This window comes from Oryctolagus cuniculus, chromosome 10, assembly GCF_964237555.1.
Source record: "Oryctolagus cuniculus chromosome 10, mOryCun1.1, whole genome shotgun sequence".
In the NCBI taxonomy this organism is placed as follows: Eukaryota; Metazoa; Chordata; class Mammalia; order Lagomorpha; family Leporidae; genus Oryctolagus; species Oryctolagus cuniculus.
This window is the reverse complement of record NC_091441.1, coordinates 62585443-63738875: the sequence shown is the minus strand read 5'-3', so window position 1 is coordinate 63738875 and position 1153433 is coordinate 62585443. Positions and strand designations below refer to the sequence as shown.

The 1153433-nt window shown below is 42.0% G+C and overlaps 2 protein-coding genes and 2 pseudogenes across 17 annotated transcripts; 3 read left to right on the top strand and 1 right to left on the bottom strand.

The window, feature by feature from the left end:
• Positions 1–231009: 231009 nt before the first annotated feature.
• On the top strand, positions 231010–786661 carry L3MBTL4 (L3MBTL histone methyl-lysine binding protein 4). Of its 15 annotated transcripts, none has more exons than XM_051851411.2 (22): positions 231413–231550; positions 316506–316585; positions 322817–322994; positions 340799–340881; positions 341207–341297; positions 363268–363319; positions 418112–418203; positions 448859–448963; positions 450012–450147; positions 451892–451983; positions 453559–453713; positions 454769–454845; positions 494804–494889; positions 498600–498710; positions 559127–559241; positions 596432–596534; positions 654753–654926; positions 667014–667084; positions 669323–669364; positions 771997–772166; positions 780958–781020; positions 785035–786661. In XM_051851411.2, exons 5-22 carry the CDS (start codon positions 341238–341240, stop codon positions 785197–785199), a joined length of 1869 nt encoding a protein of 622 aa, XP_051707371.2. In that variant the 5' UTR covers positions 231413–231550; positions 316506–316585; positions 322817–322994; positions 340799–340881; positions 341207–341237; the 3' UTR covers positions 785200–786661. The 15 variants fall into 15 exon arrangements, 14 of the variants coding, with proteins under 14 accessions (XP_051707366.2, XP_051707367.2, XP_051707382.2 ...); XM_051851416.2 differs by lacking the exon at positions 231413–231550 and adding an exon at positions 276163–279076; XM_051851409.2 differs by lacking the exon at positions 322817–322994.
• On the top strand, positions 454852–460690 carry LOC127492311 (large ribosomal subunit protein eL6-like; annotated as a pseudogene).
• A 73149-nt stretch (positions 786662–859810) lies between the features above and the next one.
• TMEM200C (transmembrane protein 200C) lies at positions 859811–865985 on the top strand. 2 transcript variants are annotated; one of them, XM_070049920.1, is made up of 2 exons: positions 859811–860096; positions 862969–865985. In XM_070049920.1, the coding sequence occupies exon 2, from the start codon at positions 863060–863062 to the stop codon at positions 864932–864934; it is 1875 nt and encodes a 624-aa protein (XP_069906021.1). In that variant the 5' UTR covers positions 859811–860096; positions 862969–863059; the 3' UTR covers positions 864935–865985. The 2 variants fall into 2 exon arrangements, with proteins under 2 accessions (XP_069906021.1, XP_002713635.2); XM_002713589.5 differs by having other exon boundaries at positions 862966–865985.
• Positions 865986–913048: 47063 nt separating this feature from the next.
• LOC100358425 (small ribosomal subunit protein uS5 pseudogene) lies at positions 913049–913898 on the bottom strand (annotated as a pseudogene).
• Positions 913899–1153433: the final 239535 nt, after the last annotated feature.

Genomic DNA, 1153433 nt, shown 5'->3' with positions numbered 1-1153433 from the left:
GAAGTACTTTAAGACTTCTTTTTGTTAATCTGAATTGCTAGCATCACTACCTTTGGACTTGGGGACTATTATTAAGTAAGATAAGGGTCACTTGAACACAAGTACTGATACCACAACCCTGACAGTGTAGTGGGCTACTACATGACTAACCTGTGGGTAACATGTACAACATAGACATCCTAGGCAAAGTCATGATTCACAGCCTGGGCCAGATGAAATAGGATGGCAGAAGAGTTCATCATGCTGTCCAGAAAAGCACACATTTTAAAGTTTAATGAACTGTTTGTTTCTTGAATTTTCCATTTAGTATGTTTGTACCATAATTGCCCATTGGTAACTATAGCCTCATAAAAGTATAACAGTGGATAAGGGGAACTATTGTATCTTATACTCAACCAATATGGGTGACTGGCAAAGAACTCTTACATTCATCATCTCATTTGATGCTTTCCAAAATGAATTTGGTAGATATTGTCTGCATCAGCTATACTAAAGATGGAATCTTTGTGTTTGCACTCCACCACAGGAATCTTTCTACTACACTTCTTGTCCTATTTTTCTTCTATTCCCTTTCAACTTGATATGGCAAGCTTTTAAAGGCATTCTAATTAAACTACTCTTGTCCAAGGAGTCCTGTGGTTCCCATTTTGTTGCTCATCAGTACTCCGTGGATAATGAATTCTAAGTACCTAAGTATTTTGGACAATATGTTGGAACTATCTTCCCTGGCAGGGCATCAAGATAAGTTGTCCCATGTGGTGTTAGCTCTTTGAGCCAGATTGTGACAGAGGAAATACCAATTTGTTATTGGCACAAGTTATAAACAGTACCTAATGATTGAGTCCAAGATAGAATGCTGAGAATCAGAGTTGGGGAATCATATTTGGAGGTCAAATGCACCTCAAAGGCAGCTGGGCCAGAGGTAGGTTTCAGTGACTGGAGGGCAAAGGCAAGGGTTTAGGTTAGAAGACCCCAAGAAATGGGGAGTGGAAGTAGGGGAAGGAGGAAGAGCTGGGTAAATCCCCAACTTGAGACAGTAGTGGATTAGCAAATCTGGGGAATGTGCAGCCGGGGTGAGCTGAGCTCTGTTAGAGACTCAACCACAGAACAAAAATCTTACACTTTCTGCTGCTTAGTGGAACATTCTGAATTTGACAATTACTTATTAAGTGCTTACTTTTAGCTAAACATGTAAGATTCAACCCTTAAAGTGCTTACGTTACCTAAAAGAATATAAATTGTGTACATACTGCTAAATCACAAGACAGTATAAGTTGAGTAGCAGATGAGTCATATAAACAACATACTCTAGCTATGCAGGCAGATACAACATCTGAACTTTTCATTTTAAACCACGGGTTTTTGAAGAGGAGAACAACATGCTTTATAAATATTTACCTGGAAGCAGAATACAAAACAGATTACAGATGAAGTGACTAGGACAAAGAGATTAGTTAGGAGATTATGGTAATAATTCAGGCATAAAGACAGGAGGGTTGAGTATAAGTCTTGAAAGTAAACATCTTTTGGATTTACCATTTAACCTCATTTTATTAGTTTTTTTCCCCCCCTTACAGAATAACGGATAACATTCATGCATAATGGAGTATTTACACAGTGTAAGGAATATGTGCACGTGGCTCATTAATTATGCTGTGGCTTCAATAATGGTTTAAGTGTGTCCCTCACAGGTTCACATGCAGGAAGCTTGGTCCCCAGTGTGATGATGTTGAGAGCTGTGGCTCAGTGCAAGCTTGTTAGGCAACTGGAGGTACTGCCTTTGCAATTGATTAATGTAGTTCTTCTGGAATTCTGGTTGCGAGTTGAAAGCAAGTTGCTCTGAGAGCAAGCCTGGCCCTTGTCTGGTTTCCTGTTGGTCATGTGATCTCTTCCACTCATGCTCCATTGTTGTTATGTCACCTGCTGGTCAAACAGGTGGGACCACCTGATCCTGGACTTTCAGTTACCAAAACTGTGAGCTCAATAAGCTTCTCTTCTTTATAAATCACTCAGTCTCAGGTATTTATCATAGCAACAGAAGATGGACAAATGGACTAATACAGCTGAATGTCTTTTGAGCCAACCCTTCCTTATATACTGGTCTATCTTTGTTCAGAGGAGCTGGAAACTAGTAGACAGGTGTTAAATAACAGAGGGTCACTATTACTTTTTGAGGAGAGAGTATTATCACATAATTATGCCTACATGAGTCTTCAAATCAAACATCTGAGTCCAAGTTTCAAAGTTGTTGGCCTGTGTATTGTCTTGGACACATTACTTAGTTTCTACACCGAGTTTCGGGGCTGGCACTGTGGCATGGCAGGTGAAGCTGCTGCATGCAATGCCAGCATCCCATATGGTCACTAGTTCGAGTCCTGGCTGCTCCACTTCCTATCCATCTCTCTGCTATGGCCTGGGAAAGCAGTAGAAGATGGCCCAAGTCCTTGGGCCCCTGCACCCATCATGGGAGACCTAGAGGAAGTTTCTGGCTCCTGGCTTCGGATTGGCTCAGCTCTAGCCATTGCAGCCATCTGAAGAGTGAACTAGAGGATGGAAGACCTCTCTCTCTTCTTCTGCTTCTCTTATAAAAATAAATAAATAAATAAATCTTTTTTAAAAAAAAAAGCAAAATAAAATAAGCCCAGTTTCCTCATCTGTAATATGGGAATAATACTATCTATCTAGTTGTAATAAGGTAAAATTTAAGTGACCCTGCGTGGTAGTAATCTCTTTAGAGAGACAACACTCTAGAACTATAACCTATTGTTACTGTATTACCATTTAGCAGGCCAAATTTCTGTGTTACTTTAAATGCTGTTGATAACACTGAAAGATTATTTGTAATGACGGAGACTAAACTGAGCATGACTGAACTGTTGTAGTGTTACACACAATTAAAGGAGTTTTAAAAACAAATATTGCATCCACCTGGTTCATACTATGAATATTAGTTTTAAATCATACTCTGTTCCTCATTTTTACACTTGAAAATAAAACAAACAACTCAGTTTCACAATTAGATTAATGCATGTTTAAATCCGTAATACATTTCTTAATAGAACACTCTAAGATTAAAAATAATTTTGGGCCGGTGCTGTGGCTCAATTGGCTAATCCTCCACCTGCGGTGCTGGCACACCAGGTTCTAGTCCCGGTCAGGGACTCCTCTTCCAGTCCAGCTCTCTGCTGTGGCCCGGGAGTGCAGTGGAGGATGGCCCAAGTGCTTGGGCCCTGCACCTGCATGGGAGACCAGAGAAGCACCTGGCTCCTAGCTTCGGATCAGCACGGTGTGCCTCCGCAGCACGCCGGCCGCAGTGGCCATTGGGGGGTGAACCAACGGAAAAAGGAAGACCTTTCTTTCTGTCTCTCTCTCTCACTGTTCACTCCGCCTGTCAAAAAAAATTTTTTTTGAAAGGTTTAAATTTTTTTAAAAAAAGAAAGAAAAACAGGCATAGGGTATGGGTTTGGTGCAGCAGGTAAGATGCTGGCTTCTTGGAACAACCTCATGCCATATTTGTAGCACCTGAGTTTGAGTTCCAAATCTGCTTTCAGTTACAGCTTTCCGCTAATGCACCCCCTGGGATGCAGCAGTGATGGTTCAGGCAGTTGGCTCTGTTCCATGCATGTGGGAGAATGATTTCCTGGCTCCTGACTTTGGCTTGGCCCAACCCTAGCTGTTGCAGGTATTTGGGAAGTGAACCAGGAGATGAAAGATCTCTCTCTCTCTCTCTCTCTCTCTCTTTCTCTCTCTTTCTCTCTCTCTCTCCTGTTCTTTATTTCTCTCAATCTCTCTCTTTCCTTCCACCTTTCAAATAAATAAAAAAGTACATAAAAAAAGGAAACAGGCACAAAGTGTCTGCTTGCATAGTGTCTTATTTGGAGCCTCCTCTCCGGTGTGTTTTGTGCATGTGCGCGAGACTGCCCACAGTTTTGGTTATGAGATCTGAGCCACGTCTGAAAACAATGAGGCCTCTGAGAATGTGGGAGAAGATTGCCTGTCCCTCCTTTGGTTGCTCATGACTGAGCCCAGTGAAGAAAGTAATGTCCCTGAAAACACTTTGGTGCAGAATTTAGGCTTTGTGGGAAGAGAGGGACACACAAGAATCAGGAGCGACACAGGCCTAGACAGAGAACTTCTCGGTGCCCTCTCACCCATGATGACAAAGTGAGCAGCTTAATATCTCAGATAAATACTGATATGAGAATACTACACTGCGTTGTTTCTGCAAGGCATTTTAGGATCCATGCAGAAAACATGGAAAGAATTGCCTCCAAGAACCTATGATTTCTTAACCAACCTTATCAAAATCCCTTTTTTTTTTTTTTTTTTTTTTTTTTTTTTTTTTTGACAGGCAGAGTGGACAGTGAGAGAGAGAGAGAGAAAGAAAGGTCTTCCTTTGCTGTTGGTTCAGCCTCCAGTGGCCGCCACGGCCGGCGCACTGCGGCTGGCGCACCGCGCTGATCCGATGGCAGGAGCCAGGTACTTCTCCTGGTCTCCCATGGGGTGCAGGGCCCAAGCACTTGGGCCATCCTCCACTGCACTCCCTGGCCACAGCAGAGCAAAATCCCTTCTTCTATGAGGAGAAAACTCCAACACATAAAAGCAAGGAAGACTGAGATAGACAAAAGTCAAGTAAGATGTTAGACATGTTAGTTCCTAGCACATATCCAGGAAATATATTTTAGATCCTTTTGCTCAAGTTTGGGAAAAAAAAAAAACAACAAAAGAAACTCCCTGAAAAGGCCTGGCTTATTAAACAGCTAACTGAACACGGAGGATAAAGTTTAATGACCTGTGACTCCACTGCCACAGACCACCTAGTTAGCATCATCGAATGTCTTTGATTAGCTTGGTTGACAGAAATAACCTACTGAACCCTGGGTGGATGCGGCAGACAGAAATCCAAACATCACCCAAAGCAGCAAAGTGCTAAGCATTAACCCCCAACAAATATTTATTGAATATCTGGCAGCCCAGACAGGCTCATACCCAGAGAAGCTGACAAACCCGAGGGAGAGACAGAGGCAGGCATGTGACCAATGACAGTTTATTTTTGCAAGCAGTACAATAAAGAACAAAGACCTAGGAGAACACATCAAAACCAGCAATAGGTTCTGGCCGGGGGGTTGGGGTAGTCTGGAAGAATTCACAGAAGCGATGATGTTCAAAGGAGGCCTTAAGAAGTGCAGGCATTCATGGAGCAGAGAAAGAGGGGAAGGGCATTTTATATGAGCGTGGGGACAGCACAAGCAAATTATGGCAACAAACAGCCCATGGCACGTTTATGGATGGGATTTAAGATGTGGGGGTAGGAAAGTGGCAGAAGAGACTAAAAAGTGCATTATAGTCAGATTCCAAGGGAGTGTGTCAGGAGCCCAGTTAAGAAATCCGAGTGGGGCCGGCACTGTGGCTCAGCAGGTTAAAGCCCTGGCCTGAAGCCATACGGGTGCTGGTTCTAGTCCTGGCTGCTCTTCTTTCTGATCCAGCTCTCTGCTCTGGCCTGGGAAAGCAGTGGAGGATGGCCCAGGTCCTAGGGCCCCTGCACCCACGTGGGAGACCTGGAGGAAGCTCCTGGCTCCTGACTTTGAATCAGCGCAGCTCTGGCTGTTGCAGCCAGTTGGGGAGTGAACCATCGGATGAAAGACCTTTCTCTCTGTCTCTACCTCTCTCTGTAACTATGTCTTTCAAATAAATAAAGTAAATCTTTAAAAAAAAAAGAAATCAGAGTTTTCTAAGCATTATTAAATCATCATGTCGTTCATTCAAATAATGCTTTCAGGAAGCTGTTCAACCTTGCCATCAAGCTGCCCACATCTCACAAAAAGTGCCTGAGTCCAATTCCTGGCTCTGGTTCCAGATTCCAGCCTTCTCTTAATGCAGACTTTGGGAGGCAGCGCTGAATGGCTGAAGTGGCCGGGGTCCCGCCGCCCATGGGGGAGACCTGGATTGAAGTCCTAGCTTCAGCCTAGCGCAGCCCAGGCTGTTGCGGAACATTTAGAGAGCGAACCAGCAGATGGGAGTACCCTCTCGCTCCTCCCACTCCCACTCTCTCCTCTCTGAAACAAACATTCTTAAGGAAAAATATGTTCAGAGGACTGGCCAGAGATGGGCTAAGTACTGGGTTAGCCTCTGAAACTTAAAGAAAGGCCAGTCTTCTCTCAGAGGCTCACACTGAGTGTCCTGGGGGATTGGGGTGACAAGAGCAGGCCTTCCTGAAAAGTCGGGGAGAACACCACCAACAGTCACTACTTACACAGCTTTTAGTCAGTCAAGTGCTAGGAACCGTAGCAAAGACACATGTATTTGTTTAATCTCAAAACCCTGACAAGAGGCAAGTTCTCCCACGCTATCATCCCCGTCTTCCGCATGCTCACACGGAAGTTGGGAGTTTCAGTGAGTTGCCAGTTCCGGCGGCAGGTGGGCAGTAGAGGCACGATTTGCAGCTGGCAGGATGCTTTCAGGCCTGAATGTTTAACAACTTCTCTCTGTAGTCCTTTGAGGAAAAAATGAATTTGATGGGAAGTTTGAGGGTGACAAAGTACAGGCCTGTAAGATGAGCCTGATAGGATGCGTCTGAATTCTTCGGGTCCATAAGAAGAGAGGCACAAGGCCTGCTGGGCATGGAGGGTGAGCAGGGCCCCTGGTCCACACCAAGCTGCACAGTGTGGCCGCTGGGCCAGGCGAGTTGTGATGCATTCCAGGCAGGTCTAGACTCTAGACTCTAGAATGAGCATCTAGCACCACGTTCAGACCCAAAGAGGATGTTTTGGGACAATTGATCGTTTGCTAACTCGATATACTCCTGCGCTGCACAGTGGCACATGATAGGCAACAATGGACTGGACTGTGTGTATGATTGTGGTCTCATAAGATCAAAATAGAGCTGGAAAATTCCTACCACCTAGTGATTTCAGGGCAGTCAGAAAAAAGTAGCAACAGTTACCCACCTGTCTGTGGTGGAGCTGGCATAGACATACCTAATGCACTGACAGCCGTATATAAGGACAGCACCTACAACTCCATAGGACTCAACAATAGTGTAAGTGACTATGTCACTGTTGTATACTTTCCTTATATTATATTTATTCTTGTTACTTTAAAGTGTACCCCAGCTTGAAAAAAACGCTGATGGCAATAGTGTGTCAAGGGTGCCTGTGCTGTGTCACAGTGGGGATTAAGCTATTGCCTGGATTCTAGCATCCCACATCAGAGCACTGATTGAAGGCCCAGCTGCCCCACTTCCCATCCAGCTCCCTACTAATGGGCCAGGAAAAGCAGCAGAAGATGGCCCAGGTGCCTGGGCCCCTTCTACCCACGTGGGAGTCCCAGATGGGGCTCCTGACTCCTGGTCCAGCCCTGGCCATCAAGGTCACTTGGGGAATGAACTAGGGATTGAAGGATCTCTTTCTCTCTGCCTCTTCCTCTCTTTCTGTCATTCTGCTTTTAGATGAATAAAAATGAATAAAAATATGTCTTAAAAAAAGGTGTGTCTGGGCTGGCTCTGTGACTTGGGGTGGGGAGAGCTGGTGTCGGTTCAGGTTCCAGCTGCTCCACTTCCGATCCAGCTCCCTGCTAAAGCACCTAGGAAAACAGTGGAAGATAGCCCAAGTCCTTGGGCCTCTGCACCCACTGCCAAATTCTACTCAGCCGCCTCAGAGCTGTTCTGCCTCTAGGCTTCCCTTAGGACTTGGGAGACCCAGAGAAAGCTCCTGGCTCCTGACCTCAGATTGGCCCAGCTCAGGTCTTGTGGCCATTTGGGAAGGAAACCAGCGGACGGAAGATCTCTCTCCCCTTGTCTCTCCCTCTCTCCTCCTCCTCTCTCTGTAACTCTGCCTTTCAAATAAAATAAATAAAGCTTTAAAAATAAATAAGTAAAAAAAAGCATGTCATGTTATGGGGACAGCAGCCTTATTCTTACCAGGTGTTATGAAGGAGTGATGGACCCACACCATCTCGGTGTGTGTAAGTACATGCTATCGTGTCCACACAAGGACAAAGTCACTCAGAACGCATCCCTGTTATGAAGCAATACTAGACCGAGTGAGTCCTCGGGGTCGTAATTGCTGTCTTTCCTTCCTGTATGATCTAAAGATGATTCATATCTTCCACGTTGGAGGAAGCAACCAGGCAGCGGAGGTGTTGCTGAGCCCCAAGTCCAATCCAAGCAAGACCCTGAGGACTTGTTCCCCTTCATCCTGGCAGCAGCAGCTTAGGGCCTTCATCCACACCTCGTGGCCCCCACTCCGCCTGGGCTGATGTCACCTGCTCTGGGGGAACAGTCTGTATCGGGACATTTTCCACGTCCTAGGTTCACTGCCAAACTCTGCTCAGCCGCCTCAGGGCTGTTTTGCCTCTAGGCTATCTCCCAAGCCCTGGGGCTCACGACAACGTGAGATGCTCCCAGAAGTAGGTGTTGGGCTGGGGCCCCGAGGTACTTCCCCAAGTTCATGGAAAATGCAAGTAAAAGATAAGCTTGCTTTGCTGCAAAAAATTTTGAAATCCATACATACAACAGGTCCTCAGAAAGCTCATGGAGAATGTGCATTATAAAAAATCTGTATGGGCGGTGCCGCGGCTCACTAGGCTAATCCTCCGCCTTGCGGCGCCGGCACACCGGGTTCTAGTCCCGGTCGGGGTGCCGGATTCTGTCCCGGTTGCCCCTCTTCCAGGCCAGCTCTCTGCTGTGGCCAGGGAGTGCAGTGGAGGATGGCCCAAGTGCTTGGGCCCTGCACCCCATGGGAGACCAGGAGAAGCACCTGGCTCCTGCCATCGGATCAGCGCGGGGCGCCGGCCGCAGCGCGCCGGCCGCGGCGGCCATTGGAGGGTGAACCAACGGCAAAGGAAGACCTTTCTCTCTGTCTCTCTCTCTCACTGTCCACTCTGCCTGTCAAAAAACAAACAAAAAGAAATCTGTGGATTTCAAAAACATTCTTGCATCAAAATCAACGTTATTATTTAACTCCATTTGCACAGGAAACTGTTGAGTTAGCCGGGTACATGCCCAGGTTCAGGTCCTGCGATGGGGACACGGATGTGCGTTCTGCACAGGGCTCTCCTGGGATGCACGCAGCAGGACGGAGCCTGTTGCCTGTGGCAGTAGCCAGTGGTTGCCTGCTGTTGCCTCCTCTCAAACATTCTGCAGCTCTGTCAGCATCTTCACTCCTGCTCCCTGAAGCCACAGCCAAGCAAACCCAACTTGCCCCCAGGTCCTCAGGCCACACTCAGCTTTGAGGAGACACAAATCAAAGAAGCCAATTTCTTTTTATCCTGTGCAGTTTGCTTCCTTCAGCAGCTGCCAGAGGGGCTCTCTGCTGCACAGTGACCAACGGAGGCAGGCTGAGGTGTTAGGGGCTGTAACAGAAGAGGGGTGTGGCTGGCACACAAGGGAAGGGATGGATGCGCTTTGGTGGCTTGCAGCTATCCGTGGGGACCGTCACTGACACACGTCAGTAATTTTCCAGCCTGGCTCTTGGGAGCTCTATTCCTAAAGGAAGGAAAAGGAAAAGGAGGGTATCCCCCATGTGTCCTGCGCTGGCAATTCTGCAGCTACAGTGCAAAGCCCACTGCATTCCAAGCTGCTGCCTGCCTTCCCTCCTGCCTTCCTTCCTTCATACCATCACTCGCTCTCTCCCTCCTTCTCTCCTTACCTCCACCTCCTTCCTACTTTCTCCATCACTCTTTCTCTTTCTTTCTTTCTCCCTGCAAGCTAGACTCCTCCAAATGCCCGGAATCCTGGGGGCAAGGGGTGGATTTAAGGAGAGGAGGGAGGCAGTTGGTGGGAGGCTGAGCCCAGACTGCACTGCTCTCCTTTGATCCTCACCGGTGATTTGCATAACCAGGAGGAGGGCGGTTCAGAGGAGGTGGCCTCTAAGGAGCCTCCTGAATTCGGTGATTGAAGCACAAACTCCACAGTGGAATAAAGCAGTGCCCAAAATAATAATGAGAGGCCGGCGCCGCGGCTCACTAGGCTAATCCTCCGCCTAGCGGCGCCGGCACACCGGGTTCTAGTCCCGGTCGGGGCGCCGGATTCTGTCCCGGTTGCCCCTCTTCCAGGCCAGCTCTCTGCTGTGGCCAGGGAGTACAGTGGAGGATGGCCCAAGTGCTTGGGCCCTGCACCCCATGGGAGACCAGGAAAAGCACCTGGCTCCTGGCTCCTGCCATCGGATCAGCGCGGTGCGCCGGCCGCAGCGCGCCGGCCGCGGCGGCCATTGGAGGGTGAACCAACGGCAAAGGAAGACCTTTCTCTCTGTCTCTCTCTCTCACTGTCCACTCTGCCTGTCAAAAAAAAATAAAAATAAAAAAAAAATAATAATGAGAGAACACTAAGATCGCCAAGAACGAAAGTCAATTGCCACCTTCTGGAGGGGAGAGAGACTTGGAGGCAAAGCTAGCCACTGGCAGGTCCCCGGAGGGAGAACACCCCCAAAATGGTGAAAGGCATGACGTGGCCCCACCTCCCCTCTCGGGCCTATCTAGGTGTTGCTCTTCCCCATAACTAGCTGTCAGCTAATTTTAGCCGAGGTGCAGCTTTAACGCTAATGAGAGAGGCTTGAACGTGAAAACACCTTTAGGATGAGAAGAAATATGAGCTAATGGAGTGCATCCAGGCAGAGTGACAGCTGTGGGATGGATACTTGGGAGAGAAATGAGTCCACAGACTTCCATCAAATCCACATCCTGTGGAGTGCTCATAATCTGTGTACTTGTCAGACAACCCCCCACTCCCCAGCCACTGTCAGTCACTGTGTGATGAGGTGAGGCCTAAGAAAACAAATGAGTTCAATAGCTTACATCTGCGCATGCACAAAATGCTCTAAAATTGCATGGGAAGACAAGCCTACATTTCAAAATTAGCTTTGCAGATCAAAAGTAAAAGCAGTGTTTTCTCTACATTGTAGGTGAGCGAGCCCATGGCGAGGCCCAGGGCTGTGAACGTGGGTGGCTGGGTGAGAATCCCTTTTCTTAGGACAACCAGGATGGCTGATGACTCTGAGAAGTCACAGCCAGGTACACAAAGCTCGGGCAGTTCCCCGCAGACTCGCAGGCTCTCAGCGAAGCTACTAGGGCATTAAAAAATAATGAAACATCATTCATGAAGACAGGAGAAATTCTTGTGCAATGGTTCAGGCATTTGCTTCAGCACGGTAAAGTGAAACATCAGTTGCCCTGTGGCCTTACGGTGAACACAGGGGCGATCCTTAATCACTGTGCTTGCTCCTTGTCCCAGAGAATGTTTTCTTGAGGAGGATGGTGAGTTGAGAAGAAATTTTGTGTTCAAAAGCCTGCTTCATTTCTTTTCCAATCTGAAGAAGGAAAAATGACACACAGGGAAATTTCATTTGCTGAAGAACAAACATCCACAGAAACTAGTGGCTTAAGCCAGCAGCCATTTCTTTGGCTCATGATTCTGGGCATCAGCACTTGGCGTCTGAGATCAGCTGCCTGGCTCAGCTTCAGGGGTAGGGGACTGCCAGTGGGGGCCCTTGAGGCAAAAGCAGGATAGATCAGCATGCAGTAGGGAGGGTTGACAACTGTGGCCATTGTTTTGCAAACTCACACAGACACTACAGTGCTTCTATAAGATACAAAAATATTGAAGATGAAGAAGAGAGAAACCTTGGCATCACAGCTGCTGCTCTATCACTATTCCCCCTGGAACAGAATCAACTTCAAAAAGAGTTTTTTTTTTTCCACCAGCCTTGAATCACTTTAGCATATTATTGTATATCAAATTATCTATGGCATATGTATTCTAGATGAGGGTGCCTCAAAAGTCAGTGGAAAATGGAATTGAAAGATAACTCCATTTTATTTTGATCAAAAAACTTTGGAATAATACTTGCAAATTTTTATCACACTATGCACTTCCCATGAATGTTTTAAAGGCCATTTATATATGTAAATATGTTAGCATAAATATATAAAATATAATGTCATCATACTATATTAAATATTTTGTATACAGAATAGAATATACTATTAAAGTTGTACTTTTAACTTGTTTGCTTTCTTCTGGGGATTTCATCTTTCTAGTAACCTTCACCAAATTTAGGGTTGCACTAGCACTGGAGAGAAAGGAAGGAGCAAATTAAAGACCTATACCTGTAATTCCTGCTGGAAATGTTCAGAAAATACTAACAATTGACCTCAAGTCATTACATGTGGAAAGAGTGCTACAACCCCAACATGCTGATTGTTGGTTCAGTATTCTTTATCCATGTTGATTGCCTGGAATGATTTTTGTGAAATGAATCTAATGAATTGATTATTTTTCAGTGGGCCAGAGTGCTCAATAGAGAAAGAGAGAGAGAGAAGGAGGGAAACAGCTCTCTCTGACAGCCTGCCTGGAAGACCCATCCAATATCTCATCTTGCTTCCTGCTGGCCAGAACTTAGTCACATGGCTACACTGTTAAACTATAAGGAAGTCTGAGAAGCAACCTTTTAGCTGGGTACATCCCCAGCCCGAATGAAAGAAAGAAGAGGGGCTAGCATTGCGGTTTAGTGGGGCCCCTAACACTCATATGTGATACTCTGATGGAGCTCCTAGCTCCAAGCTCCTGGGTTTGCCCTGGCCCAGCCCCAGTCATTGTGACCATTTGGGAAGTGAACCAATAGGTGAAGGATCTCTCTCTCTTTCTGTTACTATTTCAGATAAATAATGGGGAGGCAACTGTCAACCTCCCATACTTAACCACTAGAGATAGCCAGGCTTTACCAAAACACAATACTATTTTCCTCAAAATATTTTCTTCCTCTTGATGGAGAGAGGTCCTGGGGTTTTTAGCAGGAGTTCAGAAATTCTATTTGATGACAAGTCAAAACAGTCAGAATATAAAAGATGGTACTACAGCTTCCAAATAGTTCTATATATTTAAATTTTTATCCAAAATATGTTGGCATTTATAAGATTTTTTCCCTATGAAATTTTCTTGATGTCCAATCTTTACAAACAAAGTTTGAATATTATTAAATAAGCATAATGTTACTCAAAGCAAGGAGATGCTTAATATCATTCATCATTAGGTGTAAACTATAACTTGAATGAGATACACAATTGGATTGGCTAAAACACAAAATACTGATAATAGCAACTGTTAGTAAATATTGTTTTTAGATAGTTGGCTCACTGAACCTTATACACTGTTAGTGGAAATACAAAATTATCTGCCATTTTGGAAACCTGGTTGGTGGTTTTGAAAAAGTCAAATCCACTCTTACCAACTCTATAATTTCCCATCGAGGAATTTACTCCAAACCCAGTGTCCCCAGATTGAGGTAGAATAGGTGCATCAAATGTGTATGGTTAAACAAGTCATCATCTACCCATGCAAAGGAAGATGAGGGAATTTTTAAAAGTTTATTGTATTTTTTCATGACCATTTGGAAGTACCCTTGTATTACTCAGCATTAAGATGGATTGAACTGCTGTCATTGGCTACAATATTTGGTCAACACATAAAATTTTAAAATATGCTAAGTAAAAGAAACCAGAAGCAAAAAAGTTTCTCTCATATTCTTCCACTTTTAGAACATTCTAGACAAGACAAAACTATTGGGAGAGAGCAGATCAGATGATGAAGAGGTGTAGTGTGATGGAATTGCTTGGTTCTGAATTGTGGTGGTGATTTCATGAACATATGACTCATCAAAATTCACGGAAGTGGGTGCATTTTATTGTTTGTTTGTAAATTATACCTCAATAGAGTTGATTTTTCAGAAGGACATCAGGATACTCTGTTGCAGCAGTTATCCATTTACCCCCAGTAGCTTGCTGTGAGCACATCCCACTGTGTCCACACCTTCAGCTGCATAAACCCTATCAGCTCAGGGGCCCTGGGCTGCAGAGAAGAACCCCACTTTCAGCAGGAGCTGGGAGCAATGCAATGATACCTGAGTTTGCAAAATTCATATATTGAAGGCTTAAACCACAATGCTTCAGAACATGATATATTTGGTGTTAGACCTCTAGAGAAGTGATAAAGTTAAATTAAGTTGTCCCCTATTTCAGACTGATGGGTGTTCTTGTAAGAGGGAAGACTGTGTGAGGACACAGTGAGAAAATAGTCACCTACAAGCCACAGAGAGCAATGTCAGAAGAAACCAGCCTGGCTGACTCATTGATCTTGGACTTTCAGACTCCAGAACTGTGAGAAATAAATTCCTATTGTTTAAAAGACGCATCTGTTATGGCAGGCCTAGCAAACAAACACAAAGCATACTTCAGAAGTTCTTGGAAAAATGGAATAAAAATCAGTTTATTTTGGTGCAAAAATGTTTGAAATCCATACATCATTTTTTCATAATATGCATTCCCATGAACTTTTGGAAGACCCTGTGTATGCATGGGTTTCATTTATGTTTTTTCACCAAATTAAATGTACCTTTTTAATTTCATTTTCTATGAAATTAGTAATTACTCTTGTATTTCTGGTAATGTTTCATAAAATAAAAATTTGATTTGGACTTTCAGACTCCAGAACTGTGAGAAATAAATTCCTATTGTTTAAAAGACGCATCTGTTATGGCAGGCCTAGCAAACAAACACAAAGCATACTTCAGAAGTTCTTGGAAAAATGGAATAAAAATCAGTTTATTTTGGTGCAAAAATGTTTGAAATCCATACATCATTTTTTCATAATATGCATTCCCATGAACTTTTGGAAGACCCTGTGTATGCATGGGTTTCATTTATGTTTTTTCACCAAATTAAATGTACCTTTTTAATTTCATTTTCTATGAAATTAGTAATTACTCTTGTATTTCTGGTAATGTTTCATAAAATAAAAATTTGATTAAATTGCTACAAGATGTACTTCCCAAAGGCTCTTGATATAGGTGAAATGATGACAGAGATGGGCTCTATGTACATATTTTGTCTTTGTCGACATATTTGTTTGAGGGGGAGAGAGTGAGAGAAAAAGAGAGAGAGAGGGAGAAAGAGAGAATGCAAAACTCCATCCACCAATTCACTCCTCCTGTGCCTTCAACATCCAGGGCTAGGTAAGGCTGAAGGCAGGAGATGGGAACTCAATCAGGTTTCTCAAATGGGTGTCAAGGACCCAGCCACTTGAGCCATAGCTTGCTGCCTCCTATGGTGAGTAGTAGAAAGCTGGAGTCAGGAGCGGAATTAGGACACAAACCCAGGCACTCTGATAGGAGATGTGGATGTTGTAGCTGCTATGGCAAACACCCACCCCACATTTTGCTTTAATTTAATAATTTTGTATCTATGAAGGTAAGATGGAGATGATATCCAGATGAAAACTTTAGTTTCTACATTTAGGGTTAATTTTACACAGTATACATTTCCAATTTGTATTCATAATTTGTCCATTTGCAGATGAAAAATTTGATACCCAAATTATCATGTAGAAAAGCAATCTGATGCTGGCAAAATAAACTACTCTGGGTACAATTAGCCACCTGGCATTCAATAAACGCAGTTGACTAACTGGCTGGCTTTCAAATGGGGCTGGAACTATTTCACTGTCTCTTCTCAGATACTATATGTGTAGGAATTTTTTAGACATAATTTTAAGGACTAAAGTAGGAATATCATGAGAATATATGAAGTCTCCCAAGAGGTTACTGTTCCAAAATAATTTCTTAACGACCTGCAGAAATTTGTTTTGGCTTAAGTAACTAACACTGGCATCTTTACTGTGTCATGCTTGTTCCACAGTTTTGTTTGGTTTTTCTTTATCAGAAGAATATGTGACTTCTCCTTATTTACTTCAAAGAGGTAGATATGATATTGTGGAGAGGTACTTAAATGTGATTCAATGGTATCTTTTCTATGTGCATGCTTTTCATGTTAAGAACAGTTCTTTGGTGGTAGGTGTTTGATTTAGCAATACTTGCCTCTGACTCCTGACTCCAGCTTCCCGCTAATGCAGACCCTAGAAGGAAGTGATGATAGCTCAAGTAAGCAAGTTCCGGCCACCTATATGGGAGACTCAGATTGCATTCCCATCTTCTGGTTTGGATCTTGGCCGAGCATGGCCATTGCTAGCATTTGGGGAGTGAAACAGTGAATGAGAGTTTTTTCCATCTCTCTCTCTCCCTATCTCTCACTCTCTCTCTTTGCCTCTTTTTTTTTTTTAAAGCTCCACTTGTTATAATCATCAATTTACATCTGCCAGTGGCTTTGAGGAAACACATACATTAAGTCAATAAGGGAACAATAAAAGATCTGAATATGAGTATTTAATATAAGTTCAGGTAGAAACCATTAGTGTATTTTTTCTTCAGATCTGGGTATGTTTTCATTTATATAACCCAAATAAATATGGTCTAAATATGCTTTTCAGAGTTATAGACAATTAGATATATCCCCTGGTGGCATTCAGAATTCCCTGCTGTCCTGGGCTAAGCCAGGTACACCCTCATATTTCACAGGATTTATTAATTAATAATTAGATGCATTAATGCTGGAAAAATTAACTATGTAGTTGCGACTAACACCAGGCATTAATGCAGATCTCAGGGTGATCAACAAGAAAGCATGAATAAAATTAATGAAAAAAAAAGTGAAAAGAATTGGAGTTAGGAAGCTGTTAGTATCCAGGGTTTCATTAGGTTGATGTAAGCAGTATAACTCCTATCCTTAATGTACAGAAATAGCATCGCTCGTCTCTGGTGAATGTGAGGATGTAGAGAAATTGACTTAGATTTTGTATGACGATGCAACCAACATTAAAACCACTCTAAAAAATTGCAGCATTTCGTCCTGAACACTTAAAATAGCTGGGAATACCATACCATTTTGAATGCTATCAACAGATGACTAGAAGGAAAGGGGGAAGAAAGGAAAGAATTGTCAAGTTGAACCTCATGCTGGTTAGAACAGGATTTTCCAAAGGGCTCATTAATTTTAAAAAATGCTTACAATATTGCCTCTGCTGGAATGTGTTTATAATTACTCAATTACTGCTTTGTGGTCACAGTGGTTTTTAAAATGATACACAATATGCCGTACCTACACACCCTATTGTTAGCTCTCCCCTGACTGCTCATTAGAATGGCTCGAGGGGATATAGAAGAGCTTCAAGGCCTAGGTTCTACCCCAAATAAATAAACTCACATCTCAGAAGATGAGCACAGACCTCTGAATTTTACAAATATTTACTTTACACCATCCGATGCTTCTGTGCCTAGAGGGAATGTAGGACCACTGGACTACAGTTCTCATCATTAAAGAATTGCTGCATAGAGTTTCATGAATTCTAACCAACAATGTTTATTTCTATCTGAGACATTATGCATTAGAGCAAACTAATGTACATTAGAAAAAATAAATGATACACTTGGGGTGAACGTAAGGGGAAAATCCTCAAATACTCCAGTAATTACCCTCATCAGTTTTCACTAGATCAATTTTCAAAAAATTGAAACAGACATGTTAATGCGACATGAGTCTATGTAAATTATATAAACCATATAATTAGCACCTTGAGGTTTTTGAGTAAGTTTCTCCTAAGCTGCAGCGATGAAGCTGAAAATTCTGAAACTGACTGTAGAGGGAAGATGGTTTCCAATTAGGGTGTTTTCTCTTAACTAAATAATTAAGAGCTCTGTTGATTTTAGCAGCCTCTGGGTAAGAACAGAGAAAAATGGTAATGTCCTAATTAGGAAGTAATGTGTTCATGCAGGAGAAGAATTAACAAGAATTCACAAAGATGAAAGAGCAATGGAAGTGGTTGCTAAAGTAAGATTGCTCTTCAGTGGAATTCTGCACCATGTCATCACTTAAAGCAATGAATAAAATTTGGTGTCTGCATATATTTAATATTAATCCAAAGTGGTTCATTCTGATTCAGAATGTACCAACTCATTTAGACCTATATAGATCCAATAAAAAATATGCCTTGGAAACAGAACATGTTCTTTACAATTTTTTCCCCATACCAATAACTGTCCAAACATATTCCAAGAGTAGATTCATTTAGCTTTGCCTTTGAGTCACTTAAAAGGGAATGGAGTTATTCCAAATATTGTTTATCAAGCTCTGGGCTTTTTCTAGATTTTGGCTTTCTTTTTGAATCATATTTGCTCCATTTACATTGGGAAACAATGAGAGAAAAGACTCACATAACCAATTGCAAGTTAAGCTATTTTGGAATGTTATATATCAACTGAAAATAATTTTAGGGCAATAACTCTTGATACCCAAAATCTCGTTGGACAGCTTGATTTCAAGGATGATTTATTCATTTGCAGTGTTCTGTAAAGGAGTGTGGGTTAATGAAATTGCTCATCTGGTAGAAATTCTGGAGTTCAGAGGACACAGTTAATCCAAGCTTCAAAGAACATAAAAATAAGATAAACACAAGGAAATAGAAAACAAATGAACACAAAATGATTCTGTACTTTCCTCCCATCAGTGGGTCATGGTTCTCTTCAAATGTCACTTGGTGCCTTTTTTCGTATTTAGGATGAAAAGATAAGAAAAAGGCAGAAAATACATGTTAGTAGTTTGAATGAAAAAGCTTTCACACTGCATAAGAAGAGAAGACAACACTGGAGAATGCTGATGTGGCAGAGTGGACAAATTCGTGCCTCAAGACAGATGTTCAATGAACAAAATTTGTTTATTGTTTTCATTTTTTGGTTCTATATCTTCCCAAAAGGCGAGATGAGGAAAGGCGAGGATGGGAAATGATGGGAAATTGAACCCGGGCCACAATCCCACAGCCACACTAGTTATCCTAAGATATTCTTGATTAAAGAGTCAAGGGGACAAACTTCAGACATTTACAATAATTTGATCTGATTGGAACATTACAGGGCAGTCTGCATTTGAGATGGCAGCCTTAGCTCTTACATCTGTATTTTCTGCCCCAGATCCCTCTGGAGATTATCAGGAAGAATTTGAAAAGTATGCAACCATGTGTATACCTTCATTGGTTCAGAAACAGTATGAAACATTGGAAGGAAAGAAGTGGATGTGATACAATTAATGGGAAAAGCAAAAGAAACTACAGTTGAAGACATTTCACTACCAATAAGGACAGACCAGTGGGGAAAACTGAGAATAAATAATAGGAAGATTAAGGTGAATAAGCCTCATTACTGATATGAGAGAAAATAAAGTTGGCCCAGTAATTAGTGTAGAACCTTAAAATTGTCAGCATGTCTCAGAGAGGTTCTTCTCTGAGGCTATTGTGGTATAAATTTGATAACAAATTATTCACTGATTTATTCATTCATCAAGTTGAAAACTATGCATTAGCACCTACAGTGTATCAGGTACTGTTCTAGGGGTTGGGGATACAGCGTTAACCAAAATAGTCACAACTCTGATCCCTCCTGGAACTCACACAAGGGCACAGTGTCAGTCAGCCAACCAATCAGATATCGTATGTCATCAGTAAGTGAAATTACGTATAGAGAAATGAAGCAAGGAAGTGAACAGTAGGGTGACCATCTTAACTAGAGGGGTCAGAAAAGACCTTAATAATATCCGACTGAATTGAAGAACAAGTCATACAGCCCGGGGAAGGCATAAGGGAGAAGAAGTGCAAATGTCCAGGAGTTATGGTTAATAGAGCAAGGGAGGGGGCAAAGTGATCAAATAAAACTTTATAGACCATGGTAAAGACTTCGAATTTTATTCTGGATGCAGTGGAAACTCATTGGAGCATTTTAAGTAGGGGAATGAAATGATGTGACTTACATTTAAAAAAATGGGTAACAAATGCTAGAGGAAGAGAGGAGAAGAAATGTAAGTAAGAACGTAGTTTTCATAGTCCAGTTGAGAAATGATGGTGATTTAGATGTGGACACTATGCATAGACTTGATGAGAAGTAATTGGTTTCTGGTTAGGTAAAGCAAATTATGTTTGGAAATTAAAAATATGTGATTGCCTAAAAATATACACATCTATTAACATATCAGTGAATGTGTTGAATTCAAAGACTGGAGATCACGGAAAGGGAAATTATTAACATAGAAAGCAGAGTTAAGGAAATATTCCATAACACTGGCTAAAAAACCAAATATATTAAAAATTAAGATTAAAAGTTAAAAACCTGAATGATAAATTCAGGGGATCTAGAATATATCTAATAGGAATTCTAGCTGGGAAAACAGCAGGATAAATAAGGAAGAAACCTAAGAAAAAGTATTGGGCCTGAAAAACAAAACCAAGCAGAGATGTTTAGGCTGGAACTTGTAAACATCAAACAAAGCTAATGAAAAAAAAAAAAAAGTTTCTTGGATAGAGAATGCTGCAAGGAAAGTCAGGTCTCTTACAAACGGATGACAACATCCTGGCACCAAGCTTCCAACTAGAAATCCTAGAGTTCATACATAAATGAAGCAATTCAAAGTTCTGAAGAAAGAACATCCTTTGATTCTAGAAATCATCACTCAGGCAAAAATAACAATCAAACGTGAGGACAGAACAAAATGTGTTCAGATGAATGTCACCAGCTCGGTGTCGTCTGTAAGAAGGAAGTTGCCCAATGGTTCTTGCAAAACACAGTGGAAGTCTAATCATTTATCCTACCTGTAAACCTAAGAGTCCCAATGTCATAGATGATGGCAGAGGACACAAGACTCTGAATCAGAGACAAACGCCTTGATCATCCATGGCACATCATGAGCTTCATGTTTGCAGCAGTACCTTTGTCTCTTAAGTCCCTTGGGTAACATATAGGGCAGTCCATATACAGTGGGCTTACATCAGCACCAACACACCCTGAGCTTAGAAAGCCCCTGATCTTAGCAGCAGCAGCTGGTAAACCTGAACACTGCCCATGGAAGAAGAAGACATTATCTTTATTATGCTGGCTAGGAACTAAGCCTTCCCTCTGACCCAAAGGAAGACACTAATCTTGCTACACAGACAGTCTCCTAACAGTGACCTAGCAAGATAAAGAATCCAAGAATGAGGGCAATAAAGGATACACTTTTGTAAAAATTAATTACAGTTGAAAAGCACCAGGAACAATGTATAATGCTAGAAGAAACTACAATGCAGTTACTAGGAGGTGCTTGGAAGATTCTCCTCCAACACACAAATTTAAAGCTGATAGTATTACATTTACAGTATAAATGAAGGTTCTTGATAAAGTTCATGGACCTGATGTACACTATGGACTACTACTTGGTCCCAAAAAGGATGAAATATTTTCATTCAGAACAACATGGATGGAACTGGAAGTCATTATGTTAAGTGAAATAAACCAAGCTCAAAAACACAAGTATTACGTGATCTTACTCATGTGTGGAGTCTACAAAGAAAGTGATCTCAGAGAAGCTAAAAGTTACAATGGTGGTTACCAGAGGCTTGGGAGGGAAGAGTGATGGGAGAATTGGGAAAGGTGGGTTGACGGGGACTTGGTTATAGCTGGGTAGGAATAAGAAGTTCTGGGATTCTATTACACTCTTGAATAACTATAAATCAATGTAATGGACTGTATATTTATCTGAAAAATACAATATAGGATTTTGGATATTTCATCATTAAGAAAGGTTGTATGAAAAGATAGGTATATTTACCCTGATTAGACATTATGCAATGCATATACATCACATAGTATGTATAATTTTATATGCCTATTAACATTTTTAAATTAAAAAATTAAAGTTCATGTAAAATTCATATTATGAAAAAACTATGCATGGATTTCAAAATTTTTGCACCAAAATAAGTATATTTTAATTCCCTTTCTTCACATACTTTTGAAGTCTTCTTATACTTATGAATGACTATATTCTAATTACATAATGAATGAAGTTTTTATAAGTTTTTAATATGACAAAGGATATTTATTTTTTATTTTTTAGATTCAACCATTAAAAAAGTATAGAAAATCAATCAAAATTACAAAATAAAATGTCAGCATTCTAAAACTATCTTAAGCTTCCACAGTCAGACATGATACAATAACAACAACAACAACAACAAAACTGTCCTTAAAGAACAAGTGAAAAATAGGACATAATGTATGAAATGATTGTTTCAGCACTGGTCTTCTGGCAACACAGGATTATGATCCCTGAGAGAGGGGAAACAAAGGAAAACTCCCTAATACCTGCAGATTTCTGCCTGGAACCAGTTACACAGACACAGATGCAGTTACGGGAACACCAAAACAGAGGCCAGGGGACCCATGAGTTGAGGACATAGAGATCAGAAGCAGGAGAGGCCGAGGCAGCTGGGGGTTGCAAGGCAGAGTTTCAGAAAGGGTGGAGCAACGGAGCAGGGGAGGCTGGGAACCTGTGCCGGCATTCTCTAGAGCTCTCGCTGAGGACCCGGCCGTGCCTGCACGGAAGGATACTCTGCAGAGCAAGCAAAACCGTGAGCAGGTGAGCTGAGCAATTCCAGACCTCACACACGGTGAGAAGAGTTCTAGACCCGAAGAGCCAGGGCGAGCAGAACTCGGATCACGCAGGACGTTTACTAAAGATCCTACGTAGGCTCCTGCTTGGTAGTTATATTAAAACTGAGCTTTTCCAGCAGTGAAGGATACTGTAAGCTCCTGTTCACAGAAGCTTAAACACAGTGCTGCATGCCAAAGCAAAGTCCAACTGTCTTCAAAGGAAAACAATAAAATTCAGAATTTAACCTTCAAAATGTACATTACCCAATCAAAAATTACTAGACAAGCTCAGAGGCAGGAAAAGATGAAACGTTACCAGAAGAAAATCAGAAAATAAAAATTCACCCAGAAATTATTGCAATGACAGAACTAAGGCACAAGGATATTTAGACAGCTTCTTATAACTATGTACAATATTTAATAGAAATATTCTCATAATAAAGAGAGAAATAAAATAGAACCAACTAGAACTTCTACAGGTGAGTGCAGTCATGTCTGAAATGATAAAATAACTGGATAGGCTTAATAGCAGATTAGATATTGCACTGCAAAACAAAAGAACAGCAAGCTCAAAGGGACAGTAATAGGGTCTATCCAAAATGAGACTCAGAGAAGAACGGAAATTCTGAACCCCAAAAATGAGAATAGCCTCACTTATCTGTAAGAAAATATTAAATACTCTGACAATTTGTACCTAGAATCTCACAAAGAGAAAAGAAGGGGGAAGCAGGAAAAAAATTAAGACCACAAAGGCTAGAATGTTCCAGGTTTAATGAAAACTAACAGCACAACAGAAAAACAGGCAAAAGTTGTATACAAACTTTGCAAAGAAAAATGCAAATAACATTTAAACACATCAAGAGATTCTCATTCACTGTAAGAGAGTTTCAAGTTAAAATTAAAATTGTACAGTGATTTACATTTTTATAAAGGCAAAGTTTATATTGTAATAACTAAAACTTTAATGTATTAAAAGTAATAATTTATAAACTTCAAAAATAAATTAAAATGTAAATACTAAACGTGTTGTCATTCTAATATCAAGCAATGAGGTAAAATTAATGCAAGTGTTATTTTATTCAAAAAAAGAACACATTAAAATTGGAAGCTTGTAATCATTCTCAAAACATTTTAACACAAACATATTGTTGACAGCTTTAAAGTATGACCTTAATCAGTAAAGTGAATCTCACCACCATTGTTAAATTGTGAGTGACATATCAAACAAATGTTTTCAGCTGCTGCAATAGCCCTTTTTGACCTCACATCAGACACAGGAATGGTGAGCAGACAGTACTAAAAATAGCTTCCATGACCACCATCACCTTAAAACACTTTTATCTTTTATAAATTTGCAAAAGAAATATTCCAACAACTTTTGCATCCATAGGAAACTGTAGTCCACCTCTGATCCATCTGTGATTAATTTCGTCAACAATAGATGCACATAGAATTTTCACCATCATCACATTAGCAGTCCAACTCGTTGGAAGTCTTTGAACTTGAGTGAGGCTTACACTCTACAATAGAAGCTTAGCAACACGGTAACACCAGACGTTCTGGGACACTTGGAGACTCAGTGCTGTTTCAACTGGTAGACTCCACTTCCCTTTGGGTGGGGGGAGTAAATCTGTATCATTAAATGATTCCAAATTCCTAATGATTCACAAAAATAGTGATATACACCCCCATACCATATTTTATTACTCAAAAACACAGCATGCTGGAAAATGGGATTATAAAAACCTGACATTAGGACGTTTTCACATTTTCATAATCTGCAAATTGACAGTAATGATAGCTTCTAGTCTTTGTGGGAAGCATACCGAGATGATGAAAAGAAAACACATGATGCATGGAAGGGACCCAATAAATGTTACTTTGGCTTGTTTTTGTATCCTTTTCATGAAGACATGGGCCCTCCCAATGAGAAAACTGAAGGTGGCACAAAAGGAGTTTGGGATTTGAGCCATACTGGAGGAGCACTTTGGTCAGCAGTCTTCAAGATGCTTCTGAAAATAATGCTAAAAATATATATGTTTATTTATGTATTTGAGAGACAGAAAGAGAGAGCTCCCAACCACTGGTTAACTCCTCTAATGCCTGCAATGGCCAGGAATGGGCCAGGGTTGGGCCAAGGCTGAATACAGGAACTGGGAACTCAATCCAGATAGCTTCTATTGGGTGGAAATGTTTCCTCCAAGGGTGCACATTAGGAGGAAGATGGAGAGGAGTCGGAGTCAAGCATTGAACCCAGATACTACAATATGGATATCTCAACTGGAATCTGTAACTTCTAGGCCAAATACCCATCCCTATTTCTGGGAAGGATACAGTTTTTGTAGATTCTTGTCAGTTCTCTTACAACTTTCTTCAATAATGTGCAGTATTGATGAATCTTCCCCAATAGCAGAAAAAATGGAAGCAGTTTCAAGTGGAAACTCAGTGGCACTAAAGATAATAGGCAAGTTCTCATCATGGTTTTGTGTAATCAGGGTGATTTTGGTTACAGGGGTCATCTTCCTAAAACAGTATTAATAATGACGCTTGCCAAGTTTCTCTGTCTCTCCCCACATGCCTCCCCCTAATATGAAGTACAATGGGATACATTTATTGATGGATTATGAGAAAACGTGATACATGGGCACTGTTCCTAGCATCTTATTTATGAAGAATTATCTCCAAAGATTAAAAAACAATTTACTGCTCAGCTCACAGCATGGTTCAGAACAGATGTTTCAAGCATTTTGAAGCAATATAGCAAACCAAATTGAACCTTAAGACCAATGTAGTTTCACAAGTTAACTTTACTTGAATTACCACCATAGTTAAAAGCTTGCTCTCACACTGAGACCCTCAGCTTCCTTTTATATTCCAAAAAGGATTAAATCAACAGCACTTCCCACTGCTCAGGGCAGTCACCCCACTATGCACAATAGCACCCCAACAATATGCTGGGGAAGGCGGAGCATCCAGAGCCTGCCAGAACATCAGCAAATACTTGGCCTGCTTTTCCTAACACACCAGGGAGGAATACCACCTCTCAAGGTCAGTCCTCGTGAAAAATCGCATGTTGTAAAAAGAAAAGAAATTGTTCAACAGAATTTTTTAAGGTGATCTTTAATAAATGCCATTTAAGTGATGAAAGGAGGACATTCTAATAACCAAGAAAGCCACAGGATACAAAGGACACACCTCATCATGGTGAGATGATAGAATGTCCAGTCTGAGGAATGTCTCATTTTAACTGTTGGGTTGCAGCAGATGGAGCTCAGGAAACATGCCATGAACAATATCCCAATCACAGAGCTGTTCTAATGTGATTTCAAAATACTTAACCCTGCCGTCTCTCCATCATTTTTGTCCATCTGTATTCATGGAAACTGTGTCACTAAAAGCCCCTGACGTCCTTGACTATCTCTGCCATTCGTGTCTCCTGGAAGCTACTGGAAGGAGTATGTTGATGTCAATTGGAATATCTGCTGACATTATGTCTCTTGGTGCTAGGTTTCCCACCCTCTGAGGCTTCAGGGCAGGGGTGGGCCTTGTGGCACAGCCATTGTCACTAGGGACATCCACCTCCCATATTGGAATGCTCATTTGAGTCCCAGCTATTCCACACTTCCAATCCAGCTTCCTACAAATTTGCTCTGAAGTCAGGGAATGGTGGTCCAAGTACTTGGGTCCTTGTCACCCACAAGGAGAGACCTGGCTGGAGTTCTTGGCTCTTAGGCTTCAGCCTGGCCCACCCTCAGCTAGTGGGTATTTGGGGAGTAAAGCAGAGAATAGAAGACCTCTCTCTTTCTTTCTGCCTTTCAAACAAATAAACAAATGAATCTTAAATATGAAAAAGGTTTCAAGGTTGGAAATCTTAGGGCAACAGGCTCCTAAGTTCCATGTCAATATTTGCCCTCAAGCATGCCATGAAGTGGTCTATAAGGATTCAAGAAATCAATTGTTGACCTATTCCCAAAGAAATGACTCCTGGAACATTTTTGACAAGAGAGAATCTATAAATATATTCTACTTTGGAGCAAATTTCATCCTCCCTTCTTTTCTTTTTGGTTCTTTTTTTGTTGGTTTTCTTCATTGACTGCTGCTGGTCTCTCTTAATAGTTCTGAGGTTCAGGGCACAAACATACTAGATAAACTGTTCATTTTTCAAATATAAAATTTTATACTCTTGGATTTGTTTTCCATTGAATATAATTCTTTTCCTTTTTGACACTGGATGTGTTACCAGTGAATGACAGGGTTCTTGTCTTCGCCCGAGAAAGAATTCAGGCGTGAGACAGAGAGTAGTGGAAAGTAAAATAGCAAGGTTTATTAGGGAAGGGACATCCGTAAGAACGGATGGGCACCTCTCCAGACAGAACCTGAGAGAGAGTGCCCAGTCGCTCAGACTGGGGGAGAGCGAGGTTACATGGTTGAATGGAGAGAACACACCTGGGCAGGCCAGGTGGGCAGCTCAGCAGAGAGGCAGAGGGCTGAGCATGCAGTCTGGTTGAGGCTGGGGGTTTTTAAGGGGATGGGTCTTTGTCTTCTCACTTCTCCTCCTGAAACAAAAGACTTTATGGATGTAAATACTAAAAACCCCTATCTGAGTTTTCCCCCTGAAGGTATCAGACAGGAGGAAGCCTGGCTGGCGTTGTTCTGGGTTAGAGGAAGGGTAAGCAAGACCCCCCTCCCCCTCCCATGATCAGGATCTGGAGCAGGATATTTGAAATGCAGATGCTGGGCTGCATCTGGAAGATTATCAGGCAGAAGGGGCAGGGACCCCCACCTGGCAGGTTATCCAGTAGAAGGGAGCAGGGCAGGATGCAAATACTGGGCTGCCCCTGGAACAGTTATCCGGATGACTTTGAGATGCATATGCTGAACCTAAATGTCTCCTTAGGCCTTTGTCACACACCCATAAGCTCATATCTGACTTCCTACCTAACAGATGCAAATTCAAAAAAAAAAGAGTTAAAACCCAAATTCAAATTGTCTGAGTTGATAGATGCACCAATTACCCTGATCTGATCATTACGCATTGTGCATGAGCATTGAAATGTCACACTATACTCCATACTTATGTGCAATTATTATGTATTCATTAAAAATAAAAATATATAGCTTAACAAAAGTTAAAACCCACACTTACATAGAAGACCTAAGAGATTACCTGAATAGTTGTTAAGTCTGAAATGTGAACTAGAAGTGATCTTTCGACTAAATCTTTAAATCTTGTGCTTTCTTGCCCCTGGATTTTTACTCTCTAAACAGAAAGATGTTCAGTTACTTTAAGTTTCTTGCTACTCAGACTCTAGATAATTAAAGTTTTATGCATCTGTCTGGAAAGGTAGACGTCAGGTTCACTGTTGCATGAGGTTCTACTTGATGTCTGTGTTTAGGAACATCAAAAGGGGGAGGTTAGGTCAACCTTGCAGCCAGACGCTGCTGTTCCTATCACTTCAGAAGGGTGTGGCGCTTTGAGAATCGCTGGAATTTGGAGACTCCCCAAATTATACAAATAAGCACATTGAGATTCAAATATAGACCAAAGGGAGCACTCACTGAGAAAACAGAGCACCCTATGGTACCTGTAATCCTGCTCTTTGAAAGCATTTCACATTTTCAATTCCATAGGGAGTCTAAGAACATTCAGTCTCAAGTAGAAAGATTTTAAAAATCAGGCTGTATCTAGAAATTGCCTTGGGGTAGGCTCTGTGGCATAGTGGGTAAAGCCACTACTTGCAGTGCCGGCACCCCAAATGGGTGCCAGCTCGAGTCCCAGCTGCTCCACTTCTAATCCAGCTCTCTGCTATGGCCTGGGAAAGCAGCACAAGATGGCCCAGGTCCTTGGGCCCCTGCTCCCATGTGGGAGACCCAGAAGAAGCTCTTGGCTCCTGGCTTCAGATCCGCACAGCTCTAGCAGTTGCTGCCATTTGAGGAATGAACCACTGGATGGAAGACTTTCTCTCTCTCTCTCTCTCTCTCTCTCACTCTCTCAATCTCTCTGCCTCTTCCTCGCTGTACCTCTATCTTTCAAATAAATAAATAAATATTAAAAAAAGAAAGAAAAATAAACTGCCTTGAATGTTACCAGAACTTTTAGTGCAAGTTCTGTTTGAGTTTCTGTTATTAACTTCCACTGATGTTAAGTTTACAGCTTTATTCCAGAAATATGCTCTTGGCTAAACCTGACCAACGGGTTCTCATTTCTATAAAAATGGAAAACCTAAAGCCATGATTTTGTACATATTTTCAAGCAAAAAAAAAGAAGAAAAAAAGAAAAGAAAAAGAAAAACTTCCTGCACAGTCAAAACAATAAAACTACTAGAATTTTCAGAAAAAAAAAGAATCTCTAGAAATGCTAGGATATTTGTATAGGTGACTTCAAGGTCATTAAAAATAGAATTAAAAGATAAATTTTTGAAATTCTTGCATAGTTTTTTCATAATGCTCATTTTCCATGAACCTTTGGAAGACCATTTAAACATGAATTACAGAAATGTTTTTGCACCAAATAAGCTTATATTTTAAATTCCTTTTTCCATGAACTTTTTGAAGTGCTTTCATATTTACTCATAGGCAGGCAGATGTGTGACTCATACAGGAGTCCCACCTCTACCCTAATCCATAGAAATCGTAGTGATGATTGTCCTGTAAAACACAAAGTAATGAACTTGAGGCTGATGTGTCAGATCTCTTTTGCTGATTTAGATATTGGTACCATTTTTCACAAGTGAAACATCTTCTACTCTTCAGTTTAGGATTTTGATATCGTTACAGGCCAGCTCAGTATTGTGAGCACTCTACTGCTCTTGAGAGTAAGCTATCATATAAAACCTTCCCATGATTCCTTTGATTAGAATTCATATCTCTTAAAGTAAACAGAGAGAGGTCATTGTTGTGGCGTGGCCAGTTAAGCTGCTATTTGGAATGCTCACATGCCAAATTGCAACACCCGTTCGAGTCCTGGTTAATCTGTTTCTGATCTAGCTCCTTGTTAATGCACCTGGGAAAGCAGCAGAAGATGGCCCGAGTGTGTGGGAGACCAGGATGGAGTTCCTGGCTCCTGGCTTCAGCCTGGCCCAGCCCTGGCTGTTGCAGCTACTTGGGGAGTAAATCATCAGATAGAAGATTTCTCTCTGTCTGTCCTTCTCTCTCTGCCACTCTGCTTTAAAATTATTTTTTTAAAAAAGAAGTGAAACTAAAAGATACATTTAATAAAATAAAATAAGCAAATAATTTTATTTTTCTTCTTTTTTTTTGCTTTCTCCCTCCCACCTCAGTAAGACCAGAAAGGAATTCATGTGGATTGTTTAGTTTTTGCTTCACCTCTGCACTATTTATGTTAACTGACTCTCAGTCTTTTTTCTAACTTTTGCCTATGATAAATGAAGCCTATTTTGCCAAGAAAAATATTTTCTTTACTAAGTGTCTACCAAGAATCTGAGTTTTTGCTCCAAGCTTCTAAATTTTATTTCAAAATCTCAAGAAGCGTCCACATCTTTATCTCAACCTTAAACTTGGCAACCTTAGTACCTTTATCTCTAGCAAAGCAGCTGTTTCAAATGTCAAGGACATTCTATTTTTTTTTTAAAGGCAAGGATTTCAAGTTCATATGTTTTTCAAATCTTCATATTTTTTAGCCAAAAGTGTAAGTCTCTCCAGAGTGATTCCTAGATGTGAGCGAATCTTTCCCCAAGCCTATTATGTAATTATTAACCTCAAGGAACTCCTGCTTCTACGTTTTCCCACGTTTTTGTTTGTCAGAGTTGAAGCATCACAAGCTGTTGGAATCCCATTAGGTTGACAAACTCTCACTACTGTCCCGTGGATGCCATGTGACAATCAAATGTTGCTATTGCCAATGGACACTTCACAAGCCCAAAAAAAGGTTGCAAATCCAGCAGTGGTTTTTAAAAATTAAAAGGAAACTAAATTCATGGGATGGGTCCACCTCCAATTTGTTTTCTATGTGTTTGGTCAGCCGTGGCAAGAACTACCCAAAGAGAAGGGGAAAGGTGAAGAAGGGATGACAGAAAAAAGCAAAGAGAAAGGGATGGAGGCCAAACAGGCAAATATCCAAAAATGAGATAACTACTAGGAAAAGGCAAAATTCAAATTTTTAGAATTAGTCATTCCTTGTCCTCATTAATATTTGCACGAGGTAACAAAGAGGGATAAAATGAAATGCCTTCTTCAGCCCTTCTGTCCTGCCCAGCAATTTCTTATGGAACCCAGGCTTTGCTCCCCTTTTTGTAACTGTTGGCACCACAGAAATTCAGTGGGAGCCATGTGTTTGTACATGATGTTATTATAAGTAGTGTGCACCTTTAAATTTAACTCCTTTAAGGTATATTGACACTTAATTTTTTTTTTAAATGAATTCATCTAAGAGACAGAGACAGAAAGCTCCCACCCACTGGTTCACTCCCCAAATGCCTGCTGCAGCCAGGGCTGGCAGGACTGATGCCAGGAGCAGTGAACTCGGCTTGGGTCTTCCATGAGAGCGACAGGAACCGTATTACTGGAAGCAGCACCACTGCCTCCAAGGAGAGGAAGCTGGACTTAGGAGCTGGAACAGGGCATCAAACCCAGGCACTCTGATGTGGGATATGGGCGTCTTCACCACCAGGCAAAACAGCTGCTGAGTTCCACCTTTTTTTTTTTTTTTTTTTAAAGATTTATTTACTTATTTGACTGGTGGAGTTACAGACAGAGAGAGGGAGAGACAGAGAGAGGTCGTCCATCTGCTGGTTCACTTCCCAGATGGCTGCAGCGGCCAGAGCTGGGCTGATCCAACACCAGGAGCCAGGAGTTCTTCTGGGTCTCACACGTAGGTACAGGGGCCCAAGGACCTGAGCCATCTTCTACTGCTTTCCCAGGCCATAGCAGAGAGCTGGATTGGAAGAGGAGTAGCTGGGACTCAAACCGTCACCCATATGGGATTCCGGGCTAGCAAGCGGAGACTTAACCTACTACCCCACAGTGCTGGTCCCCTGATTTCTACTTTTAAATGAACGATTAGGTAGCAGTTGGAAGGATAGATTTCTCTGCCCATTGTCTTGTTGTTTTTCCTAAAGTGTGCTCTAAACTTTGTTACCCAGTCTCTCAATTATTACAACTTTCAAAGGATAAATGGTATCAATTTTCTAAAAAATGTGTGAGGGTGGGAGAGAAATTAAAGCAATGAAACTTGTAACTTTCAATGTTTTTGTAATGAAAAACACATCAGTTATATTTTCAAGTGGAATGCAAATATCCCACTTACTATAATGGAACACAGACCAGGACATTTTAATGCTTAGGGGTCTTGCTTATTAACTTCTGCTGGTTGGTAAGTGGATTCAGTAAAAATACTTTAGAGACACAAACTTAAATCAGCCCAGCTAAATGCACATATGTAGCTATAGGAAGAAACTTGAAATGTTTGTGAAAAAATGGAATTAAAAGATAAGTTCATTTTAGGACAAACATTTTTGAAATTATCAAGTTTTTTATTATGCGCGTTTCCCATGAACAATTTAAAGATCCTTTGTATGCATGGATTTCAGTTTTTTATGAAACAGATTTATCTTTTAATCCCTCCATTTTCCATGAACTTTTTTTTTTTTAAAAAAGATTTATTTATTTATTTGAAAGTCAGAGTTACACAGAGAGAGAAAGAGAGTCAGAGAGAGAGACAGTGGTCTTCCATCCTCTGGGCCACTCCCCATTTGGCTGCAACTGCTGGAGCTGTACTGATCCAAAGCCAGGAGCCAAGAGCTTCTTCCAGGTCTCCCACGCGGGTGTAAGAGCCTCAGGACTTGGGCCATTTTTACTGCTTTCCCAGGCCATAGCAGAGAGCTGGATTGAAAGTGGAGCAGCTGGGTCTTGAACTGGGGCCCATATGGGATGCCAGCACTGCAGGCAGTGGCTTTACAGTGCCAGTTCCTTCTATGAACTTTTAAAAGTACTATAGTAAGTTAAGGGGGTTCAGGTTCAATTAGAAAAATAGGCTGTAATCACAAAAAGGAAGTAATTCTTAGTGAAGATTCAAACCTATTTAAATCAGACAAAAAGAGAAAGGAAGGAAAAAGGTGTTCTTGGCTCTAGAGAATCACGTCTACCCGGTGACAATGTCTCTCTGTCTCTGTCCTTAGATCTCTGAATAGCCCTATGGAGTAATCGTTCATTCCTTGACTTGATAACAGTGGACTTATTGTAGAATGCAGCTAACATTTACCAACCACCTACTTCAATGTTTAAAATAATATTTGATGGATATAATTACACCCCCATTTAACAGATGAAAAACTAAGTCTCAGAGCTATGAGGTGATGGTTACATAACAATCACCATGGCAACAACCCTACCCACAGCTACTTGCCGGAGGAACTAGGTCAGGAAATAACCTAGATTTTGGGAATAAAATGGAGACCCAATAATGGAGAAAGAGAGGAACAGAATTGAAGGAGTCAGGAAATTGGGTGGCCAGAGCTGGCATCATGGCAAGTTAGCTTCTGGACACACACTTCCCTTCTTACTCTGTACATAGAGCTTTCGTGGGTTAGTGATCAACCCTTCCAAAATTATGTACAGACGATCCCTGACTAATGATGGTTTGACTTCTGATTTTTCAACTTTACCATAGTTCCTACTCATTGAGTAGGAACTGCAGTTGGACTTTGGAGTTTGCGTCTGCTCCTTGGCTGGCCGTGTGACGACACTCAGCTGCTTGCCTGTGGCCGTGAGCACAGTTCCCAGGCTGTCCCATGCTCACAAGCAAGACAAGCATCACTCTCCCGTGCACTGTGCTGCTGAGTGGGGATACTCCATGGAATAGGTACAATAAGTGCGTTTTCGGCTTAGGGTATTTTCTGTGCACCATGAGTGGGTTTAACCAGGAGGTGACCTCATCTTAAGCTGAGCGGTATTTGTATACTCCTTGAAGACTCGAGTCATCATGAATGCTGTGTATTAGGATGGATTGAGTTAATCAGCTGATTGTTTTTCCTGACACTTTAGTGAAATGAATGCACTCTAAGAAATAGATCATTCAGGGGCTGGCACTGTGCAGAAGGCTAAGCCTTAGCCTGCAGCACCAGCATCCCATATGGGCACCGGTTTGTGTCCTGGCTGCTCCTCTTCCAATATAGCTCTCTTCTATGGCCTGGGAACACAGTGAAAGATGGCCCAAATACTTAGGCCCCTGCACCTATGTGGGAGAGCTAGAAGAAGCTCCTGGCTCCTGGCCTCAGATCAGCCAGCTCTGTCCGTTGCAACCAATTGGGGAGTGAGCCAGCAGGTGGAAGACCTCTCTCTCTCTCTCTCTCCCTCTCTCTCTCTTTCTCTGACTCTCCTTCTCTCTGTGTGTAACTCTTGACTTTCAAATAAATAAATCTTAAAAAAAAAATCTGCCTACTATAGACAGCTTGTGGTTGCCTTGGCAGGACCAGACCCAGTGATTTCTTGAACCTTATATGGCCTGCATGGTTCTGGAGAACTTAGGCAAAAACAGAGGCCAGTGTAAGAGAGTGGCAGAGAGATCTCGATGAGGAATTCCAGGTGTTTTTGCATACTGAGCAGAGTTGGCCCTGATTCAGGAAACTGTACGTGAGTAGAAGGCCTTGGATAGTCTGTGATCTCCCATGTACTGAAATCTCTCTTTTCTACCCTTTATACACAGGTCCAAAAACTCAAGCGACAAGTAAGTAAGGACTGTCTTTTTTTCCCTAGAAGTGAAGATGAAGTAGCTTAGCCGGGCCCTAACTACTGTGTAGATCATAGAGCACGGGAAACCCTGTTGCTGCTTTTGAACACAGCCTTGTCATGCAGTGCCTCTGCTGGCTTCCTTGGCTCTTCCTCTGTCTCTCAGAAGGCAGGGTGACCCGTCCACAGGGTGGAATGGGAGGTAAGATGCAGGGCTTGATAGTGAGAAGAACAATGGGGAAGTAAAAGGCAGGGAGCTCTCCTCCCACTGGTCCCTGTTCCACCTGTTTGTGGAGCACTGTGCTTGGCCAGCACCTTCCTGGCCGTGCACCTGTTATTGAAATGATGAACTCCCTACGCTTGCTCTCCAGGTGCTGGATTTTGCTGGGACTGAGCCACCCAGACTAGGGAAAGAGTTCTATTCTGGATAAGATGATGTCTCTCAAGAAGCCTACAAGTGAGAGAGCTCCACCGAGAACTGAGGGCACAGAGGAGCCATTCGAAGAGCAGACCTTGGGGAGTTGTTTTTGTGTTAAAAGAAAAAATTATTCTATATGCCAGGAGTGGCTCCAAGGACATTAGTCTCCCCACCACCTCTTTCTTTTTTTGTTTTAGGATTCACCTATCCACTTAAAAGGCAGAGTTACAGAGAGGCAGAGAGACAGAGAGAGAGGTCTTCCATCCTCTGGTTCACTCCCCAGATGGCCACAATGCTGGGGCTGCACCGATCTGAAGCTAGGAGCCAGGAGCTTCCTCTGGGTCTCCCACATGGATGCAGGGGCCCAAGGGCCATCTTCTAATGCTTTCCCAGGCTATAGCAGAGAACTGGATCAGAAGTGGAGCAGCTGGAACTTGAACCGGTGCCCATATGGGATGCCAGCACTGCAGGCGGCGACTTTACTCGCTATGCCACAGTGCCAGCTCCAAGTCTTTTCCCTCTTTATGCACTATTCCTGGTGGTCTCTAATCTATTTTTATCATTATTTTACTTAATTGAATGTGTTAAAATATTTCATAATGCTTTTTGACTAAAAGTATGATTATAAATGGTTTATTGCATTCTTCTGTGGTCTCCAGGCCAATTTCTTTTGTCTCTTTGTGGAACATGTTGCTAAAATTAAATGTCAATTGAATGTATGATCCAATTTATAAAGATTTATGCTCCGTTTCTTAAGAAATTTCCTTTGTATAAAGTAAAGTGGCCAAAGGCGGGTTGGGTGTGCCTCTCTGCCTCCCGCTCTCGCTCACACAGGGTGTTGGTGTGATCTCACACCTGGAGATGCAGAGTGTGCTGAAGATGGAAGAATGAAGGAGACTCTGCCCTCCTCCAGCTTGGGGTCTCGTAGGTGGCGTAAGGTGTGAGACACTGGGATCAAGCGGCAGCTTGTGCCACCCTAATTCTTCCTATGCCATTACCTAATTCATTCTTTTCTGAAAGCTTTTTTATTAATTGGTTTTGTTTGAAAATCAGAGAAGAGAGAGAGAGAGAGAGAGAGAGAGAGATTGATTTCCTATATGCATTCCCCAAATGCTTGCAATAGCCAGGACTTGGGACAGGCTGAAACCTGGAGTCCAGAATGCAATCCAAGTCTCCCACATGAGTGGCAGGGGCCCAACTGCTTGAGCCATCACCACTACTTTCCAGGGTGCACACTAGCAGAGTTGGAAGGAAGAGCAGAGGTGGGATTAGGAACAAGGTGTTCCATTATGTGATGCGGGCACCCCAAGAGGTGGTTTAACTGCTGCACCAGATGCCTGCCCCTCCCTCCCCCATTCATTCTTTTGGGCTTGAATCAATCCTCATTTTAAAAAAAAGCAAAGCAAAAAATTTTATTTAAAGCATATAGGATATATGTGGACTTCAGTACTGTCAGGCAAATATGGTTTGCATTTCTGATGCATCATCATTTGTAGAAAAGATCTGGGGCAAGCTGCTTAATCTTTCAGGGTCTCCCAGATAAAAATAAAAACTCGGGATAGATAGCAGCCAATGATGGCTCTCACTAGGCACCTTGTAAAGGGGTGGGCCCTTCTATGGAAAGGAGAGTATAGAGATTTACCAGGCTCACTTTGTCTGCCACTATAGAATAACCTAATGTCTGGTGGAAGTGTGGGAACATTAGGTGAGAGGAAAGGTAGAGCTGCAGACAACTCACGGCCTGAGAAGGATTCAGAAAAGAGCTGCAGCTGGGGCTGGTGTTGTGGCACGGACGGTTCAGCTGCAGCCTCCTGTATCTGAGCACCAGTTCTAGCCCCAGCTGCTCTGCTTCTGCTCCAACTGCCTGCTAATGTGCCAGGGAAAGCAGTGAATGATGGCCCAACTACTCGTGTCCCTGCCACCCCTGGGGGAGACCTGGAGGGAGTTCCTAGCTCATGGCTTCAGCTTGGCCTAAACCTGCCTGTTGCATTCATCTGGGGAGTGAGCCAGCAGATGGAAGATCTCTTTCTCTCTCTGCTTCTCCCTCTCTCTCTGTCACTCTGCCTTTCAAATAAATAACAATAAATCTTTAAAAAAAATACACACATCTTATGCAGGAACTCCTATCTGGACAACTGATGTAAAAGACTCTTAGGTCTGCCAAAAAGTGGAGAAAGGTATCTAAAAATATAGAGTTGCAGAGGCAAATATTTCAGGGGTGAAGTAGTAACAGTAGCTAATTTCCATCAAGCACTGACTGGGCCAGTACTTTATATAGTGATGTGTTGATTCTTCATTCTTCACATAAGCTTTACAGAGACAGAAACCGAAGTTTCACTAGTTGAATTGGCATTCTTCTAATTAGCCAGCTGGTAAGTGGGAAAGCCATGTATTCAAACCCCTTGACTGCCATGTTGCATGCTGGGCAGTGACTGGCCACCCACAAGTTGCCGTGAGCCCCTCTGTGGCTGATGGCCCTAGCAATGGCAGGTGGGCATTTTTCCCAGCATCCTTTAAGCTGCAGACATAAGAAGTGGGGAGGAATGGGGAGGGGAGGGAATCAGGATAAGGTAAGAATGGTGGGAGGAGAGCCTGCAGCTAGGGCCCACAAAGGTCACTGGCCAAGCAGAGCCAGACGACTAAGCCTTGCAGACAGGAGCCTGGTTGGGCAGAGCGCCTGTGGGTCTCTGTGGGGCAAGGAGAGGAAGCCGCCATCTGTCAGTAAAGCTTCCACCGTGGAAATGTGAGCAGCCTCCGATTTCCTCTTGGCTCCTCCGGTGTTTTTATTACACAGCCAGCCAATTTTAGCTCTTAAGGAACATTTATTTTCTGATGGAAAGACTCACATTCTTATTCTTTCTACAGGCTTTTGTTGAGTTTATAATGTTCTTGAATGCACTTAGTTCTTTTTATTTTACACAAAACTCACCCTCTTGCATACAGGTGATATTAAAATAATTGTACTATCACATACAGGTGTTTTATTTGTTTATATGTGTATTTTAAAATTCATCTATTTTCATTTTATTTGAAAGGGAGAGAGAGAGAGAGAGAAAGAGAGAGAGACAGACAAAAATCTTCCATCCACTGGTTAACTCCACAAATGCCTGCAACAGCTAGGGCTTGGGCTGGCTGAATCTAGGATCCCACTGGGTGGCAAAGATCCAATTACTTGAGCCATCACTGCTGCTTCCTGGGGTTCACATTAGCAAGAAGTTGGGTGAGAAGCAGAGGGGCCAGGACTCGAACCAAGCATTTCAATATGGGATGTAGGTACCCCAAGCAGCAACTTAATCACTTCTCCAAATGCCAGCCCCATATATGTATTTTAATATATGCATTGGGATGATGGGTTATTTTATTGGAGTGTACAAAAGTAATTTATGTAGCAAAAATGTTGGAAGATAAAGGAAAACTCACCCATAATTTCAAGTGAGTAATATAGACACATTTTTGGTCTTTTCCTTCCAGTCTATTTTTTGATGTGCTTGTCAGCATAATATTTGCATAATTTTACATCTCTTCTTCTTTAACATTATGTTGAAGGTGTGGTTCCATTTTGGTGTGTGTCTTTATGCTATCATTTTAAATTGCTTAATATGCCATTAAGTAGCTACAGAATGTTTTCTTCACTATTTTATTATTGACAAGTGGCACTGACAGAAGGCATGATGACTCTGAAACAGAAAGCAAAACATTTTCTGTTGGCTACAGCATGTAGCTGGTGCAGAAATGCTTTTGAAAATAAAACCATGGGGCCGGCACCTCCGCCTGCGGCACCGGCACCCAGGGTTCTAGTCCCAGTTGGGGTGCCGGATTCTGTCCCAGTTGCTCCTCTTCCAGTCCAGCTCTCTGCTGTGGCCCGGGAGTGCAGTAGAGGATGGCCTGGGTCCTTGGGCCCTGCACCCGCATGGGAGACTAGGAGAAGCACCTGGCTCCTGCCTTCGGATCAGCGTGGTGCGCCGGCCGCAGCGGCCATTGTGGGGGTGAACCAATGGAAAAAGGAAGACCTTTCTCTCTGTCTCTCTCTCTCACTGTCCACTCTGCCTGTCAAAAAAAAAAAAAAAAAAAAAAAAAAAAAAGAAAACCATCGGCTATTTCTGCAGTAACACTGGTGTTCATTAATATGCTACTAGAAGTTATAAACAGCTAATATTTATTGAATACCTCTTATGTGCTGGACAGTAGTCTAAGTGCTAATGTTCACAGCATCTCTGCCCTATTAAAGAAGGCATTGCTGTAGCCCACTATAGGGACATACAGATCATGCCACTGAGACACAGAGGATGGAAGTTCCTTGCCCATACTACTGCATGACAGGGTAGGGAGTCAAACCCACTCTGTCTGGAGCCAGTTTGTGTTTGGAACAAATGTATTTTCCTTTTTTTTTTTTTTTCTTTTCAATTTGAGAGACACACACAGAGAAAGAAAGAGAAGCAGAGAGTTCCTATTTGCTGACTCACTCTCCAAAGCCCACAATGGCTGGGGCAGGGCCAAAGTCAGGAGCTGGAACTGGGAATCAAACCCAGCCACTCCACACAGGGATTCAGTACAACAATTTAGACACCACATGGGGCTCCCGCATCCCACACTGGAGGGCCTGGGTTTGAGTACCAGCTCAGTGCCCCATCCCAGCTTCCCACTAATGTGCTCCCGAGAGGCAGTGCTGATGGCTCAAGTCATTATGCTCCTGCCACCCACATGGGAGACCTGAACTGTGCTCCCTACCCCCAGGTTTGACCTGGCTCAGCCATGGCCATTGTAGGCATTTGAGGAGTAAATCAAAGAATGGGAATCTCTACCCTTTCTCTTTTTCTGTCTCTCTCTTTCTATCTCTCAGCTTTTCAAATGAAAACAAAACACAAAACAATTAAAACCCAGCCACTTAGATATGGAATACAGCTCTTACATAGCATCTTAACTGCTAAGCCAAATGCCTACCTGTATTTTGTTTTATTTTTTAATTAGCAAGTGAAATTGAATGTAGTTGTAGTGTACAACATGACATTTCCATACAAGTATGCATTGCAGGACAACTAAACCAAGCCATTTGGCATAGATGTTACCTTTGAAACTTGCCATAAGGAAAAGGGACACAAATCAAAGAGGAGACAGGATGCGAACTCTCAGCCAGAATGAATTTATTTGAGAAAAATAAACTCTCAGGGGTGGGTGGCCAACTGCCAGCGTGGACACAGACTGTACACATGGCACAGGGCCCAGTTCCCCAGGCAGCTGGGCCTTGTGTATCTTAGGGTGGGCTAAGGCTCGAGCTGGGGGAGGGTTCCATGAGGTGAGTTTCTCCATACAGCTCCCTCAAGTTTTTTGCAGGCTTTCAAATCTGGAGAAGAATGCAAGGGGTAGTGTGGGGGAACAATATAGGGTGTGAGACTGAACAGGTCTCTTGAAAGAAGGCAGGGGCAAGGGGTAAAATGGTATTCTGTCTACTTTCATGGCTGAGGCTTATGTCCGTATCCCATCACTTACCGTGCTTTTAAAGTGAGAATACTTAAAATCTATTCTCTTGGAAGTTTCCGAGTTCATGATATTGTTATTCACTGAAGTCACCGTACTGTGTAATAGATCTACTGAACTTATTCCTCCTAACTGAAATTGTGTGCTTTGACTTATATTTTGCCAACTCCCCTGCTTTGGCAACCACCATTTGACTCTGCTTCTATAAGTTCTGTGAGGAGTCAGACTGGTTAATAGGCAGTCAGGTTGGTCCCAGTGGAGACTGAGGATGCGAAATGCTTGCTTCCCCCAAAAGTTATCTTTAGCAAGGTCAAAACTGCCTGCCCCACTCCTTGGGAGCTTCCAGTTTCATCATGAGAATAGCAGGGAGTGGCGATTCCATCCTTCTGAGCTCACAGTGTACTGTGAGAACAAATTACCTATCTACCCTTCGGGTGGCATTTTTGTCTTATCATGAGCAAGCCAGACAGGGCAAATAAGATTACAGATCAGGTCTCTTGACCAGTTTTGTCTTTGCCTTGTAACTGAATGTCAAGTTGACTGTCAAGTTTTTCTCTTCCTCAAAGTTGTGCTTAAAAACCCCAGCCCCTTTGGGTTTTGCCTCTCTTGGAGCCCCCTTTCAGGCCACTCTGGCTGGAGGTCTGTAACTAAAATAAATCTTGCTTTTCTCTCTGCCTTGTTCACTTGGAAATTCTTCTTCCATGTGAGACAAAGAATCAAGGTAATCTTTTCTCTGCCACCATTCCATCCCTAACAGCTCCATCTCATTTTTTTTAAGACCTATTTCTTTACATTAAAAGCAAAAGTGAGAGAGAGACAGCTCTTCCATCTGCTGGTTCACTCCTGAAATCATCAAAATGGTTAGGACTGGGCCAGGCAGAAGCCAGGAGCCAGGATCTGCCCATTATCCGCTGCTTTCCTAGGAGCATCAGTGTGGAGCTGAGTGGAAAGTGCAGCAAACAGGCCTTCTGATATGGGATTCCAGCAACTCAAGCGATGGCTTAACCTGCTGCACCACAATACTGTTCCTTCTATTAGTCCCACTTTGTTATACTCGATACGCAAGTGAGATGATGTAGCATTTGCCTTTCTGTACCTGGCTTATTTCAGCTAACAAAATATCCTCAGGTTGATCCATTTCATCATAAATGACATTTTCTTCTTTTGAAACGCTGGATACTACTCCATGTGTGTATGCACATCTCTCTATATATTTGTATATCACATTTTCTTTATTCATTCATCCATCAACAGACAACTGGGTTAATTCTTTGGCTTGGCTATTGTGACTACTACTACAATAAACATGAAGGTAGAGACAGCTTTTCAACACACATTTTATAACTTTTGGGTATATGAGGGGACTTCAAAAAGTTCATAAAGAGCATTTTATGCAGCTACTGTACATGCTTTTAAAACTTTTTGTACCCAAATCAACTTACATTTTAATTCCATTTTCCACAAACTTCTTAAAGTATCCTTAAATAATCAGTAGTGGGATTGCTGAATCCTATGGTAATTCCATTTTTTTTTCCCTGAGGACTTCTACACTAATTTACATCCCTCCTAACAGTGTACACAATTCTCTTTTGTGATATTGTGAAATACATATTTGGTCTTCCATCCTGTTTTCCTGGCATATAACTCCTGAAACTTGGAATCTTTAAAATGAGGAGGGTCTTTGCATGCTAATTAACTGCTACAGGTAGAGGGACAGGGGTTGGCCCTCAGCAAGACCAAAGCAGGATTAGGGGATTGGGATTCTTATACCCATTTCCCAACTTCTGGGAAGTGGAGAGTAGATGAATATGAACTTGTCAGTGATGGAATCAATTGTGTCTACGTGATGAAACTTCCATAAAACCCAAAAGGATGGGTCACTTCTGGGGGCACTTCTGGATGACTGAATCATTGAAATTCATGGAAGTTTCTGAAGGGCAACATAGCCATGGAGCACGTGGATGTTCCAGGCCGGTTCCCCCAGGCCTTGCCCTGTAATATCTTCCTCTGATTTTCAATCAGTGTCCTTTATAATGAACCAATTAGATGTAATAAATGTTTTCCTGAGTTCTGTGAGCCACTCTAGAAACTAACTGAATCCAAGGCAAGTTGTGGGAATCCTGATTTATAGCCAGTTGGTCAGAGGCACTGGGAAGAGAACCTGGAATTTGTGAAGGTGCAGTCCTGCAGACTGAGCCCTCAACCAGTGGAATCTGACACTATCTCCAGATAGATAATACTGGAAGTGAATTCAGCTAGAGAACACCTGCTGTTTGCTGCTGTACCATGCTTCCCTGGGGGACAGGGGACCATCCCTTACACCCCCAACCACCAGAAGCATGTTTGTGAGACTATAGTGGGAGTAACTGAGTTTGGCTTTTCTACAAACCTTTTCTCCACATTGTTATCTTTCATTGCTATCTTGCATTCCGATAATCATTCTAACAGTTGTGAGGTGATAACTCACCATGATTTTAATTTGCATTTTCTGATGATTAGTAGTTTTTTTTGTGTACCTTTTGGCCATTTGACTTCTTTTGAGAAATGTCTGTTCATGTCCTTGACCCATTTTTAAAAGTAGGTTTTTTTTTCTTACTGTTGAGTTGCTTGAGTTCCTTATATTTTGTATATTAGTCCTATTATCAGATTTATCACACGTAAATATATTCTCTCATCCTGTGGGTTGCCTCTTCACTCTATTGATTGTGTCCTTTGTCATGTAGAAGGTTTTTAGTCTGACATGATCCCGCCTGTCTACTTCATTTTGGGACTTGTGCTTTTAGAGTCACATCCAGAAGATCTTTGACCAGATTAATATCATAGATATTTCCCCCTGCGCTTTCTTCCAGCAGTTGTACAGGTTAGGATCTTATATTTCAGTCTTAACACATTTTGAGTTTGACATACTCCAGTTTTCCCAGTACCATTTTATTATAGAGATTGTACCTTCCCCAATCATGGGCACATGGCACCTTTGTCAAAACTCTATTGGTTCTCAAATACATGTATTTATTTCTGTGTTCTCTATTTTATTCCATTGGCCTGTGTGTCTGATTTATGCCAGAACTATGTTGTTTTCATTACTATAACTTGGTATATGTTTAAAAATTTTTGCTTATGCCAATGTCTTTTTTTAAAAAAAATTATTTATTTATTAGAAAGGCAAAGTAACAGAGAGGCAGAGGCAGAGAGAGGGAGGTCTTCCAACTGCTGGTTCATTCCCCAGATGGCCAAAATATTTAGGGCTGAGCCAGGCTGAAGCCAGGAGCCAAGAGCTTCTTCTGGGTTTCCCACAAGGGTGCAGGAGCCTAAGCACTGGGGTCATCTTCTACTGTTTTCCCAGGCCATGGCAGAGAACTAGATTAGAAATGGAGCATATGGGTCTTGAACCAGTGCCCATATGGGCTCCTGGTACTGCAGGTGACAGTTTTACCCATTACACAACAGTGCTGGCCCCATAACTTAGTATTGATTTTCAATTCAAGTAGTGTGGTGCCTCCAGTTTTCTTCTTTTTGCTACAGATTATTTAGGATATTCATAGTCTTTTATGGTTCCATAGTAATTTTTTTCCATATCTGAAAGATTTTCATTGGAATTTTGGTGGAGAGTGATTGCATGGAATCTGTTGATCATTTAGGGTAGTATGGGCATTTTAATAACCTTAATTTTTCCAGCCCATGAACATAGGATACCTTTCCATTTATTTGTGTCTTCCTAAATTTCTGTCATTAGTGTTTTATAGTTTTCAGTATATATTTTACCTCCTTGGTGTTTTCACTTTGTAGTTATTTTAAATGAGATTGTTTTCCTGATTTGTTTTTCAGATAGTTCAATGTTAGTATTTGGAAATACTACTAATTTTTCTATGTTTTGTATCCTGCAACTTTTCTGAATTTGATTATTGGTTCTAACACCATGTATCCTGAAATTTTTACTGAATTAGTTAGTTCTAACATCATGTTTTCAAATTGGTAGAAAGTTCATCCAAATTGATAAAAAAAAAAAAAAAAGAGCTTGATTTGGTGGATTAGACAGATCTGGGTCCAGTTTTGACTTTCCCTTTTTTTTTTTTTTTTTTTTTTTTTAAAGGCAGAGTGGACAGTGAGAGAGAGAGAGACAGAGAGAAAGGTCTTCCTTTTTGCCGTTGGTTCACCCTCCAATGGCTGCCACGGCTGGAGCGCTTCGGCCGGCACACCGCGCTGATCCGATGGCAGGAGCCAGGTGCTTATCCTGGTCTCCCATGGGGTGCAGGGCCCAAGCACTTGGGCCATCCTCCACTGCACTCCCTGGCCACATCAGAGAGCTGGCCTGGAAGAGGGGCAACTGGGACAAAATCCGGTGCCCTGACCAGGACTAGAACCCGGTGTGCCAGCGCCACAAGGTAGAAGATTAGCCTATTGAGCCGCAGCACCAGCTTTGACTTTCCCTTTTATCACCTATTTGCACTTAGTTAAATTATTTAAGTTTATCAGCTTGTGCTTCATTAGCTATGAAATCAGTTTTGCAGATATAATAAGACACAAATGGAGTAGAGGCCAGAGTTGTGGCACAGTGTGCTAAACCTCAGCTTACAATGCTGCATCCCACATTGGAGTGCTGATTTGAGTCTTGGCTGCTCTGCTTCCCATCCAGCACAGAGATAATGCCCCTGAGAAGGCAACAGAAGTCCTTGGGCCCCTGTCACCTAGGTGGGAGACCAGGATGGAGTTCCTGGATCTTGACTACAGCCTGGCTCAACCCCAGCCATTGGGATGCCTTTGTTGGGATGCCACATTGCCTTTGTGGGGTGAACTAGCAGACAAGATTCTCTCTCTCTCTGTCTCTCTTTTTCTCAGTGTGTGTGTGTGTCTATGAATCTGCTTTTAAAATAAATTAAATAAATATTTTTAGATGTTTTTTTATTTGATAGGTAGAGTTATAGACAGTGAGAGAGAGAGACAGAGAGAAAGGTCTTCCTTCTGTTGGTTCACTCTCCAAATGGCCGCTAAGGCAGAGCTGCGCTGATCCAATCCAAAGCTGGGAGCCAGGTGCTTCCTCCTGGTCTCCCATGCAGGTGCAGGGGCCCAAGCACTTGGGCCTTCCTCCACTGTCTTCCTGGGCGCAGCAGAGAGCTGGACTGGAAGAGGAACAACCGGGACTAGAACCCGGCGCCCATATGGGATGCCGGCGCCGCAGGCAGAGGATTAACAAAGTGAGCCATGGCACCGGCCGATAACAAATATTTTTAAAAGATATAAATAAAGAATTATAAGAAAATTGCTTGGCACAGTACTAGGTGCTGAATCAATGTTAGCCCCCCTTCATTGATCACCTGTCTGATAAGCAGCAAGACAAAAAGCAAGGAGACATTTTCCTTCATTTGGACCAGAAGAAACTGACAGTTGATCCTAAATATATCCAAGATTTTTAATTTTATATTTGGTTTTCATCTGAATCTTCTAAAAATTATTAAAATTCCAGAACAGGATTAGACAACATAAGAAGTAGGAATCAGTTGAATGAGTGGGCTTCCAAAATGGTAAAAATTTATGGTAAATGTTTATGGTAAAATGTTATATTATAGTAAAAGTTTATGGTAAAATCAAAGTTGAAGATGCCTAAAATTAAATTAAATAACCACATGCAAAGATTCAGGTCCTCAGGGAACAGTGACGCCCAGCATTTGTCCCATGCCTTTCACACAGTTCATGTCTATACATATACACAGAGGATAAAGGGTGAACAGTGCATGGTGCCAACAAAGGTCTCACACTTGATTGATTTACACCTCTTGCACATTGGCCTTAGGAAAAAGTGGATAAAGTTTGTCTTCACTCTGTAAAAAGTTCTTAGATTCTGTCTCTCTTTGGGGCAATTTTCACGGTTCCCAAGTGCCCCCACTTTGACACTCATCACAGGTCTGCCTTCCACTGGCTCTGTTGGGTGCTTTGGATCTTTCTTTAGTGTTACCCTTGTTTTCCTTACCCTCCTCCTCTCAATCCCCTGAACAAAATTGATCAATTTAGCTCACTACCTCTTCTATCCGGGGTCCTCCTGGGTCATCCGAGTACCTGAACCAACCTACAATTCTATGGCTGATAATGGCCTAATGCATCATTCCATCTACAATGGCATTTCAGTGCATGGGAGGCGACAGAGGAGTGGGATTTGGAGGTGATGCCTTTTTGTGGTATTTGATGGGTGTCAGTCCACCTTCCAATATCTTGTTTCTTGATGGGAACGTCAAGCAAATTGTTGTTCTCCTGAACTGCAGGAGTTAGAGGTAATAGAAAGAGAATTAATTAGGAAATTGCCTAGACTTATAACATGGAGCAAAAAAGCTAAAGGAGTGGAATGATGAATATTATCCAGAGAAAGTGAGGGTCACTTCTTTTTTTTTTTTTAAAGATTTATTTATTTATTTGAAAGTCAGAGTTACACAGAGAGTGGAGAGGTAGAGAGAGATAGAGGGAGAGAGAGAGAGGTCTTCCATCTGTTGGTTCACTCCCCAGTTGGCCACAACAGCCAGAGCTGTGCCGATCCAAAGCCAGGAGCCAGGAGCTTCTTCCAGGTCTCCCTCGTGGGTGCAGGGGCCCAAGTACTTGGGCCATATTCTATTGCTATCCCAGGCCATAGCAGAGAGCTGAATCGGAAGTGGAGCAGCCAGGTCTCGAACCAGTGCCCATATGGGATGCCGGTGCTTCAGGCTGGGGCGTTAACCCACTGAGCCACAGTGCCGGCCCCATGAGAGTCACTTCTAGACATTTCCAGTACCTCCAACTGAGACCAAGCAATCTTTGTTGACGCACCCATTCCTGCATGTCATGAAAGCCCTGCCTCTGTGTTCTGAGCACTCAGCAGTGCTGCTGCTAATCTCAGAGGGAAGACTGCTGTCAGACATCAAGAGAGGCTTTCTGCCAAAGCGATCGTTCAAGGAAAATGTGAAATCCTTTTCCGTGGTGGTGAAGACAACTCATTTCTCTGAAATGACTTCACTGTGGTTGTTCCTAATGTCAAGTGACTGCCCTAGACGCTTGCCTATGGACTTTTCTGGTCCTGAAGCCAAGAAGATTCTAGACTGGAGCAGGCATTTAGTGTAGCATTAAGACATCCCTTGGGATGTCTGTATCTCATAATTGAGTGCCTGGGTTTGAACCTCCGATCCATTTCTATTGTGTACCCTGGGAAGTAGCAGCTTATGATTCAAATACTTGGGCACACAGGCATTCTAGATTGAGTTCTAGGCTCCGGGCTGGGGACTGACCCAGCCCCAGCTACTGTGGACAATTGAAGAGTTAAGCAGCAGATGGAAGATCTCTTTCTGTCTCTGTCTCTCTGCTCTTCAAATAAAATGAAAAACAAATGTCTTTAAAAATGGTTTTAAATGTAAAAACAAAGAAGATTCTAGACTGATATGGGCAGAGATCTAGGAGAATAATTTCCCAGGGAACCTTAAGGACATCACTTTCCCGGAATTTTAATCTACGCTGAACGATGGAGGGTTCTCCTAGGAAGAGAGAGTCAGTCTGAATTCACTTGTCTGAATAAGTGACTGAACCTCATCTGTTTATTTCAGATCCTTCATGCTTTTGAAGAATATCCTTGGCCTTGGACTGGGACAGGCATTCCACTCTCCTTTGAAATCTTTCTTGACCTGTACTATTGTCCTGCTCCTTCTACCCAGTCCTCATACCTTCATCAAGTCATGACTACTTCCTATTTCCAGCAGCGAAAGGAACCATGCATGAAACAGTCTTATTCTCTCCAACATGTAAACAAGCCACAGAGAAAACACGTCGCTCTCTCCTCCCTTCGCTCCAGCCTCACGGGCCTGTTTCTTGTTCCTTACCCAGAGATTCTTTGCTGGTGCTGAAATGCTTTTTCCTGGCTGGTTCTTCAAGCTATTGGTTTTTTCTCCTTCAGGCTTGGGATTAGCCAGTGAGTCCTCAGAGACACTATTATACCCCTAACTTCATGACCTCAAGGCATGCCAAGCCCTCATGAATGTGGAACAGCACCCTGCCTGCTTCCTCTTTAGTTCTCTCAATTAGAAACCCATTCACTAACTTGTATATGGGAGTGTTGATTGTTCTGTATGTGTTTGCAGACAAAAAGCATCTGGCGTCCATGTAAGCAGCACTTCACCCCCTCCAGCTGGTGCGCTCCAAGCTGAAATTGCCCTGGAGAGGAGGAGCGGGGGTCCGCAGTGGCTCCCAGCCCTGCTGAAGCTGTTAGGGAACAGGCACTAATCAGAGTCATATTGAATTGACTCATTTAAGAGATTCAAGTTGTTATTTTCTTTTTTAATTTTACTTTCAGTGCTTATTTGGTAAACCTAGAGAAAAAAAGGGTGAGGGAATTTTTATAGAAATTTGTATACATTTATAAATTCTTCTGCCATAGTCGTATTTTAAAAATAACAATTGTGGATCATGTCTGATGCCCAATGGCTAATCTGTGTTGATTTTCCACTGCCTGGAAAAGCACAACTGCCCCCTGCGTGGGGCAGTCAGCTAGGGGCTCCCTGAATGCTCTAGTCCCCTTGTCTGCCTTTTACCCATAGTTCACTTTTGCCTAAAAGAGCCATCCTCCCCTTTCCATTTGGTGAAGTCCAGGTCATTCTCCAGTGCCAATTTGAGCACCAGCTCTTTGTCATTGTCTTCCTGATCCCTCCAATAGAAAATGAAGTGCTCCCCACCTATGCTTTTGGGAAAAGCAAGGAGCTTAAATGTATTGAGGGTTGAGGGTGTGGCATGCCTGCTCTAATTGTAGCTGCTTTCCAAAGTAGGAACCAATGAGGAGCCTGAGGCACAAAAAGATTCAGTGTCTCCTGGCCACTCCGCCAGTCAGCTGCAGGCTCAGAGCGACACATTCCTGGGGGATGTCTTGGTGAGGAGCTGACTGCCCTTTACTGGGCTGATGGGACCTCGAAGTGCTAGGTAGGAAGTCAGAAAGTGAGCCTATGTGTGTGTGAGAGAAAGGCCTGAAGACCAGTACCTACTGTGGAAGCTCCAGAAGCCCAGCATTATGCACTTCAAAGTCCTGCCTATACCCTTATAACCTTCTAGGTGGTCCTACCCCTACCCCCAAGGAAAGCTCCCAGGAGAATTCTCTCCTCAGGACCAAATGGATTACCTGACCTGATAACATGGGGCAATAAAACCTTCACAGACATCCTAAGGGAAGCCCCTCTACTCTGCCCAGGCCAGAAAATCTGGGGAGGAATTTGATAATTTTCACCCAACAAACCCTTTAGCTAGGACTCCCTAGCTAAAAGGACTCCTATCTTTTGTCTTGGCGGAGAGGGGGAGGTGGATAAACAGACTCCCCTAAAAACACGGGGAGTCCATACAGACTGCACGCCTCTGCAGCCCTCTGCCTCTCAGCTAAGCCACCACCTGGTCTGCCCAGGTGTATTCTCTCCATTCAACCATGGAACCTTGCTCTCCCCCAGCCCCAGTGACTGGGAGCTCTCTGTCTGTCCCCTCTGTTCTGATGGATGCCCCATCCCCAATAAAATCATATCACTTCGCTCTCTGTCTCACGCCTGAATTCTTTCTTGCATGAAGACAAGAACCCCACAGAAGGACTTGGACTGAGGTTTTGCCTGTCTTGGAGCCCCGCCTCCGGGCCACTCTGGATGGAGGTCTCTGACTTATATAAACCTGTGTGAGACAAAGAACCGAGGTCATCTTTCCTCCACCGCGGTTTCACCAGATAGCATTTTGGTGCTATGACTCGGATAGCAACTCCAACATGATGAGGGTCCTGCTCAAGCTCAATTCCAGACAGCATGGGATCATCTCACTGGGTGGGTTCAAGTTGCAAAATCATCTTCCTGAAGGGTTGGACCAGCTGATGGCATGACTAGAGGCATACATACATTTGTCCCATCTGTCACCATGATTGGTGAAACATGACATCTTGTTACGCTCCTATCTTGATCCCTGATCCACAGGCCCTTTGAGGATTGAGGAAGTTACTGCTAGAAGCAGGATACAACAGAAGCCAATATGGGAAGTAGAGCTCCAGAACCTGGACAAATCCACTCATCAGCACCATCCAGCTCTGAGGTGACAGCTTGGACGGCACCCATTACTTCAAGAGGGGGGATTTCTGCAGCCTTTTCCCACCTCAGCACCCCCCCCCCAAGGTCCCATTCGAGGTTTGCTCATTCCTTAATTGGAACACCTCACCAGAATTCTAGATGATATAACTCAAGGACCAAAAAGCTATCCAAGTGTCCATTAAGGATTGAATGGATAAACATGGCATGCTACAGTCATATGATGGGATATTATTTAGCCTTGAAAAGGTGGAAATTCTGATATATGCTGCATTTTGGATGAACTTTGAAGACATTATTCTAAAGACAAAAGCTAGTCATAAGAGAACAAATATTGTGAGAATCCGTTTACATGGGGTGTCAAATTTGTGGAGGCAGAAGGGAGAATGGCAAGTTAGAGCTTCATGGGGACCGAGTTTCTGTTTGGAGATGGATAGGTGATGATAGCATAAAAAATGGAATGTATCTAATGCTACTCAACTGTTAAAAATACTTAAAATGGGGGCAGGATTTGGCACAGTAGTTAGGACACCACTGGGGCATCCCAGCCCTACTCCTGATTCAGCTTTCTGCTTGTGCACATCCTAGGGGACAGCAAGAGATAGCTCAAGCTTTTGGATCCCTGCTACCCATGTGGAAGACCCAGATTGAGTTCCAGGTTCCTGGCTTCAGCCTGGCCCAAACCCAGCTTTGTGGAATAAACCAGCAGATTGGAGATGGAGCACTCTCTCTCTATCTGCAGCTCTATCTTCTATCTATAGAACAAACAAACATTTTAGGTCTCAAAAAGGACTTGGACTATGCCTTCTTAATTTTCTTTTTTTTTTAATTAATTTATTTTTTTGACAGGCAGAGTTAGACAGTGAGAGAGAGAGAGACAGAGAGAAAGGTCTTCCTTTTTCCGTTGGTTCACCCCCAAGGGGCCACTACGGTCAGTGTGCTGCGCCGATCTGAAGCCAGGAATCAGGTGCCTCCTCCTGGTCTTCCATGCGGGCACAGGGCCCAAGCACTTGGGCCATCCTCCACTGCCCTTCTGGGCCACAGCAGAGAGCTGGACTGGAAGAGGAGCAACTGGGACAGAATTTGGTGCCCCAACCGGGGATAGAACCTGGGGCGTCGGCGCTGCGGGCGGAGGATTAGCCTAGTGAGCCGCGGCACTGGCCCTTAATTTTCTTTACTTCTCAAAAGCATATTCCAATGGATTTATTACTGGTGGATCTATAATATATCATTTAGTAGTTCTTAAATATGATCATTAATTAATATTCAACCTTGGAAAAACCTACCTTAAACTTAAAAATCACATGAAATATTCCATTTTCATGTCAAAATTTCCTTGAGTCAGGTTAAGACACTTTCTTTCTCTCTCAAGGCAAACTTCCCCATGGCTGCCCAGGTATGGTGTCTAAAAGCCTGGCTGATATCAATAAAAGTAATGCTAGAACTACCATACAACTATGGGGTGTGCAGAAGAGCAGAGAACAAGGAGGCTTTTCTCAACAGTCCTTGCTGTGGTCTCCATGTCTGTGTCCTCCCCAAATGCATGTGTTGAAACCTAACCATTCTTGCAGGAGGTATTCAGAGATGAGATCAAAATTTAGGAGGTGATGAAATCATGGGGGTAGAGCCCTCTTGAATGGGATCTGTGCCTTGAGAAAAGGGCTGGCAGGAGTCAGCACTTCCCTTGGGAGGGCACAGCTGGAAGGTGTCATCCGTGAGGAACAAGCTTAGATCTGCCATTGGCTTGACCTTAGACCTTCTGAGCTGCGAGAAATAAATGTTTGTTTATAAGCCTTCCAGATCATGCTGTCTTTGTTAAAGTAGCCCGAACAGATCAGGACAGTCCTGATCACCTTCCACCTCCACTTCGGCAATCTCATTTTTCTGCATTTGGCTCTGCCCACCACTTTCAGAAGTAATCCCAGGAGCCAGAATAGCAAACATCTGGCAAGGCCTCACCAGTCTTCTTCCAACTCCCTTTTGGCAGAGGTCTCTGATCAACCGCAGATTTTCTCTCCTTTAATATAAACTTTAGCATAAACTCAGACTCCTTCTCAACAGAGTCACTTGTGGCACAAGTGTTTGGTACAGTGGTTACCACGCCTCATGGATGCCGGCATCCCAAATCAGAAAGTCTGGATTCAATCCTTGGCTGCTCTTCTTCTGATCCAGCTTCGTGCTAATGCATACCCTGAGAGGCAGCAGGTGACAACTGAAGTACTATCACCCATGTGGGAGACCCAAATTGAGTTCCCTGCTCCCAGCTTCAACGTGGTCCAGCCCCTGTTGTGCAAGCATTTGGGAAATGAATCAGTGGATGGAAGATCTTTGTCAGTTTCTGTTTCACTCTTTTTCTGTCTCTCTGTCTCTCAATTTTGTGTTGTGTGTATTTGTTTGTGTGTGTATCTCTTATAATCAGTTATGGTTGACACTCTAAATGAAATATATTTGGCATCACTAATTGGGCTTCAAAAAAGCATTAGGAGGTATCCACTCACACAAATTAGCACTACAATGGCCATGGAAGACTCTAGCACTGTGCCTCTATACCTCTGTCCTAAGTTTAGGGCTCACTGGCTGGACATCCAGCTACAAGCAACTGTGTTTCTTTGCTAAGAATCTTCTGTAGCTACAGGAACATACTCTGCTGTCTCCACACAGCAATCTAGAAATGCTGGGGAATCAACAATAAATGGCTGAGTAGCTGATGGAAAAGGTGTATAAATACCCCAGCTCCCTCACCCTTCAGATATTACAACTGTTTATGTGGTTCCCAGAGTACCCACAAAGGAAGGAGTTACGCCCCAATTACTTAACAGAGATCATTTGCTTGGTAATGCCCCCTTATTTGCTTTTTTTTGTTTTCCCTTTCCTATCATGCATCTCTACTCCCCTGCTGTTTCCTGGAATCACCTCCCAAAGAACTACTTGCACTCAAATTATTGTCTTAGGGTCTATTTCTGGGGGAACCAAAGCTAGAACAATGGCTATATCGAGAATCTGAGATAAGACAGGCATTGCGGCACAGCAATGCCTGAGTCCTGTATTGGGGTGACTCCTTAGAGTCTCAGCTATTCCATTTCCAAACTAGCTTTCTGCTAACACACCTAGCAGGCAGCAGATGGTAGGTCAAGTACTTGAATTCCTACTACCTGCATAGGAGCCCCAAATGGAATTCTGGCTTCTACCTGGCCCAGTGGGTGACATAGAGAGGACCTGACATAAAGGAGAGGAAAAAAGGGAGTGATCTTCTCAGGATTTGGTAAGACTCGGGAATGTGGAGGCATTCTTTGGGTTGTGCAGAGAATAAATATGTACGGGAAGCCTATCACTAAGTCATTGCCTTCTGGGAAACTGTGACACCTGATGGACAGAGTCATCCCTGAGGGCTCCTTTTGTGCAATGTCCTTTTCTTTTAAGGCAATTTGCATATTCCCTGACTACAAAGAGATAAAAAGTATCTCAAAAGATATTAAGAAATAAACCATTGTGCAAGGCCTTTAGTTTTGAATAGTAAGAATCCTATTTTCTCATTTCTTCTGGAAATCTAATTGAACATTTTTTATGAAAAATTGCTTGGGGAAAGCACTTAAAATACATTATTACCAGCTGAGCTCCTAATGTTTGTCATTATTTACCTTCATGGAGATTGCATAGATCATAATGGTAACCCTGTAGCTGCCAAGCGGAATAGTGTTAAGATTGCTTTGATTTGCAATATTGAATGTGCTATTGTACTCACTGCAGAGGAAGTTATCGAGACTCAAATAATTACCTAAAATCACTAAATCTTTTGACATAAACTGGCTAAAAGTTCTAATACTTGATATACTGAGCCCAAGGATAAAGTGAGTTCAACACAAATCAATTGCCATGATATTTAATTTGTCTACTTCGATTTTCTTTGTCTTTTCTGCTGAGAAGAGAAGCAGATATTGTATCAAAACTAAGGATGGGAAGTTACAGGAAGCTGTTTTCTTGCCTTCTTCCACGTAGGCCTCTACCTCCTGTACCTGAGGGCTTGCCAAGGTATTACTCAAGGACAGCTACGGTCTAACCCTCTAAGGGAAAGGGGCTGGTGTGGCGACAGAGAGAGAAGGGTGCATGAGAATATGCTGCTCATGCAAGCCAATGAAGGTGAACTGGGCCAGGGCAAGTAGAGGAGGGAGATGGAGCTCTGCAGAGAAAGTTGGGCTAATGAAAACTGAAGTGGGCTTCGGACTGGGGTGGGAGGAGCACACGAAACTCCAGAAGAACCCTGCAGCGCCCAGGCATGGCAAGCTTCAGCTGGGAGAGCTTGAAGGATGTGAGGGGAGCACTGTCTGGAGGGCCTGGGCCACTTTGGAGTGATTTCTGCAAATGCAAGGGGCTGGCCACCAAGTCCGCCAGCTCAGCCTGCCATGTGTCACCATGGGGTATTTACTTGAACAGTGGGATAGCTCAGAATGAGTTCTGGCTTGGAGTCAAGCACAAAAAAGAGGATGGCAGTAAACCTCAGTTACTGGGCTCCTCCCAGAGTGGGCTTCCTCTGAGGCCGGCCCTAGGGCCATCTCTCAAGAGCCACAGTACATGCTCCCAGGTGGTTAGATGGTGCCCGACTTAAATGAGTGTTGACTTACAAGCTTTTGACTTGACGATGCTGCAAAAGCAACACCAATTTGGTATAAATCGTTCTTGAAATTGTGAATTTTGACCTTTTTCCAAACTAGCAACATATGCTCTGATCCTCTCTGGGATGCTGGACAACAGCAGTGAACCCAGCTCCCAGTCAGCCCTGCAGTCCTGAGCCAAACAACCCACACTCTGCAGTGTTCTGAGCTGTGTAGGGCTGAGCTGGGATGCTTGGTAGGTCAGGTGGATCCAGTGCATTTTCCACTTCACAATATCTTCAACTCGTTACGGGTTTAGCACGACAGAGCTCCATTTTAAGTCAAGGAGAAGCCACACATGTATAGCAGGCCACTTGAACTCAAATGAATGGTGGAAAAAAAAGCCAAACAAACCCAGGATATTATAGCTTTCTACCCTGCAGCAGTGAAGACAGAGAGAATGCAGTAAAATCCAACTCAAGGTGGACTCACGACAACACGCTCAACCCTCAAGTGCTGATGAGCTCACATTTATGCCCCCAGAGCTGGCCTTAGGTTGTACTGTTTTCCCACTATGGGTGACCATATGCAGAGAGGGGAAGGGGCAAGGTGTGCCCCAAGGAGCATCCGTGGAGGACTATGGGAGAAAGCAAAGGCAGGGAGCTCTTGGGTATGATCCTTGGTTCTCCTGTTTTCTAGGCACCATTTCTTCCCTTGGAAGCTGCTAGTAATAATGGGCACACAGTAGACCTGAGGACCCCTGGGGCCCACACACTCCCCACATTGCCCTGCACCTGCTTCTCTTCTGAGGCCACCTCAGGCTTCCTCCTTTGGGAAGCCTTCCACAAACCCCAGTCCTGGGCTCTGGGCTCCCACACCTTCATGTATGAATGCCTTTACCTTGAATGCCATTACCTGTTAGGAGGGTATCCTGAATTTTACTGTCTGCCACATGAATTATGAGTCTCTTTCGACCAAGTGTCTTCTTCAATGTTTGTTACTCAGTGTTTTATTGTGTAGCACATGCTCAACAATGATTTCTTTTTTTTAAGATTTTATTTTATTTATATGAAAGAATTACAGAGAGAGGTAGAAACAGAAAGAGAGGCCTTCCATCCGCTGGTTCACTCCCCAGATGACTGCAATGGCCGAAGCTGTGCCGATCTGAAGCCAGGAGCCAGGAGCTTCTTCCAGGTCTCCCACATAGATGCAGAGTTCCAAGGACTTGGGCCATCTTCCACTGTTTCCCAGGCCATAGCAGAGAGCTGGATCAGAAGAGGAGCAGCTGGGACTAGAACCGGCACCCATATGGGATGCCGGTGCTTTAGGCCAGGGCTTTAACCTGCTGCACCACAGCGCCGGCCCCAATTTCTTTAACTATGTCTAACTGCACCATCTCTTTCCTTATGTAGTTGACATTTGTTCTTTGCTAGAACCTATGCTTCAGGATGCTGCTGTTGTCCATCATCTTCTTTGGTAACAGCACTGGTGATGATCATGACCTGGTGGATATTGACAGGATTCAGGAGGCTTCTTCACCCAGACACTGGGTGTTTCACCTGCCACTCAGACTGACAGCTATTCCAAAGCTTTGCCGGGAGAAGCAGGACCGTCTCTGTCACTCCCTGTGTGCTTGGCAACACAGGGAGCTTGTGTCTGGAATTCACAGTTACACCTGGCACAGAACTGAGGCCTCAGGGGTCAAATTCAAGCATGAATGGTTTTGAGCTTCTCGGGCTATTGTGGCATGCAGCCAAGGTCAAGGACCTCCACTTAGATCCCCCCTGTGGTGTGCCTAAGACTTGTCTCTCAGATGGTGCAGGAAGGTTGTTTTTCTTTACCTGAGCATTGGGACCATTTCAGGAGCACTGTGCAACACTCTGTGTTCTGTGACCGTGACTCTTCTCCACTGGCTGCTAGCAGACCTGGTACTTGCTTTCATCTCCCAAGGCTACGCGATGAGCTCTGTTCCAGCAAGCAATGGCCCAGGCTTCTTTATCAGGAAGGAAGGTGCCAGAGTGTGTCTCTGCTTCTCCGCTATTGATGGTGCAGACCATGCCACAGTATCCCCAAACTTTGTGCTGAAACTTCAGGTGAGATTTCAATTCTGACTAAATGAACACCTATGTGTCCCTCCTTGGTTTCGTTCTCTTCACTCTGGCGGGCATTACTGAACAGTGCATTGCTAAAGTAGCTGAATTTAGTTCTCTGTTGCTGATAAAAATCTTAAGCTGCAATGAGTTTTAGCTCCTTTGGGGTCACTGTCAGCTCACGGGACTGTACTTCTCTCCTAAGCCGTCATGATCGAATCTTATTGCACACACACAGTGAATAACTGTGCGATCAGCTGCATGACTTTTAAAAATGAACACAGTCAACAGAAATGGATGAGCTTGTCAGATATTTGAAAATAAATTACATAAGTTTCCAGGTTCCTAGTTATATGTTCTAGCACGGCTGCATCAGAGTGGCTGAATAGGACTGCAACTGACAGATCCTTGCCTCCCTTGGGCTTTCAAAGAGAACGGGATTGGGAATCACACAGACTTGGGGGAGAAGACTGGATTCGACTACTTACCACTGGCAAAATGAAAGCGTCCTTTAAAAAGATCAATAGAAAATGGGTCTTCTCAGCTCCCTGAGTCTACCCTTCCTAAAATGCTCTCCTTGACAGGAGGGGCCTCATTCCCCCGCTGCAGCCCAAAGTGGTCTGCCCTCCTCTAATTATTCTCACCTTAAACAGAGCAGAGTGTAGACTTTTGTTCCTGAATCCAGTGTCCCGCAGCGCCCCAGCTGTCTTTCCAATTGAGGTCCGCAGCCTGCTCTATTGATTCAGTCTCCCAGTAGTCATACTTGACACACTCTGGCTCAACTCCTGTTTCTGTAGTTTCTTATTCCACAACCCATCCAGTGTTTCCAGGCAACCTGTTGGCTAGCAGTCTTCCTACTTTCTCTTTCTTGCCATTTTAGAATGAAGCTTCCTATGGGGCTGTATCTGGCAGAGAACTTGCAGCATCCAGCTATGGCGAGCGATGGTGGAACTTATGGCAATCACGTAAAGTAGTGGCCAAGAACAGAGGGTCTGGGGTCTGAGCAGCAGCATTTCCTGACCAGCCACTCAGTGGTTGTGACTTTGGACAAGTGAGCTGACCTCTCAGGGCTCTGGGTCTTCCATTGCAAATTGAAGGCTGCAGTAACAATGTCTTTCCCATAGGATCCTTAGAGGGTTAAAGATCTCATGTGTAAGCAAAGTGCTTAGTGCACATCCTATCTGCCAGCAATGCCTCAATGAAGGTCATTATCATTAAGAAAAAGGTAAGGAAAGGGCCTCTACGTAATCCCATGACACTCTTAGCCCATACTCCACATATGATGGCCGCACAACAGTTGGCACTATATGTACATACAAGACAAAATTGTTTTATGATAACATGTTTTGAGCTGGAAGGGATTACAGGATTATTATGGTCAATGAATTGAAGTTAAACTGAGGCACAATATAATTTTTAAGAGTTTATTTGAGCAAATAGTGGTTCATGAATTGAGCAGCATAAAAACAAAAATGATTGTGTACTCTATCACAGAAGTGTATGATGGTGGAGGGAGGAAGCTTTTATAGTATCAATGCAGAAGCAAGGCAAAATATTTGGTTGATTACTTTTATGTATTTGCCTTATTGTGTCTATTATTGAAAAGTCCCTAGTTCTATAAATACAGGTTACTTTGTAGCTTCTGATTGGTTGAACTTAAGTTACATTTTTCTGTCATATGGATATTTATAAGAAATAGTCCAAATTAAGTTCCACTTATGTCTGAAAATTAAACAAGGTTAAGGTCACTTTCAAGGTCTGGCCTTGTGTGTTCAGGAACTTCTACAGGCCTGGTCACTGTTTTATTTCACTTTCAAGGTCACATCGTGGCAATGCTAGGTTGAAGACTTGGACTGTCCCCATAGGGTAATTAATCTTACGTGTCAACCTGACATCCCAGGATGCCCAGGTAGGTGTCTGGTTAAGTGTGGCTCTTTTTTCCCCCAAACTTTTATTTAATAAATATAAATTTTGAAAGTACAATTTTTGTATTATTGCAGTTTCCACCCATAACCACTCTCCCACCCATAAACCCTCCCATCTCCCGCTCCCTCTCCCATCCCATTCTTCATTAAGATTCATTTTCAATTATCTTTATATACAGAAGATCAACTTAGTATATACTAAGTAAAGATTTTAACATTTTGTACCCACACAGACACACAAAGTATAAAGTACTGTTTGAATACTAGTTTTACTGTTAATTCGCATAGTACAACACATTAATGGCAGAGATCCTACATGAGGAGCAAGTGCACAGTGACTCCTGTTGTTGATTTAACAATTGACGCTCTTATTTATGATATCAGTGATCACCCAAGGTTCTTGTCATGAGCTGCCAAGGCTATGGAAGCCTCTTGAGTTCACCAACTCTGATCTTACTTAGACAAGGCCATAGTCAAAGTGGAAGTTCTCTCCTCCCTTCAGAGAAAGGTACCTCCTTCTTTGTATGTGAGGGTGTTTCTGGAAGACATTGTATTTGAATCAGTGTACTTACTGAGCGAAGGCTGTTGTAGTCTCCAGTGCAGGTGGGCATCATGAAATCTGCTGAGGGCTGGAATAGAACAAAAAGGTAGAGGAAGAAGGGAATCCCTGCTGTCTGATTTTTGAGCTGGGACCTGCCTGTGCCTGACCCTGTGGTTCTCCGGGTTCAGACTGGCACTGGAACCTACAAGGCTGGCTCCCTGGCTCTCAAGTCCACACCACCAATCCTCCCAAATCTCCAGCTTGCAGATAGCAGGTCAAGGGACTTCTCCACCTCGGTAATACTGAATTAATACCTTATAACTCATCTCTTCCTAGCCTTGGAGAGCTCTGACTGATACATATGAAGGCACAGCTGGCCTGCCACCCACCCCAGAGAGCCATGGCCCCACACCCAGCTGGACAGCCTCCTCACTGTCATGGATCATGTCCCACGGCGACCTCCTGTGAGCAATCATCCCCTCCCTCCCCTCTGATGGCAGGCCCTCACCCTTACCCCTGCCACCACTGCATTGTACTGCGCCCCTGTCACCTTCCCCCAGCCCAGAATATTCTTTGGAACAAAGGCTGCTTATCATTCCCTGTGTCCCTAGCGCAGTATGGGGAGAGGCATCAGGAAGAGAAAAAGTTAGTAAGTAGTTAAATGAATGGCACCATACCCATAAATCACCTAAAATCTGACAGGTAAGCTACACTAAGACAAGAATCCATGGACTCAACTGATAACCCAGCTACAGTGCAGTATCAGCCTGCCGTGTTCAGGAGGTGTTGACAGAATTCAGGAATTCCGAGGAGGCCTCCCGGCCCTGCGATCTGTGCCTCCCTCATTCTCTTTCTGTCATCTCTGCGTGGGCACTAAGCCCCTGGGCATTGCTGTCCTTGTTACCTCAGGATGCAGCCGATGCGAGCAGCGGCTGCTTAAGCCCTCAGCTGTCAGGTGGCCGGGCAGCTGCTGTGCGTGGAGGCTGCCAGAGACGTGGGTGCCAGGTGGGAGCCTGCGAAGGAGAGGACGGGGCCCCACAGGAATGCTGCCTATGTAAGTAGCTTTTTCCTTCCTGCTGTTTCTCACTGTCCACAGCAAGTACGACACTGCCTGCTGCTGACTCCCCTGGCGATCATTTGGAGGGGAAGAAAACCGCTCGCCCTATGTGCGGCGGCGCCGTCCACAACCGCCTCTTATCACGGGCACAGCTGTTCTGGTTAGCATTTCAATCTTCTATTCGTAGGCTTGATTTCAAAAATCTGTTGCACTAAAATAAACTGATCATGTAATTTCATTTTCCTGAGAACTTTTGCTGTCCTCTTGTCTACGCTGCCCTGTCCCAACCATATCTCCTTGGTGTTTTGATCAGAGGAAACCGTTGAAACAGCATCAAAATATTTTTAAAAGGCCTCAGAAAAGTCCAACTGTGGCTGGCCCTCGGTGGTGAGAGGGCCAGGATCTAGAGAGACTCAGGATCATTTCTCAGTGGACGGGAAGAAAAAAAAACAGTCCTGGACAACAAACACAGGTTGGAAACAGAACAGTTTCAGTGGTTCCAGAAAACAATGGAGAAGTTGTTGCCACCAGGAGAAGTTACAATGGAAAGGTCAAGTTGTCCACTAAACCCTTAGCCTGGCCCGGACAAATAAACAACACTGAAAAGGTGAACTGATTTCCCCCTCTCAAATCAGAGCCTGAAAGGCAGGCGGCAGAAAACTTCAGAAATCCTAGAGAACCGCGCCGCGTCTATCTTTTATCGACAGAAATTGGGCCGAATCTACAGTAACCCTAGACGATGTTGTGTGTTCTTTGTAGTATGGAGATGAAAAGCTTTCCACAGGGGCCTGTGTTGGAGGTCTGGCTTTCCCAAGCTTCCACACAGGACCAGACGTTAGTCCCGGTGCTGTGGTTCAGCTGAGGTTGCTCGCTGATCCGTTGTCCAAAAGCTGCATGTTCAGGCATGAGGGAATTTACTGCATTCTCTATGGGGGGTGTGTGGAACCCCTGTTATATGGTATTGGTGTGTTGTATGGAATGCTGTTATATGGGAATGAATTCTAAAGAATCCGGAGGTTTAATCTTTGGATAGATTTGTTCTTTCAAGTTCTTGTGTACTTCGGATTCCTTAAAAGAACTTAACAGTACCGGATACAAGTTAGGCACCCACTCCACAGTAGCGGTCTGTGGTTTTCCCTGCCTTTGGACTGTGGTTATGGCTATAAGGAGAAGGCGGAGCCTGGTTTGTAAGTTTCTGTCCATGATGAAGAAGAGCTGCTCATCTCTCTTGGCCACTTCAAGACTGAGCTTCACCTATTTTTTAAAAATCTTATTTATTTCTTTGAAAGGTGGGGGGCGGGGAGAGAGAGCTCTCCCACCTGTTGGTTTACTCCTCAAATGCCCACAACAGCTGGGGCTGGACCAGGCATATGTCAGTAACCCAGAACTCAATTCTGTCCCCAATGTGGGTGTCAGGGACCCAAGTACTTGAGCCATCGTCTACTGCCTCTCAGGGTATAAGTTAGCAGGCAGCTGGAACTGGAACCAAGACTCAAACTCAGACACTCCAATATCAAAGGTGGCATCTTAACTGGTGCACCAAATGCACCTCCTGTCTGCTCTTTAACATTCTGATGTCTACCGCCATGGTTTGAATGTCCCACCGAACTTGCATTGAAATTGAATCCCTGTTGTGAGGCACTGAGAGGGTGGAGACTTAATATGAAGTGGTACATGGAGAGGGCCCTGTGGAAGGGAATTAGGTCACATGAGGCCATTAGGGTGGGGCCATAATCCAAGGGATTGTGCTTCCGCAAGAAGAGGAGAGACCTGATCTGGGACATTCTTTTCCACCAATCGGTGCTCTGTGCTGCCTTGGGCCTCTGTAGAGACGCCAGCAGCAGGAAGAGCCTCACCAGATACAGCTACTCCATCTAGAACTCCCCAGCCTTCAGAATAACAAGCAGAGTAAATGTGAATTTTTTATAAGTTACTCAGTTTGTGACAATGAGTTATAGCAACTGAAGTTTGCTATAACTATAGACAGCTAACACAGTGCTCACTCACCCAGATAGAGAGATTCCTCTTCCCTACTGCTGAGGGTGGCGGAATGTGCTACTTTTGAGTTATCAGTAAGAGAAATCCTCAGACCTTGATGTTCACCTTGATTGGCTACGTGACTGTTTTAGATTTATTTATTTATTTATTTATTTGAAAGAGCTCCATAGAGGGAAGGTGAGGAAAGTGTGTGTGTGCGTGTGTGTGTGTGTGTGTGTGTGTGTATGTGTGGAGAGAGAGAGAGAGAGAGAGAGAGTGCTTCTATCCACTGGCTCATTTCCCAAGTTGCCACAATTGCTAAAGCTGGTCATGCTGATGCCAAAGCCAGGGGTTCCTGCTAGTCTCCTACGTGGTTGGCAGAGGCCCAAGCATTTGGGCCATCCTCTGATGCCCTCCCAACCACATTAGCAGAAAGCTGGATCAAAAGTCCAGTAGGGGCCAGCACTGTGGAGTGGTGGGTAAAGCTGCCATTTGCAGTGCCGGCATCCATATGGGCACTGGTCCAACTCCTGGCTGCTCCACTTCCATTCCAGCTCTCTGCTGTGGCCTGGGAAAGCAGTAGGAGATGGCCCAAGTGCTTGGACCCCTGCACCCCCATGGGAGACCCAGAAGAAGCTCCTGATTCCAGTCTTGGATTGGCAAAGCTCCGGCCATTGCGGCCATCTGGGGCATGAACCAGCAGGTGGAAGATCTCTCTCTCTCTCTCTCTCTCTCTCTCTCTCTCTCTTTCTGCCCCTCTGCCTCTCATAACTCTGCCTTTCAAATAAATAAATAAATAAATAAATCTAAAAAAAAAAAAAAAAAAAAAACAAGAAGAAGATAAAGAAGAAGCAGCCACCGCCCAGTAGTCAGGACTCCAACTGGCACTCTAATTTGGGATACCGATGTCCCTAGCAGCGGCTTAAGACTCTGAGCCACAGCACCAACCCTACCTGATTATCTTTTGGCAGCTCATTCAACTATTTCTGGCTGAAGTTTTCCAACTGAGCTTTTTTTATTTGAGCTTTTCCAATCTGTCAATATAGAATAATGAAACCTATAAGAGTTACTGTGAGAGACAAATGGCACAGTGTGTTTAAAGCCTCTGGTGGGCAGCAAGCATTTAAGCCTAGTGGGTAAGAGCCATCATCCATGTCAAAGTCGCTGGGTACTCAACACTCGGCTGCAGCTCCTGACCCCAGCATTCCTGCTAATACAGATTCTGAGGTGCAGAGCATGTGGCTTAAGTACTTTGGTTCCTGCCACCTACTTGGGAGACCTGGGTTGTAATCCCACTTGTGTCTTCCAACTTCAGGGCAAGTCCTGGCTGAGGCGGGCATCTGGGGAGTGAATCAGTGGACCTGAGCATTTGTGGTCTCTGTCTATGCCTCTCAAATAAGTAATTTTTAAAAAAAATCTTTAAGTCTCTGGCCCCCACTAAGCACTCAATAAAGGTTCCTCCTCTTCACTTTTAGTCAATCTGGTGATTCCTTTCTGTCCGATGAGTTCCACTTGGCCCCGCGTGGGAAGCTGAGTTTTGGTAACTGCAGCTTTTCCTGTTGGAGTTTTAAAATGCCAGCCACCTGAACAACTGTGGCTTAGCCACAGCACGCGGATTAATGAGGCACTGGCTGATTCCGCGGGGAGGTTCTGTGCCAGAAGATCCAGTTACCCAGCTCGCAGTGTGCCCTGTTTATACAGCACTGTACACTTTTTTTGTTAGCTTGTATTTCAGAAATGATCTTTTTCAATAGGAAGGCAAGATTCTGGCCAACTCCAATTACCATAATATGATTTATACATTCCAAATCGATTTTCCAAACACGGTTCTGATGTTTGAAAAATAAATCTTTCAGAAGATTTATAGTCCCTTTGTCGACTTGCAGGGAAGTGGGCACGCACATGAAGGAAGGCTGAGGATTACAAACCCAGTGGCCTTGCTCCCCTCTCCCTGCTGCCAAGGGAGGTCCCACGCTCTCTCCACCATGCGACTGCCAGACCACCACTCTCAAGGGCACTGGCCTTTTCCAAGGTGCTTCTTTGTTTGCAAAGCTTTAGCTGGAAAATATTACAAGCAGTTTCTGGTATCTCATCATGTTTTATAAATTACATTATTATTCAGTTATTTAAAATGCCTCGGTCATCTCAGCCCATATGATAGCAGCATCCAAATGTTTCTGTTTTTAAAAAAATAACTTAGGACAGAAAATCTTATGGGCCAAAAAGCCACAAATAAACCTGTTTGCCCTGAAGGAGTTTTAGACCCGGGTTGCAAGCAGGTGAGGTATTTGTGTGCCCCACCCCACACCCAGGTGCCCCATCAGCCAAGGAGGCGCTTGAAGAGAAAAGCAAACTACTAAGACCACATCAGCCTTGGCCACTCTCACAGTCAGTTAGAAGAAGAGCTTGTCTTCCCAATGTGTGCTGAAGGTTCGTGTCATTTGCTCATGTGTTGACATAGGTGTTGTTCTATTTTACAGTGTGTGCTTTGCATTTAAAAGTAGACAGTGCATTTTGTTTGACTGGATTTTCTGTCTTTAAGGAGCTATTATTGCTTTCCCATACTATCTGATGACTATCAGCTCTCCAAATAAATGTAAATTCTCAAAGACTCTTTCCTCAATGACGTGAATAAACTGACATTTAAAGCTTCCAAGATTGTCCCAGGATTTCAGCTGAAAGGAATTTCACAGCTAGAACTATAAAACCTATTTACTTTCAAAAGCCACACCATATATATTATAATGTATTATAATTTCATTTATACACATACACATATACATATATATATATTAGCATACCAAATGCTGACAAAAGGTGGTATTCTCATAGTCTGCTGGGTTTTACATGCTGTGCAAAAGGGTGCTATATTAGTGTTTTAATTGTGAATGCAAAAACATTTAAAATGAAAGTCCAATAGGGTTTGCTTTATGAGATACTCACATATGTCTCGGGCTCATTTGTCTTGGGAGTTTATCAACACACATCATAAAATGTTCTTTAGGGGCCACTAATGCCAATCTGATGGGGCCTGAGGTGCACAACATGGCAATGTCCTTTGCGCAATGTTGGAGTAATGTTCAGTAAACAGCTAGACATACCAAGTTTAATTAGTCGAACAACAAACTTTTCAGGCTCTAAAGAACTTAATTGTTTGCTGGCTGTCCGTGTAATAACTGCTTTCCCAGAAATACTACCCTGAGGATGTACAGGGAATGCTAATGACAGTCAAAGTAGCCCCACAGAATTTCTGGAACCTTATATCTCCCTCCCTGCCCCTTGCATGATCCCACATCCCTTCCTCTCTCTGTACCCCTTGGAGGTTCAGGCCTTCTCTTTGGATACCATTTGTAATCTCCTCCAGAGACTATTCATTCATTCACTCACTCACCCACTCATTCTCGGAACAGACATTTCATTGACCAGGTGCCTACTCCCCGGTCCCTGGCCTTACAGAGTTTACATCACAGTGCTGGTCTTCTGAGGTCACCCAGCCCGGTAGCTACCCAGCTTTCTCTTCCTGAGTCCACTCGCAGGTGTGTGAAGGACACTTCCCTGAGCAGGTGCAGAATGGCGATCTTGCCTGGCTGCATTGAGCCCGAAATATCTCCCACTGCAGACCTGAGTTTCCGCCTGCTTTTCCACTTCCTAGCCTAAGAGGCAGGGACCAGGCAGGAAGCCAGTGAGTTGGGCGTGGCTCCTAGTCCCAAAGGAGCCAGGAGGACTTCCTGTTTCCAACAGAGCTCAGTTTCCCCCCTACTCAAAACTCTGGGCCAACGTTGAGTGGGCTCATTTCAGAACTCTGCTGCTTAGGTTAGAGTAGCTTAGTAAATAGTTTCCTTTATACAGTACTGAGTAAACCATCCGCATTCTTAGAGGAGCTGCCATGACGAATACTGAAGGGCTAAGGACAGGCAGCAGGGTTCTCCCAGCCAGCCAGGTAACTTCATGCCAATTAATACATAAAAAGAAAGACAGCTCCCATGGGTGGGTCAATTAGAAGCAGGTGCAGCCTCCTGGACACAGAGGCTGGGTTGGTTCCATCCCCTGCCTCCCCCTGCAGCACAGGAACTGCACCCCCACAGGGGGCAGCGTGGCTCCTCTCGCTCTAGTGGGAATCGTACCTCCAGTACATGGAGCTGGTTCCGGGACTGTTGCACTCCCTCATCAGCAGATCCCTTTCTGGGAACCCCCAGCTCAGCTCCCACATGGCCAGCTCCATTCAGCCTCAAGGCTACGTCAGTGCTTCTGCGGGTTTTGCCAACGTGCCGCTGCTGGTTTGAGTGGGCTTGCCTGGCTGTCCCATGCATCCTGAGCTTGCCTCTGCCACAGCCCTCAGCACATTCTCCTCCAGCCCAGCTCGCAGGTTTGCTTCATGCCCAGGACAGTGATGCTGTGAGGACAGAGACCTTATCTTTACTTTGGCCCCATCTTCTGCTGTGCCTAACTCTCAGCTGATGACTTGGCTTCTTATGGGAAACAATAGAAAAATTAGAAGAGAACTTAAACATCATTCCATGACCAAATCTACCACCCACCTGCAGCTATATTCAGCTTCTCTCCTGATTCCATGACAGAGGGGCCCACAGGCTATCCACAGCCAGTCCCCTGCATCTACCCCAGAACACCACTTCCAAAATCACCACTGCCCGTGAGTCAGCAGGGATTGCCTCTCAATACTTCTGTATCCTCATTAGAATAATAGAACAATGAGAGTAATAATAACACTTCACTCATCTGATTAAAAAATCTCTCTCCAACTGCTGTCCAATTTTCCAGTTCTATTTCAAAGCAAGGGGGAAAATGCTTTACTGAATTATCTACACCCTGCTCCACTTCTCTTCCATTCTTTTTTTTTTTTAAAGATTTATTTATTTATTTGAAAATCAGAGTTACACACAGAGAGAAGGAGAGGCAGAGAGAGAGAGAGCGAAAGAGAGAGAGAGAGGTCTTTGATTCACTGGCTCACTCCCCAATTGGCTGCAATGGCCGAGTAGTGCTGGTCCGAAGCCAGGAGCCAGGAGCTTCTTCCAGGTCTCCCATGTGGGTGCAGGGGCCCAAGTACTTGGGCCATCTTCCACTGCTTTCCCGGGACATAGCAGAGAGCTGGATCAGAAGCGGAGCAGCTGAGACTGGAACTGTCGCCCGTAATGTTATGCTGGCACTGTAGGCGGTGGCTTTACCTGCTGTACCATAGCACTGGCCCCTCCATTCTTTCTTTTATTATTATTATTATTTTTTATTTTTTGACAGGCAGAGTGGACAGTGAGAGAGAGAGACAGAGAGAAAGGTCCTCCTTTGCTGTTGGTTCACCCTCCAATGGCCGCCGCGGCCGGCCCACCGCACTGATCCAAAGGCAGGAGCCAGGTGCTTCTCCTGGTCTCCCATGGGGTGCAGGGCCCAAGTACTTGGGCCATCCTCCACTGCCTTCCCGGGCCACAGCAGAGAGCTGGCCTGGAAGAGGGGCAACCGGGACAGAATCTGGCACCCCGACTGGGACTAGAACCTGGTGTGCTGGCGCCGCAAGGCGGAGGATTAGCCTAGTGAACCGTGGCACCGGCTCCATTCTTTCTTGAACAGCTTCCTGTTGGACTGTCTTCTCTCTCTTCACAGCACAGACCCTGTTCTCTTCACCCCCATGTTGCCAAATCTAGTACTCCATTACTTTTGCTCATTTTTGGCATATTAAGAGGCAGATAGACGGGAGAGAGAGCTCCCTTTCACTGGCTCACGCTCCACTCTCCAAATGGCCCCAACAGCCTCTTGCTGGGGCCAACGCTGGGAACCAGGACCTCAATGTAGGTGTGTCACATAAATACCAGGAAATCAATTATTTGAGCCATCAACTGCTGCCTGCCAGGGTCTGCATTGGAAGGATGCTGGAAACAGGAGCTGAAGCTGGAAATGGAACCAGGAACTATGATATGGGACGTGATGTTGTAACTGCCCAGCTAAATGTCTGTGCCAGTGCTCCATTCGTAATTCTTATTTTATTGACCTATCAGCAGTATTTATTATAGAGCAGCCTCCATCTTGAAATGGTTAGTTCATTTGACTTCTGGAATATTCTCTCATTTCCTGTCTGCCCTCATTGGATGCCACTGCTCAGACTCCTCCTAGACCCTCCCCATCTTCCCAGTATCCCAATGCTGGAACCCTAGGCTTGGTGCTCTCTGCCAAATATATTCACACCTTCCATGACCTTGTCCAGCTCCTGGTGATTCTCAAATGCCTATCTCAAGTTCAGATCTCACCTCTGAATCATGGAACTATATTTCCAGATGCTTACTCACTGCCTTCCCCTGGAATTTCTAACAGGCATCTCCAGCATAAAATTAAGCTCTTTTTTTTGCTTTGGTTGTCTTTTCTTAATGCCCAAACTGTTTTTTTCTGAGATTTCCACATCTGTGTAAATGGTACCTCTTTGTTTTCAGTGTTTGGTTCAAAAGCACATCATTGCGGCTGGTCCTGAGGTACAGTGGGCTAAACCGCTGCCCATGGTGCTGGCATCCCATATGGGTACTGGTGCCAGTGCTGGCTGCTCCACTTTAGATCCAGCTTTCTGCTCATGTGCTTGAGAGAGCATCAGAAGATGTCCCAAGTGATTGGGCCTTGCACCTGTGTGGAAGACCCGGATGAAGCTCTTGTCTCCTGGCTTTGGCCTGGCCCAGCCCTGGCCATTATGGCCATTTGGGGAGTGAACCAGTGGATGAAAGATTCTCTCTCCCTCTCTCTTTCTCTAACTCTGCCTTTCATATAAAATAAATAAATCTACCAAAAAAAGCACATCATTGACTTCTCTCACACCTCAGGAACCACTGTTGGCTTTTCTTTCTCAGAGTGTGTACTTTTTCCCTGATAATAAATCTTATTCCTCTGTTAACCTTTATCCATGTCTCCTTCTAGAAACCTTTCACACATTGGACACAAGAACCTGGATCTCTTGGCCCCCACCAGTATCATATTCTTTTTTTTTTAATTTATTTTATTTTTCTGAAAGACAGAATTACAGATAGAGGTAGAGGCAGAGATAAAGGTCTTCCATCTGCTGGTTCACTCCCCAGATGGCTGCAACTGCCAGAGCTGTGCCAATCCAAAGCCAGGAGCTGGGAGCTTCTTCCAGGTCTCCCATGCAGGTGCAGGGGCCCAAGGACTTGGGCCATCTTCTACTGCTTTCCCAGGCCATAGCAGAAAGCTGGATTGGAAGAGGAGCATCTGGGACTAGAACTGGTGCCTGTATGGGATGCAGGCGCTTCTGGCCAGGGCTTTAACCTGCTGCGCCACCGCACCAGCCCCCAGTATCATATTCTTATTTGTTACTGTCCATCTCTCCCCACAAGAATAAAAGTTCCACAAGGTCAAGGACTTCAGCTGTTATGTTACCTGCTGTTAGAACAATGCGTGGCATGTAGTAAATGCTCCTTGAGGATTCGTGAAATGGTGCAGGCACTTAACCTGGTTGTTAAGATGCCAATTAAGATGTTTGTATCTCACATCAATGAACCTGAGTTTGATTCCTGGCTTTAGCCTTGACTGTACCTTTCTGCTAATGAAGACCCTGGGAGGCAGTGGTGATAGCTCAAGTAATTGGGTTGCTACCAATGGGAAATCTGCACTGAGTTCCAAGCTCCTGGCTTTGGCATGGCCCAATCTCAGATGTTGTAGTTATTTGGGAAAAGAACCCATGGACAGGAGTTCACTCCCTGTGTGTCTGTCTCTTGCAATCTTTCTGCCTCACAAATAACTTTTAAAAATATATTTATTAAATGAAAAATGAAACTCAGGTTTCCTGTTGAATACTCTGTTCACTTTTTAAAGTTAATGCCATTTTGGGGCCAGTGTTGTGGCATGGTGTGTTAAGTTACCACCTGCCATGCCAGCATCCCCTGTGAGCACAGATTCGAGTCCTGGTTGCTCCACTTCTGATCCAGCTCCCTGCTGATGCACCTGGGGAAGCAGCAGTGGATGGCCCTTGGTGCAGTGCTTGGACCCTTGGACCCATGTAGGAGACCTGGATGGAGTTCCAGGCTCCTGACCCAGCTCCTGGCCTGGCCCAGCTCCAACATTTTCAGCAATTTGAGGAGTGAACCAGCAGGTGGAGAATCAATCTCTCCCTCTCTCTGAAATTCTGCTTTAAAAAAAGATTAATGCCATTTGGTAAGCCTTGAGATGCTTAATAGGTTGTGGCTTGGGAGAGAGCTTTTAAAAATAAAGATTTCTTTGAAGCTTTGAGTTTACCAATTGATACATCTACCACCTGTCCTTCCCCAATGGCCTAAGCTCTGGAGAGGAATGGGAATCCTATTCTAATGGGAAGAGACAGGATGGCTGGAACAAACACGGAATGCAACACTGGCCTGGGGTTGGCTGGAAGGTTTATTCCCAAATCCAGTCCCAGTTTTCTGCGCCTCACCCCGTCTCCTGGCTGACATTGCTTTTCTCTTAACGCTTGCAGCAGGTTTACATTCAGCAGCCCAGCTGAGGTTTCATAATCATCAGCGAAGGGGAGAAGTCTGAGCAAAGCTGCAGTGACAGCAGAGGCGCTAATGGCACCCAGGCTGAAGGGGGTCCCATAACAAGAGGAGACAGCAGTAGGTAAACAACTCCCAGATTTGTGGGAGCCACGGAACCAGGGCATTACCTTATGGCCTCTCAGTCACACAAAGAACCAGTGTCAAAGATGTCCTTGAAAGGCTTAACAAAGAGTGAAAGCATCACCATCTTCCTAGTTTCCTGACCACGGGAAATAGATGCCCCGGGGAGACTGCATATAAGCAGGCAGAGGTATTTGGCAGAGTTACCCGCATATGAGTTGAGTTCCTCTTTGTAGTAAGCTGATTGTGTTTGCGTGTGGCTGTTCTCAATTACCTTGGAGTCCAACAGGGCTCACGCCGGAAAAGACCTGAGAAGTGTTCTGGCTCAAACCCCTCATTCCACAATAGGAAGAATAAGTCAGCCAAGTTAAGCACGTGCCTTGTAGGTTAGAAGCAATAATAGTTGGAAATGGGTCTTGGGCCTTCTCATTGATTCTTTAGCCCATCTGCCACCCAGCAATGATGCCACACTTACATAGGCAGTTACTTCCAGTTTGTGGAAAATGCAATTAAAAGGTGAGTTTATTTTGATACAAACATTTTTGAAATTTGTGTATACTAAGGGCCTTCAAAAGTTCATGGCAAATGGTTACTACGACAGCACATGCATGGACTTCAAAATTTCTTTGCACAAAAATAAACTTACCTTTTTATTCTATTTGCCATGAACTTTTAGAAGTTCCATCATATAAACCCCTCAGTGTCCTTGCTAGAAAGCCAAGGCCAGACAGTGAATTCTTGTCTTATCACCTTTCCTCATCTCGCCCTGCCTCCAGCCTCAGGCCCTCAGAGCCCTGAGCTTGGTCTTGGCCTGAGGCCACACACAGCCTTCCTTTCCTCTCCTCTGAGAACAAAGCACAGAGTTCAATCCCTGCTTCTCCAAGCTTCACCCTGGAAAAATGACTTCATCTCTCAGTTTCCTTCTCTGAAAAATGGGGGCTAATGCTCCTAACCTTGTAGGGTTGTTATGACGTAGGGGAGAAATGAAGTGAGAAATTTCCCATAACCTTGGAGATAAATACCAAGCAACTCCTTCCCTCCTCCATCACATCCCACCTCTTCATTGTCTCGCCTCCAGCTACTATGAAGTAGGAAATGATTCTGATAAAGGAACTCACAACCCATTTTGACCTTGAGCAAGGTGTAAATATGTGATAAAGCTTAATGTGTTTAAATAGCCCAGGGCTTTTTGGACCCTGTAGCCAAGAGACTTAGCTCTAAAGCAAGAAATCCTGAACTGTCTCCCTGCTTTGCTGATAACTACACCTGCATGGAAGGCAAGCTGGCTGAGAGGCTAGGCTTCCACCCGCACCTCTGACTCCCCCTTTTCCCCCACCTCCCTCATGACAAACAGTCTGAGTGCACCTTTCCTCCCCCAATTAATGACCTCATAGGTAGAAAATTTGTCCAGGACCTTAAAGTGGGCATAAAAGATCTCTAGATGTCCTTTCAATGGAATGTTAGGTACCTTCTTCAGGATTATCTGATGCTACAGCATCGGAGCTTCTTTGACTAAGCTCATTTACAACTCTGTAAATTGTATAAACTTGATAGTAACTCCAACGATTCTGGTTCAAAGAGGTGACCTGTATGAGTTTTGCCCAGGTCAGGAGGCAATTGATTTCTCAGCTGGGGAAGAGGCCGAAAAAGGGCCCAGAATAGTCAGGGAGCTGGGTAGGGAATAAATTCGCTCCAAATTTCCCACAGTTTCTGTCTCCAGCCTTGCACCTTAACCCCAGCCCTCTGTGGGCCAATCCAGCATATTGACTTTCCCACGGTGCACCTGAGTCTCCTCCCACACCAGGAAGGATGGATGAGCACATGTAAACTGAGCCACATGAGGAGACACAGTCTAACTACCTGAAGAACTCACATACACTAAACCCTGCCCATACTCCACCCTATTTGCATATTCAATTAGAGCACCATCCCCTATCCATGAAGGGGACCATTGGACTTGGGAGCACCCCTCTTTGCCCTTCTCAAGTGCTCGTTCCTCATAGGCAGGTGTTTCTCTCTGGTCCTCTTACAGATAGCTTTTCTCATGGGGCTGTGCACACTTACTTCTGAATGCATGCTTACTCCCACACTTTAAATCAACCCAGCTCCCACTGTTTCCCTTTATTTGTGTCCCTGTTATGCATTTTTATCTTATGTGGGGGCAGGGGCCTGGAATAAAAGCTGGGAAGTGTATTCCTACAAGGCCACTTTGGCATCTGTTTACACGTTTCTGATTTCCTATAGTACACATGTTCTTTGGATTCTCTTTGGAATCATTTTCTTTTTGACATTTTAATGATTCCATGATATATGATGAGTGAAATGAAATCTTGGACATGTGTTTGTTAATTATTTTTAAGGGAGTCGTAGTTTTACCTTTGTAAAAATCATTCTTTGGCATGAGGGCGCCCCTGCCCCTTCCCGTCCTGCCAAGCTTAGCTTCTTGCACTCTGTGCTCAGTAGCAGTCTTTGTACACACCTTTGACCTTTGCCCTTGTCGCCATCCTAGCAGTCTTGGGCTCTGTGTCACTTCCCCAAACAGCTCTTCCCTCCCTTTGAGAGCATGTGACTCACAGGGTGTGAGTCAGCTCCCACGGTTTCTTCACCAGGCTTTGCCCAAGATGTTTAGTCGCCTTTTATTTTTTTTCTTATTTTTACCATTCAAAGCTGCAGACATATTGAAACCCCTGAATTAGCACCCGCTTGCTTGCTAAATATTGACTGGCCACATGAGCATTACTTTCAGCTGGGAAAAATGATAAGTAAGTGAGAACAATGTTTAGCCTCTACATATTGTTTTGCACATACTAGAGATTGCGCTAGACGTTCTTGGCAGTGTTTCCTTGTTTAATCCTCACCATAAACTTATGAGACCAGCCTACTCTAATCTAATGTGATAAAGGAGGAACTGAGGCAGAGAAAATTGAAGAAAACATTTGCATCTAAATATGAATATACATGGCTTTCAAATATTTTTTGCATCAAAATAAACTTGTCTTTCAAGTCTATTTTCTACAGACTTTAAAAAGTGGTCTCATATGAAAATAGGCTCAATCTTTGCAAATGTCTACTACGACGAATGGTATTATTCTATCTTCAACCCAACCCACGGATCGGATAGAGACCTTCAGCGTCTCTTGGTAACACCATGGTTTAGTTCCTACTCACCACTTGTTCACCATTTACTCACTATATCACTAATAAGACACTTGGTGATCCTAGCAGAAATAAAACATTAGGGAACATAGGGGAAAATATCACAATAAAGGATTTTAGTGTTACATTTAATTGTAGTTAACTGATTTAATATAGCATTAAGCATATTTCAGAATAAAATGATTTTAACATGGTTATAAATGGAAAGCAAGCAGCATAGTGCTCAGAAGAAGTAACGAGACATGGCTTAGTTCCTTGGCTCATCAGCAGGCAAGCACAGAATATTGACGTAGTTCTAGAGATGTGGCTCTGGCTGGAGCTTTCTTCTCTCGGCTGCAGCTTTTCACCAGTCATTCAGAAAAGGCCACTCTGCCGCAGCGTTGGCCCCAGTAAAGGCTCACCTGACTATAGGTGAGGGCAACAAGGGCTTCTAACTACCGATGTGGAAAGAAGCATAGAAACCTGATAGTCTGCGGCTATAAACTGCAGGTGCATTGTGGAACGGGGTCGAGGGCACAACGCCCATGTCCTCTAGAGTTGCCCTGACCTGTACAGCACCCCTCTTATCCAGGTTCCATAGCGACCTCAGAAAGTTTGCAACCATCCCTGCAGGCACTGACATACTCACTCAGCCCCTCAGCAAGGCTATTTTTCTGCCTGCAAATCTACAGGACACGGCTGTGCAAAGAAATGATTAAAATCCTAGGAAATAGCTAAGTGTTGAGGCACAGTGGGTTAAGTCGCCACCTGATGCTGGCATCCCTTTTGAATATCAGTTCCAGTCCCAGCTGCTCCACTGCTGCTCCACCTCCCTGCTAATGTGCCTGGGAAGGCAGCAGAAAATAGACCAAGTGCTTGGACCCCTGCATCCATGTCAGAGACCTGTATAGAGTTCCTGGCTCATGGATTCGGCCTGGCTCAGTTCCAGTTGTTGCGGCCATTTTGGGAGTGAACCAGCAGATGGAAAATTTCTCTGTTTATAACTGCCTTTCAAGTAAAATAAATAAATATTTTTAAAAGTCTTAGGAAATGGAGGAAGGTGAAATGAAATCTTTATTTCATACAAAGGTGTGTGGATTGGCTCTTCTGCAGATCGAGAAGCAGAACCATCTGATTTAATCATCTCTAGCTAATTCTCTTATAGCTTCTGTGTTTTAAACACAATGAAATATTCCCTCAACTGTGGAAAAAAACAGCATATTTAGCTTGAAAGTTTAAACTGACTTTATCATCTTCTCATAAAATCAGGCATACCAGGATTCTTTTTTTTTTTTTAAGCTTATTTTTTACTTACTAGAGAAGAGAGAGAGAGAGAGAGAGAGAGAGAGAGAGAGAGAGAAAGCACTCCCATCTGTTGGTTCAGTCTCCAGTTACTCCCAACGGCTAGGGTGGAACCAGGCGCCTGGAACTATGTCCGGGCTCCCACACTGATGGCAGAGACTCAGCTATTTGAACCATCACCTGCTGACTCCCATGAATCATCACCTGCTGATGGTGGTCTTCAGGAAGCTAGAATAGGGAGCAGAAACAGAACTGGAATGCAGGCACTCTGATGTAGTATGTGTAGTTCCCAGATGGCAGACTAACAGCTATGCCAAACACCCACCCTGAGACTTTTGCTTTTGAGTAATATTGTTTCTTAAGTGTGTGAAAATAAAAGAAAAAAATGAAATGCTAGTGTTCTCATTTCAAAGTATGTATGAAAACCTTGGTGACAATCATACTTCATTTGAAGTTGTGTGAGCTGGCCATCCACCACCAGTGTCTGGAGGTGCAGAAAGCCAAGTGAACCCAATTTGCAGTCATGACCTTTTCTACATTAACACTGTCTTCATCATCCATTGGTAAAATGTGAATTTAATTGTCTAGAAATGCTGGAAGGCTTTCTAGGTTTTTCTTTGCATGGCATTATCCCAAGACTCATTTGTTCGTGTCCTAGACTACAAGGCAAGCTTCCAAATGTGAACCTCTAATTGCAGGCAGGTACCTAAGCATTTCATGCTAAATAACTGTGATTACCCCACAGCCTGGGAGAAAAGTGTCCTTCCATCTATCCTATGCTCTCTCTTTTTCCCCTGGGATCAATTCCCTAACAACTGAGATGTGTCTATGGTTGAAACATGCGTTGTTTCAGCCCTGATCCTGACTCAAAACCCCGAAGGTTACACAACTTTACTCTCACTCACTTGGGGCGATAGTGCTGATTTCCTTCATGTCTGACACCAGAAACAGGGTTCAAAGTATCAGGCCTTGGGACAGCACGCTACCCTTTAAAACTAAACACTTGTAAAATACAGTCAATACCTAGGAAACTTACATTTGGGATGAACATCTTTTGCTAAGAAAAATATCTCTAGGTTTTCTTATTTTATTTGACAAATAAAAATCCAGTGAGAATTTCTATTCAGTAGTTTTTCCTTAGATAAACAGTGGTAGCTTTTCCTTAGTTTCACCCAAGGTGAGTGAGTGCGTAAAGGGGAGGAAATGATTGGCTGAAAGTGAGTCTTGCTGGAAACTCATTGATAAGTCAATTCACTCGTTGCCCAGCCCTCTCTAAGCTATGGGAGGGCAGCGTATCCAGTGACATTCTGCCCTACTTGCACCATCCTATGCTCCGACGCAACAGGAAGTGCTCCCCACCTCTGTCCCCCGTGCAGGGGCAGGCTCAGAGAAAGATGTCTCCCCACAGACAGCAGAAGTGAACCTGAAAACAACCCAGGCCTCCCGGGAGCCGTCACCTCCCCTCAGTTCACATCAAACAGAGATAAAAGTTTTAATCATATTACTGTAAAAAAGAAGAGAGGATTCGATGTTTCAGGTTCATCTCTTTCCCTCTCACAGGCGTGCTCTGCAGTGTGATAATAACATGGGAGATCTTCCTGGAAGATTGAACTTGGGAATTTGAGCCATTTCAAAATTTACATGAAGAGAATGAGACTCAAAATAGGGAGTTGCGCTTTCCTTCTGCTGTAATTTTCAAAGGAAACAACAGTCCTTCTTTTCAAGAAAATGAAATGGAAGTAGAACTACCCTTCAGAAAGACAAGAACTGGGTGAATCGCTCTTTGTCTTGCCTACAAAGTCATCTTGCTTCTCCAAGTGCTGCTTCAACCTTTCCTGTTGCTGCTAATCAGTGACCTTCACCCTGACCTGACGTTGCACTTGCAAACATCTTGCACTCTTCCCAGCCTGTGGGGAAAAGTTACTGACATCACAGGTATCCAATAAGACAGCCCCACCTCTCTGATTGATTCTCGCTTCTCTTCTGTGCTTTATTGCTGGAAATGTGGATTGTTTTGTTTTCCCTATATACATGACTATTTTGAACACTTATTTATTTATAATCTATATATTTTATAAGCCATAATAAATATTATATTTATATTTATTATTATTACTATATGAGAGTACTTCACAAAGTTCTTGAAAATTGAATTAACAGATACATTTATGGGGCCGGCATGTGGCACGGCAGGTTAAGCCACTGACTGAATGCCAGTATCCCATATCGGAGCACAGGTTTGAGTCATTGTTCTGCTTTCGACCCAGCTCCCTCCTAATGCACCTGGGAAAGGAGTGGAACATAATCCAAGAACTTGGGCCCTTGCCACCCGTGTAGGAGACCTGGATGAAATTCCAGGTTCCTCATTGCAGGCTTGGCCTAGACCTGGCATTTGTAGCCATCTGGGGAGTGAACTAGTGGATGGAAGGTATCTCCGTTTCTATCTGCCTTTCAAATAGAATAAATGTTTTTTAAAACTGTGTTCATGCATTGGAGGGGCCTTTAAAAAGTTCATGGAAAGGGCTGGCACTATGGTGCAGCAGATTAAAACCCCAGCCTGCAGAGTTAGCATCCCATATGGGTGCTGGTTCAAGTCCCTGCTGCTCCACTTCCAATCCACCTCCCTGTTCATGTGCCTGGGAAAGCAGTGGAGGATGGCCCAAGTCCTTTGGTCCCTGTACCCACGTGGGAGACCGGAAGAAGCTCCTGGCTCCTGACTTTGGGTAGGCTCAGCTCTGACCATTGTGGCCATTTAAGAAGTGAACCAGTGGATCAAAGACTTCTCTCTCTTTGTGTAACGCTGTCATTCAAATAAATAAAATAAATCTTTTTTTTTAAAAAAAAGTTCATGGAAAATTCATGTTATGGGAAAACTATACATATATTTCAAAAATGTTGCACCAAAAGAATTTATTGTTTGGTTTCATTCTTTCCATTAACTTTTGAAGAAGCAACTTTGTGTTGTTCTCTGAACATACTGTGTATATTTAAGATATACACAGTAGTAAGACTTTAAAAGTATTCAAGTAACCATAAATAGAAGTTTTAATTTTGTTTTTGCACTGCTGTTAGCATCAGAACAGTTGGCTCTGCAGGCCACTGAGTTGGACAGTGATCTCGGAGCCCAGGTAACCCAGGTGACAGGTAGCATGGTGCCTGCCTGCAGGCTGAGCGGAGGCAGCACACTCTAATAGAGACTTGGGTTTGTGACTCGGCTGCATCCACAATCACTCTGAGTCATTTCTGATCATCTCAACTCCCACTAGCTCAATGGTGTCAAGCATCTGAATGACTAACAGTTGAGCTAATAATAATCTGTGAAGCTATGCATACCTCAGAACTGTTTCAACAAAACTGAAGGAAGTTGGAAGAATATGACAGTACTCAACTCTGTCTGCTAGAAACACATGGCTTCCCCTGCTCTCCCTAAAATATAACATCAAATCCAACGATTAGAACTTGGGAGGGCTGTTACCGACAACAGCAAAGCACATAATTAAACAAACAGCTGATCACATTGATGCATAGAGATTGTGAACTTTTAGAAATGTATTCATTTGAGGGCCTTCCTGGGATACTGGCTTCCATATCATAGTGTCAGTTCAAGTCCTGGCTGTTCCATTTCTGATCTAGTTCCTTGCTAATACTCCCAAGAAAGCACCAGAAGATGGCCCAAGTGCTTGGGCCTCTGCTCTTTTTGTGGGAGACCTGGATGGAGTTCTTGAACCAGCAGATGGATGACATCTCTGTGTGTGTGTTTGGGAAAGGGTGTCTTTCCTTTTCTCTGCCACTCTGCCTTTCAAATAAATCTTAAGAATGTATTCCTATGTATTTTAGATGAGAGACATTTCATAAGTTTTACTTGATTCTCATTAACATGAAAAACCATCAAAACCTCTCTTATTAAACAAAAAAAAAACTAGAGCTTTACTAGTTAAATGTTGATGAGTTTGTGGTTGCTTAAAGAAACACGGTATCACAGACCTGTAGTGTCTTTGTTACCTCTGATATCACCACAGATATCAACACAGACCTCACAGCATGATGGCAGACATCGGCTAAGGCCAAAGGCCCACTTCAAAGAGAAATGTGGAGGAAGCTACTAAGCCACTCATCTCACAGAGGAGATCACAGGGAGAGAGCAGCAGCACTTGCAGACATTAGTGTGTAGCCTCATCCATCAGGTTTCCACTGAACTCCTAAAATGTACTAGGTCGTTGGCGCAGAGCAGGGAGAAGCTGCTCTCGGAGACTGTAACAGTCTCTTGGGAGGGCCAGGTTCAAGCTAGCAATCACCTGGGAGAAGATCTTCCCACCAGAATGTCCAGGATGCTATGTAGCCCAGTGGAATGACTTGGAACCCTCATGCCTGGGGGATCCTCCACCCTTGCTGCCTGGGTTCAACTCTAAAGCATACAAATCAAGTTATGAAAGACAATAGTACGCAAATAAACATGTCATGCACTCTGCCACAAATTCATTGCATGCGGTTGTATGGTAAGTGTACACTGATGATAAGGGCAGGCCTGAGTTCAAGTACCAGTTGCAGCATTTGTTAACTACATTTGGGTAAGTTAGCTCACCTCCCTACATGCTGATGTTTGCATATGTGAAATGGGATAATAATAGTTTTTATCTCACCAGCAAATATTATAGTTAGGAGAGATGAACCAGAAACTCTATGGAAAATACTTATAATGATGCTTGGCACAGCCAGTATTGGCTATCATGCTTCTGCTAATCCAGGTGAGTTCTGAGGGAGCAATTACTCTTATTATTGTTCCCATTTTATGGAGGAGGGAGCTAAGGCCTAGAAAACATGGGAACTTGCAATATTACTTCTACGGTGTGGACCTGGACTACCTGGGGATTTCTAGGCAGAGGCATTCACTGGACCAGGAAGGGAGCATAGTAAAAATAAATAAGTAAAAAATAAAATAAAATAAAAATATGGTGATTTAGGAAAAGGGAGGAGGGGAGGCCAAAGTAGTGTTGCGCATGTCAGCACTAAAGTCGGCACATGGTGTATGATGAGCTTCCGTTGTTTTTCTGGTTGGTGCCGTATTTGTGGCTATGTACCTTCTCACTGTAAGCAGTGTGTGACACTCATCCCTCTCCGGGTCCAGCCTCAGGCCTGCACCATCCTATTTCCTTTTTTTTATTTTTTATTTTTTGACAGGCAGAGTGGACAGTGAGAGAGAGAGAGACAGAGAGAAAGGTCTTCCTTTGCCGTTGGTTCACCCTCCAATGGCCACCACGGCCGGCGCGCTACGGCCAGCGCACCGTGCTGATCGGATGGCAGGAGCCAGGTACTTCTCCTGGTTTCCCATGGGGTGCAGGGCCCAAGCACTTGGGCCATCCTCCACTGCACTCCCTGGCCACAGCAGAGAGCTGGCCTGGAAGAGGGGCAACCGGGACAGAATCTGGTGCCCCGACCGGGACTAGAACCCAGTGTGCCGGCGCCGCAAGGTGGAGGATTAGCCTAGTGAGCCGCGGCGCTGGCCTCCTATTTCCTTTCAGAAGTTGCTATGGGCTGCCCCCCCTCCCACTCTACATGGAGAGTCTTCAAGTTCCAGAAGGGGCCACTGGAACTCAAACCATTCATGGGCAAGTGCATAGCTATTCTTTGCTGACCTGATCCAAATCCCAAAATTAAAGATAATTGGTACCTGGATCTTATTTCTGTATGAATGCATGAGCATAGCACAATTTGGGGGTGGGCATTGTGTTAAGACACCCACTCTCTCATGGCAGTGTGCCTAGGTTTGTACCCAGCTCCAGATATTGCTAATGCACGCGCTGGTGGCAGTGGTGAGGACTCAAGCTCTTGGTTCCTGGCAACCAATGTAGGAGATCTGCGTTGAGTTCCCAATCTGCAGAGCAGCCCCTGCTGAGCTCCAGTCCTGGTAGGCCTATGGAGAGTTGGATCAGTGTGCATATGCCTCTCAAATAAATAAATATTTTTTTAAAAAGCACAATCTATATGTAAACTCATGACTTCCTCATTTGCCATCTCAGTGTACTGAGAATAACATGTTACATTTGGGGTAGACATTTGACATAGGAATCAAAATGACACTTGGGACGCCCACATCCCATACTGGAGTGCCTGTGTTCAAGTCCTGGCTCTGCTTCAATTCCAGCTTCCACTTAATGTGCACCGTTGGTGGCAATAATGATGGCTCACATACTTGGGTCCCTGCCACTCGTGTGGGAGACCTGCATTGACTTCCTGAAGCTCAGCTTTGCCCTGAGCCAGGCCCAGATATTGTGGGTATTTGGGGAGTGAATCAATGAATGGGAGCTCTTTCCTCTGTCTCTCTGTTTTTCCATTTGTTCTTTCTGCCTTTTGAATAAATGAAAACTCTATTAAATGTGAATTTTTTCAAGATTAATTTTATTTATTTGAAAGGCAGATTACAGAAAGAGAGGAAGAGTGGGGAGAAAGAGAGAGAGAGAGAGAGAAACTTCTACCCACTGGTTCATACCCTAGATGGCCATAATAGTCAGGACTGAAGCCAGGAGCCCAGAGCTTTCTCCAGATCTCTCACACCTGGGCCATTCTTCACTGCCTTCCCGGATGCACTAGCAGGGAGCTGGTTTGGAAGTGGAACAGCCAGGAGACGAACTGGCAGCCATATGGGATTCTGGGGTTGCAGGCGCTGGCTTAACCCGCTACAGCATTACACCAGCCCCAAATGTGAATTTTTTACGAAGAATGTATTATTCCCTCTTTTGCTTGATCACACTAAAATGTTTTCCCTCTTCATTTATACAACAATGGTCTATAGAATTCCTTTGCTCCACTCCTAAGGCTCAAGTTTCTGTGTTCCTATACTGTACCAATCCAAGTCACCACTGGTGATGGCGACCAGGAAGGCAACAGTAAAAGAGCAGTGAGCAAATAGCAACCCCATTGCCCAGTTGTCAGGAACAGGAAAAGGAAAATCTGCCCTTTCAGTCCAGCTGCTGAGGTGAGCCCCACTCTTTCTACAAAGGTTGCTTCCATTGTCACTGGATGATCTTAGGCTGTGGCCAGAGATGCTTTTACCACTGTTTCAAGCCTGCCCATAGGCAATTTATCCAACAGGAAAAAGGGGAACAAAGAAAGTATCAAATGAATACTGCTGTTAGTTATTTTCTGGTGGAAGGATAGAAATAGCAGCCATGAATCATTACTTCCTTTCATATGTTTACTAACTCACATTTCCTACCAAGACTAGCAGTGCCACAAACATCAGGGCTTGGGTAACAATGCATCCGGGTGCTTCGTGACTATTTTTTCAGACTTCGGGCATTGTTTTGACCTCATTAAGGGGAGCTGGAGATAAGGAGCTCTTCCATATGCCTGGGATGCTTCCTTTCTTCACTTGAAAGAATGTTAAACAGGAGAGAGGATTGGAAAACAAATGAGTAGCTTCTAAGGCCCCCTGGACATAATCACAAATGAATTATAAATAAAGAGAAATACTCCCCACAGCTTTCCCCATACAGATGAAATAAAATGAGACTTTCTTGGACTTAAGATTTCAACAGCTCAAATTTTGCAAGTGGTTTCTGCCAGATTCTGAGGGCCTTCAGGAAAAAAAATGAACATATTATACAAAACACATGCATCATCAGTTGCTATGAACACTGTAAATGAAATCTCTAGACAAAACAATTAGTTGAACTGAAAGTACATGCAATCTGACTGGAAGATAAGTTAATGAATAACTTTTCCCTTTGTACTAAGAATATACATATAGGGTCTTAAGACTTGAAAACAAATACAGAAAAAGTTAGCTCATCTGAAGTCCTTTTGTTCTGCCTACAGCTTAAATAACTCTAAGGAGAAACAAAGACGTTTGCAATGCCTGTGGACACCCCATGTCTCACCATGGTCTCTTGTCTATATTTACTTCTCAGGGAGAAAGCCTTGCTTAGCTTGTAGCGTTTTTGTACCCCACCGCGTGTAGTGTACCCTTGAAGGCAGGAACAGGAGACCTTTGGGGAAATTACAGAGAGACTGACAATGACATTGAATGTTGCCTTGACAGCATCTCACCTGATCAGCACTCCTGGTTGTGGCTGGTGTTGTTTCTGCTTCCAGTTACCAACCCCCTTCCCCGCCCCCGCACCATTGAGGCAGAGCTGTGGGCTCAAGAACAACTAAACTGTGCTGTCGCTCCTAGTTTGTTGAACTTTTCTTGGATGAATGAAGTGAGAAAAATTATCTTGCTACCCCAAGGGTCCCTGTCAAGATTGTAATCACTGTAGGTATTTGCCTGGCTTCATGCGCAGGGATATCAACCAGTATGGTTGAAGGAGAAGATGCTTCAGGAGTTTTTGGAGAACAGGAAGGACCTATGGAAGTGTTGGGAAGTTCAATACTCCCTCTAAAGATTTAGTAATTGAGTCTGCTGGGCCAAACTGGCAAGAGACATGCTAACAGGAGAAAAGGAACACAAACTTATTAATGTGGACATGGACGCAAGAAGCCATATAAATTACGAAACCCAAAGAGGAGTTGGATGATTGAAGCTCAAATACACTTTTGGCAAGGAAGAGGGAACAGCAGGTAATCTGCAATGTTAGAGGGGGTGATGAATTATTTTAGGGAAGATGGATAGGCCCAAAGAACAGACAATAGCCTTGGACAAATTTCTCCTCAGCACTAGATGTTGGTGTTTGATTTTCAGCCTTTCTCTCTGCGATACGAGGTTCATCTTCCTTGGTTAATGAAATTTCAGTAAAAAGATTAAAGGCAGTTGTGCTCCTTTTTGATAGTTCTGGTGTGGTGTAACTAGGCAGTCAGTTAAAGTTTAGGCGAGCTGGAATTCTTACAACCCTGCAATGGAACTCTATCTCTTTAACTGTTGGCTCAACATGGCCATTTTCCCAGGATGCACCTGTCTCATCTTGGGCCAGGTGCATACTAAGACCCCACCCTCTCTGTATGTCTGATAAGGTACCACCCTCTACCTCATTAAAAGGGATTGAGGGTAGGGAAGAGCTCCCTCTTTTCACCAAAGACCATGCTTAGAGGTACCACTCTCATCTTCTCTCCTTGAAGGGCAACCCAACTCATGATGGATGTGTCTCTGTGTGGGGTGGAAGCCCACGCTCCCGTGTTAGGTAAATGCTGTTTCTATCTGCACATTACTAGTCCTCATTAAGAATTTTCATCTCTTCCTGGGATGTGAACCTGGGTTAGAAATTGATATGCTTCTTGCTCATATCAGTTACGATCTTTAGATGGATTAAGGAGAGAGAACTCTCCTCTGTGTTGGCTGCTCCCCAGCTACTCTTAGTTTGAAGGCTGAAGTGGCATATTTTGGGGCATTGCTTTCTGAGCCCCATAGTAAGAAAACCACCCAACAACTATAGGATGTATTTTGAAGAGCTTGCTGTATAAGCACTGTAGACCATCATCTTCCCCATTTCTTACAGCCACCCTATTACCACCTGTACTGGGAGAGCAGGCCAGGGACCAAAGTTTGGCTTCATCAGCACCAAGTCTGTAGCATGAAATTATTGTAAGCCTGCCAGCTGTTTTTTTCTCTCACAAGGCTCAGTACTAGAATGAACTTGTCTTTCTAGCTCCTCCACTTTTGTTGCTCCTCCAATGTAGTTTCATCTCTATCCCCCTACCTCCCACTTCAGCTTTCTTTTAGGGCATTTTTAACTTTCAAAAAATGCACTTAAAAAGGGTAACTCACTGGGTGGGTATTTGACCTAGCAGTTAAGACACCTGCCTACCATATTGGGGTACTTGGGTTTGATTCCTGGTTCCATTCCTGTCTCCAGCTTCCTGCTAATGAACACCCCAGGAAATAACAGAGATAGCTAGAGTGGTTGGGTTCCTGCCACCAAGCTGATGATTGAGTTACTGGCTCCTAGCCTCCAGGTCATTGTGAAATTGGGGAGTGAACCAGAAGATGGAAGCTCTCTCCATTGTCTGTCTACATCTCTGTCTCTCAAATAAATTAATGGAAACTTTTTTAAAGGGTAACTCATGGGCAATAAATTATAAAAATGACAAGGGAGTTACTGTTTAGAGATAGAGCTGATGAGATGTGAGGAGAGAGAGAGGCCTTATATTTAGGATACTGGCCATGATTTGAATTTGCTGTAGTCTGCAGAAGTTAACAGGCTGTGTACAAAAGGACTTCATACAGTTGATGAAAAATAATGAAAAGATAAATTTATTTTGGTGCATAAACATTTTGGAATCCATGCGTAGTTTTTTCATCATGTGTATTTTCATGAACTCTTTGAAGTTTCCTTGTCTATGTGTGCAAGGTGAAATTTGCATTTGCCATAGACACATGCTACAAAATCATTGCCCAGGAAATGGCATCATTTTCCAGTACATCCCTGAAAGCACAGCCAGACTCAGAGCCTGGAGACTGGCACTTATTTGGTAAGTGGTCCTAGACAGCAGCATGAAAGGCCGAGGGAATAGGAATGGTAGAGGGGAAATCTTTACAAGGTATCTGTGTGACTAGCTTCTTCTCAGGAACCTGCTGAAACACGTTACAGATTTGTCCACCTGAGGGTTGAAAGGGGAATGACCCCCTCAGTTCCCATCCTTCATTGCTCAAACCTTGCCCTGTGATGTTAATCCCACTTTACTGGCCAGCAGACTTCAGTAGGCATCCACAGCAAAACCCTAGGGCCAGAAACAAGGAACTGCAAGGTGCTGGCAGGTTCCACCTGCCCAAAGCTGACCAGAACCTGTGTGGGGCGGGTCATTTCAGCTGTGGCTACAGTGGGAAGGACAGAGGGACCAGAAGATTTGCAGCAGCATACGAAGAGCAATCAACAAGGCAGGAGGGTTAGTGGTCATAGAACAAGATCACAGGATCACACAGCGAGGACAGAGAGTGTGCACATTCTTAGTTATGCTGAAAGCTTAAAATTCCGTTCCTGTTGCTTTTTCCCAGCAGAAGTATCTCTGAAAACCCTTTTATCTACAAAATATACATAAGATTCCTAGGGGTTTATTGTAAACTGTGAAATGTTGACTAAGATGTCATGAAGTCATGATTATGGTGGGGGGGGGGGGTGTGATGGCTCGCCAGCATCCCTTCCACCCCTCTCCCATTATGTAAGATGGGGTTTGAGGGGAGCCTAACTCTATCTTCCACACCAGAGGTGGGGACCTGATTAATTTAGCTCAATCAAGTTTATCTCAGGCTCCTTTTCACAAAGATTTGTTCAAGGAATTCAGGCTGAAGGCAGTCAGTATCCTGCACTCCCACTGCATGTGATTTAATTAGTGCTCGAGGCTCCAGGAGCCTCCTCCCCAGGATGTTGTAGTACAAATGAAGAAGGAGGCCTGGGACACCTGCATCCTTTATGTGCCCTTGAGTGAAGCCGGTCAAGGGCAATACCTGCTAAACAACATTTGGAAAACAGAGACAGCCCCAGGGAGATGCCAACCTGGAAGCCAACTCCTCTTGAACTTCTGGTTTAGTGAATACTTTTCTTTATCATTTAGGTCATTCAAATATTGTATTTATGTATAGGCCAGCGCCGTGGCTCACTAGGCTAATCCTCCGCCCTGCGGCGCTGGCACACCGGGTTCTAGTCCCAGTCGGGGCGCCGGATTCTGTCCCGGTTGCCCCTCTTCCAGGCCAGCTCTCTGCTATGGCCAGGGAGTGCAGTGGAGGATGGCCCAAGTGCTTGGGCCCTGCACCCCATGGGAGACCAGGAGACCAGGAGACCGTGGCGGCCATTGGAGGGTGAACCAACGGCAAAGGAAGACCTTTCTCTCTGTCTCTCTCTCTCTCACTGTCCACTCTGCCTGTCAAAAAAAAATATTGTATTTATGTATTAGTTTTATTTGAAAGGCAGAGAGACAAAGACAGAGATCTTCCATCTACTGGTTCATTCCCCAGTACCCACACACAGCCTAGACTGGGTCAGGCCGAGGCCAGGATCCAGGTCTCCCACATGGATGCAACAGATAGAAGTACTTGAGCCATCACCACTACTTCCAAGATGAGCATTAACAGGAAGCTGGAAGTGAAATGGGAGCCAGAACTCGATCCCAGGCACTCCAATATGGGACACAGGCATTCCAAGTGATGGCTTAATTGCTGCACCCAACATCTACCACCACTTAAGTCATTTTAATTCAGATTTGAATCTTAACTGACTCTTGGATAGTCTGTCTCTCCAACTTTTTGTTAATGATTTAATCCTGCCTATAGGAATATTTTGATTCCAGACTAGGACAATTGTCCCTGTTTTAGACAAGTGCAGACTTTCCCCTTGTATACACACACTGACTTGTTTGTAGTTGCATGACTTAGTACTACGGAAACAATTTTTAGTGTTAGCTCATTGGTATTTCTTTCAAATCATCATTGTTTTCTTCTGAAGCAGATATGCCATCTAAATTGTAATCTGCCTTAAAAATATAGATTACCCATAATCAACATAATTAGAGTGAGTTGATAAGAAATATTTCAGGGCCTTTTCCAAGGAGAAAATAAAAGATTTGGAATTCAAAGTTTTATTTCATTTTATTTTTTAAAGATTTAGTCATTCTTTTATTTGAAAGGCAGAGTGAAAGAGAGGTGGGGGAGAAACATAGAAAGAGATCTTCGGCCAGGCACCGCAGCTCACTAGGCTAATGCTCCACCTGCAGCACCGGCACCCCGGGTTCTAGTCCTGGTTGGGGTGCTGGATTCTGTCCCAGTTGCTCCTCTTCCAGTCCAGCTCTCTGCTGTGGCCTGGGAGTGCAGTGGAGGATGGCCCAAGTGCTTGGGCCCTGCACCTCATGGGAGACTAGAGGAAACGCCTGGCTCCTGTCTTCGGATCAGCACAGAGCGCTGGCTGCAACGTGCCAGCCTTAGCGGCCAATTGGGGGGTGAACCAACTGAAAAAGGAAGATCTTTCTCTCTGTCTCTCTCTCTCACTGTTTAACTCTGTCTGTCAAAAAAAAAAAAAAAAAAAAGAGAGAGAGAGAGAGAGAGAGAGAGAGAGAGATCTTCTATTCTCCATTTAAGTCCCCAAATGGTCACAACAGCCAGGGCAAAGCCAGGCTGAAGCCAGAAACCAGGAATTCCACCCACATCTCCCCCCTAGGTGTCAGGGACCCATCTTTTTCTGTCTTCCCAGATGCATTAGCAAGGAACTGGATCAAAAGCAGAGCAAGTGGGACTGCTATCAGTACTCTGATATGGGCTGCCCACAGTGTAGGAGGCAGCTTAACCTGCTGTGTCATGCCAGCCCCAGCAACTCAGTGTTTTAAAATATAGCTTATGTGATTTGAGAACGATCAAATTGCTTCTTATTACAGTAATTCTTTCCATATTAATATTGCACATCCCAGGAACTTAGTTTGGCAACCTTATTTCCCTGGCAAAGCTGTCCTTACCTTATGAGGTCTCTTCCAGAGAGACTGTCACTGAGACTCTGTGGGCAGGTCCCGGGGGAAGCTCAGCTTTCTATGCTTCAGCAGGTAGAGCACCCAGAACACGTCCTGCAGCATCGCGTCCCTGAGCACAGCTCATTCTCCTCGGCTTTCATGGCACATCCATTACAAGTAGAGCCAGGGACCATTCCTATGCAACGGAGGCTGAGAAAATAATCTGGTACGCACGTCAACGTCCACGGCAAGAGAAGTTCCAAATCTGTCAAACGTTTACACGGAGTAGCCCAGCCTTTCTGTGCTTGTAGATTTTGGATTAGTGAAATATGACTTCAGACTTCACCTCTTTATATGATTATCTGTCAGATAATTCAAGATGCCTTTGTATCCTGACAGAAAAGTTAACGAATCAGGAGCTAAAGAGTGCCAGTGTTCTGAAATTCACAAAAGGCAGAGTTACAAATATCCACTTCCATCAGTTCATGTTTAATAAGTCTTACCCAAAATAAACCAGTTTATTCACAGGGCTCAGAAACTCCTGCAAATGATAGTTTCTGAAAAGTCTAATCCTCTTCGGGTGGCTAAAATAAGGATTTTGATTCTCACAAATACATATTTTATTATTTTTGAAAATATTATACATTTAAAGCAAGTACATAGGGTATCAAATCTCTCCCATGTTTTTAAGACTTAGAATTCCCTTCTTTTCTGGGACTAAGAAAAAAGGAGTCACTTACCAGTGATCTAGACCTACAAGTTTTTGTTTTCAATGAACTAGTGAAAGTATTATGTGAAAATGACTTGAGGAATAGTTCATTATTTCGAGGAGTCCAAGAAGCATGAGTCTGGAAGACTTCCTTCCTTCCTTCCTTCCTTCCTTCCTTCCTTCCTTCCTTCCTTCCTTCCTTCCTCCCTCCCTCCCTCCCTCCCTCCCTCCCTCTCTCTCTCTCTCTCTCTCTTTCTTTCTTTCCCTCGCTCTCTCTTTCTTTCCTCGCTCTCTCTCTCTCTTTCTTTCTTTTAGATTTTATTTGTTTACTTGAAAGTCAGAGTTACAGAGCCGGCGCCGCGGCTCACTAGGCTAATTCTCCGCCTTGTGGCGCCAGCACACCGGGTTCTAGTCCCAGTCGGGGCGCCGGATTCTGTCCCGGTTGCCCCTCTTCCAGGCCAGCTCTCTGCTGTGGCCCGGGAAGGCAGTGGAGGATGGCCCAAGTACTTGGGCCCTGCACCCCATGGGAGACCAGGATAAGTACCTGGCTCCTGCCATCGGATCAGCGCGGTGCGCCGGCCGCAGCGCGTCGGCCGTGGCGGCCATTGGAGAGTGAACCAATGTCAAAGGAAGATCTTTCTCTCTGTCTCTCTCTCTCACTGTCCACTCTGCCTGTCAAAAAAAAAAAAAAAAAAAAAAAAAAAAGTCAGAGTTACAGAGAGGCAGAGGCAGAGAGAGAGGTCTTCCATCTACTGGTTCACTCCCCAGATGGCTGCAACGCCATAGCTGCATAGCTGCACCTATCCGAAGCTAGGAGCCAGGAGCTTCTTCCAAGTCTCCCACATGGGTGCAGGGGCCCAAGGACTTGGGCTATCTTGTACTGCTTTCCCAGGCCATAGCAGAGAGCTAGATTAGAAGTGGAGCAGCTGGGACTAGAACCAGTGCACACGTAGGATGCCAGTACCGCAGGCAGCAGCTTTACCTGCTACACCACAGTGCCGGCCCCAAGACGTTCATTCTCATTCCTGTCACTGGGGTGTATCGGAGCCTGCACTGGGTATAGTTTGCACACTGAGTCCCAGCCTGTGCCCCAATCACAGGCAACAGGGCAAGTTCTCCAAGCCTCAGTTTCTTCTCTTGTGGAAAAGAGAAAAGAATGTCCTTTATATTGCTGAAGGAATGAAATGAGATGATTGTAGACACTGATTTCCTTTGCCGTGTTTCATCTCTTAAAACAAGCCAGGAGAAAGAAAATCGGAGTTTCCTGATTTCCAGTATTTCTAGCTCTCCCTGACGTGTGTTCCATCGTGTTCCCTGATGAGTTCTGATCCACAGAGGATTAGTGCAGCATTATAACCTAGCAAATGGGACAGATCAATCTTGAAATGTTTCTAAGACAATCAGCTGGATGTCCAAATTAGTCAGGCACAGGCGGAAACTGCAAACCGGCATGCTAGACATGAAACAGGACACGAGGTGTTTGCCTCTCCCAATCTTGAACACATTTCATGTCAGAACTTCACCATCACAAAATATTTTTTTTAATATTTTGGATCAGTCCTGTGGCATAGTATCTTAAACATCTGCCTGAGGAGCCAGCATCCCATATGGGCACCACTTCGAGTTCCGGCTGCTCCACTTCCAATCCAGCTCTCTGCTATGGCCTGGGAAAGCAGCAGAAGATGGCTCAAGTGCATGGGCCCCTGCATCCATGTGGGAGACCCAGAAGAAGATCCTGGCTCCTGGCTTTAGACTGGTCCAGCTCTGGCTATTGTGGCCATCTGGGGAGTGAACCAGCAGGTGGAAGACCTCTCTCTCCGTCTTTCCCTCTCTCTGTCTGTAACTCTGCCTCTCAATAAATAAATCTAAAAAAAAATTTGTCATGAACCAAGTATGTAACTTGTAGATTTAAAAATATTCTGAAAAAAAGTTGTTTTTCAATGCGAAAAAACACACATATTGCTTGGAAGGGCAATCAGATCTTACTGGAAGCTCTCCTATTTCCTTGCTTCTTTTCAGACACTAGATCATGACATACCAGTTTTGTTCAGCTTGAGGCTCACCTTAGACACTTTGTGGCTTGGAGAACTTCATGAAGTAAGCACAAGAGAAAGCTGTTACTCCTTCTTCCAAGATAGAAAGTTAAGACATCCTTAACTCATCGCCTATCAGGAGACCGTGTCTCTCAGAACAGATGGCAATGTTCCAAGTATGAGACTGAGGCATTCGGAATCAGATGTAGGAGCTCAAGAGGTCTTGAACAAATTATCTACAGGTTTTAGAAAATGCGGATGATAGTATTGTCTAATTTGCCATGTAGTTGTGGGGAATAAGCAAGGAGAAGTCCATGAGGCGCCTGAGGCAGTGGCCAGAGTATGCAATGACTTTAATCCATAGATACGAAGATGGTGTCTAAGATGGATTTACTACAGTTGGGCTTGCATACAAGCTATGGAAAATTCCAAGCAGAGTTCTTTGATACCCGATGGCTCTTGTAGTTAGGATCTTGTACCAGAAGATCCTTGTAGAGGCTTGCTGGAGAAATATCCATTCTGGTTGTTCTGGGCTACGCTCAGCTATCATTTGTGTGTCTTAGAAGCAGGGCAGAACCTTCCCAAAGCTAACAGATGAGGACAATACAGAGAAACAAGGAGGAAAATTAGTGTGAGCTTCTTCCACCTGAGTGAAACAGTCATGACTCAGGTGAGATTCACTCGCCCTTGGCTGACAGTGCAGTGTTTATTAAAAGTTGAGTCTAGAGGAAAAGAGGGCATTAGATGAATGCAAAACATTATAAGGAAGATTTTCTTACAATTTATTTATGTATTTATTTATTTGAAAGGCAGAGAGAGAGAAAGAGAAAGAGAGAGAGAGAGAAAGGAACAGAACCAGAAGAGAGAGAGAGATCTTCAATCTGCTTGTTTGCTCCCTAAATGCCCTCAACAGCCAGATCTGGGCCAGGAAGGAGCCAGAGGCATGGACTTCAGCTGGGGTCTCCCAAATGGATGGCAGAAACCTAAGTACTTGAGACATCACCTTCTGCTTCCTGGCATATGCGTGGAATGGGAAGCAGAGCCAGGACTCAAACCTGGGCACTTCACTAGGGATACAGGCATCCTAACCAGTGTCTCAGACACTGTACCAAATGCCCGCTCCAGGAAGAACTTTCTTAGAGAATGACCTCTTGTCTCAAATTCATTGCTAGATGCATGCCCATACAGGAACACACAACAACCTTCTGCCACAACCAATTGCAAATATAAAGAAGAAATGAAGACAGATCTTGTGTCTTAGCAAAGTCCTTTTCTTTATTACTTTTATTGCTTGGATTATGGATTTCAATATTCAAAAGGCATTTCTAAATCTGGGAACTCATCAAAAAGGATGTTTGTCTAGAGTCCACAAAAACCATCCAATTCTAGAACATGAAATATTCTACTTTTAATTTTGTGAATGAGGAAACAACAGAGAAGAAGGAATTGATATGAGTAGCAAAAGAGTCTAAAAATAATGGCATAGATAAGACTCCATTCTGGCTTGCCTGGCCACTGGTTCAAGCTTTTCCATTAGCTACAGTTCACTAAATTTTCTTTTAGTGAAGAAAATTGTGTCATGTCAAATGTCTACCATATGGACTTGGAGCAGTTACTTTTATTTGGGTGTCAGAAATGTATTTCTTTTAGACACAGCAAAGCCAATAAAACATAGACCAATCATTTCCTTGATCAATTAATTCTAAACTGTGCCACAGATACCATCTGCCAGGTTCTCATGATGACATTGAAGGCAATGCCAGAACCAGAGCTCAGGTGGCTATGATTCACCCACATGTGGTATCACTGATAAAAATAAATCTGAGGTTTCAAAATAGAATGAGAAAGGAAATGAAAGTCACTTTCCCCTTAACCTACAAAATGAATGAAATATTGATAAGGGGACTTTTCTGGAACAAAAGAAAAAACAGCTGTATCTCCCTGGGCCCTTCTGCCTCCTCGTGAGAACAACAGAACTTGCACTAACCTGCTTTACACAGAGGTTCGATTCATGCGCCTTCTCAGAGCTTCTCTTGTGGTTTAGTCCTATCTGATTTGGGATCTCTATTGTTTCTGAATGGTAAACACCCTGGGGAAAGACCCATGAGAGTGCAAGAACTAAGCTCACCGACCTAACCCAGGATATTATTTTCCAAAGTTGAGTATTGGTATATGTCATACAGATATCACAATCTGGCGCACCTGATTTTAAAATCTGATCCATGAGAGTCAGGACCTTCTCATTTTGCCCATGGGGAAGGAGACCACTCTTTCAGTTCCATTTTTCCCTGTATTATCCTCAATCTTTTAGCATTGGGTAGAGTCCCACCAGCTTCTAAGGCACTCAAATGATGTTGGAGCGTAACTCAGGACTTCCAGAAAGGATATTTCTCCAAAAGTTTCTGAAAGCATCAGTTGGTAAAGGATGTTGACCGCAAGAGCAATCAGACAACAAAGAATCTTGCTTGGAATTTTCAATAGCTGCAATGCAAGTCGGACTGTAGTAAATCCAACCTGGACACTCAGACAGACAGGCAGGCAATATCTCCATCTATGTACAGAAGTCACTGACTGACAAGATTGAGGTCCATTTATAGGTTGGCCATTGCCTCGGGCATTTCATGTACATTTTCTTGCTTAGGAGAACCTTGCAATCTTAGGCTCATTAAGAGTCCTTGTCCCCCTCCTCCCCACCATGGCATTAGATTTTCCCCAAGTTGAATGCTGATCTCTGGATGACCCTTCTGCACTTTTACCACCAAAATTGCAACTGGCTGAACTTTTCCTTCTCTTCTTCCTCCTGGGAAATTGTTGAGCAATGATGATCATCTTAGGCAACTATTTAAAACCCTTATATATCTGTAATTTCAAAAACTTTGACTCTACTTTCCAACAAGGAAGATGATTCCCCAACAATGCATTTCTTTGTGATGTCATCTGATGTATCTCTAGGATGGAACTTTTGCAACTCCTCTGTAGAAACTTGCTCAATCTATTATCTCATTTTTGGTTTAATGACTGGAATAACATGATACCAGGCATATGACATAATTCATTGGTTATTTAAAGCACTGCACAATTTTTGACAACCTATGCAACATTTTAAACCGAACACTCCATTATATTTATATTAACAGTATTTATTATTTCTGTGATTTCTTTTTCTGTTTAAAGACCGCTTGTTTATGTGGGAGATTAACCAAATTAAATGTTCAGCAGACTCTAAAGCATTTAGCTTGCTTGATTTGTTTACATGGTTGAGTTGAGTGTTCGACTTTGCATAATAATTTCCTGATTAAAAGTAACTGGTTTAACTGGTTGCATAACAAGTGTGAAACTTGCAAATACAACACATTCATTCATAAGAAATATACATGTTTCATGTAAAACTTCAAAATATAGAACTTTAAAATATTTTTAGTGCTGCTTTTAATTTTTTATATACATAGTCTCCCCTGTAGCACATTTTGAAAATGTAACCTCCCCGTCATGAAAAAAAATCTGATTTGCTTATCAAATGGGACAAAACCCAATTTCAACACTTAGTTTTGGAATCATAAGCAATCAACAACCATGCTAACTTCTTAGCCCTATAGAAAGTCATGTTCTAAGCTGGCACTGTGGCTCAATAGGCTAATCCTCCGCTTGTGGCGCTGGCGCACAGAGTTCTAGTCCCATTCGGGGTGCCGGATTCTGTCCCGGTTGCCCCTCTTCCAGGCCAGCTCTCTGCTGTGGCCCAGGAGTGCAGTGAAGGATGGCCCAAGTGCTTGGGCCCTGCACCCCATGGGAGACCAGGAGAAGCACCTGGCTCCTGGCTTCGGATCAGCGCAGTGTGCCGGCCGCAGTGCGCCGGCCACAGCGGCCATTGGGGGGGTGAACCAATGGAAAAGGAAGACCTTTCTCTCTGTCTCTCTCTCTCACTGTTCATTCTGCCTGTCAAAAAAGAAAAAAAGAAAAAGAAAGTCATGTTCTAGATTTGGCGTTTGTACAACCTTGAGTAGGTAGAATAAAGCTGATGACATCGTCTGACCAGAGCTTGGATTCCTTAGTATTCCTGTCCTAACACCTGCTTTGTATGGACCTAACTGTGCTTCATTGGATCTTCACTCTCACTGGCTTATTTTTCTCAATTCAGAAGCAAGGAATTTATTTCAATGTACATTAGCCCTTTGTTGTGTGTGGTGGATCCATTTCAAGATGCCCAATGAAGGCCTAAAATGGTGGACAGCACCAAACTCTACATATACTATGCATTTTCCTATTCATTCTTGCTGTAAATCTTGACATCAGCATATGATTTTTTCTTTTATTAAAAGCTTTCCCATTTTAACTTAAAAGAAGCACTTTATGGCTTCTGTCTGGCTTATCTGAATTACCAGCAGCACCACTCTTCCATTGTGTGGCCATTATTAAAGGTTCCTGGAGCACAAGCACTGTGATACCACAACAGTCAATCTGAGCACCAAAGTGATGAAGGTGTAGGTAGCATAGACAGCATGGAGACACTGGACTAACGGGGGATTCCTGTGCCAGGTGCCATGGAGCAGGATGATGCGCGCTTTTATCCTGCTTCTCAGAATGGCACACAACTTAAAGCTTATGAATAGCTTATTTCTGGAAGTTTCCCTTTAATACTTTTGGACTGTAGTTGACCAAGGGTAACTAGAACCATGGACAGTAAAACCAGAGATAGGGAGGGATTACTGTACTCATGATCACTTTCTCCCTGTGAATCTATTTTTGAGGGGCTGCATAAAGTCCCAGTTTTTCCATTCCCCAAGGCTTCTGGGCATTTTGTCTCCCTTTATGGGAAAAAAGGTTAGTGTATTTTTTCCTGGACACAGTAAATGATGTGACTTATTTCCCACTGCTCCATTTACATAATCTGTGAAACAGTATTTACGTCTCATGAGAAAACAAATTCAATTATACTAAAATTTCCACCAGGGCATTTTATGATAAGCTAATGATTTTTCTATTGCTTTTTACTTATTAGTATAATAACAGTGTATCAGGAAAAGCAGTTCTGTGAACATACTACAAAATGATCAGAACTTGAATGCCTGAAACAATATTTCTTTAATGCAATAATCAAAACTTGAGTTAATTGTATTTTTTCTCAGCTTTATAGGTGATATTTCAAAGGGCTTATTTAAATCTACAAATATCAAACCGTTATGACTTAAAGCACTCAAAAGTATTTGGAAGCACATTTTCCGTATGACTTTGTTTTGTAACATGATTCATAAGAGACCTATTTTTTTTTAAAAAAAGATTTTATTTATTTGAGAGGTAGAGTTACAGATAGTGAGAGGGAGAGATAGAAACGTCTTCCTTCCATTGGTTCATTCCCCAGATGGCTGCAACGGCTGGAGCTGCACCAATCCAAAGCCAGGAGCCAGGAGCTTCTTCCTGGTCTCCCATGTGGGTGCGGGGTTCCAAGCACTTGGGCCATCCTCCACTGCTTTCCCGGGCCACAACAGAGAGCTGGATCAGAAGAGGAACAGCCGGGACTAGAACTGGCATTCATATGGAATGCTGGAGCCACAAGCAGAAGATTAACCTACTGCGCCAGGGAGCTGGCCCCAACAGAGCTTTTTTTTTTTTTTTTTTTTTTTTAAAGAGTTTTATTTATTTATCGGAGAGACAGAATTACAAACAGAGAGATGGAGAGACGGAGAGGGGTCTTTGATCTGTTGGCTCATTCCCCAAAGGGTCACAAAGCTGGATCTGGGCTGATCTGAAGCCAGGAGCCAGGAGCTTCTTCCGGGAAGAAGCTGTCTTTCATTGGTTCTGCAGGAAATATTCTCCAGCATTTGTGACCTGACATTGCATGCTGAAATTCATTGGGGAGGCTCTCGGGATGGACGCTGAGTGAAAAAAGGGAGGCCGGAACAGCGGAAGGAGTGGCAAAACAGACAGAAAATCTGAGAATATCCCAGACAGTGCTCGGGAGCTGAGAGTTGCCCTTCCTTGAAGCAAGGGCAGCAGAATACTGTCTACTCCCCACCTCCCGCCTTCACCCAGCCCTGCGCATGGACCCGCAGAAGGAGCTGTGTCCTTGGGCAAGGCAGCCTAAGACAACTCAAGTGCAGGACTCAGATGGGGGTCTTCAATTGCCAGCACTTGCAGCAGCTGGGAACTGAGTATCTCAGCTCTGAAGGTAAGACCTGGGTGGAGCACCACAATAACCACCACAAGAGTCAAAAGAAGACAGCTGGGTGGACAGGTGGTTGGCACAATAAGCCCAGAGGGCGCATGGATCTGTTTAAACCTTTCTCTGCCTTCCCCACTGGAAGCCAGGAGGTTGTCTCTATAGAGCCCATCAGCTGTTTTATTCCCTTTTCTAATCTGCCTCTTCCCACTACCATGAAATAGAACCAAATGCACACTAAATCAGCCTGCTACACTTTCATGGCACAGAGAGAGAGAGAGAGAGAGAGAGAGAGAGAGAGAGAGAGACACTTACTTTTCACAAAATAGAAGTCAGAGAATGGATATTAAACAATTTTTGTCATATTTATTTTCATTTTATTTGAAAGGCAGAGAGCAACAGAGAGAAAGAGAGAAGGAGAGAGGGAGGGAGAATCTCCCATTTGCTGGTTCATTTCCCAAATGCCCCAAACAGTCATGGCTGGGCCAGTTCAAGGCCGCAAACTGGAAACTCATTCCAGGTCCTCTGTGGGTGGCAGGAACTCAAGTACTTGAGCCATCATCTGCTGCCTCCCTCCCAGGATGTACACTGCGAGGAAGTTGGTCAGAAGTGGAGGAGCTGGGCTTAAACCAGGCTCTTGGATATGGGATGCAGACCTCCCAAGTGGTGTTTTAACCATTGTGCAAATGCTTACTGCATCAGCAGTTTTACTTCCTCCAGCCCTAATTCCCACAGGACAATGCAGAGAGGGCCAGAAGATAGTGGCAGACACAGCAGGTGTGATACAGCAGAGGAAACCTAAAGGTTGAAAATGCAACAATGCTACACTGGGCACACAGGATGTCTGCACTTTGCTCTGGAGGGGTCACTGTATCTGTCTTCCAAGACTGTTTACTATATGCAGATAAGCATCCTTGAAAATACAACCTGCAGCAAAGACTGTACCTCTACTTGCACAGTGTGCACAAGCAGTCCATGAAGACTTGCCACCTGCAGTGTCCACCTCCTTGACTGATAGAGATACGCTGCTAGCCTGAGATCTAATTTGGTCTGCTTGGGTTTAAATATTGGTTCTACCACTTAAAGGAATGTGGCTTGAGGCATTTTCCTCAACCTCTGTAAGCCTCAGCTTTCCTGGGTGTGAAATGAACACAATACTAGCACCTATGATGTAGGGTAAGGATATATGGAGAAAAGTCACATGAAAATGGCTGATGTGTGATAAATAGATGCTCAGGAAATGGTAATATGAGGGTACTTCAAAACATTTGTGAGAAAATGAAATTAAAAGACAAGTTTATTTTTGTTCAAAAAATTTTTGAAATACATACATGGTTTATTATAATATATATTTTCCATGAAATTTTTAAAGACTATCATTATAGTACCCTCAACATAGAACAACTGATTATTTTCCCCAAGCAGGATCAGAAATAGGAAAGAAGAGATTTGTCTCAAATCTTTAGCTAAGAGAACAGGTGAATCACCGTAGCCTCCTCTGCAAGCTCTCTGTCACCTTCTTCCTGCAGGACACACAGCTGATATTGTTACTCCGTAGACAGCCATTTGCCCTCCACCTACGATGATTCCAGTAGGTCCCAGAGTGTTCCTGTCAGGCAGCCATCACTCTCCTGTCCCACCTCCTTTAACTCCCCAACCATAAAGGTGGAGTCAACATGATCCCTGTCAGTGGGCTCAGCCCCAGCACAGCACCCCAGAACCAGGCCTGGAATTGCAAAGAAGGAACAGCAAGATCTCAGAATCACCACAGATAAATGCAGTTGCATGCTGCTCTCCCAGGAAGAAGTGACCTTTTTGGGTCCCTCCTGAAAGCTGAGATATTCATAGGCAAAAAGCTGTACCACGGAGCAGAAAGGGCAATGTCCCTAAGAAGGAGATTGGTCTGAGGTGGCTGAGAGCACAAAAAGAAATGGGCGAAGAGAAACTATGGTTGGGAACCAATGGGCTGTAACTCCTTTACCTTCCTGATCCCCAAATGCACAAAGCAACTGTGTCTCCTGTCCATCCACACCATCCCTTTATCTACTCAAGCAAAGCCTCTGTAAGCATTTTGCATCACATTGTAGTCCACATGGGTCAGATCCTCTCTTGCATTCTAACTTCTGTCTCTTCTAGACCATTCCCATGCAAATGTACGGTAGGTCATGAAGCAGCAGCACCAGGGAACTTAATAGAAATTCAAAATACCTCGGTCTTATGTCAGTCCTCAGAGTCGGAATATTCTTTGTAACAGTTCCTGAGTGACTTAACAACTCCCTCAGTACACGGATTCTCAAACTTGCCCCCACACTTGGCTTTCCTGTGTGGATTTCAAAAGGTAGATGCTTGGATCCCAACTGCAAAAATCCTGATTTGATTGCAATCGAAGGAGCCCCCAGCAACGGAATTTAACATTTCTCTGCAGAGGATTCTAATGTGCAGTCCAGGTTAAGAACCACTGCTGTGGTATCTATTTTTATTCTTTCTTTTTAAAAAGGGCTTCACTTTGGAACTGTCAGAATCGTGGTGCAGCAGGTTAAGTGCTATTGTGGTATCTGCATCCTATATGAGTGCTGGTTCGAGTTCCAACTACTCTGCTTCCTATCCAGCTTCCTGCTAATGTACCTGGGAAGGCAGTAGATGATGAAATGATCTAATCAGATTTTTGTTACTACTATGAAATAATTGAGGCTTATTAATAAGGGAAAGAGGTTTATTTTAGCTCATCATTCCGGAGGCTCCCAGCACAAGATTAGGCAGTCCCATTGATTTGTCTCTGGTGATGGCATTTTTGCTGGCAAAATCCTGCAGTAATTCAGAGCAACACATGGCAAGAGACAGTGAGTGCATGTGTCTGGCTCCATCTCTACTTATAAAGCTACCTGGAATCAGGTGTTAGAGGTAGTAGTTAAGATGTGACTTGGGACAGCTGTATGCCATATCAGAATGCCATGTTTGAGCCCCAGCTCAACTCTCAATTCCTGCTAATATGCACCAAAGGAAGTAGCAGGTGATGGATCATGTCATTGGATTTCTGCCACTCCTGTGAGAGACCTGGATTGAGTCCCCGGCTCCAGGTTTTGACCTGGCCCAGTCCAGGTGTTGCAGCCATTTGGGAAGTGAACTAGTAGATGGAAGATGGAGGCTCGATCTCTCTTTCAAAATAAATAAATAAAAGTAAATTTAAAATTCTACGTAAAGCATTCAGTCATGGCAGCTCTACCCTAATGGCCCTATCCTAATGACCTAATCAAGTCTAACTATCTCCCAAAGGTCCCACCTTTAAACACCACAACTGGATTAAGTCTCTACCTTCTTTGTGCCATTATCCAAGGACTTTGGAGCTTAAACTGCTGAATGAGATCAGAGGTCAAATCATACTCAAACCATAGCAGTATCTCAAACTCAATGTCAACTTATTTCTCCCACGAAAATTAGTCTCTGCTTTGTCTTCTCAGGAAATCCTGCCTTCTTTTTTCCTTCATCTTAAGTAGAACTTTAATCTATCTGCTCATTCACAACACAAATCCAAGACACTTTCAACAGCTCCTTCTAGCAATCACTCATAAAATCTAGTAGATTTGGCCAATAAAATTTACCCCAAATTGATCTGGTTTTTTCCCTTCCATCTCCTTTGGGAATCATGCCCATTGAGTTGTTAGCTATTACCTGGACCATGACGGTTGCTTTCTAATGGCCCCCTTGCTTATTCTTTTGCCCCCTTCAATCCATTATAACCATAATCCAGACCATTTCATTATCCACTGCTTCAAGCCCTTCAGGGTTTACCATGGCACTCGAATGAAATTGGCCCTTTCTTTCCTCTCCAACGCAGTCATCCCCCTCTCATAACTGCTCCTTCTACTCAACACTTTTAAGTGTCAAGTTCTTTCTTGAGGAGTCTTGTCATGTGGGCAGCTGCCATGGTCTGGAAATGCTTCTGGGAGTCCAATTTGAATTGGATGGGAATGAAACCCAATCTCCTGCCCCAAGCTGTTCTCTGTTATGGAAAATATTTTGAAAGGAAGATCTTTCCCCCTAACATCATCCCCTTCTCCAAATATTGCAAAATCTCCCATCAAAACCAAATCTTAGCTCCAGATTGTCTGTATAGCTTTATTGTGTTATAGGATGGATTTAATAAATCTCAAGGACTTGGACAGGTTGTTATGTAGTAAAAAATCTTTCATAGGAGATTTAATCATCCCATTTCTATGAAGTCTGATCTCTGAAATTTTTTCTACAAATCATCTGTCTCCCAGCTTTGTACTGACATTATTTCTGACAATTATAGTGACCTCTGCTCATTTAAGGAAAAGGTAATAGAGAAGATCAAGAAAAGAGGAGAAACGGCAGGGAGAAAGGAAGAAAAATATCTGAACTTGTAAAATTCAAAACAAATTTTAGAAATACCTATTTATAGAAAGTCAGGTGGGTTTTAAGGAAAGTATGCTAGTAATCAACTGTTGGCTCAATAACCTTAAAATTATTGTTTTTTTTTTTCAAAAAGCATCATTTGCACTGAACAAGGTCAGTGGATTTTGTCAATGTCTATTTCCTGATTATGATGTTGTACTAGAGTCATCAAGGTGTTACCATTGGAGGACTGGAGGATGGGCACATGGGGTCTCTTTCTATGATTGCCTTCAACTGCACACACACACATACATAAGTGTAATTTTATATATGCCCTTCAATTATTGAAATATAAAACTGATTTCATATTGAAATATAAAATCTGAAGAAGACAGTAAAGATATAGATAGATGGATAGACAGAGGTTTTGCTTTTTATTTTTTTATTTTTTTTTTTTTTTTGACAGGCAGAGTGGACAGTGAGATAGAGAGACAGAGAGAGAAAGGTCTTCCTTTTGCCGTTGGTTCACCCTCCAATGGCCGCCGCTGCAGCCGGCGTACCGCGCTGATCCGATGGCAGGAGCCAGGAGCCAGGTGCTTTTCCTGGTCTCCCATGGGGTGCAGGGCCCAAGCACCTGGGCCATCCTCCACTGCACTCCCTGGCCATAGCAGAGAGCTGGCCTGGAAGAGGGGCAACCGGGACAGAATCCGGCGCCCTGACCGGGACTAGAACCCGGTGTGCCGGCGCCGCAAGGTGGAGGATTAGCCTATTGAGCCACGGCGCCGGCCCAGGTTTTGCTTTTTAAAATCTTGTCATCTACTTCAATAACCAATATGATCAGTTAAAGATATACTTCTCATCATCTCATCTCAACCCATATTGCATTCAAAGGATTAGCAATTGTTCCTAGAATCTTCTCTTAATAATTCCCGAGAAGCAAGTATATTCATGTTCTTTGTACTGGCAAAGACATTTGCTATATGCATACATAATAATGGGTTTATCTGATTTCATCATTTTCTCCAACCAAAGCATAAAAATATTTTTAAAATGTTTATTTATTTGCAAGGGGGAGAGAAAGTGATAAAGAGACAGAGAGGAAGAGAGAGAGAGAGAGAATCTTCCACCTACCCGTTCACTTCTGCCCACATCAGCCAGAGATGGGCCAGGCAAAAGCCAGGAACCAGGAACTTCATCCAGGATCCAGGTCTCTTGTGGGTGGCAGGGATGCAGGTACTTGCGCCATCATCACTGCCTCCATGGTGCACATTAGCCAGAAGCTGGATCAGAAGCAGAGGTGAGACTTGATCCGCACTCATATGGGATGCAGATGTACTGAGCTGCAGTTCAACTCACTGCTCCACAATGATTGCCCCAAAAGTTATAAAAGTTTTAGCTCTACCTAGATTTTGCCAATCAGAATGAAATATATCTTCATTAAAGACAAAAATAAGTAAAAATTGGATTTCATAGTTATTATAATTTAGTTTACAGGTTTAAACCACCTAAAAAAGTCTCAAACTTACAAACTGAATTATGCTGTTGCTGTTTCCTTTCATTATTTTAGGTGATATAGCAACATAATGATAATTTATAAAAAAATTAAGGAAAAAAGCCAATTCACCTTTTTAAGTTCATTTAAACAAATTCTTTTCTTTTTTTTTTAAAAGATTTATTTATTTTTATTTGAAAGTCACAGTTACATAGAGGAAAGGCGGAGAGCGAGAAAGGTCTTCCATCCTATGGTTCACTCCCAATTGGCAACAATGGCTGGAGTTGCACTGGTCCAAAGCCAGGAGCCAGGAGCTTCCTCTGGTTCTCCCACGTGGGTGCAGGGGCCCAAGGACCTGGACCATCCTCTACTGCTTTCCCAGCCCATATAGGATGCCAGAGCTTCAGGCCAGGGCTTTAACTCACTGCGCCATAGCGCTGGCCCTTAAAAAAATTATTTTCAAAATATAAATATTAAATATCTTTCATTTTTAAGATAACACATAGTTTTTTTTTGTTTTGTTAGCAAAACATTTTACTTTGAGATAGCAATAGATTCACATGCAATTGTAAGATAATTCAGAGATCCCAAACACTTATTACCCAGTCTCCCCCACTGGCAGCCTCTTAGAAATCTATGGTACAAAATGGAAACTTGTTGAAGTGAAAGGGACACTATGGGAAACGGTGACTTGATCAGCATAGCCCTGACTGTTAATGAACAACTTAATACATTATCCCTCTTAGTAGTTTTTTTGTCTGTTCTACTAAATATGACTGATTCAATTCTGTAATTAATACACAGTTATTCTTAAGTGTTGAAATTTAACTGAAATGTGATCCCTGTTAAACATAAGAGTAGGAATAAGAGAGGGAAGAGATGTATAATTTGGGACATGCTCAAGCTGACTTGCCCCAAATGGTAGAGTTAGAAACATACCAGGGGACTCCAATTTAATCCCATCAAGGTGGCATGTACCAATGCCATCTCACTAGTCCCACTGATCAATTTCAGTTCGCAATTGATCATAATGAAAGAACTAAGAGTCAAAGGGAGCACATAAGCAAGTCTAGTACCTGCTAACACTAACCGATAGAATAAATAAAGGGGAGAGTGATCCAACATGGGAAGTGAGATACTCAGCAGACTCATAGAATGGCAGATGCCCTAAATAGCACTCTGGCCTCAGAATCAGCCCTAAAGGCATTCAGATCTGGCTGAAAAGCCCATGAGAGTATTTCAGGCATGGAAAGCCAAGACACTCTGGCAAAAGATCTCTGTGAGTGAGATCTCAGTGGAAAGAACAGGTCTTCAAAGAAGGAGGTACCTTTCTCTGAAGGGAGGAGAGAACCTCCACTTTGACTATGACCTTGTCTAAACAAGATAAGAGTCGGAGAACTCAAGGGGCTTCCATAGCCTTGGAAACTCATGACTGGAGCATAGGGAGATTACTGATGCCATAGACAGGAGTGTCAATTGGTAAAGTCAACAACAGGAGTCACTGTGCACTTACTCCTCATGTAGGATCTCTGTCCTTAATGTGCTGTGCATTGAGATTTAATGCTATAATGAGTACTCAAATAATATATTTCACTTTGTGTTTCTATGGGGGTGCAAACTGTTGAAATCTTTACTTAATGCATACTAAACTGATCCTCTGTAAAAAAAAAAAAAAAAGAAAAGAAAAGAAAAGAAACTATCAACTCCCAACTTGACTCTCACTGGGATTAAACATGACAATAGGTCTGATCTGATTTCATCATCATTAAAAAAAATCATCTATTATTTTTCACTTTATGTTTCTGTGTGGGAGCAAACTGTTGAAATCCTTACTTAATGTATACTAAGCTGATCTTCTGTATATTAAGATAATCGAAAATGAATCTTGATGTGAATGGAAGGGGAGAGGGAGTGGGAAAGGGGAGGGTTGTGGGTGGGACGGTATGGGGGGGAAGCCATAGTAATCCATTATTCGTACTTTGGAAACGTATATTCATTAAATAAAAGTTAAAAAAAAATAAAAAAAAAAAAAAAAAAAGAAATCTATGGTACAGCATTGCAACCTGGAAATTGACACTGAGAAACCATGGACCTTATTCAAATTTCCCCAGGCTTGCTTGGATTCGTTTGCATGTATGTGTTGCTTCCTATGCACAAATATTCCATTTTTTCCCTTCCATTAACTTTTCAACCAAATGGAAGGCAGGTTTCATTTGTGTTTCTGCCTCTGGAAATAGGAGATAGAGATTTTAACCACAGAAACCAGAACCCACCCTGTCGTGTGGGCTGTTTCCCTGTGATAGCAAGAAAATGTTCCATTCAAAAACAGTTCTACAAAGACTCCCCAGTAGCTTCAGAAAACAAATGACTGTTTGGTGGCTTTGCTGTGCGTTGTAGTCTTTTATTTCAGAACTCTATGTGTTAAAAGGGCAAGTGTCTCCCTCATCTGTCTCCATCCTTTATTTATTTGCTTGCTTTCAACAGATAAACTAAAAACAGTCTTTGAAAAATCAGTTAGCAAAATCTACTCTTCAGAGAATCATAAGCAAATGATTAACTTAGGGAAAGCTGTTTACTTGCAAGTACCAATAGGTCAAATCTTTCTAATGAACAAACCTAATGAACACATTTCCTAGATAGTGGTTGTTTATTCTATAAACAAAATGAAAGTATGAACTTCTGAAAGATCTATGGGATGAAAATGAAGAAATCATTCCCCATAAGCAGTTGGGATGATTTCTTAAGTCTCTGATCTTGTCCCCACTGTAACACACAAAAGCCCACAACACCCAGTCACACATGCATGTACCCATATACTGACACGTACCTGCATCACATCAAGTGCTCAAGTATAAAAGATAAAATCAAACAGTCCAGCTAGGACACTGGCTTTCCAATCACAGATAATGTGATTCCTGTAGTAAATGAGGGGAAAGTGGTGTTGGCAACACGTGGAAGACACAGAGTCTTTTCTCAGGAAAAATAGAAAAGTTAGATGCCACATTTTCCTCTGTTTTCACACAAATGACAGAGCATTTAGAAGAACAAGATGCCTAAATCTAGTTAGGATAGGTAATCTAATGTTAGCTTAACAGTGAAACTGAAATTCTGCTTACTACAGAATTTTTTCCACAGGGACACATTATTATCACTACATACACTTTTCCCACCAGGCTCTGTTCTCTCTACACTTCCTGAAGGAGATATGCTTGAGAAGAAAATATGAGACACACTGAGGAAAAGAAGTGGTCTAGAAGGAACTCTTTGTACAAACAAGTCCATTTGAACTTTTCATGCATCTTGGAATAATCTGAGAATTTATGCAGCATAATCTGTGAGTGTAATAGTCACCTTTTATCTGTAGGAAACAGGCCAGGACTCCAGTGGAGATCTGAAACTGCAGCTGGTTCCAAACTCTCTCTCTCTCTTTATGTGTGTGTATATATATACATATATATACACATATATATAGGTATATTATATATTCATATATATTCATATATTCATATCCAAGCCGTACACTCTACCTGCTCATCCTGTGTGCATGTGCAGGTGTGTGTCAGTATATGGGTACATGCATGTGTCACCAAGTGTCATGGGTTTATGTGTGTTACAGTGGGGACAAGATCAGAGACATAAAAAATCATCCCAACTGCTTATTGGGAATGATTTCTCTATTTTCATCACATAGATCTTTCAGAAGTTCATGTTTTCACTTTGTTTTAGAAAATAAACAACCTACTATCTAGGAAATGTGTTCATTAGGTTTGTTCATTAGAAAGATTTGGCCTTTGGTACTTACAAAAGATATACACACATACACATTTACATACATACACACATATATATCCACACAAACACACACATATAGTCATATATGCATTCCTATGATAAAAGTTTTATAAATTAGGCACTAAATGAGGTTAACAAGAAGTACTAACATAGAACAATTATAACAATATGCTCTAATACAACTTAGGTGAATTTAGTGTCTATCTCTACTCTCAAAATATTTTCTGCTATGGATCTTAGCAACCTCCACATATGATTTATTTTTATTTCCTCATTCATTGTAGAATTTGACCTTAAAGGAAGCCCTTTACAGCTTTTTTTTGGCATGTCCAAATTGCCAGCATTGCTACACTTGTGCTGTGGGGCCATTATTAAGCAAACATCAGGGTTACTCGAACACAAGCACTGGGCTGCTACATAGACAATCTGATCCTTGAGTTGGCTACTAAGTGACTAACACGTTCAGGAAGCATATGATTCACATCCCAGGCTGGATGCCGTCTACTCAAGAGGGCATGCAATTAAAAGGCATGGATTGTTGGTTTCTGGAATTTTCCATTTCATATTTTTGGACCATGGTTGACCACAGGTAACTAAAGTACAAAAAGGGAAATCATGTGTAAGGGGGGCTACATATTAACTGTAGAACACAGACCACATGGGCTCTGCGGACCTGCTAAATGGTGGCATTTCAAAGCGAGCCAAGCTACCTGTCCACCCACAGTTCCATGCCCTGATCTTTAGCACCCTGAGCCTTTGTTGTGTTCTGCTGGAGCTTTTACTTCAAAGTAAAGTGAGGCAAGTGATCTCACTTCCCAAATTCTAGGTATCTGTGAAGTGGGACTGGGCACAGCTTCCCTGTCACTTTGAAAAGAGTTTTCTAGTCTGAGAAGCTGTCCTGAAGCTTCCCTGTCAGCGCCAGGTGTTCTGAAACCTACAGAGAGGCTCACAGGGTGGAAGCAAAGGAATTCGGTGGCTTCTTTTCATTGTGCTCAGGAAAGAACACCCCGCGGGCAGCTGGGTCGCCGAGGGCAGGCGCTGAAGTGGATGCACTCCGCACCGCATTGTCGGCTGCAGAGATGCTTCACCAGCAAGGGCACCTGATCAGCCGCAGAATTTGGCGGCAGGGAGTCATTCTGCATTAATAATGAAACAGACGAGCTTTTAAAAACCCTCCGCTCCTCTTAACTCAGAAACGCATGACACCAACAGCCATTTGCAAGCCAACAAAATCTGTTTCCAGTTATGCAGGCAGGAGGACTTCCCTGACCCTGGCGAGGCCAAGCATTATCTGACCAATGCCATGTGGGAGGCTGGGAGCCAGCGGCTCTGGCTTCCTCCTGGCCCCGGTGAGATCTGGCTGGCGGATGCCATGGATCTGTTCTGATTAACCCGGTTCAGCCAGTTCCAAAAAGGAGCCTGGCTCTTCCTACATCTGGCAACACAAATCATGAGAAACATGGATGCTGGACAACATCCCAGAGCCCAGGATGGCCCTCAGGAGAAAGATCTATAACTGTGAAGTCTTCTAAAGAACAGGGAGCACACCTCCTTCTCTACACAGTACCTCCTTGTGCTGGGTCAGTCTGCGTTGTGCGAGACATGGTTAGTGGCTCGCCTCTCAGCTAAAAAGTTCCCTGGGTCCTTCACATTCATGCGCCTGGGCATTTAAGCCCAGTTGAGCTGATTAATAAATCAAAGCCAGAGCCTGACAGCAATCTAGTCACTCCAGCTGAGCAATTATCAGTCTCTGCAACTGATGGGAGCCTCTGTGAGTGTCCAGAATCAAAGGCGAGGCTTAGACTTATCTCTGCCCAGCAGGCTGCACACACGTCCATGATGCCAGGTCAGGAGAGGCGTTCCCAGGGCTGAGGGATGGTTAATATCAGCCTGGGGTCAGGAGGGCAGGACTTCAGAGCTAAGCCAATTGCTCAATTCTCTCCTTGAGTTTTCTTTTATATTCCTGTGCGATTACACTTTCATCCCTGCAAGGAGCTGGCAAGGTCTCTTTGAAGCTGGGGCAAGCAAAGGCACACTCGCACACACACGCATGCTTACATGTGTACATATATGTTCAGGAAACTGTCGTCTTCCAGCTTCAAAGATAGTATCTGATCATTCTTGGCAGGGACTTGCTGATCATATTCTTTTTTCCCTGAAAATTTTAAAAGTACTTTCAAAAGTTCATGGAAAATGGAATTAAAAGATAAGTTTATGCTGGTGTAAGAAATGTTTGAGGGTCTGGCGCTGTGGCACAGCTGGTTAAAGCTCTGGCCTGAAGTGCCGGCATCCCATATGGGCACTGGTTCTAGTCCCAGCTGCTCCACTTTCAATCCAGCTCTCTGCTGTGGCCTGGGAAAGCGGTAGAAGATGACCCAAGTCTTTGGGCCCCTGCACCTGCATGGGAGACCCGGAAGAGGCTCCTGGCTCCTGGCTTCGGATCGGCGCAGCTCTGGCTTTGTGGCCATCTGGGGAGTGAACCAGAGGATAGGAGACCTCTCTCTCTGTCTCTACCTCTCTCTGTACCTCTGTCTTTCAAATAAATAAATCTCTAAAAAATATTTAAAACATGCATGTAGATTTTTCATAATATAAATTTCCATGAAATTTCTGAAGGCCCCTTCTAATAAAAACGTATGTTTTTCCTTCACTGATTATTTTCAAATAAGCATTTAAATTGCAAAAATAATTAATGCTACAGGAAATTCTATAAAATGGCCAGACACACTAACATAAAATTCTGATTTCTACCTTCATTAAATAGGGGGCATAGTATAGGAATTTTCAGGCACAAGAACTGGACTCTCTGGGTTTGAATCTACTTCTGCTAGAGATACAATTCAGGTCAAGTTACTTGTCACCATGTCACCTTGTACCTTGATATTCTCATTTTTAGAAAGAGAGTAATATTAATAGTCCATACCTCATGGGGCTGTCATGAGGATTAAAGGAGTTAATGACAGCAAAGGGCTTAGAACAAGGGCTCATAGATAGGAACCGGTGAATACTGTCCCGGCTGTGACTAGGTATTGACCGTTATTGACTACAGCGCTCTCCACGAGACTCCCGTGGACACCTTAAAGCAGCAATGCACTGTTTATAGCATTTCACTGCTTTCAACCCATGATCAATTCCCATCCTCATCGCAGCCTCCAACTCAGTGTGCTGATCGCGTTAGCCACCTTTACCGGCTGAATCTCAGAGAACTTAATTTGTTCAAGGACACAAGGCAAGTTTCAGAGTCAGAGCTAACCCTGGCTTTGTAACCTTTGGTCACATATACTTCAAATAGCATTTAGTTCTTTGACATACGAATACTTTTTTGTTAATCTACATTATAATTTTGAACTTTATTTGCTGTATAGTAAGATGTCTTCCAGTACTCACAAAAGGAAATTATCTTTAATTTTTATGTAAACACAAAAAACTCCTAGAATAATTCATGCATTCAAATAGAGCAATGATTTCCAAATAGCGGGACATCATTCTTTAATGGATAATTAAATTAACTGAATGGACTGTAAACTGCACTGAAAACCTTCTAAAAATAAGTAAGAGAGGCAGGAGAGAAAGAGAGAGAGAGCGCGCGCGAGCTCCTGGCTTTGGACTGATTTCACACTGGCTGTGTGGCCTCTGGGGAGCGAACCAGCAGATGCAAGATCTCTATTTCTCTTTTTCTCTCTCTCTGTCTCTTCCTCTCTCTGTGTAACTCTTTCAAATGAATAACTAAATCTTAAAACAAACAAACAAAAACTGGGCTCAGCATCATGGTGTAGCTGATAAAAGCCTTTGTCTGCTATGCTGGCATTAAAAAAAAAAACTACCTCATCGAATCCTGGAAATGGCATATTTTAAGTCAATCAGGAGAAAAATATGCCAGTAATAGAAATAATTATTTAGCCACTTTTCCTTAAGTCCGATAGCTCTTCCTCTGAGGCTACTAGCTCTTCCATAATCCTCAATAATACGGAGATCTAAGGACCAAGTCCTACTGTCTTCCTTTCTGCTGTGATCAAATACTTGTCATAGATGAAAAAGGCTTGCTGCTTACATGGGCACTCTTTAAAGGAAGGACATCATTTCAGAAAAGTAGGCCCTAATTCTACTATAATTAGTAACTACTAATGCAAGTGCCATGAAAATCAAGAGAAAATAGTTTTTTGCTCAGAATTTTTCAATAATGAAAATGAAATATAGGGGCTGGCACTGCAGTAAAGCTGGTGTCTTCAGTTCTGGCATCCCATATGGGTGCTGGTTCCAGACCGGCTGCTCCACTTCTGATCCAGCTCTCTGTTGTGGCCTGGGAAAGGAGTACAGGATGGCCACATGGGTGCAGGGGCCCAAGGACTTGGGCCATCCTCTACTGCTATCCCAGGTCATAGCAGAGAGCTGGATCAGAAGTGGAGCAGCCAGGACTAGAACCGGCACCCGTATGGGATGCCGGTGCTTCAGGCCAGGGCATTAACCCATGTGCCACAGCGCCAGCCCCTCTGTGTAACTCTTTCAAATAAATAAATAAATCTTTTAAAAATGAGGTGTAAAGCCAGGGAATCATCATTTTAAAAACAAGCACAGCTTTTTTGACATCAAAAGGTACAGTGGAGTGGCTTTTGGTGGAGCAGTTAGGATGTTACCTGGGACACCTGCATCCCCAATCAGAGTGCCTGGTTCCAGTCCCTGTCCTTCCACCTCTGATCCAGCCTCCTGTAAATGTGCACCCTTGGAAGTAGCAGATGATGGCTCAAGCACTTGGATCACTGCCACCCATGTAAGGGACCTGGACTGAGTTCTTGGCTCCTGGCTTTGGCCTGACCCAGTGCTGACTGTTGTCATCTGGGGAGCAAACCAGTTCATACATCTGTCTCTGTCTCTCTCTTTCTGTTTTCTGCCTTTCAAATAAAGATATAAAAGTTTTTTCAAAAGAAGATATACCAAAGAGAGCCAGCAAATAACATGTTACACACATATATTAATATTTTACATTAGGCCAGTGCCGCGGCTCATTAGGCTAATCCTCCGCCTTGCGGCACCGGCACACCAGGTTCTAGTCCCGGTCAGGGCGCCAGATTCTGTCCTGGTTGCCCCTCTTCCAGGCCAGCTCTCTGCTGTGGCCAGGGAGTGCAGTGGAGGATGGCCCAAGTGCTTGGGCCCAGCGCCCTATGGAAGACCAGGAGAAGTACCTGGCTCCTGGCATCGGAGCGTGCCGGCCGCGGCAGCCATTGGAGGGTGAACCAACAGCAAAATGAAGACTTTTCTCTCTGTCTTTCTCTCTCACTGTCCACTCTGCCTGTCAAAAAAAAAATTTTACATAAAATACAAAGGATTTTTTTTACATTTTTTAAAATGAAAATAAACAGAAGCAAATACAAATAAAATGATTATCTACAGAAGGAGGGAGAAATCAAGGTCAAGGGAACAGAGATGTTAGATTTGTTTGAATGTGTCCTGGGACCATGTAGAAGTTTTCTATACTATTACACAAAATTTAGCAATCAAGTCAAAATTGTAAGTCCTAAAATTATCTATAAGATTAAATAAATGAACTTGAGACTCTGTTGGTGATGTCGCCTCCTAGAGCACTAGGCACTTTGCTTTGAGGAACTCTAGTCTACCATGCCTTAGTGAAAGAAAATAGCCAATATACAATGGTTATTCTATTGTATTTTGTAAAGACATGTTTATTTATTTGAAAAGTTAGAGTTACAGAGAGAGAGAGAAAGAGGGAGAGAGCAAGGTCTTCCATCCACTGGTTCACTTCACAAATGTCTGCAACTATTGAAGCTGGGACAGACCAAAGCCAGGAGCCTGGAACTCCATCTGGGTCTCCCACATGGGTGACAGGGGTCCAAGCACTTGGTATATCTTCTGCTGCTTTCCCAGGAGCATTAGCAGGGAGCTGCATAAGAGGTGGAGTAGCCAGGACTGGAAAGGGCACTTATTATGGGATGCCGGTGTTTCAGATGGTGACTTAAAGTGCTGCACCACAATGCCAGTCCCTATAATAATAATTTTAAAATGTTTAATTAGATGTTTAAAATTGTATTGCTGGGGAGAGTGTAAATATTGTTGATATTGGTGAACAGGTTAAGAGCATTGATATGAGATTACTGCATGTGTTATGTGAACAAGGTAAATGAATAATTATTATTTTTGTCTTTGAATACTGAGATTTTTGATGTGGAAGAGAGGAAAAAAAGAAAGATTGGTTAACTATTGAGTTAAAGTGAAAGAATCAGCATGAAATCTTAATGGACTTTATCTTTAAAAGGCAATATACATTTCCCATTCTGCTAACTGGAAGGCCTGGAAATTGTAACCAACACATTAGCAATGGGCACCTATATAACCCAGGTAATGTTCTCTAACTACCATATCTCACTAAATGGAATCAGGACTTGATAGAGCTTCTCAAACTATGTTCAAAGAATGTATCAAATGTTACTATGATTTGACGGAAAGGACTCTGTTTAAATGAAAATATGTTCCCATAGGCTAAATATAGGACAAGCTGAGAAATTAATAAGAATAATAATGCACAGATTAAAATACGTCAACTTCATTTAGTGTTTGATTTTAATGACATCAGGGAACCAACTCAATCTGAAAACTAATAATTAAGGGACAGTGTTGTGGGGTAATAGATAAAGCTGCCTCCTGTGATGCTGACATTCCATTTGGGCACTGGTTCGAGTCTTGGTTGCTCCACTTCTGATCCAGCTCCCTGCTAATGCACCTGGGAAGACAGTGGAAGATGGCCTAAGCGTTTGGGCCCCGTCACTCTTGTGGGAGACCCAGGTGAAGCTCTTGGCTCTGGCTTTAGCCTTGCTGAATGCTAGATATTGCTGCCATATGGGGAGTGAACCAGTGGATGGAAGCTTCCTTTCTCTCTCTCTCTCTCTCTCTGTAACTCTGACTTTCAAAATAAATAAATAAATCTTTAAAAAAAGATAACTAGGGGCTGCTCTGGCATAGCAGGTAAAGCTGCTGACTTCAGTCCCTGCAGTCCATATGGGCAGCGGTTTGAGTCCTGGCTGCTCCACTTCAGATCCAGCTCCCTGCTAATGCACTTGGGAAAATAGCAGAAGATAGCCCAAGTGAATGGGCCCCTGCACCCACATGGGGGACCTGGAAGAAGTTCCTGGTTCCTGGCTTTGGATCTGCCCAATCCCAACCATTATGGCCATTTGGGGAGTGAACCAGTGGATGGAAGATATCTCTCTCTGTCTCTCCCTCTCTCTCTCTCCATAACTCTACCTTCTAAAATAAATAAATAAATCTTAAAAAAGAGAAAACTAATAATTAAAGGGAAAGAATCATTTATCCTGTCTTTCCAATGGCAGCTTTACTTCAAGAAATCAAATAGATATTGAGAAAAAATGCTCTTCGTAGAACTATCTCATCTGATAAATGACGATGAAATCAAGATTATCACCATTCTTCAAACCCTGGTTAAGGAAGCCAGGCATTGATCACATTGGTGAATGTAGCTAATGTTATATAAAGAGTCAACCAGGTATTAGCCACCTCCAGATGGAAGTAAACAGCACTATCTATGAAGAATTCTTGGGGGGACAGAAAGAATGGGATCTGGAATTACGTTTCTAGATTAGCTACTATTTTACAGGAAGTACAGGAAATGAAAGGACAAACCTGTTAAATGGCAGCATGGAGATGTAATTAGTGAATTCCTACTGTGAGAACCTGTGTAGGGTAAACAACCCATTTTATGAGAGCAGGGTGGAGGGGGGGGAAGAATGAGACAGCTCACAAGAGAGACTCAATAACATTAATTCATCAATGTATGAACCTTCTTTGGATCCTGACTCAAACAAATTAAAAAAAAGTGTACAGGTAGGGAAATGTGAACACTGATTGAATATTTGGCAATATTGTGGAATTACTCCTTGATTATTGAGATTGTGGTTATGCTCTCAAAGGGGATCCTTGTTTTTCTAGAAAGACACATACTGACACATATAATACATAAATATTTCTCAAATATTCATAAACTATATGCTATGATATCTGGAATGTGCTTGAAAATAGTTCAGATGGGGCCGAGGAAGCAAAATTGACCATGGATTGTTAATTATTATTGAAGCTAGGAGTTCAGTATATTGATTACTGTCTCTACTTTTGAACATATTTGGACATTTCCATAATAAAAAAAATCCCGACAAAAATATTGTAAATAAAGCACTCCAAAAAGAATCTACCAATAATAGCTAAGTAAAAGATAAAAGATTCTGGAATGACCATAGGAAAATTTTGTGAATTTTCAGTTTTGAGACTGACAAACCATATGGTGACTAAACTTTGTCCATATAAGAAAGACAATGAAAGTTTTGTTTATGTTAACTGAGTGACTGTAGACTGACTTTTTGAAAAGGTCATTTAGAAATATCTTCACAAAGCACTAGAGAAGTGAATATGCCAAAAATTGTGACAAATGATGGAGCTGGACTTTAGCCAAGTTAGACATGCCTGATAAGATATATAATCTTCAGTGTAGCCAGGCTTAGGCTGGAAAATTTACTCACTCAACAGGATAAAAAAAAGTGACATCTTGTGTTGTATTTACACAATCAACCATTTTTAAACACACATTTATTTGCACAGTTTCCTTTGAAATTAATGTGAAAAACACAAAAGCACTTTAACATGAACTGCTGAAATAAATGTGTTTTGAATTAAGAGAAACCACTGAAATTTCTGCAGATACAAGGAAGTCATTGATCTATCCATCCTCCACTAGAAAGTCAGTCATTTGAAACTGGTCACCAGAATGTCAATGACATTCATAAAACAAAACCTCTGAAGCAGTCCTCACACCTCCGCTGAGTTTAACAAACAGAACTTCTTTGAATGGTTCTTACATAAACCTAAATAGTTACCTTTGGAACATCAACTCACCCAGTTACAAGAAAGAGGAAAGAATTACAACTTACATTTAATCAGTCACTTGGAAAACCATTATGCTGTACCACGTGGGGATGCGGGCATGTCAGAGCCAAGGGGCCTTTATGTATTTTCATCTGTAGGAGACAGAGATGTGGAAAGCACACAGCACTGGCATTTAGACACTTGGCATAGAACCAAGACCCTTCTCCGTATTAGCTGTGCAGTCCTCACTGGTCCCATTTCCTTCATCTGTAGATGAGGACTCCAGGAAGAACAGAGTAGCATAGGAAGAGTCTTGTTACTTCTTAAACTTTCACCACTGGTTTGTATGCCAGTGAGTGGGGCCATGCCTGACCCAGCTTTTTATCAGTAATACCAAACACTTACTACATGCTGGTGAATCTCCAAATAGTGTGTTCAGTGCTAGGACACCAAGATAAGTAAGAAGTCCTTCTTCCCAAAAGCCCCTGGGGTTCACAAACCAGCAGATAAAAACCACAGAACAAAGAAAACCTGCAGGGAATGATGGGTTATGTCGGGCAGCACAGGCGGGTTTCCTCCGGATCATATTTGTCTGTGCCTGGTCCAGCAGAATGAGTAGCCGATTACTAGCAAGGAAGTGTGGAGAGGAATGAGGCAGAGAGATAGGATAGTCAAGGCAAAGGGAAGGCTCAGAGACAAAGTTCAAGAAAATCCAAGGACACTGGACGAATAGCCCAAAGTGGTTTACAAATGGAGCTGAGAGGGAAAAGCATTGGGTGAGAACAGATTGTACAGGGCCGTGACTGCTTGCTAAGGAACTGGGGTTTGTCTTATGGGATCTTGGGTCAATCAGAGATAATTCACCCGGGGTGGGCCAGGGTGAGTGTGGTGTTCTGTTCCAGTGGGTCAGCCTTCACTGGCAGATGGATCATCCACTCATGTCAGCCACTGTGCCAGCGGGGCCCGCTTCGACTTACTCAGAAACACCAGGGACAGCTTTTTACATGGCACCATGAACAAGGCTCCTCTTATGCTATCAACTTTGATAAAATGTGGCTGAAATCACCTAAGTTTTGTTATGACCATTTGGATAGGGCTTTATTTTAGATCTTATGTGCACAAAATCGGAGAGAAATCCTCTCCTGGATTTTATGTAGACATTTTTGCTCATTCTATAAGCTCTGCCTCCCACTCTTCCAAACCTTTAAGATAAATCTCTTTCTTGGGCCATACATAGTGTATTTGCTTCCTGTAAGAATTCATGTAATTCCCAAAGGTGTCTTATTTATTCTCCAAGAATATGCGAACTACCGTGGAAGCATTTTTCTGATTTAGCGCTAAGAAAACTAGCATTTCGCTAGCATCTTCTTTAAATTCGGTACTATACAAGTTATAGGCTTCCTGGAGGTTACAAAGAAAGAAAATATGGAGAAAGACTAGCTCCAGTCCTGGAAGGTTGATGATCTTGTAGGAGAGGCTAGGTGGTCACAAATGAAACTATTGAAAACGCTTTGTTACAAACATATGAAGGAGAAATTTGACAGGCTGAGAACAATCTCTTAAGAAACCAGATTCAATGTCTTTTTGATAATAGCTTTCCTAGAACATGCCATTGTGTTTCTACCGATGCTATGAAGATAAAGTTTTCCAGGAAGAAAAATTGTGCATATAACTCTAGTTGGTAAATGCTACTGTTCTAATTTTAAGCTCTTACTGTCTGCCTTAATGTGTCTTTTTCTTCATTAATAGTTCTCATGTTGGGTACAGAAAATGACCTATCTCCCCCTGTGTTTTATGCAGTCATTTTGTCAGGTGCAAGTTCAGAAAAGAAAACCTTATAGAGAGGGTCCTAAGCTTGAAATTTTACCCTGGATGGTGGGGAAATAAACGGGTACAGACCCACATTCTTGCCAACGTCCCTTGGGGCATTCACACTGATGGGCCCTGGGGCAAGCATATAGGATCATGTGGAAATGGCTTATAAATGGACAGTTCAGACCCAATGTCCTTTATTTAAAATTCCAAAGTCCCCAAAGCTCTGAACATTTTAAAAAAAATCTAGTTCATTTGATGACAAAACATGACCTGAACTGATATTTAGGTGTACAGGAGTGCTTCAAAAATTTCCTAGGGAGCAGATGTTGTGGCACAGCAGGCTAAGCTACTGCTTGCAACGCTGGCTGGTTCAAGTCCCTGCTCCTCTGCTTCCCATGCAGCTTCCTGCTAATGAGGCTGCGAAGGCAGTGGTTGATGACTCAAGTGCTTGGGTCCCTGTCACTCACTATAGGAGTTCCTGGGTGAAGTTTTTGGCTCCTGGCTCCGGCCTGGCCCAGCCCTTGATTTGCAGCCATTTGAAGAGTGAACCAGCACATAGAAGATCTCTCACCCTTTGTCTCTCCTTCTCTCTGTCAAACTGCTTTTTAAATAAATAATTATTTTTAAGTTCATGGAAAGTGGCATTAAAAGATAAGCTTATTTTTGTGCAAAACCATTTTGAAATCCATGCATACTTTTCCATAATATTCATTTTCCATGAACTTTTTGAAAGCCTCCATATGCATGGACAACAAAAACTTTCGCCCTAAAATAAACTCATCTTTTAATTCTGTTTCCATAACTATTTGAAGTACTTTTTTTTTTTATTATTTTATACCTTTTAGTATCAATACATTTTGCTACAGACATAAAAATGTGTTTGATTAGGTGAGTAGAGTGCTGCCCCCTGACAGAGTACAAATACAAAATATATGCTTTATCAATTAAATTTTTTAAAAAATTCTGAAAACTTTGGAAAATTTCTGAAATACAAGTCATTGATTAAAGATCTTCCATAAAAGCCAAGACACTCTGGCAAAAAGATCTCTGTGAGTGAGATCCCAGTGGAAAGAACAGGTCTTCAAAGAGGGAGGTGCCTTTTTCTGAAGGGAGGAGAGAACCTCCACTTTGACTATGACCTTGTCTAAACAAGATAAGAGTCGGAGAACTCAAGGGGCTTCCATAGCCTTGGAAACTCATGACTGGTGCATAGGGAGATTACTGATGCCATAAACAGGAGTGTCAATTTGTAAAGTCAACAACAGGAGTCACTGTGCACTTACTCCTCATGTAGGATCTCTGTCCTTAATGTGCTGTACACTGAGGCTTAATGCTATAACGAGTACTCAAACAGTATATTTCACTTTGTGTTTCTATGGGGGTGCAAACGATTGAAATCTTTACTTAATGTACACTAAACTGATCTTCTGTAAAAAAAAAAAAAAAAAAAAAAAGAAAGAAATTATCAATTCCCAACTTGACTCTCACTGGGATTAAACATGACAATAGGTCTGATCTGATTTCATCATCATTTAAAAAAAAATCATCTATTATTTTTCACTTTATGTTTCTGTGTGGGAACAAACTGTTGAAATCCTTACTTAAGGTATACTAAGCTGATCTTCTGTATATTAAGATAATCAAAAATGAATCTTGATGTGAATGGAAGGGGAGAGGGAGTGGGAAAGGGGAGGGTTGTGGGTGGGAGGGACGGTATTGGGGGGGAAAGCCATTGTAACCCATGAGTCGTACTTTGGAAATTTATATTCATTAAATAAAAGATAAAAAAAAAAAAAAAAGATCTTCCATAGACAAGGTGCTGTTGTACAGATAGACCCTCCTTTGTCCCTTTGTGGCCTGTGGATGAGGTATTGGTACTGCTGTTATGGTGATGGGGAAGGAGAGATGCTACACAGTTAGCAGCTCATCCAAAATTCAAGACCTGGTCAGTGAGAGAGCAAATGCTCCCACTCAGGCCTGTTGAGCTCCAAAGTTCAGGTTCATTTCACTCTTGCTTGTTTGATGCCCCTGGTCGTCATGTTTCTATTCATTGGCCCCATCTGGATGGCAAGCAATGGTTTCTAGCACCTTCAGGGCGCTGTAGGTGATGCGGAAAAAGGAGGTGTTGAGCGTGTATGACAGCCTGAATCTCTTGTTGACCCTCCAAGCTGATTTTAGTGAGGCTCTTCCCTCCAGAGCCCACTTTTTTATGCCAGTTCACTGCCATCTAGTGGTTATGTTAATATCAGTTTTAAATAAACTATTAGGATGACATCATTTCTAACAGGCTGAAGATTTGGTCCTTGGATGCCATTGAAAAACATAAAAAACAACATGCAGTGAAAAGGAAACTGATGTAAATAAAAATTTATAAAAGGAAATACATTTTCATATTGTTCAGGTAAGAGACTAGTAAAATGGTGGGTTTCACTAAGGCTTTAACATTTTGTGGAAGAACTGACCTAAATAATCCAATTAAATAGCTATGTAATATACTTAGGAAAATGAAAGCTTTCTTTGGAAATATTCCCCCAACTTTTCTCGAAAGATTGCCAGGGATCATATCTGCTTTAATTATAATATTTACAATGCAAATTGTTGGTTGCAGTGCACATTCTCTTCATGAAATTGAAAATAGTCATTCATATCCTCATTTACATGTGTTCTTCTCCAAGATAGACTCATTCATCTATGGTAGCAATGTTATAATTCATAAATTTGAAATTGGGACAAAGAAAATCATAATATCCCCCATCAAAACAAGGTTTTCAGGCATAATAATTTTTTTTTCAGTTAAATAATGTTTATTGAATCTCTGGGGAGCAATGAAATAAATTCAAGCACAGACTCGGCAGTTTTTTTTTTATCTTAAGTTGTTTAGAATTTAAAGAAGGGAGATGGACAGGTGTATTTTAAAGTGAAATGCAGAATAAGGGCAGGGCACTATGTCCAATACTTGTATACCTCAAGAAGTTTGAGTGTAGGGAGGTGTCATTTGGTCTAATAGGAAGATGCCCACTAAGATGGCTGCATTCCATATGGGAGAGCCCTGTTCAAGCCCTGGTTCTGCTCCTGATTTCAGTTTCCTGCTGGTGCAGACCCTGGGAGGCAGCAGGTGGTGGCTCTACTAGCAAGGTCCCTGCCTCTCACGTGGAGACCAGGATTGTGTTCCTGGCTCCCAGTCACTGCAAGCATGTGGGGAGTGACCCGAAGACAGTCTCTCTCTCTCCCTCTCTCTCTCTCTCTCTCTTTCTGTGTCTCTGCCTCTCAAATTTTTTTAAGTTTATGGAAAAATAGAACTAAAACATAAATTTATGTTGGTGCAAAAATTTTTTGAAATCCATGTATTGTCTCTCTATAATATGCAATTACATGTACTTTTTTGAAGACCTCTAATATGTGTGGATTTCAAGATTTTTTTCTTTGCACCAAAATAAACTTATCTTTCAACTCAACTTTCTTTGAAAATTTTAAGTGTTCCCATATATTTGGACCTTGCAATAGTGGTAGATCAAAATCCTGAAGATGCTTATATTTTTTTCTAGTATCAGAAGTGGGGGCTTGGGAACTTCTCTTTTCTTTCTTTTTAAAGATTTATTTAATTTATTTGAAAGACAGAGTTACAGAGCGAGGTAGAGTCAGAGAGAGATAGAGATAGAGACAGAGATAGAGATAGAGAGAGAGAGAGAGAGAGGTCTTCTATCTGTTGGTTCACTCCCCAAATGACCGTAATGGCCAGAGATGAGCTGATCCAAAGCCAGTAGCTTCTTCCAGGTCTCCCACATGGGTGCAGGAGCCCAAGGACTTGAGCCATCTTCTACTGCTTTCCCAGGCCATAGCAGAGAGCTGAATCAGAAGTGGAACAGCCCGGACTCGAACCCATATTGGGTGCTGGTGTTGCAGGCCGCGGCTTTAACCTGCTTCGCCAGAGCCAGCCCCTTGGGAACTTCTTAACACTAAAATGTGCTCTCAGATAAATTGGGATTGACCTTAAATACCCATTACATTAAGGGGCCAAAAAGAAAGATAAAGTTGCTTTGGAGTTAAAAATGCAAAAAATAACATTGGTGACCAATGCACAGCTCTGACCTTTTTTTTTTTTTTTTTTTTTTTTCAGCCTGATCTCATCAGGAGCAATAGCGTGTGGACGTTGGAATCACATGAGTCATCATTGAATGTCACCTGCTGTTTAAACAGTGAGTCTTGGGAGGATAAAATATGTTGCAGTGAAGCGGATTCCTAGCATTCACTTTATTTCGATGTGATGTGGCTTTGAAAGAAAACCAGATGAGGTTTTCCATCAGCTGTAACGGTAAAGATGCCACGAGGGGCCACACCAACCAGGGAAGGCTAAGACGTTCTCCTCGTTGAAATTAACAACCCCTATCAGAACTTAGCCGTGGCTGATGCCACTTGCCTCTGCTTTTTTCCCTTTGGCCTCTTTCTCCAGCGTCCTTTGGTCTCTCCTTCCAAACTGTATCAGGGTCTTACTTTGGTTCAAATGTTTACGCATGGAATCCTCTTCACAGATCTCATTCCATTCAAACGTAGGGACAACACAGTAGTAATGTGCTTCCAGACGTGTGTCTCTGGGTGTGCAGTGGCTCAACAAGAGCAAAGGCAATAAAGGCAAGATCCGGAAACAGGAGAAAACTCCAGTGACGTGCATCAGGGTTGACAGAAAGCACAGTGGCTCTGGCGGGCGGCTGAGAGCAGACAGGGACGCCCCTGCGCACGCAATTGCTTTGTTCTTCATGAGAACCAACCGCATCCCTGATTTATTCCTGCAGTGGATCCAAATCTGCATTGGGGGAACACGATTCTCGTTTATGAAAGCTGGCACGGAGTGTGTTTGGAAATTAAAGTAATAAAATTACCGAAATGATTCCCACAGTTGTAAAGGTAGACTTCATTTGCGCCGTTAGCGAAGCAGAACTGTAGATGAGGTTTAAAACTTCACAATCTGCTTACTCATCTCACACACTGCTATGTGGGAACAAGTAGATATAGGCACAGTTTTCCCATGATAACTTGTTCTAAGGAGACAGTACTGAAAATCCAAGGGAACAAAATATGATACGCGTCCTTTGTGAAGTCTCCCCTCAAGTATCAATCTCTTGGCTGAAGATTTTGCAGGAGCTAGCCCATAATCAATTTAGCACTGAACTCTCAGAAAATGGCAAAAGTACAAAAAGCCTAGGGCATAAACCAACTCAGAAGTCAATGTAATGTTTTCAAAAAATTGTAATAAAATCTTTTTAAATTCCAGCACTCATCAACTATGCAAAAAAAATCATGAAACTAAAATTTGGAGCACACAGTGTATATAGGAAATGGAAAACCAAAAATTCAAAAAGAAAAAAAGCAGCTTCAGATTTTGACTCTCAGATCACAAGTATTTGAAAATATTGTAAATGATGAAAGCAGTAGCGCATGAGATGTTATTGGAAACCTGGGACAGTCATGAACAGTGTAGCAACTGTCACCTACAGATCGTGAGGATGAGGATGGAGTTACTGTTTGTTAAATGGTCAGAACTGGGGCCGGCGCTGTGGCATAGCAGGTAAAGCTGCACTTGCAGTGCCAGCAACCTGGTTGCTCCACTTCCGATCCAGCTCTCTGCTGTGGCCTGGGAAAGTAGTGGAAGATGGCCAAGCCCTTGGGCCCCTGCACCTGTGTGAGAGACCTGGAAGAAGCTCCTGGCTCCTGGCTTTGGATCAGCACAGCTCCTGGCTGTTACAGCCATTTGGGGAGTGAACCAGCAGATGGAAAACTCTCTCTCTCTCTCTCTCTCTCTGCCTCTCTGTAGCTCTGCCTTTCAAATAAATAAATAAGTCCTTAAAAATATTTAGAACTTTGTAAATGCTAGGAAAATGATAGAAACTGTTTACTATTCTGCTCAGATCTCTTTTTTTTTAACCTCCTCCAATCTTGAGGAAAGCACCCTCATACACATACACACACACACACACAAGTCCCATTTCCTGTCTCCACACACATGTGTTACTGCAACCCATTATTCAATAGTCTGCTTGGCATCGCCTTAAACCTAACACAATCAGAACTGAGCAATGTATGCTTATCTTACCCATTATAGTCATTCTCCCAAGTGCTAAGGCATGAAATTTTGGAATCGTCCTTCAATTCTTTCTCTCAAGAAACCCATCTCTGGTAGCAAACACCATCAGCTCTGTCTTCAAAGTCTATCCAGAATTCAAGCATTTCTCAGCAGCTGCATAGCCACTCTCTCTCTCACCTGGTTCATTGTCATGGCCATCCAACTGGTCTTCCAGCTTCTCCATTTGTGTTCGTCCACCCATTTGCAAACATCAGCTAGTGATTCTGTTACAGGGTTAAGGCTGATCACATTAGGCTGTTGCCCTAAACCTCCCAATGATTCCTCCTCCCTATCAGTAGTCAGTAATAGGCAATAGCCATATGATGGCCAAAGCCTTGTGTTGTCATTTGTCCCCTGTTCCTTTGCCTCTCTGACCTCATCTCTCACATTGGACTCCTTTCTATCCAGATTCCAGACACTAAATTGTAACACACCAGGTTCACTCATCCTCAGACTCTGGGTGTCTATCTATTTCCTTTGCCTGACACACAGCTTGTCCCTTAGCTCCTTGCCTTACTCCCTCTCTTCTTTGTGGTCTATGTCTGCTCTTGTGATATCTAAAATTGCAAAATCTGTGCCCCTGACACTATTTCAACCCTTCCCTATTTTATCTTTCTCTGTGCATTTGTCATCAGCTAATTTACTGTGTATTTTACCAAGTTCTCTAACAACTCCCACTGTTAGCACCTAAAGTTCCTGAAGTGGGAAGAGGGTGACTTTTGCATTCTCAGTGCTCAGTACCTGGTATCTAGAGATCAACAGGGTGGACCCAGATTTATATGTCCTAGAGCGTCTTTTTTAAAAAAAGATTTTATTTGAAAGTCAGAGTCACAGAGAGAGCAAGGGAGAGACAGAGAGATCTTCCATCCACTGGTTCACTCCTGAAATTTCTGCAATAGCTGGGGCTGGGCCAGGTTGAAGCTAGAAGTCAGGAGCTTCTTCCGGGTTTCTCACATGGGTTAGGAGGTCCAAGGACTTGAGCCATCTTCACACTGCTTTTCCCAGGTGCATTAGCAGGGGAGTGGATCAGAAGTGGTGCAGCCAGGTCTTGAACTGGCACCCATATGGGATGCCAGCATCATAGGCAGCACCATAACTTGCTATGCCACAATGCCAGCCCCTGAAGCATCTTTGTAGAAAATTAATTTTACTTATTTGAAGAGCAGAGAGATAGAGTGAGAGACTGACACAAACACACAAAGAGAGAGGAGAGAGATACAAAGAGAGAGATCTTCCATCACTCCCCAAATGGCCAAAACATCTGGGGTTGGCCAGGCCAAAGCCAGGAACCTGCAACTCCATCTAAGTCTCCCACATGAGTGGCAGTGGCCCAAATACTTGGGACAAATTCTGCTGCTTTTCCAGTTGCATTAGCAGGGAGCTGGATCTGAAATAGAGCAGTGGGAACTCAAACTGGTGCTCCAATATGAGATGTTGGTGTCCCAGTCCGTGACTTAACCTGCTGCACACAATGCTGGATCCTGGCCCGAAGTCTCTATAATCTGAAGGATCCTCTTTAAAAAACAAAAATAATGCAAATTTACAGGTACAAAATTAGGCATAAAAGTGAAACTTATAAATCACAATGAATAATTTTTAAATAGTTTTTTTTTAAAGATTTATTTATTTATTTGAAAGTCAGAGTTACACAGAGAGAGAAGGAGAGGCAGAGAGAGAGAGAGGTCTTCCATCTGCTCATTCATTCTCCAATTGGCTGCACAAAGCCAGAGCTGCTCTGGTCCAAAGTCAGGGGCCAGGAGCTTCTTCTGGGTCTCTCACATGGGTGCAGGGGCCCAAGGACTTGGCCATCTTCTACTGCTTTCCCGGGCCATAGCAGAGAGGTGGATCAGAAAAGAGGTGGAGCAGCTGGGACTCGAACCAGTGCCCATATGGTATGCCAGCACTGCGGGCAGCGGCTTTACGTGCTGCGCCACAGCGCTGGCCCCTTAAATAGTTTAACTAATGAAAAAATTGCAAAGTCCAGAAAAATTATTTAAAATAATTGTTAGTTAACTACCTGTTCATGTACAAAGTAATTTTTCCTGCATTTTTACCATATCATTTTAAATCACATATTTCTAGGGTAATTTTCTAACATGATTATCTCTATAAGTAATTGAAAGGTAGCTTAGTCTTTTCTCTAGTGTTATTATCATATAATTCTGCTTTGTTTGGCTCCAATTGCTTGGTTAATCTGTTGTTTATTTTGTATCCATGGTTCAGCTTTATAACTTGTTATTGGTAATGTCATCTAAGGTTGTAGAAGTGTTGTTTAATTCACAAAAATGCTTGTCAGGTGTTTTTTTTTTTTTTTCAACGTAGAGTTGTAGGACTTCAGGACATATCAAGTTTCGGGAAGAAATTGATCTTGTTCATGCTTAATTAAAGAGGAACAACTGACAATTAACAGCTGAAACAATAAACAATGGCATGCGCCATAGACAACTTGGCTCAGTTACACAATTCTGACTAAAAAAAATAAGTGGGGGGAAACTTTCTACTCCATAGGGACCAAAACTGTTGCTTTCAAGTCAGCTGCAGACAAGAAAAGAACTTTCAATGGAAATTTTAAGCAAGTAGAATCAAGATCCTGAAGTAGTTCTTCAAGGGATCATATCAGGAAATGAAAAAATGGCTTAATCGGTGTGATCCTGAAGACAAAGCACAGACAAAATAATGGCTATCAGGAAGTAGAAGACAAAATGAAAGTGAACCAGTCTAGAGCAAAGTTCATTAGGCAAGTATTTGGGATTGCTTACAGCATTTTTCTTGTTGACTTCCTGGAGGTGCAAACAACAATACTATCTGCTTATTATGAGAGTGTCTGGAAAAGTTAGTCAGAGTTTTAGCAGAAAAGTGCCCAAGAAATCTTCACCTGAGAGTCTTTCTCCTCCAAGACAACTTCTGACTCATTCCTTTCATCAAACAAGGGCAATTCTGTAGGAATAGTGATGGGAAATCATTAAGAATCCGCCTTTCAGTCTTGATTTGGTTCCTATTATCTTTTTGTTCCCTAATCTTAAAAATTCTTTGAAGGGTATCCATTTTTCTTTGGTTAATAGTGTAACCAAGGCTGCACTGACATGGCTAAATTTTGAAAACCCTCAGTTCTTTTGTGTGAGAGAGAGAATTCCCCATCCACTGGTCTACTCCCCAAATGCCACAATGGTCAAGAACTATGCCAGGTCTCCCACACTGGTATAAGGAACTCAATTATCTTAGCCATTACAGCTGCCTCCCAGGATCTACATTTTCAGAAGCTGGAATCAGGAACCAGAGCTGGCAATTGAAACCAGGTACTCCAGTATGGGATGCAGACATCTTAAACTGGACCCAGTGATTTCTAATTTAAAGATTACCTAAATGGCTAGTACCATCACTTACAAAAGTCTCTTGAACTTGACAGAGCTTATACTGAGAAATAAAGTTTATATTTTTTATTTTTGTCTTTTCATTACATCTTTCCATGAACCTTTTGATGTCGCCTCTATACATATTTCTGTCCTCCATAAATAGGTAATCTATTAAAATTTATTTTGTGTAATTTCCACCAAAAAGAAATCCTTGTCTTTTGTGTTTACACTGTGAACATATCTGCTGCATTTTTAAGTATATGCCTAACCAGACAAAACTTCTGGCTTGAGCAGGAGTCAATGAGAATTGAATTTCCTACTTTCTGTTCTGCATGACTAGTGATTGGAAGAATTCTCCGAAGACTAGCCCTTGCTAGCTTCTCCTTTACTTTCCATAGCTTAAAGTGTCAAGCCCTGCAAGGCATATTCATAGTCGATTGTGATTCTGACTTTTCAATTTCAGGCAAAAACTCTAGGCAGATTGACAAAGTAGGCAGTAGGAGTATTGCTAGAAACTTTCTTATACCACAACGGTTAGCAACTGCCTGACCACGCACTGAAGTAACTCATACATTACACACACATATAATTATATATAATATATCTTGAATTACATACCTGTCTGTAATTACATATGTATCAGATTAAATGCATCAGCTTTCTTTTAACAAGAGCCCCAGAACTGCCTTTTCTGTAGCTGTTCATTTCCAGAAAACAAACGGGAAGTTTGAGTGAAAGGCAGTTGTATTAACTGTCTTTACAAAACATCCAACCAAATGAGTACATGGATTGCCCAAAACTTTGAAAGGAGGCTATGCAAGCGAGCAGCTCTATGGTTAATTTTTCATCAAACTCATAATAAATTAGCTTTTCATACTCAATACATATTGTTGAATAAAGTAAAGAATGAGTAATCAACATACAAGACTCAAACTGCAACCTCTAAAATCCCAACACCATGTATGTTACATCTACGACACTGTTGGGTGTACTACAACCTTATGCGATGGCGAAATCAAACAGCATACCCACTGAGCCACTGGAAAAGCTGTGTGTCCCATACACTAAGAGGGCATATGATGAAGAATATTTGGTGGCAAAAAAGAACAACAAAGAAGAAATCCTGAAGAAATGGTAGGGATAGAATTTTAAACCCGAGAAGCATTCTATTCATGACCCTGGTACTGACCTGGAGTCTGAGAGACTGGGAATTGAGTGGACAAATTACTTTACTTCTCAAAGCCTCAGTTTCCCATCTAAAAATGTTTGGCCCATAGTGTGTAGTCAATAATTGATAGCTACTATTGTAATTGTTGTTGCTGTGATGAGAAACCTACTGTGGTGTATGAATGGATCGTAAACCTCAACTTTGTCTAGCTTTCAATCTAAATCCTACCATGGCCCAAAGTAAACAAGACGGAGGCACCGATTTCTAATTGTCCTGCGTGATACATTCATCCAAGCCCAAAAAGTATGTATGACCCTCCTTTTTTTAAACTTTTATTTAATAAATATAAATTTCCAAAGTACAACTTTTGGATTATAGTGGATTCCCCCCCACCCCTTAACCTCCCTCCCACCCACAAGTCATCCCATCTCTCACTCCCTCTCCCATCCCACTCTTCAGCAGGATTCATTTTCAATTATCTTTATATACAGAAGATCAACTTAGTATATACTAAGTAAAGATTTCAACAGACTGTACCCACACAGACACACAAAGTGTAGAGTACTGTTTGAGTTATAGTTTTACCATTAATAAACATAGTACAATACATTAAGGACAGAGACCCTACATGAGGAGTAAGTGCACAGTGACTCCTGTTGTTTATTTAACAATTGACACTCTTGTTTATGATGTCAGTAATCACCTGAGGCTCTTGTCATGAGCTGCCAAGACTATGGAAGCCTCTTGAGTTCACCAACTCCAATCTTATTTAGACAAGGCCATAGTCAAAGTAGAAGTTCTCTCTTCCCCTCAGAGAAAGGTACCTCCTTCTTTGATTGTCCATTCTTTCTACTGGGATCTCATTCGCAGAGATCTTTCATTTAGGGTTTTTTTTTTTTTTTTTTTTTTTTTTTTTTTTTTTTTTTTTTTTTTTTTGGCAGAGTGGTGTCTTGGCTTTCCATGCCTGAGAAACTCTCATGGGCTTTTTAGCCAGATCCGAATGCCTTAAGGGCTGATTCTGAGGCCAGAGTGCTGTTTAGGACATCTGTCATTCCATGAGTCTGCTGTGTATCCTGCTTCCCATGTTGGATCGTTCTCTTCTTTTTAATTCTATCAGTTAGTATTAGCAGACACTAGTCTTGTTTATGTGATCCCTTTGACACTTAATCCTATCATTATGATCAATTATGAACTGAAATTGATCATTTGGACTAGTGAGATGGCATTGAATTGGAATCCGCTGGCATGTTTCTAACTCTACCTTTAAGGGTAAGTCCAAGTGAGCCTGTGCTTAACTGTACATCTCCTCCCTCTCTTATTCCCACTCATATTTAACAGGAATCACTTTTCAGTTAAATTTAAATGCCTAAGAATAATTGCTTCATGCTTCTGCATGTGGAAATCCAGTTTTCCCAGCACCATTTGTTGAATAGACTGTCCTTGCTCCAGGAATTGGTTTTAGATCCTTGATCAAATATAAGTTGGCTGTAGATGTTTGGATTAATTTCTGGTGTTTCTATTCTGTTCTGTTGGTCTTTCCATCTTTTTCTGTACCAGTACTATGCTGTTTGATTATAACTGCCCTGTAAGGCCGGCGCTGTGGCTCAATAGGCTAATCCTCTGCCTTGCAGTGCTGGCACACCGGGTTCTAGTCCTGGTCAGGGCGCCAGATTTGGCCCGGTTGCCCCTCTTCCAAGCCAGCTCTCTGGTGTAGCCAGGGAGTGCAGTGGAGGATGGCCCAAGTGCTTGGGCCCTGCACCCCATGGGAGACCAGGAGAAATACCTGGCTCCTGCCTTCAGATCAGCACAGCGCGCTGGCCACGGCGGCCATTGGAGGGTGAACCAACAGCAAAGGAAGACCTTTCTCTCTGTCTCTCTCTCTCATTGTCCATTCTGCCTGTCAAAAAAAATTAAATAAATAAAAATAAAATAAATAAATTAAAAAAAAAAACTGCCCTGTAGTATATCCTGAAATCTGGTATTGTGATGCCTCCAACTTTTTTTTTTTTCTTTTTTTGTTGTTGTTGTTTTTTGACAGGCAGAGTGGACAGTGAGAGAGAGAGACAGAGAGAAAGGTCTTCCTTTTGCCATTGGTTCATCCTCCAATGGTTGCCGTGGCCGGTGCGCTGCGGCCGGCATACCACGCTGACCCAAAGGCAGGAGCCAGGTGCTTCTCCTGGTCTCCCATGGGGTGCAGGGCCCAAGCACTTGGGCCATCCTCCACCGCACTCCCGGGCCATAGCAGAGAGCTGGCCTGGAAGGGGGGCAACCGGGACAGAATTCGGCTCCCTGACTGGGACTAGAACCTGGTGTGCCGGTGCCACTATGTGGAGGATTAGCCTATTGAGCCGTGGCGCCAGCCACCAACTTTGTTTTTGTTGCACAAGATTGCTTTAGCTATTCGAGGTATCCTGTGCCTCCATATGAATTTCAGTATCATTTTTTCCAGATCTGAGAAGAATGTCTTTACCAGATGTGAAACATTCAATAGTCCTCTAGTTGACTAGTCTTGGTAGCTATATGTTTAGTCTTACATTTTGAAAGGAAGTGAAACTAAGTCTCATGTGACCAAAATCATATCTAGATTCACTGGAAAAATATAACAATAAAGAAAAAAAAATTTCCTGTTACAATCACAGATATTTATTGTGAATTACAATTGATGGTTAAAAGTCTATTTTAAACTAATTGCATTTGAAGCTCTTTATTAATTTCTTTCTTATGGGGGCTGAGGCTGTGGTGTAGTAGATTAAGCTTCTACTCGTGGTGCCAGCATTCCATATGGCACCACTTCACATCCCGGCTGCTCCACTTCCGATCCAGCTCTCTACTGTGGTCTGGAAAGGAGTGGAAGATGGCCCACGTGCTTGGGCACCTGCACCCACATGGGAGACCCCGAAGAAGCTCCAGGCTCCAGGCTTTGGATTGGCCCAGCTGCAGCCGTTCGCATCATTTGTGGAGTGAATCAGTGGATAGAAGACTTTTCGCTCTGTCTTTCCCTCTCTCTGTCTGTAACTCTGCCTCTCAAATAAATAAATAAAATATATTTAAAAATTTCTTTCTTGTGGTGAAAAAATCCCAAGTTCACATAGCTAGGGTGTTTTGAGAGGTCACAGCAGTGGAATAAAGGGAAATTGCCCTCCAGGGGGCAGATGTGGGGGCCATGGTCATTAGCAGTGACAGATGAACTGCTCAGCTTGGCCATTATTAGGTGGAAGTTTTTCCAAGCACAAATAGAGCTCCTATAATTGTCATGAGTGTAAATGCAAAAACCCATTAGGAAGTTGTGGCAATGTGAAGCTTTAATAAGAATACAAAGAAATTATTTAGAAAGTAGAAGTAAGTACTAATGAAATTGTCTCTGAAATGTATATGGATTTTGAAGCTGATGCAGAAATACATTCCAATCACTGTCAATTTTGTGAGTCAGTAATTTTAAATTGAAATGATCCTTTCCCTTGAAACATTTGTTAGCCATGCACCAAGTCTCTAATGTCCTTATCTGACTTTATTATGCCCACTTGACAGCCTAAGGACTGTATGCACTGACTCACTGATGTCAGCGGTTGCTGGGGTTCAATGGTAAGGCAAGTGATTTTTTTTTCAAGGTACCTTTGGTGGCTTTTAGCCAATTTCACCATCAACCTCGGCTTCCATCATATACTTTCTAAAATCAATGAGGAGGAGTTATTATCCCCTTTTCTTGATGCAGCACACAAATGAGTGAGACAACAGTCTTGTCTAATTTTATATATTTTTCTTATCAGTGCTATTGATTGCCCCATTTTCTCCCTTCTCTCTGTGAAAACCCATGGGTATAGAATGTTAGGAGTAGTTCATTTGTTAAATGAACCCCACGGCAAACAAAATTAGGTTACATTTCTTTCCAGAGGCTTTCTCTGCCAGGGTTTGAGTAATTCTTTAGTAGCAAAGCATCACAAATGCCAATAAAGCATTTCAGATCAACTGAATCCCAAGACCAAGGATAGCAACAATTATAATGGGCTTGCCTGCCATATAATGTAATTATTTACTCTGAAGTTTCGACTTAAATTCCTAATAGATTTTTTAAGCTGTTGAAATGTTAGAGTAGATTAATTATAACAGCCTGTTGTTAGGACATTAGCACCTAGACACTGAGTGAGCTCACCTTCTAGAAACTCAATAAACATGTACCCTCCACAGAGCCTGAGTACTTTAATAGTAGGTGAGCAAATCACTTTCCTCAAAGCATATACTTCCTTAGATAGGCTGAAGATTAATCCTGAAAGAATAACACTAATGTTTATTTATCTTATTATTTTAATAATAACTGTTTATATTTATTACATTTAATACTAAATATTTATTTTATTTGAAAAGCAGAGAGAAAGAGAGAGACATCTGTCTGCTGGTTCACTTCTCAAATACATGCAACAGACAGGGCTGGGCCAGTCCAATGTCTGGAGCTGAGAACTCGATCTAGATCTCTTGTGTGGGTGATAGGGATCCAAGCACTTGAGTCATCTTCCACTGCCTCCCAGGGTACACATTATCAGGAAGTTAAATCAGAGCAGAGGAGCTGGGACTTGAACCAGGAATTCCAATATGGGATGCAGATATCTCAAGAAGCATCTTAACCTCTGTGCAAAATGCCTACCCCAAGGAGAGTACGTAAAAGAAACATCTTTGAATTTCAAAACTTCTCTGTTAGGAGAAGCAGCTCTTCTCTCTTCCTGTCTAAGTACAGTTCGGGTGCATAGTATGGTCAAAATTAACAACTTCCGAACTTGTATTTTACAATATAGCAATTGTCAATAATCCACTGTTTAGCCCACTGCTCAATGTTCTGGTCCATTGTAGAGACTGCAATCTAGGTTTGCCAAATAAAATTCAAGATGCCTAGAGAAATTTGAATTTCAGATCAACAATGAATAGTTGTTTAATATAAGGATGCTCCATGCAATATTTAGGGCATATTTACACTAAAATTCATTCATTATATATCTGAAATTCAAATTTAATTAGTTGACTTTCATTTTATTTAAAGATTTATTTATTTATTTGAAAGTCAGAGTTACACAGAGGGAGAAGGGGAGGCAGAGAGAGAGAGAGAGAGAGAGAGAGAGAGAGAGAGAGAGAGGTCCTCCAGCCACTGGTTCACTCCCAAAATGGTCACGGCTGCCAGAGCTGCTCTGATCTGAAGCCTGGAGCCAGGAGTTTCCTTTGGGTCTCCCATGCAGGTGTGGGGTCCAAGGACTTGGGCCATCTTCCACTGTTTTCCCAGGCTGTAGCAGAGAGCTGGATCAGAAGTAGAGTAGCCCAGACTTTAGCTGGCATCCATATGTGATGCCTGCTCTACAGGTGGTGTCTTTACCCACTATGCCACAGTGCTGGCCCCAGTGTTTTATTATATTTTATTTGATAATGTGGCAACTCTATTGCTTAACTTTTACCTAAACACTAAAAAACATGTACCATGATCATTCCAAAAATATGATGCTGCTATCTAACTCCAGTGCAGGAGAGTAAAATCCAAATAACTTGGCATGTGGAAGGTATCCAGTATAGGTCATTTCCTAAAGCATCAAGGTCTTGAGCAGATCTTGCATTCCTTTTTGAATAGTGACAGCAGATTTCAAGGAATGACCACCCAAAAGCTACATACAGTTGCTCTTATTTTTTCTTTTGTCTATTAAAAAGTTTGGGAAGATTAACCAGTCACTTTCCCAGGCCACCAACAGCAAGAAGTGACCATTTGATCCATTACTAGCAAATGAAAAACAAATTTGTGTCACTGGAGGAGATTTTGAGGAATATTTTTATGGCAAGGGTAAGCCCTCTTTACTTTCTTCCTGCTTGGCCCATTCTCCCTGCTCGGAATGTGAGTACGTATCAAAAGGTGCAGAAAACAGTGGGGAACAATGAGGACACACAGGCTCACATGAAGGCTGTGCATTCCAGAAGAAAACTAAGAAGGAAAGGGGAAAAGCTACCTTGAACTTCTTATTACATACAAATCTTCTTGTGCCATGCAAACTTTTTATTTATAGTGGGTTCAATGGTAGTTGCTCAAAAAAAAAGTCCTCTTCCTGGCCCTTGGAAACTGTGACTATGACCTTATTTGGAAAGAAGCTCTTTGCAAATATAATAAAGTTAAGAATCTCAAGATGAGATTTCTCGAAGTATCTAAATCCCATGATAAGCATTCTTATAAGAGACAGACAAGGAGGAGAAGACGTGGGGGTTGATACCAGAAGGCCATGGGAGGGGCCGGCGCTGTGGCACAGTGGGTTAACGCCCTGGCCTGAAGCGCCAGCATCCCATATGGTCACCAGTTCGAGTCCCGGCTGCTCTTCTTCTGATCCAGCTCTCTGCTATGGCCTGGGGTAGCAGTGGAAGATGGCCCAAGTCCTTCGGCCCTGCACCCACATGGGAGACCCGGAAGAAGCTCCTGGCTCTTGCCTTTGGATCAGTGCAACTCCAGCCATTGCAACCATCTGGGGAGTGAATCAGCAGATAGAAAACCTCTCTCTCTGTCTCTACCTCTCTCTGTAACTCTGTCTTTCAAATAAATAAAATAAATCTTAAAAAAAGAAGGCCATGGGAGAATGAAAACTGATGATCCAAACTGATAGTTTGTAGAGTCCCCAAGCCTCATTTTGCTGAAGGTTGGCACACAAACAGAGGGGTATGATAATGGTAAAGGACAAGGATCATTCACAATTAACAGTGTGACAATGCCACATTTTATGGCTTTTATGCTCCTCAAACAGCCACCTATGTAGATATTGTCTTTATTTTATGGATGAGACAATTGAGAGTCAGGAGTTTGAATAACTTGTTCAAGGTCACACTGCTAAAAGCAGTAGAGGCAGTTTGAATACAACTTTCCTTCCTCCAAAACCCATTCCTTTCCCACCATGTTTCCTTGTTTGTTTGCACTTCTGGTGCTGAAGAAAAGATGTAAAATTATAATTTAGGAATCATTAATGACCACATGAAATATGAGGAACTCACTACCTACTGCTTGGAACAAAATGTTCTCATTCCAAATGCAATGTTCATATCAAAAGACAAAGAGACTGATCTATATCGAGACCTGTGACAGCTCTGGGATGTGTCAATCAGGCTAGGCTGGGCAACAAGTCCCACTTACACAATCAAGCACTTTGCCTTGGAAAAGAGATCTCCCGAAAGAGTAATCAATACTTGCCTGTGGAGTAGTGACAGGTGCACACTGGTGACTTTCCGTTCCTACGAATTGTGGGGTCATCATCATGGTAGCTTTAGGATTTTGTTACAGAAACCTGTGGAGGGAAAACTCCCTTCATTCAAACAGGCACCGGAGACAGTGGAGGATCCAAGCATTTTATTAACACCAGCAGGCTCAGCTGGAATCATTTCCTGAGACCTGAGCAACAATCCCAAGTTTCTCACAATATTTATAGGTTCATCAGCATCATACCTTAACTGTTACAGCATTGGTGGGTTTAAATTGCAGCCTGTATGACTTAGGACTATACTTCCAAAGGTCGGCGGGTCCAGTATGTTTGTAAAAGAGATGCCAGGGGCAGATTTATTAGGACAGATTTATGACTGGAGTCTACAGATGCAGAACTTCCCTCCCTAGACACGATAACCGTGGGCAGCTGTTGCACTAGTTCAGTGGGAGCAGCCACTTTTCAAGGTTTGTGTTGGAGGGAGGGTCCGCTTTTCTTTCTTTGTCTCTGAGTGCAGCCATATTTCTTCTACAATTTCGTGTGTCATTGCTCACTTTCCAACTTTTGCTGCTAACTGGAAAGTCGTCACTTGGACCCATTAAACTGGGAGAATTGTTGTCTCCAACAAGAACCTTCCTGTTTCCTGCTTTCCATCCTTGCATTTCAATCTGCAAGGCGTGGCCTCCACCTAAACTAGACTGAGATATTTTTAGGTAGTAATTAGACCGGTGTCACCTGAATTATTTTAGCTGATGACAGGTAGGTGCTCATAGAGCTTAATGAGAATATTTGATGCCCACTTTGATCCTTTTGTTTCATTTGCTGCCATATCCATAATGCAGTCAGTCACGTCAGAAATACCTATTTTTTGTGCCTAGTGGAAATAGACAAGAAGGCCACGGTAAGTACAACGCCCTTAGAAACATTAACTCAAGACTCTCAACCAGTGGTGGCTCAGTAGCCTTGACCCAAGTCCACCTTAATCTTGAGAAGGAAATCCAGCCCACATATCCTGTGAGCTCTGGGCATCTTTGTGTTCTCACAGGAACTAAACCTTTTTGGGTGCTTATTTATATGCTTCTTTTTCTGTTCTGAAGTGATTTTGTCTTGATGTCTCAAAAGGAGGAGGGATGAGACCAGAGATGATGGTGTTAATGCAAATTTGAATAACCAGTTTACTCAAGTTTAGCGTCTTTGCCTTTCCAAACTCAACTCTATTTAAATATGAATGCTTTATTTCCTTACTAAGATAAGAATTTGTGCATGCTGTTCTTATCATTAGCCATGGTTTGGGGCCAAGCAGAAACATAGCCTGGTGTCATTATCATTCTAAAAACACCTTCTTCTTCTTTAAGGTTCCTGGTAATTTTTACAATATATATTCACATCACAGCCCATTCAAGACTGGTAAAATATTCTTTCATCTAAATAGATGTAGTAGTAGGGAAAAAAGGGTGGTAGGGGGATAAGGCAGAAAATCTAGTCTGAAAAAGTTCTCAAACCTTATATTTCAGTAAGTTAGGCCATATTCATTCATACATTCATTTTTTATTCATGCATTTAGCAAATATTTATTGAGTATCCTTAATATATATGCTAGACTTCACTTATGATTTGAGCCATGTATTTGTAGATATATGAGCAGGATATGATGTTTTAAATTACTAATGCTATTTTATAGCCTTATGTGTGCATTATCTTCATTGTTTTACCATTGGAGCAATTAGCTTAATATTCCCATACACATGCAATCAAGAAAATCTCCCCTTCAGAGAAAAGAAGCTTCATCCAACCAGTCATTTAAAAATGACAATCCAGTGTGTTAAAAATGCTAGTGATTCTTATTAGGGAGGCAAAAGCAAACATCAAGGCTATGAAGAGCAAACAATATTATCAGGAAGATGAATATTTCATCTATAGTTGTTTGTTTTCTAGGTCTTGTAGATGTGGTCAGAGCTTGTGTACATGGCTGGCTATTTAGACTAATGGGCTTAACAGGCAGTGTTCGTACTCTAATCAACTAAATCCTGTGTGAGTAACCCTTAGGCTTCTGCACTGCAGGCTGTCAGCACAGTAGTCTATTGAACACAATGTTCCCAAGCTTCTCCAGTGTCTATAAACTGCCCTGTGTTGACTTTTCTAACCAAAGGCTTCCCCACGGTGAGTATTGTCACAAAAAGACAATTCTGAACAAGAGGAGGGAACTTAAATTAGGCAGCCTAGTGGGATACAGTGCTTTTGTTGAACTTGAGTTGTGAAATCAATTCAATATGGCATGACCAACATAGAATGGGGTGGAACAGAACAGACTGGAAAGAAAAATAGAAAGTGTCTGAATGATGTCAAAGGCATGTCATATGGTAAGTATTGTTTGAGTGAAAACCTTTTCCTTAAAATACATTTTTCTACTCTCTCTCTCTCTCTCCTGAATTTTCTGGTTTTCATAAACATAGAATTATTTTTTACTGTTAATTTTTAAAAAGATTTATATATTTTAAGGCAGAGAGAGAGAGAGAGAGAGAGAGAGGGATCTTCCATTCACTGGTTCACTCCCCAACTCCCCAAATGGTGGTCTCAGTCAGAGCTAGACCAGGCCAAACCAGGAGCCAAGAACTCCATTCAGGTCTCCCATTTGGGTGAAGGAGGCCCTTCTGCTGCTTTCTGAGGAGCATTAGCAGGGAGCTGGATCAGAAGTGGAGCAGCTGGGACTTGAATTGGTGCCCATAAGGGATGCCAGCATTGTGGGTGGTGGCTTAACCTGCTGTGCCACAATGCTGGCCCTGAATTATTTTATTTTAAAACAAAATCTCTTCTGATCCCAATAATTCCCCAACTACTCTCCTAATTCTTCCATATTTCTGCAAGCAAATTTCCTGAAAGTGGTAGACACACATCCTTATTTCAGTCCTTCCATTGTCTGATGACTGCCCTACCCTGGGCTTTCAAATACACCATTCCAGCAACACTGCTGTTGTCAAAAATGTGGTATAGATACATGATGGAACACTATTCCACCATAAAAAGAATGAAATCTTGTCTTCTGAAACAAAATGGCTGCTACTGGAGACCATTATGCTTAGCAAAATAAGCATAAGTGTTTTTTTCTGATTTGTGATAGCTAACAAAGAGAGAAAAAATCCTGAATATATAAGAGTGATATATCTTGTGATTTGATTATTGTTGATAGCCTGGGTCTATATTCCTGTGGAACAGTGGTCTTTCTACCTTGTACTTGTGGAGCATTGTATGTAGCCTGTGATTATAAAGTGAACTAAAAGTATTAAGGGAGAGCAGTATCATTATATTCTTAGAATTTTGTCTATGAAGTACATGAAACCTGTTTTTATTATATGAATTAAAAATACATTAAAAATGCCACCAATGGTGGCCCCCGTTGCAGCACAGAGGGTTAAGCTGCCATCAATGATGCTGGCATCCCAAATGGGACTCCAGTTTGTGTCCTGGCTGCTCCACTTCTAGTCCAGCTCTCTGCTGGTGGCCTGGGAAAGCAATGGATATTGGCATAAGTATGTGGGCCCCTGCCACCCATGTGGCAGACCTGGATGGGGATTCTGACTCCTGGGCTTAGGCCTGGCCCAGCCCTGGCTATTGTGTTCATCTGGAAAATAAACCAGTGGATGGAAGAATTCTCTCTCTCTCTCTCTCTAACTCTGTCTCTCAAATAAATGGAAAATCTTTAAAAATGTTACCAATGACAGTCAAATCTCCAAATTTGATGGTGAATTCTCAGTTCTCATCTTATTTCATTGATCAACAGCACTAAATGTAGATATTCATTCTCTCCTCTTGAGACCCCTCTTCTTATCCATTTCGTTGCTACTACCACCTTTTCTATCCCCCAGAGCATTGTACTAGTCTTCTAAACGGTCTCCCTGCTTCTGCCTTTTACCCTCCATCCCCGTTCCAGTCTTCTATACTCTGTTCTCAACATAATGGTTCAAGGATCTCATGTCTCTGATGAAAACCCTCCATTGACACCCATGTCATTCAGGGTTAAAGCCAGTATCTTCACAGTACCTTCCTGGAAGCCCCTCCCCTCCTACAGGTGCTCAACTTGTGCCTTCATTTCTAAGTCCCAACTCAAATCCACCATTCCTGGTAAGTCCTCTCTGAATACCTGATCTAAACTTTCACACACACACACACACAGAGACACACATACACACACTCTGTTAAAAGACAAACTTACAAAAAAATTAAAGATCTCATTGGCTTCAGTGTGCAATTCTAAAATTGAACAATATCTCATTCTATAAAATCAATTGGGTGCTCCAACGGGCTCAGAAGAAGAGGTTGGCTTTAGGGGCAGAAAATGCTGAAGGAAGCAGAAGGATACAACACCAAGTGATCATTCCAAAGTTACTTTCCTTATAAGGTTAAAGCAGTGATTTCCTTGAAATGCCAGCTCAAGGAAAGCAAGCCTCCTCTGATTGGTTGTCAGGTTCAAAATGCAGTTTGAGTTTGTCACTTAGTACAGGTAAATCCATTCTGTCGTGAACTCTTTTTTCTGGGACCTAGTACAAGAACTGAGTCTAAAACATGGAGCTCCCATAAATTTTGTTTACCAGACATTTTTACTATCTAAGCACTACACAGGCTTATATTTAATTTGGGTTTCTTATGGTTCTTGCCCATGAAAATTTAAACTCTACTTAGACTTTTGTCTCTTTTGTCCACTTCTTTGCCTACAATAGATGAGAACACCTACAGATATTGCTGAATTTGAACAAATAAACTAGGTAGCATGTAAATGTATGGAGGGTCTTCAAAACATGCATGAAGATGCATATTTTGAAAAAACTGAATAGATTTCAAAAAATATTTTGCACTAAATGAATTTATCTTAAACATTTTTTTATTTGAAAGGCAGAGAAGACATACAGACAGATACTCCATCCACTGCTTCACTCCCCCTATGGCCCATAGCAGCCAAGCTGGACCAAGCTGAAGCCAGGAGCTGGAAGTTCAATCCCATGTGGGTTGACAGAGATCCAACTACTTGAGCCGTCATCCTCTGCTACCTCACAGGTTGTGCGTTGTTGGGAAACTAGGACTCCAGATGCTCCAGTATGGAATACAAGCATTCCTAGGAACTGATTATCTGCTGTGCCAGATGTCCAACTCAAACTCATTTTTTAATTCTATTTTTCCATAAACATTTAGAAGTCCTCTTGTATTTTTCAATAAAAGTTGTGACCCGAAGGTCTCTGGTACTTGAGCTATGATCCAGATGAACTTGGCTTCAAATACAGCACCAAGCAGAGCCTTCAAATATATTATCCACACTAGTGCCCTTGAAATTTCCTCAGGCCAGGGAGGCCTTTTCTGTATCACACATTTCTTAAATGACATAATTTAATCTTCCTTTAAAGACAGTTCATCAATAAAATATGAAGTAGTCATTAAAATGATGCTATGGGAGAATATTTAATGTCATGAGTGATAATCCTAATACCGCATTAATTGAAAAAGAAGTTGGTAGCTCCATTTTGAAAAAAAAGTATGTATAGTGCTCCACAGTTTTTGAGGAGTAATAAATGATATGTAATTAATTTTTTCTATATTAAATCATATTGATCTATAAGCCTCTGTTTGCCAAGGTGAGGGAAAGTACAGCATCTATCATGTATTTTGGCTCTTTTTCCACTGCAGGACAGGGAACTCAGGTGGCCCAGGAAACTGGCCGCTCCTCATCTGTCCTGGTCAGTGCTGCAGGCTCCTCCCTGAGTTCATGTATTCATCAAAGCAGGCATTGGAAGAGCTGACCATGTGCCCTCAGGGACAGGTCCATATCCAGGTCATCATGGTCAGCAAGAGGCTGCCATGGTCCCCACATCAACATCTCCTCCTCAGTTGCCTGTAGAATAAGTACAGAACTCTATCCCTCATGGGACTGCATACTTAGCCTCCCATCTGTGTCCTGACCCAACAGCTTTCATGGCTGAGTAGCCACCTTGGGCTATTGGTGTGAGGCTGGCAGAACAATTCTTCTCACATTTTTTTTTTTTTCAAAATAGAAGGGATGGTTTAGCTGAGGAGGATCCATTGCAGCTAAAATGCAGAATTTTTTAAAAAATTCATGCACGACATCAGTAAGATGGACTTGGAAGCTTCAGTGTCTTCTTCCTCCCTCTGGAGACACACAAAGTCAACAATATACGGATTAAAACATTTTTCTGAGAACTCCAGAGAGCAACTGAGAAACTACAGCACCCACGTCAAGGTAAGAACAAGAAATGATATCAGTAAAAAGGAAAAAAAGCACAGTGTTATGCCCATCCTTGCCTCTCCCCCTACCTGTCATAGTATGGCGCAACCAAGAGGAGACCCTTTATATCAGTTTCTCCCCCAAAACAGAAAGTAAATGTACAAATGGTCAATAAGCATTGAAAATATGCTCAACATCACTAATCATCAGAGAAATGCAAATAAAAAGCACAAACAGATACAACCTCATGCCCACAAAGTGGCGACTATGAAAACAAAACAGAAAATAACAAGGTTGGTGAGGATGTAGAGAAACTTGAACCATTGAACACTGTTGGTGGAGTATAAAATGATGCCATCATCATGGAAAACAATATGGTGATTTCTTTAAAAGTGAATCAAGAATATCAAATAATCAAAAAATCTCACTTCTGGCTACATATCTGAGAGAATTGAAAACAGTGTCACAAAGAGACATTAGCACAGGCATGTTCCTTGCAGCACCATTCACACAATATCAAGCAGTGGAGATGACCAAACTTTCCATTTACAAATGAATGGCTAATCAAACTGTAAATCATACAATCAATGGGATACGGGAGAGGGAGGGGAAAAAAACTCATGGACAATCCATATCATGAAAAAAATTGTGCAGAGATTTTAAATTTTTTGCACCAAAATAAACGTTTCTTTAATTCCATTTTCCATGAACATTTTGAAGTACCTTTCTGACACATGTAACAACAAAGATGAACCTTGAGGGTATGACGCTAAGTGAAATAAAGCAGTGAATAGTGCATGATCCCACTTACCTGAGCTATGTTAGTAAAGCAGTCAGATTCATAGAAGCAGAAAGCAGAAGGGTGGTGTTGCCAGGTATTGGGAAGAAAGCAAAATGGTGAGTTGTTAGTAGGTATAGATTTTCAGTTTCCCAAGATGGAACATGTTCTGGAGATCTGCTTTACGACACTGTGAATGTAACTAGCACTACTGAACTGTACACTTAAAAATGGTTATGGTGGAAAATGTAATGTTATTTATATCTTACCACAGTAAAAGAATCCCAACCGCTCTATCTTCAAGAAATCGACATTGATTTGTAGTTTCTGTTTTGAAAGCAGATAGAGAATGGGGGCAGGTGTTTTCTGAAACATTCTCATGTTCAACTCTTCTTTATCAGTTGCTGGTTACTTTCCAATTGCTTCTCCTCAGTGTCTATATCTTTTGTAGTCACTGAGGTATCTGTCATCAATATCCACAATCCAGCTCCCAGCCACGTCAGGTTTCTGTGTCGATTTCTGGGAGAATAAGATAAGGTTTGATCTTAATTCTGGACATCTTGCGCATAAAGAAAACAAAAGCAGATGTTACCTTGAAGGGATTGCAAGTATCGGCAGGTGCACCTCCCTTCAGGTGGCTTTCCACAGAGCCTCAGGGGACCTGGAGCTGCCAGAAGACCAGGGAGGCATAATGAGGTCTCAGGAACCATCCTCCTGCTTGTGCAAGGTGGGTGACTGCAGCTGCTTGTCATTTTGCTCTGCAGTCACCATCTATATATCTCACGGTGCTAATGCCTATGTTAGGGGAGCCAATGCAAATACCAAGCCCTTTCCCAAATACGCTGAATGGGTCCCTTCGTTTGTGCTGACAGCCTCCAGACTTCTCCTGTGGTAGGGGAGCCTGGTATACTTGGTGTAACCTTTTATTTATTTATTTATTTTGACAGGGCAGAGTTAGACAGTGAGAGAGAGACAGAGAGAAAGGTCTTCCTTCTGTTGGTTCACTCCCCAAATGGCCGCTACGGCCGGCTCTGCGCAGATCTGAAGCCAGGAGCCAGGTGCCTCTTTCTGGTCTCCCATGTGGGTGCAGGGACCCAAGCACTTGGGCCATTCTCTGCTGCCCTCCCAGGCCACAGCAGAGAGCTGGACTGGAAGAGGAGCAACCGGGACTAGAACCCGGAGTGCCGGTTCTGCAGGCGGAGGATTAGCCAAGTGAGCCACGGCGCCAGCTGTAACCTGCTCTTTAACTCATTTTCGCTCCCCCAGGGAAGGACAGCCTTGCCAAGAAGGCTAAATTCAGAGGAGATTGAATTGGTTTGCTGTAAGGGCAATTTCTAGTGATTTGTTCAGGCACCAGAGTATGCCACTTGGATTTCTTTCCCAAGTTATACATGTTAGTCTACAGGGACTATACCTCACTCTCCTGATGATACCATCCTGGAGTTTATGTGCCCTTCTGAAGAAACCCTGCTTTAGTAGATTTTTGGAGGAACTCAAGCTGGTTAGAAAGCTTCAAGAGTAGGGTTAACCATTTTTAAGAAAGCGCATACTTGTATATCAGACTCACAGTTTGGGATCTAACCACACATTGGCATGTTTTTTTTCTGCTACATCCAGGTGATGCTTACAAAATATTTTCTTCTTAAAACTGTTTATCCCTTATATGAATCATTTACCTTTCTCTACATCTGTCTCCACTAAAAACGGACACAGACACAACATGGTTTATCTTTTAGTAACTTTCACTGCACATTGCCTACCTACAGCTTCTCAGTTTCACAACCTGAGTATTTTAGTTGGAAGATATTAAAGCCCTGGGGCCGGCACTGTGGCACAATGGGTTAAAGCCCTGGTCTGCAGTGCCGGCATCCCATATGGGTGCTGGTTTGAGACCTGGCTGCTCTACTTCCGGTCCAGCTCTCTGGTATGGCCTGGGAAAGCAGTAGAAGATGGCCCAAGTCCTTGGGCCCCTGCACTTATGTGGGAGACCTGGAAGAAGTTCCTGGCTCCTGGCTTCCGTCAGCTCAGCTCTGGCCATTGCAGCCATTTGGAGAGTGAACCAGTGGATGGAAGACCTCTTTGTCTCTCTCTGGCTGCGGCTCTCTCTGTAACTCTTTCAAATAAATAAATCTTACTAAAAATATATTAAAATCCTGAAATGAAGCTATGATCTGGGTGTCCATATATAATAAGGGCACTGAGGTGTCCATTCCTGACCTATTCAGTCCACGCCTCCTCCACACAGACAGGGCCAGAACCAGAACATTCCCTCATTCCTTCATTTTTAAATACCCACTTGGAGAACTCACAAGTATGGTTGCAGCCTGATGCTCAGGGTTAAAGGGCAGAGTGAGAGTGGGGTCTGGATGTTAATTAGGAGCAGAGTTAAGGTTATTTAAGTTTTTAAAAGTAAAGTTTCAGGAGTGAGAGCTGGGAGAGACATCTAGGGGTAGGGTGAGTGTGGGATGATGGGAGGACAGAGGTTGCAGGTATTAGGAGAAATACGTAGCCTGAGACCAGCTTGTGCATAAGTTGGACCTTTAGCTAGATAGAAGAGCTAGGTTCTTTCTCCCTCCATCCTGTCCTTTTACCTCCCATTCACTGGGTTTCCCCAACTTTACTCTCAGCAAAGAAAGAGGGTGTTTATGGGGAGAGAGAGAGAGAGAGAAAGAGAGAGAGTTGGACAAAACACATACATCCCTGCACAGATTGCCTGGACAATGTTGGAAGCTGTGGCTCAGAGAGCACAAGCCCAGTTGCTTCAAGGCCAGGCGAGGAGCCTCAGTAAGTGAAGTGTTCACTCCCGCCCACCATGGGAGGACTATGAAAAACGAGCCAATGTGCTCTGCCTATAATGCTGTTCAATTTTTAAATAAACCTCTGTGTTAAACAAACAAAATATATCTGTGGGCTGCCCATTTTCAGACTCTGTAGAGTCTCCATAGCATCCTTCAAACAACCAGCAAGTAGCAGGGAACCAAGAATGGTCCCCCTCCCTATTAAAAGAAATTCCAGAGCAAACTCACAGGTTGCACACTGTAGTTAATGTGCAGGTATCTGGAACGCTGGTCCACACATAGTGAGTTCTTAGTAAAGGTTCACAGGAGATCTGAATGTCATCACCAAATGGTGCTTCTGTGCGCTCCAGGTCTAATCCCTATAAACACCTAAACACAATACAATTTGAATGTTGGTGCAAGAAATGCTAACTGGGTCCTGACCCAAGGATGGGTAGATCTCAATGTTGCATGAGGGTTCCAAGATCCTGAAGAAGGAAGGTTGTGGCCCCTGCTTGTGTGCCTGTGTGTGATGTCCATAGGTGATAAAGGTTAAGAGGGTGCTGCCTACCCAGAGGCCCAGAGAACTCTGCAAAGCTCACCACCTGATCAATTGGGTTCCCATAAAGTAAGTCATCATATTAACACTGAATTGTACATGGGGAACAAAGAAGAACCAAAGAAATGAAGTTGAGTCATCTCAGCTTATATACATGTCAACTCTTTCAGTAACCAACAACTTGGTTTGAACTCCTAAGTGCCAGGCATGATCTGGGTGTGGGATTAGCTGGCAAAGACAAGACATAGGGAGGCGAGCGAGGAATAAGAAAAAATTCTCAAGAAGCACAGTCTTGTCCACTGGTCAAGTGCTTTGTTCCCTGCACACTAAGCATACGGAGCCCCCTTGCCCTTACCAAATCTCTACACTATGAAGTTGCTTACTGCAAGCATCTGGGACTCTCTGAAGGATTATTTTCTAACGTTAAGGACACACTTGCTGTGAGTTCTCTCACTGGGCAAGGTGGGGAAGCTAGGACGATAAACTCTTGGAGCAGCTCTCTAACAGTGACAAATGAGCAACTGGTAGATAAAACACTAAGTGCCCCCACCCCCGGCCAGGCTAACTCTTAGGTATGTTCTAGGCTCCCTCCCAGTGGCTTGAGGACTTCAGGAGCTTTCTTCCTGTCCTTTCCTTGGGTTTACCTCCCAGATAAATTACTTGTACTCAAATCCTTTTGCAGGGTCTCCTCCTGAACATATTCCTTAGATTTTCTTCCTGAAGTTTCAGTCACACAATTCCATTCTACCACTATATGTTACATCTTCTGGTTTAGAAAATCTGTTAATCACATACCTGGACACTTCAAAAATAGAAAAATTGCAGGGCTGGCACTGTGGTGCAGCCAACTAAGCTGCAGCTTGCAATGACTTTGTCCCACATTGGGCAGCTATTTTGAGTCCTGGCTGCTCCCCTTCTCATCCAGCTTCATGCTAATGCACTTGGGAAAGCAGTTGAAGATGTTCAGAGCACTTGTGAGACCTGGATGGAGCTCCTGGCTCCCAGCTTTGTCTGATCCAGCCCTGGCTGTTGAAGTCATTTGGAGAATGAACCAGCAAATGGAAGATCAATCTATCTCTATCAAATAACGAAAATAAATGTTTTTAAAATGAACAAATTTGATTAAAAGATAAGTTTATTTGTGTGCAAAATGGTTGGAATACATGCATCTTTTGTTATAATACGCATTTTGAATGACCTTTTGGAATATTTCTCATATTCATGAATTTCACAAAATTTTGAAACCAAAATAAATTGTGTTTCATGAACTCTGAAGCAGCCTCATGTATAGGTCACTTATGCTACCTACCAAAGAGAAATTTTTGTTTGGAACCAATGAAAGCTTCCCCATCCCACCTGACAAAGAGAGAAGATTATTGCAAATTTCTATTTTATAAGAAATTTCCTTTGTAGTTTAGTTTCTAGAGACAGAGTCTGGTTTGTTCTGGTCGGTACCTAGGACTGTAGGGAATTTTCTAGCACAAAGGTCGAGGCTCTTCTCCAGCCACGGAGAACAGTGCTGGGTTAACAAGCCCCATCGGGCTGGCCCTCCTCGGCCCTCACTCCTGTCAGCCTGCGCCTCGCTCAGACGGCCGCTGCCACCAAGCACTGTGCTTACAGAGTATCCTTGAAGGCAAAAGAACAAAACAAAACAAAAAAATGCATCAACTTGGTTCCAGACAGCCTAGAAAAAAGTATACATATGGGATCCAATAGGGAAAAAAGATAAACAATGAGCTTCAGAATTTGCTTAGTGTCATGTTACTTGTCTCCCCAAAGTCTTGATTTTAGCCAGACTTCCCCCAGGCCAGTTTGAAATAAGGACATTTTGAACTGTTGAATCATAACCAAGATGCATAAAGAGGCTGCTGACACGCTCTTCCTGCATTGTATGCAAGGGAGAGTGGGGAAAAAATACATTTTCAAAGCAGCTTTGTGTAACTGCAGCACAAATCTTTATAAAAATCCAGCTAAATATAGTTGACTAAGTGCCTTGTCCCGTAAGAATTTTATACATCAGAGAAAACACAAAGGCAGAGAGAAACACACACAGATGCCTGGACACCTGGCCTAGGATACTGTTTTCTCAGATGCACAGATTAACCAGCAGCACCTTGCACAGTCCTCTCGCAAAATGTAAAGTAATCTGCAGCGGGCACCTGCTTGGCATCCTTAGACCGGCTGGAGCATCCAGACTGCTCTGCCTTCACAGGGGACCCTGAGAGTCTATCTCACTGCAGTGCACTTGGAAAAGACAGGAGCAGGGGGTTTTAAGAACAGCGACTTGGCAATTTCAGCCCCTGAGAGAAGAAAAAGAAGACGATTACAGAAAAAAGACTCCTGGTTTTCGTTAAAATACAATTACCCCATAACAAGATGCAATATGCTGAGAACTTGCAAAAGCAAATGTGGAATTTTGCTATAAATTAATTACGAGTAACCAAAACCATCAAAAAGTACTAAAACACTGGAAACAGTCAAATATGTAGCACAAGAATTCTAGGAGGGTATGCTAAAAATTTCTTGGAAAAATGGAATTACAAGATAAGAGGGCCAGCTAATCCTCCGCCTTGCTGCGCTGGCACACCGGGTTCTAGTCCCGGTCGGGGCGCCGGATTCTGTCCCGGTTGCCCCTCTTCCAGGACAGCTCTCTGCTGTGGCCAGGGAGTGCAGTGGAGGATGGCCCAAGTGCTTGGGCCCTGCACCCCATGGGAGACCAGGACAAGTACCTGGCTCCTGCCATCGGATCAGTGCGGTGCACCGGCCGCAGCACGCCAGCCGCGGTGGCCATTGGAGGGTGAACCAACAGCAAAGGAAGACCTTTCTCTCTGTCTCTCTCTCTCTCTCACTGTCCACTCTGCCTGTCAAAAAAAAAAAATAGAAGATAAGAGTATTCTGGGGCAAAAAATTGAAATCTTTGCTGCGGTAGTTCTTGAAAAAGTTCATGGAAAATGCATATTATTAAAAACTAGGCATTGATTGATTTTTTTATTTGAGAGGCAGAATTATAGACAGAGAGAGAGAGAGAGAGACAGAGAGAGAGTTCTTCCATCTCCTGGTTCGCTACCCAAGTGGCCACAATGGCCGGAGCTGGGTCAGTCTGAAGTCAGGAGCCAAGAGCTTCTTCATACATTTGGGCCATCCTCCACTGCTTTCCCAGGCCAGCAGCAGAGAGGAGCAGCTGGAACACGAGCCCGTGGCCATATGGGATGCCGGCACAGCAGGTAGAGGCTTAACCCACTGTGCCACAGCACCAGCTTCCTCAAACAATTATTGCACCAAGATAAACTCCTCTTTTAATTCCATTTTTCCAAAATTTTTGAAATTTCCTTGTATTTCATCTTGTTTGAAACCATCATATACCAGTCTTCAGAAAACCATTATATAAATTTATGAAACAAGTAAAAATTAAAGATAAATCAATACATTAAAATGTATTTATGTACATCAAAAACATGGTAAGACCCTATCACTGAGGCTTTTTTCAAAAAGGTAAAAGTCGACTCAACTTAGCAAAGATAACCACAAACTTACTAGGGTCTGAATATTGTAGGTAGTCTCTTCATGCCTCAATTTCTTCATCTATAAAATGGGATAATCATAGCTCTGACCTCCTGAGGTTGTCATGAAGATTAAATGAGTTAATAAGTGCAGAACATTTGGCATAGTAACAAAGTGAACACTATAGGAAGGTACTTCAAAAGGTTTGTAGAAAAATTGAATTAAGTTTACTTTAGTCCAAAATTCCAAAAACCATAGTTTTTTTTTTCATAAACATGTGTTTTCTGTGAATTTTCTGAAGACCCTCCCTATATACTAGCTGTGAACAGCAACACCATCATCATCACCAGTGTTAATGCACTCTGCCCTAGGAGAGATAGAAAGCTGAGGTAGGCCCAGTCCCGCCCAAGTACGACTTGGCTGTTGTTAAGCAAATACAAAAGTAACTAACACAGAGCCACACACGGAAGTCCCCCTTGGCAGACAGCACACCCAATGCAGAACCAGATTGGATAAGCAAAATTAAGTCAGGGAGGGTGCTCAGCTGGAATCCCTCACTTGACCCTGTCAATCAAGGCTGCAGCTGGCTCAGGTGTGACGACTCAGAGATGGCATTCAAGCTTGGGACTTCATGAGAATGGGAAAGGGGAGATGTTTAGAATGAACAAACCCACACTTTGTAATGAGAACAGTATGCCCCTGTGCACCGTGGGTGACAAAGGGTATGGCAGAACAGGTCTCCAGGCCGCTGTGAACCAGGGTCCTACTCATCAGCTTGCAGCCTCTTCTGTGGTCTCCAGGCACTCTCACACCAGAGCACTCAGGGCTGGCCACAGATGGTTTTCAGATCGTGCTTTTTAAATTGTTGTTTATGTGAGAGGCAGGGACACACACACAGAGAGAAAGAGATAGACAGATAGAGATCTATCTGCTGGTTCATTCCCTAAATGCCCACAACAGCAGGAGCTGGGCCAGGAGCCAGGAGCCAGGACCTCAATCTGGTTCTCCCATGTGGTGGCAGGGACCAAGGCACTAAAGCCATTCCCTGTTGCCTCGCAAGGTGCAGATGAGGAGGATTCTGGTGTTGAAAGCAGAGCTGGGACATGAAGCAGGCATCTTGATATGGGATGAAGGCATCCCAGTTGTGTTGTAACTGCTGTGCCAAACACCCGCACCTCGCTTTCCTTTTTTTAATCCAGAAATGGCTGCCTATGCACACCTCAGCTTTGCCTCCACTCGAACACCCGACAAGTGTCTCTGGTCTCAAGTGTCTTCCGTCTGCAGGATGATAGTCACTGTCCTTGTCACTGTGTTTTACACTTGCTGCAGCCAGAGAAGCATCACATAGATTGTACAATGAGGGCAGGGCGTAAGCCACACTATTTCAGAGATGAGAGCAAAACAGGTGCATGGGTTGGTATACAGGGCAGAGGTTGGACTACAGCTCAGGAAAGGGGAGGAAATGGCGTTGTGAAGATGGAGGAGAGGTAATACAGGAAGGAGAGGAACATTCTAGATGCTGATTGCTCCATGGGAGTTCTCTGCTGGACATTTAGGACCGTGCACAGGGACATGATAAATATTCAGGGTCTGAATAAATGAATGAGTCAAAGGAAGGACCCATGCAAGGTGCCGTGGTGACTGAGGGCGAGGCAGATTTTCACACTTCAGTTGCTCTGTTCTGACGCTAATAAGAAAGTCAAGCTGGAGAGCAGCAGGGCCATTTTAAGTCTGTCTCTGTGGTGCTTCCCAGTGATGCACTGACTATTTTTAATGTCTAGGTGTCTGCTTTAAATTTAACCGGAATCTGTACTTTCCTCCCCAAATGTCAGTCTTCTTTCCCTTCCTGTTCTGTTCCGTTGTCTCCCCTCCTTGTCCATTTCACTCTGAAAACACCTACTTTGTATGACTTCCTTTATAAAGCAATTATAGTTTTGATTTATAAAAACTGAAGCACGGAATCTATGCAGTCGTGTATTAGCAGCCATAATTTCCTAACAGACGTGATTGACGGTTCCAAACAATGAGACCAAGATGGCTCTTTCTTGCCCTTCAAACCGCTGTCTTAAAGTCAGCCAAGTGGAACATGCTCCCAGCTTACATGGTCTGCGAGGTTGGAGACGGCGTCGTGGTTACAAATCTGCATGTCATATGCAATATTGCATTTACAAGAGACTTGGAAAAGGTCACTGCATTTTCTCTGCTCTTCTAAGGCTACCCTCTTTATTTATTAAAGTGTTTGGGCTACAGATTAGCTTTCTAACTTTATTAATGTCTTGCCTGCCTTGAAACCAAAACCAGACTTGGAGAAAAACAAAAAAATGATTGGCTTACATTACTGCATATTCAAAAGTGGAATCTTTAAAAGTCGTTTCAATTAGGAATTTTATCTCTGTCTTGGCAGAAAATAATTGCTAGCCAAGAAGAAAGATCAATAAGAAGCTGGAAGTTAAAGTCTTTTGGGGTAGATGGTTGGTATAGTGATTAGGCCACTGCTTGAGGTACCCTTATCCCATATGGGAGTGCCCTGGGCCAAGTCTCCATGCCACTTCCGGTTCCAGCTTCCTGTTAATGCACACTCTGGGAGGCAGCAGGTGACAGCTCAAGTAATTGAGTTCCTGCCACCCAGGTGGGAGACCTGCATGAAGTTGGGGCTCCTGACTTCAGTCTGACGCAGCCCTGCCTGTTGTGGGCATCTGGGGTGTGAACTAGCAGGTAGACAGCATTTCTCTCTTTGTCTCTCCTCTGCACTCTCTGCACTTCAAATACATGAAATAAAGTTTTTGATGTCTTGACATAGGGAAATATTAGACAAAATTTTCACCTCAAGCCTTAGAAACACAAAATTCATTTTTTAAGGATTCAGAGCTCTGAAAAAACTGTAATGAATAATTTAATAATAGCTGTTGAGGTTTCCACATTTTTAAAACCATCGCAGTCGAATTATGGGCATCTTTTTTTGGAAGAAACTCCCTGTAAGCAGAGAAGGCGGCTCCACTGAGAGCCCAGAGGCAGGTTTGTTCCTTTCCTGGACCAGCTGACTTACTAGAGCCTGAGTCACTGGAAGCCTCCAGCCCCTGGCAGCCAAGCAGGTCAGCCACTGGGAGGGGTGACTGGGGCTTCCTCTCTGTGCTGGCCTTGGAGCCGCAGGGAAGGGACCTGTGGCTGGGGCGGCGCTCAGTTCTCCAGGTCTGCCGCGCAGAGAAGGGCCCTGGAGTCTTCCCGTCTCCCCTCGGATTCACAGGCACCCGTGGAAGGACTCGCGGACCCACGCAGCTTTCATTTTTTCCCTCCTTCCCCATAGTCTTCTCTTTTTCCTTCTCTCCCTCCTTCCCTCCCTCCTTCTTTTCCCTCCCTCCTTCCCTCCGGCTATCCCTTCGTCCCTCAAGTTTATCAAATCTATTCTAATCACACCATTCATATAAAAATATATTCTCGTTGCCGAAGTTTCAAAAATAAGCCGATATCCAGATCTTCCCCTGCCGGTCCACAGTGGCGGCCTCTCCTGCTCTGAGGTAGTCACGTGCTGGCCGTGTGGCCCTCCTCCAGGGCTCCTGCTACAGGCTCCACACCCCAGGTGTGTGCAGCTTTGTGCGTGTGTTAAATCTCCGAGTGTGTTATACTCTACATATGTGCTACGATTTGCTATTTTGAAATATATTCACATTCCATTAAGTCTCAGATGGGAATAGGGTATACAGAACAATAGCACAATAAAGGACAGTACATGCAACACCCAGCGTGAGAATTAGAATCCAATTTTTGATGTGGAAGCTCCTAGTTCCTTTCCATTCTTGTGCATTCAAATTTTGTGTTGATCATTTCTATATCTATAGTTCTTTCACATGAGTTTTATCCCTAAAGAAAATGTTACATAGTTTTCCACATTTTTGCACTTTCTGTAAATAGGATTAAATCTCTCTCGTTCTCTCTCTCTCTCTCTCTCTCTCACACACACACACACACACACACACACACAGAGCAAGCGATCGAGAGAGTGAGAGCGAGAATATAATGCACTCACTTTCCCTGTTCCTTGCTAGCCTATTGTATGGGATTACATCACTACCGATGTATTCTATTATTGTCTGTACTTTAGATTACTTCCAAGTTCTTGCTCTCTGGCTTTCTATACATATCCCTTGGAGTACAGATATAAAAACTGGCCTTGGGCGTTTACTTAGAATTGCCTGGCAATGGGTATGCATGTGTTCAACTTAGGAGACAATGACAGGCTATTTTGAAGAGTAGCCACACCCAGTGACTCTCTGACAAGAGTATACAGGGTTCTGGTTGCTCCATGTCCTGTCTAATACATTGATGTTCTCGGCTTTTTAAATTTTTGGCAATCAGGTGGCTGTGGATTAGCACCTCATTGCTTTAATTTTCATTTTCCTGATTGCTTCCTCTATGAAGGGCCTATTCAAGTTTTCAGTCCCTTTCTCTAGATGGTTATTTGTCTTTTTGGAAGGAGAACATTCTAAGATTTCTTTATAAAACCATTGTACTAACCCTCATATACATGTGCTGCGAATATCTTCTTCTAGTTTTAATATATCTTTCCACTTTCTCATTTCTTAATTTTAGTGTAGCTGTGTAGCAAGTGGGTAGCACAGCAGTCGAATTGCTGCATGGGATACCTGTATCTCATATCCAAGTGTCTGGTTCAAGTCCTATCTACTCCACTTCTAATGCAGCTTCTTGCTAATATACACCCTGGGGAAACCAGCTGATAGTCCAAACACTTGGATTTCTGCCACCCACATGGGAGACCCTGATTGAGTTCCAGGCTCCTGGTTTCAGCCTGGCACAGCCTTAGATGTTGGGGGCATTTGGGGAGTGAACCAGTAGATAGAAAATCTCTCTCTCTCTCTCTTCTCCCTCTCCCTCCCCTCCCCCTCCCCCTAACCCCCTCACCCTCTCCCTTCTCCTTTCCCCTCTCCCATTTTCCATCTCTCTGTCTTTCAAATAAAATGAAAAACAATTTTTAAAATTAATGTAGTCAAATATATCAATATTTCCCTTTTAAACTGGTGATATTTTATCTGTTCTTAAGAGCTCTTTCCTTTCCTTGAAATTAGGAAGGGAGTGTCCTTTGTCTTGTATCAATTTATGCCTTCGACTTCCACATTTAAGTTGTTCATCCACCTAGAGTCTTTTTTGACTGATGAAAAACAAGATTCAATTTGCACTGTTTCCATTTGGACAATCACTTGACACAGCTCTATTTATTGAAAAGGCTAAGCTTTCCTACTGCTCTGCAAAGCCAGCTTAGCCATAACTCAAGTGCTCACATCCACATCCATGTGAGTGTATTCCTGGGCTTGGTATTTTGTTCTATTTGATGACTTTTCCTGATCAAATACCACTCGGTCTTAATTGCTACAGGCTTATAGGAAGTGCTGATATTTAGTAGGGCAAATTTCCTACTTTATTATTTTATCACAGGAGTATTTTATGACTTTGTTTATTCTTCATTTTAGATTCATTTTTCCAAATTCCACCAAAAGAAATCAAAAATGAAAGCTTTTGATTTGGCTGAATGCATTGCACCTGTTGAATATATTAGGGGTTAAAAAATCATCTTATGTCATTAAGTACACCAATTGATAGACATTTCATGGAGCTCCATTTATTTTGGCCTGATTTAGCATCTCTGCCATGTCTGTATTGTTTTCATTTTTTTCAGATTTCTGTTATATTTATTTCACTAGAGCTTATGTTTCAATGGTTTAAAATGAGTACTTTGGGTCAGAATTTGGTTTAGTGGTTACTGTGCCATGTGGGATGTGCACATGCCAAATTGGAGTACCTGATCTGAGTCCCACTTCTGCTTCCTCTCCAGTTTCCTGCTAATGAGTATCCTGGGTCCCTGCCACCCACATGGGAGACCTGGATGGAGTTCTGTGCAGCTGGCTTCAGCCTGGCCCAACCCTGGCTTTCGTTGGCATTTGGGAAATGAATCTGTGGATGGAAAATCTTTCTATCTCTGCACCTTTCAAATAAAGTGGGGAAATTATATTTTATTGTCTTCTATTTGTTACTAATGTATGGACATTCAATTGGCTTTTATCTTGCTTTTGTGCCAATAATCTTCTTAAATTCTCATATCAACTGTAAAAATGTATCTGGAGATTTTTGAGTTCTGTATGTGGACAATAATATTATTTGCAAGTAATGATATTGTTTTCTTTTTTTATAATGCTTGTAAGCTTTATTTCTTTTTATGGCCTTATTATATTAGTTAGAATCTTGACTACAATGTTTAATAAATTGGTGGTAATAACCATGTTGTTCATCATTCTAAGGGAAATGCATTTGTGATAATGTTTCAAACATTCCTCTAATAAATAATCAAAATCAACCAGGCTGTGGGAGGAACTCAAATGGTATGCAAAGAGACAATTGAGCCTATCAGTAACACAATGGATAATATTAAATGTACAGAAAGAGGCCAGGGACAAAACTAACCTAGTGACTTTAGAAAACAGTAACTTGATTATTTTTTAAAAACTAAAGATCAAAAGAAATGCACACTAATCTTGTATTCAGTAGTACATTGGTTTTTCAGAGGGATATGGGTTAGAGACCCTGAATGTATTTTATGTGTAAACATGGGTTGAGAAAACAACTAAACATAGGTGTATTATGAGAGCCAAGTGTCTTCTTGTCAAAGAAAGAAGTTACAAATGCAGAAAGGAAAGAGAAGGCTAGAGTGAGCACTGGGGTGTTGGACTGGAATCTAAAGTATCAGTATGAACTTCGCTTTTTAGTATATGCAAACAGATACAGAAACATCAATGCAGCCTTTGCACATTTGCAACCTTTCTTTTTTTATCATATTAACCAGACTTATTTAATGCAGTATATGTGCTCGTTGTAATACCGGAAATCTGTGCATATCTGGTTGCGTTTATGATTTCTGTGATTCTTCCTCAGTGTCTGTGTGTGTGCACGTACTGATTATTTTAAAATGTGAGCCTGTATTTTACAGATGTTTTTTCGATGGATATCCTTTGAAGACTGAGTTGAAGGTGGGTTTTCGCGGAGTTTTGTATCTGTGTCTTCCAGTTGATGGGGTTCCTTCTCAATCCTGGATCACTTGAATTTATGTTACTGGTTTAGGGTTGTTGAGCCAACCTAGTATTATGAATGCAGACTGAAAGTATGTGAGGTCTAGTTTGTGGTTATAAGATATATAAGATATGGGAGTGTACCAAGATGTGAGCTAGGCACATGCCTTCTCTGCGCAGATGGGAGGGTCTATTTCTGGGTCGCCTTTACAGTGGAGATTCAGCCCTTTAATCTGGTAGATTTACGCAGCGCTAGCTTTATCCTTACATGTGTCTATATATCCCCTAGGAGAGACGTCTTCTGTACTTACACACCTAACACACACATAGGGGTGATATGCACACAAGGGAAGATACACACACACACAGGAAGGACACACACACACACAAACAGGCAGGGACACATGCCCTCACTATAACAGCCCACGTTCTGCTCCATTTACCTCCTTGGGTTCCCACTTCTATTTAGTCGTTGGCTCAGGATTCTTTCACTCTTGCCAGATCACTAAGGCAATTCAAAATGTATATTTCTGTATTTTATGCATAATGTATGTTTATTCTCAACAGAAAGACCCAGGCTGCACCGCCTCTAGCATTGCTAACAAAACTGATTAAGTGTTGAAGAGTTCATTTATTCTTGGCCTGTTCTTCATGGAGCATCCCACGTACGCTTCACAACAACCCCGTGAAACAGGGAGGACTGTTTTTGCTGTTTTCCAACCAGTTTACAAGTACTCATGCTCAAGGGGCCTATCATAGTATAGTTTATCTGTAAAAGAAGGATAGAAGGTATGATTTTGGGGCATGTGACAGCCAAGAGTCTTCTCTTCTCAGAATGTTATTCCAGGTAGAACCCACCTCAGCATGTGACAGCAGCTATCGATGGCTTATATCCTGCTTGAATCATATCTTTGAGTGGTTTCATACTGCCCATGAGCCTGCCAATACGAGAATTATTTGACCAGATGGAGAAGAAAGTCACTCCCTGGGTAACAAGCGAGACATAAGCATCTCATCTCAGAAGGAGACCAAGACCCTATCACAGTTGTCATTGAGAAAGGTCTTTAGGGGACTGTCACGTTAGAAGAGCGAATGTCTACTCATTCATGCACCTGGAAAAGTGAAAGATTCAGCTGGAAATTGTCCTTGTAATTTTTTTTTTCAGTGAAGGTTTGATAGAAAGTTCACCATAGATATTTTTGTCTCATCATATTCAGGACATTATTAAAAATTCATTTGTTACCTTACAATAACCCTGAAAAACAAAACAAGAAGCAAACAATATGTCCTTGAAATCCTAGACAACATTAGGAGTAGCTAATCTTCCTGCAGACACACTTGACTGAACAGTCGCAAGCACAGCCCCTTCATTACTTTGCTTAGGGCTGCTCCCCTTAGAACCTGATTTTAAGAAAAAAAAAATTCAAGCAAAATAGGTCACATTGGCTTTGTTTACTATTCCTTATGGCAACTTGAGTCCAACTATGATTTGCAAGTTTTTGGACTTGGCAAGTAGAATTGTTTTGTAAAACTCTGAGAAGTGGGGCCAGCGCTGTTGTTTTAGCTGGTAAAGCCACCCCCAGCAGTGCTGGCATCCCGTGTACACCCTGGTTAGAGTCCTTGCGGCTCCACTTCTGATCCAGCTCCTTGCTATGCACCTTGGAAAGCAGTAGAAGGTGGCCCAAGTCCTTGGGCCCATGCACCTATGTGGGAGACCCGGAGGAAGCTCCTGGTTCCTGACTTCAGATCAGCACAGCTCCAGCCGTGGTGGCAAATTAGGGAGTGAACCATCCATTGGATGGAAGACCTTTCTCTCTCTCTTTCTCTCTCTCCTCTCTCTCTCTCTCTTCGCCTTTTCTTCTCTCTCTGTGTAACTCTGACTTTGAAATAAATAAATGAATCTAAAAAAAGAGTCAATTCAGAATTTTAACTAAGAAGTTAAGAAAAACTCTGAGAAGTTAAACATTGTCAAAAACTTCATTGGGGCCGGCGCCACGGCTCACTAGGCTAATCCTCCGCCTAGCAGCGCCGGCACACCGAGTTCTAGTCCCGGTTGGGGCGCCGGATTCTGTCCCGGTTGCCCCTCTTCCAGGCCAGCTCTCTGCTGTGGCCAGGGAGTGCAGTGGAGGATGGCCCAAGTGCTTGGGCCCTGCACCCCATGGGAGACCAGGAAAAGCACCTGGCTCCTGGCTCCTGCCATCGGATCAGCGCGGTGCGCCGGCCGCAGCGCGCCGGCCGCGGCGGCCATTGGAGGGTGAACCAACGGCAAAGGAAGACCTTTCTCTCTGTCTCTCTCTCTCACTGTCCACTCTGCCTGTCAAAAACAAACAAACAAACAAACAAACAAAACCAAAAACCAAAACAAAACAAAACAAAACAAAAAACAAAAAAACTTCATTGGGATAAAAGTATTCTTACCTTATTAGAACTGTGTCGCTGGGCAAATCATGCCTCCGTTTTCTGGCATTGATCTCCAGGAGTAGAGGCACTTTAGATCCACAATGGCCGGCCGTACATGCCCAGAACAATGCCTGTGAGCCTAACCTTTATAATCTAGCTAGCCCGTGTTGACATGAGCATTTGGCTCATGGATGAAGCAGTGTTTTTTACTTCCATCTCACTGCTACTTTCTTTCAAGTCATTATTACCACCAATATAATAACGATTCACTTTCTTAGGAGAAAAAAACTATTCAACCCTGGAATTTTCAGGCGAGAGAAGCACAGGTGTGAATGGACCCACTAACCAGTGAAGTGAGAAAGCTACTATTATCACTAAGGAGGCCCATCAGTGGCATACTTTTATGCATTGGAATGAAAATCAGCTACTTGGAAGACCTAATGACCATAACCAAAGAGCTAATACTCTTTTAAAAAGGCATAGAACACCAGCTCTCTGAAGATAGGGAATTTGGCTTCAATGCCTGTCTCATCAACAAGCCAGTGATGTTTAGTAGTGAGATCATTTGAATGACTTAACTTCACATATTCATTTTCTGTGTTTGGTATAACTGGGGTTATTTATGTCCTGATAAATAGAAGCCCTTGGAATCCTTACATGAATCAGTCAGAGTATACATATGTGTACTTGCACACAATAGTTATGTGACCTGCTCATAACCCGATCCAGGATGCAGAGGCTTGATAAAAGTCCTGGCTGCTCTTCTTCCGATCCAGCTGTCTGCTATGGCCTGGGAAAGCAGTGGAAGATGGCCCAAGTCCTTGGGTCCTGCACCCACGTGGGAGACCCGGAAGAAGCTCCTGGCTCCTGGCTTCAGATTGGCACAGCTCTGGCTGTTGCAGCCATCTGGGGAGTGAACCAGCGGGTGGAGGACCTCTCTCTCTGTCTCTAACTGTCTCTGTAACTCTGTCTTTCAAATAAATAAAATAAATCTTTAAAAGTGAAACAAAAGCAATATTTTTCCCAACTAGAATTTCTAAATAATGAACACATTTATTTTTTGTTGTAATTATTAGAACATAGAGGTCAGTTTTCTCTAAGTGTTTTAATTTAGCCTTTTTAGGGAGTATACAAAATAAGAGTACCTTTAACAAAGCAGGTGGTAATGTGAGCTCTCAGAAGCAATGTTCATAAAGAGAATGGCCCTGGACCATTGCTGATTTGTTTTGCCAGAAACAGTGAGCATTTTGCTCTGATTAATCCTATTCCTTAGTCCTTGTTATGATTTTCTTTTTTTTTTCTTTCAAACTTTTATTTAATGAATATAAATTTCCAAAGTACAGCTTATGGATTACAATGGCTTCCCCCCCATAACGTCCCTCCCACCCGCAACCCTCCCCTTTCCCACTCCCTCTCCCCTTCCATTCACATCAAGATTCATTTTGGATTCTCTTTATATACAGAAGATCAGTTTAGCATACATTAAGTAAAGATTTCAACAGTTTGCTCCCACACAGAAACATAAAGTGAAAAATACTGTTTGAGTACTAGTTATAGCATTAAATCTCAATGTACAGCACACTAAGGACAAAGATCCTACATGAGGAGTAAGTGCACAGTGACTCCTGTTGTTGACTTAACAAATTGACACTCTTGTTTATGGCCTCAGTAATCACCCTAGGCTCTTGTCATGAGCTGCCAAGGCTATGCAAGCCCCCTGAGTTCACTGACTCTGATCATATTTAGACAAGGCCATGGTCAAAGTGGAAGTTCTCTCCTCCCTTCAGAGAAAGGTACCTCCTTCTTTGATGACCCATTCTTTCCACTGGGATCTCATTCGCAGAGATCTTTCATTTAGTTTTTTTTTTTTTTTTTTTTTTTTTTTTTTGACAGAGTGTCTTGGCTTTCCATGCCTGAAATACTCTCATGGGCTTTTCAGCCGGATCCGCATGCCTTAAGGGCTGATTCTGAGGCCAGAGTGCTGTTTAGGACATCTGCCATTCTATGGGTCTGCTGTGTATCTCACTTCCCATGTTGGATCATTCTCTCCCTTTTTTATTCTATCAGCTAGTATTTGCAGACACTATTCTTGTTTATGTGATCCCTTTGGTTCTTAGTCCTATCATTATGATCAATTGTGAACAGAAATTGATCACTGGGACTAGTGAGATGGCATTGGTACATGCCACCTTGATGGGATTGAATTGGAATCCCCTGGTATGTTTCTAACTCTACCGTTTGAGGTAAGTCAGCTTGAGCATGTCCCAAATTGCACATCTCTTCCCTCTCTTATTCCCACTCTTACATTTAACAGCGATCACTTTTCAGTTAAGTTTCAGTACTTAAGAAGAATTGTGTATTGATTACAGTATTCAACCAAATCCTCCGCCTTGCAGCGCCGGTACACCGGGTTCTAGTCCCGGTCAGGGTGCCGGATTCTGTCCTGGTTGCCCCTCTTTCAGGCCAGCTCTCTGCTGTGGCCCAGGAGTGCAGTGGAGGATGGCCCAAGTGCTTGGGCCCTGCACCCCATGGGAGACCAGGATAAGCACCTGGCTCCTGCCATCGGATCAGCACGGTGCGCCGGCCACAGTGCACCGGCTGCGGCGGCCATTGGAGGGTGAACCAACAGCAAAGGAAGACGTTGTTATGATTTTCACAATCAGCTGGAATTTGGGGCACTTAGCTACAGCTATATGGTATGATGTTTTTCTTTACATTTAAAATTTTTTATTTACATTTTATGCTTTTATTAACTTTTTTTCATTTTATTTGAAAAGCAGAAAGAGAGTCAGAGGCAGAGAGACAGAGACAGAGATATCCCATCCTCTGATTGACTCCCCAAATGCCCACAATTACCAGGGTTCAGCTAGGCCAAACCCAAGAGTCTAAAACTCAGCCCAGGTCTCCCACATGAATGGTAAAGATCCAACTACTTGAACCACCACCTGGTGCCTCCTGGAGTTTGTATTAGCAGGTAGCTGAATCAGAAGGAGTGTTTCTGGGATTCAGACCGGGCACTCTGATATGGAATGCAGGTATCTCAAGCAGTAACTTACCATGCACTTGCTCCTGATGTTTTTAAAAAGCTCTAATTCTGGGCTGGCGCTCTGGCTTGAGGGCAGCATCCTATATAGATGCCAGTTCGAGTCCCAGTTGCTCCACCTCTGATCCAGCTCTCTGCTAGTGTGCCTGGGAATGCAGCGGAGGATGGCTCAAGTACTTGGGCCCTTGCACCTATGTGGGAGACCTGGAAGAAGCTCCTGATTTTGGATAGGCCCAGCGCTAGCCATTGCAGCCATCTGGGAAGTGAACCAGTAGATGGAAGACTCTTCTCTCTCTCTCTTTCTCTCTCTCTCTCTCTGCCTCTGCCTTTTCTCTCTGCCTTTCTCTCTGTAACTCTGCCTCTCAAATAAATAAATATATCTTAAAAAGAAAAGAAAAGAAAGCTATGATTCCTGTAAAATTAAAATGTGTATTTGATCCCAAAATAGATCATTTTCCCATAGGAAAATATTTTTTTTGACAGGCAGAGTGGACAGTGAGAGAGAGACAGAGAGAAAGGTCTTCCTTTGCCATTGGTTCACCCCCATAGGAAAATATTTTTAAAATACAGATTATGCCCTAAATTATAATTCTAACACTGACCAACTATCTAATAATTGTATGATACTAAAAAAAATAAAGAGTAGGTGCTGAGGGAGAAGGACAAAGAGGAAGAGGAAGAATAGAAGAAGAAGGAGACTGAACACTGAATGCAAACTCACTCCTGGGGAAAATTTGTATATTTTATATATATACACACACACAATGAGGGAGCTTCAAAAAGTTTATGGAGGAACCAGTGTAAGGTATAGCAGCTTAAGCCACCACCTGCAATGCCAGTATCCCATATGAGTGCCAGTTCAAAACCCAGCTGCTCCACTTCAGATCTAGATCTCTGCTAATGTGCCTGGGCAAACAATGGAAGATGGTCCAAGTTCTCCAAATACACTCTACCACCTACATGAGAAACCCGGATGGAATTTCAGGCTCTTAGCTTCAGCCTGGTGTATCCCTAGCTGTTGTGTATATTTGAGGAGTGAACCAGAGGATGGAAGATCTCTCTGTCTCTCTCTGTCTCTGTGTGTGTCTCTCTCTCTCTGTATGCGTCTCTCCCTCATGTGTATGGAGTATGGATTTAAAATATAAGTTTACATGGGTGCAAACAATTTGAAGCCCATGTATGGGTTTTTAATAATATGCACTTTCCATGAACTTTTGAAGTCCCCAGGTGCATATGTCAAAGACATTGACACCATGCAATTGCTGTGACAGAGACTGCCAGCTCCCTTTGTTATATCCACTGTCTCTTTCTCTCTTTTATTAACAGACACAACTTACAACTGTTGCCATTTAGATATAACACTGTCCAATCTTCCTTTGCAATGTAAAATATATGCAAATGTGTCTTGGGAGGCATCCACTCATCTTGGTCCATGAGGATGAGGGCCACTGCCCGTTCATACTGGCACCAAGATTTCTTGTGCCATCATATCCAGACTTCTGGTGCCATAGAGCTGCCACCCTAGCCCTAGGACTGCTCATTTACAGACTTCTTTGACATGAAAAAGAAATAAACTTTTGTCCTATTTAAACTGTTGTTTTAGAGGTTTCTCTTATTTGCAGCAAAAGCAAATCCTAGGAGATACAGATGCTTAGCACTCTAAATTTTATACAATCTTTTATATCTATTATTTCTCTATAGATCAGAAATGTGATATGGGCAAAGGAGATCTTACATCCATTTTGCAGTTAAGGAGACAGAGGCTCAGGAAAGGTGGTATATTAGTGATTTTCTGTTACTATAATGAAATACCTGAGGCTGGGTGACTTTATAAAGAAAAGAGGCTTTTAGCTCACAGTTATACAAGTTCAAAGGTATGGCACTGGCTTTTGCATTGCTCTGATGAAGACTTCATAACATATGGTGTCACAGTATGGAATGTATGAGAGGGAGAGTTCACATGGCAAGACAGGAAGTCAGAGAGAAGAGAGGACCCTGATTGGAATAGTACCAGAATTATATCAGTCTCTTCTTATGGCCCACCCTGCAATGAGTCAATGGTCACCCACTTGACCCCACTTCTTTTTTTCTCTTTGTAAAACATTTATTTATTTTATTTACTTGAAAGGCAGAGAGACAGAGAGATCTTTCATCTGCAGGTTCATTCCAATAGCCAGGGTTGGGCCAGGTTGAAGCCAGGAGCCCAGAACTCCATCTGGGTCTCCCATGCAGGTTTCAGAGACCCAAGCAATTGAGCCATCACCTGCTGTCTCCCAGGATGCGCATTAGCATGAAACTAGAATGGGAAGTAGAGACAAGACTCAAATCCAGGCACTCTGATACAGGATGTGGGCATCTTAACCACTCCATCGAATGATGGAGTCCTTATACCTAAAGCTCAGGGGTCATGTACTCATCTTTGGAAAAGGACTAAAGACTAAACTTCTCACACGTGAACCCCTGGAGGATACATACTCCAATCATTATCTGAACCATAGAACAGCATATGGCTCTTGCTCAAGGTTGGAAGAATCTACGATAGAAGCAAGTCTAGAATTCATGTCATAATCCTACTGTTCACTCTGTCATGCATTTTCCCTGGGCTGCTGAAATTAACTTATGAACATCTTCATTGCACAAGTAATAATTAATATTCATTCTGTACTTACTATGTGCTAGGCATTACTGTAAGTTATTTTGCTGTGTTAATTCAATTAAGACTCACAGTTCCATGGAGTAGACACTATTAATTATTCCTATTTTACAATTAGGGGAAGTGAAACTTAGAAGTAAAATATCCCAGGGTGATCTGGTGATTAATGGGCAAGCTGTGACCTGAATTCAGGCAGAATTGGCTACAGAATATGACAGCTTCCTCCAAGTTCTCCAAGCAGATAAAGGAAAATACATCATAGCTGACGAACTGTGGAATTCTCCTCAAGGAAGAGTAAACATTTACTATAGGTTAGTCCTGGGTCTTGAGAATATTCATTTGGGAAAACTCTTTGACAGTCAATGTCACAAAAGGCTATCTTTTTTTTTTTAAAGGGGTTTTATAATATTGAGTTCATCAATCAGTTGCTTGAGATAAGGGAGGAAGACAGAAGTCTAGGTTATCTCTTCTTCCTCCCCTCAGTGATAAGATGATCTGATCTTTCTGTGTTAATGAAACATTATTTCTATCTACTTGTTTAGGTCAAGTAGGTAATTACCTAGAATAGTTGGGGGAATAGGCCAGTATTTGTGTTGTTGAGTTACACATTGAGAGAAGAGCAAATTGTAAAAGTTTAACACTAGATGAGATTTATATATATCCATATATGATACGTAGACATACGGATGGCGTGTAGTAGGTACTCAATAAAAAATGGTAGCCATTATCTTGACTGGTCTCTGGAGATTGCACAGTCTATTTGATTACTTTGTCTGGCCTTCATCTCTTCTGTTTCCGGTAAGAGCACTCCATTTCTCCTTTGAATATCATCTTCCTATCAGTCCACATGGCTCTTCTAGAACTTAGCAGAGTCTGTTTCCATAAATGTGCACATGGCCTGGGAGTAATCAACAGGGGTCATAGTGAGTGGTTGAGTGACAGGCAGCTGGACCAGTGGTTGCAGCCAGATAGACATATACACAGTAAAAGGAGCATTCAGGGGTTGGGAGGAAGGAGCCCACCTCCTCTGAAAAGATAAAGTGAGGATATTTCAGTGTCCCTGGGCATCATACAAAAGCTTTGCAGCCATAGAAATTTGACATCTAGCAGTTTTTAAGATTCACTGGAGAGGGTCTGGCACCATGGTGCAGTAGGTTAATCCTCCACCTGGGGCATTGGCATCCCTTAGGGGCACCAGTTCTAGTCCCAGCTGCTCCTCTTCCAATCCAGCTCTGCTGTGGCCTGGGAAAGCAGTAGAAGATGGCCCAAGTCCTTGGGCCCCTGCACCCACGAGGGAGACCCAGAAGAATGGGAGACCCAGAAGAAGCTCCTGGCTCCTGGCTTTGAATCAGCACAGCTCCGGCCTTTGTGGCCATTTGGGAAGTGAACCAATGGAAGGAAGACCTTTCTCTCTGTCTCCTCCTCTCACTATCTGTAACTCTACCTCTCAAATAAATAAAATCTTTAAAAAAAAGTGCACAATATGGGACTCACCCAATTAAAAAAAAAAGATTTGCTCTAAAATGACCACAAAGTTCAAGTATATGATTGACTCATTCCTTCCTTGCTTACAGTGGAGAAGACGTTCCTTGTCTCCAGGATACTATCCAGCAAAGAGCCTATCCAGGCAGAATGACCACTTTGTCATCCTTTATTGGCTGTTGGCTTCAAGCTAAGATTACTATGATAGAATAACTGGTGACTGCAGAACTGACCCCTAAGTCTGCGAATGACATGAAGTGAGATCTATGTTCAGAAAGCTTTACTAAAAAGACCAACTGCTTGCTTGTTTCCATGGGATGTGTCCCAGGCCGGGTGACGTGAAGGTTCCAGGGAAATGACAATGGGAGTCTCCTCAGGAGTGCCTTCAACACCTGGCTGCCCAGGAGTTCTCCCAAAAGGTGAGGGCTAGGGCACGCAGGAAGGCAAGTTCTCTTTGGGGAAAAACAAGGGATGGGATTGTGTTCAGTGTGGAGACTGCCCAAGAGGTTGTGAGCTGCTTCACCTGGGAGAACGCGATTGTAGAAAGAGGGTGTGCCAGGGTGGTAGCTCTGCAAACTCAAGCTCCTTTCCCAGATTACATCAGCAGCAGTTATTTTAAGAGGAAGTGGTGAGGAGAGAGAGGGAGGGAGGCTGATCTTTTAATAAAGAAGGCAGCCCCTCTACAGGTAGGAGACAGACAAGGAAGGTGCCAACAGTTTTGATGCAATATGAAATCACAGAGCCTAGAGCCATACACGAGTCCAGGGGCTGTTGCTAAGGCCTGGGAGACGTTGCTAGGGATTTCTCTTTTTGAAGCTATAAAGGAGAAGAGGAGGAATCCTTAAACTTAAAGACAAGATGGATACCGGCTTCTGACTTAAGACTAGAGACTCTCAAATCGCAATGTGTACACTACCCCTGGAGGGAGAATCAGAAAGTTTCAGATCGTGCAGCTCATCAAGTGCCTTAAAAACCCTGCCAGGATTTCCTGTTACAAGTAAAATCTGTATTCTATCTCCAGGGTTGAGCGCGAGCGCTGATTCTACTCTTCCTGCCTCACCTCTTTCTCATGCTTCCCCTGTGGCCTGGACTGAACCTGGCTGCTCATCTCACTCCTTGACAATACCCAGCCCCTGTTCTGTGCTCCAGGACCCCCAGGGTTGATTCCTGTGTCCCTCTCACTCTTTGGGTCTTTGCTTGTCACTTCTCCCAGTGGATTTGTCTACTCCCCAGGCTTCCCTAATTCAGTACTTTCTCATCACTCAGCATTCGCTACAATCTGTAATTATCTGGTTTATTCATTTGTTTTCTCATTAGAATATCTCTTCATTTCATACTATTCACTCTAGTAATGTTTATTGGGCCAACCAGGTGCTCCAAATAACCCCTGGATTAGGATTTATCAATGAACAGAAGAACAAAGATTCCCGTCCTAGGGAACTTACTTGGGAGAAGAAAGATTATCATAAATAAAGGAAGCACCTGGTAAGTCGGTTGGCAACACCTGCTATGGAAAACGTCCAATGGGGGAGGTGAATGCTGAGGGTGAGGGAAGGACTGCAATTGGAGAAAACCATAAGGGTCACCACTGTGATGCCAGGTGCTGAGCAGTTGTTCAACACACGTAGAGGGGAGGTGGAGAGAGAGGAGAAAGAATAAATGCCCAGGTGTGGAGAGAGTCTTGTAAACTACTTTGCGGGCCAGTGCCGTGGCTCACTAGGCTAATCCTCCGCCTTGTGGCGCCGGCATACCGGGTTCTAGTCCCGGTTGCCCCTCTTCCAGGACAGCTTTCTGCTGTGGCCAGGGAGCACAGTGGAGGATGGCCCAAGTCCTTGGGCCCTGCACCCCGCACGCTGGCCACGGCGGCCATTGGAGGGTGAACCAATGGCAAAGGAAGACCTTTCTCTCTGTTTCTCTCTCTCACTGTCCACTCTGCCTGTCAAAAAACAAAAACAAAAACAAAAAAACAAACAAAAAAAAAAACCTTCTACTTTGCCTGCAACCAAGGTCACATTCTAGAGGGATGCGGGAGAGGGAAAGTTGAGAACTACTGCCTTACACTCACTCTGTGTACCCTCCTGATATATGATGATTTGTGAGTTAAGCTTCTGTGCTTTAGTACAATGTTTTCTCCATTGGCTGATAGAATCGAGTGCAAGGCTCTTCAGACAATACACTAGCAATATTCAGATCGACTCATATCGCATCTTGATTTAAGGCACGTTAAAGTGCAGCGGAAGTATTGACCTTCTAATAAAGAAACTATTGTAATCGTATCTTTACAGGTGATCAGTAGAGCAGGGGTGATTCATTTGGGTTTCAGCCAAAGCATTTGCCTTGTAATTCCACTTACCAGAAAATCTTGTTGCCTGCGGGCAGTCAGCAGTCATTACCAGCAAACAAGCTGAAAGAGGGAGAAACAGTGTTGGAGGTTCCATAGGAAAACCCATGAAGTGCTGACAGCAGAGAAGGAGTCGTCCCAAGGTGATGTAAAACAGCCTCACAGGGCTGTGCTGGGAGGCACCATTCCAACAGAAAGTTTTCTTTCAGCGGAGACTTTTAGACATTAATATGTGAACAGAAACTTATGCTCATTATAAAGAAATTCCAGTGTGTTTTGCCTTTAAAATGTCCTATTTGCATTTAACACCAGAGTGATAATCTCCAGAAATATATGTGAAAAATAAGCCGACAGGGAACCCTCTGTCCGTGCCAAATGTCGCACGAACAACAAATCGCTTTAGCTACTCTTGGAATAACATGTCTGGTCCGTCTGCCCAGAGCCCAGATCAGAAACAAAGGGACCGCAACATGCATCCTTACATAACAATGTTGAACAATCCAGCAAACCTACTGTAACCAGCTCTAAGAGGACGCTTCTGTAGTTGGTGTGTCTTAAAATTCGGTTGTATTGAATATTGCTTTAATATGCCACTGGTATTGGCCTAAGAATTTTTCATTGTAATGCAATTCAGCTTGTATTTCCTTTAGACTTCTTAATGATTCATGCTAAAAAGCGAAGGCTATTAATTATTCAATTAATCCCCCTCTGTGGTAAAATGCTCCTTGGATTCTTATGCATTTTAGCTACCTACTTAGGCATAATTAGTCAGATAAACGATAACTCTGTTTTTCATGAACCATTCATGCATAACCTAAGAATGGATTTCTAAATATAATGTTATTGTTATTTGTAACAAGACTGCCCAATCCGGTAGGGCACTGATCAGAAAAAGTGACTGGAAATACTCTCTTAGATGACAAAACTGAAAGGTGGCCCACCCTTATTTATTCTCAGCCTCAGCAAAGCACCCACACTCTTCCACCCACCCAATCAATAATGTTATAATAATTTAGGAAGTGGTTATAAATCATCTGTGATAGGTCTGTATCTTTTATTCCTGTGTCAATACTTAGCCAAAGCAGGATCATACTTCAACTAGATACCTCTTGCATCTCATTTTACAGCCCTAGAAGGCCACCACTCTGAGGGTTCTGACTGCTTCCAGCAGGTGTACCTCACACCTGTACACATCTGTGCATACCCGCACGTGCCTCTTCCTCCCTGCCCTGAGACTTGATGGAGGTCGTTGGGGACAATGCCCACAGGAGCCTATTCTCTATTTGCACCTGCATGATGCAGGGTGTAGGAGATACAATGTAGGGTCCAGCCTCCTATTGTCTGGGAAAAGATGTTAGGATACATGTTTTATAGAGCTCCCCAGAAGATTCAGGCTGAACAGGGCATCAATCAGCCCTTATAGTAGTCCATTAGATAACACCTTGGATAATAGCTCCCTGTTTTATGTTCCTGCCCCACAATTCTGGCTGCTGAAATAAACCATCCACATGGAAGCCTGTGTCAGGCTCTGCTTTGTGGAATAACCCTAACAGCACCACACTATTTGGTTTCTGTCTTTCCTAAGAGGACACATATCTCATTTTCTCTTCAAAGCCAAACCACTAAGAAAACCAGTAAGCCAATAGGCCACCCTGGCAGAGTGCTTAAAGTGGGCTTAAGAATCAGGAAAGAGAGGCCCGGGGCAAACTTGGTCCCTCCTTTGTCTGGTAGATATTACTGAGCATGTACCAACACCAGGGTCTCTGCCATGGTGGGTACACAGGGGAATGAGAGACGGTGCCTGCCTCTACCATCCTCTCCCAGGCATCTCTGTAAGACAGATAAGTCCAGTATTGGCAAGACATTTGATCCTCTTGTAAGAATTCCTATCTTACAATACTAGAAACAGTTAGTCTTTCTCCTCTGTGAGCTCTCACCAGGGTAGGATGCTGGATGCCAAATTGTGGTGATTAACCCACCAGGCTCCCTTCCCTCCCAGCTTGCTTCACCACTATGAACTCCTGGCCCAACCACGCATCAACATGTCCTGCTAGGTGAGGTCTTCAGAACGTTTTTTGTAAAAGGGTTGAGTGGATAATAGAGCACCTCCCAGCAGTCCATTTCCCCTGGGAACCAGTAGGTGGCGCTGAGGCAGCACAGGACCCAGGGCTAAGGCAGGCTGAGCACTTCCTGGGTAGACTAATGAAATGTGATTCTAAGATAAGCAGGGAGTGAATTTTGTAATTCTTAACATGTTGCACCTACAATCTCCAGGTTGGCTTGAGCTCATTTCTGGTTTTACTCATCTCAAAAATTCAAAGTAGTTTCAAGGTTCTTGAACAACCTAGTAACCCAGAGGTTGTCTTACATAACTTTGCATGGCCACAACCTAGCATGCCTGACACTTAGCAGGAACTCTAGAAAAGCTTCTGAAGTGAACAAAGCGTCCACGGAGTGAATTATGCACAGATGAGCAAGCCAAGGTTCAGAGAGAAAAGGGAGCTTCTTCAAAACCGTAGCAGGAGCCTTGACTGGCTCTGGACTTGAACACAGGGCTCCGGCAGTCCCTCTGTCACTCCCTGTTGGTCAGTTCAGAGAAGAGCTCTTTATTTTATTTTTGAGTATTAGAGAATATAAACTTTATTTTTATTATTGTTTATGAAAACATTTTAAGAGTTGCTCATCATTCATTAACAACACATAAATGAAAACATATAAATGAAAAATTTGCATTCCATGTACAGAAATTCACTTTGCATGCATATCTGTTCCTTGATGTGCATATGCCATATTTTGTTAAAAAAAGAAGTTATCGTCAAAAAAAGAAATCTTCAAAAACTTCCATTTCCTTATAACCCAGATCTTCAATACAGCACCACTATTCCTAGTGGGGGAAACTGTATGAGCTCACTAATCCAATATTTGTGCCAACACAACTACACAGTCACAATTCCACTTATATAGATTTCAAAATATTGTTTAAAAATAGTGACCATTTTGAGTGGGTAGTGTATTGGCCACCTTTTCATTACTACCACAAAGTACCTGAGAAGAGTAAACTTTAGGAAGAGAAAAGATTTATTTCATGTCATGATTTTAGAGGGTCCAGTCCAAGATCAGGCAGCCTTATTGGCTTGGTGTCTGGTGAGAAGGTGGCAGATGGCAGTGGTGGACGACGTGTGATAGAAGGGTTACTTGGAGAGCCAGGAAGTAGAAAAAAAAATGGTTGGGTCTGACTCAGGCTTTTGTAACCATCTCTCTTGTGGGAGGAGACAACTGCCTTATCACCGCACATCCCCAGTGACCTAAGGACTTCTCAGCAGCTTCCCACCTCTAATCACTATAATTGGATTATTTCCATCCTCTGAATACTATTAACTTAGGACTTTGGGATTTTACATCCACATCAGTTCGGGAGCCAAATCGTGTTCAAACCATAGCAAATAGCTTTCTTAAATATAGTACATATTTCTTGTCATATAATCCAAGTGATTCCTTGTGACTGAGTGTCTCTCCCGAAATTTAGTTTTGCCTATGAGGTGATAATTTTGGGACTATGGCGATCATGTTTGACAATCCTGTTTGCTGTGACAATAAACAACTCGGGGCCACCTTACTATTTTTAGTTCTTGTTTTCATTTGTTTGGGTTTCTCTGTCTCTCCTTCACTATCACCTATTTGTTCTTCTCTCTGCTGGATCTGCCTTTTCCATTCTCCTAGATCTCTCTTCATTGCGCTTCCCATTGGACCTACAGTCACACAAAGCCACACACACACACACACACATACACTCCTCAATATTTCTAATTTATTGTAGATTGTAAAAAGTAGCCTGTCAAAATAGAATAAAAGTACAACACAAACACAGGGCAAGGAACGTCAATAGGGTTGTTAGCTCACATAAGCTTTGAGACCAGGACTTTGATGACCTATTTTTGGAGCTCAAAGACTTTCTGGCTATGTTCTATGGAGTGAGGTAACTGGGTGAATAACTTCCAGTTCCATGATGTTTTCCTTTTTGTCACTTACTTTGATTAATACAGGTATACTTGTCCATTTAGCTGATATTTTTAAGTTTTATGCAGATCTTTTCATTTTTATGTCATCGCTATTGTTTAAAATGGATTTTGCTGTGCATATTTGAGATTTACAACATAATGTTATGGGATACAGATACTGAAATGGTTACCATAGTGAATGAAGCAAGTTACCATACCTACTATTCACATAGTTATTTCTTGTGACAAGAGCAGCTAAAATCTACTTTTTAAACAAGAATCCTTGATACAAAATTATTTTATGAAATATAGGCCTCATGTTGTACATTATATCTCTAGATTGTTCATCCTACATATTTGCTACTTTTGCATCCTTTGGTCTGCATCTCCATGTTCCCTTCTCCTCTCCCACCTCTGACCCTGGTAACCACTATTTGATTTTCTATATCTGAGTATTTGACCTTGTCTTACAAATTTCACATGTAAGTGAGATGGTGCAATATTTGTCTTTGTGTCTCTGGCTTATTTCAGTAGCACAATGTCCTCCATGTTAATCCATGTCGTGGAAAATACCAGGCTCTCCTGTTTTTAAGACTGAATAATATTCTTTTATGTATGTATGTATATATGTGTATATATATATATATATATATGTAGTTTTCTTTATTAAGTCAATGAATTCTGTCAATGGACAGTTAAGTTACTTCCATATCTCAGCCACTGGGAATAAATCTATAATGAACATGGGAGTGCAGATAGCTTTACAAGGTGGTCTTTAATCTTTTTTGGGATTTATTCAGAAGTGGGATTTCTGGGTCATATTGTAGTTCTCTTTGTAATCTCTCTGGGAACCTCCATAGTGTTTTCTTTAATTGCTACACTTATGGAAGAGACTATTGTCTCCCCATTGAGTCCTTATTTAGTGAATTTTTAACTTCTGTAAATTCTGACCTAAATATCTTTAAAGGGCAGTATACCCATTTTAAAGACAATTTAAATACCAGCAATGAATGTGTGAGTTTTGAGACCTTAAGTGAATTCAGACCTCACAAATTTAAAAGGAAAGAAATCAAAGCATCTTCCATTGCTGCTGTCCCGGCGAAGAGCCAGGGTTGCAGTGGTAGATGCCACTGGGAGCTCTAATTGTAGAGAAGGGGCTGGGAGGCAAGGGAGCTGGCTGAGGACAGGGTGCTTTCAGGAAGGCTGAGCCAAGGGATGGCCACTCTCCAAATACCTTCTTTCTGAGCAGGACTTCTATTTGCAGACCTATTTGACTGGTTTATAATTACTGGCTTTTTTATCTTAATTTTGGAACCATACTATCTCATTTTATGGAGCATAGAACATTTCTGGCTAAGCTGCAAAAATTTCATTAAAAAAGAGCCCTATTGTTAATGCTGTTATTCAACCAAACATGCTAACCTGAACATTGGCTATACTACCCTCAATTGGAAGTGCCCTGGGATCTATAAAAACCTTTGAAATAACATGATTTCAATGGGATACACTTAGCTTCTCTGGTCTTCCTCCACCCTCTCCTTTGACTCTGTTTTGGGGCAGCTTCTTGGCTCTTTGAAAGTGGAGGCTCCTGAGGCACAGACTGTGGCCCCTTCCTTCTCTCCCACATCCCCTTCGGAAGCACTCACAACTCCACTAACATGTGCACAAAACCCCCAAATGGCTGTCCAGTGCCAGCTGCCACCTCTCAACATCCCTTCAGGGTCAACTCTGTTCTTCCAACTACCGAGCCTTAACACAATTTGACTAATAATTTTCTGTCAATTGCTCTAATGTATCAGTTTGAAAAAACTCACACCACTTTCTTTAAAATATCCCCAAATTTTATTCCTTTCTCTTCATTCTCTGTTTCCCCCACTTCCACCTCACCATACATTCCTGGATCATTGTTTCTTGTCCTCTAAATTACTTCTCTGGTTTTTCTTCTTTTAATCCCATCTGCATACAAAAATCACACTATTTTTACAAGTTATTAATTATATCACTTCACTATTTAACCCCCCCCCCCCATTGTTACTTTTTTACTTCTAGCCTTGGGTATAAATTCCCCTGCCTGCCTTGCCAGATTGTCTTTGTTAGCCAAGTGTGGGCTCCAGGGTCAGCAGTTTCGTGTCCAGCTCTGGCACTTATTCTCTGAAAAACAGGGACAATCCTTCTTGCCTCAGAGGACTTTTGGAATATTAGCTAGAGTTTGCAAGGTGAAAAACAGGTGCTGAAAGACAATGAATGCTAAAGCAATGGGAGCATTTCCCACTCAACTGACTTCTTGATGAGGTTGAAATTAGTTGTGCTATGGACACTGGAACCAGTCCTTCAGAATACTTGTGAAATGTGCTGGATGGTTGGAGACATAGACTAGGAACACTGATCTGAATGAGGGTTTTGGAGAAGGCCTGGATCAGAGGTGACGAGGTCTACGCTAAGGTACCGGCTACGGTGGGTAGGGGAGGTGAGGAGAGGCTGGCGTTGCGGCATAGTGAGTTAAACTGCCCACTGCAATGCCAGCATCACATATGAGCTCCAGTCTGAGTCCCAGCCGCTCCTCTTCCAATCCAGCTCACTGTTACTGCACCTTGGAAAGCCGTAGAAGCTGGCCCAAGTGTTTGGGCCCCTGCACCTGCATAGGAGACTCAGAAGAAGCTCCTGGCTCCTGGGTTTGGCCTGACCATTGTGGCCATTTGAGAAGTGAACCAGCAGATGGAAGATCTCTCTCTCTCTCTCTCTCAGTCTCTCCCTCTCCCTCTGTAGCTCTGTAAATCATTAAAAAAAGTGAAGAAGGTGGTGGCCATGGGTGACTGAGGTGATGGGGGCAAAGAGGTCATCAGTGAGCAAGCCTGTGATCCCGGACAGCAGCACTTCAATGACAAGACTGCTGCCTTCCTACCCAGGGCTTGGCCTGAGCATCCCTGAAAGCAGTTATACTAGATGTCATAAGCCTTCTAACATGATGTGATGTGAGGTCAATTTGTAGACCGTACAGCTGCCAATGATCCATTTCTACCAATAGATCTTAACTCAGATGCATCAAGCCTTTAGATATAACTTCCAGTTCAAAAGAAACACAGGTTGGCAATTGTGCAGTGCACTGTCCAAAAATCTCCTGCTGCAGTGGGTAGAGGTTGACCAAGGGCCTCTGGATTCACACCCGTGTGGCTGCTTCCCAGACAATAACTGGGCATGCCCAGGTTCCTAACGCAGACCTATTCCTGTGAACTATGTAACTCTGCAGGCTATACCTTTCTCAGAAATGTGCTTCAGTCTGCACTTGTACCTCTCAATTCCTTCTTTTTCCTTCTCCTTTACAAAGTTCAGACATCACTGCCTTCTCCTGATCCCTCTTATTTGTAATTAAAACATACTCCCTTTAATAAATATTTTTTTCACCTCTAACCACTTTGCGGCCTCTGCTTCTTGGAGGATCAGAACTGACACAAATGGCACAGGAGTTGTCCAAGACAATAGTAACAAATTGGGGTTTGAGGATTAAAACACTCACCTTCCTGCAGGCAAAGAAGATACCAAGTGCTGTGGTAGACAAAGGTAGTCTCTGACCAAAGAGAGACTCAGTTGCTTCCGATTTTAATGAAAAGTGTCAGAGAAAGAGAATGCCTTTGCATTGAAGTTGGACATTTGGAAGATAAGAGGGAACAATGCCAACAAAGATGGCAGAATTGGCTTAATTCTGCTTAGCTGCATTGTAGCCCTGATGGGAGATAATGAGAAATTGAAAGTCATTAGCAAGCTAAGTGTAAGAGGCTGACATTCTCTTTGGTGGCTTCCAAAGAGGCCCTTATTTTTTGCAAGAGATGAGTGGACCCAGCTGTACAACAGATGCAGGTCCTGATAGTCATCCAGCTACAGAGATGTTTAAATGCTCAGCCAAAATCTATTATACCAAGGGCAGGGCCAATAACATGTTGGACCTAGCTCTTCTTAGCTCACAAGAACCAATTAACAATCAGTCTCTTCAGAACTCCACATTCAATGACATCATGTTGGTAGCTCAAATTCAAGCCTCTAAAATATCTGTACTATGAAAATCAGCAAGAACTATGAATCATTCAGAGGTTTTCTTGGTTATTCTCTGCAGAAAGCTGGTTATTAAACGTTAAAGCAAGAGGTACAGCTTCTACCTCCTCTCCTTGCTGCAAGGCCAACAGTGAGGGCAAATCCCAGCGTAACCTGACTGGGACTATAACTGGACCCAAGGATTGACCATGAAGGAGCTGCAAGAATTACCCAGCTTGCTCAGACAGACCCAAGGGGTATACAAGGGGTGCTTGATTAAGGAAAACAGAACATAAGATGAGGAAGAATGTATTGATTTGTGGACTCTTTCTTAGAGAACATGATTTAACATCTCACAAAAACTCCAAAGGGAATGTTGCCAGATAACATAGAAGTATGCCGCATTCAGTATTTGAGACATATGTATGCTAAAAAGTATGTGTCATTTGTCTGAAATTCAAATTTCACTGGCTACGGGCCAGTTTTCATGGCTTAGTAGGTTAAACCTCTGCCTGCAGTGCCAGCATCCCATATAGCAACCCGTTCATGTCCCAGCTGCTCCGCTTCCAATCCAGCTCCCTGCTGATGGCCTGGAAAAGCAGTGGAAAGTGGCCCAAGTTCTTGGGCCCCTGCATCTGTGCAGGAGACCCAGAAAAGGCTCCTGGCTTCAGATCCATCCAGCTCTGGCTGTTATAGCCATTTTGGGAGTGAACCAAAAAAAAAAAAAAAAAAAAAAAGAAAACCTATCTCTCTCTCTGTGACTCTGCCTCTCAAATAAACAAATAAATCTTTTAAAAAAAACCTAGCTGGCCAGCCTGTATGTTTATTTGCTACTCAAGCAGCCCTAATCCCAATGGATACTCAAACCTGTCTCTAGGGAGGTTCTTTGAAACCAAGAGAAAATGAAAACAAATGCTAAGTCAGTGAAATGACTGAACTGGGCCTTCTAGAAAGAAGGAGGCATACAGAGGCCGAGGGAAGCTGTAAAATGCCAGACGATGGTGTTCTACCACAGAGCACTGAGGACACCCCATCATCAGAGCTGGTGGCCCTGGTAAGTGAGGTAGCAGCTCCACTGTGAGGGTCAGGAGTGGCTCCTCTGTCAGCTGTGATGATGGTGGGAGAGACTGGTGCAGACCTGAGTCCTTAACATCCATGGGAGTGGGGAGCCCCAAAGTAGCAAAGGCCCAGAGCTGACCTTACAGCCAGTGGCCTGCAATTCCTCTAATAACCAATGAGGATCCACCAAAGGGACTTGTGGAAATGATCCCCTCAGACAGCGAGGGAGCCCAGGCTGCCTTGAGATATGCCCATAAACATGGTCAAAGAGACAGGCACAGATTAATCATTGGAGCATCAGAGAACAGTAGAAAAGACCTAAAGATCCAGGACTGGTTAAATAAATTACCACTTTAGTTCTAGATAGAGTGAGTTTAAAAATTTCTGTGTTGATTAGGAAAATCTTCACGGTAGAACATAAAATGAAAATAATTAGTGAGTGTTGAATGTGTGTCTTCACTTGGAGATAATTCTAGCTGATTTGTGCAATTTTCTGTTAATGTACTGTCATATTGTACTGCATAAAAAGTTTATTAATAAACTGGAAGTCTGAATAGCTTGCTCTCAGTTCATATGTATGTGCTTTTATAAAGATGTGTCTACAAGTGCCTTTCTGTGTGAGTGCATACATGTGCACAGGTACACCTCTGTCCAGGTAGGATGCACATACAACTATGTGTAGGTGGATGGCATGGGTGGCTGGGTTGTGGGGTTAGAAAATGGAATCTGCTTCCAACTAGAGTCCTGTTTTGAGGTTTTGGCCACTTTTATTCTTTTCAAAACTCAATTTTCTAAATCTGAAGAGAAAGGAAACAGAATGTGGTCAGCAAGGAGCAAGAAGAAATAAGCAGGGACACCAATTCTGATTCTCAGTCCTTGGAAATCGAGTTTGAGAAAACAAACAGCCTCTGCTTAAGAGGAGGAAGGGGGATGCTGCTTGCAGGGGATAGACAGGTGTCAGCTGAGGCAGAGTGGCAGAAGGAATGTTGAGAGAAGGGTGGGAGATGTTTGTTGTCCCCTGAGTAGGAGTTTCAGAAATTCCAGAAAGTCATGGGAGCGACAGGGGATGAAGGAAAGCGTTCACTCAGCAGAAAGGATTTGCAGGGTAGCACAGCGATGAGAATGCTGGGGAAAACCAGGCAATGTCAGACTCACTCTATGTAATGGATCCACTCTAGGACTACAATGCCTATGCTTTCAAACAAAAATGACCCGTGTAGGGAGGGTCTCATTCTGGAAGCTACTTGGAGGAGGGCCTTGAAGTAAGGCACAAAGTTAGGTGAGGGTATTGCTACCTAGAGCAAAGTCATGCCTGCCTTTGACAGTTACGAACAAAGAAACAGGAAGCCAGTTATTCTTTCCGGGGGTGAGAGGAAGGGAGGGATGATCTAGGCAGGCCATTCAGTCTCTTTGTTGGATGAAGCTTCTCAGCAACTTCATGGTGATTTTGCTCTAGGGAGTGGAGTGAGACGCCATCTGCACACTCTGGCAGGCAAGTGATGGTCAATTGGGACCTGGAGATCAGCCAACAGGATAGGGCCCAAGAGTGAGGGGACCGAGGGGACCAGGAAAGGTCAGAGGGGAATGGGAAGTCCAGATCACACAGGATATTTAGGCCATTGTAAAGACCATGCCATGTCTATTTCATAGCAACTCCCCTTTCTTCTTTCCTCCAGCCTCTGGCAACCACTCTTCTCTGATGCTGGGAATCTGACCACCTTAGATACCTCATCTGAGTGAAATAAAACAGTATTTCTCCTTCTGCAACTGGTTTATTTCACATACGCCTCATTAATATTGTCATATATTGCATGATTTATTCCTTTTGTAAGAGTGGAATAATATTTCATCGTTCATATACCACATTTTCTTATCCATTCATCCATACACAGACATTGTTTTCATATCTTTTTTTTTTTTTTGACAGGCAGAGTTAGACAGTGAGAGAGAGAGACAGAGAGAAAGGTCTTTCTTCCGTTGGTTCACCCCCCAAATGGCCGCTATGACTGGGGTGCTGCGGCCAGCGCGCTGCGCTGATCCAAAGCCAGGAGCCAGGTGCTTCTCATGGTTTCCCATGGGGTGCAGGACCCAAGCACTTGGGCCATCCTCCACTGCACTCCCGGGCCACAGCAGAGAGCTGGCCTGGAAGAGGAGCAACCGGGACAGAATCCGGCGCCCCGACCGGGACTAGAACCAGGGGTGCGGGCGCTGCAGGCAGAGGATTAACCTAGTGAGCCGTGGGGCCGGCCTGTTTTCATATCTTGGCTGTTGTGAATTAACACTGTAATACACATTAGAATCCTGCTATCTCTTTAAGATCCTGATTTTAATTCCTCTGGATAAATAGTCACAAGTGGAATTGCTTAATGATATGGTGGTTTTATTTTTAATTCTTTGAAAAATCTCCATGCTGTTTTCCATGACCACTGCACCTTTTTTGCGTTCCTATGGAAAATACAGAGGAATTCCGACTTCCCCATAACCTTACCAAAAGAGATCTACTAGACAACATTATCTCTCTAATTATAGTTAATAATTCTCTTCTGTGTACTGGAATTTGTTAAGAAGGTAGATATCATGTCAATTGTTTTTACCACAATAAAATAAACTCTTTTTTCCTAAAGGATAATTCTAGTTGCTGTATTAAAAATAAATGAAGGAAGCAAAGGAGCACAGAACTCCTTCTGTCCTCTTGGAATCTTTGGAGACCTGCTGGGAACAGAACATTTTTTAGAAAAGGTTTATTTTATTTATTTGAAAGGCAGAGTTACAGAGAGAAAGGAAGAGACACTGAGACTCATCATGCACAATTTATCTTCAATGAGATAAATAGTTGATTTCTAATCAGAAAGCACTGATTCTAGAAGGCAATGAAATGGCATTTCTAAAGTACTGAAAGAAAAAAAAAAAAAAAAACTATGTCAACCAAGAATGCCATATCCAGCAAAACTGTCACTCAAGAGTGAAGGAGAACCAAAGAAATTTCCAGATAAGCAAAACCTAAGGGAGTCTTCCCCCAGAAAACTTGCTGTATAAAGCAGTTCTTCAGGCTTAAATGAAAAGACACTAGACAGTAACTTGAAGTCATAAGATGAAATATTGAGTGCTTCTAAAAATGACCACATATGTAAACAGAAAATAAAGTGTTAATGTATTTTTGGTCTGCAACTCTTCCTTTTTTCTGTATGACTCTAAAGGAAAATACATTAAAAAAAAAGGTTAGAAATCTATGTCCATGGGCACATGATACATAGAGATGTATTCTGTGCCAATAATGATAGTGTGAAGGAGGAAAGGAATAGAATATTTATATACTACTGAATTTAAGTTAGTGCTGTTCAGGTTAGATTTCTACAAATTTAAGATGTTAATTTTGATCTCAAGGCCTCTACTAGAAAATAAATTTTAAAAATACAGAATAGGAGGGGTTGGTGCTGTGGCATCATGAGTAAAGCTGCTGCCTGCAATACCGGTGTCCCATTTGGGTGGTGGTTTGAGTCCTGGCTGCTCCACATCCAATCCAGCTCCCTGCTAATGTGCCTGGAAAAGCAGCAGAGGACGGCCCAAGTGCTTGGGTCCCTGTCATCCATGTGGGAGACCCGGATGAAAGCCTGGGCCTTGGCTTACAGCAGGCTGTTGTGCCCTCTCTCACTCTCTGTGTGTGTATGTATGTGTGTGTGTGTGTGTGTGTCTGTGTCTTTCTCTCTCTGTAATTCTGCCTTTAAAATAAATAAATAAATCTTCAAAAAATACAGAAAGGGAATAAGAAAAATCTACATGGTGGAAAGATATCCCTGAGGAAGTAAAAGGGGACCACTTCCCTGAGATTTCCCCTTGACGAAAATCTGAAAGGGCATTCAACTAAAGCGAGACAACCCTGGGCAAGCAAAAGCAAAAACTGAGCTTAACCTTTGCTGTATAATAAGCACAAAGAAGAAGATAATGTGAAGCATATGAAAGAAATAAATATGGCAATGTTGTTTTGCCATTACCTCTTCCTTCTGAATAGGTAAAGCCCTCAGGCCTTCTGAGATGGGGAAATACTGGGAAAAGGACCTGTTTTGGTTTCTGTCTTGCCTCTGTGTGGTTTATTGGTCCACTTCTTTATCTCATGCTAGTTAATTTCTATATCAAGCTGGTCCACGATTGAATGAAAGAGGCTGGGGCCGGTGCCGTGGCGTGGTGGGTAAAGCTGCCTCCTGCAGTGCCGGCATCCCATATGGGCGCTGCTTCACATCCTGGCTGCTCCACTTCCAATCCAGCTCTCTGCTATGGCCTGGGAAAGCAGTAGAAGATGGCCCAAATCTCCGGGCCCTTGCATCCAAGTGGAAGACCCAGAGGAAGCTCCTGGCTCCTGGTTTCGGCTGGGCACAGTTCCGACCATTGCAGCCAATTGGGGAGGGAACCAGAGGATGGAAGACCTTTCTCTCTTTCTCTCTACCTCTCCCGATCTCTCTGTCTCTGCCTCTCCTCTCCTCTCTGTGTAACTCTGACTTTCAAATAAAATAAATAATCTTAAAAAAAAGAGGCTACTACCTCTTAGGACACATTGTGTTCAGTTTCTGATTTGAATTATTTAAATGTAAGTCTTAGAAATTCAGTTAAGCTGGGTCCCAGCTCTTTCAGATCACTGAATTCCCATTATTGTACTTTTTCAGTTCCTGTAGCATTTCACACATCATGCAATATAGACAGCTCAAGAGACCTGACCTTATCTAAATTTGAATGACCTCTGCAGATGCCGCTGCAAACTGCCTGTGGCAGCTGAATTATTTCTACAAAACATTTCCTTAGTCAGACTGGGAAGTGGTGGGGGTAGGAAAGAGTTATAGCCCCTCTGGAATATAAGGGTTTTCCCCTCCAGGTTCCGTGGTATTTAAAACAAAATGCCAGGAATTCAGGACAGGTCTCCCAGGGGGTGGCGGGAGCCATCACCTGCTGCCTCTCAGGGTCTGCATTAGCAGGAAACTGGAATTAGGAATGGAGCTGGAACTTGAACCCAGGCACTCTCATAAGAATGCAGGACTCACAAGCAGTGTCTTAATTGCTCTACCAAACGCCCAACCCCCACCCACTACCCTTTTAAAGATTTCTTTTGCCTTCAGTTGTTCTTTCGTTCTGAGTATAGCTATATCCTATATTTGAGACACATACCTCTCAACTATGGTTCCATGTCATCTTGCAGATTCTTCCTGCCTTTGACTTCTCAGGTGTTCTTTCACTGTGTTTATTTTCTAAACCTCTCTAGTATGTACCCCTTGACTACAGAAATTAAAGTTAAAAAGTCTCTGCTTACAAAATCAAGAGGATGTATTGCATTTATTTATGCCTTTGGATAGTTGTTTTAAAAAGATTTGTTTATTTATTTGAAATAAATAGCATCAGAGAGAGGGGTGGGGGAGAGAAAAGGGGTAAAAGAGAGAGAGAGAGGGAGAGAGAGACGGGAGAGAGAGATCTTCCATTGTTGGTTCACTTCCCAAGTGGTTCCAATAGCCAGGGCTGGGCCAGGCGGAAACCAGGAGTCAGAAACTCCATCTGAGTCTCTCATAAGGGTGGCAGAGACTCCAATGCTTGGGCCTTCATCTGCTGCTTTCTCAGTTGCAGAGGAGAAGTGAAGCCACCAGGATTTGAACCACCACTCTCATAAGGGATGTTGGCATTGCAAGTGGTGCCTTAACCCACAGATCCACGCTGGCCCTTTACATGGGGCATTTTAGCCACGAGATTTCTCAAGAACTTGCCCTGGGGTAGATACTACAGTTTGTCATTTTTGTTCCTTTTTATTTTCTCTTTCATTTTTTAGGACATATGAAAAATATTTTACTTTTGTTTAAACTTAAGCTTACCAATTTCTCTTCTTAATTTGTCTCCTATTTGATTCACAGCTGGGCTCCTATTAGAAACCTAGAGAAAACTACTTCATTATACTACTTTGAAGCTATCCCTATATGACTATGATATTTTGAATATAACCCTAACCCTAACCATTTGCCAGATAAACTTCAGGAACTCTTAATATCTTTTTTTAAAAGACAGCCTATCTATTCCTATGTAGTTGAATTGACCAACAAAAATGATACAAAAGGAAAACAACTATCTTGTACATTAAGAAATCTTCCTTTCAAGTATCAAATCAATTCCTGAAATTATACAATGAATTCTAGTTTTTTGCTAGATTATATTTACCAAACATTATGGAGTAACAACAAAATATGATAAATTAAAGATAATATGAAAACAAAATGATGCAATAAATCCAATTAAAAATATTTATAAACTATTTCATAATTAATATATAATTATATATTTAAAATTTCTCCTATATATAATACTACAGCCAAATAGATTAATCACATATAAAATTTTATCACCAACTATTTTTGCTATTTACTCACAATTGAACATTTTTCAATTTGACTACTTCAGTAACCTATAAGTTTATTTACACACTAATAATTGTAAAGTACCTTTTGTGTTTTTCAGGATAAAAATTAAATGATGTATTGAAGATTCTACTAAAGCTACTTCACTTTTTGGTTACAGCCTCTATATTGAAGAACTGCAGGAATTTTGCTGATTAACTTTCAGATCCTCCCACAACTTCTCTATAAGAAACATCATCTTTGAAATAACCCAAGTAATTATTTTACAGATCAAAATCTAATTCACAAGACCCTATGACCATAATCACAAATTTTAACAAACTTCCTAAATATGTCTTGTATGCATTTTCTTGATTATAAAATATCAATAATATTTTTAATATGAGAACATTTAATTACATAGATTTCCCATCAACTCATCAAAGCTACTTAATGATGATTTTATTGGGCATTTCCACTGGTTGGCAGGAGTTTCTTCTCTGGATGGCTCCCATGGATTTAACTGAATCATTTTTTGGCCAGATTTAGTTCATTTTCAACCTGAAGAGACACCCCTCTATTTGGTCACCATTTTTACATCTGATTTTGTTTTAACCATATACATGTTTTCCTTTGTAATTTGTTCTATGTATTTCCTATATGCTGTATTCTTAGACATTTTCTCAAGAACATGAAGGTATTTGTATATAGTACTCACAGCCTCTTGTATGAACCCTCACATACCACAGGACCAGTGATTGTCTATACACTTAACAGGTTATACACTTAACATGAAGTGCTGAACAGCCAATGACAAACACCCCTACCTACATTGTCATTTTCTAGGGATAATTCTGGACACCACACTCTGTGAAGACCCATAAGAGTGCTTAGACACTGCCTTCTTATACATTAAGAGGTTGTTGGAATTTGATCAGAACCCAGTGATTCCAAACCACTTACTGAATGATGCCCATTTGAAATGAAAGGTACTACCAATTTGTGCCATCATTATATATGTTACTTATATAGAGATAAAGCTAGCCAAGACAGGTTTGTATAGTTTGTTTAGTTTTTTCTAAAACTAAAACTTCAGTACATACTTTTAATAATATAGTACATGTTCAGAATTCAGGCTTTTTTTGATTGTATGGAAACAATTTCAAGAAAATATCTTATGGTTCCTAATTTTAACAAAGGTTACTATAATGATTCAATTCTAATAAGAATAACAATATAACTTTTTCAATTAATTTTGTCATTAACATTTTACTTATGATTGACTTTTTTATAATTTTCACATGTCTCACAAGAAAACTCCATGGGATTCTACAAGAGATTAGTTCTCATCACACATTGAAGATCTTGTACAAGATTAAATCATAAAATTAATTAGAAAAATAATTAACAAGTCATTATTAACCCCACATAAAAGGCAATTAAATGTAACTCTTCCTATTGTGACTAGAGTCTAGGGTTCCCTAATCACTTATTATTTTTTCTGATATGATTGCTTAAACTCCAAATAAATGCAAAAATTGAGTGTTAGTACAGGATTCTAAAGAGAGTGTTGCTCATGGGGCACACACAACTTTAAGAGTCTAGGGATCTGGGATGATCCATATATCATATTAAAATATTACAGATTTCACCTAGCTATGAATCAAATAACTCCACTTCATTCACCTATTTTCTCATTGGACACAGGAAACTAAGTTTATTCCAGAGTTACAAACCCAGAGTACTGCTCCATGAAACAAGAGCCAAGGTACATTGGTCATGACATTGATTACATCTCAATCCCAATAAGTGGTTGCCCTTGGATGAGAATTACCCTGATGGACCTTAAATGTTCACAAAACTCCATCTGAAACATTTCATTCCAACTTAGATAACCGTTCACTGTTTGGAAGATTAATGGTGGTTTTCCATTTTTGACCTTAGCTTACCTTCTACCCTCTTGTCTCTGTAGCTAAAACACCTTGATAGGTGAATTCTGTGCTGCTGTGATTTGACTGTTCTATCCCAAATTCGTGTTGAAATTTAATTGACATTGTAACAGCATTAAGGGTCGGGTCCTTTAGACCAGGGGGGCCATGCTCTTGTGAATGAATGAATTAATGCCATGATTGCTGAGGGAGTTTTTTTGATAGTGGGATCCTAACCAAACGTGTGAGTTCTACTGGATGTTCTCGGTCTCACACATCCTTAGTTTCCTTTCCACCATGCCACCATGGTATGATGCAATCCAGGAGCCCACACCAGGTGCCAGCACCATGCATGCTTTTGGACTTCCTGGCCTCCAGACAATGGGCCAAATAAACTTCCATTTTTTCATTAATTAACCAGTCGGTGGAATGTTGTTACAGCAGCAGGAAATGGACTGAGGTGTCTACCTTTCCACATCTTGACCTTTTTTTTTTCAGTTATGATAGAACTGCTGTAACAGATGCTAAAATAACAGTGACATCAAGAACAGGCCGCCTTTCTACCTCATGAAGCAGTGTGATTGCAAACAACAACATGGAGTCTCTATGTTGTTGGGGAACTTGATTCCTTGCTTGTTGTCCTCTTCTCAACACATGGCTTCCAGCTTGTGGTCTGTGATTGTCCTTCATCTGATGGGGAGAGGAAAAGAGAAAATGGGAAAGAAAATACCCCTCCTTCCCTTTAGACAGCACACATCACTTGCACTCCTGTTTTATTGGTGAGGTTTTAGTTGCAAGGCCACATACAGTTGCAAGGAAGGTAGGAAACACAGTATTTAACTGGAGGACTCAGCTTCCCTTGGAGGCAAAGAAAGAAAGAGAATGGACAATGAAAGACACTAGCAATTTCAACCACAGGTTCCCTTTCCTGGTTTCTCTAATGACTGTCCCTTCCAGGTATTCCATTTGAAGTCTCTATTTGAGCCTAACATTGGAGATTTCCTACACCTGTGTATTGCCCTCACCTGTATCTTGCAATAACAGCCAAGCCCAAAAGGTATACAGTCTGAACACAGAATTTAGTGGTGGAGGGCTGGCATTGTGGTGCAACGGGTTTAGCTGCTGCTTACAATGCTGGCATCCCATATCAGAGTTCTTGTTTGAATCCTGGCTGCTCCATTTTTGATCCATCTCCCTGTTAATGCACGTGGGAAAGCAACAGAAATTGACCGAATTCCTTGCATCCCTGCTACCCACATGGGCAGACCTAGATGGAGTTTCTGGCTCCTGCCTCTGATCTGGTCCAGTTGAAGCCACTGCGGCCATTAGAGAATGAATCAGAGGTTGGAAGATCACTCTTTCCTTTTCTCTAAATCTTTTTTTTTCTTTTTTCTTTTTTTTTTCTTTTTTAAAGAGCTCACTGGTGGATCTTGGAGGTAAAGTCATGGAGTAATCATGCGGAATATCCTAACACACACACTGACATTTCCATCTTGGACATTTAGATAGTATTTCAGGACAAATGTGTGAGGGTTTTGCTGGTGGGAATGCAGCCAAATAAACACCTTTGGGCACAGTGGTTTGCCTGAGTGTTACATCATGAGCTCCTTAGGTCCCAGAGAGCAGAAAAAAGGAATCATAGCCTCACAAAGTGCCTTGTATGGAATTTGTTTGTGTCACTACATGGAGATATAGGAACAGCTATTCAGGAACCGACTGCTTCAGGGGCTCCCTCCACTTGAAGGGCACTCAGAGTAGGAAGACAGCTGCCAATTTCATTGCTGCTTGAGTGGGAATGTTTGGTGCTTCTGAAATGCTATGAAGCCCTTTCTTCAGGGCTATGAGATTACCTAATTCCAAAAGCACTTGGGCTTTGTTCAGTAGTAAATATTGAATGGTTTCCGGAAAAGCAGGAATGAAAAACCACAGACCTTTTAATGAAATTAAGTGTAGTTATCACATAAACTTTTAGTCCCAGTCCATAATCACCAGAATATAATAAAAGCTTAACTAGGATTGCTAGGGTCTTTCTTGGGAATGATAGTGTGGCCAATGACATATATTAAGAAAGGAAGACAGCTGGAAATAGACTCCAAAGCTCTTTTCATGAATAATGAGGGCTCTAGAATATGTCACACAGTTAAGAATTGCTCCAAGCAAATAGGTGACTTGGTGCCAAGCCAGCCTCCTTTGCACAGACTGATGAGGTCTTTTGTCTTCAAACCTCTTGCTGGATCTAAACACAAAATATTTCTTACCACAGCCACTTCATAAATAATCTTGACTCTTAATAACTCAATTTAAAATATAATAGTCCAAAAATTATGAGTGATAAAAGTGACCCATTTTGTTAAAAAAGAATAAATCCAGTGGCAATGATAGAACTAAAACAGAAAACTCACTGAACATCAGTAACTAAAAAAGGATTCAACTTGCAAGAAAGGAGCACACATTTAAGAAAATTTAGATTAAATGTAATTAATCTAATTCCAGTTTGTGAATAGCTGGAGGTATTCAATTTGGGATCAGAAAAAATTGTATAATCCATTTGAGAAAAAAAGATGATAATTAAAAGATGAAGATAAAAATATGGTCTCAAGAAATGGATAACAGTTGTAATTAAAAATATCTAGCTTGATTTAAGATGACAAAATCAAAGGAAGCCTAATGAAAATAGATCGTGTGCTTGTTTTTGTTGTCAGTTGGCATTGGAGCCTGTCTGTTCCTGCCATAATCTTTTATTCCTAGCAAACAAGGCAGGAAATGAGCAAGCTAGGCATGAGAGCAATAATTCTTTTAAAATTATCAATTTAGTTTAATAAGGTAATAATCTAAGCTACGGAAAGTTTGGAAAAGAAAAACAAACACCCATGATATCATTGCCACCACACATTTAATGTTTTATTTTTGATGGTAAAGTGAATCTTTTAAATTTATGCCTTTTTTACATTCATTCATTTACACATCAGAGAACATGATGGACTAAAAATATCAGTACCCTCATGGAGCAGATATTAATAGAAAAAGACAGCAAACCAAGGTATTCCAAAAATGTCTTGGAAAATTGAATTAAAGCATAAATTAATTTTGGTGCAAAATAGTTTTGAAATTCATGCACAATTTTTAAAAAAGATGTATTTTGTATTTATTTGTTTGAGAGGCAGAGTTATAGACAGAGAGAGGTAGAGACAAAAAGAGAGGACTTCCATTCACTGGTTCACTCCCCATATGGCCACAAAGGGCAGGAGCTGAGCCCATTTGAAGCCATGAGTCAGGAGTTTCATCTGGATCTCCCACATGGGTGCAGGGGCCTAAGAAGTTCCATCTTCCACTGCTTTCCCAGGCCATAGCAGAGAGCTGGATCAGAAAAGGAGCAGTTGTGTAGTGAACCAGCACCCAAATGTGATGCCATCACCACAGGTGGCGGCTTCACCTACTATGTCATAGCACCTGCCTCATGCATAATTTTTTCACAATATACATTTTCTGTGAACTTTTTGAAGACCCCTCACATGAGTCAGTTAGGTAGATAGGTCCAACAGAGAAAATAAAGCCAGATCAGGAGGGTGAATCCAGGAGGGTGCTGTGTCGTTTTTCCTATCTTCTTTTTTTTATGAATCACTTACTTCATTCTTAAGGTCTTATTTTATCCTTGATTGACACATAATAATTATACACACTTGGAGAGTACAATGTAATCCTTCAAACATACATTGTGTAATGATCGAATCAGGGTAATTGGCATATCCATCACTTTAAACAGGTACTATTTCCTTGTAGTGACAGCATCCAAAGTCCTTTCTTGTACGTTTTCAGAAAGATATGACTATACGACATGGTTGTTATCTAGGAGTATAGTCACTCTAGCGAGCAACAGATCCCAGAGCTTTTCCTTCTGTCTAACTGTAATGCTATACCACTTGACCAGCCTCTCTCCATCCCCCACCCCTATCCGCATGTGCCCAGCCTCTGGAAACTACTCCAATACAGAGAAGCCTGGAGAGCATTGTGTTAAGTGAAATAAGGCAAACACAGAAAGACAAATACTTCATGACCTCACTCACATAAAGGAATCTAAAAACGTTGACTTCATAGGTTCTGCTAAAGGCCCTCTCTCTGCCTCTCCTTCTCTCTGTGTGTAACTCTTTCAAATAGATAAAAATAAATCTTTACATAAAAAAAAAAGGTTGTGGGCATCTCCAGCAGCGGCTGCACCACACCTCTCATCTGTATTAAAAAAAAAAAAAAAAGATTGTGATTCCATGCATACTGTCACATCTTTTTATGATTTAGTTACTCATGAATGGAAACTTTTTAAATTTACAATTTTAAATGTTTATTTATTTGAAAGGCACAATGACAGAGAGGGAGGGAAAGTGGGAGAAAGAGAGAGAGAGAAAGAGGGGGAGAGGGAGAGAGAGATGTTCCATCTATTGGTTCACTCTCCAAATGCCCCCAAGAAGCAAGGTTGAGCCAGGCTGAAGCTAGAAGTCCAGAATTCCATCCAGGTCTCCCTTGTGGGTGGCAGAGACAGCACTTGAGCCATTCTCTGCCACCTGCAGGGAGCTGGATGAAAAATGGAGCAGATGGAACTCAAATCATTAGACATTGCTGATATATCTGAACACTATTCATGGTGGCTTTTTTTTTAATGAGAGGATTTCTCATTTTTTGTTAATATTTTTAAAATTTATGTGAAAGGTAGAGAAACAAAAACAGAGACAGAAAGAGAGAGAGGGAGGGAGGGAGAGAGATGCAGGCAGAGAGAGAACTTCTATCCACTGTTTCACTCCCTAAAAGCCCACAATAGCCTTGACTGGGCAAGGCTAAAGTCGGAAGCTGAGAACTCTTTCCAGGTCTCCTGTGTGGGTGGCAGGGAACCAACCTGACCATCACTGTAGCCTCCTTGGGAATGCATTAGCAGAAAGCTGGTATTAGAAATGGAGCTGTGACTTAAACTTCAGACACTCTGATATGGGATGTGGATGTCCCAAGCAGCATTTTAATTACTGTGCCAAATGCTTGCTTCAGCAATATTCATCATAATGTTCTCATTTGATATGCAAATAATTTAATTTTGAAAGTGTTCATACTTTTCAGTTGAATCTTTTACCACTTCTAGTATTAGAACTATGCCATGGGCAAGGTACACTAATTTTATTTTTTTCTTTTTGTGCATATACATATACATATACATATATGATCTTTGTTCCTTGCCTTCTTGTGATTGCCAAAAGGTACCTAAAGTGTTAAATAATCATAGTATTGTGTTTATTTATTTTATTCTGGATTTTCAGGAGACTGTTTCAGTAGTCTATCATTAAGTATGATGCTCACTTTTTCTTTAGACTACACATTCTTCATCATTGTGAGAAATTCATTTCCATTTTCATTCATGATTTTATTACAAATAGGTACTTGTGATCAAATAATTTTCAGTATCCATTTATTATTTTTAAAGATTCAATATATTGATATGACATGCTAATATTTAAGTGTCTCCTAAAATTAAAACAATACAATTATCTTCTATTTTAGTTAATTTTCTTAGTTTGTAAAGATTTAGTTGTTTATTGATTTGAAAGGCAGAGTGACACTAAAAAGAGAGAGAGAGAGAGAATGAGAGAGAGGGGGAAAGAGAGAGAGAGAGAGAATCTTCCATTCACTGGTTCATGCTTTAAATGGTCACAACAGCCAGTACTGAGCCAGGTTGCAGCCAGGTGTCCAACTGGTTCTTCCTTCCATGTGGCTGCCAGGGGTGTAAATACTTGGGCCATCTACCACTGCTTTTCCAAATGCATTAGCCAGGAGGTAGATTGGAGGCAGAGCAGCCAGGACTCAAGCAGACATTCTGACATGGGATGTCAGTGTCACAAGCAGTGGCTTAACCTGCGGCTCCACAATGCTGCCCTTGTCCATTTTCTGTTGTTATACCACAGGCTGTGTTATTAATAAATAACAGAGATTTACCTGAATCTTCATTCTGGAAGCCACCAAGTCCAATATCAAGGGGCTGCCTTTGTGGGGAGGGCTTCTTGCTGCAATGGAAGGCCTCCCATGATGAGTGTGCATGAGAGAGGCTGAACTCATACTCCATAATGACATCACCCCTGCATTAAAAGCATTAATACATTAGTGAGGTCAGGCTCCTCAGAACATCTTGCCCTCTTAAAGGTCCCACTTCTGAACATTGTTGCACTGGGGATTTTTCTAATGCTTGAACTCTGAGGGACACATTGAAGCCATTGCATCTCTTTAAAACCAAACTTATCCTTGTAGCAATGTTTTATCATGGACCAGCTAACGACATGGTTTTGGGTAGCAGTTGAATTCACTGGTATCACATGTGAGGTGTTCATGTCTGTATCCATTGCTACAGCTTCCTTTGGAAGCAGAAAGTTCAGCAGCATATTAAGTAAGCAGGAGTTTCTACAGGAGCCCAAGCTAGTCAATGCAAGACAGAAACAGCATAGGAAGGACATAACCAGTCTGTTGAAGCAAGGACCACGTGATCCACAGCAACCCCAGGAGACAGAGGAGGCAGGCCACCCAGTGCTTTCCCAGAGGCAGTGCTCAGGTGTCAGGTCTCAGACATCTGTCCCTGCGCACTCTGCTGAAACAGAGCATTGGAGGATGGCGAAGCAGAACGGCACAGCCTTCCTGCTCTCATTGTGGGGCTGAGGCAAAGAAGCTGCGGGGTGCTCAGTTTGGGGTCTTTGATGAAAGTTCATTTTTCACCCTTCACTGTGTGCTGCCTCTGGCACTCACTGTAGTAATCAATCATTGTCTGGCATTACGCAGCTTGTGAAGGTTGAACTTGGGAGGACTGTGCTCCGAGCACACATGGAAATATATGTCATCTCTATGAGGTGTCACCACCTACAGTCCCTGCAGACACACACTGGGCTGAGTTATGAATCTTTTAGCAACAATTCTAGAGTTTTCCCAAACTGCTTCAGAAATACTGCCCTGGAGAGAGCAGAAGGAAAGCTTTCTCCAAAAAAGTCCCTCCAGGGAGACACTGAGTTTGTTCTGAAGCCACTTAATAGGCTTAAAAATGTTGCTTGATAACAGCGAGATTACATAGATGGTGAGTCAATTGGATTAATCCATCTAATGAGTATTTATTGAATATCTTATGCAACTTTACTTGCTGATAAAGTTCTAGACTTAGTTAATGAGGTAGTCAAGAACCTTTACAGTCTTACACCTCTGCATCCTTTTTCTACCTCGCCTTCTTTTTCTCCCCTGCCTTAGCCTTTCAACTTGACTTCAGTTTCTCTAGTGAATAGTCCATGAGCCAAGCCCTCAGCCTTGTGTGCTGCAAGTATGGTTTACAAAGAGACTGCTGTTCTGCTGCTAGTAACCTAACACCACACACAGAGGAGGTTACAGGGAAAGGAGTTTATTTTCTCTCAGGGTCTGTCCAAGGTCTTGGAGACCAATCTAGTGATGGTCTTCTTGCCATGGAGTCTGGAGATACCACAGGACATTGCACAGTGAGAGAGAGGAAGTGTGTTAGAAACCTTCCCAAACTGGTTTTTATAGCAGACTCACACTCCAGATAAACCATTACCCCTCAATGCATTACTCACATGAATGGACTGATCTCTTCTTGAGAGCAAAGTCCCAGTCACTTGCTGAAGGTCCCACGTTATCCATTTCTTCATATCTCAGAATGGGGACTGAATTTCAACCTGAATTTAGCAGAGAACAAACCACAGAAAATACCGTGTAGAAATGAGTTCAGCAAGATAGCTAAGGTGCTGCATTCATAGCCGGTCTCTATATTTTAAACGTTAACACCAAAATATTGGTTAAAAAGAAAACAACAACAGCCAAAGTTGTAAAGTAATACCAGTGAGGTGTGCAAACAACATCTAAATAAGCGGTTGGACTATTTTATCTGGAAAAATAGACAGAGTTGATTTGGGTGTTTTCAAGTACACTAAGAGCTATATGAAAGGATTCAGAGCCATGGCTGCCCATTACTAGAGAAGGATATTAGAAGAGGCAGACATCTTTAACTGGAAGCATTAGATAAGAACAAGGCAGTAGGAGAGCACTTCAAAAAGTTTGTAGAAGAAAGAATTCAAACATAACTTTATTTGGGTGCAAAAATGTTGAAATCGAAGCCTATGAGGGGTATTCGAAAATTTCATGGGAAATATATATGTTTTGAATTATGCAGGGATTTGAATTTTTTAAATTTTTATTTATTAGAAAGACAGAGAGAGGGAGAGAGAAAGAGAGAGGGAGTGAGAGAGAGAGATTCATCTTCCACATGCTGGTTCTTTCCCTAAATGCCCCATAACATCCAGGGCTGGGAGAGGCCAAAGCCAGGAGTCTAGAATTCCACCTGTGTCTCCCCTATGTGTAGGAGGGACTCAGCTACTTAAGCCATCATCTGCTGCCCCCCAGGGTTCTCATAAACAGGGAGCTAGAATTAGAAATGGAGCCAGAACTCAAACTTGGGAACTGCACCATGGGATGTAGACATCCTAAGAGGCGTCTTAAATGCTGCATCAAACTCCCAGTTCACATTTTTTAACCTTTTATTGCCACAGAATAAGCATATCTTTTAATTCCATTTTTTCACAAACTTTCTGAAGTCGCCTTGTACTCACCGACAGTTAAGACAGATCACTGGAACACCTGCAAAGGGCCATGGGAGAATTCATGAGAGTTAGAGATGAGGGCACAAACTCCAGATGGTTAAAATGTCATCTTGTCAAAGATTTGGACAAATGAGTGGTTTTCACAGTGGTTTCTGTGCAACCCTGTAGTCGCTTTATTACCTCATGCTTGCTAGTGTCTATCATTTGCCACTTTACTGTGTGAGCTACCCAGTTACAACAGTGAAGGGCAAGGGTCCAGTCTTCACAAGTTCTACTGTCTAATGTGGCAGAGAAAGGTCAGATTATCTCCTAAAACACATAAAACTGCTTGGGGCAGGGCCTGCATCCAGTATCAGAATGCAGGTTCAAGTCTCAGTGCTGCTTCCAATTCCAGCTTCCTTCTAGTGCACACTCTGGGAAGTAGCTCAAGTAATTGGGTCCCTGACACCCACTGGAAGACCCAAATTGAGTTCCAGGCTCCTGGTTCAGTCTAGCTCAGCCCTGTCTGTTGTGAACATGTGGAGAGTGATCCAGCATGTGAAATCTCTCTCTCTCTCTGCCTTTCAAATAAACAAAAATTATATCATATTCATATATAAGCTTCTTAATTATCTATGAAGCTATTCCCACCCCCAGGTATGCCCCAGCCCTACTCATGGCCTCAGGGCAGAGCAAAGATATTTATTTCAAGTGTGGCTGCTTTTGCAAAATAAAACCATAAATTTACACCCTCTGTAGGGTAGAGGAGGTAGTTAGAGCAGGCAGCCCTAACACTGGAAAGTGATTCCTTGGGGGGCAGGGAATGAGGGGGGAGAGAGCGTACGCATGGTGTTCCCAGAAAGAGCCTTGTTAGAAGTGTCAGGCCCCCTAAAGCGGGTGGTATCCCCAGAGCAGAGGGATCTAGCATCTCAGCCCTGTGTCATGACCCCATTGGAAGATTCTGAGACCACAGAGAGACAGCCTCAGGCAGAACAGCTGTGCTTCTTAGCTGCTTTACAGAACGAATTTCTGATGAAAAAGGGTTCTGCGACTTGAGTTTAAGAACAGCTATCGGTACTATCTCCTCAATGGCTTTATTCTGAGCAATACATACTTCAAGTCAGAGGCTAAATTAGCCCTGGAACCTTGATTTACATCCCACATCCACCAGCTGCACATGCACACATGTGTTTCTGGGCTGAGCTCTTCCCTCCCTAAGCTTCAGGACACACAAATGCTGCTGTCACTCCTGGTACACATTCCTTCTGCTGCCTGTGAGTCCTTGGACCCCAGTTCTCCTCCTGATTCCCCTTAGGCTATCAGTGCTTTTCCATTGTTTTGTTTCTGCCTGATTGACTACATTGATTTGACGAATTGTTCATTAGAAAGATATCAACTAAAAAAGATTCCAGAGCAAAAATCCCCCCAAAATCTGATTTTATCTCTAGTTTTTTTCAAGGATTTATTTTGGGGCTAGAGCTGTGGCACAGCAGGTTAAGCTGTGGCCTGCAGTCCCAACATCTCATATGAACACTGTTTCAAGTCCCAGATGCTCCACTTCCAATCCAGATCCCTGTTATTGCACCTGGGAAAGCAATAGAAGATGGCCCAAGTATTTGGGCCTCTGCATCCATGTGGGAGACCTGAAAGAAGTTCCTAGCTCCTGGATTTGGATCAGCCCCGTTCCAGACATTGTGACCATCTGGGGGAGTGAGCCAGTGGATGGAAGACCTCTTTCTCCATCTCTGCCCCCACCTCCCCGTTAAGTCTGTCTTTCAAATAAAACATTTATTTTATTTATTTCATGCCCCAGATGGCCTCAATGGCCAGAGCTGAACCAGGCTGAAGCCAGGAACCAGGAGCTTCTTCTATGTCTCCTATGTGGGTAAGGAACCTAAGTACTCGGGCCATCTTCTGCTGCTTTCTCAGGCCATAAGAAAAGAGATAGATCTGAAGTGGAGCAGCTGGGACTCGAACAGGCACCCATATGGGATGCTGGTGCTGCAGGCTGTGGTTTTAACCTGCTGTGCCACAGTGCCTGCCCCTAAGAAGATCTGATTTTAAAATGAGCAGTAGATCTAAATAGACAAGTCAAAGAAAGGAAGGAAGGAAGGAAGGAAGGAAGGAAGGAAGGAAGGAAGGAAGGAAGAGAAAAGAAAAAGAAAAAGACACACAAAGGGCCAAAAGATATGTGAAAAAATTTTCAGAATCAAAAATCCTCAGGGGAATGAAAACAAAACCACAGTGTCACCTCACTCCAGTTAGAATGACTGTTATCCAAATAACAAAAATAACAAGTGCAGGCAAAGATATGAAGGAAAAGAAACCCTTGCACACTGTTTATGTGAATGGAAATTAGTACATTCACTGAGGAAAATAGTATGGAAGTTCCGCAAAAAACTACAAATAGAACAACCATAGGATCTTGTATTCCCACTACTGGGCATAGATCAAAAGGAAATGAATCAATCTGTCACAGAAACCTTTGCACGTCAACATTTATTGCAGCACATTCAATAACTAAGCAATGGAAACAATCTAAGTGTCCACCCACTGATGAACACACAGAAATCATGTAGTCTACATGTACAATGGAATACAATTCAACCATAAAAAGAGTAATATCTTGCCATTGTGATAACAGTGATGGAATGTGAAATCATTATGTTAAGTGACATAAAACAGGCACAGAAAAATAAGTATCACATAATCTCACTCATATGTGGGATCTAAAAAATTGATGTCATAGAAATTGAGAGTAGAATGGTGATTATCAGAGACTACGGAGAGTAGCGGACAGGGAGGGATCAAAAAAGGTTAATTAGTTGGTGCTCAGTTATGGTTCAATACTAGCAAATAGTTCTGGTGTTCTATTGTTTAGTATGGTGACTATAAATAATAATTATGTATGGTATATTTTTATCTTTTAAAAAGCTAGGAGGTAGGCATTTGATGCAGCCATTAAGCTGCTTGGAATACCCACAACTGATATCCAAATGCTTGGGTCTAAGTACTGGCCCTGCTTCTGTTCCAGCTTCCTGCTAATGAGCACCCCAGGGGGCAGCAGGTGATGATTCAACTTCTTGTGTCCTTGCCACCCACGGAAGAGATACAGATTGAGTTTCAGATTCTTGGTTTCATTCTGGTCTACCAACGTCTATTGCCATCATTTGGGGAGTAAACCAGCAGAAGGAAGATTAGTCTGTCTCTGTCTCTCTTTCTCTGCCTTTCAAATAAATAAACAAATAAATAAATTCCATAATTTTAAAATGCTAGAAAAGAATATTTTGAGTGTTCTCACAAAAAACAGATGGGGGGCCGGCGCCGCAGCTCACTAGGCTAATCCTCTGCCTGCAGCGCCGGCACACCGGGTTCTAGTCCCGCTCGGGGCGCCAGATTCTGTCCTGGTTGCTCCTCTTCCAGTCCAGCTCTCTGCTGTGGCCCAGGAGTGCAGTGGAGGATGGCCCAAGTCCTTGGGCCCTGCACCCGCATGGGAGACCAGGAGAGGCACCCGGCTCCTGGCTTTGAATCAGCGCGGTGTGCCGGCCGCAGTGCACTGGCCGCAGCGGCCATTGGGGGTGAACCAATGGAAAAAGAAGACCTTTCTCTCTGTCTCTCTCACTGTCCACTCTGCCTGACAAAAAAAAAAAAAAAAAAAAAAAAAAAATGGGGGCCGATTCTGTGGTATAGCAGGTAAAGCCTCTGCCTGCAGCACCGGTATCCCATATGGGTGTTGGTTTAATACCGGCTGCTCCACTTCGATCCAGCTCCCTGCCATCCTGCCTAAGAAAGCAGCAGAAGATGGCCCATGTGCTTGGGCTGTTGCACCCACATGAGGGAACTGCATGAAGCTCCTGGTTTCTGGCTTAGGGTCTGGCCCAGCCCTGGCCATTGTGGCCATTTAGGGAGTGAACCAGTGGATGTAAGATCCCATTCTCTCTCCCTCTCCCTCTCACTCTCTCTCCCTCTCTCTCTATAGCTCTGCCTTTCAAATAAAGTAAATAAATCTTTTAAATAGAATGATAATATGATCAATGTTGAGAGGACAGAAATGTTTACCCTGATTCAAACATTGCACAATGTATACACATAGTCAGACATTGTATGGTTTCCCATAATTGTGTACAATTTTTAAATATCAGTTAAAAGTAATAAAAAATAAAGGAAGATATGAGCAAAGTATTAGCTATTTGTCACAGAAAAATTTATATTTTAAAAATGATTTTTCTGAGACAATCACTATAGGAATTAATAGAATTTCCTGAATGCTTTTTTTTTAAGAATTATTTTTATTTCTTTGAAAGACAGAATGACAGAGAGAGGCAGAGCCAGAGGGAGAGGTCTTCCATTCCGCTGGTTCACTCCCCAAATGGCCACAACTGCCAGAGCTGCACTGATCCGAAGCCAGGAGCCAGGAGCATCCTCCGGGTCTCCCACACAGGTGCAGGGACCCAAGCACTAGGGCCATCTTCCACTGCTTTCCCAGGCCACAGCAGATAGCTGGATTGGAAGAGGAGCAGCTGGGACTGGAACTGGCGCCCATATGGGATGCCAGCGCTGCAGGCTGGAGCTTTAACCGGCTGTGCCCCAGTGCCAGTCCTGAATGCTTTTTTTTAACTACTTGTCAAATGAAATATGTGAAAAGGATAATATTACTTCATACTCATAATAAACTCTATATAGTACAAGCATTGATATTAGGCTTCCTCTACAGAGAGAAAAATTAAGGCACAGAGATGTAGGGAATTTGTTCAAATTCACATAACTAACACATTGGCAGAAATGGAATTTTAAAATTTTTATTTACTTATTTTCATTTTGTTTAAAAAACAGACAGAGAGACAGACACACAGAGAGGTCTTCCATCCACTGGTTTACTCCCCAAACACCCACAACTGTTCATGCTGGACCAGCCTGAAACCAGGAGCTCAGAACTCATTTAGGGTCTCCTGCTGATATGGCAAGGACCCAAGTACTTCATCCATCACTTGCTGCCTCCCATGATGCACATTTGTAGGAAAATGGATCAGAGGAAGAGTACAGACTCGAACCCAGGCACTCCAAAAAATGATGGGAGTATCTCAAGCAGCAACTTACCCACTTTGCCAAATACACACCCCAGAAGCAGTAGTTTAATCCAAATAAATTGACTCCAGAATCCAAAAAATTAACCACTTTGCGTTTTGCCTCCAAGCAAGCAAATCTTACCCACTGATGCTGTTGGCTTCCTTACAAATGTATGCTTCCAGGCACAGGCATATGAATATGATAGAATCATTGTTGTCTTCCAATCAACTAGATTTTCTAGCAATCTTGCAACTTCTGAAACATACAATTACAGTGACAGATGTTCATTGAACATCTTTCCTAAGAATGAAAAGTGACATTGAAAATTTAAGTTCTCCACATGTATAAGCTTGTAGTATATATAATACAATATTCTGTAGACAATGGGTTGGAAGAAATAAAATATGCAGTTTCACCTGCTCTCTATCCCCAGATTCTGTATATTTATTCATTTATTTAATTTTATTTTTAAAGATTTATTGATTTATTTGAAAGTCAGAGTTACACAGAGAGAGAGAGAGGGAGAGGCAGAGAGAGAGAAAGATAGAGAGGGGTCTTCCATCCTCCGGTTCACTTCCCAATAGGGCATGATGGCCACAACTGTGCTGATCTGAAGCCAGGAGCCAGTAGTTTCTTCCTGGTCTGCCACGTGGTGCAGAGGCTCAAGCACTTGAGCCATCTTTCACTGCTTTCCCAGGCCATAGCAGAGAGCTGGATCGGAAGCAGAGTAGCCAGGACTCAAACCAGCACCCACATGGGATGCCGGCACTGCACCTGCTATGCCACAATGTCGGCCCCTCTATATATTTATTATTTAGTATAATGATTTATTATTTAGTATAATGATTTTTAACCAGAAGTAACCAGAATCAGTAACCAAAGATATTTGTGGATTATTAGCTTTTCTGTGAATTCTTTTTATTTTCCTTTGAAAATCAATGAAAGTGGAGTCTTCTTCCAACATCTGTTTAATCTTTGCCTTTTTTAAAAAAATATTTTACTTATCTATTCAAGAGGTAGAGTTACAGGCAGAGAGGAGGGTGAGACAGAGAGAAAAGTCTTTTCATTTGCTGGTTCAATCCCCAAATGGCTGCAATGGCCAGAGCTGGGCCAATCCAAAGCCAGGAGCTATGAGCTTCTTCCAGGTCTCCCATGCAGGTGCAGGGACTCAAGCACTTGGGCCATCTTCTACTGTATTCCCAGGTCTTAGCAGAGAGCTGCATCCGAAATGGAGCAGCCGGAACTCAAACTGGCGCCCATATGGGATGCCAGCACTGCAGGTGGCGGTTTTACCCATTACACCTCAGCGCCAGCCCTAATCTGCCTTTCATAGCAAATATGTGCCCAATTCAGAAAAAGAAGATTTTTGTGAGGAATACACAGCATGTGGACTGAATTTTCCATATTACCTGGACAGAAGGTCAGTCCAATGCAATGCTTCTCAGGAGAAGAACGTGGCACGTCTCTCTTTTTAAATTATTTTATTTTATTTTTTTGACAGAGGTAGACAGTGAAAGAGAGAGACAGAGAGAGAGAGTTATAGAAGGTGAGAGAGAGACAGAGAGAAAGGTCTTCCTTCTGTTGGTTCACTCCCCTAATGGTCGCCACAGCCGGCGCTGCGCCCATCTGAAGCCAGGAGCCGGGTACTTCCTCCCGGTCTCCCTTGCGGGTGCAGGGCCCAAGCACTTGGGCCATCCTCCACTGCCCTCCCGGCCACAATAGAGAGCTGGACTGGAAGAGGAGCAACCAGGACTAGTACCCGACACCCCAACCAGGACTAGAATCCCGGGGTGCCAGCGCCACAGGGGGAGGATTAGCCAACTGAGCCACAGCGCTGGCCTCACGTCTCTTCTTGGCAATGAAACTAGAACACAGTCAAATATGATGCCTGAAACTGGAGGCTATTGTACAATTTAGGGACCTTTTCATATATCTAACTTCAATTTGGCATGAAACCAGGACAAGTGGTCAGTGTAAGGGCTGCAGAGTCTCCTGGGAAATCTGTTTCATTCCTCCAAACCCAGTGCCCTTTCCAATATTCCTTTGATAGATTTTTTTTTCCAAAACATCTTTTCATTTGCAGCCTGTAAGATAAAATGTTCTTACCATGGGGCTCACAAGGGCTATGGAGACCCACTTAGCAAGGGCTTCAGGGCTCCATGGCTCTCTCAACATCACACACAGGCTGGCATTTGTTAAGTAAATAGTGGTTTTCAAAACCCTGCTCATGTAGATCCCTGTTCGCCAAAAGATAAAAGTACAGAGTTAGATTTTTCCCAAATCTGTCTCTGCATTTCTAATTATGTGATGTGCTACATAATTAAGGGTTCAGCATGACATGGTCGTGCCGTGAAAATGATAGCTCCTGAAGGGACTTAGGGAACCATTTGGCCCAAGGAGCACTGCTTTGCTTTCTGCATCATGAGTTGCCTGGAAGACTGCATTTTTATTCTTTCCAATATTTGGAGAAAGAGAACCTCATCAATCAATTCTGAAATTCCTCTGTTGGGTCTTTTTCAAAAGTGGAATTTAGAAGATGAAAATTTTCTTCATCACGGGCTCAGAATGACAACCCAGAAATTAAGAACACAGGTTCTGAAGTCAGCCAGCTTGGCTTTGAATTTCGGCTCCTGTCCTTGCCTCTCCCAGCCTGTGGTCGCGGCTGCATTTGAGTCTCTGCTTCTGTGGCCCCATGGCTTCTTCTCTTCAGTGTGGGACCAGTATTCCTCTGCCTCTCTCGCATTAGGACACTTGCAACTGCATTTACGGCCCACTCTTATAATCTGAGATAATCTTTGCATCTCAGGATCCTAACACATCTTCAATATCTGTTCCTTTACAGTCAGTGACATTTACAGGTTCCCAAGATTAGAATCTGCTGTCTTGACTGACTCTCAGAGAAGCCATGAGGCTATGTTTGTTAAGCACTTGGCACAGTGCCCAGGGCACCCACAGTGCATCTCTCATTATGATTATCTACTCAGAGTACATTTACGCAGTAATGATGGTGTCAACCTTCGCTTTTTGTTTGTAAATTGTTATTTATTTATTTTCATGTTCTTTGTAATGCAGAGAGACAAAAGAGAGGGAGGCAGACAGACAGGGAGAACTCTTCCATCTGCCTGTCCAATCCCCAAATTTTCACAACTAATAGGACTGGACCAGGCCTAAGTCAGGAGCCTGGAACTTAATCCAGGTCTCCCATGTGTGCCACAAATATCCAGGCAATAGAGTCATCACCTGCTTCCTTCAGGGATGCATATTAGCAGAAAGCTGGAATTGGGGTGTGGGTACAGATGGAGCCAGAACTCAAACCCAGGCACTCAGATACTGGATGCAGGCATCTTGAGTGGTAACCTAGCTTCTTCACCAAATGCCCACCCCTGTCTTTATTTGTGAATTTTCTCAAAATTGGCAGTGATGCTGTGAGGAATCACATGGTTTAACATGCAGTCAGGGTGGTCCCAGTGGAAACTGGGATGCAGAGTGCTTGCTTTCCCCCAAAAGTTGTCTTTAGCAAAGCCAAAAATGCCTGCCTGCCTTCCCACTCCTTGAAAGCTTCCAGTTTTACCTTAAGAATAGCAAGGGAGTAGGGATTCCATTCCTTCTGAGTTCACAGTTTATTGTAAACAAGGTAAACAAGTTACCTATGCCACCCCTCAGCAAATAAGATTACAGATCAGGTCTTTTGATGGGTTTGTCCTTGCCTTGTAACTGAATGTCAAACTGGCAAGATTTTTTTCTTGCCCAAAATCATGCTTAAAAACTCCACTTTGGGTTTTATCTCTCTTGGAGCCCTCCTCCATTATTGCTCTGGCTGGAAGTCTTTGATGTTAATAAATCTTGCTTTTAAATATCTCTGCTTGAGGCTGGCTCTGTGTCATACTGGGTAAAGCTGCTGCCTGCAGTGCTGGCATCCCATATAGGCAACGGTTCGAGTCCCAGCTGCTCCATTTCCGATCCAGCTCTCTGCTAAGACTTGGGAAGACAGTAGAAGATGGCCCAAGTGCTTAGGCCCCTGCACCTGCATGGGAGACCCAGAAGAAGTTCCTGGTTCCTGGTCAGATCGGCCCAGCTCTCAGTGTTGCAGCCATCTGGGGAGTGAACCAGCAGATGAAAGAACTCTCTCTCTGCCTCTCTGTAAGTCTGCCTTTGAAATACATAAATAAATCTTTAAAAAAGAAGTGATTTGTAATTAATTTTCACATTAATATGAAAACCTCTCTGCTTGTTTTTTTGGAAATTCTTCTTCCATGTGAGACAAAGAATTGAAGTAATAATATTTTCTCCACCACCACTCCACCTGTAACAATGCCAACCAAAGAGCATACCTAAGAGACAGCAAGAAAAGGCAGTCACATGACCTGTCTCCTCTTCCTACCCCTTTTTGTGGAGATGGAGTCTGGCTAAACCTTGAAAGAGAAGACAAGCCTTTTTTATTTTTCCCCCAAAGAAACCTTTTGTTTAATGAGTACAAATGCCATAAGTACCACTTTAGGAATATGGTGATTCTTCCCACCATACCCGCCTCCCCATACTCACTTCCACCCACCTCCTCCCTCTCCCATTTCCAGTCCCATTCTCCATTAAGATTCATTTTCAATTAACTTTATACACAGACTACCAACTCTTTACTAAGTAAAGATTTCAACAATTTATACACAAACACATACACATACACACAAACTGTTTGAGAACAATTTTTACAGTTAATTCTCATAATACAACTCTTTGAGGACAGAAGTCCTGCATGGGAAGTAAGTGCACAGTAACTCCTGTTGTTAATTTAATAATTGACACTCTTATGTATGGCATCAGTGATCACCTGAGGCTCTTGATGTGAACTGCCAAGGCTATGGAAACCTTTTGAATCTACAAACTCTGCTGGTATTTAGACGGGGCCATAAGAAAAGTCGAAGTTTTCTCTTTCCTTCAGAGAAAAGTACATCCTTCTTTGATGGCCACTTATTTCCACTGATGTCTTCACTCACAGAGCTTCTTCATGTAGGACAATTTTTTTGCTACAGTATATTGGCTTTCCATGCCTGAAATGCTCTCATGGGCTTTTCAGCCAGACCAGAGAATGTCTTAAGGGCTCATTCTGAGGTCAGAGTACTACTTAAAGCGATTGCCATTCTATGAATCTGCTGTGTGGACTGAGAAGCCAAGTCTTAAAAGCACAGTCCAGGGCCAGTGGAAGGCCTGCAATGATGAGGCAGGGCAGGGCAGGGCAGGAGACTGTTCTCTCCTCTCCATCGTCCTCAGCACCACAGGGCATCTCCAGAGCCAGCGAGAGGGGAGAAAGACCTGTTGTAATTGGGTTTTAGTCACTGAAATTCATTCCTCTCCCAGACCAAAATAATATCAAATGAGGTTCAAAATATGATGATTTTGGTGATTTTGCTTGATTTAGACTTTCTGAAGAGATTCATTAATTGTATCTAACTGAACAAACCCCACAAAATGAATATTGATTTATGTATGTGATAAATATATAATACATAATAAAGATAGGCATGCATGCACATATGAGATATATGCTTTCTTGAGATAAACACTTTATGTAATTTTTAAAAAATTCAAAAATAATCATTGAATGCTACTCTGTCAGGCTCTTTCAGGGAAGAGAGCAATAAACAAAATAGACTAAGTCCTTTTCTAATGGGATCTGCATTCTAAAGAAGAGAAAGTGAATAAACCAGAACGTGTACAGACAAACCCAGTATCACATGGTTAAGTGGCAAGCAGGGACCATTGTGTGTAGCATGGTGACTGGAGCAGGAGGAAGCCCTGTAGATCCATGGGATGATTTTCCTGGAAGGTGAAGCTGCCTGGCATGCCATAGCTTTACTTTCTAGGCCTGACACAAAATAATGATGCAATGAAAATCAATGGTGGCTTCAAGTCATCAACAGTCACTCAAAGACCTTTTCTGGTGGGGTGGGGAAGAGAGGCCTAGGGTCTCTCTCCTGCCCTCCTGGGTCTGATCGAGGCTCTTGTGACTTGCTGCTATGGTCTGAGCAGGTGTTGGCTTCCACTCATGCAGACAGTTGATACCCAAAGCTCTAAGTTACAGTGATTGGAAATGAGTCTAGTGAGAGGTCCTTAGGCCACTGGGAGTGAGCCCATGGAAGGCAATTCTCAAGAGAGGGTTCGATATAAAAGCCTGAGGTGTGCCCTCACCAGTCATCAAACCAGTGGGGCCACTCAGTCGTGGACTTGAACCTCTAACACTGTGACTTAAGTAAGGATATTCTCTTTATAAAGTTAGTTTTCTCAGGTTTTTCATCGTGGTGATGAAAACTGATTAACCTACTAGCCTACATCTGTCTTAGCACAGACCAGCGCTGCTGCCCCCACCTGAGCCTCTCTAATGACTTCCAGCCTATGATTTCTAAGTTTTCTGGAGTCTATATCCATGCACCCACCCACTGCAGACAAGTATGGAGCCCAGGTGGCCTCCGTGGGAGACAGAGAAGACCCAGCCCAAGAGGCACTTCTCTGTGCTGTGTGGAGAAACCCACTCTCAAGTGTAGTCTCAGCCTGTAGCTGGATAACATGTCTACTTCGTCTTTCTATCTCCTAAAAACTAAGAATTTTGAGATCTCTATTCTCTGGAACTAAAAAGGCCCTTCCTGGGGCTGGCACTGTGTTAAGCCTCCATCTGTGGCACCGGCATCCTATATGGGCACAGTTCATGTCCCAGCTGCTCCTTTTCTGATCCAGCTTCCGGCTTATGGCCTAGGAAAGCAGTAGAAGATGGCCTAGGTGTTTGGGCCCCTAAACTCATGTGGGAGACCCAGAAGAAGCTCCTGGCTCCTGGCGTTGGATTGGCTCAGCTCTGGCTGTTGTGGCCATTGGGGAGTGAACTAGCAGATGGAAGATCTCTCTTCCTATCATGCCCTCTCTGTAACTCTGCCTCTCAAATAAATAAATAAATTGTAAAAAAAAATAAGTTCTCATCCTAGGAGTCAAAAAGGGGAGGCCCAAGTGATGTAAAGAAGGAAAAAAAAACCCTTTTGGGGTAGTTGTAATCCAATACAACACTTGCCTTATAAAAAACAAAAGGGGGGGATGTTAATAAAATGGCACTGTCTTATCCATAGCAGGATCTACACCCTGGACACCCTCCTAGGCTCTGTCCATCCCCCCCATCACTATAAGCCAGGTGACCAGAAGGCCCAACCACAAGTGCCAGCTCTACCCCCATCCTAATGGGATTCATTGCTCCTACTTCCCTGCCCCCAGCAAAGGTATAACAGGTCCTGCTTCCCAAATGCATGCTCTCTCTCTTCAGATCTCTCTCTCTCTCTCTCTCTCTCTTCTTCAGCCTCTTTCTTGATCTCTCTCTCTCTCTCTCTCTCTCTCTCGATCCTCCTTTTTCTCTCTTTGTCCCTTTCCTCCCACCTGTCAGATTTCCCCCATCAATAAATCCTTTCCCTTTTAAAAAAAAAAAAGAAGAAGAAGAAAGAAAATGAGTCCAGAGGACACCAAAGGGAATTAATGAGCCCTTGCACTGCTTCTCATTCCAATTTCCTGCTAATGCACATTCTTGGAGGCAACAGGGATGACACAAGAAGTTGGGTCCTTGCCATTAACTTGGGATAGGGGTTGAGTTCCCAGCTCCTGACTTCGGCTTGTCTCAGCCCTGGCTGTTGCAGGTAGTTGAGGAGTGAACCGGTAGATAGAGGCCTCTTTCTCCCTGTATCTCTCTCTCTCTCTCTTTCTCTCTCTCTCTTTCTCTGTGTAAAATAAAATTTAAAAGTAAAAAAAAAATAAGAACTCTGTTGTAGTGTAGGGACTAAATACAGTGGCACAACCAGGAAAAATGGGCAGCAAGTAATGTTTGCTCCTGTCTTGTGCTAACAGCTACTTTGTCCTTCAAAAATGTATGCAATTTCTTTAAAAAAGAATTAATTTTGTTTATACTGAATCGATTTTAGAGTGAAAAGAATCTTTACATTGTTTAGGTTGAACTGTCTAATTTTATAGGAGAAACTGAGGATCAGGGAGTCCAAACAGCTGCTCAAGGTCATTCAAAAATCAAGCTCCTCTCTCTCATCAGGTGAATCCATCCTTTCTAATAATGCTGTCCCTTACGCAAAATTTGGAGTTTCAGTTGTGAGGAAATGTTGTTTAAGTTGTGTTATGAATATATTCATACCTGCCAAAACAGTCGTGGGAAAAAACAGGCACAGGATCCAACTGAGTAGCATCCTCTGCCAGCCACCTATCATTCTATGACAAGGAAGTTCTCAGAAATGCAGTTCACAACCATTCAGAGGCATATTCCAGGGCTCTGTAAGTCACAAAAGATATGATCAGCACTTGATGGTTTTTTTTTTTTAACACTGCCTATAGTAAAATAAAATTGAGTCATTTTTCTCGTACATAAAAGTAAACTAAATTGAGCTATTTGGTGTTTTCATCCATTTTCTTTCTTTCTTTCTTTTTTTCAAAAATAATCAGCTCTGAAGATTGAGGAGTGGATCACATATTATAGTATCATTATTTCTGGAAGAATTGTTAGCACATCCAATAATGTAACTCAGGGAATATAAATCAGAACAAAGGAGAAGAAAAGAAGGGTAGGAAAGGGAAGAGAAGGAGGGAAGGGGAGGGGAGGGGAGGGGAGGGAAGGAGAGAGGAGGGGAGGGGAGAGAAGGAGAGAAAAGAGAAGGGTTCTACTTAAATGTAGGAACAAGGCAGAAGCTGCAAGGGGCTGGGAGTGGTACTGTGTAGTAGCATAAAAAAGATTGTTAATTTCCTGTAACAAGAACTCATATGTTGCAGGAAAGAGAGTGTTCAAGGATTTCAAATGCTGCAAAGGATGTTTCCTGTCAAGGGAACAGCAGTTTGAAGGCAAGATGCATGTTTTTTTAAATTGGCAAAGCCCTTTTCTCCTCATGCAGCAAGTGAAGAAACGCCTCTGCGGAAGAAAGGACAGGGAGAGAGCAGGAGAGAGCGCATGGCAGAGAACAAGGAAGACAGGAGGTGGAAAGGTGTGCACAGTGAGGGAACCTAGGGCATTCTAAATCCTCACACAGGCAGAAAGGGCACAGTCCTGTGCTCACAGAGACCCCTGCCCCTCCCAATCTCCCTTAGTGCACAGGTAAGAGGGGGCAGCCTGACCCTGACAGTGCAATCAGACTACCCGGCTTCAAGCCCTGGTCCCTCACTTGCTAGCTGGGGACATTGGGCAGATCACTGTACTTGCAGGCTGATGTAGAGGATTTGGGAACCCTGGTCTGTGACAACTCTGGAGCTACCACAACCTTAGACAGTCCAACTCTGGAACTAGGTTACATGACAAAGAAATCAGCTTTTGGGGCCGGCCCTGGCCTGAAGTGCCAGCATCCCATATGGGCGCCGGTTCTAGTCCTGGCTGCTCCTCTTCCAATCCAGCTCTCTGCTACGGCCTGGGAAAGCAGTAGAAGATGGCCCAAGTCCTTGGGCTCCTGCACCCACATTGGAGACCTGGAGGAAGCTCCTGGCTCCTGCCTTCGGATAGGCGCAGCTCCGGCCATTGCAGCCATTTGGGGAGTGAACCAGCAGATGGAAGACCTCTCTCTCTCTGCTTCTCTCTGTAACTGTCTTTCAATAAAATAAATAAATCTTTTTTTAAAAAAAGAATCCAGCTTTTGTCTTGTTCTGGCCACTATTTTTTTTTATTATTATTTTTTTGCATTCACAGTTGAGCCTAATCCTAATTGATAAAGAGGTTTTGTTTTTTTTTTTTTTTCCTCAAATAATGGAGTTTAGTATATAATCCTAGTACAGTGCATACATGGAGAGTTTAATAAATCATGGCTGTGAATATAAATTCACACACTCCATAAAGTTTAGTAAAATAAAACAAAAAAACTTTAGAATAAACATGTTCAAATTAGAAAATAAAATAAAGCAGAAAAAATAGAAGAAAAAGAAAAAAAATTGTTCAACAAAGTTGCAGGGGTATAAATACACAGAAATCGGATGCATTCTTCCATGAAGCAATGCAAAAGTTAGAAACTAAAAGAGATTCCATTTATAATGAAAGCAAAATATATGGTTCTTGGAAATTATTTGAGCTTGGACAAAGGATTTTGTTTAATTTTTTAAAATAAAATCTTTGTGGAGAAGTCCAAATTAAAAAGAATAAATTTAGAGATTTAGCTGATGTAGTTATAATGATATTAATTATGTGGAGAATATACAAGCACTGTTCTCATGGCTTAATATACATTGACTCGGCCTTCTGCCACGTGTTCCACCAATGTGCACGCTGGCAGTTGGTCACCCACCTCTGCAAATTTATTTTCTCGGAATAAATTCAGTCTGGCTGTAAATACACACACACACATGCACACACACACATACATTGACGCAATCCCACAGAGTTGATATTATTATGTATGTTTTATCAAAAAGGACACGAATGCAGAGCGATAAAATGACTTTCCTAAGCTCACACACACTAGAGTTTTCTCTTTATTAAAATGCACAGACAGGGAGCAGGTTTTTAGCCTAGTGGTTAAGACGCCTGCCTCCCATATGGGAGCACCTGTGTTCAATATCCAGCTCAGGGTCCTGACTCCAGCTTCCTGCTGATGCAGACCTTGGGAGGCTAGAAACAAATTCACTCATGTGTTTATTAAATGCATTTAAACACAAAACTATAGAAAAATAGAACATTGAAGATGAATAAGCCTATAGGATAAATTGAATTATAGAATAAAATGTAACAGGAAGAAAACTGATATGTGCATATCACAATTAAAACGAACGTTTGATCTTCCACTTTCCATCATATAGCGCATGATTCTTGGAACTACTCCCTTAGCTTCAAACACGTAGTAAAGAATGGATTGCCTGCCGGAGTTGTGGCACGGCAGGTTACGCCACCTCTTACAGTACAGGCAACCCAGATAAGCACAAGTTCAAGACCTGGTTCCACTTCCAATCCAGCTCCCTGCAAATGTGCCTGGGAGAGCAGCAGAAGATTGCCCAAGATGGACGTAGTTCCTGGTTCCTGACTTAAGTCTGGCCCAGCCTCTGCTATTGTGGCCATTCAGGGAGTAAACCAGTCATTGAAGAGCTCTCTCTCTCCTCTCTATAATTCTGCCTTGCATATAAATAAATAATCTTGAAAAAATAGATTAATTATATGGGAGCTAAACTTTAAAAATGAAAATAAGAAAACAAAGAGAAATGCCTGTGTGTAACAGTATTGCTGCAAATAGTTTTGTTAAACTTTGTTTTATGATTTTGTCAAAAATTGATAAAAATAATATGCTATTAAAGTTTTAATCATCTGTAATTATTTTAAAATGTACTATATATGAGTGAAATTGATGTCTCTTCCTTTGATTAATTCATAATCCTTGCCTATATTCCTGATGAACTATGGTCTTTTTTACTCTTTTTTAAAATATGTAAACTCAAAGAGAAAATCCAGATTCATACAGAAGTAAAAGTCTACAATGGATCAGAACTTTAAGAGCAACTCAGAGCAGGGAGTACAGATGAAGATAGCCATTAACTTTACTCCAGTTTTGAAATCAGGAAGTGGTGGGCATGTAGCTCCATTTGTGAGAGGTGGAGTTGGGCTAAGGGGCTCACACAAGGCAGGGGGCCACAATGGGCAGGAAAGGCCCCCACCCTGGAAGCGGGTGGAAGAAAGCGGCTGGTATCTACCACCTTAACCTCTCGATGTTAGCAGGCTGTGGGCACAGGGCACAGGGGAGGACAGACCTGGCCTAGAACCTGGGAGCAGAATTGTGCTTCAGAATTGGATCCGAGCTATTCCTAATGTCCCCAATATCCTTAGAAGAACCCAGTATTGTTAAGTCTGCCATTCTCCTCATCTTGACCCACAAACTAAATCTATTTTTTCTTTTTATTTTCTTCTAAACTGTATAGCGAACAGTAGAGGACCAAGAATTCGCATTAAAATTTTCAAGATTCAAGAGGTAAGAGATAGTCTTGGCAGATGTCAGACTTAAAATTACATAACAAAAAAACTAATATACTAATAAATCGGAAGAAAGAGCCCCAAAGAACAACAATGTGTAAATGGAAGTTTAGATATCTGATAGAAATAACAAATTAGTAGGGAAAATTTAGACTACATAAATGGGTAGAAGATGGCTGATTACCCACTACGGAAAAAAAATATAGCTCACTACCACATATGCCATGAATAAAAATTAGTCCTCAGTGGAATCAATACTTGAGTTTGAAATGAAAACATAGAAAAATTCCTTTATAATTTCAAGCTTCTTAAATAAGATATCAAACCTGAAATGCATTTAAGATAGAGAAACATAACTGCTTAGTTTTTTGAATGCTTGTTTATTTTTCATCTACCTGGAAGTCAGAGAGAGAGAGAAAGACAGAGATCTTTCAACCACTGGTCCACTCCCCAATTGGTCACAAGAGCAAGGGCTGGGTTGAGAGCTGGGAACTCCATCCTGCTCTCCCATTTAGATGGCAAGAGCCCAAGCACTTGTGCCATGTTCTCCTGCCTCCCAACATGCATTAGCATGAAGCTGGATCTGTATCAAAAAACACTAGACAGTGAAAATGTAAACTACTGTTAGAATAACATATGTGAGATGCAGGCAATCTACAGTTTTGTATCCAAAACATTGTAAAGATTTGTACACATCAAGAAAAACACATAGATATTCAGCAGGGAAACGTCCAAAGAATGTGAACAGATGACTGAGGAAAGAGTAGAAGGATGGCAAATGTGTTCAACTTCACTTATAATCAAGGAAATATGAAAATCACAGATGAGTGAAAACATGTGAAAGTCTGCTGATTTTAGTCTTGACAGGGATGCTGGATAGATACACCTGGAAATTCCCAATTCCCTTCTTTCTCCCTAGCTGTCTCCCAGTAGAAGCAGCTCTCTTATCTGGTCAGAGGAGGCCACATGGCTCAGCTCTGGACATGGAATTGGGTGGAAAGGCCCAATTCTGATAACTGGTTAAGGAAATGATAGGGGACAGTGCTGTGGCATAGCGGGTAAAGCCACCGCCTGCAGTGTTGGCATCCCATATGTATGCCAGTTTGAGTCCCAGCTGCTCCACTTCCTATCCAGCTCTCTACTATGGCCCGGGAAAGCAGTAGGAGATGGCCTGAGTCCTTGAGCCCCTGCACCCACGTGGGAGACCCAGAAGAAGCTCCTGGCTCCTGGCTTCAGATCAGCGCAGCTCCGGCCATTGCAGCCAATTAGGGAGTGAATCAGCAGATGGAAGACTTTCTCTCTCTCTCTCTCTCTCTCTCTCTTTGCCTCTCCTCCTCTCTCTGAGTAACTTTGACTTTCAAATAAATAAATAAATCTTTTTAAAAAAGGAATGATAGATAATTGCAAATAGGAAATCATTACAGAGTAATCCATATTCCTATCATTTTTAATAATATAAACTTCAGAAATATTAAGATACTTTTATATATCTTTTTATTAAATAAGTAGAAATTATAAAATTTCTTTTAGATCTGAGAATGACAAATGCTGCTAAGTCTTTCAGGTTTTGTAGGGGAAAAAACATGTGATAAGGTATGAAACTATTGGTTATCATTTGGAGCAATAATCCTACTCTCTGGAACATTCTCCGAGGAAATAAACATATTCAAAAGTCATCTACTTAAAATATTTATAGTGATGCTATTTATGATTGCAAGAACAAAAACACAGCAGGGAAAACGCAAATGTCTAAGAATAGGAGATGGTGAGGCAAAATATGTCTTATCACAACAGAAGTTCACAGTGGAGCTATAAAAATGTCAACTGTGTAGCTCATGCTGATGAAAATATGAAATAAAACTAATTTTATAAGGCAACATTATAAAAATGTCCATTTTGAAAACCATTCTGACATATGGAAATACAAATTAGGATTAATTTGGAAAAGCAGGATCTAGAATTTCTTGATTTCAACTGTATGAAAGCAACCATGTTTGGCAAAGTAGGGGAGAATTTGGATGGAAATAAATACATTCAGTTGGGTTTATTGGATTCTTATTCTTTCCTTTCTTATTCTTTCCTTTGCTTAAGTTGATACATTCTTCAATAAAGCAAGACAATAGTCATTTTTATCAGCAACATAGTGATTTTATTAATGAACCAATGTGCCGGAACCCATGTGGTTTGAGTAGTGAGCACTCACCTTCTGTTCTGACATTGTTCATCTTCCAGGAAGGTGACCACATGATTAACTGGGGGATATGATTTTTCATTTTATATATGCCCAGTATCGGCCATGATAAAATTTTTGTCATGGTAATAGCTATGTATTAGTTTCTCATTTTGCAAAGACTATAGGTATTGTTCAACAAAATGTTAAATCCACTCATGTAATGCCAACAAATAGTTTGTGAAAATAAGCTACAAATCTGTTTTACATGAACGTCTCTACAGGTCATTGTGTACCACAGCAGATGTTGCTGATCCACCTGCATCAAAGTACATGGGTCAAAGGAAAAATGAACCGATAAACAATCTGGCTTTGTCCACCAGCTACAACGCTTATCTAGTAAACAGATGTATGCATAAAATTACAGAGGAGGAAAATTCTAACAAGAGGACAATATTAGAATGGCAAAATTAGCTTTCTATGGATAGAGAAGCTGCCGGCAGTTTTTCCAGAAGAACAAAATTATTTTTGAAGTCTTCTGCTCTATCCAGAAAATCTAGGTGACTTGCATTCTATAATATATCCATGCTTATTTTAATATACAAATGATGTTTTAAATAATTATCTGAATAATTTAATTCTCTCTTTTGCCAATTCTAGAGAAAAACAGATGTCCCAGGAAGATGTTCATGAGTTTGTAAAAGGGAAATTCAAAAAGTCTGTGGGAGGATGGGCATTTGGCACAGTGGTTAAGCTGATGCTTAGGACACCTGCGTCCCACATCAGAGTGTATGATTTGAGTCCTGGCTTGTTTGCTTCTAATCCAGCTTTCTGCTAATATGCATCCTAGAGAAAACTCATGATAGCTCAGGCAGTTGAATCTTTACCACCCACGTGGAAGACCTGGACTGAGTTCTGGCTACTGTCTTTGGTCTGGTCCCACCCAAGCTGTTACTGGCATTTGAGGAGTGGATCAGCAGGCTAAAGATCTCTCTCTCTCTCTCTCTCTCCCTTCCCTCTTTAAAAAAAATACAAAACTTAAAAAGTGTTTGTGGAAAGTGTAATTAAAAGTTAATGTGAGGGGCTGGGGCAGTGGCACAGTAGGTTAATCCTCCACCTGCAGCGCCAGCATCCTATGTGGGCACCAGTTCTAGTCCCAGCTGCTCCTCTTCTAATCCAGCTCTCTGCTGTGGCCTGGGAAAGTAGTAGAAGATGGCTCAAGTCCTTGGACCCTACACCCATGTGGGAGACCCAGAGGAAGCTCCTGGCTCCTGGCTTCGGATTGGTGCAGCTCTGGCTGTTGTTGCCATTTGGGGAGTGAACCAACCGATGGAAGACCTTTCTCTCTGTCTCTCCCTCTCATTGTCTGTAACTCTACCTCTCAAATAAATAAATAAAAATATTTTTTTAAAAAGTTAATTTGTTATGGTGCAAAATAAATTTGAAATCCATGCAGTTTTTTCATAGTATTCATTTTCCATGCATACTCTTTGAAGATGCCTTGTATGTGTGGATTTCAGCAATTTTTTTTGGCATCTAAGTAAAAGTATTTTTAAATTTCAATTCCACGAACCTTTTGAAGTTCCTTCCTATGCTTTCAGAACATGGATGCTCACTCCTGTGGGGTTGGGTATGGTCTCCTATTTGGGAAGCACTCTACGACAATACACCCTGAGTGGAAGAATTTGAATGAAAGCATTTAAATCATGAAATACAAGGGAACAATTAGTATGCACTTTTCTCATAAAATTGTTTTTGCAATTAAGCCCTGTTTTTCCAAGAGGAAATGAAATCCATAAATGTTTTCTAAAGTAAAGGATGTTTTTACTTATTATCAGAATAGTTTGTGCATCATTTTATAAATTGTTTTCCAAATATTAAGGTGACTTACACTTAGTGAAAAGATAACAGATAGTATTAATTTGCTTCATAATTCTTGTGACAAAAATTTGAAAAAAGATGCTACTGAGTGCTTTGCTATCAAGTATCTGGTTATTTAAGATAAGATGCCCTCAATGTTGGATTGTCATAAATCAGTGAAAGCTAATTAACAATTAGCTATGGAAAATAGAAACAAAAATTATATTCTCATTTGTGAAATAATAAAAATGATGCTAATAGTGTGGTGAGAGTTGGTGTGAGAATTAAATGAAGTAATTAGAAAAAAACACCAAAAGGGCATTGACAATATGATAAAAAGCCAATAAATGGTACAACTGTAATCTGCATAATTTGCTACTTAGAAGTTTTCCTCAGATATTAAAATGAAATGTAAAATAATAAGAAGTACCTGCCTAAATGTTGACAGAGCCTATAAGAAGATTATTGCAAAAAAATCTAAGAGATCTTATCTCTATGCTAAGAAAATGATAGGGCAATTGAATGAATACAAATCAATGCATGGTGCTTACAAGTATTTGTACATATAAAAATTATTTTTGATGATTAAGACTGTTAGTTGTAAAGTAGGAGAACTGATCATTGGATTCCTATTTGATGTTCACTTATTTGGTGGTGATTCATTTCCAGGTTGAAATCTGAGCTTGTGAAAGAAACATGAACTATCCTCTGGGTTGGAATTGTATAATAGAATAACCAATGTGAGTAAGCTGATTTATATGCTGAGAGTTGGCACCCAAGGTGAGATAATCTAAGATTCAAAAAGGGCAATCAGATATATTCTTTTTTTGGAAACTGTAGGTTATCAAATTGTATGTCTAGATCTCTATTTCATAGCTCCTGGCACACTTCATAGCAAGAAACCAAAGAGTTGGCATTTAACAAGGACAAAAATTAAGAGGAAAAGAAATAAAAGTGGAAGGGAGGTGAGGTTAATTTGCCATCCTTAGTTATGTTAGTTATGACCTCTGGAAGGAAGCTTGGAAAATGAAGTTGTGATAAAAAAAAAGAGTGTAGCCCCAAACAAATAGGGTAGCTACCTGCATACATTTCACCACAGTAATGATTAGTGAAGGCAGACAGAGAAAGAAAAGTCTGGGGATAATGAAAACATACATAAGAGATATTAAATACATTCCTAGGATTGGATTGTAGATGTAGCAGCTCTTCTTATATCATTGTGGTCATTATTATTCATTGAGTACTTGCTAACCACCAGTAGTGGTAATTATTGGAATGTGTCCAATTTTCATCAGAGCCACTCTGCCTGTGAATAGGGATAGAATCTTGGAACCCTTCACACTGAAAGGATTAAAATTTATTGCTATCAACCCTGTATTTAAGAATGAATTTCCTCCACAGTTTATTTTACATGAGCCATCACTCAGCTTCCCCTTGAACTTGGTAAAGTTGTTCCAATTCCAGAAACTTTCTTGGAGCACTTATCATGTGCAAAGAGCTACGCGAGGTGCTGAGAGATTGATAAAGTCAAGTTAACAAGGGGAACTTGGAAGAGTCACTGACTTCATCTTCATCCTGATCCAAACAAAGCTGGTGAAACAAATTAAAATGATAAGGCAGCCTATTTTTATGTTCTAGAAACAAACACATTATGGAATGCAGGGACTAAAACGATGCTTCTCTGAATTTTTAGATTCTGGAATGTCAGATGTGTGGCAGTTCCACTCCTGCCAAAAATGGTTTTGCACATGATGGAATCCTGGAGCCAAGATCAGTATATAAAACTGGGGTTTGGGTGCTGCTCGCTGACCTCTGAAGGGAGTTAGACAATAGCTACTTTGGGACTAGGGGCTATAGTGTCTGTGTTCTTCTTGTGAAAACAGACACAGAAAGGGAGAGGACCTGGGCTGATTCCTTGCTGTCCTGGAAAGTGATTCTAGTGATTCTATCACTAGAATCGAAGGCCAGAGGCACTCACAGAAGACTTGAACCTAGACAAGAAGACAAGAGCCGGGAGGAGGCAAGAGAGGGAAGACAGTGGAGAGGGAGAGAGGAGGAAGAAGGCCTCCACTCAAAGGCTCTGGGGACAATTGGGAAAAAAGGAAAAATCAACAAATCAGACCTGGAGGGTAAGCATACCAACAATAAAATACACATAAGAGAACAATACCAAAATTATGTTAAAATGGATATGTTTATGGTCCTCCTAAAAATAAAGAAGTAAACTCTATAAAACAAGTTATCAAGAGAAGAGGGAAAAATGACCCTTGAGAGAAGTTAAAAGAGCACCTGATAATATCAAAAATTTGCTCATGTACAAAAGAAGAAACAGAAACCCAAAAAACACTAGAAACAAGAGATTGTGGGGCTTCCTCTGGGTGCCTACAGTAAACCAGTTGACCTTAGATACATTCTCATTAAAATCAGGAGCAAAATAGGGCTGCCCATGACAGTCTGGTATTCCAATTACACTGAAGGTTCTAAGTAGCACATGAGATTAAAAAAAAATTAAATTGACAGTATCTTTTATAACCTGGAAACCAGAAAAGATTTTCTGAAAATACAGAAACCTCAAGAATTACAAGGCTAAAGGTTTAAAGCAAAGGAAAATGTACCACCAAATTCATAGTAGTGATTGCTTCTAATAAAGGAGGTGCAGAGAGATGAACAAAAGGATGAGGAAAGAATTCAACTTCATGATGTCTTATTAAAAGTGGCAAATATAAAGTATTGAAATGTTTTATGTGATTGGTGGATAAATGAGCATTAGGTAAATGTTCTGCATTTTTCTGAAAAAAATTTTAAAGATGTTTATATATCTATTCGAAAGACAGAGCTGGGGAAAGAGAGAGAGAGAGAGAGAGAGAGAGAGTGAGTCTTCCATGTGCTGGTTCAGCCCCCAAATGACCACCACAGCCAGGGCTAGGCCAAAGCTGGGAACCAGGAACTCCATCATGGTCTTTCAGGGTGACAGGAGCCCAGCTACTCGGGTCATCTTCCTCCACTTTCCCAGGAGCATTAGCTGGATCACAAGTGGAGCATTAGCTGGATCAGGAAGCTGGATCAGAAGTGGAGCAGGCAAGACTCCAACTTGATAAACCAGTGTTGCAAGAGGTGCCTTAGTCTGCTGTAACACAACATAGGTCCCTGGAAGATTAAAAAAATTTTTGACAGGCAGAGTGGACAGTGAGAGAGACAGAAAGAAAAGCAACCGGGACAGAATCCGGCGCCCCAAGTGGGACTAGAACCCAGGGTGCCAGCGCTGCAGACAGAGGATTAGCCTAGTGAGCCACGACGCCGGCCCCCCATCTGTTTTTTTTGTGAGAACACTCAAAATACTCTTTATTTAGGGGACCCAAAGAACTCTACTAAGAGACTATTGGAATTCATAGAAGATTTTGGCAAAGTAGCAGGGTATAAATCAATGCACAAAAATCAACAGCCTTTGTATACACAGACAATGCCACGGCTGAGGAAGAACTTCTAAGATCAATCCCATTCACAATAGCTACAAACACAATCAAATACCTTGGAATAAACTTAACCAAGGACGTTAAGGATCTCTACGATGAAAATTACAAAACCTTAAAGAAAGAAATAGAAGAGGATACCAAGAAATGGAAAAATCTTCCATGCTCATGGATTGGAAGAATCAATATCATCAAAATGTCCATTCTCCCAAAAGCAATTTATAGATTCAATGCAAAACCAATCAAAATACCGAAGACCTTCTTCTCAGATCTGGAAAAAATGATGCTGAAATTCATATGGAGACAAAAGAGACCTCGAATAGCTAAAGCAATCTTGTACAACAAAAACAAAGCTGGAGGCATCTCAATACCAGATTTCAGGACATACTACAGGGCAGTTGTAATCAAAACAGCATGGTACTGGTACAGAAACAGATGGATAGACCAATGGAACAGACTAGAAACACCAGAAATCAATCCAAACATCTACAGCCAACTCATATTTGATCAAGGATGCAAAACCAATCCCTGGAGTAAGGACAGTCTATTCAATAAATGGTGCTGGGAAAATTGGATTTCCACATGCAGAATCATGAAGCAAGACCCCTACTTTTCACCTTACACAAAAATCCACTCAACATGGATTAAAGACTTAAATCTACGACCTGACACCATCAAATTATTAGAGAGCATTGGAAAAACCCTGCAAGATATAGGTACCGGCAATGACTTCTTGGAAAACACCTCAGAAGCACAGGCAGTCAAAGCCAAAATTAACATTTGGGATTGCATCAAATTGAGAAGTTTCTGTACTGCAAAAGAAACTGTCAGGAAAGTGAAGAGGCAACCGACAGAATGGGAAAATATATTTGCAAACTATGCAACTGATAAAGGGTTGATAACCAGAATCTACAAAGAGATCAAGAAACTCCACAACATCAAAACAAACAACCCACTTAAGAGATGGGCCAAGGACCTCAATAGACATTTTTCAAAAGAGGAAATCCAAATGGCCAACAGACACATAAAAAAATGTTCAAGGTCACTAGCAATCAGGGAAATGCAAATCAAAACCACAATGAGGTTTCACCTCACCCCACTTAGAATGGCTCACATTCAGAAATCTACCAAAAATAGATGCTGGAGAGGATGTGGGGAAAAAGGGACTGGTGGGAATGCAAACTGGTTAAGCCACTATGCAAGTCAGTCTGGAGATTCCTCAGAAACCTGAAGATAACCCTACCATTCAACCCAGCCATCCCACTCCTTGGAATTTACCCAAAGGAAATGAAATTGGCAAACAAAAAGCTGTCTGCACATTAATGTTTATTGCAGCTCAATTCACAATAGCTAAGACCTGGAACCAACCCAAATGCCCGTCAACAGTAGACTGGGTAAAGAAATTATGGGACATGTACTCTATTGAATACTATACAGCAGTCAAAAACAACGAAACCCAGTCATTTGCAACAAGATGTAGGAATTTGGAAAACATCATGCTGAGTGAATTAAGCCAGTCCCAAAGGGACAAATATCATATGTTCTCCCTGATTGGCGACAACTAACTGAGCACCAAAGGGGAAACTTGTTGAAGTGAAATGGACACTATGAGAAACAGTGACTTGATCAGCTCTTGTCCTGACAGTTGATGTACAATGTAATACTTTATCCATTTTCATATTTTTTTGTTCTAGTACCATTGGTTGAACTCTGTAATTAACACACAATTATTCTTAGGTGTTTAAATTTTAACTGAAAAGTGATCCCTGCTAGGAATTTGGAAAACATTATGCTGAGTGAAATAAGCCAATCCCAAAGGGACAAATACCACTTGTTCTCCCTGATAGGTGACAACTAACTGAGCACCAAAAAGGAAACCTGTTAAAGTGAAATGAAATGAACACTATGAGAAACGGTGACTTGATCAGCCCTCAACCTGACTGTTATTGAACAACTTAATATGTTATCCCTCTTAGTATTTTTTGTTTGTTTGTTCTACTTAATACTTTTGGTTGAATACTGTAATCAATACACAATTCTTCTTAAGTGCTGAAACTTAACTGAAAATGATCACTGTTAAATATAAGAGTGGGAATAAGAGAGGGAAGAGATGTGCAATTCGGGACATGCTCAAGCTGACTACCTCAGACAGTAGAGTTAGAAACATACCAGGGGATTCCAATTCAATCCCATCAAGGTGGCATGTACCAATGCCATCTCACTAGTCCCAGTGATCAATTTCTGTTCACAATTGATCATAATGATAGGACTAAGAACCAAAGGGATCACAGAAACAAGAATAGTGTCTGCAAATACTAGCTGATAGAATCAAAAAGGGAGAGAATGATCCAACATGGGAAGTGAGATACACAGCAGACCCATAGAATGGCAGATGTCCTAAATAGCACTCTGGCCTCAGAATCAGCCCTTAAGGCATGCAGATCCGGCTGAAAAGCCCATGAGAGTATTTCAGGCATGGAAAGCCAAGGCACTCTGGGGGAAAAAAAAATAAATGAAAGATCTCCGTGAGTGAGATCCCAGTGGAAAGAATGGGTCATCAAAGAAGGAGGTACCTTTCTCTGAAGGGAGGAGAGAACTTCCACTTTGACCATGGCCTTGTCTAAATATGATCAGAGTCAGTGAACTCAGGGGGCTTCCATAGCCTTGGCAGCTCATGACAAGAGCCTAGGGTGATTACTGAGGCCATAAACAAGAGTGTCAATTTGTTAAGTCAACAACAGGAGTCACTGTGCACTTACTCCTCATGTAGGATCTTTGTCCTTAGTGTGCTGTACATTGAGATTTAATGCTATAACTAGTATTCAAACAGTATTTTTCACTTTGTGTTTCTATGTGGGAGCAAACTGTTGAAATCTTTACTTAATATATGCTAAACTGATCTTCTGTATATAAAGATAATTGAAAATGAATCTTGATGTGAATGGAAGGGGAGAGGGAGCGGGAAAGGGGAGGGTTGCGGGTGGGAGGGATGTTATGGGGGGGAAGCCATTGTAATCCATAAGCTTTATTGGAAATTTATATTCATTAAATAAAAGTTAAAAAAAGGGAGAGAATGGGGAACAAAGAAAATATGAGATTACTTAAGGGATCAGTCTGTATCCATCACAAGTGCTGAGATGGTAGAGAGGAGAGAGTGAAACCCAAAGGGTGCAGGGGAGACAGTTTTTCAACCTGTTGGAAGGGCAATCAAGAGATGAAATATTTGGATTCCTTCACTGTTCTTCCACAAATAATATAAAACAGTGGGATTTCCTTGAAAATACTTCTATCAGTTGAATTATTTTATAATCTATTCTGAAACAGAATTATGTGGATGCCTAAGGTAAAAATCTTCCCTTAGATCTATCAGGAGTACTATAATTGTTCTGGAAAAAAATATGGTCAAAGTCTGAAGTAGGTAATGAGAGAGGAGGGGAAAATACAACAACAAAAAAGGAAGGAAGGAAGGAAGGAAGGAAGGAAGGAAGGAAGGAAGGAAGGAAGGAAGGAAAAAGGAAAGAAAGAGAAGAAAAACAGTGAGGTGGAGAGAAACTAATAATGCAGAAAGATGTTAATAACAGTTGGCAATAGGTTGGACTTGGAGGTAGCAAGGAGAATGGAATGGCTGGGAAAAGGGGTCTCAAAGAAGAAGAAGGAAGAGATCAGAGAGCAGAAAATGAGGGATGATGGGGATAGGTCAAAAAAACCAGTGGGAACTCCATGAAACAAAATAACAGGCAAGAGGTTGGAAACTTGAGGGTGCAGATCCAGAGAAATGTTAGAGGATCTCAGAGTGAAAAATGAGTCACTGATGGTACATCAGTGGGTCTGAAAGCTCAAGAGAAGAGCCTAGGCTGGGAAGGAACAGAATCTCATCAGCCCATTGTTAAAGAGTGAAAGAAAAGCAATGTTAGTGCAGGAGGCTGGGGAGAGGTGGACAGAGAAGAAGCGGAGCATCAAGACAGTCTGCATCACAGAAACCAAGAGAGATGCTGCAGATGCATTTGCGAGCCATCCGCCAATTCTGTGTCACACCTATGCCAGGTGTAGGCATTTTGAATATGAGTCCCTGCCCATGTATGGATTAAGAGTAGACATCTAGTTGAGACATGGAGTTCATTCTCAGGAATGAAACTGGATTTCAGTGAAGCTAATTATTATATTACGTGGTTGAGCAGGGCTGGAGGTAACTGGATTTGACAACGTGTATCTGCCAAGTAGAGGAAGTACACAGACAAACAGAGGATGCACAGACAAGGGCTTGAGAGGCAGGAGGATCTGGAGTGATGAGGGTGTGGTGATCTGGGTCCCAATGCCACACAAGGACAAGCTGTCCACCCTTTCTTCCAAAGAATGAAAAATCCTTGATTCTACCTGATAAAGCCCCCACCTCCCTTTTCTAAGCAACATCAGAGGGATTTTGCCCCTAAGCAAGGCCAAAAGAGAATTGGAAGATTGGGCTCAGCATCCTCAAATGCTTCAGAGGAATCTGGTAAATGGATAACAGCATGATAAAGTGAATTTGGACAATCCAAGGACCATTTATGACCACTTAGAGAATTGTTTCAAAAAGTGCAGGGGGCAAATGTCAGAATGCAAGCAGTTAAAGCCAAAGTGGAAACTACAGATAGATTTTTGTAGGATTATAGGAGTTTGATAATTAAGGGACCAAGAGCAGTAGGGTTACCTAAAATGGAAGCAAAGTCAGAGAAAAGCTTTTGCTGCTGTTGGTCAGGGTAGGAAACATTTGAGTATCTATGTATTAGGAGGGGAGAATTCATAGGGTGGAGGGAATGGCTATATTAGGGAGAACATTAATCAGACACTAACAGATACATTAGCAATGATATTTTATACTGGTCTATGTTTTTGTAAAGCAGACAGTTGCATTTACTTCCTACAATTTTGTCCCCGAAAGTTCATGGAAAATTGGATTTAAAAGATAAGCTTCTTTTGGTGTGCCAAAAATTTGAAATCAATGCATAGTTTTCTTATAATATGCATTTCCATGTACTTTTTGAAGGTTCCTTGTACAACATTCACGTTTTTAAGGGAAAAAAAATCTAGCTGGTTACTCATTTTGCTCCAAAAGAAAAGACATAAAGAAATAACATAGCTGTAATGTAATAAAAAATGAATAAGGTTTCTGCCTTGCTTAATTATTGCTGCATGAGAAACCTCCCAACACCTGGAAATTTAACACTCCAATACCTACTAACCTCATAGGGCTGGGGTGTACCATTCTCCAGGTACAGGGAGGTGTTTGCCAACCTAGAAGTTCATCATATCTTATTCTAGGCTTTTTTTTTTAAGTTTTGTTCATTTTCTCAAATAAATGAATGAGAGGTAGAGGGAAGGGGAGAGACAGAAAGGGAGAAGAGGGAAGGAGGAAGGGAGAGAGAAACGCTAGAGAAACACTCATCTGTTGGTTCATTCCTAAATGCCTGCACAAGGGCAAAGCTGGGAGCCTGGAACTCACTCCAGGTCTCCCAAGTGAGTGGCAGGAGCCCAACAACCTTAGGTCAGCACCACTGCTTCCCAGGATCCGCACCACTAGAAAGTGCAGTTAGAAGCCAGAGCCAGGACTCACAGCCACGTACTCTGATGTGAGATGCAGGCATCCTAACTGACCTCCCATGACCTACCTCTCAAGAATTTTATACAGCTCAACTCCAGCCCCTCTAATTGCACCTTCCTGGAGACTAGTGGGTGGGGCTAAAGGCTCCCTTCCCTCTCAGCACCTGGTCTCTCTGGAGAGCAGCCTCACTCTGAGACTATGCAGGGCCCCACTCTAAGCCGTCTGACTAGCATGAAGAATGTGATCAAAAGGGTCTCCCTATGAGTAACAGAAGATACTTCTGTCACTCAGGAAATTCCAAAGGCTTTAGGAGCTCTGTGCAGGGAATCAAAGACCAAATATATTTCTTATTATTACACCGTATAATAACAATAGAGGAGGGATCTTTAAACAGTTCATGAAATATGTGTATTATGAAAAAACTATGTATGGCCTTTAATGCATGTGGATCTGGCTGAAAAGCCCATGAGAGTATTTTGCGCATGGAAAGCAAGACACTCTGGCAAAAAAAAAAAAAAAAAAAAAAAAAAAAAAAAAACACTAAATGAAAGATCTCCATAAGTGAGATCCCAGTGGAAAGAACAGGTCATCAAAGTAGGAGGTACCTTTCTCTGAAGGGAGGAGAGAACTTCCACTCTGACTACGACCTTATCTAAATATGATCAGTCGGTGAACTCAAAAGGCTTCCATAGCCTTGGCAGCTCATGACAAGAGCCTAGGGTGATTACTGAGGCCATAAACAAGAGTGTCAATTTGTTAAGTCAACAACAGGAGTCACTGTGCACTTACTCCTCATGTAGGATCTCTGTCCTTAATGTGCTGTACATTGTGATTTAATGCTATAACTAGTATTCAAACAGTATTGTTCACTTTGTGTTTCTATGTGGGAGCAAACTGTTGAAATCTTTACTTAATATATGCTAAGCTGATCTTCTGTATATAAAGATAATTGAAAATGAATCTTGATGTGAATGGAAGGGGAGAGGGAGCGGGAAAGGGGAGGGTTGCGGGTGGGAGGGAAGTTATGGGGGGAAGCCATTGTAATCCATAAGCTGTACTTTGGAAATTTATATTCATTAAATAAAAGTTAAAAAAAGAAAAAACTATGCATTAATTTCAAATTTTTTGCCCCCACTTATATTTTAATTTTCCACAGATTTCTTAAAATATCCTCATATATAACATTATATGTGTATGTATCCTGTTTCCAAAATAATAATCATAGCTTAATAATATAAAATAATTAATGCATGAAATCCAGAAATGGGGGAGTATGGAATGTTTAAGTTCAGAATATTCACTGTATTCTTGGTAATCTAAACAGAACTTCTATCCCTATGAGGATAGATAAAGCCTTTTAACTTTTTCCTGCAAATGTTACTTTCACAGTTTTATATTAACTCTTTTTTTCTAAAATCAAAAATGAATTTTGTAAGAATTTATATTTTAGGCATAAAAATGACAAAGAAAAAATAAGGATTCAACGCAGGAAGAATTTTTTAGTGGAATGGTAGCATATTAAGCAAAAACATTTTTTTAAACCTTAGTTAGAGGTTTAATAAAATGGGGACAATTCAATATAGACTAGACATAATAAAAGTAAGTTTGAATTTAGTCACTTAATGCATAAGGGATGGCAGAAAAATATTCTTGGAATTCTGACAGTGGGTCAAAAAGAAATTAAGAAAAAGGCATTACAGAAGTAGGTGTTTAGCCTAGCGGTTAAATTGCATGCATCCCACTCAGAGTGCCCGGGTTTTATTCCCAGCTTTGGCTCTTGATTCCAGCTTCTTGCTAATTAATACAGATTCAGAGAGGCAGTGATGATGGTTCAAGTAGTTGGGTTCCTGCCACTCTTGTGGGAAATCTGGATGGTGTTCCTGCTCCTGGCTCTGGCTCAAGCCCAGCATCCACCATTGTAAGCATTTGCAGAGGGCGAACCCGAGGATGGGAACATGCTTTCTCTTTGTCTGTTAATGTTTTTCTCTCTCTTTCCCTGACTCTCCAATAAAAAAAAAATAATGAATTTAAAAGAAGAAAAAGCCATCTTTTCTGAAAGACCCAAAGTGGGAAAATTGAGTTTATCATCCTGCAGAAATAGCAGCCTTACCAGCAAGAGAGGGTTTGTACGTGTATTGCCAATGGAGGTTTTTGAAGAACTCAGATCCAAACAAGGAAATGACCAGAGAATGTCCCAGGGATTGATATGCAAAGGTCATTGCACTCCATTGGTTTCTCCAGCTGACAGAGTCTGGGTTTCCTGGCTAGAGACATCCTTCTAGGAAAATGGTCATATCAGTCATTACTTGTTGACACTATCCGCTAAGAGCAGCCAGCTCTCCCTGTTCTGATTTCATGGTCACTGGGCAATCTTTTAATATAATTTGCCTTCTTTTGTAGCCTATGGTGATAGGAACGTGCCAACCAGGAAATATTGACCTTTCTGGCATTTATATCTATCAGCAGTCTTGGCATTTTTGTTTTCAGCTGGTTCCCTTGGTCTGAGCACTGCTGGGAGCATTAACAAAATCAAATTGCTGGACCTACAAAGCTAAGAACTAGATGTCGACCCTGACCTTGGTGATCTCTAATGTAAGCACTCTGCTGTGACACATCCTGTGGAGCCAGCTGGTTTATTTCCACGATGGGTCAATGGCAGATACAGGAAAAGTGAACATCTTTCCTGACTCCTAGCATATGTTCTTTGTATTATATTACCTGGTATTTTTAAAGAATCCATGTGTAACTACAGCTATTTTGGACATATTGCTATTTAAGAAAGTATGAATTGCCTACCAAAAATTTTTCATTTTCATTTTTGAGATCTCTCACCTTAGAAGTGGTTTGGTTGTGCTATCAATATTCATGAGAAGAAGATTAAAGGGATTGATAGTTTTCCTTCTGGACTTCGCATGCCCTTCTTCAAATCCTATTAGTGTATTCAATAGCAGTTGTAGTGGAAGTTGCTCATTGATATGAGGATCCTTATCTTGCTCAGATTCTACAGACTAAGCATCATTAGAAGTACAGTGCATAAGGTAGAGTTTTTAAAATTTAAAGGGGTATACCCAGAGGCAGTATGTTTAAGCTATTTTATGCTTTTATCTACTAAAAATGTACAAGCATAAAATTAACTATATTTCCATAAAGATTTTCAGTCATTTATTCAAAAGAGCATAATGTGCATTTTGTTTATGAAGCTGTGGTATCATTTATTTAAAATTAGTTTTAATTATTCAGTTTAATTTGTATGGCTTCTTTCTAAATCAGTATTTATACTTAAATAGAATTCTATGTAATTATTTATTTTGCAACCTATTGAAAGAAGTTTAATACAGGATAGTACATTTAGGAACACATCATTCTTTTTTTTTTTAAAGAATAGTAGAATGAGCCTGAGGGAGGTGGGGGGGAGAGAGAGAGAGAGAGAGAGAGATCTTTCATTTGCTGATGTACTTTCCAATGTTCACCCACCTGGGGCCGGGTCAGGCTGAAGCCAAGAACTGGGAACTCCATCTGGATATCCCAAGTGGGTGGTAGGGGCCCAAGGATCACAGCCATCATCTGATGTCTCCTAAGGTGTGCATTAGCAGGAAGGTCGATCAAAAACAGAGAAGGGGTCTGATATGTGATGCGGGTGTCTTAAGCACTTAGCCAAATGATTGACTCAAGAACACACCATTCGTCGCAGAGAAACTGTAACAGGGAAAATTAACAGTGATTATTAATATGAAAATAAACTTGGTAATAGTTGCTGAAGAAAATTTGGTTAAGATAATTTTGATTACACCAAAGCATGTAAAGGAAGTCACTGTGTGCTAAACTCTCCCAAACATTCCCATTCATAGCTTAAGCTAGGAAACAATCAGGGATTCTACAAACACATCTATATTAACAGCCAATCTTACCACTGATCAAATAACAAAGCAATGGGATTTAATCCTACTTAGAAAAGAAAGATAAACACCCACATAGAAAAAAGTGAACAACTGGGGCCAGCTCTGTGGCATTTCAGTTGGAGCGCTGCCTGCAGTGCTGGCATCCCATAGGGGCACCCTTGGAGTCCTGGCTACTCCACTTCCCATTCAGCTCTCTGCTATGGCCTGAGAAAGCAGTAAAAGATGGGCCCAAGTCCTTGGGCCCCTGCACCCATGTGGGTGACCTGGAGAAAGCTCCTGGCTCCTGGCTTTGGATCAGCCCAGCTCTGGACACTGTGGCCATTTGGGGAGTGAACCTGTGGATGGACTTCTATCTTCCTCTCTCTCTGCCTCTGCCTCTCTCTAACTCTCCGGATTTCAAATAAATAAATAAATCTTAAAAAAAAAAAGTAAAAAGAAAAAACAAGTTTAGGAAATTAAAAAAAAAAGAGAGTTCCTTTAATAAATCTGGTCTGTATCTTAGCAGGTGGGAAGGTTATACTTTCATTAACAATAGATACAGACACAGACATGCTAAAGAATAGCTGGGATTCTAACATATTTTGATAACCTACACAAATGGCGCTCTTCTAGGTTTACCATGTCACCAGAGTTTCCAACAGTAAACAACATTAAGATGCATTTAGAGTCAATTGCATTATAAAAGGAAAATATCTAGCAACCATCAGTATTCCAAGCTCCCTTGCTCTGGGGTGGTCAGTTCAGCGGAGTAGTTAAGATGCTGCTTGGGATGGCAACATCCAAAATCCAAGTGCATGGATTCCAGTCCTGGTTCTGCTTCCAGTTCCAGCCTCCCACTAATGTGCACCCAGGGAGGCAGCAGGTGATGGCTCCGTAGTTGTTGGGTCCCTTCCGCCCATGCGGAAAACCTGGATGGAGTCCCAGGCTCTTAGTTTTCTTGTGGCTCAGCACCAACTGTTGCCACCATTTGGGGAAATGAGTAGAGGATGAAATGTCTGTCTTTGTCTCTATGCCTTTCAAATAATCAAAAATGAATAATTAAAAAAATCCTTTGCTCATAAGGGACATTGGTAACACTATAATAAATAATAAATGTCACAGAAGTGCATGAAAAATATTTCATTTTAATCTATAGCTATTCAAATAAAAGGGATTTACTCCAACAGCACTTTAAAAATTCTGTAAGAAGTGAACTACAGTGATGTGTCCCTGCTTACATTTCCTGAAAATTTGAATAACAGTGTAGTATACAACAGATGCCAGCGTCTTTGAATATCATCCTATCTTGTTGTCTGTGCTCTGCACCTATGCATTTATAGATAGGTAGCCCTCCATGAGAGTCCCTGCACCATCTGTTTTATGGGCACATACTTTTCCTTATTTAAACCTAGCGCAGGAAAGAAGTGTGTTTCTGCTTTCCCAAATCTAAACCCAGCATATTGCTTAAACACATTATAATAATAATTCTATTTCCCATAAAACAAAAAAGAGTGAGCACAAGATGATGTACATTCACTCTACTTGGATTTCAATCCAGCTCTGTTTGATGTTGTATGACATCAGTGTTGATTTTTTCTGAGGGACAGGTGGATTCAGAAGTGCCCTTTGCTCTTTCTGTGCTGAGAACAGTTTCATGTTTATATCGCTAACACCTAGAGTCTTTAATGACAAATACACACACCTGAGAGAGAAGATGGCGTGTAAGCCGCAGTAACTGCCGCTCTTGCCCTTCACCAAAAGCTTGGTGCTCCCGTGAGCAGCAGCAACGGAGAGCTCTCCTCCACCCATCACCCCCACAGGGCACCACTGATTTCCTCCAGCAGGTGAGCGAGCATCCACAGCTGGTTCCCTCAGGTGTGCCTGTTATCACAGAAACACATGGAAACGGTACAAAGTCTTAGCACAAACATGTTAAAATGGAGTGGAAACAAGCCCAGCATTCCGCTGGGAGTGTTAACACATTTGCCTCTCTGTAGTGCTGCCGTCTGCTTCCATTTCTCTATCTTTTTGCCTCTGCTCTTTTCCTGATAAGCACGAAGGACACGGTTTGTTGTGTTCCCACTTACCGATTTCTCCCACCACTGTTCTTAATTTAAAAACTGCATCAGCAAAGGGTTTTTATAGTTCTCTCTTCAATAACGACACTGGTATTTCACCAAATGAGAGTATCATCCCTAAACCCAAAGTTTTCACTCTCGGCTTATGGTAGTCAACAAGAAATCAAAAATGCCATCTTCCATGTTCTTATTGCTAACGTGTAAAATTATTCAGTATCTTTCGCTGAAAGCAACCAACTCACACCTACTTTGTACTATTATTTGCTAACTGGAGTTTACCGGTAAGACACTGCAATGAGAAAAAATTTCATTGCAAGTCACAACATAGCCTTCAGTAACCAGCTACATTTTACCATAAACTAACATAAAAGATTTAGTCGGTTCCTCCCAAGGCAGGCGACATGACCTACGGGAGGCCCAAGGGAGCCGGAGAGACTTTAAGTTCCTTGAGGGCAGGGACTGAATGTTCTCGGCTTCCTGTCCAATCCCAAGCAGCCGGGTCAGGGTCGGTGACCACTACTGCTCGCCCCGTGTGCGGAGTATTCTTTTATTTTGAAATGGTCTAAGGGGACGCATGTGTAGCAAAGTCGAGAGCTGGAAAGGGGCGTCCCAGAGGAGGCTGCTAAATCGCAAAGACAGGACTCGCGGAGAACACCCTGAGGGAGACCGGCCCCGCACAGCGGAGAGGACAGGGGGGTGAGAGCCCTGGGACACCGTGGCGGGGGAGGGTTCGTAGGAGACGAAGTAGCCGGGTTTTTTTTTTTGGGGGGGGGGGGACTCCTTCCCAGGGAACAGAGAGAAAACCGCCTCAGAAAACCAAGCTGCAGCCGCCTCCCTCCCGCGGGCGAGCTCCGACCCCGGCGGGCCCAGCGTCACCCAGGCTCCCTGGGGAGTGGAGCCCGGAGCGAGGCAGGTGCGGCGGGAGCATGCGCACGGGGGGCGAGGCGGGGGGCGGCTCCCGCGCCCCAACCCGCGCGTGCACCCTCGCGCCCCTCCCGCCAGGCACCGCGGGGCCAGAGGCGCCGCAGCCCGGGCCGGCCGAGCCTCGGCGATCCCGCTCGCCCCCGCCTGTCGCCGCAGGGCTCGGGGTAAGGAGGACACCCGCCGGCCGCGTGGGATAGCCGGGAGCCCGCGTGGGCGCCGCCGCGCAGGGCGGCCCGAGGCGTCAAGGGGGCGTACGCGAATCCCGTGGCGGGGGCCGGGCCGGGCCGCGGGGGCGGCGGCCGTTGGCGACGCCTCCGGCCGGGCCCGGTTCTTTCTCTTTCGCCGCTGGGGCGCTCCCCGGTTTCCTCACACGAGGCGCTGCCTCACTTTGTCTGCCACTTCGGACGGGCGCGGACTCCGTGGAGTCCGCTGCCCGCCGAAGGACCGGGGCCGGGGACTCGGGCCTCAGAGGGGCGGCTCCCGGCGGCCCTCACCCCTAGGCGCCCGGCCGTGGGAGTTTATTTCTGGCTGTTGTTTCCTCCTGGGTCGACGACCCAGTCAGCCTGCTGCTCCCCCTTGGCTGGCAAGGGTCGCGTGCCCGGACAAAGTGCTGTCCCTTAAGCCGCCTCCCAGAGTTGTGCCCAGGGTGGATGGCGGCACGAGGGGGTGCGCGCAGGGAGGACCCCTGGCCGGTGCCCCGACCTGGGACCTGCGACGCGGGCGCCACTGCTTTCCGTGCATCGCGGAGCCAGCAAGGTCCCTGGTGGGAGCAAAACGAGCAGGCCAGGCTTGGGCCAGCGCTGCAGTTACTTGCGGGATTGGTGGCAGCCTTTTGTTGAGGTCTGAGAACGGGCGGTTCTGTCCCCTTGCCTGTGATCTGGCGTAGTCATTGGTTAAGGTACTCAGGATGTGCTTTATGTTATGTATGTAATTTATCCACTTAGAGGGACCACCTTAATGCGCTGGTGCCCGGAGGCGAACTAAGTAAAAGGGAAGCCCAGTCACTGGTCACTGTGAAACTGCTAGGGGTGTGACAGCCCAGACGGGTTGCAGGTCACAGATAGAGTCTCCGCAGGGAAATGGCCTGCAGGGAAGCTAACTTCAGGCTTGTTTGGTGTCCACTAATTGGAACTTTCAAAAAAAAAAAAAATGCTGATGGCAGGTTTCAATCCTTGGCTGAATTAAGAGTAGTGGAGTCTCTTGGCTTGGTATTTTTTTAGCACCTTTAACTCAGAAAAGGTTCAAGTGGTCAAAAGCAGTAATGGGTTGAAGTTTGTTCTTGGTGTTTGCTAAAGACTTTGCATTTTTTTTCTTCAGGAGATGCTAAAATGCCAATTTCATGTATTTGTTAGGATAACATAGAATTGGGAACAGAGGGTGAAAGAGGAAAGACTTTTGGAGGAAAATTACTGACTTGGTGTGTAATCTAGCAGGAAGGACCTTGACTGTGGGATGGTCGCGGTACTGATGAGTTTGTATAGGTGTAGCCCTGGCCTGGGGGAGTGTTTGCTTTTCACTTTGCCGGGAAATATTGGGGCCAGAAACAGTACTAAAAGACATTGTCTTCTACATTGAGCTCTCATTCATTTCCTAAGAAAGGGTATTTGTGGGAAGACAGAGTGAAGGGAAGTTGAAGAATTGCCTTAACTTTCACTTTAAGGAGAAATGGTGTGTTTTTAGGTTCACGTGAGAACCTTTGGTGAGTGATTCAATCTGAGTACCTCATTGCAGTAGCTGTGTGGTTCGTATTTCAATTTTCACTTCCAGTTCAGCTTTAGTAGTAAGTCATACACCTCCGGTATTTGGCAGGGTACTTGACAGGCGGCTAAGTGTGCATGCCACAAACAGTCAAGGGACCAAGTCCATACACCAGCAGGTGACTGCCAAACAGAGGCGTGGGGTGATCAAAGCAGCCATCAAGAAGAGCAGTGAGATTATGAAGGAAGATTTGTAGATGAAAAGCCCAGGAGTTCTTATTACAGAGTAGGTAGACACAAAAGCCAGTTTGAGAAAGAGGCAGAAAGAGCCCCCGCCCTCTGCCGGCCTCCTTCCTTCGAGTGTGCCTCCCCACTCCAGAGCTGAAGGAGAGATTGAAAATCACCATTAGACAAGTCTTCATTTTTTGAATTAGCTAATTTAATTCTGAAAATGCTGGGGGTTGGTGTTTTGGTATAGCAGGTAAAGCTACTGCCTGTGATGCGAGCATCCAGTATGGGCTGCTCTACTTCTGATCTAGCTCCCTGCTAATGGCTTGGGAAAAGCAGCAGATGATGGCCCAAGTCCTTGGGCCCCTGCCAGCCACTTTGCAGATGAGGAGGTAACTTCTGGCTCCTGGTTTCAGCCTGGCCCAGCGCTGGCCATTGAGGCAATCTTGGGAGTGAACCAGCAGATGGAAGATGTCTCTCTCTCTCCCTCTTTCTCTCTGTGTCTCTGCAACTCTGACTTTCAAATACATAAATAAATCTTAAAAAAATAAAAATAAAAGAGGAAGAAATTCTGCTGCTGGTGAGCTTGGGGAGTGGCCAGGAGAGCCTCAGCTTGGTGGATTGGGAGGTTGATGGGTTCAGTTTGTAAAACAGTGAATTTAATAAGACACTGAAATGCTCTTCATTGTCGAGAATCATGATGCTGGACCAGAAGGAAGCCAGCTAGGAAAAGTTCAGCGATAACATGCAGAGACGGCAGTCAAAAAGAGGAGAGAGGGCAAATGCACGAGAATGGAGAGAGAGAGCAGTTCTTAGACTATGGGCCATACTGGGGAACGAGCCAGAGAAACCAAGAGGTGATCAGATAGGGGAGGAAAAGCAAGTGCCGCAGTAACAGGGAACCCGTGTAGGATCGTGGAGGGAGTACTAGGTTCAGTCTTGTTAGTTACTGGTGAGAAACCTGAACTGAGATGTAGCTGGACGTGGCTGGAAAAAGTTGATCCCAGTGGTAACCCTTCAGTGTGAACTGTTGATCATGTTTTACTTTCTGTTTTAGGGACACGTGTGTCCACCTTCCATTTGTGTAGAAGTTGTTTGTAAAGTATTTCCATCTGGCTGCATTGGTAAAAATCTTTTGAGAATAGTTTATTATAGGAACATACCTCCAAATGAAGAGAACTTTTTAGTCTGTTAAAAAACCAATGTATTATTCACAGGCTTCAAAAAGATGCTTACAGCAAGCAGTCTAAATACGGGTATCATCTTGTACTTAAGCAACATAAAGCAGCACACTGCATTAGGAAACACTTTGGAGAAATGAAACTCTTCAGTTCTTCTGGTGCACCAAGTGCTTCCCTCTGCCTGGGCTCACTTGTTGCCCTGCTCTCCACTGACTGGCAGCTACCTACCCCCAGAGGCCTCTTTTGACCCGCACCATGCAGTCCTGCTGGTCTTTCTCATGCATACAATCATCTTTTGTTTAAGCCTTTGCATTTATTGTTATTTTTTAGAATAATGCTTTAGGAGAATTTATCCTTATTATATTTTGCAAATACAAACAATTTTCCATGGTAGAAATGAAAAAATGGTACTTCAGGATTGTTCTAGCTTTGCTTCCCTGGCCTGGGTATGCCTTTTGGGGAAGAAGTTGCTGGTTGGGGCCTTTAGTGTCACCTACTGAACCCTACTTCCTCATTTCATGTTGATTGGTGTGGTCTTTTAATGAGGCTAGATACTTTGAAGAACGCTTATGCTTCCCTCTTGAAGATATATTTATGTGATAAACGTGAGAATAAATTGTTGGACAGTATCAGGTGGGGGCTGTGGGAGCTGGAGCAATAGTGCTTGCGTATCTTTGTACCATGTCTAGTTGGAGAGAAGGTATTTGACAGGAGGGACAGAAATTTAACACTTGCACAAAGTATTATGGTAAATAAACATTCTATTTTTTTAAAAATTATTTTGTTTATTTGTTTGGAAGAGTTACAAAGAAAGAGGGAAAGACATATCTTCCATTGGTCCATTTACTTCTCAAATGGCCACAGTGGGCTTGGCTGGCTGGGCTGAAGCCAGGAGCCGGGAACTTCCCAGGAGCTTCATCCAAGTTTCCCACATGGGTAGCAGGGACCCAAACACTTGGGGCATCTTCTGATGCTTTCCCAGGCCATTAGCAGGGAACTGCATCAGAAGTAGAGCAGTGGTGACATGAACCAGAGCCCATAAAGGATGCCAGCATTGCAAGTGGTGACTTAACCCCCAGTGCCACAATGCAAGCCATGTACACAAGCATTCTGATAGCTTTTAAAATTATGATGATAGTAGTATTTTAGATTAATCATTGTCCTACTCAGTTCTTTTGCAGGGGGATGAGTTAAGGAATATAACAGGGGGCAAGGCATTTTTGTTGTGTGTGCATGCTGTCGCACTGTGTGCTGTCTTTTTGGGGTACTCACATGGCCCCTGCTTTCATGGAGTGTGCAATTTAGTGAGGACACAAAGGCCAACTCATCACTCTGGTGAGTGTGACTATGGACTCCAAGTGTACTATGAGAAAGACCAGCAGGACTGCATGGTGCGGGTCAAAAGAGGCCTCTGGGGGTAGGTAGCTGCCAGTTAGTGGAGAGCAGGGCAACAAGTGAGCCCAGGCAGAGGGAAGCACTTGGTGCACCAGAAGAAGAAGAATGGCAAGAGAGGCTGGGGGTGGGGGTGGTGTTAATCAGGGAGAGTGAAGCCCTTCAGAAGCCATGGTGAGGATTGTGTGTTTTATTTTCTTGGGATTAGAGGCTTTGAAGTGTTGGAGCAGGAGTGAGGCGTGGTCTGCTGTCTGCTGGTAAAAGCACACTCTGACCACCATCCATGGAATATCGCACAGGTGTTTACACGAGAACGAGCAGTGCTTGGCACAGGCAGGGGAATTTGGGGATGGCTAGAAATGGAGGGACTTGGCAAGTTTTTGGAAGTAAAAGTTACAAGTGCTGATGGATTCAAGGCTTGGGGAAAGGAAAGAATCCAGGATGATTCTCCTGATCTCTAACATGAGAAACTGGTGAATTTTGGATATGCAGAAGACTGGAAAGCTGCAGACCTGGTAACTGCTTAGATCCCACAATACCTAGTGGCCCCTCCTGAATTTGAACCTCTAGACTATTGTGAACAGACACATGCACCATAATATGTATAGTCTTAGAGCCTTCCATTAAGCTGCCTTTGTGCTAGCATCTTCTGTCCTGAGCAGGAAAGTCTGCAATTGTGGACCGTTTCTTACTCAGTTCCCCCACAGCATGGCATCCCAACAATGATTGTGACCCTGACAGGTCTCTGGTCCTGCTGCTGGGAGCCATGGTTTCTTTGCATGGTTCCTTCTGTTGTGATGGTATCAGACTAAAAAATGGGACTTCTTGAGTGACAGAATTTTAAAAGGTGTTTTTGTTTGTTGTTAATGTTGTGATTGATTTCTAAGTAAATGCCAAGGAGCAGGTGATGGCCATAATTTCAGCCTGTATAAATGGGTCCAGGTTAACACTGTTGCCAGTCAAAAGCCCATTTCAAAAATGAGCAAATATTCTGCCCTTGGAATAGATTTTTTAATTTAGCTTTGCATGGTGCACTGGCTGGGTGCTGTTTGGCAAATGGGGTTAAGGCCTAAATCTGGGGTCAACATTTGCGTGTCTAAAGTGAAGCAGGCATAAGAAAATTCACAGAATCCTCTTGATGTTGCTTAATTATTCTTACTTTTAAAAACTAAGCATAAGCTCTTGTGTACCATAAGAAATTTTTCAAGTATAAGGACATTGAGAGAAAAATCCCCTCAGGGCTGTGGGATCAGTAGAGAGTCGTGAGACTGTAGCAAACCAGGGATCTCATGTGTTCTAAAGAGGTAGCTGTTGTTTTTTAAAAAAGGCAAACAAAACACTAGAATTGTAAATCTGCATTTTATTTTTATTTATTTATTTTTAAAGATTAAAGAGAGAAAGAATGTCTTCTATCTGCTATTCACTCCACAAATGGCCACAATAGCCAGGTCTGGGTCAGGCAGAAACCAGGACTTAGAAATTGCATCCTGGTTTCCAACCTGGGCTGCAGGGACCCAAGAATTTGGACCATCTTCCATTGCCTTTCCAGGTGCATTAGCAGGAAGCTGGATTGGAAATAGAGCAGCCAGGACTTGAACTGGTACTCAGATATATGATGCTGGCATTGCAAGTGACGGTTTAACCCACTGTGCCACAATGCTATCCCCGATTTTAAAATTTTTATAAAAAATGTTTATTTTTATCTACTTGAAATGCAGAGCTGGAGAGAGAGAGAGAGAAGAATAATATGAATGAATTTATTTCTTATATGCTAGTTCATTCCCCCAAATGCTCACAATAGCAGGGCTGGGCCAGGCCTAAGCCAAGAGCTCTAATTCCATCCAGATCTCCCACATGAGTGGCAGGAACCCATGCATCTGGGCCATCATAGGTTGCATTAGTGGGAAGCTGGATCAGAAGTGGAGTGGCCAGAACTTGAACCAGGCACTCTGATTTGAAATGCAGGCCGGTGCCGTGGCTCAATAGGCTAATCCTCCACCTTGCGGCGCCGGCACACCGGGTTCTAGTCCCGGTCAGGGCGCCGGATTCTGTCCCGGTTGCCCCTCTTCCAGGCCAGCTCTCTGCTATGGCCAGGGAGTGCAGTGGAGGATGGCCCAGGTGCTTGGGCCCTGCACCCCATGGGAGACCAGGAAAAGCACCTGGATCCTGGCTCCTGCCATCGGATCAGCACAGTGCGCCGGCTGCAGCGGCGGCCATTGGAGGGTGAACCAACGGCAAAGGAAGACCTTTCTCTCTCTGTCTCTCTCTCTCACTGTCCACTCTGCCTGTCAAAAAAAAAAAAAAAAAAAAAAAAAAAAAAGAAATGCAGGCATCCCAAGTTGATACTTAACCTGTTTTAATACAGTGCTTAACACTGCAGGTGAAAAAGAAAAATGTTTTTTATTTCATCTAATTGAAAGGTGGGTGGGGGAAGCAGCAGGGAGAGAGAGAGAGGGAGGGAGAGAAATTTTGTGTCCACTGTTTCACTCCCCAAAATATCCACAGCAGTGAGAGCTGGGCCAGACTGAAACCAGGAACCTGGACTTCCATCCAAGTCTCCTATATGGGTGACAGGAATCTGCATATTAAAAATATGAAATCTCCCTGCTTAACTACAGTGGCCCACAGTGGGTGTCTGGCCTACTGGTTACGATGCCTTGGAGGCAGTGGTAAAGGCTAAAGTAGTTGGGTTCTTGCCATCTACACAGGAGGTACGGATTGAGTTCCTGGCTCCCTGCTTCAGCCCAGCCCAGCCCCTGCTGTTGTGTAAACAAGCAGTTGGGAATTCTTATCTCTGTCTCTCAAATAAGTAAATAAAAATATAACAAAAATAGTGGCCCCAAACTTTTAAAGACCTTGTTATGATAAATAGAATATGCTTGCTGACCACATGTATTTTGTGGTGTGCTGTTTCCCAACTGGTGGGGTCATTTGCTGCATGTGCTATATTTTTAATCAAGTTGTTTTTCTTATTTTCCACGCATGTCTTCCCTGTTTATCATGATGCAGAGCATCAGCAAAAGTGCTGGTTCTTCACCCCACTGGTTCCTGTTTAAGTCTGACTTGATTAGATGTGAGTTGAGACTGGGATGGTTGCCCCAGCCCTGTGAGTCTCTGTCAGCACATGCTGGTGTCCGGAGGTAGAGTTAACAGCCTTGGCCTTGTAACACTTTCATTAAGTCTCTGTGAAGATTTGTGCATATTCCTTTGTTAGTCTGTCTTTCCTCCCAGTGTCTAATTGTTTGTGCCGCTGTCTATTTTCTGCCTTTGTGGGCTTCTGCACCTTTGCATCTGCCTCTTTTGTTATGAAGTTTGCTCTTTCTAGAGGCCTCCATGCCTCCCTGAAACTGGATTTTCCCATACCCACACCCCCAGTGGTGTGCTTTCCTGCCATAATGTACTGTTGTCCGCTGTTTCTCTCTGAGATGTTATGTTTTATTTTCCTGGTTTGTCCAGGAAAAGGTTTTGAGTAAGTGAAGGCTTTTTACCACAAGTTTTCAGTGTTCAACAACTGCTTGAAATGTTAGATGCCCAGTAAATAAAGGTTGAATGATTTAAAGATTTGGGACCGGCATCATGGTGCAATGAGTTAAGCTGTTGCCTGTGACACTGACATCCCATATGAGTACCTGTTTGAGTCGTGGCTATTGCAGATCCAGTTTAGCTCTGCTAATGTGCCTGGGAATGCAGCAGAGGATGGCCCAAGAACTTGGGTCCCTGCTGTCCATGTAGGAGACAGGATAGTTCTAGGCTCTTGGCTCTGGCCTGTCCCAGCCCTGGATGTTGCAGCCATTTGGGAAGTCAATCAGGGAATGGAAATGGAATATCTCTCTGTCTCTGTCTGTCTTTCTCTATGTCTCTCTGCTTCTGTCTCTGTCTCTCTCTCTATGTATGTGTGTATGTGTAACTCTGCCTTTCAGATAAATAAATAAATATTTAAAAAAATTAAAGAATAGCCTGAGAGTTAGAGGGAGAGAGGGGTGGGGTGGGGTGGGGGGAGATATAAAGAGAGAGAGATATGGAAATGGCTCTCCCATGTGCTGGTTCACTCCCCAGATGCCCACAATAGTTAGCACTGAGCCAGAACTGGAGCCAGAAGCTGGCAATTCAATCCAGATCTCTACCATGGGTGGCAGAGACCCACTTGTCAGGCTGTGCATTAGCAGGAAGTTGGAGTCAGGAATCGGAGCTGGGAATCTGACTCAGGTACTTTGATTTGGCAACTGGGTGTCTTTACTGGCATCTTAGCCACTAAACATAATCTCTTCCCTAGGTTGGATGATTTTGTGTCAGTTAGTGACAGGAAAGAAATTCCAGAAAATTCCTAACATTTTGGAATTCTTTGATTAAGCAGCTAAGACTTAGGTTAATTTAAAATGTAAGCACTGACCTTTTAGCAATACATTTTATTATTATGATTATTATTATTATGGTCACATATCAAAGAAAATATAAAAGTTCTACTCTTCTTGATTTATGGTAAAGGATGTCCATTAATTAGCTATCATTGCACCTTTTTAGCTGGTCCTACACATCATAAAGGTGAATTATCAGAGATGCCAGCATAGTGCTTCCAAATCTATAATTTACACACTCTATTTCTGAGGATGGTTAGAACAAAGATTTTTATTTTCGCTCTCTGTTCCAACACAATGAACTTGCTGTGAATTTATTCCCAGAAGATATGTGAATGATTCTGGGGCAACTTTACAGATACAGTTCAGTACAGAAGAGAGCAGTTAAGGTTAACAGACCAAGAATTTGAAGGAATGCACTCACTTCCAGCTGTTGTCAGTCTTTGTATTTTGTTTGAATGGCCATGCCGATCCATTTCAGTACAGTTGATCATTAATAATCATTAGTTCTATGTTATTTTTCTTGTACTGTGAGAGTAAGGATAATATTACTGTCATTTTCTCAGAACTGGCTTACATTTGTGTCCAAAACAATGTCCATTGCCATGGAGTAGATGGCGAGAGGACAGAAAGGAAGCTGTGAAGTGTGCAGTTAGTATTATTCACCAATGTGATGCATCAAGTATAAATTTAACATAGGCATGCTTTTAAATTGCATTCATGTTGAAATCAGTTGTCTTTCAAGTTTCTAGAACTTTTAATTCAGAGTAGCTATAACCTGTGTTGGGACCAGGTTGACGTAGGAAGTAGCTTCTGCTATCTCACATTTCGCAGCTTTGTAAGTTTTTGTTGTTGTTACACATTTAGACTCAGAATTTTTTTTTTAAATTTTAGGGAGTTGAGAAATATTCTGATTCGAGGTTTTCCAATCTTGGTACTGTTAACAGAAAATTTTTTGTTGTCTGCATTGTTAAGCAGAGCACCCCTGATCCCTGCCTTTTATGTGTCTAGAGCTCTTTCTGCTCCTTAGTTGTGATAACCAAAAATGTGTACAGACTTTTCCCATCATCCCCTGGAGTGGGGCCAAGTGGGCAAGATCATCTCGTTGAGGTCCACTGATCTAATTCACCCAGTGTTGCAGATGATAAAACAGAGGTTTGTGTATTAAGTGGAGCTTCCGTAGTTAGAAGTCATTATATCAAAATAAGAACCAAAATGCTAATTATCTAACTTGAGGAAACTTCTTATTAATTCAAAACTAATTTTCTCTAAAAAAGCCCAATTCATATGACAGTCAAAGGTCTCTTTTGATTCTGTTGCCATGACAAGCCAAATAACAACTATCATTATTGTGAATCAAACTGACAAAACATCAATTATTGGTATCAGTTTGGAGGAGTGATTGGCCTACATTTTCCGTTCGAGTGTTAGCAGATTTGAAATTATGACTTGGCCTTCCTGAGTCTCAGCCTATGGGGTTTTCTTTTCTTTTTTTTTTCCTTTTTTTAAAGAATTATTTTACTTATTTGAAAGACAGTGTTACAGAGAGAGGTAGAGCCAGAGAGAGAGAAAGGTCTTCTATTCCGCTGGTTCATTCCCCAAATGATCACCATGGCCAGAGCTGAGCTGATCCAAAGTCAGGAGTTAGGAGCTTTTTCCAGGTCTCCCATGTGGGTGCAGGGGCCCAAGAACTTGAGCCTTCCACTGCTTTCCCAGGCCATAGCAGAGAGCTGGATCGGAAGAGGAGAGCCCATATGGGACATCAACACTTCAGGCTGGAGCCTTAACTCGCTGTGCCACAGTGCTGGCCCCCCATAGGGTTTTCTATTAAATTGTGTGGTTATGTTTACATAACCACATTTTGCAGTACAGTTGTATTCAATAGCTTAATGAGTTTTATTCTAGCGTAACAATTCATGTGTGTTCACACAGTGGAGAAATATGAAGTCAGTGTTGTAAATAAATAACTGAAAAATAAGAGTACATTGACTCATTCTATAACCATTTATTGAGTATCTACTTTGGGCAAAGATCTGCTCAGTCATCGCATGTTAAGGATATGAGGAGCTAGCACAGTGCTGGTTCTGCCCCTGGAAGCTCAGCACTAGAGACAGATTGCAGATTGGGGTTCTTTGTGTTGTGTTCCAGGGTGCTCACTTGTATAGTCATTCCTTCAGCAGCAGCATTTCTGAGCACCTGTGATGTGCCTAGCACTGGCCCAAAGTGCTTAGTCCTTTCTGCCTAGGAGATGCCCTAGCTGTGTGCAGCGATGCTGGGAGCACCCTCAGTCCCTGGGAAAGAGGCTGAACAGTGCCTCTCCAGGTCTGTGCTGATGAGGGAGTGAGCCTGCTCTGTCCAGTGAGTGAGGCTCTGCCTGCCAGGTCCCTGCTGAGGCAGCAGCACCTTGTTCTGCTCTACAGAATGCTTTACCTCAGGAGCTGACTGGGAGGTCACAGGTGGCAGAGCTGAGTTACCTTCATGCCAGCATGCTCTCTGTCAGCTGATCCTCCAGGGACCACATGCTAGTAAAGGAAAGAAGGAGAAGTGTAAGGTTCTAATCAGCCCCATGTAGGGTGAACAGCACCTTGAGCGCTAGTGTGATTTCCCTGTTGTTAATGTGTCCCCTGTTGGCCTATGAAACAAGGAAGAAAGATTTCACTTTTAGAAATTGAAAAACATCTGTTTTCACCTTTGGAAATTTTCCTGAAGTGTTATATTGCAAGTGAATACAATATATTTGCCTATATATATATATATATATATATGCCTTTGTGTATGAGCGTTAAAAAAGTTCTCTAAGTTTTCTCCAACCTAAGTATCTAAAAATGTCAAACCCTCATTCATATACAAAGAAGTAGTTTATACATTATTTTTGAGAGAGAATTTAAGTCATTTACCTCTGTATTCTGATTTTTATCTGGTTACTTGGAAGTTTCCAACATGAAGATCCCATGGTTAAATAAGCTTCCTTAATTTGTCTTAATTTGAGAGCAGAGGTGGGGGGGGGGTGGGGCGAAAGGGAGAGAGACAAAGAGTGTTCCAATCTACTAGTTCACTCCCCAAATGCCTGCAACAGCCAGGGCTGGGCAAGGCCAAAGCCAAGAGTGAGGAATTCAATTTGGGTCTCCCAAGTGGGGAGCAGGGGCCCAGCTGCTTGAATCATTGCCCACTGTCTCCCAGTGTCTGCATTAGCAGAAAGCTGGAATAATTAGAGGAGCTAGGTCTAGTACCCAGATATGCTGACGTGGGACTTGAGTGTCTTAACTACTGGATCAAACGCCTGCCCCCTAGGTCCCTTTTATATTCCTTAGGATCACATTTTCCTATAGGCCATAAGGATTTTTCTCCTGGGACTAGAAATTAAGGAGTTTTTGAAGAGAGGACAGGAAGTTGAACTTCTTTGTTTTGTTCTTAGAGTGTGAACTTTTCCTCATACCCTATCCAGCTCCTGGTTGGGCATATAAATAAAACGCTTGAGTTCTATTTGTTACCTATATTGCTTTTTCACTTGGAATGTTGAACCCAATACAGGTTCCAGTTGTAGAACCTCATGTATTAAAAAACCAGGGTAGAAGAATGTTCTTGAATGTGTACCAATTAGGGGTCCCAACTTTATCAAACTCATTGATGACATCTATTAATATCATATTCCTTAGGATCCTGAAATGAAATTAATAGGTAAATAGTTCAAATGTACAACTTTTAAAAAAGAAATGACTATAATAGTTTATAATAAAAAGGAGAAATAAGTGGAAGAAATAAAAAAATAAGTTACTTATTTTTATTTTATTTGAAAGAGTTATTTTTCATCTGCTGGTTTATTCCCCAAATGCCTGCAAAAGCCAAGGGTGGGCCAGGCCAAAGCCAGGAGTCAGGAACTCCATCCAGATTTCCCACATGGATGGCAGGGACCCAAGTACTTGAACGATTGCCGCCTTCCTCCCATGAATATATTAGCGTGAAGCTGGAATTGGAAGTGGAAGAGCCAGGACTTGAACCATGCTGGTAGGCAGGTGTCACAAGTGATGTCTTAACGATTGTGCCAAAATGTCTGTCTTGGGAGACAACTTTTAATAAAATGCTATTTGTTTAAAAATGTTTGGTCATGATTATCCTAGAGCAGGGATGGGGAACATTCATCATTTGGTTTGGCTTTGCCAAGACAGCTGAAGGCAGGATCAAAATTCAGTAAACCATAATGGGCTAATTTTTAAGTTGATAATTTTGTATGGCCCGTGAATGATGTTATAAATATGCAGATGGCCCTTGGCAGGAAAAAGACTCCCCATCATTGGTCTAGAGAATAAAGTGAAACTGTGATTACTTGTACCACATGTTGATTGATTGTGAAAGCAGCCAATGAAACTATGACACAGGTGGAGCGTGTCAGGGAAGGAGAGTCAAGCAGCATTTTTTTTAAAAAAGATTTTATTTATTTACTTGATAGGTGGCGTTACAAACAGAGAGAGAGAGAGAGAGAGGGAGAGAGAGAAAGGTGTCCCTTCTGTTGGTTCACTCTCCAAATGGCCACAATGGCCAGAGCTGCGCCGATCTAAAGCCAGGAGCCTGGTGCTTCTTTATGGTCTCCCATGCGGGTGCAGTGGCACAAGCACTTGGGCCATCTTCTACTGCTATCCCAGGCCTCAGCAGAGAGCTAGACTGGAAGAAGAGCAACTGGGACTAGAATCGGCACCCATATGGGATGCTGGTGCCACAGGTGGAGGATTAACCTAGTGCACCACAGCGCTGGCCTCGAGCAGCATTTTGTTTCATGACATCATTTTCTGAATTGGTGAACTGAACTTACTAAATTTCTTCACAAATCAAACTAACACTCTTCCTCAATTTACAAAGTTGCATTCTGGGAAAGACAGGAAATATGCTTTCTGATTATATGTAAGATCGAATTAGGTTCCAGGTTTAGAGAAGCTTCAATAGGTCTTTTACATACGTGAACGTCATGTGGCATGCTCCTGCCATTTAAAAGGCAGGATTATGTTTTGTTGTGAATAATAGTCTCATATGGTGCAGGAATTCTGGAAATACTGCCCAAGTTCCTTAAATGCCTCTAGAGAAATCTCCCACAGAATTTAAAAATTTCCTCTGGGGACAGTTCCCTCTTTTCCTGTCTTCACCCCTGTTGAGAACCATTGATTTTGATAAATAAATTTAAATAATTCTACTGATTACTTTTGATGATGGAGGCAGAGAAGTCTGTTGAAGAGCAAATTACTTTTGCTTAGATTTTAGAGGAATCAACTATTCTTTCCTCTTCAGAATATTATTTTATATAAATTAACCTTTCATTTCATAAGAATTTTGATAATCCCAAAGTAATTATCTTAATTCTTTCAAGACTTGAATGAAAATATTATGCATGGATGTTGGTTTTCTCCATAAATTACTAAGCATTACTTAATCTTCCAAGCATTATTTGCATTTACTAACAATTAAATTTTTGATTTGTGTATTTTATGCTCAAACCTCATTCTGTGTGGCGCCAGAGACTAAACCAGTATTTAGATTTTGTTTTGGCTTAAAGTGAGCTAACTGTCTGAACTTAGAATGTGTTGCCTTGTAGACAGATTCCCACAAAATAGAGTTGTTCAAGTTCTGTTAAGAGTTTTTTATAGATTTCTATAAATTTGTGTGTGTTTGCATGCATGCATAGAAGGAGTTGAAATTATTATTTAAAGACTATGTTGTATGATTTTACTGTATTAGAGATGCTAATATTATTTCTAGAAGTCCAAATAAGTTATTAGAATTGGAAGGATACTTGAAAGCTTAGAAGTTTGTGTTCTGGGGCCAGCACTGTGGCCTAGCGGGTAAAGCCACTGCCTGCAGTGCCAGCATCCCATATAGGCACCGGTTAGAGTTTCAGATACTCCACTTATGATCCAGCTCTCTGCTATGGTCTTGGAAAGCAGTAGAAGCTGGTCCAAATCTTTGGGCCTCTGCACCAAATCTTTGGGCCTCTGCACCTGAGTGGGAGCCCTGGAAGAAGCTTTTGGCTTCTGGCTGTAGATCAGCGCAGCTCCAGCCGTTGCGACCAGTTGGGGAGTGAACCCATGGATGGAAGACCTCTCTCTCTCTCTCTCTCTCTCTCTCTCTGCCTCTCCTCTCTCTGTGTAACTCTGACTTAAAAAAAAAATCTTAAAAAAAAAAAGTTTTCTATTCTAACTTTCTAACTGATACAGGAGTCATTTTTTTTTTTTTTTTTGACAGGCAGAGTGGACAGTGAGAGAGAGAGAGAAAGGTCTTCCTTTGCCGTTGGTTCACCCTCCAATGGCCGCCGCGGCCGGCATGCTGCGGCCGGCGCACCACGCTGATCCGAAGCCAGGAGCCAGGTACTTATCCTGGTCTCCCATGGGGTGCAGGGCCCAAGCACTTGGGCCATCCTCCACTGCCTTCACGGGCCACAGCAGAGAGCTGGGCTGGAAGAGGGGCAACTGGGACAGAATGCGGCGCCCCGACCGGGACTAGAATCCGGTGTACTGGCGCCGCAAGGTGGAGGATTAGCCTAGTGAGCTGCGGCGCCGGCCCAGGAGTCATTTTTATAGTATCCTTGACATAGTAATATAGATTGTGATTAGAATTAAAAGAATATTTTGAATAATAGAACATCATTAGAATAAATCTGTAGCTTCCTAAAATAGTTACTTTGAAGAGGTGAAAAAATCTGAAGATATAAATCTTGGAATTTTGTTTTAAAGAAAGTTCTGCTTACATATTTTAAGCTTTTATGCTGATACAAGTATCTATGAGAAAAGTGGCGGAAATTCATGTCTTGCAGGCCTAGACTCACTGCATTTGAAATCATTGGTTTAGAGAATGATACCATTAGTTTGAAAATTGCATCTCAGTTTTTTTTTTTTTTTCTTTCTAAATTTCAGAGCAGCTACCCAGTGTGAGGTTTGGTTTGAGGTCACCAACATGTCCCTTTCATCCTGGATAACTTCCCACCTGGATTCTAGTTGTGTCTTTCTGGGCCATCTTCTGCTGCATCCTTGTGCATGCACATCCTTTTCCTGTACCTTTCCCATTGCCTTTGTGTCCACACTGGCCTGGTGTCGGTAGTGATGGAGGTGGAAACACCGGATTGTGGAAATGCTTTCTGGAAGTCGGAGCTGCAGTGTGGATGCACAGGGCATACTTTCCCTGCTGACCTCCACGTGTAAAAGCGAGAGCCTTCACAGCACCCATCACATTTTCTGTTTTAGAATTGGGAATTGAGGGACAAAATTAGATTTAATATGTGGAATTTACTCATATGCCAGGGTAAAAAGGTTCATGGAAAATGCACATAATGAAAAAACTATGTCTGGATTTCAAAAAATTTTTGCATCAAAATAAACTAATCTTTTTATTCCATTTTCCTTGATTGTTTTTGAAGTACCTCAGTTTGGTTAAAATATGCTAGTCCTTCCATGCTAACTTTTTCCCTCCTCATTTGTGCTTTATGTCTTGGAAGCTGTACTTAGGTTTTATAAGCTGTTTTCTTGCTCAGGACATTTGTCCCAGGGACTTTGAATTTTGTGGTGAGGATGGAGGTGGGATTGGAGTCCAGTGCATTCTTACGTCCTAAAATGATCTGTGAAAAGCAAGAGAGACTCAGATTCCCACAAAGTGTGTTATTTTAAAACCATTTGATGGCTAGTCAAAACACAGAATCCAAAGTACAAGGCATGAAATTAATAGATGGTGGTGTCTATAAATGGTGCTTGCAAGGACAAAAAAATGATATGTTCCATGTACTGATATTATACGCCCATGCACTTCCACAAATGAGATGATTTGTTGTTTTAAAGATTTATTTATCTGGAAGACAGTTATAGAGAAAGAAAGGGAAAGAAAGAGGCAGAGAGAGAGAAGGGGGTGGGGAGACTGAGAGAGAGAGATATCTAGCATCTGTTGGTTCACTCCCCAAATGGCGTCAATGGCCAGGGCTAGGCCAGGCCAAAGCCAGGAATCTGGAACTCTATCCATGTCTCCCACATGGGTGGCAGGGACCCAGATATTTGGACCATCTTCTGCTGCTTTTCCAAGCCCTTTAACAGGTGGCTAGATAGAAAATGGAGCAACTGGGTCTTGAACTGTGGGGAGCAATTCGGACTATACTGTTACTAGAATTAAGACTTATTCTATGCATCTGCTCTCCCACAATATGGCGCTGGGAGAGGAGAAAACAGCTTCCACGCAGCTGCCTCTTGCCAACTTGAGTGCTGACCTCCAGGAGCTGATCCTGCTCCTGATTGGAGGAGAGCAGCGTACTCGGCCTGTGGGCAGCCGAGTTGGGATTGGCGGAGGAGGACTATAAAGGAGGAGAGAGCTGGCATGCACCAGGAACATCTAAGGGGAACACCTGTGCAGCCCCCGAGAGAGCCGGCCGGCGGTGTGCCGCTCCCCCACGGAAGTGGGGAATGTGGCAGGGGGAACCGCCCTTCCACGGAGGTGGAAGGGTCGGTAGCCAACCCAGGAAGAACCAGCAGCAAACCCGGGGAGGGCCGAGCAGACAAAAGAACAGCGCAGGGTCCTGTGTCGTTCCTCCAAGAAGACGGGGAGCGACATAATGGTGCCGTGACTCGGATATGAAGCCTAGGCAGGGTTTTGTGTCGTTCCTGCATGAAGAGGGGGAGCGACATTGAACCAGTGCCCATATTGTGTGCCGATGCCACAAACAGTGGCTTAACCTGCTGTACCACAACACCAGCCCCAGTTGATTTTTATTTTATTACTAGTTTGGTCACCATTATTTCCCATCATATATGTAAAAGGCATATTCCCCCTAAGTTCCATGTGCTTGCTATTGTGCAATTAGAATTAGAGAATGTCAAAGTGTTTTTAAAGATTATGGCATGTGTTCTTATGAAGTCCTTTTCAAAAGTTAGAGGAAAGAGTAGCTTGATGACATCAGGTAACTGGAAATTTTCTTACTCCATGTGTGCAGATTGGTGGTATGTTAGTACATCTTAGTGTCTGACACCAGACAGCATCAGTGAAAGACAGTACTGGAATCAGGCTGTACCTCTGTGACTGCACTGTGGATGCAAGTCAACACCTGACAGCTGTAGCAGATGACTACAGTTCAGTCTTCTGAACCTGTCTGTAGGCCATTCTCAGGAGGTGTGCACTGATTTTAGGGGTGGGCTTTACTCTGTTCCTGTATGTGCAGAGTGTTCAAGAAGCTTCTCAAGTAGATTTCAAAAATCAGACCCATAGATTTTTCTTGTCAGTCTTTGATGTCACGTCTGAACTTTCTGTAACTTTTTTGTTTCATTCTGCATGTAAGTGTAGAAACTGCTGAATAAAAGAAAATGAATGGTTTATCAACTAAAGTGGATTTACACTTAAACCAGATACAAAGAAAGCAGAGGAAACTGACACATGAAATTGTTTATGGGCTAACTCTTTGAATTTGAAAAGGCTATAGTCTAATTTTTGGTAGAAAGTCTAACTTTTTTTTTTCATGGTCATAATGCAAAACATTATAACTTGTGGCAATTTACTTCCATGTGCTTTTATACTGCTGTATTACCTATATTTTTAAGTTTGGTATTTAGAAGACATACGTATGGACTTCAGTTAATCCTTTTTGAAACATGTGCTATGCTGATATTACTAGTCTGTGTAATATCCCAAGTTACAGCTATTAGGAGCAGTTAACTCTAAACTATCAGATTTTAATATATCTTTTTTATTTAAAAGATTTTTAATCAAATAAAACAGCATATTTTGCAAGTGATCATCTCCTTATAATTTCTATAACAGAATAAATGGTTTGGGAGGGAAACAAAATTATTGCTATTCTGAATATTTCAAAATATCATATAATGAATATTTTTTCAAGGTTAGCTGAATAAAACTTACCCTCTTAATTTTTATTATGTAATAGTTACTTTATTAATAAAAGAATTGGTTTGTTATGCTTTAAGATAAAAGTAAAGTAAAACTTGACATTTTGCTAGCATTTGAGAAGAAGGTAGTTACTGGTCTTTCTTTGCTAAGTTATAATCCAGTCAGTTCAGTTGAGATAGACGTGAAATGGAAATAAATTATTGTGCTGAAATTAATATGCAGTAGAAAAAAACAGCAAAACCCTTGAAAACAAAGCTACTTACACAGTTAGGTGGCACTATTTCCTTTTTCTTTTCAAATATTTGAGGAGCTGCAATTAAAATATAAAGAGGTTTCATGGGGGCCTTCTTTAGATCTAGATAGATTAAAACCACACAGGAAAAGCCTTAGGAACCAGTTTGAAGTGAAGATTCACCCAGGGTGTTACTGACCCTGCAGCAGCAGGTGACTGGTGATTTAGGGTTACAGTGCTGCTCAGAGCCTTCATCGGTTGCAGCTGCTGATGCCTTCTGGGTCCAGCAGGTCCCTAGTGGGTGTAGTGGCCTGGGTTTAAGATGGGGGAGGGGTGGGGCACCCATCTGCAGGATTTCTGGAATGGACTGGTGCTTTTTGAGACTTTGAGTCTACTGGAGTCTACTGTTCTTTTTTTTTTTCCTCCTCCAACAGTAGTCTAAAGTCCTATTTAAACAAAAAAAATCTGTGTGTAATTTCCTGCATTTTAAAATAGTGTGAGGCCCAAATGGAACATCTGTAAGTGGATAGAGCCTGTGGACATATCTGGCGCACGTGCTCATAGAGAGCAGGCAGGCGAGGAAGACAGAGAAAAGGAGCATTTCAGAAACTTCAGCTGCTCCTCACGTCTGACTATAAAGATTGGATGATGGGCTCCACAGAGCCTGGCCTTATGCCAGGCAGCTGAGAGTGGTTGTTGGTGGCGTTCTGAACCCCAGCATAGGATGGACGCTGCACCTGCCTGCTGACCGGCAGACCATGTGTTACCTTCTCTGCATAGGCCTGCTCTGTGTCTGGCCAATCTGTAACAAAGCCACCCTCTCTTTTCTTCTTCTTTCCTGAACACTTTTAAATTTTTATTATGTGTTCTCCCTGATCGGTGACAACTAACCAACCACAAGAAAGGAAACCTGTTGAAGTGAAAGGGACACTATGAGAAACAGTGATTGATCAGCCCTTGTCCTGACTGTTGATGTACAATTTAATACTTTATCCCTTTAGTATTTTTTTGTTCTAGTTAATACTATTGGTTGAACTCTGTAATTAACACACATTTATTCTTAGGTGTTGAAATTTAACTGAAAAGTGATCCCTGTTAAATATAAGAGTAGGAATAAGAGAGGGAGGAGATGTACAATTTGGGACATGCTCAAGCTGACTTGCCCCAAATGGTGGAATTAGAAATGTGCCAGGGGATTCCAATACAATCCCATCACGGTGGCATGTACCAGTGCCTTCTCACTAGTCTAAGTGATCAATTTCAGTTCACAGTTGATCACACTGATAGGTCTAAGAGTCAAAGGGATCACACAAACAAGACTAGTGTCTGCAAATACTAACCGATAGAATCAAAAAGGGAGAGAACGATCCATCATGGGAAGTGGGAAACACAGCAGACTCATAGAATGACAGATGTCCTAAACAGCACTCTGGCCTCAGAATCAGCCCGTAAGGTATTCGGATCTGGCTGAAGAGCCCATGAGAGTATTTTAGGCATGGAAAGCCAAGACATTCTGGCAAATAAATAAATAAATAAATGAGGACCTAAATGAAATATCCCTCTGAGTGAGATCTCAGTAGAAAGAACAGACCATCAAAGAAGGAAGTACCTTTCTCTAAAGGGAGGAGAGAACGTCCACATTGATATATGACCTTGTCTAAATAAGATTGAAGTCAGCGAACTCAAGAGGCATCCATAGCCTTGGAAACTCATGACTAGAGCCTAGGAAGATTTCTGACGCCATAAACAAGAGTGTCAAATTGTTAAGTCAACAACAGGAGTCACTGTGTACTTACTCCTCATGTGGGATCTCTGTCCTTAATGTGTTGTCCAATGTGAATTAATGCTATAACTAGTACTCAAAAAGTATTTTACACTTTATGTTCTGTGTGGGTGCAAACTGATGAAATATTTACTTAATATATACTAAATTAATCTTCTGTATATAAAGATAATTGAAAATGAATCTTGATGTGAATGGAATGGGAGAGGGAGATGGGAGGGTTGTGGGTGGGAGGGAAGTTATGGGGGGGGAAGGCCATTGTAATCCATAAACTGTACTTTGGAAAATTATATTTACTAAATAAAAGTTTAAAAAAAATAAATTTTTATTTTTTATTTATTTGAAAGGCAGAGAGACAGAAAGTGACACAGAGATCTGCCATTCACTGATTAATTTCCCAGATGCTCACAATGGCCTGGACAGACTGAAGCCAAGAGTCAGGAACTCCATCCAGGTCTCCCACATAGTGGGAGGAACCAAAGTACTTGAGCCATCATCTGCTGCTTCCCTGATGCATGTTAGCAAGAAATTGGAATTGGAAGTAGAGTCAGAACTTGAATCCAAGAACTCTGGAAATGGGATGTGGGATCTCAAGTGGCAGTGGCATTTTAATCCTTGTGCTAAATGCCCGCCTGTGGGGAGCAACCCGGACTGGACTGAGTTACTGGAATTAAGACTTATTCTATGCATCTGCTCTCCCACAATATGGCGCTGAGAAGGGAGAAACAGCTTCTACGCAGCTGCCTCCAGTTCAACCAATAAACTGTAGGACCTGCTCCTGATTGGAGGAGAGCAGCGTACTCGGCTTGTGGGTAGCAGAGTTGGGATTGGCGGAAGAGGACTATAAAGGAGGAGAGAGACAACATGCACCAGGAACATATAGGGGGAACATCTAAGAGGAACACCTGTGCAGCCCCCGAGAGAGCCGGCCGGCGGTGTGCCACTCCCCCACGGAAGTGGGGAATGTGGCAGGGGGAACCGCCCTTCCACGGAGGTGGAAGGGTCGGTAGCCAACCCAGGAAGAACCAGCAGCAAACCCGGGGAGGGCCGAGCAGACAAAAGAACAGCGCAGGGTCCTGTGTCGTTCCTCCACGAAGACGGGGAGCGACACCCGCCCAGACTTTTACCTTTTGTGTCCTCTGGACTCTGAGCCCTTCATATCTGAAGCTGTCTTATTTTTTTTTAATTTTTTAAATTATTTGAAAGGTAGAATATCAGATATATATATACACACACATATATATGTGTATATATGTATATGTATATATATATATACACACACACACACACATATATATAACACAACAAACCTAGGATAGGAATCATCTCAGAATAATGGCTGTTTCTTTCCAAGGAAGGACAGGTGGCAATCTGTAGCTCACAAAACAGGGGAAGAGAAAATAGTTATTATGGAATTTCTCAGATGTGAAGTTTTAATATAAATTTTAAAATGATTTTTATGATAACCCACTATGAGCAGCTATTTTCTTATTAGAGAAGTTTTCAGCTTAAGGCTGTTTGAACAGTGATATTGGAAATTAAGATCTGAAACCCTGATATTTTGATTTTTTTATAGCAAGTGTTGGACAAAATTCCCACATAAACATTTACTCCTGGCTATTGACAGAGAGGCACCAACAGGCAGCACTAGCTTGCTGGCTTTCTGTATTTGGCGTAATATAGGCTGCTTATAGGTTTCATTGTTTTCTAGGTAAACTGTGGTTGTTGGATGTTTTAAAAAAGTTAATTTCTTAGAGTTAGTTCCCATTCACCAGTTCACTCTCTGAATGCCCACATAAAGCTAAAGCTGCAAGCTAAAGCTGGGAATTCAGTCCACTTCTCCCACAAGAACTGAAGGGGCCCAGTAACTGGGGCCATCATCATTTCCTGCCAGAATTTGCACCAGTAGGAGGGTGGAATTTGGAGTCAGATCTGGGAATCAAGCCCAGGTATTCTGATATGGGATGCAGGACCTTGTCTTTTTTAATGTTAAAATTTATTTTATTTATCTGTGAGGCAGAAAGATATAGAGAGAGAAGAGAAAAGGGGATGTGGGGAAGGGATAAGAGGGGAAAACATGCACCAAGAGAGCTCCCATCTGCTGGTTTACTGTCCAGATGTCCCTAATGACCAGGACTGGGCCAGGCTGAAGCTGGGAGTCAGGTACTCAGTTTGGGCCTCCTGTGTGAGTGGCAGGGACTCAGTCACTTGAACTATCATCACTGCCTGCCAGATGTGCAGTAGCCGGAAACTAAAATTGGAAGCGGAGCCAGGGTTCAAGTCCAGGTGCTCAGATACGGGATGCTGGGGAAAACACTGGCCCTTATCTTGAGCATCTTAACTACCGGGCTAATGCCCACCCCTTGTCTGAGTCACCTGTGTTGCTGTGTTCAGTGCTTTCCCTCTCTGTTCTGGGCTTCCTGCTAATGAGTCTTGTTGGCAGTGTGCCTCTCTCTGATCAGCCCTGCCACTGGCCACGCTTCTTTCCTTTTGGTCTTTTGGTTTCTGTACTCATGGTTCATCAGCATATTTTGTTGAATTTCTTAGAAGTCCTAAATGCCCATTTTTATATTTAAAATGTTCAAACCTGTCAGTACAAGTTGACTCCTGGGTCAGCCTTTGATATTTGTGTGAATGTAGGCAACTTAACATGCCTCAGTTTCTGCAGCTGTATAATGGGGATGATAGTAGGGTGTTATGCAGATTGAATGACTTTCTAAGTACCAAACATTTAGAACCTGGTGCAATGCTAGCTATTGTTAAGTAAATGCTGGAAACTGAATTTCAGTTGCTATACTTGCATGTATTTAATGTTACCCATAATGGCGGGTGGTGATGAATTTAGTTACATGCTGCGAAAATTGTGTGATTATTCTGAAGGTAAGTAAACAGATGAGAGACACATCCTCTTCTTGGGGGATGTCACTGATCTGTTAACAGTCCTTTGCTATGCTGAACTGCAATTGTAAGGTTTCTGTCCAATCACAGGTGCTGCCTTACTGCTTCCTGGTGCGTGTGCATAAAAGCCACATCCTCTTGAAACTAATTTGTAGAGATTTGCGCCTCTCCACAAGTGGGAGATGGAGGGGGTGTTTCTTCTTAGTTGCCTCCTGTCACAGCCTGAGGTCTTTCCATGTTCCTCTAACTTTGAGTAGTCCAGAATTCCCACTGGGCTGCATGATGGTCTCTTTGAGGCTCTGGGTTGCCCATGTAATGTAGCTGCACAGTAATTACTTACAAACTGTTCGGATGATCTTATAAGAATAGTTTCAACTTAAAAAGTGACACTTTTTGAATCCTTGTTTGACAGATGCTTTCTCATGACTGAATGTTTAAAAGACCAAAATTCAGATTCCGAATCTGAGCTAGGTTCATTTTCTATAATAATGCCAAAATTATTTTTATTTTTATTCATGTAAGTTGTAGTTTTTTAACTTGTTAGTGAAAGCATTGATGAATATGTTTTGTTAATGTGTCAGTTTTAGTCCTGGAAGCACTTGAGCTCATGTCTCGGTCCTATTATTAGACTTTGGGAAAGAAATACTTCTTTGGTGTCTTGTTCTTTCCTGTTTCCTTATTGTAGATCATATCCTTGGTGGTTAAACTGTAAAATTAATCAACAGAAAACTGAGTACTGAGTATAGAATACCTGTGTAATATGTTTACCTGTTGTGGAGCAAAAGTTGTAGCCAAGTGCTGATTTTTACAGTGTCTAATTATTGTCTCACTCCTCCCAAAGTTTTAGCTACTGCAGCTTTTCATGTGCTGCTACTACTAATCACATTTTTGAGATTGTAATGAAAAGTAATACATCAAACATATTGCAGGATATATTTTTAGTGCTGAGAACTGTATGTTGTGTATGTAGGCACACCTGTCACAGCTTTTGTGTCAGACACCTCATTTTAGTAAAGTATACTTTTTAAAAGAGAAAATTCCCCAGCCTGGGGCTGAATTGGCTGTTTTTCTTTGTATCTTCACAGTACACACATTTCTCCTTTGATCTTCTTTGTATGTAAGAGTAGCAAGTATGTTGGTCACCTTTGCCAAGAGCAGCTAGAAAAACATCAGGTGAGGTATGCATGAGACACGGAGTATGACCCACAGTGTCACATGGTGCAAGAAACAAGGTCTCATGAGTCATGGTCATTTGTCAGTATCAGAGGTGATCCTGGCAGGAACAGTTTCATATTTTACAAAGGAATGGAGCTGACATTAGGGAAAGCCAACTACATGTATATCAGGGTGGTATTGGGTATAACTGATTTTTTTAAGAGTGAGCTAGATTCTTTGGTGTACTGAGGGAGAATAGATTTATTTTTCTGGGATTACATTTGCAAACTGTAAGCAAATGATCTTTTCTTTTGTCTCTTACAGTCCCATGGATTTGCACTAAGGAAAATTAAAAATGCTGTAGTAGTGGGAGAATTTAGGCCAGTTTATTTGTGGTAAGATGGGATCTCTCTTTTAGGATTTGTTGTTTTTTTCTTTTAGTTGATACACAGAATTGATGTATTAGGTAACTAAAGCAGCATTATTCCAAAATCAGTAATACTAGTGTGTGGGGCACGATGGTAGGCATTTGGGTACGTCAGTAAGCGACACAGGTTCTCTGTGGAACTTACATCTGAGTATGGGAGAGACTATCATAACTGGTAAATGTGATAAATAGGTACACTTTACAGTGTTTTACAAGTTGAAAATGCTATGGGAAAGTAAAAAAAAAAAATTAATGTCGGTGGGAAGTTCTGGGTGCGTTGGGTTCAGGGCAGCTTGTTATACTGAAAGGATGGTCAGGTATAGGTGCCATGAGAAGGGATAAGGCCAAAGTGGACAAAACTGAAGAGTTCCAGACAAAAGGAGCAGCTAGAAGGCAGGTCTAAGGCCAAAGCATGGGGCTTGCTGGAGGGCCAGACAGGAGACTGTTGTGGGCTAGAGGAGTAGAAGGCAGGGAGGTCGGAAAGAGAGAGATGGTGTTCTCAGCAGCCACTGTGAGAACCTTCTGTGCACTATGATGGGTAGCCCTGGCAGAAGGTGGGCATAGGGTCACATGAATGCACTTAAGGCTGAAATATACCTGCCAGGATGGTCATTATCATATCTGAGAGGGAGATGGCCTGATTCCAACTAGGCTGGTAGCTATATCCATGGTGAGAAGTGGCTGTATTCTAGATCTGTTTTACAGGCAGAGCCAGTGGAATTTCCTGAGTAGTTGGATGTGGATGAGAGAGGAATTTACCATGGCATGAAGACTTTTGTGTTAAGCTCCTGGCATTGCAGTCTGAAACTGAGAAGGGCTTGGGCAGGCGGGTGATTGTGAGAATGACATGAGTTAGCATGTGTACAACTCTGAATACAGATCTGTATATGGGAGGTATTCAGTCAAGGTTAACTTATATCATTAAAATAACATGTTGTAGCATTGGGTCCTTTTTGTCCACTCCAATGTATTGAGTTGCTACTCCCTAGGAGAATTATTTGGCATACGATGGAATCTGCAAGCCTGGACTCAGCAGGAGACAGGTGAGCTGTCCTCATCTTTCTTTCCTGATGATTTCCCTTTGAGGCAAAACTCTGTTCCATCAGTGTCACAGAAAGTGAATATGAGATAGTGGACAGGGGTTGGATTGGCACTGTGGTATAGTGGGTTAATCTGCCATCTGCAGTGCTGGCATCCCATATGGGCACTGGTTCGTGTCCCAGCTGCTCCACTTCCCAGCCAGCTCCCTGCTGATGCGCTTGGAAAGGTAGCAGAAGATGGCCCAGGTACTTGTGCCCCTGAACCCATGTAGGAGACCCAGATGAAGTTCCTGGTGTGTGAATGCATGTGTGTGTATGTGTGTCTCCCTCTCTTGCTGGAACTCCATGACTTTCAAATAAAAAAATTAATTTTTAAAAATAGGATGAAATAGTGGACAGAAAATGGGTTGCATATCTAAAAATGCCACTGTGTATAATTCATATAACTTACCATTGTTGTTTAGTCTATTTATTTTCATAAATTAAATATGTATGGCAGATTCCATGAGTATTTTATTTTTTTAAATGTAGTATTTGAAAGCAATTCCTACACCTTATGACAAGTGAGAGTGCAGAAAGGTTATGATGCCCTGCTCTCCCTATCCCCTGTTCTCCCATTCCTTACAGGCAACCTATTTTCTGCTTTCAGGGCTTATTTCAGTTGCCTGTAGCCCTTCCCTTCTCCCATGTCCCATGTCCCATGCCCTGTTCAGGACCCTGCATACCTGGACTTCACTTCTTTTTTTTTTTTTTTTTCTTTGACAGGCAGAGTTAGACAGTTGAGAGAGACAGGGAGAAAGGTCTTCCTTTCCTTTGGTTCACCCCCCAAATGGCCGCTACAGCCGGCGCACTGCGCCTATCTGAAGCCAGGAGCCAGGTGCTTCTCCTGGTCTCCCATGCAGGTGCAGGGCCCAAGCACTTGGCCCATCCTTCACTGTACTCCCGGGCCACAGCAGAGAGCTGGGCTGGAAGAGGAGCAACTGGTTCCTGGACTTCACTTCTGAGTGGCATCCTCCAGGCTTCCATGGCCTGTGTGGGAGGCCCCAGGTATCCCTGAAAACCAGGAGCTGAGGGGGATACAGCTGCCCTGGGTCTGGCCTCTCAATTCCGTTTCTCAGCTGATGATCTGGTTCTAAAAAACAATCCACAAAATTTGTGTTAGGTGGTATCCCTCTTCATCTCCTTACTCTGTATCCTGCAGCTCCACAGCATCTTCTGCTTCTCACTCTGTTGTTCTCCTGAGCACAGCTTGTTCTTTGTAAGTCTCTCTACTAGTCCATGGTGTGATGATGTGCTGTGATTGATCCTGAAATTTCTATATTGTTATACATCAACTTTCTTCTTTCTAGGTTTATCTTCAATGATGCTGACACCTCCATAAGCATATTGTATTCAGCTGTTTTCTTATTGTTGAGAATTGATGTTTTTCCCTTTTGTCTTTTCACAAAATGCCAGAATAATCATCCTTCATACATACTAGTGCTTTTATTTGTATGACAGGTTCCCAGGAGTAGATTTTGAGATGATGAGATTGTGTATTTTTTATGTTCATAGATCTTTTCAGATTGTTTCCTAAAATCGTCTGTCAGTGGTGGTGTTTGCCTGAGCATTAAGATGATTTGTCCCATATTGGAGGGCCCCTGAGTTCGAGTTCCAGCTCTGGCTACTGACTTCAGCTTCCTGCTAATGCAGCTCCTGGATACAGCACTGATGGCTCAAGTAATTGAGTTCCTACTACCATGTGGGATACCTGGGTTGGGTTCCTATCTCCTGGCTTCAGCCGGGCCCAGCTGCAACCCCAGCCATTGAGAGGAATTTGGGGAGTGAATCAGTGGAATGGAGCATATTCTCATGGATTTCTCTCTCTCTCTCTCTCTCTCTGTTTTTCACACACACATACACTTTCTCTGTTTTCTGTTTCTCTCTCACACACACATTCACACATACACGCACACTTTCTCTGTTTTTCTGTTTCTCTTACACATATGCACTCATAGACATAACACTTTTTGTGTCTTTTTCTCTTCTCCCCCTGTCCTCCCTCCCTCAAAAAATAAATCATATCTCATTTCCACTGGCAATATAAGAAATTATCTGCGGGCCAGTGTTGTGGCACAGTGAGTTAGGCCTCAGCTTGCACAGCGGGTATCCTGTATTGGAGTGGTAGTTTTAGGCCCAGCTACTCTGTTTCCAGTCCAACTTTCTGCTGATGCTCCTGGGAAGGCAGCAGAACATGACCCAGGTATTTGGGCCCCTGCCACTCATGTGGGAGACTCAGATGGAGTTCCAGGCTCCTGGCTTTGGCCTGACCCAGACCTGACTATTGTAGCCAATTGGGAAGTGAACCAGTGGATGGAAGACCTCTTTCTATCTGTTTCTCACTCTCTGTTGATCTGCATTTCAAATAAATGGATAAATAAATATCAATATGTTTTCCACACATCTATAGACATAAGTCTTTACTTTTTGGATAATCTGATCAGACTAAAAATATATTTAGTTGTTATTTTAATGTCCATTTCCTTGAACATAGAGAATTAGAGCATGTTTTCATGTACTTGTTGGCTCTGTGCTTCCATAACTCTAGCCATGATATGGAGGTGTGTTTACCATGTTAAAGGTGTGGATCTTTACGTCTTGCTTTAATCAGTTTTTATCTGCTCTCTGTTGACACTTGGATAGGAAAGATGACAGTTATCTTTATTTATACTACTTCCTGGCTTCTTTTCAGAATAAATAGTTGTCAGTTTCTTTTTCTTCTGTCTTTTCAGATTAGAGTATTTGCACTTGTGCTTTTCCCTCCATCTTTCCTCTACTCCCACATTCTACCTGCTCTCAATTACTCTGAAATCCTGATAGATGGTGACACATAGATTTTATTTTCTAACCACAACCAGGTTGAAAACCAGTAAAATATTAATGGCATGCACAGTATTAAAGCTAAAGGGCTAGAGATACCATTTAAACCAGAACTTTTCAAACTTTTCCATGCAAATGTGCCAAATGCCAGTCACAAACAAATATAACACTTCTGTTCCCACAAATGTGTGCTTTTTCAGTAAATGTTAGGTAGTGTTGTATTTTGTGCTCCATAACATTATCATTTTGTTGTTTTCATGAATATAACTAGTAAATACAGATCACCCCTGAGTCTGTTAATTTAGTTAGCTTTCTGCAAAGATATATAACATTATATCATGGCTTGTAGGCTCATGTGGCTGTGACCTAGTTTGAGAAGCAAAACTGTAACCATTTGCTTCATTTTATAGAAAGGGCAGTGGTAGCGTTAATAGATGGTTTTCTTAGGTGAAGACGCTTTGTTTACCTGTCCCCTTGTGGCTCCCAAGACGAACTTGCTAGATGATCTGTAATCAGGCCCGGCCTCTTGTTTCCAGCCATATTTTGTCTTGAGTGTGCTCCTACCAAAAACCTTGGCATCATTTCTCTTTCTCTTTAACTCAGTCTATCCCTAGTCCTGGCCACTCTGCTTTCAAAATATAGCCAGACTCTTGTTCTTTGTCATGACCTCTAGTGCTGCCACCTCATCCTGAGCCACCAACATCTCTCAGTTGGATCACTGGCTACAGGCTCTTAAGTGGCTTCCGTGTTCTGCCTTGCCCTCCATAGTGTCTACTGAGGGTTTATTTCTGTCTGGAACCCTTGATCTCATTCACATTTCACACATAAAATAAACGGAAGTCCTTCCCGTGGTCTACAGAGAGATTCTGCCATGAGCTGGCTGTTTTCTGTTTCTCTGATCTCATCTTCCTTCTCCTCCTTGCAAGCTCTGTGGTACTGTGTTGGCTTCCTGGTCATCGTCTGAGCAGGTTAATAAGCAACCAGCACCAGACTTTGCACTTCTCTTTGCTGGAAACAGTCCTTACAGAGGTACATCACCTTATTTTTTATTTCTTTAAACTTTATTTTATTTATTTGAAAGGCAGAGTTGCAGAGAGAGACAAAGAAAAGGACTTCCATTCACTGTTTTACTCTGCAAATGACTGCAACAGCCAGGGTTGGGCCAGACTGAAGCCAGGAGCTTCTTCTGGGTCTCCTTTATGGGCGTAGGAGCCCAAGGACTTGTGTCATCTCTGCTGCTTTTCCCGTTAGCAGGGAGCTGAATTGGAAATGGAGCAGCCAGGATTTGAACATGTACCCATTTGGGATGTGGGCACTGCAGGTGGTGGCTTAACCCACTATGCTGCAACACCAGCCCCAGACTTTACAATTTTAAATTCTCTTGTTCTTTCCTGTTCCATTCTACCTCAGGGGAGATGGCTCCCTGACTTAGGCGTTTATCACTACCTGGAGTATGTATTGTATATTTATTTTTTTATGGTCTGACTCCCTGATTAGAATGTGAGCTTTGTGAAGCCAGGAAATTTGCTTTGTTCATTGCTGTACCTTCAATACCTGGAATAATGCCTAGCATGTAAGTGCTCAATAAATTAGTTGTTGAATGAATTAATGAATCTTGCTGTGTTGCTCCTGCCCTTGGATGTTTGACTCTCATCAAACTGTTTCCATCCAGCCACTGAGTCTCCACACATTTTTGGCATGCCACCTGTGACAAGGCATTAGGCTTTGCTCTTTGTCGTGTCTTTACCCATGATGTCCATGTTTACTCAAATGGTTTTTGCCTGTCTTTGTTTTTTGAACTCTTTCCCATTCTTCAAGATAGACTCAAATGCAGTTTCTTCAATGAACCCTTAGATCCCCAACTTGTACTTTTTCCTCTGTGTGCCCAGTGTGATATCTGTAGTTCTATTTATTGCAATATGCCTTGTGTTATAGTTATTTATATACACGGCTTGTCTCTCCTACTGGACTGAAAGAGCCTTTAGGAAATGCTTGTATTCCCTCAGTGCTTGTTGTGGTGCTTTTGCATGCCAGGTACTTGTGAAGTGGTCATGGAAATAAATTATATATGATATTTATTACTTTACCCATGGCATTGACTTAAACTTAGAGACTGATTAAAATTATAATTTACTGAAAGAAAATGGGAGGTTTGGGAGGTTCCCTAAAGATAACATTAGAAATTGAAGGGCTGGCTGGCAGATGTACCATGTAGGAGTTGAGTTTCTCTGGCCTAGAGAGAGATTGAGGAGTAGGAAGGGTTTTCCTAAATAATGTTGGACACTCACTCCAGCCTCCAAAGGATAATAACTAATAATTAAGGCTTAACATGTGGAAGAACTTTGAACTAATAATTTTAAAATTCTCAAATGTTTTTTGGAGAGCTTGGTGAATGGTTAAACAGCTTTCTGTGCATAAAGGTGATAGTAGTTTTAAAGTGGTTGAACGTGTTGTTTTTGAGTTGTTAACCTGTTCATCTCTCTTTCCATTATTTTAGTGACTGTTGGAGATCTTTACCTCCTCCTTTTAGTTGGTAAATGCCGACTCCACAGAAATAGTGATATATTTTCTTTGAACCTGTCATCTACCCCCACCCCTTTTATACCCAGATGTCTGCATCTGTGTCTCTTCTCCCTTCCTTCTCTGCCTTACCTCCTCTTTCCCAGGACTGAGGCTGGAGGGGTGTGGATAATAGATCCCTACCTCTTCCTGCCCTCTATCTCCAGGTTTGTTTCTAGAAGTCATTCCTTTTTTCTCAGTGAGTCCATCCCTTCTACTCCGCTCTGCCACAAGGCCTCTCCATGGAATTTGAGTGTTCTTACAGCATGATGTTGGTGCTCCCCAAAGGGCTCCATCCAGGACACAGCAAGCCGGGCAGAGGCCCTCCTCTTGTGACCCAGGCTTGGAGGCTACTTCTGCCACATTCTTTTGTAGAATGTGGAGAGGTAGATCCACCTTTTGACATAAGGCAATGTTAAAACATTTGTGTACATGAATTATCACAGTCTTCTTGGCAACAGTGTTCAAGATTCAGGTGCAAGAAGAAAGAACTTTTATTAAGTTTTTTAATAGCTAATACATATACATGGTACAACATTAAATTCAAAGGGGAATAAAGTTTTCCTTCCGTCTTGTACTCTGGTTACCCCGTTACATTCCATGTAGTCAGCAGTTATTACCACTGTGTATATTTCTTTTCAGAAAAATTCAAGTTTCATATGAAAGCAGGAAAATACATATGTATGTGTATACACAAATAAACTAATATATGCATGTCTGTGCACGTGTACATGTTTGCATATGTAGCCTTTCAAGTATTATTATATATTATTTATAAAAGAAATAGTAAGGAGAGCACGGGGAAAGGGTTCTGTTGCTCTGGAACACAGACCTTGTCCAGTGAGGCAGCAGTGGCCTCCTCTGATTGGTGAACACTGTTGCTCTCTCAGGACAGCAGTTCCCAAATAGGACGGGACATTCCAGTGAAAAGGAAGATGTTTTCAGAAAGTCAGCTTTACCTCCAGCCTTAGAGATTTTGATATGCTAGGTGCACAATGAGGTCTAAGAATTTTTATGTTTAATATTTTCCAGGGATTGGAGGGTATACCCTCTGTGGAGGCAGGCAGGTAATATCTTTAAATATTACACTTGATCCTAAATTCTTAGGTCTTTATCATATAGCTATAGTGGTCACTGTGTGAAGTAACAAGGATGCAGGTTTTACAAAAAACTTATTGAAGCACAAAATATTAAAGCTTCTTAGTCAAATGTGTGCGTGTGTGTGGGTGTGTGTGTAGAACAGAGTGGATGGGATGGGGAGTTAGTGAGATCTCTTCTATGTGTCTGTATTGTTTTGATCTTTGAGCCAAATGAATATATCATTTATTCAATGCAGAAATATATTACAAAATGAGTAAACTGAACCCAACACAGAGCTCCTGGTGGTTAAGCAAGTGTGTGACTCTTGAGACAGGAGGCTGGATGGAAGTGCAGATTGGGTATCCCTTATCTAAAATGCTTAGGACCAGACTTTTTCTATTTTGGAATATTTACATATATACAGTGAGATATCTCAAAACACGAAATTTATTTATGTTTTGTATATACCTTATACACATAGCATGAAGGTAACTTTATACAAAATTTTAAATAAACTAGTGCGTAAACAGAGTATGGAATTTCTTATTGCTGGTGTCATGTGGATGTTTTTGTATTTTGGAGCATTGTGGACTTCGGATTTTCAGATTAGGAATGCCCAACCTGTGGTAGAGATGCATTCTTTCTCCTGTTCTTGCTCCTGCCCTACTCAGAAACTTTGTTTTTGATTAGTAGAATTTCTTGGATATGAGATAATTTATCAATATTTCCCTTTTATGAGATAGTAAACCTTTCTCATTTGCATATAAATAAGTGACACATTTTATCACAACTGTATTTGCACAGCTGTTATAATGGGAGGGCAGACCACAACTTGCTACTTTTACACCTCTATGGCTGTTTATTCAACAAACGTTGAAGTGTGGGCAAGAGCCAAACATTGTTCAACTGGCTGGTGAAGAAAATGGCTGAGTGGTCTGACTTTGTAGAGCTCACAATGTAGACAGGCTAGGCCTACAAGAAGGATGCAAAACAAATGAGTAGATTGTGGAGGTTTGTTTTGTGTTTAGTGGTGAAACTAAAACAGACTGATATGACAGAGCATCAGGAGGTCTGCTTGGAATGGTTCTCATGGGCTCCAGGAAGGCCTCCAGGAGGAGGTGGCAGCTGAAGGAAGACCTGCTTGGCAAGAGGCAAGGAGTTACGGGGGTTCTGGACCTGGTGTGCTCTACAGTGCAGGCACTGTGGGTGCTGAGGGCTGTGGAGTGTGCACTGGCATCTCTGAGGGACAGTGAGAAAGTTGCTGTGGCTGTGAGTAAGTGGGAGGAAACAGATGTAGAAACAGAAGGAGGAGAACTGAAGAGGGACTTTGTCAGGAGTTTGGAATTACTTTAACACACTGGGCCGCTGTTTGAGCCTTGAGCAGGTTGAGGATGAGCTCTTAGCCAGGATCTCACAGGCAGATGTCTGGGGGTACCTTGGATTCAACATGTCTAACCCTGAACTCATTTCTTCATCCCTGAGTTTGCATCTATGCCTACTTCTTGGTGGATGACAATGTTTTTGTTGATGCCTAAGGTAGAAATTTGACAAACCAGGCCCTTCTTTATTACTGCTCATGTCTGTTCTGTCACTAAGCATTACTGGATTCCATCAGGTTCTTTTTGTGTTCTTCTCTATTTCTTCATCTTCAGTGTTGTGGTTAAGCCATTAACATCTCATTTGTTAACTGGTATATACTGACTACTTGCTAAGCCCCAGGCACATTGCAGGTGTGGGATATATGGTGATAAAGAAGCCCTCTTGGAGCTGACAGTCGATTAAGAAAGACAGACAAATCAAGATGCACTGAGTGTCCTGGTGAGGGAAGTGCTGTCTATAGAAGTGTCACCTGCCTGTCCTGGGAGGGGGGTGCGTGTGGGAGGCATCCCAATAAATGACATCTTCGCAGAGAGCAGGCAGGTAGGAAGATGTGGGAAGGATGTAACAGGTGGGAGGTGAAGAGAGCAAGGTCAGATTACAGCACAGTCTGGCTAGGACCTGAGGTTGGCTAATTAGGTGGGGAGTCAGGTCAGGAAGTACCTGGTGATGACTTAGTAGTTACCGTGAAGACTGTGAGGAGCCACTGAAGGGTCGTAAGCAGGAGGAGCCACATCATTAGGCATTTTGGAGCCACACATGGACAGTGGGTTTGGAAGGTAGAACAATTGAAATTTCTGTACTTATGAAAGCTGATGCTGTAGTGGAGACAGTGAGCTGACAAGTGAAAAGCACTGAACAGTGGGTCATAAATGAAAGATCTCTGCGAGTGAGATCCCAGCGGAAAGAACGGGCCATCAAAGAAGGAGGTACCTTTCTCTGAAGGGAGGAAAGAACTTCCACTTTGACTATGACCTTGTCTAAATAAGATCGGAGTCGGTGAACTCAAAAGGCTTCATTAGCTTGGCAACTCATGACAAGAGCCTAGGGTGATTACTGACGTCATAAATAAGAGTTTCAATTGTTAAATCAACAACAGGAGTCACTGTGCACTTACTCCCCATGTAGGATCTCTGTTCTTAATGTGTTGTACAATGTGAATTAACGGTATAACTAGTATTCAAACAGTACTTTATATTTTGTGTTTCTGTGAGTGCAAACTGTTGAAATCTTTACTTAGTATATATACTAAATTGATCTTCTATATATAAAGATAATTGAAAATAAATCTTGATGTAGAATGGGGTGGAACCAGTGGGTCAGAGTTTGAATTCCCTGTATGGAAATCTCAACTCATCAGATTAAACAGTAATGGAAGGGTAGCTGCCCAGCTTTCCCAATTTTACTAGTGCAGACACTTTTTGGAAAGCCATATTTTTTCATGTTATTGGGAATTTCTTCAGAATGTGAAGGCTATATTGAATTGGGTCTAAAATGAATTTCATTTAGATACTGAATTAATTGAAAGCTTTGCTTCTGAATATTTTTCCATTGATTTCATGCTTCTTTCAAATTTCATTTTACCTCATGCTTTATTGGCAATAAATACCAATAATAGAAGAGCTGGTGTTGAGGGAAATTATGGTGGGAAGTGTGGGTAATGGTTTATGTGGGAAGTGGTCAGTTTTATTATGTGAGAGTGGTATCATGGCAGAGGCAGGGACGAGTGGTTTTGTGGTGTGTTCACAGGGACAGGCAGTGACTGTGGAAGGGGAGGAAGTGCCACTGGTGGTGAGAGAACTACACTTTTCCAGTTTCCTGGTAGTTTGAATTCAGTGAAGCTCTGTGGAATTTTATATGTAATTATGGAAGAAGTCATTTATGTCTTTGTACATATTTTAAATTTTTAAAAAAATTATTTGAGAGAGCGTTTTTGATTTTCTATCTTCTGGTTCACTCTCCAAATGCTCATAATAGCTGAGGCTCAGCCTGGCTGAAACCAGGAGCTGAGAACTCAATTCAGGTCTCCCACATGGATGGTAGGGACCCAATCTGTTGAGTCATCACCACTTCCTGCCAGGGTCTGCGTGAGTGGGAAGCTGGAGTCAGGTCTGACATAATTTATCAGTCAAGGTCTGTACTATGATCCCCTTGACTTTCTCTGGGATTATTCTTTTTTTTTTTTTTTTTTTTTTTTTTGACAGAGTGGACAGTGAGAGAGAGACAGAGAGAAAGGTCTTCCTTTGCCGTTGGTTCACCCTCCAATGGCCGCTGCGGCCGCCGCGCTGCCTCCGGCGCACCGCGCTGATCCGATGGCAGGAGCCAGGAGCCATGTGCTTTTCCAGGTCTCCCATGGGGTGCAGGGCCCAAGCACCTGGGCCATCCTCCCCTGCACTCCCTGGCCACAGCAGAGAGCTGGCCTGGAAGAGGGGCAACAGGGAAAGTATCTGGCACCCCAACTGGGACTAGAACCTGGTGTGCCGGCGCCGCTAGGCGGAGGATTAGCCTAGTGAGCCGCGGCGCCGGCCTCTCTGGGATTATTCTGCTGTGACTAGCTTGAAGATGTACTTTGGGTGGTGCCTAATCTGCTTGATTGAGTGCTGGCTTTGGTGACAGTGGTCAGCTTCCTTGAGAGGGTAGGGATTGCCATAATTTAGGGTAGAGCAACTTCTACTTTTTTGCTTTGTCAAAGCTCTGAGACCTTGATGTGTGTAGGGGGAGTGAGCTGGTCAAGTGGGATTCAGTGTTTGGTGGGATTTGTGCCTAGCTACTGATCCTGTAGCATATCAGCTACAAAGGAGATGAGGTCAAGGACACTGAGTAGGGTGACTGCCTGTGTCCTATGTGTATAGGAATGGAAGGGACATCATGATTACCTGTTAGCATGCAGAAAGTGTTTAGAGCTGGGCCAATTTGGCTGCCTTTGGGAGGCTTTGATAAAGGACTACTCTGTTCAGGTTGTTTCCATGCTGCCTGTGCCACAAGCTGTCCGATTCCCAGCGTGGCTGCAGTTGCAGAGACAAAGATGTGCAAATTGGATAGCTTCCCAGAATCTGCAGAGTCACATCTTTGTGGTACAGTGTCATTATTGTTCTTAGAGAACTTTCTTCCCTACAACATTGTGGGGGAGAAGGAACTATGATTAAAAATTCACGTAACATTTAATGAAATATCAGATGTATGTGATTGTTGCATCATTTTCAGTTTTAGATGATGATTTTCTAAAAGGAGATGGTGCACATTTAAATGTGCTTTGTAACAATAAAGCTTGTAACTACATTTACTATCATCTTGTTTCAAGAGGGCACTGGATTTAAAACTTCCACATCATTGCAAAATTGTAATTATAGTGGGCTCGATTCTGGGAAGAAAATGTGTTCGAAGTGAGAGAATTTAAGTCAGATCGTCTTATTCCCACACAAAGCTTTGTAACCATCAAAAATATTTCTTACCTATTTTAATTTAAAAGCAGAGAGGCAAAGAGAGACAGAGCGAGATTTTCCATCTGCTGGTTCACTTTCCAAATGTCCACAACAGCCTAGGGTCAGCCAGGCAGAAGCCAGGAGCCCAAAATCCAGTCTTCCACATGGATGGCAGGCATTCAAGTACTTGACTGAAAACCTGCTGCCTCCCAGGGTGGAAGCTGAATCTGAAGTGGAGTTGTCAGGATCAAACTAGGCACTGGGATATATAGGATGTGGGTGTCCCAAAAAACTTACTTACTGTATCAAATGCATGCCCCTTAAATGATTTATGTATTTTTAAAAATTAAATAGCCATCCACTAAACTGATCTTCTGTAAAAAAAAAAAAAAAAAAGAAAGAAATTATCAATTCCCAACTTGACTCTCACTGGGATTAAACATGACAATAGGTCTGATCTGATTTCATCATCATTTAAAAAAAATCATCTATTATTTTTCACTTTATGTTTCTGTGTGGGAGCAAACTGTTGAAATCCTTACTTAAGGTATACTAAGCTGATCTTCTGTATATTAAGATAATCGAAAATGAATCTTGATGTGAATGGAAGGGGAGAGGGAGTGGGAAAGGGGAGGGTTGTGGGTGGGAGGGACGGTATGGGGGGGGGGAAGCCATTGTAACCCATGAGTCGTACTTTGGAAATTTATATTCATTAAATAAAAGATAAAAAAAAAATAGTCATCCATTGAATTATAACCATTGCATTGGGTGTACGAGCCAGGAAACTTTGGAGAAAGAGGGCACTTAGTGGATTGGAAGTATTTGGCTAGCAGGAGTAAACTGGGCCTGTCTTGTCCAAACTGAGAACTTTGCCCACTTATAGCATTATAAGGCTTGCCAAAGAATGGATGTTATAGACAGGAAAATGAAATAAAGAGCTGTACCTTTTTATTTAATATTGAAGAGAATTGTTGTTGGATCTGGGATCTGATTTTGCCTTACTTAAAAACAGATGTTAGTTTATTGCTGTTTCATCATGCCAGCAGAAGACAGGAGACTCTTGGGTCGGAAGAAAAGGGGTTTTGATTCTCAGCACGACAAGTAGACAAGTAGCCTGAGTATTGGTTTGTTTCAGTTTCCCATGCCCTGTAAAGGATGCAGAATGGTTTGACATGGACCAGGTGGGTGCTCTACACACAGTGGGGTTGCATCATAGCTGAGGGGCCTCTAATACTTTTATAGAAAGTAGTAAAAAAAAAAATCTAGAATTTGGGGCCGGCAGTGTGATATAGTGGGTAAAGCCACTGCCTGCAGTGCTGTCATCCCTTATGGGTGCCAGTTCAAGTCCTGGCTGCTCCACTTCTAATCTAGCTCTCTGCTGTGGCCTGGGAAAGCAGTAGAAGATGGCCCAAGTCCTTGGGCTCAAGCACCTGTGTGAGAGACTGGGAGGAAGCTTCTGACTCCTGGCTTCAGATCTGCCTAGAGCTGGCTGTTGCAGCCATTTGGGGAGTGAACCAGTGGATGAAAGACTCTCTCTCTCTCTCTCTCTCTCACTCTCTCTCTCTCTCTCTCTCTGCCTCTCTGTAACTACCTCTCAAATAGATAAGTAAAAATCTTTAAAAAAAAAAAAGCCCTAGAATTTGCTGGGGAGGGGATGGAGAAAGGAGGGGAGACACAAACATCTCTTAAGGTTACAGTTGCATAAACACAGTAGGAAATGGCCTGGGTAAGAGGGCAGCCAAGGCCTTACAGTCTTGTTGTGCCTAGCAAGATGTGTAGGAGTGCAAAGGCCTGGAGTCCTGTTTCTTCAGAAAGTGCTGGGTTGTCAACTGTGCTGTTTTTTTGGTTTCAGGCTTCTGCTTAATGCATCAAATTTGAGGGTGAAGAACACTGATGGGGGAGGCTTGTGGGATCTCAGAGTGCTTCTTAATTGGTGATATTGATAAGCTCCTAGAAATGGAGCCAGGAATTAAAAAGAAATTCCTTCTGGTGTTTGGAAACCAAGCATGAGACCCAGTTATTAGGCTTTCTGCTTCATTGTAGTTAGCCATGTATTTTCTCAATCTCGGTTCAGTGACCCCTTCATTTGAGCTGAGTTAGGAAAGTGCTGAGTACCATTTGCTGTGACCAGGCATCAGTAGTCTTGCCTCAGCAGTGCAGTCACCTGGTGAGGTGGGGAATGTGAGTGAGGCTGTTTCTGGAAGTTAGACTCTGCCTTGGTGGTGGGTTTGGATGAACATTCCGAGGGTTATTTGCAGGAGACTTAGCTCTCCTTGAGATTGTGAGATGCTTCATGCTCCGTTTGTGTCCCTCCTTCCCAGTGTGGGGCTGGGCTGCTTTGGGTACTTGGTAACCTTGAGTCTCCAAGAAGCTCTTCCCACAGGGTTAATGTACTAGATAACAGGCCATGGTTCTTTACCCTCATCAAAATGTTGATACTCTCAACTTTGTTCTTGGTCTTCTGGTTGCTCAGATAAAATTCATGGTGTAAGCCAGGAAGTGGTACACTGGTGGCCAATCCTGGCCAATCCTGGTTGTTTCTCTGGCACATGACCATGTCCATTTGTTTTCACTTTGTGGTTCCTTTCTTGCTGAAGTAGTTGCAGCAAGGAATGTGTGGCCCTCAGAACCTAAATATTTACTGTCTGATTTTTCCATAGAAGGCCTCTGACCCCAGTCTAGGTTAATACAGGGGCTAGACAGCACACTTTTTGGTGTGCATGGGCCTGGTTAATGAGCATCTGCCACAATGCAAAGCTCATGGAAGACTCAAGCCACGTTTATAAAGGAAGAGCGATGTACTGATGAAATGCTGGTGAGAGAGATGAAATGCTGGCTGGTCCCCAGTCGTGTGAGCCCACACATCTTTTTTTTATTTTTTTTATTTTTTGACAGGCAGAATGGACAGTGAGAGAGAGAGACAGAGAGAAAGGTCTTCCTTTTTGCCGTTGGTTCATCCTCCAATGGCTGCCGCGGCCGGCGCACTGTAGCCGGCGCACCGAGCTGATCCTATGGCAGGAGCCGGGTACTTGTCCTGGTCTCCCATGGGGTGCAGGGCCCAAGTACTTGGGCCATCCTCCACTGCACTCCCTGGCCACAACAGAGAGCTGGCCTGGAAGAGGGGCAACCGGGACAGAATCCGACGCCCCGACCGGGACTAGAACCCGGTGTGCCTGCGCCGCAAGGCGGAGGATTAGCCTAGTGAGCCGCGGCGCTGGCCCCACACATCTTAAGAGTGGCTTTTTATGGGGAGTCCATTAAGACTCACCTGGGGCCAGTGTGTTATGGGCTTCTGGGGAGGTTTTATCAGATAGACCTCCAGCCTATTCCTGAATCTTCCTGAATGTCCTGTCCAGCACCCAGGGCATCGCACAACAACTTCACTTAACTGACTTGCTGTGTTTTGGCCACTATTAGTGGATGTGATTCTGCTGCCCATGTGCCTGCTGGGAGTGTGAGGCAAGTGTTCACATATGCTGCTGTCTTGCTCCTTGCCTGTGCTGGAGGGGAGGCACAACTTACTACAGCAGCCCTAGACCTGGGCTTGCTCTTCCATCTGGTGTTCCTCTCAAGACCCAGCAGTGTCTCCCCCTGCTGGAGGAAAGGATGGTTTTGCTGCCCAGTTAGAGGCTGACTGTCATTTTCCCAATCAGATTGTGACTGTACACACAGTCCCCAACTTAGAGTGTGGGAAATGATTTGCTCTCACTTAAAACCTGTACTTGGAGTTGTGAATTCAGCTCTTTTCTCTGGGCTAGTGCTGGGTGGTGCCACCCTCTCTCGTGACAGCCTCACCGTCATGAGAAAGCCGCTGATGCTCCCGCGCACTGTGCTGCTAAGCTAGCACAATTAGGTCAGATGCACTACTTGTGTTGTTCACTTAAGCCATTTGCAGTTTATAGTGGGTTTCTCAGGATACAATTCACTGTAGGCCAAGGAGCAATTGTATGTGATTTTGTCTTTCACATGAGGACATTAGAACCCAACTTCCCTGAAACTCATGGATCCCCTGTGTTAATTGGGTGCATCAAATTTGTGTGTTACCCACCAGGCACTGTCTAGGATGCATAAGAAAGAGGTGAAGCCAAGTAACTCCTCCCACCCCTGCCACACTTAGTCCTTTCCATCACCCCTGTGTCCAGGAGTCAGCCTGTCTTTATAATGTGTTTTCTTCTTTCTCTCCAGATACTGCTTGTTATTTTCCACCTGGACTATTGTAACAAATCTTCATCTGGACTCTTGGTTCTCATCCTGTGTGTGTCATCGCCATGCTTTCCCATTTGTGACCAAATTCAGCTGTGTTCTTTCTGCTTGGCTTTCAGAGTATCCTCTGAAGCCTTCCCAAGCAGCATTTTTTCCTGTTTCTCCCTGTAATACCTCACCTGCGGTGTGCCTGGGCCCTCTGCTGTTGCTGAGTCACAACTGCTTGTGTTGTTTCCCTGGTCTAGCATGACCCTGTCTAAACAGCCTCAGTCTTCTAATTTAGGACTTCTCAATCTCAGCACTATTGCCATTTTTGGACCAGATAATTCTTTGTTGTGGAGGTTGTGCTGTGCTTTGTAGTTTATTTAGCAGAAGCTTGGGCTTCTACTCACTGCATGCTAGAGGTACTGCTCCCCACCCAGGCCCCCAAAGAAAGACCAAATCCTTCACTTGCAGTCTACTTTATTGTGGTATTTGATGTGAGTGCCTCATAGCATATTATCAGATAATGATTTTTACACATACTGTCAACTTCTCTCTTTTACTTTGTGGGTTTTTCAGAACCACTGTTTTCAAACTGTGTGTTGAGAACACTGTCATTGCTACCGCCACAGAGCTTCTCTGTCAGCTATGGTGCTCACTCACTTTCTCTACCATGGGCCACTGTAGGGTTTGCCCATGCCGTATGCTGGCCTTTTAATTAGACAGTATTGTTTACCAGTCATTTTAAGTGTTGATGTGATAGTATTATAGGCTCTTAAAAGTCAGGGGTCATTTCCCATACTATTTTTGTGTCTCTTAAACTTTATGTGCGTGTGTGTGTTTCTTAAACTTTCCACTCTATTTTCTCATCTGCAAACTGGTGATTGTATCTAGATCCGGGTTGTTTTGAGGTTCAATGGGATCATACTTGTGAGGTACTTAGAAAGCTTCTTGGCAGTAAGTAAGCACACAGTAGACAGCTGCTTAGCTATTGTTAACAATTCTTTAACCTCCGCTAACCCTAGCAAAGTACATAACTCATTGGAGAGTCAAGTTTTTTTGTTTATGCTTCTTTAGGGAAATGGCTGGAATAGGAGTACGTGGGCATCAACAGAGATGTCTGCTGTTTTCTCTCCCATGCTTATACCCTGTGTTTGCTGTTGACACCAGTTAGCAGTGAAGACCCAACACGGCTTTGCTGTCAGTCATGGAAAAGCAACAGGAAGCAGGTCATTAGTGATGTTGATGACTGGAGGGAGCTAAGGAGCTAAGAAGGTGAAGGGAGGGTGGCATCTGCCTGGCCTTGATTGAAGCTGGGCTCATTCTCCTTCGTATGAGCTCCATGGATATATGCTGGTGTGGTAGCCTTGAGCAGTTCAGTGCTGAAGTTTTCTAAACTAACCCCTTCCTTCAAGTATATTTCTCCCAGGACCTGGCGTGGAATTCCAGTTTCACCACTTCTTAGCCTTGTGCCTAATACTGTAGGCTGCAGGGCCTCTACTAATTTCCAGTATGGAGATGATCTCTTAGCTTCTCCGCAGGGTTGGGACTAGGACTAAAGTGGGGATAATGTTGCGTCCATTTTTGGGAGCAAAGCTCATGGCAACTGCTAAATGGTGCCCATTAGCACTGCTTATGTGAGCAGTCTTTCTGGTGATTGCAGGAAATCTAGAAATGGGACAGCTTTCTGACAGCAGCCTTGCCCTTGCAGTGCTTTATCTCAGAACATTCTGGAGTGTTCTGATGAACATGTGCGAGCTGCTACAGCTCCTTGGTAAAGGGTTGTGATAAGAGGTTGCCAGGGACTCTGCTGTATCCGGCTCTCTAGAAGCCTCAGCAGGCTCTTCTAATTCAGTGGGGAGTGGAGAAATACTCTCTGTGTGGCCAGGAGGTAGAGTGCCTGGTGCAGGCACACCAGTTAATCCCTCAGCCTCCTAGGCTTGGTGGGAAGCCTGCTGTCAGCAGGAAGCCACTCATCCTCCAGAAGGGTATGTCTGCCAAGGATCTCAGGCCTTATGTTTCATTTAAATTGATCTGTGAGCCTGTCTGCCTGGCCTTTACTGGGACTGTTTCTAGGTAAGTTTTGAAATCAGAATTGTGTTTAGTTTTTAATGGAGATAGAGGATTGTTTTGGGCACTTGGGAAAGGTCTCCAAAAATTCTTGGAAAAATGCACATTATGAAAAAATTATGGACTTCAATTTTTTTACATCAAAATGAATGTATATTTTAATTTCATATTTTCATGAACTTTCTGAAGTACCCTTGTATATGAAGAATACGTTTCTGACCACTCAGAAATGCCTATCTTAGGCCACCACAGTGACCTCTGGAGAAAGGACTGACTCTGGGGTGAGGCTCTCAGTTTCTGAGTCTTCTCAGCTTCTGCTGCATGAGCCTCCCTCCTGGCTTTGCTTCTGGTGCCCCTCCTGGAGTCTGTAGAGAAACTGTTTGGTGCCTTGTTTGGGGTTAGTGCAGTGGTAGCTGCCAGGCCCTTCTGATTTTTCTCTTTGTATTGCAGATGGTTGTTTCCTTGGGTAGAGTAAAAGTAAGGCAGAATTTCCTGTAGGTATACAGGAATTCATGAATTTCCTTTAAAAGCACTAATTTACATCCATGACTTGTTTAGAAAAAGCAGGCAAACTGTGAGAGAAAAATCTAGCATCTTGATGGCTTTGCAGTCTCCTTGGCATAAAACAAACATCTGTGCTCAATGGAGTTTTAGTGTCACAACACAATCTATTCAGCTAGATTCTTGCTGTGAATATTCTTTTTGGAAACATGAAACTAGACACCCATTTAAAAGTTGTATTCACAGCATTGCTGTGCAGTCTTAATAGAGATATACAGAACCTAAATATCAATTCTTTTGCATCAAGGACTTGTCAGCTCTATGTTTTTATTTAGAAGTATTCATACATCTTCCCCACTCTCTCTTTTATGCATTACTTTTTTGTTGTTGTTCTGTAAGAGTTATTCCTAGATAATGTCATCATTTAAATATATCAACCTTATGTTTTATGAATTCAGTTATACTGTATACACTTTTAGGTATGAAAGAATTATTTTAAAATAGTCATCTATGATATGATAATATGATATTATGATACTTTTCTTTAGACATAGTAGTCATGGATTGTTATCTGATTTGAAAACATTTGTTGTTTTCTTCTGTATAGCCATATTTTGTGCAGTTCAGTATATTTCATAGTTGTTTAATGAAGAATGTGCTTATCATCTGTGGACAGGAAATTCCATGCTAATATTGTATCAGAAAGTACATAATGGGCCATTTGTCTCTTCTGTATGGAGAAATTGCCTAGTTTTGTTATTAAATTTACCAACTTTACACATGATTTTTAAATTTATGATTTTAGAGAAGGAAAGCTACAGAATTTAAAGATTGGGACTGACTTTCCTTAATCTAGCCTGTGTGCAGCCTATGAGATTGAATTTATGAGAGGCCACTGCTGCCACCTTCCCCTTTGGTTCTCCTAAGAGAATCCGCTTCTCCCTCCTGCATTTGATGTGTTCTTAGTGAAGTACATTTGGCCAATCTTATGACATTTTTCCAAAAAAAAATGTTGATGTATGTCAACAGACTCTTCTTTTCTTACTACAGGAGAATAAACTGGTTGAAGTCACTTCATCCTGTTTAATTACTGCCAAAAAAAGTGTGATATTCCTTGTACAACCAGTGATTAAATTAAGATCGCTTGACTTACAAACAATGTAGTGTTTCAAATAATTCTTTGCAGGAGGAAGGGGCTCAAGGGCCAATGTATACTAGGAGATGGTAGCTGGATTTTGTTACTTCTTCAACTTTACAAGCATTTCTTTTTCTGTGGGCATTGTTTTCTTTATCTGTAATCTGGCAATTCAAACTACACAATGATTGCGACTGACTTATCTTTGTAGAGAGGGATTCATGAGGCGGTTAAAATGTTTTTTCAAACAGGAAAGTGACAGCAGAAGAGACTACCCTTCTTTTTTTTCAAAGGAGGAGGCAGACAGAATAATTTGGAGCCCATCTCACTTAGCCTAAACAGTTATTGTCCTGTGTGCTTATGATTAACCTACTTATAACGTCTTTTGGACTTCATAATACACATTTTTACATCTCCAAGCTAGAAGGAAAATCACAGCTCCTCAGACATTCCACTAGAAAGTACATTTCTTTCCCTGTCCTACTCTCTCTCTTTTTGCCTGAATAAGACATGTTTATACATTCTGTGTTCATCTATTTTGTAGCCTTGATAAGACTTTTTGTCTGAAAAGAAGCATGTCTGTTGCATATAGAATAGTCACACTCATTCATTTGGTTATCTCAGCATCTAAAAGATGTTTTGGTGATGATTTTAATTGTAATATTGTACATATAAATATTCAATCTTAACTTACAATAGACATACAAACATATATAGTAACAGTAGTATGAATAAACTTTTTTTAATTTGAAAACATTATTTTTTGTCACTTGTGTTGATCAATGTTGCATTGCTGTAACAATATGTCTGAGGCTAAGTAACTTTTTAAAGAAAAGAGGTGTATGTCACTCACACGGTCTGATCCAGGGTCTAGTGGCCTGATCTAGTCATGGCCTTCTTGCTGGCAGAGCCCCAAGACACCATGGGGTATCACATGTCAAAACACAGAGAGTGCATTTTTGTGTTTTGGTGACAAACCACCAGGATCCAATCATCAGGGTTCTACCTGATAACCTCATCTAATCACCTCCCAAAATCCAACTAATGGTGTTTAAAGATAGAGACTAAATTTTGACACATGACCCTTTAGGGAACACAATCAAACCATAGCACTGTAGAGCATTTAGAAAAACAAACACCACTTTCCTCATACTTGGTTTTAGACGTTTCTATTGTATGATGTTAACTATAACTTTTGTGTAACTGTTTTTGAAACATGCCTATAAATATAAACCATCAACCTCAATTGCTTTCATGTTAAAACTTAACTACCAAAATCTGAGATTTCAGTTATGAGGTTATCATGTATTCCATTGAAAGCATATAGGATAAATCAAATGTTGGAGTGTTATAATTATTACTAATTAATTTAAACATGCATAGAAATACATTCTTTTGATTATGCTTATGTGGGAATTTACATTGCGTTTTAACTCAAGGGTTAGTCTAATTTTGTCAGTTTTCAAATTAGCAGTTCACTTAATCATTTAAGAAGACAGTGTTCCCAGTAACTTGTAGGTCAGACTTTTAAGAAATGACACTAAGGCTTTTAGATCTGAAGTGTGGATTCTTTGTCCCCCGTGGAAGCAGAGGATTAATTAGTATATTTTAAGATAGGAATTCTTAAATTTTTTGGTCCTAGGACCCTGTTAAACTTTTAGAATTATTGAGGGCCCCAGAGTCACTTTTATTGTTACATGCACTTCATATATACTAATATTTATTGCATTATAAGTTAATGTAGAAAAGGTCAAGAATATTTATTGATTTATTTAAAATAACAATAAGCTAATTTCTTAACATAAATAATCTTTATGTGAAAAATAATGCTTTTCTCAAAAATATTGATTGACAAGTGGCACCATTTCACATTTTTGCACGTTTCTTTAACATCTATTAGACTGTTTTAGATTTTAGACAGCTGAATTCTTGTATCTGCTTCTGCATTCAGTCTGTTGTGATGTGTTGTACTGCTTGAAGCCTGGGAAGAAAATGTAGGCATGTACAGAGAGGTGGCAAGGGTGGGAAAGGAAGAGCTTAGAGGACCCCTGGAAGTGTCCAGGTGCTCAGACCAGACTTCAACAATCACTGCTTTGTGATGCTGCTGTACCAGATTAAAGATATCTCCTGCCCCTGCCCCAGAAGCTGACTCTGTGGTAATGAGAAGTCATCTCAATCATCTCAACTTGTGGAGGAAGGTTGACTGCTGTTATGTAGATTCAACGTGTGACTCTACTGGAATTCAGGATGAGTCAGGTAAGCACAGCAGTGAAGGTTGCAGGTTGAGACTGCCTGCGCCCAGGGCATTCCCTCTACTGGCTGGTTTCTAACCTTAGGCAAGTTCTTTAATTTCTGTAAGATTCAATTTGTTCCTGTCTAATAAGAGAGTAGTAATAGTTCCTACTTCTTACACTAGTGAGGTAATTCATATAAAGTATTTGGAAATCTGGCTTATAGTAAGCACTCCACATGTAGCTGTTAGTATTTTTATTGTTCTGTCTGAATTTCCAGAAGTCATTTAATGGGTATTTGTTTTTTAATAGTCATTGCTTTTCCCATGTGCTTTCAGTTTGCGTTGTACTACTCACACATCAGGGTTTGTTTGCTGACTTGTCAACTTCTGTGATACTGCAGTCTGGAGGTGGTCTAGGATGTCTGTGAAGCCTCTGGGTGTGGGGGTGCAGTAGTGAGTGGGCAGAGTCTTCTTCCAGACATTTTACACTTTAACTTTCTTTTTTATTTAACTTTTATTCAATAAATATAAATTTCCAAAGTACAACTTTTGGACTATAGTGGCTTTTCCCCCCATAACCTCCCTCCCACCCGCAACCATCCCATCTCCCACTCCCTCTCCCATCCCATTCACATCAAAATTCATTTTCAGTTATCTTTATATGCAGAAGAACAATTTAGTATATACTAAGTAAAGATTTCAACACTTTAACTTTCCATACAAAATCACTATATTCCTAAAATTGTATTTATGAAAAGCATGGTTTTTATTCTTTAAATAAAATATTTCTAAGAAAAAATACTTCCTTTATAAAAAAAAGTTTGTTAAAAAAGAGGCTTCTAAGGTTAGACAAAGAATGAAATCCATTCACTGTGAGCTGCCACAATTTACCAGCTGAGAAAATGGGGATGCTTGATCGTTTTGGTGATTTTTCTCTTATTTATTTTTTTTTTCATTAGGGATAAAATGTCTGTCTAGCATTTAACTTTGTCCCTGATGTTTGTTCTAGGCCATTATCTCTGTAAGACTTCGTAGAAAAGAATTCTCCATTTTCCCAAGAATCATGGGAAGAGTGCTTCAGAGTGGAGAACATTCCACCATAGCTCACAGGAGATGAGTGCTAATGGCACAGCATCAAGACTCTCCTGGTTTACCAGACAGGAAGCCCCTGCACGCCTTGCTTCCCCAGCCCTTCCCATGAGAGAGCCATTGTGACACTGGAATCAAGATGGCATATTTTTAATAGAATATTGCATTTGTTTCCCGATTTAAAAAAGTTTTCATTTATTTGAAAGGCAGAGACAGGCAAACAGACACACACAAACACATACACACACACTCACACACACACACACACAGAGCCAGGTCTGGGTCAAGCAGAAGTCAGGAACCTAGAACTCAGTCTGGGTCTCCCAACCTGAGTGGCAAGGACTCAGTTACTTCAGCCATCTCTCAGAGTGTATGTTAGTTGGAAGCTGGAATGGAGAGAGGAGCCAGCACTTGAACCCAAGCTTTCCTGTATGAGATACAAGTATCTCTCAAGTAGCGGCTTAACCTGATCAAATACTGACTTTCCTCATTTTTGGTATAACTTTTTTTCCCCTTACTTTCAATTCCATCTACAGGAAGTGGTCAATAAATTCTGATTTATAGTTTGCTACTGAGATGTTACAGCTCACAAGGGAGGGGAAGTGGCACGTAGGAAAAAATATACATTTTTAAGTTGAGCTAATTGGCTCAGATACCAGCAACATCATTTATTGGAACTGAGGTTTGAGGCAAGATCCTTGATTTCTCTGAGCATCATTTTAAAATATAGCTGATTCCCACATGAATGGGGAGGCATGGTTGGGGAGGGAATAGTTTTTCAGTAGAGGGGGCTGCTGCTAGCAGAAGGAGAGAGGTGTACTGAGCAGATAAAATACAATTGTGGAGATGGTGTAGGTGAGGTGTCCCAGTGTAGGACTTGGCACCTACTTGGGCAATTTATTTCTACTCCTTGGGTCCATTGGTTGCTTGGAGCAGAGAGAGACAGTAGAGGTAGCCTAAGGTGAAATACTGTGCTGCAGGGCTCCTGAGGGCATTCACAGAACCTTCGGAAAGGATTGCCGTCAGTTTAAGCAACAGAACCCAGGACTGGTGAACTCCCAAGAACTCTGCTGTGCGTGTTTCTTCAGATCTCTTTTATTCTCTTTTCTCCCTGCAGTCTGGTTTTCTCCATTTACACTCAATGAAAATAGGTTCTTCCAACAATTCCCAGATAGTCCATTATAGTCCATCCACCCAGAGAAAGGTGTATCTCATCTGCCTTGGTTCTGGTTGTACGTTTCTTGGTAAGAAATCTGATTTGTCCAGCTTGACTATGGGGACCGCCCCTGGACTCATCAGTTGTTTTTAGGGGCAATGCTAATGAGGCAGCTCCTGGTGTGAAAATATGAATGGAGGTGTGGCAGGGGCCGGAGTTGGGGGAATGCAAGGGATGCAGCAATCGCTGAAAAAGATGTCAGGAAGACTCTGGGAGACTGCCACCATTAGTGTCAATGGAAAGAGAAGAACATTTAGTGTGAGAAGATCTGTGCTTGAGTGTGGCCTTTGCTATTTTGAGCTGCAGTGGCCTGAGCATTTCTGCTAATGTGAGTGTGAATCTCAGTGCCCCCGTTGGTGTCACATGCATTGTCACATTGCTGGCCCCAGTGGAAGGATCAGCAAGGGTTGCGGCTAATGCTGCTGTTGTTGCTGTTTTTATGATTGGTGCTCTTGCTGTTACCATCATCATTATCCAGTCTGTTTCCTTGGCATCTGGCTTCTTTCTTGGGAGTAGCAAACCAGCTGATGCATTTGGAAAGAGTTTAACCACACACACATACACACATTAAGATATTATGACTTAATCACCATCTTATAGTCCAATGCCATTCTCTTCATTTCTTCTTCTTCTTTTTTTTAAAGATTTGTTTATTTGAAAGAGAGAGACCTATCATTTGTTGGTTCAGTCCTCTATTGGCCTCAATGGCTGGGGCTGGGCCAAGCTGAAGCCAGGAGCCAGGAGTTTCTTTTGGGTTTCTCATCTGGGTACAGGGGTCCAAGAACTTGAACCACCTTCCACTACTTTCTCAGGTCCATTAGCAGGGAGGTGGGTTGGAAGTGGAGCAGACAGAGTCTTGAACTATCGCCCATATGGGAATCCCACCGGCATTGGAGGTGGTGGCTTTACTTGCTATGCCATGGCACTGGCCCCTTCATTCTTACTCAAACTTTGATCTCTGGGTTACTTCTTTATGACACTGAGGTGATAAATCTACTTTCAGATGAGGTAGTTTTTGTAAAGCCTTAACAATGCCTGGTATATAAGATCCTAGAGTCGTGCAAACCTCTAGAAGAGAGAGGTGACTGATTTAGTCACTGGTCTTAACACCCCCTTGATGGAGTTCTGTTTCTATGTTCAGCATTGTGCATGTGAGACAGAATCACCTTTTACTTGCCAGCTTATTAGGGTGTCATCTGGTGGTTCTGAATGATCAGCTCACACCTAAGTGATTGTGAAATACAAAGAGAGCAAAACAGGAAAGATGATGAGTTCCCAATTCCACACTCCTTTAAGCTGTATGTTTGCTGCCTTCTGCTTTCTATGCAGAGAGGAACAGGAAGAGTGAATGCAGAGAAAACACACTCTCTCTGCTTGAAAAATAAATCGGTAAAGCACTCACAGGGTATATCTCTCTCATAATAAGGACCTGCTATGATCATCTGGTAATTCAGCAAGGTGTTGGAGCCTCATAAAATCCAACTCTGGGATTGTTTTCAGAGATTAAAATTGAATAATTGTAATATTTCCATCAGAAATCCCTAGAACAACTTCTTTGGAATTCTTTAGAAAAATAATTTTCTTTTGAAGTAATCCTCTCCTTCTAAAAGGTGAAAACAAAAGTTAAGTGAAAATTTATTTTAGCCATTTGCTTAGGAATATACTACATAATTGTTTGAGATCATGATGTCTGAGTATGCATGGGTTTCAGAATTTTTGTACCAAAGTAACTTACATTTTAATTCAATTTCCGCCATGACATGTTGGCAAAAAACAATCTAAATGAAAGATCCTGGTGAACAAGACCCCAGCAGAAGAAACAGGCCATCAAGGAGAGAGGCTCCTTTCTCTGAAGGGAGGAAGGAACCTCCACTGTGATACGGCCTTGACTAAACAAGTTCAGAGTCGGTGAACTCAAGAGGCTTCCATAGCCTAGATAGCTCATAGCAAGAGTCTCGGATGATTGCTGACGTCATAAATAAGAGTGCCAATTGTTAAATCAACAACGGGAGTCACTGGGTACATGCTCCCCACGTAGGATCTCTGTCCTTAATGTGTTTTACTATGAAACTTAAAAACAACACTACTAGTTGAATAATACCCTATACCTTGTGCGGGTGTGTGAGTGCAGCTTGTTGAAATCCTTGCTTAGTGTATACTAAGTTGATCTTCAGTATATGAAGGTAATTGAAAATGAAACTCGATGAAGGGTGGGATGGGAGAGGGAGTGGGAAAGGGGAGGGCCATGGGAGGGAGGGAGGTTGGGGATGGGGAAGCCAGAACAATACAAAAGTTGCACTTTGTAAATTCACATTTATTAAATAAAAAAAAAACTATATAACAAACAAAAAAAGAAGAAAAAGAACTTAATACTTTACCCTTTTAGTATTTTTTATGTTCTACTTAAAACTATTGGTTGAACTCTGTAATTAATTCACAATTACTCTTAGGTGTTTAATTAATGCTATAACTAGTACTCAAGTAGTATTTTACACTTTGTGTTTCTGTGTGGGTGGAAACTGTTGAAATCTTTACTTAATATATGCTAAATTGATCATCTGTATATAAAGATAATTGAAAATTAATCTTGATGTGAATGGAAGGGGAGGAGTGGGAGAGGGGAGCGTTGTGGGTGGGAGGGAAGTTATGGGGGGGGAAGCTATTGTAATCCATAAACTGTACTTTGGAAATTTATGTTCATAAAATAAAATAAAAAAAGGGAAAAAATAAATAAAAAATGGCAAAAAATTCAATTTCCACAAACCTTTGAAGTTTCCTCATATTGTTAAAGTTGATCTGAGAATTAAGTAAATTATGGAATTATATATATATATGTATACATACACACACACACACACACACACACATATATATATATAGTACTAAAGATTATGTATATGAAAGGCAGAGTAAGAGAGAGCAAGAGAGAATGAGACCAGAGAGAGAGAGAGAGAAATGTTCCATATGCTGTTCACTCCCCAAATGCTCACAATAGCCAGGTCTAGGTGAGGCTGAAGCCAGGAGCTAGGAATTCCATCTGGATCTCTCATGTGGGTGACAGGGGTCCAGCGACTTGAGTCAGAATCTGTTGCCTTCCAGGATGCATTAGCAGGAAGTTGGATCAGAAGTGGAGCAGCCAGGATTCAAATTGTCACTTTGATAGGAGATGTGGGCATCATCATCAGTGGTTTAACTTGCTGAGCCACAACACCAATCCTATCTTATATTTTAAAATAATTTCAGAATGTCTTAAAAGACTGATTGAATAAGCATTGGTTGTTGGTCTTCACTATCGAAGGTAATTGGCACAAAATAAAATTAATCAATAAATATGGAGGACCAAGAAACTGTTCTTTGCAAGACATTTTTGTAACCTGAAATCTAACCAGGACTATTAGCTGAAATATTTGATGAGCTAGAAATAAAAATCAGAAGTTCACTTGCTCCACTTACCACCTTCATACTTTTTGGACTTCTATACAAAGAGATCTTGTGGAGCCCCCAGGGCAGCATGGCCCTCTGCCCCATCTTGTCACCTGGCTTCCTGAGGACTGTCCTTTGACCTACCTTTTCTGTGCACAAAGGACAGTCTGTGCTTTTGAAGAGTCAGGTTTGCTGAGGCAGAAGTTGAAGACTGACATGACTCAGAGGCTTGCTAAAGCTCGTGCCAGGTCACCTCTCACAAGGCCTTTTGGTTGGGTAGCAGAGCATGGGAGGATGGAGTGGGGAAGCTGGGGTGCTGTGGTGAGGAGGAGGTGTGTGTATTCTTATCCATGACTTTTGCTATAGCTTTCTTCCTTTGTGGAAATTTTTTCCTTTGATTCCATTCTAACCCTTAGTATTGTTTGGAAAAAATTTACTTTGAAGTGTGCCAACATTCATCTTTTCTTATCCTTTTAGAAGGGACTATTTGGCTGTGGCATAAGGTACAGGAAGCTTCCAGTGGGCTTAGCCCAGCATTCCAGACTTGAGCCTATAGTCTGCTGACTGCATAACTCTGTGTCTGAGCTGTTGGGCTTTGGGTTCTTTTTCTTTGAAGTAAGAAGGACTTGCATCCATATTTCAAAATCAGTGTTGCTATCAAACAGAAGTTCATTTGATAGACACTTCTAGTAGTAAGTTAGGCCTAAAATAGACTTAGAAAATTAGAAAAGTGCAACTGAGGCCTAAAGGAGGTGTTCAAGATCACTTCCTAGGGCTGTCAAACCCCTGGATTTTACAAAGAAAGTTATTAACTCCCAGAGGCATGAAGGCCAGTACTTGTTTAAATTAAATAGTACACTGTTTAATTGATGAGGAGATTGTTTTCTCCATCTTGGTGAAGGGGGAAGGCAGGTAAGACTGAAAAGAAGCACCCACCTTTTGTGAGGTTTGCCCTGGTATATTCTTCATCTGCCCATTGTTTCATTGAGTAATTGTTTTTCAGTGGCTAGAGTTTTGTGTCTTCCTATGAGACTGAAAGAGAACAGTGAGATAAAGAGACTGTGTTCTTAATTGTGAAGCACTAACTTGAAGTCAGCCTGGAGAGAAAGGTCTGAAAGGGTGGATGCATGAATAATTCCATTTTGCTGGTTATATCACAATTTATGCATTTTACATGATCTACAGTGCTTAGGTAACTGATTTACCCATCAAATGACCAGAAAACCCTGCCAGTCTAGATCCTTTATGCACATGGCTTGACTTTTCTCTAATGATTCTTTTCAAAAGTCCTGATTGTGATAATTGGGGCCCGGTAGTTGAAAGGCATTTTCACAGTTGCTTACGTATATGTAGCATTTTGATAAGAGCCATTTAAAATCAGGTAATCATCATTTGGAGGACTCATTGCCTACCTACTATGAAGAGCAATGCCTTTTGCTCAAATCTCCCTTATTGTGAATTAAAATGGACCATTGGGTGTAGGTGGTAGGGGTGGCTGGTTTAATAGAAAAACACCAAATGAAATGAGCTACAGAATGGAAGGACGTGAACTAGTTCTTTTACTGTTTAGGTTTAATTGTTTGATGCTTTTCATAAAACCACATTTTTGTCTTAGGGTGCTCTGTCCAATAAAGACTTAAGAATTTAACACATTGTTCCAAGGTTTGATGAGAAAGTACCCAAAATAATATACAGAAATGTCAAAAACTCTAGTCTATCATTGTTTCTTGAGATAAACAGGGTTTCTTAATTACATTTTTGGGATAGACTTTAAGCAACTTAAACAAGTTTTAAGTAGGAACTACCTTGATAAGATATGAGTATCCACACTTTGGATGAGGTAGAGCAAAAGTCAAATATGTTTAAAGTGACCCAGGAAATTAGAAAAATATCCATATTTGTGGAGGATGCACATAGGAACACTGAAGAACTTACAAGGTTTGCTGCAATGCTGGTCTCTCTTAGAGTTGATCGTCTTCTCCTTATCCAGGTTTGGCCTGTAGCTTGCCTTGAGTGAGAGCAGTGTCTTATGCTTCCCTCAAGCCATTTTCCAGAGTGTACATGTCACCTTGTACTAGCCCTGTCCTGGTGATTGTGTGTAAATTCAGAGGATAACACAGAATATCTTGGATTATATTGTGTAGGTTCTGAATATATAGTCTAGATGATTCATAAGGCTTTTATTAGCAACTAGCAAGAGATGTTAGAGCAGAAGGCATGAACTTTAGATGAAAAGACAGAACTTGAAGGCTTTTACTGAGGGCTCTGATCCTGCAAGAACACTGCAGGTGCCTTGGAGATATCAAGAATGGTGGCCTATGATTGTGGTCTCAGGGGAATGGATGCACCAACCCCTTGATGATGTATCACACACCAACTGGAGAGTCACTTTTCATGCACATAGTGCTGGGGTAAGAGCTCATTGCTTTATTTTTAAATTTGGATTAGAGAAGTAACTGAGATGAGGGTAATATAAGGATGCTAATGTTTTTCTTACTTTTCACACTGTTTAGTAATAAATCATGTAAGTTAATGGATTTTTAATATAGCCAGAGGTTGACTTACATGTTAGATTTAAAAGTCATTGAGATGATTTACTGAATGTAGCTCTATATCCTTATATGAAATAAAATCAATTTTTCAGATTGGTCCCATTTCTCAGACTTTGTGTTTAGGTTGTTTCCAGCTCACTTGCCGCTCCTCTCAGTCATCTTTATAGTAATTGCCTGTTCAGATTGGAGAGCTGAATGCTTTGTAGACAAAATGGAGGGAGTTTATTGCTATCCAGCTTTTTGACTTTTCAGGTCTTCCCTCTTTAAAAGAACAAGAGAAAAAGAACCTAAACAAATGTTCTTGTCTTAGCATATTGCTACTGAATTTTTTAAAAATTCCCTATTCTTTGGGTCTTTTTTCCATCAAGAAACTATTTATTTAATGTGTACAAATTTTGTGAGTACAACTTTAGTAATATTGTGATTTTTCCCATCATACCCACCCTTCTACCCCCACTCCCATCCCACGTCCTCCTCCCTCTCCCATTTCCAGTTCCATCTACATTAAGAAAAAAGAAAACAAAACAAAAAACCCTGTTTCTCAAAAGTCAAGATGAGGGATGTTCAAGTCATTGCTTCTCAAATTGTCAATTTCACTTTTTACCGATTTCCTTTTAGGTGCTTTATTAGTTATCACAGATCAGGGCGCACATATGGTATTTGTCCATTTTGTTGTGAATGACCAGATTTAATTTTTTTAACCACTATGCAGTGTTGAATAGAGTACATATACCATGATTTCTTGTCTTCAACTGATGGACATTTAGGTTGATTCCATATCTTAGCTATTGTGAATTGAGCTGCAATAAACATGGGAGTGCAGATAATGCTTTTATTTGCTAATTTCACTTCCCATGGGTAAATTCCCAGGAATGGGATGGCTGGATAATATAGTAGGTCTATATTCAGATTTCTGAGGTATCTCCAAACTGATTTCCAAAGTGGTTTTTTCCAGTTTACATTCCTACCATCAGTGAATTAGGATACCTTTTCCCTCATACCCTCACCAGCATTTGTTGTTTGTTGATTTTTTTTTTTTTTTTTTTTTTTTTTTTTTTTTTTTTTTGACAGGCAGAGTGGACAGTGAGAGAGAGACAGAGAGAGAAAGGTCTTCCTTTGCCGCTGGTTCACCCTCCAATGGCCGCCGCTGCAGCCGGCGCACCGCGCTGATCCTGGCAGGAGCCAGGAGCCAGGTGCTTTTCCTGGTCTCCCATGGGGTGCAGGGCCCAAGCACCTGGGCCATCCTCCACTGCACTCCCTGGCCATAGCAGAGAGCTGGCCTGGAAGAGGGGCAACCGGGACAGAATCCGGCGCCCCAACCGGGACTAGAACCCGGTGTGCCGGCGCCGCAAGGTGGAGGATTAGCCTATTGAGCCACGGCGCCGGCGTGTTTGTTGATTTCTATATGAGCCATTCTAACTGGGGTGAATTGAAACCTCATTGTGATTTTGATTTGCATTTCCTTGATGGTTAGTGATCCTGAGCATTTTTTCATGTGTCTATTGGCCATTTGGATTTCCTCTTTTGAAAAATGTCTGTTTAAGTCCTTGGCCCATCTCTTAAGTGGGTTGTTTGTTTTGTTGTTGTGGAGTTTCTTAATATCATTGTGGATTCTGGTTATTAATCCTTTTTCAGTTGCATTGTTTGCAAATAATTTCCCCCATTCTGTTGGTTGCCTCTTCACTTTGCTGAGTGTTTCTTTGCAGTACAGAAGCTTTTCAATTTGATATAGTCCTATTTGTTGATTTTGGCTGTTTTGATTATAACTGCCTTGTAGTATGTCTTGACATCTGGTATTGTGATGGCTCTGGCTTTGTTTTTGTCATATGAGATTGCTTTAACTATTCAAGGTCTCTTGTGTTTCCATATGAATTTCAGCATCATTTTTTTCTAGATCTGAGAAGAATGACTTTGATATTTTGATTGATATCATAGTGACTCTGTAAATTGCTTTTGGAAGAATGGACATTTTGATGATATTGATTCTTCTAATCCATGAATATGGAAGACATTTCCACTTCTTTGTATCTTTTTTTTTTTTGTATCTTGTTCTATTTCTTTCTTTAATGTTTTGTAATTCTCTTTTTTTTAACTTTTATTTAACAAATATAAATTTCCAAAGTACAGTTTATGGATTACAGTGGCTTCCCCCCCCCATAAATTCCCTCCCACCCACAATCCTCCCATCTCCCGCTCCCTCTCCCATTCCATTTACATCAGGTTTCATTTTCAATTATCTTTATATATAGAAGATAAATTTCGTATACATTAAGTAAAGATCTCAACAGTTTGCACCCACACAGAAACACAAAGTGTAAAGTACTGTTTGAGTACTAGTTATAGCATTAATTCACATTGTACAGCACATTAAGGACAGAGATCCTACATGGGGAGTAAGTGCACAGTGACTCCTGTTGTTGACTTAACAATTTTACACACTTGATTATGGCATCAGTAATCACCCTAGGCTCTTGTCATGAGTTTTCTTTTTTTTTTCTTTTTTTCTTTTTTTTTAACTTTTATTTAATGAATATAAATTTCCAAACTACGATTTATGGATTACAATGGCTTCCCCCCCATACCGTCCCTCCCACCCACAACCCTCCCCTTTCCCATTCCCTCTCCCCTTCCATTCACATCAAGATTCATTTTCGATTATCTTAATATACAGAAGATCAGCTTAGTATACATTAAGTAAGGATTTCAACAGTTTGCTCCCACACAGAAACATAAAGTGAAAAATAATAGATGATTTTTTTTAAATGATGATGAAATCAGATCAGACCTATTGTCATGTTTAATCCCAGTGAGAGTCAAGTTGGGAGTTGATAATTTCTTTCTTTCTTTCTTTTTTTTTTTTTTAACACAGAGGATCAGTTTAGTATGCATTAAGTAAAGATTTCAACAGTTTGCACCCCCATAGAAACACAAAGTGAAATATACTGTTTGAGTACTCGTTATAGCATTAAATCTCAATGCACAGCACATTAAGGACAGAGATCCTACATGAGGAGTAAGTGCACAGTGACTCCTGTTGTTGACTTTACAAATTGACACTCCTGTTTATGGCATCAGTAATCTCCCTATGCTCCAGTCATGAGTTTCCAAGGCTATGGAAGCCCTCTGAATTCTCCGATTCTTATCTTGTTTAGACAAGGTCATAGTCAAAGTGGAGGTTCTCTCCTCCCTTCAGAGAAAGGTACCTCCTTCTTTGAAGACCTGTTCTTTCCACTGAGATCTCACTCACAGAGATCTTTTTGCCAGAGTGTCTTGGCTTTCCATGCCTGAAATACTCTCATGGGCTTTTCAGCCAGATCTGAATGCCTTTAGGGCTGATTCTGAGGCCAGAGTGCTATTTAGGACATCTGCCATTCTATGAGTCTGCTGAGTATCTCACTTCCCATGTTGGATCACTCTCCCCTTTATTTATTCTATCGGTTAGTGTTAGCAGGTACTAGACTCGTTTATGTGCTCCCTTTTACTCTTAGTCCTTTCATTATGATCAATTGTGAACTGAAATTGATCACTTGGAATAGTGAGATGGCATTGGTACATGCCACCTTGATGGGATTAAATTGGAGTCCCCTGGTATGTTTCTAACTCTACCATTTGGGGCAAGTCAGCTTGAGCATGTTCCAAATTATATATCTCTTCCCTCTCTTATTCCTACTCTTATGTTTAACAGGGATCACATTTCAGTTAAATTTCAACACTTAAGAATAACTGTGTATTAATTACATAATTAAACCAGTCATATTAAGTAGAACAGACAAAAAAACTACTAAGAAGGATAATGTATTAAGTTGTTCATTAACAGTCAGGGCTATGCTGATCAAGTCACCGTTTCCCATAGTGTCCATTCCACTTCAACAGGTTTCCTTTTTGGTGTTCAGTCAGTTGTCACCGATCAGGGAGAACATATGGTATTTGTCCCTTTGGGACTGGCTTATTTCACTCAGCATGATGTGTTCCAGATTCCTCCATTTTGTTGCAAATGACTGGATTTCGTTGTTTCTTACTGCGGTATAGTATTCTAAAGAGTACATATCCCATAATTTCTTTATCCAGTCTACCGTTGATGGGCATTTAGGTTGGTTCCAGGTCTTAGCTATTGTGAATTGAGCTGCAATAAACATTAGGGTGCAGACCGCTTTTTTTGTTTGCCAATTTAAATTCCTTTGGGTAAATTCCAAGGAGTGGGATGGCTGGGTCGAACGGTAGGGTTATCTTCAGGTTTCTGAGGGATCTCCAGACTGACTTCCATAGTGGCTTCACCAGTTTGCATTCCCACCAACAGTGGGTTAGTGTCCCTTTTTCCCCACATCCTCGCCAGCATCTGTTGTTGGTAGATTTCTGTATGTGAGCCATTCTAACCGGGGTGAGGTGGAACCTCATTGTGGTTTTGATTTGCATTTCCCTGATTGCTAATGACCTTGAACATTTTTTCATGTGCCTGTTGGCCATTTGGATTTCCTCTTTTGAAAAATGTCTATTTAGGTCCTTGGCCCATCTCTTAATTGGGTTGTTGGTTTTGTTTTTGTGGAGTTTCTTGATCTCTTTGTAGATTCTGGTTATTAACCCTGTATCTGTTGCATAGTTTGCAAATATTTTTTCCCATTCTGTCGGTTGTCTCTTCACTCTCCTGACTGTTTCTTTTGCAGTACAGAAACTTCTCAATTTGATGCAATCCCAATAGTTGATTTTGGCTTTGCCTGCCTGTGCCTCCCGGGTCTTTTCCAGAAACTCTTTGCCTGTGCCAATATCTTGAAGGGTTTCTCCAATGTTCTCTAGTAACTTGATGGTGTCAGGTCGTAGATTTAGGTCTTTAATCCATGTTGAGTGGATTTTTGTGTAAGGTGTAAGGTAGGGGTCTTGCTTCATGCTTCTGCACGTGGAAATCCAGTTTTCCCAGCACCATTTATTGAATAGACTGTCCTTGCTCCAGGAATTAGTTTTAGATCCTTGATCAAATATAAGTTGGCTGTAGATGTTTGGGTTGATTTCTGGTGTTTCAATTCTGTTCCATTGGTCTATCCATCTGTTTCTGTACCAGTACCATGCTGTTTTGATTACAGCTGCCCTGTAGTATGTCCTGAAATCTGGTATTGTGATGCCTCCGGCTTTGTTTTTGTTGTACAAGATTGCTTTAGCTATTCGAGGTCTCTTGTGCCTCCATATAAATTTCAGCACCATTTTTTCCAGATCTGAGAAGAAGGTCTTCGGTATCTTGATTGGTATTGCATTGAATTTATAAATTGCTTTTGGGAGAATGGACATTTTGATGATATTGATTCTTCCAATCCATGAGCATGGAAGATTTTTACATTTCTTGGTATCCTTTTCTATTTCTTTCTTTAAGGTTTTGTAATTTTCATTGTAGAGATCTTTAACGTCCTTGGTTAAGTTTATTCCAAGGTATTTGATTGTTTTTGTAGCTATTGTGAATGGGATTGATCTTAGAAGTTCTTCCTCAGCCATGGCATTGTCTGTGTATACCAAGGCTGTTGATTTTTGTGCATTGATTTTATACCCTGCTACTTTGCCAAACTCTTCTATGAGTTCCAATAGTCTCTTAGTAGAGTTCTTTGGGTCCCCTAAATAAAGAATCATGTCCTCTGCAAAGAGGGATAGTTTGAGTTCTGCCTTCCCAATTTGTATCCCTTTAATTTCTTTTTCTTGCCTAATAGCTCTGGCTAGAACCTCCAGAACTATATTGAATAGCAGTGGTGAGAGTGGACATCCCTGTCTGGTCCCAGATCTCAGTGGAATTGCTTCCAACTTTTCCCCATTCAATAGGATGTTGGCTGTGGGTTTTTCATAGATTGCTTTGATTGTATTGAGGAATGTTCCTTCCAAACCCAGTTTGCTTAGAGTTTTCATCATGAAAGGGTGTTGTATTTTATCAAATGCTTTCTCAGCATCTATTGAGATAATCATATGGTTTTTCTTCTGCAGTCTGTTAATGTGGTGTATCACATTGATTGTCTTGCGCACATTAAACCATCCCTGCATACCAGGGATAAATCCCACTTGGTCTGGGTGGATGATCTTTCTGATGTGTTGTTGCATTCTATTGGCGAGAATTTTATTGAGGATTTTTGCGTCTATGTTCATCAGGGATATTGGTCTGTAATTCTCTTTCAATGCTGCATCTTTTTCCGGCTTAGGAATTAAGGTGATGCTGGCTTCATAGAAAGAATTTGGGAGGATTCCCTCTTCTTCGATTGTTCTGAATAGTTTGAGAAGAATTGGAGTCAGTTCTTCTTTAAATGTCTGGTAGAATTCAGCAGTGAATCCATCTGGTCCTGGGCTTTTCTTTGTTGGGAGGGCCTTTATTACTGTTTCAATTTCTGTCTCAGTTATGGGTCTGTTTAGGTTTTCGATGTCTTCCTGGTTCAATTTAGGTAGGTTGCATGTGTCCAGGAATCTATCCATTTCTGATAGGTTTCCCTGTTTGCTGGCATACAAGTCCTTGTAGTAATTTCTGATGATTCTTTTTATTTCTGTGGTGTCTGTTGTTACGTTTCCTTTTTCATCTCTGATTTTATTGATTTGGGTCTTTTCTCTTCTTTTTTTAGTTAGTTGGGCCAATGGGGTGTCAATTTTGTTTATTTTTTCAAAAAACCAGCTCCTCGTTTGGCTGATTTTTTGGAATGTTTTTCTTGATTCAATCCTGTTGATTTCTTCTCTGATTTTAATTATTTCTCTTCTCCTACTAGATTTGGGTCTGGTTTGCTGTAGGTTTTCTAGATCCTTGAGGTGAATTGAAAGCTCATCTATTTGGTGCCTTTCCAATTTCTTGATGTAGGCACCTATTGATATAAACTTTCCTCTTAACACTGCTTTTGCTGCGTCCCATAAGTTTTGGTATATTGTGCTGTTATCCTCATTTACTTCCAGAAAGTTTTTGATTTCTCTTTTGATTTCTTCTATGACCCATTGTTCATTCAGGAGCATGTTGTTCAATCTCCATGTGTTTGCATATGCTCTAGGGATTCCTGCGTTGCTAATTTCCAACTTGATACCTTTATGGTCTGAGAAGCTGCATGGTATGATTCTAATTCTTTTGAATTTGCTGAGACTTGCTTTATGGCCTAGTATGTGGTCAATCCTAGAGAAGGTTCCATGTACTGCTGAGAAGAATGTAAAATCTTTAGCTGTAGGATTGAAAGTTCTGTATATATCTGTTAGATCCCTTTGGGCTATAGTGTCGTTTAAATCTACTGTATCCTTGTTGATCTTCTGTCCTATTGATCTGTCTATTTCTGAGAGTGGAGTATTGAAGTCCCCCAGTACTATTGTATTGGGGTCTAAGTCTCCCTTTAAGTCCGTTAACAAATCTTTTAGATAAACCGGTGCCCTGTATTTAGGTGCATATACATTGATAATTGTTATATCTTCCTGTTGAATTGATCCCTTAATCATTATGTAGTGTCCCTCTTTGTCTCTCTTAACGGTTTTTGTGGTAAAGTTTATGGTGTCTGATATTAAGATGGCTACGCCCGCTCTTTTTTCATTTCTGTTGACATGGTATATCTTTTTCGAGCCTTTCACTTTCAGTCTGTATGCATCTGTGTTGGAAAGATGTGTTTCTTGTAAGCAGCAAATAGATGGGTTTTGTTCCTTAACCCAATCAGCCAATCTGTGTCTTTTAACTGGACAGTTCAGGCCATTCACGTTCAGTGTGACTAATGATAAGTGGTAACTTTGCCCTGCCATTTGCCAAAGATAAGTTCTAATATATGCTTTGAATTCCCTGTGATCTTTTGCTGTGAGCTTTCCTTCCTTGGTTTCCTTCCTTTACCTTCTTTCATATTGATGACCGTGTTTCTTTGTTTCTGTGTGTAATACATCTTTAAGCATCTTTTGCAGGGCTGGATCAGTGGTGACAAATTCTTTCAGTTTCTGTTTGCTGTGAAAGGTCTTTATTTCACCTCCATTCACAAATGAGAGCTTTGCAGGATATAATATTCTGGGCTGGCAGTTGTTCTCTCTTAGTACCTGGGCTATATCTTGCCATTCCCTCCTAGCTTGTAGAGTTTCTGATGAGAAGTCAGCTGTGAGTCTGATTGGAGATCCTCTGAGAGTAATCTGACGTTTCTCTCTTGCACATTTTAGGATCTTTTCTTTATGTTTCACTGTGGAGAGTTTAATTACAACGTGTCATGGTGAGGATCTCTTTTGGTCGTGTTTATTAGGGGTTCTGTGAGCTTACTGTACCAGGATTTCTCTGTCCTTCTCCAAACCTGGGAAATTTTCTGCTAATATCTCACTAAAAAGGCCTTCTAATCCTTTCTCCCTCTCCATGCCTTCAGGAACTCCTAGAACCCGAATGTTGGGTTTTTTAATAGTATCCTGAAGATTCCCGACAATATGTTTCAGATTTCTAATTTCCTCTTCTTTTCTTTGGTCTGACTGTATCCTTTCCTGTTCTCTGTCTTCTAAGTCCGATATTCTCTCTTCTGCTTCACCCATTCTGTTTGTAAGGCTCTCTATTGTGTTTTTCATTTGATCTATTGAATTCTTCACTTCAGTCACTATCCCAGTTTCCTGTTGTACTAGTTGTTTTGTTTCATTTTGATTCCTCCTTAATATTTCATTTTCACGAGAGAGATTTTCTATCTTGTCCATTAAGGATTTCTGTAGTTCAAGAATTTGTTTTTGAGAACTTCTTAATGTTCTTATCAATTTTTTGAGATCTGCTTCTTGCATTTCTTCTATGTCATCCTCCTCATAATCTTGAATTGGGGTGTCTTTTTCAGTTGAGGGCTTCATGGTGACTTCCTTGTTTTTATTACCTTGGTTTTTGCGTTTGTTATTTGTCATATTGGAGATATTTGGTTTCTTCACTGTGGTGCTTTTTCTTGTTATACTATGACTCTAGATTAAGTGGACTATCTGTTTTTGATGGAGCCTTAGGGCTTGAGATGGGTGTGGCCTGAGAGCTCTGTTTGGTGTGCCAAAGGTGACACTCCCAGGTTAGGCGTGGTAAACCTCTCTCTCTCTCTCTCTCTCTCTCTCTCTCTCTCTCTCTCTCTTTTTTGGTTCAAAAGGGAAGTTATTCTGCACAGCTGAACGAAGTTGGAGGTAGTTAGCAGGCAAATGATATACCCGCAGGAGCCAGAGATAGGAAGCTCTTTCCCAAGGACCACACAGGGAATCTGTTCGGCCCTCGGAGTGGGCTCAAATTCTCCCTCAGTCTCCCACTGGGTTGCCAAAGTTACGGAATTGTAGCGTCTCTGGAGAGTGCTCACATGAATTCCATGAGATCTCTCCCCCACCGTCTCTTTTTTCACAGTCTCAGTTCAGTAGCACCACAAATTTACTAGGTCCTAATCTCCTGTTAATTCGCCCCGCCCAGAGTCAGGTTTTTCTGCTAGGCTCAGGGCCGGTGCAGACCTGAGGTTGCTCTGCTTATGACGTATGTCCAAGATGGCGCCTGCTCTTTGTCTTGCTCGCCCTTGAGAGGTGAGCGGAGAGAGAGAAACCCGTGTCCGTACCAGTTACCTTTTTTTTTTTTCCCTCTCTCTCTCTTCCAGTTAGCTTGGTGAAGTCCCCCCCGCCCCGGGGGGGTCGTTCCCTCTAGTCTCCTCTCTCCGCTTGCCTGCCGGTGTCTTGGGTTATTGAGGTTCGGCTCACCTCGCGTTCCAGCGCTGGTGTGTTGAGTCTGCCGCTGGTGTCCCGAACTGTGGGCTCCCACGCTCTCAACGCAGGTCCGCTCCCCTTCCTGCGCCGATGTGTGGACTCGGAGCCCTGGACGTCCCAAGTCTCTCCACTGTTGTCTGTGTGGCACTCACTCCCCTTTGAGCACTTACACGCAGACCCTGCAGCTTGCGCAGCTCGGTCCCGCGGCTCGGCTTCCGCGGCTCGGTCCCGCGGCTCGGCTTTCGCGCGGTGGGCGACCTTGTTCTCCCAGTAGGTCCTCCGATTCACGACCACTGGATCCAGAAGAGTTTCCTCTGCAATATTTTGCTGGTTCTTTTTTCTGAGGCTACCATAACTCCCCTTTTATTAAACTAAATTTTCCCGGACTATCTGTGCGCGCCCTCACTATTCCGCCATCTTGGCTCCGCCCTTGTCATGAGTTTTCAAGGCTATGGAAGCCTCTTGAGTTCGCCAACTCAGATTTTATTTAGACAAGGCCATAGTCACAGTGGAAGTTCTCTCCTCCCTTCTGAGAATAGGACCTCCTTCTTTGATGGCCCGTTCTTTCCACTGGGATCTCATGCTCTTTCATTTATGTTTCTTTTTTTTTTTTTTGCCAGAGTGTCTTGCCTTTCCATGCCTAAAATACTCTCATGGGCTCTTCAGCCAGATCCAAATGTTTTAAGGGCTGATTCTGAGGCCAGAGTGCTGTTTAGGAAATCTGCCATTCTATGAGTCTGCTGTGTATCCCAGTAGGCTTCAGAGAAGATGCTTTGCATTATGAAATGTATTACTAAGTATTTTAACATTTCAATTCTATTGTAAATGAATTTCTTAAAAGCATTCATGTATTGCCATTTCATAAGTTTGATATTATATTCTGTTGTACATATTTGTAATTTGTATGTATAATGAATCCCATATCTTTCACCCTTTCTGAACTCATTTGTAAGTTCTGTTTACTAGTGGATTACTAGGATTTTCTTTATACAACATAGTGTCATTTTTGAATAACAATGGTTTTATTTCTTCCTTCTTATTTGGGATGACTTTTATTTTTTATTTCACTAACTAGAACCCTTAGTAAAAATTTTTTTTAAACTTTTATTTAGTAAATATAATTTTCCAAAGTACAGTTTATGGGTTACAATGGCTTCCCCCCCATAACTTTCTCTTCCACCCACACCCCTCCCATCTCCCGCTCCCTCTCCCATTTCATTCACATCAAGATTCATTTTCAATTATCTTTATATATAGAAGATCGATTTAGTATATATTAAGTAAAGATTTCATCAGTTTGTACCCACACAGATTATTCTCATTGTAGAGATCTTTGACATCCCTGGTTAAATTTATTCCAAGGTATTTGATTTTTTTGTAGCTATTATGAATGGAATCAATCTTAGAAATTCTTTTTCAGCCATGGCATTGTCTGTGTATACAAAGGCTATTGATTTTTGTGTATTGATTTTATATCTTGCTACTTTTCAAACTCTTCTGAGTTCCAATAGTCTCTTGGTAGAGTCTTTTGGATCCTTTTTATATAGAGTCATGTCATCTGCAAAAAGAGATAGCTTGATTTCCTCCTTCCCAATTTGTATCCCCTTAATTTCTTTTTCTTGTCTAATGGCTCTGGCTAAAAGTTCCAGGACTGTATTGTATAGCAATGGTCAGAATGGGCATCCTTGTATGGTTCCAGTTCTCAGTGGGAATGCTTCCAACTTTTCCCCATTCAAGAGGACACTGCCCGTGGGTTTGTCATAAATTGCCTTGATTGTGTTTAGGAATGTTCCTTCTATAACCAGCTTGCTTAGAGTTTTCATCATTAAAGGGTGTTGTATTTTATCAGATGCTTTATTTGCATCTATTGAGACAATCATATGGTTTTTGTTTTTTCATTTTGTTAATTTGATGTATCACATTGAATTGCAAATGTTGAACCATCCCTGCATACCAGGGATAAATTCCACTTGGTCTAGGTGAATGATCTTTTTGATGTGTTATTGGATTTGATTGGCCAGAATTTTGTTGAGGATTTTTATGTCTATGTTAATCAGGGAAATTGGTCTAAAGTTCTCTTTTTTGCATCTTTTTTAGGTTTAGGAATTAAGGTGATACTGGCTTTATAGAAAGAATTTGGGAGAATTCTCTCCCTTTCAATTGTTTTGAATAAATTGAGAAGAAGTGGAGTTAATTCTTCTTTAAATGTCTGGTAGAATTTAGCAGTGAAGCTTTTTTTTGTTGGGCGGGTTTTTATTAATGATTCAATTTCTGTCTTGGCAATGGGTCTGTTTAGGTTTTCTGTGTCTTCATGGCTCAATTAGGTATATTTTATGTGTCCAGGAATCTGTTTCTTCTAGGTTTCCCAGTTTGTTGGCATTACAGTTCTTTGTAGTAATTTCTGATGATTCTTTTTACTTCTGTGGTGTCTGTTACATTTACTTTTTCATCTCTAATTTTATTGATTTGGGTCTTATCTTTCCTTTTTTGGTTAGTTGTGCCAGTGGTGTGTCAATTTTTAAAATTTTTTTCAGAAAAAAAAAACCAAGCTCTTTGTTTTCCTGACCTTTTGTATATTTTTGATTCAATTTTGTTGATTCTTCTCTAATTTCAATTAATTATTTTTTGCTACTAGCTTTGGGTTTGGTTTGATATTGTTTTTCTGAATCCTTGAGATGCACTGATACTTATTTATTTGGTGCCATTTCAATTCTTGATGTAGGCATCACTTGCTATAAACTTTCTTCTTTACAGTGCTTTTGCTGTATCCCATAAATTTTTATATGTTGTATTGTCATCTTCATTTTTTCCAGAAATTTTTTGATTTCTCTTGATTTCCTCTATGACTCACTGTTCATTGATGTGCATGTTGTTCAGTCTGCATTTGTTTGCATATATTCTAAAGATTCCTGAGCTGCTGATTTCCAGCTTCATTGCATTGTGGTCTGAGAAGATGCATGGTATGATTTCGATTTTTTTGAATTTGCTGAGACTTGCTTTATGGCCTAGCATGTTGTCAATCCTAGACAAGGTTCCATGCACAGGAGAGAAGAATATGTATTCTGCAAATGTAGGATGAAAAGTTCTGTAGATAGCTGTTAGGTCCATTTGGTCTTAGTGTCAATTCACTCTGGTTTTTCCTTGCTAATTCTGTCTGGTTGATCTGTCCATTGCTGAAAGTTGGGTATTGAACTCCCCCATTACTATTGTATTGGAGTCTAAGTCTCCATTTCAGTTCCTTAACATATCTTTTAAATAAACTGGTGCCCTGTAATTAGGTGCATATACTTTTATAATAGACACATCTTCTTGTCCAATTGATCACTTAATCTTTACAAAGTTTCCTTCTTTGTTTCTTTTAACAGTTTTTGTGTGAAAGTCTATTTTGTCTGATATTAAGATGGCTATACCAGCTCTTTTTTGGTTTCTGTTGGCATTGAATATCTTTTTCCATCCTTTCACTTTCAGTCTGCATGCATCTTTATTGGTCAGATGTATTTCTTATAGGCAGCAAATAGATGGGTTTTGTTTTTTAATCCATTCAGCCAGTCTTTGTCTGTTAACTGGAGAGTTAACGCCATTTACATTCAAGGTGACTATTGAAAAGTAACAACTTTGCCCTGCCATTTTTCCATAAATATTACTATTTTTTACTTTGGATTTCCTTTGTACTTTTACTGGGGGCTTTCCTTCCTTTAACTTGTTTTGTAATGATGACTGTTTCTGTGTTTCTGTATGCACTATATCCTTAAGCATCTTCTGCAGGGCTGAATGTGTGGTGACAAATTCTTTCAGTTTCTGTTTGTCATGGATGTTCTTTATTTCACTTTTGTTTATAAATGAGCTTTGCAGTGTATAGTATTCTAGGTTGACAGTTTTTTTTTCTCTTAAGAATTGGACTATATCTGGCCATTCTCTCCTAGTCTATAGGTTTTCTGATGAGAAGTCTGCTGTGAGTTTAATCGGAGATCTTCTGAGAGTAATCTGGCATTTCTTTTGTGCACATTTTAGAATCTTTTCCTTATGTTTTACTGTGGAGAGTTGACTATGGAGACTTTGTCGTGGTGAAGATCTTTTCTGGTCATGAATATTCAGGGTTCTATTTGCTTCCAGTACTTGGATGCCTCTTTCTTCAAATTGGGGAAATTTTCTGTTATTATTTCACTAAAATGGCCTTCTGATCTTTTATATCTTTCCACACCTTCAGGAACTCCTAGAACCCGTATGTTGGATCATTTCATAGCATCCTGTAGATTCCCAACATTGTTTTTTAGTTTTCTAATTTCTTCTTTTTGTGTTTGGTCTGACTGTATAGTTTCCTGTGCTTTGTCTTCTAAGTTGGATATACTTGCTTCTATTTCACAGATTCTGTTGTTAAGGCTGTATTTTTTATTTGTTCTATTGAATTCTTCATTTCAAAGATTTCATTTTGATTTCTCTTTAAGATATAAATTTCATGAGAGATGTTTTCTTTCATCTCATATATGAATTTTATTATTTAGTGCATTTGCTTCTGATTAAATTTAAGTAATCATATGATCAATTTTTTTAACTTTTATTTAATGAATATAAATTTCCAAAGTACAGCTTATGGATTACAATGGCTTCCCCCCCATAATGTCCCTCCCACCCACAACCCTCCCCTTTCCCACTCCCTCTCCCCTTCCATTCACATGAGGATTCATTTTCGATTCTCTTTATATACAGAAGATCAGTTTAGCATACATTAAGTAAAGATTTCAACAGTTTGCTCCCACACAGAAACATAAAGTGAAAAATACTGTTTGAGTACTAGTTATAGCATTAAATCTCAATGTACAGCACACTAAGGACAGAGATCCTACATGAGGAGTAAGTGCACAGTGACTCCTGTTGTTGACTTAACAAATTGACACTCTTGTTTATGGCATCAGTAATCACCCTAGGCTCTTTTTGAATTCCATTTCTGGGATTTATTCAATCTCATCATCTTCAGAATCTAGTATTTAGGTGTTGTGTTCTTTTGGGGTTGTCATCTTGTCTTCCATGTTCTTGTTTCTTGGATTGGTGTGTTTGTTATTCAGTATTGTGGGGATATTTGTTGTTTTCTTTGATTTTTTGCTGTGAGGGCTTTTATCTTTGGACTGTGTCTGATTGGATTAGTGGAGTGCCTGCTTTCAGGGAATACCCAGAGACGTGTGGTGGGTATGACCAGGAAGCTCTATTCAGTGCTCCAGGGTCAAGGGCGTTTCTGAGGTGACACACCCATGTTTGGCATGATATTCAATGCCAACGGAAACCAAAAAAGAGCTGGTATAGCCATCTTAATATCAGACAAAATAGACTTTCACACAAAATCTGTTTAAAAAAAAAAAAAACAAAGAAGGAGTCTAGACTTGGCTGGTTGCTAGGTGCAGACATCAGCTGGCACAGCTGTACGTTTGTCCAAAATGGCTCCTGGTCTCTGTTAACTTATTACAGAATGCCTTTGCAGGATGATGGGAAGAGAGAAAATGTGTCCCCCCCCTTTGTGTTTCCTCCTCTAGTTTGGCGGGTACACTATCTTCCATGGGGCTCCAAGCCAGATTCCTTCTAGGCTCTTCCTGTAGCTTTTTGGCCAGTGGTGTGGACTGCTGAAGTCTGGCCTCACCTTGTTCTCCAATGCTGGTGTGGAGGCGCTCAGCTGGTGTGGTCCTATGTTGTACAGGTCTTCACCCTCCGTTGTAGGTCCACTGTGTTCCTAAAATTTGTGTAGAGTTTTCTCTGCTGTTTTCTCCCTAACTCTTCCCTAAGACTGCATCCTTTCTGCTTTTTTTTTTAAACTGTCTTCTCCTAGTCTCGAGCAGCAAGCTCACTCCCTACTCTGTAATCTTCAAGATTTTCATTTAGTAACTCTCACTGAAAATATTTTAAGTGAATAGTTAATTTATTAAAAACTTTGTAAGAAACTTGCCTGTGTGCTCTTGACAGAATTCATTTGTAAACATTTACTTGTATTTTCTGTACCTGCATCTCATCACATCTGGTTAACTAGAGTCCACAGAATCCTTGCTTCATTGTGCACGATATCAAAAACTCTGTAGTCAGAATGCTGATTGAATATAATGAGTGGGCTATATATGTGAATAGTAGCAAATACATCTGCATAGCTATTTGGCTGTAATTATGACTTTTGAAAGCTGCAGTTTTAGAGCTACCTCGTGAATAGTCACTTTTGTTGTTTTGTATTATGTTGGGAGTTATGTTGGTGGCAGCAAGCCAGTATCTTTTCCATCATAGTATTTCAAATATACGTTTGATGGAGACAAAATATGTGTGAAGCTTTTGAAGCAGAATATGCCCCTTTAAAATAGTACTTCACTAAACTGCATAAATTTGTGGTAAATTATCATGTATATATGTCTAATTCAGTTTATTGAAAAACTGTAATTTTGTTCATTTAGTATTATCTAGAAGGTCACAAAAGGTATGGGCCTTCAAAGTAAGGATTTCTAAAAACTCTGTGCTATCCAACTATTGTTTAGGAAGGTATTAAGAACAATGTAGGTGACAATGGAACGTGAGAGGAAACTATTTTTGACAGTTTAAAGTTCCTGAAAGAAGTCTGTTCTTGATTTCTTCTAGCTTTGAGGCTACTAGCCCTGTCTCCTTGTCTTTGCATTTTCAACCCATAGGAAAGGCAGTGAATAGATGGAGAAATCGTGTTGGTCATGATGTGGCTTCCTTGTGTGTTTCCCTGGCAGAAGTGGGGTCACTGCCTGTACTGACCTCAGAGGTGCCTGTAATTGTGGGATTTTCAGGATTCTGCCATGGGGACAGCAGGACTCAATGATGTGCAAATGACCAGGATGTCAGCGAGCTACAGATGACGGATAGTCGTGGTGGAGTTCAGTCAGATCTCGCCATCTATTTCTCCTTATTCTCAGAACACAAGAGAGTGTGATATGGAAGCTTTCTTCATGTGGGACTGCTTACCTTCTCTTTATCACAAGAGGATATCAAAATATTTAAGAGAATAGTGAAGACAAAATTTATTGAGAACTTGGGTGGAATAAACCTCTTCTAAATGGGTAAATTAAGTAACAGGTCTAAACTGGGCCCACAAATTTGACTCATAAAAGATGAACAGATTTGATTTGAATAAGAAAAGAAAGTGACAAGGGTCCTTCAAAAACTCTGTGGAAAAACAGAGTTAGAAAATATTTGGTGTCATAGATGAGATGCCATTCAGGACTCCTGTATTCCATGTCAGACTGCCAGGGTTTAAGTCCCAGCACTGCTTATGATTCTAGTTTCAGGAAAATGTACACCCTTGGAGGAAGCAGATGATGGCCCAGGTAACTTTGAGTCCCTGACACCCTCCAGGGGACCTATATTGAGTTCTTAGATTATTGCTTCTTTCTGGCCCAGACCTGGGTGTTTTGGACATTTGTGGAGTGAACTAGTGGATGGGCAGTCTTTCTCCGGCTCTGTTTCTATATCTAGTCTCTATCTCCATCTCTATCTCTATCTCTATCTCTATCTCTATCTCTATCTCTATCTCTATCTCTATCTCTATCATTTCTATCTCTATCTCTGTATCTCTATCTCTTTCTCTTTATTTGCCTTTCAAATAAAGAAAATAGGGCAGGCAAGATGGGGGAATAGGAAGGGAGCACACTGATAGACCAGGGAGAGATAGTTTAATAAAAGTGGAGATACTGCAGGTTCAAGGAAGAGTAGGGGAAGAAATAGCAGAAGAAACTGTTCTGGAATAAGTGATTCACAGTGGACCTGTGTGGAGAGCGTGGGAGCCCACAGTTTGGGACACCAGCAGCAGACTCAACACACCAGCGCTGGAACGCGAGGTGAGCCAAACCTAAATAGCCCGAGACACCAGCAGGCAAGCAGAAAGAGGAGACTAGAGGGAACAACCCCGGGGGGAAAAGTTCACCAGGCTAACTAGAAGAGAGAGAGAGAGAGAAAAAAAAGTGACCGATACGGACATGGGTTTTTCTCTCACCGCTCACCTCTCAAAGACAAGCAAGACAAAGAGCAGGCGCCATCTTGGACATAGGTCATAAGCAGAGTGACCTCAGGTCTGCACCGGCCCTGAGCCTAGCAGAAAAACCTGACTCTGGGCGGGGCGAATTAACAGGAGATTAGGACCTAGTAAATTTGTGGTGCTACTGAACTGAGACTGTGAAAAAAAGAGACGGTGGGGTGAGAACTCACGGAATTCACGTGAGCACTCTCCAGAGACGCTACAATTCCGTAACTTTGGCAACCCAGTGGGAGACTGAAGGAGAATTTGAGCCCACCCTGAGGGCCGAACAGATTCCCTGTGTGGTCCTTGGGAAAGAGCTTCCGATCTCTGGCTCCTGTGGGTATATCATTTGCCTGCTAACTACCTCCAACTTTGTTCAGCTGTGCGGAATTACTTCCCTTTTGAATCAAAAACAGAAAGAGAGAGAGAGAGAGAGAGAGAGAGATTTACCATGCCTTACCTGGGAGTGTCACCTTTGGCACACCAAACAGAGCTCTCAGGCCACACCCATCTCAAGCCTCTAAGGCTCCATCAAAAACAGACAGTCCACTTAATCTAGAGTCATAGTATAACAAGAAAAAGCACCACAGTGAAGAAACCAAATATCTCCAATATGCCAAATAACAAACGCAAAAACTGAGGTAATAAAAACAAGGAAGTCACTATGACGCCACCAAATGAAAAAGACACCCCAATTCAAGATTATGAAGATGATGAGATAGAAGAAATGCAAGAAGCAGATCTCAAAAAATTGATAAGAACATTAAGAAGTTCTCAAAAACAAATTCCTGAACTACAGGAATCCTTAATGGACAAGATCGAAAATCTCTGTCATGAAAATGAAATATTAAGGAGGAATCAAAATGAAATGAAACAACTAATAGAACAGGAAACTTTGATAGTGATGAGAAATCATAATGAAGTGAAGAATTCAATAGATCAAATGAAAAACACAATAGAGAGCCTTACAAACAGAATGGGTGAAGCAGAAGAGAGAATATCGGACTTAGAAGACAGAGAACAGGAAAGGATACAGTCAGACCAAAGAAAAGAAGAGGAAATTAGAAATCTGAAACATATTGTCGGGAATCTTCAGGATACTATTAAAAAAACCAACATTCGGGTTCTAGGAGTTCCTGAAGGCATGGAGAGGGAGAAAGGATTAGAATGCCTTTAGTGAGATATTAGCAGAAAATTTCCCAGGTTTGGAGAAGGACAGAGAAATCCTAGCACAGGAAGCTTATAGAACCCCTAATAAACACAACCAAAAGAGATCCTCACCACGACACATTGTAATTAAACTCTCCACAGTGAAACATAAAGAAAAGATCCTAAAATGTGCAAGAGAGAAACGTCAGATTACTCTCAGAGGATCTCCAATCAGACTCACAGCTGACTTCTCATCAGAAACCCTACAAGAGGAGGGAATGGTGAGATATAGCCCAGGTACTAAGAGAGAACAACTGCCAGCCCAGAATATTATATCCTGCAAAGCTCTCATTTGTGAATGGAGGTGAAATAAAGACCTTTCACAGCAAACAGAAACTGAAAGAATTTGTCACCACTGATCCAGCCCTGCAAAAGATGCTTAAAGATGTGTTACACACAGAAACACAGAAACATGGTTATCAATATGAAAGAAGGTAAAGGAAAGAAACCTCACAGCAAAAGATCACAGGGAATTCAAAGCATATATTAGAACTTATTTTGGCAAATGGCAGGGCAAAGTTACCACTTATCATTAGTCACAATGAACATTAATGGCCTGAACTGTCCAGTTAAAAGACACAGATTGGCTGATTGGGTTAAGGAACAAAACCCATCTATTTGCTGCTTACAAGAAACACATCTTTCCAACACAGATGCATACAGACTGAAAGTGAAAGGCTCGAAAAAGATATACCATGCCAACAGAAATGAAAAAAGAGCGGGCGTAGCCATCTTAATATCGGACAACATAAACTTTACCACAAAAACTGTTGAGACAAAGAGGGACACTATGTAATGATTAAGGGATCAATTCAACAGGAAGATATAACAATTATCAATGTATATGCACTAATTACAGGGCACCAGTTTATTTAAAAGATATGTTAAGGGACTTAAAGGGAGACTTAGACCCCAATACAATAGTACTGGGGGACTTCAATACTCCACTCTCAGAAATAGACAGATCAATAGGACAGAAGATCAACAAGGATACAGTAGATTTAAATGACACTATAGCCCAAATGGATCTAACAGATATATACAGAACTTTCAATCCTACAGCTAAAGATTTTACATTCTTCTCAGCAGTACATGGAACCTTCTGTAGCATTGACCACATACTAGGCCATAAAGCAAGTCTCAGCAAATTCAAAAGAATTGGAATCATACCATGCAGCTTCTCAGACCACAAAGGAATGAAGTTGGAAATTAGCAACTCAGGAATCCCTAGAGCATACACAAACACATGGAGATTGAACGTGTTCCTGAATGAACAATGGGTCATAGAAGAAATCAAAAGAGAAATCAAAAACTTTCTGGAAGTAAATGAGGATAACAGCACAATATACCAAAACTTATGAGATACAGCAAAAGCAGTGTTAAGAGGAAAGTTTATATCAATATGTGCCTACATCAAGAAATTGGAAAGGCACCAAATAGATGAGCTTTCAATTCACCTCAAGGATCTAGAAAATCTGCAGCAAACCAGACCCAAATCTAGTAGGAGAAGAGAAATAATTAAAATCAGAGAAGAAATCAAGAGAATTGAATCCAAAAAAATTACCAAAAATCAGCCAAACGAGGAGCTGGTTTTTTGAAAAAATAAACAAAATTGACACCCCATTGGCCCAACTAACTAAAAAAAGAAGAGAAAAGACCCAAATCAATAAAATCAGAGATGAAAAAGGAAACGTAACAACAGACACCACAGAAATAAAAAGAATCATCAGAAATTACTACAAGGACTTGTATGTCAGCAAACAGGGAAACCTATCAGAAATGGATAGATTCCTGGACACATGCAACCTACCTAAATTGAACCAGGAAGACATCGAAAACCTAAACAGACCCATAACTGAGACAGAAATTGAAACAGTAATAAAGGCCCTCCCAACAAAGAAAAGCCCAGGACCAGATGGATTCACTGCTGAATTCTACCAGACATTTAAAGAAGAACTGACTCCAATTCTTCTCAAACTATTCAGAACAATCGAAGAAGAGGGAATCCTCCCAAATTCTTTCTATGAAGCCAGCATCAGCTTAATTCCTAAGCCGGAAAAAGATGCAGCATTGAAAGAGAATTACAGACCAATATCCCTGATGAACATAGATGCAAAAATCCTCAATAAAATTCTGGCCAATAGAATGCAACAACACATCAGAAAGATCAAGTGGGATTTATCCCTGGTATGCAGGGATGGTTTAATGTGCGCAAGACAATCAATGTGATACACCACATTAACAGACTGCAGAAGAAAAACGATATGATTATCTCAATAGACGCCGAGAAAGCATTTGATAAAATACAACACCCTTTCATGATGAAAACTCTAAGCAAACTGGGTTTGGAAGGAACATTCCTCAATACAATCAAAGCATTCTATGAAAAACCCACAGCCAACATCCTATTGAATGGGGAAAAGTTGGAAGCAATTCTACTGAGATCTGGTACCAGACAGGGATGTCCACTCTCACCACTGCTATTCAATATAGTTCTGGAAGTTCTAGGCAGAGCTATTAGGCAAGAAAAAGAAATTAAAGGGATACAAATTGGGAAGGAAGAACTCAAACTATCCCTCTTTGCAGCTGATATGATTCTTTATTTAGGGGACCCAAAGAACTCCACTAAGAGATTATTGGAACTCATAGAAGAGTTTGGCAAAGTAGCAGGATATAAAATCAATGCACAAAAATCAACAGCCTTTGTATACACAGGCAATGCCACGGCTTAGGAAGAAGTTTTCAGATGAATCCCATTCACAATAGCTACAAAAACAATCAAATACCTTGGAATAAACTTAACCAAGGACGTTCAAGATCTCTACGATGAAAATTACAAAACCTTAGAGAAAGAAATAGAAGAAGATACCAAAAAATGGAAAAATCTTCCATGCTCATGGATTGGAAGAATCAATATCATCACAATGTCCATTCTCCCAAAAGCAATTTATAGATTCAATGCAATACCAACCAAATACCGAAGACCTTCTTCTCAGATCTGGAAAAAATGATGCTGAAATTCATATGGAGACACAGGAGATCTCTAATAGCTAAAGCAGCTTGTACAACAAAAACAAAAATGGAAGTATCACAGTACCAGATTTCAGGACATACTATAGGGCAGTTGTTATCAAAACAGCATGGTACTGGTACAGAAACAGATGGATAGACCAATGGAACAGAATAGAAACACCAAAAATGAATCCAAACATCTACAGCCAACTTATATTTGATCAAGGATCCAAAACCAATCCCTGGAGTAAGGACAGTCTATTCAATAAATGGTGCTGGGAAAATTGGATTTCCACGTGCAGAATCATGAAGCAAGACCCCTACCTTTCACCTTACACAAAAATTCACTTAACATGGATTAAAGACTTAAATCTACGACCTGACACCATCAAATTATTAGAGAGCATTGGAGAAACCCTGCAAGATATAGGTACTGGCAAAGGCTTCTTGGAAAAGACCCCAGAAGCATGGGCAGTCAAAGCCAAAATTAATATTTGGGATTGCATCAAATTGAGAAGTTTCTGTACTGCAAAAGAAACAGTCAGGAAAGTGAAGAGGCAACCGACAGAATGGGAAAATATATTTGCAAACTATGCAACTGATAAAGGGTTGATAACCAGAATATATAAAGAAATCAAGAAACTCCACAACATCAAAACAAACAACCCACTTAAAAGATGGGCCAAGGACCTCAATAGACATTTTTCAAAAGAGGAAATCCAAATGGCCAACAGGCACATGAAAAAATGTTGAAGATCACTAGAAATCAGGGAAATGCAAATCAAAACCACAATGAGGTTTCACCTCACCCCAGTTAGAATGGCTCACATTCAGAAATCTACCAACAATAGATGCTGGAGAGGATGTGGGGAAAAAGGGACACTAACCCACTGTTGGTGGGAATGCAAATTGGTCAAGCCACTATGGAAGTCAGTCTGGAGATTCCTCAGAAACCTGAATATAACCCTACCATTCAACCCAGCCATCCCACTACTTGGAATTTACGCAAAGGAAACGAAATTGGCATACAAACAAGCTGTCTGCACATTAATGTTTTTTGCAGCTCAATTCACAATAGCTAAGACCTGGAACCAACCCAAATGCCCATCAACAGTAGACTGGATAAAGAAATTATGGGACATGTACTCTATAGAATACTATACAGCAGTCAAAAACAGTGAAACCTGGTTTTGCAACAAGATGGAGGATTTTGGAAAACATCATGCTGAGTGAAGTAAGCCAGTCCCAAAGGGACAAATATCATATGTTCTCCCTGATCAGCGACAACTAACTGAGCACGAAAGGGGAAACTTGTTGAAATGAAATGGACACTATGAGAAACAGTGACTTGATCAGCTCTTGTCCTGACTTCTGATGTGCAGTGTAATACTTTATCCGTTTTAGTATTTTTTTTTGTTCTAGTACCATTGGTTGAACTCTGTAATTAACATACAATTATTCTTAGGTGTTTAAATTTTAACTGAAAAGTGATCCCTGTTAGGAATTTGGAAAACATTATGCTGAGTGAAATAAGCCAATCCCAAAGGGACAAATACCACTTGTTCTCCCTGATAGGTGACAACTAACTGAGCACCAAAAGGGAAACCTGTTACAGTGAAATGAACACTATGAGAAACGGGGACATGATCAGCCCTCACCCTGACTGTTGATGAGCAACTTAATATGTTATCCCTCTTAGTATTTTTTTTTGTTTGCTCTACTTAATACTTTTGGTTGAATACTCTAATCAATACACAATTCTTCTTAAGTGCTGAAACTTAACTGGAAAGTGATCACTGTTAAATATAAGAGTGGGAATAAGAGAGGGAAGAGATGTGCAATTCAGGACATGCTCAAGCTGACTTACCTCAAACGGTAGAGTTAGAAACATACCAGGGGATTCCAATTCAATCCCATCAAGGTGGCATGTACCAATGCCATCTCACTAGTCCCAGTGATCAATTTCTGTTCACAATTGATCATAATGAAAGGACTAAGAACCAAAGGGATCACATAAACAAGAATAGTGTCTGCAGATACTAGCTGATAGAATCAAAAAGGGAGAGAATGATCCAACATGGGAAGTGAGATATACAGCAGACCCATAGAATGGCAGATGTCCTAAACAACACTCTGGCCTCAGAATCAGCCCTTAAGGCATGCGGATCCGGTTGAAAAGCCCATGAGAGTATTTCAGGCATGGAAAGCCAAGACACTCTGGGGAAAAACAAAACAAAACAAAACAAAACCTAAATGAAAGATCTCCGCGAGTGAGATCCCAGTGGAAAGAACGGGTCATCCAAGAAGGAGGTACCTTTTTCTGAAGGGAGGAGAGAATTTCCACTTCGACCATGGCCTTGTCTAAATATGATCAGAGTCGGTGAACTCAGGGGGCTTCCATAGCCTTGGCAGCTCATGACAAGAGCCTAAGGTGATTACTGATGCCATAAACAAGAATGTCAATTTGTTAAGTCAACAGGAGTCACTGTGCACTTACTCCTCATGTGGGATGTTTGTCCTTAGTGTGGTGTACATTGAAATTTAATGCTATAACTAGTACTCAAACAGTATTTTTCACTTCATGTTTCTGTGTGGGAGCAAACTGTTGAAATCTTTATTTAATGTATGCTAAACTGATCTTCTGTATATAAAGTGAATCGAAAATGAATCTTGATGTGAATGGAAGGGGAGAGGGAGTGGGAAAGGGGAAGGTTGCTGGTGGGAGGGACGTTATGGGGGGGAAGCCATTGTAATCCATAAGCTTTATTGGAAATTTATATTCATTAAATAAAAGTTAAAAAAATAAAGAAAATAAATAAAATGTCTTGAAATTTTTAAAAATAAAGCAATCTGTGAATTTTTCGTAGAACTCACTCATTTTCCAAGAACTCTTTGAAGTACTCTCATACTTGCAGGTGTAATCACTATTGTGTGTTGTGATGTTTGTTTATGAGTTTGAATTACCTGCTGCTGTAGATTGTAAAAGATTAGGTAGAGAACACTGAGAGTGGCTACTTCTTGAGTAGTGAATAGAAGTGGGACAGGCAAGAAACAGAAAATTTTTAGCCCATGTTTTTTAATGGCAGGGGGAAATTCACTTATGGTTTCAGTAATTAGTATGATTGGGAAATAAGAGGTGCCCAATAAATGTTTTTTAAAATCAACTTTTGAAATTGTGGTTACATATATACATATATATATTCTATATATATTTTGTTTACAAATACACACATAAAATTTACTGTTTTCAGCATTTTTAAGTATGTAATTTCATGGAGTGCATTAAGTGCGTTAAGATTGTTAATGCAGCCATCACCAACATCTGTCTCCAGGAGTTTTGAATCATCCTCAACTGAAATTCTGTGCCCATTGAACACTAACTCCACCTTACCTTCCCCCCAGCCTGTGGTAACCATTCTTTTTTTTTTTTTTTTTTTTTGACAGGCAGAGTGAGAGAGAGAGACAGAAAGGTCTTCCTTTTGCTGTTGGTTCACCCTCCAATGGCCGCTGTGGCCGGCACGCTGCAGCCGGCGCACCGCGCTGATCCAATGTCAGGAGCCAGGTACTTATCCTGGTCTCCCATGGGGTGCAGAGCCCAAGCACTTGGGCCATCCTCCACTGCACTCCTGGGCCACAGCAGTGAGCTGGCTTGGAGAGGGGCAACCGGGACAGAATCTGGCGCCCTGACCAGGACTAGAACCCGGTGTGCCGGCGCTGCAAGGCGGAGGATTAGCCTAGTGAGCCACGGCGCCGGCTACCATTCTTGTATCTACAATCTTGACAATTCTGTGTACATAAATTGAGTGAAATTATATAATACCTGTCCTGTTGTATCTGGTGTATTTCCCTTAGCATAATGTTTCCAAGATTCACTCATGTTGTAGCATGTGCTAAAATTTCATTTCCTCTTTAGACTGAGTAATATACCATTGTGTCTTGATACCACATTTTGCTTATCCATTCATCTGTCAATGGACATTTGCGTTGTTCCACATTTTGGCTATTCTGAATAATGTTGTTGTGAACAGTGGTGCACAAACTCCCTGGTTTCAATCTTTTTTTTTTTTTTTTTTTTTTTTTAGCTTACACCTAGAAGTAGGGGAATTGTGGATCATATGGTTTTTTTTTTTAACTTTTATTTAATGAATATAAATTTCCAAAGTACGGCTTATGGATTACAATGGCTTCCCCCCCATAACGTCCCTCCCACCCACAACCCTCCCCTTTCCCACTCCCTCTCCCCTTCCATTCACATGAGGATTAATTTTTGATTCTCTTTATATACAGAAGATCAGTTTAACATACATTAAGTAAAGATTTCAACAGTTTGCTCCCACACAGAAACATAAAGTGAAAAATAATAGATGATTTTTTAAATGATGATGAAATCAGATCAGACCTATTGTCATGTTTAATCCCAGTGAGAGTCAAGTTGGGAATTGATAATTTCTTCTTCTTTTTTTTTTTTTTTTTTTTTTTACAGAATATCAGTTTAGTATACATTAAGTAAAGATTTCAACAGTTTGCACCCCCGTAGAAACACAAAGTGAAATATACTGTTTGAGTACTCGTTATAGCATTAAGCCTCAATGTACAGCACATTAAGGACAGAGATCCTACATGAGGAGTAAGTGCACAGTGACTCCTGTTGTTGACTTTACAAATTGACACTCCTGTTTATGGCATCAGTAATCTCCCTATGCACCAGTCATGAGTTTCCAAGTCTATGGAAGTCCCTTGAGTTCTCCGACTCTTATCTTGTTCAGACAAGGTCATAGTCAAAGTGGAGGTTCTCTCCTCCCTTCAGAGAAAGGTACCTCCTTCTTTGAAGACCTGTTCTTTCCACTGAGATCTCACTCACAGAGATCTTTCATTTAGGGCTTTGTTTTTTTTTTTTTTTTTTTTTTTGCCAGAGTGTCTTGGCTTTCCATGCCTGAAATACTCTCATGGGCTTTTCAGCCAGATCGGAATGCCTTTAGGGCTGATTCTGAGGCCAGAGTGCTGTTTAGGACATCCACCATTCTATGAGTCTGCTGAGTATCTCGCTTCCCATGTTGGATCACTCTCCCCTTTATTTATTCTATCTGTTAGTATTAGCAGGTACTAGACTTGTTTATGTGCTCCCTTTGATCTTTGTTTAGTTTTTTTAAAACAGACGCTTTATTGTCTTCTGTAGCACCTGCACCATTTTATACTCCCACAGAAATGCACAAGTTACCAATTTCTCCACATCCTTGCCTACAGTTGCTATTTTCTATTTTTTTTGAAGTTGTCATTCTCCTAGGTATGGAATGGATTTATGTTTTTCTGATGGAAAGTAATGTTGAGTGTCTTTTCATGTGCTTATTGATCATTAGTGTATCAAGTCCTTTGTCCTGTTTTAAATTGGATTTTTAAAATATGTTTTGATTTATTTTTGTTTCAAGAGTTGAATGTCAGGGAGGGAGGGAGGCAGAGAGAGAAAGAGAGAGTGGAGAGAGAGAGAGAGAGAGAGTGAGAGAAAGAAATAGTCCATCTACTGGTTATCTTCCCAAATGCCCCCAACAACCAGGGTGGAACCAGGGTAAACCTGAGCCAGAAACTCTATCTGGGTCTCCCATCCAAGTACTTGAGCTGTCACCTGCTGTCGTCTAGGATGTGTATCAGAAGAAAACCGGATTGGAGGTGGAGGTGGGGCTTGAGCTGAGGCACTGTAATATGTGTTGCAGGCATTTAAATTGGTGGCTAAAAGTATTGTGCCATAATGCTCACCTCCTAGATTTTTGTTGTTGCTGTTGTTGAGTTTTACAAGTTCTTTACTTACTCTTGATATTAATCCTATTCAAAGTTTTGCTGATCCTTCTACTGGGCAAAAACTTTGGATATGTATTGTAGACATTTTACCCTGGTGTTTGGGTTGCCTTTTCACTTTCATAATGGAGCCTTTTAGTGGATTTTTTAATTTTAGTGTAGTCCTTGATGTATATTTTTTTCCTGTAGAGTTGGTTATTTTTTGTGTATTGTTTAAACACTTAATACCCAAGGTCTTGGAAATATCCAGTAGTTTATTTATTTATTTTTGTTTGTTTGTTTCCAGAAATTTTGTTATTTTACCTTTTACATCTGGATTTTCTTTTGGTGTATAGGTTGGGTAGAGGTCAGGATTTTTTCTATACCATACAGAATCCACTGACAGCAGTAGTCATTTAAGACTGTCTTTCCCATTGTATATAACCTATTGCATATCTTATTTCAAATGGGTGAACTGTGTCATATTTTGTATGTGTTTCTGAATTCTCTGATCTGTTCCAGTGATACTTGTTTATCTTTCTGTTGGTGTCATGTTGTCATAGTTATTGCAGCTTTATGTATCTTGATATCTGGTAATGTGAGCTATCTAGCTTATTTTAATTCTTGTCCCCTCACCTTTCCATATAAATGTTATGATCCAGTTGCCAGAGTCTTAACGAAAAATAAACCACACTTATTAGTATTTTTATTAAATTATATTGAATCAACAAATTTCTCCAGAGTAAATTGTAATCTTTTTTTGCTTTTTTTAAAAAAAGATTTATTTATTTATTTGAAAGGCAGAGTTATAGAGAAGCAGAGGTAGAGACAAAGAGGTCTTCTATCTGCTGGGTCACTCCCTAGATGACCACAATGGCTTGAGGTACACCGATCTGAAGCCAGGAGCTAGGAGCCTCTTCCGGCTCTCCCATGTGGGTGCAGGAACCCAAGGACTTGGGCCATCTTCTACTGCTTTCCCAGGCCACAACAGAGAGCTGGATTGAAGTGGTGCAGCTGGGACTTGAACTAGCGCCCATATGGGATGCTGGCACTGCAGGCAGCAGCTTTACCCACTACACAATGGCGTCGGCCCCTAAATTGTAATCTTTGAATATTGCATTTTATAACCCATATATATGGTATTTTTTGTTTATCTTAGTGTTTTCAGTTTTTTTTTCTAACTAAAGTTGTACAGTTTTCAATGTGGAGATCTCATTCATCTTTTGTTAGATTTACTACTAGATGTTTAATATTAATTAATGCTATTGTAAATGACATTTTTTGTTGCAGATATGTAGAAACAAGAATGACTTTGTGTCCTGCAGTTTTGGTAAATTTACTTAATTCTAGTAATTAGTTGTGTTTTTTTTTGTGTTCAGATATATGTTGCGTGAAAATAATGAGAGTTTTCCTCCTTCACAATCCTTATGCTTCTTATATTTTTCTTTCATCATTAGACTGGTTAGGACATGTAATATAATACTGATAGAAGTAGCAGTAAAATTACATCTTTATCTTCTTTATTATTGCAGAAGAAAATTTTTCAAAACTTCACCATTATATGGGTGATATTTGCTGAAGATCTATTATAGATACTCCTTATCAGAATCAGGTAGGTTTTTTTTTTATTGCTAGAATGGTAACAATGTATTTTTTAAATCATGAATTTTTGTTAAATGTTTTCAGTTGCTTCTTTTGTATATATTGTAATAATATAATTCCTCTTGCTTTTCACTTAATTAAATAAAACTCTTTTTAGAACACTTTATTCATGTTTAAAGTTGTACATATTTATTGTATATGTCTTGATGAGTTTGGTAATAAGTATTCACCCATGAATTATCAGTACCATCAAAGCCATAAATATTTCCATCAGTTCTCAAAGTTTCCTTCTGTCCCTTTAATTATTGTTTAAGTGTTTTCTTTTTTGGCAATGGTGTATTTACAATCTGCCTTGGTAATAAATGTGAAGTATAAATTACAGTATCATTAGCTACATACACTCTAGAAATTATTTGTCTTTCATAACTGACACATTATCCCTTTTGTTTAACAGCTCCCCATTTCCAATTTCCCCCAGCTCCTAGCAACCATCATTATAGTCTCTCTGATATCATTGTTTTCTATCTTTGTTCTCTTATACAACACTGACCTTCTTTAAGATGATCACTTTGTTACTTTGACTTCATCAGGCAATTTTTTTTTTTTATTTGACAGGTAGAGTCACAGACAGTGAGAGAGAGGGACAGAGAGAAAGGTCTTCCCTCCGCTGGTTCACTCCTCAAATGGCCACCATGGCCGGCACTGCGCCAATCCGAAGTCAGGAGCCAGGTGCCTCCTCCCAGTCTCCCATGTGGGTGCAGGGGCCCAAGCACTCGGGCCATCCTCCACTGCCCTCCTGGGCCACAGCAGAGAGCTGGACTGGAAGAGGAGAAACCGTGTCTAGAACCTGATGCCCATGTGGGATGCTGGCGCCGCAGGCTGAGGATTAACCAAGTGAGCCAAGGCGCTGGCCCCTATCAGGCAATACTTAAGTCTCCATTTCTTTAGAATCAGTCACCAGGACTTTGGTGAAGTCATTTTTTTTCTTCCTTTGGTGGTGCCATGTTTTGTTGCTTTGTCTTGAAATCTGCCATTTCTTGTTTGCATTTGAATAATCACTTCCTTCAGTTTTATGACCTTCAGAATAGAAAGATCTTCACCAGTGAGTCTTTATCTAGAAATTCTAGAAATCAGATGTTTTCAACTACTGTGATCCTCTTGTTCATCTTTATGGGGATAGTTGTATCTAGGCCTGGTGTTTAGGTGTTTAGGTGCTCTGATGTCTTCAGAGTTTCACCTTCTCCCAATTCAGCAGAGTTGATCCACCTACAGAGATCTGGTACCTGCTATTGAGATGTGTGCTGTATTCATGGCAGACTTGTGTGCATCATTTTGGGGGACATACATGTGCTTTGAACAGGGATACATTGGACCCTGGCCAGGGCAGTTGCACGGGGTGCTGGTGGCATGGTCAGCTGACTGAGAGGATGCACAGGTGAGCTGCCCTGTGAGATTTATGGATGGACCTCTGGTGAAGTCTGCAAGTTGGTTAGATCCAAGACCAGCTGCTGTGATCCACATACTGAGTGCTGTGAGTTTCTGTCTCTTCTTCCTGCTACCATTTACCAAGTGATTCAGGTGTAGGAACGATAAATGTGGTCTTCCAGGGCAGTGTCCAGCAAAGTGAGTGAAGGCAGGAACAAACTTTACTCTCTGTTTCTTTTGTGGAAGACTTTTCTAGGTCAAAGCTGTGTCCCAGCACCAAATTGTGCTGCTTTTAGGCAAGAGATGGCAAGGGTGAAATGAAGCTGCAGTTTGTACCTTCTTCAATGATTCTGTCCTCAGATGCTTTTTATCAATGATAGTTCTAGAAGCAGCTAGACCCTGGATGCTCATGAAGATATTTTTGTACGTGGGTAGTTGACAGTTACATATATTCCATCTTTTTAAGAAATAGATCTTTGTGTCCATGTTCATTAAAGATTAGTCTGTAATTTTCTTTTCTTGTAATGTCCTTGTTTGGTTGTGAGACTAATGTTATCTTCACATTATAAATTAGATAGAAATGTTTACTTCTTTTCTATATTCTGGAAAAATATGAGCTTTAAATATTTGGAGGAATTAAATATTTGGAGGAATTCATTGGTGAAGCCATCTGGGCATAAAGATTTCTTTATAGTAAAGTTTTAATACGAAATTCAATTTCTTTTATAGACAAAGTAACATTCAGGTTTTTAACTTTTCCTTGCTTTAGTTGAATATTTTTTTATTTTAAATAAATGTATACTTTTAATCAAAATTGATTTCTTGCTTAAATCTGTTGTGTACTGAGAGTATATTTTGAATGATTATAATTCCTTGGCGATTAAAAAAATTTAATTTGTTTTATGACCCAGCATATAGTAAATTTTGGCAAATGTGTAAATGCATTGTTGATTTGATATTTTCCTTTGCACAGTGATAGACCTAGTTGTTCTGTATGCTACTAATAATGGTGTTTTAGATTCTCCTATATGTTTGTGGATTTGTCTATTACTTCCTTTGGTAATGGTCAATTTTTTCTTTAAATATATTGAAGCTCTTTTACTGAATACACACCAATTTAGACTGCTGTTTCTGTCAAATAGATGGATGCCTTTGTGACAATTAGATAGCCGTTTTGGGGGGAATCTGGTAATTATATCTTAAAGTCTAGGTTATCTTGTATTAATGTAATTTTTTAATGTTACAGAGAACATGTTTATTTGAGGGAGGGGAGGAGGGAGGAAGAGAGAGAGAGAGAGAACGAACACTCCCATCCCATGAAAAGAGAGAGCTTCCATTCACTGGTTCACACTTCAAAATCTTGCAGCAGCTAAGACTGGGCCGGGCTGAAACCCTGAGCTGGGGACCCAATCCAGGTCTTCACGTGTGGTAGAACACAATTAGTTGATCTTTTATTACTGTCTCCCTGGATCTGCAATAAAAGAAAGCTGAAATTGCAAACCAAAGCCAGAACTCTAGCCTAGGCACTCTAATATGTGATGTGGGTATCTCATCTTTACAAAAAATTACATATGTTTTAATTTATTTGAAAGACAGAGTGGCAGAGAAGGAGAGACAGAGAATGAGAGATCTTCCCTCTACTGCTTCCCTGCCCAAATAGCTGCAATGGTTGGTGCAGGGCCAGGTGAAAGTTCCAGGAGTTTGGAACTCCAGGGGCCCAAACACTTGGATCATCTTCTACTGTCTTCCCAGGTACATTAGTAGGAAGCTAGATTGGACAGAGCAGCTGAGACAGGAAGGAACTTCTGCTCCTATATGGGATGCTTGTATAACAGGCAGCAGCTTAACCTGCTGTGCTACAAAACCAGCCTCTGTGTATCTCATCTTAACCTGTAGGATAAATGCTTGCCCCATATTAGTATAATTGTACTAGCTTTCAAAAATTGTAGTTTTCTGCATGGTATGTCTTTTTACACTTTTTTAAAAAGCAAATTTTCTTAAATTTAAAATGTTTCTTCTGTATGTAAATAGATTTAGTGTTTAGATTTCTAAATGTACTTTGATAATCTTAGATTTTATAATATTTGACTAATTTAATATAATGATTTATGTTCATAGTTATCACCCATTACTTGTATTCTATATGGCATACTCTTGTGACATATAACTTGTCTATTACTAGCCTTTTAATGGTTAACCAGGTGATAAGAAATTTGTATCCTTACTTAACTATTATGTGAAAAAGGTAGTTACTTAGTTTGCTTTCTTTCCTTTCCCTTAAAAATATTAGTTGCTGTGATCCTGCCCTCATTTTTTGTTATTATTGAAATGCATATTAATTCTAGACAAAAATAAAACTTTGAAAACTTTAATAATATTAATAAGTATTAGGGTCTCCAAGATGGTGGAATAGGGAGGGAACTCACTGATAGTCCAGGAAAAGATAGTTTAATAAAAGTGGAGACAGTGAAGTCTCAGGGAAGAGTTAGGGAAAAAAACTGAAGAGGAAACTCTTCTGGAATTAGAGGGACACAGTGGATCTATGTGAAGGACACGGGTGCCCACGGCTCAGGAGCCCAGCTGCCAAGAATCCTCTCCCCCACACCAGCGCTGGAAAGAGAGGTGAGACGGAACCGCAGTAGCCTGAGACACTGTCAGAAAAGTGGCAGTTAGAGCCTAGAGGGAACGAGGCTTGAAGCCCTGTGCAGGAAAGTACACCAGCAAAGGCGGCCATTGGAGGGGGAACCAACAGCAAAGGAAGACCTTTCTCTCTCTCTCTCTCACTGTCCACTCTGCCTGTCAAAAAAAAAAAAAAAAAAAAAAGAAGAAAGAATATCGGACTTAAAAGACAGAGCACAAGAAAGTATACAGACAAATCAAAGAAAAGAAGAGGAAATTAGAAATCTAAAAAATATTGTTGGGAATCTTCAGGATACTATTAAAAAAGTCAGCATTCATATTCTAGGAGTTCCTGAAGGCATGGAGAGAGAGAAAGGATTAGAAGGCCTTTTTAGTGAGATACTAGCAGAAAACTTCCCAGATTTGGAGAAGGAAAGAGACATCCAAGTTCAGGAAACACACAGAACCCCCAATAAACATGACCAAAAGACATCCTCAGCAGGACACATTGTAATCAAACTCATCAGAGTGAAACATAAAGAAAAGATTCTAAATGTGCAAGAGAGAAATGTCAGATTACTCTCATAGGATTTCCAATTAGACTCACAGCAGACTTCTCATTTTTTTTTTTTTTTTTTGGTATCCTCTCCTATTTCTTTCTTTAAGATTTTGTAATCTCATCATAAACATCTCTGACATCCTTGGATGTCAAATAGATGGGTTTTGTTTTTTAATCCATTCAGCCAGTCTGTGCCTTTTAACTGGAGAGGTGGGGGCATTTACATCAATGTGACTATTGATAAGTAGTGACTTTGCCCTGCCATTTTTCCAAAGATATTTTAATATGTATGTTGACCAGAGTGTCAAAGGGTTACGGTTATTCCATTAAGCAGGAAGGATAGCCATATGTGTGTTTGGACAGGCAGTTATAGTTGCATAAGTGCTATATCTTGCTGACAATAGGGTAAGACAGTTTGATTTCAGATGTGTTGAAGTGTACAAATTATGTCTTGTTATCAGCCAAATACGGTGTGCTTTGGAATACATTCTAGTAACTTCATATTGGATACTTTATACATTATTTGCTCTATATTTCTGGTCACATATACATTGGTTCCCACAGACAGAATGAAGATAAGGGACGAGTTTAGTGCTCTGCTCAACATTAATATTTGATACTCATGGGTTATGGGGAAGATCCTAGTAACATTATGGAGTGGTGAGGAATAAGAGTTCCTGGCTGAAAGAAAAAAAGATAAATTGTTCCCATTGAAGTGCCTGGGGATTTTTGTAGTCACTTCTGTCTGATTGGGGTTATGCTCCAAGTTATCTAAATACATCCGTGAACATCTCTCCCCATTGCACCAATATCCTCCCCTATTCATAAATAGTCTTGCTTTTCTTCATATGCCCAAATATTAACCTATATTTGTTTCTACATGTGCCCAAATCTTTCAATGTCAATATTACTTATTTCTACCTTTCAAACCTTTAAATAAGGCCTTTATTTTTGGCATCTCTTAATTTCCATAAAATCCTAAATGTGGTATTTTTTGTATTTTAATCAGTCAAATCATTTTGCTTTAAATTTTCATAATTTTGTGAAATCTTTTAAGGTGGTCAGAAAAGTTCTAAGATGTTATCAAATGATGATTGAATTCTCAAAGTAGGATATGGTTAAAAAGTTAGGATAATATTGGGATTACAATCCAGATCTTTCTTGATATTTTAAACTGATGTCTATTAAGAGAACAGCTGTTCTTTTTGCAGTAGCTATGGCTACTGCTCCTGCTGCTTCCAAGTTTCTAAAATTTTCATTGGTCTGAATGACAGAAGTGCATCTCAGAGTGCCTTAACCAGAAAAAGGAAGTTAATAGCTCCTAAAACTAAGAGGACCTGGAGGGGTTGTGGATTAGGTCTGGCTGGATCTAGAGACTGCTCATATTTAATAGTTACTTCATCCACTGTGGTGTTTTTGGTCTCAGTGAACTGATTTTTAACTTGGTGATCATAAAAGATCCAGGTAACCAACCTAACAGTTCTGGGAGAACAATTCTTTTGCTTACCATTCCCAGTGAGAATCTTAGAATTTAACCTCTTTGGTTTTGCTTGGCTTACATATCACTGAACCAAATACTGTTGGTAAGAGGATGCATTTTATTAAATTGTCCCCTTCTGGGTTATCTGCTTATCCTAGGACCATATGGACCCCGAGTAAGCCCCCTGCCCCAAATATCACATATCTGGGCAGAGAAGTAAGATGTTTTGCTGGCTGAACTGACAGATCCTCCTTCCTGGTTCCTGGTGCTCTGAGCACAGCCTAGGGGTCCTCAGAAGATGGAACTTCTTTGGCTTATGTGAACAAGAAGGGGAAGGTAAATACTACTGTAGAAAGTCTGTAAACTCAGGAAAGATGTCTGGCCTCAGCTCTGGCTCACTCAAGTTTGTAGCATAACACTAGAAGCTGGTGTCATGCCAGAGAGGTAGAATGCCAATGTTGTGAATGCTTCCCTGCAGCTCTAAAGTCATCTCATATACTACTTTCTCTCTGACAACATAGGCCAGGGTTTTTTTTTTCCTGCTGGATTCAAAGTTCCTGGAGGGCAAGGTTTGTACTTCGTCTTGCTTTTAAAATATATCCTACCTTTATGTTTTAAATCTATTTTGTATGTTTGTTTCTCCTAAATCTCCTGTTGGATATCTGTTACAGCCTCTTACTTTATGCTCTATGTCTTTCTATTTTTAAGATTTATTTATTTATTTGAAAGAGAGAGAGAGAGAGAAAGAGAGAGAGAGAGAGAGAGAGAGAGGTTTTCCATCTGATGGTTAACTTTCCAAATGCCTGCAATGGCTCAGTCATGCTCTCCCAAGTGTGTGGTGAAAATCCAACTGGGTGAGCCATCCCTGGTACCTCCCAGGGTGCACATTAGCAAGACACTGAAATTGGGAGTAGAGCCAGGACTCAAACTCAGCCACTCTGATATGGGACGTGTGTATTCCAAGCTGTGTATTAACTACTACACCAAATGTCCACCCCGAGTTTCTGATATCTTGATAATTACTTTCCTTCCGGTGTCTCAGTGAGGTAGCATTCTTCTGTGGTGTTGCCGAAGCCAGTGAGTGAAGGTTTATTAGTCCTTCATCAAAAACAGGGCAGCTTTTTCTTGGCTCTTGGCTGTGTAGCTAGAGATGTTTTCTAGCTCAAAACCAAGCATACAGGTTGTGGCTTCAATTTTTACTCCCAGGTAGAAATAAGAAGCAAAATCCCTAAATATCATATTTAGCTACCTCAGCTTTATCATTGTTTCTGGAGTAATTCTGTAATTTTTTTTCTGTGCATCAGCTCAGTTGATACTTTGGAAAGAAGTGACCTACTTATTTTGTATTTCTGAAATCCCCAGTATATTGTATGATATAAAGTGAAAATTAATTATAAGGACATAAAAGTTTTAAAACTTATTGTTATGATTTTAATTACAAAAAGATTTTTCTGATTGTAGAGAAGACATACAAGGCTAACTTAAGACTATATCTACTGCATGAAAGGAAGAAATTTGAGTTTGACTTACTATTGTATAAAATGTTTATAGTACTTAAAATTTTGAAAACAGTTTCAAAGTCTATATATCCCATGAAAGGCAGAAGCATAGGTCTCTTAGATGTGGAATTTTAGGGTGACTTGTTCTGCAGACTTAGTAGCTGCTGCCGGCTTTGAAGATGGAGAGAAATGGCCCTGTGCCAGAGAGTGCCAGAGAGCCTCTGGAAACTGGAAAAGGCAAGAAAATAGAATTTGATCTTTGAGTCTCCAGAAAGGTACATAGCTCCGTAAACATCTCGATTTTAGCCTACTGAGGTCAATTTAAGACTTTTGACATTCATACTGTAATATGTGTTGTTTAAGTTACCAACTTTTTTGGTAGTTTGTTAAAATAAGAAAATAATACATGTACTATATGATATTGGAATTCTACTCTGAGGAATGGACCTAAGAGAATTGTGCTGAATGTGCATTTTGGGAGAAAAAAATGTAGTATGATGTTCAAGTACCACTGCTTGTAATACCCCAAACATGAAAGTTACCAAATATCCATCAGCAATGAAATAGTAAGTGTGTTTCACACACTCTACAATACTACGCCACCTCCATATACATGGAACAGTGTGAATGACTGTCACAGCCATGATGATGTTAACAGGTAAACCAGGCAGAAACAATGCATGTTTGATAATTCCACTTAGCAGTACATAAAAAGAGACAGAAGTATGCTATTGTTTTAGAATTGAGATAACCATCAGGATTAGCAAGGATAATCCCTTGATAGTGAGTGAAAGATATTTTAACATGGTGTGTTGTCGGTTTCAATTCTGGTTACAAGGTTCTGGTTACTGGAGAGTGTCCAGTGTCTGAAAGTATGTTTAGCTGTACACTCCTTTTTTATGTCTGTTCTGCATGCGTATTACAATTTTATTTTAAAAATAATGTGTTCCCAAACATTGTCTTATCTTCCTTAAGAACTCTGCAGGTCATTTGGTGTGGGCGAGGCTTGGTGGAGCTCTGATTGGCCATGATCTTGTTGTGAGTTAGCTGGAGAGACAGATCTACAACTGGTGTCAATGAATTTCCCATTACTGTAGTCTGCCTTCTTGCTGTCATCATCTCAGACTGGAGAAAGTTCCTGCAGTACTAGTTTTTATTTGCCTCATGCAAATTCTAATTATTAGAACTCACAAAAGATTTGATGATGTCCGGAAATGCTAATAGAGAGACATGCTCTAATAACAATACAGTTTGATTTTTATTCCTGCAAATAATGTGCTTTCATGGCATTTAGTGTAGTATGTTATTTTAGGCAACAGTACCAGTTGTCATGATTTAAGAGCCAATGTATTAAAGATATTCCTGGAAGGCAATGTATTTGAGTGGTGCTTAGTGGTGTGATATTAGGAACATTTAATTTTGGCAAGGCCCCAGAGTGGCATTTGTTGGAAAATCTGTTGTAATGAGTATACTCTGTCCTCCTCAATAAAGTGTGAAGTGATCTGTTTAAATCTTACAATTTAGTTCTAGTTCTGCTACCAAATATCCCTGTGAGCATAGGTGGGTGATTTGTTTACACATTTCCTCACTATTCAACAGTCAAAGTGTATGTTAATATTACTCCTATGGATTAAATAAATGCTCTGCCTTTGTAGCCAGAGGTAGTAGCAACATTCTTTTAGAAATGGAGATGCTGGTTAAGATGTAAAGTTTTTGATTAGTGGAAAGCCAGTTTTGCTGCTACTGATGGTGCCACCTTGCTAATTCAGTCTGAGTGGGCATTGTGAGGCCACCAACACATGCCTGGCATGTGAGAAGAGCTTGCTTAATAAAAAGCAGCTGCAAGTATGATGATATAATTTATTAAATGTCCCAGTTGTTACTTGAGGTTCTGAGCAAATGATGGATATGGATGAAGTACAGTCATCCCTTGGTGTTTATGGGGGATTGGTTGCAGGACCACCTCAGCTCCCGTGGATACCCAAATCCTTGGATCCTTAAGTCTCTTACATAAACTGCAAATAACTTACCCAACATCTTCTTGTACACTTTGCATCCTCTGTAGCTTATGTGTAATATCTAACACAGTGCCTAAACATCCTATCATTCATGTGGATTCAGTGTAATGCTTGGCATGCAACAAAATCAAGTTTTTTCTTTTTGAACTTAGTGGATTTATTTTTGTAATGTTTTCTTTTTTAAGGTTTATTTTTATTTATTTTAAAGACAGAGTTACAGAGAAAGGTGGAGACAGAGAGAGAGGACTTCCATCTGCTATTTCATTCCCCAGATGGCCACAATGGCCAGAGCTGCACAATCTGAAGCCAGGACCAGGAGCTTCTTCTGGGTCTCCCACATGGGTGCAGGGGCCCAAGGACTTGGGCCATCTTCCACTGATTTCCCAGGCCATAGCAGAGAGCTGGGTGGGAAGAGGGGCAGCCGGGACTAGAGCCGGTGCCCATATGGAATGCTGGTGCTTCAGGCCAGGGCTTTAACCTGCTGCGCTGCAGTGCCAGCTCCTGTAATGTTTTCCATTCTTGATTGGATTCATGGATTGCAACCTGTCAATACAGAAGGGTGATGGTACATAATTTCATTCCTTGATGGCAATATTCGTAGGCCAAACAAGTCCTTATAGAAGTAAAGATGGGGCTGGTATTGTGGTGCAGAGGGTTAAACCCTACTTGTGATACTGGTATCTCATATTGGAGTGCTGGCTTAAGTCCTGAATGTTCCACTTTCAACGCAACTCTGGGAAATGCACCAGGGAAAGCAACAGACAATGGTCCAAGTGGTTAGGCCTCTGCACCTTGTTAGAGACATGGGCGGAGTTCTGGGCTCCAAGTGACTGGCTCAGCCCTGTCTGTAGCAGGCATTTGTGGAGTGAAGCAGTGGATGGAAGACCTCTACCTCCTTCAACCCTTTTGTGTACTCTACCTTTCAAATAAATAAAACAAATATTAAAAAAAAAATAAGTGAAGGTAAGAACCCATAAAATTCCTCCTATAAAATTATTCCTGAATGTTGGATTTTTATTATAAATATTTCCTGTATGCAATGATGTACACAGAATAAGAAAATACTGACCATGCAGATATAATAATTTTAACACATTGCCATATTTACTTCCATTTCTTAACAGGAAGAAAGTATTATAATTACAGTTGAGCTTTCCTATCCCCAAACCTATTTATCTTTACCCCTCCTGAGATGTAACTGATGTGTATAGTTGATGCCATTCTCAGCTATGTTTTTACAAAGAGACTTCGAAAAATTTATGGAAAAATGCAATTAAAAGGTAAGTTTATTTTGGTGCCAAAGAAAGGAAAGGAAATTTATTCATAAGAAGGTTCTTCAAAAATTCATGTAAAATGTTTTCCTAAAAATATGCATTGATTTGTAAATGTATATATTTATCTGTATCCATGTAGTCTCATAGGTCTCTAGTGGGCTGTAAACCATTATTATCATTACTTATTTTTTGGATGTGAGGGCGATCTGGCTGTGTCATCTGTCACCCCATTTATTGCCAGGGTTGATTCAGCTGATCTGGCGGGCTAGGTGGATGTCCTCTTCCTCCCTCAGCACTCCTCCCAAAGCTGTGTGCTAGGTTGAAGAGGAGATGTTCCCTGCTAGAGGAGGACTGGTCTTCCATCAAGGATATAGGAGTAGCTGCACTCCCCTGCTAGAACCTCCAAACAAGCTCTCAAGGTCCATTGCTTATTTTGATGTTGAAATTGTCCCTGATTTTATCAGCGGGAACCTCTTGTTTCCATGCCCTTTCATCATGTTTCCGTCTTTCTTGAACTTAGGTTATGACACACCAAGATATTTCAAGTTCATCTTTTTCTTCCAGTGACCAATCCTGGAGCCAGCTATTTTTTCCAAGGAACCCCTGGTTCCTTTCAATGGAGAATAGTATTTAGAAGTCAAGATCTGGGTGCTGGTTGTGCTCAGTGTGACCACTTGCAGTGAAGTATCGCTTCTCTGCAGCTTCTTGGTAGATCGCCCTGGGAAATATATAAGGGGTCTTCAGGAGGTTCATGGAAAATCTACAGTGTCTCTAAATTCTATTTTCCCTTAACTTTCTTGAAACCTGATCAAATGTACTCATTCCAAAATAGTTTCCAGTTCCCAAGCAGGACACTCTTCCTCTCCCAACATGTGATATGTTCCTTATCCTCTTTGGATCTAACATCATTTGGGCCCATGTGGATTTCTCTGCCCTCATGTTGACACCTACCTTACTCTGCCTAATCTGTTGGCTTTAGGTCTAATTAGTTAAGGAAAGGATGGGAAGGAAAAGGTAAAAGGTAGAACCAAATGAGAAGACTACATTGCCTCTTTATTGTTACTGTGTGCAAGGCACTGCTTTGCACATATTAACCCTTTTAAACTTGTGTAACTTCTTTTTTTAAAAAAATATTTATTTATCTGAAAGTCAGAGTTACACAGAGAGAGGAGGAGAGGCAGAGAGAGAGAAAGTGAGATTTTTCCATCCACTAGTTCACTCCCCAATTGGCCGCAATGGCTAGAGCTGCGCTGATCCGAAGCCAGGAGCCAGGAGCTTCTTCAGGGTCTCCCACACTGGTACAGGGGCCCAAAGACTTGGGCCATCTTCTGCAGCTTTCCCAGGCCATAGCAGAGAGCTGGATTGGAAGTGGAGCAGCTGGGACTTAAACCGGTGCCCACATAGGATGACGGCACTGCAAGTGGTGGCTTTACCCACTATGCCACATGCTGGCTCCCAAAACTTGTGTAACTTCATGAGTTAGTTCATTGAAGTTTTTGTAGAGCTATGTGTAGGTGACCAATATGATCCATTTTGTTTGTTGACTAATGTTCACTCTATCTACTGGTAGGAAGTGGACTGAAGGGAGCAAGGGTGGAGACGACTGAGGAATTGTATGTTTTTTAAAGTCAATAAGATTTGATGGTAGATTTGTATATCACGAGAAATAAAGCAATCAAAGTTAATTCCAGTGGTTTTTGTTTATTGGCTTGAACATATGACTAAAAAAGTTGTGATATTACCATTTATTAGTGTATTTATTCTTTCCATAATAATTTATAAATACTTCTTCTGGTAATCACATTTTCATACATACCCTTACATTTTTGCGCTTTCTCAATCTCTTTATTTATTTTATATTTATTTTTTTTGACAGGCCGAGTGGACAGTGAGAGAGAGAGACAGAGAGAAAGGTCTTCCTTTTTGCCGTTGGTTCACCCTCCAGTGGCCGCCGTGGCCGGTGCGCTGCGGCTGGCGTATCGCGCTGATCCGAAGCCAGGAGCCAGGTGCTTATCCTGGTCTCCCATGGGGTGCAGGGCCCAAGCACTTGGGCCATCCTCCACTGCACTCCCGGGCCACAGCAGAGAGCTGGCCTGGAAGGGGAGCAACCGGGACAGAACTGGCACCCCAACCGGGACTAGAACCCAGGGTCCCAGCGCTGCAAGGTGGAGAATTAGCTTAGTGAGCCACGGTGCCGGCTCTCAATCTCTTTAATTGGTCTGTTTGCTTGTCTCTGCATAAGTTTCACACTACTTTAATAAATATAGCTTTATAATAAAATGATAAGGTAAATATTTTCACACACCTGTTCTTAGCTTTTTTGTCTTTTGTTTATTCATTTTAGAAAAATTTTGACAAACTTCAAGAAAAATTATGTTAGGTTTTTCTTAAAAAGTTATCTGCATGGCAGACACACACATGCACACACACACACACACATGCACACACACGCATACATACAGAGAGGAGAGAGAAAGAGAGGGAGAGAGAGAGAGCGTTTCCAAATGCTCCCAGTGAGAGCTAGACCAGTCTAAAGCTGGGAGCCAGAACCCAGTACAAGCTTTTCTTTTGGGTGGCAAGAGCCTAACTACTGGAGCCCTCACCCATAGCTTCCAGGAAGCTAGAATAGGGAGTGAAGCCAGGACTCAAACACAGGCACTCCAATATGGAATGCAGGCAATCCAAGCAGTATCTTAACTACCAGACCAAACAAGCTTTTGATTGGAATTTATTGACTTGTAAATTAATTCCAACATTATTGCTCTTTTTGTGATATTTACCAATGTATCTGTTTTGTTTGATTAAAATAAATCTTTAGTTCTGTTTTGTTTGCTTGTTCCTTGTGCTCTTCACTTCCAATTCATTTTTAATCTTATTGACTGTGTCCAGGTTCAGTCTTTTGTAGGATTCTGATTTCCTTTTTAGACACCAACTACATTTTAAAAACAGCTTTACTGAGATTTGTGAAACCACTCATCTAAAGTGTACATTCGGATTCTTTATTCATAGGGTTGTGCAATCTAAGTTTAGAACAGTTTATCCACTCTAAAAATGTCTGATACCCATTAACAGGCACCCTAGGACTCTAATCTCCAGTCCTAGGGAACCAGTTATTGATGTTTTATCATCATAGCCTTGTCTAGGGAAGTTTTGTCTAAATGGAGTCATATAATATGTGGTCTTTGCTAACATCCTTCTTTCACTTACAGTGTTTTCAGGGTTCATCTATGTTGTGGTACATATCAGTGCATATTCATGTCTGAATAGTAGTCCATTTGTGGATACCTGCATTTTGTTTATCCACACATCAGCTGGTAGACTTTAGATTGTTTGTACTCTTTTAGCAGATAAAAATAATGCTTCTGTGAACATTCATATGCAGGCTTTGGTGTGGACACATTTTCATTTTTCTTAAGTGTAGATCTAGTAGTGGAATTAGTGTTTAATTTGTTTAACATTTTGATGTATTGCCAAGTTATTTTCCAAAGTAGTTATGGGATAAAAGTTATATTTTCTAAATATCCTTGTTTCTGTGCTATTTGATTATAGTTGTTTTAGTAGATGTTAAGTGATTTCTCATTGTGTTTTGATTTCTGTTATCCCTGATTAATAATGTAGAGCAAGTTTACATGTGCTTATTGAGCTTTTGAACAACTTTCTTTACAGAAAAGTCTGTTCAAATGTTCAAATGTTTCTATACTTTTTAGGTCAGTTGTCTTTTTATTATTAAGTTATGTGACTTCTTTGTATATTCTATATAGAAGTCATTTAAATAAATGATTGACAAATTTTTTCTCCCATTCTGTGAGTTTTACTTTCATTTTCTTAATAGTGTAATTCTCAGCAAAGAATTTTAATTTTAATGTGGTCCACTTTCTGTTTTTTTTTTTTTTTTTAAATTACTTGTCCTGATGATGTCATATCCAAAAAATCATTACCTAACCCAAGGGCATGAAAGTTTACCCCTACATTTTACTCAGGAGTTTTATGGTTTTCATGCTTTCAGTTAAGTGATTGACTCATTTTTTTTTTACCTAGAAGTATTTTATTTAAGGTATATAAACTTCATGCATTTCATATATACAAATTTAGGAACATAGTGATTCGTCCAACTTATCCTCTCTCCTGCCAGAACCCCTAACATTCTTCCTTCTCCCTCTCCTATTCCCATTCTTATTTTTTACAAAGATCTATTTTCAATTAACTTTATATACATAAGATTAACCCTACACTAAGTAAAGAGTTCAACAAATAGTGTGGGCTAAAAAAAAAAAAAAGTTCCTTAACAGTTGAGACAAGGGCTGTTCAAAATCATCACATCTCAAAGTGTCAATTTCACTTCTGTAGATTACCTTTTAGGTACTCTATTAGTTACCACAGTTCAGGGAGACCATATGGTATTTGTCTTATTGGGACTGGCTTATTTTACAAAGTACAATGGTTTCCGTTTGCATACATTTTGTTGCAAATGACAGAATTTCATTTTATTTTTACTTCTGTGTAATAGAAGTAATTATGGTGTAAATATACCATAATTTCTTTATTTAGTCTTCAGTTGATGGACATCTGGGGTTATTCCATATTTGGCTATTGTGAATCAAGCTGTAATAAACATGGAGGTACAGATAACTCTTTCCAATGCTTATTTCATTTCCTATGGTGCATTCCCAGGAGTGGGATGGCTGGGTCATATGATAGGTCTGTATTTAGATTTCTGAGATATCTTCATACTATCTTACACAGTGTCTGTACCAGTTTATGTTACCACCAACAGTGGGTTAAGGGAACCTTTCCCCCCACATCCTAGCCAGCATTTGTTCGTTGTTGATTTCTGTATGTGAGCCATTCTAACTGGGGTGAGGTAAAATTTCATTGTAGTATTGATTTGCATTTCCTTGATGGGTAGTGATCTTGAGCTTTTTCCATGTGTGTGTTGACCATTTGGATTTCCTTTTATGAAAAATGCCTGTCCAAGTCCTTTGCCCCTTTCCTAACTGGATTGTTTGTTATTGAGTTTCTTGAGTTCTTTATAGATTTTGGATATTGTTTATCAGTTGCATAGTTTGCAAATATTTTCTCCCATTCTGTCAGTTGCCTCTTCACTTTGCTGAGTGTTTCTTTTGCAGTACAAAAGCTTCTCAATTTGATGTAATCCCACTTGTCAATTTTAGCTTTGATTGCCTTTGCCTCTGGGGTTTTTTCCAAGAAGTCTTTGCTGATGCCAGTGTCTTGAAATGTTTCTCCAATGTTCTCTTAATAATTTGATGGTATAGATTTAAGTCTTTGATCCATTTTCAGTGGATTTTATGTAAGGTGTAAAATAGGAGTTCTGCTTTATATTTCTACATGTGGAGAGCCAGTTTTCCCAGCACCGTTTGTTGAAGAGACTGTCCTTGCTCCAGGGCTTGATTTTAATTCCTTTGTCAAAAATAAGTTGATTGTAAATCCATGGATTGATTTCTGGAATTTCTATTCTGTTCCATTGGTCTACGCATCTTTTTATTTATTTATTTTTTGTTCACCAATTCCTAGGCTGTTTTGATTATAATTGCCCTGTGGTATGTCTTGAAATCTGTTATTATGATGCCTCTGGGTTTGTTTTTGTTGCATAAGGTTGATTTAGCTATTTGGGGTCTTTTGTGTTTTCATATGAATTTTAGCATTATTTTTTCTAGATCTGAGAAGAGTGTCATTGGTATTTTGATTGGAATTCAATTGAATCTGTAAATTGCTTTAAGTATTATGTACATTTTGATGATACCAATTCTTGCAATCCATGAACATGGAAGATTTTTCTATTTTTTTGTGTCCTCTTATATTTCCTTAAGGTTTATAATTATCATAGAGATCTCTGACATACTTGGTTAAATTTATCCAAGATATTTAATTTTGTTGTAGCTATTGTGAATGGAATTGATCTTAGAAGTTCTTTCTCATTCATGGAATTTTCTGTGAATGCAAAGGTTATTGATTTTTGTGTATTAATTTTATATCCTGACACTCTTCCCAATTCTTTTATGAGTTCCAATAGTCTGTTAGTGGAGTTGTTTGGATCCTTTGTATATAGAATCATGTCATCTGCAAATAGGTATAGTTTGACTTCCTCCTTCCCAATTTGTATCCCTTTGATTTCTTTTTCTTGCCTAATGGCTTTGACTAAAACTCCCAGGACTATATTGAATAGCAAAGGTGAGAGTGGGCATCCTTGTCTGGTTCCAGATCTCACTGGGAATGCTTCCAACTTTTCCCCATTCAGTATGAGGCTGTCTGTGGGTTTGTCATAAATTCTCTAGATGCCTTCTATATCCAATTTGCTTAAAGCTTTCATCATGAAAGGATGTTGTATTTTATCAGATGCTTTCTCAGCATCTGTTGAGACAATCATATAGTTTTTGTTCTTCAGTTTGTTAACGTGATGTATCACATTGATTGATTTGCAAATTTAACCCTGCATACTAGGGTTAAATAAGCCCCTAAAATATGTAGAAGTGAAATTGATACTTTGAGAAGCAATGACTTGAACAAGGCTTGTCTTGATTGTTCAGGAACAGTTTTTTTTTTTCTTAATGGAGAATGGGACTGGGAATGGGAGAGGGAGGAAGAGGTGGTGTGGGAGTAGGGATGAGAGGGCAGATATGATTGGAAGAATCACTGTATTCCTCAAGTTGTACTTATGAAATTTGTATTCATTAAATAAAAGGTTTATTTGGGAAAAAATTCATTTCTTTATTTGAAAGGCAGAGTTAGAGAGACAGAAGCAGAAAGAGGGACAGAGAGAGAGAGAGAAGTCTTCCATCCACTGGTTAAATTCCCAAATGGCTGCAATGGCCAGAGCTGTGCCGATCCAAAGCCAGGAGCCAGGAGCTTCTTCCAGGTCTCCCAGGTGCGTACTGGGGCTCAAGCACTTGGGCCATCTTATACTGCTTCCCCAGACTCTAGCAGAGAGCTGGATCTGGAGTGGAGCAGCCGGGACTCCAGATGGGATGCCAGCACTGCAGGTGGCAGCTTTACCCACCATACCACAGTGTTGGTCTCCAACAATGGGTTAAGAAAAATAATTGTCTCAGAGTTAGGGACCTGCATATGAACCAACTTCTAAGAGACATTTTCTTATAAGGAGATAAAGAGGGCATGTTTATCTGTGTTAGCTTCTATATTATTTTGGATAGAGTAGAAAGTGTTAAATATTGTTCTAGAAAGAGCTCAGAACAGATAGTCATTAAAATAGACACACCAGACTTAACTCCTATGCTGATGCTCCTGTCTTCAAGTTGAGGTTTCTATCTTTCATAGGGCTGAGCAATTGTGTGTGTATTATGGTGGGGTGGGGGAAGGAGGAAAAAATTATTATTCTGATGATCTGATATGATTGTAGCTGCACTTGATACAGATGACTCAGACTGGAAAATGTGTCTAGTCAGTAACTGTTTAGAACATTTTCAGTTTCTTTTTTCTTTCTTTCTTTTTTTTTTTTTTTTTTTTTTTTTTTGACAGGCAGAGTTAGACAGTGAGAGAGAGAGAGACAGAGAAAAAGGTCTTTCTTCCTTTGGTTCACCCTCCAAATGGCTGCTACGGCCAGTGTGCTGCGCCAATCCGAAGCCAGGAGCCAGGTGCTTCCTCCTGGTTTCCCATGCAGATGCAGGGCCCAAGCACTTGGGCCATCCTCTACTGCCTTCCCGGGCCACAGCAGAGAGCTGGACTGGAAGAGGAGCAACCGGGACAGAACCATTGCCCCAACCGGGACTAGAACCTGGGGTGCTGGCGCCGAGGCGGAGGATTAGCCTAGTGAGCCGTGGCGCCGGCATAGAACATTTTCAGTTTCAAGCAGCTCTGTTTTTTATCTTTGGAACCCTGAATCTTAGGGCTTCTTGTACCATTCTCACAAAGCCTTGGGTGAGACGTAGGAATGCATGTTCAGTCCATAATTAACTATCCACTTGCTAAAATTTCAGAATAATAAAGACAAAATAGAAAATATTATCAAAGCAGGTGGCTTCCCTTATGTCTGTAGAGTGATGATCCAGAGCAATTCCTCAGTTCAGCTCTACATGAGGGACAGGGCTGCCCACAGGGAATTTACTGTCAGATTCTGACCTAGATCCTTGTATGTCAAAAGGGTTTGGCTGGGTACTGAATTGTTAAGCTTTTAATGGCTGAATTTATAATAGTTACAGTATGGTGTTTAAAAGAGGGATCCTAGAATCATACCACCTGGGAATCTGTTGTATACCTTTGGACATGTTACTGAACCTCTTTGTGTTTCCTTAAGGATAAATGGGGTGTGGTTGTGTGACATTATTGGATGTTGTCATAAGTATCCATGGAAAGTGTTCAGGTAGAAGGCTGATAACCATGCCTGGTATGTGAGAGCTCAACCCTATTAACTGTTATTTCTTTGTTTCTTTATTTTTATGATTTATTTATTTGAAGGTCTGAGTTACACAGAGAGAGAGGAGAGGCAGAGAGAGAGAGAAATTGAGAGGTCTTCCATCTGACGGTTCACTCCCCATTTGGCTGCAACAGCCAGAGCTGCACCAATCCAAAGCCAGGAGCCAGGAGCCTCCTCCGCGTCTTCCACGTGGGTGCAGGGACCCAAGGACTTGGGTCATCCTCCACGGCTTTCCCAGGCTATAGCAGAGAGCTGGATTGGAAGTGGAGCAGCCTGGTCTTGAACCAATTCCCATATGGGATGGCGTTGCCTCAGGCCAGGGCATTAACCCGCTGTGCCACAGTGCCGGGCCCATTAGGTATTATTATTAATACAGTTAGAAAGGATCAGTGTTTCATGCATAAGTTGACAACATGAATTCAGTTGTAATTAAATGATTTATTTAAACACTAATGACTGTGTATCAGTTGGATACACAGTCAATTGAGTATCAATTGGATGAATAAATTTTAGTTTAGTAACATTTTTGAAGTAGCAAGAAATCAGTAGGATGCTCAGATACTTGTATGCAATATTTTGGTGTTAAGTCATTTTAAATTCTGTGCAGTACTCTAGAAGAAGGTGACCTGTTCCTCCATAGTGGATGTTGTTGGATATGTTTCCCTCCTGTGAACACTCATGTCCCTGTGAGATTTGTAATGGCATGTGCTACATTTCATATTAATTTCTGTACATCTCTTAACCACACAGTGCTGTATGATTTGTTCACACTGGCATATTGCGGGAGCAAAAGGTGGTGCTGTTAGAACTTGCCCCAGGATAGTGGCAGAAGGACAGTTCTCCTGGGTATAGGGCTGCAGCTCCTTTGCTTATCTCCCTGTCCTGGATGTCTGATGAATCACCTGTGTATCCCTGATGTACCTGTTATGCTGTGGGTTGTGATAACAGGTGATCAATAAATCCTTTTTGAAAGAATTACCTAATAACACCTGGACATAAGCAGGTGGTAAATTACTTTTGTTGTTTAATAGACCTGTGCAACAGGAAGAGTTGACAGTGTTCAGATGCTTTTCAAATAGCAGTCTAATTTGTCTCCCTAACTAAGAGGTCAGGAAGACCAGTGTTAGCAGGGTGGGGAACCTTTTTACTGCCAAGGGTCCTTTGGATATTTATGACATCATTCATGGGCCAGTTTTTATCAGCTTAAAAATTAGTCTGCTATAGATTTATTCAATTTTGTGACCTGCCTGTTGTTGCCTTGGCAAAGCCAGACCAAATGATTTCACGGGGCTTCTATACAGCCCACAGTTGTCACTCCCCACCCCATGTTAGACAATGTGCAGTCATATTTCTAACTGGGAGGTAGATAAAACTGATTAAGAGGATTATGTGAAAAATCAATACAGTATTTCCAAGTTCTCTACAGAAATGCCATATACATGTGCTATCTGCCATATTTTTAAAATGTAAATACTATTTACAAGGTCCTCTAATTAAAATGATTTATAATCACCTTGCCTATTATAGTTAGTTCTTGGGTGTTGCAGAGCCAAAGTACACTGAGGAGTAGCTCAGTCCAGTCATCACTTACCTTTATTTCCCCTATATAATTTGTTCTTTAATGTGTTTATAACTTGACATTATTCTTCCTTGATTCTAAAAACTTTGAATTCTTTAAAGCTCAGCAGGGAGGTACATGGCTGATGGGGTATTTGCACACACACACACACACACACACACACCCCACCACCAAGGGGGCCATTTATTGTGTCAGGGACAATCAGAACAGTACTTGTAATTTGATACTGTGTCAAAGATACCAACCAAATTAAGTTTGTGTCAAAAGAAGTGTTCTGTTGTATTGGTTAAAATGGTATTCCAAAGGCTCATATAAGACTTCTCTGTAAGTCTCCTGTGTGTCAGACTGTCTGTCTCTCTGTTGTTCATTATTCTGTTCTACTTTGTAAAAATTTTCTAGTATATTTTATTTTATTATTTTTATTGTTTGGCAGTAAAATATTATATGAGCTGTTGGAAGCCTCTTTTTTTGCTTCATTATTTCTAATAATAAAGGGAGTTCAATTGTTACTGAATTGTATTTTGAAACTACTCCTTGGTGTAAAAACTTTCATTTTTTTCTGGACATATAATAATATAAATCCAGGCTTTCATGTTGTTTTAGACAAACCAGGGTTATTGAAATAATTACTATGGATTAGTGAGGCTGATCACTTTGAGGGTGAGGAGACCATCATAGCCAGAAGATTTCAGTTTGATAAGCCATGGAGTATTATTCACTGTGACAGGCAAGCCTGCCTGGGCAATGCTGATGTCTTCCACAGTAATACTTTGTAAAGGCATCAAGTTTAAGCTGCTCATTTGCATAGACAACTCAGAGTATTACCAGGAGCTAGGCAAGATAAATTGGATTTACATCCTGCAAAATGAATGTGATGCTATTGAATTTAGTCAGTAAGTGCCTGTCTTAAGGACATAAATATCATGCGACTAGAGGCAAATCAATATGAGGAAGTTTTTTTTAAATTTTTTAAATTTTGTATATTAAAGAAAAGCGGAAAGGAATTAAGTTTGAGAACTAGCCTACCTACAGTGATATAGCATTGCAAAAGGAGTAATGTGTGGACCAAGAACTATTTGTAATTTCCCTTGTACTTAAGCGCTTTGAGGCTGTCATATAATTATGAAAGACATGTTTATTAAGTTCAGGTCAACAAACAGATTGAGAGTATGTTCGGAGCTGGGTACAATCTAGAAAATAGAAAACAATTCAATAGTTCACAATCTTCATCATAAGGATGTTTAGAGAGATGTATCTGCAAATCAAAACAGTATAATATGAAATGTTAAGTGTCGTGTTTAAGACCTGCACAAGTAAGAAGAATGTTGAGTTTGAGGGACCAGCAAAAGTTTGGGGCTAAGAAACAGCAGGCACATTGTGTAGCAAACAACTATAAGGCCTTTTGGGTTGATAGACCATAATTTGGAGGTGATCAGAATTCTGTTTATTATTATTATTATTATTATTATTTGAAAGGCAGAGTTAGGGAGAGAAGGGAGGTGTGGGGTAGAGATAGCTTCCATCTGCTGGTTCACTACCAAAATGGCCTCAATGGCCAGGTCTGGGCTAGGCCAAAACCAGTAGCCAGAAGCTTCTTCTGGTTCTTGCACATGAGTGTGGGGGCCCAAGCACTTGGGCCATCTTTCACTGTTGTCCCAGGTACATTAGCAGGGAGCTGGATTGGAAGTGGAGCAGCCAGGAATTGATATGGGATGCCAGCATTGCAGGTGGCAGCTTTCTTTACCTGCTGTGCCACAGCACCAGCCCAGTGATCAGAATTCTTAAAAGGAGGAGTAGAAGAAGTTAAATTCAAGAAATGTTTAGGTGAAAAAAATAAATTAATATTCTGATAAATAAATAATATAAAGGGAATTCAGTTGCTGCTAAATTGTATTTTGATACTACTCCTTGGTGTAGAAACTTCCATTTCTTTCTGGACATATGAAGATGTGGTAGTGATGGTTTGTCAAATGTGCTGTGATGAAGCGATGAATTGCAAAAATGAAATGATGGCAACTCTTCAGTCTCTGGCTCAGTGCAAGTGTGGCTGCCATTATCCACAAAGGTGTTTTGTTTGAATTAGAAAGTATGCATTTTCTTCTGTGCAGATGCAACCCTGTGGCAGAAAGAACTGTATGTATGGAGTCTCAGGTGGATTTTAGCCCCACTTGTCCTAGGCTCTTGAGCAGTGCACAATCTGACCAACTGTAAGAGTTGGTTGTGGGCAAATCGGTGATCATTAATCATTGATGTGAATAGGAAGGTAATAGAATTGGGAGGTAGCGAGGAAGGAAATGATGAGCTTGGTAAGTATCATTACTCAGATGGAAATGTCCATGAAAAACTTGGCTGTGGTCCAAAAGCACTGATGACCTTGGAGGATTTAAGGCATTAAACTTTTAAACACACACACACACACACACACACAGAGAGCTATTGTTAATGTTATTCGCGATTTTTGTTTTTCTAATTTTAGCTCCAATGTATTGGTGCAGAACTGGTTGTTGGTTTTCCAAAATAGTTGAGCTGCTCTATAGAAAATACATTTCAAAGAACTTTTTGTTGGAATAGTGTCTACACTGTTAATATATTGAAAAATAATCTTTTTTTTTGCTTTCAAACTTTTATTTAATGAATATAGATTTCCAAAGTACAGCTTATGGATTACAATGGCTCCCCCCCCCCCATAACGTCCCTCCCACCCGCAACCCTCCCCTTTCCCACTCCCTCTCCCCTTCCATTCACATCAAGATTCATTTTCGTTTCTCTTTATATACAGAAGATCAGTTTAGCATATATTAAGTAAAGATTTCAACAGTTTGCTCCCACACAGAAACATAAAGTGAAAAATGCTGTTTGAGTACTAGTTATAGCATTAAATCTCAATGTACAGCACACTAAGGACAAAGATCCTACATGAGGAGTAAGTGCACAGTGACTCCTGTTGTTGACTTAACAAATTGACACTCTTGTTTATGGCCTCAGTAATCACCCTAGGCTCTTGTCATGAGCTGCCAAGGCTATGGAAGCCCCCTGAGTTCACTGACTCTGATCATATTTAGACAAGGCCATGGTCAAAGTGGAGGTTCTCTCCTCCCTTCAGAGAAAGGTACCTCCTTCTTTGATGACCCATTCTTTCCACTGGGATCTCACTCGCAGAGATCTTTCATTTAGGGTTTTTTTTTTCCTCCAGAGTGTCTTGGCTTTCCATGCCTGAAATACTCTCTTGGGCTTTTCAACCGGATCCGCATGCCTTAAGGGCTGATTTTGAGGCCAGAGTGTTGTTTAGGACATCTGCTATTCTATGGGTCTGCTGTGTATCTCACTTCCCATGTTGGATCATTAGATTAGCAATTTTTTTTCTTATTTCTTATGTTCCAGATTGCTGATCTATTCCTTGAATGACTAAGATCTCTTACCAGAAATACCTTTCTTTATCTTGACACTGTGGACGGTCAGAGCACGTGAGTACAGGGCCACGTTGGCAGGTTGTAGTGAATCCTAATGGACTAAGTCCTCTAAGCAAAAATCCATGTATTTAGTCACAGAGAAGAGAAAACAGTGATAGCTTTTTTCTTTGTGATACAAATTTTAGATGAGCCAGCAAAACCTTTCTCACTCCATTATTTTATGATTATATTGGGGCTCTAAAACCAATGGTGAAATTTTTGTCAGCTCATTATCGGGTTATTTATAAAAGTCAGTGATAGCAAGACTGTTTCCTTGTGTGCTTTTGTGATTCTGAAGGGCAAGGATTCTTCAACTTTTTCATGTGGCACTGTTTTGCAGAGAAACACAGCTAAAGAGCGCTGAACAGAAGATGAAACAGCCCAGCAAGAAGAGGAAGTTTAGCATGGATTCCCAAGAGCATCTGGACCAGGTTGGATGCTTCATGAGATGTTGGTTCCTGGTTCTTTCCTTACAGTGTGTACTCACTATTTGTCTCAGTCCATTCCATGTGACTGTAACAAAATACTTGAGCCTAGGTACTTTATGAAGAGAAAATACCTATTCAGCTCCTAGTTCTGGATGTCCGATAGTAAGGCACAGGCTTCTGCCAAGCTCCAGTTTAGGGCTGATGGTGGACAGCTTCACAGTGCTCTGAGAGGTTATGGAAGAGATCACACAGTGAGACGGGAATCAAGAAACCTGCGAAGGTCCTGGATCTTTGTTTTATAAAACCCAGTCCCATGGGAATGAATTCACTTTGGGAGATCAGCATTAATTCCTTTAGAGGGTAGTACCCACATGAACTGCTTGCCTCACAGTGGATCTAACCTCTTAAAGGTTCCTCCACTTCAGTCACGACACTGGGACCAAGCTTCCAGCACATGAACCCTTTGGCAAAAAAATCACAGCCAAACCCTGGCACTATTGAACCTCACAGGGGAATAGAATAGCTTATATAATCATAACTGAGAGGTGTTCCAATTACGTTAAATGACTTGCTTCTTGTTGAGTTTTATGCATAGTGGTATAAACTCATACATTTTTAAGGTTATTTTAAAGGTGAGCAGAGGCCTTTTCTTTTAGAAATATAGAGGTAATTATTGTTAAGTAAGTGGGTGCGGTTGTGAGCTTTCAGAGGCGATTTTGGGGCTCTCCAGAGAAACAGAACCTATGGGTGTGTGTGAGGGGGTGGGGGACAAAAGAGAATGGATTTTAAAGAATTGGTTCACAGAGGTATGGGGGCTGATAAGTGTGAAAATTGATGGGCAGTGGGAAAGCTGGAGGGCCAGGAAGGATTCTTGTAGTCTTAGACCCCAGGTTGGTCTGGAGGAAGAGTTCTTTCTTTCCCAAGGGCCTCAGTTTTTCCTATTAAGTCTTCAACTGCTTGAATGAGACCCATCCGCATTATGGAGATCATCTGCTTTATTCAGTCCACTGACTTAGATGTTAATCCCGTCTAAAAATTATTTTCACAGCAACATCTAGATAATTAGAAAGTATATTGTTCATCATCTTTCTGGTGACCTTGCCTGTGCTGATTCCTGTGACAGCTGTTTATTCCTACAAATTTAATGGTTGGCCCAGTGAGCAGAAGTCCCTAGTGACAGTTTTGGAGGTAATGGGCCATTATAGAATTCTCATTCATGACACTCTCATGGGCTCTTGTCAGCTGTCTATTTCTGGGTTTTGAGGTCTTCATGTGGTCTTGTGTTTATGCATTTATACATTGTACTTGGTAAAGTGACATAATCAAAGGCATTCTTTGGTGCAATGCCCAGGTTAGCGTGGTTTTTGAGCTCCAGGCTTGGAACTCGATCTTAACTGACAGTGTGATCTGAGGTTGGCATTGAACTATAGATGTGGATCCTGCTCCTGCTCCCTCAGGATCATTCTCACTGGGATGATTGCCATGGGCCTGGAGTCCAGTTCCCCAGGTCCACGTTGGTTCCATCTCTTGGATCTGTTGTAGGGGAGTTCATGGCTCTAAATGCTTCCTCAAGAGGAACTTGTATTTAAGAGATTGCCTGGACCTATCTTAGGTACTATGAGGATGCCATTCTCCTCAGCATTTTTGGTTTGCTGTACTATGTGCTTTGAAGAGACAGACTCTGAGGAAACTCAGCATTTGGTGCATTTTAAGTTATTCTTGGGAAGTGGATTTCAGATGTGGTTCCCAGACCACCAGCAGCATGGGGTCTTGTTAGACATGCAAATTCCTTGATCCCATTCCAGACTTACTGGATCAGATACTGGATCAGGTGTAACCCAGAAACCTGCGTTTTAACAATCCATGTGAAACTGGTGCCTGCACATGTTTGAAACCATTGTCATAGGGAAACAGCCATATGCATTGTATCTACTAATGGTGCTATATAGTTCTTCTATATTGGCTATTGTGTTTTTCTTCATTTTTTTTTTTAGTTTATTATGTGTGGCTATTCTACCCCATCATCCAAACATATTTTCTAATTTTAATCACTATTTCTCCTTAAACATCTAAAAATCATTTTCCCCTCCCCCCTCAGTACTCGGTTGTCTTGCACTGAAGTCTGAATATTTAACCTTCTGTCTCTTCAGCATTAGTATAATTCCAAATTTCTTCTTAGAGCACAGTTCAGTTTCTGACCTAATCTTAATTTTCTTCCCATTATTCCTCCCTCACACTAGGTTCTTCCCCTTGGTGAACTGCAGCAGTGCTTACACTTATCATAGGCATAGGTGAACTGTAGCCGGAGTTCTGGAAGTATCTGTTAAGTGATATTCCTGGTGCTTAATGGCATCTCCATGCAAATGGATTGCTCTGATCAGTTTTAAGAAAATGATACTTTGAAGATCCATGTTATTAATTTAAGTTTGGAACTATTTAGAGCATATTGTTATTCCAAAGGATGTTCACATAGGATCATTGAAGAGACACACTTTTGGATGATTTTCACACTGCACTGTGTCAATTTGCTGTTTAATGCCAGCTGCAGCATCCATTTTCCTTAGTTGAATTTAGCACATTAACACAGTTAGCTGATTCACATCTGGGGCTGCATTCATTGTGGAGAGAAGAGTTAAATCATACTTGGATTTGTTAAATTCTTGAAATATCAGTAGCACCCTTTCTGTATTACTCTTCTGTTTTCAGAAGTGTCATTTCTAGTCAACCAACTCAAATCCTATTGGCAGATGAAGTGCATGAAACATCAAAGAAATGCACTATTGAGTGTTTCTACTTTTGAGACAGTAGTTCCGTATCTTGGATAGCTAGTAAGTTTAGATGACAATAATATCTATCAATGAATATCTTTCTAGATTAATATTTTCTATGTATTTCTATATAGAATTTAAAATATAGGTCTCTGTTTAAAATATGAATAGTACAGAAAGTATTAAAATAAGAAGTAGATTCTCCAGCCTTCCCCCTCTCACACATACTCTGATATTTTTCTAAAGAAGCGAGTGCTGTTCATAGTCTCTTGTGTATCTACACAGGAAGCCACAACACAAACAGAAAACTGAGAAACATAACCCTTTATGCACATGTGAACATAAATCACACATACATCCTCATATCCCAAATGGGCTTGTGTGGGGAGCAACTGGGAGCAACTCGGACTAGACTAAGTTACTGGAATTAAGACTTATTCTATACATCTGCTCTCCCACAATATGGCGCTGAGAAGGGAGAAACAGCTTCTACGCAGCTGCCTCCAGTTCAACCAATAAACTGTAGGACCTGCTCCTGATTAGAGGAGAGCAGCGTACTCGGCGTGTGGGTAGCAGAGTTGGGATTGGTGGAAGAGGACTATAAAGGAGGAGAGAGACAACGTGCACGAGGAACATCTAAGGGGAACATCTATCTGAAGGAACACCTGAGCAGCCCCCGAGAGAGCCGGCTGGTGGTGTGCCGCTCCCCCGCGGAAGTGGGGAAAGTGGCTAGGGGGAACCGCCCTTCCACGGAGGTGGAAGGGTCGGTAGCCAACCCGGGAAGAACCAGCAGCAAACCCGGGAAGGGCCGAGCAGACAAAAGAACAGCGCAGGGTCCTGTGTCGTTCCTCCACGAAGAGGGGGAGCGACAGGCTTGCACTCTAATTGTTGTTTAATACCTTGTTTTTTTTTTTTACACCTGATTATGTATGTCTTGGAGATGCAGACCTTTGTTTTCTTTTCAGTGATGCATAGTATTCTCTTTTGTAAATATTTCATACTTTTTAAACAGTGTCCTACTATAAATGTTTAGGTTACTTTCTATTTTTGTGATCATTTACAGTATTATAAGCAATTTGCTTATTTAGGCACCTTTGAAAAATGTTTACTTTTCTGCCAGCGCCACGGCTCAATTGGCTAATCATCTGCCTGCAGCACCAGCACCCCAGGTTCTAGTCCTGGTTGGGGCACCGGATTCTGTCCCAGTTGCTCCTCTTCCAGGCCAGCTCTCTGCTGTGGCCCAGGAGTGCAGTGGAGGATGGCCCAAGTCCTTGGGCCCTGTACCCTCATGGGAGACCAAGAGAAGGATCTGGCTTCGGATCAGCGCGGTGCGATGGCCGCAGCGTGCCAGCCGCAGTGGCCACTGGGGGGTGAACCAACGGAAAAGGAAGACCTTTCTCTCTGTCTCTGTCTCTGTCTCTCTCTCTCTCTCTCACTGTTTAACTCTGCCTGTCAAAAAAAATGTTTACTTTTCTTCATCTATTTGAAATAAAGGGAGAGAGAGAGAGAGACAGAAAAAGAGAGAGAGAGACCTGCCTTGTGCTAGGCCTCTCCTCAAATGCCTGTAATAGACAGGGCTAGGCCAGATAGAAGCCAGGAGGCCAGAACTCCATTTTCCATTTACAATATGAGTAAAAGGAGCCCTAGCACTTGAGCCATCATCTACTGCCTCCCAGGACACACTAACAGTGAGTTCAATTGGAAGCAGGGCAGCCTGGACTTGAACCAGCACACTGATAGGGATTGCAGTTATCCCACATTGCTGCTTAACCTGCTGTGCCAACCATGCCAACCCCATATATCTTTTTGATGTAAGCATACTTTTGCAGCTGATTTATAGGTAAAGTCTTATCAGTGGAATTGTAATGCTGAGAGGTATGTGCATTTAAATTTCAATAAGCTTTTCAATATCATCCTCCAAAGACGGCACCCCCATTTATCCTATCCCCAGCAGCATCTCTAACCCAGTCTTTCTTTCTGGAATGCTGTTATCCATCCTCCCTTTGTTAATAAATTATCCAGTGTGGGTGAGCTCAGCTTGAGTTGCTGGGCTCCAAAGTGTTGCTGCAGACTTGGAGAGGGTGTTTCTCTGCTCCTTTTAGGCTCATTGACATGTTGTACCTTTTCTCTGCACATGGCACAAAGATATGTGTCATCTTGGGTGCCCTTTGCCAGGTTTTTCTACATATTTAGAATTGACTAACAAATTGTAAGCACATTGTAATTGGGGATTTCAAGGTGATTTCATAGATGTTTGGTGTAGTTGTGGGTGTTCTGGGCACTAAGCCCCCAAAACCATTTGTAGGCTGTAAAAATTCCAATTTCCTACATAACAATACAAGTTGCAAAAGTAAAAAAGGAAATTTAATTTGGCTATACATGAATAAAATGAATGCCCTCTAATTATGTATATAAAATATCTGATGCTGATTAAATGTTAATTCCTATTCTTCCTCTCCCTCTGAGCCTCTTAAAATCAGCAAATTTCTAAATATTGAATCGTGAACTTTGAGAGATAGACATAGGATACGTTTTTCATTCTTTAAAGATCCTGGAATTTTGCTGAGTAAAGAGGATTACCTTATGTGGAGCAATGCACAGTGCCTAGTAAGGGACTACCAGCCAGCTCTCTAAGGGACAGCCACCCTTCAGAGGAAGGGAGGCCATTGAGGCTCTAGTCTGATTTGCAGAATGAAGAGTATCTAAGATGTCTCTATGTAAGTCTTAATTAAGTTCAGCCTGGTACATGAAGTATGGGAGAGAACAACTTGCTCATATATTCACACCTGGTACTTTGTAACCTTGAGAAATGTGGTTGAGTGTTCAGGGAAGGAATAGTCTGGGCCAAGGAGGTAGCCTGAGCGAAGGCATGGGGTTGGCTGAACATAACACATGTGATAAACAGCAGGATTTTAATGATGTGTGCATTAAGCAGATGTTGCTGTCAGCAGCATTGTAAAATGAGCCTTGGATGGGGTGGAGTCAGAAGAGCTGGATTTTAGTCTTTGGCTCTGTCACTCATTAGCTTTGTGGTCAAGGCAAGTCCCTTCCCCAGGTTGGGCTCAATTCTTTGTGTATAGAATAAGAGGCTTAGTGTAGAAGATTTTAAGGGTCTTTCCTTTTCAGTGAGTCTAAGGTACATAATGGTGCATAATGAGACTTTGGGGTGAATAGGGTAGATCTTAGTAGCCACATTTTTTAGGGAAAATTTCATTGATATGGTGGCTACCAGCCCTGACAGGAAGACAGCAGGGAGCTACAGTAGATACCAGCTTTGGCTGAATGTAATGAAATCTGTTTTGAAAATCACTAAATTGATGCTGAGGAAATATTTTGGGTAGGATTATTTTCATTTCTCATTTTTCAGAAGTATTTATTTATTCACTACACACAAGACTGCTGTGGGTTTGCAACATCCAGTAAAATGCATCTAAAGGTGAAAGAGGGCCTGGTGTTGTGGTGCAGTAGGATAAACAACCGCTTGTGATGTTGGCATCCCATATCACAGTGCCAGTTAGAATTGTGGATACCCCACTTCTTTTCAATTTTTTTAATTTATATAAGGTGAACAAATTTCATATATACAGATTTAGGAGCAAAGTGAGAGTTTCCACCGGACCCTCCTCCTGCCCATGCTCCTACCTTCCCTACTCCTTCTTCTCTTATTCATTCTTTTAAATTTTACAATGATATACTTTCAGTTTATTTTTTAATCATAAGCCTAACCATCCACTGAGTAAAGAATTCAACAAATAGTAAGAAGAAAAAAACACTGCTCTTCAACATTAGAGACAAGGGCTATAAACAATCGTTGAATCTCAAAATGTCAATTTTGTTCATATATATTATATTTTTAGTACTCTATTAATTACCATAGATCAGGGAAAACATGTGATTTTTGTCTTTCTGGGACTGGCTTATTTTAATGAGCATAATGGTTTCTGGTTGCATCCATTGTATTGTGAAAATAGGATTTCATTTTTTTTAACAGCTGATTTTGTAGTGTATACATACATTTTATTTATCCAGTCATTGGTTGATGAACATCTGGCTTCTATATCTTAGCTATTGTGAATTGAGCTGCAGTAAACATGGAGGATAGAGATAACTCTTCCATATGCTGATTTCATTTCCTTTGGATAAATTCTCAGGAAGTATTTTCAGAAATCTGAGTAATCTTTTTACTGTCTTCCACTGTACTAGTACAACTGAAGTACTGCTTTACTTTCCTACCAGTGGTGGAGTAGAGTACCTTTTCCCCTAAATTCTCATCAATATTTATTGTTTATTGATTTCTCTATGACAGCCATTTTAACTGGGGTGAGGGGAAACCTCATTATGGTTTTGATTTGTGTTTCTCTGATGGCTAGTGATCCTGAGCATTTTTTCGTGTATCTGTTGGCCATTTGAGTTTCCTCTTTTGAAAAATGTCATTTCAAGTCCTTTGCCTATTTCTTAACTGGATTATTTGTTTTGTTGTTGTTGTTGAGTTTCTTGAGCTCTTTATAGATTCTGGATATTAATTGTTTATCAGTTGCATAGTTTGAAAATATTTTCTCCCATTCTGTTGCTTGCTTCTTTGTTGAGAATTTCTTTTGCAGTACAGAAGCTTCTTAGCTTGATGTAATCCCATTTATCTATTTTTGCTTTGATTGCCTGTGCTTCTGGATTCTTTTCCAAGAAGAATTTGCTTATCCCAGTATCTTGTAGAATTTCCTCAGTCTTCTCCTCTAGCAGTTTTATGGGATCAGATCATAGATTTAGATGCTTGATCCATTGTGAGTTGATTTTTGTATAAGATGTAAGTTAGGGATTTTGTTTCATACTTGTATGTGGATATCCAATTTTCCTACGACCATTTGTTGAAGTGACAGTCCTTTCTTAGAATTTGATTATAGCTCATTGGTCAAAGTTAATTGGTTGTAGATGCAAGGATTGATTTCTGTGGAATTTCTATTCTGTTCCATTGGTCTACATGTCTATTTTTGTGTCACCACCAGGCTGCTTTGATTATAACTTTCCTGTGTAGTATGTCTTGAAATCTGATATTGTGATGCCTCTGGCTTTTTTTTTTTTTTTTAAGGGAAAGGGTTTACTGGGAGAAACCCGACAGGCCAGAGGGAAGGGGCGAAGAGGGATAAAGAGGGAAGAGAGTGTAAGAGAGAGATCAAGAGAAAGATTGAGAGAGAAAGAGCAAGAGACAGAGAGGGAGACAGAGAGAGATAGAGAGGGAGAGAGATCAGGAGACAGAGAGAGAGAGCCACATGTTCAGGAACAGAGTCTCTTAAAACTTTGCTGGGGGGCGGGCAGGGAAGTAGGAGCAGCAAATCCCGTTAGGAGGGGGGTAGGGCTGACACCAGTGGTTGGACCATGTGGTGACCTGGCTTCCAGCCATGATAGTGGTGGGGGCTAGGGCCTAGGATGGTGTCCAGGGTGTAGATCGCACCGTAGATAAGACTGCGCCATTTTACTAACATTCCCCCCTTTTGTTTTTTATAAAGCAAGAGTTGTATGGCCCCAAAGTCCAGGAAGGGTAGAGGGATGATGATCTGTCTTTGGAGCTACTTCCTGATGACATGGGGTGATGAGGTACTCTCTGCTGGCATGTGGGGATGTCTCAAGCTGCTGTCTTTTGGATGGGGAGCCGAGTACATCCCTGTAGCAGCATTTATTTGACCACATGATTGGTGAAGGCCTTAGTTTGTTCCATTATCAACTCCTGTAAACACTTAAACAGACATGGTAGTATAAAAGACAGCATGAGAATAGCAACCAATGATTCTAAGAATGGCATTAACCAAGTAATGAGAAGATCTCATAGAGGAGAGGAAATGAGGGGGCTCTCTGGACCCTTGTGAAGACTGTTTGATAGATGTGGTTTAAAGCTGATCTCAACCAAGACTGGGAGAAAGGCCACTCATCTTTTGTGGGTAGAAGGGTTTGTCTGTAGAGAAATTCTAAACAATCATACAACATTAAGTGGGAGAGATGACCATCAATACACAGGTCGTCAGTAGAGCCATTGATGTTAGAGTAGAGGCTATTATTACAGAGGAATGAGGCCCCAAGTGGGCTAGACAGGGTCTAGAACAAAGGACAGAGTCATTATTAGAGGACCTAAGAAAGGTGCTGTCTAAACCACAAATAAGTTCTCCAATTGAGAGGCAAATAGAAGCTGACAGAAGTAGCTTGATAATAATCTGGTGGGCTTTAAGGCCTTGTCAGTTATGAGGTTCAGACCTATGTATCTCTTCACATGGGATACATCCTAAGGGAGGTGTGAACCTCCTTGGGGAAGCACCCTGTCGACTTCCATTACCTAGCTGACCTGGGTGGAGAGCTAGCCAGGTAAAGGCAGGTGGCATCTCTGAGAGGAAATTTACAGTTCTGCCTGTAATGTTACTGATCATACTTGACCATCCTCTCAGCAGTGGTGGTTACTTTGGAAGCTGGGCTGAGTGAAGGGCTTTTCAACTTTTAGCCAGCAAGGTCTGTGGCTCTGATTGTTTAAGACTGCTTTAGCCATTCTGGGTCTCTCGTGTTTCCATATGAATTTTACCATCATTTTTTCTAGTTTTGAGAAGAATGTCATTGATATGTTGATTGGGATCATATTGAAGCTGTACACTGCTTTTGATAGTATTGCACTTCTGATTCAGGTTCCTGCTAATGTACCTCGGAAGGCAGAGGAAGATGGTCCAGGTGCTTGGGACCCTGCCAATTGTGAGGGATATGTAGATGGAGTTTCTGGTTCCTGATTTTGGCCTCTTGGGCAGGGGTAATGAATCAGCAGCTAGAAGATCTCTGTCTCTGTCCCCAACTCTGCTTAGCTGCCTTTCAAATAAATAAATTTATCTTTTCTTTTCTTTTTTTTTTTTTTTTGAAAAAAGAAGAACCACAGAAACGTGATATTTATGAGACTACTTTAATTTTTCCATTTTTTTATATGTCTTAGCAAATGCTGTAGGGAGATTTCATTTGATGTCTGTAACTCTTGTATCATTTAGTATTTGAACAAAATGGAGGTTTTCCTTGTCTCGGATTGCAACTGAATTCCAGGAGAGCTACGGGAAAAATGTCCTACAATATTCAGTATTTGCTTATCTGAAAGATTGAATTAATTTCTTGTCACTTCATCTTTCACCTTGGATTATAGCAACAGAGAATTTGAAAAAGTAGACCTAAAACAGCAACGTCCCGTCCCGCGGGACAGCAGCTGGGGCCGAGCACCTACAAGGAGAAATGAAAGGGACAGGAGACACAAAGATGGCAGCAAGACAAGTCCTGATCAAGCTGCGACTTTATTTTTCAACCACACACTTATATATCATAGAGGCAGGGTGTCGGGCGGGGGAAGGAGGGGGAGCTTATCTTGTAGCTGCAATGCTTGTGCAAGTAGGGGAAAGGTTACAAGGTCTTAAGGCACAAGGTTGCATTATCAGTACTGTCCGGCCTGGGCTGTCTAGTCCTGCCTCACTAGTTTTCCACTAAGAGGCCACATGCTGCGTGGTCTCCAACACAGCAAGTAAAATTCAAACAGCAGTTTGTTCCTGGAGTTATTACATAGGATACCAGGATTATCTGCAGTTGATGAAATCAATCTGTATCCCCCTGGAGGCACAGGTGTCAGATTCTTATGGAACAGGAATAGCAAGATACTCAGAAATTCCTGGTGTTCAAGAGACTGACAGTGAAAGTACAAGAATGGCCCTTATGTGAGAATTCCAGGGGTACGATTTAAAACCATGAAACACAGAACAGTGGTTGACAATCCCGTTCTGTCCGCTTGGTTAGAATTCATAAACAGAATAATGTAGGCAATGGCTGGTCTACTGTGATCTGCACTGATATGGGTTTACCATGTGTCCAGTACCATCAGGAGTAACAGGGCATCAACCCTTCTGGTTCTTTTTCTACCTCATAATCCGTACCCAAATGATGGACTTTAATTGGCAAATGGAAATGTACCATAGCAGGGTTATTTTATGATCCTAAACCATTGTCTCCTGTTCTTCAGAATGTGTTTTCTGTAAAGCTTTATTTTTGGTTTTCAGATCTGAGATTTGAAACATGAGAAAGCATAATAATGTTCCTATTTTTCTCAACTCATATTGATTTCCTAAAGTGTTCTGTCTGGGAAGATAAGGTAAAGTGTTCATTTTTCTTTCTTTAGAATTCATTTCCATTGTTTGATAGCAGTATATCTTTATTACCTTAATGGTATAATTAATTAGCCCAGACAGAAGCAAACGATGTTAAAGCTTCAGAGGAACTTTAGAGAACATTTTGGCTAGTCCTTTTATTTTAGCAATCAAGATAATCAGGTCAGAGAATATAAATCAGTTCTTGAAAGTAAATAGCTATGCATGGGTAGGATTGAGATTTAACCAAAGACCACTTAGCCCCAAACTCAGAACTCACAATAACTGACATATGGAATCAACGCAGATGTCCATAATCCGAAGACTGAATAAAGAAAATGTGGTATATAAATATGATGAAATACTATTCAGCCGTAAAAAAGAATGAAATCCTGCTTTTTTTTTTTTTTTTTTTGCCACAAAATGGATGCAATTGGAGACCATTATGCTTGGTGAAATAAGTCAGTCCCAAAAAACAAATATAATATGCTTTTCCTGATTTTTGGTGACTAAAATACAGAGTACAAAAAAAGTAAAGTATTTGAATGAAGCTGACATTTTAAGATTTGATTATTGTTGATAGCTCTTGTCTACATTCTTGAGAAACAGTGGTTTTTCTACTTACTACTTGTTGAATTTTTTATTTAGTGGAGGGTTAAGCTTATGATTATAAACTAAATTGAAAGTATGTCATTGTAAAATTTTTTTAAAAGTAAGAAACAAAAGAGGAGGGAAGGTGGTAGGGAGGGAGTATAAGGTGGAAAGTATAATTTTGCTCTGAAAACTATATATATGAGGTACATACATGAAATTTGTTCCCTTTATGTAAAAAAATTAAAAATTAAAAAAAAACAAGCTAGCATAAAAAGGAACTTTTCCTGCTCTGTCATATATTACATATTTTGTTATTGGCAAAATTGTTAAAACCTGAGGTCAGTATATAAATATATATAAATATATAAATGTAGGCATAGTCTGAAATACAAAATTGTGACCAATTGTGTATGTATGTGCCTGTCTTCATGTCTGTGACCTTGGTGCATTTGAAGAATATAGGGATTTGTATAATTTAAATCTGAAGTGAGAGGTAGTGTTACTTTTGTGGGGAATACTGAATTTTTTTGGTAGACAAAATTTCAGTAACAAATTAGGAAGTGTAAGGCAAACATACTAACCCAGTGAGTGAGACATATCATATGATATATTTCTTTTTATTTTTGAATGATTCAGTGGTTATAAAAAGGCTTCCGAAGCTGTCCTGTGAGCATAACCGACTCTTTATTGCTATTTCTTGTTCTGTGTCAGGTTTTGCAATAGAAGACAGCCCTGCTGTTTTGAATTATGTAAATTCCCTGTGTATTGAATAAATAAAGAGAGATAAAATTGGGGAACAAGCTATCATAGACCATTAGACCCAATTCGGGAGTTCATCATCTCACATGCAGCAGAATAGTGTATAAACTATTGTATTTGATCACCATGTTTACACTCCCAAACACTGCCCTGGTGATAGGCAGTAGCTTTGCTACTCACAGTTCATAAACTGATGGCAGTGGCATCTGCTGTGGCACCTTGGAGACCCATAATCTCAGGCCCAACTCCACACCTGCTGAGTCAAGATCTGAATGTCATCCAGATCTTTGAGGTGATTCATATGCATGTGAAAGTGTGAGAGAGGCCCTAGGTTTTGGTACATGTTATCAGGAGGATGCTTCATTAACTGCACAGAGATATCCATGATAGCTTTGGATATGAAATCTGCCAGCCAAAATGGTAATGTTCTTTTTAAAAATTTTTTAAAGATTTATTTATTTACTGGAAAGTCAGAGTTACACACACACACACACACAGAGAGAGAGAGAGAGAGAGAGAGAGAGAGAGAGAGAGTCTTCCATCCACTGCTTCACTTCCCAATTGGCCACAATGGCTAGAGCTGCGCTGATCCAAAGACAGGAGCCAGGAGCCTCTTCCAGGTCTGCCATGTGGGTGCAGGGGCCCAAGAAGTTGGGCCGTCCTCCACTGCTTTCCCTGGACACAGCAGAGAGCTGGATTGGAAGTAGAGCAGCCGGGACTTGAACTGGTGCCCAAATGGGATGCTGGCATTGCAGTTGGCTGCTTTACCCGCTATGCCACAGTGCTGGCCCCGTTGGTAATGTTCTTGAACCTTGCCTCCATGCTTCTGTTCAGCAGATACTTGTTGAACTAGATCAGGTGCTAGGCTATGATTTAGGAATGAAGAATTGTTAATATGCTATCTGCTATCTGTTAATATGCTATCAGCTCACCAAAACAGGAGAGACCAACAAAACAGATGGCTGCAGTGCTACGTGATTGGCCCAGTAGCAGAGATTTGTGTAGGGTACTCCTGGCTTAGCATGGGTGGAAGGGGAGGACGGAGAATCACAAAGAGCTTCCTGAACTGACTCCCAAAGGATAAGTAGATATTTTCTGTAGTGTAACAAATCGCCACCAACTTAAAAGCTTAAAACATCCATTTACTGTTTTTTTTTAAATTTTTTAGAACTTTTTTTTTCACTTTTATTTAATGAATATAAATTTCCAAAGTACAGCTTATGGATTACAATGGCTTCCCCCCCATAACGTCCCTCCCACCCGCAACCCTCCCCTTTCCCACTCCCTCTCCCCTTCCATTCACATGAGGATTCATTTTCGATTCTCTTTATATACAGATCAGTTTAGCATACATTAAGTAAAGATTTCAACAGTTTGCTCCCACACAGAAACATAAAGTGAAAAATACTGTTTGAGTACTAGTTATAGCATTAAATCTCAATGTACAGCACACTAAGGACAAAGATCCAACATGAGGAGTAAGTGCACAGTGACTCCTGTTGTTGACTTAACAAATTGACACTCTTGTTTATGGCCTCAGTAATCACCCTAGGCTCTTGTCATGAGCTGCCAAGGCTATGGAAGCCCCCTGAGTTCACTGACTCTGATCATATTTAGACAAGGCCATGGTCAAAGTGGAAGTTCTTTCCTCCTTTCAGAGAAAGGTACCTCCTTCTTTGAAGACCCATTCTTTCCACTGGGATCTCACTCGCGGAGATCTTTGATTTAGGGTGGTTTTTTTTTTTTTTTTTTTTTTTTTTGCCAGAGTGTCTTGGCTTTCCATGCCTGAAATACTCTCATGGGCTTTTCAACCGGATCCGCATGCCTTAAGGGCTGATTCTGAGGCCAGATTGCTGTTTAGGACATCTGCCATTCTATGGGTCTGCTGTGTATCTCACTTCCCATGTTTAAAACATCCATTTACTGTTAAATGCACAGTTTCTGAGAAGTCCAGGCATATCTTTTTTTTAAGATTTATTTATTTATTTGAAAGACAGAGTTATACAGATAGGAGAGGAAGAGAGAAAGAGAGAGAGAGAGAGAGAGAGAGAGGTCTTCTATCCAATGGTTTACTCCCCAATTGCCTGCAACGGCCGGAACTGCGGTGATCCAAAGCCAGGAGCCAGGAGCTTCTTCTGGGTCTCCCATGTGGGTGCAGGGGCCCAAGGAATTGGCCCATCTTGTGCTGCTTTCTCAGGAATCCAGGCATATCTTAAGTGGGTTCTATGCTCAAAGTCTCAGGATGAAATCAAGGTATTGGCCTGGCTGAGCAGCTCTTCGGACTCAGCAGCCTCTTCCAAGCACTGTGGCTGTTGGCAGGTTCATTTCCTTGTGGCTATAGGACTGAGGGCCCTGCTCTCTCTCTTGCTCCCAAGCAGGAGTTGTAAGCTGCATTTCCCGGCCTCATGGTCCTATCATAGATCCTGCAGCAGTGTGGTGGCCCATGTCCTCAAGACCAGCAAGGAAATTCCTCACTGCCGTAAGGTGAGACAGTTCTATATTGTAAAGCAGTTGGGAATGACTGTCCTGTTTCCTTTGCCATAGGATCCAGATAAAATCACATTTTCTCCCCACTAGCGATGGAATTATATGCAGCATCTTAGAACTTTGCCTATCATAGAGAAGCAGTGGGCACCACATGACTGAAGTGTCAATGCAGGAAGCTGCAGTTTGGCTTCAAGTGACTTGGGAATTGGGAATAAGCACAGGTTTAGAGGAATAAATGGTGCACTCTTCCTTTGTAATGATTGAGCTGTAGGAGCTTGTAGGCCATTCAGATGAAGTGGGACTTTGTGTCTGTATGTTGGAACTTGATGGGAAGATTGTGTGTGGGTATGTGTGTGTATTCACTGGTGTTGTGTTTATAGGGTGGAATGATGGAGTCAGATGGACAATGTAGCCAAGCCAAGGAACCTTGGGGAGAGTAGCAGGGATGGCTGTGCATAGAGAGGCATAAACAGGGAATACAAAGGAGAGCCCAGGACTGTGGAGGGAGAACTGGGAGTACAGTGACTTCAAGGCTATTACAATGATGAGAGTCCAGCAAGTGACACATCCCTTCACTCTTTGTTGGCCCTTAACAGACACAGGGCTGTGAGTACTCAGACATTGGGCATTTTAGTTTATTTGTGCCCTTAAAACCCAATGCAGATCCTGGCACACTCAATAGATGTTTTCAGTTGGGTGCTTGGTTCAGTTGGGGTTTTAAGATTCTTCTTTTCTGTCCCTCAGAATTCTTTCTTGAGATTTTGTTTTAGATCTCCGTCTTAGTAGCTAAAACCAACAGGCGGGTTGACAATTTTTGTGAAATCCCTGGATACATTCTCAGCCATTTGAATCCTGGCCACACAGCTGGGCTAATGACCATTCATGGAGCATCTTCCATGTATCATGTGCTACAGTGAGAGTATTTCATCCTCCATATGATTCTGAAAAGAATTTTAAAATTATCTCCAAGTCACAGATTAGGAAACTGAGGCTCACAGAGGTTAAATCACTTGCCCAGTGTCTCACAACTAGTAAGAGATGGAGTTGCAATTTGAACATTCATCTGTCTGACTCTAAAACTTGTTCAGACACAAAACACTTTTATTCTGGGTAAAATACTGTGTAGCATAGGAAGCTTTTTAGAGCATAAGGCTGTAATAATTAAAATGATGCAGTACTGGCACATAAATAGACCCATAAAGAAAGAGAATAGAGTCAGAAAAAGGATCAACTGCATGTGGGCGTTTAGTATATACTGCACATGTCTTAGACTGATGGTGCTGGGGCAAATGACAGCCATCCAGGCAAGTGTGCTGTGTCTTTGCTTCATGCCATGTCCTGACATATGTTCCAGATTCATCAAAGATTTCCATGTGAGAAACGATTGATGCATGTAATGGTCACTGACAAAAGAGAAGGTGTTCATTATCTGAATAGTGGAAAAGACTTTTCTAGCCATTACTCAAATCTAGAAGCCGTGGAAAAAAAGGTTGATAATTTGATTTCTTGAAATAAACAACAATTCTCTGCATTAGAAATATCATAAACAAAGTAAATAGAGAAATGATGGACTGGAAAAATATTGTCTATCATAATGTAGACAAAGATTAATCTTCCTAGTTAATCAAATCAAAAAGGGATAATCATCCCCACAGGACATAAAGAGACACTTCACGAAAGAGGGAGTACCCCAGTGGGGCCAGTCTGAGAGGCCATCCTATAGATTCCCACATACATGTGCATTGTTTCATTGCAGCATTCTACAACTGATAAAAAATTAGAAATGACCTAAACATTCACAAGGAACTGACTAAATCATGACATATCAACATAATATGCAGCTGAACAGTGTAGCATGCACTCTAAACCTCATAGAGAAGGATCTTTGAGGTATTCTATTAAATAAAATGAGAGATGAAAAACAATATTAGTATTTCTGTGTGCAAAGACAAGAAAATTAGAATATGTATTTTGTTTATTTATATTTTTATAACAAAAACTTTAAAAGGATGTTTAGAAACTAATTCCAGTAATTGCTAGGTGAGAATATATGAACTTGTCAGAAAGGAGAGGACATCTGGGGAGATTTTTACTGTAGTTTCTCCCCCCCCCCCATTTGTTTTATTTATTTGAAAGAGTGACATAGGGGAGAGAAAGAGAAAGAGAATGGAGGAGAGAGAGAGATAGAGATCAATCTTCCATCTGCTCATTTGCTGGTTCACTCTCCAAATGCCCTCAAAGAGCTGGGACTGGGTCAGGCCAAAGCCAGGAACCACATGAGTGGGCAGGGAACCAAGTACTTGGACTACTGCTTGCTTCCTCTAAGGCACATTAGTAGGAAACTGGATCTAAAATGGAAAAATGAATCTTAGTGAAGAATGGGATGAGAGAGGGAGTAGGAGGTGGGATGGTTTGGGGGTGGGAGGGTGGGAATGGGGAGAAACTGCTATATTCCCAAAGTATACCTCTGGATTTTATATTTATTAAATAAAAACTTTCTGTAAAATAATAAAATAGAGGTAGGACGTGAGCCAACACTCTGATAATAGTATGTAAGAATTCCCAAGTGTCAGCTTAACCCACTGTGCCACACCTGCTTCTGTACTATATTTTCCCTCTCTATGTGTGTGCGTTATATTTGAGTATATCTTGAAACATAAGAACCCCAAAAAGTTAGTAAAATAACAAAATAACTTATATACATAGAAAGATATCAAGCTAAAATATGTCAAGGAATCCATCACATTGATTTGCACCTTGATGTAATTATCTTCAAACTCATTTGCCTATCCCATCAATAAACTTTAATCACATATCTGGATATATGTGAGTTATTTGTTTACTTGAAATGTTTATGGTTTACTACTGTGAAAATTGTATTTTGTACCCATTTTAGACCAGAAAATATGTTAAAAAACCACAATATAGGGCCGGCACCGTGGCTCACTTGGTTAATCCTCTGCCTGCGGTGCCGGCATCCCATATGGGCACTGGATACTAGTCCCAGTTGCTCCTCTTCCAGTCCAGCTCTCTGCTGTGGCCCAGGAGTGCAGTGGAGGATGGCCCAAGTGCTTGGGCCTTGCACCCGCATGGGAGACCAGGAGGAAGCACCTGACTCCTGGCTTCGGATCAGCGCAGTGCGGCTATTTGGGGGGTGAAGCAACAGAGGGAAGACCTTTCTCTCTGTCTCACTCACTGTCTAACTCTGCCTGTCAGATAAAAAAACCCACACAATATCAAAATGAAATTGATTCTACTAATAGTATGTAACAATTAAGAACTAATATGCACGGTTCTTTTGAAAGTAATTTAAAGCTTTGTGTTACATAACCTGCAGCCTGCTCTTTTGTCTTGGTTTTAATACTTGCCATTGATAGAGTGATCAACCATCCCTGCTTGCCTAGGACTCCTTGATAGGTTTCCCTGGATGTGAAACTTGTTAGTGTTGTCAATCCTGGGAAAATTGGGATTCTCATCATATTTTAAAAGCATATATTCCATAACTATATAGGAGGATTTCATAAAGTTGGAAAATGGAATTAAAAGACAAATGTAAAAAATATAAGCATTATTTCTCAACTTAAATCCTAACAAGTTCCAGACTTGATAAGTATAGAAGCCACTTTGTCCAATCCTAAAGAGCTAAGGGTCCTGGGAATCTAACCATGTCAATGAATCCTTAATTAGATTGTTACCTGGAGAAAAATGGATGCCCTGAGAGATTTTTTTAAACTAGGAAACAGAATTGAATCAGAAGGAATCAAATCAGGACTGTAAGGTGGATGCCTAAATATTCCGCAAGGAGTACTCACAAAACTGCCCTCATTTGATCAGAATACTGAGTGGTGGCATTGCTGTAGTGGAGAAGGACCCCAGTGAAGATTTCTTAGGTGTTTTTCTGCTAAAGTTTTGGGTAACTTTCTTGAAACACTCTTCTAATAAGCAGATGTTACCGTTCTTTGGCCTTCCAGAAAGTCAACAAGCAGAATACCTTGAGCATCCAAAAAAACCTTATGCCAAGACCTTTGTTCTTGTTCAGTACACTTTTGCTTTATTTTTAATGTGTTTTTGAAAGGCACAGCAACACACAGAGGAGATACACACACACACAAAAATACACATATACACAAAGAGAGAAAGACATCTTCCATCTGCTGATTCACTCACGAAATGCTTGAAGCAGACAGATCTGGGCAGGAACGCAGGTGCCAGCAACATAATCCTGCTATTCCACATGGGTTACAGGGGCCCAAGTACTTGCATTTTCTTCTGCCAGCTTCCCAGGCATACTAGCAGGAAGCTGGAGCAGAAGCAGGGTAGCCAGGACTTGAACTGGTACTCATATATGGCATGCCAGCATCTCAAGTGTGGCTTAACCCACTGTGCCACAGTCTTGTCCCTGCTTTGGCTTTGATTGGATCACTTCCACCTCTGGGAAGCCAATGCTTTGGCTTTGCTTTGACTTTAGAATCACACTGGTAAAACCATGTTCCATCTCTCATTTCAGTTCTCCCACAAAATGCTTTGGAATCTTAAACCCATTTGTTTAAAATTTCCTTTTTTTTAAGTAGGAATACTACCATAAATAGTTTTTTTTTAAACTTTTATTTAATGAATATAAATTTCCAAAGTACGGCCTATGGATTACAATGGCTTCCCCCCCCCACAACATCCCTCCCACCCGCAACCCTCCCCTTTCCCATTCCCTCTCCCCTTCCATTCACATGAGGATTCATTTTCAATTCTCTTTATATACAGAAGATCAGTTTAGCATACATTAAGTAACGATTTCAACAGTTTGCTGCCACACAGAAACATAAAGTGAAAAATAATAGATGATTTTATAAATGATGATGAAATCAGATCAGACCTATTGTCATGTTTAATCCCAGTGAGAGTCAAGTTGGGAATTGCTAATTTCTTCTTTTTTTTTTTTTTAACAGAAGATCAGTTTAGTATACATTAAGTAAAGATTTCAACAGTTTGCACCCCCATAGAAACACAAAGCGAAATATACTGTTTGAGTACTCGTTATAGCATTAAGCCTCAATGTACATACAGCACATTAAGGACAGAGATCCTACATGAGGAGTAAGTGCACAGTGACTCCTGTTGTTGACTTTACAAATTGACACTCCTGTTCATGGCATCAGCAATCTCCCCATGCACCAGTCATGAGTTTCCAAGGCCATGGAAGCCCCCTGAGTTCTCGACTCTTATCTTGTTTAGACAAGGTCATATTCAAAGTGGAGGTTCTCTCCTCCCTTCAGAGAAAGGTACCTCCTTCTTTGAAGACCTGTTCTTTCCACTGGAATCTCACTCACAGAGATCTTTCATTTAGGTTTTTTGTTTTTTTTTTTGTTTTTTTTTTTTTTGCCAGAGTGTCTTGGCTTTCCATGCCTGAAATACTCTCATGGGCTTTTCAGCCAGATTTCCATTGGAAGCTCTGTCTGTAGCTCTGTCTGAGTGCAACAGTTTTGGCACCCACCAAGAAGAAACTTGCTCCAATTTAATTTTTTAGTGAGGATTCTCTAGGCTGAGCCAGTTTAGATGTCTCTGGTGTTGGCTATTTTTTCTGCTGTTGGCTATGAGTCCTCTTCATTGCGGGCACAACAAGATTAATATTTCATCCAATTTGTTGTGGATGGTTTGCTGTTTTATCTTCAGCAGCATCTCAACCCTTCTTTAAAATGAGCTCTCCATTCTAAACTGCTGGTTTCTTTGGGGGCATTTTCCCCATTAGTTTTTCATTTGGCATCCATGATTCCCACCCAAGTTTCACTATCAGTTGGAAGATTGCTTTTGCATCAATTTGAGCAGAATTCACATTGCTTTTTTCAAAGTGATATTTTATCCTTTTTCGTGCCTCAGACTAGATCCTAGCTAGACACATTATAACAAGTTGGTATGAATATATTGTGGCCCATGCATAATTTTTTGAGGCCCATGCATAATTTTTTTCATGTACATTTTGAATCCTTCTCACATGGGAATAAATTGAAGAAATGTTTGTTGACTGAGCTTGCTAAATCTTGATACTCAGTTTTTAGCATCAGCCATCAAGTATGGAAGGGTTTTAGTAATTCAGCTGTAGAATTTTCATTTTCTCTTAAGATAATTAGTTGTTCTTGGAAATGAACAAATGAGTAAAACCACTACCTGTGAGCTGGCATCTCATTTGGATACCAGTTCACGTTCCAGCTGCTCCACTTCTGATCCAGCTCCCTGCTGATGTGTCTGAGAAAGCAGCAGAGGATGGCCAAGTGCTTGGGCCTCTGCACACATGTGGGAGACCTGGAAGAAGCTCCTGACTCCTGGCTTTGTTCTGGCCTAGCCCTGGCAGTTACAGCCATTTGGGGAGTGAACCAGCAGATAGAAGATTCTCTCTCTCTCTCTCTTTCTCTTTCTCGCAAATCAATAAAAATAAATCTTTAAGCAAAGTATTGCATATTTGTGTTTTCAAAAATGAGTTCAAAGTTGAAAGAAACCGTTCTTTTGGAAACATTTCAAATTGGGAAATTTTGTTTTGTATTTTTCACAAGTTTTTATTAGTTGTCATGCATTATTTGTGGCCATAAAATTTTGCAAATGATGTACATATCTGCATATCTGTTTTCTCAGTCTTTGTTAGGTGATGTGTGCTTTACTTCAGGCTTTGCACTGAGTGTGCCTGATGAATCTCTTGGTTCGTGGAGAGAGGTTCTACTGCCTTTTCTGTGCTTGTACCTGTTTTTTTCAGTCTGTGGTTTCTTTGCAGGAATTTTTGAAGTGGTTTATCCATTCTAGGATGAAGAGTTTGGGTAAAATTAATGCTATCATAAGTGAGCACTTTAGGTTGTAGTAGAAGCTGATAAAGCAAAAGTAGGTCGGCATCTTGATTTTGGTGTGGAGCAAGCCTCTTCCTGTCAGCCAGCTCCCATGTGACTGTCAGACTTGGGAACCAGTTAGGCAGAGCATTGTGTCCACTGTAATATTAATGAAGTGTGATTAAAGCTTGTTTTGTCTTATGCTGTAGCCCACAAATGGTTAAGACGGTAATAAAAGATTCCTCCTACATCTGAATGCATTGTGGTGAGCCCCTCTGGCACCCACTGGAAGGTGCTGGCTGCTGTGTGTTGTACAGGGATGGTCATGGCTTTTCTTCCTGTAAACAGAAACATTAATTTTCAGTGTTTCAAACAAGTACCCAGAAATATGGCTTAAATTACTTTTTCTGTATTCCAGGAGCAAGCTGAAGAAGAGAAGCCTGTGGCTGGCGCGCCCTCTTTGAGTCATGGTAATCATCACCATCTGTTAGTTTTAGTTCTCAGTGAATATCTTTAAAGTGAGAGATTTACTAGATTGTGTTGATTGTTTGGGGTTTAATTTAAATATATGATAATACTACCTATAATTCATAGTGTTTTATGTACTCTTCTCTAGACCTTAGCAGAATTATATAAGGGTTTCAAATATGAGGAGTCTTCAAAAAGTTAATGGAAAATATGTATTATGAAAAAAACTGCATGGATTTCAAGTTTCTTTGCACCAAAATAAACTTCTAATATCATTTTTGTTAACTTTTTTAAGTCTCCACCTGTCTATATCAAGAAAAAATATGACACTGTTAGTTCATTTATTTCCCTTTTTAAAAAAAGCTTTCAGGAAAACAACTTCTGATTTATAAATTCTCTGTGAGCAAGAAAGCAAGATATGCTACTTGGTTCATTTATAATTCTTTGCTTAAGCTTTTCCCAGATTAGTTTAATCTGATTGTATTCATACTTTCTGAGTAAAGCTCTTTGTCAGAAGAGATTGTACTTTTAATCTAGAATTCATATACCTCATTATGACTGTCAATACATCAATAAGTTTTAGATATCAGCCTTTTAGTATTCAGCTAATTCTCTGATGCCTTAACTTTAAATCAACAAATGCAGATGTTGTTTCCACATATTGTATGATTATTGCTATGTAAACCGATGACTGTTACTAATATCCCATGAAATGTGGTTGAAAATCCCACATATGTGCTATTCTTAATAAGGAAGCATGAAAATTGGTAATACTCCTCTAATAAACTTTTATAGTACTTTATTTATTAAGCTTTTTTATGCTTTTAAAAGTGGAACAACAAAAATTTTAAAAATTACAAGTTCTTAAGAATTGATATTTTTAAAGATCATTTTATGCTTTTTTAAACTTTTATTTAATAAACATAAATTTCCAAAGTACAGCTTATGGATTACAATGGCTTCCCCCTCTCCCATAACTTCCCTCCCACCCACAACCCTCCCATCTCCCGCTCCCTCTCCCATTCCATTCACAAGATTCATTTTCAATTATAAAGATCATTTTAGATTACCTCATTTTAGGACACAATCATAAAAATTTGTGATTCTCTGCCTTAATGATTTAAAAAATGAAAGTTTTTTCTTTTATAAGGAACACACTATATTCTGCTTTAAACTGCTAGTCTTCCCTTGCTGCCATCCCAAACTTGTCATATTCTTGCTGAAAAAGCAAAATCTAATGCTGCACTTTGATAATTGCATAACCTGATGTTCAGCTCCATTGAAAGATACTTCAGTTATGCAACCCTGGGATTTTAGACATAAATTTGGACTGTACCTGGCCTGAACAGCAGGGGTTTTTTAAATGATTTTTTTCTTCTCAGAGAGAGGTTGTGATTTATGATGCTATTTCTCCCCCCGCAGCTGTATTTGTACACTAATGCAAATTGTTTTAGGTTCTCTTATTCTGTGCTTGAAGCATTGACTCTAGGAAAAAAAGGAAAAAAGACTTAGATCAGCAATTTAAAATTGTTCAGTCATCCAAAGAAAGATTCCTTGCTAATTTAGTAGTTATGGCTTTGTAATAACCAGGTATATGTTTATCTCTTTTTAATAGACAGTAATCTTTGCTGTTGTTGTTCTTCGATTGCTGGAGTTTGTTTTTTATAGGGAATGGAATATTCTCAAAGGTATCACACAGGTTTTTTCTGCTGCAGATTTGAGGATGTTACTGTTTCTGTTTTTACCAGATATAGAGCATAACTAAAGGTTTAGAAAAAGGATGAGATAATGTAGTTTGTGTATATAGATGCTACCAATGTCTAGTTGTAGTGAAAATATTTGAGGGAATTTTGAAATAATTTACATGTTTACCATAATTCTCCAAGTTGCCTGTTGAATCGTTCCTATAGTTTGTGGAAATAGTTTAATTCTTCCTTTGGATTGCTTACGAAATAGAAGAGATGTAGTCACTTACCTTACCTACCATATGCCTCACAAGTAATAACAAAAGAAAAATGAAAATTGTGTGTGTTCACAAGTTTACTTATATGCGAACAGAAAATTATATTGAGAAACAATCATTAGTAGTAATTTTATAACAAGCATTGGACACCATCAAAAAATAATTTACTGAATGCTCAAACTGTGTCACTAACCCTGAGGCCTTTCTTACAGGTAATGAAACTTTGAGAGGCCATTTGAATTGTTTAGAGTAAACTCAACTAGTTAGTGGTGGAGCCAAGGTTTTAACCCATAACCAGCAAGTTCTAAAGCTTTTGGGATTTTTACATTCCTGGTCTTTTTTTCTTTGTAGCTATTGAGACAGAGGTAGAGAAAACTGGAATCTTCCTTAGAAATGGGATGGGAAAAAGTAATTGCTGTTAATTACAGTATTAATGGTGTGTAGTGCATCCAGCTCTCTGTGTTTCTGAGGTCTGGCTGAGCTAGATTTCCCCTGACATAGTCATGCCCTAAGATTAATTTTTGGGCTCTTTAGGAAACTCTGTGAGCCAAATTATTCCTAGTAATTCCCAAAATTTAACAGCTGTCTTAGATAACCTCTAAGACTGCACTGGTCTCAGCAAGTATTACTTGTCAATAATTGTCTGTGATTAAAGTTATAGAGATAGGAGGAAGACGGTTTGGAAGGTGGGTGGGAAGTCTCACTATGTTCCTAAATCTGTATATATAAAATACATGATACTTACATAACTTAAGTAAAATTTAAAAAATAAAGTTATAGAGACAATATTGCCGATCATTGTGTAATTTCAGACCATATGCCTTTACATTTGAAGACTTTAAAATGAAAACACTTGATTTCTTCGTTTGGCCAAGTGATCTTTCTTTCTCCCTTTTTAAATTTGTAAGTGCCCTTTTTAAAATAACACTCATATTTTGTAGTTTTGGTGTTGCAGCAGTGAGGATTTTGGAAACATAAAAGTAGTTTAGGAAATTGTAAAGGACAATGAGATGTATCCATGTTGAAATTAAACTGTATGTCAAAGAAAATCATAATAAACAAAATTAAAAGGGAAATAGAAATTAGAAAATATTCTTCACAATTCTGACTGACAAAAGGTCCATAATAGATAGAACAACTAGAAAAATAAGATTAAGATTTCAGTCCAAAAACAGAAGGCATAACATTGATTCATAGAAGAAAAAATAAAATAGCTAAAATAAATATATTTAAAATATTTGCAGAACAGAAGGAAAAGAAATACAAATTTAAAAGTAGTGATCATGTGTCTTTGTCTACCAAATTAACAATTAATAAAAAGTGTACCTACCTCTTGCTATAGGGTGGGAAGCCTGGCTTGGTAGACATTTTCAGTATTTGCTTCTCTCCTTTAGGATAGCATATTGGTAGTATTTACCAAAAGTGTTAGATAAATATTTCCTTCAATTCAGGAACTGCACTTTTTGAAATTTCTCCTGATGAAATGAGCATATGCATTTGATCTATGTACAGTGGTCATCATGACATCATTTGTAAGTGGTTGCTAAGTCAGAAATAATCTAGATGTCCAGCTGATTGGGAATAAATAAAAAATTGTGTTCGGGAAGTGAGGGAAGTGTGGTTGTCTGCTTGGAACTCTACCTGTGGAATGCATAAAATCTGTTCTTTTTATATTAGTAAAAAATTAAGAAACTAAACAAATTAATATGTGCAATTGTGTATAGACAATTATATAGTCAAATTCTTTTGAGGGAAGATGTTTGAATTTCATGAGAAGAAAAGCTTATGATAAGATATTAAGGAAGAAAAACTCTAGAAAATTAGTATAAATGGTGTCTTAAAAATCACAAATTTAAAGAGTAAAAGAAAAACATGTTAACATTATCTCTAAGTCATAAGATGAAAATATAGCTCTGTATTTTCCAAGTTTGTTTTGTAATGATAACATAATAATTTTATAATCAGACAAATATTAGTAAAAGTAAAGTCATTAACTCCTGATCACTTGATTTGTGGAGTAGAGGATGTTGTAGGGAAATCTATTCTTAGATTTTACTTTTTTTGGGGGGTAATTAAGTTTTTATTTGGGGTCATTTGAGATTTGCAGAAAAGCTACTAAGGTTATGCAGAGATAGTCCTATATACCCCTCCCCTAGTTCCTCCTGACATTTGCATCTTCTAAGACCATGGAAAGTTTGTCAGAACTATGAAATTAATATTGGTACATTACTATTCATTAAACTATGGACTTCATTCACCAGTTTTTGCAATAATATCCATTTTGTATTGCAAGATTCAATTCAGAATGTCACTATACATTTAGAATGGTATATACATTACTTTTACTGCATATTCTTATCTTGTTCTCTCATAGCCAAAAGTCTCCAGTAGCATCCAAGCTTCTGGAAAGCTGCAATATTTCCTCACCTGCCATCAGCTCATCATGTTGGTACCAACTGGCATCTACACTCATCTACCCACTGAAGCTGTTCTTGCTTAGCTCTTAGTCCCTCACCATAGTCATTAAAATAGGTTTGATTGAATGGAAACAGGGACCTCCTAACTCAATGCCATTTTCATGCTCATGTTTTTCTTCCTTTTGAAATTTCAGACGTTAAAACTGAACTCATCTTTGTTCTGCACTGTACTGTCTGCCTTGCCTGTAGTGCCTCACTTGAAGTGCTGTTCTCAACCCGTAGGCAAACTGGAATCCCAGAAATGGCATCCCTCTCTCATCTGCCCAACTCCACAGCACAGGGATCACCTTTTCTCAGCCTGTCCTTTATGATAGCTCTCAGATAATGTCTCCCCAGATGACAGAGTTCCTTATCACTTTTCATTTATCTTCAGTCTTTCCATACCCTCTCTTTCTCAACTGGAATGAATATGAAATTCTATTAGTAGAGTGTATCATGTACTTTTTCATATCCTGCATTTGCCTGGATCCTGCTACCAAGCCCCTCCCCACACCCCTAACTTGACTTAGAGTTATCCAGAGCACTCAGTTTAGAATGTGTGGTCAGAATAATCATTTTCTCTGCCTGGAGATTCTTTATTCTGGCTGGCTCCTTCAAAAATCATTGTCTTTTCTTTTTATTTTATTTTTTTCTCCCAATTCTGTTTATTTCTCATCACATTCTAGGAATCTGGTTTTAAAAATATTCAGTTATGAGAGGAGGCAAGATGGCGGAATAGGAAGGGAGCACACTGATAGTCCGGGGAGAGATAGTTTAATAAAAGTGGAGATACTGCAGGTTCAAGGAAGAGTAGGGGAAGAAACAGCAGAAGAAACTCTTCCGGAACGCGTGATTCACAGCGGACCTGCGTGGAGAGCGTGGGAGCCCACAGTTCGGGACACCAGCGGCAGACTCAACACACGAGCGCTGGAATGTGAGGTGAGCCGAACCTCAATAGCCCGAGATACCGGCAGGCAAGCGGAGAGAGGAGACTAGAGGGAACGACCCCCGGGGGGGAAAAGTTCACCAGGCTAACTGGAAGAGAGAGAGAGACAAAAAAAAAAAAGGTGACTGGTACGGACACGGGTTTCTCTCTCTCCGCTCACCTCTCAAGGGCGAGCAAGACAAAGAGCAGGCACCATCTTGGACATACGTCATAAGCAGAGCGACCTCAGGTCTGCACCGGCCCTGAGCCTAGCAGAAAAACCTGACTCTGGGCGGGGCGAATTAACAGGAGATTAGGAACTAGTAAATTTGTGGTGCTACTGAACTGAGACTGTGAAAAAAAGAGACGGTGGGGGAGAGAACTCACGGAATTCACGTGAGCACTCTCCAGAGACACTACAATTCCGTAACTTTGGCAACCCAGTGGGAGACTGAAGGAGAATTTGAGCCCACCCTGAGGGCAGAACAGATTCCCTGTGTGGTCCTTGGGAAAGAGCTTCCGATCTCTGGCTCCTGTGGGTATATCATTTGCCTGGTAACTACCTCCAACTTTGTTTAGCTGTGCAGAATTACTTCCCTTTTGAATCAAAAAAAGAAAGAGAGAGCGCGAGAGAGAGAGAGAGAGATTTACCATGCCTAACCTGGGAGTGTCACCTTTGGCACACCAAACAGAGCTCTCAGGCCACACCCATCTCAAGCCTCTAAGGCTCCATCAAAAACAGACAGTCCACTTAATCTAGAGTCATAGTATAACAAGAAAAAGCACCACAGTGAAGAAACCAAATATCTCCAATATGCCAAATAACAAACGAAAAAACCGTGGTAATAAAAACAAAGAAGTCACCATGATGCCCTCAAATGAAAAAGACACCCCAATTCAAGATTATGAAGATGATGAGATAGAAGAAATGCAAGAAGCAGATCTCAAAAAATTGATAAGAACATTAAGAAGTTCTCAAAAACAAATTCTTGAACTACAGAATTCCTTAATGGACAAGATAGAAAATCTCTCTCGTGAAAATGAAATATTAAGGAGGAATCAAAATGAAACAAAACAACTAGTACAACAGGAAACTGTGATAGTGACTGAAGTGAAGAATTCAATAGATCAAATGAAAAACACAATAGAGAGCCTTACAAACAGAATGGGTGAAGCAGAAGAGAGAATATCGGATTTAGAAGACAGAGAACAGGAAAGGATACAGTCAGACCAAAGAAAAGAAGAGGAAATTAGATATCTAAAACATATTGTCGGGAATCTTCAGGATACTATTAAAAAACTCAACATTCGGGTTCTAGGAGTTCCTGAAGGCATGGAGAGGGAGAAAGGATTAGAAGGCCTTTTTAGTGAGATATTAGCAGAAAATTTCCCAGGTTTGGAGAAGGACAGAGAAATCCTAGTACAGGAAGCTCACAGAACCCCTAATAAACACGACCAAAAGAGATCCTCACCACGACAAGTTGTAATTAAACTCTCCACAGTGAAACATAAAGAAAAGATCCTAAAATGTGCAAGAGAGAAACGTCAGATTACTCTCAGAGGATCTCCAATCAGACTCACAGCTGACTTCTCATCAGAAACTCTACAAGCTAGGAGGGAATGGCGAGATATAGCCCAGGTACTAAGAGAGAACAACTGCCAGCCCAGAATATTATATCCTGCAAAGCTATCATTTGTGAATGAAGGTGAAATAAAGACTTTTCATAGCAAACAGAAATTGAAAGAATTTGTTGCCACTCGTCCAGCCCTGTAACAGATGCTTAAAGATGTGTTACACACAGAAACACAGAAACACGGTCATCAATATGAAAGAAGATAAAGGAAGGAAACCTCACAGCAAAAGATCACAGGGAATTCAAAGCATATATTTGAACTTACCTTTGGCAAATGGCAGGGCAAAGTTACCACTTTTCATTACTCACATTGAACGTTAATGGCCTGAACTGTCCAGTTAAAAGACACTGATTGGCTGATTGGGTTAAGGAACAAAACCCATCTATTTGCTGCTTACAAGAAACACATCTTTCCAACAAACATCCATACAGACTGAAAGTGAAAGGCTGGAAAAAGATATACCATGTCAACAGAAATGAAAAAAGAGCGGGCGTAGCCATCTTAATATCGGACAACATAAACTTTACCACAAAAACTGTTAAGAGAGACAAAGAGGGGCACTATATAATGATTAAGGGATCAATACAACAAGAAGATATAACAATTATCAATGTATATGCACCTAACTACAGGGCACCAGTTTATCTAAAAGATTTGTTAACGGACTTAAAGGGAGACTTAGACCCCAATACAATAGTACTGGGGGACTTCAATACTCCACTCTCAGAAATAGACAGATCAATAGGACAGAAGATTAACAAGGATAGATTTAAACGACACTATAGCCCAAAGGGATCTAACAGATATATACAGAACTTTCAATCCTACAGCTAAAGATTTTACATTCTTCTCAGCAGTACATGGAACCTTCTGTAGGATTGACCACATACTAGGCCATAAAGCAAGTCTCAGCAAATTCAAAAGAATTAGAATCATACCATGCAGCTTCTCAGACCATAAAGGTATCAAGTTGGAAATTAGCAACTCAGGAATCCCTAGAGCATACGCAAACACATGGAGATTGAATAACATGCTCCTGAATGAACAATGGGTCATAGAAGAAATCAAAAGAGAAATCAAAAACTTTCTGGAAATAAATGAGGATAACAGCACACCATACCAAAACTTATGGGACGCAGCAAAAGCAGTGTTAAGAGGAAAGTTTATATCAATATGTGCCTACATCAAGAAATTGGAAAGGCACCAAATAGATGAGCTTTCAATTCACCTCAAGGATCTAGAAAACCTACAGCAAACCAGACCCAAATCTAGTAGGAGAAGAGAAATAATTAAAATCAGAGAAGAAATCAACAGGATTGAATCAAGAAAAACATTCCAAAAAATCAGCCAAACGAGGAGCTGGTTTTTTGAAAAAATAAACAAAATTGACACCCCATTGGCCCAACTAACTAAAAAAAGAAGAGAAAAGACCCAAATCAAAAAATCAGAGATGAAAAAGGAAACGTAACAACAGACACCACAGAAATAAAAAGAATCATCAGAAATTACTACAAGGACTTGTATGCCAGCAAACAGGGAAACCTATCAGAAATGGATAGATTCCTGGACACATGCAACCTACCTAAATTGAACCAGGAAGACATCGAAAACCTAAACAGACCCATAACTGAGACAGAAATTGAAACAGTAATAAAGGCCCTCCCAACAAAGAAAAGCCCAGGACCAGATGGATTCACTGCTGAATTCTACCAGACATTTAAAGAAGAACTGACTCCAATTCTTCTCAAACTATTCAGAACAATCGAAGAAGAGGGAATCCTCCCAAATTCTTTCTATGAAGCCAGCATCACCTTAATTCCTAAGCCAGAAAAAGATGCAGCATTGAAAGAGAATTACAGACCAATATCCCTGATGAACATAGACGCAAAAATCCTCAATAAAATTCTCGCCAATAGAATGCAACAACACATCAGAAAGATCATCCACCCAGACCAAGTGGGATTTATCCCTGGTATGCAGGGATGGTTTAATGTGCGCAAGACAATCAATGTGATACACCACATTAACAGACTGCAGAAGAAAAACCATATGATTATCTCAATAGATGCTGAGAAAGCATTTGATAAAATACAACACCCGTTCATGATGAAAACTCTAAGCAAACTGGGTTTGGAAGGAACATTCCTCAATGCAATCTATGAAAAACCCACAGCCAACATCCTATTGAATGGGGAAAAGTTGGAAGCATTTCCACTGAGATCTGGTACCAGACAGGGATGTCCACTTTAACCACTGCTATTCAATATAGTTCTGGATGTTCTAGCCAGAGCTATTAGGCAAGAAAAAGAAATTAAAGGCATACAAATTGGGAAGGAAGAACTCAAACTATCCCTCTTTACAGATGACATGATTCTTTATTTAGGGGACCCAAAGAACTCTACTAAGAGACTATTGGAACTCATAGAAGAGTTTGGCAAAGTAGCAGGATATAAAATCAATGCACAAAAATCAACAGCCTTTGTATACACAGACAATGCCATGGCTGAGGAAGAACTTCTAAGATCAATCCCATTCACAATAGCTACAAAAACAATCAAATACCTTGGAATAAACTTAACCAAGGATGTTCAAGATCTCTACGATGAAAATTACAAAACCTTAAAGAAAGAAATAGAAGAGGATACCAAGAAATGGAAAAATCTTCCATGCTCATGGATTGGAAGAATCAATATCATCAAAATGTCCATTCTCCCAAAAGCAATTTATAGATTCAATGCAATACCAATCAAGATACCGAAGACCTTCTTCTCAGATCTGGAAAAAATGGTGCTGAAATTTATATGGAGGCACAAGAGACCTCGAATAGCTAAAGCAATCTTGTACAACAAAAACAAAGCCGGAGGCATCACAATACCAGATTTCAGGACATACTACAGGCCAGTTGTTATCAAAACAGCATGGTACTGGTACAGAAACAGATGGATAGACCAATGGAACAGAATTGAAACACCAGAAATCAACCCAAACATCTACAGCCAACTTATATTTGATCAAGGGTCCAAAACTATTTCCTGGAGCAAGGACAGTCTATTCAATAAATGGTGCTGGGAAAACTGGATTTCCACGTGCAGAAGCATGAAGCAAGACCCCTACCTTGCACCTTACACAAAAATCCACACAACATGGATTAAAGACCTAAATCTACGACCTGACACCATCAAGTTACTAGAGAACATTGGAGAAACCCTTCAAGATATTGGCACAGGCAAAGAATTTCTGGAAAAGACCCAGGAGGCACAGGCAATCAAAGCCAAAATCAACTATTGGGATTGCATCAAATTGAGAAGTTTCTGTACTGTAAAAGAAACAGTCAGGAAAGTGAAGAGACAACCAACAGAATGGGAAAATATATTTGCAAATTATGCAACAGAGAAAGGGTTGATAACCAGAATCTACAAAGAAATCAAGAAACTCCACAAGATCAAAACCAACAACCCACTTAAGAGATGGGCCAAGGACCTCAATAGACATTTTTCAAAAGAGGAAATCCAAATGGCCAACAGACACATGAAAAAATGTTCAAGGTCATTAGCAATCAGGGAAATGCAAATCAAAACCACAATGAGGTTCCACCTCACCCCAGTTAGAATGGCTCACATGCAGAAATCTACCAACAACAGATGCTGGCGAGGATGTGGGGAAAAAGGGACACACTAACCCACTGTTGGTGGGAATGCAAACTGGTGAAGCCACTATGGAAGTCAGTCTGGAGATTCCTCAGAAACCTGAAGATAACCCTACCGTTCGACCCAGCCATCCCACTCCTTGGAATTTACCCAAAGGAATTTAAATTGGCAAACAAAAAAAGCGGTCTGCACCCTAATGTTTATTGCAGCTCAATTCACAATAGCTAAGACCTGGAACCAACCTAAATGCCCATCAACGGTAGACTGGATAAAGAAATTATGGGATATGTACTCTTTAGAATACTATACTGCAGTAAGAAACAATAAAATCCAGTCATTTGCACAAAATGGAGGAATCTGGAACACATCATGCTGAGTGAAATAAGCCAGTCCCAAAGGGACAAATACCGTATGTTCTCCCTGATCGGTGACAACTGACTGAACACCAAAAAGGAAACCTGTTGAAGTGAAATGGACACTATGGGAAACGGTGACTTGATCAGCACAGCCCTGACTGTTAATGAACAACTTAATACATTATCCCTCTTAGTAGTTTTTTTGTCTGTTCTACTTAATATGACTGGTTTAATTCTGTAATTAATACACAGTTATTCTTAAGTGTTGAAAATTAACTGAAATGTGATCCCTGTTAAACATAAGAGTAGGAATAAGAGAGGGAAGAGATGTACAATTTGGGACATGCTCAAGCTGACTTGCCCCAAATGGTAGAGTTAGAAACATACCAGGGGACTCCAATTTAATTCCATCAAGGTGGCATGTACCAATGCCATCTCACTATTCCAAGTGATCAATTTCAGTTCACAATTGATCATAATGAAAGGACTAAGAGTCAAAGGAAGCACATAAACAAGTCTAGTACCTGCTAATACTAACTGATAGAATAAATAAAGGGGAGAGTGATCCAACATGGGAAGCAAGATACTCAGCAGACTCATAGAATGGCAGATGTCCTAAACAGCACTTTTGCCTCAGAATCAGCCCTAAAGGCATTCGGATCTGGCTGAAAAGCCCATGAGAGTATTTCAGGCATGGAAAGCCAAGACACTCTGGCAAAACAAAACAAAACATAAAAACAAAAAACAAACAAACAAACAAAAACCCTAAATGAAAGATCTCTGTGAGTGAGATCCCAGTGGAAAGAACAGGTCTTCAAAGAAGGAGGTACGTTTCTCTGAAGGGAGGAGAGAACCTCCACTTTGAATATGACCTTGTCTAAACAAGATAAGAGTCGGTGAACTCAAAAGGCTTCCATAGCCTTGGAAACTCATGACTGGTGCATAGGGAGATTACTGATGCCATAAACAGGAGTGTCAATTTGTAAAGTCAACAACAGGAGTCACTATGCACTTACTCCTCATGTAGGATCTCTGTCCTTAATGTGCTGTACATTGAGGCTTAATGCTATAACGAGTACTCAAACAGTATATTTCGCTTTGTGTTTCTATGGGGGTGCAAACTGTTGAAATCTTTACTTAATGTATACTAAACTGATCTTCTGTTAAAAAAAAAAAAGAAGAAATTATCAATTCCCAACTTGACTCTCACTGGAATTAAACATGACAATAGGTCTGATCTGATTTCATCATCATTTAAAAAATCATCTATTATTTTTCACTTTATGTTTCTGTGTGGGAGCAAACTGTTGAAATCTTTACTTAATGTATGCTAAACTGATCTTCTGTATATAAAGAGAATCGAAAATGAATCCTCATGTGAATGGAAGGGGAGAGGGAGTGGGAAAGGGGAGGGATGCGGGTGGGAGAGACGATATGGGGGGGAAGCCATTGTAATCCATAAGCTGTACTTTGGAAATTTATATTCATTAAATAAAAGTTAAAAAAAATGTAAAAAAAAATAAAAAAACATAAAAAAACAAAAAAATATTCAGTTATATGCCTTATCTCTTGCTTAAGCTAGCATCTTTTTTTATATAAAGCTTTTATTTAATAAATATAAATTTCATAGGTACAACTTTTAGTGTATAGCGGTTCTTCCCCCTATAACCACCCTCCACCCACAAACCATCCCACCTCCTACTCCCTCTCCCATCCCATTCTTCATTAAGATTAATTTTTAATTATATACATATCAACTCTATAATAAGTAAAGATTTCAACAGTTTGAACCTGCACACAAAGTATACAGTACTGTTTGAAGACTAGTTTTGCCGTTAATTCTCATAGTACAACTCATTAAGGACAGAGGTCCTACATGGGGAGCAAGTTCACAGTTATTCCTGTTGTTTATTTAACAATTGACACTCTTATTGATGATGTCTGTGATCAACCAAGGTGCTTGTCATGAGCTGCCAAGGCTATGTAAGCCTCTTGAGTCCACAAACTCTGACATTATTTAGACAGGGCCATAATCAAAGTGGAAGCTCTTTCCTCCCTTCAGGGAAAGGTACCTCCTTCTTTGATGGCCCCTTTTTTCCACCAGGGCCCCACTCACAGAGATCTTTCATTTAGGTCATTTTTTGCCACAATGTCTTGGCTTTTCATACCAGAAATGCTCTCATTGGCTTTTTAGCCAGATCCAAGTGGCTTACAGGCTGATTCTGAGGCCAGAGTGCTGTTTAGGGCAGTTGTCATTCTATGAGTCTGCTGTGTGGCCTCCTTCCCATGTTGGATCATTCTCTCCTTTTTAATTCTATCTATTATTATTAGCAGACATTTTGTTTTATTTATGTGATCCCTTTGACACTTAATTCTATCAATATGAACTTAAGTTATGAACTTAAACTGATCACTTTAACTAGTAAGACAACATTGGTAGCTGCCAACTTAATGTGATTTGGAGTCCCATGGCAAGTTTTTAGCTTTACCCTTAGTTCCCTTTACCTAGGAACATATGCCGAACTGTACATCTCTTCCCTCTCTTATTCCCATAATTATTTTTTAACAAGGATCAGTTTTTTAATTGGATTTAAAGACCTAAGAATAGTTCTGTGTTAAGTAAAGATTCAACTAAAGATATTAAGTAGAACAAGAAAATACTAAAAAGAATAAAATAATAAGTTGTTCCTAGACAGTCAGGACAAGGGCTAATCAAGTCATTGCTACTCATAGTTTAAGTTTCACTTCTACAGGTTTCCTTTTTGGTGTTCAATTAGTTGTCACAAATCAGGGAGAACATATGATGTTTGTCCCCTTGGTACTGACTTATTTCACTCAGCATGATATTTTCCAAATTCCTCAATTTGTTGCAAATGACTGGATATCATTTTTTTTTTACCACTGTGTAGTATTCTTTAGAGTACATATCCCATACTTTCTTTATCCAGTCTTCCATTGATTGGCATTTAGGTTGATTCCAGGTTTTACCTATTGTGAATTGAGCTGCAATAAACACTGAGGTGAGCTATTTGAGGTGCAGATAGCTTTTTATTTGCCAATTTAAATTCCCTTGGGTACATTCTGAGGAGCGGGATGGGTGGTATGGTTGGGCTATATTTAGATCTCTGAGGACTCTCCAAACTGTCTTCCATAGTGGTTTTACCAGTTTGCATTCCCACCAACAGTGGATTAGTGGGCCTTTTTCCCCACAGTCTTCACCAGCATTTGTTGTTTGTTGATTTCTGTATGAAAGCCATTCTAATGGGAGTGAGGTGAAACCTCATTGTGGTTTTGATTTGCATTTCCCCCCTACTAATGTTCCTGAATATATTTTCATGTGTAAGTCCTTGGCCCATTTCTTAAGTGCTTTGCTGGTGTTTTTTTTTTTTTTTTTTTTTTTTTTTTTTTTTTTTTTTGGACAGGCAAAGTGGACAGTGAGAAAGAGAGACAGAGAGAAAGGTCTTCCTTTTCCATTGGTTCACCCTCCAATGGCCGCAGCAGTGCTGCGGCCAGCGCATTGTGCTGATCCGAAGCCAGAGGCCAGGTGCTTCTCCTGGTCTCCCATGCAGGTGCAGGGCCCAAGGACTTGGGCCATCCTCCACTGCACTCCTGGGCCATAGCAGAGAGCTGGCCTGGAAGAGGGGCAACCGGGACAGAATCCGGAGCCCCAACCGGGACTAGAACCCTGTGTGCCAGTGCCGCAGGCAGAGGATTAGCCTATTGAGCCGCAGCACCAGCCTAAGTGGGTTGTTTGTTTCGTTGTTATGGAGTTTCTTTATCTTTTTGTAGATTATTGTTATTAATCTTTATCAGTTGCATAATTTGCAAATAATTTCTCCATTCAGTCAGTTGCCTCTTCACTTTCCTGACTGTTTTTTTGCAGTACAGAAACTTCTCAATTTGTTGTCATCCCAGTTGTTAATTTTGGCTTTGGCTGCCTGTGCCTCTGGGGACTTTTCCAAGAAGTCTTTGCCTGTGCCAATATCTTGCATGGTTTCTCCAATGTTCTCTAATAATTTGATGGTGTCGGGTGTTAGATTTAGATCTTTAATCCATGTTGAGTGTACTTTTGTGTAAGGTATAAGGTAGGGGTCTTGCTTCATACTTCGGCACCTGGAAATCCAGTTTTCCCAGCACCTTTTGTTGAATAGACTGTCCTTGCTCCAGGAATTGGTTTTAGATCCTTGATCAAATATAAGTTGGTTGTAGATCTTTGGATGGATTTATGGTGTTTCTGTTCTGTTCCTTGGGTCTCTCTATCTGTTTTTGTACCAGTACCATGCTGTTTTGATTATACTTGCCCTTTAGTATTTCCTGAAATCTGGTATTGTGATGCCTCCATCTTTGTTTTTGTTGTACAAGATTTCTTTAGCTATTTGAGGTTTCCTGTGCCTCCATATGAATTTCAGCATGATTTTTTCCAGATCTGAGAAAAATGTCTTTGGTATTTTGATTGGTATTGCATTGAATCTGTAGACTACATTTGGGATAATGGACATTTTGATGAGATTGATTCTTCCAATCCATGAACATGGAAGATTTTTCCATTTTTTGGTATCTTATGTTTCTTTCCTTAAATTTTTTGTAATTCTTATTTTAGAGATTTTTGACATCCTTGGTTAAATTTATTCCAAGATATTTGATTGTTTTTGTAGCTATTGTGAATGGGATTGATCTTATAAGTTCTTTCTCAGTCATGGCATTGTCTGAGTATACAAAGGCTGTTGATTATTGTGTATTGATTTTGTATCCTGCTACTTTGCCAAACTCTTCTTTTTTTAACTTTATTTAATAAACAAAATTTTCCAGAGTACAACTTTTGGATTATAGCAGCTTATTACCCCCATAACGTCCCTCCCAGCCACAACCATCCCATCTCCCACTCTCTATTCCATCTGATTCTTCATCAAGATTCATTTTCAATTATCTTTATATACAGAAGATCAACTTAGTATATACTAAGTAAAGATTTAAACGGTTTGTACCCACACAGAAACACAAAGTGTAAAGTACTGTTTGAGTATTAGTTATACTAGTTATACCATTAATTCACATAGTATAGCACATTAAGGACAGAGATCCTACATGGGAAGTAAGTGTACAGTGACTCCTGTTGTTGATTTAACAATTGACACTCTTATTTATAATGTCAGTAATCACCCGAGGCTCTTGTCATGAGCTGCCAAGGCTATGGAAGCCTCTTTAGTTTGCCAAGTCTGATCTTATTTAGACAAGGTCATAGTCAAAGTGGAAATTTCCTCCCTTCAGAGAAAGGTACATCCTTCTTTGATGGCCCATTTTTTCCACTGGGATCCCACTCAAAGAGATCTTTCATTTTGGTCATTTTTTTTTTTTTGCCACAGTGTCTTGGCTTTCCATGCCTGAAATACTCTCATGGGCTTTTTAGCCTGATCCGAATGCCTTTAGGGCTGATTCTGAGGCCAGAGTGCTGTTTAGGACAACTGCTATTCTATGAGTCTGCTGTGTATCCCGTTTCCCACGTTGGATCATTCTTTCCTTTTTAATTCTAACAGTTAGTATTAGCAGACACTAGTGTTGTTTATGTGATTCCTTTAACACTTAATCCTATCATTATGATCAATTATGAACTGAAATTGTTCACTTTGACTAGTGAGATGGCATTGGTACATGCCACCTTGATGGAATTAAATTGGAATCCCCTGGCACGTTTCTAACTCTACCATTAGGGGTAAGTCCGAGTGAGTATCTGCCGAACTTACATCTCCCTCTCTCGTTCCCACTCTTATATTTAACAGGGATCACTTTTCAGTTAAATTTAAACGCCTAAGAATAATTGTTAATTAAAGATTTCAACCAATGGTATGAAGTAGAACAAAAAATACTAAAAGGAATAAAATAGTAAGTTGTTCCTTGACAGTCAGGACAAGGGCTGATCAAGTCATTGCTTCTCATAGTATAAGTTTCACTTCTACAGGTTTCCTTTTAGGTGCTCAGTTAGTTGTCACTGATCAGGGAGAACATATGATATTTGTTCCTTTGGGACTGGCTCATTTCACTCAGCATGATGTTTTCCAGATTCCTCCATTTTGGCCAGACTCTTCTACGAGTTCCAGTAGTCTCTTAGTGGAGTTGTTTGGATCCCCTAAAAAAAGAATCACATCATCTTCAAATAGGGGTAGTAACTTCTTCCTTCCCAATTTGTTTCCCTTTGATTTCTTTTTCTTTCCTGATGACTGTGGCTAAAATTTCAAGACTATATTGAATAGCAGTGGTGGGAGTAGGCATTTGTGTTTGCTACCGGATCTCAGTGGGAATGCTTCTAACTTTTCCCCATTTAATATAATATTGACCGTAGGTTTATCATAATTTGCCTTGATAGTGTTGAGGAATGTTCCATTTGTACTCAATATGCTTGTAGTTTTCATCATGAAAGGGTGTTGTATTTTATCAGATGTTTTCTCTACATCTATTGAGATACCCATATGGTTTTTGTTCAGCAGTTTGTTAATGTGGTGTATCACATTGATTAATTTGCAAATGTTGGACCATCCTAGCATACCAAGGATAAATGCCACTTAGTCTGGGTGAATGATCTTTCTGATCTGTTATTATATTCTATTGGCTAGAATTTAGTTGAGGATTTTTGCATCTATGTTCATCAGGGAAATTGGTCTGTAATTCTCTTTCTCTGTTGTATCTTTTTCAGGTTTAGGGATTAAGGTTGTTATATCTTAATGTTAGCCGTCGCAAAGCACACCAGACACCGGAGCAAGGAAGAGGGTTTATTGGGGAACAACCTACAGACTGGAGTGAAGGGGCGGCGAAGGAAAAATAGAGAAAGAGAATATAAGAGAGAAACAGAGAGGAGAGGAGCTAGCAAGGAGAGAAGAGAGAGCAGAGAAGAGGAGAGAGGAGAGCAGAGCCAAGAGACCAGAGGAGGAGGCTGGAGAGAGGAACCGAGAGAGAGAGCAGGAGAGAAGGGGCAAGAGAGAGCAGGGAGCAGAGCTGAGAGAGAGCAGGAGAGAAGGGCCAAGAAAGAGCAGGAGAAAAGGGCCAAGAGAGAGCACAGGAACAGGCCCTTTTAAAACTTTGCCTGAGGGCGGGCAGGGAAGCAGGAACAGCGAATCCCATTAGGATGGGGGTGGAGCCTGGCTCAGGTAGCCGGGCCATGTGGCCAACTGCACCAGTTTCCTAACAAAGGTGATGCTGGCTTCATACAAAGAATTTGGGTTGATTCCCTCTCTTTCAATTCTTTTGGATAGCTTGAGAAGAATTGGAGTTAGTTCTTCTTTAAATGTCTGATAGAATTCAGCAGTGAATCCATATGGTCCTGGGCTTTTCTTTGTTGGGAGGGCCTTTATCCGTGATTCAATTTCTGTCTTTGTTATGGGTCTGTTTGGGTTTTCTTTGTCTTCCTGGTTCAATTTAGGTAGGTTGTATGTGTCCAGAAATCTAACTATTTCTGCTAGATTTCCCTGTTTGCTGGCATACAACTCTTAGTAATTTCTGATGAGTCTTCTTGTTTATGTGGTGTTGTTTGTTACATTTCCTTTTTCATCTCTAATTTTATTGATTTGTGTCTTCTCTCTCCTGTTTTTTGGTTAATTGGGCCAATGGTGTATCAGTTTTGTTTATTTTTTCAAAAAAACAGAGCTTTTGTTTTGCTGATCTTTTGTATTTTTTGATTCAATTTTTATTTCTTCTCTAATTTTAATTATTTCTTTTCTCCTCCTAGTTTTGGGTTTAGTTTGTTGTTGTTTTTCTAGATCCTTGAGATGCATTGATAGCTCATTTACTTGGTGTCTTTCCAATTTCTTGATGTAGGCACCTCTTGCTGTAAACTGTCCTCTTAACACTGCTTTTGCTATATTCCATAAGTTTTGATATGTTGTGTTGTCATCTCATTTGTTTAAAGAAATTTTTTTTATTCTCTTTTTATTTCTTCTGTGACCACTGTTCATTCAGAAGCATGCTGTTCGTTCTCTCTGTGTTTGCATATGCTCTCTAGATTCCTGAGTTCCTGATTTCCAGCTTCATTGTATTATGTTCCTAGAAGATGCATGGTATGATTTCGATTCTTTTGAATTTGGTGAGATTTGCTTTACAGCCTACTATGTGGTAAGTTAGCATCTTTATAAATGTGTATTATCAGATCTGATCAGGTATATAAGCTGTAGTTTGGTGTACTGCAGTAATAATTTACCTACACTCCGAAGTATTAATTAGTTAAATGTCCTGAAGAAGAATTAACACAGCTTCAAAAAGTGCTTAAGGTACTTTCAAGGAGTGGTTTTGATGCTGAAGGACAGGCTCATTACGTGATTCTGAAGGCTTTTGAGGTGACCCCTGGCGTATTATCCAGGAGTCTTTGTTGGAGTGGCTAGTTTACTTCTAGGTGTAATGACATAAGGATGTTCTTGCTAAAGAATAATATGTCAGTGGAACTAATGCCTGTATTTTCTAAACTTGAGAAGAGATCCATTCATTTCTGTGGAGGTAATTCCTTACCCAGGAATGTGTATCAGTATCACAATGGGGAAAGCTAAATTGCCTTTACTTTATTTGATTATTATTAATATAGATGGTATTTACTGTCATTAAATGGACATTTAATTATTTAGGCATCTGGCTACTTTAAAGCTAAAGGATTTTGTTTTCATTGAACCATGCCACTCATTGGAGGATGAATAACTAAGGAATGAGTTTTCTCTGGTGGCACTGCATGCACAGCATGTTACAGCATCTGCATGAACAACTCTGAAACAAGTTGTTTTTAGTATGTATTTTCAAATCATTTGTTTGCTCTCGATGCTGGTTTGTAAATGAGCTATTCTTTGAACTTCACTGATTGAGTTGCCAAACCTTCCCTATGGCATTCTGTTGCTTCGGGGTAAGGTAGTCCTGCTGTGAATGTAGATGCTTACAAAGGAAAGGAGCACATTTGTTTTATGCCTGGAGGTATTCAGGAGATGAGATCAATGAATGAAACTGTGTAAAGCACCACAATGGGGCAAAGACTTGTGTTCATGAAAACTGTTTTATGGAGATGGTCTTTGTGGGCCATGTGTAATTATTTTTATTTATTTATATGAGGGAGGGGGAGGAAGGATGGGGAGGAGGGAGAAGAGAGAGGGAGAGAGAGAGAGAGAGAGAGAGAGAATATCTTGTCTGCTGGTTTATTCCTCAAATGCCCACAGCCTGGGCAAAGCAGGTCAATGATTGAAGCTGGGAACTGGAAACTATCTGGGTCTCACAAGGGTGGCAGGAACCTTATGACTTGATCCCTCACTGCTGGCTCTGAGGATCTACATTAGCAGGGAGCTGGAATCATGAGCTGGAGCCAGGAGCTGAACTCAAGTACTCTAATGTGGAATGTGGTTGTCTTAACTGCTAGGTTAAATGCCTACTCCCCTGTGTAGAATTCCTGAGAATGTAAACACCATAATCAAAATTTGCCCTCCTTGAAGAGCTTCATGTGAAGGCTTTCTATTCATGTCCTCAAGCCACACTACACAGGAACCTCCTCTAACGCCAGTGCTGTCTCTTATTTCTGTGCTTGGATGTTCCTGGTGGATAATGAAAGTGTTGAACACTGGAAAGCAGACAGTGTACTTTGATATTTTAATGGATCTGACAGAAGAAAATGTCACAGTGCATCCTTTGTTCCAGTAGAGACACCTGTGAAGCCTTCAAATTGTGTGGGCAGTGCCTTGCACACAGGTGGCCACGTGGTAGCCAGCCCCTACCTCACTGGTGTCAGTATCATCCTCCCTCCTGTGAGCCTTGCTCATATTTTTTTTTCCTGAAGCTAAGCTTCTGCTTCATTTGAGGAGTTTAACCGAAGGCCTCTTTCCACCAATATGCTTTTTCTATTCTTTTAAAACATGTTTGACTTTTGTTCCACATAATTACCTTTTGCTACTGATATTAAAGCTGCTCCTTGGAGGGAGGGTCTTTTAATATTCATACAGACCTAAACTTTTTCATAGGAAATATTTGGATCATGGCTTATTTGCTGCTTCCCACAGCCATGCAAAGAATGTAGCAATGCATTACAGGGTCACGCCCTTCCTGTTCTGCTGGGCAGGGTCTGTGCTGCTCTCCTATTTGTAGAAGGCATTCTCAGATAGCACCTCCTTGTCATACAGACCTCATCATACAGGCAGTCAAATACCATCCATAGCAAATTGCTGACATGACTATCTTAAATGACTGCGTCATTTCCCTGTGCTCTCTTTCTCAATGCTGAAGAGTGAAAACAGTCTTTGTTTTTTAAATGGAACTCGATCACACTTTTTTAAAAAGCTGCAAGTACAGTACAAGTAAGAAAAGTTTTTTTCCTTTATTAGACAGTCAGTTGCCAAATGGATACACCTCCTCTATACTCTATTACCTGCTTTCTAGAAACAAGAAGAACATGGTCTGTCCTGCAATACAGCCAATTCCAATACAACATGGTTGTGCTGCTCCCTTCCAAGCTTCAAATCTCAGGTTATCCAGTTATCCTCACAGTGTGCTTCGTGGACAAAGCTGTTTCAGTCATACGTCCTATGGTGTTGTTATGTTGCACTGGTCTCTTCAGTCTGAGATGCTTCCTCAGCCTTTTAGGAACTTCCATGACCATGGAAGTTCTGATGATCTTATACCAGTGCTTTGTAAAATATAAAATTTTGGAATTGTCTGAGCTTCCTCATAATGAGACCTAAGTTATGTATCTTTGCGGAAGTAATGCCTTTTTCTTCCTTCTTGAATCATATCAGATGGCTCAAGATTTTGATATGTCTCATTCTTTTTTTTTTCATTTTTAAAAAAGATTTATTTATTTATTTGAAAGGCAGAGTTACAGAGAGGCAGAGGCAGAGACAGAGAGAGAAAGAGAAAGAGAGAGAGAGAGAGAGGTCTTCCATCTGCCGGTTCACTCTCCAGATGGCTACAACTGTTGGAGCTATGCCAATCTGAAGCCAGGAGCCAGGAGCTTCTTCTGGATCTCCTTAGTGGATGCAGGAGTCCAAGGACTTGGGCCATCTTTGCTGCTTTCTCAGGCCTATTAGCAGGGAGCTGGGTCAGAAGTGGAGCAGCCGGAACCCGAACTGGTTTCCAAATGATACGTATCATTCTTGGTGTTAACTCTGATCTCTTGATTAAGGTGTTGTCCTCTGTGTTTTTACATTGTAAAATTACTAGTTTTCTTTGAGAATTAAATGTCTTGTAGGGAGGTAACTTGAATTTAAAATAACCCATTTTTTACCCAACTTTCTGTTTATTTTATTTATTTCCTTGTGGATTTATGGCTCTTTATTTTACCCAGTGATTTTAACCCATTTCTGTCTTGTTCTGATGCCCAGATTGTCCAATTTGGCATTAGGGCCCTCTTTATGCTGGTTTGTTGTCCTTTCATGTGTGTGTCTGTCTCTGAGCACCTCCATGTTTTCTGGCACAAGATGTTTTGGACTCAACGTTTACTCTCCTTGTCCTAGATCTTAACTCAGTTATTTCTCCACAGAACTCTGATTCTTTATTGTGACTAGAGCTAAGTGTATTCATTGCTGATAGGGTGTCATTGTTCTTGGCCCTTTCAGTGAGCAGAGCTAGAGAGTGCCCATGGGTTTATAAGAACATGTGCATCCTTGGGAATTTACATGCACACAACCTTATATCACTGTTTTTACATCTGTGTCTCTCTGTTGATATCCATGACTTCAAAGTGTTATCTCCACTTTCAGTAACATCACACAGGATTCATTCTGGTTTGCCCTCTAGTTTTTGTCAGTGAGACACATGGCTCCCATCATTCCTACTACTTCTGTTTATTTGTCTAGTAATCTATGTCAACCTCTTATAGCTGTCCACATCCCTGCCTGGCATTCATGGCCAGCTCATTGGACCCAGTTGTCACCAGTCCAGATTGCCTCTCCCTGGGACCCACCCTTGAACTGGTTTGCTCTGATGTATCATGCCACCCTTGAACAACTCCAGCTGGGCTTGAGGCTGCACACCAGCCTGCCCTACAGGAGTCATCCTGCTCACTGTGTTTGAGCTTTGATTCCTGACTCTGGTCACCCTCCAGGTAGATACTCTCTCAATGCTTTGTTTAAGATTCATCCTTGCCTCCAACCCATGCCAATCTGCTTCTCCATGGTGAGCCTTCCTTCCTCGGTAAGGTTGTTTTCCTGTCCTGGACGCCCCCACCCCAACGTGTTTGCATTTCTCATGTTGAGCAGATGCCCTCCTTACCTCCTGGAGTAAGGCCAGCTCTGGACAAGAGTTGCTCTGCCTGACTTTATCACTCTGTCTTACCTTGCTCTGCCCCACACATTGACTTAAGAACTGAATGCTGGGGCTGGCCCTGTGGCGCAGCAGGTTAAAGCCCTAGCCTGATGCACCGGCATCCCATATGGGTGTCGGTTCTAGTCCCGGCTGCTCCTCTTCTGATCCAGTTCTCTATTATGGCCTGGTATAGTAGAAGATGGCCCAAGTCCTTCGGCCCCTGCACCCATGTGGGAGACCCGGAAGAAGCTCCTGGCTCCTGGCTTTGGATCAGTGCAGCTCCAGCCATTGCAGCCATCTGGAGAGTGAACCAGCAGATGGAAGACCTCTCTGTCTACCTCTCTCTGTAACTCTGTCTTTCAAATAAATAAAACAAATCTTTAAGAAAGAACTGATCAGGGAGAACATATGATATTTGTCCCTTTGGAGTGAACCTGGCACTGGACTGAGAGAGTACTGTGCATTTCCCTCAAAAGCCTGCAAGAGGTAGTAATTAGGAGTGATTCTTGCTGCTTTGGTAAAGATGTTAATTACTTCAGTGCTTAAATGCAACCCTGGATTTGAGTGGTAGTTCACTTTATAAACAGAAGAATTCTTTGTGAATTTACCTGGAAATTAATGTTCAAGATTAGAATCTTATTTTCTTTCTGATTTCCATGTGTACAATTGAATGATTTAAATAAGAAGCAGCTTTTCTCTAAGAAAGCATTTAATTCACATTGAAGAAGTTATTGTGTAGTATATAACATATTCTCTAATGTTCAAGCCAGTGAATGGAAGGCATGTGTATAGATGGATGGGTGGATAGACTGATAGGCAGATGGATAGGCAAGTAGGTATGCTGAACATGGAGGAGTCAACCAAGGTTTATGTCTTTTGCCCAGGGTAAATTTTATCTTTTAGAAGTCCAAACATGGAATTGGTATTGTGGCTTAACAGATTGGGCTGCTGTCCACAGTGCCCACATCACATATGGGCAATTGCTTGAGTCCTGGCTGCTCCACTTCCAATCCAGCCACCTGCTAATGCACCTGGGAAAGCAGCCAAAGATGGCCCAAATGTTTGGGTTTCAGCACCCATGTGGGAGACCCGGAAGATATTTCTGGCTACTGGCTCCTGGCTTTGGCCTGGCCAACCAGGGCCATTTTGGCCATTTGGGGAGTGAAGCAGATGATGGAAAAGCTTTCTCTCTCTCTCTCAGTCTGTATATATCTATATCTATATCTCTATATCCCTATCTATATCATCTATATATCTATATCTATATCTCCCTGTCTCTCTCTGTAATCTTGCTTCTCAAATAAATAAGATAAATATTTAAAAATAAAAAGGAAGTCCAAACTTTTAATTACTCTTTATGAAGAATGACTTCTTTTGATGTTTGAAAGGAAGTGTAGAATGTGTGCTTGCAAATAGACATTGTCTGAATTTTAGTTTTGCCACTTAATTGGCTGTGTAAGTTCCAGTAAGTTGTATCCCTCAAATGGTTGAGATTATATGAGAAAATGTTTTAACATGTTGGACTCTTTGGTAGATATTGTCAGCATAAATAACAAAACAAACAACAAGCAGAAAGACACTCTCTGGAGAATAGTGATATTTATTTGGGAATAACAGAGTATTGCCATGGAATATATGTGCCATAGCAAGCTATGGGAATATTCTAGGAGGATGAGGCAAAGGAATATTTTCATTGTGTGTTTGTTTGTGTGTTTTAAATATTTGCTTATTTTAAATGCATAGTGGCAGAGACAGAAATTAGAAAGATAGAGAAGGGCATCTTCCAACTGTTTGCTTATTGCCCATATGGCTGCAATGGTTGGGGTTGGGCTGTGCTGAAGCCAGAACCAAGAACTGGTCTTGCTAGTGGCTGGCAGGGTCCTAAGTACTTGTATCAACATCTTCTGCCTTCCCAAGTGCATGAACTGAGAGCTGGGCCAGAAGCAGAACAGCCAGGACTCAAACCAGTTCTCTATGATATGCAGATGTCTCAGGCAGCAACTAAATCTGCTGTGCCATCATCCAAAGGAAAGTTTATAAAGGCAAAATTGGGGGTGGATTATATCAGTAATTTTTAAGCTATGATATTTGGCCACTATAATTAATAACCAGATTGATGTTAGTCTAAGGTTGAACAGAAAGCGCCTGGACAGATGTCTTTGACATTTACTTTCTGTATAAGGATGTTGTGGTTTCTCTGTAATGTGGTTCCGGCAGAGTCTTTTTTTCCTCAGAAAATTTTATTAGGAGAAAACTACAAAACATTTACAGTACAATGTTTACACTCACAATTTGTAGTGATCCGATTCCCCAAAATATATTACCACTCAAGTTCATTTCTCTTTTTACATTCGAACACCTACTTCTTCAAAATAGTCCAAGAGTACGCACATAGTGATCCTTGCACCTGTAACTACACTCACACTAGAGTGTCTGTTCATTTATCCACTGTCCAGGAAAGCTTGGGAAATGTCCTTACCTTTCTACATGGAAAAAATAGTATAAGTTCTGGATTTTTCTGTAATTACACAAGGCATATTCATGTACTGGACACCATTTCAGCACTAAGAAGTGGTCTCTTCACTTTGTATCTCTATTTAAAATAAAGTGGTATAGATCTCTTCCTTTCGTGCAGCCGAACCCATCCTACATTCATATTCTCAAGCACTAGTACACAAAATGCTTATTTGGTTGAGGAAGATTTAAGGCAAGTTCCAGCCCTTTTGTGAAACTATATTCCCCCACCTCCTATTATTGCTTCATGTCTGTATGCTCACGAGTGTGTTACAGTAGAACTGGTGAAACAAGCAAAGAAAATACTTTTTTTTTGCTAGTTTATAAAGGTGATATTGGAAAAGCATGCCACATTTAAGCCTGATCACAAAGCATGTGGTCATTTTTTTTTCTGAGTCTTTTTTGATAGTTGCTATCAAACGATTGTGTGTAAGAATCCTTCCTTCACACTCTTCCAGTTCTATTTACTTGTTTTTGTTGGAGTTGGCATAGACAACTTCATTTTGATTCTGACAATTTTTACATTCTTTTCTAAATACTCAATAAATGGTATTTTTCTTGAGCAGCTTAAATGGTGGAAGTTATATGTTAGTTTTTAAATGACTTTTAGATTCTTTTTGTTAGAGGCGCTTATGTTTTGCTTGGGAGATTCCTAGAGGACTATTTTAAAAACTGTTTGCTCTAGAGAATTAACATTAATGGAAGCATTTGCTCTGGTGTTTTTATCCTACTTAAGAAAGAACTTATTTTAATTCGAGGAGTAGATAGATATGAAGTTTAAACCTTTAAAACTTACTTAATTTCTCTCTCCTTATATAACTGGAAGCAGCACAATATGTTTCTCACAAGCCTTTCCTGAAGAGCCTCTTTGGGATGTAGCTATGTGTAGAAAATAACTTTTTGGAAAAGCACTCTTTAAGTGAAAATAGAAGATTACTGCCAATAATTGCTACTGTTCTGATGAAAATGAAGAGCCTGAGAAAATGATCGTGGCATGGATATGGTCTTTAGGAAGTTGAACAGATTTCAAAGATATATAGGTGTAGGATTCTAAAAATATAAAAACTCTCTAAGAGCCCAAGAAATCTTTAATTATTTTGGGAGAAAAGGGATCTCACATGCGAGACTGAGAGTCCCTGCCACTTTCTGAAGCCCATACTCAGTGGTCCAGAAGGGGTGAGGATGCTCTGAGGTCAGCGAAAGCCCAGCCCACCAGGGGCACAGCTGGGGCCTTGGGCCGTCTTGACATTTTTATTTTTTCCATTTCCTGTGGGCAGTCTGTCTTCAAGGGCTGTTGCTTCCACTTCTGGACTACTTTTTGGGTCTTTCTACTTCTTTTCATCTTTCCTGTGCCGCTTGAGGCCAAGCTGTCATCCCTTACCTGGGCCTCCTAGCTGATCTGTGTAGATCCATTCCTAGGACTGTCAAACCCAGGCTATGCGGTGCTGACCAGATTGTTCTGTTCAGAATATAGGCCTGGCCCTGTCAACAGACCCACCTTTTATTTGCTTAATACCATTCACGTGCTTCCCACTGCCTGTCAGAGAGGATTGGGCAGCATCCTCACTAAGGCTCTGAGCCTTGTGGAATCCAGCCCTCTCCTGTGTCCTCAGCCTTGACTCCCATGATTGCCCTCTCTTCCCTCATGCTCTGACAGTGTCGCCCTTGCTTGAAGTCCTGCCACAGGACCCTTGTACTTGCCACCCTTGTGCTGGAATATCTTTGTTTCTCCAGCTCCTTCTTTTGCCTGTTTTAACTGTCTCTGTTGCTAAAGGTTTTGGCTTTAATGTTGTTAGGAAAGCTTTCCCTGATCTCCTAGACTGGGCTGGGCCTCTCTTCCATGCTGTCATTCTATGAAAGCACTTAGTATAGTTTGTCATTATATTTTTGATTATTTGACTCCTTGCGAGGGGAGTGCTGTTTTCTCTTTTTGTCCAGATTTGTGCCCATAGCATGTAGTAGGTCCTCCCTGAGTATTTGTTGAATTAGTGCTAGAGAGAACAGTGGATGAGGTTGGTATTGGTTTGGGCCCTGGGGAGAAGCACCTGTGTGCCACGCTCAGGTTGTTGGACATTGTCCTGTGTTTCGTAAAGCTTTCATTTGAAGCTTTAGAGCAGTGGAGGCATGGCCTGCCTTATGGAGACTTAGGCAAAGGTGTGCCTGAGTGAGTGCTGATAGAAGAGCACCATACACTGATAAACTTTGAAGTTCTTTAATGCCAGCAGTTAAGAGCAGGCTCATGCCCTAAAGAACTCTCAACCCTAAAGCTCAAAGCAACAGGGTTTATAAAGGCAAAAATCGCAAGGAGGGGAGGGGGGATACATGGTTACTAGGGCCAAGCTCACCTAAAGCATGTGGGAAACTAATATAAATTACAATTTTGACAATACCAATTATAATCTTGACATTAGTCCAGGTACTGATCTAAATCATATGTGGGACATACACAAATTACAATCATGACATTAATCCAGGTGCGGCCTATCTGTTTTAAGCTTAAGTGATCATGCTAGGAGATGGTCTCTGTTCTGCCAAGTGGGATGAAGTGTACTATTATTGTCTTGTTTTAAGACCACATTTAGTTTCAGACCAATAGTCTCATGGTGGGGGTGCTTTCTCAAGATGGAGTCTCAGGTGCTCTAAAATGGAGTCCCTACTGTCAGGGTGTCACTTCAGGTTGAAGGGAAATGGGAGATGGCTGTGTTGCCCAGAGCTGAGAGATGGGCTTGCTCAGCTGTTATGTCTGTGAGACAGTGGGAGTAGACTGATTCAATAAGGTTGGCGGGGGGGGGGGGGGTCCACAGGGCTTGGTAAACAACTGACCACAGCAGCTGGAAAAGGCAGGGTCACCAGATCCAGTGTAGATACCATTCACCCACAGAAGGAACTAGGATCAGCTTTAAGGGCCACACTGGGAACATCTCTGATAGGGAAAGAAACTAAGGCAGAGCCCTCAGAGCTAGAGGAACAGCAATGGACCAGGGAACCAGGTCATGGGACAGGGGACAGGGTGTGTGGCATTCTGTGCTCCAGGACCTGCTGTTGGCACTGTGTGTGCACCATTAGTTTTCAGAGAGAATGTTTGTGTGATGATGGGCTTTTTAAATAGAAACACATGTTTTTTCACAAATTAGCATCAAAAGTACATAAGGTTAAATTTTAGAAGTGTATGACAGTTATTTTAATTTTTGCTATATATTGCTAATTATGCCATGTTTTCCACTTTCTTTTGCAGTTTTAATTATCTGTAGTTATTTTCACAGTGCTCAAGATTTTAGGAGAAATTATTTTTTCTCAGGAAATGTTGTCATAATTAATTTTTTACAATAGCAAATGTGAATTCAGTAGTTCAGAATTTAACTTGACAAGGAAACTGTATTTTATGGATGATTTTTTAAACAGAAAGGATGCATGGGAATTGAAACCAGTTATTCAAATTAATGCACATTTATGGCTTATTGGGGTAATTGGTCCATGAAATAAGGCATTTATGCCACAGTTAAACCTAAGAGGAAATTACATTTTTTGTCTTTAAAATGATTAGCTGATTTGTTAGACACAGTTAAGCTTTGAACTTTATGATCATGTTTGAAATCATATTAGAATTAGCATATAAATTTCATGTACGAAAACCATTGGAGAGTGGTGGGTTATTTTCATTGCCCCCATGCACTGCTATATATTAGTTCCTTGAACATCAGCTCAAAGAAGCAGGTAAATATTACCTTGTTCTCTGTTTTGTACAGTGAGCCTCAGTCCAAATCAGAGAATATGGTACCTATTTTGAGATGACTGTAGTCCTAAAGTAGTTTATTATTTATAGATCCCTTCTTATGAGAAAAATTAAATGTCATTATTTGCTCTGTTTTACGAGTTATAGAGAATTTGGTGGTGAGTTTGAACAGTTTGCTAATGTTTATGCTCGTTATTCCTGAGATACATTTTTCTATCACTTTCTTGTTGCCGCCACAGCCACAGCTGAAAGGCTCAGATGGCAGAACTTTAGTATCTAAATTTCTGTATGTTAGAAATCTGACCTGGCTCATACGGTGGTTCTATTTTTAGTTTTTTGAGAAACCTCCACCCTGTTTCCATAGTGGTATATAGTAATTTTCATTTATACCCGTAGTGCAGGGGTTCTCACTCCTTGTTATTTTTGTTATTTTGATCAGAGCCAATCTAACTGAAATGAGGTAGTACCTCCTTGTGGTTTTGATTTGCATCTGAGAGTTAGTGTCATTGAACACTTTTTCTTGTACCTGTTGGCTGTTTGTATGCCTACCTTGGAGAAATGTCTGTTTAGATCTACTGCCCATTTTTAATTGGAGAATTTGTGAAGTTGTTTGTTCCTTATGTTGAGTTCCTTATGTATTCTGGATATTGACCCTTTGTCAGATGTGTAACTGGCAAGTTTTTTTCTCCCATTCTTTAAGCTGTGTCTTCACTCTGTATCTTTGCTGTGCAGAAGATCCTTTTTTTTTTTGACAGGCAGAGTTAGACAGTGAGAGAGAGAGAGAGAGACAGAGAGAAAGGTCTTCCTTTTTCCCTTGGTTCACCCCCAAAATGGCTGCTACGGCCGGCGTGCTGCAGCCGGTGCGCTGTGCCAATCCGAATCCAGGAGCCAGGTGCTTCCTCCTGGTCTCCCATGCGGGTGCAGGGCCCAAGCACTTGGGCCATTCTCCACTGCCCCCCTTGGCCACAGCAGAGAGCTGGACTGGAAGAGGAGCAACCAGGACAGAATCCGGTGCCCCAACCAGGACTAGAACCCGGTGTGCTGGTGCAGCAGGCAGAGGATTAACCAAGTGAGTAGCAGTGCTGGCCCAGAAGATCCTTTTTAAAAAAAGATGTATTTATTTATTTGACAGGCAGAGCAGCTGGGGGTGGGGGAGGGTGGAAGGGAGGCAGAGAGAGAGAGAGAGAGAGAGAGAGAGAGAGAGAGATCTTGTATCCACTGGTTCACTCTCCAAATGGCTGTAACAGTGAGGTCTGTAGCAGGCCAAAACTAGGAGCCAGAAACTCCACCCACTCCCACATGGATGATGGATAAAAGCATTTGGGCTATTTTCCACTGCCTTCCCAGGTGTGTTAGCAGAAAGCTGGATGGGGAGTGGAATAGCTGGGATTCGAACTGGCACCACAATATGGGATGCCAGTGTTCAGAGCGGCATCTAAAACAGCTGTGCAACCTTAACTTTACTACTTTAGCAAACAATGGTGGCTCCACAGAAGCTCTTTGGTTTGATGAAATTCCATTTGTCTACTTTTGTTTTTGTCCAGCAACTCCATTATTAGGTGTATATCCAGTGGAAACGAAATGAAATGAATTTGTTGAAGAGACATCTGCACTCCCAACACTATTCACAATAGCCAGGAAATGGGAACAGCCTAAGTGCCCATCCCTTGATGAGTGCATAAAGAAAATGTGGTGTATATGTACAATGGAATACTACTCAGCCATAAAGAAACATGAAACCTTGTCATTCACAATGACATGGATGGAACTGGAGGGTTTTTTTTTTTCTTTTTGACAGGCAGAGTGGACAGTGAGAGAGAGAGACAGAGAGAAAGGTCTTCCTTTGCTGTTGGTTCACCCTCCAATGGCCGCCGTGGCCGGCGTGCTGCAGCTGGCGCACCGCGCTGATCTGATGGCAGGAGCCAGGTACTTATCCTGGTCTCCCATGGGGTGCAGGGCCCAAGGACTTGGGCCATGCTTCACTGCACTCCCTGGCCACAGCAGAGAGCTGGCCTGGAAGAGGGGCAACCGGGACAGAATGCGGCGCCCCGACCGGGACTAGAACCCGGTGTGCCGGCGCCGCAAGGCGGAGGATTAGCCTAGTGAGCCGGGGTGCCGGCCTAAACTGGAGGTTCTTAATAAGCCAAGTAGAAAGAAAGAAAGCATCATGTGCTCTCACTCACATGTGGAATCTAAAAAAGCAGTGATCTCATTGAGGGGAGAATGGGTGCTAAGTTACAGCTAGATATGGGGAAGAAGTCCTGGGGTTCTATTGTAGGGTGACTATTGATAATTTTAGTATAGTGTATATTTCTCTAGAGAACAGAAAAAAAAAACACAAAAGATAGTATTTTGAATGTTGTCACTGTAAAGAAATGTTAAATGTTTCAGGAAATATAGTTACCTTGACTGGGCATAATACAATGTATACATGTATCAAAATATCACACAGTATCCCACAAATACACATAATTGTATTTGTCTATAAAATTAAAAAAAAATCTTCCTGGAGAAGTCTATACTGGATCTGACTTGGCTAAAACTAGGGTGTTGGCAGCACTGTGCCCCTTTGGAAGGGCCCAGGAGATAGTCTGTTTCTTTGCCTTTTCTGGCTTCTACAAGCCTTCTGCACTGCTTGGCAAATAGAGCCTCCCTCCATCTTCGTAGCCAGCAGAGTCCCACCTCTCTGACTGCCATGTTACAATTGCATCTCCCTTCAACCACATCCCCTAGCTGCTTCACTTAATGACCCTGGGGTCATTGGGCCGACAGAGGCAATTTGGATAACTCAATATACTTTCTCCATCTCAAGGGACTTCAGTTAACCGGATATGTAAAATTCCTTTTGACACATGAAGTAATACATTCACAGTCTCTAGGGATAAAGATGTCGACAACTTTGGGAGACCAGTACTGTTCCTGCCATGGTTTTTAAACTGTATAATCACTGTATGCTTTCTTATAGGAAATGGAAATTATTTGGTACCTGTTGCTAAGGAAACAGCACCATCACTGAACTTATTTGGCATGTAGTTTAGGGTTTTCAGTCATCAAGTCCAACAGCTATTAAATTTGGGGGTTATAATGATGCCACATTATAATTCAGGTTAGGACTAAGGGACTCTTTCTCCAAAAGGGTCGTAAAAGACTCAGTGAAACAAAGGCCAGCATGGACAAATAGATTGTTTCACTGGCTGTTCTGAATGGGCTTTCTAGAAATTTAATTTTATGAGATGGGTTTAGATGTTTTCACATTAAAACTTCTCTTTAAGCAGATATAAATTACGTATCAAATAATAAAATTATACTCATTTGCTAGTGAACTGAAATTCAGTGTTCCTTCATGGATTTTAAATTTATGTTCACTGAGAATGACCAGTGTTTCAAAAGTTAGCAAGCTGTGTCAGATCCAGTATAGACTTCTCCAGGAAGATTTTTTTTTAATTTTATAGACAAATACAATTATGTGTATTTGTGGGATACTGTGTGATATTTTGATACATGTATACATTGTATTATGCCCAGTCAAGGTAACTATATTTCCTGAAACATTTAACATTTCTTTACAGTGACAAGATACGATTCTGAAAATAATTTATTTTGGACATTTTTTGGAGCCAAGAGAAAAAAATATTCTTGAATATTATTTTAAATATATCCAGTAATTGAAGCCCACCAGCATATATTTTAAATAGAGGAAAGTTTAAATTCTGATTGACATTATTAAAATAATGAAAGTAGCAATAACAGCTGGAACTGTATTATATTTAATAGATTATATCAGGTGTGTCTAGGACACAGAGAATAAAAAGGTCAAGGAAATAGGTAGGTGATCATTTTATGAAGAGAATAATGCTCTTTATATAGACAGTTGCTTATTTGATGACTTGTAGGGTGGTGCTCATCAGAGAGTATTTTAACATCAACTTCCTAATAATATGGAGTCTTTTTTGTAGAGTCTCAGCTATGAGAATTACTTTCATAGACCTGTCTGCCCCATATCTACTACGTGTTAAGGGGAAAATCAGTTCAAAGTTGAAATTCTCAAACAAATGAGTTCTTGACTTCATTGTCACCTGCACTTCACCATCATCCAGCAAGAATGTTGAGATTCCTCAGTTTCTATTCACCTCTAGTTCCATAGCCAATCCCACTCAGAAATCCCAATCAACATTCAGCTTGCTGTTACAGTGACCCTCAATCTGCTTGGCAGTTTCTTGTGTCTTTTACTTTCTTTGCCATATCTATCCATCTGACTTGATCTTCCAGAGAGGTGGTGACTATTTCTTCTCCTTCCTCTCTTCCTCTAATTTTCACTTCTCATCCTTTTCCTTCCTTTTCTTCTTCTAAGTATTCACTTGTACTTTCCCTGTATTCTGTTATCGGTTGCAGAGGGGAGGCAGGGAAAGAAGCAGAAACTTTTATTTGACAAAAAAGAAATTTTTATTTGGCAACTGACAGAAAAGCATCTGGTCTGAGAGGAGACCAGCTGGAGCGCCGAGCGGGAAACTGGCTTTGAGGAAGTGTTGCAGGTTTTTAAGGCGTTGCTGTTTTTGTTCCCCGCCCCACCTTGGGTCATTCTGTGAAGTTGCCTATTGAATGGGGATTTCACATACTGTATGTTGATTGGCTTGGGGTTCATAGAGGTAGTGGGGGACTCCTGGAGATGGCCTATCTCCCCTGTAGAGGCTGAGCTTCCTCCTCTGCTACCTCTGGGTGAAGATTACTGCTAACTTGAAGGCATGATTTAAAACTGCAAGGGTCACACAAGATAGCCAGGATCTGGAACCAGTCCAACTCTCCCCAGGTGCTCAGCCTCTTTCCCTGCCAGCTCTGGGTGAAAGATTGCACCCACCCTGAGGGTGTGATTTAAAGCCACAGGCACGCATGCATCATAAGAAGCTACTAGTCGAGGAGATGCCAGCCTGTCTGGAGACAATCTTTCCAGCCACAGCTGGCATCCTGCTTGTGAAGGACATTCTACCTATGTCTGTGGGGCCCACAGACTCTCCAGTCCCACTTGACGGCCTCATATTCTAATACATAAGTCTGTCCTGGTTTTTATATCTCAGCGCTTTCTGTTATCAGTGTTTCACTTTCTACCTACCTACATAAGTGTTGGGATTCCCTCTGTGTCAACTTTGGTTCTCTTCTCATTTTATACTTTTGTTCTGAGTGAATTCTTTTTTCATATCAATGCTGCCCTGCTTATTTCTACCTAATTGCAGACCTGTGTTTCAGCTCTTATGTTGTAAGTGGACTTAACCTGGTTGTCCTTCACCCATACCAATTCACTCCTACCCCTTCCCCCAAATATCCACTTCCGTTATGTTCCTGGTTACTTCTTGTTGTTGTTGTTTATTAGCTTATTTGTTTTTGTTTACATACAATGATTGTACATATTTATGGAGTACAATGTAATATTTTGATACATGCATACATTTTAATGATCAAATTAAGGTAATTGGCATCCATCACTTCATATATTCAAGATTTATTTGTAGTATGAACATTCAAAACTCTTTCTTCTAGCTATTTATAAATATTCAATATGTTATTGTTACCTATTGTTACCCTACTATGCAATAGAATGCCAGAAGGATTATTTTTACAATAAGGAAAAAACATTTTAATTCAATAAAAGTAAACCTTTCTGAGTTTAATTTATTTTTAATTTTTAATATTTATTTTTAAGCATTCTTTTTCTTTGAAAACTTAATTAAGTTGAAGGGGAACCCAAGAATGATACATCTTTTGTGAGCACTGAGACATAACTATAGCTTATGAGACATAAGAATATCCTCTACTTAACACATTAAAAAAGGTAAAACTTTGAGAACAAGTTTTACTATTAACTCTCATAATCCAACTCTTTGAGGACAAAATAATAATCCAACTCTTGAGGAAGTGCTGCATGGGAAGTGGCTCCTGTTGTTTATTTAAAAACTAACACTCTTATATATGACATCAGTGATCACCTAAGGCTCTTAACATGAGTTGCCTAGGCTATGGAAGCCTTTTGAATCCACAGACTCCTTCAGTATTTAAAAAAGACCATAAGCAAAGCGTAAGTTCATTCTTTCCTTCAGGGAAAAGTACATCTTTCTTTGATGACCACTTATTCCCACTGGGATCTTACTCAAAAAGATCCTACATGTAGAACAATTTTTGCCACAGTGTCTTGGCTTTCCATGCCTGAAATGCTCTCATGGGATTTTCAGCCAGACCAGAATGCCCTAAGGGCTGATTCTGAGGTCAGAGTGATAATTAAGGTGATTGTCATTCTCTGAGTCTGCTATATGAACTGCTTCCCATGTTGGCACAGTCACTCCTTTTTAATTCTACCTATTATTATTACCAAACACTTTATCTTATTTATATGATCACTTTAACACATAATCCTATCCATTTGCTCACTTTCACACTTAGAATGCTATTTTTACTAACCAGCTTAATGGGATATAGGAGTCCCATGGCACGTTTTTAAACTGTATCCTTAGAAATGAGTCTGTAGCCGGCGCCGTGGTTCACTAGGCTAATCCTCTGCCTGCGGCACTGGTACTCCGGGTTCTAGTCCTGGTTGGGGCACCGGTTCTGTCCCAATTGCTCCTCTTGTATCTGAGTAGAACATTATTGGTATTTTTATTGGAATTGTATTAAACCTATAAATTGCTTTGGGTACTATGTACATTTTGATGATATTGATTCTTCTAATCCATGAACATGGGAAATATTTCCTTTTTTTGTATCTTATTCTATTTATTTCTTTCATGTTTTGTAATTGTTGCCATAGAGATCTTTGACATCCTTGGTTAAATTTATCCAAGGTATTTAATTTTGTTGTAGCTATTGTGAATGGAATTGATCTTAGAAGTTCTTTCTCATCCATGGCATTGTCAGTCTATGCAAAGGTTATTGATTTTTGTGTGTTTGTTTTATATCTTGCCACTTTCCCCAACTCATTTATGAATTCCAATAGTCTGTTAACGGATTGCTTGGATCCTTTGTATATAGAATCATGTCATCTGCAAATAGGTATAGTGTGACTTCCTCCTACCCAATTTGTATCCCTTTGATTTCTTTTTCTTGCTAATGGCTCTAGCTAAAACATCCAGGGTTATATTGAATAGCAGTGGTAAGAGTGGGCATTCTTGTCTGGTTCCAGATCTCAATGGGAATGCTTCCAACTTTTCCCTATTCAATAGGACACTGGCTGTGGATTTGTCATAAATTGCCTTGATTGTGTTGAGAAATGTTCCTTCTATATGAAATTTGCTTAGAGTTTTCATCATGAAAGTGTGTTTATTTTATCAAGTGCTTTCTCTGCATCTATTGAGATAATCATATAATTTTTGTTCTTCAGCATTTTAATGTGATATATCACATTGATTGATTTACAAATGTTGAACCATCCCTGCATACCAGGGATAAATAGCACTTGATCTGGGTGAATGATCTTTCTGATGTGTTGTTGTTTTCAATTGGTTAGTATTTTTTGAGTTTTTTTTTTAACTTTTATTTAATAAACAAAAATTTTCAAAGTACAGCTTTTGGATTACAGTGGCTTTTTTCCTCCATAACCTCCCTTCCACCCGCAACCATCCTATCTCCCGCTCCCTCTTCTATCCCATTCACATCAAGATTGATTTTCAATTGTCTTTATATGCAGAAGATTGATTTAGTATATATTAAGAAAAGATTTCATCAGTTTGCACCCACACAGAAACACAAAGTGTAAAGTACTGTTTGAGTACTAGTTACACTGTTAATTCACATTGTACAACACATTAAGGACAGAGATCCTACATGAGGAGTAAGTGCACAGTGACTCCTGTTGTTAATTTAACAATTGACACTCCTGTTTATGTGTCAGTAATCACCCGAGGCTCAAGTCATGAGTTTCCAAGGCTATGGAAGCCTTTTGATTTCGCCAAGTCTGATCTTACTTAGACAAGGCCATAGTCAAAGTGGAAGTTCTCTCCTCCCTTCAGAGAAAGGTACCTCCTTCTTTTATTTTATGTTCCTTTCATTCCGTTGTGATCTCACTCACAGAGATCTTTCATTTAGGTCAGGTTTTTTTTTTTTTTTTTTTTTTTTTTGCCATAGTGTCTTGGCTTTCCATGCCTGAAATACTCTCATGGGCTCTTTAGCCAGATCCAGATAGGCTGATTCTGAGGCCAGAGTGCTGTTTAGGACGTCTGCCATTCTGTGAGTCTGCTGTCTACCCTGCTTCCCATGTTGGATTGTTCTCTCCTTTTTAATTCTGTCAGTTAGTATTAGCAGACACTAGTCTTATTTACGTGATCCCTTTGACTCTTAATCCTATCATTATGATCAATTATGAACTGAAACTGTTCAGTTTGACTAGTGAGATGGCATTGGTACATGCCACCTTGTTGGGACTGAATTGGAATTCCCTGGCACGTTTCTAACTACACAATTAGGGGCAAGTCCAGTTGAGCCTGTGCCAAACGGTGCATCACATCCCTCTCTTGTTTTTGAGGGTTTTTTGCATCTATGTTCATCAGGGAAATTGGTGTATAGTTCTCTTTCTATCTTATATATTTTTCAGAGTTAGGAATTAAAGTGATGCTGGCTTCATAGATAGAATTTGGGAAGCTTCCCTTACTTTCAATTGATTTGAATAGCTTGAGAAGAATTGGAGTTAGTTCTTCTTTAAATGTCTGGTAGAATTCAGTAGTAAAGTCATCTAGTCCTGGGCTTTTCTGTATTGAGAAGGTCTTTATTATTGATTCAATTTATGTCTTGGTTATGGGTTTGTTTATGTTTTCTGTCTTCGTGGCCAAATTTAGGTAGGTTGCATGTGTCCAGGAATCTGTCCATTTCTTCTGGGTTTCCCGGTTTCTTGCCATACTCCTCTTTGTAATAATTTCTGGTGAGTCTTATTTCTGTGGTGTTGGTTGTTAAATTTCCTTTTTCATCTCTAATTTTATTGATTTGGGTCTTCTCTTTCCTTTTGGTTAGTTGGGCCAGTGGTGCATCAGTGTTTTAAATTTTTTTCCCATAACCAGCTCTTCGTTTTGCTGATATTTTATGTTTTTTTTTTTGGATTCTTTTTTTATTTCTTCTCTAATTTTAATTATTTCTTTCCTCTCCTAGTTTTGGTTTGGTTTGTTGCTGTCTTTCTAGATCCTTGAGATGCATTGATAGCTCATTTATTTGTTTTCTTTCCTGTTTCTTAATGTAGGCACCCATTGCTATAAACTTGCCTCCTTACACTGCTTTTGTTGTTTTCCTTACTTTTAAATATGTTGTATTGTCATCTTCATTTGTTTCCAGAAACTTTTTTGTTTCTATTTTGATTTTTTTTAATGACCCACTGATCATTCAGGAGCATGTTATTCAGTCTGCATTTGTTTGCATATATTTTAAAGATTCCTGAGCTGCTGATTTTCAGGTTCATTGCATTGTGATCCAAGAAGATGTGTGGTCTGATTTCAATTTTTGTTTTTTGACAGGCAGAGTTAGACAGTGAGAGAAAGAGAGAGAGAGAGAGAGAAAGAGAGGTCTTCCTTCCGTTGGCTCACCCCCCGAATGGCTGCTACGGCCCGTGCGCTGCGCTGATCCGAAGCCAGGAGCCAGGTGCTTCCTCCTGGTCTCTCATGTGGGTGCAGGGCCCAAGCACTTGGGCCATCCTCCACTGCCTTCCTGGGCCACAGCAGAGAGCTGGACTGGAAGAGGAGCAACCGGGACAGAACCGGTGCCCCAACTGGGACTAGAACCCAGGGTGCCGGTACTGCAGGTAGAGGATTAGCCTTGTAATCTGTGGCACCGGCCTGATTTCCATTTTTTTCTTAATTTTCTGGGACTTGCTTTATGGCCTAGCATGTGGTCAGTCCTATAGAACGCTCCAATTACTAGTAAGAATAGTATGTATTCTATGGCTATAGGATAGAAAGTTCTTTAGATGTCTGTTAGGTCCTTTTCATAGGTTCTGTAGGTTAACTCTGTTGTTTCCTTGCTGATTTTATGTCTGGTTGATTTTTCCATTGCTGAAAATGGGGTATTGAAGTCCCCCATTACTATTGCATTTGAGTATATGTCTCCCTGTAGATCTACTAACATTTCCTTTAAATTGACAGATGCCCTGTCATTAGGTGCATATGCATTTATAATAGTCACTTCTTCCTATTGAATTGATCACTATATAGTGCCCTTGTGTCTCTTTCAACTTTTTTTTTTTTTAAAGTCTAGATTTGTTGATATTAGGATGGCTATACCAGCTCTTTTATTGGTTTCTACTAGCATGGAATATCTTTTTCCATCCTTTCACCTTGTCTATGAGTATGTTTCTTGGTGAGATGTGTTTTCTTGTAGGCAGCAAATAGATGGACTTTGCTTTTTAATCCATACAGCCAGTCTGTGTCTTTTAACTAGATAGTTGAGACCATTTACATATTCAAGGTGACTATTGATAAGGAACAACTTTGCCCTGCCATTTTACCATAAATGTTGTAATTTTTCCTTTGAATTTCTTTTGAACTTTTACTGGGAGATTTTCTGCCTTCAGCTTCTTTCATAGTGATGACCATGTTTCTGTGTTTCTATGTGTAGCACATCCTTAAGCATCTTTTGTAAGGCTGGATAAGTGGTGACAAGTTCTTTCCATTTCTGCTTCTTACAGAAGGTCTTTATTTCACCTTCATTCAAAAATAGAGCTTTTCAGGGTACAGTATTCTGGATTGACAGTTTTTTTTATCTTAAGACGTGTAGTATATCTCACCACTCTCTCCTAACCTGTAATGTTTCCTGATGTGAGTCTGCTGTGAGTCTGATTGGAGATACTCTGAAAGCAATCTGGTGTTTCTCTCATGTGTATTTTAGAATCGTTTATTTTTTATTGTGGAAAATTTTACTATAGTGTGTCCTGGTGAAGGTATTTTCTGGTCATGTCTGTTGGGAGTTCTGTGTGCTTCTTGTACTTGGATGTCCCTTTCTTTCTTCAAATTTGGGAAGTTTTCTGTTATTATGTCACTAAAAAGGCCTTCTAATCCTTACTCTCTTTCCACACCTTCAGGAACTGCTAAGACCCATATGTTGAGTTGTTTGATAGTATCCTGTAGATTCCCTACAGTGTTTTATAGTTTTCTAATTTCTTCTTCTTATTTTGGTCAAACTGTAAAATTTCCAGAGATTTATTTTTTAGCTTGGATATTCTTTCTTCTTCCTCACCAACTCTGTTGTTAAGACTTTCCACTGTATTTTTTATTTGATCTATTGAATTCTTCTTTTCAAGTATTTCATTTTGATTTAAGATCTCAATTTCATGGGAAAAATTGTCATTCATATAGTATACAGCTTTCTTTAGTTGGTGAATTTGCTTCTGATTGTTTCTGAGTAATCCGATGATTAGTTTTTGAATTCTGTTTCCGGAATTTCCTTAATCTCTTCCTCTTTACATTCTAATATTGAAATGTTGTAGTGTTTCTTTGGGGGGCTCATAGTGTCTTCCTTATTATTTCTTGAGTTTTTGCCTTTATTTGTCAGCATTTGTAGAATTTTTTTTTTTTTTTTTTTTTTTTTTTGCCTGATGGCTTTTAACTTTGATCTGTGTCTCTGTGGCTTAGTGGGACGTCTACACTTTCTGTGAATACCAAGAGGTGTGTGCTGGGTGTGGTCAGGGTGCTCTGTTCAGTGTTCCAGAGTGGGGCAAGTTTCCACAGTAAGACCCCAGTTGGGCATGGCAGCTCTATCTGGTTGACTGGCTGGAGAAGAATAGTTACCTCTGTTGCTGTGACCAGCCCTTCTTCCAGCTAAGGAACACACAGATGTTAGTCCCCAGTTTGCTTAGTACTCATCCACACTGCTTTATGAACTGCACATTTAAACTGTGGAGTCTTTCCTGCAAGCATGGTTCCCTCTGCTATAGGCAGCTGAGGAGCTTAGAGAGTGTGGAGAAGCACTCTGTAGTTACCGAGGGCCTAGCCACACTCTGCCTCCTCTTACGCAGTCACTGTTTTCTCAGACTCAGCTGCCAGGGCTCTCCGTGTCATGTGGGGCCTCTCTGCACGCACCTCTAGCCAGCCCAGTCTATAAGAAAACTAAGGTGTTTCCAGAGCTGCTGTCTGCGTGTGATCCTTCCAACAAATTTTTTTTGGTGTTGGTGGGGAAGGTAGGTTTTTCTCTCTTGTTAGATCTGTGATTCGCAGGCATGCAAAGTACCTGCCCACTGTAGCCCCGCTCACTTCTCAGTTGTATTGGGTGAGTAGGAGAGTCTCGCAGGCAGCATTTCTGCTTTCTAGGGGTGGCTTTCCCTCCCCTGCCATTGCAGGGCAACTGGCACAGTGCCCTCCTCCTTGCTTTCCTCTGAATTGCTCTGGCCCTCGTCAACTGGGTGGAACATGACCCCAGCTATTGCTTGATGTGCACACAGGAGCTGGGGCTGCTACAACCTGCCTGTGACCAAAAATGGCATCAGCTCTCCCCACACTGGCTGTAGATCTCCACTGGGAGACCTAGGGAGGGGGAGGGAGAGAGATACAAAGCACAAAAAACAGGGATGGCCAAGTATTCAGTGTTGTCTTGGAGTATTTAATGAGTGAAATAAGCAGCAAGATTAAATATTGCAAAACTTGGAAAAAAGAGATAAAACTACTCTGTGTATGTGTGTGTGTGCACATGCATACACATGTTCATGTGTTTGCAGAAGATAGGGTTTTATGCCTAGAAAATTTAGGAGAATCTAATTGTAAACTATTGAAATTAATACAGGAATTTTGAGCTGGTTGGATGTAGGATAAATATAAAGAATCATTAGCTTATTTCAGCCATAAACACTTACAGATTAAAAAGGGAAAAAATATTCCATTCACAAGATATAAAATAATTAGAACAAAGTGAACAAAAAATGAGAAGAACCTTATGTGAAGAAAAGTAGAAAATACTACTTAGAAACATAAATTAGCATCTGAACAGTGGAAAGATATACCACAAAAATGCCAGTTCTCCTCAGATTAATATTTAATTCAGTTCCAAAGCAGAAATCCAAATGGTATTAATTGAAATGAGTGAAAATTATTTTGTACTTAAATCTCCAGCATTTTGGTGGTACAGTAATAGATCAGAAATCTTTGGGACAGGAGAGGGAAACCAGAAATAGATACAGGAAAATAGATGAGAAAGATGACCAATCAATTTGGGAGACAGCACATAGAGTATTTAATAGATTACTCTTGTCCATCTAGACAAAAGGAATTCCAATACATTCAAGAAGTGAATGTTTAAAAGGAAACAAAAATGGTTCCATAAGAACATTTTAGGAGGCTAAATGAGGAAGCACTACATCAAAAGTCAAAATCTGTATTGTATAAATTAAACGGAAGACATATCAAAATCAGTTTTTATTTACTCTTAAAATTTCATTAATGATGTTCTTACTGGGCATATACTTATTTTTTAAAAGAAATCTTATTTTGCTTCATTTTTTATTCTAGAATTGGGCAGTACTTCATTCCATAAAGTAGAATAAGTATTCCAGTGGTCTAGACTAAGGACTTTGGTTTTATAAACAGAAAAATTCTTGAAAATACCAGAAATAGAAACAAAAAGTATACTGGTCATATCCAAGTTACTTTCCTGGTAAAATAGGGAGAAGGAGAAAGAAAAATAGGAAAATAACTGATTGGTTAACATCGGGTTACTTCAAATTACCATTGCATAAGATTGAAGCAGAGTTGACTTCTTTATCATACCAATTATAACTGTCCTGTTTGGGAAATTTGGTTCTTAACTCCCTAATCCTGATTTCTTAGAAGATCATATAAACAGCTGAGTTCCAACTTGGTGAAAGTTGCAACTTGAGCATGAATGTCTCAGTTTTAATTTTTAGCCTGTTGTATGTAATAGTTCAGTCCAAAACAATAGTCTCTTGTATTTTTATTTAACAATCCCCTTCTCCCTTTAGTTAGTCAATGGATAAACACTCCTACCTTGGAAGTCTTTTAGCTTTCAGTGCTTTTAAAACACTTTAAGTTGGATGCTGTTCCATTATCTTCTTGCCTCCCTTGTTTCTGATGAGAAGTTGCTATATCTAAAGTTACACAACCCCTCCTGCCAATATTTCTTAACTCTCTTCTTGCTTTACTTTTTCTTTAACACTTATTGTTCTATGACATCCTATGTGCTTTTTTTTATCTATTTTGTTTATTGTCTGTTTTCACTCATTGGAAGTTATAGTGGATAAATTTATGGTTGATTTGCTTCTTGCTGTGTCATTAGTTCCTAGCATGTATTAAGCATTCCATTAATATTTGTGAACAAAAAATGAAACCTGAATAAATATATCCCCAAACAATGTCAACTGTTCTGACTATTGTATTCTCAGCCTTTAGCTCATGTCTCTGCAATTTGGTTTTCCCTGTCTTCTCATAGTTATCCATTTTTCTCCACTATGCCTCATGCCCCTTAAGAGCAAACTTTGTATCTCATTGTTTGAGTAATTCCTGCCTATCAAAGAGGATACTTAGTAAATATCACTCAGGTTGGTGTTCTCTTTTTCTTGCCATAGGTGACTAAAACATCAGTGATGTATACATTACCACAATCTTGTGGTTCTTTGAGTTTGTCACTTCTGAAGTTTACCATTTCTATACACACTTTCATACCTGTGAACCTTATCCCTATCACATACTATTCTTCCAGCCATTCTCCTCTGCACCCCCAGACCTCCCTGAACAAGCATGTGTTTTCCTTGGTTTTTATGGAAGAAACCATGCTGAGACTAATCCCACCACCTGAGCTTGATCTCACCTTTTCTGCATTGCCAGTCAATCCCTGTGCTTGAGTCAAGTCTCAAGGAAAAGCCACTTATGCTCTTCTGGTTACTGAATTCAGTTGTCTTTGGTCTTCATGTTGTTGTAAATTTTTATCAAGTGTGACAGTGGTAGTTCTCTACCTTGTGAAAGTATTTCCTCCTGCGTTCCTCCTTCTTACTGGCCTTTATTGATTTTTCCTTTACCTGCATCTTAAAAACTGTGGTTTCCTGGGCTTCTGTTCTGGGCCCTCCAGGTTTTCTGCTCTGCAGGCACTGCCTGAGAATCTCCTCTGTCCTCATTCCCTGTACACTGATGGTCATTAAATCCAAGTTTCCTGTTCTGAACATTCTGCTAAAATGCTTGTGTGTAGTTCATCCTTAGTATCCTTCAGATCCCCTTAGGTTTAAGAGTCAGCACTTCTGAAAATGTGGGACTGTTCTTGCTCTTCAGGCCTGCTCCTCCAGCTTTGTTCAGCATAATGGCAGGCACAATGATCAACTCAGTCTCCCAAGCTAGAAATGTCAAAGCCTTGTCTTTCCCATCTCATAGGTCATCCAGTTTTGCCAAGTCCTGTTTGGTGAGCTCTCTGAATTCTTTCTGCTCCTCTAAACACCCACAGGAGCTATCTCATATCAGCAGTCATCCTCTCATGCCCAAGTTTTGCAGTGGTCTCCTTACCTGATGTTTCTGTTATTAGTCTTCCTTCCTTGTTCCATCCATCTCATTGTCTTGTAAACAGCCAATAGTGGTATCTTAAAAAAAAAAAATCAAAACAACCACAAAGAAGGGAGGGCAGAAGAGAAAGATGTCCAACATTGCTCATGGCTTTCTTTCTTGTTTTCGTCAGAAACATTCACTGGCTACACAGGACATACATGCTGAAGGCTGAAATTCTGAACATGATGTTTTGGGTAGACACTTTGCTTTGTGAAGAAAACATATCACACAGGCTTGCTCCAGTAGTTGGAGGAGGATGGAGACTCAGGAGATTACAGAACAGGGTCTGTGATCAGAGTTCTGACCCTGTCCCTGTCTGTAGGGCCTTTGAGCAGTGGTTGGGCCCTCACTGTAAGGCGCTGTTATGAAATGCTAGCTGCTTCAGAGTGCCCTGGTATGCGTTTGAAAAACTGCAGGGCCCCATGCATGGAACGTCTGACTCAGTAGACACCAAGTTTTCATTGATGTCTTCGAATGTCATCTTCCTTACAGTTCTTCAAGGGATGCTGCTGCTGCTGGTCTGGGTATCACACTTGGAGAGCTTTATCCAAGGCCCAGTCACAGCATTTGGGAAATCTTTGGTGAGGTCAGCCAGAATTAGCTCACAGGCTTCTTTCTATTACAGTAGGACGCTTGTTCTCAAGCTAGAATTCTCAAGGCTCAGAATCAATTAGAGGGTTGTTAAAACAGGTTATGGATCTCACCCAGAGTGTCTTAATCATTAGATCTGGGGTGCGGTCCCCAAATTGCATTTTAACTAGGTGTCAGGGGTGCTTTGAAAAGCATTTTATTGAACAACTTGCTCCCACTTCTGTCTGCTGACTCAGACTTCCAATGGTAGCCCCTTGCATGGCTGTGCTGTCAACTCTGAACACAATGCTTGCTGAGTGAACTGTTGCTTCACCAGACCTAAAATTATGAAGTCTCTTTCTTGATCATAAACTTGTACCCCACAGTTCTTCCTTTTCCTTCAGTTTTGTGGAACTGAAAAAGAAATTATATCCTGTGTTTCCTTCCATTCTTTCTGGTTTTTAGCAGTTTTTTTCTGACATTATTTGCTTCCATTTCTAGGAGGGTCCCTCACACCTTCTGTCTCCTGTTTGCCAGGCTTCTTGGCCAGGTCCTCCCAGCTCCCAGCTGCTATAAACCTCACCATCTGCCCTGCTTCCAAATTGCCAGGAGCAGCTGGAGAAAGCCCCTTGGTGCCAAGGCTCCTCTGCAGAACCACTGATGTAGCTGAGGGCCCTTTTGGGACTGCATAGTGTGCAGTCCTGGTAGAATTTCTGGATTGCTTTCCCTTGTGCTCCAAAGGTAACATTGTAACCTTGACTCTTAGCAGATGTCCTTCAACCTCTTGAAGTAAATCAGGGTATTTGGTGGTATGATGTTACATTTTCTTTGCTAGCACCTGAAACTCCTTTGTTAATCTCATTCACCAGGGCATTTTTTAAAATCTCAGGGTCTTGCCCCTACCCATGTTACTAAACCTTCTTTCTCTGTTCTGCCTCTCTCCCCAGGGACCACCCCTCTCTTCTAAGAGTTCTGTTTCTCTCCCTGGGTTCATGTCCCTTAGCTGGTGAACTGAAATACCTTTTACTCTGTATGTTCCTAACAAAAAAGAAAGAAGTGAAGAGATGAAGGAAGGGGGCGAAGAAAGGGGATGGGAAGGGGGAACGAGGGAGGGAGAGAGAACACTTCCTATCTCTTGACTCTGTTGTTCCTTCCCACTGCCTCACCTGCCTCTTCCTCTGCATTTGCAAATATCTCATTGCTGATCTATACTTGCTGCGTTCCTGATGTGTCCTTTTTGTTCTTGGCATTTGTAGTCTGACTTCTGATCTCATCCTTCCACAGAAACCTGCCCCTGTGGTCCCAGTGACAGCCCAGCTGACAAGTCCAGCAGCTTATCTCTGATATTCTCCTACCTGACCGCTCTCCAGCACTAGCTGTGCTAAACTTCCTGCCCTCTGGAAACCCTTTGCCCCCTTTGCTTCAGGCCTCTATTTCCCGGGAGGTGCCTGCGCCTCCTGTGATCCTCATACCCCTTCCTCTCCTGCTCACTCACCTGATGAGTATTTACTACATTGTTGCTTCTTTCTGAAAAATTTGGAATTGCCTTTTGTTGGATATATATATCTATATATATATATAGATATATATATAGATATATATATCTCCATATAATATATATGAATGAATATTATAGATAGATTATTCCAGATGCATAATTTTAAGCATTTCTGAAAACAATCCCTTTCTCCTCCAACATTCTGTGCTGGCTCCCTCCCTTCACTAACCTCTTCCTGGGTTCCTAGAATTGAGTTTCAGAGTCATTTTTGCCTTCTCTCATTCCCACCCCATCCCTGTCCGTTGGCCATTGTTGGCCATAGCATGTCAGTTGCATTCTGCATTTCTTCTCAATTTCCTTCCCACTCTATCTCTTGTCATTCTTAGTCTTCAGTCTTCATCTTCCACATCCTTTTCACCCTTGCCTAGTTCTGTGTTATAAAGTAAGTTCTGGTGATATCCTCTGTCACTCAGAAGTCTCCAGTGGTTATTTCCATCACAAGAAATAAGGTCAGATTTATGAAGCTGACTTTCAAGAACTTTCACTATCTCATTTTTGCCTCCTCCCAGACCAGCCATCCAATCTTCTGTTCTGTGGGTTCCTACAGGCCCGATGCCTGATGCTTAACAGCCTTTGTGGTATTTGCAGAAGCAGCTCTTTATTTTTCAGCTTCCTTGTTTAGCTCATGCTGCGTGCTTCTTCTCCCCAGATTGCCTGCTCAATTTCTATTTGTCTCAAAAGTAACGGTCCCCCAGAAGCTTCCTGTGTTCAGAACTAATCCTCTTTCATTTTGTTCCCAGACATTGTTTGAGCTTCTTAACTAGTGCATGTTAGCATTCATGTCTGCTTGTTTATTTATCAAAACGCATAAGACCTGCTAAATGCTAGGGTTGATAATGGTCAGTCCGCAGAGGTGGCTGTCCCACTAGAGCAAATGCTGTATGTGGCCAGGAGTCCAGTTCTCTGTGCATCTTAACGACACTCAGTACCCTGCTTTGCTGAGGGAACTGAGTGATGCACTGTTTGCAAATTCAGCCGTACCAAGATGAAAAGCAGCTCAAATGTTCAATTGAAAAATGTAGACAGAATATGGGCATGTCCTTGTTGCAGTGGCAAGCCATAGTTACTAAAATGTGAACCTGCAAAGTACAGTTATACTCAGGAAGCTGCTGCTTCAGGAGTCATTATCTGGGAGTGATAAGCTGTTAACATTAGAGAAATTGTATCATTTCCAGTTGGTACTGCAAAGGAGGGCATTATTTATAACTATTAGAAAATTGGTTGGCTGCTACTAATGGTCGTTTCTCACATATTCTCTCATGGAGCTGTATACACCATAACTTTAGAAATGAAGTTGAAATAGTGCTGTGAAAGGATTGTATTTACATCTAGTAGAATTGGGAAGGACCTTCTCTGAGACATGAGTCTTAAAATTTACATAGTGTCTGTAAGAAGGATAATTTATTCATTCTTTACTTTTCTGCTTTTTACAAATAACTATTGTGCAGTTTCCTAGAACTGGGCATTCTTATTGCCCAAGTGAGAAGTTCATCTCACAGTGATATTTCCAATTTGTGCTCTCAGGTGAGGTGAATGGGAGGCCAAGTGGCAGATTGTGTAGCAGCCCAAGCAGTCCTACTTGTAGGTTTCCTAGCATTGGGGCTACTAATATGATAGTTTTGTAAGTGAAAATGAGTCATGCTGGAGAGAAATCTAAGGTCTGAGAAAATCACAGGGCTACTAGATGACATCTAGGGCTTTTTTCCATATCTAAAAAGCACACTCTGCATTTTTATTTTAGGGATTTTTGATAAAAGCTGAGAACAAAAGCATTAGTGTACACGTGTGAAAGCATATTCATATGAAAACTGAGATTCATTGTTATAGCTTTTATTAATTTAAGTAAATTCGGTTATTCAAAACTCCATATTCAAAATGATAAAGTAGGACACAGGTATGGTTACATATATCTAAAAGTTTAAAGTGGACCTGGTTTGGATGATAGCATACTCAGTGTGTGAGCCCCCTTTACAAGTGTGATATTACTGCCTAAGTCTGTTAGACATTTTGAGTGTTTTGTGAAAAGGGATATTTCAGAGAGCTGCAACCCTGGGTCTGTCTGTGTTCTGCTCTCTATAAGGACATGGCCTGGCTCAGGGAAGTGTGCCTATTCATTCATAAAGTGAGACTACACGCACACACTCTTAAGAAAACTCATCACAGCACTAGCCTTCAGCCCGTCTGAACACTGAGCCTGCCTTTCCTTGGCTTGCATTCTGCCTGACTTTTTTGTTTTGCTGACCGTTAGATTTATGTATCTCAGCGATTGACCTTCCTGCTCCACCGCCCAGTCCACAGTTGAGTTCTGTCTCCTAGCACTGCCTTCCCTTGGGCCATACTTCTGCACTGTGAATGCTCTGGCATTCGCTCTGACTGGGTCCTTTGAGGCTTCTCTTCCCCACCTGCTGTGTTTAAAGTTCCCACAGGCCTGTGCCTTGTGCTGCAGGCAAGAGAGAGAATTATGGTCAGTGTGACACACTGGCTCATAGCCATGTTTGGTTTTTTTTGGTTTTAATTAATAACAAGGGGATGCTCATGGCTGCCTGAAAACAAGCAACAGCACAATGAGAGGCTAACCTCCTGTGATGGTAATGAGAGCCACCATCAATATTTCTTAATGTAATTTGGTTATTGACTGGACTTTGGCCACTTGCTTCTAACTTTCTTGATGTTTTTCTTCACTTTGTGTTTCTATGGGGGTGCAAACTGTTGAAATCTTTACTTAATGCATACTAAACTGATCTTCTGTAAAAAAAAAAAAAAAAAAAAAAGAAATTATCAACTCCCAACTTGGCTCTCACTGGGATTAAACATGACAATAGGTCTGACTGATTTCATCATCATTTTAAAAAATCATCTATTATTTTTCACTTTATGTTTCTGTGTGGGAGCAAACTGTTGAAATCCTTACTTAATGTATACTAAGCTGATCTTCTGTATATTAAGATAATCGAAAATGAATCTTGATGTGAATGGAAGGGGAGAGGGAGTGGGAATGGGGAGGGTTGTGGGTGGGAGGGACGGTATGGGGGGGGGGAGCCATTGTAATCCATAAGTCGTACTTTGGAAATTTATATTCATTAAATAAAAGTTAAAAAAAAAATTAAAAAAAAGTGTTATTAAAACAAAAATCTGTGCATACAAGGGATCTTCAAAAAGTTGATGAAAATACATATTATGAAAAAGATGTGTATATATTTCAAAAATGTTTTGTACCAAAATCAACTTACTTTTTAATTCCATTTTTCCATGAACATTGTGAAGTACCTTGGCAAATTTTGTTTACATTATGTTTAGCAGAAAAGTAATAATTGGAGTATTCTTCTATTGCTAATGAGTACAGTGAAAGGAAATGAAATTTAGAGTTTACAGTGCTGCATGGATTATCTAATATTCTATAATATGAATGGCCTATCTGGAATTTTTCTGAGAAAATTGCATAAAAAATAAATTCAGTGCCTGAAGCAATCTGTCTCATAATTGGTTCCTTCTGTCTAGGAAACTGAGAAATGAGTTAGTCAAAATATGTATGTTTGAGTTTGTTTTTAAGGTGAAAGTGCTGCTCTGCTTGCCTGCCTGCCCTTTAATTCATTAAACAAATATTATGGCCAGCTATGATTATAGCTCCAAAAATTTAGTGATAAACAATAGTAATAAGATCCCTCCCTTTTATAAGCTTATGCTCTACTTAAAATTAAGCAAACTGGTTGATTTCAGCTAATGTAATCCCTGTGCAAAATAATGCAATAACGGTTGGAGACAGCAAAGGCGAGGCAATCTTTACAGAGTCAGGGAAGAGGAAGGGTCAGTTTACAGGCTCTTGTGGACAATTGTGGCTTCATGTTGTTGAGTAGTTTCCTTGCTTTCCCAAAGATACTTACCTCATTCAGGAGTTTTTATAGTTTGATATTATGTATTTTTGTTCTTATAAATCTTAAAAGTGTCTTTGCCCACTTAGGTAATCATAAAAGAAAGTCTCTTAGATACGATTTGCATTTGGTGAAATGGTAACATGTGACAATTGGAAATATGATTAAATTGAGAAATTACAGAGGCTTTCTAAGAACACGGCTGTTTTAGAAAACAAAGTATCTGTATTTGCTTTGGAGCTACCCCTGCTGTAATATTTTTGTAAAGTACATAATTGTAAGGCAGTAAAATGCTTGTGTGAAGATAAGGACCTTGAATGATCTTACCCAAGCATCTTCAGGGTTTGTCAAATTGCTTTCTCTGTTCAGCAAAATAAAACATCTCACGTTGTGGTAGAGATGGCAGCAAACCTTTTATTGCTGTAATGGACCAACAGACTGCAAGCTCCTTGATGGAAATCATACTGTGGTTCTTTTTTATTTTTCTTGTTTTCAAACAAAATAAGAAAATCCACTGATGAGAATTCTTAGTCTTATTTGATGAGTAAAATGCTTTTTACAAATCTCATACTTTAACAAATGTATTTCTTAGCAATGGCAAGTTAGTGCTGTGACTGTTGGTGAAGGTTGATGTCAATGTGTTTGCATATTTTTTTTACCTATAAATTGATAGCATGTTTCTCTTTATCTCCAGAGTTTAAATTACTCCTTTCATTGTCAATTATATATTTGGGTATCAAAGGAAAAATAATGTCTATTGTTTAGTTTTCATTTCCTGCCTCAGGAACAGAATTATCTATTCATTCCAGTGGACAAACAGCACAGGTTTGGGCACATTCACAGGAGCTCAGAAATCTTCTAAATGGTTAAAGTATACATGAATTCCTGCACAGCTGAATGGGTTTTGTGTTTGTAATTCCATTCAGTTGCTTTGTTGGCTTTAGAGGATTCAATGTTGAGTTAGAAGTGTTTCTTACCACCTGTCATCACTACTGCTAATGCAATGCTGATCTTGTACCACCCATAACTTCTGGAATGTTCTGCAGCATGATGAATATTTAAAATTCAGAAAGCACTTTTTGACCAATATTCTTCCAAGGAAATGTGTGCGTGTGTGTGTGTGTGTGTGTGGTTAAGTAGCAATATTTGTAGAGAATTTTAAAAAATGTAACAAGAAAGAAAATTTAGATTAATCTTACCATCTATGTATAGCCAATGTTAATATTGTGCTATTTCTTTCCAGTTCCTTTTCTATGGGAGCATGTTTGCAGATATGAACGAATATGTGCCTATTGCCCAATGTGTACATGAATGAATATTTTAATAATATGAATATTTTAATAATGTATATATTTTTATTTTAATTTGTAATTGAAAAATTATTATATATATTTATGTGATACAATGTGATGCTTTTTATTTAAAAATCTTTTTTATTCGTAAATTTTTTTTTTTTTTGACAGAGAGGACAGTGAGAGAGAGACAGAGAGAAAGGTCTTCCTTTTGCCGTTGGTTCACCCTCCAGTGGCCACCGCGGCCAGCGTGCTGCGGCCTGCGCACCGCGCTGATCCGAAGGCAGGAGCCAGGTGCTTCTCCTAGTCTCCCATGGGGTGCAGGGCCCAAGGACCTGGGCCATCCTCCACTGCACTCCCAGGCCATAGCAGAGAGCTGGCCTGGAAGGGGGGCAACCAAGACAGAATCTGGCGCCCTGACCGGGACTAAAACCCAGAGTGCTGGCGCCACTAGGTGGAGGATTAGCCTATTGAGCCACGGCGCCGGCCATAAAAATTTTAAATTTTAAAAAATTTATTTAAGGTACACATTTCATGTATTTCATATATATAGATTTAGGACAATGTGATTTGTTTTTCTTTTAAAGATTTATTTTATTTATTTGAGAGGCAGAGTTACAGAGAGAGGGAGACAGAAAGGTCTTTCGACTGCTGTTTCACTTCCCAAATGGCCACAAAGGTGGAGCTAAGCCAATCTGAAACCAGGAGCCAGGAGCTTCTTCTAGGTCTCTCAACGTGGGTGCAGCGGCCCAAGCACTTGGGCCATCTTCCACTGCTTTCCCAGGCTATTAGCAGAAAGGTAGATTGGAAGAGGAGCAGCTGGGGCACGAACCAGTTGCTCATATGGGATGTTGGCACTGCAGTTGGAGGCTTAAGCTGTTGTGCCACAGTGCCAGCCCACCATGTGATGTTTTTATACATGTTTATATTCTATAAAGATTGTATCAAGGAAATTAACGAATCTAGCACCTCACCTTTTTTTTTTTTAGCAAGAATAGTTACAATCTATTCTTTAAACATTTGTAAAAATTTATTTATTTATTAACTTGAAAGACAAAGAGTCAGAGAGACAGATCTTCCATCCACTGGTTCACTCCCCCAAATGCCTGCAGTAGCCCAGGCTGAGCCAGGAGCCTGGAACTCAGTCTTTGTCCTCCACATGGGTGGCAAGTACCCAAGTAAATGAGGCATCACCTTCTGCCTCCCAGAGTCCACATTAGCAGAAAGCTGGAATTGGAAATAGCAATTCCTATGTGGGTACAGGTGTCCCAAGCAGCATCTTAATCCCTGCCTCTGCCCCTTAGCAATTTTGAAGTTTAAAATACACAATCTTTAACTCTAGTCCCCATGTTATGCAATACATCTCTAAAGGTTAGTCTCCAACTGAAATTTTATACCCATTAATCAGCATTTTTACCTTTTCCATACCTTATTCCCTGGACCTCTGGTAATCATCTTTCTGCTATTTACTTTTATAGTTATGTAGTGATGTTTTTCCATCAACTTTTCTTAGAGTTTGACTAATTCATTTGTATGGAGTTCTAATTATTAGGACATAGAATTAAAACAATTATTAATTATTTTGCCCTTTTTTATTATTTAAAAATGACACTTATTGAATTGTAAGAATTAGCCATTCATCTAAAAAAGTGGAAAAGCAGGACAACGAAGACAAAAAAAAAAAAAAACTGGGAAGAAATGGTTTATAATTCTGGCATCAAGATTTTGATTTACATAATGTTAATCTTTTCAAATCTGCTACTGTTTACTAAAAAGCATCATTTTGTTTCCTAAACTGCTTTTTCTCCTCACTTAGTAGTATGCCATTAACATCCCCTTTCTCTGTCATTAGCCTTCCACAATGTAATTTTACTGCCTGTTATTACAATGACATATATGTGCAATGCATTTAATTAATCCCCCCTTGGTGGACCTTTAGATTCTTCCCAGTATTTCATTATTATGCAGAGTTCTAATGCAAAAACACTGCGTTTTTTCCCTTGTGCACATCTACTGTCGTTTCATTAAGACAAATTCCGAGAAGGAGACTTGCTGGTATAAACTGTAGGAATAGTTTTGAAGGCTTCATACAAATATTGCCACAGTGGGTTTTGACAGGTTGTACCAATTGACATCCACACCCAAAAAGGGTATGAAAGTGAAAGGAGTTCTAAAATATCTTCAGGTGAAGCACTTAAAATGCACCAGATCCCTTTCCAGAAAACCTGTCCCTGCTCACCCTCTCTGATGGCACCCATCAGAGAGTTGATCAGGCACTGTCTTGAGTGTGGGAAGTATTTTTAGCCTGTCCCAAAGCAGGAAGAGCTGTGTACCAAGTGGATTGGTGATTTTTTTTTTTTTTTTTTTTTTTTTTTTTTACTGAATGTTCACAGAGAGCGAAAGAGCAGGTTCTTACTAGTTTCTGGGTTTTCTGACTACCAGCTTCATCAGCCTGTTTCTTGCATTTGTCTTCAGTTAAATGTTATTTTTCTGTCACTAACTGTTTCAAGAAAAGTTACTGTGTTTTCTCTTCCAGACCTTTCCATGGTTGACCATGAAGCGTGGTCTTGGGAGCAGTACCTGCAAGAACAGAAAGCAATAGCAGCACCTGTTGAACTGTTTTCCAAGGTTAGTCACTGAAGGGCTTATATTTTTTTTGCAAGGAATCAACACTTAGGTGTGGGGAGCAAACCGGACTAGACTGAGTTACTGGAATTAAGACTTATTCTATGCATCTGCTCTCCCACAATATGGCGCTGGGAGAGAAGTAAACAGCTTCCACACAGCTGCCTCCAGTTCAACTAATAAACTGTAGGACTTGCTCCTGATTGGAGGAGAGCAGCGTACTCGGCGTGTGGGCAGCCGAGTTGGGATTGGCGGAGGAGGACTATAAAGGAGGAGAGAGACGGCATGCACCAGGAACATCTATGGGGAACATCTAGCTGAAGGAACACCTGTGCAGCCCCCGAGAAGAGCCGGCCGGCGGTGTGCCGCTCCCCTGCGGAAGTGGGGAAAGCGGCCAGGGGGAACCGCCCTTCCACGGAGGTGGAAGGGATAGTAGCCAACCCGGGAAGAACCAGCAGCAAACCCGGGGAGGGCCGAGCAGATGAAAGAACAGCGCAGGGTCCTGTGTCGTTCCTCCACGAAGAGGGGGAGCGACACTTAGGAAAGTTAGTTCAAATAAACCCATCTACCTAGATAGCCCACTGACCTACCTGAATTTAAAGGCTGTACTGGGAAGTGACCTCATGAAAGCCTGGATGTTTCTGCATGTGCTGCAGTTGGGACTGCCTGTGCTTGAAGCACATCACCAACACCTGCCAATTCTGTGATCTTGGGAAGTTCATTCAACCTGTCCGTGCCTCAGTTTCCTCATTTGCAAAGTAGGGAAAGTATTCTACCTGCCTCTTCAGGATGTCAGAGGGCTAACTCAGTTGTTATATGAAGTATATAAGATGCAATGGGCACTTAATACACAGCTAATGTTAGTCTTTATTTTTATAGCTGGTGGTACTTGCATATGTCCACTGAGGGCTCAGGTTGGAGGGATCCATTTTGCTCTGTTGCATGGGAGTTGTGGGTCAAGCAAGATGTTGGAGGAGACAGTGACCCGCCTTGGATCACGTTCTGCCTGGCTACCTAGATGCACAGAGCATGAATCACAGTGCAGGCACTTGGTTGGCCAGCCACAAGGGCCTGCTGACACAGGGGCTAATCTTTGCCCAAGGCCAAAGCTCATGCTGCCCTTTCTCTTCTTCTTGATCTGGGTTTCCAGTGTCTTTATATTACATTTTAACCTATTGCAATAAGCTAAAACTTTACTTTTCATGACCTCTCTTGTGTTGCCTTTAGTGTTTATTATCATGTGTAAATGTATTGGTTAAGGAGAAAAGGGGAACCAAGGACTGACACTTCAATTAAAAAAAAAATAGTTAATGCCCTTTGTTGTCTGGGCAGTTCTTCACTGACCAAGCAGTGTGAAAGGTTGTGCTGGAGTATTGGTTGGTAACTCCCTGCTTCACAGCAGACTCTCCTGTGGGGCTTTGGAAGGCATAAGCATGGATTTTCTGGAGACCTACTAGGTCAGAACCTTGGGAACTGGGCCTGGAAATGGGTAGTGTGAGAACCTCCTTGGGGCATTCTGTGTGCAGGCTCGAGGCCATTTACCGTGGAAAGACTAAATACCAAGTGATTGTTGCTCAGCCATCACATCCCTACTACTCCAGTGTTGCAGTCACCTGAGGTAACTCAGGCTGTGTGTCCACTGGAAGCATGTAAGTCCATTAAGCTCGGGGATTTCTTCCACCTTTTTTTTCCCATGTCTGCTCACAGTTCCCACCATACTGAGCAGGCTCATGTGACCAGTGATGTTGAATATTTTCTGGGAAACTGCTTCTTAGTTCTCTGAGAAGGACTTAAAGGGGCTTGACTTGGACCAGCGCAACCTGGGGTAACTCGGTGGCCCTTTCACCTGAATGCATCCTGTGCCCTGCATGCAGAATCACTCAGGTCACGATGTAGAGTAGGTCAGAACAGGAGGTGCCTATGGCCTGGCAGATACCATGACGCCCGAGGACAGGTCCAGGGTGTGACATTCACCCAGAGGATACATGGGATGCTGAGGCCTTGATAGCATCACTGTCCAGGTTCTGAAGATGGCCAGGAGTTGTAATGAGGAAGAGACAGTCAGTGATTGCAATTGGACCTTGTTTGTCACAAAACTAGCTTGAATGAAGCTGTGTCCTAGGAGTCATATTTGTGCTACTTTCTGTGACCAGGCTCCCAGGGCACATGTCCTCTGTGACGTCCACACAGGGCTACATCAAATACTGAGGTGTGAGGCGAAGTGGACGATTTCTCCAAGTAAGACATAGTTTTGGCTGCAGGCAGCAATGTATTAGATTTCCTGTTAGGGGCTGTGTCGACCCTCATCTCAGCCAGCAGGTGTGTTTACTTCATTCTCAGAGTTTCCCCTTTAAGATACTTGAAGGTTAATCAGCCACAGCAAGAACACTTATAAAAGAGAGATTTTCTCCCCCACATTCTGAATATCCTTCATTACTTGGTGTTGACTAAAAACCACCATAGTGCAGGTATGGGATTTGTGCTCTTGAAGTGAATCATCGTGGCAAGGCTAGGTTACAGTCGTACGTCACAGAGCTTCCCCCTTGACTTCATAGGGAGGAAAGCACCCAGCAGGAGAAGGGCAGTCTCAGGGCTGTGGACTGGAAGGCTCCCTGTGCAGGGTGGGGGAGTCTGGGACTGTTAGAAAACTAGAGTGTGACATCTTAGCCTGCCTTTCCCCTTCCTCATAATCAGAGTCAGGCGACTCATGTTGTTTAATTCTGTGCGTGTGTCTAGTGGTGTGCAGACCAGACTGAACCACTGAAGAGTGTGTGACTGTTTTAAATTTCTGCACAAAGCAAAGTAAGGTGTTTTTTTATCTCTTATAATTTGTTTTACCATCTTGAGTAATGAGTACAGAAGGATATAAACATCTTCTGTTGACATAGTAAATTTATTTTTTAAAGATTTTTATTTATTTATTTGAGAGCTAGAGTTACATACAGTGGGAGGGAGAGACAGAGAGAAAGATATTCTTTCGCTGGTTCACTCCTCAAATGACCACAACAGCTGGAGCTGGGCCCATCCGAAGCCAGGAGCCGGAATCTTCTTCTGGGTCTCCCTTGCTGGTGGTGCAGGGGCCCAAGTACTTGAGCCATCCTCTACTGCTTCCCCAGGCCATAGCAAAAAGCTGGATTGGAAGAGGAGCAGCTGGGACCAGAACTGGGGCCCATATGGGATGCTGAAGTGGCAGGCAGAGGATTAACCTATTGTGCCACAGCCCTGGCCCCGACACAGTAAATTTAAAAACACTTTCTATCCATGGCTTGTGAAATGTACCTATCTTGATTTGATTTAAATATGAAATATTGGGCTTTTTCTGTCATTCAAAGTTGGTATGAAGAGCTTTTCTCTCTCCTCCCTTACTGCCAGTCCTCCCAACTTCACATGTAGGTCCTCAATGTGTTCTTTTCACCCTGTTGCTCATCACATCAAGTCCTGGAATACTGGGGATTTCAGCCTCCATCAGGGCCTCAGCTGCAGTCTCTCCAGGACAAAGCTGCTTCCTGCCTGTCAGGTTGGCCCTCATGTGGTCCTTCTACGCAGTCTTCATCCAGGTTCGAAGGGCTTTGGTTCTCTCTTGCTCTTGCTATTCTTCTCAAGGTGCTCCTCTTCCATGCAACTGTCCCAGCCTGTCCACCGTGGCCTGTCAACAGGTACTGACTGGGTGGCTGCCGCCACCTGTCCAGTGCACATTGGTGGTGGTGAGGGTTGGAAACAGTGCAGTAGTCACAGAGAGGCCAGAGACAGCTCCCATGTGTTTGGCCTTGAGGAGCACCTGGACCTCCATCCTCAGCAGCCACTTTGCTCTGGCTAGTCACACCTGTACTGGCCAACCTATGACCTGGGGGTGCAGCCCTCTCTGCAGCCAGTCCCACTACACCACACATCTTCCTGTCCTCAGTCACTGGCAACAAGGCCAGCTCTGCCTTTTATGCCCAAGCAGGGTGTTCCCGCCTCTCTAGCCAGAGTGAGAGTGCCAGGAATATAGACTGGACATAGGGTTAGGTACCTGGAAGGCAAGGGCATATTCACATTTTTTGAAATAATTTTCTGTTTCAGAACAAAATAAAAGTAACCATGAGAAAAATTAAGTTACTTGAGCTTCTTTATATATCATTATAAATTAGTAATAAAATTTTCATTTGAATTCCATATAGCTAGGGTACATATGTGTTTCTTATTGCTGACACAAGTTATCACCAACTTCGTGTCTTAAAACAACACATTACTCCACTGTGCAGGAGGTCAGGGCCTGGGGTCTGAAGTGGTGCAGCAGGTTAAGCCAATCCTTGTGATACTGGCATCCCATATCAGAGTGCTGGTTCGAATTCTGGCTGCTCCACCCCCAAATCCAGCTCCCTGCTGATGCACCTCACTTTCTGATCTGCCCACTGCCTTTCCAGACTTTCTCTACCATATTCTCACAGAACCAATTTTCCTTCCAAGACTTAAGGCTTCCCCCATTTTCTCCCTTTTTGAGTCACATTTTTCCCCTGGCCAGCCTCTGCTCCCTAGTTTCTTCAGTTCAGTCATTGTCTTGCTGGGATCTTCAGCAACCTGTGCCCCTGCTACCCTTTGCCATGCAGAGTCCCAGCTCTGGATGAATCTGGGTTTGCTTTGGGTGTCGAGCACTGCTGGTTAAGGAGACCCCAGACCTTGCCTCAGCTTCATGGGCATCTCCTGTCTGTGTTGTTAGCCTGGGCTCTTGTTCCCCAGGACAGCAGCTCTAAACCCTCAGACCTCTTCTCTCCCTGTTGCTGGAAGCCATGACTTCCCTGGAGGCTATGGTGAGACTTGAGTTTCACCCTGCACACATCACTCAATGCCCTAGTCCTCCCTGTCTCCCTTGTGGACTGGAATAGTCTGCCTCCTCCTTGTCTCGCTTTCTTTGGGTCTGGCTCCTGCCATTGTTGCTTTTCTAAAGCTTGTCCTCCACGAATCATCTGGTGTGACCCTGAAAAGTTTCTTCTCTTCTGCCTCTTCCCCTTTGGATTACAGATATGTTTAGGTCTCTTCTACTTTTAAGAATACAACTGCCCCTGGGTTCTGTGGTCCCCTCACTTACTGATATCCTTAGATGAGTCCAGATTGCTGAAATGTTAAACGGCATTTGTTTCCTCTTGATTTTTTCTCACCTTTTCTATCTGCTACCTCTTCCACTTGGCCTTTTCTCCCACCCCTCCTTGACCCTGTCCTGCAGAAGTGACCTCTAGGAATTCACAGGCAAACACTTGTACTCCCACCATGCAGACTCTTACCGAGTCTTGGTTTCTGATTTTGCCAGTTCCCCTCCACTCCTTGTCAGACTCATCCCATGTTCCTTTTCTTCCCTGTGGCTCTGTTTGGGCTCCACTCTGCATGGCACCCCGGCCAGTTCAATCCCGCCCCCACACAGTGCAGTTCCCAGTCTCTTGCCAGGTCTTTTTCCTGATCTCCCTGCCTGCTCATCTGGATGGCACACGGTGCTCCCCTTCGCAGTGTATCCAGCCCAGTCTCAACTCACAGTCTCCTTCTGTGCGGTCTTCTTCCTGTGAATGTCCCTCCTACAGCATTCCCCGGGAGGCCAGCTCCATGCCTGCCTCTCTTCTGCTCTGCCTGCATTTGGCTTCCAACCTGCTCAGCTTCTGCTTTATGATCATTCAGTGGCTTCTCTCAGTCGCTGCCACTGCTCCCTTGATTTAGAAATAAGCCCTGGCTAATTTTTTTTTCACATGAATTTTTAACAAGAGTTTCTTAAAAGCCTCTCAGTCCAGGCTAGTCTTTCTAGCATTCTGTGGCCAGAGTGATCCTTGAGGGCCAGAGTTGTTTGCATAATGTGTGTACAGTGTCATTGGCTGCTTGTTCTGCCACTCTGGGTCACATGGAGGTATATTTGCCTCTTGTAGAACTATGATGTCCTTGAAGACGAAATGGTTTCCTTCCTTCCATCTCTCCTTCCTTCTTTCCTCTTGTTCCTTCCTTTTCTCCTCTGTGCTTTGTGGTTCTCAGGGGGATGTGCCTATGACTGTCCTGGTGCTTTTGTGTGTGCTGCCTAATTCAAGACCTTCCAGCTCTTTCCCCCTCACTTTCTGGACTGAGGGCCTGGGGTGCATGTCTCTGACTCAGCATATTCACCTGAAATGGCAGACACCGTCTTCTGCTGCCCAAGGATATCCTGAAAACTACTGTGTGATGGTGTCCAGCACATGGCAGTGGCTGACATACAGTTCATTTTACTAATGGCAAGAAGGTCTAGAAATTGCTCTTTCTCCCAGGTCATAGTCCGTTGCTGTGTCCAGAACTCTTTCTCTGTGCCGTGATCTCTGGCCTCCCCTTTCCTTCAGAACGCAAGCCCTCCTGGTCTCCCTAGACTTGGTGTTGTCAGGACCTGCCAGCCTGCCCTGCACTGATCTTCTGCACTTGGGTGAGTGCCCACCTGGGAAGTTACCATCATGCAAGCCTCACCTGCTTGCACTCTGGTTAGGCTCTGCCTCTTGTGTGGTGAATACAGTGACGGGTCTTCCTGTGGTCCTGTGAGCCTTTCTCTCTAAAACAAGGCACAATTGGGACAGAAACGGTGGAGTATTCTCCTCTCCGTGACCTCTTGCTTTCAGGGGCATCTTTGAGCTGCTGCTCACCCCATCTTCTTGTGTCATCCATTTTCCCTTCTTAACACCTAGCAGAATCTATTATGAGTTTAGACAAATGGTGTCCTGATAAGGAAATCCCAGCCATATCTAGAATCATAGAGTTGAATTTGTTTTTGGAGGAGCTGGGAGTGGTTGGGGAACAAAGACACGTTCCTGGTTTAACCTTCTAATTATCCAAGTAGAAGACAGCCTCATTTGAACATGTCTCTAATCACTCTGTCTTCCTTGCTTGAAATCTCAGCAAAAGGAATAGCTTTTTCCTTCTAAATTTAATTTCTTCATCCAGCTCTGTGCTATGTTCTTAAAAGTAATTTTTCCATATATGTGTATATGTTAAATACATTCTGAATAATCTTTGCATGTTTTGATAAACTCTGGGTTTGTTTTTTTAGCTCTGGAGCAGAAAGATGCTTCAGTGAACATCTCTGTTTGTTTTAACTCCCTCTAACACTGCATGAGATGCCGAGAACCTTTCAAGCCAACTGGTCATCAGATATCAAATTAATTTTCACTTATTGAGAATACCCTCCTTGTTTTAAAATAAATATTCCTTAGACAGCACTTTAAATATTCATCATGAGCCAAGTAGTGACCATGTGTGGCTTCTTGAGCTGTTGTACAGACATACCTCATACATTCTGATAAGCTGTGGATCGAACTATAATTGGAATCTATATTTCCTTTTTTTGTTTTCCTAAAGTGTTTACTTATGTGATTATCTTTTGTTTTTATTTTCTGTATACATCTTGTCGCCCCAGTTTTTAAGTTAGCTTCATAGGTATTTAACATATCTCCCTGGAAACAAAAACAAAACATCTTTTGAAAATACAAGTGTTCATTATATTCAGAAGTCTCATTGCAATTTAAGTCACAAGGCATATGGAAGTCAAAGAAGGAAATATGGTTTTAAAAAAGATAATGTAGCCTTATAATATGAAGTCATTTAAGCTGATAATTGCTGGGCCTCTGAAGAACAAAAGGAATTCCCATTCATGTTTGTTTCTCATAGTCTCCAGTATTTTAAGTTCTGGGGCAAAACTGAAGCTATATCCTTAGCTTGTGTACTTAGAATTGGCGTCTCTGAAATGCTTGGATTCAAAGTTCCCGCGGTGCTCTAACATCGAGGGTCTGAAGTCTGCATCTAGGCAAGCGGATCAGGGTTGCTTTCTTGTTCCTGGGAAGGCTTGAAGCCCCTGGAAAGTCTGCTTATCTGCAGTTCCAGCTGGAAGCCGAATGTCAAGTTCAGAGCTCTTCATAGGAAGAGAAATTAAAAGAAGAAAATGTGGCATTCCAAATCAAGGAGAGACATGACTCTTCTCTTTTAGTTAAAGGAAATTTATATTAGAAGTATCCTTGTCTTTTTTTTTCCCTGGGAGAGGTTAGTCATTTGCAACAAAATGTATGAATTTATTGTTTAAGATACCAGATGCAGAGGATTCAAGGAATGTGTTTGCCTGTGGCCAGTGAGTCTTCAGATAATAACTTTAAAAATCATTCTCAAATTATCTTTATATTGTCCTTTATTATATAGTGACTGGGTTCTTTCTCTTTGTTGGTCTGGGTCCCATCAGTGTGTTACCTGCTCTGGTATGTAGTGTCTTTCTGTGTCAGAAATTACAGGCCCATTACTGGTCAGAATACATATTAGCATATTTATTGTGCAGCCGGGTTTCTTACTTTCCATAGGTTCTGGGGAGATGAGAAATTTTGTATCTGAGATTATAGCAGAGTAGATTCACAAAAAGCCAGTAAGAATTGGCTTATTAAACTTATTAAAGTATACTTTTTGTTGAGCCCTGAATTCTATGTTCTGTATTTGTAGAATGCCTCTTGTATAATCCTGGCAGCAGTTTGGGATTCTGCGTTCAGAATTAATCTATGAAAAATGTTCAAAATAACAAGGAAGTAGTCTCTGAAACGAAAGTTTAAAAATACACAATCAACCATCCTTCATTCCATCTTAACTGAAGCTTTGCAGCAAGTTGTGTTTAATTATGTAGGTGATGATTTTTCTCCATTAGCCTAACAAATAGATGGCAAAAATAGGCATCAATTTGAAAAAACAGAAATTGAAGCAAGCCTTGCTGCCTGGCCTGTCTGTACAGGAAGAACAGCTGTAGTGAACTGCTGGAACTGCTGTATTCTGTTTACTGAAGTCCCCAAAATATGTCACTTCGTCAGTGGGTGAATTAACAACTGAATCCCTTAAAGGATATATAGCCACCTGGCTTTCAGCCGTGTGTTTTCCTCTTTTTGTTTTTGAGTTATAGATTCCTTTGAACATCTAATGTTAGCTATTTATAATATCCTAGAATAAATGATTGTATCCCTTTGCATGCAAAATTTAAATAAGATTCAGGAGGTTTTGAGAATCCCTGAAGACATCATAAACTGTACTCCCATCTCCACCATTAAAAACAGCTACACTGAAGTGTAGCTTGAACCAGACTTTAAAAAATCACATGTATGAGTGTGTGTGCATGTGTGTGTGTGTGTGTGTGTGTGTGTTTTCAAGTTCTCTCTTTTCTCTCTGATTGAAATAAGAGAAAGCCAGCAGGGGGTCTAATCTTGATCAATCTGCTGTTAGCTTAAGTGAAAATTGTAAAGCTTCCTGAGGAAAAGCAAGTAAGGAATTTTATAGCCTCTAACTAGTCTTGCAGGATGTCACAGTGAGCAGGTTTTATGATGGAACGATTCATTGCAAGATTTCTGGAAGAACACTGAAAACATAGCAATGCCCCAGGAGGTTGGAACTGAGAAGCAGGCACATGGGGTTGTTCACGGGCTTCCCAGAAAGTCTGTGAAGGGTATTGGTAGCTATTGTTCACATTATAGAAGAAAAGATTATCTTACTATGGAAAACTGGAGAGTTTCTTCCAAGCTTGAAACATGAGTGACAATATAAAACTCCCTGCCTTCCTCATCCTCCTTCCAGCCATTCAGCAAGTGCTGCCTGTTTTCTCTCCTAACTTGTATTGAATCTGGCTCCCTCCTTCTATCCCCAGCTCCTGCTGTGCATTGGTTGAGTCCTCATTGTAAGTTGGCAAGGCTGCTGTAATGCTCTGGGATGTAGTGTAACTTTGCAGTTAAGTGCACAGTCCAGGGCTGAAATTCACATTCTAAATGTGTACTGATTCACTATGCAAATGGAGCAATTTCTGAACTACTCTGAACGTCATGTTCTTCCCCTGGAAAATAGGAGTTGTAATATAATTAGTTTCAAGACTTCAGTAAACCAGGTTAGGGTGGCTACAAGATGGTGAAATAGGGAGGGAGCTTACTGATAGTCGAGAAAAAGATAGTTTAATAAAAGTGGAGACAGTGAGGTCTCAGGGAAGAGTTAGGGAAAAAACTTCACAGGGAACTCTTCTGGAATTAGAGGGACATGGTGGATCTACATGGAGGACACAGGCGCCCATGGCTTGGGAGCCCAGCTGCCAAGAATCTTCTCCCGCACACCAGCGCTGGAAAGAGAGGTGAGACGGAACCGCAGTAGCCCGAGACACTGGCAGAAAAGTGGCAGGAAGAGCCTAGAGGGAACGAGGCTTGAAGCCCTGTGCAGGAAAGTACACCAGCTTAACTAGAGGAGAGGAAAAAACAGAAGGGACGGTACAGACACGATTCTCTCTCACCACACACCTTACAAAGGTGTGTGAGAAAATAGAGCAGGCGCCATTTTTGAAATATGTAACAGCTGCACCAGCTTGAGGCTGCACCTACCCTCAACCAAACAAAAAAACTTGACTCAGGTTGGGAGTAATAACAGAAAACTAAGACCTAGTGAATGAGTGGAGCTTATGAATAAAAAATTAAGGGTATGTGGGAGAACTCACAGTGTGGCTGAGATGTGAGTAGTCTCTGTGTGAGATGCCACAAACTCGGTAGCCTTGGCTACCTGGTGAGAGACATTGCAGGGGAATCTGAGCTTACACTGAGGACTGAACAGATCCTTTGTGTTGTCCTTGGGACAGAGCAGACTAATAATATTCCAACTGGGGCTAGCGCTCAGGCACTGATTGCCATCAAGGAGAAGAGTTCAGCTGAGCAGAATTACTTCCCTTCTGACTGAAAAAAAAAAAAAGAGGGAGAGAAGATTTACCATGGCAAACCTGGGTGTATTACCTTTGGCACACCCTTAACCCTGAAGAACTGAATAGAGCTCTCTGGCCACACCCACCACAAGCCTTTAGAGATTCACCAAAAACAGACAATCCACTTAAACTAGAGTCATAGTATAATGAGAAAAGCCACCACAGCAAAAAATAAATAAATAAATAAATAAAGCAGCAACAAAAAATATCTCCACGATCTCCACAATGCCATACAACAAATACAGAAACCAAGGAAACAAGAACAAGGAAGACATCATGATGCTCCCAAATGAACGTGACGCTCCAATGCAAGATGATGAAGATGATGAGATAGAAGAAATGCAAGATACGGAATTCAAAAAATTTATAATAACTTTTAGAAGTAATCAAAAGCAAATTCATGAACTACAGAAACCCATACAGCACAGGACAGAAAAACTCTCTTGTGAAAATGAAATCTTAAGGAGGAATCAAAATGAAATTAGGAACTTAGTAGAACATGAACTTGAGATATTGAAGAGAAATGAAAATGAAATGAAGAATTCAATAGAACAAATGAAAAACACATTTGAGAGCATTAAAAACAGAATCAGTGAGGTAGAAGAGAGAATATTGGGGCCGGCGCCACGGCTTACTAGGCTAATCATCCGCCTTGCAGCGCCGGCATACCGGGTTCTAGTCCCGGTAGGGGCACCGGATTCTGTTCCGGGTGCCCCTCTTCCAGGCCACCTCTCTGCTGTGGCCACGGAGTGCAGTGGAGGATGGCCCAAGTCCTTGGGCCCTGCACCCCATGGGAGACCAGGATAAGTACCTGGCTCCTGCCATTGGATCAGAGTGGTGCGCCGGCTGTAGTGCACCGGCCGCAGCGGCCATTGGAGGGTGAACCAACAGCAAAGGAAGACCTTTCTCTCTCTCTCACTGTCCAGTCTGCCTGTCAAAAAAAAAAAAAAAAAAAAAAAAAAAAAAAAAAAAAAGAAGAGAGAATATCGGATTAGAAGGCCTTTTTAGTGAGGTACTTGCAGAGAACTTCCCGGGTTTGGAGAAGGAGACAACTAAGTACAGGAAGCCCAATAAACATGAACAATAGAGATCCTCACCATGACACATTGTAATCAAACTCACCACAGTGAAAAATAAAGAAAAGATTCTAGAATGTGCAAGAGAGAAACGTCAGATTACTCTCAGAGATCTCCTATTAGACTCACAGCAGACTTCTCATCAGAAACCCTACAGACTAGGAGGAAATGGTGAGATATAGCCCAAGTTCTAAATGAAAAAAAAAAAAAACTGCCTTCCCAGAATATTATATCCTGCAAATCTCTCATTTGTGAATGAAAGTGAAATAAAGACCTTTCATAGCAAACAGAAATTGAAAGAATTTGTCACCACTCATCCAGCCCTGCAAAAGATGCTTAAAGATGTGTTACACACAGAAACACAGCAACACGTCCATCAATACAAAAGAAGGTAAAGGAAGAAATCTCCCAGTGAAAGATCACAGGAAGTTCAGGGCATATATTAGAAATGTCTTTGGAAATATGGCAGGGCAAAGTCACTACTTACCCAGAGTCACATTGAATGTAAATGGCCTCAACTCTCCATTTAAAGGCACAGACTGGCTGAATGGATTGAAAAACAAAACCCATCTATTTGCTGCTTACAAGAAACACATCTTTCCAACAAAGATGCATGCAGACTCAAAGTGAAAGGCTGGAATCATATATTCCATGCCAACAGAAACCAAAAAAAAAGAGCTGGCACAGCCATCTTAATATCAGACAGAATAAACGTAACACAAAAACTGTTAAGAGAGATAAAGTGGGGCACTATATAATGATTAAGGGATCAATTCAACTGGAAGATGTAACTATTATAAATGTATATGCACTTAATTACAGGGCATGGGGTTTACTTAAAAGATGTGTTAAGGAACTTAAAGGGAGACTTAGACTCCAAGACAATAGTATTGGGGGACTTTAATACTCCACTTTCAACAATAGACAGATCTACCAGACAGAACATCAACAAAGAAACAGCAGATTTAATCGAGACTATAGCCTAAATGGATCTAGTAGATATCTACAGAACTTTTCATCATGAACTTAAAGAATACATATTCTTGTCAGCAGTGCATGGAACCTACTCTAGGATTGACCACATACTAGGTCATAAAGCAATCTCAGCAAATTCAAAAGAATTAGAATCATATCATGCATCTTCTCAGACCACCATGGAATGAAGCTGGAAATTAGCAATTCAGGAATACCTAGAGCATATGCAAACACATGGAGACTGAACAACATGCTCCTGAATGAACAGTGAGTCATAGAAGAAATTAAAAGAGAGATCAAAAACTTTCTGGATGTAAATGAGGATAGCAACATATCAAAACTTATGGGATACAGCAAAAGCAGTGTTAAGAGGAAATTTTATAGCAATAAGTGCCTACATCAAGAAATTAGAAAGGCACCAAATAAATGAGCTATCAGTGCATCTCAAGGAACTAGAAAAACTGCAGCAAAGCAGACCCAAAACTACTAGGAGAAGAGAAATAATTAAAATTAGAGAAGAAATCAACAGAATTGAATCCAAACAAAATTACAAAAGATCAGCCAAGGGAAGAGCTGGTTTTTTGAATAAATAAAGAAAATTGACACATAATTGGCCCAACAAACTAAAAAAGGTATATAAAAGACACAAATCAATAAAATCAGAGATGAAAAAGGGAATGTAACAACGGACACCACAGATATAAAAAGGGCCATCAGAAGTTACTATGAAGAGTTGTATGCCAGTAAACAGGGAAATCTATCAGAAAAGGATAGATTCCTGGACACATACAACCTACCTAAATTGAACCATGAAGACATCGAATACCTAAACAGACCCAGAAGTGAGTGAGAAATTGAATCAGTAATAAAGGCCCTCCCAACAAAGAAAAGCCCAGGACCAGATGGATTCACTGCTGAATTCTAACAGACATTTCAAGAAAAACTAACTCCAGTTCTTCTCAAACTATTCATAACGATCACAAAAAAGGGAATCATCCCGAATTCTTTCTATGAAGCCAGCATCACCTTAATTCCTAAACCTGAAAAAGATGCAAAAGAGAGAACTTTAGACCAATTTCTCTTTTGAACATGGATGCAAAAATTCTCAATAAAATTCTGGCCAGTAGAATGCAACAACACATCAGAAAGATCATCCATCCAGACCAAGTGGAATTTATCCCTGGTATGCAGGGATGGTTCAGTGTTCACAAATCCATCAATGTGATACACTACATTGACAAACTGCAGAAGAAAACCCATATGATTATCTCAATAGATGCAGAGAAAGCATTTGCTAAATACAATACCCTTTCATGATGAAAACTCTAAGCAAATTGGGTATAGAAGGAACATTCTTCAATACATTCAAAGCACTTTATGATAAACCCACAGCAGGCATCCTATTGAATGGGGAAAAGTTGGAAGCATTTCCACTGAGATCTGGTACCAGACAGGAATGCCCACTCTCACCATTGCTATTCAATATATTACTGGAATTTTTAGTGGGAGCCATTTGGCAAGAAAAAGAAATTAAAGGGATACAAATTGGGAAGGAAGAACTCAAACTATCCCTCTTTGCAGATGATATGATTCTTTATTTAGGGGATCCAAAACTCTACTAAGAGACTATTGGAACTCATAGAAGAGTTTGGCAAAGTAGCAGGATATAAAATCAATGCACAAAAATCAATAGCCTTTGTATACACAGGGAATTCCATGGCTGAGAAAGAACTTCTAAGATCAATCCCATTCACAATAGCTACAAAAACAATCAAATACCTTGGAATAAACTTAACCAAGGACGTTAAAGATCTCTACGATGAAAATTACAAAACCTTAGAGAAAGAAATAGAATAAGATACCAAAAAAAGGAAAAATCTTCCATGCTCATGGATTGGAAGGATCAATATCATCAAAATGTCCATTCTCCCAAAAGCAATTGATACATTCAATGCAATACCAATCAAGATACCGAAGACCTTCTTCTCAGATCTGGAAAAAATGATGCTGAAATTCATATGGAGACACAGGAGACCTCGAATAGCTAAAGCAGCTTGTACAACGAAAACAAAGATGAAAGTATCACAATACCAGATTTCAGGACATACTATAGGGCAGTTATAATTAAAACAGCATGGTACTGGGACATAAATCGATGGACAGATCAATGGAACAGAACAGAAACACCATAAATCCATCCAAAGATCTACACCCAGCTTATATTTGATCAAGGATCTAAAACCAATTCCTGCAGTAAGGACACTTTATTCAACAAATGGTGCTGGGAAAATTGGATTTCCACGTGCAGAAGCATGAAGCAAGACCCCTACCTTTCACCTTACACAAAAATCCACTCAACCTGAATTAAAGATCTAAATCTAACACCCGACACAATCAAATTATTAGAGAACATTAGAGAAACCCTGCACGATATAGGCACAGGAACAGACTTCCTGGAAAAGACCCAGGAGGCACAGGCAATCAAAGCCAAAATTAACAATTGGGATTACATCAAATTGAGAGTTTTCTGTACTTCAAAAGAAACAGTCAGGAAAGTGAAGAGACAACCGACAGAATGGGAAAAATATATTTGCAAACTATTCAATTGATAAAGGATTAATAACCAGAATCTACAAAGAGATCAAGAAACTCCACAAAAACAAAACAGACAACACACTTAAGAGATGGGCCAAGGACCTCAATAGACATTTTTCAAAAGAGGAAATCCAAATGGCAACAGATACATGAAAAAATGTTCAGGATTACTAGAAATCAGGGAAATGCAAATCAAGACCACATTGAGATTTCACCTCACCCTGGTTAGAATGGCTCACATTCAGAAATCTACCAAAAATAGATGCTGGTAAGGATGTGGGGGAAACGGAAACTAACTCATTGTTGTTGGGAATGCAAACTCATAAAGCCACTATGGAAGTGAGTCTGGAGATTCCTCAGAAACCTGAATATAACCCTAGTATACAACTCAGCCATCCCACTCCTTGGAATTTACCCAAAGGAAATTAAATTGGCAAATAAAAGAGCTGCCTGCACCTCAATGTTTATTGCAGCTCAATTCACAATAGCTAAGACCTGGAGTCAACCTAAATGCCCATCAACAGAAGACTAGATAAAGAAATTATGCAATATGTACTCTATAGAATACTATACAGCAATAAAAAATGAAGTCCATCATTTGCAACAAAATGGAGGAATCTGGAAAACATCATGCTGAGTGAAATAAGCCAGTCCCAGAGGGACAAATATCATATGTTCTCCCTGATTTGTGATAACGAACTGAGCACCTAAAAGGAAACCTGTTGAAGTGAAATGGACACTATGACAAACAATGACTTGATCAGCCCTTGTCCTGACTGTCAAGGAACAACTTACTACTTTATTGCTTTTACCACTTTTTTTTTGTTCTACTTAATACCATTGGTTGAACTCTTTAATTAACACACAATTTTTCTTAGGTGTTTCAATGTAACTTAAAAAGTGATTCCTGGTAAATATAAGAGTGGGAATAAGAGAGGGAGGAGATGAATAGTTCAGCACATGCTCAATCGGACTTACCCCTAATTGTGTAGTTAGAAACGTGCCAGGGGATTCCAATTCATTCCCATCAAGGTGGCATGTACAGTGCCATCTTGCTAGTCAAAGTGATCAGTTTCAGTTCATAATTGATCATAATGATAGGATTAAGAGTCAAAGGGATCACATAAACAAGACTAGTGTCTGCTAATACTAACTGTTAGAATTAAAAAGGAAAGAACGATCCAACATGGGATTCGGGAAACACAGCAGACTCATAGAATGGCAGATGTCCTAAACAGTACTCTGGCCTCAGACTCAGCCCTTAAGGCGTTTGGATCTGGCTAAAAAGCCCATGAGAGTATTTCAGGCATGGACTGCTAAGAAACTGCGGCAAAAAAAAAAAAAAAAGATCTAAATGAAAGGTCTCTGTGAGTGAGATTCCAGTGGAAAGAACGGGACATCAAAGAAGGAGGTACCTTTCTCTGAAGGGAGGAGAGAACTTCCACTTTGACTATGGCCTTGTCTAAATAAGATCGGAGTTGGCGAACTCAAGAGGCTTCCCTAGCCTTGGCAGCTCATGACAATAGCCTCGGGTGATTACTGGCACATAAACAGGAGTGTCAATTGTTAAATCAACAACAGGAGTCACTGTACACTTACTCCCAATGTAGGATCTCTGTCCTTAATGTGTTGTACTATGTGAATTAATGGTATAACCAGTACTCAAATAGTACTTTATACTTTCTGTTTCGGTATGTGTGCAAACTGTTGAAATCTTTACTTAGTATATACTAAATTGATCTTCTATATATAAAGATAATTGAAAGTGAATGTTGATGAAGAATGGGATGGGAGAGGAAGCGGGAGATGGGAGGGTTGTGGGTGGGAGGGACATTATGGGGGTGGGAAGCCACTATAATCCAAAAGTTGTACTTTGGAAATTTATATTTGTTAAATAAAAGTTTAAAAAAACAGGTTAGATGCTATACAGGGCATGTGGTGAATTCTGTTATTGGTAGGTCTTGAAAGCCTATTTAATAATCTTGCCTACTTTTCTAATTAATCCTCCACACTTCCACTAATAAGAGTTTTCTAAAATGCAAGAATGGTTCTTTTTTTGCATGGGTTAATGGTTCCTGGAGGAAGACAACATCCTTGTACCATGGCCAGCACCCCGCCTACTCACCTGGCATCATCATTGCTTGACTATGTGTATGTTGATTTTTTTTTAAAAAAATTACTGTACTATTTAGAAATTCCAGCAGGAAAGAAGTTTATAATAAAAGAAATTCTCTCTGCCAGTTCCATACTCTGGGTGAGCTGTTTGAAATACCTTGATTGGTCAACTCTCAGATTTGTATACGTTGTTACACAGACATGTAAATAATGTTGATAAAAATAGCTGTTTTTTAAACAAAAAATGAAAGCATATGCGTACTTTTCCATACTTTGTATTTGCTATGACTGTCATGCACTTTGGCAGGTACTTTTGTGATAGCTGCAATGGATTTTATTCTTGAGGTTTGTTTTCTCTTCATCTAAATTTTTTTTTTGTGCATTGTGATAGGAATTTCTCTCCAAATGGTTCGTCACATGTGCTAATGCCATTTTTCTCTGCTTTACATACAAGATACTGTGCCACCTCTACTCTATATCAAATCCCCTATACAAGTATAGTAGCTCTTTTGTTGGACTCTTCATGGCACTGTTTTTTAAAATTTAATTTAATTTTTAACTTATTTAATAAATAGAAATTTCCAAAGTACAACTTTTGGATTATAGCGGCTTCCCACCCCCATAATATCCCTCCCACCCGCAACCCTCCCATCTCCCGCTCCCTCTCCCATCCCATTCTTCATCAAGATTCATTTTCAATTATCTTTATATACAGAAGATCAATTTAGTATATACTAAGTAAAGATTTCAACAGTTTGCACCCACACAGACACACAAAGTATAGAGTACTGTTTGAGTACTAGTTATATTCACATAGTACAACACATTAAGGACAGAGATCCTACATGGGGCATGGCACTGTTTTTAAACTTTTGTCATTTGGGGATCATTTAATAGCTATATAGCACATATTTGACCACCAATTTTAGGTATTAAAAATTTACAATAATTTTCATTATAAAATTTTAAAAATGGCATTTTTTCATCAGTTAAGGGAATAGTATTGCTTGTAACCTTCCTTCATGATCTAACATACAGATTAATTGCCCAAACATTCAACCCAGACACCCTTCTGCTGTACTTTGGCCATCTTGTCTGTGAAATGCACATAACAACACTTACTTAACAGGGATTTTATAATGCTGTGATGTGTTAATATGAGTATAGTGGTTATAACTGTATCTGGCTCAAAGTTCAGAGCTAGTGAGTGTTTGTTGGATAAAAGGTGTCTCTTTATGGCTTGAAAAAGGATAGCTTGGCTGCTGTAACTGGTCTTCTCATTCTTTAGACTTTATTTCTATTCATGAGAACATTGTTTCTAACCATTAAGGTTGTTGGCTGTGACAGCAGGTTTTTAATGGCTTTTCAGAGAGTTCTGAATCACGTGGGATATCCAGATAAAATGGAAACCCAGACTCCTTTTGCTTCATCAAACACTAAATAACAGAAGTATCACACTCCAAACCTGGCAGGCTGATTCTCTCTGTTTTACAGAGGGCAACAATGCATTCTGACTTTCTCTTCAGTTGTGTTCATCTCTGGAAGATATTTCTCCGTGTTCTGATCTGCAGCATTTAAATGATTGTTTACTATAATATGATTGATTATCTTAATTAAGTAAAGAAAACAGTGTTGACAAAAGCTAAATTCTCTATAGGTCCAGCTGAAAGATCACTGGTTTCCTACTTAAGACTTCCTGATATCTCAACCTTCATATTGAAAAGTGTAACTTTCCAGCATGCATGGAGATGCGCATTGGAACAAGTTAAGATGTGGAAAATGTTACTAGGATAAGATCACTTTAGCAGGGTACTGTACTCCTGGCAAGACTCTTGGGCATCATAGTAAACTTTTTATCATCTGCACCTAGAACTCCTATGAACACCTTTCCGTTTGACAGCTGTCATGGAAAGGTTTGGAAATTAGAGGCCTCTGAACTTTGCCTAGTTTGTTGCATAGTGCCCTGCCCTATTCTTTGGTGGCCATGATTTAATTGCATGCTCAATTTCCCACATTTCTTTGAATGTCAAATTAATAGTGCCAGTGAGTGAAACAGCATGCCTGTGGGTATTCAGATGGCACCTTGCACTTGGCACACCAGTGCTGTCCTGGGATGCACAGTAGCTGGTCTATTGCTAGTGCTGATGGCCACCCACCCTCCCCAGTCAACAGTGGTTCACATGATAATCATTACAAAGTATCATCTCTCTGCCCTTGCCACTGAGGTCCTTGGGGACAGAGTGAGAAGTCCGGAATTATTCACCTACATCTTGCAAGTGTCCAGGAGCTGTTCGTTCTGCATATTTATAACTTTACCCATGGAACAAAGATCTGCTGGCACAAGAGCTTAATCACAGTGCTCTCACACGCTGTACTTCATAAAGGAATTTTGCCAGTAGCCCGTCTGCCTTTCCTCTAGTTATCATACTTTTTTCTCCCTAATGCTATGACTCATTTTACAAGCTTTTAAAATAATAGCATATAATTTGAACTTGCTTTTGCCACGAGGTATGGAACTTTGAATAATGCTGCTTCTCCATCATTAGTGATGAAATAAATCAATTTGATACTACAAAATATTATTTTGTACCTGTTCTGGGCAAAGAAAATGACAAAAGAAAACAACTTCACTTTTGTACCCATGCACAGGGCACTTCTTGGGGATTGGCCTTGAGACCTTCCATGGCCTTGAGCCAGGTTTTGTTTTGCCTGTCTTGTTGCCAGCTCTGTCCCCTTGTGTGGGACAAACAGTTGGCAGGCTCTCAGAGGACCTCAGTCCTGAGTGATGCTCTGCTGCCAAACCAGCTGTGTGACCTTGAGGAGTCTCTTGGCCTCTCTGGGCTTGCATTTATTTATCTGTAAATTTTCCTTCAGATATATAAACTTATGCCTTTTTATTCTCTTTAAGTGTGTGATTATAGTTCCTTTTCTCATCATAAAACCTAATTTTGTAAGCACCGATAATAATTATGTTCACAAAATGTAAGAATTTTAGAATGGAAAAAGTTTAAAAGTCTCAGGTCACGAATAAACCATTGAATGGACAAAAGACTGATGAAAGGCAGTAATAGTTCTCACCAAACATTGTCTTTCAAAGTATTAAAGGAATTTTTTATTTTTATTGGAAACCCGCCATCAGGGAGTGCTTCGTCTGCTAGGTGTACAGTATTCCTTGCAGCACTCCATGAAGCTTCCGAACGTTCAGTTGAGGAACCATTTTAAACTTCTGGAATGAGCATCCTTGATTATCCCAGGTACTGCCCGTGAATTATTGCTGGTACTTGAATCGATCAGTTCGGTGTGATTAGGAGGTGTAGTCTACTCAGTATAATACTGTTTCCTACCAGCCCCCAGTTTTATATCAATGAATTATTGCTAGTGTGTTTTTGTATTTATCATTCAGGTGTCATTAGAAGGTATAGTCTTCTCAGTGTAGTATTACTTTCTCCTCACCATCAATTTTACATTAATAATTTTTCTGGGACCAGCGCTGTGACATAGCAGGTAAAGCTGCCACCTGCAGTGCTGGCATCCCTATGGGCACCTGTTTGAGTTCCAGCTGCTCCACTTCTGATCCAGCTCTGCTATAGCCTGCGAAAGCAGTAGAAGATTGCCCAAGTCCTTGGGCCCCTGCACGTGCATGGGTGACCCAGAAGAAGCTCCTGGCTCCTGGCTCCTGGCTTTGGATCAGCCCAGCTCTGGCTGTTGTGGCTATTTGTGGAGTGAATCACTGGATGGAAGACCTCTCTCTCTGTCTTTGCCTCTGCCTTTCTGTAACTCTGCCTTGCAAATAAATAAATAAGTCTTAAAAAAATTTCTGTCAGTTTCTGTCTCCTTAAATTTTCTTTCCATATGCTTTTTAAATGTTATTTAGTTACTTATTTAGCCACTTATTTATTTGAGGGACAAACAGACACAGAAAGAGATTGCTAGAGACAGACAGACAGAGCTCCCTTCCATTGATTCACTCCCCCAGATGCCCACAATAGACGGGGCTGAGCCAGCCTAAGCCAGGAGCCTGGGACTTAGTCTAGGTCTCACGTGTTGGTGGCAGGAACCTGACTACTCAAATGATCACCTTTTGCATCCCAGGGTGCACATTAACAGGAAGCTAGAATCAGGAGTGGAGCTGGGACTTGAACTAACTCAGGCACTCTGGTTGGGACATGGGCTTTCAAGCCTTGACTTGCCTGCTAGGCCAAATGCCTGCCCTCTTTCCATATTTTTTATTTGATTCCCCACCCCTCCCTCTGCCCTGGATCTGTCCTTCTCATTTGCTTGTGTGTCATATTGTGTGTATGTATATAAGTGTGTGGTGCTTTTGAACTTAACTGAGAATTTTGAAAGCAGCGAGCAGGAGGTAGTCACAGAAAACTTGTGAAATACAATCTGCTGGAAAACAGAGTAGATGTGAGAAGAAGCCTGGGAGAGCTAAACACACACATGACATTTATTTTTGTAGAAATAAAATATTCCTGAGAAATCATTCATTCTTGCCATTTCATTTTTGGGTTTTGTCATTTTTTAAGTTTCTCTTTAGAAGCTTCCAAAATGATCTGTGAATGTAAGAAAGTTCTTAACAACATTTTACAAGCCAATTCATAAAGATTTTGAAACAATTTCATGTTCATATGAAAAAAGCATGAATCCCAGTGTAGAAGAGGACTGAACATGCTGTGGTACCTACACACAGTGCAGTACAGTGCAGCTGTGGAAAGGAATACAGTTGAGAAGAACCGACACTGAGTGACATTGCAAATGCATGTGTGCTAATAGCTATTTGAAAAAGAGCATGTATGATATGGTGCCTGTTATGTATGAAATAAAGGAAAAGAAGAGAAACATGCATATAATCATATACCTTTGCAAAAAAGAAACTTCAGAAGAGTAACACAGTGAAGATGGTTTCATACAAAAGGAGGCATGAGGAGCCACAAGAGATGTATCTTTGAATACCTATCAGTATAGTTTTAAGTTTGGGCAGCATATTCATAGTCCACATACTATAAAATAAAAATCATCATTAAGAATTGAGAATAAATAGAAACAAATGAACTCAACTTTATTTCAAATAAATACCATAACTGCATTGAAAACAGAAGAAAAAATGAACCCAAATGGTGTTTGAACACAGCTTTTAACTGTATACCATGTTCTTGGATGACAACAAGGGAAGGAAAATTGCAGACAAATCTTGAACTCTTTTTAGCAAATTTTTTGGTAGTATGGGTAAAACTGTTCTGAAACTATAAGAGAATATAGTATAGGATTTAGTAAATACGTAAGCATGTTGACTTTGTCAGAAGAAAAATGCAGAAATGCATGGAAGATGTAGAGTATGCCTTATGGGGATGGATTAGAATTAGATGTATCTGCATCTACAGTTAACTCTCATAATACAACTCATTGAGAACAGAAATTGTCATTCTATGAGTCTGCTGTGTGGACTGCTTTCCATGTTGGGACATTCTCTCCTTTTTAATTCTGTCTATTATAAATACCTGACACTTGATCCTATTTATATGGTCACTTTAACACTTAATCCTATCTATATGTTCATTTTAACACTTAATATGATCACTTTAAAACTTAAGATGACATTTTTATCAACCAGCTTAATGGAATTTGGGGTCCCATTACAAGTTTTTAAACTGTAACCTTAGAAGTTAGTGTTATAGCCGGCACCGTGACTCAATAGGCTAATCTTCTGCCTTGCAGTGCCGGCACTCCAGGTTCTAGTCCCGGTCGGGGCGCCGGATTCTGTACAGGTTGCCCCTCTTCCAGGCCAGCTCTCTGCTATGGCCCGGGAGTGCAGTGGAGGATGGCCCAAGTCCTTGGGCCCTGCACCCGCATGGGAGACCAGGAAAAGCACCTGGCTCCTGCCTTCGGATCAGCGCGATGCACTGGCCGCAGCACACCGGCTGCAGTGCACCGGCCACGGTGGCCATTGGAGGGTGAACCAACAGCAAAAGGAAGACTTTTCTCTCTGTCTCTCTCTCACTGTCCACTCTGCCTCTTAAAAATAAAAAAAGAAGTTAGTGTTGTGAATGTATGCAGAGCTATACAGCTTTACAGTTACAAAATTCCTCCCCCCTCTCTTATTCCCACTTTTATTTTTTACTGAAATCCATCCTCAATTGACTTTATACACATAGGATTAACTCTATGTTAAATAATGAGTTCAACAAATAGTAAAAAGTGAAAACAAATGAAAAATAAAAAAATAAAACCCAAACTGTTCCTCAACAGTCAAGACAAGGGCAGCTCAGGTCAGCCCTTCTCAAAGTGTCAATTTCACTTCTGTAGATTTTGTTTTAGGTGCTCTATTTGTTCCCGCTGTGCAGCGGAAACATATGATATCTGTCCCTTTGAGACTGACTTACTTCACTAAGTATGATTTCCAGATTCATCCATTTTGTTTGAGATAACCAGATTACATTTTTTTTTTACTTCTGAATAGTATTCCATAGTGTACATGTCCCATAATTTATTTATCCAGTCTTCGGTTGACAGGCATTTATGTTGCTTCCATGTCTTAACTATTGTGAATTGAGCTGCAATAAACATGGGGGGTGCAGATAACTCTTTTATGTGCTGAATTCATTATCCTTGGGTAAATTCCCAGGAATGGAATGGCTGGGTCAAATGGTAAGTCTATATTTAGGTTTTTTTTTTTTTTTTTTTTTTAACAGGCAGAGTGGACAGTGAGAGAGAGACAGAGAGAAAGGTCTTCCTTTGCCGTTGGTTCACCCTCCAATGGCCGCCGCGGCCAGCGCACCGCGCTGATCCGATGGCAGGAGCCAGGAGCCAGATGCTTCTCCTGGTCTCCCATGGGGTGCAGGGCCCAAGGACTTGGGCCATCCTCCACTGCACTCCCTGGCTACAGCAGAGAGCTGGCCTGGAAGAGGGGCAACCGGGACAGAATCCGGCGCCCCGACCGGGACTAGAACCCGGTGTGCCGGCGCCGCTAGGTGGAGGATTAGCCTAGTGAGCCGCGGCGCCGGCCCTATTTATGTTTCTGAGGTATCTGCATACTGTCCTCCAAAGTGGCTTTGCAAGACTACAATCCCATTAACAGTGAATTAAGGTACCTTTTTCTCCATGTCCTCGCCAGCATTTGTTGTTTGCTGATTTCTGTATGAAAGCCATTGTAACTGGTTGAGGTGAAACTTCATTGTGGTTTAGATTTGCATTTCCCTGGTGAATAATGATCCTGAATATTTTTTTCCTGTGTTTTTTGGCCATTTGGATTTTCTCTTTTGAGAAAATGTCTATTTAAGTCCTTTACCCATCTCTTAACTGGGTTGTTTGTTTTGTTGTTGTGGAATTTCTTGATCTCTTTGTATATTCTGGTTATTAATCCTTTATCAGTTGCATAGTTTGAATATTCTGTGGGTTGCCCCTTCACGTTCCTGAGTGTTCCTTTAGTAGTGCAGAAACAATTTGATGTAATCCCATTTGTTAATTTTGGCTTTAACTGCATGTGCCTCTGGGGTCTTTTCCAAGAACTCTGCTTGTGCCAATGTCTTGCAGGGTTTCCCGAATGTTCTCTATTACTTTGATGGTGTCATGTCGTAGGTTTAGATCTTTATTCCATTTTCAGTGGGTTTTTGTGTAAGGTGTAAGGTAGGTGTCTTGCTTCATACTTCTGCATGTGGAATCCAGTTTTCCCAGCACCATTTGTTGAAGAGACTGTCCTTGCCACAGAGATTGGTTTTGGCTCCTTGGTCAAATCTAAGTTGGATATAGATGCTTGGATTGATTTCTGGCAATTCTATTCTATTCCATTGGTCTATGCATCTGTTTTTGTACCAATGCCAGGCTATTTTGATTATAACTGCATTACAGTATCTTAAAAATTTGGTATTGTGATGCCTCTGGTTTTGTTTTTGTTGTATAAGCTTGCTTTAGCTATCTGAGGTCTCCTGTGTTTCCACATATACTTCAGAATCATTTTTTCTATATCTGGGAATGTCTTTGGTATTTTGATTGGTATCACATTGAATCTGTAAATTGCTTTGGGAGGAATGGACGTTTTGATGATACTGATCCTAGTAATCCATGAACATGGAAGATTATTCCATTTTTTAAATCTTCTTCTATTTCTTCCTTCAGTGTTTTGTGATTCTGTTTGTTATGGAAGGTCTTCATTTCACCTTAATATTCTGGGTTGGCAGTTCTTTTAAGACTGGAATATATATCGCCAGTCTCTCCTAGCCTGTAGGGTTTCTGATGAGAAGTCCACTGTGAGTCTAATTGGAGAACCTCTGAAAGTAACCTGGCATTTCTTTCATGCACATATTAGAATCGTTTATGTTTTACTATGGTGAGTTTGATTACAGTGTTTTGTGGTGAAGATCTTTTCTGGTCATGTCTATTAGGAGTTCTATGTTCTTCCTGCACTTGATGTTTCTTTCTCCAAATAGGGAATTTTTTTGTTATTATTTCACTAAAAGGGTCTTCTAATCTTTTCTTTCTTTCCATGTGTTCAAGAACTTATAGAACCCATATGTTGTGTTGTTTAACAGTATCCTGTAGATTTCCAACAGTGTTTTTGAGTTTCCTAATTTCCTCTTCTTGTTCTTGGTTTGACTGTATAATTTCCTGTTTTATCTTCTGGGTTGGATATTCTTTCTTCTGCTTCACTGATTCTGTTGAGGCTTTTCACTGCATTTTTAATTTGTTATATTGAATTCTTCATTTCATTCTGATTTCTCTTTAAGATCTCAATTTTGTTGGAGAAATTTTCTTTCATATGTACAGAATTCAGTAGCTCATGCATATGCTTGTGATTACTTATGTGTAATCTTATGATCAATGTTTTTAATTCCATTTCTGGCATGTCTTCAATCTCATCATCTTCACAATCTAGTTTTGAAGTGTTGTGTTCTTTTGGGAGTGTCATGTTATCTTCCTTATTCTTGTTTCTTGAATTGATGCATTTTTTATTTGTCATTTGTGGAGATAATTGTTGGTTTCTTTTTTTTTTTTTTTTGTCCATTGTGGTGGTTTTATCTCTGTATTATGTCTTATTTTATTTTATTTTTTTTTTGACAGGCAGAGTGGAGAGTGAGAGAGAGACACAGAGAGAAAGGTTCACCCTCCAATGGCCGCTGGTTCACCCTCCAATGGCCGCTGAGGTCGGTGTGCTGTGGCCGGTGCACCGCGCTGATCCCAAGGCAGGGGCCAGGTGCTTCTCCTGGTCTCCCATGCGGGTGCAGGGCCCAAGCACTTGGGCCATCCTCCACTGCACTCCCGGGCCACAGCAGAGAGCTGGCCTGGAAGAGGAGCAACTGGGACAGAATCCGGCGCCCCGACCGGGTCTAGAACCTGGTGTGCCAGCACCGCAGGCAGAGGGTTAGCCTATTGAACCACGGCTCTGGCCTCTGTATTATGTCTTTGTATATATGTGGAGTGTCTGCCTTCAGGGTGTGTGTATATACATATATATGGGGGGAGGGGTTTGTGGTGGGTGTGGTCAGGAAGCTCTGTTCAGTTCTCCAGGGTGAATGTCATGTCTGAGGTGACACAGCCAGGTTTGGCTTGGTAAGTCAATCTCTCTCTCTCTCTCTCTCTCTCTCTCTCTCCCTCTCTCCCTCTCTCCCTCTCTCCCTCTCTCCCTCTTTCCCCCTCTCTCCCTCTTTCCCCCTCTCTCCCTCTTTCCCCCTCTCTCCCTCTTTCCCCCTCTCTCCCTCTTTCCCCCTCTCCCCCTCTTTCCCCCTCTCTCCCTCTTTCCCCCTCTCCCCCTTTCCCCCTCTCCCCCTCTCCCTCTCTCTTTCTCTTTCTTCTCTTTCTCTGTATCAGAGGGTGATTTATTCTGCTCAGCTGAGCTCCTCTCCTTAAAGGAGACCACTCCTCGAAGGAGTGCTAGCTCCAATGGGTGTAATATTAGTCCACTCAGTCCCAAGGACCACACAGAGGATCTATGCTGTCTTCAAAGTAAGCTCAAATTCCCCGGCAATGCCCCTTACCAGATAACCAGGAAGCCCTGAAAGTGTGGAGTCTCCCATAGTTACTGCCCAAAGTCCCAGCCACACACAGTCCTCCTTCCCAACCTCAGTTTCTTTTTCTTTCACTCTCGCTCTTTTTTTTTTTTTTTTTTTTTTCAGTTCTGGCACACAAGCCTCCCAAGTCATGAGCACTTAGCCCCCTGTTAATTCTTCCCATCAGAGTCAGGAGTTTCCACTTGGCTGATTGCTGGGTGAGACTATAAGCTGGCGCAGCTGTTACATATGTCCAAAATGACACCTGCTCTATCGGCTTATTACAGGACACCGTTTTAAGGTGATGGGGGAGGGAGAGAAATGTGTCTCTCCTTTTTTTTTCCCCTCCAGTTTTGTAGGTACACTATCCCCCATGGGGCTTCAAGCCAGGTTCCCTCTATGCTCTTCCTGCAGCTTTATTTCCTGTGGCTTGGGCTGCTGCAGTCTGGTCCCACCTCACTCTTCCATGCTGGTGTGTAAGCTCTTGGCTGCTGGAATCCTGAGCCACGGGTGTCCATGCCCTCCATGTAGGTCCACTGTGTCCCTCTGATTTGTGTAGAATTTCCTCTGCCATTTTCTCCCTAACTCTTCCCTGAGACTGCACTCTCTCCACTTTTTTAAAGCTGTCCTCTCCTAGAGCAGAGCAGTATGCTCCCTCCCTACTTGGCCATCTTGGAACCTCCCCCATAATTTCTTTATCCAGTCTTCAGTTGACAGTCATTTGGGCCGATTCCATATCTTAGCTATTGTGACAAAATTTTTAAAAAGAAATTAGTATCATAAAAGACAAACACATGCAATGAAAGTATTTAGACTGTGGGTGACTAGGAGGACTTGTCAGCCCCATGTAATTTCAGACCCCAGATTGGCTCTTGTTCTGTTGTGAGGCAGGGGTGAGGGAAAGGGAAATGTTGGGAAAATATGCAAAACTGGAATATGAATGGGTAATTAGTTAAATGAATCATATAGATGTTAAATTTGAAGACATTGGTAACTGAGCTGTGATTATGTTAGAGAACGTTCCATCCTTAGGAAAAGACATTTAATACTTAGGGATAAAGGACCCTCAAATGATTCATAGAAACATATATCCAATCTGTATAAGAGGTTTTCAGAAAGTTAATGGAAAATGGGTTTAATGGCCAGACTGCCTGGATTTCAATATTTTTTGCACCTGAAGCAACTTATGTATTAATTTCATATTCTATTAACTTTTGAAATCTCTTCATACAGCTGTGTGTGTCCACAGATGTATGAGAGAGAGAGAGAACAAACAATAAAGCCAATGAGGTGCACTGTTCACAGTCAGTGCATCTGGGGAAAGGCTGTGCAAGAGTCCCATGCACTATTTTGTTCCTGCAACTTTCTTTAAGCTTGAGATTATTTCCAAATGAAAAGATTATTAAAAAGAATACATTTGAAACTAAAAATAGGCATTCTGATGTTAAGCAACATTAAATAGTAAGACAATTACTGGCTAAAACCCAACTCCAGATCTAATAGAACTAGATTCTAGTCATCATTTTCCATTAGGATAAGTTTATTTGCAATTAAGAACAAATAGACTGGTAATGCTGAATTTGCTAAAAGCAGCTGCTTCAAACTAATTTAGAAAAGTTGTGGTATATGATACCAATATTAAAGAATGGAATAATGAATGGGAACAAATTAGAAAATCCATTGTGAAGAAAATTTATTTACAATACCAATAAACATTAAAAGTTACCCAGAAAGAAATATAACCAACCGTTTTGGATATCTGTGTGAAAAAAAGCACACATCTTTGTCAAATAAACAAATATGATTAGATTGAATGGAGAGAGAACAAACTTCCGTATTAGCAAAATCAATGTGGTACAAATTGATTTGTAGATAAAAAGATTCATTGTAAGCAAATAAGACTATATGTGATAGGCATATAAGTAAAAAAAAATGAAAGGTCCAGAAATAAAATGTCACATGTGTCAGAACCAGATATGAAAAGGTGATTTTGCAAATCAACTCTAGTATGGACAATTCAAACAGAGTTCCTTGGATAATTGGTTTTCCAAATGAAGAAAAAAAAAAAAAGGCCCCCACCTCACACCACAGAACAGTCCATTCCAGTTACACTGTAGATTTAAATATAAAGAACACAACTTCAACAATTTTAAAAAATAAAAGGAGAGGGGCCGGTGCCGTGGCTCACTTGGTTAATCCTCCACCTATGGTGCCGGCATCCCATATGGGCGCTGGGTTCTAGTCCTGGCTGCTCCTCTTCCAGTCCAGCTCTCTGCGATGGCCCGGGAGGGCAGTGGAAGATGGCCCACGTGCTTGGGCCCCACAGCCGCATGGGAGACCAGGAAGAAACACCTGACTCCTGGCTTCGGATTGGCATAGCTCTGGCAGTAGCGGCCATTTGGGGAGTAAACCAACAGAAGGAAGACCTTTCTTTCTGTCTCTCTCTCTCACTGTCTATAACTCTATCTGTCAAATAAAAAAAATAAAAGGAGAATATATGTATAGCATCAAGGTTATGAAGGATTTCATAGGCTGGATGTGCAGACTATACAAGAAAAATGTAGTATGTCTTACTCTATCAAAGTGAAAATTTTCTCTACAAAAAAGTCACTCTAAACAAAGTGAAGATCCAAGTCACAAATTGACATTAATCAACAGAGATTGGTTATCCAGAGGATGGGAAGGAAAAATGGGCAAAAAGAGTAGATTGAAAGTCCACAAGGCATAAAACTTCACAGAAAAACTGTTTCGAAGCATATTAAAATGGTCACACCAACTTTGAGGGCCATTGTATATGAAAGTGACTTTCTGTCTTTTATGTTACTGAGCTTCCAAACTATACAAAAATTCTTTTTAATTTTCAAATTTTATTTCATTTTTTGGCAAGCTATAATCATACATAGTTACCCAGTGATGACTAAAACAAGAATAGGTAGAATTACGGAACCAAGCTGATTAACATATCAAATATCTTAAAAACTTGTCATTTATTTCTCCTAACTGCAACTTCATACTCTTTGACCAAAGTCTTTCCGTTCTTCCATCACTCAGCTTCTTATAATGACCATTCTACCTTTTGCTTCCATGAGTTTTAGATTCTGCATATAAGTGACACCAAATGTTTAATTTAAAATATATAAATGTTTAATATGGAAATCTCAATGGCTAAAATATATCATGAACTTTCATAGGATCAGTCCTTTCCAGAATATGAAAATGGTTTTCAAATTGGAATGAGATTAGAAGGCGTTGATCCCCGACATCCGTCTGTATTCTGTGTGCTTTCTGTAGCTGAGGTAAGAGATGGAGGAATTGTCTTGGGCTAATTGCATAGTGACAGAAGCAGGGTTTTCTCATAAAAGAATTGAGTACTTAATGTCATAAATAAGTGATAGTGCATTGTGGACTTATTTTAGTCAGCGATGGTTGAAAATACGCTTCTTAATGAATTTTTATCTTTGTCTGAAGATAAATTTTCTAATAAGTCCTTCATCACTGGTACTTACTTTGACTTGGCAAATAGTTTTTACCTGAAGCTGATAACAGTATCTGAATCCACACAGTTTTGTTTCACCTGTTAACAGAGATGTACTTACTTGTGTTGTAGCTGAACTAATGAGAAAGTGTATGATTACTATTCATGCATGTAAATTATTTATATGAATACAAACATTTTATGAAAATAGTATAGAGTGAGGAGCCAATGATAAAACTGATGGCTCATAAAATGTAATACATATGATTTATCATTATGTTTATATATATTATTTTCATTAGATTGATAAAGGATACTATATTTCTGATGGTATTAAACATAGAGTCACATCCATTTACTTTACTGATTGATTATAGCTATTAAACTTGTGCTGCCTATCTAGAGGGTGTAATTCTTAGACCATTTTGTTATTTCCATTATTGAGTATGCCAGATCCATATGTTATGGTTGAAGCAAACGCTACCCAGACTGGTTTCTCTCATTGCTTTTGCTTTTGCTGTTTTGAGATGTGAATCTAAGGCAGACAGCAGGAGGTAGGGTTTGTGAGCAAAATATTTGATAAGTATTGAATTAATAAGCAGTCAGTTAGTGAATATGTAAATGGCCTTCAGATTTCTAAATCAAGTAAAAAGATAATATTTTTTGCAGAAGGCTGTAGATTCTTGAAAACTTACTTTCACCATTTCATTTTGATTAGATGCCATTTATAAATTTGTTTTCTAGTGAAAACAAGAGGATAGAAGGAATGTCTCCTACATGTTCATGGTACTGCCAAAATATATGAATATTTTGTGTCTACTTCAAATTTACAGCATTTAATGAATGATTACAAACTTTCCACTTTGCAGGTGTGTGGTTACCGTCTAAGACTTCATTTTGACGGTTATTTAAGCTGCTATGATTTTTGGACCAATGCTGGTTCCCCTGACATCCACCCAGTGGGGTGGTGTGAAAAGACCAAACATGAACTTCACATCCCTAAGGGTAAGTCAGGATGCATTTACCAGCTGGAAAGAGAGCTGGTGGTTATTTTAGCTTTGTTTTAACAACATTTCATGGAATATTAACAGGAGAGCCTGGTGTGAATTGATTTACAAAAGAAAAGCTTGAGCCACAAAAGCAGTAAGGCCACAGTGATAACCATCCTTAGAGATGATTGTCTTTAAAAGAAAAGCATCAAGACTGTTTAGATTTGATATTCTGGTAGGGTACTAGGGAAGAAATAGAATATTACGAGTGCATTTATTTTACATAAACTTTATTAAGACTTACAAGGTGAGAAAATATGATCAGATCATGGTTGAAATGAAATATCCCGCTTAGTCAATGGCCTGGCATGGAGAGGACACTAGATTCACTGTCAATCATTTGTTTCAAAGTTTAGAATCATGTTGAATATGGCTCGAGGAAAAAGACTTCACTGTCTATCTCTTTTGAGTGGGAATTAAAAATTTCATCTTTGTTATACCCTGCAGAAACCTGGACTGGGTAGACATGACCAAAATCTTTTGTATTTGGTGTGTGCCAAGTGAGAGGATGTGGTCAGGGAGGTGGTGATGGGTCTCTCTCTTTGCCTAACAAACTTCTGTGAATGGCCTCCTTTTGGGAGCTAGCCAATTTCATGACCATTGCAACTTCTAGAGTTAGAATATAGTTGTTCTTTTTGTAATTAATTCAAGCTGTCCCTTGGAGTCTGCCCCTCGTGGGCTGATTGCAAAATGCCTCAAGGTTGCTGGGTTTCACTGGAGCTGGAGATAGGCTCTTCTACCCAGTGGGTGCTGTGGAGCCCTTTCTGTGCACAGGCACTGGGGCTAAAACTGCAAATGAAGCAAGCAGCCTCCATCTGCATGCAGTTTTCCTTCTAGAAGAGGGAGAATAGGGGCAGGGCACTCTTCAGAAAGCAGGATGGAGAGGACTCTGAGGGTGCAAGCCTCCCTATCCCCAGAGACTTGGATGGAAAGAGAAAGGGAACAGGTTGGCTCTCTAGGTAAGCATGTAGTTGAGGAGAAGCCAGAGTGAGTGTCTTGGGTTGGGGGTCAGGGGACTCAGGGAGACAGCGGAGAAGCAAGATAGAAAGTGGGTGAGGAGGTAAGAGGTGTCCCCATGCCCTGGAAGGCTGGCCAGGGGTTTGGCTTTCTGTGCACAGTGTGACACTCAGCCAGAAGCTATTTATTGAGACTGTATTATTTGGGTCAGTGCTGGGTTGAGCCACTTCAGGGAAGATGAATGGGAGGATGAGTCATCTTTTAGTGGGAAACTTGCTAAGAGAAGGAACAGAAAGCTTGGAGAAACCCAGTGGCCTTTCTATTGGGAAGGGTGCCTGTAATCTCCCAAGGTGTCTCACGTCCTGGATTGCAGCACCATCGGGGCCTCTGATACTGGTTTCCAGGACACAGCTTTTTTGGGAGTGGGGGCAGTCTCATCTCATCTTATCCTTTGCCCTTCTGGAAAAGCTTCATGGGAGTTGAGACTCTAATAATCAAGCCACCAGGGTGCCGACCCTACAGCTCAGTGAACTTGGAAAATTTGTAGACAAGAAAGTACATAATGGGAAACCACCCTTTATACTTCTGAATTCAATACATTTTAAAAATTGTTATAATTATTGTAAATTTGTGGTCTGCTAAGGACATCATTGTATGGCAGAAGACTGAATAATAATAATGTATTTAATATGTATATGGTTACATCTAGTGGGTATTTTGAGTAATCTGCACTTTTTTTTTAGGTTATAGAAAAGATAAATTTGTTTGGATGGATTACTTGAAAGCCTGCAAATTGCAAAATGCTCCCAAGAAATTATTCAGAAACAGAAGTTCTGTAAGTATTTTCTTCTTCAGTATAAATCACATTTCCCCCTGAGCTTAAGTACTTAAAATTCACTTCATATTTATGTTGTATTTTAATCCTTTAAGAAATTATGGGAACTCTGAAAACTTCCTATGACTTTTCTCATTTAATTTGTCACAATTTCCTAAGGGTGTATTTTTTTTCTCTCTCTCTAAAAGTGCAATTAAATACTTCAATTAGATGGGTAAAGTTGAAAACTATATATTTAAAGCCTACTAAAAATTAAGATTTTTTTTCAAACATTTGTTTCTCTGCTTGCAGTCAGTGAGTTGGTCATTTAGACTTAGTTTTGCAAGCGATAGATAACCCAGATAGACTTCGAGTTACCAGCACAGATCTACCAGGGAACTTCAGAAAGTTCATGGAAAATTCATACTAACTTTGATTTTTCACAAACTTTTTGAAGGCTTCCTGTACTTAAGTGTAATGCAGACAAAACTAATATTTCATATGGATTCAAGGGGGTTATGAGGATTGGGGTGCAGCTGTTCCTTTGCTATTTGTGTTCACAGCAACCGAATGTACCTACAACAGAGAATAAGTTACAACCTTCTCTCTTCTTCGCTGGTTCAGCCGAGAGGCTGGCACACTGCGGAGAGAGCAGGGCAGGACAGCAGCTTGGGGTCAGGAGTCAGCTGTGCCACCTGCAGGCCATATCACTGTGCTGGTCCCTCAGTGACTCTCTCCAAACTTCACTTTGCTCATCTCGAAACGAATGTTGTACAAGTATTGTATGTGTTTCATAGAACGATACCAAGGGAAGGGTACCATTGAAATGTGAACCTGCTTTAAAAATAGAATGTGCTAAAGGGAAATAACAGTCAGGGTTCAGTGTGGATAGCAAAGAAGTGGAAAAAAATCTTTGTCTATTGTCCAGATAACTGTGTACAGTGCACACTCCCTAAATTCTAGGACTCACTAGTTACAGCTATACTGAGTGGGACTTTGAAATTGTGATGGTGGTGTAAATCATAATTCATATATTGTATACTAAAAGAGTAAAGATAATTGAAGAAGGCATTTATATTTTAAACTATAATTTTATTCATGGATTAGTACATATGCTCCTTAAATATTGAGGAAGCCACTATTTTCAGTTCAGGTAAATAATATTTTTGACACATAAAGAGCCCATCTTTACCACTTTTTTCAAATCGTGGTATTTGGAAACTAATCAAAAACCTTTCAAAGCATATACAATCCTTTGATATTACTGTATTCAGTAAATATAGTATCTTAAAATTTATACATATTGCTGCAAGAACAGAAGAGGGGTAAAATGAAGGTGACAAAGGGAAGAAAATCTCTCTGCACAACAGAAGAGAAAAGCCCAACGGAAAGTGAGATTCCCAGATGCTTGCTGTGAGTGCAATCTAAGAGACAACTGCTGGGTGGTTTACAGGAGTGGGCAGGCCTTCTTCCCGAGGGTCAGTTCTGATGCCCCATGGACATTGCTGATGCTAAACACCATACAAGTTTTGATGCTGGCTCAGTTCTGTTTGGTGTTTTCTTTCCATGCCTCTTCCCCTTCTGGTGCCTTGTTAGAATGGGCTAACACCTAAAGAATTTCAAGTTGGAATGAAGCTGGAGGCCATCGACAGGAAGAACCCGTCCTTGGTGTGTGTGGCGACCATAGCAGACATTGTTGAAGATCGCTTACTAGTGCATTTTGACAATTGGGACGATAGTTATGATTACTGGTGAGGCACCAATGTGTGTCTTATATCTGTGTGTTCCTATGTTTGTTGTTATGAGCTTACATTCCTTCTGGTACCGTCACTGCTCTTGCTTTTATTATAGTGATAAACAGTAATTTAGTGGATGACTTTTTGCTACTTTCTCTTCCATATGAATTATTGAATTAAAGAGCACAAGATACTTTTTCTCCATTCTATGAAAAGTTACCTAATGAGGTCTCACCTGAAATAATATGACCAGTTCATGGTACTTCACTGTATTTTGTCTAGTTTATAAGAGAAGCATTTCTGGGAAGAGGAAGTTAAGAGCCTACAGTATTTTCTCTTTCTTTTTTGTCAGAAAAATGTTGAACTCAGCCTGTCACATTTTTAAAAGGAAATATTCCAGGAGAAGGGGAGTGAATTATTTGAAAGCCTGTGGGGAGCAGAGAAAATGTATGCTACGATGCCATTAAACTAACATTGCATGAGTTAAAAGGGTTTTCTGGATGGAAACCTGAAATATGGGAGAGGTCATGGCAAAAATAATTTTTGTCGTGTTTCTTCATAGCATGTCCTGAATAATGGACAAGTCCCTGCCTCAGGCTCTGATTCTTCAGGTGCATGGTGGGGCCCCTGTTTTCTCCTGTATACTTAAAAGCAAAGCACAGCATAATTATCTCAAATGTCTGAGGTAGAATATTCTAGGCTCTTTGAAAAGAGCAGGAGGGGGAAAGTGTAGTCACCTGGAATCTGATTGGACTACCCCATTAACATTTTCTCTGCTGCTAGCAGAGGAAGTTTATGAAATGTACACTCTGAGGAAATCACTAGCCATTTAGGTACTTGTCAACAACCCCTCCTTGGTTTTTTAACTTTTAAATTTCAAGAGAGTTATGTAAAAGAAAATTTTGATTACTCAATCTATAAATACAATACTAAAAATTACTTCTTATTCTCTCTAGCTATGAAGTACTATTTTCCATATTATCTCTTGATATCCAGAATGCCTTCTATTTTTGGATTCTTTCTCTGGCAGTGAGTGGTATGTGATCTAAAGTACAGTCCTATTTCTGCAGGTGTGATGTGAATAGTCCCTATGTCCAGCCAGTTGGTTGGTGTCAGGAGAATGGGAGAACTTTGATAGCACCTCAAGGTGAGTGGACTGGCCACGTTTTGTTGGATGTCATTTCTGTGAGTGGCAATGTCCATTTTTGTTTTCGTGTATGCAAATCATGTATCATGTACGATAAAAATGCAGTGCAGAATTCTGTTGACTGCCCAACATCTGAAAACTACATGTTCTTCCACGTTTGAAAACAGACAGTGTTTATGAAGATGCATTAGTCAGCTATTAAGTAAAATATGCTAAAGGTCTTTATTCTTCCAAATAAGGGTCATTGTCATGGATCGCCATTTAAACTAGCTGTATCCAATAATGTATAATTTATCTTACACCTCCGTTATGACTTAATTCACTCTTTGGACCATAATACTATAAAATATACTGAACTTCACTGCTAAATGTATGACTATACAAATCTAGCAAGTGAGAATTAACTTCACAATGAGTCTCCAGATTTGCCAATCCTCTTTCAGCAAACCAATAAAATACTTAACTAAATATTTCAATAAGGATGCTTTCTAGGCTTTACTTTTCTCTTCATTGCATAAGCATTTAGAGAAATGCACAACCAAACCCCTGCTTTTTAATTAAAAAGTGAATTAGACAGTATCTGTGTAATCTTAGTTTTTTTTTTTTAATTTTCATTCACTTTTTAATTTATTTGGGAGGGAGGGAAGGAAAAAGGGAGAAAGAGACAGAGAGACAGAGAGAAAGAAAGATGGATGGATGAAAATATACAAAGAGCAATCTCCTCATCAACTGGGTCACTCCCCAGATGCCCAGAATAGGCAGAGGAAGTGCCAGGACAAATCTAGGAGCCCAGAATTCAATCCAGGTCTCCACATGGGTGGCAGGGACACAGTTACTTGAGCCATCACTGCTGCCTCCCAGGGTGTGTATTAGCAGGAAGCTAGAATCTGAAGGAGAGATAAAAGACTCAAATCCAAACACTGCAATCTGTGATATAGGTGTCCTATGTGGCAGTTTAACTACTGCACCAAACACTCACACCTAATCTAAGCATTTTAAAATAAATGTCCAAGGAGAATTTTGTTTTCTTTCTATAACTAATGTACAGGAAGAAGTATAGTATCACAGATATGCTATTTTTGGATGGATCAGATTTTTAGTTTTTAATTTGAATGACTTTAGTTTTGCCACTTCTAAATCTTCTTTTCAACGGGCCATCAAAGAAGGAGGTATCTTTCTCTGAAGGGAGGAGAGAATTTCCACTTTGATTATGGCCTTGTCTAAATAAGGTCAGAATTTGTAAACTCAAGAGGTTTCCATAGCCTTGGCAGCTCATGACGAGAGCCTCAGGTGATTACTGACATCATAAATAAGAGTGTCAGTTGTTAAATCAACAACAGGAGTCACTGTACACTTACTCCCCATGTAGGATCTCTGTCCTTACTGTGTTGTACTATGAGAATTAATGGTAAAAATTGTCTTCAAACAGTACTTTATACTTTGTATGTCTGTGTGGGTGCAATCTATTGAAATTTTTACTTTAGTATATACTAAGTTGATCTTCTGTATATAAAGATAATTAAAAATGACTCTTAATGAATAATGGGATGGGGAGGGAGTAGGAGATGGGATGGTTTGCGGGTGGGAGGGTGGTTATGGGGGGGGAAACTGCTATAATCCAAAAGTTGTACTTTCGAAAATTATATTTATTAAATAAAAGTTTTCTAAAATAAAAATTCTTTTCCCTTAAATATAGGAAAATACTAAAAAAAATCTATGAAATTCCTAAATTTGGTGACCCAGAAATCAAGAATTAAAATCAATAAAAAAGCCAAACAAAAACAAAACCAACATATTGTGAACTATACAAAAGTATCTATTTAGTCTAAAAATGTTTTGGAAAATAGATATCAATTCAGGGTCAATTTTGTGGCCTAATGTGGGAAGCCACTGCCTGCAATGCTGGTGTCCCATATGGATGCCAGTTCTAGTTCCAGCTGCTCCACTTTTGACCCAGCTACCTGCTAATACTCCTGGGGAAGCAGCGGGAGATGGGGCACTTGCCACCCATGTGGGACACCCAGTTGAAGCTTCTGTCTCCTGGCTTTGGCCTGGCGTAGCTCCACTGTTCTGGACATTTGGGGAATCAACTATTGGATAAAAGATCTTTTTCTCCTTCACGTGCCCTCTCTTTTTCTCTTTCTGTAATGCTGCCTTTCAAATAAATCAATCTTTTTTAAAAAAAAGAAATATATACATCTCAAATTCTGATATTTATATGCAGGCAGATTCATATTCATTTATTGTATTTTTCTGTAAAACTGGCTGCAGGTAGCTTGAGAATAATATTCTGTAAGATGAGGGGAAGTGTTTGATCTCAGAGTGTGTTGCCTGAGTTGGTGTGCCTGGTGACAGAGTGTTGTCTTGTCCAAACACCTCTAGCTGAATAATACCTCCATTGCTGCCACTACCTTGTTCTCATGACACTTTGCTGAGAGGCTCAGTGGTTAAATCTTCTACTTTTGTCTCTTGGTGTTGTGTGCAGTACATTAAAAATTAGATGCCCTAACTAGAGGGTTTTTATATAGCAAAGGAAACAATCAGTAAAGAGACAACCTATAGTGAAAGTGATGATGTACAAGCTATGCATATGGCAAAAGGTTAATATCCAGAATATATAAAGAACTCAACTCAGTAGCAAAAAAATAAAATTAATAATCCAATTAAAATGGGCAGTAGATCTAAACACATTTCTAAAGGAAGACATGCAAAGCTATATGAAAGAATGTTCGGTATCACTAATCATAAGGGAAATGCAAATCAAAAACACAAGGAAAAATCACTTCACTCCAGTGAGATTGGGTATTATCTTAAGGACAAACAATAAGTGTTACTGCAGATGTGGAGAAAAGAGACCCTTTGTATAAATTAGTACAGCCATTGTGGAAAACAATATGGAGATTCCTCAAAAAACTTGAAAATAAGACTACAATATGATCCAGCAATCCTACTCGTGGGTATGTATCCAAGGAAAATGAAATCCCTCTGTTGAAGAGACATCTACATCCCCATGTTTATTGCAGTACTATTCACAATAGCCAGGAAATGTAAACAAGCTGTGTCCATCCACTAATGAATAGATAAAGAAAATGTTGTATATGTGTGTACACAGTGTAATAACAGTCATTCACAAACACAGATGTTTTTTGAAACAACATGTATGGAACTAGAGGCCATGAATGTTAAGTGAAGTAAGCCAAACATGGAAATATCACATGATCTCATCCATATGTGGAATCTAAAAAACAGGTGATCTAGAAGTTAAAAATATAATGGTTGTTAACATAGGCTGGGTGAGGGGGAAGAGAAGAGGAAAGAAAGGATTTTTGGTGGGTATGAGGTTGTAGCTAAATAGGAATAAGAAATTCTGGTTTTTTTTTTTTTTTTTTGACAGGCAGAGTGGACAGTGAGAGAGAGAGACAGAGAGAAAGGTCTTCCTTTGCCGTTGGTTCACCCTCCAATGGCCAGCGCGGCCTGCGTGCTGCGGCCGGCGCACTGCACTGATCCGATGGCAGGAGCCAGGAGCCAGGTGCTTTTCCTGGTCTCCCATGGGGTGCAGGGCCCAAGCACCTGGGTCATCCTCCACTGCACTCCCTGGCCACAGCAGAGAGCTGGCCTGGAAGATGGGCAACCGGGACAGAATCCGGCGCCCCAACCGGGACTAGAACGTGGTGTGCCGGCGCCGCTAGGTGGAGGATTAGCCTAGTGAGCCACGGCGCCGGCCCAGTTCTGGGGTTCTTTTGCACAATAGTATTCAGGTAGATAATGTTAATTCCTTGAATATTTCCCTATTTTAAAATACCTAGACTCTTTCTCATCCTGCAAAGTGATGGGTAAAAAAGCTGTAGCTCTAAAGCCAGACACTAAGAAATCTCCAGCCAAAAATGCAGATAATGCCAGTGGCAGAGTTAAAAAAAAAGCCTCAAGGATAAAAAGCCCAAGAAAAGGAAGCCCCACTGCAGCCAAAGCCCTGTCCTTGTGAGAGGGATTGGCAGATTACTCCCAGTCAGCTATATATTCCAGGAAAGTCCTGTACAAGAGGAAATATGTGGCTCCCAAATCCAGGATTGAAAAGAAGAAGGTTCTTGCTACTGTCACAAAACTAGTTGATGGTGACAAGAATGGTGGCACCAGGATGTTTATGCTTCACAAAATGACCCAATACTATCCCAATGAAGATGTCCCTAGAAAACTGTTGAACCATGGCAAAAATCACTTTAGTCAGCAGTGAGGAAACTGTGGGCCAGCATTGCCACTTGGGCCATTCTCATCATCTTCACTGGGTACCACAGAAGCGAAAGCATGGTTTTCCTGAAGCAACTGAGCAGTTGTTTGCTGCTTGTGACTGGACCTCTTTCCCTTAATTGGATTCCTCTGAATAGAACACACCAAAAATTTGTCATTGCCACCTTCATGAAAATTAACATCAGCAATGTGAAAATCCCAGAGCATCTCACGGATGCTTATTTCAAGAAGAAGAACCTGTGGAGGCCCAGACACCAGGAAAGTGAAGTCTTCAACACAGAGAAAGAGAAATATGAGATAACAGAGTAGCACCAGATTAATCAGAAAGCTGTGGATTCACAAATAATGCCAAAAAGCCAACTGTTCCTCATTTCCAGTGCTACCTGCGATTTGTTTTTGCTGTAACGAATGGAATTTACCCTCACAAATTGGTGGTCTGAATTTCTTAGGAGAATCTCATTAAATAACTAAAAACGCCTAAAAGAGAAAAAAACCTAGAAGAAAGGATTTGGGACATTTTTGCTATAAAGAAATGTTAAATGCTTGAAAGGATAAATATGTTTACCTTGATTGTACATTACACAATGTATACATGTCATGAAATATCACATAGTACTCCATAAATATGTATAAATAAATAAACTTTGAAAATCAGATGTCTGCTCCCACTCCTGTAACCTCTAATCAGCTTTCTGACTCTATAGAGTTGCTGATTCTGAGTATTAGGTGAAAAGAGTCCCACAACATGGGACATTTAGAAACTTTGAGGGTCATCCAAGTTGTAGCATCTATCAGTAGTGTGTTCCTTTTCATGGTTGAATAGCATTGTGTTGAACCTATAGACTACAGTTTGTTGATCCATTAATCTGTTGATGGACTATTTGACTATTATGAATAATATTTCTATAAGTATTCATTTATAATTGTATGTGTGTACATATATCTTCATTTCTCTTTAGAATATATGTAGGAGTGGAATTGCTGGGTCATATGCTAATTCTATGCTTAACAGTTTGAGGAACTGATTGTTTTCTAGATTACTTGCACCACTTTACATTCCCCTCAGCAATGTGTGAGTGTTTACATGGCCTGTGAGTGTTCCATTTTTTAAATCATTGCCAATCTTTGTGATCTTCTGTATTCTTGATTAAAACTATCCTCATGCATATAAGGTGATATCTCTTTGTAGCTTTGATTTCCAATTCTTTATTGAATAATTGTGTTGAACATCTTTTCACGTGCATTTGGTCACTCGTATATTTTCTTGGGGGAAATGTTTATTCATGTTATTCATGTTTTATTATTTAAATATTACAAACATTTATTCTTTATTGTTATTGTAAGAATTTCTTATACATTCTGGATATTAAACTCTTATCAGGTAGATGATTTACCAATGTTTTCCCTCCATTCCATTTTCACATTTTTGAAAATGTCCTTTGATATACAATGATTTTAAAAATTCATTTTATTGAGGGGGCGGAGCCAAGATGGCAGAATAGTGAGGGCGCGCACCCATAGTCTGGGAAAAGATAGTTGAATAAAAGTGGAGTTACTGTAGCCTCAGGAAAAGGCTCAGGAAAAAATTTCAGAGGAAACTCTTCCGGATCTAGTGGATGTGACACAGAGGACCTACCGGGAGAGCAAGGTTGCCCACCGCGTGGAAACCGAGCCGCAGGAGCCGAGCCGCCACAGAAGCCGAGCCGTAGAGTCTGCGCGCCAGCACTGGAAGGGGAGGTGAGACAAAAACCCCGGTAACCCTAGACATTGGCAGGGAAAGGCAGAAAGAGCCTACAGGGAATGAGGCCTGAAGCCCCACTGGGGAAAGTTCACCAGGCTGACTGGAGGAGAGAAAAAAAAACGAATAAATAAGGGGAACCAGCACGGACATTAGCCTCTCTCTCCACTCACCTTACAAAGCTGAGCAAGACAAAGAGCAGGTGCCATTTTACATATGTAAAGCGGTGCCCGCCATTAGCCAAGCAGAAAAACCTGACTCTGGTGGGGAGAAATAACAGGAGGTTAAGACCTAGTGAAAGTGTGGAGCTAACGAACTGAGACTGTGAAAATCGGGGGGGGGGGGGGGGGACGAGAGAACTCACCGAGTACACAAACTGGGTAACCTGGGCAACCAGGTGAGAGACTTCGAGGAAATTTGAGACCACACTGAGGGCTGCATAAACTCTGTGTGTGGTCCCAGGGGTAAGCAGATGAATACCCACAGGGGCCAGATTTCATACAACTACCCTCAATTCCACTCAGCTCTGTGGAATTACTTCCCAACTGGGTCAAAAACAAAAAAAAAAAAAAAGAGAGTGAGAGAGCGAGCGAGCAAGAGAACAGTCTGGGTGAGTCACCTTTGGCATACCCTTAACCCTGAAGAACCAAACAGAGCTCTCTGGCCACACCCATCACAGCCTCTAAGGATCCATCAAAAGCAGGCAGTCCACTTAATCTAGAGTCACAGTATAACGAGAAAAAAAACCACACCAAAGAAACCAAAGAATATCTCCAATATGCCAAACAACAAACGCAGAAACCAAGGTAACAAGAACAAGCAAGACACTATGACGCCCCCAAATGAAATAGACACCCCAATTCAAGATTATGAAGATGATGAGATAGAAGAAATGCAAGAAGCAGATCTCAAAAAATTGATAAGAACATTAAGAAGTTCTCAAGAACAAATTCTTGAACTACAGAAATCCTTAATGGAAGAGATAGAAAATCTCTCTCGCAAAAATGAAATATTAAGGAGGAATCAAAATGAAATGAAACAACTAGTAGAACATGAAACTGTGATAGTGACGAGAAATCATAATGAAATGAAGAATTCAATAGATCGATTGACAAACACATTAGAGAGCCTAAAAAACAGAATGGGTGAAGCAGAAGAGAGAATATAGGACTTAGAAGACAGAGAACAGGAAAGGATACAGTCAGACCAAAGAAAAGAAGAGGAAATTAGAAATCTAAAACATATTGTGGGGAATCTACAGGATACTATAAAAACACCCAACATTCGGGTTCTAGGAGTTCCTGAAGGCATGGAGAGGGAGAAAGGATTAGAATGCCTTTTTAGTGAGATACTAGCAGAAAATTTCCCAGGTTTGGAGAAGGACAGAGACATCCTAGTACAGGAAGCTCACAGAACCTCTAATAAACATGACCAAAAGAGATCCTCACCACGACATGTTGTAATTAAACTCACCGCAGTAAAACATAAAGAAAAGATCCTAAAATGTGCAAGAGAGAAAGGTCAGATTACTCTCAGAGGATCTCCAATCAGACTCACAGCTGACTTCTCATCAGAAACCCTATAGGCTAGGAGGGAATGGCAAGATATAGCCCAGGTACTAAGAGAGAACAACTGCCAGCCCAGAATATTATATCCTGCAAAGCTCTCATTTGTGAATAAAGGTGAAATAAAGACCTTTCACAGCAAACAGAAATTGAAAGAATTTGTCACCACTGATCCAGCCCTGCAAAAGATGCTTAAAGATGTGTTACACACAGAAACACAGAAACATGGGCATCAATATGAAAGAAGGTAAAGGAAGGAAATCTCACAGCAAAAGATCACAGGAAGTTCAAAACATATGTTAGAAAATATATTTGGCAAATGGCAGGGCAAAGTTACTACTTATCAATAGTCGCATTGAATGTTAATGGCTTGAGCTGTCCAGTTAAAAGACACCAATTGGCTGATTGGGTTAAGGAACAAAACCCATCTATTTGCTGCTTACAAGAAACACATCTTTCCAACAGAGATGCATACAGACTGAAAGTGAAAGGCTGGAAAAAGATATACCATGCCAACAAAAATGAAAAAAGAACGGGTATAGCCATCTTAATATCAGACAACATAAACTTTACCACAAAAACTGTTAGGAGAGACAAAGAGGGGCACTATATAATGATTAAGGGATCAATTCAACACGAAGATATGACGATTATCAATGTATATGCACCTAATTACAGGGCACCAGTTTATTTAAAAGATTTGTTAAGGGACTTAAAGGGAGACTTAGACCCCAGTACAATAGTACTGGGGGACTTCAATACTCCACTCTCAGAAATAGACAGATCAACAGGACAGAAGATCAACAAGGATACAGTAGATTTAAATGACACTATAGCCCAAATGGATCTAACAGATATCTACAGAACTTTTCATCCTACACATAATTGCATTTATATTCTTCTCAGCAGTACATGGAAACTTCTCTAGGATTGACCACATACTAGGCCATAAAGCAAGTCTCAGCAAATTCAAAAGAATTAGTATGTCCTGAAATCTGATTTCAGGACATACTACAGGGCAGTTGTAATCAAAACAGCATGGTACTGGTACAGAAACAGATGGATGGACCAATGGAACAGAATAGAAACACCAGAAATCAATCCAAACATCTACAGCCAACTTATATTTGATCAAGGGTCCAAAACCAATCCCTGGAGTAAGGACAGTCTATTCAATAAATGGTGCTGGGAAAATTGGATTTCCACGTGCAGAATCATGAAGCAAGACCCCTACCTTTCACCCTACACAAAAATTCACTCAACATGGATTAAAGACTTAAATCTATGACCCGACACCATCAATTTATTAGAGAGCATTGGAAAAGCCCTGCAAGATATAGGTACCGGCAATGACTTATTGGAAAAGACCCCAGAAGCACAGGCAGTCAAAGCCAAAATTAACATATGGGATTGCATCAAATTGAGAAGTTTCTGTACTGCAAAAGAAACAGTCAGGAAAGTGAAGAGACAACCAACAGAATGGGAAAATATATTTGCAAACTATGCAACAGAGAAAGGGTTGATAACCAGAATCTACAAAGAAATCAAGAAACTCCACAACATCAAAAAAAAACAACCCACTTAAGAGATGGGCCAAGGACCTCAATAGACATTTTTCAAAAGAGGAAATCCAAATGGCCAACAGACACATGAAAAAATGTTCAAGATCACTAGCAATCAGGGAAATGCAAATCAAAACCACAGTGAGGTTCCACCTCACCCCAGTTAGAATGGCTCACATTCAAAAATCCACCAACAATAGATGCTAGAGAGGATGTGGAGAAAAAGGGACACTAACCCATTGTTGGTGGGAATGCAAACTGGTCAAGCCACTATGCAAGTCAGTCTGGAGATTCCTCAGAAACCTGAAGATAACCCTACCATTCAACCCAGCCATCCCACTCCTTGGAATTTGCCCAAAGGAAATTAAATTGGCAAACAAAAAAGCAGTCTGCACCCTAATGTTTATTGCAGCTCAATTCACAATAGCTAAGACCTGGAACCAACCCAAATGCCCATCAACAGTAGACTGGATAAAGAAATTATGGGACATGTACTCTATAGAATACTATCCAGCAGTCAAAAAAAACGAAACCCAGTCATTTGCAACAAGATGGAGGAATTTGGAAAACATCATGCTGAGTGAATTAAGCCAGTCCCAAAGGGACAAATATCATATGTTCTCCCTGATTGGCGACAACTAACTGAGCACCAAAAGGGAAACCTGTTGAAGTGAAATGGACACTATGAGAAACAGTGACTTGATCAGCTCTTGTCCTGACAGTTGATATACAATGTAATACTTATCCATTTTCGTATTTTTTTGTTCTAGTACCATTGGTTGAACTCTAATTAACACACAATTATTCTTAGGTGTTTAAATTTTAACTGAAAAGTGATCCCTGTTAGGAATTTGGAAAACATTATTTTGAGTGAAATAAGCCAATCCCAAAGGGACAAATACCACTTGTTCTCCTTGATAGGTGACAGCTAACTGAGCACCAAAAAGGAAACCTGTTAAAGTGAAATGAACACTATGAGAAATGGTGACTTGATCAGCCCTCACCCTGACTGTTGATGAGCAGCTTAATATGTTATCCTTCTTAGTATTTTTTTCTTTGTTCTACTTAATACTTTTGGTTGAATACTGTAATCAATACACAATTCTTCTTAGGTGCTGAAACAACTGAAAAGTGATTGCTGTTAAGTATAAGAGTGGGAACAAGAGAGGCAAGAGATGTGCAATTCGGGACATGCTCAAGCTGACTTACCTCAAACAGTAGAGTTAGAAATATACCAGGGGATTCGAATTCAGTCCCATTGAGGTGGCATGTACCAATGCCATCTCACTAGTCCAAGTGATCAATTTCTGTTCACAATTGATCGTAATGATAGGACTAAGAACCAAAGGGATCACATAAACAAGAATAGTGTCTGCAAATACTAGCTGATAGAATAAAAAAGGGAGAGAATGGTCCAACATGGGAAGTGAGATACACAGCAAACCCATAGAATGGCAGATGTGCTAAATAGCACTCTGGCCTCATAATCAGCCCTTAAGGCATGTGGATCCGGCTGAAATGCCCATGAGAGTATTTCAGGCATGGAAAGCCAAGACACTCTGGGGGGAAAAAAAAAACCTAAATGAAAGATCTCCATGAGTGAGATCCCAGTGGAAAGAATGGGTCATCAAAGAAGGAGGTACCTTTCTCTGAAGGGAGGAGAGAACTTCCACTTTGACCATGACCTTGTCTAAAAATGATCAGAGTCAGTGAACCCAGGGGGCTTCCACAGCCTTGGCAGCTCATGACAAGAGCCTAGGGTGATTACTGAGGCCATAAACAAGAGTGTCAATTTGTTAAGTCAACAACAGGAGTCACTGTGCATTTACTCCTCATGAAGGATCTTTGTCCTTAGTGTGCTGTACATTGAGATTTAATGGTATAACTAGTACTCAAACAGTATTTTTCACTTTATGTTTCTGTGTGGGAGCAAACTGTTGAAATCTTTACTTAATGTATGCTAAACTGATCTTCTGTATATAAAGAGAATCGAAAATGAATCTTGATGTGAATGGAAGGGGAGAGGGAGTGGGAAAGGGGAGGGTTGCGGGTTGGAGGGACGTTATTGGGGGAGAAGTCTTTGTAATCAATATTCTGTACTTTGGAAATTTATATTCATTAAATAAAAGTTAAAAAAAAAACCAAAAAGCTTTATTGTAGTATAATTAACATATAATACACTGGAAATATGCAAAGAATACGATAATTTTTTATTTAATTTTTATTTAGTAAATATAAATTTCCAAAGTACAGTGCATATGTCAGTAAAACCATGCCCATGATTAAGATAATGAGCATGTCCATCAACCCCCAACTGTTTTCATGCTGATTTGTAATCTCTTCCTCTCACTCCTCCCCATAGCTTCTGCCCTACTCCAGGCAAGTACGGACTGCTTTCTATCACTATAGATTAGTTTGCATTTTCTATAATTTCATATAAATTAAATAATTCTTTCTATACTCTGTTTTCAGTCTGGTTTCTTTCAGTCAAGCGTAACTATTCTGAGAGTCATCTTTGTTGTGTGTATCAATAGTTTATTGTTTTTGATTGCTGATTAGTATAGTATTCCACTGTATGGACATACCACGGTCTGTTCATTCATGCATTTGATGATGGACATTTTGAATTTCTTCCACACTTTGATATTACAAATAAAGCTGTTATAAACATCTGTGTACAAGTCTTTATATAAATATATGCTTTCTTTTCTATTGGAAAAATGCCAAGGAGTGGAATGGTTGATTTATATGGAAAGTATATGTATAAGTTTTAAGAAACAAACTGTTATACAAAGTGGTTACAAAGTTTCACATTTCCAACAAAAAAAAAATTCAAAAGAATTAGAATCATACCATGCAGCTTCTCAGACCATAAAGGAATGAAGTTGGAAATTAGCAACGCAGGAATCCCTAGAGCATACACAAACACATGGAGTTTGAACAACGTGCCCCAGAATGAACAATGGGTCATAGAAAAAATTAAAAGAGAAATCAAAAATTTTCTGGAAGTAAATGAGGATAACAGCACAACATACCAAAACTTATGGGATAGAGCAAAAGCAGTGTTAAGGGGAAAGTTTATAGCAATAGGTGCCTACATCAAGAAATTGGAAAGGCACCAAATAGATGAGCTTTCAATTCATCTCTAGGATCTGGAAAATCTGCAGCAAACCAGACCCAAATCTAGTAGGAGAAGAGAAATAATTAAAATCAGAGAAGAAATCAAGAGAATTGAATCCAAAAAAATTACCAAAAATCAGCCAAACAAGGAGCTGGTTTTTTGAAAAAATAAACAAAATTGACACCCCATTGGCCCAACTAACTAAAAAAAGAAGAGAAAAGATCCAAATCAATAAAATCAGAGATGAAAAAGGAAACATAACAACAGACACCACAGAAATAAAAAGAATCATCAGAAATTACTACAAGGACTTGTATGCCAGCAAACAGGGAAACCTATCAGAAATGGATAGATTCCTGGACACATGCAACCTACCTAAATTGAACCAGGAAGACATCGAAAACCTAAACAGACCCATAACTGAGACAGAAATTGAAACAGTAATAAAGGCCCTCCCAACAAAGAAAAGCCCAGGACCAGATGGATTCACTGCTGAATTCTACCAGACATTTAAAGAAGAACTAACTCCAATTCTTCTCAAACTATTCAGAACAATCGAAGAAGAGGGAATCCTCCCAAATTCTTTCAATGAAGCCAGCATCACCTTAATTCCTAAGCCGGAAAAAGATGCAGCATTGAAAGAGAATTACAGACCAATATCCCTGATAAACATAGTGCACAAAACAATCAATGTGATACACCACATTAACAGACTGCAGAAGAAAAGCCATATGATTACCTCAATAGACACAGAGAAAGCATTTGATAAAATACAACACCCTTTCATGATGAGAACTCTAAATAAACAGGGTATGGAAGGAACATTCCTCAATACAATAAAAGCAATTTATGAAAAACCCACGGCCAACATTCTATTGAATGGGGAAAAGTTGGAAGCATTTCCACTGAGATCTGGTACCAGACAGGGATGCCCAGTCTCACCGCTGCTATTCAATATAATTCTCGAAGTTTTAGCCAGAGCTATTAGGCAAGACAAAGAAATTAAAGGGATACAAAATGGGAAGGAAGAACTCAAACTATCCCTCTTTACAGATGACATGATTCTTTATTTAGGGGACCCAAAGAACTCTACTAAGAGACTATTGGAACTCATAGAAGAGTTTGGCAAAGTAGCAGCATATAAAATCAATGCACAAAAATCAACAGCCTTTGTATACACAGACAATGCCATGGCTGAGGAAGAACTTCTAAGATCAATCCCATTCACAATAGCTACAAAAACAGTCAAATACCTTGGAATAAGCTTAACCAAGGACGTTCAAGATCTCTACGATGAAAATTACAAAACCTTAGAGAAAGAAATAGAACAAGATACCAAAAATAGGAAAAATCTTCCATGCTCATGGATTGGAAGAATCAATATCATCAAAATGTCCATTCTCCCAAAAGCAATTGATACATTCAATGCAATACCAATCAAAATACCGAAGACCTTCTTCTCAGATCTGGAAAAAATCATGCTGAAATTCATATGGAGACACAGGAGACCTCGAATAGCTAAAGCAGCTTGTACAACAACAAAAAAAATGGAAGTATCACAGTACCAGATTTCAGGACATACTACAGGGCAGTTGTAATCAAAACAGCATGGTACTGGTACAGAAACAGATGGATGGACCAATGGAACAGAATAGAAACACCAGAAATCAATCCAAACATCTACAGCCAACTTATATTTGATCAAGGGTCCAAAACTATTTCCTGGAGCAAGGACAGTCTATTCAATAAATGGTGCTGGGAAAATTGGATTTCCACGTGCAGAATCATGAAGCAAGACCCCTACCTTTCACCCTACACAAAAATTCACTCAACATGGATTAAAGACTTAAATCTACGACCCGACACCATCAAATTATTAGAGAGCATTGGAGAAACCCTGCAAGATATAGGTACTGGCAAAAACTTCTTGGAAAAGACCCCAGAAGCACAGGCAGTCAAAGCCAAAATTAACATTTGATATTGCATCAAATTGAGAAGTTTCTGTACTTCAAAAGATACAGTCAGGAAAGTGAAGAGGCAACAGACAGATGGGAAAAAATATTTGCAAACTATGCAACAGAGAAAGGGTTGATAACCAGAATCTACAAAGAAATCAAGAAACTCCACAACATCAAAAAAAAACAACCCACTTAAGAGATGGGCCAAGGACCTAATAGACATTTTTCAAAAGAGGAAATCCAAATGGCCAACAGACACATGAAAAAATGTTCAAGATCACTAGCAATCAGGGAAATGCAAATCAAAACCACAGTGAGGTTCCACCTCACCCCAGTTAGAATGGCTCACATTCAAAAATCCACCAACAATAGATGCTGGAGAGGATGTGGGGAAAAAGGGACACTAACCCATTGTTGGTGGGAATGCAAACTGGTTAAGCCACTATGCAAGTCAGTCTGGAGATTCCTCAGAAACCTGAAGATAACCCTACCATTCAACCCAGCCATCCCACTCCTCGGAATTTACCCAAAGGAAATTAAATTGGCAAACAAAAAAGCAGTCTGCACATTAATGTTTATTGCAGCTCAATTCACAATAGCTAAGACCTGGAACCAACCCAAATGCCCATCAACAGTAGACTGGATAAAGAAATTATGGGACATGTACTCTATAGAATACTATACAACAGTCAAAAACAATGGAACCTGGTCATTTGCAACAAGATGGAGGAATTTGGAAAACATCATGCTGAGTCAACTAAGCCAGTCCCAAAGGGACAAATATCATGTGTTCTCCCTGATTGGCGACAACTAACTGAGCACCAAAGGGGAAACCTGTTGAAGTGAAATGGACACTATGAGAAACAGTGACTTGATCAGCTCTTGTCCTGACAGTTGATGTACAATGTAATACTTTACCCATTTTAGTATTTTTTTTGTTCTAGTACCATTGGTTGAACTCTGTAATTAAAAAACAATTATTCTTAGGTGTTTAAATATTAACTGAAAAGTGATCCCTGTTAGGAATTTGGAAAACATTATTCTGAGTGAAAAAAGCCAGTCCCAAAGGGACAAATATCATATATTCTACCTGATCGGCGACAACTAACCGAGCACCAAAAAAGAAACTGTTAAAGTGAAATGAACGCTATGAGAAATGGTGACTTGATCAGCCCTCACCCTGTTGATGAGCAGCTTAATACGTTATCCCTCTTAGTATTTTTTTTGTTTGTTCTACTTAATACTTGGTTGAATACTGTAATCAATACACAGTTATTCTTAAGTGTTGAAACTTAACTGAAAAGTGATTGCTGTTAAATTTAAGAGTGGGAATAAGAAAGGGAGGAGATGTGCAATTTGGGACAGGCTCAAGCCGACTTGCCCCAATAGGTAGAGTTAGAAACATACCAGGGGATTCGAATTCAATCCCATCAAGGTGGCATGTACCAATGCCATCTCACTAGTCCAAGTGATCAGTTTCTGTTCACATTGATCATAATGATAGGACTAATAGCCAAAGGGATCACGTAAACAAGACTAGTGTCTGCTAATACTAACTGGTAGAATCAAAAAGGGAGAGAACGATCCATCATGGGAAGTGGGATACACAGCAGACTCATAGAATGGCGGATGTGCTAAATAGCACTCTAGCTTCAGAATCAGCCCTTAAGGCATGCAGATCTGGCTGAAAAGCCCATGAGAGTATTTCAGGCATAGAAAGCCAAGACACTCTGGCAACAACAACAACAACAAAATAACCTAAATGAAAGATCTCCACGAGTGAGATCCCAGTGGAAAGAACGGGTCATCAAAGAAGGAGGTACCTTTCTCTGAAGGGATGAGAGAACTTCCACTCTGACTACGACCTTGTCTAAATATGATCAGAGTCGGTGAACTCAAAAGGCTTCCATATTCTTAGCAACTCGTGACAAGAGGCTAGGGTGATTACTGACGCCATAAACAAGAGTGTCAATTTGATAAGTCAACAACAGGAGTCACTGTGTACTTACTCCTCATGTAGGATCTCTGTCCTTAATGTGCTGTACATTGTGATCTAATGCTATAACTAGTACTCAAACAGTATTTTTCACTTTGTGTTTCTATGTGGGTGCAAACTGTTGAAATCTTTACCTATATATGCTAAACTGATCTTCTGTATATAAAGAGAATTGAAAATGAATCTTGATGTGAATGAAAGGGGAGAGGGAGTGGGAAAGGGGAGGGTTGTGGGTGGGAGGGACGTTATGGGGGGGAAGCCATTGTAATCCATAAGCTGTACTTTGGAAATTTATATTCATTAAATAAAAGTTAAAAAAAGAAAAAAAGATTTATAAAATGAATATGAAAGTACTTCAGAAAGTTTGTAGAAGACATAATAAAAATAATAGTTTATTTTGGTGTAAAAAGATTAAAATCAATGCATAGTTTTTTCATGAAAAAAAAAATTCATTTTATTATTTTATTTTATTTATTTGAAAGGCAGAGCGGCAGAGAGAGACAGACAGATATCTGCCATCTGATGGTTCACTCCCCAAATGCCAGCAACAGCCTGGGCAGGGCAACACCATCATCTGGCCTCCTGTATTGGTGGCGGAGACCTAACTACATGAGCTATCATCTGGTGCCTCCCAGGGTGCACATTAGCAAATATCTAAAATCAGGAGTGAAATAAAGACTTGAATCCTGGCAGTCAAATATGGGATGTGGGCAACCCAAAAAGCATCTTAATCACTATATCCAATTCCCACGCCTACAAGAGTTTTTATTTTTGATGCATTCCAATGTATATTTTTTCCTTTGTAAATAGTATTTTTTTAACTTTTTAAAATTTTTTTAACTTTTATTTAATGAATATAAATTTCCAAAGTACGACTTATGGATTACAATGGCTTCCCCCCCATACCGTCCCTCCCACCCACAACCCTCCCCTTTCCCACTCCCTCTCCCCTTCCATTCACATCAAGATTCATTTTCGATTATCTTAATATACAGAAGATCAGCTTAGTATACATTAAGTAAAGATTTCAACAGTTTGCTCCCACACAGAAACATAAAGTGAAAAATAATAGATGATTTTTTTTAAATGATGATGAAATCAGATCAGACCTATTGTCATGTTTAATCCCAGTGAGAGTCAAGTTGGGAATTGATAATTTCTTTTTTTTTTTTTTTTTTTTTACAAAAGATCAGTTTAGTATGCATTAAGTAAATATTTCAACAGTTTGCACCAACATAGAAACACAAAGTGAAATATATTGTTTGAGTACTCGTTATAGCATTAAATCTCAATGCACAGCACATTAAGGACAGAGATCCTACATGAGGAGTAAGTGCACAGTGACTCCTGTTGTTGACTTTACCAATTGACACTCCTGTCTATGGCATCAGTAATCTCCCTATGCTCCAGTCATGAGTTTCCAAGGCTATGGAAGCCCTCTGAGTTCTCCGACTCTTATCTTGTTTAGACAAGGTCATAGTCAAAATGGAGGTTCTCTCCTCCCTTCAGAGAAAGGTACCTCCTTCTTTGAAGACCTGTTCTTTCCACTGAGATCTCACTCACAGAGATCTTTTTGCCAGAGTGTCTTGGTTTTCCATGCCTGAAATACTCTCATGGGCTTTTCAGCCAGATCCAAATGCCTTTAGGGCTGACTCTGAGGCCAGAGTGCTATTTAGGACATCTGCTATTCTATGAGTCTGCTGAGTATATCACTTCCCATGTTGGATCACTCTCCCCTTTATTTATTCTATCGGTTAGTGTTAGCAGGTACTAGACTTGTTTATGTGCTCCCTTTGACTCTTAGTCCTTTCATTATGATCAAATTGTGAACTGAAATTGATCACTGGGACTAGTGAGATGGCATTGGTACATGCCACCTTGATGGGATTGAATTGGAATCCCCTGGTATGTTTCTAACTCTACCATTTGGGGCAAGTCAGCTTGAGCATGCCCCAAATTATACATCTCTTCCCTCTCTTATTCCCACTCTTATGTTTAACAGGGATCACATTTCAGTTAATTTTCAACACTTAAGAATAACTGTGTATTAATTACAGAATTAAACCAGTCATATTAAGTAGAACAGACAATAAAAACTACTAAGAGGGATAATGTATTAAGTTGTTCATTAACAGTCAGGGCTATGCTGATCAAGTCACCGTTTCCCATAGTGTCCATTTCACTTCAACAGGTTTCCTTTTAGGTGTTCAGTCAGTTGTCACCGATCAGGGAGAACATATGGTATTTGTCCCTTTGGGACTGGCTTATTTCACTCAGCATGATGTGTTCCAGATTCCTCCATTTTGTTGCAAATGACTGGATTTCGTTGTTTCTTACTGCGGTATAGTATTCTAAAGAGTACATATCCCATAATTTCTTTATCCAGTCTACCGTTGATGGGCACCCATAATTTCTTTATGCAGTCTACCGTTGATGGGCATTTAGGTTGGTTCCAGGTCTTAGCTATTGTGAATTGAGCTGCAATAAACATTAGGGTGCAGACTGCTTTTTTATTTGCCAATTTAACTTCCTTTGGGTAAATTCCAAGGAGTGGGATGGCTGGGTCGAACGGTAGGGTTATCTTCAGTTTTCTGAGGAATCTCCAGACTGACTTGCATAGTGGCTTAACCAGTTTGCATTCCCACCAACAGTGGGTTAGTGTCCCTTTTTCCCCACATCCTCGCCAGCATCTGTTGTTGGTAGATTTCTGCATGTGAGCCATTCTAACCGGGGTGAGGTGAAACCTCATTGTGGTTTTGATTTGCATTTCCCTGATTGCTAGTGACCTTGAACATTTTTTCATGTGCCTGTTGGCCATTTGGATTTCCTCTTTTGAAAAATGTCTATTGAGGTCCTTGGCCCATCTCTTAAGTGGGTTGTTGGTTTTGTTTTTGTGGAGTTTCTTGATTTCTTTGTAGATTCTGGTTATCAACCCTTTACCTGTTGCATAGTTTGCAAATATTTTTTCCCATTCTGTCAGTTGTCTCTTCACTCTCCTGACTGTTTCTTTTGCAGTACAGAAACCTCTCAATTTGATGCAATCCCAATAGTTGATTTTGGCTTTGCCTGCCTGTGCCTCCCGGGTCTTTTCCAGAAATTCTTTGGCTGTGCCAATATCTTGAAGGGTTTCTCCAATGTTCTCTAGTAACTTGATGGTGTCAGGTCATAGATTTAAGTCTTTAATCCATGTTGAGTGGATTTTTGTGTAAGTCGAAAGGTAGGGGTCTTGCTTCATGATTCTGCACGTGGAAATCCAATTTTCCCAGCACCATTTATTGAATAGACTGTCCTTGCTCCAGGAAATAGTTTTGGACCCTTGATCAAATATAAGTTGGCTGTATATGTTTGGGTTGATTTCTGGTGTTTCAATTCTGTTCCATTGGTCTATCCATCTGTTTCTGTACCAGTACCATGCTGTTTTGATTACAACTGCCCTGTAGTATGTCCTGAAATCTGGTATTGTGATGCCTCCAGCTTTGTTTTTGTTGTACAAGATTGCTTTAGCTATTCGAGGTCTCTTGTGCCTTCACATAAATTTCAGCACCATTTTTTCCAGATCTGAGAAGAAGGTCTTCGGTATCTTGATTGGTATTGCATTGAATGTATCAATTGCTTTTGGGAGAATGGACATTTTGATGATATTGATTCTTCCAATCCATGAGCATGGAAGATTTTTCCTATTTTTGGTATCTTGTTCTATTTCTTTCTTTAAGGTTTTGTAATTTTCATCGTAGAGATCTTGAACGTCCTTGGTTAAGCTTATTCCAAGGTATTTGACTGTTTTTGTAGCTATTGTGAATGGGATTGATCTTAGAAGTTCTTCCTCAGCCATGGCATTGTCTGTGTATACAAAGGCTGTTGATTTTTGTGCATTGATTTTATATGCTGCTACTTTGCCAAACTCTTCTATGAGTTCCAATAGTCTCTTAGTAGAGTTCTTTGGGTCCCCTAAATAAAGAATCATGTCATCTGTAAAGAGGGATAGTTTGAGTTCTTCCTTCCCATTTTGTATCCCTTTAATTTCTTTGTCTTGCCTAATAGCTCTGGCTAGAACCTCCAGAACTATATTGAATAGCAGTGGTGAGAGTGGACATCCCTGTCTGGTACCAGATCTCAGTGGAAATGCTTCCAACTTTTCCCCATTCAATAGGATGTTGGCTGTGGGATTTTCATAGATTGCTTTGATTGTATTGAGGAATGTTCCTTCCAAACCCAGTTTGCTTAGAGTTTTCATCATGAAAGGGTGTTGTATTTTATCAAATGCTTTCTCGGCATCTATTGAGAGAATCATATGGTTTTTCTTCTGCAGTCTGTTAATGTGGTGTATCACATTGATTGTCTTGCGCACATTAAACCATCCCTGCATACCAGGGATAAATCCCTCTTGGTCTGGGTGGATGATATTTCTGATGTGTTGTTGCATTCTATTGGCGAGAATTTTATTGAGGATTTTTTTTTGCATCTATGTTCATCAGGGATATTGGTCTGTAATTCTCTTTCAATGCTGCATCTTTTTCCGGCTTAGGAATTAAGGTGATGCTGGCTTCATTGAAAGAATTTGGGAGGATTCCCTCTTCTTCGATTGTTCTGAATAGTTTGAGAAGAATTGGAGTTAGTTCTTCTTTAAATGTCTGGTAGAATTCAGCAGTGAATCCATCTGGTCCTGGGCTTTTCTTTGTTGGGAGGGCCTTTATTACTGTTTCAATTTCTGTCTCAGTTATGGGTCTGTTTAGGTTTTCGATGTCTTCCTGGTTCAATTTAGGTAGGTTGCATGTGTCCAGGAATCTATCCATTTCTGATAGGTTTCCCTGTTTGCTGGCATACAAGTCCTTGTAGTAATTTCTGATGATTCTTTTTATTTCTGTGGTGTCTGTTGTTATGTTTCCTTTTTCATCTCTGATTTTATTGATTTGGATCTTTTCTCTTCTTTTTTTAGTTAGTTGGGCCAATGGGGTGTCAATTTTGTTTATTTTTTCAAAAAACCAGCTCCTTGTTTGGCTGATTTTTGGTAATTTTTTTGGATTCAATTCTCTTGATTTCTTCTCTGATTTTAATTATTTCTCTTCTCCTACTAGATTTGGGTCTGGTTTGCTGTAGGTTTTCTAGATCCTTGAGGTGAATTGAAAGCTCATCTATTTGGTGCCTTTCCAATTTCTTGATGTAGGCACCTATTGATATAAACTTTCCTCTTAACACTGCTTTTGCTGCGTCCCATAAGTTTTGGTATGTTGTGCTGTTATCCTCATTTACTTCCAGAAAATTTTTGATTTCTCTTTTAATTTCTTCTATGACCCATTGTTCATTCAGGAGCATGTTGTTCAATCTCCATGTGTTTGCGTATGCTCTAGGGATTCCTGCGTTGCTAATTTCCAACTTCATTCCTTTATGGTCTGAGAAGCTGCATGGTGTGATTCTAATTCTTTTGAATTTGCTGAGACTTGCTTTATGGCCTAGTATGTGGTCAATCCTAGAGAAGGTTCCATGTACTGCTGAGAAGAATGTAAAATCTTTAGCTGTAGGATTGAAAGTTCTGTAGATATCTGTTAGATCCATTTGGGCTATAGTGTCGTTTAAATCTACTGTATCCTTGTTCATCTTCTGTCCTGTTGATCTGTCTATTTCTGAGAGTGGAGTATTGAAGTCCCCCAGTACTATTGTATTGGGGTCTAAGTCTCCCTTTAAGTCTGTTAACAAATCTTTTAGATAAACCGGTGCCCTGTATTTGGGTGCATATACATTGATAATTGTTATATCTTCTTGTTGTATTGATCCCTTAATCATTATATAGTGTCCCTCTTTGTCTCTCTTAACAGTTTCTGTGGTAAAGTTTATGTTGTCCGATACTAAGATGGCTACGCCCGTTCTTTTTTCATTTCTGTTGGCATGGTATATCTTTTTCCAGCCTTTCACTTTCAGTCTGTATGCATCTGTGTTGGAAAGATGTGTTTCTTGTAAGCAGCAAATAGATGGGTTTTGTTCCTTAACCCAATCAGCCAATTGGTGTCTTTTAACTGGACAGTTAAGGCCATTAAAGTTCATTGTGACTAATGATAAGTGGTAACTTTGCCCTGCCATTTGCCAAAGATAAGTTCTAATATATGCTTTGAATTCCCAGTGATCTTTTGCTGTGAGGTTTCCTTCCTTTACCTTCTTTCATATTGATGACCGTGTTTCTGTGTTTCTGTGTGCAATACATCTTTAAGCATCTTTTGCAGGGCTGGACGAGTGGCGACAAATTCTTTCAATTTCTGTTTGCTATGAAAAGTCTTTATTTCACCTTCATTCACAAATGATAGCTTTGCAGGATATAATATTCTGGGCTGGCAGTTTTTCTCTCTTAGTACCTGGGCTATATCTTGCCATTCCCTCCTAGCTTGTAGAGTTTCTGATGAGAAGTCAGCTGTGAGTCTGATTGGAGATCCTCTGAGAGTAATCTGACCTTTCTCTCTTGCACATTTTAGGATCTTTTCTTTATGTTTCACTGTGGAGAGTTTAATTACAACGTGTCGTGGTGAGGATCTCTTTTGGTCATGTTTATTAGGGGTTCTGTGAGCTTCCTGTACTAGGATTTCTCTGTCCTTCTCCAAACCTGGGAAATTTTCTGCTAGTATCTCACTAAAAAGGCATTCTAATCCTTTCTCCCTCTCCATGCCTTCAGGAACTCCTAGAACCCGAATGTTGGGTTTTTTAATAGTATCCTGAAGATTCCCGACAATATGTTTTAGATTTCTAATTTCCTCTTCTTTTCTTTGGTCTGACTGTATCCTTTCCTGTTCTCTGTCTTCTAAGTCCAATATTCTCTCTTCTGCTTCACCCATTCTGTTTGTAAGGCTCTCTATTGTGTTTTTCATTTGATCTATTGAATTCTTCACTTCAGTCACTATCACAGTTTCCTGTTGTACTAGTTGTTTCGTTTCATTTTGATTCCTCCTTAATATTTCATTTTCACAAGAGAGATTTTCTGTCTTGTCCATTAAGGATTTCTGTAGTTCAAGAATTTGTTTTTGAGAACTTCTTAATGTTCTTATAAATTTTTTGAGATCTGCTTCTTGCATTTCTTCTATGTGATCATCTTCATAATCTTGAATTGGGGTGTCTTTTTCATTTGGAGGGTCATGGTGACTTCCTTGTTTTTATTACCAGGGTTTTTGCGTTTGTTATTTGGCATATTGGAGATATTTGGTTTCTTCACTGTGGTGCTTTTTCTTGTTATACTATGACTCTAGATTAAGTGGACTATCTGTTTTTGATGGAGCCTTAGGGCTTGAGATGGGTGTGGCCTGAGAGCTCTGTTTGGTGTGCCAAAGGTGACACTCCCAGGTTAGGCGTGGTAAATCTCTCTCTCTCTCTCTCTCTTTTTTTGATTTAAAAGGAAGTAATTCCGCACAGCTGAACGAAGTTGGAGGTAGTTAGTACGCAAATGATATACCCACAGGAGCCAGAGATCAGAAGCTCTTTCCCAAGGACCACACAGGGAATCTGTTCGGCCCTCAGAGTGGGCTCAAATTCTCCTTCAGTCTCCCACTGGGTTGCCAAAGTTACGGAATTTTAGTGTCTCTGGAGAGTACTCACGTGAATTCTGTGAGTTCTCTCCCCCACCGTCTCTTTTTTCACAGTCTCAGTTCAGTAGCACCACAAATTTACTAGGTCCTAATCTCCTGTTAATTCACCCCGCCCAGAGTCAGGTTTTTCTGCTAGGCTCAGGGCCGGTGCAGACCTGAGGTCACTCTGCTTATGACCTATGTCCCAGATGGCACCTGCTCTTTGTCTTGCTTGCCCTTGAGAGGTGAGCAGAGAGAGAGAAACCCGTGTCCGTACCAGTCACCTTTTTTTTTTTCTCTCTCTCTCTCTCTTCCAGTTAGCCTGGTGAACTCCCCCCCCCCCCCCCGGGGGTCGTTCCCTCTAGTCTCCTCTCTCCGCTTGCCTGCCGGTGTCTCGGGCTATTGAGGTTCGGCTCACCTCGCGTTCCAGCGCTGGTGTGTTGAGTCTGCTGCTGGTGTCCAGAACTGTGGGCTCCCACGCTCTCCACGCAGGTCCGCTGTGAATCACGCGTTCCGGAAGAGTTTCTTCTGCTGTTTCCTCCCCTACTCTTCCTTGAACCTGCAGTATCTCCACTTTTATTAAACTATCTCTCCCCGGACTATCAGTGTGCTCCCTTCCTATTCCGCCATCTTGCCTCCTCTCTGTAAATAGTATTTTGAGTGTTAAAGCTAAGAATCTATTGCCAAATTTGATATCACAATGCTTTATTCCTATGTTTTAAAAATGGGTTTTGCAGTTTTATTTCTTATATTTAGATCATTGATCTATTTTTATTGAATTTTTATATATTAAATGAAGTAGGTGCTCAATCTAATTCTTTTGTATCTGGTTTTCTAGTTTTCCCAGAAACATTTGTTGAAGAGACAAATTTTCTCCCTTTAAATGATCTTGGAACTATTGGTGGAAATACACTTTCCATAGGTCTTTAGGTTCCTTTGTGGACTTTTGGTTTTTATTCCATTGGTCTATATGGCCTGTCCTTATACTACCAGTATTGCCTTTATTCACTTTAGGGCAAAGAGAGGCAGAGAGAGAGCGAGCGAGAGAGAGAGAGCGAGAGAGAGCATATGAAAATGAGCTCTCATCCCTGGCTTTACTCTTCAAATGCCCACAACAACCAGGGCTAGGCCAGGCTGAAATCAGCAGTCCAGAATCCAATCTTTGTCATCTAGTGGGTGGTAGAGACTCAACCACCTGAGTTGTCACCTGCTGCATCTAAAGGTGTTTAGCCGGAGCTAGAAACAGCAGGATCCAACCAAGCAGTTATTTAACTGCTATACCAAATGCCCAGCCCAAATCCACTCTTTTTTATGTTTTTTTTTCCCTAATAGGATATATAAGGTTATTTTGAAAGCTAAAAAGAAATAGGAGAAGCAATAAGTAGAAAATGTGAACTATTTAATGTAGTTACCACCATATGGTTACTTGTCTTTAGTAAGGATGAAACTGCAAATGATAGGGTTTCTTATGATAACATGGGGAATTGACCCTTCATGGCAACTTTCACTGAACCTTGGACAACTTCTCATTTGCTGGGATGATTTTTAAAATGAAAATTCAAGTACATCAGCCATTTAATCAAGAAATGAACAAGATAGAGTATATTAAAACTACATTCAAAGCAGTGGTAAGAAGAAATTTGGTGAAGACAATGCTCAGCACTAAACAAAATTTCTTGATGCTTGTGATGAGAGATAATCATGGTGGCCTATAGGTTCTGTGAAAACATGAGTGTGCCAAAGATATTCTGCCCTTACTGACTTTGTAACATGGGAAAGATTCAGAGTCATAGTCAGGGGAAGGGTCCCTGAGACAGGAGAAATGAAGGCCTTGTGTGCTCAGTTGGTTTATAAGTAGAGTTTAAGCATTAAATTGCAGAAGGAGAATCACCATGGTCTTCAGATAGTTTCCTCTAAGACAAGGCTGAAGCTAGGACTGTGAGGTTTTACACACACACACAAACACACACACTAGTTGAGTCTCCTTGCTCCTAAATACTTGGGACTGGAAGTATTTCAAGTTTTGGAATATTTTTATATATATATACAATGAGCTTTTATGGATTGGAATCCAATTTTAAACAAGAAATTAATTTATGTTCCATATTTACCCTATACACATGGCCTGTTGTATACCCTATACAACATTGTTAATGCATCTGTGCTTTGATTGTGTCCTGTCACTTGTGATCAAGTGGAATATTCCACTGTGGCATCAAGTCAGTGCTCAGCAAGTTTAGGAAGTTGAAGGGGTTGGGATTTGGGGTTTAAGAACGCTTAACTTGTTTGTCTTCATCTGTCTGTTTATCTATTTATATGTACTTAAAGTATAATTATAATAAAATATAAAATAGAATTTATAATCATCTATTTGGATGATTTGTTCTGTTAGTAATTTGGCTCCAAAATGTGCTAGCTATAGTTATTTTACTTAAAGTGAATTTAGTTTACACATCATTTATGCCTATTGATTTTTATATTAAATTTTATTTTCTGGTTTCAAATATATTGTTAGAAAAATGCGTTTGCTATATTTGTTGTTTGTGTGTGTGTGCGTGTGTGTGTAATTGCACTTTTGAGAGCAGCTATTGTGCTATAAAATGGAGCAGTGTGTGTTAAGTCTGTAATTGCCATGTCCTCAAATTCTCATAGCTTTGAGGTGAAAGAGCTTGAGAAAGAGAGAGAGAGAGAGAGAGAGAGAGAGAAGAGAAGAGAGAAGAGAGAGCAGTTCTTAACACATGGCAAATTATAAAATGTAAGATGCTTTTCATTGTTCAAAATTTAATTCTAGGTGTTAAATATTGTGTTCAGTATCTTCTGAGAGAAGACTTAAAACTGTGATAAGGTCTTCCATTTCTCCAGGAGAAGCACTATGCTGAAATTTTCTTGAAATTACAAAATGGCAAAAAGATGTTAGACATATATAAAACCCTCACAACACAGGTCTTAACATTTAAAGAAAGAAACCTCTCCACAAGGGTTGTGGAGCTCACAGGACGTCTTGGTCTTCCTTCTGTGAGGGGCGGGTGATGTGCAGTTAAGAATCACTGCCTTACACATTGGGGTGAGTCTCATCCTTTGTTGAAGGAAAGTCGCTGAGTAGCAGAGTCTGTGACCCCTGTGCAGTAAAACTTCCAATCTGTGTACTAAAGAATATTAAGCAAATGTCAGCTGAAAGTTACATTTCTTGCTTTTTGAATTGTTTTGACTGGTATTGCTATTTTAAAAGTTATTTTGATTATTTTGTGTGTGTCCGAATCTCCAGCACTCCATACTGCCTAAGTGGTTTGTTTACCATTTTAAACAGTACTAGGAGACTTTGCCCAGCAGTATTCTATGGATAAAAATATGTTCTGTAGTTGATGATAGGACCCTCTACCTACCCAGCCTCCTACCTAATCTGGGCAGGTGCAAAGGAACACCTGTGGAGCCGTGAGGGCACAACTGACTGACAGCAGGACCAGGTCTCCATGAAGAACTGTGCTGCATAGAATTTCTCTTCAAATGTACACTGCTGCTCACATCTGAGTGCAGACTGCAACTGACTCCAATTCAATTTTGGAAATGTCTCTTCAGTGTCCCCTGTGTTGATGAAATAGGCAAAACCAAATAAGAATACATGATGTCAACCTGAAGTAAGAAATCCATTTATTTTTTATAACAGCTTTACTTAAGCTGTAATTCACATACTGCACAATTCATCTATTTAAAGTGTGCAGTTCAATAAAAATGGTATTTAGTATATAGAGTTGTATAATCATTACCACTTCCAATTTTACAACAATTTAAATCTCTCTAAAAGGAAACCCCAAACGTGTAGCTACTACTCTCCAATTCTCCATCCCTCTAAGGTCTTGGCAGCTATTAACCTACTTTCTATCTTTACAGATTTCCTAGTCCAGGTGTTTCATGTAAATTAGAATCATATTGCATGCTGCCATGTGGTCTGGCAACTTCACCCAGCATAGTAAGTTTTAGACACATTCACAAGATAGTATGTATTACCTCATCACTTCTTTTTATTTCCAGATAATCTGTTGAGTGGAGAAACCACAAAATTTTTACCCATTTATCAGTTAATAGGCATTTAGATTGTTTCCACTTTGAGGCTTTCTTGAATAATGTATGTTTGAACCTTTGAGTTTTTACATGAGTATGTGTTTTCAGTTCTGTTGTGATATACCTCAGAGTTTAATTTGGGCAATTGAGTAGTTCTACATCATTTGTATTTGCAAAACTGCTAAACCATTTTTCTGTAGTAGCCACACCATTTTACATTATCATAAACAGTGTATGAGATTTTTCAGTTTCTCTGCGTCTTCATCAATTTTTCTCTTCTTGCTTAAGGACATCACATGGGTGTAAAGAGAGTATCTGATTTAGGGTCCTTATTTTATTGAATTCCTGATATCAGATGAGTTTCACAAACTTATCTATCTTTATGGCAACTTTGTGACATTTGTGTCATTTTTTTCAGTTTCATAGGTCCCAAGATACCAGATACCTTGCCCTAGCTCTCTTCTGTGGTGTTGGAAATGTGGTAGCAACCCGAGTACTTGATATCCTTCTATCATGTCCATTCCATCTCATTGTGTGAGTTCCTGTTTGTGGGCTTCTGAGTGTAATGAAGAAAGACTTCCAAAGATGTGCTAGGTTTAGAGGGAGGAAGATGTGGGTTTTTTTTTAATTTTATTTTTTATTTAGTAAATATAAATTTCCGAAGTACAGTTTATGGATTACAGTGGCTTCCCCCCCCCCATAATTTCCCTCTCAATCACACCCCTCCCATCTCCCGCTCCCTCTCCCATTCCATTCACATCAAGATTCATTTTCAATTCTCTTTATATACAGAAGATCGATTTAGTATATATTAAGATTTCATCAGTTTGCACCCACACAGAAACACAAAGTGTAAAATACTGCTTCAGTACTAGTTATAGCTTTACTTCACATTGGACAACACATTAAGGACAGATCCCACATAAGGAGTAAGTACACAGTGACTCCTGTTGTTGATTTAACAATTTGACACTCTTGTTTATGGCGTCAGAAATCTCCCTAGGCTCTAATCATGAGTTTCCAAGGTTATGGAAGAAGCCTTTTGAGTTCGCTGATTTCGATCCTATTCCGACAGGGTCATAGTCAAAGTGGAAGTTCTCTCATCCTTTCCGAGAAAGGTACCTCCTTCTTTAATGGCCCCGTTCTTTCCACTGGGATCTCACTCGTGGAGATCTTTCATTTAGGGGTGTGTGTGTGTGTGTGTGTGTGTGTGTGTGTGTTTTTTCCGGAATGTCTTGGCTTTCCATGCCTGAAATACTCTCATGGGCTTTTCAGCCAGATCTGCATGCCTTAAGGGCTGATTCTGAGGCCAGAGTGCTATTTAGCACATCTGCCATTCTATGAGTCTACTGTGTATCCCACTTCCCATGATGGATCGTTCTCTCCCTTTTTGATTCTATCAGCTAGTATTAGCAGACACTAGTCTTGTTTGTGTGATCCCTTTGACTCTTCGACCTACCAGTGTGATCAATTGTGAACAGAAATTGATCACTTGGACTAGTGAGATGACATTGGTACATGCCACCTTGATGGGATTGTATTGGAATCCCCTGGCACGATTCTAACTCCACCATTTGGGGCAAGTCCGATTGAGCATGTCCCAAATTTTGCATCTCCTCCCTTTCTTATTCCCACTCTTATATTTAACAGGGATCACTTTTCAGTTAAAATTTAAACACCTAAGAATAATTGTGTGTTAATTACAGAGTTCAACCAATAGTACTAGAACAAAACAAAGAAAAAATACTAAAATGGATAAAGTATTACATTGTACATCAACAGTCAGGACAAGAGCTGATCAAGTCACTGTTTCTCATAGTGTCCATTTCACTTCAACAGGTTTCCCCTTTGGTGCTCAGTTAGTTGTCGCTGATCAGGGAGAACATATGATATTTGTCCCTTTGGGACTGGCTTAATTCACTCAGCATAATGTTTTCCAGATTAGGGAGGAAGATGTTAATTCCAACTTTTTTTTTGAAGTATAAATTTATTTTGGTGCAAGTAATGTTATCCACTTACAGTTTTCTATACTATACTTTTTAACTTTTATTTAGTAAATATAAATTTCCAAAGTACAGTTAATTCCAACTTCTTATATAGGCAGCTTCACATGACAGGGAGAATTTGAAGTCTTTGAAGGATGTGTGAAATTTTAAAAGTAAAAAGAGGTGGAAGACAATATTAGGTGGAAGGAAGAGTATGTACCAAAGCAAGATGGCATGATGTTCCTCCACAATTAGAATGATGAGCATTGTGAGTAATGAACTGGGCTGCAAGGTATGGGAGCCATGGCTTAGAACATGGGGCTCAGACTGATATTTGATTGACCTTTGGAAGGTTTTTGCTTTATTTAAAGTTCAAAATATTTTAAAGGCTAGGAAAAGTTATAAAAGTAGCAAAAAGAACTCCTCCCTGCCAAATTTTGAAATATAGTTCCAAAATAAAAGTTTTGCCAGTCACTCAGGAATATCCTGTATCATAAAACAGACAAGCAGACAAAAAAATGTGCATAGTTAATCCAGGATCACATGTTGCATTTAGATGTCCTGCCTCATTTGTCTCCTTCATTATGCAGTGGTCTTTCAGTATTTATTTTGAGTTTGATATTTTTGAAGATGACAAGCCAGTAATTTTGTAATGTTCTCCCTTTGGGTTTGTCGGTCTTTCCTCATGATTAGATGTGGGGTGTGCTTCTACGGAGGAAGGTCCCAGCAGCAATGCTGCGTTCTGTTTGCATCCTATCCAGTTGACTGCATTTTCAGACTTCCTGTTAGTAGTAACTTTGGCTATTTGATTCAAGTGTTGTGTGCCAAGTTTCTCTACTGTAAAATTACTTTTCTTCCTTTTGGAATCAATCTGTACTTGATAGGGAATTGCTTTGAGATTATATAAATACTCTATTACTCATCAAGATTTCACCCACTAATTTTTAACATTTGATATTTATTAGATGAATTTGTTATTAGTGTGGTGTTTACCAAATGATAATGTTCTAATTCCATTATTCCTTCTATCTATTAGTTGGCTTTTCTTCTTTAGCAATGTCTTTGTTCATTCATTTTGCCACTTAAAGTATGATGGAGTTATGGATCCCCATTTTATTCAGGGTGCTGTAATCTGCAGGGCTTTGGTGGATGAGGTGCGATGGAGGGGGCTACTAGACCACCTTCCAAGGCCTCAGGGAGCTAACATCCTACTATCAGACCTTGGGAGAGCAAGTAACTGCATGGAAGATAGCAAGGTAATTGGTCACAGAGGAATAAATACTTCCTGGAGAGAATTATTTGATGGCATTCAGCTTTGTAATAAGTTACCACAAATGTATGGCTTAAAACAACACAAACTTGTTTTGCATTTCTGGACATTAGGAGTCCAAAACCAGTTTCCTTTTTTTTAACTTTTATTTAGTAAATATAATTTTCCAAAGTACAGTTTATAGATTACAATGGCTACCCCCCCATAACTTCCCTCCCACCAGCACCCCTCCCATCTCCCGCTCCCTCTCCCATTCCATTCACATCAAGATTCATTTTCAATTATCTTTATATGCAGAAGATCAATTTAGTATATATTAAGTAAATATTTCATCAGTTTGCACCCACATAGAACATAAAGTGTAAAATACTGTTTGAGTACTAGTTATAGCATTAATTCACATTGGACAACACTTTAAGGTCAGAGATCCCACATGAGAAGTAAGTACACAGCGACTCCTGTTATTGACTTAAGAATCTGACACTCTTGTTTATGGTGTCAGAAATCTCCCTAGGTTCTAGTCATGAGTTTCCAAGGCTATGGAAGCCTCTTGAGTTCACTGACTTTGATCTTATTTAGTCAAGGTCATAGTCAAAGTGGAAGTTCTCTCCTCCCTTCAGAGAAAGGTACCTCCTTCTTTGATGGCCCCGTTCTTTCCACTGGGATCTCACTCGCAGAGATCTTCCATTTAGGTCTTTTTTTTTTTTTTTTTTTTTTTGCCAGAGTGTCTTCTTTCAGTTTTAGACTATTTTCATTTATCTATTAGAGACAGAGAGAGGCAGAGAGAGAGAGAGAAGACAGAAAGTGCTTTCACTCACTGCTTTGTTTCTCAAATCCTTACAACAACTAGTGCGTGGCTGAGGCTGAAGCTAGGAGCTTATAGGCATGGGATAGTAAGAATGCTTCAACAGGACCCAAGATCCTCAGGACCCAAGATCCTTCACCAGGACCCAAGAGACATCTCTGTTTCAGCCTTTCCAGAGATTAAAGTCTCCAACTTTTGCCTTGATGCATTGTGGGTAGTGGCCCAGCTTTGTGGGACAAGATAGGTGACCTGGTGGTTCCAGTAGTGTCTGTTAGGTCTTTAAGACAGTCATACATATTTAGCCCCTCATTGCTGCCTTCAGAAGAATGATCTGGTGCCTGTAATTCTCAAAGCTTCCAGGAATTCTGTAACATAAATGAGCTGCTTCTTATCAGCAGTCGCCTTAAAGAGGAGTTAATGCTTCAGCGTTCTCAGTACCATTAAGTGTTTTTCATTCATGTGTTTTCTTTTCTTGTTTCCAGAAACTTTTGTTGACATTTCTCATCGGCTTTTTACCTGTTCTTATTGTGGCCTATGTCCTTGTATTAATTTTGTTTGCCGTGAATTTTATTATATTTGCACCATTTTTAACTGCAAAATTTTCCACTAAGTTATCTTCTGTTTCTATTTCCACCCAGGTTAGTTACTGCCACCAAGGATATATCAATTGATGCTAATCCCTCCATACCACTCACCATGAGCTAAGTAGTATATCAAATTACTCCAAAATTTTAGTGCATGTAACACATTAAGAATTTATTTATTTATCTTGTCACAGTGTGGTCATGGTTGACAGAGGTTAGTTCTGCTCCATGCAATTGTTCTGGGACTGGGACTCCTCCAGAACCTTGAGAAGCTTTCAATTTACCCTTAGAATTGCAAGGGAATGGCTAATTGCACAGGGGAGATTTGGGGGCCAAAGGTGGAAGTGGCTTATAACATCACTTCTACTGGCAGGTGCTAGCCTAAAGTCAGTCACAGGACTACATCTAACTGCAAAGCAGCTCAGCAAATGCAGTTTAGCTGTTTGCTAAAGAGGAAAAGAAAAACAGTTTGAACCATTATTAGCTGTTGTATAGCATGAGATTCTCTCTCTCTCTCTCTCTCTCTCTCTCTCTCTATATATATATATATATATACATATATATACATACACATAAGTGTGTGTATGTATATATATGCATATGTATATATACTCATGTGCATATTCAAACACTATATATTCATGAATTCATTTCCTTTTTTGTTATTGTTTGTGCTATAAGATTGTATTGAGTACATACTTTTCTCAACTATGTACCTGCAGCAAATCCTTTCCATCTCATTTGATACAGTTCTAATTCTTTCTTCAGAATGACTATATAACATTATAAGATGTGTTTTATCAAAATTTGTTTGATATTTTCTTCATTAATAGCCATTCATTTGAAAAATGCATTTACTGGCATTTTGGTAGCATTTAAAAGGAAGCATAGCTATAAGTATGTGGTTGTTTTTGCCTTTTCAACTGGAAGCTTATTATAGAGTGGCTCTATCTTGAATGACTGCCATTTCCAAAGCACTAGGATGGATTAGGTTCTGCAGTAGCTATGGCCTTCTTGAAGACATTTCTGCTGGGGCTCAGCCAATGCAGCACCGATAGTTTCTTTTTAGATTCAAAAAAGAGTTTATTTCCATGCAAAGTCTATTCTTGATATACTACAGGTCAGCCAAACTTTGAACAAAGCAATCAATTACAAAATGAACTTTCTGACAAATGCCTGAGGCACTGGTTCACCATACTGTGGGTGGCAGAGTTCTCCATATGTTTTGAGGATGATGGATAATGAAGTCACAAATCTGACCTCCTGCTATTAATACTGGGGAACCTAACTCAAAAGGATATTTTAACTCCAGTTGTGATGAACTGAATATGAGTCTGGGACTTCTGACATCTAATGTACTATAAATGTGATGTCAATTTCAGCATACCTTTTGAGAACAAAATAGGGTCAGTGAAGGAGGTATCTGATTGTCTTCGTGTCTTGTGCTTCTTTAGTCTCTTAGTAGACAGCATACTGCTGTGTAACAGGACAATTAGTGACCACTGGATGATGAAATGCTTTCCATCAGAATCCCTCTGTGTGTTCAGAATCTACCACAGATGGCGGCTAGCATTGGGTCACCATTTTTGTCTGTTTCTACCACTATAAGGCCTGGAAACCATAAAACCTATCAATTTGGGTGAGATATGGCTCTGCTTCATGAGAGCTGTGGAAACAGAAAAAAGTAGTTGGTATCTGAGGCCCTTTCTTAGATCTTCTTAAAATGATGGCAAAAGCCAGGTGGGATTTAGCTGGTAATAGACACATGGTCCCCACTCATCGGTTGGTGCTTCCTCCTGCACTTAGGGTCCAGCAGCCTGTGGAGCACTCATTAAGCATCAAAGTGGATTCTTAGAAGTTGTGATGTCTATAGATTGCTAGTAGGATACATGAGTTCTAGGTTTGACTTCATTATCTGTTGTCTTGTCTTGACAAGGTTAAGTCACTTAAAATGCCAGGACTCACTTTACTTATCAATACCATGGGGAGCTGATGAAGTGTCCTCTTAACTTCTGTCCAGCATGTGTGCCCATGATCAATATTCTGTCTGTTCTGATTGACCTTTCTTCTCAGTAAGACTCCTAGCAGATCTTAGCAGATGTTTTATTATTGGCTCTTTCATGTGACTATTGATTATTTAAAAGTTGATTATCCTAAAACACCTATGATGTTTGATTCCTGAACTGGCCCCCAGTGTACTTCTGGTTGTTGTGCTTCCCTGGTTCTTGTGGGATGGGTCAGCAACACAAGAAGTCAGTCAGGGATTCAAGGACTTGTAATATTTATTCATGATCCTTGCTCTTTAGAAAGAGTGTGTCAGGGACAAAATTGGGCTTTTGCTAAGGTTATTGTTCCTGGAAAAGAAAATCAAGTTACCCTTATGAAAAGAAACTATAGCCAATCTCAGGTTAAGTTTTCTTTTTTCTATGGTACAAACCATTAAGGAGTATTACATTTGAATTGTGTAGATGCCATATATCATAGGCCTTCTTTAGGCATCTTCCAATCTACAGCACTACTTGGGACATTAGCCAGTGTTGATGCACTTATGACATCTTTTTCCAGTGGTACCTCTGAAACATCCAGCACTGGCAGGCAAACAACCTTCTATCAGAATCCATCCTGAGTCATGAGGCCAGTCCAGAACCATTTTGGTGCATCTCTGTCACTCTTGGTCACTGAAATATTAAAGGAAGACTTCTCAGGAAATGTAGTTCATTCATTCAACAAATATTCACCAAACACCAAGTGACAACTGTGTGCTCTAAGGAAATCACAGTGAAGCAAACAATTTACTGTTGTAAGATAGCTTCTATTCTAATGGAGCAAGGGAATCAAGGAATAGGAAAAGCACACAAAATGTTAGCAGGTTACAAGCTATGGAGAGAAGTGAGACAGTTGACAGGGTTAGGACAGGCACACTATTTGGGGCAGAGAGGTCCATATTACGTAGGGAGTTCAGGAACAGACTTACTGAGAGTGTGACATTTGAACAACAGCTGACTGGAGATGAGATGGCAAGTCTGCAGGATCTATGGGAAGAACTTTCCAGTAAGGGACTGATAAGTGCCAGCACTTGAAGAGGGGAGGGCATGTGCCATGTTGTAGTTACAGAAAGAGTTAAGTGGAAGGGAAATGCGGTCGGAGCAGTAATTGGCCACATTGTGTAGGGGCCTGCATGTCACTGTTAGGGCTTGCTTTTTCCCTGAGTGATCCAGGGAACCTTTGTGATGACATTATTTAGGTGTGTCTAACTTCTCTTTATTTTGATTTAACCCTTTGGGAATCCCTTTTTCATTCTCATTCACACTGGTATCCTCCAGAGTGACTTTTGCTTGACCCTGACACCTGTTCACTCCAAGCTCTGCAAATAACCTGCGTAGACCCCAGCTTCTCAACACCGAGCTTCTCTGGTTCTACTCTTGAGATCACTACTTCCCTGCGACCAATAAAGGAGTAGCTGGTTCCTCCATGACCCACACAGCCCTTGTGCTTCCTCTGAAAGTTCTCAACTGTTCCTAAGAACTTCTCCTCCCCAAGGGCCAGGCCATTCCACTCCTTTGGCTACCGTGTGATGGCTTTGAATCCCACTGCAGCATTAATTCAAGACATTTGTCACTTGGCTGTCCCTCTTCACCTGAAGAGTTACTGGTGGCACGGGGGAGATCCAGGGCTGTGGGATGGAGGCCCTGACTTCATACTTCTTCGTCTAAAACACTTTTCCTTGCTGTCCAAAGCTAAAGCTCGGACCTAATTTTTCTTTCCTACAGAGTTTTCTTTTTCTTTTTTTAGCTCTAAATAGTGTTGAAAGAAATGGCACCATGAGAGAACTTGCCTAAGTTCTTAGCCCAGTCTCCAATGCAGCTGCCTACCCTCCCACCCCCTCACTCTCACGATATTACTTCTTGGCCTCCAGAGGGAGCTCAAGCCCTCAGTCTTGAGGCCTAGGACTATGGAGGATCCTGGATCCTGGATCAAGGATGCTTTGGGACAGACACAATTTTTTAAATCTCACGTCTTTTACTTGCTAACTATATGACACTGTAGGTTGCTCATGCTCTCTGAGACTCACTGTAAAACAAGGTATGTGTGAGGAATGAATACCTGAATGACATAAAGTATTATCACAGTACTTACCACTAAGTGGAAGCCAGTTGATTTTCTTTGAGTGGAATGAAGAGGTCAAAGGCTGCTTTTGTTCCTTTGGATGTGTTTCCTTTTTGTTTAAAGTAAGAATTTAAACTTTTCAAAAGCCTCTGCAGTGGTACTGCCACATAGCTGTGTGAAGGAATCCGGCCACCTCTTCCTTTGTAGCCTTGTTTGTGGCTCTGCTAAGCCTCCAAGGACTAGAGACTGTGTAGAAGCAGACAGTGGGCATAGGTGGTCATGAGGTATTTCTTTCTTGGGTTCATTGAACAGGGGATAAAAAGGCAATGTGTTTTCTGTTTTGCCATACAGATCGTTTCTAGATAGTGGTACAGAGGCAATTGTTACTTAAGAACCACTTAAAACAGCGCAGCCTTATCTTTTTGCTTAATTATCACAAAGAGGGGGAAAGGGATTGGACCTCCAATGGAAGCATGCCAGGTTTCTTTACAAGGTGGGCCAGGACTGATTGCTACCTCTCTCACCTCACATCCATTCTTCGACCCTTTACACTCTGGTTCCTGTCCCCTCCATCCCACTCAACCCTCTGGTCAGCACCTGGGTCAGGAGACACCCTGGAGCTGAAGGGGCAAGGTGTAGACTGTATTAAAAACTACAGAAAGGTAGAGATCTCATGGACAAAGAATGGTTTCTTAAACTATGACCTTTGAAAGTAAGTGCAACTGGGACTGGCACCGTGGCGTGGTGGGTAAAGCTACCACCTGCAGTGCTGGCATCCCATATGGGTGCTGTTTTATGTCCTGGCCGCTGCTTTCTATCCAGCTCCCTCCTAATGGATAGGAAAAGCAGGAGAGGATGGCCCCAGTGCTTGGGCCCCTACTACCCATGTGAGAGACTCAGATGAAGCTCCTGGCTCCTGGCTTTAGTCTGAGCAACTCCCATCCGGGAAGTGAACTAGCAGATGGAAGACCTTGCCTCTCAGTCTCTCCCTGTGTCTCTCTACCTCTGACTTTCAAATAAAAAAACAAATCTTAAAAAGGAAGTGCAACTACATAAATAATTATTGAAACATATGATATCTAGCACATCTCATTTGGAAAATGACAGAAAGCAAAGGACACCTCAAGAAAGTTTTGTTTTTTAATCTAACTTAAAGTATGTTTACAGAAGTTAAATGAACCAGTTAATTATGATAAAAAATATAAAAGATTTAAATACATTTAAGAGATATTTAAAGTAAATACACTTGAAACAAAATAATATAAGCACATAAATGATGCTCAACCTTTTCTGAAATGAACACAGAAAATAACAGAGTGATAATTATTAAAGAAAGGAATTTGAAGCAAAATGCAATAAATGTGTCCAAAAGGGAAGTTTTCTCTGTATTGCATTAAAAGTGCAATTCACAGTGCACTTTACAATATGCTGAATAGGGTAACATCAAAATATGAAGGAAAGTGCCTCTTGATCCAGAAGTTACTAAGAATATTTGAGAATATTCATAGCAGTACAAATGGAAACTACTCAAGTGAACATTGTCAGTCGAATGGATGAATAAGTTATGAAACACTCACAGAATGGAATACTATACAGCAGTGAGGGTGGGTGTTCTGCATGCAGCAGTCTGACTGACTCTCAGGGTCAGAATCCTGAGCCTGACCACCTATCAAAAATGAACACCAGTTCTGTGGCTCTGTATAGAGAAAGTAAAGCAGGAGAAATCAGGTGGAGATTTCTCTGGAAGGAAGTGATTCAGTGAGAGAGGTCAAGATAGTGGGGAGGGCCTGTGCCCTGGGGATGCTCCAGTTGTCAGCTGGCCTGGCTACACAGCCCTGCTGGTTTTGTGAGGAAGTTTTGGGCTGGCCGCTTGACTTGTGTGCTTTCACTTAAATTTATTTTATTTTATTTATTTTGATTATTTCTTTATTTATTCACATGTAGAGAACAGATTTCATGAATTTCATAGATACCATTCAAGAGTACAGTACTTTCCTCCCTCCTCCTTCCTTTCTTTCTTTTTAATTTGTTGTGATAACACACTTTCAATTTACTTTGTAATCACTGGTTCAGTGCTCCTCTAAACAAAGAGCTCTACATGTAAAAGGTAGTTAAGAAGGAAACATCAGCAGTACTGGATAACTATATACAAACATACTTAGTTTTGAGACTAGAATACTGCTTCAGGCTCACTGCTTTAAAAAAAAAAGCCAGATTTTTTAAAATAATTATAGCTAGATTATATTAATATATATTAGTTCTAAATCTTAAAAGACAAACACATTAATTTTTTGTAATTTATCTAATGTTACTTCAAAAAGCAATATGCAAATATCAAAAAGAGGAGTTGTATATACCACATGACATTCTGAAACTACAGAATGGAAGATTCTATATTAATATTTCAAATAACCACCAAAATTAACCACTTGGGATATTTCTCAAATCAATGTCTCACCAACAACTCAGTTAAGACAACAATTACAGATTCTAATATAATTTCTTTTTATAAAGTAAAAGTGAGATTAATACACATTTTATAAACGTTTATCCAGCTATCTAAAGCTCTACTCAGTGGCATCAGTGAGGTTCATAGTTTTAAATGTTTCTATTAGTTTGAAAAAATGGAAATGATGTTTACAATTCAGTGTGACAAAACAAGTTATACGACATAAGCCTGAAAGAAGTAGGAAGAAGAAAGTGATGATAATAAAAGCAGCAAACAAAACAATTAGAAAATAAAACAGTAGAACTGCTGAGAACTGATGGGTAAATCTAAGTATCATTCCTTGAAAGGATGAAGAACACAACAGAATAAAGACAAACCTTTAGCAGATGTGATTAGTACTAAAAGAATACAGGCATAAGAGAAACAAGAAACCCAGCTAAAAGGACATTTAGAAAAATAGAATATGTTTTACCATGTTACACTCAATATATATTTTTAAGTTATAGTGATAAATGGAAATTTGGGTAAATTGTAATTAAAAAATATAATACAGAGAATGAAACCCTAGAAGACATAAAATTATTGAACAAATAGGAAATAATGTCAGTATCTTTTTCTATTCAGAGTTTGAGGTCAAATAGTCATTTTTTTTCAGACTTCTAAGAAGCCTTATAATGGAGCTGCAAAGTCAGACCCCTGGGTGTCACCTTGCTTTGCCAAGTACTGGTATTGCCATTTGCCCTTGGTCAACCTGCTTGACCTTGTTGGCTGAGTGAATGAACCAGTGAATATGTACTGGTGTGTAGGAATGCTTTAGTTTGGAGGTTATCACAAGGCTTTAGTGAGATGTGAAGTTCTTAGCATAGGGTCTGTTAGTTGGTGAGTGTGCAGTTAACAAGTGTTATTGTTATCAAGTATTTTGTAGCATTTGGGAATCCATGAGTGACATCTTGATAGTATGTATTTTTTTCAGGTTATCCTAATCCAGAAAATTTTTCCTGGACGGAATATCTGGAAGCTACTCAAACTCATGCAGTTCCTGCCAAAGTTTTTAAAATGGTAGGTTCTGTGTAGGTATATGCCCTTACCTTTAAACAATGTCTGGCTTGTGTTATACCTGCATGTAGCAATTTTAAATTCTCCTTTTTCTTCTTAAATTCACATGGTATTTTCATAACCAATTTAGTTTGCTTTTAGTGAACACTACAAAGTAGGTGACTCATTTGCTATTGTTCCTATATACAAGTGTAGATATTCTTTCTTTTCTTGAAAAAACACTCTCCGGGCACACCAGAGGCAGTACTGAAAGCCCCTCATTGAGGGCTAATTATTAAGTCTCCTTCCATTCTCATTCTATTAGCCTGCTGACTGAAAACTCCAAGCTTTCAAAGCATCACTTTCTCAGACTGAATGTCCTTGATGTGATAACAAAATAGGCAAAATGTATGTAGTCTTTGTGTGTATTGTTTCACCCATTTTGCGGAAAACATTTTTTTAATTTTTTTTTTTTCAGTTTATTCAAAAGGCAGAGATCTTCCATGCCCTGGTTTACAGCCCAGTTGGGATATGGATGTCCCAAGCAGTATCTTAACCCTTACACCAAACACCCACTCCAGAAACATTTCTTTTACCAATTGTTAGAATACTAATTAGAAAAAAAAAATCACTCATTTATTTGAGGGGTTCGGAGGGAAGGAGAGAGAAATACCTATCCTCTGGTTCACTCCCCAAATTCCAACAGTGGCCCCAGAATGGACAGGGAGTTGAAGCCAGGAGCTGGGAACTCAATTCAGGTCTCCCACATGGATGGAAGGAAGCCAACTCCTTGGCTTCACAGCTGCCTTTGCAAGTCTCCCCTGGCACAATACTACAGTCAGAAACCTGGCCTGGACTCAACCCCAGTGCTCTGATTTGGAACAAAGACATCTTAGCTACTAGGTCAAATGCCTGACCCAGAATACTAATTTTTAAAGTTCAAATTTGTACTTATGTACAAGGCTGCTGAACTAAATGTTTATTTATGAGTAGTAGTGCATGAATAGTCCAAGTACAAATATTGTGGTTCTAATGTGGTAGTTTTCAAAACTCTTTCCTTTCACATCTAATCATTTGCCAGTCAGCAGGCTTCTACATGAGATTTCATTTTCTGAGAGTTCACTAGGGATCAAAAGGATTTGGGGAAATAGGTATAATAAAATTAAGATGGCAAGAAGTGATGGAGTACTACAGAGTATTCTAAGATCTACAGAAATTCATTGAGCACAATAACCTGCCTTTGGTAGACTTCCCTTCTCTCTTGCTTCCTTTCAAAACTTTTACTTTTCCCAGCAGGAAAGTATAAAAATATAATCACGAAAAGATTTATTTAAAAAAGTGTCTTCCATTCTCTGTTATGAGATTATTGTGGATCTATTCAATTATAATATCTTTGACATGTTCAATGCTCAGAAATCACCCTTGTAGTTCAGGACAATGACCTTGGAGAGAACAAAGTCAGTATAATCCATTTATTAGGTGTAATATTGCATTTAGAAGAACACATGCATCCACAAAAAGTTGAAGAGAAACATCAGATACTGATTATTCTCAGATATTATTAGGGTTTTATTTTCTGATACCATTGCTAGATTGTTAGTCCTTTCCAGTAAGATGAGCTGAAAACTTTTGTATGTATTAGCTTTCTAAGAGAAATTTTTTTGCCAACCTAAAAAAACTCAGAATTGTCTGATAGTTCCTTAGTGTGAACGATTGATAATTCCCACTTTTTTCACACTCCATTCTCTTAATTGTTACCTATGTGGTTGTCATTAAAAACTCTTGGTTCCCAGCATTTTAAGATTTGAAAGAAACCTTAGTGAAGTTTAACCCTCTAGTGTTACAAAAGAAGTGGAAAAACAAAGGTTGTGGTTTTAAATTACATTGTGGTGTGATATTTTTTAAACTTTTATTTAATAAATATAAATTTTGAAAGTACAACTTTTGGATTATGGCAGTTTTCCCCCCCATAATCACCCTCCAACCCACAAATCATCCCATTTCCTACTCCCTCTCCCATCCCATTCTTCATTAAGAGAGGGAGGAGATGTACAGTTCGGCACATGCTCACTCGGACTTACCCCTAATGGTAGAGCTAGAAACGTGCAGTGGGATTCCATATCCCATAAAGTTGGCATGTACCAATGCCATCTTACTAGCTAAAGTGATCAGTTTAAGTTTATAATTGATCATGAAGGTAGGATTAAATGTCAAAGGGATCACATAAACAAGACCAGTGTCTGCTAATAATAACTGATAGAATTAAAAAGGAGAGAATGATCCAAAATGGGAAGTGGGATACAAAGTGTGTGTGTGTGTGTGTGTGTGTGTGTATATATATATATATATACTCATAGAATGGCAGATGCCTGAAACAGTACTCTGGCCTCAAAAATCAGCCCATTGGGATCTGGCCCATGAGAGTTTCTCAGGCATGGAAAGCCAAGACACTGTGGCAAAAAAAAAAAAATGACCTAAATGAAAGATATCTCTTATGAGATCCCAGCGGAAAGAATGGGCCATCAAAGAAGAAGGTACCTTTCTCTGAAGGGAGGAGAGAACTTCCACTTTTATTATGGCCTTGTCTAAATAATGTCAGAGTTTGTGATATGATTTTAAAGCAATTTAACAAAGTTGAATTTATGAAACTGTTCTCTAAGCGTATTTTAAATTTAGCTTTTGTTTTTAAGATGTATTTATTTGAAACTCAGAGTTACACAGAGAGAGGCAGAGGCAGACAGAGAAAGAGGTCTTCCATCCGCTGGTTCACTCCCCAATTGGCCACAATGGCAGAGCTGCATTAATCCGAAGCCAGGAGTCAGGAATTTCTTCTCCGTCTCCCATGTGGGTACAGGGGCCCAAGAACTTGCGCCATCTTCTACTGCTTTCCCAGGCCATAGCAGAGAGCTGGATGGGGAGTAGAGCAACCAAGACTCGAGCCGGTGCCCATATGGGATGCTGGCACTGCAGGTGGTGGCTTTACCTATTATGCCACGGCACTGGCCCCTTAAGTTTAGTTTATAAAGGAATATGTCTGTCCTTTCAAAGTACTTATCAAATAATTCCGCCTTTGAAATCATACCAGGTCATTAGAATAGTCAACAATTCCTTAATTTTTGAAAATGATTTCAGAATAAAAGAAAAAAACCTAAGTTAATATATTAACTGTAATACAATTCTTTTTTAACTTTTGGTAACCATTAATTAATCTATGACTTAATCAAAAGTTATATTTTCATGTGTCTTTAAAATGAAAAAAAGACTCTCTCACGAGTTTTTGAAAACTGGGTATGATAAATGTGTTCTCTTAAAACTAAATTCCAGTGGTATTAAAGACCACATGCGGGTTGGTATTGTGGCACAGCGGGTTAAGGTTCTGCCTGAGAAGCCAGATCCCATTCATTTCTTGGCTGTTCCACTTCCTATCAAGCTCCTTACTAATGCATCTGAGAAAAGCAATGAAGATGGTCCAAGCACTTGAATCCCTGCCACCCACTTGGAAGACCTGGATGAGTTGCAGGCTCCAGTTCTCAGCCTGGCCCAGCCCCCTGATGTTGGGTCCATTTGGGGAGTGAACCAGCGGGTGAAAGATCTCTTTCCCTCTCTCTCTGTGACTCTGCCTTTCAAACAAATAAATCCTTTAAAATACATCATGTGTTAAAAACTATCTTTGAGAAAAAAATTAGTAGCATATCTGAGTTGATGGATTTTACATTATTTGTTGTATATTACAGAGATTGCCTCATGGTTTTCTGCCAAATATGAAACTTGAAGTTGTGGATAAACGAAACCCCAGGTTGATTCGTGTTGCTTCGATTACAGATGTTGATGACCAAAGAGTAAAGGTATACACTTTAAATTACTATGTTATATGTTGGTATTTTTTCCCACACTTCTTTTGTTTCCCCATCTCTCCTGTTCTCTTTACCTTCCAATTTTTCATTCATCTACACAGTGGTTTTCTAAGAAGGAAAGCCATTCTGTATCTGACCTTGAAGACTGGACTAGGGATAATAGGATGGTTAAAGTGGGAGGCAGTGTAACTGACACAGAGGCATTTCGAAGTGCTGATATATGTGTACAGTAGGAGAAAGCCCTGGCTGGGTCTTCCTTTCTAGTAACTACCTTCAAGGGGAGATTCCCAGCTCAGGTGTATCTGGGTGTGCAATGGGAAATCTGTAGATTAGATACGACCGACTTTGAGAGGGAGTCTGACACTTTCTGTCTGATTTGCTGCTTAGACTTTTTCCATCAACTCTCCTTTTAAAAGTTTCAGTTTTGTTGGCATTATCAGGTTTTTCTTGGAATTGTCATTAAAAACCCTATCAAGAACAATTAAGCGTTTCTTTGTAAAAAAAAAAATAAAAACACTTTATTCACTATAGCCAAAACACAAGGTTAGATTTTGAATGAAAGATTTGATTAACTGATCTGTAGAGTGTCCTTGTTAATGATGTTCTAAATACATCTTCAAAATGAAATTTTCCTGAAATGAAAGCTTTTTATCTTTTTTATTTAGAGAACTGAAAGCATATTGGAATTCAGTCAATCTTCCATAGCATGGAACAGTTGAAAAAATGATTTTTCACACGAACTCCAGATTATTATCAAAACAAAATGATTGAAGTCAACTAGTTTTAAAAGACACTAAGTTGAAAGATATATTTGTCTGATATACAGTTTGATATAATTTAAAGGAAATGTTATTTGATATATCTATAATTTGAAAGTAATAGCTGATTTATTTTATAGAGAATAATCAGACCTAAATTTTGGTAAAGTTTAGAGATGACTGTCCAGTGTGGCCATTGATTCAATAGCAAATATTGACAATGTCATTCATTCTAACAAATATAGATAGTGGCTCTGTTAAATTCCATTCAGGGATAATATAATATAGTCATTTTCTTCATTAATACCTTATTATTACTGTTTTATTTTAAACTAAATTTTATGCATACTGTTAAATTCTTTGTTTTTTGTTTACTTTTATGGAATTTTTTATGATAATGAATTCTGGTAACTGATTTGTAAATTGAGTCATATTTCATCATTAACTTTTATTATTAACTTTTATTTTAAAATTGTTGATTCTAGGAAAAGCTTGATCTTAATAGCGTATCAAATAATACCTAGAATTTAATTGACAAACTATTCTTTTTATTCATGAGATAGAAGGTGTAGTAGCCATTGATTGTTTGCTGCTGGCTTATTATGGGGTATGCTGGACTAACCTGTTACCTAAAAATATTCTAGGAAAATATTTTACTATTAAAGTGAACTCATGCTTCTTATTTACTATCTCAGCATTTGCCTCTTTAAATCTCTGAGCATTTAATAGATTTTTCCAAAAACAATTTTCACCATCTCCTTATTCTTTTTCTTTCATGGTAGTTGCTCTGTCCTTTATTGGAGGAAAATGAGTTGAAAAGTATTTGGGGACTCTGAGAGGATTATACCCATAATTGTTATCTCTGTGGCATAATGGAAATCCTGTTAGGGTTTTAGGACTAAATTAAGATGTGTCTGACCTGTGAAGTGGTGACTTAAAAATGTGAAATAAATTTTTCCACATATCATTTAGTCCATCAGAATCTGTCACTCTTGATTGACATTAATGTCCTAAGGCTTGCTTACTGCTGGAGCTGTTTACAGCCTATTCCTAACAAATTCTGCCATGGACCCTCCACTGTCCACCTCGATCTGTCTAGTCCTGCAGTTGGGTAGACAGTTATCTTTTCCCATAAGGCTGAGAGGGAAAGACTGTATCTGTTTCCTGGCCATTTTCCAAATAGAGAAGAATCAAAAGTAGCAGCATAGGGAGCAGGCATTAACTTATAATTTACTCTGGTTAAGATGCCTCTATCCCAATTTAGGATGCCTGGGTTCAGTTTCTGGCTCCAGCTCCTGACTTCAACTTGCTGCTGATGTATAAAAAGGTAGTGGAGATGGCTCAAGTAGTTGTGCCCCTGCAAGCTACATGACAGACCCAGGTTGTGGTCCCAGCTCCTGGTTTTGGTCCTGGACGTTGCAGGCATTTGGGGTAGTGAACCAGTTAATGCAAGTTCTCTCTGTCTTTAGCCACCTGTTTGTCTCTTTTTGTCTCTCAAATATAAACAAATAATAATAAAAATATTGTCTTAAGATTTTACTTATCAGTTTTTCTATGGTGGAAAAGACATTGAAAATGAGTGTCAGATTTTTATCTCTGAATTCTCATTAAAGGAGATCTCTTCTTTGCCTGGCATATTCCTTTATTTTTCAGTTAATTTGTTGATCATCCCATTCTGTAATTTTCTCCTTTAAAGTCATTATCCTTCAAAGATTATTATTATATACTCCCTAGTACATAATAGATGCTTAATATTTGTCTGGCTTATTGATGAGTGAGTGAAGGAGTGAATGATGCTAAACATTCTTTGAATCATAATCCATTTTGGTCAAAAAGCACCCCTCCCTGATTCTTAGTTCGTGTCCTAATTACTCTTCCACTAGAAATTTAATTGACCATAACATAGCAGAAAGAGCCTCAGGAAAGGACTGCTCTGGGTTTGAATTCCAATTGACTCTTATATAACTGTGTTATTGACTTGGTGAAGTTACTCAACTTATTTGATCTTTTCTTATCTATAACATGATGTGATCAATACAGCTACCTTCTAGGATTTTTTTTGTGTGTGTGAAAATTCAGTAAAGTACAATGCATGTAAGATTTCTAAAACTTTATAGGCACCTCAGTAGTGGCTGCCACTGTTAATAGTGCAAGCCGGCGCCGCGGCTCACTAGGCTAATCCCCCGCCTTGCGGCGCCGGCACACCGCGTTCTAGTCCTGGTCAGGGCGCCGCATTCTGTCCCGGTTGCCCCTCTTCCAGGCCAGCTCTCTGCTGTGGCCAGGGAGTGCAGTGGAGGATGGCCCAAGTGCTTGGGCCCTGCACCCCATGAGAGACCAGGATAAGTACCTGGCTCCTGCCATCGGATCAGTGTGGTGCGCCGGCCGCAGCGCGCCGGCCGCGGCGGCTTTTGGAGGGTGAACCAACGGCAAAAGGAAGACCTTTCTCTCTGTCTGTCTCTCTCACTGTCCACTCTGCCTGTCAAAAATAATAAATAAAAATTATAGTTAGTGCAAATGCCCTGTGCAGCTCTCCCAGGGTGTGTTTATTTTCTGGGTTGATGAAGGAGCCTCATGAAAGTATTTAGCATCTGTAGATGGGAAAGGAAAAGTTGACATGGTTTGGTGTAAAAGGCTTGGAGCTTAGGGCAGACATTTGGCATCTTGGACAAAGCATCCAAGCACCACTTGGGATTCTCACATATGTGGGACAGAGTCCCTGGTTTGAGTCCTGGCTGCTCAGCTCTGTCCAGCTTCCTGCTAATGTACTTCCTGGGAGGCAACAGATGATGGCTGATGTACTTGACTCCTTGCAACTCACTTGGGAGATCCAGATTGAGTTTTGGTTCCTGGCTTCAGCCTGGTCCAACCATGGCTGTTGCAGGCATTCTGGGGAGTGAAACAACATGACAGGAGCTCTCTTGTGTCTGTCTCTGTCCCTGTCTCTAACTTGGACTCTCAAAAAAAAATGAAAATAAATAAATAAAATTAAAAAAAAAAAAAACAGGGACTTCAAATGTGATTGAGCTGCGTGCTTCGGTCTGTGAGTGAGGTTAGCTTGTTCTGTCAGGAACTACAGTAATAACAGTGGCAGCAGTGACGATGGCTCTCACGGCTTTACATGTGTTGATGTGTCCTCACCTTAACCATGTGAGATAGGTGCTGTTATTATACCCATTTTACAGATGAGGGAACTGAAGCCCAGAGAGGTTAAGCTATTGATCCAAGGTCACAAGTTGGTTTATCAGGCAACAGAATTTTACACTCTAGCTTTCAAACAGAGTTTTCTGATTTGAGCACTGATAATCTCCCTACTCCTTCTACTCTTATGTTCTCATTTTTATCCTAATTTACACTCTTCTGAGTGAAGAATAGATGTGTCACATTAGGAGTAGAGACCTCAGCCACCACTGTATTTTGTTGTCTTTCTTTTCTGCAGGTTTGCATGTGGAGCTAGCATTCCCTTGCTTCATTCCTTTTTATCACTCTACATGTATGTAGCTTCCCTTATGTGATTTATGAGTTCTATTTTTATAACTGCTCTTTGGAGATATAATTCATATACCATAAAATTCAGTGCTCTTGATTATCTTCACAAAAATTTATATTTATCACCATGAAGTTTAGAACATTTTTGTATTTTTATCACTCCAAAAATGAAACTATGCCCAGTTAACATTTATTCCTCATTGTACTCTCCCTCAATTTGCCTATTCTGGGCATTTCACATAAACTAATACATGACTGCCTTCTTTTATTTGACATAAAGTTTTCATTCCATTTCATTGCCAAATAATGTTCATTGTATAGACGTACCACATTTGGTCTGTCCCCGTATCAGTTGATAGACATTGGTTGTCTCCATTTTGGGGCTGTTTTGAATAATGGTGCTATGAACATTCAAGCACCTTCTTGTGTGGCATGTGTTTTCATTTCTCTTGGGTTTATATCTGAGAGTGAACTCTCTAAGTCCTGTGATAACTATGTTCAAAATTTTAAGGAACTACTGAAATGTTTTCCCACGTACCTGCATCATTTTATGTCCCCGTTAGAAGTATATGAGCGTTCCTGTTTTTTACATCTTTACCAACACTTGTTACTATCTGGTATTCTGTTTTCTTTTGTTTTGTCTTGTTTTAGCTATCCTAGTAGGTCTTATGTTCTTTAGATCCAAAAATACCGAGTTATCATTGTTTTAATATGCCCATTAGTAATATCATGGCCAAAATAAGTTGTTGCATGGTTTCAGTAGCAGAAGCAGTAAGCGTGGTGCAGGTAGTGGTACAAGAATCAGAAGTAACAGAAGTAGTAATAGTAGAGTAGGAGCTTCCTGTTACCATGTACTGTGCTCTGAGCACTGAGCTAAATGTGAGGTATGTCAGCTCTTTCTCGTCACATCACCTATTTTAGGTAGGTGTTCTTCCTGTTGTGCAGCTGGCACAGAGAGCTAAGGAATTTGACCAATGTTTCAAGGAGTTAGGATTTCTGCACCCAAAGCCAATGTTCTCTACATGTGAGCAGTTACTGTCATAAGCTAATTGGAGGTCATGAATTGTCAAGATGCAGGATTAGCCAGGGGCAGCTTAACTATAGATACTCTACTCTCTTGGACTCATGAATCCACTTATCCTAGTCAGCCCTGATATTCTACTTTTCATTCTGGAAATATTAGTTTGATCATGCATGCTTCATGAGTAGGTGAATCTTGAGGTTTTACTTGCTATGGCAGGATTTGAAGATGCTATTTTCTCTTTGTATTGATACTAGACTTATTAATTACCATGGTTACTCTCAATAAATATTAATGATACATTCAGTGTATCTTGTTCAATTGTAGTGAGCTATTAGGTTTAATAATTATCCCTTTGTTTTGTTGCACAGTGAACTCTGTCACATCTAAAAGCCCATTATTGTCACCTTATCAGGAAATGCACATTAAATTACAATAGACAAATGGATGCTTTTAGAAAGTTTGGTCTTTCTTTGAGGGGAGAAAGTATTCTTCTACAAGTAAATGTAAAGGGAGGACTTAAATCAGAGTAATACTTGATAAATATTTGCCCTGTGGGAACTTCAGCTAAGCTGTGAAATGAATTATAAATGAATTCCAAATAGATACTTTAGGAAGTTCTACTGAATCATTAATAAATTGAGTCTTTTCAGCAAGTCTTTTCATATTTAATGCATTAACTGGATGTATTTGTGGCATTTCCAAATGAAGTAAGAGCGTCATGACCATGAGAAATCATCATGGTAAGTTGTCTGCTTATATGACTACAAAATATTTTGGATTTTAGGTTAAACCAGTAGGTTCAAAAACTTTTGTTTGAAAAAACACCTGCAGTAGCCGGCGCCGCAGCTCACTAGGCTAATCCTCCACCTAGCGGCGCCGGCACACCGGGTTCTAGTCCCAGTCGGGGCGCCGGATTCTGTCCCGGTTGCCCCTCTTCCAGGCCAGCTCTCTGCTGTGGCCAGGGAGTGCAGTGGAGGATGGCCCAGGTGCTTGGGCCCTGCACCCCATGGGAGACCAGGAAAAGTACCTGGCTCCTGGCTCCTGCCATCGGATCAGCGCGGTGCGACGGCCGCAGCGCGGCGGCCATTGGAGGGTGAACCAACGGCAAAAGGAAGACCTTTCTCTCTGTGTCTCTCTCTCACTGTCCACTCTGCCTGTCCAAAAAAAAAAAAAAAAAAAAAAAAAAAAAGAAAAAACACCTGCAGGTGAATCAGTGCTAAGCAGAAGTCTAGTACAAGTCAGCGAATGCCCACTTTAATTAAGCATTGCCTGTGCTTTGGGAATGTTGCTTGACCCTGGTGAGTCCTGGTTTAATTATCTGTCAAGACGAGAGCAGATTCGGGAGTAGGTCGTCCCACTTGCCAGTTTTTAGAGTGGTTTTTGGAAATGACTTTCAAATATGAGGATAAGACAAGATACTAACAGAAAAAATAACCATCCTTTGAGCTAAACTTCTAATTAATGACTACTACAGTGTCACAATGACTGATGATTGTCTTCATTTGGGAAGTAGACTGGCATTGTTTTCAGAAAGTATTATGACCAATTAATATAACTTTTGGAATAGGTGAAACTAAAAATTCGTGTCACCTCTGATTTCCAGAAAAGTTGAAGCAGGTAGAGCACGCTCCCTGGTGTATGTGTGTTAGTGTAATTGTAGATGCAACAGCAGCAACAGTAACACCAGTGATGGCTATTTAAAGCTTCTTTCTCAGTCCTTACTGCCACCTTGTAAGGTAGATATTGGTGTAGAATCAGGCACAAAGAGCTTAAGTAACTTCCTCAAAATCACACAATATATAAACAGTAGGGCCAGGTGGGATCTGGAAGGCCTTGTTCTACAGCCTAAGCTCCTAACCCAAGGTGAAGTTCCTTTTCAAAAATGAGCCAGTGAGTAAGTTTTTCTGGTTTTGAGGGTCTCATGGTTTCTAATGCAATTTCTGGATTCTGTTGTTTATCACAAAAGCAGCCAGACACAATATGTGAATTAATGAATGATATGTTTGTCAGATGTCATGAAATACTCTTATTCTGATTTTTCTCCAGCCATTTAAAGATGTAAAAACCATTTTTAGTTGTGGGATGCACAAAACACAAATAGTTAGGCCCTGTTTGGTGTGTGGACCATAGTCTTCCAATTCCTTTCTTAAGAGATACTGCATTGATTAGATTATGAGATGAATTATTGTTATCTTTAGTATAAGTAGTTTTGTGTCCTTGAATTACTTTTTAATTTGACTTTTGAACCAGAACACATCTATATGTAATTTTCAGTCTTGTTTTAGATACTCAGTAAAAGCAGGTAGAAGAGATGAGACCTATCATGCAATCAACAGCTTCTTGATTTAAAAGTAAAAAAATTTCCTAGTCTCAGTTAATCACAGTCCATTCGTTTGGTTTCCAGTGTGAATATAGCCAAGTCACTGAAATGATATACACTCTCTCCTGTGGTAGGCATATCCTCTGCTAGAATTGTCTTCCCCAAGAATTTTAAGTAGAGACTTAGCCTTCACATTTTTGTTAACTTTGATATAGTTATATATCTTTGATACAGACAGAACAGAAGCATAGCCTGTCCCCCCTGCCCCCACCTACAGTGATGCCCACCCTAAAGCTCCTTGGATAATATTTACCCCTCTGGAAATTTCCCAGCCTGGTATGTGAGAGCTAATGAGCCTGCTATGAGATTAATAAGTTAAAGACATCAGCTTAGTCATGACCCAGACAGACTAGAAGAGTTCCCAGTTTTCTATTCTATTTTTAAAAGATTTATTTATTTAGAGAGACCTTCCGTCCACTTGTTCACTCCCCAAATGGCCGCAATGACCAGGGCTGGGCCAGGCCAAAGCCAGGAGCCAAGTTTTTCCAGGTCTCCCATGTAGGTGCAAAGGCGTAAGAACTCGAGCCATTCTCTGCTGCTTTGCCAGGTGTGTTAGCAGGGAGCTGGATCAGAAGTGGAGCAGCTGGGACACGAACTAGTGCCCATATAGAATACCAGCTTCGCAGGAGGTGGCATTACCTGCTATGCCACAGCACTGGCCCCAAGTTCCCAGTTTTCTATGCAGAATGCTGGCTGTGTAGAGACCTCTATAATAGAAGATCATGATGTTGCAGACCTGTTTTGCTCTAAACTATGATTTAAGGTTATGCATGTTTATGAGTGAAGACTGCTATAGAATTGCTATGCTGAAAAATGTGCATACATCTGTACAAATACTTGTCTATAGTTGCATTTCAAGGGCTAATGGGTCTTTGAGTAGGACCCCATTTTGACCTAGTGACTTAAGTTGATAAAACAAGGTCTCCATTTCACACACTCTTATCATTTCATTCATTGCCTTATATACTCAAGAATATGAGCCCCTTACCTGCTGTGATAAGGAAGCCTGTTCTCTCCCAGACCCTCAACTGGAAGGTGCAGTACAGGCTCATTGAATTCCTTCGCAGCAAACCAAGATTCTATTAGAATTGTCCTAGCTTTGGAGAAGACTTCATACTCCGTGGCTTTCTGGAACACAGTGTACTCTTTCTGACTGGCTGCAGCTTTGACATTGCAGATGCCTTTTCTCATAAGGACACTTAGCTAATTATGCTGAACACCACATCTTTGTATCACATTCTCCCTTGGAGGAACTCTGTTTTTACCCCTGGACAAACATCTTTCAAAAGTAAATAAGTGAACAGAACACCCTGAGACACACAGATGAGGCTAATGGTGAGCACATTTCTTCTTTGTTCTTAAATCTGGCATTTCTTGTGATGTGAAAAAGAGTTATAGACTTAGGAAAAGGAGATTCGTTTTCAAAACACCAGGTTAATTATCTACAAAATGCAGTTGTGTTACTGTTACTGTAACAAAGTACCACAACCAGTGCTTAGAACCACTCTAGTGCACTATGTTGCATTTTTCTAGGGCAGAAGTCTCAGGGGGCTAAAATCAAGGTGTCAACAAGGCTGGATCTTTCTGGAAATTTGGAAAAGAATCCATTTACTTGCCTCTTTCAGCTTCTAAAGGGTGCCTTTATTCCTTGATTCAATGTTTCTTTCTCTATTTTGCAGAACCAGAAGTGCACTAGAATCTTCTATCTTATATTCATGCCTTCCTTCTGAAGGATTGCTATGATAACTATGGCCCTAATGGATAATCTAGGATGGTTTTCTCCAAGTTTAGATTCTTAAATTAATCATACCTGCAAAATCCCTGTTGCCAAGTAAAATAGCATTTCCAGAGATCAGGAATTAGGATGTGGGCATCTTTAGGACCCATTATTCTGCTTTGCAGAAGTTTTGTGTAAAATTAGAGTATTCAGCAAAAAGAAGTAGACAAGATGAGGTTGGCTGCTTAATCAGTTAGTAGCTTTTGTCTACTGAGTACCCCAAAAGTGGAAGAGGGCATCAGGGGGCTGAGGACTCTAGGTAGGGGGTTAAGACGTGCAGTGCACACTCCAAAGCTGGTTGCAGAGTGAGGGAAGAATCACAGTGCACTGTAGCAGGGCATGGCCCAAACCCCCAAGTGCTACAGAAGTCATAGCCGATGTAGTGAACACAGTGAGCAGAGATATGAAGAGGCAGATGTCTTATCATGAAAAGCAGCTTTCCCCTTGGAGAAAGTATATGTATGTCTTATTTTATTGCATTTCCAAACACCAAATGCTTCTATTTGTTATCATGTGGGAAGACACAAAGGATACATTTAATATTTGAATGGATGTATGTATGCATCTGTGTCCACGTGGAAGCTTACAGATGAGTCTTAAGAAAGTCTATGAGACATATAAATTACGAAGCGCATGATGCGTGGATTTCAAAAAATTTCACACCAAAATAAACTTATCTTTCACTTTCATTGCTGCACTTTCTTAACTTTTTGAAATACGCCTGCACATATGTTAGGACTTTGTTCTTCCTTTTTTAGATTGAGAGCAGCCCTTGGGCAGCAGTTCTATACTACATCTTTCTATGGCCCTGAGAGAAAGTAAGTCACAATGCCTAGCTGCATGGCAGTGGCGACAAAGCCGTGAGTGCTCGCTTAGCTGCAGAGGCTGGGAAGGAGAGTCCCAGCTCCCCAGCTGCTGCAGAGCGTGTTCTTCTGCTGCTACTCAGGAGAGGTTTGTTCCCAGTGCCACCAAGCCTGCAGCCCCACCAGGACTTTGTGCTGCCTTTTCAGAACCAGCAGTGGGCTGTGGGGGCAATGGGACCAGGCTCCATTCACAGGGATCATCTTCCCCCGATGCAAGGGGTTTGTTGATGGAGAAAGAATGGACATACTGTAAACCCAGAGAGTGGATTTGTGTTTGAGGCTGTTGCACCAAACAGAGGGGACAATGAAAGTTGACCAATTGATGGGGTCAGGAGGCCAGCAGGTCAGCCTCAGAGAACAGGACTGATGGTGTGAGAGGTGAGCCAGCTGTTTACCTGAGATAGGCACAGCTGTCTGCCGACTTCAGGGCACACAGGTTGGCAGCTGAGTGTTCTTCCCAGAACTGGACGTGGCCTCCATGGACTTATCAGTACAAGTGAGGGTGAGGGTTTTCTAGAGACTTTATCATCAAGACCAGTAGACTCTGCATTGGCATCCCCCTAGTAGCTTGTTAGAAGTGCAGAATTGGGTCCTCTCTCCATTCCTGAATAGGAATCTGCATTGTAATGAGATCCCCACCTGGTCTGCCTGTGCACTGAAGGTCGAGACACTTGTCCTCAAGTATGAATAAGGAACTTCTGTTTTGCACCACATCCCATGGTCTTTCTGTCCTCTGCCTCAGTTTTGATATCATTCTCCACATGGACTAAGTGCTAAATGCATTCCCCTGTAAGCCCGGTGCAAGTGGCTGCTTTTGGCCCAGATTTCAGCAGACATTAAGGTCTGGGTGATTCCCTGGGGAGCCCTCCCACCCAAACACTCCTGCTGGAAAGCAAAGTTTGCTAATGAACTTGAAATGTGTATTCCTAATTTGGTTTCCTATGTGAGGCTTTGTGTCAGAGGGCCATGGTGCTGGCACACTGGTGGTCTTTGGATTCCTGATGTAATCGTGTTTCTCTATTTATCCTTTTTATTTAGTGGGAAGCATGGTAATTATTATCTCAGGTTCTATACAATTACAATTATCTGGGTTTTTTTTTCTGCCTCTTTGCTCCCTGTGAGTCTTCGGGTTTCTCGCTTCTTCTTAACCTCTTTCTATATGTGAACATACCTATGGCCATGCACTTGGGTTGTTTCTTTTTCCTCTCTATACTGGTAGTTCTCAAGCCTAATTGCATAATTAAATCACCCAGCATGCATCAGTATGCTATAGAACTTCCCCAGGTGATTTTGATACTCTCCTGACCTGAAAATATCTGCTTGGTTCTCTCTCCCTAAGTGAGATTACCCTTCTTTTTGGTTTTCAGTACAATAGAATCACAGAGGCTCCTAACTTTCAAATTTGTATATGTTGCCATGACTACTGTCCAGAACCCCAGACTCGTATATTTGACTGTCTCTTTATACTTTCAGTATGTTAGTATGTTTCATGGTACTATCTCCTAAACTGAACTCATCCGTACATATACCCAAACCTGTTTCTTCCCTAGGCATCCATTGACAGCCTTTTTATCTACCAGGATGCCCAAACTATAAACCTGGAAGTCAATCATTAAAGAAAAGATTTACTTATTTATTTGAAAGAGTTATATATGTAGAGAGGGACACACACACACACACACACACACACACACGGGGTTGGGGGGGTGAAGAGGACAGAGAGAGAGAGACAGAGACAGAGAGAGATGGCCACAATTGCTGAAGCCAGGAGCCAGGGCCCAGGAACCAGGAACCTCAAAAAGGTCTCCCATGTGAGTGGTAGGGGCCCAAACACTTAAAGCAGTCGGAACAGGAACTGGTGCCCATATGGGAAGCTGGCATCACAGGTGGCAGCTTTATCTGCTATGCCATAATGCTGACCTTGGGAGTCAGTCTTAATGTCTACCCATCTCAGAGCTGCCACATACAGTCAACCACTGTTTTCTGGAGCTTACAACTCCAAATTACAAATCTCTGGCCTCTCACCTCTCTCCAGTTCCATGATTGCCACCCTAATGATAGCTGGCAACATCTCTTACCTCTCTCTGAACTCACTTGAGACCCTGTCAACATGTGCTACACAGAGATGTCAAAGTGACCTTGAACATGAAGTGGATCACATGAATTCCTTGCCTACAGCCTTCAGTGTGTTTCCATTGCATAAGTAAAAATGAACTGTTTAATCGCCCTCCTAGATCCTGCATAGTCTAGTCCTGACTTATTCCATGCATTATCACATTTAGAGATAACCATAAAATATGGAGAAAATTGAAAAATACCAGAATTTGACAGTGACTTTTGATTTCGTTAATTTGTCTTTTAAGTTGACAGTAATACTTCACTGTTAGCTGTCTGCGAATGGGCCACACTCTGTCTTCTGCTTTTGAAAAAGTTGGGATTCCTTCTTGGAGAATTGTCTACTTTCTTTTTTTCCAAAAAAAAGGATATATGTAATTAAAAGTCAGAGTTATAGTGAGACACAGACACAGAACACACACACACACACACACAGAAAGAGAGAGAGAGAGAGAGAGAGAGATCTTCCACCTGCAGGCTCATTTCCTAAACTATGGCAACAGCTGGTGCTGGGCCAGGCCAAAGTCAGGAGCCAGGAATTTCATCCAGGTCTCCCAAGTGGGTGGCAGAGGCCCAAGTACTTGGGCCAATTTCCACTCCTTTCCCAGGAGCATTAGCAGGAAGCAGGATGGAAAGTAGAGCAGTTGGGATTTGAACCAACACTCATAGGGGATACAGGTGTCGTAGATGGAGGCCTAACTCACTGCATTGTAATGCTGGTCCCAAGAATTCGCTACTTTCTATTTTATTTTATTTTATTTTATTTTATTTTATTTTATTTTATTTTATTTTTTTTGACAGGCAGAGCGGACAGTGAGAGAGAGAGAGACAGAGGAAGGTCTTCCTTTGCCATTGGTTCACCCTCCAATAGCCGCCGCGGCCTGCGCAATGCTGCCGGCGCACCGCGCTGATCCGATGGCAGGAGCCAGGTACTTATCCTGGTCTCCCATGGGGTGCAGGGCCCAGGTATCTGGGCCATCCTCCACTGCACTCCCTGGCCACAGCAGAGAGGTGGCCTGGAAGAGGGGCAACTGGGACAGAATCCGGCGCCCCGACCGGGACTAGAATGCGGTGTGCCGGCGCTGCAAGGCGGAGGATTAGCCTAGTGAGCCGTGGCGCTGGCTCGAATTGGCTACTTTCAATACCCAAATGAGTAATAATGACTTTTTCATAAATGATTTCTGCAATTGGCAGATGGAAAAGTTCTTCAGATTTGAATTGTCAGATATATTTGGCTTTCAGAGTCACTAAACAGATAAAAGTTGGGGTGAGGGATGTGCATGATAGAATTAAGGAAATAAAAAAAATCTTTTTTGTTGAATTATTTCAACAGACCCTCACTTACTGAGGTCAGCAGATTTTTTTTACTAATGCATGGAAGTAGGCTGAATTTTTTGTGAGTATAAATGTGTAAGTAGATGGTGAAGTTTGAAGCTAATATGGTCAATATTTGTACATGTGAACCACATGTAGATACTTTTAGGGTCATTTAGAGTCATTAGGTTTGCAGGCTGACTGCAAAGGTGTTGCACAAAGAATCTTCAGTGAGGCAAGCACTGCTGTCTTGTGTAGCACAAGGTAGTCAAATTGGCGTTGGCATTCCTGTCTCCAAGGGGGTTGTCTGCATTTTGCTTTGAATTCCTACTATAGACCCTCACTTTACTGGAAGTGTAATTTTAGGCCTTTTTCACATTGTTGGCATTTCTGATTGAGGCTAAATTTAATCCTAAAACTGGAGAAAATCAAAGAGCCATTCCAAAAGGCCTGACTTCAAATTTATATCCACAAATGTTCAAGGTAACCCCACATCCAATGTTGTAATTGTTTCATTTTCCCAATCAGTTAGCTTTCTCATTCTCCAAAACAGTTTCACACATCCTCTTTCCTTCTTCCCCTCTCATGACCATTGTCGCTCCCCCTCTTCGTGGAGGAGCAACACTAAGCCCTGCCTAGGCTTCATATCCGAGTCACGGCACCATTATGTCGCTCCCCCTCTTCGTGGAGGAGCAACACTAAGCCCTGCCTAGGCTTCATATCCGAGTCACGGCACCATTATGTCGCTCCCCCTCTTCGTGGAGGAACGACACAGGACCCTGCGCTGTTCTTCTGTCTGCTCGGCCCTCCCCGGGTTTGCTGCTGGTTCTTCCCGGGTTGGCTACTGTCCCTTCCACCTCCATGGAAGGGCGGTTCCCCCTGGCCGCTTTCCCCACTTCCGCAGGGGAGCGGCACACCGCCGGCCGGCTCTCTCGGGGGCTGCACAGGTGTTCCCCTTAGATGTTCCCCTTAGATGTTCCCGTTAGATGTTCCTGGTGCATGCCGTCTCTCTCCTCCCTTATAGTCCTCCTCCGCCAATCCTAACTTGGCTGCCCACACGCCGAGTACGCTGCTCTCCTCCAATCAGGAGCAAGTCCTACAGTTTATTGGCTGAACTGGAGGCAGCTGTGTAGAAGCTGTTTTCTCCTCTCCCAGCACCATATTGTGGGAGAGCAGATGCATAGAATAAGTCTTAATTCCAGTAACTTAGTCTAGTCTGAGTTGCTCCCAGTTGCTCCCCACAACCATGCTTCTCATTCACTAAGAAAATAGAAGAAACAGAATGAAATGACTGGTATTCACATGCCAACATCTACCTTTCTATCCTTTTTGCCATGTGAGAATTTTTCCTGCTCTTACCAAAAGCAATTCATTGTCTTCGTGTGTGAATTTACTTCTCACTGGAGGACTTATGGTTATATGACATTAGATTAGGTCTTTGTTTTATTACTTTATAATCTGTTTTGCCACTAGAATGAAAGCCAGTGAAAAGGGCATCTTTTCTTTCTTAAATAGCCAAGTATTCTTGATATTCTCAGTGCCTAAGAACAGTACCAGGCATTTCATATTTGCTAAACCAGTAAATGAAGGGATGAATGTGAGTTATAAGCAAAAATGTGCTGATAGATTATTTGCTGACAGTTATCATTTATTAAGGATTATTCATTACTTATTCCTTGTGCAAAACAAACGTTCCTTATCTCTTGGTATAAACTAAGAGCCTTCAACACATTCCTTCACAAGAGTAACTACTTATAACGTCATAGAAAACTAGATTGATTCGGGCTTTGTGGTCCTAATATAGCTTTAATAAGCATCACACTTACTAAAAGCATGGCTAAGAATTATATAATATTTGAATAATGTAAATCAGCCTTGTTACATTGTATATGATGCTTTCTGCCTTGAAATATTGTCATAGTGAATCATGGCAGAATTGTAGCAATGTCAAAGAATCATAGCCCCATTATGAGACCATTATACTAATAACATGACAAACAGTGGGACTGTGGTGTAGTAATGGATACATAATGGATAATAAATGGCTTGAGTTCTGAATAGTAATGGTTGCTAGTGATTTTCCAGTAATAATAGTCTCCTTTTACAATAAATGTAACTTTAATGTCAAAAATTGTGAGCAGCATGAAGGGTCCAGATGGCTTTTTGAGAGTGGCCTACTTTGCTTAGTGTCAGCCATCTTGACATCCACATTAATCCCCCTATCCCCAGCCAACTAGGAGAGTTCCTCCCACGGCAGGTGCTCATGGTGACCATGGTGTTGTTCCATACATGTCTGAGTGTGGTGTATTCCAACGAGCAGAAAATCTCTCAAACCACAAGTCAATATATCCTATGATATACAAAGTATTATTGCATCCTCTCATTTCCTGTGCTCCACACTGATTATTTCACATTTGCTTGTGATATTCTTGAGTGGAAAATGCTTGTGCATCTCTGTGTTTTCTTCGGGCCTTCAGAAGCTTGCAGTGTTGACCCTGGTGAATGTGCCCCTTTTAACCACTCCTTGCTGTCAGCAATCTTCCATCACCAGCTACTAATAATGGCATCCTCCTCCTGGGGTGCCTGTCTATCCTTCTGGTATCCTGCCTGCCCCTCCAGTCACTTTCCTACAGGACACTCTCCCAGCTCCTTAGCTGCCTGTGGACCATAGGTCTTGCAGTGAGAGCCCAGAGACACATGTTTTGCTCTGATAAGTAACTATAATTCACCTGTTATCACCTGTAAGTCAGCTTTGTTTCCAAAAACAGTGATTCCCTTCTGTTGAGGCTCGTTTTCATTTCTTCATTTCAGTTGCCTCAAAATCCACATTTATTAAAGAATAGAGTCATAGAGATCTCCATGTGACCTCGAGTGTCCCTTGTTGTCTTTCCAATGTCCCCTTCTGCTTAGGGCATGTATGGCAAGGCTGAGTCCACACAGATACTCTCATTTCATCCCATTTGATGGTGGTAGGGTGCAAGTTTACCATTTCAAGATCATTTTACCTATATGTCCTGGTGGTAAATTCTACCCACATGTGCTGTCTATGGGCTCAGTAATCAAGTAATCTAGGCAGTGTTATATAATAGAAGTTTCTGGAAGGTTGGAATTATTTTCTCCTTTCTCCAGAGAGTTAGATACTTTCCACATGTAACTAAAATTGACTAGTGGGGTTTAGAAACCATGGTTTGTTTGTTTGTTTTTTAAATTTAGGTAAATTTAATTTAGATTGAAATAAGGACTTTTGGGCATGGTTGTCACAGTGGACAGTGCTTCTCTGGGTCAGTTGGGGCCAAGTAGAGTGATAGTTGTGTGTGTCCTCTTTAACATGTCCTTGTGGGTCATGAGGGGCTAATAAGCTGCCCTCAGAAAGTGGATAGATTCTGTACTGGATTTGGGAATATCCCTATTTTATCATTTTGCTTTCTCGTAACCAGTGTCTTAAGGCCTGCTGCCTCTTTAACATACTAAGGACTATCACAAGCTTAAAATGTGGAATAGATTTTCCCAATTTGGAAATCAAAAGTAGAATTCAGATGAGTGGAGAGGAACTGGTTAAGCAGTATGCAAAATCAGCAATTATTTATTGAGTAATTCTCAAGTTTGACAGTAATCTAAATGTTTAAATTGACCTCTCTGTTCCTACTCTCAAGATCTTTTCAGGATTGTGTACTATTTTAAAAAATAGACATCGACTCAATATCTGTCTTTTAGGCATTTAATGACTATTCCCCAGTAGTGCATGTCACCAGCCTGCCACTGTCAAAATGTAAACACCTTGTTAGTTCAGCAGTGAATACACTGTCCATGCTGAAAAGATTGAGTAGCCTTCATTTAATACATTTTACAACATGTGGCCATTTCAGTTCTGATTGATTCATAGAATTCTAGAATTCAGACTTAATGGGGATAGACTTTGCTGAATTTCAAACCAGGAGAAACAGACCAAGGAACATGTAAGAAAAAGATTCAATAGAAACTGATGCTTTTAGACAGATGTTTATTCTTTAAGGATATTTGTCAGGTACCTCATGGTCAGAGCATGACAGAAAATGCAGGAAAATGCAAAAGATTCCATTAGACATGGAATCTCATGGAAGAACATTGTTAGTAAGTAGTGCAGAATTTCTGGGTTTCTTTCTCTGGGAAGTCTCAGGAATCTTATCAACAGGGAATATACCCATGTGAGGAAATGGAACAGACAAATTTGTTACTGTGAAGTGTGAGTGGTTGCAGCCTTGGGGTATGCTGTGGTGCAGGGATTATGTGATGTTCAAATTGTGTTCCTCACATTTTCACCCTGAACATGTGTCAACTAGGGATGCAAGAAGTATGCCCACGATAAAATACCCACAAAGAGAGACTGAGGGAAGATGAAAGCAGTGCTTTCATCCAGTTGAGGATCACAGTGGCACAGAGAAAGAGTAAAGGGATCAAAGAAACGGGCAGTTAGGAGGCTCTGGAAATAGATGAGTGGAAGAGGGCCAGAAGGCACACATTGTCTAGCCCTGAGTCCTTTGGCCTGGGCAGAGTGTAGATGCTTCTGGACTACTGCTCTCCAGTGTTGGAGCTTTGTGTGACTTCTTCAAATACTTGTGAGTGTGGGAGTGAGAGTGAGCTTATACCTGCAGAAATCTGGGTCTGGTAGTCACTTTGAGTAAGTGGAGGTATGAGTACCAAGGATGAGATGTAGGACAGAGTCACAGGAGGTCTGCAGCTGTACAGGTGCCTCAGAGGCCAGTGCTAGCAGGAGGTGACTTGGGCTGTATAGTAGACCTGCTTAATACAGTCAAGGATGGGTGAAGCACAAGAGCTTTCAGCACCATTGAAAGCTGGTTTAGGCCCATGTTTTAGTTTTATCTTAAGCAACCAGGACTCTACTTGGCCTTACCTTTCCGTGGAATTTCAGATTTCCAAGAAATTGCTGAAACAATATTTGACAAGATTCTATCTACTGTTGTAAGAGAATCCCAGGGCCAACCTAACATAAAATATTAAAAAAAAAGACAGGGGTGGGTTTATTGATTCACTGAGTGAGAGGACATGCATAGATCTACATGAGATCCAGGGTCTCAAACAATAGTGTTGCATCTTCCTTCTACTTCCTCATTCCTTTTCCCTCCAGAGTCTCTACTGTTCTCTCTAGATCAAGACCTTTCTCTGTCTCTGTTTCTCAGCCTCTCCTTCCCACTGTGGTGTTAACTTTTCATCTAGAGATGGACTTTCCCTATTTAGATGTGGCAGCACCGCCACCCTCACAGCATCCCAGCACAGTGACCCTACTGGTAAGAGTCCCCCCTGCCTTTCTAGCAGAAAGCTAGAGAAGAGGACTCTTAAGTGCTCAGGAGTAATCCTTAAACCCATCACTGAGGTCAGGATCTAGGGTACTCTGGCCAGCTAGTCCCTGTGGTGGAGATTTAGACTGGGACTGAGCCTTGGCTGCCTGTAATTATCGAGGTCTTGGTCCCCAAAGCAAAGCAGCTCATGGGTCAGCTAAACTATAGTCCTTCAGCATCCTTTTCTTCTGTAATTAACGATTATCTCCACCAATATCTGATCTTCAGGATGAAGTCTAAGGTCAGGGCCATTTTCTGTTGGGACATTCTTGGGCTTACTAATGAGACAGATGAGACATTAAGATGCTCCTTTGCATTGAAGTCTTTAAGAGACTGAGACAGGGTCAGGGCTGTATACTTAAAATGCTTTCGACACCTTTTTTGGATAGATGGGCTCCACAGGAGCAAATAGGTTTCACTAATGATGTGACTTTCCTGCTGCCTATTTTGTTCAGAATTTGAATCAGAGGCCGAAATTTTGAGAGTAAGAATGTTGTGTATTCAGAGTCAAGTTAAGATCTGGTTGTAGTTCAGAGGATTTCTAGATTAAGTGTGAATAAGGGCGTTCCTTAGACTTTCCAGGATGTCCCCATCAATAGAGCTGCCAGCGAGGTAGTCATTCTCCAGTGTGTTTGCCTGGTACCGGGGTTGGTGACTTTGTGGGGGATGTGAGAGCAGTGTGGGCCAGGGTTGTCAAATAAAGAGGGAGAGGAGCAGTCCAAGGCAGAACAGAAATGCCCCAACACAGCTTCTCATCTGCTGACATTCAGTGTCCACCAGAGTACTGTGTCCTCTGTTCTGCATTAATTTGCAAAGAGCTCTTAAAAATTCCGTTTTGCGGCCGGCGACGCGGCTCACTTGGCTAATCCTCTGCCTGTGGCGCTGGCACCCTGGGTTCTAGTCCCGGTCGTGGTGCCGGATTCTGGCCCGGTTGCTTCTCTTCCAGTCCAGCTCTCTGCTGTGGCCCAGGAAGGCAGTGGAGGATGGCCCAAGTGCTTGGGACTTGCACCCGCATGGGAGACCAGGAGGAAGCACCTGGCTGCTGGCTTTGGATCAGCACAGCGCACCAGCAGTAGCAGCCATTTGGGGAGTGAACCAACGGAAGGAAGACCTTCTCTCTGTCTCTTTTCTCTCTCTGTCTAACTCTGCCTGTCAAAAAAAAAAAAATCCATTTTGGGTGTTGGTGCTATGACACAGCTGGTGAAACCACTGCCTGCATGCTGGCATCTTATGTGGGCGCCAGTTGGAGTCCCAGCTGCTCCACTTCAGATCCAACTCTCTGCTATGGCCTGGGAAAGCAGTGGAGGATGGCCCAAGTGCTTGGGCTCCTGCACCCATGTGGGAAACCTGGAAGAAACTCCTGGCTTTGGAATGGCACAGTTCTGGCTGTTGTAGCCATCTGGGAGGTGAACCAATAGATGGAAGACCAATCTGCCTTTGTCTCTGCTTCTCTGTAACCCTGCCTTTCAAATAAAATAAATAAATCTTTAAAAAATTTATTTTATTTGAAAGGTATGGTGACACAGAGAGAGAAATGCACACACACACACACACACAGAGATCTTCCATCCACCGATTTATTTTCTAAATGGCTGCAACAGCCAGGGCTGGGCAAGACTGAAGCCAGGAGCCAGGAATTCCATCTAGGTCTCCTGCGTGGGTGGCAGGAACTTAAATACTTAAGCCTCTCTCTCTCTCTCTTTGCCTCTGTCACTGTAACTCTGCCTTTTAGATAAATAAATAAATATTTAAAAATATAAAAATAAAAATTTTCAAAATTGCATTTTGTCATTGTAGTACAGGAAAACCTAGTGTGACAGAATGGTTACAAAAGCCAATTGAAGAAGCAATAGCCATCTGAGAAATTAAACTGAGCAAGCGCAGGGATTACACAGGACTTTCAAAATACTCAAACAATACTTTATACTTTGTGTATCTGTGTGGGTGCAAACTGTTGAAAATTACTTAGGATATACTAAGTTGAACTTCTGTATATATAGATAAATTGAAAATGAATCTTGATGAAAAATGGGATGGGAGAGGGAGTGGGAGATGGGATGGTTATGGGGGGAAAAGCCGCTATAATCCAGTATTTATACTTTCAAAATTTATATTTATTGAATAAAAGTTAAAAAATTACTTTCCCCTTAGCAATAAAATGTTTTAACCTTAAGATAGTATTTTTATAATAAAATTAAGATTTCTGACATTCTTACTACAAAAATTGTGGGGGCTTTTTTGAAGTCTGCCAGTGGCATATATTTGGGTGTATGGTCCTCAGGCAATCTGAAGCTTGTGGGGAACTAACACATCCAGGGCACCTGCCCCAAGTAAAATTTCTGTCACCCAGTTTACTGAAGCTCCTGACCACACAAACAACTCTGACAGAATGCTGGCAAGTCAGCGAGCTCTCAGCACTGCAGTGATTGCGCAAATCAGTCATCCAGTACCAAGAGCATGAGCTCAGGCCTCCTGTCTGCATAGTGCAAGGGCATGCGATGGCTGTGAGGGGCTCCTCACATCCAGGTTTCCAGGAGTTTGAGGCAGGATCAGAACCTTTCTTCCTTCCTTAGACCACCGACTGCCAAGGAGGAGCTTGTAGCACAGCTCATTGGGGCTCCCTCTTAGGGAAGAACAGACATTAATTGTTAACTGACTGACAGTTTATTTCTTTTCATGGTTTCATTACAAACTGTATTAATATTGTCCCCAAACAGACATGACTTGCAAAGATTTTTTTGTAATGATGTCAGCACCCATAATCACTACTTCCTGCATGCCTACTTAGTATACAGGACATCTAATAACTAGAGACCTTTCACTTGGGTCTATTGAGCATCATCATTCTACTGCTAGGTGCTCTGAGTCACTCTGCTAGCACAGGGAGAGGCAGGACTTGAGTTTTGCTTGGGCTGTCTGTCTAATAGAGCTAGGAGCTGTTCCTGAGGAGTAGTGTTCATTCTGATTTGGACTGGGGGCTGTTTGCTAAGTTTGATACTGGGGGCTCTTTGATGCAGGCTGGCAATCCATAGGGGGGACTCCTTTGTGGTTTGTGGCTCTCCAGATCATTGTCTTTACTGCTCATCTCTTGCCTGTACCTCACAGAGAATGGATTGCTGGGGACTCAGCCGTCCTTACTGGTTCTGTTAGTCAGATTTTCATTACTACAAAAAAAAAAAATGCCTGAGACAACTAATTTTATAAGAAGAAGAGGTTTATTGAATTTGCAGTTTTGGAGGTTCAGGTCCAAGATCGGTCTGGCCTCTGGTAACATGGAGCATGTATGGAGGAAGACTCACATAGTGAGCCAGGAAGCAAAGAGAGAGACCAGGCCCAGTGCAGGCTTTTCTAACAGGCCTTGTGTGAGAACTACCCAAGGACCTCCCACTAGACTCACCTCTTAATGGTTCACCACCTCCTAGTAGCACCACCCTGGAGACTAAGCTTTTCACACATAGGCCTTTAAGGGACATTCAGACCAATATCCAATCCACAGCACTGGTCCTTTGTGACTCTTTCTGCCTGTGATTTGCAGTTCAAAGCTAACGATCACAGCTCACTGAAGTGGGTGTCCTGGCCATGCTGGTGTAACTGAGGGAGGATGCATTGCTTAGGCTGCACAGCACATGGACTGCAGTTATTGAATGGGCCACTTCCCACGGTGCTTTCATTTAACTTGGTAATAACTGTGATTCCTTAGTTGACACTTTACTGAAAAAATATTTTTAAAAGAAATGGCAAAATGACTGTGATGGTGGCATTTAGCAGCCTACGTGTGGCATTCATTACAAATATGGCATTGGGCCCATTTTTGGAGGCAGGCAGGCTGCTGTGACCATCACCCAGCCCTCTAAGAGAGTGGGCTCATTGAGATTCCTTCACTGAGTCACTCTCCTTACGTGAATTATGAGATATCTGTTTGCTTCTTTTGGTGGCAGTGTGGGAAGGTGTGCTATTGAGTTTCCGTAAGCCTGAAGCTGATCACTGTATATTGAGAATTTAACACTGCTGGTGCCAAAAGTTCTTAAAAGTTTTTCCAGTGGAGAAGGATATAAATAGTGTCAAATCTTTTCTCCTATCCTTAGTTTTGAAAAGTCTGAGTGCAGGACTTTTGCGGGGTGTATTGCCCTCTGCAATGCCACAAAACACTGCAGTAAATACTGCCAGAAGCAGCTGAACTTGATTATGAATTAGTCAAGGGCAGAGGACTCATTGTCCTGTTACTCTCTGCGTGGTTTCGGTCAAATAGCAGGAGTTGGTAGCCATACAGTGCATTTGTGCTGATAGAAGAATAGTGAAGCATGTTTCAGAGAGTGGCCGCTCTGGTGTGTGACCCAGTGTCCCAGTCAGCCACACCCTCATCCACAAAGGCTGGAAGGAACACCCACATCCCCATTCTTCCCTAACCCCCAGATGCCCAGCCTCACACTGCTAGCTCCTTGGATTCCTCCAGGCACAACCTTGTCCCTCTGTTCTTCAGCTTGAATGGGAAGCTTGGACTTTCAGGGCACTTCTCAACCACTCCCTGACCCCAGTCCTGATGCTTCGCCTTGTGCCCTCTGCAGCTTCTTTCTGAACCTGCCCTCCTTTAACTCTAGACTAGTGCTGGCTTGGCCCTGGGACCTTGCTTCTCTGCAGCCCCTGTAAATGAAGCCCCTGCAGCATCTGGAGAGATCTTTCTCTGCTCCTAAAGGCTACTTCTAGACCTTCTCCCTTTTCCTCCCTGAAAGCCCTTAGCTTTGAATCTCCTGTCTTTGAACTCTGCTAGGACGTCTCATGCCTACAGGTGCACTTTGGCTTTCAGCTACTGGCTGTGGCACTCCCCCCTCCCCCAGCAGCCTTTGTTCCTATGCTTGTGTATCCTACAGCCCTCTTCTCAGTCTCTGGAACTTCCTTCTATGAATTGTCCTTCCCTGCCCCTGCTTCAGCCCCTGGCCCTTACTGTCATACTGCAGGCCATGCAATGAACAGTAATACAACGTTAGTTATGACTGCAATTTCTTCTTTTTAAAAAGATTTATTTTGAGGCTTCTAGGAAGATGACGGAATAGGGAAGGAGCACACCGATGGTCCGGGAAGGGAAGGTTCAAAGAAGGGTGAGAATCTGTAGTTTGAGGGAAAGGGAAGCTCTTCCAAAACTGGGGAGACAGGGTGAACCTGCGAGGAGGACACAGACGCCTGAAGCGCAGGACACCAGCAGGAGTGTGTACGCACCAGTGCTGGAAGTCAAGGTGAGACAGGGCACTCACCCAGCACTGCTGCAACAGCCGCCGTTGCCCCTCCTCCAACGCACCCTGGGACGGACACTGAGACACGCACGACTTAGTGGGGGAAGAAATAGAAAATGGAACAGAGTGAGTAGCACCTGCAGAAAGAGTGCACGATTCAGGGGGACTAATTGAGGGACTAAACAAGCGAGGATCCCTTGCTGCCTCGACCCTCCCCCAAATCAGAGCTGCAGTGGGCAGGAAGCAGCCATCTTGTTTGTTTACATTCAGGTTTAAAGGAGAACTGCCTCTGCCTCCGCACTAACCTTCAGAGGCGGAGCCCAAAGGTGGAGTGGAGCAATACAACACTCCTCGCGCAGGGGCAGGCAGCGAGGGAAGGCAGCTCAAAGCCCTGACACCAGTCTACTCAAGTTACCAGAAAAAAAAATTGAATAGTGCCCGCGGGAAGAGGGCAGCATCCAGGGGGACGACCTGAGGGATCAAAAACGCCAGGATCCTTAGGAGCCGCCCAACCCACAATCAGAGCTGCAGCGGGCAGAGTGCAGCCATCCTCTTTATTTACATTCGGGCTTAAAGGAGGCTGGCCTCTGCTCCGAAGGAGGAAGCAGCAGGGGCGGAGTCCAAAGGTAGTCTGGAGCTACTTGACATTTCTCATGCAGGAGGTGTAGTGAGAGAGAGCGGCTGACCAGTGAACTCCAGGCACAGACACATAAGGGCTAACACAGGAACAAGGAAACCGGCCCCCAAGGGGTGGAGATTGGCACCTCAAAGCCCCGACACCAGCCCACTCAAGTTACAAAAATAAATAAATAAATAAAAAGTAAGTAAGTAAAAAATAAATAAACAAGCTCTAGAAGGCAGAACAGCCTGATTACACTGGATATTGGTACAGACTCACAGCAGCCTATAGCAGAGGGAAATCAACCTGAAAAACCACCCAGATGGAATGCCAAAAAACAAAACAAAAACCCACAATAAGAATATAGAAGAACATATAAACTCGCCAATGGAGCAGGCTAAATCAACCATAACAGAAGCTGAAGAAGAAGAAGAATTTGAAACCATGCCAGAAAAAGAATTCTGAAAATTAATAATAAGATTACTTAGAAATAATGAGAAACAGTGTCAAGAGCTGAATGAAAAACAAGCCCAAGGATTAGAGATCCTAAAGAGAAGCCAGAATGAAATACTGGAAATGAAAAATTCAATTGACCATATAAAAAACACCATGGAATCCCTCAGAAATTGAACAGATGAAATAGAAGACTGAATATCAGAATTCGAAGACAAAATTCCAGAAATAATACAGTCAGTTCAAACACAGGAAGAAGAAATTAAAAAATTAAAAAATATGGTCGGAGACCTACAAGATTCAATCAGACGGTGTAATGTCCAGATAATAGAAGTCCCGGAGGGGGTGGAAAGAGAGAATGGATTGGAAGTTGTTTTCAATTAAATAATATCAGAAAACTTCAAACAAAGGCATCTGGATAACAACAGGCAAATTCAACAGATAGCCAGGACTCCGAACAGGGTAGACCAGAAGAGAAATTCACCGCGACACATTGTGGCAGCACTCATCTCAGTGACGCACAAATAACAAATCTTACAATGTGCCAGAGAAAAATGACAAATCACATTCAGGGGTAAGTTAATCAGATGCACCCCAGACTTCTCATCGCAAACACTACAGGCAAGGAGACAATGGCATGATATATTTCAAGTTTTAAAAGACAAACAATGCCAACCTAGAATACTATACCCTGCAAAGCTATCATTTATGAATGAAGGGGAAATAAAGATCTTCCAAGACAAACAGAAACTGAAAGAATTTGTATCCATGCGTCCAACCCTACAACACTTGCTCAAAGACGTGCTGCACACAGAAATACAAAAACAAGAACTTCACTACAAAAAAAAAGCGAATGTAGAGTAACCTACAAACAAAGTTCAAAATACATAAACAGCTCCTTTCAGGAAACATGAATGGGAAAAGACAGCACTTAACAATAATCACACTGAATGTGAATGGTCTTAATTCTACCACCAAGAGACATAGACTAGCTGATTGGATCAAGAAAGAGAATCCATCTATATGCTGCCTTCAGGAGACACACCTCATCAGCAAAGATGCATGCAGACTGAAAGTGAAAGGATGGAAAGATACTCTAAGCTAACAAAAATCAAAAAAGAGCTGGTGTGGCCATCCTAATAGCAGACAAAATAGACTTTAACATTAAAAACTATTAAAAGAGACAGAGAAGAGCACTATATAATGATTAAAGGATCTATTCAACAGGAAGACATTACTATTATAAATGTATACGCACCTAATTACAGGGTGCCTGGCTACCTGAAAGAATTACTAAAGGATTTAAAGGGAGATATAGATTCATATACAATAGTAACGGGGGACTTCAACACCCCACTCTCACCAATGGACAGATCAGCCAGACAGAAATTCAACAAGGAAACAACAGAGCTAATTGACGCTATAGACCAAATAGACCTACTAGATATCTTCAGAACCTTCTGTCCCACAGCCACAGAGTTCACGTATTTCTCCCCAGTACATGGAACATTCTCTAGGATTGACCATATGCTAGGCCATATAGGGAGCCTCAACAAATTCAAAAAAATTGAAACTATACCATGCAGCTTCTCAGACCATAGCGCAGTGAAACTCGAAATCAATAACCCAAGAATCTCTACACCATATGCAAACATATGGAGAATGGACAACATGATCCTAAATGAACAGTGGGTCATCAAAGAAATTAAAAGAGAAATCAAAAGATTTCTAGAAACAAATGAAAATGATAACACAACCTATCAAAACCTGTGGGACACAACAAAAGCAGTGCTAAGATGAAAGTTTATAGCAATTGGTGCCTACATCAAGAAGCTGGAAAGGAACCAAACAAATGAACTCTCCATACACCTCAAGGATTTAGAAAAACAGAGCAAATCAAGCCCAAATCCAGAAGGAGGAAAGAAATACTAAAGATCAGAGAAGAAATAAACAGAATTGAAACAAACAAACAAAAAAAACAATACAAAAGATCAACAAAACCAGGAGCTGGTTCTTTGAAAAAATAAACAAAATCGACACACCATTGGCCCAACTAACCAAAAAAAAAGGAGAGAGAAGACCCAAATCTGTAAAATCAAAGATTGTAATGGAAATGTAACAACAGACACAACAGAAATAAAAAAAAATCATCAGAAACCACTACAAAGAGATGTATGCTAACAAATTGGGGAACCTGGAAGAAATGGATAGATTTCTGGACACATACAACCTTCCTAAACTGAGCTGTGAAGATATAGAAAATCTAAACAGACCCATAACCATGGAAGAAATTGAATCAGTAATAAATGCACTACCGAAAAAGAAGAGCCCAGGACCGGATGGCTTCACCACTGAATTTTACCAGACATTTAGAGAACAACTAACCCCAGTTCTTCTCAAATTATTCAAAATGATTGAAAGGGAGGGAATCCTCCCAAATTCTTTCTACGAAGCCAGTATCACCTTAATTCCTAAGCCCGGAAAAGACTCAACAGAGAAAGAAAACTACAGACCTTCTCCCTGATGAACATAGATGCAAAAATACTCAACAAAATTCTGGCAAACCAAATCTAACTGCACATCAGAAAGATCATTCACCAGGACCAAGTGGGATTTATCACTGGTATGCAGGGATGGTTCAATATTCGAAAGTCAATCAATGTAATACATCACATTAATAAATTGAGAAGCAAAAATCATATGATTATCTCAATAGATGCAAAGAAAGCATTTGACAAAATATAACACCCTTTCATGATGAAAACCCTAAGCAAATTGGGGTTAGAAGGAACATTCCTCAACACAATTAAGTCAGTCTATAATAATCCAATGGCCAGCATCATATTGAATGGGGAAAAGTTGGAGGTATTTCCATTGAAAACTGGCACCAGACAGGGATGCCCACTCTCACCATTGCTATTCAATATAGTCCTAGAAGTGTTAGCCAGGACCATCAGGCAAGAAAATGAAATTAAAGGGATTCAAATGGGAAAGGCGGAAGTTAAACAATCCCTATTTGCCGATGACATGATACTATATATAGGGGACCCAATAAACTCCTATAAGAGACTATTGGAACTCATAGAAGAGTTTGGCAAAGTAGCAGGATACAAAGTCAACGCTCAGAAATCAAAAGCCTTTGTATACACAGATAATGCCAGGGCCGAGGAAGAACTTCTAAGATCAATCCCATTCACAATAGCTACAAAAACAATCAAATACCTTGGAATAAATTTAACGAAGGATGTCAAAGACCTCTATAATGAAAATTACAAAACACTAAAGAAATAGAAGACGACACAAAAAAAAAATGGAAAAATCTGCCATGCTCATGGATTGGAAGAATCAATATCATCAAAATGTCCATTCTCCCAAAAGCAATTTACAAGTTCAATGCAGTACCAATCAAAATACCAAAGTCATTCTTCAGAGACCTAGAAAAAATGATGCTGAATTGCACATCTCTTCCCTCTCTTATCCAACCCTTATATTTAACAGTGATCACTTTTCAGTTAAGTTTCAGCACTTAAGAAGAATTGTGTATTGATTATAGTATTCAACCAAAAGTATTAAGTTGAATAAACAAAAAAAATACTAAGAGGGATAACATATTAAGCTGCTCATCAACAGTCAGAGTGAGGGCTGATCAAGTCACCGTTTCTCATAGTGTTCATTTCACTTTAACAGGTTTCCTTTTTGGTGCTGTTAGTTGTCACCTATCAAGGAGAACAAGTGGTATTTGTCCCTTTGGGATTGGCTTATTTCACTCAACATAATGTTTTCCAAATTCCTAACAGGGATCACTTTTCAGTTAAAATTTAAACACCTAAGAACAATTGTGTGTTAATTACAGAGTTCAACCAATGGTACTAGAACAAAAAAAAAATACTAAAATGGATAAAGTATTACATTGTACATCAACCATCAGGACAAGAGCTGATCAAGTCACTGTTTCTCACAGTGTCCATTTCACTTCAACAAATGCTCAAGCTGACTTGCCTCAAACGGTAGAGTTAGAATCATACCAGGGGATTCGAATTCAATCCCATCGAGGTGGCATGTACCAATGCCATCTCACTAGTCCCAGTGATCAGTTTCTGTTCACAATTGATCACACTGATAGGTCTAAGAGTCAAAGGGATCACACAAACAAGACTAGTGTCTGCAAATACTAACTGATAGAATCAAAAAGGGAGAGAATGATCCAACATGGGAAGTGAGATACACAGCAAACCCATAGAATGGCAGATGTGCTAAATAGCACTCTGGCCTCAGAATCAGCCCTTAGGGCATGCGGATCTGGCTGAAATGCCCATGAGAGTATTTCAGGCATGGAAAGCCAAGACACTCTGGGGAAAAAAAAAAAAACCTAAATGACAGATCTCCACGAGTGAGATCCCAGTGGAAAGAATGGGTCATCAAAGAAGGAGGTACCTTTCTCTGAAGGGAGGAGAGAACTTCCACTTTGACCATGGCCTTGTCTAAATATGATCAGAGTCAGTGAACTCAGGGGGCTTCCATAGCCTTGGCAGCTCATGACAAGAGCCTGGGGTGATTACTGATGCCATAAACAAGAGTGTCAATTTGTTAAGTGAACAACAGGAGTCACTGTGCACTTACTCCTCATGTAGGATCTTTGTCCTTAGTGTGCTGTACATTGAGATTTAATGCTATAACTAGTACTCAAACAGTATTTTTCACTTTATGTTTTTGTGTGGGAGCAAACTGTTGAAATCTTTACTTAATGTATGCTAAACTGATCTTCTGTATATAAAGAGAATAGAAAATGAAAAAAAATACACAATTACTCTTAGGTGTTTAATTAATGCTATAACTAGTACTCAAATAGTATTTTACACTTTGTGTTTCTATGTGGGTGTAAACTGTTGAAATCTTTACTTAATATATGCTAAACTGATCTTATGTATATAAAGATAATTGAAAATTTATCTTGATGTGAATGGCAGGGGAGAGGGAGTGGGAGAGGGGAGTGTAGTGGGTGGGAGGGAAGTTATGGGGGGGGGAAGCTATTGTAATCCATAAGCTGTACTTTGGAAATTTATGTTCATTAAATAAAATAAAATATAAAAAAGTCAAAAAAATGATGCTGAAATTCATATGGAGAAACAGGAGACCGAGAATAGCTAAAGCAATCCTTTACAATAAAAACAAGGCCGGAGGCATCACAATTCCAGACTTCAAGACATACTACAGGGCAGTTATAATCAAAACAGCCTGGTACTGGTACAAAAATAGATGGATAGACCAATGGAACAGAATAGAAACACCGGAGATCAATCCAAACATCTATAACCAACTCATATTTGACAGAGGACCTAAAACGAACCCCTGGAACAAGGACAGCCTCTTCAACAAATGGTGCTGGGAAAACTGGATGTCCACATGTCCAAGTATGAAGCAAGACCCCTACCTTACACCTTATACAAAAATCCACTCAACATGGATCAAAGAACTGGAGATGCGCCACGACACCATGAAACTAATTGAGAGCATAAGGGAAACCCTTCAAGATATTGGAACAGGTGAAGAATTCCTGGAGAAGACCCCAGAGGCACGGGTAATCAAAGATAAAATAAACAAATGGGATTACCTCAAATTGAAGAGTTTCTTTACAGCAAAGGAAACAGTCAGGAATTTGAAGAGGCAACCAACAGAGTGGGAGACGTTATTCGCAAACTACACAACAGATAAAGGATTAACAACTAGAATCTATAAAATGATCAAAAAACACCACAGAATCAAAACAAACAACCCAATAAAAAAATGGGCCAAGGACCCTAACAGACATTTTTCAAAAGAGGAAATCCAAATGGCCAACAGACACATGAAAAAATGCTCAGGATCCCTAGCCATCAGGGAAATGCAGATCAAAACCACAATGAGGTTTCACCTCACTCCAGTTAGATTGGCTTACATACAGAAATCAACCAACAACAGATGCTGGCGAGGATGTGGGGAAAAAGGGACACTAACCCACTGTTGGTGGGAATGCAAACTGGTAAAGCCACTATGGAAGACAGTTTGGAGAGTCCTCAGAAACCTGAATATAGCACTACCACAGGACCCAGCCATCCCAATCCTTGGAATATACCCAAATGGAATTAAAGGGGAGAAAAAAAGAGCCATTTGCACCTCAATATTTATTGCAGCTCAATTCACAATAGCTAAGACATGGAATCAACCTAAATGTCCATCAACGGATGACTGGATAAAGAAACTATGGGATATGTACTCTATGGAACACCACACAGCAGTAAAAAAATAAAAATAAAATAAAATAAAAAAAAAAACAATGAAATCCAGGCATTTACAACAAAATGGAAGAAGTTGGAAAACATCATGCTGAGTGAAATAAGCCAGTCTAAAAGGGACAAATATCATATGTTCTCTCTGATCGATGGCAACTAAACGAGCATGTAAAATGATACCCATTGAAGTGAAATGGACACTATGAGAGACAATGACATGATCAGCCCTTATCTAGACTGTTGAGGAACAACTTACTATTTTATTCCTTTTAGTATTTTTGTTGTTGTTGTTCTTGTTGCTCTGTTTGCTCTACATAAGACTACTGGTTGAACTCTGTAATCAATGCACAATCATTCTTAGGTGTTTAAAATTAACAGAAAAGTGATCTCTGTTAAACATAGGAGTGGGAATAAGAGAGGGAGGAGATATATAGGTTGGCACATGCTCACTCGGACTTACCTCCAATGGTGGAACTAGAAATATACGAGGGGATTTCAGCTCAGTTTTACCAAGGAGGCAGGTACCAATGCCAGTGCACTTGGTAAAGTGATAAGTATAAATACACAACTGATCAAAAAGATAGGGTAAGTGTCAAAGAGATTTCACAAATAAGACCAGTGTAAGCAAACAATGAAGGATAGAATTAAAAGGGAGAGTATGATCCTGCGGCGGAAGCAGGACGCACAGCAGACTCATAGAATGGCAAATGCCCAAAGCATCACTCCTGCCTCAGAATCAACCCTTGGGACATTCGGATCTGGCTAAAAGGTCTATGAGAGTCTCACAGGCATGGGAAGCCATGACACGGTGGCAAAAAAACAATCTAAATGAAAAATCCTGGTGAATAAGACCCCAGCAGAAGGAACAGGCCATCAAAGAGGGAGGCGCCTTTCTCTGAAGGGAGAAAGGAACCTCCACTGTGATATGGCCTTGACTAAACAAGTTCAGAGTTGGTGAACTCAAGGGGCTTCCATAACCCAAACAGCTCATAGCAAGAGTCTCGGGTGATTGCTGACGTCATAAATAAGAGTGCCAATTGTTAAATCAACAACGGGTGTCACTGAGTGCAGGCTCCCTACGTAGGATTTCTGTCCTTAATGTGTTTTACTATGAAACTTAAAAACAACACTACTAGTCGAACAATGCCCTGTACCTTGTACAGTTGTGTGAGTGCAGCCTGTTGAAATCCTTGCTTAGTGTATACTAAGTTGATCTTCTGTATATGAAGGTGATTGAAAATGGAACTCGATGAAGGGCGGGATGGGAGAGGGAGTGGGAGAGGGGAGGGCCACGGGAGGGAGGGAGTTGGGGGGGGAGCCACAACAATACAAAAGTTGCACTTTGTAAATTCACATTTATTAAATTAAAAAAAAAAGAAAAAAATTTTATTTATTTTAAAGACAGAGTTACAGAGAGAGGTAGAGTCAGAGAGAGGTCTTCCATCCACTGGTTCACTCCCCAGATGACCACAATGGCTAGAGATGAGCAGATCTGTAGTCAGGAGCCAAGAGCTTCTTCTGAGGGCTGGCGCCGTGGCTCGCTTGGTTAATCCTCTGCCTGCGGTGCCGGCATCCCATATGGGCACCGGGTTCTAGTCCCGGTTGCTCCTCTTCCAGTCCAGCTCTCTGCTGTGGCTTGGGAGGGCAGTGGAGGATGGCCCAAGTGCTTGGGCCCCTGCACCCACCTGGGAGACCGGGAGGAAGCAGCTGGCTCCTGGCTTCGCGCAGTGCTGGCTGTAGTGGCCATTTGGGGGGTGAACTAACGGAAGACCTTTCTCTCTGTCTCTCTCTCTCGCACTGTCTAACTCTGTCAAGTAAAAAAAGAAAAAGAGCTTCTTCCAGGTCTCCCATATGGGTTCAGGAGCTCAAGTACCTGGGCCATCTTCTTCTGCTTTCCCAGGCCATAGCAGAGAGCTAGATTGGAAGAGGAGCAGCCGGGACTAGAACTGGCACCCATATGGGATGCAGGCGCCACAGAGGGCTTTAACCCACTACGCCACAGTGCCAGCCCCGAATGCATTTTTTTTTACCTTTTGCTGTGACCACCACCATCTTCTTTCTGAGTCATTTCCTTAAATACTCTGACTCTGTTCCTCTTCGGCCTCCTCAGGGCCTCTGACCCACTGCCTACCACTTTCTCATTGTCCCTTGCCTTCTTATTTTCTCTTTCTCTTTGCACAGCATGAGTTCTCTGGATGATAGATGTCATCAGACCATCGTGTCACCCTTTAGTTTCCTTTCTTTCCTTTCATCTTAACTTTGTGTAAAAACTTAGCCCTGGGAAAGTCTCTGCCTCCTGTAGCTGCCTCTGAAAGTGAGACCTGGCTGGGGAAACAGTCCACTTATCTGTCCCCTGTGCAGCCCCAGATCACAAATGCTTTCTGGACCCAGGTGTTGCTGAGAGCCAGGGTGTGGCCCTGAGCCATGGACTCTCCTATCTTCTCCCTGTCTTTCCCTATCCTTACTCTCAGCTGATGATGCTTATTACTTTGTATTCCTCTGAAGAAAATTGAAGCAACCAGAAGAGAAGCCCCACACAATTTGCTAACAACATGTGTCTACCTCCTTGTGTCCCCATACAACCCACCTGCCTTCCTTTCACTATAGGCAAATGTTAAACTTCTGTCAAAAGCATCCCATTGTATACAATCCCATCCTTTCCTGCCTACTCAATCACATTTCAGCAGTTTATCCCTTTCCTTTGTCATCTGTCTTTCCATTTCTGTAATATAATTTCCATCAACAAACATATATGGTGTTCTTTCTTTTTAAAAAGATTTATTTATTTGAAAGGTAGAGTGACAGGAAGAGAGAGAGAGAGAATGAATCCTGGCCAAAGCCAGGAGCCTGAAACTCTGTCTTGGTCTTCCGCACGGGTGAAAGGAGCTTAAGTACTTGCACCATCAACTGCTGCCTTTCCAGATGCATTAGCAGGAAGCTGGATTAAGAGCAGAGCAGCAGGGACTCGAACCAGCAGTCCAATGGGGAATGGCAGCATCACAAGTGGTAGCTTCACCTGTTGCACCACAATGCCAGTCCTGATTTCTTTCATTATGAAAGCATCATCATTCTGTTGTTACAAATATACCTACAATTCATATTGAATCTGGTGAAAATCAATTAAAATTTTAAAAATATAAAAAATTTTAAAAGGCATTAATTTCCTCTTTATGGCTGATTAATAAACTTTACTGTATTCATAAAATAAAATAATATCATCCATTAACAAGTAAATAAAGTACTACTTAGGCAAAGGATTTACCATAACTAACTTAAATACAAGATGTCTCCTATTGTACTCAAATGTAATGTATTCATATATTAATTACTGAAGATTTTTATACATCACATAAAATGTGCACATTTTATGCATCACTAAAACAAACAATAATCTATTACAACAATGATTTAACAACTAAAAAGAACTGAAATTCATCTAAATTACTTCAATATAGTTGAGGATGGGAGAAATTCATGTACATGATGCTTGTAAACTTTTAACTTGTTTTCAACTTGAATGCTTTTGTAATAAAGTACAAGATTGAAAGTTTTTCCTTCTCTAGGGCTTGGTTCTAGTATATTTAATCTCTACTTGCACAAACAATTAATATGTTTAATCTCTACTAGTAGAGGACTAACAAGGTGAATTATTATATTTTATTTAGTTTCTTCAAGATTTGTGCTGTAGTTGATTTACATTTTACCACTATATTTTTTTAAAAAATTTATTTTATTTATTTGAAAGAGCTACAGAGAGAGGTAGAGACAGAGAGAGAGGTCTTCCATCTGCTGGTTCACTCCCCAGATGGCCGCAACGGCGGGAGCTGCACTAATCTGGAGCCAGGACCAGGAGCTTCTTCCCAGTCTCCCACTTGGGTGCAGGAGCCCAAAGACTTGGGCCATCCTCCACTGCTTTCCCAGGCCATAGTAGAGAGCTAGATTGGAAGAGAGGCAGCCAGGACTAGAACCAGTGCCCATATGAGATGCCAGTGGTGCTTCAGGCCAGGGCTTTAACCCGCTGCACCACAGCACCAGCCCCTTACCGCTATATCTGTCTGTATTTTTAAGCAGTTCTTTCTTTCTTAAATAAAATGTTTATTCAAAATAATATAAAAAGTATTATTTCCTGACTATATTTCTCCATTCACTTTTTCTATTTCCATTTAAAGGAAGCCTCTTTGAATGAGTTGTCTGTAATTCTGATGATTTTTCTTCACCTGGCTTCTAGGGCATGATGTGCTTTTCCTTGTTTGTCCCTTCTCAAACTTCTTCTGTTGATTCTTCCACATCTTCCCATCCTCTGAAAATCAGTGTGCACTAGGGCTTATCTTTGAGCCTCTTCTGTAGCTAGGTTCCCTCCCTTTGGGATTTCATCAAATGTCAGGCATTACATATCATCTATATGCTGATGAACTGCAAACTCCTGTCTCAATTTACCTGCTAGATATCTATAATAGAGGTCACAAACTTGACGCGTCCATAACTGAATTTCTGTCTTCTTCTCCAGACCTTTTCTACCTAGCGTCTTCTCCATCTCGAGCAATGGGCATTCCATCCTTGCCAATGCCTAAGTCACAGATGTGCAGTATTCTTTGACTCTGCTTTTTCTATCACAACTAATCCTCACATCCATCAGCAGACTGCTGAGAAAGCCTCTGAATGTAAATAGAATTGGGCCTCTTCATCACTTCTGTTGATACCCGTCTCCTCCAGACCACCATCATCTCCCACCTGGGTTATTACAAAGCTTCCAGTCCAGCTTTCCCCTTTCCCAGAAGTCTCAGATCATATTACTCCCCGGGCAAAGCCCTCTAGCACCTCTCTGTTTTTCCCAAATATGGTATTAGCATTACTTCTCTGATTTTAGCTCTTCCTACTTTCTGTCTTGCTCGCTCTGCTTCAGCTAAACTATATCCCTTGCCTTCCCTAAACATGTCAGGCTGTACCTCAGGATCTTCGCACTGGCCATTCCCTTTGCCTGTAATACTCTTCCCCACATATCAAATCTAACTCCCTCACCTCTGTTAAACTTAACTTCAACAACTCTACTGGCACACTCCTGCTTCCCCTAATTCTGCTTTAATTTTTCTAGATTTTATTTCTTTTTTAATATCCTAAAAAAAATCTGATTATCCTCACCAGAATATAAGCTTCCAGAGTCAAGGATTTGTTTTTTCACAAACTATTTTGTTCATAAATATACCCCTAGTGCTTAAAAATAGCCTCAGGCATGTGATAAGTATGCAACTAATACTGATGGGGTGAATGAATAGATGAATTATTGTTTAAAACTATCGATAAATTCTGAATGCCTTATTATGACTAGCAAGCATGTAACAACAGGATAAATATTTTTGAGCCCATTTCAGTTATCTTTGAAACTAAGGATAATTTTTATACAGTTAATATATGCAAGTCTTATGTGTAAGCTCAAGGATTTTTGCATATATATCCACCCATATTACAACTATCGAGGTCAAAATCAAGAGCATTTCTATCGCTCAAAGACTTATTCTGAAGCCTTTTGAATCACTACCACAAATCTTCCCCTTACCTCTCAAAAGGTAACCAGCATTTTGACTTCCAATTTTACCATGGATTAATTTTGCCTGTCTTTATATTATAAGTGGAATCAAACTATGAACTCCTTATTGCCATTCTTTGATTCAGCATTCTTATTTCAACCTATTTATCCTTATAGAGATTTAAGCAGATATTAAATAGCTATAAAAGCAGATGTAATTGAAGTGAACTTTTCATTTACTCTAGCAATCTCTGTATCATTCATTTTTTCTGTTTCATTTTTGGGAGTGACTCAGTTTCTTGATTATGTGGGTTGATGTTCATCATAAATTTTGGGAAGTTGTCAGGCATTCTCTTTGCAAACATTGATTCTGCTCACTTTCTGTCCCCCATCCTTGTTCAATAATGGTCACATTTATACTAGATCGTTGAGTATATCCCACATGTCTCTCATAATCTTTTCTATTTTCAGCTGTTTTTTTTTCCTGTAGGTGCTTCAATTCAGATAATTCCTATTGATCTTTCACGTCATCTGCCCTTTGTTTTGCCTTTTCCAGTCTTTTTTAAGCTCTTTTGATGAATTCTTAATTTCAGACATGGAATTTTTAATTCTAGAAAATCCATTGGAATTTTTTAAAATAGTACATTTTTTCTGTTACTCTACCCATGTTTTATCCATTTCTTACTATTCTTTAAATATACTTATAATAACATATTTTCTTGCTCATTTCTTTATCTGGGTCATGTGTTGTTTTGTATATATTGGCTGTATTTTCTCTTGGTTACATGTCACATTATCCCATTTCTTTACATAGTCCATATTTCCTCATATATTTTGGATATTGCATATAAAAGGGCCATAGAGATTGAAGAAAATGTCATGCCTTTTCTTTTGTTAGGAAGCTAATGTAAGGGACTTAGTGGGTTGAGTGGTGCCTCCTCTAAAAGATATGTCCACCTCCTAACTTCTGGAACCTGTGATTATGACCTTGGTTGAGCAAGTAGTGTTTGCAGATGATTAAGTTAGAGATCATGAGATAAGATCATCCTGGATTGCTTGAGTGACTCCTAAATCCGATAGCAAGTGTCCTTGTGAGAGACAGAAAAGGGAAAAATAATGAAAAGTAGATATTCAGGTGAAGATGGAAGCAGAGATTGTTGTGCTGTGGTCCCAAACCAAGGAACACCTGGAGCCTCAGGGCACTAGAAAAAGCAATGGATAATTCTCCTAAAACATGTGGATTTCATATTTCTGGTCCTTACAACTTAAAGACATACATTTCACACAGTTATTGTAAACCACCGGGTATGTGGTAATTTGTTACAGCAGACTTGGGAAACTCATGTGGAGACCCATCACTGCAGTCCAGCTAGGAATTGAGCTGGGCTGGAGCAAGTTGCACTTTTATCTTTGGATCACATCCAGCTTCAGATATGTTGACAGGAAGGAATTCCTCACATAGTGCAGGCCCTCCCTCCAGTGATCTAGACCAAGAGACAGCAAGAGGGCCTTACAGATTTTCCAACTCCATGGCTGCTGCTTCCTCTGACAGAGTCCTCCCTCCCGTGTGAGGTCTGCCTCTCTGTTCTGCTGGGTCCAAACTCAGCCAACTCCAGAACTGGTGGAGGTGCAAATCCCTACTCACCTAGGAAAGGGCTCTTCCAGATCAGTTAGACTTCTTGGCATCCAAAATTTCTTTAAAAACTGTGGTGTTAGAGTTTTTTAGTTGGTTTCTGGACATATTCTAGTTCTGGTACTTCTAAAGTGTCTGTTCTAAAGTTCAGCATTTGCATCAGGAGCAGGATTCCCTAAAATATAAGATGCAGAGCTAAATTATCTATCATTAAGCTTTTTAAAAAAGATTTTATTTATTTATTTGAGAAGTAGAGTTACAGACAGAGAGGGAGAGATAGAAAGGTCTTGCATTCACTGGTTTACTCCCCAAATGGCTGCAGTGACTGAACCTGGGCTGATCTGAAACAAGGAGCTAGGAGATTCTTCCAGGTTTCCCACGTGGGTGCTAGGGCCCAAGCACTTGGGCCATCTTCTGCTGCTTTCCCAGGCCATAGCAGAGAACTGGATTAGAAGAGGAGCAGCCAGGACATGAACTGGTGCCCATATGGGATGCTGGCATCGTAGGCAGAGGTTGTTTAGCTCACTACTCCACAGCACAAGCTGCTCATCATTAAACTTTTAATATTAACTACATGTACATATAAATGTATGTATGATTATAATAAATGTATTTATGATAATTATGCATATAATTAGAAATAGAACTAATTATCAATTTCATATGGTCTATGAGGAGGTTACTGGAGCTTGGGTCTGATCGTTATGAAGGCTGCTAGTTTCTTAATTTTTTAAAATTTATTAGACAGATAGAGTTACAGACAGTGTGAGAGAGAGACAGAGAGAAAGCTCTTCCTTCCGTTGGTTCACTCCCCAAATGGCTGCCACGGCCAGTGCTGCACCGATCCGAAGCCAGGAGCCAGGTAATTCTTCCTGGTCTCCCATGCGGGTGCAGGGGCCCAAGGACTTGAGCCATCCTCCCCTGCCCTCCCAAGCGACAGCAGAGAACTGGACTGGAAGAGGAGCAACCAGGACTAGTAACCGGTGCCCATAAGGGATGCCGGCGCCTCAGGCAGAGGATTAGCCATGTGAGCCACGGCACCGGCTCCCAAGGCTGCTAGTTTCCGAGTTTAGATTCCAGGCGTTAGTTTCTCAAGGTAGAAGCACGGGAGAAATGCAGGGAGTAAATTGATATCCATGAAATGCTGAAGAATATGTGTGCTGAAATATTGGAAACCATTTCCATCCGGACAATAATGACTATTTTCACTTTGATCTAAAACAAAATCAATAGAGAACTTGCCCCGTGAGATAATTTTAAATTACAGTATGTTTAACATAGAATTTTAGACGGCAGAAGACAGACTGTGAATGGTGGTTTGTGTGTGTGTGTGTGTGTGTGTGTGTGTTTTGATTTGTTTCTGTGCATTTTTCCTGTACCAAGAGCCCTATGTGTAACATAGTATACTATGTGTAACAAGTATAATTTCACCAAAATAAATTCTAGTTCTGACACTGAATTACATAAAAATCATGGGCAAACATGTTAATTGCAAACATTCATTCTCTTCTGCTACTTAAAAGTTACTCACTGGTTTGAACATTATTTATTTTCTCCAGAAATTTAATCTGCTTTCAGAATGTGTTGTTCTGCTCGAGGTAATCACTCAGTTATTCATGAAAAAGAAGGATAGACTCCTGCAGTCGGCTGCATAAATGACCTATTTCAGAAGGTACCATACATGTAAATAGAAGCAATTTGTGCAAAATTTTAAATTCATAACAGTTTTAAGCTCAATTTCTCTGTTCCTTAGAAGCAACATGCATTTATTTGAATGAACTAGAGCGCTGCATACTACATGAATATAATTAGAATGTAAATGAAACCTATTAAACATAGATTTTATTGTTGAAGTAGAGCCAAGATCATCTTCCGTTATGACTTAACTTTTGAGATGCAAACCTTGAAATCCGAGTATTATTTGAATGGAATACAAATTTGTTTTGGTGAAAGAGACTAAACAAAAACATTACAAATGTGACAGTTCAAATGTATTCACTACAAACAAGCATATAGGTCTTGCAAGCATCTGCCCTGCTTAGGAATGGAAGTTAATTTCAGGCTTCTGAGTGGACCTCTGTGTCCACCCACATCAAAGCAAAGAAGGCACAAAACTGACAAGGCCATGATCTCAGGCATCACCTGCTCCTGCACCTGCTCCATCTCATATAACAGCTTGTGTTAAGATTTCAAACTGAAATCACGATTTCTGAGCACAGTTTCGTGCTGTAGTGTAGCGGGTAAAGTTACTGCCTGTGATACTGAGATCCTGTATAGGTGCTGGTTCCAAAGTCCTGGCTGCTCCACTTCCCATCCAGCGCTCTGCTAATGTGCCTGGGAACACAGTGGAAGATGGCTCAAGTGCTTGGGCCCCTGTACCCACGTGGGAGACTCAAACGAACCTCCTGGTTCCTGGCTTCAGATCAGCTCAGCTTGGGCTGTTGCAGCCATTAGTGGAGTGAACCAGCAGATAGGAAAATCCTCTCTCTCTCTCTCTCTCTCTCTCTCTCTCTGTAACCCTGCCTTTCAAATAAATAGATAAATAAATATTTTAAAAAAAAAGCTCTCCATGTTGCTTCTTTGCTCTGCAGCCTCACACAGGTCACCAGGCTCCCAACTTGGCCCTTACCTTGGCCCTTACTTGTCCCCTGAGTCTGCTAACCCCCCTAGGCTCCCATGTCTAGAGCAAACTGGAAGGGCATCACAAGGCATGCATCCGTCAGGGCAGGTCTCTGTGTGTCCTGTCCTTGCTCAGGCCTTCATCCCCAGTAGAGGGAAGCATTCCTTTGCTAGTTTATTGTTTGCCCTTTCCACTTCGCTTCTGCTCAGGGGCCATCCTTTGTCTCAGCAGATGGCCTTGCCTGCCATTTGCCTTAAGATCTGGAAGCTTCCCTGTGTCAATCCTAACCCTTCCAGCTTCACTGTGCTTACATCGGTGGACACTGGCTTTCCTCTCTCTGGAATCTGTTCACCTCAATGCCACCCTGTTTCTTCAGTCCCATCTTCAGTTCTTCTCTGCAGGGTCTTCCCCTTAACATGGGATCGAGTTTCTGCAGCCTGGTCCATGTCCTTCCTGGGGCCCTCTGTTGCCATTCTTGTCATCACCAGCACTGTTAAGAGTTTTACTCATTTGTCCACGTGCTTGCTACCTCTCCACTCTGCATACTGACTCAGAGTGCTGCTGCCTGCTGGGCTGCTGTTGGTAGGTATGGGCATTGCAATTTCCCTTTGGCTCTTTGCTGTGGCTTCAACACAATAGCTCACATCCCTCTTTTAGAAAAGCCCTTCTCTGGCTGCTGCCTCACCATTCTGTCTTGATTCTCCACCTTCTTGACTTAGGGTTCTTTATTACTTCTTACTCCTCTGCCACTTTTTAATAGAATTCTCAGGATTTCTTTGCAGACTCATATATCAGTCAGGGTCCTTCAGGAAGCAGACTTTAATAAAGGACTATTGACAGTGCTTTGGACAGAATCAGGAGATGCCAGTGAGAAATGGGACTAGGAAAATGAAGAGAGAGCTGAACTGCAGAAGGCATAGGCAGTGGCTGTGGCCTCAGATGGGACCCCAGATGTTGCCAGCCTGCAGCTGGCAGGGAGGGGTACCTGGGAGCAGAATACCCATCCAGAGGCCGGGTGATGCTTCTCATGGACCAGAACCTGCCCAGAATCTAGAACAGAGGCCACTGATGCCATCCACAAAGGTCCATTCCCTTGGCACACAGATATTGAGGGAACAGAGACAATATTCAGTCTGGCTCTCCTTAGTCCTGTCTCTAGTCCTCACTCTGTTTCCCCATAAGCATGTATATGCCCCTGGCTGTACCTGCCAGTGATGTGTTTATGACTCTTAACTCTGCCTTTTTGTTCTCAAGTAGAATCCAGGAACTAATTTTCATTTGTCTGGCTAGACATTTTCACTCGAATATTCCGTAGACACTTCACCTTTAGTATGATCAAAGTGGAATTCATTTTACTTCCCCTTCCATAACACAATAAACCAAACTAAATAAAAAATCAAAATCCTGTTTCCTTTTCTTTTTCTTTGTTCCTTATGTAGTGGTGATATAGCCATTAATTAGCATGCCCATATTTGAAACTTTGTTTTTATTTTTATCAAAGTGACACACGCACGCAAATTGCAGAAACCAATTCTCTCTTGTTGGAGAAAACACTTGTCCCAGGGTCCCCTCACCACCACTTTTGTCCCTGCAGAGGCATCACTTTGGTTGATCTCAGCTAATGTTTACAGTGCTCATCCCTGAGACTCTAAACATACTTTTCTCTTGAGAGTTCCTGACTTGTGCGTGGGCTTCTTTCCATGGAGTCTGAGTAGAGCTCTCTCCTCGCCCCTTCTTTACCTAACCCCCAATGATGTATACACTCTTGTCTTCAAGTTTTAATTAGATCCAAATTCTTGGAACCTAACAAATAGGAACATGTGTCCACTTTTGTGTTCTAGAATGGCTAAAAATGAATTTATTTTTAAAAAGCTTCAGAATGTCATATTTCTTGAAAAACCAAGCTGTAAAATAAAGGAAAAATTGATAGTAGGTTTGGATTAAATTTAAATGAGTCCATTAGACATATTTTTGATAATGTTTACATAATTTGAATGAGCATGTTTGAATCTATACATTCTCTTATTCATTTATCTAATAAATACAGCATTAAAATGCTTCATCAGATATACTCCAGATATTATCTGCTACTGGATGCAAAATAATTGAAAGAAACTATTTCTGTTCTCAATTAATAGTTAAAATACAGTAGGAGATGTAAAAAAAAGGCAGTAAAATTAAAAGACATTAATGAGTGACCAAAAACTCATTTATATGACTAATTTAGAACTTGTTACTAATAAAATAAATAATTAGAATGGATAGGGGAAATGTGTAGCTTACTCTTGGCTTAAAGTTATAAGGCCGGTGCCACGGCTCAGTAGGCTAATCCTCCGCCTTGCGGCGCCGGCACACTGGGTTCTAGTCCTGGTCAGGGCGCCGCATTCTGTCCCAGTTGCCCCTCTTCCAGGCCAGCTTTCTGCTGTGGCCAGGGAGTTCAGTGGAGGATGGCCCAGGTACTTGGGCCCTGCTCCCCATGGGAGACCAGGATAAGTACCTGGCTCCTGCCATTGGATCAGCGCGGTGCGCTGGCCGCAGCGTGCCGGCCACAGCGGCCATTGGAGGGTGAACGAACAGCAAAGGAAGACCTTTCTCTCTGCCTCTCTCTCTCACTGTCCACTCTGCCTGTCAAAAAAAAAAAAAAAGTTACAGAAATGGTACCCGTGATTCATTCAGTCATGTGTGTGGGTAGATTTTCTCTTTGCTGACACTACCCATATGGGTATTAGATAATTATGTAAAGCATTATCCACATGCTTTATCACAAGTTCATCACGTGGTTCGGTGCTCTATATACAGATGCCATACAGTGAAGTCACACCAGGAGAAATCTTGCAAATTTAGACTGACTGGTGGGTTTTTAGTATTGTCATGAGAATTGTGTACTGCTTCTCCTTTGTCTTTCTCTTTCTCTGTCACTCTGCCTTATAAATAAATGAAAGAATTTTTAAATTTTATTTCTATAAAAGCAACAATTTTATGTATTTCCTATATACAGTTTTTTGTTTTTGCTTGTTTAAAAATATTTATTTATTTATTTATTTGAGATGTGGAGTTACAGATAGAGAGGTCTTCCGTACAATGGTTCTACTCCCCAAATGTCCACAATGGCCATAGTTGGACCTATCCAAAGCCAGGAGCCAGGAGCTTCTTCTGGATCTCTCATATGGGTGAAGGGGTCCAAGCACTTGGGCCATCCTCCACTGCCTTCTCAGGCCATAAGCAGAGAGTTAGATCAGGAGTGGAGCAGCTGGGACACGAACCAGCACACATATGGAAGCTGGCACCACAGATGTAAGCTTAATCTACTATGTCATAGTGCCAGCCCTTCTACATACAGTTTTGAGAATATAATGGTATGTTACATCCTATCCTCCCTCCCTTACTAAAACCATCCTTCCTCCTTCCTTTCTTATTTTTCGTTTAATTTCTTTGAATAACGTATTTTTAATTTACTTTATAATTACTAGTTAATCCTCCATTAATGAAGAACCCAAAAAGTAGAAATAGGAAAAGCACTGTTCCTCAGAAGTATAAACAAAGATTGTAAACAATAATCAAATTTCAAAATGTAGATTTCACTTTTTTTGTGCTTTATTTATTAGTTAGCACAAATCAGAGAAAAGATATGCTATTTGACTTTTAGGGACTTGCTTATTTCACTAGACATAATGGTTTACAGTTGCATCCATTTTGTTGCAAAAGACAGAATTTAATTCTCTTTTATGGCTGAGCAGTATTCCATCATGTATGTATACAACAATTCCTTATCCAGTCATCTGTTCATGGACATCTGGATTGATTCCATATGTTAGCTATTGTGAATTGAACTGCTGTAAATGTGGGGGTACAGATAAGTCTTTCATATACTCATCTAATTTCCTTTTGATAAATTCCCAGGAGTGGAATGGTTAGAACATATGGTAGATCTACTTACAGATTTCTGAGGAATCTCTGTACTGTTTTCCACAATGGTTGTACTAGTTTAAATTCCCACGAATAGTAGGAATTAGGGTTCTTTTTTCTCCACATCCTCACCAACATTTGTTGTTTTTCGGTTTTTGGATGATAGCCATTCCAACTGGGGTGAGGTGAAAACTCATTGTGGCTTTTATTTTCATTTCCCTGATGGCTAGTGATGCTGAGCACTTTTTCATGTATCTATTGGCCATTTGTTATTTCATCCTTAGAAAAAAATGCCTGTTCATATCCTTAGCCAATTTTTAACTGAATTGTTTGTTTTGTTGTTGTTGAGTTTCTTGAGCTCCTTATATACTCTGGATATTAATCCTTTATCAAACATGAAGTTTGAAAATATTTTCTTCCATCCTGGCAGTTTCCTCTTCACTTCATGAGTGTTTCCTTTGCTATGCAGAAGCTTCTCAGCTTAATGTAACCCTACTTGTCTATTTTTGCTTTCTTTGCCTGTGATTCTGGGATCTTATCCAATGCCAATGTCTTGTAGTTTCTATGTTTTCCTCTAGTAATTTGATAGTTTCAGGTCTTAAGTTTAGATCCTTGATGTGTTGAGAGTTTGTTTTTGTATAGGGTGTAAGGTAAGTATCTTATTTCACATTTCTGTATGTAGAGATCCAATTTTCCCAAACTATTTGTTGAAGAGAATGTCCTTGCTCAAAGGAGTAATTTTGGCTCATTTGTCAAAGATAATTTGGTTGTAGATGCATGGATAAATTTTGGGGATTTCTAATCTGTTCCATTGGTCCACATGTCTATTTTGGTGCCAGTATCAGGCTCTTTTGATTATAACTTCCTTGTAATATGATTTGAAATCTGGTATTTTGATGCATCTGGCTATGTTTTTATTGTTTGATTGCTTTAGCTATTCAGGTCTGTTGTGTTTTCACAGGACTTTTAAGTTCTTTTTTTTCTAGATCAGAGAAGAATGTTCTTGGTATTTTGATTGGATCACATTGAATCTGTAAATTGCTTTTGGACATTTTAATGATGCTAGTTCTTCCAATCTACAAACATGGTAGATTTTTCCATTTTTTGTGTCTTCTATTTCTTTCCTGAATGTTTTATAATTTTCATTAGAGATCTTTCACATCCCAAGGCATTTAAATAGTTCTGTCGCTTTTGTGAATGGAACTAATTTTACAAGTTCTTTCTCAACCATGGCATTGTTCATGTTTACAAATGATACTGATTTTGTATGTTGATTTTATATCCTGCAACTTTGCCAAAGTTCTTCTTAGTTCTAGTAATCTCTTAGTGGAGTCTTTTGGTTCCCCTTTGTACAAGGACATGTCATCTGCAAACGGGGATAACTTGACTTCTCTTTTCCCATTTGTATCCCTTTGATTTCTTTTTTTTTTTTTCAGATGGCTCTAGCTAAAACTTCCAGAACCATATTTGATAATAATAGTGAAAGTTAACACTCTTGTCTTGTTCTATATCTTAGTGGAAATGCTTCCAGCTTTTCCCCATTCAGTATAATGATGCCTGTTTGTCATATATTGCCTTGATTGTGTTCAGGAATACTCCTTCTATTCCCAATTTGCTTAAGGTTTTTATCATGAAAGGATGTTGTATGTATAAAGTGCCTTCTTTACATCTGTTGAAATAAACATAATATTTTATTCAATTTGTTAATGTGATATATCACATTTATTGATTTGTATATGTTGAACCATCCCTAAATCCCAGGTGTAAATCTGGGATGGATAATCTTTTGGATGTGTTGTTAGATTTGATTAGCTAGTATTTTGTTGAAGATAATGTATCTGTATGCATCAGGGATGTGGGCCTATAGATCTTTGTTGGTTTTTATTCTGGTTTTGGAATTAAGGTGATGCTGACCTCATAGAAGGAGTTTGAGGGGATTCCCTCCTTTTCAATTTTTTTGAATACTTTATGAAGAATTGGGATTAGTTCTTTAAAAGTCTGGTAAAATTCATCAATTAAACCATCTAGTTTTGAGAATTTCTTTGTTGGGAAGGACTTTTTTACTGATTCAGTCCCCATATTGATTATTGATCTATTTAGGTTTTCTGTGTCTTCATGTCTCAATTTTGGTAAGTTGTATGTACCCACAAATCTATCAAGTTCTTCTAGATTTTCCAATTTGTTGGCATATAATTTTTTGTAGTAATTCTCATAATTCTTTATATTTTTGTTGTATCCATTTCAACATCTCTTTTTTCATCTCTGTATTAATTGATATCTTCTCCCTTTTTCTGGTTAGTTGGGCCAATGGCTTATTAATTTACTTTTTCAAAAAAACCAGGTGTTCATTTCACTGATCTTTTGTATCTTTTTTATCTCAATTTCATTTCTTCTCTAATTTTTATTATTTCTTTTCTCCTACTAATTTTGGGTTTGATTTGTTCTTATTTTTCTAGAAACCTGATATGCATTATTAGATCATTGATGCCTTTCCAGTTTCTTGATATAAGCACTAATTGCTACAAAGTTTCCTCTTCACACTATTTTTGCTATATCCCTTAAGTCTTTTATTTATTTATTTATTTATTGACAGGCAGAGTGGACAGTGAGAGAGAGAGACAGAGAAAGATCTTCTTTTGCCATTGGTTCACCCTCCAATGGCTGCTGTGGCCGGTGCACTGAGCTGATCCAATGGCAGGAGCCAGGTACTTATCCTGGTCTCCCATGGGGTGCAGGGCCCAAGCACTTGGGCCATCCTCCACTGCACTCCCTGACCACAGCAGAGAGCTGGCCTGGAAGAGGGGCAACCGGGACAGAATCCGGCGCCCCAACCGGGACTAGAACCCGGTGTGCTGGCGCTGCAAGGCGGAGGATTAGCCTAGTGAGCCACGGCGCCAGCCCCCTTAAGTCTTGACTTCTATTGTCATCTTAATTCATTTCTAGAAGTTTTTTATTTCAATTTTAATTTCTTCTATGCCCCACTATTCATTCAGGAGCATGTTGTTCAGTCTCCATGTGTTCAGATATTTTCTTTTTCAATTTTTATTTAATAAATATAAATTTCCAAAGTACAACTTTTGTATTATAGCATTTTCCACCCCCCCATAACCTCTCTCCCACTCGCAACCCTCCCATCTCCTGCTCCCTCTCCCATCCCATTCACATCAAGATTCATTTTCAATTATCTTTATATACAGAAGATCAATTTAGTATATACTAAGTAAAGATTTCAACAGTTTGCACCCACACAGAAACACAAGGTGTAAAGTACTGCTTGAGTACTAGTTGTACTATTAACTCACCTAGTACAACACATTAAGGAGAGAGATCCTACATGGGGAGTGAGTGCACAGTGACTCCTGTTGTTGACTTAACAATTGACACTCTTGTTTATGGCATCAGTAATCACCCGAGGCTCTTGCCATGAGTTTCCAAGGCTATGGAAGCCTTTTGAGTTGGCCAACTCCTATCTTATTTACACAAAGTCATAGTCAAAGTGGAAGTTCTCTCCTCCGTTCAGAGAAAGGTACCTCCTTCTTTGATGTCTTTGATGGCCTGTTCTTTCCACTGGGATCTCACTCACAGAGATCTTTCATTTAGGTGTGTGGGTGTTTTTTTTTTTTTTTTTTTTTTTTTTTTTTTTTTTTTTTTTTGCCAAAGTGTCTTAGCTTTCCATGCCTGAAATACTCTCATACACTCATGGGCTTTTTAACCAGATCCGAATGCCTTAAGGGCTGATTTTGAGCCCAGGGTGCTGTTTAGAACATCTGCCATTTTATGAGTCAGCTGTGTATCCTGTTTCCCATGTTGGATCATTCTCTCCTTTTTATTTCTATCAGTTAGTATTTGCAGACACTAGTCTTGTTTATGTGATTTCTTTGACTCTTAATCCTATCATTATGATCAATTATGAACTGAAACTGATCACTTTGACTAGTGAGATGGCATTGGTACATGCCACCTTGATGGGATTGAATTGGAATCCCCTGGCACGTTTATAACTCTGCTGTTTGGGGCAAGTCCGATTGAGCATGTCCCAAACTGTACATCTCCTCCCTCTCTTATTCCCACTCTTATATTTAACAGGGATCACTTTTCAGTTAAATTTAAACACCTGAGAATAATTGTATGAAGGCCCTTCATAAATCTTAAACACTATTTTCAGTCTCCCTCCCTCTCTCTCTCTCTCTCTTTCTCTCTCTTTCTTTCTTTCTTTCTTTCTGTCTGTCTGTCTGTCTGTCTTTCTGACTTTCTTTCTTTCTTTCTTTCTTTTCTGTGATATTTCTGAAGATTTGTCTTCTAGCTCATATTTTCTTTCTTCTCCCTCACCAAGTCTATTGTTAAAGCCTTCCACTGAGGCTGGCACTGTATCATAAAGCTGCTGTCTATAGTTTCAGCATCCCACATGGGCACCAGTTCAAGTCCCGGCTGCCCCACTTATGTTCCAGCTCTCTGCTGTGACCTGGAAAAGCAGCAGAAGACGGCCCAAGTGCTTGGGCCCTAGCACCCATTTGGGAGATCTGGAAGAAGCTCCTGGCCTCCTGGCTCCTGGCTTTGCATTGGCGCAGCTCCAGGCATTGCAGCCAACTGGGGAGTGAACCACTGGATAGAAGACCTCTCTCTCTCTCTCTCTCTCTCTCTCTCTCTCTCTCTCTTTCTTTCTTCTCTCTGTGTAACTCTTTCAAGTAAATAAACTAATAAATCTTTACAAAATGCTTTCCACTGTGTTTTTATTTGAGATTGATTTCCTCGTTTCTAATATTTCAGTTTGATTCTACTTTAATATCTCTATTTCCTGGCAAAATTTCTCATTCATGACATATATGAATTTCTTTAATTCATCGATTTGGTTCTGTTTGTTTTTGAGTAATTAATTTTGAATTCTTTACAGGCATTTCATTTAATCTCTGTCTTCACTTTCTAATATTGAAGAGGTGTTTTATTCCTTTTGGGGAGTCATATTGTCTTTCTTGTTCATGTTTCTTGTATTATTTCTACGTTTATTTTTTGACATCTGCAAAAATACTTGTTGTTTTCCTCCTCTGAGGAGAAGGCCACCCCATTCCCAGAGTCAGCCACCAGCCCAGCAGAGGTTAGTTAGTACTCCGCCCTGGCTAGCTCTTTCCAGAGCATTGGTAGAGTGATGAGAGGTTAGAAACATGCCCTTGCTTCACTTGCTTAAGTGCACACTGTGCCCCTACCAGCTCTGCAGCCAAACTTAAAGTCGGTGGAGACTGCAGGCCACAGCATCCTCAACTCACTTTATGAAGATGGTATTTCCTGTGTGTTGGTTTCCAGGTACCTTGGTAGGGGAAGGGGAAGAAAGCAATATGTCTTCCCTTCCCAAGGTTAGGTGGGCCCCTTATCCCACCTCCCTACTCCCAGCTGGTGGTTCAGTCTGGACTCCAAGTCACCTGGGGCCATGAGGTTCTAGTTCAGACAATTTCACCAGTTGTTTGTAGGCTGCTACAGGTTTTTCTCAACTTACTCTGAGAAGATGGAGTCCTACCAGCCACCAGTTGTGGGAACTGCCAGCGGTGTCCATCTAGCTGCTGGGTGGTTGTACTGTCTCTGCTGCTCCTCAGAGTCCCTCTTCTTCCTGTAGACTTTGTACTGCAAACTTCTCTCCAAACATCCCATGGGGACACTGCTTCTCTCCTGCATTTCTGGTATCTTCCTGTGGTCACAATCAGCACATCTTTTCCCTATTCAGCCATCTTGGATCTCCCAATAAATCTCTTAAAAATGTTCTAATCAGACCATAAGTTTCATGGCACTCTAGCTATAACCAACTTTTCTGATCTTTTATGACCTCATGCCCTTAATATTTTTATTTGGAAATATATCCTCCTTTATTGCAAACAGCTCAAGTCCTTTTTGAGTTGGTGGTATATAAATAGACATATCTGAAGTGGAAATGAAAGATCTCAGGACCAGCTAGGAGTGTATGTTGAGATAATTTTCACTGAGAGGGTGTTGTCCTGAAAGGAAGATGAAAGGCACATCTGGGCGAATAATCACAAAGGAAACAACTTTGAAATTAACAACAAATGAATGTATAGTATTCAGCATCATTATGCAGTTTGCTTCTTCAGTCCTTCAGGCTATGTAAAGTTTCTGGCAGAGTTGTGGCTCTGTGTACCATGGCAGAGCTATGACACTGTGTATAGTGGCAGAGCTGTAGGGCCTCCTGTCATGACAGAGCTGTGGCACTGTGCCTTGATGGAACTGTACGGACGTGGATCATTGCAGAGCTGTGATGCTTTTCATGTTAGTTACAACAGAAGTTCAGATGGTTTGTCTTCATCCTGCTTATGCAGGAACTTTGTATTTTTGAGATGTTACCTACACCTAAAGATGTGTGACCACAGAGCCTGGAATATAGCTCCTCTGTTGGCTAACTCTGATGAAATATTTAAATATTTCCTAAGAATGAAGACCCTAGAGATTCTATTAAAATTTGGCATTTTTATTCTTGTGGGAATTTTATGGGGAAAACATATGGGAAAAAGTAATTATATTTATTACAGCTGTAACCATAGAGAGACTTACCATCACCAGTGGACACGTTTGGAGTGTCCTCTGCAGCAGGATTTCAATCTGGTTTCTCTCGAGTTCCTTGTCTTACAAAGTTAAAAAAAGGCCTATGACTTTTTAAAAAATTAAGTTACCCTTGATGGGTTTAGATAGAACTGTAAATTTAACAGCAAATCCAGTTGATGAACCACTCTGTTGCCATGGTGATACCCTACAGAGCATTTGAAAAATTTTATCCAAAAACTAGCCTCAGCAAGTAATCTAGGATATGTGGTTAAAAAAATGCAGATTTCCACCATCATTCCTCAACCCCCTACTGAATCAGATCTTTATTGGAGGAGGGAATGGTGGATATTTGGCTAAATTTAGAACCAATGTCTTAACATATGTAATAAATTTGAGCAGTAGACTTGAAATATTAAATGAAAACCATAGACAGTAGAAGCTAATGTTTCCATTTAATGCTTAAAAGTTTTTCTGCAATACTTAGTAAGGGAATAGACTAGAAGGAATTTGGAAACAATTTTATTTGTGAAGGAGTGGCAAGGAAAGGGAACTGAGATAGTTTGCAAGACCGAGTGTGGAAGCAGCAGTAAAGCAGAAACATGGGCAGGCAGGCCTCAGAGCAGTCATGGAGATAGCAATGTTTCAGAATCTCAGGGACAGGGACTTACAGGCACATCCCCAACCCTGTGTCTCTCTCAAGATTTATGTGTAAAATAGGGATAATCGTATGTGAGAAAGACATTTAAGATGTGCAGATACATGTTTCCTTTCTTTCCTGCTCCCTTTTCTGTCCTTGCCTGAACAGATTTGTGAGCAGATTTTACACATTTGGAATTAAATTCAATGTGGAGAAGTGCAGGTAATTCTTTTTTTTTTTAGTTTTTTATTTATTTTTTATTTAGTAAATATAAATTTTCAAAGTACAGTTAATGGATTACAATGCCTCCCCCCCCCATAATTTCCCTCCCACTACACCCCTCCCATCTCCCGCTCCCTCTCCCATTCCATTCACATCAAGATTCATTTTCAATTATCTTTATATACAGAAGATCAATTCAGTATATATTAAGTAAAGATTTCATCAGTTTGCACCCACACAGAAACACAAAGTGTAAAATACTGTTTGAGTACTAGTTATAGCATTACTTCACATTGGACAACACACTAAGGACAGATCCCACATGAGAAGTAAGTACACAGTGACTCCTGTTGTTGACTTAACAATTTGACACTCTTGTTTATGGCGTCAGTAATCTCCCTAGGCTCTAGTCATGAGCTGCCAAGGTTATGGAAGCCTTTTGAGTTTGCCGACTTCGATCTTATTCCGACAGGGTCATAGTCAAAGTGGAAGTTCTCTCCTCCCTGCAGAGAAAGGTACCTCCTTCTTTGATGGCCTGTTCTTTCCACTGGGATCTCACTCACAGAGATCTTCCATTTAGGTCTTTTTTTTTTTTTTTTTTTTTCCCCAGGGTGTCTTGGCTTTCCATGCCTGAAATACTCTCATGGGCTTTTCAGCCGGATCCGCATGCCTTAAGGGCTGATTCTGAGGCCAGAGTGCTATTTAGCACATCTGCCATTCTATGAGTCTACTGTGTATCCCGCTTCCCATGATGGATCGTTCTCTCCCTTTTTGATTCTATCAGCTAGTTTTAGCAGACACTAGTCTTGTTTGTGTGATCCCTTTGACTCTTAGACCTATCAGTGTGATCAACTGTGAACTGAAATTGACCACTTTGACTAGTGAGATGGCATTGGTACATGCCACCGTGATGGGATTGTATTGGAATCCTCTGGCACGATTCTAACTCCACCATTTGGGGCAAGTCCGATTGAGCATGTCCCAAATTGTACATCTCCTCCCTCTCTTATCCCACTCTTATATTTAATAGGGATATCTTTTCAGTTAAAATTTAAACACCTAAGAATAATTGTGTGTTAATCACAGAGTTCAACCAATAGTACTAGAACAAAACAAAGAAAATACTAAAATGGATAAAGTATTACATTGTACATCAACAGTCAGGACAAGAGCTGATCAAGTCACTGTTTCTCATAGTGTCCATTTCACTTCAACAGGTTTCCCCTTTGGTGCTCAGTTAGTTGTCGCCGATCAGGGAGAACATATGATATTTGTCCCTTTGGGACTGGCTTAATTCACTCAGCATAATGTTTTCCAGATTCCTCCATCTTGTTGCAAATGACCAGGTTTCATTGTTTTTGACTGTTGTATAGTATTCTATAGAGTACATGTCCCATAATTTCTTTACTCAGTCTGACTTCCATAGTGGCTTAACCAATTTGCATTCTCAGACTAGTTACCAGTCATGTCCAGTTGTTGTACAACATGCTGCTGGGGAGCCATGAACAAAATTGTTGTCCTTCTTCACTCTTGTGGAGTGACTAGTAAGGCTCAAAAAGATTTGAGGAACACAATAAAAATATCAAGAGAATTTGAGGTTATAGGATATAAAAGAAGACAAGTTAATAGAAACAACACCATATTGGAAAAACTGAGTCAATAAACAGAATCAATCATCAATAATATAATGAGGGGAGGTGAAAGAAATAAAATGAGCAGAAATTGAAGGGATTTATTTGACATGAAAAAGTAAAAAGTGGAAATATATTATCATGGAAAATTAATTTTGAAGGAGAAAGAATGGTCTAAGTTTCTAAGTTTTTCACAAGGATTGAATTATAGACAAAATTTTGTGTGTATGAGTGTAGGCTCATTTTTCTGGTGGAAGAATTCAATGGTTTATCAGTTTTTGACTGCATCTCTGCATTATTCTATATTGTTTTATTTTCATTTTATATTTAAAAATGTAATTTACTTCTGCTTCAGTGTTCCTGTGGTAGTTCCAGGTATCCTCGCATTTTATTATCTTGCATGGTTCTGTCAAAAAATAATTCTCAGCTTGTCTGGCTCCCCAATTACTGACTGTATGATCTCACCCAAGCTCTTAACCTTGCTGAAGCTCCCATTCATCACCAATTAAAGCAAATCACTGGATATTAATGAATATTGTATTATGTATATTACAGCTATGCCTAACGTGTAAGTATACCATCAAATTGCATGCTCTGTGGTTTCCAGCAGTCTTGCTTGTGGTGCTCTTTATTTTTTAAGGTTTATTTTTTTGAAAGGCAGAGCTACAGAGAGGGAGAGAGAGAGAGAGAGAGAGAGAGAGAGAGAGAGAGAGAGAGAAACATGTCTTCCGTCCGCAGATTCACTCCCCAGGTGGCCGCAACAGCTGAAGCTGAGCCAATCTGAAACCAGGAGCCAGGAGCTTCTTTTGGGTCTTCCACGTGGGTGCAGAGGCCCAAAGACTTGGGCCATCCTCTACTGCTTTCCTAGGCCATATAAGAGAGCTGAATTGGAAGTGGAGCAGCTGGGTTTGAACTGGTGCCCCCATGGGATTCTGGTATTGCAGGTGGCGGTTTTACATGATACGCCACAGTGCTGGGCCCGTGGTACTCTTTTAAGAAAAAAAAAAGAATCATTTATTTGAAAGGAAGAGTCATGACAGAGAAAAAGAGACAAAAAGAGAGAGATCTTCCATCTGCTGGTTCCCCCAAATGGCCGGGAACTGCATTCAGGTCTCCCTCATGGGTGGCAGAGGCCCAAATACTTGAACCGTCTTCCATCTTCCACTGCTTTCTCAAGCACATTAGCAGGGAGCTGAATCAGAATCAGAGTTGCTGGGTTTTGAGCCAGCACTGGACATGGAATGCCATCATCTCAAGCAGAGGTTTACCCATTGTGCCATGCGCCACCCCATGTGCTGCTCTTCTCTGAAGGTGCAGTACCAGCATCCTTGCCCTGCAGTGAAGCGGATGTCTAGTCCCAGTACTTGCCTCATCCCCCATGCCATCCCTCAGCAGAAGCCAGAACCTGCATCTCAGGAAGAAGGTGAACTGTAGTCTTACTGGCACCAGTAGCCAGGATGAATGAATTTTAGAATAGTATATTAAAACCTGACTTTCTAGAATGAATTTATGGCTAGGTCCAGGTAACTGAAAACGTATGAAATTAAAGCTAGAAGAGTTAAAGCTCAGTAAAGACTTTATCCAAATAAATTAACATCATGTATATGCTTATAATTTATTCCCCAAGAACATTTAAAATAGATTTGAGGGCCCTGACAATAAAATACATATATTCAATAAGCCTGTTAAAGTAGAAATTAAAAATTTAAAAGCCATACAGTAGAAGAAAATATAATCACTTATTAGGTGAATAAAATTGTTGTAATTGGGCATTAAATTCAGCCCCAGTGTTCTTGAATAAATAATTGCTTTTTCTTCCAACTATCCTAAGGTACGTCAAGGAGCTGATTACCACCTTGCATCTTAGAGAGTGGGCCCAGAGCCCTCCTCACGATATGAGGGCATAGGCCTCAGTGCTAAGTTCCATGGGGACAGCAGAGATGAGTAAGGTTCAGGGGTAAGGCTCAGGGGCTGAGGGCAAGTCTTAGTGTAGGCATTGGGCCAGAGGTGATCAGCAGAGCAGAAGGACAGGGCCAGCTTGGATAGTTGAAAGCTTCATGGCTATGCTAAGGAGTCAGTCCCTGTATTGTTATAGATTGATCTAACCCTTAAATTTCTGAGTTATTTTACCAGTCACTAATAATCAATATGTTTAATGTTAATACCATCAGGAAGTATTATTGTCTGTTTAAGGAAAAGAACCTGAGACAGTGGTTGATTTAGTGATGTGACTTCTGTTTTGTAATTAATCAAAGTAGGAACAAGAGTGATGTCTATGTTTACTTTCTGCAATCCCAAATACTGGGCTGTGTGTGTGTGTATGTGTGTGTGTGTGTGTGTGTGTGTGTATATATATATATATGTCCATATATATATGAAGATTTGGTTTTCAAAAATGATTGCTTTCTAAAAGGAGCCTTGGTAAATGTCACTAAAATGTCGATCTCCTCTATTAACTTGACCATCTGGTCAGAATTTTTAAAATTGGATTTTTACTCCAGAGGTATGAAGATCCAAAGATATAAAAATATCTTTCATAAAGATGTATATGGGTACAGATTTTAATTATATATTCCTAGTTTAGATAGTCCTTTGGTGGGGATCACATCATTGGCCCAGGAGGGGCTATTTTTAATTCCTGTGCTTCCATCCTAAGTAATTAGAATTACTAATTCATGGGTTCAGAATTTTTTTGCACCAAATTAAATTATCTTATGAATTCTGCTTTCCCATGAACTTTTTGAAGTACCTTTGTGTACAGCCTTGGAGAGAATAATTTAATATTTTTTAATGAGCATGAGAGGAAAATATTGACTAGAGCATGTAAACACATTGTACCTACTACCAAAAAAAAAAAAAAAGAAGAAAAAAGAAAGAAAGAAAAGATGTTATCCTTTTACTTTCACTTCTAGACTCAATTCCATAGTGAGAGTCCCTGCACAATATCTGAAATAGAATGGCCTGTCTTCTTGAAGCAGGATCCTGCTTTAATTTGTTTGACCTGTCTTGTTTGTGCTTGGAGATGGATTTCTTGCTTTTGAAACATAAAAGAGCACTGAAAATCTAAAGGGGGAAGGATATTAAAATTAGATAGGTTGAAATATTAAATAAAGTTTGGGAAATTGTCCTTACTTCATCTTATTCCATGGTACAGACTTAACACAGCTTCTCTCCAAATCCAAAGTAGTAGGCCTCATTTTATAAAAGAATGGCAGGTTTGCCTTACCACTACTAGAATGTGTAGTTGCCTGGTCATCACAGTAGTGAATGCTGCAATGTCACCCTAAGTAAAATATAGGAAAACAGCAGAACAGCCACATGTGACGGACAGTACCTGAATTCAGAAATATTTAAAATACTTTATTTATATGTAGTTTACAAATGATAAAATGTACAGGTCTGAGAGCTTTTGAAAAGTGTATATCCTGTATATACCACCCCAATCAATATCTGAAATATTTCCAACAGCACTCAAGTTTCCTGTATGCTCTTGGTGTAGCCATCTCTCCTTCTAAACCTCCAGAGACCTGATTTCTGTTGCTTCTTGCATGGAATTACACAGTGTATATTCTTGGGATCTGCCACTTTACTCAACATGATGTGTTTGGTCCCATGATCATATGTGGATACTCTATCCCTTTTTATTGCTAACTAGTATCCCTTTCATGGAACCGTTGTTTGTGAATGGATATGTACCTGCTATTGCGTATGGATTTGGGTTGTTTCCAGGTTTTTTCTATTGGCAATAAAATCACAACAAATACTTATTTACTCAAATTTGTCTTTTCACCTTTGTTTTATTGTCTTTGCTAGGGGTCACAGGATAGGCACAAGTTTAATATAAAGAAAGTAGTGAAACATTTTCTGAAGTGGTTATGCGACTTTTTATCCTTGTTGACATTGAATACTGTTCCAGGAACCCAGTGGCCTCACCAATACCTGATATTGTTAGTCATACAATTTAAAGAATTCCAGTGCAGTAGTATCTCATTTTAGTGTCTCTGATGAATAGTGATGTTGAGATTTTTAAAAATTTGCTTATTGATCACTCACATTTTTCAAAGTATCTATGTTTTGCATATTTTAAATTGGATTGTTTGTGAAATCTTTGGTCAGAAAATTATACTGCAGTGTCTGTGGCTTTCTTTATTTTTTTCTTAATGAATTTGAAAGACAAGTTTTTGGTTATGGATAAAATAGAACTTATTAAGTCTTGTTTGGGTAGTGCTTTCTGTGTGGTAAGACATCCTTGAATAGCCCAGAATCATAAGGATTTTATGTTGAGTTTATTTCTTAGGTTTTAAAGTTTTAGTTTCATCTTAAAGTCAGTGATTTATTTCAAAATCTGTATGTGAAGTAGAAATCATCTCTCTCATTTTGTTCACTTATGGATATCTAGCTTAGAAAGCACAATTTGTTGAAAAGACTGTCATTTCCATGTTGAATATTTGTCATAGTTGTTGAAAATCAGTTGACTGTCTATATGAAAACATGTATGTAAATGGATTAATATAAATATATAAGTGTATGTACAAGTGAGTCAATTTATGTATGTGATTCAATTGTCTTAGGATGACATTAAGGGTTCATCCAAGGTGTTCTCTATTACTTGGAGATTATGTTTCTGTTCTACCTTTTGTCCAGCATCTCTTAACTAGTCACTGCATATGTTTTACCCAGTTTTATTCTTATTACTGTGAAAGGGCACTCTGTTATGGGAAGAAGCAGAAGTCTGGTAGAAATATACTTTTGAAAATTATTCCTCAGATATTAGCTCCCAAACTTTTGCATGTGTCTGATTCAGCTGGAGGACTACTACACAGAAATGGGTGGGCCCCACTCTTTTGAACTTGTGATTCAGTAGAATTGAGGTGAGGCTCCAGAATTTGCCTTTTCTAACACCTGACCAGGTGAGGAGATGTTGCTGTTCTGGGAGCTGTACTTTGAAACTAATTTGCTCAGGAAAATGAGTTTTGGGAGTTTATTTGAGACTTCATATATACAGATTTTACTTTGCCTTTTTTTGGCCCTATGTTTTGCTAGATAGATTTATATTTCAGTTGGTTTATTATAGTGATAAACATCTTGATGTTTTTGTTCAAAATATGATTTCCAAAAAACTTTAAGGAGTTGTTTTACATTGGAAAAGATAAAGTTCCAATTTAATTGATAGTCAAAACCAGAAAATAAGAGAACAAGTAGAGTTATTTAGTAATGAACTCTTTCCATTCTTCATTTCCTGCACAAATATAATTAGCTTTTTATCCAGGTATTAAACTTCTGGAACATGAAATTTGTTACATATAAAAATAAATATTTGATTTTTTTTCAGAAATTTGGCTTTACTTTAATTATTCTTAGACCTATGTGTATACATATGTATGTTTGTTTTGTAGATAAGATACAAAACACTGACAAATTACTTTGTTCAAACAGGATTACTGGACCCAGGCTCTATCTTTTCCTTGGAAGATTTCCTGAGAGTTTACACTTTGTCCTTTAATAGCTACTAAGATAGCTATCAAAATCCACATATACACTAGTCTATTTTGTCTGCTGTCTTTGCTGCATTTGGTCTGTCTCTCCTCATTTTTGAAGATTTAGGAACTTATACCTTCTGTATACTCTGACCCATGCATTTTATCCTAGCACAAGGATTATACTGATGTCAAGTTGGTGACTCTTGTTGATGATGCTGACATTTCTTACAGTAGCTCCCAGGACAATTACCCAGGACAGGAAGTGTCTGTCTTCTCAACAGTGTTAGAATAGTTGTCTTAGTTTAAAAAATGGATTGGTCTTACCCCTTATAATTCAAAAATAACTGGAAATCTTTTATTTACCAATCTTTTTCTTTTTCTTGAAAACTTGTTTTAATAGCTTTTGATTGCTACATTAGAATGCTGTGTAGGATACTACATTTTGAATATTGTCTCAGATGCAAAATGTGATTAATAAAATTTTAACTTGAGCATAAGAGATCCGTTTTGAAGTATTTTGATACAGGGATAGTGAAATCTAAATACTAATAATTACTAAATACTAATAATCCAAAACTCATGTTAACAGGTTCATTTTGATGGTTGGGACCATAAATATGACTACTGGATAGAAGCAGACAGCCCTGATATTCACCCTATTGGATGGTGTGATGTGACTGGGCATCCCCTGGAAGTGCCATGTAGTGAGTATTTTGCTCTATTGTTGGTTTTTAAATGCTTAGCCTGAATTCGAGCCTAAAGTTGCTTACTCATGTCATTATAGGCATTTGAAAGCCTAATATCAGTAGGTAAACTAATTACTCATCACTACAGCTACACTGAAAGCCAGTTATTCACAAGCAAGCCTCAGAGGACATGCTTTATATAAATAAAAAGTAATAATCACTATAAATTATTTTGAGGGTATTTTCTAAAGGAAACTTTATTTTTTGTATTTTAGTTTGGAAAGCTGAGTCAGCATGTCTAAATACACCTGATTTTGGTCATTGCTTTTGGCTGAAGTCAGCTTTATTTTAACATCCCATATTAATTTTATTGTATACATTAGAATGTAAAAAGTTTTCAGAAAAGAAAACATTTCAAATATTTTATATTTCAGTCATTAAGAAAAAATTAGTTACAAAAAAGCCCTATTTTATTAGTATCTTCATTATAGCTGCCTTTCTGGTTTAACTTAAGGAGGAAATTAAGCACTCTAAATTCTAATGAGCCTTGAACCAAAATATCTTATTCTTTTGTCTGAAGGAGTCCTCTGATCTGATTAGGCTGACATGACTAATAACTAGTTCCAGACATAAATGCAGACATTCTCCATTCTTCTGTTTGTTTTGTTCCCTCACTGCTTCTCTTTTTCTCCCTCTGGCTTCTGAAGATGAAGCTAGAATGCTATTCTGTTAATGAGGGTGCTGTACATTGAGCCAGCCTAATACTGATGCGTGAACCTTAGACCTAAAAGACTAACTACTTCTAGAAAGAATTCCTTAATGTTCTGTAAAAGTGAGAAGAATCCCTGACCCACTATTGGACAAATTGTTTTTACATTGGGCTGATTCCTCAAACACAATCAATTGGATGAAAATCCTTGTTTAATTTATGGGTATTTATTTGCAAACTTAGCATCTTTATACAGAGAATGCAAAGCCCAGGAGGCTGCAGCCAGCACTCCGTGGGAGGATTCCAGGTAGTGAAAAGTGTCTGTGTTTGTTTTTCCCTGGCTCCACTTTTTATTCTCCATGATTCCACACTCCAGGCATGACAGGGAGGTGGTTTTCACTTGATGTTAACCACCTGCTCTGGCTCATCCCCAGATAGCCAGCCTTAACCCAGTAACTTTGTCACCTAGGAATGATGGCAGCTGGGGTAGAGATCGGTAGATAGATTATGGCAGTTAGAGGGTTAGCTGTCTTCACTCCATCTCACCCCCTCTCTTGCTTACCTGTCAAGCTGCCCACCTCACTTATCTACAGAATGTTTCAAACATCCCAAAGTCTATGAATAAAACCCAAACTGCTTCTCAAGTGAAAACTTGATCTTTCCACTGTAATTCCTACCTGCTTCCTAAGTTTCTTCTCCTTGCAGAGTCATTCAAGGCTCCACTCCTTTCTTGTCCTTTCTGTAAGCCATACACACCATCAGTCACCACATCCTGCTGTCTCTTAATTTACCCAGAGTTCATCTTGGGTTCCCACTCCCCTTCTCAATGCCATTCTGTTATTTTGAGCTTTCTCATCATAGTTACAGATAATCTGCAGAATGTGGTCTTCAGTGCTTGATTTTGTTATAAATTTGTTTAGATTTTGTTATAAATTTGTTTAGATGATTCATTATTAATATGGCTTAGTATATGTTGCTTGGTTAACCCTATGGTTGTGCTTATGCATACCTGAGTCATAATGTTTATATCTTACTGATTTTTAAATACCTAGATTTTACAGCATCCTTGTGATATGGCTTGGTGTGTATTGGTCATGCCCATAATGTGAAAGCAAGCACACATACGCACATGTGCACTCACACACACATGCATGCATGCACACCATCCCACTCCAAAATCACTCCTGTTCTTTATTTATGTGCCACTGAATCCTTTCTCAACTGGAGAGTAGAAACAAATGGTTGTTCTAGGTATTCAGACAAAAAGAAGTTTGAGGGTCTGGCACTGACTGTTGCCATAGCTTTATGACTGTCGTTTTCCATTTCTTTCCTGAAATAGCCTGTGTACAACCCAAAAGTCATTCTCTCCAATCTTAAAATTTGTCATTGGGACCAAGCTCTAGATCCCTTTATGTGTACACAATACCCCTCATAATCTATACTTTATAGCTGTGCCTGAATCTTCCAATCTTTTTCTCTAAAAATCCTTCATGTATATCAAACAGATACACTCTTAGAAACTTGAATGTCAGCTTCCTAAGGTTCTGCAGACAATACACCACCTTTCCATTACTTTGCTCCATATCTTAGCTCTCTTTACATAGAAATGATACCCCTCAGTTGGTGTCGAATCCCTGTGGGCTGAGGAATTGACGGGAGTAATGTCTCTATAATATAAACTATATGTAGATACTTGACTTTTCTCCTAAGCAAATATTATATGGATAATACTTGTACAACCCACCATATCAAATAATTTTCATTTCTGAGTGCTATTTTCAGTCAAAGCATTGATCTTATAATACAAAATAAACTTTTCCTACTATAGTGTTGAGTATTCTGTGATCAAATATCAAAATAATTGGATCTTTGTAATTAGATCTATAAAACAACAGTTTTTTATCACAAATGAACAGGTTAGGTAATTGGCCAACATTAATTTCCAGATATTTTCACTTTCATATCATTTTTGGATTCTGTTTTGTTGTCATTGTTATTGTTGTTGCATTTCTATAACTTAACAAGCACTTTTGGTACTTTTACTACAGTTTTGGTGAGTAAACACTGTAAAGACCACTTAAAGTTTAGAGCCAAAGAAATCTTAGAGATTGTCTAATCTAGTCCATCATTTTATAGTGGTAGGCTTGACGTGAAATTTATCTGTTTTATTGATTTGCATTAGTGATTTTTTAAAAAGTGGTCACAGTAATTTGCCAGTGATGTTTATATGACAATAAGAATAATCAAAGAAAATATGACGTAGATGGCTTTTTTTCTGTTATTTTCATGTGTTTTTCTTTGTTAAGATTTTTCACCTCTTTTTTTTTAACTTTTATTTAATGAATATTAATTTCCAAAACACAGCTTATGGATTACAATGGCTTCCCCCCCATAACGTCCCTCCCACCCGCAACCCTCCCCTTTCCCACTCCCTCTCCCCTTTCATTCACATCAAGAATCATTTTCAATTCTCTTTATATACGGAAGATCAGTTTAGCATACATTAAGTAAAGATTTCAACAGTTTGCACCCACATAGAAACACAAAGTGTAAAATACTATTTGAGTACTAGTTATAGCATTAAATCTCAATGTACAGCACATTAAGGACAGAGATCCTATATGAGGAGTAAGTGCACAGTGACTCCTGTTGTTGACTTAACAAATTGACACTCTTGTTTATGGCATCAGTAATCACCCTAGGCTCTTGTCATGAGTGGCCAAGGCTATGGAAGCCTTTTGAGTTCACTGACTCTGATCATATTTAGACAAGGTTGTAGTCAAAGTGGAAGTTCTCTTATCCCTTCAGAGAAAGGTACCTCCTTCTTTGATGGCCCGTTCTTTCCACTGGGATCTTACTTGCGGAGATCTTTCATTTAGGTTTTTTTTTTTTTTCCCCCAGAGTGTCTTGGCTTTCCATGCCTGAAATACTCTCATGGGCTTTTCAGCCGGATCCGCATGCCTTAAGGGCTGATCTGAGGCCAGAGTGCTGTTTAGGACATCTGTCATTCTATGGGTCTGCTGTGTATCTCACTTCCCATGTTGAATCGGTCTCCTCCGGAGCGGCCATTGGGGGGTGAATCAACGGAAAAGGAAGACCTTTCTCTGTCTCTCTCTCTCTCACTGTCCACTCCCTGTCAAAAAAAAAAAAAAAAGAGTGAAATCACACAGCTGATTATTAATGAGTAAAACTAAACCTTGATGGCTATTGTGACTGTAAAGAGTGTACGGAACACTGCAGCCTCCCTAGAATGGAGCTGAATGGCTCAGAAGGGCACTGTGGACCTGAAAAAGAGGCAGCCACTCACCTCTTGAGAGATGGAAGTGTCCAAGCACAAGCAAAATTGGAACTTTGGAACTTGTTGGTTCTTATGCAAATTAGAATTTATTAAGATTTTATAACTTTTGGGGTCAGCGCTTTGACACAGCAGATGAAGCCACCGCCTGCAGTGCCAGCATCCCATATGGGTGCTGGTTCGAGTTCTGGCTGCTCCACTTCTGATCCAGCTCTCTGCTATGGCCTGGGGAAGCAGTGGAAGATGGTCTAAGTCGTTGGGGCCCAGCACCCGTGTAAGAAACCTGGAAGGAACTCCTGGCTTCTGGCTTCGACCTGACCCAGCTCTGGCCGTTGTGGCCATTTAGGGTGTGGACCAGTGGATGGAAGACGTTCCTTCTTTCTCTTTCTCTCTCTCTCTGCCTCTGCCACTCCATAACTCGGCCTTTCAAATAAGTAAATCTTTAAAAAAATTATAACTTTCTAAATAGATTATAGTCTCTTTAGTTTTTCTAATGCCATTTAATCTCATTGAAGAAACATAGCCAAATAAAGTACATGCTATAGCTTCCAGCTTCTGCAGGAAAACTTAGGTAGTAAATTTTGACCATGACCATAATCTTTAATCACTAAAGCCCATTGTGAGTTCCTGGGAAGGTAACTAGATAAGCTGTTGAGAATGAAAATGTCAGTGTTCCAGTTCAGCTGGGAGGAGCCCAGTTTGTGTGACAAGGTGACCACAATTTCCTCTTCACTGCCCTTCCTAATGAAAGACACTTGGCTTAAATTCACCCCTTTTTCCTGCTAGTGGAATGTGCTCTCCTTTTCTTATGAGGATGTGATTTGTCTGTTTTACTGGACCATCCTTCATGGTGGACTGTTCTACAGTTACAATCAAAACTGAACATGAAATATTTGGCACTGTTGAGTTGTCATGATCTTACCATCATGCTGTGTGTACCTTGGGTGTTCTTAAAAAGATATCAGAACATCAGAACCAAAGGCCATCCTACCTTGATTATCTAACTGGATTGGCTTTGGGCAATCTTTTCAGTTCCACCATTTAGAAAGTGTAATCCCAGTTATGTTTGATATTGTGCTTCTTTCAGTAGAGCTCATTGTTGGCTATTTTCTCACAGATTCCTCACCCCATTGAACTGTGGGATGTCTGGTATTTCTTGATTTGAAAGTTACCAAAGATTGAGAAGTGAGATGATGAACACTGGAGTCAGAAAGACTTCGATTTAAACTTCCATTCTGCTCTAACTCTGGGCACATCCCTGTATATTTGCAGGATCTCTTTGCAGGCCCATGAGATTAAACACAAGAGTGGCTACTTGTCTGGTGCACGGTGTCCTTCACTGAAGAACAGGGATGGAGCAAAGAGCACAGGCATATTTGCTTCCCAGGCCATACTGCTTATTAATTCAGAAAATTTGCAGTTGATTTTATTTCACAAAACTTATACAACCAGAATGGTTTTTTCCTGGATACTTGTAATCATACAGTAAACAAAGGTTCTGCTGATTGCTAAATGAATATTGACAAACATTTGAATGGTTCATAATACTTAGAATTATTTACACATAAGCTGTGCAGGCCCCATAAACCAAATTCAGCTGAGAACTAGTTCTTTAAAAAAACATCTGAATACGCCATGAGTATATCCTCAGTGAAATAAAATCATTCTAAGTTGTTCAGTAGCTTTCTGTTGTCTACCAAATGCACAAAGCTCTTCACCCCTTAGGTTCTGTTCTAACTTTTCTTTATTTCTGATTAAGCATTGAAACTTTCTCCTGGCCTCCTCTCCCTTCTCTTCTTAGTCTAACCTGTTGTTGGAGAGGGTCTGTGACCCTAATGCCAGTCGCTTCCAGCATCTGCACAGACAAGATGAAGCCTTTTGCAGTCAAGTGCCAGCTCCTGTCCAAAACTCTGATGCCCTGGAGGAGCTAGATGGTCCTTCCTCTCTGTTGCCCCAATACTTTATCCTCTCTTCTGTTGTGGTAGCTAGGTCTTTCTTCCCAATTGTCATGGAACTCCCTGCAAAATTCTCTCTGTCACCTTGATGCACTGCACAGACTGGCCTGTGGCCACTACTCTGGCAGAGCATTCTCCTCTCTTGAGTTGGTTCGCTGAGCATCTGCCACAGTGGCCTTCTTGTGAGGTCTGTGCCCCACCCCCTCAACTGAGCTTGCACTTGTGCCACGGTTGCTCCCCATGGTCTTAGGCTTGGTTCAGACACTGCCTCCCAGAGATGTCTTCCCTGACCACACCTCCCCCAAACAACAATCCTGCTGTTCTCTAGCCCCTTCTCCTCTTTAGTTTTCTTCATGGCAGCTCTTCAAGATGGGCACAATAGTCTAAATCTTTTTGCCATGCTCTCACTGCTTCTTCCACATAAGACCATCTATCCTGTGATGGCAAGAACTGGATGATGCTGTTGGTTCTCTATTGCCCTGTGTGTAACACCTTGGCAGAACCGTGAGTGAGTGCAGACCCGGGAGTCAAGAGAAAGCAGATGAGTGAGTGAATGATCCTTTTAGACCATGAACCTCCCCAGAGTGGGGTTTCCCTATGATTTATTGTTCTTCCTTGGAGCCAGTGCTGGTGGCAAGTGCACACCCACCAGTGCTCATTTGGGGGGTCTAGAATGGAATGTGTCTGTTTCTCACCTTCCAGCTCTGTGGACACCAAGCTCCCTCCTACTGTGGACCCTGATGACTCAGTCATGCCCTCCACCCACTGCATGCATGGTGGACCCTCAGTGAGTGAGTGTCCAACTTCCAGTTGTTTTTCTGACTTCCTGCATTTTATAATGTAATTCTTCTATAAGTAATCCACCCTCCCTGCATCTCTAACCCTTGTTTTAAATACCCTTTTAGAAGTCAGAATTAGAATAAAATAATTGATCATGTGGAAATTCTTGTTAATGCTTTAAGCTAGGAATAAAAAAATGATAAAATAATAACATGCCTAGTCCCAGTTCCTCTAATATTGTAGATACAGCTTGAGACAAAAGGAGCATATTTTAATTAAATACAGATTTAGATGCAACACTTGGTAATTAATAGACTTTTCTCACCAGGGTACATATTATGTGCCTGTTCTGAAGTGACAAAGAGCTGACATGCAGTGACAAGATCTGGTAGGGTACAGAGTAGCTGGTGGCCACTGGGCCCTCCAGAGAGAGCCATGTGGAATGTGCTGGTATGTCCTGGGTGGGGAAACACCACATCATCTTAGGCTGGCTTCTTGTTTTGATGTGTACACCTCCCCTCTCTGTGCTGAGGAGAACAAAGCTGCTCTCTCAGCTCTGGTATAAAAATAGGCAGATGTAGGAGAGCTGATTAGATTCATCGTATCCAGAAGGGTGAGTCAACCCAAAGCAAATCCTTTCTTCTTGGGAGCCACCCAAGGTAGGGGTGGACAGTATGAAATGGACACAATGATGAGAGTTTGTCAGAGCTCATTCAGAGCCAAGGAAATGAAACGATGGGCATGGTTGTCTGGAAAGAAGTGGCTCTCTGGCCCTGGTCAGCATGCATTTACTGACTTGACCGGAGCCGTGTGGCCTGCACTGTTTTGATGAGACGTGACTCTCCACCTTACCCCTCAGTGTGAGAGGGTCCAGCCTGGGGCCAGGCCACCAGAAATGCCTTTGGGTTTCCAGAAAGAGACGATGTCCTCTGTTGTGCAGCACCAACATCTGAGAGGACAAAGGTGGCAGCGATGGAAACCAGATGGCATCACAGGGAAACCTCATTGTCCCCAGAGCCTCTGCAGCTGCCCTTGCCACTCATAGTCACCAGCAGCTCGCAGCAGAGCAGCTCTTTCCAGGGGAAAACAGAGCCTGATCTTTCATCGAAAAGAAACTCCCTGCTTGGCCTGTGGGAATGCTTAGGATTTTTTTTATTTTGTTAACTTTTATTTAATGAATATAAATTTCCGAAGTACAGCTTATGGATTACAATGGCTTCCCCCCCATAACGTCCCTCCCACCCGCAACCCTCCGCTTTCCCACTCCCTCTCCCCTTTCATTCACATCAAGAATCATTTTCAATTCTCTTTATATACAGAAGATCATTTTAGCATACATTAAGTAAAGATTTCAACAGTTTGCACCCACATAGAAACACAAAGTGTAAAATACTGTTTGAGTACTAGTTATAGCATTAATTCACATTGAACAGCACATTAAGGACAGAGATCCTACATGAGGAGTAAGTGCACAGTGACTCCTGTTGTTGACTTAACAAATTGACACTCTTGTTTATGGCATCAGTAATCACCCTAGGCTCTTGTCACAAGTTGCCAAGGCTATGGAATCCTTTTGAGTTCACTGACTCTGATCATATTTAGACAAGGTTGTAGTCAAAGTGGAAGTTCTCTTATCCCTTCAGAGAAAGGTACCTCCTTCTTTGATGGCCCGTTCTTTCCACTGGGATCTTACTTGCGGAGATCTTTCATTTAGGTTTTTTTTTTTTTTTTCCCCCAGAGTGTCTTGGCTTTCCATGCCTGAAATACTCTCATGGGCTTTTCAGCCGGATCTGCATGCCTTAAGGGCTGATTCTGAGGCCAGAGTGCTGTTTAGGACATCTGTCATTCTATAAGTCTGCTGTGTATCCCACTTCCCACGATGGATCGTTCTCCTCCTTTTTTATTCTATCGGTTAGTATTTGCAGACACTAGTCTTCTTTATGTGATTCCTTTGGCTCTTAATCCTATCATTATGATCCATGTGAACAGAAATTGATCACTTGGACTAGTGAGATGGCATTGGTACATGCCACCTTGATGGGATTGAATTGGAATCCCCTGGTATGTTTCTAACTCTACCGTTTGGGCAAGTCAGCTTGAGCATGTCCCAAATTGCACATCTCTTCCCTCTCTTATTTCCACTCTTATATTTAAAAGTGATCACTTTTCAGTAAAGTTTCAACACTTGAGAATAACTGTGTATTGATTACAGTATTCAACCAAAAGTATTAAGTAGAAAAAACGAAAAAAAATACTAAGAGGGATAACATATTAAGTTGTTCATCACCAATTAGGGCAAGGGCTGATCAAGTCACCGTTTCTCATAGTATTCACTTCACTTTAACAGGTTTCCTTTTTGATGCTTGGTTAGCAAGAGCTGCTCAGGTCACTGTTTCTCATAGTGTCCATTTCACTTCAACAGGTTTCCTTCTTGGTGCTCAGTTATTTGTCACCGATCAGGGAGAACATATGATATTTGTCCCTTTGGGACTGGTTTAATTCACTCAGCATAATGTTTTCCAGATTCCTCCATCTTGTTGCAAATGACCAGGTTTCACTGGTTTTGACTGCTGTATAGTATTCTATAGAGTACATGTCCCATAATTTCTTTATCCACTCTACTGTTGATGGGCATTTGGGTTGGTTCCAGGTCTTAGCAATTGTGAATTGAGCTGCAGTAAACATTAATGTGCAGACATCTTTTTGTTTGCCAATTTCATTTCCTTTGGGTAAATTCCAAGGAGTGGTATGGCTGGGTTGAATGGTAGGGTTATCTTCAGGTTTCTGAGGAATCTCCAGACTGACTTGCATAGTGGCTTAACCAGTTTGCATTCCCACCAACAGTGGGTTAGTGTCCCTTTTTCCCCACATCCTCTCCAGCATCTCTTGTTGGTAGATTTCCTTTTTTTTATTTTTTATTTATTTATTTTTTGACAGGCAGAGTGGACAGTGAGAGAGAGAGACAGAGAGAAAGGTCTTCCTTTGCCATTGGTTCACCCTCCAATGGCCGCCGCAGCCAGCATGCTGCGGCCAGCGCACTGTGCTGATCCTATGGCAGGAGCCAGGTACTTATGGTGGTCTCCCATAGGGTGCAGGGCCCAAATACTTGGGCCATCCTGCACTGCACTCCTGGGGCACAGCAGAGAGCTGGCCTGGAAGAGGGGCAACCAGGACAGAATCCGGCGCCCCGACTGGGACTAGAACCTGGTGTGCCGGCGCTGCAAGGCAGAGGATTAGCCTAGAGAGCCATGGCACCAGCAGTAGATTTCTGAATGTGAGCCTTTCTAACCGGGGTGAGGTAAAACCTCATTGTGGTTTTGATGTGCATTTCCCTGATTGCTAGTGATCTTGAACATTTTTTTTTCATGTGTCTGTTGGCCATTTGGATTTCCTCTTTTGAAAAATGTCTATTGAGGCCCTTGGCCCATCTCCTAAGTGGGTTGTTTGTTTTGATCTTGTGGAGTTTCTTTGTTTCTTTGTAGATTCTGGTTATCAACCCTTTCTCTGTTGCATAGTTTGCAAATATTTTTTCCCATCTGTCTGTTGCCTCTTCACTTTCCTGACTGTATCTTTTGAAGTACAGAAACTTCTCAATTTGATGCAATATCAAATGTTAATTTTGGCTTTGACTGCCTGTGCTTCTGGGTTCTTTTCCAAGAAGTCTTTGCCAGTACCTATATCTTGCAGGGTTTCTCCAATGCTCTCTAATAATTTGATGGTGTCGGGTCATAGATTTAAGTCTTTAATCCATGTTGAGTGAATTGTTGTGTAAGGTGAAAGGTAGGGGTCTTGCTTCATGATTCTGCACGTGGAAATCCAATTTTCCCAGCACCATTTATTGAATAGACTGTCCTTACTCCAGGGATTGGTTTTAGATCCTTGATCAAATATAAGATGGCTGTAGATATTTGGATTGATTTCTGGTGTTTCTGTTCTGTTCCATTGGTCTATCCATCTGTTTCTGTACCAGTACCATGCTGTTTTGATAACAACTACCATTTAGTATGCCCTGTAGTATGTCCTGAAATCTGGTACTGTGATACTTCCATTTTTGTTTTTGTTGTACAAGCTGCTTTAGCTATTCAAGGTCTCCTGTGTCTCCATACGAATTTCAGCATCATTTTTTCCAGATCTGAGAAGAAGGTCTTTGGTATCTTGATTGGTATTGCATTGAATGTATAAATTGCTTTTGGGAGAATGGACATTTTGATAATATTGATTCTTCCAATCCATGAGCATGGAAGATTTTTCCATTTTTTGGTATCCTCTTCTATTTCTTTCTTTAAGGTTTTGTAATTTTCATCGTAGAGATCTTTAAAGTCCTTAGTTAAGTTTATTCCAAGGTATTTGATTATTTTTGTAGCTATTGTGAATGGGATTGATCTTAGCAGTTCTTTCTCTGCTGTGGCATTGCCTGTGTATACAAAGGCTGCTGATTTTTGTTCATTGATTTTATATCTTGCTACTTTGCCAAACTGTTCTGTGAGTTCCAATAATCTCTTAGTTGAGTTCTTTGGGTCCCTAAATAAAGAATCATATCATATGCAAAGAGGGATAGTTTGAGTTCTTCCTTCCCAATTTGTATCACTTTAATTTCTTTTTCTTGCCTAATGGATCTGGCTAAAACTTCCGGAACTATATTGAATAGCAGTGGTGAGAGTGGGCATCCCTGTCTGGTACCAGATCTCAGTGGAAATGCTTCCAACTTTTCCCCATTCCATAGGATGTTGGCCATGGGTTTTTCATAAATTGCTTTTATTGTATTGAGGAATGTTCTTTCCATACCCAATTTGCTTAGAGTTTTCATCATGAACGGGTGTTGTATTTTATCAAATGCTTTCTCTGCGTCTATTGAGATAATCATATGGTTTTACTTCTGCAGTCTGTTAATGTGGTGTATCACGTTGATTTTTTTGCACACATTGAACCATCCCTGCATACCAGGGATAAATCCCACTTGGTCTGGGTAGATGATCTTTCTGATGTGTTGTTGCATTCTATTGGCCATAATTTTACTGAGGATTTTTGCGTCTATGTTCATCAGGGATATTAGTTCTAGGAGTTCCTGAAGGCATGGAGAGGGAGAAAGGATTAAAAGGCCTTTTTAGTGAGATACTAGCAGAGAACTTCCCGGGTTTGGAGAAGGACAGAGACATCCTAGTACAGGAAGCTCATAGAACCCCAAATAAACATGACCAAAAGAGATCCTCACCACAACACGTTGTAATTAAAGTCACCACAGTGAATGCTTAGGATTTATACATCAAAATAGCCCCTGAGTCTAGTGCCGAAGCCTCTCTGTGTGTGGCTCTCTGTCTTGACACCTGGCATGTGCTCACCTCACAGCCCTCTCAGAGCCACAGTGCCTCCTACCTGAAGCACATAGGGACATCTGGGTCCCTTCCATGTTCCACACCAGCTGTGTAGAAGCAGAAGTACAACCTGGACATGTTAATTTGGCTCCTGCCCTCTACTTTACTAGCCCCCTTTGCTATCTGCAAGTGGTAGGATCTTTTCCAGGAGATGCACCACTGCCCCTTAGTATACCTAAGGAAGAAAGCAGTGGTTCATTTTGGGCCTCCTTGCTTTATAGTACTTATAGGTGCCCACTCCAAATGCCAGCCTGAAGAAGGGTAAGAAAGGGAGGTAAATGTGAAAAAAGAAAAAGGGTGTGGGTGTCCAAACCTCTGTCTTCCTTTCACTTCTTGTTTGCTGCATTTCTTTCTTTCAGTTCTTTGAACCGAAACTTTCCACACCAAGACCTTTGTATACATTGCCTTCTATGTCCAGAACATTATATCTACTCTACTAAAGGATGACCCTTTCTCACTCTTTAGAATTAATTTCAAATGGTCTCTTCTTAGAGAGGCCTTCCCTGGCCATACTGCTTTCCATTACCCTGCTTGCTTTTCTTGATAGTGCAAATTACAATATGTTACTGTTTTAATTGTCATTGGTCCCTATGACAATATAAGCTTCATGAATGGAAGAAAAGTGAGTGGCATGTCTATCAGTGTTTCTCCAGAGACTGGCTTCCCAGGAACTTTATATATTCATCTCTATGTCTATGGTTAATTACTTATGCCAAATGGACTTACATCTCCAGAGGCCTCCTCTAGTTCTAGTTCTTTCCCACATTCTTTATGCAGTGAGTGAGTTCTTGAGGAGTAGCCATAGAATTAGCAGGGTCAAGTCTCATAGGACAGACATGGGTCCCAACAACCTCCATGACAGACAAAGGAAACATTCATAAAAAGAAAATTGACAAACCGAAAAATGAGATTTCCTAACTGGCTTCTATCTCTAAATAATTTTGTCATTTTTCCTAAGCTTCTTTTATATTTGGAAGCAATTTTAATACTTCATTGCAAAGTAAATTAAATGAATCATTATCATGAAATTGAAGAGTATATTAATAGAATAATAACACAAACTACATCAGTAATATATGTGTCGTCTTTATAATTTGCTTTAAAGGCCTTGAAAACAGTGCTACTTTATTTAACTATTAAACATAGACAAGCATAAAGGGTGTATCTTGATAAAAGAGATAACTCATTTTTATTCTCTTTGGTTCATTACACAGGATGACTTGTAAATACAACATATGGTTTGGTACATTGTTTATCCTGTTGAGTGAGATAAAATACTTAATCTACATTAAGAAATGAATGATTAATAAAGCTCTGTTTAATGAACATTTGGAGCTTTGTGGAATTAGAGAAATTTTACTCATTCAAAGATGAAAACTCACCTGTATTATAAAATAATAATTAATAAGATCATACATCAGATCTGGAGCAGTAAATATAATGATGGATGAATGACATTCATGTGAACAAGTAAATTGGTTAACTTAGCCAAGTAACAGCACATTTTTAGTTTGACTCTAATTTAGAGAGACTTTCATAAGCAACCTTGGTACTACTTGTTCTTCTAAAATACAGCAAGCAAGTAATCAGCAGTTTTAAGAGTCCCTGAGTACTCATTGACTTAATAGACAATTACAGCATATTCTGTTCAAAAAAGTTAGCTATTTTAGAAGTCTCTAATTACAGATTTATGTGATAGGCTTATCAAGAAAAAAATAATACATTTCAAAATGTACTTAAAGTCTTAATGATATTATTGGTTTTAAATATTCCTTGATGAAGTGCATGTCCTGTGTTTCTACCTTCTGTAAGTGTTGGGGCTTAATCATTTACTTTCTCCTAAAACCTGGTCTTTGAGTGCGAGAGCTTGCTCAGAAACATTCTGCAGATTTCATGCCCCTCATAGCCAGATAACCTAGTTCACTACCAGTCTGTAGTCGCAGTTGAGATGCAGTGTGGTGAGCAGTCTCACCTTCATTTGTTCAGACAGCAGTAGATGATATCATCTAAACAAGGCACAGCTCTATGCAGGTTTACAGACATTTACAACAGATATAATATACACTAACTTCTAAGTCACGACTTAGAGCTAAACAGATTCTCACCCTTTCCTGAAATATGACCCAGACCTGGTCATAGGTTTATGGAGGTCAGCATGTGGATGTACAGTAGAGATCCTGAGTTAGACAAGAAAGCTGCCAGGACTCATCTTTTCCATCTTTTCCACATCCGGTAACACCTTTCAGACATGGGGGGAGGAACCAGATTTGACTGTTGTATCCTTGCCTTGCGTTGTTCTGCAGTGCCAGGATAACAGCAACCATGAGCAGTTGACTCCCTGAAAATATTACCTGAAGAAAGGTTCTGTCATTACAGTGTTGCTCTGTAATTTAATAGATTTGTGTGGTGTCTGTAGTACACCAGCCTCTGTGCTCAGACTTGGAGAGTCCCGTGGGACAGTCTACACCGGTGGCCATGGTGAGGAAGGCACTGCGAAACCACAGTTGAGGAGGGTTGGGCCTGTGATCACCCACTGCTGCGGAGGGTTGGAGCATTGGGAGCTGTGGTGAAGACACTCAGCAGAGACAGCATGCAGCTGCTTTGGCTGTCAGAGGCAGAAGTGTTTGGTGTTAAGAGATGAGAATTCCGGCCGGCGCAGTGGCTCACTAGGCTAATCCTCCGCCTTGCGGCGTCAGCACACCGGGTTCTAGTCCCGGTCGGGGCACCGGATTCTGTCCCGGTTGCCCCTCTTCCAGGCCCAGCTCTTCGCTGTGGCCCGGCCGCGGCGGCCATTGGAGGGTGAACCAACGGCAAAGGAAGACCTTTCTCTCTGTCTCTCTCTCTCACTGTCCACTCTGCCTGTCAAAAAAAAAAAAAAAAATTGAGATGAGAATTCCTCCTCTCAAAGGTGTCTTCTCTATCACAAAAAATAAATGCTAGAGAGGATGTGGAGGAAAAGGCATGGTTAAGCCCAGCTAGTCAGGATATAAAGTCACATAGCCATCATGGCAGCAGAACAGAGTTTCCTCAAGAAGCCAGAAACAGATCTGCCCTGTGATCCAGCATCCCCAACACTGGTATATCTCCAAAGCAGATGAAACCAGTATGACAAAGAGATTTCTACAGCTGCATGTTTATTTCAGTACTATTCACAATAGCCAGGATATGGAATCAACCTAGATACCCATCATCAGATAAACAAAAAAAGGAAATGCAGTATGAGGGGACAACTCAGAAAAAGGTAATGGAAAACAAGAATTAAGAAGTTTATTTTGGTACAAAAATTTTTGAAATCCATGTGTAATTTAAATAATGTGTATTTCCATGAACTTCCTCAGTACAAGGATTTCAATTTTTTTTCATCAAAATAAACTTAGTTTTCAATTCTATTTTTCCATAAACTTCTTGAAGTCTTCTCATATATACACATTGGAATATTATTCAGCTGTTAAAAAAGTGTCAATTGTAGCAACATGGATGGAGCTGGAGGATGTTATATTAAATAAGTCAGGCACAGAAAGAAAACTATTTTGTTTTCCCACTTAAATATGGAATCTAACAAAAAGGTCTCAAAGAAGTAGAGAACAGAATCCTGGCTCCATGAGCCTGGAAAAGGTGTGGGAAGGGAAAAATGAAGAGAGTATGATTAACTACAGGAGTGCAGTTGTATAGGAGTGTAGCTTCTGTAGACATCTCACAATAGCTAGTAGATAGGATTTTGAATGTTTCCAACACAAAGAATGATAACTGTGTAAGTGTTGGATAGCCAGTTGCCCTGGTCTGATCATTACACATTGTGCACATGCATTAGTATGCCTTAATCTTAAACTTCCAGCCTCCAGAATTGTGAAAGTAAATTCTTGTTGTTTACACACACACACACCCACACACAGAGCTGTCTCTATGGCAGTATATTTCATCAAAACTGGGAGTTCAAGGTGAGAATGGGAAGTGGGTGTGGGCAACTTCTGGTGTTAAACACAAACTTTGGAGTCTTAGCATCTCAAAATATATTTTATTCATTTGTTTTTCATGGTAAAAAAGACATAAAAGTACTTGATAGTTTTGCTTTATAAGTGGTTGTATCCTTAAATGACTCCTAGCAAAAACAGAGAATCAAATATTTTAAATGTAAAAGCCCCATTATGTTTTGCATTATGAAAGAGAGATGCTTGAAGATTATGGGTTTTTTTTTATTTTATTTTACTCTGCATTCTAAGCAACCAAGAATCAGGAAGTTGAAAATATATACAAATCTAAAAGTCAGTGAATGCTGGGTATGGTAAAGTTAAGAGAATTACAAAATTTTATAGTGTACTTGGGAACTAAGAGCTTTTGATTATGTTAACTTTTCATTTATGGTTTGAAACTCATTTTAAACTGAAAGTAAAAGATTATTTTTTCTTTAGTAAAACAGTAAGTTTCACTTCAATACGGAATGCTATAATTATAAGAAATGGCATAATATTTTCCACTGGTCTTTGGGTTAACAGCTCTCTGCACCTGTCCATCTAGCAACAGTGGCCATCAGTCTTTTCTTCTATTACCTACTCACAGGATTGCCAGATAAGGAGCTTGTCTTGCCAGGCATTGCAGACATAAAGTCAGAAGCACTGTGGCCAGCAGTAGCCTCTCCCCCCTGTATTGATGTTGCCTTATAGGCTGAACCTGTTGTAGTTCAATTTTCTGCTGCATCTCATCCACCCTGTAGCATTCTATAGCTTTAACTTTACCTGCATTCAGTTCTTCCAAGAAAACTTCCATGTTTAATGTTATTCCTACAATCACCAAACAGTTGGTTGTCAAGCAGGGGAGGCCACAGCTGCTTACAGAATACCACTTTTTCTTCTGAATTACCAACCCTCTCCTTCAAGACATTGTTCTCCTTGAATAACTCACAGTCTTCTTATTGCTGCTTTACTTGACTATTTTCATGAACACTAAAAGCTTTCATTGTCTCAAGGAATTGTAAAGAAATGTGGTTATGGAAGTTTTCATTCTTTAATGTTCAGTTTGCATGTTTTGCATTGACAAGAATATCCTCTGTCATTTTCTTTGAAGTCATCATTCTCTTTTATATGTCAGTGGGCCTGTTTTTCATGGAATTTATTAGAATAGGAGAATACTCTTTTATGTAATACCTCCAACAAAACTGTATAAAATGCCATGCAGTTAGGGAAAATTCTGTAGTACAGTGTAGCAACGTCTTGCTCTGAGGTTAGGTTCTAAGTTCAGAAAGCAAGGCAACAGATGTGTTTGGTCACAGTTACTGAACAGTGAGTCATTTTCCCCCATCCTTGAACTAGACATTTGGCAGGTACATTGGGTGAAGTCATTGGTGTGAGTGGAGAACTATGCTGCAAGAAAACCATGCTGCATTTTAAAATACAAAAACCATTACAAGTTCAGTACTGCTCACATTTGAGGAACACGTTAGCATACAGAAGATGAATAGCACTCTCTGACTCTCACCATGTGCACATGCCCAATTCCATCTCTGAATGATGTGATAGGCTCACCCTCACTTGGAGTTGCTCTGATACCTTTGTTTCCAGCCTTGTCTGCCCATGTGTGTGCCCCTGAATTGCACATATGCTGGAACACAATTCTATTCAGAGCAGATATTTGACTACTCTCGTGTGTATGGGCAATCCTTGCCATCTCTTGAAATTGGGAATAGTTGAGGGAAGAAAGTTGTGTATATAAGTAGACATATTTTGATTATTGTATAGAATATATATTAAATGGATTGAAGGAAGAAATAGCAGTATAATAATAGAAGTGCACTTCAGTATCCACTTTCTTTTTTATTTTTTTATTTTTTTAATCCTCTGAATTCTTGTTTTTGTTTTTGTTTTTGATTTTTTGTTTCTTTTGTTTTTTTAAACTTTTATTTAGTAAATATAATTTTCCAAAGTACAGTTTATGGATTACAATGGCTTTTTCCCCCCATAACTTCCCTCCTACCTGCACCCCTCCCATCTCCCGCTCCCTCTCCCATTCCATTCACATCAAGATTCATTTTCAATTATCTTTATATACAGAAGATCATTTTAGCATACATTAAGTAAAGATTTCATCAGTTTGCACCCACGCAGAACATGAAGTGTAAAATACTGTTTCAGTACTAGTTATAGCATTAATTCACATTGGACAACACTTTAAGGACAGAGATCCCACATGAGGAGTAAGTACACAGTGACTCCTGTTGTTGACTTAACAATTTGACACTCTTGTTTATGGCGTCAGTAATCTCCCTTGGCTCTTGTCATGAGTTGCCAAGGCTATGGAAACCTCTTGAGTTCGCTCACTTTGATCTTACTTAGACAAGGTCATAGTCAAAGTGGAAGTTCTCTCCTCCCTTCAGAGACAGGTGCCTCCTTCTTTGATGGCCCGTTCTTTCTACTGGGATCTCACTCACAGAGATCTTTCATTTAGGTGTTGTTTTGTTTTGTTTTGTTTTGTTTTGTTTTGTTTTGCCAGAGTGTCTTGGCTTTCCCTGCCTAAAATACTTTCATGGGCTGTTCAGCCAGATTCAAATGCCTTAATGGCTGATTCTGAGGCCACAGTATTGTTTAGGACATCTGCCATTCTATGAGTCTGCTGTGTATCCCGCTTCCCATGTTGGATCGTTCTCTCCCTTTTTAATTCTATCAGTTAGTATTAGCAGACCCTAGTCTTGTTTCTGTGATCCCTTTGACTCTTAGACCTATCAGTGTGATCAATTGTGAACAGAAATTGATCACTTGGACTAGTGAGATGGCACTGGTACATGCAATCTTGAAGGGATTGTATTGGAATCCCCTGGCACATTTCTAACTCCACCATTTGGGGCAAGTCCGATTGAGCATTTTATAAGACTTTTAAAAATTTATTTGAAAGGCAGTTACAGAGAGGTGGGGGAGGGAGAGACAGAGAGGAGCCAGGAGCTTCTTCCCGGTCTCCCATGTGGGTGCAGGGACCCAAGGACTTAGGCAATGCTCTGCTGCTTTCCTAGGCACATTAGCAGGGAGCTGGATCAGAAGTGGAGCAGCTGAGATCTGAATTGGTGCTCATATGGGTTGTTGGTGCTGCAGGTGGTAGCTTAACCTGTTGTACCACAATGCCAGTACCCCCACTTTGAATAGAATCACTGAAACAGAAAATCAGTAAAGAAACACTGGACTTGAATAACAGTATAATCCAAATGGACCTAACAGACATATACAGGATATTCCATCTAACAGCAACAAAATATAAATTCTCCTCAAACATACATGTAGCATTGCCTATGATAGATCATACATTGGTTCTTAACAAATTTAACAAGATTAATTAAGAAGAAAATATATTTAAGAAGATCAAAAACATCTTAAGTATCTTTTCTGACCATAGTGGTGCAAAACTAGAAGTTACTAACAGAAGGAATTTTGGAAAATTCACAAATGTGAAAATTAACACACTCCTCAACAACCACTATATAAATAAATTGAAAGGAAAATTTTAAAAAAATGTCTCTGGACAAACTAAAATGGAAACAACATATTAAAGTTTACTGGGTGCTGAAAAAGCAGTGCTAAGTGAGAGGTTCATGATGATAAATACCTATGTAAAGAAAAAAAGAAATATCTCAAGAAAACAACCTGATTCATATCTTAAGGAACCAGGAAAAAAATAACAAATTTACTTCAAAATCATCAGAATGAAGGACAAAATAAAGATCAGAGAATAAATAAATAAATATAGACAAGATAGACTAATGAGAAATATGATACCACAGAAATATAGAGCATTATGATACTATTATGAACCATTATATGCCAGCAAACTAGATAACTTAGAAAAAAAATGGTTGAATTTCCTTCCAACCTACTAAACCCAAATCATGAAGAAATAGAAAACTTGAACAGATTTATGAGTAAGGGGGTTGAATCAGAAATCAAAAATCAGAACAGCTTTGTGGTATAGTGGATTAAGATGCCGTTTCTCGTGTCAGCAATGTAATATTGGAGTGCTAGAGTCCTGGCTTCTCTGCTTCCTACTGAACTTGCTGCTGGGAAAGCAATGGAAGGTGGTCCAAGTCCTTGAGCCCTGCCACTCACATGGGAGACCTGGATGGAATCCAGAATCCTGGCTTTAGACTAGCTCAGTCCGGGCTGTTGAGGCCATTTGGGAAGTGAACCAGCAGTTGGATGATCTCTTTCTCTATCTCTTCCTGGCTCTCTGTCACTCTACCTTTCAAGTCAATAAATAAATCTTAAAAAAAAGATTATGCATCATAACTAAGTGGCATTTAGTCCTTTAGCCCTGGGATTCAAGAATGGGTCAAATATGTAAAGCAATAAACCAATAGATATACCATATTAGCAGAATGAAGGACAAAAACTGTATGATCATTGTAACAGATGCTGAAAAATAATGTGACTAATTTCAATATCCTTTCATAATAAAAATTATTAATAAGACAGATAGAGAAGGAATGTAATGCAAAATAATAATAAGTTATTTATGACAAAGCCATAGCTGAAATCATGGCCATAGTGAAAAGCCGTATGGTTTCTTCTAAGATCAGGAACAAGACAAGGATGCCTAGTTAGCAGAGTATTGGAAGTTTTATCCAGACAAGAAAAATAAATAAAAAGCATGCAAATTGTAAAGGAAGAAAAATTATCTGTGTTTGTAAATTACACGATCTTTATGTCAAATTTTCCATCAAATAAACTGTTAAAGCTAATAAATTAACTCAATTAAATAGTAGGATACAAAATCAACATACAAAAAACAGTTGAGGTTTTATACATTAACAATTAACTAAAAAGAAATTTAAAAAAATCCCTGGGCTGGCGCTGTGGCATAGCTGGTAAAACTGCCGCCTGCAGTGCCAGCATCCCTTATGGGCACCAGTTCGAGTCCTGGCTGTTCCACTTCCTATCCAGCTCTCTGCTATGGCCAAAAAAAGCAGTAGAAGATGGCCCAAGTCCTTGGGCCCCTGCACCCGCGTGGAAGATCCAGAAGAAACTCCTGGCTCCTGGCTTCAGATTGGCATAGCTCCAGCCAATTACAGCCAATTAGGGAGTGAACCAGTGAATGGAAGACCTCTCTGCCTCTCTGGCTCTCCTTCTCTGTGTAACTGACTTTCAAGTAAATAATAATTCTTTAAAAAAAGAAAAAGAAAACAATCCCATGTACAATAGCAACCAAAAGAATAAAATACTTGGCAATAAATTTAACCTAGAAGTTAAAAAGTCTATATACTGAAAACTATATAGATATTGATGAATGAAATTGTAGAAGACACAGATAAATAGAAAGATATTTGATACTCACAGACTGAAAGACAATGTTTTCTGAATGCTCATAGTTCTTAAATTGATCTATAGATCAGTTTAATACAGTGTAAAAATTCCAATGGCATTTTCACAGAAAAAGAAAACACGATCCTAAAACTAACTAGCCAAAGCAATTTTGTGAAAAAAGAACAAAATAGGAAATGTTGTATTCAGTTTTTGTACTATATTGCAAAACCATACTAATCAAAACAGTATGCTAATAGCATAAAAACACATAGCCCAGTGGAACAGAATAGAGAACCCAGAGATAAATCTACACATATACATTGGTAATTCAAAAAATTTAAGGAAAATTAAATTGAAAGACAAATTTATTTTGGTGCCCGCATTTTTGAAATTCTTCATAATACATATTTCCACAACCTTTTTGAAGACACTTCATATGATAACTAACCTTTGACAAGAATCCACAAGGAAGAAAGGGAGTCTTTTTAATAAATTGTGTTGGGAAAGCTGAATATCTACATGCAGAAGATTCTTGTCTTACAACACATAAAAAATTTACTCAAATGGCTTAAATGCTTAAATATAAGCCTGGAAACAACAAAACTCCTCCAGACAGCATAGGGATAAAGCTCCTTGACTTTGTATTTGACAGCGAAAGCACATGCAACATAAGCAACAGTAAAAAAGTGGGATGGCATCAAATTAAGTTTTGCCTACCAAAGGAAACAGTAAACAGTGAAGAGATAATCTACTGAACTGTAGAATATATTGTCCTAGTGTGCATCTAATAAGAGGTTAATATCTAAAATATATCAGAAGTCACACAACCCAATAACACAAAATCCACACATGATCAACAGATATATGGGATTTTTTAAATGATTTATTTATTTATTTAATTTGAAAGACAAAGTTATACAGGAAGAAAGAGAGCTTCTTTTTGCTGATTCACTTCTCAAATGGATCATGACTGAAGCTGGGAGCCAGAAACTTCATCTGAGTCTCCCATGTGGGTGACAGGGACCCAAGCACTTGGGCCATCTTCTGCGGCTTTCTTGGATGCACCAACAGGAAATTGTATTGGAAGTAGAGCAGCCAAGCCTGGGAGAGGTGCTCACATAGAATGCTGGCATCACAGGCAGTGACTTAACCTGCTGTGTGACAACACTGGCCCCAGCCAACAGGTATATGAAAAGGCACACAACTTCAATAATAATCAGAGAAACACAAATCAAAACTACAGTGTAATATCACCTCACCCCTGTTAAGAGTGGTTTTCAAAAAGACGAAAAATAAATCTTGGTGAAGATGTGGGAAAAAGGGAAACTTTGCACATTGTTGGTGGCATGCAAATTGGTACAGACATGGAAAACTAAATGGGGTTTACTTAAAGATAGAACTGCTGTGTGATCCATCAGTCCCGCTTCTGAGAGTATAGCCAAAGGAAATGAATTCAGTATCTCCAAGAGATATCAGCATCCCCATATTCATTGCAACCTTAGTCATAATAGCCAAGAAATAGAAATAACCTAAGACAGAATATATAATGATACATAATTCAGCAGTAAAAAAGGCAGAAAATCCTGCCATTTAGGACATCATGGAGGAACCTGGAGACATTATGTGAAGTGAAATAAATCAGAGAGACAAATACTATACGATTTCACATAAGGAGTCTAAAAGGTTTAACTCAGAAGCTGATAGTAAAATACTGGCTGCAGCGGGCCAGGGGATGGAGGAAATGGCGAAATTTGATTATGCAGTGCAAACTATTGTATGTTCTTAAAACTGTATATATGAAATACATGAAATTTATTCCTTTTATATAATATTTTTTAAAAAAACAGATGATGTGGTGGGGATTTAATTTACAACATGGGTGGTGATGACTGTGATAATCCTATACACATAAGTGATAATCAGTGTACACATATATCAAATCCTTATGTTGGGGGCTGGTGTTACGGCATAGCAGGTAAAACCACTACCTGTGATGCTGGCATCCCATGTAGGCACCAGTTCAAATCCTGGCTGTTCCATTTCCTATCCAGCTCCCTGTTAATGTGTCTAGGAAAACAATGGAAGGACAGCCCAAGTGCTTGGGTCCCTGAACTCATGTGGGAGACCCAGGAGAAGCTCCTGGCTTCTGGCTCTTGGCTCCTGGCTCCAGGCTCCTGGTTTCAGCCTTACCTGACCCTGGGCTGTTGCTCCCATTTGGAGAATGAATCAATGGATGGAAGACGTCTCTCTATGTTTCTTCCTCTCTCTCTGTAACTCTGCCTTTCAAATAAATAAAATAAATTTTTTTTAAAAAAATCCACATTTCAACATATTGAATATATATAATCTCTCTTTGTCAATTAATTATTTCTAAATTAACAAAAGTCAATTATAGCAGTTGCTTATTATACAGCATAGCACAGTCAAAAGCGTACAGATCTGTGCATTTGGAAGCTTGAATTCTTGTCCTAACCACCATAATTTAACGTATGTATTTCCACAAATCATTTGACATTCTAATCCTTTATTTCCTCATTCACAAAAAATAAGAGGGAGGACTAAGTTTGTGACTCACAACCTGAATGGTAAACACTTAAAGCGTAAGATTCGCAGGCTTCCGTTGGACCTTTTTTTTTTAATAGGAACTGGAAATTAATATGTTTAAACATTTTGAGTCCTGGGCAGCTCTGTATGCCAGTGACAGAGCCCTTCTTCTTCTTGTAGCCTCATTGATTCTCCTAGTCATGCTGTGTCCTTTGGCCCCTGGCCTTATGGAGCCTGGTAAATTATTGGCCTGCTGTTTTAGACTGTGCTGAAATGGCAGCAAATGTGGTCCATGACACTGTGGATGCCCACAAGCCACAGGCAAGTTAGAATTTTAAGTCTCATACCTATGATAGCTGTTTTTCTCTCCCTCAAGGGGAGAGTCTTGAGGTGAGTGTTACTCTGTGCTGTTCTGATCAGGCAGCAGGTATAAAGTCTAGACTATTACAGCTTCTTGCATAGAGCTCCCATTGGGGCAGCACTATCCCTGGCACTCATGGAGGGCTTGTCTTTCTGGGTCCTACAGTCCAGATAGATTAAAAGTCACCAGAAAGTAAACTGGAAAGGCATGCTATTCTGTTCCTTCCAGTTTATCAAAATATTTGTTGTAGTCTTCAGAGTGGAGAATTTCCTTCCACTTAGAAATACTGCAACTCTGCCAATTCTGCTCACAATAAGGACACACTATTGATTGGAGAGTTAAGCTAGGGCAGAAGCCATGGAGATACAGAGGATTAGAATTGGATGCTTGCCAGCGCTGTGGCTCACTAGGCTAATCCTCTGCCTGCTGCACGGGCACCCCAGGTTCTAGTCCCGGTTGGGGCACCGGTTCTTTCCTGGTTGCTCCTCTTCCAGTCCAGCTCTCTGCTGTGGACCGGGAGTGCAGTGGGGGATGATCCAGGTGCTTGGGCCCTTCACCCGCCTGGGAGACCAAGAGAAAGCACCTGGCTTCTGGCTTCGGATCAGCGCGATGCGCCGGCCGCAACACACTGTCCGTAGCAGCCATTTGAGGGGTGAACCAATGGGGAAAAAAAAGAAGACCTTTCTCTCTGTCTGTCTCTCTCACTGTCTAACTTGCCTGTCAAAAATATAAAAATAAATAAATAAAAAGAATTGGATGCATATAGATGGAAATCTGCTTCAAAAAAGTTCATGGAAAATGGAATTAAAAGATGAGTTTATTTTGGAAAAACATTTTGAAATCCGTGCATACACAGGGAAAGGGTTTAATGTATATTCTAAGCCCTTGCCTTGCATATAGAAAGGAATTCTGGTGGCACAGATAAATTCTGTTCAGAAGGTGAGAAAGTAAAGCACACACACACAGGTAAGCAAAAGTGGGGAGTAGGGCAGGAAAAAAGGGGTGGGAGAGGGAAGCAGAGAGTCAGCACTTGAGTTCCTCTTACACTTTTAGTCTCTTGAAAAACAGAGAGCTCTTCCTAGTTTCTGACCTCTCTGATGAGTTAGGGAGGAAAGTGGCTATTCACCTGGTGTTCCCCTCCCCCACCCCTAGATCCCTGGTGAAGGGGCAATTGAATGGACAGGTTCCCCTCCCCCACCCCTAGATCCCTGGTGAAGGGGCAATTGAATGGACAGGTACCTGAGTAGTTTGACAGGGTAAGTGGGGATAGCTTGTGATTTCAAGTTCCATAAACCTGACTAGCTACCTACCCCATATCACAGGATCTTCAAAAATACATAGAAAACATCTAATATGGAAAAACTGTGCACAGATTTTAAATTTTTTGCATAAAATAAATTTATCTTTTAATTCCATTTAAAACTTTGAAGTACCTATGTGGGTGTGAATGCATATATATGTACATTTGTATATATAAATATAGCTATATATAAAGAGAAATACAGATATCTGTATTATATGAATATATATACATATGTGTATGTATACATCTTTTTCAGAGTTGTTCAAATCATAACATTTTCTGTTAAGAATGACCAAATGCTTATTGATCATGAACACTCTTAATTAGGCCCTGTTAGAGTAATTTGAGAAGAGATTTTGGTACTGTAATCACTGCTTTAGAAGTATTTTTCTGATTACTGAGAAGATATTGTCACCTCACATGGGAGTTTTGCATTATACAGTTTGTTTGATTCTTCTAACTAATTTTTATGTTTGTACATTTTAGTTGTAAGAACATAGGCATTTCTATCAGCCACTAGTAAGTTTGGGTTTTCTTTAGTCAGAAAACCATGTGTGATACCTTCAATGAAACTGCAGTGTCCTAATTTCCTCTTTTGGCAAAAGGTGGAGAAAGCAGATTAAGGATTAAGGATTGGGGAAACACAAAAGCTGTTCATCAGAGTCTGTTAGAAACTTGCAGTTTAGGCTTCTCCTTTATCGCCCTTCATTTGAATAAGTTATTTGAATAAGAAAATGCCTAGGAATGAGGAGGGCAGGAGTGAAACTCAAGTCCTTTTGGGTTGAGTTTAGTGTCATTTTCAATAAAGCAATGCAGACAGGGGGCCTAGGTAGAGGAGAGTGAGAGAGAATAATGGGAGAAAATAATAAGGGATTTTGTAGCATTTTCACTTAGGTGCAATGAGAACAATCTACTTATGTAATTTTTATTTGTTTGAGATGCAGAGACAGAGACAGTTTCCTGTCACTCCCCCTCTTCGTGGAGGAACGACACAGGACCCTGCGCTGTTCTTTTGTCTGCTTGGCCCTCCCCGGGTTTGCTGCTGGTTCTTCCCGGGTTGGCTACCATCCCTTCCACCTCCGTGGAAGGGCGGTTCCCCCTGGCCACCTTCCCCACTTCCGCGGGGGAGCGGCACACCACCGGCTCTCTCGGGGGCTGCACAGGTGTTCCTCAGGTGTTCCCCTTAGATGTTCCTGGTGCATGTTGTCTCTCTCCTCCTTTATAGTCCTCTTCCGCCAATCCCAACTCGGCTGCCCACACGCCGAGTACGCTGCTCTCCTCCAATCAGGAGCAGGATCAGCTCCTGGAGGTCAGCACTCAAGTTGGCAAGAGGCAGCTGCATAGAAGCCGTTTTCTCCTCTCCCAGCGCCATATTGTGGGAGAGCAGATGCATAGAATAAGTCTTAATTCCAGTAACTTAGTCCAGTCCGGGTTGCTCCCCACAGTTTCCACTCACTGGTTCACTCCCCAAATGCCCACTAGGTGGCTGAAACCCAAATTATTGAGCCTCTACCTCCTGCCTCCCAGGGTGCATGTTAGCAGGAAGCTGGAATCAGAAGCAGAGCCAGTGCTTGAACTGAGGTATTCTGGTTATGGGGTGCTGGCATCTTAACTGCTAGGCCAAAGGCTTGCCCTTGTTTTTGTTTTTAAAGGTTGATTTCATATAAAAAAACTAAAAAAAGTTCAGCTAAAAGATAAAAAAAACTAAAGGAAAGTAGTTATAACTTTTTATAATTTATTTGAAAGACAGTTCTTATCAAAGATACAAGTTTATAAAGGCAAACATCTATTTTGGTCACAGATTCTTATTTTGTTCTTAAAAACAATGAAAAAATGAAATAGGATTGTCTAATGAAAATGTATTTCTCTTAAATACTTTTAGATATGACATTACTCTTCAGTCTGTTGTAATAGGGTTATCAGAGGGCAGATTTAACTCAGTTTAGTTTAGGTTTCAGTTTAGTCCATTTGTGAGTGTGTGTGCATATGCATGTGCTCTAGCAAAAAGGTTTTTTTCTGTTCTTTTTTTAAAGATATATTTATTTACTTATTTGAAAGTCAGAGTTACACAGAGAGAGAAGGAGAGGCAGAGAAAGAGGTCTTTCATCCACTGGTTCACTTCCCAGATGGCTGCAATGGCAGGAGCTGGGCAGATCTCAAGCCAGGAGCCAGGGACTCCTTCAAAGTCCCCTACATGGGTGCAGGGGCCAAAGGACTTGGGTCATCCTCTAGGGCTTTACCAGGCCATAGCAGAGTGTTTGATTAGAAGTGAATGAGCCAGGACTTGAACTGATGCTCATATGGGATGCCAACACTGCAGGCGGCAGCTTTACCCACTATGCCACAGTGCCAGCCCCTCTCTTATTTTTTTTTTTATTTTTTTTATTTTTTTTTATTTTTTATTTTTTTGGACAGGCAGAGTTAGACAGTGAGAGAGAGAGAGAGACAGAGAGAAAGGTCTTCCTCCCATTGGTTCACTCCCTAAATGGCCGCTACGGCCGCTGCACCGATCCGAAGCCAGGAGCCAGATGCTTCCTCCTGGTCTCCCATGCGGGTGCAGAGGCCCAAGCACTTGGGCCATCCTCCACTGCCCTCCTGTGCCACAGCAGAGAGCTGGACTGGAAGAGGAGCAACCTGGACAGAATCCGGCGCCCCAGGCAGAAGATTAGCCTAGTGGGCCGTGGTGCCGGCCATCCCCTCTCTAACCTTAAAATTCTGTGATCTGCGTTAATTTTCAGTTTACTCCTTTTCTGAGTGTATATGTGCACATGCACATGATCCAACAAAAAGTTTGTTTCTATTCTTAAAATTCTGTGATCTGTGTTGTCTGTGTGGGCTTACTGATGGACCAGGGACAGAAGCCTCAGGGCCATTTTAGCTCCTTGTCTGAAAATAGATCCAATCCTCTAGGGACTTCCTAACCCCTGCATTATTTCTCAATCAGCTCAATCCCATGCCCTATATTCTTCCTCAGCCAACCCTCTGCATTCATTTCCAGTGAACCAGCCAGCAGAGAGGAAGGCCCACTGGAAAAGCTAGCTCAGCTTTGCTCTCTGTCATGGCCCTTAGCTGGCTTATGCTATATAAACCCAGCCTGCTGCCATGTGCTCGCTCTGTATGCATGCTGGCAGTTAGCCTTCTCTGGGAACTTATTTCCCTTGAAATAAATTCATTTTGGCTGTGAGTTCGTATCCTGTCTTTTCTCTGTTCTGCCCCTCTTTCCTTATACTTATCACATTTTTATTTTTTCTAGAGGTCAAAAGAAGGGTCATTCTCCTCATTTTGTAAAAAACTTAAAAGACTGGATTATAAAACAACCGGGATTTCACAAAGTCTTACACTATTCCATACTTCAAAAAGAGCCTAGTTTGTGTATTTAAATATTTGTGGCATAAAAAGTGAAATAATTCTTTACTTTAAGATGCTACTTGAATATGCTGGAATGGAAAGGTATCCAATGTTAAATCTATTTCTTTTCTTTACTCCGTAATGTCACTAAGAGAGAAGTTCCAAAAGTTCAGGGAAAGTTGAATTAAAGATGAGTTTATATTGGTGCAAAGTATTTTGAAATCCATGCATAGTTTTTCATAATATGTGTTTTCCACAAACGTTTTGGAAACCCCATATATGCATGTATTGCACATTTTTTGCACCTATTCAATGTTCAACATATGATAAATGTATTTTACCATGTTTCTCTAAGAAGTTATTTATATAATAAGCAAAGCTTAATATAACATGGTTTTCCTTTTGGCTTAACTGCTTGGTAGCTCTGATTTCTAGAAGCACTTCTAGAAACCTATTGCTTTTGCACCCTTTCCTTACTGTGTGATTGTTTCAGTGTAGCTGATTGTTTCAGTGTAGCAAATAGCCGCTGTTACTACATTCCCTGGTCTCCTTCAGGACTCTGCCTCATTTCTGAATGTTTGTCTCTGTTAGGCAGATGGTTAGATTACCCTTCTCTATTGATTTTTGCCATTCATTGTTATATGGTAAAGGTTTTCCTAGATCATCATGTAAATGTAAAATTTATATTTTAGGATCTTTAAAAAAAAGTCTTTTGCTATGTTTGCATTTCACAGAGTGATTGTTCTGTTTTATTTATGTATCATGAAATACGATAGCCTGAAACCCAGTTCAAGCAACCATGGTATTTTCCGTCTATTTGAGAATCTCATTATCACAGCACAATGAGTATTTATTTCATTAGGAGATGGAGGATAGGTATGATTAACCTATAATTTCAGTTTGAAAGATAATGCTTATTATTTACATTCTCTAACATTCTAGGGTAATTATTTCATTAAATCTTCTTAGCAAGCTAAAACATAAATTTTCTAGGGGTGGGATGGAAATAAACTAGTATATTAACTTATAAGTTTCCAATCAAGAATTAAAATAGCCAAACCTTTATTATTCCAAATGGGGACATGTGCATATTTTAACACTTTTCTTTATTATTATTTTAATTATTTATCTAGATTTAATATTTTTGCTTCCCTGCCTATTCTCAGTCTTAGCTCATGACCTTGCTCTGTGTTTTGCTGAGAAAAATAAAAGCCATCGTGGAGAACTTTGTGTTCTCTAGGTGTGGAATCCAGCAGCACCCCTGCCTCCCAGCCACGCACTTTGCAGTCCTTTCCATTGTTGCTGGAGCCTGTCCTATTCCTGTCCACAGTTCATCCCCACCTGGACACTAGTCTGTCACAGCCTGCACACCAAAAGACTTTTCCTATGAGAATACCCTCTCTTGCCACTTAATGAAATGTCCCTCTACTGAAAGCTTCTCACTGTCACTAAAAATAATAATAATAATAATAATAATGAGGCCAGAGATCTACTTCTTATAACCACTTTTATATAAAAACTTCTCAAACAAGTTGTTTAAATTACTGCTTTCTCCTTTTACCTCTCCCATTCTCCCTTGAACTTTAGTCAGCCTTGTTCTTATCTTTTCACTGAAAACATTCACGGTACAGTCATTGAACTTTGCCAAGCCCAGTAGCACCCATGCAAATGGGAATCTCAGCATCGCTGAGCACAGCCAGGACTCCCTTCTTGGTGTATTGATTTCATGTGTCTGGCCCGGCACTCCTCTCTTGGTGTTTTTCCTGCTTCCCTGGCTGCTCTTTCTCACTCCATTCTAATATCTACCTGAGTTCAGTCCTCAGATTTTTCTTCTCACGGCCACTAACTCACCATGGGTTCTCATCTATTTCATGGCTTTAAGTACAGGGCATGGATGACGTCTATAAATTGACCCCCAAAAGTTTACCTCCAGCCCTGTGATGCTGGGCTCACCTCCAAGTCTTTATTCATTTCCAGTAGAGGAAGTAAACACTTCTGCAGGGAGACTTTCACGTTGGCCCCCATGACCTCATCTTTTGCCAACCTTACCATTGTCCATGTTGCTGCAGCCACACTGGTCTCCCTGCACTTGTCTTGGGTTGGCTTACATTCTGACTTCATATAGGATTCTGCTTAAATGTCAGGACTTACTGGACTACCCTGCCTTAAATGGCATCCCGTGTCCTTCTTTCTTATACTACTTGATCCATCTGCTGGCACCATCACTGTCGGACATCACAGGTTTTTTTTTTTTTTTTTTTTTTTTTTTTTTTTTTTTTAACTTGGTGTTTAATTCTCTCTTTGGCAACAAAGACTAAGCTGCGAAAAGGCAGGGTCTTCCTGTTTGGTTTTCTGCCATGTCCTTAGCACACACGGACTGTCGTACTCTCTGGCACACTTGTCCGTCATTGAATGAGGAACCCCCAGCAATTATTTTATTTTAAAAATGAGAATATAGTGTCGTAACTTGTCTGTTACTGTTGACATGTATCTGTTTCCCCTTTGAAAGAGGAAGTGTTTGTATATCCTGCAGTGAATATTACCACCAGAAACTAATGTTGCTTCTCTAGAAAAAAAACTTGCTAAATGATTCAGGATGAATTGAGTGCTTTTTCAGCAGCAAGCAGTTAGTGTTGAAACGAGGATAAGAATGCTGCTTCTGCTTCATCCTTGTTTTCGGATGCTGGCCAACACCAGTCTGGGACTCACAGATATGTTTAAGTGAACAGATCATCTAAATTTGCTTCAATCAATGTCAGTGCTACCATTCTGCTGTGGGTCATCTCCATGCCAAATACAATCACAATTCTGAGAGGAAACTGCATCCCCCTCAGCAGGAGGAAGATGATCACCCCCTCTGTCCACCCCGAGCAGAAGAAGGAGCCCTTTCAGCTGCCTCACTCATAGTTACCAAATAGAGCCATTTTGAAATGAGAAAGGACGGACTCCTTGCTCGTTTTTCAGTGAGCACTGTCTCTCCTGCCTTGATTTTGCCTTGATGTCTCACATCATCTTTACATGACAAGAGGACTAATGCCCATGTGCAACTCTATTGGTTTCTTTTTCTTTTTTTGAGGAGCAATTGCTTGATTTCACAGAAGAAAAAAGCAGTAAAATAAAATTGCTCTTTTATCCTAGGAATATTCAGCTGCAAGTAACACAAAAATCTGTGAGTGGCTTCATCAGATAGAGGGTTATTTTTCTTCCATGACATACTACTATGCTGTGGGTCCAGTGCTGGCAGTGTCACAGGTCCACGCCCTGCCTTTCTTTTATCTTGTCCTTCCTCAACACTTTTGCTTCTGTCTTTGTGCTTGTCCCTTTGTGAACTTTATGTCTGCATCTCAGAAAGTTCAAAGATGGGGAAGAGGGCCGAGCAGCATCAGCCTCACCTTCACCCTTTCAGCAAGAAAGAAAGCCATCCAGAGACATGCTTCTGGTGCCTCTCCCCTAGGTCTCACTTCCTGAGTGGTGTCCAGCGTCCAGTGTCCACATATGGATGTAAGAGGGGTTGGGAAAGATGACATTTTTAGCTGGACACATTGCTATGCTGAACAAAATCAGGACTTGGTTAGCAGACACAGCAGGAATCGATAGTGGAAAGGCAACCTCAGAGCCTGTGCTGGCTGCTCATAGTGACGGGGTTTCCCCTGAGTGGTGACCTCTGAGGATCTCTTACAGCCGTGCCTGTTATTTGCTGTTCCAGTATTTGCCAGTCTATAAAGAGAGTTTAATTAATGAATTTATTTTTCTTGATTAAGGAACCTTACCATCAGATTTATTCCTTCTAAGTGAAATTCTTGTAGACAACTTGAAATAAATTAGGAGTTATATCATGTTGCTTGATATAGCAAGTAGCCCATAATATTTAGAAATAGGAGACCAGAGGCTGGTTTTAGATAAGCTACATTCTGAAGTTGGAATAAAATAGGGATTAACTCAGAACACTATGAAGAAGATATACTACAGTAATGCTTACAAGCATTAATCATTATCTTTACTATTATTTATTGATTTATAAAACATTCTTCTGGAGTATTATACCCCAATCATCGCTCTAGTAGGTATTATGGACTCAATGACAAACAAGTCAGATAATGTGGATGCACTGACTCTAGTGAAGGGAGACAAGCAATCAGCAAATAAACTGGAAATATGATTTCAGGAATAGTGGTAAAAGGCAAGAGAAGGTGCTATGGCCAGGGATGGTCTCTGACAAAGTGATTTGGAACACTTTCTCTTGACAAATAAATCTCTAAATATCAGAATTTCAAGTAAGGTATTTTTGGAGAAATGTGTCTATTTCCTGGAGAAAAATGTAGATTTAATCAAGGCCCCCTGTATCCTAGGCAATAATGTAAACTGTTACAGAACATACAGGTTTCTCTTTCCTAATAGATGGCTCTTGTCTGACTCACCGTTGAGTGAATACATTTTTCATCATAGAAAATTTCATTCATAGAAAATTTAAGAGGGAAATGGCAAGGTCTCACACCTTTTACTTCATATTCTTTTGGACTCCTTCTTTGTTATGTCCCTTGTAAAATATTCTTTATGTAATAACTCCTTTCCCAGTGGTCAAGGTCATACCTCTCCTTATAGCTCCAACAAGGAGAGAATTATAGCACTCATCAGGAATCTGGAGATAAATATGCATTGGTAAATATTTAAATATTGCTTTAACCTTAACTTAATCAAAAACATTAAGTTAGTGCTGAAAATAATTTAAGTGCCATTCTTCGAGAGTTCAATGTGTGTAGAGTACTGTCCACAGAGTTCCATTTGTGCTGGCTGATGGAGAGTAGTGGTTTATGGATTTAGTATTATAGACCTTTGTGACAAGCAATTCAGAGAGCCCATTTATATATCCTGTGTGTGTGTGTGTTTTTTTTTTTTTTTTTGTCAAAGTTGTTTTTATTTGCTATCACACAAGCGTATTTCTTAACAGGGGAATTGTTTATGATTTTAATCATTAATTCCTCTTTTTAAAAAATGTTTACTAAAGGCAAGCTTCTTTTTAAAAAGACTATTCACTTGAAAGGCAGAGGGAGAGTGGGAGAGAGAGAGACAGAGAGAGACGGAGAGACAGAGACAGAGACAGAAAGAGGGATCTTCCATCCATTGATTTCACTCTCCAAATGGCTGCATTAGTTGCTGCACCAAGCTGATGCTCCAAGCAGAAGCCAGGAGGCAGGAACTCCATCCAGGTCTCCCACATGGGTGACAGGGGTCCAGGCACTTGGATCATCTTCTACTGCTTTCTTGGGCACACTAGTAGGGAGCTGGAGTGGAAGTGGAGCAGCTAGTACTTGAATTGGCACACAAATGGGATATTGACACTGCAAGTGGTGTCTTAACTCGCTGCACCACCGGCCCTATAAGGCAACTCTTACTTCTCTTTATCTCTCCACGTATTTCAAAAAGAGTAGAAGAAATAGCTGAGAAGTGTTTTCTTATTCAGTAATTGTGATGTATTGGTATTTGAGATTTAAATAGTTGTTATAATATCATCATACATTGGGACTTGGCCTCCATCACTGTTTTCATGCAATATAATCATATGATCTTGCGAATTTTTGGGTTATATGAAAGCCTCTTTTCTATATTGTGAGCACCTGAAGGAAATACCTATGAATTACTCATCTGTTCATTGAGCAGGTGAGCACTCCTTAAGAGACTGAGGGCTGGTTGATAGGGGGGGGATGCAATGAAATGAGAGAGAAGGGATGTCAGGGCCCAGGTTTCTGGCATAGATGTGATGTGATTTCTTGAGATGAGTGGCTACAGGAAAAAAAAAGCGGGGGGACAAGATGATGAGTTGGGTTTGAAATGACATTCAGATATCCCGATGAAGGCGTTGAGTGGGAAGTTAGAAACCAGGGATATACTGGAACGTGAAGAATGTTAGGGCTAATCTGTCAGCATCCTGAGCTCATGGTTAGCAAATGAAACTGCAGTTGTAAGGCTCAGGAGCAAACCTCCAGGAGGTTCTCTGATGTTTTTAAGTCGACTAGAGAAGGAAACACTGACAGAGATTACTAATGACTTTTCACATGCAGAAGGCTAACTGCCAGAGTGTGATGTCATCAAAGCTAGGACAGTAACAATTCAAGGAGATGTGCAGCTGTGATGAAGAGCACCACCGTCTTGAGTGTGGTCAGCAGCACACATGGTCAGCAGCAGGGTGGAGACTTAGCATGCAGAGATCATTAGTGACCCTGCAAGGTAGATTGTGTAGATTGAGAGATGTGAGCTAGCAGAAACAGCAGAAACAGAAATATGGCTATAAAGCAGAGAAGAGATAAAAGCACCTAAGGGGAATGTAGGGTTTGTATAGACTTTTAGACACTGGTTTTGTTTTGGTTTCTTGGTTTCTTTTTATAATGAGAAAAACTGGAATGTGTCTAAATGCTGGGCAGTAGTCAAGGAACCATTGAAACACAGGGTAGCCTAAAGATTCTAAAGAATGGGAGGTGGATGAGAGCTAAGCATAAATGGTGAGGGATTTGCTCTGGGGAGAGGAGAGTGCTACCAGCCACAGCAAGGGAAAGGACAGAGGGAAAGGAAGACAGATGGGTGCATAAGGATGGAGTGCCTGTGCACTGACTCCCATTTTCTCAGTTAGCAGGAAGGCTCAGCTGTTGAGAACCAAAAGGTGGAAGGTAGTGGAAGGTTTGTGAGAGTGGTGTTTTGATAACATCAATCTGCACCATGTGGCATTTTCCCAAGAAAATTTACTATGCAAAACAGCATGTAGGATGGCTTACCCCTCCATGATTGGCTTTTTCTCCGTAACAGCCAGGTATGATAAAAAGCCAGAAAGACAAAGGAGTTTAAATTACTTGCAACAGAAAGTCAGCTAATGATTTGATAGAATCTAAGTTAGGTAAGTGATAGAGAGGATTGATAAAGAAAGCAAAAAAGAAGTCAGTGCTAGGAAATTCTCTGATGTTGAAATATCTTCTACAGTTGGGCACCTGAGCTGGAAACCTGGAATGATGTGCTGTGTCATCTGATGGGGTGAGGGCTCAGCAAGTTTGGAAGTGGGGCTGTTTGTGGTGATGCCACATCTCTGATATTTTTGTTGGTGCATGTGACCAAGATGGATCTGGGAAAGGGGCCACCAGAGATAAGGAGACTTGTGATCAGTTGGAATAGCATGGTGGATAGCATGCTCAGATGGATATTCAGCTGGTGATGTGTTATAGTATGGTGTGTTGTGATGTGGTGTGGTATGGTATGGAACGGTATATGATGTGTTATGGCATGGTGTGGGATGGGGCAGGACAGAATGAGATGATATGGTATGGTATGGTGTGATATGATGTGGAGTGGTGTGGTATAGTATGGTACAGTGTATATTGGTACGATGTGTGGTATAGTATATGGTACAATATGGTCTTATGTGGTATATATATATATAGTGTGTGGTATGGTATGGTATGTGAGGTGGTGTGGTATATGGTGTGGTATGGCATGTGAAATGGTGCGGGATGGGATGAGATGATGTGGTATGGTGTGTATGGTACACTATGGTGTGATGTGGTTTGGTGTGATACGGTATGATATGGTGTGGAATGATGCAGTATGGTATGGTATGATATGGTATGGTATGGTATGATGCAGTGCAGTATTGTGTGGTACAGTATAGTGTTTTATAGTACAGCATGGCCCAGTTCAATTCAGTATGAGATCACTCAGTTTTTAGCCCAGCTGTGACAGCTCTTGAGTAAGCATGGGTTAGGACCATGTTTGCTATCTGGGGCAGCTCCCATAGGGTAGCTCTCTTTCATTTCTGCATTTGGGGAGCCTTGTGTTGGCTAAGTGGGGGTTTCTTTGAGAGCAACAAACTAGAGCCCATATCCTCAGGCTCTCAGCTGACAGCTATATTGCCTCTGTCATTTTTAATCTGTGAAAGAAATAAAGGAATGTTCCCAAAGGTTTTTAATTTCTCTATGCCTACTCATTCTCTCTCTCTCTCTTTCTCTCTCCTTTTTCTCTTTCTCTTCTTCTCCCTCTCTCTCTCCCTGTCTCTCCCTCTCCCTCTCTCCCTCTATCAGTTGTGCTGTGGTTGTTATTTATTACAGCATTACAGCAGTGGTATTTTTTGCTAAAACATTATAAAACATTGAAAGTACTCAGTGAGTGTCTTTTGTTGATGGGTTGGTTTTCATTTGCAAAGCTTCAGTTAATGTCATTTACATAGTTCAGCCTTTCTAGTTCTTTAATGAGGGTGTTTTAAGGTATGTTCTTTTACTTCCTGAAGGAGCAAATGATGTGAAAATCCTTCCAGGTCAAGCTGTTTGTCCTACTCCAGGGTGCCGAGGAATAGGCCATATCCGTGGTCCACGTTATTCAGGACATCACAGGTAAAGTTTTTTCTTATTTAATATTTCAGGGTTGAATGAGAACGTTATGCAGATGAGCAGCTGCTGTAGCATTTTATACCTTAGCCTCTTGGAGCCAGCTGCCCCTATCACACTCCTTTCTCTGTTGCTACAGCCCTTCCTTGACGTCTCCTGCCATCTGGCCTCCTCTCCCCTTCTGGGGCCCTCTTGGACATCTGAGGCATTTGGCAGACCCAGATCGTGTGCCTGACTCTGGGGTCTATCAGCTTTCTTCGCAACACACCTTTCTGCACGTACACACAGACCTGTCCAACCCCAGGCCTAAATTGTTTCCACACCATTCTGAGTCTTGTTTCTTCTAGAGAACTCTGGAGCTTCTTGCCTTGTCCCTTCTTGTTTTCACGTTGCCTCTGTTTCTTTTTCTCTCTTTCTTAATCATTTGGAGATGAGCTCATTCTGTGAACAAATAGTAAGTGGGAAGTTCTGTTATAGAATATGCCCATATTTTGAATGCTTGATAATGTGGATTGGATAACACTTTCAAGTAGAAATAAAGGTTTATGTCTTCACTACTTTTTCTGTTCCCTTCAACTGGTAACATGATGTTTTGACTGTTCATATTGGTGACCTCATAACAGACTACATGAATTAAAACTGAGCAGGATTGACATTAAATGTGTCCAAATACACAAACACAGATAAATATAAAACACTTGTTAAAATAAATTTAAATGCAGTAAGGAAGTCCTTGCTTTTTCAGGAGGAGGCAATCCTGGAAGCCATTGCCTAAAAACTATTGTCTAAGTGAATCAAAGTCAGTGTCTCTGTAGGACACAGTGGCAGACACCCCAGATAGCCTACATGAATAAAAATGCCATGTGTGTAAGTATATTAACATTCACAATAAAAATTACACAGAATCCAAAAAAAAAAAAAAAGGTATCAGTCTTAAAGACATGCAGACAGCTTGGTTACTTTTGCAAATATTTGGGACTCAGGTTCTGAAAGTGAGCCGAGCCTGGTGTAAATGTTTCTGTGCTGTGTGAGGGAGGAAAGAAGAGGGAGGAAAGCACAGACAGATGGAGGGAAAGAGAGGAGAGGAGAACACCTCAGAATGGGGATGGTGATCTGAATCAGGTGGAGGCTCTGCTGGATGGGGGAGAGACACCTTCCAGACATCACTTGGAGTTGCTTCAGAGAACCTGCCTCAGGCGTGTGTGTGTGAGTTGCATCTAGAGCTACTGAGTCCAGTATGATAGTCACTAGTCACATGTCTGCTTAAATTCATGGAAATTGAATACAGTTACAACATCAGTCACTCAGTCACACTTAGCCGTATTTCAGATACTTAGCAGTCACACATGGCTAACGGCGACTGCATTGGGCGGCACAGGTAGAGAACATTTCCACCATCACCAAGAGAGGCTAGCGAGTCAAGCACATTACGACTCCTCTTTGAAGATTTTTGAGTGGCAGGTGTTTCTGGGTGAAATAACTAACCACCTTAGTGCCTCCATCAGAACTTGGGTCTTTATCCTTGAAGTAATCAGAATATAGGGTTACAGTTTATGGTTCCCACAGAGCCGTCTGGACATTCGCCTGTGTGGTGCTGGTGCTAGAGTAACAAATATCCTCTCTGGATTACTCATCCACGGCTTCTTCTTCCACTTTACAGAAACTGACAGCCTCCCCCACTGTCTTACCCATCAGTGATTCACCTTTCCTGAGCAGGTTCTGAAAATGTTGTGATCAGTCACAGTGGGTTTATACCACTTTGTTCTGGTAACTTCCCTCAACTTAGGCTCATCCAATATGATGTAATTGGGCCAAATGTCCTTATCTGTGCCATCTAATTATCAGTAATATTGAACATATTTGACAGATGTTTATCCACCAAGTGGCCAATAAAGGTTGAGCTGAGAAATTCTGAACAAGGGACAGTAATGTAAAAAATAAATAAATAAAGCAGAATCTAAAGAAAAGTGTTCTATGAAACTTAGAGAAGAAAATGAAATACTGGAGATGCTGACAGTGAGAGCAGTGGGACATTTTCAGGAGCTGGCAGTTATGAGACTTTCCTCCCTTGGACCTCACAAAGGCACAGGACAGCTCAGGGCCATGCCTTGTGCTTGGCTCCTGGCTCTTTGCCAACTCTCAACCTTGTCATGACACAGCAGAGCTCATGAAAGCAGGAGCAAGGGATTCCAAAGCTTAATGATTCCAAGGTCTCAGAAATGAAAAATGAAAAGCAATGAGTAACTGTTGTTAGCTTCCCTTTAGAATGGAAAAGCTGAAAATTAGAAAACTGGATGTTTCTTGAACACATATTTTTATATAGAATTTATAAGATATTTACACTATGAGTTAAATAAATTTTAACATTCCTGTGAAAGGAACTGTAAATGGTTTTTATGGCATTTAACCCTGCTTTGTATCCAAGGAGTGAGGACAATTTCTTGGAGTTGGTGTTGAACTTCAACAGTAGCTGCAGAGTGGGGGTCACAGGTGACAGGTTTGTGCCAACAAGTGCTCAATGGTTCTACCTCTTGCTATAGTCATTTAGTCATGGTATTAACCAAGATAATCTAAAAGACTGTAAATACTGTTCTTCACTATTTATCTTTGGGAGTGTCTGTTAAGAATTCACACATGCAGACACACATACCAGATAACACTGTGCCATAACACACCCCAGGTTATCATTATCCCTTGGTTTCTATATGTCAAAGAGGTGGTAAACAAGAGAGGAAGACTTTAAAATGTCACTGCTTAGCCAAGGTTCCTTAATGTGTTATTATCACAGCTTCTAGCTTGAGGTTCCTGACAAATTTAAATGAGTACAACTTGCATACTGCAAAATAAAAGTGTTTTTTTCTCATGTCGTAGATATGTCCCTTTGCCAAAGAAGCATCATTCTCTAAGGTGTTTCTTGCTATCTATACCATTAAGCAAATATTCTTTTTAAAATTTAAAACAAGAAGAAAGCAAAAAAATCAAAGCAGAAAGTCCCTCCAGCTTCACAAAGGCCTTTACAAAATAATCCAGTTGACTTCTGTTTGCAAAGCCTCAGAGAAAGCTTCAAACCTTGGAGCTTCACTTAAAGCAAGTGGGGATTTTGCTGCTTTGCTATAGAATTACTGCCAGGCAGTGACTTCTTATAAGTAGTGAAAGTAGTTCTTACCATTTTATGTCAGAATTTCTGATTCTGATATTGAAGCCTTGGTGTTTTGAAAGGAAGTAAATAGTCTTAAAATAAATTGTCATCTTCTTGGTTTATATAGCTAATTAGAACAATGGCATCAAGATGTCACTAAAGACATTTGAAAATTAATACATCATTTTAGTAGGTCAGGCAGATCCTTTCTATGGATTAGATGGATTTCAGACGGGTTTGTTTTAGCTTTCATTAAAATAGGCAAGGGGTTAACAATAATAATCAAAGCTGTTTGGAGTTCATGTAGAATCTGCATAAACCATTATTTGAAAGAAATTGCATCAGTTCTTATCTTTATGAAAATAGGACTTTGGCACACAGTTATCACACATTTACATTTTATTTGAATGAATTTACATAGTGAATAAAATGAAGTAGGTGTATTTGTTAACATAGAAATATTTAGAGATGACAACATTGAGAATGCAAGATGTAAACTTACTTTTGAGCCAGGGTCCAAGATTAGATGTGAAGCTGTGTGTTTTTTTCTAAGTGAGTAGAACACAGACCGAAGAAGATTTGATCTAATTCTGTGTCATAAAACATGCAGAGGAAGTTATCGAGGTGCTAATAATTATGTTCTTTACATAGAGAGCCAAATATTCTAACAAGGTGATGGGCTCTGGCCCCAGTCCTGATGTGTGGGATGCAGGGAGCAAATGGCTAATGTGCCCCACCCTAAACCACATAGATCAAAAGGGAGCATGTGCTGCTCAGAAGGGAGGGTTTCAAATAAATCCACAATGTCTTTCCATGGAAACATAGAACACACTCAGCCGCTACTTAGGAATTGCCAGAATCCTTTTGTAAGTTCAGGAACAGTGATGGGGGCAGGCATTTGGTGCAACAGTTACGACGCGGCCTGGGACACCTGTGGCCCATATTAGAGTGCCTGGGTTCAACTCCAGGCTCCAGTCCCAGTCTCCACTCTACTTTCTGTTAGTGTGCAATGTGCACCCTGTGGCACAGCATTTGATAGCTCAAAATATAGTATACCTGGACTGAGGTCCCAGCTCCTGGTTACAGCTGAGCTAACCCCAGCCTTACAGGTATTTGTGGAGTGAACCTCCAGATGGGAGTTCTGTCTATCTGCTGTCTTGCTGTCTGTCTGTCTGTCTCTCTCTGTCTCTCTCTCTTCCTATCTCTTTTCCTCTCTTCTTTCTCTCTTGTAAACAAATTAATTAAAAAACAAGAACAATGACTGAAATTAGTTCAGATTTATTTTTACTTTTCACATTTGTTCCTTTGTATGTGTGTATGTGAGAGACAGAGAGATTTGAATCTCTATATGTTTGAGGCTTCAGATTGGCTCAAGTTGGATGCCTACATCTACCAGTTAGTATGTAATATAGATCAGATTGCTCCATTATTTCTAGTTTCAGTTTCCTCATCACTAAATCAGAGGTTTGTGCTGTAGAAAATGTTAAATTTCACAATGAGGTTAAAGCAGATATATATTTTAAGATTTATTTTATTTATTTGAGAGGCAAAGTTAGAGAGAGAAAGGGACAGACAGAGAGAGAGGTCTTCCATCTGCTGGTTTATTCTCCAAATGGCTGCAAGTGCTGGTGCTGGGCCAGGCTGAAGCCAGGAGCCAGGAGCCACATTTGGGTTTCCCACAAGGCCCAAGCACATGGGCCATCTTCCGCTGCTTTCTCAGGTGCTTAAGCAGGGAGCTGGATGGGAAGTAGAGTAGTCAGGACTTGAATCAGCACCCATATTGAATGCTGACGCAGTAGGCAGAGGTCCAAACCTCTACACCACAATGCCGGCCTCAGATGTATGTTACTAACAGCATAACTGCAGAAAATAAAGGAAAAACAGAATAATATAAAGAGACTTTAATTCATTCATTTCAGACAATGATAGGTGACATAGGCAAAGCAGAAATAAGGATATAAAAATCAGAATGACATGAATTAAGGAAAGGAAGAGTGACTGAAATGTATCTATCAAGCCGAAAACAGTCTAAGTGCTTAAAAGCACTTTTGAAAAGTTGATTGTTAGACAACAAGCAACTCCATGAATTCTCAAAGCCAAAACAGTTCAGATCCCTTCTCGCTGAGAATAAAGCTCAGTCACCTATAACACATACAGAAACATTCATGGCTATAATTTAAGCAGTCATGTGTTCAAAGGAAACCAAAACCTGAATCTCAGAAAATCTAGACTTAGTGTGATGAGAATAGCCAAGAGATAAATTCTGAGATATCACTGTATATCAGAGTAGAGATAAATATATACCGTCATCAACAAGAAAGAATGGAAACAAATTAATGAAATAGTCAAATAGTTACAAGAAATCACAGAAAGGGAGGAAATATCCAAGCAAAAAAATTAACAGGAATGAATTGGAACACAGACACACACACACAAAAGACCATAAATCAGCAAAAAGTATTCAAGAAAGTTTTTTTTGAAGCAAAATAGTAGCACTATAACAATAAACAGTAGGTACCAACATTGTTGAGAAATTGTCTTTGAACTTCCTTGCATTATTCTGAGAATTAGGACTCCTTTTATAGAAGGAATTAGAGGCACAGCCTTGGGCTTTTCTGTTCAATTGCTGTGACCCGATATACAATGATTTGGTTTAAATTATTGATTGCCTTTTTTTCTTTGAGGGAGTGGAACCGCTTTGGCTCCGTTCTTCCTTAGAAGTGGCTGCATTTTCTTTCCCAAGGAGATCATTGCCTGAACCATCCTCCTGCTTGCTGGGTTGCTTGGTAATGAATATCTCAGGTGCATCCTGGTGCAACCTAAACACCAGCTCCTTCACCTGATAGCTCAGAGCAGCCTCACACTGCTTTTGCTTAGCCATCCTCACCTCTGATTCTCCTCTCATTCAGGCTATCAGCTCACTCTGCGGAAGCCCTCAGGCCTCCACACCCTCCAGTCTCCGCTCCAGGCATGCTGCTCAGGGTCTTCCTGGGCCTTACTCCAAGGGATCCCCCTTGGCTCCTTTCTATTGGAGCCTCTGACAGGCTGCACAGTGAGCCTTGTGGAACTGAGAAACCTTTGTGCTGGCTTATTTTCTTCTTCCCCTGGCTTTTTGGGGTCAGGTTTGTGGGAGGTAATTTTTTGGTGTATCTAAAGCATCCTTTATATTTCCTCAGCCATCACAGTTTAGTTGTAGGTAGAATTCCAGTTAGAAATCCTTTTTCCTCAGAATATGGAAGGCATCATTCCCTGCTGTGTTGACTTATTATTACTGAGAAGGCTGCTGTCCTTCAAATTTCATTATGTTTCCTGTCTTCATCCATCCCACCCCTACTCCCTGCGACCCTCTGCAAAAATTGGATGCCCTGGACACTTTGTCAGACTGCCTTTTATTTCTGATATCTGAAATGGGCCTTTCTCATTCATCGTTTCTGTGTGGACACCTACAGCTTTCATTCTTGGGCATTTGTGCACATGATTTCTTTAATAACATTCTCTTTACTGTTTGCTGCCTTTGCTTTCCAGAGCTGAGGCTCCATATTTTCTCATATGGCTTGAAACCCTCCCTCTTTGGTTCTGTTGAGTGAAATTTTCCCTCCAGTGTGTCTGCTGTTCCTTTCACTGATGTTTTTAAATATGCGTGACTCCTTGCCAGGCCCTGACAACTCATTCATGTCCTGCTCCTGTGTGGTAGAATGTGTGCCTTGCCTGTATGGTAGTGGTGGAAGTTACCTTTGTTTGTCCTCTGTGAACTTCTTTTTTTTTTTTTTTTCCAGTATTTTTGTTTTGATTTGGTTTCTGGTTAGGTTGGTTGGTTCCTTCCCCTCCTTCCCATCATGTTAAAAGTGTTTTCTCCAATCCTGGCAGAGTTTATCTTCATTCACTTCTGAAAGTGTGGTATCCAAAGGGCTGATGTGAAGCTCTGTGCCCTGTGAGCCCTGGGAAGTGCAGCTGGGCAGGGACCAGGGTGCTGCCTAGGAGTTCTCCTGCACCACCTCCAGGAGGCCTTGTTCTTTGAGAAAGTTCCTACTGTCAGAGAAAATGTTTCCAGACTTTTCCTGGTGTGTTTCTGTGGCATCTTGCCTCAACAGACTCTTAGCTGGAGAGCCAATTTCCATGTTTGAAAAAGTCTTTCTGGGTGAGCATTTGGCCTTGTTGTTAAGAGGCCTACTAAAATACCTGCTTAGATGTCCACATTCCCTATCTGAGTGTGTGGGTTCGACTCCTGGATCTTCCTGTTGACTCCTGCTTCCTGCCAATGTGGGCCCTGGAGGCAGCGGTGATTGCTGAAGTAATTGGGTTCTTACCATGTATGTGGGATGCCTGGAATGAGTTCCTGGATTCTGGCTTTAGCTGGCCCAGATGTGGCCATTCTGCACATCTGGGTGGTGAAGCAGCACATGGGAATGAGCCTGCATTCTCTGTCTCTCTTGCTCTTGCTATTTCTCACTCTGTCTGCCTTGCAAAACAAACAAACAAAATTTTAAATGTGTTACCTTCTCTTATTTTCTAGCATCTCTTTGTTCATGCTTTGTCTTCATTAATTTAGACCCTTTTATTTATTTTTTCTTCTTTTAATACAGAGAAATTGAATTTATTGTCAAGGAGAAAGGATAAATACAATTTTCTAACCTGGCATGTTTCTCCTTATTTTTAAAACTTTGTTTTACCTCAAAGTAATTCAGCTTAGAGTTTTTGTTTTTAATTCTGTCTGTGTAGTATTCGTACTTCATCACAGTAGTACTTTCTTCATAAAGACAGAAAATAAAATATCTCATAAAGTGAGTTTTTGTTTAGCTTGGCCTTGTAGCTTTTATGAACTAATTGTGATTGATTGTATTACCATGTTTATAAGGATTTCTAAATATATGGCTTTAATTTTATATGTACAGAACTTCTAAATTTATTGACATGTTCACATCTGATCCCTTTGTCATTGGTCTGAGGTTTTGCTGTCTTGGATACCATGTAGTGTAATTCAGTTGGGTAGAAATTTTAAAATAAACTGGAAGACATATTTTTACTTCAATAAGTAATGGGAAATGACTATCTGACTTTAAAGAACACTTTTAATTCTCAAAATGACATGATTAATTACCTAATTTAGTAAAAGCATTGATAGTATAACAAAAGATCCGTCATGGGTCTTTAAATCACTTCTATCCATTACTGTAAAATTCTTGAAGGTTAATGCATAGATGTGATTTTACTGAACTGGGGAAAAATCAATGAGAATTCTATGATTTTTTAATAAATTCTTTTTTTAATTGCATATTGAATGCTTAGTTTTACAGCATTGGTTTCCAAAGACACTTTATTCTTTAACACATACTGAGGCCTTTTTATTAGCATCTCAAATTACATGAATTTCCAAGGTTGTAGAAACTGTATCCTTATTATGATTACAGCAGACACAGCTTTGGTTTATCTCTGTGTGAGAACAGTAGAACATTGATTAAGGGTAAGCAAAAGTGATGATATCTGTTCATTGTAAATCACCTTGAAAACCAAACCCACAGTGAAATATAGACAAAAAAAGCTCATTCTCTTCAAAATTAGAAATATTTCCAATGTACATTATTTTTAAATTGATAGAACTTTATTACAAGATTAGCCAACGAATCAGTATTAAACATGTGGTCACTATAAAGAGGCATTAAAAAACAACGCAAAAAATATTTGCAATCCAACTATAAAGTTGTATGCCCTAATCTGCTTATTCATCCAGGCTTTTATAAACTTAAATATGTATAGTATGTATGTACATGTGTAGAATCAGACTAGATATATAGTATTTTGTCACCTATTTCTAAGCAAAATATCAAATCGTTTTTTCATGTTGTTAGAAACTATTAATATACATTAGTTAGATATGATATCTAATAGTTTCAAGATTATTTGTGTTCTGGATTAGATATTAATTATAAATGACTTTGTGTGGATTTTTTTTAACCTCTGCCTTGTTTCATATTAATACCATCTAACAAAATTCTTTTTTGTGTGAATGTTAAAAATATTTGTTCTATTATTTTTTGGCATTCATGTTATTTTATTTGGGTATAGTTCTGTGAAAAGCATATATAGGTTTTTAAAAGGAAAATTTTGTAAGTCTTTTTCTATTGATGACAGAGTTTTATCTATTTGTATTTGCTGTTATAATTATCACATAAATTGTACATATGCCTTACATGATTTATTTCTTTTGTTACTGTTATTATTGCTGTTGTTGATGGTGATGGGACTGGGAAGAAGCCATTCTTCCTTCCTTTTATTAAGTGTTGGTTGCTTTTAGTTTAGATAGAAGGTTTGTATTTATTCTACTGGTAATTTTAACGTTTTACACTTACTTATTACCAAAGTCATTAGAAGAACATTAATTTTTGGCTTTTATGGGGGGAAATATGAAATGATAAATACTGTTCTTTTTCTCTAATCCATTTGTTGAATTTGTGGTTAAACATATCACTATTTTCTTTGTTTCTGTTTAGTGTTAGAATAAACCCCTATAATAAAGAAGAGAGAAAACGGAAAAACAATTTTGAAATCATATTTAAACACCTGTGTGCCTTTATTTCCATCAGCTTTACTGCTTCCAGTGGTAATCTCCAGTCCTCTTGCCCTGTTTCTTAACATCTTTTGTTCTTTGTTCTGACACACTTCTTTTCAAGATTTGTTTTAATTTGTATATAGTGCCTGAATATTATATTTAAAATCTTTGCCAATCAGAAAACACATCTTACCCATGACAGCAATTTGATGGATGCCTTTTCTTTCCAGAGTTCTGTCAATGTTACTTTTGTTAGCTTCTAGTTTTGATTGTGATGACAAAGTCTACACTGGTAGATTGGTGTGTGTGGGAGGGTATAATTAAAATTCTCCCAGATACCTCTAGATAAGACTTTATTTTTATTAAGTTTACCTGTAATGCTGTTTTATCACAATTTTAGGCCTAAATCTTCCTCTGTATCAGACCATTTTTTTCTCCAACTATTCTGAAATTTTGATTCCTGCTGCACTCTTCACTCCAGAATTTCTGTTAAAGACACTGGATGCTGTGTGTCTGTGCATCATGTCTCATCTTTGCTCTCATCATTTTCACTTCTCCATTCTGTCCCTCTGGGTGCTAGGGTAGTCATTGGAACTTAGGTTCTAAAAAGCTGGTAGTATCTGTGCGCCTCTGTGGAGGTTTCACCACGTGAGGACTGTCTTATGCCTCCTCCTTGCAAGCTCCCCACTTCCTTGTTTCCTGCCCTCCCAGTCACCATCTTCTGTACTGGCCTTAAGTGGATCTGCTTCCTACTGGTTACCAAGGGAGGCATTTCCAATGCAAAATTCTAGACTTTAAAGTGCTCGTACATATAAACACCTCTGGAATGGAAAGTATCATTCTTGCATTTTACTTTTTCAAAACAAAAATCTTCAAATGGGTTTAGCCCTTAACTAAAAGTAATTTAAGAATAATCCTTATAATGCCAGGCAGTAGGATAAAGAATAAGTTCCCATCATCCCTGAGTCACAATTTCTTCAACTGCAAAACCATATGATTGTGCAAGGTGATTTTTCATTTCCTTAGTAGTGACAGGAGTACCCCTTGTGTGTGGGCATACATTCCAGGACCCCCTGGATGCTTGGCACTGTAGAGAATACTGAATGCAGCCTATCTGGTATTTTTAAAAATATTTTCCAGTCCAAAACTGTCCCCAGATCTGTGTAGCCATTACTTATCCTACAGTACATGGCTTGGTAGTTCTCATTAGGACTCCTTTGTGACCATCTTTGTATAGATTCGGGGCTGGGGCACCAAGTTGCCAACAGTCAGAAATATGTTCTGTTCATGTCTTTCCCATCTTAACCAAGCACTTAAATCAAGCACTGTGGCCACAAATTTTATAGTCTGAGGTGCTATAAATAAAATTTCTTTTTCCTTCCTCACAATTCCATGGGTAGAAGATTCATTCTTCCCATAGATATTTGCATCTTTAGCACATGATTTATTTTTCCTTACATATTGAGTTCAGAACTTTTACATTTTTTCACTTAAGGAAGCACTTACACCTTCTCTAATTACCAGTATCACTACTATTATGTTTTGGGGCCATTACTAAGTAAGATAAGGGTTAGCTGATCACAAGCACAGCAGTACTGTGACAGACCATCTGATAACCAAGATAGCTAAGTAGCTAACAACACAGGGTAACACATACAGAGTGGATTCCTTGGACAAAGGGATGATTATTATTTCAAGCAGGATGAAGTGGGAGATTTCATCACAGTACCCAGAACTGCAAGCAATTTAAAGCTTATGAATTGTTTATTTCTAGAATTTTCCACTTATTATCTTCAGGCCATATTTGACCACAGGTAATTGAAACCACAGAACTTAAAACTACAGCTAAGGGGAATGGAGTAGGGAAGTATATCAGTATCTATGATGTTGTTTAGTCTAAAAGATACATAGCAACATAATCCTCTACAGCCTGTAACATAGCAATTGAACAGGGCTTACCCCAGTTGTCTGTAACTTATCCATATGTACATTACACTGCTTACTGAAATATAAGTAGCTTGAGTCCAGGATCAGGATTCCAAGACCCACACCTGCAAAACTGTTGCTAGCAGCTGGAACTGGGTTGGAATAACACCCTTTCCTAAAGTCATTGTAAGAATCAGGATTAATGATCCTTCCATTATCTACTATACACATAGAAAAAGACATATCATTTCATAATTAACTTGCTGTGACTTCCTGGAATCAATCAAATTGATGACAAAAGTTTCCTAGCTTATCTGAATGCATGGAAATACTCTTTAATATGACATTTTTAACTTTTATTTAATGAATATAAATTTCCAAAGTACAGCTTATGGATTACAATGGCTTCCCCCCCTCCATAACTTCCCTCCCACCCACAACCCTCCCCTTTCCCTCTCCCTCCCCCCTTCCAGTGGATTATTTTTCTTAAGAGCTAACATTTCTATGCCTGGAAAATTTGTCAGTTTCTATAGTTTTCTCATTATTTATGAAGATGCTTCCAGAAGTTTATGGAAAGATAGGATTGAAAGGTAAATTTATTTTGGTGAAAAAAATTGAAATCCATGCAGTTTTTTCATAATATGCATTTTCAACAAACCTTTCAAAATACCCTCATGTAAGTTAAGCTTAAGTACATGATTCTCTTGGAGACTCTGATTTCTTCAATTTTTTCTTAAACACCATTGTGAGAGCTAAAGCCCAGGAGTTTATGCAGCGGGACCCAAGATTGCCTTTTGTGAAAGATCATGTTGACCACAGGGATCTATTTGGAAATTTCTTGCAGTGCAAACAATAGGATGGACTAGATTGATTAGAAATTTGAATGTTGATGATTTTTCTTTTGGAAAGAGTCTATTACACAAACAAGTAGCAACAATTATAATAATAGGTTTTATTTATGTATCATTTAACCACTTTGAGAATGTTTCCACATGCATTATACTATCCCATACACACAGTACATCCGTGTAGGGTATGTTTTAGCACACCTTTTATATGAATGAAAAAATAAATCTTACACAAATATGTCTTCTTATTGCACATTTCATAATTAGTAAAACTAAATTTTATTTATTTATTTGAGATGCAGAGACACAGAAAGAGCTGCCATCTACTGGTTCTTTCCTCAAATGCTCATGAGAGCCAGGAATTCAACCTAGATCTTCTATCCTATGTGGTGGCAAGAACCCAACCACTTGAGCCATTACCTGCTGCCACCCAGAGTGTGCATTAGCAGGAACCTAGAATCAGGAGCAGAGCCAAGACTTGAATCCAGGCATTTTGACACAGAATGTCAGCATCTCAATCAGTGTCTTCCTCCTGGGCCAAACCTCAGTTTTGGTAGAGCTGATTTTAAATTCAATGCTTCCTTACTACCTGTCTGATAATGTTTCTCCTGGGCCCCCACATGTATGTAGAACTGGAATGGTAGTTGAAATTATGCCTTTTATTTGTGTATTGGGTAGGTTTAAGGTCAAAAAAGGAAATTGATACTAAACTAACACACAAATCTACTGCATCTGAATGAACAGCCATTAAGGAATATTATAAAAGCTTCTTCACTTGATGCAAAGCCAAAACAAAATGACCTCCAGGATTTTTTTCAAACTGCAAATTTTTGAGTCCCAGTTCCAAAATACATACTACACACACACACACACACACGGGAAGGGGAAGACTCTTAAAGGAAACTGTAGTTGTTGCTTTCAATTTATTATAGAAAATAAAGAATATAAGCTGCTTGAATCTGCCTCCACTTAATGTGTAGACTGCTAAATTACTCCTTGTAGAACACGAACTATCAATAAGAAAACTACAAATTAGAAATTTGGAATAAAAGCTTAAGTTATGAAAGTATTAAGCCAGGTATGATTTTTAATTATCCTTTTGTCATGATTGTTCTCATTTTGATGATATAATAATTACCACATCATACTAAAATTTCTGTTATTATAATTCAGTGTCTGCAAATATCAGATTTAATATTCATTTGCCTGTCTATGTGGAGCCAGGTGGAAGAGGTGCATTGCCTATTTATAAGAACTAGCTGTTATCACTGAATTTTCTGAATCCCTCAGTGGTGACAGTGAGTAAGGTTGAGGGTGGTGTAGGATTCCATTAGGGATGCTGTAGCAGTATCCAAAGTAAATAACATACTGTGCTGCTTACTAAGATAGACACAATGATGTCAACTCCAGTAATAATACATTCTACAGAAGGTAGGTATGAATGGACAACAGATAATTCTCCATGTAATCAACAAATGGAGTTTTGAACCTAGAAATCTATGGAATGTTGAAACTATCAATTATGTAGTTAATACTAAAAATAACTTCAAAAATAGAACAATTCCATTCCTAGTTATATGCCCAACAGAACTGTGTACATCTGTTCACTAAGAGACATGTACCAAAATACTCATAGCACTACTGTTCATAATAGCCCTACCTGGATCTACAAAATGTCCATCAGCAGTGGATGGATAAAGTGTGCATATTCACAGTGGAATGCTGGACAGCAATGAGAATGAGCAGGTTTAACAACACACAGTATGGATGATGCTCATATGTTTAATGCTGATCCAAAGACACCAAGGACAAATGGTGAATTCTGAGTGATTCAATTAATTTTAGGTACAAAATTACCTACTGCTTTAAAATACAGTACTGCAGTTACCCTTGGGTAGGGACTGGAAGAGGGGCTTTGAAAGGTTTCTGCATTCATGTTCCTTTTCTTTACCTGGCACTTGTTACATGAGTGTATGCAGATTTTGAAAGCAAATTGTGTTCTGCACACTCTGTATGTAAGATCCACTTTAATAATAATAAAAACATTACCTCATGGATATCAAGGTCACCTTCCTAGCTAACAGTCCTCACAAGTGTGGACAAGGTGACCCTCTCGGTTTGGCAGTCCTTCTAACAGTCTGACATGGAGGTTAGCAAGGCCAAGCTGGAAGGGAGTCCCAGTCTTGTCTTCTCTAGAGCAGTCCCCAGATCCACCATGCCCAGGCCCAGGGTGCTTGCTGAGTGACTCAGGAGGCAGGTAGCCTGCTTCCAGGCTGCCCTAGGATGTTCAGTAAGACTGAAAACAAAGCAGCTGTGCTGTCATGAGCGCTCACGAAGTCCCATGGTCTCCAGGGTGTTAATCTGCTTCACCTCTTCGTAATGAATTAGAGATGAACAGAGCAGACTGAAATGTTTAAATTCCCTGGAGTTACAAATCAGAAGACCCAGGGACCAGCTTGAGGCAAAGTGGGTTAAGGCTGTGACACCAGCTCTACTTCTGATCCAGCTCTCTGGTAATGGCCTGAGATAGCAGCAGAGGTTGGCCCCTGCTACCCTCGTGGGAGACCTGATGAAGCTCCTGGCCCCTGGCTTTGTCCTGGCCCAGCCCTAGCCATTGCAGCCATTTGGGGAATGAACCAGCAGATGGAAGATCTCTCTCTCTCTCTCTCTCTCTCTCTCTCTCTCTCTCTCTTTCTCCCCTCCTCCTGTCTCTCTCTGTCTCTCTCTCTCTTTCTGTAACTCTGTCTTTCAAATACATAAAAAATAAATCTTTTTAAAAAAAAAATAGAAGGCCTAGCTTTTCAGCCTTGTGTTGTGGGGTACATTATCCAGTAGTTGGTCTGTTTCTGCTTCCTATATACTTAGCTTCTGGGTGGGTAGAGAAAAGATTTCTTCCTCCTGTGAGACAACAGGTATTGGAGGGAGACATATAAGCCATGTCAGGAAACACCCAGGGTGTGGTCCTAAAATCCAGCCTGCCACTGCTACCCACGCCTCCCACACAGGAGCCAGGCTTGGGGTCTTCTGTCAGGTGATATTCCTGAGCCTGGGCTGCTGTGCTTTTTAAGTTAGATTATAAACTAGTGGTAAAATCTTGGGAAGAATAAAGTAGCATGGATCACTATTTTGAGTATTTCCTGAACAGAGATCCACACACATCCACGCCTAACACCCTGCCATTCTCATCGCCACCACCCACACATTTATCTAAGAATTCTTTGCTGTTAATTCACAAACACTAAAAAAAAAAAAAAGTCTTTTTAAAAGAGAGAAAAAGCCTTGTTTTGTTAAGCAGCAAACTACAGTTCCTTGCTGAGCAGAAGGGAGTGTCTGGCTTCCACAGCACTGAGCATCACTGTGCGAAGGGCAGCTGGTCAAACATTCTTACACTTCCTTTTGATAGTGACTAGCCAGCCCCTTATTTTTGTTCAGAGATGTAAGTGCCAAGGATTTCAGCACAAATCCCTAGCAGTCATGTTTCTAAAATCATGCCAGCGTTTGGTAGCAGAAAAATCAAAACACAGTGCTCTATCTTTCCTTATCTGTAGCTTCAGAGCGTTATTATTGTCAATACCTGGTGCCACTGAGGCATGGGTAGGTAGTGCCACTCCAGTAGAGGTGGAAGGCAGTCTTGCACAGGAGCTCTTGGAAGGATGAGTGTTCCTGTGCAACCAAGCAAACCATGCCAAATCCATGTGGCAGTTCTGGATATGTTTAAACATGAAATTCTACCTTGATAGGAACATTTCTGCCAAATGGGAAAAATACTGCTCTGCTATAATACCAAGTACTTCCAAAAGTTCACAGAAAACAGAATTAAAATATGCTTATTTTGGTTCAGAAAAATTTGAAATACAGGCATATGTATTTCATTCCATTTAGTGTATGTGCTGCCCAAGCGAGCACTATAATATGAATCTCATATGTATTTTATATGAAGTTTTTGAAGCCCCCCCATATATGTGGTGTGTGTGTGGAGGGGTTCACTGCAGTGTCAAAAATGCCTATATAATCCCAGTACATAGTAGATGCTCAGTGTTTTGTGAAGGAAGGAAAAACAGAGAGGAATGGAGAGAAAGAATTCACATCTGATCTTGGTCTTAATTTCCACATGGGGCAAGATATTTCATGATGTGTTTCAGATGGGGGAGGGGACTATTTAACGTTAGAACAACTTAAAACATTAATTTTTTACTTACTACTTACTGCTTTATTTTTTTATTTACTATTTTATTTACTATTTACCTTTTTTTAATTCACTATGACCAAGCTTTAGTAATCTAGTTTTTGGAAATGCAATTCTGACTGTAAACTCGAGTTGTCTTTGAGTTCTTCATTATTAGTAGAACATGAAAATGAATCTACCCTAGGACTTCCCCTTCCTAGAGGAAGGCAGTGGTTTAGTGATCCTCAAACAGTGAATCAATATATTTGAAAAATGTTTTTCAGTACTTCAATGCCTAAATTTACCCAATAAGGGAACAGAATGCTTCCAGCCTTTAAAGGAGCCAATGAGACCCATTATCAAATCACTGTAGCTGGTATTTTCAAAAAAAAAAAAAATACAGATTCCTACTTCTTTTTTCACATTTGCCCTTTGACCCACACATCCCTACAATTATATTAGCACCTTAGTTTTACTTTAATGCAACACAGCTTTATCTAGTTTGTGGCTATACATATAGATTTTAGAAGCACTTTGAATATGCTTCCTTTGTCAGTCTCTGTTCTCTTCTAGCAGTTTTTGAAAACAAAAGCAGCACTTCCAATTTCCAGGAATGAATATGTTAGCCTTTAATACTAATCAGATAATTCTCAGATGTACACAGAACATTAAAAAGTAACTTTTATTTCTCCCAAGATTCCTGTCCATTTCCTTTGTTTTTGTTATCACTGTATTCAGTTTTGTAAAATATTTTCTCATAATTTTATTCCTAAAACTGCTTTTTGGGAAACATTGAGTGAAAGATTCAATATACAAACAAATTGAATTAAATATAGAAGACAGATGATTTGGGCTCTGTTCTTCTGCTGATGTACTGGGGAGTTAACCAGGCACAGCTCATTAACACTAATGGGAAAATTCATCATTTACCATGTGCATTCCCAGGCATCGTAGAGGCAATTTCTTCCCCTAATTTGCTATATAACTTGATTATTTCTAAATGTACTAAGATCCAAAAAGGAGCTGTTTTATCAATCATGCATCTTCAAGATTACTTCTCATTAATTTAAATTTGAATTACATTGAGGAGAGACTTCCTCTCTAAATACCAATTTCTTTTTTCATAACTGTATCTATGACATCCAAGACACTATTTTTTTAAGATTTATTTATTTATCTGAAAGGCAGAGTTATGGAGAGGCAGAGATAGAGAGAGGTCCTCCATCTACTGGTTTACTCCCCAAATGACCACAATGGCCAGGGCTGAGCCTAATTCAAAGCCAGGAGCCAGAAACTTCTTCCAGGACTTCCATGAGGGCGTAGGGGCCCAAGGAATTGGGCTGTCTTCTACTGCTTTCCCAAGCCACTGGCAGAGAGCTAGATTGGAAGAGGAGCAGCCGGGACCTGAATCAGCATCCATAATGGGATGCTGGCATCACAGGCAGTGGCTTTACCCACCATGTCACAGCACTGACCCCAATACTGATATTGGAATATGGGGTGCCATACAATATTACCATGTGCTTATTAATAAATTCCCGATATTAATAATCCTGTGTGGTTTCTTTCCTAATATTCAGAGAAGAATTCTGAATACCAGCATTAAATGAATGAGGCAGCATGATATGTTTTAAGCTTTTTTATTCAGTGAGAGAAATGCAAAGGAGAGTGAGGGCCTTATCTAAAAGAGAAACAAATCTGGATTCATACTGAGTACTAGGAGCCAGCCATGTGGATGAGCATCTAGGCAAGGAAGCATGAGGTAGATGGTCCAAAGGCCACATGCCCTGGAGGTGCAGGGCTGCAGGGGCCCACACTGGCAAAAGAGCTGAAAGCCAAAAGAAGAGCGAGCCCACCATGTCCCAGGCTTTTAATCCACTTTCAAAAGGGAGCGGTTAATTAATCCGATGGCCTATCTTGGCACACAGGTGTGGCAGGGAGGGGCATGAGGTCACACAGGGGCATGGTGAAGGTGTGGTTTTCCAGCTCACAAATCTGATCAATTTTATTCTACATGCCTGCCTACAACAATATTATATTATTTAAATTTCCAAATTATGACAGGTACATACCTACCATGTTTTGAAAGTAACTTCTATTCATACTACATTCTGAGTACTGCTCAGGATTAAGGAGAAAAATTGGTTTTCTGAATTTGATTCATAAATGTAGGTGGTGTAGAGATTTCAAAATAGATACATCCCTTGCATAGCCAGAGATAATTTATTCAATACATGTGTCCATGCTGAGCAAGGCTGAGACATAGGACGGGAGCTAGAAACAGCCTCTGGGCAGTGCAAGAGGCTACCGCAGGCTGTATGTGTCTCTCCTGGGCCCAAGATGAGTTGCTAGGTTCAAGTGCTTCTAAAGATGTGGTTAATTGCTCCCCTACTTCAGGCCTTGGCGAATGCCAAGGCAGAAAGGAGAGACACTTTATTGGAAAGTACTAACTACAGAGCAGTTACCAAAGAATTTAGGATTAAAGTCAGACCCATTTTTAATAATAAGTTGAAAATTGTAGCCATGTATTAGTATTGTAGAAATGGAACAGAACAGCTTTGACAGTGACAGAAAGTCATGAGTTCATGTCCGTCCTGGTGAGTGTGTGGGCGTCTGTGCATGTGTGTTTGCGGTAGTCAGGAAAATGGGATTTTAGCATTGGTGAGCATCTCTAGTAGTTAATTGGCCACTTTTCTCTAATTAAAAATGTGTTTGTGATCTCACTTGCGTGTGGATTCCAAAAACTGGAGCTTTGGAAGACATATGGCCTCAAAGAGGCTGTTAGGACACCCACCTACCAGAGTGGGGTACTTGGGACCAATGTCTGCCTCTGAGTCTTAATTCCAGCTTCCTGCTAACACATGCTCTCAGAGGCAGGGGTAATGGCACAAGTATTTGGGTTTATGCCACCCACAGAGGGAACCTGTATTGAGTTCCTGGCTTATGCCTCAGCCCACCCTTAGCCATTGCAGGCATTTGGGAAGTAAACCAGTAGATGGTTGCTCTTGCTTGCTCTTGCTCTAATTATCTCTGTATATCTTTCTTTTTGCCTCTCAAATAAATAAATAATTACTTTAAAAATATGTTACAGTCAAGAAGCAGAGAGTAGAATCAGGCTACCAGTTGCTGGGAATGGAGATATTAGTCAAAGAATATAAAATTTCAGTCACACAGAGGAACAAGTGGAAGAGCTCTGCTGTATAAGATGATGGCTATAGTTAATGATAATCTATTTCATTCTTTTTTAAATATTTATTTACTTGAAAGGCAGTGTCAGAGAAGGGAGGGAGGGATGGAGGAAGGAAGGAAGGAAGAAAAAAGGGAGGGAAAGAAGGAGAAAGAGAGACAGAGATCTTCCATCCACTAGTTCACTCCCCAAATGGTTCAGTAGCCAGCGCTGGACTAGGCTGAGGCCAGGAACCAGGAACTCCATCTGAGTCTCTGACATGGGGGGAAGGGACCTAAGCTCTTGGGCCATCATATGCTGCCTCCCAGGTGCATTAGCAGAAAGCTGAATCTCAAAGGGAACAGCCAGGATTCAAACTGGCACTCCGACATAGGAAACCATAGTCCTAAAGGGCAATTAAACTCACTGTAGCACAGTGCTGTCCCTGTATTATTGAAAATTGCTGAAAGAGCTAATTCCCAATGTCCTCATAAAAATAAGTATGTGAAGTAACCTATATCTTAGTCAACTTAATTTGGCCTTTCCATTATGTTTCAAAATATCATGTTGTTTAGAACAAATAGATGCAATTTTTATTAATTTGTAAAATGTGTTCAAGAGCTCAGAAAAGGACAGATTCTCAGCAGTTGAAGCTGCACAATGGACCCTTGCAGGAGGCTGCTTCCTCTTAGGATTCCCCATCCATAGTGACGGTGAGAGGCCATCTGCCTCGTTATGCAAGTGAGAGCATAGGCTAACAGGGAGGTTGTGCTGTGCAGAAGTGGACCCAGGACTTGTGTGCTTTGAAACAATGTGCTTTTTTTATAAAAAAAAATTTTGCCAGGCAGAGTTAGACAGTGAGAGAGAGACAGAGGGAGAGTTATAGACAGTGAGAGAGAGACAGAGAGAAAGGTTTTCCTTCCGTTGATTCACTCCCTTAATTGCCACCATGGCTAGCACTGCGTGGATCCGAATCCAGGAGCTGGTGCTTCCTCCTTGTCTCCCAAGCAGGTACAGGGACCCAAGCACTTGGGCCATCTTCCACTGCACTCCTGGGCCACAGCAGAGAGCTGGACTGGAAGAGGAGCAACTGGGACTAGTACCCAGCACCCCAACCGGGATTAGAACCCTGGGTGCCGGTGCTGCAGGTGGAGGATTAGCCAAGTGAGCCACGGCGCCAGGCTAAACAATGTGCTTTTGAAATTCGTAGGTCACATTTCTTAACATAGCAGCCTTATTTTTCTATAATTCTTACACCATGCAGTTCACTCATTTATGTTTTAAAAATATTTACTTAAAGACACAGTGATAGAGAGATATGAAGAGACAGAGAGAAAGAGATTTTCCATGCATTGGTTCACTCCCCAAATGGCCACAATACTTGAATCTGGGTCAGACCAAAGCCAAAAGCCAGGCACTCAATCCTGGAATCCCACATGGGTGTCAGGAGCCCAAGTATTTGGGCCATTTTCTGCTGCATTCCCAGGTACAGAAAGCTGGATCAGAAGTGGAGTAGCTGGGACTTGCACTGGCACTCCATTATGGATTCCAGATGCCCCAAATGGCACCAAAACCCACTGGACAACAAACACAGCCCCAGCAACTTATGAATTTAGTCTACTACTCATTTAGTAGCTTTTAGTGAATTCAGAGTCGTAAATCACACTATTTTTAGGACATTTTAATCAAAATAAACCTTTTCTGCATCTTCCTCTCATGTTCACTCCTCTTTGTCAGATTATTTCTCTTCTTTCTCCTTGTCCCTCTCTGACTTCATCTTTTCTTACTCTCCTTTTTGGTCCTCCTGTCCCTGCATAGTTATCTTTTTGGGTTCTTTCTGTTCTTCGTAAGTTGTGAAGACAACTCTTGGTCTTCTCTTGTCCATTGCTGTGAAAGGGAAAGAGGGAGGAAAGGAGGAGATAGAAAGAGGCATTTGCCTGCCGCTCTGAGAGCAGCTGGAGGTGGACAGGACAAGCACAGAGAGTGAGAAGGTGAGAATGCTCCCATATGGAACTCGCCTCATCTCCTTCTTCTGTCCTTCTAATATTTTCCTCCTATTATTTCCCAAAATAGTAACCATTGGCAGACGAGTGATACAGATGGGCTGCTGACACCTGCACACCACACATACAAACACACACATGAACATACACAGCTAAGAAAAGATACAGAAGCAGACCACTGTGTGTGTGTAAAAATTGACTCATATAAATGTGCAGAAATAATGATAACTACAATGTTTATTCACTCTATTCCCAATAGATTAAATTTTGGAACTCAACCGGCTTCTCAAGTATAAATGTCATTAGTTTTCCTAGCATGCAAAAGATGCTGAATAGTGCATCACAAAATTCTTTATTACCATCTGTTTGCACTGCTAGTAAATATTTGTGGTGAGACACACCCTTGGTTCTACAGGCTCATGCCCACTAGGGCCATTGTCTGTTCACTCCATATGTGCACCTTCGCAGGGTCCACCTTGATCACATACAGAATCCAGCAGCCCTGGTGCCTGTAGGATAACAAGTGGCTTGGTGTCTTCTCTTTTCTTTAAGGGAAAAAAGAAAATATTTGAAAGAGACCAGAAGAACATATTAAAAAGCAATGAATAATTCTTTTTTTTTCAAGGTTAACTTTTTTTTTAACTTTTATTTAATGAATATAAATTTCCAAAGTACGATTTATGGATTACAATGGCTTCCCCCCCATACCGTCCCTCCCACCCACAACCCTCCCCTTTCCCACTCCCTCTCCCCTTCCATTCACATCAAGATTCATTTTCGATTCTCTTTATATACAGAAGATCAGCTTAGTATACATTAAGTAAGGATTTCAACAGTTTGCTCCCACACAGAAACATAAAGTGAAAAATAATAGATGATTTTTTTAAATGATGATGAAATCAGATCAGACCTATTGTCATGTTTAATCCCAGTGAGAGTCAAGTTGGGAATTGATAATTTCTTTTTTTTTTTTTTTACAGAGGATCAGTTTAGTATGCATTAAGTAAAGATTTCAACAGTTTGCACCCCCATAGAAACACAAAGTGAAATATATTGTTTGAGTACTCGTTATAGCATTAAATCTCAATGCACAGCACATTAAGGACAGAGATCCTACCTGAGGAGTAAGTGCACAGTGACTCCTGTTGTTGACTTTACCAATTGACACTCCTGTCTAAAAGTTACATTTTTTAAATTAATTTGACAGGTATAGTTATAGACAGAGAGAGAGACAGAAAGGTCTTTCTTCCATTGGTTCACTCCCCAATGGCCGCTATGGCCGGCACTGCACCGATCCAAAGCCAGGAGCCAGGTGCTTCTTCCTGATCTCCCTTGTGGATGCAGGGGCCCAAGCATTTAGGCCATCCTCCACTACCCTCCGGAGCCATAGCAGAGAGAGAGCTGGACTGGAAGAGGAGCAGCCAAGACTAGAACCCAGCGCCGATATGGGATGCCGGCGCCGCAGGCGGAGGATTAACCAAGTGAGCCACAGTGCCGGCCCCTGTAAAATCCTTTTTTTTTTAAAGAAAAAAAAAAAAGAAAGTAAGACGCTCAGGGAAATCATATTGCATGGGACTTTCTGTGTATTAAGATCTCATTGGCCCAAAGTTTTCTGGAGTGCCCCGATGGCTTGCAGGAGGGCTGGGAACTCCGGGAAAGGGTTTTCCAATTTGAGATGTGTTTGTACATGTGCATTATTTGTTCAGCCACGGGATTCACAATGCTCAATAGATTCTCCTATGATTTTGACCCAAAACAGGCTCTGAGATGATATTGGTTAGTCATTCGGAAAGGACTGATAGAGGGTACAGTAAAGCCTTAAGGGATGCTCAATCCAGCAAAGGGACAGACACATCCTGCAAGGCTGCTGCGTAGCCCCAAAGCTGTGCTGGTACTAAAGAATTTTATCCCAGGAATGAGACATGAAAGCCTGCTGACAAGGATTATGACAACATCTACATCCATGTACATACTTAGATACACCTGCTTATGCATATGTTATAAAAAATAAAACTGGAAGGAAGTGCAGAAACATATTTATGGTTTCTGGTGGGAGTAGAGGGACTTTTTTTCTATTTATCCTAAACTAGAAAGCTGAAAATTTTTTAATCATATACTCTCTCTATATATAAATGTGAAATATAAACATTAATATATAGTTTGCAAGCTAAAATGAAAGCAGGAAAAATCTTGTGCAAGGCCTTAGGTAGTAGTATTCCCAGAATGTTCACGGACAAAAATAAACCTTGCAGATGTGGGAAGAAAGAATAAAGTCTGCAGAGTCAGAATACTTTCACAAGGATTTCACTGTGAAACTGATACAATCTAATGACTCGATAAAGATTTAAATCAAAGAAAGTAAATGTGAAAATTTACAGGACCTGCATTGGCAAAGAAACTGTTAGAACAAACAACCACCACCAGGGTGGAGTCGTGGGTTAGTTTCACCTTTGAAGTCAGATGCTGCTTGCAGAAGAGGCCCACCACTGGTCTAAAAGTCAGTGACCATGAATTAGAGAGAAAACTGTACAATCGATTGAGGAGGATATTTCATGTTGTAGAGTCAAAAGACAATCCTGATTTAGTTTCACTAGTTTCTTTCCCCTGGAACATTTGTACTGTCAACTCTACCCAAACACACAGAACTGCACAGATACACATGCCCTGGAAAATCTCAAGGCACCAACAAAGAAACAGACGGAGGGGGCATCCTCAGAAGGCTCACAGGAAGGGAAGTTGAGCAGCCAGCGAGTTGATACTCCCAAGTTCTAGAAAAGCCCATCTGCCCTGAGACTGAGTCATCTTCAAGGATGGACTGCAGTCAGCGACTCTAGCTGTGAAATCCAATTCTGTAAAACCACACTGAGAGCAATGTCTGGACCTGAGTAGTCTATACTGTTGCAAATTGTGCCTAGTTCCAGTTTTCTTAGCTTGCAGGACTAACACATCTAGAGAGTTTAGAATGCCAGCTTATCTGGACAGGTTTGCCAGCAAAACATACACTGGAACGTATCTGTTAAACAAGTAGGTTTTTCACAGATGCTAATTGAGATGATGGAAGACAAAGGAAAATATTTTTAGCCTTTTAAAAATATTTCCTTTCTTGTGGCTGGCATCATGGCACAGCTGGTTAAAGCCCTGACCTGTATCACAGGCATCTGATATGGGCGTCGGTTCGAGTCCTTGCTACTGCACTTCCAATACAGTTCCCTGCTAATGTGCCCGGGAAAGCAGTAGAGGATGGTCCAAGTCCTTATGTCTCTGCAGCTGTGTGGGAGACCTGGAGGAAGCTCCTGGCTCCGGGCTTTGGATTGGCTCAGCTCCAGCTATTGCCACCATTTGGGGGAGTGAACCAGTGTATGGAAGACCTCACTCTCTGTCTCTACCTCTCTCTGTAGTTCTGCCCTTCAAATAAAAAAAAAAAAAATCTTAAAAACACTATTTACTTTCAGTGCCAATCACTGAGAGTAAATAAGTCCCCCCTCCTCCCAGGAGACCTCCCATTGCTTTGGCAGTGAAGTCTTTCTTGCCTCAAACTACTCTTCAGCACAAAAGCACTTGTCCTTGCAAGGTCATTTAAGGCTGTTATTAAATATCCCTAGCCAGACTGGCAGTGGGAGACCAGGGGCTCTGTGCAGTGCTCTTGTTTTATTAGCACAGCAGTGCTGCATCTTCCTGCCCCAGTTGGAAGAGAATATTCCAGGCGCTTGCTGTGTGTGGTCAGGCACATCCTTCCTGTTGGCACAGTATGCAATTATTTGGGGAGCTCAATGGTTAATCCTGTTACTCAAAAGATGTGTTACCTGAGGAAAGTGAGCAAGGTGAAGTGGTGGCAATATTGGAGATTTCCAGGCAATATTTAACCCATGCTTGAAATATGAGGCACAGCCCAATACATCTGTCGGCTGCTTCAGCCACAGGGGTCTGCTGCTGAAACCCCCAAAGTCACTTTCACGTTGGACTCCTCTGCCTCTGCTCACCTGCAGAGAGTCCATAATTCCACTACCAGGCCTGCCATTTATGTGGTAGAAACAAGGCGCATTATCTTAGCCCAGAATCAGCATCTCTGCCAGGCTCATGTTTATCACCATGGTTATGGTGATAAACTCCCCCTCCCCTCCTATCTGACCTGAATTTCCCACTGGTCATATCACTCCACAAGCATCAGTGGAACAGGGAAGGCCATTGTCAACAGAAGGAAAATGTTACCTGCCAGGAAAAGGAGGCTTAGTAGAGCTCCCCTGAATTCCCCTGCTTTTTCTTAACTGCATTTGGACCTTCATATCTGTGGGTTCTGCTTAAACAGATTGAGCCAACTGCAGGTGGAAAATCATCCTAGAAAAAAAATGCATTGCTCTTGAACATGTCCAGACTTTTCTGCTCATCATTCTCCAGACAATACAGTGTAACAACTGATTAGGTAGCATTTACGCTGTGTTAGGTATCATCTGTGATCTCTGTGATTAAAGTATGTGGGGGACCTGAGTACGTTATCTGCAAACCCTATGTCATTTTCTATAAGGAACTTCAACGTCCACCGATTTTGATCTCCACAGGAGTCCTGGAACCAATCCCTTGTGGATACTAAGGGATGGCTATTTTTCTAGCATGGTGTAGAACCAGCTTTCCTTCTGTTCCTGCCACGCTTACCCAGACCTGGAAGCCAGCCAGGTCCTGCTCAGCTCTCCCTCACACTGCTCCTGGCAGTCCAGGCTGTGAAGTGACTTTCCCAACCTTTGGACACTTTCATAATTCAAGAACACACAGCCTCTCTGACCAGACATGTCTGCCATGTCTGCCATGGGAAGGATGGGTCCTTCCCATTCTGCCCTTCTCATAGTCATGCCTCTCTGCCTCCTCCCTGGGAACTGAGCAGGGCCAGTCTTATTTGCAGAACCTGTGCCTGTTCTCTACACTGTACCAAATTAAGAAACAACAACAGTAGCAGCAAAAACAGTTTATGAAAACCTTCCTTTCCTAGATTGTATTTTTAACAAGATAATGCAGATCATATGATATACATTTATCATAAAACCTTGTTCCACAATAAATGTTTAATAATAAGTATACATTCTTATTGTGAAATATCATTACTTAGACATACATAACAATAATAAGACACAGTATATACAGCTTCTGTATTTTACATTGCCACTGAGTTTTTTTGTTTGTTTTCTCCTTGGTCAAATGCCCTTGAGGTAGGATCTTTGCCTTTTTTTGAGTTTACCATCTGCCTTGTATAATGCCATGTATAGAGTGGTATTCTGTACATATTTGTGCATGGAATGAAGTGGTTCTGGCTTAACCCTCTAATCCTAGCTTCAACTAAAACCAGATACAATTTGAGTGCTTGTAAAGCTGATAGGTAAAATGTGTCTGACTGTGTAGGTGCAACCTCAATATGTGTATATGTGAATCTGAAATATTTAAATTCTCATTTAAAAGCATGTGAGGCCTGAGCTTTGAAATATTTTTCTGGCAGACAGTCAAGGCTCAGTCTTTTCTATTTTCTTTTCTCACGGTTTTATAAATTACAGCTCATTCCAATAAAAAAAAAAAGCTATCCAGATGGCCAGTGCTCCACATTACATTTCATTCCATGCAGAGAATGTGTCTTTGTTTCTAAAGAATCCCTTCTTTACCACATGTACTATTCTTGCAGCAACCCAGTACATTGGACAGTGAAATTTTAAAAGCCCTAAGCAATTCAAATTCCCTTAAACTATTCTAATTTCCCTACTCACTCCTCTCCATATTCAGTCAGCCATGCCAAAGATAGGACACGAACATGTTAATATCATCAGTATTCATTTGGCAAAGCACCTACTATGTACAATGCACTGTATCAGGCATTCCATCTTTTTTACCTTCCTTAGTGTATTCGGAGAAGAATCCAGCAGCAGATGCAGTTCGGCATGTAGATAAGAGCCCCAGCCCTGACAGCTAGCTAGCTTCCAGGGTTTCAGTCCTCTCTCTCTTTTTTTTTTTTTTTTGTATTTTTAAAGATTTATTTATTTGTTTCAAAGGCAAAGTTAGGGGGAGAAATAGAGAGTGAGAAACAGATATCTTCCATCCATTGGTTCACTCTGCAAATGGCCACAGTGGCTAGAACTGGACCAGGCCAAAGCCAGGAGCCAGGAACTTCATCTGTGTCTTCCACATGGGTGGCAGAGGCCCAAGCACTTGGACCATCTTCGGCTGCTTTTTCAGGCACATCAACAGGGAACTGGATGGGAAGTAGAGTAGCCCAACACAAACAGGTGCCCTTATAGGATACTGGTGTCACAGGCAGCAGCTTAATTCACTATGCCAGCACTCTAACCCCTCTGTGTAACTTCTGAACTGTGTGACTTTGAGTGACTGACTTAACTGTTCTGTGCCTTAGTCTCTTTATCTACTGAATGCAGATAATAATAGCATCCATTCATAGGAATATTGCGAAAATTGGTTAATGATACACAAGAAGAATTTAATCAGAGTATAGTCATAGTGAATTCTGTGGAAGTACAAGGATACTGCAAAAAGTTCATGGTAAAGGAGAATTAAAAGGTAAGTTTATTTTTTGTGCAAAAAAAGATCCTTGAAATCCATGCTTAGCTTCTTCATAAAACACATTTTCTATAAACTTTGTAAAGTACCCTCATATAACCTCTTTTGAAATTATTATTATTATTATTATACTAGTAAAGTTAGGTTTTGATGGCATCTTGGCTTTCAAAATAATTTTACTACTATATTTAATAGAAATAAAAATATCTATTTTTAAGTTAGACTGGGAGTCTTTAATAAAATATTTTGTGTTCTTTCTCAATATCACATAATTAAATTGTATGAAGACTAGCTTAGAATAGTTTATGGCAGAAAAGTTATGTTGATCATATTCTGAATTAGATGTTCCTCTTTATCAAAAATTACATCAGTATCCCCAGTTTTTAATAGCTCAAAGTTGTTGTTTTTAAACATCAGTTTTTAAACTCCCTTTCACAAAGGAGTCCTAATATAGGTTCTTATTCTAATAAGGACAACATTGCTGTCCACATATTAAATTACAGAACATATCTGCCTTGGGCATGTTAACCAATTTAAAGAGAATATAATTGGCAATCAGCTTCTTTAATATGGAACCTGACTATACATATTTGAATCTACAAATTAGTTTCTGCGACAGCGAATGATAAAAGATTACTTCTTTTTTTAAAATTTTGCTAAGGCCAGAATATGAGATCCTCTGTCTTAACAAGTTTTTTTTTTTTAAGATTTATTTATTTGTTTATTTGTTCATTTCTTTATTTTGAAAGAGAGAGATCTTCCATCCTCTGGTTCACACCCCAGATGGCTACAATGGCCAGCGTTGGGCCAGGATGAAGGCAGGAGCCAGGAGCTTCAACCAGGCCCAACCGAGGTGGTAGGAGTCCAAGTACTTGGCCCACTTCTGCTGCATTTCCCAGGCCATTAGCAGGGAGCTGTTTCAGAAGTGGAGTAGCTGGGACAGGAACCAGAGCCCATTTGGGATGCTGGCATCACAGGCAGCAGCTTTACTAGCTACACCACAATGGTGACCCCGTTAATAACTTTTTAAGTATACATGTAAGAATTGTTTATTATAGGCACAATGTATGTGGCCGGTTTCTAGAAAATTTTTAAGATTATTTATTTATTTGTTTGAGAGGTAGAGTTACAGACAGAGAGTGAGAGACAGAGAGAAAGGTCTTTCATCTGCTGAGTCACTCCCCAAATGGGCTCAATGGATGGAGCTGAGCCAATTTAAAGCAAAGAGCCAGGAGCTTCTTCTGGGTCTCCCACATGGGTGCAGGGACCCAAGCACTTGGGCCATCCTCCACTGCCTTGCCAGGCCATAAACAGAGAGCTGTATCAGAAGAGGAGTGGCTAGGACATGAACTGGTGCCCATATGGGATGCCAGTGCCATAGGCAGAGGCTTAGCCTACTATGCCACAGTGCCAGACCCAGATTTCTAGAACTTAGTCATTCTTTATAACTGATATCGTACCTATCCTTGGCATCCACCACTGTAACCCCTTACTTCCATGTGTTTGACTATTTTAGATGCCTCCTATAAACAGAATCATGCAGTCTTTGTTCTTCAATTGCTGTCTTAGTTCAACTAGCCAGAATCATCCCTATCGATATAGGACAGGATTTCCTTCTTTTTCAAGGCTGAATGATACTCTGTTACTTGCATGTATTGCTGTCTTTATCCAGTCTGAAACTGTCTTTATCAGTAGATGAGTTGTTTCTTTCTCTTTCCTTTTGTGAGTAATGCCACAGTGAACATGAAAATACTGTTACTTTGAGGTCCTGATTTCAATTCTTTTGGGCAAATATTCTGATTGATGAATCATATAAGGTTTTTTGTGTTTTATTTGTTTGTTGTTTGTTTGTTTTGGGAACCTCTATACTGTTTTCCGAAGTGGCTGTACCATTTTACATTCCCACCAAGAAGGGTTCTAGTTTCTTCATACCCTCACCAATACTTGTTATCTTTTTTTTTTTCTAATAGCCGTCCTAACAGGTGGCTCACCTCAAACAAAACTCGTGCTTGTGCAGGATGGCAGGATCTCTGCAGGTCTTCGTGTATCTGTTAGTGTTTGGGAACACTAGCTCAAGCAATGGAAGAATGGGCTAGTTTTCTTTTTCTTTTTCTGTTGCATAGACTCTACTCCTAAGCATAGTACATAGGTTTGTCAAGATAACTGTGAATTTATCACTTTAAGAAAGAAGATCCAAACTAACATTTAAGAGCCCTATTGACATTGGGTAAATATTAACATTTAACATGTGTGAGATATATATATGTATATACTCATTCACATCAAAGTAACTTTTAAAAATTTCATTAAAATTAAATATATTGTATTTAAAGTCTTCCAAAAGATGGAATTATTTCACAGTGATCCATTGCCAAAATGAATGCATTTATAGAGTTTTACAAAACTGAACTTTTGTAGCATTTTTGAGTTATTTTTCAGGTGCCTTTTGGATTACTGTCCTAGAAAAATGCTGTAACTTCTGAGTGACCCTTTGTTGAGGGAAAAAAGGCATTTTTGTTTAAAAAACAAAAAAAGGGAAAAGTGTACTTTAAAGACCTTTGCAGAAACTAAATGTATGTATAACTAGAATATTCCAAATTAAAATGAATCTGACAAGTTAAGCTATAAAAATAACCTTGACATGTTATACTGTTAACCAAGATGTTATAATTAAAAGGCTGAAAACAATTCGTATATATTAACAGAAATGTTCATTGTAACAATAGAAAAACAAAATTATCATTGTAATTGTTTTGATTAAGTCAATAATGTGGCATGTTAATCCCTTCATTTGTTTAATTTCCTGCTTAATGTTAACTGTGTAGACAGTGCTCTCATAGAAATCTTTAAACTGCAGATTCTATTCACCAGATATTCTCTATGCATAAATTATATAAATTTCTGATTTAGTGCTCTAAACTGATTTAAGCATAAAAGTTTTAAAGGCCATTAATGGTTCTAGTTTAGTACACTATCACAATTTTTGAGACCATTTTACACCTTGGAAGTTCTCATAACCACACACTAAAACACATAAGCACATACACACACACACACACACACACACACACCCTCACCTGTACTCTGGAGGTCTTTTTCCTGTCTTATATAGTCTACAAAAAGTATTGACAAAATAACCCAATTCAGATAGCATTTTTGTACAGATTCAATTAAAGGGTAGTTCCTAAGCATACCAATTAAGTGTCACCTATTATGTTTAAATTTTTGGTGTTAGAATAGGTATTAATGAATTGACTAAGCTCATGGCTGCAATGAAGCAAAATTAAATGGAAATTGCATTTAATACTCATCTATTTCTGTGTACATAAGCTGCAAAGTTTATATTCTTGGCATGGCCTTTAGTCTTTATCAGTTAAAATCTGTGAATATTTCTGGAACCATGTCAAGCCCAGTGGGATATATTGTGATAGTGCCTATGGCTCCAGGAAAGGCATGTGTTCCAGTACTGCAGTTGGGCCTTAAGTCATTCTTCTGTAAGAACAACAGTAGCTTCCTTGAAGGAAGCAGTCAGTCTATGGTGGTTAAATAGGTGGATGAGAAAGACAAGAAGTGCCAACTCGAGCTGTTAGAGACTGCTGAAAGGAGTGATATGAGAGGTAGGGCAAGTTCCATGTTGACTGAGACATGGAAAGTCTTTATTCTGGTTTTATGTGTGGTTTCCTCTTTGGTGTCACTTTGAATTACACTGATGAATAATTTAGAAACTGATGTACTGCTGAAGTGCTGACGCATGAAGTACCCCGGTTTTATTTAGTTCACACTGTCACTAACAATGATAACCAATAATTTTAAGAAAGTTAGTTGTAGTTGAGCAGATGGATATATACAAACAATAGTATAATGCGAAATATACTCATAAAAGTGACTATTCTGATATGACCAAAGCTTTGGTTTTATGGGGAGTGGAGATGGAAGTCACTTAGAGATAGAATGGGACTTTCAATGCCAGGCAAACAAATTTCTGCTTGGATCTGAAAGGACACATTTGTGACAAGTAGAAGGAGGGAAAGAAAGACTGCATCTTTCTGAAATGCATGTGCAATACAGAGATTAAATTCCTATGGCCAACACTAGTATGGTTCATACAGGAGTAAATTGGAGTTAGAAACACATTGCATTTATCAAATGCACACAGGCCAGTTATTGTCATAAGCTCTCTAGCCAGTGCAGCCCAAAGCATGTCACAGTAAGTACAATCTCATCTTGATATTACCTACAAGGAACTCATGAGCTAGAGAAGGTGAGGACTGGGGTGGATGCAGGATTGAAACTCAGTCTGACCTGTATCAAAAGCCTCTTCTACTGCAGGACTCCTTGGAGACTTTACTGGAGTAGAAGAATAATTTCCTTTGAGAAGTAAAGAAGGCTCCAGCTTCAATAAAATTTCCTAACAATAAAAGGAGAGTTTCTGGGCTTCCACTTGCAGAAAGAGGGAGTAGAACTACCTCTTTCTTTTCCTCATTCTAATACGTAGACTATACAGAAAGCAAACATGAAGGAGGCTGGGGACCTAGAGATCCAAAGATCAGTGCAGTGGTGAGGTCCCTGTATTTCTTCTTACAGATCCAGGGCTGGTTGTGGGAGAAGCCAGAAATGTGGAGAAATTGAAGGAGACGGCAAAAATACCCTCCCTCCCCTATCCTGATCTCTGTAGTCAAAGAACCAGGGAAGGGGCAGCCTATCAATGTGGAAAGCTTAGACAATAACCACTCACTCCAGCCAAACACCATAGGAACACTACGGCCCACCCACCACCGAGGAACCCTTGAGTGTGGAGTTATAATGAGGCCCCAAGCTCACCCCCCACACCACCACCACCACCACTAAGCCGGTGTCAGAGAAGTCTGAGTGGGGAGCCAGGCTACTGATCCATCCCTGGTGGTGACAACCCCCAGCCCCAATACACACAGACACCCAATGCCAGTGAACATCATGTGGGGAGCCTGAGAGTACACCCCTGCCAGAGTCAAGCAAAACTATAGAGAAGAATCTCCAGCAAGGGAATGTTTATGTGGGAATGCCGAATGGAACTGCAATCCAGGACACACAATCCAGGTTGTGTCTGGTATGTCCAGAGAACAAAGACTAGTTGGAGGTGTTACTACAACAGAGAAACCTGCTCTAGTTATTGCTAAAGGCAGATTGACTTTTTGGTGCATATGGGAGGTGACTAGCTCTGAAGGGCAGTGAAACAGTTACCATATGAAGCTAGTCTTAAGGTTGTAGATGGCAGTTCTGTCATCACTTGCTAGGCAGGCTCCTATGTTGGACTGGGTCTGTGAGACAGCTCCTGGAGCAGGTGTCCATGACTTGCATGTTTCCCCTTCTCTCCTGTGGCCATTGTAGAGAGGTTAGACAAGAGCCACCCATTTTGTGTAATGAATTTTTGCAGCCCACCCAGGTGTAAGATGTCTTCTCCATCTCTGCTGGGATGGTATCAGAGGAAACCCTTTTCCCCAGCCCAGGGTTAGCAAGGCCGCCATCCTTCTGTGTTGCTGTGGAGGCTGTGTGGAGAAGCTGCTCACTCCTGGCCAGGGAGGTATCAGTCGATGCCTGCTGAAGGATCTGGACTTCCACCCTGACGTGGCAGCCACAAGGCTGTGTCACTTCCTTCAAGGTTCCCATAACACAGGACTTAAATATGCAGATTTTAACCAAAACTCACTCGTCTCACCAAGAACCAGGAAAATCTCACGTTGAAGGAGAAAAGGCAATCATTGAGCTGACATATATGTTAGAATTATCTCACAGGAATTGTAAAGTAGCCATCATAAAAACACTTCAACTAGCAACTAACACACTTGAAACAAATGAAAAAGTAGTCTTACCAAAGAAATAGAAGCACAATCAAATGCAAATTTTAGAATTGATAAGCACAATAATGACAATAAAATGAATAATTGATATTATATTTGAATTAAAAGAAACCTTGTTAAAATTAAAAACTCATGAGTATTTGTTTGGTGCTAGTAACTGTTTAAGGGTCTCCTGTGAATTATCTCATTTAGTTTTTACAAACACTCTGAGGAAGCTGCTGTCATCACTATTTTATAGGTGAAGAAATGGAAAACAGAGGTTGAATAAATTGTAGTGTTAACCCAGTTTTTCAATTCTTAAGTCATGCTGTTCTCCACCACACAAAGCTGATTGTGGTGCTTAAAGTTAAGTAGTAATTTTCTTCTCCTTTCCTAATTGTCCATTTTTTGGAAGTTTATAATATCTAGGATGATTCCACATGCTGAACTAATCCAGAGAAATGTATTTTTACAACCAAAGGTATTTCATCCAGCTCTTTGAATTCTGAGTTCTAAGCATATGTGGATTTGTTTTAATTCTACTTATGAAAAAATTTCAGTCCTCATATTTCTTTTATACTCTGTATGCATTAAATTTCCTAGTACTAGAAGTGACTATTTAGTGAAGGTATCAGCTATTTTATGGAAAGATGTTAGAATCAGAAAAATATCTCATTTTAAAGCCACATGAATTTAAAGAAAGTTGACCCAAAGTCCTGAGAATCTTAAATGGACCAGTTGTGTTTTACCCATCTGCATGTATAAGGGAAAAAAAGTGCAAGTCATGTTCCCTCCTCCTTTAGATATTAAACACTTCCTGGTCAGCATTCCAGCATGTATCCTTTATACCTGCTCTTGATCCTCAGAGAAGTAAAATCAGCAACATTTTAAGGCATGTGTTAGGTTTTAAAAGTTTGCATAGAAAGTATTATAGCTACCCTATAATTCCAGCAGTCTGTATTTCTGTATCAATCATGTCTTTTCGTGCCATCTAGCCAAGAAGTCAATATGTTCTTAAGAATAAAAGATGTTCATTTAACATCATTATACTATGAGAGATCTTCAGAAGGTTCATTGAAAATATGTACTGTCTTTAATTCCATTTTTTCCAGGTCTTTTGAAGCCCTCCCCTGCTCCACATGGATAAAATTAGACTACCCACATATAAAGGACAGTAAAATTCTGAAATGAAGTGGTCTGTCTTTATGCCGTTACATGGCAAATGAATACAGGATCAGCTCTTACTGGGAAATAGCATGGGATGGGGTATGGTGTTGCCTCCCTTAGGTAGCAGGTGTGATGTGTACACCTCACTCAGCCAGAGCCACCCACCACCAGGATGGGGCGCTTGCTGCCAGCAGGCCACACGGGGAAGTCAGCAGCATTTATTCATTTCATTCCTGCCCATTTACTTCGCTGAATCCCTCTCTCTGCCAAGTCTCAGAGCCCTCTCTTGTTATCTGACAGAGATAACCCCTTTCAGTGATTCTCACTGCTCTTTGGTTCTGGGGGGCAAACCCCCTTAGACCTTGTCTTACATAAATGCTTCCAGATTAAGAGGCCTCCCACCCACCCACTGACTCGTAAACTCTTACCTCGGCTGAGAGATGACTCTCCAATTTTGTTTCAACTACTTCTTAGAAGGAAAAGAACTGACTGGTAAAATAATTGAGACTAAAATATAAAATGCAACAGACCTGCAGCGAGCATTTGGCATGGCAGTTAAGCTGCCATTTGGGATGCCCACTGTATCACAATGCCTGGTTCAAGTCCTGGCTGTACTCCATATTTCACCTTCCCACTGCTGCGTACCTTGGGAAAGCTGGTGATGGTTCAAATGTCTGGGTCACTTGGGAGACCTGAATGAAGTTTCTGCTTCCTAGCTTCAGACTAGCCCAGCCCTGGCTGTTGCAGGCATTTGATGTACCAGAGGATGAGAAATATCTCTTGTTTCTCTCTCCCTCTCTCCCTTCTTCTTTCTTTCAAATAAATAAATAAATATAATGTAGTATTTATCTTAAAAACTATAAAAGGCTTCATTGGAAGGGTGAGTTAATTGCATCTGGAGTAGAACTTTTTAAACTCTAAACAGATCTCTTAACTTCTGGGATGTATGAGGGCACATTCACATTTCTGAGCTCCCTATGGGAGCCACTTGCCTATGTCTAATGACTTCACTTGTCAGGATCAGAAGAACGGTTGTCAACAATTTGACATTTCCTGAAATATTGCTGACTTCTGGGTTTTTATTTATGTTTTGAAGTATAGCACTCAAGAAGCTAGTCCATCTTAGCCATTTTGCTAAAAGTTGTAATGCTTCCTAGTCTTTTTAGTGCCATGTCACAGCAAGGAAATTATACTCAGCATTTGGGAGCAAGGGAGGATTGAGAGGCTAAATGATTGACCAGGACCCTGGTGCCCAGTCCTGCCTCCCCTTAGGGTGTTGCCATTGGTAAACTGGAACAACTTAGTTATAATCTCATGGTCAGCACTGTCCTTGTCTGAGATTTCACAGTGTGGCCCACTGTTTCATCAGAATGGGGTAGTCAGAATGAAGAGGAACCAAATTTGCTGCCCTATTAGGGTATGGGGAAGTAAACATTGCTACAATAAGATACTGATGTAGCTGAATGAGCAGCACTTGGGGACCATGAGCTTGGCAACCAATAGTCACCATCGAAACTCAGGGCCCTGATGAGGAAAACCCAACCTGGGGGTGGTTTAGGGCTTAACAGGGAATACTTTAAGGTGAGAAGCACACAGCAGGCTGACCATATGGTGTCCGAGAAGTGGACTCTCATTTCCTAGGTTGGGATCAGTAGGCAGGGGTTATGTCCTGAGAAGACAGTAGGAGCATTGGGTCCCCTATAGGTAGGCAGCTGAATTCTAATCTAGGCAGCAGACAAGGCATTTTAGACCAAGGACCAAAGGAGATGCCAAGTTAGAGGACCAGGGTCCCCAAGGCTGAGTAGGACTCCAATCAAGGCACCTCTGCTACAGCAACTCAGGGTGAAACCTGTGGACTTTAGCCAGGAGCACTCAGGTCAGCAAATTACCTGTGGCCTCAGCTCAGAATGCTCCCTGGCCATATGGGGAAACTGCACCTATACTTGGTGTCAGGTACCTCATGTTGTGGGTGGAAGGAAGGAACCGTGGGCCTGACTCGGAATTCAGGATTTCAGCCGCTGCTACATGGAATTGCTGCCTGTGAAGCCCTTGCCTCACTACAACTCAAAGGCAGAGCAACCATCAGGAATGTTCTCTTCGAAGGATTACAGTTTTCCTAATAACCTTCAAGCAAACAAGTGTTTTTAATTTTAATCATTTTATACTTCTTCCCATTGTTAGGTAAGAGGACCACTGGGGTGTGTTAGAAAACTCTTCTTTTAGAAGTTTATAGCTATCCAGCAACTGCTTGCTTACTAGGCATATACCCTCCCTTCATCTGCTGGACTGTTGATGGTATAGGAGCTGGCATGTTTGGCTAATATAAGTAAAATGGACACTATGAGAAACAATGACTTGATCAGCCCTTGTCCTGACTTTCGAGGAACAACTTAATACTTTATCCCTTTTAGTATTTTTTTTTGTTCTACTCAATACTATTGGTTGAACTCTAATTAGCATATGATTATTCTTAGGTGTTTAAATTTAACTGAAAAGTGGTCCCTGTTAAATATAAGAGTGGGAATAAGAGAGGGAGGAGATGTACTATCTGGGACATGCTCAATCGGACTTGCCCCAAATGGTAGAGTTAGAAACGTGCCAGGGGATTCCAATTCAATCCCATCAAGGTGGCATGTACCAATGCCATCTCACTAGTCAAAATGATCAGTTTCAGTTCATAATTGATCATAATGATAGGATCAAGAGTCAAAGGGATCACATAAACAAGACTAGTATCTACTATTACTAACTGATAGAATTAAAAAGGAGAGAACAATCCAACATGCAAAGCAGGATACACAGCAGACTCATAGAATGGCAGATGTCCTAAACAGTACTGTGGCCTCAGAATCAGCCCTTAAGCCATTTGGATCTGTCTAAAAAGCCCATGAGAGTATTTCAGGCATGGAAAGCCAAGACCTAAATGAAAGATCTCTGTGAGTGAGATCCCAGCGGAAAGAATAGGCCATCAAAGAAGGAGGTACCTTTCTCTGAAGGAAGGAGTGAAACTCCACTTTGACTATGGCCTTGTCTAAATAAGATAGGAGTTGGCAAACTCAAAAGGCTTCCATAGCCTTGGCAACTCATGACAAGGGCCTAGGGTGATGACTGACGCCATAAAAAAAGAGTGTCAATTGTAAAATCAACAATAGGAGGCACTGTGCACTCACTCCCCAAGTAGGATCTCTGTCCTTAATGTGTTGTACAATGTGAATTAATGCTATAACTAGTACTCAAGCAGTACTTTACACTTTGTGCTTCCGTATGGGCGCAAACTGTTGAAATCTTTATTTAATATATACTAAATTGATCTTCTGTATGTAAAGACAATTGAAAATGAATCTTGATGTGAATGGGATAGGAGAGGTAGTGGGAGATGGGATGGTTGCAGGTGGGAGGGAGGTTATGGGGGGAAAAAGCCACTATAATCCAAAAGCTGTACTTTGGAAATTTATTAAATAAAAGTTAAATGAGTGAATGGAAAAAAAATTATTGTCGAACCATATGAAATTCCCAATATTCAACTCCCTTTGATGTTTAAAACCGGCAGTTTCATATGGATCAATCGAATATTTCCTGCTGCCTCTCCCTTCTCTTTAGCAAACAACAGATTTTTCTGTGAATTAAGGAGGAAGGGGGAAATGGTCTGCTCATTAGAAGAACCAAAGTGACCAGAGGCTGGCACCTGGGAAACCCCTCACCTGCTATAGCTTGCAGTGTTTAAGCTGGCTTAGCTCCATCCACATTGAACTGAAATTTGAGTGTGCTACCACCTGCCAACCTGAAACTCACATGTTACCTTGACCAACAGAGCTCTAACTCATAACAGTTTCAGCTTCTATCAGAAATTTATTAATGAAGCTCTTTCAAAACCATATTTCTCCCATATTTTGCTAAATCCCAAGCTTCAGAAGTAGAGTTAGGAAGTTTCCAAGATGGCAGTGTAGCAACAGGATGACCTGAGTCATGCAGGTCAAAATAGATAGTTAAAAAGGAGAGAAGATACATGCCAGAGATAGAGCCATGGGAAACTCTTGACACGAAGCCCAGGAGATCAACAGAGACTTCACAGGTCCACGCTGAAAGAGCAAATAAGAAAGGGAAGCCGTGGAGGCTTGGACTGGGGAGGTTGTGCCAGCCCACACCCGACCAGGTGAGATGGGAAACCATGGGTCCACAGAGCTGCAAATAACAGTGGGAGGGAGAACTTGATGAACTGTTTTTGAAGTTCCACATGGGAAAAAAGAAAATATAGAGGAACAAAGACAGAGGTCTTGCCCCTACTCCCCACTTTCTTCCCCCCTTCGCTAAATGGACCTGCAGCCAGCTGGGAGAAGACATCTTCATTGTTTACATTTTCGAATGTAAGCAGGGGACTGCAGCCTTTGCCTCCTGCTCACACAATTGCCAGGGTCACCTCACCACACCCCCAGGTGGGAATGAGGACCACAGTGTTTCAGAAGAACTTCTTCCCCACCATGCAAGCTGTACAACAGGGGAAAGTCCTGAATATTGAAAATTTGAGCCGCTCCATCCACCGTTGAGAAGCAATCTGGGCTATAGTAAACAGGACTCCAGGCACCAGGGCTCAGAGCTCGTACCCAGGTCCACCATGAATCAAAAGTGAGCCAGGCTCCAGTAGGTGTGAATTTGTACTTCTGCTTGCAACATATTATAAATACACAGCAGCTCATAACAAACGGAAACCTCACCACAAGAAAATCTTCACAGATTAGAGGTGCAGTTCGTTAACCAGGGTGATATCACCCTGAATACACCAGAGAATAACACCAGGGCATCCCATAACTCTGAGGAAAAGGGAAGGTCACACCAACAGAAGTGAACAACCACCTCTAACCAAAACATCAGAGGAAAGCTATGGTGCTCCATGGGGCCCTTATATTGGATACCCTCTCCACTCTGGAATATTGAACAGAGCACAGAGGCCACATCTTGCACACACCACTTGGAACTCACTGAAAGTATAGACATCCTGCTAAATCACAGATACACAAATAAAGAGAAAAGCAACCAGAGAAAATATATAAATACTAAAAAACCCTAAATAAGAATAAGGAAGACACTATGAACCCTACCAAAGAAACACTACAACTTTTCAATAATAGAAGATGAACATGAAGAGATAGAGGCTATGCCAGAAATGGAACTCAGAAAATTAATCATCAGATTACATAGTAGCAGTCAGAAGCAAATTCACGATATAAATGAAAAGTTCTTACAAGAAATTGAGATATTAAAGAGAAGGCAGATTGAAATACTACAAATGGAGAATTCAATAGATAAAATAAAATATATAGTGGAAAGGCTTAATAACAGAATAGGTAAGACAGAAGAAAGAATACCAGAACTAGAAGACAAATTTCTGGAAATATTACAGTCAGATCAAAAACAAGAAGAAGAAATTAGAAAACTAAAAAACACTATTGGAGATTTACAAGACACTATTGAAAGATGCAAAATACTGATCTCAGGAGTTCCAGAAGGCATAGAAAGAGAGAAAGGATTAACAGAATTTCTTAACAAAATAATAGCAGAAAACTTCCCCAGTCTGGAGAAAGAGACATCCAAGTACAGGAAGTACACAGAACTCCCAATAGACGGGACCAGAAAAGATCTTCACCATAACACATTGTAGTAAAACTGATCACAGTAACACATAAAGAAAATATCTTAAAATATGCATGAGAGAAATGTCAAATCACATTCAGAGGAAACCCAATTAGACTCATTCTGGACTTCTCATAGGAAACTCTACAGGCAAGGAGAGAATAGTGAGATATATTTCAAGTCCTAAGAGAAAAAAACTGTCAACCTACAATACTGTACCCTGTAAAGCTGTCCTTTATGAATGAAGGAGAAAGAAAATCTTCCACAACAAACAGAAATTTAAAGAATTTGTAATGATCCACTCAGCCCTACAAAAGATACTCAAGGATGTGCTACACACAGAAACAGGAACATCACTACAAAAGAAAATAAACACAGAAAATGACCCCATAAAAGTACAAAGGTAACCCAAAATAAAAAACTAGGACTATTAATGGAAATATGGTGGGGCAAAGTTGGTACTTAACAATAGTCATTAGGAATGTAAATGGTCTCAACACTGGTTAAAAGACAGTGACTAGCTGAATGGATTAAAAAAGAAAACCCATCTATTTGCTGCCTACAAGAAACACATCTTAGCAAAAAATATGTAAGAGAACTGAAAGTAAAAAAGATGGAAGAAGATAATGCATGCTAAAAGAAACCAAAAAAGAGCTGGTGTAGCCATTATAATATCAGAAAGAGCAGACTTTAATGCAAAAATTATTAGAAGAAACAAAGAACGACACTATATAATGATTAAATGATCAATTCAGTAGGAAGATGTGACTATTATAAATGTATATGCACCAAATTATAGGGCACCAGGCTATCTAAAAGAAATATTAATGGATTTAAAGGGAGATATAGATTCAAATACAATAGTAATGGATGACATCAAAAGCCCACTTTCAGCAATAGATAGGTCAACCAGACAGAAAATCAACAAGGAAGCAACAGAGTTAATCAACATTATTGACCAAAAGGACCTAACAGATATTTATAGAGCCTTCTATACTTCAATCACAGAATACACATTTTTCTCACCAGTGCATGGAATTTTCTTTAGGATTGACCACATGATAGGCCATATGGCAAGTCTCAGCAAATTCAAAAAAATCAAAATCATACCATGCATCTTCTCAGACAACAATAGAATGAAGCTGGAAATCAGCAAATCAGGAATCTCTAGAACATATGCATACACATGCAGACTAAACATGCTCTTGGATGAACAATGGGTAATAGAAGAAATTAAAAGAGAAATCAAAAAGTTCTGAAAAACAAATGAAGAATGTTGCTCCCCCACTCGTGGAGGAACGACACCAGACGCTGTTTTCTTTCCCCGGACCTTCACGGATTTGCTGTCGCTCCCCTGCCTCCATGGAGGAGCGGCACTAGTGAGCTCTCCGACCGACTCTCTCAGGGGGGCCCGCATGTTGTCTCTCTCTCTCTCTCTTTTTTTTTTAATGAATATAAATTTCCAAAGTACGGCTTATGGATTACAATGGCTTCCCCCCCATATCGTCTCTCCCACCCGCATCCCTCCCCTTTCCCACTCCCTCTCCCCTTCCATTCACATCAAGATTCATTTTCGATTCTCTTTATATACAGAAGATCAGTTTAGCATACATTAAGTAAAGATTTCAATAGTTTCCTCCCACACAAACATAAAGTGAAAAATAATACATGATTTTTTAAATGATGATGAAATCAGATCAGACCTATTGTCATGTTTAATCCCAGTGAGAGTCAAGTTGGGAATTGATAATTTCTTCTTTTTTTTTTTTTTTTTACAGAAGATCAGTTTAGTATACATTAAGTAAAGATTTCAACAGTTTGCACCCCCATAGAAACACAAAGTGAAATATACTGTTTGAGTACTCATTATAGCATTAAGTATCAATGTACAGCACATTAAGAACAGAGATCCTACATGAGGAGTAAGTGCACAGTGACTCCTGTTGTTGACTTTACAAATTGACACTCCTCTTTATGGCATCAGTAATCTCCCTATGCACCAGTCATGAGTTTCCAAGGCTATGGAAGCCTTTTGAGTTCACCGACTCTTATCTTGTTTAGACAAGGTCATATTCATAGTGGAGGTTCTCTCCTCCCTTCAGAGAAAGGTACCTCCTTCTTTGAAGACCTGTTCTTTCCACTGGGATCTCACTCACAGAGATCTTTCATTTAGGTTTTTTTTTTTTTCTTTTTACCAGAGTGTCTTGGCTTTCCATGCCTGAAATACTCTCATGGGCTTTTCAGCCAGATCCGAATGCCTGTAGGGCTGATTCTGAGGCCAGAGTGCTGTTTAGGACATCTGCCATTCTATGAGTCTGCTGAGTATCTCGCTTCCCATGTTGGATCACTCTCCCCTTTATTTATTCTATCGGTTAGTGTTAGCAGGTACTAGACTTGTTTATGTGCTCCCTTTGACTCTTAGTCCTTTCATTTTGATCGACTGTGAACTGAAATTGATCACTTGGACTGGTGAGATGGCATTGGTACATGCCACCTTGATGGGATTAAATTGGAGTCCCCTGGTATGTTTCTAACTCTACCATTTGGGGCAAGTCAGCTTGAGCATGTCCCAAATTGTACATCTCTTCCCTCTCTTATTCCCACTCTTATGTTTAACAGGGATCCCATTTCAGTTAAATTTCAACACTTAAGAATAACTGTGTATTAATTACAGAATTAAACCAGTCATATTAAGTAGAACAGACAGAAAAACTACTAAGAGGGATAATGTATTAACTTGTTCATTAACAGTCAGGGCTATGCTGATCAAGTCACCGTTTCTCATAGTGTCCATTTCACTTCAACAGGTTTCCTTTTTGGTGTTCAGTCAGTAGTCACTGATCAGGGAGAACATATGGTATTTGTCCCTTTGGGACTGGCTTATTTCACTCAGCATGATGTGTTCCAGATTCCTCCATTTTGTTGCAAATGACTGGATTTCATTGTTTCTTACTGCGGTATAGTATTCTAAAGAGTACATATCCCATAATTTCTTTATCCACTCTGCCGTTGATGGGCATTTAGGTTGGTTCCTGGTCTTGGCTATTGTGAATTGTGCTGCAATAAACATTAGGGTGCAGACCGCTTTTTTGTTTGTCAATTTAAACTCCTTTGGGTAAATTCCAAGGAGTGGGATGGCTGGGTCGAACGGTAGGGTTATCTTCATGTTTCTGAGGAATCTCCAGACTGACTTCCATAGTGGCTTGACTAGTTTGCATTCCCACCAACAGTGGGTTAGTGTCCCTTTTTCCCCACATCCTCGCCAGCATCTGTTGTTGGTAGATTTCTGCATGTGAGCCATTCTAACCGGGGTGAGGTGAAACCTCATTGTGGTTTTGATTTGCATTTCCCTGATTGCTAATGACCTTGAACATTTTTTCATGTGTCTGTTGGCCATTTGGATTTCCTCTTTTGAAAAATGTCTATTGAGGTCCTTGGCCCATCTCATAAGTGGGTTGTTGGTTTTGTTTTTGTGGAGTTTCTTGATCTCTTTGTAGATTCTGGTTATTAACCCTTTATCTGTTGCATAGTTTGCAAATATTTTTTCCCATTATGTCGGTTGTCTCTTCACTCTCCTGACTGTTTCTTTTGCAGTACAGAAACTTCTCAATTTGATGCAATCCCAATAGTTGATTTTGGCTTTGACTGCCTGTGCCTCCTGGGTCTTTTCCAGAAATTCTTTGCCTGTGCCAATATCTTGCAGGGTTTCTCCAATGTTCTCTAGTAACTTGATGGTGTCAGGTCATAGATTTAGGTCTTTAATCCATGTTGAGTGGATTTTTGTGTAAGGTGTAAGGTAGGGGTCTTGCTTCATGCTTCTGCACGTGGAAATCCAATTTTCCCAGCACCATTTATTGAATAGACTGTCCTTGCTCCAGGAATTGGTTTTAGATCCTTGATCAAATATAAGTTGGCTGTAGATGTTTGGGTTGATTTCTGGTGTTTCACTTCTGTTCCATTGGTCTGTCCATCTGTTTCTGTACCAGTACCATGCTGTTTTGATTACAGCTGCCTTGTAGTATGTCCTGAAATCTGGTATTGTGATGCCTCCGGCTTTGTTTTTGTTGTACAAGATTGCTTTAGCTATTCGAGGTCTCTTGTGCCTCCATATAAATTTCAGCTCCATTTTTTCCAGATCTGAGAAGAAGGTCTTCGGTATCTTGATTGGTATTGCATTGAATCTATAAATTGCTTTTGGGAGAATGGACATTTTGATGATATTGATTCTTCCAATCCATGAGCATGGAAGATTTTTCCACTTTTTGGTATCCTCTTCTATTTCTTTCTTTAAGGTTTTGTAATTTTCATCGTAGAGATCTTTAACGTCCTTGGTTAAGTTTATTCCAAGGTATTTGATTATTTTTGTAGCTATTGTGAATGGGATTGATCTTAGAAGTTCTTCCTCAGCCATGGCATTGTCTGTGTATACAAAGGCTGTTGATTTTTGTGCATTGATTTTATACCCTGCTACTTTGCCAAAATCTTCTATGAGTTCCAATAGTCTCTTAGTAGATAGAGTTCTTTGGGTCCCCTAAATAAAGAATCATGTCATCTGCAAAGAGGGATAGTTTGAGTTCTTCCTTCCCAATTTGTATCCCTTTAATTTCTTTTTCTTGCTTAATAGCTCTGGCTAGAACCTCCAGAACTATATTGAATAGCAGTGGTGAGAGTGGGCATCCCTGTCTGGTACCAGATCTCAGTGGAAATGCTTCCAACTTTTCCCCATTCAATAGGATGTTGGCTGTGGGTTTTTCATAGATTGCTTTGATTGTATTGAGGAATGTTCCTTCCAAACCCAGTTTGCTTAGAGTTTTCATCATGAACGGGTGTTGTATTTTATCAAATGCTTTCTCGGCATCTATTGAGAGAATCATATGGTTTTTCTTCTGCAGTCTGTTAATGTGGTGTATCACATTGATTGTCTTGCGCACATTAAACCATCCCTGCATACCAGGGATAAATCCCACTTGGTCTGGGTGGATGATCTTTCTGATGTGTTGTTGCATTCTATTGGCGAGAATTTTATTGAGGATTTTTGCATCTATGTTCATCAGGGATATTGGTCTGTAATTCTCTTTCAGTGCTGCATCTTTTTCCGGCTTAGGAATTAAGGTGATGCTGGCTTCATAGAAAGAATTTGGGAGGACTCCCTCTTCTTCGATTGTTCTGAATAGTTTGAGAAGAATTGGAGTTAGTTCTTCTTTAAATGTCTGGTAGAATTCAGCAGTGAATCCATCTGGTCCTGGGCTTTTCTTTGTTGGGAGGGCCTTTATTACTGTTTCAATTTCTGTCTCAGTTATGGGTCTGTTTAGGTTTTCGATGTCTTCCTGGTTCAATTTAGGTAGGTTGCATGTGTCCAGGAATCTATCCATTTCTGATAGGTTTCCCTGTTTGCTGGCATACAATTCCTTGTAGTAATTTCTGATGATTCTTTTTATTTTTGTGGTGTCTGTTGTTATGTTTCCTTTTTCATCTCTGATTTTATTGATTTGGGTCTTTTCTCTTCTTTTTTTAGTTAGTTGGGCCAATGGGGTGTCAATTTTGTTTATTTTTTCAAAAAACCAGCTCCTCGTTTGGCTGATTTTTTGTAATGTTTTTCTTGATTCAATCCTGTTGATTTTTCTCTGATTTTAATTATTTCTCTTCTCCTACTAGATTTGGGTCTGGTTTGCTGTAGGTTTTCTAGATCCTTGAGGTGAATTGAAAGCTCATCTATTTGGTGCCTTTCCAATTTCTTGATGTAGGCACCTATTGATATAAACTTTCCTCTTAACACTGCTTTTGCTGCGTCCCATAAGTTTTGGTATGTTGTGCTGTTATCCTCATTTTTTTTTAAAGATTTGTTTATTCATTTGAAAGTCAGAGTTAAAGAGAGAAGGAGAGTCAGAGGGATATTCCATCTGCTGATTCATTCCCCAAATGGCCACAATGGCCAGGGCTGGGCCAGGCTGAAGCCAGGAACCAGGAGCTTCTTCCAAGTCTCCCACATGAGTACAGGGGCCCAAGCACTTGAGCCATCCTCCACTACTTTCCCAGGTGCATTAGCAGGGAGCTGGATTGGAAATGGAGCAGCCAGGACTGGATCCAGCGCCCGTAAGGGATGACAGTGTCACAGATGGTAACTTAAGCTACTGTGCCACAGGGCTGGCCCCTTCATTCAACTTTTTTTTTTAACTTTTATTTAATGAATATAAATTTCCAAAGTACAACTTATGGATTACAATGGCTTCCCCACCATACCGTCCCTCCCACCCACAACCCTCCCCTTTCCCACTCCCTCTACCCTTCCATTCACATCAAGATTCATTTTCAATTATCTTTATATACAGAAGATCAGCTTAGCATACATTAAGTAAGGATTTCAACAGTTTGCTCCCACACAGAAACATAAAGTGAAAAATAATAGATGATTTTTTTAAATGATGATGAAATCAGATCAGACCTATTGTCATGTTTAATCCCTGTGAGAGTCAAATTGGGAATTGATACTTTCCTTTTTTTTTTTTTTACAGAAGATCAGTTTAGTATGCATTAAGTAAAGATTTCAACAGTTTGCACCCCCATAGAAACACAAAGTGAAATATATTGTTTGAGTACTCGTTATAGCATTAAATCTCAATGCACAGCACATTAAGGACAGAGATCCTACATGAGGAGTAAGTGCACAGTGACTCCTGTTGTTGACTTTACCAATTGACACTCTTGTCTATGGCATCAGTAATCTCCCTATGCACCAGTCATGAGTTTCCAAGGCTATGGAAGCCTTTTGAGTTCTCCGACTCTTATCTTGTTTGGACAAGGTCATAGTCATAGTGGAGGTTCTCTCCTCCCTTCAGAGAAAGGTACCTCCTTCTTTGAAGACCTGTTCTTTACACTGGGATCTCACTCACAGAGATCTTTTGCCAGAGTGTCTTGGCTTTCCATGCCTGAAATACTCTCATGGGCTTTTCAGCCAGATCCGAATGCCTTTAGGGCTGACTCTGAGGCCAGAGTGCTATTTAGGACATCTGCCATTCTATGAGTCTGCTGAGTATCTCGCTTCCCATGTTGGATCACTCTCCCCTTTATTTATTCTATCGGTTAGTGTTAGCAGGTACTAGACTTGTTTATGTGCTCCCTTTGACTCTTAGTCCTTTCATTATGATCGACTGTGAACTGAAATTGATCACTTGGACTGGTGAGATGGCATTGGTACATTCCACCTTGATGGGATTGAATTGGAATCCCCTGGTATGTTTCTAACTCTACCATTTGGGGCAAGTCAGCTTGAGCATGTCCCAAATTGTACATCTCTTCCCTCTCTTATTCCCACTCTTATGTTTAACAGGGATCCCATTTCAGTTAAATTTCAAGACTTAAGAATAACTGTGTATTAGTTACAGAATTAAACCAGTCATATTAAGTAGAACAGACAGAAAAACTACTAAGAGGGATAATGTATTAACTTGTTCATTAACAGTCAGGGTTATGCTGATCAAGTCACCGTTTCTCATAGTGTCCATTTCACTTCAACAGGTTTCCTTTTTGGTGTTCAGTCAATTGTCACCGATCAGGGAGAACATATGGTATTTGTCCCTTTTTGATTTCTCTTTTAATTTCTTCTATGACCCATTGTTCATTCAGGAGCATGTTGTTCAATCTCCATGTGTTTGCGTATGCTCTAGGGATTCCTGAGTTGCTAATTTCCAACTTCATTCCTTTATGGTCTGAGAAGCTGCATGGTGTGATTCTAATTCTTTTGAATTTGCTGAGACTTGCTTTATGGCCTAATATGTGGTCAATCCTAGAGAAGGTTCCATGTACTGCTGAGAAGAATGTAAAATCTTTAGCTGTAGGATTGAAAGTTCTGTATATATCTGTTAGATCCATTTGGGCTATAGTGTCGTTTAAATCTACTGTATCCTTGTTGATCTTCTGTCCTATTGATCTGTCTATTTCTGAGAGTGGAGTATTGAAGTCCCCCAGTACTATTGTATTGGGGTCTAAGTCTCCCTTTAAGTCCGTTAACAAATCTTTTAGATAAACTGGTGCCCTGTAGTTAGGTGCATATACATTGATAATTGTTATATCTTCTTGTTGTATTGATCCCTTAATCATTATGTAGTGTCCCTCTTTGTCTCTCTTAACAGTTTTTGTGGTAAAGTTTATGTTGTCCGATATTAAGATGGCTACGCCCGCTCTTTTTTCATTTCTGTTGGCATGGTATATCTTTTTCCAGCCTTTCACTTTCAGTCCGTATGGATCTTTGTTGGAAAGATGTGTTTCTTGTAAGCAGCAAATAGATGGGTTTTGTTCCTTAACCCAATCAGCCAATCGGTATCTTTTAACTGGAAAGTTCAGGCCATTAATGTTCAATGTGACTAGTGAAAAGTGGTAACTTTGCCCTGCCACTTGCCAAAGATAAGTTCTAATATATGCTTTGAATTCCCTGTGATCTTTTGCTGTGAGCTTTCCTTCCTTTACCTTCTTTCATATTGATGACCGTGTTTCTGTGTTTCTGTGTGTAACACATCTTTAAGCATCTGTTGCAGGGCTGGACGAGTGACAACAAATTCTTTCAATTTCTGTTTGCTATGAAAAGTCTTTATTTCACCTTCATTCACAAATGATAGCTTTGCAGGATATAATATTCTGGGCTGGTAGTTTTTCTCTCTTAGTACCTGGGCTATATCTCGCCATTCCCTCCTAGCTTGTAGAGTTTCTGATGAGAAGTCAGCTGTGAGTCTGATTGGAGATCCTCTGAGAGTAATCTGACGTTTCTCTCTTGCACATTTTAGGATCTTTTCTTTATGTTTCACTCGTGTTCCAGCGCTGGTGTGTTGAGTCTGCCGCTGGTGTCCCGAACTGTGGGCTCCCACGCTCTCCACGCAGGTCCGCTGTGAATCACGCATTCTGGAAGAGTTTCTTCTGCTGTTTCCTCCCCTACTCTTCCTTGAACCTGCAGTATCTCCACTTTTATTAAACTGTCTCTCCCCGGACTATCAGTGTGCTCCCTTCCTATTCCGCCATCTTGCCTTCTCTCCCTCTCTCTCTCTTTTATAGTCCTCTCCCACCAATCCGTGCTCTGCTGCCTGCGTGCTGAGCACACCGCTTTCTTCCAATCAGAGCTAATTGACGAAGCAGGTGTGTAAGATTTGCTTACTCCCTCTCAGCGTCATATGGTTGGAGATCAGATGCATAGAGTTAGTTTCAGTCCACAGTCTCAGTACTTATTTGTCTCCCGGGCGCCCCGCCATGTTGCAGGAGACGGACCCTGCTGCCCACAAAGAATACAATATTTCAAAACTTATGGGATACAGCAAAAGCAGTGTTAAGAGGAAAATATATAGAGTTGGTATATACATCAAAAAATTGGAAAGGCATCAAATAAATAAGCTTTTCAATGCATCTCAAGGATCTTGAAAAATAGCAGCAAACCAAACCCAAAACTAGTAGGAGAAAAGAAATCATTACATTTAGAGAAGAAATCAACAAATTTGAAGCCAAAAAGCAGTGCAAAAGATCAGCAAAGTGAAGAGCAGTTTTTTTGAAAAAAATAACAAAATTTACATACCATTAGCCTGACAAACCAAAAAAGGGGGAATAAAGACCCAAATTAATAAAATTAGAGATGGCAAAGGAAATTTAACAGCAGACACCACAGAAATAAAACGAATCCTCAGAAGTTACTGCAAAGAGCTATATGCCAACAAACTGGGAAACCCAGATTTGGCCAGATTCTTGGACACATACAACCTACCTAAATTGAGCCATGGAGACATAGAAAACATAAACAGACCCATTACTGAGACAGAAATTGAATCAGCAATAAAGATCCTCCCAAAAAATAAAAGCCCAGGACCAGGTGGCTTCACTGCCAAATTCTACCTAACATTGAAAGAACTCACTCTAATTCTTCTCAAGTTATTAAAAACAATTGAAAGGGAGCGAATCCTCGCAAATTCTTTCTATGAAGCCAGCATCTTCTTAATTCCTAAACCTGGAAAACATAATAGAGACAGAAATACAGACCAATTTCCCTGATGAACATAGACACAAAAATCCACAACAGAATTATGGCCAATCAAATCCAACAACACTTCAGAAAGATCATTCACCCAGATCAAGTGGGATTATTCTCTAATATGCAGGGATGGTTCAGCATTCACAAATCAATCAGTGAGATTCATCACAATAACAAACTGAAGAACAAAAAAAATGATATCTCAGTAGTTTCAGAGAACACATTTGATAAAACAAAAACACCCTATCTTGATGAAAACTGTAAGCAAATTGGGTATAGAAATATATAGGAATATATATATTCTCAACATAATCAAGGCAATTTATGACAAACCCTATGGCCAGCATCCTATTGAATGGGGAAAAGTTGGAAGCATTTCCACTGAGATCCAGAACAAGGATGCCTACTCTCACCCTGCTATTCAAGACAGTCCTGGAAGTTTTAGCCAGAGCCGTTAGGCAAGAATTAGAAATCAAAGGGATTCAAATTGGGAAAGAGGAAGTCAAACTATTGCTATTTGTAGATGACATGATTACATAGGGGATCCAAAATATTCCACCAAGAGACTATTGGAACTCATAAAGGAGTTTGGTAAAGTAGCAAGATATAAAACCAATACATAAAAAACAGCCTATGTATACACAGATAATTCCATGACTGAGAAAGAACTTCCAAGATCAATCCCATTCAGAATAGCTACAAAAAATCAAGTACCTTGGAATAAATTTTAGCAAGGATGTCAAAGATCTCTGCTATGAGAACTATAAAACAATAAAGAAACAGAAGAAAAAAAATCCATGCTCATGGATTGGAAGAATCAATATCAAAAAAAGTCCATTCTTCCCAAAACAATCTACATATTTGATGCAGTATCAGTCAAAATACCAAAGATATTCTTCTCAGATCTAAAAAAATGATGCTGAAATTCATATGGAAACATAGGAGACCTTGAATAGCTAAACCAATCTTATAAAACAAAAATAAAGTCTGAGGCATCACAATACCATATTTCAAGACATACTACAAGAAAGTTATAATCAAAACAGCCTGATACTGGTACAAAACAGATAGATAGACCAGTGGAACAGAATAGAAGCGCCAGAAATCAATCCAAGCATCTATATCCAACTTATATTTGACCAAGGAGCTAAAACCAATTCCTGGAGTATGGATAGTCTTCAACAAATGATGCTGGGAAAACTGGATTTCCACACGCAGATGAAAGACATAGGACCCCTACCTTAAACCTTACACAAAAATTCATCCAAAATGGATTAAGAACTTAAATCTACAACCATCTACTATCAAATTTTTAGAGAACATTGGGAAAAGCCTGCAAGACATTGGTACAGGCAAAGAGTTCTTGGAAAATACCCCAGAGCCACAGGCAATCAAAGCCAAAGTTCACAAATGGGACTATATCAAATTGAGAGACTTCTGTACTGAAAAAGAAACACTTAGAAAAGTGAAGAGGCAACCAACAGAATGGGAGAAATTATTTACAAACTATGCAACTGATAAAGGATTAATAACCAGAATATACAAAGAGATCAATAAATTCCACAATAACCAAACAACCCAGTTAAGAAATTGGCAAAGGACTTAAACAGACATTTTTCAGAAGAAGAAATCCAAATGCCCAACAGGCACATGAAAAAAAAATGTTTAGGGTGACTAGTTGTCTTGGAAATGCAAATCAAAACCACAATGATGTTTCACCTCACCCCAGTTAGATTAGCTTTCATACGGAAAACAACAAACAACAAATGCGGGTGATGATGTGGGGAAAAAAGTACCCTAATCCACTTTTGATGGAAATGTTATCTGGTAACACCACTATGGAAGACAGTTTGGGGATACCTCAGAAATCTGAATTCAGACCTACCAAAAGACCCAGCCATCCCACTCGTGGGAATTTAACCAAGGGAAATGAAATCAGCAAATAAAAGAGTTATCTCACCTCTGTGCTTATTGCAGCTCAATTCACAATAACTAAGACATGGAATGAACCTAAATGCCCATCACTGAAGACTTGATAAAGAAATTATGGGATATATACTCTATGCAATACTACACAGAGGGAAAAAATGAAATCTGGTCATTTGCAACAAAATGGATGAATCTGGAAAACATCATACTTAGTGAAATAAGCCAGTCCCAAAGGGACAATTACCATATATCCTCCCTGAACTGTGATAACTAATAGAGCATCTAAACAGAAATCTGTAGAAGTGAAATTGTCACTTTGAGAAGCAATGACTTGAGCAGCTCTTGTCTTGACTGTCAAAGAACAGTTTTTTTTCCCTCTTTTATCTTCTTCATACAATTTGTTGCACTCTGTAGTTAATATAGAGTTAATTATATGTGTATAAAGTCAATTGAAAATATATCTCAGGGGGCTGGTGCTGTGGCGCAGCTGTTAAAGCCCTGGCCTGAAGTGCTGGCATCCCATATGGGTGATGGTTCTAGTCCCGGCTGCTCCTCTTCCAATCCAGCTCTCTGCTCTGGCCTGGTAAAGCAGTATAAGCAGTAGAAGATGCCCAAGTCCTTGGGCCCCTGCACCCATGTGGGAAACCAGAAGAAGTTCCTGGCTCCTGGCTTTGGATCGGTGCAGCTCTGGCCATTGTGGCCATCTGGAGAGTGAACCATTAGATGGAAGACCTCTCTCTCTATCTACCTCTCTCTGTAACTCTGTCTTTCAAATAAATAAAAAATAAATCTTAAAAAAAGAAAATATGCCTTAGTAAAAAAATAAGAGTGGAATAAGAAAGTGAGGAAGAAGTTCATAACTTTAAAGCTTTATAGTTCTGTGTACATTTCTACAGACTTGCATCCAAGAGTTCAGTTTAAAACTTACCATGGGACCTCAAATCCCATTAAGCTTGTTGGTAAAAATGCCATCTTAAGTGATAAAGGGATTATATTAAGTGTTAAAGTGATCATATAGATCGGAATAAGTGTTTAAGGGATCAAATAAATAAGATCAAGTGTTTTGTAATAATAATGGATAGAATTAAAAAGGAGACAGTGTTCAAACATGAGAAGCAGTTCACCCAGCAGACTCATAGAATGACAATCGCTCTAAATAGCACTCTGATCTTAGAATCAGCCCTTAAGGCACTCTGGTCTTGCTGAAAAGCCCATGAGAGCATTTTAGGCATAGAAAGCCAAAATTCTGTAGCACAAAAAAAGTCCTACATGAAGGATCTCTGTGAGTGAGACCCCAGTGGAAAGAAGTGGCCATCAAAGAAGGATGTACTTTTCTCTGAAGGGAGGAGAGAACTTCCACTTTGCTTATGGCCTTGTCTATATACTAATAGAGATTGTGGATTCAAAAGGCTTCCAAAGCCTAGAAAGCTCATGTCAGGAGACTCAGGTGGTCAATGAGGTCATATGTAAGAGTGATAATTGTTAAATTAGCAACAGGAGTGTACTCACTTGCCATGCAGGACCTCTGTCCTCAATGAATTGTATTATAAGAATTAACTGAAAACTTGTTCTCAAACAATTTTTTGTGTTTGTTTCCAAATTGTTGAAATCTTTACTTGGTATACAGTTGGTCTTCTGTGCATAAGGTTAATTGAAAATGAATCTTAATAGAGAATGGGACAGGGAATGGGAGAGAGAGGAGGAAGTAGGGTGGGAGTGGGCTAAGGAGGGTGGGTATGGTGGGAAGAATCACTATATTCCTAAAGTTGTACTTATGAAATTTGGACTCATTAAATAAAAGGCTTCTTTAGGAAAAAGCCAAACAAAAAATCTGCATATATAAAATACTTGAAATTTGTCCACCTTATATAATAGAAAGTTTGTAAAAAAATGAAAAAAGAAGTAAATTTAAAGTGATTTTGTCATATGTGGGGATATCCACATTAATCTTTTTTGCTCATATAGTAGACATATAGTATCATATATAGTCTTATCATATATAGTATCATATACGGTCTTAAACACACAGGCACACATGCATGCACATACACAGAACATGAAATTTAGGTTGCCATCTCTTTAAGGTAACCACTTCCTTGCAGAGAAAACAAGTGCAGTGTGGCAATAAAGAAACCTGCTCCTGGGAGTCTCAGAACCCGGGTCTGAGGTTCAAAGCCATGCAGACAATTATATATGAAAGCTCCCTCACTCTCACTTCTTTTGTACTTTGTTTTATCTCTCATCATTATCTTCTTTCAAATTATTCACCAAACATCATCTTCTGCAAAGTATGTTTTTGTTATTTAATATTATCTTCTGAACATCACCCTCGATTCTGCTCCATAGAATCTGGAGCTATGTCCCCACAAACCTGTGGGGAGCAACTGGGAGCAACTCGGACTAGACTAAGTTACTGGAATTAAGACTGATTCTATGCATCTGCTCTCCCACAATATGGCACTGAGAAGGGAGAAACAGCTTCTAAACAGCTGCATCCAGTTCAACCAATAAACAGCAGGACCTGCTCCTGATTGGAGGAGAGCAGCGTACTCGGCGTGTGGGTAGCAGAGTTGGGATTGGCGGAAGAGGGCTATAAAGGAGGAGAGAGACAACATGCACCAGGAACATCTATCTGAAGGAACACCTGTGCAGCCCCCGAGAGAGCCGGCCGGCGGTGTGCCGCTCCCCCGCGGAAGTGGGGAAGGTGGCAGGGGGAACCGCCCTTCCACGGAGGTGGAAGGGATGGTAGCCAACCCGGGAAGAACCAGCAGCAAACCCGGGGAGGGCCGAGCAGACCAAAGAACAGCACAGGGTCCTGTGTCGTTCCTCCACGAAGACGGGGAGCGACAAAACCTGTCCTCACAGAGTGAGGAACTGTCCATTCTAGTGCACTGCAGGGGTTCCATCCTGTTTTGCATTCCTTATTACAAAAGAGACAAAGAGAAGCTGGACTGATTAAATAAGTAGATGATTAAATAAGTAGGCAGACTAATTTCTGAATAAATATAGAGGGATACATTTCTCTCAAGGTCAACAAGTACTGAACAAAACAGTCTGGTAGCTCTACACGTTCTGGGCACATGAACTTAGGAAGGGACGCCATCAGTGCCGTGGGGCATGAATCACGTAGGGATGGGGCTGTGAAGTTAAGGAAGAGAAAAGTTATCACTGTAACAGCATTCAGAAATCTCACATTGGGTGTATGCGCTGGACAGAGAGCCATGCTGGTAATAGGATAGGTGAAAAATCAGTTGTGCTTGAATAAAACATCTTTAAGTTTCTTCAGGTAGCCTAATTCTTTCTAACATCTCCCTTAAAACTCCTTTTGTGCAATCTAAACAGTCCTGCTCTGTTGGGAATGGCAACAGTGCTTTCCCTCCCAACTCTGGCCTAGCACTTGTTTTCCCTCAGCCAGTAAACCACAGTAAACCAAGTGCTACTCTAGCCTGTGAATACTTGCTTCCTGATTCAGGGCAAAGGAATTATGTTGTGGTTTCCTTCACATTGCTTCTTCTGGTGGTGTTCAAATCATTGTCCCTTTTCTGTCCACCTGATTGGTGCCAACAATTAAGTGATCTATGCTGAGGCTGTCCAAGAAAGTACCAGAAGGCATTGGGGAAGTTGCTTACACTGTGAGAACCTGTCTTCTTACCTGTAAAACACATATATGACTACAGTCTTGGGGGGGTTTCAGCAATTAATATTAGAAATAATATATGTAAAACACCTTGTATTGTCATTTACCTATAGTGTATATTCAATGGGTAACTTTCTGTTTTTGTTATAAATTGTATTTATTGGTATATGTAGGGGTTTTTCAAAAAGCTCATGTTGATGCTATTAAATAAATAATGCCATTTTATTTCAGTGCAAAAAAATTTGAAATCCATGTGTACAAGGGATCTTTAAAATAAAGTGAATGAAAAATATGTATTATGAAAAAACTATGGATGAATTGTAAAAATAGGATCCACCCTGTCATGTTGGGCTCAGCTGCTGTCATCCTACTTACCCTGGCCACAATTCCAGGATCCATTCTACATGTAACTTGGTACTAAATTTCTTCTGGAATTAAATGGTGTATAGGTCTTCTTTGGAAAACTCGGCTGACTTTTAAGCAGAGGAGCATATGCTCTGGTCCTTAATTTTTGTCATAATACTCAGCACCAAATGAAAATTTCCATGTATTCAGAAAGAATGTCTTATGTACCAGATATTGACAAATTCACAGTGAATAGGAAGTGAATTCCTAAAAAATAACCACCTGCCTTGATGTTGATGTGTTTGACCTCATGCTCCCCTGGGTGTAGCCAAAGATAACACTGTGATGATAATAGTAGCTGCCATCCATGTGGGTGGGGGAAGTGTGGAGGTACATACATGCCTATGCGTGCCTGTGTAGGCATGTGCTTTTTTGTTTCTTTTGTTTCTTTGTATGTGTGCAGATGTTTTCTCATGGTCACGACAACCCTTATGAATTTGATGTGCTTCTCCCATTTTACTGAGGAAATACTCCAAACTCAGGCATGATATATTCTCCAGAGGGTGCACAGGTGACCTGTCATGTCTGCAGTTTCCCCAGCACTGGCTGCCTCACTCCAAGAAGCAGTAGAGGTTTGCGGCCTCCTTGGTGACAGGCTTCATGGAGACAACCACTCAGCCTGTGGGAGGAACCAGGACAGTTGCCCTGGCAGATTCTCCTGCCCATAGCCTGTTAGCTCCAACATCCAGGATGCAGTTCTTGGCCTTGACTTCTGTGAGGGACAGGAAGGGAGTCAGGCCAGCTGGCCGTGGGTTGCTCCTTTCACCTGCCAGGGGTCTGTGCACCTCCCAACACAAAACTAACTAGCGGATTTTAAGGGAGTTCAGCAGATACGCAGAAACAGTGTTTCTGGAAACATGAATATTAGGGAGTGAAAGAATAATATTCTCTGATACATTATTTTTTAATTACCCATGGCATTTTGTGATGTTTGTGGTCAAACCAGAGTGTCAATTCTGGAGGATCCACACTTTGCATCAAGTGTTATGTGACATTTTCTCTGCTCCACAGGAAGCCCATCCGCATGCTATTCTTAGAGTTTTATGTTTCCCACATTGTAAAAGCCATATGTGCTGATGAATCTGCCTGTAACATTTCCCTGACCAGTGTCCGTGGTTCTAGAGCCTGAGACTTACTTCAAAGGCTGTATGAAAAGAATCTGTTATCTGCCTGTGTTCAACCAGAAGAATGTCTCTATTCAGTTTTTAAATATTAGATGTAAGTCTGTTCTAATGGCAGTGGATCCCTGATTTATCACTAAACTGACAGCCATGCTTTCATTTTTATACAAACCAGTGCCTTTGGCTGCCCGTATTCGGACATGAACTTGAAAAAGGAGGCAACGCTTCATGATCGTCTGAGAGAACTAACACAGGCAAATTTTGAATCAGAGTCTTCACATTCAAAACAGAAAAACCTCTGTAGTTTGAGCTTCAATGGGAAACATGAAAAGGTGAACAGTCAGCCCAGGTAAGAAACTGAAAATATGAACCAGGCCGTAAACCATGTGCAATAGTACAGGAACAAATTTGTTATTAGTAATAGTTCTTATATTTCTTCAAAATAATTCCTTGTATTTCTGGATGTTGCTATGTTCTCTGTTTCATAGAATTTACTAAGCCTTGATCATCAGTTAGAAAATATTCCTGTTGCTTTGTCCCCAAATATTTTAGTTTACTTCTTTCTGAATGTACATATTATATGTAGGAAACAACTATATGTAACTGTATACTTCTAGAGGATTCCCTACTTTCTTGAAAATGTCTTTATTCCTTGGCATCATAGACATTCCATAGATACTACTCTTCATCATGGCCCAGTACTTGTATCCACTTGGTTGTATGAGGTCTGACCTGTTCCTGGCTTCTGTTGTCTTTAAGCCAGACTCACCTCACATGTGATCTCTGCTCACTGAATAGTTTCCATTTAGATTTATTGATGACACATCATCCTTTTTTTCTGTATATAAATATGATTTTAAGTATAATTTTCAATCTTTATTTGCATATAATTATTTTCAAAACAGCTATAAATACAACTTGATTTGACATTATTTAACCTAAAGGAGTAAACAATCTAAATAACATTTTCTTCAGAGAGTTCCACACTCTGTGGGGGGGACTGTAAACACAGGAAAGTGGAACCTTAAGTAAACAACAGGAAATCCCACAGGGACTGCCAAGAAAAGCTAGACAAGAACTGAAAAGCAGGGGTCTCCAGACCCTGCCACAGACAGAAGTCAATTGTGTCTGAGGCTACTGCTCCTTCTGCGTGCATCAGGTGAGAAGGGCGTGCTGCTCTGGAGTGCAGTTGCCCCAGGCCATGGAGCACCTCCTTCCCAGCAGCACTGCTGCTCCTTTACTCCCACAGGGGCACCTGTTCCTTGGTAGAATTTGTCTCATAGGACAGGCTTTTCACAGGTATTTTAGAGCTGTGAATTTTGTTCTTATTTTATGCAAATGTGTTTTAGAGCATTTGGGTGACATTTCATTTTTGTAGAATAGCCTATCTCAGTTTGATGGTTCTCTCTGGGCTGCAGGTTAGCTTTCCTCTCGATTGCATGATATATTTCCCACGGATATGCATGCCTGCCTCTCTCTTTTTGCATCCGTATCTTGCATATTTATTATTTGTTACACATCCACTCCTCTTGTTGAAACTTCACAGGGTCTACTTGTTCTTTACTGTTTTTCACACCCACACTGTTTACAACTTAAGTAGTTGAGAGCTTGAATGTCTTTTCCATTTCTTTGCTGAGGGAGAATTTTTTTTTCTATTTTTTTAATGTTTTCCATGGAACAGTGTCTATTCTAAAATTATCAATAGTATATACACTTGCCTTTTGTTCTTTTTGCTATCTTCTATTGTTCTTGTTCCAAATAAAAACACAGTCTCTTTTGCAAATATTTTAGACATTCATCCTCATTGTCAAAAATTACAGAGACTAAACAGATCTTTGAACTGTTTTCTTAAAAAAAAGTGATCCCACCGTTGTAGTCTCTCAGAGGCTAGCTAAACTGTTCTTTCTAACAAACACAGACATATTGCCTCCCCTGTGCAGAAATCTTCTTAGGAATTTACCTTTCTTTTTTTTATTTGATTTTATTTTTTGACAGGCAGAGTTAGACAGTGAAAGACAGAGAGAAAGGTCCTCCTTCTTTTGGTTCACCCACTCAAAGGAATTTACCTTTCTTGATATATTATTAGGGACTTTTTTTAAAAGTCCATTTTTGAAAGTGTTTTGCACTTTAATATATCAGATAGGCTTAGTTACTACAGATAGAACGAGTGGAAGATGTTAGCTGATAGCAGAAAAATTTAGTTCTGCCAAATCCTGATTGTCTACAGCTGTGTAAGTCACTGAGGAACAGGGGTAGTATTGTGCACATCATGAATCCTAATGCTGCCTTTTACTTTGAAAGCCCCAAACCAAAGCCATCCTTGCACTCCAGTCCCTTTCATTTTTTCCCCAGCCAATCATTATAGTAATGTTTGACTACATAATATTAGAAGTCTGGCCCAGTTGAAATCTGTGCCATGCCCTCTGCTACCACAACTCCATGACATCCTGGCTTGAATTCTGGGGTGAGGAAAAAGAACAAGGAATAGGGTGAGGTGGACTTCAGAAAGGACATGGAAAAGTGGATTTCTTTTCCATGAACTTTGTGGAGAGCCCTCATCTGTAGACCAATAGTGCACAGACAGCATTCCTTCTAAGTGTCCTCCCAGTCACAGTCCTCGGCTGGGACTGCCTTTCTCTCTCCCAAACCTTTGCTCTTGAAATCAGATCCAGGTGGCAAATATTTAAATTCCATCTCTTCTCTTTCACATGTGGAAAAGAGGTAATTTTTTTACCTGTCTCCTGTATAAGGACAGGAGTGGGGTTTTGATTGTTGAAAATTGGAGCTACAGTTTCCACTGGCCTCCAGACAATCCATGGAGCATAAGCTGTGGGCCAGGCTTGTGTAATTGCTTATACAAGCAGCACTTGCCACCTCAGAATCTCCAGACTTCTTACCATTTGAGTGCAAAATATAAAATTAACTCTGCTTTGATATTCTTCCAGAATCAATTAGACACTGCTCAGCAATTTAAAGAATTTTGTCTTTTCCTTAACTGCACTCCAGTTTTCTGATTTTTTTAAAACGTATATTTGTTCCCTTATTATTCTTTGGGGGTGGGGTGGCAGTTACTAGTAAACTGATGGCTCCACTGCATGATGGAAATATTCTGTTTATGTTCACATTTTTTAAGGAGAGCATCATTATTTAAATTAGAATAGATTATGTACTACTAGATGTTCGCAAGATTTACCTCCAAAACAGTCAGACATGCATCTTAAGTTAATTCTCCAAATTTGGACTCATGACAGGTCACTATTATTGAGACTGTGTGTGTGTGTGTGTGTGTGTGTACTTTTTCTGACCTTTTTATGCTTCCAGAAGTTAAGAGATTGTGTTCTTTGTGCTGATAAAGTGAGTTGTAGTATATTCACAGTGTATTAGGTGGAGGCAGTGACCTTATACTTGGGTTCCTTTTGTTTGGGTATGTGCTTTGGAGTGTGTGTGGAGGATACTTCAATTTGCCTAACAGTTTATAATTTTTGCAACCATGATCTTTGCAGCTTCCCATCATCTTGCGCTTCAAGCAGAGGACACACTATTGTTATCATTGTGTTGTTGGTTATAGGCAAGGAGATAGAGACATTTTAGAGATCTGAGACTCAGATATGGATCTTATGATTAAATCTAGTGTTTCCAAGTCCAATAAAGCAATTATAACACCAGAAGTATCAATAATAACTATGTGCTTTCCTGTAATATTGCACACTTCTTTTGGGTAACCAATGTGCTACACAATTTATATGCATCATCTTGCTGATTTTATTGCATCTTCACAATAAGGTGTGTGCAGTGGGTTTTCTTATTCTGATTTTTTTTTCCCTTAGCACCTGAAAATTCAGAGAGTTTGGGCAAAGTGTCCAAGATCACATAAATCAGCAGTGGAAAAATTGGAATTTGAATCCAGCACTATAGGATTCCAAATTGCACACTTGTGTCCACTGCACTAGGCCAGAAGGAGAATGACAGTTTCTGTTTTTGAGGAAGACTGGCTGGATTTATATTTATGTTATGTTTTACTTCTTTCTGTGATTCCCAGGGTCATCTTGTGATGTATTTGTTTCTTATTTTATGAAAACTACTGAAGGGGAAGAAGCTTACCATGGTTTCCTTGAAGTGTTTATCCTTATTTATACTATAAATAATACCAGATTTTCCTTTGTGAACACATTTCATTGTAATATACTAAAGACATCTATCTGCAACAGGAGAATAAAATTATAGTCATTAAGACATTTTCATCATAAAATTACTTTGGGATGCAATTGTCTCCCACCTCTTTTTAGCTTCTTGCCTCAGGCCTGAGGAGGATGTTTCTTTCAGACTTTTCCCACCCACATAAATTTTCTTTAATAATCTTTTTGGGTTTTTTTTTCTTGGCCTCTCAAAAGCAGGGTTCAATATAGTATTCAAATTCACACAATTTATAGCACCACCATTCAATAAAATATCTGTGATATTCAATCGTTGCTATTAAGAAAATCTAAGGAAAATGACTAATTAAAGCTTGCTTTGTTTTTTCTGATCCCTGCATATGATAAATTTTATTCACTTCACGAAGGTCTTTACTGGTAATAAAGATGGCTGAGGAAAATTATGGCAATCAGAGGGAATGGCATGCAGTGGAATAGTTCCTTAATGATTCTCAAAATAAATTGCAATGCCATGAGCTAACTAGGTTGAGTAGTGGAAACTACTCAAATTAGCTACAGTATAAATACCTTCCATGAGGGCCATTTTCAGAATTATAATTGTATTAGTTAGTTGTTCCACATATTAACCTCCAAAGTTAGTAAATAAGTTTTCTTTAATCCATCAGGCCTTTCTCCTCTTCTTCCCACATGGAAGTCCCTGCTTTGGGGCTAAAGCTGCTGCATGTCCCCATTTGCTCCCATTCTCATCCACAATTTGTCGATGCCTACCTGGAAGCCTTCTTTGCCAGCCTTTATCCATCCTTTATTCCTGCCTCATTCTCCTCCCTTCCCCAAGGCTTATCTCTGTCTAAAGTTTTCTAAACATCCAAACCTGTATTAGCTTCTTGAATGTAGAGATTGGGTTTTACAAGTATCTATATTTATAACAGTATAATGCCTGACACTTGGTAGACACTCAAGCTAAATAGATTTTGAGCAACCACTGCTTGCAGAGACAGTGGTAGGCACTGGGATAGTGTTAAGTAAGAGATAGTCCATCCCTTGCTCCCAGCATCCCACTGACCTTTGGTGTTGTATTACACATTAGCTTCTATATGTGACTTCCTGCATGTTCTGCTTGAATCCTTGTTTTGTGTGGGTGCCTTCTCAAGAAGATTGTAGGCTGCTAAAGAGAAGGACCAGTGTTCACTATGCTTTGGTTTTTTTCTGCATTACTGTTCACATTACATAGATTCTTAGTATATCTAAGTTGATTGATTCAGCTAATATAATTTCATTTTCCTTTTAGAATCTGAATCTTTTATCTTTAAAATGGACATGAATGTGAGGCTTATATAAGATTGTTAAGATAGGTGTATCAATGTACACATTGATATGGGTGTAGATATATGACCAGGCCTGCCACATAGTCGAAATGATTGAAATAATAGTTCTATATATTTTTTCTGTTTTTATAAAAAAATACTGATTTTAAAGTCTTGCAGTGGATCAGTATTAGCTGTGTGTGTTACATGTCTTCCCCACTGAATATAAGAGTTTAGACCTTTATATATTTAGTATAACACTCAGCATCAATAAGCAAATTAAGTAATAAACAAACACTGATGAAAACACCAGGACGACTCAGGATCCTTCTGGACCTGAATGGAATCGTGGCTGAACAGGAAACTCCAAGGGCATTTAGAGAAGCTCCCTTCTGCTCTTCACCTCCAATCAGATTCTGAGGAGCCTCTAGCCAGGTATAACCACCTGCAAGATTAATAGTAGGAAAGGACTCGAGATTAATTCGGTTTATCCCAAGGAGAAAAAAGGAAAGCAAAGAAAAGGAATTGAGTCCCTTTATTAACTCTCTAGTTGGTGGCATCTCTGAGCTTTCTGACTTCTAAGGCATAGCTCTTCTCACTAGGCCGTACTACTGCCTACCCTGGAAGTACAATTCAGTCAGAGCAGAATTGGATTTGGACTTTTGGAGAGCTGCGTAACACTTGACTTGATGAATTCAGGATCATGGCCATTGCCAGGTCCTGAAGTTAGACATATTTATTCACTCATTTAACATTGACTCACTGAGTAAATATTGAGAAGGACTCTGCTCCAAACTCCAGGGAACAGCAGTAGACAAAACAGAACTCCCTATCCCTATCAAGCTTTCACGCAGTGATAAGAAAACCACCCAAGTTAGTGAGTAACAGTAGGGTGTAGTTGATTCATTCATTGTAGCACCACTCATTCATTTACCAAGTATGTGTGAAGCTTCTACTGTTGCAAAGCGGTGTGTTAGGCATTGGAGACATGGAGGTGACCAAACAGAAACAGAAGAGGGAAAAAGACAGGAAGTCATGAATGAAAAGAAAATCACAAGTTGTGACAGGTGCCAGGAAGGAAGTAACAGTGGTGCGATGAGGGTCACACTCAGGATGTCCTCAACAGTTACCCATCACAAAGCCTGGAAAACATAAGCAGGTACAAGTCATTGTGGGAAAAAATGTTTCTGCTGACTATTTTGAAATAGAGCATGAAGTGCATTGTGTCACAGTCAATCCATTGACTCGGAAGTGTTGAGAGAAACTGTGATGAGAGCAATGGGTGTGGCCCTCCCCAGGCTCCACCCATCCTGTTCCCTTTGACACCTCAATTAAAAATGTCTTTTATTTCCCAAACACACTTAGGCTTTTGCTGAAAAGTTGTGAAATAACCAATGTATGCCTGCGTGGGGTCATAAAAATATTTTTATGAGCTGATTCTCATGAGGCATTTTATAATTTATTGTGCATCTCTGGGTTTCTGGATTCTTGCCTTGCATGGGCCTTTAGTAATGAAATCCAGAGGAACAGTGTGTCCTACAGTCTCCATGGTTCCTTGCAGAGAGGAAGTGTGAGTGTTCCTGTACCCAGGAAAATAAACCTCTGCTGCACGAGCACCAGCAGGCGCTGTTTTTTCGTCTACATTCCTAACTTGGCTCTAAGATAATTACTTCCCGCTCATTGTAAGTAGTAAAGTTGAGACACTTATCATGATTTTTATTTCTCATTACTAAAGGCATACTTATTTGTTATAAGAAAATTAGAAAATATAGATGAGTATAAAGGAAAGTTGAAAGACTTTAATAATATCTACCTTTTATGAAACAGCATAACCTGTGTGCATGTAAAAATGTGAGTAAGTGCCCACCTTCATCATTCAAGTGATGTGGAGCTTTTTAAATGAATGGTTTCCCTTTCCCTACTCCTCAGCATCGATGCTGTATTCTGAGGTTCCTGGTGCTCACAGATTGTCATGTGCTGTCCACTCTTTGTATGTCCATGTCTATACAGGCCTGTGCACAGGCACATACATCTCTAGCTTGTGTTCATTTGCAGTGTGTTATCTTGGATATAGCAGTATGCCATTGATAAATGGCTACATCAACACAAATGGATCTGTGCATTATTTTGGACAAAAGGGTCCTATTCCATAGTGTAGACACATTTGAACTCATTCAGCCTGCTCCCTCATTGATAGGCAGTTTCCTTTACCATCCCTCTTATATTGACAAAACAAACTAGTTCATATGCACAAGAGTATTTCCAAAAGTCCACAGAAAATGGAATTTAAAACATTTATTTCATAGCCATTTGGGGAGTGAACCGGTGGATAGAAGATCTGTCTTTCCCCCCCATCTCTGTCACTCTGCCTTTCAAATAAATAAATAAATCTTTAAAAAATTTTTCCAAATGCCATGCTTAGCTTTTCCTTAATGTTAATTTTCCATGAACTTTTAGAAAACTACTTTCCTGCACGTATATACTTTAAAAAAAAAAAACTGTACCCAAATCAACTTTTCTTTCTTTCTTTCTTTTTTTTTTTTTTTCCATTATTTGGCTACGGCTGGCACTACGCTGATCCGAAGCCAGGAGCCAGGTGCTTCCTCCTAGTCTCCCATCATTTTCCATTAACTTTTTGAAGTCCACATGTTTATCATACTAATGCTTTATACTACCACTTTAAAAAGGTTTATTTATTTATTTGAAAGTTAAAGTAACAGGGGCCAGCACCGTGGCTCACTTGGTTAATCCTCCTCCTCTGGCGCCAGCATCCCATATGGGTGCCGGGTTCCAGTCCCAGTTGCTCCTCTTCCAGTCCAGCTCTATGCTGTGGCCCAGGAAGGCAGTGGAGGATGGCCCAAGTGCTTGGGTGCCTGTACCCGCGTGGGAGACCAGGAAGAAGCACCCTGGCTCCTGGCTTCGGATCCGCGTAGCTCTGTCCGTAGCGGCCATTTGGGGGGTGAACCAATGAAAGTAAGACCTTTCTCTCTCTCTCTCTGTCTCTCACTATCTAACTCTATCTGTCAAATAAATTTTAAAAATAAAAAAAAAAAGAAAGTTAAAGTGACAGAGAGAGACAGAGTGATCTTCTGCCTGCTGGGTCACTCCCAAATGGCCACACGGGCCAGGTTGGGGCAAGGCCAAAGCAGGGAGCCAGGAACTCCATCAAGGTCTCCCATGTGGATAGCAGGAGCCCAAATACTTGGGCCATCATTTTCTACCCTCTGAAATTTATTAGCAGGGAGCTGAATTGGAAGTAGAGCATCTGGGACTCCAACCAGCATTCTGATATGAGATGCCAGTGTTACAACCAGTAGCTTAAGCCTCTGTCCCACACCACCAGCCCCTATAGTGCTGTATTTTAAAATGTTTATTTGTTATTTACAAACTGAACATACTGTATGATTCCTTTGAGTTGACAGAATCTCACAGTTATTGAAGTAGTTTCATGAATCCAAACATACATACACATCGGGAAACAAAGCTTTTGTAGGCCTCACCAGTTTTCTCCAGGTCCACTTTTCATCCCACACCACATCCTGTGGCTAATTCTCCCCAACCCCTGCCTTTTCGAGGACCATATCCTTCACCTTTAGGGCTCTCTGCCCTTCCCATAGGAAAGTTTGTTATTGGCCTAGACCAAACCCCTAATGTGCCCAGTGCATTTTGACTATAGGGAACTTTCTAGAACAGGGGTCAGCAAACCTTTCCTGTGAAGAGCCAGGTTAAATAGCTTGGGTTTGGGTGGCCATCAGTATCTGCTAACAGTTTCTCACCTCAGGCTAGTAGTGATCACAGACAAGGATGCTACAGAAAACAGTGCTAGTAGCTATACATGAAACGCCATTTAAGAGTGGGTGATAGGCAAGATGTAACTCATGGGCTAGAGTTCACCAACTTCTGTTGCAGCAGCTAGATGAACTTGAGTCAAATACAAATTCTGGTTCTTCTACTTTGAACAAACTCATTGACTTCTCTGTCTTTTATTAATATGAATTCCTTAATGTTAGGCATGAAGTTCAGGGCCCTGCACTTAATGAGCACGACATGGTAGCCATTGATACTGCCCTGTTATCAAGGAGAAACCTAGGAGGAAGTTCAGAGAACACGCAACCCTTCTTCCAACTTAGAGTTGCAAAATAGTAAGCAAGTAGAAAAACAGCAGAGAGCAGAGACTATCAGTTATGAGTGGCAAGTTTCACCTCTGGATCATGTATGTTCCTTAATGGAATGAATCTGGTAGAGCTAGACAGACAGATAGCTTGACACTTGCTGTTGTAGCAGCAGTACCATTAACAAAGGACTTTGAATGTTGGTTAGGGTGCCTGGAACTATGGCTATATGAAGGGTGTGGACCAGGCTTCAGGAAGAATTACTGGTGAAGTAGAAACCTCTGGAGACTTAGACCTTTTTAGCTAAATTAGAAACAAAATGTGCTTCTTTGGCACCTTACTGGCCTAGTGATCTCCAGACATTTATTGGCTGTGAGAAAATACTTTCAAGATTCAGACACTCCAGTGGCTTTCTCTGCTGTCCACGATTTGTAGTCCAAACACCTGGGAACAGCATGAAAGGCCCTCTGCAGCTCGGCTCCAACTTACTTGGTTAAGGTCACCTTTACTTTCGTAGTGCAGATGCTTCAGTCAAATCCATTGATTTGCTTATTCAGATCCCCCAAACACTTCTCCCCTCTCATGTTTCTCATGCTCATTCTATTCCAGTTCCTTCTTTTCACCCTCCTGAATTCTCTAGGCCTTTAGAAACCTATCAGTCACTCCTCCCCCAATCCTCTGCAGATCACCCCAGCTTGGAGCCTACACCAAGCCATGTCCTCCCTTCAGCCCTTGGGAGCATTACTGACCGACTGTCCCTTTCTGTTCTTTCTGTGACTTCTCCTTATCAATGTCCCTGTAAATAATGGGTGAGCCCTACCTTACTGGAAGATGATGAGTGTGGCAGAGGCATCCTGAATTTGGAATGCGAAGGCTTGAATTGGTATCCTGGCTCTAGCTCTGAGTCACTATGTGACCAACTTGGGCAAAGCCAGCTCTTTGTGAAGTGAGAGCACTATTCCTGCCTACCAGAGCTTTTGAGAGTGAAATGAGGCTAAGCCAAGGGAAGTGGCTGGGAGTCCTTGGGAGGTGCCTACCTCATGGAGCATTCAAGACTCAGCTGCTCAGGGGTAAAACAGCACCATCACACACCCAGGATTAATTACAGCACCTGGCATTAAAAATAAAAGCACCACTCAATAAATTTATTCAATTTATTTAGAAATTTTTAAAATCCTCTTCAAAGTTACATAACACAGGCTAGCTTTTATATTTTAATTTTGTAAAGTAAAATTGAGATCTTCAATGGTATGTGTTACTGAGGGATGCTTTAGGATGGTTTGAAAGTCAACTCAAAGTTTCATAAAATTTGTAAAATTGAGTGAAAAGTTCCCAAGGATTTGCCAAAAATTTGTAAGCAGAGTTGAACTTGTTCTTCCTTTTCTCCATCTTATTCTTTGCAAAATGGCTATCCTGCTGTTCCATGCATGTGGTGGTACCTCCCAGCATCCTGTACTGACCAGCTCCATCCCACCGGGTGCTCCCTGCCTAACTTTGAGTCCTCTTTCTGTAGATACAGTCTTTCCCAACAGAATGTTAACAGATCCTGATTAGATCCCTATATGTATGTAGACATAGATATAATGAAAAATATAATAAAATTATACATATTAAATTATAAAAAATAGTCCACACATTTTTATATATGCCCATGATAAGTCATTTTAAGTTGTTTACATATATATGTGTATATGTGTGTGTGTGTGTGTGTGTGTATCTGATTACTCAAAACAACCCAGTGAGGCAAGTGCTTTCCATTTTCTGGATTGGAAGAGTAAGAGCATTTCATCGCCCACCTAGGGTCACACACCTGTGGCCTGGGGCCTGGGTGGGACTCCAGTTTTCCCACGCTAGGTGCACTGTTTCTCCATTGCACCAGAGAGGATTCGCGACCTACTGTGAGTTCTAGAGACAGAATTTCAACCAGAACGCTTCCTCACTTTCTTGCCTTTCAAATAAAATGTCTTAATGATGAAGAAGTGGATAGAATGTACTTTGACTATGACATACACACTTACATAACACGTCCATAAAATTACCACAATTCATGCCCAAGTCATGTAGGTTTCTAGGTAGGGGTTTGGTCACTGAATCCACTTCCTCACCTGCAACAAAAACTGTCCTTACTTTTTCAACTCTGGGACTTGTCAGTGAACATAAAATGAGAGTTGCTTTTCAGTTGGAAATGAGAACATGTGCAAAGCAAGGTATTAGAATCTCATTAAAATCAAAATATATACAGATAACTTAATTATCTCAGGTTTGTCTACCTAAAATTAATTACCAGGTAATTAGCTCTCCTAGAAAAGTTTCATTTTAGAAAGTTCCCTATTCATTATAAAATATGAACCTCAAGTTTTAATAAGGTTCCATGATGAAAGTTACAAAATTAGGCCTTACTGAATACTGCAACATTTTAAAAGTTAATTAATTCTCTGACATTCAGCAATGTAACTAAATTACTTCATAGAGTTGTTTGAGTACAATGTCTATAATCTTCTGATTAAAATAATAAGCATTAAAATCAGTAGCAATTATTATTTACCCATCTACCACAGCATCACCCCATCCCCGATAGTCTCAGGATCTGAAGAGGTGATCGCCAGAGGATTCTATCAAGGTTTTGCTGCAATGAATGAGGAAAAACACTCAAGTTTCAGTTGTAAAAGTCAGAGTTTCTGTGCAAAAGTGTATTTTTTAAAGTCTTAAACTAAAGAAAAATTCTACCAAGGCTGTGTGCAGCAGAGTAGCTAGCTGCTAATCCATTGTTTACCCTGTGGTTTCTATTTAAATTTGTACTGCTATCATGATTTATTTCTACTTCACATGATAATGAATCTAGATTTTATTTCTGTTCTTTGCCCAGACTTGTACAGCAGGCAAAGAGTTTGAAAATCAAAGGAAAAGAAGATATTGACTTGGATAATCTCTTCAGAGGTAAAAACACAAACATTAGCAAAACTGCAGATTATACTTTTTGTTGTTCAGAATGTCTTCTCTGTTTGTTCAGTTTTATCTTTCCAGTAGAGAATGGTGGAAAGAAACTGATTAGAAGTCAAGACACTGCCCTGCTTCCAACCCTGTGAATCATTCATTCTGTCACTTCAGTCCTCTAAACGATAATTTTCTAATTTTTAAAGTGAAAGGACTAGACTCTGTGGTGTCTGGCCTCCTCTCATGACAGGACTCAGCCAAGCCTGCTGAAGTCATAGTCAAATTGGTTGACTCTGTTGCTCTGCCATCTGCAGAGGCCATGAAGGGAAACCATGACTATTGGGAAAGTAGAAAATGCATCTCATTAGGGACAGGGATATTGGGGGAAATGTTTAACCATCAGAGCTGATGGATTTGTTGGACTGTAGGAAAAAGAACTGTATATTTTCCTTGAGTTAGTTTGTCTCCTCTGAAGGCTCAATATGGAAAGAATGTTGGGGTCAGGTTGCATTGTAGTGGGTGTAGTGGGTATTTGCTTGGCTGTGTTATAGTGCAGAGTGTTTGATTTGGTCAGGTGAAAATAGTGGTAATTTGTGATGTATATCCTGTGTCTTCTGCCTATTAGTTCTATGGTATCTTTCAGAACATGGTAGATCTGTTCACCTTCTTGAGAAAAGGAAAACTCATGAGTTTGCGGCAAACTTGGGCAGAAGAGCAGCACATTCGTACAATTTGGTGATACTTCACTTCCTATCCAATTTCAGTGATCTGCTTGAGTTTAACAGCAAACCAGAATCAGAAGAAAAGGGCTATGCGGCCTTTGGCCAATGCTGGACAGCTTATTCCAGTGGGTGGAGCTCTTGCTTCCATCTCAGCCACACCAGCTGAGGGCCTTTTCCTCAAAACACGGAGGGCAGTCCAGTGGCTTGGAACTCTTCACACGCTTGCATGTTTCTCCCTCACCAGAAGAACTTCCCTTTAACATCACCAGAGCTGACGCTTGCTTTCAATACGATAAATAGCTGATATTTTAGTAACTGCTGCATACGAATGTTCTCATCCACTGCACTAAGCCCAAATTCTGTAAACAACATGTTTTGGAACCATATAAGAAACCTTAAAAAAAGTGTCAGTGTTTTAATTCATATTTTGACACTTTTGAAAATATCTTCACAGAGTAATTATGTATATGTTCCTGTTAAAACAGATACACAGTTTTGCCATTCTCATAGTAAGAGTAGTAATGAGGCGCATCCTGACAGAAATAGAAAATACCAGTAGCAAAATGCATTGGCAGGGTGTGAACGATGGAATCTCTCCCAGCTTGCTCAGTGTGCACTGGCTCTTCCCTGCATCTCTTAGAAAGGTTTCTGCCCATATGCTTGCGCGTACTGCTGCCTGCACTGCGCTCGTTAATTTAGACATTGCGATTTCCAGGTCTGTGGCAGCAGAGATGGCAGTAATGTCAAAAAGCAAGGACTGGGGCAGCTGTCTCGTGCAGAGCACAGTTGCCAGGGCCTTTAGAATGGCACGAGGGGGCCACAGAAATTCCCAGGTGCTGCATTCAGCACTTATTTCCTAGACTAGCCTTTTGTCACCCAAAGTCATTCTTCCTCATATTGGTCTAATCCCCATTACTATCATTAAGCTCGTTTGCTCTGGTTCTAGCCTGGATGAGACAAAATAATGAGAATAAATATGTTACCACAGTGACATTTTATGGTAACGAAATTTCCTTTATTTTTCTTAGGCATGTAAACCTCAACATAATTTCCAAGTCCTTATCTTTCTTCTTTTTTGGTCTGGGCATAGATTTAAATGAATAATGCCTGCATTCATTAGGAGTCTTTCTCTTTTCTTTTTTTAAAAGAAGAATGGGCCAAAATGTGTTTTCCATGAGGGGAAACTCTGCACTTTTGGAGGTGGTGCTCACAGATGTCCCCATGCACAGGTAGTTTCTGTTTTTAAGACCTTGGGCATGTTTGTAGTTTTTACTTGTAATCAACTTTGTTTTAAAAAGCACTTTACTCACAATATATATGCTAGCATTTATAGTACGAAGTTTTTTTAAAGCTACTCATTTTCTAGTATAATTCTTAGGGATTCAACTCTCTTTCCTATTCTATAGAACGTATAAAAATAAGACTGAATGACAGAAAGTTTAAATTGCTTCATAGTTAAGTAAATCTGTGAAACAAAGCATGGTTATATTAAAACTATGTTTGGTATTGCAATTGACAGGAGTACAGTTGGAATTTGTCTTACTAATCTCGAGGTTTACAGGTAAGCTCGTTGAGTGCTATAAGGAAAACATGACCAGTGGTAATTGTCCTTTGTGCCTTCTGTTAAGTCACATAGCTCAAGAATGCAGACATGTGACAATACATGTCCTTCTCTGGCATGAAACTGGGTATCTTTGCAGTAGCAAAGGGTTTTTACCTTTACTCAGTAAATGTTCCTCAGAGAACAAAACAGAATCTGCTTCTTGAACACAAGTTGAAAAAGGCTAATTAAAGTGAATTTGCATTAATGATGAAAGATCAGCTCATGTAAGTGAAGAGAGCCTGGAAACAGAGCAGCTACAGCTAAGCTCCTTGGTGCATCAAACAGCTATCATTGTTGGACCAGTGCATTGCCCCACACCAGGGGATGTCTTTGGGATTGTGGGATGGCCTGCTGGAACATTGATTTTTTTTAAAAGTATTTATTATTTTGGGTTTCAAACATATGTCTATATTCATTTTTCAAAAATCCCAAAATTTCATGAGGTAAAAACTTAAAATTAATAAACATTGTTAATACATCCTTCATAGATTTATTTTGAATATAATTTACATTTTATTATCTTATCCAATATAAAATCATATATTATTTGGTGATTTAATTGATATATGATGTTTATCTTTTTTAAAGATTTGTTTATTTATTTGAAGGGCAGAGTTAAAGGGAGAGAGAGAGAGAGAAAGAAAGAGAGTTCTTCCATCCACTGGTCACTCCTCACATGGCTGTGACGGCCAGAGCTGAGCCAATCTGAAGCCAGGAGCCAGGAGCTTTCTCTGTGTCTCCCACATGGGTGCAGAGGCCCCAGTATTTGGGCTATCCTCTGCTGCTTCCCCAGGCCATTACCAGGCAGATGGATGGGTAGTGGGGTAGGCAGAATATGAACAGGCATCTGTATGTGATGCAGGAGCCTTAGATGGCAGTTTTACCTGCTATGCCATGGCACTGGTCCCCTCATTATTATCTTTCTAAATCAGTGTACATACACCTGCCAGGTTCACATTAATTAATTAATTAATTTATTTATTTGAAAGGTGGAGAGACAAGGAGAGATCTCTTTATCTATTCATTCACTCCCCAAATGCTTGCAACATCCAGGTCTGGGCCAGGCTGAATCAAGGAGCTTGGTACTTAATCAAGGCTCCATGTGGGTGGAAGGAACCCAGATACTTGAGCTATTACCAGCTGTGTACCAGGGTGCACATGAGCAGGAAGCTGGAATTGGGAGTAGAACCAAGACGCCAACGCAGGTACTGTGGTGTGAGAAGCAGCTATCCTGAGCAGAGTCTTAACTGCTCCATAAAACATCCATCCCTCTTTCTTTTCTAAGTAAACATACTCTCACTTAATCACCACCTGGCCAACAAACAGACCTTGACCAGAAGCCTGCCTTCTACTGGCCCATTGCCTCTTGCCATGGTAGAGCCTGCTTTGACCTCTCCTGCTGTTAGTTACTTTTTTGTGTTTTGGATGTTTCATAAATGGAATCACATGCTAAGCGCTTTTTGATGTTTGACTTGTTCTGCTAATAGCATGCTTGTGAGATATATCCAAATAATGGCTTACTCATTCTCATTGCTGTTTATTACTCAAGTTTGTGAAGATACCCCAATTTATTTAGCCACTTTAATGTTGATTGTTTTCAATTTTACACTCTTAACAGTAGTGCCACCAGGGATATTGTAGTATGTGATTTGATAGATATGTCTTTGCATTTCTGTAAAGGAACATCTATGAGTGGAATTTCTGGATAATTGGATTTATGTGAGTTCAACTTCATTGGCTAGTGTCATGTCATTACAAAGCAGTTTACCCAGTGCATGCCTGCCAGCACTGTATGAAAACTGCAGGTTCTGCACATCCTTTCAGTAGTTGTTATTTGTCAGTCTCCTTAATGGTATCCATTCTTTTGGGATTACAGTGATATTTAATTATGCTTTTACTTTTGTGTTTCCCTGAGACCTAATGAACTTGAATACAATTTCATTTTGGTAGCTATTTGAGTGTCCTCCTTTGTGAAGTATCTTTCCTGTTTGACTTTGCAGCTGTCTTTTTTGTTTGTTCTCAGTTGTCTTTTTCTTACTTGGGAAGAAATCCTTCATACTGCGTATGAGCACATTGTTGGAGAGATGCATTTTTCATGTCTTCTCCATTCTGTGATTTGCTTTTTTACTCTATTGAGGGTGCCTTGTGATGAATACAGATTCCAAATTTTAATGTAGTCTATCGATTCTTTCTGCATGGTTGGTGCTTTTAGTTTTATTTTTTAATAAAAATTTAATTTTTAGTTTAATTTTAGTTTAATTTTTTTAATGTTAGAATTATTGCCTATTTCATCTTCATAAAGATATTATTCTATTTTTATTCTAGAATTTTTTAAATCTTTCTCATCTAGATCCATAATTCACATAGAATTGATTTTATACAAATAACTATATAAATATGTGTGTGTTTGTGTGTGTTTGTTTCTGGACTCCATTCCATTCCATTGGTTTATTTTTCTGTTCTTGTATCAATACCATATTGTCTTAGTTATCATGATTTTATATAATACATGTTGCTAGCTAAGAATGTCACTCCTTCAGTTTTGTTCTTCTTTGGCATTGCCTTGATTATTCTCTTCCCTTTACATTTCTGATAGGCTTCTACATTTACACACACACACACACATATACGTACACACAGCCCATAACATCTGCTCTGGTTTTGATTAGAATATCAGTGAATCTGTAGAACAATTTGAGTTTAATTGGCGTGTTCTAATTCATGGACATGGTATATCTTCAATTCAGTTAAATATTCTTTAGTAATTTTCAGTAGTATGAGGTTGTTTCCCTGAACTAATACCTCCAGTGTAAAGTTGAATAGATGCAACAGCAGCAAAGCATCTGTGTTTTATTCTCATGATACTTCACATAGTTTTCTATGGTAGATGGGGTAAATTTGCCTCCATTTCTAGTTCATTCTTTTTTTAATCAATGGCAGTGAATTTTGTCGGATGCTTTTTCTGCTCTTATTGATATGATTATATGATTTTTCTCCCTTCTTATGTGAATAAGTGAATTAAAATGATTCTTAATGAAAATTTTAGTGATATTTGCCATAAACATGGGAAATTGTGCAAATTATCCTTGTGTTATTCAATAAATTTCATAAAATGAACATTCTTGAACACCCAGTTCAAGAACAGAATCAATGTTTCATTACAAACACAGGTAAACCTCATTTGCATACTTCTGATCTACATGCATATCCATTGATATGATTTAGTTAAATAACAGCAAAACAGTTCAGATTTCAGTGACCATAATATGTTAAATGAGCTTGCAAAAAGTACTAGCTCTTTAGTACTACCTGTTTGCTAGTAATAGTGTCTCATCATGTTCAGTAGCCAATGATTTATGTCTATCAAAGTCTGTCAGTGATTGGTCATAGCACATCTGTTATTCAGTTCACATGCTGACAAAAGGGCATTTGTTCAGTTGCCTGCTTGCCACCAAGTGATAAACTCACATGGTATTTTACAAAACTGGATATTATGAAAAGGAAATTGGCCAACAAACGTGTTAGTACAACAAAGAAAGGAAATGATGAATGCTGAAAATTAACAAATGTAATCACATGTAAAGACATTTATTAAAAATAGTTGGCCATAGGAAAGCAGCAGAAGATGGCCCAAGTCCTTGGGCCCCTGCACCTGAGTGGGAGACCCAAAAGAAGCTCCTGGCTCCTAGCTTCAGATCAGTCCACCTCCAGCCATTATGACCATTTGGGGAATGAACCTTTGGATGGAAGATCTCTCTCTGTTTGTGGCTCTGCCTTTCAGTTAAATAGATGGGACTTTGGGAAAAAAAGTTAAACATGAAATAGCAATAAACCAGTCATTCCAATTCTGTGCATTTAGCCTAAAGAAATTAAAGGATGCCTACCCACAAAAAAAAAATTAAAAGCAAGCATTAGGAGAAATAGAGGTGTATTTCAAAATTATAAAGAAGTCAGATAATTAGAATGTAGGAGTATGATGATTCAAAATTTATATGGGTCTAGTGATATAGTCTAAAATAAAAAGGAGTAAGAGATAATGCCACAATCATAGTGGAGGATTTTAACACATTTATCTCAGGTACCAAAAGAATAATCAGATAAAAAGATAAATATCAGTAAGGATTAAAAAAGATCTAACAACACTATTAACAAACACTGCTCAAAATATGTCCTCTGATCTCAGTGGAATACAGCTAGAAATCATTAACAAAAGATAATGAAATCTCCAGCTCTTGGAAGTGAGGCAAATACTTCTACCCAGAGATAAAAGAACTCACCATGTAAATGAAAAAATATTTTGAATTAAAGATTATGAAATTTGACAAATCAAGACCTATAGGATATAGGTAAAGCTATGCTTTTAGATTAATACCAATAGCTTTAAGTCCATATATTGAAATACATTTAAAATGTAAATGATCTAAGTAATCATTTAATGAAGTCAGAAAAACATTATCAAAGTAGACCCTAAGAGTGTGGAAAGTAGCAGTAATAACGATAACAATAATAGCAGAAATTAATAATAGAAAAAAACACAAACATACAGTGGGGAAAATCAACAAACAAAAGTTGGCCCATTGAAAAGACAGATAAACCTCCAGCAAGATTTATCAAGAGAAAGAGACACAGAGAGATGGAGGGAAACAGTGGGAGAGACAACTGCACAAAGGATTCCATTTGAGAAATCAGGAAGGACATACCATGGTCTCTATAGATACTGAACAACTCATCAGAGACGTTGTAGACAGCTTTGTAGCAACAAACTTGACAATTCAAATGAAAAAGACAAATTCTTATAAAAACTGATACAAGAAATATTAATTCTGAAGACTTTAATCACTAGATCAATTGAACCTGCAATAACACTCTTCTCATTAATTGTGGTGTTAATAATAAAAACTCTCTAGGTTTAAATAGCTTTTCTCATGTTTCTTTTTACCTTATTGAATAACTGTGATATGGAGTGAGCATCTCTTCTATGTCTTAGTAAACAATCATCCTCCTATCCAAGTTTGGATCCACTTCCAGTGTTTCATCATTCGCACTTGCAATGTTGTATAAAATGTCTGACAGTCCCTTTACTGTGCAGGGCTTTTGTTTGTTTTGCCAGCATCACATCTTGTTGCGGCATCTTCAACTTGTGTGTCACAACCACTTTTCTTATTGTGCTAATGAACTTGTCATCACTCAGATCTCTGGATGCATATCTAGAGTCTTGAATAGTGACAAGGTAGGCATTTCTATGGTAGGCTATTTTTTTTTTATTTTTACCTAGAAACCATTTACTTAAGGTCTATAAACTGCATGTATTTCATACATACAAATTTAGGAATATAGTGATTTTTTCCATCCTACAATCCCTCCTACCCTTCTTCCTCCTCCCTCTCCTATTTCCATTTTAATTTTTACTAAGATCTATTTTCAATTAACTTTTTACACATAAGATTTGCTTTGTACTAAGTAAAGAGTTAAACAAATAGTAAGAAAAAAACAAACAAAAAAAAACCTGTTCCTCAACAGCCAAGATAAGGGCTGCTCAAAATCATTGCATTTCAAAGTGTCAATTTCACTTCTATAGATTACCTTTAGATACTGTATTAGTTACCACAAATCAGGGAGAAAATATGGTATTTGTCTTTTGGGGACTAACTTATTTCACTAAGTATAATGTTTCCAGTTGCATCCATTTTGTTTTTTTGTTTTTTTGACAGGCAGAGTGGACAGTGAGAGAGAGAGACAGAGAGAAAGGTCTTCCTTTTGCCATTGGTTCACCCTCCAATGGCCGCCGCGGCCAGCGCGCTGCGGCCGGCGCACCGCGCTGATCTGATGGCAGGAGCCAGGTACTTATCCTGGTCTCCCATTTGGGTGCAGGGCCCAAGTACTTGGGCCATCCTTCACTGCACTCCCGGGCCACAGCAGAGAGCTGGCCTGGAAGAGGGGCAACCGGGACAGAATCCGGTGCCCTGACCGGGACTAGAACCCGGTGTGCCGGTGCCACAAGGTGGAGGATTAGCCTAGTGAGCCGCGGCGCCGGCTCCATTTGGTTTTAAGTGACAGGATTTCATTTTTTTAATTGCTATGAAGTATCCCATGATGTGCATACATACACCATAATTTTTTTATCCAGTTTTAAGTTAACAACATCTGGGGTGATTCCACATCTTAGCTATTGTGAATTGTGCTGCAGTAATCATGGGGTACAGATAACTCTTTCATATGCTGATATCATTTCCATTGGGTTAAATCCCAGGAGTGGGATGGCTGGGTCTTTTGGTAGGTCTGAATTCAGATTTCTGAGGTTATCTCCATACTTTCTTCCACAGAGGCTATACCAGTTTACATTCCCACCAAGAGTGGGTTAGGGCACCTTTTTCCTCATATCCTCACCAGCATTTGTAGTTTGTTGATTTCATATGAAAGTCATTCTAACTGGAGTTAGTTGAAATCTCATTGTGGTTTTGATTTGCATGTCCCTGATAGCTAGTGACCCTGTGCATTTTTATATATCTGTTGACCATTTGGATTTCCTCTTTTGAAAAATGTCTGTTCAAGTCCATTGCCCATTTCATAACTGTGTTGTTTCTTTTTCTGTTGTTGAGTTTTTTGAGCTCTCTGTATATTCTGGATATTAATCCTTTATCAGTTGCATAGTTTGCAAATATTTTCTCCCATCCTGTTGGTTGCCTCTTCACTTTCCTGAGTGTTTCTTTTAAAGTGCAGAAGTGTCTCAATCTGATGTAATCCCATTTGTCAATGTTAGCTTTGATTGCCTGTACTTCTGGGGTCTTTTCCAAGAAGCATTTCTCTCTTTTTTTAAGATTTGTTTATTTATTTGAAAGATTTACAGAGAGAGAGGAGAGAGGTCTTCCATCCAATGGTTCACTCCCCAGTTGGCTGCAACGGCTGGAGCTGCGCCAATCCGAAGCCAGGAGCCAGGAGCCTCTTCCGGGTCTCCCATTTGGGTGCAGGGGCCCAAGGACTTGGGCCATCTTCTGCTGCTTTCCCAGGCCATAGCAGAGAGCTGTATCGGAAGTGGAGCAGCTGGGTCTCGAACCAGCACCCATATGAGATGCCGGTGCTTCAGGCAGTTGATTTTAGCTTCCATCAAAGATAAGTTCATGTAGATGCATGAATTGATTCCTGGAGTTTCTATTCTGTTCCATTGGTATTCCTATCTGTTTTTGTGCCAGGATCAGGCTGTTGTGATTATAACTGCCTTGTAGTGTGTCTTGGAATCTGGTATTGTGATTCCTCCAGCTTTATTTTTTGTTGTATAAGATTGCTTAGTTATTCGGAGTCTCCTGTGTTCCATATGAATTTCAGCATCCTTTTTTCTAGATCTGAGAAGGATGTCCTTGGTATTTGGACTGGTATCACATTCAATCTGTAAATTTCTTTTGGAAGTATGGACATTTTGATGATACTGATTCTTCCAATCCATGAACGTGGAAAATTTTTCCATTTTTTTGTGTTATATTTTTTATTTAATGTTTTGTGATTTTCATCATAAAGATCTTTGATGTTCTTGGTTAAATTTACTCTAAGGTATTTAATTTTTTGTAGTTTTTGTGAATGGATTGATCTAGAAGTTCTTTCTCAGCTATGGCATTGTCTGTGTATACAGGGCCATTGATTTTTGTGTGTTAATTTTATATTCTGCTACTTTATCAAACTCTTATGAGTTCCAGTAGTCTACTAGTGAAGTCTTTTGGATCTCCTTTGTGTATAATCTTGTCATCTGAAAATAGGGATAGTTTGACTTTCTCCTTCCCCATTTGTATCCTTTTGATTTAATTTTCTTTCCCAGTGGCTCTAGCTAAAACTTCCAGGACTATATTAAATAGTAATAGGGAGAGTGGGCATGCTAGTCTGGTTCTGGGTCTTAGTGGGAATGCTTTCCACTTTTCCCCATTCAAGAAGATGCTGGGCATAGGTTTGTCATAAATTGCCTTGAGTGTGTTGTGCAATGTTCCTCCTATGCCAAATTTTCTTAAAGTTTTCTTCATGAAAGGATGTTGTATTTTATCAAATGCTTTCTCTGCATCTATTAAGATAATCATATGGTTTTTGTTCTTCAGTTTGTTAATGTGATGTATCACTTTTACTGATTTGTGAATGTCAAACCATGCCTGCATACCAGGGATAAAACTCACTTGGTCTGGAATAATCTTTCTAATGTGTTCTTAGAGTTGATTGGCCAGTATTTTGTTGCAGATTTTTGGGTCTATGTTCATCAAGGAAATTGGTCTGTAGTTCTCTTTCTCTGTTTTATTTTTTTCAGGTTTGGGAATTAAGGTGTTGCTGACTTCATAAAAAGAGTTTGGAGGATTTTTTTTTTCCTTTCAGCTGTTTTGAATAGTTTGAGAAGAATCAGAGTTAGTTCTTTTTTAAATTTGGTAGAATTCAGCAGTGAAGCCATCTGGTTCTGGACTTTTCTTTGTTGGGAAGATCTTTATGACCGATTCCATCTCTGTCTTGATAATGGGTCTGTTTAGGTTTTCAAAGTCTTCATGGCTGAATTTTGGTAGGTTTTATGTGTCTAGGAATTTATTCATTTTTTCCGGGTTTCCCAGTTTGTTGGAATACAACTCTTTGAAGTAATTCTTGGTGATTCTCTATATATTTCTGTGGTATCTTTTATTACATTTCCTTTTTCATCTCTGATTTTATTGATTTGGATGTTCTCCCCTTTTTTGGTTAGTTGTGCCAATGGTGTGTCAATTTTGTTCGGGTTTTTTTTTTTTTAATCTTCATTTCATTGATAATTTGTATTTTTTGGTTTCAATTTTGTTAATTTGTTATCTGATTTTAATTGTTTCTTTTCTCCTGCTAATTGGGGTTTTGTTTTATTTTTTTAGGTCCTTGAGATGTACTGATAGTTCATTTACTTGATGCCTCCCAAATTTCTTGATATAGGCACTACATGCTATAAACCTCCCTCTTAATATCACTTTTACTATATTGCATAACTTTTGATATGTTGTATTGTCATTTTCATTTATTTCCAGAATTTTTTTTATTTCTCTTTAGATTTTATCTATGACCTGCTGTTCATTAAGGGGCATGTTGTTCAGTCTCCATGTGTTTGCATATGTTGTAGAGATTCATGGGTTGTTGATTTCCAGCTTCATTCCATTGTGCTCAGAGAAGATGCATGGTATGATTTCGATTTTTTATGGATTTGCTGAGAATTGTTTTATGGCCCAGCATGTGGTCAATCAAGTTACATGCACTGGTGAGAAGAATGTGTATTCTGCAACCATAGGATGAAAAGTTCTGTTGAGATCCATTAGGTCCATTTGGCCCATATTTTCTATTTTTTAAAAAAAATGATTTATTTATTTATTTGAAAGTCAGAGCTACACAGAGAGAGGAGAGGCAGAGAGGGAGAGAGAGGTCTTCCATCTGATGGTTCACTCTCCAATTGGCTGCAACAGCCAGAGCTGTGCCAATCCAAAGCCAGGAGCTAGGAGTTTCTTCTGGGTCTCCCATATGGGTGCAGGGGCCCAAGGACTTGGGCCATCTTCTACTGCTTTCTCAGGCCATAGCAGAGAGCTGGATGGGAAGTGGAGCAGACAGGTCTTGAACCAGTGCCCATATGGGATGCCAGCACTTCAGGCTAGGGCGTTAACCTGCTGCACCACAGTGCTGGCTCCTGGCCTATAGTTTCAATTAATGCTGTTGTTTCCTTGTTGATATTCTATCTGGTTGACCAGTCCATTGCTGAATTTGGCATACTGAAGTCCCCCAGTTTGTATTGGAGTCTATATCTCCCTTTAGGTCCATTAACATTTCTTTTAAATAGTCAATGCCCTATAATTTGATGCTTATATGTTTATACAGTCATATCTTCCTCTTGAATGGATCCCTTAATCATTGCATAGCGTCCTCATTTTTTTCTTTTAACAGTTTTTGTATTAAATTCTATTTTGTCTTATTTTAGGATGGCTGCACCAATTTTTTTGGTTTCCATTAGCATCCTTTCACTTTCATTTTGCTAGTGTCTTTGTTGGTGAGATGTTTTTCTTGTAGGCAGCAAATAGATGGATCTTGTTTTTTAATCCGTTTAGCCATTCTATATCTTTTAACTGGAGAGTTGAGGCTATTTACATTTAAGATGACTATTTAAAAGTAATGACTTAGCCCTGCCATTTTCCCATAAATATTCCTATTGTTTATTTTTACTTTGGAATTCCTTTATACTTTTACTGGGAGATTTTCTGCCTTCATCTTCTTTAATAGTGATGACCATGTTTCTATGTGTAGCACATCCTTAAGCATCTTTTTTAAGGCTGGACAAGTGGTGACAAATTCTTTCAATTTCTGTTTGGTATGGAATGTCGTTATTTCACCTTCATTCATAAATGATAGCTTTGCAGGGTGCAGTATTCTAGGTTTATAGATTTTGTTCTTTTAAGACGTGGGCCATATCTTGGGATTCTCTCCTAGCCTGTGAAGTTTCTGATGAAAGGTCAGCTGTGAGTCTAACTGATGATCCTTTGAAAGAAATCTGATGTTTGTTTAGTGCACATTTTAGAATCTTTTCTTTGTGTTTTACTGTGGAGAGTTTGACTACAATGTGTAGTGGTGAAATCTTTTCTGGTCATGTCTATTAGGAGTTCTATGTGCTTCTTGTATGTGGACATCCCTTTCTTTCTCCAAATTGGGAAAGTTTTCTGTAATTATTTCACTAAAAAGGACTTCTAACCCATTCTCTCTTTCCACACCTTCAGGAACTCCTAAGACCCACATGCAGGGTCATTTGATAGTATTCCATGAATCTCCAACATTGTTTTTAAGTTTTGTAATTTATTCTTCCTTTTTTTGGCCTGACTATAAAGTTTCCAGAGATTTGTCTTTTAAGACAGATATTTTGTCTTCTGCCTCACCAAGTCTGTTATTAAGGCTTTCCACTGCATTTTTATTTGACCTATTAAATTTCTTATTTTTAGTATTTCATTTTGATTTTTCTTTAAAATCTCAATTTCATGGGAAAATTTTTCATTCATATCATATATGGTTGTCTTTAGTTTGTGTATCTGTTTCTTACTGCTTTTAAGTAATCCTATGATTAATTTTTTGAATTCCATTTCCAAGGTTTCCTCAATCTCTTTGTCTTCATATTCCTTTTTTAAAGATTTATTTTATTTATTTGAAAGACAGAGTTACACAGAGAGGTAGAGACAGAGAGAGAGAGAGAGGTCTTCCATCCACTGGTTCACTCCCTAGATAGCCACAACGGCCGGAGCTGAGCCAATCTGAAGCCAGGAGCCAGGAGCTCCTTCTGGGTCTCCCACATAGGTGCAGGGGCCCAAGGACTTGGGTCATCTTCTGCTGCTTTCCCAGGCCATAGCAGGGAGCAGCCGGGACTACAACCAGCGCCCATGTGGGAAGCTGGCACTTCAGGCCAGGGTGTTAACCCGCTGTGCCACAGCACCGGCCTCTCATCTTCATATTCTAATATTGACTTTTTGTGTTCCTTTGATTGGGTCATAGTATCTCCCTTATTCTTGTTTCTTGAAGTTCTGCATTTATTATTATGCATTTATAGAATTTTTTTTCTCTGATGGCTTTTATCTTTGAGCTATGCCTCTGTGGCTTAATGGAATATCTACACCTTCAGTGAATACCAAGAGTCTGTTGTGGGTGTGGCCAGGAAGCTCTGTTCAGTGCTACAGGATTAGGCAAGTGTCCAAGGTTGGGCATAGTAGCTCTCTTCTGGTTAATTGGATGAAGAGGAGTGGTCACCTCTGTTGGTGTGACCACCCTTATCCTCCAAGCTGAGGAATGCTCAGGTGTTAGGCCCAAGTGTGTTTGACACTCATCCACACTGACACATATGATCTGTGCAGTCCTTCCTATGAGCACGGTTCCCTCTGCTGAGCTGCTCAAAGAACCAAAGAGCTTTGAGAGTATGCACCAGCCCTCTGTGACTGCCCAGTACCCAGCTACACCCTGCCTCCTCTCACAGTCACAGTGTTTTCTCAGTCTCAATTCCCAGGGCTCTCAGTATCAAGGAGTGCCAGTGGGGCCACTCCGCCCCACTACCCCATCCAGTCTGCAAGGATCCTGAGGTATTCCTAGAGCTACTGTGTGTTCTAGCCCACTATCAAGTCTGTTCTTTCGAACCAGATTTGATGTCAGTGGGGAATGCAGTTTTTCTCTCTGCTAAGATCTCTAGATGACAGGCGTGTAAAAATATCTACCAGCCACTGCTCCACTCCCTTCATTATTGTGCTAGGCACATAGTAAAGTGCCATGGGCGGCACTTTCCTTCTGTGGGGATGGCTCCCCCTTCTCCCGATGCCATCTAGGTGCAACTGGCATGGTGAAGGCCATCTCCATTGTTTGATTTTCAACTGTTGTGGTTGCCCCTGCCTACTGGGTGGAGGGCGAGACCAATAATTGGTGGGTGTGCACAACACACAAGCTGGAGAAGGTGCTACTGGCCTCTGGCCAAAAATGGCACCAGCACTCCCACCACTGGCTGCAGGTTGCTGTTGTAGCAGGGAGAAGGCGAGAGCGATGCGCAGCTTCCCACACACACACACTGGGTGAGCAGTCACCCCACTGTCCTGAGGGATCTGTGCCAGACTCAAAAGGGTAATGTTCACTAAGCTCTCCCTCCCACTGTGAAAACAGTGGCACAGACCCTTGCAGTCCAGTCTCACCAGGGCAGCCACCTTCTTCCCTTATCTAAGCTGCTGGGTCTTTTGTTGTCCCGTTGCACCTTGCTGCACGCAGTCTGTGCTTTCTGCAGAGGTCTGGGCTGATTCTACTGCTTTTGCAGGACCTTCCACTGCAGTTTCCCCTGCTGCTATGTCCTGAAAGTGGACTTTCTCCACTTTTTTAATATTAATTTCGTCCATCCTAAATCAGACCACCCTGTCACTATTCTGCCATCTTGGAACTCCCACCTCCTTTAATATTAATTTTCCTGACATCCATAGTGCTGCAGCAGTTTTTTCTGATTCATATTTATACATTGTTGTCTCTTTCCACTCTTTTATATTTTCATCTCTGTTCTTATGTTTAAGTATGTCCATTGTAAGTGACATACAGTTACTGGTTGAGTAGGATATGTCTTCCCCAAATTCATGTAGATGTTTCAACTCTGATGTCTTAATGCTAATGGTTGAAGGATTAAGGGTAGATATTTGACCTAATTGTAACGGCTAGGAGGTGAGGCTGCTAGGAGGTCTTGAGGTCATTGGGGAGTGCCCTTGGAGGGTAGTTCTCCTGAGAGGTTGATGTTGAGTGCAAGTTTGGATTTGGGTCTCTTTTTGCTCCCTTGTTCACTGTGTCATTGTGCCTCCACACTCACCATGACCAGCCTCCATAGACACCAAGCTATGGAGCCACCCAGTGTTGTAATCTCCAAACTATAAGCTGCAATAAACCTTTTTCTTTCCCAAAGAAGCTCCTCCCAGGTATTTTGAGGTAGTGAAAAGCAGATTAACACACATGTGATTTTTATTTTTAATTCCAAACTAAGGATAGTAATCTTTTGAATTTAATTTAATTTAATTTATTTGAAAGAGTGATAGAGCTCTCCTATCTGCTGGTTCCCTCCCCAAATGCCCACGCAAGTTATGACTGGGCCAACGTGAAGCCTGGAGCTAGAATCTCAATCTGGGTGTCCCACATGGGTGACAGGGACCCAGATACATGACCCCTTACCTGTTTGCTTCCCAAACAGAAAGCTTCCCAAGCAGGAAAGTGGTTTGGAAGTGCAGCAAGGTATCAAACCCAGGCATGTTTATATGGCATGTGGGCATGCCAACTGGCAGCCTACCCACTGAACCAAATGTTCACCCTAATAGTAGTTTTTAAATTTGAGTATTTAATACATTTGTATTTAATAGTATTTCTGTTGAGTTTATAGCTATAATATTGTTTTCTGTTTTTCTTAACATGTTTTGCTCAATTTTATACTTATTGCTTTATTTTTCATTAACCAACATATATTTTGGTATACTTTTTCTTTCTATCAGCTTTCTGGTTGTACATTTTTAAAATTCTTTTAGTAGATATCTTAGCTGATATAATACACATCTTTTTATACGATGATTTTTCCTCTGTCTGAAAAACTTTCCTGTATTTTTTAAAATGTCTCCTAGTTATTTTCTTTTAAAGTATATTTTCCTTTATCTAGAGATGTCCTTCTTATGCCTGAACTTTTGAAGAATATTTTTTGCTGGTTAAAGAATTCTGGATTGGCAATTTCTTTTCAGACTTCAAATAAGATATTACACTGTCTTATGACTTCCATTTTTTTCTGAGGTCAGCTATAACTTTGTTATGTGTCTTTTGAAATAAATGTGTCTAATGATGTATCTTATTTTATCTGACTGCTTACAAGATTCTCCTGTTGGCGATTTAACCATGAAGTCTCTAGATGTAGTTATTTGTATATCAGTCTTTTGGGGATTAGAGAGCTTCATAAATCTGTGGGTGTGTCTTTCATCAATTCAAAAATATTGACTAGTGTTTCTTCAATATGTTTCTACTCTATAATTTCTTCTCTTTCTTTGAGATTTGATCTATGGTATACTAGAATTTTCTTATTTGTATGACTCATATGCTTTTTTCCACATTTTCCCTCCATTTTTCTTCTATTTACCTGGATTTTTCCCACTGGCTGATCTTAAAGATCACTAGTGCTTACTTTGACTGCTTCAAACTGCTATTATGTGCACTCTTTTAATGTGCACCCTGAGGGGCAGCAGATATTGGCTCAATTAGTTGGGTCCCTGCCACCTGCCACTCAATCAAGAGACCTGGGTTGAATCCATCATCAGATAGAAGCGCCCTCTTTCTGTATGTTTTTCCCTCTTTCTCAGGGTCTTTCTGTTCCTCAAATGAATAAAATAAATAAATAATTTTTAAAAAAGAAAAAACAACAACCAAGGAACCTAAGACTGAAAACCCGAGTTGAAGCAGCTTGTCAGGAAACCAAAGATTTGTGGGCCTTCTCCAGAAGTATCAAAGGCTCAGATACTCTTGGGCTTATTTTTATTCTACTTAATTTCTCCATGGAAAGTGACTTTCAGAGTTTCAGACCTCACCAGTTTTACACACATTTAAATGCCCTCCAGGCATCCTCTGCACATCTCTTTGTCAGAAGTTTTTAATTAGTAGAATTATGATATAAGTCTATGAGAAAGCTTGGAATTATTGCTTTCAGCTTTAATTATATCACTAAACTTATTTCTGTGTGTGCCTACAGATCTTTAACCACCATAGACTTAAAAACTGGTTGCTATTCAACCTGAGGTATGATACCTAGAGATACTTGCGATTGAGAGTTCAATAGCAAAGTGATACGTGTATCTGCTATGATTTTTATTGCATTTTGAGGCTCTCATTTGGAATTAGCACTTTCTCTGCCCCAGGCCTATGTCCTACTCCATGTGGCACGACTCTGAAGACCTGCCATGACCCTCGTCACTGCCCCATAAAGAGTGACTGCCCAGCATTTGAAAGTGCTCGGTGATCCCCCGGAATGAATCTGTGCTCACTCTACAGCCTCTTAATTAGGTTAAACACCATCACCTCCTTGGCCTCCAAGTTCAGTGAGAACACAAACTGTAATTTTAAGGTGTTATGATAAAGGATACATAGAAAATTAATGCTATGCTATGTATTATACTATTTAGCAAAATGATCTGGTTATGCTAAGGGCTTCTATATGTTGAATTGTAAGTGCCTTTTCAAAGATCATGACCTAAGGATTTCCTCTCGCAGGAAACTGCAGAAATAAATAGCTCTGAACAGCCTTTTTTACTGGCATTGTTGAGGCATGGGAATAATTAAAGTTAAAAATGGGTTATTAGTTTACCTTTGACTAGTAAAGAGCTTATAAATCATGTCTCCTAACCTCACAACAGGAAACACGATTACAAACTGCAAATTATCAACTCTCCTTAGATCCTTTAGAGAATTGGAGCCCTGCTGTCAAGGGACACTGCTTTACCAGTGACTCATCTGCCCCAGGAGAAGGGCAGTCAGCCTCTCTATCTTTTCTGTCTCCCATAAGGAAAAGATTTTAAAATGTTAAGAAACTCTTCAAAGGATCGTGGCCAGGGTCAGGAGGTGACTGGAGGGTGCTGGTTTTAATAATAAAACTATAGAACATTCCCCCTCTCCCAGAACCTTAGCAGAGGGCTCCAGTATGGTAAAAGTAGATTACAAAAGACAGCTCCAAGACACAGACACTATTCAAAGAGTTCCTGAGAAAACATGGAAACAACAGGAGAGACTGAAAAGGACACTAAAGGAAATTGAAACCTCTGACACCTGAAGTAACCCAAACTTAAGTATAACTTAACTCCTAGCTATATAAACATAAAACCTCACACTGGATACCTTTTACTTAGCTTCTACTGTCCACTACATTATATCTATCTTTCCAAAAAATTGCAAGGCATGCTACATGATGAGACAAAATACAGTATATATTGACAAAGCAGTCATCAGAACCATGCTCGGGTACGGTTGAGATTTTAGAAATGTTCTGTGGTAACTAACAGAGTACAAAAGAAGTAACATATAAGCAAATTTGATGTTTTGAGATTTGATTATCGTTTAAAGCCCTTGTCTCTACTGCTGAGGAACAGTGTTTTTGTCTTCTTACTATTTGTTGAATACTTAGTGGAGGATTAAGCTTATGATTATAAACTGAAAGTATGTCACTGTAAAAATTAAAAGGAGAATAAGAAAGAAATGAGGGGAAGGTGGGAGCATGGGCAGGAGGGACTATAGAGTGGGAACTATCACTCTGCTCCTAAATCTGTATATGTATGATATATATGAAATTGTTCACCTTAGACAAATACAAAATTATTAAAAATTGCAAATTTAACTGTTCTATAATTATTATTATATAAAAATGGAAAATTAAGGACTCTAATGGAAAAAGTGCACAAATAAATGAGTAAATATAAGTAGACTGTTGAGAACTCTATAAAGGAGTCAACAAGAAATAGTAGATGTAAAACAGGAGTGAAGAATGCCTTTGACAGTCTCATCCATCACTGGAGAATGACCAAAGAAGGAATCAGTGGACTTTAAGATATGCCACCAGAACTTACAGAACTGAAAGGCAAAAAAAAAAAAAAAAAAAAAAAAAAAAGAAGAAGATGTTACTGAATATGTAAGAACCGTGGGAAAATTACAAACGATTGAAAATACGTCTAATACTAATTCCAAAAGGAGAAGAAATATTTGAACTAATGTTATGGGATTTTCCAAAATCATTGAGACATCCAAGTACAGATCTAAGAAGCCCAAAGAATACAAATCAAGATAAATACCTTAGCCGGCGCCATGGCTCACTAGGCTAATCCTCCACCTTGCGGCGCTGGCACACCGGGTTCTAGTCCCGGTCGGGGCGCCGGATTCTGTCCCGGTTGCCCCTCTTCCAGGCCAGCTCTCTGCTGTGGCCCGGGAGTACAATGGAGGATGGCCCAAGTCCTTGGGCCCTGCACCCCATGGGAGACCAGGAGAAGCACCTGGCTCCTGCCATCGGATCAGCGCAGTGCGCCAGCTGCAGCGCGCTGGCCATGGCGGCCATTGGAGGGTGAACCAATGGCAAAAGGAAGACCTTTCTCTCTGTCTCTCTCTCTCACTGTCCACTCTGCCTGTCAAAAAAAAAGAGATAAATACCAAAACATCTATATTAGATATTATTCATATTCATTTGCAGTCCTATTAAAACTGCAAATAAAAATAAAATTTGACTCCACTAGAGTTGCCTTTCAATAAATGTTTAAAGAAGTTCTTCAGAGAGAAGGAAAATTAAATAGATCAGAAACTCAAAACTAACTAAAGAAAACTCATTGGAGAAGGAAAAAAAATGAAAATGTAAGATCTTTTATTTTCCATAATCTTAATTGATCCAATAAATAATAGTTTGTTCAGCTGTTTTTCATTTAGTGAAATGAATGACAGCAGTGTTACAGGAATGAGAGGGAGCATACTTGTACTGTCCATGTAGTGATATCCTGTTAACAGAAAGAGGACTTAACATAAGTTCTAAGTGTATAGTACAAACTCCAGGGCAATGACAAAAAAAAGTTTAAAATATTTTAAAGTGTAATTGACATGCTAAGTGGAGAGAGAAAATTGTTTCGTATAAATGCTCAATTCAGAAAGGGAGAAAAAGAGGAAGATGAAAAACAGGGAAAGATAGTGCAGCAGATTCAAAAATGGAGCAAACAAAGGAGCATTATCTAGGGAATCTTGGGTTTGGTGAAGAGTTAGATACAATATCAAAAGTATAATCCATGGGGCTAGCATTGTGGCATAATGGACTAAGCCACCACCTATCCTGTATGGGCACTGGTTCATACCCCAGCTGCTCCACTTCTGATCAGCTTCTTGTCAATGGCCTGGGAAAAGCAGCAGAAGAAGGCCCAAATGTCTGGGCCCCACACATGTGGCAGAAGTTTCTGCCTCCTGGCTTCAGCCAAGCCAGGCCATTCCAGTAATATTTGGAGTGAACCAGTAGATGGAAGATCTCTTTGTGTGTTTCTCCCTCTCTCTCTTTCTCTGTCTCTGTAACTCTGACTTTCAAGTAAATAAATAAATTTTAAAAGGTATAAAATCCATTTAAGAGAATCTTGATGAGTTACACTTCATTAAAATTAAAAATTTCTGTTCTGTGAAGGACATATATGCAAATAAAGACAAGTCATGGACTGAGGAGAAAATATTTGGAAAACAGAACTGATAAGGACTTGCCTCCAACAAACACAAAGAACTGCAAAACTCAAAAATAGGAAAACAAGCCAGTTTTTAAAGGATAAAGATATGAACAAACATTTCAAGCAAACACAAAGTGTTCTACATCATATATCCTTAGGAAATAACTATGAACATTAAAACAATGAGCTACCCCTGCACACCTTTTAGAATGGCTGATATCCAAAAAAAACTAACAAACACTGCCAAGGATGTATGGCAACAGGAATTCCCTCATTGCTGTTGGTGGTGATGCAAAATGGTACAGCCACTTCGGAAGACATTTTGTCCATTCTCTACAAAGCTAAACGTAGTCTTTCCATATGATCTAGCGCTTCTAGGTATTTACCAAAGTGAATTTAAAACTTATATCCAGACAGAACCCTGCACACAAATGTTCATTGCAGCTTTACCTACAATTAACAAGAGTTAGAAGCAACCAAGAGATCGTACAGCAGGTGGACAAATGGACAATCTGTGGTCATCGATGCAGTGGAATATTATTCAGTGATAAAAAATTGAGTTCCAAAAACACATGGAGGACCTCAATTCCATGTCACTCAGTGAAAGAAGTCCATCTAAAAATCTGCATGCTATGTGATTCCAAATGTATGATACTCCGTAAAAGGCACAGCTATAGGTACAGCAAAAAGATTAAAGGTTGCCAGAGGTCTGAGTGGGGAAAAGGAGGCAGGAAACATGACCAGGTAGGACACAGAGCATTTTTAGGGTGGAAAAGCTGTTCTGTAGGAACCAATCCATCATATTAGTAACTCAAGGTCATTATGCATTTGTCAAAGCACTTCGACTATCTAATACAAAGTCCTGATGTAAACTATGGACTGTAGTTAATAATAATGCATTAACACTGGTTCTTCAGTTGTAAAAAATGCACCACACTAATGCAAAGTATTAATACTGGGGGAAACTGAGATTGATGGGTAGAAGGGGCTTATGGAAACTCTCAGTATTGGCTGCTTAATTTTTCTGTGAGCCTGAAACTGTCCTGAAAAAAAATAAAAGAATTAATTTAAAAAATTTTAAGTTGTATTTGCTGTACTTGAATACATTCTTTTAAAGATTTATTTATTTGGAAGCCAGAGTTACAGAGAGGCAGAGGCAGAGAGTGAGAGATAGAGGTCTTCCATTTGCTTGCGCATTCCCCAGATGGCCACAATGGCTGGAGTTGGGCAGCTTCCTCCAGGTCTCCCACATGGGTGCAAGGGCCCAAGGAATTGGGCCATCTTCCAGTGCTTCCCCAGGCTATAGTAGAAAGCTAGATTGGAAGTGAGGCAGCCAGGACTCAAATCAGCACCCATATGGGATGCCTGCACTGTAGGCGGTGGCTTTACCAGCTATGCCACAGCACTGGCCCCTTGAATGCATTTTAATGCTTGGGGTTTGTGAGTCATATGGAGTTACAACAAACTGGAGTAGGAGGCAGAAGAAGGAGGGGATTATTGGAAGTGGGCTGAAGGACAATTCTAAGGGAGAAGCTGGCACCCACAATTAAGTCAAGGAATGTATTCTGACAAGTAAAACAAAACTGATGGCATAATGGGAGTTCACTGTTATAAATGACTGTAGTGCTATGAGACAACACAAATGGTGTCTTGGTTCTTACAGCGCGTAGATACTGCATCTGTTCACCTATAGCACTCTGTTGCTTTCTTTAGCTGTCAATTAGAATATTAATAATAAGAGCTTACAAGACAGAGGAGAATGCAATAAGTTTCTCATTAAAAAAGGATAGTTATCAACTTTACTTTGCTTAACAAAATAAATACCAAAGAACTTTATCCCACGATGCATACCAGCTGAGATTACAGGGCTTGCTCTCAAGGCCTGGGAGCAGCTGTGATGTGCATGAGTGACTCGTCTCTGGTCAGGGTATCTCCAGCTGAGCTCAGGGACCTGCTGACTATGTGAGTAGAGACTTACAGGTGAGAGGGACTTCTGGAGGCGCCTGTGTAGCCTCCCTTCTCAGATACCTTGGGCCCCTGTTTTTCATTTTTTTAACTTGGTTTTTAGTATATTCTATCATATTCCTAAAACATCCTTTCACACTTTTTCCATGCAAATTCTTTCCTTGTCAGGTTCCAGAAGTACATAAAAGTGAGAAAGCCAGGTGGTTTCTGTTTGTTTGGTTAGCTAGAATCAAGACATAGTTTATGGTTTATGGATTTTGAAGAATTATTGACAAAATATTTTGAAAATTCAAAGGTAGAGAAAAGTTACAGTGCAAGAATAAAAGGATTGAGTAAAAATAAACCTGCTTTAATAAGTGGATACTTATTTTTGGTTGTAAAGCTTGAGGGAATGACAGCTCTGAAAACTCAATCCCACAGCCCTGAGTGTGGTGTGATGTGGGCAGCCATGGCATAAGCTTCCTCAGAGTATTCCCAAAATAAGCCCCACGCACTAGGATCTGCCTCTGACACATCCTGTCTGCATTGACACTGTCTCTGGTTACATCGAGATGTGGCCATAACTTTACTGGTCACTCCAGCCTATGTGTTGATTGGGTCTCTTCAACATTGTGTGGAACTGCAGTGGACACCAGATATCAAGCTGAGGTCCTTATCAGAGTGGACACCCCAGAGACAACCAGACAGGCAGTGCTTGTTTCTGAAACAGAATTACAGTTTTTTATTCCCACACCACACAGTATTCTTTCCCCAAGGCCAAAATGGAGTTCCTAGATCCTTAGATTCCAGGTGCATCATCCTAATCAAGGTGGAAAGGGAATTCTACTTCTTCCCAGGGTCAGAGCATCATGCCTGTTGGGTCTCAAGGATACAGGTGTTTCCCCCTTAAGTTTTGTGATCACAGAGGGATCATATTGATGTATGTGGCGTGGGGACTCCTGTACTGCAAGGCAGTCCTCTCCTCTACTCGTCATTTCTCCCCCAGCACTGCCAGACTTTGGGTCCCTTGTAGCTAATTTCAGTGATAAAGGGAAGTACCCCAAACCAGAGCCAAGTACCTTTCCCTTATATCTACCTGGAATCTAAGACTTCACCAACAGATTTATGATAGGAAACAAAATTTTTCCTTTGACATGAAAATAATACACACTCTCCTTGAAGTAAGAAAACATGCCTGTTTTATAAGAAAAATTTTCTAAACTTGGGATTTGTACTCCTTAAATTTGGAAACAATGAAAAGAGCAAAGGGCTCTTTCTGAAGGATACAGAGACAGGTTAGAAGGCAGGAAATGTTCAAGATACTGGAGCAATTTAGGGGATGAAGCAGTGTATTCTTTTTTCTTAAAAGTCTTCAGTCAAAGATCGTGAGCTTCTCTGCCCAGACAGCTCTGCTATACTGACCTTTCATTAAATTGCTGTAAGATAAGAATTTTAAATAGTAATGCTAAGCACCTATGTCTATGAGAGAATTGGGATTGGATGTCTTAAATGTATGTGAATGATTCTTAGTTACATCACTGGGCAGTCATCTTTTTAGAAATTGGAACTGAAATCTATTTACTAAGATGGAGAAAGTAAGAGCTGTTACTGGTCCCAGTACTCTGGGGTTAAGTCTTACTGAACTATTGTATAACGTAGAGGGCACAAGAAATGTTCATCTTTGTATAAATTAAAGAAATAGCTATTAACATGAGTTATTTTATATTAAAAAGAGGTGTGAAATACTATAATACCAGGTGAAAAGAGGTTTAAGAAATATACCTGAAATATGTTTTGTGTAACAGTTGAGGTGTTGGTTGAGTCACTCTGAGTACCTTGCATCTCTCCTTGTTGCCATAGTTACTGTTGCCTTGTGGGGGAATATCGTGTATCATGTATGTCACATGTTTTATTGGTTAGCGTTGCCAGTGGCTTTTTCCATTATTTTCATAGGTGTCCCTCATTCAGCATTTTCTTCTGCTTTTCCTTGCTAATTTTTTGTTTTTCAAATAATTTTAGGTGATGGCAATTTTTTGTTCTAATTTTGTCTGTTGAGCTCTTCTTAGTGGGTTTTATGCACAAAAAATCAGATCACAAAGTAACTATAAGAAAACCATTAAATCAAACAACAAAATAGCAAACATTTAAGGAAACTAGAAACTAAAAGAATAGAAAGATGCTTCTTGATTTGTTCTAGATATAGCTATTTTGATTGCTTTTTCTTTTATTTGCCATTAAACTGTGGCAGATTAAAGAAAATTGCCCTGGTGATGATGAATTGTCATTTAAACACTTTTGTATAGTTTTAATTCTGTAACTATGAAAAACACACTCTTGTTTTAAACATTTCTTAGCACTGACAGCAAATAACTGTTTCCTTACAATGTTAGCTATGATGGTAGCAATAGCAACAATGTGCACATCTAACACTTAACGCTTGCCACTATATAAGCCACACTGCTAGGAAATGACAGTGACCACCTGAGGTTTGCTCTGCACGACCACAGCTTTTCCCTGAAACATACTGTATGCTCACAGGCACCCATGGAGCTGACCAACAGTGTGGATTAGTGGAGAGTCAATCATTGGGAGCGTTTGAGACCTGACCAGAATCTCAGATACAGGCTTGCTGCTGATGGCTGAGTCCTTTATCCTATGAGCATTAGTGTCCTCATCCATCAAGCAGAGATCATCTCTTTCACTCCCTTAGCAGTGGAGTTGATAAAGAGGAAATTGATGGATAAGGGCATTAAAAACAAAACACAAGGGATAGGTGTTTGGTGTGATGGTTAAGCAGCCACTTAGGACACCTGTATCCCATATCAGAGTTCCTGGGTTTAAGTCCTGACTCCACTCATAATCTAGTTTCCTGCTAATGTGCACTCTTGGATACAGCAGCTGATGACTCAAGTGCTCAGATTCCTATCACCTGTGTGACAGGCCTGGATTGAGCTCCCAGGTCCCAGGCATTTGAGGAAGGAACCAGCAGGTGGGAGATAGATCTCTGTGTTTCTCTTTCTCTCCTCCTTTCTCTCTGTCTGCCTCTGAAATAAATAAAAGTTATAACATATAAAAAAAACTTGTGGTGCAAGAAATAGAATTCAAAATGAAGATTATAAGAAAACTCAGTGCAATGCAAAATAATACAGATAGGCAGCTTGAAGAAATGAGGAAATCAATAGGTGACATGAATGAAAAATTCACTAAGGAGATAAAAATCATTAAGAAGGACCAAACAAAAATTTTGGAGATGGAAACTTCAATCAATGAAATACAGTTGAGAGTTTCAACAGCAGAACAGACAAAGTGGAAGAAGGAATTTCTGATCTGAAGATCATGACTTCTAAAATAGCACAATCGGGAAAAAAAAAAAAGAAAAGAATGAAAAAGTCTATACGAACGATGGGATACCATTAAGTGACTGAATATTCATATTATATGGATTTGTGAAGGAGGCAAGAAGGAAAAAAAAAGGTGTTGAGAAACTACTAAATGAAAGAATAGTTGTAACTTTTCAAGTCTTGAAAGAGACATAGACATTCAGATACAAGAAGCACTAAGGACCCCAAGAGCACTCAACCAAAAAGATCTTCTCCAAGACATGATATAGTCAGTTTGCCAAAAGTTAAGAATAAAGAGAAAAATCATAAAAACAGAGAAAAGTGTCAAGTTACATAAAAAGCAAAAACAATTAAACCAACAACAGACCTCTCAACAGAAACCCTACAGGCCAGAAGAGCATAGGATGATACATTTAAGGCCTTAGGAGAGAAGAACTTGTGGCTGGTGCTGTGGCATAGTAGGCTAAGCCTCTGCCTGCAGTACCAGCATCCCAAGTGGGCACTGGTTTGTGTCCCAGCTGCTCTTCTTCTGATCCAGCTCTCTGCTCATGGTCTGGGAAAGCAGACCCAAGCGCTTGAGCCCCTGCTCTCATGTGGGAGATCTGAAAGAAGTCCCTGGCTCCTGGCTTCAGTCTGGCCCAGTTCTGGCTGTTGTGGCCATTTGGGAAATGAACCAGCAGATGAAAGACCTTTCTATCTGTCTAACCTTCTCTCTGTCTGTAACTCCGCCTCTGAAATAAATAAATAAAATATTTTTTTTTAAAAAGAGAAGAACATTCAATCAAGAATGTTATATCCAGTGAAACTGTTCTTTAGGAGTAAAGAATTAAGGTATTTCCCAGATAAGCAAATGAGAGAATTCACCACTACCATCCTTACATGAAATTCTGAAGGGGATCCTACATTGGAAGTAAACATCATGAAAGTGTATGATGCCACCAGATTCACTAACAGAGCAGTTATAATCAGTATATAACTAACAAAATGACAGGTGTTAGTTCTTATCTACCACTAATAACCTTGAACGTAAATGGATTGAATTACCAGCCGAAAGATATAGGTTGAGTGAATGGATAAAAAAACAAAACCCAAGTATATTCTGCCTACAAGAAACTCATTTCACAAATAAAGATACAGATAGACTGAAAGTGAAGGGCTGGGAAAAGATAAACCATGCAAACGGAAACTGAAAATGATCAGGAGTAGCTATACACACATAACATAAAACATACTTTAAGTAAAAAACTGCAAAAAGAAACAAAGAAGGAAATCATATATTGATAATACAGTTAATCCAGCAAAAAGATATAGCAATCATAAATATATGTGCATTCAACAAAAGACCACTCAGATTCATACAGCAAGTACTGATAGCAAAGTTGAGAGATTAACTCCAATATAATAATAGTGGGAGAATTCAATACTCCATTGTCATCAATGGACATATCATCCAGACAGAAAGTCAACAGAAACACATCAGAATTGAACCATACCATTGAGCAAATGGACCTGACATTTATATAATATTTTACCCAAGAGCTACAGAATAAATTCCTCCTATCAACACACAGAACATTCTCTAGGATAGACCATACATCAGGCCAAAAATCAAGTCTCAGAAAATTTAAAAAGATTAAAATTATATCATGCATATTCTTAAAACACAAAGGAATAAAACTAGAAGTCAATAATAGGAAGAAAAATAGGACATTTATTAAATACATGGAAATTAAACAGTATGCTACTGAATGACAAATGGGTCATTGAAGAAATTAAAAAAGAAATCAAGAAATATCTTGAAATAAATGAAAATGAGAACACAACATATAAAACCTGTGCGATATAGCAAAAACAGTATTAAAAGGTAACTGTAACATTAAGTGGTTACATTAAAAAAAAAGAAAGGTCTCTGGGTATGGTGCCATGGTACAGTGGGCTAATCCTCTGCTTGTGGCACCAGCATTCCATATGGGTGCTGGTTCTAGTCCAGGCTGCCCCTCTTCCAATCCAGCTCTCTGCTATGGCCTGGGAAAGCAGTAGAATGCACCCGCATGGGAGACCGGGAGGAGGCACCTGGCTTCTGGCTTTGGATCAGCGCATCTTTGGCTGTTGCAATCATTTGGGGAGTGAACCAACTGAAGGAAGACCTTTCTCTCTGTCTCTCCCTCTCACTGTCTGTAACTCTACCTCTCAAATAAATAAATAAAATCTTTAAAAAAAAAGAAGTGTCAAATAAATGGTCTAATAATACATCTCAAGGACTTAGAAAAACAAGAACAAATCAAACCCAAAATTTGCAAGAGGTAAGAAATAATGACTAGAGCATAAATGAATGAAATTGAAACTAAAAAATACAAAAGGTCAACACAATAAAAAGATATATTTTGAGAAGATAAACAGAATAGACAAACCTTTGACCAGAAGAAAAAGAGACAAAACTCAAATAAATAAAATTAGATATAAAAAAGGAAAAATTACAGAAGACACCACTGAAATACAAAGGATCATAAGAAACTACTATGGGCCCAACACCTCTGTAATACCAAAACTAGACAAAAGACACAACACAAAAAGAAAACTACAGACTTAGATCCTCAATGAACATAGATGCAGAAAATCTAAACAAAATACTAGCAAACTTAATCCATCACCATATAAAAAGATCAAGTGAGATTTATCCCAGAGATGCAAAGATGGGTCAACATTTGCAAATCAATAAATCTCATAAACCACATAAACAGAAAAAAGAACAGAAGCTATGGTCAGCCCAGCAGATGCAGAGAAAGGATTTAATAAGATTAAACATCCCTTCATGGTAAGAACCCTCCACAAGTTAGTCATAGAAGAAACATTTCTTAAAATTATAAAGGCTATATATGACAAACCAATAGCCAGTATCACACCAAGTGGGGGAAAGCTGAGAGCATTTCCCCTCAGATGAGGAACAAGACAAGGATATCCACTTTGAGCGCTGTTATTCAATGTAGTGTTGGAATTATTAGCAAAAGCAGTTAGGGACTAGAAAAAACTAGAGATCATCAAAATTGAAAATGAGGAAGTCAAAATACACGAGTTTGCAGATGACGTGATGTTGTACATGGAAAAAACTAAGCACTCCACCAAAAAGCTATTAGAACTGATAAACCAATTCCATGTTGCAGGTTACAAAATAAGCATATAAAAGTAGCTTTTTATATGCAGATGATGAACTTGCTGACAGAGAAATCAAGAAAAAAATCGCATATGAAAGCCACACTCTCGCGCGCGCATACACACACACCCACAAATCAAGTACTGAGGAAAAAATTTAACCAAAGAAGTAAAAGATCTCTACAATGAAAATTATGAAACAGTGATAAAAGAAATCATCAAGGGTGGCTGGCGCCATGGCTCACTAGGCTAATCCTCTGTCTGCGGAGCCGGCACCCCAGGTTCTAGTCCCGGTTGGGGCACCGGATTCTGTCCCGGTTGCTCCTCTTCCAGGCCAGCTCTCTGCTGTGGCCTGGGAGTGCAGTGGAGGATGGCCCAGGTCCTTGGGCCCTACACCCACATGGGAGACCAGGAGAAAGCACATGGCTCCTGGCTTCGGATCAGCGCAGCACGCTGGCCGTAGCAGCCATTTAGGGGGTGAACCAATGGAAAAAGGAAGACCTTTCTCTCTGTCTGTCTGTCTCTCTCACTGTCTAACTCTGCCTGTAAAAAAAAAAAAAAAAAAAAAAGAAAAAGAAAAAGAAGAAAATCATCAAGGGCACAAAAAAATAGGAAAATATTCCTTGTTCTTGGATTGGAAGAATTGCAATAATCAAATGTATCAAAGTAAACAACAGAATGGGGAAAATGTTTTAAAGCTACTTATATGACAAAGAATTAACATCCCAAATATATCAGCAACTCCAGAAAGCTCTGTGGGGAGCAACTGGGACTAGACTGTTACTCGAATTAAGACTTATTCTATGCATCTGCTTTCCCACAATATGGCGCTGAGAAGGGAGTAACAACTTCTACACAGCTGCCTCTCGCCAACTTGAGTGATGACCTGCAGGAGCTGATCCTGCTCCTGATTGGAGGAGAGCAACGTACTCGGCATGTGGGTAGCAGAGTTGGGATTGGTGGAAGAGGACTATAAAGGAGGAGAGAGACAACATGCACCAGGAACATCTATCTGAAGGAACACCTGTGCAGCCCCCGAGAGAGCCGGCCAGCGGTGTGCCGCTCCCCCACGGAAGTGGGGAAAGTGGCAGGGGGAACCGCCCTTCCACGGAGGTGGAAGGGACGGTAGCCAACCCGGGAAGAACCAGCAGCAAACCCGGGGAGGGCCGAGCAGACAAAAGAACAGCGCAGGGTCCTGTGTTGTTCCACCACGAAGACGGGGAGCGACAAAGCTCAACAATAAAAAAAAAAAAAAAAAAAAAAAAGAATCCAGTTAAGAAATGGGCAAAGGAACTCAACAAACAGTTCTCAAAAGAAGATGTACAAATGGCAAAGTATGAAAAAATGCTGAACATCACTAGCCATCAGATAAATGCAAATTAAAACCACAATGAATCACCCATGTCAGAATGGCTATTATCCAAAACAACTGAAAGTGATAAATGGTGGCTAGGATGTGGAGAAAGGAAAATTCTTATACACTGTTGGTGGAAATGTTGATTAACACAGCCACTGTAAAAAACAGTATGGAGGTTTCCTCAAAAATTAGAAATGGATTTGGTATATAATCCAGCAATCCCACCTTGGGTATATACCAAAAAGATAAGAACACATGGTACCACCATATTTATAGCAGCACTGTTCACAATAACAAAATATGGAATCGACAGAGGTGTCCATCATGAGATGAATGGACAAAGAAAATGCATGGAATGTTCTTGAGATATAAAAAAGAAGGAAATCCTGCCATTTGCATCAAAATGGATGCAACTGGAGGACATCATGTTAACTGAAATAAGCTAGACACAGAAAAACAAATATTGCATGTTCTTTATATGTGGGAGCTAAAATTAAAAAGGAAAAAATTAACACACAAAAAGAGAAAGAAATGCCTGTGTATATCAGTATTGCTGCAAATATAGTTTTATCAAATTTTGTTTTTTTTTCAAACAGAAGGTTAAGAATGATATACTACTATGGTTTCAATAATCTGTGATTATTTTAAAATTTACTGAATGAAAAACAAAAACTACAATGTATGTGAAGCTGGAACTTAGACATTCCTGTGTCAGTCCCTGATGTGGTTTCCTAATGTCTACAGCTGGAATGTCCTGGGTGGGCAGCTGGTACCCCCACCTCCCAGCCCCATGTGCTATATGTGCCAAAGGTGCTGTGACTTTGTTTTCTCTGTGACCATTGTCAAGTTCTCAAACAGAAAAGCAAACTTCTACACAAACTGTGGGACTTCAGCTTTGTGCTGCAGCATTGAAGTCTGGAGTCAAAAGCCATTTCAGTGTCTCCAGTGTTCTTATTCTGTTTGATGACAGTCTTTCTTCTCTTAGGAGCAATGCCTTCCTGCTTGTCCAGAAACTTCTTGGAAATGACAGAATTGCTGTCTTACCATTAATGAATTTTACAGCCAAAATCCCTTTTATTTTGAAAGAAATACGGACGTATCTACCCAAAGCCATGCTTCAAAACAAAATAGAGGAAAGCACTGCTCCCCTGAAACCATGAAATGTTGTCAGCCTCACTGGCAGGTGCACCTTCAGATCACAACTGCCCAGCCCCTTGCAGAAGTGGTTGCTTTTGCAGTTTGTGTGAGTGCATTTACAAACAAGACACAAAGCCCCTGTATACAGAGAAGAGGAGAAGAACAAAAGTTTGTCCACCTGTGTCTCACATGCATATCATAAAGGCTAGTAGGAAAACCCTTCCTGGGGGATCTGAAAGCCTGCCCCCTGCCCAGGGGTCACTGTTTCTAAGGTGTTGGACCACCTTCCTCTTAAGATATCAGTCAGATGATGAACGACACTTCATTAAATTGCAAGGTTTATTTTTAACTATTTCTTCATTATATCATATATCAAAAGATGATTCTTTTATTGCTTCTGTGAACCCAGAGATTGAGAAATAACAAATTTTCAAAATAATTCTTGTTTGAATGTTGCTTTCTGTTTAGCCTTAAAATTAAAAGTGTTTCGTGATCAATCTGTCTAGATCACTCTCAGCTCCCCACCCCATCCTCTGCCAAAAATCTGCACATTGAAAATACTATCAAAGAAAGCACATTTTCAAATCTCTGCTCTGTAAATTCTTCTTCATTTTGCTTAGAATCCTGCACATCATATCTCATGCTTAACAACTTTCAGGCCTAGTGATTTGAAAGGTAACCGGGTACGAGTGAAAGGAACAAGATGATACCTAATGTCTTTAACATCATAATTCATCTTAGAATGAATGACAAAAGTTTTGCACATTTTCTTGGGGAGTTCCATTCTGCAAACTGTTAAAATCCTTTTAAATACCATGAACCTCCAGGAAGTTCCTTAGAGAAGTTGACATGGGCAAAATGGGTTCTGTCAATGTATTTGGGTAGTGCAGCTGCTCACTGCAGAAACTGATGAGCAGTTCTAGCTGCTTCTCCTAGAAGAGGCAGCTCTGAGGGTTGGGTCATACTTTCTGAGACGCTGGAGGGAAAGGGTCATTGGAGCAAATCTAAAAACAGGAATTTGCTAAAATGTTCTGGTGTCTTCCAGTGGAATCATGCAGAGGAACCTCTCAGGGAGGCAGAACAAAGCTGAGCTCCTGCAAAGGGTGAACAGCCTGTAGCCCACCTGTTTGGTGATGCTTCCCTTGCCATGTGGGGCCTGCAGGCATTTCCACACAGCTGTCTAAGGCATACTAGAATCCTGCCTTTGTTCATTCAGCATGCATCCTTTACAGGCAAACATCTTTCCAGGGATGAAAGACCACAGCAAACATGAGCAGAGCTCATCTGAGCTGTCATGAAGCTCACAGGGTGATAGACATTAATCCATGAAAGGCTGTAGAATGCCAGAAAAGGGCAGTATGGGGTGCTGAAAGGTCAGGACCCTGACACTGAGGAGGTGTCTCAGGACCCAGATCTGAAGAGTAAGAAGTGAATTGGGATTCAGAGACAAAGGCAACAGGTGGAAAAAGGATGCATTCACTGTCCACTTGAGTTCTGTGTGTGCTTAATCCTTTATAGGGGATCTAATCATATCCTCTACAGGAAGAGGAAATTAAAGCATAGAAATTGAGTCACATGCCCTTGATCTCACTGCTGAAGATGATAGGGCCAGGGTTTGGAGCCTAATCTTACTGCAGAGTCCACAGCTTGGTTTTGCACCATGCACAGCCTCCTAATGTGAGCAGGTCCTTTTGGGAACTCAAGTGGCAGTGATATGTGACAGTCTGTTTGCCAAAAAAGAAAAAAAAATCTCATTGGGCAGATGCAGACAAGGATGAGGGCTTCAATACATCACTTCTTACTCCAGAACCCATGGTGTCTTAGAGTCTGGAGGATCTATAGAGGAGAAGATGGTGTCACCAAGAATGGGCAAATAAGTACATTGTTTCCAACACATGGAGAGAAGCAAGGGGACTTGGAACATGATATCAGAAGAGAATTGTGGCATTTGCTAGTACCTGGTCGAACGGGGCCAAAAATGTTTGATGTATAGGACTTAACCCAACCAAGTCAGTCAGACTTGGCAAAAGCATTTGAATGCAATGAGTTTACTTTTAGTCACTTTTTACATCATAGTTTGTTCATCTGCCTTCACTGAATGTACATATATGCCCACTACCCTGCCAACTTCTCATAAATAGAAAATCATTGCTTATTTTTGCACCCTCTAGACCAAGCCTTGCACCAGTCCTACAGTGGAAGCTCAGTACTGAATAAATTGTGTAACAATTCTCTCTCCTCTTTCTCTGTAGAGTATTTATTGCCTTATAGAAATTATATTTCAGCTATGTAAACAGTTGCTTTACAAATACATAGATTACAAATTGTCTTACTTTCTTAACAATGTGTTTTATAGCGCCATCTCTAGCTGTAAATAGGCAAGAAGCTCCTTATGCCATTTAAAAATAGGAAGACATGATAAACCACAGGATGATAATGACATACTTCTAAATTGGACTTCTTCCAAATGGCAGATTTGTTGTAGGAAGTGTAAATGGACAGGACCTGTGTTGGAATCCCCTACATGTAAATGGCTCCTGCCTTACCCTCAAGTGTGCACTGTAGTTTAGGGATTTTAGGCATTCAATTTGCATGGCACAATCTCAGGCCATTGCAGTGCATTTTCCAGTTTGTTGACTTGTTCTTTGCCTGAAAACTCACAATGTCAGAATTCCTTATATCCATTAGCCTACTTATTCAGTGAGTCTTGAAACAGGAAATTCTTCACTTTTGGCAAAATAAGAAAAAGTCAGATATTTCCAAAACTTAACTGGAAATTCTCTTTTACATTAGAAGGTTAGATGAAAAAATGTATATGAATTACATGACTTGATTCCCTTCCACCTGCAAAGGTCAAACAAGGATATTTGACTTTTTTTTCCATTTACTTGTCTTAAGGCTAATATTTATTATTCCATCAAATGCATATAGTTACAGGAAATTGCATGGTTCACTGTGACCAGCACCCAGCATGGAGTAGGCAATGATTTTTATTTATTGTAATCCAATATATTGATGAATTAAAAGTCAACTATATACCCACTGCTATATTCCTTAAAATTGATTTTAATGTGATACTGCAAATACACTGAACATATTTTATTGTTTTATGATTCAGAAAGTATTCCACAGACTTACTTCATTTCAAAACTGTTGTTTTTCCATCAGTCAAATCGTATTGATTACTGTGATAGTGCCAGTTAGTAGAAATTTCCAACTGGTAGCAGACTGTTACTACCATCTCTATTCTTAATTTTTAAACCAAAAAAAAACAAAGAAGAATGCTATGAATTTGACCTAAACACTTTTTTAGTAATTGCTAAGTCTTTCTCTAAGTTCGCAGTAAACCTTTGGATCTGCTGCTTTTCAGAAAACTCCAAAATAGAGCCTGTGTAATTGAGCACTGCAGCATGAAGAAAGCTCTGAGAACCCGTGGTAATCAAGCGCTGCTCTCCATGGTCAGATAGGCACCATCAAGGCTGAATGAGACAGAGGAGCTAACTACTTGAAAATATTTTTTTTTTTATTTTTGACAGGCAGAGTGGACAGTGAGAGAGAGAGAGACAGAGAGAAAGGTCTTCCTTTTGCCATTGGTTCACCCTCCAATGGCCGCCGCGGCCGGCGCGCCGCGGCTGGCGCAACGCGCTGATCCAATGGCAGGAGCTAGGTGCCTTTCCTGGTCTCCCATGCAGGTGCAGGGCCCAAGCACTTGGGCCATCCTCCACTGCCCTCCAGGACCATAGCAGAGAGCTGGCCTGGAAGAGGGGCAACCGGGACAGAATCCGGCGCCCTGACCGGGACCAGAACCTGGTGTGCTGGCGCCGCAAGGCGGAGGATTAGCCTATTGAGCCACGGCACCAGCCCAAAAATATTTTTTAATCTAGAAGCCTTTTGTTTAAGGCATACAAACTTTATGCATTTCATATATACAAATTTAGGAACATAGTGATTCTTCCTATCCTACCCTCCCTCCTGCCTACATTCCCACCCTTCTTTCTCTTCCCTCTCCTATTCCCATTCTTATTTTTACAAAGATCTATTTTCAGTTAACTTTATACTCATAAGATTAATGCTACACTAAGTAAAGACTTCAACAAATAGTATGAAAAATAAAAAACAATATTGTTCCTCAACCATCAAGACAAGGGCTGTTCAAAATCATTGCATCTCAAAGTGTCAATTTCACTTCTATAGGTTACCTTTTCTGCTACTAGACCTTGTGCAGTATCTCCTCAAGCAGCCAAAACTGCTATTCTCAGTTGTCCCTACCGTTGGCACTCATCTAGCAGAGCTAGGATTTTTAATGCAGTATAGTCAAAGCCATGGCTGAAAAATGGAGCGCTTAGAATGTCAGATTCCATTAATATAGCAGACATCTTTTAGATGCCCCAGCAAAACACAAGGTGGGGCTCACCCAGGGCCAGGGTCAATGTCTCCACCAAAGTTACGGAATCAATTCAGTCTACTCCTGGCCTTCTCAAGCAAGGGTAGAATATATCAGCTAACTCTGTCCTACCAAGGAAATGCACCAGGATAAAGACATTAATGCAGACTGTCACTGCCTCGATGGCCTCGCTGCTCAAGCATTGATAAGATTTTAGAATCCTTCTGGACTAGCAACCAAATTATATTGTTAAGTAGTGTAGATTGAAGATACAGTGAAATATGAGTGCAAGGTGTTTTACAAAAAGCACCTCTGGCAGCCCAAAAAAGAGGGTCTGATTACCACCCTACTGCACTCACAGCCACACCCTGAGCTTGGCAGCAGCTGGCACCTACACCATTCACATCTGCTTCTCCAGACACCTAAGGCAAGAGAGAAACACTACCACTTGGAAAGGCACTAAATAGGTTACTACCTATAGTAGGGTCACATGGTCATGACTCTTTAATATTAACATATTCAGAATTCTTCTAAGAATTTATGAGCACAGTCTTCTAAGAATTTATGCACAATCTTCAAGAAAATTTGCTCCTCCCCCACTCCATTTTGAGCAGAACATCTGCTGGGAGTAAAAAATCCTCCTCTTTGCTTTCTCTCCCTTTCTCCAGAGCTTAATTCAGATTCATGTTATTGCCCTATGAGAAACAAAATCCATTAAAAACCAGAAATCATACACTTCGCAGTAGCAGCCCATGGAGCTGCCTGGGAGCAGTGTGGGTTATATTCAAGTAGCAAATCCCAGAGCTGCTCTGCATGCTGCAGTCAGATTATATTTGCATTTTGGAAAATATTAGGTATTGATTTTGTTGAGTCGCGTAAAATTAGATATTTTAGAAATTACTCTGCACAGGTATTAATAATAGAGGGTATCAATGTTTATAAAGACTGAGACACTTTGCTCTTAAATGGTAAAAATTGCATAGTGAAGTTATTAATATTTTTATCATTGTGAAGACTGCTAGGTTAATTGCTTTTCAGAATGGTAAGTGTGACTGGTTCTTACACAGTTTCCACTAAAAGGAAAAGGCCATGACTGAATCAGTGAGCCTCTTACATAGTCCTAAAGAATTTCTCTGACATACTGTGAGAAAACATGTTGGGAAAATAGGATTTGGTGAGAAGTCAGATTATGCAGAATACAGGAGCATCAACTCTTAGTCCTTCTTTTCACTTAGTGTCCCCCAAATATTATATCATTTTTATAGCATTTGTTGTACAGACTTGCACTGAGGCAATCTGTAGTGATTTTTTAAAAGTTTTCCCTCTTAATAATTACTGTACCAAATTAAATTGCATGAGTTGGGTGGACAGCTTACTTAGAGTCCTTGAAATGCTGCCTTCCTGATCTCACCCCTGTGGATTGGGGCAAAATTTTGCTAACTTGCATCCTGATTGGTCCAACATGTTTTATTAAAAGTAAGGAACATGGTAGCATCGTATAAGTGTCATATGCAGTTACAAATTGGACTTAATGTGCCCTTACTTTTCTGAAACTGCACTGTAATCATACCAGCTGCAATTGTCCTGTTGTTTCATCTCTCTTCCTTTTCCAAGAGCTAATCAGAACAGCAGAACAAGGAAGGAAAAAAGCTCGCTGTGCTGTAGTGGTGGCTGTCAGGGAAAGCTTCGTGCCCCGCAGGTGCTCTGGGGCTTATTAAGACCCTTATTCAGCCTTCTGGGGAGAGGTGAGCTACGCTTGCAGGCAAATCTATTTTGGAGACTTCACCTGAAAAAAAAAAAAAAAAAAACATTTGGGTAATTGGAAACAAAGCCTATATGTGATCTTTGGGGGACAGAAGTTGCTCTCTGATGAACCACTTCAGAACAGAAAGGAGACTATGATTCGGGGAAGTCAGAGAATGCCTTCTCCTGGTCTCCAGGCCAGGCTCCGAAGGCCCCACGCCCACTACCCATCACAGCTGTCTAAGGCATGCTGTCTTCTCATTCTCATCATGCCCACCCCTTCTTCCCTCTCTTTTTCTTCCTCCTCTTTTCGCCTTCCAACCACAGGGAAGCTGCAGCACAGAGTGTAGATAACCTTTGCAGAACCTCACAGATAATGAATGCTGACAAGCACCAGAGCTTTCAGTCAGTCATTCCCTGTGACAGCCAGCACGGTGGGGCCATGTCCTGGTAAGCAGTTGAGTGGCACAGGCTGCGGTCTCCGACATGTGTTGAATCTACATCTGCAAAAGAAATCCCTTTCTGAGTGCTACTTTGAGACAAAGTAGGAGATGCATGGTACAGACAGAGATGTAAGTGGAAGATATGTGTATTTTCATCATGGGGGAATGAGTCAACAAAGTGTTTTTCATCTGCTCCAGAGACCTAGTGCCATAGGTCAATACTAACGTTCTTCTGGGAAGTTTTATAGGACTTTTCATGAATGCAGTTATCTGAGCATTCACGTCCCAAACACAGTTCAAAACCTCACCTACTTCCTGGGTTACCTAAAAACAAAACAGTGATCCCTTAGCAGTGCTCATGAGAAAACATCCCAACATAAATGATGCACCTACCAAGGATTCCTTTTACTCCAGTGTCAGTCATCAACCAATATTTTATGGAGCAATTACTCTCCTTCCAACCCTGTTTCAAACAGAGGACCTAACTGGTCAGGAGGTTAAAAGACAGAAATACCAAAGTGAGTGGGCTTTTAGTTGACAGACTCTGGAAAATCCTGGACAATGGAAGTGAAATTGAAGATCCCATTGTTCCATAACGCAATCCAAACATTTGGATCTGTTTGTAACATGTTTAAGTGCATGAGTATTAAAGCCCCTTCGTTCACTTACTTAATAAACATTGATAGAGTGTACTACTTGGCAAGTCCTGTGTTATGCTCTGCTCACCAAAACTGGGCACAGCCCTGGGCTTCACTAACTTTCCCTTAGTCAAATGACCAAGTCAAACAGAGGATTATTCAGGAGGCTTCTAAGAGCCTGTTGATTAGAAGAGGATTTGATGCAATTGAGCTAATGCGGTGAAGCTTCCTGAGGAAGCAATATTTGAGCTAAGACTGAAAGGCTGAGCAGAAATGAGGGAGAGGCAAGGGAGGAAAGGTCTGCATCGCAGCAGAGGGCTGTGTGTGCAAGCCCAGGGAGGGGCCAGCGGGGAGCACTAAGATGACATGAGAGTGGCAGAAGGCAGAGAGTGGGTGGCTATGAGCAGAGCACATTTCAAGATGAGCAGATGAGGGAGCCTGCTCTTCATTCCTGAGTGCACAGGCAAGGCCTTGGTGAGGGTAGGGCAAAATCAATATAAATTGACCAGTGGAGAAACTATTAAAGTTTTCCAGGACAGAAATCACTACAGCTTTGGCTGGTGTAGTGGTATAGAAAAGAAAAAGAGAAGAGAATTCATTCATGATGGATTTCAAAAGTAAATATTAACAGTGTTTGGCTCTTGGGGATGAGAGACAAGGGGTATAAGGATGACTTACACAAATGAGTAGATGGTGGTGCCTTCCACTTAGACAAGGACACTTGAAAAGGGAGGGCAGTTGGGGCAAGGGCAGACATACTGAGCTATGTTTTAATGTGAGGAGTTTTGAGAGGCCTTGGAGAAACTATGAGAAAATGTCAAGTAGTAAATGTATGGGCTGAGAGCTCAGAGACCAAGTTTGGCCTGGAGATGGCATTTGTGGGCAGTACACTTGGAGGGGACAACTCAGCGCCTGCATCTGGATGAGGAAAAGGCCTCCGAGGAAACCCAGCCCCAAGTCTTGAGGAACTCGGATACCCAAAGGCTGTATCAAAGGTGGTGAGTCTTAAAGTGATAGAACAGAGGAGTCCGACCAGAAAAGCAGAAGTGGGTGCCAGGCCTGCGGTGCCATAAGCACCCAGAGGAAAGTGCACGTTCAGAAGGAAGGAGAGGCCTCAGTGGGAAATGATGCTGAGGGGTCCAGGATGGATCCTGCGATATGGAGGCTACATACATACAGGGGAAAATGGGTGGAGCCACAGGTCAAATTCCCATTATGGCAGGTGAATGGAGTTATAGAAGTTAAGATAAGAGTAAGGTGGAATATCTCTGTGTGGACAAGGCAGTGAACCAGAGCAGTGGGTTTACAGGGCAGTGCTGAAGGCCTACCAGGGCAGAGTAGCCAACAGCCCTGCAGGTTCTGACGCCCTGTGCAGGATGTGGAGATAGAGCTAGTTTTCCTTAGATTGTGGTTTGGGTAAGATGGTCACAGTGACAAGACAATGAGATAAGGGAATATCTATGGAGATTTTTTTTAAATGTCCACAGAATCAACACAGAAAATGGAGGAAAGTGAAGAAGCAAGATTGATGAGTTGGGAGAAATTAGGAGAATCAATCATTGATGATCTCTGTGGGAGCTCCTGTTAGAAGCTGATTAGTGAAAAGTGGCATAGTCCTGGAAGTCACTCTGCAGATGCCCACCTGGGATGACCCGGGCTCCAGCAGGGTCAGCACAGACTCACAGCTGCAGACTTGGTGACAGGGTCTCCTAGCCTTGCCAATGGTACACAGTGTGTTGGGGCAGCCTTCTCCCTACTGCAAAGTGAATAAGGTTAGTGTGTAAATCACACATCTGACATCTGATTGTGAATCCAAAAAAAGTTTGAGCAGCAGCTGTTTCTTGGTTGTGACATTGTCACTTTCTTAGCAGACCAAATATTTTGTTGTTGTTGTTGTTTTACTTTTTTGATTACAGAGGTCAAAACTAAAATAATTTTTAATTGTACAAAATTTAGGTGATTTGTAACCATATTATTGCATTGGCTTAATTTTGTCTCCTGTGACTGCAAGCTGAGAGTTGACAGCCAGGGAGTGTCAAAATGAGGGTGGAGCTGAACTCAAAAGAGGGTGTCTTAGTCGCTGCCATGCTTGGCTGCCTGTTTTTTCAGATGAAGATTAACTTAGGTTCTTTTCATAAACTGAGATGGAAGTTTCAGGCACAGAATGATTTAAGTCATTCAAAGGGCTCTCAAAAAAGATGTTAACAAAAAGCTCACTCATTTTGGTTTATGTGCTATCACCCATACTCAGCAGAAATGGGACTCAGTCCTGTTTATCTTTGAATAAACAGACTCACAGCAGGGGCTTGATAATTGTTGGTAGTTTGGAGTAAAGCTGTTAGTTCTGTGATGCATTAGAGCAAGGTTCTCGGCCTCTGCACCATTGGCATTTGGGACCAGATTGTTCTCTGCTGCGGGGCCTGTCTGCTGCCTTAGAGGGCATTTAGCAGCATCCCTGGTGCTATTCACTCTGTAGTCACACTCCCCCCGCCACACTTGAAAACCAAACATGTCTCCAAGAAGGGGACAGAAATGCCCCTGGGTGAGAAACCACTGTGTAGAGTCTGTCATTAACTAGTTCTGTAATGTTTGAAGGTTCTTTTTTTTTAATTTCAGGTTATTATATTATTTGATGAGGAAAAAATATGGGCTATAAAAATACCTTGCAGTGTGTATTTTTGAAAGATGAAATTCCAAGTAATTTTAATTTGTTTTCTTTTTCTGAAATTTCCCAGCTTCTCCACTGTAGATGTGTCATCATACAAGTTAAAAAGGAGAACATTAAAAAACTTTGTATATAAAATGATTCACTTAAAAGCAAATAATATTTTTTCTGATATCCTGATGTTCCTAACTATCATACTGGCTTAAGATCACGGACATTATGCTGCTTTTATAATTGTAACTACTATGAGTCTTGTTTAACTCTCCAGTTTGTCAGATAATTTTCATTACTTTGAATATTTGAATCAGCAGAATCATAATAACTGTTAGTTCCAATTCTAGGTATTTTGACACAAATTTGTTAGTCAGCCAAGACTAGAATGCCATGCATGCTTGGCTCTCTTCTTTATAGGCAGTGTATTCAGCATCAGGTATCTCGGAGATGGTCACACTTGCCAGGCATGGCTATGAACCCCTAGGAGCCCAGGTAACAGGAAGGAAGAATGCATGCATGTGTTCATTTGGGTGAAAGGTATTAATAGACCACAGGTAAACTTAGTTTATAAAATATCAGTCAGTTAAGAGATTCTGCACAATTACAACACAGAAAAGGATCCTAAAGAAAGGATCTATGTCACCCTTTCCTTACCCCTTAATTTGCATTGGTTTAAATGATGGAGAAAAACAAAAAGTGAAGACATTCAGAAAAAGGGAAAAGTCATAGGCAGCATATGGAAGCTAAAGAGTTGAAGCCTTGTCACTAAAGTGTGGGTGGAGCAGAGTATTTTTAAAACCAAAAGAAAGTTTTCTTTATTCTGTCATTATTTTTTTGATGTTTGTTTTATCTATTTTCATCTACTTGAAAGGCTCAGAGAGAGAGAGTCTTTCCCCAAATACCCTAATCATCAGGGCTCAGCCAGACTAAAGCCAGGAGCCGAGAACTCCATCCAAAGTCTCCCACATAGGTGCAGGGGCCCAAGTACTTGGGCCATCTTCCACTACCTTCCCAGGAGCATTAGCAAGGACCTGGATCAGAAGTGGAGCAGCCAGGACAAAGCAGTGCGCACACAGGATACTGGTATCATAGACTGTGGCTTAACCCACTGCACAACAATGCCGGCCTTTCTGTCAGTCTTTTGAAGGAGGCAATCTTAGACACCTAATAAGTTAGTCAGCCCAGGCTGCCATAACAAAATACCACAGACTGAGTGGTTGAAACAACAGAAACGTTTTTCTCACAGTTCTGGAGGCCCGAAGTTCAAGATCATGGTTCAAGGAAATGGGTTCCATTCTGACACTCCTTCTTTTGTCATGCTGGTGGCCCCATCTTGCATGTGCTCTCATGACACCTTCTTTGTGTGTATGTGTGTCAGAAAGGGAGTCAGCTTTCCATTGTCTGTTTTACAAGAGTACCACGCCCGCCATGAGGGCCTCACTCTTTCCTCATCTAATCTTGATGACCTCTCAAACTCCCAAGTATGATCACATTGGGGATTATGGCAATAATATATCAATTATGGAAAGACACACATATTCACTCCATCATACCTACTTAATGATAGTAAGATCTCTGTCTCTCCCTTTCCCTCTGTTACTCTGACTTTCATAATAAATGAACAAATCTTTAAAAAATAAACTGGATGATAGAATTGCTGATTTTTTTACATTTTTATTTATTTAATTGATTTCTTTGAGTAACAGAGAGACCAACTGAAAGACACAGCGATAGCTTCTATTAACCAGCTTACTCCCCAAATGATCACAATGGCCTGGACTGGGCCAAGCCAACTCTAGGAGTCAGAAACTCACTCAGAGGCTCCCTTGTGGTTGGCAGGGACACAGCTACCTGAGCCATCACCTGTTGCCTTCCCAGGGTGCATATTAGCAGGAAGCCAGAACTGATGTGGAGCCTGAACTGACACCCATGCCTGACCCAGAGCTGCTGAGTATTTATAAGGCGATGACTGTTTGGCCAAAGCTCTGTCCTGCATTTTTGCTTGTTCAGTAGGATGAACATAGTCATTTCTGAGGTGCCTGTGGTTGCTGATTTCTTTGCTTTGATGCTGTGCACGTTGGTATATGGCAGCTCCTATCTTTATAGATGCGCCACGTTTCCCTGTGCAGCAGTGTCACTGTCCTTGAGTAGGATCACCAGGTCAAGGTCAAAGTCCAAAAATGAAACTAGAAATTGATAGTAAAAATTATTTGTAGTATCTTTTTTAAAAATATGTCTGAATAACTTTTTTTTCTCTGTAGTGGATCAGTCTCATGGGGACAAAAACATTCAGCGGTATGCTTGCCCTTCTCTCTTTATCCATACGTCATCACACAGGTACTCCCACTCCTCCATTATCCACTTATCCTAACTGGCTCCAAAATATTCTTTCTGCTGCTATGAATGCATGAGTTATTTTAGCCCCTTTTCCTTTTGCTAAATTCTCGCATTAGCTTCTTTCTACTCATTGCCAACTATCCCTCATGAGCCTATTCTTCCATTTATTTCCCTGTTCAAAGCACTTTTCTTAACTTTTATTTAATAAATATAAATTTCTAAAGTACAGCTTTTGGATTACAGTGGCTTCCCCCCCCCCCATAACTTCCCTCCCACCCACAACCCTCCCATCTCCCACTCCCTCTCCAATTCCATTCATATCAAGATTCATTTTCAATTATCTTTATATACAGAAGATCAATTTAGTATATATTAAGTAAAGATTTCATCAGTTTGCACCCACACAGAAACACACAAAGTGTAAAGTACTGTTTGAGTACTAGTTATAGCATTAATTCAGATTGAACAGCACATTAAGGACAGAGATCCTACATGGGGAGTAAGTGCACAGTGACTCCTGTTGTTGATTTAACAATTGACACTCTTGTTTATGGCATCAGTAATCTCCCTAGGCTCTTGTCATGAGTTGCCAAGGCTATGGAAGCCTTTTGAGTTCACCGACTTTGATCTTATTTAGACAAGGTCATAGTCAAAGTGGAAGTTCTCTCCTCCCTTCAGAGAAAGGTACCTCCTTCTTTGATGGCCCATTCTTTCCACTGGGATCTCACTCACACAGATCTTTCATTTAGGTTTTTTGTTTTGTTTTGTTTTGTTTTGGTTTGGTTTGGTTTTTTTGTTATTTTTGCCAGAGTGTCTTGGCTTTCCATTCCTAAAATACTCTCATGGGCTCTTCAGCCAGATCCGAATGCCTTAAGGGCTGATTCTGAGGCCAGAGTCAGAGCACTTTTATACATTAACCGAACACTCGTGCTCTTCTCACTTGAAATATTGGGATGGAGTAGGGGTGACTAGCATACTGGGTTCCCTTGAAAACTAGATATTCCCTAACATTCATCATTAAGCCTCACCTATATGATCTCAGATGTCATTACGCAGTTACAGAACAAAGTTTTATAAACAGTCATCTTCCCAGCCTGTGTTAATAGAGACTTCATTTGGTTCTGCAGTTGTGGTGGCTGTCATTGTTGTTCCACAAATTGTCTATTTGCTTATTTTGTGCAAAATAAATGTACCTGTTGGTGTTATATAAGGGAAATTAAAGACTGAGAGTTATTAGAAATTAAATTTCCAGTCTTGAATTAAATTAAATTACAGTCTTTCCTTTAAGGAAAGTACCCTGTGTGGATTTTCATATGTAGCATGATAGCTGTATCCCAATTAATGTCTCACTGTAAAAATGATTCATTCTTGGGAATGAACTGTGGTAAGATGGTTGGGTAAGAAGCACCAAGAATCTGTCTCCCCATCTAGACGACAATTACACTGGCAGAATGTGTATATTGTGACTGTTTTGAAAATTCCACATGAAGACTTAGTAAATTGTGCTCTATATGTTCATTAATTATTGTTAATTTTGGTCAGTTTCTCTTCTTAGCAGAGGAGCAGTACTAACATTCCTGGAGTAGCATGCACACAGCTGGTGGGACTCAGTGTAGGCATAAAGAGGAACCCTGTCCTTTAATTTCAGAGGTCTGTGCTCTGATTACGGATCACCACCTCTGATAATAGAGGTATGAAGAGGCAGGAAGCCACTGCTATTTCACTTCTCCCTTTGTTGCAAGCCCTACCCTGTCTTTGGCTGCAGTGAGTGTTTGTAGGTTCCAAAAGTTAATGACATTTATTTTTTTTTACCCACTCTCAATTTTATCCTTTTCCACTTTTGGGAGCCAGATATTAAAGACTAGATCACTCAAGATTTGTGCATACACAAATAAAATTAGTAAGTAACAATCCAAGACCAGGAAAGGCACAGATTCAGAAAAGACCTCTGAAGAGTTAGTTTGGGGCTGGCACTGTGGCTGCTCCACTTTTTTATTTTATTTTATTTATTTGAAAGGCAGAGTTACAGAGAGGCAGAGAGAGAGACAGAGAGACAGAGAGAGAGAGAGTCTTCCACCTCTTGGTTCACTCCTCAAATGGCCGCAATTGCCAGAGCTGGGCCAGTCCGAAGCCAGGAGTCAAGAGCTTCTTCCAGGTCTCCCGTGTGGGTGCAGGAGCCCAAGCACTTGGGCCATTTTCTACTGCTTTCCTAGTCCATAGCAGAGAGCTGGATGGGAAGTGGAGCAGCCAATACTCAAACTAGCACCCATATGGGATGCCGGCACTGTAGGCAGTGGCTTTACCTGCTACAACACAGTGCCAGCCCCAGTACTAACCAGGCCTGACCCTGTTTAGCTTCTGAAATCAGATGAGATCAAGTGCCTTCAGGGTGGTATGGCTGCAGACAGCTCCAATTCTGATCCAGCTCCCTGCTAACGTGCCTGGGAAAGCAGCATAATATAGCCCAAGTATTAAGGTCCCTGCACCCACATGGAAGACCTGGATGAAGCTCCTGACTCCTGGCTTCTGAATGGCCCAGCCCAGACAATTGCCACCATTTGGAGAGTGAACCAGCAGATGGAAGATATTCATATTCTCTCTCTCTCTCTTTCTCTCTCTCTCTCTATCTCTCTCTCTCTCTCTCTCTCTCTATATATATATATATATCCATTTCCCTCTGTATAACTCTGTCTTTGAAATAAACCAAACTTTCTTTAAAAAAGAAAAGTTTAAGTTTATGCCTCAGGCTAATCTATGCCATAGTGATAGCATACACCAATGAAAAGCTCAAAAATTATTTTTAAAATGGCAAACTTGGGGCAAGTGGGAAAATCTGATTCCCATGGTGACCACATTATTAAATTCAAATGTCTAGTTTTCAGCAACAACAACAAAAAACTCAAGGAATGCAGAAGACATTGGAAACATTTATTATTAATTCATTCAAAGAGAAAAAAATCAAATGAAACAAAATGTCCCTGAAAAAGACCTTACTGTAGGTCTACTAGACAAAGACTTTAAAAGATGCTGAAATAACTAAGAATGTAGAGAAAGCCAAGAAAACAACATATAAATAAAATGGAAACACCAAAATAAGAAACAGAAAACTTAAAATGTAAACCAAAGAAAATCTGTAGCTGAAAAGTACAGTAACTGAAATGGAAAATTCAATGGAAGGATTCAAAGGCAGATGTGAGAAGGCAGAAGAAAGAATTGATTAACTTAAACATAGAACACTGGAGATTACCTTGAGAAACATAGCTAGGACAATGGAAGTTATTGACTCTAAAGAACAGGAAGAAAACAGGATTGAAGAAGAAAAGTAAGTGACGAGACACCCATGGGAACCATCAAATGGACCAGCATACACATTGTTGGAGTTCCAGGAGCAGACACAGAGAAAAGAAAAGACAACATTTTTTTAAAAAGTAGTGGCTTAAAATTTTTAAATTTTATGAAAGATCTGAATCTTTCATAAAATTCAGATCTGGCTGAAGAGCCCATGAGAGTATTTTAGGAATGGAAAGCCAAGACACTCTGGCAAAAATAACAAAAAAAAAAAAAAAAAAAAAAAAAAAACCACACCTAAATGAAAGATCTGTGCGAGTGAGATCCCAGTGGAAAGAATGGGCCATCAAAGAAGGAGGTACCTTTCTCTGAAGGGAGGAGAGAACTTCCACTTTGACTATGACCTTGTCTAAATAAGATCAAAGTCGGTGAACTCAAAAGGCTTCCATAGCCTTGGCAACTCATGACAAGAGCCTAGGGAGATTACTGATGCCATAAACAAGAGTGTCAATTGTTAAATCAACAACAGGAGTCACTGTGCACTTACTCCCCATGTAGGATCTCTGTCCTTAATGTGCTGTTCAATCTGAATTAATGCTATAACTAGTACTCAAACAGTATTTTACACTTTATGTTCTGTGTGGGTGCAAACTGATGAAATCTTTACTTAATATATACTAAATTGATCTTCTGTATATAAAGATAATTGAAAATGAATCTTGATATGAATGGAATTGGAGAGGGAGTGGGAGATGGGAGGGTTGTGAGTGGGAGGGAAGTTATGGGGGAGGGAAAGCTATTGTAATCCATTAACTGTACTTTGTGCATTTATATTTACTAAATAAAAGTTTAAAAAAATTAAGAAAATCATCTTAATTATTATCTTAATATCTAAAATAATCTTAATTGTATATTATCTTAATATAAAATAATTTCATAAAAATCCAAGAAGTTCAATAAACTCCAAGTAAGATTAAGTCAAAAGGATTCACATCAAGACACATTAGAAATTGAAATGTAGAAAACCAGAGAATCTTGAAAGCAGTGCGAAAGAAGTGATTCATCCCATACAACAGAATCACAGGAAGGTTCTTAGCAGATTTCTCATCAGAAAGTTTGAAGGCAATGGGATAATATATTTGAAATATTAAAAGAAGAAAATTGTCAACCAAGAATCCTATATCCTGTATCCAATATTGTCCTTCATAAGTGAGAGAAATTAAGACATTCCAAAATAAACAAAAGCTGAGAGAATTAGCTGCCACTAGACCTGCCTTTCAAGAAATACTTAACAGAGTCCTGCCAGCACTACAGGTGCTGTTCCACTTCTGATGCCATTCTCTGCTATGGCCTGGGAAAGTGGTAGAAAATGGTCAAGTGTTTGGGCCCCTGCACCCATGTGGGAGTAGAACCAGCACCCATATGGGATGCTGACACTACAGGTGGCAGCTTTACTCACTACGCCAAAGCACCAGCCCCACCTCTCTCACTTCTATGCTTTCCCTCATCAAACTATGCTGAAGCTGGCCTGCTGGAGGAAGAAACTGTGATGGTGAATCCAGCTGCCCAGCCAAGTCCATGTGCATTCTGATCACCCAGTGGACGCTCAATTGTGTGAGTGGACTCCATGGAAATCAGAATTTCCCAGCTTACCTGAGGCTGACTCACTGATCCACAGATGTGTGAGCTGAATAAATGGTTCATGTTTTAAGCAAAAGAGAATGAAATGCATCTGGCCTCTGGAGGTAAAGAATGATCCCTCTTAGCAGCCTGTAATGCTCAGAAGTTGGATGGACACAGAGAAGGAGTGCTTCATGTATACTCACTTCCCGTCTGAAATGAGGAGAAGGGCATTCATCTCTGCAGAAAAGAAAATCTGTAACTCAAATGCACAACAGCCCCCCAAAAAAAGTCCCCCATTCCAGTGGGCTTGTTGGCAGCAGGTAGATCCACTTGCTAAATCCCCTTTGTAATAGAAACTAAAATAATGCCTACTGCTCACTCTACTCCCATGAGGGAGGAAAGGGAGGACACAAATCAGAGGAAGAGCTGTGCTTCCACCTCGTGTCGCACATGGCTGTTCTAGAGGATCACAAACCCCAGTTTCTTAATAAGTAACCCCTGGATTTAGTGGCTATTACATGGGGCAGTCTGGCCTCAGGGCCAACATAACATTGAAACATGGAACAAACAAGCCAGGTGAAGGGAAAGATGAGATGGTAGAATTAATTAGCAAGCGTATTGAGTAGTCCACAATAAGCTCATTGTATTTAGAAAGGAAAACACATTGGGTTTAATTAGCTGCCTGGCTCTTAATGGCACCTAATGCAGTCACAGTATATTCTGTGTATGCCTGTTCTAAAATATTTTATTTTGTGTTATGATAAGTTTTTCAATGCAATGAAATTTCAAGCCAGAAAAATCTTAGAACACTAATAAAACAGGGAGAAATTGAGATAGCACTGAATAAAAATAAAAAGTTAAGACAGAGTTTTTATTTGGCAAAGTTTGCAGTGGACAGGACAAGCAAATGCTTTGGGCATATTCAAATAAGACTAAACTAAAATTTGCCACCTGGGAAACTTAGATCTTTTTTCTTTCCTCCTTTGGCTGTCTATCCTCTGCAGTGGGCTTCCAATACTCTCAACCATTGTTAATTAGCTGCAAGTCTGAGAAGGGAGGCTACCTTCTCTTCTCTACTAGCACTTCCTAATTAAAGTAAGCCTATTACATCATTTGTTCAGTAGAACAATGAGAAGTAATATTTCCTGATAAAATCAATGTACTTGGACAGATGTTCCTGCTTTCTTTCATTTCTAATTCTCTTGGAGTTATTTTTTTCCTAACCACCCATTCTGGCACCCAGAATTTTTAAAAGGCTACAAAACACACCATTAATTTTTTTAAAGATTTATTTACTTATTTATTTGAAAGAGTTACATGGAGAGAGGAGATGCAGAGAGAGAGAGAGAGAGAGAGAGAGGTCCTCCATCCGCTGGTTCACTCCCCAGTTGGCCGCAATGGCCAGAGCTGCGCCAATCCAAAGCTAGGAGCTGCTTCTGGGTCTCCCCTGTGGGTGCAGGGGCCTGAGGACTTGGGCCATCTTCTACTGCTTTCCAAGGCCATAGCAGAGAGCTGGATCGGAATTTTAGCAGCTGGGTCTCGAACCGGCGCCCATATGGATGCTGTGTACCACAGCGCCAGCCCAACCATTAATTTTTGAATAGGAATTGAGTCTGTCCATCAGCCCCAAGTATTCTCTCCAGAGGGTATCCTCTCTACTGCTCTACTTAGTTAAGAATATGTGCATGTGTTTGTTTACATAAATGAAGGCATACCATACCCTTTAATATTGCCCACATGTCATTCAGCAGTAAAAGTTGACAAGTGGATCACGTCAGCACGTGGGGAGCCACGGCTCTCTCTTAGCACATGACTGTACCACAATGTAACTGAACAGTCCCCTGCCAATGGCCATCCGGGAGGTTTTCTTTTTTTTTTTAAAGATTTTATTTATTTATTTGAGAGGTAGAGTTACAGACCGTGAGAGGGAGAGACAGAGGAAAGGTCTTCCATCCGCTGGTTCACTCCCCAGATGGCCGCAACGGCTGGAGCTGCGCCAATCAGAAGCCAGGAGTCAGGTGCTTCTTCCCAGTCTCCCATGCAGGTGCAGGGGCCCAAGGACTTGGGCCATCTTCTGCTGCTTTCCCAGGCTATAGCAGACAGCTGTATTGGAAGAGGAGCAGCTGGGACTGGAACCGGCACCCATATGGGATGCCGGTGCCGCAGGCGGAGGATTAACCTACTACTGTGCCACATCACCGGCCCATCCGGGTGGTTTTCAGTGTTTGCTATGTAAGCAGTGCTGACGAATGTCTTCTGCATTCCTCATCTCACACTTGGGAGGGTCTGGAGGAAACACTGTATAAGTGGAGTTGCTAGTCAGTGGGTGTGTGAATTTTAGCTCCATTAAATTTCCACCAATATACTCCATCAGCAGTTTGTAAGAGGGCATCTCTTTTCCACACACTGTATTGATGAGGGAATTTGATACTAAATTAAGGATGAGGTAAGCATGATTTGTATTTTAGGAGCCATTTGTGTTCCTTTTTCTTTGGACATTTGGTTAAATCTTGTACCCGTTTTTCTCCTTAGTTGTAATTTTATGTGTGTGTCTACATGGAGAAATTATCCATTTCTCTGTATTGTAAAGTCATTTTTTTCAGCTTTTTAAAAAATATACGTTCATTTTATTTGAAAGGCAGAGAGACAAACAGAGAGATCTTTCATCCTCTGATTCATTCCCCAAATCCCCGCAACAGCCTGGGCTGGGCAAGGCCAAAGCTATGAGCCAGGAATTCAGTCCAGGTCTCTCACATGGGTGTCAGAGACCCCGCTACTTGAGCCATCATCTGCTGCCTTCTCAGACTACACTTTAACCAGAAACTGGAATGGAAAGTGGAGCTAGGAGTCCCTGAGCTTAATTGGGGACTCAAATTTGGTCTGTGGGGCCGGCGCCGCGGCTCACTAGGCTAATCCTCCGCCTAGCGGCGCCGGCACACCGGGTTCTAGTCCCGGTCGGGGCGCCGGATTCTGTCCCGGTTGCCCCTCTTCCAGGCCAGCCCTCTGCTGTGGCTAGGGAGTGCAGTGGAGGATGGCCCAGGTGCTTGGGCCCTGCACCCCATGGGAGACCAGGAAAAGCACCTGGCTCCTGGCTCCTGCCATCGGATCAGCGCGGTGCGCAGGCCGCAGCGCGCCGGCCGCGGCGGCCATTGGAGGGTGAACCAACGGCAAAGGAAGACCTTTCTCTCTGTCTCTCTCTCTCACTGTCCACTCTGCCTGTCAAAAATAAAAAAAAAAATAAATTAAAAAAAAAAAAAAAAAATTTGGTCTGTGGATATCCCAAGCAGCATCTTGACTGCTGTGCGAAGTGTTGTCCTGAGCTTATCTTTTGTCTCTGGATTTGCTTGTAGCACTATTTATGATTTTTTATATATTTTTGTATTCAACTATGTCAGTGTTTTCATTTGTGGCTTCTAATTTTATAACAGCTTTAGAAAGGCTTTTCTTTCCTTAATTAAGAAGGAAATCTACTGTGATCTCTTCTGATGCTTTTATTGCTTCCTTGTTTAAGTTGAAAGTATTGCTCCATTTGAAATTCTTTGTAAGGTGTAAGGAAGAAATTTAACTGTTTTTTAAGATTTATTTTTTGGGGGCTGATGCTGTGGCGTAGTAGGTGAAACCTCCACCTGCAGCGCCCAACATCCCATGTGGGTACCAGAATGAGTCCCGGTTGCTCCACTTCTGATCCAGCTCTCTGCTGATGGCCTGGGAAAACAGTGGATGATAACCCAAGAAACTACTGGCTCCTGGCTTTGGATCCAGCTCTGGCCATTTTGGGACTGAACCAGTTGATGGAATATCTCTCTTTCTCTCCCTCTCCCTCTCTCTGTCTGTAAGTATGCCTCTCAGACAAATAAATCTTAAAAATTTTTATTTTGTTTATTTCAAAGACAGAGTGGCAGAGAGAGATGGAGAGATAGTGAGAGGGCTCTTCTGTCAGCTGGTTTACTCTTCAAATGGCCATGATGGCTAGGGTCAGACCAGGCCCAGGCCAGGAATCTGGAACTCCATCAAGGGTGGCAGGAGCCCAAGAACTTGGGCCATCTTCAGCTGCTTTTTCCCAGACACATTAGCAGGGAACTAGATTTGAAGCCTAACAGCCAGGACTCAGACCCGTGCTCTAGTATAGGACACTGGTGTTGCAAGAGGCTGCTTAACCCACTGTGCCACAACACTGGCTCCAGGTTTAACATTTTATCTAGCTGCCTGCCCACTTGTCCCTACCCTATTGACTGCGTAATCCATCTTCCCCCGCTGATTTGAAATCTTCCCTTCATCACAGAGTCCCTCATGTGTTTTACATCGTTTGCATTGATAGACACACCTGTGAATGTGTCCACGCAGTTTCACTTACTATAGCTTTGCTCTGTGCTTTAAAACGTAAATAGCAGCTAGCCCCCTTTTAATACCCTTCCTTTTCAGAATTTCACTAGCTACTCTTGCTTGTTCACTTTTACGAATTAACTTTAGTATCAGTTTTTCTGCAGATATATATATATGTGTGTATATATACATATACATTTCCTTGCTTTAAGTTTGTATTTTATGAACTTAACTATTCTAAGCTTTTCATGTACTCAAATATTTATTGTCCTTTAATAACATTTTAAGTTTTCCTCAAGTATAAATTACATTGTTCTTGTGAAGTTTGTTCTTCTAAACATTTTATTATTTTTGTTGCTGTGATAAATGGAGCATTTCTTCCTTGCTATCCTCTGGCTAGGACTGTTTGTACGTAAAGGCTGTCAGTGTGGGTATATTAATATTAATTCTGCCACTGGGTTCTCTTACTACTTTTAATTTCCCGTGTAATTAGTTTGGATTTCTGAGTAAGTAAATATGTCATCTACAGACAATTATCACTTTAACCATTGAATATTTTTCTATTCTAATTTTTCCTAAACTGAAGTTACTTGATGAAAAACAGTCACACTAAAATAGCCATTTTAATTCTATTTTTCCGTGAGCTTTTTGAAGTCCCAGCATGTACTGTTGCTTTCTTCCTGGCAGGTAGAATGGAGGTCCCCTGAGCTTGCAGGGAACTGTGTCTCCCATACGGCTAGTGAGAACCCTCTTACTGCCCTTCAGTTAATTTGCTTTTATTTTAGTCTCGTGCGCTTTTTCTCACTTTTTCTTCTCTTTTTCTCAACAACTCATTTCCCACATTTGTTTAGGAAGGAGTCATGGCTTCAGGGGATTTAAACTTTTGCCTTATGGTTTCCTTACCAATTCTGGTGAACATTCAGAGAGGAAGAACAAAATGCTGAGTCGCAGAAGTTTAAAGTTGTCCAAATTAAATTATATGCAGTATTATTGTAATACCGAGCATGTCTTACTGTAGACTCATCATCTGATAATTGGTAGTCTTATAAGGAACCAAATTAATTTTTTTCTTTTCTTCTATGACTTAATTCACTGGGGACTCCAGTATCACATTGCTCCTAAGTCTCATCGGTGTCCACATTAGCTGTTTTACTGGTGAGTGGACACACAAGTTAATTAAGATTGCTGCTTGAGAGAATATTAATAATCAGTGCTTTTATAGTTAAATTTTAACATAGGGTGAGGAAAATTAATGTGAGGCATTATGGATTTGATCTTAGCTCAGATTCCAATTTGTTGTGCAACCATTGGCAAATCATTTAACCTCCCTACTTTGATATTTTCAATTTGTGAGTGTGAATTATTATTCAATATTTAATTAATTGATATAAATGTTAACTAATATTGAACCTCTTGTATTTGTAGTCATACTCTGCAGTCATTGCTCACCAAACAGCCCCTTGTATTGATAATTGTTAGTCAAGGCAGTTATTCTATTCCTCCTAGGGCATTTTAGGTGAGGAAACTGGATAGGGTTTTCGTCATTCCTGTGTTCCTCCAGCATGTTGAGGGCACAGCTGCAATGAGAACCCACAGCCAGGGATTCCTACTCAGCTGACCCTGAAGTCCTCACACTGACTCCCTGTGGTTTAAAGGGATTAACCCTTACCTCTTGCTAATATCATTGCAAATTGGAAATGCTGAGTAATATAAACACAAGCAGACTTCCTTGGAATAAGGCATTGGCATTGTAAAACATCATGAAGGCTGGGAAATATATTAACTAAAAAATAAAAACCTATTGAAACAATATCCAAAAGGAGTACCAGTGCAAATTTCCTTTAAATTCTATATACAAAGTCTTTTCTTTTTCTCAAATCTCACACCCCAATATTTCTCTGTTATCCTAGCCATACTTTTCTTTTTTGACAGGCAGAATGGACAGTGAGAGAGAGACAGAGAGAAAGGTCTTCCTTTTGCCGTTGGTTCACCCTCCAATGGCCACCGCGGCCAGTGCGCTGCGGCCTGCGCACCGCGCTGATCCGATGGCAGGAGCCAGGTGCTTCTCCTGGTCTCCCATGGGGTGCAGGACCCAAGCACTTGGGCCATCCTCCACTGCACTCCCTGGCCACAGCAGAGAGCTGGCCTGGAAGAGGGGAAACCGGGACAGAATCCGGTGCCCCGACCGGGACTAGAACCCGGTGTGCTGGCGCCACAAGGCAGAGGATAGCCTATTGAGCCACGGTGCCAGCTCCTGGCCATACTTTTTTATAAGGTCCTATTTTTCTGTCCCTTTCTAAGACTAGAAAACCGTCCATTGCAGAAATGTCCAATTGGAGGAAAAGCAACATGAGAGAAGTGAGTGATAGTCATATCGTGATGTTTCTCTGCTGCTGACCTGATTGAAGTGAGACCATGTTACCTGCAGTTGTTATCCTACCAGACATCATAAATGAGAAGTAAAACTTTCACCAACACTTGAAAATGTGGGAAAGTCTTCAGTCATTGACAGCATGAAAAGATTTGGGCTTGTCTGGATGTTATGGTTCATTTTGAAAAGATCAGATGAAGCTTGGTTTGTATTAAAGGGAGAAAGGGCTGTGAGGAAGAGGAGTGCAGCAAGCAAGTCCCTGGGTACATTCTCTGAATTTAGAGAACTGCCCAAGGAAAGGCAAAGGTGACTCCTCTTACCTAGGAGCAGTGGCTTTAAAGTGTATTTGTCCCATTTACCTGGGAGAGCATGATCACCGATATTCCATAGATGCATAACTGGGTATTCCAGTTCTGAAATGTCATCATTCCAAGATTTTGTTTTGTTTTCTTTTTGCCAGACCTGAATCCTTATTTTCTAATGCCCTCTGCAAATTATAATCTTAAGTATCATTTGAAGGAACCCAATTAATATGTGATCACCCAAGGAGGAGAGGGCATGGATGGGCAATCATGAGCAGACAAGGAAAAGAAAAGAAGTTGCTTGAAAGAGAGGAACAAAAAATATTTTTAAACACCCTCTGTAATTATATAGCTAAATGCGGGAGGCGTACTGAACTTTATTTACAAGTATGTGACCTTTTCACAATCATAAACTACATTCCAGAATGTGCCAGCATGTGCAGTGGTTTTAATTAGCCTCCCTGTCTTGTAAAATCAACAATGAAACTGAATATGAGGGTTTTTTAATACCCATTGATTTGAGTAATTAGAAAGAAAGAATCATTGTAAGCAGCAGTCTGCAGCTGAGTTTATTATTCTGGCCTTTTTAATTTTAACTAGAATTTGGGGAAAGAATGCAAATTATATGATTTGGTTTCATTTCTTAGTTTGGAAAAATGAGTATGACCAGCACTAATTAATTAGCACAGGCACTATTTACGCAGTGACTTCCTTCAGACAGTGCACCTGAAAGCGGAAAAGTAGCTAGTTCGTATTTTTCTGTGGGTTTTGGAGACTGATTTAGTGAAGCAATATCCTTGAATAGATTAGGAAACAACAATGACAGATTCCTTTTGTATTTTGTGCCCTCAAAAGCCATTTATGTAAATATAAATGCTATATTTGTAATATAAAAATAGTCAGGAGACATAGGCTTCTAAATCAGTGTTTTTGAGATGATAGCAAGAGAGGAAAAATTGGGAGCCCCCCAACTGTGTTGTGACTATTAACTCTGTACGTATAGTGCATGAATTTGCCCCATTGCAAGAAATTCCAGGAGGTGACCATGCAAACTTTAAACACATAAATTAGGGTAGTTGTGAACAGAGTATGCTACCAGACAGTAAAGAAGGAGGAGCTTCCAGCAGGGTACTGACAGTTACCACTTTCAGACCAACAGGTTGAAAATCTGCCTCTGGAAATCTATGGCGTGTGTAACATCAAAGCACAGTACTTTGTTAAGAAAATGTTGATATATGGGCAGTTTTTCAGGAATCATTGCATATTGTGGGAGTTACAGTTACTTTTAATCTTGATGTAACTTTTTCCCATGCAAAGATAGCATGCAAGTATGCTAAAGAGGTAAGTTTTTAAAACAAGAATCACAGACTTGTAAAAAGTTTAGTAATTTGTGTTTTTGCATAGGTGTTTTATTGCAATAGAAAGTGCATTGGGTTCAAATGGTAACTTATACTTCCAAGCTGCACAAACCTGAGCAAATATCTCAACTTATCTAAGCCTCAATTTCCACTTGGTATTAAGGAATAGTGGTACTCTCCCCAGCATAACTGAGGACCAGGTGTGAAAAGAACAACCCAGCCTGCAACATACCCAGTTTATTGTTAATGTCATTTCATATGAACTTGATTTTCAGTTAAAACTACTTTAGGAGGCCAGTTTTGTGGCACAGCAAATTAAATCACAATGCCCACATCCCATATCAGAGTAACAATTCAAGCCCTGGATGTTCTGATTCCAAACAAGTTTCCTGCTAATGCACCTGGGAAGGTAGCAGAAGATGGCCTGACTACTTGAGACTCTGCCACCCATATGGGATATTGGGATGAGCTTCCTGGATCCTGACTCCTGGCTGGCCCAGCCCCGGCTGTTGTAGTCATTTGGCATGAAACAGCAAATGGAAGGTACCTCTCTCTTCCTTTATCTCTCTGTCTCTCTCCCCATCTCTGCTTCTACTCCTCTCTTTCAAATAAATAAATAAATCTCTAAGAATGCTTTAAGTATTTTAAATCATTTAAGCAATTTAAATCATTTACTTCCCATTCTTTTCAAGTATTTCTCACAGTGTCCTGCAGGGTATTCAGTGAAATGTGCTCCTTCATAAATGCTTACACAATGTTGGATTATTTAATCCTCATTCATTTACTTTCTTGTCTCCTAGAAGACTGAACTCTTCCACAGGAAATCGGCCACTTATTTATACATTGCCTGTGGAAAGCTTCACATTCCAATCCCAAGGAAAAATAAGCTGAGTCACTTTCTGTAGATATTTTACTTTCTCTTCCATTTGAGGTTTGAGGACTATCAAAGCAGAGCTTCCTTTTACCTCTCTGCAAATCTTGAAGGAGTGCACTTAGTTACACAGATCACTTCTACCTTTCTTGTCTTTTCCAGTTTTATTGGCCTTCCCCACACTGAAAAAGAACAGCTGTCCCCAGTATGTCCAGTTACATAAATGGCCTTGGTTAACTGGTAGAGCAGCTGCTCCTATGCTAGAAGCAGACAGGATCCAATGCCCAAGGAATGGCCTTGCCTGTACTGAGCCCTGGCCCTAGCTGGCACACCCACCCCCTGTCCAAAGGTGCTTTGCACAAGCAACTCATCTTTTCCTCATCGCATCCCGCAAGTCCTGATTTTACCAGGGAGTAGGCAGAAGCCTCGTGGGTGGCAGTGATCCAATCAAGGCACCAGAGTAGAAAGTGAAAGCGGCAATTCAGCCCCCTGCACTGTGACCCCAGAGACAGTTGAATGAAAGTGGCCTGGGAAGTGACAGTGGTGCCTCTCTCTCTTTGTACTGAAGGTGCCAGTAATGTGCCCAGTAATACTTGCTGAGAACTAAAAGAGAAACATAAACATCTGAAACCTGTGAACTCTTGGGTTTGAATTCTGGCCCACTTGCAGCCAGGTGACCCTCACCAAATCACTTAGTCATTTCATGCCTTAGGTTTTTTAAAACACCTAGCTCACAGAGATGTTGGGGTTGGATGGGACAATCTACACAAAGCACAGTGGCGTGGTGCTTGGCACACAGCTGGGTGAGGAGGCTGTGAAGACTGGTTTTTAAAGACCTCTTGAGCAGTACTGACTCAGAGTGTCGACTGCCATCTCTTGGCAGAAGAAATCATTGAATGTCCATTAACCCATCTAGAACATGATCAGATCTGTGCTTTTGAAAGACAAAAGCAAAACAAAACAAAACGACCTTACAAGCGTGGATGAGACCAAGATCAGAGCTCCTCCTGTGGTACAGGCAAGAGGAATTAAGGTTGGAAGAGGTCAGTGGTGGGGGAAAGGGAAAGGGAAGCAGCCCCGTAGATACTGAAGAGGAAGAGGAAAGGGGTGGGTGGCCAGTTAATGTGGGGGTAAAGAGATGGGGCCATGACACAGGGCCATGGGGATTCTAGCAGCCAAGTGCCTGGTGATGTTATTAACCCAAATAGGAGATATTGATGAGGAATAGATTTCCTGGTAAAAATAACAAGGCTACTTTGGGAGAGGCTGAATGCTAGATTTTATACTCCCAAAATCACAGATAAAATTTCTATTAGATATAGGCTTGGAGGTTCAGAAGCTCCACCTGTGATATGAATCAACATTCAGGATTTATCTAGAGAGAGGAAAATGACTGTCAACAACATCACCATGGCAGTGGGGCTCCTAGGAGGTGCTGGGTGAATCTCCTGGAACGAAGGTGGGCGAGGCCAAGGGCTGGAGAGGGCAGCACCAGAAGAGCAAGAGGGAGGGGAGGAGCTGCACTAGAGTTGAGAAGCAAACCGCTCAGGAAAGGCAGAACCAAAGGAGCACCATGCCCTGGCTTTGCTTCTCACCGTCCTTCCCCTTGTCTATGCTGAGTGAAGTCTGATAGATACCCTAAGTTTTCCCATTGGTCCCCTCTCCCACACAGTCTGAAAACTGCTAGTGAAGTCACTTCCGTGCAGGCAGTGCCCTGAAAGGCCAGATTCCCACAGGAGAGCAGCTGCCATTGGCTGTCACAAAAGAGAACAGGCACTGTGCTATGGTGCTCCCAACAGATGGTGTCTTTGAACATAAGTGACTCACAGTCCTGGCCTCTTGGTCCCTTCAGTCTCTGTTTGCATTGTCCCTTCCTGACTATCCTCACCAAGATCCATTCTCTCCTGCAGATAAACCAGCATCTCCCACAGCTACATAGAAATGCACTGCAGGCTGGCTCCACGGCTCACTTTGCTAATCCTCCGCTTGTGGGGCTGGCACCCCGAGTTCTAGTCCCGGTTGGGGCGCCAGATTCTGTCCCAGTTGCTCCTCTTCCAGTCCAGCTCTCTGCTGTGGCCCGGGAAGGCAGTGGAGGATGGGCCAAGTGCCTGGGCCCTGAACCCGCATGGGAGACCAGGAGGAAGCACCTGGCTACTGTCTTTGGATCGGCACAGTGCGTTGGCTGCAGTGTGCCAGCCGTGGTGGCCATTTTGGGGGTGAACCAACGGAAGGAAGACCTTTCTCTCTGTCTCTCTCTCTCTCTCACTGTCTAACTCTGCCTGTCCAAAAAAAAAAAAAAGAAAGAAAAGAAAAGAAATGCACTGCATGAGTGAAAGTGTAAAGTTTATTATGTTATGGATTTAGCAAAGAGACTTGGGTTCAAGATGTGCCCCCAAAGAGCCCCTTCCCTGTGTCCTCAGTCCTCAGCAGGCCAGGGCTGTGGAGATAGACCATCTCCTTGCTGCTAAACCCCTAGAGTCTTTTCAGGGCTTTGCTTACCTGGTCCTGGGGAAGATTTGGGACCTCTGAGTCAACCTGGCCTTCTGAAAATCTCCTCCTATGCCTCCCTTGGCATTGTTCTCTCCTCTGTTGCCTTCTCTCTGGCCTCTCCTTCTGCCTTGGCTCCTTTGCCACCTTGTCTCCTCCACCTGCAGGTAGGCATCCTACTGTGCAGCCCCCTTTCCTCCAGGCTCTGAGCAACCTCAGCCTTTTGGCTGGGGTCTCATGTCCTACTCTTGACCCTCCTCTGGTTAATGAATGCATGCACCCACACAGATGAAATTATGTGGAATTCCAGTCCATTGATTCTAACTCAAATTCTTCTCTCCATCTGTGTAACCTGATCCAGGCCCTGAGAGCCTCTTGCATTGACTGCAAGACTCTACACACCCAGTGTGTGACTCCCTTCAGCATGATACACTACAGATACTGTAGGTGTCATGGTCTGGTTGCTCACCTCTTCAGCTCTTTCTCTGCTATCCTCCCTCCTGTTTTTCCTCCCACCTCTTACCTTAGCATATATTATTTCCTCTTTCCAGAACCTTCTTTCATAGTTTTCACCTCCACCCAGTACCTGACTAAAACCCTCTCAGCTCAACCTGAATATCTCTTCCCCCATTAGTCCCTGTCACCATTAGCTCCTATTCCTCACTCCCCACAGTAGGATTCTGAGCCCTGCCCTTTAATTTCATTAAGCCTATAATCCTGTATTCCTCCCAAGATAGCATGTATTGTACTCTGTTAGTTGATTAATTAACCACCCATTATTCCTCCAAAATGTGAGCTCCATAGGGGTAGCGAGTATTTCTGCTTTGTTCATCCCTCTATCTGCAGTGCCTAAATCCATGTATAGCACACAGTAGGCACTCAAAAGCTTTTAGCGAATAAATAATGTCCCCTGGGAATGCAGAGAAGACTGTGCATCCCTCCTCCAAGGACTCATACTCTTATGAAGAAGAAAATTTCATGAATAATTACCATATCCAAGGTGCAGTAATGGAAGTGCATACAAAACCCAGCTTAGCGCAGAAGAGGGAGTGGCTGATGTCACCTGCAAGACTTGGTTGCTCTTTAAAAAGTGAGAGAAGCTAACGCAAGATCCAGCTTGGGACTCAGCTTTTTCGTGGTGGATAAATGGACCTAAGTTATCTGAACTTTTCATTTTCTTCACTTCTTCACAACACTGTAGGGAAGATTGAACAAAATAATGGAAGTGGCATTTATACAAAGCATGACACTTAGTAGGTGCTCTCAGTAGACAGGAGCTGTTTGACCACTGGAACGAATTTAAGCTCATTTACACAGTGCTGCTTGAATGAGTGCACTTGAAGCCAACTGAGAAGGAAAGTATTTCTTGAATATGACTACAGCTACAACTTCACTCTCAGGAGAGGAAAGTTTCTAAGCTGTAGTCTAATATATAATTTATTGTTTGCCTCCATTAAACTGTAATGAACGATTGGGGAGCAAAGGGACAGTGTTTACGCTAGCAAACTCCTACCACATCCTGGGGGAATCATTTGCACCCCTCTGCTCCTGCTTAGAGTGATTCCCCAGCCCTGGGCCATCTGAATTCATCCACAGCATTGAGTCTGCATTGTCTTACGTAACAAGCTCTTTTGCCCAGAACAACTTCATCAGCCTGGCACCCTAAGGAGGCTCTCTTCCACCTGTGGTTGTCTGTGGAACAGCAGAGATGCTTTTGAAAACATGTCCCAAGAATATAATTCTGACCAAAAGCTGTAGGTAGTATCTATATATTACATTTTATTTATTTGGGAAAAGACTCATCCCATAAGCCTCTTCTTGGTGTTGCTAGTGATCTAACATATCTGCCTTCCTGACTCCTAAGAGATAATATCATGAAATTTCTATTTCCCATCACTCTCAGTGTTCTAACGAGTCGATTTAGGTTAGTCTTGGGTTCCTGAGATAACATTAAGACATTAATTAATTTGCATACCTTTAGTCAACTTTGCTGTAATCTTTGCTGCTGCCTCTCTTTAACATTATGATGATCATATTTTTTGCGCTCAGATTTTCTTCAAATATTAACTCTTTTTAAAAAAGATTTATTATTATCTATTTGAAAGGCAGAGTTAAAAAGAAAGAAGGAGACACAGAGAGAAAGAGAAACAGAGACAGATATTCCACACATTGGTTCACTCCCCAAGTGGCAGCAATGGCTGGGGCTGGGCCAGGCTGAAGCCAGGAGCCTAGAGCTTCTTCCATGTCTCCCTCATGGGTGCAGGGGCCCAAGCACTTGGACTGTCTTCTGCTGCTTTCCCAGGTGCATTAGCAGGGAGCTGGATCAGAAGAGGAGCAGCCGGGTCGCTGCTTTCCCAGGTGCATTAGCAGGGAGCTGGATCAGAAGAGGAGCAGCCAGGTCACGAACGTGCACCCATGCGGAACATCAGCGGCCCAGGTGGAGGCCCAGCCTACAACGCCACAACACTGGCTCCTCAAATCTTAATTGTTTCTCCGAGCATAGGCATGTCATTAGTTTGACATCTCCTAAAATAATCATTCAGTTACCCAAGAATGAACACCCCTCTTCAGAGGCTCACAAGTGGTTTGTTCACAGGAAAAACAAAGTAAGAGTGCCCTCAGAGCTAGGGTGAGGAGCAGATTGTAGGGCTTCTCGTGGTTTTCACAGGTTTAGAGAACACAATGCATGCTAACAACTTGCGGAGCATCTCTTACTTCTGCATGCAGTTTATGCATTGCAGTTGTCAATAAGTAGGCAACGATAATTGCCATTCTAAAAACTACCCATATTTTGTAACAAGACAAATTTGACATCCAGGGGGTAGCGAGAGAGGTGTTCTTGACTTCCCAGCACTCCCTGTGTTCTGACCTAGGTGGTGGTGCTTCGCCCGGGTGTTGGTCAGAATCACCAACTGGCCTTTTCAAGTTGTAGGCACCCAAGCCCCACCTAGGAGACCATCGTGAAATTCATGTGTGTGAATATGCACGAGTACACAGACATGCAGATACTTCTCGCTTGTACAGGTGATTTGGAAATGCAGCTATAGCCGGGACCCGCTGTCCTCTGGATGGCACTGAAGTGTATCCACCTCCGGCCTCTGCCCAACTTTCCAACTTCCTCTGCCTCCAGGACTCCATTGGATCCTCACTTGCACATCTCTTCTCCATGGTGTTACCTCTACCTCAATTTTTTTCCATTCATTGAAATCTAGACATATCCTAAGATGCTGTCTTGTAAAATACCTTGTGCCAAGAAAAACTCTTGAAACAGCTTAAAAGAACTCCTGTTCCCAACATTTACTATGCCACATCTTCCCATCTCCAGACCCCATCCAGAATAGGACATTCTTATTTTTTTTTTTTATTTAAAAAGCAGAGACAGAGATTTTCCATCCACTGGTCCACTTCCCAAATGCCAGCAACAGCCAGGGCTGGATCAAGCCAAAGCCGGAACTCAATCTAGGTCTTTCACGTGGGTGGCCAGAACCCAAGTACATGAGCCATGACAGCTGCCTCTCAGGGTGCTTGTCAGCAGGAAACTGGATCAGCACCAGAGTCAAAACTCAAACCAAGGCACTCTGGTAAGGTATGTGGACATTCCAAGCTCATCTTAGCCTAACCGCCCACCCCCCCCCCCCACCAGGATTGGACATTTCTGGCAAGCTCTCCAGGTAGCCCTGAGGGTAGCACTGTTGATGCCTCAGAGCTCCTGAGGACACTTTTTTACACTGAAATGCTCGGATTAACCACCCTTCCTCTGGCCCGAGCGCTCCATTCACCCCACTGGTGTCCATTCCCCATGAGATATTATGGGTCTGTCTCCCCATTTAACCAGCGACCCTCAAGGGCCAGGGACCATGTGATCTTCCCTTTTGTGTCCAATGTCTGACACAAGTCAGAAAATGTGTGTCCAATAGATAGGAGTGTTTGGTGACACAACTTGTATTTATAATTTAAAATTACAGTGTAGAATCTAGGGAAAAGTAAATAAATGTTCACAGCTGTTGCTCACTGACTCAGCGTCAGCATCAGAAAGGATTGTTGTCCTCACCCGCTCGCTCTGGGCTGCACGGCACCAGCGTCTCTCACACTGTCACTTCCTGATCAGTGTCTCTCATCTCCAGCTGGCCTGGCTGTCTCTTTTCATTTAGACTACATTTCAATCCATTTTACGTGTTTCTTTCAACATCATCTTTTGCAGTATTTTTCCAAGGTTGGGGGAAATGCAGACTTCGCTTAGAGACATTGAGAGCTCATAGTTGTTTTCATCTTTTTGCCAAATTTCTGTATTGAACAGGACTAGAAATGAGCCAATTAGGTCTGTGTTCAGCTGTTGCCCATGTGTTCGGGAAGACTGTGGGCCTCACTCCCTGGGGACCAGCTCGGATGGGCCTTTCACCACCACCCCCTCACTGTGCTTCAGCTCTGGTAAGGGAGGGGCAGGATCCATGGTGCTCCCAACCTGGCTGGCCTCTCCAGCCTCCATGACCCTTCTTCTCTGGCCCTGTGCTCAGGGGCTTCTCTGCCCGCCACACCCCTGCCCCCTCCCAGAACCGAGTTAGGGGCCTCCACTGTTCTCTTCACTCATCATAGGTATGTAGACTTAAGGAATGGTGCTTAAGTTGCCCATTGACTTGCTGGCCATGCTCACAGCTCCCCAAAGGTAGCCTATAGGCAGGAAGAGATTTTCCTGCTAATCCCTGCCGTTCCTGAGCAGTAGCAGAACTTCAGTGAATATCCGCTGAATGATGACAAAGGACAAAAGAGATGACCTAAACAAAGACAGCTGCTCTGAGACAGGGAGGGAACTCAGGGCCACACCATACCACACCTGATGAACCAATTGCTGGGGCTCTGCCTGAGGACAGTGGGCGTCAGCTCACTGGACTGTGTGCCACCATTCTTGGCCTCCACAGGCCACAGAAGCATCTTTGCAGTTTCGTTCATATGAAAAATTCTTGCACTAGAGGACAGTCCCTCTGGAATGATCAAAGGCTACAAAGACACCATTGCCTCTACCTACAAGCTGCCAAAGAAATGTGAACCATAATCACACAGCTTAGAGCAGAATAGACCACCCTGACCACCTCACGTGAGCACCTTTCTTCTGTAACATTCACAGGACACCAAGTAGAGGTTGTGCTGGATTATGATTTATTATTATGTCTACTCTCTTCCCCTCAAGGACCATTCTTTGTCTTTTAAAATTACTGATGCCCTGTGCAGAGAGTAGCAACTCAATAAATACTTAGAAATGCTGGTCACTCCTGACTGGAGTGGTTTATGAAGACTCCCAGAGGACACAATGTAGAGGGAGGCTTTGAAGGTGGCCCTGCCCTTCATTACTGCTGGGATAGCTAAATATGGCACAGTGACGAGAAGAGCACCTGGTGGTAGGTCTTAGCTTTAGGCAGCTGTGAATGCAGTTGACCCCCTGGTCCTTCCCTCTAGAAGCTTCACAAAGCACCAGGATTTCCTACCTCTGCTCCTGCATCACCAGCCCCTCCTTCCTGGACTTCTTAAAGTTTGAGATATGGGAGACCTCTTCTTCCTCTAGACCTCACTCTCTTTCTCTTTCCATATTGCTTCTGGGAATATCTTCCACTCCATTTCAGTTGCTGAACAAATTGAAATCTACCTGCATCTCCAGCTCTCACCCTTCTCCTGAGCTCCCAACACAAAATTAGCCTGCTTCCTGGATACTCCATTGGATGTTCCCAAACACCAGCCATGACATCTTCCCCCTTCTTTCCTGGTCTCTGTGCCAGTGAGGGGCTTTCCTCCCACTAGGTGAAGCCAGAATCAGAGTATTAGTGCCATCCCGTTTGGGAGTCCTGTTGATTCCAACTATTGACCTCGATCTCCGTCCTGCTTCTCTGTGACTACATAAATCTGAGCCACCATGACATCTCACCTGCTTTGCACAGAGCTGGTCCTGTTGTGCCTTCTGTTGCCTCCATTGCTCTCTGTGATCCGTTCTTAACCTTACAAGCTAAAGTCATTACCTCAGAAGGTCATATGCCATCATGTAATCTTTCTGCCTGAAGCTCTTCTAAGTGTTCCCATTGCTGTTAGGATCAAGTCTTCTTAACAAAACCCTTCATCATGTTCCCTCACAGCCTGTCGTTCCCTTATGCCAGCTCCTTTGACCCCCGTCTGCACTGAGCCATAGTTCTCATGGACCCTCTGTTGCTCAGAGTCTCCCATGCTCCTCTCACCTCCTGCACTCTGCTTGTGTTGCTGCCACCAACCTCTCTGCTGTCACTCAAACACACGCTGCCGCCTTCCAGCTCCGGCTGGTTTGGATTGAGATCTGTCTCTAGACTTCAGCTACTCAGCAGCATTCTCTGATTCAGCATTCTCATGGCCTGGGTGAGGGACCCTTTTCTCACTAGCAGAGCAGCCTCTGCTGCTCTTTGCGCAGATCTCGCTGTAAGGAACTGCAGGAGCTTGTGCAGCTGTGCTCTTAGTAACAGTCTGCCTGCAGGCTGGATGCCTCTACGGTAGACGCAGGAATTCATGGACGGAAGCATGGGCACATTAATGGGTGGATGCCTGGGTGGATGGGTGATTTGTTTACTGAAAAGATAGCGTCTCTGGAAATGTCAGCTTTAAAGAAGCAACCTGATCTAGAGAACTCATCAATGGTATGTGAAACTGTAAGAGATGACATCTAAGTGCCCCACAGCATTTCATTTTAAAAATGCATTATATTCCTATAACCATTATCTTTATATAGCACCTTTAAAAATCAGTTTTGTCACACTAACAGCTTTGTGTGAGGTAGAAGGGGCAGAAAATATTGAGCTTCATTTACCAGAGAGAAAGCCAAGGCCCAGAGTAATGAAGTCTCTGGCAAAAGGTCACACTGGATTTTTGACCTCAGATGTGATGAAAAGTTTCCGAAGTGCTGGCCATGTCCCCCACTGCCATTCCCATCCCACCCACCCTGCCCTGAGGGCTGCCTGTTCTCTGGTTATTACTGAGAAACTGAATAATCAACCGTCTTTACACCAGGAAAGTCTTGGAGTAAGAGAAAATGCAGAGAAAGTGGATCATGAGAAGAGAACAAATATCAGATCATTCCTCTTGTTCAGTAATTCAGGACATACTTTTGGTGGTCTAATATATATCTAATATGTTTTGGGTCCTGAGACAACCATGGAAACCGTATCTGCCTTGTGTGTGGACAGGCAGGAGAGGCAGACCAATCAAAACCACGGAGAACCATGTGAAATCACAGCTGTGTGAGGAGCTCCTGGGGGCAGGCAGGGGTGGTGCCTCAGGAGCTGGCAGGGGGCAGTTCCACTAGCTCCCCAACTGGGGAGATCTGAGCCTGTGCTGGGCAGCAGCAGGTGTTCACTGGGCCTGGGAGGGCTTAGGCTGCCAGGGTACCTGCAGAGGGCAAAGATGGTAAGTCACCCTGAGCAGTATTCTCTTAGTTTCTTGGAAGTTCAGGGAGCAGAAGAGCACAGCTCATCTTGGAAACATGAAGGAGATAAAAGGTCTCCCTCGAAGTTCCATCCACTTTGCATTGTGAGTCAGCACAAGACAGCGTTCCAGCCAGTTATAGCTGAGACATTAGGGCAAAGCAAGACAGTGAAGGGAGCTGGAGGGAGACAACGCTGCCACCAAGAAGGAGCAAATGAATTCTCCCTTCACTATTATGTTCCACTTTCAAAAGCTAGCTCCTGTTGCCAGTGGGCAGGGGTTTGCCTGCCAATGTCTGCCTCTGGGTCCTCATTGAAAATCAGTGCAATCTAGGACATTTCTCCTGGTATCAAAATTGAACCCACAGGGGCCCTGTGGGTGGTGACTAGAGTTGGTTTGCTGATTTTATTCCCCTTAAGAGAGTGAGCACATGTACAGTAAGCCATTTGGTCACCCTGTCCATCAGGCCAGGACAGGAAAGCCCAGACAGGAGGGACTCTGCAGCAACAGAGACCTCTGGCTGCCCCTGGAACAGCAAGATGGGATAGGGAGGAGGGGGGCGAGGTTTGTGTTTCCCCAAGCAGGTTAGAGATGGAACCAGACAAGCTTGCACTGGGAAAAAGGCATTCTTGTTTATAGAGGTGCATAGACTCATGAGAAATGGTCAGAGCAGGGAGGATCAGGTGAAAAAAATGCCAAGGTTGTACATGCTGGCCCATTTGGAGCTATTCTGCATGTTGCTGCCGCTAATGAAAAGCAAAAACGTTAATTCTGATTTCTGGCAAAACTGACATGAATATGAAGATGCTTGTGTGTGTTTTCAAAACTTACCTTCTACACTAGGAATTTGAAACCCAGGTTTCTTCTTTATCACCCTCGTAACAATTTGCCTCCTTTCTTCTTTTCTCCTGCTTGATCTTTATTTCATCAACAGCAAATGTAACTTTAAATTTCTTAGTGTGCTTGCTGTGTCCCTTCCAGAGAGCTCCTCAGGACAACTGTTCCTCAATTCTTCATTTTTATTGTTTTATGATCCAAGCCCTGTGTTTGTTGCTTCCCCTCCAATCCTCATCTAATTTGTAGACATTAGCTATGCCGCAGTGCGGCGCGTGCACCTCAGCTACCTCCTGAAATGTCTGTCCCCCTATCTTTGCAGGCCAGCAGCCTGCACACGGGTAGTCATTACAGTTCTATTTTTAAGGAAAACTTGATATGGAAGTGCTTCAGGCCAAAAAAGTAAAAAAATAGCTCTATCCAGATGCAAAGTTTACTACTAGTGGGAACTAGAGAAAGCAATTCCGAAGCCATTGCTTCAATAAGCAGTGCTGGTTTCTCTGTTACTTAAAAATATCCATTTAACAGTTCTCCTTCAGCCAAGAGCTCCAGTATTTTGTACTGTGTGTTTGTGTCATAACAAGAAACTGGGGACATCGGAGAGAAAGTTTGCCATCTGTGCTCTGTGTCTCAGAGGTGCGTTGTATTCCTGAAGCCACTGCATCTGCATTGGGCTGGGCTGACCAACAACTAATGAGGGCCACCCATAGGGTGTGGATGCGTTTCTCTTAGCACAGGGGAGAATAAATGCAGGCAGTGCAAGGCTCTGGGATTTAACCCACCAGTTAAGAAGACCATGTCCCACATTGGAGTGCCCGGGGGGTCCCTGGCTCAGGAGCCTGACTCCAGCTTTCCGGCCAGTGCACACTCTGGGTGGGAGGCAGCAGTGATGGCTCAAACAATTAAGTTCCTGCCACCTACATGGGAGATCTGGATTGAATTCCTCACGCATAGCTCCTGCCCAGCCCAGCCCTGGCCATGGCAGTCATTTGTAAAATGAACTAGTGATTGGCAACTCTGTCTTTGACTCTCAGATTAAATATAAAATAGTAATTCTGGCAATAGATGGGGATGGGAGCAGTTCACTCTGAACAAACTGAAAGAAGACCAGGAAGTATTAACATGGATATGTTAAATTTCAGATGTGGGTCAGTCAGAATGCACCCAAGTCAGTACTACGCACTGAGCATGGCCTTGTACCTAGTTCTCACTTGAAGTTTATAGAACTATCTTTGTCAAGTATCTGTCTGCAGAAACTTTGCCCTCACCTGCAAATACTACCATTTATTTGGAGATGACAAGAAGATTTGCTTTGCTTTTATCTCTTGATCTTTTTTTTAATTTTGTACCTTTCTAAATATGCTATTATGGCCAACAGACTAAATGAGGACTTGTCACATGCCACTTAAGCTTTCCTCTTGTGTATTTCAGCCAACATTAAAAACACATGTACTAGTAATTAAGTCTTCTTTAGAAATCATTTGTTACTGGTAACGTGCTTTTCTGTCACCTCCCTGAGACACCACAAGGTGAGAAATTACTGTGTCAGCGGCAGCATCAACAGCGGAGCCTGTGTGACCGTGAACCTTTCCCATGCTGGCGCTCAACACAGCCATCCGCAGGCAGCTGTGCTTACTCTGCAGTGACGAGGCCGGCATGAGCCAGCTATCAGGAGTATTCCTTCAGTCTGGCTTTCTGAGGCGTCACTGACTCACTTGACAAATGTGATTCTGAAGTCACGGGCATCTTGCTGCTTTATAACCTTATCTCCCACTAATTTTTACTGAATTTGGGAGGTGGTGAGGCCTGGCTGTGTAGAAATCCAAAGGGAAGAGCCCTTATGAGGAGAAATTTTCTGTTTATTTAACTTTAATTTTTGCCTTAAAAGAAAAAAAAAACTCAGAATTCTTCAGGGAAAAAGATGTTATGTAAATAAAAGGAGACAGATGGGTTAAAGGGGGGGAAAGAATATTTCCATTTTAGCTCAGCTTTGGAAATCTAGGCCAACCCTGATAAAAATTGAAGAAACACAGATTGAAACCAGATCTGTCTCACAGAGGCCGTGCCACAGTGCACCTAGTCCAGGTAGGCGTGCCGGCGAGGAAAGCCGCTCCCTCTGCCTTCTCGGGTCTCGCCTCCCATCCGACTTGCTCAGGTTTCCTATTTAAAACACACATACAATTTGAGTCATCCCTGATCAAAGTGAATCACCAGTGATTTTTATGGGAATTTTGGAGGACATTTCAAAGGCACAGCACAGATCATATCAGAGCTGCTCGGCCCTTCGTGCTCATCCCGTATTTCTTATTAGATTTGCACCATTTTAAAATCTAAACTCTCACTTGGTGACATTTTCATTAGCACTTCTTATTCCATGTTCCGACTTTTAAATTTTAATGCCTGTCTTATAAAGAAAGAGAGAGTAGAGGTTTCTTAATCAGAAATGCATTACTTTCAATTTACAGTCTTCAAAAAAAAAAAAAAAAATCCCTTGCCCCTTGTTGAGTAGCTCATCACACCTGAAACCATGACGGGGACAGAGCAGACAAGCAATGGTTCTAAGGAACCCAGCGTGATAACAGTTGGGGGAAAGGGGCAGGGAGCTCAAGTACATTTTATAAAAGCCTGAGGCCCTAACTGAGCTGTGAGTCTCCTATCAGTAACTGTCTTACAGAGGAGACAATGGGCAACTTTGTTTATTATTTTTCTTTTTTCCCCAGAAACCTTTTATTTAAGGAATGTAAACTTTATACATTTCATAACTACAACTTTAGGAATATGGTGATCGCTCCCACCAAACCGATCCTCCCACACATTTTTTTTTTAACTAAGAACTATTTTCAATTAATTTTATACATATATGATTAACTCTGTGTTAAGTAAAGAGTTCAACAAATAGTATGGAAACAAACAACAACAACAAAAAACTATTCCTTAACAGTCAAGACAAGGGCTGTTCAAAGACATTGCTTCTCAAAGTGTCAATTTCACTTCTATAGATTACCTTTTAGGTGCTCCATTAGTTATCACATCAGGGAGAACATTTGTCTTTTGGGACTGGCTTATTTCACTAAATATGATGTTTTCCATTTCCACCCATTTTGTTGCAAACGACTGGATTTCAGGTTTTTTTAAGGCTGTGTAGTGCTTCATGGTATACATATCCCATAATCAGCAAGTGAAAGAGTAAACTGTACCCCCATGTTTATTGCAGCTCAATTCACGATAGCAACTTTGTTCTTAGTCACCATTCAGACTAAAGAGAAGGAGCTATGTTGAGCAGATTTCTCCCTTGGTGATGACGCCTGTGCTCAGGATCCCTGTACTTGTGCCCTTAAATTGACATCTTGGACACTGGCCTGTTGGTGCACTTTGGAAAATCTGTGATGTATTGAGTTAGGGAACCTGAGACTCCTGGTGCATGCAGGAAAAGTCCAAGGCCCCTGGGGAGCTCTTCTTGGCCCTGACCCCCAGGTCTTCACCCTGTCCCTCACTGTCTACTGGAAGCCAGGGCTGCCAGGATTCCTGGCTGGTGATTGCCCCTCCCAGGCGTGCCTGCTTTTGACAGCCACTGGCTTCAACCCTGGACCTCCTTCTCTGACCTTTACCCTTAGGTTCACATAAACCTCTAAGTCCAGGGATACTTTCCTCAGCACACCCAGGAGTGGTGCTGATGGACTGCCACTATTTGTGGCTGTATAAGTGACTCCCATCCCACTGAGAGCCACTATACCCCATGCAAGTTTCAGAGGCGTGTCTGTCAGAACACACACACGCTGGGGTCTAGCCTTTGACTTTGTAAGCTTCAGATTTTCTAAATGGGTGGGCAAAAGGGTAATGTAACAAACAGTACCCAGTTTAGAAATGTGAACAAAATCCAAACCCCTGGAGCTGTGGACTGAATGTTTGCGTCTCCATCGAATTCATACGTCTCTATGCCAGATGCAGATCACCCTTCCTCCAGGTGTCTGTCACAAGCCCCCAAAAGGACAGAGATCAAACCTAGGTCAAGGTCACAGCCTTTCTGCAGAGGAAGAGTGGGACATGGGATTCTAGAGAAGAACATGGAGGAGGGTCCCAGGCACGCTGGGCAGGGGTGCTTTCCCTTTCTCAGACAAGGATAAATCCTTGTGATCACTCACCCTAGATGAAAGAAGATAAGTTTATGTTTGTATAAAACATTTTGAAATCTATGCAGAAGTTTTTCATACCTTGCATTTTTCATGAACTTTTTGAAGACTTCCCATTGTTATCAAACATTTACATTTTCTGCCACCATGGTAATTAAAAAATGCTATCTTAGTATAATTATAATTTGTGTCTTTTATTAAAAATGAGTTTTTCTTTTATTATATATGACTTTTCTTACTATGTGCATTCTTTTCAAGTGTTTAAGGGTCATTTGTGTTTCCCTTCCTGTGAACTCTACAATTTTTATAGCTCCATATTAGTATTTTTAGAGCTTTATATCTGTATGTAGCAGTATTTAGGTCTTTTTTCTTGACATGATTTGCATTGCTTTTTCTCATTTTTTTGTTTTCCTGTTGACTTACAGGTGTTGTACATATCTGATTGGTTGATTTAGGCTTCCTTTGCCTTTTTTTTAATCAAATTTTTACTTTCTTTTATTTCATAACATAGCTGTAAAATACTTTCCTCTGCCATGACAGGATCCTGCTATATTATCTTCTGTACTTTTGTTGCTTACATAAACCTTGTGTCCATTTTGAATTTATCCTAGTGTGTCAAGTCATCAATGAACAATTCAACTTAATTTTATCTGTTTTGTTGTTGTTGTTCAGAAGGCTACCTAGTTGATTCAGTGTTACTTACATCATTTCCTCACTAATCTTAGATATCTACTTAGCTTGTATTAAGCTTCCATAAATAACTGGTCTATTTGTGAGCTTCCTTTTCTGCTCTATTGGTCTGTTTATGTGCTCGTGTCATATTATTTTATTTATTGAAGTTCACAATATATTTTAATATCTGATGTCAGTTACACTTCATTGCTGTTCTTATTTGTTATATTATCTGTGACAGGTCTTCAAAAACTTTGTAGAAAAAACATATTATGAAAAAAGTCCATGGATTTCAGAAAGTTCTGTTACGAAATAAACGTCCAGCCATTAAATTTCCCTCATTTTCAAGTTTCCTCATATATGAACCTCAGGATCAACTTGTTAGCATTCTTATTGTGGTCACAGTAAATGTACAGAAGTAACTTAAAAGTGGGACTGCATATGATGTAATTTCTTCTTCAGGAATGTGCTGACTCTTTTAATTTTCTTTAATCTTTTGTGTCCCTCAGAAATGTTCCAATTTTTTTCTTGGTAGAAGTCTTGCACATTTTTTGTTATATGTCTTTATAGTATTTGATTAGTGTAATGGGCTCTTCCATTACATCTTCTAATTGGTAAGTATCTGCATATACAAGGGCTTTTTATGTCAGTCTTACATTTTGAACCCTAATTAACTAAATTTTCTCATTTTTTAGGAGTTTTTCAGTTGATTCCATTGGTTTTCTGTGTTTATGATTATTCCATCTGTCATCATGGTGCTATTAGCTTCTCTTTTCCAAAGGATACTTCTCTCATAATTTTCTGTTGTCTAATTGTGTTGAGATTGGCCACAGTGAGACAAGCATGCTCATAATAAATAATAGTGGTGATTGTAGGCAAACTTCTTTAGAAATTGATGTGAAATTAGTTTAGTGCTTCCCCAATAAATATAAAGCTAACTTTTTAAACTAAAATAGAGATTTTTGTGTGTGTTAAGGATCAATACTAATCATTACCTTTATTGAATCTTTATTAATAACAATTGTTGATCTGGGTGATCATATTTTTTTCTCTGTAGATTTTTCTATATAAATATATTTCCCATAACAAGGTTTCCCTGGCATTATTATGATAAATCCCATATTGCCATGACATATAGTTTGTGTGTTAAGAATTCACTTAATGGAGGTTAGGCTACTACCTATGATGCTGGCATCCCATATGAGAAGTTTTTGTCTCAGCTGCCCTGCTTCCAATCTAGCTCCCTACTAATGTGCCTGGGAAAGCAGAGGGAGATGACCCAACTGCTTGGGTCCCTGCCACCCATTTGGGAAATCTGGATGGAGTTCCAGGCTCCTGTCTTCAGCTTGGACCAGTCCTGACCATTGCATCTATCTGGGGAGTGAACCAGCAGATAGAAGATCTCTCTCTCTCTCTCTCTCTCTCTGTTGCTCTCTTTGTAATTCTGCCTTTCAAATAAATAAATAAGTGAATCATAATAATTCATTTATGAGTTTGACATTGGTATTGATAAACAAGAATGGACATAGACCCTCCACATTCCTATTCATAGCTTTATAAAAGATTAGCTGAAGTCTTTTGTCCAATGGGGGCCTTTGGTTAAATTATATTTCTTCCCTTCCTCCAGGCCCCTAAACTTGGCACACCCTCAGCCTCAGCAAGCAGCCCCACGCTATGGCCCCTCCAGGAATATAGCCAAGCCTCAGAGTGCTGAGGTGGATTCGTTCTGAGAGGAGGAGCGTGGTGGGGGCAAGAGGCGTGGAGTCACCACACAGACCCCGGGAGTCGGGTGAAAGTGGGCCAGAGGCGAGCAGCCCGCAGACTCATTTATTTCAGTTGGTAAAGCGGCTTAAATAGCCAAGGCAGCCAATCCAGTCAAGGGGCGGTTTATGCCCTAACCAATCAGAGCCTGTTGCCAGGCAGGCTCCATTGCCAGGTGGGTTTCAACGCCATTCCTGAGTAACTGATGCTCACTTGCCAGCGGCCATCTTGGCATGGCCTTCTCATTCCACCACATCAAGGGAAAACAGTCTCCGAGCCTCTGACTTCTATTGTTGACCCCTCTATGGCCCTTGAGACCTTGTTGATATGAGGACACGTCAAAAAGTGTGTGGAAAAATGAAACTAAAAGATAAGTTTATTTTGGTGCAAAAATGTTTTTGAAACCCATCCATAGTTTTTTCATCATGGGCATTTTCCATGAACATTTTGAAAACCCCTCATAGACAATGTCCCTAGCTGTGATACAGGAGTTGAACACATTTCTCTCAGGAACCAAAAGAATAAACAGGAAAAAAATCAATAAAGGTAAAGAAAACCTAACAAGAAGATTAAGAGGAGAAAGAGCTAGGACTCCAAATCAAGTCTCCTTTGTGGAACTGGAGTATCTTAACCAGTAGGCTAAATGCCTGCCCTGTCCCCCTCTTTTATTATTGTTATTGTTTAGATTTATGCATTTATTTAATTGAAAGGTGAGAGAGAAAGAGAGAATTATCTGTCCACTTGTTCATCCCCAAATGGTTGCAGCAGCCAGGTCTGGGCCAGCTTAAAGCCAGGAGCCAGGAACTTCATCCTGATTTCCCATGTAAGCCACCATCTGCTGCATTCTTAGGTATGTTAGCAGCAAGCTGGCTCAGAAGCAGAGCAGCCGAGACTGCAACTGGCACTCCAGTATGGGATATCAGTGTCCCAAGCAGTGCTTTAACCTGCTGCACTACAACACTGGCCCACCTTCCTATTTTAAATCCTCAGAGGAGTGTGGATCTGGAGGGAAAACAGTTTTTTTCAATACTAGTGGTTTTTAGCATCACTTCCTTTTGTCCATTTGAAGAACCCATGAATTTGATATTGAGAGAACGCTGAGCCCTGCCCATTGTTAAGCTGTTCCGCGAGCTGCCTCCCCTCAACACTGCTAGCTTAATCCGGTGCTTTCTGGATGCTTAGTCATAAAACGCTTCCCTCCTAGCATCTTCAGTGTGCTTCATCACCTCCACTTAGGTTAACTCACAGCTAGCGAGGTGGCCAGGCCCAGCCCTTTCCTGCAGAGAAGCTTCTCCAGCTCCCATTTTTGGGATGATGAATTCTAGAGCAACCACGGGGCCCAACCCCAGAGATAGCCACAGCCAGAGAAGGGGTGCAGAAGCCTGTGCTGGCCGCTGGCCCAGCCTGTACTTCTCACACTGTTCTAGCCCAGACACCTAGCTGGTAAACAGGAATCTCCTGGCCTCCTTTCATGGAAAGTGAAAATAACTCAGACGGCATTGCCTGAAAACACTGGACTCCTGGGCCCACCCTTTCTCCATCTTCCATACCAAACTTGTCCTTCAGCGTACTCTTGTGTTCCTCCAGCACTGTTCTGTCCTCCTGCACTTGTTCTCCAGCTTCACACTCTGCCTCTCGATTTGCACTGAGCAATCCGCACAGGCCTGCACCCAGCAGTGCGAGGGGCCATCCTAGGGCTGGGGTGAAATAACTATAGCTAGAAGACCTGAGAACATTTCCTCCACCACAGCCGAGCCTGAATTCGGAGTTTCTGTTTTTCTTGTTTTCATAAATCAACTTTCCGTTATTAAGAAAGACCATTATATAAATAACTCTTCGAAAATAGCCTCTCTGTAGTATGTAGGGTTTTTCCCCCAAAGATTTATTTATTTATTTATTTATTTATTTGAAAAGCTGAGTTACAAAGAGGGAGAGGCAGAGGCAGAGAGAGATCTTCTATCCTTTGTTTCAGTTCCCAAATGGCCACAGTAGCTAGCACTGGGTGAGGCCAAAGCCCAGAGCCAGGAGCTTCATCTGAGTCTCTGATGTGGGTGTAGTACTTGGGCTGTTTTCTGCTTCCCCAGGCACATTATCAGGGGGCTGGATTGAAAGTGGATCAGCCAGAACATGAACCAGCACCCATATGTGTTGCTGGTGCTGCAGGCAGCAGCTTTACCTGCTATGCCACAGTGCCAGCCCCATGAATTTTTTTTAAAGAGGATTCCACCTTTGACGTCCATCCTTGTTCTCCATGACATTAAATCCAGTGCCCAATGTCACAGTCTGGTGCCACACACAGTGGTGAGCATGTTGGGATTTAATCAAATCCAGGGAGCCCACTGCTGTGTTATTTTCTAAGCTGTTGATTGCATCTCCACCTTGCAGTGTCCCTACATGGCGAAGCCACCTCTGTGAAAGCACAGATGGTGACTGTCCCTCGGTGACATCAAATGCACAGCCCCCCTGCATGCAGCCATTCTCTATAGCTGGGGTCTGAACATAGCTATTTTCCAACCATTTGGGAAATTAGCCTTAAACATACTTTGTAAAGAAAACCCACGGTTCTGAATGCATCATCTTCTAGTAATAACAAGGCCTGACTGCTTCTGAGTGATGAAAGGAAGGCTTGCCTCCTTTCGGGGCGGGGCGGTGGGGGGGGGGGGTCCTGAGTAACTGTAGAGTGTGTGTGAAGGTTTATAAATGTGTGGTATCTAAATGCACTGTAAGGCTACGGGTCTTTCTGTGGAAGAGAAAATGGAATATTTCAAAGCTATTCCAGAGAGCAGAACTGAGGCTAACAGATAAAAGGCAAGAGAAAGTTTTTAATGGCAAAAATGAGGAGGATTGTGTCAGTTTCACTTTAGCCCAAGGAACACCCAACCAGCACTGGTGGCCACGCTCAGGATGGGAAGGTTCACTTTTGGAGGAGACAGTGCTGTGTTGCTGGAGAGGGCCACCTGCATCCAGAGCAGTCCAGCCCCTTCCCCTCTGAGAGGACAGCATGGCCAAGCAGGTGCCAGCACGGGCAGAGTCTGAGCCCTCACTGTCTGGCTTTGAATCCTGCTTCTGCTGCATACCAAATGCAACCTGACACACATACCTCACCCACTCTATGCCTCAGTGGCTTCCCTGTTAAGAAATTTGAAGAGTTGATATTTGAAAAAATAAAAACTTAGAACAATGAGTGGCAGGTCCATAGAAAGTGTTGTGTGAATGCCTGTTAGATGGAAGCAACAAAACGCTACATAAGAGAGAGAGGCTCTCTAAAGAATAATGACAGGTGTTTGGGGATCCCAGAGCATTGCGATGTGAATAGCAGCGTGTTGCCATGGGAATATGCTGTAGTAAACCATGGGCACCTTCACAGAGGTTGAGGCAAGAGAAAGTTTTTAACGGTAAAAATGAGGATTGTGTCTGACATTTTGCAACAGTGATCTTTGGCCACAGTGAATAAATAACTGCGTGACATTAGTGCAGGGCTGAACAGACAGTGGCTGGGCAGGTGTCCTTGACATAGTACTTTCTATGTAAGGTTCTGGTGGCCTCTTTGAAGCTGTGGTTCTGGCAGGGTCTTGTGTGGCCGTTACTCTCTGGCAGTTGTGCACGAAAGCTTTCTTCATAGCTCCCTGGTTTTATTTATTTTGGTTAGAGTTGACACAAGTAACCCCATTTTGATTCGGACAACTTTCATATGAGTAAGGAAAATACTTTCTCAGGTGTCTGAGAGATGGGAAAGATCTCTTGAGGGCATTTGCTTCTTGCTAAGCAGTAAAGCAGACCCTGAAGGTGCAGCAGTGAGAGGGACGTGAGCCCTGCTTCCATGCAGCTCCCAGTTACGCTGGAAGAAGAAAGCCAGTGCCAGCCTGTGGCCTGGAGGGACACAGGGCCGTGTAAGAGGTTGCTTAGCACGCAGGAGAGGCTGCTGAGAAGCCTCTACCTGAACCTGCAGCCGAACCGGTAGGGAAATGGTGCGGATCCTGCGCCTTGAAGAGGGAGAGGAGCAGGGGCCCTGGGCCCTTGGCGGCTGCAGGCTGAGGCCCCGCTGCCCTCATCTAGGACCGCATCTCCCTAGAATCCCTGACTCACTCATTCAGTTGTTCACACATTCAACTTTACGAACATGATAGAGTCTAAAACTTTTCATGCAAAAACATGTGTTTTTGAACTTTATCCAGTCCAGAACTTTATTCAGTTAGAAGCCTATATAAGTTTTCTGAATTCTTGCAAATTCCATTCTTATATTTCTGAATGAAACTATTGAGGGAAAATAAGAGTTATTCGCATTGCGACCTTGTGGGAGAAAATGGCTATAATCGTATAATCGCAGGTGCACTTTGTCATTGTTGTTACTGCATAGACTGACATACGAAAGGAAGTATATGATGTTGCTTCAAAGGCCCTGTGCCCTTCAGCAGGATTATTTTCTTCAATTAGCTGCAAATGGCAAAACACTTGGATAAATTAGTGGTTCTGATTATGCCTAATCCTAAAATCATGGGGGGAAACAGAAACTAATCAACTTTCTCTAAAAGAGCTTGTCCAGGCTAGCTCATTGTGTCTCATTTTAGAAATAAAGGATGAAATATCAAAAGCTGTCCCACCATTGGGCATCTCCTCATTCCTGATCAATTAAGCTGTTGTTAGTGTAATCTACAGAGGCTGCTGCTCCCTGGGCGGCTCTACACATCGTCCCAAGCCTGCCCCCCCCCCCCCCAGTTCATCCTCAAACTGAGCTGGAAACTGATTCTCTTTGGGAAGACAGAAACTTTTTTGTTCGGGAAAGGCTCAGGAGGTAGGATTGGGATGTGGACACAGGATGATGCTCCCAGAGCCCTGCCCCACAACACAGATGCCCTTACACATAGCTAGGAGTGCCGAAAAGACAGCAGGTGACAAGGCACCACAGCTGCCTTGCTCAGAGCTTTCAGACCAGCTAACCCTCCAGAAGGCTTGTTCTGCTGACAGTCCCACAGCCCACCAGCCAGTCCTCTGCCCCTGAATCTGCTGACTTTGTCCGTGCAGAAAGCTCCTCCACATCCTTGCAGGCGATGTTCAAAGTAAGTCGTGTGCTCAGAGGATTCCCTGGTGTGCTCTTCCCTTAACAAATACACCACAGCCCCATGCCCCTTAATTAACCTGAAGGCCCAAAGCCCTATCCGCCTGATAGGCTCCCACTCAGCTGAAGACCCAACCCAAGCATCCCCTCCCATGGCCCGTCACCATCCCCTCTGTCTCGCCCTTGAACTCAGTGCATGACTCTGCCCTTGCATTTGCTGCATCACCACAACTAATTATTTCCACATCAATCTTACCTATAGATCATGAGTTCATGATGGCAAAAAATGAGTCTCGTTCATCTCTATACCAAGCAGTTGGCATAGCATAGGCTGGGTGGCTGCATTGTTGGTCACGGTCTAGAGGGCCCTGGGTGAGGTGGGGAAGGGGCAGAGGCACCTCGAGCCCTGGAGATGGCCTGGCTCAGCAGGGATTCAGATTCTGCCCCAGCCCCAGCCAAGCCAGTGCTGCCTTTTACAGATGACCCAGGATTTTACCCCACAGCCCAGAAGTATTTCAAGAGTGTCTAATGTGACTGAAGTTTTATGTAGTAACATTTTATTGCAGACAATTCAAAGGTGGGGCTAGCTAATTCCCTGCCATTTTAACTGCATTTTTCAAAAATCTTGGCACTGGTGACTGTGAACTTTTCTTTAGTTTACCTCAATGGCCTTCCTGCTTCCTCACTCTAGTTATAGAAGTCTAGGCATGAGGGTAATTAAATGGGTTATAGACAGCTCCAGTGTAGACAGAAGATGCAGGTATTGAGTGACTAACTTGAGCGGTGACTTATGTAGGGTCTTTTAAAGTGTATCAGCAGGGCCAGCGGTGTAGTGGGTGAGGCCGCTGCCTGCAGTGCCCGCATCCCATACGAGTGCCAGTTCTTGTCCCGACTGCTCTCCCTCTGATCCAGCTTCCTGCTGTGGCCTGGGAAAGCAGTAGAAGATGGCCCAAGTCTTTGGGTTCCTGCACCCACATGGCAGACCTGGAGGAAGCTCCTGGCTCCTGGCTTCGGATCAATGTGCACAGCTCCGGCCATTGTGGCCATTTTGGGAGTGAACCAATGGAAGGAAGATCTCTCTCTCTGTCTCATTCTCTGCCTCTTCCTCTTTGTATCTCTGCCTTTCAAATAAAAAAAAATCTTAAAAAAAAATAAAGTGTTTCAGCAGAAAGCCCTGAAGGACTGAATAATAGATTTTGCCTTAAAGAAATTATTATAGTCTTCCACTTATTTCCCTAACATGCATTTACTAAACCCCTATTCCATGTAAAGCACTGGATTAACCACTAGGTAGAGAGTAATAGAAGATACAGACAAATATACATATATTTAAGAACAAATTGTGGAGACAGGTATTTGGTGTAGCAGTTAAGACTCCAGTTGGAATGCTTACATCCCATATTGGAGTTCATAGCTTGACCTTTGCTAATTTATTTAAAGATTTATTTATTCATTTGAAAGTCAGAGTTACACAGAGAGAGAAGGAGAGGCAGAGAGAGAGAGCGAGGTCTTCCGTCTGCTGGTTCCCTCCCCAATTGGCAGCATCGGCCAGAACTGCACCAATCCGAAGCCAGGAGTCAGGAGCTTCCTCCAAGTCTCCTTTGTGGGTGCAGGGCCCAAGGACTTGGGTCATCTTCTATTACCTTCCCAGGCCATAGCAGAGAGCTGGATTGGAGGTGGAGCAGGCAGGACCCAAACCATCGCCCATATGGGATGCCGGCACTGCTGGCGGTGGCTTTACCAGCTACACCACAGCACCAGCCCCAACCTTTGCTCATTTTGTAAAGATTTATTTATTTAAAAGGCAGCATTGTAGGGCAGGGCAGAGACAGTGAGAAAGATTAAGATTTTCCATCTGCTGGTTCAGTCCCCAAATGGCCTCAGGAGCCAGGAGACTCTTCCAGGTGTTCCACCTGGGTACAGGGACCCAAACACTTGAACCATCCTCCGCTGCTTTCCCAGGCACATTAACAGGGAGCTGGATCAGAAGTGGAGCAGCAAGGACTTGAACCAGCATCCATATGGGATTCTGGTGTCTCAGGCAACAGCTTTACCTGTTAGACACAACATCGGCTCCTTAGCTCATTTTTATATAATAAATGTGGCCAATTTTGATCTATGCACTTAAGCAAAGTTAAAAACAACAGGATGTTGGGAGTAGAGCATACCATACCCATTCTCTTCATGCCATTTCCATCCGGGAACAGGGGATTCTGGGTTTGTGATATATTGCATTTGTCTGCAGGTGAAGGAGTTTGATTTTACTAAATTCAGACATTCTTTTCTACAAGATGGTTTCAGTGTACACTGGAGTCTCCCAGGTGAAATAATAGCTCACCAAACACAGCCTTCACTTTGTGCTATTGTTTTCTTCATGTGTATTCCTTGCGAGGAGACATGGATTTTTTTGGGTAACAGCTCTCAGAAATCTGTAAGTAGACACTTGAGCAGGAGCAGAGCTATCGAGTGGTTGCCATTTTAGGAGGTTTGATTTCTGCAGCAGGCACAAGGCACAGGTAGAGCAGCAGGACAAGCAACCTTGGAGTAGCTCCAACTTGAGTTTCTAGACAGGCGCCTTCCAGAGGGACTCGTCTGGCAGCCCTCATCACGTCACTGCCAAAATCATTTTCCTAAGGTCCTACTGTGATCATTTCACTTCCCTGCTTGAGACACTTCCTTGGCTCGCTGCAGCCAGTGGGGGTAAAACTCAGACCCCTCAGAGTAACATTCCAAGGCCTGACTTTGCATCTCCATTTACTGGTGGCTTCCCATCTCCTGGGTCCCCAATGAGTGGAGCTTATCTCACTGCCACCTATCTAGATGCAATCTTCTCCCCCACTAGACTCTAAGGGCCTCTGGGTGTGGCTTTCTCCTGGGCCTGCAGCCCGCATCCTGCATGCCTGTCCTAGGAGCTCTCCATGTGCATCCATTCACTGTGCTGCTCAGTCTGTGTTTACTGAGCTCCTGGCATGTGCCAGGCCCAGTGAGAACAAGACAGGTTCTGCCCTCCAGGAGCACACAGTCCTAGTTTTTGATATGTGAGTGGTTATGGCCAGTCACAGTGACAGCACCTGTGAGCCTGTAAAAACTGCAGAACCAGGTCCAGCTGGCCCACTGCCCCTGCCACAGGGACAGGACAAGACCCCCAGTTGATTAGTTGCACAGAAAGTTTGAGAACCCCTGTGTGTCTCACAAGGGGTCCAGTGGGGTGGGCAGTTGGCTGATTTGACTTGATGTTTGCTCTACAGTGGTTAGACTGTATTCATTTAGCAAACTTTTTGAGGGCTTATTAATAGAACCTATACTATTAGGTTCTGGAAAGCACAGCTAAATTATAAATAAGCAAACATAGACTTCCCTGTATGTTTAAAACATAACCTTTCCAGGTATTGTTTTCGTTGTACTCATTTGTGTTGCAAATATTTATCTGGGTCTGCTTAAGTCCAAGATGAATGCTACATCAGAAATAATAAATTTGGCATTTGGTAAGCCATATCTATGAGATTATTTAGCCAACATAGTTTCCATAAATTCTTAATTCATTGTAAGCATTTAAAAACTAAGAGACCTCCACATAAAAAGCAGAGTTCTGACTTTTCTTGCAAACTTGATGGTTTTCCTGAAGGCACAATGGGCTAGAAACTGGCTCTCTCATTAGTGGGCGTGTGCTCTCCACTTCCCCACAGGCCCCCCCACCCACCCCCACCCCCGCTGTCTCCTTTAGTGGGCCTGTGGGCTCCTGTAGAACTCACAGCAGGGAACTAGAAGTCTTGGCAGGTGCCACCATAGAACTCCTGGGAGAGTGCAGGGCAGGATGCCCCTTTTGAGTTTCCTTCAGAGACTTTGTACAGAAGCATCTCCCATGGGAATAGGACAGGGAACACAGCCAAAGTGAGAGTCATAGGACTCTAAGCTATCGAGTCTTCACCCAGTGACGAGGACCTGGTAAAACTACCAGTGACCACTCTCCAGATGTTCTTTTTTCTAAGATTTATTTATTTATTCAAAAGGCAGAAAGAGAGAAAGAGAGAGAGAGAGAGAGAGAGGTATCTTCCATCTACTGTTTTGCTCCACAAATGTCAACAACAGCCAAGTCTGGGCCAGGGCAAACCCAGGAGCCAGCAACTCCATCCTGGTCTCCCATGTGGGTGTCAGCGACCCAAGTACTTGAGCCATCATCCCCTCTCCCAGCTACATTAGCAGAAAGCTAATATATATCACACAGGGTCCCTTCAAGAATCATAGAACTGCTTTTATTACCTTGTCCATTATCACATAGCCTGAAATTCCATTTGTATTTTAATTACTTCAGAATAATTGCTCTGACTGTGGGGATTCAGCTGTTGATGCCACAGAAGGATGCCCTAGTGGATGACTCCTCTAATGCTGCAGCTTTAATGGGAATCCTCCCCCATCCCAGGCTGCCGATTGGCTCCTGCTCTGCAGGGCCTGGCAAGTGAAAGCTGCTGTCGGGGCAGCTCTCCTTGATTAGGGGTCTAACAAGCAGCAGAGTAAATCATGTGATGGCTTCATGCAAGACATTTCATTCTTCCTAATAGCTTACAGCATCATAATATTGTAATGTGATTATGCTTAATTATATATTATAATATGCATTGGCAAAAAGATACAGCTAATGGAAAATTTTCCTCCAGGTTTAAAAAAAAAAAGGATTTAAGTCCTAAAGTGAAAATGCAAATCTCTTGCCAGAAAAAAGATTGGTGGCACAGATTTGAGTGGCCTAGTTTATCAGTTCACTTTGCTAAATTCCCAAATCATACACTAGCTTAGAATTTTTTCAGAAGTTCTACTTCTCACCTTTCCACTAACTTACTTTGAGTAATGTCTGTATTGTTTTATGAACTTTTACTAAAAAGCATTCTGTTTGAGGGAGATGCTGGGAAAATCATCGCAAAGAATCTAACTGATTAGAAGCACTGCTCAAGGGGGAGGGGGAGGGCCATGTGCGCTGTGAGGTTCAGGGATTTCATTCATCTGTGTTGTGCCTTGTGGGTGGACGCTAGAGACAGACCTAAATAGCGAGAACTGAAATATAGTTGGCTCCTCGTTAGCAAGTCCACTTGCAGCTACGACGCTGTTCAGGCAGCGTTTCTGAGTGCATTCCCACACTCCGGGGCTGGGTCCCACAGTTGGCACTGAGTGGGCGAGGGCCCAGTGCCGAATGTTAAGATTAATGTGAATTCATCAAGATTTATCCTGCATTCTGCTTTGCAAAAATAAACCAGTTTTAGAATGCCCTCCACTCTCTGCTTCTGTATGCCTCTTTTACTTTGTAGCACATTTTCAGTCCCCCAGGAAATTCAAGACTGATGGGAAAAAAAAGAGCAAAACTGAGGGCTCAGACCCTTCCCCAAACTGAACCTCGTGCAAGCTCCGCGGCAGCTGTTCTGCCAGGGCCCCCTGGAGGCTTGGTCACCCGGAGGCTGGCAGCCAACCGTGCAGGCTTTAGCAAAGCCATCAGAGACAAGTGGCTCAGCCTTCCCCCTGACAAGGGACACAGTTGCGTGCTTTTCCCTGGGAGTCCCCTACTCTCTGGCCTGGAAGGGAAGCTAGAAAACATGAACAAGATCAGTGCTGACGTTTGCATCCCGCTAGTCCATGCAAGTGGTATCCATTCCTTCACAGTCCTAAGTTAGCTAACTCCAGAGCCTGTCGAAAAACTGGATCAGGGAAGTCAGATCTCGCAATGACACTGCCCCTGGAAGGCACAGTGGAGTCAGGACCCAGGTCTGTTCCCTTCACAGCAGCTGCACTGATGCAGGCTCACTGGCCTCAGTGCCCTGCAGACAAGCACACACAGGCAGGTTCTCCTGGCAGGACTGGGAGTTTTGCTTTTGGCAGAATTTTAGCAGAGGCTCTCAGGGAATGTTTATTAGAGGTGATGTCATCTTATGACACTACATGCAAACACTGACATGTACACGTCACAGAGGTAGGAAAATACAAGAGGAATTCCAAAAGTTCATAGAAAAGATATTACAAAGTGATGTGGATTTCCCATGCACTTTTTAAAGCCCTTTTTAAGAACTGTAAGTTATGCTAAATTGATCTTCTGTAGATAAAGAGAATCGAAAATGAATCTTGATGTGAATGGAAGGGGAGAGGGAGTGGGAGAGGGGAGGGTTGCGGGTGGGAGGGACGTTATGGGGGGGAAGCCATTGTAATCCATAAGCTGTACTTTGGAAATTTATATTCATTAAATAAAAGTTAAAAATAAATAAATAAATAAATAAAAGAACTGTAAGTTAATGGAAAGTGCAGCAAAACAGGAGTCAGGTGCCAGGTTCAACTCCCACCTTCTCCACCCACTTCATGACTGCTGACAAACTAGAAGCAGGCAACATGCCTATCAGTCTCCTCATCTGAAAGCAGGAAACGTGGCATCTCACAAGATTGTGGGGGGGATCAAATGAAATAGGATCTGAAATATGCTTTAAGCCTATAGGTGACAGGGGCCCACTGGCCCAAGTGGGAATGGTTCAGATCACAGGCACATACCTCCTCAGGCCTGACTCAGCACAATTTCAGATGACATACCCGCTCCACTCACTGGGCTTTGTGGATGCTTTGCTCTGTTTGACCACGTCCCTCTTAGTTTCCAGTGCTTAGCCAAGGCCGCATTATTGTCCAGTGCCCTTGGTTGCTTGTCCTAGACACACACACTCAGAGCCACATCTACAATGCAACCCTCTCTGGCTCTCAGCCACACCCTTCCCCCAGACCACAACCACAAAATCCATTCTTGGATCTGACTCCTCTCCTAGTGCCTCTTCTGGAGTCCCCTTGCATCCCTGCTGTCTACCCTTTGTCTTCTCCTATTCTTATGGGCTCTAAACCTAGCCCAGAGCCTCCGGTCTGAAGACTTTGGCCGTGTCTCCCAGGCAGGTCAGTAATTCCCACAGCCTGCTCTTTACAGACCAGTTCTTGCCTCTTGTTGACAACATTCCTTTATAACTTTATCAGTACCTTGATAAAAGCAGTGGAATGAAAGTAACTGCACACTTTCCATCAACTTTTTTTTTAAAAGATTGATGTATTTATCTGAGAGGCAGAGTTACAGACAGAGAGAGGGAGAGGCAGAGAGGTCTTGCATCTGCTGGTTCACTCCCCAAATGGCTGCAATGGCCAGAGCTGGGCCGATCCAAAGCAAGGAGCCAGGAGCTTCCTCCAAGTCTCCCAATTGGGTGTAGGGACCCAAAAACTTGGGCCATCTTCCACTGCCCTGTTAGGTGCATTGGCAGGGAACTGGATTGGAAGTGAAGCAACTGGGACTCGAACTGGCACCCATATGGGATGCTGGCACTGCAGGCACAGGCTTAACCTTCTATGCCAAAGCACTGGCCCACTCCATCAACTTTTTGAATCCCTCTCCTTAATACAGGAGTCAAGAGCACGGTCCTGGAAGCCAGACAGCTTTATTAGGAAGCCTGGCTCTGCCACCTTCTAGCAAATTCCTTAGGCCAATTCCAGTGCCCTCTGTGCCTTGTTTTCTCCACTTCCAAGTCTTAGGACAGCAGCTGGCCTTCCATGAGCAGTGCATAGAAGCTGGGGCACGTGGTATGTGTTCCTACGGGGCAGACGGGGGAAAAGGGGCTGGGTTCTAGTCACAGGGAGCAGAATAAGCAGAGTCCTACCTCAAGGTGCAATAGCATACTCTTCACTTGCAACACCACCTCACCTCCAGTGCTGCTCAGGTCAGCCCCAGCTGCCTTGGGGTTCCCCACTGACTCCCCGTGGCGTCTTTGATGTCCTTGCCTTTGGTTCAGTGTCTTGTACACCTCTCTCCCAGCCTGAGTTTCTCTTTGTGTCTTCACACCAATGCCTCTCTCATTTGAACCTCGAACAAGTAAGAGCCTTTTACTTAGATTTCAGAGAAGGTTATAAATAGGCTTCTTAATATTGTCCAGCATGTGCAAACTTTCATTAAATTGTGCCACATTTAGAATAATGTGTTCCAATCATTAAGAAGCAGAGTTTGAAGCCTAAGCAGAAGTTTTCCTTTCCTTCCTAGAATGGACCAATATGATTTCCACAATTATCTGCACTTATAAAATTTTATCCCCCTGACAAAAATTCATCCAAAGATACCTAGATTATCATCCATGATTCAAGAAGGCCAAAATCTCCCAAAAATCATTCAGGGACAAGGTTCCAATGCATGTTATCCTAGCATATCAATTAATTATCTTAGCTTATCAGCTAATCCTCTAAGAAATAAGTGGGGTTGTGAGCAGCAAGGGCAGCTTTCATAGGGTAATGTTTTAGGACAGAGAAAGGGGACACCCTTTTCTGTTCAAATCTGAACTGGAATTGCCTCTGATGTGTTTTAAAAGTCTTGTTTTCCAGATATTCAGCTGTATGAAGCCTAACTTCCACTCTTACACTTACTTAAATGTCTTTGGATTCATATTCATTTGTCATCATTCTCAGTTTTTTAAAAGATTTACTTTATTTATGTGAAAGGCAGAGTTCCACTTCCATTGAGGAACAGTGCTTTGTTTTGTTGTTTTGTTTCTCATCCTACTATTAGTTGAACTCCTTTACTTAGAGTAGGGTTGACTATACAATCATTAAATATACTGAAAGTAGATCATTGTAAAAATTAAGAATTGGAATCTGAGACAGAGTGGGAGGAAGGGTTGGAGCGTGGGTAGGAGGGAGAGTGAGGGGGGTGGTTTCCCACTGTGTGCCTAAATCTATATATATGAAATATATGAAACTTGTATAACTTAAATAAAATTTTAAATAAACAGAAAGGTAGAGTTACAGAAAGAGAGGGAGAGATAAAGAGAGAGGTCCTTCATCTGCTGATTCATTCCTCAAATGGCTCCCACATAGATGAAGGGGCCCAAGCACTTGGGCCATCCTCTGGGCTTTCCCAGGTGCATCAGCAGAGAAGCTGGATCAGAAGTGGAGCAGCCATGGCTCAAACCTGTGCCCAAATGAGTTGCTGGCATCACAGGCGGCTACTTAACCCATTACACCACAATGCCACCCCCCATCTTCAATTTGTAAAATATTTTTTATTTATTTTCATTTTATATGAAAGGGAAAGTGGGAGTGGGGACAGCAGGCAGACATGGAGAGAGATCTTCCATCTGCTGCTTCACTCCCCCAAATGCCTGCCATAGCCAGCATTGAGCCAGGCTGAAGCCAATAGTCTGGTACTCCATCCAGGTCTGCCACAGGGTTGGCAAGGACCCAAGTACTTCAGCCATTATCTGCTGCCTGTCAGGGTGCACATTAGCAGGAAGCTGGATCAGGAAGTGGAATAACTGGGACTCCAATACAGGATGCTAGAGTTCCAAGCAGTGACTTAGCTGCTGCACCAAACACCCACTCCATCTACAGTTTTGAGTAATATAGTGGACATCATTAGAAAAAGGAAGCCATTGGGCTGGCACTGGGACTCAGCCATATGGGACACCCTGGCCTGAAGCGCCAGCATCCCATATGGGTTCTGTCTCAGCTGCTCCACTTTCTGATCCAGCTCTCTGCTATGGCCTGGGAAAGCAGTAAAAGATGGCCTAAGTCCCTAGGCCTCTGCACCCGCATGGGAGACCCAGAAGAAGTTCCTGGCTCCTGGCTTTGGATTGGCAAGGCTCCGGCCTTGCGGTCTTCTGGGGAGTGAGCCAGTGGATGGAAGACTTCTCTCTCTGTCTCTACCTCTCTGTTACTCTGTCTTTCAAATAAATAAAATAAATCTTTAAAAAAAAAAAAAAAGAAAGAAAAAAAGAGGAAGCGATTTTCTCTGGCACATTAAAGTTGCAGCTATAGTTTTAGCTTTTAAGATTAATTAATTATGCCAGCGCCACGGCTCAATAGGCTAATCCTCCACCTAGCGGCGCCGGTACACCGGGTTCTAGTCCCGGTTGGGGCGCCGAATTCTTTCCCAGTTGCCCCTCTTCCAGGCCAGCTCTCTGCTGTGGCCCGGGAAGGCAGTGGAGGATGGCCCAAGTGCTTAGGCCCTGCACCCCATGGGAGACCAGGAGAAGCACCTGGCTCCTGCCTTCGGATCAGCGTGGTGCGCCAGCCGCAGTGCGCCAGCCGTGGCGGCCATTGGAGGGTGAACCAACGGCAAAAAGGAAGATCTTTCTCTCTGTCTCTCTCTCTCTCACTATCCACTCTGCCTGTCAAAAAAAAAAGATTAATTAATTATTTGAAAAGCAGAGTGACAAAGAGCAAAAGAGAGAGTATGAGAGCAAGAGAAGGATCTGCCATTCATTAGTTCACTCTCCAGAAGGCCACCGCAACCAGGGATGGTCTGGGCTGAAGCCAGGAGCCTGGAACTCCATCTGGGTCTCCTGTAACAGTGACAGGGACCCACACACCTAGGTTATTCTTCTCGGCTTTCCCAGTTACATTAGCAGGGAGCTGGATCACAGGCAGAGCAGCCAGGATTCCTGGTTTTCTGATCTGTGATGCTGCCATTGCAAGTAGTGGCTTAACCCAGTGCACCACACCAGCACTTCAACCTAGATTTGAGACGAGGAGTATTCTAAAATCAGGTCTAACTGATTATGGGACCCGCAGTGCTATCATACTTCAGAAATGCTGCCACAATTATCTATCCTTGCACTCCCCCAAAGAATCACACTGGTATGTCCTAATAAATTTGCATGAGCCTTTAAAAAATTCACATGATCTTGCCATTCCCAGGTTAGAATACAGCTTGACACAGTGAAGGCTCACTGTGTAATTGAAGGATATTTAGCATGGAGATGTCAGCCTACAGGAAGACTGCAAAATGAGGGCCAGTTCTATTCCCTGAAGATTCACAAGTTATCCGGGAGGAAGGAGGGGTCGTCCAGCCTCAGAAACTTGCTGTTTCTCATTTATTTCAGGCACATTTTCCATCACTTCCATTGTGTTCTGTCACTATTCAATCTGCCACTTGATGGTGTTCCTTCTGAATGGTTTATTAGAAGCTCTGCAGAATGTTTCTAAATATTACCATCACAACCAATGGCACTTTGAGAATGTGGTGACAGCTTACCTGAATCAGTCTTCTCAAATGCCAACTTTAGTGAGGTTCGTTTATTTTCTGAAACTTTTTTTAAAAATCCCCACCCACCCACACAAATACACAAATATTAGCAACTTGCTGTTTTAAGTGTTGGTGGGGCCACCTCGCTTGTCAGTCTTAGCAGTGCTGCGGCTACCCTGTGGCGGGCTGATCCCTGCTGATCCACCACCCCCACAGCACCTTCCCATGGAAAGCAGCCATGTAGAGAAAGTTACTGGTTCCACATGCAGCTGCACTGCACAGCGGCATGAAGAAGGGTTTTACATGCAAGTATCATTTACACTGAGAAACACTCACCAAATCGTTAGAAGTCTGGGATTCCCCTTCATGTCGTCAGAAGGGAAGGGCTTAATTCACCACAGACCGTGTTCCGTCTGATCTCAGCAACTTGAGGCTCTACTAGCAGGTTCTCACCACGTGCTTATCCACGTGGAAAAGTAAAATTTTGGCCCTAGGAAATTGTCATTTCCCACTGAAGTGAGAAAACCTTACACCCATTTCCTCCATCACCCCTTGGTTGTTACTTGACATGATGCTTTCAAAGTGATTACTAAGAAATAGTCACTTAGTAGGCACACTAGTATTCATAAAAATGCCAATATCAAATTCTGCATCTTTTGATATATTCCTATTAACAGGAAACACCATTCAATGAATTATTCCAGGATAAATCTTTTTTTTTTTAAGATTTATTTATGTATCTGAGAGGCAGAGTTACAGACAGAGAGAGAGGTCTTCCATCTGCTGGTCCACTCGCCCAGTGGCTGCAATAGCTGCAGCTGGGCGGATCCAAAGCTAGGAGCCAGGAGCTTCTTCTGGATCTCCCACATGAGTGCTGGGGCCCAAGCACTCGGGCCATCTGTTGGGATAAATCTTACCACCTCTCATACTACCTCATTTCTACTGCTCTTAAGCGTGGTCTGATAAACGTGGTAGCTATGAGCCAATCTTCTGTGCTTTTTAAGACTGGACATGAAACAGACCATTACTTCTACAAGAAATTACGAATGCATAAAATTAGCATGTGAAACTAATGTATGCTGTAAATACAATAGGATCATAAACTTAATTATTCTGAGCTCTAATTTCTCCTGGCTTGTTTTTAGAAGTGCAAAGAGTGCATTTCTCAATCTGTGCTTTCTAAGAGCAAGCCATTGGCTTCATCCTGGGCATTTTCTTTCTTTTTTTATTTTTTAAGATTTATTTTATTTATATGAAAGAAAGAGTTACAGAGAGAGGTAGAGCCAGAGAGAGAGAGGTCTTCCATTCTGTTGATTCGCTCCCCAAATTACCACAACAGCCAAAGCTGAGCCGATCTGAAGCCAGGGGCCAGGAGCCAGGACCTTCTTCCAGGTCTCCCATGTGGGTATAGGGGCCCAAGAACTTGGGTCATCTTCCACTGCTTCCCTAGAGAGAGCTGGATCAGAAAAGGACCAGCTGGGACTCGAACCAGAGCCCATATGGGATGCCGGCACTGCAGGCAGCAATTTTACCTGCTGTGCCACAGCACCAGCCCCATCCTGGGCATTTTCCTGGACATCACAAGGCCCAGGGCTGTGAAGCACTCTACAGTGGTTCCTCTCACTTCATACTTCCAAGTGGAATTCTGATTGGAGGGTGTGGATGTCATGTGGCAGAGAAAGTTCTGACTCCTATTCTAGCATGTCACCAGGAAGCAACACTTGGCTGTAACCACAGCCTGGTGGACTTGGGAAGTCAGGTCGGCAGTGCAAAGGAACCTACTGACTGAAAGAGAGAAGGGGCTGTTCAAGCCAGGCCATCGGGAATGAGACACTCGGCCTGGGTGCGAAGAGGCCATGCAGGCCCTGCTCAGGAGCAGGGAATGTGTCCATGGGCTGGACATCTGCAAAGAGCAGGTTGAGATGCAATGGGCTGAGGCTGACCCCATTCCTTCATTATCCCTTTGCTTCATTTGTTTTTAGCTTATTCCAGGTGCTTGATCCTGCCATTCTAAACGTTTGGTTTGGGGGTTTTTATTTCTTTTTTTCCAACACACACACACACACACATACCACAAGAACACTGAAACCATTGAAATCCTTCTGTTGCTTGAATGTTGATGAATTGGAAAAGGTCATATACATTATCTGTACATATTGGCATTAAGTGATATTTATACTAAAAGAGAAAGACCAGACAGAATAGCTTGTTTGCTTGTTGGAACCCAGAATCTGCCAAGACTTGACTCCTGTAACAAAGAGTATGGCATTTTTGCATGTTTTATAAAGATCCAGAACAAATCCATTTTCTTAAAAGCTGATGTAATATGCTGGTATTTTTTTTCTAATTTTTAAAGAAAACAGTGAAGTCCATGAAATACTGAGAACACTACGTTCTTCTTTTACCAAAGGAAGATGAGGCTTTATTGTATTCTCTGTTCTGCACGTGTATTTTCCAGTTTCCGAGCCTCCTGTGCTCCCTGTAATCAGCAGAATGTGAGAGCAGGCCAAGGAACCTAGAGGACACTAAGAGGCAGTGGTGGGAAGGTAGCCAGTACCACGCTGCGGGGGCAGTCGTCTGTGTGCATGGAGGAAATCCTGGAAAACAGGCAGGTGGGGCTCATTAGAGGCTCAGCAGCAGGGCACTTGGCGTGGGTCCAGACACCTGGGCATGCCCAGGGTGCTGTCCCCTCTGGTCTCAGAGTGCCTCTGGCTTCTCCACAAGGCAGAGGAAATCCTGGGAAAAAACACAGAACTCCTACAAGAGGGAAACAGCCCAGAAGCTGCCTCCTCATTGTATTCATGCAAAAGAAGTCCAAACACTTCTATGTTCTCAACAAAAGAAAGAACCAGGGGCAGAAGGTGTGATAAAGTGCCTAAGAGGAGGTGCTTGCTGTTCATTCCTTGTGTGCTGCTGGCTTCTCCTAGGAACCACGTTCCAGTGGGAAGAGCTGTGTGAGGGAAGAGGCAGCACCTGAACAGGTGGCTCCGAAGACACACACAGAAGCCACTCGGACCTCGGAGCACCCGCACGCACCCCCACGCAGCCCCGCACAGGCTCACTTCCCTGGTTCTGCCCATGAGCACGTCAGCACTGCCATGAGGGGAGCCCTTGGCATCTGTGCTGAGCTCCCTGCCAGGGGAGGAGATGCTTTTGTGCCAGGGATGAGGAGGCTGAGCAGCAGCCCTGTGTTCCCAAGGCAGCAAAGCTGAGGCCTCGGCATTCGCAAGGCTCTTGGGGCTCCTTAGATCAAGGCTCCGGGTCCCAGGCACAACCCCTGGGAACCTGTTGGTTTTGATATGAACTTGACAATACTTTCAAGGCCTTACCTGGAGATTTGGATAGCAAGTGTTACAACAGAGGCACTCTTTCTCCAGGAAGAGTGAATGGGCCACTCCCCATCCCCAAAGTGTCACTTCTGCCCTAACCTTCAGCCAGGAGTGTCAGGCAGTGATGAAAGAACCCACCGTTGAAGGATTGAAGGAAAGGGATATGTGCCCATGTGTTTTCCAGTCTCACAGCCCACTGTGCTCCGTGTGTGGGAGCCCCAGTATGACAGGTTCTGGAGTCAGCACTCCAGCCCTGACTTGGCCTGCTGGAGAGCTTGTCAGTTGACTTTGTGTCTCTGATATCATTGTATTGTCTATAAAAAATATTAAGACCACTGCCCCTCCTGAAGTCCCGTGGAATAAATAAAACCACATAAGAGAGGTCCAGGAAACTATTTTTCCCTGGGTCCCAGCCCTCCCAGAGGCAGGCTGTGTAAAGATGTTGAGGATTAGAATTTCTCTTCATTCACTTGCTCCTCCAAGCTTCAGCCCTGCTGGAGTGGAGAGATGGGTTGGGTGGTGTAGACTCACACACAGACCTGCTTGGAGTTTTGCAAAAGTGGCGGTCTGCCCTACCCTAGACCTGGGCACCTGGACCCTGCCCTGATCTCGCAGGCTTTGCTTCCCAATCCATCTGCTTTCATTCCAGTGCTGCCATGCCCAGTTGGAATTAAAGGTCAATTAGACCATTGCCTCATGCAATGGAACATTTTCCCTTGTGTCATGTGGTGGGGCTTTTACATTTGTGAGTGCCAACCCCACCCAGCTTGTTCCTCCTCTAGCCACACGTGTAGGAGAGGGGTCGGAAGGTGACAGGTAAGAGGCCTGCTCTGAGAAGAAAACAGCTCCAATTCTCTGGTCAAGCTGATGCTTGAATTCATTCAACTATTGAAAGAAGAAGACATAGAAGCCTTGCAGAGGACACAGAAGTACATGCTGGTGCTGGAGTTGTAGTAGTCAAGCAGGAGGAGTTAATTAATAATGTTCCAAGCTGTGTGAAAAAGCCATCCAACAACAGGCTGCACTGAAGTCTTCCTTTTTCTTTTCTTTGGGATGAATAACATATCAAAAGTTGGAAGAGTTTTTTCTGTATTTTTGATAAAATGAAATCAAGGGATGGCTGCGTCTCAAATATCAGAGGAGCAAGTGAGATTTCATATCACAAACAAGCCCCAGCCTTTGCAGGCATGAGTATACTTGGCAAACGAGCCAGCGCAGGATGGAAACTCATTGTTTTCCCTGGCACAGGCCAAGTTCGCATTTGCCACTGCATTAGTTGTCTCTGCAGTAAACTTCCTCAGATGGTTCAATAGTCACTTCGTGGATTAAGCACCTGTACTGGGCTGCACCATGTGTCAGATCTGTGCCCCACCACCACACTCTGAGGGTGAGTCCGAAATGACTGCCCTTGACTTTGTACTCTACCAACAGAGGCTGAAAATTAAACAGATAATTTCAGTGTAAGGAGCAAGTGGCAGGTGCACTGCCCACCCCATAATGGTGGAGGGAGTCGCAAAGAGTTAAGTCTTCCCAGCCAGGGTACACTGAGTCCCAGGCCTCTGGGTCTCAGGAACCCTGGGAATTGACTTCCTGGGATCAGGCACCCTTCTAAAGGGTGTTTGCTGAAACTGGAACGAAAGAAGGAACTGAAACCGCGCCCTCAGGAAGACAAGCTGACGGCCGAGCTCGTCACAGAATCCACACCGACTCCTTCTCAAGGGGGTTTGTGATTTCACGTACACGCAAAAACACAGACACCCGTGGCTTTTTAAGTGACCCCTGCCATCAAGATTCAGCTCTGTTTGGCAATGCGTCTCTCAGAAAGAGCTCTTGGAGGCCGCAAGATGAGGAAAGCCGGGAAAAGTGCGTCCCACGCAGCAGCCAGGCTTGGGGTAGGTGAGGCCCCCAGGGGTCTGAAGAAAGTGATGGCCTTGAAAGTCACCAGAAGCAGGCTTCATCCTCAGGTCAGGGCAAGGAAGAGAGACAGGTGTGCACGGGCACGAAGACCCCAGTGTGATGAAGTGTGGAGACCACTGAGAAACCTAGCAGCCAGAGGCCCAAGCCAAGGAAGGCGTGGCTGGCTGTGCCGGCAGGAAGGCCAGGGACCCGCACAGCCATCCCACAGGCTTCCCAGGGCAGGAGGCAGCTGCATGGTCTTCAGCCCTACTCACACCTCCCAGGAGCTTGCAGGAGGAAGGCAAAGGCCCAGGTCCCGGAGGAGGGCAGGCCTGAGAAGAGGGCCATGCCCTGGGCCTTCACTCCTCTCTGAAGGAGGGCGTGAGACTGGGCTGGCCAAGTCATCCAGTGAGCCCTAAAGCCAGGCAGCTGGGGCCTCCAAGGAGTGGGACTGCACCGTGGTGACTGGGGAGGAGGCTTGGAAGTGACCAGGGGGTCTGGAGACGCCCACACCCTCATTCCCTGGTTTCTTCTCCTCAACACCCAAGCCTCGGGAAGGGAAGAGCAGCTGGGTTGCCACAAACTGCTTTGGTATTTAGTGATCTGGGGTGGGCAGCAACACTTTTAGCGAGAGTGGCTGTAGATCCGAATGTTTCCTAACCTAGTTTTGAGTCACTCTTAGCTTTTGTAGAAAATGAAAAAGTCCTGCTTTCCTAGCCCATGCCTCCCTTCAGTCACTTGTGCGTCCACTCCATAGGTAACGGTTGAGGATCTACTGTGTGCCAGCCACGTACGGCACTCAGAGTCTCACAGCTAATGAACTGTGGGACCGAGACAAGAACTCAAGTATTCTGAATACAGACAGGCTTGTCCACTCTTGTAGACTGGCCATGACCTCGCGAGGGTTTTCATGTCTTCTACCATTCTTGGTGTTCCTGGGCTGCAGGGAACTCCAGCCCTGTTGTCCTTCATTCAGCAGGAATAGATACTTGATCTGTCCACCTGGTCTCTTCCTACACCAGGGCAGATCTCGAGAGAGGCAGCACGCAGCACCCTTCCAGACCTGGACTGTCCAACAGAAATAGAACGCTGGCCACGTGCATAGTTTGAAGTGTTGTAGCACCCACATTTCAAATAAAACAAAACAAATACAATCAGTTCAACAGCATGTTTTATTTAACCCAATATCATTCTAGTGTGTGCATTACAATTTAAATATTACATAGATATTTTACATCATTTTTAAACATTAAGTCCTATTATAACATATCTCAATTTGTACTCTGCACATTCCAAGTGCTCCACAACCACACGTGGTTCATGGCCACCACATTGGACAATAACAGATATAGAATATCCAAAGTTCTTTATTCAACTTCCAATTCTCTTGATAGTCCTCTGGGCAGTCCTGGAACCATCTCTGACTTAATCTCTCACTTTTGTATAAAACCAGTCTGGAAGAGACAGCTTGTAATGAGGGAACACTAACAGCTGTGGCTATCACGCACTCTGGAGACACCAGTGGACCCATTCTAAATATTAAAGGCTTGAAGAAACAGGACATAGTGTGGCGGACAAACCACAGCACATGGTGCTCAGTGGTGTGCTGTGGCATGTCACCAACAGCATGTGCAGAGGGCTTCTGTGCCCGCACAGGCAGAGACAGTTGTCTTGTCACTCAAGATTGGACTTTTTTTTTTTTTTTTTTTTGACAGGCAGAGTGGATAGTGAGAGAGAGAGACAGAGAGAAAGGTCTTCCTTTGCCGTTGGTTCACCCTCCAATGCCTACCATGGCCGGCACGCTGCAGCCGGTGCACTGCGCTGATCCGGCAGGAGCCAGGTGCTTCTCTGGTCTCCCATGCGGGTGCAGAGCCCAAGCACTTGGGCCATCCTCCACTGCACTCCCTGGCCACAGCAGAGAGCTGGCCTGGAAGAGGGGCAACCGGGACAGAATCCAGCGCCCAGACCGGGACTAGAACCTCTGTAGGCAGAGGATTAGCCTATTGAGCCGTGGCGCCGGCTGGACTTCTTTTGTTTTGGTTTTCTCTTGTATATGGAAGAACAGAGGAGATAAAGAAATGGACATGAAGAGGGGTGGAGGGGCCAGGGCTGTGGCACAGTGGGTAAGCCGCTTCCTGTGTGCTGGCATCCCATATGGGTGCTGATTTGAGTCCCAGCTGCTCCACTTCCCATCCCGCTCTCTACTATGGCCCGGGAAAGCAGTAGAAGATGGCCCGAGTCCTTGGGCCCCTGCACCCTTGTGGGAGACCCGGAAGAAGCTCCTGGCTCCTGGCTTTGGATTGGTACAGCTCCGGCCGTTTCAGCCATCTGGGGAGTGAAGCAGCTGATGGAAGACCTCTCTGTCTCTGTCTCTCTGCCTCTGCCTCTCTGTAACTCTCTTTCAAATAAATAAATAAATCTTTAAAAAAAAAAAAAAAAAAGAGGGATGGAGCAGACTCAGAAGCATGAAGAGATGTTGATGTAGCCCAAGAATGAGGCTCCAGGCAAACTGGGTTCACAGACCCTGAAAATAGGTGACCCAGGAAGAAAACAGCATTTCCAAGTGAGAAGCCATTTCTGCACGTTTCCTGGCTTCTCCAGCAGAAGTCACTAGGGGAGCACAGTGCCTGGGACAGAGCGGCTCCGCAGTGAGTGATGGCTGAGCTGATGGAATCAGTCGGCAGTCCTCCCCATTACACAGTGGGCGAGAACAATCCCGTGACTAGATTTGGGGACCAACTGCGATTTCCCTTCTTTATGTCCTCCTCTTTGGAGCAGGGAACGCGGTAGCATCGCTACCCCTTTCATTGAAGAGAAGGTTACGTGTGAAATGGGTCTCCGTTTTTAGTGGGATTAAAAATAACTCCAGGGCCGTCATGCAGACTCCAGTTTACCATTTATGACTCACTTGCTTCAGCTTTGTTGTGTGAGGCTTTTGTGAAGAAACAGACAGATTTTTTAAAGAACATTTCCATAAAGGTTTTTTTTTTTCTTTTGTGGGGGTTGAGCAGGAGTGGGAAGGACGAGTGAGAGGGACAGAGAAGAAACCAGGGACCTACTTTCATGTTATTTTCAGACAAATTAAAATCCTTTCGTTTCTAAGTACGTAATTAAAAAAAAAAAAAAAAAACAATCTATGCAACTGGGAAGCAGCCAGCACTGCTCAGCACATCACAAGCCTGGAAGGGTGGCCACTCACCGCTGGCCAGGCTGCCCGGCTCCCTGGGCTCTTAAGATGGGCCCGCCTCCAGCTGGCTGTTTCTGACTTGCAATGAGGACTCCTGAGGGAGTCGGCCGGGTCCCCACTTGCTATCGACTGCTCTGCATGGGAGGTCCTGATGGGACTCCCAGGGCAAGTCCTCCAGCGCTGCATCCTGAGGAGCAACACAGAGCTGGATGACCATGGCCTTGGGAAGTTCAGAGCATTCCAAACCTCACCGCACCTTGAACGAGTCATTAAGCACTTCATTGTATATGTTCTTACAGGCTGCAAGAGAAGTGGTAGCAAGAAAATCTTACAGGCAAACAGTTGCACACATGGTTAAACCACTAAGGTGACAAGTGCTGCGTACTGTTTTCTGAAAAGGGGAGGCGTCTGAGATGTACTTATTGTCACTCACATATGGGTGTTAGAGGCAAAGCCAGGATTAGATACGCGTTCCATTTTCTGGTACAAAAGGACATTTTGATTAATTAATATGTTCAAACCTCCAGTCGGCGCGCTGCTGTTGCTGGCTGAATTTCCCAGGCTGACTTTTCAGGGAGCTAGGTCAGAGACACCACAGTGTAACCTGGGAGCCTCCCCTGGCCCTGGGCTGTGTCAGATGGGAGCGGGGCCAGGATGCCGGCCATGGTACATGCCAGTGACCCCTCCTGCCCTCTGCATGGGCAATGTGCTTTTCCAATCCGGAAGTCCCTGCTTACCCAGCATACTCCAAGGCGGAATGATCTGATCCTCTGGATCTGATGAGGATGGCTTCTGAGGATACTGCACACACCAGCTTAGGTCATTTAGTTTATTAACAGTGACTCAGTGAGTATCTGCTAGGACAGGAACTGTGATGGATCTGGTAAAATGTGGAAATCAGTGTGTTCACAACTTTGGAAATTTTATGCAGATTTTAAGTAGATATTTTCAAAAGTCTAATTTTATGCACAACATTTAAAATCATGCAAATCACCACAAACTTTAAAAGTCTCTCACGAGCCATGTACTCTCCAAGCTTGCAGACCGAGTGCATTTTGGCCCTGTGAGGCAGTTGCCACACATGGGCCCCAGATTGCCTGCAGAGCACGAGTCCCCCCTGTGGAGCTGAGACTTTCCCTGGGACTTACGCAAAGGGTTCTGCTGAGCACTGTGCTGTCACTACAGGACCACATGGGTGTGAAACCTGGGCCTGACCCGCAAGGTCTAGAGTCTCAATCTGGATGCCAGTGTTCCCAGGGTTTAGTCACAGCGAGCCACACTGGCTTTGGAAATTCTGTATGTCCTCGTATTTGCTGCTGTTCCAACTTAAAGACACCTTTGCATCTTACAACAGGGTTCTAATTGTTGTTATTTATGTAACCAGGAGCTGTTCTATGATAACAGTGAGGGTTCATATAATCATTACACCCCATTTCAGACTTGAGAAACCTTGGGCCATGACGTGAGCAGATCAGCTTCAGAACCAGGCTCTCTGGAGTCAACCCAGCCCTGCCCCCTTCTCCGCCACAGCAGCTCTGTGGCTGCCACCCAGAACTCATTCTGCTAGAACTGGCTGTCCCACAACCTTAAAGGGTAAAAACGGCAAGACAAGAAACAGTCTTGTTACTGTTGGGAGAATTGGTCTTGTGTTACATTACATTCATTCAGGGCAACTTCCCTTTATAAAATGTCAGTCCTGGCCTCAAGGAGCTTGCAGAGGGAGTTCAGAACAGTAGGTCCCAGTGAGTGAGGCCGTCATACCATGAACATCTCTGTCTGCCTCACTGATAACTCTATTCCTGTCATAGAGATGACAAACTGGCTGTGCCCAGCTTCCTGCTCACAGACCTGCTCCCTCACCTAACATATCTTTTTGAGTAGCAACAAACTCAACTTTCCATGATATAAAATTGGTGTGGTAAAAATGTCACCCATGAGGCTGGTGTGGCACAGCAGGTAACACTTCCACTTGTGATGCCAGCATCCCTTAGAGGTGAGGGTTGGTGTCCTAGCTTCCCACCTTCTAATCCAGCTCCCTGTGAATGGCAGCAGAAGATGGCCCAAGTGCCAGGGCCCTGCCACCCACGTGGGATACCCAGATGAAGCTCCTGGCTCCTGGCTTCAGCCTGGTCCTCTGCTGGCTGTTAGGTCATCTGGGGAGTGAGTCAGTGGATGGAAGCTCACTGTGTATGGGGTTGTGTGTTCCTCTGTCTCTGTAACTATTTCAAAATAATTTTTTTTTTACAAAAGTCACCTGTGTGCAGCATGTAACGGATGAGGCAGAACTTGGGTTTGCAGACAAATAGGGCCCTTAGACTAGTGAGGACTCCTGACCCCAGGTCGGGGATCCACAGCCCACCAAGTGGCCACAAGTCTGCTTCCACCACCTGTGGCTCTTACCCACAGCTCTCAGGGGTGGTCCAGCCTTCACAAAATCTAGATTACACATCCCTTCACAAAAAATGATATCAAATCTGCCTGAGTTCAAGTGTGTAGCATGAAGCTAGAGCTCCCTACCTCTAGTTGTAACCAAAAGACCATCCTGAAGGTTTTGAACTAACTAGTCACCCTCGGCCATCTTCCAGGACCCATGACCAGCCTTGGCAATGGCAAGCAGTGGATCAAGAAACCCCATACTGCTGGGGATCTGCCGGTCACACATTAGGTCTGTTCCTAAGAGCTTTGCTACATACTCAGATCAGACAATTCTCCAAGATTATGGTGTGGAAAATGTTCTTGCTTGGGAGCACACAGGTGCCTTGTTGCTGTTGTTGCATTTTAAATGGTCAGCCTTTATTTGTAAATCACAGGACTCTGATCTCCAACACTCGACATCCTTGCACTTCCAAAATAAAATCTTGTGTCTTTCTAGAGTTCTGTGCCTATATTTTGGAAGCTATGCATGACTGATTTACCCAAGGCCTGGGTTTGAGATACATACACATAAACATGTATGTATTTTTTTCAAGTCCATGCTATTCCAGCAAAAACAACTAGTTGACGGATGCAGCAGTTCTTTTCCAGAATCAAGCTGGGCTTTGACCCCTGTCTTAATCCCTGAGTGTGCATGGCTTTAACTCTTGGCTTCCCAGGAGAGCCCTCTGAGGTCTCTTGGCAGGTGCAGCTGCCAGCCAGCCCTGGGTTTCCTGGGCTTTGTTTCCTATGTGCTCCTCGTCCAACCTGACAACTCCATGGAAGAAAATTCACATTTGTCGGCACACTGATTTTTGATGTGAACTCTCCTTTGAGAAGCCGCAGCTTTACATACTGTTGGCTGAACTACAGGGAGAGATAACCTATTTACATACTAAAAAGGTCAGCGTTGGACAGTCGGCAGTTAGAGATGAATCTTCTGCCGGGTGTAACTGGAGCATAAGGATTGGTGAGAAGCTGGCAATTTTGCTGTCTTTATCTGCATAGGCAGCAAGCATTGGTAAATATGAGGATGTCTGTTCCTATCTGTGACATTGGCATTGTGCAGAGAAGTCCGATGATGGACAGGCTCACTCACTGTTCAGAGACTTGCTGTCTGGTGTGTGGCTAAGGGACTACGTCTGCCTCATCCACTAAAAACTGCAATTAATTTCAGGTGGCAACGTTTGAATAATAACTTTTCAGACTCGGCTCGCAAAACACAAACCACCCTAAGACTTTGCATTATGTGTCTGCTGCTCACTCAGTCTCGCGTTTGCATTAGGAAAGGTTGATTTCCAGAGGGCTGGAAGCATTTCCTTTTGTGATCTTTCTTTTCAAAGTCTCTTTAAATACCAGCAGTTTTATTTTTGCTAATGTGTGTTGAAATTATCTTAAAAGATGTCATTATAAAACCATTTGTTTTCTCTGCAGTCTCTGTAATGTTGTTGGTTCTTACCCTCCATTTGTAAATTCAAAGCAACGTAATTAGGGAGTTGAGATCCATTCTGCATCTTAAGTGTCGGGAAGTAACCTAAGAGCTAAGTCACTTTGGAAGGTGGAAAGTCAGTGCAGAGGCCGTTGATAGTGTGAGTTTGAAATGCATCCTGACCCCAGCGAAGTCCTACCCCTTAGTAAGAGCAGCCGGTCTTGGGCCAGCAAGCTGCCGTTGTCCTTTGTGCCTGAGAACCACGGAACATCCAGAGCTTTGCAGAGAAAAGAGGGCGCCCCACGTAAGGCTGCCTGTGCCAGGGAAGGCTTGCCTCAGCCATGACTGCTTTCCAGATGTCCCTGGCTGCCACACGAGTTCACGCCAGCCAGGTGAGGGCAGCCTGTCTTGATGGGGATCCAGAGCAGCAGCTGATGTCTCCCTTGGGGCCCCTGAGCTGCACTTCCTGGTCCGTATCACTCAGGGGGTTTACAAAGCCAGCTGTGGACCTGGCCTGTTCTCTCTTTAGAGATGTATGCAGCAGCTTCCAGGAAGACATGGTTCTTTGTGTGCACGCACAGCCCAGATGGCTCAGTGTGTCAGGCTGCTTAATTTCACATTCTGCGTGGTCTTTGATTCCTCTGACTCCTGATTGAAGGAGAGAGAAGCCAGGGGCAGTGACAAGCCAGTCCTCACTGCCCATCAGACAGTATCTCAGGGAGAATATTTGAACTGGCTTAGCGAACAGCCCCAGTCTTGTGGGCCTTAGCTGCTATCGGTTTTTCATGAGCATGTTTTAAAATAGATCAGTGATGTAGGCTGTGCTCTGGGACCCCTCTGGCTATAGCCCTGCAGGAGCAGAGGATGGGGCTGTGACTCTGCCTGCACCTCACCTACGCTGACCCAGGGGCCTCTGTCACGAGGCTGGCCTGGCTGCCAGCTGATTCACAGAGCCCGTGCTCACTCCACTCTTCTTTTGCAGAGTACTCAGCCGAGCAAACACAGCAGGCACTCCACCAGTCGGTCTTCATGTCTTCCATGTCGGCCCACCCTTTCCGGGACCTTCCCCTGGGCAGGGAGCAGCACTGCAAGCTGCTTCCAGGCGTGGCGGACATCCAGGCCAGCCAAGTGGCCCGCTGGACGGTGGACGAGGTGAGCAGAGCCGCCCCGGGGCCCTGGGATGGGACGTGCTGCTGCTGAGGTTCTGTAGGCAGGCCTGGGAGAATACCCTTGTTTCTTAGGGGTAGCATCCACTGTGTCATATTTACAGTCTCAGCTGGAGGGAGAAGTATGCCATGACTCTGTAGACGTGAAGAAAGCCCGTAGGGCATGCCCACTTGGTCCAGGACCTCCTCTCCTGCAGCACCACCTGTACCCCAGCACCACCTGCTCAGGAGAATGGAAGCAGAGAGCCCTAAGCCTCCAGTTCCACAGGACACGTGTAGTAGCATCTTGGGCCAGCACCTCAGCAGCGTCCTCTCAGGAAACGAGCGCCCACCCCAGATGTGGTGTCATCAGAGCAGGCCCCTGCTGCCCGCAGAGCCAAGGTCAGCCTCGGGCTGATGTTAAACATGTGTTTGCTCACAGCGATGTACAGAGGGCATTGGTTCAGGTTTTAATGTAAATGTGCCTTGCAGTATTGGTTTCTAATAAGGATCCGTGAAGCCCCATTGCTTACTAGAATGCTGTAGAGATTCTTCATGCTTAAAGCAATTTCCTTTTAACGAATATATTGCATTTTTTAAAAAAGATATTGTTTTCACTAGTTAGGTATTAGATAACATTGTTTTTTCAATCAAGGAAAATTCTGTGTCACTCTGAGGACAAGATGACAGCTGGAGCTGAAGTTAAATTAGGCCCAGAATGTTCACCGAGCACTTAACTGCAGTCACCTTCACTTAGGCCTGGTTTAAGACTTGGTTGCCATTCGTGGGCCAGGGAGCAGGCAGGGCTGGCAGCCATACAGACCTTGGAGCCTGGAGCCAGCGTGTCCCCGCCTCCTTCCCATACCCCTCTCACAATGGGCCTGAGGTTCCCTGTGTCCTACATGCCCCCACTGTGGAGCAGAACGGGCCTGACACTGTTTTCCCAGCATGCCTTGCTCTCCCTTCCCCTTCCTTGATGGGCCCAGATGGTCCTGGAACAGAGTAGGCTGAACTCGCCAGACGCTGGCTGGGTGTCTGGAGAGGTGACCGACATATGAACCTGCTCCTGAAAGTGTATTTTGAGTCTGCTCCTGGCTTATGGATTTGTTCAAGTTTACAAAGTAAGCAGCAGATGCAGGACCAAGTCCACTGACTTAAAATCTGCTATGTCTGTAATCAGATCATGGTGGTTTCGCCCTTGAAGTGGCACTGCATGGAACAGGGAATGCAGTTGAGAACTAAGTGGCGAGTCCTTCATTCTTGACTTCCCAGCCACTTGTCTGAAGTTCTGCCTGCTTGGAAGTGAGAGTGGTGGAGGCTCCTCTTCTCTTACTGCTCCTCACTGTCCCGCAGAGTGATAGCATGGAAACAGCTGCCCAGATTCCAACCCCAGCTCTGCTCTCACCTCACCTTGCAGTGGGCTGGAAGAGAGAGCTTCAGGGCCTCTACAGCCCAGTGATTACCGAGCAATTGAGTCCTGACAGTGGGAGAATATGGAAGGGAGCTGCCTGACTTAAAACAGGCCCTGGCTTCCAGTAACATTCTCACCACACACTCTGTCTACAACTACCTTTCCACTCTGATCCTCCACTCTTGCCCACCTCCATGCCACCACCAGCCACCGCCCACCATGCCACCACCGCCCACTTCGACTGCCACCACCAGCCCACAGCTCAGTGCTCACCACCACCTCCAGCAGAGCCAAGGGTCACCTCTCTCCCTGTACCTCTCTCACCTGACTCCTGCCCAGAGGAGAGACCTCATTTCATTCACTTGGTGTAGTCTCTTGGGAACCTGTCACTATTCCTGGCTTTATTAAATGCCCAGCGAATGTTTGTTGAGTAAGTGTTGAATAACAAGGGAATTGATCATGAGCTGAATTTGGAAGCAGAAGTGGCACATGTCTAAGCAGAGAGCAGAAGGGGAGACATTGCAGTTGAAAGGGAAACGGGAGGCTGCATGGATATGGCTGGAACCATGCCCTGGACGGCAAAGCCCTGGGTCCTTTGCTAACATTAGTGATGCTGACCGACTGAGCTAATAGAGTGAAGGTAAGACAGATACTCCTGTTACGCCCATTGTGCAGATAGGGAAATTGAGATGCTCAGAGACTAAATGACTTGCTTAAGACTATACGAGCCAGCCCCTACGTTCATTGCTTCCCCATCATGCACACGGCAGATCTGGGACAAGGAAGACAGACCAGGTGTGAAAGGCCTCAAGGCTGGGCAGAGAGTGGGCTTGGTGCTGGATGGGCAGCAGGAGCCACAGAGGGTTCTTGTGCAGGTAGGTTGGTGAAGGGGGCTTTACAGGGACGTGAGAACAGCAAAGAGCAATGAAAAGAAGCCAAGGAGGGAGATGCCCAGGAAATCACCAATATGCACCTGGCCTGGAAGCATCAGGGCCAGGACTGGACACTGCTGTGAGAAGAACCTGCATCCAGCAGACATTTTAAGGTCAGCAGCAGCAGCACAGGTGGAGAAGACGGAAGGGTGAAATGAGCTACATGGTCTGCTGTGTGATGAGCATGAGAATGAGTGGGAGTTATCTGAAAGAATGGGAAACCGTGCGGCCCTGGGTCTGAAACTCTGGGGTAGGGACCCAGCATGGGGGCAGAGGCCAACCTGCAGAATTTATTATGGAGGATGTGGTGAGAGTGTAGATGGTCAGTGGGCAGGAACAAGGGACAGATGCCACTGAAGGGGACAGTCCTGAGGGCGTGGGCTCCAGAAGCTTCAGAAAGCTTTGTCCAGTGCATGCACGTGTTCGTGGCCAGCACACTCATTACTTTCTCCAGTCCCATCACTAAAAAGAGCAGAGGAGGAGCAGCTGGCTCCTGTCTGATGAGTTCTGAGTCGTCCTTGAAGAAAAGCAGGAGCGAGAGGCTGATGGTGATTAAAGGGAGTTGCTGGTTCAAATCACGTCTCACTGGGACACCAAGGGCCTCAGGAGGAAGGCCCAAGGGAAGGAAACTGGATGCTTTCCAGGACTGGTGGGAAGCTGAGGTCCCACTTCCTAAGCTCTCTGGGGCACGTTCACACGAATCTCAGCATTTTTACAGCTGGAAGAGGCCCGAGAGCACTGATAGATTTTTTTTTCAGAATGGCTATTGGAGACGCCAAGTGCCTTGCACTCCTGCTGGCGATGCCTCCTGAAGCTTCTGTAACCATGACTTCCATCTGGAAAGCATCCCAGAGACCAAGTTCATTATTCCCCAATGCTGAACATATCTGAGGCTCCAGAGCCCATCATTGGATGCCCTGAAGGATGAGGAGCTTGTTCTAAATTTCCTTCTGTATCCTGTCCCACTACCCATGTTTCCCTCACCAAACAGGTCTGGGGGAATGATGGGCTGGAAATGGGGACTTTGTGACTCTTGTGCTGTGGCCTTGATTGATGGGAAGGCAGCTCCGAGGAGGGCATCCATGTAGGGAGCATCCAGTGAACACCAACCGATAGCAGCGTGAGACCACTGTGGCTGCCTGGGAGGAGTGAGGGTTTGAAAAGGTGAATCGGGGCTGAGCAGGGGCTCTGGGGGTGCCTTGTGCCTGATGGGTGCCTGGCATTTGGAGGGGACCTGGGTATCAGGGACAGGGAGTGTTGAAATGAGCTCAGGCATGAGTGCTAAGCCTCTCAGCGAGACTTAATGAAGAGTGGTGGTGGCAGAGATGGAGTAAAAGCACATCTCTTTGTCCCCAGTCCTGGCTTGGGAGGAAGACTCCGCTCTGCGCCTGCTACCTGTGAAGAGAGGCCAGCGCAGGGCCTTTGTAACCTGCCCTAGAGCCCAGAGCGGGCTTTGAACTCCTTTGCTCCTGGGGCTGTTTCTCCCCAAGTGATAATTTTCAAAGCATGCCTGAGTTGTGAAGCCAGTTTCATACTTACAAAATGAAAGGCGAGAAAGATGAGAGTAGGTGCTGGGTCATAACTGTTACTGTTTTGTGAAGCTTTGGTTAGCTGTGGAGAGGGGTGCACACACTAAGTTACCATCCTTGTGTGTGCGAGGGTACTTCCAAAAGTTTGTGAAAAATGGACTTGAAAGATAAGGATTTTTTTCATGCAAAAATTTTTGAAATCCATGCATAGTTTTTTTTTATAATATGCATTTTCCCTGAACTCTCTGAAGACCCCTCATGTTTCTTATTCTGGGTCATGAATAAAATACCCTGTATGGGAGTCCAGGCTTTGGAGAATAGGAAATAAAATATCTTATAACATTTACATCTTCATAGGCAAGCATCCTGTGCAGAGTAAGTGTTTTACAAGTGTTGAGTGAGAGTGAGTGAGTGAATGGGTAAGTCTCTTCCTGCAGGTGTGTGTCCAAGCACACATGTGCAGGGTACCACCTGTCAAGTGCACATTTACCACCACAGCGATGACTCAGTCATGCTGGATGCACATGGAGATGCTTTTATTTCCTGTTTTCACAAACATTGTCTGAAGCACCCCATGTAAATTGCCTGAGCCTCAATCAAAAGTGCCCTGAACGATCCATAACTGTAAAAGATGGCAGTCACTTTAAAAGTCTTTACACAGGAGGGAGTCTTTTGAAAAATTCAGAGTACTGCTAACTAAGCATAACTGCCTTGTACCATTGAGCCCTTAAAAAAAAAAAAGCAAGCAAATTAGCTCTGTGGCTCCAACACGAGAGCCAGGCTGGAAGCACTGTCCCCAGTGGACCGTTAGCCCGGCCGGTCAGGCACACATCCCCAGGCTCAGCAAGAGAGAGGACACCACCACACAGGAAGATTTAAGAGCAGCAGCCCCGCAGAAGAACACAAGGCCTGCTGAGCTCCAGGGTGGAAGCTAGGGAAAGTAGGTCATGGGGGACGGGATTGGGCAAAGTGACGGGCTCCTCTGTAGACAGCCTGGGCAGGGTCTCCCTTCTTAGTTGTCCCTGACTACTGATGTTGCATACCTGGATCCAGCTTGCTCAGTGTCCTTCCAGAACAAAACAGGGCTTTAGTCACAGGCGCTCCCTCCAGAGAGTGCAGGAAATGGCAGCAGCGCCAGCCCCCACCACAGAGGTGGGGGTAGGGACTGGGGTTGCTGTGAGCCAAGACCAAGGCCCAGACTTCCCACTGGGCTCTAACAGGACACTCAGTTGTTACCTTGCAAAAGCAGATTCATCCCAGAACCTGCTATTTGTTGGGTGGAGGACAAATGGGTGGTCATTTCCTCTCTCACAGAGCTTGCTCCCATCTGAATAGCTGTCCATAGTTTACCATGAACTTGAGAGGGAATGGAAAAGTCTTTTAAGGGGGAATGAAGGGGAAACGTTGTGATGTGGGTCTATGGTGTATTAAAACTCACCACTGTACATGTGGAAAATTAATAGCAGTACTGGCTTTCTACTAAAACTTAGAAATTATTCTTAGGGGCAGTTGAACACCAGCTAATAATCCTGAATCCAGGTCTTTGGATATTTTTCAGTTATTAGAATACTGTCTCATTAGAGTTCATGAAACTTGTTCTTTGGAAAACAAAGAATAGAATGGGAATCACTTTCCCAAGAGGCAGAGGATTTGAGATGAGTGGCAAAGCAGAGGAGCCAGAGCTGCCCCACCGTCTGCAGATCGCAGCGGGCTGGTGAGGCGGGCTGATGTTGAACAAGGCCACCTTCTCGGCAGCACTTGCTCCGTGCTGTTGACACTGTGATTCAACACATTGTTTATTCCCATTAAAAAAATCCAATTTGCCTCTGACATGGACAGTGATTTCCTGGCTAACAAAACGAAGGCAGGAGGATGTGGGCCTTTTTTCGTGTGTTTGCCCAGAAAAGGACAGTTTAACATATGCAAACCATCAGAGCAACTTGCCACACTTTCCTTGCTAGCAGAAGCCCTTTGAACAAGTATTTCAAATACCGTGTCTCTGACCAACCACTTCTCTCCATCAGTGGGCCTCACCTCACACTAGCGAGCTTCCCCACAGCAGCTGCTGATGGAGGAACCAAGCATGGGTCTTTAGCTAATTTCTGGGCACCTATTTCTATCACTGTTTTTTTCCTCCTGTGACAGTTTATCTTCCTGTAGAAGGCGGTTTTCCCCCTGGGAACATTCGGAAACATCTGGACACATGTTTGGATGTCACGGCTAGGAGGGTCACATTACTACAGCCTACACGCACCTAGTGAGCGGAAGCCAGGGACACTGTTAAACACACCACAATGCACAGGACAGCCCCCACTGCACAGCATTGGCTGGCCCAGTTTCAGGAGCACTGAGGTGGAGAAGCTGCGCTCGCGGGCCTGCGGCCCAGACTCAGCTTCCATCCCTTTCATTCCCACACCCAGTCCGTCCCCAGAACCTCAGGATTTCACCTGAGCAGCGCCTGCTGCCTGGGTTGTTTGCTCAGCCCGTGCAGAGCATCCAGGCCCTCGGCGCCTCCGCCTGCCCCGATGCTTCCCAGGTGATACTGCCCACTGGAGGCCCCAGCACGGATCCTCTGGACACTGCTGGATCATCACCCCAGCCTTCTCGAGCGCCGCTGTCCTCGGCCCTCAGTGCACATTAGCGTCAGCTAGGGAGCTCTAAAAATAACTGCCCAGTACTTGGACCCTGTCCAGCAGGACTCATTTGTAACCTCAGTGGCATGAGGCCTGCACCCCAGTCAGTTTCAGTGCTCTGCAGGGGATTCCACTGTGTGGCCATGGCAGAGAACCCAGCGCTCCCTGCCACCTGCTGATGGCAGTACAACCCCCAGTGAGAAACCAGAGCTGCCCCTGCCTTGCCTGCCACTCCCTCCTGCTGCTCAGCTTCAGCCATGCTGCACTCCTCACAGCTGCTTCTGGGCTTGCTCCTGAGGTTCTCCTGCCTTCTCTACCCATCCACCCAGGGACCACCACTTACATGGTGACTTCCCTGAGTCCCCCCGACATACAGGTTGTCCCTATCACCCAAGGCCTTTATACTTCTCTTAAGGATGCTGGTGCACTTGACCTTGTCTTGTAGTGAAGAATGAACTTTCCAGAATGCACCAGGCACCGTCTATCCCCCCGCAATAATCAGTCAGCTCACTAACTTTCAGGCCCAACCTGCTCACAGGTGCAACCCTCCCAGCACCTAGCACAAGGCCTCCCACAAAGCCAAAGGAGCAACCTGGGGAAAGACGAAGCCATCCACTTGTCACTGTCCCGGGCATGAGACACTCTGGAAGCCCCGCTTCAGCCACCGTCAGGGCTGCTGCCACCTGCCCTGTCACCTACCCTAGTTGTACCATCTCTGCAGCTTGACTGGAGACCTTCCATAGCTCTCACCAGCTACCTGCAACTATCAAAAGTGTTCTGTGCATCCTGTTCACCCAGAAAAATCACCTTAACTCAGCAAGCAGACTTGGTCTCCTCTGCCTCTGAACTGCCAGCGTCTGCTTTGAACCCACTCATAATGTGGAAGCTGAGGACAGTGGGAGCACCCACACGAGTCCCAGGAGCTCCCAGGGCTTGGAGATGTCACTGCATGGCAGCACGATGGCTGATATGGGAGGGCATTTAAAAACCCTTATCACCCTGCACTCTGGAAGGAAGACTATAAAACAACTGATGATAAAATGTAATGGCAGCACCAGAGATGAGTAACAAGCAGACGTAACACACTGATGGCTTCTAGAAAGAAGATACTGAGAACTCGCCTCCTTCACACAGACTGAATATTGTAGAGCTGTGAGACCGTGGGGCAAATCCAGGGTGCATACAGGTGTCAGGGTGCTCCTCTGGCTCTAACTGCTCTGTAACCAGGAATCCATGCACCTGGTGGCCACTCCTGTACTGCTACTCATGGCCGAGTTTGGAGGGAGCAGGTGTTTGCAGAGATGTTTGATGGCAGAACAGGCTGACTCCAGGTCCTGGGCTGTGTAGCTCTCCAGGGACCTTCCTGTGGGACCCATGGGAGGAGGAGGGCAGGTATACACAATGCAGGCAGCACCTAAGACTGCAATTACCTATGCTGCCCTGGTGCCTCCCAGCCCATGCTGCCACTGCACCTGACCTGGCCGGAAGCAGCCAGAACCCAGCTGCCTTTTCAGTTTGTTGGGAGTCTGCACTGTATCACATTGACTCAGTCAGCTTCACACAAGTACCTGCTTATAACATCCAGTGGCTTCCTGAGCCAACAGCCAGGTCTTTATGAGAACTCTCTTACTAAGAGGAATTTGGGGGGATATGGGAGTTAAAGAAGGTGGGGGAAAAGTGAGAATGGGAGATCGAATTGAAGAGGTTGTCTAGAACTTGAGGTTTGGATTTAACCTGAGTTCCAGATCCACCTTGCTACTTAGCGACTATGTGTGAATGCGGGTCACCAGCATTCAGCTCCATCCTCATCTGTAGGGGGACCCATTCCAGTTAGATTTACTGAGTCCTTGTGGTTGGCTAGACACCAGGAAGGAGCTGGGACCTCAGAGAGGACCTTGCCTGGGGCCTGCTGCAAGGAAGCTGACCGCTTGCTGCCCCTTGGCAGTTCTCTCGGCAAATGCTGCACAAGGCCACCACCCCTCCTCCAACCCCTTACAGGGTGCACCAGAAAGTCCGATGAGAGAAGCTTCCCTAATGCCAGAGCCCTGTGCAGATAGAGGCCATCATTGGCACTACCATCCCCATGACCCTGGGTAGGCCTAGTGACAAGGGGACAGAAAAGACACGAGTAGGTTTCATTTCTGAGCTGTGAGTTGGAAAATGCTGATGTGAACTGATAGTTGCTATTTAATCCCAAACATGAGAGAGATGTGGCGTGTGTCTTCCTCAAATGTTGGACCTGGTATTACCGCAGGTGCCTGTTGTAAATGAGGCCTTTTATCTTGCTCTGCAGGTGGCTGAGTTTGTACAGTCTCTCCTGGGCTGTGAAGAACAAGCCAAGTGCTTCAGGAAAGAGGTGAGAACTGTGAACATTATATGTGTCTCTGCACTTCTAGGCCCCCAGCAGTGCTCTGCATCCATTGACAGATGTGTAGATCAGCTTGGGGAGGCAAGAGAAGGGCCAGTGGGGAAAGAGCCAGCAATGCAGGTGGGACAGCAGGACAGCCCCCATCTTGGGTTCTCTTATACCCAGCTGTGCTGTCACAGAGCTCTGTGGCACCCAGCTCATATGTCATGCTTTGCAAACACACTATTCAGGGGAATAGTAAATAAACAAGAGGATTTGTCTTCCTCCATCTTATGTTCCTGTGACTGAATACCGCAGCCTGGGCAACTATAAAGAATAGAGGCTTACTCTGTTCATGGTACTACAGGCTACAAGGTCAGGGTCAAAGGGTGGCATTTGGTGAGCTCCTTCTTGCTTGTGGGGACTGCAGGGATCTGAGGAGGTACAGGGCATCACATGGATGAGAGGAGTGCTTCCAAGAGATGGGACCACCCTGGCTTTGGTAACAAATCCACCTACAGGATAACCTGTTAACCATTAACTGGTGGATGAGTCAATGCATTCGTGAGGATAGAGCCATTATGGCCTCATCTTCTGCATCCACATTTTAAAACATCTTAAAATGGAGATTAAACTTCAACAGCAGTTTTTCTGGTGACATTCTAACCCTAGCAGTAATGAATTAATACCTGCAGGTGTCCTGAAGCCTCTGCATGGCGGCATTAAGCCTGACTGGGGGCGGGAGGGATCCTCCCTGGGACTGCACTGGGGAGCAGAGGGGATTGGTCTACTCCCAAGTGAGGGCAGGATCATAAGCCTATCCTTGCCCTGTACCTGCTCTATGGGGGATGCAGACAAACCACAAAATCTTCCTTTGGGGTTGCTGCTTCTTGCCTGACAATATGCTGAACTGCTTAGCATTTTGTCCAGGAATTAGTATCCATGACAAGGGCCTCAGAAGGAGCTGGGCCTGCTACAGAATTATAATGCAAATAGTAATGCTCCTGATGTTTACCTGGACTTGCCATGGGCTAGGTGCTGTGCTGAGATGTGCTTAGATAAAAGGCATAGAGCTTCGATCATCACCAAACTCCACGGTGGCCGTTCATGGCCAAGGGACCTAAGCTCTGAGCTCTAGAAGGTCAGGCATACTGAGAAAAGGACAGCCAGGATCCAGCACATTGCTGCCTGATTCCAGAGCCCCAGTCACTACTCTAGAACTCTGCATGAGAATGGACCTTTTGATATTCTAGGAAACAGCATGTGCCTCTCCCTCTCTAGAGTTCAGAGCAGGCAGGGTTCAGATCGAGTGCTCTTGGGGTTTTGAGTCCTGGATCCCTGAGAGCCCCATAGGGAGCACAGCACAAGGCCCAGGCGCTATCAGTCTGGGCAGCTGCCAAGGAAATATAATGTTCCCCTGCTTCTGCCTGGGTGTGGCCAGCTTGGCTGTGGTGGCCCAGCCCCACACAAAAAGTCCCCTTTGGGCATGTGGAGAAGGGTCAGGGTATGGAAGTAGAGACATTCTCTCTCCTCTGCCCTGGTAAAGTGTGCCATTCTCCAGAGGGATGAGTCTTCCTTAATACACAGGAAGCTTTCTAAAGCTGTTTTAAATGTTATAATTCCCATACACCACCCAGGGGTTTCCTGCCCTCGTAAGCATCACCATCAGTGAGATCATCTAAGGGTGTGTGCAAGCAATGTTAAATATTTGTAAAGATTTATTTATGTACTTATTTGAAAGACAGAGTTACAGAGAGGCAGAGGTAAAGAGAAAGAGAGAGACCTTCTATCTGATGGTACACTCCTCAGATGGCCACAATGGCTGGAGCTATCCAGATCCAGAGCCAAAAGCCAGAAGCTTCTTCCGGGTCTCCTAATGCGTGCAGGAACCCAAGAACTTGAGCCATCTTCTGTTGCTTTCCCAATCTATAGCAGAGATCTGGATGGGAAGTGGAGCAGCTGGAACTCGAACCATGGGATGTGGGCACTGCAGGCAGCAGCTTTGCCTGCTATGCCACAGCACCAGCCCCCATTCACTGTTAAACTTGCAAAGGATTAGAACCCTGGTTCAGGAAGGGTGTTACCATGGAAATCTCATTCCTGCGTTCATGGTTCTGGAACAGGAAATGAACAAGATTCTGGATCCAGGAATCTTCTGAGCCAGGCTGTGTATAAATAAGTCACGTTGGTGTAAGGACCCCAAAAAGTCCCATGAATCAAAACCTGGGTCACTGAGGCCTACAGAAGCTGGACAAGCAGCCTGCATGGTGGCCAGGGCCATCTATTACTGGGGAAAGCCACAGTTCAGACTGCAGTATGTTTTTGACTTTAAAACTACAGAATTGTCAGGACTGATGTTGTGGCGCAGCAGGTTAAGCCACCGCCTGCAACGCCAGCATCACATGTGGGCACCAGTTCAAGCCCCAGCTGCTCTACTTCTGATCCAGCTCCCAGTAATGCACTTGGGAAAGCAGCTGAAGATGGCCCAAGTGTTTGGCCCCCTGACACCACGTGGGAGATCCAGAAAGAAACTCCTGGCTCCCAGTTTCCACTCAGCCCAACCCCAGCCACTGTGGCCATTTGGTGGGGGGGAGGGCGGAGTGAACTAGCAGACAGAAGATATCTCTCTCTCTCTCTATCTCTCCCCCTCTCTCTCTATAACTCTGCCTTTCAAATAAATAAATAAATCTTTAAAAATGTAATTGTCAAATAAAAACTGAATATATTCAAAGAATATATTCAAATTATCCAACATGATAGTTTAATGTGTGTGTGTATATAGTGAAGTGATTACCACAGTCGAATTAATTAGCACGTCCATCACTATCCTTGCTGTACATTAGACACCAAAACTTATTCATCTGAATCCAGAAATCATTCTGAACTAGTGTAAAAATATATTTTCTCTCTTTTTTAAAAGGTTTATTATTTTTTATTTATTTGAAAGGCATAGTTACAGAGAGAGAGAGAGAGAAGGAGAGACAGAGGGAGATATTCCATCTGCTGGTTCATTCCCCAAATGGCCACAATAGCCGGAGCTGGGCCAGTCCAAAACCAGGATCCAGGAGCTTCTTCTGTGTATCCCATGAGGTGTAAGGGGTCAAGCACTTCAGCCATTCTCTACATCATTCCCAGTCGCATAAGCAGGGAGCTAGATGGAATGTGGAGCAGTGGGGCTCGAACTGGTGCCCGTATGAGATACTGGCACTGCAGGCAGTGGCTTAATCTACTACACCATAGTGCTGGCCCCTTAAAATATTTTTTAAAAATTAATAAAGAAATCATTTGTTCTGTATACATTTCTGCTTATAATGTTACTACAGAATTTTTTTCATATAAGAAAGTTAAAAGGAGAAAATAAACATCAGCCACTATTCTACCATCCAAAGATAACTTCAGTTTATCATTTGGTATGAAGACTTCAAATATTTTACATATGTAGATGTGTTCATGTGGCCATGCATATTTAATTTTACAGATTAAATATGACATCTCTCTATATCATCGTATCTTATTTTGTTGCTTAACAGTTCATGAAAAATTTCCCAGATCATTAAATGTTTCACTGGGACATGAATTTGGATGACTGTGGTATCCCATCCTGTGATTATATCATAATTTATTTACTTCTGCTGTTATTGGAACCCTGGGCTGCTGTCAGTATCTGCTTGTCATAAATAATACTGGGGAATACACATTGCAATTATTCTCTTGGGAAAAATTCCTGGAGATTTGCTTGCTGTCATTTTTAAAGCTCTCAATACAAATTGAGGTCAAGATTTTAAAAACATCACAACCAAAATGTAGCCTGGGAACTGTTTGTGTCTATTGAATTTGTACTTACCAGAGTGAGCACCTTTTTAATCTGATTCAACTTCCAATTCCTGTGGGGGGATGTTGAGTGACAGTTGGCTAGAGCCTTGAGGCTCAGCCATCAGCAGGCTCGGCACCCCAGGGGGAACAGGATGTAACAGCATGGGGTATTCACATTGTGTGTGTGTGTGTTTGTGTGTTTATTTACAGCAAATCGATGGCAAAGCCTTCCTGCTTCTGACACAGACAGACATCGTCAAGGTGATGAAGATCAAACTGGGCCCAGCACTGAAGATATACAATTCCATCCTGATGTTCAGAAACTCCCAGGACCTCACCGAGGAAGACCCTGCCCTAGGCCAGATCAGGGGGTAGCCGGCTCACCGAACATGCATGGGCCCGGTCAGCAGGAAGTCTGGTGCCTCTTAATTTGATGTTGATGTCTCTGGGGTCTATCTGCATTTCAGCAGGGCCTTCCAAAGTGTGGTTTGTGTGTGCAGAGGACTTTGATGCCTGACCTAGCACTAGTTACTCACTCGGGGACAATGTGGGTTTAGGAAGGTCACCACCTGGGGGCGGGACTTCCCCTGCCCCCCATGTGCTGCAGCAAGGGTGGGACCCCCACTTTAATGTGCTGCAGCAAGCAAACCGGAGAAGCCCCACTCACACCTGATTCTGTCCCTTGCCATGAAAGAAGACCATTCCCCATTTGGCAAGCGTACAGCTCTCAAGTCTTCAAATAGAGAAGTCATCTTCAGGAATAGGTGTGAATGTTTTTACCTGAACCACATCTGAGCGTGCCCCACATCGGCCATCTGGGTGCCACAGGTCCGAGAGTTGGAGGCCTGGTGCTTTAAAGGCAAAAGACTTCACAGGAGGTGTCTGTGTACTTTTCTCAGGAAGTGTGACTCTTTAAAGATAACAGCAATAACAAGCACATGTGTTCAGGACTCCTTAAATCTCCTTACTCTCCCATTTTCCATCTCCTGGTTTGCTCCCAAACCTAAAAGAGCCTAAAAGAAGTGGGAGAGTGGCCAGGGGTGAGGTGAGAACAGGCAGAGGGCATCCAAAAGCCGTTCATTTCTTGCTGAGCCCGCACCACCAGCAGCGGGACCCAGGGACCCTGCCTTCACACTGGCATTGGGCAGTGGGTCTGAAATCTCCCTGGCTCCACTCCAAAGAGGTTGCAGGAGAACTGTTTCTCCCACTGGCTGTGGAGTTCGCATTGCAGGGAGCTGTGTTACATTGGGGCCTGTGCATATCTGTGAGAGGGAAGATCTCTAAAGTAGGAGCTCAGTATTGATTCTTTGAAAAATTCTGATTTGTTATCCAACCTTATTTTTTTTGTTACAGGTGATTCTATCCAAGATTTAAGTCGTGTGGAATCAGTCCCACAATTTTCAAAGACAAGTACCTCTTTGCTTACACTGCTCGGTCTTGTCACACATAGTAACAGCTACCAATGCCCTCATGGGAGTGGACAGTCATCACTTTTGAGGGGGAGGGAAAGGCAATAGATACAGAAAGACTCAGCTCTATCCATTTGCTTCATTAAGATGGTACAGTTTAAGAAAGTTGATTCTGCTTCAAGAATGTCTCCAAGTGTAAGTCCCTGAAGAAACGATAGATTTTCTCTCAGAGGTGTGCATTGATTACATGCCTTTATATCCTTACAGAAATGGAATTTTAATATATTATTGGTTGATGTTTTGTTTCTGTGGAATTTTGTTTGGTTTTGCTTTGCTTTTTGTAAACTGTCATGTGCAACAAAAGTACCTGCTCTGCTGTGTTAAGATTTTAATATATTTTAAATGATAATAAACAGATAAAACCCATACCTGACTACTGTCTTAATGACTGTGCTGCCATGACCTGTGCCTGCAACACAGCCTGGAACATGTTTTTTCTCTGCATGGAGAACAAAGGTAACTGCATGCATTGGCCGGCGAAGAAGTCAGTCACTTTGGGAGACCATGCTCCTTAGGGTGTTTCCTTAGGAAAATAGATTGACATGTTAATACTCTTAGAAATCAAATTGTAAGTTTTTTCAATTACTAAGAATCTCAAAATTGCTGATTGTATAGGCTCCATAGAAAATCAGAAATTTTTGGCTTGTATATTTAATATATGTCGTTTCAACAGACGGATCTCAAACAGGATGGGTAAAACAAGCCAAATTGGGGTTGAACTATTTTGTTCACAAAAGACCATGTGGTCACATAGGAAGAGAGAAATCCAGGTAGCCAGCCATCAGCTTTGTCTTCCAAGTATCTGAAGCTTGACTTACTCAAAAGAGAACTCGGGGGCAGTTCTGTGTTAGGTCACAGCGAGAAGCTGCTGCTTGAGCTGCTTGCAGCCCGCATCAGAGTGGCTGGGATCAAGTCCCACCTCACCTTCCATGCCAGCTTCCTGCTGACACACGCCCGGGGAGGCAGCAGGTGACTGCCCAAGTACTTGAGTCCCTGCCACCCACGTGGGAAACCTGGGTGCAGTGCCTGGCTCCCTTCCTTCTCCCTTTTAAATAAATAAAAATCACTTTTTAAAAAAAGGAACTTGGATCCCCTAACCAAGTGTTAGCACCACACAAAACAGTGCCATCATCAGAGGAACTGTTCACCAGGAAACTGGAATTGCCCACCTCTTGCCCCGTTTCTGGGGTGTCATCTACCAACATGACCTCACTGGAGCTAGGACACAAAGGGCACAGTCAACTCTTTTTTTTTTTTTTTTTTTTTTTTTGGCCAGGTAGAGTTATAGACAGAGAGAGACAGAGAGAAAGGTCTTCCTTCCGTTGGTTCACTCCCCAATGGCCACAACGGCAGGAGATGTACCGATTCAAAGCCAGGAGCCAGATGCTTCTTCCTGGTCTCCCATATGTGTGCAGGAGCCCAAGCACTCAGGCCATCCTCCACTGCCTTCCCAGGCCACAGCAGAGAGCTAGACTAAAAGAGGAGCAGCCAGGACTAGAACCCAGCACCCACATGGGATGCCGGCGCCACAGGTGGAGGATTAACCAAGTGAGCCACACCACCAGCCCCCACAGTCAACTCTTGAGAGGTGACCAGTGCCAGGTCCAAGAGGCTGCAGACAGTCCACAGTCCTGCTCCTCCAGGTACCTCTCTCATGTTCCCTACTTGATTTGCACTGAACTTTCTCTTCTCCAAACACACCAATTCATGGGTGTCCCCCATTCGTGTCTCTGATCCCTCTGCCTAGGTGTTCTCACCCCTCCCCCAACTTCTTCACAGTCTTTTTTGACCCCTTAACTGCTTGCGTCCACAGTATCACCTACTTCACAGCCCCATGGCACCTGGTCTCTACCCACCATTTGGCTTTTCTCTTTTTATTGTTCCTAGTTGGTCTCTCCCCCAGGTCTGGAAGATCTGTGGGAACAAGGACTCTTACCTGTCATGTTCAACACCTACTCTCACACTTAACTGACACACGTAAGTATTTATTTATTGCTCAAACAAGCCAATCAAACTCCAAGGCAAAGTCCACCTGGGCACGTTCCTAAATAGGCAGAACATCTCCATGGAATGAGAAGACAGTACCTACACCAAAGGTCTTTCAGTTTCACTTTGAGGACGCCTGCATGCTTGTGAATGTAAATGGCTGACACAACACACACACGAGGGTGCTTCAAAATGTTCGTGGAAAAATGGAATTAAAAGGTGCCAAAGGAAATTTGGAATCTATGTGATTTCATCATATTTTTCATGAACATCTTAGACTCTCGCACACCCAGATTTTGAATTTTTTTAAGGTGCATGAGCTCTTTAAGCTCTCAAGAACATTCTTTTTCAAAAATAAAAAAAATACTCATTTGAAAGGCAGAGAGAGAGAGAGGCTTTCCATCTAATGGCTGACTTCCCAAATAGTTGCAATGACCAAGGCGGGACCAGGCTGAAGACAGGAGCCAAGAGCTTCTTCCTGCACATGGGTGAGGGGCGCAAGGACTTGGCCCATGTTCTGCTGCTTTCCCAGGCACATTAGCAGTGGAGCTAGGTCAGAAGTAGAGTAACCAGACTCAAATCAGTGCCCATATGGGATGCCTGCGCAGAAAGCAGTAGCTTTACCTGCTACGCCACAGCGCCAGCCTCAGACTTCAAACCTTTTAATGCTATTTTGAAGCACCCTGGTATGGGGTACTGACATCTAAGAGCAACCACGAAGTAGCTCCAGGAATGTGCCAGCAGTGCTCCACTTCTCTAAGTCAGCAGTGGCTGAGCCTCAATCTCCCGCATAGGAGCCCCTGGGTGTGCGTCAAGCGTGAGCACCTTCAGCAACCCAGTTGAGCCACTCTTAGTGCCACTCCAAATTGGAGGCCCAGGAGCAGGTACGGCAGACGCTGGGGTGCTGTTGAGCCCTCAACTGCCTGGGACTCACCTCTACCCACATCCAGCTCCTGTTCCAACCAGTGCCTCTTCCCCAATCCCAATGGGCTCCAGAAAGGCGTGACCTATCGGGAGCTGAAATCGTCGCTGTGCGGGGAGGACTCCCACCACCTTTGGGTCAAGCAACACCCAGAAATGGCAGACAACGTGTAGTCCTCGGCTACCCCAGCCCAACCTCAGCCTCATACGCACCTCCTCCTCTCGTGACCAGATACACACTTCTAGGTTATTAGAAGAAGCTCCCCCAAAGGACCATTTGTGCAACACATCACAAGTACACACAATGATGCTGGAAGTTAGATCATTAGCGAGAGTCCTGAAGGAGCTTGGGACTTGTGGGACTATAGTCTTTGAATGTCTGTCACTTCAGATAGCTTCAGCAAAAAATAAATTTCTCTCACTTCCAACAGCCCTAGGACATTAAAAAAAACTCGAGCCTTAACAATCTCTGAGCACCTCCTTTCTTCCTCTGTGATTTGAAATCCTGACCTTGTATAACTCGTGTTTTAAAAGTGTTTCCAGGAGTGCTGGTGCTGGAGATGGAGAGCTGGCTAACACAGGACTCCCAGTGAGGACGCGGCTCCCTGGCTGAACGCTGATTTTCAGACATGCCTGGGATGTCTCAGAGGAGTCACCCATGTCTACAGCACCCCCATCTCTTGAGCAGGGGGAGGGGGGAGGCAGGGGCAGATACCAGGAAGTACTTGGGCTTTGGATGTGGTGCAGCTTTAAACCCAAGACTCCTGCAACTTGCCGGATGCATGCTCTAGAAGCAACTCTTAACCACCCAGCAAATGACCAACTCTCTCCACACTTACTCATTTCTTTTGAAACACTGAGTTTTACTTTACACCATTTTAAGGAAATTCAGTTTGTGTCTGCAATTTCTGGGGCTGAAGAATATTGTGTTGAATAGGACAAGTTTCTGTGACTGTATTCTTAATGGTTGAGAACATATTCTCCACAAATATTTTCTGTAACAAAGATATTTCTCTCAAAAATTATTCCTGTACATATATTCATGAAGAATTTATTTAATAGATCTTGAATATGCAGAATCCTTCTATCCTTCCTGTGAATACATTGATTAATAAAATATTTAGAAGAAATCTTTTTTCAAGATATATTCCTGTTCTATCCCCTCGGTCTCTGTCTCTCTCTGCCCACTCCAGCTGTAGCAGGCAGCAGGGGCAGCCACACTCCTTTTAATGATGCTGTAAGACAGAAAGAAAACTGCTCAACCCAAACCCAAGAGTTAAGTAAATTTGCTGACTGAGCCATTTGGTGAATCGGTGACCGCTAATTTGATTTCGCAGTAAAATTACCTGCTTCTAAATCTTTGCATCAGGCTTTCCTTTCAGACAGATGACAGATTTTGAATCCAGTGGTCAATAAAACACACTCGTGCGGTGTCTGCCGAATCCCAGGCTGGGATGGGCTGGGAAGTCCAGAGGGCGTGATGGCAGCCGTGGAGATGGGTTCCTGCAGGACTGAAAAGGCCACGGGAGTGTCACCAGAGCATGCTGTCCGTCCCTTGGGGACTGCAGAGTGTGGAGGGGCAATGCTATGGTGGCACAGTCACCATTTGCTAACAGTGACATGCAGGAATAACCCAGAGTTGGAGAAAAGTCAGTTGGGGACGTGATGGGGTGAAAAAAACCTGTGAAACAACCCTTCAAAAGAGAATGGGAATCAAAAGACAGGAGGAATGAGACTTTAAGTTTAAAATATGCTGTTAATTTCTTTTTCTCCAAATGCTTCTGTTTCATGGCCTCGTGTTAATTGTTTTGTGCTATGTTTTGCCAATGAAGCAACACCCATCAATTCCCCATTTACTGCCATTTGAAACTAGATGTTGTTCCCTTTGATTTAGGAATATGGGCATCAAGGAAGATTGATAAAGGAAGAACACAGCGTGCTGAGGGACCCCCGGTTAAACCCAGATGGTCCCACGATGGATCAAACCGCGATCGTTGAACCACAACTGACAGCAGTTGTATCAAGCATGCATGGGGACTGTTTTAAAACTCCAATGCCTGTATTTCACTAAGAAATTCTGGGGTCTCAGCAGTTTCCAGTAAGAAACATATCAAGAGCTATTGACTAATATTAGCCCATTTTCAGTTTTTTTTTTTTTTTTTTAAGAAATAAAAAGGAGTATCTACAGGATCTCTTTGTGTCTTAGTTCATTTTAGTTTTAGACTTAGTGTTGCTGTAACAGAACATCACAGACTGGGTAATTTGTGGACAACAGGATGGTGTGTGTGTGTGTGTGTGTGTGTGTGTATTGGGATGATTTGGGAGATTGGGTGTCCGTGAGCATGGCATCAGCATCTGATGTAGACCATCCTGTTGGTTCATTCCATGGCAGAACACAGAAGGGCAAGAGAACTCAAGACAGGAAGAGGAACTCAAACTCATTCCTGTGATAACAGCATTAGTCCATTCATGAGGGCAGAGTCCTACTGACTTAATCATTTCATATTAAGCTTTACTTCCCAGCACTGTTGCACTAGGGATTGAGCCTACAACACTGGAGCTTTGGGGGCACCTCCAGACTGTAGCACTCCCAAAAGGTGCCCAAGTCTCGTCATCAGCTCAGTGTGAGAGCAGATAGGATAAGTGTAGGATTCTCATCTGGTTTCCCTAGAGGCAGATGTTTCTCTGTGAATTGTTCCTTGACTTGAGGTTAGGATGCACAGTGATAATTTGCTTCAGAAGCCAGTAGAGGTTACTTTTTGTTTTGTGTTTTCCAAGCAGAAGCAATTTGAATTTCATTTGGCCTGGCCTCTCCCACAAAAAGAGTCTACACACCAGTCAAAAGTGAGTTTATTAAAGGGAAGGTGACTCAGGTGATGTGGCATTGGTAACTGAATCTTATTCTTTGATTTTTCAACCAATTTCCAATGTTATTTCTCTTCAAGAACAGCCAAACTTTCCCTATATTTTTTCTTAAAGAATAGATTTGTCTTTTACAAGCCTTTGCTATCATTAGTCTGAAACCTGAAGCTGTCCTTGTTGGATCTTCAAAGAGATTTAGCCCCATGCCTTCTAGGCTGGGAAAGATAGGTCGAAGAGTAGAAGGAAAAATCTCACAGATACACGTTCCTATTGATTCTGAAATTTCCCTCAAATGAATTAACAAATTCACCCGAGCAGATGTCTCTGTCTGCCCACTGTGAAATTATTAAATCCATTCATTCAACAGAATCCAGCATTATTGGCAGTTGGGATATTTCTGTGCACAAATCAAATAAAAATTTCTCCCTTTATGAAACTTAAATGTAAGTGAGTGGATAGAAAATAAATAATAAGCATAAATTATGGAAATGAATGGTAGAAGGGTAAAGAGAGACCAGTCTGGGGTCTTACGGAATGGGGATGTGGCCTGACTGGTGCACAGATCTCTGCACAGTCGGGTCAAGTGGTGCCCTTTGGTGGAATCCGCCAGCATTTCATGATTCACTCGACACATAACTGGCACATACCTGAATGTTCCCGTGATCATTTTTTTTTTTTTTTTTTTTTTTTTTTTGACAGGCAGAGTGGACAGTGAGAGAGGCAGACAGAGAGAAAGGTCTTCCTTTGCCGTTGGTTCACCCTCCAATGGCCGCCACAGCCAGCGCGCTGCGGCCGGCGCACCGCGCTGATCCGATGGCAGGAGCCAGGTACTTATCCTGGTCTCCCATGGGTGCAGGGCCCAAGTACTCAGGCCATCCTCCAGTGCACTCCCAGGCCACAGCAGAGAGCTGGCCTGGAAGAGGGGCAACCGGGACAAAATCCGGTGCCCTGACTGGGACTAGAACCCAGTGTGCTGGCGCTGCAAGGTGGAGGATTAGCCTAGTGAGTCGCGGTGCCGGCTCCGTGATCATTTCTAAGCCCTCATTCCTGCTCTGCTGTTGTAAACTGTGGAGACAGCTCCACCTCTCCCCTACAGAACCTGTCACAGTCTACAGAGATGGCTCTCAGTACCCATCGCTAACTGACTGGCCCAAGAGTATGAATATTATTTTAAACCCCAGATCGATGTTAGCAATTATGTAACCTATTACCTAGAATTTTCTAGACCTTTTCCCCTCTGGATTGTAAACTGCAATTAACAAGAAGTAATCAGACATACTTCTAATGTGATTAACTGAAATTGTCATCAGGAGGTAATTTTAAATACTGTCACACTTTAAATACAGACATTAATTTTAGCTCACTGGTGTTCTAATATTTATTATGCATATGTACATAAGAATTTTAAATGCAAATATGTTTTCACATAGCTATGCTTTGTAATCCTGCCAAACCCAGAAAGTTATCCAACTAATATTTGATTCCCATCCCCTTCCAGTAGGGTAGCTAAAGGTTAATAATGTGATTAGAGAGCAAGTACAATGATGAACTAAAAATGGCAATAACTTTATTTTTAAAAAAGATTTATTTATTTATTTGAAAGGCAGAGTTACACAGAGAGAGGAGAGGCAGAGAGAGAGAGAGGTCTTCCATCTGATGGTTTATTCCCCAGATGGCCGCAATGGCCAGAGTTGCACCGATCTAAAACCAGGAGACAGGAGCTTCTTCCAGGTCTCCAACACGGGTACAGGGGCCCAAGGACTTGGGCCTTCTTCTACTGCTTTCCCAGGCCATAGCAGAGAGCTGGATTGGAAGTGGAGCAGCCAGGACTCAAACTGGTTGCCAGCACTACAAGTGGCGGCTTTACCTGCTACACCACAGCGCTGTCCCAGTAAGGTGGGAAGAGGTATGTACCTTGTGCCTAGAATAGGCGCCATATCACAATTGTTTTCAAGGCCTCCAAGGGGCAACGTTTCCAAATAGGTCAGTTTTACACACATTAATTTGAGAGTTGATTAGCCTTAGAGGATATGCAATTTTAGCAACATGTTTTCATCTATTTATTTTGCTCTCTGCCAGTTCTTTTAAACTGAAAAGTCTATAAATTATAATGGTTTACCAATATCTGCACTTGGAAGCACTTGAAAACTTTAAAAGGAAGAAAGCAAAAAAGAGAGAGAAATAACGAAAGATAAAAAGCATATATAATATCAGTTGAGCCAATTATCTGATCAAAATTTTCTTTTGTACAAGATGTAGATACGTGCCAGGGCTGTGGCACAGTGGATTAAAGCCCCAGCCTGGAAGCCAGGTGGCCACTTGGCCCAACCACCGGTGTCAAGCTCCACCCCCATCCTAATGGGATTCCCTGCCCCTACTTCCCTGCCTGCCCCAGCAAAGTTTTAAAAGGACCTGTTCTTGAACATGTGTCTCACTCTTTCTTTCTCTCTTTCTCTCTCTCTTTCTCTCTCTCTTTCTCTCTCTCTCTCTCTCCCATCTCCTGACTTCTCTGTCTCTCTCTCTCTCTGTGTGTCTCTTGATCTTCCTTATGCTCTCCTCTCTCTCTTTCTCCTTCTTCGCCCCTTCCCTCTGGGTTTCCTCCAATAAACCCTTTCCCAAAGAATGAAAGAAAGAGAGAGAGAGAGAGAGAGAGAGAGAGAGAGAGAGAGAAAGAAAGAAAGAAAGAAAGAAAGAAAGAAAGAAAGAGAGGGAGAAAGAAAGCAAGCCAGTCTCAGCGTGCAGTATCCACACCCCATATGGGCGCCAGGTCAAGTCCTGGCTGCTGCACTTCCCATCCAGCTCCCTGCTAATGCGCCTGTGAAAGCAGCAGAGGATGGCTCAAGTGCTTGGGCCCCTGCACCCACCTGGGATACCTAGAAGAAGCTCCTGGCTCCTGGCTTTTGATCTGCTCAGCTCTGGCTGTTGCGGCTATTTAGGGAGTGAACCAACGGAAGGAAGACCTTTCTTTCTGTCTCTCCCTCTCACTGTCTGTAACTCTACCTCTCAAATAAATAAATAAAAACTTAAAAAAGAAAAAAGTATGTTCTAGGACTACGTAAGATTTAGCATTTTGATTAAGGAAAAATGTGACTTAATGCTAAGGTAAGTTTAACAACTACTGGCTTTACAGAGTCTAATTGTCTTGTTTAATTTTTGAGAGGCAGAGAAAGAGAGACAGATGGACAGAGAGACACTCCCATCTGCTGGTTGATTCCCCAAATGCCCACAAATGCCCTATTTTGGGCCAGGACCAAATCCAGGAGTCAAGGACTCAGTCCAGATCTCCCTCGTGGTGGAATGGGCAACACTGCTTGAGTCCTCACTGCTGCCTCCCAAGGTCCACATCAGCAGGAAGCTGGAATTGGAAGCCAGAGCCAGGAGTCCAACCCAGGCATCTAATGTGAGTTGTGGATGTCCTAACCAGCATCTTAACTGCTTAGGCAAAGATGTGCCCCAAGTACAACTTTTAAAGGCTGTATTCATGTATGTTAGAGGTCGGGGCTGTGGTATAGTGGGTTGGGTCACTAGCTGTGACATCAGTATCCCCTGTGGGCGCCTGTTCGAGTCCTGGCTGCTCCGTTTCTAATTCAGCTCCCTGCTGGTGCACCTGGGAAAGCAGAGGAGGATGGGACCCTGCACCTACACGGGAGACCCAAATGAAGCTCCTGGCTCTGCTTCAGCCTGAAGCAGCTCTGACTGTTTTGGCCATTTTGGGAGTGAACCCATGAATGAAAGATCTCTCTGTCTCTCTTCTCTCTCTCTCTGTTTCTTCCTTCCAAATCAATCAATCAATCATAAAAAAATTAGAAGTAGTTTTATTGTATCCTGAACATGGATTTTGAACTCCATCAAATTATGATTTCTTTACTCACTTCTTAATGATTTATTTATTTATTTGGAAGGTAGTGCTACAGAGATTGATCTAGAGAGAGAGATCTTCCACCTACCAGTTCATTCCCTGCATGGCCATAGTGGCTGGGGCTGGGCCAGGACAAAGTCTGGATAGATCTCTATCCAGGTCTCCCAAGTGGGGACCATCTTCTGCTGCTCTCCCAGGTGCATTGGCTGGGAGCTGGATTGGAAGGGACTCAAACCAGTGCTCCTATGGAATGCTGGCATTGCAGGCAATTGCTTAACCTGTTGAACCACAATGCCTGACCCTCAAATTGTTCATTTAAGAACTCAATATTTGTGTAATTTAAGCTCTGGATCAAGTACTGTATCGCTTGGTTCTTGTCCACCAATCTTCAAGATCAAGGCAAAAATTAACTCTGAGATGCAGATACTTTTCCATATCTAAACATAATTTACTTATCTTTTAAAAATACCTAGCATAATTTTCTCTTGGCAAGTAACTGTATAACTTATACTCTGATTAACATTTTGTAATTCAAGTCTCACTGTCAATTTTTACCACAATGAGAGTAATCATTTTCCAATTAGCTTTTTTTTTCATTATTAACTTAAAATAAGCTCGTTAGAACCTTCAAGACTTTGTTGCTCCTAATTTTCTTGGGTGATCTATTTGAAATAGCTTTTTTTGCTGCTTTAATGTACGTTGGTAGAATTAGAGGTTTAATTTTTCATGTCTGTGAGTTTCTTAATCCAGGGCTCTTAGACCTTCCTTTGTGTCTCTTCTTTCTCCAGCAGAATGCTTGACATAAAGGAGTTACAATAATGAATGAACAAATGAACACCTACTATAATGGGTTAAGCTGCCACCTGCCATGCCGGCATCCCATATATATGTGCAATGGTTCGAGTCCTGGTTACTCCACTTCTGATCCAGTTCCCTGCTAATGTGCCTTGGAAAGCAGGGGAAGATGGCCAAAGCCACCCACTTGGGAGACCCAGATGGAGTTCCAGGTTCCTGGCTTCAGCCAGCTCCAGCCCCAGCTGTTGTGGTTATTTAGGGAGTAAACCAGCAGTCTCTCTGTGACTCTACCACTCTGTGTAACTCTTTCAAATAAATAAATAAAATATTCTAAAAAAAGAAGTGTAAAAAGTCATTTGACGATCAGTACTGTGGAATAGTATATTAAGCCTCTGCCTGCAATGCCAGTATTACATGTGAACACTGGTTCGAGTCCTAGCTACTCCACTTCCGCTCCAGCTCCCTGCTAATGCACCTGGGAAAGCAACCGAGTATGGCCCAAGTCCTTGGGGCCCTGAAGAAGCCCCTGACTCTTGGCTTCACTGCAGCCACTTGCAAAATTTTAAAATTTTTCATTTAAATGAGGGATCTTCAAAAAGTCTATGGAGGGGCTGGCATTGTGGTGCAGCAGTGGAAGTCACTGTCTGCAATGCCAGCATTCCACATGGGTGCTGGTTTGAGTCCCAGCAACTCCAGTTCCCTGCCAATGCCCTGGGAAACACAGCGGAAGATGGCCCAAGTCCTTGGACCCCTGTCCCCATATGGCAGACCCAGATGAAGCTCCTGACTCCTTGTTGCAGCCATCTGGGGAGTCAACCAATGAATGGAAGGTCTCTTTCTCTGTTTCTCCTTTTGTCTGTGTTAACTCTTTCAAATAAATAAATAAATCTTTAAAAAAAATCTAAAGTTCATGGAAAATGCACATAATAAAAAGTTTTGCAGGGATTTCAAAATGTTTTCACCAATATGAGCTTCTAACTGCTTTTCCCCAGATTTCTGGAAGGACCCCGTAAGGCGTTTGCTCTGTTCTGCTCTTCACCCCCACCTAACCTTACAGAACCCTCTCTGAAGGCTCCCTCACAGGCCAGCTGGGGTCACTCCGACCTCTGGCGCGTTTCTGGTAAATGCTTGCGATGCCATGGATTCCTATTTTCACTCTCTGTCCACGTCAACTCTTTCACAAGCGTCATCCGAGGAACAGGAGGTGGAACAGAACAGAAAGCCATGGGGTCGTGCAGCAGTGACTCAGCAGTGTCCAAGCGGGCTAATGTGCCAAGAAAACTCCAGACGTGGCTGTTTTGTTCACGGTTTTGAAAACGTGACCCAAGACAAGGCCCTGGAGGAAGAGGCTTTAGGTGAATCAGCGCGCAGTGTTCAGGCCCAAGGATGTCACCTGAGCCTTTTTGTTGTGATGCCTGTGTGATGTCCCGAGCGTCTGGTTTTTGGATCTGAAGACTTCTTCCTTTTTACTTAATGTTTTTCCCTGTCCAATTTGAACTTCTTTCTCGCTTATAATTAGGATCACGTGGTTTAAGCAACTTTGATAGTTTTTTAATATTTCCTGAAGCACCTTGCCCAAGGCTAAGAACATGGTAACTCAATAAGTAATTGCTCAGTTACATAAAATTGGTGGTGTAGAGAATTCAAATGTTTCTCTGAAGACCTGACTCTCAACCTGAAAACTGTCCATGAGCTAAGTTCCTTGGAATGAAGCTGACTCCTATCAGCCATATTTGTTCGGGTTCCATCTTTTCCTGAGTGTCTTACGGCATGGCAAGGCATGCCAGTCAGGGTGACCTTCGGCAACATTGGTGTGACTGGAATATGTAGGGCCTAGTCCAAACAGCATCCTCACTTGCATGAGTGTGTTGGCCAGGAAGAAAGTCCTGCCTTGCTTGTTGGATGTCCACCCAATTATTCTTGTTTTATTCTACCCAGAGTAATTACTTAACTAGAGCTTATTTATGGAAAAGAAGAAACTAGCGTATAAAAATAACTCAACAGAGAACCAGAAAGTATTACTTAATGATTATTCCAATCATCCTTTTTTTTTTTTTTTTTTTTTTTTGACAGGCAGAGTGGACAGTGAGAGAGAGAGACAGAGAGAAAGGTCTTCCTTTGCCATTGGTTCACCCTCCAATGGCTGCCGCGGCCAGCGCACTGTGGCCGGCGCACCGTGCTGATCCGATGGCAGGAGCCAGGTGCTTCTCCTGGTCTCCCATGGGGTGCAGGGCCCAAGCACTTGGGCCATCCTCCACTGCACTCCCTGGCCACAGCAGAGAGCTGGCCTGGAAGAGGGGCAACTGGGACAGAATCCGACACCCCGACCGGGACTAGAACCCTGTGTGCCGGTGCCGCAAGGCGGAGGATTAGCCTAGTGAGCCGCGGCGCCAGCTCCAATCATCCATTTTTTTAGCATTTGTTGAGCAAGTCCCAATGCTCATCACAGAAGCACAAGTAATTATACACTGCATCTTTGAACCTTGGTGATAAAAGAATGATTAAACAGCTAAGTAAAATAAGCAAAAGTGAGCATTACAATATAAGTTTTAAAGTATAAAAAACCTTTAATAGTTCACACAAACTCTGATGAGGTGTTTCAGAAAGTCAGAAACGTTTGAGTCACAAAGACAGCAGTTTTCTAATAATTTTTACTGCATCTCACCAGCCAGTAGACACACACACACACACACATAATTTTTATTTAATTATATTGTGTTTTGTTTGTTTTGATTTTTAATTAATTAATTAATTATTTGAAAGCTAGAGTTACAGAGAGAGAGAGAGAGATGACTGAAGTGGCAGGGACAGGTCAAAGCCAGTTGCCAGGAACTCCACCTGGGCCTCCCACATGGATGGCAGGGACCAAACACTTGGGCCATCTTCTGCTGCTTTTCCTAGGGCATTATCAGGGAGTGGGATCAGAAGTGGAGCAGCCAGAACACAAACTGGTGCCAGTATGCAGGCCCCATATTTTGTTTGTTTGAATGCTGATCCCAACCCACTAAACTGATTTCATGACCAATGTGTTGTGAGCAGGTTTGCAAAGCTCTGGCATGGGTCACTCTGTGGCAGTGACTCTTAGCCCTGGCTGCACATCAGAGCCACTCTGGCACTTGAAAAAATACTGATGCCCTGGTCAAACCTAGACCACATGAGTCAGAATCTAGAGATGAGGCGTGGACACTGGTGCTTTCTTTGTTTTATTTTGGTTCTTCGTTTGTTTTTCGTAAGCCCTATCTATGATTCTAAAAAGGAATGAGGGACAGGACTCACTACGCAGTGAATGAAAATGTTCTTTTAAAACACCTATCATTTTTAATCATGTACGTAATATGTGCACACCTATTAAAATGAAAATGGCAAATACAGCTATAAAATAAGGCCTTCAGGCCTCCGATTCCATGACCTAAAGGTGGAAGAACATTATAAACTGCTTTGTGCGGCTCCTCACTGAAATTATTGGGTTTGGGCAGGAATCTGAGCAGATCCCCTAGGTTATGTTTCCAGCTGCCTTTAATATGTTGCCAACTATAAAAATGCCTTTTGGTGTTTTGATGAGGATTTTGTCATATTTTTGCATTAATTTGAGGTAAAAGAATGTGTTTACAGATTTAACAGGGCTAAATCTTTCTACCCATGAATGCAATAGTTCTTTTTATTTATTCATTTTTAAGCCCTTCAAGAAGTTTTAGCTTTTTAAATAGATTTTATACAGTTGTTATTAAATTTATAGCTATGTGTTTTATCTTCTTTATGCTAACATAAATGAGATCATTTGCTCTGTTACATTTTATAGTTAAGTACTATTTGCTTAGTAAAGTGCTTACTGAATATGGGTATTAATTTTAAAACCATTTCATCTAACTGAATTGTCTTCTTTTCTGTTTTCTAGGTAAACAACTACATTGTCTGAAAATAGTAATAATTTTATCTCTTCAGCTGATGGATTGATGTCTCACTTCTTTCTCTAATCTAATTGCATTGACTAATACTCTCCGAACAATGGGCTTTAATTTGAGATGTTTATAGGAAGGAACATCTATTATACAAATGACTTGCAGCTAAGAATTATGTCCCTAATACACACAAGCATATTAAGACTGAGAAAAAAATACAGAAAACTTGGCAAAATCACCTGATAATTTTCCTCAGTTGCTTTTTTTTTAAAGTGTGTCACTTTTAAAGAAAATATCATTTCCCTCCAGGTTTATTACCATCACAATAAAGATTTTATCACAGACATTTGTAGCTGTGTGCCTACATTCTTTTACTATAATTTTATATAATTAATAATTAATTATATAATTAAATTATGTAATTTATACAATTAATGATGTAATCTCTTCTCCTAAGGTTATTTTTAAGATTTTTTCATTTATTTATTTGAAAGTAAAAGTTACAGAGAGAGAGAGAGAGAGAGAGAGACAGGGAGAGACAGAGAGAAAGAACCATCCACTGGTTTACTCCACAAATGGCTGCAACAGCCGGAGCTGGGCTGATCCGAAGCCAGGAGCCAGGAGCTTCTTCTGAGTCTCCCACGTGGGTGCGGTAGCCCAAGTACTTGGACCATGTTCTGCTGTTTTCCCAGGCACATTATCAAGGAGCTAGATCAGAAGTGGAGAAGCCAGGACTTGAACCAGCACCCAAATGCCAGCATCGCAGACAACGACTTTACCCACTGTGGCACAACGCCGATCTCTATTCCTTTATTTAACCCTAATCCACTGTTGGTGGGAATGTAAACTGGTTTAGCCATGTGGAAGACAGTACGGAAATACTTGAGAAATCTGAAAATATATCCACCATATGACCCAGCCATCCCACTCCTGGGAATTTACCCAAACAAAATCAAATCAGCCTATGAAAGAGTTATCTGTACCCCCATGTTCATTCACAATAGCTAAGGCATGGAATCAACTCAGACATCCATCAACTGATGAGTGAATAAAGAAAATATGGTATATATACACTATGGAATACTACTCAGTGGTTTCATAAATATATATATGAAATTCTGTCTTTTGCAACAAAATGGATACAACTGGAAACCATTATACTTAATGAAATAAACCAGTCCCAAAAAGACAGATACCGTATGTATTATCTGATATGTAGTAACTAATAGAGTACCCAAAATGTAATGTTTTGGAGAGAAATTAACATTTTGAGATTTGATGCTTGTTTACAGCCCTTGCCTCTACTGTTGAGGAACAGTGTTTTGTTTTTTTTTTTTGTTTGTTTGTTTGTTTGTTTTTTTTTGCTTCATACTATTTGTTGAACACTTTACTTAGTGTAGGATTAATTTTATGAGTATAAAGTAAACAGAAAATAGATCTTTGTAAAAATTAAGAGTGGGAATAGGAGAAGGAGGAAGAAGAAGGGTTGGAGAGCGAGCAGGTGGGAGGGTAGGGTAGGAAGAAATACTATGTTCCTAAATCTGTATACAAGAACTACATGAAATTTGTATACTTTAAATACAATTTTTTAAAAAGATTTATTTATTTGAAAAAGAGAGAGACGGAGGGAGAGACAGACTTGGTCTTCCATCCTCTGGTTCATTCCCCAAATAGCTAAGATTGGTTCAGGCCAAAGCCAGGAGTCTGGAGTTCCATCTGGGTCTCCCATGTTGTGGCAGGAGCCCATGTACTTGAACCATCCTCCACTGCTTTCCCAGGCATATTAGCAGGAAACTGAGTCAGAAGCAGAGCAACTGGGACTCGAGCAAGCCCTCCAGTGTGGTATGCCAAATTATAAGGTGGCAGCTTAGCTTAATGATCTACAACAATGGCCTCTCTTTTTTATACTTGGGAGTAATTAAATAGAGTTGAAAATATTCCTTGAATTCAGTTCATATATTCACTTGAAATATCCGATCTACTGTGTGTGTGTGTGTGTGTGTGTGTGGAGAGACAGAGGCAGACTGAGAGAGAGACACCTGCAGTCAAATGGTTTACTTCCCAAATGCCCCCAGTGGCCAGGGATAGGCCAAGCCAAAGTCAGGAGCTGTAAACTCAATCCGTGTCTGGTAGGTGAGTGACAGGATCCCAACTACCTGGGCCAGAACCTCTCTCTCCAGCTGCTGCTTCAACAGGAAGTTGGAAGTTGGATTTGAACTCAGGCACTCCCATGTGTGATGTGGGTGCCCTAATAAGTGTCTTATCCTCTAAGCAAAACCCTTGTACCCTGGCTGCTTTTAAAATTATTGACTGGGGCCGGCGCCGCGGCTCAATAGGCTAATCCTCCGCCTAGCGGCGCCGGCACACCGGGTTCTAGTCCCGGTCGGGGCGCCGGATTCTGTCCCGGTTGCCCCTCTTCCAGGCCAGCCCTCTGCTGTGGCCAGGGAGTGCAGTGGAGGATGGCCCAGGTGCTTGGGCCCTGCACCCCATGGGAGACCAGGAGAAGCACCTGGCTCCTGGCTCCTGCCATCGGATCAGCGCAGTGCGCCGGCCGCAGCGCGCCGGCCGCGGCGGCCATTGGAGGGTGAACCAACGGCAAAGGAAGACCTTTCTCTCTGTCTCTCTCTCTCACTGTCCACTCTGCCTATCAAAAAAAAAAAAAAAAATTATTGACTGGTCCCTAATATTTTTCCATGATAATTAATCTGTCTTAGTAGAACTGCCAAATAAAATGCAGGATGTATGATTATTTTTGAATTTCAGAAAACCAATAATGCTTTTTTGCTATAAAGCATGTCTCAAATATTGGATGGGCATACATATTTATACTAAAACAATTATTTATCTGAAATTCAAATTTCTGTTTGTTAAATCTGGCAGCTCCAGGAGTGGGATCACTTCTAGTGTGAACTTTGGTAATAACTATTTTCCTAGAAAATTTACATTTTCACTGAAATGTTCCAAAGTATCCACAGAAAATTGGGAAAAGTGGTCTCTTGAAATATTTTCTCATCCCAAATTTTATGTTTTCTCTAATTTTCTTTATTGGATCAGTTAATCTTTTGTCTATTTTATTAGTTACAATAACACCACCTTTGAAATCATCCTGTTACTTCTGCTTTTCCAATAAACAAATAGAAATGTTTATATCTACCAGAGTACTTTAAAAAGTTAATGGGGGGGGGGGGCAATGCTGAGGTGTAGCGGGTAAAGCCACTGCCTGCAGGGCCGGTATACCATATGGGGGCAGCTTCGAGTCCTGGCTGCTCCACTTCTGATCCGGCTCTCTGCCACGGCCTGGGAAAGCTGTGGAAGATGCCCAAGTCCTTGGGCCCATGCACCTGTGTGGGAAACCTGGAAGAAGCTCCTGGCTCCTGGCTTCGGATTGGCACAGCTCAGGCCGTTGCTGCCAGTTAGGGAGTGAACCAGCAGATGGAAGACCTCTCTCTCTCTCTCTCTGCTTCTCCTTCTCTCTCTGTGTAACTCTGACTTTCAAATAAATAAATAAATCTTTTTTTTTATTTATTTTTTTTGAAAGGCAGAGTGGACAATGAGAGAGAGAGAGAGAGACAGAGAGAAAGGTCTTCCTTTGCCGTTGGTTCACCCTCCAATGGCTGCCGCGGCCAGCGCGCTGTGGCCGGCGCACCGCACTGATCCGATGGCAGGAGCCAGGTGCTTCTCCTGGTCTCCCATGGGGTGCGGGACCCAAGTACTCGGGCCATCCTCCACTGCACTCCCTGGCCACAGCAGAGAGCTGGCCTGGAAGACGGGCAACCGGGACAGAATCCAGCGCCCTGACCAGGACTAGAACCCGGTGTGCCGGTGCCGCAAGGCGGAGGATTAGCCTAGTGAGCCGCGGCACCGGCATAAATCTTTTTTTTTTTTAAAAAGCTCACGGAAGATGAAATAAAACAATGTTTATTTTGTTGTAAAAAATGTTTTAATTCCATACAAATGAGAGGTCTTCTGAAAGCTCACGGAGAAGCCAGCACTGTGGTGCAGCAGGTTAAGCTGCTGCCTGCAACATCGGCATTCCCATATGGGTTCTCATTCATGTCCTGGTTGCACCCACATCACACATGGGAGTGCCTGAGTTCAAATCCAACTTTCCTGGGAAAGCAATGGAAGATGGCCCAAGTGATTGGGCTCCTGCACCCACGTGGGAGACCTGGAAGAAGCTCCTGGCTTCAGCCTGGTCCAGCCCCAGCCAATGCAGCCATTTGAAGAGTGAAACAGTGGATGAAAGACCTCTCTCTCTCCTTCTCTCTCTCTCTCTCTCTCTCTCTCTCTGTAACTCTGCCTTTTAAATAAATAAAATGTATCTAAAAAAACTTATGAAAAATTTGTATCATGAAAAACCTATGCATGAATTTCAATTTTTTGTGTATACCAAAATAAAATTATCTTTTAATCCCATTATTCACATTCTTCAAAGTGCCCTAGGATGTATTCCTTCCTCATATGTTCTTTTGGGTTAATTTTGCCATTCTGAGGAGAGATAGAGGTTGGAAATTAAGTTCTGAAGTTCACAGAAAGTGGCTAATAATACTGTGCTGTGTGGGCAGGGGGTGAGAAGAGAAGGAATTCCAACATTTTCAGACCTGGTAAGTACAACAAGCTCAAAAAGAAGCCTGAGAAAGCATAGCCCGTGAAGCCAGACAGAGCCAGGAGAATATTAAATCCCCAATCATTTCCAAGTCTCAGCTCATTCATTCATAAAATGGGGTGAATGTTATCTGCCTGTAGTCGTCAGAATGCACGCACGATCCCCAGAGCATGACAGGTATTCCAGTCATTATTAGCAGCCAGTAGTCTCTCCGTAGGAGGAATGAGAGCTTCTGTAGTCTCCACGCTGCGAGCCGCCCCTCCCCCTCTTTGGGTCTCCCAGAACCACGGCCACAGTGGACCCATTGATGCTTCCTTTCTGGACCCACTGAACACTAAGAACAGTCTCAGTCTCATGGCCTGCCCAGTGTTCCAGTGCTGGCACCAATCTACCTCTTAGCGTCCTGGCGTGTCCTTAGGGACTTTCCTAGATGCCCTAGATGGAATTATGTATCTCACCCTAAGTCTTCTCAAAGACTTTAGGCAGAAATAGTATCTCCCCTAGGAAATAACTCACTTCATTTTTACATTTTTTAAATTTTAAAATATTTTTACATTTATTTTCATCTATGTGAAAGACAGAGACAGACAGACAGAGGGACAGACAGAGAGCGGCATCCCCTGGTTTTGGCCAGGAGAAGCCAGAACTCAATCCAGGTCTCCATGGGTGGCAGTAATGCAAGTACTTGACCCATCATCTGCTGCCTCCCTGGGTTCCCACTAGCAGGAAGCTGGAGTCAGGAGTGGAGGTAGGACTCAAACCCGGGTGCTTTGATACTGAAAGCAGACATCCCCAAATGCCACCTGAACTACTGAGCCAAACACCCACCTGCCTCTGTACATGTTAAATGTGTCCATAATCTTCAAAAAAAAGCGCTGTTACAAAAAGCAGATTATAAAACTTAAACATAATGAGTTTCAGTTGTAAGAATTTTAACTATTTTGTTTGGTGACATGACACTGGCCAGAGAATCCTCCTTGTTGGCCCTTGTCTAGCTACCCGACCTAAGAGTGAGGCTTACCCCAAACACAGCTATTGACCATTCCTACCAAGGCATTTTAAAATACCTCTAAAAATTATTCTTAATTGACATAATAGGGGCTGACGCTGTGGCTCACTTGGTTGATCCTCTGCCTGCGGCCCCGGCATCCCATATGGGCACCAGATTCTGTCCCGGTTGCTCCTCTTCCAGTCCAGCTCTCTGCTGTGGCCCAGGAAGGCAGTGGAGGATGGCCCAAGTGCTTGAGCCCCTGCACCCGCATGGGAGACCAGGAGGAGGCACCTGGCTCCTGGCTTTGGATCAGCACAGCGCTGGCTGTGGTGGCCATTTGGGGAGTGAACCAACAAAAGGAAGACCTTTCTCTCTGTCTGTCTCTCTCTCTCTCTCTCTCACTACCTATAATTCTACCTGTCAAATAAATTTAAAAAATTGACATAATAAGTGACATACCTATAGGACACAGTGTGATTTTTTTGATACATGCATATAAATGTGTGGTGATCACACCAGAGAATCATCTAGCAGAGAACTGTCTAGCAGCACAGGAGGGGGCTGTAGCTAACAACAAATTACTGGATCTTTTATAAAGAGGAGTCCATGAGCTCCAAACAACAGGACTGGGTCAACGCTTAAGGAGATAGATGCTGGTTTCCTTGATGTCGTCATTGCTTATGCTTTTGGTCTTGCTCTCAGCCCTTTTCATGAAAGTAGACCCTGCCTCCCACGGCTGGCTGATGAAGCCCTGGGTTCTGCTCTCCTGGTTCCCAGGAATGACATCTGTTTACTGCTACTGGAGCGCCAGGAAAGCTGCAAAGTGTCACAGGGAGTAGATCTCTCATTCCAAATGCTTTTCCATGTGCAAAGGAAGCAATCATATAGCATCATCTGGACTTTGGGTATTTTTTTAAAGATTTATTTATTTATTTGAAAGTCAGAGTTACATAGAGAGAGGAGAGGCAGAGAGAGAGAGAGAGAGAGAGAGAGAGAGAGAGGTCTTCCTTCCGTTTGTTCACTCCCCAATTGGCCGCAATGGTCGGAGCTGCGCCAATCCGGAGGCAGGAGCCAGGAGCTTCCTCCGGGTCTCTCACACGGGCGCAGGGACCCAAGGACTCAGGCCATCTTCCACTGCTTTCCTGGCCACAGCAGAGAGCTGGATTGGAAGTGGAGCAGCCGGGACCAGAACTGGTGTCCATATGGGATGCCAGCACTGCAGGTGGCATTGTTACCCACGATGCCACCATGCCGGCCCCAGTGAACTTCGGTTTTTAAGGATTATGTAACAGGGACAATAACTCCTGTTTTCCTTCCCATTGTTTCCCTCCTGGCTCTGAGCAAGAAAACAGATTTAAAAATCATGCTTTCTCCTCTGCATCCAGCCCACTTCCCAGCTTCCAGCGAATGGAGGAGAACAGGTGAGACAAGGACAAGGGTACTGTGGCCATTATAAAATACCTGCATAATGTAAGGTCATGTGGTCCCAACATTCATAGCAGGACAGTGCTGAGATGCAGACATCGGCAGAGCCTACCCTGAGAACGCCAAGGGGAAGGGACCTCCTTGCCTCCTGCTACCCTGCTCCTCTCAGCGCCATTCACAGGCAAATAAAAGCTGGCTAGGCCTCCTGAGCCTTCCTTGCTCAGCCAGAGCATTCTAGCTGCACAGTGGTGAGGGCCCATGGAAGAGAGTCTCCAACTGCCTGGTGCCTTGCGACGTGCCTGCTTGTGGAGGCAGAACTTTGTGGCAGCCGGGAGTGACCCGGCTGTGGAACGGCTGGCAATAGAGACACAGCTTCCTGGAGTTTTACTGGATCATCTGCCTCCCCTTGGAGAGTCGTAGCACGGGGCCTGAGGCTGGGTGGCAGACCCCATTTACAGTAATGACAGCAGCAGTCGCAGGGACACGGCGGCCCTCTCCATTCACCCTCTCCATCCTCACAGCAACCCTACGTCGTTTGTCCTTTTACCACCTCCCCTCTTGTTACAGATGGGAACTTGGCACGGACAGCTCACATCACCTGCTCAAGATCATCAGGTAGAGAAGAGGCCTTGACACAGGGGCTCAGGATGAATGGGCCACACAGATAACAGTGACGCTGGGAGCAGGGCAAGTCACGGATAAGAACAGAAAGGAATTTCTTACAGTTCAGGAGGCTGGGAAGTCCAAGCTGGAGGTGCCAACAGGTTGGATGAGGACTTGCTGCTTCTTGCTGTGCGTTCACGTGACTGAAAGGGCAACAAGTGACAAATGCTGTGTCATCACGTGGCAGAAGAGACGGAGGGGCCAGGCAGTTCCCTGAGGTCGGATTTACAAGGACAATCATTTGAGCCAGCATCATGGCACACCAGGTGAAGCTGCCGCTTGCAAAAGGGCCACATTCCATACCATGGTGCTAGTCCGTGTCCCAGCTACCCCACTTCCAATCCAGTTCCCTGCTAATGCACCTAAGAAAGGACGGGAAGATGGTCCAAGTCCTTGGGCCCCTGCCACCCATGTAGGAAACCAGGGTGGAATTCCTGGCTCCTGGCTTTGTCCTGTCCCAGCCCCAGCTGTTGTAACTATTTGAGCAGTGCACTGAATATTCCTTCCTCTCCCTCTATCACTCTGCCTTTCAAGTGAATAATGAAATAAATCTGTCAAAAAAAAAAAAGAGCTTTAATTCCATTCACAAGGGCAGAACTCTCACGATCTAATCACTTCTCCAAAAACCTCACCTGTTAATACCACCTCAGTGGGGAGTAAGTTTCAACATGAATTGTGGAGAGACACAAGCATCCAGTCCATAGTACTCACCCAGCAAGGTGGCCTGAGCTGGGTGTGTGTGGTAGACAGGCAGAGCGGGAAAGACTGGATGATGCAGTCCAAACCCTCAGGCTACAAGGGGAGAGCAAAGGGCAAAAGCAACTAACAGGACAATTTCTGGTGACAGAAAAGACATCGACCATTGTGCAAAAATGGTTGAGCCCTCAGGTATGGTGCTAGGTTTTGTGGGGTAGCATGCTCATTTGCAGGAGACCAGGCATGGTGCGGGCCATCTTTCATTACAACTGAACTACTCTCTCATGGTCCTCCCTTAAGACAGTCTCTTCAAATTACTCTCCCAGATAAAACCACACTGAGTTCAGCGGCAACAGCAGTGAATTAGACAGAGCAGGTACTCAATTAAGTCCTAAATGACGTAATTGAGAGAATGTGGCTCGGTCATCTTCACCCTGAGGAAGTGTGTCCCTGGACTTTCTTGTAAACCTATCACCAGATTGTTGATCTTGCCCATGTAACTCAAGTTGTTGCTACTTACTTTTCTTTTGAAAACCTATTGTCCTGGCCAGCGCCGCGGTTCACTAGGCTAATCCTCCGCCTTGCGGCACCGGCACACTGGGTTCTAGTCCCGGTCGGGGCGCCAGATTCTGTCCCGGTTGCCCGTCTTCCAGGCCAGCTCTCTGCTGTGGCCTGGGAGTGCAGTGGAGGATGGCCCAAGTGCTTGGGCCCTGCACCCCATGGGAGACAAGGATAAGTACCTGGCTCCTGCCATCGGATCAGCGCGGTGCGCCGGCCACAGCGCGCCTGCCACGGCGGCCATTGGAGGGTGAACCAACGGCAAAGGAAGACCTTTCTCTCTGTCTCTCTCTCTCTCTCACTGTCCACTCTGCCTGTCAAAAAAAAAAAAAAAAAAAAGAAAAGAAAAAGAAAAAAAAGAAAACCTATTGTCCAAGGAAGATTTCATAACATAAAGACACATCCTACAAAGCAGAGAGCCTGTGTTCAATACCCAGTTCCTGTTCCTGACTCCAGGTTTCTGCTAACGCAGACCCTGGGAGGCAAGAGTGATGGTTCAAGTAGTTAGGTCCCTGCCACGCACACGGGAGATCTGGATTAAGCTCCCAGATCCCAGCTTCTGCTCTACTGAGCCCCAGCCTCTGTGAGTGCGGAGGGAGTGAATCAGAAGATGGGAGCCCTTTCTGTTTGCTTCCCCCTCTCTGCCACATAAATAAAGTAAGTGAAGAAAGAGCAAGAGAGAGAGAGAAGGAAGCAAAGAAGGGAGGAAAAGAATAAACAAATAAATGGAAATGAAATTTATATGTTAAAAAGCAGAGATAGAATTAGCACTGGGAATTATATTTGCCTGAAATATAATTGCAGAGGTTATGGTATATAAATACATATTCAAAATGAATAAGATGATGACTCATCTAACACAGAATATTGGGCAAAAGACATAAATAACAAAAGAAAAATGACACATAACCATAAGGGAAAATAGTCACTGTTACTCATAATTAATGTCAAAAGTTCAAATCATGAAATCGTGTTTTGATTCTGAAACTTTTGTCAAATGTTGCACAGGCCGTAAGGCCAGAGGGCAGCAGGAGGGAGATGCCACCTTCCACTCTCTTCGCACGCCATACAATGCCGAACTGCTGGGAAGATCAGTTGAATTCCTCGTTCTACTTTGATGACTTGCAGTGAGAAAGTTGCTGCCCAACGTCCCAGAATCCTCCCCACATTTCACACAATCCTTGCAACCACAGATGACCACCAAGCTCCTCGCTGGTAAACCCAACACAACGCTTCCATCATCCTCTCACTCGGCATTCCAGCCCCACTGTGCACTGTCAACCAGCTGCTCACTTTTATACCTTCATTCCCTGGACTCTCCTGGCCTCTCTCAGGCCTCCTCCTGTGCTGGCACTGCTCGTTGAACTTCTTCTCTTCCTTTGCCTGTTCCTGTTGACGCCCCTGACCAAATGCCACCTCAGCCGGTCATCTCACTGATGTGTCTGGCAGATGTGTTTGAAACACGAGCGGCAGGAGGGCACCTCATCTGGTGTGATATTGTCTATCTGCCAATGCTTGCCCAGCCCGCCCAGAAAAGCCCACACCCCTACAGTGGACCAGCCACCCTCCTCACAGGTAGACATTGATTGATTACCTGTTGGTCTCTGAGGACCTCCCCTCCTTTCTCCAGCTGACTTGCAGACTGTTCCCCCCTTGTGAGAATTCTTAGGAACATAATTGTAGTGTCTCTGATTGGTGTTAGTTAGCCCTCTTCCTCAGTTGGGGTCTGTGATGGTTAATGTCAGGTGTCAACCTGACTGGACTGGGGAACACTGAGAAACCTGATAAAGCGTTATTTCTAGGGTGTCTGTGTGGGTGTTTCCAGAGTAGGTCAGCATGTGGGTCTGAGTGCACAAGGTGGGGCAGAGCCGACCTCGATGTGGACAGCACCATCTGATTGGCTGGGGCACAAGGGGTGCGAGCACAGAAGGTAAACTTGTCTCTTGTCTGAGAGCTGGGCTGTGCTCTTCCTGTGGCCTGGCACACCAGAGAACTCCGGGCTCCCAACCTCTGGACCCCAGGACTTACACCAGCACCCAACGTGGGTTCACAGATTCCTGAACTCAAACTGAGACCTATCCTGTCATTTTCCCTGGTTCTGAGGCCTTTGGACTTGAACTCAGCCATGCTGCTGGCATCCCAGGGTCTCCAGCCAGCACAGACTGCCTTTCCTGGGACTTCTCAGAACCTATGGTCTCATGAACCGATTCCTTTAGTGCACTTCCTCTTAGACGGCTTTCCCCATCTCCTGCAACCTCCGAGCTCCAAGGGTTCAGGCCACCTTGCCACCTTCTTCCCCAGGCACAGGGCTCAGAACACAGCCCAGATCAATAGTCACTGAGATAATAAGAGGAATGCATTTTGGACTTCTGAAATGTGAACATCCTTCTAAGACTTTATCCTCTGGAAATAACCAAGAAAAAAGACCAGGATTTTCAGTACAAATATGTTTAAAAATGATTTGAAATAAAAGAATATCTAATAATAACATGAATGTACATGGGGGGAAACATTCAAGTTAACAATGTAGTATGTATGTAAAAAATGCTAAGTAGCAATATCATATTTTCTGTCATGACATTAAGCAAAGAAAATAGTAAGATATACAATTTTATACTGCACTTTAGCAATATTTTAAAGGAACAGACAGGAAAGGAATTAGCCAAAATATTAATTTCATTTATAAGTAACAGGATCATGGGTCACTTATATTTTCTACTGACTTTTCTAGGTTTTCCAAAGGTTTGCTTGAGGCAGAGAGATATCCTATTTACTTGGTTACTCCTCAAACGCCCACAACATGGAAGCCTGGCCAAATTGAAGCTTGGAACAGGGAACTGAATCCTGATCTCCCACATGGGTGGCAGGAACCCAACCACTTGAGCCATCAGCAGCTGCCTCCTCGGATGCACATTATCAGGAAGGTGGAATTGGGAGCAGAACTGACTCAAACCAGGCACCCACATGTGGAATTAAAGAATCCCAAGCAGCATGTCAAATGCCCAGCCCCAACATTTCTTAACTAATCTTCAAAAAGCAGCAATGTTCTAATTGCAAATACACACATCTGCCTGCTTGTGGTCACACACAGGCACATGACCTGATGGTCTGCAATATCTAAAGATACAGACTCAAGAGACAGAACTTTGGGTCCTCCTTTGAGAGTGACTTTGCAGAGGACAAGATGCCCCGAGCACCTCCTCTGGCTTCCTTATTCTGTTTAGACACCGTGATGGATACCCTAGTCCTCTCTGCTGTGTTGCAACACTTAGGGACCGTTGTTCCTCATCATAGAATCCGTCTCTACCTTCTGAGGTAGAGAACCAAGCTCTTAGTTTGCTCTTCTTACCAGATATTGCCATGGTCTGGATGTGGGTTGAGTGGGTTCCTCACAGGTCCATGTGCTAGAAGCTTGGTCCCCAGAGTGGCAGAATTGAGATGATGGAACTTTACGAAGTGGGGCCTTGCGGGAAGCAGTCAAGGCTCAGGGGGCTCCATCTCATGAATGGTTGAATGCTGGTCTCCCAGAGCAGGTTGGGTCTTGCAGGAGTGAGTGAGTCTTGATGCGAGTGAGCTGTCATAAAGGTTACCCTGTGTGCTTGGTCCCTTCTGTACACGGCAGTTTCCTTTTCTGCTCTTTGCCGTGTGATGATGCAGCCAACGGCGCCCTCACCAGGAGGTCTCTGGCAGGTCCCGTGTTGTTTGGATCATCCAGAATCATGAGCCAAATAAACCTCTCTACTTATAAACTACCCAGCCCCAGGTATGATGTTAAAACAATAGAAAACATAAGCACAGACCTTTGCCTGTTTGTTATTCAGTATGCAGACGATCTACTGCCCTGAACCTAGTAAGCAGCTCACTGTGCTGCTGGCTCCAGGAAGGTAGACTCGGAGCTGCAGGAGGGGCCTTCTGTGTCAAACCCTTATTTTGCAGAGGAGAAAACTAAGAACATACACAGCAATAAACAGTAAAGCTCCATGAGTTGCACCTGCTACACAGTATGTACCAGTTAAATATGGTATCTCTATTTCCTTTGGAAGAAACTATATAATTCTTTTAAGAAATGAAAATTTCATGTGCTGATCAACTACATGGTAGGCTCGAGGAAAGAATGGGGTGTTTGGGAATAGTTATGCTATTGCTGCCTTCTATGGAACTGCTCATAAAAAGGATGACTGGAGAAGCTCAATGTCATGAAGAGTGAATGACTCGAGGATCTCACCCCTCCTACTCTCTCCTCCAGAGCTGTCCTGGACATTTCCAGTGAATTCTATTGATCACTCTTGGGCACTGGCCCCAGCCTTCACCCCCACCAATCCTAAAGCTATCAGCACTGCTCCCAGGGCTTTCCAGAGTTGCAGCCTGCTAACCACAGCTGCCTGTCCCCATCCCACCCCCCCCACCTCAATATCTGCCCTGAGCAGACTGATGTTTCCTGGCTGACGGTGTAGCTCCTGTCACAGCAGAAGTTGCTGGCACGAGCTTTGATCCTTCCTCCCTCTTCCAGTGTCTCAGCTTTTTTATTTGTTCTTTCATAGTAGCCTTCTTTCCCTGGGTTTCCAGTGTGGGTTCATGGGACCCGACCAGGGGGGCACTACCTGCTCTGTTCAGAATCACCTATCCCTCCTAATGACCTCAACCAAATACGTCCTGCTGAACACTTCTCTGCCTATATTTTTTCCATGGTTTTCCTACTTGGATCTTGCTTCATTTGGACTCTTATTAGTCCTGTCTGCTCCAGGACTCCATTCACACCCAAATATGTCTGTGCCCTGCCATGATTTGAGTGACAATTCTTTTTTGCACTGGTACTGGTCAAATATTCTGGATATATGAGTGTTCTCAGCATCTGCCTCTCTCCTGAGGGTTCTAGTTTTGTCCAGTAAGACTCATGTTCTTCATCTGCCCTCCAAGGAGAGTACCACTTTTGCTAGCTTGGTTCTTAGGCTTGGGTGATGCAGAGCTGGGAAAAAGAAAATAGAAGGAGAAGAGGTATCCAAGTCATAATTGGGAAGTCTTACACATAACTGAGAAAAATAAGTTTAGGAAGAGTTTTTCTAGGGGAACTTGAGTAATTTTTCAATCTGTTCTCTTGATGTGCTTCTTCTTCCTCTCTCTCGTAAATTGGACTGCACGGATTATGGCTCTAGTAAGGCTACATATTGTGTTTTGGACAAGTGCTAGTGACTATGGGAAATGATTTGTTCGTCTTTTCCCCAATAATTTATTTGTCAAAGAAAGCAGAATAATAAGTCCTGTCTACAATATCATTCGAATTTGGGAGCAACCTACAAAATCACTTCAAAAAGTTGAAGGAAAATGCAATTAAAATATAAGTATGTTTTGATGTAAAGTACCTTTGAAATCCATACACAGTTTTTTCATAATACATATTTTGAAAAATTTGGAAGGTCCCTCGTATTAGAAACCAGGATGAAATGAATTCTCTCACATAAACCCTTAACCCTTCTGTGGCCTAAACATCCTGGACATGCTACATGACAGATTCGAGCTTTGAATGCAATGTTTGTGTATAAGACTTAAGACTCCACGGCAAGCTTGCTTTTCTCATCAGCCAGCAGGATATATCTTAATCTTCCCATTAGTTAATGCATAGAGCTTTCTAATTTCCAAGTGATTTCCTACATATCAGCTAATCCAGATCTTCAGAACAGCCTGAAGATGCAGAATGAGTCACTGGCTTGACCTGGAGATGAAAATACTGAGATTCAGGAAGGTGTTAAGTTACTGACTCAAGGTCATGTGGCCAGAAGGAGCTGCCGCTGTGAGGTGGAAAAAGAAACTGTCCAGAATCCGGAGGAGCCAAATATCTCTGAAGCTCTGATGAGAGTTGGTTGAATGACTCAAGTGCCTCTGATGCTGTCAGAAGAGTGGGAGTGCTTATTAGTTGATTGGGAAAGGAGCTATTTAGACTAATATAGATGTTCAGACCTGAAAATGAAGGAAATCAGGTTGCTGTTAGTTTAACGACTTCCTACAGCGATTCCTAATACTTCGAGCTCCCCATGTCCCATGCTGACAGCTCCATCATCAAAAGGACATGGAAAGTGTGCAAATCCCTGGGGTAACTTTGGTTTTTGACAATGTTTCATAATGCTAGAGAGAGATTTCTGAACTTGTCAAACAGGCAGGAAGACAAGGCTGAAAATTCTCAAGCTGGGAACTTTGCAAAGTTGCTGACAACAGACTTTACTGCCAAACTGTCTCTACATCAAAGTCATTTGAGTCTACTTCGATGAGAAGAGGAAACGACTGTTCTAAAAATTTCTCTAGTTTATTGGTACAGGGGTACAAAACAAAAATGCTAGTGACTGTGTAGCCAACATTTTGTGACCCAAGCAGCATGGAAGTACCATTTCCAGTTGGTTATTGGGTTGGGTTTTATATATAAAATTGTGTGTAGCATGGAAACCTGGGTATAACACTTCCTGGAATACAGTGTCATCTCAAAATTATTTGGAACAAATCTCTCATTAAATACATTAGCAGTCAGAGAAGAGCCCTGGTTAAGATCCAAATATCTGAATATGACCTACCACTGTACCAACTTGCAGAATGACCTTGGATGTGTCTTAAAAATATATCTGCACTTCAATCTACCTAAAGCAGACTTCGCCACCTCTCTGGAGAGAGGGAATAAAGAGTCCATGGACTGCAGGTCATTTTAAGGATACAGAAGGGCACAATAATGTAAAAAGCAAGAGATGGTTATCGCCAAACACCTGGAGCATGAGCCCAACTTAGCAACTTTCCAGGCAGCAGCAATTATGAGAGAAGCACTAACTGGTTACTCCAGTCCCCTTCTTTTTGAGACCTTCTGTTCACCTACCACTCTTTTAAAGCTTTCTCATCCCCAAAATGATATTTTCATGTTTTTTTTTCTCCATCTTAATTTATAACTCAAAACCGTTTGCCTTTAATTGGGATATTCTTTCTGATCCATCTTCAGTTGTTCTCTTTTTTATGGCATATGCACAGGAAGCCATCTGAATTTACCAATATTTCCTCCTTATCCTTCTAATGAGGGTGGGTCCCTAGAAAATCCTTGTTTTGCTAAATTTTCAAGAATATTTGAAGAAACGGGGGCATAGAACCATCACGAGGGCTGAAACAAGAGAATGAAGAAAGACAGAAAAGAAACAGGAGGAGAGGAGATGGGTGCTGTCAGAGTGGTGATTTGTGAAAAGATAAAAATATTTGTCTTAGTCCACTTTCTTTTGCTACAACAGAATACCAGAGACTGGGTGACTTATATAGAATTGAGGCTTATTTGGCTCTGGGTCCTGGATGCTGAGAAGTCCAAGAACATGGCACCGTCATCTGGTGAGGGCCTTCTTGCTGCATCGTATGAAGTAGAGGGCCTCACAGCCAGCTCTGGGCTCTCTCCTCTTCTATAAACCCACTAATGTCATCATGAGGATTCCACCTAGTGTCCTCCCGAAGGTGCGACTTCCAAACCCCAGTAACAGATACACTTAGGAATTAAATTTCAGCATGAGTTTTGGTGTACACAGATATTCAAATCCTAGCCATATCGAAGGAAGATTTTTAGAAAGTTTTGCTGTATGATGTGAAATGGCATTCCCACCTTTGGTTTATGATATCCACCCTTCAGAGACCTTTAAGAAGAATCTTCAATAGTTGTGTGGGTGTGTGTGTTTCACTTTTATTTGAAAGGCAGAGAGACAGAGACAGACAAAAGGAAATCTTCCATTCATCGGTTCACTCCCCAAATGCCTGCAACCTCCAGGGCTGGATCAGGCCAAAAGCCATGAACTGGGAACTCCAACCAGGTCTTCTGTGTGGCTGGTAAGAACTCAAGTACTTGCGTGATCATCACTGCTTTTCAGGGTGCAAATTAGCAGGAAGCCGAATCTGAAGCGACGTGGCTGGGGCTCAAACCAGGTACTCTGGTAAGAGATGCAGGTGTCCCACGCGGCAACTGAACTGTTGCACTGGACACTACCCCTGTGTATTCTGATGCAGCAATATGCTGAAACCGACCTTGAGGGAAAAAAGAGATCCTGGATGTATTCAACTCATTCACTGTTATAGAATTTTTAAAACATAACTTCTGTGTATAGGTGTTGCCTCTCTGTTGAACTTTTATGGTTCTTCAAGATAATAATTTTGAGGCTAGACAATCATTCTTTATATTTAGCATATTGCCTTTAACCAAGTCTTGTATGTAGTACATATTCATTGAATATTTCATTCCTTGATTGACAAGAAAATCATGTTTGGAAAGAATTATTATAATCTGATATAGCAAGAGCCAGTAATTTACAATATAAGAGAATAAAGAACTTCAGCAACAGGACACATTTCTGGAGGTGGGATTTTTTTCAGTTCTCTAATTGGAAGCTGTAACTGAGTTCATGTCAACTTTGGAGGAAAAAGCTTGCACTTAGTCTTCTGCTAAGGGAAGAACAAATGCCCCTCAGGCCCTGTGCGACACTAGTGTCACTGCTTCCCAGTCACTTGTGCACAGTCTCTGAGATGACCTTTCTTCGGGCTTTGGAAGAGCATGCTAGCGGAAACTGACTGAAGGCTAAGGATTGTGAACAAAAGTTTGCTGGCAAAGCATTAGCAACCGGCAGGGAGAACCCTGCTCTCCACCATTTGTTGGTTCCCACAGTGGCAGTTCTCAGTATGGCTGATTTCAAACTGCCCCCTGGGACATCACCCAAAATGGAATTGGAGAGACATGCCCGGAGTCAGCTCGTCCAACCCAGTATAAATCAGCTCCAGCACCCCACTGATTCTAGGGTTGTCCTTTGTCTCAGCCAAAGAGTAAGTCTGCAAACCTCGAAGATCTGCAGGTGAGTCTGTGTGTTTATTTGAGACTCAGAAAAGGCATCAGGAATTCATTTAAACATGGTAGAAAACAACGAAATACAAATGTGAGGATACTTAAACATTATGGGAAAACAGAATTAAAAGGTAAATTAATTTGACTGCAAAAAAAAGTGGAAATCCATACATGCAAGGGATATTCAAAAGGTTTATGGCAAAATTGTATTTTGAAAAAACATGCATAGATTTCAAATTTGTACTAAAAAAGAATGATCTTTTAAATTTCATTTTTCATGAGTTTTGAAGTACCCTTATATAAGTACAGGCAGATAGCTAATAAAATATATCCACTTACAGTGTTTTATTTGCAAAGATTTGTTGAATTTCATTAGGCTACCAGGCTAATGTGAATGTACCATAAGAGCTAAAACACCAGAATTGCAGACTGTTAAAACCTTAGAGGTCATTCAACTAGCTCAGTGGGAGGCAGGAGATTTTATTCGGATAAGTGTGGAATACGCAATGTGCCAGGTTCTGAACTTGAGTCATTTCTCCTCTGTGTGAAGCCAAATACTTTTCCAACCTATGATCCATGAGAATTCTCTTCTGTGTCTTGTTTCCCCTAAGGCCTAAGAAGGATACAATAATATGCAAGGGTTTGGTGACCCACAAAACCAGGAGCAAGCTTGAAACAATTGAGAGCTTGTTGTAAGCCAGTCGTCTTTGCGTTTTAAAGCAATCTCTTTCTGGCTGTGGGTCACAAGTAGTGTGTGTATATGTGTGTGTATGTGTGCATGCTTGTACACAAGCACTCGCCAGCACGCACCTGTACAGCTGCCCTCTGTCACCCAGGCCTGTGGCTCCACCCTCCCCCCCACCCCGAGCCTAACCTCTGTGCTTGCCACAGGAAGAGGAGATATTGATGGGGCTTCCTAAGTGTTATTAATCATTCAAATAAGGCTGACCTTTTCTAATTAATTGATGAAAATACATATTGTAAATGTCGTAAGAACCTTATTGGTATGTAGTACACCAATGATAATTCCTACAGAAGCCACACACACACAATTCCAGGTTTCATTCAGTACATAAGCCTGGTGAGGGAAGCCATAGAATATTCTGTTCCTTTCACACCAAAGAGATGAAGCAGTGAGCTGGGTGAGGGGTGAGTGGTGTCCGTGGCATGCTCCTCCTCAGTCACACATCAGTGGTCTATTACCCTGGCCAGGAATGTCTGTTCTTGACTCAGACATTGTTGGGCTTTCAGAATTCAGACTTTTGGAGTGGGGAGCCGGGCCTGTGGCACTCAGAGTGAAGTGTTAGCATTAATCACAACAATCCAGAAGTCCACCTTAGTCTGTTTGGGCTGCTCTCATAAAGGTATCACGAAATTGGGTAGCTTATAAATGAAAGAAATCTTTCTCACGCTGATGGAGGCAGGAAGTCCAGCAGCAAGGCTCGGGCAGGATCCCTGTGTAGTGAGGGTATGGACAGCAAGTTTTCCCTGTGGCCTCACAGGACAGAAGAGGCCGGATAGCAAGCTGGAGTCCCTTTTAAGAGGGTGCTAATCCCAAACACGGAAGCTCCACCCGTGGGACCTAACCACATCTCAAAGGTCGCAGGTGCTAATACCATCATATTGGCGATTAGAATTTCAACAACACATACATTTGGATCATGGTAAACGTTATGTGAAATGAACTTCTGCAATTTGCACAATGTAACTGCATAGGCCAATCTTGTGTGAGAAGAATGATCTGGAACAACCTGATACCTCTGACATCAAAACAAATAATGTCTCATGAAAGAGCTTTGTTGTCTTTCTTACTCCATTCACAGAAGTTAAGGACTCACACACACACACACACTCAATCCTAATAACAAGTTTGGCTCTGCATTCTATTTATGTAACAAAACTTTTGGCCATACAAGGAATCTTCCAAAAACTCATGGAAAATGTGTATCATGAAAAAACTATGCATGTACTTCATTTTTTTTTGCATCAAAACAAAACTTTCTTTTAATGACATTTTTCCACAAACTTTTTGAAGTACTTTCAAAAATTTTTCCATGCTATCCAAATTTTAGCTCCACATGTAAGACAGAATTCCTTTGCAAGTATAGTCCTTAGAACATTAAGGATGTTCTTAGCCAAGACTTAATAAAATTTACTGAACTGAACAAAAATATAGCCCATAGACATAGTTTCATAAATGCTACTCATGTCTCTCTTCCAACTCTAATTTCTATATTAAAAGCTCACGATTGCTATAGTTCTTATCTGATTATATATTTGAGGCTGTTTTATCCATTTAATGGCTTTTCCTTTAGATTCTATTTTGCCTCACATTAATTTTGCCAAATCAACTAACTTCCAAAACTTGGTTAGGAAATAATTACCTGGCATATCATTTTCTTTTCTTTTTCTTCACATATCTGTATCATTTTATTCTACTTTTCTTTTTGTAAATAGCATGTGGTTGATTTTATTTTTATTTATTCTACTAACCTTGTCTTAAGCTAGTGGGTGATACAATTCACAATTGTAATTACCCTTGGATTTGAACTTATAATCTACATTTCATATTGTATTTTATCATCCTTTTTATCTGCTTCTTCATTTCCTATATTCTGTTGAATTGATAATATTGTCTACATCCCCAACTTATGTTTCTATGGAAAGGTTGGAAACTGGGGACTATATTTATACTATTTTTAACTTTTTATTTGGATATAACTGTAGATTAACATGTAATTATAAGAAATAATGGAACAAGATCTGATTAAAACTTCACCTACTTTTCCCTAATGCTGACAACTTTATAAACATAAAACAATATCACAAAGAAATCTACATTGTTAAAATCTGGTGACTTCATTCAGATTTCATCAGTTTTATATGTATTTGTCTATGTTTGTGTATGTGCACATATGAATGTACGTGCTCTATGTGATTTTATTCACACGTGCAGACTCATGTAGCATTACCCTCAACTCTAAAACACACACACCAAACTACAAATTTAGCATATTTAACTGATAGGAGTTGGGTTTTTATTTACTAAAATCATATCCCCTAGTGAGTTATTGGTGTTTTATAATCTATTGTTAATTATGTCTACTAGTATGTTTTATTAATTGCTGTATTTATTAATACTTTTTCTATCATAAATATTTCCTTTCTTCCTGATGATAAAACTTTTAACAATAAAGTTCTGTGGTTGATAAACTATTTACTATGTCTGAAAATGGCTCTATTTTCTGTTCAATCTCAAATTATAGTTTACATGGGTATTAAATGAGAGGTTGACATCACCATTAGTACTGCAAAGCTTCTGGTCCACAATTCTGCATCTATTATGAATGACAAATCTTTCTTTCTTTTTTTTTCTTTTTTTTTCTTTTTTTTTTTTTGTTGACAGGCAGAGTTAGACAGTGAGAGAGAGACAGAGAGAAAGGTCTTCCTTCCATTTGTTCACTCCCCAAATGGCCGCTACAGCCAGCGTGCTGCGCCGATCTGAAGCCAGGAGCCAGGTGTTTCTCCTGGTCTCCCATGCGGGTGTAGAGCCCAAGTACTTGGGCCATCCTCCACTGCCTTCCTGGGCCACAGCTGAGAGCTGGCCTGGAAGAGCAGCAGCCAGGACAGAATCTGGCGCCCCAACTGGGACTAGAACCTGGGGTGCCGTCTCCGCAGGCAGAGGATTAGCCTAGTGAGCCGCGGCATCGGCAGAAATCTTTCTTAGTTCCATATCTTTGCCAATAATTTCCCTGGTAATTTCACGGTTTTCTTTTTCTTTTTGATAGTCTGCACTCTCACTCCGAAATGTTGTCAAAGATTTATTTTAGTTTAACTTTATTAGCATCTTATTTATTATTTTCAATTTGAGGGCCCATGTCTTTCATCAAGCCTAAATAAATTTTACCCATTATCTTCTCTAATATTGTTTTTATTTATTTATTTGACAGGCAGAGTGGACAGTGAGAGAGAGAGGCAGAGAGAAAGTTCTTCTTTTTCCATTGGTTCACCCCGCAATGGCCGCAGCGGCCAATGCGCTGCGATCAGTGCACTGCACTGATCCGAAGCCAGGAGCCAGGTGCTTCTCCTGGTTCCTATGCGGGTGCAGGGTCCAAGGACCTGGGCCATCCTCCACTGCACTCCCTGGCCACAGCAGAGAGCTGGACTGGAAGAGGAGCAACTGGGACAGAATCTGGCGCCCTGACCAGGACTAGAACCCTATATGCCAGCGCCGCAGGCGGAGGATTAGCCTATTGAGCCACAGCACCAGCCTCTAATATTGTTTTTCTACCAGTCCTTCTAGGTCCTCTTCTAAAATCCCAGTTTAACATTTGTTGGAGCCTGCCCATCTATCCACCATGTATCTGAATCTCTCTCTTAAATCTCACTCTGGTATCTTTACGCTGTGTGCTAGGGTAACTTTTTCAGCACTGTCCTCCAGTTCACTGATTCTGTCTATTGTTTGAAGTGTTTATTTATTTAATTTGAGCTGAGGCCCTGCACTGTGGCACAGCAGGTTAAGTCACTGTTTTCCATACCAGCATCCCACATCTGAGTGCCAGTTGAAGTCCTGGCTGCTCCACTTCTGATCAGCACTGTTTTTCCATTTCTTTTTGGTTTGTTTGTTAAATATGTACTTGTTCATTTGAAAGGCAGAATTACAGAGAAAGAAGGAGAGACAGAAAAACACACACACATACACACACACACACACACAGAGAGAGAGAGAGAGAGAGAGAGAGAGAGAGAATCTTCCATCCTCTGGTCCACTCCACAAATGGCTGCAACAGCCTGGGCTGCGCCCGGCTGAAGCCAGGAACCTGGACCTGAGAACTCCGTCTGGGTCCTCCATGTTGGTGGCAGGAGCCCGAAGACTTGGGCCACCTTCCATTGTTTTCTCAGGAACATCAGCAGGCAGCTGCATTAGAAGTGGAGCAACCAGGACTCGAACCTGTGCTCATATGGTATGCGGTGTTGCAGGAAGCGGCTTCACCAACAGCTGCACAATCCTCGCCCCTGTTGTCCTATTTCTGAATCAGAAAGAGGTTCATATGGAATCCTAAACTAGCTGTGCTTTTTGCCTGCTTCTCTTTTTATCTTGTCAATCATTTGTCTATGTTTGGAGTGCAGAGAGTAAACATGTGAGTTTATTCCACCATCCTGCCCATTTACAACAACAAAAAATAACATTCAGCAAACACTTATGTGCCAGACATTATTCTGAGTCTTTTCCTTTCTTACTGTATTTAATCCTTAAAAGGCTTCCTGAAGCCGAAGCTATTCTGTATCTCCATTTTATATGAAAGGGAAGCAACATTGTTCAGAGCTGATATAACCCATGTTATTCTGAAGTACTCTGACAAGAAACAAAACGGGATCTGAATCCAGGTATGCCCGTCCCCAAAACCTGAGATTTTTTTAAAGATTTATTTATTTATTTGAAAGTCAGAAATACAGAGAGAGAAGAGAGAGATATTGATCTTCCATCCACTGGTTCAATCCCCAAATGGCTACAATGGCCCTGGCTAGGCCAGGCTGAAGCCGGGAGTCAGGAGCTTCTTCTGAGTCTCCCACATTGGTGCAGGAGCCTAAGTACTGGGGCCATACTTGGCTGCTTTCCCAGGCACACCAGCAGGGAGCTGGACTGGAAGTGGAACAGGCAGGACTCGAACAGGTGTCCATATGATATGCAGGCACTACAGTCAGAGACTTATTCTTTACTACAGGGCCACCCCCAACCTGAGATCTTGACCTTGATATGGTAAAAATAATTTTTCCTGATAATAACCCAAAAGGACTGGTTTTGTGACCTTACAGAATAATCTCTATGAGGAAAGATATGGATTTCTGTGCTATTGGTTTCTAGTTCAAATTCTTTTGCTAACTGCCACTAAAGCAAACCAGGTCTTTATTTTTCCCTAAGAAATGGGATTAGTAAAAATTAATTTTTCTCTCTGATTCTTTATAAAGCCCACAAAAAATGACAAAGGAGGGGCAGCACTGAGGGGCAGTGGGTTAAGCTGTCACCTGGTATACTAACACGTATCACCCAATCGGAGTGCCTGGTTCCAGTCCCAGCTGCACTGTTCTTCAGATCTAGGTTAAGGGAGGCAGCAGGTGATGGCCCAAGTACTTGGGTCCCTGCCTTTCACACTGGAGACCTGGGTGGAGTTCCTGACTCTGGCTTTGTCCTGGCCTGGCTCTGACTGTTGCATGCGTTTGGTGAGTGAGCCACTAGATGGAAGCTCACTCTCTCTCTAATAAGCAAATAAATCTTTCAAAAATTACGAATCTAAACTCTTTTAACAATATGAAGTAGTATATCTAATATTTGGTATTGATTTCAAGTTCCTTTTCCAGTATTGAAACCAGGAGGTGTCATAAGCCAAGTTTATATTATTTTCTCTGACTATATTGCTTTACACTTGCCCACGCTACAGCTCATTTGCTATTTCTCTACCCACTCATGGAACCTCATGAGATCTTACTAAGGTTTATCCTTGTCAGTTTGACATTTCACTTCCATCTTTAATTTTGGAGATCTCACTGTGTACTCTCCAATCCAAATCACTTATAAAACTATTAAATAATCTCAACATTTTTCCATCTGGAAAAGCAATCTTTTTCTCTACCTTGGGTTTCTTGCTAACCCAATTCTTTGTAGCAAAACAAATACTATTCCCGCTTTGCCTCCTGAGTGGTGGTAAATGTTTTTATCAGCATTCCTTCCATAATCAAGAAGGAATGTCAAATAATAAAAGACCAGGTACTAAGCTAAATCCACCCACTGTGGTATCTACTGGTGGCCTGACCATGGCCAGGTATTTAATCCCTGTTGAGCTTCAGTTTTCTCATCAATAAAGTGACAATAAGATATTTTTCCCAAAAGAAGGAGGATATATGTAGCTTTAGAATATCTAGTATTTCAAGTGTCACATAGAGTATCTGGCATGATGTATGTTTTTCATAAATAAGAATGATCCTTACCAGAATCTGAAGCCTGAAAGCACTTATTTGCAGCAAACATCTGAAAGAAAACGGTGTTGACCACATTACCCATACTCCGGTGATGCAAATCACTTGCTTCCTTTTTCATTTTTATTGCACTGTCAGGTTCAGTAAGGCAGGAACGCACTCTGACTTTCAATGTTGACAAATAATGACTCATTTCAAACTCCTCAAGGATGCAGGCTCTGTTTTCACATACGCAGTGGTCTTTAAAGTGACTCTGATATCTCTTCAAGGAATGAAGAGTAGGATTCCAAGGAATGCCGGTCAGCGTGGTGGGGCCTGCAGAAAGGTCCACGCCAACCTGGAACCATCAGTGCTTTACACACCACAGACAAGCTGTTCGGGTGACTCACGGTGGTTGGAGCGTGCTGTCCACCCCTAAGAAATCACTGACCAACTCCATTCTGGACTGGTTATTCATTAGGAACAATTCTCATACATTTTTTGCAACCATTTCTCATACCCTAAGGTTCCATGTGTAGGAGACACAAAGAATTTCAATCTAAATAGAATTAGGATTTCTTTGACCTGAACTTACTTCAGCTGAGTATATGCAAGTGTGTGTGTGTGTATGTGTGTGTGTGTGTAGGAGTAAGAGGAAGGAAGCAGAGTCTCAATACTGTCTCCCTTTGCCTTCCTATTAAAAAAAAAAATCCCCTCACCACCATCTATGAACTACCTTTCTAACTGCAGTTTCAGAAAGTTGCACTGTCAAGTTCAATAAAGCAGCAACTTGCCCTAATTTTCAATGTTGATAGATAATGATGACTCATTGCCAAGTCCAACCAATTTGTAGACTTCAATTGCCACAGAAGCAGTGGTCTCTTTCAATGCTAACTGCTTATTTCCAGAAAGTCGCACTGAATATTATTATTATTGCCCTCGCATACACTGGGAAATACAATCATTTCTTCCTGGAGAAAAGGCGATATAATTGTGGCTTCTTCTTCCATATCTATATTTGTTTGCTTAGCAGATTTCTCTCTAAGCCCCTGAGTCATATCTTCCCAGAGAACAAAACTTAAACCTTCTCTTCTTTTTATCAGGACACTGACATTCTCATATAACATTTCATAATAATCTATTCAAAGGGCACATTTAAAATATATGAAATGTATATGAAATAAAGTTGTTGAAAACTGGAGATATTACAAGCCTGAAGCTAACAATCTGGCTTAATAAAGAACCACAATAGCTCACAGAATCAAAATTCCAACTACAGCCCACGATGAAGTCCCTTTCCCACTTATACTCTCGGGTTCCAATATTTTCAGATGATGCCTCAGGGAACAATCCTGAATCAGATTACTTCAAAACTATTTTTCTCCCTCACTTAAATAAAAATGTGTTATGTGGGATAAATAGCTTCAAAATTCAAATTCGATAGCCTCATACCTGTTACAGTTCCCATGGATATTCCTTGGAGCCTGGCATCCTACCGAAAATTCCAATAACTTCTGGAAAGACTAGCATGTCCCTGCTCAACACTTACTGCTATTTCTCAGATGTTTGTGAAACCATTACCCCATCACACCTTAGGGAGCTTTCTTTGGTGAAGCTAAATTTATGTTTCTATTATCCCCAAACGTGTACTCAGGTAGAGAACTTTGTAAAACTGTAATGAAAAGTGTTCTGATCTTGGTGTACAGCCCTGGAAACAGCCTGTCTTCCAAAGAAAGACGTGTGTAACAATAAGATAAAAGCTATGGCTTCCCAGTTAAATAGTACCCTCAGCTAAGCACCAGCAACTTTTCATTATTAGAAGGCACTAAAATAAGTCCTTCACTACCTCTTCCCACCCACAACCTTCTGGAAGCTTCTAAGAGTCATAACCCAGAAGTCACAGCAGCTCTCGCAGTAAGAAGTCAGTCAGATTGGATTGAACCCCCTGTAGAAGTCTAAAGCCAAGGTGCCTGTGAATTCTTGAAAGGCTTGTATCCTCATGGTCACGTTTCTCCTTGTCTTGCTAAATAGATGCGAAAGTCTGTTCCTTCTCCAGTTCACCCACACCCACATAAAATCATACAAAGCTGTCTGTATGAAAGGTCATACATTCACATATGTCACACAGGGGTCTCCTATCCCAGTGGTGGAGCGGGACACAGGTTTTCCTGTCTGTTTGGCCACCCTTCGTCCTCTTCTATCATGGAAGGCGGCTCACTGACCTTTTGCCCACACGCCATCCAGTCTCCTCTCCTTATTCACACACACTCTACTTCCTGGATCACCCAATGAATTCCCCCCCGCCCCAATTCATCTCACAGGTTTGCAGAACAGTTCTGCCCTCTGCAGATCCTTCTTGTGTGTGTGTGTGTGTGTGTGTGTGTGTGTGTGTAGGAGTAAGAGGAACACACAGAGATGTTCCAAGGATAAAAGCCCTCCTGGGTCACCTCTCCCCTAGAATGACAATGTGGTTATCTACCTCAATTTTTCTCATTACACAGCATACATTTCTAAATTTTGGGTTTTTTTTTTTTCAGTCACTTTTAAACATTCTACATCTTTTTTTCACTTTTTGCCACAGACTACCAAATCTTTTTGAAGCTTCTAAGACTCGAACCTCACATTTTATTGACATAACAAATAAACTTATTTGCTCCTCAAATGGAAACTTCAGAGAACGATACATTCTCTCTTGCAATCTGACTGATAGCTAAATTGCATGCAGTGCGACTGATAGTAATTTTCTCTTTTTTTATGTGTCCTGTCTGAGTTGCCACGCAGCTTTCTTAAGTCTTGAGAAATAAATGCTGAATTTCTAAGCTTAGAAAATAGGTTCTCCCTTATTTGAGGCATAAAGACTGACTGTTAATCAAGGCCTGACTCTGTGCTGGCTGTATACATCATAAGAGCACTGAAGCCAGTATGTAGTTGTGAGAAATGTTCCAGAAATATACATTGAATAACTATTTCAGGATACGCTCAGAGCATCATTTTTCAGCAAGTGGCTTTAAAAATAATAAGCTGGCTCATTGAATGATTAGTTTCCTTTCGTGATGGAGTTCATTTTTTCACAACATTTCAGGTATCAGGACCAGATTTTAGTGCCCAGCACTTTCATGGACCACTGTTACTTGGGAAAAAATTCCAGATGACCAAAACCTATCATAATAGCAACATTTTCAAATTAATGTGCATGTTCTTAATCACAACAACCCCACATCTACATAGAACAGGTTGTTAGGAGAGGTCTCTCTGATGTGTCATCTGAGTGGAGATGAGCCTACTGTGGGGGAGATCAGAGGAGCAGCAAAGACAAAGGTCTGGAGGCAAGAGCAGGCCTGGGACACTCAAGTAGGAGAAGGGGCCAGTGTGGCTCGGGTAACAAGTGAGGCTCAGCGTTCAAGAGGCTGCCACTATGGGCTTTGAAGCTGTCTTGGTCCAGTAGGGCTGCTGCTATCACAAAGTGCCACAGACACGATGGCTCAGACATTCATTTTATTTATCTATTATTTTTAAAGATTTGTTTATTTATTTGAAAGAGTTACAGAGAGGGTGGGAGAAAAAGAAAGAGAGAGAAAGAGAAACTTCCATCTACTGGCTTACTCCTCAGATGTCCCCAATGGCCAGGGTTGAGTCTGGCTGAAGCCAGGAGCCAGGAACTTCTTCCAGGTCTCCAACATGGGTAATAGGGGTACAAACACTTAGGCCATCCTCCAATGCTTTTCCCAGAACACTTGGAGAAGCTGGATTGAAAGTGGAACAGTTAGGACATGAACCAGCGCTCATACAGGAAGCCTGCATTGCAGTCAGCGGCTTTATCAGCTATGCCACAACAGTAGCCCCCTATTTATGTATTCATTAGAAAGGCAGAATGGCAGAGAGAGAGCGAGAGCGAGAGCGAGAGAGAGAGAGAGAGAGCACTTCTATCTGCTTATTCACTCCCCTAAAGAGCTGCAAGGGTCAGGGTTGGGCCAGGCCAAAGCCAAGATCCTTAAACTCCATCCAGGTCTCACACATGGGTGGTAGGGGCCCAAGCACTTGGACCACCTTCTGCTGCTTTCCCAGGCATGTTCGCAAGGAGTTGGATCAGAAGCTGAGCAGCCTGGACTCAAACTAGTGCTCCAATATGGGATGTTGGGATTGAAGATGACAGTTCAACCCACTGCACTGGAATAATAGCCCCAGAAATTCATTTTGTACATTTCTGGAGGCTGGAAGTGTGAGACCAAGGTGCCAACATGGCCAGGCCTTGGTGAGGGCCTCTTCCAGTTTACAGAGTGTGCACAGTGGAAGGAGAGTGAGAGAGCTCCCTGGTCATTTTGTCATAAAGGCACTCAGCCCGTTTGTGAGGGTTTCACACTCATGTCTTAATATCAAAGCCCTTGCTTCCAAACACTATCACTCTGGGTCTTAGATTTCAACATATGAATTTCAGAGGGACACAAACATTCACTCTCTAACAGAAGTTAGAGTAAGAACACTGGAGTTAGTTATGAGTGTAATGCAGAAACCATGGAAGGATTTAAGTGAATGGAGAGTGGTTCTCTGACTTCAGCTTTTATGAGATCACTGGCTGCTGTGAGGAGATAGATAGTAAGGGTGGGAGATACAGTGAAGGAGGTTTGTTAGGAGGCTACTACCCTAGTCTAGGTGAGGAATGATGGGGCTTGGCCTAAAGCAGCAGCAGCCAGGGAGGACAGGGTGGTGGGGTGTTAAATGAGGATCTAAGCCATACATATGTGCACACACATCGTGGGTACTGGATGTGCACTCTAATGCTTCTTCATGGATGGCAGGAATGAATACCCAGTCAGTGTACACAGTGAGCCCTCCACGTCCGCAGGATCTGCATCCATGGATTCAATCCATCTTGGGCCAAAAATATTCAGGAAAAAGGAACTTCATCTGTACTGAACGTGTACAAGGCTTCTGTCATTATCCTCTAAACACTACGACTATTTACAATGCATGTACCTGTCCCGAGATCCTACAAATAACCCCAGATGACTTAAGGTGCTCTGGAGGCCTTGCACAGGTTGCATGCAAATACGACAGCATTTTATATAAGGGACATGAGCACCTGCAGACTTTGATCCACAGGAGCTCCAGAACCAACCTTCCGCAGATACTGAGGGACACCTGTAGTTGGTTATATGGCTGGACACAGGAACCTTTCATCAACACTGGGTCCCTTTTGAGAACACCTCTCTGCAATACTGCAGGAGGCACAGCAGGAGACACAGTTCCTCCTTTCCATCATTAGAACTTTCCTAAGTATCACATGAACTATTTTCGTCTGTAAAATATTAGAGGTAATTCTTTCCTATCAGTGCCTGATGAGGCTTAATTAGTTAGTACGTACAGGGTGGTTAAAAATGAAGAATGTTGAAATGTCGACTCTGACTCTTAACGGTATCGTAAGCCCTTAGCTCCAATGCTTTCTGAGAATTCCCCCTCTGAACACACAGGGACTTCTGCATGACGACAGGCTGCCAGGAGCAGCTTTTGCTAACTGCAATGCACACTAATGCCAGGGAAAGATATCGGATTCAAGTCCTGGAGTGGTACTCTTCATTATCTTCTAGGAAACTGCATGAGATGGTCATCTTTAGGGCCACAGAATAGACAGGGACCCCCACAGAAATGCCACCCTCAAGTAGTCAGAATCATTAGAGAATAAGCCTTTTTACTGTCTACCTTTAAGCATCAAATAATTTCTACATTTTCCTTTGTGGGCTCTCTCTCTTAAATGTAGGACACATTTCCCTACATCTAGGGATGTTCGTTAAGTTTAATGAAACCTTGTATTCACACCTCAGGGTCATGATTCCAGCAAGGAGGGAAATGAGTGATACCTCCAGGAGTGGTTACCACTCCATGTTCTGCCTCTTGGGCCTTTTGGAGCAATTTTTTTCTTCTCTCACAGTCAAGCCTTCCATTGTCACATATTGCAACATTCATTATTTTTGCCCAATAATTCCCCATTTGGTATCTTCGATGGGTGTCCGGCTGGGGGGCTGGTTACTAAAGTGGGAGGGTAGTGTGTGAGGTGGTGGGATCTCACTGAGGAGAGAAATTGGCTGGTTTGCCTTTCAGAATCTTCTCAGAACCGCAGGGAAGATTTTTGAACTTCATAAATGAGAAGAAAAATTCAGAGGGGGTTGTCTTTATCACCCACTTTCACCATATTAGTCTTCCCTTGCTATGGAGGCAAATTTCTACAAACTTATTGGTTTAGAGCAACACAAATTTATTATCCTAAATTTCTGGAGAGCACAAATCCGAAACAGGTCTCATGGGCTAAGGTCACGGTGTCCCTCAGCAGGGCAGAATCTGCTTTCTCACCCTTCCAGCTTCTCAAAACTGCCAGTTTTCCTGGTGCATGGCTTCCTTCCACCTTTAAATCCAGCAGCATAGCATTCAAATCTGTCTGACTCAACACTTGGTGTGTGTCATCACCTCTCCTCCTGTGACTCTACTAAGGATCCTTGGGACATCTCTCAGCCATTCAGATAGGATAAGTTCCCATCTCAATATTCTTAGCTCAGGGCTGGTGGTGTGGTCTAGTGGGTAACACCATTGCAGGCGACACCAGCATCCCTTATGGGCACTGGTTTGTGCCCCAGCTGCTCTACTTCTGGTCCAGCTCCCTGCTACAGGCCTGAGAAAGCAGCAGAAGATGGTCCAAGTATCTGGACCTCTGCCACCCACATGGGAGATCTGAAACAAGCTCCTGACCCCTGCTTCTGCCAGACTCATCCCTGGCTGTTATGACCATTTGGGGAGTGAGCCAACGGATGGAAGATCGATCACTCTATATGTGTGTGTGTGTGTCCCACTCTCTCTGTAACCTGACTTTCAAAATAAATAATCTTTTAAGAAAAGATTCTTAGCCAAGCATATATGCTAGTAAGGTGACACATTCATGGGTTCCAGGGGGAGTAAATGTGGGCATCTTTGGTGGAGGCGGGGCCAGACGGAGGCATTATTCTCTCACCACCCTCACCAAGTATGCATCTTTTTGGTATTAGCTATACATGGAAACAGTAGTTATTTATTATTTTTCAGAAGTAACCAAATTTCTTAGCACTCAGACTGAACTTGGTAGATAGGAAAATTAGAATTTTTTTTTTTGAAGTGAGGGAGTCTTATTAACAAGTAAATGGTAGAAGCCTTTATCAAGAAGAGGAAGATCCAGGCAGGGAAAAAAAAACAGGTTAGCGAGAGAAGGTTAAGAATTTTCTTTCAGATGTTTATCATTAAGAAGCCTGGAAGAGGCACAGGTGGAAATGTCAGGGAGTTTGCTGGATGCAGGCTTCCGCACAGCAGGAAACAAGCGCAAATTTGAATTTGCTGCAGCACCATCTCGTGTGTCGAGTTGCTCCTTGTGCAGACGCTGCCTGTGCCTGGAGTGGTTTCTAACATTTATCCCACCTCTTGGGAAGGCCCAGATTTGCTAGCTGATGAAGGAGACACCACAGAGCACCAGGAATCAACACGGCTCTTAGATCTCAGAGTTTGTTTCAGGGTGAAGTCACCGGAATTAGTTTTTATGCAAAACTGTCTTTGGGTGCCTGCATATACTTAGCGTGGATTGGAGAGAAGGATCTAGTGCACAGAATGCACACTGGCCTGCAGGATCAGAGGTCCCATTACCTTATTATTGTTTTTTATTGGCGAAAGAATGCAATGGGCAAGCATGAGCCTCATTTTTCCTCAAGTCAAGCGGCTTACACATCTGCAGGACAAGCCCACGCTTCTCAGATCTCAACTTCCTGTGCATCACTGGGGATCCTGGGACATTGTGTATTCTGATGCAGCCAATACGGGGCTGTGCTGGAGTCTCTACCCACTGAACAGGCTCCCTGGCGTCACCCAACCTACTGCCTCTCAAGTTAGTTCACTGTCTTTCCACCATCTTTCCACTTAATTGGGTAAGCTTTCAGGAAAGTACAACATTAAAGTGGGTAAGGCTTCCATAACCAAGCATGACCACAGAGACTGCTGTTTCCTGTGGACTCCCACGGCAGTTATTTCTGTTTGTTGGCTTTTAATTTTTTATTAACAATATTTGTACATATCTATGGACTACAATACTATCATTTGATGACACTCAATGTTTATTGCCTTGGGCTGTTAATTATCACCCATACTTATGTGAGGGAACTTCAAAAAGTTCACAGAGAATGGAATTAAAAGATAAATTTATTTTGGTAAAAAAATTTGGGACAAAAAATTTTGGGAATCCATGCATAGTTTTTTCATAACACACAATTTTCATGAACTTTTTAAAAGGTCCTGTGTACACATGGATTTCAGAAAGATTTTACATCAAAATAAAAGAATCTTGTATTCCATTTTTTTCCTGCATTTTGAAGCACTCTCATATGTCTTATTTTCCAAGCAACATCAAAGACAATTTGTAATTTTTTGTGTACCTAGCTCCCAAACTCTATCCCCAAGCTTTGTGCAAGATAACTACCCAAGAAATATTCGTTGGTGACTGCTGATGACTCGTCCTAGCAGTGAGGAGTAGGGGGCGATGGTGGCATTGTCGTTCAGCAGATTAAGCCTCAACTTGGGGTGCTCACATCCCCATCTGGAGTAGGATTACCCTGCCTCTGCTTCTGATCCAGCTTCCTGCTAATGCTTCTAGAGGCAGCAGGTGATGACCCAAGCACTCAGGTCCCTGCCACCCGTGTGTGACGCTCAGATGGAGTTCCTGGCTTAAGGCCCAGCTGTTCCAGATATTTGGGTGGAAGATCTCACTCTTTCTCTCTCCCCAACCCTTCCTCCCTCCTGCTCCATCACTCTGCCTTTCAGATAAACATATAAATACATAAATCATTTTAGAAACTCCCCATAGTAGGGACTATGGACCCAAGAGCATTATACTGACTCTTTCAGAAACAGGCAATATGACTTTTGCCATGAAAACTTTAAATTTGAATCAAATACATCATGGGTGTGTCCACACGCAGTGAAGAGACAGATTGTGTACGTCTGTGTTAATGATCTGGTTAATTGCATAATAAGATTCTTGCAACAGTTAGCAATTGTCTGAAGAAGGATGACCCAGCACCTGAACCTCTAAAAAAGAATCTACATCCACATGAAAAATAAATTAAACATTATGCTGGATAATAAAGTCATAGTGAGTAGCCACATGATGGGAATTATCCGGAACACTTTTGTGACTCTTCTTGAGTCAACTGCCCCACAGCATGAAAGTTTCCCTGCCCTCTAGGATGCTAGGCAGCTGAACGTTACAGTTCTGCCCCTGGAACTCACTCCACCAGTGCAGTTTGTTTGCTAGGCCATGGCAATGAACAGAGCGACTATTTACGTAGGACACCACCTCTGTGTGCTGCCACTTAGAACTCAGTACTGGATTACATACTGCAATGAAGAGGAGGATGGTTGTCTGAGAGTCTGCTCTCTCTCTGTGCTCACTGGGAGGAGAGCTCCTGGCTCAGGGCTGTGTGCATGAGCCACTCTGCTTTCGGTCCAACAGTGGGTTTGTGCCTCAGAGATGCGGTTTCAAATGATGGACCAGTCCCAGTAACAGCAGAGGGGAGGTAAACACAGCTGACTTTTCTTCTCACTTCTCGGAAATGCCAATTAGTCTGTCATTTTTAAAATAAACACTTTTTAAGCACCTATTCTGGGTTATGCACTGTGCTAGGCTCTAGACTGGCAGCGAGAGAGGATCTCCCTAAGAGCTCACAGACCAAATGTGAGCAGGCTGGGGCTTCATCGGCCTTGATCACGCTCTAGCTCCTAATCCAAGAGGAGACTTGCCTTACAACAGTTCTCCAAAAATGTTTCTCAAATGAATGAATGAATGAACAGGTGGGATCCCTGGGTATTATTTGCTTCCAGTTAATAGAGTACTTAGGCAAAATAACACTATAGCTACAACTTATAGAACACCCACCAAACCAAATCATGTACCAGACAATGTCCCTGTCAATGCTGTGCATTACCTATTTTTATTTTTTTCCTGGCATTTGTCTCTATTTTTGTTTGCAGAGTAGAAAAACAGAGAGAAAGATAAGACAAATAAGAGCGCCTCAAGTACCTTGCCAAGACAGGGCTAGAACAAAGCTGGCAGCCAGGGACTCAATCCAGGTCTTCCACACGGGTGGCAGTAACCCAACCACTTGAATCAGCACTGCTACATCCCAGGTCTGCATTAGCAGGAAGCTGGAATCAAACCCTAAGCCAGGAGTTGAACCCAGGCACTCTGAAATGGGATGAGGGCATCCAAACTGACTTTTTGACTCTAGGCTAGGTGCCTGCCCCTTATCTAACGTAGTGCTTGCAACTGCCTCCAAGTCCCGATTGTTACACCACTGCACCATGATGGGGATGGTGGTATGAAGACAGGGCGGGGCACGAGAACTTTGGCCAACGCTGTTAGCAAAACAGTGAGAACTCAGACTGAGGGCAGCTGTTGCTAGAACTCTTCACCACCGCACTCTCTTGTTCTTCTCCTTGCATTTCTTAATAGCTAGCAGCTTCCAAATGGTTGGCCTTAATTCAAAGGGAGATAGCAGGGAGTCATTTTCTGTCATGGGCCTGCTCAATACGACTGCCAAAACAGCCCTCATCCTACTGTCTGATGGTTCCGCTTTCCCACTGTGTGAGCCCAGGGAAGATCTTGAGAAGAAGCCCTGAGCTGACTCACCCATTGCTTACAAGAATCAAGCTGGGAGAGAGTTCCCGGAGAGAACCTCAATCTTCATCAGCAGGCACAAGTCGGCTGGTATGCCTTCTTGGACTCAAATTACCACAGAAAACCTTACCTTGAAAGGGTTGGAACACTGCGAATCTGCTGTCGACAGCAGAATATGCGAGTGGGGGCCAAAAGATAGTCAAGAATTTTTTTTTAGTACCACTTTGCAGTGCCCTGATTTCCAAATTCTAGTATAACCTACAGTTCTGTATGAAATGACACAGGAAGCAAGCATGTGAGTCACAAACAGAGATTCCAACGCTTTACTCTGCAGATGACTTACCCAACACGCAGCTTGGGAGGTGGCCACAGAGCTGCAGGAGCCCTGCGGGGAGGTCTCTCTGGAGAGCAGAAGTTGAGGATATCACCAGAGAAGACCCAGAGGCCCAAGTATGCAGAATGGCAAGAGCTTAGGAAGAGAAAAGTACTAACACCCAAAAACGAATGTCGCTCCCTTACAGCTGTACTGAGGGCTGCTTACTACACGGTTTCTAAGCCTTCTCTCCTTGCCCAGAGTGGACCAATGGTGTTGAGGGTGCCATCTGTCCTGAGAGTGTGTGACAGGCCAGGACTGGCTATGCCAATCACCAGAAGGGGCCTTATAAAACCATCACAGCCTGGTGGTCAAAGTCTTTCCCAGATTAGCAGAGCAGATAGACTGGGGTCTGCGAACATTTTCTCTGAAGAGCTAGAGAGTAAATATTTCAGGCTTTGTGGGTCAAGAGGCAAAATTAAAGACATTTAATTCACCAAGTTCTTTCTTAAAAAATATTTATTTGAGAGAGAGAGACAAAGAGAAAGAGAGACAGATAGAAAAGAGAGCTCTCATTTGCTGGTTCATTCTCTAAATGTCTGCAGTGGCTAGAGTTGGGGGAGGGGGTGGGCAGCTGGGAGCCCGGAACTCACTATCTGGGTCTCCAACATGTGGGGCAGGAGGCCAACTACTTGAGCTCTTATGCCACCTCCATGGTCTGCATTAGCAGGAAGCTAGAGCCAGGGCTACATATCAAACCCAGGCACTCTGATGCAGAACACAGGCATCCTAACCAGAATCTTAATCACTAGGCTAAACGCCTGTCCCTTTACAAAGTGTTTATTGATTACATTCCACTATAATATCAAATGGTTTTTTGTTCTTTTTTTTTTTTTTTTTTTTTTTTTTGTGATTCAGGTCCAAATAATGAGAAGAATGTAATTCCTTTTGCAAAGAGGGGAGAAGAACAGTCTTCCACTTCTTTGTGGTTCCAAGTTATTGTTTCCCAGTGTGGAATCAATTGCAAAGCTTCATCTGTGAAAAACCATTACCAGCTTGCAGGCCTTATAAAAACAGGTGGGCAATAGGCATTTGAATTTTGCCCTCCAGCTAGACCTGGGAACTTGTTAGAAATGCAAATTGTAAGGCCATTTCCAGACCTACTAAATTAGAAACTCTGGGGGTGGGACCAGTAACCTGCCTCTTAACAAGTCCTCCACCATTCCGGAGGATTCTGATGCATGCTAACATTTGAGAACTGCTGGTTTAAAATAAATGTGCTAGGGTCAGAGTTGGCCTCGTCCACCCTGTTATTACCATGACAATGGCCGCTGCTCAGAGTTAGCCTTCAGTTCATCCTTCCAATGGCCATTCTGTTAGTGAGTCTGAGTGCACATTTATACTTTTAAAATAACCTTTGGGGTCTTAGGCAACTCTTTTGAGAAAGGTGCTCACCATGCTGCTGATCTCCACCAAGACATTTTTTTTTTAAACAGAGAGCCAAGTGCTCCTCTCGGGAGCAGCTCAGAGCCTGCAGGTAGAAATGAGGATGCTGAGTCCCGAGACCCTTTGTTTTCAGCTGGGAGCCCTAGAGATCAGTAAAAGAGGCTATGGCTTTTCACCTTTTCAACTGCTACCTCCCAGCTACCTCCGGCCAGTGCGAAATAAATGGACCAACAGCATGGGTGCTGTTTCTTGATTGAACTGGTAGTCTCAGTCCTATCATCATTTCACACAATTTATAAATAACATTTCTACAGCAAGCTGAAAAGGAAGAAACAGAGACCGTCCCCTGGGTTAATTCTCACTGTGGCTCATCTTTTTTCTCCCTGAAATTTTGCCTCAATTTCCACACATGTAAAATGGAATTAATCAATCCAACCCCATTGACAGGGCTGTCTTGGGCATACACTTAGGTATGTGAAGGTCTCTGTAGTTGGCAAATATTGAGAATTAGTATTAGCTATTGTTATCCTAACAAACTGACAAGGGGATGTTTATACTGATGGAAAGAGTGCTAATATTCATGGACCATCTCTCCTGTGGCTGAAGACCCCACTTCCCTGTTCCATGGGGCATCTTTGAGGCCTACTGATTTTTGTGCTAAAAATTCAAACAGCTCTTTATACCCACTGGGCGGGAAACTTCTGCAAGCATTTTAAGTAGGGTCCCCACCAGCCTGACCCCACCTCTACCCACTCTGAAATTCAGACCAGTTGAGTCTGGGACAACAAAGGAGAAGGGGAAGGAGAAGGGGAAGGAAGACATCCCCAGAAGGGCTCCAGCGAATGTCCTGGGAACACTGTCCAAATGCTACCTCCTTGTGCATTTATTGAGGGGCAGGCATTGTGGCTCAGCGGGTGAAGCTGCCACTTGGGATGCCTGCATCCTGTATCTGAGTGCCAGTTTGAGACCTCACACCTCAGTTTCTCACTCAGCTTCCTGTTAATGCATCCTGGGAGACAGCTGACAATTGCCCAAGTGCTTGGGGTGCTGCCACTCCCATGTGGGACACGGATAGAGTCCCAGGCTCCTGGCCTGCCTTGGCCCAGTCCTGACAGTTGTGGTCATTTGGGGACTGAACCAGAGGATAGCTCTCAATCTCTCTTTCTCTCTCTGTTTCTGGCTTGCTGAGGGCAAGCAAGGAACTCAATGGGCTGCGCAGAGCCCTCCTCCATCTCAGGAATCTCATTCCCAGCCTGGGCCTCAGGACAACAGGTGCAAAGGTGAGGCACAAGCCCCCACGGTGGCTACCTTGAAGGAAGCAGTGGCTGCAGGCACCTTTTTAGGGAAGTGAGAAAAGAGGGGGTGGGGGAGACTTGGGAAATGTAGCCTGAAGCAAATACTCAGCTCTGCATCTGCCTTAAAAATCAAACCGGAAAGAGGACACCTTGTCTTAACCAGCTCTGAAACAGAGGGAAACAGGAAACAGAAACCTTAGTGACCTGAAGGAAACAAAGCCATGGAAACAATCCCATAGAGTCAACAGAACTATAAAAGCTTTAACTCTTATAAGAAGAAAATGCATTGTCTACACAGCTGAATACCTTGTGTGTGACATGGTACTTTCCCAAGGCATTTTCTATCGATGGACGACACTGTTGATGGCTTTTTTTTTTTTTTTTTTTTTTTTTTTTTGACAGGCAGAGTGGACAGTGAGAGAGAGAGACAGAGAGAAAGGTCTTCCTTTGCTGTTGGTTCACCCTCCAATGGCTGCCATGGCTGGGGCACCACACTGATCCGATGGCAGGAGCCAGGTCTCGCATGGGGTGCAGGGTCCAAGGACTTGGGCCATCTTCCACTGCACTCCCTGGCCACAGCAGAGAGCTGGCCTGGAAGAGGGGCAACTGGGACAGAATCCGGCGCCCCGACCAGGACTAGAACCTGGTGTGCAGAGGATTAGTCCAGTGAGCCGCGGCGCCGGCCAATGGCTGTTTTCTAATCCCCACTTCATGCTGTGCTTGCTTCGGAGATTCTGCTGTATTACAGAAGGTGTATCTTTTACCTTCTGTTCTTTAATGATGAAACCAGGAATTTAAAAAAATTTAAATGTAGCTCAGTCTAGTCCCAGAAATAATCTGATGGCTTTTAGGGGTTAACTTATCTAAGAACCATTCTACCAGGTGCTAAATGGTTATGAGCCTCTCAAAACCCTGAACTTCTGGCCTGCAGAATAGTGACAGTTGGCCATTGGCCCATCCTCAATCATTTTGTCATAATTTCCTTCTTAACCTGCTTTCTCTATACCTAAGTTCCAGGAGCAGGATAAGCAAGCTTTGTCATGAGGCAGAAGACCTGAGGGTTCTTGTCTAGAGTGCACGCCAGGGGAACCACAAACAACATCTAGAGCTATGAGCAGAAAGGACTTCATTAGGGTTGTGTATGATAGGAGCAAGACTGTCTTATAGAATTGACTTTTAGGAGAGTCGTACACTTGCACTAATTTTCTGGGATAAAGGTGATGCATATGTAAAAGGAGGTGGGAACACATGTCCACTTAGTAATCCTGTATGTTACATGAGTTCCATGTTCAACTGGAGGTGGACATTTCACATTCTAAGGAGGGGGTTTGGTCTTTCTATCTCAAGTGAGGGTAGAATTACTGCTTGTGTGCAAGGGCCTCAAACCAGACACAGCTGGACGGCTTCCTGATAAGACGTGTCAGACCAAGCTGTGTCTGTCTAATCAGCTGTCTCGAGTCCATCTGTGAGAATACCTGGTTATTCTCAACTCGAGTTTAGTCCAAGTGAGTTATTTTATTGGGGAGGGGGTAATGTTAGCTTTAAAATCCTTAAATGGCCTCTCTAGCCAAACAAAACATTGTCTGCCTCCATTTCTACTTCTGTAAGCAGGTATGCTTTTTTTTTTTTATCCTGTAGTTAGTGCAAGAGTTCTGTAACAAGAGCTGTTCTTATTAACATTTTCTTTTGTATTATGATTACAAAATGTATCCATGGTCATTTTAGACATGTTTAACCAAAAAAGAAATATACACAAAGAAAAAAAAAGTGAAAAAAATTACCTGTGGCGTCCCATCACCAGAGCCACCAGTGCCTGGCTGTATTTTTAGGGGTCTGTTTACACTGTCCTTGAGTCTGGGCTCTCTTCAGTGGAAAACTGAAATTCTGAGAAGCCAGGGCTTGTCCGAGGCAAAATGACAAACGCAGAGTTTCCTTTTCACGTTGCTTTGAGTTAAGGGATGCATGTGGAAGTAGGTTACAACAAAGCTGGCCAACAATGGCTTGACCACGTCGGGGTTATTGTTTCTCTTACAATAAGAAATGGGAATAGGCAGGGGTTTAACTGGAGAGGCACGAGCGGCGCAGGCTCTTTTTCATACTCCACTCCTGAGAGCGAGTGGGATCTCGGTCCCAGGACTGGAAGTATCCTTTTATGACCAATAAAGTAAAAAGTAAGAGCATTCTCAGAAACCGTCCTCTGTAGACCTGTGCTTCAACCATGGAGGCCACAATGGAGACAGAGCTGCTCCACACGTCAAGCCAGGAGGAAGGTGAGCTTTTGGCTTCTGTACCTGTGGAGTAGCAGACACCAAGGGGGGGGTGGGGGTGGGATGAGCACTAACTTTTAGGGAGCCAATCAGCAGCATCTTCGGTAGCCTTCTACCAATTTCCAAAATGATGTCTGTTTGAACTATAAATACGTATGTACATGTCTTCGGTGATTCTGACCTGCTTTTTCACTTACTGTACTATGAACATTTCATGTCAACATTCTTGTGTTCATTGCACAGCAGGAATCAGCGAACTCTTGATGTATATAGGGGATAAAGCTAACCTCCAGCCTGCTTTTGCCGGGAATGCCTACTTGAAGTGTAGGCACTCTCACCGGTATACATTTTGGTGGGCTGTCTGTGGCTGCTTTTGTGCTGGTAGCAGAACTGAGTTCTCTGACAGAGACCACCTGGCTGGCAAAGCCTGAGATACTCATGGTCTGGCTGTCTATGGGAAGTTTGCCAACTCTGCCGTTACAGCGTTGCTTTTTTAAAAAATTTTATTTATTTGAAAGTCAGAGTTACACAGAGAGAGGAGAGGCAGAGAGAGAGAGAGAGAGAGAGAGGCAGAGAGAGAGAGAGACAGAGAGACAGACAAAGAGAGAGAGAGGTCTTCCATCCGCTGGTTCACTCCCCAGATGGGCGCAACAGCCAGAGCTATGCCAATCCAAAGGCAGGAGCCAGGTGCTTCTTCCGGATCTCCTAGGTGGGTGCAGGGGCCCAAGGACTTGGGCCATCTTCCACTGCTTTCCCAGGCCATAGCACAGAGCTGGATCTTGAACCGGCGCCCATATGGGATGCCAGCACTTCAGGCCAGGGCATTAACCCACTGCGCCACAGCACTGGGCCCACAGCATTGTTTTTAATGGGTGCTGATTTTTCAGTGCAGTGGATGGGTAGCCTACAGATGATGCAGTCTATTCTGTACTTCTCAACACTGGAGCTGCTTCAGTTTCCACCATTAAAAAGAAAGCAGTGATGAACATCCATGTAAATTTTTACACATTGAATTATTTTCATAGGAAGAGAGGAAGTAGGATAGTCACCAACATTGTGTTTGCTCAAGTTTGACACCATGTGTTCAAATCCTGACTCTGCCAATTATTAACCGTGTGGCCTGGGATAAATTATTTTGTCCCCATGAACCTCAGTTTTCCTATCGATAAAGCCTGCCTCAGTGCAGTTTTGTTAATAAATACACAGTGCTTAGAAAAATGCTTGACACATAATATGGATTAGCTATCATTACTATGGTGTTTACTGCTTTTTGTCATTGCTACCACTAGTAGTAAGTTAAATTCCTAAATGTGGAATTAATCAAAAAGTACACCAATTTTAAGACTTACATTGCATTGCATGCAAATACATTTCCCAAATTTCTGAGCAAGAGAAAATATTATCTTCTAGAAGAAAGTGTGGGATTTTTTTTTTATTTGCCATTTTGACAGGTAAATAATTGTATTGATACAGCTATTGTTAATCTTATTCTTTCATTATTAACAGAATAAATCATTTTCTTATCTATTTGAATTCATTTTCTAAATTATTTTCAATTCCTTTCTTAATTAACTAAAATCTGTATTTTTTCTTAAGTATTGGAAAAATTTTATCTACATTAAAAATGTCAAACATTTTGTACCAATACTGAAAATGTTTTCCTACTTTTGTCATACACTCAAATTTCCTTTCTTAAAAACGTTTATTTTATTTATTTGAAAGGCAGAGTTAAAGAGAGAGAGACAAAGAGAGAGAGAAAGAGAGGTCTTACATCCTCTGCAACAGCCAGTGCCAGGAGCTTTACCCAGACCTCAACGTGGGTTGCAGGAGTCCATGCACTTGGACCATCTTCCATTAGCAGGGAACTGGATCAGAAGTTGAGCAGCTGGGACTCGAACCAGAGCCCATATGGGTTGCCAGGGTGGCAAGCTTAACCTGCAACACCACAACACTGGCCCCTGAATTTCCTTTTGATATTACCTAAAATGTTAAAAAAATTATGTGGTAAAAAACATCAATCATTGTCTTCATAACTTCGGCCTTGGCTTCCTGGGTGGAAACAGTCTAAATAACCTGAGATCTAGTATATATTAGCTAGTATTTTCTTAATTTTTTAAAATGTTTGATCTATCTGGAATTCATTCTGGAGTACAGTAAAAAACAGAGACAAAACTTTTATTTTTTTAAAAAAACTGAGCAGCTAACCTAGTAAGACTTCTTTAGAAATCTTGACCTGCTGACAAAAGTATTATCTTTGACATGTTAAAAATCTTTCATTGATTTTCTTATTGTATATATTTTAAATATTTTATTTTTATTTTATTTGAGAGGTAGAGTTACAGTGAGAGGGAGAGACAGAGAGAAAGGTCTTCCTTCTGCTGGTTCACTCCCCAAATGGCCACAATGGCTGCAGCTGCTAAGATCCGAAGCCAGGAGCCAGGTGCTTCTTCCCAGTCTCCAACATGGGTGCAGGGGCCCAAGCATTTGGGCCATCCTCTGCTGCTTTCGCAGGCCATAGCAGAGAGCTGTATTGGAAGAGGAGCAGCTGGGATTAGAACCGGTGCCCATATGGGATGCCAGAGCCACAGGAGGAAATTTAACCTACTGTGCCACGGCACCGGCCCCTTATTGTATATTTTTACTACAGAATTACTTATTATAATGTTAGCTATATCTCTCATTATTCAAATTATTCAATACACTTATATTTGCATACTTTGTCAATTTTTTAAGTTAAAAATTACAGATGCACAGAAAGTGGCAGAGAGTAGACAAAGGTTCCATGTATACTTCTCATCCAGTGTTTCCTAAAGGTTATGTCTTATATAACTGCTGCACAATATTGAACCAGGAAATGGACAATGGTACAATGTGTATGTACAGTTCTATGTCATTTTGTCACAAGTATAGAAATCAAGACTCAGAACTATTCCGCCACAGTGATTTCTGTTGTTCTGGTTTATGGTTAAACTCACCTTCTCTGCATGCCTCCCCCACCCCCATTCCCCTAATCCACCCAATCAATCATCTGTAACCTCTGACCATCATTCATTTGTTCTTCCTTTTTAGAATGCTGGCATTTAGAGAATGTACACAAAAGGAACTACGTACCGTGAACCTTTTGAGACTGACATTTCTCACTCATCACTTGAGACCCATCCAAGTTGTTGCTTATATCAACAGCTCCTTTTGGTTGGTTTATTAAGTAGTATCCCATGGTGTGAATTTACTACAGCTTGTTTAGCCAATCCACCTATGGAGAGACATTTTGGTTGTTTCCAATTTGGGCTATTACATATAAAGTTGGAATGAATAATAGTGTAGGGTTTTTTTGTGGATGTAAGCTTTCATTTCTCTGGGATAAATGCCCAGACGTGTGGATGCTGGGTTGTATAAGAATCTGTTTAGTTTTTGATAAAAGCTACCACATTATTTTATGAGTGATGGTATTATTTCATCTTCGGGTCAGCAATGTATGAGAGCTCCAGTTTCTCATCATTATAAGCATTGGGTATCATCACTATTTAAAAATAAACTTGGATCTGAGTCCTTTGAAAGACATGTGATTCGCAAATATTTTCTGTCTGTAGGTCATCTTTCAATTTTTAACATGGTCTTTATAGAGAAAACCTTTTAATTTTGATAAAGCTGGAATCATAGATTGTTTTTACTTTTGTGGATTTTGTGTCATGTTTTAAAAACCTTCACCAAGACCAGTGGCCTCCAAATTTATCCCCATTTTTCTCCTAAAAATTTTATCATTTTGTGTTTTGCTTTAAAATCTGACCCGTTTTTAGTTTCTTGTTTGTCCAGTTTTGGTCTAGGTTTGTTTGTTGTCAAGACAGACTCCTGGGTTCTTTTTTTTTTTTTTAAGATTTATTTTATTTATTTGAAAGACAGAGTTGCAGAGAGAGGCAGAGACAGAGAGAGAGAGGTCTTCCATCTGCTGGTTCACTCCCCAGATGGCCACAACCACCGGAACTGTGCTGATCCAAAGCCAGGAGCCAGGAGCCTCTTTCAGGTCTTCCAAGGAATGCAGGGGCCCAAGGACTTAGGCCATCTTCTACTGTTTTCCCAGGCCATAGAGAGAGCTGGATCAAAAGAGGAGCAGCTGGGACTAGAATCAGCACTCATATGGGATGCCAGCGCTTCAGGCCAGGGTGTTAACCTGCTGCGCCACAGCGCAGGCCCTGTCCTGGGTTCTTATTTAAGTACTCCTATTATTCACAAATTCTGAGATTTTTTCCAGAGAATAATTGGTGTCCCACCACTACTCCTCCCAACCCCACCAAAATTGGTTTGGCTCCTCATACTTCCCTATTACAACACATAAACTTTAAGAACATTCTACAGTATCTGCCCCCATCTGCAGTTTCAGGGTCAATCAGCAACATCAATTATCCTACTGTCAGAAGGTCTATGGTAGTCCATCACTACGTCATCATGCCTTTGTCATTCAATTCACGTCATCTCATCATGTAGGAACTGTATCATTTCACATCCTCACAAGTACAATACAATAAGATACTATAAGACCACATTCACAGAACTTTTATTACATTCTATTTTAATAATTGTTCTATTTTATTAGTAATTGTTGTCATTAATCTCTTTCTGTGCCTTGTTTGTAAACTAAACTTTATAAGCAATATGCATATATAAAAAAACACAGTAAATATAGGGTTTGGTAGTATATTTCTTCAGTTGTGGGCATCTGGTAGGGCTCTTGGAATGTGTTGCCATGTGCATAAGCAGGGACTACTGGTCTTGCTTTATCAGGACACAATTTACATAGCATAAAATCCATCCACCTTAAGTATGCAATCCAATGGATTTTAATGTTATTTATTGAGTTGTGTAATCATTACTGGAGTCTCATTTTAGAATCTCTTCATCACCCCAAAGAGAAATCTTCACATGTTCTTAGCCAAAAGGCCAAGAATCAATGCAAAACTAGATATTTTAGGAAAAAAACAAAAAACAAAACAAAATTCTTATGCCCATTTGCAGTCACTCCCACAGTCCCAGCTCCAGGTAACCACTAATCTACTTTCTGCCCCTACAGATTTGCCTTTCCTAGATTTTTTTTATGGAAATGTAGTGAAAAATCCAAGACTGTGGAGTTTTGTGTCTGGTTCTCTTCCATAGAGCATCATATCTTCAACTACCCATGTTGTAGCACCTCATTCCTTCTTTCTGCTGAGTCATGCTTCACTGAATGATGTGCCATAATTCCATTCCTTAGTTGACAGGCACTTGAGTTGTTTCCACTTTTAAAGCTATTACGGGGACAGTACTGTGGCGCAGTGGGTTAACGCCCTGGCCTGAAGCTCTGGCATCCCATATGAGCACCAGTTCTAGTCCTGGTTCCTCCTCTTCTGATCCAGCTCTCTGCTATGGCCTGAGAAAGCAGTAGAAGATGGCCCAAGTCCTTGGGCCCCTTCACCCCTTGGGAGACCCGGAAGAAGCTCCTGGCTCCTGGCTTCAAATCAGTGCAGCTCTGGCCATTGCGGCCAGCTGGGGAATGAATTAGTGGATTAAGACCTCTCTCTATCTCTCTCTGCCTCTCCTTCTCTGTGTAACTCCTTCAAATAAATAAATAAATGTTTTAAAATAAATAAATAAACCCATTATGAATGATGTTACTATGAACACTCATACATTTTAGGTGAAAATATCTATTTATGTCTCTTGTGTAGATTCCTAAAATAATGTCGATAAGTTAAAATGAAAAACTCAATTGCCTTTTGATCAGAATTTCATTAAGCTAAGGGAATAACTGAAATCTTTGTAATATTTTCTTTCCAGAAAAAAAAAATGGTATATTTCTGCCTTTACTAAAGTGTTAAGACTTCCTTTCAATGTTTCTTGATGAGTAGAATGCCATCTTCCATTTAAAAAAAAAATTATTTGAAAGGCAGAATTAGAAGAAAAGACAAAGAGAGATCTTCCATCTGCTGGTTCACTCCCCAAATGGCCACAATGGTTGGGGCTAGGCCAGGCTGGAGCTAGGAGCCAGGAGCTTCATCCGGGTCTCCCACGAGGGTGCAGGGGCCCATCTTCTGCTGCTTTCAAAGTTGTATTAGCAGGGAGCTGGGGCAGAAGTGTGGAGCAGCCAGGACTTAAACCAGCGTTCATACAGGATGTCAGCATCAGTGGCAGTGACTCACCTGCCACATCACAGCACTGCAAGCCACCCCATCTTCTGTTTCTAACTTATTGTTTTCCAATTCCTCCCTCCCTGCTCACTGTTCGCTGTCCAGTACAAAAAGGGGTGTGGTAGCCACTTTCTTCAGTGTCAAGGATGCAACAGTGGACATGATGAAGTAGCAGCTCTCATTGAGCTCACTTTCTAGTTGAATGAAGGGACAATTTGCCTGAACTCTTAAAATAGCTGAAGAGTGGTGGAGCAGTGACAGAGCTTAGTGAGTGAGAATGAGAAATGGAGGAATTACTGCTCTGGGTAGAGTCCAGGGATCTGTCTAATCTGAAAGACCTCTGATATGCAAACCACTCACATTCTTGAGACTAGCATAAAGGTGCTGCTAACTTCAGGCCACAGTACACGGAAGAGGGGTGAGTCAATGTGCATGGCTTATGTAATTGGAAGGACAAGAGGAAAGCTGGGTGAGCCACACTCAGAAATAAAATAAGCTGCAATAAATCAATGCGATTTCCGCTCACAGCCACATCAGTTTGTAAAATCCTATAATCCCTATAAATTCCTTAGGCTTATTATTTACATTATGTAGGCTATTGGTCTATGGGGTTAACTACAAAACTCTAAAAATTGTTGCTGCATTTTTGGGGATGTTATGAGAAAGTTGGTAGCCAGGAAGAAACACTAGACTCTGAGAATGGGTTTGGGGAGAGAAAAATCCCAAAGAGGAGAGTGCACAGTAGTGACTACCAAGAAGACAGGCAATCTCTGCAGAGTACAAGGTGGGTACAGCCCTAGGGGTGTGTAGATGGGGAAGGGTGTCCAAGACACAAGGTGGATGACCCTAAGGCCTGGGAATCCTACAGAGTGGAGGATGCGGGAAGGACCACCTTGCAAGCTACCTAGAGAACTTTGTCAACAACCAGTCCATCAGCAGCAGCTCTACACATAGATACTGGGAAAAAAAAAAAGAAAATCTACAGAATGCACTCTCCTAACCAAATGCTGAAATAGAAACATAGTAGAGGTGTTTCAATCTGATACAAGTGCACCACTTAGTTTTTGGAAAGAGCTCATGAAATCTTTCTTCAACATTGGACTCTGGGTGGGTGTTGTGGCACAGTGGGTTAAGACACCATTTGAGATGCCACATTCCATGTTGGAGTGCTGGTTCAGGTTCTGGCCCCTCCGCTTTTGATCCAGTTTCCTGCTAATGTGCACCCTGGGGGCATCAACGATGACTCAAGTACTTGGGACTTGCCACTCTCATGGAAGGCCAGGATGGAATTCCTGGCTCCTGGCTTTAGCCTAGCCCAGCCCTGGCATTAGGAAGTGAACCACCAGATGGAAGGTATCTCTATCTCTCCCTCTCAGTGTTGCTCTGCCTTTCAAATAAAAAAAAATAAGCTGTAAAAAATATTGGACTGAAAGTATATCAAACCCTCTCTCTTAAAACAAGACAGGCCATCCAGGTACTTGTTTCTGCACAGAAAGTGAGATCCTGAATACAAATAATCAGGTTCCCTTGGTGACCCTGAGCTCCTGTGAGTTCCCTGATGGCCAGGGACTGGAGTAAACAGTACTCTACTAGTGAGACAAAACAAAGAAGGTGCCATGGACACCCATAAGGCCAGGGAAACAACAGCAAAAGATTTTCTCAGGTGAAGAAAATGTGCTGGCAGAAAAAATGGCATTCAGCTGGGGAAAATGACAACTAATACTCCTGGGGTACTGTCCAGAGAAGCAAGGTATTTAATGAGCTAAATAAACCTGAAAAGCAATGTTGCTGAAAGAGGCCAAGACGGACAGAGTCAGAAAGCAAGCGGGTATTTGTGGTGTAATCACCAAGGTCAATACGCTAAGTGGCAAAAACAAAAATAATGGCCAGTGCAGAGATTTGCAATTTCTGAACCAACAGGATAGCTACAGCCATGTTTTAAAAATTATATTCTTGAAAAACACTGGTGTGCCATAACTAGGTCAAGGTATCCCATAGCTCCAACAGAACAACTGTGCTCTTTTCCAATTTTGAGGGGGGGGAAATGTATTCAAAGGTGCAAAGTTTTAAGGCTTTGTTTCTCCTGTATTTGATGTCTGCTAATATTTCCATATATGAATCTAATCTTAGACGGGTTGTGATGCAATCAAAATCATATACAGGTTATTTTAACTTTGGTATCTAAAGTTCCAAGAGCTCGGAGATCTTCAAGCAGCTTACCTCCTGAAGAAGTCTGAGAATCACGAGTCCAGGCAAGAGCAAAATCCAGAGCTGTACACACCCAGACTCTAGCTTCTCTCTGTTTAGGACATTGTGATGTTACCGTATTTTGTCCAAATCAGTGTTCCCAGTTACACAAGAGGAGTAGAAAAAAATGGTCTAATGAGCATTATATAAATGACATATCGTGCTTTGCGTGAAAAGATGAAGGACCCAATGGACAGGAAGGAATTATTAAAAGCCATCTAGAGGCCGGCGCCGTGGCTCACTAGGCTAATCCTCCCCCTTGTGGTGCCAGCACACCAGGTTCTAGTCCCAGTTGGGACGCCGGATTCTGTCCCGGTTGCCCCTCTTCCAGGCCAGCTCTCTGCTGTGGCCCGGGAGTACAATGGAGGATGGCCCAAGTGCTTGGGCCCTGCACCCCATGGGAGACCAGGAGAAGCACCTGGCTCCTGGCCTCAGATCAGCATGAGGCGCCTGCCACAGCACGCCAGCTGTGGTGGCCATTGGAGGGTGAACCAATGGAACTCTCTCTCACTGTCCACTCTGCCTGTCAAAAAAAAAAAAAAAAAAGCCATCTAAAACTTTCTTTTAATCACATCATTCAATACCAACTATTCAACATTATGCATTCTTTAAATAGTACATTAATATGTATTGGGTCCAAGAGGTTATGCAATCTGCCCTTGAGATTTTTAAGGCTGCAAGAGAGGAAATCAAATTATCTAGTTTGACTTTCTACAACCTTTAAATACATGGGACACGTTCAAGTGTCCACCTCACCTATGAGGCAAAGAGATCACCCAGGACAAAAATGTACAAAAGCATTTTGTGCATGGTTTTGACATGGTTGAGAACCTGTCCTGCATAGACACAGAAACTAGCTGACATTTTGATGTCTCCACAGGGCAGTAGAGACAGGCACAGAAAATCAGAGCTCCAGCTCCACTGATGAAGTCCTGGAGTCCTGTGACTTCCCCAGAGTTCAGAAGCCTGGCTCTGCGGCCCCAGCCCCGCCAGCAATCCTCACCGGCGTCGGCAGCTTCGACAAGCTGCCAGAGCAATTCCTTTATGCTTATGACATGGGAGTAGCAGACATTCTCTGCCTTCTCCTGCTTCTAGAATAAGCCATTAGACAGACCTATGTCCTGATGAGTTAGCCCCTAAGGTGGCTGCAGCAAACCGCGAGCTTTTCTAACTCACCTCCCTCGGGTCGTGTCTTCTTAGTCATGATCACATATGGATTTGTCTTTGTAAATGGCAAAAACATCATTTCCTTGACAAAAAAGTGGGGCTGTAACACTGAATGGAATCAAGTTTCCACAAAGTATCATTTTTCCATCATTGCATTAATATTAATGTCATCACAAGTCAGAAGCTGTAAGTGATTGGGAGGAATATGAAGCAAATCTGTAAGACAGTGTTACTTGGTGAGGTGAATAAACGATACTCTTAGGTAACCTGCTGCAAACCCTCAGCTCTTTCTATCTCTACAGCCATACCCACAGCCACACTTTGATCCTTGGAGAGGATGGCTTTGGAAAATAATAAAAATCAAGGCTATTTTTGAATATTATGTCTGATTTTTCTGCATGTCACTTTCCAATATACCATATCAATATTTCGCCTGTATAGGAAGGTCTGTAATCACATTACTTTGCCTGTCAAGCAGCAATGCTGGATTCTTTGTCACTTGAAAAGAAATATTTGTGATTTTTTTCTTATGTAATGATACTTCAATCTTCTTCAGTAGAAAGAAGCCAGCTCAGATTGTTGTAAGATTTGATAGAAATTCAAAACTAGAGGCCAGCGCTGTGGCGTAGCAGGTAAAGCTGCCACCTGCAGCATTGGTATCCCATATGGGCACCGGTTCAAGTCCCGGCTGCTCCACTTGCTATCCAGCTCTCTGCTATGGCCTGGGAAAGCGGTGGAAGATGGCCCAAGTCCTTGGGCCCCTGCACCCATGTGGGAGACCTGGAAGAAGCTCCTGGTTCCCGGCTTCAGATCGGCACAGCTCCAGCCATTGTGGCCATTTGGAGAGAGAACCATCAGATGGAAGACCTCTCTTTCTCTCTCTCTTTCTGCCTCTCCTTCTCTCTCTGTGTAACTCTTTCAAATAAATAAATAAATCTTTAAAAATAATAAAAGAAAAAAAAGAAATTCAAAACTAAATTTAGTGTGTAAAATGTTGTGTGCTTTCCCTTCTAGAACACACACAGACACACATACATGCACACACCCATATAGATGGATAGATGGATGGATGGATGGATGGATAGACAGATGACTTTGGCCTCATTTTAATTATTTCATGTAGCTTTTTATGATTCTAGTAAGATCAAAAGAGTTCCACTGGGTAAAAATATGCTACAGATGCCAACTTCCTAGTTTTATGTATTAGACACATGCATGTTTTGTGATGATAATTTGGGGGAAACAGTTTTCTCTTTTACTATGCCTCTGCATTTATACTCACAAAGAATAAACATATATTCATATATGGGGCCAGGGCATCTGAAAGGTGAATTAAAAGATAATTGGGGGCCGGCGCCATGGCTCACTAGGCTAATTCTCCACCTTGCGGTGCCGGCACACCGGGTTCTAGTCCTGGTCGGGCCGCCGGATTCTGTCCCGGTTGCCCCTCTTCCAGGCCAGCTCTCTGCTGTGGCCAGGGAGTGCAGTGGAGGATGGCCCAAGTCCTTGGGCCCTGCACCCCATGGGAGACCAGGAGAAGTACCTGGCTCCTGGCTTCAGATCAGCGCGAGGCGCCTGCCACAGCGCACGGGCCGCAGTGGCCATTAGAGGGTGAACCAATGGCAAAGGAAGACCTTTCTCTCTGTCTCTCTCTCTCACTGTCCACTCTGCCTGTCAAAAAAAAAAAAAAAAAAAGATGAAAAAGATAATTGGGTAGGGGCAGAAAATTGGCCTACTGGTTAAGATGCCCACATCCTTTATCAGAGTGTCTGGGTTTGGTACCTAGTTCTAGCTCCTGACTCCAGCTTCCTAGGGGTTTGCCACTGGATTCCTGTAGAGTAGGACTCACATGATGGTCTCAGTGGCATGGGTGTGCCATTTAAAGAAATATAAGCCTAATTCAAAACACAAATACTCTAGCACTGTGAGGCTCTAGGGATACGGTGAGAGTGGAGACCAGGAAACCCCTCAGCTTACCTGGGACTCATGGGGTGGTACCAAAAGCCATGTGAGGAACCTTACACACTGTCTGTTGGGTTGGACCCCAACTTCATAGGTAGTTTCTGCTCTCTGTTGCACCTCCAATATTGAATGCAGTGCCTCCAGGTAACAAGTACTCTACAACTATGCACCATTTTCAGTATCTGAATAATGCTAAACAGGCATCAACGTTGGATCCCAAGCAATGTCTGCAAGTGCGACTCCCTGGTTTCCGGATGGAACAGGTCTAGGAACAGTGATATGACTAGATGGGGAACAGGCTCGTAGAAAGGACTCAGCTTGTCCTTCCTTTGGTTTATTTGGGGCTATTGTTCAGGGAGAGCGGGGATGATGGGGGGAACAGAATGCCTCCTCCCCACAGCCACTCGATGCTGTCACTGATCACACTCCCTCACAACTGCCTTGAAAGGGAGGAGTTGGAAGTCACCCTTTATAAACAGCACAACTGTGTTCAAAGACTTAAGTAACTTGCTCAATGTCACAAGGCTGGAAGGGCACAGTTACTTGAATACAAATGGTCTGAATCCCAAGAGTAGAATGTATGTGGCCTTTTAGAAAGATGCTCAGGTCCCAAATCCACTAAGCCTCCTGTTAGCTAGGCAGATTGCTAAACCTGCAAACTCACCAAATTTTACTTTACTTTTCTATTTGAGCTAAAAACAAAAGTGTGCTATCCATTCCAAGAAACATTTATTTGGTGACAGATGTCACATGCCTCCAGGGTCACTATTTGATACAATATTCTCTCTCTCTCTCTCTCTCTCTCCCCCTCCCTCCCTCGCTCTCTTTCATACACACACACACACACACACACACACACACACACCCTAGCTTAGGACAGCAAACCTAGGGGTCTAATAAATTCTGCATGTCATCCTTCCGAGTTTAATGTGCACACAAATCACCTGGTAGTCCTGATAAAATGCAGATGCTGAATCAGCAGATGACGGATGGAGCCCACGTGTCTGCATCCCTAACAGTTGTCCAGGTAATGCTGAAGCTGCTGGTCCTTCGACCACACAGAGGAGCGAGGGCCCAGAGAACCTGGGTGGTCCCTTGCCACTTTTAACTTCTTAATACCTCTGTCAAAGGCATGCGTGGCCACCTACACCGTGGGCCATCACGTCTTCCCTGCCACCTGATCTGCCTCCTACCGCTGTCAAGAAGCACTGTCCTGACCACCCCATTCCCCACACCCAGCACTATCCCTGCCCTCCACTGACCCCAATCCATTCCAGATTCCCAGGTGGGGAAGACCCAGAGTCACGGGCATCCGTTTGCTTTCTTCTCCCAAGGATCTTTTTGTGTACAGTCCTCCAGATTTTGCCCTTTCACCCGGCACGGGCCACTAAGTAGTTTTTAACGACTCTAACTATAGACTGAATGCTAGGAAGACCATGTCCTCTAAGGATCTTCTTTCCCAGGAATACTTTCCCACAGTCGGCTCCTTTTCAACTCTCAGTTCACAGTGAAGCATCCCTCCTTGGTGAGGCCTCCCTGAATACCCAATCTAAATTATCCTCTCCTGCAGCCCCCCACCAGACCCAGCCTGGCTTTTGCTTTCTTCATGACATTCATCAATACCGGAAATTTTCAGGATGGCTAGGAAAGCTACAGCAGTTAAGGTGTCCCTGCCACACCTCAGAGTGCCTGGGCTGGAGTCCTGGCCCCAGTTTCTGACTCCACTTTCTATCCATGCAGACCCTGGAGAGACAGCAGTGATGGCTCAGGTAACTGAGTCCCTGGTGCCCATACAGGAGACCTGGATCAAGCCCCTGTGCTCCAGAATTCAGCCTCCAGCCCTACTGCTGGTGGCTGAAGAATGAACCAGGAGAAGGGAGCACTCCCTCTCTCTTTTTCTCACATAAAAACATCTTTAAAAATCTGAGGTTTTCTCAACTTGTGTTTACTTGTTTATCATCTAAGCCCTGTTTCCAAGACACAGGAATTTGCTTTGTCCTGTTCACCATCCCACTCCAGTCCCTAGGATGTTAACTACAGCAAAGTAGGAGCTCAATAAATACTTGCTGAGTGAATATGCAGCAGCCACACTGCTGGGCACACAAGAGGTACTGAGGAAAATGCTTATTGGAGGTCTCAGAGCTGTCTCCCAAGTAGTAATCTTAGCATCTCGGGATTCCCTGCTGCTGAAAAGTAGTTCTTTGTGTGTTTCCTCTTTCCTGCTGTGTACCCACAGCAGCTCATGTCACAATTAATTTTGAAAGGAGATCAGACACACCAGTTACTCTCAGCTCTCAGTAGGACACGCCATTTATCCATAGTGTTTGCAGATTACACAAAATAATATGAACACCATGAGTGTGGACATTTAGGATATGCTGTGGGAACACGGGGCGCATTTAGTTGTGGGTCACTTCTTGGCTCCTCGTTGACGGGAGTCCCTGTCTTCAAGCCCTTACCAAGTGCAGCTTTGATCTGCCAGCACACTCTCATTTCTCATCTCGGACTTCAAACACTTCACAAGGCACAGAACCCAGCTTTGATGATGGACAAGGAGAATGGCAGAAAACTTCAGGCTATCGGAGAGACGTGAATGTACAAAACTGAATCTACTTAGAAGAGGAAACACTCCCAACAGGTCTCTAATTGAGAGCTTGGTTATCTGGAATAGTAAGAAGGGATGGAGTTGAAGACAGAGATGAGGACTGTCATTGTCACAGGCCATTTATCTGGATCGGAGGTTTAGGGCCTCGTCTGAAGCATTCCAAGGAGCGCTCTTCGGATTCTGCATCATTTCTCTTCCTCATGCTTCGTGGTGGAAGCGTCTGGGCTTGAACTTCTGTAACACTTCTCAGAAACAGAAGAAATGGGCTGCAGCATGACCTTGACAACAGCCTGAGTTTATCCTTGGTTTCAAAACTGGAGTTCTTGAAAGTGAGGCTGTGTTCTCTCTCCTCAGAGGTTCATTTGTGGGGCCCTGGGGATCGGAGGCAGAGGCAAGCGTCTGTCCCTGCAGCTCCGCGCTGTTCCATGGGGAAGAACTAGAAACACAAACCACATAACCTCTAGCCTGGGAAACCCTGAGGCCCAGTGCAGCCCAGCTGTGAAAATGCCATCCTCAGGCTTTGTGGTTCTGTTGCTCAATCCGGGCCTGGCCAGGTCTTCTCTCTTTCCACCTATTCTGTTCCCAAAGAAACCTAATGAGGCTTTCACGCACTGTTGCATTTCAGCCACTTTTGTCCTTTGCGCGTGCCAGGAAACAAGTGTGGGACTACAGGGTACTGTGTGGAGGGGCTGCAGATAAAACACAGGACACTCGGTCAAATCTGACTATTAGGAAAACAACAAATGGTTTTTCCTGGAAGTACATCTTGTGCAATCTTTCAGCTTGTTCCATCTCTGCCTGTAGTTGTGTGCTTAGTTTATTGTCTTATTTTGCCATGCCTTTGTGTCCTTGTGTTCTCTATTGGCAGAGGCATGAAGAGGATAAACAAGGAACAATGGGGAAGGAGAGACTGTAGGTCTCCTTTTCAGGTTAGGGAATTTTCTTCCTATGTAGAGTTGTCATACAATGGCCCAGGAGTACTTCCTGCAAAGTCCTTCAACATTTGGTCTGCAGAACAACCTCTTTGGTTGTGCTTTGGCAAATTTCTAGCTTAACTCTAGAGGGACACATGTTTGAAGTCTGGGTTCTCAAGCAACTGGAATAAAAGCGCCCTGGTTTCCTGCAAAGGAGCACTGGAAATAGCGTTTTTCAGCTCTCTGCAGGGCAGGCCTTCTGGAACAACACAGGGCCCATGTCATGGGGGAAAGGGACAGTTCATTCACAGCCATTGACCCTTCAATCCCATGTCAGGGAAAGGAAATGCGGATAGGGCCCATGTCCATCCCAGTGAATATGAATGGAACAGAACGAAGAGTACCGGATGAGATGACATCATGGTTAAGTTTAATTAGTGTTTTTCATGTGCTAAACATTGGCCTATACCATCTACACTTGATGATACGAGATAGGCGTAAGTGTCATTGTCCCCACTGCACATGGGGAAACTGAGGCAGGCAAGCTGAAGCAATTTAGTTACTTAACTGAAGTAGTAGGTGAGTGGAGGAGACAAACTGGTTCCAGAACCACTCCATCTGCTTCCACAGGCTAAACCCTCTGCAGAGCAAGGTGTGCAGAGAGGCAGGCGCTGTCAGCAGGGAGCCCAAGTTGATTCCACCCCACATCCTGAAGACAAGGGGTTCTAGGTGGGCTAGTGCAGGCCATGGTCTCCCCGTGTGCAGCCCTGGTTGTGCAGGCAAGGCAGCCAGGCCAGGTGGATGAAATGATCAGGGTAGGTCAATGAGTGGTGAATAAATTATAAACATATTGTATCAGGAGTCCTTAGAAGAGCGAGCGAGTGAAAGGTTACAGGTCAGAGTTCAATCTAACCGCACTACTCATTTTCCTCTTCTCTCCCTCACCCCCAGCCCCAACGCTTTCCTTCAACACTCTCTCTGCTGCTACATTCCGAATGTTGTGCTGTGCTCTGAGCTCTGGAGACGCGAGCGAATTATTACGATTAGGCAGCCCTGGCCCTTCAGTCCTCAGCAGGGTGAAAGTGCTCTCGCCTAATCTCAGAAATGATCTGAACAGAACTGGTCGGTGAAATTAGAAGGGAAAGGAACCCAGAGGGGCCGAGAGTATGGTTGTTCTTTTCCAAATAACACCTGACTGGAAAACCCAGGGAATGGATGTTGATCCTGTATTACAGAGGGGATGAAGGACTCCGCTGGAAACAGATGTGATCTGTTTGATTTCCTCTGATACCCTGAGCTGAAAACAAAGAAAATTACTGAACGTGGTAATGCTCAGGTTAAATAGAACTGCACAAAATTGCAAGGAGCTCAGTGTGGAAGGAAGTCTCTGAATAATAAACCATAAATTTCATTGCAGTCATCAACATAAGAAAAAGCCAGCTATGTCCCAAGGCCCAGTGTGTCTTGAAAAAGATTCTTTTCTTTTCCAAATCCCTCAAATGAGTTTTAAATGTGCAAAACGATGGCTATAATTTATGCAGCAATGTGAAACTATTACTGGCTTAATCCACCTAAAATCCTAATGAAGTTCTGCAATATGGTTCTTGTTTATACAGCCCAGCAAACAGAGGCTAGGAACTGCCACCTACGGCCCCTGGCAGCCAGTGGTGTAATGAAATAAAACTACAGGCCCAATCTCTGTACAAAACACCAGATTATCACCGGCATTCAAGAAATCCTGACTTTGGAGCCAAACTTGCAGTAGAAAACAACTAGACCTAGTTATTTCTCCTTTGCAGGGATTTCTCTACAAGGAACCAATTCAGTGTGGGTCATAAAACCTCCCTTTGTTAGGGCTTTTTAAGGTTCAGAATTTCAGCAGGGGAGGGAGGTTAGACTCGTAAAACTCCGATCATAATCCGGACTCAGTCGCCTGACAAAGCACGGCACAGGCCCCCTTCCAATCGGGCAGGTGCAGGAATACCTTCTAGAAAATGACCCCCACCTGACATATCATCCTCCACTTCAAAACACCAAACATGCATCTTTCATTCTTAGTTTGACAAAAGTGTGCGCTCTGGGTTGCAACACAGGGGAATGCTGCGTATCTTCGGAGCAACCCTCTCACCACCGCTGTGGGCAGCAAAGCCCTTCAGTGTGGGTTTTGTGGACCCCTACACCGCGGAAGTCGGGATAGTCAGTATCCCTCCTCCAAATATTCCGATCTGGATCCCCAGTCTTGGGCAGCACTTGCTTGTCTGCCCTCTCTTCCTGAATCTTGGCTGCCTCATTTCAATAGATAATTGAAATCTTTCTTACTTTCTCAACACTCCATGGGGAAATTCCACTTTGCGATTCTCTTTGGCCTGTCATTTTCACTTTGCAGTTGAGACGAGAGGGATGAGCTAGGAAACAGCATGTCTCTCTCGCTCTTCCCTTCTCCCTTTTTTAAATGACGTAGGGAGTTTGGACATCCTCCTTCTCCCCCCCACCCGCCACCCCCACCCCCGGCGCTAACCCCGATTCCTGGAGAATTCTCGTCTTCCTTTGCGCGCGCTTGCCGCTGGCCGCAGCGGGCAGAAAGGGCCCCCGGAGCCCCCGGTAACCTCGGCGGAGCCCCGGGGTGCCCGCGCCCGGGGAAGTCGCCCCGGTCCCGCTGGGGCGCGCACAAAGCCCGGCTCGGCAGAGGCGCGGCCACCTCGGAGGCTTCCGCGCGCCCCGCGGTGCGCCTAGCCCAGCGGGGGTGGCTCCCCTCCGCCGGGGCCCGAGTTCGCCGGGGGACAACTCACTGTGTTCGCCGGGCGTCCGCACTGCAAACTCCCGAGCGGGAGGGGGCAAAGTCGAGACTGAGGCGCGCAAAGGAGCAGAGGCTTCGAGAGAGGAGGGACGGGAGGGCGGGCGTCCGGGGCTCCCCTCGGATCCCGCCAGGGTCCCCATCGGGCGGGGGAGGGCGGGCCTTCCCTCCCGCGGCCCCCGGCCCGCTGCTCAGATAGGTAGCTGGCTCAGACGGCGCCGAGGTGCCGGCGGGGGCAGGTGCGGGTCCCCGGGCGCCCCGCCCCGGGGGCTCCGCGCCCGAGCGCCCCCTCTTCCCGGGCGCCGCGCTTCCGAAGGGGCGGGCGGCGGTGCGGGAAGGAGGCGGGGGCGGGGAGTCTGGGGGCCCGCGGAGGGGGCGGGGGGCGGGGGCGCACGGGCCGCCGTGCCGGGCCGGGTACCGCCTGCCATCCTGCCGCAATTTCCCTGTGTCATGGCTCCGGTCTCTTAGCAACGGCGCCAGTCCGGCCGCCCCGAGCTGCCGCCGCGGGCTCAACTCCACCCGGCGGAGCCCGGCGCGCCGCAGCCACACAAAAGAGGCGCAAGGGCCTGGGACCGCGCGGCCGCCCGGGAGCGACGCGGGAGGGGCGCGGGGCGCAGGAGGAGGAGCGGCGCGGGAGAGGAGGGCTCCCAGGCAGGATGCAAGATGCGGAGGACCTGACACTTCTTGGAAACTCTTGGAAATGGCTCCCGCCACTGCGCCGGAGGGGGCTGCGAGCCCGGGGCGGGCGATCGCCCCCGCGGGGCTGCTGAGCCGCGCTCACACCGAGGGCCCCGAGGCGCCGTGCCCGCGCTCCGCCGTCGGCTCGGGCTGAAAAAGTTTCTCCATGGTTCCTTTGTGTCGCCCGGGCGCCCGCTGGCCGGCCGCGAGCTCCCCCGCGCTCCCTGGGTAAGTGAGAGAGATTGTTTGCTTAGACTGCTGCCATTTTGAGCAAATCTGCCGGGGCTCGGCCCCCCGGCCGCCCCTCCCCAGCCGTCCTGCCCGCCAGCCGCGCTCCTCGGGCTGGGGTCCCGGCAGGTTTTTTCCCCGGGCTGGCCGACCCGGGATGAGCTGCCCGGAGACGGCGAGTAGAGGACCTCCCTCACTGCGCTCCTGCCTGTCTTCGTTCCAGAGGCGGACTCGCAGCGGCTGCACTCATGTGACTCCAGCCTAAATGAGCAGACCCGCAAGACGGGCCAGGGGTGCGCAGCGCTGCCCTCCCGTCCGTCCGGGAGGGGGCTGAGGGCTGGGGGTCGGGGACCGGGGGCCCGGCACGCCCAGCCTGCGGGCATCGAGCGACAGACGCCCCCCGCGCGGGGCTTCATCCGCCAGGAGCGGAGAACTTGAGTGTCTGTCTTGGAAGCAGTTGTATTTTTAGACCTCCCTCCCTTGCTTCCCCCATCCTCCATTCCTTAGGCACGGGGAGACCTGCTCCGGGCTGCGAATGGCGAGAGCAGCCGACCTCCGCCGCTAAGTTTGTTGTCTTTCACTAGGGCTCCAAGAAAGCCCTCGAAACGGGGCTCTTCCTGGGCAGCCGACCCTTGTCGGTGCTCCGTGTCAGGTGGTGAGACCATACAAAGGAGTGAAGCTTTCCACAGAGCCGAAGGAGTAATAAACTAGGGAGTTAATGACTGGCAATTAAACCGATTCCAGAGATTTTCTGTAGACGACTGTTGAAATGCGTTTCCACCTTCCTGACGTGCTCCCCAAGCCAAGGCTGCCTTGCCGAGGAGAAATATCAGGGGGCGCCTGCCTTCCCTGAGTCAGTCGCTAGCATCCCGGTGCACCGTGCAGTGCCCCCTCTTCTGGGAGAGAGCCCCCCTGTCGGTGGGAGTCTGGCTTTGCTCCTAAGATGTCTGGTCCTTCCAGGCTTCTAAGGTAACCACGGATCTCCGGATCATGAAAGATGCTGGAGTCTGGAGACCACTTTAACAGCAGCCTCAATATAAACGTGCCGATTTTCTGGGGTAATGGGTAGACAGTAAGCTCTTTTTTAAAAAAAAATTTTAAGCAGTCTGTACTTTCTGATGCAGTGCTTCCTTAAGACAAAATCTTAAAGGTTTGTAGATGCATTCTCTACTGAGCCCTGGCTAACCCACCTAGTGTTTCTCTTTCCCAGAACCCAATGAAGTTCCAAAGAGATATTGATGTGCAAAGAGCTCATGACCATTTGCTTTCAAACCCATGGAGAATAAGGAATAAGGGTCCAAGCTTTTTCACCCAAGCACCAATTAAAAGCAAAATTCCACCTAAGTAATCCCATATTTTCAAAGTGTAATTTACTCTAAAACATGCATTATCTTGGAAAGGATAAAATACCAACCAAGAGGCTTGTGAGTGGTATCTACATCCTTCAGCTTCATACAATGCCCTTAATTTTAGCATCTCTATTATAGGAGGGAACACAACCAATGGAACAAAAAAAAAAAAAATGTTTTACTCTGAGGATCCAGCAGGAGATTTTTAGAGGCTGCCACACAGCCAGGAATATGCACCAGTGAATTTACCTCCCCAGGTGTTATTACAAAGAATGAAATAAACTTCCTAAGGACAGGCCATTGCGTGTTACCACCATCCCCCACTCCCCAACTTTCCCGAAAATGACCTCATGAGAGAAAGATGAAGAAAACAGCTTTCACTTGGGGAAATGCTGTTCTGTACACCATCCTGAGGATGTGGGCTGTTTTACCTGGTTAATTGCTTACTCATTTAAATACTGAGATGCTAAGGAGTGCTGTTGGCACGCTAATAAAGGGCAGGAAGCTATAATGGCAGAGTGGCTTTTTTAAAATAAAAATTTTAAACATCACAATTTCCCCACATGAGAAAAATGATTTTTTTTTTCTTAGAGAGTCCATGAGACTCTCAAATTCCCTGATGAAATCTAGCACAGGATATCTTTAAGGGAGTTCCTCTGGGGGAAGAGAGGAGGCCAGGGGGAAGAGCTCAGTTACATAAGCAGTTACCTAAAACTAAATATTCCACCCAAAGAAGCTGTCCAGATGTTGCAGCGTGGAGAGGAGACAGCGGTGAGAGGGATCTGCTTGCTTTTAACTGCAGCAACCAGAACGAACAAACAACAGAGCACTTGGTGAAGGCAGTTATTGTCAGAATATTGACATAGTTCTGGTACTTTCCCAGCAATGAAGTGCCTATTGATCATCTGGAGTGAACAAGCCACCTGCCTGCCCGCCCATACCCTTTCATTGTCATCCAGTGGAGTGCATTCCGTCCCCTCTAGACAATAGTAACTTCCCTGACTGTTTCATAACTTTGGGCTCCACACTGACTGACACATCCCTCAGCTTAGAGACTTGAAACTCCTGTGGCAGTTCCCTTGGGAGCTCATGCGGTTCCTGCAGGCCAAAAACACAGGCTTGGCGGACAAGACCTTAACCACTGCTTTGAGTCCCTACATTGCGTTTCTTGTAGTGGTTGACACTCCATTGGCTGCCAGACAGCAGGACTTAGCACGGACAGCCAGGATATCACCTGCAGAGTGGAGTGTGTGTGTGTGTGTGTGTGTGTGTCGCAGGGGGTGGGGTGGTTGGGGAGATACCTTCCTGCCAGTCCTCGGGTTCCCACTGGTCGGTTACTGCAGGAGCACTTCTCTTCCCTCCTGTCCCCCTCCACCCCTGCTCTCTACGGTTGCGTTCCTGGGGGAAGGTCCTGGGGTGGGGTCGCGCATGGACTGGGGTCTGGGAGCCGGGCCAGTGCAGTGCGTGGGACATTGCTGCAGCCATGCCCACACTCTCTGACTGTCTTGTCTGCTTTGCAGCAGGAGGCGGTGGTGGAGCAGCTAGTGGGCAGCTGGCGGCCCCCCGTGCACGAGCCTGCGCCCCACGGCTAGCCCCGCACTCCACCAGTTCGCCATGATCGCCACTGGCGGCCTCCTGAGGATTTCGGCCAGAAAGCAGGATCCCCTGCGTCCTCCGAGCCAGGTCCCCAAGCGCAAGAGAAAAGCCAAGAAGCGGCGCAAAAACGACGTGGTGGTGGTGAAAGGCAAGCTGAAGCTGTGCTCCATCTCAGGGCTCATCGCCCTCTGCGGGATCCTGGTGCTGCTGGTGGGCATAGCCATGGCGGTGGTGGGCTACTGGCCCAAGGCCCACGGGGCCAACAAAGAGGGCAACAAACAGCTGCCGCCCGCGGGCAGCGGCCACCGCGTCCTGGCCGCGGCCAACAGCAGCAGCGGCGGCGGCGGCAAAGACCTGCCCAGGAGCCCCCACCCGGCGACGCTGGCGGATGGCAACTCCAGTTCCGTGGGCGCGCCCAGGACCACGCCTCCTGCGCGATCTGCAGCCCCAGCTTCCTCCTCCTCGAAGAACATGGGATTCTTCTTCCGCGTCTTCTCGGGCTACCTGCACTCGGACAAGCTCAAGGTCTTCGGGCCGCTCATCATGGGCATCGGCATCTTCCTCTTCATCTGCGCCAACGCCGTGCTCCATGAGAACCGGGACAAGAAGACCAAGATCATCAACCTGCGGGACCTCTACTCCACCGTCATCGACGTGCACAGCCTGCGCGCCAAGGATCTGGCCGCCGCCGCTGCGGCCGCGGCCGCAGCCGCGGCCTCCTCGTCATCCTCCGCCCCCGCGACGGCGGCCCCCGGGGCTGCGCCGCTCAATGGCTTCCTCAGCTACGTGCAGTCGCGGAGCCTGGAGCTGAAAACCGGGAGCTGCAGTGGCGCCGGGGACGCCTTCGGGGCGGCCACGTTGCTGCCAAGGGGCTCGTGGCCCCACCCCGCGGCGCTGGGCGAGGGCAGCGGCGGCCGCGGAGCCAGGGGCTCTGGGTCTCCACCCGACCTGGCCTCGTCCCCGCGCGGCCCGCGGGAGCCCCCGAGCCTGGCCGAGGCGGTGTACAGCATATACCGCGAGCGCTCGAGCGTGGCCAGCCGTCGCCGGGCCACCGCCGCCGCAGCCGCCAGCGGCAGCAGCAGCCCCGCGCCCTGCAGCCCACCCGAGAGCTGGGGGCGCCAGAGCACCGCCAGCTCCCTCGTGGGCTCCTCGCTGAGCGCCTTCGCGCTGCTGCCCTTGCAAGGGGACCGCGACAGGGACGGGGATGCGGAGGGCGCGAGCTGCAGCTGGCAGAGGCCCCCAGGGGAACGCGGCTCCCGAGAGATCCCGCGGGGCGACCTCGACCTGAGCTTGAGCGACCTCCGCGGGGCGGAGGGCGGTGCGCGCTGGGCGCACGGCGAGCAGGAAGAGCCCGAGGGCTCGGCGGCTGCGGTGCACACCGCCAGGGGGCAGGGCAGGCGCTTGCCCAGGACCGGCAGGTACGCGGCCCTGCGGCGCCGCAGCACCAGCGGGCTCCCAGACTACCGGGCGCCGCCGTCTCCCGAGCCCCCGCCCTCCCCGTGCAGCGCGGACCCCGACCCCGGCCTCCCTGCGCCCGCCGCCTCGCCCCCGTCCCCGCGGCGTCCGGAGGACTCGCCCCGCGCTAGGCGGGACTCGCAGAGCTCCCAATCGGACGACGCATCCAGCAGCAATAAGGGCTACACCCCGCTGCGGGAGACCGGCACCTCCTTGGAGTCGGTCGTGGACGCAGTAGCCGGGAAATGTCCAGACTGTGAGGCCGCCACCGCCACGGGTGCCGAGCAGAGCCCCCCAGAGTATCCCAGCCAAGAGCCGCCTACAGCCGAGCCGCCCCCGCCGCTGCAGAGGCGGTTTACAAACAGGGAGAAACTCTTCATGATCTCCCGCTCTCCTGCCGTGGGGGTGGAAGACGAGCTGGAAAGCACTGGCGTTTAGCGGGGAAGGGAGCGAGAAGAAGAAATGCACACTTGAGTCAGTGCATTGACCCTTCCCTGTTTCCCTTTGTGGACTGATCCGAGGAGTTCATTCCATATCCAAAGAGCTGCAGAATGTTATCCTTGAATTGCGTTCACAGATTCCTGTAGATAACTCCAAGCAATTTTTTAAAGACAAAGCAAACTAGTCTTTTTATGTCCGATGGTGATTGTATGTTCCATGCAAACCAAATGTATTAAAAGGTCAGCAATCTAGTAGATAAAATTCTCTTAATTTTCTTAGGATGAAAATAATATATTTTTGACAGTAACCGTGCACTTTATGCCAACTTTTTTTCTTTTTATCCCTAATTTCCCTGACTCCTGCCCTCTCCTGTGGATTTTGTCCATAGCTGCTTGTGAATGACAAGCTTTTTTTCTCCCTCCCTTTGCGGAGTGTAAAGGTTTGTCTCAGTTCTCTTAGAATTGCTCTTAGTAAATGAAGTTAAAGCCAAAAGCATGAGTAATTCAGGGAAGAGCATTTTCCTTGCCCCAACCCACTCTCTCAGCCCGTGCAAATGTCCAAAGTCCTCAGTTTTTTTTTTTTTAAATTGTATTTTGCATTTTGCCACAGGGTATGTTGTGTAGACCAGAGGGCTCCAGGAGCCAGATGGACTGTTAACTTTCCTAAATTTGCAGTAAAAATATCAGGTACACCATGCTTTAATGAGTATTATCACACCTGTATTTAAAGTAGAATTAATATTTAAAAATTTTTTTAATAAAAGACGTTTCCAAACGGTTAAACATAATATTGCCTCATTTTGCCTTGGAACAGATACTTCTCAAACACAGTAAACATTTAACAGTTCATCTGGTAAAGCTAAACTATTTTGTTATGACACTGCTTCTATGAGTATGACGGGAGCTATCTTCCCCCAGAGTATTCAGCACCATCATTGCTCAATTTCCAGTATATTTTTAACTTAGGATACAGGGTAGCATTTAACATTTGGGAATTTCTCTTTCAAACAGAGTGCAACATTAAATAAATAGTCATTTTCTATACTGCTTCTGGTATACCTCGGAGTATTCATTTACAGAACACTGGGCTTGATAGTCCCTCCCATCCTCTTGGATTTCACTATTTAATGTTAAGTTCATGGTCTTGAATCCGTGGCCAGTATAGGCAAGAAGGTGATGTCCTAATAATTTGGAGATTGTTTACACTTGATCTTATTAAACGTTCATGGGCTAATTTGTGAGAACTGTAGACAACAGTTGTGTTTCTGGTGCTTCTTCCTCAGAGTGCTACCTGAGTCCCTTGGGAGTGGTATTATTTTGTTTTGGCCATACAAGCTCTTCAGTTCAAGGTAGCCAAGAGGGCACTGCAGGGGGTTAAAATACTGCTTTTAAAGGAAAACTGATGAAAGCTGTGGTCATGGTGGTCCTGTGGAAGGAGTGCAGATTCAGGATGGAGACTGGACCCCTGCTCTTGGCATTTGCTCACTGTGACGTGGCCTTGAATTTGTCACAAGTGCACGTCTCATTCATCTGATGAACATACTTCAAGAAGTTTGTGGAAAAAATAGAATAAAAAGATAAGCTAACTGTGGTGCAAAATCATTTTGCAACCCCTGCATAAGTTTTTCAAATATATGCAACTAGACATGCCTCACAGGGGTATGCGGTGCAGGGAGCAGGGTGGAGGCTAAGATGAGGGCTTCAGTGTCCTAGGCCTGGAGAGCACATGGCCCAGAGTGTGGATTCAACCAGAGGTGGTTATCATCACTACTGCCTTTATAATAAGCTGCCTGGGGGCACGCTGTAGAAGGAGACTTCCTACAACCTGGGCTGGAGCAAGCCTCAGCTGCAATCTGGGCTTTCCACTCATGACCTGCATAACCTTACACAAATCGCTTAATCCTCTGGGCCTCTGGTAAATAATGTAATCTCTATGATCCCCTTCAGCTCTAGAAGCCTTACTTAAATTCAGAGTATTGGCTTTGTCCAGGATCTAATCATACTTTTGCACACACAACTTGGCAAAGAGTGAGAATATTTCATAAACTATTTAGTGTAACTTTCTATAATAAATTAACAAAGGACCTAGTTTATTTCCAGATTATATCTGCTTTAAGCTAATAACTCACTTTAAGGCTATAGATTCATTTATGGGGCTCTTCTGTATAGCAAAAGTGGGTTTTCACCTGTGTGTGTGACCAGCATGTGTAATGAGAACTCCAGGTAGTAGTACATTTTAGCAGTCCCAATTGCTTTATAACACTTCCAATAAATTACCAAATGTCCCTAGGTTTTCCTCTCCATTACCTTTCATATGGGTCTGTTTTTACCTTGAGAAAGTTTGTTGTTTATTTAAAAAAAACAGTTTCTGGTGTTAGGATCCTACTGCTGTCCTCAGAAAATGCACTCTAGGACAATCAGTAAATAACGAAGCAAAAACATCTTAGTTCAGTTAAAGAGAGGTGGAGAGAATAATGTTTATCCCTTACAAACTTTAGAAAAATAGATGCTGGTGTATGACCTTGATGGCTCATTTACATGAATTCAATGAAACAAAAGCATCTAGCTCCTGTTGGTCTCATATACCCAGGCCCTCTGAAATGAAATGACATCAGCAGGCTAACTTGGTTCAGTAGAAGTCGTATCTGTCTTAACCACTGTGCAAATTTAACCAGACTTTCTCCTCTGAAGATAAGAATGATGAGTTCAGTTTTCCAAATCTTGGGAGGAGCCCGAGACTTCTCAGGGTTTCAGAAGGAATTTTCGGCACTCAAGACCATAGTAACTGCCAGTCTTAACTTTCGTAGGAACAGAAATCCTCAGCAATAATGATGCTCATTTTTCCTTACCTATATTGTGGGCTCTGTGCTGTTCCACAAGTCTTGTGATATTATCTCAATTAATCCTCACAGCTACTCGATTGCAGCAGGATTATTATTATCCTCATTTAGAAAGACACTGAGGTGGGATGTGGGCAGGGAACACTTGCCCAGGACTACAGAGCTAGTAAGCCGGGGAGCCAGGGTTCACTCAGAGTTTTGAGGATATAAGGGCTTGTTGGCAGGTGCCAGCTGAAACTTGCCTTTTTGTAGAACGTTGAAGTATTGTCTCTCTTCTCACATTCCCACTAGATCCTCTTCCAGACCCATTGTTGGAGATATGCAGAGAAGAGTTAGAATGTACAGTAGGTAAAAAGCCAGAGTTTGTGTTGATGTCTTTGGCAGTCACACGGTTTTCTTGTAACTTTACAGCATTAATTTTGGAATATTTAAAGGGACTTTATAGAGCAGGTCATGGCCGCCTCTCACCTTCTATTTGTAAGTGAGATTGCTAAAACTGAGACAGATGGGGCGATTTGATAGACAGACAACAAGGCAGGACTAATATATTGAAATATTTGCAGCAATTGGCCATTTCTCCTTAATTTCTATTGTGTCCTGGCTGGGCGACCATGGGCAAGCGCTCAACCTCTCTGTGCCTCAACTTCCTATTGCATACAATAGGAATAACAAGGGTAGCTCCATTCCAGGACTGGAGTGAAGATGAATGAGTGAATGTGTAAAGTGCTTATAGCAGGCTTGGCCATAAGGATGTTACTAAAGATTTGTTGGTTTTATTTCAGTTAGAATCCACTGCTAAATAGAATTATCCCACGTGGCTTCCCTTTTCATTCATAGAATAACTTCAGGTTTAAAAACCTAACATGTAAGACAATATTGCACAGTGGCTCCATGTATGACTTAGGAGGTTACATAACCCTGTTCCTGGCTCTCCAGGCTTATTTAATGGAGCTAATAAATAGCATTTGACTCATCAAACCACTTATTGGAATGAGGACTAAGTAAGCTAACATACTTAAAGGACATTGAGAACAATTCCTGGCATATAAAATATTCAGTAAATGTTAACTACTACTATTAAGGCAAAATATAGAAAAGTAATTAATAGACTAAAATTACTACTCAGGTATTGGGAACAGTCATAAACTTAAGTGTAGTGAAAAGTCCTCATAATTTAGGTATAACTGAAATTAAAAACAGTTCTTGGAGAAATGAGGACTTAGGTTGCTGCAGTATCCCCTAAAAGAAGGGAGAGGTGAGGAGGACTGGATACAAAGCCCTTGTGATACCATGATCATAACCTTATGTAACAGTCAGTGAACACCCAAGCAAGCCAGCTCATGTGGCCATAGTTAGCCACGGTTGTTCTTTTTTTTTTTTTTCTTTTTTGACAGGCAGAGTGGACAGTGAGAGAGAGAGAGAGAGAGACAGAGAGAAAGGTCTTCCTTTTGCTGTTGGTTCACCCTCCAATGGCCGCCACAGCTGGCGTGCTGCGGCCAGTGCGCCGTGCCTATCCGAAGGCAGGAGCCAGGTGCTTCTCCTGGTCTCCTATGGGGTGCAGGGCCCAAGCACTTGGGCCATCCTCCACTGCACTCCCTGGCCACAGCAGAGAGCTGGCCTGGAAGAGGGGCAACCGTGACAGAATCCGGCGCCCCGACCGGGACTAGAACCCGGTGTGCCGGCACCGCAAGGTGGAGGATTAGCCTACTGAGCCACGGTGCTGGCCGCCACGGTTGTTCTATGTCTTTTTCTTGATGCTGGTGACATCAGAAAGCCCAGGCAAGCCTCTGACGTCCCAGCACCTGTCGTCCAAAAAGTCCCAAAGTCAAGATCAGGTGTTCTATTGAGTTAGATTGTCTAGACAAAAGATTTTTATACTAGTTTTCTCTGTAGCCATATGGGGGTCTTTTTTTTTTTTTAAAGATTATATTTATTTAATTAGAGATAGAGTTACAGATAGTGAGAGGGAGAGACATAGAGAAAGGTCTTGCATCCCTGAGTCACACCCCAAATGATCTCAACAACCGGCGTTATGCTGATTTGAAGCTCAGAGCCAGGAGCTTCTTCCAGGTCTCCCACACAGGTGCAAGGGCCCAAGTACTTGGGCCATCTTTCCCACATAGAGCCAGATGGGAAGAAGGGCAGCCAGGACTAGAACTTGCACCCATATGGGATGCCAGCGCTGCAGGCAAAGAATTAACCTACTGTGCCACATCGTGGGCAACTGGGGCTCCTTTTAAAGATGCAGTTTTGAATGTTATCTTTTGAGCTAGAGAACTTAAAGAAAACCTCCTCAACAGCATAAAATTATTACAAACTAAGTACATGAATTTGTATTTTGATCAGAATAGTATTTTTTTACAATCCATAAACATAACACCTTATAATCATACAATATGTAAATAAGAACTTATTATACAAGAGGACTTCACAGAATTTGTAGAAAAGTGGAATGAAAAGATAAGTTTATTTTGGTGCAAGAACTTTTTGAAATCGTTTTTCTTTCTTTTTCTTTTCTTTTCTTTTTTGACAGGCAGAGTGGACAGTGAGAGAGAGAGAGAGACAGAGAGAAAGGTCTTCCTTTTGCCATTGGTTCACCCTCCAATGGCCGCCACAGCTGGCGTGCTGTGGCCGGCACACCGCGCTGATCCGAAGGCAGGAGTCAGGTGCTTCTCCTGGTCTCCCATGGGGTGCAGGACCCAAGCACTTGGGCCATCCTCCACTGCACTCCCTGGCCACAGCAGAGAGCTGGCCTGGAAGAGGGGCAACCGGGACAGAATCCGGCGCCCTGACTGGGACTAGAACCCGGTGTGCCGGCACCGCAAGGTGGAGGATTAGCCTATTGAGCTGCGGCTCCGGCTGAAATCCATTTTTCTTGCTACACATTTTCCACAGAATTTTAGATGACCCCTCGTGTTAAGGGCTGCAGTTTAAGGCTGAAACTCTCCTTGCTCATAAGAAAGAGCACGATTGATACTTACGGAGTTGGTTTTTCGTAGATCAGACTGCTCTTCTATTTTCATTTTTTTTTGGGGGGCGGGAGGCTGAAAATCACTGGGTGAGAATTTCAGGAAACTTTTTTGTTTGAAGGGTGAACTCAAAAAGCATTGTAAGAATCTTTTTTTTTTTTCTTTCCAGGGAAATCATCCTGGAGATTTTTCTTTTAAAAAACAGTGAATTTCTTCAAGTGGATATGAAAAGTTTGTTTTCTCTGTCAAGCCATTGCAAGCTAGAGAGTCCAACTTTCATCACACGATCACCTGCAACTTTCCAAAGACCGAGGATGAGCTACTCATTTTCTGGGTGCCATTATCGCTCCCCCTCTTCGTGGAGGAACGACACAGGACCCTGAACTGTTCTTTTGTCTTCTCGGCCCTCCCTGGGTTTACTGCTGGTTCTTCCCGGGTTGGCTGCCGTCCCTCCACCTCCGTGGAGGGGCGGGCCCCCCTGCCACTTTCCCCACTTGCGCGGGGGAGCGGCACACCGCCGGCCAGCTCTCTCGGGGGCTGCTCAGATGTTCCTCAGGTGTTCCTTCAGATAGATGTTCCTGGTGCATGTTGTCTCTCTCCTCCTTTATAGTCCTCTTCCATCAATCCCAACTCTGCTACCCACACGCCGAGTACGCTGCTCTCCTGCAATCAAGAGCAGGTCCTGCTGCTTATTGGTTGAACTGGAGGCAGCTGTGTAGAAGCTGTTTACTCCTCTCCCAGCGCCATATTGTGGGAGAGCAGATGCATAGAATAAGTCTTAATTCCAGTAACTTAGTCTAGTCCGAGTTGCTCCCCACACTGGGTGCCATCTGCTGATTTATTTTGTGTGATGTCGGTGTTGGCTCCCTTGGAGTATGAGTTACCAATGTTTGCCAGGCTGGGAATTTATTTCCTCCCAGAGCCAGAGTTCCCTTAACATTTCTATCATCTGAAAATAACTTGTTATTCAATTTTAAACAGGCTCCCAACTCTCACCCTTCAGTAATTTCAGATGTAAATTAAGATATGACCATGCATGACCAGCAGGATATTTGCTTGCTTCATCAATAAACTATCTGAACACTGATCCACTGGAATATCACCAAACACATGCCAGTTTCCACACCCTGTGCCCAAGTCCAATCAAGTCCCAGGAAGGCTCCAGGGTGGATTACAAAAAAAAAAAAAAAAAAAAAAAAAAAAAAAAAAAAAAAGTTAAGCCTATGGAAATAGGAAAAAGAAAGGGTAGAGTTGCTAGCTTTCTGTTTTTTGGAGGAGCACTTGGTTACTCTTGTTTGTAGATCCTTTCCCACCCTTTCATTTTTAAGACAAAAGTCTTAAAATGAAAATTTATAATACCCTTTATACCACAGAACATATCAGGGGTTTCAAAAAAATTTGTGGAACATGGTAATAAATGATGTTTATTTTGGTGCAAAATATTTGCAAAGTCCATGCATAGTTTTTTCATAACAGTCATTTCTGTATTTCTGTGAGTTTTTTGTGGGCCCCTTACTTTTTTTTAGTAAATGCATAGCTCAATATTCATTAGTCTATTTTTCATTATTTAAGAAATTCAATACACCATTGTGCTATTGAAATGAATCCACTTGATACTAGTAAATGCTAAACATCCAATAATTTTTTAGAAGATTTACTTATTTATTTGAAAGTCTGAGTTGCAGAGAGAAAGGGAGACACACACACACACACACACACACACACACACACAGATCTTCCATCCATCAGTTCATTCCCCAAATGGTTGTAATGGACTGGGGTCAGGGCCAGGCTGAAGCCAGGAACCAGGAACTTCTTCTAGGTTTCCCATGTGGGTGGGAGGGGCCCAACACTTGGGTCATCTTCTGAGGCTTTTCCCAGGCCATTAGCAGGGAGCTGGATTAAAAGTGGAGCTGCTGGAATGTAAACCGGCACTCATGAATGCCAGCATTGCAGGCAGCAGCTTAATCTGCTGTGCCACCATGTTGGCTGCTCCAATAGTAATTATTAATCAAAAAGAAATGTATGGTCAAATTTACAAACAATGGCTTTTAAGTTGAAAAATTGAAGTATCTTTAAGGTATGACTATACTTTGAAAGGAAGAAAGTCTGAAGTTATTAGAATTAGATCCATCAAAGCAAGCCAGGCCAAAAAACAATTTGGAGGAATTTGCCATTGCTTTGTTTCTTGTGGATAATTGCCTTATCACTCCACTTTGTATAGTTATGACCTGAAAGAACATAATTTCTCCTATTACCCAAGATTCTGCCCTTTTGGTAAAATACACAAATTATCTTGAGATCAGTTCACAATATATTATCAAATGTCAATCATCAGTCAATTCGGCACTGGAAATGATGAAAATATGAGTAAGACACCATTTCTGACCACAGGATCTTGCAGGTTTGTTTATGAGACAGGCATATAACCCATTAATTTTAATAGGCAAAAGTTTGGCAAGAGAGTTACAATGTGGACCTTACAGCTGAGTCTTGAGAAAAGCAGAAAATGTCAGATAGGCACAGCGAGGTGGGAAAGGAGGGTCAGCCTGAAGCGCTGGTATGAGCCATCGCAGAAGGCCAAACGCAGTCACAGCTGGACGTCCAGAAGGCAGCTTCTGCTTCTGCTTCTACCACAACCTCTGGAAGACCAGATGGAGGGAGGTGTTTGTTTTGAAAGTAAAAAAAATAAAATATAAACACCTATAGCTAATAGATATGGACAAATAGAAGTACATTGGATATTAAGATTATGGTGATTTGGGCATTCAAATACTCGAAGTATGTTTATCCTGTCATTAGACACTTACTAATTCTCCATTAATAACTGACCTGTACTAGCAGGCATGAAGATCAGGAGATGGAACTAACTAACCATTTTTTAAAAAGAGTTATTTATTTATTTGAAAGGTAGAGTTACAGAGAGAGAAAGAGGTCTTCCACCCCCTGGTTCACTCCCTAGATGGCTGCAATGGCCAGGGCTGGTCCAGGCCAAAGCAGGAGCCAGGAGCTTCTGCTTGATCTCCTTTGGGGGTGCAGGGGCCCAAGCTCTTGGGCCATCTTCTGCAGCTTTTCACAGCACATTAGCAAGGAGCATAGTTTGAAAGTGGAGCAGCTGGGACACGAATCATTGTCCATATGGGATGCCAGTGTCACAGGTGGCAGCTTAACCTGCCAAGCCACAACGCAGGCCCCAACAAAGCATTTTTTTTTATTGGACATAAACTGCCTTTATGAGCAAAGATGTTTGTTGCTGAATTATATATGGCTTAAAAATTGTCCTTTGATTTACACTGTAAAATTCAGGAAATCACTTTGCTACATGAGTGCATAACGAGATAAAACTGGGAGGAGAGTGTCCCTTGGCACCAGTGTCTGGGTGGTTCCCAGCCTGGTGCACAGTACTGGGGTCATTTATGTCCTGTGAAGACTGGGGGCCAGATACATTCAGGGCTGTTTTGTCAGGCTGCGTGTCATTTTCAGAATGCAGACATGATGACTGACCATATTTCTGTAGAGTTCCACATCAATTTGCAGTACCATTTATATTAGACCAAGCCAAACTAACTTATCTTTGTTAGTAGCCCGAGTTCCATTCCTACTTTTCCTCTCATATGTGTATTTAAGGCCCAGATATCCTGTTGTAAATAAATATTTTTTGTGGATTGGCACCAAAAGACTATGCCTTTGGATTTCCAAACAGTCATTTCACAATAGTCACTGAAAACAGAGTTGGCGAGAACAATGCAGTATAATTTTGTTTAATCAAAGAGCTGTGAACATAAGATATAGGCAGAGAAAAATATATGTTTACTCACTTATATACTTTTCAATACAAGTATTCTAACAAAATAAAAAACAGTACTATTTTGTTTGAATCCCTTCAGAATTATTTCTTCAAAAACCTTTTTAGTAAACACATTCAAGATAAAAATATAAAATATGTGTATTCCTTTTTTCTAGTCCCTGACACTGAGAATTTTGCAGAAACACTTTTCTTGCTAATAAAATTAAGTAGTTATTATCAATTGAGATTTTATTGCCAGAGCCATTAATAAATCTTCCATAGAGTACATCTTTTTTTTTGGTAAGAGGTTTAGAATTTGGAAATTCAGGCAGATAAAATGCTGTGGTTAATATGGCATGGTAAATGATGTCAGGAAGCAAATAGAATTCTTGATAAAGAGCAAGAAAATTCAAAAGACTAATTTAGTGACCTAAATGCTAATCCTTCCGCTTATGTAACCACACGGCTCAGTGTGTTTGGAGCACTAAATACAACTTGAGTGCTTGCTCATTTGATTGCACAGTTTCTTCCATTTGTATTCCTAACTTCATTTTAGCTTCATGCATGAGAACATTTCTTGACTTGAGATTATAACATTAGAAAAAACTCAAAACATTTATAATAATAATAATAGTAATAATAATAGGTTTTCAGAAAACCTAAAAGTGATTTGAATGCATTACTAATGATATAGTGATGGTTTGCTCCCCAGTTTTTTTCTGTCTTCTCTATTAGAGTGTCAACTGACTGATATCTTCTGTAAACAGCCAACACACAATTAAAGTACACACTGGCAGCTTCGTCAGTCTTCCAGTCCCATGACTGTTGGTCCCTAGAATATTTTTTATTCATACAGTATATCCTGATGAAGGCAGAGATAGAGTGATGAATACTTTCCAAGACTTATTTTATTATAAAATAAATGAAAAGGAATTTAATAATGCTATCATTGGCAAAAAAAAAAAAAATCCCGGCTTTGGTTAAGTCATTGGCAATGAAACATAACACTTATAAATACATTGCACAGAGCATCTAGCTAGCCTGAAGTATGAGTCATCCTCAATGGAAGTACCAAATCATAGCAAAACTAAACAAATAAAGTGAAATGAAAAGAAAAAAATCTTATTTCAGGCATGATTAGGGTCATAAGTGAAAACAGGCAAGTTGATGTGTGGCCATTTCTAATGCAACATAATTTTAGAAAATTATTTAGTGATTGTATAAATGTATAAATGTAACATGTCTGGAAAATGGTAATCAGACAGGTTTACACAATGGTTGCAGTGTATAATTACTTAGCCATGCACCCACAGTCATTTGGAAAGAAATTGTAAATTCCACTTTGAAAATGCAGCTTTGGATTGCAACCCCTGCAACTGAAGGTTGAGTACATAGCCTGTTCTATCCCTTGAAAGTGTCAAGATCCCGGAAGTGTCAGAGGCTGCCCCACATCAACAGCAATGGGGATCTGTACCTTGGTTGTCTTCTCTTTCACCTCAAATATGTCTGCACATTGAATTTATGGCCTAAAGACACTAAGATATTAGATTGTTTCTTTTATTATTATTTACTTATTTATCTGAAAAAAGAGTTACAGAGAGGCAGAGGCAGAGGCAGAGAGAGAGGTCTTCCATCTGCTGGTTCACTCCCCAGATGGCCTCAATGGCTGGAGCTGTGCCGAGCTGAAGCCAGGAGCCAGGAGTTGCTTCCAGGTCTCCCACATGGGTCAGGGGCCCAAGGACTTGGGTCATCTTCTACTGCTTTCCCCGGGCCATAGCAGAGGGCTGGATCAGAAGTGGAGCAGCCCAGACTTGAACCAGTGCCCATCTGGGATGCTAGCACCACAGGTGGAGGCTTTACCTGCTACGCCACAGTGCCGTCCCCTAGGTTAGGTTTCAGAGTGAATAATCTAGCCATGGGATCCTGCAATTCATAAAATCTTATAATCTTAAAGATGGACAAAAGGGGAAGAGGAGCCACAGCATCTATTAAAATCTAGGACATGTTTACCTTAATGTCTAAAACTGGGGGCCAGTGCTGTGGCACAGTGGGTTAACGCCCTGGTCTGAAGCGCCAGCATCCCATATCGATGCTGGCTTGAGACCTGGCTGCTCCACTTCCTGTCCAGCTCTCTGCTATGGCCTGGGATAGCAGTAGAAGATGGCCCAAGTCCTTGGGCCCCTGCACCCGCGTGGGAGACCCGGAAGAAGCTCCTGGCTCCTGGCTTCGGAACGGCATAGCTCTGGCCGTTGCAGCCATCTGGGGAGTGAACCATCTGATGGATAGACCTCTCTCTCTTTCTCTGCCTCTCCTTCTCTCTCTGTATAACTCTGACTTTCAAATAAATAAATAAATAATTCTTTAAAAAAATGTCTAAAACTGATGAGATTGACTTCTGAGCCTTGGAATGGAATTATAGATTTGGGAATCAGGCTGTGGAAATAAAAATTGGGATTGATGATAGAAGTATCCGTGGAAGGATATATGGGATTTTGCATTGCGAGAGTTCTAAACTGAGTGAGATGACAGAGGTGTAATTTATGTGTGCATGCACCTGTGTGTATCAAGGAACAAACACTGAAATACAAAGCAAGTCATTTTTTTTGCATTTCACTGCTTTATTTTGAATTTGTGTACAAAAATGAATACTTTTGAGAATAAGTCACATAACATAGTAGGAAAACTTTTGCTTAAAGCAAATAATAGGACTGACAAGCCTTCTGTGCCATAGTTCCATTTTTTTAAGATTTCTTTTATTTATTTGAAGGAGTTACAGAGAAAGGTAGAGACAGAGAGAGAGAGAGAGAGGTCTTGCATCTGCTGATTCACTCCCCAGATAGCCACAATGGCTGGAGCTGAGCTGATCTGAAGCCAGGAGCCAGAAGTCTCCTCAAGGTCTCCCACATGGATGCAGGGGCCCAAAGACTTGGACAATCCTCTGCTGCTTCCCCAGGTGCATTAGCAGGGAGCTGGTTCAGAAGTGGAGCAGCAGGGAATCAAACTGGCGCCCATATGGGATGCCAGTGCTGCAGGCCAGGGCTATAACTTGCTGCGCCACAGTGCCAGCCCCGTGCCATAGTTCTTATGACATGAACTGTAGCCTTAAGGAAAACCAAAAACTTCAGAACATAATTTCTATATTGTAAAATTATCTCAGAGCCTGAGCTTAGGATCGAATGTAATTGCCTTTGTACTAATACAAAGCAGATATATAAGATTCAATGGATGACCAATTCCATGATAAGCTTTTATATTTTATTTTATTTTTTTTATAGTAAGTACTTTTTATTCTCTTTATGCCCACCAAAGTCCATGCTATGAATGCCAGTAAAGACCTGAGTGTTAGCTTAAGGTCTCGCTGTGTGGACTTAATGAGACAGGGAAAAGGCCTGAAGGTGAAGTGAATCCCACAAATGTCAATTTCACAGGCATTGAAATTAATTTCAAACTGAATTTACATAATTAAAATAAAATAAAAATAATTTATTAAACAATTAAGTTATTCAGTTTGAATATACAAGATTTTTGTTTCCTGAACTCTAGTTAGAAATTTAGAGATGGTCAAAGTAATTTTGAAAGAACTTCACTTTGTTCTGATAACAGCTGTGGTCATTTTTAAGGGGGGGATTTGCAGTGGAGAATGTTCAAGGAATTCTACTTGAAGCCTAACACCATAAGCATTTATTGGTGATGCCACTCACTTGAACTAGGCTTTGTCTGGTTTCATCTCCACAGACCTGGTCTGCAGATTTCATCTTGGATTCCAACAGAGAATATAGTCCTTGCTCATAAAGTAAGCCAAACATAGAAATAGCAATGTAAGTTTTCTCTTATCACATTGGTATCATTCCTCAGGAAGTGCATTTACATGGTATCATTAAGATCACTTCAATTTTGGCTTTCCTTAGACCACAATAAAGGTATCAAGATGGGGTCTAGTTGGCACAAATGATTACAGAACAACTGGTAATTTTACCACTGCAAAAGACAAAGCAGTTAATTTAGGTTAAAAACAGTTGATCCTGTTCTATCCTTATTGAATACCTACATTGATCATTGTCCAATCTTCCCCCAGCAGTGCTGGAATATTGGACTCTAGTGAGCATTCCGAAACCATTTTGAATTGAGGAGCATTTGAAATATATTAACGCCTAATTTTCAGGCTGCCTTGTGAAAAATCTCGTTCTCATGCTTTTATCCCTAGATGACTCAGATAGCTTCATGTTTTTATATTTAGTATTTGTTCTAAAATGTTAGATTTCCCTGCATCTCACTCCCCCTACTGCTGAGTAGCTGCATGCACTCTGTACATAAGAATAAATGCCATGATTAAATGTACTACCTGCTTTTTCCATGAAAGGGATGCCCACTTTTGCTACACTCTCGCCCTGACAGTGTGAGGTCATACAGAAAATAAACTTTGCATGTTATCACCATCATTCCCAGCATAAAGTCACTTTGTATTCTTTATGAATTCTTTGAATTGAGCGTCACACTGGGAAACGTGAAAAAAAATGCCTGTTACGAGGCTCAGTGTCAGTTTTTCTTAATGAGAAGGATCAACACTGGCCACTCTTCCAACACCATTTCCCCTTCCTCCTGTCTTTTTTAAAAATTTACTTATTTTTATTTATTTATCCCCCCAAAGAAACATTTTATTTAAGGACTACAGACTTCATCCATTTTATAAGTACAACTTTAGGAATATGGTGATTCTTCTCACCATACCTGCCCTCCCACCCACTCTCCCACGCCTCTTCCCCCTCCCTCTCCCATTCCCAGTCCCACTCTCCACCAAGATCCATTTTTGATTAACTTTATACACAGAAGATGAACTCTATCCTAAGGTAAAGAGTTCAACAGTTTGCATGTAAAACAAAACAAAACAAAACAAAACAAAAACTGTTCCTCAACAATTGAGACAAGGGCTGTTCAAAGCCATTGCATCTTGAAGTTAATTTCACTTTTTTTTAGAAACTTAATTAACTTTATAGAAGCACCCAAGAATGATACATCTTTTGCCAGCATTTAAACATAATTATAATACAACTCTTTGAGGACAGAGGTCCTGCATGGGAAGTTAGTGCACAGTGACCCTTGTCGTTAATTTAACAGTTAACACTCTTAGGACATCAGTGATCACCTGAAGCTCTTGACAAGAGCTGCCCCAGCTATGGAAGCCTTTTGAATTCACAAACTCCTTCAGTATTTAGACAAGGCCATAAGCAAAGAGGAAGTTCTCTCCTCCCTTCAGAGAAAAGAACCTCCTTCTTTGATAACTACTTCTTTCTAATGGGGTCTCACCCACCAAGGTCTTTATGTAGGACATTTTTTTTGCCACAGTGTCTTAGCTTTCCATGCCTGAAATGCTCTTGTGGACTTTTTAGCCAGACAAGAATGCCATAACGGCTGATTCTGAGGTCAGAATGCTATTTAAAGTGATTGTCATTCTATGAGTCTGTTGTGTGTGGATTGCTTCCCATGTTGGAGCAGTCACTCCTTTTCAATTCTATTTATTATTATTACCAAGCCTTTAGTCCTATCAATACGATCACTTTAACACTTAAGATGATATTTTTACCAACTAGCTTAAGGGGACTTGTGGTCCCGTGGCAAGTTTTTAAACTGTACTCCTAGAAGTAAGTCCATAGGAATGTATGCAGAACTACACAGCTTTACAATTACAAAATTCATACACTTCATAATTACAATTTTAGGAACATGATGATTTTTCCCACTGTGTGGGAAAAAAATCTGAGTGAAGAGAAAGAGGAGTTAGGAGTATGGGTGGGAGGATGGGCACAGTGGGAAGAATCACCATGTTCCTAAATTTTTTAGTGTGAGGCAGACACAGAGAGGCAGAGACAGATGGTGGAGGTTGAGAGAGATAGAGACACAGAGATAAATAGAGCTCCCATCAGCTAGTTCAAGCCTCAAATGCCTGCAATGGCTGAACTGCACTGGGCTGAAGCTGGGAGTCTGGAACTTAATCTGTGTTTCTCACTTGATGGCAGAGACTCAAGCACTTGGGCCATCACCCCTGCCTCCCAGGATGCACATTTACAGGAAGCTGGAGTCAGGAGCAAGAACTGGGACTCAAACTCAAGCATTCCAATATGAGACACAGGTCTCCTGAACAATGGCTTAACCAGTAGGCCAAATACCTGTTGCAGTGTCTCCTTAATTTATCCACTTCTCTTCTTTAAATTTTTTTATTTTAATTTTAATTTTTTATTTGACAGGTAGAGTTATAGACAGTGTGAGAGAGAGACAGAGAGAAAGATCTTCGTTCCGTTGGTTCACTCCCCAAGTGGCCGCTACGGCTGGCACTGCGCTGATCCAAAACCAGGAGCCAGGTGCCTCCTCCTGGTCTCCCACGCGGGTGCAGGGGCCCAAGCCCTTGGGCCATCCTCCACTGCCCTCCCGGGCCACCGTAGAGAGCTGGACTAGAAGAGGAGCAACTGGTACTAGAACCCGGCGCCCATATGGGATACTGGCACCGCAGGCGGAGGATTAACCAAGTGAGCCACAGCATCGGCCCCTTTATTTATTTTTAAAGATTTGTTTTTGTTTATTTATTTGACAGAGTTGTCTGACTATATCTCTCAAATTTATCCACTTCTTCAGAAAACATTTATCATAATAAGCCTACCGATTTTCAGAAACTTTGTCTAACAATGACAATATTAAAAGGATGTATTACAAATGATTGTAATGTAACATGTGAAGAGGCACTTTAGGTGGAGAACATAGTTGTTAAGAATGTGCATTTTCAGGGGTGGGTGTTGCAGCACAGCTGGTTAAGTCACCACTCTTACGCCCACATCCCATATCAGAGTGCCAGTTTCAGTCTCACTCCTGTGCTTCTGATCCAGCTTCTCTGCTAATATGCCTTGGAAGGCAGCAGATGATGACTCAAGTATTTGGGTTCCTGCCATCCATGTAGGCGACCTAGACGGATTTTCTCGCCCCTGGCTTCAGCCTGACCCAGCCCCAGCTCTGTGTGATAGAAGATGTATTCCCTTTCTCCTTCCCTCCCTCCCTCCTCTTCCTTCCTTCCTTCCTTCCTTCCTTCCTTCCTTCCTTCCTTCCTTCCTTTGTCCTTCCATCCTTCCTCTCTCTGTCTCTCTCTCCCCCCCAATTCCCTGCTGTCCTCCGTGTCACTCTGCTTTTCAAATAAATGAATAACTTTTTTTAAAAAAAGAATGTGCATTTTCAGCTTTGAGGTAGCTCCTAAATTTTTCCACCTGCAAAACAGGCTAAGTGTACCTATCTCAGAAGATTTTTGTGAGGAAGTAATGGTACAAGACACATAAGGCTGTGCACCTAGATATGGTAGGTACTAAAAAAACACGTTATTATCATCACTAGTCTATAAGGATATTTCCAGGTATCCTGGAGTGGGCACTCATCTCTCAATCACTTACCCCCACCCCCCAGAAATGGCTTCATCTGGCTTTCTGCATCATTTTGACTCTGTCAGGGTTCACTCAGAGAGCAGAAGCACATGTGTGATGGGACGAGCGATTTAGTACCGGGATGAGACCTTGATGGGTAACAGGAGGAACTGGAGAAAGTGAGGATCCCAGAGGGAATTTGGAGTTTCAGAAAAGGAGGCATCAACCAAAGAAGCAGAGCTTGTTCAGCTGCCAAACTAGATGCAAAGTAAAAGTATGCAGTGGCTATAGAGGTTGTGCTTCTATGTAACCATTGTCTGTGTGTGTCAGCCACTGAGAATCCATGGTAGGCCTAGGGCTGCTCTCACTCCATGTGGTTCTCAACCAGAAGCAGCACAACCTGTGGATGGCAGGGAAGAAAACATGAGCTGGATCACACCTGCAACTCTGAGTCGGCTGCACCTGCATATGACCCAACGGCCTCCCAAAGATAACAACAGTCGCCTTGCTCCACCTCTGCAAATTGGTCTTTCAGCCAAGGCCCTCTCACTCAAGACCTTACAGGGCAATAGATTCTGAGAAAATAGGTCTGCAGAGTTGACAGATACCAGAGGCCATTGGTTATCAACGTGGCATCCAGATATAGACTTCCTTAATTGTATTTAATTTCCAAATAAGGACAATAAGCAACATCACGATCGTACACAACATGACACAGCTATCGTCCAAACATCTGAAAACAACACAGTCAGTCTGTTCAAAAGAGGACACAAATTCAGTGTATTGTTCTTGGAGTTGTGTTCATTCCTCTTGCAAGTAAGTTACACCCCACCCAGTGTTATCCTGCAGCTTATATATTGACATATAATACAGTGAACCTATTAACAGTAGAAGAAAAGATGGAGCAGAAAATAGGAAGAAAAAGGAGTTTTTGCATTGCCTATTCCCTTCACCTTCAGCAAACTCCTTGGTTGGTTGTGATCCATTTTCTGGCGGATGATCCAAACCATCCTTCCTAAAGGATCTGCTCCAGGAGCCATCCTGAATATATCAGGTTGTTGTACTTTTTCATTACAGGTCATGGGAATTCTAACAAGCACTAGCAAGGTCTCCTGTGTCCCAGATGACGTCCTTCTCCACTGTGCAGTAGCAAACCAGTGTCCCTCGGTAATAAGCGTTAAAGACATTGGCAAGTACAGTCAACCCCTTCTGTGCTTGAAGGTTCAGAGGCATGAATACAATTCCCTCTAACCAAGGCCATGTAACTTCCACTTTGATGGAGCCAACACTGTGTCCCTCCATGGAAGCATCTCTCTCTTGGGAACTGACCCATAGGGTCCAAAGTTGCAGCTATTGGAAGCCACAAATTTCATTATGGTAGAAGAATCGCTCCCATGCCCACTCTGGACATGTGAGTCTGGGTGTAGGAGAAACACCAATATGTACTGGTTGCTGACTCAGAGAATACACTGCATTCTAGAGAATGGTACCCCAGCCTGCAAAGTGTTACCACACAGTCAGTGACTGTCCTGAAAAAGCTACTCCTCTGTCCTTTTGGGCCAGCTGTTCAGGTGGCTGGAACTGGTGATGTTATATACAGGTGCCCACAAACTATATTTGTTGTAAAATTAGTTATATTGGCAGATTCCAAACTATGTGGACAAGCCTGGTGGTACAAAAGGCATTCTGAGAGTCCACAGGTGGAGGGGATGGGATTGGCAGAAGCATTCCAGGCAGAGAAGGCAAACTCAGTGAAAGTCTCCCCCAGTAAGAATGAAGCACTGTCCTGTCCATGGTGGTGCCGTGCACTCAACCTGCCACCTCACTGGGGCTTATTGTTGTCTCTAATAGTCATTTTTAAAAAGGGGGGTTACCTTATATTGTATTTTACAGTTGAAGAGAAACAAGTATGTACAGATTCCCGAACCTGAAGAGATGGGCTAGATAGTGGATTGTATGACCAGGGATTGTTTTCTTTGACTGATTAATATGGCACATTCAAAAATATATTAAGCTTGCCCCTCTGTTCACAGAAGCATTATTCACAATAGCCAATAGGTAGAAGCAGTCTGAGTATCCACGGATGGCTTTATGGATAAATAAAATGTGTCACATAGCCACAAAATTAGTCAGCCTTAATAAAAAAAACAAGGAGGGTCATTCTGACACAAGCTACAAGAGGCACAGACCCTAACAACCTTGTGCTAAATGAAATCAGCCAGTCACCAAAGGACAATACTGTATAATCCTGGTTAGATAAGGTAACCAGAGGGGCAGAGTAATGGAGACAGAAAGCAGAATAGAGATGACCTGAGCCCAGAGGCAGTGGCGAGTGGGGAGTTGTTGTTGAATGGGTGCAGAGTTTCAGTTTGGGGAAGTGAAAAGTTCTAGAGATGGATGGTGGAGAGGGTCTCAGAGGGAATGTACTTAACAGTCTGGAACTGTACACTTAAAAATGGTTAATGCAACACATTTTGTTATGTATACATTTTACCACGCTTTAAAAAATTAAAAATATAGTAAGCTAGTTTTAATGACTTGTGATTACTTTAAATTGTACTGTATATGGGTGAAATGGTCGTTTTTCCATTCAATTATTATATATAGCTCTTGTCTATATTACCATTAAACTAGGATCATCTTACTAGGTAGACTTCTTATTTGGTGAAGTATTAAGCCTTTTTACTGTAATGTAAGTTTAAAATATGTTATCTCAAAATTAACAAGAAGAAAAGCAAATGAGAGAGGGAGAGGAGAGGGAGAGGAGAGAGAAAGGGAGAGGAAGGGAGGGAGGAAGGGGACATCATTATGTTCTTAAATTGTCTCTACAAATCATATTGAATCTGTTAAAAATTAATTAAATTTTAAAAAGCTGGGGCCGGCGCTGTGGCACAGTAGTTTAATCCTCTGCCTGCCTTATCAGCATCCCATATGGGTGCCAGTTCTAGTCCTGGCTGCTCCTCTTCTGAACCAGCTCTCTGCTGTGGCCTGAAAAAGCAGTAGAAGATGGCCCAAATCCTTGGGCCCCTGCACCCATGTGGGAGATCCGGAAGAAGCACCTGTCTCCTGGCTTCGGATTGGCACAGCTTCGGCAGTTGTGGCCATTTGGGGAGTGAACAACGGAAGGAAGACCTTTCTTTTTGTCTCTCCCTCTCACTGTCTGTAATTCTACCTCTCAAATAAATAAACAAAAATATCTAAAAAATGTAAAAAGCTTTTAAAAATTAAGAAATAAAGTTAAAAACAAAGTAATAAAAATACAGCAAGTAAAGGGCTATCAGTTACTCAAACTTCAGGAGGAATTAACTCAGTCTGATGCCTTCCTGCAAACATCTGAGAATAGGAATGGGAGCGATGGTTGAACTGCAGACAAAGGCTGTCAATCCCCAGTGTGGGACACCCGCCCTAGGAGACCACCTGAGGGGGGTGGTGATGTGGAAGGGGACATTGGAGTCACTAAAGGTTATCCGGGGGTCTTGGGAAGTAAAATGACAAACAGTGCAGTAACTACCACCTGGGACCCCCGCCTGCCTGACACCTCTTCCTTTATGAAAACACCCTATTCACTGGGATCCCCAGTGTCCACACCTGACAGAGGCCAAGTGCTCTAGGGGCAGACACCCGGCCCCAGTGTGGCCACTCAGATTCCCTCTTATACGAATTTAAAATGTGGAAGGGACAGAACCAGAGGGCAGTAGCCCTTGAGGTTGGGTCACAGTATTACAGCAGTGCTGCAAACAAAGGGACCCAAATCTCAGCACTGTGGTTCCGGCAGCTGCCCTGGTTCCTGCCAAACAAAGACAGATTTTCTCTTGTTCAATATTGCAGGATTGCTCCTAGTCCTGTTCTCCTCAGTTTCTGGTATTTTGGTTGTGCTTATTAGTTAGTTATAGCCCAAAGACCTGGAAAGAACACAGGGAAGCAGAGAAGACTCTTTGTTGCTGGACACTAGCAAGCCTCTTCCCCACTCACACTGCTCTCGGTGTTCAGTCGGGAGTGAGTGAGGGCTGCAGACCGGAAGTGCACCCAACACCCACTCAACAGGAACTTTTGACAGATACCACTTGTTCTCATAACAAAGACTCTACTAATATATTGAGTATTTTCACACCACACATACACACACACACAGTACTTCCGAGTCATACTCAATTGTTCCTTAAACAGCAATTGAAATAATGCAATTCCAACAGAACAAAATATATAAACCATGCCTTCAATTTTACTATAATAGGATTCAATTCGACCAGCCCTCTCTCTGTCTCAGTGGCTTAATAGAAGTTTGGGCATCTAATTTGAGGAATAGATACTCTATATAAATTTAATTTAGCATCATTAGATTATAGATCACTGCAGGAGATATGTACTTTCCTTCCTTCAGGGTTTTTTTTTTTTTTTTAGAGATGGGCTCATAAATAAAAAGAGAGGCCAGCACTGTGCTGCAGAGGGTTAAAGCCCTGGCCTGCAGCGCCAGCATCCCATATGGGCTCCAGTTTGAGCCTGGCTGCTCCACTTCCAATTCAACTCCCTGTAAATGTGCCTGGAAAGGCAGTGGAGGATGGCTCAAGTCCGTAGGCCCCTGCACCCACATGGGAGATCTGGAAGAAGTTTCTGGCTCCTGGCTTTGGTTTGGCTCAGCTCCAGCTGTTGCAGCCATTTGGAGGTGAACCAATAGTTGGAAGACCTCTCTCTGTGTCTCTCTCTCCCTCTCCCTCTCTCTGTAACTCTTTCAAATAAATAAATAAGAAAAATCTGTAAGAAGAAAAGAAAAATAAATAGATTAATAAAATGTAAATAGTATTGTGGCGCTTGTTTACCTCAAAGACAATCTCTTGCTGAACTGAATGTTTGGAATGTTTTCTTGTTGAATGGAGCTGACCTCTTCAGAAGTTTCATTTGAAGAAAAATTAATCATGGCAAAACACCCTTTTTGAAACCTTCCAGGAAATCTTCTAACTCAACCGAGGCTTAATTAAATAAAGGTCCAACAGATACACACATTCGATGCCTATACTACCTGCTGTGGTGAACAAGGCCTGGAGCCAGAGAATTGAGAAGGAATAATTTGTTTCCTTTTGTTCCTTGCTCTAGGTGAAGAGGTCTCAAAACAAGAAACTCTAGAGTTGGAGCCCAGCAATCTGCGTTTAACAAACCCTCCAGGACATTCTGATGCATGCTCAAGTTTGAGAGCCATGATCCGAGACTCTGCCAGGAACTCCTATCAGTTGTCTTTCCTTTGGTCCCAAGAAGGCTCAGACGCTGCAATGTGTATGGATGAAGGTGCAAGTCACCCAAGTGAGAGGCAACATCAACACCGAAGTGGAAATTGTCTGCCTTCTGGGGTTGAATGTGAGTGCAGTTGTGAAGGGGGGAGGAGGAAAGAATAGGGAGTGGCTCCTCTTTATTCCTATTGTAGCTCATGGTAAACTCGGGACTCACTGGATGGCCAGGATGCTAAAGGGATTGCGGGACTGTGTAGTTCATACCTGCCTTCTTGTTTCATACCTTATGGTAGCCTCCCTGGGTGACTTTCTCCCCACCGATGTCCACCAGCTACAGTGTGCAAATATAAAGTGGAGCAGCCATAGTGTGCTAACCTACAAGGGCTGCCCCAGCAGAATACCATAGATGGGGATTAGGTATTGAGTCACAGTTCTGGAGGATACAAGTCCAAGTTCAAAGTGATGGTTATTTTAGATGTCAATGTGACTGGAATAAGGAACACCTAGAGGACTGGTACGTGCTTTTTATGTGTGTCTGTTAAGATGTTTCTGAAGGAGATTGATGAGAGTTGGTGGACTGAGTGGGGAAGATCACCCTCAATGTGGGTGGGCACCATCCAGTTGGCTGGGGGCCAAGACACCACCACTACAACAATAAATGATGGAACAAGGGTGATTTCCTCTCTCTTTCCTGGAGCTGGATCACTTCTACTGCCTTTGGCCATCAGAACTTCTATTTCCCTGGCCTTGGGACTCTATGACTTACATCAGAGGTCCCCTGAGTTCTCAGGCCCTTCAACGGAGAGTTTACATCATTGGCTTCCTTGGCTCTGAGACTCTGGGACCTGGGAGGAGCCAGGATGCTGGTGAGACTTCTCATCCTGTCTCTCTGGAGACCGTGCACCAACATAAACCTCTCTCCTTGGCTTGTAGATGGCAGGTTCTCCCTGTGTCTTCACATGGTATGAATCTGTATCTTAATGTCCTCTTCCTATCAGATTGTACAAGTTCCACCCTAATGGCCTCATTTTAATGCAGTCACATCTTTAAAGGCTCCATCTCCAAATACTTCAAAAATGCATTGCAAAATGGAATTAAAAGATATATTTATTTTGGTGCAAAATTTTTTGAAGTTTGTGTATAATTTTTCAGCATGTGTATTTTTCCATCATCTTTTTGAAGATTTCTGACATAGCCCCATTCTGAGGTGTTAGGGATTAACACTTCAACTTATGAGTTTGGGGGAGATGCAGTTTGATCCCTAACACTTAGAGAGAAGTTCCAACAAGTGAACCTTCCATGAAGCCTGTTGCCTAAATGTCTTCTCATGGCAGACACTAACGCTTCCCTGTTCATGTCACACACTTAGAACAATGCCTGAAAGAGTTATTTAACTCAAGACCTTCAAACAACAATGAAAAGCTTGGGGATGATTGCTTTCATTTTGTACCATGAAAATTCAGTAGATTTAACAGTTATACATGAGTATAACCATACATGTGCTCAAGTACCAGCACTAACACAACCTAATAGAAACAAGTAAAACTTCACCCTATTTGTGGCTCAATAAACTGTTTCTCTCTGGATTCTTGTCTCATTATCCTGGTATAGTGTCCTGCTCTCATTGTCTGTTTCCTGTGCCATTCAAGAGGGTCTCCTCTACCAATGGGAAAAAGCATCTCATCACTGGGTCGACTGTGGCTCCAAGCACAGGATATAGATCCTCACATCCACTCCCTGCTAGAAGTTTTGCTTCTTTCAGGAAATAGAATGCAAAACGCTTTTGACTCTGTCCATTGTGTAGTATGGAGAAAGCGTACACCTCTGTCTGAGTGTCAATCTAAATCTGGATTTCTATCTTAGTTAGGCTGTAGGGCTGGGAGGATTATGTAGTCCACAGATTTTGGTTGGTAGAGTGAATTTCTTAGTCTTGGTAGCCCCTGAATACAGAGCTTGTGACAAGGATTGGATGCAAATCCTTGATGACCCTTTGATACCACTGCCTTCTTGCCTGAGTAGCAGAGGTTGGGAATCTGAGTGTCCTAATGTTCTGGTTTAGCCTCAAGTAGCCAAAGGTGAGATTTTTTAGCCATTTAAAAAGCAAGCAGCTCAAACCAGTCCATGCTTTTGCTAAAGATTAAGGCCTCCGGGTCTGCCTGGAGATCTTGAAATGTAAACTTATTTTTTTAAAGATTTTATTTATTTTATTTGAAAGAGTTACAGACAGTGAGAGGGGGAGACAGAGAGAAAGTTCTTCCTTCCATTGGTTTACTCCCCAAATGGCTGCAACAGCTGGAGCTACGCCGATCCGAAGCCAGGAGGCAGGCACTTCTTCCTGGTCTCCCACGTGAGTGCAGGGGCCCAAGGAGTTGGGCCATCTTCTACTGCTTTCCCAGGCCATAGCAGAGAGCTGGACTGGAAGTGGAGCAGCTGGGACTAGAACCAGTGCCCATATGGGATGCCGGTGCCGTAAGTGGAGGATTAACCCACTGTGCCACGGCACCAGACCCTAATGTAAACTTAATTTTAATCAACATACACTTGATGGTACTATGACCTCACTTTCTTCAAACATTATGAGAGATACTGAGTTTGAGGTCCCAGTCTTAAGCCTTTTAAAATCACACACATATAATAAAGGTCCATTGTGGCTCCTGATTTCAAGAGCTCACAGCTGAGGTGAATGGTGAGGCAGGGGTGGGTACAGTACACAACCACCAAGAAGCTAAACACCTGCTAAGCAAGTTCTACACTCCAGGTTGCTCAACTCCATAAAGTTCAGAACCTAAGCCAACATGTTACTGAAATTATATTTAAAAATCATCAACATAAGGGTTTTTGAAAACCAAGGCAAATCCTACCACAGCCTATTATTGAAGAAAAACAGAAGTGGACAAATATTGTATGGGCAGAATTTCAAACCTAGATTAGGAGATGATTCCAGGCACAAGGAAGCAGAGACATGAACCAACAGAACAACGTGATAAGGGAGTGCAGTGCAAAGGGAAAAAAAAGGAAAAAAAAACTTAACAGCTTTCAAATGAAAGTTCTTATTTGCTGTAACTATTTCTATAGCTGCTACATTTCCGCTGTGTTGTGATTATTTATAGGCAGTCAAAAGAGTCTCTCCTTTTCATGTGCAGGTTCCAATTAAATCTGGCAGCAAGTCATCAGACCTATGAAGGCAATGCTGTGATTCTGTTAGCGTCACAGATCACTCACACAACCTGCTGCCAGCTCCCTAAGCTCTGTTTCTTGCTCATTGAAAAATGAATACTTGGAGCCCTTTATTTTTGAAAGGGCTTGGCTACAGGACACAACATCTTGACAGAATCTTTGTGGAGGTTTTAACCCTTGGCCTCCAGTTCCATACGCAGAAAATTCTACTCAATATTATGATCCTTCTTTATTGAGCAAAAAATGCATTTTCTTTGGAATATGAATTTTCTCTCAGCTTCTCACAGCTCATTGATTCCTGGCAACATCAAAGAACTGAGACAACAAAATGGGATGCTTTCTGCACATAAAGATGCTGGGTCCTCCAGTCTCTTTCAAGAAATAATAGTGTCAGCAACACCTCTCAGCTGAGATTATCATCATCACACTCAGCCCAACCAGCCAGGACAAAGCTGGGCCATTATAGCTCAGGCATATATGCCATCTTCAAACCAGCTTTTATCAAATATTTGAAGATGCTAAGATCCCCTGTTATTTTGTGGAGATTGCTACATCTCAGGTATTTGGAGAAGGGAACAATGAAAAGAAGGAAAGCCTGAAAATAATAAGTGCTGGAAAGAAATGACTGTTTAAACAATACATAGCATCCATAAGGAATGTCACTCTCCAAATATGATCCTCAAAACACAGGATTTAGAACAGTCACAGGGGTAGAAATTTCCTTTGTGTGGATAAACACAAGTGAAATAACTCAAATCCCAATAAATTTCATGATGCCCCATTAATTCCAGTCCATGTGCTGAATCTCTTTCCCCTTGCCCCCCCCCCCCCTTTTAACAAGAGAAAGATCTTGCATCCACTGTTGTAAATGACTGTAACAGCCAGGTCTGGTCAAAGCCTGAGTCAGAGCCAAGAACTCCACCCCAGTCTCCCAGGTGGGTGGCAGGGGCCCAAACAATAGGGCCATCTTTCACTGCCTTTCCAGGTATATTAGCGGGAAACTCTATGGGAAGCAGAACATCTGGGACTCAAATTGGCACTTCAACAGGAGATACCAGTGTTGCAAGCAACAGCTTAACCCAGTACACCACAATGTGGAGCACTTTCTAATTGAGCACTTCTAGCATGCCCTGGCCCCATGGACCAGAATAGGTCAGTGAATGTACCTGAGGGGAACCAAAAAAAGGCTGATTGCTTCATAATGCTGATGTGGGTGCAAATCCTGCAGTAGACTTTATAGTACTTGGAAGATGGAGCTTGTTAGCCCATCCACAAATTGGTATGTCAACTTATTATTCCAACCAAATTGGCATAGTCCAGATGGGGATATTAATTTATGCAAGTATATTTGAGTCTGTTGTACTGAAAAATTGGATGCTGATATCAAATACTAGAAGATGAATTAAAAAAAACCCCAAACAGAACTTGTAGTAGATTAGTGCTTCTCAAACAGGGGTGATTTTTAATTTCCTAGGAAATATTTGTTTACATTTAAAGACATTTTGGTTCTCGCAACTGGTGTGTGTGTGTATGTGTGTGTGTGTGCATGCATGCACATGTGTGTGCTTGCTTGTGTTACTGGCATCTAATGATAGAGTCCAGGGATGCTGCTCAACTTCCCACAATACACAAGACAGCCCTCTCTTTCCTATTCCACCAAGAATTGCTTGGCCCAAAGATGTCAATGAGAGCATACTATGAGAAATGGCTGTGATAATGGCAGATATAGCCACAATGCTTTGTAGCTTCTTTGATAGAGTGATAAAATCTATTTCCCATATGGGGCTTGCTTTGACATGGTTGCAGTCATATTTGGACTCCAGAGCTGAGGTTTCAAGAGGGTTTTAAACTTCAACCTGTGCTCCCTGGGATACCATCCTGAGCTCATTATATCAGGAAGAAACCCAAGATGAAAGACACAAGTAGACAGAGCTAGCTATTCTAGATGCACCTCCAAGGTTAGCAGATGAAACTCCAGCCAGCCTGAAGCTTAGTGAGGAATGATCCATTGCTGTCTTAAGTCACCAAGGTTTGGGCTGTAATGGCCTGCATAAATAGATAATAAAACAAAACTAATAAATGATCAGTTGGATGTGGATAGAGCATACTTCCCCAGTATTCTCCAAGTGATTGTCTAATGGGTGTTTGCAACAGGCTTACTGGAGGAGGTCCCGAGAATGAAGCACCTAGAGGTATTGTCTCATCTGCCTTCACCAATACAACCAACCAACTAAATTCTGTAGGGATTTGGGGGAAATTACTATTCACTACTGCAAACATTCTAGAAACCTGGGCTTGCTTCCACTTTGTAGTCTTCATGTTGGAATATACTGAAGGAAAGTGGTTAGAAAACAATCACAGTGCAGAATGAGGGTCCCAGAGAAATGAATGCATGCATGGTTGCATCCTTCTTGCATTCCACATGTGGCCTTTTGGTAAACTCCCAGATAGATTGTGAGTCTGCTCTCCTCTCTGAAAAAAAAAAAAAAACAACAGGAGAATGAGAGATCATTTTACACAGGGCATCACTGCTGCCCATGAAGACTGTCCCTTGCTGTCACTCACTCTTAGGTGATGTGTAAACTCAGCAAGGTGCCAGGGCCCAACTAAAAATAGCATGAGGGGCTCTGGGGATGATGAGGAGCAGAGATATCATCTACATCCTTGTCAATCAGGGGATTCTTAGCCCCACGGAAGCCCTCCTTTATCCCTCTTTTTCCTCTCTCCTGCCTGCTCCAGGAGCAGTTTAAGTTCTCACCCAGCCTGCGTGCCCCAGCTTATTTATCCAAGACATCAGATTGCATAATTCCTTCCATCTAAACCTCAATTCTGTTTCATACAAGCAGTAATTATTGAGAGCTGTCCCTGAGGAATCTGTAGTCTTCATAATCAACACTGAACAGCTTCTGGACTTTGTACTGTGGAATGGGACGAGGGAGTCTCTGTGCAGTAAAGGTCTCATATGGGGAGCATATCAATGAATCACAATGGCTTGAGGCCACCAAGCTCCCTGCTCTAGCCCTGCTCTGTGCTCCAGCAAGGGTGTTGGAGATCAGGCAGACAAGGATTTTCCCAGAGAAGGCTACAGAGGGCTGGAGAGGAGGGAAGGAGACTCACTGATGTGAGCAGAGGACACGAGGACAGCAGATAAGCAGTTGGACCATGTGTTTGAGGGAGAGTCATAGAAATAGCCTCTCCCAACCCTGCCTGGTACCTGGGGTCAGCTTACTCTCGATTCCCTTTTGCATCAGGCATTCTAGAGCTTGGCTGCTCACTAGAATCCTCTGGGAATCTATTATTATTGTTCTTGTTGTTATTGTTATTGATTTAATGCATGCCCAGAGAGTCTGATGAAGAACCAATAGCTCTTAAAGTACAGCTCTTGGTTTGGTAGCTTGTTTTGTGGTGAGAAAGTACTATTCTTCCATTCTGTCTTTCAGGTTTAGTCTATTAGGTGTTTGCCTTCTTCAGACCCTGGACAGCTCCCCGCGGGAGTAACTCACAAGAGTCCTTCGGCGCCCTCTGGTGTCTGCCGTGATACTTTGCAGTTCCTAAGAAAATCGAAGCTAGAGAAAATTTAAAAATACAGATACAGACACACCACATATATCCTGTAAACTGGTTGATACATGTTTATGTCCTTATAGAATTTTCCGAGAAATTTTGTTTTTAAAAAAATAGAAGCAAGTTGTATAACTGTCTTGTTAACCTCTGATTTAATATACCGTGGATACACATAATTTTAATGGCTTATACAACAAAATGTTACTCCACTTGCAGTAGTAGTAAAAGATAATTAACATTTATGAGCAGTTACTGTATTCAGGCAATTGTATTAAGTACATGACATGGATAATCTCATTTTATATTCTCAACATCCTTGTTTTTTGAGATTATAATGTTATTGTGAATTCTGTTTCTGCTGTATATATTCCATCTTGTAACTGTACCAACATGTATTCATTGGCAGGGTTGTTGGGCATCTGAAATACCTCTGTATTTGTTTTTTATATACAAAGTTATTTCAAAAATTCTGTGGAAATGGAATTAAAAAGAAGTTCATTTTGGTGCAAAAAAGGTTTTAAATACATGAATTAGAGGGAATCTTCAAAAAGTTCCTGGAAATATATATTATGAAAAAACTATGAATGCACTTCTATCTTTTGCACCAAAATAAACTTATCTTTTAGTTCCAGTTTTCACAGACTATTTGAAGTCCCCTCATATTCATTTATTCATTTATGCTAACATGATCAGTACCCCCATGAGAATGTCCCCCAGTACGGATGTACAGGACTTTCTAGAAGTGGAATTGCACACCTTTGCACATGCATGTGCTTAGTTTCACCGTGCAATGACAACTATTTTCTAAAATGCTTTTACAAATGTACTTTTCCATCACAGCAATGAAATTCTCTGTGTTTCACATCCTCATTGATACTGGGCATCTGGCTTCTAATTGTTTCTGTTAGACTGTAAGATGAGAAATAATGAAATTGTGATAAGAATTACAATTTCTCCAATTAATAAGGTTGAGTACCTTATCATTTGTCTATGATCTTTTGTATTTTCTTTTCCATGAAATGCTTGTTCATGTTCTTATCCAAACTTTTTAGGCAAGAGTTAAGTGGTTTGGATAATTTTTAGTCTATTATGTGTGTGGCAAAGTTGGTAGTTTACTCGTTTTTTAAAAAAAAAAGATTTATTTTTTATTTGAAAGGCAGAGAGAGAGAGGGAGAGAGAGTCAGAGAGAGAGAGAGAGAGAGAGAGAGAGAGAGAGAGAGACATTCCACCCACTGGTTCACTCCCCATATGATTGCAACAGCCAAGGCTGGGCCAGGCTGAAGCCAAGGGCCAGGAATTCCAACTAGGTCTCCCATGTGGTGGCAAGGGGCCAAGCATGCCTACCTTCATCTGCTGTCTTTCAAGAATGTATTAGCAGGGAGCTGGACCAGAAGTAGAGTAGCAGAGACTTGAACCAACACTCCAGTATGGGGTGTGATTGTTCCAAGTAGCAGTTTAACCCACTAAGGCGCAGCACCGGCCCCTACACATTTTTCAATGACTTCTTTATAATCATGACTTTGACTTTCTACTTATAATATAGCAAAATGTATCAATCTTTTATTTCTTGTATATGAAATGTTTTCCTAGCCAGACATTAAAAAAAAAAAAACACTAAAAGACACTTTCCTATATCCTCTTCTGAACATTGTATAGTTTCCATTCACGTGGAAATTACTGTTTGGTGAGAGTTGAGATTCCATTGCATCTTTTGTCCCAATGCCAATGAATAGATGGTTCTTTCTTCACTGATCTGAAAGAAACTCACTTATATAGGCTGTCTTCACACTTTTCAATAAAGGTGTATATTTTCTCCACATGCTGCTTACACATATTTCTTTAAACTTAAATCAAAATATTTTAATTTTATGATTCTGAAGTTTCATCTTCCAACTGATTATTGCTTGTATATAGAAATACAATTCACTTTCATATATTGACTTTGAATCCAAAAGCTTTTCAAAACTCTTATTAATTTCATAAATTTCTGTAGATTATTTGGGTTTTCTTTCACTGCTGTCATCGGTAACTAATGAGTTTCATAGTTGCCTTTCCAAATATACATATTTTTTCAAACAGACTCATTGCATTCACTGGACTCTCATGCAATGTGAAATACATGACAAAAGGCTTCTTTATTTTGTTATTGATTGTAAAGGGAATCTTTTCAATCTGTCATTAGTAGCAATCATGTTGCTTATTATAGGTTTTTTTTTCAATGTTCTTTATCAGATTGTGGAACACATGCAGAATTTTTCTTTATGGAAAGAGAGTCTTACTGACTACATTTTTTGTGTGTCTATTAAGGTAGTGATATGATTTTCTCTCTTTAAACTGTTAATGCAATGATTTCAACGAATAGCTTTCTTGATGTTAGGCCAGTCTTATGTTCCTGAGACAAACCCATCTAGACCATGATATATTATCTTTTTTTTTTTTTAAATCACTAATTGATTCAGTTTGCTAATATTTTATTTAGGATTTGTTTTTTCCCCTTGTTTAGCTTTGTTGTTAAGATTATTCTACTAGCTTTTACTATTTTTAACATTATTTCTTTATTTGAAAGGCAGAGTGACAAAGAGAGGTATCTTTTATCCACTCATTCAATCCCCCAAATGGTCACAACAACTGGGGCTGGGCCAGGCGGAAGCCAGGAGCCAGGAACTCCATCCAGGTCTTTCACCTGCACCATCTCCTGCTGCCTTCCCAAGCACATTAGCAGGGAGCTGGATCAGAAACAGAGTAGCCTGGACTTGAACTGGAGCTTGGCTATGGAATGCTGGCATTGTAAGTGGCCCCTTAACCCACTGTGCACAACACTGGCCTCTCTATTAGCTTTTATTCTCTAAAACATTTTGTGTAAGTTTGGAATTAATCATTTCTTGAGCTTACCTATGAAGTCAAATGGGACTGAAGGCTTTATGAGGTTTCTTTGCACTGAATCAAATTCATTAGTGATTATAAGAATATTCAGATTTTCTACTTCTTCTAGAGACAGACAACATTTGTTAAATAGTATTTAAGATTAGCCCAGGACATCTAAATTTTCAAATCAATGGGCTTAAAACTGTCCCTAGTGCATTCTTAACTATCAAATCTCTGAAGTAGCTATGGTTGCCTCTGCCTTTCAACCCAACATTTCTTGTCTTCAGTCTCTCTCTGATGAACCTTTTCAGAGTTTTCACTGTTTACTAAGCTCTTTCAAAGAAAAAAACTTTTGGGATTAATTCTCTCCTTGATATTTGTTTTCTATTTTATTAATCGTGGTTTTATCTTTGTAATTACTGTCCTTTGTTTTAGTCCTTTGGGATTAATTTGCTGTGTTTTCTGTCCTAGCTTCTTGTGTTGGGTGCTTACTGCTTTAATTTTGATCTTTTTTCTTTTAAAAAAAGCCTAAAGGTTATAAATTTCTCTGTAAGTATCAGAGTTTTGATGCATTATTTTAATTATTTTTCCTTGACCCTTGAGTTACCAGAAGTTTAAAAAATTTCAAAATGCATGGACTTCTTAAAACTTTCATTTTAATTCTTGACTGCTGCATTTTGCACAGAGAACATTGTTTCTGGTCCTTTGCTTCTGCTGAGGCTGGCTTTATGTCCACACATAGGTTCAGCATTTGAAAAGACCCCCATGTGTCTGGAAGGAGGTTTGCTCTTGGGTCCAATACTGCATGTATCTACATGAGGTCATCGTGCCAGTTGAATCTACAATAATGTGACTCACGTTTCACTTGAGAGGTTGAGACTCCATTTCCCCGAGAGGTATGTTAAACTCTCTGACTGAGGACACTTCCAAACGTTTGTGGGAAAATGGAATTAAAAGATAAATTTATTTTGGTGCAAAAACATTTTGAAATTACACAGGTTTCTTTTCCATAATATGTATTTCCATAAACTTTGTGGGGACCCCTTGTCTAATGAATTTAAAAAATTTTTTGGAACAAAATAAACTTATCTTTTACTTTTATTTTTTCTGTGAACATCTGGAAGTACTCTTGTGGGTTGTTTGCTTTTCAAAAGCTAAATTATGTAATTCTGTGTATGTACTTTTAGAATTTCATAGTTTTCTGATGAATTGAACCCTTTATCATTTTGAAGTGAACCTCTACCATGAGGGGTGCCTTTGGTTTAACTCTTTCATTAGATATGAAGTAGCTATGCTAACTCTCTTCAGGCATATTTGATTAATATTTTTTCTCTTTGATGAATAATTGCCTGGTGTATCTTTTCCCATTCTCTATCAGTCTTTGAATTCTTCTGCTTTTGGGTGTAAATGGCACGTAACTAGATTTTGAAATATTCAGTGAACGGTTCTTTTATTTAGAATTTCTTTTATCAACAGTTATGGCGAGGCCAGAGCTGTGGCGCAGTGGGCTAAATCTCCACCTGTGGTGCTGGCATCCCATATGGGGGTCGGTTCGAATCCCAGCTGCTCCACTTCCAATCCAGCTGTTTGTTATGCCCTGGGAAAGCAGTAGAAGATGGCCCAAGTCCTTGGGCCCCTGCATCCATGTGGGAGACCCAGAAGAAACTCCTGGCTCCTGGCTTTGGATCGGCACAGCTCCTGCCATTCTGGCCATTTGGGGAGTGAACCAGCAGATGAAAACCTTTCTCTCAGTCTCTCCTTCTCTCTGTCTATAACTCTACCTCTCAAGTAAAATATATAAAATCTCTTTTTAAAAAAAACAGTTATGGGTAGTAAACCCAGAAAACATCAGTTGCAGCTTATTTTACTTTGTCCTCATTCTTGGAAAGCTGTTTTGAATGTAGAATTCTGGACTGCTGATCTTTGCCACACTAGAGCTATTGTTCCACTGTCTTTGGCTTCCATTGCTACTTTTGAGAGGTCAGCCATTAATCTAGTTGCCAGTTCTTTGCAGGGTTTGGTTTTCTCTTTGGCTTCTTTACTATCTTCCCTTCATTGTATTCTGAAGCTTCATTATATGTATAGATTTTTTTTATAAATAAATCCTGATTTTTACGAGGTTCCCTTGATCTCATATTCTTTTCCCAAATTTTATCTTTGCCTGATTTCATCTCTTTCTAAAACCTCAATTATATATGTTAAATCTCACTCAATTCTCTGTTTGTTGACCTTTCTGGGGGATGTATTTCTCATCCCTTTAGATAATTTTGCATATGTACCTTCTTATGGACTAATCTTGTCAGTAGTATAATTTGTTTAATGCTCCAAATTTTAGATTTTTAATAGTTTTACTTTTCAGTTCTAGACACCTATTTGGCTCTCTCTCAGATCTGCGTGGTTGTTCTTAGGGAGCTTTCTTCTATGTTCTCATTTATTTTAACTAATTGATTTTCATTTATTTAAAGTCCAGTCCTGAAGTGTTGAGAAATTCAAAAACAATTACTCAAGCTGACAAATAAAACTGTTGCTGAGTTACACTGATTTTTGAATCAGCATTTTAAGGTTGGAATTAGGTCTGCATAATGCAAACTTGTTTTGACACGGCTGCCATTTCAGATCCAAATAACAGAATTTGGTCAGGAGGAAGCCGCAAATGCTTTAAAGTTGTTCAACAAGGCTGAGCTGATGCCACTTACAACTCTGCTTCCTGGGGCAACAGTGTCCCTGCCAGCTCACATCAAAACACACATTTCACAGGAAGAGAAAATGACCTTTTTGTTCTCTACGTTTGTTTTCTTCCTCTCTCCTTGCCTCCCTTTTCTCCTTTTGCTAACTAGAAAAAAATAAACATATCTAGACCTTGATTTTAAACTCCAAAGGAGAAGAAACCATTAAGAATCAAAGGGGTTCTTGTCCAAGAATTTTAGAGGCTCTAATATCAGAAATTCCCAAGACAGAAAAGAATGTGTTTTCAATAGACATGAAGATGGTTTTGTAGTGTCTTCTATGTGCTGGAATAAGTAATCCATTTGATGTCCTCATAATAAGATATGCCCTTCTATTTTCACTCCTCTCAGAATGAATTATTAAATGTACTCTTATTGTTCCTCTCTAAGTCCTGTATATAATGTGGAACTCATCTTGAGAAAAGAAAAAAGGGAAAACTGGAAGTAGCAAAAAATAATGCATCTGAGGCTTGTGATTCCTACCAATACTAAAATCATTTCTTGTACTTTTACAGAAACATTTCCCCCATTTAATTTCCTTCTTCTGCACAGGTAATTACCCTTCAAAGACACCTACAAGGAGAGCTATGAGAATGTCTGATGATTTTGAATGGCTTTGCCTCTCCATTTTCTTCCTGACATCCTTCGAAGGAGAGCACATCTGCCATGAAACATCAGCCGGGATGACTTCATTAGGTAGCAAACTCTGGCTCCTGCCTTTGCTAGCATTTGTCCTATACACAGTCCTCAAGTGACAGAAGTTTGCAGGAGGGACTCAGGCCTTTTAATGAACCATAAACTGCCCCTTGCAGAAGGCAGCCCACTGATCCCCTGTTGGTTTCTTACATGTGGTTAATTAACTACCTGCTGATTTTGCAATTTGAACAATTGTTATGATGGCTTCTCTAAATAACTGCTTAATGGAAACTTGAGACAATATCTGTGATTAGATACAATTTTCAAGTTGTATAAAACTTATTTATCCAATAGTCAATGATTCAAAATGAGAGAAGTAGTAGTAGACTCTAAGCCTTATATTGTTTTTTCCTAAAATCTATTTGTTGCCTTTACGTATGTACCTGTAAATACAGACTTTTAATCTATTTTACATTGACTTTGAAATTTTCTCCTTTTATAATGTTAAGCCCTTGGAAAATCTGAGATAGTTGGTTTTCCTTTTAGTGCCATCTGGTGGTCTGGATATTCTGACCAAGTTCTGGTCTGTAGATGTCAATACTCTATAAAGATTTTTAAATAAACTTAGATTTGTAATGTCATGAAAAAAATCTTTACTCAGAAATCTCATCTAGATGTTTTTATTTTATGTGTACCTGATATGTTTTATATTTTAATTCACAGATCATTTATACTGAGCCCCTAAAGTTATGATAATTATAACTTCAAATCATTCATATGTATATTGTTATATAAATTTTTTATTTTATATTATATATTACTATTCTATATTAAAATGGACAGGCTCACCTTTCTATTTCTCTTGATGGTTTTGAAATTTTGGAAGTTAACATTAACATCTGATGATTTAACTTTTAAGAAGCAAATGTTAAGGCTGCAGGCAAAAAATCTCTTATTTAAATATTTTGTATGTAGTTTAAATGAACTTTTCCCAACCTCAGAAAATAACATTTATACTTACAAGAGATTTCAATAAAATGATGGAAAAATGAAATTAAAGACAATCAGAATCCACACAAAGTTTTCTCACAATAGGTATTTTGCTGTGTAATTTTTGAAGATTCCTTTTATTTCACACACTATCAAATAGGTGCATTGACCTAGGGAGTCCTGGATTCTTCCTGCATTGTTCTATCTTGTTGTTGGCAATTTTATTCTTCTGGTGCTCTGTAGTCTATGACTGCTGCTTCTCAAGTTCCAGATGTTCATTAATTTCATTTATTGTATTTTTCAAACAGATGACTGCCCACGATTTGTAATCCAGATGGCTTCCCAGTAAAGGGACCTTTCTCCATCTCACTACTTGCATCTAGCTCTGAAAGACGCCCCATGGTTTGCGTGCTGTGCCATTGGCACGCTTACCTTCTCACTGGTTCGTGGAATGCTGGAACACATCCTCCCTTTTTCTGCTCACTGATGAGATGTAATTTATGTTGATTCAACTCTTCACAAATTGCCATCTGTCAGCTCTGCTTTTTTTAATCCCTCATCTCCTTTCATTACATTAGGTTGAACTGGCAGAAGCTCAGGTACTAGCTTGGAACAAACTCTCTCCGTCAACAATGACGATCTCATTTGAAACTCACATCTCCCTCTTGAAACTGCCTTCTTTTCAGTCTCAACAGTGGTAATATTTTTATTTGGCTTTTCATCGTCCTGTGCTACACAGGAAGAAAGCAGTAGCACCTTCTGACTCCGGCTTCATCTATACCTCACAGATAATCAGTCTTTGCTGAATCCCCTGGGTTTGGTTTATGTGTCCAGCAGGGAGGTGTATGGAATAGTCACAGTGAGAGAAATCAGATTCCTGTTAATTCTTCTTGTGCCTGGAGCACCGATCAATTCTGCAGGTTTCTGTTCCAAAGGGGCTGTCTTCATATTCTTTATATAGATCTGAACAAATCTTGCTATAGCCCTGAAATATAGGAAAAGTTACCAAATGGTAATTAAAAAGTAGAACAAAACAGTTAATTAATAAGAAAATTAAAGCATGCTAAAATTTTCTATGTAAACACACTAAAAATAAAGCATAATTTAATTAAAGTGTATTTAGAAGTGCTTTTTCGAAGCCAAGTTTTCTCAACCTTGACTTTATATACATTTGGGCCAAGTAAAACTTTATTGTGGGGGAAGTTCCTGTGCATTGTAGGTTGTTTGTCAGCTTTCCTGGCTTCTATCTACTGGGTGTCAGTAAAACCTTTGTCTTCTAAGTTGTGATAATCAACAATATCTCTAGTGCTGGGTGTTTGGTGCGTTGCTTAAGAAACCACTTGGGATGCCTGCATCTCATATCAGGGCTTGGCCTGGAGCCCCAGCTCTGCATCTGATTCCAGCTTTCTGCTAAAGTGCACTCTGTGGGGCAGCAGATGATGGCTCAAGTATTTGGGTCCCTACTACCCATGTGAGAGACCAGGATTGAATCTTTGGCTCTTGGCTTTGACCTGATCCTGTCTTGGCTGTTCCAGACATTTAGTGAACCAGTAAGTGAGAGGTCTTTCTCTGTGTTTCTGCCTGTCTCTCTATTTTTATGTTTCTCAAATTAAAAAAGGCAGCTAACAAAAAAAAAGAATTTATCCAAATATTTCCATAAATTCCCCACTGGGGACATCAGTCATTAACTAAAGAAAATCATTAATTAAAGAAAATTATTAAACTATTAAACCATTATCCAGAAGCCCAGGTGGTTTTAGTCAGATTGCAAATGATCTCACTGTATGAGAAATGTGAAAGGAATTCAAACATGGAACAAAAACGTAGATCTTCAATCCAGAAAGGGATGTGGAAATAGTTCTTCCAGAAATGGAGAACTAGGATGTAACTCACAATCACAGCTCTGCAGCTCTTCCCAGCAAGACGGGGGCCTGAACCCAGGACTCATTAGTCAAGTGTTCTAACAGAGCTGTTCCCAATGACAGATTTCTTCCTTTATTAGAAACCAGAAACCTGTGAACATTGCCATGGATCTTTGCGAGTGGCTGTTTCAGAATCACTGATCTAATCGACGGATTCTGAGAGATGAAAGAAGGAAAAAGTCTCCCATGGGCCATGTGGATGTCATGGTTTTTTGCCATGAGCTCTCTGAATAAAACTTGGTGAGGGCCTGTTTATGCCTGAAATTCAGGCATTTCCTGCAAGCACAGTCCCTATGCTAAAAGCATCCATCAAACTGCAGCATTTGGTAGCTCTATTACACTCTTCGTTCTGACCCCAATGAAGCATGGGGGTGGGTACCAAATTCTTTTTCGTTCTGAGGTAGCTTTTCAACAGACATGCAATTACACACTAGTGCTCTATGGTAATCAGCTTTCCTCACTGCTGAGGGTAGGCACACCAAGAGCTAAACCCCACCCCTGAAATATGAAAATCCAAAGACTAAAAATCTAATAACATGTGCTGAACTCTGCCAGAAAGTCAGAGTTGAATCCCCTTTAGTTCTAGAGGAATTAGATTTTACACAGCTGTTGGGCTATGCCATATACCCTGCTGAGGAAAGACCCTGGCTCTGTCATTTGAGCCAACGAGATCACTCGTGTCCTTCATGGTTGTTAAAGACAATAACTGATAGCAGTTAAAACTATGGGTGGCCTAACTTTGCCAAACCTCAGTCTCTGCCTCAATAAAATGGAGGATGATACTAGGTTTTTGGTCTCCTGGGCTTATTATGAACAGCAGTGAGATACTAGCTCTGAAATGTATGGTTCTGAGTCTGGCACTCAGCAGCAAGAGAGAAAGATAGAGACAGAGACAAATATTAAAGTGGTGATGTTCCCATCCAGTGGGCTCACTTTCTAAATGCTTGCATCAGCCAGGACTGGGTCAGGCTAGGAACTCAATCTAGGTCTCTCACATGGGTGGCAGGAACCCTATTACTTGATCCATCACCACTGCCTCCCAGATTGCACATTAGCAGGAAACTGGAGTTGGGAGTGAGGCCAGGACTCAAACTCAGGCACTCCAATGTGGGATGCGGGCATCCCAAGCAGCATCTTAATTACTGGCCCAAATACGTGCTTTAAGATTGGAAAATTCTAGGCCAGTGCCGTGGCTCAATAGGCTAATCATCCGTCTGCGGTGCTGGCACACCAGCTTCTAGTCCTGGTCGGGACGCTGGATTCTGTCCCAGTTGCCCCTCTTCCAGTCTAGCTCTCTGCTGTGGCCAGGGAGGGCAGTGGAGGATGGTCTAAGTCCTTGGGCACTGCACCCCATGGGAGACCAGGAAGAAGCACCTGGCTCCTGCCATCTGATCAGCGCAGCGCGCCGGCCGTGGCGGCCATTTGTGGGGTGAACCAACGGAAGGAAGACCTTTCTCTCTGTCTCTCTCTCTCACTGTCTAACTCTGCCTGTCAAAAATAAATAAATAAATAAAATAAAAATAAAAAAGATTGGAAAATTCTAATGGAAGTAACAGATAAATGCAGAGCTAATTTGCTATGTCTTGGCTTGAAAGATCAATAGAACATCCAAAGTCATCTTGGAACATAAAGATAGAGGGGAGCATAATCAGCAAGAATTTCCTGCTGATTTCAATGGCCAGGGCTCAAAATGCCTTAACAAGCAGGCTGACCACTGCCATGTCCCCCTGGCAGTGGGCAGAATGTGGAAGCCTCTGTACTGATTATCATAGCTCCATTACTGAGTGGCCAAGATCCACTGTTGCTCTGATTCCCACTTGCCAAAACCACCTTCCAAGAAGTATCTGACTTCCCATGTAGGGGAATATGCAGTGGCCTGGCCAATGTCAATATGATGGTCCACCTGGAAGTTCCAGGGCTCCCTGGAAGTTAAAAGGCTCATCACTGCATGCTTTGAAGATTTGGTTGTGTGGGGGCACTCTAAAAATTTCATGGAAAAATGGAATTAAAATATAAGCTGGTTTTGGTGGAAAATATCTTGAAATTGATGCATAGTTTTTCCATAATGTGTATTTTCTTTGGACTTTTGAAAGACCCATCATCTGTGACAGTTCCAGAATGCCTCAAGAATGGTTAGACAGGACATGCAAAACTAAGGACTAGGCCTTTGACGATTCCGTCTCAATGGTTTCTGTGCAAGACATCTGGACTTACACAATCTCTGTGTCAGTGTCATCAGTATCGCTTCACTACCTAAATACTTCATTCCTTGTCATTCAGTTTGGAAACCACCTGTATTACTGTAACATATCAATAATGGCCATCAGTCATTAGTTGAGTGAGGGTTTTATGCTTCTTATCAAGGTCTTCCCCTTCTCCTAAAGAATGAGACACTCAGCGACAATTATTAAAAATGAAAACATATGCATATAAATCCATTGTACTCCAAAAAAATTCTCTCCCATCTTTAGAGAGTGAAAGGCCCTTGGAAGAATATCTAAAGGATGTCTTTAAGGCAAAATTTTAAGAGTTTTGCAGTGGTTGCCTATAAAATGAAATTCAACATTAAACTTCTGAAACTTTAAAAAAAAAAACTTACCACAAATAAAAGGCAGCAAAAGTCATCAGAGATATTTCAAAAGACAGGAGTCTGGCCTAACAGTTGAGACCCTACATCCTATATCAGAATACCTAAATTTGAGTCCCAACTCCTATTCCTGATTCCAGCTTCCTGCAATGCAAGCTCTGGGAGGCAGCAGTCGAAAGCTGAATTAATTGAGTTCCTTCCACCTACACTGGAGAGCTGAGTGGCTCCTGGGTGTGGCCTGACCCTGTTGTAGACATTTGGGAAGCAAACCAGTGGATAAGAATTTTGTCTGTCTCTCTCTGTGTTTGTCTCATTGCCTCTTAAATTAAAATAATAATAATAATAATAATACAGACATCTGGATAATTAGAAGGATAATACAAAATAGTCACAAGAGAATTATTAGCTGTTGATCCGGAAGAATGATTCAAATACCACTGCAAAGTGTGTCATTAGATACTTCCATATGGATTTGAGAGTTGGATTGATATCCTTTTTGACATACAACTGCAGTTGCTTTCCAAAAACTTGTGCCCAAAGTGTAGTCTGGCAATCTACTAGAATTTTGTTGGGCCTTAGTAGTAAACTAGGGAAGGAAGGAAGGAAATCACACAGGCAGACTGGCCAGTATTCAAACATACGATGTATGCATTCATTGCTGGCCTAAACAGGGTCAAAATTACCTACCTCATAGGCCAGAGAGCATTTGTCTCAAGTCCGGTAAGGTGAAAGGAATAGAGGGGAGGGATTGTGACTTGATGTTTTCCAAAGGTTACTTGGTGCCTTAATTATTAGAAAAATGCAAAGCCTATAGACTAGAGGAGGTATTAGCCAAGGAGATTTCCATCCTGGCTACACATTAGCCATTGCAAAATGCCTGTGCTTACAGACTGCCTCATTCAATGCACAAAGTCATTCTAACAACAAAATAAGTTGGGTGAATTGCAACATTAGAGTTTTTTTTTTTAAACCGAGAGAGAGAGAGCTGAAGATATGAAAAAACTTGCATTTCAAAAACTGATGAGCCCCAAATGAAGTATGAAAGAGCCCTAATTGCTTTTCTCCCTGTGGAATGATGGAAGGAAGAAGTGCCCTGAGTCTCTAGGAGCTTCAGAAACCACTGTTCTAGCTGGCCTGGTTTGCCCCAAGAACCCCCAACTAGAGGGATTCAAAGACAGAAATTTGTTTCTACCTAGTTCTGCAGGCTGGAGGTCCAGGATCAAGGTGTTGGCAGGGTTGGTTTCTCCTGAGGCCTCTCTCCTTGGCTTGCAAAAGCCACCTTCTCCTTCTCTCTTGACACAGTCTTCCTGTTGTGTGTGTGTGTCTCCTAATTTTCCCTTACCATGAGGATGCAGTTTTATCAGATTAAGGCCTATCTCAAAGACTCCAATTCACTTTAATTACCTGTTTAGAAACCTATCTCCAGTACAACTGGCTGGGGCTTAGGGCTTCAACATATGATTTTATAGGGACACAATTCAGCCCCTTAACACTTGTCCAACTCTTCTGAACTTCTGTTATTTTTAAAAAAATTTATTTGAGAGGCACAGACACACACAGAGGGAGAGAGAATGTGTGCTCCCATTCACTAGTTCACTTCCCAAATGCCTACAATGGCCAGAGTTGCTCAACAATCTCAATCCAGGTCTCCCACTTGAGTCGCAACAACCAACAGCCTGAGCCATAACTGCTGCCTCCTAGTGCCTGCTTTAGCAGGAAGGCAAAATCAGGAACCAGAGCCAGAGCCAGATATCAAACCAGGGTTTCCTGATGTAGAATGCAGATATCCTGAGGAGTAGGCAGAATGCCCACCCCTTAATGAAATTTCCTTGGTCACTAGTGGGCTGGTTCATGCAGTCAGAATTCCAAGGACCCGGCACAGAGAAGTTTTCCCTGCCTTCCTGCAAATCTTTTCCAGAGGTCTGGCAGGTATGTGGCTGTATTGACGAGTCACCACAATCCTATTGGCTTAGAACAACACACATTGATTAGCATATGGTATTGGTGTCAGAAGTCTGATACTGTCCACCTCTCTGGGCTAAAGTCAAGGGGTCTGAAGGACTGCCTTTCTTTCTAAAGTTTCTAGTGGAGAACCCAGGTTCTTGCCTTTCCCAGTTTTGAGTGACACCGGCACTCCTAGGCAAGTGGCCCTTCTTCCATCTGCAAAGCCACCGGATCACATCTCTCTGGACTGCTTGCATCCCACATCTTTGTTCTACCTTTCTTTTCCATGTTTGAGGACCCATGTGATTACATTGTTATTATCCAACAGATAGTCCCCAAAAATCTACCTTTCTTAAAGGCAGCAGTAGTTAATGACAGTTAATTTTAAGTTTCAACATGACTGGATTGAGGAATATCTACAGGACTGGTAAAGCATCATTTGGGGTGTGTCTTTGAGGGTGTTTCCAATGTGACTGGTGTGTGAGTCCGTGGCCCACGTTGGGGAAGATCATCTTCAGTGTGGGTGGGCACCATCCAAACAGATAGGGGCATAGATAGAACCAAAAAGTATGATTTTTTTTATCTCTATGGAAATGCTCTTCTTATCCTCCCCTTGGACAGCAGAATTCCACATTCTCCAGCTTTGGAATTCCACATTCACACTAGAGTCCTCCCTGAGAATCATTCCCTGGGCCTCCAAGATTCTGAGGACTTCAGATTTACAATAAGAGCTATGTTACCAGCACCCCAGGGGCTCCAATTTGCAGACAACCTGTCTTGAGATTCCTCTGCAATTGTGTCAACCAATGCCCTTAAAGGTGCTATTAATAGCACCCCCATCTGTCCACCTCATTGGCTTTGTTTCTCTAGAGAGCTCTAAGACGGGAACCTTAATTCTTCCTTTTTAATTAGCCTAACATATTTATAGATCCTGAGGACCAGAGTGGGATTATCGTTGGAGAGGGGGCTATAGTTTGCCTACTGTATTGTCATTGCAAAGGCTGGGACAGGACTGGAGAGCTGTTTCCCCCTGAAATCATGAACTGCTTCCCCTCCTAGCACAGGGTATTTGGCTTCCAAAAGAAATGATGCAAGGGCAGAAAAATCAAGGGAAGCTCTTGTGAAGCACTGGAGGCCTCCACAGATTGTATGGAAGGGCTGGGCATGACCGGAGAGCAAAACCTCCTCAAGGACCCAGGGCAGCTGACAGCTGGCATGGAAAGTGCAAAACAGTCTCCTGACAGCCCAGGAAGCTGGTGGTTCAATTGTCAAACAAAAGAGCTCTCCAGGATCTCCCTGGTGCTCATAAGTCAGCTCTGCAAAATAGCTCTGATCCTGACTTAGAGGCATAGGAAATAGGTGGAAAATTGAGTCAAACTAACTATCCCACAAAGGTTATTCCCAGCACAGTTATGAATCAGCCTGGAGCACCTTCTCCTTTCTCTGGCACCTGGATACAAATAAGGCATAGTTTTATATTGAATAAATATAACTGACTTTCATCTACACCATTCTTTTATACAAACCATTCAAATAAAAGTCAATATTTGAAGATACACAAAGAGGCATGGGGATGTGACCTAGAATTAAAGTAGGAAAAAGCTAATAGCAGCAGATCCATGTGACCCAGCCATTGGCATGACCAGCTATGGATGTTGATGTCACTTGCTGAAGAAGCTAAGGGATAAAGACTCAAAGAGCTAGAACTAATACAGAACACTGGTTAGGGACTATATTTCTCATGGGGGTTTGGGCCAGCAATCTGGAAACTATATGTTTACTAGAGTTGAATAAATAAGAAAATACAGATAATGAGAGTCAAGTTTCAAACTATCAGAGAAGAAAGTTACAAATTAGGAAAACAGAAAGGTCTGAGCCCTGTGGTATTGGAATTGAAGTGGAGATATTAACATTAACTCATTTCAAAAAAATGTGTGTTCAGGGTTGGATGCGTGGCATAACAAGTGGGCGCTGGTTCTAGTCCTGGCTGCTCCTCTTCTGATCCAGCTCTCTGAAAGAATGACAGTCACCTTAAATAGCACTCTGACCTCATAATCAGTCCCTTAGGCATTCTGGTCTGGCTGAAAAGCCCAAGTGAGTATATCAGCCAGAACACTGTGGCAAAGGATGTTCTATATTAAGGATCTCTGTGGGTGAGACCCTAGTGGAAAGAAGCGGCCACCAAAGAAAGATGTACTTTTCTCTGAAGGGAGAAGAGAACTTCTACTTTTCTTATGGCCTTGCTGAGTTGTGATCCAAAAGGCTTTCACAGCCTAGGCAGCTCATGTCACGAACCTTGAATGATCACTGATGTCATACATAGAGTGTTAATTATTAAATAAACAACAAGAATCACTGTGCACTAACTTCCCATGCAGGACCTCTGCCTCAGAGAGTTGTTATTATGAGGCTTAATAGTAAAACTTGTTCTCAAAGAATCATTTCCTTTTAGTGTATTAAGCAGAGGATATTCTTATGTCTCATAAGTTATAGTTATGTCTAAAAGCTTGCAAAGATGTATCATTCTTCAGTTCTTCTTTATAGACAATTAAGTTTCTAAAATGAAAGAGGGGAGAAGGTGGGACAAAGAAAGAGAAGGAAGAAGGGAGAAAAAGGGAAAAGAAAGGAAAGAAAGGAGAAAAAAGTGAAAATAAATTTAAGATGTAATAACTTTGAACAGCCCTGTCTGGACTGTTGAGGACAGTTTTTGTTTTGTGTTTTTTTTTCCTCTTTGTCCTTCTTTTTCTTTTTCTCCCTCGTAGAAAGTGCTAAACTACCTAGAATAGAGTTAATCCTCTGCATATAAAGTTAAATGAAAATAGATCTTGGTATAAAAAACAGGACAGGTATTGGGAGAGGGAGGAGGAGGGGTGAGAAAGCAGGTGGGAGGGCAAGTATGGTGGGAAAAATTACTATGTTCCTAATGTATTTATGAAATGCATGCAGACAAAAGAAAAAGAGAAGTGTTTACTAAATTTCCAGGTGCCAGGTGAGTTCTAGGGCCAGCTTTGCAAGCAGGTCTAAGGATGGCATCTTGGGTCTCTGGTACTTCCCTCCTTCATGTCCAAGTCTGGTACCTCATCACAGGCCCTAGCACATCACTGCACACTCACACAAGGAGAGTCACTGCAGTAATCACAGCCATCACCTCACACATAATTGCTACGACAACCCCGCAAGGTGGGCATCTTCATTTGACAGCTGAGAGAATTTGAGGCTTGGCCATTTCTTTAATCCAGAGAGATAATGTACCCCAACATCATACGGCGGGTAAGCAGTCGGCTCTCATCCGCACTCACAGTGAGTGCAGTTCTTCCTCATCCTATTCTGAATCTTTTGCATTTCATTGAAATTAGACATAAATAGTAACTTTCCCTCTCCTTATCACAGAACATTTTGGGAGATAAAGGATGATACCTTGAAAAATACCTAGCAAGAAATGCTATAAATCCCATTTTTTCATTGTTGCCACAAGCGTAGGTAGTTTTAACAAAAAGAAAGGTCTCAAGTACATCAATCAACATGACAGTTGAAAAACCAAATTCAGGGTCTCCTGCATTTCTTTTCCATATTATAATAGTATCCGAAAATGTGAGTTTCCAAAATCGTTAGTTTGCTCTCCCTCTCTCTCTCTTTTTATTAATGTATCTGAGCTTTTACGTTTTGTATATTTGATTCCTATCCTTGGATGATGGGAAGGTTTTTGTAAGTGGTTACAACTCAAAGCAGCTGACAATTCACAACCTGTTACAAAACATGTGCTTCCATAACGATTCTAGTAGTTCTGTTTCAGCAAGCATTGGCCCCATATCACCAGCAACGCTACTACACGCATTGCAGCTACTGGACATGGCAGGTGAAAATAGAGGCCCCTGTGCTCTGTGCAGACACAAGCCCTTGCTTTGCCCTGTGTCCTGGTGTTGCTGTTGTCTTTCACTGCAAACAGGACATGGTGGGTTGCTCCAGTGAGCAGGCTGTTTGTGGTAACTTCAAAGAGGAGATGTCTTAGTTTCCTGATCCCAGGAATTGATAAAGGATAGAGGTTTATTTAGCCTGAAGTTCTGGAGGCTGGGAAGTCCAATAGCTTGGCTCTGGCACCTGGTGTGGGCCGTTTCACTGCGGCCTGTTGAGGCAGAGCACATCACATGGTGAGACAGAACGACATGTCAGCTTGGTTATGTTAGTTACGTTAGCTTGGTTCTCTCTTCCTTTTTTTATAGAAGAGGCCACCCTGGGAACCCCACCATTGAAACCTCCTTGCATCCTAATTACCTTTCATAGGCTCCACCTCCAAACCCCATTACCATATGACTTTGGGGATTAGATCTCCCACACATGAGCTTTTGGGGGACACATGCAGATCACAGCAGGAGTTGTCTTTGTCCTGCCCTTGTGGTGGAATCATCTCTCATAGGGTGAGACATGGCTATTGCAAATTTTTGCTGATTAAAGCAGTCATGTTGAACTTCAAATAAAAGATAGCCTTAATGAAATAGTCTAGGTTTCTAGAACAGAAGTAGACAGTTTTTCTCTAAAGGGCCAGTTAGCAAATATTTTTGGCTTTGAAAACCACGTGGTGTCTGTCTCAATGACTCAGCTCTGCTGTAGTGGCAAGCAAGCAGATTTAGTATGCAAACAAATGGGCTCATGTCTGTTCCAATAAAGCTTTATTCATAAAAACAGACAGCAAGTTGGATTTGGTTTATAGAGTGCAGCTTGCCAACTGTTCTATTCTAGAACATCAGCAGACTTTGCTCTACACATTTTCTTCTCATGATACCCAGGTGTCTTGGTCCATTTTGTGCTACCATAACAGAATACTGCACACGGGGCAATCTATAACAAACAGAAATTTATTGGCTCACAGTCCTGGAGGTTGAAAATTCCAAGACTGAGGGGCTGGCATCTGACAAGGGCCTCCTTGTGGGAAAGACAAAGAGGGGGCAAGAGATTGAACTTCCAGCCTCCTGCTCTATTTTGTAATTGGCATTAATCCATTTATGAGGGCAGACCTTTACAAATTAAACCCTTCCTATTAGATTCCACCTCTCAGCATGCTTGCATTGGGTTTTAAGTTTCTAATACATACTTTTTGGGGGGTTGCATTCAAACCATAGCAACGGGGACTCATTAAGTCTCCTATTCATAATGCAACACTCTTTCGAGAGCGTAAGCAGTTTCCATACTCAAGTGTAGGAATTTATAGATGTGAAGTGCATGAGATTGGTTTATATATGAGGGGTAATTCATGGAAAATGGAATTAAAAGAGTTTATTTTTGTCTGAAAGCTGCTGAAATTCATGAAGGGTCTTCCAAACTTTTATGCAAAATATGTATAATAAAAATTAGTCATGGATTTTAAATCTTTTTTCTACCCAAAGAAATTTATATTTTAATTCTATTTTCCATGAACTTTTTGAAGTACCCTCATATTTAGCCTTTTAAAATAATGAATACCCGTACCAATCTTTTTCTTTTTTAAAGGCTTAATTCACTTTACTTTTCTGTGTTGTAGCCACAGCTGGAGCCTGCATCCTCTGCACAGATGCGCTGGGCGAGTCTTCACAAGATGATCCATGAATTCCTGATAGGCAGACTTGGCGAACACAATCTGTTTCCAGAGGTCAGGGGTCAGATAGCTGTAGGTCTTAGATAGCATGGAAGGTGGCCTTGGCGAAGTTGCCCAGGGCGGCAGTGCACCCCCTGGCTGAGGTGTAGCAGTCATCAGTGCCAGCGATCAACAGCAGCTTCTTGGGGACAGGGGCAGGCACGATGTCAGTGCCCCTGGGAGCAGGAATGAGATGCACCAGCACAGAGCCACAGCTCCGGTCACCCGGCAAGGCATGGGGTGGGGTTTGCCGATCTGTTCCCCCCAGTAGCTTCTCCACATGGGCACAATGGACAGCTTGGCCAGGATAATGACCCTTCAGGTGGCAGTGGCCACCTTCGTGGAACACTTCACGCCCAGGCCGACGTGGCCATTGTAGTCCCCAATGGCAACAAACGCCTTGAATCTGGCCACTGGCCAACCCGTGTCTGCTTCTGCACCCACTCCACCTTCATCACCTCGGGCTTGAGAGCTGCCACCAGGAAGAAGTCAACGATCTCAGACTCCCTGATGGGCAGGGAGAGGAGGTGGATCCCCAGGGAACTGAGCTTTGTGTCCTTGACCAGGTGGCCCAGCTTGGTGGCAGGGAGCCACTCCTTGTCCTCGGCCTTGCCTCAGCCAGCTCTGCGGCCTGCTCTGCAGTCCTGAATGCAGCTGCCAGAGCCTCCACAGAAGCCGCCACGACCTCCTATTCCAGGAACCTGAGGGCCTCTGGGCCATCCTGCTGCACCGGCACACCGGCATCATCCACCATTTGGTGTCCTCTCATTAAAGAAGCTACCAATCATTTTTAAATATTAAAGTGAAAATAGACTGTGAGTGTTAATAACACACAAGCCAGCATACTTGGCCCAGTGTTACATCCTACAGCTGGGAGTGGACTGCTTTTGCAAAAATGGATTCAGTATGATGACAAAAGAACTCTACTAGAAGCCTGTGCACTGAGCCACATCTGGAAGGAAGCTAGGTCACAGGATAGACAGCAGTCACACTGGGCTACCACACAGATGATCTTGAGAGATCAAAATTCACAAACACAAGGGAAATCTAAATTACCTTTACAGGTTCATAGTAGATTTTTTCCCAGCGTAGTATGAATTTCAAAGTAGGTATGCTTTAATGGGTTAAGCCAATGTCTGGGATGCTAGCATCTCATCTGGGTGCCGGTTCAAGTCCCGGCTGTTCCATTTCGATTCAATCCTTGTTAATAGCCTGGGAGATGCAGTGGAAAATCACCCAGGTGTCTGGGCCCCTGCCACCCATGTGGGAGACCTGATAAAGCTCCTGGCTGCTGGCTTTGGCCTGGCTCAGCACTGACTGTTGCGGCCATCTGGAGAGTGAACCAGTGGATGGAAGATATCTCTCTCTCACTCTCTGTCTCTCACAATCTCTCTCTCTGTGATCCTGATTTTCAAAATAAATAAATATTTCAAAAAAGAAGAAGAAAGTAGTTATGCTTATTCAGTGAAATTTGGAATAAATCAGCAATTGAATTTTTTAAAAAAGATTTATTTATTTGAAAGGCAAAGTTACAGAGGAAGAGACAGAGGCAGAGAGAGAGAGAGAGAAATCCTCAAATGGCCACCATGGCCAGGGCTGGGCCAGACGGAAGCCAGGATCCAGGAGCTTCTTCTAGGTCTCTTATGTGGGTGCAGGGGCACAAGCACTTGGGTCATCTTTCCCAGATGCATTGGCAGGGAGCGGATCGGAAGTGAATCACCCAGGACTCAAACCAGGGCCCATAAGGGATGCCCGCACTGCAGGTGGCTGCTTAACCTGCTAAGCCACAATGCTGACCCCCACCAATTGAATTTCAATGATAATTGTCTTCAGTATTCTGCCTTTGCATTAAAACCATAGCCTGTTGTATCAAACGTAATTACAGCCAGTAGATGGCATCTAATAGCTAGAATAATATTTTGAACCTATTACTAACATCTGACTTGCTGATTTACGAGGGCTCACCTCTGATGTTTTATATATATATATATATTTGGAATAGTTTTAGTCTTGCTTGTCACAGTGGAATTTAGAATTTTCATTCAATAAATTCGTACAAACAATTTAAAAGGAAAATAAAGCTTTCAATCTGCAATTCTACACAATAAGCAGACTAATGTTCTGAATTTTAAAAATGGTTATAATTTAAAGACATTAAGCATTTCAAATGCAGTTAGTTCTCTTTGACTGAATAAAGCCAAGTTGTTAATTGTTGGACTAACACCAAAAATTATAATGAGTGTAACACCAAACACCTTCCAATTTGGATATATTCCATGAGAGTCAATTGAGTTCAAAAGTTTCACAAATAATTAAATTACTGAATAGGATAGAACAGAAGCAGAAACCCAACAGATTGAATTCTGTTCCTTAGAGCTCAGTTTGCTTTGCAGCCGACTGTATTTAGCTGCTTGCAATTACAACAAACTGAAATCATTAAAAACCGATCCATTTTCTTATGCAACCTCAGGAACGCCAATGGGGTTCACCACATACAGATAAGATGCTTCCTAAAAGGAGGCAAAGTCTGCCAGTCTCAACTCTTTCTTATCTCTGCAATGCTTATCATAGTCAGTTATCTTAGATTATAAATAATTTGAGGTCAAGAATAAAAAGAAAGCTCCTTATGATACACATATTGTGGCATTTGAGTTCCAGTTTGATTGATTGTGTAAGTAAAATAACATTCTTGGAAATGTGAAAGACAGTTTTGTGGTGGGTAAAAGAATAATCTAATCAGAAATGTGTTTCTTATTTTAATCATGAGCCATAAAGACAGCAAATCCCATGTCATGCTGCAGTAAAGGTTACATCAGCGTTTCATCCAATATTTATAGTGTAAAAGGAGCTCTGCAGTCTGGGTCCACTATGACATTAATCTTCCTGCTTTCTTTATCCTTCATTCTGTTCAGCTGGCTTGCTACCCCTCCCCCAGCTAAGTGGGCTCCCCTGTGCCCTTCTGATAATGGTGATAACTGCGTGTGGAGTGCTTCTGTAAGAAGAAATCCAGATTACACACCAATATGTGAGTGTTTGGCAAAACGTTCTGGGAGAGGCAGGCAGTTCAGCCTGGAAGTTAAAACACCTGCATTCCATATCAGAATGCCTAGGTTCAATTCCTGGCTCTGGCTCCTGACTCCAGTTTCCTGCAAATGTGGACCCACATATCTGCAACCCACATGGGACAGCTGGGTTGAATTCCCAGCTCCCAGCTTGGGTCCTGGCTTAGCCTTGGCCGCTGGGGGAAAGGAGCTTGCTCTCTCAAATAAAGAAACAGAAATGTTTATGGAAAATTGAATTAGGAGATAAGTTTATTTCATTGCAAAAATTTTGGAAATGCATGCATATGAGAGGGTCATCAGTCAACAGAAAATACATGTTATGAAAAACTATGTATGGATTTCAAAAATTTTTTGCACCAAAATTAATTTCTACTTTTCCGTGAGTTTTCTGCAATACTACTGTAGAATCACATTGCATCCTAGGGGAGCTGCATTGTTTAAGGAGGGAGTCGGGGATGACCATCCCAGGTTGTCCCAGTCTGAGGGCTTCTAGGACAGGTTGGTGACCCCATTTTCAAGAGACTTTAGAGCAGGAAGGCTTCATCCAAAAATATTGGTTACACCCTGGTCATATAAGAAATTACCCAGGGCAAGATATGATCTTAGGCTTGACTACGGAAAGTCTGCTCTTACTGAGATAAAGGTCAGAGTTTAATTTCTACAAGTTCCAGACAGCATTTCTAAGATCCCAGACATCTTCCTTAATCCCAACCATCTAGGCTTCTAGAGGGAAGGTGGGACAGAGATTTAGAGAGCTAATAATTCAGGGAACTAAATCGCGACATTTGGAACAGCATCTAAAATCATAGATCTTCCTGGAACACCTCTCTGGTAGCACAGCCCATTCTGTAACACTCATTGAAAACTCATTTATACTCAAAAGAATACATCAAAGCAGCCGAAACAGAGTTCAGGCATAAGGATTCAATCAACGTAATTACTGTTCTTCTCCACGAAGCTGCTCTGGATAGCTTGAGGACCGTCAGGTGGGATTTGAAAGCTTTCTGCCTGAGAAGTCTGTGCTCATTTCATGAAAAGCTCTCTCAGGACTTCTGATAAACAAGTGATTTACAAACAGTTACTGCAATGGGGTGCAGGCGGTATCATCAGCTTTCTCGTAACAATGAAGGCAATAGCAACCTAGGATGGAGCAACTGAATAGCTGAAGTTATTAAAGGGTCCCTTTGGTGACTCGACCTGGAAAATTTGAAGCTGGCATTGTTCTATTTAGTATAAACCGTATATCAGAACATGACTCCATTATAACAAAATCCTTCCCCTCCAATTAAAGTCTCCTTACCTTAGGTCATACTCTGAAAGCCAAGGACCTTACCCATGAGCCTGTGTTGGGAGCAGCAATCCCATTTCCACATTCTTGCCTTATAAACTCTCTCACCTTTCACCCCCCATTGAGACCAGCATCAAAGTAGGGATTTTCACTCTCCGTCATCTTGCTGCTTCTTAGCCACCCTTTTTCTATTGTGATCTTTGAGTAGCATCTTGGTAATTTTTCTGGGAGACTGGGTTTGTGGGGAAGTGTGAACAGCCCTGCTCTGGATGCAGCATGCACGCTTGCACACAGAGGCCTGCCCGGAGAAGCTGCAGATTGGCTGTGTAGGCAGCAGGTTCATGGCACCCAGAAATAGGCTCTGCAGTACCTGCAAATACAAGCAAGGAGGTAGCAGCATTCACCTCTAGGTTCAAAAACAGCACTTCTCTCCAAAAGGCAGGAAATTGTTCTTTGAAAGTAGATGCTAACAAGTACAGCAAAAAGTTCTTCTTAAGAAAAATACCCCCCTCTAACCCAATCTGAAGTTCCCACTGGTCAGTCGTTGGTGACTTTTTTTTTTTTTTTTTTTTTGACAGGCAGAGCAGAATTACAGTGAGAGAGAGAAAGAGACAGAGAGAAAGGTCTTCCTTCTGTTGGTTCACCCTGCAAATGGCCGCTATGGCCAGTGCGCTGTGCTGATCTGAAGCCAGGAGCCAGGTGCTTCTCCTGGTCTCCCATGGGGTGCAGGGCCCAAGGACTTAGACCATCCTCCACTGCACTCCCTGGCCACAGCAGAGAGCTAGCCTGGAAGAGGGGCAACCGGGACAGAATCCGGTGCCTCAACCAGGACTAGAACCCGGAGTGCTGGCACCATAGGAGGAGGATTAGCCAAGTGAGCCGTGGTGCCAGCCATTGGTGACTTATTAAAAAGCCTTAAGTAGCTTACAGAAGCATGGTATTCTGAAAAGGTCATGGGTGGCAATTTATGACATGTAGTCATTCTAGAGTTTAAGGGAGGGAACAGGTGGATAAATTTTGATTTCAATTCCACGTGAGGATGTATTTTCTTTAAAGTAGTGAATACATTCCATTTTGTATTGTACATTTTTGTGGGGTACAGTGTGATATTTCAGTGCAAGTGTACTGTGTGAAATGATCACATCAAGGAAGTTAGTATTTCCATTTCCTATTTTTAATAAGAATCCCAGGTAATGGGCTGCTAGATTGGTGGCAGGGCATACAAGTAGCTCACCTGACAACTCCATCAAAGTCCATTAGAACTCCTTCTCCTTTGCCTTTCTTCTCTGGAGAAGGTTGAAAGTAGCTTGACCTGCCACTGTGCCATAGGGACTTCAGACCATGACAAGTGATGACGAGTGACCCATGGAGACTGGTGTCACAGGTAGAAAAAGAACTCACCAGAGTGGTCATTCAGAGTGAGTAAAGGTTTGATTTTATTGAATGCACTTCAAGAGAGCAGCAGGCAAGCAGGACAACTAGTAGCTGACTACTGATACAACACGAGCCATAAACGAATAATCAGACTTGTCACTGCAGTTCTTTCTTAGGTAGGGTGAGTTTTTCCCATGATCCAACAGGTTTTCTCCGCTATGTGATTTGCATTTCTGGGAAGAGCTGGAGAACCTGCAGCACCCTCAGCCTTGGAACTTTCCCAGTGCCTTGGGGCAACCCTCCACATTTCAGACAAAATGTCCTCTACTGCAAGAGGAAAACAGTGATTTTTCTTCCGTACTCTCACATAAAGCTTCCAACACTTCTGTGACCAGGTGTGTAAGATCCCCTGACCCCTATCTCCGCCCCGCCAAGGACTCAATCCAGTTCTCAGGTAGACACAGACTGAGTGCTCTAGGATTTAACTCTACTCCTACACTGTCTACCTGGATATAGTATCAGAGCCTACTGTTTAAGGGCTTAGACCCACAAGATTACCCCCACTTCAGTTGCCAACAGAAAGTTGAGATTGTCACCTGTGCTTCTGAATGGCGAGGTATAAACTAGGGACTCCTCTGACCTCCACTTCAGACTGGATAATTTGTACTCACAGAACTCAGGAACAGAGTTCACTCACTGGACCACTGATCTATTATAAAGAATGCAATTCAGAGCAGCCACAGGAAGAGGCTCATAGGGCAAGAAAGAAAGAAGGGTGCAGAGTCTTGGAACCCACCCGAGGTTAACCAACCCCCCAACACCTACAATGCTCAGCACCCCAGAAGCTTTCTGGACCCTGGCCTTGTGGAGATGTTATTGCAGGGGAAAGATGGATCAAATCACTGGCCATCGGTGATTACATCAATCTCTACCCTCACCCCTCCCTAGAGGTTGGAAGATGGAATTAAAGGTTCCAATTTCCTAAACCCAGATTGGTTCCCCTGGCAACAGGCTGCCCTCCCCAGGGGCTTGTCTAAACATAATTGTGCCTCAACATAAGCTCAGGTGTGGTTAAAAGGGGCTTGTTACCACAACAAAAGATTCTCCTTTCACCTTTATCATTCTTATCACTCAGCAAATCGCAAGAGTTTCAGGAGCTCTGGAATAGGGAATAAGACTAAATATATATATATTTAAATATATTTCTTATTATATCAAAAGATCATAGCACCACATATCTGAATCCATTTAGTTTTAGCCCTTGAAGAGCAAAGGAGGTGTTTGAAAGTGACTAAATATTACAGCAAGTTATTTTAAATTTTTAATTAATTAATTGTATTTATTTGAAAGGCATACACACACACACACACAGAGATCTTGCATCTGCCAGTTCACTTCCCAAATGCCCATAATAGCCAGGGCTGGGCCAGGTCCAAAGCCAGGAGCCCAGAACTCAATCTGTGCTTCCATGGAAGGAATCCAACTACTTGAGCCATCACCTGTGCCTCCCAGGGTGTGTATCAGCAGAAAACTGGAATCCTAAGCAGAGCTCCTTGGACCTGAACCCAGACACTCTGGTACCAGAAGTGGGCATCCTAAATAGTGTCTTAGATTCTGTGCTAAATGCCTCCCCCAACAAGTTCTGTTTAATAGAGAGGCCTTATATATAGATTTGGGTACCTGTAAAGAAAACATTTGTAGACTAGCATCCAAAAACAAACTATAACAAATTTAAATATCCTAGCTGGCTTTTATTTGTGAGTCTAGAATTGGGCAGCCTTTCGTTCTGTAGGGTTAAGGGATGCAGGCAGGGATGGTCATACTGTCAGGAGAAGGGGGCACCCCCTTCTTCTCCCTCACTTGGAGCATTTCAAGCACTACCAGGACCCACCAATCATGCCCCCTTCGCTCTGGAGAACAGCTAGTTCCCCCCAACTCCGACTCCCTCTGGGTCCCGGATGGACCCCAGCCCAATCAGCAATGACCCCATACCCCGTGTCCAGGCTGCCACACCAAGTGAAGTAGATGAAAGGGAAGTTAGGATACCTATTAAAGACCAAGGGATGCACTTCCCCACTGGCCATCCAGCACAGGTTCCCCGCTCCATCTCTGCTGCTGCTTTCTCTCACTCTCTTCCGTTCTTTCGCTTGCCTAATAAAGTCCTCTCACTTTCCTGACTTGGACTCTTGGACTCTCCTTATTTCTATATTGAAAGAAGTCAAGGACCAGGTTGCACTCTCCCGCCACGACAATTCCATAAAACAGAAGGAGGGTTCTGATGAGCTGAGTAGCTGCAATTGCTTTCACAGACAGAGAAGGCTGAGGGAAGCAGACAGAGAAAGGCTGGTTGGTTGTTTCAAAGTTACTTTGCTTGTACAGGTGAAGAGGCGGGAGCTCCCTCATCATTCCAGTTAACACAGGCCTGCTCAGGGATTTGGCTGTTCTCTCTCTCTCCAGATTTTGTGGAAGTTCGGATAAACAGCTTAGTTTGGGCTTGGTTGTGTGGAACACCAGCACCAGTGACTCCATCTGGGCTGGGCCTGATGGACCTCAGTGCTAATGCTCAGGTCAAACCCATACGTTCCATTTGACACTTGCAGTTTTAATGTCAGTCCATCAGCTTGCCCTTTCTCTCCCTCCCTTCTTCCTCCTTTCTTCCTTAAGGAGACAGATTGCCACTTACCTTTTCAAGATGATAAATCATTGTGGAAAAGAGGTGCAGCGGCACAAAGAAGAATGTAGGCTCTGAAGTCAGACTGTCTAGGTACCATTACCGGTTCTGGCACTTGGTAGTGCACGTGAGCCACAGCAACCTGTATCGTAGCTCATAGGATAGTTTCAGTGGGAGTCAATACATGCCTAGAATCCCAACTGGCACATCGCACAGTCTTGTTAATAGTTAGAAGGGGCCAGCGCCACAGCTCAGTAGGCTAATCCTCCGCCTGCTGCACCAGCACTCCGGGTTCTAGTCCCGGTCGGGGCGCCGGATTCTGTCCCGGTTGCTCCTTTTCCAGGCCAGCTCTCTGCTGAGGCCCGGGAGTGCAGTGGAGGATGGCCCAAGTGCTTGGGCCCTGCACCAGCATGGGAGACCAGGATAAGCACCTGGCTCCTGGCTTTGGATCAGGGCGATGCGCCGGCCACAGCGGCCATTGGAGGGTGAACCAACGGCAAAGGAAGACCTTTCTCTCTGTCTCTCTCTCTCACTGTCCACTCCGCCTGTCTAAATAAATAAATAAATAAATAAAGTTAGAAGGGTCATTGAAATAATCACCGTTTGTGAATTTGAGGGGAGGATTCATGGGATGCCTTCTCTCTATCTCCTCTCCCCTGTCCCCCATTCTATGCATCTGTAATCTAGAAAGGAATGTTTCTCCTGGAGGAAGGTGCAGCGGTGAGCAGGACTGCACTGTGGTAACCGTCCAGAGCCTTGAGATGAATGTCGTCCAAGTTGCTGGGTCTATGCATTACTTCAATGACAACACATCTCAGATTTCCTGGGATCATTTTATTTCACATTCTGTTCCTCTATTGTCACAAACTTGCGGAGTACCGCAGAAATTCCAGAAGTGTGGCGTCTTAACAACATCTCCCACATGGGCGTTTTTCATGCAAAGGAAACTCAGAATCCCTTACGTCCGCGTGATCTGATTTTATCACCTTGGCACACTCCCATTTGCACTTCCTGAGCTCTTGCCATTTCCTTCTGGGTCTCACAATTCCAGCTTGCAAGGATGAGGCAACTGTGCTCATGCTTTACTTACTTGATTCTTCAGCAGTTCATGTCTATTTCTGACACCGGGAAAGCAAAGAATGTTGGACCTTTGTCAAGAAGCTAACAGAACGAAAACGAGCCTCAATAGAACATTCACAAAAGCAAAGGAAGTATTTCCAATGAGACTATACTGCGTTCATAAGGAGAATATACTGTTCTTTATTCAAGACTTAGCTCAAATGTCACTTACTTGGTTAACCTTTATCAGTTTTCCCAGTCAAGTTTGTTTCCATATCTGAAGTTGACAGTACTTCAGTAATACTGACATTATGTCATCTGTCATATGGTGACATAGCCACCTGCAAGTCTAATGCCTTCTCTCTATCCTCTCTCTCACCTTGTACCCCACAGATTATCCATCTTGCCATATAGGGACCTCTCTGGGCAGTCTCAGGAGCTAGTACAGTGTGAGGGCAATTTTAAAAGGACGTGGAGGGGCAGAGTCAAGGCGTAGCAGGTTAAGCCAAAGCTTGCAGCACCGGCGTTACATATGGGAGTGCAGCTCAAGTTTGGGCTGCTCTGCTTCTGATCCAGCTCTCTGAAACGAGACTGAAAAGTAGCAGATGATGGCCCAGGCACTTGAGCCCCTGCCACCCACGTGGGAGATCCGGATGGAGTTCTCGGCTCCTCCCTTTTGGGGAGTGAAACAGAAAATGGAAGATTCTTCCTCACCACACTCTTTCAAGTAAATAATTAACCTTTAAAAAAAGAAAAAAAACTGTAGAAAATGAAATGAAAAGGTAAGTTAGCTTGGTGCGAAAGTTTTTAAAAATTATTTATTTAAAAGTCAGAGTTAACAGAGAGAGAGAAGGAGAGACAGAGAGAGAGAGAGAGAGAGAGAGAGAGAGAGAGATTCCATCTGCTTGTTCATTCCCCCAGTGGTAGCAACAGCCAGGACTGAGCAGGTTGAAGCCAGGAGCCAGGAGCCTCTTCCAGCAGGCCTCTCATGGGCATGTAGGGGTGCAAGCACTTGGACCATCCTCTGCTGCTTTCCCAGGCACACCAACAGGGAGCTGGACCAGAAGTGGAGCAGCTGGGACTTGAACCAGCACCCATGGGTTGCTGGCACTACAGGCCAGGTCCTTAACCCACTGAGCCACAGTTCATGTTTATGAAGAGGTATTTCAAAAGTTAATGAAAATGTCTATTATGAAAAACTGTGCATGGACTTCAAAGTTTTTTTTTTTTTGACAGGCAGAGTGGACAGTGAGAGAGAGAGACAGAGAGAAAGGTCTTCCTTTGCCATTGGTTCACCCCCCAATGGCCGCTGCGACCAGTGCACCACCCTGATCCGAAGCCAGGAGCCAGGTGCTTCTCCTGGTCTCCCATGCGGGTGCAGGGCCCAAGCATTTGGGCCATCCTCCACTGCATTCCCGGGCCTCAGCAGAGAGCTGGCCTGGAAGAGGAGCAACCAGGACAGAATCCGGTGCCCCGACCGGGACTAGAACCCGGTGTGCCGGTGCCGCAGGCAGAGAATTAGCCTATTGAGCCGCGGCACTGGCCTCAAAGTGTTTTGTAATAACATAAACTTATTTAATTCTGTTTTCCACCAGCATTTTGAAGCATCCTTGTATGCAGTATAGAGTAAGTGCCACCAACCTGCTGGTTACCTGTGATGGGCTGGATACGTGTTACCTGGTGATCACCAGCATTAGCTTCTTGCCTCCTCCTCTGCAGGAGGTCATGGTCATGGTTCCTGGATGACCTGCAATGATGGGCCATGCACAGCTTTTCCCAGTGGTGTGAGAGCAGAAGCGATGGGTGTCACTCGGGTTGGCTTCTAGAAAGCAGAAAGTCTCAGCAAAGCCACCTATGAGGCTGGTGGCACCTCCAGTGACCCTGGCTGTTGAGTAACAGAGAGGACTGGAGTTCTGTGCCAATCACATTTGTGTGATTTAAGCCTCTGAGATTTGAGCAGTTTTGTTACCACAGCATGTCCTGTGGTAGCCTGATTAATACACAGTGAGTAACAAATGTCACTGTATTAGAGTCAGATAGAAGATTAGAAGCATTTATCATCCCAGCAAAGGCACCCACTGAGGGTTAGAAAATAAGCCATGTGTGTGCGTATGCCTTTGCACTTAAATCACTGACAAACTCTTGGAATTTTACTCCCTCTTGGTTAAAACTGGGGGCTTGAACCAGAAAACTGACGAGGCCTTCACACTATAACTCCATGGATTTGAGAAAATAGTAACTACCTTTAAAAATGTACTCAAATTTAAGAGATCGTTGATTATGGGCTATCAGTTGGAAAAGGTATGGTCACTACAAATTCAGGGTGGAGTCTCATTTATACTTTGGCCATGCATTTGATGGTTCCTTAGCAAGGACATTTCTCTCTGTGATGTTTTTAAAGATTTATTTTATTTATTTGAAAGAGAGTTACAGAGAGAGGTAGAGACAGAGAGAGAGGTCTTCTATCTGCTGGTTCACTCCTCAGATGGCCGCAATGGCCACTACAATGCCTATACGAAGGCAGGAGCCAGGAGCTTCTTCCGGGTCTCCCATGTGGAGCAGGGGTCCAAGGACTTGAGCCATCTTCTACTGCTAACCCAGGCCACAGCAGAGAGCTGGATTGGAAGAGGAGCAGCCGGGACTAGAACCGGCATCCATATGGGATGCTGGCACTTCAGGCCAGGGCTTTAACCTGCTGTGCCAACAGCACTGGCCCCTCTCTCTGTGATTTTCTTGCAGAAAAAAAATGGCTTCTGCTTATCAGAATGATCTGATGATGCAAAATCAATTTGGGGAAAAGTGCATTTAGCCTACAGGTTAAGATGCCTGCATTCCGCATCAGAGTAGCTGGGCTCAATCCCTGGCTCTGACTCTTTGTTCCAGCCTCCTTTATTGTGGACCCTGGTAAATGTGGCAATGGCCCAAGTCATTGGGTTCCTGCCACTCATGTGGGAGATGTGGATTGAGTTCCTGGCTCCTGATTTTAACCCAGCCCTGTCCTGGCCATTGCAGGCATTTGGGGAATAAACCAGCAGATAGGAGTCTCTGTCTCTCTCTCTCCCTCCTCTCATAAGTAAATACATACATTTTTACAGAAGTAGATTTTGTCTGCCATAGCCAGCCTCCTATGCAAACCGGCATTGTAGAGATTGGAGCCTTTAAATTGAGCTGCAGTGTGCAAACCGTCCCCAGGGAACCATCAGCTAAGGAGAAGAATGAGACTGCAGGTTTAACCAAGTGGGCAAGTAGGTAGCTCACACCTGACTCAGATCCATTAACTACAGTTGAATTCTGGCATGCGGGTCTCTGGATATTTTAAGGTGCCAACATCAGAAGCAGCTTTGGCATTTATTGCTGGGATGAGGGCTTCCCCTTCCCAAAGTGATGCACTCATCAACTCATCACAGAGTTTCACCAAGGAAGAGACCTTGGAGCTTGCTCTCTGCTAATTCTGCTCTCATGGGAGCCACATGTGTGGCCCAGGGAGTGACACCAGTTCTGAGCAGTGGTCCTTGACTTACTCCTTCAAGGACAGCCAAGAAGCAGCAGCTGAGCAATCCTCTTTGTGTGGAGTGGCCCATTTGTGCTGAATGAGGACCACGTTGCTGTGAGTCCTAAAGTGGATTCTAGGGCTCCCAGCTGGGGCTGCTCACCTGAATTGCCCAAGGATGAACTGGAGTAGGACTGAGAGAGCTGGACTGAGTAGGTCTGAGTGGGGCCTGGGCATCTGTAGGAGGGGTCTTCAAAAAGTTCATGAAAAATACACACTACGAAAAAACTATGTGTACAATTCAAAAATATCTCACACCAAAATAAACTTATCTTTTAATTCCATTTTCCACACACTTTAAAAAATATTTATTTATTTGAAAGTCAGAGTTACACACAGAGAGAAGGAGAGGCAGAGAGAGAGAGAGAGAGAGAGAGAGAGAGAGAGAGAGAGGTCTTCCATCCACTGGTTCACTCCCCAGATGGCCGCAATGGCTGGAGCTGCTCTGATCCGAAGCCAGGAACCAGGAGCTTCTTCTGGATCTCCCGTAGGGGTTCAGGGACCCAAGGACTTGGGCCATCTTCCACTGCTCTCCCAGGCCATAGCAGAGAGCTGGATCGGAAGTGGAGCAGCCGGGTCTCCAACCAGCACCCATATAGGATGCCAGCGCTTCAGGCCAGGGCGTTAACCTGCTGCACCACAGCGCTGCCCCTCCCCCCCTTTTTGAAACTCCCTTGTGTTTCTTGTGGACTTGGGCACCGGGCATTTTCTCTAAGGTAAGTCAGAGTAACTCCAGTCCCTGTGGAGCGGACTGCAAAGATATGGCAGGCTGTCGGCACTGGGAGCTCTGTTCTGTTTTTCAAGGGCGCCTTTGGGAGCAGCTTTCAGTTTATGAGTCGCAGGGCACAGGGTTAATGCAGAGACAGCTGCAGCACTGAGCTGTGCAGTGCCTCTGTGGCCTCAGCACAGCAACTGTTCACGGAGAGGCCCGGGAAGGCGCTCAGGCCCCGACTGCCTGGAGCCCTCCCGAGAGGATCCATGGCACAGTCCCATTCCTGTGTGGCTGTTTTCTATAAAGTCCCAGGGAGTTTGTGAGACAGACGGTGCAGCAGCATTTCGTTGCATAAGAACTAGGTGGTTTTTTGTTTGTTTGTTTTTAAATGAAGCTTTATTTTGCTAGCAATTTCAAAAAGGCTTTCCGTCTTATTCTGTAACATTGAAGAAAATCCTCTGATAATGGGGTTTGTATCTGAACCTCTTAATTACCCTTGCATTCTGGGGTCTAGAGGAAAGGTAGGGCTACCTGCTTCTCTTAACTCAGGCAGCCATGGCAAAGTACACAGGCTGGGGGTCTTCAAGAGCAAACGCTTGTTACTCAGCTCCAGGACGAGGAGCTCCAAGGTCAGGATGCTGGCAGATTCAGTGTCTGGTGCGGGCTTGCTTTCTGTGTGCAGGTGGCTGTATTCTCACGATGTCTTCATAGAGGCTACAATTTGCATGTGGCTTGTCTCTTGAAGGTTCATGTGCTGGAAACTTGGACACCAGAGTGGGGTATTGAGGTAGTGGAGCCTCTAACAGGTAGGGCCTACTGGAAGGTGATCAGGTCATCACGAATGGATCAATGTTGGCCTCAATGAGTGGCTTTGGTCTTACATTGGTGCCCCAGTTCATGTGAGAATGGGTGGTTGACATGAGTGAGCTTGGATCTCCCTGGACTGCTGGCTTCCAGTTGCACTGTGTACTCTCCCTCTCACTCATGCTCCCACGGAGATGCCCCCCACCATGGTGTGAGTGAGCCAGAAGGCCTTCATCAGACCTGGGCAGATGCCAGAGCAGTGCCCTTGGACTTCCAAAACTGTGCATTCAATGAATGTTTTCAGATACAGTACCCGGATTCAGATATTTCATTATGGCAACAGAAAATGGACCAAGACACATGTCCAAGAGAAGAGAGATGGAAAGCAAGCTCTGTGGTATCTCTTTTGCAAGGGTGTTAAGCTTGGCACAAGGACTTCATCCTCATGACTTGATCACCAGCCATTGGGGGTTCTGGTTTCATCATATGAATTTGGGGGGATACAAACACGTGGTCTATAGCATTGCCTAACATCTGAAACTGGCTCCCAGACCTTGGTCACCTCCCCCTGCAGCCTGGACACACTCACATCACTCAGACTTTCTTGGAGAAGCTGAATTGTGCCCTTCTTCCCATTTTTAATAGCATGGGTACCTCTTGGGTATATATTATCAAGCACATGCATTGGCCATTTGTCCTGGGTCAGAGTCCTGTTGAGCCCTTTAAAAATATTCAGATTTAGTCTTCACATGAAAAGACACATGGGACAGAGGAGGAAAATAAGGCTCAGAAAGTTTAAATGACTTGCTCAAGGATGCTAGGAAGTGGTGGAGAAGCTTCACCCATATCCTACTAGGCTACCTCTATCAGACTTGGGGCTCATTGAGACATTTGGAGCCTGGAGCAGGAGCTTCTTCTGGGTCTCCCATTGGGTGCAAGGGCCAAAACACTTAGGCCATCTTCTGCTGCTTTCCCAGGTGCATTAGCATGGAGCCAGATTGGAAGTGGAGCAGACAGGTCTCCAACTGGCACGCATATGGGATGCCGGCATTGTAGGAGGGAGGTTTTACTAGCTATACCACAATGCTAGCCTCTTATCTTTATTTTTTAAAAGAATGTTAATTTATTTATTTTCATCTACTTGAAAAACATATGCTAGTTCAGCCAGTGCTGGTTCAGGCCAAAGTCAGGAGCCTGGAACTCCATCCAGGTCTCCCACATGGATGGCAAGAACGTTAAGTATTGAGCTATCACCTGATGCCTCCCAAGCACGTTAGCAGAAAACTTGATTGATTGGAGGCAGAGTAGTATAGTATCAACAGGCACTCTGATATGGGAACTGGGCATCATAAGCAGTGGCTTAACCTGCTGTTCCCCAAGGGTTTTTCATTTGAAAAGAAAGCAAGTATGAAAACCTCTTAATGGTACCTTCCTCCGTCTTGCTTCTTAAAACAGGGAAGGCTCATCTTGGGTGTGGTAGAGGCAAGAAGACTTGATCTCAAGCAAACTCAAAGATGTCCCACCTTGGAGTCCCTGGAGTCCTGTAGGTGCCCCTCCCAAAACCCAGAGCCTGGCTGGAAAGCTGTTCTAGTGGGTGTGCACTGAGAGCAAGCAGCAGCAGGCGCTCAATGCTTGTGCACTTCAGAGCCTCGGCCTCTCCTGGGGACAAGCGCTTTCTGGAAACACAAGGTCAGTCTGGGGTGAGTGACACTGGCTGTTGCTTCCGGGGAGTTGCTGACTGGAGCCACTGCAGCAGAGGTGGGCGGTGCTTGCCACTGTCCGAGGGAGGAGGGCAGGCAAAGCTCTCACTTAGCTTCTGAAGAGTATTTGAATCCGACCCAGTATAGATGCTTCCGGGGATACAAGTACTGCAAACCCAACCCAAAGTTCACCTGGGGTGGGGATGAGGTGGGGGGATATTGCCTCCCTCTCTATGGGGCAGGTTGTTATTTGGGAGGACAAATGAACTGTTCCAGGTTCACGGGTGGGCCATAAACCTAAGCCTTGTTTGATTGCTCCCTCTCAAAATAGCATTCAGCCTTGGGAGAGGAAGATTGAGTCACTGCACCTAGCCAGCAGGAGGACTTCAAGGGTGCATTGTGAAGTTTGTGGAAAATGGAAGCAAAAGATCATTTATTTTGATGCAAAAATTTTTGAAATCCACGTGTGTTTTTTTCATAATACCCTTTTTCCACGAACAGTTGGAGACCCCCCTGGTGAGCATAAAGTACATGGACTGCAGGGAGGACATGGTTCAGAAGAGGAGAGATCCTCTTCTCAGTCAATAGCACCTCAAGGCACACTGTGGAAATGCACAAGTCCTTTCTTTTTTCTAGAAAGATGCCTTTTCCTTTTTTCTCCAGAGTGTCTGTTGCATAAGGGTATGATCACCAAAAATACTGAGACAGGTTGTTTAAGACAATAGATGGATCAAGACTGGTTTTCTGCAAAAGACAATTTGGCCTAAGGGACTTTCCTTGCAGCACTGCCTGGCCTCGTTGTTCTTCTTCATACACTGTCACCAATAGCTTTTATTTGGTTGCTAAAATGACTCATCCCATGAAAATTCATAGTAAGAAATTTATCCTAGAGTTGGTGTTGTGGCAAAGCAGGTTAAGTCCGTGCTTGCACCACTGTCATGATGTATCAGAGAGCCAATTCAAGTAGTGGCTTCTCTGCTTACAATACAGCTCCCTGTTAACAACCCCAGAAAGGCAATGAATGATGACCGAAGTGCTTGGGCCCCTGCCACCCACATGGGAGACTGGGGTAGAGTTCTGGGTTCCTGGCTTCAAGTCATTGCAGCTATCTGGGGAGTGAACCAGCAGATGGAAAATGTCTGTCTGTCTCTTTCTCTCTGTTGTTCTGCCTTTCAAATAAACAAATAAGTAATATAAATTTTTTTTAAGATTTCTTTATTTATTTGAAAGTCAGAGTTACACAGAGAGAGGAGAGGCAGAGAAAGAGAGAGAGGTCTTCCATCCGATGGTTCACTCCCCAGATGGCCTCAATGGTCGGAGCTGCGCTGATCCAAAGCCAGGAGCCAGGAGCTTCCTCCGGGTCTCCCACATGGGTGCAGGGGCCCAAGGACCAGGCCATAGCAGAGAGCTGGATCGGAAGTGGAACTGTCGGGTCTTGAACCGGCACCCATACGGGATGCTGGTGCAGCAGGCCAGGGCATTAACCCACTGTGCCACCATGCTGGCCCCATCTAAAAAGTTTTATCCTGGGAAACTCCTTCAACTTGGGGCAGCCATTATGCCAGTGGTTAAGTGCTGCTTGCAACACTGGCATCCCATATCTGAGAGCCAGTTCGAGTCCTGGCTGTTCTGCTTCCGACCCCGTTTCCTGCTAATGCAACTGGGAAGGCAGCAAATGATGCAAAGCCAGGAACCATAACTCCACCCAGGTCTCCCATGTGGGTAGCAGGGACCTAAGCACTTGAGTCGTCATCCACTGCTTCGAGAGTGTATGGAAGCAGCAAGCTGGATGAGAAGTAGATGAGCCAGGACTTGAACAGGCACTTCCACATGGAATCATCCCAAGAGGTGGCTTAACCCCCTATGCCACAGTGCCGACCCCTCCATGAACTTTTTGAAGACCCCTTGTCTGTGTGGATTTCAAAAACATTTTTGCATCAAAATAAACTTCTCTATCTTTTAATTCTATTTTCCATGAACCTTTGGAAGTACCCTCAAACATAGTCATAATATTGTGAGCTACATTCCCCAGGTCAGGAAGTCCTTCTGCCTGCCATTCCCAAGTCTCTAGGGCAGGACAGGAACTGAACTGTTTTTGATGGATGGACCCACAGAGTGCCACAAACATGGGCACCTGACCGAGAGAATGCCAGCTGCCATTTGTCCGTTAATGAAAGGATGTACAAGTCGTTAAAGGCTGGGAGATGGAGCGGAGACTAGACTTTTCTAATCAGAACTAATCCCTCCAGGCATATAGCACTTGATACATCAAAGCCTTAATATTCGATACATCAAAGGCCTTCTCAGTAATTCTTTTGAGAAATCAAAAACTATGCTAATGAATGTATGAGCTCTGTGATTTTAAATGGGAACTTTTTTTTCTGGCTTGGGACAAACTTTTCATAACTTTAGTTGATTGATGAAGCATCGGTCTATATGCTGTGATTTAAGATGATCCAAGAGAACCAGTGGCTTCCCAAGTGCCTTCCTTGCCAGCTCATCAACCCCACCTTGGTCTCTTAGGTCATGAATTTGAGGGCCCCATGAAAATATATATTTCCCCAGGGACATTCAGGACAAAACATGCTCACCCAGTGGTACGTCCGGATAGACTTGTTTGTTCGACTGGCCCATCGGTCTCTTCAGTGGGTTAGAAGGCTTAGAATCCACAACAGATCCCTTCTGATGGGGTTTGATTATGACTCTGAGGTTCAATACTTGGGAGCACTGGTTCCTGGGGTAAGAAGCGAACTTTCAAAGTGAGAATAATTGGTTACAAAGGGCATAGGTCACCGGAAGCAGGTGGTTACAGCTTTACCATAACTCTTCATTTGGAGCCTGAAGGAGACCTTCGCTTCTCCACCCATTCCTAACAACAGCACTTGATCTCCAACCCTTTAGAACTTCATTAGCATCTTACAGAATCTTTGTCCCGATACTAATATGTAGTATCCCTTCTTTTGTGCATGTCACTGCTCTCCTACCCTCTGCTGCCCGAAATAGTGAGGACCAAGGGCTCTCTCAGCACCTGGTCCAGCACCTGGCCCAAGAAGTTCCTGGAAGTCCCTATGAATGAATAGATCATTTTCCAGTTAATTCCATGTTAGGATAGGCCCTAGATAATTTTTTATTTTCCCTTTTTCATCTGGAAAGAGATTTCTTTTTTTTGACCAGGGTTTCTTAGCTGGGCTTCCCAATGCATGTGCTGTGCATTTACTGAGTTGTACCTCCTGCAGGTGGGGCAAACAGCACAGAGATGCAAGCCAGCATGCACAGAGCCAGGTCAGGGCTGGATGGGTTTTAGTACCCGATGGGTTTCAGTGCATGTGCTTATCCTAGATGGACACTTTGTGCCCGGATATGCAGTGTGTTTGGTGTGTACAGCATGCTCCTCAGCTTACCTGGAAACTGGGTACATGAAGAGACCACTGCCCAGATATCTAATCACATTCAATTTAAACTGAACCACAAAAGAGTTTAAAATACATATTTAAAAAAAGTTGGAAGAAAAATGGAGTTGTCCCTTGCTATCCAAGGGCAATGGGATCCAGGGCCCTTTTCAGATACCCAAGTCTACAGATGCTCATGTCCCTTGTATAAAATAGCTCACAGGACCAGCGGTGTGTGACAATGGGTTAAGCTTTGGCTTACAATGCCAGCCTTACGTATTGGAGTGTCAGTTTGAGGTCCAACTGTTTTGCTTAGACTCCAGTTCCCTGTTAATGAGCCTGAGAAGGCAGCAGAAGATGATCCATGTGCTTGGGCCCCTGATACCTAGGTGGGAGACGGGTTGGAGTTCTTGGTTCCTGGTTTTGGCCTGGCCCAGATCTGGCTATTGCAGCCATGTGGAGGGTGAATCAGTGGGTGGAAGATCTCTCTCTCTCTCTCTCACTCTCCCTCTCTCTGTCACTCTCTATTTACCCTCTTTCTGTCACTCTACCTTTCTAATAAACAAATATTTTAAATGACCCAGCATTTGCATAGAATCTATGTGCATCCTTCTGTATGTTTAGAATCATGTCTGAGTTACTTACATACCTAATACAATGTAAATAGATATGACATTGTATTCTCTAGGGACTAACAAGAAAAAAGTCTGTATATGCTCAGTGCAGATGAAATTTTTTTTCTGAATATTTTCGATCCATTGTTGGTTGAATCTGCAGTTTGGAGCTATGGATATGAAACACTGACTGTATTTACAAACCTATGGATAGAAAAATATTGGTGTAAAAGTATTTTACGTCCTTCTCAAGTTTAAGAACAACACACTCTCCACATGCACAACTACCTTTACAGGCTGGTGTGAAAGGCTGAGATGATCATGAATGCTAATTTGTGCAAGTTTGAACGAAAACACTTTAATGAGCGTAATAAGTCCCAGCAAAGATCACTCTCCTGTATAAACATCAGGAGGCTGATGAAGAGTTTTCCCCCAGAGCATAATTCTTCCACATTTATCTTCTACCAAAGTAGAGACAGAGCTCCGAACGGATCCCGTGCTGGGTTTCTGGAGCATGAAAGTTTGGTGCCCAAAGCTCAGCACCCTGACCTTGAGGTGCTCTAAGAGTCTGTGGGAACTCCACTCTACGCTGAATGTGTCAGAACACAACAGCTTAACCTGCAGTGTGCACGGAGACCTGCTGGTCTCGAGGCGAACCCTGGCCTATATCCCAATAATAGACAAGCTTTCCTTTCCTAAGCTTCATGCTCTTTATTTCCTGTTCTGGTAGATTTTGTTTTCATTTAGTAGTGTATTTGATCCATCATTGTTTTTTTTTCCTTTTTTTTTTTTTTTTTTTTTTGCTTCCTTTTTTTTTTGACAGGCAGAGTGGACAGTGAGAGAGAGAGACAGAGAGAAAGGTCTTCCTTTGCCGTTGGTTCACCCTCCAATGGCCACCGCGGCCGGCGCACTGCGCTGATCCGAAGGCAGGAGTCAGGTGCTTATCCTGGTCTCCCATGGGGTGCAGGGCCCAAGCACTTGGGCCATCCTCCACTGCACTGCCTGGCCACAGCAGAGAGCTGGCCTGGAAGAGGGGAAACCGGGACAGAATCTGGCGCCCCGACCGGGACTAGAACCTGATGTGCTGGCGCTGCAAGGCGGAGGATTAGCCTAGTGAGCTGCGGCACTGGTGATCCATCATTGTTTAAAGACATTGGATCCCACTGATACTCTCTTCTATGACACTTTGTAGTGGCAACAAGCTAGCCACCAAATTTGCTTATAACAGAATGGATCTGTTCTTTATCAGACATATACTCCTTCTTGCCCTTAAGAATAACACACTGCCTTTTGCTTGTGTGTGTGTCTCAGCTACTGCTTTCTGTTGTAAATTCCCAACACCACTTTTAAAAAAAGCACACACATTTACCACGTATCTGTTCTCAATCCTTCGCAGGTTTTAATCGTCCATCTCCTTCCACCTGAAAACTCTTCTCACTGTTCTCTCAAGGGAGAATGAAGCTAAAAATTTGATTTAAAGTTCACTCTGTGAAAACCAAGGACAGAGACGTGGAAAACACTTCTCATTTATCTTCTTTAACAGGATCCGCACAGATTTGGAGTACTGGGTACTAAGTCAACATAGGGCCTCCTGCTTGGCTATGCTGAAGAGTTTAACTATTTGGACAATCAGATTTATTGCACAGACCATTTGGAAAACCCAAGGACCTGAAGGCAGCTTAATAAAATTAGCCAAGAGTATTGAACTTGAAAATGGAATAGTTCTGCAGAACTGGTTATCACTGACACACTGAGTGGCTTATTTCAAATGGAGGTTTCAAGAATTTCATGGTCACTATTTTATCTTGGCATTTTGTCTTAAAAGGAGGAGTGCAACTATGAGTATTACTAAGTCCTTTAACTTGTACTTTAGTCATATATACTAAAGATTACACTTGTGTAATTGCTCCAAAATGATTAAAGAAAAACTGCAAAACTGATTACTCATTGATAATTGAAATTTTTCTAGCAGTCATCTCATTCATTAATCACCATCCTTTCCTCGACAGCAGCAAAATGGAGGGTTAGTTGCATTACGTGAGCAAAGTCTGCTGTGACATATTTTTCTTCACTGTAACCTGGGTACTCCTGATCTTGCTGCCTGACATTGACAATGCTAAATGACAGGTATGGTAACAAAAATATGAGGAAAGCCCCACTGGAACAGCTCTTTGTAAATGACATTAATGGTCACAGGAACCCAACATCTCACTAAACACCATCCCCCTAGTCTTTAATTCATTGGCCGTAGAAATGAATAATGTGTGCTGAATTTCTTCAAATACTTGTATAGAAGGGAATTTCAAAAAGTCCATGGAAAATGTATTTTATGAAAAATACACATGAGTTGATTTCAAATTTTTTGTACTAAAATAAGCTTATCTTTTAATTCCATTTTCCACAAAGTTTTTAAGTACTCTCTTCTTTCATTGACAACTCGCTGCTATCTAGAGAGGTGTAAAAAAAGTAATTTGAACCTGAAGATTTAATAGTAGCAAGTGTCTGACTTTTTTTCTTTTTATACTGTTCTTCATTTGTGCCCATGATCACACATAGACAGCTCTCCAGGTGTATTCTGATTGTGAGAATTCCAAAGTATGAGTTCCAAATATCGTACTAATGAAAGGAAGGGAGCAAAGGGGTATGCCTAAATACATTTCCTCAAATGATTTGCTAAAATGATTGAAGTCGGAAAAACATAATTGAGGCCCAACTAGTATGCTGCTAAGAGAGTCCTCACTTGTGTCCATCTTCACGCAACTTCAGCCAAACAAGAATCGTGCTGAACTGCATCATCTGCTTTGGGGCCTGCAGCCGCTTGAGCTGCTGATTGTACAGGAGTTCCTGAAGTCCTTTGATTTTATCCAGAATCTGCAAAGCCACACACAGAGAACAAAGACAAATAAATTTATTTTGTTTCCATCAAAAGGTGTCTTACACAGTCAAATATGTCTTATTGTCATCTAGAGGAGTTTGAGGAAAGCAAAAGCGAATGACTGGGGAAATGCAAATAGCCCACACTCAGACCAGAGAGCTCTTCTGGTCCCTTCAAAGAAGGCTGAAGAACCCACCACAGGAAGGCAGGACCCAAATAGTAACTGATGCTTGGGGAGGTCCTTGTGGATAACAACCCCTTTCACTAAGAAGGGAAGGGGAAGAAGCCATGAGCCAGTGCCCATCAGCTTGGAAACACAGGAACAGAGAAGGACACAAACAATAATGATAATAATAATTATTATTATAATAATAAACTCATCTAAGCTGTTTTGATGACTTTTGCTGGGAGCTCTGAATTTAAAAGTATTTTATTTTCTTTTGTTATTTGAGAGACAGGCAGACAGAGTACTCCTACCCACTGGTTCACTCCCCCAGTGCCTCAAAGGTCCAGGGCTGAGCTGGGGCTAAAACGGGGAGTTGGGAACTCAATCCAGGTCTCCCACCTGGTTGGCAAGGATCTGCTTACCTGAACCATCATCTGCTGCCTCCCAGGGTGTACATTAGCAGGAAGCTGGAATCAGAGCTGGAGCTGGAGCTGGGACTGGAACCCAGGGGCTCCAGTGGGCAATGTGGGCATCCTAACTGGCTTCTAACCCACTAAGGCCAAACATCTGCCTCTCAAGATGTTTTAAACAGGAGGCTGCTCAGCTGCCTTCCTTGATATGCTCTCCATGCTTCTAACAGGAAACACAGGGTGGTTTTCACTAGGAAGAGTACAAAAGGAGAGACCATTACTTGTGATCTTTCATCTCCAGAGCTCCGCTTTCTATCTGCTAAGCAAGAACCGTCTCCTGTCACTCCAATCGTGGGAAGGCAGCTTCCTTGTGATTGAGCTGAGGGTTACCTCTCTGATTTTAATGCCTACAAAAGTATTTTTAGAGCAGCTTTTCCAAAATTTGGCTGTACCTCTACACAGAATCTCTTCCTCAGAAAAGCCACCTATGTTTAACGTAGTAGCTATGCATACAGGCAGATGGATGGCTCTCTGGAATTTAGAGAGAAAGAGAGCTGTCTGGCCCCAAATATTATACCATTCCCCCATCTCTCCTGATTTCTGTTCAGCATCCTTTATTTGAGTTAAAACAATACCTCCTGCCGGCGCTGTGGCTCAATAGGCTAATCCTCTGCCTGTGGCGCCAGCACTCCAGGTTCTAGTCCTGGTCAGGGCGCCGGATTCTGTCCCGGTTGCCCCTCTTCCAGGCCAGCTCTCTGCTGTGGCCTGGGAGGGCAGTGAAGGATGGCCCAGGTGCTTGGGCCTTGCACCCGCATGGGAGACCAGGAAGAGGCACCTGGCTCCTGGCTTCGGATCAGCGCGGTGTGCCGACCACAGCATGCCGGCCGCAGCAGCCATTGGAGGGTGAACCAATGGCAAAAGGAAGACCTTTCTCTCTGTCTCTCTCTCTCACTGTCCACTCTGCCTGTCAAAAAAAAAAAATACCTCTTAAAAGCTTGAAATAAAATCTGAATATGTTACCTGGGAAGGCAAGTACCTCAGGCTTACTTATGAGTTAGTGTAGATTCATTTTCCTTTTTCTTTCTTTTTTTTTTTTCAAGATTTATTTTACTTATTTGAAGGAGTTACAGAGAGAGGTAGAGACAAAGAGAGAGAGAGAGAGAGAGGTCTTCATCCGCTGGCTCACTCCCCAAATGTCTGCAACGGCCAGAGCTGAGCTGATCTGAAGCCAGGAGCTTGTTTGGGGTCTCCCACATGGGTTCAGGGGCCCAAGGACTTGGGCCATCCTCCACTGCTTTCTCAAGTGCATTAGCAGGGAGTTGGATCAGAAGTGGAGCAGCCAGGACTTGAGCCAGCGTCCATACAGGACGCTGACGCTGTAGGCCAGGACTTTAGCCTGCTGCATCATAGTGCTGGCTCTTCATTTCTCTTGTTTTAACAATGTCCTAAAGAGTAGCTTGTATCCTTTGAATTGGTTGGTTGGAGTTTGGGAGATAGAGAGAAAGGGCCCAAGAAAGTGAACAGAGCATCGGCTGAGCACATTCTGAATGTCAGGTGCTTTTACGCACTTTAGTTAATCTTGATAATCTTATGTGGTAGGTTTTAGCAGCCGCTTTTTACAGATAAGGAAAATGAAGCTCAGGAATTTATAATGTAAGTAGGTGCAGAATCAAGAATTAATCCTAGTTTCTTGGACTCTAATGTCAGTGCTCCAGCCAATACTTGAAGGGGTTAGAGGGTGATCGATGACTTGATAGCAGCCTCTGCCTGCCCAATATTCCAAAGCCAAAAGAGACAAAGTGAAGACAAGTACATTGCCAGACACTGCAGCCTGCAGAAAGTGTGTGTACAAAATGACTTCCCACCAAGGCACTACAGGAAAACGTTGCATGACATCCTCATGGGGCCATAGAATTGTTGCATATTTTGATTCAAGGGTTGGTTATGTATTTGTCAGAACTCAACTCTACTCAGGATCTGCTCCTTTGACAGCATATAATTATAAAATGAAAGTAAGTTATAGCCTTTCCTTAAATTGAACACTTCCAGACCAACTTCAGAAAACTATGCTAACCGTGACTTTATCTTTTGGTCAGCGGAGAGCAAACAATTTCTGGAACTAAGGGAATAGGATGGATCTGTAAGACTTGTATACAGCTACCATAGATATCAGGAAAGAATATTTTAATAGCCCTTGGGAATTTGTGCTCCTTCTGATATCTTACACCAGAATTTAATGACAACCATGGTAAGAATCTATGCAGAGAAATTCTTTGTGACAATGGCCTGTTGTAAGGAAAATCAATGCTAATTTGATAAATGCCAATTTATAACTCAACATTCAAAGTAAATTCATGCATCCTTTGAATGTCAAATTCATTATAAAATAATGCTAATCAGATCCTCTTCCAAAAGTCTAAATATACTAAAATAAGACCTGCAAAGCAATGCTTGTTGAACAATGTAATTATTGTGGTCTGCCTGTTAATTGACTATTGAAATTGAAAAGCATTTCCATAATTAATAGCGTGCTATTTTCCAATTATAAGTTTGATAACATGAAGCTTATGCATCTTCAGTAACAGCTGAAGATAACAGCTTGCTTAAGGGAATGGACTATTTTGTGAGACGATCCAGGATAGTTGAATGATCGATATTTGTGAAATCCCATGCACGGGGGGAGTAGAGTGAAAGCGCCACAAGAGCATTGTTGGAAGCCCATCTCTGAATGGGCTGAGAGAGGTGAAATCCAGAGGGCAAGGAGGTGCGGAGACTCCGTGTGACGGGATATAGAATCGAGTTTATTCACACAGCTCACGGTGTGCTCTGAAGCTGGACAGCATGCCGGTTGCAATAGGAGCTCTTTACTCCTTGATGTGATGTGTGTTACATTCACTACAGACTGCTGGTGATGCCACATCTGAAGAACAGACAAGAAATACGTGACTGACTCCTTTTAAATTTACCCAACAAAGCTGCCGCCGCAGCTCACTAGGCTCATCCTCCTCCTGTGGCGCTGGCACACCAGGTTCTAGTCCCGGTCAGGCGCCGGATTCTGTCCCGGTTGCTCCTCTTCCAGTCCAGCTCTCTGCTGTGGCCCGGGAAGGCAGTAGAGGATGGCCCAAGTGCTTGGGCCCTGCACCCACATGGGAGACCAGGAGGAAACACCTGGCTCCTGGCTTCGGATCAGCCCAGTGCACCGGCTGTAGCGGCCATTTTGGGGGTGAACCAATGGAAAGGAAGACCTTTCTCTCTGTCTCTCTCTCTCACTGTCTAACTCTGCCTGTCAAAAGAAAAAAAAAATTACCCACTGAGCCCAAGCCTTGTAATTTGGCCAACAAAAACCACAGACTCTATACTTTTTTTTATTATTGTAGTAAGAACATTTAACATAAGGTCTATGCTGTTAACATAGTTTTAAGTGTCCAGCCCATTTGTGTTGACTATAGATGTAATATGTATGGCAGAGTACTAGAGCCCATTCATCTTGCTTGACTGGAACTTCATGTTGGTTGTTTGGGAACTCCCAAACCTCCCCTCTCCTCAGCCTCTGGAAGACATCATCTCACTCCTAGCTTCTCTGAATTTGACTATTTTAGACACCTCACGTGAGTGTAATCACTCAATATTTGCCTTTCTGTGACTGGTTAAGCATATCTTTAAAGGTCATCCATATTGTTAAATATTGCAGAGTTTTCTCCTTTTAGAAGTCTGAATAATAATCTATTAAATATTTACACCACATTTTCTATATCCATTGGCTGATGGACATTGAGCTTATTTCTATATCTTTGCCATTGTGAATACTACTGCAATGTATGTAGCTCACTTCTCAAAAGGTTTTTGTTATTATTTTATTTTGCTATTGTCTTTTAGACATTCCTGATGCATTTTAGAGATTAACACTTTATCATATGTATGGCTTTGAAGATTTATTGCTATGAAAACATCCATAATGCCCAAAGTGATAAATAGATCCAATGTAATCCCTATCAAAATCCCAGCAGCATTTTTTACAGAAATAGAAAAAATTCTGAAGTTCCTATGGAGCCACAAATACCTATAAATTGCTAAAATAACCTTAACAAAGAATACCAAAGCTGAAAACATCACAATTCCTATTTCAAAGTGGATTCCAAAGCTACAGTAATCAAAAAACTGTATGGCAATGGCATCAAGTAGACAAATACAGAAAAATAGAATAGAACAGAGAATCCTAAAATGAACCCATGCATCATGCATGTGCAGTCAAGAAATCTTTGAGAAGGACCAAGAATACACAATGGGAGAAAGAATAGTTTCTTCAACAAATGACATTTGTAAGTCTGGGTATCTGTTTGCAAAGTAATACCATACACAAAAACTGACTCAAATGATTTGATTGAATTCTTGAATATAAGATCTAAGGCCATAAAACTTTAGAAGAAAATGTGAGGAAAAGCTTCATGACATTGGTTTTGGCAATGATTTCATGTATATGACATCAAAAGTATAGGCAACAAAAGTAAAACAAAGTGAGACTGTATCAAACTAAAAATCTTCTGCATAGCAAAAGGTATAATCAGTAAGGTGAATGGACAAGCAACCTGAGGAATAGGAGAAAATATTGTTTTATTCACCAAAGACAGTCATTCAAACTAACCTAGACAGAGAGGCAGTGGAGATTAGCTTATTGCCGTTAAAGTATTGCCCAATCACCTCTCCTGATAAGAAGTAAATAAATTAGCTTAACACATTTTTTTTTTTTTTGCTTAACACATTTTGATCACCAGTGTGGAGCTGGGCCAGGCTCAGGGACAGCCAGAAAAGTAGGAAAGGAGAGATGGAGAAGCATATGCAACAACATACAAAACATGGAGCTGCCCAAGGGGCAACAGGGACTTCAGTCTGTGCTCTTGGAGAGTCCTACCATTGTTGCAACTTAAGGTGCAACTGAAGACAAGACATGGGGCTCTGATGTCCAAGCTCATGTCTAGAGAAGGTTGGACCTAGCATTTAACACAGGGGTTGGTTTCAAGGGCAAAGCTCTTCACAGTATCCCAGCTCCTGATGAGCTAGGGATAGCAGACAGTTGGAAACAAGGAGATTTGGAATACAGTTTGGATTCGCTACTATATTACTTGCCTGAGCACCTTGCTTTTACTCTGGAAACTTCATTTTTCCCATCTCCACTAAAAGATTTAAAATGAGATGATCTATAAGAACCATTCTTGTCTAGTACTGAATATTTATGTCTTTTTTCAAGGAGAATGCATCCTAGGATAGCACTAGAGAAGTGAAAATATTTTCTTTCTCTTTTGCTATCAACATACTATCTTATGTCCCTTTTTGTGGGTTGAATTATACCCTCCCAGATCCATATGTTGGAATCCTAAACTGTATTCCCTCTGAATGACTTTATTTGGAAATACAATTATTGCAGATGCAATTAGTTACAATGAGGTTATACTGTAGTGGGATGGTTCCCTAATCTGATATGATTGGTGCTCTCATAGAAAGGGAAAATTCACCCACAGAGAGAGGCAAGCAAGAAGAGGCAAGAAGAGTTTCATGTGAAGACGGGAGTTCTGCCGCCACAGCCAAGGCACTTGCAGCAGCTGGAGAGGGGCCTGGAATAGATCCTTCCCTAGTGCCCTCATAGGGAGTCTGGCCTTGCCAGCACTGAACTTGGACTTCTGGCCTCGAGAACTGTGAACCATTTTTCTCTTGTTTAAGCCACTCAGTTTGTAATACTTATGGCAGCCTTTGAAAATGAACATGTCCCTCCATCTCCTTTCTATGCACATCACTTCCCTAGCAGACTCAGACTAATAGTTCTCCTTCAGTTTTTGCTAAAACAGATATTCACGTCTTCCTTCAGGTGGAACTTAATGTTTTTGCCAAGTTGAGAGACCTGTTCCATAAACTTGCATGGCCTCTTGCCATTCAATTTTAGAGAGCAGGGCATAAGGTTAAGCCATTAACTTCTCAATTCAATCACAAAATTAAATTTAAGTCCTTCTACATATTCTCTTCTATTAACTAAAATGCAAAATTTGTTTAAAACATTACAATAGTGATGGCAGATAAGTGAGTGGTAGTAAATAAGACATCCTGGAATAAATCTAGAATATTACAACATTTCCAGTATAAACCTCTTTCTTCTCAAATATTGCTAAGCATTTTCTGTTAGGCTCAATGCCAGTTCCCTTTGCAAAATATTGAACTGGATCTATTGAGATTTAATGTGCCTGTCCATTAGATTAGATGTTGTACCAACCACCTTACTCTCCAAGGAAGTGTCAAGTTCAACATTACTTTTAGAAATTAAGGTTGAAATCTGAGGTAGAGAATATCAACCACTTACATCAAAAGATTTTCTTAAAGAAAAGAGTAAAAAACAAGGCCATAACAAGAGCACGATTTAGTTTATAAATGTGGTCGTAGATAAGTTGGGTAACCTAAAAGCTACCCTCAACTATTCAAAGTTCCTTTGAGAGGGAAACCACTCCTTAGTACTCAAAACAGGCACACATGTTTTTAGAACTTAAAATATTGCATTAAAATATAGTGACACAGTAGCACAGTAGGGCAACTACAGTCTACAGTGATTTGTGATGTATTTAAAAATAGCTGCAAAGATGAGCCCAAAGGTTCCCGACACATAGTGATGATAAATGTTTCAAGAGAGGGAAATGCTAAATTCCCTGAACTGATCATTATACACTGTGTACATGTGCCAACTTATCATACTGTACTCCATAAAAATGTACAAATACTGCGTGTCAATTAAAGTGAAAATAAAATTATAGTGACAAGTTTGAAAATAAACTATCCTAGACCAGTACTTCTCAAACTTTGATATGCAAAAGAGTCACATGAATTATTATTAAGGTCCAGATTTTCACATCTTCTGGCATCTTCTGAGGCACTTGAACATAAGCATCTGCGTTGTTAACAAGTATCCTGGTGGATTCTGAAACAGAAAACAATAATCTCCATCTCAAGTCACACTTTTCTTTTCAATAAAAAGAGTCCTTAACTGTCACCTTTTATCATAATATTTTAATTTTTTTATATATTTACTTATTTGAGAGTCAGATACAGATGGATACTCACCACGGTCCTGGGCTGGGGCTAAAGCCAGGAGCCGGAAATTCAACCCAGGACTTTTTATGTGTATGTCAGGAAGCCAGCTACTTGAGTTATCACCACTGTCTCCCAAGGTTCCCATCAGTAAGAAGCTGGAATCTAGAATTTGGGATCAAACTCAGGTACTTGATGTGGATGCAGGCAGTTTAACTGGCATCTTAAGTGCTAGGCTAAACCCTTGCTCCCATAATCGTCTTTTAAAAAGGAAATATTCCAATCAGAAAAAAATGTTCACTGAACATTATATTCTGGACATTATTATTTGGTGTAGAATTTAAGATCACTATAAACTGGAGTGCCATCTCAGCTTCCTGCACAAAGATTAGCAAATGGTCCCAGTAGGACCAGAACTCACCAAGTAAAGGCACCAATTCTCTCATTTCCTTACAATGGAAGACAGCCAGAGCACAAAGGTTCTCGAGAATTGGTATTTTTGGGAGTTTTCTGAGGTAACAAACATTTTCCTCATTTTGTTTAAATATGGAGGATTTGAACACAAATCAGAATAGGTGGAAAAAGAACAGCTTCATTTTCAATTTCCTCTTCAGTCCTCATTGGAATATTACTGCTGTGTCTCGATGTGACTTTATAGCTACATAGTGCTTTCTTATTTAATCTTACAATGAATTTTATTTATTTTTTTTTAATCTTTTATTTAATGAATATAAATTTCCAAAGTACGTCTCATGGGTTACAATGGCTTTCCCCCCCATACCGTCCCTCCCACCCACCACCCTCCCCTTTCCCACTCCCTCTCCTCTTCCATTCACATCAAGATTCATTTTCAATTATCTTAGTATACAGAAGATCAGCTTAGTATACCTTAAGTAAGGATTTCAACAGTTTGTTCCCACACAGAAACATAAAGTGAAAAATAATAGATGATTTTTTTTTAAATGATGATTAAATCAGATCAGACCTATTGTCATGTTTAATCCCAGTGAGAGTCAAGTTGGGAGTTGATAGTTTCTTTTTTTTTTTTTTTTTTTTTTTAACAGAAGATCAGTTTAGTGTACATTAAGTAAAGATTTCAATCGTTTGCACCCCCATAGAAACACAAAGTGAAATATACTGTTTGAGTACTCGTTATAGCATTAAGCCTCAGTGTACAGCACATTAAGGACAGAGATCCTACATGAGGAGTAAGTGCACAGTGACTCCTGTTGTTGACTTTACAAATTGACACTCCTGTTTATGGCATCAGTAATCTCCCTATGCACCAGTCATGAGTTTCCAAGGCTATGGAAGCCCTCTGAGTTCTCCGACTCTTATCTTGTTTAGACAAGGTCATAGTCAAAGTGGAGGTTCTCTCCTCCCTTCAGAGAAAGGCACCTCCCTCTTTGAAGACCTGTTCTTTCCACTGGGATCTCACTCACAGAGATCTTTTTGCCAGAGTGTCTTGGCTTTCCATGCCTGAAATACTCTCATGGGCTTTTCAGCCAGATCCGAGTGCCTTTAGGGCTGATTCTGAGGCCAGAGTGCTATTTAGGACATCCGCCATTCTATGAGTCTGCTGAGTATCTCACTTCCCATGTTGGATCACTCTCCCCTTTATTTATTCTATCGGTTAGTGTTAGCAGATACTAGACTTGTTTATGTGCTCCCTTTGACTCTTAGTCCTTTCATTATGATCAATTGTGAACTGAAATTGATCACTTGGACTAGTGAGATGGCATTGGTACATGCCACCTTGATGGGATTGAATTGGAATCCCCTAGTATGTTTCCAACTCTACCAATTGGGGCAAGTCAGCCCGAGCATGCCCCAAATTATACATCTCTTCCCTCTCTTATTCCCACTTTTATGTTTAACAGGGATCACATTTCAGTTAATTTTCAACACTTAAGAATAACTGTGTGATAATTACAGAATTAAACCAGTCATATTAAGTAGAACAGACAAAAAAAAAAATACTATGAGGGATAATGTATTAAGTTGTCCATTAGCAGTCAGGGCTATGCTGATCAAGTCACCATTTCTCATAGTGTCCATTTCACTTCAGGAGGTTTCCTTTTTGGTGTTCAGTCAGTTGTCACCGATCAGGGAGAACATATGGTATTTGTCCCTTTGGGACTGGCTTACTTCACTCAGCATGATGTGTTCCAGATTCCTCCATTTTGTTGCAAATGACTGGATTTCGTTGTTTCTTACTGCGGTATAGTATTCTAAAGAATACATATCCCATAATTTCTTTATCCAGTCTACCATTGATGGGCATTTAGGTTGGTTCCAGGTCTTGGCTATTGTGAATTGAGCTGCAATAAACATTAGGGTGCAGACCGCTTTTTTGTTTATCAATTTAAACTCCTTTGGGTAAATTCCAAGGAGTGGGATGGCTGGGTCGAACGGTAGGGTTATATTCAGGTTTCTGAGGAATCTCCAGACTGATTTCCATAGTGGCTTGACCAGTTTGCATTCCCACCAACAGTGGGTTAGTGTCCCTTTTTCCCCACATCCTCGCCAGCATCTGTTGTTGGTAGATTTCTGTATGTGAGCCATTCTAACCGGGGTGAGGTGAAACCTCATTGTGCTTTTGATTTGCATTTCCCTGATTGCTAGTGACCTTGAACATTTTTTCATGTGCCTGTTGGCCATTTGGATTTCCTCTTTTGAAAAATGTCTATTGAAGTCCTTGGCCCATCTCTTAAGTGGGTTGTTGGTTTTGTTTTTGTGGAGTTTCTTGATCTCTTTGTAGATTCTGGTTATTAACCCTTTATCTGTTGCATAGTTTGCAAATATTTTTTCCCATTCTGTTGGTTGTCTCTTCACTCTCCTGACTGTTTCTTTTGCAGTACAGAAACTTCTCAATTTGATGCAATCCCAATAGTTGATTTTGGCTTTGACTGTCTGTGCCTCCCGGGTCTTTTCCAGAAATTCTTTGCCTGTGCCAATATCTTGAAGGGTTTCTCCAATGTTCTCTAATAACTTAATGGTGTCAGGACGTAGATTTAGGTCTTTAATCCACGTTGAGTGGATTTTTGTGTAAGGTGTAAGGTAGGGGTCTTGCTTCATGCTTCTGCACGTGGAAATCCAGTTTTCCCAGCACCATTTATTGAATAGACTGTCCTTGCTCCAGGAATTAGTTTTAGATCCTTGATCAAATATAAGTTGGCTGTAGATGTTTGGATTGATTTCTGGTGTTTCAATTCTGTTCCATTGGTCTATCCATCTGTTTCTGTACCAGTACCATGCTGTTTTGATTACAACTGCCCTGTAGTATGTCCTGAAATCTGGTATTGTGATGCCTCCAGCTTTGTTTTTGTTGTACAAGATTGCTTTAGCTATTCGAGGTCTCTTGTGCCTCCATATGAATTTCAGCATCATTTTTTCTAGATCTGCGAAGAATGTCTTTGGTATCTTGATTGGGATTGCATTGAATCTATAAATTGCTTTTGGGAGAATGGACATTTTGATGATGTTGATTCTTCCAATCCATGAGCATGGAAGATTTTTCCATTTTTTGGTATCCTCTTCTATTTCTTTCTTTAAGGTTTTGTAATTTTCATCGTAGAGATCTTTAACGTCCTTGGTTAAGTTTATTCCAAGGTATTTGATTGTTTTTGTAACTATTGTGAATGGGATTGATCTTAGCAGTTCTTTCTCAGTCATGGCATTACTTGTGTATACAAAGGCTGTTGATTTTTGTGCATTGATTTTATATCCTGCCACTTTGCCAAACTCCTCTATGAGTTCCAATAGTCTCTTAGTAGAGTTCTTTGGATCCTCTAAGTACAGAATCATATCGTCTGCAAAGAGGGATAGTTTGACTTCTTCCTTCTTGATTTGTATTCCTTTGATTTCTTTTTCTTGTCTGATGGCTCTGGCTAAAACTTCCAGAACTATGTTAAATAGCAGTGGTGAGAGTGGGCATCCCTGCCTGGTGCCAGATTTCAGTGGAAATGCTTCCAACTTTTCCCCATTCAATAGGATGCTGGCTGTGGGTTTTTTATAAATTGCTTTGATTATATTGAGGAATGTTCCTTCTATACCCAATTTGCTTAGAGTTTTCATCATGAAAGGGTGTTGAATTTTATCAAATGCTTTCTCTGCATCAATTGAGATAATCATATGGTTTTTCTTCTGCAGTCTGTTAATGTGGTGAATCACATTGATTGATTTGCGAATGTTGAACCATCCCTGCATACCAGGGATGAATCCCACTTGGTCTGGGTGGATGATTTTCCTGATGTGTTGTTGTATTCTATTGGCCAGAATTTTATTGAGGATTTTTGCATCTATGTTCATCAGGGATATTGGTCTGTAATTTTCTTTCAGTGCTGCATCTTTCTCTGGCTTAGGGGTTAAGGTGATGCTGGCTTCATAGAAAGAATTTGGGAGGATTCCCTCTTCTTCGATTGTTCTGAATAGTTTGAGAAGAAATGGGATTAGTTCTTCTTTAAATGTCTGGTAGAATTCAGCAGTGAATCCATCTGGTCCTGGGCTTTTCTTTGTTGGGAGGGCCTTTATTACTGTTTCAATTTCTGTTTCAGTTATGGGTCTATTTAGTTTTTCGATGTCTTCATGGTTCAATTTTGGTAGATTGCATGTGTCCAGGAATCTATCCATTTCTGATAGGTTTTCCTGTTTGCTGGCATACAGGTCCTTGTAGTAATTTCTGATGATTCTTTTTATTTCTGTGGTGTCTGTTGTTACGTTTCCTTTTTCATCTCTGATTTTATTGATTTGGGTCTTTTCTCTTCTTTTTTTAGTTAGTTGGGCCAATGGGGTGTCAATTTTGTTTATTTTTTCAAAAAACCAGCTTCTCGCTTGGCTGATTTTTTGTAATGTTTTTTTGGATTCAATCCTGTTAATTTCTTCTCTGGTTTTAATTATTTCTCTTCTCCTACTAGATTTGGGTCTGGTTTGCTGCAGTTTTTCTAGGTCCTTGAGGTGCGCTGAAAGCTCATTTATTTGGTACCTTTCCAATTTCTTGGTATAGGCACCTATTGCTATAAATTTGCCTCTCAATACTGCTTTTGCTGTATCCCATAAGTTTTGATATGTTGTGTTGTTGTCTTCATTTACTTCCAGAAAGTTTTTGATTTCTCTTTTGATTTCTTGAATGACCCAGTGTTCATTCAGGAGCATGTTGTTCAGTCTCCATGTGTTTGCATACTTTCTGGGGTTTCCTGAGTTGCTAATTTCCAGCTTCATCCCGCTGTGGTCTGAGAAGCTGCATGGTATGATTCTAATTCTTTTAAATTTGCTGAGACTTGCTTTATGGCCTAGTATGTGATCAATCCTAGAGAAGGTTCCATGCGCTGCTGAGAAGAATGTGAAGTCTGTAGATGTAGGGTTGAAAGTTCTGTAGATATCTGTTAGATCCATTTGGGCAATAGTGTCAATTAAATCTGCTGTTTCCTTGTTGATCTTCTGTCCGGATGATCTGTCTATTTCTGAGAGTGGAGTATTGAAGTCCCCCAGGACTATTGTATTGGAATCTAAATCTCCCTTTAAGTCCCTTAACATATCTTTTAAATAGACCGGTGCCCTGTAATTAGGTGCATATACATTTATAATAGTTACATCTTCCTGTTGAATTGAACCCTTAATCATTATATAGTGTCCCTCTTTGTCTCTCTTAACAGTTTTTGTATTAAAGTTTATTTTGTCTGATATTAATATGGCTACACCTGCTTTTTTTTGGTTTCTGTTGGCATGGAATATCTTTTTCCAACCTTTCACTTTCAGTCTGCATGCCTCTTTGTTAGAGAGATGTGTTTCTTGTAGGCAACAAATAGTTGGGTTGTGTTCTGTGAGCCAGTCAGCCAAACGGTGTCTTTTAACTGAAGAATTCAGACCATTAATGTTCAATGTGACAATTGATACGTAGTGACTTTGCCCTGCCATTTTCCCGGAAATATTTTCTAGTATATGCTTTGAGCTTCCCATGCTCTTTTACTGGTAGGTGTTCTTCCTTTCCCTTCTTTCATATTGATGGCCGTGTTTCTGTGTTTCTGAGTGTAGCACATCTTTAAGTATCTTTTGCAGGGCCGGACGAGTGGCCACAAAGTCTTTCAATTTCTGTTTGCTATGAAAGGTCTTTATTTCACCTTCATTCACAAATGAGAGCTTGGCAGGATATAATATTCTGGGCTGGCAATTTTTCTCTCTTAGCACCTGTGCTATGTCTCGCCATTCCCTCCTAGCTTGTAGGGTTTCTGATGAGAAGTCAGCTGTGAGTCTGATTGGAGATCCTCTGAGAGTAATCTGACGTTTCTCTCTTGCACATTTTAGGATCTTTTCTTTATGTTTCACTGTGGTAAGTTTAATTACCACGTGTCGTGGTGAGGATCTCTTTTGGTCATGTTTATTGGGGGTTCTATGAGCTTCCTGTACTAGGATATCTCTGTCCTTCTCCAAACCTGGAAAGTTCTCTGCTAGTATCTCACTAAAAAGGCCTTCCAATCCTTTCTCTCTCTCCATGCCTTCAGGAACTCCTAGAACTCGAATGTTGGTTTTTTTAATAGTATCCTGTAGATTCCCAACAATATTTTTCAGGTTTCTAATTTCCTCTTCTTTTCTTTGGTTTGACTGTATGTTTTCCTGTGCTCTATCTTCTAAGTCCGATATTCTCTCTTCTGCTTCACCCATTCTGTTTTTAAGGCTTTCTAATGTGTTTGTCATTTGATCTATTGAGCTCTTCATTTCATTTTGATTTCTCTTGACTATTACACTTTCCTGTTCTACTAGTTTCTGAGTTTCATTTTGACTCTTCCTTAAAATTTCATTTTCACGAGAAAGATTTTCAATCTTGTCCATTAAGGATTTCTGTAGTTCAAGGATTTGCTTTTGAAAACTTCTAAATGTTCTTATCATAAATTTTTTGAAATCCGTATCTTGCATTTCTTCTATCTCATCATCTTCATACTCTTGGCTTGGGGTGTTTTGCTTATTTGGAGGCATCATAGTGTCATCGTTGATCTTGCTCCCTCTATTTCTGTGTTTGTTACTCGGCATAGTTAATTCTTCTTGCGTCACTGTGCGCTTTTTTTTTTTCTTTCTTTTTTTTTTTTTTTTATACTGTGTCCATGTTAAGTGGACTGCCTGCTGTTGGAGGAGCCTTGGAGGCTTGAGATGGGTGCGGCCTGAGAGCTCTGCCTGGTTCTTCCTGGTTAAGGGTGTGCAAAGGTGACACCCTCAGGTTATGCGTGGTAAATCTCTCTCTTTTTATTTATTTATTTATTTTATTTATTCAGGGGGTAAGTAACACTGCAGGGCAGGGCTGTGCAGAATTGATGGTATTTAGCTTCCAGTCTTTGGCTCCTCTGGACTCCCACTGGGTTGCCTAGGCTACTGAATTGTAGTGACTCAGTTCCTTAACTCTCCCCCATTGATATGTAAATCCAAAGAGGAGGCCTGCTCTTTGTCTCTTGGGAATTCTTCAAGTCTTGCGGCCTTTGCAAGGTTAGGGGGAAGAGAAACCCCGAAGCTTTTTTTTTTCCTTCTTTCCGGTAGTGAGTTTGCTGCACTTTCCGGCCCCCCTCTAGATTCTGACCCCAGTTTCCCCACCAATGTCTCGGGTTATTGAGCTCACCTCCCCTTCCAGCGCCGATGTGTGGACTCAGAGCCCTGAGCGTCCCAAGTCTCCCCGCTGTTTTCTGTGTGACATGCACTCTCCTTGGAGCACTGTCGCGCAGACCCTGGGGCTTCTGCGGCTGGGTCCCGAGACTTGGCTTCCGCGCGGTGGGCGACCTTGTTCTCCCAGTAGGTCCTCCGATTCACGCCTGCTCCATTCAGAAGGGTTTCCCCTGCAATTTTTGTTTGGTTCTATTTTCTGCGGCTACCGTAACTCCCCTTTTATTAAACTAAATTTTCCCGGACTATTGGTGCGCGCCCTCACTATTCCGCCATCTTGGCTCCGCCCCTCACAATGAATTTTAATACGAAAATTTATGTACACTCAGTTCCAGCACCTTATTCTATTTTCTTAAAGATTTATTTATTTATTTGAAAATCAGAGTTACACAGAGAAATGAGAGGCAGGGAGAGAGAGAAAGAGGCCTTCAATCAGCTGGTTCACTTCCCAGTTGTCCACAATGATCCGAAGCCAAGAACCAGGAGCTTCTCCCCTGTCTCCCTCGCAGGTGCAGGGGCCTAAGGACTTGGGCTATTTTCTACTGCTTTTCCAGGCCATAGCAAAGAGCTGGATCGGAAGTGGAGCAGCTGGGACTAGAACCGGCACCCATATGGGATGCAGCTTCTTCCAGCATACTCTCTTCCCATGAAATTGTTGTCATATTTCCTTTTCCCATATCATGAATTCCATGTTTAACTTCTATGGACCTGTTGGCTTACTTACAGTTGGCTATAAATGTGCAGGTTTACTTTTGGGCTCTTTATTCTGTTACACTTATCTGTGTGTTTCTATGCCAACATCATGCTGTTTTAACTACTGTAGTTTATATTTTTAAGTTAGATAGTTAAATATTTTTAAGTTAGAGAACACATTTCCTACTTTGTTCTTTTTGCTCAAGATTGCTTTTACTATTTTTATTTTTTCATTCAAATCTTAGGATTTTTTTCCCCTAGGTCTGTTTAAAAAAAAAAAAAAACAGTGGTATTTTGGGAAGGATTGCATTGACTCTCTATATTGCTTTGGGTAGTATGAACATTTGAACAAGGTTGATTCTTCCAACCCATGAATATGAAATATCTTTCCATTTCTTTGTGTCTTCTTATTCAATTTCTTTCATTAATGTTTTATGAGTTTCATTATAGAGATCTTTTACAACTTTGATTAAACTTAATCATGGATATTTTATTTTCTTTGGCAGTGACTGAAAATGGTACTGCTTTCTTGATTTTTTTCTCAAATAATTCACCATTGTGATATAACAATGTCACTAATTTTTGTAGGTTAGCTTTATATCCTGCAACTTTGCTTAATTTATTAGTTATAAAAGATCATGTCCTCTAAAAACAATTTAATATACTGATTTCCACTTTGTATACCCTTTATTTCATTCTTTGGCCTAATTGTATAGTTGGAGATTTAAACACCCTGCTTTCAATAATGGATAGAACAACTAGACAAAAGATCATTAAAATAAATCTTGAACACTGTAATTTACCTGGAACTAACATATTTATTTAATTACTCACCCCCAAACAACAGAATGTTTTGTCCTCTGAAGTACACATGCAACAATCTTCAGGGTAGACATGTACTAATCCATAAATCAAATAAGACTATATTAAAATTAATAGAAATAATACAAAGTCTGGTCTCTGACAATACTGAAACCAAGTTAGAAAACATAGCAAAAAAAAAAACAAAAACCACCTTGAGACACTCACAAATATGTGTATACCAAATAACACATTTCTAAATAACCAATGTGTCAAAGAAGAAGTAAAAAAGGAAATCAGAAAATACTTTTGGATGAATGAAAATGAAGACACAACATAATTCAAACTCTTGGGATTCAGCTAAAGCAATGCTAGAGGGAAATTTATAGCTGTACATTCTTACATTAAAAAGAAAAAAGACTCAAATCTTCTAATCTTTTATTTACTACACTGGAAAAGAGTAAACTCTAAAACTAAAGCAAGCAGAATGTACATAATAAGTATTATGTTGGAAATGAATAGAGAATATGAAACAAATGAGGAATTGAATTGATCTAAACACTTTCTTGGGAAAGCAACAAAATTGCAAAACTTTAGCTAGATTGACTGAGAAATAAAGGTAGAAGACTCAAATTAGTAGAATTGGAAATAAAAGGAAGATGTTTCTAATGACTTTTGATGACGTTGGATAGTTCTTGTCTCTATTGTTGAGGAACTTTTTTTCATACTATTTGTTGAACTCTGCTTAGTGTAGTGTTAATCTTACGTGTAGAAAGTTAATTGAAAATAGATCTTAGTAAAAAATAAGACTGGGAATAGGAGAAGGAGGAAGAAGAAGGGTGGGAGTGTGGGTAGGGTAGGAAAAATCACTATGTTCTGAAATTTGCACTTATGAAATGTAAGAAGTTTGCATATCTTAAAAGGTTTTGGGAAAAATAAATGAAAATTATAAAAAAACAAATTAGGACATCACAAAAAAAGAAAAGAAAACTATTAACAAAGAAATACTATAAGCAGTTGTATGCCAACAATTTGGATAACTTTGATGAAATAGATAAATGTCTGGAAAGACACAAACTATTGAAACCAATTGTGACAGAAATAGAAAATCTGAATAGACTTGTAATAAGAGGCAGATTTGTAATAAAAAAGCTATACACAAAGAAAAGCACAGGTACAGATGGCTTTGAGGGTGAATTCTACCAAACATTTTAGGAGAAATTAGTACAAATTCTTTACCAACTCTTGCAAAATACAAAAGAGGATGAAATACTTCTCAACTCATTTTGTGAGGCTAGGATCACTGTAATAGCAAACAACAACAACAACAAACCAGGCAAAGACATCACAAAAAAAATTATGCGCTGATATATCTTATGAAAATGAAGGCAAAAATTCTCAACAAAATATAAGTAAACCGAATTGAGCAACATATTAAAAGAATTGCTCACCATGACCAAGCAGGATTTTTCTGATTAATGCAAGGTTGATTCAAAATCTGAAAGTCGGTTGATGTAATATATAATCACAAACAGTTTTTAGACTTTATCTGATCATCTCAATAGACACAGAAAAAGCATTTGATAAAAATTCAATACCCTTTCAGAATACAAACATGCAAGAAACTAAAAATAGAAAGGAATATTATCAACCCAATAAAAGTTATCTACGAAACACCAGGTAACAACATCATGCTTAACAATAAAAGAATCCCCTCTGAGATCAAAAACAAGACAACGATGTCTCATCACTTTTATTTCACATTTAACTGGAGGTTCTAGCCAGGAAATTTATGCAAGAAAAAGAAATAAAGTCATCAAATTGGTAAAGAATTAAAATTATCTCTATTCTCAGGTAACATCTTATATTTAGAAAATTTTAAGGAATCTGCTAAAAATTCTTAGCACTAATAAATGAGTTATTACAAGGTTGCAGATATGAATACAAGAGCAATATATAAAAAATCAATTATAATTCTATATATATACTTTCAATGAACAATCTGCAAATTAAATTAAGAAGGCAATTCCTTTCACATTTGCATCAAAGAGAATACTTAGGAATAAATTTAACAAAATAAGTTCAAAACTTAAAATCTGAAAACTACAAAATATAGTAGAAAGAAATTAAAGCTCTAAATAAATGGAAAAGCATCCCCTACTCATTGATGAGAAGACTAAGCATTGTTAAGATGACCATGCTCCCTAAATTATGTACAGATTCAATGTAATTCATGTCAGAATCCCATCTGAATTTTTTTAACAGTAATTGGCAAAATGATTATAAAATTCATAAGAGACTGCAGGGAACCCAGAATTTACAAAACAATTCTGAAAATGTAAAGACAAAGTGAAAGAACTCAGACCTCTTAATTTCAAAACTTACAAGAAAACAATGATAATCAGGTTGGTATGATTCTGGCACAAGGACAGACAGAGATCAATGGACCAGAATTGAGAGAGAGTCAAGAAGTTAACTTGGGTATCTATGTCAGCCTCTTTTCTGACAAGGATGTCAAGAACACTCAGTTGCAAAAGAACAGTGTTCTCCAGCAGTGGTGCCTGATAAGTGGATAGCCACATGCAAAAGAATGCAATGGGTGTTGGTGCTCTAGCTTAGCCGGTTAAGCTGCTGCCTGCGATGCTGACATCCCTTATGGGCACCCATTCAAGACCCAGTTGCTCCACTTCCAATCCAGCTCTCTGATAATTCACCTGGGAATGCAATGGAAGATGGTCCAAGTGCTTGGGCCCCTGCCATCCATGTGGGAGACACAGAGGAAGCTCTGGGCTACTGGCTTCAGCCTGGCACAGCATTGGTTCTTATGAATCAGTGGGTAGAAGATCTGTCTTTCTTTCACACTTTCCCTCTCTCTCTCTTTCTCCCTCTCTCTCTCTCTCTAACTCTGTCTTTCAAGTAAATAAAAATAAATCTTTAAAAAAATGCATTTAGATCTTGACCTCAAAATACACACACAAATTAACTCAAAAATAAATCTGGGGTGGGTGTAAAGGTAGGAGCTAAAACTATAAAACTTATAGAGAAAAACAGAGAGAGTAAGTATTCATGACCTTGGATTTGGGAGAGAATTCTTAGATATGACATCAAAACCATGAACAACAAAAACTGGATTTAATTAAAAACTTTTGGGCCGGCGCCGCGGCTCACTAGGCTAATCCTCCGCCTAGCGGCGCCGGCACACCGGGTTCTAGTCCCGGTCGGGGCGCCGGATTCTGTCCCGGTTGCCCCTCTTCCAGGCCAGCCCTCTGCTGTGGCCAGGGAGTGCAGTGGAGGATGGCCCAGGTGCTTGGGCCCTGCACCCCATGGGAGACCAGGAAAAGTACCTGGCTCCTGGCTCCTGCCATCGGATCAGCGCGGTGCGCCGGCCGCAGCGCGCCGACCGCGGCGGCCATTGGAGGGTGAACCAACGGCAAAAGGAAGACCTTTCTCTCTGTCTCTCTCTCTCACTGTCCACTCTGCCTGTAAAAAAAAAAAAAAAAAAAAAAAAAAAAAAAAAAAAAAAAAACTTTTGTTCTTCTGTGGGCACTATCAGCAAAATAGAAAATTTGTAAAATGAGATAAAGTATGGCTATCTATTTGCAAAGGAATTTGTATCAAGAATATATAAGATGCACATAACTCAATAATTAAATAAAACAACTAAAAATGGGCAAAGGATCAGAATATACATTTCTTTTTGGAAGATATATAAATAGCCAATAATAACATAAAAAAATGCATGGCATTGTTAGCCAGGAGGGAAATGCAAGTCAAAACCACAGTGAGATACCATTTTATACCCACGAGGATGGCTAGAATCAAAAAGTCAATCATTTCAAGGTTGGGGTGAAAGGAAAGAAACCAGAACACTCAGATACTTCTGATAGAAAGGCAAAATGGTGTGGCTATTTGGGAAAACCATCTGTCAACTTCTCAAACAATAAAACATGGAATTACCACATGGCCTGGCATTTCTATCCCTAGGTATATGCCCAAGAGAAATGAAAACATATGTCCACACGAAAGTTTATACAGCCATATTTAGAGAAGCATTATTTATAATATCCAAAAGCTAGAAACAAGCCAAATGTCCATGAATAGACAAATGGGTGAAAAAAAAGTGACATTCATACAATGGCCATAAACATGAATCATATCAATGAATGCTATAACATGGATGAACCTTGGAAACATGCCAGGTGAAAGAAGCATGTTACGTAATTCCATTAAAGTGGAAGTGTAGCGTAGTGAAATGTATGGAAACAGAGTGATGGTACAGAGTCAGGTACATAGTTTGTTTCTGAGGTCATCCAAATGTTCTAGAATTAACAGAGGTGATGGTTGCATATATCTGACAGTATACTCAAAGCAGTTTAATGGTACACCTGAAGTGAGTGAACTGGATGGTATGTGAATTATATCTCAAGCAACCCATTTATAAGAATCTGTTAGAGGACTATTCAAATAGAAGTGAGTGCTCATTCTTTCTTCCTGAATTAGCCCACATTTAAAAGGCTAATTATGCAAGGTCATCCTAGCACTTAAAATTGTGAAATGTATCGAGACCTTTGAATGACAGAGGATTTGCTTGTGTTACTGTTATAAGCAATTGCCATCTTACACAGATGGTGTTGTTTAAAATTGAGAGATAATTGGTTCACTTTTATTGAAAAATCTATATTCTTAATATTAGCCTTAATGGTTTCTTTTCTTAGGAGGAAGGTAATTCAAGGGAAGAGTGTGCTCAGCTGTGCTTTGATGGCCCTTGTAATGGGTTCTAGCTTGTTAGACTTTGCTCACGTTGTCTGCTTCTGAATGCACTACATTACATCATAGTTATAGCTTCCTTTTCCAAAAATGAAATGAAATCATTTTGCAGCAATGAGAGACAATGTTTATATATGATTGGAATTGCAAGTCCAACTATAAGAAGACTATCTTTTTGCCTATATGCAAACATAAAGGCCTTTTTCCTCTTTGATCATACGATTTTTATTTTGTAGATTTTTAAAGCTAATTAAATACTTGTCTGTTCCAGAAAATGATGCCCAAAGAAGAAAAGGGAGGAGTTTGCACATTAATGGCTGGGTATTTTCTCTCAAGTGTTTCTTTAATATCAGTGTGATATTTTTGTGTGTTTGTTTTTTCGGTTTTGCCTGTGGTTCCTGGCTCATTACTCCCACCACCTGTGTTATTTTCTAAGTGACAATAATTTTGGGGCTCTTTAGGCTTTGAAAGCAGGCCTCAGGAAGCCATGTCTCTCTCTCTCTCTCTCTCTCTCTCTCTTTGTCTCTCTCTCTGTTTCTCTCTCCTCCTGCTTCCCTCCTTTCTTCTGCTCTCTTTTTGCCCCAAGGTAGGCCACAGAAACTAGAAACCAGAGGGCGCCCTGCCCCATATTCTGGAGGAAGGAACACTGCATAGAAAGGCCTGGAAGAATCTGGACAGGTTCTTGCTGTGTTTCCCCCTCTCAGTCTATTAGTATCAGGTCATAACCTTTTTGTTCAATCACATTTCTACTGGTCACTATGCTTCAACTCTGCCTATGTAATGAAGTCGTCATAAAAACCAAAAGGATGGGGTTCAGGGAGCTCCCAGAGAGCTGAACACATATGTGGAGCTTCCTGGAGGTTGGTCCTGTGCCTTCCCCCCATAAACCTCCCTCTGTATATGATTTCATCTGTATCCTTCATGGTACTCTTTGCAATGATCCAATTGTGTTTCTCTGAGTTCTGTGAGCTGCTCAAGCAAATTAATTGGACATAAGAAGTGGGTTCTGGAACCCTTGAAATCTAGCTGGACTGTCAGAAGCACATATCACAAGTGAGGCTTGTATTGGCATCTGAAGTGGGAGGGCACTGAATCCTCCATCTCTGGGACCCGATGCTGTCTCCAGGTAGACAGTGGCAGAACTGAATTAAATTAGAGGTCGCTCAACTGGTGTCCACTGCAAAATTGATTGGTTCCTGGTAAGAGAAATCTCTGCATGTTTTGAGGTCATGGAAGTCATCGGTGTCAAGTACTGTTTGTTCTGGAGAGTGGAGGAGAAATAGTCGTTTTTCCAACTTAATCAGATACCCTGAAAGAAAACCAGTTGCCATTTTCCTCTCTGTCCACAATCAGCTGAAAATGGAAAAGATAAAATGAGACTCCCAACTGGTGTTCTAGAATGATACCCAGATGCCCCACATCTGGAAACCCATGTCTGTTCTCCAGGTAAGACTCTTAGTTAGCTGATGCCAGGGTAGCATATTCAGCATGACACATGATACTGGGAACTTAAGTTAAATGGGGCTAATGGGTAGAGACTGCAGGTGACTTTATAACTTCTGTTTTTTATGTTCCTGCATCATGAACCAGTGCTTAACAATTCCAAAGAAAACAACATTCAAGAAACTAAATGTCTTATCTCAGGCTCTGAGCTACATTTATACGCCCTAGCATGACCAACAAGAAGATCTGACTTGGATTTTAGAGCCATGGGAAAATTCAAACAGAAACTATTTAGTTGGTTAATAGAACCACACCATAAACAATGGTTTCTAGAAGTTGATGCAGTCATGTGCTGCTTATCTCTCCCTGGCCTGAGACACAGGCTCCAAATGCTGCTGTTCTCATTTGCTTTGGCAATGAAATCTTTCAGACATCATTGCTTAGTGACTTTCAACATATGTAGCATAATCTAAAAGAAAATAATCAATGAGCCTTCCCAGTCCTTTAAAATCCCTAGGCCAAATAATCCTGAACCAAAACAGCTCAGGCTTAATCAGATGAAAAGGTTACAGGGAAACTCGACAGTCACCTGGGAACATGGGAGGGTCTGAGTGATGGCTCAGAGCCAGCCCTAAGTGGACAATCAGGGCTCATTCCCAAGACACAGACTGTTGATTCAGAAGTGGAATGTTCATGGATAGTGAAATAATTGACCGATAATGACAAGTTAGGTTTCTTTTTTCTTTAAACATTTGGTTGGAAAAGTTTCCTATCAGGTAAGAGTTTCAGGAAGAATTGATAAAATAGCATTAATCAGTACCATTAGGCAAAATTCTCTATTTTGCCAGTTATTTCATACAAGAACTCAAATCTGGGGACTGGAGTTGTGGCAAGTGAGCTAAGCTGCCACCTGCACTACTGGAAACCCATATCAGAGTGTGGTTTGACTCCTTACTCTGCTTCTGATCCAGCTCCCTGCTGATGCTCCTGGAAATGCAGCAGAAGAAGGCCCAAGTGCTTGGGCCCCTGCCATCCACATGGGAGACCCAGATGGAGTTCTAGGCTCCTGGTTCTGATTTGGCCCACCCCGTCTGTTGTGGCCATTTGGAGAGTAGACCAATGGATGGAAGATCTCCATCTCCCTGTCTGTCCTCTCTCTCTGTCACTGTGTATGCCTTGAATAAAAATGTGGTGGCAGGAAGACCTCATATTTATAGTTATAAGAAGGCATCAGTCAACCCCCCTAGAACCAAGTGGCGTGACTTTGGTCTCACACTGATAGCTAATCAGATGGCACTTCATGTCCCAGTGCTCTATCACCAGCTTTCCTATGGTGCTCCAAGTGTGGTCCCTCAACCATCAGCTTCAACTTCCCCTGGCAAGTTGTTACGAATGCAACTGTTAGAACCCCAACCATGGCCTCCTGATTCAGAAATGCTAGGAAGTGGAGCCCAGCAGTTTTATTAAACGCTCCAGATGCTTCTAATTCACGCTGATTTTGTAGTCATTGTGATAACTGGTTTTCCAAACAGACTCCAATATATAACAAGACCCGAAACTCTGAAATGCAGATTCTAATCGTATACCATACAGGTTTAGGATACAAGTAAATTGTCTTGCATTCTAGTGGCTGAAAAAATGTCTGTACTTGGGGAGGTTGGACTGAGACTCCAACAGATGGAGAACTTAACTGCATTTGTAGCTATCACATAACCTTGGGTTTCTCAAGGTGAGCTGTTCATTCAGATACTTGTCAAACAGTCACATCCAGCTAATGAACTGTTGGCTGTCATCACCACAGGAACTGGGACATTTACTTAAAGTGAACATTTTAATTAACTCATAACACCACCTACTTCTTTCTACAAATCACTGATAACCTTCCCATCAGCACAGGACTGTGGTTCTCTAATAAAGGCCATTATTTAAAAAAGAAGAAGAACTTTGCTTCATCATCTAAGATACTGATTTCACCATTTAACTCTAAGTTTTGTTCTCCTGATGACTTTGCACACACAGCTCACCAGGAGATGCCTGCATTTAATTCATCCACTTTAGCTGATTTGAGAAGCACATTTTCAGCAAGTTTTCACTCAATTTCCACATTGTCTAATGTAGCCAAATCAGCCACTAGAAGCTTATATGCGATTAAAACACCGCATTCTCTTTCACTGTGGTCCCAGGATAAATTCTTTATCAATCTAAGGTAACAAAGCAAACTAGTGATGTACTACAGAAAGCTCAGAGAGGATTTCCTACAGCTTTACCTGTCCCACCCATGGTATGACTGGGGAAACACAGGAAACCTTGTATTCAATTTATACAGATTTGGAGCTGGCAACCAAGTCTTTCAAATCCTCTCACATCATTCTTAGGACGTTGCATTTTGGTTCATTCCTACAGGAAGGGCAAGCCTCTTTTCAGACACACAGGACAACTCCAAGTTTAAAGTGTTTCAGGAATCCTCTCCTGCCAACTCTTGCCGCTCCTCAACCAGCAATGCACATTCTCACCATTCTCCTTACAGCCTCCCAGGAGAGCATCCAACTTAAGAGTTTTTCATGCCCACTGTGACCAGAACATGAGCTGACTGGCGCAGCCAGAATTAAGGCAGAGAACCCAAAAGGGAAACATTTACTAAGGTGAACTATGTTCAAAATATGATCAAGTAGAGCAAGCTTATTTAATTTAAGGAGCGAGAAAGGGCTTTATTTTGCTAGCTAGATACCTAACAGTACTCTGTCCCTACTTAAGCTCTTTAGCCCCAAGAACCTTGACACTGAGGGCTGATCTGGCTCAGCTGCTGGAGATGATGTTTTGACAATTACAAGGTGACTTTTTAACATATCTTTGCAAGGCGTACTCATGAGGCTCCCACAATTTTTATTTCATTTATGCCACCCACACCTGCCAGTTCTTCCTATTCTACATATTTGGGTCATTATTACCAGATTTTAAAATAAGTCCTTTTATAGCATTTCAGCTCTGATACCATATTTGTGTTCTGCAAAATGACATTCCAAAAACTAAAGGACTCATGGCAAGATAGGCTTATAGTTGACCATTCGAAACCTATAGAGAAGTATCAAAAATAAAAATAACCCTAAAAGACTAGCACAGCTACCCCTCCACTGGCACATGTGCCTAGATTCAATCCAAACGCCAAAGTAGTCTCATATTCTGGAGCTCATATTTCCTTGCTTGGGATGTAGGCCCTTGAGGACATCAGATTCTGATGGACAGCAGTTTCATCAACATAAAAAATATGATTGGGGTCCCTTTCTTCATTAGTCAATTTTGTTGACAAAAAAAAAAAAAAAGTCCTTGTAACTTCTTCATCTGCGTTTGCAGCTTCCCTAGAGAGCTTTAACATAATGTACTTGTTCTCAAAATGTGATCCTCAGATAAGCAGCTACATGCCAAAATTTTAAGAAATGCAAATCCTTAGAAGAAACACCAGACTGCTGAATCAGCAACCTTGGAAGCAGGGTTTGATAAAGAATGGAAGACCAGAAGTCTGTATTTTAAAAAACTCTCCAGGTGATTCTGATGCAGTTAAAATCTTGTCACAACTGACATACTGGAAAATATTGTTCTTGAAGCCACCAAAGCAGCCACTTCTTGCAGAAGGCATTTCTGCATAGTTGCAGACTTTTTCTTAAAAGTCTGCACATATTGATAGGACTGAGATTAAAGCTTGTTTCTGGTCTTGTTAGCACATTATCACCTATTGACATCAATGAAAATGACATCAATTCCCTAGTGATGAATTGCATATGAACCGTGTCACATTAAAAAACCTTGTGTAGTAGCTAAACACATTGAATGAACAGAATTGTTTGGTACAATGGAGAGAGCATTGGCTTTGGAACACAATTCAATGAGTCTGAAGAGTCACTTTTGTTTCAGAACCTCTCATTCTACAATTACAAATCAGGTATGGTTACCCCTATATTGTGGCATGCCAATGTCTCTAAGATGAGAGATGTAAAATGTTTAGCATACAGTAGATGCTTAACAAGACTCTAATTCCTGGACTTTCATTGTTTTCCTTATGAAGCACCTTTTATAGAAATAAAATTAGAGGGACCGGCGCCGTGGTTCACTTGGTTAATCCTCTGCAGTGCCAGCATCCCATATTTTAACTGGGTTCTAGTCCCGGCTATTCCTCTTCCAGTCCAGCTCTCTGCTGTGGCCCAGGAGGGCAGTGGAGGGTGGCCCAAGTGCTTGGGCACTTGCACCCGCATGGGAGACCAGGAACAAGTACCTGGCTCCTGGCTTTGGATCTGCGTAGCTTTGGCCGTAGTGGCCACGTCGGGGGTGAACCAACAAAAGGAAGACCTTTCTCTCTGTCTCTCTCCCTCACTAACTCTATCTGTCAAATAAAAAAGCAAAAAGAAAAAGAAATAAAATTAGAAATAAAAATAGAACATATTTTATAGATCTGATTTCCTTCAAGATTGTTCTATATTTTTCATTTCTGGTTCTGGTTGGTCCTGACTTAAGTCAGGCTGAGACATGCAAAAGTGAATCAAAAGTAGAAACTGTTGCTGTAGATTCATTCTGAGAGGAGGAGTGCAGTGGGGGCAAGAGGCGCAGAGTCATGACACAGACACGGGGAGTTGGGTGAAAGTGGGCTAGAGGTGAGTAGCTCGTAGCCTCGTTTACTTCAGTTGGTACAGCAGCTTATATAGCCGAGGCAGTCAATCTGGTCAAGGGGCGGTTTATGCCGTAACCAATCACTGCCTATTGCCAGGCAGGCTCCTTTGCCAGGTGGTTTCTAAAGCCATTCCTGGGTAACTGACACTCGCTTGCCAGCAGCCATCTTGGCACGGCCTTCTCATTCCACCACAGAAACTCACACTAACTGATGAAATTGAGGGCAATTGCATCATTGCCTACAAAATCGCCAACAGGTGTTTCAGAATTGAAAGAAATAACTTAACAGTTATGAAGGTGCCCCACTGTTTGGGTCATAAAGGATGGTGATGGTTACAAATGATTACACAAATAATGGAAATCTGTTTTAAACATCTAGCAATATTAGAATACTAGTGGTAATATCAGGTACTAAAGAATATAGCTCTAATAATGTTAGTAGCAACACTTTCATGCTATCCTATAATGGCAGAGGCATCCTCTGTTGTGGCCACAGCTACTCTCTGCAGTGCCTGACAGCACCAGGGATAAAGCATGGGCTTAGTAAATATTTAGTGAATGAATAAATGTCATGTTTTAGGTAATTCAAAGTAATTTCATACACTTCTCATATCTCATCTCCATCCCCATAACGCCATCTGTATCTGAGATTATTAATTCTGTTTTACAAATAAAAGAGTCTGAAAGGTAAAATGACAGACACTGAGAGCCAGAAAAGCAAAGGTCAAGTTCTCAAAACTACTTATCGGCAGAGCTGCGGAGCTTTACAACTCACTCAGAATCTACAGAGGCACAGTCTGCTCTGAAATATTTACAGTCTGTACATGAGTTATCTTCCACATGTGGCACTCCTGCCCTTGGAGCTCATACTTGCCGCTATACGCAGGTGGCTGCCAACATGTGCCAAAACACTGAGATCAGATGTCCCCCTTCTAGACGCATTCAAGAGAGAAAGAGGTAATGGGATTTTCCCTGCAGGCTTAGTCAGAGCCAAAACTTTCTGCTTAGTAGATCATATTGTTTTATTTGAAATAAATATCTTTAGAATCTCTAGTAAAATATACTGTATTAGAAATATTGCCATTCCTCTACACTTATGGCTACACCATAGACCCTGTGATCTTAAGGGGGGGGGGGCTCATTTCCATTTGCTTAAGAAACATCTGTGCTGTCACTTTTTGTTGTTAGGCAAAGTGGCAGCTGAAAGAATACCAGGGTATGAACAGACCTTCTGCAATTTTATCTGATTAGATAAAATATAAGTAGGTACCCAACTAGAATAAGCCTATAGTTACAGGCTCGTGGGCAGGAATGATACAGGATGTGAGCTGAGCAAAACCTATAAAAGAGAAAACACAAGAAGCATAGAAACAAAACTTACAGAGCTGTAGGGCCAGCGCTGTGATGTAGTAGTCTGAGCCTCTACCTGCAGTACCAGCATCCCATATGGGTTCTGGTTCGTGTCTTGGCTGCTCCTCTTGCAATCCAGCTTTCCGTTTATGGACTGGGAAAGCCGTGGAAGATGGCCCAAGTGCTTGGGCCCCTGTGCCCTTGTGGAAGCCCACCTGGGAGACTCCAATGAAGCTCCTGGTTCCTGGTTTCAGATTGGCTCAGCTCTGACTGTTGTGGCAACTTGGGGAGTGAACTAGCAGATGGAAGATCTCTCTCTCTCTCTCTGTCTCTCCTTCTCTCTGTCTGTAACTCTGCCTCTCAAATAAATAAATCTTTAAAAAAAAAAAAGAAAACAGCAGCTGCAATTTGGAACCATACAGCAGTGTGTGACTGGGCAGTGGATAAAACAGTTGGTTACACCTTCACAGATAATATGCAAGACAATGAAATACACATAGACAATGAAGTAGAAATGAAATTATTCATGCAATTTAATTTAGAATGTTCTTGTTATTTTCCCCCAAGGCATTTGATTTTCTTAGAGTTGATGAAAATAGATTACAGTATTGCATAAAATACTACTCCAGTTCCCAGTAAAATTGTATGCAAGAGTAAAAGATGATTTACTCAGAAACTGTACCCAAGTGTTCTCTTTCCTTTCTTTCTTAGAAGACATCTTATTTTTAATAGAAAAATTTATTTAATAAATATGAATTTCAAAAGTACAACTTTTGTATTAAAGAAGGTTCTTCCCCCATAACCACCCTCCCATCCGCAGCTATCCCATCTCCCGCTCCCTCTCCCATTCCATTCTTCATTAAGATTCATTTTTAATTAGCTTTATATACAGAAGACAAACTTACTATATACTAAGTAAAAATTTCAACAGTTTGCATCCACACAGACACACAAAGTATACAGTACTGTTTATACTTATAAAGTACTAGTTTTACCGTTAATTCACATAGTACAACACATTAAGGACAGAGATTCTACATGGGGAGTTAGTGCACAGTGACTCCTGTTGTCGATTTAACAATTGACACTCTTATTTATGAAGTCAGTAATCACCTGAGGCTCTTGTCATGAGCTGCCAAGGCTATGGAAGCCTCTTGAGTTCACAAACTCTGACTTTATTTAGACAAGGCCATAATCAAAGTGGAAGTTCTCTCCTCCCTTCAGAGAAAGGTACCTCCTTCTTTGATGGCCTTAGAAGGTGTATTATTAAAGACATTTTGTTTTCTTGCAAGATTAATGTTTTAATGTTGTAGATTGGCTGACAGATGCATTTCCAATGTAGAGACCTGAGGAGCTCAGCAGCTCTTTGAAATAGACCAGTCAAGGGCCAGCGTTTTGGCATAGTGGATAAAGCTGCTGCCTAAGTCACCGGCATTCCACGTGGGCACCAGTTTGAGTCCTGGCTGCCTTACTTTTGATCCAGCTCCCTGTTAATGTGCCTGGGAAATGAGTGCTTGGGCCCCTATGCTTACATGGGAGACCCCGAGGAAACTCCTAGCTCTTGACTTCAGACCAGCCCAGCTCCAGTGTTGCAACCATTGGAGTCTGAACCATTGGATGGAAGATCTCTCTCTCTCTCTCTCTCTCTGACTTTCAAATACATAAATAAATCTTTAAAACAGAAAAAGAGGAAGAAATTGGCCAGTCAACACTCTGCTCTTACTACTCGTGGGCTTGAATTCAGCTCAGTGGGGAGATGTCAACATCTTGTTGTGACTAGCTGAATAGTTGAAAGAATCAGAAGTAGTTAAAATTTAGAAAGTACACTGAATATAAAGTATTTAAATCTAAAACACTGAGGAGACTTTTTTTTTTTTTTTTTTTTTTTTTTGGAGCTAAGAGCTGAGCTTGTTGGGTAGGGAAAAAAATAGAAGGTATTATTATCTTCCACTCCAATTCATCTGAAGCCAAGGAAAATCTTATTCGATTTCATTCAAATTATACTCTGGCTCTGTGTGAATGATATATGCTATTTGAGAAAATGAGGGAGATGAACGGTTCTTGGTTAATAGCCTGTGAAGAGGTGTGTGTGCAGTATGTGCGTGTACTTTTACAAAAGGGATGGCTTATTTTTGCAAAAGACCACAGTTAAGATTGTAGGTGATATGAAAAGTTTTATGGTCAAGTTTAGTAGGAGTAACCTCAAACAGCAATTGATTTGTGGCACAGTTGCCATTTTGATTAATTGAGCCATGCCCTGTGTGCAAGAGGTGGCAGGAGCACTACGTTAATAGCCCTTTGAATTACTGTTTCATGGTTTTGGGGACTAGAGTTGAAAAATCCTTTTAAATCACTATGGTATGTCAAAGTCAAGTATTTTATTCAGTTGGTTTCTAATTACAGTTAAAAGAGGACATGTCAGGCCCTGGAGAGTAAGACATACATTGAAAAAAGATACTTTTATTCTTATCTTTTGTCCCCGAAAATGATGACAGACTGATCCTTAGGAAGAAATTGGAGTCTCTGCAGAAACCCTGCTGGGTCCTCCTCCTCCGTGGCCCTCTTTGCTTTCCATCCAGTTCAGCCTGTTGCACTCGGCAGCTCTGTGCATCCAAGAGTCCCGTCTCCTGCCCTGAACAGCTCCTGTTGCCCACACCTTTCAAGTCCTCCACCCCACTCAGCCCTGTCCACCCTCCTATCCCTTCAGGAGAGTCCCATGGATGTGGGGAGCATGGTGTCCCACGGTTCCAGGAGCCCAGCTGAAACATTTGTATTTCAGTTGGGTCTCTGGAAAAATACTCAGGAACACTCAGCAATGGCCTTGTCTGTGGTAAGATTTTGCCTTGCCGCTAGGCGTAGGAAGCAAGAAAATGTTATGACACAGGGATTCCTTTCAGAATCTCTTGAGTTCATTCACTTACTTAGTCATCGTCATTCATTTTTTCTTCTTCAAAGAACTTTCTTTTGAGCACTTGTTAGCTTCCTGTCATAACTGCAACAAATTAATACAACCTCAGTGGTTGAAAACAACACAAATTCATTCTCTACCAGTCCTGGGGATCAGGAATTTAAAAGTTTCACTGAAGCCGGCGCTGCGGCTCACTAGGCTAATCCTCCACCTTGCGGCGCTGGCACACCGGGTTCTAGTCCCAGTCAGGGCGCCGGATTCTGTCCCGGTTGCCCCTCTTCCAGGCCAGCTCTCTGCTGTGGCCAGGGAGTACAGTGGAGGATGGCCCAAGTCCTTGGGCCCTGCACCCCATGGGAGACCAGGATAAGTACCTGGCTCCTGCCATCGGATCAGTGTGGTGCGCCGGCCAGAGCACACCGGCCACGGCGGCCATTGGAGGGTGAACCAATGGCAAAAGAAGACCTTTCTTTCTGTCTCTCTCTCTCACTGTCCACTCTGCCTGTCAAAAAAAAAAAAAAAAAATTTCACTGAGCTAAGGTGTCAACAAGGCGGGTTCTTCAGGGAACTCTGAGGAGAGAATCTCTCTCCCTGCCTTCTGCCTCCAGTAGCCACCCCCAGTCTTTGGCATGTGGCTTCCTTCTTTGTCTTCAAAGCACAACCTTCCAATCTCTGCTTCAGTCACTGTAGCCTCCTAATCTTGACTCCTTCTGTCTCCCTTTTATGGGGACCATATGGCTGCACCGGGCCCACCCAGATGGGCCAGGACACTGATCTTAAACCCCTTAATTTGGTCATAACTCACAAAATCTCTTCTACCATACAGGGTGATATTCACAGGTGATTAGGACATGGACATATTTAGGGTCGTTATTCAACTGACCACAAGCACGATGTGCAAGGCCCAGTACTTGGTGCCTGCAGTGAGCAATGCAAAGCTCATCAGCTTCAAATTAGTCCCCACAATCTTAAGGTTTAGTAAGGAGGATGAGTGTCAGATACAATGAGATGTTGCTGCAAGATTAGTAGCGATGGAAACCCCTGGATGTTCGGAAGAGAGGCATTGTTTCTATGCAAGGGCAGAGGGAATCCTTCCACCTAAACCACATTTGAATGATTTTTTAAAGATTTTTATTTATTTATTTGAGAGGTAGAGTTACACATAGAGCGAGAAGAGACAGAAAAGAAGGTCTTCCATCCACTGGTTCACTCCCCAAATGGCCACAATGGCTGGAGCTGGGCTGATCTGAAATCAGGAGCCAGGAGCTTCCTCCAGATCTCCCATGCAGGTGCAGGAGCCCAAGCATTTGGACCACCTTCTACTGCTTTCCCTGGCCATAAGTGGAGAGCTAGATTGGGAAAGGAGCAGTCAAGACCCAAACTGCTGCCCATATAGGATGCTGACACCCTAGATGGAGGTTTAACCTTCTACGCCACAATGCTGACCCCTACCATTTGAATCCTGAAGGGAAATGGTGCAGTGGGATGGACCAGAAAATCCAGGAAGGGGTAAACACATCAATGTTAAGGGATGGCTGAACAATACACGCCTTTAATTGCATGTGGAATGGAGTGGTGGGAGATAAGTGTTACAGGAGACTCCCTGAATGTGAGGTGAAGGTTTGGATTATGTAGGGCAGACAGCAGGAAGGCCTCCAAAGCGAGTTGGATGGAGGTGCGCTGGAGAAGAGTTGTTTTAGTGATATCAGTGTGAACCATAGGCACTTGTTTTGTGGTCAGCTCATACAGGTATGAATTGAACAGGCAGTCCTCACCAGAGAACACATCAAAAACCAAGCATGATAAGCCAGGGTGCCGAGGGACTGGAAATTCAGGAATGGACTCTGATGCATTCCCTTTCTTGGTCCTATGAGCATTGAATACATTGAGATAAAAACAACAGAAGGCTTTCAAACCAAAAATGACTCTGCCAGTTCATCAGAGGCTATCTTCATCCATCATTCGGGTTCAAATTAATATCTACAAAATCAAACTCCCATAAGATTTATGACTAGAGCTAGCAGCATTTGATCTTTTTCTATGACGGAGTTAAAAAGAAAAAGAGAACCATGACATAGCAGGTGAGAATGCTATTATATTTCTATCTGCAGCTTTGTGACCTTGAACAGTTCCCTTTAACCTCTCTGAACTTCAGTGATAACAGTAACACTGGTTTTACCGAACCCACAGGGCTTTCATGTAAAGATTATTGTAATGTGAAGGTCAATGAGATGATATGAAAAGATGCTTTGTATATTGGAAAGAGTGTTTCAAAAAATTAATACACATTCCAAAAAAAATTGATGCAGTCTAGTATTTGTTGAGAAAGTTCTTGACATTTGAGGTACTGTATTGGCTGTGATACAAATCAACTTGGGAGAGTCCATTGGAGCATTCCAGGGATTGATTCCATAAACTGGAGCATCTGAAATTGCCTGATGTCAAGGGGATGTCCATTCATAGGGCTGATTTTCATGTTGGTGGTCATGATGTGGACTGACTACAAGAAATCTCACTTGCAGGAGAGAAAGTGGGAAAGAGGGAAAGAGTAGCTGATAAATCAGGAATTTAATTAGCAGAGTGACTCAGGTGGAAAGGGTGAAGCCTAACTGGGTTTCTGTTTACATAAAACACATTTGATTTGTAATCTGACTCAATTAGCCAGAAATTAAACGCATCTTCAGATAGAAATATCATGGATGTAAATATTCTCTTTGGGTGGAAAACACTCAGGAAAATGGTAAATTTTAATCTCACTCTGCAAAGTCTCATTTTAAGGATGCTCTCTCTGAGTTTTCTCCAGGCCATAAATGATCAATCTCTCACCCATCCCATTCTCACCTTAGAGGGGTTGGCGCTATGGCGCAGCAGGTTAACACCCTGACCTGCAGTGCTTGCATCCCATATGGGCGACGGTTCAAGACCTGGCTGCTCCATTTCCAATCCAGCTTTCTGCTGTGGCCTGGGAAAGCAGTATAAGATGGCCCAAGTCCTTGGGCCCCTGCATCCACATGGGGAAGACCCAGAAATAGCTCCTGGCTCCTGGCTTTAGATCAGCACAGCTCTGGCTGTAGCGGCCAATTGGAGAGTGAACCAGTGGATGGAAGACCTCTGTGTGTGTGTGTGTATGTAACTCTAACTTTCAAATAAATAAATCTTTTAAAAAATCACAATCAAAAGTGCATTTCTTCAGTGCCCCACAGGACTTCCATTTTCACACTTACAGGTGAGATGACAAAATGGTTCCCTACTAATATCTCAGTAGTTACTTCAATGTGTTCATAGCTACTATTTCAATGGAAGTTGAAGAAAGCGGAAGCAGGACTATTTCCTTATAAACAATCTTGCTTTCTACAGACTTTCTCTGGGCACCTTGGAGCAGGTGTCATTGCAACCGTCATCCTTGCTCATGAGACAAAAGCAAACCGAGCTCCAACTGACACAGTGAAGTGTATCACTTCTCACCGGAGAGCTGGGTTTTGTCACTGTGACCTTCTAACTGAGTACAAAATAACATAAGCAGACAGCCTTTACTACTTAAGTGTAAAATCCAGGAAGATGGTGCTTCAGAGCTGGACTGCTGGCTTCCAGCTTGCCTGTGTCCCGAGGCACAAATTGCCTTTTCTTGTTGCAACTTCTTTTCCAGCGCAGAGGAACCTGGTCAGGCTCGATCTCCTCACACCACAGTGGACCTCCAGGGCCAACAGAACAAAACAGAAAGACTGCACGGTCCCTGATCTATGACAGCTGTGGCACCTGACACCAGAGACCTGCAGCTCTTGGATGATTTTGCCATATGAGAGCCCTTTACTTGTAGCCTCTTTCTACGCCCCCAAACACGCTCCTCCGGCAGAGCGGTAGTCCTTGAGACTTGGAAGTCTGCCACCCTCTCATGGATCAACAGGTTACAGTTCTCTTTCCTTCACCCCAAAGCTGTGCTTGTTATTTTAATTGACACCAGAGATAAGGACCAAACTTTCAGTAACAACCTGGGGGCAAACCAGTGAGGAGGCAGCTGAGTTTGTACAAAATTGTGAAGATTGAGGAGAAATTCAGGGTGTCTACCTTCAGACTCCTTGGCTGTGAACCCAGAACCCCAGATTTTTGCTCAAAATCCACCATGAGTGTTCCTTGACAAGCTTTCGGTGTCCTAATCACCACAGAGTGGGAACAGAGGTATTGACATACGATGACAGCTTCAGTATCAAATATTGTGTGCCGTGCATAGTTTATGTGCTATACTTTTATACAACTGCCACCACAGGTTTTGACTACACCAGCATCTAGGCAGACATGTGAGTAATTCATTGTGCTTTCACATAGTGATGGCTATGTCGTCAGTGGGCAAAAGGAATTTTCAGTCCCATTGTAACGTTATAGAACCACCATTGTATATGTGATCCATCATTGATCATAGTATTGTTCATGCAGTGAATGACTTTATAAAAATAAAGAGATTGAATTAGTAATAAAAAATTCCTGAAGAAGAAAATTCCAGCACTAGATGGCTTCAATGGTGAATTCTGTCATGGATCAAATATTAAGAATGAACACTAATTTTACCAAAAAATAAAAATAGAACACTTCACAAACTCATTCTTTAAGGTCAGTAGTATCCCAATAATGACCAGAAAAAAGACATCACAAGAAAAGAAAATTACACAACAATATTTCTTAGGACTATAACACAAAAATGAAATATTATCAAACTCAATCAGGAAGCATACTAAAAGGATTATACATCATGGCCAAGTGGAATTTACCACAGAAATCTAAGAGTGGTTCAACATGAAAATCATTCATTGTAGGGGTGGGTATTTGGCGTAGTGAAGAAATTGCTACTTGTAAATGCCCATGTCCCAAATTGGATTTCCTGGTTTTGAATCCTGGCTCCTGTCCTGATTCCAGCTTCCTGCTAATCTGCGCCATGGGAAGTAGTAGGTGATGACTCAAATACTTGGTCTCTGCACCTACAGGGAAGACCCAGACTGAGTTCCTGGCTTCTGGCGTTGGCCTAGCTTAGTCCTGGCTGTTGCAGGCATTTGTGGAGTGAACCAAGATGGGAATCTCTTTCTCTTCCCCTTGCCCTCAAATAAAAAATAAATGGGGGCCGGCACTCTGGTGCAGCAGGTTAACGCCCTGACCTGAAGTGCTGGCATCCCTATGGGTTCCCTATGGGTTCAAGTCCCGGCTGCTCCACTTCCCATCCAGCTCTCTGGTATGGCCTAGGAAAGCAGTGGAAGATGGCCCAAGTCCTCGGGCCCCTACATCCACATGGGAGACTTGGAAGAAGCTCCTGGCTCCTAGTTTCGGATTGGCACGGCTCCGGTCATTGTGGCCAATTGGGGAGTGAACCATCGGATGGAAGATCTCTCTCTCTCTCTCTTTCTCTCTCTCTTTCTCTCTCTCTTTCTCTCTCTCTCTTTGCCTCTCCTCTCTCTGTGTAACTCTGACTTTCAAATAAATAAATAAATATTTAAAAAATAAATGAAAGCTTTTAAAATAACATACTATATAAATAAAATGAGGGGAAAAACGCACAGTGTCATTATACAGATGGCAGAAAAGCACTGGACAAAATCCAATACCTAGTCATGATTTAAAAAAAAAATGTTCAAAGAACAAGGAATAGAAAGGAACTTCCTAAAAATAATAAGAATCATGCATAAGAACATCACACTAATGTCAGGTTTCTGATTTAAATAAATGTTTACTCTCCCCTATAATTAGAAAGAAGACAAGGAAGTCTGCTCTTGAACCTCCTATTTAATATTACACTGGAGGTATCTAGAAAATACTACAGATAAAGAGATAGAAACCATTCAATTGGGAACAGAAGAACTAAAACTATCTATATTCACAGATGATATGACTTGTATATAAAAAATTCTAAAGAATCCATTAGAACAATATTAGAACTAATAAAGAATTTCAACTAGTTTACAGGATCGATATACAAAAGTCAATTGTATTTCTGTGCATGAATATGGAACATTCTGAACATGAAAATAAGAAAACAGTTTATAGTGGCAACAAAAAGAATAAATACGTAGGAATAAATTTAACAAGACAAGTGTAAAACCTTTAGCCTGAAAGCTACAAAACCTCATTGAAAGGATAAAGACCTAAGTAAATGGAAAGACAACTTCATATTCATGGATTTGGAAGACTGGATATTATTAAATGGTAATACTCTCCAAATTGGATAGTATAATCTCTATATATAAAAAAAAAAACTGGATCTGTTTTGCAAAGATTGACAATATGAACATTCAGCTTGGAAATACAAGGGAACCAGGATGGCTAACATACCCTTGAAATTACACAACAAAGTTACAGAGCACACACTTCCTGGTTTCAAAATTCCCTGCAGGGGGCTGGCAAAGCAGCAAAGCAGGTTAGGCAGTTGCCTGAGACTTTAGCATCCCATATCTGAGCACCAGGTCCAGTCTCGGCTCTTCCATTTCCAATCTAGCTCCCTGCTAATATGACTGGGAAAACAGCAAAAGTCAGCCCAAGTGCTTGGGCCCCTGCCATCAACCTGGGACATCTAGGTGGAGCTCCTGGCTCCAGCTTGGCCCAGCCCTGGTCATTGTGGCCATTCGGGGAGTGAGCCAGTAGATGGAAGATCTTTTTTATGTCTCTCTTTGTGTCACTCTGCCTTTGAAATAAATCAAAGAAATCTTTTAAAAAAAAATTACTGCAAAGCCACAGTAGCTGTGGAGTACTGGCAAGAGAAATGACAGTTCAGTGGAAGTGAGTTGGAAATCCAGAAATCAACATTAATATAATTGATCATAAATATATTCTAAATATGCATTTATAGTCAATTGACTTCAAATAGAGTGTCAAGAACATTCAATGAGGAAAGAAGAATCTTTTCAACAAATGGTGCTGGGACAACGGACCTCTATAAACTTAAGAGTACAGTTGAACTCCCTATCTGACACTAAGTACAAATTCCTTCAAAATAGATCAAATAGCTAAATGTAAGAACAAAAGTTATAAAACTATTAGGGAAAAAAAACAGAGAAGTCAATTTTTGTGACCTAGAGTTAGACAAGAATTTCTTAGACATCAAAAGCATGAGCAACAAGAGGATAATAAATTTGATTTCATGAAAATCAAGATTCTTGCACTTCGAAGGACAATATCAAAAATGTAAACAGACAACCCATAAAATTGGAGAAAATATTATTCTCTTTTTTAAAGATTCATTTATTTATTTGAAAGGCAGAGTTACAGAGGCAGAGGCAGGGATAGATGTGGGGAGCAACTCGGACTAGACTAAGTTATTGGAATTAAGACTTATTCTATGCATCTGCTCTCCCACAATATGGCGCTGGGAGAGAAGAAAACAGCTTCTACACAGCTGCCTCCAGTTCAGCCAATAAACAGCAGGACCTGCTCCTGATTGGAGGAGAGCAGCGTACTCGGCGTGTGGGCAGCCGAGTTAGGATTGGCGGAGGAGGACTATAAAGGAGGAGAGAGACGGCATGCACCGGGAACATCTAAGGGGAACATCTAAGGGAACACCTGTGCAGCCCCCGAGAGAGCCGGCCGGCGGTGTGCCGCTCCCCTGCGGAAGTGGGGAATGTGGCCAGGGGGAACTGCCCTTCCACGGAGGTGGAAGGGATAGTAGCCAACCCGGGAAGAACCAGCAGCAAACCCGGGGAGGGCCGAGCAGACGAAAGAACAGCGCAGGGTCCTGTGTCGTTCCTCCACGAAGAGGGGGAGCGACATAATGGTGCCGTGACTCGGATAGGAAGCCTAGGCAGGGTTTAGTGTTGCTCCTCCACGAAGAGGGGGAGCGACAGATAGAGAGAGAGAGGTCTTCTATCCGCTGGTTCACTCCCCAGATGGCCGCAACTGCAAGAGCTGCACCAATCTGAAGCCAGGAGCCAGGAGCCTCCTCTGAGTCTCCCACCTGGGTGCAGAGGTCCAAGGACTTGAGCCATCTTCAACTGCTTTCCCAGGCCATAGCAGAGTGCTGGATCAGAAGCGGAGCAGCCAAGACAAACTGGCACCCATATGGGGTGCCGGCCCTTCAGGCAGAGGCTCTACTTGCTATGCCACAGGGCCGGCCCCTAAAATATTATTCTTAAATCCTATACCTGGGGTCTGGCACTGTGATGCAATGGGTTAACGCCCTGGCCTGAAGTGCTGGCATCCCATATGAGTGCCGGTTCTAGTCCGGGCTACTCTTCTTCTGATACAGCTCTCTGCTATGGCCTTGGAAAGCAGTGGAAGATGGCCCAAGTCCTTGGGCTCTTACACCCATGCGGGAGACCCGAAGGAAGCTCCTGGCTCCTGGCTTCGGATTGGCACAGCTCCGGCCATTGTGGCCATCTGGGGAGTGAACCATCAGATGGCAGACTTCTCTCTCTCTGCCTCTCCTCTCTCTATGTAACTCTGTCTTTCAAATAATTAAATAAATAAATAAACAAAAATCTTATATCTGGTAAGAGACTTGTATCTAGAATATATAAAAGTTCTTACAAATCAATAATAAAATGACAAGTAGCCTAATGCAAAAATGGGCAAAGGCTTTGATAGATATTTCCCCAAAGAAGAATGAGCATATGAAAATAATTTTTGTCTCTTTGGTCATTAGGAAAATGCAAACCAAAATCATAATGAAATACTGATTCCAATTAAGATTGCTATAATTAAAAAGGCAAACAGTAACAGGTATTGACAAGAAAGTGGAGAGATTTGAACCCTTATATGTTGCTGGTGAGAATGTAAATGATTCAACTGCCTTGGAAAAAAGCTTGGTAGTTCTGAAAATGTTAAACAAAAACTGCTAAGTATGTATCCAAGAGAGTTCAAATCAAATGTCCATACAAAAACTTCTACATAAATATTCAGAGCAACATTATTCATAAGGCCAAAAAAATGGAAATAATCCATATGCCCATCTTCTGATAAAAGGTCAACCACATATTGTGTATCCATAAAATAAAATATTACTGGCCATAAGAATGAATACAGTATGGATAAACATTGAAAATATACTAAGTGAAAGAATCCAAATACAAAAGGTCATATATTCTAGTATTTCATTCATGTAAAATATCCAGAATAGACAAATCCTTAGAGACAGAGGAAGTTAGTGCTTTCCTGTTTCTGGGAGTAGTGGAGAGTGACTGCTGATGGGTATAGGGTTTCGGATTGTGTTGATAAAATGTTTCACATGGGATAGTGGCTATGGATGCACAGCTATTTGTATTTACCTCATTCCTCTGAGTTATACACTTTAGACTCAAGTTTCTTTTATGGCTCTTCTTTTCTTCTAAACCAGGCTCTCACATTAAGGAACACACACTACATTTGATTGTATGTCTCTGAAGTCTTTCTTAAAATACAAATCTTTTACAAAATGTAGAACATGTGCCACCCCCATTACCCTTCTTTGGTTTAAAAATTAGTTCTTGGAGCCAGTGCTGTGGCATGGTAGGTTAAGTCTCTGACCTGTGGCACTGGCATCCCATGTGGGTGTCGTTTTAGCTGCTCCACTTCCAGTGAAGCTCCCTGCTAATGGCCTGGGAAAGTAGTGGAAGATGGCCCAAGTCCTTGGGCCCCTGAACCCATGTGTGGGACCTGGAAGAAGCTCCTGGCTCCTGGCTTTGGATCAACCCAGCTCTGGCCATTGCAACCATCTGGGGAGTGAACCAGTGGGTGGAAGACTCTCTCTCTGTCTCTTCCTCCCTCTCTAACTCTGCCTTTCAAATAAATAATTAAATCTTTTAAAAATATTTCTTAAGTCTTTTATATTAAATCCCTTACTAAAAAACTGGGCCAATTGTTTTGTAGAATGTTCCATAGTCCGGACTTGTGTAATGATTTATTTTTGGTGTTATTAACTGGTTTTTTGAATTTCCTGTGATACAGAAGTTAGGTGTTAGGTTAATTCATGTTTTGAGAAAGAATACTTTATAAACTGTTGTGTCTTTATAAGCTGTTGTATCAGGAAGCACACAGTGTTATCAGTGCTCATGTTGCCATTCAATCTATGTTTCATTCACTAGCTAATTGTGTGTGTAGGTGAGTGTATGTGTGTGTAGGGATGTTTGTCATAAACTTAATTCAGGGCTGTGAATTTGGCCTCCTTTTTTAGAAATTGGTATCATCTCCCCAGCTCAATGCAGGTAAGTACTGGGTTAGCCAATGGAATAGGAAAAGATGAGGAGAGGACAGCTCCTATCCTTCACAGCTCCCGTTCTATCTCAGGGATGGGAGAGTACACACGTGGACGTGCATGTGGAATTCTGAAACACCTCTGTACTGATGAGACCAATGCCTACAACAGGGCTGAGTAACTGATGGGGATCAACCCAACCCCCAGCCTCCAGACTCCAGATTCACAGGAAGCTGGCCTGAAACACTCTCTAGCGCCCCTCTCTTCTGCATGGGGCTTGGGAACCCGAGCATGCCTTGCATAAAGGCCGAATGCTCAGAGAATACAACAAGTTCAAAAAGCAATAAAATAGTGGCCCTTGAGCACCAGACATAGCATTTGGTTTTTGTGATCCCAGTGTTTACACTTAAAACAGATTGGGTCACCCCACTTGGCAGATGGCATGTGTACTGGTATTAAGTCCAACCAAGCACTGAAGGTGCTTTGCACTCACTGAGCTGCGTGGAACCAGATCAGCATGAACCAAGACTGCCCTTCCTCTGCAGTCAGTAGAAAGGTCAGAAGCACCTGGCTTCTGCTGAGCACTGTCCTGGGACTTGTGTTGAGCCCTCTTTCTCTTCTGTGCCTGCAGGGAAGCCCCGTTTCACAGTACCCTCTCGACACTTGAGTATCAGGCTGTGTTTATGCACCGATCATTCGGTAAAGTCGCTGTGATTGGTTTGATCCCTGGAGGCTCAATCAGGATTGATTTAGAAACGCAGCCCTGTCTGGAATTGCTAAAGGACAACATGTTAGAAAGAGAAGCCAGCACAACCGGGGCAATGATTGCAGCAAATGAACGAGTGTATCCCCGCCTTTCCTCCGCCCTGCCGCAAGCCGTCAGGAAGCAGTCAGCAATCCCCTGAGTGTGTTTCTGGACAATTCCCCTGCACAGCCTGGGCTACTCCACAAGAAAGTGATGCGAGCAGCGCCGAGAGCTTGGATCCTCAGCAATGACCTAACTACTGGCCTTGCTCCTGATGAAGTGGTGCTGATTGCCTGTATGCGTATCTTTCATCATCATTAGCAGGCCCCAGCTTCCCTTCTCCAGATAAGGATGGAAAAAAAATACACCCTGTGCAGAGAGCTGAAGAGGCACAGCTCAACCAACAGTCACACAGACGCAACAAAGGCACCACAGCCGGGTAACATGAAGCAATGGGTCTGAGATCTAGCAATGTGGGGGCGAAGCTTCATCTCCCTTGCAGGTGTATGCCCTCTGCACATCAGAGACCCACAGGCACCTGTCACCTCAGCACCTACCCTCTGGCTCAACACTCCTTCTGGATAGAATCTTTCAGACAGGCATTTTATTATTATTATTATTATTATTATTATTATTACCAGGAGGTGAAATAAATGGCTCTTTGGGAAATCAAGGCACACAGTAACTCTACAAAATCCTTTTTTTTATTATAATATTCATCTCCTTACTTCTGATGAAAGGCCAAAATAAAGCCCAGGTTTTTTGACAAAATGCCACATGGCTCTGAGAACCAGAAGCTGAGGCTACAGTATTACATGTGATGGATACATTTTATTACTCAGGAGCTGGCATTTCAAAGTTACATGGCTGCCCATTCTTATCCCTCCTGGCAGAGTAGCTCATGACTATCAGCAGGGAAATGCTCCACATATTATGACTTTCATTCTCTCCATGGTCATCAAAACTGAATTTCCCCTGGCAAACAGTTTATTTTGCCAATAAGTTTAAGTGATTCACAGGCTGCGGAAAAATAGCATCTTGAAATTTATTCTTAAACCCACTGCTTTATAAACTTGGTTCACACATATGGTGTTTCCTGGGCAAACATTCAAAGACAGGGGGATCTGGAAGCATCTGGGAGCCACAGCAGAGCAGCTCTCTGGGAACTGCTGGGAAGGGAGGTGAGCAGAGCAGGTGGCATGGGAAGGAGCACACAGGGGACTTGATATGGGAAGCAAAGCAGACAGAATCGACACGGGAGGAGGGAAAGGAACTGGGAACTGGAATGGAGAAAAGGGAGGGGAGGGGATGGGGGGGGACAGAAGGGAAGGGAGAAGAAACTCTCTTCTCTTTCCCCTCATCCTCTTGACTCCCAGTCTCAAAATCTAAATGCCATTTTCATTGCTTTGTGAACTGGTACATATTACTTTGATCCACAGAGCAAAAGTCACATATATGGTGCACACATACACAGGACAATAGTGCTTTGTAACATTCAGATAGAAGAATTGAGAGATAGAAAGGTATTCCATAACCCTAAGCACAGGGTCAGAAACCTGGAAACAAGAGTGGAACCAGTGAGAAGTTTGCAGGGAACTGAACTCTGCAAACTGAGCAGAGACGTTTCTAGCAAGAAGGGAGGGGACACGGCAGGACATAAGTCAGCCAGGGGTCTGCTACTGCAACCTAGCTTCTCAGCCAACAGGCGTCCATGAGCCTCCTGGAAAAGAGTTCATCTGCACCCAGAAGACTTGTGTCCTGGTCCTAAGTGAGTCACTTAACCTCACCTGGGATCTTAGTTCCCTCCTCTGTAAATTTGGCTTTGTAATGCTCTGTTAAACCCTCCACAAAGAATCCAGCTTTCCCACCCCTAGGTCACAAATGAGAGAAACTCAAAGCAGGTTCAGAGAAATCCCCGAGTATTAGGGCTTGCAGAATCTGAGTGCTCACTCAAGTGAAGACATGGAGTTGGGGGCTACGATGCACATCTCACTCCTGCAACAGGGCTCTTGCCTCACGTCATGAAGAACAGACACAAAGGGCAGAAGCAGGGCAAGCCCGTCTCCACCCTGTACAGATTCCCCTCTTCCTTACCAGGGAAGGGATCCACCTTGGATTGAGAGAACCAATGGTTCTCTCCCCAGAGCTATTGACCTGATGTTGCAAGAACAGTGAATAGTGATGCTTATACATTATTTAGAGCAATAAAAAACAGGATAACAATAGCCAACTTCTACTGGGCACTTATTACTTTCTAGACACTGAGCTAAGTGCTCTGTATGCATCATTTATTTAAAATGCTTTGTAATAACCATATGCAGTGGATATTATTATTCCAATTTTACAGGTGAAGAAGCAGTGTTAGGGGAGCTACTTGCTCCGGGAGTCAGGACTTGTCCATGGAGGTGCCAAGTGCAGACCCAGCCCTGTCTGCTCCAGAGCCTGAGGGTGAACCCAGTGGTGGTAAGGAGAGGGCTGGCAAGGGCGTGACAGTCTGGCAGCCTGTAGGGTGGGTTCAGGGAGGGCAAGGGCAGCAGTGTCCTCACGTGAGTTTCTCCCTCTACTCCTCAGCTGCAGTGGGGGTTCAGGGAGACAAGGGCAGCAGTGTCCTCACGTGAGTTTCTCCCTCTGCTCCTCAGCTGCATGCACACTGGCCTCAGCTCCAGCTATGGAGAAAAGTTAGAGGAGATGGAGCTGTACAAGCATAAGAGGAAAGGACAGAGAGGCTGCGAGGGGATGGCACAATGTCATTGTCATCTTGAAGGCTGAGGCAGGATCTGACCTAGACCACTAAGACGCCCTCTCCTCTGTTCCCAATAAGGAGGTAGAACAAGACGCACCTTCAGTCAGAGCAAGTGACTGTTGGGTAGGAATAAAGTAAGATCTGGCGCTGCACGGCATAGTAGGGTGACTACTGCTAGCAGCAATGTGTTTGTTTCTAAAGAACTAGAAGAGAAGGTTTTGAATGTTTTCTTTTTTCAAGATTTATTTATTTATTTGAGAGGCAGAGTTACAGACATAGAGAGGGAGAGACAGTGAGAGAGGTCTTCCATCCACTGGTTTACTCCCTAAATGGCCATAATGGCCGGCGCTGGGCCAATCCAAAGCCAGAAGCCAGGAGCTTCTTCCTGATCTCCCACTTGGGTACAGGGGCCCAAGTACTTGCGCCACCCTCCACTGCTCTCCCAGGCACATTAGCAGGGAGGTGGATTAGAAGTGGAGCAGCTAGGACTCAAACTGGAGCCCATGGGATGCCGGTGTCACAGTAAGAGGCTTAATCTACTACACTACAGTGCCGACCCCTGAATATTTTCACTAGAAAGAAATCTTAACTGCTTGAGGTGGTGGACATGCTACTTACACCGATTTGATCATCACTCATTGTATTGAAACATCACATTGGACCTCATAAATTTGTACAGTTATTATATACTAATTAAGAAAGGAGGAAATTGTTGGGGGAAGAAACAATTTCCTGAATTATTGACCACCGGAAGCTGCTAGAAGAGGAGCCACAGTTGCTCTGAGCTTCCTCTGGGGGAGGGCATTTCATGTCAGTGTGTCTCTGTTCATTGCCACACTGGAAAATTTTAAATCAAAAATTCGATTTCTAGAAATGTGCTTTCCTAAATTCTTCACGCGGGTGTGCTATTAATATGGAAATGAGGGAAGAGTTTAATCATGTTTGACTGTTTGCTGGAAAGAAAGCAAACATGCTGATACACTAAGTATCATCAGATTTGTTAAATGGGGTCAGGATTGCAGGGCTGATAGGGGACTGATGGATTTCTTGTGCTCATTATCCCTATTGAATGGTTGGAATAAATTCAACACTGAGAGAGGCCAGGGCAGGGCGGGGCTATCAGCGCCCTTGCACCTGGCACGTCGCTCCTAAGAAGCCATTGGCTTTGGCAGTGACCTGGAAAGCCATCCTCTCAGGGTCAACACCTGCTGCCCTCCACCCCACCCCACCCTGGAGCCTGTCCTCACCCACCCTTGAGCCAGGGAAGGCTCTGAGCAGAAATCAAAGGGTAGGTTCAAATTGCAATTCCTCTCCTGTGCATAATAGATTCCTGTTTACAAAGTGAATCCACATACATTGTCTCAACTAATCCTCATAAGACTGCAGTGAGAGGGGCAAGGCAGATATTTTTATCTGCCTGATTTATAGATGAATGAATAAGGGGCCGAGAGGTGGAGGGATTTGTCTGGCATTGCCCAGTTCACAGGCACAGCCAGAACCCAGGGCCCTGCCCTCTGCGTCCTAGGCCAGTGGGGTGACTGCACAACCGGCACTGCCTCCCTCAGCTGCCACGTCCCATGTGCCTCTCTAGCCTCAGCAGGACTCTGTTCGGAACCAATCTTGCCAATGTTGCTCCCAGCCATGGGGAAAGTAAGTGTCTCCGGGTGATTTCACAACCAAATCTTTCTTCTTAAGTCATCAACTGATCTCTTCAAGAAAATATGTGTTGTGTGGCCATTGCGTAGCTCCTAGGCAGATCACAGAGAACCAGAGAGAAAAGCTTCTGCCCTCATGGAGTTTAAAGCCAGGGCTGTGCTCTCCAGGCTTTATGGCATGTGAGAATCAGCCAGGCACCCTAAGAAAGACACATCATGATTCAGTAGGTCTGGGACCTGAGATTCTGCATTTCTAACAGTGGTATCAGTACTGCAGTTGAGTAGCAGGCCCCTGAAGCCAGTGTAGAAACTGTTAACAGAGGGGTGAAGCTGCTCTTGCACCTGTTTCAAGTTGGGAGGTCAGAGAAGATTTTCAGGGGACAGGAAGCTTGCATAGAAATTAGGCATGCCAAGGTTCTAAGTGGAAAACATGGTCCACTCTAGGGCACAAGACCCATGTGTGCGAAGTTCAGTGAGCAAGAGTGAAAGCATAAAGCTTCTCTCAGAGAAGACACCACAGCAGAGCAGAGAGAGGGGGCAGCAAGCAGGACCCCGGGGCACGAGAAAGGTGAAGGGTGGCTCAAGCAAGGTGGAGCTGGTGAAGCGCTTGAAGCAGGAGAGACTGTTAAGGATTGCATTTTTACAAGCTCAGGCTGCCACCATGAGAATAGATTGGAGAGAGGTAGGGTCTAATTGAGTTAAAAGTTCTAGATCAGGCTGAGCATCCCTACGGAAAAATTCTCTCAAATCTGAAACTCTTTGAGCACCAACATGCTGCACGTGGAAATTTCCAGATCATGAAACTTTGTTTCATGCATAAAATTATTAAAAATATTGCATAAAATTTCTTGTAGGCTATGCATATTAAATATATGTAAAACAGAAATTATTTTTGTACTTAGACTTGGGCCTCTTCCCCAAGATACCTTGTTATATTGACATATGAAAATATTCAAATATTTGAAAAAAATTTGAAATCCAAATATTCCTAGCCCCAAACATTTTGATAAGGGACACTCAACCTGTAATATAAGTGGGTAGTGTGGGTGGCTTGAAACAGGGCTGGAGAGGTCCTGGGCTGGAGAGGAGAAATGGGCAGATTAAAGATGGATTGTGTGGGAGGTTTGCTCAACTTGCTCACAAATGGGGATGAGTGTGGTATGATGGATGTCATGGTGGTGAAGGTGGGTAGTTAGGCTGTGCTGTCCATTATGCCCTTGACCTTCCTGTATAGTTGCTAAAACCAGGTTTGGCTTTTTTGCTTTTCTTATCTTTGCCTAAGCTCTTACCTATTTAGTAATGGTCCTATTAGATTCTCTGCCCATTTTCCTGCCCATCCTCTTAGGAACAGAAATCCTGTGCCCACTGCCTCTGGCTGCTCAGGAGCTTATACCAGTGAGCACAATGTATCTGCAGACTCTCTCATCTTTCTCCACTTGTCCATCTCACACTCTTTCCATCCTGAGCTGCCAGGTCTCAGCCCTAGCAGGTCAACTAAATCCTGTTATCGCCTGGATCTGGACACCAACATGTGTCCCATCAGAGCCCTGAGTTAGGAGTCGGTGCACCCAGTTCCCAAGCAAAGAGGTGCAGTTTAAGCCAAGTCAACCACTTACTTAGACAGTCATTTAAATTACTGTCAGTTATGAAGAAGAGAACACCTGTCTTATGGAGGGTAAATGTATGTCTCTCTGTGTTTCCCTTTGAGGCTCACTTGGTTTTGTTGATGAATTTCTCAAAAAGTAAGGAAATTGGGTCTGCCTAGGAGCAACACAGCATGAATCAGATTTTTGCTGTAAATGAACCTCTAGAATTCAACTGTATAATTGCAGATTGAAAAGAACCAACTGAGGGACCAGGAATGGTTATTCAACTTCCCAAGATAGGGAATGCAGGTGCAAGGGCTATATAATGGCATCAAAATCTATGACTGGAAATTCGAAGAGGACAATGAAAGTCCAAGGCAGTAACATTCAACCAGGTGAACCTTCATTCCTGTGTTAGGATGGGAGACATGGAAGCTGTCCCCAAGAGCACAGAAATGAGATTTCAGAGACTGGTCAAGAACTGCACACTTGTGTCCTACCTGGATGTCCAAGGTGATGTCTGTAAGATTCTGAGTCCAAGAACCACTTCATGCCAATGGCATATTCTTAGCAAAGAAGTTTAGTGCTGATGAAAAGACAATTTGTTTTTATCTCTTTCTCTCTTTTTAAAGGTTCTATCTATCTATCTATCTATCTATCTATTTGAAAGATATACTGACAGAGAAGAAGAGACAGAGTGAAAGATTTTCTATTGCATCTGCTAGTTCACTCCCCAAATAGCTGCAACAGCCAAGACTGGGCCAGCCTAAAGCAAGGAGATCAGAACAGCATCTGGATCTCCCCATGGATGACTTGGTCATATTCCACTGGTTTCCCAGGCACATTAGTATGAAGTGGATCAGAATCAGAGGAACCAGGACTTGAACTGTCGCTCTGATACAAGATACTGATATCGCAAGTGGTGATTTAACAGTCTACCCCACAATGCTGGATCCTATCTGTATCTCTTACTGAAGTTATTCTAGCACTAGGGCAGTGAACTGCTCATGGCATTGCATAGATTAAAAAATAGGCTTTCTTCACAACCAGACCAGAAGATAAGAAGCTTTGGATTAATAAACTCTCTTGGATTTCTTGTTTTCAAGCAGCATTTCTTTTTAGAACTGTAACTCTGACCCCATGGGCCAGAGGAGAAAGTACTATGTTGTATGAAAGGATAAATAACAAGCAGCCACGGCACCAGCATTTTTGCAACACAGTCTCTGCCCCAGGGAAGCAAGCTTTCTTTGTTCTTCAAGGTCAGGGGAATAGAGCTGTGAGGACGCAGCCTCAGTGCAGAGAGTCTGTTGGGACTTCATCTCTCCCCATCCCCAGTGCATGCTGTCAGGGAGCTCTGGGGCCTTGCTAGAAAGAATGCAGTAAGCTAAATATCCTTACACTGTAAGACCTCGCTTCCCTTCTCAGACTCATCAAACGTGAGGACTTAGATGGAAAAAAATCCAAGCACATAAAGAGCCACCAGGGACCCCCCCACCCCAAGTTAGAAAGGTTCCAGGGGAAGATGCCCAACATAGGAAAAGAGCCAGCTGGGATCATTGGAGATAACCAAGGGCAGGAGAGTGGCTGTAGCGGCTGAAGGTGACATTTCGGCAGGTGTGGGTGTGTGTGACAGCACATGTTTGGGGGTGGCCTCCTGGAGGTCTACAGCAGCTGGACTGGCCCAGCCAGGGGGAAAGCTACTAAAGTCCATAGGGAGGCAATAGAAAGAAAGCCAGTGACTTGAACTGAGGAAAGAGGCAGCGTGCTGTCATTAGAAATAAAGAAAATGGATCCTGGCTCAGAGGGGAGTAGGATGGACAAAGCTCCCTGTCCTGAGCTGACCTGAGGCAGAGAGGAAATGGGCTAGCACTGTGGATAGGGTCATTGATCCGCAGGGCGTGACCAATCACTACAGTAAGTCACTGTTACATCAGACAGAACCCAACAGGGCTCCAAGAAGCAGTAGCAGACGCTTCTTCAGTCATGATGCAGCTTGGTCAATCAGGAACTTAGAAGGGCAGGATCAGACACGTTGAGTGCAATCAGAGTTTGTAACAGAATACACTTGCACAACTTAGAAACCAGTGTGGTGACCTCTCTCTTGGTGGCAGTGCAACTTTAGGGAGGGTCTCTCAACTTCCTGGCACAGGTAATCCCTAGGTGTAAGGCTTGTGGCTCTGAGTGTCACTCCCACTTAAATCGGAATTTAAAACTCAACCCAAAAACCAAATTAAGAGGAAATGGGAGGCCGGCGCCGCGGCTCACTAGGCTAATCCTCCGCCTTGCGGCGCCGGCACACGGTTCTAGTCCCGGTCAGGGCGCCGGATTCTGTCCCGGTTGCTCCTCTTCCAGGCCAGCTCTCTGCTGTGGCCAGGGAAGTGCAGTGGAGGATGGCCCAAGTCCTTGGGCCCTGTGCCCCATGGGAGACCAGGAGAAGTACCTGGCTCCTGCAATCGGATCAGCGTGGTGTGCCGGCCGCAGCACGCTGGCCATGGCGGCCATTGGAGGGTGAACCAACGACAAAGGAAGACCTTTCTCTCTCTCTCTCTCTCTCTCTCTCACTGTCCACTCTGCCTGTCCAAAAATAAATAAATAAATAAATAAAAGAAAAAAAAAGAGGAAATGGGCATTTACCTCCTGTCCTGGAGAAACTGGCTTTGATTCCTGGCTCCAGCTTCCTACTCCACTTTCTTTTAAATGCAGATGCTGGGAAGCAGTGCTGATGGCTCAAATAATTGGATTCCTTCCACCACAAGGGAGATCTGAATGGCAATCCTAGCTTCCAGCTTCAGCCCAGCTCAGTCTTGGACGCTGCCGGCATTTGGGTAGTGGGCTAGTGGATGAAAGCTCTATCTGTCTCTGTCTGTCTTTCTGTGTCTCTTTCTCTGTGCTTCTGCTTCTCGAATAAATAAAATAAATATTTTTAAACTAAAGAAAAATTAAAAGAAGAAACTAAAAAACAAAAAAACCCATATAAACAAAATCTCATCTTTTTGAGGTAGCTTTTAAAAAACATTTCCCAACAAATTCCTGTGCTGTTCGGACACCCTAAGCTCTGACTTTCATTCTTTTCTCCTTAGTACTTCTGCCATCAAATGTACATTGGCGATATAAGTAGGAAATCGTCCTTCTCTGAGAACCTATTACTTCATGACAGCTATCTTTATTTTATTTATTTATTTATTTTGACAGGCAGAGTGGACAGTGAGAGAGAGAGACAGAGAGAAAGGTCTTCCTTTTCGCCATTGGTTCACCCTCCAATGGCCGCTGTGGCTGGTGTGCTGCAGCTGGCGCACCACGCTGATCCGAAGCCAGGAGCCAGGCGCTTCCTTCCCCTGGTCTCTCAGGCAGGTGCAGGGCCCAAGCACCTGGGCCATCCTCCACTGCACTTCCCTGGCCACAGCAGAGAGCTGGCCTGGAAGAGGGGCAACCGGGACAGAATCTGGGGCCCCGACCGGGACTAGAATCCGGTGTGCCGGCTCCGCTAGGCGGAGGATTAGCCTAGTGAGTCGCGGCGCCCGCCAGCTATCTTTATTTTTAAAAATATTTAGTTAGCATAGGACTGGCTTAGGAACAAAAAACAAAGGTAGTATTTAACAGTAATAATTACTCCCATGTTAATCAAATATTAAATAATAATTGTTACTGTTAAATACACCCCATGTCTATGAAACTAAGCCTATTATCAGTTATTGACGTGTAGTACTAATGGTATTAAACTAAAGTAATTAAGCTAAACAAATAACTTGACAGTAGAAAGATATCAATTAATAAATTTACTAAAAGCTCTTGATTTTGTCAATGAGTTCTTAACTAATGATGAGTTTTAAGAGATACAGTTTTTCAGAATGTTAAGTGTTAGAATAAAAGTTTCAGTGGCTGGTAATACACACGGAATTGTAAAGGAACAAACACAACAAATAGCATGTATGTGGTGGTAAGGGATATAAGGATAGGTGTGAGACTTACTGTCTTGAGATGATGATGTAGAACTATTTGCAAATCAAGAGCCAATGACAGGAGCCAGCGAGGTGGCAGAGCCAGTAAAGCTGCCACCTGCAGTGCTGGCATCCCATATGGGCGCCAGTTCATGTCCTGGCTGCTCTATTTCTGATCCAGCTCTCTGCCATGGCCTTTATTATTATTATTTTTTGACAGGCAGAGTTAGTGAGAAGAGAGACAGAGAGAAAGGTCTTCCTTTTCTGTTGCTTCACCACCCAAATGGCCACTACGGCGGGTGCGCTGCGGCTGGCATGCTGTGCTGATCTGAAGCCAGAAGCCAGGTGCTTCCTCCTGGTCTCCCAAGCGAGTGCAGGGCCCAAGCACTTGGGCCATCCTCCACTGCCTTCACAGGCCACAGTAGAGAGCTGGACTGGAAGAGGAGCAACCGGGACAGAATCCGGCGCCCCAACTGGGACCAGAACCTGGGGTTCCAGCGCCGCAGGCGGAGGACTAGCCAAGTGAGCCACGGCACCGGCCCTGCCATGGCCTTTTAAAATAGAAGAAGATGGCCCTAGTGCTTGGCCCCTACCCCTATGTGGGAGGCCCAGAAGAAGCTCCTGGCTCCTGGTGTAGCTCCAGCCATTGTGGCCATTTGGAGAGTGAACCAGCAGATGGAATATCCCTCTCTCTCTCTCTGCCTCTGCTCTCTGTAATTCTGCCTTTCAAAAAAAAAAAAAAAAAAGAGCCAATGGCAGAGGTAGAGGTGATAGCGACAGGCATATATATATGTATGTATGTATGTATATGTATCTATCTATTGGTATAGATATAGATATCTATCGATAGATAGATACATATATATTTAGAGAGAAAGAGAGAGAAACTGCAACTTCAAAGCAGATGAAGTAAATTTTTGGAAGAGGCAATGGAATACAAAGTTAGGGAAGAGAGGTTTACTTTGAACTGGAAAGGGAACACCCTTTTGCCTGAAAATGAAAAGAAAGAACAAAGTGCAGGCTTCATTATAAGTAAATGTGTGGTTAAAGCACTTCCTGTGCTTCCTTTTCCTGAGAATATCCGAGGCATGCAGTTTTCTCAGGGTGAGCACACTGAAGGGGATGAGGGGCTGCTGAAGAGTTTGAGGAAAATGGGAAAAGATTAAAATGGTAACTGACAAAAGAGAAAGAAGTTGTTTCTTTGCACTCAAGCTGCAACCAAGGCAGGAGACCAAGAAGTTGTGGTGATGCCAAGCATCAGGTTGAGGATCCTTCTCCAATAGGGTTAGCAGCTTGGAGATAGATGATTTGTAGAATGGATGCATTATTGAGATTTGTTGGGCAAATGCAAGAGGAGAAGATGGGTACCATGGGGTTAAGCTTGCTCATAAGCATTGTATACTTCCAAGGTGTTTGGGGAAGGGAGGGGGCAGGGAGGCCAGTGGGAGAAGACCATGCCTCTGGCATCGCTCCAGAATAGCAGGTATTGTGGGGATGAGGTTGAGAATGGAAATAAGGAGGGAAGAATCTGCAACTGGGGAAGTCCCACGTAAGATTTGACTCTGTCTCCCAAGAAGGTCATCTGTGACACCGGCCTCTTCCACTCCCATAAGCACTGGAACATTGACCCCTAGAATAGGTTGTGTCAACCTGGTTAAGGAATTCTTAAACACATGATCTGAAGAGAACTCTAAAAGTGACACTTGAGCTAGAAAATGATGGACTTGAAAACAGGCATTTAGCCCAGTGGAGCAGACTGTGTCAAGCTGCTTGTATCCCTGGTCTGTGTGTCTCAGCATGATTTCCAGCTCTGATTCCCGACTCCAGTTTCTTGCCAAAGGTGACTCTTGGAGGCAGCAGGTGACAGCTCAAATAACTGGATCCAAGACACCATAGGGGAGATATTGATTGAGTTCCCAACTCCAGTCTTAACCCAACCCCAGTTGTTGCAGACATTTGGAGAGTAAACCAGCAGATGGGAGTTCTCTCTCCCTCTCTCTCTCTCTCTCTCTCTCTCTCTCTCTCTCTCTCTCGTACACGCGCGCGCACACACACACACACACACAACAAAAATTTAAAAAGTAAAGGAGTAACTTGGTTTAAGATGGCTTGCGGATCAGAGTTGTGGTACAGCAGGTTAAGCCATTGCTTCTGCTTCCAATGCTGGCATTCCATATCAGAGCATAAGTCTGAGTACTGGTTGCTCCACTTCCAATCAAGTTCCCTGCTAATGCACCTTGGAGACAGCAGAGGGTAGCCCAAGTATTTGGGTCCCTGCCACCCTGGAGTTGGCCTTACCCAGCTTATTGTGGCCATTTGGGGAATGAATCAGCAGATGGAAAATATCTCTCTGTTTCCCTGTCTCACTCTGCCTTTCAAACAAACAAACAAATAAATAAATAAATATATTTTAAGAAAAATGATGTGCTTTAAAGAAAAAGATGACTTGAATTCTTAAACCAAAAAATGCTAAGAGTGAACAAAATGGAGTTTATTGAATCATTTGCTAGTTAAGCATCCATTTCAATAAAGATAAAAAATAGTATGCAAAACACAGTGTTTTTAGTACTGGTGTGGTTCTGTTTTGAATTTTGCCAGATTAGCTATGGGTGAGCAGGGAGTATGCCAGTGCAATTGCAGGCCAATCCTTTTCCTATAGGTCAAATAGAGTGAGTTCTTTTCTGCATTCCATTCAACTCCATGCCAATTAAAGTCAAACAGTATTTATTACATACCCATGATCTGACACTAAGACACTATATGCTAAGTGCTGGAGTACAATATTGTGTGTACCATGGTTTCCTCTAAGGGAGCTTACAGTCTATGGAGAGAGAAAAGCAATTTCCTGCAGCCATCTGGAACTGTGAGAGTCCAGAGACCATGTGTGACTCTGCACCATAATAATGCCTTGTAAAGAGAGAGGGCCTGTGGCTTTTCTGAAATGAAATGAAGTCTATATTTTAAAGCTACTTCTATTGTTCTTTCAGCTTCTCTCCGCTTGCTACTTCCCAAATACTTGCCATAATTCAGAACCACCAAACTGGCAGTGCGATTCTCTCCTGATGCAAAATGCTTCTTGGATTCTCCCTCAAATGCCTCCTTGAAAATGCATCTGGGGATGCCTTCTGTGACTGAGTGAGAAGGGTTTTTAAGTGCTCGCTGGGTGTAAGTTAGAAAAGCAGGTCTCCATTGGTAAGCGCCAGATGCTGTTTCTCCATCTCACGTTTGCACCATTGCCTGTTCCCAATTTGAACTTCCTGCCTCTGCTTTTCTCCTCCTGTTGTTTGATAACCTCCACAGCAGCTTGTAAGATAGTGGAATTTGGACAGGGTCTTTGGAACATCTGCTGTGGTTGGTCTTGGCTTCCTCTTGTTATTGTCAGTGACACCTTTTCTTCAAAGCTAGTATTGCAGAAAATCCAACATCTGAACAAAACCAGAGCATCAGGCCCAGACCCTGACAGCCACTTCTCCCACACTGTTGCAGCAGTGCCTAAGGTACCCTGTGATGGCCTAAGAGGTGCTTCTCAAAGTAGGTCAGCATCAAATTCTCCCACAGTGCCTTTCGATAGATTCAGCCTTCTACATGATTCCTATAACCCATGGAATCAGAGTATCAGTGGGAACTGGGAATTTTAATTTCACTGAACTCCTCTGCTGAATCCAAGTTCATAGCATTTGCGAGCTGTAGCCCACAGCATAGTGAAAAAGCTGCTCTGTGGGGACAACCCCCTTGTTCTTTTTTAAAAGAAATTTATTTAAAATATACAAATTTCATGCAATTCTTATATACAGATTTAGGAACATAGTGATACTTCCCATCCTATTCTCTCTCCCACCCATGTTCCCACCCTTCTTTCTCCTCCCTCTCCTATTCCCACTCTTAGTTTTTATAAGATCTATTTGCAAAAAAAAATCTATTTGCAGTTTACTTTATACTCATAAGATTAGCCCTATACTAAGTAAAGAGTTCAACAAATAGTATGAAGAAAAAAACACTGCTCCTCAAAAGTTGAGACAAGGGTTGTAAACAATCATTGAATCAAAAAATGTCAATTTTACTACAGTACATTACATTTTAGATATTCTATTAGTTACCCCAGATCAGGGAAAACCAATTGTATTTGTCTTTTTGGGACTGGCTTATTTCGCTAAGTATAATGGCTTCCAGTTGCGCCCATTTTGTTGCAAATGTCAGGATTTCATTTTTATTTTACTGCTGGGTAGTACTTCATAGTGTATATATACCATAATTTCTTTATCCAGTCACCAGTTGATGGACATCTGGGTTGATTTCAGATCTTAGCTATTGTAAATTGAGCTGCAGTGAACATAGGAATACAAATAACTCTTCCATATGCTGATTTTATTTTATTTATTTATTTTTTGACAGGCGGAGTGGACAGTGAGAGAGAGAGACAGAGAGAAAGGTCTTCCTTTGCCGTTGGTTCACCCTCCAATGGCCGCCGCGGTCAGCGCGCTGCGGCCGGCGCACCGCGCTGATCCGATGGCAGGAGCCAGGAGCCAGGTGCTTTTCCTGGTCTCCCGTGGGGTGCAGGGCCCAAGCACGTGGGCCATCCTCCACTGCACTCCCTGGCCACAGCAGAGGGCTGGCCTGGAAGAGGGGCAACCGGGACAGAATCTGGCGCCCCGACCGGGACTAGAACCCGGTGTGCCGGCGCCGCAAGGCGGAGGATTAGCCTAGTGAGCCGCGGCGCCGGCCAGCTGATTTTATTTTGTTTGGTTAAATTCCCAGGAGTGGGATGGCTGGGTCATATGGTAGACCTATTTTCAGATTTCTGAGGTATCTCCACACTGTCTCCCACAGTGGCTGTACCATATTGTTTGTTGATTTCTCTATGAGAACCATTCACACTGGGGTGAGGTGAAACCTCATTGTGGTTTTGATTTGCATTCCCTTGATGGCTAGTGATCCTGAGCATTTTTTCATGTCTCTGTTGGCCATTTGAATTTCCTCTTTTGAAAAATGCCAGTTCAAGCCCTTTGCCCATCTCTCTTTCTTTTTAAAAAGATTTATTTATTTATTTGAGGTGCAGATACAGTCAAAGAGAGGAAGAGACAGAGAGAGAGGTCTTCCATCTGCTAGTTTACTCACCAAATTGCCACAATGACTGAAGCTGGACCCATCTGAAGCCTAGAGCCAGGAGCTTCTTCCAGGTCTCCTTCCCGGGTGCAGGGGCCCAAACACTTGGGTCATCTAGTACTGCTTTCCCAGGCCATCAATGAGGAGCTGGATAGGAAGTGGAACAGCTGGGACTTGAATAGGTGCTCATATGGGATGCTGGCACCACAGGCACACATTAAACCAACAATGTCACAGCACCAGCCCCTTGCCCATTTATTAACTAGATTATTTGTTTTGTGGTTAAGTTTTTTGAGCTCTTTATAGATTCTGGATATCAATCCTTTATCAGTTGCATGGCTTGCAAATATTTTCTCCCATTTGGCCAGTTGCCTTTTCATTTTGCTGAGTGTTTCTTTTGCAGTACAGAAGCTTCTCAGTTTGATGTAATCCCATTTGTCAATTTTGGCTTTGATTGCCTGTGCTTCTGGGATCTTTTACAAGAAGTCTTTGCTTATACAATGTCTTGCAGAGTTTCTCCAATGTTCTCTAGTAATTTGATGGCATTGGGTCATAGATTTAGGTACTCAATCCATTTTGAGTGGATTTTTGTGTAAGGTGTAAGGTAAGAGTCCTATTCCATATTTCTGAACATGGAGATCCAGTTTTCCCAGCACAGTTTGTTGAAGAGATTGTCATTGCTCTAGGGATTTATTTTAGCTCATTTGTCAAAATAAGTTGATTGTAGATGCATGGATTGATTTCTGCAGTTTCTATTCTGATTCATTGGACTACACATCTGTTTTTGTGCCAGTATCAGGTTGTTTTGATTATAACTGCCGTGTAGCATGTCTTGAAATCTGGTATTGTGATGTCTTCAGATTTGTTTTTGTTGTACAAGATTGTTTTAGCTATTCAAGGTCTCTTGTGTTTCCATATGAATTTTAGCATCATTTTTCCTAGATCTGAGAAGAATGTCATTTGTATTTTGATTGAGATTGCATTGAATCTGTAAATTGCTTTCAGTAGTTTGGATATTTTGATGATAGTGATTCTTCCAATTTGCAAACATGGACAATTTTTCCATTTTTTGTGTCTTCTTCTATTTCTTTCTTTAATGTTATGTACTTTTCATCATAGAGATATTTGACCTCCTTGGATAAATTTATTCCAAGGTTCCAAGGTATTTAAATTTTTTGTAGGTATTGTGAATGGTATTGATTTTAGAAGTTGTTTCTCAGCCATGGCATTGTCTGTATATACAAAGGCTATTGATTTTTTTATTAATATTATGTCCTACAAGTTTACCAAACTCTTTCATGAGGTCCAATAATTTCTTAGTGGAGCCTTTTGGTTTCCTATATATAGAATCATGTCATCTGCAAATAGCGATAGTTTGACTTCTTCCTTCCCAAGTAGTATCCCTTTGATTTCTTTTTATTGTCTAATGGCTCTGGCTAAAACTTCCAGGACTATATTTAATAGCAGTGGTGAGAGTGGACATTATTGTCTGGTTCAGGATCTTAGGGGGATTGCTTCCAACTTTTCCCCATTCAATAAGATGCTGACTATGGGTTTGTCATACCTTGCCTTGATTGTGTTGAGGAATGTTCCTTCTACACCTAATTTGTTTAAGGTTTTCATCATAAAAGGATGTTGTATTTTATCAAATGCTTTCTCTGCATTTATTGAGATAATCATATGGTTTTTGTTCTTCAGTTTAAGGTGGTGTATCACATTGCTTTTTGAATTGAAAATCACATTGATTTTTCAATGTTGAGCTGAGACTCAAACCAACATATATATATTGTATTTGTGCTACTGTTGTACTAGTTGCAGATGGATGAGAAGCTGCCCAAGTGTTCTGAGTAGCAGCCTAATCATTGTGCAGCTCTGAGTTTGCATTTGCAGGCAGCAGTAGACCTTGTTGAGCCCACCCCAGGCTGCCTACATGACACTGGAGAATGTCAGGATGAATTAGCTTCTCTGTGCATACAGGAGAACACAATGCACAGAGGAGAACAGGCAGTTTACCAATAATTTTTCTAAGAGTCAAATGAGAAAATGTTTGTGTGTTTAAACATGCTGCCATTTTAAGTCTCCCAGAAAAGGTCAGATGCTGCTGCTGTTCAAATACCCGCAAAGGACAGCAGCCAGTCCCCAGGGAAAAACACTTGAAATAACAAAAGTTGTCTTAATTTGAGTGGCAAGTAAAAATAGAAATGGATTGGAAGGTAGGCAGGAGACTAGTCCTGACTCAGCTAGTAACCAGCTCTGCAGCTTTGGAGCTTGCCAAACCAATTTTACTCATTAGTTAAATCCTTAAGAACATAAAGCACAGGAAAAAAATGTTATTTGAAATCCACATTTTGAGAGTGAAGAAACTGTTTTAAAAAATAAAGGTAGACCCAAATACAGGTGTTTGCCCACAAGTTTGACACCAAGCTCCTGATATTTCTTTTGAGACATTAGTTCCATGATCTCCTGCTAACATGGCCTGAGCAAATGTGTGTTCTGCATTGGAGGTCAGCATCCCTGAATCTGGGTTAGGGAATTTTTCTACAGCCTGATCTTTTCTTAGACCTAAACTGAGCTAGCAAAGTTTTCAAAGACAAAGACCTTCCTGTTTTAAATGGTTTCTAGCCTACCGATGTCATTTCACTTCCACAGCAAGTCATTTTTATCCTCATTATTCTAATTTTGTTCCATTAAGTGCCTATGGAGATAGGAGTGGCTTTGGTTCTGTCTCACAACTCTTTTCCATTTTTTTCCCTTCTTTCTTTCTTTTTATACCTGTGCACTAAAAACCAGAGCAATGCAGTCTCCCTCTGTAAGAGAAGTAAAGAGATGGCACATCACGATTTTATGATAGATATAACCTGAAACACCATTCAGAAAAATAGTACCAATATATTTCATCCACAAACCATTGAAATTGTTCATGCCTAGCCTGCTCTAAGCTAAAATGCAAAGACATTGTCCTTATTCACAAATCCCTGTAAACTGGCTTTATAAAGGCAACAGAAGCTTCAGTTACAAAGACCAGACAATCTCTGCAAATCACTTGGTCTGTCACATCTGAGACGGAAAATCCCTGGAGTCTGTTGTTTCTTCCACGAGATGGCCCTGCTACCTACCGCTTCCTGGCTTGGCTGCCATCAAGCAAGTGACATAATTATCTTTATTTCCCAGTAGGAAATTTAAAACCAGACAGTGACAAATCAGTGCTCAAAGTGTACATTGCCATTCATGATCGTGAAAAAAATAATCCTGAGAATCATCCACTTTTGAAAGTCAAAAGAAGCCAACAACTCTGGATGTCAGGGACCTTGTAAACCCTGCCTGGACTATTTTTCAAATGGAAACTGTGACAAATTGGATGCTGTTTCCACTGGCTACGGTGAGATCTCAGAACAAAGAGGAGGGTGGTGCTGAGGCCGGAATTTAGTGAGAGTCCAGGATGGCTCTATTAGGATAGTGGTTGGATCAATGTGAAACTTTATACTTTAATGACTGAGCTTCTCCTGAGCTCTTGTTTTTAATTCTCTTGTCTCCAGAGAATTGCTTTATTCTCTCAATCTATTCTTTAGAGAATAAGAAAGCCAGGGTATAATCAGGACTGGGAAGAGTTGAGGTGAGCTTCCAAGGGGTGGGTTAAGCACTCGAGTTCATAGTCAGATTTCTCTCCACCTGTATAACCTGGACAATGTATGCAAAAGGTTTGCAGAAATGGAGTTAAAAATAAGTTTATTTTGGTTCAAAAATATTAAAATCCATGCACACTGAGAGATTTTTTTAAAAAATCATGGGAAATATGTATGATGAAAAATGATGCATGAATTTCATTTTTGGCACAAAAATAACCTTTGTATTCCATTTTCGATGAGCTTTTTGAAGTCCCCTCATACTTCACTGCTTTAAGTCTTTCCTCCTTTGTGTCCCTGACCTAAGTGGTTAGCACGAAATGAGATAATCACATAAAATGTTTAGTGCAATGCTTGGCATTGTCAACCTAAATAATAAACACACAATAAGCAAAGAATGAGAGACACTCTCTGAAGAATAGTGCTATTTATTTGGGATATCAAAGTACTGCCATGGGAATATGCCTCACGTATAAACCATGGATTCATTCAAAGAGGTTGAAGCAAGGGAAAGTATTTTTTAAAAGACAAAAATGAGGAAGATTGCATCATATTTTCAGATAGTAAAATTTGGTCACAATGATTAATAACAAAGGTGACTTTAAATCAGCAGCTGATGGGCATATATCTTTGATGTGGTACTTTAAAAAAAAGATTGATTTATTTATGTGAAAGTCAGAGTTAAAGAGAGAGAGGGAAAGGCAGAGGGAGAGAGAGAGATTTTCCATTCTCTGGTTCACTCCTCAGGTGGCCGCAATGGCCAGAGCTGAACTAGGTCGAAGTCACATGAGTGGCAGGAGCCCAAACACTTGGGCCATCTTCTCCTGCTGCTTTTCCCAGGAGCTGGATCAGAAGTAGAGCAACTGGGACACAAATTAGCACTCATATATGATATCAGAATCACAGGTGGTAGCTTAATCTGTTAAGCCACAAGGCCAGCCCCCAGTGTGGTACTTTTTGTGTAAGATTGTGGGGGCCGCTGTGTAGTGTAGCTCTGTGGTTCTCATATGGTCTTTGGTGATGGTTGCTGTCAGGCAACCGCACATAAGAACCTTCCTTCATGAGCTCCTGGCTTTGTTCATTTTTGTCAGAGTTGACAGAGGCCATTCCATTTTGCTTCTGACAACTTTCACAGCACAAAGCAAACCCTTACATGGATGATATACAAATGGCATGCTGCTGATCACTGCTAGTACTAGCCAGCAACATTATCAACAGTTTTTGATCAAGGAAATCAGAGTGTGTATGTTCTTCTCCACCTGTGCCCCCAGCATCCATCCAGGGGAGCCTGATGAAGACTAAGATAGACCTGACCCTCAACGAGCCAGGACCCAAAAAGATAAATGAAAAGGGGCCAAGAAACTTTGTCAGAACCAGAGACGCTCAAATGGAAATGACCAGTATTTAATCTTCCAAAAATGATGCCAAAATTTAGACTATCATGTGCTCCCCAACCACGCACGGTGGTTTTCTGATTGAGTCAGAGCAGTTTCTGTGTGTATCTGCACAGCCAGGGAGAAGCTGGGAGGAAACAGCAGGCTTCTTTGGCCCATGCTCCTCTTCACCTCTGGCTAGAGATCAATTTGGAAGAACTTGAAGAGTTTAACAGCTTTCAAAGGATAATTTGAACTGAGAAGAAAATAGAATTTCACATTTGCCCAGGAACTGTAGCATTGCAAACAAACATACTACTCACATTGAATTCCCAATATGAAATCCAGAAATTGTACTTCTCTGGGATACGCCTCCTTCTCATGGGTGTGTTGGTCCATGAATATTTAAAAACAACTGTTAAAAACTAGTATACATCAGCACTAGAGGTTCAAACACAATCTGCAACTGAAAGAGTTTAGGGTCAAGAGGAAGACAAGCCTGTAATCCGGCAAGCACAATCAAGCCTGCACTGTGATTTAGCGGGTGGAGACCCTGCCTCCAGGGCCAGTGTCCCATATGGGCATCTGTTCAAGTCCCAGGTACTCCAATTCTAATCCATCTCTCTGCTATGGCCTGAGAAAGCAATGAAAGATGGCCCAAGTCCTTGGGCCCCTGCACCAACGTGGGAGACCTGGAAGAAGCTCCTGGCTTCTGGCTTCTGGCTTTGGATTGGTGCAGCTCTGGCCATTGTGGCCAATGGGGAGTGAACCAGTGGATGGAAGACACACACACACACACTCTCTCTCTCTCTCTCTCTCTTTCCCTCTCTGCTTCTCTATAACTCTTTCAGATAAATAAAAAATAAATAAATAAATAAATAAATAAATAAATAAATGGGAGGGAGTGATTTGGAACAGTCTATTGTAAGTAGATTTAGATTAGCTGCATATAGGGCAACTATTAAATCTAAAAAAGAAAGGTTGGGGCCGGCGCTGTGGCTCACTTGGTTAATCCTCCGCCTATGGCACCAGCATCCCATATGGGTGCTGGGTTCTAGTCCTGGTTGCTCCTCTTCCAGTCCAGCTCTCTGCTGTGGCCTGGGAGGGCAGTGGAGGATGGCCCGAGTACTTGGGCCCCTGTACCCACATGGGAGACCGGGAAGGGGGCACCTGGCTCCTGGCTTTGGATAGGCATAGATCCGGCCGGAGTGGCCATTTAGGGGGTGAACCAATGGAAGGAAGACCTTTCTCTCTGTCTCTCTCTCTCTCACTGTCTAACTCTATCTGTCAAATAAATAAATAAATAAATAAAAAGAAGAAAGGTCATTGAGAACTGAAGAGAGAAAGAAGAATCATATCAAATGTTCTATTAAAAAAAACCACACACATTTCATGTAGGGTTTGAGGGAGTAGGGTGAGGCATAAAGGGGGCAATTCTGCCTGCAGGGATTAAAATGGCTTCTATGTGGTACGTGAGCCTTGAACTACTCTTGAAAGACAAGTGTTTACTGGGCAGCCAAGAGTGAAAAGGGATTAAAAGAGTGAAGTACAGTGATGTGTCACCTAATGACATTTCAATCAATGGCAAACCACATGCATGATGGTGCTCCCGTAAGGTTACAATAGAGCTGAAACATTCCCACAGCTTAGCGATGTTGTAACTGTCATGACATCGCTGCACAATGCATTATTCACATGTCTGAGGTGATGCTGGTGTAAACAAATCTACCGTGCTGCCAGTAGTATTAAAGTACAATATGTACAATTACATACAAAACGCTTGCTAAGGGTAACACACAATGATGTCATTTGTCTAAGTACTTACCAGACTATACTTTTAATCATTATTTTAGACTATACTTCTTCTAAGTATTACAAGTGTTTACTGTGGGGGTGCGCACTGTGCTGCAACAGGTAAAGCCACTATCTGTAGTGCTGGCAACCCATATGGACACTGGTTCAAGTCCCGGCTGCTCCACTTCCCATATAGCTCCCTGCTCATGTGCCTAGGAAAGCAGCAGAGGATGACCCAAGTACTTGGACTTTTGTACACATGAAGGAGACCCTAATGGGGCCTCTGGCTCCTGGCTTTGGCCTGACCCAGCCCTGGCTGTTGTGGCCATTTGGAGAGTGAAGCAGCAGATGGAAGATCTCTCCCCCTCTCTCTCTGCAATTTGGATTCTTAAATATATAAGCTTTTTTAAAAAGTGTTTACTATACAATAATTGCCTTGTTCTGGCAGCACTCTCATGCCTCTCGTGTTTACCATGTCCATCTTGATTGTATTACTGGTTGCATCAAGAAATCAAATCAAGTGATTGATGTATACCAGCTAGTGTGTCAGCATGTCCAATGGCACAGTTCTCAGAATGTGTCTCCATTGTTAAGTGACACATAACTGTATAAGTGAAGGCACAGAGGACAGAAACACCTGACTTCCATGGCATCAGTACCCAGCTGGGTTGTGTACCTAAGGGGGGGAGTAGCTGCTTTAGTTCTCATCTCCAACCCCTCCTCTCCATTTGTCCTCTGCCAGCCAGAATTCTTGGTTACTTGTGAAACAGGATAGAAACAGGTTCACAAAACCAAGCTTCCTCCCCTCCCGATCTGACATATATCCATCTCCTGACCTGACTGTGTTTCTACTCCAGCTCCAAGCCGATCGGGAGCAGGGGGTGTGGAGACACTAATCACAAAAGACACCCTACTGCTCCATTAAGGAGTTCTCCAACCTGCATGTGTGCCCAGAATAGCTTAGTACCACAGATGCATGATCTTCCTGGGACAGGTGGCAGTGGTGGGCAACACCACGATTGTGAGCGTGCCCTGTGCAAAAGAAAGAACTGTGACTACATAGAACACTGAGCTGGGTACAAACCAAAGAGCTGCGTGCCCTGGGGGAGGAGCCAGATCTCAAGGCTGGGAGCAGATCACGGTGCCATGTGTTAATGGGAACTGCCACAGCTCCCCACCCCATAAAAACCTCTAACCAGCTCCCCTCATTAAGCCTGTTGGTGTATCTCTTCCTGCCCTGCTGTCTCCCTTGTGTTCAAGCATAAGTCCCCAGTGCAACTTGTCTTGGTTGCAAATAGGCCTCTTGTCATTTCTATTTGCAAGTGAGCCAGAGAACCTTGAGTCAGTAATAGCTGCATCAGAAACCAATTCTGGCTGTCCTAAGGGCACAGCAGACTTAGGGATTCCTAGTTACACAAGGTGAGTTGTATGTGCGTGCATTTACCTGTGCTCCCTACAAAAACTGCATTAAAAGCACATTAAGATAGGGACTTGTAAAATGACATAGACAACGAGGACAATAAAAATAATCAAAGTGGTAAGAGTAACAAACTTGTAGAAGCTGAAAAGAAAACTTACTGGTACCTGTCTCTCAGCCTAAGGGAACAGAATTCCTTCCACACAGAGGAAAAAAAAGTCATCTGCTACACAGTTTGGTTTGTGCCTAGAAGGGCCAAAGGCTCAAGAATTGAGGGCACAAGGTGACTCTGAAGTGGGCTAAATATGGGGCTGAAATACTGACTTGAAACCTGTTCAGTAGAAATTGGGCCTGAAATCCCTTTGCTACTGTCAGCTACTGCCCCCTCATTGTGGAGACGTTGCCCTTCGAGAAGGTAAAATAGGAATCTATGAACTGGAAGACAGTGGGTACAAATGAGGGTGGGAAAAGAAGACGGAGGTCAAGGAGTTGGACAATGACTGATAGGTTGAATGCTGGTAACCTCAGCCTTTGCCACATAATTACCTCTCCGAATGCTGACATCCAGACTTATGCCCTCCAAGTAGGAGATGGAAGGGACCACCCAGGAAGGATGTACTGTCCTCTGAAGGGAGGGAGGAGAGAACTCCCATTTTGCTTATGGCCTTGTCAAGCTAGTGGATTCCTGTATTTTTATCAGCCCAAGAGAAAATACCTCCAGGTGTGAAAGTGGTCCAGTGGGAACTCCAGACGGTGAAGCCCACCACCACCCAGCCCTGTCCATCCAGGATTTGCACATCAGCTTGTCAGTGCCCTAGCATTTTATACATAAGGCCAGAATCTGTGACACGGCAGACATCTGAGGACAGCTCAAAGACAAAGCCTCAGAGGCTGTTAGGAACTGAATTTGTCTCCACAAAATTCCTATACTGAAGTCCAATCCCTCAGTATCTCAGGATATAGCCTTTGTTGGAAATAGGTCACAGTTATAAGTCATCCACATAAAGTCACACTGGGGAATGTGGGCCCTACTCCAACGTAACTGGTGTCCTTGTTAAAAACGAACACCATAGAAAGAGAAGAAGACATCTGCAGGGGGTGGTGTGCAGAGACCCAGGCAGAGGAAGGCCACCCAAAGCAAAGGAACAGGGTCTGGGCACGCCTTTCCCTCACAGCTCTCTGGAGGAACCACCTCTACCAGCATTTTGATCTTGAACTTCCAGCCCCCAGCACTCTGAGACAATGAGCTTCTGCTGTTCTAAGCCACCTGCTTGGTGATGCTTTGTCATGGCAGCCCTAGGGAAATAGCACAGAGAACAAGACAACCAGGACAGAGAGACTTGGGACAAACAAAAAAAAGTGAATTCTTTACTATGATACAAAACACAAACAACCCATTGTGACTAATGACCTCACAGAAATAAGAGGGTATACCATTCATAAAACCAAAACAGTGTGCCTAGAGAGAGAGAGAGAGAGAGAGAGAGAAAACATTAGCAGAAGTGAGTTATTGAGAATCAAAAGGAAATTAAAATATTTTTAATTTTTTAAAAGTTTATACGTTTATTTTTATTTTATTTGCAAGACACACAGAGAGAAATAGTTTATCTGATGACTCACTCCCTAAATGCCTGCAACTGCCAGGACTGAGCCAGGCCAAAACCAGGAGCCTGGAATGCAACCCAGGTCTCCCACATGAATGGCAGGGACCCAAGGTCTGGAGCCATCATCTGCTACCTGCCAAGGCATGCATTAGTATGAAAATGCATAGAAGCAGAAGGGCCAGGACTCAAAAGAGGAACTCAGATATGGAATCTGGATAATTCAACCAAAGTCTTAACCGCTGTCCCCATTGCTTGCCCCCAAGATAATTTTAAAAGCTTAGTAGAAACAGTAAAAGGAAAAAGTGGTGATGATTTTTCAGAACAAAACAAAACATAATTCAGAATAAAATCAAATTTACTCCTAAAACGTAGAAAATTTAAAAAATAACTAGGGAGTAAATCTTGGAAGCTCATGTAAGAGTTCTAGAATGGAGAAGAAAGCAAAATAAATCCTTAATCAACAATTCAAGGACATTTCCCCAAACTCACAGACTGGGAGGGGAGGCTCAGGAAATGGGAGGAAATTAAAGGGACTCAGAGGCTACGAAGTAGGAACATGGGGCCAGAAAGCTCCCCGACCCCCTAAACCTCACCACCTCCTCCTCCAGCAGCTCCTACAGTGGGTCCTCAGCACCTGTCTGTTCTGCATCCATGGATGCAACCAACTGTGGACTGAAAATATTTGAAAAAAAAAAATGCCTCTGAACTAAGCAGGTACAGACTTGTTTCCATGTCATTATTCCCTAAACAATACAGCATAACAACTATTTACATACTACTGCCCTCATAGTAGATTTTTTTTTTTTTTGACAGGCAGAGTGGATAGTGAGAGAGAGAGACAGAGAGAAAGGTCTTCCTTTGCCATTGGTTCACCCTCCAATGGCCGCCGCAGCCGGCGCACCGCGCTGATCCGATGGCAGGAACCAGGTGCTTCTCCTGGTCTCCCATGGGGTGCAGGGCCCAAGCACTTGGGCCATCCTCCACTGCACTCCCGGGCCACAGCAAAGAGCTGGCCTGGAAGAGGGGCAACCGGGACAGAATCCGGCGCCCCGACCGGGACTAGAACCCGGTGTGCCGGCACCGCAAGGCGGAGGATTAGCCTAGTGAGCCGCGGCGCCGGCCCCATAGTAGATATTAAAAACCATCTGGAGATTATGTGCCTAGGTTCTGTGTAAATACTGCACCACTTTTATATAAGGGACTTGAGCACCCACAGATGTTGGTATCTGCAGGCACCTGGCACAAACCACATTCCAGCTATCCCGTGGATGAGAACTGGCCAAGCCAAGGTCAACAAGCTCAACTTCAGCTTTCACAGTTGGAGGTGGTTTCTAAGTTCTAGCCATGAGGAATCTCCCCTTGGAATGACACAAACCAAGACAGGTGGTGGGGGAGGTGCGGGTCTAAGCCAGGAGGAAGGGCGTGCCTCCCTATTTGCACAAGGCCCAGTGGGAGTGACTTAGCTCTAAGGAAACGAAAACGAAGAATAGAGACAGCATGCCCAGGGAAGGCAGGTATAATAAACATGAGAATGATTATGTATCTGTATTCTTTGGATCTTATTCAAAGAGATCAAAATCTTTTTTCTTCTTTTCCTTGCAGCCTCCTTCATTTCCCCAGAACTCATCAGTGAGCTTCAGAAAGGGAATGGAATTGGTTGGTGGCGAGAATTGGATACTCCCGCATTACATATTGGAGTGCCTCAGTTCATCCCACCTTTCCTTCCGGTTTCAGCTTCCTGCTAATACACACTGTGGCAGACAACAGGTGATGGACCAAGTACTTGGGTCCCTGGGTATTATGTGTATCATAACAGAAATTTTCATTTAACTTTTAAAAAATATTTATTTATTTATTCCCATTTATTTAAAGGCATAGAGACAGAGACAGGCAGAGATCTTTCATCTGCTGGTTCTCTTCCCAAATGTCTGCAATAGTCAAAAGCTGGCCAGGCAGAAGCCAGAAGCCTGGAACTCAATCTGTGCCTCCCACAGGAATGGCCAGGATCTTGTTATTCGAGCCAGCGCCACTGTTTCCAGGGTCTGCAAGAGCAAGAAGCAGGAGAGAGGAGCTGGTGCTGGAGATTGAACTGGGAAGCAGTTGTCTTAACCAACACTAGCCTAACTGGGCTAAATCTCTGCCCTTAAAATTATCTTTTAATTCCATTTTCTATGAGCTTTTCCAAGTCTCCTTGGAATGAGGCCTGGGTCGCAGGAGACCAGAAACCTTGGCTGCCAGATGGGAAACCAAGAGGAGTTTGTGCCAGGGCAATAGCAATTCTGGCGTGGGTCTCAGGGCTCTGCCTCTCTCCTGGGCCACAGTAGACATAATCTGCTGAGCAGCTGTCGGTAAACACATCCAGGAAAACCTGGGGTCCCAGGTTCTGTGCCTGTCTGGGGTGAGTCAGAGGAACCACTTCATTTTGGAGCATTTACTTTCAATGGAAGAATATTTAGCTCATTGATATTGTTTGCTGTGGTTCAGTTACTAATTCCCTCAAAGATACCTGTAGAAGCAGTGCCAATGCCTGTGCCCGGTGCTACAGTACCCAAAGGAGCAAGATTCGGATTATCCTTTCTTCCCAGAGCTCACAGTCCCCTCTCCCCAGACAAAACCTAAGGGCTGTATGGGAGAATGAGAGGAACCATCCCAATGTAGAGGTCTGAGAAGGTCCTCTGCAGGAGGAGAGCCCCCCTCAGGCTCCGGGATGAAGGATGCTCTGCAGGGGAGGAAAGGGTCCTTCAAAACTGATGTGCCATTGGTAGGACACATGGCACATCACCTAAGAATTCTTCTTAAAGGAGGACGAGCTTGAAGGAACCAAGACAGCATCTCTATTTTTCATCCTTTAGTAGTTGACAGGGAGCTTCCAGGAGGGACGGATGCCACTGGCCGTGTCATGCCATCAGTGATCGCTGGTTAACCTGAGGCTGGGGCTATGGCCTCTGGCTACTCTCCAATCCACTTGGAAACAGGCTAGGAAATGGGCAAGGGGGAAGTTCCCATCAGCCAGGGAGCAGCAAGATTTAACTTTTATTAATCTCAGAACTATGCTAAAAGGAAACTGTTAAAGGAAGCTCTTACAGGAATATAGTAATGGGAAAAAAGGAAATGTATTTTGTTTGAACATAATTCAAGGTTAAGAGAAGATATCAGTCTTTTTATTGACTTTCCCAATTCAAACACTGACTAGAACTCTTCTCAAATTGCAGTGTACCTCCTGGTGGGTTTGGGGACCGGCTCCTTGGTAGTCCCAGGGGACATGAGATCGGAGTTATGGAGCTGGCCTGTGTTTGGGGAAACTTCCCTGAAGAGCTCCCAGCTTGTCCATTTTTACTCTTGAACAGCCATTGTGTCAGGTGTGGGGTCCAGTTATAAGGTCCCATTTTAACTCTACTTATTTCACTGGGACATGGGTGAGGCAGACGGTGCTTCCATGCAGGTGTCCAAGTGAGAGACGAGGAGGCCAGTGGGTGGCAGGGAACAGGGCGGTGAGATTCAAAGAGATAGCAGCTGGCAGGTAGCAAAAGGCACTTTTCTGCCCATCAAGAGTCACGGAAACTATTTCCTAAATGCCTGAAGACATGTGCCTTTTTTGGGAAACCATAGGCTTGAGAAGAGAAGAGAGTGGCTTGTTGAGGTAATAATGTAGCAAGCATAGCTCTGCCTTGGGGTTGGTTCTAAGAGCAATAAAGCAGATGTGCTCAATGCAGCTGCTTCATAATCCATGGTTCCAGGAACTGATTTGATAGAATTATACTGTACATAAAAAAAAAAAAAAGGTACAGCTATTTGTAGGCAAGAAAGACCAGATTTTACAAAGTGTGCTCTCACGTATACCCGGAGTGAAGCCTCGCATTAACTGTCTGCCATAAATTTCCTACAGACTCACCTCTACTATCCGAAAGTGCAGTCAGGCTGACCTGAGCACATTCTTTCATAAGCAAGAGGGCGGCCAGGAAAATAATTAGATGGCAATCAGTAAAGAAGCTTTGGGCCAATCGTAGTTTCCTTTTTCAGTGAGGGTAGAAGGCGTCCAGGTGGATCTGAAGGTGGGATCTGGGCCCGGTCCTCACACACCTTTACCTTTCTGGTCTGATTCCCACAGAGACAGGAGGGAGTGTGACAGTTCCAGCAACCACTGGACTCCACTCAACACCAGTTCAGTGATAAAGCCTTGGAACTCTTTTCAGAATCCAGAACTAACTAGGAAAGCAATGCAGCATGCAATGAATTTGACCAGAACAAGCTTCTGGGTTTCTTCAGTGTGGCACCATAGAATTCATCAGCTACAATTTTCATGCATAAACAACACAAAATGAGTTTTAATAACCTAGACGTGATGAATCCAGGGACGCTGGCTGCCAATGATTCTTGTGGAAGAACACAAACTCTTCCATTAGAAATGGACCTGAGGCCGGTGCTGTGGCATCGTAGGCTAAGCCTTCACCTGCAATGCTGGCATCCCATCTGGGCACCTGTTCATGTCCTGGCTGCTCTTCTTCCGAGCCAGCTCTCTGCTATGGCCTGGGAAGGCAGTGGAAGATGGCCCAAGTCCTTGGGGCCCTGCACCCACGTGGGAGAGCTGAAAGAAACTCCTGGATTCTCTGTAACTTTACCTCTCAAACAAATATTAAAAGAAAGAAACAAAGAGAGAGAGAGAGAGAGAGAGAGAGGGAGGAAGGAAGGAACCAACCAAGTCAATGTAAGTCTGAGACAACTAGACATTTTATTTACAAAGACCAGGACAAATGGATATTTAAAGGTATTATTCAGTTAAATGGAACCCCAAATCCATAAAAATGACTCCATGGAATGGCTGAGCTGAAAACTTTCTCTGGCTATAAGGAAAGTCATGCTCCCAGCTGTCTCTTCAGCTCTGTGCCTGCTGCACATCAGTCAAGGAACTCTAAGTACCACTTCTTCCACAAAGTCTTGAGTGGCTCTATAAGTTACTTTGCTTTTTACTTTTTTCTTTTAATCACAACCTCCTTCTTTCCTTTCTTACAAGTATCCTCCAGGGTTCTAGGTGAGGAGAGGAAAGAGGATTGTCCTCACCTCCAGGCCAGTAGGGCTTCATATTTCTGGATTTGAAAATGCCAGACTGTCACAAAAAGAGCCAGTTGTCAAAGAGATGAGCCCCACGCCCATGTATCACATGGATGTGTCATGGCCAAACCTCCTGGTCAAGGCAGTCCCTTATCTGAAATGCTCAGAACCAAAAGTATTTCAGATTTCCAATTTTTTCAGATTTTGGAATATTTACATATATAATGAGATATTTTGGGGATGGAAACAAGTCTAAACACAAAATTCATTCATGACTCATATACATCTTATGCACAGTCTGAGAGAAATTTTTTAAAATGGTTTTGAGAGGTAGAGAGAGAGAGAATTGATTCACTTCCCACATGCTTGCAATAGCTGAAGGTTGGTGCCAAAACCAGGAGTCCAGACTCAATTCATACTTGTGCGTCCTAGGGTGCACATTAGCAAGAAGCTGGAATCTACAGCAGAGCCAGAACTCAAACCCAGGCACTCCAAAAAGGTATGCAGATGTCCCATGTGGCATATTAACCATTACACCAAATGCCCTTCCCATAATTTTATATACTTTTAATTAGTTTCTGCCTGAAACAAAGTTTATAGTGTTGGTTTTTCCTCTTGTGGTGTCATGTCTGTGCTCAAAACATTCCATATTTCAGAGCATCTTGGAGTTTGGATATTTATTAAAGCTGTTAAGTCATAGGATAATAATTCAGAGGATTATGCTGTGCCAAATGTCCCTTGCCAAAACATTGACCATGGTTATATGTGAGGCTATGTTTGATGAAGGAGGAGTCATGGTTCTAACTTCGAACAAGTCCACTACCATTTGCCGACTTTCATTTCCCAAACATTTGAGTTTATTCATCTTTGATACTGTCTTCTGGATTTAGAAATCTTGGAACTGAATTTCCCAGAAAGCAAGTAGACTGCAAATCACCATAGCATTGGCAGTGAACCGAGGTGGTTAGCGTGATGCCATTAAAAGTCAATTCTTAAAAACATTTGATGATTGACAAACCAAATCACTGGTAAGAAACCATCGTAATTATGTTGGATAATTACCATTATAATACATTAATTAAATATTGTGTTATTTATCAATCTCTGCATAACAATGTTACTGTAAACTTTGCAGCTTAAAACAAAACACATTTAGCATCCCATAATTTCTGTGGGTCAGAAGTCCACATACCACCTAGATGAGTCCTCTGCTCCAGGGTAGCTCATGAAGCCGTCATCAGGGCATTGGGTCAGGCTGGGTCTCAGCTGAAGCTTGATGAAGAAGACTCTGCTTTTAAGCTGCTGTGACTGCTGGAAGGATTCAGTCTCTTGTGAGCTATGAATCTGAGGGCTCCAGCTCCTTGCTGGTGGCTGATCAGTCACCTTCAGTTACGTGCTAGGTAGATCCTGTCCCATGGCAGCTTTTTTTCTCATCCAGAAAGAAAGGGAGTCAATGGAGAGAGTATTCTAGCAAGATGGAAGTTACATGCTTACATGATGTAATCATGAAAAAGACATCCTGACATTTTTGCTCTAAAATATTGCTTAGAAACAAGTCCCAAGTGTCACCTATGCTTACAGAGAAGTGATTACATATGAGTGTGAATATCAATATGGAAATATAATGGTAGGACTGCCTGGTAGTCTACCCACCATGAAAATATTCAGAAAGGAACAAAATATTTGACTTCATTGAAAAAGCCCCTTTTAGAAGCTTAGGTCTAAACCATTAAGAGCGATAAAACACATTGGTTAAGGATGCTCAAAATATAATTTTGTTATTTGTGCAAGAAGTTACAAACATGATACATTCATCAGAGAGAAGGGATAAGAAGAGAAATTAATTCATTACTCCTTGTAAAGAAGTAGGCACAATTTTGGAGTTCGTACCTGCTCCACCTTGTTTATTGCAACATTGTTCACAGTAGCCAAGATATGGCATCAAGTAAGGTGTCCATTTTCAGATAACTGGATAAAGAAAAGGTGGTATATACACAATGGATTACTATTCTACCATAAAAAGAATAAATCCTGTCATTTGCAGCAAAATGGAAGGAACTGGAGGCCATGGTATTAAGTAAAATAAGTCAGACACAGAAAGACAAATACTGCATGTTCTCCCTTAAATGTGGGACTTAAAAGAAACCTCAATTTGAATATAGAATGTTCATTACTAGAGGAGAGATAAAGGGAGTTTAGGAAAGAAGTAGAAGAAATTGGGTGTGGTTCAGTGATTTTGACAAATGTATAATGCTACTGTGAAGTATTACTAGTAGAGAAAGCCATATGTGGTTTATGGATTTTGACAAATCTATCAAACTAATATAAGGTCTTAACAATAGGAGAATCTGGGTGTATGGTATATGGAATTCTCTTTGACTACTTCACAATTTTTGTTTTCTGAATTTAAAGCTATTCTGAAATTTAAAAAAAAATTTAAAAAGTAGGTCAAAGTGAGTCAGATAAATTCAATTTAACACATATGAAGGTCTTTGAAAATATACAGAAAATGTCTATCATGAAAAAATCACATAGTTTTCAAATATTTTACACCAAAATAAACATATTGATTGAATTTTTCATGAACTTTTTGGACTACCTTGTGTTTACTGGGCATCTATATAATTTACTCTCTGGTATTTGCTGTGGGAAGTGAAGAGATTGTGAAAGTACAAAGAAAAAGAAAAATAAATAATATAATCTCTTTTATTCCATATAAATTAATTTATATTGATTTTATGCTATTCCAGATACAAATATAACCAACTTTACACGTACTGACAAATCAGGTGTTACTGTTCTAATCAAGACAAGAAAATCAAGGCACTCAGAGTTTAGTGATTTGTGTAAGGACAGAAAGCCAGGATGTGAGGAAGTCTGGCTCCAGAGTTCCTCTGCTATGCTAAGGGTCGGAACACTACAGGGCAAATCTAACCAGCTGTCCATTTTTGTAAATAAAGTTTTATTGAAACATAGCCTTACTCATTTAATTATGTATTGACTACAGCTGCTTTACATTATCATGGCAGAACTGAGAAGTTGCTTATTAGGTCTGAAAAGTCTAAAATATTTACTCTCTAGTCCTTTACAGAAAAAGGTGTGCCAATCCTTGTTACAAACCACTACAGCATAATGCCTCTTTGGAGAGAAATAGACGTATGATGTTCCCAGAATTCTAAAGTTCGAGTTGCAACAGGAACTACATAGAGGCATGAAGAGAAGGGGAGCGTGTCACTGTGTCTCTCCTAGACACAAGTGATGGTGTGTGTGTGTGGTGACTGTCGCTCCCCCTCTTCGTGGAGGAGCAACACTGAACCCTGCGCTGTTCTTTCGTCTGCTCGGCCCTCCCCGGGTTTGCTGCTGGTTCTTCCCGGGTTGGCTACTATCCCTTCCACCTCCGTGGAAGGGCAGTTCCCCCTGGCCACATTCCCCACTTCCGCAGGGGAGCGGCACACCGCCGGCCGGCTCTCTCGGGGGCTGCACAGGTGTTCCTTCAGCTAGATGTTCCCCATAGATGTTCCCCATAGATGTTCCTGGTGCATGCCGTCTCTCTCCTCCTTTATAGTCCTCCTCCGCCAATCCTAACTCGGCTGCCCACACGCCGAGTACGCTGCTCTCCTCCAATCAGGAGCAAGTCCTACAGTTTATTAGTTGAACTGGAGGCAGCTGTGCGGAAGCTGTTTACTTCTCTCCCAGCGCCATATTGTGGGAGAGCAGATGCATAGAATAAGTCTTAATTCCAGTAACTCAGTCCAGTCCGGATTGCTCCCCACAGTGACGATAGTTGTGGGGAGTGGGTATTTAAGTTCCTTTGGGCTTTTGATAAAGCCAGTGTAATTTCCCAAAAAGTGGAAGCTAGAGTATTATAGGTAGAGACTAAAGTTGGGATAGCTAGATTCAGCAGCTTTGGGGTAAAAGAGCAAGTTGAGATAAAGATTTACATCCTGTGGTCATACTACATAGAGTTAGGATGCTACTGAAGTAGCAGAACAGCTTGCAGCCAAAAAGCCAGTGTCACCTCTGAATCTCTTCACTCATGTGTGAAGTGGTTTCTGTCAACAGGATCGGGCAGGGATCATGTGAAGTATGAGACACCAGGATGCTGTGCAACTGTGACACTGTCCTGGTCAGTTCTAAGAAGCCTAACGAGTGGGGCGGGGAGGGGGGTGCTGTGCCATAGTGGGTAAAACTACTGCTTGCAGTGCCTGCTTCCCATATGGGCACTGGTTCAATTCCTGGCTGCTCCACTTTTGATCCAGATCTCTGCTGTGGCCTGGGAAAGTAGTAGAAGATGGCCCAAGTCCTTGGGCCCCTGCACCGACGTGGGAGACCCGGAAGAAGCTCCTGGCTCCAGGCTTCATATTGGCCCATCTCTGGCCGTTGTGACCATTTGGGGAGTGAACCAGAAGTTGGAAGAGCCCTCTCTTTTTCTCTGCCTCTGCCTCTCTGTAACTCTGCCTTTCAAATAAACAAATAAATCTTTAAAAAAAAATAAGAAAAAAGAAAAGAAGAAGCCTAACAGAGTATTAGGCTTAGACTGACAATGTAGAAACTGCACTGGAGTCATCATGGTATCCATCTGTACCTACTTTGCACAACTTTTTTAACTCTTGCTCCTATGGAGACTTTTTTCTTACTCATTTACTACTTAGCCATTTCATACCCAAGAGTTCAGCGAAAATAATTCTCTCGCTCAAAACGTTTAAAATTGGATGGACATTTTTTGATCCCTTGTTTCCCTTAGTCACTTGTTAATAATGGTGAGAACTGGATGGCAATGCAAACATTCCATAATGTCTGACACCACGGCCTGCTGGTGGCATGTGGCCATTCTCAATAGCAATAACTAGGCTCCTGGGGCTACTCCCTGAAAGTGCACCTCATTTCTCTGATAGTAAACATCACACTGAGATAAAGCTGGAAACAGAAAATTTAATAAAAGTGGTGTTTGACCCTCTCTTTCTGGAGCTTCAGTAACAGCTGAGTTTCATAAGGAGTACATGGCACAGCACAAGCATACCCACAAGATTGATGGGCATTTCACAACTCCAAGATTTCCCTTGGTGGCTGTAACTATGGAGTTCCACGGCTTGCAGACTTGTTATTACACAATGTCTACCTCTTCAGCCTATTTTGTTCTCACTTAGTTTCTAGTTTTTTTTTTTTTTTTTAAGATTTATTTATTTATTTGAAAGTCAGTTACACAGAGAGAGGAGAGGGAGAGAGAGAGAGAGAGAGAGAGAGAGGACTTCCATCCACTGGTACACTCCCCAATTGGCCTCAATGGCCGGAGCTGCGTCAATCCGAAGCCAGGAGCCAGGAACTTCTTCCAGGTCTCCCACGCAGGTGCAGGGGCCCAAGCGTTTGAGCCATCTTCCACTGCTTTTCCAGGCCATAGCAGAGAGCTGGATTGGAAATGGAGCAGCTGGGACTTGAACCGGCACCCATATTGGATGCCAGCACTGCAGGCAGCAGTTTAATCTGCCATACCACAACGCCAGCCCCAGGTTTTAGTTTTAACTCTGATTTTGTTTTTGGCATAACAGAGATAAGTTAAATGGGGTTGCAGGTAGTCGAGGTCAATTGAAGTCAACCACAGTTAAAATATGTAGAAAGGGTATAGGATCAGAGTCTCATTTGCCAAAAGAAAAACTTCTTGTGCACATTTGTTGCCCACAGGCATTTTTAAGCAGCCCTCAGCTTGCTGCACAGCCTTGTTCTTTGTCTCAGCCACACTCCTGTACATTTCCGGTCATGTGATTTTATCCCTTAGACACCATCCCCTTTCCAAAGAAAAGTTTAGAGTATGCCTCAAAACCAGAGAGACTGTCTTTGACAAAGCAGATGTTCACTGAGTTGCTGTCTGAGTGCTATGATCTCACCTGCTTCTTAGTTCTCTAGGATTTCTGTCCACTTCCCTGGGAAGCCTCTGGCAGATGAGATTTCCCCAGGAGGGCTACAACAACTTCCTCAGTAGAGCCTTGCTCCACCAGAACCAGAGGAAGACGGGAATCAGGAGAGTGACTGACCAAGCCACCCAGTAGAACATTTCAATTTTCTTCTAAGAAATGGGATGTTAATGGTCTGTGGCAGATATTAAAATGCAGACATCCTCCGCTAGGAACAGAAGAAGCCTGGATTTTCTCTCCCTTGGCATTTCTCTCTCTTTTCCAGAGAACAGTCTAAGTTTAATATGATGGGAAGTCTCATAAGTAAGAAAAGTATCAGGGAGAATAGGAAGATGAGTCAAAGGGCTGGGCTTGGGGGAAAAACGAAAATAACTTCCCACAGGGCAGTGACACACGGCCAGGCCAGGCCTGGCACTCTGTCTCTCGAGTAGTGCTCTCTTTAATCTCAGGTATCATCTTCTAGAACCCTAGTTTCCCCAAAAAATAAAACCAGGGTCATCGTATTTTTTGGTTATCTTTTAGGCTTTAGCAAAATACATAAGCTGAAAAAACAAACAAACAACAACAACAACAAAAAAAAAAAACCTCTCTTTTGCTCATATATCAAAAGCGTCAGACCCAGTGGTACTACGTAGTAGACATCCTATTTCAAAACACTGATGCCCTTTCCCATACTCTTCTTCCTATAGCAGTCATCCTGTGAGAGGAGTGTGCATCTCTGCCCCATTGGTATCGTGTCACTTGCTTTGGCCAAAGAAATGGAAGCAGCAATGATGTGTGTTCTTCTGGGCAGGGCTTTAAGAGCCATTTCAGGGCTCTACCATGCTCTCCTTCCCTCTGCTGAGAGACAAGTAGTATTGGGACAGGGATGGTTACAAGAACTTGGGCTTTGGATGAAAATAATATGCAGCTGACTCACAATAGACTTGTATGGTGAGCAAGAGTTAAATGTCTGTTGCTGCCACCTGTTCAGATTCTGAGCATGCTTGGTCCTGTCCTCTACGAAGCCTAAGCTGACTGGTATTTGGGAAATTCACTGGGCCAGCAGGAGTCTGTGTTTGTATTGCCCACATCCCACACACTTTGATAAGTATTGTCTCTTCTTTTTTTCTTAAGATTTATTTATTTGAAAGCAGAGTTACAAAGAGAAAAGGAGAAAGAGATATTGAGAGAGAGATATTGAGAGAGAGAGAGAGAGAGAGAGAGATCTTCCATCATCTGGTTCATTCCCCAAATGGCTGCAACCACTGGGCCAGGCCAAAGCCAGGAACCAGAAGCTTCACCTGTGTCTCCACGTGGGTGCAGGGGCCCAGGTAGGGGCCCAAGTACTTGGGCCATCTCCTGCTGCCTGCCCAGGTGCATTCGCAGGGAACTGGATAGGGGTGAAGCAGTCAGGACTTGAACAGGCACTCAAATAAGGCATGCTGGTGTTGCAAGTGTTGGCTTAACCCGCTGCACCAAAACACCAGCCCCAGGATTCAGGATTCACCTAGAGAAAGGGAAGCATTTGGAAGGTGTGAGCAAACCAGCTCTGTTTTAGAAAGATAACTGGTGGCTGTGTGGAAGATGGCAAGCAGAAGGAAAGAGGAGAACAGTGTGGAGAAGGAGGGTGTGGATCAGGAGAGAGCAGACCCGGAGGAGCCGTCCAGTGTGAGCCGGATTTTTAGTGGCAAATCATCACCAGGCTCTTCAATTGCTTGCTTTTGCTGCCTGCAGGAACACAGTGAGCCTCCTCAAAGGAAGTAGTAAGTCAGCAGATTTTTGTTACGAGTTATTTATTTATCAAAGCCCATTCCAAGGGCAAGTTAAGCTGCCCACATCCCACATTGGAGTGCTTGGGTTTGATTCCTGGCTCTGCTCTCAAATCCAGCTTCCAGCTAATGCAGACCCTGGGAGGCAGTGGCGATGGCAGGTAATTGGGTCCCTGGCATCCATGTGAAAGACCTGCACTGAGTTAACTGCTTCCAGCTTTAGCCTTGGCCCAGCCCCAGTTGTTGTGGATATATGTAGACTTTCTGTTTCTCTCTCAAAAAATAAAATATCCTGTTGCCTTCACCTTCCATTTCTCCACATTACTATGAAAAAGAAACAGTTTCATATGTAACATCAGCATTTTATTTTTTATAGGCCATAAATTGGGTTCTTCCTTGCATCTTCATAGTATTTTTCTTTCTTGGGTCCCTACACTTCTAAATTCTTTTCTTCTGTCCTATGCTTTCCTTTTCTTTTAGAAAACAAAGAGAAAATAGGCAATGATTTGTGCATAGAAGGAATATTATTTTAGAGCATTTTCCATTTAATTTAGTATATATTTTATTAAGTAATGTACTGTAATTACACTGAATAAATTACTGATACAATTTTCCCGCCTATCCATTGACAAGATTCCCATCAATGGATGCCAGAAAAGTTTGATGTCAAGAGGTGGATAAGCAACCAAGGCCGGCTGCATCTCATGGGAATGTGAAGACCCCTCTCTGGGCTTCAGTTTCTCTACCAATAAGAAAATGAGGCTTGGGAGCTGCCCTTGCTATGGAATGGGTTACACCACTGCCTGCAACACTAGCATCCTCTATGGGCAGATTCAAGTCCTGGCTGCTCCACTTCTGATCCAGCTCCCTGCTAGTGTGCCTGGGAAAGTAGTAGAAGATGGCCCATGCACTTGGGCCCCTGTCTCTTCTGAAAGATCCAGAAGCTCCTGGCTCCAGCCTGGCCCAGCCCCAGCTGTTGTGACCATGTGGGGAGATACTGACTCATAGCTTTTTACTTCAAGACATGTAATTTCCAGGACTTTCTTTAATGTATGTCTGGAATTTCTTCAATATTGCATTTTTAAAGATTTATTTACTTACTTGAAAGACAGAGTGACCTTTATTGAGGTCTCCCGTATGGGTGGCAGGGGCCCAGTTACTTGAGCCACCTTCCACTGCCTTCCCAGGCACATTATCGGGAAGCTGGATCAAAAGCATAGCAGTCAGGACTCAAGCCACGGGGATGAGATGCTGGTGTCACAAGTGGCCACTTCACCGGCTGCCCCATGACTCCAACTCCATGTCTTTCTTTTCTTCGTAAACAGAGCCAATTTACTAAACATGTAACCAAGTGTGATTTAGAAGTTTTACTAACGAATGCAGCTGTAAAGACTCATATTTATAATTCTTAGTTACAACAAGTGTTAAAAGTTTGACCCAGAAACACTGTAATTGAGAGAAAAGATTTCGAGGAGTTTGGGAAATTTGGGTGAGCAATGTGACACGTCTTTGAGGTGTTGTCATTTACCCTAAGAAGAAGATATTCAAAGGGTCTGTTTTTATGGGAAAGAAAACCATGGAGCCTGGGAGGGGAGGGTTGGAGAGGAATCCAGGCATGATGGAGTGCAAACTTTTGGAAAGTTCTCTTCTGATCTTAAATGTTCCTTCATTCCTCAGCTCAGTCTTCAGACATGAGTATTTTTACACTGTTTTAATTTTCCATAATTATTTCCTCTTGATTCTCACATCATTCGGCAGTAACATCCTGTTAGAAAATGTCAGCCTGCCCTTAGCTCTACTGCACAAGTAAGACAGGGAATGCAAGGGAGTGGGAGGGGCAAGTCTCCCCTGAGGATCAAGCCCCCAGCGATAACAAGAGGAGGCCAAAATTCAAGGAGAATGTGAAAGTAATATGAATTTAAACAACTCTGAAATGACTTCCACTTTTCAAATTAGCAAGTTAAATGTAAAATTTCCTGTAAGGAAATGTGTTAGGACATGGTCACTCGTATGTTCTTCTGGTGCAAATATAAAATAACTAGTTTCCTAGAGGACAATTTTGTAATATTTATTAAAAACGTTGAAACATGCATAGTATTTGAGGCAATGAGATCTCCTGTGGGGCGGAATCCTAAGGAAATAATAGTAGATAAGCACAAAGTTCATGTAGGAGAATATTCACATGTAGATCAAGGACTGACGATATATTTCATGGTGTTTATATCCCATTGGTAGGATCAATGTGATACTTTATATCTTTTTGTTGTTGCTGTTTATCTGTTTCTAAACTGTTGGATTTGTTTTGTTTTTGTGATAAGAAGGAGAGTGTACAATTGCCCCTTGGTATCTTTGGGGGGTTGTGTTCTGGACCCCCTAAAGATACCCAAATCTGCAGATGCTCAAGCCACTTGTATAAAGTGGTATGGGATTTGCAAATAACCCACACACGTCCTCTTTAAATCATCTCTCAATTACTTATTAGAATTAATATAATGTAAATGCTATGCAAACAAGTTGTTTACTGTGTTGTTTAGGGAATAATGCCAAGCAAAAACAGCCTGTCTATGTTTGGTGCAAACGCGATTTTTTTTTTTCAGTTATTTTTGATCTGCAGTTGGTTGACTCTAAGGATGCAGAACCTATGGATATGGAGAGATGAATTTATTACGAAAGACAGACTGAAGTTCAGGGAGAGCTTATATTTCTTTTAGCCTCCTTTTCCTGGCAGATAACATTTTCTTTCTGCCCACAATGGCCTTCTTTATCCTACTGATGCTAGGAAAGTGGTCTTAATTTTAGGTCAGCTAAGAGGTAAAGGGGTTGTGATGGGAGAAGACAGGTAAGAGAACCAGGACTGGGCACTTACAACCTTCGTGTGGCCTCACTATGCAATGTCCTTGAGACTAGTGGGGTATTACTCCATAGAAAATACCCACTGAGAACCCAACCTCCAACAATTCTCCAAGATCTTAAGATAAAGAGAGACAAGAGCAGGCCCAGGGCCATATTCTGTGCAGCTCCCTGCCTGCTTTCTTTCAGGCTTGTTCTGTGGTCACTCGGCCCAGACTTCACTGGTCAATGTGATTTCTATGACTGGGACAACTCCTTCTCTGGCTGGATATTTTTATTTGCTGCTCTTTCCTTGGTCCTGTCTTGTTCCTGGGGACTCATTAAGCTCCACACGCAAATCGGATTTAAGGGCTATGCAGCTGCAGAGATCCCAAAAATGTTTAGTAGTGAACAAACCTCACATTTTAAAAACTCAGCTGTTTGAAATATGCTGAACGTGAAAATCATCGGTGAGTTACAATGTGTTAAATTACTCCAATTAAATGCCTCTATATTATGCCACAGTTCATGACATTTCATAGCAAAAAGTATAGACAGAGCACCTAGAGTCCTGAGCATCAAATTCTGTCTTCCTTTACTTTGGGCTGAGGGAGAATGGAGCAAAAGCAACTTTGAAAGACAACTTGTGTTACAGGAAGAGTGTTCCTGCTTGGATGATTGGCACCCTTTATAACCCTTAATGAACGAGTTCTGTGCAGTGTTGCACACGGTCCTCATGCCATCCATCTATTGAACAGAACAGCACGAAAACTACATTTAATCAGAATTTCCAGCTGATGATAGTGTCTGGATAACTGTGTGTTGTAGTTGTGCTATTTGGGATCTTACACATAAAGCAGTGGTGAAAACAAGACATAAAATCCTAAACTTACATGAGTTCAACCTAACGTGGCCACTCTGAGAAAGCGATTCCTGGTCTATGCTAGCAACACATTTTTATTTTTTTCATTAGATAACAATGAAGTTCCTTAGGTCTTTATTGTTGTTGCTCTGATTTGTAGCTAGAAGTCTGTATTTGCTACAAGTGGTTTTCTTTCACTTGTACATACATCTGGGTTTGGCTCTATTCCCACTAAAAATCAATGCTAGGGGACAAGTTCTTGACCATTTCCATAAATGCTTGACATTGTCAACTTATTCTTAAGCATAAATCATAAGATTTATATATGCTTTTAAATTGACCAAATTGCAGTATTCTCCTAAACCATTATTTGTGAGCATGATTTGACAAAGTTTTTAGTGTAGTCCATTATTCTAATTGTCAGTGGATATTTTGCTTGGGCACAAACCACAGCATTTAGCTATCAGGATGACACATAATCTAGATTCTAATCTTGCTGTTGCCATTGACATTCCAAGCAAATCTCTTAAATTTGTGTCTTCAAACAGAAATATGATTCATAAAACCAAGCTTGTCCTCAAGGATAGAGAAAGTAAACATAATTATAGTAAAACACTTTTTTTTTTTTTTTTGACAGGCAGAGTGGACAGTGAGAGAGAGAGACAGAAAGGTCTTCCTTTGCCGTTGGTTCACCCTCCAATGGCCGCCGCGGCCGGCACACCACGCTGATCCGAAGGCAGGAGCCAGGCACTTATCCTGGTCTCCCATGGGGTGCAGGGCCCAAGCACCTGGGCCATCCTCCACTGCACTCCCTGGCCACAGCAGAGAGCTGGCCTGGAAGAGGGGCAACCGGGACAGAATCCGGCGCCCCGAACGGGATTAGAACCCGGTGTGCCGGCACCGCAGGGTGGAGGATTAGCCTAGTGAGCCGCGGCGCCGGCCAGTAAAACACTTTAAAGAGGATGGTATGCTTGCTATATCCTGGACCTGATATTCCACTTTAATTCCAGATTGGGAGCCAAAAACTTGGGTCTCAAAGAAAGCTGGTTCCATATTGTGCTTAAGTCAGGACTTCTCCACCTGGATTTCTGAAGATATACAATTGCCCAGGCATCCCACTGAATCAGAATATTTAGGAGAGGTTCATGGGAACTTCTCTGTGTGGTCCTTTTATCTCCTTTCCAGAGAAACGAAGGATCATTTCCCAACTGCATTCTGCCCTGAAGGATGTTGCTAGTGTTCTACAAAATCATTACATTTGGTCCTCATGACAATGTTAGCCTCATTTTACAGATGAGGAGAGAGAGGCTTAGGATCCAAGTGCCTTAAGCTTGCCAAGGTCACAATTTCCAAAAGCAAAGCCCGAATACAACCAGGTTTGTTCTTTTGCTCCCCTGCCTCCTAATGTAGGCATTTACAAATCTGGCAAAGAATAAAAGCACCTGGCAAAGAATTGGAGGGAGGCCACAGTTCACTAATATCAACACCAGTTCCATCTGCTGTTTTCACCTGTTTTTCCAAATCCTGGGAACCAATGAGGAGCTTTCCAGGAAATTGAAGCTCTTGATTGACTGTCGATGAATCGGGGGTCCACCATCGCTTATCTTTGTGGCCTTCTGCAGCTCTCTGTAGACAAAGTCCAGGTCGAGGGCAGATGCCATTGAACATAGGGTTGTGTTGAAGAAAGATATTTCTATGAGTGGCCAACAGTCACAATGAATCGCTGATCTGGTTGAAAAAGAGTCCACTAAAATGAAAAATCCCATAGAACAGATGGAACTCTGTTCATAATGCAGTAAATATTTATAACAAAAACTTTGCCTTGATGCTTAAATTTGTGCTGTGACTGCACTTGAAGGCAGTGAGGGATTTTTCCAAAAGGCATTTGTTTGGTTTTTGCAAAAGATGTTTCTGTGCTGTGCTTGTTGGTTTAATCACAAGTCTTCCCACAGAGAGAAGACAATTGTCAGCAGGGGTCAGTATTTATAAGGCAGAAGATAAAAGGGAGCAAAAGGGAGCAAAAGGTGAACCTTTGTTTCCAAAGGGGAGCGGGAACCTCAGTGGGAGAAAGCTGCAGTTGGAGGTCAGCTTCACAGGGTGCAAAAGCATGAGCTTTGAAATCAGAAAAAAATTTGGACTCCCAAATCTTGGCTTTAATTTATGTAAAGAAATTACTAATTTAATAAGCTGTAATTCTGTTCCAAGATATTGAACGAAGCATTTGAGACACAGAAGCAAGGAAGGAATAGTTCCTGTGAGTCCACAAACGCTTTTAAATTTATGATGGCTAAGTACAATGATAAGGACCTACATTAAGCACTAGGGTAACACGGAACACAGAGATCTAAAAAGTCAGAAAGTGTTGGATATTTGCCCCAGTGATTAAGATGCCCACATCCCTTGGGGCCTGTGCTGTGGCTCAGCGGGTTAAAGCTCTGGTCTGAAGCACTGGAATCCCATATGGACAACGGTTCTAGTCCCGGCTGCTCTCTTCTGGTGCAGCTCTCTGCTATGGCTCGGGATAGCAGTAGAAGATGGCCCAAGTCCTTGGGCCCCTGCACCCGCACGGGAGGCCCAGAAGAAGCTCCTGATTCCTGGCTTCAGATCAGCGCAGCTCTGGCCGTTGCGGCCATCTGGGGAGTGAACCAGAGGATGGAAGACCTCCTTCTCTGTCTCTACCTTTCTCTGTAACTCTGTCCTTCAAATAAATAAAATAAATCTTTAAAAAAATATGCCCACATCCCATATCAGAGTACCTAGATTAGATACTCAGCTCTGGCTCCTGACATCAGTATTCTGTTACTGTAGACCCTAGGAGGCAATGATGATGGCTCAAGAAATTAGATTCATACCACTCATGTGGAGGACCTGGATTGTGGACCTGGCTTCAGTCCAGCCAAGCCCCAATTGTGTGGGCATGTTGGGAGTAAACCAGTGGATAGAAGGTCTCCATCTCCCTATCCCTGTTTCTCTGCCTCTTAAATAAATAAAATTCCTTAAAAAGGAAATAAAATGTCAGAGGAAGGGTCAGGCCAGGAAATCTTGCTTAGAATGAGTGATGGTGAATGAATTGCTTAATCTTAGTCTTCTTAAATTGATATTTCTTAGGTTGCTGGATTGGTGTAAGAATCCAATTATATGAGCTATATACAAGTTTATTTATAACTTGTATATTATATAATAGTAGAATTTCTACAAATACTTGTGATGCTAATAATAATTATGATGACAAAGATGACAGTAGGCCAAGTGAGTCAATGAACAAGAAGCTATGGGATTGTCTGGACAAGTCGGCTTCTTTGCTTCTTGGGAATTGGGGTTGGCACCCCTGTGGCGCCTCTACAGTCAGCATACTGTGCTGCAAGTCCTGGTCAATTCTATAATGATGAGCTCCCTAAGGACCAGCAGCATTGCTCTGTCTTACATGCCACTGGAGTCTACGATTAACCTAGAGCCTCACAGGTAGTCTCCCCACATATGTTCATGGGTGAAAAGGAGCAGATGAGAAAGAAAAGATGGAAAAAGGAATAGGTGAAGGAAGCCAGGTGACATTCCTGTTCAAGGACGAGACACTCTGGTGCTTCTTCCCTCCACCCTAACTACACAGCCACATCTTCCACGACCAGCTCAGGATTCCATTACCCATCCTTCTTCCACCAGACTTCATGCACATTTGCAGTCCTAATGTCCTCTTCAGCCTCCTTTTAGCTCCTTCCTAGAATGGTAATGTTTAAGCCATGCCACATACTGAGTTGGATGGCCTTATGTAAATTGTTAATCTCCTTAAGTTAAATGATGATGCTAACTCTAGTTCAACAGGGCAGATTGAAACCCACATTTAATCTATTTCTTCCTAAAATTCTGTTATAATCATGACGAACATTTTTTGAAGATTTTATATATTTACTTGAAAGGCAGAGTTAGAGAGAGAGAGAGAGAGAGAGAGAGAGAGGTCTTCCATCTACTGGTTCACTCCCCAATTGACCGCAATGGCTGGAGCTGCGTTGATCTGAAGCCAGGAGTCAGGAGTTTCTTCCGGGTCTCCCATGTGGGTGCAGGGACCCGGGGACTTCGGCCTTCTTCATCTGCTTTCTCAAGCTATAGCAGAGAGCTGGATTGGAAGAGAAGCAACTGGACATGAACCGGCACCCATATGGGATGTTGGCACTGCAAGCAGAGGTTTAGCCTACTATGCCAGAGCGTTAGCCCCATGATGAAATTTTTTTTAAATGGGGAGAGATAATAACTTAAAAGGACAAAGATGACAGCACAGAAGAGGGGCTAAAATTTTTTGACAGTTGGAAAGTCCATGGCCAAAGGCATGTGGCTAAAATTTCAGCCTACAAGAGGGGAACCACTAATGAGCAAGCTGAGTCATTGCATTGCCTTGTGGCAATGCTCAGAAATTGCAGGGACTTGGAAAATCTAAAGGAGAAGGTGTGGATGAAGCCTAACATTTTTATTTTTGTGGAAGGAGGGCTTACTGAAAGTGTTTGTAAAGAGCATCCAACCTCCAGGTTCCTTCCCTCGTCTGTGCAGCCGGGTTGCTGCCTCTTCCACTTCCAGGCTGCAACCTGCTGTTTTTCTCCCTGGAGAACTTGAACTAAAGTGTTCTAGGCTAGAACACCAGGCAGAACCACCCTGGGAGGGGAATGTTAAAGCACCATGCTAAAACAAGTAGAGTTAAGTGAAAGTCTTCATGCTGGGTGTGACCAGTCCCCAACATTTTCATCCCATCCCTCAATATCCGAGTTCTTGCCATGGGGAAGGCAACTGCAAGACTCCTGTCCAGCAAGCTCAGTCAGAGAAGAAAGATCTACAGACATTGATTTTGAAACCTTCAGCAAAATGACACTGGTCTCAGAAATCCCCCTAAAGCGGATTCTACTGGCTGATCGTTCTCATCTACACAAAAGAATTTATGTTTGGAAAGAAAGCAACTTCTACACATGCAAGACAAGAAAGCAAGAATTAGGTGACACAGAATTTGCAACGTGAGAGGGGGTGCACTGCTCAAGGTTTATAACGCAAAGCATGGCAGGCTGTTCTGTGCGTCTTGTATCATTTGAAGATGTGTTCCCCACTCAATGGAGAGAGGTGTTGACTTGTGATGCAGTCTCACTGACGGTGACCAGCCAAGAAGGGAGTGGAGCCTCCTTCCCAAGTCTCCAGCAACAGCTCATCCACAGACTCAGAACAAGAGTGCACAAGTTTTAACTGCTGGGAATGCCAGCCTGAGGGTGGGACGCACGTGTTATCATCCTAACTCTGCCCTCAGAAATGTAAGTCTTGGCAGAAATCATCTCTCTAGGCTTTCATCCCCTCCTCAGTGAAGGGAGGCAGTTGGAGACTCTGAGCTTACTTCCAGCTGTATTCATAATCTGCCTCAATCTCCTTTGATCCATAGCTATAATATCTTGGAGAGATCAGAAGAAGGGTTCTGGGTCAAGCATGGCTGGCGCCTGGCCCCACTTGAGCTTGTCTGTTAACCCAAGGCCTGCTATGTGTCTCTGTGAGCCTTATTCCATACTGTTAAGGGGGGCAAAATAACAGCACTTTTCTAGTGGTGTAGTTGTGGGGATTCAATATGACATTGGGGCATGGGTGTTTGGTTTAGCAGTTAACATACCAGTTAAGATGTACATGTCAGAGGCTGGTTCATGGTGCAGTGTTTAAGATGTGGCTTGGAATGCCTGCATCCCCTATCAGAGTTCTTGGGTTTGAATCCCAGCTACTCCACTTCTGATCTGGCTTCCTATTAATGCACACCCTAGGAGGCAGCAGATGATGGCTCAAGTACTTAGGTCCCTCCCACCCCCTGTGGGAGACCCAGATTGAGTTCCAGGCCCCTGGCTTTGACTTGGCCCAGCCCTAGCTGTTGCAGGCATTTGGGGAGTGAACCAGCACATGGAAGATCTCTGTCTGTCTCTCTGAGTTCAAAATAAAATGAAAATAAATAAGTAAATAAATAATTTTTAAGATGTTCTTGTCTCACACCACAGTACCTCAGTTTGTTTCGCAGTTCTGGTCCCTGATTCCAGTTTTCTGCTAATAAAGACCCTAGGAGGTGGTGGCTATAGTGCAAGAGATTGAGTTCCTGTCTGTGTCCCATTTAGGAGACCTGGATTGGATTCCAGTGTCTAGATTCAGCTCCAAGCTGAACTGCAGGCATTTGGGAAGTGAACCAGCAGGTGGGAGCTCTGTCTGTTTGTTTGCCTCACAACTAAAAAATTTGAATTTGACAATGGAGGTAGGGTGCTAGCCACAACACCCAATACACAGCACATTTCTACAAGTCCAGTGCTCACCTGTTGTACTGCCAGAAGCCATGGAGGAAGAGGGACTCCCTCAGAAGGGAAGCCATGTGGGCTTTGTGGGAAAGTGTGCAGAGTCCTCTGAGGAGGGCTGGGCAGGGGACTGAGGGTGCACTATGACACCAGGGCAAACGCAGGACTAGAGTAAAGAAAGGCAGTGAGGAGACGGCTGCAAGTTTCACACAGGCAGCAGAGATTTTTAAACAACCTGGTAACCTGCTCAGTGGGAAGCCAATGGAGACGAGATGTCTCCTACACATATGCCCAGCTATAGATACATAACTGTCCATAGAGCTGTTGCCAAGGGCCACATACTGGCACACACTCACACATACACTCGCTGTCTCTCACACACACTCACACATAGACACGCATACTCTAACAATGACCTTTTGGGATACACATGGTCATATACAGGCTCACACACGCCCTCTCAAATGCATATACACACACTTCCACACTTCCATTCTCACACACACATACATGCTCAGCACAGTGCTCACATGTGCTTACATATGTGCTTGTACACACATGTCCACACAGTACACACATGCTCGCTCACACACTCTAACACCTGTTCATACACATGCATTTGCACACACACACACACACAGTTGCAGCTCTATCCAAGTTGGAGTCACTGGTTGCTGGCTCTGACAAAGTTATAGCCCTGGTTCATTATTCATGAACTCTTAAAAACCTCTATGCTGCTTTACAGTGCCTAAAGTTCTGCTGAATAACAACACTAACCAGAAAGAAAGGTCACGTTCTTGCCCCAAGGAACACACAATTTGAAACCTGACCCATGAGAGCTGGTACCGGAGCTGCACTAGGGAGCTGGTGTGTAAGCATGGACACTGTGAACCCCTGCCGGGGCATAGCTTGTCCAGGTGGCTTTTGAAATTGTGTGAGTAGAGGTTGATATTGTATAAGGCTCTTGATACCTCATAAGGTGTATCGGATAAGTGTGGTTCAGAGCTAAATATTTCTGGCATCTGGGAACTTTTTATCCAATCCAGAAATTCATGGCTTCTGACACTGAGGTGTCTACTTTTGGGAATGGGGATAAACAATGACGGGGTACCTCCTGTATACCATTCGTGGCTATACACCTTGCACTGTCTTCTGTATTTCTTACAAGATCTGTGAGCTAATCAGTCTCATACTCATGGCTGTAGATTCACTGCTATGCTGAAGACCTTAGAAGGCAGCAGAATTGCAATTTTAACCTGGTCCACCAGACACCAAAGTCTGCCAGTACATCCTGATATCCTCTCCTTGGACCAAAAGCACAAGGAAATTTCACAAATCTATCCTGTCCTTACTGTTTCATTCCCTCTACTTGCTCCCTCAAATCCAATGGGAGAATTATAAGGAGGTCAAAACAATTGAGTTGGGAAAGACATTCGCCATTGTAAATGTGCACAGTAGCCAGCTTTGTTCACAACCTTCAGGACAGGCCAGGAAGGCAAAGAGACATCTGCCCCAGGTGAGCCTAGGCTAATTGATCTAGAGACAAATGCACCATATGGATGCCACAATCACACCAGGGTCAGACTGGCAGGCAGGGAGAGAGGCAGTGAACCTGACTGTGCAATATTGCTCAGTGGAGTATATGACAAATAATAAAGCTGCACTTATTGACTGACTGATGAACTAGCCCTGCAAATGTGTGTGACACTTATCGCCATGAAGAACTGTCCTGAGGTGGTGGATGGACCCAAAGCATAGGCAAAGCAAATGGTACCCAGGAGGTGTAGTTTTGGGGTAACAACATTTCAGCCTCCAAATAAGCAAATTTTTTCCGCAGTCTGATCCCTGAAATCTTACTCTCAGAACTCCATCTCTTTGGCCTCCTTCATTTGCTGGTTGATTGTGATGGTGGCCCATAGTGGACCATAGGCTGGGCTGGGGACACAGGAGGTCAGATGAGAGTCTGCCTGGAGTCCGTGGAAGAGACAGGCAAGCATACAGCAACTGAAACAAGGGAATGACCTGAGGGAGGCAGGGAAGGTGGGGGGCGTGCCAGAGGAAGGGTGATGTCAGTACTGGGCGTGGCTGCGAGGATAAAGCAGGGTGGGGAGTCAGAGTGCTGGGTGGAGCACTCTGGAAGGGGCAGATGTGGGACAAGAGAGTGATATCATCCTATTTGTGTGTTAAAATGCAAATCAGGATGAAAGTAGGAGACTGGCCTACGTAATCCATTATGTCACTTCAATTTTAATGATATAAATCCCCTTAGATGGATAATGATTTTTGAATAAGGTAGGTATTCTTCAGAGTGAAAAAAAGGAACTAAAGACTTATTTTTTTTTAATCCAGAGACAAAAAATGCCAAAGAGTGCAAGCCACTGAGAGGAAGAGAAAAGCAAGGATGGTGGGTATTGAAGAAGGAAAGATGAAAATTTGCTGTAGGAGAAAGAAATGACTGACTTCCTCCATCTGTCCAGGCCTGTTAACAGCAGGGACATAGAACACAAGTTCATTGGTTGTATTTTATCTTTCAGAAATTATTATTGTATGAATTCATAACCCAATTTTAATCAACAATAGCATGTTTATGGTAGAATTAGCCCTACCAGAAAGATAAAGTTAGAAGAATGTGTTAATTTCTTTGTGAATGTTCTTATTCAGTCCCTTCCAAATATTATTGAAGTTGAATTGACTCATGCAAAAAGTTACTTTGAAAAAAGAAGTTAAAGTCTGTAGAGTAATTGTTGGCCAGCTTATAACTGTTTGTGGTATACCATCTGAAGGTGTTGGTTTGTACAGGAAGTACAGCCTTAACATGGTAGAAAAGAAATAAGTGTCCACACTGTTTACTAAGTGTCCACCACACCACAGGGCACCATGTCAAATGCCGGGGAGGACCAGTCAGCAACAGAGGCACAGTCTGTAACTTCTTGGGTCTAAGGTTGCAGTGAGGTAAAATCATTAAACAGAAGGGCAGGTAGTAAGTAGCCCTGTGAAGGAAAAACCAAGGGACAAATTGGTCAAGAGCAGAGAGTGTGTTGACACCAATTTCACAGAGAGGTCAAGAAAGGTTTCACAGGAAAGTGGTGTTTCAGTTGAGAACTGGATTTAAGAGAGAACTAGTAGGGCAAATAGAGAGAGGGGCAGGGCAGAAAAGTCACAAGGAACACCAGCATTGCGCAACCACACGCAGGGAGCACTGGAGGAGGTCAGAGGAAGCAGCCATCTGCACCGTGGAAGGGGAAACTCCCTGTGAGGGCTGCTTTCCAGAGTCGCCCCCCACCCAGGACGGGGAGTTCACTGCCTCGGGAATACCTCACTCTAGTCACATCTGAAAATTCATCAGTTAACACAGTCCTCATTATGGAATATTCTCTAACACTGTTGGCGCCAGCTGCTCCACTTCCAATCCAACTCCCTGCTAATGCATCTAGGAAAGCAACCAAAGATAGCTGAAGTGCCTGGACCCCTACAACCAATATGGGAGACTGGGATCGAGCTCCTGGCTCCTGATTTTGGCCTGGCCCAGCGCTTGCCATTGTAGCCATTTGGGGAGTGAACCAGCAGATGGAAGATCTGTGTGTGTGTGCATGTGTAAGTGCGTCTTCCTCTCTCAATGTAGCTCTGTATTTCAAATAAATAAATATTTTTTAAAAACCACTATATTTAGTAAATTGGGGAAAACAAACAAAGGAGAAATGCTGAGAATTAATTCCTAGTGAACCAATCAATAGTCCATTATGATTACACAGACAGAAAAGGGAAACAAAATGCTATGAGGGAGCCGGCGCCGTGGCTCAATAGGCTAATCCTCCACCTTGCGGCGCCGGCACACCGGGTTCTAGTCCCGGTTGGGGCGCCGGATTCTGTCCCAGTTGCCCCTCTTCCAGGCCAGCTCTCTGCTATGGCCAGGGAGTGCAGTGGAGGATGGCCCAGGTGCTTGGGCCCTGCACCCCATGGGAGACCAGGAGAAGCACCTGGCTCCTGGCTCCTGCCAGGATCAGCGCGGTGCGCCGGCTGCAGCGGCGGCCATTGGAGGGTGAACCAGCGGCAAAGGAAGACCTTTCTCTCTCTGTCTCTCTCTCTCACTGTCCACTCTGCCTGTCAAAAAAAAAAAAAAAAAAAAAAAAAAAAAAAAAAATGCTATGAGGGAACAAAAGACATTCAGGGGAAAGTTTGGATGAAATAAATGATGGATCTGTTCTTTTATTTTTCCCTGAATTGATGACACTGCAACCAAATTTAATTTTATCTTCAGAGATAAAGGAATTCTGTAGTCTTTTTATTTTCCTAAAAAAAAGCGTAAAAAAACCACTCCCTGGTTCCAGATTGCTTTCCCCTAGGGAAATGTTACTGTGCTGCCAGGAGGTGGGAAGTTCCAACGAAATAAGTAGAGCAGAAACTGCTCCTGAGGTATGGCTGTCTTTGTACATCTGAGATTCAGAAACGCAGCTCTCAAATCGTATGTGGAAATAAAACTGTACTTCAGCTATCAGCTGGAGTTAATCACAGGAATCAAAGGATTCTGATGCTCCACGATTTCACTCTGTTTCCTGCACTTCCATCCTGTTTCCCTCTGACCTCCCAACTGGCTGGAAGGGTTATTAGTTTTAGGAAGTGTATTATTCCCTTTTTAGTGTCTGAGTCATTGCTTTCCCAAGGCTCAACGCCATAACCTTGCAGCCAGGTCAGCGTGAACGTTGGCGCTTTAAAGCCTCTTTTGGGTCTCACAGTCCTGAGAAGAGCTTCATTTTCACTCTGAGATAGCCATAAAATTGGAAACCAAATAGCCTTCCATATGAATTATTAGAAGCTCACATAAAGGGAAAAGTTAATGTCTTTCCTCCAAAATGTTTCTTCTGATCTTACAATAATCTTTTAATTTTCCCTTCATTATATAAGATCATGACAGATAACTACCTATCATTTTCTAAAAGCCGAAGTTAACGGCAAGTCGTTCTAAGCGACAGCGTGGTTCCCATTTCTAATGGATCTCGCTAGGACAAGAAAGCACTTCGGATTGAGACGACTTGGACCTACTTGCAAATGTTCCTTAGAGCCTGCTCCATTTCAAAATGAAAATCTGACATCACATAAATAAGGAGCTTGGAACTGTTTACATTTGCCCACTCTCAACGTCTAATGTCAGAATAATGAAAAGCTTCATGCTTCCTTGACTGAAGGCTGACACTCTGTCCTTCATGGGTAACTTACTGGCTGCAGCAGGAAATGAAGAAGTAATTTTCAGAGATCCCATTGATCTGGCATGGCATTAACTGTCTACTGAGCCAAGCTACTTATTGACTAAATGCTAGCTGGCCACTTCGAATTAGCTTAACGTCCCCACGCAGATTTTAGGACGGGGTGAAAAGATAAACAGAATTCTCCTAGCTGTCACAGAGTTATCTGTACTTTCCGATCATATTTTCAAGAATGGAAAGACAATGTTGGGTTCTTATGCACAATAACTTGCAAAGAGGGAGCATGAAAATATTCCCTGAAATAAATTGCCAGACCACATGAGGTGAACGTTCCTACTTGGAAGGGTCCACGAGTGGGGTTTGCATAGTGAGACCAAGTCGTTTCCCGAGTTAGGATTCTGTTTCCCTGCTAGTCAGTGACCTCATTGGCATAACATCTTCTTGGAAGCCACTCCTGTCTGCTTAGGTTCAGTCTTTGAAACACTTTGGAATATCAAAGAGAATCAAGTGAGCTCTGTATTGAAATAAAAATTACATGCAGAAAAGTGCTGCAAGAAGTGCACCATTTGATCAATTTTTTTTTAAAGAATCATTTATTTATTTGAAAGTCAGAATTACACAGAGAGAGGAGAGGCAGAGAGAGAGAGAGAGAGAAAGAGAGAGAGGTCTTCCATCTGCTGTTTTACTTCCCAGTTGGCTGCAACAGCCGGAGCTGAGCCAATCCAAAGCCAGGAGCTTCTTCTGGGTCTCCCACGATGGCTCAGGGGCCCAAGGACTTAGGCCATCCTGTACTACTTTTCCAGGCCATAACAGAGAGCTGGATCGGAAGTAGAGCAGCCAGGACTTGAACCGGCACCCATGTGGGCTGCTGGCACTGCAGGTGGTGGCTTTACCAACTATGCCACAGCATTGGCCCCAGTTTGGTCAATTTTTACAAAATCAACACAGATTTAAAAAACAAAACAAAACAAGGAGCTGGGTGGTGTGGCACAGTAGATGAAGCCTCCATGAGTCTTGACTGCTCCACTTCCAATCCAGTTCCCTGCTGATGCACCTGGGAAAAGCAGCAGAAGATGGACAAGTGCTTGAGACCCTGTGCCTATTTGGGAGACCCAGAAGAAGCTCTTGGCCTCTGGCTTTTGTTGTTTTGGCCCTTTGGGGAGTGAACCAGTGTATGGAAGATACTTCTCTCTCTGTCTCTCTCGCTCTCGCTCTCTTTCCCTCTCTCTGTAACTCTGACTTTCAAATAAATAAAAACTTTTAAAAAAACTCACAAAAAACGGAGCATTACTAAAACCCGAGGAAGGGTCCCCACCACTTATTGGTGTTGTTCCCTGCAAGGGTAACCGTGATGGGCACATCTAATGCCATAGATGACTTTTGCCTGTTTTTGAACTTTAAGGATAACGTGGTCTGTAAATGATTGTTTCCAGCTTACTTCATTCAATAATCTCTTTGTAAGATTCAACAGAAAACAATAAAGTTTGGAGAACAAGTTTTGTAAGTGCTGTGATATGGTCTGTAGTTTTTTTGGCGCTTGATTTTGACAGTTGCTAATGAAAAGCAAGGACCACAATCTGAACACTTATTAAGAGGAGTTAGCAAACATACCGAACTAGTGCAGATAATTTTGAGCAGTGTACTTTGAGTAAGTAGAAACTGCCTTGTCAGATTGCTTCAGACGCATCCAAAAGGCTGTGTGGCTCCCAGTCCAACAGAATAATAGTAAGCACTCATGTGATTTCCAGTTTGACATGAATGTATTCCTAGCCATGGTATTATAGTGACTCCCTGCTTTAAAAACTTGGCAAAATTCTTCTAAGCTTCTTAAATTCCCTGCAGCTTAGAGCTACTATATAAATATTCACAGGATTTTCTAAGGCAAAAATTGCTGCTTTTCTTGGCTCTCGACAAGCAAACCAACAAGAGACTTTACTGGAACAAGATGTAAAATACAATCATTTTGAATTTAAACATCAATTTTTAAAGCAATTCTTCATAATTTCTAGACCTTGTAATCAAAGAAGCAGAATATTAATGAGATAACGTTAGATAGTTTAGCTCTTATAGTTGGGATTTGCTTCTGCTTTTAAAAATAAAAATAGCCTGCATAAAAGCCGGCCTAAAAATAAGTTTTCCTTTCTATTATACCATAAATGTCAAAATTACCTTTCATGACAATTGAATCCTACTTCTTGTTTCAGTGGAAAGTGTCTCTTGCATGAAAAAGGGACATGATGAAGAGATCTGTAAAACAACCCCCACAGTCTGAACTGTGTTTGAGAGACCTACAGCAATACAAGATAAAACTAAAAACAGATGGGGAATACAAAATTAGCATAGTTTCAATGTCCAGTTGAGTCTCAAATGCCAGCAGGGAGAGTAGGATGGAGCAGGGTGGGAGAGGTGGGCCAGATGTATAATGTTACAGTTGGGTAGGAGGCATTAGTTTGGTGGCCTATGATGCAGCTAGGTGAATATGGTTACAATACTGCACTGTATATCTCAGGACAGATATGAGAGGCATTTTAATGTACTCAACAGAAGCAAATGATGAACATTTGGGGTGCTGGATATGCTAATTACCCTGAGTTGAACTTCATCTGAGTTGATCATTCCTTAACATATGCATGAATCAAAACATGGCATTGTACTTCATAAATATGTACAAATATTATGTGTCTATAAAAACAAAAACAGGAAAGAGTGTTTGCTTAGCAGTTAAGATGCTGGTTAAGACAGCAGTGTCCCGGCCGGTGCTGTGGCTCACTTGGTAAATCCTCCGCCTGTGGTGCCGGCATCCCATATGGGCGCAATGTTCTAGTCCCGGTTGCTCCTCTTCCAGTCCAGCTCTCTGCTGTGGCCCGGGAGTGCAGTGGAGGATGGCCCGAGTGCTTGGGCCCCTGCACCTGCATGGGAGACCAGGAGGAGGTACCTGGCTCATGACTGCAGATCGGCACGGCACGCTGGCCGTGGCAGCCATTTGGAGGGTGAATCAACGGAAGGAAGACCTTTCTCTCTGTCTCTCTCTCTCTCTCACTGTTTAACTCTGCCTGTCAAAAAAAAAAAAAAAAAATAGCAGTGTCCCATATTGGAAGATCTGGCTTCAGTTCCTTGTTCCAGCATCTGATCCAGCATTATGGTACTGCAGACTCTGGGGAGCAGCAGGAGAAGGCTCAAGTGTTTAGGTTCCTGTCACCCACGTGGGAGACCTAGATTGAGTTCTGGGCTCCTGGCTTCAGCCCAGCCCAATCCTGGCCATTATGGGCATTTGGGAGCAAACCAGCAGAAGGAAATTCTATCTCCCTCTCTCTCTCTCTTTCTGATACTCAAAGAAATAAAAGATGAAAAATAAATTTTAAAAAACTAGCATGGGGCTAGTATTGTGGTACAGTGGGTTAACCCATGGCTTACAACACTGCCATTCCATTTTGTGGCACTAATTCAAGTCCCTGCTGCTCCATTTCCAATCCTATTCACACGTGCCTTGGAAAGCAGCAGAAGACGACCCAAGTACTTGGGCACCTGCCACCCACGTTGGAGACCCGGATGGAGGTCCAACGAAACAGAAGCATATGATAAATGCCCAGAATTTTGAATACCACAAATCCAGATTAACAATTAGTTAGATTAAAATATTGTAATATAGTAAGACGGGCCTGGAATTTTGAAAGTCTGTCTCCTGCCTCTCCACAACACATCTTCCAGATGCATGGGTGTAGATGAATGTGCATTTTTATCATCCTCCTAAGTGTCTTAAAAGTTACAGCCTCGTTATCACAGAGCAGAATTCATTGTGGTCAGCAGTAATTGGCAAACAGAGCTGCGCTAATTTCATACAGCTCATCATAATCATATCCCGATTCACAATAGAGCCAGAAAGTGCATAAAGCCGAGCTTGAGTGGGCTCTTAACAAGCCCCCCAGTGCCCTTCAGAACTTGAGTCAAAAGGCGCCTGCTGTGGTTCCGCCATTGCCCTGGTTCCTGACTCCTGTTTGCAGAGACACCCATTTTGCCAAATCTTATTTTGAAATTTTCTTTAAATAAAAAAGTAAAAGAGCTCCCTTAAAACTTACTCCACAATCAGTTCAGGAAGGAGAAATGTGTTTCTACTAAATACTTGCTTATTCCTGATAAGAAGAAATTTTTCTGGCCAAGAAAATTTTAGTGGGCTTTAAAATGGTAGCCAACTAAAGTTGTGCACCGGTATCTTGCATGAGCTGAGGTCAGCATGGCTCTGCTAACCCACAGGCCTGAGGACTCCAGGAGAACAGGAACATTAAAATCAAAATGTCAGGAGGAGAAGCTGTTGAAGGCTCTGCAGCCCTTGCTGTGTCAGAGCTTCTCTGGAGACAGAGAAGAGGATGGTGGAGCCAAATGGGCTTCCATGGACGAGGACTTCCCTCATTTTCCTCTGTATGCTGACATCTGACTTTGTTCTGCTTATGAAATAAATGCAGGTTTGTAAAAATGTAAATAGTAATAGTACAGTTATTATTTTACATAGACGTCCCTTAGTTTTTTACACATATATTTAGCTATGTGTGTGTATGTGTGTGTGTGTGTACAGTTGTCCATCATATCCACCAGGAATTGGCTCCTCTGTGTATATCAAAGTCTGTGGATGCTCCAGACCATTGTATAAAAATGTAGCTGCATTTATATGTGACCTACACACATCCTCCCAGATACTTTGAATCATCTTTAGACAACTTATTATTCCTAACACAAGGTAAAGTCTATGAAAATAGTGGTTATAGTATATTGTGTAAGGTAAGGCATTACGACATGAAAAATGTCCATTAAGTACAGACGCCATGGTTGGTTAGATTTGTGGAGGCAGCACCTACAGAAATGGAGGGCCAACTGTGCTTATAGCCACATCCACGTCATGCACATCTAGATATATGTACGACTTTACAACTTAACTACCCTCTCACCCCAGCTATCCTGGACATCTTTTTATGTTAGTCCCTGTAGTTCTATGCCTTCCTAAGGACTAGACAGAAAGATTCCTCCTGTGGGAAATATGCACCATTGTAATTTGTGAGGAGATCATGGGGCAGGCAGTGTCTCACTTCACAGATGGATAAACAGAGGCACAGAGAGGATGCATGCTCCTCTAAGAGCCCAGAACCATATGACATCCAAGAACTGGCAGGAGCTGAGACCTTCAAACCTTGACCATCCAGGAAAGCCACTCTTCCCGGGAGCCAGCTGTCCCCTTCCCTTTCTAGAAACATAAGTTACAATGATCACTTTTGAACAGGCTAAGCTGTGCTCACTATAGATTGATTTTGCAGGTTGCTGCCAAAAGGGATACTCATATAATCATTAAACCACAGGGGACAGTCATTCATCCCTACGAGAACTAAATATAAACCCACTGCATTTTCTCTGTTCTATTTTCCAGCAGAAGCTCAAAAGTAAACAATGACACAGTTGTATACAAATGCTGGTGCATGTTCCTTTAAGGAAAACAAGTGTTTGGCAATTATGGTTATTCATCGTTCCCTGTTAAGCTGCAGAGGTATCATAAGCATTTCATTTGCCATTGGTAGAGAAGATGGTTCTTCTCTCAGGGTGATAGGCATCTTAAGCCAGGAATCAGCTGTGGCTGCTTCTGTGAGGAAGGCAGGAGAAGGAGGCTCTAGCTAACCTGTCCTCCACAAAGGAGATTCCACATCCCTATGTTTCTGCTTAGAATGTTCACTCCCCTGTGTGCACCTGACAACAAAGCAGGCAGCTGTCAGACTCTGCTCCACTGCCTCCTGCCCTCTGGAGCCTTTGATGCTCTCCTCCCGAATCGCCTGGAGTTCCAGGAGCCTCAGGTCCCCTGTTGGCGCCCTCTCTGGCTGTTTTCTGCCTGGCCAGTTCCCTCTCTGTGTTAGTCCTGCTCAACAGCTCCTCAGAGACTCCCAGGCTTGCTGCTACAGTGCTGGATCATGTTCTTTTCCCTTTCCATCCTTGCTGTAAACACACCATCCACCTGGACCCTGCATTCCCATTTGCCTACTTGCTCCTGGCCACCAAGGTCTTTGACTCTTCGGCACGTCCAGCCTGGGATCTCCACCTTGCTCCCAGTCTCCCTTCTCGGTTCCACAGACACCCACCTTCAAGCGGCTCCTCCTGCCATACACCTGTGTCCTGCCTTCTGTGAATCTTCCTTAAGCCTAGCTCTAATCACACACCTCCTATGTTTAAAGAATTGTAGGGGAATGCATCACTGGTATTCACTAGTTCATTCACCAAGTGTCTGGTGGTGCTGAGGCTGTGAGATGAAGTATGTCTTGGTTCCTCACCACAGAGAGAGACTCAAAGTCTTGCCTAAAGAGTGAGCATGGAGGGGAGTTCCAAGATGGTGGACTAGCAATTAGACCACTAGGGGGTCTAATTAATATTTTAAAAATGGAGAAAGTCCACTCTCAGGGTAAAGTTGCAGGGGAAACTGCAGTGGGAGGTCCTGGGAAAGCAGTAGAAATGGCCCAGACCTGTGCAGAAAGCACAGACACACATCCAGGAGCAATGAAGTAACAATGAACCCAGCAGTTCCAGGAGGAAAAAAGCACCTGCTCTGGGGGCTGGCACTGTGGCATAGCAGGTAAAGCTGCTGCCTCCAGTGCTGACATCCCTTATGGGTGCCGGTTAGAGTCCTGGATGCTCTTTGCTATGGCCTGGGAAAGCAGTAGAAGATGACCACTCCTGTGGGAGACCCAGAAGAAGCTCTTGGCTCCTGGCTTCAGATCGGCGCAGCTCTGGCCATTGCAGCCAATTGGAGAGTGAACCAATGATAGAAGACCCCTCTCTCTCTCACTCTCTCTGCATCTCCTTCCTCTCCTTCTCTCTCTGTGTAACTATGACTTTCCAATAAATAAATCTTTAAAAAAAAAAGCACCTGCCCTGGCAAACCAGCTGAGATCGGACTGCATGGACCCATGATGCTGTTGATAAAGCAGGAGGGAGAGCTTAGTGAACTGCGCCATTTTTAAGTCTGGCCCAGATCCCTCAGAGCAGCAGGGTGACTGCTCCTGGGACAGGGGGTGGGTTGGGTGAGGGAGTCTCTCTCTCCCCTTTTCCAACCTACAACAGCAACCTGCAGCCAGTGGTGAGAGGGCTGACACAATCTTTGGACATAAGCAGGTAGCAGCTGCTCCAGTTCAAGTGGGAAAACCAGCAGCTATTGGGGTCACCCTCCACCCAGTCAGCAGGGCTAACCACAGCAGTTCAAGAGCAACTGACAGGGACAGTCTCCACTACACAAGCTGCACCCACTGGCAAAAGCTGGGGAGAAGGAGCCATTCCTACAGAAAGGAAGTGCCACTTGCAGGACTCTCCTACCTGCCCAGCACAACTGTGAAGCCAGTGGGGCTGTGGCTGGTGGGTAATGTGTGCACCTGGATCCAGAATGACAGCTATCATCATGAAAGAATGTGAAGACAGAAAATCCCCCCAATAAAAGTACAACAGAAATCCAAAGTAAATGACAGGAATATTCACAGGAATATTAACAGAAAAATGGCCTGGCCAAGTAATTACTTATCAATAGTTACCTTGAAAGTAAATGGCCTCAACTCTCCAGTTAAAAGATACATGTGGATTAAAAAATAAGACCCATCTATTTGGTGCCTACAAGAAACACACCTCATCAACAGAGATACACATAGACTAAAAGTGAAAGGATGGAGAAAGATATTCCATGTTAATGGAAAAAAAAAAAAACAGGACAGGTGTAGCCATCCTCATATCAGACAAAATAGACATTAACACAAAAATGGTTAAAAGACAGAGAAGGATACTATGTAATGATTAAGGGATCAATACAACAGGAAGACATAACTATAATAAATGTATATGCACCCAATTACAGGGTACTTGGCTATTCAAAAGAACCATTAATGGATCTCAAGGGAGACATAGACTCCAATACAATCTTTTTTTTATTTAGTAAATATAAATTTTCAAAGTACAGTTTATGGATTACAATGGCTTCCCCCCCCATAATTTTCCTCCCACTCGCACCCCTCCCATCCCGCGCTCCCTCTCCCATTCCATGCATATCAAGATTCATTTTCAATTATCTTTATAAACAGAAGATCGATTTAGTATATATTAAATAAAGATTTCATCAGTTTGCACCCACACAGAAACACAAAGTGTAAAATACTGTTTCAGTACTAGTTATAGCATTACTTCACATTGGACAACACATTAAGGACAGATCCCACATGAGAAGTAAGTACACAGTGACTCCTGTTGTTGGCTTAACAATTTGACACTCTTGTTTATGGCGTCAGTAATCTCCCTAGGCTCTAGTCATGAGTTGCCAAGGCAATGGAAGCCTTTTGAGTTCACCAACTTTGATCTTATTCCGACAGGGTCATAGTCAAAGTGGAAGTTCTCTCCTCCCTTCAGAGAAAGGTACCTCCTTCTTTGATGGCCCCATTCTTTCCACTGAGATCTCACTTGTAGAGATCTTTCATTTAGGTTTTTTTTTTTTTTTTTTGTCAGAGTGTCTTGGCTTTCCATGCCTAAAATACTCTCATGGGCTCTTCAGCCGTGTCCGAATGCCTTAAGAGCTGATTCTGAGGCCAGAGTGCTATTTAGGACATCTGCCATTCTATGAGTCTGCTGTGTATCCCGCTTCCCATGATGGATCGTTCTCTGCCTTTTTGATTCTATCAGTTAGTATTAGCAGACACTAGTCTTGTTTGTGTGATCCCTTTGACTCTTAGACCTATCAGTGTGATCGTGAACCAAAATTGATCACTTGGACTAGTGAGATGGCATTGGTACCTGCCACCTTGATGGGATTATCCAATACAATCATAATGGAAGACTTCAACATGCCACTTTCATTAATGGATAGATCAACCAGATACAAAATCAATTAGCAGAGCTAATAGACATTATGGAACAAATGTACCTAACTGATATCTGTAGAACCTTTCACCCAACAATTGCAGAATACTCATTCTTTTCAGCAGTGCATGGAACTTTCCCTAGGATAGACCATATACTAGGCTTTAAAGTCAGTCTCGCCAGCCAGTATTGACTGTTGAGGAACAATGTTTTTCTTGTTTGTTTGTTTATTTTGTTCTCTTTTTTTCATTTTTCTTCATACTATTTGGTGAATTCTCTACTTAGTGTAGGGTTAATCTTATGAGTATAAAATTAACCGAAAATTGGCATCTGTAAAAAATAAATGGTAAAGGAAGGGGGAAGAGGAAGAAAGGTGGGAGTGTGGGTGGGAGGGGAGTAGGGGAGGAAGAATCTCCATGTTCCCAAATCTGCACATATTACATACATGAAGTTGTATTCCTTAAACAAACAAACAAAAGAGTAGGCAAGGAGTGACTATATGGTGGAACTGCTGTGGTTTGAATACTGGAAAGAGGGAAACTGGAGTGTTGAGGGTGCCAGACCCAGACAAAGGGCAGAAGAGCTTAAAGAAGAGGAAGTCAGACCCCAGAAAGGCCCGAAAGAAGAGTGGAATTTAGTCATGCAACAGAAGGGGTTCTGACTCTGCAGCATCTGTCCATGATCCAGCATCCCATCCACCCTCTTCCCCCAGCATCATTCTGCCCCTGTCTCTTTTGTAGTGAAGCTTCTCCTACTTGGAAATCCTCTCTCAGTAGTGTCTGCCTCCTCTCTACCTGTTCTCCTTCAGATCTAACCCTCCACGGGCAAGCCATCACCCTTCCTCCCTTCTTCTTTCATTTATTCATCCACACATTCATTCTGTATTAAATCAGTAAATTTTAAAAGATTTATTTATTTATTTGAAAGGCAGAGATACAGAGAAAGAAGGAGAGAGATATCTTCCATCCACTGGTTCATTCCCCAAATGGCTGCAACAGGGAGGGCTGAGCCAGCCTGAAGCCAGGAACCGGGAGATTTTTCCAGGTCTCCAGTGTGGGTGGCAAGGGCCCACACACCTGGGCCATCCTCAGCTGCTTTGCCAGACACACTAGCAGGGAGCTGGTCTGGAAATTGAGCAGCTTGCATTCAAATCAGCATCCATATGGGATTCTAACACTGCAGGTGGATGCTTAAGCTTCTACACCACAGTGCCTCCCCCTTAGCAAATTCTTACAGATTGCTGCGTTGTGTCAGGTCCTGAATATGGATATAAGGAGAAAAGACTTAGTCCCTATAGTGTGTTATTCTAACCAGACTCCAACACATGGGTGTTGTCATTTGTATTACATGTAACAAATCATTTTACCTCATATGAGGAGTCTTCAAAAAGTTCACAGAAAATATGTACTATGAAAAGAAAAAACTATGCATGGATTTCAAAAATTACTTGCATCAAAACAAATTTAATTTTAATTCTATTCTTCCAGGAACTTTTTGAAGCACCATCATACCTCTGATTCCCATCCACTGGTGGACTCTGCTTTCTGCTGCTTCTCTTTATCCTTCTTCTTCTTTATTTTTATTTTTCGGAAGGGAGAGAGAGAGAGAGAGAATGAATTGCCTCTCTACTGCTTCAATACCTAATTGTATCTACTGATTCAAAACCCAATTGCTGGGGCTGGCAGTGTGGCACAGTGGATTAACACCCTGGCCTGAAGCATGGGCATCCCATATGGGTGCCAGTTTGAGACCCAGCTGTTCCACTTCCCATCCAGCTCTCTGCTATGGCCTGGGAAAGCAGTAGAAGATGGCCCAAGTCCTTGGGCCCCTGTGCCCTCATGGGAGACCTGGAGGAAGCTCCTGGCTCCCAGCTTCGGATCAGCTCAGCTCCGGCTGTTGCAGCCAGTTGGGAAGTGGACCATCAGATGGAAGACCTCTCTCTCTGCCTCTCCTCTCTCTGTGTGACTCTGACTTTCAAATAAATAAATAAATAAATCTTTAAAAGGGGGGGGGGCGGCGCCATGGCTCTCTTGGTTAATCTTCCGCCTGCAGCCCCAGTATCCCATATGGGCACCAGGTTCTAGTCCCAGTTGCGCCTCTTCCAGTCCAGCTCTCTGCTGTGGCCTAGGAAGGCAGTGGAGGATGGCCCAAGTGCTCAGGCCCCTGCACCTACATGGGAGACCAGGAGGAAGCACCTGGCTCCTGGCTTCTGATTGGCGTAGCTCCGACCGTAGTGGCCATTTTGGGGGTGAATCAATGGAAGGAAGATCTTTCTCTCTGTTTCTCTCTCTCACTGTCTAACTCTATCTGCCAAATAATAATAATAAAAAAAAAACCAATTGCCTGCAACTTCCAGGACTGAGCCAAGCTGGAGTCAGAAGCTAGGATCTCAATCCAGGTCTCCCATGTGTTGTAGCCAAGAAAGAAGTACTGAAATCATCATCTACTGTATCCCAGAATACAGATTAGCAAGAAGCTGTAATTGAAAGCAAATCTGGGACTGGAATCCAAGCATTCTTATATAGGATGTAGGTGTCCCAAGCAGTGGTTCAATGATTCTAGCAAATGCTCTTCTCTCCCCACCCACTTCTTATTAATCCCTGTTGTAATATATGTCTGTATCACTCGGGAATTTACCATGTTCTGCCTTGTGTTACAGACTTTCTTGTTTGCAGCTTCTTTCTCCAACTCAATTGTAAGCATCTACTGATTGGGAACCTTTTCTTTTACTGTATTCTCCATAATGTCTAGTAAATTACTCAGTACATGTGTATTCTAGAACATTCTGAGTGTACCTGCAAGGTGCCAGGAATTCATGTTAAGGTTTCTGCTTTGTAGGGTCTCTCTCCCAGCTGTCTGAGAAATAGAGCACATGTATGGATAAAGTGTGTGGAGCCAGCAGACATCTATCATACAATGTCCTGGCATTGATAGCTTTGATATTTATGAGTAAGTAAGTAAAGGAAAATCAGTTGCCCCAACAGTGCACAAGCTGGGTCTGCGACCCTTCTACTGTCTCCCCTGTGCCTCCTCTGAGCCTTCACGAGTTGTCCATGGAGAAGACGGAATCTTTCCTTGATCCCATTCTTCCACCACCAGCGTACCCTGCGGTTTCTGACGTTCAGAGCTGGGTTCATTTGCACAAGTCACCACCTAATCCAATAACTTCCTTTTATTACTAGGCCAGAGCTGCAATGATTTATCTCAGGATCTCAAATCATTTCGACTCTCACCTATACTTAAATTATAAACTGCATTGGGAAAAGATCTCATTTTCCGTTAGTCACAGCCAGGTATAAAAGTTACAGGACTGTATTTTATGGATAAAAAGTTGTTAAACTCTGTCATTTCCTTTTTAAGCCTGAAATAAGTAACACAAATCGAATAGGTTTTTATTTTCCAGTGATCTGGGAAACATTTAAATGGAAATTACTTCCTTTTTCTTCAATACAAAATTTTAAATTCCATAGACTTTAGGAAATATTTTTAAAAGTTTTTTCTTTGTTTTTGCTTGATGGATGCTGATGAGCTGGCATTTAAATCACGTTTCATTAATATAGAAATACCAAATCAAATTTCTTCTGGTTTCTGCCCTATCTTGCCAAAATTTTAATGAGCCTGACATGTAGGATCTTGAGAGTAGACAAATTAGTAATTATTTTAGCCACAGTCTTATTTGCAGGAGAGTTATGTGTGCTATGAGATATGAGCAATATTTCTGTTACATAGAGATGAATAGATCAATCAAGTTGGAATAAAACCAAAGATCTAATAGTTACCAGGATATTTTTTCAATTTCCCACTCATATGTCTTTTTTTATAGTAAAATATTTATGAAATCAATTTCTGGAAATGTTCAAACACAGCAGAGGTAGGACTAGGGATAGCTGAATTTGTAGTTTATGCTTCTTTCCTTGAGCCAAAAATGCAATTTTAAGAAAGTAGAATTGCTATAAGAGAAACATCTGTTTCTCTATTTATAAAGCAATTGGAAAAAAAATCATAAAATTCAGTGGACATTGCTCAAAAAATAACCTTTTTCAAGAAAACATTTCAATGCATCAGTTTTATTCCATTACCAACAGGGTCATTTCAAGTGTGGAATATTAGAACTCATTCTCCATTATCACTGCTAATCGGAATATGGAGTCCCACATGCTGATGATTTTGACAAATTTATGTATCTGATAAAATGAAAATCATGTTTGTGTGCAACCAAATCATAGGTTATCACTGCCTTCATAAAAAGACAGTTGTATTTTCTCTGTTCAGAACTCTGAAACTCAAGAGTTTACTGTATTGTCTCTGTTATCTGAGATCGTAATCGGCAGGGGGATATTTCACGTTGCTCTGTAACCCCTCAGTGTCGCTGACTGCAGTGGATAGCATGAAACAAGGTTAATTGGATTGATAACATGGCAATATCCAAATGGCTGAATATTTTAGCATTCCATTTACTGGAAATTTGCAAGCATTCTTCATTCCCTACCCCGTTTCTGATTAGAAGCTATCAATCTTGAAGTTTTACTGTGTAACCTTGTGGATCTGACCTCTTTCCTCAAGTGTTTAACGAAGTCACTTTGGCACTGACCAGTGACTAATTCAGATGAAACGGCAGAGCCGTCTCGTTTTGTTTTATGAGGAGGGAGGAGACAGAGCGTTTTCCACCAGACAGCATCAGTTGATTTGTTTTCCCATCACTTTTCAGAGGCTCTGTTCTTTTAGCACCCAGGGAAAGGGAAGGTTTATTGTGTGCTGACAGAACGGCTCATGTGCAATGAGGATGCATGCTCCAGGTGCCCACCGGGCAAGGCTGCCATCTGAACACCGGCTGCCTGCTACAGCCAGGCATCTGCTTATCCAGTTTATGGTGTTGGTGCGTGCATAAAGCACTCACCAGGGATGGCTTGCAATGAGAGTCTGATTCCAAAGCTCATAGCTAAATCCAGGTTTCCTTCTCCATGACAGCGTACTGGCCTGCAACACTTTCCTATTCTAAGTCACCAGCCCAGGGTATACACCAGGGCCAAGACACAAGGGCCAGGCAACCAGGCACACTGACTGGCCAGTCATCCAGCCAGCACTTACGGAGGGGCTGCTAGGTTCCAAGTCCTGAGGATGCCAAAATGAACAAGACTCAAATCCTCCCTTCCAGGAATTCAGAGTTGGACACTCTCAGACCAGAATTTCCATTACAGAGCTCTGCATGTCACTGAGGCCTGTGACATACAGTGGGCATGGAGGAAGACAAATATAAAGAGGCACAAATATCCTGCACCCGAACGAGCTGCAACACTTTTCCCTTGACTAGAGCAGAAGACTGAAGCCAGCCAGCAGTACTGGGCCATAAGCCGTAGAGTGACTAACATTTATTAAATGATGGCTGTTTACATAAGTTACATCATCTCATATAATCACCAAAGTAATTTTGTAGGTTGCTACTCTAGTCCCATTTGGCAGGTGAGTAACTGAGTGAGATTTAGTAAATTTCCTGAGGTCTCAGACCTCATAAAGGTGAGAACCAGGATTTGATTTCTAAGTTGTAAACCATTAATTTTTCCTCTGAGCCAGGTTGCCTTCCCAAGAGGACTGATAAATACTCATGTTACTGCACAATGAGATAAACTCTTTTAACCCCAACCCTTCATGACCTAATTTGGTAGATCAGCCAACTTGGCATTTTCTCAAACCCATCGGGGTTGGCAGCTGTGATACTTGTAGTTGCCTTTTTCTTCTCCCATACGAGTGGGTGTTCCTGGGTGGCCAGACCATCTGCTTCTCCACCCCTGCCAATCACATTTCTCTCGAATTCCTCTGGCCATCCTGTGAGTTTCTATCATTCCATCCCTTCAGTCTTCTAGGTCAGTGGCCTTTTACATTCTGTATCATCCCGGAAGGTTGCTGGTTCTATCCCAAATAGTCTGCTTGCCTGGCTTCATTGACGATCCTTGTCAGCTTAACATTTCGAGTTCATTAATATATTAAGTTTTGAAGCCAACAGATCCACAAATTAAGGCTCTACTATTTGCCAACTGAGCAACTTCAGGCAAGTGGCTTTAGTTCATCTGTAGAATGGGCATCAAAATATCCATCTCATGGAGTGATTGCTAGGACTCAGTGACTTCCTTTTGCAAAGAGCGTAGAGCAGTACTTAATATCCAGCTCATCACATTGTACAACACCAGGTTAGGTTGCAAATAGCACCCTCTGGTGCTGGGTAGATGTTGTGGGAGTATACAGCCTGGACAATTGCATCTAATAGCCCTGTCTGGGATGCAGTTAATTACCAGTCAATGTTATTATTCTTTCTTTTCCTTATGGCTAGCACTGCTTTGATGAACAAACTGCAATAGATTCTTAAAGGGTCTCATATAGCGTCAGAGGAGCAGCTAGAGTCTGCAGCACATGGTTAAGAGGTTAGAGGGAAATAGCTGTACTCTTCTCATCCATGCAAATGTTTAAGGAAAACTGTCATGTGGAAAAGCAGGTGGCTAGGAGCTCTGTTGGTATCTTCCAGAAGGCCACCATCTGCCAGTGGGGGAGGATAGGGGGTTGTGCAACTGCCCCAGGAAGCCTCCTCCACATGGGACAGAGGGTGCTCTGTCCGGCCCCTACCTGGCAGACCTCTGGGTAACTCAGCTCACTTCTATCTACTGCGTCTTTGTCAGGACAGTCTTGTATTTCAAATGGATGTTTGTACAATGAGCGTATACTTCCCAGGAAGTCCTTCAGGGTTCACGACAATGCCAGAGAACTTACTATGTGAGTGACTAAATCTCCAAAAAGGATGCATCATCTGAGCTGTTTTGCAGCTCCAGGCCTTCAAACTCCCAGTGTGGCTTTATTTCCCTATCATGTTGCCTGCTAATAAATATCATTCTGGTGGCTCAACTTGAACATGTCTTCTTTTTACTTTCTCTTCATAACCAGATTGCTTAGATTCATGATCCAGACTCGCCATCTCCATTGTGTCTGCTTAACATACTTTAGACTCTACGAAGTCCGTCCATCTCTTTCTCCTGAAACTCTCCTGTCTTGATTTATAGGATTGTCTTTCTTTTCTTGGTATTTCTCCAGCCTGCACCAAATTTTTTTCCTTTGAGGCCATCAATGACATCTTCCTAGTCAAATTCTGACTTTACTAGGTTCCAGAGAAGTCCACAGGGAAAAGGAAGTTCTTTTCACAAGCAGTGGCAGAACAACTGAAAATAAGTATGGGAAAAATGAACTTTTACCCCTATTTCACAATTGCATCTTTTATGTTATAAAATTAGTTAGACCTAGACTTACGAGCTAAATCTGTATGTCTTTGCAAGAAAACATAAGAGAGCATCTTTGTGACTTTGAAGGAAGGGAAGCTCCCTTACATGGGACTCAAAAAGCACGGCTGTCGAAGAAAAAAGTGATACATTGGGCATCACCCAAATTAAAAACATCTCAACAAGAAAGCGTCGCGAAGAGAGTGAATCGGCAAGCCACAGTCAGAAAACAGGACTATTGTACAGAATGCATAAAGAACTCTTACAACTTAACAATAAAAAAAAAATACAGGAGGCTAAAAAAAAACCTGTCTTGAACAGGCAGAGACATGATTAACAATCACAAGAAAAAGTATTTAGTGTCATCATTCATCAGGGAAATGAAAATTGAAAACACAAAGTATCAAAGGTGGTTAAATTCAAAGAAACTGGAACTCTCTATTTAAAGATTTATTTATTTATTTGAAAGGCAGAGTTACAGAGAGGCAGAGGCAGAGAGAGAGAGAGAGAGAGAGAGAGAGAGAGAGAGAACCGTCTACTGGTTCACACCCCAGATGGTTGAAATGGCTGGAGCTCTACATTGATCCAAAGCCAGGAGCCAGAAGAAGTTCCTCCGGGTCTCCCATGCAGGTGCAGGTGCCCAAGAACTTGGGCCATCTTCTACTGCTTTCCCAGGCCATAGCAGAGAGTTGGATCATAAGTGGAGCAACTGAGACTTGAACAGGTGCCCATATGGGATGCCGGCACTGCAGGCAGCAGCTTTATCCGCTACCACAGCACCAGACCCTGTCTCTTCTGCAAATAGTAGTCAAAATTGGAGAAACAATAAATGATCATCAAAAGAAGAGTGGCAGGGCCAGCACTGTGGTATAGTAAGCTAAACTTCTGCCTGTGGCATTAGCAACCCATATGGGTGCTGGTTCGTGTCCTGGCTGCTCCCATTCTGATCCAGTTCTCTCTGCTACAGACTGGGAAAGCAGTGGGAGATGGCCCAAGTTCTTGGGCCCATGCACCCACATGAGAAACCTGGAAGAACTTCTGGGCTCCTGGCTTCAGATTGGCCCAGCTCTGGCCACTGCAGCCATCTGGGAAGTGAACCAGCAGATGGAAGACCTTTCTTTCTCTCTTTCTCTCTCTCTGTCTGTAGCTCTGCCTCTCAAATAAATAATAAATAAATAATCTTAAAAAAGAAGAAGAATGGCTTTAGACATGCTGCATAGAAATATAAGGCATTAATAAAACAAAAGCAACAATTCATATAATGACATAGCACACAAAAACACGCTACATGAAAGAATGCAGATATCAGAGTAGGTGCTACGGGATTTCCTCTCTGTGAAGTTCAAAAACAGGCAAAACTAAGCTATGGTGATGGAAATCAGAGTAGCGGTGCCCTCAGGTTGGAAGCAGTGACTGACTTCTTAAGGTGCATAGGGAACATTTCTGGGGTGATGGAAATGTGCTATATCTTTTAAAAAAGATTTCTTTACTATTTATTTGAAAATCAGAGTTACAGAGAGAAAGAGATAGATCTTCCATCTTGGTTCACTCCCAGGATGGTGACACGGCCCAGTCTGGGCCAGGCTGAAGCCAAGAGGCAGGATTTTTATCCAGGTCTCCCCTGTGGCAGCCAGGAGCCCAGACACTTGGCTCAACTTCTGCTGCCTTCCCAGGCACTTGAGTAGGGAGCTGTATTGGAAGTGGAGAAGCTGGGACTCAAACTGGGGCCCATTTGGGATGCCAGCATCACAGGCCGTGGCTTAATCTGCTGTGCCACAATGCCAGCACCACGTGCTGCATCTTCACAGGGATGTGGGTTACATTTGAGTGTACGCAGTTATCAAGGCCCATTGGACACTTAAGATTTGTGAATTTCACTGAAAATCATCATTCAATAGAAATGACCTTTTTTAATAAAAGGAAACTCCCTTTCCTCAGACTTCTTGCTCTTTTATTATTGTTATCTAATATCTTTTCTGACTGCATAAGCCTGATTTTGCAAGCTCCCCTTCTCATGACCTCCCCTCGACTCTGGGGGCTTCCCAGGGGACATCCCTAACACCCCTCAACTTTCTCTTCTGCATCTGCTCACCCATTCATTCATTCCAGGCACCTCCTGTCTCAAGATACAAAACCACTACATTCATGGTTTCAAGAGGTGTTTCCCAGCAAGGCTGGAAAACTTCCTTCTGCGGCCTGAAGGACTGTGCTCCAGTGGTGCTCATCACACCACCACTTCCCTCTCAGTTCGCTCCCCGACACCTCTGTCTGAAACCAAGCACAACCAAATCCCTTCTCTGGAGAGATCAGGAGACCCAAAAGCTTCGGAGCCTGTCTGGAACACCGTGCCACCCAAATCCTAAGCGTGGTGACGTCTTCAGTATCTGGAGATGGGCTCCTCCTTTGATTAGCATCCTGTCGCATGCAGAGGCTGAATTCACTGGAGACTGATCACAGCTAATTCTGGTTTCCCAGTGGCATCTAAGTGCATTGCTGATGTTCAATGAATATTAATAAATAATAACAACTGTGTGCTTGAGTGGGGGAATCAAGCCTCTGGCACAAAGAGACTAGGAAAACTGAAGCTTTCTGTGGTCATTAATTAAGATTAGAAAGCTAACCAGCTCTATACGAAAAGCAAAGCAATCTTAGACTCAGGCTAGGAAACGCCTAGGATGATTTAACTTTACTGGGTTCTCTATGTTTTACTTTATTTTATTTGCGCTTTGGAGAAGAACCCTAAATTAGACAGCCATAAAGGAAATTCATTAGAAATAACTGGAAAACATACAGCTGTTATTTCCTAAGCTAAGCTTTATTACTTGGCTGACTACTCCAGAAATATACCAAAGGATAAAGGCTTATGGAGGATATGACAAAGAGTTTAGTTAAAGCATTTTTAAAGAGAATTATCCAGACCAAGCAGTTTTACTGTCCCAGCTCTTTCCACTGAAGACATTGAATAGCATTTTGCAATTTCTAGACATATTTCTATCCAGTTTTCTGAAGCATTTCCTACATGTCTTTGGAGAAGAGCTGTATGTGGATTTCATTACTGCCTTTGTGCCTACTATTAAGGAAATGCCCAATGCGATGATGTTTTTGAATAGTATACAGTTTGTTTTGTAGAACTGAAATCATTGAGCCATGGGGGGAGTGATTCTCTAGGTAAAGGATGGAAAGCCCTGGGGTAGATACATCACCTGCTGAGTTTCTGGTGGAAAAAAAGAGACAGCTTCTTTCAATAAATGATGGAGTGGCTGGCATTGTGGCGTAGCCAGTAAAGCCACTGCCTACAATGCTGAGATCCCATATTTCAAGTTTCGAGTCCTAGCTGCTCCACTTCTGACCCAGTTCATTGTTAATGGCCTGGGAAAAGCAGTGGAAGATGGCCAAAGTGTCTGGGCTCCTGCACCCATGTGGGGAACTTGGAAGAAGCTCCTGGCTCCTGGCTTTGGCCTGACCCAGATCTAGCAATTTCGGCCATTTGGGGAGTGAGCCAGCAGATGGAAGATCTCTCTGTCTCTGTCTTGGTTTCTGTCTCTCTATCTCTCCCTTTCAAAATAAATAAATAAATAAATAAGCCTTTTTAAAAAATATATGGTGGGGGGGCTGGCGCTGTGGCTCACTTGGTTAATTCTCTGCCTGTGGTGCTGGCATCCCATATGGGCGCTGGGTTCTAGTCCCGGTTGCTCCTCTTCCAGTCCAGCTCTCTGCTGTGGCCCAGGAAAGCAGTGGAGGATGGCCCAAATGCTTGGGCCCTGCACCTGCAAGGGAGACCAGGAGGAAGCACCTGGCTCCTGGCTTCGGATCAGCACAGCGCTGGCTGTTGTGGCCATTTGGGGAGTGAACCAATGGAAGGAAGACCTTTCTCTCTGTCTCTCTCTCTCACTATCTATAATTCTACCTGTCAAATAAAAAAATCAACATCATACGTGACATACCTATAGGGCACAGTGTGATTTGTTTGATACATGCGGCCACTTGGGGAGTGAACCAACGGAAAGAAGACCTTTCTCTCTGTCTCTCTCTCTCACTGTCTATAATTCTACTTGCCAAATAAATTTAAAAAAATATATATATATATGTTGCAGGGGCCAGCATTGTGGCATAGCAGGTAAAGCCACCGCCTGCAGCACTGGTATCTCATATGGGTGCCAGTTTGTGTCCCAGATGCTCTGCCTCTTTTCCATCTCCCTGCTAATGTGTTTAGGATAGCAGTGGAAGATGGCCCAAGTGCTTGGGCCCCAGCACCCATGTGGGATACCCGGATGAAGCTCCTGGCTCCTGGCTTCAGCCTGGCCCAGCCCAAGCCATGCGGCCACTCTAACCAGCAAATGAAAGAACCTTCCTTTCTCTTTCCCTCTCCCCCTCTCTCCCTCTCTTTCTCTGTAATTCTGCCTTTCAAATAAATTAAATAAATCTTTTTTAAAAAAAGAAATGGATTTTGAAGAGTGATCAGATCTTGTTATATGAAGTTTGAAGGAATGGACCTTGCCTGGGACAGCAAAAACATAAAATCTTTAAGGAGATTTGCATTCTCCTGCATTCTCCTAATTGATCTGCTGTATTCTCCTCCTCTGCTGCTTCTTTCAACACTTTCTGCTGTCCAGTGTGCTTGGCTCATCCCAGCCTTCCTTTCAGTACTTTAAAATGAGATATTGCCCCACCACCTCTCGGGAACCCTCTTCTCTCAGTCTTAAATGGCTGTCTCCCCTTCATTTTGGTTGTCATTGAACCATTCCCAGGCTACGCGGCAACCCCTGCCTATGCCACATTAAGTGTTCTCTGTGGAACACATCACTAATTAGAACAATCTTGGTTATATTATTGCACATTTCTTGTCAGCTCTCCATAAGGACTGAGCACTGTCTTCCTATTTCTACATCTTCAACACCTAGAATAATGTCTGCCGCGAAGTGAGTGCTCATTGAATGAATGAATGCGTGAATGAATGAATGAATGAGAGCAATGTGAAGAAGTGAGGGATGGTGGCTCACACTGCATGCAATGAAGTCTGGATGTAAAAAATGTTATGAGAGCTGAGGTTGGGCCTTAGAAGCAGGTCATGGAGCTTGGAACAAGATCCAGTTGGCAGACGGAGTATGGCACACAAAACACACATGCCTCAGGTAGGCAGAAGTCTAGGCAAAGCTTGTAACAGTAGGAGCCGGTGCTTGCTTTTGAACACAATAACGATATGACTCAAGTGGTGTTTAAAGAAGATTAAAATGGGATTTGTGTAAGGCGGACCTGAGGGAGAAAGTGAGACTTACGGTAACAAGAATAATGACGGCAACCACAACTTACCGAGGGCTCACAGGATGTCAGACTCATTGCCAGCCATGTTCATCACACCATCTCACCTGTTCCTGCAGCAAGTCCATGAGACAGATCATGAAGTCTCTCTGTCCTATAGAAAAGAAGATTACAGCATGAAGAGGTTACATAACCTGCTCATGATCACAGAGCTCAAAAGAGAAAATTGAGGGAAATCCAGACAGAGTACTCTTTAAAGGGTAGCACGGTTGTCATTAGAGCTCTCCATCAGGTATATGGTTGCCGTCTTTCCAAGTGTTATCCAGGAGGGCTGGACACTGAGGCTTACCATGGACAGTGGAATGTAAATGCAAGTGGTGTCACTTCTGGGTGCAACCTTGGAGAACCTGTGTGCAATTCACCTGAGGTCTCATTTCTTCTGTCACAGAGTCCAGTGGCATCCCATGTGGCTTGTCTGGAGCCTGGATCCTAGAATGTTTCCTGTAGAGAACTGGTCGACCAGTAATAGCCACTCAAGGAACTTCAGAAAGTTCAAGGAAAATGGAATTAAAAGATATGTTTATTTTTGTACAAAAAATATTTCAAATCCATTTTCGTAATACATTTTCCATGAACACTTTGAAGACTCTTTGAATATAGTGTGAATTGTTTCAAAATATTGAGATTTTACTTTAAAAAAAAAAAAGTACAGCCTAATTTACGGTATCTTGCCTTACCCAAGGAGAGTTGCCACAGTGCTCCCTAGACAAAAATAGAAGATCAGCAATTGCTCTGGGGGGACCCTCTGCAGAAGTGTTTGCTAATCAAATCCTGCAGAAGATCTGGCCACATCCTTCTGTTTCTCCTCCTTTCCACAGCATCCTCTTTTTCTGAACGTTGGCATGGAAGGTTGAGCAAACCTCACTGCTCGGCCACTCTAATGCTGGTCTTACTGTTAACATTGGTCTACGCCAGGTTCTCATTTTATTTCCCCCTTCATCCTGATTCCAGAATATATTTACCCTAAAGGATACATATGGCCCTGTAAAATATTTGTGTGTGTTTAATTTATATCTTTCGTATATCACTCATGTTCTTCTCCTTACATTGTGAAGCTATTGTGTGTACTTCACATTGTTCTCTCCATGAAACTGTTGGCATATTGATTTGTTGCTTCTTGTGCCTTCATAGTGTTCCAAAGCAGGTAGGTATCTACCACCTCTCACCTGGCCTTGGCCCCGGTGGTGGGAACAGGTTATCACCATCTCTCCTTTCCTGTACAAAGCCAAAATGAAATTCAACACCCATTCCCTTACAAAATTCTGCAAGTGTTGCTCTTGGGTATGTAGGGAAGAGTGAAGCCCCTTGATCTTAAATTGGGGCGTGCTTGATTCTAGCAAACGACTCAGTATCAATGGTGCCAAGACTCCCAGTTTCCCACACAGTAGCCTGCACTTGTTTTGATCTGCATTTGTGAAGTCGTGTGGCCACCTTCTTTGCCTGCTATTTCGTGGATGGCAGCCCTGATGAGGAGCCCGTGGACTGCCTTTAGGTGGTGCGAACCTGCCCCGAAGTCACTTTTGGGAATGAGGTTGATGAAGCTTCTGCCAGTTCACCTCCCAGGAAAGGTGGGCTTGGCCAGCAGACACTTCTGTCCTGTTAGATGGGTGACCCATGGGTTAAGGACTTGCACTATTTGTCCTCATAGCCCAGAACTTAGTGGGCACTCAAGGAATATTTATGGCTGTGGTGAATTTGCCACAAGAGATTCAGTAACTCACTGTTACTCTGATAAATTATTCAGTGTGACTTGAAAGCCAGGAGGAAATTTCCCAAGATGCCCGGCTCCTGGGTGAATTCTCTTCAATGAGAAACTCAAGGAGCTGTACATTCTCACTTCTCCAAGGAGACTCCACCACTCCAGTACCCTGGACAGGGCCCCTGCCTGGGTTCATGGCATCACAACTGCTTTTTGTGTGTGGGCTTTGCCCATTTCCCATTTCCTTCTCTCCTTTCTTTCCCCAAGAGGATTTGAGCTATGATGCTCCTTCACTTCACAAGGTGGAAGGAAGCAAATTTAGAAGATTGGCTATGAAAAAAAGAACAACAGCAAAAACAGAACAACAGTCTCTCAGAGGGTGAGCCACCACCCAGCAGTCCAGGCCTGCCCCTTCCTCACTGACAGAGGGAGGATTCATGATGCTCAGTGCTGGTTAAAGGGAGAATGCATATTTTCCCAGCTTAAAAACGATTTGTGGGGACAATGTTTGGCTTAGCAATTAAGATGAAGTGTTTGGATTTGAGCCCGGATCTGATTCCAGCTGCCTACTAATGCACACCCTGGGATGTATCAGGTTATGGTTCAACCGCTTAGGAGCCTGCCACCCACATTAGGAGACCTGGATTGAGTTCCAGGCTCCTGGTATTAGCCTGCCCCAGCCTCAGCAGTTGCAGGCATTTGGGGAGGAAACCAGCAGATGAAGGATCTCTGTCTGTCTCTTTCTCTGCCTGTCTGTCTCTCACTGTCTTTCAAGTAGGTAAAAAAATGTTTTAATAAGAGCCCAGCCAATGCCAGGTAACTAATTCTGAGAGGCTAATCTGTGCTTCTGTAGCCTTTCTCCAGGGTCTGCGCGGCCTGCAGAGTCATTGGTTTATGTGCTGCAGTCTGCTCGATTCATGATCTGCCTCTCATTCTTTTTCCTTCCATATTTGTCAGTGTCACCACAATGATGCATTGATTTTTTTTGAAAAAAAAAAGGAAAACCAGCAAATCTGTAAGTGCAGTAAAACCTTGATTGTGAGAAATGTGTTGGCAATGGGCTATTTTGATTAATTCCATGTTCTAAGTAGCTGAGAGTTGAATAAAAAATCCTTTTCATGTCAATTCTCGTGATTGAAAATATTTCCAAAGTGAACCACGCGTTCTCCTGGCCTCATAAGCGTGGGAGAGTGAGCCCGTGGACTCTTTCTGTGATGATGGAAAGTCCGGCCATAATTCTCAGACGCCGTTCTGCTCTGTCAATTCCAGGACTACTCACGTGGGTTTAGACGATGGGCAGCTGGGGGGACACCCTCAGGATTGCGGCTGAGAGATCAATCTTCCCACTTCTTGTTTATAATTTGGGGTTGAGGATATAATAGGGTTCTGATTAACTGAAGGCCTTGATTAGTTGAAGCCCAGATAATTGAAGTTCTTGCTTTTCTTTTAGACTCCTAGCAAATGATTATTTTGATTTATTTTTGGATTAAACTAGTATTGTTTTTGGGGTGTAAAGTCCATAGGTGCATGTTTTCCTGCAGATGAGAGTACTTCATAAAAATAATGAATGTTTTCCAGACATTGTTAAGCATAGTTTTTGCATAGCTTTGATTCATATTGTACATGGAAAGGAAATGTGGGCCATTTAAACACTCATGGGTTATATTTTAAGCCAATAACCATAAGTTACCTAAGTCTGTAGCAAAAACATCTATTCCAGGGAGACAGCATAGCATGAGACTGAGTTCTGCCATTGGAGTCAGAGAGCTCAGGTTGCTCTGCCAGTGCTGTGTGACCTTGGGAAAGCTAGTTAACCTCTCTGAGCTTTCCATTTCCCTATGTGAACATTGAAGATAAAGTTCTCTCCCTTATGGGGCCTGGGTGGAGATTAAATTAGAGAATGTGTGTTAAGTGCCCAGTGCCTGGTAGTTGATGAAAGAGTCAAATCAGGGGCCAGACCTGCGGTGTAGTGGGCTACACCTCTGCCTACAGTGCTGGCTTCCTATGTGAGCACCAGTTCACGTTGGGGCTGCTCCACGTCTGAACCAGCTCCCTGCTAATGCACCGGGGAAAGCAGCAGAAGATGGCGCAAGTGCTTGGGCCCCTGCACCCACATGGGAGACCTGAAGAAGCTCCTGGATCCTAGTTCCTGGCTCCTGGCTTTGGATCAGCCCAGCTCTGGCCATTGAGGCTAGTTAGGGGGTGAACCAGCAGATGGAAGACCTCTTTCTCTTTCGCTCTCTGTCTGTAACTCTACCTCTCAAATAAATAAATAAATCTTTTAAAAAAGAAAAGAGATCTCCTCCTCCCCCCGTGACTTAAAAATGTGTCAGCAATGTATTAACCAAAACCAAATCATATTTCTATTTGTGCTAGATTCGTGATAATGTCTACTTGGGTCATACCTTCTACAGGCTGCATGGTAGGTTTCCAATCTCTCCTCAGACACCTGACTGGGAGCTCTGGATCTAGGAAATGTGCAGCCTTCCTAACCCCCCTGCTCAGGCCCTCCACCCTGCTTCTCACCAACAGGATTGAGGACCCTTGCTGCAGAACGGCCACCCCGGGAATTTTCAGGGTATTTTCACAAAAAAGTCATCTTACAGTTTTTGAAATTATCTTGCGGTGTGGCGAAACCAATTTTGGTGTGACTGAAACTGAAATCTGTGTTCACATAGGTTAAAAGGAAAGAAGCCATGTAAACGATAGCGCTTTCTTGCAGGCCTTTGAGGCGGGTCCTTGTGTTATTGGGCTCATTGTATATCTGACTGAGGAGAGGAATGAGGTCAAGCCTAGCTTGATTAATGGGGGCCCTGTGGGTGGCCTTGGACGAGTCCTCACGCCTCAGCCCACTGCCAGGAACAGCAAGTTTGGGAGGAAGGGAGGGGTGTTTCCTGAGGCCCCCGCTGCTCTGCCCTCGGCCACCATGCAAAGGTGAGGGCCCAGACTATGTGTGCTGGTGTAAGTGCCTCAGCTGGGGCAAGTGAGCAGTCGTCCAGCTTTCTTTGTAAAGAGAAAATAAAAACACTTGCTTTGCAGACCTGTTGTGACATTTCAACTCAATAAGGTTCCATGGGCATACAGGAGGCCATCCACAAATACCAAGAATTTTCCACAGGCACATGGAGTAGATACAGGAAGCAGACTATCAGGTGACCTTTAGAAATAACTGGACTTTAATTTGCAGGAGTGCCGAACAACTGGGATTCTTGTGTACTGCTGGTGGAATGTAGAAATGGTATAACCATTTTGGAAACTTCTTTGATAAGTTCTGATACAACTAACCATCCACTTAGCATCTAACCCTGCAATACTACTCCTAAATATATTCCAAAAGAATGAGTGTGTATGTCATCCCATAAAGATTTTTACATGAATCCTCATGTCTGTGTTATTTACAATAGCCTTGAATTTACAACAGATCGAATGTCCATGTTGGTGGATGGATAAACAAAGTGTGGAATACCCACACAAGGGAATATTACTCAGCTGTAAGAAAGAAGCAATGACTGGTACACACACAATAATATGAATGAATCTCAAAAACATTACATCAAACAAGAGAAGCCAGGGCCGGCGCCCGCAGCTCAATAGGCTAATCCTCCACCTAGCGGCGCCGGCACACCGGGTTCTAGTCCCGGTCGGGGCGCCAGATTCTGTCCCAGTTGCCCCTCTTCCAGGCCAGCTCTCTGCTGTGGCCAGGGAGTGCAGTGGAGGATGGCCCAAGTGCTTGGGCCCTGCACCCCATGGGAGACCAGGAGAAGCACCTGGCTCCTGCCATCAGATCAGTGCGGTGTGCCGGCCGCAGTGCCCCAGCCGCGGCAGCCATTGAGGGATAACCAACGGCAAAAGAAGACCTTTCTCTCTGTCTCTCACTGTCCACTCTGCCTGTCAAAAAAAAAAAAAAAAAAAGGAGGGGGGGTCTTTAAGACCTGATCCAATCTCCTCTGAGGCCACATGGCCACAAAGCAGGCCGTTCCAGGAGATCGCTTTCTTCTGCACGCAGCTGCTTCCCTTTCTGTGTCTCCGCCATGAGGCTCACGCCGGAGCTCAGTAGATGCTGGCACCATTTTCTTCAACCTCCAGAACCTAAATAAACCTCTTTTAAATAAATGAACTAATAATAAGCTAAATAATAATAATAAACTTATACAACAAACTAAATGATTAATAATAAGCTAAATATATCTCTTTTCTTTACAAATCACCCAGTCTTGGATATGTTGTTATGCTAGCACAGTATGGACTAAGAAAATAGATGGGGGGCCAGTGCCGCGGCTCAATAGGCTAATCCTTAGCCTGTGGCGCCGGCACACCGGGTTCTAGTCCTGGTCAGGGTTCCGGATTCTGTCCCGGTTGCTCCTTTTCCAGTCCAGCTCTCTGCTGTGGCCCGGGAGTGCAGTGGAGGATGGCCCAAGTGCTTGGGCCCTGCACCACATGGGAGAACAGGAGAGGCACTTGGCTCCCGCCTTCGGATCAGCGCAGTGCACCGGCCGCAGTACACTGGCCGCAGCGGCCATGTGGGGTGAACCAATGGAAAAAGGAAGACCTTCCTCTTTGTCTCTCTCTCTCACTGTCCACTCTGCCTGTCAAAAAAAAAGAAAAAGAAAAAGAAAGAAAGAAAAGAAAAGAAAAGAAAAGAAAAGAAAAGAAAAGAAAAGAAAAGAAAAGAAAAGGGGGACCAGGGCTGTGGTGTAGCAGGTAAAGCTGCCGCCTGCTGTGCCGGCATCCCATAGGGGCACTGGTTCGAGTCCCAGCTGTTCCACTTCTGATCCAGCTCTCTGCTATGGCCTGGAAAAGCAGTGGAAGATAGACCAAGTTCTTGGGCCCCTGTACCCGCATGGGAGACCTGGAAAAAGCTCCTGGCTTTGGATCAGCACAGCTTTGGCCATTGCGGCCATCTGGGGAGTGAATCAGCAGATGGAAGACCTCTCTCTCTCTCTCTCACTCTCTCTCTCTCCCTCTGCCTCTCTGTAACTCTGCCTTTCAAATAAATAAATAAATCTTTAAAAAAATAAAAATAAAGAAAATAGATGAACTGCGTATTTGAAAACCACAGCTCACTGCAGGTGTAAGACCCCCTGTGGTGATTACCGTCTTGAGCAAGTCCTCAGGACGTCAGCACCTTCATTTCCAGCAGTCAGGAAAACCAGACGTCTTCCACATCTCCCTGCCCCCTGTACCTCCCCGACAGGCATTCTTCCTCTCTGAGCCCAGAAATCTGCATTTCAGCAGGTGTGTCCATGTTTCTGCCACATTCAGGAAGAGAGCATTAATGTCACTTCTTTCTGGAGTTTACAATGAGGTTACAGAAAATTTCCGATTTGATGTTGGGAAAGAGGATAAATTTGCAGGTGCATATTTTGGTCCAGCTGACAGTTTGTGAAACAGCATGAGGAATTTGTCTTGTATCACTCCGGGGGCAGCAGGCTGGCACGCACCAGTGAAGCCTGGCTTTATAAGGCAGTCAACGACAGACCCAAGCTGCAGAGGCGGTCTGGGCGTCCTCATACCCTGAATCTCCAAACTGGGACTTGGACAAAGCTTTTCCTATCACAACATCTCACCCTTTCTTCTGCCTTCAAAGACTTTGAAAAACATGTTTATGAATTACTTACTTTTGTGGAACCTATTAAATTAGAAGCCTCTTCTCTTAATACAACAAGTAGATTAAAATTTGAGTAATTTCATGGTCTACAAAGACAGTGGAATGTTTATTTAATTCAGCAAGGCGTGCTATGTTTGTTCATAAAGCAAAAGCATATTTATTATGAACAAGGAGTCGTTATCTGCAGTCAGAATGGTGGCAAGTGGAGATGGTGCTGGCAGCTCTGTCCACAGTGACAAGGCCACCAAATGCTGTTCATGGGCTCTGGGCTTCAGGGGCCATTCCCGGGCTTTGAGGAACTGGATGAGCTCCAGGAGGCAGGTGTCTTTTAGGATCAGAATCAGCCTGCATTGCATTTGCATAACCTGTGGGCAAACAGCCCTTCGCCATTGCTCTCAAGAGGTGATGATTAATGACCTCCACGGTTTCCCAGATGCCTGTTCCCAAGAGGCTGTGGGGTGGGAATCATGTGGGTCACTTTCTAGGCATTTATCTTTTAGGATCCTTGTGACAGCTCTGTGAAAGGGGACTTATGTAGTGGACTACATGTAGTGAACACTTAGGAACCCTAAGGCATTTAATCCCTGCAGCACCCCTGTGATAAGGAAACAATTCTTCCCTCTACTTCACTGTTGAGAAATGGAAGGTGTCAGAGGCCATGCACCTTGCTTGAAGGTCACACAGCCATGGGATGCTGAGTCCTGACTCAAAGTGAGTTCAGGCTAACACCAGCGTCTGCCATCCTCCCCTCACTCTGATCTCACAGGCTGAGCTCCAGTCACCATCAGACAGGGAAGATGGTCAAGCCAGGGTCTATGCAGAAGCCAGCTCCCTGGGGAAGGGCAAGGGCAAGGCAGCGCCTAGAGGGATCTGATGAGTCATAAAAGATTGTGACCGAAGAAAGAGAAAAGAAGAACCTTAACAATTCCAGTGGCTGTGTGTGCATGTATCCGTGAGTTCAGGTGCATTCCATGTGTGCATTATGTGCATGAACATGTACACTGTGCATGCCCGTGTGCATTGTGCGTGTACCTTGCATTCGTGTCTGTATGTTCATGCATGTGCATTGTGCATGCGCATTTTACATGTGTACTTTTGCTCACATGTGTGTACCGTATGCAAGTGTGTATGTGTGTGTGGACATCAGCAATGAAGTAATGATCATGGTATTGAGTCTGAGAGGTGGGGTTGGGAGGGCTGCACACTTTCTGTCCTAATTTTTGTCACAGGTATCCTGTCTTCATGGTGGCTAGTTTCTCATAGAAGAGTCTGGATCCAAAGGAAGGCGGTTTTTCTTTCCCAGAGAATGAGAGAGCTTGGGCACAGGAAAGTCCTTAGCATGCCTATCCATTTCAAAATGTCAGCACTCTCTGCCTGAAATTGTTAAAGGAGTCTCTGTGTATCATATACTTACCCAATGGAGCATAAGTTTCCAGAAGGCCTGGGTGGTATCTCCCCCCTCCAGGCCCTCCTGACCACACTCAGGGGCAGGGCACTCCTGACTGCTGGGTGTTCTGTAAGGGACAGGGGCTGCCCTGCCTGAGTGGGGACGCAGTGGCAGGGGCATGGCAGGATACACTGCCAGGAGCAGCCCACAGCCAATGAGGACAGGAGTGACTGCCAAGTGTCGTCCTCCTTGAGAACTCAGCCCCGTGCCCTACCCCATCTCCCCTACTCCCCATGTGGCTACAGCATGACTCACACCAGTGTCACGTCCTCCTTGCATTCCCTCTCACACATCTTCATACCCCTTGTAGAGCTGCCTTGGATCAACTTCCAGGTAAACTCCAGGCCCTGGAATCCTTGTGTGACTGCTTAGCATCTGGAGGAGAGAACACGTGCTCAGATCTTCGGTCCCCAGCACCCGGACCAGTGGTTCTCGTGATGCAGGCACCAGACCAGCAGCAGCAGTGTTCCCCGGGAACTGCTGCTAAAATGCAGGTTTTCAGGCCCCAGCCAGGACCCTGGGGTGGGCCCGGGCCCAGCCCCAGCCCCGCCCCCGCCCCCCACACCCTACCCCCATGCTTCATCAAGCCTCCAGGGAGCCTGCTGCCAGTGAAGGGAGACATCCACTGGCTCGACGTGAAACGGGCTTGTGTCTGGCGTGTGAAGGAGAACGAGCAGGAAGGAAAGGACCTGCCAGTGACAGACCACATGCCCTGGAACCTTGGAGAAGCTGGGAGATTTTCAGCTTGCACAAGACAAAGAAACACCCTGCTGCCCCCTGAGGAAGAGCCCCACCCCAACCCCCATCGATGCTCAATTGCTACGCTTTCTTCAACAGCCTTCGTCTCTGCTTAGGAACAAGTCACCAACAATCCGAGCCTCTGCACCCTCTTAATTCTTTTGGAGATTTAGACGGGCAATTTCCCTTTCTTAGGGACCAAGATCTCACTTCCGTTCTAGAAAGTGAGGCTCTGGCAGTTGACTGATCAGATCATTGCTTGCTACCAGAAGTGACCACAGTGCAGGTTCCCTGGTGGGGACAGCACCGGTGCCCAGAGCTGAGGGGCCGCACATGTAGAGGCCTGGGTGGGGTGTGCGACTCGCGGCTGATGGTCTTGACGGAGCCCCTGCCCACTTCCCACACCTCCAGTCTCTCCTTTGCAGGCCAGGCCATCACACCATGAGAAAGAGGTCAGGTGAGTTTCAGCACGGATAGCAGGGTAGAAAGTAGACCTGGGTGGCGGTGACCAAGGTGTTTGAGAAAGGGGTGAGGTGGCCAGTCCATGGAGACAATAACAGGCAGCACAGGTCTGAGTAAGGGGATGCATTCCCATGCCGGCTGTCAGCTGGGCAGAGGACCCATCTTTCAGAGAACAAGGCTAAAGGGGAAATTATGGGAACCAGAGAAGACATTTCTCAATGAAGCTATGCCCCCAGCCCAGCACTGCCATGGAAGTCGGACACCTTGCAAAATGGTAAATTCAGACCTTGTCACACAGCCGTGTGTCGTCGAGCAAATTTGCTTTTCTCTCTGGACCTCAGGGTTGGCACTAGAAGTTCTCCCCACTTTCTTTCAGACCTGAAATTCTGCTTTTTTTAAAAAAAAGTTATTTATTTGTTTGCTTGCTTATTTATTTGGAAGACAGATTGACACAGAGAAAGGGAGAGAAACAGACGCACAAAGAGAGGGAGAGAGGGCTCTTCCATCAGTTGGTTCACTCCCCAAATGCCAGCAATATCCAGGGCTGGGCCAAGCCAAAGCTAGGACCTTCATCAGAGTCTCCCACATGGATGACAGGAACTCTGGCACTTGGGCTGTCATCCGCTGCCTCCCAGGTACATTAGCAGGAAGCTGGATTGGAAGCAGAGTGGGACTCCGTCCCAGGCACTCTGATATGGGACTTGGTTGTCTCACAGCTCAACCTGCTGCACCCAAGACCTGTGCTTTCTTTACTCTCACCAGTTCTCCACTGCAGAAGCCTCTTGAAAAGGCATCACATGGCCGGCACCGCGGCTCACTTGGCTAACCCTCGGCCTGCGGCGCCAGCACCCTGGGTTCTAGTCCCAGTCGGGGCGCCAGATTCTGTCCCGGTTGCCCCTCTTCCAGGCCAGCTCTCTACTGTGGCCCGGGAATGCAGTGGAGGATGGCCCAAGTGCTTGGTTCCTGCACCTGCATGAGAGACCAGGGGAAGGAAGCACCTGGCTCCTGGCTTCGGATCAGCGCGGTGCGCCAGCCGCAGCACGCCAGCCACAGCGGCCATTGGAGGATGAACCAACGGAAAAGGAAGACCTTTCTCTCTGTCTCTCTCTCACTGTCCACTCTGCCTGTCAAAAAGAAAGAAAGAAAGAAAGAAAGAAAGAAAGAAAGAAAGAAAGAAAGAAAGAAAGAAAGAAAGAAAGAAAGGAAGGAAGAAGGAAGGAAGGAAGGAAGGAAGGAAGGAAGGAAGGAAGGAAGGAAGGAAGGAAGGAAGGAAGGAAGGAAGGGAGACGTTATGGGGGGGAAGCCATTGTAATCTATAAGCTGTACTTTGGAAATTTATATTCATTAAATAAAAGTTAAAAAATAAAAATAAAAAAATTAAAAAAATTTAAAAAAATAAAGAAAGCAAGTCCAGGCCAGCAGCCCTGAGCCTGCTTGAAATCAGGTGTTTGGCAGCAGTCCCATTTCTCTCAGAGAGTCCTGCTGCTCTGTTCTTCAGACACCACTGGGACCAAGCTCCTGGGACTGTCTTGCTGGATGACCTCCTGACCCGGGTCTCAGGTGTCTTGTCAACATCCGGGTTTATTAGCTCACCCGCACATCGCTCCCTCTGGGACGAAGAGATTGATGGACTGTCCTAATGAGCAAACCCTTGCCCCTCCGCTAATGGGCTAATAGAGGGAATATTTTGCCTTTGACCTTCTGACTACCAGGTCCTACATCTGCTAACTGGTCCACAGTAATGATAATGGAAGGCCATGCCTTGGGTAAGAGCTGAAAAACATATGGGGCTGCTAGCCTGGTACTTTGCCACAAGTAACATGAAGCGCGCGTGCGTGTGTGTGCGCGCGCGTGTGCATGCCCATGTGTTTCAAAAGCTGGCTGATGCTGAGACATTGCAGGAGACACAGCTGCGTCCTCTTTAAATGCAAGCATCTTGTGCCCTTTGTTCTTGTCCAGATGGCCGAGAGGACCAGCACAACCTTCCAAGGTTCCCTCTGTGCTCTCTTGCCCGGCCTTTCTGACGAGGAAGTGTGTCACTCCAAACTGCGATCTTGCAGGGGAAGCAGCCCTGCAAGTCTCAGGTCTCCTGCACTACTCTGAGTTGGCCCGAGGACTGTGGCCTTTGAAGTGGCACGGACAGCCTGAGCCTAATTTCTTCTCCCCTTGGAGCACTATGTGAGCCTGCATTTTTATTTCAAATGACAACCTTTGCCACACTAACTGTCACTAACTCTTATGACTTTTTTCTTTGAAACTATTCTCAATTCTGAAATACTTTCTCTGACCCAGTAACTGCTGCTACAAATGTGTCTTTTGGAAAATAATTGACCTACGATGGCTGTGGCCACAAGAAATGCAGCTCACACTGCACGAGGAGCAGTCAAGGGCACCCAGCTTGGAAGACAGGCCAAACAGGGGCTGCACTAGCTGGGCAGAGCTTTGTGTACATTCATCCTTCCGAGACATTTCCCATGGCGCAGTGTGAATTAGCCACTTTAATAACATCCTGCCCAAGTCCAAACTCTCCCACCATCACTTGGGACAAGGTCCTTACTCTTCCTGTTCTTCAATGTCCTCATTAAACATTATTAACTTGAATGTATTATGTTTAGAGTAGAATAAAATGAGAGTTTCAAACTAGTGTGGAAAAATGATGCTAAAGGAAAATTGTGCCTGAATAATTGACTCTTCAGGTAAAATATGCTATAGTGTTAAATGTGAAAACGCACACACACACAAAGAAAAAGAAAAAAAGAGGAAAAAGAATAAGTGAATTAAAAGATAATTTAAGAAAACGGAGCATTAACACAAGATAAATATTTGATAGATTTATAAATAATGTACTTGAGCCAAAACAAAACTAAAAGGCAAACGATAATACAATGCTTCAATATAGAAGTATAACAGAGATTGCTATCCTTATAGAAAGAGCTCTAAAATCAGTAAAAATAAATAAATAAATAAAAAGCTCCATAGAAAAAAAGACAAAAGGCATGAAGAAGAAACTCATAAAATGAAGAAGAGATGTTAATTAGCTTGATTTAATCATGGCACAGTACAGATATTCCAAAATCTCACATTGCTGCTCATAAATGGATATAACTGATCCAATGAAAACTACTAATAACAAAGTAAAAATTTAAAGCCACATCCGTGGTTCTCTCTCTTACATTATCTTACTCTCTCTCCCTCTCCCTCTCCCTGCTATGGCCCATCGGGCTTCCCTCATCTGACAATAAACTTTTCCTCTAACTCCGGTGTTTGGTGCATCCTGGATTTCTGCCAGTCACAAAACACACCCCCAGACCTCCTTCCACGCCACTGAATGCTCTGTGATCTCCATCCACAGATCGGCCTTTCAAATCCTGAGGTAAGATGCAGAACGGGAAAATCTCTCACAGCAACCTTTACCATGGGTTGCGGTTTTACTCTGCTTCATCTCAGTCATGGCACCAGGCACCACAAGCTCCCATGGGCTCTCGCCTTCCACGGGCCTTTTGCTTTCCAGGGACTCTGTGTCTTACCACGGGCTCTACGCCTTCCACAAGCTCTAGGCCTGGGGCTGCGGTGGGTGTGTGGGTGACGACCCCCACTCTCTGTTCTCATACCCTCCCCATAGGATGGCCTAGGTCTTAGAGTCCCCCGATATCCACCAGTCCGACTCCACAGGTTGCCATGGGAGCTTCTCCATCCCATGTTCCGTCCAACCCTTCTCTCTGTTGTCTCCTACCTCAACAACCAGTCCATGTTTGACCCTGACACTATTCAAGATCTTTATAATTTCTCTGAGTGTTTGGGAAAGTGGAAAATTTTCCCACGTCTAATCTTTCTCCTACCTCAACTGTAAACTTTCTCTGGCTCAAGTTCTCTTAATTTCCAAGGCTCTCGCTAAAAAGACAAGTCTAGCTTCCCTGGCATCTCTCTCAACCTGCACCAAGAGGGCCATAAAGCCCTCAACCCAGCAGTGTTCACATTACCGTGAGAGATATCTCTCCCAACCTATGTGAAATAAAGATCAAGTCTACTGGTCCTTCAAGCCAGCCAGCTCATCAGGTTAATTACTATTTCCAGACATTCTCCTTATTTCTAATTGCCCCTTACTGTCACCTAACAGATTCTCCCCCTTAAAAATATCTCTCAGGGCTGCTGCTGTGGCATAGCAGGTAAAGGAGCCGCCTGTAGTGCCGGCATCCCATTTGGGCGTTGGTTCGAGTCCCCACTGCTCCACTTCTGATCCAGTTTTCTGCTATGGCCTGGGAAAACAGTGGAAAATGGCCCAAATCCTTGGGCCCCTGCACCCATGTGGGAGACCTGGAAGAAGCTCCTGGCTCCCAGCTTTGGATCAGTGCAGCTCCAGCCATTGAGGCCATTTGGGGAGTGAACCAATGGATGGAAGACTTCTCTCCTTCTCCCTCTCCCTCTCCTTCTCCCTCTCTCCACCTCTCCTTCTCTGTGTAACTCTGAATTTCAAATAAATAAATCTTTAAAAAAAATCTCTGTCTCCAACTATCTGCTCTGATGGTGCTCTCCCCCATTAAACCTAACATAATGGTGAACAATCTCCAGTGGACATCTTGTTCCTGGCACATTGGCCCCTGGCCCGCACTCACCTTTGAGACCTGTTTGGCAGCTGCCTGAGCTTTTGTTTCAGAGGCAGTCCTAAATGGCTTACTGTTGATTAGGGCATCATTGGCCTAAGGCGTTCTTAAAAGCAACTGTAACTAGACATTAGGTTTAAAGGAGTTTCTCTCCTTCGAATCTAGAAAGATTACTGCCTTTAAAAATATTGCTTCATAACTTACCAAGCTTATTTTGCAATTTATTTTAACAGTTTCCGATGATTTAGCAATGGGTAATCAGTACTCATTATAGCCTCTAAGGTAGATTTTGCAATCTCTGGCTTAATGTCATTGATTTATAGCCAGAGTTTTATAAAAAGGGTAGAATTCCATATAAATGTAATTTTGACCTTAATTCAGATAGAGGTATGATATAATACCAGCATCCTCAGTCATCCAGGTGTAACTGCTAAATGTAAATTGGGTAAAGGTAAATGAGATAAATGTGTCTAATGTAAACACTGGTACTCTTAATAGCTTGTATTCTATAGAAAAACTATTGGGTTTGCTAATGTTTCATAAATTGTCCATATGAAAATAGTTCAACACTGCTTGAAAGCAACTAAGGTTGAGATTCGATGTGTTATCCTATTTAGAAAATGTTATCTTAATTTGGAGATTTCTAAAGGGTTATTTCAAATGTAAATCAAGGAAATCAGCAGATGGAAAGCAAAAGCTATTAATCTATTTGACATAGAACTGGAATCTGCTCCTCTGTTAAGTCAATGAGGCTTTTGCAATGCATATATGTTAGTATATTTTAAATCACTGTTTAAAACCTGCAGGATCTTCTTCTAATAGTTTTGCTTAATTGGTGACTCTCTGTCAGTTTTCTAGCCAGGTCCAGTAAGCCATTCTCTCTTCCCGAATTCTGACTCTGTTAAAACTGCTCTGAATTATGGGATATGATTCCATGCACTAGATCTTAAATTTAAGGTTTTATTTCTGATTTTTGGAACAACTAAAGAGACACAGATTTTGTGTTCTGTTAACATAATCTATTGTGTTCTCTTAATGTCTCTGTTAGGTTCTAATTGTTTAAAAACAGCTAGTTTTCTATTGAGTTATGGTTTGTTTAATTATATGCTTATTTTAAAACTTCTGAGTAATCACCTTGTAACAATGATTAAATCTGGTCTATATTATGTCATGGTGTTAAGGAATCTTATTTCTAATCATGTAAAATGCTACATATACAAATGTCAAGTTAAAAGGTCTAATGATCTTGTGTTACCAGACATGATGGTTATCTTAATGAGGAAGGCACAGAGGCCTAACAGGGATAAATGCTTTGTAAAATCCTACAGGTGCTTTTGAAAATACTGTGTGGAGTAAGCAAGTGCCTCTTGTTGGTTAATGAGTTTATCATTTTAAACATGGATATTTAAAGTCTTTTGTCATGCACAGTTTTGTATATCAGATTTGCTGCTCATAAAACGGAACATTGTTGGTTCTCTGTTTAACTGTCCTCCATTAGGTTCTGAGGGATTTTTTCCAGGGAACTTCTATTGTATTCAGTACATTGGGATGGCTCTGTAAGTAGATGAAGCCTATAATACACTACACCTGAGAGAAAGTGGGTTAATCAAGGTTATTACGAGCAGAAGGTAATTTGAATCAATTGGTAATTTTAAAACAGTTGAAGATTTCAAAAAGTTATTACTGAAACTGCTTTATTGTTCTATCTTGTTTGTTGTGTTATACGTGTTTACATATTGTATGTCTACATGGGAAAATTTATTAAGAACTCTGTTTTAATTGGCTTATAGGTAAAAGATCACTCACGAATTTAAACTGCTAAAATTAATCAAAGATACATTTTGATTCATGTGACCTGAATCTCTGTATCAGATGTTTTAAATTTGTTGGTAGAAAGAAACTAAAAGTGTTTTACATGTTTATGCTTGACTTTTCTGGTCAAACAAGCTACACCGTGTTAGATATTTAAGCGATGTTCCCAAATATATGTGTTCTTAAAATTTATAGAAGGCATTGGACCTTCTGGTAAATGTTTTCATAAATTGTTATTTAATGGTTGACATTGCTTGCTAAGTTTTTATTTGATATTGTTATTGTCAGTAAGTGATCTGGTAAGCCTGACTTGTTCCCTCATTTCTCTATTCTCTTTAAGATGGCAAACTGACTCTATAATGAAGAACTCTCCAGGATGTACAGTTTGATTTTTGGATATTATAAAAGGGATGGCTAACATTTTCTGTAATAATAGCATAGCCAAAATGAGAGCTTAAATTATAATCTCACTGCTAGATTTACTTTGCCACAGGCAAAACCTCCCTTTCAGACCAAAGGGAGAGAAAACTTTAATGTGAGGACAAAGTTTTCCTCATGGGCTTTGTCTACCTCACAGAAAAACCACTACCAGAACATGCCTGCGACTATGGACTTCTAGTTTAGGCCACCAAAGATCAGAGATGGGACTTGAGCACCCCCTTGACTTGCATCCTCATGTCTGCTTTAACAAAAATCAGAAGGAAAAGAAAGCTAGGCATCAGAAGCAATGTAAGGGATAGGTGGCAGGTCAATTAATGCCACTCTGTACAGTGACCTGCGATTAAGGAGACCCAACAGGCCAGTCCACTGCAGTGGCTTTCGACGTGGAAAGTCGGGGCTTCAGCAGAAGTCAGCTTATGAAGAGCCCTAGCAGCTCTACCAGCAAAGAGTTGGGTCACTGGAAATGGAACTGTCCTGGAGTCAAAGAACTTCAGGTCAGAATCATAGATCTTGCTGGCTCTAAACTGTAAAGCCCTTCACTCAGCCCAGCTTCCAAAGTAACCACCACTGCTGAGGGGACAGCCAAGCAGGGTCAGTAACATTGCAGGCAGAGCTGTAAATTTCCTGTTAGAGATGCACGTGCTTTTACCTGGCCAGCTCTCCTCCTAGGCAGCTGGGTAATGGAAGTCAACAGGGCACCTTCCCCAAGGAGGCTCACACCTCCCTTAGGGTATCCCCCTGTGAAGAGATAGATAGATCTGGGCCTCATAACTGGCAAGACCTTAAAGCTCACCTGATTATCAGGCCCCTTCTGTCAGTTTCTATTTGCCTCTTAAATCAGAAAACTAAAGAGTACATATCCCATAATTTCTTTATCCAGTCTATCGTTGATGGGCATTTAGGTTGGTTCCAGGTCTTAGCTATTGTGAATTGAGCTGCAATAAACATTAGGCTGCAGACCTTTAGAATACTATACCGCAGTAAGAAACAACGAAATCCAGTCATTTGCAACAAAATGGAGGAATCTGGAACACATCATGCTGAGTGAAATAAGCCAGTCCCAAAGGGACAAATACCATATGTTCTCCCTGATCGGTGACGACTGACTGAACACCAAGAGGGAAACCTGTTGGAGTGAGGTGGACACTATGGGAAATGGTGGCTTGATCAGCATAGCCCTGACTGTTAATGAACAACTAAATACATTATCCCTCTTAGTAGTTTTTTTATCTGTTCTACTTAATATGACTGGTTTAGATCTGTAATTGATGCACAGTTATTCTTAAGTGTTGAAAATTAACTGAAATGTGATCCCTGTTGAACATGGTGGTGGGAATGGGAGAGGGAAGAGATGTATAATTTGGGACATGCTCAGGCTGACTTGCCCCAAGTGGTGGAGTTGGAAGCATACCAGGGGATTCCAATTCAATCCCATCGAGGTGGCATGTACCAATGCCATCTCACTGTTCCAGGTGATCAGTTTCAGTTCACAGTTGGTCATGGTGAAGGGACTGGGAGTCAAAGGGAGCACATAGACAAGTCTAGTACCTGCTAACGCTAACTGATGGAGTAAATAAAGGGGAGAGTGATCCAACATGGGAAGTGAGATACTCAGCAGACTCATAGAATGGCAGATGTCCTAAATAGCACTCTGGCCTCAGAATCAGCCCTAAAGGCATTCGGAGCTGGCTGAAAAGCTCATGAGAGTATTTCAGGCATGGAAAGCCAAGACACTCTGGCAAAAGATCTCTGCGAGTGAGATCCCAGTGGAAAGAACAGGTCTTCAAAGAAGGAGGTACCTTTCTCTGAAGGGAGGAGAGAACCTCCACTTTGACTATGACCTTGTCTAAACAAGATAAGAGTTGGAGAACTCAGAGGGCTTCCATAGCCTTGGAAACTCATGACTGGAGCATAGGGAGATTACTGATGCCATAGACAGGAGTGTCAATTGGTAAAGTCAACAACAGGAGTCACTGTGCACTTACTCCTCATGTAGGATCTCTGTCCTTAATGTGCTGTACATTGAGATTTAATGCTATAACGAGTACTCAAACAATATATTTCACTTTGTGTTTCTATGGGGGTGCAAACTGTTGAAATCCTTACTTAATGCATACTAAACTGATCCTCTGTAAAAAAAAGAAAGAAATTATCAACTCCCAACTTGACTCTCACTGGGATTAAACATGACAATAGGTCTGCTCTGATTTCATCATCATTTAAAAAAATCATCTATTATTTTTCACTTTATGTTTCTGTGTGGGAGCAAACTGTTCAAATCCATACTTAATGTATACTAAGCTGATCTTCTGTATATTAAGATAATCGAAAATGAATCTTGATGTGAATGGAAGGGGAGAGGGAGTGGGAAAGGGGAGGGTTGTGGGTAGGAGGGACGGTATGGGGGGAAAGCCATTGTAATCCATAAGTCGTACTTTGGAAATTTATATGCATTAAATAAAAGTTAAAAAAAAATAAAAAATAAAAAAATAAAAAAAAATCAGAAAACTTATTCGTGGCTTAGACAGCACCTTTCTTAAGTCCTTCAATAATGACTCTGTCCTTTGTTCTAGACCCTGTCTAGCCCAATTGGGGCCTCATTCCTTTGTAATCATAGCCTCTACTCATACATCAATGGCTCTACTCCCAACTCGTGTGTATTGATGGTCCTCTCCCCACAGTGTTGTATGACTGTTCAGAATTTTCTCTACAGACAAGCCCCTCACCCACAAGAGATGAGCAGCCTTTCTCCCAGTCTTGGTTGGGATCAGCTTCGCAGCCTCTCTCTCCTCAGTAGTGATCTCAAGAACAGCTTTGGGCCAGTGCCGTGGCTCACTAGGCTAATCCTCCTTGCGGCGCCGGCACACCGGGTTCTAGTCCCGGTCGGGGCGCTGGATTCTGTCCCAGCTGCCCCTCTTCCAGGCCAGCTCTCTGCTGTGGCCAGGCAGTGCAGTGGAGGATGGCCCAGGTACTCGGGCCCTGCACCCCACGGGAGACCAGGATAAGTACCTGGCTCCTGCCACAGCGCACCGGCCACGGCGGCCATTGGAGGGTGAACCAACGGCAAAAGGAAGACCTTTCTCTCTCTCTCTCTCTCTCTCTCTCACTGTCCAAAAAATAAAAAATAAAATAAAATAAAATAAAATAAAATAAAATAAAATAAAAGAACAGCTTTGGGTCACAATGTTATCTCAACCTACCAACTCCAAAACAATTCCAATGGTTATAAGAGGAGGTTACTAGGTCCTTCAGGATCTCAGCTATGCCATCTGAGGTCTCAAAAGCCATATCACCTCACTAACAGGCACAGTATTATGGAACCCATGGGCCTTAACCATGTTGTTATTATGTTAACCAAGCAGACCAGGCAAAAACCCCATCCATCAGTCTTCACAAGGATCCAGAGACTCCCCCTCATTTCCTCTCTGCTATGAAATCCTCTCATTACCTGGTTAATGCCACTCTTAGGCTCATTGGCTGCTATTCTCACCCTGTCTTTTATACTACTGTGTCTGTTAACTGTTTACAAGAGGTGATAATGGAGTGAACCAAAGGCTTCCCCAACCAGACAGTCAACCAAATGCTGCTATAGGGATGTACTCGGCTCCCCACCCAGGAGATAGCAGCTTGAGACATTGCCCCATGCCAGCAGAGAGCACCTCATCGCCCCATGTCAGCAGGAAGTAGCTCTAGAGACAGATCTTCATCCCTCCACCCCTCCTGGACTTTTGGGCTGATGTAATCCCATACAACACTTGCTTTATAAAAAAAAAAGGGGGGGTGGGAATGTAAGTAAAATGGTGCCATCCTATCTGTGACACCATATATGCCCCAGATGCCATCTTAGGCTCTGGCCCTTGTAGCCATATTGCACAGTAAGCTTTGGTCCTAAGCCCCATGGCCCAACCACTGGTGTCAGCTCCACCCCTACCCTAGTGGGATTCACTACTTCTACTTCCCTGCCTGCCCCAGCAAAGGAATGATAGGACCTGTTCCCAAACATGTGCACACGTGCTCTCTCTCTCTTAGACTCCCTTACTCTCTCGCCTTCTCCCTCAGGCCTGCTGGGCTTCCCCCACCCTAAAATCTTTCCTCTAAAAAAAAAGAAACACATCTCTGATAAATATACAATTTCAACAAGAATCAGAGCAAACTAAAAGTAAAAAATGAGATATCCTGATATCTATGTAGTATACAATACCTATCAAGAATAATAATAACCTGTAGTGGTAAAGGTTTGGGAAAACAGGCATGCTCATATATAGCTGAGCATAAAGGAGCATAAATTCAGTAAGGAAAAACTTCAATTTAGTACATTTCCAACAAGCATCATGTGCCAAGCACAGTGTCAGATCTAGGAAAACAGAAATCAACAAGACTGTGAGGATTCTGCATTTCTTGGAGCCTTTAATTCAGTTGCAAATGGTTGGAGACAGGGAGCAAAAGCACATACAGAGAGAACATTAGAACATACCTAGTATACATAAGTTCTGGTGGTCCATCATTCACTTTTCCCAGGCATACCAGCCCTCACCTGTGCAGCTGCAGAACCTCAGGGGTACAGCATCCATCCTGCCGCATCCATCTCTTTCAACCACATCAGACTCGTTTCAGCCTTTTGGAGAGCCTTTCCCATGTATTCAAAAGAAAGTGTCACTTTCTTGCCTTTCCTAGCTCCTGTTATTCTCCTCCTCTCTTAAATTAGTTGAGCAGGTACTTCACCATTGTCTGATTCTACACCCATGGCATTCTCTGTGATTCAATCAAAGCCGTATAGTAGTTTCAAGGAAGACTGTGCTCTATCCAGTCTTCCTTCCCAACAGGGGTCTGTTCTATGAAGAAATACGGACCAGCAGTTTTCTGTACTCATAAAGCATTGATGCTGGCTTTCTTCCCAGAAACAACCCCTGAGAAATGATGGAAGCTGAAGGAAAGTTTGAATTCCAGGTACTTGGAAAAAGTGAGATGATCCTGGGGTGCCTGAATGGTGTGGTGAACTGAAGTATTTGGGAGCCAGGCAACTGGCAGCACTGGGGAGACTGGCTTTTATTCTTTTAAAAAATTTTTAAAATGCATTTTCTTCTACTTGAAAGCCAGAAAGAGATTTTCTACCTGCTATTTCCTCCCCAAATACCTGCAGTAACCAGGACTGAGTCAAGTGCAGTCAGGGGCTCCAACTCCAATCAGGTCTCCCACATGCATGTCAGGAGCCCAAACACTTGAACCATCATCTGCTGCTCCCAGGATGTGTTAGCAGGAAGCTGGCTAGGAGCTGGAGGAAGCAGGACTTGAGCTTGACTGAAATGGGAAGTGAACATCCCAAGCAGCAGCTTACCTGCTGAGCCCTGACACCTACCCCAGACCGAGTTATTATTTCTTCCCTGAGTTGCCCCAAGACAAATCTGTTCCATCCTCAACAAGTCAGCAACAGTCCAGGTCACTGGTATCACAGGGTAATGAGTTGACGAAAAAAAATGAAGAGTATCCATTACAACCCACAGTTAAAATTCTAGACAATCGTAACTTGATAGGCGATGGAGAGGTTGGAGTAGTAAGGGACTCTAGGGACACAGTGTTTGCCGAAATACTTACCAGTTAGGAAGATAAAGATATTGTTGAGTTTCCTTTTTAAATAAGTAGGGTTAAATAATCACAGTGATAGGTTAAAGGACCAACCACATACAGACATTTTTAAACCAGAAAAATGGAATTAAAAGATAAGTTTGTTCTTGCTATGAAAAGTTTTTAAATCCACCCATATAAGGGGGGTCTTCAAAAAGTTCGTGGAAAATGCACATTATGAAATAATTATGCATATATTTCATTTTTTTCACCAAAATAAACTTTACTTTGAATTCCAGTTTTTCCAGGATCTTTTTGAAGTACCTTCTTACAAAGATATATCTCAGGGGGCTGGCGCTGTGGCGCAGCGGGTTAAAGCCCCAGCCTGCAGTGCCGGCATCCCTTATGGGTGCTGGTTCAAGACCCGGCTGCTCCACTTCTGATCCAGCTCTCTGCTATGGCCTGGGAAAGCAGTAGAAGATGGCACAAGTCCTTCAGCCCTGCACCCGCGTGGGAGACCCTGAAGAAGCTCCTGGCTCCTGGCTTCGGATTGGTTCAGATCTGGCCATTGCGGCCAACTGGGGAATGAACCATTGAATGGAAGACCTCTCTCTCTCTCTCCCTCTGCCTCTCCTTTTCTCTATGTGTAACTCTGACATTCAAATAAATAAATCTTTAAAAAAAATGTATCTCAGTGAAAGTGCTAAAAAACAATGAAAAACTAAGATCAAGAGAAAACTATAAAGAAATCTGTAGAAAAAAAAGGCATATTGTCTTCAAAAGAAAAGCAGATCAACTTCCTTTTTTAAAAAATAATTTTTTATTTTATTCATTTGAAAGACAGAGGGAGGGAGAGAGAGAAAAAAAGGGAGAGAGAGAGATGGAGAGAGAGAGAGAGATCTTCCACCCTCTGGTTCTCTCTCTCTCTCTCTCTTTAAGATTTATTTATTTGTTTGAAAGTCTGAGTTAAACAGAGAGAGAAGGAAAGGCAGAGAGAGAGAGGTCTTCCATCCACTGGTTCACTCCCCAACTGGCTATAGCGGCTGGAGCTGAGCCAATCCAAAGCCAGGAACCAGGAGCTTCTTCCAGGTCTCCCACATGGGTGCAGGGGCCCAAGGACTTGGATCATCTTCTACTGCTTTCCCAGGCCATAACAGAGAGCTGGATTGGAAAAGGAGCAGCTGGGATATGGACTGGTGTCTATGGATTGCTGGCACTGCAGGCGGTGGCTTTGCCCGCTATGCCACAATGCCAGCCCCAGGTTCTTTCTCTAAAGGATTGTAACAGCCAGGGCTGGGCCAGGCTGAGGCCAGGTGCCAGGAACTCAATCTGGATCTCCCATGTACTTTAGCTATCACTGCTCCCAGGAAGCTGGAATAGAGAACAGGGTCAGGATCCAAATCCCTGTGCTCCAACATGGACTGTGTCCCAAGTGGTGACTTAACTTCTGTGCCAAACACCTACCCCAATACCTCACTTTTTAATGGAAGCAAAAATAAATTACAATGTCTTTGTAAAGAAAATAGCTGGTCATCTGGAATTTTATACTCAGTGAAAATACCCTATCCAAATTTTAAAGAGACAAAATATTTGAGCAGACCTTCCACAAAAGAAAATACATCAATAATCAATAACCTACATGAAAAATGCTCTATTCTATTGGTCATCAGGAAAATGAAAGTTGAAGCCATAATGAGATACTACTACACACTGCCAGGATGGATAATTATATTTTGTGTGTGTGTGTCAAAGATGGGACAGGTGTTTGGAATAGATTCCATTTTGAATACCCACTTCCCACAGTAGAATGCCTGAGTTTGAGTCCCCATGCACATGTGCCAATGCACATCTGGAAGATAGCAGGTGATGGCTCAAGTAGTTGAATCCCTGCCATACATGTAGGAGATGTGAATTGATTTCTGGCCTCCTGGCTTCAACTGTTGCAGGAATTTAGGGAGTGAATCAGCAGATGGGAGTGCTCTCTCTCTTTCCCTGTGTGTGTGTGAGTGTGTGCATGTATGTCTTGCTTCTTAAATTAAAAAAAAAAAAACTTTACTAAAAGCAATAAAGTATTTTATTCCTAAGTGGAAAGGCAATTCAAGCTTTGTCTTGGGATGATATAATAAAGATTGAATTTTCCCCATGTTAATATACAAATTAAATGTAATCTTAATAAAAAGTCCAAATATATCTTTTAACTCAGTAAGCTTACATTAAATTTTATATGGAAGAATAAATATCCAAGAGTCACTAACTTGACTTTGAAAAAGAAGAGTAAAGAACAAGAACTTGTCTAGCAGATTTCTTGCAATACTATAGAACCACAGTAATAATAACAATAACGTGTAATGGTGCAAGGACTGACAAACTGGCAAAAACAGGGAGCTTTGGGACACATCCAATACATCTATGACACCATCCTATGTGGCAGAGGAATCCTCGCACATCTGCTGTGGAGGGATGAGTGGAGATGCGTAGTGTCTGGGTTGCTGGCTCACTAAACAGGCAAAAGCAAACTGAATCTCTCCCTGATATCCCACACTAGTAAAGAGGAGGGGACCTGTGTTGTGGCACAGTGGGTTAAGCCACCGCCTAAATGCTAGCATCCCATATCAGAGTGCCAGTTCATGTCCCAGCTGCTCCACTTCCAATCTAGCTCCCTGATAATACATCTGTAAGGCAGCAGAAGATGGTCCAAGTGCTTGGGCCCCTGTGGGAGACCAGGACAGAGTTTCTGGCTCTAGGCTTTGGCTGGCTGAGCCCAAGCTGTTAAGGTCACTTGGGGAGTGAACCAGAGGATGAAAGATTTTTCTCTCTCTCCCTTTCTCCCTTTCTCCCTCTTTCCCCTTCTCCCTCTCTCCCCTTCTCCCTCTCTCCCTCTCTCCCCTTCTCCCTCTCTCCCTCTCTCCCCTCTCCCCTCTCCCTCTCCCTCTCCCTCTCCTTCTTTCCCTCTCTCCCCATCTCCCTCTCCCTCTCCCTCTCTACCTCTTCCTCTTTCCCTCTCTCCCCCTCTCCCTCCCTCTCTCTGTGTTGCTTTGTCATTCATTAGATAAATAAATACTTTATTTAGAAAGTGAATAGAAGGTGGATTAGATGAGAAACATACAAACTAGAGTGTCACCAGAAGACAACGCAGTCGACTGTCATTACAAAACAAAGACAGAGAAGGACTTTTCCCAAGCTCGCAGCTCCATCAGGCACACCCAGGTCTCTCTGTTTCCAGCTCCCCTGCTTCTACCCTGGTGCCCTATGACCCAAGCTGCTCTCCATCATGTGAGCTGGTGAACGCGGATGCTGGGGGTTCAGATGTCCATCCCTTCAATAATGTCAGACAGAATCCCAGTTTATAATCAGCTTGGACACCCTATCATATCACATACATATTTTTTAAAAACAGACGATTAACTTTCCATATGAAAATCATGCTATTAACTTATATTTAAAAACCACTGGTGGAACACACATTGAAATGTGAACCACACATCTGTTTTGGTGGAAAGGTTTTGTGTTGTTCATTTTTGTCTGTGTGCTTTTGTGCATGATACACATTTTCTGCATTGACCACAGAGGAACTTTGTCATTAGAGGAGAAATCTGTTCCCCATGCAGACAGGTGAAATGGGGATGTTATTCTGAATGGGTGTGTGATAACACGGTCCTAGAGAAAAACAGAAGAGGTTGGCACCTCTGCCTACTGAAGAAGAAACACGGAGTTTCAGCTTCTTGTGTATGCTGCACACTGCCGAACGTCATGCTGAACACTCAATAAATGTGGAATTGACTTGACCTGTTGACCCTGAAATCACATCTACTAAGATCTACTGGGACTGAAAATAATGACTCTACTGGAGCATGTACGCTTGGCTTTTTAGAGTCCAGCGAATGCACATGCATGCACCATGTACACACTCACACACCCCTCTGGACTTGGGAAGCGCTCTGAACCCGTCCTGTTGGCTTGTTGCTCAGCAGTGCTGCAGGGGCTTCGTGTTCATGGGCACCAGTTTGCTTGTCAATGAGAGCAGAAGTAAAAACCTTCCTCTGCTTAGATCATCTCTCTCTTTTTTAAAAAAATGCATGTGTTTCTATCAAAAATATTGTCAATTTTTAAATTTCCAATTCTGAGAGCTCATATTTTAAAATTCCCTTGTTAGCAGATTTTAAATGTGACAAGCAGCTTCTGAATCAATGTGGTTAGCGTTGATACAAAGTATGCACCATCCTGGCTGAGGTTCATGAGCTCCCAGGTTGGGAGAATGAAGATCAATTATTACACCAATAACATTTTTAAATCACTGGCTTTTTAAAAGTCTGGATTGGTTTCCTTATGATTCTGAATTTTGGAAGTGGAATCGGAACAGAGGCTTAGTTAAGTGGAGATGTGGAAAGAACTAGAAGGAGCAGAACTGGATATGGGCTGCAGGTTCCTTCTGCAAGACTGAAGAGCTCTGTATTAATCAAGCACATATTTAGCATTTGTTTTGAAACAAACACTGTAAAGGATCCTGGGTTTCAGGAACACCTACGTCCTTCCCTTATCTTTTCCCTCCTCATCCTCATTCCATCTCTCTCTTTTTTTTAAAAAAAGATTTATTTATTTATTTGAAAGAGTTACATGGGGGTGGGGAGAAAGAGAGAGAGAGAGAGAGAGAGAATCTTCCATCCAATGGTTCACTCCCTAGTTGGCCACAACGGCCGGAACTGCACCGATCCAAGCCAGGAGCCAGGAGCTTCTTCAGGTCTCCCATGCGGGTGCAGGGCCCAAGGACCTGGGCCATCTTCTACTGCTTTCCCAGTCCATAGCAGAGAGCTGGATCAGAAGTGGAGCAGCCAGGTCTCAAACCAGTGCCCTTATGGGATGCCGGCGCTTCAGGCCAGGGCGTTAACCTGCTGAGCCACAGCGCCGGCCCCTCTCTTTTCTTTTATTTCTATAATTCTGTAGTTATTTAACTAAGAAACTTCTCTGTGCATTTCAACTCATTACCTGCTTTATCCATATTGAAGATACAAACAATCAATATTTCCCTTGCTTCCAGGAACATGGAATCTAGTTAAAGTTCACACATACACTCACACTTCCCAAAAGTTCAAATCCAATGTAAATGCAACCTAAAAATGTAATGGCAGGGCTGGTTTTGTGGCACAGTGGGTTAACCCAAATGCTGGCATCCCATATAGATGCCGGTCCCAGGCTCAGCTGCTGTGCTTCCTATTCAGCTCCCTGCAATGCACTTGAGAAAGCAGCAGAAGACGGCCCAAAATCTTGGGTTCCTACTACCCACGTGGGGGACGTGGATGAAGCTCCTAACTCTTGGCTTCAGCCTGGTATAAACTGAAACCAGAAGATGGAAGATACTTCTCTCTACATCTCCCTTTTGCTCTGTAACTATGCCTTGCAAATAAATAAATAAATCTTTTTTTTTTTTTTTTTTTAATATAATGGTGGGGCCGGCTCTGTGGCACAGTGGGCTAAACCTCCGCCTGCAGCACAGGTGTCCCATATGGATGCTGGTTCCTGTTCTGGCTGCTCCACTTCCTATCCATCTCTCTGCTAATGGCCTGGAAAATCAGTGGAAGATGGCGCAAGTACTGCACCATGCAGGTACAGGGGCCCACCTGGAAGAAACTCCTTGCTCCTGGCTTACGATCAGCCCAGCTCCAGCTGTTGCGGCCATTTGGGAAGTGAACCAGCAGATGGAAGACCTTTCTCTGAGTCTCTCCCTCAGTCTGTCTGTAGCTCTGCCTCTCAAATAAATAATCTTTAAAAAAAATGTAATGGCATTAGATTGCAAAATAGAAGAGATGGTGCAAGTAGTAATATCAAATGATAACAAAATAGGTAAGCTACGCACAGCACAAAGAACCAGAGATCACTTCTAGCAGGAAATGGCTTTTCACCACTTACCAGTTAAACAAGTGAGCACCACAGAGCACGTATGAAGAGACAGAAACTCTGTTCCCTTGAAATAGACCTCACTAAATGCTTAGGCAAGGTTAGATCTTTAGATGGATGGTGACTTGGCACCATGGCGGTGAACAGGGAGGGTAGAGGCAGGAAGGCATGTAGTATGGCTGGAAAAGGAGCATGCCAGTTCCCTGGTATACACGGTACTGCAGAAAATTCTGGTCTGTGACGGGTTTTCTGTCTGCCTCCTCCATTCCTGTGAATGTGAATTCAGACTGGATCTGGACAGCAGTCTAGAGCAGGGTACTGGATAGCTCATTTTAAATATGGCGTCATATTGAAATACGTCAGGTAATGTTTCCAGAGTGTCCATGACTAGCTTCTTCCCTGAAGCTAACGTATTTGACCATCAGAAGTACCAGGAAAGTAAACCCTAGAGGAATCTGTCTTGGGAGCAGGATGAACGAGGCCAAGTCTATGTCATCAGATATCATTGGACTCATGATTTAAACAAATCCAAACACAGAATCCAGGTCTTAATTCAACCACATGCTTTGTAGAGGTTTTTTTTTTCCCCATAGTTGATGCAAATTGAAAACAACAATTAGCTTACAGGAAGTATGAGACAATATTTTCTCCATGTCTATATCTTAAGTCTTTTATTCTAGGAAATCTAAGGTTAGTTTCTGGAAGCTATTAAGCAACCATGGCTGCCTAAAAAAAATTCTTTATAATTTAAAATAAAATCTTTCTGGTATCCTGTCTGACCCATCTTAATAATACAAAATAGTCTTGAATTAAATGTTAATTGTTTGAATGAATTCTAGACAGTCATATAAATAATATCTAGAGATCTTAAAATAGTTTAGGTTCTTTGGATAAACTAAAAAATCAACAAGACAAAAATATTATTGGAAATTTCCAAATAATATACATAGAAACCACCGGATATAGTGAATAGCCTGAAAATACATGTATAAGAAGACATGGCTTCTTCACAGAAACAGGTCAGCAGCAAGAGCTTGTGATTCAGCTAAGACTCACACAACCTGTGCTGAGAAAACTTCCCCACATGCAGAGTAGGAAACATGGAAGATATCACTGCTAATCCATCATGGCACTCTGGCCAGTCTGCATGCAGTCTTGGAATCCTTCTCAACACAGTACTGCAGCAGGCAACAGTCATTTATAAGAGTTGTTAGAAGAGAGAAAATTGATTTGTCCTGGCCGGATTTGTGGTGTAGCTGGTTAAGGCGCTGCTTATGACACTAGCATCCTATGTTAGAGTGTCAGTTCAAACACTGGCTGCTTACTTCCATCTACCTTCCTGCTAATGCTCCTAGGAAAGCAGCAGATGACCTAAGTGCTTGGGCTTTTGCCATCCACATGGGAGATCTGGTTGGAATTTCAGGTCTTGGCTTCATCCTGGCCCAGACCTGACTGTTAGATGGAAGATACCCCTCTCTCTCTCTCTCTCTCTCTCTCTTTCTCTCTCTCTCTCTCTGTCTTTCAAATAAATATATCTTTAAAATAAATCTATTTGTCATTTGTGACATAGATACCACTTCATGTGCAGATGGTATATTGACAGAGAAAAACACAGAATGTAAGAACTAAATGAATCCCCTAGAAGATAGAGTCCCAAAGCTGATGTTATTCATTTCTTCTCTGAAAGAGCATCTGACAAATATCTGCAGAGGACCTACCAGCTACTGGGAATGCAGGAATAAAGGATAATTACTGAGTACACACCTTCTTGAAGTTTAAGTTGTAAGCTAAGAATACCATTATTTTCAACACACATATAAAATTTCAAAAGAACACCAGTATTTAATAGCAAAGATTATGTGGAAAACTTGGTAATGGTGATAAAAGAGTGATGAGGAGATTTTAACAAGCTTATAGGTCCTTTTATATCAAGAATGGTCAAATATCAGTTATTTCATATTCTTTAATCCACATTTAACTAGTTTGTCAGTGGTCAGAATTTATCTCTTGGCCGGCGCCGCAGCTCACTAGGCTAATCCTCCACCTTGCGGCGCCTGCATACTGGGTTCTAGTCCCGGTCGGGGTGCTGGATTCTGTCCCAGTTGCCCCCTTCCAGGCCAGCTCTCTGCTGTGGCCAGGGAGTGCAGTGGAGGATGGCCCAAGTACTTGGGCCCTGCACCCGCATGGGAGACCAGGATAAGTACCTGGCTCCTGCCATCGGATCAGCGCGGTGCGCCGGCCGCAGCGCACCAACGGCGGTGGCCATTGGAGGGTGAACCAACAGCAAAGGAAGACCTTTCTCTCTGTCTCTCTCTGTTACTGTCCACTCTGCCTGTCAAAAAAAAAAAAAAAAGAATTTATCTCTTGAACGGGACACCCTTGCACTCAGAACCCAACAAAAAGAATACCCAGATATTAAAAAAGACCTGGAATAAAGTTCTCCAGAAAAATGAAGGCCAAAGTGAGGGTACTGTTACAGGAATGCATAGGATTAAGAGGCACATAGGATTAAGAGGATTAAGGGGCCATGGGGCTGGCTGGGTCACAGAGAAGCAAAGAGACTGTAGGAGGCGTGGTTGGCCAGTTGGAGAGTGATGAGGCCTCTAGAGTCGTAGGTGAGTACAAACTTTCTCCTGGTTGCAATGGAGGTTTTAAGCAGGGAGTCACACAATCCACCACACGTATTAAAGATTGCACTGCTGCTGCATGGAGAATAGGCAAGGAAGAGGAGAGCCAAGAAGATGGTTCAGAAGGATGCAAAAGTTGCCCAGGCCAGGGACAACCATGACTAGAACTAGGATGGCAGTAAAGACGGAGGAGAGGCTGGGTAGATACAAAATGCATTCAGATGGGAAAGGGAGCAGGGGATGGGAGGGTTGCAGTTGGGAGGGAAGTTATTGGGGGGGGAAGCCATTGTAATCCATAAACTGTACTTTGAAAATTTATATTTATTAAATAAAAGTTAAAAACAAATGCATTCAGAGGGGTGGATATTTGGTGATGAGGTTACGATGTTGCTTGGGATGCCCTTATTCCATATTGTACTACCTGGGTTTGGGTCCCTGCTCTGCTCCTAATTCCAACTTCCTGCTAATGTGCACCCAGAAAGGCAGTAAATGATGGCTAAAGTAGTTGTGTTCCTGCCACCCATGTGGGAAATCATGATTGATTTCCTAAATCCTGGCTTTGGTTTGGCCTGGTCCCCTCTGCTGTGGACATTTGGGGAGTAAACCAGAGGACAAGATATCTCTCTCTCTCTCTCTCTGTGTGTCTCTCTCCATCTCTCCCTCCATCTCTAAACCTACCTTTCTCTCTTTCAAATAATTAATATAAATAAATTTTGAAGCACGATACACAGCAGACACATAGAATGGCAGATGCCCTAAACGGCACTCTGGCCTCAGAATCAGCCCTTAAGGCACTCAGATCTGCCTGAAAAGCCCATGAGAGTTTCTCAGGCATGGAAAGCCAAGACACTGTGGAAAAAAATGACCTAAATGAAAGATCTGTGTGAGTGAAATCCCAGTGGAAAGAACAGGCCATCAAAGAAGGAAGTACTTTTCTCTGAAGGGAGGAGAGAGCTTTCACTTTGACTATGGCCTTGTCTAAATAAGGTCGGAGTTTGTGAACTCAAGAGGCTTCCATAGCCATGGAAGCTTATGACAAGAGCCTCATCATAAATAAGAGTGTCAATTGTTAAGTCAACAACGGGAGTCACTGTGCACTTACTCTCCATCTACATGGGGAGATATACATGTAGGATCTCTGTCCTTAATGTGATACACTATGTGAATTAACAGTAAAACTAGCATTCAAACAGTACTTTATACTTTATGTGTCTGTGTGGGTACAAACTGTTGAAATCTTTACTTAGTATATACTAAGTTGATCTTCTGTACATAGAGATAATTAAAAATGAATCTTGAAGAATGGGATGGGAGAGGGAGTAGGAAATGGGATGGTTTTCGGGTGGGAGGGAGGTTATGGGGGAAAAACCACTATAATCCAAAAGTTGTACTTTTGAAATTTATATTTATTAAATAAAAGTTTAAAATAATACATTTTGAGGGCAGAGCTGACAAGCTTCATGAGAGTCATAGTAATAATAAAAATTTGGGGGTTGGTCTGTGGCATAGCAAGTAGGGCCACCTCCTGCAGTGCCGGCATCTTATGTGGGTGCAGATTCGAGTCCTGGCTGCTCCACTTCTGATCCAGCTCTCTGCTATGGCCTGGAAAAACAGTGGAAGATGACCAAGTCCTTGGGGCCCTGTGCCCATGTTGGAGACCTGGAAGAAGCTCCTCGCTCCTGGGCTCTGAATCGGCACAGTTCCGGCCATTGCGACCAGCTAGGGAGTGAACCATTGGATGGAAGACCTCTCTCTCTCTCTGCATCTCCTCTCTCTGTGTAACTCTGCCTTTCAAATGAATAAATAAATCTTTTTTAAAAAATTTAATAGTAGTAATCATAAGCAAAACCCACAAGTGATTACTGTGTGTAATCTGTTCCAATCCTGTTGCTAAGAACTTTGTCCTTCTCATTTATTTTAACGTACTGGAAAAGAGTATAAAGTAGACAACTATTATTATCCACACTCTACAGGTGGAAAACAACCAAGAAAAGCTGAATAGCTTATCCAAGAACACATGGCTGCTAAGTGATGGAACTGGAACTCAGCATAAATGTGTCTGATTCCCAAGGCAGACATTCTTGAGGACTCTTAAGTGCTCCCCGCCACACCAGAAGCCCACAGAACAGTAATAAGTAGAGGGAGTTGACATGTAAGTGGGCTGAACGGAGTTAGAGAAATTTCCACGGATGATTCTCCAGGAGAGAAGAAGGGGGGAAGGAAAGGACACTAGAAGTGGGAAATAAAGTAAAATAAGAGCTTTAGCAAACTCCTCCTTCCCTTCCCCCACTGGGGGGAAGGGAGCCATGAAGGAAGCGTGGAGACATGAGGCTGAAGGGCTTTGATCTGCTACTTCCTAGTTCAGTGACAGCCGACCAAGCACCAAGGTGTTTCTTTTCCTCACTGGCCCTTCCTATAAGCACACGTGGATTTGCCAATGAAGCAAGCACGTGCTTCATTCAGGTGCAGCCTCTTACCCTAACCTCTAGTGGCTCATTTTCTATGAGGGGAACTCCCAAAAAGTTTACAGAAAATGAACTAAAAGCTAAGTTTATTTTGGTGCAAAATGTTTTAAATCAATGCATAGTTTTTTCATAATGTGCATTTTTCCATAAACTTTTCGAAGACTCCTGATATGGATGGACTTTTCAAAATTATTTATTTATTTGAAAGGCAGAGCAACAAAGAGAGATGGAGAGATGGAGAGAGAGATGGAGAGAGAGCGAGAGAGAGACAGAGAGAGAGATCTTCCATCTGCTGGTTCAGTCCCCAGCAGATGGTCAGGTCTTGGCCATGCCAAAGCCAGGAGCCAGGAATTCCATCTGTGTCTCCCAGGAGGATGACAGAGGCTTAGGCCATATTCTTCTGTCTTCCCAGGCACATTAGCACAACTTTGGGTCAGAAGCAGAGTAGCCAGGCTTTGAACCACCACACATATATGGGTTGCCAGCATAGGGAGCAGCTGCTCAACATAATACTGCCCCTGCATTAGACTTAAACTAACTCACAGACAATGTTTGTCTATTGCCCAGTTCCATTAGAGTTTGCAGGAACACACTAAATTTAAATGAAGACCATATTCATCACCACCACCTATGCCCTAGAATACATTCAATTGATTTGTTTTCAATCCCTTTTTATTTTAAGAATTATTTTATTTATTTGAAAGACAGAGTTACTGAGAGAGGTAGAGACAGAGAGAGAGGGGTCTTGCATTCTGCTGGTTCACTCCCCAAATGACCACAATGGCCAGAGCTGAGCTGTTCCAAAGCCAGCAGCCAGGAGCTTCTTCCGGGTCTCCCACACTGGTGCAGAGACCCAAGGACTTGGACCATCTTATACTGCTTTCCCAGGCCATAGCAGAGACATGGACTGGAAGAGGAGCAGCTGGGACTCAAACTGGTGCCCATTTGGGATGCTGGTGCAGCAGGCTGGGACTTTAACCTGCTGCACCACAGCGCCAGCCCCTTCAATCCCTTTTTTGCCCCTACATAGCTCCAGTGAGTTGGAGCTGGGTTTATGTTGGATGAATGTGTCCTTCATTCCATGGGAGGTTTATTTTGAGTTTGCAGCAAGAGGTATAAACAGGAGAAAGACCACTTGAAATAGGTTGCACAATTGCAAAGCTTGGTGGCTCCAAGTTATCAAAAGAACAGTTTATACTGCATCCAATAAATAAATAAAGGAAAAGTAAGGTTCTCTTCTTTAGCAGAGGCACTAAGCTGGCTGAGGGGGTGGCAGGGCTGCAGTGGTGGGAGATGCTGAAAATACAGCTGGCACAGAATATGCGGGAATCTAAACCATCTCACTGTGTGCAGAGGCCTCTCCCCACATCTCCTTTAATAGTTTCATCTTTGAATAAAAGGACACAGTACAGTCTGCTTCTTATCTGTAATTGGCTCAGCTCCTCTGTGAGGCACTCATTGTCACCTGGCCTGCACTTTCAGGAGCTGACTGTAGACCTGTCTTGGAGGGGAAGCAAAGTGGAGCTTGTGTTAGGACCTGAGTATATGAGAGAACTTTTTTTTAAAAGATTCATTTTATTCACTTGAAAGTCAGAGTTACACAGAAAGAGAAGGATAGGCAGAGAGAGAGAGAGATACATCTTCCATCCACTGTTGCACTCCCCAATTGGCGCAAAGGCCAAAGCTGTGCTGATCTGAAGCCAGGAGCCAGGAGCCAGGAGCTTCCTCCAGGTCTTCCCATGTGGGTGCAGGGGCCCAAGGACTTGGGCCATCTTCAGCTGCCCCCCACCCAGGCCATAGCAGAGAGCTGAATCAGAAGTGGAGCAGCCGGGACTGGAACCAATGCCCACATAGAATGCCGGCACTGTAGGCAGCGGCTCCACCTGCTATGCCACAGCACCAGCCCCATGAGGGAACTTTTAAATGAGGTCTGTAAAAATGAAATGAAAAGATAGGCTTATTTTGGTGCAAAAAAATTTGAAATCCATGCATACTTTTTTCATAATATGTCTTTCCATAAACTTTTTGAAGTGCCCCTGCATACACATGACAATATGCCATCGTCAAATAAATGGTCAGGATACTTCTCTCCTGTGAGTGACATATGTCTCTGTCCTTCAGTAAGGATGACCCTCATGAGTGATATTTCATATCGCTAACTATAATCCTTCTTCTCCGTTTATTTGCAAGCCCAATGCCTTCCTGGGACTGGAGAGGGACTGGTGCACATAGCTTCTCTGCTGGTGTTCCTGATCAAGTGTACTGAATATAAAAACTAATGTGATCACCAGGCTTCCTCTTCCTATAGAGACTCCAGGCTCCATGTTTTGCCCATTCACATCAGACAGCAAAATTAATTAACTCACAGCATTCAGAGGTCTGGAGACTTGATGGGTCAAGGGTCATGGAGAACCCAGGAAAACCTTGATTATAATGAAATGTTAACAGCTAATTACACATCTGACCCAGAAATATCAATATGACACTGCCAAGCCTTGTTCCCTGATTTTCTAGTGGAGCTGCAAAGTGCTTCATGAAGGAAAAAGGTGGCCCCAAGCACGAGACTGGGGACATGGCATCTAACATCCACTGGGAGGCCCAGCCAGCAGAGCTGTTGAAGCCCTGTGGGGTTTCACCTCTGCTGTGCTCCTACTGAGGGGCCTGAGTGAGCCTCGTGTCCATTCTGTGTCAACTTGATCCTGGGTAGGAACCTGTGAGAGGGGTACACAACCCTCAATTGTATTCATATTGCACCACAACACTCAATTCTGGAAGGAGCTTGCCAATAATGTGGCTTTTTTTTTTTTCAGTTGTCTCTGATTTTTATAAAACCGAGATGAGCCTTTTAAGTCTGAACACACAGAAAGATGTCCCTTGCCTTGTTTGAGGAAGTATGGAAATAGAAGAGGCACCAAAACATTCATCTCACATATAACCTCTCCACATGGGTAACTGAGATCATTTTGCTCCACATTTTCCATATTGGTGGGAGAGAGGGCTACAGAGGGATCAATGCCCCAGCCCGGGACTCAGTGCTGGGTGATCTCTGTATTCTCAGCCAGGATGGGCAAAGTGCTGAAATAAATAGCCCTCAGATTTGGATCTTTGCCCACAAAAGGTTTGTTTGTTGCTCCCTTAGCAGCTGGAGTCTGGAGTACTCCATGAGGGAAACAGTCTGCTTCCTCCGGTGGCTCCACCATCCATCAGGAGAGGGCTTCTCAAGTGCAGCATTACCACACTTGGGGTGGATCGTTCTTTGGGGTAGGAGGCTGTTCTGTCCAACGCAGGACATGGGAAAGCATCCCTGGCCGTGACCTACCAGACTCCAGAAGCACCTTTCAGGTATGACAGCCAGAAATATCTTCAGACATTGGCGGATGTCAGGCCTGGACCAAGACTAGCTGTGTTTCCACCTTCCCCACTTTTGGCTAAGAACCATGGCCCTAGAAATGAGCAGCGCCCCATTAGATCTGCATTCAATCAGCACACAAGAAAAAGAGAGAAGGCACATCCACTCCTAGATGTCTCGGGCGCAGGGACACCCTCGCTGGACTCACATTTCATTGCACGTGCCCCCTAGAATCAGGAGGCTGCAGGAGGTATCTTGGCTGAATGTTCAGGAAGTGACAGAATTGAAATCTTGCTCATTAACCCCTTCAAGAGGGGGTACCCCTAGGACCCAAACTTCTCTTAAATAGGATCCCACCACTTCTCAACACTATTACACTGGGACCGCCAGGAGCTGTGGAGGGGAGAAATCATATTCATACCAGAGCAGAGAGTAAGGAAGTGAGACTACACCGTGAATTTGGAATCTAGGCATAAGGCTGATCAGGGTGAAAAGTCACTTCCCAGGCAGACTCAGAAACTCCCATGTGTTCAAGAACCTAAAGGAGTCTTGGTTCTTGATACAATTTATGTCTGTGTTAGAGGCAGTGCCGAGGTTCATGGACATCTGAGTTTCAAGGTATTTAAAGGTGAAAGGGAAAGGGAACAGAGCACAGAATGCCCAGGTAAACCGCAGAGCAGAGTAGAGCAACAGGGAGAATTCTCAGGAACAAATGCTGATGTGGAGTGTTTCACATTTCCTCTTTCCCAGCAACTAACAGGCATTCTAGTCTCTACAGCAAGGTGGCTTTGCTCCTGGACAGGTAGATCTACTTCCCAATCTTTATGACTCATGGACTTGCCCGTCATATAAGATTCTGATGACATAACTAGCCCTTGATATTGCTAGACTTATGGCTCACATTTATGCATCCCTATGACCTTTGCCTTTGGATTAAAAAGAAAAAATCTGCACTTCGTCTTTAACAGCCTTAGCCATTGAAAGGATTTCAAGTGCTCAGGGCTGTTAATTAACAGTTACAGCTATTTGCTCATGTTTCACCCTTGCTTTATTAATAAAAACATTAGCACCAAATTCTATTTAGTTACAAGGCAATTATAAAACAGTTAAGCACTGGTATCCCAGGGATGTTTTCCCAAATGCACTCTGAAGTTGTCCATACTCAGAACTATTAAGGGAATTGCAATCATAAATATACTTTCTAAAAGGCCAGCATTTTATTTGCCTTTTGATATCAAGGGTGATGATTCCTGGTCCTTCATCCTATGTTAATCACTGATCCATTTGTGGTAGTGAGAAATTGCTATTATTTTTGCCTAATATCCCTCTTATTTATTTTCAGGCAGTAACAATTGCCTGGACAATGCAGATGAGATGATATTATTGCCACTTACCGACATTAAATAACATTAAAACCATGTCTTATAAAATCAACAAAATAAAATGAATATTACAAGCAAATCAAAATCTTAGAAAACCATATTACAAATAGGAAGTACACAGAAAGGTGCTTTGTTAAGAATTGAAAGGTTTCCCCAATATAAGTGATCAAAAACATGGGGAGCAGAGCAGCATCTCGGCTCGGAGAATGCACCTTCCCTAACAACAGGAGAATCATGCTGCAGAGGTCCAGAAAGCTGCAGAGGGGCGTAGACAGTTGTTTAGCTTCTCCCCAGTTCTCCCTTGAGAGTCTTGGAAAACACACATTTGTAGTGGTGCAAGACTTGTGGTCGGGGACAGATGTTATGGTGCAGTGGAGTAAGCCGCTGCTTGGGTCTTTCACATCCCGTGTTGGAGTTCGGGTTCGTCTCCAATCTCACTAGTCTGCTTCCAATCCAGCCCCCTGCTGACGTGCCTGGGAAGCAGCAGATGATGGCTCAAGTGCGTGAATCCCTGTCACCCAGTGGGAGACCTGGATGGAGTTTCTGACTCCTGGATTCTGCCTGGCCCAGTGCCTACTGTTACAACCATTTGGGGAGTGAACCAGAGGGTAGATCTGTCTCCGTCTGTCTCCCCATACCTCCCTCCTTCCCTCCCTTTGTCTCTCTCTCTTTCTGTCACTCTGCCTTTCAAATAAATAGATCAACCTTTAAAAATATTTCGGGTTCAGAGATGTTTCCTATTTCTGTACATAGAGATCACAGAGAATCAGGGACCTGTTGGTTTACACCAGCACTCAGACTATCTGGGGCGTGCGTCAAAATACAGTAATATTCATCTGGAGATGAATTTAACAAATATCACTGAAACTTTCAGGATTTTATTTTGGTTTTGTCATTTTTTTCTGATATTTTGCTTTTTCATGTTAATGACATATTAATACAAAGAGAATAGATTCAATGTAATTCACACGTAAAATTCTAAGAATAGAAGGATATTCCCTTCCCCTCTCCTTCCCTCCCTCTGCCTCTCCTTCCTTCTTTTTTTGTTTCTCTCTTTTGTTCTTTATTTCTCTCTTTCTTTTTTAGTTTTTTTGTAATGGCATATTTTTAATTAATGTTACAGTCAAGGGCTTAATGTCCCACTAAATGAAGAGATCAATAAGTAAAAAGCAAAAAGACTCTAGTTCAGCAGCAATACAGGCGAAAGCCATAAACAATAATCAAATGGAAAGATGACCATTTCACTCATATTTGATACATTTTTAAAATAATTAGAGATCACTAATACTACTATCACATCTGTAGCCATTGATTTGACAAAGATATAGAACAAAGTTTGACAAAAATATATTTGCAGCAATCCTGGTACACACAGGTAATTATTTTCTTTCTTTTTTTAAATCTCTTTTCTTTTTCGATTTTAACTCCCACATACAAGTGAGAAGATGTGGTATTTGTCTTTCTGTGTCCAGCTTACTTCACTCAATATCATGTCCTCCAGTCGTATCCATTTTGATGCAAAAATATTGATCCAGGACTTTGCTAGCTATCTTCTTTTATGTTAGCATCTAACGAACACTTTAGAATAAAAATATCCAAAACTATAATGATTATTAAAACAAGTTTTGGGTAAGCATTTGGCACAGCGGCTAAGACACTGGTTGTGACACCTATACCCCATCTAGGAGTGCCCAAGTTCGAGTCTCATCTCCTTTTTTTTTTTTTTTTTTTTTTTTTTTTGGACAGGCAGAGTTAGACAGTGAGAGAGTAACAGAGGGAAAGGTCTTCCTTCCAGTTGGTTCACCCCCCAAATGGCCGCTATGGCTGGGGTGTTGCGGCCAGTGCACTGCGCCGATCTGAAGCCAGGAGTCAGGTGCTTCCTCCTGGTCTCCCATTCGGGTACAGGGGCCAAGCACTTGGGCCATCCTCCACTGATTTCTTGGGCCACAGCAGAGAGCTGGACTGGAAGAGTGGCAACTGGGACAGAACCGGCGCCCCACCAAGACTAGAACTCGGGGTGCCAGCGCCGCAGGCAGAGGATCAGCCTAGTGAGCCGGCTCTACTTCTGATTATGGATTCCCACAAATGTGGGAGGCAGCAGGTGGTGGCTCTAGTATCTGGGGCCCTGACACCCATATTGGCGACCCAGATTGAGTTCCAGGATCTTGGCCTTGGATTGTCCTTAATAGCAGCTATTACACTCATTTGGGAAGTGAACCAACAGATGAGAAAAGCCTGTCTTTGTTTTTCTGTCTGTCTCTCTACCTCTCAAATAAATTAATTGAAAAAAAAAACTTTTCTTAAGTTTTTAATAGTGTTTTGAAATTATCCTAGAGAAATAATGAAATTTTGTCTTTAAAGTTTCAAAAAAATATTATGCCCCCTGTCATACAAAGCAATGCCAGGATGTGGGGCTAGCTTACCTTTTGTATATGCAAATATAATTTAACTTAAAACATAAAGTACTGGAGCAAACATTTGGCCTAGCAGTTAAGATGTCCACATTGGAGGTGGCATGTTGTCACAGTGAGTTAAGCCAACACCTGTGACATCAACATCCCACATTGCAGCACCTGTTCCCCTGACTGCTCTGCTTCTGATCCAGCTCCGTGCTAATGCTCCTGGAAAAGTAGCAGAGGATGTCCCAAGTGCTTGGGCCCCTACTACCCATCTGGGAAACCTATATGGAGTTCCAGGCTCCTGGCTTTGGCCTGGCCCAACAGTGGCCAGTGGGGAGTGAACTAACAGATGAAGATCTCTCTCTTCCTCTCTCTCTGAAACTCTGCCCTTCAAATACATAAAATCATTAAAAAAAAAAAAAAAGATGACCATATCCCATATTGGAGTGCCTGAGATCTAGCCAGGTTCTGTCCTAATTCCAGCTCCCTGCCAATGCAGACCACAGGAACCAGTGGTAATGGATCAAGTGATTGGGTTCCTGCCACCATGTAGACAACCTGCATGGAATTTTTCTTTTTAGAAGTACTTTTTTAAAAAAGATTTTATTTATTTATTTGAGAGGTAGAGTTACAGACAGTGAGAAGGAGAGACAGAGAGAAAGTCTTCCTTCCACTGATTCACTCCCCAAATGGCTCAACAGCCAGAGCTACTCCGATCCACAGCCAGGAGCCAGATGCTTCTTCCCAGTATCCCACGTGGGCACAGGGGCCCAAGCACTTGGACCATCTTCTACTGCTTTCCTAGGCCATAGCAGAGAGCTGGATTGGAAGAGGAGCACCCAGGACTAGAACCGGTGCCCATACGGGAGGCGGGTGCCACAGGAGAATTAACCTACTAAGCCACGGCACAGGCCCCCGATTGAATTCTTGACTCCTGGCTTTGGTCTGGCCTGGCCTCCAGCCATTGTGGGGCATCTGGGGAGTAAACCACAGATAGGAACTCTTTCTTTCTCTCTTTCTCTGTCTCTCAAATAAATAGTAAATAAATTTTTGAAATTCACTAAGAGAACAAACCCAAAACATATTTTAAAAAAATCTTCTTAAAAAGGAAGAAAAGGGCCGGCGCCGTGGCTCAATAGGCTAATCCTCCACCTTGCGGCGCCGGCACACCGGGTTCTAGTCCCGGTCGGGGCGCCGGATTCTGTCCCGGTTGCCCCTCTTCCAGGCCAGCTCTCTGCTGTGGCCAGGGAGTGCAGTGGAGGATGGCCCAGGTGCTTGGGCCCTGCACCCCATGGGAGACCAGGAAAAGCACCTGGATCCTGGCTCCTGCCATCGGATCAGCGCGGTGTGCAGGCTGCAGCGGCGGCCATTGGAGGGTGAACCAACGGCAAAGGAAGACCTTTCTCTCTCTGTCTCTCTCTCACTGTCCACTCTGCCTATCAAAAATAAAAAAAAAAAGGAAGAAGAAACTAGTGTTATTTTGTTTGCAAAATGCACAAAAGAAGAGTAATATCAGGACATTATCTGGACAAAACAAGAATCAAGGCAATACTTTCGATGAATATAAATTACAATTGTTGAGCCAAATTCCCTTTTGTAAGCAGGTAAAACCCAGAGAACTTTATATGCTGTCAAGTGCCCCTGAAGATATTATAGTGCAATTTCAGATCTGTTTAGGAAACTTGGGATTTTGATTACAAGTGCTTTTCCCTTTCTAATACCAGATAGATGACAGATGATGATGATGATGTTAGAAGATAAACAGATAGGTAGATACAGATATATATATAGTGTGTGTGTGTGTGTGTGTGTGTGTGTTCCAGAAAGTTTGAGAAGGGCTGCATGGATGGAGAAAACTTATACTTTACATAACAATTGGTTTGATGAGTCCTCTATTCCTATACTTTAATGACAGTTCCTTCCTGGTCCTTCCACTTACTCCAACCAAAAATCCTTCCTGCTGTCTTTGGAAAGCCATCTAATAATAACAATAAATGGTGCTGCTCTGTATTTCACACTAATACCCTTTTTTTTTTTTTGACAGGCAGAGTGGACAGTGAGAGAGAGAGAGAGACAGAGAGAAAGATCTTCCTTTGCCATTGGTTCACCCTCCAATGGCCGCCGCGGCCGGCGCACCGCGCTGATCCGATGGCAGGAGCCAGGTACTTATCCTGGTCTCCCATGGGGTGCAGGGCCCAAGCACTTGGGCCATCCTCCACTGCACTGCCTGGCCACAGCAGAGAGCTGGACTGGAAGAGGGGCAACCAGGACAGAATCCGGTGCCCCGACCGGGACTAGAACCGGTGTGCTGGCGCCGCAAGGTGGAGGATTAGCCTAGTGAGCCACGGCGCCGGCCCACTAATACCCTTTGCCCTTGTGATTCCAGGTTCATTGTCTTCACTGAGAAGTCGAGACAGAGGATCCCCAGAATTCTGAGTCTGCAATGTTATTTAGGTTCAAAGCTTTAGGTGGGGAGCAGGAGGGGAAGATGAATTCCTATCTTTGAAATGACTTTGCTTCCTTCGCATAGAAAAACCTGGCCCCTTGGTATGTACTCGGGGTAGAAGTGCAGGAGGGGAGGCAGAGGAAGAGAGCGCACTCCTCTGAGCCTCTCCCCTAGGCTCCCAGGCAAGGGTGCAAGCCCTTTTCAAGCACTGGCAACTGAATATAGAACTTTATAAAATATTTATTGCGTTTTTATATAGTAGTTCTGTGTGGTGAGGAAGTAACCTCAAGGAGTACACAATCCAAAGAGAGAACACATGAAATATTTAACTTAAAAATAGTAACTTTAAGATTTTAACCATAAAGCAAAAAAAAAAAAAATCTAGAAGAAACTTTTCTCAAATGCTGGGCTCTGGGTGTCATATTTCTTCTGGCTGGTTCTAGATGCCTTTGTGAGCTAGTGCTTGAGTTTCCTTTCACAGGCAAGGCTGTGCGCTCAGGCCCATGGACAACTCCTTCCTTGCAGGTCTCCCAAAGCCCACACTGCCTGTACTCTGGGTTCAGAGGTTCTGGAAATTCCTTTCTTTAGTAAATCCCCTTCTTCACACTCTAACCATACACCTGAAGGAAGTCTCCCTTCACCTGCAGGAGCAGGTGTAGCACTTGTTGCCTGACCTCACCCCCTGGCAGCATTTAGTACCCTGGATACCATTGTCCCAGGTACCGGACTGTCTCCCTCCAATGACTGACTCTCTCAGCAACATAGCTTGTGGCCACTCAGGTGCCCAGCCCCCATACGGTCACCCCAGCACACCAGCAGCACAGGGTAAAAGCTTGCTGAGTTGCAGTGAGGAGCTCATTGGTCTTACCTCTTTCCAATGACAGCAGGTGTTGTGGAGGGGTGGGAAAGGGCATGGGGTCTGCATTCAGACCTGAGAGTGAGTTCCTCCTGTTCATAGTTCATGTGACTCACTTCTCAGAGTCAGCCTCCTGAATCTCATCTCCCAGTCTTTAACTCAGGAATGGCAGCAACCATTCTCACTCAGTGGTAAGAATTAAATAAACCTGAAACACTCTGGATCTGTGAAAGGTTATAGCCATACCATCTCCACAGATGAGGACCCCATCAGACCAAAGGCTGTGCTTGATTTTCTCTCGAGTGATGTCAGCCCACATGGTAGTGCAAGCCACTGATGCTCAGAACTACTAGGAAGGGTGGGATTTCTGTCCTTCTAAGATCTTTTGTGGGGTCTGCAAAAATAGAAGGAGAAATAGGTGTGGCTTATTTACAGGGGACAATCTAGCATTTGCCACCTGGAAGACAAACACACAGCTGAACAGCAAGACCCTAACCATCCCACTTTCTCATATCTGTTAGACTAGTGAGCTGGGAGCCCCAGAGCCAAGAGCTAGTGTGATTTTGCACCAAACTAAGCTTTGTTGGTAGAGTGAACTATTCCCCTACTCAGACAGAAGTCATGCAGGCCTATTCAATAAGGATGTATGATGAAGGCTTAAAATCCTCTTATGAACTTGAAAGGGATGGGAAGAGAAATGAGAGCAAGAGCAAAAGATAACTCCCCTTGAATTGGTTTTTAAGTCTAGATCTTGGGCTATGTGCCAAGAGAGTAGTCATGCTTTGTTGCTTTGAATAATTAAAAAAAAAGAATAGAAAAAAAATTACTCAAAAGTATGCAGGAATAACAAGCAAACATAAGAATCAGGGCAGGTGCTGTGGCATAGTGGGTAAAGCTGCTGCCTGCAGTTCTGGCATCCCGTATGGGCACTGGTTTGAGTCCTGGCTGCTCTACTTCCGATCCAGCTCTCTACTATGGCCTGGGAAAGCAGTAGAAGATGGTCCAAGTGCTTGGGCCCCTGCACCCATGTGGGAGACCTGGAGGAAGCTCCTGGCTCCTGGCTTCGGATCAGCACAGCTCCGGCCGTTGAGGCCAATTGAGAAGTGAATCAGTGAATGGAAGACTCTCTCTCTCTCTCTGCCTCTCCTTCTATCTCTATGTAACTCTGACTTTCAAATAAATAAATAGAAAAAAAAAACAAATAAATAGATCTTTTTTAAAAAACCATAAGAATCAATGTAGTGTGAGACTAAAATTAGAAGGAAAACCCCTTCCATTTCTCTCTCCTGTGAACAAGGCTCCGTCATGAGTAACACAGTCCATGTGCATTACTCTTCAAACATGGACACTGACATTTTGGCTGCCAAGCATATCAGGGAATTTGCAGACTAAATCTGCTCTTCACTAACCAAATCTGGCTCTTCAGAGGGCTTGTCCAGTCAGGCAAGTCTCAATGGGGAAGGAGTCCTGTTAAATACAGATTCATCAGTGCAGTAGTTACTGGGTCCTCAACCTCCTGGGGCTCCTGGCAGCCCGAAGCCAAGGGTGGGAGGAGCAGATTGAATGCTGTCAAGTTAGAGTTGCCGGGTTCTGAGAGCCTGCAGAACCATTAAGTCCTCACTGGAATGGAGCTGGCTCCAGAAGCACCCAGCAGCCTGAAGCTTGCTAAGAGGAAACCTGGCATTTCTAGTTGACCACAACATTTTCATTTAAGCAAATCTCTCAGTAAAGATCATCATGGTCACACTCTACTTTTAACCCTCATAACCTCAAAGTTTTTATTTTTTCTGATTAAATCCTTACAAAATCCATGTTTTCAAATATCTTGATAAGCTTTCCTTTCAAAGAGTGTTGTTTGTGAGTGCTCAGATTCTCCAATCATATGTATTTCCAATCTCTCCCACAGTGAGTCAGCCCTGCCCCTGGCATGGGGCAGCTTCCTGAGAATGGGGCGTGGGCCCCAGGGGATTCACACCCACTGCTCTGAGACAGCCCAGTGCTCTACCCTGAATTCTTCCTCCCATTTTGGAGGCCAGCTCTATGCATCTGGCATCAGCCCTCCTGAGCCTTGGATTGTAATCTGGTCATAAACACCCAGGGCTCTGGGCTGAGGAGTTTCTACCCCTCCTCATCCTGTAAGTCATACACTGTGCCAAACTCAGGGCAGAAGTGAGGGAGCTTATTAGAGGGAGACGAGGAAGAAGAAACCCTTCCTCTTTTCCCTTCAAACTTCATTTCCTGGAGCAGGCATTCGGCCTCATGGTTTAGATGCCCACATCCCACATTGGAGTGCCTGGTTCAATTCACAGCTCTGGCTCCTAACTCCAGCCTCCTGATAATGCAGACCAGGAAAAGCAGCAGTGATGGTTCAAGGAGTTAGATTCCAATCACCCACATGAGAGACCTGGATTGAGTTCCTAGGCCCTGGTTTCTGCCTGACCCAGCCCCAGTGGGCTGTTTTGGGCACTGGGGAATAAACCAGTGCATGGGAGCTCTCTCTGTCTCTCAAATAAATAAATCAACAAGTAAAATACAATAAGATGAATTTCCTTTCTCTTCTGTTTTCCTTCCTTCCTCCTCTCTTTCCTCTCACCTTTCCTCCTTTCTTCCTTTTATCTTTCCTCTCCTTTCTATTTCCTTTAAGAATCAGAGATTTTGATTCATATAAAATTGCCTATTTCAAATAAGCGTGTACAAGGGTTCAATGTAACCACTCTGATTAAGACAATGAGTAGAACCTGATCAGCTTCCTTCCCTTCCTGTTTCTACCTTAACAAAAGGGTGCTCACCACACCTGCATACAAACCCCTGCATATATGTGTACATCTATACACACTTTGCCCATACATACACACATGAATATAAACCAGCACACACATACATACCTGTAAAATCACACATATGTTCAATACACATTCCTACACACACATACTTGCACACACTTACACATCTACACATACCTGCACACACATATGCACCTACACACATATACACACAAACACATAGCTATACACACATACCTGCACACATAGCTACATAGCTGCACATACCTGCACACACATATGCATCTGTACCAAGTACCTAGCTGCACACAGGTAGATACCTGCACACATGTACATACTTGAATACATACACACATGCACCTGCATGTGCCCACATGAACACAAACACACACATACACTGTGCTGTGGACACTCTGAAGGCCTGAGGGCTCCCTGAGGCCTACTCTGAAAACTTCTGCTTTAGTAGGACATCTTGACAATGCCTCTCAGGGTCATTGCCACTGGGATTTGGTCACATAAAAGTCTGAATGAAATCATTTCAAGCTGGATAGCCTGCCCACTATGCATGGGATACACTTTTCCTCAAACTAGAGAAGGTAAAAAACACACACACAGTTGTGCAGAGCAGGTGGGGTGATAGTTCTGGGTGTGCCAACATTGCGCGATGTGGCACAAAAACACCCAATGATGTTTTCCAGGGAACTAACAGGTGAACCAGAACTCACCTTTTGTGGTCCTGAGCAGGGCAAATGCAAGGGCAGCCCCTCCCCTGCCCTGGGGGTCTAGGACACACAGTGCCCCCAGCAGATCTTAGCCCAGGTCACACAGAGGAGCAGGGTTTACCGGATTGTGTTTTAAAGCTCCAGCTTCAGTCCATGAGGCAGTTAATTTAGTGTTAAAAATGCTGCATAAAACATACTATTAAGCTTGGTTCCCTGGCAAAGCTCATAAAGATGTGTTGCCACTTTCTCCCCTCCCTAAAGCACAGCTCTGCAGTGAGCATCTTTTATGTTCTGTTCTAAACTTCAGAGAGCAGGTGGCCTGGTACAAAGAGTTGAGTTGTCCATTAGTATTAAAATAATTTGTAGAAAGATGACTTCGGGTTTTGTTTTCATTTCACAAGACTATGTGGGCTCTGGACCTGCCCCAGAGGCAGCTCTGACTGCAGTGAAGTAAAGAGGAAATAAATGTATGATGATGACCGAGATGGAGGCAGAAAATGGTGTGTGCCAGTGTAATGCACTACTCACACAGGTATCAACACAATTCTTTTTAAATATTTTATTTGAGAGTTAGAGTTATAGATAGTGAGAGGGAGAGACAGAGAGAAAGGTCTTCCTTCCACTGATTCACTCCCCAAATGACAGCAACGGTCAGAGCTGCCCCGATCTGAAGCCAGGAGCCAGGCACTTCTTCCTGATCTCCCACGTGGGTGCAGGGACCCAAGGACTTGGGCCATCTTCTACTGCGTTCCCAGGCCATAGCAGAGAGCTGGACTGGAAGAGGAGCAGCTGGGACTAGAACCAGCGCCCATATAGGATGCTGGCACCACAAGCGGAGGAGTAACCTACTGCACCATGCTGCTGGCCCCAGATATCAACACAATTAACATCATCAGTTGTTACCAAGGCCTGAATCTCTGCATTTTTCAAAAGCAGTGGCAACCTCTGTCTCTCTATATTCCTGCCGTCCTAGTCTTTAGGATATCCATGTACCCTAGTTTCCATCTCATTGGCTTATGTTGGGCTTTTCCTTCCTACTGACCTCCTGTGGTAGAGGTGAACAGATTTGGAACATTCCCAACTTCTGGCAGAGGACACCTTGCCCCCCTGCTTAACTCAGACTCCAACACCCAGATTGCACAGCAGGGTAATGAGGAATGTGTGAGGCATTCCTGTTGACACTTCTGTTGTAAAGGTGATCAAGGGAACCGGGGAAGGGTGGAGAGATGAGAATTCAGTGGGCATTTGCGAAGTGTCCTTCCTGTGTTGCTTATTGCCAGGCTGACATTTAAGAGATCAAGCATAAGAAATAATCAGGGCTCATTGGTCAGTTACAGCAAACATTTTGGGAAGGTCTGTCTTGGTCCATTTTCTGCAGCTGTAACAGAATACTGTAGACTGGCTAAAATATTACCAATACGAGTTCATTTTGCACTCAGTTCCAGAGACTGAAAAGTCCAAGACGAAAGGGCCTCACCTAGGACCTTCTTGCTGTGCCACATCAAGGCCGAAGAGCAAACACACGTGACAGAAGAATCAGGGGTAATTTCTCCATTTACCAGAAACTCCCTTGCATGATAACGAACCTACTCCTCAATAATAGCCTTAATCCATTCATCATTACCTAATCCCTCTAAAAGGTCCCATCTCGGATCTATTACACTGGCACTTAAATTTCAATGCGAGTTTTGGAGGGGAGTTTAACACCCTAGCATCCTGAGATGTGTAGTGTGGCATAAATGGTCTTGAAAGAATCCAAGAACCAGGGCCAGCATTTTGGTGTAGCTGGTAAAGCTGCTGCCTGTGATGCTGGCATCCCATACGGGTGCTGGTTCCAGTCCTAGCTACCCCACTTCCCATGCAGTTCTCCCCTGCTAATAACCTGGGAAAGAAGTTGAAGGTGGCCCAAGTACCTGGGCCCCTGCCACCCACATGGGAGACCCGGATGAAGCTCCTGGCTTCTGGCTTTGGCCTGGTCTGGCTCTGGGTGTTTTGGCCTTTTGCGGAGTAAACCAACAGATGGAAGATAACTCTGTCTCTCTCTCTCTCTCTTTCTCTCCCCTTCTAACTCTGACTTTAACATAAATAAATCAATCTTATAAAAAGAAAAGAAAAATCCAAGAACCACAGACAGATGTGAGGTCACTGCATAGAGAGCTGTGACTTCATGGTGCAGGGAACAATGTGGATGCTCTGTTTGAAAGGATGGGTTTGAAGGAGGCCAGAGGGCTGGGAGGTTTGTGCAGGCAAGACCATAAAACCATGCAGTAGGGAATGTGTTTAGAGTACCAAGAAGCATAGCATTCAGGAATTAGGGCAGTAGTAGAAAATACCCTGCCAAGGTTAAGCATGTGTCTTTCATCAGGATGAGTGTGAGTCCATCAGGGATAATGTGGGTCTAATACTCAGTGGGCATTTTAGAAATATAATTGTTGGAATTGGTGTTGTGGTATAATGGGTAAAGCTTCCACCTGCAATGCCAGCATCCCATATGGGCACCGACTGAGGTCCCAGCTGCTCCACTTCTGATCCAGCTCCCTGCTAATGTGCCTGGGAAAGCAGCAGAAGATGGCCCAAGCCCCTGGGCCCCTGCTACCCACATGGGAAATCCAGAAGAAACTCCCGGCCCCTGGCTTCAGATTGGCCCAGCTCTGGCCATTGTGGTCATTCGGGAAGTGAATACACATGCACATGATTGAAAATCTCTGTCTCTCTTTTTCTAACTCTGCCTTTCAAATAAATATATATAATTATGGTGTATAGTATACCCAAAATTGAGGAGCAAACAGAGGGAAGGAGACCAAGGAGGAGGCTGATGAATTAGGTCATGCAAAAGGTAAGTCCCCGGGTTAAGGCAAAGGAAATGTTTTATCTGAGAGAAACTTAGGAGGGTGAATAAGAGAATGCAGAGACTCATTGAATGAAAGGTCTACGAGTGAAGGAGGAATCAGGTGTGATGGCAGAGTGTCTTACTTGGTCGGCCAATTGTATATTTCCCTCAGTGCATGGGAGGGCACTTGTGGGAGCACCTTTTTCATTCTCAGCTCTTGAGAAAGGTGAGAGGATGTCACCTCCCTTTCTTCACACTTCCAGAAAGGAAGACAGAAAGCCTTTTCAGAACTCTCGAGGGAAGGGATTCATTACCTTACGCATTCATTGTATTATTTCCAAACAGGAAGCAGATTGAGTCTGGGGAGATAGTTCCAGTGATAACAGATGAAAATGGCTACCCAGTGAAGGATATGTTACTGGCCTGGTCTTATTCATTTGATATTTCATTTATAGGGTGGGGGAGAGGAAATGTACCAGAATCTCTTCTGCTTGAAATAGATGCTAGTTCTTGTCTTGGAAATCACTGATCAATAGACATTTATAGATCAAGACCTCATTCCCATCAGCACTGAACCATCTGGAAAATTGGCTCTCAGAAGGAACAGGGTCCTTCCTCTATGCAGGGCCCGAGAGCCTACAGTTTCCCAGTAATGTAGCCCCAGGCAGTTGAATGTGTCCCTTTTTGGTTTAATTGTATTTTTTGGCTCAAGAAGTCTCACATTGTCTGCTATAGTTCTGGCTCATCGCCCATTACTAATGGACAGACTCATGGCTGTGAGCCCATCATTGGCCTAACATGATTGCTCAAGTTCCTAAGAGCTGACTTGTAAACAGGTAAAGGAGAGTTTTGGGCATTGGTCCATAGACCCAGTCAACTATCAGAAGCTGTTTCTGCAACAAATTGCTTGTAAAGCACCTGTACAGGTGGTTCTGAAAATCTTCAAGTCATTGGTTTGTAAAACTTCTATTTGTCCCTCAACTATTCCATTTGTCACACAATTTACATCTAATACAACCATCTTCTCTGTTTAAAAACCATTTTATTCTCTTTCTAGTCCACTGTGTAACTCTGGGCCAGCTGTCATGTTGACAGATACTCCACAAATGTGGATTTCCATGGAACTAAGAGAAAAGGGAACAGAGTATGAGTCTTCTAAATCTGTCACCTGATTTTTATTGCACTTCCTCTGGATAATTTAGTGCTATGGGCATATTTATTTTTATCCATTGCTCAGTAATTTTTAGTTATTAAAAAAAGCAAGCCTTCATTTTTAAATTCATACAAAAGTCTTGCTTATTACAGTTTTGTGTCTCAATCAGTAAAGCATAATTTGAATGAGAATACATGTTTATGAGATTCTCTTAGATAATAAGCCCCTTTCTCTTGAGAGTTCTACTTTTGAAGCTGAACAAATCTACCATGTTGTTTCACACAACCTATTTAGGGTTGCCAAATTAGCAAATAAAATTACAGTTAAATTTGAATTTCAGATAAGTCACAAATGCTTTTTTAGCATAAGAATGTCCTGTGCAATATTTGGGACATACTTATACCCCACAAAGGTATTCACTATTTGTCTAATGTTCAGACTGGGTGTCCTCCATTTTATCTGGCAAACAGAGACTTTCCATAAATTGAGGGTTGACATATACACCCAGTTGTGGGGAGCAACCCGGACTGGACTGAGTTACTGGAATTAAGACTTATTCTATGCATCTGCTCTCCCACAATATGGTGCTGGGAGAGGAGGCAACAGCTTCTACCCAGCTGCCTCTCACCAACTTGACAAGCTGCAGGACCTGCTCCTGATTGGAGGAGAGCAGCGTACTCGGCGTGTGGGCAGCCAAGTTGGGATTGGCGGAGGAGGACTATAAAGGAGGAGAGAGACGGCATGCACCAGGAACATCTAAGGGGAACACCTGTGCAGCCCCCGAGAGAGCCGGCTGGCGGTGTGCCGCTCCCCTGCGGAAGTGGGGAATGTGGCCAGGGGGAACTGCCCTTCCACGGAGGTGGAAGGGATAGTAGCCAACCCGGGAAGAACCAGCAGCAAACCCGGGGAGGGCCGAGCAGACGAAAGAACAGCGCAGGGTCCTGTGTCGTTCCTCCACGAAGACGGGGAGCGACATAATGGTGCCGTGACTCGGATATGAAGCCTAGGCAGGGTTCTGTGTCGTTCCTCCACGAAGAGGGGGAGCGACACCCAGTAACTCTGGAGTCCTCAACATCTTATGTCTTTGCACGGACACTGTCAACCTATTTTCCTTTGAAGGATAGCCCCCTTCTGCACGTATCTAGTCAGTGTCTTTGATAGGACCCTGTCATACTGGATTCTTAATAAATGAGCAGGTCTGTCCCCTAAAGGTTCATGTGCTGGAAGCTTGGGGCTTAGTGTGTCCATTGGAGGTGGAGGAACTGATATGAGGTGGGACCTGGTGGGAGTGGGTTAGTTTGTAAAAGGTGCTGCCTCCGGTGAGATTAATGTTGGTCACACAGAGTGAGTTGATTCTCACATGAGCAATTTATTGTGAAAGAGGAAACCTGATCCCAAATGCTCTCTGGTTTCCCATTTTGCCACATGACCTCTGTTGCATGCACTTTCACCACCATGATGCCTCCAGCCAGGAGACCCTCATCAGAGTTGAGCAGAAATCAGCACCAACAACTTGAACCTCCAGAATCGTGAACTACATAGGCCTCTTTTCTTTATACATTACCCAGACTGACAGGTTTTGTTAATACAGTGGGAAATAGATGAATACATGGGCCAATGTTAGAGGATAAACACTAAAGGAAACTGGAAGGAAAATAAGTTTCTGGGGACAGGTGGAAAGAGGAGTCTCCATTTCATTGCTGTCTTGGAAAACCAAATAGCAATCCAGTATTTTGGGCTCCCAAAGAGGCTACGTTTAGGTTTTTGCAGTCATTCAAATGCTAAGGTATTTTCTCACACAATTCTTAGGTTATGAAGATCTCAGCCTAGTCTATAGCTAGGACTTTAAATGCTCTAAATTTGGGTCTTCTTAGCCATTCTCTAAATTGCATTTGACAGAGACAAAGGATTCCACTTATATTCCAATGAAAATTGCTTTGCTATTAGACAGACCCTCTTAAGCATGTGTCACTTCACAAGGGGAAGCTAAGGAGAGCACTTAGCATTCTTTTCATAGGTTTCCACAAAGAAAAAGGCTATTTTTTCACTTCTAAATTCCTTTGTAAAGTTGCTGACCTTAATTTTCCCTTCTATCTCAGGATGAGAAGATTAAGGGGAAAAAAATCACACATATACATGAGGTCATTGAAAGACCTCAGACATCCCAGTTAATAAAGACATTAGATGGCATACACATTAATCCAACTCTAAATTTGCCACTACCCTAGCATTACATCCTAAGTAGTGTATCAGATATGGACCCTGGAGAGGGAAATCAACTCTGTCTTCACAGAAGAAACTGAGCGAAGGCTCGCAATCATGCTTCCTGCATCTTTATTCCCACAGTTATTTCTATATCACTAATTTACTCCAGATGTATAAGGGGAAATACTCAAGTGCATGACTGCTTAGAAACAATAGCCAGGGGGCCAGCATTGTGGCGTAGATGGGAAAGTTGCCACCTGCAACACCAGCACCTCTTATGGGCCCTGGTTCATGTCTCTGCTGCTCCACTTCTGGTCTGGCCCCCTGCTAATGGCCTGGGAAAAGCACCAGAAGATGGCTCAAGTGTTTGTGTCCCTGCCATCCATGTGGCGGACCCAGATGGAGCTCCTGATTCCTGGCATCAGCTTGGCTCAGCCCTGGACATTGAGGCCATTTGGGGAGTGAACCAGCAGATGGAAGACCTCTCTCTGTCTCTGTCTCTGTCTCTGTCTCTTCCTTCCTCTAATTCTGACTTACAAATAAATAAATAAATCTTAAAAAAAAAAAAAGGAAACAACAGTCAGTAACAGCTATCTTCATAATAGTATTATTCACAATGTCCAAAGTGTGGAAGCAACCCAGGAATTCAACAAAGAATAAACAGATAAACAAAATGTAGTCTATACATACAATGGGATACTACTCTGTCTTAAAAAGAAAGGCAGTTCTGACACCTGCTACAACTTGGATGAAACTTGAGGATATTGTGCTATGTGAAATAAAAAGCGCAATATATAATTCCACTTACATGAATTACCTAGAGTACTCAAATTCATATAGAAAGTTCCATGGTGTTTACCACTAGCTGGAGGAGGGCAAATGGGCAGTTCTTACTGAAGGGCACAAGGGTCCAGTTTCACAAGATGAGAGGGATGGTGGTGATGGCTGCCTAACCAAGGGAATGTGGTTAATGCTACTGAACTGTACACTTAAAAATGGTTACGATGGTGCATTTTTATGTCTATCTACAATTTTTTTTAAAAAAAGACTTTTTATCAGAAAAAAAGAAGAAATCTGATTTTGTAACAATCTAAGAGGTTTGTTTCAAGTACTTGCCAATAAAAACTGAGTTTAAAACTGAGAACAGGTCTGAAGCATTCAACTCTGTGAGGGATGTAAAAATGGAGAAGAAATCCATTTCTAGAACAGACAGCAGTGACCTATCAGACAGGAGGTGCGATGTTTTTCAGGTAGCCTGGGGTGGGGCTGGGAGGCCACTGGAGGCAAGGGCACTGAGAAGGCTTTCCTATCCGAGGATGTCTCCTAGGGCTAGACCATTTCATTCCGGAGATTCAGTTTGGTCCAGTAGTTTCACTTTTTTAAAAAACTTTTATTTAGGAAATATAAATTTCCAAAGTACAGATTATGGATTACAATGGCTTGTCCCCCCCCATAACATCCCTCCCACATGCAACGCCCCATCTCCCGCTCCCTCTCCCATTCCATTCACATCAAGATTCATTTTCAATTATCTTTATATACAGAAGATCAATTCAGTATATATTAAGTAAAGATTTCATCAGTTTGCACCCACACAGAAACATAAAGTGTAAAATACTGTTTCAGTACTAGTTATAGCATTACTTCACATTGAACAACACATTAAGGACAGAGGACAGAGATCCTACATGAGGAGTAAGTGCACAGTGACTCCTGTTGTTGACTTAACAAATTGACACTCTTGTTTATGGCATCAGTAATCAACCTAGGCTCTTGTAATGAGTTGCCAAGGCTATGGAAGCCTTTTGAGTTCGCCCACTTCGATCTTATTTAGACAAGGTCATAGTCAAAGTGGAGTTTCACTCCTCCCTTCAGAGAAAGGTATCTCCTTCTTTGATGACCCCGTTCTTTCTACTGGGATCTCACCAACAGAGATCTTTCATTTAAGTCTGCCTTTTTTTTTTTTTTCGCCAGAGTGTGTTGGCTTTCCGTGCCTAAAATACTCTCATGGGATCTTCAGCCATATCCAAATGCCTTAAGGGCTGATTCTGAGGCTAGAGTGCTTTTAGGACATCCACCATACTATGAGTCTGCTGTGTATCCCACTTCCCATGTTGAATCATTCTCTCCCTTTTTTATTCTATCAGTTAGTATTAGCAGACACTGGTCTTGTTAATGTGATCCCTTTGACTCAGACCTATCAGTATGATCAACTGTGAACTGAAATTGATCACTTGAACTAGTGAGATGGCATTGGTACATGCCATCTTGATGGGATTGAATTAGAATCCCCTGGCACATTTCTAACTCTACCATTTGGGGTAAGTCAGCTTGAGCATGTCCCAAATTGTACATCTCCTCCCTCTATTATTCCCACTTTATATTTAACAGAGATCACTTTTCAGTTAAATTTAAACACCTAAGAATAATTGTGTGTTAATTACAGTGTTCAATCAACAATATTAAGTAGAACAAAAAAAATACTAAACGGGATAAAGTATTAAGTTGTACATCAACAGTCAGCACAAGGGCCGATCAAGTCATTGTTTCTCATAGTGTCCATTTCACTTCAACAGGTTTCCTTTTTGATGTTCAGTCAGTTGTCACCGATCAGGGAGAACATATGATATTTGTCCCTCTAGGACTGGCTTATTTCACTCAGTATGATGTTTTCCAGATTCCTCCATTTTGTTGCAAATGACTGGATTTCATTGTTTTTGACTGCTGTATAGTATTCTATAGAATACATGTCCCATAATTTCTTTATCCAGTCTACTGTTGATGGGCATTTGGGTTGGTTCCAGGTCTTAGCTATTGTGAATTGAGCTGCAATAAACATTAAGGTGCAGACAGCTTTTTTGTTTGCCATTTTAATTTCCTTTGGTAAATTCCAAGGAGTGGGATGGCTAGGTTGAATGGTAGGGTTATCTTCAGGTTTCTGAGGAATCTCCAGACTCACTTCCACAGTGGCTTAACCAGTTTGCATTCCCACCAACAAAGGGTTAGTGTCCCTTTTTCCCCACATCCTCGCCAGCATCTGTTGTTGGTAGATTTCTGTATGTGAGCCATTCTGAGCAGGGTGAAGTGAAACCTCATTGTGGTTTTGATTTGCATTTCCCTGATTGCTAGTGATCCTGAACATTTTTTCATATGTCTGTTGGCCATTTGGATTTCCTCTTTTGAAAAATGTCTATTGAGGTCCTTGGCCCATCTCTTTTTTTTTAACTTTTATTTAATGAATATAAATTTCCAAAGTATAGCTTATGGGTTACAATGGCTTCCCCCCCATAACGTCCCTCCCACCCGCAACCCTCCCCTTTCCCACTCCCTCTCCCCTTCCATTCACATCAAGATTCATTTTCGTTTCTCTTTATATACAGAAGATCAGTTTAGCATACATTAAGTAAAGATTTCAACAGTTTGCTCCCACACAGAAACATAAAGTGAAAAATACTGTTTGAGTACTAGTTATAGCATTAAATCTCAATGTACAGCACACCAAGGACAAAGATCCTACATGAGGAGTAAGTGCACAGTGACTCCTGTTGTTGACTTAACAAATTAACACTCTTGTTTATGGCCTCAGTAATCACCCTAGGCTCTTGTCATGAGCTGCCAAGGCTGTGGAAGCCCCCTGAGTTCACCGACTCTGATCATATTTAGACAAGGCCAAGTTCTCTCCTCCCTTCAGAGAAAGGTACCTCCTTCTTTGATGACCCATTCTTTCCACTGGGATCTCACTCCCGGAGATCTTTCATTTAGGTTTTTTTTTTTCCCCCGAGTGTCTTGGCTTTCCATGCCTGAAATGCTCTCATGGGCTTTTCAGCTGGATCCGCATGCCTTAAGGGCTGATTCTGAGGCCAGAGTGCTGTTTAGGACATCTGCCATTCTATGGGTCTGTTGTGTCTCTCACTTCCCATGTTGGATCGTTCTCTCCCTTTTTGATTCTATCAGCTAGTATTTGCAGACACTATTCTTGTTTATGTGATCCCTTTGGTTCTTAGTCCTATCATTATGATCAACTGTGAACAGAAATTGATCACTGGGACCAGTGAGATGGCATTGGTACATGCCACCTTGATGGGATTGAATTGGAATCCCCTGGTATGTTTCTAACTCTACTGTTTGAGGTAAGTCAGCTTGAGCATGTCCCGAATTGCACATCTCTTCCCTCTCTTATTCCCACTCTTATATTTAACAGTGATCACTTTTCAGTTATGTTTCAGCACTTAAGAAGAATTGTGTATTGATTACAGTATTCAACCAAAAGTATTAAGTAGAACAAACAAAAAAAAATATTAACAGGGATAACATATTAAGTTGTTCATCAACAGTCAGGGCGAGGGCTGATCAAGTCACCGTTTCTCATAGTGTTCATTTCACTTTAACAGGTTTCCTTTTTGGTGCTCAGTTAGTTGTCACCTATCAGGGAGAAGAAGTGGTATTTGTCCCTTTGGGATTGGCTTATTTCACTCAGCATAATGTTTTCCAAATTCCTAACAGGGATCACTTTTCAGTTAAAATTTAAACACCTAAGAATAATTGTGTGTTAATTACAGAGCTCAACCAATGGTACTAGAACAAAAAAAAAATACTAAAATGGATAAATTATTACATTGTACATCAACCGTCAGGACAAGAGCTGATCAAGTCACTGTTGAGTGGGTTGTTTGATTTGTTGTTGTGGAGTTTCTTGATCTCTTTGTAGATTCTGGTGATCAGCCCTTTATCTGTAGCATAATTTGCAAATATTTTTTCCCATTCTGTCGGTTGCCTCTTCACTTTCCTGACTGTTGCTTTTGCAGTACAGAAACTTCTAAATTTGATGCAATCCCAAATGTTAATTTAGGCTTTGACTGCCTGTGCTTCTGGGGTCTTTTCCAAGAAGTCTTTGCAGGTACCTATCTGCATGCATCTTTGTTGGTAAGATGTGTTTCACTTTTAAAATGCAAACGCCCTAAAGAGTTGTATTCCAAAACCCTTAGTGCAACATACTGAGACTTCTTTTCTGGCCTTCTCAACTGGTCTCCAGTCTGCAACCACCTCCCCCACTCCATTCTCCCTGCTGGAGGGCTCTGCTATAAGTCCCCCAGACCCCTGTACTCTTCCTTCCATGCGCTTTGCAAAGGGTGTGGCCTCATCGATGTGCTGCACTTACTTCCTTACTTTGTCTACCCCAAGCTTCCTGAAAACAGGAATGGTGTCTTCTTTCTTTTTCTTGCATCTCAGCATGTAGCACAGTGTTTAGAACAGAGCAGGCTTACAATAAATAACTTTTAAATGTTTAGGTCAGCTAACAGTTTTTGACATTCAACTGGCCAGTGATTAAGTGAAGTTACTGAAGGAATTATGGACTCTCTCCTTCCCATCTGCTTGGCAGTTGTAAATTGGACTTCTCTACTCAAATGCCCATCAAAATATCTTGTGCACAGTGCCTGCCGGAAACACTTAAAATGTAAAATTAACCTAAGGACTAAATTTCCAACTTTTAAGATGTAGCAATCAGGAAAATAAGAAGCATATTTTTAATTCTGTAAATTTTAGCTCTATTTAACAACCACAAGTAAAATACTTTAAACTATTCCTACTTGATGCTCAGTAAGAATTAGAATGTATAACATCAAATAGAAGCAACCATGCCTTTCTTCCAGTATTTTAGCAAAATATAACCCAAGTGTGTGTGTATGTGTGCGCTCGCGTCCAAATGTGTCTCTGTGTTTCTAAAACACATTCTGCCAAAACCCCCCCATACTTCATTCATTGAGTACTCTGTTTCTATGAAGTTAGAATGTCAAATAATACTTCTTTGTGAAATCCCTCTTCATCCTGTAGATTTTATCTACAGAAAGGGATTGCGAGGAGAGAGGGGAGGTGACTGGACTGTGTGTGTCCTAGGTTGAGTTCTGAGATTCTGTCTCAGCATGAGAACTTGTATTATAGATCTGGTGAACCTCTCACTGAAGCTAGGCTCCTATTATAATTAAAGTTTACTCATTGCCTTCTTCCTCCACCAAAAAAGCCAAAAAACCTAATGGCTCAATGTATTATGAGCGATTTAACAAACATTTTCCATTTTGTCATTTTTCTGCTATGAAAAATCAATTCTAAAGGTCTTTCTCTAAGGTCAAAAGCTTACAAAGCCCTTTAAAGCCTTGTTTTAGATGATGGAAATGCAGGGTTTTTAAAAAATTTCCACATAAACAAGGGAAATATTCAACTCTTTATTTCGTTCTTTTCTACAGAATAAAATACCCAAGGGTTTAACAAAAATTGACATGCACCTAAAATTCCCCTCTAGTAGGAAAGCACTGAGGATGTACCCCAACCAATCTCATTTCTTCCTTTTTTATGAAATACTTAATTTAAACACTCATGAAACTTGAGTTACATTCCTAACTGGATCAAAGAAAACAGTGGACATTTTTGTTCTTCTTATCAGTTGGGTTACTCTCTGATGGACATTTGATGCTTTTCCCAAGAATTCTAATATTTCCCCTGTAAGGGCTTCCTGTTTCTGCTCCTTCCCTTAACTTCATGCATGGTCTTGAATCAATGGCTACTGTGACTCCAACTAAGGTTCCATTTAGACTCCGTGTCACCAGGAGACCCCAGGCGGTAAAGCTTTCACTATGAAATAAGACCGAGAACAAAGTGGGTAGTTTCTTGCCTGGAATAGCACAGTTTGATGGAATAACTGAAACTTTCCAGTCTGGTATTCAAGAAATGAAAGCCAACACCTGCTCTCTTTGGGGTCTAAGATAATTACCCAGTGAAACTACCTTTCATTCCTCCTCCTAGATAGCTGGTTTTTATAACTGACAAGGAATACTCACAGCAATATTTGTAAGGCAAAGACTTCTTGATTGATGCTAATGATTTCCAGATGTCCTAGTGTCTCCTCTCTTCTTGATCTAGCATTTTAACATTTCCTTCAGCATATTTAGGTTTTACAAATAAAACCCTTCGTGCATGAAATGATCACAAAAATTAACAGGATCCACTCTGAGTATTGCCATCTAAGCTGAAATCTCAGTGGTAAGTAATGCAATATTTAATCATATAGTTCATGTCAAGGTAAGACATGGGATAAATGATCCCTTGAAAACATGGTGGTGGTTCCTCATAAATATAGTAAGTAAATTATATTTTCACGAACTTAAAATTGTAAGTACTATATGATCCAGCAATTACATGCCTGCATATATATCCAAAAGAATCCAGAGCAAGGCCTTGAAGAGATATGTGTACACCTGTCGCTCCCCGTCTTCGTGGAGGAACGACACAGGACCCTGCGCTGTTCTTTCGTCTGCTCGGCCCTCCCCAGGTTTGCTGCTGGTTCTTCCCGGGTTGGCTACTGTCCCTTCCACCTCCGTGGAAGGGCGGTTCCCCCTGGCCACATTCCCCACTTCCGCAGGGGAGTGGCACACCGCCGGCCGGCTCTCTCGGGGGCTGCACAGGTGTTCCCCTTAGATGTTTCTGGTGCATGCCGTCTCTCTCCTCCTTTATAGTCCTCCTCTGCCAATCCCAACTCGGCTACCCACACGCCGAGTACGCTGCTCTCCTCCAATCGGGAGCAAGTCCTACAGTTTATTGGCTGAACTGGAGGCAGCTGTGTAGAAGCTGTTTTCTCCTCTCCCAGCGCCATATTGTGGGAAAGCAGATGCATAGAATAAGTCTTAATTCCAGTAACTTAGTCTAGTCCGAGTTGCTCCCCACAGATCCCCCTTTCTTTTTATTTTTTGGCGTTGATACGCGCCTGTCTTCGGTGTCCCACGGCACACACTCTGCTCTACTTGCTAGAGTTGCCCTCAGGTTCTTACAAGTCCTATCAATCAGGCAAACCGAATCCGGGTCCTCTCTTCGCCATGTTGTGAGGAGGTTTTTAGGCGCTGATGCGTGCCTGTGTTCGGTGCCCTGCAGCGCATGCTCTGCTCTGCCTGCAGGTGCTTACAAGCCCTATCAGGCAAACCGAATCCAAGCCTTCTCATTGCCATATTGTGGGGAGGCCTATTGGTGTTGATTCGTGCCTATCTTCGGTGACCTGCGGCTCATACTCTGGTCGAGATGCCTGCTGGTGCTCACCACTTCCCTAATCAGGCAGACCGAATCCAAGCTCTCTCATTGCCATGTTGATGGGAGGCCTTATTTTTCTGTTTCTCTATCTCCGGGCATTCCTATTTCTTCTATTTTACTTCTATCTACCAGCATTCCTATTTCTCTCATTTTACCTCTAAACTTCTGTTTCTCTTATCCCTGCGGCTTCCCGGCGCCCGCCCCGAGGCTGCTTCTCGGCGTCTTCCCGGCTCTGAGCCGCTTCAGCCCGCGCCTCTCTCATCTGGGCGGCTTCCCGGCTTTGCGCCTGCACCACGGCCTCGCACCAGCCCAGCGTTCCCTATCTACTTGTGCCCCGCACGCTCTCTCTGCGCGCGGCAGCCTCCGCAAGTCACACAGCGTAGCTTACGTCTCCGCCACTAGCATTCAATCCAAGTTCCCTGGGCTAACCTGGCGAATTCAACCCAGCTCACGTTTCCGCCCCATGATTTGGCTTCCCGTCCTTTGCTCCCCGGGCTAATCAGACGGATTCCAACCTGGCTTACGTTTCCGCTTCTGGTTTTAACTTTTCGCCCCTTATTCCCGGGCTAACTTGAGAATCCCAAAGTAGCTTTCGTCTCCGCCTCGGCCTGCCCCCCACGGCTTCAATTTCCCTAACATTTTTCTCTACCCGGTATGTTTCCCCAAGCTTTCCTCCAACAATACTCCTCCCTCATTTCTCCTGGCCTCTCCCCACAGTCCGCATCCGAGTCTGTTTGTTCTAGCTTTCACTTTCGCCTTCGACCTTAGAGATTTCTCCCAGCTTCCCCCCGTAGTCTGTATCCGAGTCTATGCCTAGGCTTTCAATAGCTTCTTCCGGCACCTTTTTCGTCCGGCTTTTCCCTAGGCTGTTTGCTAGTCTCTCTCTCTCCGATATTTTCCACTTCTTCCCGTTTCTTCCCTCCTAAGTTTCCTATCCGTCCTAGGTTTCCTATCCGAGTCACGGCACCATTATGTCGCTCCCCATCTTCATGGAGGAACGACACTAAACCCTGCCTAGGCTTCATATCTGAGTCACGGCACCATTATGTCGCTCCCCCTCTTCATGGAGGAACGACACAGGACCCTGCGCTGTTCTTTCGTCTGCTCGGCCCTCCCCAGGTTTGCTGCTGGTTCTTCCCGGGTTGGCTACTGTCCCTTCCACCTCCGTGGAAGGGCAGTTCCCCCTGGCCACTTTCCCCACTTCCGCAGGGGAGCGGCACACCGCCGGCCGGCTCTCTCGGGGGCTGCACAGGTGTTCCCCTTAGATGTTCCTGGTGCATGCCATCTCTCTCCTCCTTTATAGCCCTCTTCCACCAATCCCAACTCTGCTACCCACACGCCGAGTACGCTGCTCTCCTCCAATCAGGAGCAGGTCCCACAGTTTATTGGTTGAACTGGAGGCAGCTGTGTAGAAGCTGTTTCCCTTCTCAGCGCCATATTGTGGGAAAGCAGATGCATAGAATAAGTCTTAATTCCAGTAACTTAGTCTAGTCCGAGTTGCTCCCAGTTGCTCCCCACAGATCCCCCTTTCTTTTTATTTTTGGCGTTGATACGCGCCTGTCTTCGGTGCCCCGCGGCACACACTCTGCTCTGCTTGCTAGAGTTGCCCGCAGGTTCTTGCAAGTCCTATCAATCAGGCAAACCGAATCCGGGTCCTCTCTTCGCCATGTTGTGAGGAGGTTTTTAGGCGCTGATGCGTGCCTGTGTTCGGTGCCCTGCAGCGCATGCTCTGCTCTGCCTGCAGGTGCTTACAAGCCCTATCAGGCAAACCGAATCCAAGCCTTCTCATTGCCATATTGTGGGGAGGCTTATTGGTGTTGATTCGTGCCTATCTTCAGTGACCTGTAGCTCATACTCTGGTCGAGATGCCTGCTGGTGCTTATCGCTCTAATCAGGCAGACCGAATCCAAGCTCTCTCATTGCTGTGTTGTGGGGAGGCCTTTCTCTATTTCTCTGTCTCCGGGCATTCCTATTTCTCTCATTTTACTTCTAAACTTCTATTTCTCTTATCCCTGCGGCTTCCCGGCGCCCGCCCCGAGGCTGCTTCTTGGCACCCGCCCCGCGGCGGCTTCCCGGCTCTGAGCCGCTTCAGCCCGCTTCTCTCATCTGCGCGGCTTCGCGGCTTCCCGGCTTCGCGCGCGCACTCCGCGGTCTCGCACTAGCCCAGCGTTCCCTATCTACTTGTGCCCCGCACGCTCTCTCTGCGCGCGGCAGCCTCTGCAAGTCACACAGCCCCAGCTCACGTCTCTGCCACTAGCATTCAATCTAAGTTCCCCGGGCTAACCTGGTCAATTCAACCCAGCTCACGTTTCCGCCCCACGATTTGGCTTCCCGTCCTTTGCTCCCCGGGCTAATCAGACAGATTCCAACCTGGCTTACGTTTCCGCTTCTGGTTTAACTTTTCGCCTTTTGCCCCCTGGGCTGACTTAAAGAATTCCAAACTGGCTTACGTTTCCACCTCGGCCTGCCCCCCACGGCTTCAATTTCCCTAACATTTTTCTCTACCCGGTATGTTTCCCTAAGTTTTCTTCCAACAATATTCTTCCCTCATTTTTCCTGGCCTCTCCCCACAGTCCGTATCCAAATCTGTTTGTTCTAGCTTTCACTTTCGCTTTTGATCTTAGAGATTTCTCCCAGCTTCCCCCCGTAGTCTGTATCCGAGTCTATGCCTAGGCTTTCAATAGCTTCTTCCGGCACCTTTTTCGTCCGGCTTTTCCCTAGGCTGTTTGCTAGTCTCTCTCTCCGATATTTTCCCATTTCTTCCCGTTTCTTCCCTCCTAAGTTTCCTATCCGAGTCACGGCACCATTATGTCGCTCCCCGTCTTCGTGGAGGAACGACACAGGACCCTGCGCTGTTCTTTCGTCTGCTCGGCCCTCCCCAGGTTTGCTGCTGGTTCTTCCCGGGTTGGCTACTGTCCCTTCCACCTCCGTGGAAGGGCGGTTCCCCCTGGCCACATTCCCCACTTCCGCAGGGGAGCGGCACACCGCCGGCCGGCTCTCTCGGGGGCTGCACAGGTGTTCCCCTTAGATGTTTCTGGTGCATGCCGTCTCTCTCCTCCTTTATAGTCCTCCTCTGCCAATCCCAACTCGGCTGCCCACACGCCGAGTACGCTGCTCTCCTCCAATCGGGAGCAAGTCCTACAGTTTATTGGCTGAACTGGAGGCAGCTGGGTAGAAGCTGTTTTCTCCTCTCCCAGCACCATATTGTGGGAGAGCAGATGCATAGAATAAGTCTTAATTCCAGTAACTTAGTCTAGTCCGAGTTGCTCCCCACATACACCCACATTCTTTAAAGCATGATTCACAATAGCCGAAAGTGGAAATAACCCAAGTGCTCACAGATGGGCAAATATACAAATGTAAAATATACATAGAGCAGAATACTATTTGGCCTTTAAAAGGAAATACTATTTGGGCTTTTTTTTTTTTTTTAAATCATGCTGTGTGTTTAAAGAGAGAAATACCTCGAAGACATCATGCTATGTGAAATCATCCAGTCACAAAAGGAAAAATAGGGAGTACTTGAAAGAGTTCACAGAAAAATTGAACTAAAAGGTAAGCATATTCTGTTGCAAAAAAAGTTTGCAGTCTACATACAGCCTTTTCATAATGTACATTTTCCATGAGTATTTTGAAGACCCTTTGTACTGTCTGATTCCACTTATATGAGATATCTAGAGTGGTCAGACTTACAGAGACAGAAAGTAGAATGGTGGTGGCCAAGAGCTTCCAGGAGAAGAGAGAGGGGAGTTCCTATTGAGTGGGAAGAGTTTCAGTTTTGCAAGATGAAAAGAATTGTAGATGGTGGGTGGTTGATGGCTGCACAACAAAACAAATGCATTTAACATGGCTGAACTGTACATCTAAAATAGTTAAGATGGTAAATTTTATATTGACTATATTTTCCTGTGATTGAAAAAAGTGCCCTCCCTCACCACCTTATCTTCAAGGATGCAATAGTACTATTCCCTGGGAGCATGTCTACAGGGCATGGTGGGAGGAAACAGAAGGCTGGTGGGGGAGGGCAGGCCTGGCTTAGCCTGGGCTGAAGGGGTGGGATATGAATATATGTATGTATCTCTGGCCAGGGGTGTGGGCATCAGCCCAGATCACAAAGTTCAAACTTAAGGTTGATGCAGACAAACGTTATACAAGAGAAATGATGAGGAGAGGGTAGCTGCTGGGACACAGCAGCAGAAGACGCAGATAACAGACAGCCTGCATGTGGGCAGGTGTCAGCCAAGCTGTGCACTGAGCTCTCCAGCTGATGCATGTGGCAAGGTCGAACCCCTAGGAAAGACACCAGCAAAGGGAGCACAATCCTCAGAACCCTCTCCAGGTGGGCTGGAGTTAGAACAGAGCTTCAGCGTCCCACAGGAGCTGGTTAGAAATTAAGAACCAAGAAAGAAGTTCAATTAGTCAATATTTTCGACTTTTTATGTGGGTATCTTCAATAAGTTCATGGAAAAGGCATTCTATGAAAAAAAGCTATGCACGGATTTCAAAAGTTTTTGCACCACAATAAGTTTATTTTTTAATTCCATTTCCAGGAACCTTTTGGAATATCTGGAATATCGTCATTCCTTCTTTTATTTAATCTTCATAAGTAATAGCTACCTCTTACATAGCACTTAGGGTATGCATGCATAGCTGCATGTGTCCCAGAGATTGACGCATCTAAGACTCATACATGTGGTGAGGTAAGTCCTGTTATTATTACTATTTTACAGATAAGGAAACTGAAGCATGGCAAGAACATAATCCTGTAGGTTGGGGAACACAATGGACATGGGAAGTGTAGGATGGGATAGGATATAGCAGGGCAGGCTAGGGATGATGATGATATGGCAGGACAGGTCAGGGGGATGGTGTCTGTGTAACAGATAGAGAAACCAAGAGCTGCAGAGGTGGAATAAATTGCCAGGGCCAAACACAGTAAAGGAGAGAGTTGAATTTTAAGGCTGGGATTCTGACTCCAGAGGCAAGGTTATAATTACTGTGCTATGTTGGCCACCGCACAAACTCCCATGAAGCTCAGAAATGGGCTACAGCTCAGTGTGCAGAGACAGTCCAGAGCTCCCCCAGGAATGGTCCAGTGAGTCCAGAACAAATTCAAGATGCACCCTCATTGCCCCCACTTTTCCCACCCAGTCCCCAGCCCCTTAGACTCAGAAGTGGCCTGATCTGGCCAAGACTGGCTCAGGATCTGGACAGGCTGTGCAAAGAACACAGCCAACTGGGGCCAGAGGAATGGAAAGCACCACCTCTTCTTGCTTGCACACACAAGGAAGGAAATACGTGACACGCATCCTGGCAGGTAACAGCATTAACTAACCCTTGCAATGACACAAACTACTGAGACCACTTTCTTTTGAATCCTTTTTGCATTTAAAATTGTATATCATCTGGTCTGGAGACTTCTTGTTCCAGAAAGAGGATGCCTTGAGGCTGGCAGAGTTATCAATTTTACTCTTCATAAATTGTCCAGCTTTAAGCATCTATTCATTCATCCCACTTCAGAGCATGAATCAGAATAGACTCTGTTTAATCTTGCTCTGAAATAATTTCTAACGCTATATCATGCCCTCTGAGCCTAATGAAAGAAGTCTCTGGATCAAGATTTTTGGCCCATCCCTCATGACATAAGGCCTTAGACCACTGACATAGAATTTAAAGTCAGGTGAATAAGTTAATGAAAAGCAGATAAAGTTGATGTAAAAGCAACAAAGGGATGTTCTTCATTTCCATTATTACCCCTCTAAGGCTCAAACCCTGAGGAGATGTGACCCTGCCCTCTACTATTGTCCTTGGAATTTAAACAGAATGAAGTTGATACCTAGCAGTTAGCCATGTTTGCCACTCTGCAGGAATATACCTTAGTGAACAATATATGTAGTTAGAAATATTTAGTCCTCCCCCACATATATTATAGGTACTGATTCAAAGGTAAAGACGCCTGCACAAATGTCGCCATAACAAGCTTGAATGTGATTTTAGTTAGGAGGGACAATAGCTAAAGCTTCATTACACACATGATCTATCACTGGGGTTTTTCTACGTACTACAGAAAGTAATATCCATTGTGCCTTTACCATCAAGCACATGGCCTGAAAAAAAAATGAATTCAACTTGTGAGGTTGTAAGAAGATTTTCATGGGAGTTTATAAAATCCCTCTGTAATGTAGATACTACCATTAGAGATTTCTTCTGACAACAGCATTATATATTTCTTCTCAAAAAGATCTAGTAAGATACTCTTAATGCTAGAAAATTTTTAATGATGGGAAAGTTACTGGCTGAGAAAAAACTATAAAGTAAGATTTTTTTTCCAAATACTGCAAAATAATTTAATACTATGTCATTCCACCTTTATGAAGTTCCTGGGAATTACCTGTTTTTGTAATATTTTCTCTTTTTTTAACTTTTATTTAATGAATATAAATTTCCAAAGTACAGAATATTGATTACAATGGCTTCCCCCCATAACGTCCCTCCAACCCGCAACCCTCCCCTTATCCACTCCCTCTCCCCTTCCATTCACATCAAGATTCATTTTCAATTCTCTTTATATACAGAAGATCAGTTTAGCATACATTAAATAAAGATTTCAACAGTTTGCTCCCACACAGAAACATAAAGTGAAAAATACTGTTTGAGTACTAGTTATAGCATTAAATCTCAATGTACAGCACACCAAGGACAAAGATCCTACATGAGGAGTAAGTGCACAGTGACTCCTGTTGTTGACTTAACAAATTGACACTCTTGTTTATGGCCTCAGTAATCACCCTAGGCTCTTGTCATGAGCTGCCAAGGCTATGGAAGCCCCCTGAGTTCACTGACTCTGATCATATTTAGACAAGGCCATGGTCAAAGTGGAAGTTCTCTCCTCCATTCAGAGAAAGGTACCTCCTTCTTTGATGACCCATTCTTTCCACTGGGATCTCACTCCCGGAGATCTTTCATTTAGGTGTTTTTTTTTCCCCCAGAGTGCCTTGGCTTTCCATGCCTGAAATACTCTCATGGGCATTTCAGCTGGATCCGCATGCCTTAAGGGCTGATTCTGAGGCCAGAGTGCTGTTAGGACATTTGCCATTCTATGGGTCTGTTGTGTCTCTCACTTCCCATGTTGGATCATTCTCTCCCTTTTTGATTCTATCAGCTAGTATTTGCAGACACTATTCTTGTTTATGTGATCCCTTTGGTTCTTAGTCCTATCATTATGATCAATTGTGAACAGAAATTGATCACTGGGACCAGTGAGATGGCATTGGTACATGCCACCTCAATGGGATTGAATTCGAATCCCCTGGTATCATAGCTGTATAACATGTCCCACTACTTCATACTGGAAATGTGAGTCACTACTTTCCCAAGCACTGGAGGAATAGCAAAGATCTTCTCAGTCTTTGGTGTCACTGCGGAAGTGGATTTTCAGACATTAAATTTGCATTGTGACTTTGTTTGATGCTCTACCATGAGAGCAGTAGGAATGAACAATTTTAAACACGAGATGTCATTATTGCTGCAGGAACACCAGCCTCCTTCTCTGCTTCCTGGGTTGCATTTGACTACCTACAAAGGAGGCAGTCACTAGGCTCCACTATGTGATTGATTCTTACATTCAGAAAACTCCCATGAGGGTGCTGGTCTACCTGTGTTTAAACGGGGAGTGAGATACTGACTGCAGAAAAGAAAGGTAAAAACAACTAGGTCGGAAGTTGGTGTTTGCCTTCATTTCTACCTCAGCTACTTTCATCTGAGTGTGAACCGGCTCTTGAGAAGTCTATTTTAGCATCTACCTCATCATGGCAAGGGCTCTTTCAATAAGCAGGACAGGAACAGTGACAATGGTAACATGATTTCAACCAGAAACTAGATTTGTCTCCAGTGGGAGAAAGCAGCCCTGTGCATGTGAAATTTTGCCTTGGCAGAGATCTGCTTCCCATTCATTGGATCTGTACAAGAATAAAATGCATTAGGATTTTTAAGTCCTTTATCTTTCATCAGAATAAGATTTTAATGTGCTTTATATAACTCTTTAAAAGATGACACCGAGAATAACCTGCAAAACTTATGTTCTTAGATTTAATTTCATCCAAATATAGCACTAACCATTACTGCATATATTTTTTATGATCTGAATTAGTCCAAGTTTAACTTGAGTGAAACAATAAACATTCTTTTATCCATTGTTTCCTCACTTTTGAGCAACTATTTGGTGTGGTTTCTATTAATGATGAAACTTTTCCCCCAGGAATACCTGGCAGGCATTTATAGAAGAGACAAAAAATGTTACAATACAAGAGCCCATCCTTGCTTGAGTTGCACTGAACCCTCAGCCCTGTCAGTGAGGCTCAGGCCTTGTTAAAAAGGACCAGAGCAGGTGAGCAGTTAAGAGGCCTGTGTCCCATATCAGAATACCTGGGTTTGATACCCAGCTCCAGCTCGTGACTCCAACTTCCTACTAATGCAGATCCTAGGAGGCAGTAGTGATGGCTCAAGGAGTTGAGTTCCTGCCACCCATGTGGGAAAACTGGATTGAGTTCCCAGCTCTTGGCTTTTCCAGCTGTTGCAGGCATTTGGGGAGTGAGCCAGCACTCTGTGTGTCTATCTTTCCCTATCTGTATCTCTGCCTCTTTAATAAATGAATAAATTTTAAAAAGGAAAAGGAGTTCCTGTAGTTCTGATGAATATCTTGGTTGAAATCATTGTCATTTAGTAAGTGCAGATGATAACCTGCTGTGTACATGTCATTTAATACTAAAAATTTTTTAAATCTTTAACATGGATATTAACTAATAGAGGATGATGGGGAAATGACAAGATCAGTTTTTCCCCCTTTTGTATTGGCCACACCTCTTCTACTAGCATGTGAAAACCAGTAACAATATAGGAATTTCACCACCATAGTGTGCAAAAACACTTCAAAAAGTTTGTGGAAAATTAAATGAAAACATAAGTTTATTTCTTTGCAAAAATTTTGAAGCCCATGCATATAAGAAACCTTCAAAGAGTTCATTAAAACTACATATTATGAAAAATTATGCATATATTTCACAACATTTTGCACCGATTAACCTTTTCTATGAACTTTTTGAAATACCCTCATATATCCACTTTCTTAAAATTCTAGTGTGAAATGTGATCTCATTGTTAAAATCTCAATATTGCCTTTCAGTACATCCACAAGTGAACTCCTTTAGCTTATATCCTCAAGCCTGATTCTGATTGCAGTAATTTTTTAAAATTATTTTTTGGGGCTGGCATTGTGGTACAGTAGGTAAAGCCGCCACCTGTGATGCAGGAATCCCATATGACTAACGGTTCATGTCCGAGCTGTTTCACTTCTGATCCAGCTGTCTGCTAATGGCCTGAGAAAAGCAGCAGAAAATGGTTCAAGTACTTGGCCCCTCCCACCCATTGGAGACCCATATGAAGCGCCAAGCCCTTGGCTTTGGCCTGACTCAGACCTGGCTGTTTGCAACCTCTTCGAGAGTGAACCAGTGGGTGGAAGACTTTCTCTGTGTGTGTGTTCCTGCCTCACTTTATCTACAATTCTTTCAAATAAATAAATGAGCTTTTAAAAAAAGTATTTTAATTCATTTGAAAGACAGAGGAATTCCATCCGCTAGTTCATTCCTTTAGTGCTCTCAATGCCTAGGAGCAGGGCGGGCCAGTCAGGAACTCAATCCATGTCTCCTACAGTGGTGGCAGGGACCCAAGTACTTGAGCCATTACTGCTGCCTTCCAAGGTCTGCATTAGCAGGAAGCTGGACTCTGAAGTGAATCTGAGACTCAAACTCAGGTACCTGATATGAGGTGCAAGCATCTTTACTCTCAGGCCAGATGCCCGCCCCTTAAAGTAATTTAAAAAAACTGCCTCTGGATTCTCTGAGAAGGACCCTGGAGAAGTGCTATAAAATGTGCATCACAAGTTCCAAGCAGTATAGATTTTCTTTTTAATTTCTTATTTACACCACTGGTTTTTAAAGCATATGCTTTAGAAGAAATTCTTTTTCCTTCTCCCACCTCAAATATATAACGCTGAGGCACTGTTGAAGTTACTCAGAGATCTGGGGGAAAGGAGTCAGAGAAGACTTAAGTTCTTGGTGTGTAGACCTTTTTTTTTTTTTTTTTTTTTATTTATTTATTTTTTTTACTTGACAGGTAGAGATACAGACAGTGAGAGAGAGAGAGAGAGGTCTTCCTTCCGCTGGTTCACTCCCCAAATGGCTGCTACAGCCAGCACTGTGCTGATCCAAAGTCAGGAGCCAGGTGCTTCTTCTTGGTCTCCCATGCAGATGCAGGAGCCCAAGCACTTGGGCCATCCTCCACTGCCTTCCCAGGCCACATCAGAGAGCTGGACTGGAAGAGGAGCAACCGGGACTAGGACCCAGCGCCCATATGAGATGCTGGCACCGCAGGCGGAGGATTAACTAAGTGAGCCACAGCGCCGGCCCAGCAGTGCAGACCTTCTTAAAACCAGAATAGGTGACACAATGTTTGGAGAAACGTGTTGCAAAGCAACCGGTTCTCCACCCACTCCCTCTTGCATACATCAATTAGAATATTCAGCTTAGAGCATCACAGTGAGGATGAAGTCTATAGAATGAGCTTCACATGTGGGCATAACACTGGAAACTACAGAGTAAACAGTGTCTACCTGTGTCATATTACTGAGGACTTTCACTCCTTACAGCAATGACAATGAAATGAAACGTGCCATCCTTAGGCTAAGAAAATTCTGGGGGCTGGTATTGTTGGCATAGTGGGTAATGTCGCCACCTACAACACTGGCATCCCATATAGGTGCCAATTTGTGTCCTGGCTGCTCTACTCCCGATCAAGCTGCCTGCTAACGGCACCTGGGAAAAATAGTAGAAGATGGCCCAAGTGCTTGAGTCCCTGCTACCCACTTGGTTGACCCAGAGAATCTCGTGGATCCTGGCTTCAGCCTGGCCCAGACTGGCTTTTGCAGCCATATGGGAAGTAAACCAACAGATGGCAAGTCTCTCTCTCTGTCTCCCCCTCTCTATATAACTGTGACTTTATTTATTTATTTATTTTTTTAACAGGCAGAGTGGATAGTGAGAGAGAGAGACAGAGAGAAAGGTCTTCCTTTGCCGTTGGTTCACCCTCCAATGGCCTCCGCGGCCTGCGTGCTGCGGCCGGCGCACTGCACCTATCCGAAGGCAGGAGCCAGGTACTTATCCTGGTCTCCCATGGGGTGCAGGGTCCAAGCACTTGGGCCATCCTCCACTGCACTCCTTGGCCACAGCAGAGAGCTGGCCTGGAAGAGGGGCAACCGGGACAGAATCCGGCGCCCCGACCGGGACTAGAACCCGGTGTGCCGGCGCTGCAAGGCGAAGGATTAGCCTAGTGAGCCACGGCGCCGGCCTGTGACTTTCAACATAAATTAAAAAATATTTTAAAAATTTCTTATTAAACTTGTTTTACAGATTTGGGGCAACAGGTTCTGCTAATGGTGATGTGGGTTAATAAGATTAACTCTTGGCCAGCGCCGCGGCTCACTAGGCTAATCCTCTGCCTGTGGCGCCGGCACACCGGGTTCTAGTCCCAGTCGGGGCACCAAATTCTGTCCCAGTTGCTCCTCTTGCAGTCCAGCTCTCTGCTGTGGCTCAGGAGTGCAGTGAAGGATGGCCCAAGTGCTTGGGTCCTGCACCCGCATGGAAGACCAGGAAAAGCACCTGGCTCCTGGCTTCGGATTGGCACAGTGCGCTGGCCGTGGCGGCCATTGGAGGGTGAACCAATGGTAAAGGAAGACCTTTCTCTCTGTCTCTCTCTCACTGTTCACTCAGCCTGTAAAATAATAATACTACTAATAAAAAGACTTACCTCTCCAAGATCACAATTATAATATCTATGCAGTGGGAAAAATCAGAAGCATCCTGTGTTTTCTTCTAAATTTGAAGCATTGGCATGGCTCAAAGCAGGCAGTCCCTTGAAAGATCAACTACAGTTATTGGGATTTTCAAGCGTGTGGGGTGTTTGTTTGTTTGTTTGTTTTGGGCTTAAGGATACTATTCACTTTCTCCCAATGTAAGCAGCAAAAATTAGTAACTTTACTTGCTTAAAGTGACAAAGGACAGAGTTTGAGGCTCACAAAGAAGATAGCAATTTATGAGGAAAATCCTAGAAAGAAGGTGGTCTTAGAGGATGAGCACAAAAATCTGCTTATTGGCAACTCATGACAAGAGTCTCAGGTGAATACTGATGTCATAAACAGGAGTGTCAATTGTTAAATCAACAACAGGAGTCATTGTGGACTTACTCCCCATGTAGGATCTCTGTGCTTAATGTGTTGTACTATGAAAATCAACAGTAAAAATAGTCTTCAAACAGTACTTTATACTTTGTGTGTCTGTGTGGGTGCAAACTGTTGAAATCTTTACTTAGTATATACTAAGTTGATCTTCTGTGTATAAAGATAAGTGAAATTGAATCTTAATGAAGAATGGGATGGGAGAGGGAGTAGGAGATGGGATGGTTTGCAGGTGGGAGGGTAGTTATGGGGAGAAAAACTGCTATAATCCAAAAGTTGTACTTTTGAAATTTATACTTATTAAAGTTTTCTTAAAAAACAAACAAAAATCTGCTTAAATTCTTAGCAGCTTTCTAAACAAATTATGTATGGAAGAGATCTCAGGAGGGTCCAGACAAAAAGAAAGGGCTAGAATCTGAAAGAACTGAGCTGAGATTTCAGCTCCTACCCACCAAATGGGAGATCAAAACCAGCCATGTTAATTGCCAGGCGCAACAAAAGCCATCTTCAGAAGAATGTCAGGGAATCCAGAGTTTCCACATGTGTTGTTCATAAAGCACACTACCTAATTAAAAATCACCAGGCCAGGGCCATTGTGGTGGCGCTGCAGGTTAAGTTGCCACTTGCGATGCCAGCATCCCATAGGAGGGCCAGTTCCAGTTCTGGCTGCTCCACTTCCTATCCAGCTACCTGCTAATGTGCCTGGGAAAGTAGCCAAAGTAGAAATGTGCCTAGGCCTCTGCTACCCACATGGGAGACCTGGATGGAATACCACTAACTGGCCTTGGCCTTGCTTAGCCTCAGCTGTTGCAGCCATTTGAGGAGTGAATCAGCAGATGGAAGATCTTTCTCTTTCTCTCATCTCTCCCTCTCTCTAACTCTGCCTTTCAAATATATAAACAGAAATCTTCTTTTAAAAAAATCATCAGACCTGCAAAGAGACAAGAAAATATGACACATAAATATTTTAAAAAATACTTTTTAGTATTGTGGGTAAAGCCACTACCTGCTTCTCTGGCATCCTATATGGGTGCCAGTTCATCTCCTGGCTGCTCCACTTCCAATCCAGCTCTCTGCTAGTGCACCTGGGAAAGCAGCAGAGAATGGCCCAAGTGCCTGGGCCCATGACACCCACTTGTGAGAACTGGATCAAGTTCCTGGGTCCTGGCTTCAGCCTGGCCCAGCACTGGCTGTTGTGGCCATTTGGAGAGTGAACCAGGGAATGGAAGATCTGTGTGTGTGTGTGTGTGTGTGTGTGTGTGTGTCTCTGCCTCTCCCTCACTGTAACTCTGCCTTTCAAATAAATAAAATAAACCTTTTTTAAAAATCCTTTTTAAAGTAGTCAATAGAAGCAAGACATGGGAGTGACCCAGGTATTACAATTAATAGACAAGGAATCTAGAGCCGGCACCATGGCTCACTAGGCTAATCCTCCGCCTTGCGGCACCGGCACACCGGGTTCTAGTCCCGGTCGGGGCGCCGGATTCTGTCCCAGCTGCCCCTCTTCCAGGCCAGCTCTCTGCTGTGGCCAAGGAGTGCAGTGGAGGATGGCCCAAGTGCTTGGACCCTGCACCCCATGGGAGACCAGGATAAGTACCTGGCTCCTGCCATCGGATCAGCGCAGTGCGCCGGCTGCAGTGTGCAGGCCGCGGAGGCCATTGGAGGGTGAACCAACAGCAAAGGAAGACCTGTCTCTCTGTCTCTCTCTCTCACTGTCCACTCTGCCTGTCAAAAAATAAAAAAAAAATTAATAGACAAGGAATCTAGAACTGCTTAAGGCAGCAATGTGGTATACTCACATTTCAAGTCACTTTAGTTATCAACAAGAACTTTCAGACTTTCAAGGAATTTTTTTTTTGACAGGCAGAGTGGACAGTGAGAGAGAGAGACAGAGAGAAAGGTCTTCCTTTGCCGTTGGTTCACCCTCCAATGGCCGCCATGGCCGGCGCACTGCGCTGATCCGATGGCAGGAGCCAGGTACTTATCCTGGTCTCCCATGGGGTGCAGGGCCCAAGCACTTGGGCCATCCTCCACTGCACTCCCTGGCCACAGCAGAGAGCTGGCCTGGAAGAGGGGCAACCGGGACAGAATCCGGCGCTCCGACCGGGACTAGCACCAGGTGTGCCGGCGCCGCAAGGCAGAGGATTAGCCTATTGAGCCGCGGTGCCGGCCTCAAGGAATATTAATGTCACCAATAGAAAGTTACAACTTACTGAGCACTCAATAAATAGTCAAATGATTTTCAACAAAAATGTCAAGACCATTCAATATGAAAATCAAGCTTTTTCAAGTGACCTTGAGAAACTAATGTCCACATGAAGAGTGAAGTTGGGCACTTATCTTATACCTTATACACAAATTAATTCAACACAGATTAAAGACCTAAATGTAAGAGTTAAATTATGGATTGGCGTTGTGGTGTAGCAGGTAAACCCTGTGCCTGTGAAGCCGGCATCCCATATGGGTGCCAGCTCAAGTCCCAGCTGCTCCTCTTCCAATCCACCTCCCTGCTAATGCACCTGGGAGATCAGTGGAGGACAGCCCAAGTACTTGGGCCCCTGTACCCGTGTGGTAGACCAGGAAGAAGCTTATGGCTCCTGGCTTTGGCCTGGCCCAGTCTTGGCTGTCACAGCTATTGAGGGAGTGAACCAGCAGATGGATGATCCCTCTCTCTCTCTCTCTCTCTCTGTTACTCTGCCTTTCAAATAAATAAAATATATTTTTTAAAAAAGAACTAAAAATGTAAAACTCTTAGAATAAAACACAGGAAAAAATCTTCATGACATTGGATTTAGTACTAATTTATTGGATATGACATCAAAAACAAATACATACATAAATTGGACTACAGCAAAACTTGAAACTTTTATGCAGCAAAGACACAGTGAACAGAAGAAAAAGGCAACACATGAAATGGGAGAAATTACTAACAAATCATATATTTCATGGGGAGTTAATTTCCTAACTATAAATAAAACACCTGATACTCAAAATCATAAAAACAATTATTCCAATTTTAAAAATGGCAAAAGACTTGAAGAGATAATTTATTAAGATAATGTAAATGGCCAACATATATATGTAAAGATGTATAAAATCATTAATCATTTGGGAAATGCAAATCAAAACCACAAGAAGATATCAACTCATACTCATCACAATAGCTATCCAAACAAAATCAAACACAAAAGCAAACATCATCAGGAGTAGAGAAATTGGAACTATGCTGATGTAAATGTAAAATGTTGCAGCTGCTGGGGAAAACAGTGTGACACTTCCTTAGAAAACAGAAGTTTGAATTACCATGTGATCCAACAATTCCAGTTCTAGGTGTAAATTTAGAAGAATTAAAAGCAGGGCCCCAAAGACATATCTGTACACCCATATTCATAGCAGCATTATTCATAATACTGAAAATGTGGAAGCAAGCTGAGTGTACATCAGTGGATGAATGTATGAACAAAATGTGTTAATGCATACAATAGAATACTACTCAGCCTTGAAAAAGAAGGAAATCCTGACACACGTTGCAACATGAATCAACCTTGAGGACATTCTGCTTAGCAAAATAAGCCAATCACAAAAAGACAAATCCTGGAGGATTTGCTTATATATGATGCTGAGAGAGGTCAACTCATAGAAACAGAGGGTAAATGGTGATTTCCAGGGGGTACAGGTAGTGGAAAATTGGGATCAAGGTTTCATGGACATAGAGTTTCAGTTGAAGAAGATGCATGCATTCTGGGATTGGCCACGCAACCATGGGAGTGTACTCAGCACTACTGATCGTATACTTTAAAGTAGTTAAGAAAATAAATATCATGTTATATGTATTTTATCACAATTAAAATTTTTTTATTAGTTGTAAAGACATCTTTTGAAATCTCTATATCTAGCACAGTTTTTTTTTAAATGTTCATTTATTTTTATTTATTTGAAGTGGGGAGAGAGAGAGAAAGTATTTCCATCTACTGATTCATTCCCCAAATGTCCACAACGGCCAGAGGTGGGCCATGTCAAAGCCAGAAGCCCAGAACTTCCCAGTCTCCTACTTGAGCCATTATCTACTGCCTCCCAAGATGCTCAGTCACAGGAAGCTGGATCAGAAGTGGAATAGCCAGGACTCGAACCAGGCACTCTGATATAGGATGTTGGTGTCCTTAGTAGCAGCTTAACCCCAAGAGCACATTTTATGTTTTATCCAAGTATAGGAGGTACAGCCATTGCTAAAGGAGCCTTTATAATTAAATTTTATTGCTCAAATTTTCCAATCATCCACACTCAAGAACTTGGAAAGAAATGAGTGGGCCACTTCTCCACTCGCTTCCTACATGGGCAGCAAACTGCAGACTCATGAAGGGAGAAGAAAGCTTTGTTATGTATCTCAGATGTGTAAGAAAGCAAAGTCTGGGGCTGGCCTTGTGTCATGGCTAGTTAAGCCTCCACCTGTGTACCCAAGCATCCCATATGGGCTCCAGTTCATGTCCCGGCTGCTCCACTTCCAATCCAGCTTCCTGTTAATATGCCTGGGAAAGCAGCAGAGGATGGTCTAAGTGCTTGGGCCCTGAACCTACATGGGAGGTCCAGAAGAAGCTCCTGGCTCCTGGCTTTGGCCTGGTCCAGCCCTGGCCACTGGGGCCATTTGGTGAGCAGCAAATATATCTCTTTTAAAAAGAAGAGGAAAGCAAAGTCTACATGCATTTTTGTTTTTTGCTTTTCCACATATATAAGGACCAACAGCAGAGCTCCTGGGAATAAAAATAATACACTGTCTTCCCAGTCTCCATGCCATGCCACTACCATCAGTATTTCTTCAGTTGATGGAATGAGGGAGTTAAATGCACAGACAAGAATCCAAACTTCGACTATGTTTGTGAAGAAAAAACTGGGAGAATTCACACACAGAGGTACTTCAAAATATTCACAGTAATGGAATTAAAAGATAAGCTTATTCTGATGCAAAAAACTTGGAAATCCTTACATATCTTTTTCATGATACACAATTTCCACAAACTTTTTGAAATACCTTCCTATTTTCTATAACAGTGATTCTTAGAGAGGGATCCCCACACAGAATCTCATCAGAAATTCTGGGAGAATTCCAGCAATCTGTGTTTTAAGCCACCCTTTGTGGTGTGTGATTCTTTTTTTTAAAAAAAATCTTCTTTTGTGTAAGTTGCAAACAGGGCTTTGCTTTTGTTTCATCCCATTAATTAAATTAAAACCATTACTTTATTTTTTTAACTTTTATTTAATAAATACAAATTTCCAAAGTATAGCTTTTGGATTACAGTGGCTTTCCCTCCCCATAACTTCCCTCCCACCCACAACTCTCCCATCTCCTGCTCCCTCTCCCATTCCATTCACATCATGATTCATTTTCAATTATCTTTATATACAGATATATATCTTTTTGTATACATATATAATTGTATATATATAATTTAGTATATAATAAGTAAAAATTAAAACCATTACTTTAAAAAGTCTTTCCTTCTTCCCAAGTATGGTGTCTTTTATGATGAGTTAATGATTATGTGAAGCTATAGAGAGCAGAATGCTTCACCATAGATCTTAGGGGTTAGGAAGAACTAAATTTCTTTAAATCAGGGTGGGCATTGGCTTTGTGGTGAAGACAAAGGTTTCATATTCGAATGCCAGGGTTCAAGTTCCAGCTGTGCTCCTATTTCAGTTTCCTGCTTATGCACATCCAGGGAGGCAGTGATGGTGACTGAAGTCACTGGGTTCCTGCCACCCACATGCTGGCCTGGACTGAATTTCCAGCTCCTGCATTGGCCTCCCTCAGTCCCAGAAATTACAAGCATTTTAGTAGAACTGAACCAGTGGACGGGAGCAATCTCTGTCTATTTGTCTCTCTGCCTCTGAAATAAGTAAATAACTCACAACAAACTTCTTTAAATAGTTCACCTGGATTTTAATGTTTTAATTATGCATTTTCAAGAGGAAGGGATACTAAGTAATAACCACATATATGCACCATAAAAGTACACCACTGGGACTTACTTGCAGATAGGTGCTTTGCTACTTTGTTTGTTAGAGCATGTGAGCACATATTTTAATTTTCCTCTAATTAAAATATTCAGTATCTTCAGTGTTGCATTTAACTATTTACCTAACTAGAGTTCCACTTAGATACCCCACAAAACTGCTGTAATACTATTTTTGGAAAACATTTAAAATTAAAAAAAAAAACTTGTATCACTAAATTGTGAAACCTTTATCCATGCAATGGAATATAAATATCATAAAGTTATTTAGAGAGAGAGAGACCCCACTGAAGTCTGAGAACTCACAAGTGCAAATGCCGTTACCACCCACTGAAGATGAGCCCATGGGGAGCAAGTGTAGTGCTTCAAACCAGGAAGTAGGTGTGAAAATTAATCATATACTTTTAAAGGCACAAAACACAAAGTTAGAGTAAATAGATAAAGTAGCGGTAAACCAGATCAGTAGAAAAGCATTATACATTTTTTCTTCAAAATTTGTTTTCAAAGAGCATCTAATCCAATTAGTGTTTATATCAGTTACTGTTCTCATTAAATAGTAATTTTTTATAAAAATGCTGTCTAAACACTGTCTATAAGTCCTTTGCAAAGGGCTTTAAGTGCATTACCATTTAGTCCTCACAGTAACACTGAGATAACTATTAATATCCTCATTTACAGATGAGCAAATAGGTTTACCTGAATAGCATAACCTTGCCTGTGGCCACTCAGTTGGAGTAAGTTGATTTAAAAAATGGGTCTGTGTGACCCAAGGCCTGACCTTGCTTGGCATGTAGTACTCTTAATTGGGTGGCTCCCCTGGACAATGAACTTGAGGTCGGTGTTTGTCCCTGGCCCAGAACCACCCATGATTCATCTTGCTCCTTTAACACCTGATTACAATCTGCTTCCACTTTCTGTCCGTTCTTTCCACTGAACATCCCTACCTCACAAGCTCCATTCTGTTGCCAAATGAGTTTTCCTTAAACTTTACTTTCAACCTGTCAAAGCCAAGTTCAAAAACTTCTAAATTTCAACTATAATGCCTCTTTCCCTCCTTTCTTTATGTCGCCCCCTGTCAGGTCTCACCTTCATGCTCAAGCTCTCTCTGACAATAAACCTTGGTCTCTTATCCCAGGCTCAGGTACATCCCTCCTCCCCAGACCAGTCAGTCCCTTTCCAGTCTCGGGCCACCTGACCGGCATTCTTCAGCTTGTGTTGCCCGCTGGACCAATATATTTTCCCCTCTCTCTGCTTCCCATTTGAATTCTGCCCATTCTTGCCTCTCTGCTTGATCCCATATTGATTTCCTTCTTCTCTGGGCTCCTCCAACTCTCACTGCCAGCCCTAGTAGTCTCTCAGCTTATTGAACAAGACCACCATTGGTAAAACATTTGTGCTTGCGTGTGAATAAAACATTTAAAGTACAACCTAATGAACCACGTAAATGTGCACTTTTAGAGCATCACAGAAGCAGAAATGGAAAGTAAACGAAAGACGAATGTCAGTGGTTCTGATATTTCCTCTCTTCATATCAAAAGACCATCCTGAAGACCCTGAGAGTGCGGGACCCTATTGTGGTTTGGACGTTGAATGCCCTCCACAACCCCCAAAAGCCCAGTCTTTGTTCCCAGGGTGTGCTAATCAGAGGTGGTAGAAGCTCTAGGAGGTAGGGCCTAGTGGAAGATCCTTAAGTCACTGGAGTGTACCCTTGGAAGGAAGTTCTCATGCAACCTCTTGAGTTCTTGCAAGAGGGTTGTTACAAAAGCCTGCATTTGGTGCTACCCACTCTTCTGCTTCCTACATCATCATGTCATCCTTGCTCTGCATGCACTCTCCCATTCAGTATGGGGCCTTTGCCAAAGCCTGCATCACGCTGTGTGAGCCTTCAGAACTCCACAACTATGACTGCATTTGGCCTAGCAGTCAAGATGTTGGCTAAGAAGCCGCATCTCCTATCAGAATTCCTGGGTTTGATACCCAGTTCTGACTCTAATTCCTGCTTCCTGCTCATGCCAGCCTTCAGAGGCAGTGACAGTAATGACCTGATTCACTGGATCTGGGCCACCAGCATGCAAGACCTGGATTGAGTTCCCGGATCCCAGTTTTGGTCCAGCCCAACCTCAGTCATTGCAGGTAGGGGTGTTTATTTCTCTCTCTCTGTGCCTCTCAAATAAAAACAAAAAATATCCCCTGTAACCTAAATAAGTTACTCTTTCCTTCATAAGTAGCTTGTCTCGGGCATTCTGTAGTAGCAATGAAAAGTTGTCTAATGCAGTCCCTCTCACCAGTGTGTAGTCCCCAGGCCCTGGCCACTGGTGTTGCCATTGCATCTTCTGCTGCTAGCTTTCCTTGTTCAGCTGATCTTAGCTTATTTTCTTAAAAAATATGTTGTATGTTGGCTGGCGCCACGGCTCAATAGGCTAATCCTCCGCCTGCGGCACCAACATACCAGGTTCTAGTCCCGGTTGGGGTGCCAGATTCTGTCCCAGTTGCCCCTCTTCCAGTTCAGCTCTCTGCTGTGGCCCGGGAGTGCAGTGGAGGATGGCCCAGGTCCTTGGGCCCTGCACCTGCATGGGAGACCAGGAGAAGCACCTGGCTCCTGCCTTCGGATCAACGCGGTGCGCCGGCTGCAGCGGCCATTGGAGGGTGAACCAATGGAAAAGGAAGACCTTTCTCTCTGTCTCTCTCTCTCACTATCCACTCTATCAAAAAATAAAAAAATTAAAAATAAATATAATAAAAAATATGTTGTATGTCTGTTTCCAGAGACTAAAATGGAGTACTATGGAGTAGGTGTCCAATTCATCACTTATATGAGTTCATTGAAGTGCACTGCACTCAGCTGACTTGTTAAGCTTGCAAGGCTGCTGGCTATTGTCAGATCATAGCTCCTGGTCCTTGCGTAAAACAGGGTGGCAGTGGATTAGATCTGTCTAACTTAAAAGGAAAGACAGGCAGTTAATGTGTCTGGTGTCACTTGGCCAGTTCCTGTGAAACTGGGGATTTCCAAAAGCATATTCTGACGTGCAGCCCAAGGGAAAATAAAATATTTCACCAAGTCTCAGAGAGTTAAGAATGGTGTGACTTTTTAATTTCCTACTCATCTTCCCTGCCTCACTTTAAACCCTGTGTAGATGTCCCTGGAGTACCTGGAAGTCAGGTGGTGCTCCCCGAAGCACCTAGCAAAATGAAAGATGACACTATGCACCCTGACCAACATCTAATAAACAATATAATGTTTAAAAGTCATTCTTTGCCTCTAATAAAAGCTTCCGTCCATCACTACTCAGAATAATAATAATCTTGGTTGGAAAGCTCAGAGAACCCTATTACTAAGGTGTGCTTTTTTTCCCTCTTTATCTTAAATGTCGTTTTCACATCTTTAAATGTACTCTTATGCTATTAAAAACCCAGGAAACATGTCTCATTTCTTTCTGTTCTCCCTCTGGTTTTTTACACCTTTGTTAATGATCTGGGAACTGGAGAAAGTAGCACATAAGTGAAATTTGCCAGTGCTGACAAATTAGTTGCAAAGGGTTCAAAGAGAAGGAGGGCAGATGGATAGGAAACAAAAAGTCACACCATTCTTAATAAATAATGAGAAAATGTCTAGCCACTGCCACCAGTGACTCATCTGAAGCATTAACACTCTAACTTAGACATGCAATAGCGCCATCAGAGAAGACAAAACTCACCAGCAAGACCTGTTTTCCATATTCCTTACTGGAAAATGCCACAAGGATGGCTCATTCCACTTCCAGCAGAAGACAATGGATACTCTTACTGAGCTCACAGTGTAATCTGCCAATTACCTGCCAATGTTGTGGTGTTGCCTATGATCTTGGGATGCAGAGCCTGACTGGGAATGAGTTCTTCCACTGGCTCCTGGGAAACTGGTCTTGGAATGAATGGATCAAACAGTGGCTAGTCCTCCCTGTTTATCCAGTGGTCCAGCATCATGCGGGAGACACAGGGTTTGGTGCATCTGTGGGCCAGTGTGATCAGGGCCACACTGGGGAGCAGGGTGGACAGTAAAGGTGATGATAATCCCATAAACTTCTGGAGGTCTGGCTAATGCAGAGTGCACAGTCATCATCATCACCATTATCATTACCTGACTTCCTTTTCTGACATATCTTCCTTAATATGGCGTCTCTGTCCAGTCACCAGCAAATCAGACATTAGAATACTATTCCCGTAGCCAGCATTGTGGTACAGTTCATATGTATCCCATATGAGTGCTGGTTTGAGTCCCACCTGCTCCACTTCTAATCCAGCTCCCTGCAATGTGTCTGAGAAGGCACCTGAAGACGGCTCCAGTGCTTGCTCCCCTGCCACCCACGTGGAAGACCCGAATGGAGTTCCTGGCTCCTGGCTTCAGCATGGCCCAGCTCCAGCTGTTGTGACCATTTGGGGAGTGAACCAGTGAATGGAAGATTTCTTTCTCTCCCCCCATCTTTATAATTCTGCCTTTCAAATAAATAAAACAAATCTTTTTTAAAAAAAAGAATACTATTCACCATAAATGAAAATGTATTCAGAGAGATAAAGCAGCAGGCCCAGATTCATGCAGTTAGTAAATGAAGCTCACAACTGCCTGACTTCTAAGCTCCACCTATCCCACCTCACTCTGCCACTTTCTGACTGCTATTATGAAGGGCCTACTAAGTTATTACGTACTCACCATGCATAAATAAAGATTTGTGCATCTTTATTCCCCCACATGCTGGCCCCAAACCTCTAATTCCTAAATCCAGCTTTCTGTTTTGATGTTGGCGTGACACTTCAGTCCCTTCTGGTTCTCAGCCTCTCTCTGACCTTCTCAGCAGCAAGCAGCCCTGAGGGCATTTTCCAAAATGCTATCAGCACCCTCACCCCATCTCCTGTCGAATGAGTGTGCAAGGAGAAATATTTTTTCCTGCTTGTGATTGTGCTTCAAACATAGGGCTCAAATGTCCACAACGTCCACGAACGTGACTTCAACACAATGTTAAAGACTGAAGTTCATTTTCATCTCTTTTTTCTACAACAGAGTTCTTCAGCTGCAACTGAAGACTCTAGTCTTGACAGAGGCCTAACTTTGTGAGATGTAGGAGGTGGGAAAAAATAGATATTCCAACTCTGAGAAAAGTCTCTTAAGGGGAAAAAACTTCCTTTCCAAGCACCTTTCCCACCTACACGTCAAGTCAAGCAGAATGTTACTAAATATTTTTTTCCTAAAATATGTCCTTTGGGTTCCGTAAAATAGTATTTTTTATAGACTATCAAAAGCTAAAAAAAAAAAAGACTTATTCTGGGAGACCAATCCTCACAGGGTGGTATGGAAACACTGGGAAGTGACTTAGTCCCTCTCAGAGAATCTGCAGAGTTTAAACCCATTTTTACAGGTCAGGTGTTGGTCATAGCAATTTAAGATAACACTTGGAACCCCCACATAGCGCCTAGGTCTGAGTCCTGGCTCTGCTTCTGAGTCCAACTTCTTGCTAATGCACACTCTGGGGGGCAGCAAGTGTTGGCTCAGGTTCTTAGGTCTTTGTCACTGTGGGAAATCCATCTTGAGCTCTCAGCTCCTGGTTTTGGTGTAGCCCAGCCCCAGCTATCATGATCTTTTGCAGAGTAAACAAGCAGATGGGAGCTCTGGTTTTTTGTCTGTTTAATAAATTAATAAATGAAACTATTTTTACAACATAATTATGACATTATTGCTTTTGTACTCTTATTTTCTCCAGTGAAATTTCCAGAAGTTCCATCATATGCAATGATGTCACTGGCCTGAGAGCTTATTTTCTGATACGTCATACTTTTACTGATATGATAAATACTAAGTTAATTCATAGGATGAGCTCTTTGGGGGCCCCTATATACATTTTAAAAGATTTATCTATTCATTTGAAAGAGTTACAGAGAGTAAGAAAGAAGGGGGAGAGAGAGCAAGTGAGAGAGAGAGAGAGATCTTCCACCTTCTGGTTCACTCCCCAAACAGCCAATGGCCAGAGCTAAACCAGGACAAAGCCAGGATCCAAGAACTCCATCCAGGTCTCCCATATGGGTGGCAGAGACCCAGGCACTTGAACCATTTTCCGCTAGTTTCCCAGGTGCATTACAGGGAGCTGGATCTGCAGTGTGTGCAGCTAGGACTCAAACTAGCACCTATATGGGACGCTGGCGACACAGGCAGTGACTTAACCTGCTGTGCCACAATGCCAATCCCTAATATTTTTAGGAGTGTATTTTAATCTGATGGGGCTGCTGTATCACAACTAACTCATCAGCTGGTTGGCTGATAGCAACCCTTGACTCCTTACACTCCTGGATGCTGAGAAGTCCAAGATCAAGAGAGCAGCAGACCTGAGGTCTGGTGAGGACACTCCCCATCAGTGGCATCTGCTAGGGGTCCTCACACTGCAGAAGAGGACCAAGCTCCTACTGGCTTCTTTTATAAGAGCACTAATTCCATTCATGAACCAACCTCCCCACCTCCCCAGGACCCCACCTCCTAAGACCATCCCCTTAAGTTAGGATTTCAACATCTTGAGTTCAGCACCACTGCAGAAGAGGACCAAGCTCCTACAGGCTTCTTTTATAAGAGCACTAATTCCATTCATGAACCAACCTCCCCACCTCCCCAGGACCCCACCTCCTAAGACCATCCCCTTAAGTTAGGATTTCAACATCTTGAGTTCAGCACCACGAGGAGCACATACCCTCAGATGCCAGAGGAGTGTCAAAGATCGCTGTAAAAACAAGACCTATTTGCTCATTTGAGATTAGTATCTTGTGAAATATCCAGTAAGAAAAGCAGCCCATCCCCAGGGTGGCGGTGGTGATAAAAGTGACAAGCAGGAAAGGAAGATGAGCTCCAGTGCATCCACAGACTGCTCCAAGAAGGACACACATTGGACAAGTCTCCTGCACACACAGCAGCAAACAGAAGGGAAAGAAACAAAAAAGCAACCACCGATTCCGTGATGTGAACTCTCATCTGTCTGTGTGGAATTGAAATGAACGGTGGGTTTCCCATCTGGTTCACTAGGCCATGCACAAGCACCTGGAAGAGTGACCTGAAGCAGGCCAGGTCAACCTACAGGGTCTCTCTGCAGTCTTTGAAGAGTGCATGAAGGAAATCAGAGGCAAGTCTATGGCAGTCTGGCACTGGTTACTCTTTGTATCCAAGTGACAGCTGCAGAGGCATAATGACTTTACGGACAGCCGCCGTGTTCAGCCTTGATGAGGATGGCAGGCCTAGAAACCTGCTTGAGTTCAGCCTCAAAGCTGCTGTACTGCATGTCCACAAAATAACAATCCCTGGCAGTTATGGTCACACCCAAAGTTGCAATCATCAGATAAAATAGGAGGTAGCACTGGTACTCACTGCTTCAAGGATGTGGGTTCATTAGGAGAACAATGAAGGGACTGGCATTTGGTATAGCTGTCAAGACACTATTTGGACCACACACATCCCATATTAGAATGCCTGGGTTCAAGTCAGTTCTGCTTTGATTCCAGCTTCTTACTAATGCTCATTTTGGGAGGCAGCAAGTGATGTCTCAAGTACATGGGTCCCTGCCACCCTGACGGGAAACCTGGATGGTGTTCTAGGCTCCTGGCTTTAACCTGGTCCAACATTGGCAGTTGTGGATATTTGGCGAATGAATCAGTGGATGGAAGGTCTCTCTCTCTCTCTCTCTCTCTCTCTCTCCCTCTCTCCCTCTCTCCCTCTCTCCCTCTCTCCCTCTCTCCCCTCTCCCTCTCTCCCTCTGTGTGTGTGTGTGTGTGTGTCTGCCATTTTTTATGATTTATTGTATATACTTGGTAGGCAGAATGACAGAGAGGGAGGAAGAGACAGAGAAAGAGTAACAGAGCACAGAGAAAGAAAGAGACAGGGAAACATATTTTATCTGCTCCCCAAATGGCTACAAAGGCTGGGGCTGGGCTAGGCAGAATCCAGGAGCCCAGAACTTCAGGGTCTCTCACATGGGTGGCAGCCCCAAGTACATGAGTCATCAACTGCTGATTTCCTAGGCACATTAGCAGAGAGCTGGATCAGAAGCAGAGCAGCTGGAACTTGAACCGTCACTCCAATATGGGATGCTGGCATCATGGGCGGTGGCTTAGCCCACTATGCCACAGTACCAGCCCCTCTCTCTGTCTTTTTTTTTTAAGATTTTATTTATTTATTTGAGAGGTAGAGTTATAGACTGTGAGAGGAAGAGACAGAGAGAAAGGTCTTCTTTCGGCTTGTTCATTCCCCAAATGGCCACAATGGCCAGAGCTGCACCAATCCAAAGCCAGGAGCCAGCAGCCTCCTCCAGGTCTCCCATGTGGGTACAGGGGCCCAAGCACTTGGGCCATCTTCTATTGCTTTTCCAGGCCACAGCAGAGAGCTGGGTCAGAAGTGGAGTAGCCGGGACTCGAACTGGTGCCCATGTGGGATGCTGACACTGCAGACAGAACATTAACCTACTGTGCCACAGCACCGACCCCTCTCTGTCTTTTAAATGTATAAAAATTAAGCTTTTTTTTAAAAAAAAAAAAAAGAAAAGAGGAATTAAATGTCTGCGTTGAAGATCTGCAAAATCTATCTCCTAGTATTGATTGATGTGCTTTCTACTTCTAAACAGCAGCTGAAAAAACAAACAAAACTCTAAACAGCCATTCCAGACAATGTTAAAAAGCACATTACATGGGGTGAAATTTCAATTATCCAGAAATTTCAGGTCCTTCTGCTTCTCTGTGTGTTCTCACTGGCTACTCTGGAGAGAAAAGGACACCCCAAGAACAGAAATCTGTAGTGTGGTTTACACGGCCGCTTTACTCAAAAAGGCTGGGGCGATGTTTGCACAGCGACGTGAATATATTTAGTACCTCTGAGCTGTGTGCTTAAAATGGTTAAGACGGTGCATTTTATATCTTTTTACACCACAGTAAAAACACTCCAGCTGGAGCAAAGGAAAAACCACTCCAACTCCATCTGAGCTCTCTGAGTCAGGACCATGTCCAGGGCTAGGCAGGTGGAAAATGCTCCAGCACATGCGTCCCAGCCTCATCGCAGTAAGCTGGGTGGTAAAGTGGATATAATCTGTACTTCGCACACAAAGATTATTTTAATCACTGTATCTGTAGGTATCATAAAAATGATCAAATTATGAACAACAGACTTTTGCACCCTGGACCGCCCTTGATTTACTGGGGACCTATTTGCATAGCCTGACACTTCATAAGACTAGCATTTAGCTTCCACGTTTGACTGTGCAGTTGTGTGGCCTGTGTGGACTCCTTTCTATCATTTTGCAGACTCAGTATTTGTACTCTTGAGAAATACAATGTAAGAATCAGGGCTATGGCTTTTTTTCCTTCCTTTTTAAAGTAAAAACTGTAATTCTTGAACAATATGTTCACAATACTTATTAAACAGAAGTAATCAGACTACCAAGCAATCTATGCAGTAAGATTCTATTTTATATTTTAAAAACATGTACAGACATAAGAAAATCAAAAATTTAAAACAGCAAATCTGGGGGCTAGTGCTGTGGCACAACAGGTTAAAGACTCGGCTTACAACACCAGCATCCCATATGGGTGCCAGTTTGAGTCCTGGCTGCTCCTCTTCTGATCCAGCTCCCTGCTAGTGTGCCTGGGAAAGCAACAGAGGATGGTCCAAGCCCTTGGGCCCCTGCACCCACGTGGGAAACCTGGAAGAAGCTCCTGGTTCCTGGCTTCGCATCAGCTCAGCTCCAGTGACTGTGGCCATTTAGGGAGTGAACCAGCGGATGGAAGACCTCTCTCTCTCTCTGCCTCTCTATGCTCTACCTTTCTCTGTAATTGTTTTTCAAATAAATAAAATGAATCTTTAAAAAAACAGAAAATTTGATAGTGAGATAATTTGAGGGTGGGGATTGGGAAGTCATGGGAAGATGTTTAGGATTTTCTTTTAATTTTATTTATTTTCATATTATCTGAAAGGAAGAAAGAGAGACAGAGAGAGAGCTAGATCTTCTAACACTGGTTCACTCCCCAAATTCCCTCAATAGCCAGGGCTGGACCAGAGCCAGAAGCCAGGACCTAGGCATTCCATCCAGGTCTCTCATATGGATGGCAGGGACACAAGTTCTTGAGTCATCACCTGCTGCCTCCCAGGGTGTATATCAGCAGGAAGCTGGATCAGAATTGGAGGCACAAATCAAATCAGGTTCTGTGAAGTGGTATGCGAGCATCCCAAGTGGCCACATAAGTGCTGCATCAAATGCCTGCCCCTACATGTCTATTTTAAATAAGAAATGGAACATAGGAAATAAAATGGCATTTAACAGCTCTGTACATCTAAATTGAGTGTGCCAAGGGTAAGCCAGTCAACAACTGAGGGCACTAATTATGTTCTAATCTCCAAGCAAAGTAGGTATGAGTTTGATTCACTAAATTAAGGCGTACTTTTATGTACAAAAGCCTTTTCAAAATTCAGTAAAACAGGCAACTACCTCTTGCCCTGAGATAAATGGTATACTATCGGGGCTGGTAAAGCAGAGGTTATTTTTCTTCAGTGTTCAATGCAACTTCTACATACACACTCAAGGGTGTTTGTGGAGAAATGGAATTAAAAGATGAGCTAATTTCGGTGCAAAAAAATTGAAACCATACAAACAAGGGGTCTTCAAAAAGTTCATGGAAGATACATACTGTGAAAAACACACATGGATTTCAAAAACTTGGGGGCACCAAAATAAGCATCTTTTAATACCATTTTTGCACAAACATTTTGAAGTATATTTGTCTGTATGCTTTTTATAAACAACAACAACAACAAAATTCAAATGAAAGATAAAACTACTATGCAGGATATGGTATACTGTCATTATAAAAAGACTCCATTATTCTGGCCAATTCTCAGGTCTATAATTATGCATAGCCAAATTATGGCTGTGAGTGTATTATTCAGAAAGCCAATTCAGGCTACTTAGCATAGAGGTCACAGTGATTTCTCTAAACATTGTGAACCATAATTCGACAAATAGTTGTTAAGTGGTAATAGGCCAGTTGCAGGAAATAACCACAGAGATGTACTGATATTATCAAAAGGTAGTGCAACCATCAGGAGGCAAAGTTTGCAAAGAAACAAATGGCATGACACTGTTCTCTCTATTCATGTGATGGGTTAAATCATTTAAAAAACAAGAAGCCAAAACGATAGATGTTGATACAAATTTATTCAGTTTTTCTTGACACCAGTCAAGAATCTAGCAATGCTTCGATTGATTCTCTCTTTGATGATGGTTCTAATAAATAGATCTTTAGCTTATTTATTTTCATTTTATTTGAAAGACACAGAAACAGAGAGGCAGAGAGAGAGAGAGAGAGAGAGAGAGAGATCTTCCCTTTGCTGGTTCATTGCCCCAAATGCCCACATTAGCTGGTGCTGGTGAGACAGAAGCCAGGAACCTGGAACTCCATCTGGATCTCCCATTTGAGTGGCATAGACCCGAGTGTTTGAGCCAACATCCACTGCCTCCCAGATGTACTGTGGCAGGAGCCTGGAATCATAAGCTGAGCTGAGATACTAACTCAGGCCCTCTGATATGGGATGGAGGTGTCCCACCAACATATTAACAAACAAAATATCTCTTATTTCTGTTAACTAACAAAGATTTTTCCAGGTCCTTTTTCCATCAAAAGTAGTGTCAAATTAGGATCCTTTGAGAGCCATTGTTTTAGACCTAGAATGTGAAGGAAAAGCAAAGAAAGGGTCAAAAAATTCAATACAGCTATGTTCTAACACTTTGTATGTTATTTGTCTTATCTTTTCATTTACCTATTTATTTAATTATTTAGTTGATAGGCAGAGAGACAGACAGATATAGTTCTCATTCATTAATTGGCTCTCCAAGTTCCTGTGACAGCTGGACTGGGCAAAGCCTAAGCCAGAAACCTGGGACACAGTCTGGGTCTCCCATGTGAGTGTCAAGCACCCAAGTACTTGAGCCTTCACCTGCTGCCTCCCAGGGTCTGTAATGGCAGGAAGTTAGAGTCAGAAGCTGAAGCCAGAAGTCCAGCCCAAGTACTCTGATGGGGGAAGTCTGTATCCTAATTGCTAGGTGAAATTCCTGCCCTCTGTCATATGTCTTCCTTGAGGAAGGGAATGGTATAATCCTTAATTAACTATATTAAGAAGAAAATTTTTATTTTCTCTATCTTGTATCACATAATTTAAATTAAGGAAGAACTATCCAAAATGAGGAGGAAATCTGACCAAAGTAATATGAATTCATTTTTTTCAATCAAAAGTTTGCATTGATTCAAAGAATGCCTATGTGAATAATAACTAGCATTGTCTACTGTGACCTTAACATTTCCTTCACTCAGTGACACCTGCAGGGACCTGTCATTACCACCAGATGACAGAAACAAAAAAATCTAGTGGCCCCTATTTGTTCCTAAGGAAGCTGACATATACAGAGATGCTAGGTCAATTACTCCATGTCAGAAAGAGCTAGAATTCAGCCTTGGCCCTCTGGCTTGAGAAGGTGATCCAGAAGTTGATCAACACTTTCTCTTTCAGAAAGGGTCATTGACCCAAGGTAGATAAAACGGAGAACAAATTCTCCTAGGCCGTCTTCAGAGAGCTTGCAGCCTTGTCAGGAAGACAAAACCAAGTGAACGAACCAAGGGTGGGGCGGGACAGAGGTTATGTGGAATCCACCTTAAATGGAGTCACACAAGGACGGAACAAGACCTCTCTGAGAATGGGAGTCTTCACTTGGGCCCTGAGGGATGCCACAGCCTCAGCAAGATGAAGAGATAGAAAGGGGGATCCTGAGGAAGGCACAGCAGCCTTCCAGAAGGCCTGGCGTTAGGAAAGGGCTCCATGCAATCAAGGAACTGGAAGAGAGGCCATTCGGGGACCAGGCAGGGGGAGGGGGTGGAGCTGCTTGATGGGCAGATGGTCTTCCCAGATTGGGCTACATTTGGCATTTGAAGATTTCACCTGAGGTGAACAGAAAGTCACGGAAAAATATTAGGCAAAAGCCCTTTCTGGCTGGAATGTGCAGAATGAGTTAGAGGTCAGATGGGGTGGAAGGTACACTTAGGAGGCTACTGATAGCCCAGGCCAGAAGAGACACAGGGTTGAAGACAGCAGTGACAGAAGAGTGGAAACTCACAAGATGTAACCTGGAGGCAGATCTGGCCAAATCCAGTAAGTCTCCTGGGACTCAAGGCCCAGGGGAATCTTTGGTATGTGTACATAAACACAGGCCTAAAGGTTGAAACACCCAGAAAAATGTCCTTTTTCTTACAGGTTTTGAATTCCAGATTATCTTCTAAAAATAAGCATTGTCCTTTCTATTTATCAATGGCAGGTGAGGTTTTCAAAAACTTCTGCAAAATGTGTATTATGAAAAAACTGTGCAAGAATTTCAAAAAATTTTGCACCAAAATAAGCCTATCTTTTATCTCCAATTTCCATGAGCTTTTTTTTTTTTTTTACCATTTTTGAAGTACATGAAACATGAAAACTCAAATGTTTGCTTAATATCTGATGATTGAGAAGTTCTTTGGGCAAATCCTTCTCCTTTACTCATTTGATAGCTACTTAGAAAAAATCCTCTTACCTTAGTATCTTAGAGTTTCAGTGAAATCCTTCATGCTTCCAGGTTACTTCAAATTCTTTCTCAGGACACCTTGGGTCTGCCTGCATCAGCCCCTGCCCCTGCAAACAATCTATGACCTACAAATCAATGTGTCAAGACCATAAAACAAGGGCTTGGCCAAGGACTGAGACTGATAAGGTCTAGGAGCCAGGCAGCTGAGACCTTAGAATTCTATGGCCTTTGACATTGGCCAGTAATTCGCCTTGATCTGAATTAGCTCAACTGATTGCCACAACTGATTGCCATTCACAGGGCAATAATTCAACCCTTAGGATATCCATTTCATTTCTAAAAAATATCTATGCAACCAAAAAGCCCTTTATGGGACCCTGTTTGGAAAAACTCCCTATTCCCCCAAACATGACCACAGACAAAGGGAACTCAAGTGTCTGTGACCACAAATAATCTCAGAGAAGCCCCAGCCAGCGAGGTATTCCTGAAAACACAGAGGACACTATAGAAAGCATAATCTCCTGTGGTGAGATTTGGTGAGACCTGAGCATCCAGATTCATGACTTGCAAACCCAAGCAGCACTGGGAACCATGAGGGCTGGGATACAGCCAATCATGTGCTGATGGTACAAGACAGCAGTATATCTGCACACATGTGTTCTACTGGAGGGGCAGCCTTTTCCTTATTTTCAGTGGTGACAGCCCTTTGGGTTGGCAATGACTCTATACCTAAACCCTGAGCATAATAAAGGATTTGACCACCGCTTGCAGGGAGCTTTATGTCAATAGAGCCTGAGTTAATGAGGGAACGTGGCTGCCTCCTTTACAAACTGGGCTTCCAATCCTAGTTTTCCAAAGATGGGAAGATATTTAGTGATGGCTTTGAGTAAAAATAAAAATGAACTACATGTCAATGAAAATAAATATTATTAACTACTATCATCCATGCTCCTTCATGACTGAGAGTGTGGCTATACTTTTAAAAGGGAAAAATTATAACCCAGATTAATATTCAGTCTAGCCAGCTTGGCTAAGCTGATACAGTTGTTAACAGCTGTCAACTTTAGATGTTTTTATTTATTTATTTATTTATTTAATTTAAAAGGCAGAATGACAGTGAGAGAGAGAGAAGTGGGGAGTGGGTGGGGGAGAGACAGAGAGAGAGAGAGAGATTTTCCATGCACTGATTCACTCCCTGAATGGCCACAGCTGAGAGCCAAAGCCAGGAGCCTAAGACTCCATCTGGGTCTCCTACATGGGTGGCAGGGGCCCAAGTGCTTGGACCATCATCCTCTGCCTTCCCAGGTACATTAGCAGGGAGCTATATCCAAAGCAGAGGAGCTGGAATTTGAACCTGTGCTCTGATATGGGATGCTGGAGTTGCAAGTGGAAGGTTAATTCACTGTGCCACAATGATCCAACAGTTGTCAACTCTTTAAGATTTATTCATCTACTCGAGTCAGAATTAGAGAGAGATGGATCGACAGAGAGAAAGAGAGGTCTTCCATTCGCTGCTTCACTACAGAGATGCCACATCAGCCAGAGCTGTACCAAAACAAAGCCAGGAGCCAGGAGCTTCATCCAGGTCTCCCACATGGGTGTAGGGGCCCAAGCACCTGAGCCATCTTCAGCTGCTTTTCCCAGACCATTAGCAGAGAGCTGGATCAGAAGTAGAACAACTGGGACTCAAACTGGTGCCAATATGGGAGTTACCAGCCCTTGACTTCAATTCTGGCTGTTTTAGGATCTGGAGAGTAAAGCAGCAGATGGAGAATTTCTCCCTGTCGCTCTGCTTTTCAAATAAATAAATAACTCTTTAAATATATATATATATACTGGCCGGTGCTGCGGCTCACTAGGCTAATCCTCCACCTTGCGGCACTGGCACACCGGATTCTGTCCCAGTTGCCCCTCTTCCAGGCCAGCTCTCTGCTATGGCCTGGGAGTGCAGTGGAGGATGGCCCAAGTCCTTGGGCCCTGCACCCCATGGGAGACCAGGAGAAGCACCTGGCTCCTGGCTTCGGATCAGCACGATGCGCCAGCTGTAGCGTGCCGGCCACGGTGGCCATTGGAGGGTGAACCAACAGCAAAGGAAGACCTTTCTCTCTGTCTCTCTCTCTTTCACTGTCCACTCTGCCTGTCAAAAATATATATATATATATGTACACTGCAGCTAAGGCTAGGTGGGTGGAGCCACCTGGGTCTTTCCAGCGCAGCAGATGTATGCACAGGACTACCTAGCTACTTTCTGAGGCCAATAGTGGGTGTGCAGGGCTGCCTGGCTGTTATTGGGGTCCTCTGCAGGCTAAGGATAATTGTTTTAACTTTCTATCTATCTATCTATTTATCTATGGAATTATAGGCTTTGTTACCAACTGTCAAATTACCATTCAGGAAAGTTATATAATTTATACTTCTTCCAGCCATGTCAAATGAACTTTTCTATTTTAAAGATTTATTTATTTATTTTGAAGTCAGAGTTACAGAGAGAGGGAGGGGGAGAGAGAGAGAGAGAGAGAGAGAGAGAGAGAGAGAGAGAGAGAGAGAAAATCTTTCATCTGCTGGTTCACACCCCAGATGGCTACAACAGCCAGTGCTGGGCCAGGCAGGAGCCAGGAGCTTCTTCTGCGTCTCCCACCTGGGTGCAGTGGTCCAAGAACCTGGGCTATCTTCCAATTTTTTCTCAGGCACACTAACAGGGAGCTGGATTGGAAATGGAACAGCCGGGACTCAAACCAGCAGCTATATTAGATGCTGGCATCACAGGTGGTGGCTTCACTGGCTATGCCACAATGCCAGCCCCTTAAAGCAGTCTTAGATTGTATTTTGAAAACTTCTTGCTTTGTAAGATTTGGCAAAGAATTTGCTTTTCAGATAATTAACTTCAACTTACTGCTGAGTTGGCATGCATTGCCCCAGATCAGAAAATAACCTCACCAGTTTCTGCTCTTCTCTCAGGCTGGTATGCATCAAGCAAAGAATGTCAGGCACTAAATCTTCACAATGATTTGACGATCTGCAGTTGTGTGGGAAGTTTATTGATCAGTCACTGCTGTTTGATATTTTGCTGCAAAGGGCAGGCTTTCCTCTGGAACTTTTTGGTATCAGCAACTTGGTTACATTTTTAAATTATAATGTAGAGAGTATTTTTTAAAAAATTATTCTGGGGATAGTTTACGTAGTGCCAAATCTGGAGAACAAAGAAAGCACAGAAGATTCAATGATTTTAAGTATTAAAAAATGGTATTACTATTGCTATATTATATATACTATAGTATTACTATACATTAGTATATATAATATACATTACATTACTATACATTAAGATAGGATCAACTAGCTGAAGAAATGGGAAAGGAAGATAAGGTAAAGTAAGGGGAGGGGAGAAGAGAAGAGGAGGAGAGGAGAGGGAAAAGGAAAGAAAAAGAAAATAAGAATCGGAAGAAGACAGGCTTCACATGAACAATGTTTTAAAACTTCTGTCAGGGACCAGTGATGTGGCACAGTAGGTTAATCCTCTGCCTGCAGCACTAGCATCCCATATGGGCGCCGGTTCTAGTCCTGGCTGCTCCTCTTCTGATCCAGCTCTTTGCTGTGGCCTGGGAAGGCAGTAGAAGATGGCCACAAGTGCTTGGGCCCCCACACCTGCGTGGGAGACCTGGAGGAGGTGCCTAGCTCCTGGCTCCTGGCTTCGGATCAGCTCAGCTACAGCCATTGCAGCCATCTGGGGAGTGAATCAGTGGATAGAAGACCTTTTTTTCTGTTTCTCTATCTCACTGTCTGTAACTTTACCTTTTAAATAAATAAACTTTTTTTTTAAATAAGCTTACTTAAAAAAAAACCTTTCTGCCATTGTTCAATATAAGTAGTTTGATGAAAAGAAGGACAGTAGACTTTATAGCTTTTAAATCCTTTTGCCAAGTTACTTCATCCACTCCTACTTGTTCTATGAGATAATCAGTGTAGCTCCCAATTTTTTGAAGGAACTGACATTCAGAGACATTAGTGAAGACCACACAGCTAGTAGAGGGACAGGACTAGGAAAAAATTTAGAAGGCATTTCAAGAAATGATAACTTCATTTGACTTTTGCTTCAGATTTTGAAATTTTTAACGACAGCATAGCTGTCTCGGGAAGAAAAGCCTTATGCTGAGAAGGCAAGTGTCTGGGTTGTGCATCAGTGGGCACAGGCTGCCAGCTGTGGGTTTCGCCAGTCTTTGGGTTTGTAATGATGGCTCCCTTGAGAAACCTAGACAGGTTTTCCTTTCAAAAGATGTTTACTGAATAAACCATATAACTGTTTTTGCACAGTTCAAAATTCTTCTTGTAGACTACACACTAATTTAAGAAAAATAACCCTCTTTCCAACCATCTCTTGATCCCATTAAGGATGTGTTGAAAATCTTTAAAAATTATAATCCCCAAAATTTTTGTCAAAGCTATATCTTTCATTCAACTCCCAGAACTCTGTTGAAATAACTATCTGGATGTTTTGCGGGATTTATAGAAAATACAAAGAACTAATTTTTCAATTTCAAATGTAAATGACTGGATTTTACGTGTTGTCACCAAGCACAGTCATTAAATAATTGGAGGACAGGCTTCAGTGAAACTTGCTTTCTAAACAGTTCTCAAATGTGCACCCAGAGTCTTGTAAAGTATGCAGAATAAGGTACATTAAAAATATGATGACTAATCAATGCTTAACATTTATCCAATGTGTGTGAGTTTCCGTTTCATGTTGTATAAATGTTTTCTAAGGACTTATGGCTTATAAAAGAACAAGTTCAGGCCAGCGCCGTGGCTCAATAGGCTAATCCTCCGCCTTGCGGCGCCGGCACACTGGGTTCTAGTCCTGGTCGGGGCACCGGGTTCTGTCCCGGTTGCCCCTCTTCCAGGCCAGCTCTCTGCTATGGCCTGGGAGTGCAGTGGAGGATGGCCCAAGTCTTTGGGCCCTGCACCCACATGGGAGACCAGGAAAAGCACCTGGCTCCTGCCTTTGGATCAGCGTGGTGGGCCGGCCACAGCACGCCAGCCGCGGCGGCCATTGGAGGGTGAACCAACGGCAAAAGGAAGACCTTTCTCTCTGTCTCTCTCTCTCTCACTGTCCACTCTGCCAGTCAAAAACAAAACAAACAAAACACGCACACACACACACACACACACAAAGAACAAGTTCAATCTAGGGCTTTAGTAATACAAGAAAAGACTTTATGTCCCTTGTGAGCTGAGTAGTTACTGTACAAAAAGAAGGTACTAGAATTCAAATATCTTGAGTCCTTTTCTGGGGCTGATGCTGTGGTGTAGTGGGCTAAGTCTCTGCCTGCAGCACCAGCATCCCACATGGGTGCCAGTTCATGTCCCAGCTGCTCCTCTTTTGATCCAGCTCTCTGCTTACGACCTGGGAAAGCAGTGGAAGATGGCCCAAGTGCTTGGGCCCTTCACCTTCTTAGGAGACCTGAAAGAAGCTTCTGTCGCCTGGCTTTAGATTGGCTCAGCTCTGCCCATTGCAAATATTTGGGGAATTAAGCAGCAGATGGAAGACCTTTCTCTGCCTGTAACTCTACCTCTCAGAATAAAGAAATAACCTTAGAAAAAGCGTTCTTCCTGCTCCAAGAGACTTCTTTTCTACAAGACACTATGAGGATATTTCAAAAAGTTTGTAGAAAAGTAGAATTGAAATCAGGTTAACACAATTTGGTTTCAATTCTTTAACCACTTAACAAGTAAACATTATCTGTTGTTAGTTTGAAATATATCTGTGTGTTTCTGTAATATCATACATTCATTTGATCAATGTTTATTGAGTGTCTGTTTACACCAGGCTCTGGTATAGGCACAGAAGATTTAACAATAAAGAAAAACAAACTAAAATATCCCTTTTTATGCAGTTTAATTTCAGTGTAGGGAGAGCAGCAGGCTGCAGAGTGTTACTAGACTAGGACAAGATACTCATCTCTTCGTATCCAAGAAGATTGGCTCTAAGAACCCCATTGGATACTAAAACCCTCATATGTTCAAGTCTCACATAAAACAGCTGGGTCAGATATCTGGCACAGTCGTTATGACAGCATTTCAGATGCCTTCCTCCCATATCAGAGTTCCTGGGTTAGAGCCTGGCTCTGCTCTTGATTTTAGCTTCTTGCTAATGTGCACCCTGGTAGGCAGCAGGTAATGGCTCAAGTACTTTTAGTCTTTATTCCTGTGAGTGCAATTCAGGTTGAGTTCTGGCTCCTAGTTTTGGCCTGCCTGGCACTGTCTCTTGTGGACATTTGGTGAGTGAACCAGCAGATGGGGGAGACCTCTGTCTTTCCTTTTCAAATAACATATAAATACATAAATTTAAAATGGTATAGTATTTAGCCTATGCACAAACTCCTGCATATTTTAAACCATCTCTAAATTACTTTCATAGGTAATGAAATGTAAATACTATATAAGTAGCTGTTATACTGTATTGTTTAAGAAATCATGGCAAGAAAACAAGTCTGCATGTGTTCAGTACAGATGAAAATTTTTCCCAAATGCTATTTATCTGTGATTATTTGAATCCAAGGATGTGAAAGCCCCAGACAGCAAGGACTGGCCATATATAGGATGTTGATTATAATGCCAGCTACAGGGAGAAGTGAATCTGGTAAGGAACAGAAGGTGAGTTAGAAGGAAGGAGTGCAATTTCAAATACAGGGCCCAGGGAATAGTTCACAGAGGAAGACACATTGGAGCAGAGGCCTGGGGGTGGGGAGGGAGGGAGTTATGAGACTGCCTGGGGGAAGT

What these genes read in the sequence shown, in the direction of transcription:
- L3MBTL4 (XM_051851406.2), top strand. Translation starts at nt 231,037, where the DNA reads ATGTGTAGCAAAGTCGAGAGCTGGAAAGGGGCGTCCCAGAGGAGGCTG. An exon ending in GACGATAGTTATGATTACTG is followed by an intron (nt 453,714 to 454,768) that starts GTGAGGCACCAA and finishes CTATTTCTGCAG; the next exon opens with GTGTGATGTGAATAGTCCCT. An exon ending in AAGGTGAACAGTCAGCCCAG is followed by an intron (nt 654,927 to 667,013) that starts GTAAGAAACTGA and finishes TTCTTTGCCCAG; the next exon opens with ACTTGTACAGCAGGCAAAGA.
- TMEM200C (XM_070049920.1), top strand. Translation starts at nt 863,060, where the DNA reads ATGATCGCCACTGGCGGCCTCCTGAGGATTTCGGCCAGAAAGCAGGAT.